This window comes from Heliconius melpomene, chromosome 13 (genome assembly GCF_056956725.1).
Source record: "Heliconius melpomene rosina isolate 202511_hmr_F chromosome 13, ASM5695672v1, whole genome shotgun sequence".
NCBI classification, from domain to species: Eukaryota; Metazoa; Arthropoda; class Insecta; order Lepidoptera; family Nymphalidae; genus Heliconius; species Heliconius melpomene.
In genome coordinates this window covers 10,777,235-11,672,405 of record NC_140401.1, presented here as the reverse complement: position 1 = coordinate 11,672,405, position 895,171 = coordinate 10,777,235, and the positions used below count along the sequence as shown (strand labels likewise).

Below are 895,171 nucleotides of genomic sequence, written 5' to 3'. Positions count from 1 at the left end.
ACAATTTATCTAAGAGACTTTTTTTTTTTTTCATCAGCCTATCGCCGTCCACTGCTGAAAGTAGGCCTCCCTCATCAAGCGCCAACCAACCCGGTCATGGGTTTCTCGCATCCATCCGGTGCCAGCCATCTTCTTAAAATCGTCCGTCCATCGTGCTGCAGGGCGTCCTACACTACGCTTGTCTAAGCGCGGTCTCCACTCTAGCACGTATCGGCTCCATCGACCGTCGGTACGTCTGGAGACATGGCCGGCCCAGTTCCACTTCAGCGTGCTGATTCTTCGTGCAATGTTAGTGACTTTGGTTCTCTGGCGAATCGCTTCATTGCGGATTCTATCTGCCAGAGAAACTCTGAGCATTGCGCGTTCCATCGCACGCTGAGCGACCTTGAACTGGTGTACCAGCCCTACGGTGAGTGTCCACGTTTCAGCTCCGTAGGTCATGACAGGTAGGACGCACTGATAGAAAACTTTTGTCTTTAGGCACTGTGGGACAGACGATTCAAAAATGTGGCGGAGCTTCCCAAAAGCCGCCCAGCCAAGGCGTATTCTTCTTTTCACTTCCTTCTTGAAGTTGTGCTGGCCAAGTTGGATGGTTTAAGTTCTAAGAGACTTAAGATCCTTCAAATCAAATAATCAAAAAATTATGTTGAGCTTATTTTACTGAAATTATATTATTTATCTTAAAATGACTAGATTTTCTGTACACGACGTAGAACGCTACAATGTGACATGTTCCGGATTTCCTTCCAGAACGTAAGGGACTACGAGAAGACTTCACACGAGAACGGAAAAAAATGTGATTATGTGTCATAGTTCACCTGAACGAAGTCGCGGGCGACCGCTAGCATAGTTCTAAAATATATAATGATATTTATTAAACGAATAACGAAGATACATAATTATAATAATATAATACCTATGTGAACATTAAACAAGCATTCTTGCATCTTCAACATTCGTAGGTAGTTAAAACTGGCGAAAGGGAGATAGTATAAATACCATCAAGGCCGCTCCGCTTTATCCTTTGTAAACTCTAAATACCGAGTTTACTAACCTTTGTTTACTAAAACACTACTATTTTATTGTAAGCGACTTAATTTCAATTTATATAAATAAATTGAAAAGATATAAATTGAATAATAAAAAAAAGGTTATGAGTTCGATACCCAATTGAGGGACAGAAACAATTTCATGTCCACGCTCTAAAATTTATGTCGAACTCAGAAAGTAGACAACGGACTCTCTTAAGACTATGTTATGTCTGCTTAGCCTGTTATATATCGGATACAAAGTAAAGCTAAAAACAACCATTGCGTTTAGCCAAGCACCCATTAACTTCACGATGGCAACACAAAAAAAAGATATAATATTTATTTCAATACAAATATATCAATTTCATGAGTCATACACACATATGTATGGTGACTGCGCGCAGCTGACACGCTCATCGTGGCTTGTCTCAGAGTCACGGCGTGACTCACTGGAGCTACCGAAATACCTTCTACGTTACAAGAATGGCTACCGATTGTCTATTGTCACTATACGCCCTTATACACGCTATACATTTTATTGCACACTTTCTAAGAGATGTGTAAAAGAAATTAGACCTGTCGGGAGAATGAGTGATGGAAGAATGACAATACAGATTTAAAAATCAAGCGTGAGTTGTAAAAGTGGGAGAGAAAGGCCTTTGTCTTCGTGTTGTTGAGGAAGAATTGACGTTCAAAAATTCTCGGTGATAATGGAGGAAGGTCATGTAAAAAGAATGAAGGCCACCGGAGGATATATCTGGAGAGGTTCATGACAATTGATAGAATGAGAGAAGTAGAGTTTGACGCTCGGTTTCATATAGTTACCACGTTAGGAATACAGCGTGAAGGTACCCTAAAAAAAACAATACAGTTATTACTGTTTTTTTTTTTATTTAAGAAAGTGTTTTTACTGCCTTGCCTTTGCCTTGCAGAGAGTAATGTTAGAGATACCAAAAAAAAAACATTAGGTGTTAAACTCAATAACTACGAATTCTTTACCAGATTAATTATAGTACATGGTTGGATTAGTGACTAAGTAAGAGGTAACTGACCCAAAAGAGTAAACACTGAGCACATAGAATAAAAAGACATTAAAATAACCAATGAATTCCACATTTAAGTATAATATTAATTATGTATGTGCTTTATATTTTTTTAAATTGTCCAAAAAATCGTAAAAATTGTTCAAACGTATATGGATTAACTATGTTCTTATTTGCACAAATTTAATTCTGAACACATTATTATAGACTAGTATTGGACGTACCTATTTTTTTATTATTTTATAATTTTCTCAAGTTCTAGGTAGGATTAAAGAATAAAATAGGTTCAAAAATAAAAATGTATTCCTATCATACCCAAGAGTCATCTATATTTCATCAGACAGATCCAAAACTGCCGAATTTTGTAAATGAACTTTTAAAAAATCCTAGTCATCGTTAACTACTTAATATTCGTTATTTATATTAATTGACGTACAACATGAAAGATAAACTAAACACATCATTACGTGGGTGTAGTTGTGAGTCTCGAGCACGTCTTCTATAACATGTTAGAGGATATTACGATATTCAACAAAAGGTGAAAAAACTTGTATTTTTCCATTTCCCCATATTGAACTTTTAAGTTAAGTTAAGCGATAAACAAAGATAATTTTCTCATGATTTTAAAAATAATATATATAAAGTACTATCTGAGTTTCCCCACCTACATTTACCACATCTCTTATAAATTTAATCCAAATATGTCCAAGAGTGGATGGAAATCAAACCAAAAACCATCATATTTACAGCCAGATTAATTTCGAATGAGCTATCCTAGCGCAGCCTAAGGAAGTGTGTGAAGATATTAAAACAGACAAATTCAGATTTAGTTTAGTATGTAAAACATCGCGTCCGCAGCATTAGCATCATTATTATTTAAATACATCATTTCCACGGTTATTTCTGCCACGTGGTCGTCATCGACCGATCTATCGATACGATACATTTCTGAAGTTGAACATGGCTCTTGCCGCTGACAAAATTCATTTTATTTAGCGATACGTCTCGACTATAATATAATAATAATGAAAAAAGAAATTATACTCAAAAAAATACATTTCCAATGGCGGCTCTACTACTACAGCCAATTTCTTTGTTTTAACCTAACTATGTTAAGTTGGGTTACAACAAAGAAATTGGTAAAGCTAAAGTTTGTGTCATTAAAATCGGTTCATTGAAAAAAAGTTATAGTCATTTGAATGAACTCAAGGCATGAGTTTGCTGCAAATATATAGCAATCCATATCTATACATATACTTATAATAAATCTGTATTTGTTTGTAATTAATCTGTATTTTATTTCAAAACAAGGAGGAGTTAATATAATAATAAATAATAAAACTCTTTATTGTACACCCAAAAAAGAAAATATACATTCACACAAACATAAATAATTATTATACCAGCGTAACCAGATTTTATTATTTTAAAAATCAGTTTCACACAGTATCCCGCACACAGTAGGGTAGGCAGGTAAGTATATTTTGATATATTTCCTTCTTTGTAGATGTCTTTTTATATATGTAACTAGCGGACGCGCGCAGCTTCGCTTGCGTATTTAGGGGTGAATTCTAATAAACCAAAAAACATGTGTTTAGTGAAATATTTTTAAGAGTCTAAAAGAGTCGGTGGCGATTTAAAGATGTTTCCATACAAACTTTCAACCCCTTATTTGCACCCTTAGGGGGAGAATTCAAGAAAACCATGAAACACGTATTCAATTAAATACTTTTAAGAGTCTGAATTTCAAATTTTATAAAAATCGGTGCAGATTTAGATTTTTTTCCATACAAACTTTCAACCCCTATTTTACCCCTTGTCCAGATTACGAAAGTAAACATCTGTCTAAATTCCACGTTTCTACGCACAGCGGTTACGGCTGTGCGTGCGTCTTACCTCAGTCAGTAAGGACAAGTCCTTTTATATATAGAGATAGATATATCAGCGGTGCCAGACGTCCCGATTTTGGCGGGTTGTCCCGATTTTATACCACAAAATTAGATGTCCCGAGCGGGACAGGCATTTATTTATTAATAACGGAACAGCTTTAAATTTTTAATAAACCTACCCTGCTGTGTCCAGGATACAGCGTGAAGTTTTCTTTTTTTTAAATAATTCAGTTTATCATTTATAATCATGCAACTGCTGTAGGTATACTTAATCTTTTCCACACAAAAAATCGTTTCTTATTTATAAATATAAAAATTTGAGCGGCCTTACAAAAACTATATCAATATTAATATAAACAAATCTAGGTTTAAAACGTAGATATTAGCGCCAAACTCCGTTGTTAAAGATTAGAATTGCAACGCAAGGTTTATCGGCGCGAGGTAGAATGCGATGCTCTGGAAGCTTTACGAGCAATAATAAACCACATTGTGATGTTAGTTCGTTCTGCCCGCGCAGAAACATAATGGCAAGCATAAAGTGATTTTCTATTTGTTTTTTTTTTTGCTTCACGCTGTATCCCGAATTTTTGAGACATTGTGTGTTGAGTTGCGGATTTCAACGCCGCGTTTAGTCTACATGATGGGTGAAATGAAAATGAGTTATTTCTAACCCAGAAGCATCGTCTTTGCAGTTAGATATCGGCCTCTATTTTTTAATAATTGTAAAAAACACATCAATATTTTATTAACATTCATCCCGACATAGTGACCTAGACCAATACTAACGTGTGTCGACAGTAGGATGTGGGAGGGCACTATAATCTTGGAAACTGTCAACTGTCATAGACAATCAAAACTGTTATTATGTTCACTAAAATATCGAATACCACCGAAATAGCGACATACGTTTTTGAAATAGTGAATATTTGTATAAGTAATTTTTTATGCCAATTCATTGCTTTCATTGCTTATGAAATTATTAAATATTACGTTTTATATATATAAAATCAAATAAAAAAAACAATTTCCATCAAGCACATTTTTTCTATAAGAAATATTACATCGACCATTTTATACAAGTAATGACGCATAATTTAGAGAATGACGAATGGGGGATGATTTGCCAACTCTTTTCAGCAGAAGTATCTTCCGACCCGGTGGTATCTTTAAGTTCTTTCGACGATTTAAAAGTGCTTGCAAATAGTACTAGGTTTTAAGCAGGTATAGTACTAAACGAAGGTGAGAAAGCGTCGTAGAGTCTCCCAGACCAGACCAGAGTGATCTCGTCTATATGCTAATAATAAATGCCTTTCAATATTCGGGAGATATCGAAAATCTTCTACATCATTTTAAATAATATTATTTTTGTGTAATAGTAAAAAAACCATGATTACAGTAAATACATAATTACCAATTTGACTCTAAACACGACAGTTGTAGGTTCGGTTTTCACTCGCAGGAATGAATTATTTTAATTTCCTACTCGCAGCGTTGAGTTTCACCACTCAACAAGCAATGTCTCGAAAATTTTAAGGAAAATGGGGCGAGTATATCAAAAATTAATGTATAAAATCCATTACATTATTTTTATTTTATTTTTTTTTTCAAATTACTTAAAGTATCTATATTAACAATACGTTATATTAAAAACTAAATAACGTAAAGCGCCATGTCCATGTACGAGTACCACATACAATATTGACGTCACACAGTCACTATTAATGTGTTTTAACTCTTCTGTCAGTACTCTTGCATCAATGAGGATGAGTCAAGAAACAAATTAAACAAAAAACAACTAGAAATCTAGTTCTAATGACCACTTTAGATTTTAGAAAAATCGTATAAACTTTTGGGTGGAATCCAAGAGGCAGTTACATAAAGCCATTCCTCAAGTTCAATTTTTTTAATAAAAGTAGACAAATAACTAAAAGTAAATTTAATGTCTAACCAAAATATTTTTGATTTTATTGGTTTTTGCCGAGACACGGCGGATTTCTGCCGAGACATGGCGGAACTAAACGCCGTGTTGTGTCTTTCGGAAAAGAGAAGTGTAAATAATATAAATAACTAACTAATACATAATGTTGCGCCATGACGGCTTTTGTATTAATAAAATAACAAATAAATTTAATTATTGTATATTTGAAAGAAATCTCCTGCATTTCTGGGAACAATTACAAAATGACTAATTCGACGCGCAGACGTTTGACGCCTCGTCGTCTATCACTCAACACTAAAAACATTTCTCTTGCAAAAGCTGAATAAATGATTATTTAATTATTTACGTTTCGATTTGAAAAAGGTTAAAAAGAAAGCTATTCTCAAAAGAGGCCAGTCTTGGCACAGGGGCACAGGTCTGTGATTGTAAGCGCGACTGGTTGTAGGTTCGATCCCTACTAGAGAAAATAAAATAATTATTCAAATTTATATTTTCTATATATATCATTTTTTTCTATAACAAGAGAACTTTCGGACAACGTAGATGCAATGTACATTCATCGACAATTTTTTCTGCTTACATAGAAACTGTGGTATGATCTTCCTTCAGTGGTGTCTTCTCCGTCTCCCACGTTAGATACTTTAAATATTATTGAATATTCTCTTTAACCTGTTGACTGTTGATCTAAATATTAATATAAAATATGCGTCACTATATAGTAATGAATCATCTCACGTAGGTGCCCAGCAGGGCGGGCGGCGCGCCTCATCACCAGTTAAATATGCCACGGTGAACTATAAGTGAATTTTCATCGTAAATCGGTAGTGTTTATGTCGCCATAACAATATAAAAGTACTTAAGATTTAATTAATCGAATTATATGACTGAATGAAACGTGTCGATAGGCGTATGTTAATTTTTTAATTATGTACTACGGTTTTTCTTTTTATTGCAAATTTCATATTAATAATATTTCCAATATACAAACTTAAAAGGGATATATTTAAACTAATGGAAGGAGGTAGTAGTGGCGTAAAGAACAAACCTAAGAGCGACGATTGCAGGTTCGATTCCCACTCGGGGGAAAGAACTATTTTCGTTTCCTTGTTTTGGTATCGTATCTGTACTCTGCTTTGTTGGAATAAGCGCGTACTAGACATCAGGATAGGTTCCCCCTGAACCTGGGAACCTTGTTGTGCACGTTGAGTGGCTAACCTCAACGCCACACTTTTCCTCGACACCAGAGTGAGGAAATAAAAATATTAAATATTTTATTTCCTCAAGTGAGAATCGATTATTTGATTTTGATTATTGAATTAAGTGCACTACATGTTTATAACAACCATACTTTATTTAAAGCTAACGTCCTAACCCATTGAAGTTCACATAAAATAAACACATCTACAAAGTTTTATAGCGTAGATTAGATACATAAAACTGTAACGTATACTGTTAACCTGAAGCCATTAACTTGCGTTGGAACTTTGAAGTTCCTACTATAAAAAGCTCGGTCAAACCACATTCATTCTTTCTTTTAACCTTAATCATTTCGCAGAGTAGATAGGAAAACCTTTTATTAAATTTGGAGTACGTACTCACTATACTTTTCTTATATTAAATGAAATATGTGTTAAGTGGCGGGATTCAACGCTCTCTTGTTACCAGAGCGAGAAAATGAAAATAACTCATTCCTTCACATCATCATCACCGTTTTGAGCTTAAAAATCTAGAAAAAAAAGCGTAATATGTAAATAAAATATATGGAGATTTTAGTAGAAAGTTAAATAATTTTCTAGCTAATTCCCAAAACCTTGCAAAACGTGTTAAAATTCTTATATCTATTAAAAAATCTTGAGATCGTTGAACATTTATTTATAAATAAAGTCTATTATTACCAATAATTAATCTCTTCAGAGTGAAAAGTTGGTGTGGATTAGTGACGGCAATGTAAGGCAGACTCACGTGTTACGTAGAGCTTTCAAGGAGAATGCTCACGAGCGAGATGAGATTATAGAGAGCAGTTTGTAGTATCAAATTATTATTAATTTTTACTAGGTCTGCTATATTTCAGATAAATATAGCAGACCTATGCCTATTATTTTGGTTACTCTGGTATATCTGATACCCTCTGGGATCCCCGAGTGGAAATCGAACCCACAACTGTCGCGTTTACAAGTAGACGCTGTACAGATGTGCCACCTTATGCATTATATACTCTTGTGCATATATTCTTAAATGAGATCAGATGGATAAAAACTCACATAGGTGCTGGTAACATACATGGAAACAGGATTTCGGTGAGTTTAAATTTTAATATTAACATTGACATTTTGACATAATGAAAAAAAATTTTTTCAGATGTAATGAAATAGTATTAATTATGTAACTTTATTTCTAAATAAGCAGAAGCTTTAAAGAATAGTGAAAAGCTTATTAACAATAATAATTTTTCTTCATCATCCTCAGCACTTCGTCCGTGAAACACTGACGCAAAAAGAAGTTTTAATTTTATGAACCTAACCTAGGTTCAGATTTTAATCTTTTTATTAATTCTTATTTATAACTTAAGCCTTAACAAAATTAACGATCAACAAACACAAACAAAATATGTTTAATCTCTTAGGTTAAATGTATAAAAATGAAAACGAAACACTATACACTAGTGGCACACAAAAAAAATGTTTAATAAAAACATTCGTATGAAATCTGCCTTTGATTATTGGCTGGCGCGATTACAGTCACGTCCAAAGACATCGTCATCGTTCTATAAAGCAAAATACAAAATTTGTAATCTAAAACATTCCTTAGAACCCAATATTACGATTCAGTTTTGATTAAATGCCGCGAATTCGAACGTTGTGGCCCAGTAGCATATCATGCGACTGTAGGGAAACGCGAAGGTCTTTAGTTCAATTTCTACTAGGGAGAAGAAGACATAGCGCGGCGTTGAATTTCGCAAGTCAGATTCTTATATCTTAACAATAGGTTTTGTTCCCTCTGCCTACCCTGCAAAATGCGGTAAAAAGCTTGAAGCTCAAACAAAAAATATATTGAACTTTTGCATATAATAAAGGCGTTTCGCGTCATAATGCACCGCCGCGATGATGTCGACTCTATTTCAGTTGCATTAAAAATAGTGCGAAGTTTCGTAGCGTTGTGTAAAAATAAACCTTTATCTACTGAAGCGATTGCCCGCGATAATTTGCTTGTCGACCGAATTATTTACATCTAAATAGCTTTATTCATGTCTCTCTTATATAATCGTTAAGGATTATTTAAAGAGTTATAATTTCAAGAGTTACAAAGTCTTTTGAAGTCCTAGTGACGCATTTGGTAGGTAACTGACAACACACGATGGTCGCAGGTTCTAATTTGACTTTAAATTATGTTTCTACTTAACCAGACAGGCAAAGTTAACCTTTAAGTATGGACGTCGGGTCTGACAGACCAGACAGTTCTACGAATTCTACAAATCGGCCACTTCTCGGTGACCTCCGCCACTGAGTCTCTCAGTACCTTTCGTGTTAATGACAAAATGAATGTAGATAGCAGTGGTTGTGTCTCTGGGTTCAAAACACGTGAGTATTTAACTTTCTAAACGGGGCCTGGGTCTGTCAGACCCGACGTCCATGTTTCCCATACATGAATGATTTCAAAACGCCATATATTTTTATAATATTACAAAATATACTTTAATATTTTAATTGTATTATTTGTATTCAAATGTTTTTATTGTTTTATATCATATATTATTTGGCATTGTTTGTTATATATTTTAGTAATATAAATATTATTTACCTAAAAAAGATTCAATTTTTTCAGTTTTTATGATAAAATGGAAAAAAATGATCGACCTAGCACGTCAGGGACAAAAATATCGGTACTTTATAATCAACATCAAACAAAAGAATTGGACGACGACATTTTATAAAGAAAATAGCACTTTATAAAATAAAAAGACGCGTTTCGTATACTAAACTACTCTAAGAATTGAGAATGACTTTGACTCGCGTTTCGCGATCTGATCTATCATTTAGTGAAAATGAAGCTAAAAAAATTGTTTTGGGATCTTTAAAAATATGTACACTTTGCCCCCAAAAGATATATAGAAACACAACACATACTTATGTTGACTGCAATCGTCCTGTTTGCCTACAATGTTGAAAGCCATTGTGTATCGATGTTCAATAATACCTTATCTTGAGGTGTTGTCAAAATTTTTATTTTATAACATAAAATGTAATTTCTTTATTTTTTTTATTTGTTAGACTTTATATTTTGTTAAAAAAATATTTATTTTATTATCTGTCTTTTTTTTATAGTATTATTTTCTTAAGAGTCATCCCATGTGGCCAAAGACTGAAATTGTGACTTTAAGTTACTTAAATCGTTGTGATGCGTAAACTTTAATAAAAAGCGATTTTATTTATATTGATTTTGCTTGATTTGAGGCTATTCATGTAAATTAAAACATAAAATTGTCTTCTTCCTTTAAAAAACAGCCGGAATATGACCAATAAATACACTGGTCTGACAGACCCGACGTCCATATGTATGTTATAAAAAAATCACGTCCATAGTTAAAGGTTAAACATGTTATGCTCTATAATTTACAATAACTCTACCTAAGCGATTTATAGAGAAGATTTCTTTTCATAATAAATGAATTAAATGAAATAATTCAAAAGCAGAAACCAAATAAAACGAAAAAAATAAATAAACTACATAAATCTTATATCTCCTGTCAGATTTAATGAATAAAATAAAACCCTATGACGTTGTTTAAATCCAATATCGTTTTCATGGACACGAGGAAGAACGTTTTAATTAAGCGAACCGCGAACGCCTGTTGGAGGAATACCGCCCCCTAAATCGCGTTAACAGTAATAGATCGACTGGGCGTAGTGCCAGCGACACGTCTATAATACACTAGTATAATATTTAAACACCTTATAAGTCAATATAAGTAAACTTGCTATATTTTGGTCTGAACACATAATGCTTATGAAATGAAGAAATAACTTTCTTACGTTACTCTGTCTATGCCACTTTCATTGTCCTGATATTATAAAAACGTAATGTTTTTCTGTTAAAAATATACACATTTTCACGATCTTTTCAAATATGCAGTTCGGCTTCGTCACTCAACACTCAACATCACCCATATTTCATCAGTGCCTGCAATGTCACCAAAGACTAAAAATATTTCGTTACTCAAGAATGATTAAAAAGATTAAATAATACAGCAAAAAAACAAAACAAACACAAGGAAACGAACGATTCACTTGTTTTGATTGTTATAATTATTTATAATCTGTCCCTACAGATATAGATAAAACAAATATCAATATCTCTCATGACAGTACTCCATTGTTCGTCTGTGGTAATATAAAACAGATTAAACAATAATATAATAGTATGAATTACCTCACAATTTTCTTGGCAATTTAACATTTGACTGACAATTTCTTAGAACTGCGCTTTACTAGTAATTCATCGGTTCGCGGTCGTCGGCAGCCGGCAGCCGGCCAGGTGCATTTTATAATGGCTTCTAGAAGGAAATCTCGTATAATTGATTGTCAGTGTTGAGGTGTGAACGGTGTACATCAATTATTATTATTAATTTTCAATGTAACTTACTACTTGTTGGTAATTTGTTTACTAACTACTACTATTTTGGTTTGTATTTATGTTGGCGTATGACGCTATTATAACATAGTTAGAAAGTGGTCGATTGATTGATTTCATTCTTTCTCATATACGGAATATAAAACATTTTAATATCTTCTGGATATTTTACATTATAGAGGCCAACCCTGGCACGCGCCACAAGTTCCGTCACTCAACACACAATGCCTCCAGAATTCGGCAGAAAGTGGAGAACGGAAGTGTCTCAATGAGAACGGAGTGTCTTAATACTAAAGTCTACTAAAGTCTAACTTACGTCTACTAGCAGGTTCCCTCTGCTTACTTTGCTATATGCGGGATGGAGCGATAAAAAATACTTTTCATATATGGTTGATGATGCGGAAATTGCAATAAAAATAAAAATTGACGCCACTCCCACATATTGCGAAATAAGAATAAGAACATCGTAGGGACTTATCAAATTTGTCACTTTCTAAACCATTCTTCCCGGGAGCATTTCCCAAACAAAACCAAGAATACCTATAAATAAAACCATATGTTGATATTTATCAAACACAAATTGTTTCTGAGATTATCGCGTCCAACCAAACAAACTCTTCATCTTTATAATATTACTATAGATAAATAACAATAACATAACAAATCAGGCCAAAATGCACGTCTGCTTTCTATAATCGTGTTATGAAATCATCGCGGGCTTGGTAACTAACTAAACGTTTGTAGAAAGCTATTTAATAACTTGTGGTTGTATAAGCTTATACATACAGATTAATAATTATTACATTTGTTTAAAAGTATGAACAACGTTCTAGTAAAATATAGTAGTGCGTTTGGTTCGGAACTCTACGCCGCGCTTTATTTAACGAGACTGACAACACTGTTAACTTTTCACTGAGTGAATTTAGTAAATATGAACATTGCGAATATTGTTTATAGTGTAGAACTAATATTACATTCTTCAAAACTAACAGTCTTTCCGGATTTCTGATAGAACAGCAGTAAATTTTAGCTATATATCAGGCGGCTTCGTCCGCTTGAATCATATGAATATTTATCAAATGTATCTATGAAATTTATTCAGATTAGAGGGTAAATTTTAATAATGCGTGATACACGTGTTCAATGAAATATTTTAAGAGTCTAAGTTTCAAATTTTATAAAATTCGATGCCACTTTAAAGATATTTAACTGCATTATGAAAATAACATGAGTAAGATAATCTATTAGAAGTTTATATAGTAAATCCTTTTTTAGTTAAGTTAGTCTAAAATTGAGACATACTTTGTAACAAAGTACCTACTACTACGTTTATTTCACACAAATGTAGTTTTAGTATGTAACGTTGGCTTCTTGAACATAGATAATTAAATGAAAATAAATAAAGAAAAAATCCAACTAAACCTCACCAAGCAAAATGATTCTTAAGAATATTATTAAACGCGTACTTGAAAGCTAAATCTGAATTACGCATATATTACGCATAAAACAATAATGAGAACAAATTAAAGTGCTTATAAAATTTAAAGGTCAATCTAAATACTATTACGAGGATAATCGTAATGTTTACACAACTATACTCCTAGGCGGCTGTGGGAACGCATTAGCGTTCAACGATAAACAGATACGAATATACGCCATACATTTAGTTGCTATCGAATATCGACCGGCTAGGGTATATTTTGGTACCTGTATTCTTTAATTTTAGCGTATTTTAAGTACTAAAAGTGTTTTTTTTTCAGCTTTACACTGTACTCCGCATGTAACAGGGTAGGCAGAGGGAACCTAGTGCTCGGACACTCCGTTCCCCATATCTCGCCAATTTTTTCAGGCATTGCGTGTTGAGTGGCGGAACTCAATGACGTGCTTATTTTAACAAAGCAAAAAAATGAAAGCCATTCACTCCCCCGAGTGAAATCGAACACAGAATCGTCGCGCTTGCAGTCAAACGCTGTACAACCGTGCCATGACGGTCTCTTTTTGATAATCTATATTGTTGAATACAATACATATTATTTTTATTATTTCAATTTATTTCTCACATACCTTTCAAGTACTTTAGCGTACACAATTTTCTATTCATATCTTTAGTAAAGTCATATCACATTAATAAAGGTAACTTGAATCAAAGTTTATTATGAAGTGTAGAAACTAACACCCTCGGCCAGCAGTGGCCATGTTTTGTAAACACGACGCGGACAAGGTGTAAACTGCACCTATGCTTGCACCTATAACGTTTACTGGCTGTAAGTTTTCTAACATTTCTCACATTTTAAATATTATTTTCTAAAACATTACTTCATGAAATTAGATATGTATGAATTATAATTATCTTTCAGATGTTCTCGCCCCGCATTATGTATAAACAATTTAGTAATTTATAAATAATATATTAAAATATTTTAATGCAAGGGCCCGCGATTTGGATTGAATTTGACGCTCGCTCTGCTAACAACATAAAGCGCGACGTTTAGCTCTGTTATTCAACACACAATATCTCGAAAATTAAGATTTTTATACATACGACGTATTTGAAAAACGTACTGTCTTAACTCTAGGTTTCCTCTATCTCCCTGCTATATTCCAGCTTCAACGTTATAACAATGACATTAAATTTATTTTAAAATTGTTAATTTTTCTATTTATAAATGAAATAAAACGCAAAAAAATGTAAAAGTCATCTATTTAGTTAGTTAAAAACGAATCACTCATTCAATCTAATCGTACAAATGGCCGACATCGATCCGCAACGATCAATATATCGATCGTGAGATAAGCTAACCTCACCTACGCCAACAGGCCGACTGAGATCAAAGAGGTTTTACTAACTGTTAAACACATCAAACGGACTTGAAAGCTTTAGCTTCAGTTTCGTCTACAATGCAATGTCCCACTTACAGCGTGACTATTACAAAATATACAATAAAACTAAAACACAGATAATTAGTTGGTACGTCGTATAACAAAATTGTAATAAAAAAACTGTTTATTTAATCCAATTCCGAAAGTGAAATATTAAATATGAATTTTGTAATAAATGTCTTATCTGTCTTTTTTTTTGATTTAATATTTTAGAATATGTCAAATGCGCTGTGAAAATGAAATTATGCGTTTTAAGCTCATTGTGGAACCTAACACTGCATTATCTATCATTAGGTTAACTTTTTTCAGCCCTCATAGATCGCCGTCCCGATATTACGTAATTGACATTGATTGAATGAATTTTAAAAGTATTTTCCAAATAATTAATAAGCTAGCTTTTGCCTGTATCCACGAGGCCAAATTTCAATAATTAAGTAACATCAACAATTATTCACGTAACGTAATTATAGTTTATAGGCTTTCTCGATTAATGGACTAACCGACACAGGACTGTATTTTCAATTCAAACCAATAGTTGTTTATAATATTATCTAGTATAAAACTATAGATAGATTTAGTTATGCAAATATTACATAACTAATGAATAATATACCCACCATTTGTATAATCAAAGTTGTACATTTAACACGCGCCCGCGTCAGACGCGTCGATATATAATATAAATTGTCTAATATTAATTTTTTCGTTGTATCGGACGTTTCCTTGGATATTTCATTAATTTTGTTTTCAAGAACTTTTATTTTTAGATAATAGATGTGGCATACGCACTAATGAATTTTGAAAGCTTTGCGTGTCGAGTAGCGAAACTCTCAAATAAAGCTTAAATTAATTTTAAAAAATGCTACAATAGAAAACAGAGTGACTTTTCCATTACTATGAAATATGAGTTAATAATACAATAAATCTACATATAAGACGAGGCCGTCGTGGCGCAGGGATACACGCGAGCGACTGTCAACGCGATGGTTATGAGTTTGGTTCCCACTTGGCGTAATGAAATATTGAATATTTTCATTTCCTAGCTGGTAACGAGGGAAAGCGCGGCGTGAAATTTTCCCAATCAACATGCAATGCCTCGAGAATTGGGCGGTAAATGGGAACGGGGTGTTAACAATGGTTCCCTCTATCTACCCCTCTATGTGCTGGATACAACGTAAAACTACAAAAAACAGAAATCCATAAATTATACTTTAAGCAAAGAGCATAACCGCATTCATATGTATCTAACATAGCTATTGACGTAGTTTTTATTGTCGAAACCAGGTTTCTATAATATCAATCATGATATATATTTAAAAAAATGTACACAGAAAATAACAATTAGACCTTATAAAAATACTAGCGACCCTATTGCGGCTTCGCCCGCTTTTACTACTGGATTATTCATATAATGTATGTTTGCAAAGCACTTAAGATAATGTGAAAATTAATTAAACCCTAATGCAACCCGCATTTTCGTAGTTTCAATAAGGATTTTCCAATTGTTTTATACAGCAAGGATTTTTTAGTAGGTACCGTAATTTTAAATCTGTGCTACTAATCTTTTCAAGTACTTATTAAAATATATTTAAATTACTATTTTTAGATAGTTAAATGACATTAAATAATACATTCAACTCGAATTATCCAATACGTGCAAATGCATCTAAATCTTCGTTGCTATAAAGGCAGGCGGGGCAGCTTGTGGTTAATGCTGAAGAGGGTATTCTGTCCCTGATGAAAAGCAAGCACTACGTGGCTGCCTGTGACGAAAATTAAATAGAATGCATCGGCCGGGAATTGAACCCGGGCTGCCCGCGTGGCAGGCGAGCATTCAACCACTGAACCACCGATGCGTGTAAGGCAGGCGGGCGCTTCGGACTCGCTTGTATAAGCATAACGTCGCGAGGCGCGTTTCGCAGCAAGGATTTTTTGATATTGTAACAACTTCTAAAGTACCTATTAAAATGAAAAACAGAAAAGACAGTTTTGATCTACATTAAATGGCCAACGTAACTAATATACTTATTTATATGCTGAGAGTAAGGGATAAGTGAAACTTGACTCGATACAGTTGATGTGTGAACGGCGTGATGTGTCAATAATTAAATGCGTTTTTCTCTAAAACTATTCGCAATTTCGAAATAGTTTAAAAGCAAATTTTATCATCGTTTAACGTAGAAATTTAATAAAGTATTTTAAAGGATAAGGGTTAATACTATTATGGAAAAATATCCCTTACAATAAAAAATATATTAAAATTACTATTTTTAGACAGAAATATGATCACTACACGTTATTCTTAAAAGATACCATCGCGATACCACCATAATATGCCATCGCGGACTTTTTTGTAGATCTTATTAAGAGGAACAATTTTCCGTACATTTTTTTCATGTAGTATTTACCATTAAAGCAGCGCATGCGCCAAAGTGTCTCAGCGGGTAGGACTTTATACACATTTATTGTATTTATGTTAATTTACATAAGAATGTACAAATAATAAACTATATATAACCCTTCCCTGAGAAATACTCGACCTAATGGTGAAAACCGAATCCAAATCCGTTGGGTGGTTTAGAAGAAGAAGAGTTAGAAAGTTCAGACAGACACAAAAAGCGACATTGTTTTATAAGATATAGGATAATTTGTAAAACTATTAAAACAATCAATTAAAAAAACAATTTTAAGAAACTTGATTATAATGACAGTTATTAAATTCTAATTATATGTTAAAATTATTAAATTAAATCAGCTTTACGCTGTCTCAAACAATTTGTTAAAATTATTGGAAAATTAATAACTGACGTTATTCTTGATGCATACATTCACTATTATTAATACCAAAAACATAAAACAAAAAGTAATTACCTACCAAAACAAAATCGGTCAACAACAATCGACGATCCAAAACCCAACAACAATAAACAATCACTGTTCAATCGACAGTTATAAGGAAAAAAACTTTAAAAACACAATAAAAAAAAAATCATCAATTTGTCACTGTAATGTCACTTTGTCGTATAAAATGGCGGTGTGACCGGCGCACGCGCATCACCAGCACTGTGGGCGCAACGCGAGTGTTTGCCAAGACCGATTCACACGTACGTTCATTCGTACACTTGGCCAATGTTTCAGGGACTTGGGCAGGGGTGATACCGTCTTTATAATGTCGATAGATATATATACATACAAATGCATGTTAGTGATTTGATTGTTTGTCATATGTAGTTTTTATTTCCTGTTTTTAATAATAAATAAAATAATAAATAGCCTTTTATTCTGAACTGCTTATCATCTATTACAATTTAAGTTGACAATCCAAACTTAAATGAACTAAAACTAATAAATCTAAATTATAACTAATCAAGTATTTGGTATTTGCTTGTCTTTTGCAGGTCAGTTTGCCAGTCGGCAAAGGCCTCCTCCAACCTTTTCCATTCATATCTGTCCTGAGCTACTCTATTCCACGTTGTACCAGCTACTTGTTTAATATCGTCGTCCCACCTTTTCTGAGGTCGACCTTTCTTCCTTTTCCCCTCTCTAGGGTACCACTGTGTTGTTAGTTTGCTCCATTTGTCTTTCCCTCTAACCATGTGTCCAGTCCACCGCCACTTGAGTCTTTTGATTTTATGTGTGATATCACTTACCTTGGTTTTACTTCTAATCACTTGTGTTTTCACACTTAACATACTTCTTTCCATTGCATGTTGACAGTTTGCTAGTTTTCCTATGTTATTCTGTGTCAAATTTCCTGTTTTTAGTCCCGCTTATATATTTCGTATTTAATACTTGTGTTTATCCCACATCTATCTAATTATCACTTGTTACTCTGAATTATTACGAAATAGACGAATCCATTTTCTTATTGCAGATATTTATCTATTTTTTTTTTTACCATGGACATGCAAGTATTTTTTCTTTACTAACAATAATATCATAACAAAAAAATATCTACCGTATCTTTTGATTGTGTTAAGTCATAAACTTGATTTCTTTGACTTCTGTGCGTCAAGGGACTATATCTCAATATTTGATATGTCTGTTCTGTTCTGTTCTGTTCTGTTCTTTTTATCTTTTTATCTCTATGCGATCTCGAAATAGATAGACGGACGAAACTCTTGACAAACGGATGATCTTATAATGGTTCCGCTTTACCTTTTGATGTACGGAACCCTAAAAACACCATTTTAATTATTATAAGCAAATATACCACCAAATGAAGTAATCTCATTCAAAGCTACAGCCCTGAAAGAACAGTGGTATAACTAGATATAATGTAAATAAATTGTTGGACAATAAAATCAGCCAACGCAAATGTCCAGCAAACATGTGGCCAACGCATAAAATGTTATTTTGATAATTTGCCCGTCTTATTATTATAACGATATCGACGCTTGGGGAAACTATTTTGAAGAGATACATAGATAAATTTGCCTTTACATTTCACTTTCTATATTTCATACAATGTTATAATGTTGACGACGTCACACGGCACAGCATAAACACTATAGTGGTAGATTCACTTTTCGATTGGGTAGTGCGGAATGGAGTGTCTTAACTTAACACTAAGTTACCTCCGGCTACCCTACTACACGTGCGCTACAGCGTGACCGTAAAAAAATACAATATTAGGCAACGTAATTCGTCGTTTTTGGTGTATAGTATATTGATATTATTTATTATTATTGTGTATAATATATTAATACATTTAAGGTGCAGTAAAGCACTGTGTCGCTTCGTTTCCAACTTGTCTCAGCGAGCTCCTGCGAAACGTCCGCCCAGCCGGGCGGGGGCTTACACTCGGAACGGACTCTGTGTGTGTTTGCCATATACGATATTTGCTTTAATTTTTATGCGACTAATGTAATAACGTGACCTAGAGCTACTTTTTCATGCAAGTTTATCTATAAACAATACCAATTTTTATTATTATCTATTCTCGCTTCAGTGATATTGTGCAGATGAATGAGAGCAGTAATAGTTAGTAAAGTGAATTTATCGTATCAATCAGCTTAGAACTGTCCACGCCTTTGTACTGAATATATGTATACTACTGCAGTAAATTGCATTCGTTAAAGAGTTTCTATTACAATGCAAGTGCTTATATAACTATGCTGAAACCACTATAAGTTCAATTACAGTCGTATAAATATTATTTTTAATAAGGTATATTGCATGTGGAGTACGTGTACGAGTAGTGGTACTCAACGCTTTCAGAGAACGCTTAAATAGGAAATAAATTATTCTCGGTTTTGTTACGCCATTATTTTTCAAAGAAAATATAAATTAAAAAGCTGTCATGAACTACTAAGAAGCTTTGGAGGAAAATCAAAAATACACTATGATAATGGACTGATGGCACATCGCTACGTGAGATGGATCTAGAAGAAGGATTTTTTTGATGGGCACGCTCAGCACTCTATAAACTAAAAACAGAACAGAAGGTTTTTTCAATTTTAGGGAAATTATACTGGTGGGGAGAAATGTAAAATACTGCAACCGATTACTACACTTTTCAAAGTGCCAGTATATTGAAATTTGAAAAATTATATATTTAACCTAGTGCCGAGCCACTCATTGACCATTGACATTGCGTGTTCACTGGCGGAACTAACTCTGCCAAGAGGAAATCGAAAACCGCCACGGCGTTCATAATCAGAAATAAGATATATTTTATTTAACTTCATGCTGTATCCCGCACACAGCAGGGTAGACAGAGGGAAGGTATCGTTAAGATACTCCGTTCCCCATTTTCCGTCAAATTCTGGAGTGTATAGAGGAAGAACCTCGCATAGTGGAAGAACCTCGTATAGTGGAAGAACCTCGCTTTGCGTCGAGGTCATAGCGATGAAAATTAAAATATTAAATATTTGGGGGAATCTGTCGCGTTCACAGTCACACGCTTTTGCCACTGCGCCATGACTAGCCTCATGTGGCCTGGATATAATATGACATTAAAAAAATATTCTCTTAACGCGCATGTCGTGGTAAGTGATGCTGCTGTTCCACGAACAGTCACTGTCCTCTGCGCCGCCTCCCGGAAACGTTCCCATTAATATCTTTATACGCAAACTACAAATGATTTACACCACTTTACCACCTGCTGTACTGACGGATTTATGGACGTGCTAACCGCGACACATGAGTTTACTCAAAATATATTAATTTTAATAAAAAATAACTTTTTATATTTACAATTGAAAGTGACAGTTTTCGATTATAAAATCAAGATTCATCGAAACAGTTCAGCAAGGATTTCTTATTCAGCTTGAGCGAATTTCAAAACTAGTATAGAAGGTTCTGTAAGTTTTATATAAAAAGGTTGGAAATGCAGACAAATGATTTACGTAACTAAAATAAAAAATCAGCTTCACGCTGTATCCCGCACACAGAATGCTCCCTCTGCCTATCCTGCTATACTCGGAATATAGCGTGAAGTTGAAAAAATAAATACTAAAATCCATTGAATTTGCATGAAGTTGTGACACTCGATCAAGAATAAACATTTTCCCAAAATTTATTTTATAATATCGGTCATTTGTCCCGTTTAAAATTCGTTGTAATTTTCATTTGTAGAATATGTTCGCAAAGACACAAGACAAGGATTTGGTCATAATTTTATATTTCAACGAATCAGATGTAATTAAATGTACGGGTCATGTTTTTATTTTTTAACTAAACATTTCGCTCAAATTTTATAAAAAAGGAACCATGTCTGTTTTCGAAAGTCAACGCTGCATTTTAAGTAGCGGAATCAAAAAGAAAATTATTTTTTCTTTATATTTTTTTTATGTATAGACATTACTCTGAGCAGTATACTGAGTAGAATAGCCCATGAGTAGGGCGCAGTCTCCACCCGGGCAAACAGTGAGAGATAGAACAAAGTGTCGTAGGATTATTGGGACACGCCACTCTGTTTAGTGACCTGATGACCATGAAATAACCTGAAATTGGGTAATATGTGGGAGTTAGCAGGGAAAACTGGGTTCAACCTTTACACTGGTTTATCGCCTACCCTGATATATGCGGAAATCAACAAAATATTTATTCATTAATTAAATCATCATAATAATAAAGGAAAATAAAAGGTATCAAGATCTAAAGCGGGAATGATGAGTGTTAAAGTCGTACATTCGTATTTTCGATGTAAACACTAATTAAAAACATACATCTTGTCGTGTTTACCCGCGCACTGACGACGCGCCGCCCTCACCACTGTTGGTATCTATCAAAACTCGTATTAATGGACATTTATGATTACTTATAAATATTTGACGCCATAGTGACGCAGTTGTGAAACGTTTTGTACTAGAGTCTAGTAATACTAGCAAATAGCACTTGAAGTCATTTAGAATCTCTGCGTACCCTGCTATATGGGGTGAAGCGTGAAACTGTTCGAACTCATCTCTCGTTAAGCATAATAAGATATCGGAAAGTAAACGCAGTAATGCCATACTATTCGGAACCAACGCTATATTTAACTAGAACGAAGAAAAAAAATTATGAAACAATTTGTATAAATGGGAATTAAACATATATTTAGTGTTGTTTTTTCGGGATTCACTATTTATTTTCTCTCATCTTTACCTCGTCTTATTATAGTATCTTCATCTTGTCTTTCATTTCTTTCCACATGGGTTTACATATTTAGCTTTGTTAAGAAAGAGCAATTACGTCATTCCTGTGCTAAATAAACGATATATAACTGATTCAAAATAGTTTTAGTCACAATGTGAGTCTGGACTGAGACATTATTCTACTTCTTAGTACCTATTACCTTTCTACGTAAATTGAAACGTAAATATAATTTTATTGCCCTCAGTCGGTTAAATATAACATAAATAAGTAAGCAAAATGTCTGTACGTGTACCTAGGTATGTACAAAATACTATTGTGAATATAAAGATAAATATATGTGTTTATCTGTAAATTATAATTTTTGTTTAAAATTTAAAAACAATTACAATAGCAATTGAAAGTAATTAAGAAAATTAAAACGACTTTAAATAAAGGTGGGTTACATGTCTTCTGCAGAAATGTATGCATATAGTGAAACATTCAAAACCTACCTAAATGATTTGATCTAAAATATATAGGTACCTCATTGAAATTAAAAAGGGTCATCTAGATATGAGTCTTAATTTCCGAGAAAATTATAAACAAACATACACATACATATATTTACAAGATTGAGCACAAATGCTATTCAGTATACTCACATATATATGTAAGAGGTAAACTGATAACCTCTTTATTTTAAGATTGGTTAACAAAAAGAGAAAGCTTAAATTAATTATTTGCCGACTTCCTTTACTCGGTTGGAATAAGCTTGATTGATCTCGATGACTGTAAGTTGAAATAACCGGAAGATGATGAAGGGAATAAATTATGACAAAAGTAATATAGATATTAATGAGATGTATGTAATACATACACCCACACATAATAATTTTTATTATAGATATATGTGGTAGAGATAGGTGTAAAAAGCAAAACATATAAGATTAAAATCAAAATCGTAAGAAAATCTGCCATTGAAACCATGTTTATAAATGTATTATACGTATAACTTACAAGTACGGAAGACATCAAAATTCAATGTGATGAGAGATGGCACATTTGAAGCTCAATAAAAGTCCTACTGACAATCGAAGTGTAGCTTTCTCGTGTTTGGCGTGACGCCAGCAAAAATACCGTCGAGCTTGAACAAAGAAACCCTTTGTTTCCGCAAAGGTCCCAAACTTCTACGTAATTGCTAATTTGTTGGTTTACCCGTTAAAGCATTCGCTTTATCTTCGCTTTGGCTTTGAGTGTTCCGTGATAGCCGATTGTTTCCATCGTTAAATATTTTAAAGGTTGCCTTTATTGGAAATTAACGGTCCTTTTTATAAAAGACCAATGAAAGATTCGCCAGCAGTATTTAGATTACATAATTTTTGCAATAATAATTTTCTTAATTCTAGATTTTGACGGAATAGGTAAAGTTAATATACTTTTTATCCGGGTTAAAGTTAATATATTTTTTATTATTTTAAGATATTTGATACACAGTTATATCTTTACTATAAGATGGAGCATGTGTCCAGGGCCCCCGACCTCACAGGGGCTTCAAAAACTTTTGTATAAAAGATCCCGACATGTCCTAAAAGAGATACATCTTCGAATTATATAAATTACTAGCGGCCCGCTTGCGGTTACACCCGCGTGAACTATGTTATTATTAATTTCTGTCTACATGACTACGTCCTAGTGACGCCTATGCAAAATTTGAGACTGTTTGAGCATTTGTAGTAACGAAGTTTCATACAAACTTTCGATCCCAAAAACAACCCCTTGGAAATCGAATATTGCAAATTCCCGTCTTAGCGAGCACCTACGTCCTTTAAGTAACTCCTAAGCAAAATTTGAGATTCCTAGCACTCGTAGTTTCTGAGATTTCGTGATGAGTGAGTGACCTTTCGATTTTATATATATAGATAAAGAAATAATATTATTTAAAATGATGTAGAAGATTTTCTGTATCTCCCGAATATTGAAAGGCATTTATTATTAGCATATAGACCAGCATTTATTATCGAAAATATTGATATACGAATACAAACATTAATTTAAAAAAATATATATATAATACATCAAATCCACAATAGCGATATCCAAAGCAGGGCGGCCGTAACGTACAGCGTGTACATTACTTCTTGGCAACAAACCAATCGGTTTCGTGTTAACTTCAACTAATCTGCGAAATGAACTTCTATTTGTTCGAAACTTTCCAAAAACTCTACAATGATGTGACAGAATGACAGCAAAAAAGACTGTGTTAGAAGAACTTTTATAAATAATTATATTTATATATAAATTTTCAATATAAGTAAAACTTATGAGAACATGTATGTTAGTAAAAGATATGTATTTATTTATATTTTTTAGCATCACACTAAATAACGCAGAGGGAGGCCTAGACATAAGCGTAGGAATGAGTGATATATAAGTACCTCAATGGTACCTCAGGAATGACGAGAGCCGGGTGGGCCCTACCTACCGTACCGTAGAATAATGAATTAACGAAGTTGATAACCTCTAATTTTTATGACAACTTTCATACCTTTTAATACAATCTTTCTCCTTCAAACGGAGCTCCATCTAGCTCTGGTTGTCTCACACCCTCGGGGGGCAGCCCCCACACCGGCCGACATCCGTTGTGGGCAACATAACGCGGTATCCTCTCATCCCTTATCATCTCGTAGGCGAGCCGCGCTATGCTTTCTTGATACTCGCTTATACCCGTTTTGTAGACACATGGGCGGACGTAGCCTGATACTGTAGGGGGTGTATGTTAGAAATGATGAGATCTATAGACTACAGGCACGGCTGAAGCCGACGAGATAATTGTAACAAATGGTTGTAGATTCAAATACTATTTGGGGGAGTTCTATCTACAGTCTTATTCGGTAAAAGCCTGAGTAGGGTTATGTTATTTCCCATTCAAATTATTGTGGGCTTGGTGCTAATGAAAGTCAAATGTCTATTATTATGTCTAATTGTTTTTTTTCTATTTGATTTGTTGTTGAAATTATATTTCTTTGTTTGTCGTCATTATCTCAACCAAACCAAAAGTTATTTTATCTATTCTAAGCTTTATTTAATATGTTATTCTAAGTTTTTGCAGAATAGAGAAGAGCTCTGTGATTGTTTAGAAAGCTTTCTGCATATACTGAATCAGTTAAAAAATATATAGCACATTCAAATACAAGTCACAAGGAGTCGTATATCATGTTGAAACTGATGTAGGTACTACTTGGATTATCTCGAAACTTGTAACATAATTTAAAAAAAAAAGTCAATTGTAAAATGAAAGGTAAAAGGTGAAGGTGAAGAGATTACACTACATTACCAGTGTACCCTGCAACATAGGATTGACTACAACATACTAACTCCTTATAAACGTAGGCAATGGTTCCAGCGTAGGTTTGTTCATATCTCTCTCATACAACTCCCTCGCTAGCTTCATAAGTTCTGTGTCTTTGATGGCCAGTTTGGGCGCTGGCGGTATTGGGACCTCTTCTTCTTTAGCATCATCTTTCTTACACTTTGCTCGCTTCTTGGCGCGAGGTACAAAGGGTCTTGTTTTAAATTCTAGGCAAGTATTTTGAGTTAATTTAGTTGGTAACAATTGAACTGGGAGTACTTCAAATTATTTAATCTAGATCATTAAATTTATGAACGATCATTAAATTTATGAAAGAAATTTTAAAATTATCTTATCTACAGAAAATTTATAATCGCTATTTTGGAAAACGTGTAAAAATTTTACTCGTAGCAGGAGTGTAATAAGTTTCACGTGACTTTAACATTTTAAAAATGTTAAAAAAAATCACTAATATTTTCTTTTACTTTCTTCAAATTTTGTATATATTTATCGGGAAGAGTACGGAGTCGAACACGGTAGTTTTAACTAGACCAGAGAAATATAAATATTTTCAACATAATATCAAGTAAAGGTACCCAAGCAACTAAGCAATCCTTGAGTAAAAATCAAATTCAGAACTATCTATTACAAAAATGATAGCCTCCTGAACAACTTCCTTTGTATAAAACCTTGTAAGCAATAAGGAAATCAATTCACATTTCAATAAAAAAGAACTCCAAAACAGCTGTCACTGTTGATATATTGTCTAAAAGACGAATACTGTACGATTCACGAATGATCCACGAGCACGAGCTTACATTCAGTTATATCCGGAGATATCGTCGTGACATGCGTCGGATGTATTATACACACAAACTGTACGTTTTACTAAACAAATGAGTTTATTTACGTAGAAACTAATAAGTATATCCAATTTTTTTTTTAAATTATTGATATTGAAACTACTCTATTTTGTTAATCCACAACATCCGAAGTTGGATTAAAGTATTAAATTCAAAACAAACCTATCTGCCACAGACATAATCTCAAAGAAAAGCAACAGTGTGAAATTATTTATTTCCTCTACAACAGACTTAAAATTATAACTAAAATATACTTATACACTAAAATATACTACTAATATCTTAAACTATTTTCATTAAAATACCTCAGTGGCGCAGGTTACCATCTGACTGTATTTAGAAAACACAAAATACAAAGAAAATATGAGAAAATCTTAAAAAATAATAGCTATTATAGAAGCTTACAACTTACAAGTAGGTAGGTACTGTAATGGTAATATAATATTATCTAACCAGGAGACAAATGAGCGCAGTAGTCGTTGTAATACGTGGACTGCCCACGCAAGCTCTTCATGGTTGCTTTAATGAATTTCTCTATTTCATCCTCCGTCCATGTTTTCTGTATAACAAATAAAAGTATTTCTGTTTTATCACAGAGTAGTCAATGAAGACCTAGTGTCTCGACACTCCGTTAAGACTGGGTATTAAGGTGGGGTGACGTGGGATTTCCAAGGAAATGAAAACAATATGTTATGTAATAATGAAAACAACAATAAATTCCTCCGCGTGAGATCAAACCTACAATCATCGCGTTTATAATCAGACGGCATCCCACTGAGGCACGATGATTTACCTTTGCCTTCCAATGTTAATTAATATGGCAAAGACAATTCTAGCATCATTTAACCCGTGTCAGATTTTTATAATCAATTGTGAATTTCATATAATAATTCAAATTTCGTACTTTCGACTAATTTCGGCTTTAATAATTCATCTATTTAGATAGACTTGACTACCTGGGATTACGAAACTGAACTCCTGTAAAATGTATTTAAAATCGAGTTCATTGGATAGTGTAGAAACTATCAGTTCAGTTGTGACGATAACACGCGGTTAATTCAATTATAACCGCATATAATTTAAATCAAATTAGCTTCACGCTGTATCCCACACACAACAGGGTAGGCAGATGGAACCTAGTGTTCAGACACCCCGTTCCCCACTTTCTGCCGAACTTCTTCCTTGTGTCGCTGCGCCACGACTGCCAAATTCAAATAAAAATGTTTCATTTTATTCGTTGGTTAAGTACTAAGAAGTAATAATTATTGTTTTTCTGTTAAAAATTATATACATTTACTTCTAACGTAAGCTGCTATATAGTAGCATATGATATCGCAATAAAGGTCTTAAGTAGAAATAAGTATAACAAGAAAAGTTGAAACAGCCGTAGTTTAAAAAGTCGCGAGTATAAATTCCGCTAGATTTTCGATTTTTTTTATATGTACCTTATTATGATGTTATAAGTTTGGGGATAAATTGATTTTTAAGGTTTTTTCGTAAATACTTTCACGATACGTGTGTTATCTTTTTTAGCTAATCAACTTTTATAATGAAAAAAATTATCCACTATTAAAATAAAAATAAAATAATATGTTTTTTTATTGTATATATTTATCAAAATATTAACTCAAACTAACATCTTCAGAGCCTGTTTTTGGATCCAACCATTTGCCTTCTAATTTAGCCCACCTGTTTTCAGGACGGCATCTGAGAACATATGATAAAAATATTATTTTCTTGAAGTATAACTATTTCAGTCTATCATTTAAGAACTTACTTAAGAACTTATTGTGAAAATATTTTTAATAAAAGCATAGCATACCATGGCCCTTTATGTATTTTACTAGTATGGACATAAGCATATGGAGAAAGAAAAGATTTATCCCTTCGTTGCATTTACCAAAGAACGACAGCCCCTACTTTTTAAATTCGAAGTGCAATTTACAAAATATGTATAATCAGAAAAGTATTTAAAAATAATAGTATTATTAAAGTACATAGGTATTTACATGTAGGTACAATCTTTAATAGGTTTATATCGCTATTTATATTTGCATGTAATCAACAATAAAACTCTACCTACTAACTTACATTTTAGTTTTCCTAATAGGATGTTGCCGATATTCATCAAAATACTCAGTTAAGAACGACATAGTTTACACTGCACTTTAAAAATTTTATTTAACGTTAATTACAAAAGAAAAATCTATATCAAGCAATTTATTAATCAATTTTTATATTACAGATAAAACAATCATTTTAATTAAAAAAGTTTTTACACAAATATGACTAAAAAGGTTGTATTGAATGTTCGCAATGTTACAACAATACTGAATGTTTTGGGGGTAAATCTACAATACGACTGGCATTTTTCTAATTTCCTTTTACAAGTTTCTTTCGTAATGATATCACGGCATCGCATGACTTGTTTTTAACGTGTCGTAAACATTTTACGATCATAAATCATACTTACAGTTTGTACGTAGGTTCGTTTTAAATGTGTGGCAAATAAATTATTATAAGACATTTTGTAATCTTGTAGCAATTTTAATTAGGCATATCTATACATATAATAAAATTATAACTTATTGCTGTTTGTACTTAGAAGATATATGAGAAAAATTGTTATCGAGGGCATTAATTTAATAGGACTATGATTTTTATTTTTTTTGTCTGCTTGTCTGTACGTTTGTGCACGCTATTCTCAGAAACGGCTTAATCGATTTAAATATAGTTTTCACTATTGTATCAAACTTCCTTCAACGTTGAGTGTTTATTTTATAAAGTTATTAGATTTTGATTTTCCAATATATGATTATTGATTTAAATTGTTAATATTAGAACACTATAGTAATTCCCTAGTACGATACTCAATATATTTTTACCACCATTAATTAAAAACAAAAGTTATTATATAAATTAAATATAAAGTATAAAAAAAACTTAATAAAAAAAATGTCTCTTACATTTTTTCGTTACAACTCGTTCCTTACATCGCTCATACCTACAGCTACTATAATTTTTATTCGCTAACCGCGGCGTGGCGTGACGGCTGGCTGTAAATCACTGTATTTTTAGCACTAATTTGTCGTAAATCTGCCGTCGTCCCCGAAGGTCATTATCGAAATCAATCCAAGGCCCGTAGGAAATTGCACTCCATTACATTATTAGTGTATATTTTAAATTTTATTCCGATTGAATGGATTAAATCTATATCACTAGTCCATATGGCACTTGAGTAAGTCCAAATTTTGTATTTCTTTTAAGCATATTCGTAAACATTTCATGGTTTATGTTGATAATTCAATACTAGAATTATCACAAGGTAATAATGTAAAAATAAAATTCTTCACATGATGAGAACACGAAAGAAAAACGTATGCACAATCTGGTTAACCCTTAAATGCATGGAATTTTTTATTGTGATGAGAAAAATATATGTTATATATATAGGGGTAACAAATACGGGAAAAATAGTAAAATAAATATTTATGTAATATTATCATTAATATTTATCAAAAAACGTATGGTATCATTTTTGATACAACATGCATTTAATACCTAATCAAGTATTCACGACCCTTAGAGATTTTGGTTTTTTGATAAGGTGTTTTCTATTTTCAGGAATAATGAAAAATGTTTGCAAAGTAATGAATTATTTATTAGGTATAAGTAATTAAATGTGGAACTTGTTAAAACAGTCAGAATTTTTTTTGAACACAGAAAAACTGCATTTTTCACATTTGATGCTGCTTAGCAGCTTACACCCTGGCATCATACACCGCATGCGATTATCCGTGCGTATTTGTTTGTGGTCAGTACCATCGTGTATAATGTCTGTTGATGGAACTACCTGAAGGGTATTCCTTCGCTTAGGAGCTGGTTCCTCTATAGTACCGTTAAGAATACTACTACTACTACTTGGTCGACCTCTTGCAGGTTGGGTGTGGATTTTATATTTACATAGAACATCTGCAAGTTCTGTTCTAAACTCTGCTAAATTCAATATATCTTTCGCAGCTATCTTCTTTTTATAGCAAACCTGCTTATATAAGACCCACGAATTTATAACCGTCAAGTCAAGAAGATGATGGAATAGTCTAATGTACCACTTCCTACATTTCATGCGGATTCTGTATCTGCCCAAGTACGAGTTACTTGTTGTTGACTGTTTACAGGCATAGTTTCAGATATGGGCCGAAAGTCACATTTAGTATGCCAATAGGATCGAATGAAATACCCCCATATATTTACGTATTTCAACGTCAGTTACACAATCAGGACGATCTGGTTGCTTTTGAACGGAGTATCTGTTCGATTCTTCAGTTATATTGCTGATGAAATCCGGAGTAAAATAATAGGAGAAGAATTGAAAAGGCGTTTCTAGTGTCATTATTGATGCAGGAAGATCATTACAACCTTGAAGTCGAATATTATCTTCTTGGGATATAAGTGACTGCTTTTTTCATATAAGCCTTTGCACATCAATAGCTTCATGAATTGGTTGGCTACCACTACTAGTATTATTGTGTATACCTGGCACAGGGTCTTCAATTAAAGGAGGATCTTTTATCATAGGAGGGTCTTGCACATCGGCTTGAGGTTCAAATTGCTCACCATCTTCAATCACCGCTCGCAGCTCCACAGTAGTTAGAATTTCTTCAAAATCGTTTTCATCTACTTCGTTACCGCCATCGGATAAGTAACCACCTTCTAACTGGCTTAAATAATCTTCAATATCCTTATCGGCAATTCTTTTACGTTCCATTCTAAAACAAAATACATAAAAAGCTCAAGCCCGCAACCAAGCGAAAATGTAAACAAGTCAAAGTCCCAAATGCATGATGTCTCATTTTTGATACAAGCAAAAGAAATGCTTTTATTATTTATAATATAAAATTCGAATGTAAAATATTATGGTACCATGCAATCAAAGTACTTACCTATGATAAAATATTTTTTTTATATAGATTAGCTTCAAGATTCATTCAATAACACCTGATGAAAACTTTCAAATTCACTTGTTGTTGAAACTTGTAACGGACAGCGAACAATGACATATGAACGCATCATAAAACGGCGGACCAATCACAATGCTTTACTTTTTCGTTCAGAAACTACTATTCGTTTATATTATAAGTCAAAATTATGCATAGTAAAAATTTTATGGGCTCTGAATCGTGTAAAACTTTGTTTCGTTTTTGATACAATATGCATTTAAGGGTTAAATTTGATTTCTTAGCTTTAGTGCTATTGATTGACTTCTTTCTTCTTCTTTCCGTTTCGTTCTTAAAAAACCTGATATTAAATAATATAGGATAAAAGGAAGCTTCTAATCCAAGAACTCATAATAAGAAAGTAACAAATGAAGCCACTTAACCTTTGTCCTGCCAAAAGCATGCACTATGCAAGAGATTAAAATACGTTGGTACAAAATATTTTTTTTTTAGCTTCACATAAATTAATGTATTAATTAAAATGATTCAGCGCATATGTCTGACATAAGTTAATAATGTAAAAATTAAAACAATATTAATGTACTAATAGCGATTTTATTATCATTTTATCTAAATATATAAACTTAAAATTACAAAGAGAAGTTACTCTTTACAATACTTCCACTTCACACCATTTTAACGATTGTACACAATACAATGAAAACAATACAATGAAAAATACAATGAAAACAGATAGATTATTTTAAAAACGTTGCCGTAACTATAACGATTTAATAAAAAAGGTTAAAAATTTACAAATAAAAAGATTAATCTATCCATTTTCATACAAGTGCTGTCACATGCGCTTATAATAATTAATTAATATATTTTAGTCAAACACTCAGGAGATTGTAAAGAAATAAAAACAAAGTGAGTATAGAAAATCTGTTCAATCCTTATAGAATGTTTAGATCTTAATAACCGTTATATACCAACCTTATTAATTTTCTTGATATAATTAGCTTTAAAGCTACTAATTTCATAATAATTACTACTTTATTTGAAACTTAACTATTTACCACGGTCATGATTCATAATAAATTGTATTAGTACATAAATACATATTTAATTTTAAAATATTAAACTTAGGTTAAAAACAGAACGACAATTTGGCTTATTATTGACGTCTTATAAGATTCTTACTAAACAAATAAAACAAACAAACAATAGTTTGAAAATTAATTAAATCTATATATTTCGTATTATTACGATTATTTACGATGATATTAAAAAAAATGTATTATAAAACTGTACACAGATTCAATAAAACAAATGATATCTTATTTATCTGTGTTTAATTTACGACTTTGATTTTCATAGTTTCGCAATAAGTTGAAAAAAGATAATTATTGTCCACTGTCCTGTTTAATATCAACATTATTCATTGAATGGTACATCACACAAATTACATTAATTTTAACCCTTTACCACTGCCCTTGTGACATTTGTAAGAACTAGATAAGTGATCTAGTGTGAATGAATTTTATCTAGAAATAATTAAATTCAAACAGCAACTCCGTCATTATGTTTGTATACTATATTTTAAGATGTGATGGCCGAAAATCCAGACCTCCCCCCAAACCTTCCTCACCCTTTGTCACATAATGTCACACGTCATCGGCCGTCGCACACGTTCTTAGCGTGTGATGTAAGTTATGATCATTTCGACCTCTTTAATTTCGTGACAGTGAAGTTTCTCTATATATGAGCCAGAATTTGGAGACTCTATCATGAGCGCTTGTATACCCATTGTGGCGTAGGAGGCTAGAAGCGCGACGTGTGACTAATGAACATGATGTATAGCGATAATATAGGACGTGTGGCAAAGGAGCTGAGTGCCGAATGAACACGAGGTCCGCCGATGGTTGCGAAAAAACAAGACGAGTTGCGACGAAGCCCGAAGTAAGAGGTGTGGTGATGGAGCACGATGTTTGATGATGGAGTACAGTGAGTTGTTATGGATATCAAATCAGAAACGCGCTCTTATGTATACGGCGGCTACATCATGATTCGCGTATCCAAGGCGTTTCGCATGTTTGAATATCTCATTAGTAGTCGCAGTAAGTGGGAGTGATTGTTCCAGCGCATCTCCTAACCCTAGCGCTAGTTTAAGGTCCTTTTGCATATGGGCCAATGGCTGATGCGTGGAGTATGATGATTCTAGCATGGCCCGCCCTTTAAGCACTAGATGCGGGGAGGCTAGGGGTGTAAGAGCTAGTACATCTAGGAGGTCTGCCTGGCTAAGTCCAGCTCGGTCTGCCAGTGCAAGACCCTCTGCCAAGGCAGCTAGTGATACACCACATACTACTTGAAGCACTGAGTTCATTTTGGCTGCGTTTCCGATTTCACCTGGAAATAATGTCATATATGTAGAAGATATAGGACCAATATAAAAAAAACAACTTTTAGGTATAGGTAAAAGGGTAATAAATATACTAAAGTAAAATTTAAACATTAACTAAAGGCTAATAAACCTACTTCATCAAATTTCAGACTGCGTAAAATAGCAGAACCCAACGCTGAGCCAAAGCTCAGCTCAGCTCAGATGTTTTACCAGAGAAGGAAACAAAAAAAATAATTGGAGAAATGAAAATAAATTATTTAAACGAATTTTGACTGAGCTTAGATCCATCACGTTTACAGATAACTATAACGACATTCATATGTCGACATTAAATACTGAATGCTACACATAATTATGCACTAATATATATGTATTTTGAGCATTAGTAATTTTCTTTAAATAGCACTTATCCAGGCTTTCGAGACATTGTGGTCAATGCTTATGTATAATAAAAACACCCACTTTGCCTAGGGCTAACTACAGCACTGATTAAATACCATACATACTAAGTTGTCATGTAAAAATATCAACATTGGAGGATTCCAAACCATTGAAAGTTTTTTTAACTTCATACTGTGTATCCTACATATAGCAGGGTAGACCGGAAACCTAGTGTTGAAATATCGTTCCACATGCCGTATTGAGTGGGGGAACCTAACGCCGAGCCTTATCTTGTTACTACAGCTAGCTATAACTAATATTTTTTCTTATTTTAAGGCGCCCAGATTTGCTCGTTGACAGTTAAAAATCAAGCATAATTAAAAATTAACACATTTAAAGTGCACTAAAGGCTTTTTAGACTCATTCAAGCTTTACTACATACTACATACAGAATAAACGACATGCAGAAATCAAAATTGGGAAAATATAGAAAGAAGAATATATTGCAAGGAAATAAATATTTATAAATCTCTAAATGCAAAAAAACAAAATTATATAAATGTATCACTAAAATTATATAAATGTATCGAAAAAAATACATGGTAACTGTATATTTGCAACATGTAAACAAGTGTAAGTAAAAGACTTTAGAATAAACGTACCAACATGCAAAAAACAAGACTTAAATAATAATAATTTAATCTACATCTACATCTTGCAACATAGCAAAACCCAAAATCCCTTCCAATCATATCTTTCTAAAAAGTACACCACTCAATATTTCAAACACATCAAAACTAGTTTGAACCCGTCAAACCAAGTCCAAACACGTCCAACTACAACCAAGCATGCCCAACTACATCCAGACACGTCCAAAAACGTTCGAACACGTCCAACAAGCCAGACACAATCCACAACCGTCAAAGAGCAACGTTCGTCGCGCCCCCAACTGGAGACGTGGACTACTACCAAGGTAAAAGGAGTTCTTGCTCATCGCCTTGAAGCAGGACTGGCAGTCGTCGAAGAGAGTGCGGTCGCCAGCCGCCAGGATTATTAGAGTGCCTTCTTCCGCTTGGGTTTTTGAGCCTTGGATCTGGAAAATCGAGATGTTATTTGGATTAACGGATTATTTCAAAATATAAGAATATTCAATTAAGCTATTATAAGCATAGAAACGTTAGTAGAGTTAGCCCTACTGGAAGATACCAAGGCAAGGCAGCTCTACTGAGAAGAGGCAGCAAGAAACTCAACAATTGCTCTTTAAAATATAATTTACTATAACATATATCAACATAAATTCTCTCATCTTGGTCAAGTAATGTCTTTAATTTTAAGAATATTGCTCCAAGAGCTCTATTGTTAATAATCTTAACCCTAAAATTCTTAAACTTGTGTACTTGATATATTATATTTATATGTCAACATGATTTTTTTACATTTTGTTAGTCAGAAATTAAAATACATATAGTACTTCAATATGGCATTCAAAGCAAAATTTATAATAAAAAAATTAAATAAAAATAAAAAGTATTTTTATTGACAAAATTCACTATACATTTTATGCGATACTAGCTCCTAAGTAAGAATAAACTGTGTTTTAGAAGCTAGTGACTTCCCTGTTTTGAACATAAACTTTGGTGTTATTGTTGCAATCCAAATAATGAAATAAAAACAAAGAATTTAATAAAATGAAGGTGTGTGTTTTTGTTTGCTAGGTGTGTGTGTGTTGTGTGTATGTGTGTGTTATAAATACAATATTAATATTTCTTCAGACGGGTTACGCAAAACATGAAATTTGGTTTCAATACCCAATACAAGAAGTATTTTCTAAACAAGGTTAATATTTTCTTTCCTATATAAACAAAAAAAAATTTATAATACTAACTTGTGCTTCAAGATATCGGCCGCCCTTTCCACTTATAGCTTCGACGATATCATGAGACGTGTCCGCGTCTATTGACGTCATCTCCACGTAACCCTTGCCTTCTAAAGACGGGCAGTGCAGAACGCCGCAGTTGCCGAACACCATCTAGAATTTAAAAATTATATATTTAAGATAAAATTTCAAAATATTTTTCTTTAACTTTTACGTTTTATCCAAGATGTAGACTATCAAATAATGTAAAGATACTCCATTTATCACTTTTCACCCGAATGCCATACATTACGTGTTGAGTAACGGAACTCGCCTCCACTTTCTTAATGCGAACAGCTAAAGAGTGAAACTCCCTGCCTACTGTTCCCCGATAAATATAACTTGGCCCTTTTCAAAGCAAGAGTGAATAAGCATTATCTAAGAAAGCATGCTCCACCATCGTTCGCATTGTCACTTACCACCAGGTGAGATAACGGATAAATGTTTTCCAATCCATAATATAAAAAAAAAACAAACAACTCAACGCCGCGCTTTATGTTGCCAGTGCGGGAAACTGAAAATAATTCTAATATTTCCTCTAGTGGGAATCCCATCCATTACCTCTGGCATTTAAAAGTTAATTTTCAGGTTGTTTTAATTGACCGGATCTTAGGCTTAAATAAATTTTATCTTAAAAAAAATATTATTTTGACCATTCGAAAACAAACTCTTGATAGTGAACCTTTTTCACAATTAATTTCCATGCAAGCATTTGACGCGCCATTTTAACAAAAAAAAAAACATTCAACATACTTTATATTTTTATGACATATAGTAATTAAGAAATATCCTTAATTTTCATTTAAAAATACAAAAATCTCTGACCATCCAGTTTCCATATAAAAATCAGCGTAGTAATAATTTGATGAGAATTTGATGAACCATAAATCACCTCTGTGTAGCGGGTCAGAGGTCGGGAGAGAAAGGTTATGTCGATATAATGTCGCTTCTATATATCATATATGATAGTTTATTAATAATACCGCAGTAACAAAAAACCTACTATTTACTATAGTTATAGATTCTATTATATACACTTTTTTATCTGCAGCATCACCCCTATGATCAAATAATAATAACTAAAAGTTCTGTATGACACGCGACGTAGACTAAGTGTCCGAGGTGACTCTTACTGCAGGTACTGTGGTCTCCATAAAAGAAATATCCAACATAAGTGGTTTCTTAAAATTTCATTTATGTTCCTAAGAATTTCAACCAAACAAATCCTTCAGGTTTATAATATTACTATAGATTTTTAAAGTTCAATAGTGTGCTTAGTACATTTTATATATACTAATATACTTAGTATATAGTAATAATATATTGTTATTCTAATTAACTAAGGAGAGCTGGTTCAAGCCTTGCTACTAATTTACAAAATTTTAAAAGTTAAAGGGTAATATTTCTTATAATTATTATTAATTTACATTAATTAATAATTTCAAATTACCTCCTTAGCTGCTTGTGGATCAGCTACACAGGAGAAGGTGATATCCGCCTCTTCCACCACGTCGCATGGTGTCACCGCGATAGTGGCACCGACTTTTTCAAAATCTTTACACTGTGATCAAAAGGAAAAAAAATCACTTAATTTGTTGTAAAAAAACCAGTTGATTTTTATTTATATTAAGTTTTATGTCATTTTAAATTCTATTTAAAAAAAACCATAAATGTTAAAAAACAATAAGTATTTAAAGGGATTACTACTATGTCTAACTCACTTTACTTGTGTGATAAGTAGTATAAAGATGTTTATATAGAGATATCATTTTAAATATTAAAAAAAACTTCTTCCTAATTATAATTTTTATTACATATACTTTTAATACAAAACAAATGATAAAACCTAAAACAAGAAAATTAATTATACACTACATATAACGCCATCTATCGTTCACCTGCCTAACCTATGTTTCACCCAAAACCACCGCAAGATGGCGCTAGTAGTATTTCAATGGCACATCCCTAGACGCGCCACGCCAACGATCCGCGTAGCGACGTCAACGACCCCGCGCCGCAATGGCAGCGGCCATTTTGATAACGGCTCTTACCCGCTATACTTTTACGTTGGGATTTTTAACGTGCTATTTATTATATTGTATTGTGGTCGAGAAATGGATTAATTTTTTTATATGTCGCGTCAATTTTATAAATAAGATAATTTGATATGAAAGTTTTAGCTTATTAATATATTAAGCATTAAGTACTAACTTTGACTGTTTTAATAATTAATATACGAAAGATGCAAAAACAATACTAACTTGAATTGAATTCAAAGGTAAGCGTGAGAAAATATGACAAAAATAAGTTCCGCTTATAAAAAGAAAACAACTCTACATAATACACATAATACACGTGATGATTCTCTAGATCGATACAAAAAGAAGCATGAAGTCATTATACGTAGATAGGTACATTTGTCCGAAGTGCAAATATTTACCATCTCGTTAAACAAATAAGATACTATAAAAGTGAAGTATCCAGTCTTAAGAGGCGTCTGGTTTAATCCAAGGTCAATGCCAGTTTTGCAATGTACCTATCAAAATTAAGAACTAAACACTTGAATTAGCGCAATCCTATTTAAATTCGTACCTACTAAAAATACAAAATAAAACTCAGTATAAAAAATACGTATACGTATAAAATGTACAAAGTTTTAATTATAATAATATTTCTTTGACAATACAATATAACGATTGATCCATTTCTTCAAGGGCACGTTTTAAGTTATTAGTTATTAAAGATATTTATATGTTACTAGTGGACCCGGACGCGGCTACGCCTGCTTAAACTATAAGAATATTTACTAAATATATTATTTTCAGTTTTCAATAGAATTAGTAAGAAAATATAAGCTTAAATAATCAAAAAGAATAATAAGTAGAGGCATATTATTAGAAAAAATATCTGAGAAATTGAAATGTACCAACATAAAAAGTAAAAGCAACTAAAGGATATTCTTAATATTAGAAAAGTTTTGCGAGCAATATCAATTAAAATAGGAAGAGAACCAAAGTGTATTTTAAACTAATTAAAAACAGCAAATAAAGTTCGAAAATGTATGAAAATTTATAAAACCGTCAACGTCATCTGCCCGTTCGCGTCGGTCATACACATACTATGCCACCCGTAGGCTAGGTCATTTCGGATCAGTAACATCTCCTTAATTATTTATTAGAATGTTACAGTAAACTATAATTTCAATCTAGATAAAATGTTAAGAGTGACTATTATATTTATTTTCATAAGGATGAATATCAAAATGTCGCGGTAACGGTTGCGTAGCGACGCGACGGTTGTTATTAACATGGCAGAATAAATTGCATGTCAAATTAGAATGTACTTTAAAATATATTACTATATATGTGTAATGTAATGTTATATAGCCTATAGCACTACTGAAGAATGCAGCTTTCATACAAAACAAAAACATAGTAAATCGGACCAGTAGATCCAGAGATCTTAGCGTTTAAACAAACAAACAAACAAACAAACTCTTCAGCTTTATTATATTAGTATAGATGGCAAGAGAAATTTTCACTCGCAACGTCTCTAAAATATTGGAAAACAAAGTGTTTTGGCACTAAGTAGAATAACAATAATATTAGAAGAACGAATTTTTGTACGATTTTTTTGTTGTTTTGAAGTACAAACTGATTACCGAAACCGACATTGGTATCAATCTAAATTCATGACTTTTACCTATCTTTTTCTTACATTTCAACCTAATCTTTGTATTTCAATCGTCAATCAACTATACACTAAGAATAGTTGACCTAAGATTTCAATACTTTACATACTAACAATATAAACAACAAAGTACAAATTAAAATAGCCTATCATTACTTCAATTTGGTAGTAGTGAATGGTGTCAATAGAAACAATCGCCCACTGCGCCCCACATAGCAGTTAGCTAACAAGTATTACATTATTCTACACAAACACAAATGCTGCTAGGGTTACTACATACTTACAACTGAACATGTAGTGACTTAAATTTTTTGTATAATTAACTTAGATAATTGCGGAAAAAAATGAGCAAATGTAAACTTAGAAAGTAATAAAAAACACAAGCCATGAAGCCGCTATACTACATATGTCTGACTGCAAACGCAATGATTGTGGGTTCGATACCCACTCGCGTGTATAAATTATTTTTATTTCCCCGCTATGATAAACAGTGACTTCGGGGTCTACCACTTAACGGTTGGAAAGCGGAATACGGAGTGACTTAGAAGTTACAACTAAGGTCTTTCTGTATGCGAAAATTCAAGTTAACATTTAAAACACAAAAGTGTTTCGTAACCAACCCTATTAAAGGCATAGTTGTTGTTGCTAACATACAAGGAAACTAAGTTTTAGACGCCAGACTCCTTCAGATAAGTACCTACACATATTCATTGTAGTTAACCACATTGGACTTTCCTAAGTAACCGGACAATCCATATATTACGTAACAATATAACTATAACAAAACTATAAATATTTATTCTTTAGTTTTACATATGTTATAGTTAATATCATCACTTTCGTTGTTATAAAGTACACCCTTGATCGCGCAATGCAAACAAGTCGGTTATTAAATAAAAGTCCATGGGTTAAGATTCCGTGTCCATCATTCTATTTGAATAAATATACTGCTTAAATTAAAACAATTCTGCGGCTTAATGTGTCGTCTCCTCCTCGTATGAAGAACTACATAAATCCATTACCGGGCTAAAAGTAAACGTGAAGAACGTTAATGCATTTTTCAAAAGAATCTTAAATAATAATAATAATAAGAAGAATTTTAAATAAAATTGGTAATAAATGTCAAATTTTCATAAATTATACATATTATATAATATAAAGTTTGGCACACTGAACTTTTAAATAGCTTAGAAGATGAATCTTCGTTTGAAACCGGATAAGTGAAAGTGGACGATTCGACAGAATGTATGAACATAACTCACATATACCTACACAATAATAAAACAATACAATAAGTATACGGCATTGTAAATTACAAATACTGTTAATTAGTCGTTTAATCATGTTGTAACCGCCACAGCCTTTGAATGTTTTGTTGGGAAAGTAAAGTATTAAGGTTACAAGTGCAAACTGCGTGCAGTTAATATTGTGATCGATAGTATCTCTAGTATCGATCAATTATACTGTATTATATTAATAACAGTCGTATATTGTTTATTTGGTGCAACAAATAAAAAATATTATATATTGCTCTATTGCACTTTTGATATATTGCAGGAGACATTATATAATTTATATAAATTTGTAAATAGTTTATATGCTTATGTTGACATATTTAATTAAAAATAAAAATAGTGAAATTAACACAAGTCTATTTTACAGACATACTAGTAAAGAATTTAGTGTTTTAGCGAACATAGATTTTTAATGGAATTACAAGTACAATAGTTATATTACGACAAGCAGAGATATAAATAAAGTTTTCAAAAAAATATATTCTACTAACAATGTTATTGCTGACATTTTTTTTTTTTCTATTTAAAATAAACAAGCAATCAGGAAACAGATAAAACTATAAATTCGAATGATAGTTTCTTATAATTTAGTTATAGCATGTCAATAGGTACTGTTATGACGTTACAGTTATCTCCGCAACTTCGATATATTTGACTCAATGTAGGTCGAAATGTAGATCGATAGACAATAAATATTATATGATCTGGAACACAACGCTAAACGCCAACCGCAGACCAATTGTGGCGGAGCGAGAATTTATTGAATGAACGAGATACTCCTGCAATATTGTTAAAGCATCATACAAGGTCGGAGTAATCAATAGAAAATTGTGTTAATGTTTACTGTTCCGTTTTAACTGTTTAATTTAATAAACACTTCAAGAGATATACTGTAAATTCTTAACTTCAGTTACATTTCACAGTTATAAACAACGTACAAAATATAGTTTAGTTTATACAAGCTACAAGCCGTTCCAAAAAAAAACCTAATTCTAAAGCTATTAATATTTAATTGTAAAAACCAAGGTAAAAATTAAAACAACATTTAGAGTGATTTGGTAAATTGATGTAGAAAAACATTACACTTAATTGCACCCTTATCTATGATCAAGATTAGAATTTCTCATCAACGATGAAGGTAATTGCTTTTAACCAAAACTCATTTTGATAGCCATGATAGTTCTTAGCATATATTTCTATATATTACGTACAGGGAGATATCAATTATTTCAATTTCGACAATACCTCGCACTCTAACAACCAAATTTAGGTTAATTAATTTTCACATACAAATCAATAACGCGATTGCATGTGAGTTTTTATGTTGTATTGAGTAATATTTTCTATACATAAACTATGAGAAATTTAAAAAAAAACAAGACATTTCGCTATCCATTCAATTCTAGAAAACCGTTCAACTAAATGCAGCTTATTGTCTTGCCAGAGCGAGGACATTAAAATCTTTTGTTCCCCCAAATGCGGATAGTACTCAAACTCATCGTTAAAGGTCTCATCGCTTGTTCCATTGAACCACAGGGTTATTATCAAAATCATCGTGTACACACCAGACCACGTGTAATAAATTTAAAAGTAACTACAAACGAACTTCCATAGCCGCATTGCACGTCACAAAGTAATTATTAGTTATTATGAGTTTCAGTTTTGAACTTGCATTTACCAGAATGAGTGCCAAATGTATAAAGTTGTAAGGTATAAGGCCCACGCGTCGCAATGCGGCCTGTGTGGTATTTGGCAATCCAGTAAAGAAGAGTGTTATGACGAATTTGCTAAACCGATTTATATAAATAGGATGGATTCACCAAGACGTGACTTACACATACTTTCAAAAGATAATTTAGTTTTGCTCGTAAAATTTGGCACATGTTGGGTAGAATTTTGGTAGCGTTTATTACATATTTCAAAAGTTTTTTTGAAGAGCATAAACCATAGAAATTATGCTGAGGGTATTTGTTCTATTGTCTTTACTACTTACAAACGCACGCATATCTCGTATATTCTCGGTAGAAGAGATTATTAACTCTTAATCATTTTTAATTTATATCAATACACTTATAAGCAGGGATGTTATGCAGCTCTATAACTGTAACTAAAACTATCGGGGACAACCGAGATAAATAACTATCTGTAAACGTCCCGGAATCCGACGAAAACTTGGGATAATTTCAAATATGACCGGAGTCTAAATGGGCCTGGTTATAACAAGTTCTTAATTTTGTCGAATCGACATACTATCGCTTAGTATGAAGTAGGAAAAAATAATCAACAAATATTACAAATTGTCTATAACATCGGTGACCGAAATTAGAATAAAATCGAATATACTTTATGGCACACGAATAAGAAAAAAAATACAAATGGCACGCTAAACAAGCAAATAAAAACATGTATGCAAAGGCGATCTTATTGCTTGAAGCTATCTCTTACAGACAACCATTGATAAAAAATAAAGGACTGGAAGAATAAAAAAGAAAAAAAAAGAGAAATTATCCGAACTAACGGATAGCCCGATATAAATTTAATCAAAAATCGATATCTTGTTCTTCTTATATCCGTATCTAGCTCCGAAATGTTACAACCGTAATCTATATATATAAAAGGACTTGTCCTCACTGACTGAGGTAAGACGCACGCACAGCCGTAACCGCTGATGGTAGGAACCTGAAATTTGGACAGATGTTTACTTTCGTAATCTGGACATCCACTAAGAAGGGATTTTGAAAAATTTTAACCCTAAAAGGGTGAAATAGGGGTTCAAAGTTTGTATAGAAAAAAAATTAAATAGGCACCGATTTTTATAAAATTTGAAATTTAGATTTTTAAAAGTATTTAATTGAACACGTGTTTCATCGTTTTCTAGAATTCTTCCTCTAAGGGTGCAAATAAGGGGTTGAAAGTTTGTATGGAAAAACCGATTTTTATAAAATTTTAAATTTAGACTCTTAAAAATATTTCATTGAACACATGTTTCATGGGTTATTAGAATTCTACCCTAAATACGCAAGCGAAGCTGCGCGCGTCCGCTAGTATCTAATATTTACAGTAGATAACTCGCTGCCGCACTAAACTATGCATCCTTTGATTATATTTATATGATATAAAATCTATACAAATCTGCAACAAATATATCGATTTAAAAATAAATTAAAAGGGCACTGTGGAGGTGTGAGGTGTGTAGGTATTAAATTATTATTGTATGTTAGAAAGCTTCTTAAAGGTCAAGTGTCTGTACATGTTTCGATCAATATTCATCGCTGCGTTCTTATATCTACCGTAATACAAACTCAATGATGAATTAAAATATGCTTTATTTTCAGTTCCAGTAACGAGACAAATCGCGGCGTTAAGTACTGCTGTTATATACGCAATATCTCAAAAAATCGGGCTGCCAATAATATGTATTAATATTATAAAAGAGGCCTCCCCACTAAAACAAAGGTCAAATAATTAACAAATTCTACTCTCAACGCAATCAACAAGTGAATTTCCTGTCGCCATTGTTCTGTACCGAACTAGTCAGTACGAGATATTGCGCCTTTTTAGGTCACATGGTCTTTCACCGCGCCGAACAATAAAACAACACATTTCTCTAGTGTTACTATTGAAATGGTCTCTGGTAGAATATGAAAATAACGCGACCATCTAATATGGAGGGTGTTTTTTTTCTTCATAAGTCTTGCTATAAAATAGGTAGAGAAACACTTGTTTTCTTTTAAAATTATTCTAATATGCATTATGATTGGTTTTATATTCATATATTTTATTATTTTCTTCAATGCCAATATTTTTTGTACCTATTATTTTATACAGAGTAAAAAGTATCAAAGAAGTAAGAAACATAAATTAAAATACAATACATTATATAATTGAAATAAATTCGCAATTTAACATATTATATCATTTAATACGGTATATCATCGTCATCAAACATCTCTACCGACGCCACTGTGACAAAATACACTTTAATAATAAACTTTAATATTAGTCACTATATATTTAATATTCCTAGAAAAGTGAACGCAAGAATAAAACAAAAATCTTGTGAGATTTTAAGTAATTTAATCGGGTTTACGAAATCGTAACGCTTCACACTGTAATCTTTTATTTCCGTATTACGATTACGTTTATCTAGTTTTCTTATCAAGAGATACATTTTGAAATAACAATATAAATTTGGCAACTGTTAAAAATTTGCAATGAAATCGTAAACTATGTCAAAAGATAAGAATATCTTTGAAATTGCTGGAGATGCATCATCATGCACGAGATGTAACGGTATTACGTCAATACTGAATATAATATGACAATGTATCTTAACTATAACTTGTTCTTGCATACAAAGAGAGAATGAAACTAGTGAACGATACAATATTATATTATCTACTTTAGAAACATTACGTGTAGGGTGATATTCAACGTCGTCCTTTAATTAAGCAGATCTACGATAAAAAGAACTTTAAATAATAAAACTCGGCCAGAATATCATAGTTTAGTATGTCACTTTCTAATATAGATGATATCAAGTTATGTTATTTCAAGTAATAACAATTCTAGATAAGTATCTACTAGTTAACATACATTACATATGAAATTATCCGTCACATAATTCCAATCTTAACTTACAATAGAATAAACTATAGACAGTGAGAAAAATAACGCAACGACGGTTAGTTTAACTAAAAAATACTAACTACTAAATACAGAATAGTGAACTAGTAGACTGGGATCCGGCCGTTGAATCCTGCATAAACGAGTTTTCTTAATTAAACCTATATTAATGAATAATACATGATTAGTAGAACAGATTACACCTGGGTTGCCTGGAAGAATCCTGCCGCAATCACCTTTAATTACATTTTTTCGTAACTCGTTTTTGGAGAAAATTGCACCAATACGTTTTTTATATGAATCGCACATCATTTGAAAGATAATCGCATAAGGAATTGGAAAATTAAGGGTTGCCAGCTCTCAGTCTGCCGCAAGTCTAGGGTTGCCTGGTTTAAAGTTGTCACTAAATGTTAATAATTTGCACTCATGTGTTTTTTTAATGAATTATATATCAAATTAAAGCTTATTTTTTTCTGAACACTATAAAACAGGGTTGCCTGGAAAATTCCTGCCGCAAACAGGGGTTGCCAGCGTTTGAAATATTTTATTCCGGTTCCGTTTGACTATGAGAATAGACGATGAAATGCGCGGTCTGCCTTATGTTTTAAAGTAAAATATTATATAATAGAAGATCAATCTTAAAATCAATATTTATTCTAATTGTTCACCTGTTAAATGATGATTTTAATCATATTAAGCACACGCAGAAAACTATTTAAAGATCATAGGGCAGAAGAAATCATCCTTATTTTTCAAGTAAAATAATGAATCTATAATATTGAGTCTTTGCAAAATCTATTTTCTAAATACTAATATTTATTTATTAATTTAAATTACCATTTTGAAACAATTAAATTATCTAATTAAATAAATGTTTACAAATATCGATCTACTATAAGGTATTCATATACATACATATACATCATGTTCCCTTAATATAATGAAGGGTGACCATTATTGCGGATATTTTTTTAATTAATTATATTGAAAAATACATTTCAATGAACTCTCTCTCTCTCTCTCTCTCTTCGTCCTCTACTTGTTTGATTTGACAATGCTTGCCGCAATTCTTTTTTCTCACGCAATTTTTAATAATTTGCATAGGAAAGCAAATTATTAAAAAGATAAAGAAAATATACATAATAGAATTATAATAAACAAAACTAAGTTAGCAAAATAAATTTGAAGAAAATCCGACAGTAATGCCGACTAATAAACGCTATTTACGGTTTATGATCAAGAGTCGGCAAATATCAATTAGTTAGCTATTTTTTAGTATAGATAAACATTTTGCGGCGCCATACAAAGCAAACCAAATGCAATAAAATTATTTTCGAAGATGTATTGTTTCTAAATGCAATAAAAGTGCAGATGGCCAAATGAGTTGTTTTTGAGCATATTACTTAGTTACTTACCTTTAGTTTTGGAGTAAAGACGTTTTTACTTGACAAAAATGAAGATGTGAAAATGTGATAGAATTTAACAAGGAATCTTTCCAAAAGTGTAAAATTATCTTATTGTTTCGCCAAAAAATGAATTTTAAATACAGTGACATTTTTTTAAATAGTGACACAATGCACGGTTATCATTTACAGTGTTACAAAAAGTTCATTGTTTTAAAACAAAAATATAAAGAAGTATTTTTTAATTATTTTGTAATGCAAAACGTAAGTATACTTTAATATTTAATATTATATAGTTTAATAAAATGTAGACAATTGTGGCCGTGGGAGTTGCCTCAGTTTTGATTATACTAAGTTAGGGACATTAGTGAGTGATTACGTTTTATTATAATTATAAGAACAATTCGTTCAGACCTAAATACCTTAAAAACTATCAGCATAGACGGAGAAGTTCTTGCTAGCGACATTTTTTTATCTATATTTTTTAATAGTTTTTATTAGTTGAATAGTTTTCATTTACTTTGCAAAAACGTAAATATTCGTACCAAAAAGATGGGCGCCATAGTTCTTTCTACGGATACGGACGGCGTTGTCAAATCAAACAAGCAGAGGGCGAAGAGAGAGAGAGAGATTGTTTATTGAAATGTAATTTTCCACATTTTCTTAATTAATAAAAAAAATATCCGCGATAATTGTCACCTCTCATTATATTAAGGAAACATGTTGTAATTAATACCTTATAGTAGATCGATATTTCTAAACATTTACTTAATTAGATAATTTAGTTGTTTTAAAAGGGTTATTTAACTAAATATTATTATTTATTAAATAAATTTTGCGAAGACTCAATATTATGGATTATTATTTTACTTGAAAAATAAGAATGATTTCTTCTGCCCTATGATCTTTAAATAGTTTTCTGCGTGTGCTTAATATGATTAAAATCATCATTTAACAGGTGAACAATTAGAATAAATATTGATTTTAAGATTGATCTTCTATTATATAATATTTTACTTTAAAACATAAGGCAGACCGCGCATTTCATCGTCTATTCTCATAGTCAAACGGAACCGGAATAAAATATTTCAAACGCTGGCAACCCCTGTTTGCGGCAGGAATTTTCCAGGCAACCCTGTTTTATAGTGTTCAGAAAAAAATAAGCTTTAATTTGATATATAATTCATTAAAAAAACACATGAGTGCAAATTATTAACATTTAGTGACAACTTTAAGCCAGGCAACCCTAGACTTGCGGCAGACTGAGAGCTGGCAACCCTTAATTTTCCAATTCCTTATGCGATTATCTTTCAAATGATGTGCGATTCATATAAAAAACGTATTGGTGCAATTTTCTCCAAAAACGAGTTACGAAAAAATGTAATTAAAGGTGATTGCGGCAGGATTCTTCCAGGCAACCCAGGTGTAATCTGTTCTACTAATCATGTATTATTCATTAATATAGGTTTAATTAAGAAAACTCGTTTATGCAGGATTCAACGGCCGGATCTCAGGGTATAGTAGTAATGCTAACAGGATCAACTAATTGGATCTGTGTAATCTTTGCTTTGCGCGTACATACAAAAATAAATATTGTAATATAATATACTATAACTAAATAGTAACTACTATTGAAATGTATCATTCATTTTCTGTAAAATATTCTATACAATACTCTATATACATAAATAATATGCAATAACAGCCGCATGCAGTCTAGAAAGCAACGAACCGTGTCTGTTTTTATTTAAGCATCTGCTCTTTTTTATAAAGCTTTGGACCCTCTTTTACATTTTCAACTGACAATAATAAAAAAGTATGCTGTGCGACGTTTACTAATTATTAAGAAAGAAGATAAAATATTTAATTTATATGAAATAATTAACAATTTAGGTAAACATATCTAACAAAACCTTGAACCCACGACCTTCTGAACTTAATAGTAATTCACTATACACAATCATTTTAACACAAAAGAAACCCAACCCAGCTGACTCACTTATTACTAACTGACGTCACCAAATGAACCCTGGGGCTAAAATATAGCGTGGTCGCGTGACGTCGTGAATATCAATGATATTGGAAGACGTACATACATATATAGAAAATAATAAACTGGAAATGAATTGTCAGACGCTGCCGAACATATAGACTAGGTGTATGTATATATATACAAATATTACGTACTAGCGATCCGCTCACGGTTTCGCCAGCTAAAATAAAAAAGAAAAGTTAGACGAAATACAACAGTGAAAACTGCATTTTAATCATTTAAGCCGTTTCTGAGATTAGCGTGCACAGACGTACAAAAAATAGTTCTGTTCTAGAGTTTCGTAACTCAATAGGTGTTTACTGTATGTCCGTCTGTCAAGACCATTTATATCGAGATCGCGTGGAGGTATCAAGCTGAAATTAATAACAAATATTAACCTGTACGGTCCCTTGAAGTACAGAAAATATAAAGCTTCTAAGTCAATGTAATCAAAAGATACGAGCATTTATGCATTGATAATGTTGAATTTCTTGAATGCTTAACTGCATTAATCAAAACGACGGATAACCATCCGTCGTTTTGATGAAATTGGCACGAAGTTAGAACTTGCAATACAAGGTATTTCATAGACAAAAAACATTACAAACTTATATACTTTGTAGTTCATTTCATACCAACCCTGCAATTGGTGCAGAAGTCTGTGGGCGAGTCCGACTGGCACTACTACTTATTTTTGTGAAATGACAATTCAATGTAATGTAGCTGAACACTTTTACTATTGGTGTGTATGGGAAGAAAAATAAGTCATTATTTGAGTTATTTCTACCTTGAACGACTGGCTAGAACATACTGCAGTCTATTCTCTAGCTAAAATACATAGCCGAATCACAATAAGAATTGTCAGGTGAAGTTAGGTTATTGATAGATAGAAGCTCCAAAGAGAAATGAGAAACGTGTTTAACACAAAACGATAACAGTTATCATGTTATCTGATATTTACTAAGATAAATAATATATCCTGTATTAGATCTAACACATTATAACCTAATTTTAACTATTTTTGCGTAATAGCGTAACATACATATTATATTTAATCGTACATACTTTCACAAATATGTAAATAATATTATGAATATTTTACTTTGTAAGAGTACCGAAATATGGTTATTTAATATAAGTATATCGTATTATAGTGAAGACATTGCTCCAGTAATTGACGTTGGACCGAAATTATAAGTATTGCTCATAATATATTATATCCAAATATAATGAGAACGAAACGACGCCTACACTAGAGTCTACATGCACCATTTAATTTCAGAAATAGTAAAATGCCTCCTACTATCTGTTAAAAGTAAAGTGTTTAAGTATTAAATTATCATTTTTTTATGTTTTTAATACTTATGTAAAATATTAAACACATGGTAAATTTAGTTAACTAAAAGTTGCTTAGGTTAGGTAACTCAAGAGCATTAAGACGACGAAGCCCTTTCGGCTTTGCAAGACCTCTACGGCGGGTTTTAAACACTTCAGGTAAAGATTTTTTTGTCAAATAGTGGCAGATGAACACATACAGATATTGTACAAAAGTATAATTGAAATGAATTTTATAATGTTGTTACATTTAAAATATCTATTTTTATTCGTAGAGCCCAAAATAAATATAATAATAATACGTAGTGCTTTAAGTAAAAAATATAATCTTTACATTATTATCAGCTCTAACAAAAAACACGCAAACAAAATTTAACAAAAACAATAAAATATTACTAACTCGATATATTTTTAAGAATAATTTTCACATATCTCCCGCATGGTTTATTTTAAGAGCACCTAGTGATAACTCGCCCCGTTCTACACTTTCTGTCGAGATTTAAAGACTTCATTTAGACATTTAGTCTAGACACAAGAATGATATTAGTAAAACAAATAAGTACAATATATTCAATTCTAATGGACGTTCAAATTGATGTAGCCTTTTATAGGATTCAAAACGTCCAGTCTATTCACATTTATATGATGCTCACATTGTATTGTGGACATATTAATAAACATTGGACAATAACGTGCGTAATAAATACGTAATTACCAAAAATAACACGACAATATACATATTGATAACAACTGAATATACATAAAGCGTTGCTATCATTAATAACATTCTTTATATTTCTATGTGCCTATATATCTTATATCGTTTAATTAATGTGACCGTATCGTGGCTTAGTTTGCAAGTCTCTCGCTGTACACAGTGGATTGGAATTCAAATACCTATACTATATATGTAATATCTATACCTTACAGTAATTTTTTGTCACTTAGACATAATAACTCAAAGTTGAGCAAAAGTGTGACAAAATGGTACTTTAGACCAAATTCTATATATTTCTATTTACACAGAGAAAAGTTAATCAAAATATTCCTTTAAAATAATGTTATTTATATCAAAAAAGCATATATTTTGTCCGTCTGTCTGTCTAAATTGAACTCACAACCTGTCGATGCTGTCTGAATGTATAAATAAATACGCTTATAACATTTATCAAAGAAAATATATTATCTTCTTTTGATCTATGATTTCATTACAATGTAAAGTTATCTAATAACAGAGTGGCATTGATAATGCAAACAGTGCGAAACCGATGGCCTACTGAATATCAAACATGGCGTGTTCATTCTTCACGCTGAGGTTATTTGGCAATTCCGTTACCATTTTGAAGCGAAGTTTATTACCTGCGAATAAATTACTGGATATACCTGTTAGAAAATAAGTAATTTTAATTTGATCTTTTATGACAACATGAAAAAGTTGGTCTTTTTACAAACCACACTTCATCCATGTCATTTTTTGAAATAATTTTAAGCATACACTTCAACTCCTAAAACAGATCGACCCCACAACCACCGCGGTAACACCCAATTCTACTGCACTACGATATTCAGTAGTTATATATTTATTCATTTAAGGTTTAACTTGCTGCAGTGCACCCTCAAATATACAGCGAAGGTTACGCGCAAATGAATATTAATGGTACGACGACGGCGCGGCGTATTCCACTAAAATTACAGGCGTTGACTAATAATAAATTGTATAACTACAATTACTTTTTATTTAAAAATACTAGAACTATACCTATAAATTATAGACAAAACGAAGCATTTTGTTTTATCTTCCAGATAAGATCACTGATCGTCGAAAGTCAACCCTGCGACCATCTGTAGACACCACTGTGCTACGACGATTTTAAATAGCGATATTTACAAGTAAGCCACAAATATATATACAAGTTACAAATTTGTTATCAATATTTAACCTCAATAAAGTAGTAAATTGAAATAGTAACTAAAAACTCTTCGTTCAAATATAACCATTTAAGGCAAAAAAAATGACCTACTATGTAACAACTGAATATTGCAACGGTTAGACGTTGCGAATATAAGGTGTGTTTTTTAGTGTAATTTAATGATTGATAATAATTACAAGTGGAATTCGTCACATGACAATATAATTATATTTAAATTATTCTAATTTTCCTCGTTCTGGTAAGATAAAACGCGGCAACATTGAGGTTTAAATTCAGAACAAAAGTGAAGAACGGAGTGTCTTGACACTATGATTCTGTCTGTCGGTACAGCTTTGCTATATTCTTATACATAGTAGGTAATGTCAAGTTTAGTTGTACATCCTCAATCAACGACAACAAGAATAATGAGGACCGGCCTGTCAACTAGTTTGATTTATTAAACCATGTATATAACTACACACGCATATACATCTTAAGCTAACATCACTTTCCGAGACTACCTAATTCTTCTATAACAATTCATATATGGTACGAAACAAAACTAAAGATCACTTTCAAGCATTTTATTAATAGAATCTGTTGTTTAAAGCTAAAAACGTTCGATGCGGAAATAGAATTAACAAAGAGGTGAGAAAGAAACATCCAACTGTAGGTACTCAGGTGGGGAGTTACATAATAACTTGCATAATCATTAGTGTAATACAAGAATAAACATATTGTAATAAGAGCAGTTAAGATAATGTAAGCATACTTAGTTGTATATATGTTCGCCAGGGTCTTATAATATATATATATAGTATCTTACAGAAAGTCAAATTCAAATTCAATTCAAATTCAAAATATCTTCCGAAAAGAAAAAGTAGCTGTAGGTACCACCACCAGCAACAATTTATAAAATAGATAATAATAATTAATAAAATATAGATGAATAGACTGAATTCTTATAAAAATAATGAAATTAGTATATAAATAACAATAAGGTTCATATCAAAATTAGCTCTGACAAAACCAGGTCACTCCAGCAACGTGACCTAACGGCTATAAAACAAGCAACGCGTTATGTAAATATTGTTCACGTTTAATTCGCGGAGGAAGGAAAATTAATTAATATTACCACATGTTTCTGAGGACCTATGTATTTATCATAGATAGAAAATGCGATTATGATTTACTTAAATGGCTATTGTTTTTCCAGATACACATTTTTATAATGAAATCAATACTTAAATAAGTATTTCATGAGAAATATGAGAAAACAAAGTAGTAAAATAAATATACAAATTTACCTTAAGATTATATTCTTAAAACAACTTCTATATTTTATATTTAAAATTATATTTAAATCTAAGAAGTAGTTTTTACTCCTCTAGGCTTCTTTGGATTATCAACATGCATACTTTAACCACATTTAGACATATTAGAAACGTTAAGTTCAAAAATATAACTAGTAACAAATATATACATAGTACAAGATTGTTTAAAATAGTTTTAAAATAAAAGAACAAAAAAAAGGAGTCATCAAAATGTTAATGTTCTAGAAAATGAGCTAGGAGTATTTTTAGTCAAATAGAGTTGAATCATGTAAAAACTGGAAAGCAAGTGACATGCCAGCAAACCACACTGTTAGTTTTATCTAACGCAAGAGATAAGATAAACTGCATAATTATGAGATGACAAGTATATTATGAACATTAGCTACAGGTACATGTTTTCACATTTTCTATATCCCGTATACTTTGCAAAATAAAAATACTTATAATAACTAAAATTATAGAGGAACTTAGAGTTACATTACGACATTCCGCACATTCTGTGAAAATCTGCATTTGAAATGTCAAAAGGTTAAGTTGAACACTGACTGCATTTTACTTATTTTGACTGCGGATTTGCTTAAAAAAAATATAAACTCATAATCATTGCGTTATGATTTGTACTGTAATTAGGCTACGAAGACTTGACTATATCATTATATAAGAAATTAATGAAAAATAGAAGTCATAAAAAGCAATTAATGATCTTCTTAGTAAACTACACGGCTAATTTGGCATGCTATTACCGTAAACAAAAGAAATCCAAGTAATAAAGAAATATACCTAACTAAGCTAATGTTCTCACATTCCGACGTTAATGAAAATATTATTCACGACAATCAACATAAAAGTTCCACGTATCCTTGACACTTTTTTATAGTGGTTTTATCATTTACAATTGTAGCTGTATATAAGACATTAAACGCACAATCGACATTAAATTAGTCATAGCGAGAATATAACATAAATATTATAATAATAAATATTTGTTGTCACTAACTAAATAAGACACTAAGAGTTATATAAATCTAACTCAAGAGTATACATTGTAAATATAAATATTTACAATGTGTTTTATCAGCTCTACTTAGGCGAACAATGTTAAATTGAGATCCAAAATGTAAAAAAACTGAGTAAAAAGCGGTTTAAACACTAAATTAGCCAAATAAATTCGCCCCTTGCAAGCCATAGCTCACAGCTGACCTGGCTGGCACCATAATTACGGCATTGCAATAGCGATCGCGATTACCCGTGCAAACAAACATACATAGATAGCGCCGTGCGTCACTCGCCGCACTATAAGTATCACGAATATACTGGTCGCTAATATAAACTTCTTTATAGTATCTTTAAAATATTAACAACGTAGCATATTTTAATTACTTTGAAATACGTGAGCACACAAAAAAAAAACACAATGTAAATATGTAAAATGAATTACAACTGTTTTTCGTCATATTGTAATCCGCAGAAGCTGTAAATTCATTTCTGAAGACATTGAATGTTGAGTGGCGGGACTCAAGGGAGTACTTAACTGGGGTGGCGATGGTGAGAAAATAACATTACATAAATTGTAAAGTAAAAATATATATCGAATAAAATATATAAATCAAGAAGAGAAGTGCAGTTGAGTTCGGAACGACTGATACTAACGAACTAGCTCTGGTACTAATTAAGGCTCCTAACAAATTACTGGGGGAGTTGCTGCTACTACACTCCTCACATATTTATTACCAATTGGCTAATGGCCTGTTCATTATTATAGAAATAAAAAGACTAATCAGGTTTTTTATAAAAATACATTTATTCTCGCACAAAACAAATTTGATCAAATGTCAATGTCAAATGTGTAATTTTTTAAAATTTGAAATCATATTCTCTTACCTAGGAACTATCGCGTGTAAGCAGGGTTAGATCATTTTAAAGTTATTAAGGTATAATAGGTATTTTCGAAACGACCTAGGTTTTATTACGTTATTATATAAACCGGTATAATTTCAAAGTTGGTTACGAAATTTGATACGAAAATGTTTAACATAATGGGAAATAATGGGTAACGCTTGCAATAGTTAGAACTAACGTCATCATATTAGTGTAGCACACGTGTAACATAAACACTTGAACAGAGTTCCGCATATGACCCATCTATAGCTACTGAAATGAGAGAAGTTAGTACGATATAAGATACTCATGTGCTAAATTGATTTTGACGAGACTGAGATGATTATTTTAAGTATTTCTCAGAAGATATTAAACTTCTTTTGGTTATGGCAATATTTTATTAGGGTTCGGATATGCAGAATGCAATAAACATCACTTTGCATCGTAATCTTTTGCCATATAAAGACTTTACACAATCCAATAATAGCACGTGTTATCAAACTAGATCGCCAATCATTTATTTCTTCAACTACAATTATTTCTCAAAATAGATTTCAATATACAACCACCGGCTAAATTAGACACAAACTATGATGACTAATTTGCTAATAAACAACACAGTTTAAAGTTTACAAACATATCAACATTATTGCCAGACGGTCAAATGAACTGTCCGTTCGTGATATACAGAATTGGAACATATTTCGGGCGGGCTATTACTTTTCACGTATCAATTGTGACCGCATACCGGCGCGTGACCGACACACGCGTATCGGATCGCTCGGATATTGAGTCCGTTTGATAAATTATAACGAAATATTATACTTTATTATATTTATTAAGCTTAATTTAACGATAATAACGGTGACTAATTGTACACAAGCATAGCTAAATATGAAGATAGGGCCTAGCGTCAGAACACTCCACTCTCCTTTCTAACCGAATTCGAAAGATTGCTTGTTGCGTGGTAAGTACGAACCCATAACCAACACCATTACGTTTAGACGCTGTACCACTGCGCCACACATCATATGTTTCAAATATGTATATCAAAACGTTTTTTTACCTTTCTTATCCAAAACTTATCATTTTTTTACGTATTAAGTCGTGTCAAAAGAGATTGCTTCAGATCAATTGAAAAGATTTTATTTGAATACCTTCCAAGATAAGTCTAGAAATATATGACCTCGATCTTTAATTAAATTCCATTAGTGACGAATGAAAGTTGGTTGAATGAATTTTTTTTTTAATTTAACACCTACTATTGATAATAAAGAAATATTTTAAAAGTATATAAATAAAAAAAGTAATCTAAGCGCTTATAAAAGAAATATAAAACAATTTTTCTTATTTTCTAATAATTTATCAACCTGTCCTTTCGAAACTATTCTATATTATTCTAGCTAGGTATTTCTAATTTTTCGACAATATAATAGATATTTGCAATAAGAGAGTTATCCATAAATATAGAAACTTTTTAACGTCTGGTATGTAAAAAAGGGCAGTGTCTAACTGTAAACGCAATGATTGTAAGTTTGATTTCCACTCAGTAGGCTGATTATATAAAATTATTTCCATTTCCTTGCTCTGATAGATATAGAGCGCGCAATTGCCACTTAACACGCAATGTCTCAAAAATTGGAAAAACAAGTCTCTTAACACTAGGTTACATCCGCCTACCCTCCAATGCGGGAAAAAGCGTGAAGCTGTTTTTTTTTTAGTAAAAAAAAGGGCTGGTACATTCCACCATATCGTCACAAGCGCTTGCCAACAAATGAAACAAACGGGGCGATGAACTCGGTCAAACGATGCTAAAGCTGATTTACGATCACACTATTTATTGACTGATTGGCTAATTTACTGTTGCCTATAAAGTTAACAACCCATATAGACTAAGATCCGGACACAAATTTGAGGTTTTTAAGAAAATATATATGGATTATAATAATATTTAATGAAATAATACGATACGATGAGGCCCAGCATCATGATGTTAAATATTTTGAAGCAATGCCTACCTATGACAATATTGTGGCTTTAATCTTAACTTTAGTAATGACAGTAGGTACATATTCAAAATAATAATTCTGGTTGCGTTATTAATTACTGTACAGTATATGAGCTTTCGCTTCATCATCAATCTATTCGTATGCAAATGTAATGCAAATGGTCTAAATTATGCACTAAATAAAATCTTTCGAAAACATGAACATAATTATAAAACTTTGAATGAGCCCCGATGAAATAAATTATTTTATCAGGGTTACGGTTTTATAACGCCAGTCGTGATATGCCCCATAAACACTTATGTACACACGTAAACGCGTATCGTAGTGGGTTCAGTCCCCACTCGAGGAAATGAAATATTTATATACATTTATATTTTCATTTCTTCGCTCTGGTGTGAAGGCAAAGCGTGGCGTTGAGTTCCTCCACTCAACACATTGTGCCTCTAGAATTCGACGAAAAGTGGGGAACGGAAAGTCTTAAAACTAGGTTTTCTCTACAGTAACAGTACTGTAAGAAAATTAAATAAACTATTCAAATTAACAAATCTCATTTAGGTAAATAAAAATAATTTTAAAGGCGTATGCGTACCGTATGTAGGTATTTACAAAAACGCTTCGTTCGAAGCAGATGACCTTTTGAGAAATATTTTTATCTGCAGCAATATCTCTGCAGCTGACCGAGGCACATTCTAAAAGTGTTCCAGCGACGACACCAATTAAATATAAAGATAGCTTTTTCACAAATCATATAGCATTCGTTTTTTATAACTAAATTATGAAAATAGTTATATCAACAAATATTTTAAGAAATATTGATTAATATGCTTACTCTTCATTCGTATAACAAAATCACAAAATAGACTACAATAGAATATTAAAATATTAGAATATTAGAATATTATTGATTACGACGCATCATAAAATATTGCAAAGACTATTAATAATAGCATTTTCGCACCTGCAGCATATTTTAGCTAACATTTATATTATGTTATTACGTTTTAAAATATTTAAAACAAACGTTTTGGAAAACGAAGTGATTTATCATTTATTTTATATAAGCCGTGAGAAAGAATATCTATTTAATTACAAACAGTCTCCAAAGTTATGTTTGAACTTATTATCATTGACGACTCATATAAAATGGCACACTACTTGAAATATTTCGCGGATCAAAAATCAGCACGACCTGAAAGTGACAGTACTTTAACAATGCGTTTAAAACGTCCTTGATCCCAAAGATTAGAGGCCCCTCGTGGCGCAGCGGCACAAGCGGGCGATTATTAAGTGCGACAGATTGTGAGTTCGATTCCCCCTCGGGAAAATGAAATATTTTCTATTTTCATTTTCTCGCTCTGGTAACGAGGACGCTCGAACTTGAACCCTTCGACACGAAAGTAGAATGAAAACAGTGTTTTAACACTAGGTTCCCAGGTTTCCTCTGCTCACGCTCAAAATGCTAATCTAAAACGTAGGTCTAAACGTAAGTCTAAAACTTATGTAGGTACCTATACTTATGTAGGTACTTATACTTCATGAACTTTAATTCACAACAATAAAATGAAAAACCGAGCCAGTGTGAATGGGAATGACTCATAAATATTCCCAACAACACAACAATATACGTTTGTTTACGAGGTTACGTGACCGTAGTCGAAGAAAACAATAAAAAAATATTTTCACAAATATTTTATATTTTTCAGTTACTGGATATGTACTTAGTTGGTACAAGTAGGTAATTTAATTTTATCCGGCTATAGAAATAAGAGATGTTTCATATTTTTTTACTTTTCCATTGTTCTTATTTAGAATTTACAAAACAATCTTGTTTAGGAAATTGAATACTCTACATCAAGACGTTATCAGGCATTGCCTTAGGTGTACTACAATAGATAGCAGCTAGGCTTTTTCATTTTTATTTAATTTCTATAAGAAATTATTGAGAGAATTTGCTTTAATTTTGAATTTTATTTATAAACCTCAAAGTATTAAATTTAAGCAGCTCTATAAATTTCAATTGCATAATAATTATTAATTATTAGGTTTACAATATTTAGACTAATTTATTTATATTCTTTATTGCACAAAAAAGATAAAAAAAAATGTACAAAAGGCGGGCTTAACGCTAACAAGCATTTTCTACCAGCCAACCTGTCATGTGGGAGAACAAAAAGTGTAGGCGTGCAAAAAAAAAAAGAAAAAATTAAAAATAAAATATCAATTTTGAAAATACATACAGATATATATAATAAATACAATATAATATATACAAACCAATAAAATATTATATATATATATACACAAACATAAATATATATATATATATATATATATATATATATATATACACTATATAAAAAAAAAATAGCTACATAAATATACAACAAACCATTATATACATTTAAATGAATAATAGTAATTTATAAATAAATAAAAAAAAATTTATATAATTACATGTTTATTAAAAAAGGATTCTTTTACCCGGCGTTTGAATATTTTACGAGAGGGAGCTCTCCGAATAGGCTCGGGCAATTCATTCCAGAGTCGAACTCCTGCGACTGCAAAAGAGTTAGACGTGTACCCAGAAGAATGATGAGGTGTTGACAGTAAAAGGTTTGATTGGGAACGTAAGGATTTATCATGCAAAGAGGAAAGGTAGGAAAAGTCGGAAGACAGATAGGTAGGGAAATTGGGATCAGAAAGGATGGAATAAATTATAGAAAGGACCCTACATTTTCTGCGATCGGCTATCGAAAGCCAGCCAAGCTGCCTCCTAGAAGATGATACACGGTCATACTTGCGCAGGTTATAAATGAAGCGTATGCAGGTGTTCAGTATCCGTTCGAGCTTGTTTAAGAGATCTTTATTCATATCCAAACAGCAAGCATCACCGTAATCAATAATAGGAAGCAGCAAGGTATTGACCAACTGTATTTTCGTTTGCACAGGTAAAAAATTCTTTAGGCGCATCATTGAGTGCAAAGAGGCGTAGATCTTACGCGATATATCGGCAACGTAATTGCTCCAAGTTAGCTTGTCATCAATAATTACACCTAGGTCTTTCACGGTGTTAGTAAAATTTATGATCGTGCCATTATACGTTAGGTTAGGCAACTTATGTTTTTCAAATTTAGCCAATTGTCTCGAACTGCCGATAATTATGGCCTGACATTTGTCAGGGTTAACATTAATGCCGTATTTGGAAGACCAAACTGAAATATGTCGGAGGTTAGCATTTAAAGAGTTTATAGCTCCAACAATATTTTCTACGCTAGTGTGCACATAAAGCTGCAAATCATCGGCGTAAAGATGGTATCGAGAAGTTATAATGGAAGTAATGGAGTTAATAAATATTGAAAAAAGAAGGGGAGATAGAATACCGCCTTGAGGAACACCAGCTGTCACATCATGCCAATCAGAAATAGTCTGGCCAACACGAACCGACTGCTGACGTCCCCGAAGATATGAGGAAAACCACTCTAAAGCCGTACCGGATACATTAGCATTGCATAACAGAGCAATAAGAAGCTCATGATCTACTGCATTGAATGCGTTACTAAAATCAATTAAAATAAGCACTGTTAATTGCCTGTTTTCCATAGCAGATCTAATGTCTTCAGTAACTCTCAACAAAGCAGTAGTAGTGCTGTGTCCAGTTCTAAAACCGGACTGCAGTGGATTTAAAAAGTCACATTTTGAGAAATGGGTGGAAATCTGTTGGTGAACAGTGGATTCTAAAATTTTGGAAAGGAAAGGAAGAATTGAAATGGGACGAAAATGAGATGGTAGCGTGGGATTTGATATTTTTGGAAGTGGGAGAATAAATGCCTTTCGCCACCTCTCGGGAAACTGACTGGTGGATAGAGAAAAATTAACAATATGAGTTATTACAGGGATAAGGATCTCAACAATTGAAGTAATCATAATGCGACTGATATCATCCGAACCAACTGCATTAGTGGAGAGGGCTCGAATAGTTTTCTTAGTATCATTATTACTGATAGAAGAAAAGGTAAAAGCAGGGAAATCAAGTTTCGGCAAACTACGAATTTCAGAAAGAGTACAGGTTTTAATATTAAGATCTAGGGGACAAGATGTAGAAAAATGTTTATTTAGGTTATTTAAATTGCAGTCGGAATTAATTGGGGAGATTGAAAGTTTGCCAATACCGAAGGACTTTAAGAAATTTAATGTCGCTTCGGGAGAAGAATCACGTATTTTATTAAAGATATATTGGCGTTTTAATTTTCTACACATCTGATTACACCGATTTCTTGCAGCCTTATAAATTGACCAGTTGAGGTCAGTTCGATCCTTTTTATATCTTGAGAAAGCCTTATCTCTCTTAGCCCTGGCTTTGCGAAAGTCATCGTTGAACCACAACGTAGACTGGTTTTTGATTTTAACCAGTCGGCGAGGTGCGTGCTTGTCAAACAAAGCGATAATATTAGAGTTCAGCCAGTTGACCTTTTCATCAATTGATTGTAACGCTTCAACCTGCAACCAGTCAATGTTCAGTGCATCACTCCTGAGCTTCTCAATATTCAAGTTTTTAAAATTTCTAAGTAGTAAGGTTATTGGCTTTGACTTGGGTGGCTTTAATATTAAAGACACATAAATAAGATCGTGTAGAGAAAAACCTGATGCGGGGAACTGCCCATATTTAGAGACGATATTAGAGTTTGACGTAATTATTAAGTCTAAAAGTGTATCAGCATAGTTGGTATGGTGAGTTGGATTAAGGAGTAACACGCGTAAATTAAGAGACATTAATATTGAATTTAATTTTTTCGCTCGATAATCATCTCGTAGTAGACACGTATTAAAGTCGCCCATTATCGTAACGTGAGAATAGTTGGCTAAGAGATCTTCGAGTACAACTTCCAGGTTATTAAAATAGTTTTTGTTGGGTGGACAATAAACTACCCCAAGGGCAAGCTTTACACCCACATTTATTTCGATAAATAAATATTCAAAACTGTCAGGCGTAGAAGAGGAATCAATTGAGGAAGTGGAGTGGCAAATTGTTTTATAGGAAATGTGGCTTTTCAGATATATGGCAACCCCGCCGCCGACCCTACCAAGGCGATCATTTCTTATTAATACATAACCCGGAACGGAAAAACAGGTGGATTGTAATGAAGGCTTTAACCAAGATTCAGAAATTAATACAGCATGAATGTTGGGTTGGTTAAAGGTGGTAAAAAAATCTGAAAAATGACTAGGAATGCTTTGTGCATTAATATGGCAAATGTTAAAATTCTTATGTAGAGGTGAAAATTCTTGAGATAAAAATTTATCAAGTGTTAAACAGGGATCATCTAAACTGCAAAAAGAAGACTTAGATGACTCCTCATCACCACTGAGAGCGGAATGGAATGAATCAATGCTAGAATCCATAACAAATATATAGTAAATAAAATATATAGTAAATAATATATATAACAATAAAACAATATATATAATATAAAAATAAAAAAAAAATGAAATAAATATACAGAATTATTAAATATTAAGTTTAAAGTAGATTAAATGCAAAACACAAACAATAAAATAACGAATAAAAAAAAATAATAATAATCACACATGACCTGATGGCTCAATATAAAAATGTTTTAAAGGCACAATTATAAAGTTCAGATTAAAAGTTAAATATACATCCCACTTGCATTAAAACAACAATAAATTAACAATAAAACTACTGTCTGTGTCACGAAAATGCAACAAAATAATCTTACAAGTGACAGTTGACACTGACAGGGCCATTACATACAAGACTGATTGTATTTGTAAACAAAATAAATAAATGAAAAACAACGTTTATAAAATAAGAATTACAAGAGAATAAGAATTTCTAAAGTAAGAATAATATACCTTATGGTGAAATAAAGGTGAAAAATTCATAAAATAAAATATTTGAGAACAACAATACAAAATGAGAGTATTACAGTTTACAGATAGAATTTAAAATTTACTACAATTTTGTTATAATTTAATAAATATAGTTAATGAAACGTTAAAAGTTAAATCATTTGTGTAAAATTCAAATGAACAGAAATAATAATACACTTTATTTGATCTTAATTAGTGAAAAAAAACAAAGAAAACAAAATAATAATAAAATGAAATTTTAAAGTTTAGTTTTTAACTTTTTTTAAAAAAATAGATAGTAATAATATACACAAATTAAGATATATATATGAGATTCAATATAATGCAAGCAAACTATAAAAGACTAAGAAATTCCTAAACATATAAATTGTAAATATTACCAAATGTAGCAATAACTGAATGAAAATAAGTAACAATAATGTAGATATAACTGATTGAAAAAAAAAAAATACAATAATTTTCGAAGAGGGATGTAAGATAGATTTATAAATTTATAAATAAATGGTTAAAAAACAAAAATGTAAGAAAACAAATTAAGGTTTCTTCAAAACATTACGGCGAGTAAAAGGTTTTTTAATGGGAACTCCGCTTGCCGCTGGACTTACTTTTGGACTTACTTTACTCTGAAGGGTGGGTGCCCCTCCAATTGGAGAAACAGAAGAATCAATATTTGGAAATAATTTTAGACACTCTTCCAAATCAGTAGATGTTAAGATAAGCTTGCGTTCATTATTTGGAAGCTTCACATATACATTGCCATAGTGCGTCCAAGTGTTTCTGATTCCAATGGATTTGCGTGCTCTTGCAAATATTGATTGGCGAGTTTTAGTGAGAAACTCGCTTAGTACTACATTGGAAGATTTAAGTTTTTTCTTGTTACCCCAAATATCACTCCGGACCCTGAGGTCATTGAAGCGCACTAAGATGGGCCGGTTACGGTTTGCAGATTTGGTTCCCAGACGGTGGCAAGATTGTATGGCTGAAGCACTTATGTCAGAAACTCCCATCAATACCTGTATTGTGCCTAATATAGTGGAAACCAGGTTTTCACCTTCAGCTTCTTCGATGCCACCAAAAAGTAAAGCATTCCTCCTGTTTGAGTTGTCTATCTCATCAATTTGACTGGATAAATTATTAATTAAAGACGTAAGAAGCTCGAATATGCCCCATACGGAGGTTTTGAACTCCTTAAACTCGCAAGTAAGTTTATCCAGACTGACCTTGCTGTTATCGTTGGATGCTGTGCGGTTCAATTGTTTTTCAAAGTCTGCCATTCTGTTGCCAAGTGCTTCGGCAATACTTCTGTGGACTTCCAGGATATCCTCAACTCTGGCCATACTGTATTATGTACTTATACTTGTGAGGTTAGAAAAATTAAATTAAAGAGCCAGCAGGTGTGTTGTGTTTATGCACTTAAAGACATTAAATGCAAAATAAAATATTAATAAACAGTTGTATTCACTATTGTTGTTTTATTTATCACTTTTAAATCGTTAAAACTATATTATAATCAATTAATTACACTAAAAACGGAGAGAGCAAAATTGACAACGTGTGCACTTTTTCACACCTACCGCCGAGAAAAACACACACGTTAGTCATATGAATATAAAAATATTTATAATTCAATTGACATTTAACTAGATTCATATAACTAGCGCGTCCGACCTCTCTTTCATTTTGTAACGCAACACCCGCCATGAACGCGGCAAGGAGAAAGGAAGCCTAGCATCCGTAAAGCAGTTTCGTTTCATACCTTCAATAGAGGATTTGCACGAGTCCGCATACATTACGCGATGTATTGCTGATATGGATGTATATGTTTCAGAAGTTTATTTTAGCTTTAATTTAATATTACTTTAAACAATTTACGAAGTTGGTTATTCTTTCTTTCAGCCTTACGCCTCATCCATCCCTATGAGGATAGGCTAGAAGAATCTAGTGTCAAGGCACTCCGTACTTCGATTACCACCCGAATTCGATTGGCGACATTCAACTGCTCCTAGGTTTGATAAATAAAAAAGTTAACCAATATAAACTGATTCGATAAAATTAGGTCAACATCGCACCCAGACCGGATAGGTGGCGCCAGGACAGGGGTGAAATATTTTTCAATAGAAAGAGCGTGAAGGTGTATCGTATTTTTTCATTGTAGTAGAATATTGTGACCCGATTGCAATGCGAACCTTGACCCCATTCGATAGATGAACGCCCGCTAGTAACTCGTCAATTTGCTTTACTCCCGTCGTACTGACGCACCTACACTGTACAAAATACCTACATACCCTCGTGACGTAATATAAGAAATCAGCGATATCCGATACAAATTTATCACATTATTAATAATATACGTCGTCGTGATGCAATGGCGTAGCGTTTGAATGTAAATGCGACAGTTCTAGGTTCGATCTTGTAACAAAACTAAAAGTGGCATTAAGTTAGCATTTAACAAACAATGTTTAGAAAATTAGGCAGAAAGTGAGAACGGTAAACACTAAATTCCCTCTGCTATAATCTAGATACAGCGTAAAGCTAAAATAAAGAAATATTAATAATGAAGTATTTAAATAATTATAATAACATGTCAAACGAAGTATCTTCATATAAATTTACCATTATAACATATCTTTTTAAAGTCAAATTTTTGGCACGCCCTCAAAAATCCCAGTCTCGCAGCTAAGAGCTGGCGAAAAAAAACTGTACTATTTTTTTATAATGATGTCTTTTTGATCGTTAACTAAGCTAAAAAACGTGTCTACTAATACTAATTAAATATTAAAGTGAAACAGTTTATATAAACATAAAGTGTAAATAGCATAATATCACACACGTACACAGTAAATGTAACGGTAAGCGATCAGACAATATCTGTTACGTCCTTGATAGGCGAAGCATACACGCAAATCTAATACACGACCTTGGATAAGCTTAGAATTTAGAACTCAGTGGAAGTACTATACAATCGTCTATACATGTTTTTTTATATTATAGTTTACTATCGTACCTATAGTAAAAATAGTTATATATCAATATCGGTGAATTGATTTATTCTTGAGGCAAGCATTAGATAGATAAAACGTTTAAGTGAATTCTTTTATAATGAAATAACCAGAGCGAGGAATTACATTTTCATTCGAGCGGGAATCGAACCCGCAACGTGTCGCGTTTACATCAGACGCTTGTACCACGACTGGCCTCAAAATACAATTTATGCTAACAAAAACGACTGTAACGTCAATAATTAAAGTAGCAAGTAAAATCAAGGGCAACTAGTAACACTAAGACTTCAAAATCACTAACTCCCTAACAAGAAGCCCTAGAAACAAGGCCAAGAACATTTCGCACACCTGAGTGACGTTATGAATGACGCCAATATACGTATCTCGCTCTATTCTATTGAATAATTCGTGGGTGGGAAAAAAGTAAAGATACAGTATGGCTGCAAAAACATTGTTGAATGGACTTTGATACTGTTTTCTTTGAGGCGAAACCCCACAAGGTGCCTTTGCCGCCGTGTAAAGACAGATTTTTCATTAACAATAGTCTCTGCTATAACGTATTTACTTTGTGTAGCGTGTTCAAACGTTATGCAGTCATATTGGTATTTTTTTTTATTTAAATGCATTTGCAGCATTTTATTAGGTACGCAAAGAGAACTAAGTTGACAAATTAAGTTCACTTCATAGTGATAAGTTACTTTTCGTTCTTTTTTTTATTGCATTTGCTAAATATAAGCTTTTTGCTCAACCGGATTGGAGAACCTTAATAAATTTAACTATGTCATTGTAAAATATATTTATAAATATATGCATGTATATTATTTATTAAAATTTATATAATAATATACAAAAAAAAGTGACATTGAATAAAACTAGACTTCCTACAAAATAATTTGTAATCTTGACCTATTTGCTTACAACTATTGAACGGCCCTGGTTAAGTAATGGTGACCTATATCTGTGACTAGATATATAAATGCCACGTCGAAACTGTTTTATATATTAAATATTCGCATAATAAGAAATGGTGGAAGTGAAAAAAAGGCCGTTGTGGCGCAGCGGCACATCAGTGGATTGACTGTAAACATGACAGTTGTGGATTCGGCTCGAACTCGAAGGAGATTGAATGAATTATTTTCATTTCCTCGCTCTGCTAAGAAGATGAAAGCGCAGTCTTGAGTTCTTCCACTTAACATAAAATATTACAAACCTAGTGTTGAGACACCCCCGTTCTCTACTCTCTCTCTACTCTATCTCTATTATATTTCAATTCTCTGAATTGAAATATAATAATTCCCCTGAGTGGGAATCGAACCTACAACCATTACGTTAATAATAAGACGGTATACCACTACGCAACAAGCAAATAGTAACAGTCGTTTAAACGGGCTCAAAATCGAACCTTATGACTCACGGCTAAACGGTAGATCGATACAAAAATAACAACATAACTTGTGATTATCTTGCAAGACAAAAGAAAAACAGAAGCCTTGGCAGCAATGATTATCACTTATTCGTACCTATTATCGCAAAAGAATGAAAGATAAGTATAACACGATTATAAACAGTCTCGTGAGTAAAATATTACTAAAATTCACGTGAGGATCATGTGTATAATAGATTGTTATAGGACATTGTTATACTAAAACAAAATTTCTAGATTTCACTCATAAAACGTATATAATTATGTACCCACTTACACTATATGGGAGAAAAATCAAATGTATAAATTTAAAATGGTACGGCCGCATAAATATACTTTTAATACTTACATAACATTGGAAATATTTAAAATACATTATAGTATTTTTTTTATATTTTATCACGTAATAGCTCTTTACTAATTTTCTTTTGTAATTTAAATATGAATGGTGAACCTACATCCGGTTTATTTATATCGCCGCCACCGCCACCGCCAGCTGTCCCGCAGGCCGGCATCTTGCCGAAAACGAGACTATTTCTATCTTCGATCAGATAAAAAATGATTAGTTTTTAATTGGTTTCATACGAATTAACGGTTTAATAAAATGATGTTTCAATCAATTGCGATTTAATATTGAGTTTTAACGTTTTTTTGTATGTTGCAAATCTATAAATAAATGAATTTACCGATACGATTGCATCGATCTATTCGTGCCGACCTAATTACAATAACACTTGTAACGGTAGGTGTACGTATCAAATACTAATTGGCCGTTCTTTTTAAAGTCTAACAATTTAGCAGGCGTGTTAAACAAGAAGCGAAGTAAATTACTTATAAATATTTTATTACAGAGCTCTCCAAGTATTGATCTTGAACCCATGATGTTCGCATTTGAAGAAAAATACATCTAAAAGAAAAACAAAGACTTATTGTAAAAATACAGCGTTATAAGAATCCGTCGTAAGAAACCCCATCCAAGGTCGCACGAGACAGGTTCCACGTTTCTAGTCAACACGCTCTTTCTGCCTGGGGAATTTATTAATGGATTGAGTACTTATTTATAAGATTATGTACTACAAAGATATCGAAATAATAGGTAAATATTTAAGTTTTGTTATTGTTTAAAAAGGAAAAACAGGAGATTCAATTTTATTATAGATTCATAAATAAAACATTGTGATCAGCATCCAAACTAAAAAATATAACTAAATTAAAAGGTTTGATATAACTAAATAACGTAAAAGTGACCTAGTTGTTACTTTAGCTTTTAAAAGCTTTTGGTATTTTGTAAATAATTTTAAATAGCATTGTCAATTGCAGTTCCGGTTGAAAGTAGGCCTTTTTACTGATAGTAGCTTTGTGATGTTTATAGTACAATTTCATATTATACTTAATATATATATTTTATATTATAATATATAAAATTACAATTTATTGTAATAAGTTTATTAAAAAATCTTATGTTAAGAAACCTACGCATATAATAATACAATACTATTTGAATAATTTTAACAATTTTAGCCTGCAATAATTATAATAAAAATAACTTTAAATTATATTTAACGTATTTAGTTTATATACAAAAAAAATACTCTAGAAAAATGCGAAGGTAACAAATAATTTCATTTGCAAAATAAAACTAGATACGCCACGTTGTGGTGTCATATGAAGCAATATATCTTTTATATACATAGATTATAATCGACTTATGTAAAGATAGCAACTTTATATTAACGAGTGGAATATTCAACAGTTTATTTATTAATAAAAAAGGCGTTAATAATAATAAGACAAAAAAAATATAATTAAGAAAATAATTTAATTAAATATTTAACATATTATATAGAAGTAGTTTATATAAAAGAAAAAATAAAAAGGAGATATCTTTTAATGGACTATAGACGTAAGAAACATTTAATTATATTTGCTCTGACGTAGTAGGCTAGTCAAACACAGGCCTTACAAAGCCACAGTGGCCGTTTATTTATCTATACTAATATAATAAAGCGGAAGAGTTTGTTTGTTTGTTTGTTTGTTTGTTTGTTTGTTTGTTTGAACGCTAAGATCTCTGGATCTACTGGTCCGATTTTCATTGTTTTTGTTTTGTATGAAAGCTGCATTCTTCAGAAGTGCTATAGGCTATATAACATTACATTACACATATATACTAATGTATTTTAAAGTACATTCTAATTTGACATGCAATTTATTCTGCCATGTTAATAACAACCGTCGTTGCTACGCGACCGCTACCGCGACGTTTTGATATTCATCCTTATGAAAATAAATATAACAGTCACTTTTAGCATTTTATCTAGATTGAAATTATAGTTTACTGGATAACATACTAATAAATAATTAAGGAGATGTCACTGTTTCCAAATGACCTAGCCACCTAGCGGGCGGCACAGCATGACCGACGCGAACGGGCAGATGACGTTGACGGTTTTATAAATTTTCATACATTTTCAAACTTTATTTGTTGTTTATAATTATTTTAAAATACACTTTGATTCTCTTCTTATTTTATTTGATATTGCCCGCTAAAATTATCCTACTTAATAGAGAGAAATGTTTAGTTATTTCGTAGAGTCGATATCTATGTACGCACGTACGGAAAACTTTAGGTACTTTTTCTAATATTAAGAATACCTATCCTTTAGTTACTTTTAATCCTTTTGTTAGTTCATTTCAATAACTCAGACAATTTTTTCTAATAATGTGTATCTACTTATTATTCTTTTTGATTATTTGAGCTTATATTTTCTTACTAATTCTATTGAGAATTGAAAATAATTTCATGAATATATTTAATAAATATTCTTATAGTTGAAGCAGGCGTAGCCGCGTCCGGGTCCACTAGTGTAATGATATTTTTTTGCTATCCCTATAACATCTGAGTGGGCGTACACTAATACGATATCGTGTTTCTAAAACATATAAGCCTTTCTAACCAATATTCAAAGGGAAAATAAATTAGACGAACCTATTAACTAAGCATTGGTATTTAATCTAATTGCGCGTTTAATTACACAATGCCTATAAGTCTTCCTAGAATTCTAGAATAATACAGCGATACCTATAAATAATTATTAAGGTAGTCCTGATAAGTTACTAGCTTGTCGCGGCTTCGCCCGCCTCGTTTAATGGAAATAACTAAGAGTTGTGTTGTGTAGAAGTATAGATATGGGAGATAGTGTGGATCGAACCCACAACTGTCGAGTTACAATCACACCCTTGAGCCCCTGCGCCACGACGCGACGGCCTGAGTTTACCAGTACAGTGTTACAAAATAAATTGCATAAACCAAATGTACGCAACACACATACGTCATTCAGTAAGAAATGATGATACCTTAGAATTTATATCTATGATTTTAAAAAATGAGGAGCAAATAATTATAGCAAAAAAAAATAAAATTATTCAATGTATTGTCTTATCAATATTTTTAAACTCCTTTGTTAATACTTCGTGTCATATCTTGTATGATGATTGATTATTTTATAATAGATAATAAATCATAAACAAAATAAATGATAATTTCATTCATGTTTTATTCAAAGCAACAACAGTATTTAACGTTCAATATATTGTCTACGTAGTTTAAGAGGGCGACATACAGCTAATCTACACGACATGACATGTGAAAGGTAAATCAGTCCACTCGTCAAGGGCAAATGACCTATTTTGATTAAAAAGCAACAAATAACTTTTTTTCTTTTTACGCATTTCACTAGATAGATAAAGAGAATAAAACGAATAACTTTGTACTTATAATTTCTTCTAAGCTAGAGAGTGGATCCTACACCGCACCTTAAATGGTCAACCAAATTGGGTTTTTAATAGTACCTAATTACCATATTATTAGTAAAGCGGGGAAATGAAAATAGTGTGTGTAGTGTGTGAATAGAACCCACAAACGTCGCGTTTACTGCCTCTGTGAAAAATCTTTATGCTTTTCAATTAAATTGACGCTTGATTAATATATACAAGCAAATTAAAAATACAAACGCGTAGGCGAAGTCTGGGGGCGGAAATAGCAATGTTTGTGTCAAATGTCGAATCGGTATTACACCCTTATCTCTACAGCGGCTTGGAAATGTTCCAAATTGAGCGTTCATATTGCTTTATTAATTTGTAATTCATTTAACACTTTATTCTTTATTATCTTTTTTATACATCTGTGATTTCGTTCTACATTTTCCACATTTCCGTACAAAGAGTCTGTTGGTGAAACCCAAACCCAACGCCATTATTACTTTGAAGTTAATTTGTTAATTTTTATACCTATTAATAATAACACATTAATATTACACAGTATTCCCAGTCCTTTGACTAGATTATGAATTCACAACCACTGTGTTTATTTATACGGCTGCCCAACTGCGCTTGCTTAACTATGATTATCATAGATATTATGGAGACATTTCTATGACTAACAGTATCTAAGATTATTAATCGTAAAAAAACATTATGGCTGGGTACGTTTGAATATTAGAACATAGAACAAACTATGTCAAGGATAAGGGATCGAAAACATTATATCATAATTCATATAAATAATCCTCATCATATTTTTGCCTAACTTTCGTAAGTTAAACCTAGAAAGTCTTTTATGTTATAGTATGTAATAGTTAATAAACATTTAGGATTTTTTTTTATGCCGGTAAGTAAAAGTTTAAAGAACAGAATAAAACTAGGAAACTCCAAAATTATAATATAATCTACATCAATTCCAAAAAAGCGAGGGAGCCCCAAAAATAGTTCATTTTGTTCGCTTTCCGATCAAAAATAAGAAACTCTAACGAAATAAGAATGAACGAGACCGACACTATGTACTGGTGTAGCGGACACGACGCTTCCGACGACTTTCGCCATCGCTCGGATTCCCTCGACCGCGCTCGCCCCCCAGCTGACCGCCAGAAAGAGACAACAACACAATCCCCACAAAGGCGAGAAAGAGACAACGAACCGCGCAACTCAGACCGCCGCCATTTATTTCTTTCCAGTGCTCGACTCGGTCGTAGTGACAGCGTTTTGTATTATCATCGCGAGAGGAATCGTTTTTTAAGTGAAAAATTGTATATTAAGTTTCGTATATATAATATATTAATTTGTATATCAGTGTTTGTATATATATAGTGACAACTGCAATGGAATAATATGTGTGCAGTGTACGTGACGTGTTACAACGCTAGTATGTCTGGCGTTTTCACATCTGTTGTCAACACGAAATAACGTGGATTATGCAAGGTGGAATGAGATGTGGAGAAGTGTTAGGTAAATTATTTTATCTAATATCCTCTCAGTGATTTCTCTGAATAAATATGACGATAGAATATTCAACGTATGAAAGTAAAACAAGAAATATCACACACACTTTAACACAAAGCAAAAGAAGTTACAAGTTCATTAATATTATAATTCTTTATCTACGCTTTACGGTTCAGTTTAATTAATCTAATAATTACCCTCACAATATATTCGTAAAGCGACCGAATTCTCTAGAATGTATCTATCTACATAACTGAACAGTTAAATATAATTATAACAGTTCTTCGTAATTGTTAAGTAATTACAAAGGTTACAATTTATTTGCATCAAACGTTTATGTGAGGTAGTATCATTATTGTTTATCATACAGTTTTGCAGTTTTTCTTATATAATAAAATATACTAGCAAGTGTTTTAAAAAAATCAGCTGTGAAGCATAGCAAAGGAATGCACTGACCTTACAATCACTTAAGAAAATAGATCGCTTTTGTATAATAGTTATTGTTATATAAATACAAAAAAAAAAAACAAGTAATAATAATGAAATTAATAAACAAGTTTATTAAATTAGCTTAATGATTTTATTATACGTGTTTTGATAAAAATACATATGAGACTAGACGCCAAAACTAGTTTTAAACGGGTGTTAAATAGCATCAAAAATCATTATAACGTTATTGACCTACAAAATATGATAAATAATATACTAGATATAATATGATGCTACAGTCAAGTTTTATATTTTAAATATTCTTAATGGTAATAATAATTCTTTAGTAGTTAAAGTAATAATTCTTTTACTTCGTCGTTAACGTGAAGATTAAATAAATAGATAATAATTAAATATTATTACTTTTTTTCATATATAAATATTTCACATTTCACATTATAAAAAAATTAAATACATATTTGAAAAAAAACAACGTATATTAATAAGTATAAAATGAAGGACATATAAAAATAACTATAAGGTCAATCAACATTTAAAACAAAAAAGTTAAGATATCATTTTCTCTTTCCAGTCAATAAGACTATGAGGGTTGTAAAATAATGCAGTGGCTGCACAAAATATTGACGCTGGCAATAATTTGCGCAGCTGTGGAGTCGAAGGAGTGCCCTTTTACTTGCACATGCACACCAACGAGGCTGGCGTGCTCCGGCGCCGCCATACCGGGGAATAAATTCACCAGAGAAGCCATATACAACTATGGGCCGGAGCTCCAGGAGATCATTTGGACTAGCTCTAACATAACCGCCATAGAAATCGACGTCTTCGACGGTCTACATAACTTAGAATACATCGATCTGAGCAGAAACGAAATCAAACGAACTGAACACGGATTATTCGCGAGACTGAGTCGTTTAAAACATTTAAATTTATCCAGAAACCAAATAGATGACATACGTAGGTTCACTTTTGTAGATCTAGAAAATTTAGAAGTACTAGATGTGTCCAATAATAGACTACAAGCGGTACCATTCCAGGTCTTCGGGCCAATGATAAGATTGCAATATTTGGATATTTCTTACAACAAAATAGCTACTTTCTTAGACTACTATTTTAAACCTAATCGAAAACTAAAAACTCTGTTCCTAAATAATAATAGCCTAGTCAAAATAACATCTAATGCTCTAGTCAATCTTAAGGAATTGGAGACGCTCGATATATCTAGCAACAAATTAGATTATATTCCTAAAGCTATATTTGATAATTTAGATCAATTGAGAGAACTGAATCTGAGTTATAACAATTTTCAAAACATATCACAAGATGCTTTTAAAACCCTTAATAAATTAAAAACGCTTAACATGGGCGGGAATAGACTGAAAGTGTTACCCTCGACGCTCTTCCAATATAACGAAAATTTGATAACGCTCTACCTCGATCATACTGAAATAAACGTTATACAGAACACTAATTTTAAAGGATTACACAATTTGCAATATCTGTACATTAGACACAACTTAATGTTACGTGAAATTGAAACATTTGTGTTACAAGATACGCCGTCTTTAACTCATTTGGATATAAGTGCTAACGCTCTCACATTTCTGCCGCTATCACTAAAGATGTTGGATAAATTACAAGAGTTAAGAATAGGCAATAATCCATGGGCGTGCGATTGTCGCATGGCGTGGTTCGTGAACTGGGTGGAGAAAAGGAAAGAGGATGTCGTCAAGTCCGATCTGAGCTGTAGACTAACGTATCCGAATGACATGTTGATGATTTTAAACAACACTAATTGTGAAGCTCCTAAGCTTATCCAGAGTAGTCCATTAACATTGCATAGATTACAAACGGACGCGTTGTTAGAATGCAAGTTTGGAGGCAACCCCGCGCCCTCCATCACGTGGATAACGCCCACGCGAGATGTATATCATTGGAACCCAGAACCGTCCTTACCTGACATTTTTTACAAGCACGGAGTCGCCCACGACCAGAACTACCGCCCTATAGATTATAGTAAGTCAAGAGTGAAATTGCGCGACGATGGGTCATTATTTATAGCAGATATCCACAGAGAGGACAGTGGCACGTATTTATGTTTTGCGACTAATCCTTCGGCCAACGTCACGGCGGAGGTCGTTCTTAACATAGATCCCATGACAATGTTTGAGATTAAAATGTACAGTTTGTTATGTGGAGCTATATGCGCGGCGAGTTTTCTAGGCCTCACTTTACTTGTTCAGGCTATGCGATACATATTCTACAGGTTAGTTTTGTGTTATATATTAAAACAATTAATTACCAGTATGCTTTTTTGTTAATAATAAAATGTTTAATAAATAATTTCTTGTATTTTTTTAGGTTTCGCCTACTGGAAACTTGCTGCAGTTGTTGCACTTGCGTCAACCGGGATGCGCCGCGCACCCGACAGATATATAGCATGTTGGACAACATTGAACAGTATAAACGACAGCAGTTAGAGAAACTTAGAGAAAATTACGCAGTACAAGTAAGTATTACTTCGTATTTTTTAAAAGTATAGTATAGTATCATTTAACTATTTTATTTGTGTCTAGGTTCATCGTATTAAAGAGAACTGCACTCAGCAAATGGAGTGGATTCAAAGTAGCTACTCGACTCAAGCGGCTCATCTACGCAATATCAGAGACATCGGCACTAACCATTTGACCGCAATGAAAGATCAATATTATGATCAGGTTTGTTTTTTCATTTCACTATAAACTTTTTCCATTAATATTATACCTATAAAATAATAAAAAAACAATATTATTCTTTCAATGTTTACGCAGGTGAAGCGCGTCCGCGAATACTCCACGTCACAGTTAAATTGGGTGCGGGAAAACTACGTATTTCAACGAAACAAAATAAGAAAATTCAGCGCACATCAGATACTTAGACTCCGCGAGTCTTACAAATACCAGCAACAGACATTAAACAAAGTTTTGGAGAATCTGCCGAGCTTGTACTTCGAGAACTGTCGCAGCGGCTCCTGCGGCCGGAGTGACTCTATGGCCTTCGACCCTGACGTCGAGGTCATCGACATGTATCTGAAGACCAAAATCGAGAAACTAGCAAAGTTACCGAATCCCATTTTGGACGATGACAGTAAAATATCCGTGTACTATACACCAACGGAGAGATCAGTGAACTCGCGGCGTGACTCACCAATCGACATCCCCGATGGTATCCACATAAACATGATCGAGCGTAGTGGCCCCCCGCGCCTTATGGCCATGATCCGACCGCTGCAGCCCTGCGCCCCTCCGCCCTCCGAAGTCGCTACACCTTCAGCTCCTCTCCCACATTGCAGCAAACGCTACCGCAGGAAACCAGACTCAAAGCCCTCTAGCGAACCATTGCTAGGACATCGAGATATATTACGAGAAAGGAGGAACCTGTCAGTGAGCGCGAGTTCTCCTGAACTAAGTACCGTACGGGAAGGAGAGAGAGAGCGCGACGACGAAAGAGTGGGCGATGGCATTGGGACTCGTGAGGGAGAGAGAGGCCGAGAAGAGGAAAGAGTCCGAGAACGGGAGAGAAGCCGCGAGGGAGAGGGCACACGGGTACTACTGGCCGTGGAGCTGGCGCAACCGACGTGCGAGGTGCGCCACGCGGCCGGCCAGCTCGTGTGCGGGGAATGCGCACCACTGTGTGAGAACACGCCCTTGTAGTACAGGCTGTTAACGCGCGTCTTCAAGATATACGCGCTGGACCCGCAACAGGACATACGATTGTGCGACTACAGTGAATCGCCTTCCTACGTATGATCCGTGAACTCTCTCATATAGTGTCTTAACCCACACCCGCAACGAGATATACGACTATACTATAGTGAATCGCCTTCCTAGGTGTAAAATTGACTCTCTTCCTATAGTTTCGGCAAACAAAGTGAACGGTCGCAGTGTCAATCTTGCCGCGCTCCAACCGAGTGTATAATTCATACTGTTAAGTAAGCTGTGATAGTGTAGACGTGAACGTATTAGCGGTTTCGTTTCTCCTAGTGCTAGGCTAAGTAGTGGATCGTGAATGTAAATACAATTCTGTTCGTTTCGATCGTTTTCCATTTTGATGATGTATTTTTAAGGGTTACTAGAGAAGGTTATGCATTTTGTATTTGTTCGAATTAAGTAGTTTAAAGTGAGGTGTAAGGTTGTTACTATCATTGTTGTGTCGTACATACAGACATACAGTCGCTCCATCTCCCGAACTTCAGAGTGAATTCTGTACTATTTATACTGAACAGTTATTTTATGACCGCATCGAAGTCTTGCAGAGTGATATGCCAAATACAACATGCAACAATGATTATATTGTATAACGTTTCTTAATATAAAATATACAATTATTGTTGGAAATTTTCTAAATATTATAAATAAGCAAATCATGAAGAATAAATTATTTTTCAATGTATTTTTTAGTTTGTTTTAATTGTTAAATAATTTCATACTCTTTTTTTATACTAATATTTATATGCAGTAACATCGATAACTTGTTAACTTCTTAAAATTCGAATGAATAAAGAACTTTAAGCTAATCATTTTAATCATGATTCGAAGTATATTAATAAATACAAATATACAATACACAATACAATAACGATTAAATAAAACACCCATATGATTGACAAGATTTTATTTGTCGAAATTATATATATCATGGCACGTAACATATATAATTTATAAATTTATAAATGGTCAAAATATCGACGTCATAAACATTATATATATATACTAATAAATGATTTAGCATATTAAGAAAATAATAACTACTATATAGGGATGTTTCCGTTGAACTCATCATAACAATTTTAAAAAAGGGACGAAGAAATTACTTGTCACGAATATTGCCAATTAAAAATATATTCATTTAAAAGAAAACTTTCTATTAAAAACGTCATATTAAAGAGATTTGAAAAAATATGTTCTATACAGTAACAATGAAAAATGAAATAATAAAACTGTCTAAATTTCTATAGTGAGGTTCAATAGCAGTTAAATATTTTTTGGACGATTAAATGCCTTTGATTCATAACTATTTAATCGTTGATATTAAAACTTTATTCTTTTAAAATATTTTTAGTTTAGCGAGAAATGCTTAAGAAATTTTGACACCATATTTGTTTTTGTGTCCTGACAAAATAAATTATGGAACGGATCCAAACATATTTAATGGTATAATCGCATAAATTATATTTTCTGTATAATTTTCAAAATTAATTCATAATCTGTTCTGGAAATGTCTTAAAGAAAAATTTGAATGAAACTTTATATTGAAATACTTTAGAATGAGAAGTACAATTTTATAGTATGTTAATAATAAACATAGTTTTTCAACTCAAAAAGAAAAATAGAGGTTCATGATACTATGAGCTCAAACGTGCCCGCTTAAACCTATGGTTATATTATAACCTAACTGTACAGAACAATTTTATAATTTCTTTCTAACAGTAATAAAGATTATACATAGAGATATCTGATACATGTTACTCTAATGTATAAGCTATATTACTATAAAGTTTCATCTAAATCCGTTTTGTAGTTTGGAGTTAAAATGAACAAATTGCCAACCTCACAAAGTTTCATATTTATCAAATTAATAGGTTTATTATCTTTGTATTTTTTTTAATTGTAATTGATTATTTTTTCTTCAAGCAAAGAGAACATAGTATCAGGACAAGGCTTTCTGCCCTAATGGGATTGTGTGGTATGATGAGTGACGGAATTCAACACCGTGTTTTTGTTGTTTGTATTTTGCCAGAGTGGGAAAAGGAAAATAAATAAATTTCTCAAGTGACGATTGATATCATAACCATCGCGTTGACAGCTAACGCTGCAAAACTGCGCCACGATAGCCTCATGTTCAAGAAAAAAAAATAAAAACCGGAAACAAACTAAAATCAAATAATATTTCATAAATGTGTTAAAATTGTTTTTGTTGTAGTAAACATTTAACATGGAGGCACAAAATATATACTATCGTAATTGTCTACATCCGGTTTCCATGTAAATAAAATATTTCAAGTTATATTGATAATTACTTATTTGTCATTATTTTAAAATACTAAAAACATATATTTAATGATATAATTTGCAAAAAGTTTGTCTTCCGAATATCTGCTCAAGCGATTAAAATACAAATGATAGGAAATATCATTTCAAAGCTGTGTGGATAAATAACGGTCACACTAATGATACAATGTGCTCCGAATGTTTATATGTAGTATATAAAATATTTATTAAAATATTTTTTTAAAAAATAAGATTATTCTTTTCATGGTGTTTTGTTTTTTTACAAATTAAGCCATTTAATTTGATACCCATATTAGGTGGGTTATGCAAAAATTGTTACTCGCCATTATTCGTTGCGGCGGATTAAAACTGAATATTGATTATATGTAATTTCATTGTCATCAGAAATGTAGATTCAAGATTTTACATACAGATACTAACAAGGCAAAAAGCTTGTAATAAATTTTATCAAAAGAAAGTATATTTATTGGTATGAAATTATTTTGTGGACAATTTTATTTTTTACTCTTGGTATGTGCTCCAAATTTTGTAATATAATTTATTTTTTACCAAAACTTAAATATTTATCAGATTTTCATTGATACCGCTGAAAACCCAAAAATCGTCACCAATTTTTTAAAGTCCTCCTAAATTGAACATCGTTACTCAAAAAGGCTACAAGTATTAAAAATAACTAAGTAAATATAAAACTAAAAATAATCACAGATTATAAAAAAATGTAACTTTATTAATATACATACATATAAACCCTTCTTGGCACAGCGTTCGATTGTAAACGCGATAGTAATGGGTTCGATTTCATTAAGAAAAACGAATTAAATTCATTTCCTCCTTTTTGTTGTTACCAGACAAACATGACAAAAGTACATTGTGCAGTCCGTGGTGAGCTCCCTCTTACCACAGGATATATAGTGAAGCTAAAAAAAATACATCAATCCACTTACCTTTGCCCCAGTACGATTCCACACGACCACTTTATGTCCAGAATTTAGGAGGTTCTTGACAATGCCGCTGCCCATAATACCTAAGCCAAGGAAACCAAATTTCATTTGGCTGGCTTTGATATTCTTCTCCAGGAGGGTCTCCGACACATTCTCCAAATCTAACGGCGGGGTTTCCTGTAAATAAATGTTTTGTAGAATGTTTGTCATTTAAAAAATATTACATAAACTCAAATTGGTTGAACATAATAAAGAATTATTAGCCAGTGTTGATTCTTTAGTCTGTATCAAAGAATTGCAAGTTAATATACTGACTGCTACGGTAAAATTTATATTTGGCACTGTATGTAAAAAAATATATTCAATTAAGTAAAATAAGATAATCGCTCGTCTAGTTCTCTCTATAAGCCTTTTGTTAATTTATTTGCATTAAATAAAGTAAAGTAAGTCGTGATGAAGAAGAAGCTATAATAAATAGCTTTCTTTTAATCCGAAAAATTAATAATTTAAAAAGATCTTTAATGTAAGTTTCCTTTAACCTTGCACTCAGTAATATAGCTGAAAAAAATTGACGGAAATCCAAATCAACAAAGATTTGTCTTCATTTAGGGCGCACTTATTACAGAAACAATAAAGAGCATAAAATAAACTTTGTTACCACTACTCAAAAACTTTTACTTTTTACCATAAAGAATCTAATCTCACAATAATGATAAAATATTTCAACTTACAGGTCTCAATATATTCGATGGGCGATGCAACAAGCTGGATTTCTTAGAGAACGAATGGTTCAGCATAGAGGGTTTCTCATTGGCCATGTCGCTGTCTGTGAAGGAGCGCGAGCTCTTGGCCTTCTTGCGGGGCGTGGGCTTGCCCGCTGACGATGACCGTTTTAGAGGCTTCACCTTTGAAATGCCCAAACGTATCTATAAATGTTGGGAATTTATATAGAGATTATTTATTTAGCTTTGTTATTTGTTTTTAGAATTTCTATTAACTTTTAACTTTTTTTTTGTTTATAAATTTATCACTTTGTTCCTCACTTTTCGAATAATTTTCAAGTGGTGGAACTCAACGCCACATTTTGTCTATCAGAGTGAGAAAAATATAATAAATAATAAATCTTATTCCTCCCGAGAAGAGATTAAACCCATAACCGACAGCCGAAAGCACCAAAAGAAAAAGTCTTCCTTTTCTCTTTTCAGACAAATTAAGACATCAAATATTTTTTTTTTCGATAATTTAATCTGGACAACAGTATTTAATGTTCAATCAATGTGGGGGATCAAAATTGCTGCAAGCACATTTCTACAAAAAATAATTAAGTTAAAAAAACAATCAACAGCACATTTCTTTCCTTTCATAAATAGCAGTAAACCACTGTATTGTTATATTAATAGTACGCCTGGAACAACGACAAATCAGATACTGATTACAACAGGTGCGATCATATTTTATCAAAGTTAATATTATAATTAGAAATATCTGTATAACAAACAATACAGATGCCTAATATACAAAGAAAAAAAAAGAATAAATAAAAAATAAAATACATATGCTAACAGACAAAAAAATGGCGTCATATTTGAAATACGAGATAATACGAGAAAAGAAAGTAACAAACTGTATGCTGTTATTGTAGCGCGAAAATATATACATGTAATGTTTTTTATAAATAATGTAGTCAAATTAATACTTCTAAAACTAAAATTTTGAAACAGTTCTTGCATTTATTAAGACCCTCAAAACAATTTTCTAGCATTAGCTTGAATGGAAATAATTGCCTCACACTCATGACGATGACATGATTGTGGATTTAAACGTGAGGCGATAATGATATTTGTTAAAGGAATGACAAAAAAATCAACCACATAATTGTATTGTATTAAAACCCGAAAGATTTAGCTACTTTGAATTTTCATTGATTTTTGTAAAACATCTATTCAGATTCAGATTTCTAACAACAAACTTGAGGCCAGTCGTGGTGCAAAGGCACAAAGTGTGACTATAAACCGATTGGTTGTGGGTTCGATCCGTACTCGAGAAATGAAATATTTATTTAAATTTATATTTCCATTTCTTCTCTCCAGTGTCGAGGTAAAGGGCGGTTTCGCCACAATGCCTCCAGAGATCGGGGGAAAGGGAGGAACGGATTGTCTTAACAATAGGTTCCCTCTGCCTCTCCTGCTGCATGCGGGATGCAGCGTGAAGCTGATTGATTAACTATGGACAAAGTTATTGTTTTCGGGAAAAAAAAATCTTTCTTTAAGTAACTGCCTTAAATAGTACAGAAAATTAAGATTTAATGTCATTATGTACCCATACACTCTCACTGATTTGATTTAAACTTAAAGCTACTATAACCTAGGCTTAGTAAGGCTAATGTGAACTTTCTGTCTTAAGTAACAGTATTTTTTTCAAGATATACGAGACTATAGCAATTACCAGTACGTGAGAGTTTTATAGTAACTAGTAGCTCATTTAAACTAATTTATAAATTATGTAAATATTGATTCAAATATGTCCTTATAGATAATTGTTGGTGGTAAAGTTGTTTATTATGCTATGGCAGAGTATCGGGGCCCGAATAAATGAATTACATACGAGTGATAATGTATTACTTACAATACAAAATACATTTATTAATTGTTTCCTATAACTTCAATTTACCGTGAAAACTATACATTTCTAATTAAATCTTAAAAAATAATAACCCTAAAAGGGAGGCAAAATTTGGCATTAAAACCGCTAGTTCAAGTGAGGTATCAGATGAAAAGGCTCTGGCTAAGCTAAGCCTGAATCTCAGAAAAGGCTCGAGACCTCCATTTTTTGTACGGAACCCTCGGTGGACGAGTCCGACTCGGTTTTCGGTTTGTTTATTTGCTATATAAACGGCTATATATTTTTTTAAGTAAATGTAGAAATACTGTTTTTTCAGGAAATCATGGGACCGTAGATCTAAGTATATGGTTTGAATTTCAACTCGATATCTCCAAGCGCTCCTGAGATAAAGGCTCTTGACAGACAGACAGATGGACTACAAAGTGATCTTATACGGCTTCTTTTTTTCCTCAAAAGGTACGGAACCCTAAAAATTATTTTTAAATTAGCTTTTGTGTTTTTTTTTTTTCGGCTTTCCGTCTGTAGCTAATGTAACTTGCTAAAAATAATGTTTAAAAAAAACACCTTTCAACATAATGTATACAAAATAATTTTGAATTTAAGATAAAATCATTGCATGAGGTGTTCATCTTTAACGGTAAAACTATTATTGTAAAATTTGTTTAATGTAACTACAATAAGTGAAACAGAATAAACTTATAAATAAATAAAATAATAAATAGAATATAACACATCCATCTTGCAATTATATAATATTCTTTATTGCACTAAAATACATTAAAAAAATAACATTCAAAAACATTTACTTTACAAAAGCAGACTTTTCTCTCTAGCCAACCAAGTGGAAGTGAATGGGAAGTGGATGAGTAGTGGATTAGTAATGGTGCAATGAATTGATTAAATAAATGTTGACTTTTGAATCTTCTTTAAATAACATAATATTTATATTGGATTTAAAAAATAATAAGCTACTAAATATTATAAAATTGATATTTATCTTACTAAATCGAATGCAAATAACTTTCAACTTTATTACCTTCGGCGTTGAGCTCTTTTTCTTCACTTCAGGGGAAGCCTCCTCCTCTTCGGGCTTCTCATCGGAGCTGTCCTCTTTTAGAACATCTTTGAGTTTGTCAAACTCTTCTTCAGGATTACGTGCGTGTTCGTCGAAATCACCGAATTTCTATGACGATACATTAATTTACAAGAGATTTTCTACAGATACTCAATATTCTTCTTACCGTTTTAGCATCTTACTGTAAGCGCGAATGTTGTGTGTTCGCTTTGCCTATCCTTATAAATAAAATGAATATCACTACAAAAATATGCTAAGTCAATAGTTTGATAAACTTTCCATAGAGTTCGATAAACCTCCTAAGTAAGTTTAAAATTCTAAGTTTAAAATTTTAATCAATTAGCCAAACACTAGCCCGCTGTGAATAACAACTTTAATATTATGTATTAATGTATCCAGAATATGTATAGCTTATTTTGAAATGACCTTTCAAATGGTGTAATATTTAAGATAATTAATAATATATGTAAAGAGAAACAGTGAAAACTATTTAAAGAGCATTTGTTTTTAATCAACTTTTGCTTCAATCAACTTCCTACAGGGTTGACACTACTGAAATTTTTATGTACCTAGACTTTATTTTATATTGATATAAAAATGCTTGTAATGGCTTAATTGAATACAGAATATATGAAATATTATGAAATAAACAAAACAATATATACTTCATAATACAGAAAACATTAAAAACATGTACAAAACTATACTAATGAATTTAATTTTAAGTTTTATAGACAAGACCAGAGGTGCGGGTTTAAATCCCGCTACGTTCAAAATTTTTTATATGTTTCATAAGAAGGCAGATAAGATTTACCTCAGGATTTACGATGTAATCCTCGATCTGAGCCACGGCCTCTTTAAACGCCGCGGTCTTGCAAGATTTAATTAGCTGCTCTTTGTGCTCTTGATAGGGCTTTATATTGTGCTCTTCGATCCACGCACTGTTGACAATATTATAGCGTTACAAATGTTTTAAAAATCAAAAACTTTAAATTGCAATATGTACATACAGTACGGCCTCAAGCGGTTTCTGAACTTTTGTGCATTGTACACTTGTGAAGAAAAAAAAATTAGTAAGAAAACACCAAAATAAAATTGCGTATTGCCCAAAATAAACTACTCCATAAAACCCTAATACAATTAAAAAAAAAATTTTTCCCAAAAATTTAAGTTTTTTTCAAACAAAATAAATAATAAAATCATCGTTGTAAAATAAAACGCCATTTGTAAGGACGTCGCACGCACACATAAACCTATCAAACCGACACCGCCGCACACGAAATCAAGTAGTAGGTATTGGCGATAAAGTTCAAAGTTGTTTAACCATTAGTAATATTTTTGTAGTATTAAGTGTTTACATTGTTGGTATCGATGCGTAATTGCGTCACACGAAATACAGAATGGATAAAAATCGTGAAATGAAAAAAATAATACATCCAAACTGCTGAGGCAACCTGATTAATTTCTTTAGGTATGGGTTTGAAATATTTTGTAAATGGTTCGCTGACTCTTCGAGCTGGTTATAAAAGGATATATTCCTACTGACTGAGGTAAGAAGCACGCACAGCCGATGGTAAAAACGTGAAAATTGGACAGATGTTTATTTTCGTACTCTGGACATCCACTTTTTTGGGATTTTAAAAAAATTTAGCCCTAAAACGATAGTGAAATAGGGGTTGAAAGTTTGTATGGTTTTTTTTTTTAAATCAGCTCCAATTTTTATAAAATTTGAAATTAAGCCTCTCAAAAATATTTAATTGAATATGTGTTTCATGGTTTATTAGAATTCACCCCTGAGGGTGCAAATAAGCAGGCGAAGCTGCGAGCGTCCACTAGTCTATACTAATATAATAAAGCAGAAGTTTGTTTGTTTAAGGCTAAGATCTCTGGATCTGCTGGTTCGATTTACTTTCTTTTTGTTTTGTATAAAAGCTGCATTCTTCAAAAGTGCCATAGCCTATATAAAATTACGGTGCAGGTCTTATTTAGCCGAAAATAACGAAATAATAATGCCGCCCCCGGTCATACAGCCACATAGTGTTCATAATGGAATTTATTAATCTCTTCACTCTTGGCAATTGCAACATAATAAAAGTATTAAAAGTGGTATAAGGACGAAGCCAGGAGTGGACCGCTAATGTGAAAAAAAAGTGTGATTGACCAAACAAAAAATTTTTAAAAAATATCAATGAAAGAAAAATCTGCTTTGTGTATTTTAAGGTCTGTTCAAGCAAGAATGGTACTATGGATCATCAAAAGCAGCTAGCAAATATAAATCTAGGTGCTATGTCTACTTCTGTCTATCTGGGACATTCAAAGAACTGATGGCTAGATATGATAGATCCAATGGTATGACCCTTGAATAAGTGATACATCATGCATAGTAGAGGAGAATCAGTATAGAAGAGAAATCCTGGACACCAAGGAAGAATTTAAAAAATATACACATTAAATTTTGGTGTGATTTTGAAACTATAATTACACATTCCATAACTAAATTGTGATTTTATTTATTATTGTTTTTTTATTAATGTTTACAATTATATAAATTTAAATATATGTATGTTTAAACGTCAATAAATAAATAAGAAGAAACATTGTTACAACTGTTGAGACTACCAATAGGATAATGGCTTCCTATTGCCTGCACTGAAGAGACACTTGTGCCGTGATATGGGGAAGCGCTAACAGTACTATGCTCATAACAAAATCAACATTGCAATTTGAAATTAATCAACAGAATTAAGAAATCAAACGGAATAGTTATATAGTAAGATATTTATTTGTCCTTCAGTAAATTTTGTACCAATTAAAAATATGTATACTATGGTCGTTATGGTGGTGAAAAAAAGCAAATTGATACAATGAACAATAAAGTGGAATCACTAAAAAAAAAAAATAATTTTAAAAAATGATTACAAATTGAAAATATAGTAATTATACTTTTTTATAGATATGATTATGTTTAAAAGCATTATTAAAATTATATGTTAATTTATTTTTGATTTCTGAGTAATTGAGACATTACTTTCTTAGAATAAAAATAAAAAATTATGTTATATATAAATTTGAATTATTTTTTATATTTTGTTTTGTAAGTGAATATATTTCACAAATATTATAAATTAAACTGGCAAATAATTTTTATTATACATAAATACAAAACTTAAAATATATTTATATATATAGCCTGGAATACTTAATCATTTAAAATTTTAATATTTGTGAAATTTCTGTAATATGCCTAATGTAAAAATCTCAAAAATGTGGAAACAGTAGACAATTACATTTTTATATTCAGCAGATATTATTTTAAATTAAATATTATTCACTTACTAGTTATTTGTTCCAAAGAAATAAATGCACTGAACATTCATAGCCTTCTTGGGAGGTTTCAGCTCAGGGGTTGGAATGGCCACCTGAAAAATGAACATAAGTCATTTTACAGCTCTATTTTGCATCAAAATAGATTTTGTCTCTCTTTTTCATATAGTTCTACTCGTTGGTGTGAAAGTGACGTGTAATACGAATATATAGGGGTGAGTTGTTGTTTACAAGCAAAACGGTCACATTTTGTTGAATATCTAAACGTTCCATCGACGCCAGCTTGAAATACCGTAATGAGAACAAGACTCTACGTTAGTGCAGACCATTAGCGTCCGCGCTCGCACTTGAAACAAATTCCCGCTCATTAATCCTATGTTGTTAATATGTAACAAAACAATGTAGAATACATAAGCAGTACAACATTAAATGATTAGACATTAAGTTTTTCAGTTATAAGCTATTGTCAGCACTTATTACTTTAAAATAGCATAGCAAAGAGACTCACCCGGCCGGGCCAAGGGCTGAACCCCTTCATTTTTGCCCTGAAACAAATAATATTATATATATTTACAATGCGTTTTTTGTGTTTAACTTAGTTTTCAGTATTTAAAACATGATTTTACTACATACCAAACTAAATCACCAAGTTTATAAGCAACAGACATCGTGCACGACTACTTCTAACTAGTTTCCACGACGAACTAAATCAAAAACAATCTAGATGAATACAAACTTTTCCGCGTCTCATTAGTGTCTATGGTATATGTTTTATTAAACAAAAATTGATAAAGATTTAAGTATAATATTTAAATATAAACAATATTTCAATGTTCAGATTTAGTACTAAGTGTTTTAAAAATGAATATTGAATTTATTAATAATAATTATATAACACTTTTTAGATCACTAGGTTATCTGTAAGATTTAGTAATGTTACCAGATTATTATTTTTCCCCAATTTAAAACCATAAAATCTCCAAAGACATTTTTATTCATAATAAATATTATTGTCTTTCATAAGAAAATACCAGATTATTTTCTTATTACCAAACACTATTATATGAATCCTACATATTTTTATAGTATCAAACATTTCTCTCATTGTGTGACATGTATAAACTATAAAGTGTTCTTATCATAACCACTTTAAATGAAACTACACTTTTAACAAAATAAATAATAAAATTATCGTCGTATAATAAAATGCTATTTGTTAAGAATGAAGCATACAGACACTTACCTACTACTAAAGTAGGTAATTGCGTAAGATAGAACAAGAGATATCCCCTCGTTCTAGTATAATTTTTGAGAATGAAATAATGAAATATTCTACCCTATACGCTGTTCCCATAAAAGGAGCGCTGACGCTTCCACCTGTATAATAAATTTTCGAAGATAGCGTTAAGTCGTATCGTAAATACGTATAATTAAATATCTCTTAGAAACGAATACGAACCCTTTAGGCATAAATATAAAGAGTGCGGTGTAAAAAAATTGTATATTTTTTTCCATTTTTAGAATAGCAAATAATAATTAATTGTGGAGAAAAATGAAAAAATAAGTTTTAGATCCTTAACCGATTAAATTCAATCATATTTAAAATGAGATATGTGACAGCTGATTGACAACGACATCGTGTCTTATGATTTTGTTATTGAGAACTTGTACTTCTTGTTGAATTCTGAGAATACATCGAGCGAGGTATCGCCACGTAGAAGATTCGACAAGCGGAGCCGGTGTATCAATTGTTCGTTCTTAATACCTAGAAACCGACAGAGACATCCTTTGGTACAAGCAACACCAACAACCTCACTTTTATCAAATCTGTAATAACTCACTCTCAGATTGCCAAAATTTATAGAATTTTCAGGGAAGGACAGGGAAGGAGGAAATTTTCAGGTTTATAAAACCTGAACATATTAAATCATATCATTTTCATCTCTTTACATTCTGGTCCAAAAATGTATAAAATCGTATCAGTTTCCTTTAAAAAATAACTAAAACTAACCAAAAAAATATATAAAAATAAAATAACCAAAAATACGATTTATGCTTAAATTAAACTTTGAAGATTTTTTATTATTATGAAATTAATACAAGCAAATAAAATTAAAAAATAACTCGATAATATTTTATTGAACTGAGCTAAGCGAAGCGAAGCTCATACTGCTCAAAAGTTTGCTTCGTTGTAATGTTATTCCTCCTAGACCGTTAAACCTACAGCTCTGAAATTTTGCAGGAACGTTGTGGACGACACGGTAATCCCAGCGAAGTAGTTAGGTAGTAATTGTAGGTTTTGAGCTGTGGTTTTGAGTAAATGGTGAAAATGTGTCCCATAAAGTTAAGCTGTAGAGCTGTGTTTGAACATCACGCGTATAGATTGAACTATGCAACTAACCAACTAACCCAGACAAAACAGAAAAAATTGCAATATTTTGCGCATCATAGCTTTGCTCAGCTCCACAGCATGTGGCGGATCCTAGTAATAATAGGATATCTTACTTTTAAAACGAAGCGAGTCGAGTCAATGCACAGGTAAAATTTAAACTTAATGATACAACCCTCTTGGTGTTTGTATAAGTGAAAAATATATTTTGCAATTTGTCTTGTTAGTAATGGTAAGGTTTAATGGTATGGTTCTTTAAATCTGGCGTTCCCCTGGTTTAATGTTAAAATTCAAATGTTAACTTTGACATTTAGTAACTGACTTTGACATTACAACAAACAAAATAGTAATGCGACGCGCCAAAGTATATTTGTAATTTTAAAATGAAATTTCCTTTTATATATTGCTCTATATTTGTGTAAAATGTCTAAAAGATTTATTTATCCACAACAGTACGGTGAACGCAAAAAGGCAAAACTTGATATTAGCGTTTCCGATCATAATTTTCCTTTAAGCCAAAATCCTTCTTCAAGTAAAGGTATTTAATAACAATTGAACTTATCATGACATTTTGTTTATTTTAAAATAGTTATACATTGTGTATGTTATATTTAGATGCAGATCAATCAAATAATTGGGGAGATGATAATGACGATGAAATTTTACTATTGGCCAGTCAAGTTTGTGAGGAAGCAATTAAAGATCATAACATTAGTATTTTACCAAACTACAGTATGTGTATGCAACCTTCCTCAACGAGCACTCAAATAAGTGAACCAAATCCGAGTTCTCAATTCTCTTTCAAAAAACCAGTTTCTAATACAATAAACATGATTTCAACTAAGCTAAGAGATAAATGTGAAAGAATATCATCTCCACTACCTGGACTCTCCAAAGCTTTTAAATCTAGTGATTTCAACCTTATTGATGATGTAATAATAAATGATAAAAATAAAGACCGTAATTTGTATCAGCACTTGCTAGAACTACAAGAAGAAAATAAAAAATTAAAAAGTGAAAATGGTGACTTACTTGAAAAATATGTGACAAAGGAAGGTGAAGCTTCAATATTAAGAACTCAGTTAAAGACATGTCAAGCGTCAGTGGATAATGTAAGATTAGAGAAAATAAAAACCCAAGAGAAAGCTCAAATGGAGTGGTCTGATAAATTAACAGCTGCAAATAATAAATTACATGATTTGAGAACTCAATTAGATATTAAGGTAATTACACTCATAATTTGACAAAAATAATGGTATGCTTTTGTATATTCTATATTATTTATTAGCCTATTGAATTATACTTTTTTTAGAGAACATAATAATTTGAAGTGTAGAGGAATTTGAACCCATGCCATTGGAAACAGTTTAAATGCTCTGCTCTCTAATCCATACATTCTTATCAAGCTACATTGAAATTTTGATATGCTTGTTACAAGTTATTTGTGTTAGCATTTCTATAGGGACATTTTTACAAATTCATCTGCACAAGGATATTTGATCTATTGAATATTTTTAAACATTTCTTTAAATGTTGTGTATTTTTTGTTTATATGTCCAATGTTTTAGAATTTGGAGGTAATAAGTATGAAGGAGAAATGTAAAATGTTAGAATCACAAAAAGTGAAATTAACTCAGGTGATGCTCCCCACTAGTGACATATCTATGAGGTAATATAAAGAAAACTATGCATAATAATAATAATTCCAACTACCTACTTGAAATTTAGAACTCAAAGTATAATATACCCCAGAGGTTAAGTGGTGAAGCTGCATTGTGTTGACTATTAACTCAACTTTTATGGCTTCAATCCTCACTCAGATTAGTTACTTGGCAAGATTTATTTTCTGCCTCTGGTAAAAAGATAACAAAAGTTTCCCTCTGTCTATAGTATGTCACTGCAGAGAGAAAGTGCCGGATACAATATGAAGCTAAAAAAAAATTAATATTTTTAAATTGAAAATATTCATTTTAAATCTGTTTTCCTTTTTCTTCTCTGCTTAGATAAAGTGCTGCATTGAGATCTGCCACACAATAAACATTATTTGTGGTAATAAACTAAAGGAGTATTTTAACACTTCTATAATTAAATAGCTTAAAAAAGTAGAAAATAAAATAAACAAATCAGATCCACGGTGTATCTCGCACACAGGGTAGGCAGAGGGAACCTCGTCTTAAGACACTGTTTTCCACTTTCTACCGATTCTGGACGCACTGCATGTTGAGTGGCGGAACTCACCGGCCCTGTTTGTCTCGAGTGAAAAAATGAAGATAAAAAATTGAATAAAATTTTTATCTTCATTTTTTCACTCGAGACAAACAGGGCCGTCTTTCGAATTTCCTTCCTCTACTGTCCAGTCGATTTTGTACCACACATTGTGCCTCTGAGCTATGACACCTCAAGTAAAAATATTGTTATTATTTTTTTAGTCAAAAGCATAACAACACTTTACATAAGAAGTCGGTTAAAAATGATTCTAAGCCATTTTTGAAAAAACCAAGAACAGCTTGTAGTAGTGCTCAAACAGAAAATAAATCACATTTTTTAAAATTAACGATTCCACAAGGAGTAGGTAAGTAATTCTTTTACATGTTTATCTTAAAACGATTTTTAATTCTTCATTTCATTAATTTTTATATATTTGTTCTCATTTATTTATACTGAATAATGAGCTTTGTCCATTAGTCATTTCTGACTTTGAACACCCATAACTCCTAAACTAAACTCTGTTCCATAAAAATATTGTTCAGTTGTGTTGAGGTCAAAAATAATAAATATAATAAAAATCGGATACCTTTTTTTAATTGTCCGTTTGGCGTGGAATGCCCCATATATTTTTAATGGGTATTAGTTCCCCACTTATTCCTGTATTAATATAACTGAACTAGCGGACGCGCGCAGCTTCGCTTGCCTATTTAAGGGTGAATTCTAATAACCCATGAAACATGTGTTCAATTAAATACTTTTAAAAATCTAAATTTCAAATTTTATAAAAATCGGTGCCGATTTAATTTTTTTTCCATACAAACTTTGAACCCCTATTTCACCACTTTAGGGTTAAAAGTTTTCAAAATCCCTTCTTAGTGGATGTCCAGATTACGAAAGTAAACTTTTGTCCCAATTTAACGTTTCTACGTACAGCGGTTACGGCTATGCGTGCGTCTTACCTCAGTCAGTGAGGACAAGTCCTTTTATATATATAGATTATTTCCTACTTGCTTGCTTCAACCAATGTGGGGTGTTGAACTTTGCCATTTAACAGTCATTGTCCCAAAATTGGACAAAAAGTCATGAAGGAAGTGTCTTTACACAAGGTTCCTCTGCTTCCCAAAGCATAAATAATACTTTGTAACTTTTTTAAGTGAACTTATGAATTTGTTAAAACCTAAAACTAATCTTCTGTACTTAAAAATAAAAACTCTACTAAATTAATAATTACATATTTATTTTATTCCAGAAACATCAAAGCTAACAGAAATTCTGCCATACATAATGTCACCAACAGAAGATCATTATTCCATATTAGATTACAACGATAAATTAAAACAACAAATGAACATACAAAACAAATTCCGTATTTTCAGTACATTCCATAGATTTCCTATGGCTACGGGAACAAGTAAAGTTATAAAGAAAAGTATTAGTTTAAAATGTATTTATGAAGATATAAGTTATATAGCCACTTGTACAGAGAAAGATATTTGTATAGATAGGTACTTAAATGTAAGTAAATTTTTATGGTGACAATACCGCTCTGTTGTTGTGTATTCAGGTTGTGGTTTCGATTCCTATATTGGGAAGTGAAATACACTCAATACGTAATGCCTCCAAAATCCGGCGGAAAATTGGAAACAGAGTCTCTTAACACTCAGCTTCCACTGCCTACCCTGTTGTTCAGAGGGAAGCTAAAAAAATATATTTATTAGAAATTAACATAATTATTTTTGTAAACATTATTAACTTGAATAACTGAATATAAATTTATATATTATATTAATTTTCTTTTCATTTTACAGATATTTAAAATAGTTAAACAATTAATAAATGAAATACAAGCAGAATTAGAAATAGTTAGTCAAAGAATGACGACTGCCTTCCAGAAACAGATGGATGAAAAATATATAGATGTTACTTCTAAAATGTTGGTAGTTGATAAACGAGATTTATTATGTGGCAGGTTTGTATTTTATAATATTATATCCTACTAGTATTATAATTGTGAAAGTTGGATGGATGAATGGAATATTTGTTCCACTTTTACACTTTATAGTAATATAACTTAAGTTTACAACAGAATCACACATAGGCCAGTTTATTATTAAACTAGCTATTTATAATTATATACATTGAGCATTGATATGTACAGCTAATTATATATTATACTGTTAGCGAACTTGTGTAAAAGAGGGTAGAAATAAGTAGAAAAAACTATAAAAGAATTGTGTTAATCGGGGGGTGCAAGAGCGCCCGTCAAAGATCGTACTTATTCTTCAGGGGTGAGGCAAAGTATTCAATAATATACCTATAATTATAAAATAGACCTGAACTGTTACCGCCTTCACCGCATGGAAGTACTCCTAGCCTAAGTTATTTTAAATTATTTGGTCAGAATAATAATTTCTTTTCATTTAACACTGACCATGCACAGCAACTACTTCAAAGCCGTTATATTCATATCTCTTAAGCTCTCTTTGCTGCGCTCTTGTGGTTGCATCTGAGCTGCTCCAGATCTTTATTTTTATTATATGGACAGAAAATGCTTGTTATGTTGTTCAACTTTTACTAAGACGCTATATTTATATCTCTTAGAGATTAGATGGGCTGCTAGGGTTCCACGTCAGGTACTCCAGACCTTCATTTTTGTTGTGGGTGGAAATTGTCTGTAATGTTGTTCAATTTTCCTCATGGCAGTATATTTATCTCTTACAGTTTAGACAGGCTGTTAAGGTTCCACATCAGGTATCCAGATTTTCGAAATAAAATATGGCCTATATGTTACCTAGACTTAATAGCTATACAACCAAAAAAGTTTCATTCAAATTCGTCTAGTAGTTCCGGAGATTAGTGTGTACAAACGTACAAGTAAACAAACATTTTTTTTGTTGTAAATTTGAGGTCTATTACTGTTCCTAAATCCCCGTCCATTATTATTTTGTAAATATATTCAATGTACAGAGGCGCCATTTTTACTTCGTTAAGGAAACTAAATTTAATATTTTCGTTTCTCCGCTCTGGTGTCGAGGCAAAGCGCGGTGTTGAGTTCCGCTATTCAACAAGCAATTACTCCAGAATTTGGCGGGGAAAGTGGGGAGGGGAGTGTCTTAACACTAGGCTCTCTCTACCTACCGCGGAAAAAAGAATATAGAGAAAAAAAATAAGACATATAAAACACGTTGCTCTTGCGTGCCAAACGGGCATGACAATTTATACAAACGTTTTTAAATATTGTTTATCATAATATTTTTTTTTCAGCTTCACACTGTATCCCGCACACAGCAGGGTTGGCAGATGGAACCCACTGTTAAGACACACCATTTCCCATTCTTCATAATATTATGGTAGCATATATTATTTTTATTTAATTTATATATAGTATATTTAAAATTTGATTATTTCAGGGCCCTATTTAAAGAAGAACAAGCTATTTTAGCTAGAAGAATGACGGTCATATTGTGTTACATTCTTGAATATTCTCCAAAAGAGGATATAATAAGTCATTTGCTGGAACAAGATGGGGACAGAGAAACACATTCTTTTGTAAATATTATACATAGGATATGTCAGTTGTTAGACAGTACTGTAAGTATATATTTTTTTATACCCTATAATATCAAGGTAACCAAAGAGAACGTAGTGTTAAACATTCTATTCTTCACTTTCCGCCCATATTGAAGCCAATGCATGTTGGCGAAACTCAACCCCGTAGGACTTACCATAGCAGGGGAAATGAAAATAATGTACATATATTTAACATATTTAAATATTCCATATGTTTTAAAAATGTATAAAAATTTGTACGTAACGGAATTTTAACGCGCTCCTCTTGGAACCGACACCCTCTATCGTATTGACAATAATCACTTTGGCTTACAAGATGTGTGGGCTCAAATCCCGTTATGTTAACTTTTCTAAAAAAGTATGAAAATAATACCTTTCCAAATGCGGTATCGAATCCACTACCGTCGCGATAGCAGTCAAACATTGTGCTACAAATGGATAAATAAATACAATGGATAGATAAATGCTCGTTTTAGGGTTTCGTAGGAAAAAAGAAACCCTCATAAGATCACTTTATTGTCCGTCTGTCTGTCTGTTAAGAGCACTTATCTCAGGAACGCTTGAATCTCTTGAATTTTTGAATTGCTTGAATCTTATCGAGTTGAAATTCAAACCATAGCATTCGAAAGATATGGCCGTTTATATCGCAAAAATTTCGACGCTATAAAGGGAATCTAATTGAATAGGATACTTCCGGTTGACCTAGAACTAAAAAAATTTGGCAGCTAGCATCTATAGGTACTAATTCAGAAAAATATCTGAAACTATACATTTGTGTTTAAATCCTAAAAAATAATAGCCTTAAAAGGAGGGCAAACACAATTTTGTTGTTTTATTTACAATTTTTGTACGAAAACCTCGGTGGGCTAACCCAACTCTTCGCGCTACGCGCTTGTCCGATTTTTTTTCCAAAATACTTCCTGAGATATTGAATGAAGTTCATATGTTTATATTTTCAGACAACTGCGATTCTCTATAGTGGATTTTTACTATCAATAACACATTTAATACAAGTAATACACAAACATACCGATAAAAGGACCATATTAAATATCGTTAAAATAATTATATTTTCTAGGCCAATGCTTTTTGTAAGCAGCCATATTGTCAAATTAATTTTATATTTAAATTTTGATGATATAAAAAATTTTTGTTTGACAAGTGCTAATGGGAATCTTAAAGTGGATCACGATCAAGGTGTTTTATTGTTTAAAAAAGGTAATTATTTGTTCTCTTTTTTGTTATTTTGATATTTGATAAGACCGTTTTAATTGTCCTAATGGGAACGGAGTGTCTTAACACTAGGTTTTCAGGTTCTCTCTGCCCACTTTGTTATATGTGGGATACAACGTGAAGCTGAAAAAAAATGTGTTTAAGTGTTGGTTTAAATTTCCCTTATTTATAAGTACCTACTAGAGAGACAATTGACGCGTGAAATGAATGAAATGGAAAAATGTTTATTGTCAAACATGTAGTGTGCTTATGTTTTTAATTTTATGTATTTTTTTAAAAAAAAAAAGGATTTTTATAAAATTGTAAATTCAGACTCTTAAAAATATTTAATTGAACACGTGTTTCACGGTTTTTTAGAATTTATCCCCTAAGGGTGCCAATAAGGGGTTCAAAGTTTGTATGGAAAAATCTTTAAATCGCCATTGATTTTTATAAAATTTGAAATTGAGACTCTTAAAAATATTTCACTGAACACGTGTTTCATGGTTTATTAGAATTCCCGCCCCGCCCCGAAAGGGTGCAAATAAGCAGGCGAAGCTGCGCGCGTCCGCTAGTATAAAATAAAATTTTAAATATACAGATTTCATTTTGAATTACACTCGGAGTTGAAAGAAAACGTAAGGAACTTCATTCCGACGGTAAAATTTTTAATATTCCTTTTTGTTATAGATTCATGTCCATTACAAATAGTTCTAAGACAAATTGAAGCTGAGCTAAAATGTATTGAAAGAGAACAATTACAACAGCAAGCAGTGGATATTACCAGATATATAATTTTACTATATGGTCGATTTAAATTACCTACTGACAATAGTGACAGTGAGGAAAAAAGGTATGTTAGTTAATGGTTTTTACCATTATGTATGTAAGTTAATATATGTAGTTATACCTAAATAAAATAATAATTATTTTATTTTGAACCCACAACCGTCGCGCTTACCGCCTGAAATATTTATAATGTTTACATTATTTGAATATTTAGCCTCAATAATTATAACTGATTTAAGGCCGTGCTACTCTGAAGAATCCCACTCGGGGAAATGAAACAAGGCAAAGCGCTTCGAGAATTTGGCGGAAAGGGCGAGTGGAGGTATCTTAACACAAGGATCCCATGTTCTCTTTGCCTACCCTACAGATTGGATACAGTGTGAAGCTAAAATTATTTTTTTATGTATTATTTTATAATTTGTTTCTGACTTTCCAGTTGTAGTTGTCACCTGACGTTGACCCAAGTGTTGGTGTACGGACTAAAGATATGTTCAATGTTTTTGATTCCAAAGCCATGTAAGAAATTTAATTTTTCTCTTTATTATGTTTTTTGTGCTGCATTTGTTTGTTTTAAAATTTTATTTTAAGTAATAATTGTTTTAATTTATTTTGTGTGTAAAATTAACTAATTTGAATTATTAAAAATAATAATAATATTTACATATTATCTAAAAATGTTATACGTTTTCAAAATAAATATTTGTTTATGTTTTTCATTTTTCATAGAAAATATGTATTTGTATAACATAGGTGAAGAAGTATTGTCAATATGTACAAGTGGTCTACAAATATTACAACAAAGTAATCATTTGCTACAACTCGGCACAGCGGAGGGGCATTTACTATGTTTCTGTAATAGATTATGTGATGGAATTGAACCTCCTACCACTGAGAGTCCCACTGGGGATATACATCGTGAGTGTTTTTGTATATATATTTTTTTCTTGAGTTAGGTTTATAATTTGGAATTTTAAAAGTAAACATATAACTTTGTTATAACTTGTTTAATGTTTATCTAGAATTTGATGAAATGTTTATCTAAAGTTTATAATTATAAATCAAAAAAATCCCTATATTAAAAATATTTATAAAAAAATGAACAGAATTTTAAATTTTTTTATCAGCTTAGTAGGGTAAGTAAAGGGATCCTAGTGTTAAGTCACTCCACTCTCCACTTTTCGCCGAATTCTTGAGGTCTTGGATTGAGAGGCACTAAACGCCGGGCAACCAGAGCGAAGAAATGAAAATTTTAAATATTAAAATTCCTCAAGTGGAAATCGAACCCACAAGATGTCGCGTTAACATTCACGCTTGTGCCCTTGTACCACGACTGTTCTCAAATCGTACATCGTTTTCTAATCGCATTATTCTTTAGCATTTCCAGGTAATATGTTATCAGAAATAACGAGTACGTTACAATCAGTGGAGGAACAGCCACAAAGTTATTTGAGTAAAGCCTGGCTCGGAGCTCTAAACACACTGTCCATAGCAGATTGACTCTGACAGTTATATTTGTATATTGTATTATATAATAAATTGTATATTTTTAAACTTGGTTTTATTTTTAATTTTACTGTGAAAGATATCTTTTATTGAAAAACCCTTATAGGATTACTTTGTTGTCGGTCGATCTATCTATATGTTAAGAGCCTTTCTTTCAGGAACCCTTAGCGATATCAAGTTGAAATTTAAACATTTTCTGAAAAATACGTATTTCTATATTTACTTTAAAAAAATATATGGCCCTTTATATCGCAGAAGACGCATACTTCGACACTACAAAGGGAATCAAAATTAATAGGGTACTTCCGGTTGACCTAGAGTTATGAAATTAGGCAGCTACCATCTAACTATACAAAAACTAATAAACTAAACATGTAAAACTATATATGTGTGGTTAAATGTTAAAAAATAATAACCTTTAAATAAGGGCAAAATTTGATATTTAAACCGCTAGTTCAAGTGAGATATCAGATGTAAGGGCTCTAGCTAAGCTAACATTGAAGTTCAGAAAAAGCTCGAGATGTCCAATTTTTGTATCATCGATGGGTAACATACTCTTATAAACATTATTTAAGAAGAAAAATAGTAAAAAAATAATAAACATTAAATATTAATATTTCTTTTATTATACAACTTATATTAACATAAATATGTAATAGCATTTCTAGATATTGATTAAAAAATTATGACTAATAAAGTCAATGTTTCATTTTAAATACCTGTCTCATACAATTCAATTTGTGCATTAAAATTTACATTACATTAAAACATGAGAAAGGAATGTTAGAATAACTCAATCAGTCATTTCATTTAAGATGCTTTAAAATATATTTTTTTAATTCTATTAAAGTCCCACCATTTTCCTACCTTTTTTACTATTATAATATAACAAAATCGAAGTTACTACAGCTTAAGTAAATTGCTTATATTTTTTGTAAAGAAACCATTTTATTTATACATTTATTAAATTTTAAAAAATATGCGGCGTTCCGCCACTCAATGCAATGCAATGGCTCGAGATTTCGGCGGAAAGTGGGGAACAGAAGTGTGTTAAGGGGCCCTGAAGATCTTAACACTAGTTTCCCTTTGCCTACCCTGCTATGTATGGGATTCAGCATACAGATAAAGAGAGAAAGATGTTATATTAACGAATATTTATTTACCAGCAAATTGCATTGAATCAGTTTATAAACTGGAAAGAACAGGGACCAGAGTAGATATTGTGTTAAAGTATTGAGACATATATATTAAAAAGATGTCTGACAAAATACTTTAGTATATTCATATAAGTATGTTTGTGTATAAGTACATTTAAAAAAATTGTAATATTATGATGTACAGTAAATAGGCAAGGAAATAAAAGGAAACATAAGAAGAACAAAATAATATCTAATAAGTATAATAATACAAATACCTATAACTGACAAAAAACTAATTAGGTTTAACTGTTGTAGGAACAACAGTAACATCAGGTGTTACATTTACATGAAAGAAATACAACATAAAGCCAGCAGCTAATAGAAAATGAAATGCTAAAATTGAACCAGTTATTATAAGAAAATATTTTGATTTTCTAAGCGCTGGTAGTAACCAGAATATTAACACAGCTCCGGAAACCAACGCCGCCATGAGAACCAGAAGCCATTGGAGCCAAGAAATTTGTATGGTCCATAGTATTGCAACAGGAATGTATATAGATAGTGAGTATCCGTATAGGCAGAATAACGATATCATTGTTGGTGAAGTTGATGACTGGAAAGAAAAGTTTTAAATATTATTTTTATCTATACTAAAGCGAAAGAGTTTGTTCGTTTAAACATTGAGATTTCTAAAACTAATGGTCGGATTTACATTTTTTTGTTTTGTATGAAATGCTCCATTCCTCAGAAGTGTACTTAACTTTATAGTAATGAACGCCATCAAATTGCTTTAAGCGCGTGCGCTACATTTGGACGTGCGCTACATTTCGAGGAAATCTAAAATTATAATAATTCAATGCTCCTTTTAATAATATTTTTTTAACTTTTTTTCTTTATAAATTTAAACATAGCAGAACTCAAACCTATGTATGAAGTTTAAAAACTGAATACAAGAGTTTTTACATTTTTAAAGTGTTACTCCACACACAGACAAGAAAAATACTTTTAGAAAACATATAAAAACCCTGCTACATTAAAAAAAAATTCTGCTTTCCTTCCTTTTTCTAATTACTTTCCTATTCTTAATGAGAAAAGTGTCTTTTTACATTGGCAAAATTTAAAATAAGACTTTTTCATATTCTAATTTAAAAATAAAGTAAACAAAAGAAACTAGAAGACTTTGTTTATTTTAAAATATAAAATTAAAATTGGCAGTTATGGGGTAGTTGGACAGCATCTGAGTGTAAAGAAAAGGGTTGTGTGTAAATACCACTAAGAGGAATATTTACATTATTTTTTCATTTTCCCACATAATGCAGCATTGAATTACACCACTCAATACACAATATCTCAAAAACTGGTCCCAAGTGGAGAATGAAATGTCTTATCAATAACTTAGTAAGGCTATTGTTAAGGCACTAAAACAAATTTATATTTTTTTTTATGTGGGAAGTAATGAGCAGCTTCTTTTTTTATAAAATTGAAAGCTGAATACAAACCAACCTGAGTCTCAATATCATCTTGTCCATCGGGCACTGTAGTCCATTTGAGAGCTGCCCATAATGCCAAAGGTACAAGCCATACATAACATATGATTGCAGTAGCTGCGTATGAAACTAAGTGGTAATTGTACCTCCATACAACAGCTTTGTTTATACTTTGTAGGTAATTTGCAATGTTTCCACTAACAGCAATGGTGAAAATCTAGAAATTTTATGTTAAGTGTAATTATTAAGTATATTAAGATATTACATGTGTAGCACAGCAGCAGTGTGACTGTAAGCACAACTGTTGTAAGTTTAATTCTCATTTGAGGGAATTAATTATTTTCTTTTTTTCTCACTGTGGTAACAAGACCAGGCATGGCATTTAATCAACAGACAAATCTCTCGAACATTGGGAAATAGAGTGCCTTAAAACTGAATTCCTAGTGCCTACCATGCTATATGCATAAAACAATATGAAGCAAAAATAAATGAATTATGATGTTATATTATAAATAATATAACTTTCAAGTTTTATAGTCTTACCAATGTCACCGAAATCCATATTGGTCCATACAGGTCAGGTTTCCCCTTTATCCTTTCATCAAAATAATTGCGTGACACCTTTTGAGGCAATACGGATGAAATAATTCGTTCCACCACTTCACTTGTCCGCACGTCAAAATACTTCTGATAATATTCTATTGTCCAGAAATTGTGATTAGCTGTAAAAATTGTTAAATCTTATGAAAAATAGGAATATATTGTGATGTTTTAATATAAAGATACAAGGTTATTCGATCTGAGCTGTCTATTAACAATTTTTTTTTTACTTTGTGAAGCAGCATGCGGTTCCTCAGCAACTTGAGGTTCTTCATAGGAATAGCTTGAATTGCTCATAGGATTATTATATTGATTTGTATGAACAGCTTCTACGTCGATTCGGGCACTTCTTTCATTATGCTCCGGAGAATAGTCTTGAAAATTTAATAATTCACCAGTATGTACATTCGACATTGCTATTGCTATTGTTTATTTCTGTTAAGTTATTTCGTCGAAACTTTTAATGATTCTTCATCATCAATAAACTCCAAACTGATACTGTGTCATATTAATGTCAAATGTCACTGTCATTGTATATAAATAATACAGCAATAGACACCAGTCTATTTATATATCTTTATTTCACTAAGGAGTGAAAAAGAGACATATGGCACATTAAATATTTAAATAAATAAGAAAAATAAATAGATAAAGGAAATTTAAAAAAATAACGAATTTCTAACAAAAAAAAAACATTTGTCTATACCCGGCAAGCCTGGATTGCCATTAGCCAATCGCCATATTGAATCGCCATTTTAATTCATGACTATCTTCTTGCACGCAATTACGCTAGAAAATTTTAATAATATTCTTTATTCACAACCAATACATACGTGTTTTGTTATAAAATGTATTTATCATTCTGTACGTGATTCTAAATCATCACATCGTGTAATAGTAGTTGTCCGCACGTTGTTATCTTAGATAACGTAAGTTTTTTTTGTATAGCTTTGGAAAATTACGCCATGTTGAAAGGCAGCCACGTAACGAGGAAATTCTTTTCATTACAGTGATGTGAATTCGTGGATGGTGCTTGGCATGGTAGTATCTACATCTGTAGTACGTGAGCAACATGGCGAAGGAAATAGCAGAAGAGTACGCGTCCAGCCTCTCGGATCTGACGGTGAACAGCAAGCCCCTCATAAATATGCTCACGATCCTTGCTGAAGAGAATATCGAGCATGCAGGGGTTATCGTTGAAACGGTCGAGAAGCACTTGGAGAAGGTGAATTTGCATTTTTAAATATCGTGAACGGCTGGCGTTGGAAATGCCACGCTATGACGTGAGCAGGAAAAGTGTCACAAAGTATTATTTATGCACAAACGGGTGCATTTTGTGTTCACTGTGAGAATGTCGTCGTCAATGATGCTGCCACCAAACAGGTATCTCCTAATATCATTTTATATACTACCTAAATATCAATCTGTGAAAATTAAACAAATAACACTTGTTTTGATATGGTTGATTTTTTTAGATTAATTTTGAAATTCATATCACAGTAGCTTTGTTACGAATATCATATTAATTTAGATGCCATATGGCTTTATTACAATTATCAATTGTTTTATTTTAATAATTATAACAACTTAGAGAAAGTAGTACAACATATGTTAAGATCAATATTTAGTGTTTACTCTTTGACTAACAACAATCTACAAAGCATATTTTTTTGATTAAGAAAAATTGTAATAAGCCTAAATCTTACATATTTTGAAAGGTTTATAACATATATATAAATCTGTGTTATGATATATTCTTTGACTACATTTTTACATTAACTAACTGGGTTTTCTAACTGTAAAGTAAATAATATTTTTATGTGATTATTCACCTACAAGTATTAATTAACATTTGTAGACCTCAATGTAGTTAAAAAAATGATATTTTGAAACATATTGATTGTGTTATGAAAATTATCTCAGATTGTGAACTTCAATATTTTTGCTTAGTTTAGCTTTCTTATTTATATATATATATATTTTACTTAGGAGATACCTGTTCTATTATATCATAATTCCACATAATTTCATTGGTATGCCATTAGAAAGCTACCACATATTGGTTGTATACCAAGATGTTGTAAAATAAAGACTTTTACAAACTGAGTTCTTCTTTATTTTCAATTTTGAAAAAAATTAAAGCGTTGCTACAAGAAACTTTGTATTATTTCCTGCACCATCATCTGTTTATGAAAAAATATATTTTTTTAGAAAATGTAAAAATTTGAATGTAGATGAAACTGATCAAGGAATGAACAAGGAAACTGGATAGATTTCCAAGAGGTTTTTGGTCCTGCTACATTCAAATTGTTTAAATGTTTTGTAAAAACTATATGTTTTGTATTTTTTCTATCCTTAGTGTGGAATAACACTTAATATTGTAAAAATATGAGAAGAATAATGAGTTTAAACCAACATTAAGTGATTGACTGGACAAACCAGTCAACTTGGTGAGCCCAGGTACTTAGGATTAGAGAATATTTTTCCTATACAGGTGCCTCCTGACATCAAGCTGCCGGTACTCTATTTAGTTGATTCAATTATCAAGAATGTTGGCGGTGCATACACACAGAAGTTCTCCGCTATCATCGTTAATATGTTTACTAAGACTTTTAAACAGGTAATAATTAAAAATATAACTTTTTTGATGTTTGTTGGTTATTGCTTATAAAGTATTTGTTAATATTTATATTTTATTTGCAGGTGGACGAGAAAATAAGGTCTCAAATGTTCAAGCTGCGTGAAACATGGCATGATGTGTTTCCATCAACTAAGTTGTATCAATTAGATGTTAAAGTTAACTTAATAGATCCTGCCTGGCCCATCCAAGCTCAACCGCATCAGTCTAACATCCATGTAAATCCAAATTTTCTGAAAAAGGTGTTTTTTTAGTTGATTATCATTGTTGTATTTATATATTATATTATACATAGCCCCCTTCCAGGCACAGTAGGACTGTGTAATGGTTGTCATTTCGTTTCTTAGGGGAATTAACTGTGTTTATATCCCGCTCCGGTAAAATGATAAAGTGCTATATTAAGTTCCGTCATTCAACATGCTATGTCTTGGAACACTCACTGTCTCTAACATGAGGTTCCCTCTGCATACCCCACGGCTGTATGTGGGATACAGCTAAAAAAATTATGCATATAAGATTTAATTTCATGTAGAGCATAAAATTATTAATGCTGTAGCTTGGCTTCATATTTTAAGCATAATTAATAATGTAAAGTTAAAAAATAGAGATGATACATATTATAAAATGCTATTATAATAGATTTGTATTCTTTTGTGCCTGCTTGATATAAAGTTAAGAAAAAACTGCATTTCTAATGCATATTGTGTACATGTACATATTATAGTAGTTAGAAAAAACGTAAAGCTTAGTTTTCAAATATCCTTATGTATAATTTTTATATTAAAAGAGCATAAGTAATTTCATATTATGAGTAAATATGCACATCATAATGCAGTTGCAATATATCTTAATAAACAAATTGGTAGTAGGTTTAAGCTGATGCTTGTGCTATATAGACTAAAGTTCTTTAGCGGCCTTAAAAATAATAATATTTTTCTATGCCTGATATATCCCTTTTTTAATCAATGCAATAATAATCTTATTGATTGTACAATATTTTTTTAACAGTTCCAATGATTATTAACAATTAATTATAATAGCTTAAATTGAAAAAATCTTTTTGTTTTCTATTATCCATTTATCGAAAAATGCTATATTACATTACTTTCGATGTAATCCAATGTACATTTAGTCAGAGTTACTTCAGACACTTGAAATGTGTTATACACTTAGTTATTTCAAATAATTATTAACTTACATTTATATACAATTTGTTATCCTCAGACGACACCAACTACGAGTACAACTCTTACAGAGGAAGAAGAGAGGATGAGGAGTGTCCTCGCCAAGAAGGAACAGGAACTACTCATGCTGCAGAGAAAGAAGGTAGAGATGGAACTGGAGCAAACAAGGCGGCAGTTGCAAATAGCTGAGAAGAATACTAAAAAGGTGAGATTTGATTACTAGTATATACAGGCTCGTACGCTCCTTTCACTGGAACAGCATGTAGGGTAATATATTTCAAACTCATACTTAAAGTTTTTTTATCAAGTTTCAAGTCAACAGACACATAAACCTAAACAACGTTCAACTTCACCAACAATGCCTAAGACTCGATTTCGTGAATGACGAGTGTGCGGCGTGTTGCGGCGTGTTGCGGCGAGTTTTGTGTGCGTGTGTCGTTCTTAAAAAATGTTTTATTTTACAACAATAAACTAAAGAGTAGTTAAAACTATGGTTTCATTTAAAGTGGTGATGAAACAGAAAACATACATACAGAAAAAATATGTACATATACAGAGTGTTTTCTGTATATGTACATATTTTTTCTGTATGTAACATGTTGACTTGTTGTTTTTTTTAGGGAAACATTACATACATTTAATATTTAATATTAACTTATAACACAAAGAATTTATACAATCTAATCAATGTATTTATTTATATTAATATACTTATAAAATCCATTCCCGCATACTAGTGAAGGCAGACCGAATGAACCTAGTATGTGATATAATATATGTAATATGATATAATGAAACAAGTATAATAAGTAATAATACAGACCTACAAACAGACATACTACATACTTACAAAGTTCTTTAAAAAAATCATATTATAAACAAATGTAGGTTTTTTTTTACAAATCAAGCACTTTTATTTGATAACCTTATTAGGTGGCTTATGTAAAAATTGTTAACCATCATTTTGTTACTTTTTGTCATCAAATCTGAAGTTAGAACATAATTAAATTTTTAGCTCAATCAGACACTGGAAGTGATAATTGAGCTTACAAAATTTCATATACACTTACATAGTATGTACATAGTAACATCGCAAGTCAAATAAAAGTATGTTATAAAATAACTAATCTATTTTTTTTTAACTAGATAAATAAGTTGTAAACGCGCTTATAAGAAGTTTTTTATACGTTTTGTAAAGTATTTAACAAATATATTTGTGTACAGATATCTACGGCGCCTGCCCCCGCGCCTGTGGTAGCCATGGTGAGCCCCGTGGTGCCGGCTGTGGACTCTCCGCTATCAGTTAAACAGAGGTTGGGGCCGGTGAGTTGATTGATATATTTTTATATTATTTATGCATTGGATAAAACGCAGCGTTAAGTTCCGCCACTTAATATGCAATTTGGGTAAAAAGCAGTGAGTGTTGTCTTTCATTTTGATATTTTTTTTTGGGCTTTTTAATTACATTATTTAATGACATGTATAACATTTTGTCTTGCATATTGTTGCCCGTTTTGCATTAGTAAAATAAATCAACTTAATAATATATTTTAAAAAAATAGATATATTTATTAACTATATAATAAACATTTACAGTACTGTTACTTTTCCGCAACTAGTTATTAATATTGTGCCGTAACTTGGCAGCAAAAAATATTCTTCAATAGTTAATTTACGCTACTTCTAGTTTTTCTCATCATTATCATTTCAAATATAGATATAAAATTTATTAAATAAACTGTTATATTTGACTATATCACACCATCTTACATTGTCTAATCTAAGGTTGTCCAACTCTAGGAGCTTTGGCTATATTTTAGCCCGCCAGGGCATTTGTTTATTTCTTTGCGCCCCAAGAGAAGCTCTCCGCTGATAATCATGGCATCATCATCAATATGAGTGACACATCTAGACGCTTCGCAATTAAGTAACCACGGAACGCAATATGTGCTTATTAAGTAACGGAATATCCACATCGAAACCCAGAATCAAATTTCTCTTTCTTTTCTATTATAATGACAAAAAAAATACCGATATGTGGCCCGCAGAAGATCATTGATGCAAAATTAGTACCCACATATATTACCGTTTGAGTAACCTGCTAAAAGTTCGTATAAAGTCTTCGATCAATTATACCCTAGATGAAGGATTATAGTCTAAAAAACGGCAAGAGAAATACGAGCACGAAAAATTTTGTGTTCTTATTCGATTTTAGTATGGTCCAACCTCAGCCAACGTGCGGATGTGCAAAAATGCGTCAGTGTGCTTTATAAAATCAGCATTAAACAATTAAATACAAATATTTCATCATTTGGCCAATATTTGCGATTACGAAAATTGGCTGGTCTGGACTAAAACACGCATAGAGTGGATGTATTAATTTTTATAATTGTTTTATCTTTGTTGTTCTTATAGGTTTCCTACTGACCTATTTTCTATGCACAATGGTTTGTAGCCTATGAAATGATTATTTAGAATATTAAAACTATATATATATATATATATAGTTGTTACAGTTATTGCCATAACGAGGGAGTAAAAATATTAAATCGTTGATTTCCCCAGTAGAAAACGAACCCACAACCACGATACGATTGTGCGCCACGATAGCCTCCTCACATCGGGTTCAAATGACCGTACGTGAGCAAGCCGCATCCCATTGATATTAAACTGTATGATAGATTCGATTTTTTTAAGAATAAAATAAAAGATTATTTTTAGTAAATTTACTAAACTTGCCAACATATTGTCAATAAGGCGACTCCTTGATTACTATGTTCTATTTTATATCAAGGAATTTAACCCTCTGTGACTGACGTGGCTTGATTTTTTTCAATTATACTGACGCGGTATCATTTTAAATTATGGTGAGAAGAAAAAGTCTTTGTTAGGTTTTGACTATTCTTTAGAAGCAAAATTTTATATTTTTATTTTTTATATTATCCTATCCTATCCTATCCTATATCTTATAAAACAAAGTCGCTTTTCGTGTCTGTTTGAACTTTCTAACTCTTCTTCTTCTAAACCACCCAACGGATTTTTATGCGGTTTTCACCATTAGGTCGAGTATTTCTCAGGGAAGGTTTATATATAGTTTATTATTTGTACATTCTTATGTAAATTAACATAAATACGATAAATGTGTCTAAAGTCCTACCCGTTGAGACACTTTCGCGCATGCGCTGCTTTAATGGAAAGTACTACATGAAAATAATGTACTGGAGTATTGTTCCTCTTAATAAGATCTACAAAAAAGTCCGCGACAGCATATTTTTCTCTTTTAAGAATAACGTGTAGTGATCATATTTCTGTCTAAAAATAGTAATTTCAATATATTTTTTATTGTGAGGGATATTTTTCCATAATGGTATTAATCCTTATCCTTTAAAATACTTTATTAAAATTGCGAATAGTATTAGAGAAAAACGCATTTAATTGTTGACACATCCCGCCGTTGGCTCATCAGCTGTCCCGACTCAAGTTTTACTTATCCCTTACTCTCAGCATATAAATAAGTATATTAGTTACGTTGGCCATTTAATGTAGATCAAAACTGTCTTTTACTGTTTTTTCATTTTAATAAGTACTTTAGAAGTTGTTACAATATCAAAACATCCTTGTTGCGAAACGCGCCCCGCGACGTTTTGCTTATACAAGCGCGTCATGAGCAGTCATCGGTGGTTCAGTGGTAGAATGCTCGCCTGCCACACGGGAGGCCCGGGTTCGATTCCCGGCCAATGCATTCTATTTAATTTTCCTCACAGGCAGCCACGTAGTGCTTGCTTTTCATCTGGGACAGAATACCCTCTTCAGCACAAGCTCGAAAAAAAAACCCGCCCGCTATAGAGGCATAGCAACGAAGATTTAGATGCGTTTGCACGTATTAGATAGTTGGAGTTGAATGTATTATTTCAGCGCGATATATTTGGTTTCATATTTTTTGTAGTAGTTATTAGTAGGTAGGTTTTTGTTTATAATTTCTTCCGTTTAAAAATAGTCATTTAACTATCTAAAAATAGTCATTTAAAAATATTTTAATAAGTACTTGAAAAGATTAGTAACACAGATTTAAAATTACGGTACCTACTAAAAAATCCTTGCTGTGTAAAACAATTGGAAAATCCTTATTGAAACTACGAAGCATTAGAGTTTAATTAATTTTCACATTATCTTAAGTGCTTTGCAAACATACATTATATGAATAATCCAGTAGTAAAAGCGGGCGAAGCCGCAAGGGGGTCGCTAGTCATAAATATATATATATGTAAATTAAATTAAATTCTAAAATAACGGGATGTAATGCAAAAACACACATTATCTAAAATAGACAAAATATAACCATTTTTACTGAGATGGTAGTCTAGTATTTTAACGTTGACGTGGCAGACTCGTAGATACTTTTCTCCCTCTAAGCACCCGTGGGCTCCCTGCGACCAATTGTCACACGCTATCCGACGCGTTAGCTCATTACGATAATCTATATATATAAAATCGAAAGGTCACTCACTCATCACGAAATCTCAGAAACTACATGTGCTAGGAATCTCAAATTTTGCATAGGAGTTACTTATAGAACGTAAGTGTTCGCTAAGAAGGGAATTTGCAATATTCGACTTCTAAGGGGTTGTTTTTGGGGTCGAAAGTTTGTATGAAACTTCGTTACTACAAATGCTAGGAGTCTCAAATTTTGCATAGACGTCACTATGACGTAGTCATGGAGACAGAATTAATAATAACATAGTTCACGCGGGTGTAACCGCGAGCGGGCCGCTAGTGTACTATATATAGATATTAAAATACAATTTTAATATTCCATTTCTTTTACAGCCCGTAAACAAACCCGTTGGCGTCGGTCGTATAGCGCCCGTCAGCGCAGCCCTAGTGACAGCTCGCAGAGACCCGCGCCTCGCCAGACAAGCGCCCGTGGTGCCGTCTACCGTCACGCCGCCCGCGCCACCCCCCATCGCCCCCAATGTGTTCGACATCAAACCCCTCGACAGACCCGTCGACAGACACGTCACGCAACGCAAGAACGTCATAACTATAGACGTGAGGCCCGAGGGTCGCGACACGAGAGACCCGCGTCGTACCCGGAAACGGACCGACGAACGCCGCGCCAAAGATAACAAAGGTGATGTCTACATAGATCGTCTGCACATACCGGATCCGGCGCGTATTAGCAAGCTGCCGCCGATACCGAAGATACCTCGCGACCCAACGTCGGACCCACCACCGCCTACTAAAAGGAAAAGAGACCCCGCCCGGGACACTCGAGACACTCAACGAGACACTCAAAGAAACAAGCGAAAAGACAAAGAAGGGGTCGGGTCTTCACCAGAAAAAAGACACAAGATAAGAGAAAAGACGCGAGATAAAGATAAAAAGGCCAAAGTAAAAGAAATAGAAATAGATAAACCGGCAGAAGAAGAAGTTGTCGCCTTCAAGGAACTCAAAAACTACCACAAAGAAAGATACATGCGACGGAACAAAGAGAAATCCGAAAGTCCTGAAAGAAAGGAGAGCGAAGTCACTGAAGAGTCTACAAGTAAGATAATTTTTAAAATGCGTCTTGTAATGAGTGTCGGTCCGTCTGTGTTATTAGGATGTAATGACGTAACACTGTGTGGAAATAAAATTTTTTTTTCAACTGTTGGTTGGTATTCATATTCAGTTGTCACGTTTTTAGGATATCGTTCCCTTTACTTTTGTTGATTTTACAGCATTATTATTTTATCTGTTTCGTTAGTTAATTTTATTATCAAGGTAAACCTTGAAAATAACATTTTAAAAAATATTAAGTAGATTTTTTCTTAAACAACAACTTATATATTTGTGCTTTAATTTTTTTTCATAATAATCTACTATAGGTTATTAATCATTAACAGTAAAAGCTCATAAACTTAGCCTAGTTTAATTTAAACCAGTGAGCTGACAAATGGTATTGAAATTGAACTAAAATATGTAAAGCTACTTATTTTATAAAAGTGCAAAAGAGTGAACATGATATAGAAAGTAAAACTATATACCTCTAATGAAATGAATTTAACTGAAGAAACTGCAACCCTAACTTGGACCAAAAAAAATTGAAGATGCTTACTGGCTGGATTCACACATCTCTAATTTCCAGATGCGTTAAGTAATTATATATTTTATTTTATATAATCTGCTATCAGTTTTAAAATTTAAAAAGAAAATCGAAAAATAGAAATAACAAAGCACAGGCAATTGAAATTTTCCCGTAAAAAAATATATAGTAAATTATATATGGTATATTATTATGGAAGGTAAAATGCTGATGCCACCTTCTTCCTAGGTCTACCCAGTAAATTGCTCCAAATGGAGTTGCTCTGTTACTGTAATATCTAAATTTATCTTTATTTAGAAATGATTTGATGATTTGCAGTTGATTTTTATAGAGAAAAAATGTCAATTTTCATTTTATCAACTTTCAACTTGTACATTCAGCACTATAGGACCGTAATTATGACAAGGGTACGTTATTACGGCTATTTACTAAACTTTATAGCTTCATATAATTACAATAGCTAGTACAGTTGTCCAAAGACCTATTATCTTAAGGCAATGACACTTTAAATACTTATCGAGTTTTATATGCGCACACAGGTTGTTAAGTATTTTTTTTATATTACTCAATATTATAAAATCGCTTTTGATTGCTTTGTTCCTTCATAGAAAAAATCTTGTATTAAATATTCATTTGAATATAATATTTACAACAATATAGCAAGTTTTAACATAATTGCACATTTGTTAACTTGAAAACTTATCAATTAAAATAAAATTGACCTCCTATGCATATGAAATTATAATTTAGAAATGTTTATACATTCATCTTTCTTAGTGCTCCCACTTCTGTTTCTTTAAAGCTTTTATACATACCTAAAGTCATTACTTTAGGTAGTCCTTTACCTAGTAGCACTAAGCATTTGCAATTAAAACAACTTAAAAGCTAATTTTCGGATTTCGCTAATACACATGTGTAGATATTTCTTATTATTATAAGTTTTCTTTCTGATTCTAATCCATATCATATATTTATTACTTTTACTAACCATTGAATATAAGAGTGCAATAACTTAAGTTTTCGACACATGAGAAGTCAATAAACAAAAAATCCTGATATTTGTCCAATAACATCCTAAGGTTATAAATAAGTTTTAGTTTGTAATTTTCCATACTTTTCGTACATCCATTTTTAATGTTTATACACAATTAATATTTCTCAATAGAATAATTAGATTTACAAGTCGCATTTGTATTTGATATTGTCCAGTTATGACCGTTTTCATTTAACTATCTTTGGTGGTTATTGCTAATTATGTATACTAACAAAATAAGGTAATTAAAAATATATTAATTGTACGCTAGTAGAACCTTTCATATAATTTTCAGCTAAATTACTTTTTAATAAGTCTTCTTTGTACTATAAATTTAGAAATAATGTGATTATTATATCAATACTATAGCTAGATATTTTTTATAATGTCAAATGATATAGATTATTTTTGAAGTTATTTTTGTATAGCTCTTTGGCTTAAGGATGACCCCGAGGAGATATACATTAAGTACAGTAGACAATATGTTTAATACCAAATTCAAAACTGTCAGCTCACTGGAAACTATTAAATGAAAAAAAAAACATTCCAATAATCTAAAATATAGACAAAATAACTTTAACAACTACAAAGTCCTGAAATTCTACGCAAATTAAACGCTACTACGCTAATACGCTACTTGGCAAAGAGAGCCTAGTTAACATTTATTTAAGAGATGACAATCATGGAGAATTCAACGGGACGACGAAGTAAACTACAAATTACTAATCATACAAAACAGGTAAAAGTGTGATATTTAAAATTTAACTTAAAGCTGCAATAAATAGAGTCGTGTTTTCAGAACCAGTTGAGGCAAATGTGGAAAACAAAGATGTCGATTTGCGTGTACTACATCCGGTCATTGCTGATACAGCAGCTCCTGTCGGTCAGAAACGATCCTCTACTGAAACTTTAGAGGGCAAAGTTAAGAAAAATAAAACTGATAAGTTTGATATGTAAGTAATATAAATATTTTTATGTGGTTTAGTTTGATTTTTATAATAAGAAGTATGTAATGTAATTAATACAAATAAGACTATAAAGTTAAAAACATTTCAGACTTTTCGGTAACGAAGATGTTGATCTCAGACAGTTGCCTCAAGTAGACGAAAATAGTGCTCCCCCTCCACCTTCCTTAAGCGAGAGCAAGTCTAAGACTTCCAAGACTAATACAGACGATAGTGCAGAGGATGAAGACACAATTGTCTCGCCAATACGATCACCAAGAAAGGATTGGCAGGAGGTTAAAGAGAAAGAGGATTCTAAAAAAACTCCCTCTAAATTAGATCTGGTGAGGGCAAAATTGGCCGAGGCTACCAAAGTTAAAGATGGTCTTGGTCGACCGTTATTGTTCAGCAAATCTCCAAGTAAGTATAAAGAAATAAATAATAAGTGTAAAAATGATTTTTTATATAATATTATGCAAATGGAGCACGCATAATTGTATTATTAAACATTTTATACTAACTTCATTTATATTTTCTTAGGTATAGAAAAAGAAAGGCGTCGTACACTTAGTTCAGAAGAAAATGATTTACGAATTGACAACGGAGAGGACTTTGACGCAGAAGATCATAAAAAAACTATATCAATAATAATGAATCAAGCTAAAGAGCAGTTCAGTGACGGGCAACTCGATAAAAATCAATATAACGCCTTAATGTATCAAGTTTTACAGCTTAATGAAAAGCTTAAGTTAAAGGAAGCCAAACAAAGGGAATCTCTAGAAATATCAAAAAGGAAACTCCACGCTCACGTCCAGGAAGAGAACAAAGTACCTTCACCAAAGTCGTCCCCATCCGAGAGAAACAACTTCGGAGACATTGACGAGAGAATAACTCCAGCTCCGTTTATGGATGCGATGATAGACAACCAAAACCAACACCAAGATTCTGACATGAGGATGAACCATAATGGAGAAATGATGGAGAACAAAATCGGGCCGTTCCCTATGCCGCCGATGATGCCGCCCATGTTCATGGGACCCTTTCCGAGGTGGAGAGGGCAGCCGCGCCCGAGGATGGGACCCGAGGACTTCGGCCCCCGCAGATTTAGAGTGCCCATGCCTCCCTTTTTTAGAGGAAAGTTTGATAAACGAGGGCCAAGATTTGAACAGAGAATGCCACTTTTACCCACTCCGAAATTGGGAATGCGTCAGGGCGATAACCCTTTGAATCCCTATGAAAGATCAATGTCACCCCCGCCTCTCGGAACTCCTGGATACAGTTTGCCTCCCACCGATTTCAAAGTGCTGGAATATATCGATCAAGATCCGGTTAAAACTATTCAAATCGACGGTATTCCCAGGGAAATTAGATTTTACGGTGAAACAGCTGTTATAATGTTAGACTGGGATGACCCACGAGAAATCAAATTTCTACCCGGATCGAGGAGAATCACGTTTGACAATAAAGATTCTGTTGTTTTAAATTTCAACGAGGGTTACAAGCAGATAGAAATAGATGATCAAACTTTTGATATACGATTCGGCGCGCCGACCAGGGAGCTGTATATAAACGGCAGATGGTATGAGTGTTTCTTTGGCGGTCAACCCTTGGGAGTTATAATTGATGGGAAACCTCGTTTGGTACATTTAGAAGGCCCCCTTCCCCAAGTAGACATAGGCAAAATTAAACGAACAGACCTAGTAGGAGGCAAAATCAATCTGATAGTCAACGCGACTAATATTTGTCCCGTATATTTGGACGCTAAAGTGCAAAAGTTCCATGTGAACGGACATTTCTTTACGATAAGGTTTGTGGATGCTCTAAGGACTGTGCTAATTAATGAGCAGCCGTTTAAAGTGGAATATGGTGATCTTCCTAAGCCCATATTTGTGGGTGGAGAAAAATATTTTGTTAGGTTTTCCGCTTTGCCGAAGAATATAAGACCTGGTCAAGTCGAGATAGAAGATATGGAAGGTTCAAAGCCGATGGAAAAGAGTGTTGAAGACGATGTTTCTACAAAGAAAGAAGAACCAATGGAGACTGATGCCGAGGAAGCTGTAGAGACTACACGAAAAACACCAAGTCCTGAAGGTGAAATGAAAGGTAAAATATTTTTACTGAATATAACTTTAATTCATATTTAAAATAATCATATGAATTTAAAAATATTTATTAGTAAGTTACCAAAAATTAGTTGTTTACTTTTCTAAAAATCTTTTGCTATTCTACTAAGAATAAGTTATGTATTGATTTTACTAGATTTTTAATAATTTTAACTAAACTAGTAATAATTATGTACTCAATTATTTGCTAATAAGATAAACTATACGAAAAATATTTTATTTACAAACAGGCTTGGACATGTTGGCAAGCCTAATGCCCACCAGTATGGCACCAGCGTCCAGTTCAGAGTATAGTTTAGCGGAACCGCTTTTTGCCAAGACGGAGAACATACCTGGCTTGGAAACCCCTTCAGAAGAGAAAACAGCTCCATCGTTGCCAATACTTGGCACAATCAATGTGAATGATCTTTATGCCAAGTTAGTGGCAACTGGCATAGTACCAATGTTAAACGATGTGAAGACTGAAACTAAAATGGAGGCAAAAACAGAAGAAATTAAATCAAAGCCAAGGGAAGATAGGAATGTTATACATAAAGTTGATATGTTGAAATCTGAGACTTTGAGAGTGTAAGTAATGTACATTGTAATAATTGTTGTTAAAAATTGTTTTTTTTTTAAATTAATTGGTCTAATTTTTTTTCTTTTATCTAGAAATTGCTAAACAATAACTTTAGCTCTGTTGGTGTTATCAAATGTATTGCATCAATTGTATCCCTTATACATGTAAATGTTTGAAAAATCGTTGTTGTTATTTTAAATAAAGATATTGTTGCCAATTGTGCAAAAAATAACTACAGATATAAAACATTTAGTTTTTGTCGCTTTTGTTTATTTATAACAAAATAAAAAAAATGGTTTTTGTAATGGAATTTGAATATATATTTCACTTGCCTATTTATATTTTTACATTTATCGTATCTCGGTATTATTATCATAACTTAAATTAAATACTCCATTCTTATAAGCCTTTTGTACGTTGACTTTCGTTACCTTAAAAATCCCTGCAAGTGTGTTATATATATATGGTGTACAAATAAAGTTATAATAGTCATGATAAACGATTATCGAATTTCTTAAAGAATAATAATTGATCCACAGTAAACAACCAGGCCTCGTAAGTCGTCTCTACGGCGGTATGCAATGCAGTGGTTGCGGTGCCCGTTTCCCTCCAGAGCACACAGTACGATATTCCCAACATCTGGACTGGCATTTCCGTCAGAATAGAAGAGAACGGGATTCAGCGAGACGGGCCCATTCTAGGCACTGGCATTATGATATGTCCGATTGGTTGCAGTATGAGGAACTTGAGGATTTGGAGGAGAGAGGTAGGTTTTATATATTGTTTTTGTGTATAATGTTTTTTTTAAACATTTAAGGAAAACTTCAAAAAAATCATGATGAGAATTTAATCGTCATTTTTCGTTTAGATTTTATTTCGGATGCGAATATAGATGATAAAGTCAATGCGAAATTTGCGCAATTACGGATTGGGACGCGAATTTTCACAACATCCCTTATTTGTATACTGTTTCTTTATATAATTATTAATTCCTATCCAAAATTTACAGAGAAAAGCTGGTTCGAAACGGGCTCAGAAGAAACTATACTAGACAAACCAGAGGAGAGTCCTAGTGCGGTCGCGGGCGGCGCTCCGCAACACAATTGCGCGCTCTGCGGAGATCGCTTCCACCAGTTCTACAATGAGGACAAGGAGGAGTGGCATCTGAGGAACGCGGTGTTATACTCCGCGATGTATTATCATCCGCTGTGTCTGCAGGACTACAAGGTAAATAACATTTACACGTCATCCATTTAAATATAACCAGTTTTATAGTATAACCAGTTTCCGTTCCTTAGGTGCCACTCTATTTTGTCTCAATGAAGACAAGTTATAGTGAAATTTATATAAGCTTTATACTTACGACCACAGAAAACTATAAAGTGTTGAAAGTATTTTGACCCACTTCTTACCTTCCAAATTGTTTGACACTTTTTTAAGCTTTATTTTACTTGAAATACTTTATCTTTGTTTTATGTTTTTAAATTATATAATATTATTTGGGTATGACTTTAACTTATAATCTTTTTTAAGGCATCACTAACAAAAGAAGAGCCGCCTAAAGAAGAACCTGTGCCAGAAGTTGAAGAAGAACAAGAGAAATCAGTAGAAGCGATAGAGATCAACGATGATGATAAATGTGATGAGGCAGACGTGTCTGACACGGAATCTGTTGTGGAGGTCGTTGAACCCGTCGAGGAAACTACTGAGCCTGTTGAGGTAGATGATGTTTAATTGTTAGTTTATTTATGTATGTAAAAGGATGGATCAGTATAGGTAGAGGAAACCGAGTGTTAAGACACTCCGTTTCCTACGTACCTCCTAAGTTTTAAGACATTGCGTGTTGAGTAGCGGATCTTAACTAAATTTTTATAATTTAAATAACTAATTTTTTTTTTTTTTATTTTGAAGAGGTGAATGTGCTCATGGCTTCTGCAATTCATGCTTTAACCATTACAAAGTTAATTCACAGGCATTTGCAATGTTGATTGCTGTAACTCTACGCGGCGCTTTGTCTTCTTACCAGAGATACTCACTCGGGGGAAAGATATTATTTTTAGGAAATGAAAATAATACCCTATAATTTTCAGGAAAATAACTTTTTCCTCAGTAGTCAAAATCCAACCTAGGACCGTCGCATTTTCAGTTAGATGTTACCTCATTACATTAAGTTAATTTAATGATAATTTTTATATATTTTTTTATCTTGCATTAGATTGATGAAGGCGAAGAAGACGATGTAGTATTAAAAGCAGAGCCGGTAGTCCAAGTAGTGGTGGAAGATGCAGATACTGATGATGAGACAGTGGCAGAAAGGGCAAGTAGGGATCAACAAGTTGAGATTGACTTTGCAAATATAAAGATAAAGCAGGAACCTGTTGATCCTGGTGAGTATTCTACTTTATTTTTATTAGCTTCACGATGTATCCTGCATATAACAGGAAGGTAGACAGCTGTAACACTTGTAACTGTGAAACTTGTCTACAAGAAACATACTGTTAAGACACCTTGTTAACCCAATTTTTGATACAGTGTATTGAGCATTTTATCTACTTACCAGAATGAGGAACGAAACAAACCCAGAACCGTTGCTTTTATATTATAGTTTCTTAAGTATAACAAAATATATATTTTTATATCTATTGGCACTAAATTAATTTCTTTTATTAATTAAATTATTCATTAATATAGAGAACATGCTACTTTTACATTTATATACATGTATATCTCTAACAAAACTCACCCTCATTACAGACGATGAGCCCATAATAACTGCTGAAGTAGAAAATATAGCACCCACAATAGACACAACCCACCACACAGTGACATCCTCAATTGATGGTAACGTACAACTCGACGAGGCCACCCAAGCTCACACTATCCCCTTTGGAGGCATACGAATAAATATATCCAAAACTATACCTACAAATACCCAGGATAAAGATGAGGAGAAGATGCTGGAGGATGTCAGCGCTGATGAGGAACCTCCACCTCCTGGTGAAGATGAGGAGCTGGAGTACAAGTTGAAACCCTCTTTGGAGGGCATTGAATTTGTGAAACAGCCCCTGGTGCAAAAGGGCAGCGAGTTGTCTGGACTATGCTCTATTATGTGAAATATTTTGTGGGAAGAGATGGGAAATAAGACACTCAAATTTTTTAAACTTTACGTGTTGAATGTCAGAACTAAACGCCGCGTTTTGTCTGCCTTTGAGAAAGTAAAAATAATTCATTTTTAAGTGCTGGCAATGGAACTCACAACCGTGGCGCTTTTAGATTATATACGCTGTGCTGCTGGGCCACAACATATATGAAATCTTTAACTTGTATATTATATCTATATTACAAGAAAGTTTTTATTTAAAATGTTAAACTTTCGTTTATTTATGATTGTTTATTCATTAATATGTATATAGGTTGTCATAGGATGTATTTTTAAATAAGTATGTGAAATATTATAAAACTACAACAAAAAAAATAAAAATATTACTATTTTGTATAAAAAATGAATTTTGCTTAAGTCTCGTTATTTTTATTGTGTTAAAATGTTTGTATACATATGAATATATGAGTGAGTGCTGATTTATCACTGCCTAATATAATGTTTTGTCCAATTTGTTTTTCTTAGTTTTACGTGGTATCCCGCATATAGTAGGGCAAGCAGAGGGAACCCAAGGTCAACACTCTGTTTGCCTTGCACGTGAATAACGTAACTATACCCCGCGTTTTATTATGCTACCCCGCACTTTATTATACTTTTGAGGGGGAATCGAACCCACAACTATCGGTTTACAGTCAGATCAGCGCCGACGCGGCCATTCTTATATTTTACTTAGTTGTTGAATTATTGTGAAAATGGTTATTTATATATAATTATATATAAATAACCATATAATATGTGACGTTATAGCGCAACCATACAGTGTCTGACTGTAGATGCAACGGTTGTGGGTTCGACTCCCACTCGGCCGAATTAATTATTTCCATTTCTTCTTTATAACATGAAGTCAAAACGCGGTGTTGAGTTTCGTTATTGAACATTGCAATGTGTCGACAATTGAGTGAGGGGAATGTAATGTCATAACGATAACCTCGCTCTGCCTACCCAACTAATTGCGGGATACAGCGTGAAGCTAAAAATAAATAAAAAACCACAAAAAGTTATGTATAAATAAAAGAAGAATTTGTCAATTCTTTCATATTTTATAGTATGTACATATTTACCATTCATAATACTTAGTGAAATTCTAAGAGCTCAAAATTAAAATTATTTGTGTGAATTTATTATGACATTAGCTATCTATTTATTTCACAACTATATCTTTGATCTTAGCTATATAAGTCGTATTTCAACAATTCTATACATGTTATACTAAATAGATTTTGATGTTATTACTACTACTTGCAACGAATTTTAGTAAAGTACGCCATTTTTAGCATTTCATACAGTATGTATCGACTTTTGTTTACAAAATATTATTTTTTAATATGTTTATCTTAAAACAAATGTTTAGTTTAATAACGTAACAACTTCCATCATGCTCTTGAACATGTTAAGTAAAAAAATGTGATATTAAATTTAAGATAGTTTAGAAATTTTTAAATGGATATTTGCTTACATTTTGTATATAAAGTTTTGTAAATAGAATGGTTGTGTTGGTTGTTTTACAGAATTGGTATTCTGATCAATGGTGTGCGGAATCGATTATGAAGTATTTAATCGAAAAAGATATTAAGTTGTTGTACATTAAGCCGTTTTAGTAGCGTGTAGTGTATTTTTAACTTTGAATTCTGAGTTTAAATTTTAGTTAATTTTAAAAAGTTGCCATTCTTATTCTCTATACTAAATTATAATCGGTTATATTATCGATAAATCAGTTGGATAAATAATCGATTTAGCGCTCCATTATATACTATTGTTTTTGGTGAAGGAATCTCTAGACTACTTTCCTTTTCACTCAGCTAATATTAATTGATTTAATCAACAATAAAATTATTTTTCTTATTCCGAGATTTGTTTCAATTATTTTCTAAAGTTTGTGCCACACCTGTGTTTATTTACTTTAATATTAATAAAGGTCACTTGAAATTAATTGCTGTTTTATTTTAATAACCTAATACTAAAATACATGTAATTTTATACAAAGTTTTTGTTTTATATTCCTATAAAATTGTAATGTTGGATGGTTTTCATGAGGTACAAGTTGGAATCCCATAACTTTATTTCTAAATATGTTTTTGTGACGCTAATCATTCTAATTAGTTTTTTCAAAAAAGGAATTTTATTTCATAAATAATTTAGAAATTTGACAAAAAAAATTACGCTAATATTAATTAAATTGATAACATTGTTCATTATTTTAGATCTTCAATGTAAATAAAAAAGGAGCTTAGGTAAATTTACAATGATTCAAAAATAAAACAGCTCAAATCAACAATACAAACAATTTATTGCTCATGATTTAGGAACAAAATTATCTACATATCACAATTATGTGGCCATCTAGGAAATGGCAGAGTATCTTTTATATTGGGCACATTGCAAACAACTTGAAGTAACCTCTCCAAGCCCAAACCAAAACCTCCAGTAGGTATATTACCAAACTTTCGCAATTCCAAATACCAATTTAAAGCATCTGATGGTAATTTTTGTTTCAACTTGTCATAGTTATCCTCCCTAAGACTCCCTCCGACAATTTCTCCTGTGATTGGTGCTAATAGATCTAATGCATCAACCTGTAAAAAAGTGTATAATATATAAGCTTTTCAAAATAAATTATTAGTTACTTTTAATTTTATTATTAGTAAATATTTTTGATCCCACGTTTAGCATAATTCAGTTCGGGCGCAAATTAAATGCAGTCGGGGCCTGAGGTTAAGCGCGGGAGCATATCGCCCCGTCGCGTCGTCGTACGTAGAGTCACGAAAAAAGTATCGATACTTTGTGGTATCGAGTATATATTTTTTAATAGGTATTGTATTGAATAAATTACCCAACTAACTTTGCCTTTTGGCTTATACTTAGAATACACTAGAAACTAGAATCCTCTGTACGCGAGGATCGTAAATCGTAATTAGGGAATATTTTTAACATTCTTAATTATCCTCTCTTTTTTTAATTATCCTCTAATTAATACTAATTAATCGACAAGATTTATAATAGTAATGAGTAATTAAATTAGTTACACTACTATTAGGAAATGACTATTATTTTTCACTTTGATGATGATTAAAATTTTTATTAAATGTGGTTCTAGTTTCGTTACTTTTTTATTAGTAAACAATTATCACTATTCTGTTATCTTTTTACTATTTCAAGTAAATAATCCCTATATTGATTAGGGCTTCTCGTGAAAATAGACCATATCTTTGAGTAAGTTTATAAGAAGTGGTAATACTTTGTTTTTGTTTAAATTATCAATACATTTTCAATAACCCAGTCACAACATTAGCACATCCTCAGAGCTGCAGTCAATTCATGTGCAAACTGTAGTAGAGAATTGTGGTTTAGGATACTCTCCTTTATATCTGACTTTTCCTATTATTTGTTGAGTGGTAGAACTCAACACCATATTAACTAGTTACTAGAGCAAGAAAATGAAAATAATTCATACCCTCTGAGAAGGAATAATGGAAATTAAACATTATATGGGGAATAAAATGTCTTAACAATGGGGTCTATATGCAGAATACAAGCTTGATGTAGCTTGTACAGCAAACAGGGTGTGAAGCTAAATAAAAATAAATAATTTACTATTCTCAATGGTAACAGCTTTTCAATGTTGATATTTTAGCAATTTCACTACTCACTTTACTTTTATCCAATAGAGATTCCTTCATATAAAATGATTTCATAGCTTTTGGCCATTCTACAACAAAAACTGGGGTACCTCCACAATGTTCCACTAAAGCCAACTCCTGTTCTTTATTAATTCCTTCCTCTGCTGTATCTAAATCTTTTTTTGCTAAAATGCTCTTTGCCTCCACATAAGTCATTGTTACGAATTCCTTATCAATCCAACTTGGTGCCTTATTATTTTTATCAATCAAAAATAAATCAGACTCATTTGTTTTCCTAGTTTTAGTAAATACATGTTTTAACAAGCCTTCAATTACATGCTGTAATTTTTCTATAGTATCACAAAAAGCTATCTCACCTTCTAACATATAAAATTCTGATAAATGCAATCTTGACCTAGAATTTTCTGCCCTAAATGTAGGTCCTAGAGTGTAAACATTACCCATTCCCCTACATATAGCTTCTAAATGTAGTTGGCCCGATACTGTTAAATATGTTGTTGATCCAAAATATACTGTATCTCTGTTTCTTCCCTCTTGCATCATTGCTTTAACAGTTTCATCATTTTCTGGCTGTACTTTAAAAACTTCACCCGCGCCTTCACAATCATTTGATGTTAATATAGGAGTGTGTATATGAATATAATTATTAGAAGCAAAATAGTCATGAATGTGTCTAGTAACAGAATTTCGTACCCTCAGTATTGCGGAAATATAGTTTGTTCGAGATCGTAAATGAAGAAATTGTCTTATATATTCTGGTGGATGTGCAGTACGAGGATTGAAGGGGTAGCCTTCAAGAACTACACAATTACCAAGCACCTTAACATTTTCTGCGTAAAGTTCTAATTGACCTTTAGGACTTTTAGTAAGCTTCCCCGTTATATGCACTGAACTACCATAAGTTAAATTATCATTTTTAATAGTTTTCGGAATAATAATTTGCAATTTTTGAGCACAAGAACCGTCGTTTACGTCTAAAAAAATAAATTCTTTTTGTATGCGTAGACTTCTCACCCAACCCTAGAAGAGTAAAATAAAACAAAAAATAATATACCGTTATTTATCATTCAGTAGGAAGAATATATTTCCTTGAATTAAAAAAAATATATTATGAATAACCTTAATTTCAGTTTCTTCTCCAATATTTTGTTTTTGTAACACTGAGGCGATGACACTGTAATTCTTATTTATGAAAAAATGTTTGCTTAGTTGATTATATATTCTTTTACACAACATTTTTGTCTGAAATATTCATTTATTTAGAAATGTTTACATAAAAATGTAACTCCAGTTTCAGTCTTCAAGTTATTGACAGATGACAGCCGACGATTTGACAAAAGAACTGAGACAACAATGTTGCCTCAATCCTTTTTTGTTCTTTGTTGGCCCACATAAAGTAGTATACCATAATGATGACCAAAAGAGGCCTAAATATAAATGGCGAAAACCTAAACAATCTACGTTTTGCAGATAATTTGATTTTGTTCTCAGAGGACGCTGGAACTCGAGGGGTTAATGCTTCAGCAACTATCTGATGAAAGCACTAAGGCAGGACTGACAATGAATCTAATTAAAACCAAAATTATGACGAACGCCCAACAAACAGTAACTAATGGAAAAATAATAGTAAATAACGAAAGTATAGAATATGTAAAAGGATATATATATTTGGGCCAACTGATATCTACAGATGATTGCATGAAAAAGGAATTAGAACGAAGAATAACGAATTCTTGGAAACGATTTTGGTCTCTTAGGGAAATAATGAAGGATAAAGATATGCCAATGAAAGGAAAAAAGAAAATATTTGAAATATGCATTATGCCATGCTTACTATACGGTTGCCAGACATGGGCGTTGACAGAAGCACAAGAAAGCAAATTAAAAGTCTGCCAAAATGTAATGGAACGGAGTGTTTTAGGTATAAAAAGGAAAGACAGAGTGAACTTACGAGAAATTAAAAAGAAAACAAATTTTAAAAATGTACACACAACTTACAAACAGCTTAAATGGCGTTGGACTGGACATATGTTAACGGAAAGTAAAGAAAAATGGACTAAGTTAGTAACCGAATGGTACCCAAGAAACAGCAAAAGAAATAAAGGCAGACAACCAAAAAGATGGGAAGATGACATCAAAAAAATAGCTGGTCCAGTATGGACCCCTCTAGCAAAAGATAAGAAAATATGGCACTCTTTAGAGGAGGCCTTTGTCGACAGACAAGCTGTTTCACACAAATATCTAGTTGCCGATGAATAAACATAAAAAACAAACAAATAAAAAAAAAAATTAGATTATTATTATTGATATTAATTATTAAAAATCAATTTAGTTTATAGAAAAGGCAAGTTATATAATAATTGTAAAGAACAGCAATAAAGACTATTTTATTTATTTTATTATTTATTAGTATAGTTAGATTTAAAAAGATGATAGCAATAAATGTTTATGTTTTACTTTTATTCTTCCTACATTTCATATGTGATCCTCCGTCTTCCATTATATTTTATGGAGTTAAGAAAATTGAATCATTATCATTTACTGTACGTGAACTTGTCCTTAAAAATATTGTGATTAGTTTAATAAATAGTAAATAAAATACTTCACAGAAGATTTTGTAATTTGTTTATGCTTTTATACTTAATGTTAGTCTATGCCAAAATTGTACGTGTGTCAATTTTGTATTGTCATTTGTCATTGAGCAAATCATGTTCATGGATTTAATCGTGTAGTGGAAATATATTTTAAAAAAACTTTGTATATTTTTCATTTAGTGATATATTCTCTGTTGTGAGTTGTAAGTAATATTCATTTATGTTCTGAACTGATTTCAAATATCCATCAAACAGGCTATTTGCTATTGTAAGCACCTACTCATGGCATCTACTTAATTGTCTTCACAAAACAAGTTTCCTACGTCGATTTAATAGTACATAAAAATGCTATTTATTCTTATTTTCCTGTAACATAAATCTAAAAATATAATTAACGATTATTGCCCATTAAAACGTTTTGCTTAATTATGTGCCTATTTTTTTATATAAATTTTTATTTGTGCTGATTTTATTCTTTTTTGCTTAAACTTTATTTAAAACAATTGAAATTCAATCTGAGGTCTAATGGATTAAAAACGTGTATTATATATTTTAGTCGTACTTTTTATCTACTGATATGATATCACAAGGTGAAAGAACTACTCTTATGTATCATTAAATACATAGTATATATAATCCACTTATTACATACTTAAAATATACAGATATTTTTAAAAATATTAAAATCCGAACTTGTACATATGTCTTCTATTTTTTTTTTAATTAATTTATTCAAAAACTTAAAAGATAAGAAAATCCATGTCATTTGTATCTATGTTAGAAAAAAAATATATGTATAGTCTGGCAAATATGTTATTGATAATGGGAAGCACGCGCGGTAAATTGCGCAGCATATGTATGCGCAGAGAACGTTCGATCAGTGTTACCTGTTATGTTGTTTTACCTCACGCTTAGCAAATCATATTTACCTATACGATAATTAAAATATCTGATCATGTTTATGTTGAAGTAAATTATACAAAACGAAAATTTAATGAGGATATCTAAATATCGCAAAATAATCAGCTGTTTTATACATTGTTGTCGAGAATAAAATCAAGACTAGCCCGAAAAGTATAACATTTTTGAGTCAATAAATAATTAATCAATTTTAAGCTTCTGCTTATATAACTAATGGCACATGATATTTACGTATATGTGTATATACTATATACACACTTATGTACAACATAAACATTCAGTGTGCATAATACAAGCTTATAAACTATGCAATATGAATAAAGAAATATCTGGCAATATTTAAACTTTTTAAAGATTATATAAAAGAAAATAATATTGGGTAAATTATTTCAATAAATTTTGAGGTACAAAAAATGAGAGTGCGGTATCCCTTTGCCATAGTTTGCCATTTGCGTCAGTGTGAGCGCTACGTCCTTACAGGAAATTCGCACCCACACATGTTTAAAGGTACTATCGAGCTCACACTATATTGTTCAAACAAGAATATAATTAATTGTAAACAAAAATGCCTTTTACCGTTTTGATTATTTGCTTTATTATTTGTCAATTTTTATTTTTTACTTTTTTGCATGCATTAATTAACGTTTTAAATAAAACGGTAATAAAATTTTGATTTAATTTGGAGATATAATTTATTAACATAATTTATTGGTTAAGACCTCTATTTCCATTATTTAAAAAAATTTTTACTTACCCATAAGTTGATTTTGCATGTTGCCTAACGCCAAAATCTTGTATTTGTTTGCTTGTTTTATATATTAAATTTACTTTTTAAATTTGTATGTGGCCTCATTATAATAATTTAATTCAGTTTTTTATTTAATTTTTCAATTTACCATATGTTCATTTTGGTGTTTTTTACTAATTTTTATAATATTACTAGAAAAATATGTTCTACTACGCCATTCCGTATATATGATGCTATCATATGATATTATATTCATATTTCATAGTAATGAACTGATAGCGTTGCACTCGACTGTACCGTAGCCCGGTCACACCCCGCAACGATTCCCCGCGAGCCCTTACGGGGAATCGGTCCGGCGTGAGCGGGTGTCTATGTGCAGACATCAAAATACGCTTTCTGCGCAATTTGCCGCGCGTGCTTCCCATTATCAATAACATATTTGCCAGACTATAGCTTATTTTGACTTAATTTGATTTTTTTAAGTTATATTTAATTGGCCTTGCCATATCTGCAGTTACAGTTTCTAAAAAAAGAAAGTGAAGGTTTTTTGCTTTCCCTGACACACTTTCTGAGATGGACATAAACTATCTCTACAGATTTTTTGTATAATATTAAAATATATTTTGTTATACTTTTGGAAAGCTAATGTATTATACTAAATAACTTCTACCTTTATTAAAACATGTAATTGCCCCCCTTAGTTTGCTCTATTTTAACAAATCTATCTAATGAGATCTATACCTAATGAGATTACTCATTAAAACAGTACACATTTTGTACTGTTACTCATTAGGACCTAGTAGGACTATTTTACTAATAATTTCCAGTAAAAATCTATTAAATAATATATAAATAACATCCTTTTTATAATCAATTTAAAACATTCGGCTTTATATACTATATTGTTAGAAATCAGAAGTGTTTAACATTTAAAAAAAAATACATGATAAAAACACATATTGTCTATATGTTTCTAATGTATTCGGATAGAGGTTCTACGTAATTGCAATTATTGATATGTATCACTCAATAGCAATACTTCACACTGGATACCTTCCAATCAGGACTACTGCCTACAAGCAACTGCCCCCGATTGACACAATTCCACTGATTTTATATTCTTTTTCACCTACTTCTACCTTCTGTTGCTGTACTCACAATGACTTTATTTATTGGAAGTTTAGTGTAAGGCCATTGTACAGAGTACACTGCTTCTGATTGTAAGTGATATGAGATTAATATTTTTATTTCCTTAGTCTGGTAAAAAGATAAAGTCGGGCACTGAGTTTCACTAAACAATGTAAGAAATAAAAAAATGACATTTCTTTAGATTTCTTCTGCCTACTCTGCTATATGCAAGATAAAAAATAAAATCTTAAATAGTCATAGTACTGTGATAAAACATATAGCCTTAAGTATTTATAAATGTGTGTGCACCCTATCAATCTCATTACAGCTAATTCCATTACCAATGTTTTAATATTAAATCTCTGTATATTGGCTTTAACAAGTATATTTAGTTTGATTTTTTACATCTGTTTTAGCTAAGATTGCTAATTTATAGTTTAAAAGGTTTGATGTTATTCTTATTCTTTTGGTAAGAATACAAAACACCACATTGAATTCCACCATTCAACAGTTTAGGTTCTCTCTGCTGCCAGTGCTGTGCGGGATACAAATGTGAAGTTTTTTTATTAATTGATACATGATTTTTACAGAAAATGGCAGAAACAGAACCTAACCAGCAAGCTGGAGACACCGGCCCACCGAAAGGCATTCCCGCATTAAAAGCTCATGTAATAGCAAATAAAATAGATGTAGCATTGTGGGGTATTCGTGTACTCACAGTCCTTTGTACATTTGGATATGTATTTCCTCTATTTAATAAGTAAGTATTTTTGCTCATTGCTCTATGCTCATTTAAAACCCATAGATTATATGTTAATTTTATTGTTTGTTCTGTTTGGTAAGGCAAAGGGTATTAGGTTTCATAAGTCAATTATTGTCTTTTACTAAATTTCTCTGTCTTAGAGTTGAATATGAAGAGAAGCTACATTATTCTGCTTTTCTCGTCCATATTCCTAAAAAAATACGAGTTTCCACTTAAATGTCACATATTGGAAAAGACAAATTAAGGACAATTAGGCCCAAAAAAAATTTTTATGAGCACAAATACAAAATCGTTCTGAATACTAATAAGTGTACATGCATTAACATTATTTTTCACTTTTTTACATGTAATGATTGTACACAATCCCTTGTCTTCATGTCCGGCATTTTCAATATTGATGTCCCAATCGTCTAAAGTGAATCACTCTAGAATCACTTAGCATCACCACTTACCTTAATAATAGACAATCGATCACACGTGCTCGTCTAAATATAAATTTAATGTCAACCAATTTATATATCGCAGGTTATAAGGTTTATTTATAAAAGACAAGGCCATTGTATGAAAATCTCTTTATTCTTTTCTGATAATATAGAAATACGTATTATAATTGGGAATAATTTTGAACTACATACATTAGGCCTTCGTAGCGTAGTGGCACTTTAAACGCGATGGTTGTGGGTTCGATCCCCACTCGGGTAACAAAGCGAAACGCGGTCTTGAGTTCTAACTCAACACCACGCACGCAATGTCTCGAAAATTAGGCGGAAATTGTCTTAGCTCTATATTCCGTCTTCCTACCCTGCTATAAGCGATATATTTAAAAAATATTAATTTTATCGCTCGCTCTCATTATGCGTTAGTTGCACAGTTCTGATACATTAGATTTGTTTATATAGAAAAAATTGTGGGCGCCACCCATTATTCCATTTCTTAACAGAAAAAACACAAAAAGTAATTTATGATAAGTTTTCAACTAATTAACATAATATAAAACTCTTTCGATACTGAGTGACTGACAATCTGAAAACTGAAAAAGAAACTTACTTAACTTTTGATAGTTTTGACTGCTCTGCTTAATTGAGGTGCGTGCGTTGTAATCGGTAACTGTGGCACAATTACTGCTAATTGTACTATTTTCTACTTATGTAGTACCGTGACTATTTTAATTTCTGATTGAAACTGTTTAAATTATATCCTCTTTCTAAATTCTAATTATTTTTCCAAAGTATATTTAAATGGATGGGCCCGGACTTTACCTTTGAACAGATATTTTCGTGTAAACATTGTTTTTATAACTTTTCGGGACGTTTTTTTTATTAGTAACCAGACTATACTATGGTGGGCTGGGAAAAGCTAATGAAAAATGTAATAAAAAGTAGAAGGCTTACCGTAATCAAAGATATTTAGATTGGGCACGTGAGGTTTGATAAGAACAAGGTCATTTTAAACTTGACTGCATAAAATTGTGATGTGTAAATATAATAAAACTCAAAGTATTCTTTGTTCAACTAGGCCATTATAAGAACTTTTGAAGTTAAGAGTTACATGACAAAAGTGTCAGTAATAAGAATATAAAAATGACAGAAGTTTCTTATTGTAATTTCTGTCATTTTTATATTCCCACGTTAAAAATTAAACTAATGATTTTGACCTTAGTAGGTCCTTAACATTTTCATAATACAAAAATTCTTTTTCAGCCCCGTCTCAGCGTTCTACAAAGCGCTCCTAGCGAACGCCGCGACGTCAGCGCTAAGACTCCACCAGCGTATACCGGCAAGAGAGATATCGTTATCAAGGGAATTTCTAAACAGATTCTTCCTAGAAGACAGTGCACATTATCTATTCTATTCGTTGATATTTATGAACGTGGCGCCCAATTTGTGTATCCTTTTTTTATAATAGTCATATTCATAAAAGGACAAAAGATGAAAAGTGCCTTAGTTGTGGTTTGTATGATTAGAATTAAGATTAATTTTATTTTATGTGTAGTAGTATACACTCAAAATACGATAGAGTAATTCAATTCTAACATGGTAGAAATGTAGCTACTGGAGGTCAGCTGTATTTGAAAGGGAATGGGGAAAGGGGAATTTTAGACCGTTCCAGGTCAACACCAATAAAGCCAATACGAAAAAAAAATAGACCAACAAACCCCATCAATACATTTATTGTTGTTATAAAGATCAGTTACAATCAACAATTATGAAATATACTAATTGTAGAGTGTAACACATGACAATAACTTGTTTATACGCAATGTGTAACTGGTGGATCAGGTTATTTTTAACTAATTTGAAAAAAAGGAGGTTATCAGTTTGACCTGTGTGTATGTATGTGATATTATTGGAATTTTATAATATTTGAGTTTGTGATCTACCTATCCACACAAGTGTGCTGCGCAAGTGTTTGTCCATATTTCTGGAAAACTAAAATGCATTCCAATTTTTTATTTCCTTTGCATCATACGAAAGTTATAAAAAAAGTTGAAGGTCACGTTTTTCTCAGGGTTTTATATTTGTCGTATACTTTCAAGTTTTTGCCTCGTACTTTGATTTGCATACGAACGTTAAGAATTTATATGTACAAGTAATGGAAATAAAACTATAAATATTACAAAGTTATACCTACAAATATTTTAAAATTCCGTCTATTTTTTCGAATTTCATTTAGAAATCCTGTACGTATGTTGTTCATATGTTGTTCATACATATCCTCAATTGAATGATTTATTCAATAAATTTTAAAAAACTTACAATCGTCGCGTTACATAATTATAACAGTACAAAATACAAATTTACTATTGAGATGTACCGTAAATAAAGTCTTATAGATGTAAATATAATTTATATTAAATATGCTCATAAAATTCTACAAGGTTGCTTACTACAATACTGAATAATGAATTTTTTAAAATGTTTTTTTTTATTTCCGTGGAACTTTAAATTTCGATTGTAATAGATTGGATTCCTACTCGTGGGAATGGCCTAAATTATTTTCGTTCCCTACCTCTGTGTTTTACGCAAAACTTTGTCTTAGACAAAACCAGGCGTTAGTTAGGTTACATCACTCAATGTCCATTGTCTCGAACCGAAAGTAATAACTTAACTTAAAACAGCAACTTCATGCTTTTCTCATATAGGAGAGTATTCAGAGAGAACGTTGTGTCAAGACACTTCATTCTCCGCTTTCCGCTCGAATCCGAGACATGCACAGTCCGGTCGACTAGCTGTTGCCACCGTTGTGGTCTCTGCCTACCCTGTTATATGCGAGAAATGCGTGTAACTAAGATCCTATCACGATATCATAATTAAATACAACGTTAAATAACAAAATTAAATTCTCGTAACTGAAGTGCATTCATTCTAGTGTGAAATAAATTCAATGAATAAAGTTGTATTTAATTTCCAATTCAAATTATTATACCAGAAGTAAAATGCAATATTATTATATTAAACCGTTGTGACGCAGCGGTACAGCCCTCGTCTCACTGTGAACGTTTGTGAGTTCGATGCCCACTCGGGGGACTGATTTTCATTTCCCCGTTCTGGTAAAAGAGTGTGATGAACACGTTATGTCTTGAAAATTGGGAAACTGGGAAACGAAGTGTTTGAACACTATCCCTCTGGCTATTCCGCTATTTGTCGGCATAGCGTAAGGCTAAAAAAACCAAAGGCTATTTAAAATAGATGTTTTCTCCGACCGGTTCGATAAATCTAATAGGTTTTGAAATACAACACGCAACATCTCTAAATAGGCGGAAATTGGATAATGTTATAATCGAATGATATATTTGAACTCACGGTATTAATAGTAAGCTATTGAGGCCGACGTCGCGCAGTGGTGCAGCGTCTGACTCTTAACGCGATAGTTGTGGGTTTTATTTCTTCTTAGATGAATAATAATTGTTTACTTGTCATTACCTCGTCCTGGTAGATAAAGCACGACGTTGAGTACTGCCATTCAACGCGCAATGTCACGAAAATTGGACAGAGCTTGGGGAACAGGATCCTCCTCTTCCTAGTGTGTCACTGGTAAACTCTATATGCCTTTATACGATGTTACAAATTGTATTTAATTCTGTAAAGTTTACTAAAAAATAAAATTATATAAAGATTTATTCAGTATAATTATTTCATAAAATATTAATTATAATAAAACAAAAATTATATATTATTTTCATGAAAGCAAAGATGAATACAATAGAATAAAAAATTACTTGTCACGTGACAAACCGACGAATGTATGCGTTATTGTAGAATTGGTATAAAAAGTAACTTCGTTACGTTGAAGTGTTATTTTCAAGTAAACATTATTATTTTAGCCATTTTGTATATAATGTATTCTGAATTATGTCTGACGATTTACCTAAATAAAAGAAATTATGATATATATGGTAGGCAGAAAGAAGTCATACATATAGTACGTCTTAAAAAAATAATTATTCTGTGAAATTTCTGTTTATTTTTAATATGTACCTTTTTTTATTATGAATATCAAGATGAAACACACAAAATGGCTTACAAAGTATACAAATATGCCCGAATCTGCTTCATTATGTTAATGTATTCGAGAATAGAGATCTCATACGTACGACGACTAACTTAATTACGTTTGTTGTAACCTCGTGAGCGTGAGATAGATGCGGTTGGGTTGCTTCCATATGTTTTGTACTAAACTTTTTAATTCATATAAACCTAGTTTTTCTTCTTTTGGCGTCTTTTATATTACTATTTGTCTGATTTGTTCCTTTCTTTTTGTTAGAAAGGTAATGCGGAACGGAAGCTAATGCCACAATATATTTTGAATACCAGCAATTTGAACTCTCACTCAAATACAATTATACAGAATATATTAAATTCATATTAATGAATATTTAAAATTTATGAATATGTGAAACATAACGTAGGTACAAATTTGGCAAAATAAGAAAAGACAATTTAGACAAAAAACTAGTATCTACCCAATATGTCACTTCAATTATAAATTTTGCCCGTCTTAGAGTAATTTTATATTGAAATGGATTCTAGTACGCTGCACTTTTTCTATTCGGACAATAAAAGATTTCTTACATTTTTAGATAACGCTAATTGAAAAATTCAATATGTATAGAGTTGACAGAAGTGTCGTCACGTGACTTCTCAACGTGAGCGTCATTGCTAGACATTTGAAAGTATTAGTTTAAATTAACATACATTGACTAATATATGTATGTATAATGTAAATAAAAATTATTTCAATTTATTAATATGAAAATGTATCTTAACCGTAGAGCAATAATGTTTTTATTGCAACCTAATTTAGATATGCTTACCTAATTACCTAACACCTAATTTAGATTGCTTAACCTGTTAAAATTTATATGGCACGTTTAGTCACTAAGTATTTTTCTAATATAAAAACATTCAATACATTTCGGTGCTGGTTTTTCTGGTGCTGAAACATAGCTAGGTTGTTATAGATGTTTTCGTAATAGACAGAGGGAAACTTATAGTTAGGATTCTCATCTTTCGTCTATTTATTTTCGAGACATTACGTGTTAAGTGGCAAAACTCAACGTAGCACTTTGTCTACCGGAATAATAATAGAAGTAATATAATAATATAAATAGTTGATGGATTAATAGTAGATTCAGGTCTAATTTATAAAAAAAAAGTGTGAAAAAGTGAATTATTTCAGAATTTATTTATTTGTGTGATAACGTCGATCTCATCGTTACGTAACGTACACGTTTACACGTAGATGTACAGTAGTAGAGTCAAGGAAAACTGGTTAATTGTTGTACGTTTGTCGCTTTGCATTTATACAGCGATTATATTGTGAGACTTTTTTGTTTCTTATTAAATTATAATTATTATAACTTTAACCCCTCAATAAAAATTGTCAATTGTGTTGTTACTTTTGAATTTTAGTAGTTAATGTTTTTTTTTCTTCATCGACGTGACATCGTTTTGTATGAAAAGTCAGCGACGCATTTTAAACAGTTAAATTCTTTATAAAAATTGTAAAGTACCCATGTCAACACAATTGATTTTCAGTCAAAAAAAGTAAATTTCTACAGTGCGTAATAAATATTAATTTCTACCAGAATCAGATTTTGGTCCTTTCGTTGGTCTCAAATCACAATTAAAAAAAGATACAATTATTATAAATGCAATATTTATTATATTGCATTTAAAATTTATTTTTTTAATTTATATATATTATTTAAATAAATAAAATTTTTATTTATTTTATAATATTATTTATATTTATAAAATAAAATTTTTATTTATATTTATATATATTATTTAAATAAATATATATATTAAAATACTTTAATTAGTATGGTCAGTTTTAAAAATGTATTTTTAGACTGAAGCGCTTTTGCTTTTATATCTACGCCTCATTTCTCCGTATAAAACACAACAATATTGTTAAGTAAACAAGAGTTAAGGGTTTTAATAACTTATTAGTTTGACCTACAAGTGCAGCTAACATTGTTAATAGGTAGTCAAGTCATAATACGCTTGTATCGATCTTTGTGAAAAACGCTTGTATCTTTGTGAAAAACCATGTTTAGTGTCGTAAGAAGTAAAAATCATTATCTTATCGAAATAATGTAAAATAATATTTAAAGGTTGTAACGCACGGAAGGTTGTGGGTTCTGTTCCCGGTCTGAAAAACAAAATGCGGCGTTAAGTTCCGCCACTCAACAGGCAATGTTTTGTGTTAGTGTAGCGGAAAATTTCTTTAAGCTAGGTTCATTATATCTGCGTTGCTGAAAAAACTAAAGACAGCGTGAAATATGAATGTTATTTGTTTTCATTACTAATTTTGAGATTTATATATTGACATTTTGAACATAATGTTTCTTACAATGGAGTACAGTGATATTGACACCCATCTTCCTATTCGCTCTACTCCACGCGGCGTCATACTCCCTAACAATACTAGACGTAAGTATTTATACACACTTTTTTATGGAATTATTTATATTAGATGTATTATTTTCTTATTTTTATTTCAAGTGAATGTAAAAAATATATTTTTTTAAATTAGAAAGTATGAATGTATGAATTTTGCATAAAAAATAAATTTAATTAGATTTCTTTATGTAGTAATTCATATTCAAGTTTTTCAAATTGTATTAGTTCACCTATAGATACTTTTTCAAATGTTAGTCAAATTATAATGAGGCTATTTAAAACATCAAATGAATATGTAATATAATATTTTTCAACAAATTTCAGACGTTAGGACAGAACTCAATGTGGGTGGCGCGACTCCTGATCTCACTGGTGGAGTTCCAGTCCCGCAACATCCTGCGCGCGGCCGCTCTCGCTGAGATCGTGTTGTTCCCGCTCGTCGTGCTTATGGCCCTTATGTAAGTTTTTTTAATCAGCTTCACGCTGTATCCCGCACACACAAGGATAGGCATAGGGAACCTAGCGAAGAAATGGCTATATAAATTTAAATAAATATTTCATCTCCTGGAGTGGGGATCGAACCCACAACCAGTCGATTTTATTATTCTATACGGACAAAAACTGTTGAAAATCATCGTTCTATCATCATCGTCGATTCTATAAATTAACATCATTGTACAAGTTGTATTCAAAATTTGAATTAGGGGCAGGTGTGAATGCGATATGTATTTGATATTTTAATTTTCTTCTGGCAATGAGGCAAAACGCGGCGTTGGGCCCACCGCCACTCAACACGAAATGCCTCTAGAAATCAGCGGGTAGTGGGGAAATAATGGGAACGGAGTGTCTTAACACTAAATTCCCGGCTTCTCTCTTACCCTGCTTTGTGTGGGAGACAGCGTGAAGTTAAAAGAAACTAAATTGGAATTGCACTTTTTTAATTAAGTGAATGGTTTGCTGAGCATGAATATAGATATATATATAAAGTTAGATGAATGTGTTTTTACAGTGGGTACTGCGGCCTGATGACGCCGTTCGTGTACTACTACTTCGTGACGTGGCGCTACACGTCGCGCCGCAACCCCTACACGCGCAACACGTTCCGCGAGCTGCGCGTGTTCGCGGAGAGCGCGGCCGCGCGCCCCGCGCTCCCTGCACCACTGCGCGCTGCCCTGCTCGCTGCCGTGCGCCTCGCATGCCGCGCCGCGCCGCCGGCGGACGTGCCCGCGCAGTGAGTGCAAGGCAGTCTCGCACTTCGTTCTCTTCGTTCCCACACAAATTAATATACTTTACATCTCTCGCTATTAAATATAACTGAATTCACATAAAACGCATTTACTCTTTCAAAATAATCAATGAAATATTCTTTACACGTTTATGTTTGTATTAAACTCATGATGCCGCAAAACCTCTTTGTCATATTTACTATAAGTAAAAAATACTGTTATTTATATTACATTCTATATTTTTATATAATAAATAAAAATACATGTTCATATAAAGCGGGTATGGGTTTTTAAATTAATAAGTTTTTGTTTTTATCTGTCAAAGTAAACTTATTCTAATAAGTTTGGACAGAAGATTTAAGGTCTTGAATCTTGACTTATGTATTGATATATTGGAGAACTCATTTTTTGGTTAGTTTTAAGGGATGAGACGGTATTATGATTTATGAACAATCTTGGTCCAATTTAAGTTAGATATAGGAATAGTCTAATTGAATTTATATAAGACAGATTTGTTGTAAATTTCCTACACTATTTCTATTTAAATACGCAGAATAAGTGGTTCCATGAGCCCTCAATATAGACAAATAAAAGTTTGAGGTAATTTTATAATATGAATTTCCGTTACGTTTGTGTTTAAGTATCTGCACGTGGTTTGGGTGAATGTAACCTGGATTTTTAAATATAATGTTGGTAAGAAGATTGTTGTTTTATTTTATATGGATCCTATTTAAATATTTTTTATTGTCAATGAATTATGATTTTTATTATTTACAATGATTTTACGCATGGCAATAATTCATATTTTTTTGACTTAAGGTATTTGTAGTATGTATGAGATTATTTAGTTTATTGACAAACAAAAAACTTTAATAGCTAAGGTTACAGAATGAATATTATATTTATGAAAATTAGGCTTAAAGCTACGATTAATATTGTATATATCTTTTTTTCTTAAGTCTTATAACTCTCTTTTTGGAAGGTTTCATTATCCACAGAATTAAATACACTACTTGCCAAAACTATTTTGTTACGTATGGAAAGTTCCGCGTATTAAAATTATCTGAATCGTATTTGACTACAACAATACAGCAAACTGTTATTACTCTAAATTAAAATTTATAAAAATACTATGGGAACGGATTTGTCCGCTTGAACTATACAAATATTTGTTAAATATATTAATTGAAAATATATTATTAATTATATGAAATTATTTTCTGTTTTCAATAGTATCGAAAACATAAGCCTAAATAATCAAAATAAGTCAAATAAGATATAAATAAAGGAAATGCCCGAAGTAGAGCGAGCGGATACTTATGGTCTTGAATAAGATTTGTAGAAATTTATATGAAAAGTATAATTTAAAACGAAAATACAAAATAATTTGCATAGTTATTTTGTAAAATTACGAATGTTAGTTATATTATAATAGGATTATAATTCAATGATTGGAAATAAAACACAAAATATTTTCAATGTTTATAATAGTAAAGTCTAAGCAGTGGCTGCGACGGGCGGCGGGAGGGGCGCGGGCGCGGGCCTCACGTCGGACGTGGGCTCTGAGGGCACGGGCTCGTCCTTGGGCTCCGTCACCAGGATGTGGTCCGGTTGGGGCTTCTTGGGGCCGTTCTTGCCTTGTTGGTCCCATGGTAACATGATTTTCACCTGCAATTGTTGAGGTCATTAGTTTTGGCTTATTAAGCTTACAAAATTAAACATTACTGTTTTTTTGTTTTAAATTGACGTAACAAGAAATAATTATATATTTTTTTAAATTTAATGTTATTGTACTTATAACAATATTTGTAAGAATATATAAATATTTTGGAAATTGTATAAGCATTTGAATGAAGCGACATTAAAATTGAAAAAATATTACTGACTGAAAAATATTCTTCTTAAAAAATATTACTGATAGTACTGTTACTTATTTAAAACAATTAATATTTGAAACTTATTGTCATGTTAAGATCACATAAAACAAGAACTTGTATAGACAATTTCTCAAAATATGTAAACTTGTTCATTTTCCACATCAAATTAGGTCACATATCATTAACAGGCATGCAACCCCTGATTGAGTGGAATGAAACAAATAGAAAAAAACTATGCAATAGGGATGCCTTGGTATTTGAAGGAGTGCTTATATTTATTTTTCCTACATACTGTAGTATAAGGGTAAATTTTAAGACTTGTTTTCTGCTTTCTACTCAAACTCGATCTGCATGCACAGTATCCGAATTAATGTTGTAATTAATTCTGCCTATCCAGAATGAGAACATGAAAATAATTATTTCAAGTCACAATTATTTCCTTTACAGCTAGTTTTGCATATCAAAATGCATTATAGGAGTACCATTATTCCTATAATGCATTTTCATATTACGCAATTTCAATCCCTCATATAACACAGACATTTTCCCCCATATAGCATTGCTGAATTCCCACATTATATATTATATAAAACATATCTAATTCTTATACATTTCTTATCATCAATTTTAATGTATTTCATTTTTTATTTTTAGTTAAGAATTTTGTTTTTAATTTGTTTCCTTAGTGTGCCACTATCCCCTAAGCACCCATTTCTAAAGATATTTTTATATATAAGAAACTATTAAAAACATACAAAAATCAAATATATAAAAAATCTATAACATATCTCACCTTGATACCAAGCACTCCCTGTCTAAGCAGTACATGACGAGTAGCAGTATTAACATAGTCATTGCATGGGTCTCCAGAGTGGATCATAAGACCATCAACAAACTTCATGGACTTAGCTCTTTGCCCTCTCAGTTTACCGGACACTACAACCTCACATCCCCTGGCTCCGGATTCCATGATGAATCTGAGTACACCATAGCAAGCACGGCGCACAGCTAGTCCTGAAATATTATATTGAGTAAGTATTGAGAAAAAATATCAATTAGTTGTAATTAATTTTATCATTCAATTTCATGCCATATCTTGCAGCGGGGTAAACAGAGAGAATCTGTTTGACACTTTCTGTCCATTGCATGAGTGGAAAAATTAAATGTTACTTTATCATGTCTGAGTGACTAAAGAAATGAAAAAAATACCCTAGTGGTCATTTCACAACATCACATTAATGTCAAACACTGTTTCTCTTCATGATTCTATATTACTTATTATTTATACAAACCGAGGCCAGTCATAGTGCAGGGGCACAAAGTGTGACTGTAAATGCAACTTGTTCTGGGTTCGATCCCGAGGGAATGAAATATTTATTTAAATTTATATTTCCATTTTTTCATTCCAGTGTCAAGACAAAACAAGGTGTTGTGGTCCGCCACTCACCACTCAATGCCTCCAGAATTTGGCGAAGTGGGGAATGGAGTGTCTTAACACTAGGTTCTCTCTGCCTACACTGCTGTGTGCGGGATACAGTGTGAAGCTGATTATTACTAACCTCCTGAAGTTAAATCTATATTCTGATATAATCTCCATACGTCAATATTATATCATAGTTACATTGCTACAAGATATGTAAAAAACGAACCTCCTATGAGCTTGTATCTCAAAGATTCAGCCTGAGCGATGGCACACAGTCCTCGCGTGGCGACCTTCTCAGCGTAAAGCTCAACACTCTGTTCAGGGATGTTGAACCTCTTTTGCACTACAGAGGTCAATTCACGGATTCTGCGGCCCTTCTCTCCCAACACGCTCTGTGTCCTCGTCGCCATAATGATGATCTCTGAACGGGTTGGCGTGACGCGCACCTCAACGCCGGAGTAACCATCCTCAGCAAGCTCCCGAGTAAGGAACTCGTTCAATTCGGCTTTGAAAACTCCGTCACCGACGAACTGTAAATTACCGATAGGTTATGTTATGGACACGAAAGTTTTTGATTTAAAGTTGTTGGATTTCACTATTGAAAGATAGCATAGAATGCATAAAGATAGATAGAAACTATTTAATTATTATACATTAAAAGAAAGCAAGCAAAACAATGAAACAACTAATCACTATTGTATATCACATCCACTATCATCACAATTTACACTTTCGAAATTTAACTAAATATGTTATAAATGTATCCGAATAGTATAAAGGCATGTTGGAATTCAATTATTTTGGAATTTTAAATACGAAATTAAAACATACTTTTCGCTTTTTGGAAATGTTGTTCACCGCCATGATTGCAAAGGAGCGGAGAAAACTCAAAAGACATGAAACAGAAAAGTTAACGTCAATGTCAAACTTTGCCGTTCGGAAGTCTCTTATTTGTCAAAATAAAGCTAACTGTTCACGTTGTTTATGTGTATTCAATTTTTGTAGCGATACAATATGTTTCTAGCATCTAGCTGTACTGTTTTTATGTTATTTTTTCTGAACGCCTCACTCCATGATAAAAGTGATAAAAAATAAATGATTAAAAAAGTTGCTAATATAAAAAAAAAATATTTATTTATAAATTTAAATAAACTATATTTATATTTGTACCTTTGAATTAGATAAACAGTTACGATTATATAGAAATGTAAAGTAAAAATTTTTTTTTAAATCCTATAATTTGTTAGTATTGAAATGATATAATATTTGGGAATAAGATGGTTTAGTGTTGCGTTTCTGTGTTTTAATATGTCAACTATTTGATAAACAATTAGTATTAAAAGTTAAGAAAATTATTTAAGTAATTTATGATATTCGATTCAATGATATGAATTCTACAGACATTGTTATATAATATTATTTATATGGGGATATTATATACTATCAGCGTATTACTTCTATAGTTATTTTTATAAAATATATTACCTCCCTTAATCGTGATCGATATAACCTTTTTGTGGTTCCTTTACTTTTTATTTCACGGTTCCCTGAATAGGATATAGTTGTTTTGTAGCTTCACGTTGTATGCCGCATCTAGGCATTCCACATCTAGATAGGCAACCTACTTGTAGTTCAGCGGAAATTGCCCGTCGAATCGTGTGTTGGGTGGACGAGCATCAGTGGCGTAGCGAGCTTAATTCGCACCTGGGGCAAACTACTTTTATAGCGCCCCCCATGCGAAAATAATATAAGTTCATATGTATGTTTAAATAGTTTTGCGGACTATTTGGCACCCCTTTATGAGCGGCGCCCGGGGCACGATGCCCCCCTTGCCCCTCCTTCACTACGCCACTGACGAGCATACAGCGCTTAGTCTTTTTATCAGAGCGGAGAAATAAAAATGAATTTAGTTCATTCTCCCGAGAGGAAATCGAACACACAACCGCCGCGTTTGCGTTTTTATTTTGGGCACCCAATATGTCTACTGTGAAGTGTTTCAGTATCATCTATTTATTATGAGATCCCTGTATAATTTCATTTCCTTTTGTGTATATAGAAATATATCTCAGTGTGAAGTATGCACCTTATTACTTTATTGTTTTTTTACTTTTGCGTGTCATGTTTAATCAGCAGGTATTTATTTTTATACACGACAATATACGAGATATTAATATAGAAAATAAAAATACAATTTACTCAATGCAATTTATTACCCAAGGTCTTTTCAATACATACAAACGCACCATATACTTAGCATAACAATTTATTGTGGACAAACGTGTCCTCAAGTAAAAATTAATGTTAAAAGCAAATAAAAAATATTAGATTATTATTTTTATTGAAGGATTTAGAGTGTTGATACTCATAAAATTTAAGTGTAGTTTTCATAAAAAGCATGTGCATAGAGATATTAATTTAGATTTTAGACAACTTACATTATACAATAGAACAATAACTAATAATTGATTTAGCATTAGCTACTACAGATACTATAATAAAGGGAATATAAGGAAATATTTTTACAAATAGCAAATTCAACAAATAAATTCGTTGGAAAATAAACTAGAAAGTTAGTTTATCAAGAATCGTAATATCAACTACACTTTTTTCTGCTGTTAACATCGCGTTCAAAATGTCCACAGATAAAAACAATAATTTAAGAAATAATTAATAATTCAACAATTTCTCCAATATCGTTCAATAACTCTACAGCGACTACGATTCTACAAATTATTCTAGGCTATGTTTCATTGACTAATACGTTCAACAACAATTCATTATATAGATATCACCTAAACTAGACGTCTCATGGCCAAGGCAATTCATACAAAAATCCTTATAATTACGTGAATAATTAGAATAAAATTACAGAAGCATTAAATACGTTAGTACGCATGAAAAGCGAACTTTAGGCATGACGCCATGTTGTAAGCTTAATTGAAAAAATTATACAATTTACTTATATTTTCTATATACTTTAGCGCAAACGTGTTTGGAATTTGCTTACAATTAAATGGACAGTGATTATAGAAATATACAGGTGATCTTACTCTACGAAATAATAATCTTATCTATTTATTCAAACATTCGCTTATGTTATATTATCTTAGTTTAATGGACAGATTTGCGTGTTAGCGTGCTTCTTTAAGCGTGCTGCGTCGGTCATGATGGTATGATTATGCCAAGTGCAATGGGTTTAGTAAATATATCTAATAATAAGCATGAAATCCAATTTACCAAGTTCTTTTCTATCTGTTTCGGTATTATTATTACCAAAATTTATAAAGCCACCTGATGGCAGTGGTGTAGTGTTGTCAGTATCGATTAATAACTAACCTATATTTTGGGGCGACTCTGTCCAAGGAAATTTGAATTGTTATTTCTTTCATATATTACTTTGTCTAAAAGTATACTAAAGAAAGTATCTTAGTTTTAATACCTGAAGGAAAAAGATTACGGATCTATCATAAGAATAGTTTTAGAGCTACAATAGAAAGCACTATGAGCCGGCTAGGGGCTTACTAGATAGACACTACAGTGGGACGTGAGACAAGGGTTCAAGGGTTATTTGTACAATTTTCTACAAGATACTACTAGAATTAACTAGAATTTTCTAGAATATTAAAGATTTCAACGTCTATCCTAGCCTAGTAGCGTAGGAATCGAAATGAAGGCAGAGCTATTATTTTATATATTAAGAACTGTTCTCTCGATCTGTATTTTACAATATTTTTGGCACAGATTTGAAGATATATAGATTTTTATGTCTAGAGTGCGGTTAAAGCCTAAATCACAGAACGGAAGGAGCGGTGCCGGTGTGGTGATGCAAAAATAGTTTTTAATATTTTACAATAAATACAATCGCGTAAAAAACTAGTATGGTGAGCCTGGTGACTCGGCCTTAACATAATTATTAGCGTTAATATTATATCTAAGTATTGACATATTTTTTTAGCAAATCGACTCGAGGCACTGACGTACCCATAAATGCAAAAAGCAAAAAAAGGCAAACAAATAAAAAGCAAGGAACATAAATAAAATTCATCGTAAGTCAATATGACCTTTTTAATAAAAACAAAAAAAAATTACAACAATACAATTCAATAATTTCATTAAGTACTTTAGCCTACCCTTCACCAAAGAAAAAAGGAACAAAAAATGGAATGTCTTGAAATTGATAATAGATAATACTCAAATTACATAGATAATAAATACCAATTCAATGTAAATGTCAAAATTTAAAATAAAAATATTGCACAACAATTTAATTAAGTACATAAAAGTCTCGGTTAAACTATAATAATATATAATAATGGACGTACAAGATTGACTAACAAAAATTATATTTAATACTTCATGAATTCAAATATATTACTTATGGCACTAACAATATAAAGCAAATTAAAATATCAATTTAAATACATAAAAAAAATAATAAACACTTAATATATATGTGGAATGTCAATGATTTTAAATAATTTCCTTACATCTAGATATTGTTTGCTGCCGTTTGCAGGAATTTTAATTGAACGCTAAACACTTCCAACATTTATTTTAATCTATGCTATTTAAATGTACTGATTTCTATTAAAGACTGCAATAAAAAAAAATACGATAAAAAAAATATTTCTTATAACATTTTTCATGTATTATTCTCTACTAAAGGTAGAAAATCATATAGTCTTAGAAACCGTCCCAGAGGCCTGGGTGCGTAACCGTTACGTTTTTACAATTATTTATACGTTTCCTAAAAAAAAAATACTTTGTTAATAGTACTATAATAGAAAACAGTATATTATATTTGTTAACGAATCAATAGCAAACTAACTTCTCACTACAACTTTGCTTTTAAATTTTAGCAATGTTCCTAAAGTCTAAAGCGAATATTCTTAAACACCAGCAATTATCTTTGAGTTTTCGTAAAATACATAGCTGCAACTTTTATAATATCAAATTATATGTATATATAGATATATGTAGTTTCGTTATTTAAGTTAATTATAAGTTATAATGTTATTAAGTAAATTATTCGATGTCGCCATTTAAGAATATTCGGTAATCATAAGATAATCGGGCAACACTGAAACGTCAAAATTGTACACGTCATCTTGACGGAACTCATTTCAATTTCACTATCTGCTAGACTGCTTGTCAGTTAATATGCATTACTTAATTTTTTTAAGCAAATAAAATGTTACAGCATAAGAAAAAATATTGTGATAGTAATAAAGTAAAACATAAAACATTGAATTATATAAAAGCAAATACATGAATTTTTAGTCTGATATAATTATCACAAAATCATGTGTTAAATAATTAAATATAATTCCTATAATTTTTAAATAAATATTTTTAGACTGTAATCGACAACATATTATAATTTCATTTCAAATCATCTATATTTGCTTTTATATGACTAAATTATTTAATTTCCTCTAACAAAAAAAAGAGTCATACGTCAAACAAACAATTTAATATCTCTGTTGATACTCATGATGCCAACGATTAAAATCTATATGGAACAGAACTAAAGACCCATTATCGAGTCCAGCCAACAAAAACCTTTGATCATGAGACAAAGCCAATCCTGTAACAGGCGCACCAGCAGGGGGAAACGCATATAAGGGAGCCAGTGTCACAGCCCGCCATACTTCCACGACTCCTGCGTCACCGCCACATACTAAATACTCACCGCAACGGGACAGAACTACACATTGGAATGTATCATGGTGGGTTTCGGCTCTTAAACGTCTGCCATTTAGTGAGAAGGCAGCAAGGTGGCCGCGTGCATATGACACTACTACTACTCCTTCCCGTGATAAAGCTAACTGTTGGGGAGATGAGACTCCTTCGGGTGGTGATAGAGAACGGAGCAGTTCTCCGAATGTTGTGTGGATAAGGACTGGACCGTCTGTAATGAGAATTGTTTGTTTAAATATTATTTAGGTTTTTGTTGTTTTTTGACATTATAGTTATATAGTTTTTTTTAAATATTATTCTACACCCAGGAATAACTTCTGAAAACATGAATAATATTAAATTCATTCAATTTCATTTATAATTTTTAGCAATATCTTATTTTTAGTAGGCAGTAGGTATATAATTAAGACACTCCGTTCTGTTCACACCATTAAATTTTCGATATATTGTATTTTGACTAGCGAAAGTCAGCATTATTATGTTACCATGTCAAGAAACGAAAATTATTCATTCCTTTAGGTAACAGGCTCAGTAGGAACGCGCTTACACTCAAGACGCTGTTATGCTACGCCACGAGGATCTCAAGTTATAATTAACCAAACTAAATATATAGGTACTTTCCAAGTAACAACAAAATACAACAAGATACTTACTAACAGACGAAGAAATGACCAAACCAAGTTCAGCAGACACTAAGACTCCATTCAAGGGGGCATCATGTCCTGTCAAAGCCACCCTGGGGGCAGGGGCATCCCCATCACCCACTATGCCCCCATGACGGGCCGACCAGTGCCATAGAAGCACTGTACAATCTTCTGAACCACTTGCAACGTAGCAATCCGACGTTATGTTGCATTCGGAACGTGATACGCACGTCACTACGCCATAGTGACCGAATACTATTTGTACGATTTTAGCTGGAATAGGTAAAATGTGAACAGTTAGTAAATAGTAAAATCTGATCTTTAAATACGTAAATAAAAAGTTAAGTATTAAAATTAACTAGCGAAAATATTTTGTTTTTCAATTTCCCTACGAATTCGAAAATTAGTGTATTACAAATATACAAATTTTTGAATCTTTAAATGAAATGACAGGAATAAATTTTATACAGGAATAAATAAGGAATAGATTGTGCTATTGTACATTGTTATTTTCGGAACTTAAAAGAAAAGTTTGGTGGTTGCGTGTCGGTTACTGGTACCATGATCTTGTACGCATACATGTAAAAATATGAGAAACTCACCCGTTTCAGTAGAGAACACTCTAAAGCTATTATCCCAAAAGCCGGCCGCTATAAGGAATCTGGAGTCCACGGTGGTTACGAAGCAGTTGCTCCTCGCCCGCACTCGTTGTGAGAAGTTATCGCCGAGCTGACGACGCGCCATGGCCGCGGCACCTCCCGCCGCTACGGGAATAGAGAAGTACTCAAGCAAACAATTTTAAACATATTTGTAATGTCTGCTTCACGCTTATTGAGCTGGGTACACAAAGAAAACTAGTGTCAAGACACTCCGTTGTTCGTTTTGTATTGATAAGTATAAAAAATATTAGTATCATCTTTACAAATAGAAATGATTGATATTATTGTTATTTATAGTTTTTTTTTGTATACTAGATAATGTCATATAATATAACATATTATTTCATCAATGTTATATCATATATATAACGTATGAAATAAAGACGATACATTTTTTTTATCTGCCTCCTGACTTTAATCCCGGCTACAATTTTTTTTATACTTAACAATACAAAGGCGTGTCTTGACAAGGAAGTCACTAGTTCCCACAACATAGAATATACTTATGTGGGAGCAGGTAGCATATTAACCCTTCAAAATGAATAATTTTATTTACTTTTAAGCAACTCACCCCAAACAGGATCCATAAGTAGTGGGTGGTGTGGCGGGTGGTCGCTGTGGCGTGCGGGCGCGGCGTGCGCGCAGCCGCCGCCCGCCCATCTGTGCGCGGCAAAGGCCCGTGCCGCGCTCACCTAGTGGAAAATATATTAAAAAAAACTGTATAAATTATGCAAATGAACGAATTTTGTGTAAGATGAATTATTTGAAAACCTATATGTTTAATTTATATATATTTACATTATAGTTTAATTTTCAGTTCTATATCATTTTCACTTTTAAAAATATATTCAAATATAACAATAACAAAAGTAAATACCGTAACAACAGCCGGCATGGCCAACTGAGGATACGTATTAGCCGATACATGAACGACCGCTGCATTTGAAGGTAGCTTCAGTCTAAGACAGACATCGTCAGGTGCAGCGGCGAACATCAATGGCGCCAGATGCATAGTAGATGCTCTGGGAGGATGAGGTTCACTCAGTAACTGGGCTGGAGTCTGTCCAAAACTTCTTATTTGATCTTCAATGGCCGTTTTGGTTATGGGGTCGGTTATTTGGTCTAAGCGTACACCACCTTCGTAGGTTAGGTAGTAGAATACGTTTGTCGCTCGTACTGCTTCTGGGCCTGGAAATGTGTACGAGAGTATTGATGTAGTTTTTTGTGATTTAATAATGTATTTAAATAAATAAATATAAAAAGGTGAAATATATACATATGTTTAAACAAAAGGTTGATTTATATGATTTTATTTATAAACGAAATATATAAGTAATGGTAATAATTTTATTCAAATGAGACCATTTTACGATCGTAAAAATATGTTAAGTGAATTTTTAAGTTTTGAAAATATGTAATATTTTATAGTTTTTTATGTAATAAACATTTTTATAATATTAATAGTAGATAAAATTATCAAACTGTACCTCTTTGTTTATAACCGAAGATCAAATCAATCCACTGATGTAGCTGACAGCTGACGAATTCGGACTCTAAGGCCATTCGGTTAATTCTCACAAACTCTTCAGCCGAGGATGCCCATGGGGGCAGAATGACGTCACCGGAAGGAGACTCCGGGATACCTAGCTTGTATCCTGAACTGTTCACTAGCATTTCCGGTAGGAAGAATAACTCTGGGATAAGTTCCTGTAAATTGTTGAATTTAATATTAAGTTTGATTTTCTTTCAACGCATTTTGCTACGCATAAATAAAATTTTTGTTATCATTTATGTTGAAATTATTTTTTAGTTTTAAAAACTTCGTAAATCACGATTGTTCACAACATAGGTACTTTGTTTAGGCTAACCTCACCGATCGTCTTACTAAAGCATAGCCCAGGGTTTCATATACCTTGGGGCTCCACCAAACAACAATTTCTAGGGTACGAAATTATTCTATTGTCACTTCATCTACTATAAGTGCCAAGTTTCAAAATTATTAAATATTTAAAAATGTAATTATGTTTCGTAAATTTTATTACAGCTGGTCGAGTGAAAACGTTTTAAAATAATATGTTATATATATTTTTTAGAAGCTAATAAGTAATACCTAATACTTGTAACATAGCTTTAGATACGAGTACCTACTCACTCTATTATCAGTTACTATCAATCTGTGAAAAAAAATCGCTTAGATTATATATGGTAGACATACGTAACAAGAACTTACTTTGACATCTGATGTGTCCCTCTGGCAATTCTTCCAGGATAGTGCTATGGAGGAGAAGAGACGGTTAGGATGATCGAATTTACCACCGTGTAGCGCCAAAAACATTGTCGTCATTGGTTCCTGAAACACAGTTTGTTTTTTATTTCAACCCAATTTACAAATAAATTTTATTTTCAATGAATATATCAGGTGTATAAATTAAAAGGAATATATTATTTTATATAAGTTATACAGCATACCACGATTGATCTTGTCTTAATTTGTCTGCTCATTGCTCATTACGGTTTTTAGTGAAGTCTACGTAGAAAGCAAGTGATATTCTTTACTAAAAGTTTCTTATCAGAAATATTGTGTAGTTAATATAAAAGAAAAAAAAAACATCAATATAAATATGAATATTTTTATATATATGAATTTTACCAAAAGAAAACAAAAAAGTCGATATCATGTAATTTTTGGAACGTTTAAGCAAGTAGTTGCAGTACATTCAAATAAAAATAAAACTTTTGTTGACATTTGAGAATAACGGCATCAAATGAAAATAGTAAATTAGGGTCGACGTTGTACTTCCTCTATATCCAAAATGGCAGCACCGTGCAGAGCTGTCGCATTAAATTTCCAGTGTGTGTCCTCGTACTCTACAGAACATTGCCCTAATGTTTCACTTCCAATAATGTTTATGTTGTAAAGCAGTAATTGTATTGACAAATATATAAATGTATATATATACAGCGTGTATTGTCAATATTATAATTATTTTTCTTTTCCTTTTTCAAAACCCGACTTTGGATCAATTTTGATATAAACAATGTCATACGCCTGTATATCCGAAGGTTACTCTGTGACCAAGTTAGAGCTAGATTTTATTTATTTTTCTTTTTATCTTATACATTTTTTCCTTGTTTTTTACTCTTTTATTAATTTGAGTTAATTAGTTTGTTATTTTGACTAAAGATTTGTAGCTTCCAGTGATGTCAGCATATCTATTTATATTTATAATTATGCCAAGAAACATTCAAATCGATAAATAACTATCCATAAATACACGTTAATAATATAACAAAATAAGAATCTAAATTTCGATTTCAGCCACACTTTGGTAAAGCCACCGTCACTTAGAATGTAAGAGCATCTGTTGTTACGCGTCGTCCCTTACACAGTGATTGTTTTGACGCGCGCGCTCTCTCTGCCCGATGCGCCTCTTAATTCACTGCGACTTGCGAACGCTTATTCACTCTCGGGAAGTATGCTTTGATAGTTCAAATGTACATTATTAGAATAGGTCTAAATTGTTTTTTTTTTGCACTTAACTAACTTTATTATACAGGCTACGTTTATTTTACTGAATTTATGTCACCTTAAAAATGAAAAAAAAAAAAACGATATTTATTATTTATACTCATTTATAGTGATTATTAAATGTCTTTGAAAGATAATAAACGTGACATTTATTTTGTATATTTGAAGACAGTCCAGTACACATATTAATTTGGTTTAATGTTTTAATTCAGTGTAGTTGTTTGATTTAGTAAAATATGTTTTATATTTTCACATAAATAAGTGAATATATTTATTTACTCATACATTTTTTTCAGCTTTCAACTGAGTAGTATGCTGTTGGTCCTAAAATTGTCTTTACATCGTCAGGCCGCCGCGCTCTACCTTGTTACCATAGCGAAAAATTGAAAATAATAAATATTTAATTCCCTCGAGTGGCAACACCTATAGTAAGCGGTGTTTATTACATGAATTGTTTCATATTTAAGGATAACTAGAAAAAGCTATAAATCTGAAGTTTTTATTACTTTTGTATCTTCCCGTGTTGTAAGGGAGGGCGAATGTTACATTTATTGTGTATAAATCATGCTCGTAGACACACTTCATTGCTCTTTCAATTTTACGTTGCACGCGAGAGTATGGACTTAGTGCAAGCGAGCAATCTCGGGAGTTTGACAGAAATTGTTTGTCAGAAATTCTGGTTAGAATGGAAAAAATCTGTTTATGCTGGACATTCATCTATTTACCGAGAAAATATGTTAATTATTTTATCTTAAGAGGGGAACGAAGTGTCTTACCACTAGGTTACCAGGTTCCTTCTGCCTATCATGACAGTGCTGAATACAGCGTTAAGCTAAAAATATTATTAAAAAAAGTTATACACCTGAAATTGACACTGTCGGTATACCATTTAAATGGTTTGGCGGAGTAGTTGTAAGTTTTTTATATTTGTTATTGTGAGAAAATAGATGAAAAAAAAACCCGATATATTATATGTTTAATTATTCATAAAAATAATGAGGTCTTATTAATGAATAATTAACAGTAAAAATTGAAAGAAATTTAATGTAACAGTTGCAAACAAACCTCGCCATTAGTTCTTATTTATTTTTTAAATTAATTTACACAGGAATTTAGGTTACTTTATTATATTATATCGTACAGGCAATGTCTCGAATTCAGGCAGAGAGAAACAAGAGAACGAAGCATGTTAACACTAGGATCTCTCTGTATGTATATTCTGCTATATGCATGATAAAGCATAAAGCAAAAAAAAAACAAATTATGTGTTTTGCCTTCTTTGACTAGTTATTATAGAGGTGTGGCCTATTATGGAAACGTTGTTTCTCTTCCATTTTATGTACATACTCTTATTATATATATTTTACATAAATAAAAGTGTAAGATTACTATAATAATATGTTATCATTAAACAGGTATGCGGTGGTAAATAATTATGTATCCCTTAGTAGATCTAAGATAAAGTTGGAATTTATTATAATGTGCTGAGTAAGAAGGTCATAAAATTTAATCTTGTATATATAGATTAACCAGTATACAATAACGTTAGTAAATCATAAAATTGAATATTATACACTTTATATCTTATAAGTATTCTTTTGTATTAGCTAATTGTTATAGAATATATATATTTTATATGGAAAAAATTTTTTATGATAGAAAATTAATCTCAACACTATATACTAGATTCATTAGGACCGTAAAAAGTACCACATATTACACACATTATCCTATCGATATCGAACGAATTTAAATTTAATTCATATATAATAGGGTCGGCAGAGAAGCGTTAGTGTTGAGAGACATTGCGTGTTGGGTGCCCTTGTCATGTTTCTAGAGCAACATTACAGAGGAATTAAAAATACTTAATTATACGAGAGGAAATCCAACCCATAACCGTTACGTTGACAGTAGATGATGTACTGCTTGCTGTGCCACGATGGCCTCAAATGTTTATATTTCTTATAAAGGGTTTCCTATATTTTCAAGTTTCCAACATCATAAAGTCTTTCAAGAAGGGTTTTTTTTTCATTTACGCCCAATGTTAATAATGTATCTCCTATCTCCAGTTAACGTCAATCTTGTATTGTCCGACATGTCTATCCAATCACTAACCTGCATGCCGTCTTCCATCTCAGTCTATTTCAATCTATGGTTGCAATTTATGGATTAGGATTGATTATTAACATTGGGCGTTAATTAGCACAAGATACAATGGGCATATTTAAAGAAGATCTATGAGTAACGTCATTATATAAATATTGAAGTAACGCGTTATACAAGTAAATAGCAATGGTTGGAGGAAATATGGTAATCTTTTTCTAAGATTTTTGCCAAATTAACACCATTTGGATTTTACAGGTCAGCGTTTATAGACAGTATTTTAGCTAACCATCGAGCCACACTTCAACACCACACATACTGCACGGATGGCAGTTCTGATAAGTAACGCTGGCAAGAAACAAGAAACAGTTACTGTTTTTGATTTAAGAGTTAAGATTTAATGATTACTTATATAAACAAGCAAATATAATTGTAGCTATCCTGTAAGAAATTTCAATGATATTAATTTTACACATTTTTATTCCTTAAATATTCCAGAACAGAAATAAGCAATTATTCTGCCTAAAAGTCTATTATTTTTCATCTGATTTGAGCAACGGCACCCTAGTAAGGATGTAAATTATTTACATACTATATTGTACTAAGAATCGCTCACACAGCGACCATACAACCACCAGTCAGCGTAATGGCGCATCAGAGTGCTTTATTAAGACAATATGGTTCTAAATCCGGTTAAATCGCTCTAAAATAATTATCAAACTAAAAAGAAAACGTACATACATACATACTTACATACTTATATTAACATTTTAATTAACAGGTTATATATTGTACAGCTGGTATTAAATTGAGTCACGTTCAGTTTACTCGTATGAGATATTTACATAGTTAGCGGATTATAGCAAGATGAATAGATGAGAAATTATTATTTTTAATAGTTAGGTACGATAATTAAACGTAATATAGATGTATTTGGGTAAGTAGATGGTATCGTGCAATGTGCACTAACGTGTTTTGTTTAAAATATTTATGAAATTTATTTCATAAATATATGAAATATAAGCCAGTAAATTTATCAGACACTAAAACATGTTTTCGCTCTAAGACTAAAGTGGGAAATACTAAATTCTATAAAGATACATGAGAAAATGTAGATATATTAAAAGTTTTAAATAAACTTATTTTATCTGTATCTTCACACGTGCCACTCGCGGCTGGGTCCGCTTGAACTGTACAATAAATTATTTATTAATCTGAATAATTTTCATGTCCGACGTTGAGTTCTGCCACTCAACACACAATATCACCAATTCGGGCGGACAGTGGAGTGTCTTGATAGGCTCTCTATACAGAGATAAAAATAACTATCTAAACAAGAAAATATTTCGAATATTACTTACAATTCGAACAAGCCAGTTAAGCACGAACGCCGCAGTGGAGTAGTGGGTACCGTAGTGGAAGGGAGGTGTCGATTCATGTTCCCAGGTGTTGTAGCGCTCTTCGAAGTACGCACGGCGACTGGGATTAAGAGCGCCTATTGGCTGTTGACAGAATACGTTGTAGTCGTTAATAAATAAGGGAATAATAGGGAACGAGGTACCTTAACACTATGTTCCTTCTGTCTACCCCGCTATGCGGAAAATAGCCTCAAGCTGCTATATTCTACATTAGTCTAAGCTTACCTTGGACAAATCTCTGTAGTTAGAAGGCTGACTGAGATCGAGCTCTTCGCTTTCGTAGTTCGTGAGGACCCATGGGAACACCGGGTACTGGTTGAGGTCGTTGTATGTGCGACCTGGTAACAAATATGTTGGAATTAGGACACGATAAGTAATAGGTGTTAAGTAAAAATCAAGTATTATAATAGTCAAATATTACTCAAAGACAAAAATATGGTACAGTCATAATGTCTGTGGGTTCAATCCTTTTTAAGACAAATTTTTAAAAGATGAAAAAAAACCTATTTAATTATATTTTTGACAAGTATTTAATACTGAAATCCAAAAGTTTCCAAAAGAAACGCAGCAATATTAAAACTATTATCAAACAACCAGTAGACCATTATTAAAAAAAAAACTGTTATGAGAAATAAACACGCTAAGATACCAAACTGATAATAATTACATACAATAGAAAGCTACGTTTAAATATCTTGATTTTCTTTTCATACCAACAAAAAATCAAGTTCAATTTATCATAATTGTAAAGACAAATAAAAAAAACAATTAAAACCCATAATTTCATCGTAATCAGACTGCCAATAATAAATGAATAATGAATAACTTTCCGATTTACGATTATCTTTTACGACTCCTAACAATATACTCTGACTACCTAAGAAGTAATAGAAGTAAGGAAAAAAGTGTGATTAACATAATGCTAGATACACTAAACTAATTATTTTTGCTTCATGCCTTATCCCGTAGGTAGCAGGATAGACAGAGAGAACTATTGTTATGACACTCTGTCCTCTGCTAATATCGATATAATTATTTAATCAGTACAATAACAAACTTTTCTAAGCACGCAAGTTCATTGTGATGTAAATAGTAGATGTGTTATACATTTATAATAGTCGGTTTAGGCGTCACTTTAAAAAATATTGAAAGACCTAATAATTAAAAACACAAAACACCAGTTCAGTTTGATTGTTTGGAGTTAAAAGTGTTTTTAATATGAACATTTCCCACGTGTAGCAGAGCATGTAGTGCCATTGTTGTAATGTAAAGGTTCTCTTCAGCCATGTCCAAAATTATTGATAGCAAAGGAATTTATGTATGTAAAATTATAATCGGTGTTCTATTTTAATATTAGCATCGTCATGACGTGAACATTTACAAAGAACAGTTCATTTGGATAGAACACTGTGGACTTTTGTCTATTTTATTTAATTATTTGTTTCATTTTGTTTATTTACTAACTTATTATATACCTAGCCCATTATATACTCAAATGTGCAGAAAATGGGAGGAGACACACTTTGCACCTAATCCGCAAAATATTACAACGATCACCATCCATCTCAATGCATGTTGAAATTAACTTAGTGACTGTAGTCTGTAATGTTATGATAACCTACGCTTTGTTGATGAATTATGTCGCCAAGATTATATAACTATTTACAATATAGTAGAAACTTTCATTCATTTTTTAATACTAAAGAAAATGCATAGATGTTAAATTGTCTATAAACCAGTAAGAAATAGTTTAGATAAATAGAATATAGAAGTATATTTTGGCAAAAACAGTTAGGTTTACTCATATCATTTAGAAAGTATCGCATATTTTAAGTTAACAGATTTCTTTATTATTTTAAAAATATTCTTATCAAAAATAAAAAAATGTACCTTAAAAAAATAAAAATGTATCATTAAAAAAAATATATATATATAAAAATAAATTCTAATAAACAAAAACTAAGCATAAGGTCCATTGCAACCTCGTGCACTTTGACCGGCACGAGATATTTACTGTTAGTCAAATAATGGCCACTTATCATCCAATGTCCCACTGTCCATTGTACTTTTCACGTGACCGCGTCTACTTTTCCCACTGAGACCGACGGGGCATTCATCAAACGAGTGCCTACTTTCGCAGTCGTATCAACCAAACATCTTAAACACTTAATTAAAATAATAAAAACTAAAAAAAATAAGACAGTAGTGAGAGTATCCGAACGAAAGTGAAATTCGCCACCTACACTATAGTGTCGCAATAGGAATGACGTTTGTTGTTCGCGGGAAAGTAAATATTTTGTTATCTGTAGCCAGTGTCATATATTTGAAAATCGTGATATGCGTTGTGTTCGACTAATGGAAATAATGAAAAGGTAAGAGGTAAGCGAAAAACAACTAATAATTTATATCTAGATATTTTAACTTAGCAATAATAAAATATATTAGATGTTGCTTAAAATTTCGATTTTATTATGTTAAAATCTCTATACGATTTTTTTATAAATATATTTTTATATTAAATTAAAATTATAAAATAATTATGTATAGTCTCGTCGTAGTGATTTTAATATATTTATTTTTCAGCTTATATAAAACAGTTATTCCATTAAATTTTTACTTACCCTTTTACCTTTAAATTTAAGACTGTTTAAGTTTTTTTGTCTGGTTTTTAATGGAATGACAAAATTATTGTGCGATAGGTATCTTAGCGCTAATGACAGCAACGTGCAATAATAATAATTGATGGCACAGTGACAATCGTTGCTAATTATAGTCGTCTCCATTACACTGATCGATAATAAATTTGCATGTAATATGTACTAGTAGATACATATCCATGCAAATGCAAAAAAAATTACACTTAGATGATCTTTTTTAATTTTTTTTTCAAAGAAAATATACATAGAAATTTCATAATATTTATTTTATAATTTTGTAGATACCTACAGAAAAAAAAGGTGATTTTACAATATTGAAAATGTGATTTGTTGTGTGTCTGTTTATATTTTTTATTACTCTTCGTTGTTTTTAATTGTCAAGGTAATATTAGTAAATTAATTAACTTGTTGTAAAACTCTATATTTAGCTAAGCAAATTAGTGGGTATAACGCGAAGCTGTACACGAAACGTTGAAATATGGCTACGAGCCAACAATAAAAAAAAATACAGATATTTTTTTAATAAATATCATTGATAGAAAAGAAAAAAGTTAAGCAACGTAACATACATATATGTAGACCTTGAAAGCCATAATATTTCCGAGGTCTTAGAGGGAAACCAAATAGACCAGAACAGATTGTTGGGAAACTCGTGAAGAAATGGCACGAGGCTTATGAAACTAGGTAATAATCAACGGAGAGCAAATTATAGCTGTAAACTTATTGTGCAAAATCAGTTTTTATTTGAATAGTTTATTGTTAACATGACCAAAGTGTAGCAGACTGCACGCTGCGTTTGTAGTTTCAAATCTCGCTAGCTTTTAGTTGCGGCCTTAATTAATTATTTAATTCTGACCACAGCTAGAGTATGTAACAACAAACGACGAACATAATATAACATAGTCTATAGCCATCCTCGATAAATAGACTATAGTCCATTCATTTTTTCTTCATTTTAGACCCGAAGTTTCCGAGATTGGGACGTTAAACCAAACAAACTCAGTGAAATAGTTGTTTCATGAATAGGTTGCGGTAATAGTAATAATGCAGTAGATAGCTGTCTACAAGCTTCTCAACGACAGCGCCTTACATTACATCGTAATTGTATTTATCGTAAATTCTTTCTTTTGAATGGTATTTTTATGGGAATAACTGTATTAATTATTTATTGTTTTTATTGTAACTAATAACTTATAACTACACATAAGAAGATTTTATTATCATTTAATAAATATATTGAGTATTAAATATTAATTTAAAATGTTATTCGTGTGCTTCCACGAAGCGCGGGTTCAAATTTTTCTACATTTTATATGTGAAAGTACACAAGTAGTTTCACGCTCTTTATCGCATAGCAGATTAGCAGCCTAGTGTCAAAACACTACACTACATCTGACGCCCTAAATTGAGTATTGAATTGTCGTGTGCTGAATGGTAGAAAAACAAATTAAATATAAAATAGAACAAAACTTAACAAATGTAAGCGAGTGCTTTATCATCGAACTACTATGGACCTACTATATATTATAATGTAATATTCTATTCTTCCTTAAAAATATATAAATAACCATTATTATTAGAAGCGTGCCCGTACTCCATTTAAATAAATGTATTACAATGCCTTAAGAAAGTTATGTAACGACGTTCCACGTTGTTGCCCAGCGTCATATTGTATGCAACAGACACTTAGCGCATTACGATAAAACGTCGATTTCCTCATTAAAATAGCAAATTATCTTAAGTACCTACCTACAGTCGATACACATTTTCAAAGATTCCTTATCGACGTTATTTTTAGACGATCATCAGGTATGAAGTTACGCAACCTATTAGATAATCGTTTCTCGTTTAGGAGTAATAAAGGTCTTTGCTGACATACTAATTGTCAATTTTGATCGACTGTAGAAATCATCGTATTTAGTGTTGGTACAGGTATATAATGGTGGCTCGTAGTATACCGGCCTTCCACTGAGGCGTCGCAGTGGCATGCGCGAGCGATCCTGCGGTGTCTCTATATTGGTGGAGCGGTTTCGCTGGGTTTTAGTGGGTAGTATCGGTCCTTTGCGATGAGTCCCACAGTACCATCCTTGTACGAATGGTCTGCGTAAAAGCATTTCCCAGCATCAAAAAAAAAAAAAGGTATCTATGGGCGGGTAGATTCGGTGGCTCCACACATACATAGGTATGTTGTAGAAAATTTCCTCTTCATTTTAGTTGGTGACACCGATTGTTTCCGGTCTGTAGAGAACATCTTTTCAGGGAGGTAATAGTCTGCGTAAAAGCATTTTCCAGCAACAAATTAAAGGGTTTCGGCTCGTGATCTACATTTAGGTGTAGGATTACTTGCATACCAGGTAGAAATCAACGCTCAGCCTATAATCTTGAAATTTTGCAGAAAGTTTCTTTGTGACAAGCTGAGAACGGAATTTTTTAAAAACCGTCCTTATGAAACTAAAACGGGAGATAAAAGTTTGTATACCTATAGGTAGTACTAAAACGTAAAGTAGTTGTTGATATTTAGAGAGTGTTTGATTGTTTAGGAAAATCACAGGCAAAACCGCGAACTGAAAGCTAGTACTATATAAAAAATATTGTGATTACACATATAAGATGTTTATTAATCCAATGAAACAGTTATTATTGCGTAATACTTATTTTTTATTACAAACATTATTAATTTCCTAATAAATAATTAATAACAAAATTTAATATTAATTGAACAGGAAAATGTTTTTTTTGATTTCAGCAGATTGTCGAACGATTAAATGAATTAAATTAGAACGACCTTAAAGAAAAGTAGGATAAAAAGTACAAAAATACGGTTATTAAAAAGGTGCATTGTTTATCTTTTTTATGTAGGTATATAGCAATTAAATGAAGGATACATTTTCGCCAAGGATTTAGAACACACGCAAACTGTACAATTAGTGTCAGTTTCATTATAAAAAATGCGGGAAAAACTGTTAAAATAAGATAACTGTATCATGGTCGACCTCTAAATTAATATTGATAAGCTATGAGGGAACTGATGGCATATTTGTATAGAGTAAAGAATCGACCACATGCGTATAGTGCGAGATTATATCTAAATTATTTAATTCTTGCTCTGATAAACAGATCGCAGCGTTGTGTTCCGCCACTCAACATGCAGGAATGTGGGCAACGGATTGTCTTAACCAGAGTTGGGCAAATTTAATTACAATTAACAATTAAATATTAACACATTATAATTTCCTTGTGCGAAAATCACAGTTAAGTAATTGTAGCGTCTCAATTACCAATTTATTCATTTATCTCTTACCACAAGGTTTCCTCTGCACACTTTACCATAAGGGTAAAAGCCTGAAACTGTTTTTTTTTTGGAAATTGACTGAAGACGACGTCTATAATAGGCAACATATCTATTATACAACCAAAACGTTATAAAACTCAGGCATTAAGTAAGTAACTGCTGTTTCACAAATTGTCACCACACTATGTAGTACGTAACTCTTACGAGATGAAATCTTAAATAACTACCTACTGTGCCCCAAATTAACTCGCGTAAATACAAAAGAGACTTAAATGCTATATTTTTGTAATATAAATGCAAGTAAATTATACTCTTGTGAAATGTAAGACGTTGCCTCATATACTAGACACTAAGAATTTAAGAAATAAAATTTTTAAGTGTTTGATTAGATCGTTGTCATGGACTACTGTGAGGCAAAAATTTTCTGATAAATATTATCAAATTGTTCTCACAATATGCGTTGAAATTAATAAGGCTACGTACTACCGAGCCCCATGCGGCTTCTTCCGTTTCTCTTTTATTGAATATTATTTAAATGTATTTAAGAAAAAATTGTAAGGATAAATTGGTTATCTTGGTATGGTTTTCTATACTGTTATATACACTTAATAAATAGTTATTTAATTTTTGTGAGGTTTTGTTTGCTCTCAAAAATTGTCGTATTTTATGCAGAACTATCTAGTTATTTCATATCTATTTAGTGCGTACGGTAAACGCGTACTTGATAAGACAATTATTTTGGAATCACACACAACCACTTCAATCTTATTTATATGTTCGGAGTAAGGCGTAATATTTTACAAGCTTTTGTTTTCTCTTTAGTGCCGTAATATAAAGCTTATATATTTTTTCATTGAAGATACCATACATTTTCATTGCCACCAATATAATTATTACATATGTATGACAAGAAATAGAAAACAGAGATTAGGCTAGATTTTCTTTGCTCACTTTGTCTTTTTGGAAAATTTAATAATAAAAAAAAAATTGCGTTTTTGTGTATGAATTGAAACTGATAAAACAAGGTTCTATCATCTTAAGATTACAATTCCTTTGAGATAATTAAATATTGTGTATTTTACATTATTTAAAACAATAATAAAAAAAAATGTTGCTAACTACAACTATAAATAAAACAATGTGCGATGATTCTAACTTGGTATAATAGGCTTATGCAACAAACGTTATTATTATATCACCTGACAATCATGGTATCTTACTCTTAATAAATGTTATTACTGTTACATAATATTCTTTTAAATCGTTTAAATTTATTACAATATGATTAATTTCTTCTTCGCTCTATTTATAAGGAAAATTCTGCATTCACATTCTGAAAGGCCATTTTCTTGTGTTGTTGTTTTTTCACCTACTACCAAGTATTTTCATGAATCTTCATCGGTTAATCTATTAAAGACGCAATTTATAAAAAATAAGGCTGTAAATAAGCGATCTAATGGTCAAGTGGCTCGACTTCAAATCCCACTTAAAATTAACAAAATTAAAAAAAATCTTTTGCTAAGAAAATATTTTTTTTTTAAATATGGCACATTAAAAATGATTTATCTTTGTAATTATCTATAAATTCTGATGCAAAGTATTTGAATCATATAATTTCTTTTTATAGGAAACAAAATTATCATTGAATATGCGTAACATTGAATTTGCCTAAATATCTCAAATTTCTGTTATACAAATATAAGCCATCAAATAAAAAAATCAATAAGACCATTTTGTTAATAAAATTCAATAACATACTATACGTATTAAATAACTAAATAACTATGTTTAATATGAGCATAGTTATTTAATACGTGTTTTACGAATTAATTAATTTATTCCTTGCGTAAACGTAACGTTTTTACGCAAGTAGTAAATTATTTAATTCTGCAATTAATCCATACCCATATTATTAATAATAATTCTAATTAATTCGAAAGTAACTCTGTCTGTCTGTCTGTCTGTCTTTTACGCAATCAGGGCCAAACTGCTAATTTAATTGTTATAAAATACTCATAAAGAGATACTTGAGGGTCTCGGGATGAACATGGGATACCTTTTTTTCTCATATTTGTAATATTATCGATATATACCAATATATTAAAATACTTATTAATTTGACATGCAATCTGTTCTGCCATGTTAATAACAACCGTCGGTAAGCGACCGTTGCTAAGCAACGATTTTCAAAGTTTGTTGTTAGAAAACGTCACTCAAAATGAGCTTGCTTAACGCATCTCTCTATTGAAAACTGAAAATAATTTCATAAATATATTTAATAAATATTCGTATAGTTCAAGCGGGCGTAGCCGCGTTCAGGTTTACTAGTATATAATATAAACACTATTACATAGTAAGTCGTACAATTAAAGGAAAACTTATCTAGTCCAATGACATATGACTTTATAATTGTTTCTACGAATGATCGTGATTATGATGATAGCCTTCAACAGAAAATATAATGAAACATTTGCGGTTTTAACGAAAAGTTCGTATGAGCAATGAGCTTTGTCATCATTTTACTAAACTAGACTTAAGTTTTGTATTCAAAAAAGTGTTTAATGTGAATCATAAAGAAAGAATATTTAATTTTTGTTTCTAGAAAAATGCATGTACAAATCGTGGTAATAAAGAAATTTGGTGTAATCAAATATTTGATTATAGAACTGTAGATGAAATTTTATAATAAAAAAAAACGTTAAGCTTTTATTTTTATTAGAAGAGCTATTAATATCATCATAAGAATATGTGTCTTGGACGGGATTAAGCCCATAACTTTTTGTTATAATATTCAATTATAACATATTTTAAATGAATCTATGTTAAGCAGATTAATTGCGTATGTTTTCTACTTATCCATGACCACGGGCTTATCAATCACTGGGGAACGGAGCCTCTGTCTACCCTGGTGTGTGCGGGATGCAGCGTGAAGCTGATTATCAAATATCAAAATATACGCAACGAGCTATAGCCCTCAAATTCATTTGCGTGGACTGTAAAAGGTAAAACTTGTTGTTCCAACCAAAACACAAATTTCACACACTCCAAGGACAAATTTCGGCGTTCAACACCGCGTAGTCCCGACTGTGCGTTGTCTGTCAATCACTCAATCTCGGAAGAGTTTTATATACATACTCGTATATGAATTGGGCAAACGAAAAGATATGAAACGGGCAAAAAAGTCTCATTTTGAACACTACACCATAAAACATTTGATGAAGTTATTATTAGCAGATATGCTGCGGTAGGTAACGTAAGATCTACATATATAATAATGTAGGAATCCAATTACCATTAAATTACATCACATTTTCCTGCCTTGTTCTATATAAGTTGAATTTAATTTCATAATTTAGCGTATTATTTCTATCAATCATATCAAGTATGAGTACCATGACAGTGTCAATTTAAATTATATTATATATATTAAATTAATAATATAAAGCAATCATATTTAAACCTGTTATATTAATAGTAGGTACGTATCTACAAGAAAATATTATTATAACATTATAGATACTATCTTACTAAGCTACTACCTACCTACAAATTTGGTTGAAAAATCTGTGAAATGTTTGTATTTCATATACAAGTATAATATTTTTTAATTTCAAAACCCACGTAGCTGTTTATGTTAAATGCCGCTCGTATTCTTTATTGTTTTTAACAATTTTACTATTAATTTTCCTCGTTATTTTCGTTTGATAAATGAGTCTGTTGTTTAATTCTGTCTTCGTTGCAACACAAGCACAAGATTCGCTGCATTCAGAAATATTTTTTTTAATACTAAATTTTACCTGCGGCTTCGTCCACATGGTCAAATTGAAATGATTGAAATAACAAAGAAAAAATTGAGGTAACTGTCACCGCAGCTTCAATAGGTTACGTAGAAACAATATGTCATCATGTACCTAATAAAGTCTACAGTCTTCTACTATAAATGGAGTATAGGTAAAACAAAAAAAATATTTTCAAAACGGAAGCAGTGGTTCCTGAGATTAGCGCATTTAATCTAACAAAAGCTACATAAAGATAGCATAGATTGAAGTCTTACCTGCAATAGTATTCAGGAACATTAAGTATTCAAAGTTTGATATTTCCCGTCTCTGCCATTTTTGTGTCATGTTGGAGTTGCGCATGAGTTGACGCGGTGACATCATAGATGCACGTCTGTGGACAAAAATGTATAATTAATTAGTATATGCTATTAAAAAGCTTTTTCTGATTAATTTTGGGGTTCTCTTAGGAAATTTATAGGTAATAGACTTTTACAGACTTTTAATTGTAGTTCATTTGTTATACAACAAGTGCACACGTAAGTATATTTAATTATTGTTACTCGTGTAACTCGTGTAATGACTTAAGTAACGTCGATTCACAGTTCGTTAAATGTCATTAAAATATATCAATTAACTTTAAATATATTAGCGTGTTCCAGCTCTTTTTATAGGAAATCATCGTATCGTGAAAATTGCAGTCCTTTGCATATTTACTTGTAAAAGTTTAAGAAAATTTCAGTTTTAGGTCTTATATAGCTTTGTAGTATGGTTATATTTAAATAAATTTACCGGCGGCTTCGTCCGCGTTATCACATGGAAATGACTAAGAGAAAAGTTGTGTTTGACAGACATATTCTAAGTGCTGAAATGCTGAAATGTAAGAAGAGTGGGTTACATCCAAACGAATATGATGTAATATTGCCATCTTTTATAAATGGAATACCCAACACGAAAATATTTTTTTCTATTAGTAGTTGCCGAGATTAGCGACTTCAAAATAACAATTGTGAAAAAGCGTGAAGGGGCTAATTAAATATTTGCAGCCCTTGGCATATATAATATATGTAACTTACTGTCCCTGTCCCTCCGATTAGTAATAAGGAAATAATCTCAATGTGAACAAACGCGATTTCGCATCAAAAATTACACTAAAATGCCTTGATTTGTTTAAATAGACTTGCTTTTATTGAAATACTTTCCGGCTTCTGCAATTATTATAACATTGTAATCATTTTATTATGTAAATATTAATATAAAATTAAATTTAACTGCGCTTAAATTTTAATTACTTTAACTTATATTGAATTTATACATAAATTTAAATGTATGTACAAACATTCACTTAAAATTTTCTCACCTATTTTTGTTTTTCTAATATCTATTTAAAAACATTATATATTTTAATATATGTTGAGTAATATAAATATACCTAAAATATTATATGAAATGTTTAAAAGTAATGTAGTGATCATTCCTTGAATATAAGTTAGGTAAAGAATGGAACAGTTCAATCGTGTAACCTGTATAGGCCACGTAATTAAAGAGTGTTAAAAATATCTTCCGCTTCCAGTTTCAATGTTAAATATATATTTCACATATGATATGAATTTATTTCGTACGCATATAGGTTTGTACACATACCTATACAAAAGTTAGTAAAGATAGGAAAAGCTACTAAAATTCCAGAAAATAGTAAGTTCGCTGTGGTTACTTTCGTCTGTCTCTGTATACACCGCGTAACAGAGAATATCTATAAAAATGAGAGAAGGAAGATTTTTCTAATTAATACTGAAGAAAGGAGTGCCTTAACCCGTTGTGGTACAGCGATACAATTCTTTGCCCTATAATGGAATATCTTGAAATCAGGGCAAAAAATAGGGAAATGCATGTCTTAACAGTAGGTCCCATCTGCCTATCCTGCTGGATTCGCGAAATTATACAGCATAAGCTTACGAATGTTATATCTCGGATATTCGTGCAATAGGTCACGGGCGGTCAACGATCCGAGGTGTAACCTTAAGTAAATAGGTAACAAGTTTTAAAGTCAATATTTCAATGAAACAAACTATTAAAAAAAACGAAACGAAAAGTCTGAAAATCGATTCTTGATAAATTATATTAACTCTTTCAAGTAAAACGATTGTACCTATAAAAAAAATTCTTACATGTCAATTGCGCCAGAAAAAAAAAATCATTATAGTTAATTATATTAATAAGCTTACGTTTATTCTATAATTTAATATGTTAATAATTATAGGTTATAAATGTAGTTTTAATGTTTTAAAAAAATGAAAAAATACTCTTGCACAATTTCAAGGAGACAACGAAAATATTTTTTTTACGGGGGAAAGTACCTATTTATTAAGTCAAGGCTTTAGGTCAAGTACGTATGATAGCAAGTGTTTTATAGTAGACATAAAATTTTAAAGTTTTCGTAAAAATAGAAAAAGCCACCATATCCCTGATGTTATTAGGAAAAAAGTAGCTTTATTCTTTACCCGCTTAGCAGAGTAGCCAGGGAGAAGTTTATGTCAAAAGAGTTCTCCACTTTTTATCCAGGTACGAGACATTGCGGGTTTAGTGGCGGAGCTCAAGGCCGCTCTGTGTCTTGCCAGAGCGTGGAGTTGGAATAAATTAATTCCTCTCATCGTGAATCGAATCAACAACCATCGTGTTAACATTCAGACGTTGTCTCATAGCGCTACGATGAACGCATTCGTAATATTATTAATAATATGAGGTATATTATTTATTATAAGTAATTTAAAAATTTTGGTTTAAATCAATAGTTAAAACCAAAGTTACGTTGAATTGGTTAACAGTTTATTTCCGCGGAGCAAGTAGCACTCGCGAGTAGGTCACGGCCGACGCGCTTCGGGTCGACGACCCGCGTCGCGCTGTCTGTCTGATCGTAGTGTCGAACAATGTTCAATAACGTTTAAACTTATTGAAATAAGAACTGAGTTTTATCTATGACTTTACCCGCGTGGTCAAATGAAAATAACTAGAAGTTGTGTATGACACATGGGCCACATGGCATATTGACAAGTGTACCGCGGGGCGCACTAAATGCGACGATAGCCCGCAATAGGCAGGGCTTCTACCAAGGCGTAGCAGTGGAGGAAAAAAGTGTGAATCCTGAAAAAATATAATGATGTAGCCAAACGTGACTGAATCAATAAATAAACCAAAAAACTGATTAATATATTTTTTTAGTTTTACTTCTAAATTTGTTTTTAGTTTAATTATTGACAAAATATAATAAATAAGTTAATGCTGTCAGCAATTACGAATAGAGGTCATCAGTCTTTTGAAATAGATTTTTAAACATAGAAATACGTATATTAGGTTATCATACAGATACATTTAACTTTTTTCCTCTAAACAAAAAAAATATATTTTTTAATATAAAATTATAAGTTTAAATATTAAAAATTCAATTCAATTCAAAATCATTCATATGTTTTAAAGTAATAACGTGTTCGATTATGAATAAAATGATAATTAAATATTAAATTCGTATCCAAACAGGTTAAGATTATAATATCGATACCTTTTCATGTCCAAAATGGACAACACGAATTAGCATACGAATTCGAAATTGATGTGAGCAAAAGACAAATATTGATCGATTACATTAATTGATATTTAAGTTATTATTATAAAATTATTATATTATATTCTTTTACCTAGTGCTTCTCTAAAATATTTAACGCTTAGTTAAAGTTTAAAGCTTTAGTTAAAGTTGATAATCTTTATTATCAACTTTAACTAAACTCTTACTCTCTCTCTTACTCTTACTCTTTAGTAAGAGTTTTTTTTGAGACATGGCGGTCAATAAAACTTAAAAGATCAAAGTTCACTGGCACCAACCGCGCCTTAATTTAATCTGAATTATATTTATTTAAAAAAAATAAATAACACTACAATAATACTGTTCGCTGCGACCATTCGGAAGTGTTGAACTTCCTATTAAAACTGGCCATTTATCTCTTGAGCGGAACCTGATTGTTAAGGTCGCGCGCAAACTTTAGATATAGCAGTTATTATTATTTTCTCATATTTTTTTTTACGAATCTCAAATCAGAGTGAACCATATTGTTAAGACACTGAGGTCTTAACGCAATGTCTTGAAATTAGACAGATGGGAGTGTACTACTGTAGTAACGAACATATAACAATTGGAATATATGAAACAGTAAATGTTAAAAACGTTTTTTTATCAATTTAAAATATTATTTATACATTTTTTACATTTTATATCGATCTTAAACATTATATACAATAGATAAGATAAGAACTCTATATAAAGAACACTGCCGACCTTGTTACTCTCGCCTTTACAAGTTTTTTTTTAAATATCACTGTGCATAATCAAGAAAAATATAGCATATTTTTATTACAAAAACTAAAAAAACCCAAGAAAAACACTCAAGTTGAAGAAACTGGAAAGCAAGAATTGGGTTAAAACTCAAAATAACGTTGCATGATTATTTAATGTTTACAGATTTTAAATTTGATTTTTTTAATATATGAATGTTTAATATACGAATTTGAATATTTAATATATGTATTGAAAGTCATTTGTTGAATATTCGCAAAGCCAACGCAAATATTTGCCGCTAATATTTGCGAATGCGCAAATATCGCGGGTTCGAATCCAATGTCGTCGTAATTCAGTACTAAAATTGCAGATATTGTCTTTGTTTCATTATTTCCAAAATAAATTAAATTTTAGTATTTTATCACTATACAAATGTTATTCATTTAATAGTTTTCCCTGAAGTATTTGGAGCAAACAAGCAAACCTTCTATATATTTTTATCATCACATTATACATACTAATACACATGCCACACGTAAGTTTATTTAATGTACAATCAAAGAACAAAGCCTTTATCACACATTTATTGTCTAATTTACGCACATAGTACAATATTATTGTTCTCATTGTTATAGTATTGTCGTTTTACAAGTTAACCACTACTGATTTCTATAGAATTTTAAAGATGTTTAAGATTTATACAGACATGTTAGTTCATATACATACAATGGTCTCTCGTAGTCTATTTACTTAACGCATACTAAGTGCTTGGATTGTCGTGCATTCATTTACGACAGATGCTATCAATTGGCGTAAGCGGAAACCATTATATTGTTGTAGTTTTACTTAAGTTTGGTAATATTATGAGTAAAAAAGGTAATACATTCAGGTCATGTTAGACCGTAAGATTGTCACTGATCCCTCTTAAAAACGTTATATGTATGTTTAGACTATTATTTTAAAATATTTCAGACTTTGTCGAGGGGTAGAGACTCAAGCATGCGACTGTAAAAGCGACGGTTGTAGATTCGATAGCGACTTGGGGGAATGACGTGTTAAATATTTCCATTTTCTTGCTCTGGTAACGAGGTAAAGCGAGGCATTGAGTTTGGCCACTCAACACGCAATGCCTCAAAAAATAGGCGGAAAGTCAGAAACTAAAGTGTCTTAATAGGAACGTAGTGTCTTAACACTAGGTCCCAAGGTTTCCTCTATCTACCCTGTGTACGGGATACAGAGTAATTTCGTGCTTACATATATAACAATATTAATTAACAAGCCAGTGGTATATAGCTGGCTAGATACAGACACAATGGTACACACATTGTTTTATCACGATTATTTCAGGGAGAAATATGCAAATAATATTTGTCACCTTCAACTTCATGACAATGAGATAAGTTACGCTGTTGTTATCGTTCCGTAATATTATGATTATTTCTACGTACTTACTATTATTTATATTATTTTTAGTTTTTTATTATATGTATTCATATAATCGATATCTTTTTCAAATTAATCCAATTTATATAAAATATTAATATCGAGGCTATCATAGAGACATAGATCCAGTAGTTGAATACTATTATAAAAAAACGATTAGAAAAAAAAAATACAAAAAAAAAATATCTTAATATTTTTATGTACAAAATGTCAACATAAATATGAAATTCATCCCAAATAATATAACCTTAACAACAATTCTAAGTCTGCAGTTAGCCTAAAATAAATTTAAAACGCAAAAACCATGATTTTCCAATTTAGTCTAGAATGAAATAACAAAAATTCAACATAATTTTGTAGATATAATGCGAAACTGCGCTAAAAGTGTCGTACCATAGGCAGAGTTCCGGTAAAAGCGTGGGCGTGGTGTATGGAGTACGGAAGAGCAATCTATAGCGGACAGCTCGCGCTAACGATTTCCGCAGAACGAACACTTAATAAATTATCTTATGTGTTCTTGTTGTGTGTATAATCGTTTTCGTATATTATTGTAAAGAAAAAGGTTTAATATGAAAAATAAAAATATTCTGTCATAATAAATATTCTTATATTTTAAATTCTCGTAGAAATTACATTTTTTAATATAGTTCAAACCTGTAGTACCCGGCAATCCTGTAGTATGATACTCCGTTTCCCACACATCACCCAATTTTTGAGACTTGGCGTGTAGAATGCCGGAGCTTGACGCCGCGCTTTGTACTCTTACCAGAGCGAGGACAAAAAATAATTAACTCCCCCTAATGGGAATCGAACCCAGCACCTTAGCTTTTACAACCCAACGCTAATAAACACAATAGAATACAATTCATACACATAGAGCGTATCGGTCATATTCCTTGCTACACTAACCACATATGTGCTAGAATTTTTAGTATAATCATCAGTACCGAGTGGGTTCTAAATCAAAATTGACCTTCGACTTTGTTTGCGTGGACTTTTAGATGTAAATTGAGATATCTCCCGTCTCTCTACCCTTTAGTAAGCTACATTCCTTTTAATTAAGTATTAAAAGCTATATGACAAAATAAGGAGTTTCCTTCTATAATATTCACGCTTATAACACTCAAAAGAATTTAAGGAAAACGCATAAGAACGTACCTAGTAATGGAGTTCAGTGAATTTCGTACTATAAAATAATATGCACTCTATGCAACCTGACTAGAATATTTACAATATTCACGTAAAAGTGACTCAGTAATGTTAAGATTTATTATTGAGGAAACTTTTAAGCTTATTTTAAAAAAATCAGTGTTAAAAAAAAATAAAGAAACTAAAAAATCTTGAATTCATACATTTTTAGTACAGTCTCATAGTAGGATGGGCAGAGGAAACCTAGTGTTAAGACACTCCGTTACTCATGCATCGAGGAATCGAGACATTGCGTGTTGAGTGGCGAAATTAAACTAATGAAAAGTTTAAGGTAAAAATGTTTTCCTTTCCACAGATTGCTTACATAAATTAAATTAAATTACATTTATAAATGAAATGTCTTTATCAACATGAAAACTATATTTCTATCACATTGTCATAAACGTTTCTTTTTTGTTTCAATCGCTTCACCATTACTATTTTTAGATATTTTTATTGAAGTCTTGGGCTCTTGTCCAAGATGTGTAAATTTAATATTGGAAAGTAACGGTCTTCGGTCAATGGAATTGTTATAAGAAATCTACGTGACGTTATGTTTGTTTTTCAGCTTCGCGCTAGCAAGGTACAGAGAGTCCAATGATAAGACATTTTGTCCGCCTAATTTTCGAGACATTGTGAGTGGGATTGAGTTCCACCACGCAACTAAAGTCTCGAAAATTGGGCTCAAATTGGCGAGGGGAGTGTCTTTGCACTAGTTTTCTCTGCTAGGTTAGCTACACGGGGAAAGGCGAGAAAAAGAAAAAAATGCAATATGTCGATTAGAACTTGAATCTGTTATCTCAAGCCGCGCAATCAAGCAGCAATGATATATGAGAACACCATAAAAATTATAGGAGTCTTATATAATTCATGGGGATTCTGTTACGGTTATCAATTTACGTTTCGTATGAATTGTGTTACGTCGGCTATTTACGATAAATGCTATAATTATTCTTAGCTCTTATTACGTAAATCAAATTTTGCAGAATAGATAGCAAGTACTTTTCAGAAAAGAAAATGAAAACTTCGTTCTGGTTTTAAAAATATTATAAATATAAATTTGACTTGATTTGAAGTAATTAACGTGATATATGTATATATTTTTTAAGTATACACTTTAATACTTCGTGAAGATTAAAAAAGTCAATATAATAGCTACTAATTTCACTATAAAAATGCAAATACGTACTACTAACGTTTATTTTTTTTTATATTTTTCACATCATGCTCATCTTTACAGCTGGATTCAATTTCATATTACATACTTAAGTCAACATTGCAGTAAGAAATATGCAAAAATATAATACTACAAACTTATGTGGCGTTCAGTTCCGCCAATTAAAACACAATGTCTAAAAAATTTGACAGAACGTGGAGAACGGGGGGTTTAGATGCCCTAAGATTCCACATTAGATTCCCTCTAATTAACCTGCTCAGTGGAAATGTATGTTGATTTGAACTAACAACCATGGTCCAAGACGTTCTAAATAAATTGCACCTCAATGATATCTGCCATACAAACGTGACCACATAATATAACAATAACGATACATATAAATAGCTACAGTATAAAAAATCCTTGTATCTATTCTTAGCTTCGAGAATGATTTAAACGTAATAATATATCATAAATGGTCAGCATTCTTTACGGAGCCACTTCCGATTTCCGCAGTTGCGTTGGCGACAGTACCTACCTGCTTACTGCGTGTGGTATTTTCTAACTTCATTTACGACTTACTTAGTTAATGGTTGGTATTAATAGAATGTGTTAATAGTTATAGTTGGCAATAAAATTTGATTACTACAGACTAAAAATATTTATAAAAATAATAAATCAAAGAAACCAACAAGAAAATGTATTAAAGTGGTGTGTAATCTACATTTTTCTTAATAATTAAATAATGAAATATTTTCATATATAAAATGTTTTTAAATTCTTAAAATATAAGTATTCGACGAAAGCTTTTTAGTCTTCAGGGCATCGTTTCTTAAGAACTTCAATTTTAACCACATGACAAATAATAAATACAATATTTTCCTGTTCAGCCATATTAGGATATTTTCTGTTGGGAAAATGGAAAAACACATTTTCGTATTTCAAAATATTTACTGAGTCAATTATATAAGTGTCATATAAAATATGTATTGTACTTATTGTACTGTTACTTTTTAAGGAAAGATATTATAAAAAAAAATTTATCAGAAAATTGGCTAAAGAGTAATGAACTAAACGTGGGGAATTTATTCCTATTATTTATTATTATATCTATTCTAGGTTAAATTGTTGTAAAAATATATAGATATTGCTAAATAATAAATAAAAATAAAGACGACGAAAAGTAGGTTCAGTAAAGTGTTCTATAGTTATAGGTATAAGCAACAGTTAAGGACCAAGTTTACATTAACATACAAAAGGTAACAAAATGTCAGCCTCTGTCATACCATTGTTATTTGCTTACTTTCTTTCCTGGAAAAAATAGAGTACCTACTCAACATCATTTAGCACAGCAAAGATAGTATACAATTTAAATAACAGTAATATTTTTTCGAGTAACCTTATTTTATAATATTAGTGAAAGTTTGTTGACATAGTTCACACTTAAAAATATAATATTTTAGAAGTCAACCACAATTATTGTACATAGGTGGTACCTATGTACAATAATTGTGGTGAAATATATTATTTGACCCTGTTTGTCCATTTGACGGACTTAGAATCCACAAGCAATATTAATATATTTTTCTCATACTGTCTGTCTGTTTTCTCACTCTGTCTCATATGTTGGGTAGGCAGAGGGAGCCTAGTGTTAAGCAGTCCGCTCTCCACTTTCCGCCGAATTCTGCAGGCATTGACTGTTGAGTGGCTCACTCAACGCCGCGCATTGCCTCAAAAATATTAAATATTTGATTTCCTCGAGTGGGAATCGAACCTACAACCTGTCGCGTTTAGAGTCACACGCTTTTACTCCTGCCTTGGCCACGACACGAATATTTATATTCAGTGTTATTTAAAATATTTTCCAAATTATATATTTTATCGCTGAACAGACATTCGTCAAGTACAGGGCGACCTACTGAAATAACAAATCAATTTTTAATTTTAGGAAAAAAGTGAATCTAGAAGGTAAAAATGTGCATTTTCTTTACTTACTATGGAAAACGAGATAGCTTGTGGAAAAAACGTATTGTGTTTTTAAAAAAGAAATCTTACATAAAAGACAACATGTATGTTATATGTCATATAATTGGTGTAATTTAAGAGATTAGCTCGTTTCCTGAAGACATGGAAACCCGTATAGTATCTACATAATATGTAGTTATCATATGAGTAACATAATAGAACAATTTCTATAAATTGGCATGAAAATGTTTGTTAGATATGGTTTTTCTTTAAATTGATGTTAGTATCACTTATTTATTTTTTTTTTAATTTACACTGTATGCATATAACGACTTAGATAACCTAGTGTTACGACACTCCGTTTTCTCCCAATTTTTGAGACTTTGCGAGCTGAGTAGCGGACCTCAACACCACTCTTTGCTGATCTACCGGAGCAAAGAAATGCAATCCCCTTGAATGACAATTGAATCCATAACCGTCGCGATCTACAGTCAGACTGCTGTGCTTTTTATTTTTTGTGTAGGTACTAAAGGAAAAATATTAATATTTATAATAAAATAGTTATTTAACGAGTTCGGATACGTCACACTGTTCTTCATTTTCTTAATAGCACTAGCAAATCAGACATGGTCGATGCTCGATTAAAACACCTCGCCAGTGGCTCTCATATCAATGACGTCGTGGTGTGAACGAGATTGTGTTTATATGTTTATGTTAATGAATGTGTGTATGAATGAATAACTGTATGGAATTAGCTAATGTATGGAGGATGAGTTAACGAACATATATTATACAAACTATAGAGACTGGGGGTGCAAGCAGGTTGCAGGTAAGAGGCTTGAAGCAATTGCTGGCCTTTTAACTGCACATTAGAGCTCTTTTTTCCAACTTAATCAAAATAATTTTCTACTATGTTCTAGAAATGAATTGACGGTGTTTAGATGGAGATCGAGATCTTGTAGTATTTAGTAATTAGTTAAAATATATTCTGGAACATTCCTAAATTCCTTCCCAAAATTTAGACAAATCATTAGCTTCGTGCTCTCGAATATTCATATCTAACGTGATAAATTGATAGCGTGGGAAATAAAATACAATGCAGTCTTTGTAATATACATACTTATGTGTTTTTTTCAGATGACATAGTTGTTTTGCTTCTAAAATTTAGATTATATTTATACCATTAAATCATAGCATTTAAATAAATAAACAAACAATACGATAATTTCGTGAGAATAAATGCAAACAAAACAAATAAGAAACAGTCATCGTTTCATCGTTTCATCACTCAAATGTTATAAGTAGTAATGTAATAACTAAATTATTATTTTTTGTTTTATTTAAAGTACGAAACCCAATGCTTCCTAATTTAGTTACGTTTCAATTTGTTAACAGTAACTTGAATTGTATTTTAAAAATTATTATTTAATTTATTTTTAACTTGGACGGTTTCCAAGAGGCCAGAGTCTACCAGCAACGTCTAAATATTTATTTATTTATTTTTTAAAATTATTTCCCGAATTAGGGGTCGAGCTCACTACTATTGCGTATATAATAAGACGCAGTTCTTAGTATATTAGTATTGATCCTGTTAGACAATGTGTTAAATTGGATCGATCATGTACATTTTTAAAAGTACTAAAATTACCAATATAGATTAAATTTAAAATGATACATAGTAGGTATGTAGTATTATTAACGACTACTAAAAATTCATAAGAATATTCTAGAGTTGGGAAGTCTAAGCTATCTATTAACGTGTCACTTGCTTCTGTAGCACTGTCGAGAGCTATATGACTTATCTCTTATGAACTATACATTACGCCACTGTATTATAAAATACACGTGTTTTCATTGTTTCTTAGTAAAGCAGCACAAAAACATATAAAATTCTGTAATTTTAAGTCATAAACAATTTTTTGAACTCGTTGTTCTAAGCGCCACATCCGTTTCTTAAGTAGTTTAAATGCAAAAAATATATTATCAGTTAAAAAATAAAGCATTTTATTAGGTTAAACATCACTAATGAATGTCTATTGAAATATTGTAATAAAAAAATGTTAAGTATTGTTTTTCAGCTACTCGCTTTATCTCTCGCTCGCCCGTAGGTAAACAGAGCGAACTTAGTGTTAAGACGTTTCGTACTTTTTTTTGGTCGTACTCGAAGCAATGCTTGCCGCAGAATTCTATCTTACCGGGGCGGGAAAATCTAAATAAGTAATTATGCCCGAATGGGGAAAGAACCGACAACTGTCATATAAACTTTTACAGTCAGACGCTGTCACATTGAGTCATGATGGGCTAATTTCTTTTAAAGACTACATATTTTAAATTATAAGATAAATTGATTTGGTCTAAAATATTATAAATTTTATTTATTTTCTGCTTCTTCCACACAATATTGTAAAATTTCATATTATGATCTATTAGTGCATATTTTCCCAACTTGAATGAACTTGAATGTTGACATTTATGTGTTACTATTTAATAGTAGATAATTAATGTGATCGATAGTCCACCCATTATTATTAGTCTGTCCATTTAAAGTAAGAAATAACGTCAGATTTGATTTTGGTCTGTGTTAATATTTTAGAATAAACTTATATAACAAATAAGGCAATTTGATTATATATAATTGCTCCATACAAGAGATGTCATCTCATTATCAAAGCGTTTAGTAAAAGTTTGAACGACACTAGCGTGTTATAAAACAGGCAGTGTGAACGAAAAGCGGCATCAGTACGCCAGAGAGCTGCGCAAGGTCAAGTACAATCATACAAGTTGTATGTCTGTTCTTTCTACAGTCGATCGACAGGCCTTACTTGTGATGTGACAGTCTTAAAAAATATAGAAATTAAAAAAATAAATAAATTAAAACAAATAAGTATCTGTGCCAAATATCGAGAGAGCCGAGTGTGAACGCACGTGTGTTCCAAATTTAAATATCGGTGTGGTGCGATTTTCCCGCGTAAACATTGTGCTAAAAGAAAAGTGCTCGATTATTTTACGTGTGAAATCTTATTTTATTTTATCAGTAAAATATAAAATATTATATTATTATAAATAATAATCTGGACTTTAAGTGATACAAGCCAGTAAGTAAATGTGTTTATTTATATATTTTTTAAGTTATTAGACATATTCTGGACTAATTTATTTAAATTGGAAATTATGACATTGAAGTATGAAATAAAAAAATATCGGCAATTTTAAAATAACGTTCCATCTATGAAATGAAAATTTACTATTTTATATGCATAATATTAAAACTTATATAAGTAAGTACTGCGCTATTGATAATATATATAATTAATACCACAATGCCACAATATGTATTACTATATTTTAATGCCTACTCATATTCAACGATGAACGATTGTAAACGTAAAATATAATTTAAAAAGTTTATTATACGTATATACAAAACGTATCTAACAAGCAGTGTTTGCGGATAGCTTTTTCAGATCGAGAAAAGAAACAAATAATGTCACAACATCATTTCTATTATTTAAAATTTGTAATAAAAACAAAATTCAGTTTTATTTTCCAAATTTAAACTAATATCATTACAATCAACAATAAATGTCTTTAAATTTATTATGTGAAAAAAATGAAGACAATAGAAACCATTAGCTATATTAATTATAAACATATAAAAATATCATTTTCTTCAGAAGTTAATACCGGTAATTGGAACGCGTTAGGTTTTTTATGTTCGCAAGTATAAGTCCAAGTTTCTAAGATAGTATCATAGAGCATATAATGTCTACTTGATTTTCCAAATTATTTGTAAAATTGTGTACCTACATAGAAATTTATAATTATATATACATTTATCATTTTGTAAATCATATTATTAGCAATCGAGCACTAAATCTTTTTAAATTTATTATGTGAAAAAAATTAAGAAAACAATAGAAACGATTAGATATAATATTCTTTATAAACATATAAAAATAGTGTTTACTTGACATGATAATTTAACAATAAAGCTATTATTTTAAACTTTTTATGCTTTATATAATTAAATAAAAAAATTGGGGTCGTCGTGGTACAGGGACACAAGCGACAGTAAACGCGACGGATGTGGGTTCGATTATCAAACGAGGGAATTAAATATTTCATATTATTATATTCTCGCTCTAGTAGAGTGCGGTGCTGAGCTCCACCACTCAACACGCAAAGCTTCGAGAATTCGGCGGAACTTGATCCTAAAAAAATATTTAGAATGGTTAATCTAAAATGTATTTAAATTCCTCTGAGTGTTATTTTTGCCGATACGATATTTACAAGAGACAAAGAGCGAGTCTCAGAAAATCAATGACGTAGTTTTAATATGGAAGGATCTTAATTTGCGATTATTAAATACACACGCAATACTAGTATATAAATAATTCATATTAGTTAATACAGTTTAGATGGAATAAGTGTGCTTAGAATAACTAATCATTAACCGCAATCAATCGTTCTAGTCGATTATTAAAATAAAAGTAAAATTATATTCTAAGTCTTGTTATGTCAAAATTCGTTATAATATTCATACTTTTTGATTATATATATTTTTCACTCCCCTGTCCTGGTAGACCAGTCGCGGCGTTGAGTTTCCTTACTCAACACGCATGTCTCGAAAATTGTGCGGAAAGTGGGATTTCTGTCTTCTTGGTTCCATCTGTTTACTGGGTTATGTAGGAAAATGAGCTACTTGAAAATATAATTTAAATTTATGAAAAACATAAATAATAACATAACTCGGGTTATATTAAGAAAAATAAAATAATAATATCTAATATTTTACTTATAGCGTTTATACTAAAAGTAATATAAATCAATTGAATATGTATTTACTCATACAATCTCGACGCTGATTCATTACGCATGCCCGTGATTGATATTATTTAACTCGCCGTTCGACAGCGGTAAATAATCTAATACATAAATCTAATACATTTTATTGTAAACGTGTAAATGAAATTCTAAAACTTAACATTATTTATTAAATATTCTTCATTTTAACTTTCCAATGAAAATATCCTTGAAATGTACCTATTACATAGATACATGTAAGAAACACTAATTTCATAAACATATTAAAAAAAATGCTGTATTTTAGAGAATTGAAAGCGATACAGTGAAAAATTTTACAACTTGCTAATGAATTAATTATATATAGTAAATTGTTTAATAAGCTCATTATTCGAAATAGTTTTTATCTTTCGTTTTTTTTCTTACGTTAAGGAAACCTGGGAACCTAGTGTTATGACAAACTTTGCTTTTTTTACGAGAGCGAGGAAATTAATATATTAAATATTTCATTACATCAAGTTGGAATCGAAGCCCAACCTGTCGCGATTGATTGGCCTGGCCTAAATTATCCTCGGTTAGGCGATATTATCTTCAAATTACTTTAATAACGTTTTGATTATAAACAATAAAAATTAATTTCATACCCAAACAGGTTAAGCTCACAACGACGACACCTTTACGTGTCCAAAATTGACAACACGAATTAGCAAACGAATTCGAAGTGAATACGAGCAAAAAACAAACTTTGATCGATTGTATTAATTGACATTTCAGTTATTATTATAAAATTATTATATTACTAGTCGTTGCCCAGTGCTTGTCTTGTGGATTTCAACACGAAAATGGAGATTAACTTTTTTATTTCATATATCTATAGTTAAAAATTTATCACTTTATATATAACATAATGGCGATATATATATTGGAATAACGAATAAATAATATTTAATATACCTGCAATTTTTTAGTCAAAGTCAAAATATCTTTATTCCATAAAAATGCTTAACATTTACTTGGACATGTCATAAAATAGAAAAAAAATGCAAATTAAAAATAACCAAAAAAAATGTGCAATTTTGACTTGAAAAAGCCCGTTCAAATGGTTGAGCTCATGAGAAGATAGATACAGGCAAAGAAACTCATGGCCACTCTTTTTAAATGCCAACATTTGTTACAAATTACAATTAACAATTTTAACTTAGAAAAAGAGCAACTCATTTCCAAACATCATTATCGCAAACATAATCTTTAACAGAGTAATATGCTTTTTGGCAGAGCCTGTGCTTTACCACTTTTTTAAATTTGTTCAGTGATAAATTAACCATGTCGTTTGGAAGTTTGTTATAAAAGTTTTATTATATCTTCACGGTATTCAATTTAATTTTTTGCATCTTAAGAGCCGTTTACCTAATACGGTGTATGCACTTTAGAGTATAGGAGAATGCTGCACTTTATTTCACCAATACAGGAAAATAAAAATACTATAAACTAATTATAATTAATATCGAATAAGAAAATTAATAGGCGGCGTTTAGTCAAAGATTTTTCATATTTCCTTAAAGCACTAGAATATATTAATTTGCCTTTCAAACATAATTATCACCACTAATGTTTACATACACAAAGGTTTTTTGAGTAATATTATTGATTTAAAAATTAGCACCTACGTGCAAGGTAAACAAAAAAAAAGTGAAACAAGTGAATAAATACATACGTAAACGATCGTAGCACGCGTATAAGAGTTTTATCATTTTTAAATTAGTAGCATAATTTAAGAGCTGAAGGCTTCGGAACAAGAACAAAAATGTTGTAGCTAAGTCTAAATGAAATTAGTCATTAGTTACAGATAAACGCGACGTGGACTTCCGCTCAACAAAAATTGGTGATTGGTGGTTGAAATTGGCGGAGAACGGAAGGGAACACGTTATGGCGAGTTCTTTACGTCAAACCAGTTATGCGAAGAAATCACAGTACAAAAATATGTCAATATGATATATTATATACATAGTTATATATTGTACAATGTACATATTTAATCAGTCATCTATACAGAAAAATAAGAAAAATCCTACAAATAAATACATAATTAACGTGAAAATTAATCTAGGTCATGAATATAAACACGCATTCCGCAATTCCACAGATCTTATAAAAGTTGAGGATGCGTCGTGAAGGTTGACGGCGCGCGCCGTTGGCAGTAGTACTGTAAACATTTCTATTATTGCCCATCTGACCTCAGGGCTCAGTGATAACGATATCGGGTCGTTAATTACGTTTGCTAAGCTAGTAGCTACATATATATAAATGTAGATAAAATTAATTTTATTAGCGTTAAATTGTTTACTAGACAATAAAAATGCTATTATCTATACTACTATTATACAACTGAAGTGTTCGTTTCGTTGAGTGCTCTAATCTCAGAAACAAATGTTCGAATTCAAAGACTGTAAGTTGTTGTATTGGATAGTTCATTTATCGAAGAAAGTTATATATTGTAAATTGTTAAACGTTTCGATGCAACCCACTCTACTATGTCATACACAACTCTTAGAGACATCTATCTAGTTTTATCATTAAACTTAATTGTTACTTTGCTCTATATTATACTCGTAAATTCATTGCCTTCCGTATTAACAATTGACAATACGTATACATAAATTACCCTCTACCTCATAGAGAGCAAAAACGTGCGAGAATATATTCATTTCCTATATTTCTGGTGATAAGGTACTAAGGTTCTATTTTTTTTGTATGTTATTTTTAATTAAATTTCGATTAATTATATATAATTTACGTAGAGCAATTATAGTTTTCGAAGTTTTATACAATTAAGTTTGTATTTTATTTTTAAAATGTTACATTATAGCAATGGCGGAAATCAAAGCTGCTCTGTTTGAGGAGGCGAAATATATAAGACTAGCGGCCCGCTCGCGGTTTCACCCGCGTGAACTATTTTATTATTAATTACTGTCTCCATGACTACGTCCTAGTGACGTCTATGCAAATTTGAGACTCCTAGCATTCGTAGTAACAAAGTTTCATACAAACTTTCGACCCCAAAAACAACTCCTTAGAAGTCGAATATTGCAAATTCCCGTCTTAGCGAGCACCTACGTCCTATAAGTAACTCCTATGCAAAATTTGAGATTCCTAGCACATGTAGTTTCTGAGATTTCGTGATGAGTGAGTGACTTTTCGATTATATATATGTAGAAGATAACGCTTTTTATATAATTTAGATGTAAATATACATGGCTGTCTATCAAAGAACAATATAGTCATAATTTTCATGCTATGGTATATATATTAGAAAAAAGTAAGACACAACAAATGACTATCGATAAATATAATAAGGTAATGCTAGTATACTTATATAAATTAAACATTATACGAGTACGTATTGCACTACAGATAATAACTATCCAAAACAATCAACTCAATTCCGCCTTTATCATACGACACTTGACACGATTAAAGCGAATTTCCTCTTAGCGGCTAGGAAACGTATTACCGTTGTTAATCGAGGAAGTATATGTAACTAATGCAATCCAATCGTATGTGTCTAATAATAAATACGGGTGTGGTATGTTTATTTAAATAATTATCTATCGCGGTATCGCGGCGGTATAGCGTTTGTGGGTTATGGGTTCGATCCAGAAACGGGGGCATCAATTATTTCCACTTTTCCGCTCTGGTAGACCGTTACTCAAGATGTAGTACTTCGGAAAAAAAAATAAGATAACAATAAAAAAAATATCATTTATATTACTATACTCAGATCGTAAACAAGGATTGCGTTTATATTTATTTAGTTCATTTAGCAGTAATTAAGTTTCACAATTTCCGATACAAAATTCTATTAAATATTTAAGTAAATATAAGTCTTACTTCCGTCGTTAAAATGCATTTCCTTTTGTTTCTCAATACAAGTAAGTACATATTAAAGTTGACACACTAAATTTTGTTGTTAAAATTGTTTTGTAAAAGGTTGATATCGCTTTTCATTTATATAGCAATTAATTTTCCATTAGTGTAGATATTTACTTCTAAGATAACAAAAATATTATATGATTCTATAATGTATTTATTTAATGTCCCAGAAACGTATTTAACGTAACGTAAACAGCAAAAGTATTTTTTTAAATAATAAAACACAAAAACGAATCTCAACGGTAAAATATTAACATTTTAACCTAAATAGTTCTAAAAACTGCCAACATACATACAAACATTACCAAATTAATAATAATATCTACAAAATCTCTTTAATCCAATCTTATTATATTGCCAATAATATGTTTCATTGCATATTATAATAATAGCTATATTCGTATTAATCGGAATGACAAAAACAAAATCTCTTTGATAACATCCTCGACCGATAAGAAAGTATCACGATAGGTACTTATGTCGCGAAATATTTTACAAGTTTATTTATCATCAGTAGTTAGTGAGTGAGTGAGTGCAGCGGTGTCTGTTTATATTATTGTGTAGAGAAAAGGAATCTCAAATGAAGAAATATTAATATAATAATGAATGACGAGTGCGTATTGTTTTCTAGTGAAATTTAATTGTGGCCGTGACGTCTCAGATCTCTGATCTCTGATCTAGGAACGAACACAATTATAGTTGTTATCGACGAAAAAACATCCAATCGCTATCTCGTTCCCATTCAAAAGCGTTTATATTTTGGATTGACGCACGCTCTGTTTGTTTACGTTTATTTTGGTTGCGATGTTCGCGGATGTGCAGAAAAAAATAGTTTTATTTATTTTATTCAGTTCCACGTAAGGTAGTAGGCAAAGGGAACCTAGTGTTCATTCTGTTTCCCACTGTTCACTAAATTTTCGAAACATTGTGTGTTGAGGGGCGGAACCCAACGCTGCGTTTTATCTTGTTACCAAAGCAAAGAAATACAAATGACTCATTAACCTGAGTAACAACCGTACCAACAACCGTCGTGTTTACATACAGACGATGTGCCGATACGCCAAGACGGCCCACGGGTCACGGGTAGTTTTAAAGTGCATATAATAAAATATTTTGCGTTTTCATTATTATAACAAGTTATTAATGAAAAGCCATTTTGGCCTTGAGACGGTAGCACAGTAAAACGCAATGCTTCTATTTGGGTGAAAAGTGAATATTGGAATAATATACTTTTTAGTTTTTTTATAAGTTTGAAATTGTAATTGTTTTAAAAAATATGATATTGTTTACAGGAGGGTAGCGGAGGTGCGGTACGGGGAGCGACGCGCGCGCACCATGTTAGCGAGCATCAAAGGCTTCTGGAAGGTGTGGCGTTATGGAGACTTATATATGGTAAAGTGTAAATTACTTATGAGTTAAGTTTAAAATAGAAATACGATAAAAAATAATTTCCTACATATGTAGATAAAATATACAAATATACAAGATAAAATATAGAAATATACATAACTGATAACATATATATAGAAAAAAGGCAAAATCTTATTTTTTTAAGCATATGATGGAAAACTGAGAAAATTAAAGTTATTTTATCTATAATTGTTTTCGCTATCAATATAAATATGTATATAACAAAAAATAACAAACGTAAATAACTAATAAAAAATCATTGTTTCAATAGGAAAAATACGTATCGTCGCATTTTAATTCACATTTAAGCACGTAGTTAAGATTGTGTCAACGGATTGTGTGTATTGCGCGATTCATGAAGTGCGATATGGAGACTAATAGCTTTGATCATTTTATGAAGTGTTTTACTAAACGTGACTTCAAATCTTGGAAATTAGGCCCAAAGTATTTTTTTTATTGGTCGTTGTAAGTTCGACCATCACACTTAGATAAAGTTGTAGTATTATATTATCACACCGCACTAGTAGACAAAGTGCAGCGTTGAATTCCAGCAAACAACACGCAATGTCTTAAAAATTAGGCGGAGACCAGTAATCGGAGTGTCTTATCACTGGTTTTCCTCTGTCTACACTGTTATGCTGGAAAGGGTGTAAAGCTGCATCTTAAAATAAGCCTTGCCTACTGAAATCAAAACATTTAAGTTGCTAAGTAGTTAAATATCAATGTAACATTAATACATTATTTGCACTTCACGAATTGCTATTCGTAGGTACATACCTACTCTTAATTATATATTTTTTGTCACTATAAAAACTTACAGAATTTTTCATAAAAATAGCATTTCCTTATAATCTAACTTATCTGAAAAAACAGAAAAAAAAAACGAACTGGTTGATGCTGTTGATGATAATGAATAGTACCTACTATTCTTAATAACCTTATTAAGAGTATGTTAAATAATAAACTAAAAAGGTTGTATGGCTGAACGCGCTTACCTCAGAAACTGTTGGTAGGAAATAAAAAAATGTTTTTGTATTGGATAGTCCGTAGTAACCGTCGTGATTTAACCTACAGTACCTACTGAGTTACCTCAGGCACTTACCATGTGTCAGGTGTCATACAAATATGTTTTTTTTTTCTTTAATTCGACCACATGAACAAAGTTATAGGTAAAATCTAGTCGTGTATACAAATGAAAGATCAAATTAAAGTGCTCCGCGTATCTGCTTCAATCTCACGTTCCATATTGATGTGTTACATCATTTCATTATATTTATGTAAATACTATGATAATAGGTTTCTATTATTTAATAACTATAATACGTATTACAAGTTAATTTAAATTCAAGTTTTATGAGTATATTCATCTTCAGAAAGAAACTAATGAAACATCATTTAGTTCTTCACTATAGAGAAATAAATGTAACATAACTCCGCGCTTTCTTAACAAAGAGGGGAAAACGAAAATAATATACGTAATTTAATTTTGCTTCTCACTTCCGCTTGTTTATTCTTAACTGTGAAGTAGTCACCAAGGCAACACTCACAAAAATAACAACATGTAAATGTTATTTAACGTGAATTCATACAGTTATTTAACGTGACCGGAACTAAAAATCATGACCTTTGACTTAAGGGGCTAATTGACATTTTGCAGATATTATTAGTAAGTTATATTTATTAAAATATACCTAGCTACCATTAAATATGGTATGGAAAATAATCAGTAGAGTGATAAATCATTACATTTTTTAACTAAGATTCTTTAAGCGGAAAAAGGAGAGACGTAAAAGAATAAAAGTACTAACTATGAAATAAATCATTATAGCTCGATTTTTTATAAAAAAAGCGATAAAATCTTTAAGACGCCCTAGGTAATATACAACCTGTGAAGCTTTTACTAAAACTATAATTACTATTTTAAGAAACATTTCATTCAATTCTGTTAAATACTTCGTTTCTGCAAAGTTTATTCAAATTAATTAATTCATTCATTCTAAACAAGTAGACTATAAAAATGTAAACACAATTTAAAATTAAAATATGCATGTATATAATATTAATAATAAAACAAATAAAAAACTAACAGTAAATAATAGTCATAGTAAGTACACAGCTATTTTCACTTCATTTCCGGTGACAATCGAGACATAATAGTGAACATGTCACGAATAATGTATGTACATATATATATATAAACAAAAATTAATATATAAGGAAAAGCACTATAGGAATAAATACTTATAAATATATTTACTTATTTAAAGTTCTCCAAGTTGCGAGAGAGCTTACAGCCACTGTGTTTCTAATCGAATATCAAATTCTATTTTTTTTATAATAGCGTTAGAAACATCGACTAAAACATTTGCTATTATTAAATAACGTTATCGTTGCTGGGATGCGTTTGATCGATCGTTTCCATATTTATAATAATTGTCTAAGTGTAGTAGATATTTAGTCTTGTTAGATTATTGGCTCTATTTTCCCATTTCTATCCTATTCTACTACTATCGGGATAACTTATGAGATGCAAACGACGCGTGGAAATAATAAAAAATAATAATTATTATCTTGTATCAATATATATAAGAAAAGTATTGTAAGTAACTTAAGTCACGACGTATCTTAATATAAAAATAGAACAAGTAAGTATAATATATGTTAAAAGTATTTAAAGTTAGCATATTTGGTTAGAATCTTACTACATTTAAAACATAAGTAACTTGAAACAATGAAGAATTCTGAGATTTATGGTTATATTTAGACGTATTGTAGATATAATCATCAGATTTTGCGTCTAAGGCAAGCAAAGACTGCAAGTGTGAAGCGACATTATCTATATATCTGAACACAAGCTATACATTTTTTTAGCTTCAAGCTGTAGGGATACCTACGTACTTAGCCGGATAGGCAGAGGGAATCTGGGAATCTTAGTGTTAAAACACTCCATTTCCATTATAGATTCTTCCATTACCCACTTTCTGCCGAAGTCTTAAGACATTGTGTGTTGAGTGCTCAAACTCAAGAACGCGCTTAACTTCATTACCAGAGCAAATAAGTGAAAATATTAAAGTTTAATTTCCTTGTCTGGTAACAATTGGGAATCTAAACAAGAATCATCGCGTTTAAAGTTTCACGTACATATGAAACTAAAGTGAAAGAAAGAAATATTACAAAAAAAATGCGTTTGTTTTTATCCGTCTGAAACAACACAAGTGATTAGACATTCTAAGAGCGCAGTTGCACTTGAACTTGAACTTGCCGCGGACACGGACGAACCGGCCGGCGCGGGCGGGCGCGGTGTTAGCCGTAAATTGTTTATGTAACTATTTGAATGAAGGGAATATTCGAATTCAATTATTTGAAGGTGTTCCAAGAAAACACAATCCACAAGTTTTTTTCGTAAATGTCAATAAATTTCTGAAACGTCACAAAGATAATTAGATACCTATGCGTAGAGCGCCAGTTGTACTTGAACTTGAACTTGCCGTGGACACGGACGGACCGGCTGACGCGGTGTGGCTATTATAGAGACACACAGAGCGGAAAAACTATGTGCCTTCTGTGTTGCAATTTGTATAAGTAACAACGCATAACCGAACGAAATATTACTGATACGTTGAAATTAAGGGGTCGTTTATCAAATTTTTTAATTAAATGATTTTAAGATGTTTTAAAAATTGATAGAGTGTTCCCACTTAGTAGACTGTCTTATTAGATTCAAATAGATCACTATGTGTATTTATGTAATCAGAATTTTAAAGATGAATTAAAAGTGATCATATTAGTAATTATTAGCAGGTTTTGTGAATGAATTATATTTTTTATTAGCATTTTATTTCATCACCTTCATTCTGTATCCTGCACAGAACAGGGTAAAGAGAGGGAACCTTGTGTTAAGATACACCGTTCCTTATTTTCTGCAAAACTCTGGAGGCATTGCGTGTTGAGTTGCGGAACTCAACGCCGCTCTTTTCCTCGACACCAGAGTGAAGAAATGAAAATATAAAATTAAATAAATATTTCATTTCCTCGAATGAGGATCATTGTGCACCTCAGCCACGATTGGTCTCGATTAGAATTTTAGTTCCAATCATTGTATTAATGAAACCTTCATCAGTGATATACATAAACATAAAAAAAATTATATACATATCCAGCCTTAACCGGCAGACCAAGTGTTATTAATCTAGATCTGTAGGTTTCTACTGTCTGTCGCAAGCGCTCTTTGCGTTTTTTCTAGAACGTCTGCACATTTTTGTTAATGTATTTTTTATTTCATATTAAGATTTTGTCATATGATAAAAGTTATTTAAAAAAAGTATCGCAGAGCATTGAATTGGTTTTTTGAGATAGGAAAAATACTCATTAAATTTCAATATCGGTACCCGTCAGCCATTGTCTACGTGACTTAACTTTCTTTTATAGAATTAGAATATTATTTAGGTTTAACATAAGACTTCGAAGACAAACAAACATACATTTTTAAGCTATATCAATCAATCTGTTCTTTATAGCTTGGAGATAACTTAGAAACGAATAATTAGAACGTATTATTTCTGAACATAAATATAAGAAACTGACTTATTAGATGATTCAACGCATATCATAATGACTTTGTTATGCAATAATAGTAACATAATCTGTTGTTTGCTTTTAAACTAAGAAAATGATCTATTAACGAGATAATTATACGTTGGGTGTAGTATATTACTATTTACTTAAGTTATTCCATAGTACATATAGTATTGTATTGATTTTTTACATATTTTTTTTCAGAATTTTTTTGTTTGTGAGTGTTTACAGTCAAATTACAATAACATTTTGACATCGATCATATATTTATTGAGTGACTGCAAGGTGCACAAGTTTAAATTCGCAAGTTTAAACTCGTATATAGTTTAGACGTTAGAGTGTAGGGGGGCATTGACAAAGGATTTTTCGAAATTCCTATGAAAAAAAACATGTTATGTCTTAGAGCCAACACAAAGTGATCGACAACTAATGTTTTAGTATAAAAATTACTAAATTTAAAAATATATAAAATAATATTTTCACGTATTAAATTAATTCTAATTACAGCGTGTACTGTGTGCACAATATTTAACTAAACAATCATTCGATAAGGTTGTTAACAGTAATTATTGACTGCGTAAAGCGAATAATTATTATTCGTAACATCAAATTCCATTCGCGTTGAAAAAATATGTAATTTAAAAAGTCTTTCAGTTTTCATCCGACTGCGTTAGAATGAGGATAATGTTTTTTTGGTACACTCTTATTCCTTTGACACGTTCTAAAGGACTAAAAGGCTGGCTTTTTATACCTACGCGTACTTTAAAGTGTACGAGTATAGTTCCTATACTCGTACATTAGAAAGATCACACATAAGAAAAAAGCAAGGAATGTACGAGTATAGGAACTATACTTCTTTTATATATATTTCTTTTCATTGTAAATTATTTATAAATTACTTCTAAGACTAAGAAATCAGAATTGCATAACATTAAGAGCAAATGTTATTAAGTGTATGAGTATTCTGTTACCATGACTATAGGTTATATAATAATTATACATCTAGAATACATATAATATGTATTTATTGAACTGCAGTATTTAAAATCTAATTGTGAGAGGTAGAGATCAGAACGCACATTTGATGTATAAAAAGTATAAAAAATTGCTTTAATTGTAAAATATTTTTGTGCTTTTGTTAGTTCATTTTTTTATTATATTACCCCAGTAACGTGGATAATATCTGAAGCTAGTCGTGGCGTAGTGGTACAAGTGTGCGACTGTAAACATGACTTGTTGTGTTCCCAGGTTCCCTCTGCCTGCCCTGCCTTATGCAGGATGCAGCGTGATGCTAATAAAATACTTTATTTCAACTCATTAGAAAACTTTCTAGTATAACTTAGCTGTTGTCAAAGTTATCCCAAATAGCAATCAACATGTTACATCTTACATTGTAACAGTTCAATATGCAAAGCTTGGCATTTCATATTTAAAAATTTTGACTCGAAAAATTCTCACCAGGTTTTTTCAATATATATTTTTTAAATTAATCTTTTGTATGAAGTATTACATAACATTTCAACATAATAAATTAATAATGTGTTTATAAGTGTAGGTAAAAACTTGAAATTAGATCTGCCGCGACAGTTAGATAATAACCGTAATTAGAGCCCGTGCAATAGAGTCGTAAAATCTTGGCGACATTTATGCATTTAAAGTAAACACTTATGAGAATTATATATAATATACTATTATTAGTGTCGTTATCAGCTCCATCCATGAGTATCCATGTGGAGTTGAGATCTGTAATGTAATTCAAGATCAAGGTTCTTTCGGTCTTATATATATTTCTTCTTTTGGTCTTATATTCTAACTGTCTAACTAATACGGTTTATAAAATTCAGGCTAATGACAGAAGGATAGACAGACAAACAGACAGCAGAGTTATAGCAATAGGCTCCCGTTTTATCCTTTGGATACGGAACCCTAAAAAACATAAAGAACTTAAAGGTACCTAATTTACATACATACATATGTATAAGGTACAACTATAAACCTATTTTAAAATATTGACTTTTTATTTCTCCAAGACGACAACGAGTCCACCTACTCATTTTATTTTATTCTATATTAACATCATATAAAGAAAAGATATTACTTTTTGTATGTTTTTTTGTAATGGATATATTCAAGTATTACTCAGTTACTTGCACATTTTTTTCAGCTTCAGTCTGTATTCCTCATGTAGCGGTGTAGGCAGAGGACCCCAGTGGGAGGCCCAGTGTTAAAACACTCCGTTCCCCACTTTCAGCCGAATTCTGGAGGCATTGAGTGTTAAGCGGTGTAGTTTTGTTAAACAGCAAAAAACTAAATCCATGGTTTTAAAAATTTATCGATAATTTATAGTGCATTGTAAACGTTATTGAGCATACGTACCTAATTGTAGTGAATATTATAAGTTGTGGGTAAGTCAGGTATAAAGAACGAATTACACATTAATTTATTACACATCGTTACTCACAAAAAAATCCACGAGGCTCATGTCTTATTGTTATATTTAAGTGACAATGACTATTATACTTTAAATTAGTCAATCAAAACCAAAAATAATTAAAACATATGTTTGACTTTGTTTGTTATTAAAATGAATCACTCGAGCGATTGTAAAAAAATCGTATAAAGTAAAACAAACCTTACATATACTCGTATATTCACCGGAAGAAGTAAGGGTGTGCGGCTAGTCTTAAAATAATTAATTCCACATAACATCTCTCTCTTCGTTCCATTACGGCAAAATCTAGAACGTTTTCATCTAAACCGGTTAAGCAAGTACACTAAGTGTTTTCTGGATCATTCTTTCTACATGATCTTTGATATTTCGTTACACGTTAAGTTCTCATTATAATATAATAATAATTGTTTTATTATACAACTGTGTTTTATTATACTCAGATATATGTAGAACCGGTAATAGAAATAGCTATGAATACATAATCGTAGCTTAAAAGCTTTAAAGGGAAGGTTCTAGAACCATTTGAAAACCCCTTTAGCATAAAAATATACTTTTATGTTATAAAAGCTGCATTTTCGCTGAATAGGTATGCGTACTTAAAATATTTACACACAAAGTTAAGTTTTTACGACGCGACGTTTATTGATGAATAAAGCTACAATAACGTTAACTATTGACTATACAACCTATGACACAAAAAATACGATTAGATTTGAGTTAGGCGACTATTAAAGAGTGGAGTGATATTTTTTAAATTCTCGTTGGCTAAGCTTTTTGTTTGGTTGGTTGAGCTTTAAATAATTTTATATTAGTGAGAGAAAATTATAGGCGCTGATAGTCGAGATACATTTCCTATCAGAGAACAGATATAAAAAACCTGGATGAGACAATTTCAAAAATAGTCCATGTATTACGTCCATGTATAACTTTAGGAATCGTAAAAATCCAATATTTTATAAACCTTTATAGGTCTCGCTAAGTTTTTCCTCAAGTGTGAGGCATTCACTGTTTGAAACGATGCGGTGGTAAATTATATTACATTCAAAAAATTAAACGTCTAACTTCTTATGAACTTTGATTTTAAAAAATAAACTAAAGCAATTTTATAATTTACGAACCATTATAATTATTCTATCAGATGAATACCCGTGACCACAGAATTGCCGCATTGTTTGACCGCAAAGATCGTTGTGGTATATATGTATTAATAACATAAACAAATCAATTTAGTTTTGCATTTTATAATTATAAAATCGAAAATAAATAATTCATCTAAACAGCACACAAATAAATGAAAATATAAACAAAGATGTGATCTAAAAATGAAATCAAATTAAATATTTTAAGAAAAAAGTAAAGATAACTCAGTGAGTAACCAATTTGTTTTCCTTTTAACGCCTATTTATCTCTCTCTAGGGACAGTTAATATTGTATGATTTTTTTGCTGGAGCAAGCCAGTATCACTATGTTTTCGAATGTCAAACGAATTTTCTTCCCTTCTAAACTTACTCATCGTCAATCATATTAAAAATATAATATTGTTTTGATTACTATTTTTTATATTTTTCACCTAAAACTAAAAAAACTAAGTAATTATTGTACAATTTTGGCAATGATTTGATCTTTGTCTACCAGAGCGGGAAAATGAAAATAGTTAACTTCCCTGAATTGTAGAGTCCAAGTCAAATAAAAGTAAATAAGAGTTGTGGGCCATTTTCCTCGTCATCTTGTATAATCACTGTTTATCATCATAATCGCGCGGTGCGTTCCGGTGGTTAGGTGCGATTATTATATAAACGACCGGGCGATCTAGCGCTTCGCACGACTGTATGAACACATTTCACGTAAACTGGAAAATTTTCAGGTTATATAATATATATAACCTGAAAATTTTCAATATATACTTGTACTTGTAATGTACGGTGATACTTTCACAGAAAGGAGATTTGTTTGTATAGGTAGAGATAGAATATAGAAGGAGCCTATTTTTGTTTACTCCAAAAAAATATGATGATAAGCTTATTTGTAAACAACAACTTAATTTACTACAAAATTATTCTGAAAATAATCCAAAAACTTAAATGTTTCTACTATAAAAAATATATAAACACCTCCTCAAATTACAGACAACGACAAGAAGCTTCTATAGAAATTATACATAAGACGGCAATCTTTGGGGACACTGAAGCGCTTCTAATACTATACGATTATTTTTTTATACACGAGCATTAACGCCACGTGTTGTTGTCACGTTTTCCGAATAACAGATTATTATTAAAACACACGCAAATCCCGGTAAAAACAGTGAAAATATTTGGCAAGAACGCAAAAATCAAAATAGCTTTAAGTCAATGCTCTGATTGTTTACGTGCCCACATCAGTTTACGTATTAACTTTATATAGATTTTAAATCCAAAAACAACTCCTAGCGTCACAATTCCAAGCATCTTTTAAATGAAAATTAAAAAAAATTAAGATATACAATACAGATATACTCAGAAGAAAACATAATACATCTTCCATGTACTATATCTTAATGGCAACGGAGTATCTTAACACTAGGTTTCCTCTGCCAACTCTGCTATGTGTGCAGAATACAGCGTGAAGCTAAAAACATATATAAGCGTATTTATAATCAATGTTGCACTCATTCTTTTAACATTGTAGCGATAGCAGATTACGTTATCATAAATTGAGCATAACTTACGCCTAATTAAATTTGTATAACTATATTGTCGAAGTGACGAAAACAATAATTTAATATATTTCTTATTCTCATTAACAAAATGAAATATTTTATTGATTTTTATAGGCAATAGTCGGTACATAAAGTGTGAAGTTAAGTCAGTAAAACTACTTTATTCTTTAATTTACGCTACTAAGAGCACGCCTTCTACTCGACATTCGCGCTGAAAATTCATTTCCTCGCTCTAGTAACACGATAAAACGCGGCATTGAGTTCTACCACTCACTATACGATATCCCGGAAATTGGGCGATGCATGGAGACTGATTGCGTTAATATTAGCTTCTGTTTGCTTATCCAAGCAAGCTTTTTCGTTCCGTTTTGGCATTAATGCTTTTCCATGAAGCTAAAAGATAGAAAGAGAGAAGAGAGAGAAAAGAAAGAAGAGAAAAAGATTTTGAAGCGTTATGACCATATTTCGTCACATTACATTTCTTATTTACAGGTGCTGGCGGCACTCGCGGCGCAGTCCATCAACATATCGGTTGGGTTCTGCCAGGGTTTCTCCGCAGTGTTGCTGCCCCAGTATACGCATGAATACCCCACCGCGTCTTACGAACAAACTTCTTGGATTGGTAAGAAAGAGTCAATTATATGATTTAAAATTCATTTTAGATGACCTTTATAAAAATATAAACTATTGATTTGACTTTTTAAATTTTTACGCTTCTTATATCAAAATAAGGACAGTGTAACTTAGGAGGATCAACTTTTGTCTTTAGTACCTAATGTAAAATAAAATCACCACAATTTTTAACATCCCGGGACAATCAGAATACACACAGATTTATTGAAATATTTCAAAATAAATGCCACATTTTTTTACATTTCTAAATATCTTCCCTTCCTAGGTTTGTAAGGAACACATAGAAATACTGTTCTAACAATTTTGATCTCACAGTTTGACTTGAACATGTTTATTAATCTTATATTAAATGCTATTCATTTTATCTATCAACGTGGAATATTTACGTGGTAGGTTTTTCTTTATTGTATCAGAATAGTTAACGTAATATATGTATGTAGATGCGTCACTCACGTAGCTATGTCAGATAGAAAATAAACAGCATTGGGCATAATAACATACTGTATGTATTGTTGTTACTTTTGAATGACTACAACGCAATCATTCATGCTTCTTCACATTCTTCTAGAATTATATTTTATAAGCAAGTATGTAAGATATTAGAGAAATGTAAGAAATGGTAAATAAATAAAATACTTTTTTTTGAAAAAGAAAAAAAAATTCAAGGTAGTGGTTTTGAACCCTTGCCTTCTTAACTTGAAGTTTGACTTTAAACTTTTCGTTTATTGAAAGGATTATGCTAAATGATCGCATATTATACTTAAATTTTTAATTGCAAATTTAACAATGGAAGTTTAGTAAAAAATACGGTACAAAAACATCACAGAAGTATCACTTTAGTATTTTATTGTTAACAAATTTTATCGACAAAAATATTTAAACAACTTACTATATTATACACGATAGACTAATAAACAATAAAATCTCCCATACACACATATAAATCAGTAAACACTCATATCACAGTGTACAGAAAGCAGAACAAACATTGTATGAACAAACAATGGAACGTTTGCTGCACTGTTGATAATATCCTAAGCCGTATCATTTAGTTCTCAGCACGTTTAGCTGTTAGCGTGTTTACTTTAGAAATTAATCAAAATGATTAACTTTGATTATGAGATTAGGAATAATGATTTTATTATCCATTTTCCGATGATATTGACATGATAGAGACATTGGTTACTGATGTATTGTAGGTAAAACTACCATTGAAACTTTAACTCACTTAAATGTGTAGGTTTTATTTGATATTGGAAAACCACTTATATTTTATTTCATGATCATGATAAGATGAAAGAATATTAATTAACATATTTGAGGCCGTACTGGCACAGTGTATGACTGAAAACGTGGTGGTAACAAAGACAAAACTCGGCGTTAAGTTCCAACATAATTCAAAACGCAATGTCTTAAAATTTCGGAGGAAAGTGGAAAACGAAGTATATTAATACTAAGTTTCCTCTTCCTGCTCTGTTATGTGCGGGAGCTAAGAAAAATATTAATAAAAAAATCTAAGTATTTTTATAATCATAAAATAAGTACCTATGTCATCAACATATGTATCTTTGTTATATTAAAGAATATTTATCATGTTTTTTACAGCAAGTTTGGGTGTAATATCAAACCCGATCGGCGCGTTACTAGGCGGCATGATGGTGGACGCGGTGGGTCGGCGATTGCTCCTGCAGTCCATCGTGTTACCAAATTTGATAGGATGGCTTGTTATCGCTTTTTCTGAAACTTACGTGTTTCTTTGCGTTGGAAGATTTATTACTGGCTTTACAATAGGTAAGAATTGTTTTCATTAAATATTCCTCCCAAATTTTTACTTATATTTTGTACTAAAAATATGTCATTGCCTAATAACGTATATGTAATTAAAATTAAGGATAAAAAAATAATTGTTTAAGACTTAACTAATATTTTAGATAGATATTTTATTTAATTAAAAACGTTTTCATTACAGGCATGTCCACAGCATCTTACATATACGTGGCAGAAATTACTACCCCTGAAAAAAGAGGAGTCCTTAGCGCTCTAGGACCAGGACTAGTTTCTACAGGAATATTCATAGTTTATTCCTTAGGAGCTTTCATACATTGGCGCAAAGTAGCCGCAATTTGCGCAGGAGTTTCATTATTGACCCCATTTTTAATGTATTTCGTTCCTGAATCGCCTTTATGGCTCGCTTCCAAGGGTCAAATGAAGGAAGCTTACAATGCCATGTTTTGGTTACGTCAAAACAATAATACAGCGCAGACTGAACTTATGGAATTTACGAAAGACCGAAAATTAGACGAAAATATGACTTTTAGACAAAAACTTCTGCTATTCAAACGCAAAAGCGTTTTAAAACCGTTTGCTTTGCTAATAGTCTTTTTCATGTTCCAAGAGATGTCTGGCATATATGTTATTTTATACTACGCTGTTGATTTCTTCAAGTCGGTCGGCACCAGTGTGAACGAATTCACAGCTTCAATCATCGTTGGAGGGGTTAGAGTATTCATGGGAGCGATTGGAGCCGGTCTTATTAACAGTTTTAGGCGCAAGACATTAGCCGCGACTTCTGGTCTTTTGTTAGGTTTCGCGATGTTAGGAGCCGCGGTGTGCGATAGCTTAAACGGGCCACCATTAATGAAATTAGCTTGTATTTTACTCCACGTTTCGTTCAGCATGGTCGGATTTTTACAATTACCTTGGATTATGTCGGGAGAATTGTATCCTCAAGACATAAGAGGTGTAATGTCGGGAGCTACGTCATGTTGTGCATATGTCCTAATTTTCTTTAATATCAAGACCTATCCTCAATTAGAAAACTTACTAACAAGTAATGGGACGCTATATTTATTCGCGATTTGCGCCATTTTGGGTGCGGCTTACTGTTTTCTCTTTCTGCCGGAAACTAAAGGCAAGACTTTAAGCGAAATTATGCGACAATTTGACGAGGATAAGAAAGATTGCGATCCGGAAGTTGGTTGTGTTAAACAAATAACTGAAAAACCCGTCCAAAGACGACATAGCGCTGGAGCAGCTGTGTCTTTAGAAAAGGGTAAAGAGATTAGTAAGCAATGGGATGAAAATTATGAGAAGAATTAATAAGAAAATTTGAATTTAATTCAAGAAAAATATCACTCTTATTTCAAATTTTTTTTATATTGTGAGATAGAAAGAAAAAGAGAAAGAAAATAAATGACATTTAGAGTGATATTTGGCCGTTTTATAAATAAATAGTTACTATGTACTTTTAGTTTATATTTAAATGAGAGTAATTTTAAATGTGATCAGTATTATAGGTAATTGAGTGATTATTGTATTTGTTACCGAATGTTGCAGATTTAGAAGGCATTATGAGACTTAAGAGATAAAAAAAAAATATATATAAAAAGGTCTGTTTGTTTATAAAAATATACAATACGGTCGATGAGTTGTGGCTGTCTTAAAGTTAGGCTTTCTGAACTTTTGTGCATTGTTTACTTTGGAAGAAAATAATCAAAAGTGAGAAAAAAATTGGAAAAACTATCTTGAGCAGCCATCTATTTACAGCTAACTTCAGGGCGGCCACGACTCGTCGACCGAACTGAAGGAACTTTGATTTTATATAAAATACATAGATATATAGAATTTACAAACAACATATTATTCTTCAATTTAAAATAAGTTTAAGTGATACATTCCAATGTGATAGTTTTAGTTTATGTATGGTGAAGTTTTATATTAGTGTACTATTAATAGTTAAAAGATATTTTAATTGAATATCTACATTACATATTATCACAGATTATTTAATATTTATATTAAATCATAGATAAAAAATATTAATATGTCATTTTCGAGCATTATTTATTATTGCATTTAAAATGCTAATTATTAAGGAGAGAACTATTTTTTAATTGATAAGTTTATTGTGATTGTAAAATGTTATTTATATATAAAATTAAAAATTATATAATTGTTATGTGTATTATATACCTATAAGAAGAGTTACTATTTATAAATAAGATAAACATGTTTAATATATATATATTATTTTGAAGCAAACCAACGTAAAATGTTAACGTATGTAAATATACAATGTGTTGACAAAATTAAATAATAATTAATATAAAAAGAACAAAATCGCTTGAACTGAAATTGTAGAAGTCAATCAATGAAAAGGATTATTCCAGTTTTTGTACACGAGATTAAATAAAAAAAAATTAAAGCAAGCAATTCAATTTAATAAAAATACCTTAAAAAACCATACATTATTTTTGAGAATAACTGCTAGACTGATTTTTACTAAAAATGGTTAAGAACCACAACAAGGATAATCTAACCCTGCGGTGGTTAACATCTATGTATGGTAAATATCTTTCGAATGAAAAAAACTGCATTGAAATCTTTCCATATCTTTAAGAGCTACGATGTTACAGACACACAAGCAACGACGTTAAAATCCTAACATCCCTCTTTTTGCATCGGAGTTTAAAAAAATAATATTACCATGAAGATAGTATACCGATAAGAACTAATAACGTCACTTATTAATAGAGCTGTTAATTATGTACATTCAAAACAATAATTGTTTTAAGGTCTAATATATTTCTTTCTGGTATTTTTTTATTATCTACTACTACATCACGTGCTAACATTCCGTTTAATAAGCCAATTAGTAAGGAGCTACTTACACGTACATACCTTCTATACAAAATATTTATCTAAGTAGACACAGGTACCTACTATAATCGATATGTTCTTATATGTATTATAATTATTTACTAGAAATCGAACTGGAGACCACGAATTACAATGAAGCTACTAAAAATATACATAATATGTATAAAATCTTTATTTAATTAAGTTGAAGCAATATTTATATATTTATTTATTATTTCTATTAATTAAGTTTATGACTGTGATGTTTTGTTTTGGTGTGAAATAAAGAAAATGTTTTTTTGAATTTGCCGTTTTTCATTTACTTAAATTGTATAAACTGTATGCGGTGGTTGTGGGTTGAAATCTTATTTTAGGGAACAATGAAATTACATAAAAAAATTAAAGAATCTTTAAACTTTCAAGGGTTAAAATAGTCCGTTACCTCAAAAGCATGCTTGTTTAAAATGGTAGAAACTAGAGATCTGGGACTACATAAAAACATAGACTATTTCAGATTTTAAAATTTAAATTGTAATGAAAAAAATATAAATCGATATTATATCTATAAAAACCAATAATATGCATATACACTTTCTAGAAATATTACCTCGATCTGGTTCAAAACGTAAATATAAAAAAAAATATATAAACTAGCGCCATCTTTAGAAAGTAATACAAACTAAAACGAATCGATAAAAGAATTTGTAGTCATTTCTGACCTCAGAGCTTATAATGCTTATGCATAGCTTTCAGAGATGGCACTGTTTTATGCACATAATTATTTTAAAATAGTATAATTTCATAAATATTTTCTGTAATTTTTACTTTTAAATATTAAAACAAAAAATATTTTGCTTGGTTAATATGAGTATATATACTCATATATTTATCAAATTAATATTATGAAATTCAAATTATTAATTTGAAAAGGGTCTATTTTTAACATTATTTATTTTATGAAGAAGAAGCTGCAAAATATAGTGACATATCACTAGGTTCTTTTAAGAAAAAAATCTTATAGCGTTCATTACTATATTACTGTCGATATAGGTATACTGTAATCACAATAAAAAGGTAATTTACAAATATTTTGCCGAAAAGGCTAAAAAAGATTTCTATCCTGAATTTTTTCTTGTATACATTGTATATTGTACTAGCGGACGCGCGCAGCTTCGCTTGCTTATTTAGGGGTGAATTCTAATAAGCCACGAAACATTTTTCCATACAAACTTTCAATCCCTTATTTGCACCCTTATGGGGTGAATTCTAAAAAACGATGAAACACGTGTTCAATTAAATACTTTTAAAAATCTAAATTTCAAATTTTATAAAAATCGGTGCCCATTTAATTTTTTTTCCATACAAACTTTCATCCCCTATTTGACCCCTTTAAGGTAATTTTTTTTCAAAATCCCTTCTTAGTAGATGTCCAGATTACGAAAGTAAACATCTGTCCAAATTTTACGTTTCTACCATCAGCGGTTACGGCTGTGCGTGCGTCTTACCTCAGTCAGTGAGGACAAGTCCTTTTATATATATAGATTACATAACATATGTTAATCTTGTTTTCGTTTGTAAAAAAAAATTTTTTTGCCCTATCGCAGACCGCAGTCCACTAATGAACGTAGGCCTTCCTCATAGGCCACCAACCACAGAGTCTTTAAGAATTCGTTTTAAGAACGATTTCATTGTGTGTATCAAGGACACAAACATAGGCTGTTGACAGAAAAAATGTCAAACAAATATTAAAAACTAAACTAACACGAACCTGGTCTGCGGGATGCCGTATTTGATACCAACACCGACTCTTGGTAACGCCTTGATCACTTTCTTCACCGTGGCCTGGTCAGGGAACGCGAAGAATATGGACGCTGAAAATAATAAACGAAGCATTCAATTTTCGACAAAATTGTATGTTGAAACCAGGAAACTGGCGCCGTGTTTATCTAGCTAAGAGAGTTCGGAAACGAAAATAATTCTTTCCCCCTAGTGAAAATCGAATGCAAAACCGTGGTATTTACAGTCAGACGTAGTGCCGATGCGCCACGACGGCATCTAATACTTTTTTAAACATTAAATAAGTAACTTACTGCGGCTGGCTAGGAACATTTCGATGGCGATGCTCTGTAGCAGATAGCGGCGCGAGAAGATCGCTCGGATCTCGCTGAAGTACCATTTTCCGTGGAGGTGTTCACAATACTTCAACACCTGAAATAACAAAAAATATATATTCTACTTTTGTCTCATAAACAACAGTGTAACTACAAATTAAAAAATAATAATAATTAATATAAAAATTAGTTATAAAGTTGCAAGATTTGAACCTCTAGGAATTCCAAGCGTTTTAACCACTAAGATGTATTAATGGGGAGCGGAGTATTAACATTAGGTTCCCTCTGACAACTCTGCTGTGTATAAACTGAAGCTAGGTAGGTAGGTACATATTATTAAAACTACGTCGAAATATATATTATTTAGATAAATCTTTTAAATAAGTATATATGTAACTTTTTATACACCCTCTTAAACACAAAGTTGCTTAAGTAGTAAGAACCAATATGTACTGGTGGTAGTAAAACAACCATATAAATGTTTAGTACTCTAAGCTTACTAATTCTATTTGTGGTTGAATCGACATTTTAAATAGAAAACACGACTTAATGTTTCATCGTAAAACGAGCTAATTGGTATATCTATGTTGATACATTCATAATTCATATTCTTTTTCTATGTAAAATTCAAACATAGAATCATTTACGTATGTTTGTTTAATTTCTTAAAGGTTCGGTTTGGTTCTTTATTTATGGCGCTTCGAGCGTTGACAGTTGAGCACTATTCACTTCGCCAATGTCACGTTGTATGGAGAACACACAAAGGAGATTGTACGGTAAAAAAGAGATTATATTACACAATAGGAGAATGCATGTCAAAAAGAGTCCAGTTAAAGTTCTTAAAGGTTTTATATACCCTTTAGCAAAACACTAATGAACAAAATATTAAATGTCATAATATTACACTTCGAATTACTCAAACAACACGCACCCAAATATTACAAAATTGCTTAAGCACCTATATTTAATCAACAGCTTAGATATAAACATAAAAATTTCCTTCACAAACTTATACCTACCTAATGGAGAATCAAATAAATTCTAAAATAACTTCATTCGTGTAACGGATCGTAAATGAAAGGACGTCGTAAAATCTTCGTTAGCACTCAATTTATTTGTATAGATATATGTATATGGCGCTTGTAAAGTACTACGGGATGACCTAATTGGAATAGTTTATTCATTTTTTGTGTAAATTTTAATGTCTTAATGTCGTGTTATATTTTTACGGTTCCATATCTCAATAAATAAAAAAAGAAACTGAAGAGTGAGGAGTATGTGGAAAAAGGGGCACATTACTCGGTTATGGTACAGTGGAAATATGAGTTCCAATTCCTATCGGTTGAATGATTATGAATAATATTTAAGATTGATTTTCTCAGTTTTCCCTGCATAAAACGGCAATGAGTTCACCTTTTTTAATCTGCCACCTAAAAACATCACAGATACTCGTTACAAATATTTTCTTGTTTTTTAATTGGTCTAATTCAATTATTACTTTCACTAAGTAATAGTTCAGTTTTCAATATTCAATTGAATAACACATTATAACCATATTCGTGATAAAACACCATTAATTATCCCCTAATCGTTGCAAACAAAATCTCTAATAACAATATACAATAGCACGTAGGGTGAGCTGTTTGTATACGTATTAGTTCCCCAGAGGGAGGGATGCTGAGTGCACGAGATGATAGGACCTACTAAGATTAGTTCGAAATTACATTGCAAATATGTAGTTTTTTTTTATAAGTACAATGAGTGTCATGTTTAATTATAATTCAAAATGTTAATTAAATTTTCCTTTATTACGTTTATTAATATTTATTCTCAGCTGTATGGTATTACAACTCTATAGTAAATTTTCAACTTAATTTCGACTTTACATACTTTAAGTATTTATATAGCAACATAATAGCGTTATTGTTGGAATTTCCAATTAAGCGGAAAATGGGGAACGGAGTATCTTAAAACTAGATTCGCTCTGCCTACCCAGCTGCCTGAGGGATACGGCGGGACCCTGAAAAAAATATATATTATATATGAAAACGCAAAACAACAGCAAACAAAAGAGCAATTCCCAATGTTGTCTGTAATAAAGTACGTATCAACATCCACTGTGGCAGAGGGTACGATAGGGCACGTCCGATTCAATTGTAATGTAATTTGTCACACACCCTCCAGAGTACAGGGTCCCGCCGGCAACGGGCCGCCACCCTCTGACTCTTTAATGTAGAATAATAAAATAACAGGTACGGATTTGGGGAGACACTATAGCTTATAATATTCTGTAGTTTCGAAATTTAATAAACACAAAAGATTAGATAAAATACAAGTAATTCATTATAACATGAAATTATTAGATAAGTCTAAAATTTACAAATTTTCATATAAATATTCATATATCTACCGAGTATCTAATTAAGAGTCTCCAGTCTACTTTTCCTTGTAGTTTAAAGAAATCTACTCAATTAAAATATTTAAATTGAGAATCTAAAAAAATAAATAAACGTTAAATACTCGATAAATCATTTAAATTACCCTATTAGGAAAAAATAAGCTTGTAGCAGCATCGGCCACGTTGTTCCATCATTAGTTCACACATTAGTGCCATCTCGTCTAATGGTGCTGTGTCACGCGAATACCATGGTCGATGTGAGATTGTGGGAACTTACACGTGTTCTAAATTCAAAATTACTCTTAACCAAATTTAGATATGGGTAGGATGAGTGGGAGTATTAGGTACTATAACAATTGCTAGTGGTCGTCCGTAACTTAATTTCTATGAATTACAAAACGTAAAAGCTCGATTTTTCAGGCTGCCTTAGGAATTTCAATTTATTTACAATTATATTAAGATCCTTATATATTTAAAAGTATTATTAATATTACAATATTTACAGACTATGCCTAAGAAAGGCCGATTTCAGTTTCCGCCACCAACATAGAATGCGATAAATAGCAATATTTGAAAAAGAAAGTGACCTTATATCATTCACTAAGGATTTAAGAAAGGAGAAACATTTTGTAAGAAAAACTTATTAAAACAGATAAAACATAAATTAGAATATCTGCTTTTGCAGTTGCTGCTGTCCAATAAACACAAAGGCTTATTTTATTACCTTTAATTTTTTAGCAGAATTTTATAATGTTAAAAGTAAGCCAACATATTTCTAAAAAGTAATTGTCGATTTGCGAACAGGCAAAATAAATTTAATTAGTTTAAAAATTGATTCGAATTAGCAATTGGTATATTAAAAAACTGATCTTTATTTTATTACTTTGCAATAAAGTTGTTTTAATGTCGACACTAATTTATTGACATTGTTTGAAGGTAGATACATAATGTAATACTTTTCAATGGTTATTAGGTATACCTATAAGAATAGTTGGAATATTTGTTCAATGCTTAGAAAATATCTAGACTGATGTGCAATTTATAATAATTCTTTACTTTACTTTCAAATACAATTCTTAAAATATTTCTATTCAACATTAATTATTAATAATTTGATATAAACTAAGAGTACCTTTACATAGTTTTAATCGTAAGTCTAAACGACTCTAAAATAGGTAAATTTGTGTATATTACACAAAGAAACTTGTAGAACTCTCATTGATAAATAAAAGTTTTTTTACCTACCTATAACAGTGTGGGAAAAGTAGTAAGAGATATAAAGAAATTCTAGTATGTATAATTCTTAATATGCAAATAAAATAAATAATTGGTTCTATAAATAATATAACATAATAGTTTATTTAAAACAGTACACAAATCAATAAATGTGACAGGTCCCTTATATATAACGTGAGAGAGTACATTATATATTCAAGTCCACATTCAGTATGCGTAGAGCCACGCGAGGTAGTTTCACATAAATTGTCACATAGTCTGCCCGTTTCGAGGAGATCAGAGATTAGCGTGAATTATCTGTCGTGTGAGGAATACTGTGGAGAAGCCCACGATTCAATTTATTTACTCTATTTCTGTTTTCGCACGAGCAGTTCGTGTTTTGCATAACTACTAGCTGTTTTATTTTAATTGAGCCAGAACTTGATTTGGTCTTTCTTTGACTTCCATTGAATCATATTAATAAACCCATGGTCATAAAATAATTCTTATTATGTTTTAAAAATTTTAGCAGTAGGTACCTACTGATAGACAACTTTAATTGCTCGACTAATAAAGTTTAAAATAAATTAAAAAAAGTAACACGAGGTAGCCGTTAAAGTGTAAATAAAGTTTAAAGATTTAATTTATAAGGACATGGAGTACCTACTTTTAATCAATTTCACCACTAGGTACTACTTCAAAGCATAACCCGATTTCAATATTGAACCTTTAATGGAGCCTGATGCGTCCACTTGATGGAGTAGGCACCTAAAATCTCTTTGAACTAAATTAATGTTTAGTATTCAACATTACTCAGGGAAGCCAAATGCAGCTGCAGAGTAGAGACGCAACAACTTAATTAATTATAAAGATATTTCTTTTTCTCTCTGTATCCCACATATCAGGGTAGGCAGAGGGAACTTGGGAACCTAGTGTTAGACATCCTATTCCTATTCAGACATACCCGTTTCCCACTTTCCGTTTCGGTCCGATTTCCCTAGTTACCAGGGCGAATAATTACCTATCGATACAACAAATATTGTTTATATTTATTTTTATTCATACGTATATTTTAAGATTTCATTACACATAGATGTGAAATATACCAGCAGTAACGACACGAATCCCTTATAAGCTATCCAGTTACAAAATATATCATAGGAATAATAAAGATTTTTTTTAAATATTGATAAAGTAAATATATAGATAGAATTATCTATTTGTTCTGTTTTCCAATATAAAAAAAATCTAAGCTTTTAAATAGATGTATTTTACCAACTTATACAATAAATCCATGACAAATATTTCACCGCCGCTATATGCAAAACTTTCATCAAAAACGAATTGTGATAACACAATATTATCAACGTTGGGCGGTCATGTGTACCAGGCGCGCAGAGCCAGCGAGGCGATTGTATCAGTGTCGTAAATATGCCGCGACAAGTGCCCCCATTAGCTCGAGCGGCGAAAAAACGCAACACCTCTATACCGTTGACAAAAAAACAATATTTTTTTATTATATTTATCTAATTAAAGACGTTGTTATTAAGATGCAAGATAAAATTAATAAAATTCAAAATAATTTTATTTTTACTTTGCATAAAAATATAATAGATATTGCTTGAAGATTATTTGAAGCAGTAATTGCACAAAAACCGTAAAAAATAAGATTTTTATAAAAATAAGTGATTATGGCTTCATAACCAAGACACCGTTAATATTGGAATCCGTATCTCTTTGTAAATTATCATTATTTTAAGTGGATTGCACTTTTATTGTGTTAAGTTTTGTCATTTTATATTTCAAACAATTGATATTGGAAATGATAGTAGAGAACATTTACATTTTTGAAAATAACAACTTAATTCGATGCATGAGTTATCCCGTTTATAAGTAATCTTCTTAATTAGTAGAGTGGGGATCGAACCCACAACCAGTCGCGTTTACAGTAACAGTTTGAGCGGCACGACTGGCCTCTGAATAAATATAATGTTGTAAATAATTACTTTGCAAGTGAAACAAATATAAATTTTAATTTCCATGCTATCGCTACATTCAATAATGGTTATAGGAAATGTAAATGAGTAGACATTGTTAACAGACGGAGCGATGCTATAACACATTATACCACGACTCTCATATAAAAGTCCTTTTCTATTCACAGCTAATTAAATTTTAAAATCATTAACTCGGTGAAGCTTTTCATTAATATAATTGGCAATTTATTTGTGTTAGAACATAATTTATGGGCCATTTTTGTTTCTAAAGATATTTTTAAGGAATAACGAGCTTAAGTTGAATATCTCTGTATCTTGATGGTTGTTGACTTTCCATGTTCTGTTTTTTTTTAATTGTCGCCATAATGTTATTTTTATCTTGTTTATTTTATTTTTTGTTACAGGTGATGGTCGTATTAGGCTTTTTCATATTATTCTATTATTGACTTAATTAGTGTCGTTAAGGTAATTGTTCAATTGTAGGATCGATATGGTCAACACGCAATATCTCGAAAATTGGCCGAAATGTGAATTTTGAATAATGAAGCGTAATTCCAAACATAAATCCATATGTTTAATTAAAAATCTTCTCCAGATAATAACTTCTACAATATTTCGCCACTATTTCATGTTAATCTTGAGCATCTCGTGGGATCATCAGCTCCGCATCGCTTCCACGAACCCGCTGGGACTTACATATCCTGTTGTCGTGCATTGTCTCTAGGAACGAACGGTACGGTGCCGGTGTGGGAATGTAACGTTATTTAAGTTTACGGTAGACATCGTATATATGTACGGATATACTAAAGGTCGAGAGACCTTTATATTTGTTTGAAAATATGTTAAAAAAATTAAACAAGTTTAAATTAACAATATTTTCAAGTAAATATCTATACTAGTTGGAAGCATTGATAGTAACGCACATGTTCATGTACAAGTTTTTACATATAGGGTAAACCCCGGATAGTTGCCTCGGACGGATACATGCCTCAGTTTCAAATGCTCTATGTTAGACGTGTTGCCAGTGTTTCTTTTTGATCATAATAAGAAGCGTCCCCCGCGTAGGACTCGGTGCCGCATCAGCTGTCGAAGTAGGTGCACGAGTTTTGTCCGTGTGAGTAAAAATCTTCCGCGACGATACTTTGACGAGCGTCAGAATTATATTGGCAAGTAATCTCCGTTAAATATAATTATAACTAATTGCGGTTTTAGTAAAATAATTATTTCTTTGATTGCATTAGAGTTTAAATTGCACTGTAATAAACGTTTTGTTGTTAAATATGTTTTATTTATTTTGTAAATAAAAAGGGCAAGTATCCGTATCAAAAAGGATAGTTGCCTTACTGTCTTTTGCGGATTGTTGCCCTGGGGCAACTATCCGTAACTACACATTTTAACGAGCAAACAGGTTTTTTTCTTAGTTATTTTTTTCATTTGGTTTTACCTTTTTTCTTGGTGTTATTTTTATTGGGCTTTACTATAGTTTATCTTAAATAAAATAAATTCTCAACAGCAAAATGCCTCGCAAGTATAAACGAAAGCCAGGCGTGGTGCCGCGCCACATCAGCTGGACAGATGATAGCTTAGCACTTGCGTTCGAAGATCTAAATAAAAAACAAAAAAGTATCAACGAAATATCCCGGATTTATGGCATATCCTCTCGGGCCTTAAAAAATTCAAAATAGCAATATCAATTAGCAAATTCAAAAAAATGAAATACCAACAAAGAAGTTAAAGTTGATAATTATTGTGTAGAATGTTTTGAAAATTATAATTTTACTAAATCAAAATCAGATTGGATACAATGTGAGATGTGTCGAATGTGGTTGCATGAAACTTGTACAACATTCAAAAACCATTGCATGAGATGTGGCAAATTGAAAACCTTGGCTTCTGGTAATAATCAATACTAATGCCAAAGTTATTCCCATAATTATTTTTTATATTTAAGATAAATACTAATATTTAATTATTTTTTTAAATAAAAAAATTACATGTTCAAATTTAAAATTTTAAAACCTTAGTACTTTTAAGTGTTGTTTGGGTAATAATTATAAAGGATCTCAGTAAGTAATTAGAACTGAATACTTATTTAATAGATGCTATGCCAAAGTTAATTCTTATTTTTTTTGTTGTTCTACCTTTAAAATAAATAGTAATATTTTATTTTTATTTTTATACTTAATTACCATTTTGGAGTCTATTTTGTTGTAATTTTATAATTATATTGACTTTGATTAATACTTAATGAAAGATTGTGTTCAATAACAAAAAGTGATTACTTAAATTAATATAAGTTCGTTTTTATTTGAAAAAAAAAATAGACAGGCAAGTATCCCCCGAACCATTTTTAACGTTAGGCTAGTATCCGCCATAGTAGGCAACTATCCCCTTTTTTAGAGGCCACGTAAAACAGGCTGTACTCAAAATTAATAATATTTATATTTGAAAAAATTGGCTAAGTTAGAAGATTAATATACTATGTTTAAGAACACACATTGAATAGGTAATGTAGTGGTATACATTTCTAACAAAAGAGCTTTTTCAAAAAGTGTGGCAACTATCCGGGTTTTACCCTACATGAACATATATACCTAATATCTTCTAGTAGCACATTGCACATTTCCAAATAATCGATAAAAGCGAAAAAAAAAGTTAAAGTGACATCTACAGTTGAGCCATATACAGCTGAGCTTGAGCTTTGGTTCAATACGGCCACAATTCATCGTACGTAGTATACCTATATCTATATTAAGCAATTTTTATGTAAATCGAGCGACACGAGGGCGTCTGAAAAAATTCAGCTCCGAAAATACACAAGAGATGCGATGACAGGGAATTTATGAACCATTCCGAGTGACAAACTGCGGGATGCAGGATCTTGACGTTACCACGGTCTCGAGTTTCACTTTCGAGTTTTGAATGAGATGTGATAATATTATGAGGAGTTGTCAAGACCATTCTAGGTCAACAACAGCTATAGATGATTGGAAAAATAAAAAAATAACTACGTTTATTATAGGTTTTACCTTAAATACCTAAGTATACATTTTTTACAACACTATACATAGAAAATATTACTTTCTTATATATGAATTAGTTAATGAGCTATTTTTTATTAATAATTATTATATTTATTTATATTTTAACACAATTTAAAAATATATAAATCACTATAATACCCATAGTACTTCCTCTAGCACTAGATGCAGTGGGTTCGATTCCCGAGCGACGGTGATGTACGAGTATTTAATTAGGACTTCCTTTGACGGCCACCGTGGCGACGCAACGCTTACTTGGAATTAGTTTAAACGCGATCTAATTATTGCTTGTTTTCTTTAGGCGACGTATGAAGTCTTTATTTTTATTATTATTAGTATGAGAAGGGACGTCTGTGTATTGATCGTGATTGTGGATTTTTTTCGTTTGGCATATCTTTTAAGTATGTAATAACTGAAATCTTAAAATATTTTGTTTCTTTATTAAGACTAACGTTATTATACGTTTTATAATTAAAAAATTATAAAGTTTTTATTTACAAAACACATATTATATTTCTTTTTGAAATTATCAATATAATATAGGTAGGTATAGTGTTATATTTTAAAATATGTTTTAACTTTTAGAAACTAAACTAACTAAAAAATACTTTTAGAAACGTATAAAGATTTTAAAAGTAACTCTGACCACCAAGGTTATCTAAACAAATACCTATTATATTTTAATAAATTGACGCTGTCAACATCTCATAGTGAATATTGGAAAGATTTAGTATTTTTCATATTATATTAATTTTCTTCCTTTTATAGAATACAAGTATGAAAGTATGTTATTAAAGTTCAAACATTTTATTTCAATTTTGCTCTTTATTTTTAAAGTCAAAGCAACTGAACTCGGGAGCAATAGCTAGTAAAGTAGCATCAAATTAAAACGACTAAGCCAAAGCCACCAGCCAGCTCAGGGGTGGGACACACTCATAAAGTCACACTTTACAACCGTCGCCTTGTCGTGTAAGGATTAACTAGGATCAATAGTTTCCTACGTTTAGTCTTAAGTAAAATATTCTTCACATAAGTAATGACTACATAAATTTCTTTGAAATATTCACTTGACGCTATATCTACCGCACTTAGTCGAGGAGTTTGCGGGAACCTGGGAACATAGTTTTAAGAGAATTCATTCTTGTTAAGACACTTCCGTTCCCCACTTTCCACTGAATCTGGAGGCACTGCGTATTGAGTAGCGGAATTCAACGCCACGCTTTGCCTCGCTACCAGAGCGAGGAAAATTAAAATATTAAATATTTAATTTCTCCGAATGGGAATCGAACCCACAACCGTCGCGGTTGCCGATTTAATGTTCTGTTAGGTTCTCATGACATTTTCTGACTCTACACTATGATTGTTGGTATAAATTTCTTTCATGAAAAATAATAAAAAAACAGCTTCACGCCCGCGTAGCAGGTTAAGGAGAGGAGTTACCTTGTTAAAGCACTCCTTTCCCCACTTTCCATCCAATTTGCATTGATCAGACTACAGTTATACTACTACAGTTGTCTATCAGAGCGAGCAAAATATAAATAATTGGAACACTATCAATGTCCATGGTAGAAATAGTATCCATAGCCATCGCGTTTACAATCAGACTGTATACCACTGCGCATCTCTATCAAATAAGATAAGAAATATAAAAGTAAACCAAAAGTAACCTACAAACTGATACAAAACACCCATTAGTGGTATTATCACATGAGCGAGGCGTCAATAAGGTGTAAATAAGCAATAGTTGTGGGCCGTGGCGTGGGTACAAGCGTTAAAGATAAGGCAGGCTTGTTCTGTACGGTTTACGGCTCTACGATTAGTTGCATACTTACATTGTAGAGATAGCGGCCGCTACCGGCTTCAAATCTAATGTGCTGTTACAATTTAATTGTTTTTTTAGTAGTTTTCGATTTATTTATATCCTAACATTTATAGTTTAAAAATTGACACATAATACTAGTAATTTCCCATTTTTTATCAAACACCATTTTACAATCTTTTATACATTTTTTTTTGAATCGGTTGCGTATTAAGTAACTAATATTTTCAAGGGGGCTGAAAGTTAAGTAAGGAGTGTTGGTAATAAGGCAAAAATAATATTATTGTTGGAATCATCAAATCGTAATGACGATTGAAATATACACATATGTTAATTCACACAAATAGATACTTATAACATAGTTATTAACCCACCGATCGGAACATCTTCAATAGCTACATAAGAAGCATACTTACCAAACAAAAATTTTATAACTTTAATTTTATCAAAAGTCCTTTTTAATTTAAAGAATTATTTTCTTTACTCTACCGTATTAAACATAACCAAAATAAAGACATTACACGCAGCTCGACCGTCACAAGCTATTATACTTGACATTAATAAAATTTCAACCAAATTTTGTTCCACTTAATAAAATATAAGGACAATATTTTGAGAACTGGAAATAATTAGAAAACGGCGCTTCAAAAGAGTCGACTTAATATTGAAATTGATTTAACTTAAAACACATGTTCGCATTTCGTTGGTATTCTACACGTGGATTGGATTAGACGTGGCGCCATCGAGCTTCCGGATTTCAGAGAAAATTTACTTTAATTTGACGAAAAATACATACAAGAGAATATATAATATAAATTAATAGCTTCACGTTGCATACCGCATATAGCGGAGCAGGCAGAGGGTACTTGGCGTTAAGACTAATTTTCGAAACATTGCTTGTTGAGTGACAGAGCTAATTCTGAGACAAATTTATTTATTATCGAAATATTTCAAAAATCTTATTCAATCATAAAAAAAACAAACACTAAAAAGTCAAATCCTTTTATAATTACGGTTGGGGTTCGCTGACATTTTGTCACGTTTTCTTATTAAAAAGAAACATTAATTGTGCACCTTGCAGCACATATTCAATTAAAATCGTTCAACTGCATATTTTTTCGTTCAATAAGTCTTTATAACTATATCGGGTCGCATTGTTCCATTTAAATTTGTTTCGTTTTAATGCACAAAAGGCCCGCTAATAATGCAAGCAAAAAATTTTAAACAAAGACGTGTACCTTATCTGGAATCTTTATAATAATTACACCGGACAGGACGACTCAATCGTCGCGAACCGTGGAGCTGGTTAAAAAAGCATCTGCGCTGCATTTACAAACACTATTAAAATATTTTCATACTAAAAAATATACAAAATACAGCTCAGAATTGCATAAACATATTTCTACGTTCGACGTGTTGTTATTTTTGAATCCAATTACTGTACGGCACACTGAAATAATTTTGCATTGCAAGAAAAATAATTACCGAAAAAAGTATCTTGTCGCGCAACCCTAATATCCACGTATACAAGATAGATCTTATTTATAACTTGTGTAAGGCTAACTTTCGCCTACATTAGTGTTATGGACATGCGCCCTTAATGCCAGAGGCGTTTTTAAGCAGTAGGCGGGTCTGTATCCCCTCCCCTGGCTGCGGAGGGTGGCGCGCTGTCAGTCGCTCGGCGGCAGTGGGGGATGACAGATGTTCGTCCGGGCCCATCTTTCATACTACACGATAGCAAATTCAATACACCATAAATATCATCGCGTACTCCTTTTACAACGCACTCAGTCATTCCGTTGGTACATTCGTTGATGGAATTCATCTTTTTCGCCGTTTTTGTGACGTACTAACAGTTTAGTTTTATTAATAATCACCTCACGTTGTGTTTCTGTATACGCATCATAAATTAGATTTAAGAGTCATATGTTTAATAGACGTGATTTTAATAGTTCTGGATGGCACTGCGTTTTAATGACCGTCGCGTCGCCACACGATTGTGTAGAGTTTGTGAAATTATATTAACTTGGTCGTTGGAAATATATTTTAATACTTTTCCAACTGGTATTAACTTTTACCAATTTACAAATATCGCAATAATAGTTCTATTATTTTTTGTAGATATTATATCTGCGTTAAGATGTTTTGTTTCTATTTCTTAAACGATGAAAAGATTAATTTCTTTGGCTCTATATCACTCTACTGTACCTATACCTTCGTACCTTGTAATTTTGAAATTTCATGACCATAATGGCGTAAGTAAGTCAAAGTTAAAGTAATTATAAAAAAGTTGAAAGAGAGTAGGTACGTTAAAAAGTACCTCCTACAAAAATATACAACACAGAAAGGAATCCTAATAAATAAATAAATATATCTAAAAAACAAAACTTAATAGCTCATTATTCATTTTAATATTCCTAATTTAATCATTCCTTGTTTTTGTTACAATAAATAAAAACCACCCTTATCAATAAAGGAAGTCAAAGGGTAGGCTTCGTTCGGACGTCCGGCGGAAGTAGGCGTGTCTTTATCGCCGCCATTTTGAGCGAGCATGCGCCGTCGGCTTTATTATAATTGATGGGAAGTATGGAAGCTGTATATTTTTATGCGTAGGTAAATAGCTTTGGGTCGAGAAAAATATTATGAAAAATAAAATATGGATCCCGTTTAGGAAAGTTTATAGAGCACTTTTCATATAAGACTGAAAATATAGATAGATTAAAATAAGATGATAAATTTAAATACTTAATAATGTTTAAAAATGTTATTACAATTTAGTTTATTAAATAATATGAAAAAATAATAATAATATAAAATATTAAATTCACAGTTCGTATTAGATAAATAAAAAAGAAACAAATAAAAAAAACGAACAATTTGTAGTCGTAAAAATGTAACCAACGGAAGATAAAAGTACTTTTATAGACTTCTCGATGTCGATTTGAGCTTGTTTTGCATATCTTTTTATGGCATTTAATAACATACTATAAAATTTTCACGAAATAACCTTTTATTTAAGACTAGTATACCTAATGCTAATTTGGTATACAAGAATTTCGTTTTACGCAGCAGTTTTATGTTTCAATTTTTAGCCTCACTTAACGTCTTATTCATTGACCAAAATTGTTTTATACTAAGATCTTGTAGGGCATACAATAATTGCTTTAGTGATATTGACATTTTTCATAGTAGTTTGATGCAGTTTTCATGTAAGATCATTGACAAAATTCAAAATTCTGTAAATCCTAACCTAATGTAAACCTTAACCTTTCATTCGTAAAAATCTTTGTTTTTTTTTTTTTTTTTTCTCTTTAGACAGTAAATTTAATTTTTAATTGTTAATTAGCAACATATTCACTCCATGTTTTATGTATAAGTGGAAACTTTATTGGCAGTTGGAATATGGATATGTATTATACTAAAAAGTACTGTAAAATGCTGTTTGTTTCCCAACTTAAAATAAATAAATAAATAAAATAAATAATACGTAAATTTCTTAGAAAAATCGTAAATTTGTTATTTCCTATTTTTTAAGAGCATATTAAGAAAAAAAACGTATATAACAGGACGGTTTGCAAAAGTCGGGTTCGCGTCCTGCTACGTAAATTTTTTTATACGTTTCTAAATATTTTCCTAACAGTATAGGTAATAGTTAAGATTTTTGTACTCCCATAATTGACTTCCACTGTAATTAGTTTTCAATTTGTGGCCAATCATTAAAAAACTTCATTTTTGGTTGTAATCAATTTTCGACCAAATCAACAACTACCTACCTACATCACACCTCACAAGCATTGCTAACTGAATGACATCCCGAACAAGCACTGACGGCATCAAATAAAAACATAGGCATGAGCTTATGTTAAAAATACATATATTATACATAAAATATTAACATTTTAATGGTTTTTTTTAAATATATTTTTTTCCAATTATCTAAACTAGAGCTACAAAGTGCTACAAAGTCTAAATCTGGTAGCATTCCCCATTCTCCAGGTACCCGCGTCCCGCATGAATCGCGCGGACGTCGCGTAAATCAAGCGTCTTAGAGCCATCCATCACGACGCGCGGCACTATCAATCCCGACCGAAATAATCATTCCAGTACGGAAGGGGACTCACGGTTATGCTTATACTTGCTTGAATACTTGTTACTAATTATAAATCTATATATGTATAATGGGAGAATATAACTTTGAACCAATTTTTAAATAATTGTTGAAATTATTCAAGCTTATGCAAGTTTATGTATTTTTACGTATAATTAAAATTTTAACACATAACAATAATATAAAAATCAGGCTATTATTAAAATTTTGAATCGGCAAGTTAAGTAAGTAACTAAAAATTGCCAGTAGTTTACCTAAGCCCTACAGGGCTACCATTTACCACCGGCTTGGAAGGCAGTTTCTATTGAGAAGAGCCTTCAAGAACAACAAGCACCAAGGCAACAGTTGCTCTTTTAAAATATTATTTTATAATAATAACAATCATTAGCTTACCAAGTGAGCATTAACAACATTAAATTCCTCAAATTAATTCTTGGAGGAAACGTAAGTTTTGCCTAATAATATGTTTTTAATATTGACATTAAATTGTTCAAATTTTAAGTTTGTTTAATAATTTGTCAATATTATTCTTAACACAACATGACGAATAGTTCTGTCGTAAAATCTTATACGTTTTATTTATTTCTCTATAAATATAATAAAATAAGTTTACTTGTCTACATAATTATTTTATTTAACGAAATAAGTAATATTCCTATTGTAACGAAGTTTTTATAGGTATATAAAAGTATTATTTCGTAGAATGAATGGATGTGACTCTACATTGATATTGCTTAGGAATTAGATTAGAATTGATTTGAAATGTTTATAAAAGAGAACGAAATTACACATAATTACAGATTATAGTAGAGTTTTCACTAAATTACAACAAAAGGTTAACTGTACTGTAAAATAATGTAAAATATTATTATTAATCTATAGAACTACATTTATTTAGGTATAAGAAGCATTTATCTTTTAACTGGAATATGGATATTGAAAATACCATTGTTTGTAATGGTCACACATTTTACGGCAGTTAAGGCATATTAAGGCCTTTATTAAACAAATAAGGTCTTATAAAACGCTAAAAATATAAACATTAACAATTTATTCCGTTCTTGTGTAAGCCTATAGGTAAATTTTGCATAGAAATTAGATAAGGTATTGAATTACAAAAACAAAATATGTACATAACCAAGTTTCATTACACGTGAGTCGGATGTAAATAAACTATGAAATTAATGTTTAACAGACCATTTAGAGAATCCCAGGCGTTACGATATAAACGACATAGCACATCTGTACATACATACATATCTGTCTACATATGGAAAAACTTGCGACAAATTACATATAAAAGCTCATCTGATATCACAAGTTATGACATGCGTGCCAACAGCGAATTAAATTAGCTCTTATAATTAAAAACATGATAAAAAAGCAACGCAAGACGTTGCCATTAATAGCATCGGTCTTCGGCTACCGAATTAACGAGGATCGTTCTAAGCCGATCATGTAATTACGATCACGACCTTAGCGCCGAATACCTATTGCGAAGAGGCGGGGTCTACGCTCGATCAATACTAAGCTAACGCCTCGCCAAAGAACTGTTTGTGTCTCGCTCCCACAAATGTAATTCTAAATGAGCGAGAAAGAAAAGCCTGCTCTCATTGGCCGGCATCGACATGGGCGGATACAGCCTTTTGTCGTCCGTCGAGTCGCAGCCGCTCAGTCTTAGAACGTCTGCGTGCCGTGCGCGTGCGTGCTACGCCGCCGGACCATGATAACCGGGTGAAGCCACCATGCTCGTCCCACCTGAGATGATGGCGGCTCAATCCAAGCTAGTCTACCAGATGAACAAGTACTACAACGAGCGGGTCGCGAACCGCAAGGCCCAGATCGCGAAAACCATCCACGAAGTATGCAGGATAGTGCAAGACGTGCTCAAAGAAGTGGAGCTGCAGGAGCCGCGGTTTATATCCTCTTTGACCGACTACAATGGCCGCTTCGACGGACTTGAGGTCGTCTCGCCTCACGAGTTTGAAATCATCATATACCTTAATCAAATGGGAGTTTTGAATTTCGTCGATGACGGCTCTTTACCTGGCTGTGCTGTCTTGAAGCTCAGCGATGGAAGAAAGCGTTCCATGTCCTTGTGGGTCGAGTTCATCACCGCCTCGGGCTATTTATCTGCGAGAAAAATCAGATCGCGATTCCAGACTTTGGTGGCCCAAGCCTGCGACAAGTGCTCCTACAGAGATTGTGTTAAGATGATTGCAGAAACTACTGAAGTGAAGTTGCGTATACGCGAAAGATATATAGTGCAAATAACGCCAGCTTTTAAATGTGCCGGTTTGTGGCCCAGGTCTGCGGCACACTGGCCCTTACCGACCATACCGTGGCCACATCCTAACATTGTGGCCGAAGTAAAAACTGAAGGATTTGATCTACTTTCAAAGGAATGCTTAACATTGCAAGGCAAAAATTCCGCTATGGAGGGAGACGCATGGGTGTTAAGTTTCTTTGAGGCAGAAAATCGTCTTCTTCAAGGCGGATGTCGGCGGAAATGCCTTAGTATACTAAAAACTATCAGAGATAGACACCTGGATTTGCCGGGCAACCCGGTCACGTGTTATCATATGAAAACACTACTGTTGTACGAGTGTGAGAAACATCCTAGGGAACACGAATGGGATGAAGGAGCTATCGGCGACAGAATAAATGGAATCTTCCTTCAACTGATATCCTCATTGCAGTGTCGTCGGTGTCCTCACTATTTTCTTCCACACGTCGACTTGTTTAAAGGGAAATCCCCGACTGCCATGGAGAACGCTGCAAAGCAGGTGTGGCGACTGACGAGAGAAATGCTTACCAATTCTAGGGCTTTCGAAAAGCTGTGAACTGAAGCTACTTAATAGCGAGTGCAGTGAGTGAGTTAGTGTACGCTAAGTAATCCAGTCATTTTAGTTATATCGGATTAGATGTGCGATAGTTCTTAAAAGAAGTGAGCGTTTGTTCTTTAGTTCGAGTTTTCGAATATTCCATGTGGATCGAACTGACTGTAAGTAGAAGTGTCTACCTGCTACTAATAAACTAGGTCCCATTAAATATTATTTGTGATATAATGTAAATAGCTTATTGTTGTACAATTTTAGTGATATTTATTTTGAAGAAAAAAAATTAAGAAGCGAAAATTCGTGTATTTATTTGACTGACTTTAAAAGTAGGTGTATAATCTATATTATAATGAATAAAAAAATTATGAAAACCATTCACTCTTTTTATTGTACTACTTTAGAATAAAATACGTCCGGTTTTGGCGTTGGTATGAGTCATCGAAAATCATTATCTTATCGACGACGAATTTGTATATAAATAGCAATGTTTTAAACAAACTTTCGGTTTCATCCTCTTAGTAGGTAACTGTTTTGATTAACTACGTAACACTGATTGATTAATATTATGGTAACATCATAATTGATTATTTCCGTATATTAAAAACCAATTTTCACCTGCGGCTTCGCTTGCATGTTCAAATGGTATTCCCACTATGAGTATTACAATAGTATTCCCAGTACGAGTTTGCCACAAGATACATTTTAAGTGCTCGAAGTAATTTGGACCTGATGATGAGTTAGTTACAGGACAAAGATTAACGTGATATAATACAACCTATAACCTCGTAAAATGGGTTACAAAAGAAGAATTTCTTGATTCCAACCAGTAGGCTTTAACCAATTAATTGTTTTCGGGTTTATAATATTAGTATAGATGATATAGAAACAATAAAGTAACATTACCTAATTGGCGTTTAAAAGTTTTTATAATATTTTTTTTTAAATTAACCTCATATATGCAAATTCCTCGCCACAATTTTAAATGAAAAAGGCTGTACAAACAATTGTCTATGTAAATATTAATTATTGCGTCAATTATTAGACTCCATGACGATGAATGAAAAAAAATATGTAACTTATTAATTTACAACAGATTATTTAAGTTATTAAAAATTGGATCATTTAGTTTAAAAAAAATCTTTAAAATGTTATATTTTTTTCTTTGTTAAAGATTGAATAAAAGCTTATTTACATAGTCATAATAAATAGACTAACGACATACATAAAAGGCTAATCATAGACTAATAGTTTAATTTTTTACCAAAAGTTAAAGAAAACGATTTTCCTTTCATCAAAATTACAAACTAATTTAACCCTAGTATAAGTTATTTCTTCTATAAAGTATAAACAAACCTAGACTCTCATTAAAACGAACCACAACATTGTTTAAAATAGAAATGAAAAAAGAGAAAAAAACACAAAGCACAAGCAAACGGCCTACACTGGATATCGAGTTACACGGCCGCATTTCACGTAGGCCGACCTGAGTGCCCGAGACACTGCTATAAAACGTATGTAATGAGATATCTTATTCATTAGAAACTATAAGTTACTAGCTTAAACTATTTATATGTATTTTATACTCATATTTTTACTATATTTTTTTATACTTATAACATGTAAACACATATCAATATGGAATATATTGGAAAAAAAAATAACTTGAAATAAAATTTTATCACTAGCTGGTTTTACTATACTCATACTCTATTACTATTTCGGTCATTAATATTGAATTTCTATCCATTATAAGATAATATGAACGTCTATATTGTTATTAGAATTTGTTAAGAATATATCTTACACATTTTTTATAAAATGTGATATCAAGAAGCACAAAAGCTATCATTTAATTGAAAACTCCTGTTGTAGAATTCTGTAGTTGTTTAAATAAAATGTTATATTAAATAAAGAATATAATTAAAATTTTAAGTAAATGACTATCATCAACGTTCAATAAAAGATTTTAGAGTCGAAAAGAAAATAGAGAAAATCGAGAGTAGATATGGTAGGACCTGGTAAGATTAGAAGAGTTATCAGTTACATAAAAAACGAGAGCGTTATAATTTTACTTTAAATACGTACACGATATATGTATACGTATACTTAAATAAAGTATATTTTATTTAAATATTTATTTTACAGATCATATAAGAATGTGAATTTCTATTAACTGAAATGAAATTCTAAAGCTTTTATTAAAGCTCAGTAAAGGTACAGTTAAAGCTAACACATAGGTATATTCATTCAAAGCACGCACTTCAGCAATTGTAAATTCAAAGTCAACTACTGTAGCATCGAGATGATGTCGTATCACGTAACATGATTCTGCTACCGTTCCCGTATTACCTATAACACCTTAGAGCAAAAAAGAAAAAAGTAAATAAAATAAAATAACATAATATGTATATTAAAATATATATTTTTTATTTTTAGAAACTTGGTACGTTGACCATAAAACGGTTAAATTCCATTTTATCCCGTTCTCGTACTGATTACGGTTTCGGATTTCGGAATCAGCTTAAAAGGTTTTTTATCCATAATACAATGATTGTTTAATACTACCTATATTCTCCTATTAGGTATACCTACCTACCTATGTTACTTTTAATTTTTAATCCTTTTCGTCATATTAAATGTATGTACTTATTGATGTATATACCTATATGTATAAAAATAAACAATATATGTTTTTTTTTCAAATAATATATGTTTTTTTGTAAGATATCTTTAATGCCGGTACGCCATCTAGAACAAAACTTTCAACTCTGTGTAATTCAAAGGCTGGTTAAATTTATTCCCTTAGTTATTTAAACAAGCAACCAATAACACTAACTATAACAGTCAACTCCAAAACGTAGGCGATCGTATTAAATTGTATGAAGACAACGATTCAATTATACGAGATACGATAAATATATAGTGTTGAGAAACTTATTAACGTTTAGTTTAGTTTAACTAATTATAAAAAATAGTATAATTTTATGGGTAGGTTTTGATACTTATTAGAAAATTATTGTTTTGATTACAGATAGAATATTTTAAACCTACTTATATATAGATGTGTTATATTATTTTAATTAATACAAACTATGTAAGGCTAATGAGATGATGATGATGATAAAGTAAGATGACTAAAGTATTGGGTTCATTTGATAATATGCTGAGTAAAATAAAATTGTATAAAAAAATAATCTTATAGTAAGTACCGGACAAAACCATAATGTGACATATTTTGAAGAATTATTTTAGCTGGTTTGTAAGATCTTAAATATATCTCCTGCCGTTAAAAATAATAAGTGTGCTAAGACATTTCGTCTACCAACGTCGTACCAGCCTATTTTCGCGACATTGCATGATAAGTGCGTGAACTCAACGCCGCGCTTTCTCTACCAGAGCGGGGAAGTGAAAATTCTCCTCATTCTCCCAGGTAGCAATTCTCAACATTCTTACTGCAATGAAATTTTATCGTTATACTTACGAGTACAATCTACTATAAACGAAGTCGCGAGCTACAACTAGTTTTTATATATTCCTGCTACCGAACAAACAAAAAACCAATATTTACTTTTTAAAACACTCTAATTATAAATAAAATATAGATCGAAGTAAACCCACACAGGTAGCTGCAGCACAGCGACCCGTCTCAAGGATACCGATGGAAAAATAAATAAATAAAGTATATAATTTAAATGAAACAACGCACCAAATACGCGATACAATTAAATACGTCCGCATAAAGCGTACACCAGTCATTTCAAGTTTTGATATGAGTCGTACTTATTTTATCTATAATAGAGGTAATGGAAATTATGTTAATAAAAAGACTTCAAAACAATTCTTAAAAACATGACAGACAGAGAAAAATAGGTTTATCATATATTTATATAGAAAGACGCATCAAGACAAAAAAAAATTAAGAATAGTTAGGAATAACATTGCGTCGTTGGTTGTACACCGGCCGACGGGGCACGCCGCCTACACGTCTTGTTTTTGAGCCTTGTCCTAAAATTTATGGGCAATTGAGGTAAAAACGTTATAGTAACCGATTTTTCATTATATTTATACAAAGTACACTTATTTCGACAAATATGTATGGAATGACGAAGCGCATAAACTGTATAAAGTATGTTTTTGATGCAAAATAATATTCGCTGCTTTTTTGTTTTGTTTTTCAAACGTATATAAATTTGAATGTGCGATGATGTGTCATTACACGAATGTTAAAATATAGTTGTTTGGGGACTAAATTATTGAATTTAAATATGATCTTTACACTGCGAACTTAATATATATTGTTTTGAATATTTAGCTTTGCATATTTAGCATTGCCTTATGAAAATAAAAAAACTTACACTCATATATTCCATAATCATTTACCGCTAGGGTCATGGAGGGCTACGTTGCAATTTGTTCTATTGAACGGCGGGATTCAACAACTCAGAGAGGACATATAAAACGTTTTCCCCGATTGGGGATCGAACCCACAATCGACTTGTTTGTAGCAAGGCCCTACCCTATTGTGTCGTGATTGCCTTAGATTAAGAGTTTTCATTTCTTCAATATGGATATCAAACACATAAATAACAAGTGAACTTTATCGTTATAAATGCCAAAAATGGAAGCTGGGTCCTAATGCACTACAAGAATGCAGAATTTAAAGATAAAATACAAAGATATTTTACATCGTGCATATATTCGTAGAAGATAAGAAAATAAGTTAAGAAAAACAAAAAAAAATATTTTCGAGTGCTACTATGAAAGATTTTTTAGCTTGTTTTTTGTCATCTATCGCTTAAAAACTATTGAAATTAACTTATTTAAACTTGACAGAACTGGTTTTGTTAAATGGCAGAGATAGACCTGTGTTAGAGTGTTAAGACGCTCCGTTGCTAGAAATATTGAGAAAATATAATAATAAGCTTATTCTTAAAAATATTTAATAAATGTAGGTACATAAGTACTTTTGATTTGCAATTTTTGTACACTTAAGATTAAAAAATATATATTAAACCTTTTTAAAAATGTTCAAGTATTCAAAATAATATAAAAATAATTGTTTTCAAAACATTCTCTTTTGCCAATTAATAATTTTTATAATAGTTTTTGAGTTATAAGTCTTTCTAAAATCATCAATTAGATAATAATTAATAAATAAGGAGTTATTAACTCTATCTTTTAATTCGAAATTAAATGCAAATTGCTTCTTATTTAAGATAAATTGAATTTATTCAATATTTTTTTAATGCAAATCAAATGTTTAATTAAACTATAATCCTAATTTGATCAATTTAATATATTTTGATTTCATTCATGATAAATTCCTAATAATAGTATTAAAATAAAAAAAAACTGATTTTAAATCAAGATAAAAACAAAAATTGGAAACATCAAAGATAATTAAGTAATTTTTCATTAATGTTGAAGTCAACGTGGTAGGATACCAAAATACGTTATGAGTTAAGTGTGTGTTAAGTGCAAGTCAAGTCAAAAGTCAAAGTCAAAATATCTTTATTCCATAAAAATGTTTAACATTTACTTGGACATGTCATAAAGTAGAAAAAAAAATACAAAACAAAATAACCAAAAAAAAATTTGCAATTTTGACTTGAAAAAAGCCCGTTCAAATGGTTGAGCTCATGAGAAGATACAGGCAAAGAAACTCATGGCCACTCTTTTTAAATGCCAACATTTGTTACAAATTACAATTAACAATTTTAACTTAGAAATAGAGCAACTCATTTCCAAAATCAGCGGAGCGGTGCGGAGCTTAAAACCATATTTTGTTTAATTAGCTAATTGCTATATGATTTGAGCGTTATCCAAGATATTTATGTGTATTTAATATATCTATCTATCCTTAAAAGCAATTATATAATATATTATTACTATATCAAAGATATTACTATCACGGTCCACTTAAAACAAAATTTAATGGAAGGTTTGCAGTAAAAAGCTATATTTCGCAGATAACTCTGCACCTCTAACTCAAATGCTATCTTAATTGTATTTTACTTTATACATTTAAGTGTTTTAGTTGTATTTAATATTCAATTTCATAATAAACGGTCAGTAAACACGACGACCGGCACTGCATTGCGGGTATTAAGATAAGGGAACTCACAAAGACTCATATTATTACCCAAGATGTTTTTAATAACCAATAACACTGATACCGATATATATAAAATTAACTACAAAATGGTAGTCGATGCGGCTATCTAAAAAAGCTCTTTAATGTCACACATTCTCAAGTAAATGTCTGATTCTCGTATGTCTTGATTTTATTACTATTGCTCTACTTTTGTGAATGAAAAGAGTGTAGGGTGACATTTAATTGTGTTTTTCTTTGCTTTGTGTTATATCCCACATACTGTAGGGTAAGCAGAGGGAACCAAGTGTTAAAACACCTAGTTTCTCACTATTCGTCCAATTTTCAAGACATTGCGTGAGCGGCGAAGCTTGACGCTACGGTCTGTCTTGTTACCATAACGGGAAAGGAAATAATTCTTTCCCTGATGTGGGAATAGGTCCCTCAATCGCCGCATTTACAGACGTACACCACTTTATTTGTGAAATAATGATCGGCAATAACTATGTTATAACTCTCTCCATTCAATCTGTGCATTATGTTCTTTTTTTTCTATTTTTTATAACAAGTATTCAATTTGATCATTATGTATGTAAAGACAAATAAAAAAATGATTTAAATGTAAAAATTGGCACCTCAGGTCACACTGCAGGCGATTTATAACATTTTTTTATTAACACTAATATATAAATAATAGTTTGGGCGGACGTATCGTTGAAAAATTGAATAGTGCACAAATTACTATAATAATGAGGAGGCGCAACGGGGCGGGGAGCCTGTCAAAATAGATTTGAAAAAAATGTTCACCACAAAAGGCACGTAAATCATCCTTTCCTTTTAATGATAGCTATATGTGGAGCGATAATTACAAGTATTTTAAGTTTTATTTGTTTTTAGATAAACAGATTTTATTCTATTTTAGTTTGTTTTCAAAATATGATTGTTTATTGACACCTTGACGGGACAGTGGTTAGTTATGGGTTTAATAATAATAATAATAATAATACTTTATTGCACTAAAATAAACAAAGAATCAGTACAGTAACAGTAATTACAGAAAGACAATACATAGTGTTTAATTTCCGTCCAGGAAAAATCTGTGGGTAATTGGGTACGGATAATTTAGTGACTATAGATGATGAATCTAGGTAGATGTCGCCTATGCCACGATAGAATCGCTTCTTCATCTCATTAAAAGAAAGGGATATTCGAATTGAAGTAAGACTTGACTTGGCATTTTAATTTTTAATTCTTAATAAATTAATGAAGATATCACACACATAATCATTTACTTATTTATAAAATTATAATCATTTATACATAGGTAATTTATATATGCAAGATTTATGCACACAAACTTTAAAAAATTACTTTCTCGTAGCACATATTTGTTTCAGAACATTCAAAATACATATTGCACTTATAAAACATACTAAAACGTCTTCTACACCCAAAAAACTTAGTAGCCACCTCATTAAATATTCAAATAATAACGTCTATTATAACCATATTACAGCATTTGTATGCATCGCTAGTGCGTTGCTGGCGCCATCGTATTAATATGAAACTTAAAAAGAAACCGTTATAGAACGTGATACTCATGCTTGTAGTACGTGAGACTCGTTATAAGTTCATAATAAAGGCATAATGTAATATTTGAAACTACTGTAGGCTTTCATGCCGATGATAAGCACAGTGTGATAATCTGGACTGATCATGTTTCGCTGCCCACTGCGAAGACTAGCTCGGACTTGGACAACTTTGTCATGATTGTCATGATCTGGCAATATAAAACGCAGAGCTGAGTTCTGTTACTCAACGTGAGATATCTTAAATTGCAGGGGATGGTGTATATTAGCTACATTTCGTTTAGAGAAGTAAAAAAAACATTAAAATTTTATCGGCCAATGATTCCAGGTTAATTCTAATCAAACTTCACAAGATTTTAATTCCAAATTAAATAATTGATAAGATTTAAAGTAAGTATAAAGCAAATGACATAAAATACATTATAGCGTTAATCATGTTAACCATACCAATAATATATTTTTAAAAAAATCGTCCAATAAAACTAAGTATTTTTTCAAATTTTAAATCTAATATTTTTGTATTTAGTTTCACGCTGTATCCTGCATTTAACAGGACAAGCAAAGGAAACTTAGTGTTAAGATACTCCGTCCCCCACCCTCCGTCTAATACCTTCGACATATTGTGAGTTTAGTGGGAATTGAACCTATGGCCGCTTCAATCAATATTTAATCTATTCTAAATTATTTACATTATAATCACAGCAACAATTTTAACACTTTCCGATTATACGAGGATGCGAGCATGGACACAGTGGAAGCAATTTGTATAATATTACAATTTGAAGAATGAATTATTCAATACTCGAGCTATAATATAATAGATAGATAGGTGTGTATGTTTGTATGTGTATTTAATTTTTGTATCTAACCTGAACATTATACCTCATCACCTAACATGCTGTCATCAAAATGAGTGGAAAGCGGAGATTATAGACACTAGGCTCTATATGTTCCCCATTTACAAAATTCTGAGACATGAGTGAAAATAAAGTACCTATCCGCTATTTTACAATCATTATGAAAGTAACAGCTTTAAATAAAGTTTCTTTGGGAAATTTTCTTATTTTTTTATATAAATTAGTTGATAGGTAATATACTGGTTAATCACAATATGGTGATATTATTATCAGCATCATGCTGATATTACATAGTAGGTTACATGGTAGGCAAAGGAACTTACTGTTAAGACACTCTGTTCCCGTTAAAACACTGCCGTTCGCCACTTTCCGCCTAATTCTAAAGACATTGCGTGTTGAGTGGTGGAACTCAACGCCGCGCTTTGCCTCGATGCTAGAGCGAGGAAATGAAAATATTAAATATTTCGCTTTTACAGTCACACCATTGTGCCCTACGCTTTGACTGGTCTCATTTTCTTATAGAGACAGTAAAATTTTATATGCCTAGTAATTTTCTTATAATGCCGTTTTATACAAGACAAGACAAGACTTTCAGTAGCGCTATATGTTTAAAAGCTACTTAAGTAATTTTACATTTACATATTATAATTGAAAACAAATTGTCTTAGAATATTTATTATTTATTGCATATTTTATGAAATATTAATCATAGTTAACACTTCACAAATACATAGAGCATAGCATGTAAATCACGTTTAATTTAAATATTTCTAACTTGACAATTTTATAGTATAATTATAAATACGCAATGTTAGATTTTTGTAAATATTAAATTAAATAGTTTTTAATTGATTCAAATCAAAACTACACAAGGAGAGAAAGAGGAAGGAGTTTTTGTTTACTTTACACCTATAATTATTAAATTAAGAATGACACTAGTAACTATAAATATTATAAATAAAAATGCTTTAAAAATAAAAGAAACAAAGACAAATACATTTTTTAAAGCGCGGAGTTAAGTTCTGCCACTCTACGAGCAAAGTAAGGAACGGCATGTCTCAACACTAAATTTCCTCAGCAGATTTTTATTCTTGTAGGTTGATTCTTTATACTTGTAGCTAATATTAAAATTCAGTCAATTGACGTCACAATTATAATATTTAAAGCCTAGGATCCTAGGAGGCGGCAATCTGCTTTAGTGCCCAGTTATTGTATTACAAACACTAGAATACATTATACTGTCTAGACATTCAAATTATTTAACATGTATTGTAAATATTTGTGTTGTTGCTACGTCAAATTTTATAATAAAATAAAATCTTTGATTTCCACGATTATTATACATCCGGATTAATTGCGTATATTTAGTATTACACATTTTTCAAACCCGGACATTTGAGGTCTGCCCGTGACCACAGACTACGTACTAGGAATAATAATAATATTCATTTCCCTGAGTAGTGATAGCACCCACACTTAAAAACAAGAACTTATAGTGAGATACAGTTCTACGATGCCTCTAATTGTTTCTATGCACAGAAAAAACATAAAATAAAAAATATATAACAAGATATTATCTATTTTTATGAATGTTCATTAAAAGTGAGAAAATTTGCAATAAATTCCATACGTACAATTGAAAATTAAAGACCGTAACGAGCATTTCTTATTAAAGACAGATTGTTACTATAGAATGTGCGCTAAGTCTTATTTGAAGTTTTTATGGTACAGCGCGGCAAATAAATTTATTACTATATACATAATAAGAAGTGAAAAAATACATACATAATTATGTACATTTGTACTATCTCGCAGTCTTTTTCTACTCAATAATCCATTTAATATTTTATTTATTATGTTATTCACCCAATAATGAAAATAAAATATTTAAAAAACATGTAAGAATTTTAACGTAGCGGAGCTTGAATCCGCGCCTCTTATAAGAACATTTGGCGTGAACTTGGGCGGTACAATGGTTCTTATCTTACATTGGCCAAACAAAGAGAAACATCGGTGTTAGAGTGAAGGAATATATCTCAAATGTCAAGAATGGGCATGTATTTAATTCAGCTGCCCAACAACGGTAAGCCTCACATCCTCGCTAGGGAAAACATGATCCTACGTACTAATTTCAATAGAGATGAGGACTGAAAACTTTCTATCACTTTCTAAAACTAAAATTTACGTGATTAATAATAATCAGGTTAAAATATTTCATTTAAAATGTATAAAAATAGCGGAACTCAAAAACATTTATATTTTTTTAGTGTTTCCCTTTTCTTATTACCATTATCTTTTACATAATGAAATGATTGTTTGAAACTACTATAAATTCTATATTCAACAGCTATATTTTCCTAGTAATAAGTTATATTTTCACAAGTAAACTAACATTGCAGAGCGGAGCATCGCAAAACGTTTAATGTTTAATAAGGCAAGCGAAGCGAGCAGTGTTAGTCGGTGCGTATAATATGGGCTGACGTGTATGAGAGTAGATAGAGTCTTAGTTATAGCGATTTTTAAATCATAGTTATTTATAACAAGTAAAATAAATGACATTTTTCTTACCTATGTGTGGAACAACACTTTAACATTTGTTAAAAATAAATCATATAGATAGATCTCAATATTTGATATCAATTTGAGTTTGAAGACGGACTGACGGACAACAAAGTGATTCTATAAAGGTTCTGTTTTTACCTTTTAAGGTACGGAATCCTTCTTTTCTGTAAAAATAACATGTAGATGTTACATAAAAGTAAATACAAAAAGTTATCAAATAACTAGCTATAAGTGTGACTCTACATAAAAAATCATCCATGGCTTTAAATTTTTACTTGAAAAGGATCGACTTGCACAACGTGTATGATGTATGGAAAAAAATTATCTTCAGCAACAATAGGCGTATAACGTTACGGTTATAGATATGATAACAAATAGGGGGGATTATAATTTTTGTTAACAATATCGAGTGATACGTACAAAATATGTACCTAAGAGATTTTATTATGTGTAATATAAATACTTCAAATAAGTTTTTTATATTATTATAACAAAAGCGCTACAGCCTGACTTCGCTTAGATATTTGTTTAGTATAATATCTACAAATATTATCATTTGAAATATCAATAATTTCATCTTTTGAGATATTGCAGTTATAAACTTTACCTATAGGTATACAGAAATCTAAAATAATTGTTTTCATAATTAGTCTTAGAATTAAAACTAAATAGAATTAATTCTTATGGCTTAAAATAGACTATATAGGTATAAATATGTTCGCTGTCCCTTTTTATGATATTTCACATACTCGTATTACCATAATTAAATCATGGAATAATTACTCAGCAGCATAAAAATCTACATCAAAACAGTATAAGTTTACACCTAATTCAAATATATCAGTTAAATTAAAGATTTAACGAAAACATTTGCACCTACCTACCATCACTTTCGTATTCGACTCAATAATCTTATAATTTCCGTCGGGAATTTGAATATAAAACGTAGATAGCGCGTCGAGGTACGTACGCAAACTTTTTTACTGTTCCCTTCGATAACGGACGAGCGCTAAAAAGCTTTTCGATGTATTTGATACAGAAAAAAAAGTTAAAAAACAAAAAATACCGATCGACCGTGACACGAGCGGCGACATTTTTCAAAATCGGCGAAAAAAAAGCGTTTTAGGCAAAATATCAGTTTAAAGTGTATACTATCTTGACGTGCCTTTATCGAAGGACGTTTTCTGTCACCGTAAAAGGAGCAAAACTGCATCGCACCTCTAAAAGCGTATGAATTTAAAAAGTTTGTTTTTTTAATATTTTTTTTAAAGCTTCACGCTGTATGTATGTATACAAAGGCAGTAGTATGTAGCCTAGTGCTGTAAGGACGTTCCATTCCTCACTTTTCGCCGAATCTTCAAGAATGGATGGCGAATAGCGGAATTCAACGCTGTGCTTTTGCTAGAACCAGAGCTTAGAAATAAAAATATTTAATTATTAATTTCGCCAAGTGGGAATCGTACCCAAAACCGTTGTTACACACTGTGCCTAAAAATTTTCGTTATTGCTTCAAGTGGTTCACGCGTGGCTCGGTAGAAAGAGGCGGCGTATAGGGGGCTAATAGCCGTAAGAGAGACGCGTATATATATGACGGACGGCGCGCGTCCGCGGCCGCGACGTATCCCGTATTTCACGGAGCGGACATACTTTCTCATCCCCGCACTGAAATAAACTTCACAGTTTTTATATTCCCAGTATATAAATAAATATATTTAGAAGACATTGTCGTAGTATATGTGAGTGTACAAAAAAAAGTGTTAAGTGGATGATTTATATTAAGTGCGACGCATTACTGGCTTCCGGTGTAGTTATTAACAAAAATGGGCCCCGACTCCTTAGCTTTTTGGTACCCTTTCGGAATAATTCATTGTTTCGAGACAGAATGTTACTTTGTCGCGCCGCGCGCTGCTACCGTAGTAGTTGTTTTGAAAAATACTCACGCAACCATAATAGGTATAGCATTCCATTCATCATAACGATTTTGTATGAGGCGTGATTTTTTTTTATCAAAATTATTTTGTCCATCGTGGTGATTGTGGTTATCTGACTGTAAGCGCTACGATTGTCGTTTCGATTCTCAATTGGAGGCAACAGAAATAACAGTTGATTTCCTCCACCCAATACATTATGTATCAATAATTTCATCCAGGGTTACCTCAAGAGCACCTACTTGACATTGGGTTTCCTCCGTGTACCCTGCTATATTAGGTATCCTGCATTATTTTATATATTACAAACCAAATAAATACAATGTCAAATGCATATTTTTATTATTTTAAAGTATGTTAAAGTTAGTACAACGTTTAAGTTACCTCTTATTACTTTAAAAAAAAATATGGTTAATTAAAACTCTTTGTTCACGGAGCACGAGTATCTAAATGTATCAATTTAGCTAATTACCAAGAGGCATGCGCGTCATGGGTTAAGACTTAAGTTAAACGGCAGATTTAATTATATTAACAAGCAACATGCGATGCGGTTTGATTTACGTTTTATTCAAATAAAAAATAAACAAATATAAAATATCAGAAATACCAAGTAGGCACATTTAGTTAATTTTTATTGTTATTTTTTTTTCTTATATCAAAATGCGCCCTTGCGTGTGTGTTGCTTTGAAATCCTGCTACATATTAAAAATATTCCTCTAAATAAGAACTTACTTAAATTTTATGTTTATATATTTTTTTGATTAAATAATCTTATGTTACAAATTAGTATTTAATAACGATACACGTAGCTTCACCCGTTTAAACTTATTGTTATATTATAAAGGAGGGAAGAGAGAAGGGAGAAATAAAAGCAGCGGGCCACGCTGCAGATCCGCCATGCGTTGGACCGACTAAGTGAGGATTGGCCCTCTCTACGAGTTTACCAGACAGGCAGCCATTCAGCAGTCAACATTGAAACGATGGAGAAGTAGAACAAGTTAAAAGGTGAAATACCTATACTAAAGGTAATGGATATGTAATATATGTAAATATTAATGTAAGATAAACCGTAAAATGTTTACATGGTATCAAATTACAATCAATTAATACATGGAGGTCTAAAGATAAGGATTTAAATGTGTAACTATTAATACCTTCACACGGATTTCATGATTTTGAAAAATAGTAAACAGACAGACAGGTTAATATATTTATGGACTCGTTTATTTATTTAACTTTTTGATTCACTAAAGATACCATTTTCAGAACAAAATAGATGGCGTCTTGCAGGACAAGGAGCGGGGTTGAGTTCCGCCAGTCTACAAATAATACAGAATCCCAGAATTCTTAACATTAGGTTTCCTCTGACTACCATGGTAGTACAAAGCGTCAAGCTAATAAAAGAATATATTTTGAAAGAAAATATCCTTTTTAAAGAATTTTGTTACATATAGAGATTACAATTATTATGGGAAAATCAATCGTGGTCACACTCAGAAAGAAAATTAGAGCTTATAATGCGATTATACCTATAGCTAGCTAGCTATCCATAGAAAATGTAGTCCCATTTGTAAATTACAATGCTGCTTAAGACGCTGGTAAATTTATTTATTAATATCAATATATCTGACAGCGTCAATAAATATAATAATTCATCATGTTATTATCTATATACTATCTATACTAATATTATAAAGCTGAAGAGATTTGTTTAGATGGACGCGCTTATCTCAGGAACTATATGTTCGCATAAAAAAACTCTTTTTGTGCTAGTTAGCACATTTATCAAGAAAGGATTATAATATTACATCACCACATCACCACATTACATCATTAAATTTACGACACGATATGTGTTACATACTACTTCTTTAGTTATTTTCATTTGGGCACGCGAATGGAGCCGCAAGTGAAAGCTAAACATATGCATGGATACTGATTATTGATGCCATTATAGAACTGATTATGTACAGAGCAGAGTTTTACCAATAAAAATAAATATGTAAAATACGCTTTAGTAATAAATAAATAAATTAATAAAGAAAACGTTTCATCTGAAACCCTACATACTTACCTAATTGCTGTAGCGACACAAAATACCAAAAACATGTATGTTATATAAGCTCTAATATAGAATCATTACAAGGAATCCGTTGATATTTATACTAAAGGAATATTTTATTAGGCGGGCACTGAGACGCGGCGGGCGGTAGGCGCCAGTACCGGGTTCGATGCCAGTGTGAAGCTATTACCTACTATTAAATGTTTATAACTCATAAATCATGGAATGTTTGTTTATAATTTTTTGTAATATAACTATTATATTATATGATGCATATTTTATATGTCTTCTTAAAGTATCAAAGCGAGGTTTAGAATTAGAAAGTAAGGAAAAGATTGATGTCTTAATATATTACAAAAACATGTTATCAGAGATCAGAGAGAAAACAGAAATTTGACGCTGTAACCCGTACAAACCAGGACAGGCAGAGGGAACGTGGAACCTAATGTTAAGACACTCCGTTCCCCATGAATCAGTTACCCACTTACCGCCAATGGAAGCCTCGTTACCAGAGCGAGAAAATGAAAATTAACATTATTAAGTATAGACAATTATTAGCAAAAATAGAAAATAAAAATAGTTAAAAAATCTTTTACCATAACAAATCGCTGGAGAGCAATACTTAAACAAATACCCTATATCTATGACAAAGTATAGATACAGAATACTTGACGATAAGTGGTTTCAAGTGCAAACAATATGATTACGGCCGCTGCTGAATAAGTAAGTGGGTGGCGCGTGCCCTCTGCCACTTTATGATGCACTTCAAGCGATTGTGGTCCAAATATCATGTACTTGAGTAAATTCGATGGATATGAATTCAAATACGGGTTGGGGATCTACTTGGAAAATATCTACATAAGTACCTACCTAGTTTTTATAGTAAACTAGTGGCCCGATCGCGGTTTCACCCGCGTGAACTATGTTATTATTAATTTCTGTCTCCATGGCTACGTCCTAGTGACGTCTATGCAAAATTTGAGACTCCTATCATTTGTAGTAACGAAGTTTCATACAAACTTTCAACCCCAAAAACGACCCCTTAGAAGTCGAACATTGCAAATTCCCGTCTTAGCGAGCACCTACGTCCTATAAGTAACTTCTATGCAAAATTTGAGATTCCTAGCACATGTAGTTTCTGAGATTTCGTCATGAGTGAGTGACCTTTCGATTTTATATATATAGATATAGTGTAATTATATAAAAACTCGCTTAGGAATCATTAGACAAAGGTAATATTTTCCTATAAGTATTAATTATGTATATTAAGCAATAATATAATAAATATGAAAGATACCATTAATAATATAGCCCTACAGGTACTTGAGCCTTTATAAATAATATAAAATCTAATTAGAGTATTGCATTTATAAAACTAACATTTATAAAAAAAACGGATTAATTAAAAGATATACAAGAAATATGTATAAAAATATATAAAAAAAGTAAAACTGTCCATTAAAACTAAAACTTGCAATAAAGTCTATTGAAACCACAAAATAATAATAACAACAATAATATGTTAACAGTAGAATATGTTAACGTTCAAAAATGCATGGAACGAGAGCACATTCTTTTTTATAAATAACGAGGTAAATGTGCGCCGTAATTTATTAAACGGGTGAAATAATCATTTTGAAAATATCCTTAGACTTGCTGTTTTGCTCTCTTTTTTTTATAATCGACTTTTAAAAAAGATGGTTTATCAGACCGTAATAAAGTAAAATTGGATACTATTGCAATATGATATCTATTAATCTATGTAGGCTTCCAATGAAGTGTACTAAATTTCATAAGCGTAGTGTGTGTCCACAAATTGCTCGGAAACTATTAAAAACAAAGCGACAATAAAGTAACAAAGTAGTGATAGTTATTGGTAAATATTTAGTTGTGGACAGAAATCCCAATTTTGCCCTTTGCATTTAAACTAATGTAACCTATTTAATGTCGAACATAATAACTTGATTTTATAAAGAGAACTAATTTTTTTTTTATAATTTTGTATTTTAGGTGAAGAGATCACAGTGATTCACCTATCCGTTTTCCGCGATCCAGCTTTAATAACTGAGGAATAAGACCGGTTGTGGGTTCAATTTCCTCTCGAGGTGAATAAATTGTTATTTTCTCAATGTCTCAAAAATTGCACACGGAGGATCTTATCTATAGAAACAAATAATTCATAAAATTAAATATTAACACGTAGAAAGCCGATGCAAAACTTTAGTGCATTGCATTGCGTTAAAAAAAATTGTTAAGGGTGCGCCGTAATGAAAACAAATGACAGAGCGACACACGCGTGCAATAAAAAATTGAATTGATGCGCGTCGAGAATAGGACCGAGTTTAATGTATCATGGAATATGCAGGTTATTTTTTTTAAAAGAGAAATACAATTTTTATTTTTGAAAAAATATTTCTTTGCAATTTGTTTAAATATCATATCATAAAATTGTTTATTTATTATTATGGATGTATGAAGTTGATAGCATTATTGCATGACGCAAAGATGATTGCTTACTTAAACAATTACAGAAAGAAAATGGAAATCAGTATACAGAAATTGTTATTTTAAAAAATATATATATATATTTTTATGTAAAAACTTTGTACAGATATAAATAAGAGCACTGGACATAAAATAATAAAAGTAATCTAAAATATTGATACGACTTAAAAAAAACTACCAACAAGAAGCATAAGCTCAAAATAAAGCTATCAACTTAAACAAAACAAAACCAATAATATCTTTATTGACTGAAATCTAAAATCAGGTAACAAATCTAATAAATAATGAGTATAGTTGCCACCGCCATCTATCACTGTCTACAAATTACATCTAAAGTGTCACTCAGGCGAGCGGTAGCCAGCACACCAGACGCCGTAGAGTCTAAGTAGGTTATAATTTACTACAGTACTTAATGGAAGGAGGGCATTAAAACTCCCTAAAACAACGTATTAATAGAATACAGTACACACCAGGTGCCGGAGGTACGTTTAATAGCTTAAGACACTTTACGAAATTAGTGGGGATCGCGCTATTTTTAAGTGGACCTTTTCTTGGCATAATTTTTAAATAAGAAACTTTTTTGGGGAGCTTTATATCTTAGCGTAATGTTAATAAAAATATTATACGAAACCACCAGCTCTCTATTAGTTCTTTATTGATTTATATTCAATGTTTACTATCTTAATACATTGCAGTAGCAATGTAAAAGAAAATAAAAAGTAATTATGTATATATTGCATATTGAAGAAAATGGGGGAGCGAATTGGGCCCTCCAGATGAAAGAGGTATGCAGAAAACTATGGTATTTAGCGCTGCGTTCTTAATGAATAGTCCGCTAGGGATAAAGCGTGGTAGCAAAAAAAGAATATTATTAATAAAATATTTAATACAATGCGTACTACTGGTTTATCGAAAAGAAAATTTAAAAAGTAAATTTTTTTACATTATGTACGCCATTATAACGGAAAGATAAGTAGGTTTACATATCATAAAAGATTTTTTTTTAAATAAGCGTTTCTCCACTCTATTTAAACGAAGTGTGGCATTACATTTTTTTTCTATCAGTATTCTCCTACCATGATATCTTTGTATATCATGCTATATGATTAAAAATAAACATATCTAGTTTTATTAGATATATTCGTTCTTATACCGCCACGTGACCTTACCGTGACTAAAGGCTAACTAGACCTAGGGATTATAACCTGATGACCATTCAAAAGTCAAAGATTACCATCTGTTCTCAAATGTTAATACACGTATTAAATATATACATATTAAGTGTTTATTTGACCTAATATATAGAAAAGCTATAATAAATGTCTTCTTACTATGCCTATTTTGTTTTAAAAGTAATATAAAACCATTTATTTATGGTTTTTAACAATTTTTAAGTGTTTTTTTGTTTTTTTACTTAATAACTATGTTTGCAGGTGGCAAGCAGTTTTTACATTGCTAAATGAGTTTTGTATGAAAATAAATTAAAAATATAAGCTATCTGTGTTTTTTTTATTTCTTGGTAGTTATATTACCTATTATCTAACTTAGGACAAAATATGATGAACGGGTTCAAAACTTTTGCAAAAAATATAGGCTTATAAGTTTGTATAAAAACTAGTACTATTACGAAAAAACTATTTAAGTACGCATAACTTCTATTAAACAGATTTTATTCCTTGACATTTAATCTTTTGTTCCTAACCTAAAACAAAGTACGTGCTAGCATCAATTTGTAGGTATATACCAAAATTAGAATCTACCATCACCTAAGGGAAAGGGGTAGAACCCCCTCAAAGGTGCCCGAATACAAATTAAAACCCATAAAACCCAATTCCGGGATCATCGTTAACCCTTTGCTCAAATAAAATTACCAAGAATGAGTTTATGCTACCCTAGCGTCGTGTCTCTCTACATCCCCAATGCTTTTAAATTGCGATTGCTTTTAGATGACTGACAATTTTTGCTCCATCCATTCACAATTTAATATATTTTTCCTTTGGAACTGGCACTGATGGATTTTAGCAATGTTGAAATTTAAAATTTTGAAATAATTTAAATATGAACATTGATTGAAGACAGTAGATGAGAGAAAGAAAAAAGGCCGCAGTAGAGATTTTCGCTATTTTCGAGACATTGTGTGTTGGGTAACAAAATTTAACACTTTACTTTCTCTTGTTACAAGAAAGGAGAAATAAAAATAATTCATTTCCCCGAGATTGAAATGAGATTGACAACGAGCGCTATGCCGATTTTCCAAGATGGCCTCAGGCCTCATTACTTAAAAAACACAAAACCATGGTATAAAAGTCCAGTTTTTTTATTAACGTAACGTAGGAAATATAAAAAATAGTTAATCTCCTCGTAATATTACCCTCTAGAGGATAATTCGGAAGAGAGCTCTCGAGATGATGGCGCGACCTCGCGGGAGTTATTCTTTGAAAATTTGCGATGAATTAGGGTTGTACATGCATTACATTTTTATATTATTAGAAATTATAATAATTGATGAAGTGAGAAAGGAGTGTTTTAACACAAGTTTCGTTCGTTCGTTAGTAGTTAATATAGTTAGGTAATAAGTAGTAAGTGGATGTTCATAACCGTCTCCTGACTGTACCAAGAAAAAATAAAAAGTGAAGTTTTATTACTTATGCAACATGGTAATTTTACAAATTAAAACGAACTTAAAGTTTATTCTTCCTATATATTTTTAAATTATATAGAAAAAAAAAATATCTTAGACAATTAGTATTAGAAAAATACACAATATCTGCGACCGCAGTCACCCTAATAAACGTTGCAAAGCAGATAGCAACACCAAAACACCGCACCCCGCTTGTTTTGACTCTGCCGTTTCCCGCCTATAAATCACGCGTCTAATGTATCGAAGCGCATCGGCTGGTACCGAGAGCCGTCGCTACACAAAACCAACTCTATACTAAAGGAATAAAATCTTCAATAAACATTCAGATATCAAATAAGATTACACGTAGAGCTCTCAGTACAGAGGGAAAGTTGAATTTTATATAAATAACTGTAGAGTTTAAGTTATGTTAGGGTTTTGCGATTCATCAATGTGAATGCGTAGTGAATTTAAGAGGATATTTGTATTGCAATTTATAAACACAAACTTGCACTGTAATTCATTGAAATAAGGTTGAAAATTGTACAGTGTTGTCTTTTCCGTATGCAATTTAAAGTTTGTCTCTCTGTAATCCACATGAAAGCTTTCGGATTAGTGTTTGATGACATCATTATTTTACAAATGACGATCGTGTTGCGATTTTGTCCGCTCTCGAGGGCCGGAGGGGTGGAAAATGATTTTTTTCTTGTACATTTGTTATTATTCCGTGATTTATAGTTGAGATGCAATTTCGTAAGTAGTATTTCTTTATTTAATCATTTTTTAGTAATATTTTTAAAGATTTTCATTTTTAGTTATAATGTAAAATTATTAACGTTATTATATTTTTTAAGACAAGTGACAATATATGTAGTATGTTTTTTTACAATAAAAAATCTGTTTATTTATTACTTTAAAATAATTAATATATTGACATAGGTTTACTTGGCCAAGTTGTATCAACTCTAAAACTATATTGCTACAGGATAAAGAAATAGCTTAATAGTAATTATATCTAAGTGATAAGAAATTAATTATGTACAAATAATTTGATATGTACATAGAACAGGAATATAACTCAACAAATTACACTTTGATTTATTTATTAATAGCCGCTGTAAATCTGTTAGGCCCACAAAATCGCATGGAAGTACATGTACCAAAACTATTCTTATCACTGATTTCGACTAAAAACGTTCTTATTTTATTGCACATATGAATGCAAACAAAAGAACGTCAAAATTTGTCAAAAAACGCTATACACTGGCAATTTTGCCAATATACACCTTATTATTACAAGCAAACGACCTAATTCATTTGAAAAATAGTTTTCCACAGCTAGGATAGAGACCCTTGTTTCAATTTTCCGGATCAGCGGAGCCTGTCGGGATTAGAGCTGCATAGAAACATTGCAGATGTTAGCGAAAATTGTAAATTGTGATTATAATTTAGATGTAGGTAATTTGTTTTTTGACACATCAGCTTTATGAAATGAAACGCCTCGTGGACTATAATAAAGGCAAAATAATTGGTAAGATATAGCAAAAATACCAGCGCAGTGGAACCTTATTCACCGAAATGTATTGCGATGGGTTGTAGGTTCCAGAATCTCTAAAACACGCAATAAAAACATCAAAAGGAATGTCTAGCCACTAAATCTCTCTGCCTACTCTACAATTTGCGGGATATAGTGTGAAATGCAAGGGCATGTATAGCTAAGATTTAACTTGTAAGTATATATGTTTATTGCCCGTATTTAGGCCATTAACCCTACATAATATATAGGTAATATTAAATTTCCTATACAAATATTTTCAATTCTGGCTTAATTCTCTGAGTGTAGACTTTGACGTGTAAATTATGCATCATTCTATCGGGGCAAATCCGGGCCCCAGGGAGCTGTAACCGGAGCGGCCGACCGACGCACAAATAGATAAATTTGTACACACATTACAGTATGTTACTGTCTCGTAATCCCTTTTCTGTAATCCCTTGAGTTTGACATATTTTTGTGTTATAACTAAAGTTTATAGAAGAGAGTCAAGGATACTACGACGATGATGATGCTTTTTATTTATATAGAACTTTACGGAAAAGGTTTATAAAAGTTTTATAAACTCATCTGTAAAATGAGCGATTGATAAGATAGCGCACAGCCAAAACAATGCGGCGGAGAACGCTGAAATTTAGCATGTAAAATCCTTACGAAATGTAAGCGAGCGATGAAAGACGAAAAAAGGAATAAAGAAAACGGAAAATATATAATTTTACGTTTAGGATTGTAAAATCGACGCTAAACGCGACGAATTTTGAAACACATATTAACCACCGCTTTTCTATTAAGTTACAAATAGAAGAACGGACATATGTAGGGAAGACAGAGGGGACTTAGTGATAACAAATTTCGATCTTCATTTTTCTCCTAACATTGAGTACTGTAGGTATAGTGGAGCAAGCTAATACCGCTATTTGACTCCTTGAGCGGGAGTATGAAACATTTATAAATATCATTCCCTCGGTTTGAAATCGAACTAACAACCATCGTAGGTATTTACAGTCAGACAGAGTTTGCGACACTACTAAAATGCACTAGAGGCATACACTTAACAAGCACGTAGAATAAATATTTGTTTTATTTAAGAGATCTCACTGGCGTATCTCCAATCGGGCGTGCAGTCTATAAAACTAGGAATCGCGTGTAACAAGTCACGCGATGTCAAACGCCAACTTGTATCAACTTTCCTTGAAGTAATTCCAACAATTTTATGTTCCCACATTGTCATATGATGGATAGATTTACTTTATTTATTTTTTCTGTATTCAGCATTAAACTGTGGGAAGACAGATCTTAAAGCTGGAAATAAAATTATCAACCTTTACCCAGCCCCTGACTAGGAATCGAACCTAAAACATCACATCGCAGACGCCGCCGCTGTTCCACAGTACCACGATGGCCTCTTAGTAGTTTAGTGGTGTAGGTATATAAAATTAGTAGTATTTAAAAAATATGAATTAGTATTCTATCCCTCAATAACTGACGCTTTCCCTACCAGTTTGCACGCGAAATTCACAGTCAAGTTATGTTACAAGCAACGCGCTAGTTTTTATTATCTCTACAAATAAAGAATTGAAATAAACTAACCTTTCATCATCAAGCGATCAATTCAATGACTTAAAATGGCGGGTAATGGATTAAATAGTATACTTTTTAATATTAGATTACAAAATTTGTATAAAGAAATAAGCCGTTTTTCAATAATAAATAATACAAAATACCAAAACTGTACATGTACAATTTAATATATATACTTGAACATACAGCGGTTAACGTAAATGTCACGTCAATTTACCAAGTATTTACGTATAAATGCTATTAATTGTCCATTATAGTGGATATTTCTCTTGTGCGCTTATCTGCGCAGGCGCATCTCGACGAGTTTGTATGTAAATAAGTTAATATGACGATTACCGTACGTCCAAATGTTATCTGAGATCAGATGCTTATAATGTGTCCACACGTTTTACACGAAAAAAGGACATAATAATGTTATTGTTTAGTAATTTTTATAGTTATTTTATGTTGCTAGTAAATGTAATAAGAAAAATTGTAATATATTTATTGACTTTATACTACTTTTATTCACGATTTCATTAAATCAATTGTCAAGATTTACCTTGTAAGAGGTTCAATACCAAAATAATATAATTTATCCAAACAAATACAAAAGAACGGTAACCCGGCAACACCACGGCCATAGTTCTAAACTGAGCTTACACTGCTGTCATACGTTCGTAGTACCGTACCCACTGTGCGTCAGTATAACGTCTATGACAATATATTGTAGTGTTTACTGTCTATTACAAAACAGAAGTTGATTATTAGTTTTAATTTAAATAAATAGCTCGTTGAAAAAGTTGAATACTAATTCTACAGCTCGTATGGCAGCAGCTTTATGTGTCTCTACCTACTTACAGTTCGTGGTCTCGAATTTCGTTGACTTACCTGGAATTAAAAAGAATATATTATTATTATTTCTTACGGTCGTTACAAGTTAAAGAGAAAAATGTCACAAATAACTGTCTTATATAATGTTACTTAAATGATATGATGAATTTTAAAATAATTTTACTTTTTATTTTAAAAAATAATTGTACCTAAATAATTATAAGTTTAGATTTGAAAATAATATTGTTGAATTCAAGTTTTTCACAAAATATAAAAATGGTTTCGGCGACACGGTGCCTAACTGTAAACGCGATGGTTGTGGATTCGATTGACATTTGGATGGAATGAATTGTTTATAACGACGGTAACGTAACGAAATGAGGCGTTGAGCTCCGTCACTTAACACATACAAGTCTCGAAAATTAGGCGGGTCAAACTCTTAACATTATGGTATCCCTCTCCCATTAGGGGGTGCCCTCTGACTACTCTGCTATATGTAGGAAAAATATATATAAAAAATATAAAGACGACATTCCTCTACGATACAATTACAATTAAAAACGAAATTTAAATAACTGACATGTACTTACAATATCAACAATTAACACAAAACTATGCATTTTAAAACCAAAGGTATTTGTATGGCGTTTGATAGCACAAACGGCGTAGAACCAAGATAAGTTAATTAAAATAACTGCTTCATTTATCTGAACACGCGTCTCATCGATGGTAGGTTTATGGTGTGGTTTATGTCGACACCGTTGATATATGATTTGATCGAATGCATACCTTATTTTAACTTTCACTCTGTTAATTAGCTACTTTTGAATAATTATTTATTAAGTAACTTAGAAATAAAAACAATATTATGGTTTTGGTAAATGTACCCCTGAATTGAGCTCGGGTCCAGTAGTGGTTGCCAAAACCTTCAAATATACTCGCAGGAATAAATGTATTTAAATGGCGTTTTTTTTTGTAGAATAAGATGAAAAGATGATTACCGTTGTAAGTATTATGTTAATTAAATTAAATATGCATATACAATTCAAATAGTTTTAGTATAGGTTATAAAAATAGGTTTTAAACATAAGCCGTCATGAAACTAGACATTTGGATCGTCCTATGCATAAATAACGTCAACGGTCGGCATTTCCGAATCGATGGTCGTCGATAACGCGTCACCAAGTCACCGCACCGCTGCGTAAAAACAAATCAACAAACACTCCCGAGAAGGCATCGCATAAATATATCAAATCGAAAACAATAGGAGACACAGAGATATCGCATCACACGCCGCTACCCACGGACATATTTCAAATATGGACACAAAAAATCACATGGAGAGAAATAAAACAACGACGACGACGATAAAGCGAACGTCCAAAAAAATACGTGATGGGCATTAATTAAAACGGACCCACGAGAGGATTCCAGAAAAACAAAGACCTTAAACAAACCTTCACAGTGGGAGCCCCCGCAATGATCATCATCTCACATTTTTAATCATCGGACATAAAACCGAAATGACCATACAAAATGCAACTCTACATACAAGTGTGTAGAGCCGAAACGCGTTTTAGAAGTATAGGTAAAAGCTGTTAAAGAATATTTTTTGGTTTGTTTGTCACCGTTGTTTTAATGGTATTACGCATTGAGGAAGGGTTATCTCGCGGATCCGATCTCTGGTCGCAGGTACGGACCAAGATTGATTGGGCACAGCTCGACGTTTTTATAGCCACGATCTCGGGTGTCGTCGACTCTTGTTGAGGCATTGGTTATTAAATTAGTGGAATCTATCAAACGAATGCCAGCCATTAACGCGTCTATTTCCTAATTCATATCATCATGCTGTGTAACTATTAAGTGTAGTCGTATTTTAAATGATTTTATGAATTGGGTGTATAATTGATATTTTTAACTTTTTTTTCAATATGGGCACGTGATAATATTTATGATGGTTACGTTCGGAGAAACACATAATAAAAAAAACCCTACAATCCTGATAAATTACGAAGTAAAGATACATAACAACAATTTTTTTGAACATTTTTAGAGGATCAGAAAATAAATAGTTATGAACAACTTAAAGCATTCTTTAAACAAACAAGGTATTAAAAATTAACATAACTATATTGGACCATTAGAAATTACGAAAATATACTCAGTTTTTCTCCTATAAGCCGCAAAAATATAAGAGACGTGTACAAGATATTAGAGACAAATACAATAAACAAAACATTATTACTAAACACCTACTTAAATTAATTATTATGTTTTAAGGTATCAACGAAAAACATTAATAATCACTACAAAATACAAAAAAAGAACCGATTGCGCCCGCGCACTCCAACAATACTTGTCAACACATAGCCATTGTGCTTGACGCAATACGGGCGTGACAGTTACTTACAAAGGAACAACGGTGTTTAGCGGTTAGGGGAGGGTAAGTAATAAAGCTTTTGTCGTTTTTTTTCGGTAAATTTGATAGGCATGTTATGAATAATGACTCTGTAAATTTATTTTAGCATGATATTTATACGTTTTTTGACAACTTATTTAAGGAAAATTATTTGACTATGTACGTAAAGATTTCAATTTCGTTTCCTAGTAGAATGTATACTTATATTGAAATATTTATGATTCGGAGGATAAATATTTTTCTCTGCTTATTAATTTATGAATACATATTATGTAAATAAAATTAGGTAATTAATAATTTAGAATATAACGAGCCGAAAATAACGAGGCTCATCAAACTCTACGTTAATATTTTTATACAAGTGAGGAAGTTTTAGATAAATGTTTTACATCGATGAGACATCGCCGTGGTGCAGCGTCACATCGTCTTCTTTATGCAAACTTAAAAAGGCATCTCCTAAAGGCTGAAAGCTTGGGTTTATAAGCGATTACCATCCAGGGTACCAAATACTTTTATTTCCTCGCTCCTGTAAGAACCCTATGCGAGGTTATAAGTTCTACCACGCAATATATAATGTCTCAAAAAATGAGCGGAAAGTCGGCAACGGATTGTCTTAAAGTATGTTATCTCGGCCCTCCTGCAATATGCGGGAAACAGGGTGAAGCTAAAAAAAATCTCATCTCCTTAACCAGGTGTTAACAACATTTCACGTACGAGCTTTGAACGTCAAATTCATCCCAACAATACAAAAATAGCAAACAGATCATCCGATATCAAAAACTCTACACAATACAATATTACATTACGTTAATACATATAGAAAGCACAAAAACGTATCGGGAACAATAGTCAATAGACGTTTAAGACGGGATTTGGATTCAAAGGGTCCAACTCTTTGTTTCTATAAGGCTTTTATAAAATTGGAATCTTGAGGTAACTGGATGTGTGGGGTTGTATTGTAAGCGTTTGTGTGGACAGCGTTTCAATTGTGATATTTTTAGCTTTACGCTGTATGCTGCATATATAAGGGTAGGCAGAGGGAACCTAGTGTCATGTAGTCACGTTCTTCAATTCAAAGCCGCTCATTGCTTTGATACTAGTTAGGTGAAAATTAAGAAATAAAAACAAAAAACTATTGGTTAGCTTTTTGTAACTACTTCTTAAAAATCCAAAACAGCAAGCACATCAATCAAATAAACATTTTACGTTTAACCAATTTATAAAATAAAACACACAGCTCGATTTTACCAAATATGGTACAATTGATACTTAAAGTACGCAAGTGCCACCATACCTTTATACCTTCAAAGTACTCGAATGTCCCTTCAGTCGGCACTTCTTTGTGCAAACTTGAAAAGGCATCCCGTAATACTGAGTAATGGGTATTTTTTTGCGCATGCGCGATAAAAAGGCGGCGCTCGAGCGCGACTCGGGTTTAATTGAAAGCATTTCAATAAACATAAGTGTAAAATAATACATCTTCTTCAGGCAATTATTTTTAGGTTCTACGGTTATAGTAGGTACTCATGTATATACGTACATACATACAAATATAAATCTTCAATTCTCAGATAAATCTAATTTAAATGAAAATTTACTATAGTCATGAAACTGAGATGATCCTTTTAATTATAATCTAGGTACACAAGTAGGTAATCATTTATTATAGATTTGTGCATTTGCCTTGTAATATATTTCTAAACTGCTCTATCTAATAAAACTTTACCATTTTATTTCAACACACAAAAATAATATGCTAATCTAGTTACAATATTATAAATATTCTAATCAATTCGAGGAAAATATGTAATTCGATACGACGCCGCCGCGTCGGTCGTATGAAATCCAATCGTTTGGAAAAAGGCAAATCCCTTCAAATTTGATGTTGTTCATTTAGATGGAAGTGGTTATGCTGATAGAGAATTTGATAAGTGAAGGAGACAAAGGTCGGCGCTGACAAAGAGAAGGTAATCAAGATATAACCTTATACTGTATCAAGTAATGTCCTGACAGCGTTTTACCTCCATTTCACTATATAAAACAAAGATAAACAACCAAAAATTAATTATTTGGTACGAAGTATGTGAAAATTTATAGGTATTTCATAGAAAATGTCTTTACAAACTTATATTTGAAGATACTTCCCGTTGACCTACAATCCTGAAATTGGTATGAAAACCTCGGTGAAAGAGTACGACTCGTTATTGACTGGTTTTTATTAACATTCATTAGCCTTTATTGTGGATGCTTAATACTAGCATTAATTATCCGCGAAACATTATTCTTTTACGAAAACAATGAGGAATTACTAAACAAGACCATCCATGGCATATAGAGTGACTAATGTCTACACAATTTTTCACTGCCTATCCCAAAGAACGGATAGATAAGTGAACATAAAAAAAATCTATTGTAACATGATAGTATAAGCGCATAACTTGTGCACAAATCGTAAGGCGTGCAGATAATGTAGCTCAGTGAAGCGCACGCGCGCACTAGACCCGACGTAATGCCGCCGGCGCCGGTGTGACCCGCCCGCCTGCGCCTGCGCCGCTCTAAGATGATATACAATTTTCAAATAAATTTTAGAAAAATAGATGTAAATAGAAAGAAATATTAGAAAAGAACGCTTACATAGACTTTGATTGAATAAAATAAAAATATTGTTTGCGGTAGATACTGCATAAAACTTTAAAATATTAAAATTTTATGCTAACCTTTGTATTAGTACATAATTGTGCAGTAGATTTTTTTTGTTAAAGAACTGTACCTAGGGCAACACTAAGTAGGTACTATACTAGATATAAATAGCGACGGCTATTTAAAAAATCTTATTTAATTTATTATATGTAAAAGAACGCGGTTCAAATGGAAAATCATATCTACATGAATTCAACCTGCTCAAGGAAGCCGTATGAAAATACTAAAATATTATACAGACGTTTTATGAGGCGTATTACTTTGAGAAGAAAGTTGTTGGTATTTACTAACCAATGACTTCATTCACACAGGAACCGCGGTACAAGTTGCGTATAAAATAGGAAATTGGTCATTTGAACTGGAAATAAAATGATATACATAGGGTATAATTATAAATACTTATATAGACTAGGCTTCGTACGCGTTTTCTGTTAACGTTTATCATTATATTCAATAGAATAAAGTATGTTCTTTATAGCTAAATTGTGATAGAAAAAAAATAAAACAGAGTATTTACGTCAAATAAATATATGAAAATTTATTGCTATGGTATTATTTATGGTATTATGCCCTACACTTAACCGTACCACATACGATCATGTGTTCGTATATACCTAAACCATAAAAAGATCCAAGTATTCAAGTATTAATTCCTTCATCCTCGTTTACGCAGAGACGCGGGTTCGAGTTCCGCTAACTGCAAATTTTTATACGTTGTTTGAAATATTTTTCTAAAATGTATTAATTAATTAGAGTTAAAAACAAACAAATAAGTGAAACGTAATTTAAGCGACATCCTCACCGTGTGTGGATTTCTCATCGTTGAATATAAACTCAGCTTTTCATTATATGAATAACTTGGGTGGAATTTTCAATTGATATTTAAATGCAATGTGAAACCGATGCCGTGGATAAAAGGAAGACAATATTGGCCGGTCAGTTTTATAATTTAGATGAGCTCGATACTTTATTTTATTGGACTCTATTTGTGTTCTTGTCCTCTTAAACGTCTTCAATGTTTGTTTACTTGAAATGTATGGATCCTGTACCTATATCGTCGTAGGCATAGTATTTTTTTACTTTGTAGCTATTATTGTTACTATTTTTATAAAACTTTTATACTTTACTTTAAGCTAACTTCAACAAGGTCTTGATTTTATCCTTTCATTATTAAAAAACAATAAGATAAACATAATATATGATAAATGATAAACCTAATAAATATTTAAAGATAAACTATACATGTGAACTTTATAACATCGTAACGCATCGGCACAGCATCTGATTGTGAACGTGACGGCTGTTGGTTCGATTCCCACCCGGAATGATTTATTTTCATTTTCTTTTCCTAGTAACAAAACACGCGCCGTATGTTCGACCACTCAACATGCAATATCTCGAAAATCAAGCGGTGCGAGGGGAACGGAGCGTCTTAACACTTTGTTTTTTCTGCCTATCCTGATATAGATATGCCGTATGTAACATACAGCGTGAAGCGTTTAAAAACCGATCAGTATAGTAGATTTTAGTCTTCTTCTTCTTATTCCTGGCATTAATCCCGGCTATTACCAGGGTCTTCCTTCCTACTCAACCTACTCCACTTTGCACGATCTTTTGCGTCCTCGGTGGTTATTTTAGTACATAGTGAAAAAGGTGATTATCACCCACAACAGCCTTTCAGCCTGGTTCAACATTAGATCGATAAAACGACTATAATATTCAAAACGGTATTTAATTACCAGCGCAATATAAACGCACCGTAGATACATAAATAATTTGCTCTTCGGATTAATTAAAACAGTTTCAATAAAGTAGCTGCGAGTAATTCCTAGGAAGCACCCCGTTGTGATTTTATGCGGACCAGTATCGGCCCACGGGTATCCGTTGTTTACGATTCTTTATAACACAGTGTAACCGGAGCGGGCTAGTAAAAATAGAATATTATCTATAAAATGTTTTATTTTCGAGACAGTGGCGGATCTCAACGCCGCTTTATCTTGGTAACAGGATGGAGAATCCGCAACGGTCACATCTACAGTCACACGCTGTGCCGAGGGAAATGAATTGTCTTAAAATTATATTAAAAATATATTTTTTTTAAGATAACATTGAAGCTAAAAAAATAAAAAAAATATTAATTGTACTTGACTCCTTACCTAAACGCCTCCGTCAGTGCTTTTATGTAAACCAATAAGGCGAGGCAGTCATGGACTAGAGTCATTTAGCCAGAGGTTTACAACTTTGACAGGAAAATTGTATGTGCACGATATTATTTTTAGTAAAATATTTAGTATTTGCATACTATATTCGTACTGCTGTATTCGTGTAAGGAGAACAAAGCGTTTAACGCAACAGGGTTCATCTGATATTCTTAAACTACACAAATATGTAGATATGTATTCAATAATATAATTCAATAATAATACTTATAGATATGTGACTTCATTGGGGCGCAGTTAACCGATATCTGATAAAGAATGTTATGTTATATATATGAGGATCGGATCGAAAAGGACCAGAGTAGAGCGGTCTCGTTCTAGAGGACCCCGGGAGTCCGGAACACACAAGCGAAAAACGGGACATCTGGTCACATTAGTAATGGCGACGTTTCCAATTGTATCAACCTGTGACAAATACCAAAAGCATGTTTCCCCAACTTAGCTAGTTAATTTAAAAGCACTTTGCTATCGACAAAACAATCGCTCGGCTATCCATCGACACGTAACGACACGCGGCCACGCCCATACAGCGATACAGTGCGTGCCTGAGTAATTACATTACGTCCCTTTCCAACCGACGAGACTTGGTCTACTGGTAATTAGAGTCAATCTCCATTTGTTTATGGAATAATTGATATTTAACTATACGGTTAAATGGTCAAGCTAGAGAAATAAATAACTTAAAAGTGTTGAAGTAAGTAATTGGAACTGACATTAGTTAGTTACGTAGTGATGTATTTATAACTAATTAGCACATACATACGTTGTTAATTGTAGATTTAAATTTCTAGAATACAACGCATAATTTATCAGTCTACATAAAGCACGACCACGTCTTGCAAGTTTTTCCACACAGCATGCTTACCTAGCCCCTATTTACTTATATGAATGTGAGAGCGTAAAGAAAAAAAATATATAAAAAATCGAATTTCCAAACATTGAAATATAACGTACGAATCACATAATCGTGGGCCTTAATTTAACAAAAAATAACTAAGGTAGCAAATAAAAATATTACGATATGTTTCCTTGGTTTAGTCAGATAAAGTACCTACTGCAATTGGTTCTCCCTTTCAACAAGTACGTTATGTCATTCTCAGGATGAAAAAAATACTTAAGACTTATAAAATATGTAATACTTGTAATAGATAAAATAATTTAATACATTATATAGTACCTACATATAAAATTCACAACACTCAACTATCAAGACGCAATACCAGCCAGCTGTCACAAATAACGCGGCGGACGTGTATGATGACATCTGCTCTCGGTAAATCTTCAGAACAAATCTTCGGGATTAGCGACGCTTAGTGGAATAAGCGGCGATGTTTCTATCACGTGAACATTACTAACGTCTATTTAGTGGTCTATTAAATTTTGTTGTAGATTATGAGACATTTTTTGTTTCTTTGCTCTTATTTCAGTAAAAATAAGCAAATTTGAAAATTTAGACCTTTGTAAATTTATCCATTGTCTATTATACTGCGGCTAAGTGTTAACTAGAAGGATTTATGAAGAGACCAACCCAAATTTACTTATTATATTTATTTTTATTTTAAGAAGTATTTTTACTCAACGTAAACATTACATAAAATAATAATATATATTAAATCTTTTAAAATATTTATTTCTCTTTCAAAATAAAGGTGAATTACCATCTCTATACATTTTAAGCACTAATGCAGCGTCCCACATCTCAATCGCTAGAGCGATGACATCTGCTGTCACTAAATCATTGCATCGGAATAAATCCCCAGGATTAGTGGTTTTTGGTGCTTTGATATATTCGAAGTTAACTGGTAACAGTGTTCATTTCTGAGATGAGCTTATCATTTGAGGCTGCGGCAGCTTAGTGATTTATCACTCTGATTTACTATTCCCGCTTGTTTTAAAAATATGTAATGCGTAGGAAATGACAGAAGTTATCGTCACCATTTGACTACAAATTAGAAATGAAATGAAAGAAATAATGTAGCATTTGAGACGGTTGCGACGTAGTGGGAAAGGTTCTTACCAAAAGCGCACCGGTTATGGGTTAGATTCCGACACGCAGAAATGTATCATTTTCATTTCCTCGCAAGACATGGCGCATGGTGACATGGTAAGAAGACATGGAAGACATGGAAGAAGACTGCCCCCCACGCACTGCCCAACTTCGCCACATTGCAAAAGTGACAGACCAGAACACTCCATTTTGTCTATATATGTAACTAGCGGACGCGCGCAGCTTCGCTTGCGTATTTAGGGGGTGAATTCTAAAAAACCATGAAACACATGTTCAATTAAATATTTTTAAGAGTCAAAATTTCAAATTTTATAAAAATCGGTGCCGATTTAAATTTTTTTCCATACAAACTTTCAACCCCTATTTCTCCCCTTTAGGGTTAAAATTTTTCAAAATCCCTTCTTAGTGGATGTCCAGATTACGAAAGTAAACATCTGTCCAAATTTCACATTTCTATCATCAGCGGTTACGGCTGTGCGTGCGTCTTACCTCAGTCAGTGAGGACAAGTCCTTTTATATATATATATATAGATAATATCTATAATTATAATTATATAAAACGAAACCAAATTCACAATCATCACAAATAATAAAATACTTCCTATATGCCCCAAAATAGTGCATAATAAATCTATTAAGATAATTATTAGATAGCGTCAACAATTGTACGTGTAAAGAATAAAAATTGCGTCAATAAATACTAAGCAATTAAGATCAATAAAACAATCATGATTATGGAAATAGATGATTAGATACTTGGGTATTGGGGCGGTGCTGGTGGTGGGATTCCCACCACCAGCACTACTAGAGTAATCTCTTACTGATAAGCGGCAGGTGATCGGTATGACTAGGCTTAGGTGATAACTATCACTTAAAACTGATAGAGGTATTAATGATGAGCATCAATATCCGTTTTGTGTCAAGATTTATAATAAATCGATGTATTTATTTACGTATATAATAATGTAAGGATACATGTTCTCCTATATGTTATCAGTTAACTACAGTAGGTATATCTGTTTTCAGTCTGGTGCCGGATTATACAATGATATTTATTATTTTGTTTATTGAAATTTAACTAAAATCAATGTTTTTAACGCTCGTCCAATGGGTTCTTGCGTTAGACGTGCAATGAATCAAAATATGTATCTAGTAAACAAATTGTAACAAAATTGACTGAAGCTATCTATTTTTTAATTTGACGCTTTATCCTGCATGTTGCACGATAGGCAGAAACAACCTAATGTCATAACGCTGATGTCTCGGCTTTCCTCAGTGACTTACCCTTAGAGCGGGATTTAAGGCCATAAACATGGCATTTGTAATCACACCCTGTTCCACTATGCCACAATGGCCTTAATTTTTACAAATTAACATAAAAACGCCATTATACGTTTTATAATAAAATATAATATGGCGAAAAGATAACAAAATACATTTAAAATACTTAAATTATCTTAATGAACCCGATGTAGATAATATATACACACGATAAAATAATTAAAAATTTAAAAATACATTCTTAATACTTCCTTTGTAATCCGTCGTATGATAACATTTATACAAAAAAGGAAGTTTTAAGTTTAAATAAGGCTTCGTTTTTTAAATCTTATGATTAAAAATATATAAAAAATATATTTTTAGTTTCCAGCATCTGGCAAGGTGCGGCGTTGAGTTCCGTCACTTAGTTCAGCATTTGAGCGGAAAGTGTAGGGCGGAGTGTTTACGGAATAACATGTGAAGCTAAAATAATATATTAAAGAGTGGGAGGTATAATCTGATTCCTATGTCTCGAGAGGTGTGTGAAGATTTTTCTCTGTACAATTCTCTCATTTTCTTTTAACACTCTTTTTTTGGTTTGGTTTCGTTTAACACTCATTTTTTGATTCACGCAAACGTACAGAAGAAATCTGAGAACCTAGTGTTAAGACACTCCATTTCCCATTAAGACACTTCAGTTTCTCACTTTCCGCTTAATTCAATGCTCGTTGAGCGGCGGAACTCACCTCCTCATTTTGCCTCGTTAGAGTGATGAAGTGAAAATATTAAATATTACACTCCCTCGGGTAAACGAACTCACACCGTCGCGCGTCACCACGACGGCCTCAAAACATTTGTCCACCAAAAATTTTGTGTTATCTGTGTAACGCATTGATCAATTAATATTTGCTACTGGATAAAATGATAACTTCGCAAAATTCAAATATAAAAGAAATTTCCACGTACTCTTTCGCGAAAAACGATTAAAAAGCTACTTACCAAGAACAATAGACTCCCATAAATATTTAATGCATACGGAAACAGTCTAAAATACGTTCACACGCTATACTTACATACATACATACACTTACACTGAAGGCCATAAAATGTTTAAATAACGTGTAGTGATTTAAATTATTCGTGATTAGCAATAGTTGTTACTCTATTTACTATGTAGTAGCAGTTGTGGAGTAATTTATTGGAACGCGAGTTGCATCTCATTTCACGCAACCAATGCGCCTTGTGGAAATGTAGGTATATATGCATATACTAACATTATAAAACTGAAGAGTTTGTTTTATCTCAGGAACTTCTTTTTTTTATTTTTAGATTCACGCTGTATTCGCATACAACAGGGTACCTAGTGTTAAGACACTCCTGGGAAACTAGTGTTAGAGACTCCGTACCCATTAAGGCACTTCAGTTCCCCACTTTCCGCAAAAATCTCGAGGCATTGCGTGTTGAGTGGCGCAACTCAACGTCACGCTTTGCCTCATTACTAGTGTGAGAGTATGAAAATATTAAATAAGTAGTTCATTTCCTCGAGTGGCAATCAAACCCACAACCTATCGTCTGTCTTTTCATTATTATAACATGCATTTTAGACATTATTTAAAACAAAAATTATGTGACCATAGGTATAATCTACAATACTGTCATACTGTCATGACTTCCATACACAATTCTTATTTTCTATTCGAACATGCGGGAAAAGCCACAAGTAAACACTAGTAGCTTTTTATACCTTCTAATGTTTACAAAGTGACTGATCCCAATCTAGATTGATTTACTTCAAGATTATATCGAAGTCAGCTATGTGTTTATTTCAAGATTTAAATTTATTTGTGTGCCATTTTGTTGTAACATTTTACAAATAAGTTGTGGTTTTAGGTACATTTTTAAATATTACAACACTGAAAATAAAAATAGTATCAGAAAATAGTTTTAGAGTTGTAATTATTGTAGACTTACCTATGTACTTTTCTTTTGATAACTTTCTTTTTCATTATCAGGTTTGTTAAACAACGGCCTTAATAAGTTAGATGATTATTAAAAACTGCATATAAATACAGAGAAAGTAAGTTGTTAATCAAAATATATGCATAATACTATAATTTTTCACATTAAACCAGAGCGGGCGTAGCGAAAGTCGCCACGCGCCTAACTTTGTCCATTTAACTCGCTTTAACGCTACCCTGAGTGTAACTACTGATGCTGAAAATTAGAATATACGGGATAGTAATGATCATCTCAATACTTTCTAGATTGTATTTTGATTGTTACTTATCTTATCTTTAACATTTTTAAAGACAGTTCTATATGGATTTGCTATAGGTACTCGTACGAGTAGGTATATAGTATAGATAAGCTTATACGTATAAACAATACAATTTAATACAACAGACAGTTTAAAATACGTTCATACGCTATAGGTATATTATTACTTACATACACCAAACTGTTTACTTTAGCTCCAAAGTAATAATATTTTTGGATGCCCAGAAAAATGAGGTGTAAAATTAAAATTTTCTTTTTTAGACATAAATTATAAAGTGCTCAGAAAGTATATAATAACTAAATATTATATACAAGGCACTCAAAAACTAGAACAAGAAAAGTATAAAATAAAGTACGTACAGACAGACAGTATACACAATGCAAACATTCCATAAGTTTAGTAATTTGATCACAAAGCCCCCGCCGCACTAACTAGATCACCGAAGTGAAGGGCCGAAAATGAAAACTAATGTCGTATAGGGAGTGCTATGAGCCGGAAGTAATTCTGAACTTAATCGAATTTGATGCATCCTATAAGAATAATGCACATTACGAGTACACATGTACAAATATGTAACTTTAAGGCCATTTGGGAGGGTCTATGGGTTCACATCTGATTTGAGGAAATTTTTAAACTTAGATTGCGCCACGCATTACACACAATAATATCACAATTTTTCTCTACTTTATGTGAGAGGCGCTAAACTATAAAATAATAGGACTTCATATCTCAGTCATAGTACCGAGTGAGGCTCGGTCAAGCATGACGGTTAAGGCTTCAATTTCTACTCGTGGAAAATAATTATTTTCATTTCTTTGCTGTAGTAACAAAAAAAAACTAATATTATTAATATAAACAATTATATTTTTAAGCAGACGAGGACACGTCAAAGAACTAGTATCTATGACTTTTATGGGAATGAGTCACAAATCATCGACAGAAGCCGGGATGTCTTTGTAATCAGTTTAAGAGTGTAATCTCGTTACTACCCCCTGCTTCATTAGCCCATCTAATGTAATTCTGATTTCATTACAAGCGACCCCTGCTCTGTTTTGTGTTTCTATAGCATGATTGTTTTAGAACTAATTAAATCTATATCTTGGATATTTTCAACGTTTTTAAAGTGGTATTCACTCACACTGAGAAGAAATATTTTTTTAGAAACCTATAAAAATGTTAATACAGCGGGATTCGAACCCGCTCATCTTTTATACGTTTCTATATAAATATGTGCTTTTAAATCTACTCGATAGTATAAAAGGGGCCTTGTTTATTATTTTGGACTTGAAAAATGGATTGTATATGCAGTTGCAAGTAGGTATTGTGCAGGATTACGATATAATAGGAATTCAAGATTTAGGTTTATTTTGGTGGAGGAGCCTCGGTTTGCCGTTTAGTGTCCAAGTTTTTAAAAGTAGTTCGTTGAGAGACAGAACTTAAGGTCGTGCTTTGTTTACAAGCGATTGCACCCACAAGCATCGCGTTAACGTGAGACGCTGTTCCACTGCGTCACTATGGCAGTAAATAGGTACGTATGAGATAATAACTTAATTTAATTCTCTACAATGTGACGAATCATGTGCTAAACTTGAAAGGCTATTTAAAAAAGGCTATTTGATATGCCTACAACAAATACACCTCGTTAAATAGTCGGCAGCTTTAAAGGCATCGTCTAAGTATTTTATTTATTGATTATTTATTCAATGATACGTAAGACCAACGTTTCTCCTTATTAAATGCATTAGATAATATCTTTTAGATGAATGAAAACGTAACTATAAAATGACGTATAAATAAACGTGGGAAACGAATAAGCAACCTTCGCGTCTAGTCGCACGCTTCGTGCAACTGTCATGATATTTTTTTTGTAATATTGTTACTTTGACGAAAACTGCCCATAATAAGTCAGTATACCGTACAAAAAGTTAATAAAAACGTAAATGCAAACATAAATAGAACCATTCTAGCAATAAAATAGCATACACGTTCCTACAATTAGACGTTACACGAAACCGCGGAACCAAGAAATTACTTGTCCGTTGGAATCGAACGGGTTTCCTGCGAGGACGTCACGCTACAAAATTGATTTATCGGCAATACGGCTGCGCCCGCGCACGCCTGCCTACATCTAACTCTATCTACTATAAATTATTATCAATAATGATCACGCGCATGATTTATTATTACAATACATAAATCGATGAGCAACACAAGAAACTATGGAAATGATTGAGAGAAACAAAAAAATTAAGTAACACTGATTAATGAAGATCGCGGTGTAGTGTAGGTACGTGTTGTGTTTTGGCGCGCTTGTTTTTTTTTTTTAATTAATTACTGTGGAATTTTGTTTGTATTTAATTTTATTTGAGTAAAGGTAAATACGATGTAAATTGTTTACTTAAAAGATAAAGAGGCTGTCAATTGAGTTCTACACTTACTTACTTACTTAACAATTAAAGTTCCACACTTCGTTCTACACTTTTCACAAGAGGTTTTATCGCGTGTTGGTGGCAAAATTCAACGCTAATATTTATCTATCAGCATCTATTTATTACTTATCTGATAGTTAAAAAACACAGTGTTCTATTAACTTAGTATGACAGCGATACCGTTTTCTCGTTAGTTAATCAAATCGAAATAAACTAAACTATCCAACCGGTTTTTAATCTACGATATAAATGTAACATAATCTTAGTTGAGTGTCAAATTATCAACATTTCCTTTTTTTATATTAGATCATTGATAAGATGAGGTGTGAATTAGAATACTTTGACTACATGATAGACGCAGATCATGTCTACTGTTTAAAAAAAGAAATTAAATGGTCTTTCTCGTTGATCAAACTAATAATTTAATAAATATTACAAAAAAAAAACATAATAAAAAAATATAAGTACACTCAGAATAACAATTAATTATCAATAAACACTAACCTAGTAGGCATATATATTTCTACTTAAATCATTTTATTAAAGTTTTACTTGTTTTTTAATTAATGCAACTGCCAGCTTATATAACTTATATTATGTAATGTATATATTCATATACACAAACAAACATATTTTAAAACAAAAATAAGACTTTTCCCAAAAAAAAACAACATTATATTTTATTGATCATTAACAAAAAGGCACAGTAATACAAAACCGAACTGGTACTATAAAATAAATCTGGAAGGCATCTCCGAAGGACCAAGAGATACCATCTCGACTAAAAACGCAATGTTTTAATTCCATCCTCCCGGGAAACTCCAGATGAGGCGACGAGATAAACTTACCTCGAAAAAAAAAACTAAATATTTTTAAACATTTTTGGTCGAAAGTTATGTGGCCTGTAATTTCGTCGTGTCGAATTCAAGATTCTCCGATTAATCGTTAAATGAAGCAACTGTGGTGTTTTTATATACCTACGTTTTAGTTATTTATTTTTGGGGTAATTTAAACGTTGGAACTAGGTCCAGAGATCTAAACGGAATGAAACGATGATAGTTTATCACACATTGCTGAAATGTTTAGGAGTTTTGTGCTTAGTTGATTAAAATATATGTAAATTATCATAAAAATAATATTTCGTAGCCAAAAAAATATTTTAAAAGTTTTAGTTTCATTTTAGGCCAGTCGTGCCGCAGGGGCACAAACTGTGACTGTGAACGAGACTAGTTTTGGGTTCCATCCCCACTCGAGGAAATTAAATATTTATTTAAGTTTTTATTTCCATTTCTTCGCTCTGGTTTCGAGGCAAAAGAGCGAGCAAAAGCTTGTATATAATATATACAAGTTTTTCATATATAATTGTTTTTGTTATTTAAAATAAAACAAAAATGTTCTAGGAATAAAATAGTAAAATAATTAGAGCTTTCAAATAAAGTCATAAAAGTTTATTCAATCAAGAAATTAATACTACAAATATAGGTTAAAGCAGCAGTAGATCATCTGCATGAACTATGAAACGTAAAATCTCGTTTTTCCCCGTTACCGATTCTTTTAGTATCACAAGTTTTTCATATATATCTGCTTCAATAGCAGAAGATAAACCTTAGAAAATTATTACTTATTTAGGTATATAAAAAATCTATGTTCTCACATTCACCTATCAAAAAAAGTTAAAACAGTAAGCAGCGAAGAAGTATTAATGTTAGAGATTAACGATATTAATATTTATCATAATGTAACCTCTCACAGTTTGATCGATGAGTAGAGTACCTCAGACGCACCGACATCGCTTCACTATTTATTTATATTGTCGGGATAGTTATTATTTCAAAACGCTGCACATATTATATCATTTTTTAAAATTTTAATCGCACACTAAGAAAAGAATAATATTTAGACCGAGGCGAAAAAGGTATGTAGAGACCATAGCGTTTGGCGCTCCGTTCCCTCTGACTACCCCGCTAGGGATAAAGCGTGAAGCTATGTTCAGTTACTTTACTTATATGATATGTAGATCTACTACTAGTAGTAGCTACCTATTTGTAGTAGTAGAAACCTACCTTACTAGTAGTAGTTAATTAAAAACCTACTGCGGTGATGAATTTGGAGCCACACCCATTTGACTGTGTTAAAACATTTTTAACAATAATAATTGAGTTTCACGCTGTATCTCGCATAGGAATGGCAATGTGAGCAAAGATAACCTAACAATATCAGGGCATTCCATTTTTCATTTTCAGTCCCAATTCGAGCTAGTACGTAGTTAGTGTTTAGTGGTGGAACTCCACCCTACATTTTGTTTTATCAGAATAGAGGAATATGAAAACGAGTGTGGGGAGAAACAATATCAATTATCGAGGACTCGTGTTTTCGATTATCTATATATATAAAATCGAAAGGTCACTCACTCATCACGAAATCTCAGAAACTACAAGTACTAGGAATCTCAAATTTTGCATAGGAGTTATTTATAGGACGTAGGTGCTCGCTAAGACGGGAATTTGCAAAATTCGACTTATAAGGGGTTATTTTTGAGGTTGAAAGTTTGTATGAATCTTCGTTACTAGAAATGCTAGGAGTCTCAAATTTTGCATGGACGTCACTAGGACGTAGTCATGGAGACAGAAATTAATAATAACATGGTTCACGCGGGTGAAACCGCGAGCGGGCCGCTAGTCTATATATGAAATCGAAAGGTCACTCACTCATCACGAAATCTCAGAGACTACATGTGCTAGGAATCTCAAATTTTGCATAGGAGTTGCTTATAGGACGTAGGTGCTCGCTAAGACGGGAATTTGCAATATTCGACTTCTAAGGGGTTGTTTTTGGGGTCGAAAGTTTGTATGAAACTTCGTTACTAGAAATGCTAGGAGTCTCAAATTTTGCATAGACGTCACTAGGACGTAGCCATGGAGACAGATATTAATAATAACATAGTTCACGCGGGTGAAACCGCGAGCGGGCCGCTAGTATATAATATAAACTAAATAGAACAAAACAATTGATACAACAAAATCATTCTAAAATAACTCTACTAAGTGCATACAAATATACATTTACCACGACATTTTTTCATAATTAATATAACATTGACTGTCCTTGCGTTTCATATTTATGCAGTTTTTGTACGTCCGTCTGTGTCCGGCGACAACGCGAACAGCGTGAGGCTTTGCACTTAACAACAAAAAACAACGCCATACACAGTACTTTTACTTGTCTCTGATTTAGATGGCAAGATGGATGTCTGTTTAGATGATACGACAAGATATCATGTAACAAAAAAAATAACTGTATAACAAAACGTTCATAAAGTGTTTAACAGCTGTACATTTGTAAATATACAGCAATATCAATAAGATGAGCAAAAAAATAGTGAATTACTTCTTTCTCCTCAAAAAGGAGTGATAAGAAATTAGAAACATAAGGAACATAAAAAAAAATATTATAGATAACCTAAAAATATTGTAATGTCGGACTACGACATTCAAAAACTTCCAAATTCAAAATAAAATTAAAATGAAGACACAAGGTTAAATGTTTTATACTGCGAATGCAATTTGAGCTAAGATTCACGCTACGATATTAGACAAAAACTATCCTGAGAAATTCTTAGTACCATAGATGATATTAAAGTGAATTCCTTATCGATAAAGGCACGACCTCACTAACTAAAATATATTTTATTTAAAAAAAACCATATACCTAAAGTTTTATCTATACTATACATTATTTTAATCTATACTATATACCTACTAGAGAACGTAGTATAAAACATTCCATCTTCCGTATTTATTATCAAAATTGTTTAAAAAAAATCTTTTTCAAAATATTTCTTCTACCACAACAACTTCAAATATATTTTATTTCGCTTAAACAAAAGTTCAAAAAATTTATATGTCATACTGAAATTAGATGAATTGTAGAACAACTTAAAAAAATAGAAAACAAAACGAAAAACTTCATTTAATTAATGTAAGTCTAATATAGGATAGGTTTCACATCACACATCATTCCCCTCCGCATTTTACGACGTAAACGCAAAAAATAAAAAAAAAATCAAAGCTATATATCAATACATATTATAGCAAGGGTTATGTAGCACAATCCTATGGAAAGCTCTACACGCAAGAATCGCTAGGCAAAAAGCCAGACCGCGTGTCGTGCACGCCGCTGGTCCAATCATACTAACATGTGTCCTTCATGTTTAATACATCTCTACCCACGTAAAAACAAACAGATTCGATCCTCATCTCATCTCACTTGAGATCATATGAAGAAATCAAATCTACAAAGCAATCGGCGTGTGATATAAAATACACATGACAAAATAACCATAAAATTGTAATACAACTGATACTTACAGGTAGTTTATAAGAGATGTTTACATAATGTAGTAGGCATAATCACTTTTTATACGCTTATTTGACACTGTTACTGTTAATAATGGAAATAAATATGGTAAAAATTCAATACACATGGCGAAAGTTATGCATTCAGCACGAAACGTTTTAAAATTGGCAAAAAGTGAAGATATATAATAGATATAATAGATATAATAGATTTATTCTGCTCACTTTATGAGATGAAATAGACATATTTCTAAAATTTTTTTTATAAACTAAAGAAGCTGACATTTAACTATGTCCCTCCTCACATCTATACATAATTTCACATTTAGAGATATTATAAAAAAAACAGCTTCACGCTGTATCCCGCACACAGCAGTGTATGCAGAGGGAACCTTGTGTTCCCCACTTTTCGCCGAATCCCGCGGAACTCAACGCCGGGATATGTTTTAAAAATAAGCCACAATACACATACTCACAGTTTTATCAATGTCTTGTACAATAGATATTTATACTTTATGTAAAAATATATCAGCAAGTTCTCTTTTTCATTTGACTGCGCGTTGCAAAGGAGGATAATGTGTTTGTCAGTTCATGTATGTATCTTTGTCCCTGGCGTTATAGAAACCAAACCAATAAAGAGGTTGTTAATCGATGCGTCCTAACATTTCTTTATAAAAATATCCTAATATTCATATATGTTGATAGTTTTCACTAAAAAGCTTCATACAAAAAGAAGTAAGACTCAAAAATTCACTGGCGGCATCGTAGTGGGACCGCATCAACCCTTTTTCCATCTTTTTTACCCACTAACAGACACTCTGCTGATTTACTGCGTATTGTTCGCGTGATATAGAGACGTGTTTAGAAAGGACAATATATAAAAGGTGCCTGTATATGTTATATATAGATAGATGTATAAAGTATAGCTTAGTTGAGTTAAATCTGATTAAATAAATAAATCAGCTTCACGTTGTATCCCGCACATAGATAGGCAGAGAGAACTTAGTGTTAAGACAATTCGTTCCCCACTTTCCCCCGAATTTTTCGAGGCTTTATGTGTTGAGTGCCGGAACTCAACGAACAGAAGGTGGCGGCAAGTGGGGAGCGGAAATGTCTTAATGGGAACGGAATTTCCTAACACTAGGTTCCCAAATTTGCTCTCTGCTATGTGTTAAAATACTAAAAAAATATATCAGCGAATATAGATAATTATTATGAGAAATATCTCATTAACGACAAGAATATTTGCAGGGAGACGATAAGAAATGTAAACAAAAATCTTAATTAAAGGACTAACCCGTGTTTAATTTAGCTTATACCTATACAAAAATTTATTAACAACTTTGCATATTTGGGAACATTAATGCAATAAATGGAAATACATTTTGTTTAATGTTTCTGTGTGTTTGTTATAGTGTGATTAAGGATTAGGAAGATTGTTAGTATATACTCATACAGTCACATTAATGAGTGACTGTATGGAATGAGAGAATGTATTAAGGATGAGTTTATTGACGTGAATGTTTACCAGAGGGATTTCGCCCAGTTTCAGAAATTTCATATAAAAATTAAAGATTATAGGATTTGTGAATCTTTTAAAAAGTAGGTACTCTAGTGTACGACTAAACTTACACTTTATAATATTTTAATATAATTAAACCTTTCGATGATGCTATCTTTGTCCCCATATAGCCTATAGGTAACCACCTACCTACATATAAAACAATAAGTGATCATTAAAAATAGCAACAAAACTACGTACAGATCGAAATCAATATATCATGAATGCAAAAATACGACCGCATCAGAGTTATAAAGCGCTGCTATAAATCCCGCTCGCGTCGCGTGATTGCCCCGTATTTAACTGAGGGCGCCATGATAATTACAATCAATAATATTATATATAAACCGAATAGCGACTATTAATCTGTGCATTGACAGCCCGTGACCCGGCCGCTGAGGCCATAAATCGGACTATTTAATAATTTGAGTCCAATCAAAACTGGACTTTAGTTCAAAATTAATAAAATGTTTTATATAACGCGTAATGAAGGATATGCAGTTGAAAAGATTCCGAGTTGAATGATAAATAAATAAATAAGTAGCAATATAAGAGCGGGAGAGGTATCAGGAGGCGCGAGGTAGTGGGGTAAAGGGTGAAAAATTAAGGGCAAACAAAACAAACACTGGGCGGCAATTACAGGCGCCTGCGGTGCGTGCGTCGCCAACGCCGACGTGCGGGTTTCTTACGACGAATTCGTCTAACGTTTACATTTTTTAAATATAAATAAGTAATTATATGTACATTTTGACATAAAACCGTCTTAAAAATCAATGAACGCCGGGTGCACGCACGAAAAAGTCTCTCTATTATTAAGTGTCTCTGTATTATTAAGTGCAAGTAATTGCTAATTGACTTATTTAACTAACATATTTAACTTATTTAAAAAAATGCGTTTTCATGTCAACTATAATAATGCAATACTTCATATATTTTTATTAAGAAATTAAGTGTTTCTAATAGTTTCATCGTTATGAGCTGTATATCTAAATTGTCTTTTATCGATTTTTTTTATTCGATTAAAATAAAAAAATTACAGTATTGCAATAAAAAAAACATCTTTTGCACTTTTCTGAAAAGTATTCTTACATGTCAGTTAAGTCATTCTACATATTGAACAACGAGTAGTTTTTAAGTAGCTTGTATAATTAAACATTAAGAGATTGTTTGTATCATCTATATATATCATATATGTAGGTATATTTGTATAACCCAGTAGGAGGCAATCCGTTCGTCTGACAGAAGACCTTTACATATTATAATTAATTACATTTACCGCTATTAATAGCACACGGATACTTGCAAGTAACGAAGGTACACAGGTATAAATAAACTAATAGGTATGTCTTTTTAAAATATTTTCCACAAAATAATTTAATTTTTAGGCTGTCGTGGCGCAGCGGCACACACTTTGACTATAAGCGCGACTGTTGTTGGTTCGATTCCCCCTATGCGGAATTAATTTTTTGTTATTTCCTCGGTAGAGTAACAAAGCAAAGCGCGTTCCAGTTGCCTTATATGAGCGAAACAGCATGATAGCTTCACAATGTATCGAAGAAACAAAAAAAATGCTCAATTATGCATAGGTATAAAAAAATATTTATCTGTAGGTACCTTTTATATCTAATAGGATAAAGGGACACTTGAAAAATATAAGAAAATAATATATTTATCACTACCTTCTAACATACCACATTATATCTAATACATTTTGCGAGGTTTACAGAAAAAATCCACCGAATCCAGCGAACTCTTCCTGTTTATATATAAGGGAATTGGAAATTCTAGGTGTTTGATAAGGAAACAAAGCAAAGAAACTTGAAAAACAAAGAAATTTATATTAATAAACTATATAATATTGTCTTTATTTTATATCACCTGCCCAAGCGCATCTTCGCCCGCTTAAGCTTATTATAATAATAAGCTTAAGCTTAAATATTATACAAAATCTTTATATAAATTTTACAAAACATAGGCTATGTTTTATTTTGATGTATAAGCTATATTAATAGGATTCTTTCCCTGTTACATAAAAAAATTATAAATTGACTTATAATCGAATAACAAACATCTGTCCGCACGTAAACAATTAAGAATGACTGATGATATTTCTTCATTAGTGAAAAAACATATTTTGTTAACTTTATTTATAAAGGAGAACTTAAATGGGTGGTATTTTTTGTACCAAAAATATATTATGTGTACTTTATCCATATAACACTGAATTCAATACACAATATATAATACCTACTCACAGATACATATATATAGGCAATAAAATTAAAAATGGTAGACAATCGTGGCACAGTGTCTAACTGTAAACGCCACAGTTGTGGGTTCGTTACGTATTTCAGGGAAACATTTATTTCAACTTCCTCGCACTATTAAACCAAACGCGGCATGTAGTGCCCCCACTCATTTAAAGTATTATAATTTGGATAGAACGTGAGAGCTGAATTTTTTTTTAACATTAAGTCGCAAATCGTATGCGAGCAAAATCATGGAACTGCTTTTTTATTACGAGCAAATCTCGATTATTGTTTTATTCTTTAAATTGGTTATTTTTCAAATAATGACTAAATTAGTAGCAAAGCATGTAGGTTTCAGATAACAAAATATTTACGATTTTACAAACTTATAGTTTTATCTATGACACACTTTAAGTATCGCATCAAACATTTTAATTACTTTAACTTAAACTAACTATTTAAGTATATTCATAAATCTCTTTTATTACAATCAAGCAGGTTTACTTTATGGAATATGGCAGCAATAAAATTATAAAATTATTTAATTCTTTATTCATATCAAATGAGGAATATTCTCCATAAAGATAAAATACTGTTTATAGAAAAACTAAAGTGCATGCGATGCGATGATGCGATTTTTAAATTTATATTTTTTCATTTGTGTCGATAAAATAATTAATTTCCCTGAATGGAAATTGAATTACGATTTCCATTCTGGGAAATTAATTAATTTTCTCGCTCTGGTAACAAAACAAAGCGCGGCGTTAAGTTTCACTCTATCTGTATCCCCGACATTCTTCACTCAACACGCTATACGCTAGGTTCCATCTGCCTACCCTTTTAAATGCGCGACGCAACGTTAAGCTAAAAAAAATATTATAAAAGAAAAGTCAAGAGTCAGATCTGTTAGGTAGGACTTTACAAAACAAAAACGTTCAAATTAAAACGAAATATAAATGATTTTATTACGATCAATAAGGAAGATCAGAATAAAATAATAATCATAACACAACCAACGGTCTAAATACGAGGAAGTGGTCAATCATTCCCCTTTTATATCGGCATCTCATTTTAACTTTTTTATGTTTTCCCAAACGATAACAAAAATGTTCTTGCAAGAAAAAAAAATAGTTCATTTGTTTAACTTTCTTCATGGTTTTTACGTGATTATCGTTCTCTAGTATTATCGAAATTGTGTTCCTGAAAGAATAGTTTGCCTTTCTTGCTTACTCACTCTGGCTTCATAAGTCTTTAACATACCAACAACTAGGTGTACTACACAAAAGGTGTATTTCAACGACTGCATTATACATTGACCCATAAAACCTGCCGTGCATATTCAAAGCGGAAACTTAAAACGCATATTAAAAAACACACAACTTTAAATCTATTATAACGAACGCAATGAATAAACAAACATGACTAACGGACGATAACGACGATATTTATGTGTTTGGATTTCATTAATTTTATTACTTTCGTATTAATATTGAATATATGTACCTTTCTCTACTTAAGTCTTGTATAAAAGGGGCCATTGTTTGCAAATTTGCAAGGTGTTTAAGCGAGCATTATCATTTTATTATTTAATTGTGAATAAAGCGAAACGTGTATACTTACATTTTCAAGTTTAAGTTAAATGCGCTAATAAATTGACGCCGTCATGGCGCATCGGCACAGTGTGTTCGTGTAAACGTGACAGTTGTGGATTCGAATTCTACACGAGGGAATGAATTATTTTCATTTACTCGCTTTAGGACCAAGACGAAGTGCGGCGTTGAGTTCAGGCACTCATTTCCCAATTTTGGATTGCCTTAACGCTAGGTTCGCTCTGCCTACTAGGTATAGGTATGTGGAATACCAGTGTTAAGATAAAAAAAAACTGGTAATATCATTAACATCACAATTTAACTTGTTTCTTATTTTCTTAACTAACTAAAAAAGGGAAGTTATTATGTGTACGTACCATTATCTATTTTGTTAAAATAATATCCTCATTTAATTCAGTAAGGACCATCCTTTCTGATTTAAATGTAAAAAGGAACAGCAACTTTTGAAACAATCTTAGTTTTTTTCAAAATCCACGGGGGTAGGTATATATCTATGTAAGTATATTGTAGTACCCCCTAGGTAATATATGGTACCTACTACTATACAACTGACAGGTTAATTGATGTAATTTTTTAAATATATTTTTTAATTTAAAAACTAAAGAAACGAACTAATTACAAATAATTACTTAACTCTAAGGAAACGTGCACAGTTATATTCCAAACTGTAAGTTAAATGCGCTAATAAATTACGGTAATATCACAATTTACCTTGTTTCTTATATTTTTAATGTAATACTTATTCCAATTCACTTCTTCATAATAAAATAAAAGATACATACATTTAACATTTTAATTAAGTCGCCATTGTTCACGACTTTGTTTCGCCATAAATAAAATGAATAATACTATACATGAATATATTTTAATTACCTCACTTATCTAACGTGTAAAGGAAAATTATATAAAAAGGTTGAACAATAAGTTAAAAAAACTTAATTTATACGAAGCTAACACTTCAGTGAATAACAATTAAAATGATGCCTCTATTTATTAACTTCTACATAAGGCACTATCAACTTTATTAAGTGTCTAGTTATTTTGTAAATCATATTATATATTAGTTTCTTACCTGCGGCCTTGCTCGAGTTGTTTAATAAAACTAGCTCAGAGTTATGACACATAACACAATCTATGTGGCCGAGGTACCTTTGTCTTCGTACGCAGGTATTGTGGATTACAGTGAAATGATTACAGCGTTATAATATAGCCTATACCAGCATTTGTCATGGAGAAAAACTGGACTTTTATCTCTGAAATTATAAGTAACTTATTATAAACCTAAAGTAATTAAAAAATAATTTTAAAGTGCGTAGAATAATTTACGAAAAATGGAATTATTTATCATGTCTTCCCCGTATATTTAAATTTTGGGCAAAACGGATGTGGAACGTCCCACCAAAATTGAGACATCTGGCAACGCTGGCCTATACTGACTAATTGCAACCAGTAGTTCCTAATATTAGCGGGTTTCAGCAAACAAACTCCTGGGGCTTAAATATTAGTAGTAAATATTATAAATTTATATTCCATATAAACGATAAATTTAACTGACACAACTGTATGTCAGTACTGTCAGCTAACTAATAAAACATGCTGGTATCATCATAAAACCTAATGATCAAGTTAGAATATAGCTTGTGGAAATTATTTTCAATTTATTATACATATTATATTTACACAGCCGTCAGGCAGTTACTCTACTTTGGAATTGCAGTTAACCATTGTTTAAGTGCTTCGCGTCAATTTTGTCAAGATTAATCGTAAAATATGATTTAGTTTCAATATGCCTACAGAGGAATTTATACGTTATAAATTTGTTTTTTTGTAGCATACTTTTTCCTGCATAACCTACCTTAGACCCAGGGAGCATAGTGTTAAGAAACATTTCAAATAAATAAAAAATCCATAAAATTGACATATCCAATTGTTTGGTCAAATTTACTTTCTTTGCGTAGGATGTAGATTGCGGTTGACATATCGAAGGCTCATTAGCCGTCTTATCGGCCGGCATTTGTACGCTGCGTATACAAAGTCGATGCATTAACGGTTGTGTCAGGATTACATGAATTACTTTTCACAGAGCACTTTTTAAGAGCATCACGAAATCTCAAAAACTACATGTGCTAGGAATCTGAAATTTAGCATAGGAGTTATTTATAGGACGTAGGGGCTCGCTAAGACGGGAATTTGCAATATTCGACTTCTAAGGGGTTCTTTTTGGGGTTGAAAGTTTGTATGAAACTTCGTTACTAAAAATGCTAGGAGTCTCAAATTTTACATGGACGTCAATTATAGGACGTAGGTACTCATGGAGACAGAAATTAATAATATCGTAATTCACGCAGGCGAAGCCGCGGGGAGGCCGCTAGTAGTGTATATAGGAGGGTAGGCAGAATCAAAATTAACCAAATTGACGTACGAAACGTAGAGAAAAAACATAAAAGACAATCGAGTTAGATCACTATATTCTCCCTCCCTACAAACAAACAAACAATATGCATGAATAAGAACAATAATATAAAACAAGCGTGTAAGACTCGCATATCACGCGATACGACCACTTTAGCGGATGTTCATCGTGTTTCGGGGCTTTAAAAGTGCCGACCGCTAATAGCCGAAATAAACAATATCGAATACATAAATATCGACGAAACTTGTCACTTTATGCAAATGTGCACGTAACGTTGGGCCCGCATCCTCTCTGCCTACTCCACTATGGATAAAGTTTTAAGCTAAAAAAACTATCCGATGAGTGCAATGTCTAGAATTAAGGCGAAAAGAGGAGAACGGAGTGTTTCATTCATTGTCTTTATTTATATGGGAGCGGCACCACAAGGGCGTCGTTATAACAAAATCAAACAAAAATTACAACTCAAAGTGTATCTCTATATTTACAGGCAGTTTGTTAATATGTATCAAAGTAGGACTTAATTTGAATGATTTATAAAATAATAACAACAGATAATAGGTAGGTACGTGCCTTTAGTATAGAAACTTAAGTTGAAAAAAAGCTTACATCGTTTTGTCGTAAGGAATTTGCGCTTAAAAGCATTATTATCTTCGCGGGAACATTGATAAATGTGAAGGAAATATTCAATTACATTCTATTTACTTATCTCCCGCGGCTCGCTGCATTAAGAATTGTGAAATTTATACAGTCGTGGGCTCTTTATCGGGACTCGTAAGAAATGTGTTTCACTTAATATCAACGAATGCGTTTCCTTAATATCTTAAGCAAATACGTACTATATTACTTTATTAATGTATTAGAATATCTTAATTGATAATCTACGTCATTGTGACACAATGAAATAGTGCAGGGTTATAACCCTGCACTATTTAAGTATTTATATATGGAAAAAGTCTAGAATGAAAAAATATATTCTTAAATCACACCATACAGTTCGTAATTTTGTAATAAAAAAACTGGAAAAATATAACAGCATGTAAAATATAGAGAAAGATATTACACCTGAGATGTGATTTGAAAACGTTACATAGTGCATAGATAAGTAAAAACAATTAATATAAAAAAGGCTCTATCAATCCCATTAAGAAAAATAATAAAAACGTAACACAAAAATAAAATAGGTGCTAAAAATAAAATAAAAAAAAAAAACTATCAAAACATTCGCTATCCGAACGAGCGGTGTACTTCAAGCCGCTCGCGCTACACTACACGTCGCGTCGGCGTCGGTCCGGTATCGGTCTGCCGCGGGCGCATCATATTTGCGCTGATTTACGATTACGCGGGCTTTGTTTGCACACCGCGCCTATCGCCGCCAACCAATAATTAATGCGTGTGGCCCGCAGTTGTGCGTACACGAGATTCAAACGGTGATGAGAATTTAGTGTTCCTTAATCTTTATAGCACGATCAAAAAAGACAAATTACTATTTTTTTTGGGAATAGTTTTTAAAAGTCACTTGATTAATGGCAGTCGATGTGGTGAAAGAGACATGCAAAGAGCCGCTGCCACTCCGTCTTCTCTGGCTACTGAAAAATAAAATAAACAATCGACTGTTGATAAGTGATATCTAAATAAGAACGACAATAGAACATTGTGATGAGTCGTGTAAACGTTACTTCGAGCAACTACACTCATCAAGCGGACCCTTTGATGCGTTGCCAAGAAATTAGTTCAGATGAATGTATAGTATTCCCAGGCAGCTTTTAAAAGTATCGATCACCACTGTCAATGAGAATACGGTTACTTAAAATATTTCATAGAGTCCTGTATTTCTGTTTATGTCTAAGGCTTGCTAATGTTAATAATCCTAAGATACTTACATATAATATAGATAGATATATATACATATCGACCACGGAAAGCGATTTTGTCATATCTCTAAAGAGCCTTCTTTTAAGCGTCTTTCCAGCGTCGAATTGTGTATATAAATGAAATCTTTACGTACCTAGCTTAGATATATAAAATACTTTTATAGCTTCGCTACGTTATATCCTGCAGAAAGCAGAGTAGGCAAAGGGGACTTAGTGTTGAGACAATCGTTGTCCACTTTTTGCTCATTTGTTCTCTCATTGTTGAGACATTCAATTCAAATTTCAATGCCGCGCTCTTTCTTGAACTACCAGAACGAAGAAATGAAAATACGTCATTTCCTCTAGTAGAAATTGAGCTCACAATCGTCAAGGTGCGCCATGACGGTTTCATCCTTCATAGTGGACATCACAATAAATAAAATTGAATTATGATTTGCCTACAATTGCCTATGTACCTATATATTTAAAAAAAAATGATTTTTCGTTCTAGTTTTGTATACACTATAGTGTAGTTGGAATCTGTTGCCAAACATTAATAACTTCTTTGATTGGCAAGCGGAGAAAGGAAGTGACTAATATTAATATCTCTTTACTTACTATGTAAAATACTCTTTATAATAAAATCTTGAATAAAACTTAAATAAAGCAGGTAGGCTACAAGTTAATGTACTGTGCAAAGTTTGCAAAATGGCGGCAGAGTCAACAACCAGCCGCGTGCCCATCACTCAGAGTGTTTATTTTTCAATTTAACCCGTCAGCGCCGCAGCCGGTCCGTTCGACCTCTTGACTAAAGGTCATATAAGATACGGTCTATATTTTACCTTATACGCTTGCAAAAAGTTAGAGACGGCTAATAACATTTTTTTTAAGAAAGGAAAAAATATCGACAGTTATAGGCAAATATTAACTACTGGTTACAATAAATAAATAAAATTAAAAATCAAGTACCTACACGTATTACTGTAAACTCGACAGCCGTAGGGTCGATCTTCATACAGGGAAATAATAAAATTTAAATTATTTTCATTTCCTAGCAAAGGTAAATATCTTTATTGAGTGTCAAAAATTGGGAAGGTACCGGGAACCGTAGTTTTTTACACTAGGTTGGTTTCCTCTGCTAATCCTGCTATGTGGTAAATCATTTAACATTTTGCGATATTTCATAAAATAATCAGGACAGATAGTAGGTACAACCCACCGCAAAAACATTTTCTATGATCGTTTATTTTTCAATTTAACCCATCAACAACTTAGCTGTAACGCCCATATATGACTTACAGCCGCCACACATTGTGCTGACATATTATGCAAGCAGGAGGCAAAGAGTGTAGAAGAAATGTAACAAAAATACATATAAGAATTTTTTTACTGACTTAGTATATGTAAGTTACTACTAATTTATGAATTTATTATAATTTTTCTTTCCATTAATGTGTCGCGTATTTCGAATATAAAGCCGAGCGATCACTCTATTTTTCATAATCTCTGTATTGCTAACTTTCGTTCAATTTCAAATATATTACCACTAAAAAGTTGAAAACCTTATTTAATCAAGTCTTTTATAGATTATAAACATAATTGGGGCAGCAAAGTGAATAACCCACCACACACACATCATTCAGAGTATTCATTTTTCAATTCAACCCGTCAGCCCAGCTCGATGAATTAGGGCCGCCACACACAACGACGACAGATTATCCACGCCCTAATGTGCCACAACTCTTGTTAGGGATCAGCCTTAATAGTTATAAGAGGTTGTATACAATTAATAGGGGTACTCTATGCTTTCATAGTAATTAATATGCCCCTTTACTTTTTAATTATATAGAAGGATATTTTTAAGGAAATATGGGATCTACTCGAGTAATACTATTAAATTATTACCAACTTTTTTACGTTCAAATTTATTTCTATAAAATACACCAAAATATAATAATAAAATTATATAAAATATTACTGTAATATTTATATAAAAATATTACAACCCTATAAACGACCAAGACGTTTAACCGAGGCGTCGAAACCCTACAATTAGACTGGAACTAAAAAGACTTCGACGTACTGGTAATACGCACTTCGTTAACTAGTTACACGCCGGACCAGAGCTCTTGTGCTGTGAAATCGTTGTAAAAGCATCTTTATTAAGCAGTACGTGGGAACCTCCTTCCCGCAAACATAATCTCGGGGTAGAAAGCACCACCGTACACGTTTGCAAAATTACTTTAGACCTCGCAGCAAGCTATATTAGTTCTTAAGGGTAGTTAACACAAAAGTTATCGTTCGGTAACCAAATCGTCGAGAAAGTCTGAGAAAATCGTTTATTGTTTATTGGTAAAGACGAGCTGTGAGTTATAACATCAGATTCGCGGAAAAAATTATAAGTGAAAATTGATTTTTTTACATAAACGTGCATTCCTCGTAATGACCACTCATAGTCACAAATTGGTAATAATAAACATGATTAAAACTCACTGTTAAAATTTGGCACTAAATGATAACCTTATTCTCATTAAGCCCCTTTCAGTGTGTAAAATAAGCCAAATTCTCTCTCTCTTTCTTCTTTTTCTTTCCCTTGTTCTTCTCTTTCAAGTGATATAATAAAAGAGATATAACTTAAAAACAACTAAGTTAACAGCATTCTTAATTTTTTAGCTTATGATGGAGTGGGTAAACAGAAATTACTAATAAGTCAGTATAATCTTTGTAGTTTTTCTTTTCAATCTATAGATAACAGACACTGAATGGGAAAGCTAACGCCGTACCTTAATCGAACTAAACTTCTAAATATGTGGGTAAGTGTGGGTAAATGAAACCATCTTGTTCAATCTTATCCCAACAGAGCTACCGTGGTATCATATTTGCAGTAACAATTTTGTTTCACAAAAAATCTGCATGAGGTTATTATTAACAACACTAATAAAAAGTTTCCATAGTAGCGGCCATACAGAATTGATCGGAGGACCACACAAGTGGAAGGCGGTAGCGGTGACTGCTCAGTTAAAGAGGCCCACATTGCCGCGGGCACAAGAGATCTATAGAATATCTCGTCGTTCACTGATTCACCCAAGTTTTGTTTGAGACACTGTTATAAGCGTCGAAAATTATGATATATAGATCTTAATTGTAGTTCGTTTTTAATGATTAATAAGATTTTTTTTTAAAAATTTTATGATTATTATGTGATTATCGATCTTCCCTATTTGTGTTTCTTTTGAAATGTTTTCCTTCTTTTTTATCTCTTAGTATCTCTTTTCATATAAGTATTATATTATATTTATCTAATTTTCATATATTTTAAAATTTCAATCAAAGCTTTCCAAAAGAGAGTCACGAACATAAACAAAACCTCTAGCGGAGTACAGCCACGATCACGGTTATTACAATCATGATCAATGACCGCAGCCTGCCTGATCCGAGGAGACAGCCTACAATTAGCGAGTTTGTTAAACGAATAACGTGGAACAGTTAATATTGTGTATTTATACTGTAGTAGCAAGTACTTTTTTTAGTCTAAAACAAAGTTTCTTAAACATAATGTTAGAATTTAATAATTAATTTAGATTTAATATAACGCTCTAAATTAAATCTAAGCACTAGAATTTAATATTTGTATTATTTGATTTCTTTGGCAATGTTATAAATCAAATCAAAATATGAAATCAAAAATATTTGTATATTCACATAACTTATTTAAAATGGAAGAGTAAACGGGCCTACTGTTAACAGCTAAATTACATTTTAATCGACTCTGTTAATGAAAATAATTATTTATTTTCATTAATAATAAAATATATACTAACCAGAGTTTACTACTACTCCATTTTGGACCTTCTATTTTTAATAAAGTTAAAAAAAGAAATCAAAGTACTACACCTGCCAAGTAAGTTTCATGCCAAGTTAAATATATTTTTTAAATAAATTATAAATTATTTTATTGTAAAATGTACTTAATCGACAATTTTTTATTTAAATGGCTTGCAGTAAAATCTCTTAAAAATACTAAACAGTCGCCCTGACACGATAATGTCCTTTACGAGGCGAGACATCGCCTTTGTGCTTAACGTTTATCGCTATATTTAGAATTGATTGCGAAATATATGAATATCAACAAGTATTTATATATAGATACTTACCGGGTGAAGAGCTAAAGAAGACTTTCTTGAAATATCATGTACATTATTTACTTACCTGAAAAGGAAAATATTTAAGTTATTATAACCAACTTCTAAAATAATATAATCATAGTTTAGATTATAAAAATAATAAATTTCTTGGGCCTTGATGAGCTTATAGCTTGAAACACGTGTCAATATTTTGTTGCGTTGAAATTCTTAAACGAAATTGTCATAATTATGCATAATAATATTTCGAGAATCAAAAGACCATAAAGAGTTATAGAGTAGCAAAGTATTGTATTATTAAATTATAAGCCCATTATCCTAACATTCGTCAGAAGTAAGAATAATCTATCCAAGGTACCATCATATGCGTAAAATTTGTAGTTCAAGATTGATACGTTGGCCAAACAAGTATAAAGACGAGACAAACACACAAATTGTGTCCGACACGCCGCCTTTGGCTTATTGTTTTTTAATGGCCGGACCGCCCCCTCGCCTCCCGCATCCATCATACCGGCCATCGGATGTTTTTTCTTGGACTTGTTCAAATAAAAAACATGCCTCGTTCCGAATTCCCCGCGGCGATTCTGACATTCCATAGAAAGTTTTTAAAAGTACATTTAAATTAATATCACAGAGGGCCAACTCGAGGTAAACACTGTAACGCTGCTCCGGGCTTGTTTTACAAATGCACGCATTGTTGTTTTTTTATCATCAGGCATCACGCAACGACGGGTACATAGAAAAAAGCGAATAAGAGATATTTTTTCCTACATCTCCTTTCCCCCATTAAAAATCATTAAAATGATAGACAAAACTCAACGATGCCATTTTCTAAATAGATCGGTAAAATGACTCCCAGCAGCTTCTAGCACATGCATTAAAACAATTTGAGCGTTCCAACGAATTATAAATAAAGCATTTTTGTTTCTTCACCTTTCGTAGTCATTTCGATCCCATATCCCAAGATAAAAAAATAAAGTTAAAGCCGACCATATAAATTAAATAAAAACACTAAAATATTATTTTTAAAGTGAAAAATCCAAGCAAATTGGATCAATCGAAATATAAATGACATCATAAAACTTATTGATGGTTTAGCGACATCGGAGCCCTTGTTCTCTTATCAGCCGATCAGGACCGAGCACCAGCTGTTGTCGCCGCTATTTTATTCGCCCATTTATTTACGGCCCTAGTTTATGTTAATTCGTGTCGCCTAATGAGACATTGTATTTCAAGTGTGGGCGTTTTAGGGTTACTTTTTTTGTTTGTGTCACTTAGCGAAATACGTTACAGTTCTTTATATGGAAATTAGCTTCAATTCGGTTGATTTATAATGTTTTATATAGTTCATGGTCATTAGGTTTGAATGCGGTATCTATTAGATAATAGTTGGTAAAGTGTATTATTCTTTTCAGAATAGTGTGTCTAAGGTTATATATTTTTTGCTTAAGGTATGCCTTTAAAGGTAAAATGACGATTTACTTTTATAATTAAAATGCTAAAATACATTAAAAAACATAAAATATGTGCCACAAATTACTTTTTTGTATTTTTATGAGCGCAATAAGCGGTGTTGTAGAATATATAAATTTTATAAGCAAAACAATATATAATTCGCAATTAAAACGCTTAAAAAATCTACGTTATCAAATCGTTAATATAAAAAGTAATAAAAAAAGTTCCTCTCAGATATTAATGAGTTATAAAATACTTAAAACTTCTTCATATCAATTCATTAGGTAACACGACCCTCACAATCAAATAAGGTCGAAAACCAACATTATAGTATAGCTTTGTATGAATACTAGCTGCCGCCCGCAACTTCCTTTCATTTCTTTTATTTTTATCTTTTTTCTTTTATTTTACCCTTCCCTCTGCCTACCCTGCTGTGAGCGGGATACAACGTAAAGCTATAAATTAGTGCTCCTCTATACTTCCTATATGACAAATTTAATCTTTCTATGCTGCGTATTTTCGAGTAATCTCAGTAATGACAGAGTTTTATATATATAAATGTATGTATGTCTATCGACATATGTTTGCAATTAACTTGGTGACATTTCAAAGGGAGTGACAGGTTGAGGACACCTGCCGGTGAAACGAAATAATGTACAATATAAGTGGTTTTGTCTATAAAGGTGATAATTAGTTAATTAATTATGTATCATTTAAATTATTTCCACAAGGTTGCAGAAGTAATGTCCTCCTGCCCTGCCACAATTTAGCAGAATGGTAATATAAAATGTAAGCATGTGTTTTTACGTTTTTGCACCTGGCAGGGTAGATGGTGAAAATTTTAAGCAATATTTAAAGCGAAGGAATAAAAAAAGTAGTCATTTAGCAATAAAATATAGCCTTCATACATTATGTAGTTTGCACTTCTTCAAGACCGATGAAGTAATAATAGTATAAATACATTTTTGCAGTTACATAAGACTTTTAAGCGTAACACAATTACCGAGTACAGTCAGGTACAAATATTACATTGTAATCGTATATGATTCAGGCTAAATATATCGAAAAAATGAAAATGAACTAAAAATTAGAGAGCAGTCTTAATATTAGATTCCCTCTGCCGCTGACCAAAGAATAAAAATGTATGTAGATATATTAAGCACATTAAAACTAATATCGGTATGTGAGATGATGCACTACCGATTTCTGATGGATATCAATCTTGTACATTTGTATTATGAGTGACGTGCGCCCGCCGGAGCTCGCACAGCGTTTTACATATAAATTACTTGTCGTAGTTACGCAGCCATATGAATAGAAGTGACATATCTTTCGTACGCAAAGATTATTGTGTTTGATCTCTTTTTTACGTGTATTCTTTAATAGTGTACAGTAATCTCTTTCCTACCGGTAATGAGGTAATTTCTTTACCCGAGCTTTGTATTGCAAGCTCTAGCAGAGCTTGCAATACAAATTATATGACAAATATATTTAACTAATAAGTATAAACAACTTTGCGCGCTGTTGCAAATCGAGAATGCATCGCGCATTAATCATAGATTTCTGCATATTGTGCGTACAATAAGATTATTAGGGTCCCATAAACTAGGAAGAGTCGTTCGTTAAGTTGGATTTATTTAATAGCGCACATCTATACCTTTCCAAGTCAGTAACGGTAGTCGTTTCTAATATTGAGTAATGAGTTTCGAAGAATGCAGGATAACCTTTCGAAGTACTCGTATCGTATAGACAAATGTTTTCTAGCTGCGCGCCCGCTTTGAACGTTAAAGATGGCTACGAATAATTAAGGCAGTGATTGATTTTGTAACTAAAAGCAATACAGAAGCCGCTACTGCAATATTTTTAATTAATATTCAAAATATCTATATTGTATAATAATGTGCAATGTATGAGGGTATCGTGGTGCAGTAGAACAGCGTCTTACTGTACCTTTGTTGTGGTTTCAACGCCAATTAGGGGGATAATTATCCACTTCAACACGCAATGTATAGAAAATTGGGCAGAAAGTGAGTAAGTCTCCTCTGAATGATTACTCATAGATAGCTTTGTAGCAGAGGTAAAATTTGTTAACTGAGTTCGAATTTTCCTAGGAGGTTTATATTTATGAAAAAACAGGTAAGCATTTCTTAGTTTTTTTACAGGTTAATTAATTCCCCATTCTTTAATATCGAAATTGAATATTTCTTTATACATCAGAGGTTCTTATAATAATTAAAATCTTCAAGAACTTCACAAGCGCGATGTGTTGAAACGACTATAGCTGAACTGGTTAGTATGCTTTATTTAACGGGTTATCTAAGATAAGCAATTCCATAAAATATAGAGTTCCCAATTAACAATTAGAGCTTTAGGTATATCAAGCAATAAATCTTGATTATTTTTATAACAACTATTTTGCCATTATTTTGTTTTGAAAATTCACAAGACGCGATGAAGATATGGAGATACTAACTTTTTTATCCATAATACAATATTATTTAAACATGTTATAAACTTCGATCGAAGTTACCAACAAAGTCATCAGTCATGTACAATATATAAAGTACTTTTAATATTTTAATTTAAATAGTAGATTCAATCACACCGGCCTGTCAGGCACCGACAGGAAGTCTTTAGCGAGTCGACAGCCCACCCGCGAGCTCCCTAAGGCGGGCACGCGTTTTGCAAATTGGCCTTCAAATCGTACTTGCACTATGATCGTCAGGTAATTTTAGATATTTTGATTGTTCTCTTATAACGGATGCTGGCAGGTAATCTGGACCATTTTCTATGGGAATAATATGATACAAGTTTACTATTTTCGTATCATTTCAACAAAAAAATATTCACATCGGTGCTGCAATGCTTTTGAGAAGGTAATCTAAGCTAATCGCAATGAGAAAAATTTTAACGTTTCTAAATTGCCAAAAACTTCAGAAAAATACTCTCAGAGTTTATTGTCTATGTTATCTAAGGCCTATTGCTGCTTAAGGCCTATCTTTACAGCGAATAAGTAAATAACAAAGAGCTTGTAATTTAAATATTATAAAAGCTATTTAAATATTTTCTAGCACATTTGTACCTACGTATAATACATACAATCATGTAGTACATTTTAAATCTCTCCAAACAACATACAGCTATATTCTTAGAAGTACTGACAACGCGCAGGTATGGAGGTATGCAAACCAATTCAAAACATTCCCATATTACCGATATTATTTCCAGGAACCATTCATTAATTCCGATTCCTTTCGCCTTCGCGTCACGTACGAAGATGACTTTATTTTGATATTGCACGCCTGTTTTTTATTGTCCATTGTGATTTTTTTTATAATGGTACGTGATTGGACACCGACGCCTATTGTTTATAAATATAGTAATAATTAACAATTTAAATTGAATATCTCACGTATTCGCTATAATTGTAATTCTAATTGTTGTTAAAGTGGCAATTAAAGCAAATATTTCATTACAACTCGAGTAATAAAATTGTATAGTATTAGTACAGTATACAGTATTTTAATTCGTGTACATAAATTTTAAGTAAGGTCAGTCGAGGCGCAGCGCAGGGACATAAGTGTGTGACCGTAAACGCGACTGGTTGTGGGTTCGGTCTCTACTCGAGGAAATGAAATATTTATTTAAATTTATATGTTAATTTCTTCGCGCTGGCCTCGAGGCAAAGCGCGGCTTTGAGTTCCGCCACTCAACACGCAATGCTTCTGGAATTCAGCAGAAAGTAAGGAACGGAGTGTCCTAACATTAGGTTCCCTGTATCGACTCTGCTGTGTGCGGGATAAAATAAATAAATCATACGAAGTTTTAATATGTAAGTAAGTCTATAAATCGTTTTGATAGCACTTCGTAACTGGGGTAGCGTGTCAAACGGTACAATTTGCACGCGAGCTAGCTTGTGAAGACGAAACAAAAGCTATTAAAACTTTTATGATTGAAAAACACGACAGTTTTCATTTTTTCCAATAAATATATTTTATTATCGGTCTTTTTTTATTGTCGGACTTATCTATTGATGATATTCTAAAAGTGATTTCGCACAGAAACTACCTTTATAAAATTTTATCAAAGGTTTAAGACAATAAAATTCTTAATAGTATCTACTTAATTTTTTATTTTAAAAATAAATAAATAAAGTTAGTTTTTTATTTAATTTGAACTACAGACACTTGATTCCTTTTTACCATATTAGTTTATTTAATTATAATCAATATTAAAATAATAAAATTTATTTTATATATTCACACAAAACTCAAATACAAGTTTAGAAAAGAAAATTTTGATTATCTAATTAGTTAAAAATAAAAACTAACGACATATTACCGTCGGGGGAGCAATACCCACTTCCTCGGTAATCAGATACACGTGGACGACAATTCAGCATTTCTTTGGATGTTTTTTGTTGTACAAAATTAAGCTAACATTCTGCGGTTCCGCCCGCCCGTTAGCGGTTCAAAGTGGGCGGAACGTATTAGTTTACATTGCTCTTTAAATTTAATATAAATATTTATATATTTAAAATGATGTCCAATAAATATAAAACAAATATTTTAGCTTCACGGTCTATACAGTACGCAGGGTAGACAGACGGAACATAGTGTTAAGACACTCCGTCCGCCGCGCACTGATCACTTTCCGAAACATTTTTTTGAATTAGCGGCGATGCTCAACGCCGCGGTTTCTCTTGTTAATCTCTGTTATTTTTACACTATTAGTATAGAAATATATTATTATTTATGACTCGTAGGTGACTATTCTATGTAGATATAATAAAATATTGACAAAAACAAAATCAAATTAGAGGTACAATGGGCACAAACAATGTAAACGGTCTTGCGTTACCGGCGCCCCGGGGCTCTGTGGGTATGGATTCCTGACATGCTTGCAGGAGATCTCCCACCGCGGTATGTAGCGCTGGTAATTAGGCTTGAATAATAAGCGCACCCGGCGACTCATTTGAACCGTATTTCGATGATTTATTCCGTGTTTATTTTAAACATCGACTAAATTGTTGGTTAAAAACGAAGCTTTTTGAAATACGACTTATGTAAATTATGATTTGTTGGTTTACAATTTTAAATACAATATTAATGGTAATCGAAATGTATTTTTATCATTTTATGAAAAAATTGTGTACCTATATTAAATCAGCTTCGCGCTTTTTGGCGCATGGCGGGTTAGGTTAGGTTAGAAAGTAAAGACTACAGAGTTATGACACTCCGTTCTCCACTGTCCGATCGTATGTGGAGGAGCGGAGAAAATGAAAAGTTAGGTCAATTTTTTATTCCTCCTCGTATTTAGTTAGAAAAAGCAAAACTTCCGTGTTTCCGTTCAAATTATATTTACCTAACATCATCTAAAACCCTTATCACAAGCATCAAATAGAATCACAATTAAACTACCGAATCGATAACAATAAACAATGGAATATCTAAAATACTAGCAATCAAGTTATCCCAACAGGAGTATAGTGATGGGAACAAGCGTTATCGATAGATATGTACGTGTAGATAAACTGAGAGATAACAGCTCCACGGGAGGCTTCTTATCGTACATCTGGCGCCTAAATACCTGCGTGCAAGCCACACTGCCCGTGAATAGGAATAGCCACTGATGGACAGACGGATCCGTTAACGAGATATGCTAGTATTATAGTGGACTATTCTATATATATTTGTTTTTTTTTTTCAAGTCCTATCACGCATATAGCAAGGTTCGAGTCCAGTATTAAGATAGAACAAATTTCGAGCATGTGTGATACAGAGCATGTGCAGGGCGAAACTTAACGGCGCGCTTTGTGTTATTACCTCAATTTTATATATATGGAACCAATGAAATGGCAAAAAAAGGTAATATGAAAGATAAATTATCTTTACGATAACCAAGGTATTTATGTTAAATAATAAAATCAAGAAATTACGTTATACGTACTTATACAATAATTACATTTCCATGTAAATTGTAAATGGTCAAATAAAAAATCAACTTTTTCATACGATAATTAAAATACTAGATAAAATTAAAGTTTAATACGATATTTAAGAGAATTAATAAAATAGCTTCGCATTAAATGTCATATCCACGTTCCACAGTCGGTTAGAGACACAGCCTTTATCGTGTTTTAAAATCAAACATTAAATATAATGCAGAAACGACAGGTAGGCACCGTATGCCGTGCACGGTGAATATAAAAACACAACGAAACTTCCTTCACAATGTGAATGTATGAAAGAAAAAACATCTTAATATTTAAATGTTACAGTTTAAATTTGTTTGTTTTTGTGTTTCGATAAATCTTTCATTATGATGACACGTGTCAAGTATTCCGGGAGCTGTCAGAGTGACGTAATGTGTTTATTTATGATGGGCGGCGTCATCGATGACGTGGGAAATGGAAGGATACACCGATCTATTAAAGGTACGCCTTGGATGAACAAAAAAGATGATCAAATACATACAAAAAATTAATAAAATTTAATTGTTTTATAATTTAATTTTTAGTAGAATATATTAGCAGTTAATGAGTTTTAAATTTTATATTTTGAAAACATAAAGAATTTTTCATAGATTTTTTACTTCGTAACACTAAAGTTGGAAATTGTGAAAAAGATTTGAAATTTTTACTTTTATAATTTGGTTAAGTTGGTTGTTAGTGATTTTTTATCAATATCAAGCATTAAACTGATACCTACCTTGTCAAATAATTAGAACATTAACTCATAACAAATAAATAAAACAAAAATAGGTTATTACTACAAATATACACGCTATTAAATCCGACACAGAAATCAATATAGTTGATTTGTTATCAAACAATTCAAACAACGAACATTAATGTAAACGAACGACTTTAAAATGTAGATTAAAAATTTAAAAAAAACATCACAAATCGAAATGGTCATAAAACTAACAAGAAACTATTATTAATTTATCTGTGTTCCAATAATGACGCACGGTGAAATAAATCACTTAGTTTTTATATCGCATAGCCTGAATTCCGTATTTTTTGTCCCGCTCTCGCCACCCATAAACGACACGCTTAATTAAAACCAGGTATTAGCATAAACAAATAAAATGCCCCATTACGAATTCAATTTACAATCTCTGAAGTCGTTTGAATTAGTCGCAGTAAATAATATCTCGGAAACGGTTCATATCATAACGTTGTGGTCTAAGAGATGAGCACCAGCAGCCTTTTTACTTCTTATATAAACATGAATTTTCTTATTGACTCCTGGGTTTCTTTCAATGTTAAGATATATGCACAGTTTGAAAATAAAATACATAATATAATTATATGAGAAAATAATATAATGTCATGTTCACTTTTTACATGACATAAATATATTAGCTATATCAAAACCTCTTCATCTCGTAAGTTGAATTCTCTCCATAATTCACATAGCGGAACGATGAATCCATTACATTTGAGACGGCAAAGCAAATATTGCCTTAAGCTAATACGTCGTTATGTTACTAAAATAATGGCACTCCACTATTCGCAGACCACTAACAGACGTAAACTCAGATATCTATAGCTTATATTACCTATGGTCATGCTCATTAATACTTAAAATATTAAACAATAAATGTTAGTATGAAATAAGATAGTTTTATACGATTATATAATAAAGATATTTGCGTTTTACTAAGATGATTAATTGTAAAAAAAACGCTGAGTTACTATATAAGTAATGCTAATGGCAAACAGATAAAAAAATTAAAGAAATAAATCCTACTTCTGTTTTTGTTAACACGACAGTATACTTTATTTTAAAATCACAACAATTATACACAATACTTGTGGAATTTTCTTTTCATACATAACACCTGCGCTTCGTCAATTGCAATTGCATACAGAAACAGCGCATGCTACACGAATGCAAATAAATCAACATATTATTAGTATTATATTGACGCAGTTGTTGCTCAAATGTGGGTACGATAACTACTTCAAATAAAATCCTCTATCCTAAATATATGTATACTTAAATTAAATACCTACAGATATGTTTATTTTTTGTAGAGATAAGAGTAGTAACAATATCTTTAAAAGAAGATAATTTTAGAACAATTTTTTGTTTTGCTTTACGCTGTATCCCACATATCACAGTATAGGCAGCGGGAACCTAGTAGCTATCATGCGTTGATATTACCTCTTGCGTTACCAGAACGGGGAAATGAAAATATTAAAAACTGAGTGGCAATCGAATCCACAATCGTCGCGTTTACAGTTAGACGTATGCGCCACGACGGCCTCTAGACCCTTATCATATACTTGCAAAACTCAAAAAAACTAAGAAATATGATGTTTTTAAGCTATTAAGACTTATATCGTTAGGTAAAGTAAAGTAACGTCAGGTTAGGTTTCTAGGAACGTGCGTGATGCATGCCCTACAGACACAGAGCACCCCCCGCGACGGGGCGCCATTGTCCCGCTGTCACTGTATGACCGCTCGCGCCACACACCGCTGTGAACTAGACGCGACACAACTTTATATCGATAAAAACTTAGACGGTTTAATTAATTTATAGTATTGTAAAGACTTAACAATTAGAACTAAAACATACATATCTATTAATATATTTTACTAATATATTTTGCTTTAGTAAACTGCGTTAGTTAATCTTTGAACGATCATTTAGAAAGTTTTATTGATTGGAGTTAAAAAACCAGCAATTATACTTCTTTCTTACGATTTTGATTAAGAAAAAATTTTACATATATTGTTTTTGTGAAGTGAAGATTTTCTACAATTAATAATTACAACGTATAATGTCGGAGACATTAGTTAACGCAAAGATGCAATATTTTCCAAAATCGATAACCATAAGGCTAGCTATGAAAACATCGACACATGCACCTCCCTAGCCTGGCGCCTCGTGGGCCGTCGCCGCGGGGCTGCATTGTTCATATGCTCAAACTGCCTCATATTCGGTTACCCAGCTATATAACACGCGCGTACGATATCGATATCTCATTTCGATTCAATTACAAACACCACTAAATCACTATAAAACAATACTAAATTCAACTTTATTTTAGGGCAATAAAGTTTAAATTAAATTGACAAGTGAAGAAAGTATTACATCATTTGGACCGCGCTGGAAACCGCATAATTTTCATTTTACTACTCTTTGAATAAATACGAGTCCTTAATAAATAACTGAACAAAGATCTAACGTCTCACCTTATTTGATATCACTTTTATCGTGGTTTTACATTTTATTATATTTGTTTTAAGTTTTTACTAGATCATCACAGGACGGCAGTTTTTCCGATATTTTTTTAAATCAATATAATATGAAAAACATATGACAAAGGTTTTTTTTATTTTTCTCATAACTGTCACGACTTGGTGTATCACCCGGTTTCTGCTTATCGTTGATTTCTGCGACACTTGTATATATAGATTATATACCGCCGGCGATTTTAAGTTTGTCAAGTTTTATAAATTGTAGTTCCCGTTGACATACCTACCTGAATGAAGCACAGAAACAAAAAAGGCACGGACGATCAGTCCGTGGCGTACAATAACCCATAAATAAATAAAAAATTAAATTAAAGGGAAAGAAATACCCATATAATTTACCTTCAGTCAGCCTAATAAGTAATAACATAAAGTAAAGCTTTAGCTTCTTCACATAAGAACGCAAATATGGTACGCAAATACATTATAAATGGAAGGCGAGTGTTCTATACTTCGAAACCTGGGAAATACATAAATATATCAAACACCTATCTTTTTATTAACATTTCCAATATAAAAGGAATTATTATTTTCATAATACACGTGACCTTTAATCCAAAAAACCACAATATTAATGAAATACTTGTTTGCACAATTTATAATTAAGATTATTTCGATAAAACACTAATAAAGGCAAGGGATAGCCACATCTTAGGTTATTTACACTTATCCGATATAATATTAACATTTTAAGAGACTTAATGAAACTATTAGCATAAGTAATTTAACAGATGTCTTTATAAAGATAACGCTTATCATTACTTAATTAATTACGAGATAAGTAAGGTGAGTCAATGTGTGTTTCAAATATTTCCTAGTATTTTTTGTTGACCTATTCACCTATGGCGGTGACTGTTATGGTAAAGGTCGTGGATGCATTAGAATGAAATACATTGGTTAGATAATCACCTTTATGTAAAATTGTTTAAAATTGCCGTAAAATGTTGGAAACACTGGGAAAATATCATATCGCTCATTTGATGCAAGAAATACGTAATTACATCAAAACCTTAAATGTAATAGTACGCAAAAAAGCTATTTTATTTACAAACTATGATTGCATTCGCCCACAATACTTAAAATTTTGTGAGTATGTTGATTGAAATCAAAAGGAAAAAATAAGAAAAGTAACATAAAACAACTCACCTCAGGATCTATCTTTTTATATTCCGGATCCTCTTCATCCACTTCGAAGTATAACTCCGTGGACGTTAGCGAGACGGTACCAGGAGCGACGAGGCCGGGGGCTACTAGCTTCGCCTTCGTGCTTATGTTGACTGGACCTGGAAATGAATGAAGGAATTTGATATATATAACTTGTTATTGTTTTTTAATACTTAATTATGATGAATGCTGAGAAATGGCGGTAAATGAGAAATATTTGAAGAGAAAGAATAGAGAAGAATATATAATGTACTTTGTATGGAAGTCCTTATCGTAATCGAATTTTAAAAACAGATTTAGAATATTTTGCTATATAAATTTTAGCAGGCGTTTTTATCTTTAAGCAAAAATACATTAATAAGAGTATTGTAATGTGTGTTGTTATTATTTTATCTCTTATATTCTGTTGTGTTTAATATTAAATGATATCTTTTTCATATTTGTTCATACATACGCTTCATCAGTGATCTATTTAACAAAAATATCATAACTTGTTTATGTTGTAGACACGTCTTTACTGTTCTACAAGATAAACATTCTCTATCTCCTAATCCCATATGTTTACAATTTTAGTAAGTACATGGACTACATTTTTTTATCAGTTTCCCGCTGTATCCCGCATACAGGGTAGGCAAAGGGAACATATTGTTCACACTCTGTTCTCAATTTTCCACTGAATTTCCCGAGACATTTCACTGGCGTCAGAGTGAAGAAATGAAAATATTAATAAATAATTCATTCCCTTGAGGGGAAATCGAACTCACAACCGTCGCGTTACAGCACCCTTGCGCCACGACGGTCTCTACAACATAGAGTACATAAAATGCAATTTCAGTTTTATGCTGAACTGAGTAGGCAGAGAAAACCAAGACATTCCGTTTATCGATTTTCTTTCGATTTCGAGACATAATAATAAATTATGTAATTATACACAAAGTAATACACAAAAGCCCACTAACCAGTCATGTCCTGCTCATTATCACGTTCATCAAGTAATAATTCGGCATCATCTAACAAGTCGGCGGCCGCCGGCGCCGGGAGCTGAGCGCCGCCCGCCGCCTGTGCTATACGCGCGTGCAGTTCCTCTGTAGCCTGGTGGGTCGAGAAAGCAAGTGAATGTCGTCATATAAGTAATATACATTACAAAACATACGTTTAAAAGAATATAGATATAATGAAATAGTATGATGCTGAGCTACTAGGGACGGCAGAGGAAACCTAATGTTAAAACACTTCGTTCCACACGCACTGCCATATTTTTGAGATATTATGCGTTGCGTGCTGGAACTCCACTACCGCGGTTTTTTTTGCTACTAGGGTGAAGAAATGAAATAAATCATTCCTCCAAGAGGGACTTCAATCTATAACCATCCTTGACCGCGACTGTCTCTCAATGCTAATATAATATAACGTTTATGTGGTGCGATATAGTAAAGGGTATAATAAGATCCAATACAGAAAGTTTTTCGTTTCTATTAAGCATACCTACATAAAGATAAAGCTACATATTATGTGTTTTAGGTTCCCTTTTATTATGCATATAGCTGTGTAGACAAAGGGAATATAGAGACGTAGTGCACAGTAGCTCGTAGGGTACCTGCAGGATGGCGTCGGCGGGCGGGTAGTGGTGCGCGGCGGCGTGGTGCGCGGCGTGGCGCGCGTGGCGGCGGCGCGCGTCTGGCACGAGGCGGCGGCGCCGGCGCGCATCGTCCTCCCACGAGTCCAGCTTCCAGAACCCGCCGTCTATCACTGCGCCAGCACTGACACTGAAATTAGACAACTTTTAAAATCTTATCTTAGACGAAAATGAGCAAAAAAGTAGTGTTACACTTTATCTCGCATAGAGAGGGAATCCAGTGTTATACGTATTAAATGCTCTTCAACCAACTATTCGAATCAACATCACGAGAGTTATGTTGATTCGAATATTCATTTCCTTAATGTGGATTGGCCCACAACAATCTCGTGTATACTCACGCTGTGCCATTGCGCCAAGACTTTTGCAAAACTACCTCATATTTTTTCCACGACCTTCCTGAAGTATCATCAATACTGTGTTCTTTAAGGTCAACCGAGATCTCCTGAAAACAGCACATAGTAGCACAAGGTAACCGTCCTAAGCACACTCATGCACATTCTCACCCAGCTCTGGCGGCGGCGGCGTGGTGCAGCTTGTCGAGAAGGCGCGCGGCGGAGGCGTGGTCGCGGCGCCGCGCGGCCGCTATCAGACGCTCGCACGTGCGTTCTTCTTCCAGACGCTCCTGAGTTGAACTTGCGCAGAGACACTGGTGAACAGAGATGATTGCACTATTTATATATTATATATGTTGTATATACAAAAGGCACACATATGGTAGACTAAATAAGGTGAAATTTTGCACATACAAATGATGAAATATTAATTTGTAACTGTAAAGTATTTATTTGGAGGTATCTTTAACTTAGCAAGTATTATAAAATTATTTTTAATAATTTTATTTTGAACAACATAATTTGAACACATACGAGACATTTATAAAACTATATAATCATTTACAAATTTACACAAGAAGTATATTATAAATGTTATCATTACTTCATGTCTATGTGACTGTGTATCATACTAATTCCGTGATCTAATTGTATAAAAAAATTATATAATCCTAGCCTTACCTAAAGACTACTATAAGACTACTACTATACTATAAGACTTACAACACTTAACTTACCTCAAAATCAGCATGTTTCAATACATCATCAGCTCTCATCCTATTCAATATAAATTCAGCCTCATTGGCCACACGCACTATATGATCTCTCATAGCGTGTGATAAGAGTCGACCTTCATTAATAAGCTCAATAAAGGCAAGTCCAGCGTGTTTTTGTAGAGAATTCTGCCATTCTTGGGAACAGAGCAGCATTACCAGTTCTACTACTGATGTACTGGATTTGAAGGTTTGAAGACCTAAAGAAGATTAAGCTTAGTGTATTTATTAAAGATTAAGAAAATAAGATTTAACTTTTAATTTGAAAAGGTGATTTCATACCTATATAATCTGTATATAATTCATATACAGATTATATAGGTACGAAATCACCAAGTAAGCTTTTATATTACGAAGCACAGTTTAGTATAATTTACAAATACTAAAAGAGATTTAGAAAGAATGTCCCCAAGTTTTCTTATTTAGATAAGCAAACGAGGAAAGAAATACAACTCCATCAGTTTTAGAACAGAAATAAAGGCCAATTAAACTTTAAGAAAAAAATAATAATTAAATATACAAACAAAAATATAAAAGTTACATAAAGTAAAAAAAGTATAAGTACACAAGTACTACTGCATAGCATGCATACAAAATCGAACCTTTACCCTCCATCAGTAGCTCCTGCCCGTGACTTCCCACAAGGGTTTTGGACAGGAAGGGGGCGAAGTCCAACATAATTTCTCTTAGGAGCGGACAAACTGGTCCTAACGCTGTTTCTAATTTATGAGTAAGAGATGCTTCGCGGGACACGCCGTCCGCAGACATTGTATTCATTGTTAGACCTGCTAACGTCTCATTATCCTGGAAATTAAAAAAAGAGATTTAATGATATGTTTATGGTTTTTTTTTTGTTGTTTTTTTCAGCTTTCATGGTGTATTCCGCCTCATACGTAGCAGAGTAGTAGACATAGACAATCTTTTGTCTCTATGTTTTTAACCTTCAGTCTGAATAAGAAAAAGACGTTGCGTGTTAAATGGTAAAAATAACTATTTTTTATTTATCAAGTATAACATTTCACAAGCTGTACATATTTTTACTATATTAATATTATAAAGATTTGTATGGCGAATAGATTTCAAAAAATATTTCTCTATTAGAATGCTGCATTATGATCGAGTAACATAGACTAAATTTTTACCTAGAAAAATGTACGAAACCCTGGAATATTTTACACATATGACAGAAAAATACTTTATATCCCTAGTATATTATATACTTACAGGGTGTAAATGTCGTTGAGCAGTTTGCATGCTTCTGTTCTGGTGTCTTTGCGAGATGTGATGGTGCTCAGATCCCCTCATGTGGATAGTTTTGTCGATATCTGTAAAGGAATTAACAACAACAACACGTAATAAATAAGTTAAGTAAATAGGTCAATAATATGTTATTTTCACACACAAAAACTACTTCACAGATTTTGATAAGATTTTTTTTGTTATAGAGCTATTAGTCACCGGCAACATAATTATACATTATTTTAATCTGAATACCTGATGTTCATATATAATCAAATGTGAACTATTAAAAAAAATTGCAGACAGGCTGAAATTTTTCCTTTTATGTTTTGTACATTTTGTTAGAAACAAGTGACGTCATAAGTGCAAAACAAATACAGACCTTCATGAATATTTCCTTCGTGATCTCTAGTTCTTCCAGTGATGGTGGCGGGACCTCTTTCGCCGTCTTCGTTCAGATTAACATCAGTCCATGATTCATCATTGCTTACCTAAAAAATACATATAAAACTCTGTTGAATAATAGAAATATATGACTAGATTTCATCTATTTCTCTGTAAAATGCAACATTTGCATGAAACAGTTCGTTTTTTCTTAAAGAGGAACTGTTTTATGCATGTTACGGAAATATTACTTATTGCGAAAATTTTAATAATATTTCTATAATGAAATCGCATTCATCCATGTTCGACAATGGCTTTTATCATACAATATATGCTATTATTATGCTAATGCTAATGACAAGATAATCGCTTATTCAATGAACTTTCATAAAATATTATTTTTGCTTATTATGTTGCTTACCGGATGTTTATTATCATCTAGAGCAATCTCGCTGGACGTCTCGGGATCATTGTTAGTTGTTTCAGTTGAATTAAGATGAAAAGAACCAGCATCTTCTATAGAATCCACGCTCTGTTAAATATATGATTGATTAACAATTAATTTGCTTTACATTTTTTTAATTGTTAGGAAAGATTCATGTATTTAAACAATTAAACCGTATTGGATAAAAAAAATTGTAGGTACATTATGAAATCCACCTATTACGTGATTTTTATCGTAAGTTATTTTTATCAAAATTTACAAGGAAATAGTAAATATAAAGAGGTAAAAAGTAGCAGAGGTGAATAAACATCATGCAAACCAGGTATAAGTGAAGAAGCAAGCGAAGCGTAAACATGCAAAAACAACATAATATGTACAATATCCTATAAACTTAAAAATAAACTAACGTAAGTACAGATTCAATTACGATATGTTGTAAAATCTAGAAATTAAAATATTGTTTATATGGTATATCTATAGTATAAATTGTAGGAAAGTTAATATCACAATTGTTATTAGTACAAGTCCAATATAGATTTCTAAATTACTGTTATAGTCCATCGAATACAAATTATCAGATAAACTGCAATTGTACAAAAAAGAAAAACAATAAGCTTTTTTAAATATTCCTAGATATTGATTAAAAATCTCAGTTAAAGTATTTAAGTAACTAAATTAAATATATTTTTTTAACATTCCATTTATTTTTGGTGCAAAGAAATTTGTATAACCAACTTTTAAGCTTAAACCATTATAGTTATTGTTAATATAAATATGAAACATATTAGACCATTTTTCTTAATGTATATTCAGAAAATAGTAATATGAGAGATCTATATTATATTATCTTATTGTTCTTCTATACGCTTCTAAAACCTTTCTTTATAATTTTAACTACACAGAACCTAAGACTTTTCCACCTTGCCAGTTCCTCCTTACCGGTTGAGTGGCGGAACTCAACGTCAATTAAAACACAGTGTTACGAGAGCGAAAAAATAATAATATGCATATTATACTTCATACATTTCTTAAATTAATTGCATTGTAAATGTGTTGTGCTTGTGACTATTCTTATCAGCAGTTGTGAAATATATATTTTTATACAAATAGACTTATATTGTGAGCGTTGGCTTAGATTATTTATTTTTTATATATACATATATTTTTGTGTAAAATTGATATGACAAGCTTGTGTTTTTAGAACTCGGTGAATTTAACGTGAGCAATGTTAGGAAGCCCATAATACCCCGCAATAATACATAAATATTTTTAAAGGAAAGTTGAGTAACAAAATTTTGTTAATAAAATTATATGTAATTAAATTATAATTTTATAAGTATTTTACAAAATAAGCAATATTTTAATAATCGTATTAAAAGGCTTCCAAATGGTGTCGCACTAAGAACTCGTGTTTAATGTAACGTGTACAAACCAGGTTCACAACCGACACCGTTATCCCTGATAACGTTTTCGATCTCGGCTTGAAAAATAAAAATCATATAAAATAATTCTGTCACCAATCTAGCACCCAACACCTATATTAAGTAGGAGATATCACAAAAAATAAGGAAATTCACTAATAATTCTGTTTAGTCACTATGAAGCTAATAGTTCTAGAGAAACGTAACATCAAATTAGTTACTATTGTCTAAAAGTTAACACTTAAGAAAGAGTCCTCGCAATCTAGACAGAGACGAAAGAATCGAGAGAAAAAAACGCGAAATTCCTATCTAATAGTGACAGATCGATCCCAGCAACCCACAACTGACCTTTATCTTGGTTTGTGTTTTCACACGAAGACTGGATTTGAACAGCGGTTCTTCTTTCTCTGAATGCGGGGTTACCGCCAATTCCACGATCTTGGCTTTCTCACCAGAATTCGGTTTAACTTCGTCTGTAGTTGTTTCTATTTTGGCGACATCTTTGCCCTCGTCCGTCTCATCCTTTATTGATTAAACGCGACCGCAAAATAAGAACGAATGTAAAAAGCGTTTGATAAACACACACGACACATTAAAATCCAACGAAAACCAATAATGTCAATGTATTAGCAAATGAAAATCGCTAACGATATTATGTTCAGGTATGTAGGGGATCATGCAAACGGGGTCCTACACTAACTGATCAAAAATTCGTCGTGATCTCTAAACTACTTTCTTCGAATGAGAAATGCATGCAAATTTTTCTGTTGAAACAATGCTTAATTTTTTATTTTAATTTAAATACAAACAAACTGCTACTATGAAAACTAAAGTTATATTTACCAAAAAAATGTACCAAAACATCTACACGAGACAAGAAATAATATGATCAAATTTAAATTTTAATCTAAATAATTATAGATAATTTACTCGATTCGTTAAGATTATTACCATGCCTAGTTTTGAATGAAAATCAATATAGATATAATGAACATTCTAGTCTTACCTTCATGGATGGTGAGTCTAATTCATTCATAGTAGAATTGTTCTCGTCGACTACAATCATAGCGTACTCGACGTCGTCACCATTATGTTCTATGGAAAGATATTTAATATTAGAGATAATTAAGATTAGAACTAAACTAATAAAGCTTTATCAAAGCGGTTATTTTGTTCCAAGTTATTTGATCTTTAGTTTACATTAAGGGTTAAAGCGAGGAATGACAATAAGAAAGCTAATTAACTACCAATTGAAATAAGCTTAATAATACTGAGTTAGTAGTATACAAACAGTGCTAAAGTTCCAAACGAAGGGTTAAAATATTTCGATACAATTCAAATCTTTCTAAAATCTCTGCGTGATTTATAAAATAACACATGATCTATTTACAATTAACTAAAAGTACAGTCAAAATCATCAACAAAATTTAGAAATCTTCATTACCTGAAACATGCACTTTAATTTCTAGATGATATCACACACTATGTATGTACCTATTAATGGTGGAGCAAATCATAATAAAAACAACTTAAAATCGTCAGCGATGCCTAAGCGGTGCTATTATACACTGTTTTGTCATTTTATATAAGATCGATATAAGATGTGAACGAGAAATAAATATCCTATATACTCGTATATTTTTTAACTTAATGGAAATAATGATAAATAGATAAATAAGGTAAAATTTATTTAGTTATTAATAAAATATAAGCCTATAATAATTATTGAAATATATTAAAATATACATTAATATTTTTGTAATGGACAAAACAGCGTGCGCAAACATCGACCACATTGATAATTTTAGACGTTCACATTACAGTATAATATTTAATTAAGTCAAAAGTTACGTAAGAGTAACATAAGCTTCCAAAGCTTTTAAGCGCTGAAGCCACATAAGAAGAATTGTTACTCTTTTGTAAATATAATCAAAAACGTTGATATTTTTCTTTACATCAAGTTACAAATAGAATTTTCATAGAGAGAACCAAATTTTATATTTTTTTTTAACTGTTGCAATGCGAACGCCCCAGGCCGCGTTTACCTGCGTGCGCGCGGTGGTAATTAGCGATGCGTGCGTGCGCGTGCGCGTTAACGTGTTGCGGGCAATCGAGCTTGCAGTGCGAGTGGCGGGCGGGGTGCCCACCCGGCAGGAACTGCGGGTACACATGGTGCGACCACTGCGGGAACAGCGGCCTCGACCCTGTTCCCGGAGTAATGGAAGACTCGGGAGGATAAGGAAGGATGGAAGATTAAGTAGTGTAAGAAGAAAGAAAAGTCGAAGGAAGAATGGGAATGTAGCAAGAGTCAGAAGATGATATAGGGAGACAAGAAATTTTCGAAATAAAAGTCAGGAAGAAATTGGAAGGGAAGTTGGAAGATGCAGTAGGTTAAAAAAGAAATCCCCGAAAAAGAAGTTGAAAACATATATGGAATAATTGATTGAGTAAGACATTAGAAATTGACAACAAGGATCATAATAAGGATTTGATGAAAAAATTCTCGAACAAAGTCCAAGAAAAGGCAGACAAAAAATAAAGGAAAGATATAACAAGTGTTTGGAATGCAAAAAATGCGTGTAAAATAAACAATTCACGTGGGTATACCAACAAAATAACAGATTGATACGTTTCATGTAAGGTGTTAGTGTTTAGTCGACGTCATCGCAGTGTGGCAGTGACAGTAACGTAGATTTTACCAGTGTCCCAAATGGTGACGCGTATTTCAAGCGGCGTGAAAAAAGGGGAAAAACACCACTTCAAATATAAATTATTATATTAGATACGTCATTATGTTTCCGATTCATTTACGATCAAAAGTAGACCCAGCAGTATAACTTATTAGCCAAATTATTTTTGACAAAATGTATTGTAAAATTATAGTTGTCATAAAGATGGTTTCTTAAGTTTTTTTTTCCACTTTTGACCGTGCTCAAAATGTTTAACACATTCTAAAAGTATGTTAAAATTAGATAAATTTACAATAATGATCAAAAGTTTTAAAAACAAATAGTGCGTCTAAGCGTATTGAAGAAGCAAAAAATGAGTCTACTATGTAATTTTTTTGATGATCGATGATTGTAATATTAAAAAAAAAAACATTCTTTTTAATTTCAAAATAAAGTCAAGCAGTATTATTGCTACGAAATTTGTTGTAGTTGATTTATTTACAGATGATTCGAAAATCAAAAATATAATATTTTTAAACTCGATAATTTAAATCGATTCAATTTTGCAAACGAATATAAGAAGATAAAATTAAAAACTATAATATAAATGAAAATTGCTAATAATAAATATATTATGAAATTAGGGCGATTATAAATGCGTTACAATAAATGTACCTACCTACTACCGAAAACATTCTAGTTAAAAAAATTATAATACTAAAATTCTAACTCCAAGTCCTATTTTCGATTCTTTACTAATCTAAATCTAAGAACATGTCATACAAAATTATAAACTTAATTAAATAAGTTTGGTAATTTATTTAATATTTCGTTTATCTTTTGATATATTTCACAAAATATTCGAAAGAATAAATTTTTTATAGAAATTAAAACCTATAATTTCTGAGATACAAATTCTTATACATAATTTGTTAATTTGTTGTCCAATATCCTGAAAACGACTAATCGTATTTTGACTGGGCCAAAGTACACAAAACCCTATATAACAAAACTGAACATAACAAACGATACAATATTCAAGTAACATATGACCGAAATTCTAATCCAAAATATTACTACAATTAATATCTACAATACCGTACCGTGGTGATCATGAGAGTGGTGAACCCGCCGCGCGCAGTCAGGCTGGGCGTGCGATGGCGGCTCCAGGATATCACGGTACTTGGACACCATTAACACGGAGATAAAGTAGACTATAGCCAGGGATAGGAATTGGGCTTGTTTTGTTTCCTCCTGTTGGATTATTGTATAATATTATGTTTTTATTAATACCTGTATGGTTAAACTGTAATTTTATGTTGACTTAGACACACACATCTCACATAGATCACATTATAGCAATTCAATATTTATAGACATTGAGAAAAATACTGAATTATAAATTGAATTTTAAAAAAATTAAACAATGCAACCGTACAAAAAATATTTTCATAGTTTTAATAATTTAACATTACTTACAACATCCCTATAGATGACCGCTCGTAATCTATTCACATCCATATCTTGAAGTAGCCTCTCTGGATCCTTGACAGGGCTCGACGCGTCTGCCAAGCTTGCTACTACACTCTGTTCATTGTGAAGGCAAAAGAATTACAATTATATAAAATAAAAAAATATAACAGGCCAAATATTAAGAATATAAATATTACAACAGACTCTGGATTCTATTCGCCCGCGAGAAAATTAAATATTTTGAATTTTCTTAATGTGAACGGAGTGTTTTAATACTAGGTTCCCAGGTTCAGTGAGTTTGACGGAGAGATTAACTTTAGTAGACCAGTGGTAAATTATGTGACATTTAAAAAAAAAGCATGGTAAATTCTTATTTTGAATACAGATCAAAATCTAGGTGAAATAACATCTTGACTTTATTAAAAATCAATCGCGCAAGCTTTGCAGATACCAATACGAATAATCGTTACATCACTATTAGACTCACCTTAGGCGACGGGGATTCCCTGTTGCGCGCAGTACAACGCTGGCGCTCCTTACATTCGAGGCAGTTCCGCACCGCGCACGTGCACACCTGAACACCGAATTGACGACTACCGCTATACTACCGCTATAGAACTACAATACTAACTCCCACCGACGCATGTTGCCTTGGTATCGTGTGATATTTAATTATTATAATTAAACCCCCGCTCCCGCTCTCGACTGCGCCGGCTTGTACTATCCAATTATTTTGTGTTCCAATAACTTTTAAAAGAATATTTAAATCAGCTAAGTCATTCTAAGATTAACGCGCGCAATTCGCAGACAGACAAAAATTATTAAAATCAATGATTTGAGTTTCATTAAATACACATTACAAAATAGTACATGATATAAATGCCGAGTTATATTTCATATTTTTTTTAGGTATATAATAAATATTAGGGAAAAGTCGGCGAGAGTTTTAGTATCTAGATAAAAATATAATTTAATATCTATAACTAAATACTAATTTAATAATATTCGTAAATCATTAGATGATTATAAATTTGTCTTCAAGAAATTATTCAATATATGGTTTTCTTATCTATCTATGTAGTAAAAGCGAGACAAAATTATCTAAATTCCATTTATTATGGACATATATAACAAACAATAATTATATTTATAATAATTACGTATTAAAATCACACAATATCCTTCTTAGTACTACAAAGGATTTTAAAATAATTTATCTAAATCAAAACTATAAACTATAAATAAATAAGGATGTAGAAATTTAATTCGACTATGAAAACAAAACTAGTTCTCAAATAACTTTAGCTATTAAAATAACAATATTAGAATTCCCTACCAGTCTCAAACACTGTCGTAGTATTCCACCGCTGGACATATTCTTTTCTGCCTCTAATTCGGCAAAGTTTAATGCACTTGCGAATATTAAAACATCGGCCATCGACACGAGGCGTTGCAGGAAAGTAACTGCGACTTCAACTGGCATGCCTTGTGTTGGTTCTATAACGTCTAATTCGTTCTGGGAAAGATACATTTCATTTTAATACACCATCATTTGTAAAGAAAATAGAGAAAACAAAGTTATGGTGCTTTTAACATTTTTAAAAAGTATAAGACTGAGAAAGCCTCAGTTAACTGTTTAAGCGCTGCGCCATGATGGTCTAGCTTAATACATATTTTAAATTGAAATTTACATAGAAATTCGAATATTAATATTTCTAAAAAAAATAGTGTTTAGTGTCACGCTGTATCCTGCACACAGCAGGGTATTTTCCGCCGAATTCCGGAGGCATTGCGTGTTGAGTGGCTGAACTTAACGCAGCGCTTTGTCCACGAGACCAGAGAAAATGCAAATATTTCATTTATTCGAGTAGGAAGCGAACACTCAACCAGTCGCGTTTAGCATGGCTGGCCTCTTAATTTACTTTTATGAAACATTTTTTGTATAAAATATACTAACATTAGGTGAAGTGGCACTGGCAAGTAAAGGCAGCAGTCCACCACAAGCGATGATAAGGTTATCAGCGAGCTGACTAATAAGATGCACAGTGTTCACCACGAAGATAGCATTTTCACTGCTGTTCACGAAATCTATCACTGATTTTGTTGAGTGACTGCGCCATACCTGAAAGATTAGTGCGTTGAAGAATTATTATTAGTCATCAAAAGTACATGTGGTTTTAATAGAAATACATAAGTATGAAGTGAACTCGTATGAAGTTTATACGTAAGTCAAAACCAAAACACTTTTCTATGTATTAAACAATATTGGGGCCTTCGTGGTGCAGTGGTTCAGCGCCTGACTATACACGCAATGGTCGTGGGTTTGATCCCAATGAGAGGGAATTAACATTTTTTTATTTTTTCGTTATGGCGAGGTTAGTTCCGTCACTTATCAAGTAGTGTGTCGAACTCGAGTTAAACGCGGAGTTCTCTCGATGTACCCTAAGCAAAAAATATATTTTTTCTTCGAGACGCTAACGAACTCTCAATCATGGAATATGTTGTTATTATTATAAGAAATGTACCTCAAAATCATATTTGTATATACATATATTTTTTAACGTGTGTCATTAAGCAGAACAGGTTACTTTATTCTCCGCCTTTAGCCCGTAGTGTCAGTAGCGTTTAACTAATATTAATTAAATAATATAATTAAATTAGCATATGTTTAATGTTTCAATACTTGTATATCAGTCTCCAACGAGAACAGCACATCAGATAGCAGTCGCTGGTGTATGTAGGACCAGCGGAACTCCGGTATACGGAAGGGCGGGCGTGTGGGGCCGGGCGAAAACATTGGCCTGTTGCATTTTGATGGACGTTTAGTTTCTGAAAACATTGTTCATTTAGTTAAAAAAATATATTTTTAATATTTTAAAATAGATGCAGGTATTATAACATACGCAATTATTTTTTACGAAATTAGTGATGTACAACAACTTACAAATTAAATACAAATAGTCAATTGTATCGGTTTTAACTCATTTAACGCATAAAAATACATAAATTTTAATATAGTACAAAACTAAGCCGCTTCCCACTGATTGACTTGTAGATACTTCAATGCAAGCCGTAATATCTGTTATATTGATGTTGTTTTCAATGATAGACAACTGAAAGTATACCTATCTATTATATTATTAAATTTAATTCGTTATTGAACAATCAAAGGTAGTAATGTGACGCCGGTCAAAATATATTGTTCCTTTACTCAGAACAAAGAATGACGAAATAAGGATAACCAAAATCAATCTATAAGCACCACGCGGATTCAGCTGCGAGCGGAATACTAGCATTAATTTACTTTATATATTTTATATATAAAATAAACGTTAGGTACTTTTATACTCACCAAAATGGTTAGAATCAACCTGTGTGCTAGTAGAGGCGCTACGAGGCCGTTTTGGCGACGTCGACGTATTAGTACCTTGTGAAGAGACACCTTCACCTCTATTGCTATCCTGCTTCATCTCACTATCACCAGGCAAACTAACACGTCTTTTATCTCTTTCCCTCTCTTCTTCACATCTCTCATTTTGCTCCTTATTCGCAAGAGAAATATTCTCGCTAATCGTCGATATGGGAGGTATTTCGTGTGTTTCGGTATCTTTTTGTAATTCTATTCTTTGGCTTTCGTTTTTGGCGTTTTCTTCTACAACTGTGACTTCTGTGGAGGTCGATTCACTTTTTTCTTCTTTAGATGGCACTAAAAATTCCCCATCGAGAGGTAGCACGTTTCCTTCATGGGGGTGATCTGACGGTAGAACCCTTTGAGGGCTATCCATGTTAAGATTTTTAATTTCTTCACTCTTAGACACAACAGTATTAATTATATCCATTACTAAATCGTGAGCAATCGTTTCCGCTGCCTGTTTTTGATCTAGTATGTCCTCTATATCAGGTTCTAAGTCTTCGCGACCATTGGGTGTATTTCCTTCTGAATGCAATCCACCGGAAATTGCTCCTGAATCAGTATCATCATCTGTCTTTAATCTGACCGTTTCTAAAGCAACAGTTAAGACATCATTGACAATATTTATAGCAATATATTTTGGATCATCAGTTGATACGTCATCTGGAATTGAATCAGCCTTATCTTGCATTTTCTTGGGGCTAGTTGCTTCACTCGGCGTTAGATATAACTCGGACGGATCAGACATTTCAGATTCTCTCTCATTTGTTATATGTAATCCATCAGCCACTCGTTCTGGGCTCGCTGTTTCACTAACAGACAAACTAGAAGGCAATCCTTCGCTCTTATCAGTGTTATCATTTAAATTATCACCTATATCACGTACTGGAATGTAATCGAGGCTGCCTTGTCTTGTCAGTGGTTTGTCAGTTTTGTCAGAATCTAATTCCATAGTTCCTATACCAGATTCTGAGCTTTCTAATAATTTATTCTCAATAATTGATTGCACTAATTCAATATTTTCATTAAGAGTTTTATCTTCAAGATGCTCTTCGTCAATCACGTGTTCAACTTCGTTATTGCTATCACAACCTTCGATGGGCACTTCGGTATTATTTTTAATTGGACTATGCACTTTACACACTTCACTATACACTACTGTAGTCCTTTCTTCTGCTAATTCATTATTTTTTTTACACCTACACGATTCGACTTCTCTCAGAGAAAGCCCTTTGCCAATTTCTGTTTGCGCTGCATGATTTAGAACATTTTGTTTTTTTATTGAGACCGGAGTACTGTCAACACTTTCGTCAGTATCTTGTAACATTTTGGATTTAGGTCCGTCTGCGTGTCTGTCCCACCCGGATATGGTGGAAATTGGCCTTTGTTGTCTCTCAGCAGGGTCTGTTATATTGTCGGCACGTCGCTGCTCGTAATGTTCGTACATTTGCGCGAACTGAAGTTTGAATTCTTCATATGATACCTAAAATGAAATATTTGTTATCAAAATTTTTATTAATGGTGCTACACAAAATAAATGTACACGTATAGAGCCAATTGCAATAATCAACAACAACTCTAATTTAGATATTAATGAAATGCAGTGTAAAAATGATATCTGCTTTGATACATCGTCAGTTTGACAATTGTTGTCTAAAAAGACATATTACAATTGAAGTGTAATAAAATAAAATACATATAACTAAATATTTTAGTACGAAAGAAAATAAATCGTTTAGGCATCTCCTAATTTTACTGAATATATATTATATATGATTTTTTTTAAAATTTACCAAACATTATAATAATTTGGGTTTGACCTGAATGTTAATAGACTTTTATCAGTTTAACACAAAATTTCTTACTGACCTTAGAATGCACAATTGCCAAAGTATCGACCCACACACGCCACCCACCATACTCATGTTTAATTGCGTGGTGTAGCAACATCCTGAACAATGAATACACCATATCCGATATTTTTTGTTCTTCCGCATTTTTAGGATGTATATACGCCATTGCTATAAGCCATTCCTGCCACACTGACATTTGTAACACAGTCCGTCTGTTTTCCCTGTTGTTACTACATAATAATGTCATGTCGGATAGAAATAGTTTTTTAACTTCGAGTAATTGCTCAGTTTGTTTTGATTGACGGATTAATGTGGCTACGACTTTCAGTATCACTGTAAATAAAACAAATTTGTTAGCCAATAAATGTTTATAATAGTTTCTTAAGCCTGACTGAAACTAAAAGAAACTTTAAGATCAGTTTAAATGTGAATCGGCAGAAATGATAATCACTCAGATCTAATGAATATAAAATTTTAATAAGTTCATTCAATAAGATCACACCTAAATCCTAATTTATCAATCAATACAATATATTGTGCTAGTAACAAGAATGAAAACAACATTCTTAACATTAGAAAGTAATTAAAAACGAAAAATATACTTACTAGGATTCTCCAATCTAAAATGTGGCTGTGGCTCCGGATGGCTCGTGTACAATATTTGCTGACCGACGTGTTCCGTCAGCAGTTCATATAATGCATTGTACACGGGCAGGGCGAGCGCCTCCCCGCACGCCGCGAGGCGCGTAGCTAGCAACGTGTAGAGGTTGTGTGGCGACATCACGTCGTATTTTCTTCTAGGAGGGAATAGATATTAGATTATTTTGTCCTTTTTATCATTCTACTAAACGACAAAATGTCTTTTCACTGAATTAATTGCATGTAAGTTGGTTTTTGGCAGTAAATGTTCGTTTATTTGAATTAATTAATAATCCGTGATCATATAATAAGATAAAACATCGTACTTATGAGTGCTTCTGCTGAGAAAGAAGCCAAGAAGTTTCAGCGCCTGAAGTCTGATCAGTTGACTTTCAGATGAAAGTAGTTTAAAAATTGTCCTTACACCACCCTGAAATATTTACAAATCACAATTATAGTGTATTAATAATTATTAATAATCTTTAAAATTTCTAATAAGGCGGTTTAATTCTAATAAGATATAAACCATTATATAAAAAAGCCATTATACAAAATATTATTATTTGTTTATAAAAAAAACAAGAGGAATATATCCGACTGTAAATGTCGTCGTAGCGTGTTTGATTAATTTTTACTCCACAGTGTCTTGAGTTTTGCCCGAAAACCGAAAACATATTTTTTTAACACTGGGTTCTCTCTGTCTACCCCAACAAGAACTTTATGGGTCATCAGAGAGAACACTAAAGTAACAATAGAGTGCACCGCTAAGTGTCATTTACTGCGCCAGCTTGTATATAACACACAGTGACCCCGAACTCCGCATTATGAATATTATGCACAAGACTGTACATGCGAAAGTTTGACTGGTTCCTTTTCGTGGTTGCCTTCTTCTTTACAGCAAGAGTCTTTACTCTAAAGCTGCTTGTCATGCTATACTCTGTTATATGCAGAAATTCTGTATTACTCCGCAGCAAATTAAAGCGCGAAGCTAAAAACAATAATACCTTCGCATCAAAGGCTGGCACCATGGAGCTGGGGTGTTCCGACATTAGCGAGATCAACATTTGAAGTACGTCATGAAGATTTTCATCCTATAAACAAAATAAAAAGCAATATAATTATTATTGTACTGTATTATATAGTTCACGCTGTTTCCCATATATAGTAGAGTAGGTAGAAGGACACTAGTGTTAAGATACTCGGTTCCCCATTTTCGTTAAATTAAAATTATTTGTGTTAATAAAAATGATTATCATTGTTAAAAAATCGAGTCGCAATGGCATGGTTGCTGGATGCTATGATATGTTTCGGAACTCACACAGGAAAATGAATTAATTTTATTTCCGCACGCAAAACATGCAATTTCCCGAAATTTGTGCTTGGAACTGAGTTTCCTCTGCGTTGTGTTATTTTTCCCCTTAACTCTTAACGATATATTAGTCAAATAAAGCTTGTAATAAAAAAAATATGCAGAAGTAATTTTCCAATAAGAAGTCATCAACCAATTAACTGAAACATCAATCATTTCTACAAAATAACTATAAATTATGCTTACTTCATGCATTGTAGTAAGATAATTTAATATGGACTGTAATTCATCCTCCTTTACACCGTTGCCGATCATGATGAGTTGCTTCAAGAACAATAGTATGTAAGCTCGTATCGTCAATATGTCTTTATGAGCAGGGCGAGGTCCGTCTGAAACATTTAAATTTAAAAATTAAAAAAAATATGCTAAAAATCTATGTGCATATATTTTTTAATATTTTTGTGAAAATAAATAAAATAAGGGTAAAATTATTAAAGGTAGAAGTATGAAATATTAAAAGTTTTATTAATATTCGTTATATTATTCCATTATTCAAAGTTATATTATTCAGTTGTATCTTTATTCAAAGCTGAAATACAAATGGTTATCCAAACAGAGCAGTAAGAAAGCTACAATTTTATATAAAGTAAAAATCTCTTAATAAAAATTATTTTTAAGTCATAATAAAATATTTATGTGTTATCTACTTTATAATCAATCAATAATAGCATACCCAATCCTTTAGGTGTTATCCCACTCTTCGTCCTAGGATTGACGACCCAATAGTAATATTTCAATGTATGAACCGTCTGAAGCACTGTACTGACTCGTCTCACACTTCCGTAAATATGGGCATCGGCGAGGAAGTCCGTGGCCAAGTAGCAGTAAAGCCGGGCTTGAACTGCGGCCGGAGTGTGAATCCAGAGCGCCGGGTTGAACAGGATGTGGTCCAGAAGCTGCCATGTCAGGAAAGATTGGCAGAACGACTGATTAGCATAGACTATAGGCTGTCCGATGATTGGTAGCGTAGGCTCTCTTGCATTACAGATTTAAATTATAATGGCACAACTATTCTACGTATATAATTTTTCAATGTTAAACATACATGTATACATGTATATTGCGAAGATTTTTGAATATTTAAAAACTCATATTTAATTCTGTCAATTGTAAGTCCAATTTACAAAGTGATACTTGACGATAGTACAATTTTTAAGCATAATATATAGCAGGTGTCGTAAAACTTAATTTAAGGCCCATCTATATAAGGTTTGTCATATTCCCTTCTATAAGTTCTATAAGTTCCCAACACATGTTATAATAACCATAGACATTAGTCTAAATATTGTGTTTTATCAGAATTAAAAAGCTGTAATAAAAGCAAAAAGTATGCAAATTTAAAAATACATATATGAATATAGTAAAAAAATCGACATCACTTCAGTGAAATTTTTGATATCGTGCAAATTTTTGTGGATTCAGACTTTTTGTGGGTTTTGAAGTTTTAAAAATAAAAGTGAGGATGGGGGGTGACAAGCAAGAGGAGCGTGCGCTAACAACCATCAAAATATAAACAAACAACCACAAATAATAAGTGTATTTTATAAGGACTGACAACAATAAAGTTACTTAAATTACTGAATATAATATCCTATTACAAACTTTTTACAACTAAATAATAATCAATAGGATTGAATAAATTTTATATAAAGATTTGTTTACAATACTAATAATATATTTACTTATAAAAATTATTAGATTGAAAAACTAATTTCTAAATACAATTTAAAATTCAATATAATAAATATCTTTATTGTATTATACAGTATTTTACATTGTATTTAGTGTATATGTCATCAATTTGGATGAGTAAGATACCAAGAGTTAGCTTTGTTGTTGTCTTAGTCACAAACTTAACAAATTTTCTCGTCTGGGTGTGTATATTTTAATAATAACTTCCATTTGCGAAAGTCATTAGGCATAATTAAGTGTAGATCTCTGACGAATATCCACGTGGATATTAAAAAAAACACAAAAAACAGCATTTTCAATGAAAACTAAATGTAAAACGTGATTAATAATACACTAACAAGATTTTTCGTGAATATATCTGTGATAAAATGATAATTAATCGCATAATCTGGAACAAATTCTCGGGGCGCCATTAGGTACTTGTTATTTACGACGCAATACTGCGGTCGCCCGTTACGCGAAATTACGGGAAGGCAGAGTTTTGATCGCAAATTAATATTTCTAGGTACTTAATGTGAATTTACACTTCTAATTCCGAGCAAGCCCTGCCGCGTTCACGCATAGCTTGGATATAATGTACACTGTACAGTTGTATACGACGAGTTATATTAAAAAAAATATGTAAAAATAAATAAAATATCCGATTTTTTTTATTTGTAATGTAAAAAAAACATTATAAACATGTCTTATGTAAATTTCTTCATTAATCATACCTGTTTAAGGAGCAAATCAGAATTAGGTGAACAACAGGTCACCAGGTGTTTTGTCAGGTGTAGGAAAGAAGCTAGAGTGTCCGGTGTAAGATGATCCCTTCCACACCGTTGCAGCATGTGAGATATAACCAGAAATCCGCGGCATTGCAGCATATGTTGTTGTACTGTACTACAAGATTCCACCAGGGAACAGACGAAACCGAGAAGCTTGGAGCTGGAAAAAACAATAAAAAAAGATAGAAGAAGAATAAAATATTTATAAAGATTTTAAATATTTATTCTATTAAATAATTTTGCACTAGCAAAGTAGAGAAGAGCTTATTAGCCAAGAAAAATTATGATATTTTTACCATCATTATTATTTATTTATTTATCGTCTTTAATAAAGTTGATAGCACAATTTCGCTAGAACATTATTAAAATATACGTATATAACATAAATAAATGAGCTTTATTTCTTTCAACTATATTTCTTGAAACTGTCTAAATTTTACATTAGAAGAATGTAACCCATATAGTACTAAACTACACGAAAATCCAATATATTTTATACAATACACCTTTTGTATTTAAAAGTAATTGCTATTTATTAGTATTATGCTTTCAGAGAGTAATCAATAAAACATTTATTTACTAGCAGTTCATAGTAAATTCAGTTTAAACCACGTCTCAGCACATTATCGTCAACTCCACAAGTACGTAGACATTAACCGCGTCGTTAAGCATTACGACAAGGGCTCTCGAGCAATAACTTGCTTATCCTCCCTTTAATGCCGTACTAGTTACCTTCAGATGAAATTATTGTCGATCTGTCATTAGTCTATTATATTTACAGTGGAAACATTTCCATTCTAGCAGCTTCAGCAGCACGCTTTTCCCGGATATGAAAGGGAAGATAGGGGGAACCTAGTGTTAAGACACTCCGCCTAGTTTTCGAAACATCGACATCGACAACAAAACACGATATGCTGCGTTTTATCTACCAGAGTAAAAATTGAAGTGTCTGTCTATAATTTCAATATAACTATGGTTTTTCCAAGTCCATATAGTAAAATATAAACAAACATTTTTAAAAATTTTATCTGTCCGTCTGTTTTTCTGTTTATCCTGGTTAATCTCAGAAGCTGCTGAACGGATACGTTTTTGTAATATCCGTAATGATCTGACAAACTTCAAACCAATGAAATTAACGTAATATATGTTTAACTTAAAGTTATATTTAACTTATAATATAAATCTAGTTATTCAAGCACTAACTTGTGTCAATTATAGTTAAGATACTATTGAAGTTAGTTAAGCTTAACTAATTGGTACAATCAGAACTTCAGAGGTATATTATACTTAATTTTGCCTGTGGCTTCAACCCCTTCATTAAATGGAAATAACTAAGAGTTGCGTGACAAATGTCACATAAGGAAAAACAGGTATACTTAGGATACTCCGTTCCCTATTCTTCGCCTAATTTTTAAGATATTGCGAGTTGAGTGGATTGGTTTTTCATGTCACCAAAGCGAAGAAATAAAAATACGAAATATGCAATTCATTTCTCTAGGTAGGAATCGAACCCACAATCGTCACGATTTCACGCACACGCTACGCCACGACTACCTGTATTACCATATATGAAATGTTTTTAAATTAACAAAGAGTAAAGAAAGCATCACTCGATTCCTAAAATTTATATGTACCGACTTAATTATACATTTTATTTAAAAACCATAAAAAAATATATTACGTAGATTTATCCTCACAAATCCACAAAATTACTTAAGCATCGAATTTACTAAATCACTTCCCACATTTAACACTTCCATATCTATCTATACACATAGTATACGAGTATATCCCTTGAGTCTATACAATAATGACCGAACGGTTCCATCTTAGATAGTTGAGCATCTAATCGCCCTGAAACCCACCGCCATTATATTTAGTATGTAAACGTAAACGATATGAGACGTCGCTCCACATAAATTTAATCTCGGCCGCCCCATGTGACTTTGTATCGGATAGAAAATGTCGGTATTTATGAAATTGATTGTTTATCCTTGATTTTGCTGTGTTTAGAGATACATGTTATGTGGTTATAACATTAAGTATTATGTTTATTATATTTTATAATCTGTGGAATCTTGATTGAGTTTTGGATAAATTACCATTTTTTATTATTTAACAACTTATTTTACGTACTGTGTATCAATTCGTATTGTTACTATCTTCACTTAGTTCCTACTTTATACAGCTTATTAATTCAACGGCGGAACCTACTCGAACAGGAAATGAAAATTACCTTAATATTCTCTTCTATATAGGTACCTACTACAGCCTATACATATTTGTGTAATCACATAAAATTAAACATAATATTCAGCGTATAATTTTCTACAAGTATATTATTGGCATTATAACTATATACTCGTAGATATACAAACAGTATCTCCAATCTGACATGACACAGATTAATTAAAGTTTGAGAACTTGATTCGGATGTTTGTTTACCGCTACTATGTTAAGTGATGTAAAGTACATTTGCACAGTAAATAGAATAAATTATTATTAATGTTATTTCCACACAGTAACAAATAAAAATAATGAATAGATTCCCTACCCTAATTCTCTAATTGCAATAAATTAAAATAATACCTCTGTCCTCTGCGTATATTTATTATAACTCATTTAATATGATATCATGTGTTGTAAGCGCGGCGTTGTCACTCAACACACTATGTTTTGAATTCTCAACACAAAATTCTCTCTAACCCTGTTTTTAGTTAGTTAGGTTTTAAAAGGTTCTTAAACTTGAATAACGATATAGTGAACGAAATCGAATTGATTCGATCGATCGATTCATTTTATTTTCAATCTTATCAGCATGAAAATAGTAATATTATATACCTCAATGTAATTTTATTATAGCAATAAATCCTTTAATATTATTAATGACATTTTAACTTTTTTAAGCACATTAAAATAACATGCAATAAAATAGCACTTTATCAATATTTGTAAAACTTTACTTACATAAATGAAATAAGGTAATTCCCCGATGGGGCGATACTGCTTTAAAACCTCTTTAAATTCTCCTATAAATCCACTCGGCTAACCGAGGTCGACACTAGGCAATTAGTAGTTGTGAGGAGTTAGTTATTATCCGACCAACTCGAGACGGTCGGCTAACTTGAAGAGCGATTAGGCAGCGACATAGAAAACGCATTTAGCTGGGTTACGCGTCCCTGGCTACTTGGAATATTAATGAATGGACTAGAACTAGCGTCTAAACTCGGTTGTATGATTTAGTTTGGTAGTTTTAGCGCTTGTTAGTTTACTTTATGGAACTAATTCCGTGAACTTGGTCTTGCGAGTGTGGGTTCGTTTTGAGTGTCACTGTATCATTTTGTATGGCGGTGGAACTTTACAAACTAGGTACGCAGTGTGCATACTGATAGGATTTCTATTTGCATTACATAATAGCGACTGATAAAACGAACACAATACAAGCGAAGCTTTTAATTTTATATTTCAATGTTGATAATAAGTAGGTATTACAAAATAATCCCTACGTTCTCTCATCTCTCCATTCTTTATTTGTTCATTTATTATAGATACGATCATCAGGCAGGAAGGCATCATTTAAATTTTTCATCGTTCTTATGAGATCCATACTCATTGCAATTCAATACCAAAAACCCACAAACAAAAATTATACCATCCGAATATACCTAAGTTTCCACATATATCAAAGGCATACTAATACTTTTACTATATTTATGTATTATCTAATATGTTTAAAACATACCACAACATAGGATCTCGTTTTGGGTCAGTAGCCGGCGCGTCGTGCGGCAGATCGAGCTGTGCGAATAGAGGGAATAGGACTTGCACACCACCTATAGAATTTAGCGCGCTGTGAATCGAATGTGTTATCACCGCTTTGACCTCCTGTAAAAAATAAATAAAAATAAAGTTAATTCGTGACTATTATTAGATCTTGAAAGTACCTTACTTTTCACAAGGACAACACAAAATTTTTACCGAAGCATCAAAATATTATATGTATGATCATGTGAAATGATAACTATACAATAAAGTAAAATAATTTAATAAATATTTATAAAAGAATTTAGTAAAATAATGTAATATTGATATTACTATTCACTTCAAATAATCAAAAAATTAAAACTTTTATCTTATAAGAATTTACGATGATCATATGCTAATGCAGGGTAAGCTAAATCAGCTTCACGCTTTTTCAAATACAGCAGAGAAAGCAATCAAATCTAGTGCCACAAGGTAGGTAGGTACACCGTTCTCGTTTCCGCCCTTAAGTTCGGCGAAACTCAACGCCGTACTTTTTATTGCCAGCGCTGTAATAATGTATGTCATTCACCCCCATCAAAGACATTGCGTGACAGGTAAAATGATTTTTGTCATATTAGACTAAAAAAAAACAAATATTAATAACATAAATTATTCCTTCGAATTAAAATCAAATCGACAATCAACGCGTACACAGTACAACTCGTTATAAGGACAATATAAATAATATAATGCAAATTGAGATAAATCAAAGAAGACAACAATAAACCTACAAAATATCATTATATCAGATAAATATTTTATGATAGTCTAATAAAGTTTCACACATCATTTGAGAAGGCAAGTATAAGCGAGGTTCGCGAGGAAGTAATCACAGATCAAAGCGTTTCGTAACTCGAGTAAATATTTTAAAGGAGGGTTGATTCCTTCGACGTGACAAAGTGCGCATGAACAGGCGTTTCGTACACTTCCTTAGTCAAATCCCAAGATTATCTCAATTTTATGTGTACGAAAACGAATTGGATGTGAATAGAATGTCGTTCGTATTATCTTTTGAAATAGTGGGAATTTATTTTACGAGTATATTGCATCATTATAGGTAACATGGGTAAGGAGACCCGAAAACTCGTTATTTTAATATATTGTTCTTCTTCTGTATACTTATTTACAGAATGTACAGTTTTAACAGAATGTTAGTTTTTTAAATAGTACATAAGTATGCAGATGTGGTTAAAAGGAGCTGTATAAATGTATGCAATTACTTAGTTTGTATTTCATAGCGTATAAACTAAATTTAAAATGAACTGATAGATTAATAAATCAAACAGGAATCTTATCAGAAACCAGCAAGTGGCGGATCCTTGTTATTATTATTTTTTGATCCGCTTATGGTGAAAGGACTTCATCTGGCAACAATGATCTTGAACTTAAACACATACAAAGCTAATACAAATTTGATTGGTGATTTTATCGATCTGATAGAATGTTTCTTAAATTCTTTAAATATCTGTGTTAAGTAAAGTAAGTCGTGAGAGTCATTTTAATTTTAACAATAAAGTTTATTTCTCAATTGTAATTTATGTAAAGTACTGGGAAACAATAAATTGTAGGGAGTTCTTTTTAAAATCTCCTTTACAAGTATTACAATTACTCTAAGTACACACACACATACGTACGAACAGTCATTTAACATACTGTAATAAAATTAACTAACTACATCACTACTTACTAATTACAGCTAGATTACTAGGATATCATGAGTGCAACAGAGCTGACTAATAGCACCTTGTGCCAAAGGACACAAAATCGTTTAAGCCAAAGGCAATATATCTTTTGTCCTGTACAAACACCATACTTTAGAACGAGAGAAAAATATACAACAAAAAGAGTACTTATTTCATCACAGATGTTATTATTTCTTTAGAGACGGATAGATCCATGTTTTGTCTTTTTCTAATGTGAAAGAAAGAGACAAAAAATAGGATGTCACAATAAAAGTGGACGGAGAATAACGCAAAACTAAACCCTCCTCATTCTCTATCGCACTTAGGAAACGTACATGTGAAAGAGATGAAAAAGGGAGACGTAATGAAATATTACCGAAGTATTAAGACATCATATACATGTAAGAGTTTTACTTCCATACTTTACACTATAGCAATCAATTAACAAGATTTTTTGTCCCTATCTGACCAAGTATCAAACGAATAATAAATAGGTGAAACAAAGTAGATGGGGTTATATCTAAAAAGTATTACTGGTATACCAGGACTGCATAAGGGGGTAGAAGATTGTGATACGTAACGACAATGAATGAAGCGTCACGTCAGTTCAAAAGTGACCCCCACTATATTTTATATAAAATCAAGCAAAATTACCAATTTTTGCTTGATTATATATGTTGTTTTTTTTTCTTTTGAATTCTGATATCCAAAGAGATATGAACGAACATAATGTAGATGAATGTTTTGTATAAAATGTAATTTAATGTATTTTTTTTTAAATAATAATTAGTGGTATCTGTTTTAAGTGTTTTCCTTTTAGCATTCTGTGTCATTAAGGATAAAAAAATATATAAATAAATAAGAATGAATGTAAGGTCGGTCAGGTAATTTTCGGTCAGGTCCCCATTTACCAATGGTTGTTTGTTACTATTCCGTAATTACATCAGAGCGAGACAGATAGATAAAATTATGAAGAAAGAAATATTTTTTAAAATATAATTTTAATAAATCTAAATATCTGTAACAAAATATTAACTGCATACTAAGACAGCATGAGTGCGCAGGAGTTGACTGATATAATCTCATGAGAGAAAGAGACGTACCAGTCGCATTACAATTACGTTAAATAAATAATAATGGGACAGAAAGAGATCGATATACCATGCACTTTAGTATTATTTTTATTAAAAAAATTAAAGATCTTCTTTTTAAATTTAACCTTATTCACATTATTCCTCAAATAAAAAAATTGTGTCATCATTACATCTCTATTACATACACACAACACTAGTTATACTATTTACACTACAATTTAAACGGGAGCTACCAGGCTAGCATGCGTGTGGAGGAGCTCACCTGCAACATGAGAGCGTGCGGCGTGTGCACAAAGTAAGAGACGTTGCCTTTGGGCGCCGACTGCAAACATAGTTGACCGTCCGTCGCCACTGGGTTGTACATAAACACTATGGCCGATGATAATTTACCATCGTAGAGAACCTGCAGGATAAATAAGTATAAATAAAATAAAAAATAATGAAATATCTTTAATGATAATTATTATCAAATTAATTTCACTCGAATATAGTATTTTATGAGATCTATCGATGAACTTTAATCATATAAAATATTTAATTACAATTAATAACACTTAGCTTAGCGTTCAAGCGCAAAAAGCTCGAAAGCTTTCTTGCTTAATAGCCACAATACAACTAATTTTACTACAAATCTGCAATAAGTACAAATATTATTAATACATATTATAAAGTTAGTATAAATTAATTTGATTAATTTATCAGAAATACGTTATTGATGTTATTAGAATTATTTTATAATCAAACAAGCTAAACACAAACACACAAGCGACAACAAACACTCAAAATCCAAAACCAATTACCATTGCATGCAAAAATAACAAAGAAATACATGTTTAAAGAACATAACAGTTATGGAAACAAAATACAATGGATAAAGTACATTTCATGCTAACATTATAAATATAAATACATTACCTAGAATGTTATTATGTTAAGATAAGGAATATGAGGCTCGTTGTCAAAATATATTTTTTTCGCGAGTGTTTAAATGCTTTGTCTGGTTATCAGAGCGAGGAAGTGTATAATTCATTTGTCTGAGTAGGAATCGAACCCATAGGGAAGCGTATCGTTGATATAATTATAACGGGAACGGTCTATTTTGCAATTTTATGGAGGGGGGTCCCATACATTGCAGAGGAAACATAGTGTTAAGACACTCCGTTCCTCACTTTCCGCCGAATTCTGGAGGCATTGCATTCCTAAGGATATCAATGAGAAGCTGGAAAGAAGAAAGTTAAGTATATAAGATATACTGTGATGTTTACAAAGATAAAACATCGTCTTTAAATTTGATATATAAACTAAATATATTATTAGTATATTTAATTTTGATTGCTGATTATGATTAAATTGACAATTTCTTTTAATTTCAAAACAATATTTAATTTACTCTTGTAAATTAGTTGTGAATCAAACACTGATGCAATGCAATTAAACGTAATAATTAATATTCTAAATTGATTTATATTAAAATGATAACCTTTTAAATGTAAAATAATAATGAAATATCGGAAAGTCAAACGCCATATTGCGGTCAATAATGAACGAGAATAGTTTGCATTAACGTAATTGCAGTCTAAAATAAATTAATCACTATGCAGAGCTTTGATTAAATATAAATGTACAAACTTGAATATAATGTTTAATGTTTATGTTTGTACTAGACTGTTCGTATAATTATTAAACAGCTGGAGAAAGAACAGAGAAATTAATAAATTATGTTTTGCTGGTACAGTTCAAGAGTGCGTGTATTTTAACTAATTAAATGGGAACGCGTTATTAAATTCTTAGTTTCAATAAGTTATAACAAATTTGATCTAATAAAAATATTTTGAAATAAAATGGTTTTTAAATCACCGTGAACAGCTTCTATCTATTTAAATAAAACTCTTCCGTTGCTGAGCGATTGACAGACAAACTACGAAAATTAAAAGGAAAAAAAAATAGTTAAGAAAAGTTATAAAAGTATAAAATGACAATTTTCTTCTATATTCCAGGAATTACTATTATGTAACTGCAAGTTATTAGGACATGAAATAGGAAACTGGAAGAATGAAATTGCTGAAATATTCTCGGTATTCAACAGACTTTTGTACTGAAATAATATAATATGAAATACTGAGAATACGTTGAAATGACTTGCTTTTCTATTTATTTATATAAAGTTTATAATAAAATATGGTTTCTGAATACTGAAGAGTAGTTTATTCAGACAAGAAAATATATACTAGCATCATTGACATCATCTTAACGCAGCTTAGCAATTATTTGACTGTAAATGCGGAGGTTGTGGCTTCGATTTCCATATGGAATAAGTGTCGGCCGGGGAGATTTTACATCCTAATATTCAATGCATAATATCCCTAATATTGTGAAAGAGTGGAAAGCGGTGAACGTGAAGCGGTGAGTCTTTTTTACCTCTTTACATGTATAAGGTACAACAGACGACACCATATTATTGTATTCTCACCTTAGCAACGTACAACTGAAAAGTTTCATGATAATACAATTATTACAAATTTGCTAGATTTGATTACATATTTACAATGTTAGATAGTTATAGTTCGACCTAATAAAAGAAAAGGCTATACCCCACACTAACAATGTACATCACACCTTATCATCTAAAGAGATAGTTTCGCATCGAGATTACAGGAACACCTACATATAAAAGTTGGAAACATACTCGAAACTTTATAAGTTGGAGTATATTGTGGTTGCACGGTTGAAGAGTTTCATACTGAGTTAAAAGTTATACCGGCGATTCAAAGTTGAATGATAAAACATACTGAAGTACTAAAAAGTTAGCGAAACTAAGCACAAAGGCAAGATATAAATGATTTTTATTAAAAAAAAAGCTGTATGATATCAACTAGTTTATATATATTTATGATATTACTTCAAACGAGACGTGTGTATAGACAAAACTTTCATTAAATTTTGCAGAATTCAGCGCTGTACAATTCGTGTCACCAATGCGGGGAAATTAAAATATTTAATTTACATGTGAACGAAACGACAATCGTTCGTATTTATAGACACTGCCCCACGGCGCCAATATTGTAAACGTTATAAATAATATTCACTACCTAAAGTACTCTAAAATAATTATATCAAAGTTCTAAAACACACGTTTACCTCTATAAAGCTCGCAGGAATTCATTACTCCCGCTATTACCGAATCGTAAGTTTAAAATTTGGAAATGTTGTTTGTAATTTTACAAAATCCAATGTGAAAACTTATCTAAGGATTCGCTCTAAGCACGACTATAACAATAATTCTAAGCACGACAAGGTATATATTTTTTTTATATTTTAAATTTTCACGCCGTATCCTGCGTATAAAATGGTCTGTAAAGAGAACCTAGTATTACGACAGTCCACGGGTTCGATTCCATTTGGCGGAATGAATTGTGTTCATTTCCTCGCTCTGGTACACGCTATATTTCGAAAAAAACACATCCAAATATACAAACTAAAAACTATTTTTTTGTCAAATCACGACTAAGTCCCCGCTTCTAAAACAAATTGAACCAATAATGTGTTCAAATCCCCGCATTCATATCCGCAGCACATAAGATTCGTTCTGGTGCATAATGTTGGCATTTCCTAGCGACGCGGCAGACACATGTACGTGTGAGCGTGTGACTCTACATCTACAGTCTACAGTTTACATAGTTTTACTGGATCTCAGAAACTTTTTAGCGAGCTTTTGCCGCATTAACTTAAAATATACTGGATTTTACAATTTACTTTTCAAATAATTTATGTCAATTAACATAAAAAGTAACAGTATAATTTTAATTTACCAACTATAAATAAAATTGCTATAGCAATTTAGGTTAAAAGTAAAGAGATTATAATATATATTATCAAGTAACTCTATTCTCCATTTCCCGTTCAAATAAAGAAAACCCATTCCATAGTTTACCAACTAAACAAGTCCTTACAAATATCCCCTCAATAAGATTCGAACATGTAACGGTTATGTATAGAGATATGTCGCAGTCGAAGGTTACTTTATGATAGGGTCTGCAAGGTATAATTAACGTCTCGAACGAAATTATTTTCTGGTATTAACAAAGGAGTCCGAGGGATGTACCCGTCGTAGCGCAGGGTCACAAGCGTGTGTTGTAAACTCAACGGTTGTGGGGATCCCTACTCAGGGGAATGAAATATTTAATATTTTCAATTCTTTACTCTGGTGATGAAACAGAGCGTGGAATTGAAAAAAGATATATAAAGAAACAAAATAATCATTATTAATGTATTATTAATGAAGAAGGAGCACGACCCTATGTTTTATCAACCCTCGAGTAAGCGGACAAAGTAATACAGAAGTCAGAATAATGCATCAGTAGGTGGGTACGTATTAATATTTTAATTTAGCCCAAATTAAATTAAATTTAAATAAGTCGAGGTAATATTCATGAGGCTGTCGAGGTTACAAGGATCACATGCTCGACGAGAGATGAGTTCCGAAAACCCCGAAATTCATTTTCGTAGTAATTAATTTTTAAAATTCAATTAGGAAAGTTATAATGATAATTCCGTCCAATCGAAAAACAGTTGACGGCAGATTGGAAACAAACTTCGAGAATAAATTACCGTACGAATCATCTTCTTAACTTTAAATTAGTTCATTGTGATGAATTCCTTTTTAAATATATGCTAAATAAGTATTTTAATTCGCTGGATGTTTATGATAAACAAAATACATATAACGTTGTGGTGACACAGTAAAATTGGATATTATAGTTGATTTTCTTTGTTTACTTACAAAATACTAGTAAAATAAGTTAAACTAAACCACTTTTATTATATTATAGAGAAATTAAAATCTAATAAAAATGTTTAGACAAAGTAAACTCCGCCGTAGTAAATTAGAAAAATTGTAACACTGGGACATTTTAAATATTAAGACGGTCGCCGTTGTTGAGTACACTGCGGGCCCTGAATATTTCAGTCGTCGTACAGCCTTCAATCAAGGATCTTCCCTCGAGGGGTCTAATACGTCACCAAAGGAAAAAGAAAGCTTTCTTTTACGTCTCTAATGTATACGGAAATGTCTATTTCGAGAAACAAAAGGAGACTTTTGAGATTTTTTCCTCAAATTGTATATTGGGGCGAGTATGAATATTTTCTTTCTTTGTAAATAAATATTAAGCTCACGGAAAATTTCGTTGGCTTCAAAAGGCCAGGTTAGTTTAAAAAAGCCTGTATTAAACACTCCGTTTATAAATAACCTATAAATGGGATCATGTGGAGCATAATTAGGAATTTTATATAGAAAAATAATCTTAATATATTCGTAAATTTTCCCATTCTACGACTACAACTCATTTCAAAGAGACAAAACAAGGACAGAATTATTCCATGCATAACAATTTATTATAGTAAAAAGGTTACTTTAAGTAATGATTTCTTTTAGCTACTATCACTTCAAAATGATACACAATTCCTCCCGTTAATATATGACAATATATGAGCAAATCTCTGCTCTCAAATTTCAGAATATTACCAACAAGCACTTCAAACCTCTCTATGCGTCTCCTACACTTTATAATAAAACCTTTTCTGCCCCATTTAAACCCTGACAACGTACTGTACGCTATGAATTTCATCGAAATAATGTGATTTACATTATGGCCTCTATGTATATGACAATAAGGACTAAGATAGCAATTAACAATAAAATATTGAGGACTTCGTTCTTCATATGTAACCTCTTACAAAGATGACATCGCGAAAGGAACGTCGTCAAGGAAGTTGGTTTCCGTGGATCAGTAATTACGCGTCGTCGGTTGAGATGAAACGAGACTTTGCGGCTGAAATGACTTTCACATACATAAAGTTGCATCCTGTACTACTTGCATGTACTAATTACGCATAGCAGTCGTAAGAGTGATAAACTTATATATTAAATTCTACAAGTCGGTGACTATTAAGGAAATTTGATAAAGGTTAAGAAATTAGACGAATAAAAACAAAAAATAATAATTGTGAAATAGTACCTAATGTAACAGTGATTCTTAATATATCTGAAATGAGTACAGGATGTATTATTATGTTTAATATCACATTTTTTATTATAATAAGCATTTTATTAACTGTAGACACGAGTACTTTGACATTGAATTGCTGCTTTAGAAATCGTTCATATGTGAAGTAAAACTTGGGGAATGGGAAATCTTTTGTGTTTTGTCGAGTATAATATAACCCAAAATTTTCAAAACTCATTCGAAGAGACATATTAAAATTGTTCACGACTTCAAATTAATTTTACGCTACCCAAACATTTCTTAATGAATTGTATTTGTTATCACCAGAATTATTTATTAAGCCTTCCAAATCTCCGGAATCCTCTTCTTTGTACACAAACTTGTAGGGTGAAAGTAAGACAGTAGATAACTTTTGTAAAAGCGTTGTTTCGAGACCAAGTGCGACTAACAAATGGCAGTCTAAAACTGGTTCTTGGTGAAACAAATTAGTTTAAAAGTGTTCAGCATTGTTCATCTCAGTCAAGATCACGATACGTGGGACATGTTTGGAATGTTCAGACTTTCAACTCATGCTCTGAAAACCTGTTCTCTTATGTATTATGTATGAAATAGATCAAAGTTTCTCATTTTTGAGACTTTCTTACAAAATGCTAGACGCTACTTTTAGGCATGGGTATATAAATTATTTTAGTTTTTGCCAAGTTCTAGCTGATGCTTCAAAATTAATTATATAAAAAAATCGGGCTGTCCGTGAATCCAAGCCGATGTAAAATAACAAAACAATTTTCGTACAATTGTCGCGCTACAGTCGGATTAACTTCAAAGGCGTCTTTGTTCCTTTCGCTGGCCATTGTTGTTTTTAATGCGCCTCAGAATGGTGACTTATTTATCTTAAGACTTAATTACAAAAGCACTTTCTTACACAAAATCCTTATAATCTCGATAAGATAAGTATTCGGTGTATAAATGATACCAATTCGCTAGTCTGAGGTTCATCAGAAGTTCACTCTGACCAACCAATTATCATAAGATACGAAGAATAAATTATCATAAGATAATTTGACCCTGTATTGTTGAAGGTAATTTCGTCACATTTATGATGAAGAGAGTCAATCCAACATAGTAATAGTTACGAGTACGAATAAAAAAAGTGTGAGTGTGAAGTGACAACTTTTATACAATACCCTGATTGACTTATGACATTAAATGTACCTGTAGGAACCCTGGAAAGTAAGAAGACAAAGCGCATTGTTGAGTTGCCCCATACAATATTTGAGAAATTGGGCAGTGCATGGGGAACGGAGTGTTCTAACACTAGGCTCTGCTTTCTTTATACAGCATACAGCGTGAAGCTGATAATTGCTGATAATGTCACAAGATAACCTTTTTTTATAACCTTCTTATAACTTACATAATTAAATTGTTATTTTTTTTTAAATTATTCTTGTTAAGTAAGTAAATTGCATGCATCCTGTAAGTACGATAGATAACAAAAACATGTTTTAACGCTACTCATGCTTATAGCATTCAATTAAAGTACCAGGAACTTATAATATTAGTGGAGATATATTATGATTCCGCGTTCAACCTGTTAATTTAAAACGTTTCCTTCCCAGACCCATGTTATCTATTAGAAATATCATTATCTATCTTACATCATGAATATTTTGCGTAGGATCATGTAAAAGATCGCCATATTTGTCCACTCGTGTTTCCGAGGTAGGTAGCGGGATGCGAGCTTCGCCGTCGAACCGAAACTGACCCTGGCACCACACAAACACAAATGCTATATGGTGTTATAAACAAAACGCGTGACGAGTGCTGGGTGGTGTTGGTTGGTAAAGTATAGGTTTTTTTTTTTTGATATCATTTTAATATATAACTTAAGAAATTCGCAATTCACTGATAATAAATCACAAATATCAGCTAGTCTACTGAGATTTGATATAAAAAAAATGACTTAGCAATATTTGAATCTACATATACTAAATTTCTCTAGCCATTCACATCCTGCTACGTAAAAATTTCTATATGTTTCTTAAAATTCAGTTAAACTAAATTTAGACCCATTTTTTTTTTTTTTTTTTTTTTTAATTTTCCAACATTTTCAACAAAAAAAACCTACTTTACCAAACCCACTAAAACAAAAAAAAAAACACAAAATAAGCCACAAATATTAAATACACATAGAAAGGAGCGGGCGGCGCGGCATGCTTACACGCTTGCATGCTTCGATATCTACGAGCAGGGAGGCATGCGCCGCGGCCACCTCGCGCGCCTCGTCCGCCATGCGACGGCCGCGCGGCGTGGAGTCCTCCTTTACTACTACTTCTTGATTGCTTGGTACTTCTTCTTGCGAAGCGGGTTCAATAGGTACAGGTTCAGATTCGGTATCAATGGGAAGGTTATTGGGTTCAGGAGGTTCATGGGGTTCATGGGGCTCAAGGGGAGCGTCAAGCTTGGGAGCGGTCTCGCTCACCCGTTTGTGGTTCTCCGGCAAACTGATGTTGCATTCGTTGTCGAAACGGAACTGACTCTGTCCATTGTTAGCAGGAAACAAATTCAGAAACACATTCAAGTTTTTATTAAGATTTAAATCATTAAAATTAATAGCTCACAATCTTTCAATTAAAAGTTAAATATTATTATTAAGAAATTCTTAACACTTTTACTTTTACTTCAAATATAAAACAAAATGTCAATTGTCACTTATTATTTTTTATCAATATTATGTAGTTTAACGAATAATAACCAAGGTTACCTTATATCCAGGCCCAAGTCTGTGCATAGCGCATATTTGGTGCGTCGTGAGCGCTTCACCGAACAGGTAGATGGCCGCCATCTGACCGCAGAATACTCTCTCTTCGTCGAGCTCCGCTGTCGCACCGATGTAGCATTTGTCGAAGGGCTACGACAAAACACATACAATAAATTTATGGCAACATTTAATAATAACAATGATCCGGTATATCTGGACAAGTGTCGTAATGGTTTTACGTCAAAATTTCATTCAATGAGACAAAAGCTTATATTGTAAGTATAAAATACACCGTAACTAACAGTAGATTGAGAAGCAGACCAAATTTTGTAAAAAAGTAATCCTTTTTTTCACGTTAAGTATAAGCAAACGCATTGCATGACCAGTGGCGGAAGCCAACCGTTAGTAGCAGATAATTTATAAGGAACTGTAAATTGAAAAAAGCTTGAAAGCTCGAAAGTTTCACAGCTGTAACATAAAAGACAACAACTGTCCGCTACATTATAAAACTCATATTTTATTTAAAAAATTCCGTCCGAACAAAGTTGGAGTTGAGTAAAAGTTGTTTTTCCTTGTCATAAAATGTAAGTCCCCCTAAGTAGTGTTCCGAGACAAAGTATAAAGTAAACGAGCTCCTCTTTAATGAGAGATTAGCGTGTAATGTTGTGATGGGAGAATACACTAAAGACAGAGAAATGTGCACAATAAATAAAATTCACGGTACTGAAGGACTTTCTTTACATTCAGGTTCTTTTCAAATAGTTCAATATTTTATTAGTTAAACAAAGTGAGTCTTAACAATATTTGTTGTGTTTTGTCGATAAAATATAATAAATGAGCCCGCCGTGGCGCAGGAGCACAAGTGTGCGACTCACTGTAAACACGAGTATTGTGAATTCCATTTTCACTCGGAGGAATGAAGTATTTAATATTTTGATTTTTTTGTTTTTTTAACGAGGCAAGTTGCGGTTGAAAATTATATGGCGAATAAATAATATAATACCTATTTATGAAAATATTGGAGAAAAAATATTAAACTTTTGTATGTAGCGGGATTCGAATCCGTGCCCCTTGGATAAACAATGTGGACTTCTTACTGAGGAAAAACACTTTATAAGATGCTAAACGGCTATTTTCTAAGTTATTTATAAACTACAAAAGCAAATTGATAAGGACACAAACAATGTTTAAGGCATCTGACGAAGTCATCAAGATGTTTAAGGAAGTGAATAATGCAGGGAACGCAATAAGCGCCTCAAAGTGGCAAGTGCCAACCGAGTTACTGCAGAGAGCTCCTCTTTGTACCAACAACGGCGAAATATTAAACAGTACAAATTAGCTCGCTGTCTATTTGTTTACATTATGCTATTTACGCTTTGGGTGCGACCGTCTGCTTGTTTTTTTTTTTTACTCTGTACTCTCAGTGAGGCCAGTCGTGGCGCTGGGGCACAGGCGTGTGACTGTCGACGCGACAGGTTGTGGGTTCGATTCCCACTCGAGCAGATTAAATAATTAAGCGCGGCGTTGAGCTGCGCCACTCAACAAGCAATATCTCCAAAATTCGGCGGAAGGTGTGGACCGAAGTATCTTAACTTTGAATTTGTTATTTACATGTATTTTCAGCTATTTCCGTAAATTTTAGAAAATTTTAATAAATACTTTAGAGATTTATGTAGAGAATTACACAAAATGTAAAATGTTTTTCTTTGACTATAATTTAATTACTAAGGCGCTATATTATACCATGGTACACGTCCTGACTGACAATTCTTGGTGTAATTCTATGTAAATTCCTATTTACGGCCGAGGCATGCCAAGATTCTGTCTCCAGGGGAATGATTCAGTATGCGAGGGGAGATAATTTATTATGGTAAATGGATTCTCGGGTTCTTCAATATAATCTTAGATTTTGTAAGATACAGAGCGATAGTACTAATGAGCTTTAAAACAATGGCAGGACCCGTAGTCACTTGTATTGGAGAAACGTCATTAACAGAATATTAAGATCGAAATAGTACCGTCTGATTGATTCTGGCTATATTTATATTTTACACTGCATCACATTTTTGCTCGCATAACAGGGTAGGAGGAGGGAACCTAGTGACAAAAACATTTTCTATATATTACATATGAGATGTTTCTAAGACACACGGAGAGTGTAGTGGAGTCGAGAGTATATTACTCTGCCACTATTCAGTTAAATAAAACGTAATTTAATTTATCCAATAGCCTTCCTCGATAAATTATAGAATACAATAGAAGATTTTCAATTGGAACTAGTAGTCCCTGAGATGCGCGAAGCGATAACTGCATTCAACCATGTAAATATATGTATCCGTAGATAGATATGTACAAAAATATAAACTACATTACTTACTTAATTTCACGCTCTATCCCTAGCTTGGTAGTCAGAGCTACGGTTGCACTATATTGAAACAATTTAAACTAAACTATCACTTTCATTGCTATTTCAGTAAATTTCGGCTATTTGAGAATTTTATATAGGATCGTATAAAAAATTTAATAAACCGTATGCGGACGTGACCACGCTGAAAGCTTTGAATATTCATACGCACGGTTGCATCCCCTACGTCAATAGTGTATTGAAATTTACTCGGGGTGAAAGAACGAACTTTAAAAAAACGATCAGCTAAAACATAACTTTAAACAAAGTCAAATTAACTCAAACAATGTATGAAGATTTATTACATAAATTCAAATATAATAAATACAATAAAAAGAATGTATATTACATATCATACTTTACTTATGTTATGTATTTAACTTTACTAACGTATAATTTAGATCATATCTAATCCATAAACTGTAATCGTGGATTGCTTGAAATTATTTAAATATTTAAATAAATTATAAGAAATAAAAATATTTAAATAAATAATTTTCACCAAAAAAAGCAGAGATATGAATAAAAAGCAGAGAAATTAATTAATAAAAAAATAAATATCACGTAGTATTGTATTTCTCTGTTCCAGTGAGACAAAAATATATAGTGTTAAATCGCACTAGCCAAAGCGCCACTCAACACGCCTCCTCGCAACCTCGAGCATCGGCAAATGGAGAACGGAAGACTGGGGAACGGAGTTTCTTAACACTAGCTTCAATCAGCCCTGCCATGTGCGGAAAACTTTACACTTTACTTTGTAATTTGTGAATGAATAAATACATTTACTTTATATATTGTATGCACAAAATGAACATATAAAATGTAGTTCAATTAAGCTTAGCTTAAAGAAATATATAAACTATTTTTCAATGAATAAGTTAAATGAATTCAATACTATAATTGGAACGTGACATTGCTACTTTTTTCTACTTATATAGAAACTACAACTGGAAGAGTAGATAAATAATACGTTTGAGTAACTAAACCAACAATACGCAATATCAAAAATCAAATATCCCTATCCTTTTCAAACATCACTAAACAGGTTAAAATAAAAGCAAAGCAAAAAAAAAAAAAAACGTTTAACGTTCACGCTGAGTGGTAGCTGTAGGGCCGCCCCTTGCTAACTAAATAATTGATTGAGCAGATGGAGCTCCTTCTCGGTTATAATCGCCTGGTACTTCAAGAAAGTTTAAGGATAACTTATTCCTTGGAAGGCGTTTCTTAGTTTTTTTTTGCGTTTGTAAGCTTCGTTTAAATAGAGCTTAACGGCAGTCATATTTGAATAACTAGAATAGTTTTATAAGTTTTGTTGGATATTTCATTTGTATTTGTTCCTTAATTTATTTTTATACATACTATACAACGTATTTTAAAGAACTTAGTGATACGTCCCTCCTTTTTCTGTATATCTTGTTTTAACGACCGGGAATAGAACCTACAGGCATCATCATTATGACCCATATCTACCACAACACCTTCACGATATTGAAAGATTTTTTTTTCTTTATTCAAATAAACTTATAATAAGCACTTTTGAATCATCGAATGAACATATGAACAAAAAGCTACCACCGGTTCGGAAGGTCTGCTGAGAAGAGCCGGCAAGAAACTCAACAGTTGCTCTTTTCAAAATCAATGGTACAATTTATTACATTAGTTGGCAGCTATCCTGCATTACATTCAATAGACATTAATTCCATACATGTTTGTCCTCTAAGTATTCTTGAACAGTGTAATAAACTTTACTTGTCAGAATTTTTTTTACTGATATTTTAAATTTCGGAAGTGGCAAATCTAGAATATACTGTGGAATTTTATTATATACACGTATGCTCAGACCCATAAAAGATTTATTAACTTTTTGGAGGCGAAAACTTGGAGTAACAATCTTATCTTTATTTCTCGTTCCTATCGTATGATTGTCACTATGTTTACTATGACAATGTATATTTTGTCATATAAATTATTTCCTCCCATTTTTGAAACCACCACCTGTCGCACCTAAAATCAATCGAGGGCCTTTTAAGCAACTTACAAAAAACAATCTTAAGTCTCAAAATCATCATCATCTTAAAATCCCTTAACTGAAGTACCCTCAAGTTATAAGTAACTTACATCATTCGTGGAGACGAACCAGGCCATTTCCGTGCTCGACGCCAATTGACCGTTCACCAAGCACTTGATCTCGCTCTTCGTCCATCTGTTGTATATGTATACTACTGCTATCGCGTACCATCTGATAATCAATATTTAATTATTAACCTTTTATTACTATAATAATAGACACATATATCACAGTAAATTCACAAATACATGTTTAATCACAATAAAAAAAATTAAACCGACTTAGTCACCTCTTGAAATTAATGGATATATATCAAAACTATTTAAGCAATTACTGGACCTAATTGGAATAACCTTGATTTAAATGAAAAAGGATCATCTCGATTATGACCTTTAGTTTCCGAGAAATTTGTGGTGACACCAATTACGAAATTTATTTATTATTAAATATTAACTAATTCTAATAATATCACATAAACATATCAAACTAATAACTTCGGTTTTTAATTTGGTTAAAAATGTAATTAGTGTCTTGGAAGTAAAAATATGAATTATTAATATTTACAGTTATATTTTTTAAAAAGCAATATAGGAACAAAAAGAAAAAAAATAAAACACTCTTTCTGATTGACTTTTGCAATTTGTTCTCAGAATAGAAGTAATTTTACCCGAACTATTTTTTTTGTTTTGAAGTTCAATAGGTCAGCTTTATTCTGGTTATACCTTTGATACATATAGGTTTTTTTTCAACTTCATTTTTAATTTTTTATAAAATTGTATTGCAAAGCTTTACTAGACTAAAATATTTGATAAAACATTCCAACACTCTTAAGAAAATATTTTAGTTAAATTAAAAAAGTCGCGCGTTTTTAAATGCTTTTTCTTTAATAATTAACTTTAAAAAACTGAAACATCTTAAGTGGTATACAATTTTTTAAAGACCTAATTATATGCCATAATTATTTTATTATTATATGTCATTATTTGATATTTTATAATGTATGTGATATGTAATATCACATGCATTATACAACATCATCTGTATATGTTGACAGTGTAGGAACCTGAAATTTGATATTTACTTTCATGAGGGAGAATAAGGAAGCAATGAGAGGATTTAAAAAAAATCTTACTGGAAAGGAACTTACCTTCTAGGTTGAAATTCATATTTGACGCAATGTTGAAAACCTTTGCCCCGAACTTTCATGGAGGTCAGTACGAGGCAGTTGCCGACGAAGTGAGCCGTGTATCCGACGCCTTTACTCGTCTTGAAGCTGAAATTACACCAATATTAAATACACGAGTACATATTATAACATAAAAAATGCTTTAGATATTTATATTTTTATTGGTTAATGACTCCATTTGCCTCTTACAGTTTATTTTAGAAAAAAATAGTGATAGAATTTACGTACGACATTGCCCAGTTCATTCAGATTATACAATACTTTCCGATTAATTTCATGTTGTTATATGCATTTTAAGCGGCGCAACTCAACACCGCTTTTGTGTTTTTTCCAGAGCTAGGACATAAAAAACATTCCGTTTTCACATATATATAAGTTCCATTTTATATAACTCAATTGGCGGAACCAATCAAATTTACAACAAATTTATGTTAATCATTGAAATAAACTACGCTACCAAATATTTGGTTATTAAACTGAAATGAGTTTATTACAACATTATGCAAACACAATCTTTTAAAGTAAAATTACCGAGTCGTTGTATTAAAATATTTTTAGCTTCATATTGTATCTCATAATATAGCAGAGTAAGTAGAGGGAACCTTGTGTTAAGATACTCCGTTGCCAACTGACACATTAATTTTAGCGGGATTGAACTTATACCTAAGTCATCAACTTAGTTCGTAGGTACAAACGTTGAATAAGGACCACAATAGCTGTACCATAAGTTAAATTCATTTAATATAGTTTAAACACTTTAAACATAAGAAACTAATACAACTTCACGCATGTCAAGACATTCCAACTTTCACTTTCAGACTAATTTTCGAGCCAATGTTGAGTGGCGGGAAAAAAAATATATGATCTATCCCCTAAGGCGAGATCGAACCCAAAACCATTGCCTTCAGCAGTCAGGCTCTATATTATAATAAAACAAAAAAAAGCATTCAACAGTTTAATTCTTTTTAACAGTACGAGATAAAAACTAGAGACTAGTTTTTATATTATGCGCAATTTACAAAGTTGCTGAAACAAGTTGTACTTGTTTTTAACTATTAGTTGATGAAAAACCTCGCGTCTGCAACACGAGTTCTTAGAAGGCTGCTTCACATTGGAAACACGTAGCAACGTTATTGCATACCGAAAAAACGCAAAGACAACATTTTCTCCACTTTCTGAAATAACTTTTCTAGATTCGTTTTTTATTTACTAGTATAGAGTTACAAAGTTATTAGTATATAGTTATAGTTAGGTTATCTTAAACGCGGATAATTTATTTGAAATATTATTTTACTTTAAACTGCTGGTAATTTTACAAATATATGTATTTAAAAATAATAGCAACTGCGTCATTTTTCCCGCATAGCATGTTAGGCAGAAGAAGAAGTGAAAATAATGTATTTCCTCCAGTGGAGATTGAATCAATAACCGTCGCGATTAAAGTCACACGCTATGCCACTGCATCAATTGCTTTACATTTATACTCGTATAATAAATTAGAAGAATTACGAAAATAGATAATTATAATATACCACACGGTATTCTATTATATTTTTGAGGTTGGAAATCACTACAGGAGAGCAACACTAGCGGGATAACACTGAGACTACTGTCTACCCTAAAATATGCGGGATAGGCGACATATTACGTAAAGTAAAAAAGAAAACAACCAACCTAAATGTAAGTAATCTATTTAAATTTATCATTCAAAGGTAACTAAAAACTATTAAAAAAGTAAACCTATGCAACACACAGTTACAATCTAGCAGAGACCGACCTAATCCCAGTCGCAAAGTGAATTGGCCGGAGTTCGGGAGTTCGGACAGAATGCGTTTAGCTAATTAATGCCTGAACACGACTGCATTAGGAATGTTCTGTGACAGCCATTCAATGCTAGGTTTAAGATTTGATTAGCAGAAGATTATGTTTTGGAATTTGTGTCTGTGTGCGGGGAACCTGGGCAAAGGCTGAAAAAAAAGCGTTTCACGGTTTCTCGTGATGATTACCACACACCGTTCCCTACTTTCCGCTCAGTTTTCGAAGCATTATGTATCGAAAGTGGGATTTTTCATAGTTAGGAATTTATATACATATATACATATATTTTTATGAGCATAGACAGGTAGACATAATGAGTGTCTTTATTGATCTATGTTACATACTGTTTTTAAACGGTTTTATTTAGCTCACCCCGTTTGTTTATTTATTTGTTTGTTTGGGTCAAATTTAGTAATTGAAATTTAACCCTCTTCCCGTTAACCGATTGATCTGAAATTTGGTATACGCCTTTGATTCTGGTGACAATACAATTATCCATATTCAATATTATTGTGAATCCAAGATGGCCGCCGCTACAAGATGGCGGACAACTTAGTTTTTTTCAATCCTATCAATATGGATATCAAATGAAAGGGCTTGTCAAGTAGAATTCAGTGGACTATACAAAATCAAAATCCAAGATGGCCGCCACTACAAGATGGCGGACAAGTTAGTTTTTTTCAATCCTATCAATACGGGTATCAAATGAAAGGGCTTGTCAAGCAGAATTCAGTGGACTATACAAAATCAAAATCCAAGATGGCCGCCGCTACAAGATTGCGGACAAGTTAGTTTTTTCGATCCCATCAATATGGGTATCAAATGAAAGGGCTTGTCAAGTAGAATTCAGGGCACTATACAAAATCAAAATCAAAGATGGCCACTGCTACAAAATGGTGGATAATGTAGTTTTCAATCCCATCAATATGGGTATCAAAATAAAGGGCTTGGTAAGTATAATACAGTATACTATACACAATTACAATATGAATCTCCCACCTAAGTCAAGATCTGGTATCCTGTCGAGGACTGTGTGGCTATAGGGTGCCTAAAAATGATACGTCGCTAGGGGTACCACCCAAGGTAAAAGGTAAAAGCGCGCCGAGAACTGTATGGCACTAGGTGGATAAAAATGATATGTCGTTAGCGTTTTCCCCTCAAGATTCAGGCACATCTTGTTGTACATAGCCTTGCTCCTCTATTGGACCTCTGGGGGGTCGATCGTAACATTCTCCATTAACCTTGCAATAATGAGGCACTCAACGAATGGAATAGTAGGAGAAATAAAAACTAAAAACTTAAAAATAAAAAAGTAAAAAAAAAATTTTAAGTTAAACGGTTTTATATTGCAGATAAATGTACTAAAAAATAAAAAATAATTTCATGGAAATTATGATTACTAAAATAAAATCGTGGGGCACGTCCAATATCTACAATCGAAAGACATGGCATGAGACTTCACCCACCTAGTGGTAAGTAGAAAGTGTCCCCACGATTTTATTTTAGTAATCATAATTTCCATGAAATTATTTTTTATTTTTTAGTACATTTATCTGCAATATAAAACCGTTTAACTTAAAAATTTTTTTTTACTTTTTTATTATACGATTAATTCGTCTGAAATTCAATATTAATTTCGATAAACATTACAAAAACCTTATGGAAAAAAGACTGACACTTCACTCTCTGCCTGTTTCAAAAAAGGAAATCATTTAAGTGAACATAATGTGTTTTCATTTCTCGAAAAAAAAACCATATCATACCACGTATTTCACCATAATTCTTATTATTTTTAAGACGTGAAAGCAACCTTTTCCAATTTGATTTTATATTTTTTAATAAAATTATACTATAATGAAAATATACCAAAAAACAAAACAATTTCTTACTTTACTACGTATTAATTACGTAACAGCGCACTTGAGCGCTTCACAAGTATTGAGTTCACTAGTTTAAAACTTTGACTCTTCATTTACAGGAAGGAGTTAAATTTTCCAAAACTTTTTAACAGGATTCGCTTGTTTCAAAGATTATTCATTAAAAATAAAAAGGAGGGTCTTATAATATTAACTAGCGGACGCGCGCAGCTTCCGCTTGCTTATGTATTAGGGGATGAATTCTAGAAAACCATGACACACATGTTCAATTAAATATTTTTAAGAGTCTAAATTTCAAATTTTATAATAATCGGTGGCGTTTTAAAGATTTTTCCATACAAACTTTCAACCCCTTATTTGCACCCTTAGATGAAGAATTCTAGAAAACCATAGAACATGTGTTTAATTAAATACTTTTAAGAGCCTGAATTTCAAATTTTATAAAAATTGGTGCCGATTTAAATTTTTTTCCATACAAACTATCAACCCCTATTTCACCCATTTAGGGTTAAAATTTTTAAAAATCCCTTCTTAGTGGCTGTCCAGATTCCGAAAGTAAACATCTGTCCAAATTTCACGTTTCTACCATTAGCGGTTACGGCTGTGCGCGCGTCTTACCTCAGTCAGTGAGGACAAGTCCTTTTATATATATAGATAAAGTTAAATAAAGCTAATTGAAAAAAACAGATGTGAAAACTGAACGTATGTGCACAAACTTAATCAATAACTATAAAGTAGAAAATAATGTTTTAAACGCTTCGAAGTAAAGACAATTAAAGAACAAATAACGAAATTATTATCACTCATATTGCCACTTCTTATTATTTAAATTCTATTATTTTTGGAGTCATTCAAAATCTGTGGGAGTATATTTTTATAAAATTAATTATGTTAGCAAAACATAGATGTATAAACAGTAATAATTTTACTAAATAAATTTAATATTATTATACATATTCTGCATGTATAAGCATATATTTTATACACATTTAGTTACTTAATTCAATAAATGAAGTAAATTTTAAGATGATGACGAAAAAAGTTGATGTTGTCTTTTTAATTGAACATTACATTAAATGAAGGTAAACAAACATCAACAAATATGTTTTATGTTTTGATCCTACATTATAATAAATGTCACTGAAAATAATAGTCAACTTATAAATCGATAGTCATCAATGTATTATTTGATATTAGCGCAACTTTTAGCTTGAAAGCTCTCAAGTTAACGGCTAGCTTAGTTAAGTGTCGAAAGTCATCCACTTCTAAGAGAGATAGCCTTATTATGTATTCATTGAGTGCATTTGCGATCCGGTACTGAGTATCTTATAAATAAAACATTAGTGCACACAAGTCAAAAATAAATCATATTTCATATTCCTAAGAGAAAAAGCTGTGTTCTTATATTAAATTAAAAGTAAATTTTGTGTAGTTAGATACGTTACCAATATAAATAGGGCTTCTCTCTTTCGATGTTGACAGAATTTATTGGGTCCAAGCGAAACCACGTTGTGAACGTGAAACCGTTCTCGTAGGGCCATCTTGCGAGTGGTGGCAGGACGACCGCCTAAAGAAACAAATTATGGAGTTAATACAAAGTTCTTAATATAATAACAATCTTATACATGTTATGTTATATGTGTCTCAGCTATGGCTCAGTGGGATAGCATCTGACTGTAAACGCAATGGTAGTGGGTCCCACTTAGGGGAATGTCTATATTAAAATTATTTTAATTTCCCTGCTATGATAAACATAGCGCTGCAGCAGCGTTGAGTTTCGCCTCTCCACATGTATTCAAAACTCTCTTGGTAGAAGAAGGAGGAAATGGTTTTAACAATAAGATGCGTCTGCCTATACTGCAATGCGGGAAAAATCCTGAAGCTGTTTTTTTGTAATGTACTCGTACAAAATTGGATATCCGCTGTTCACTTCTCTAATACAAGCAATCCCAAATATATATTATTCGTAGTGAACGAATAACACCGTCTAAATTCTTTGGAGCGTTGTAAAAATTTCACCCGACGCAGGCCCTAAGCCGGGTATCCTTGTAAATAATTCTTTTCCTTATATCTTATCAATAAAATCTGCATGCGTCCCTTTTTTGCCATATAGAGGCAGATATTATCTGATATTACACAACTTTTTCATATTTTTGTTACAAATTATGAAGGATATCGTTAAAGATCTATCGTATCCAAATAAATATAACAAAATATGTCCGAAAGCAGCACCGAAAGTAAAAGCTAGTCCGCCGTTTACATATTTTTTTACCTTCACGCTGTATTCCGTATTTAACAGAATAGGCAAAAGGGACCTGGCAACCTAGTGTCTACAAAGACACTCACACACTGTTTAAATTAAAACATTTCCGTCCCCCACTTTTCGCCAAATTCTGAGGCATTGCGTGTCGAGTGGTGGAACTCAATGCCGCGCTTTGTTCGTTACAGGGCAAGGAAATGAAAATATTAAATATTTCATTTTCTCGAATAGGAACCTAACCCACAACCTTTGTGTGTGGTTACAGTAAGACGTTTAAGCCCCTGCGCCATGATTGGCCGTAATGAATATATAAGTTATGGAGAATCTCAATTCTACAACTAAAAAATAACTATTAAGCCAAGTAGCACCTGGCGTACCACAGGTAACCTTCTGAGATACCAGATACAAGACACTATTCCCCACCCAGTTTCCAATAGGCATAACTCTTTTTATGAAATATTGCCGAGACCTCACGCTTCGCATATTGAGCGTGCGTTAACCCATTTTTATTTTGACGAAAATTTATGTTAAAGGGATATTTATGCGGTGTTTATCGGCCTTACGGACGGGGAAATATGTTAGGCCCATGTGTCAAATAAATTTAACCGCAATATTAACTGGCAACATTTTATTGAATAACGAAACTCGTCACTTTACACCACATAACCTGCAGGCTGTATGATACGTGTAATAATAGTAATACTAAAAATAATTATTTCTACAAAAAGTAACAAATATTCTGGGAATGAGAAGCAGTAAAGCGACCGAAATATCAATTTATCAAAAACGTATTTTCGCATATCGATTTATTAGGTATAATTACATTTGTTTTGGTGAAAACAGTTCTATTTAAAATGAAATCAGGCTTGTCCTATATTTTTTACCATAATTCAGTTAAAATTGATGCTACAATAAATACTTTTCAACATGATGTAAGTAAAGTAAAACATTTTTTAAAAAGGAATATTTTTAATATTATACATTTTAGACTCAACTGTAACTAAACAGAAATATAAAAGCAATTAAGGGCCGTATATTTTAATATAACAGCCTTGTTCTAACAGCAATTTTAATGTTATATAAAATCCAGAGAACCTTCAAACAAAAAAAAATAATCATCGTATCGAAACTGTGGAGTATCTACTAAAAACAAATGTTCGGCAATACAAGTATGTTTAAAATAGGGAATTGAGATAAAATATCAGCTATCCCGGAGCAGTATTTATTTCTATAGCCCGGGATAAACTATCGAGTGGCGCTTAATCTTCCCGCGGGACCTTCTATAAGACAGATCGCTAGACGCATCCTCTTAGTGTTACGATTCTTGTAACGTAAAAAGTAAAATATTGCTTTAGATAGAACGCACGTGTTGCAGTTATATTTTATTTTCTTCACGCTTTATCCTGTATATAGCAGGATAAATCTCCGAGGCTTCGCCGAACGGAACAACAAATCTTGAGATTGCAAATAATTGTCATGGCTCTGAGGTTAAAAACTATTAAAAGTTATAAAATTTTAAAAAAGGCAACGACAAAATAAATGACTTGACACACAATCCAAACAAATGCCCGAGACGTCCTCTGCGTTTTTATATTATTTTAATCCTCCAGGTATGTTATATACAGCTAATAAGTTCATAATAACAAAGGTGACAAATAAAGTAACAAAGGTAGAGGTCAGGAAGAGAGGCGCAGTAGCACAAGCGTGCTACTGTAAATGTGATGTAATGCGGGTTGTGGGTTCGATTCCCACTCGATATAATGAATTAGGCAATATTTTTATTTGTTTACTCTGGTCCTCCGAGGCATAACGTGGCGTTGACTTCCGCTACTTAACACACAATTTCTCTATATATAATTCGGTAGAAAGCGGGGAACGAGTTTCTTTATAAGAACAGAATGTCTCAACACTAGGTTCCCAAGTTCCCATTGCCTACTCTACTTTGTGTGGGATACAACGTGAAGTTAAAAAAAGAGGATCTCTGGGACTTCTATGTATAAAGAGGTTAATGAACCGAACTGAACTGAAGAGTGGACAGAGCTCCGTTCTTCTCTCTTAACCCTAGTACTACTTTTACTATAAAGTAAGCTAAAAAAAGCAGTACTAATTGTACACAAGCTACTAATTTTTCTTTTACATGGAAGCGGTTTCTAATAGTCTCAATTTATAGATTATTTTTATTTTGAGATAACATATTAATATTGAACACCATTCTTTCAATCCCACTTCTATGTACATAAATTGAGGCACTCTACTTGATGGTAAACAACAGAGCTTCTTCGCCAGGAAACATTTCGGGAAAGGTTTTTGTTCATTCATTTCAAAGTTGCTGTGGTTTGTTTATTTTCTCAAGAGATATTTTCTTAAGCGGAAGATCTCTCAGCAACGCATTAAAGACACTTAAAATTGTAAGTATTTACTTTAAACTTTTATTTATATACAAATGTAGCTATTGTTTTATATGGACTAAAAGGTAAAGATGTGAAATAGGAAATATCGTTTTTCCCATTCCCCTCCCCTCTTATGAACCTGATAAATCCTTCCTTCCCTGCATTATATATATTAAGTTCAATGAAATTAAAAAAGTCGTAAGTACATTTTCGTCATAGTGATATAAACAAATTCTAAGTAGGTATGTTAAAGGCGTCTTTGAGTTCAATGTCAATTGAGATGAATTCTAAATAATATTTTTTTCTCAGGTTAATATAACAAAGTATGTTAGTTAAACACACTCTTCTACAATAAAATGTAAATAAAATGAATGTTAAAGCCAAGCAACCTTATAACATTAAAAACTTTACAGAAATAAGAAATAACAAAGCCCATTACAGCCAACAAGCCACGATTCAATAAACATCAGTCCGTGCTGTCATTAGTCTGAAGACACTATTAGTAAAGCTTTCTCTTTTTGATTAAACTAGATTACCATAAGGAAAACGCTGTCCTGATATAAGTCAGGGGTGTTTACTGTAACAGTAGTCGCGAGGAGCCTCAATAACTCAACAAGTAATAACGCAATTGGAACTGATTTAATTTAAAAATCCATCTAAAGTACATAGTAATTGACGTTTGTTATGATAGAAGATACCATTGGGAAATAAATGCGACGTTTGAGTCCATGCAGTCCGAACTCTCGACGGGATCCGATTCAATTTAACTTTTCACATTTTCGTTCGCTTTTAGACTAGACTCTTAGAGCTAACATTTTACAAAATTAAAGTCAGACACTAGAAATTTAAGATTTCTTTTTAGGTTTTGATTTATTTTAAGTTTTTGTTCGATCAAATAATAAGACTATACAGTCAAATAAAAAATTCAAATAAAAATACTAATCTTGTACACTCGAAATCGCTATACAAAAAATTAACTAAAAAAACCTAAACCCTAACTGACCCCAATCACGAAACTCAAAAACCCCGGACAAGCCGGTAAACAGTCTCGGCGTTTGTATTAGCGCACATATTTCATCCACGTAACTAAGTATTACGGTGCGGGATAAGATGCGTCAGTTGGCCGTCAGATCTACGGATAAACTAGACAGAGAGGAATGGTGGCTGGGGCACGATAAATAAGGAAAAAACGGACAAGATTAAAACGATATTCGTAGCTTATAAGATTTTTTGATGTCACGAGCGCAATATGTGAAAAGAAGATCTAGGTATATTCATATAATACAAGGTGTTATTATTATAACGGCTTGAGTACTCCGAGTTCACCATAGAAATTTAACTACAGCAGTAGTAGCTTCACGCTATGTCCCGTATATAGCAGTATAGAAAAAATGAACAAAATGTTAAGTTCCATTCTATTCCATTTCCCATTTTCCGTCCAAATTTTTAGTCATTGTCTATTGAGAAGCGAAACTCAACGCCACAGTTTGCCTTGTTACCAAAGCGAAATAATTTATTCGTCGAACGAATTGAATCCACAATCGTCGCGTTCTTAGTAAGACACTCTGCCACTGCGCCATCACGGCCTAAAATGTTATTATCAATAATTAAAAATTAATACATACTTACATATACATTTATACTTATTAATATTATTACAAAAGATTTACAATGCGACATTCATAATACAAACACCAACCCAAGCATTTGCAATGCATATAAAAAAGCGCCCTCAGCGTTTATTTATATGGATTTACAAATAAAAATGGACGCCAAGAAAGCTCAGTGTGTCAAGGATTACATCCAGCCGTCCGCATTTGAATAAGAATTGCCAATAAAGAGGGGAGTCCGCTTAAACAATACGTCCAAAATGTCTGTTCGCCTGCTCTACTATCGATCGGACACACCTTTTCTACTTACTTAGAGATTACATAAAATATATACTATGGGTGGAATAGGTAGGAGTAATCTTGTGTACCTACGTCAATTCAATATACAGGTGGAAGAGGCAGCGCTTCTTTTATTGAAACTGCATATAGGGTAATATATTTCAAACCCACACCTAAGAAATTAATCAAGGTACTTCAACAGTTTGGACGTAGGATTTTTTTTTCATTTCACGATTTTTATCCATACCTGTATTTCGTGTGACGAACACATACGTGTGCGATGTTTCCGATTTGACAGGTAAGTGTGTGCGTGCCTATGTTATACTTTACAAATGGCGTTTTATTTTAAAACGATAATTTTATTATTTATTTTGTTTGAAAAAATAACTTTTTTATTTTTGGGATTTTTTTTTTCCGAATTATATTAGGCTTTTATAGAGTAGTTAAAACTGTGGTTTCATTTAAAGTGGTGCTAACAATTCCACCCTGTAGATAGAGATTCAATTTTCTGATGGGAAAAAAAACAATAACAAATACTTCAAAGCTTTCTCGGAAAACAAAGTTCATGTATATAAAAGAACACCTGTAAACTGTAGATAAGAATTGTTAAATACCTCACATATAATAAACCAGGTCCCTTCTGCCTACACTGCCATGCGAGAAAATACGTGAAGCTGGTGTGTTATTGTTTCCCATTATTTCAGAATGAGAACAAGATTCCTACCTAAAAAAGATCATCGAAACTTACATAAAATATTTAGCCTCTTAATAAATACCTCGTATTTACATTAACATCTCAATTTTATATTCGAAACGTAATGAAATAACGCGAAAGTGCGCAGTATTCATTTTACCGCTGTTTTTAAAATTCATTCGAAATCATCCGTTTATAGGTCGGCGCTGAGTAAAAACGGCGAACCTTTATTGCTAGAGACAATTTGAACTTGGGTTATAGTCAATAAAATACGCTGTTTATTTTATCTACGGAGATATTATCCGCAATAATACGTAGGTACGTAACTTTTTCATGTAGGCATTTGAAAACTAGTTTAAATTTTTGTTCCTTATTACCTCTTACCTATATTCAAAATATAATAATTATATTAGTTAACGTCCCCTTTGTAAGTAATATAAAGAAGGGTCCTCTAAATATCTCTGCAATCTCTATTTTCATTTACCACTAAATAGAATGAATTCCTACACTAAACTTATACTACTACACTAAAAATATAAACTTCTGCCTGTACTAAGTGCGACGGTTGTGGATTCGACTGTAAACGAGATGGATGTTGGTTCGATTCTCACTAGGTGTGATGAATTATTATCATTTCCCCGCTCTACTAATAAGATAAAGCTCGAAAAGACCCTCATATTAGGAGGTATGTAGAAAGCGGAGTGTCCTAACACTTTTGCCTTTGCCCACGATACTATATGTGGGATACAGCGTAAAGCTGAAAATGGGCAATTTGTATTATGTGGATTTACTTTATGTCAACAATGTGGGGAAAATTAAAATTTTACGCATGATTATTCACGACACAGTTTATTCAACATATTCCACCTACGCTACGGCAGCGTTAGTAACAAATGTAATTAACTAACAATTTCCCTTTATGTTTTCATATTCATCACATTATAAAATACAAAATTAATTTCAAAGCTTTCTAATAAAAACCTAATGGTAAAAAAATTACGCAACAACCTTTTTAATATAAATGTTATCCCAAACCACAGTAGAGAATAAATGAAATATTCAGTGGTAGATTTCGGTACAGTGGAGGTAGAATTTGAAAGGCGGCGCGGCATCCATTATCGAAATGTTTTAATTAGCAGCATTTAGGCGCGGTCGGTCCCTGTTGTACTATAAATTACCCCCTATATTCGCTCGGCCGAGTTTTAATTAGTTCACGGCTCAGTTGTGGAGAAAAATCTTGTACATAAATTTTACAGGTAAGTTATAGTTACATATTAAGGTAAGATGGGCATATCAAAATGTTTTTAATCATCCCATTCATCTTTTAATTATACAAGGCTAACAAAACTCATATGAAGTTACTCTGTTCACCTCTTATTGTTTACTCAGAAATGCTTTTGTCCACTGAAGAAGGACCTATGTTTTAAATAAAAGTGCAAATGTGATATAAGTCCTACGATTATCAAAGTTAATAAAGATAAACTGTCAACGATTACAAACACATTATATTCAATTTATATTCTTTTACTATTCTTTTACTTATATTATAAGTGCGGAGCTAATATAAAACAATAGACCCTCTGTCCACCAAAACGAAAAGAATATAAGGTAAAGATAGCAACAAAATCATCGTATACAGGACATGGTTTTTTTATGAAGCTACAGCTAATATCCATCGTTATTCTTCATTTGGTCTTATTTATCGTCTTGGAGACAGCAGGTGGCTTCCCTTCGACAAACTTATTAAATTCCGCAACAATTTGAGCTCGCCTCGTTAGAAACTTACTCCGTACTCTTTGGTTTTCTCTTTCCCAGGCATTATAAGTTTATTGGAAAATTTGATATTGGATACGTTTTGGTTTTTGGTTTTGAATTCCTTTGTTAAAACAAAACTTGTGTGTTATAATATTTGATTTCAGGCTTCAACATATTTATTTTTTAAACGATACATTTTTGGTTTCTCGGACAGAACTCAACAGCGCGCCTTGTCTCAACCCCAGATCCAGGTAAAGAATTCAATAATTTAAAAACAAATCAATAATTTAACCTTAACGGCTGTTTCTGAACGAGTAAATTAAATTATTTATTGACATCAACACATTTGACTGTTAGTCAACAGAGGGCCGTTAGTCTAAATATAAAAATAACACAACAACAACAAAAATATCGAAGCGATAGCACTATAAGCTTATGTCCAAAGTTTCTTCAATAGAAGATCACAGGAAGGAAGATTGAAATTTTGATACAATGCCGATTGGCTAACTTTTGTTTGGTTCAAATCGAATTTAATTTCGATGGCGCTCGTTTCGAAGGAACTTGCTGCTAATTCTTTGGTAATAGCTCTTTTGTTAAATAGTTGCTTAGACTTTAAGTTTAAGCTCAACGACTTTGTAACTTAAATTTATCATGTTTATATTTATAAAATGGTGTAGAATATTACTTTCACAAGTACCTACTATATCTAAAAAAATGGTAAAATTTTATTTATTCTTATATAAAGAGACATATTAATAAGAAAAAACTGCTTCAATTTTTTTTTCACTTTCTGCCCGATTCTCGAGAAATTGCGTATTGGGGGAAGAAAATTTACACTGCGCTTCCTCTATCAGAGCGCAGAAAAAACAATGAGTAATTCCTCCGAGTGGGAATCAAACCAACAATCCTCACATTTATAGTCAGCCCGTTGTGCCACTGCGTAATGACGGCTTTTTCTTAATATTATATATTATGCGTTATTGTTGATTTATTACCTAATTCTGACTACGGATCATATATGTTTAAGACATAATTTAATGGAGTAGATATTGATTTAATTATTTTACATAAATGTGTTAATAAATTATTTTTAGAGACAAAAGTATTAATGCATAATAATAATTTTAATTTTTTACTTCCTTCAACACGCCGAATTAACCAAATTATGACCTCTTAATTACAGCATTATGTAAAGGTAAAACAAATCTATATCGCAAGTGTCCACATCGCTGAGTGAAGATGATTTAACGAAACCGCTAAATTCAATATACTACGCGACCGATGCGCTTGCTATCACAAAATAAACAAGAAACCGAGAAGCCCGTGGCTTACAACTATTTATTTATAAAAGTGGAAAACTTTAACAATATTTGTGTAACAATATCAGTATCTTTTCTACTATGTTTTATTTTATTTTAGTTTTATTAAATTTGTATTATGAGACCGTCCCAGAGGAGTGGTCCACCGTCTGACTGTAAATGTGACTAGGAGGAGTGAATTATTTTTATTTCCTCAGCTAAGACACAAGACAAAGCGCGGCGTTGAGCGCCACTCAACACACAATTCTTAAAAATTGGGCAGATAGAGGGAATAGAGTGTACAATTAACTATGGGAGAAAAATAATGAATGTGCTTTTTTATTTATTTGGACTTGTAAACACTATGTGACCTATTTCTCCTTTCTTATTTTATTGTCAAAGGTCGTAGACCTTGCAGCAATCAATCATAGCAAGCAAAATATTTTTAATTGATGATCCAGTTTTAATTTTATTTGTTAAAAGGTTAAACTTGTCAACAGAACAAACTTTAACTATGCTGTCATATCGTTAATTCTTATCGATTATAATTTTATTTCAAAACAAAATAAAAATATAAAGAACTGTAATAAACAACACCAACAATTCCTTTCACAGAAATCCTTACGTAATCTAATATTATATGCACAACCAAGGAGTCAATGTAGACAACCTCTTTTTTTGGCATAAAACATATACACTAACGGCCGGTATCAATAACTATATATAAAAAAACTATATATAAAAGGACTTGTCCTCACTGACTGAGGTAAGACGCACGCACAGCCGTAACCGCTGTGCGTAGAAATGTTAAATTTGGACAGATGTTTACTTTCGTAATCTGGACATCCACTAAGAAGGGATTTTGAAAAATTTTTACCCTAAAGGGGTGAAATAGGGGTTCAAAGTTTGTATGGAAAAAAAAATTAAATCGGCATCATGGTTTTCTAGAATTCTTCCCCTAAGGGTGCAAACAAGGGGTTGAAAGTTTGTATGGAAAAATCTTTAAAACGCCACCGATTATTATAACATTTTTAATTTAGACTCTTAAAAATATTTAAATGAACATGTGTTTCATGGTTTTCTAGAATTCACCCCCTAAGGGTGCAAATAAGGGGTTGAAAGTTTGTATGGAAAAATGTTTAAATCGCCACCGATTTTTGTAAAATTTGAAATTTAGACTCTTAAAAATATTTCATTGAACACATGTTTCGTGGTTTATTAGAATTAACCCCTAATTACGCAAGCGAAGCTGCGCGCGTCCGCTAGTACATAATATACAGACAGTCAATAGATTTATATGTGTGTTGAACCTAACAACTAGATAAGTTATTGAAACCGACCATAAGTGAATGAACAAATATTATATATCAATTATGAAAAAAAAATACTTTACTCGGTATTGAACCTGCAACCAACGAACGGTAGAAAAAGATGTAATATAATTCTTATTTATCAAATGGTAACTGGTAATTGCTTATTACTTAAACTTACCTTTCAATGTCACTTATTGAGTAATCAATGTGCAATCGCTTTCGTACTGTGTAATGTATTTTTTTTATTTGATATATAACAGGGGGCGTAGCTCAGATGGTAGAGCGCTCGCTTAGCATGCGAGAGGTACCGGGATCGATACCCGGCGCCTCCAATTTATTTTGTTTTATTTTATTTTCTTTTAAATACTAAATAAATAATTATATTGTATATTAGACTCTTTCGCTAATTTAGAAAATATTAAAACTATTTGACTGAAATATTTGACTGCAGAATTAGATATAAATAAATAATAAAAAACAGATTTGAAGCAATCAATACGTTCATTCGACCTTCCAATTGCGCCATAACAGCAATATTTTATATAATATAATACAAAACAAAAACGAAAACGAGGAATGATCGCCTATTTAAAAATATCTTCATCGTCGCGGACATTTTATATACTGACAGTTAACTAAAATTATATTTACGCGATGCTTAAAACTTTTCACTTGCCGAAAGTAGGAAATAAAAAAGTTAGATTACTTCACGTTGAAAAGATTTTAAGAAGACAGTCTACGGAAAGTTTTATTTACACTAGAACATAAATTAAACAAAAAAGCAGCATAACGACATGCTCGAGACATGGCATGTTGAGTGGTGAAACTCAACGCTGTACTTTATTGCCTCCGATGGATATTGAATCCACGACTATCAAGTTCTCAATCAAACGCTGCCCCACTCTTTAACGATGGTCTCACTGGATTGATAAAATAACTTACGTACATATATAAAATATAAAAAACGTACTTTCTCCGCTTTGCAATATTTGACCTTAAAACATTGAAACGTTAATAAGAATTATATTAATGAACATAACAGGGGGCGTAGCTCAGATGGTAGAGCGCTCGCTTAGCATGCGAGAGGTACCGGGATCGATACCCGGCGCCTCCAATTCTTTTTTGTTTTTAAATTTGAGAAAAAGGTTTTTATTTGTTATAAACACCTAAACAATAAAATAATAACATATTATTTTCAATCATATTTTTCAATGTATAGTTTTCAAAACAAAGAAAGAAATACAAAAGTATCGAAAAAAAATGCTTTAAGGTCTCACATATCACATGTATGCAATACAAACCGATGCAATTAACTAACAACCACTGACATGCACAAACACTTCTCAACCAAACAAAACCTCATAAAGCAATAATAAAAACTTTAAAATCTACACAACAGCAATATCAGCATCGGAAACACAATGGCTACGAGACAATAACAGACTTCTCGATATTGACTGTATACCTATAAAGCCAAGTTCTTATATAACGTAGATCGTATACAGAAGCAAATGCATGTGTTATATGAGAGTGGGAATCACATTTCTATTCATATATTGAATTCAATATTTTATTGTTTAGTTAAATTAGAATTTTGTTTTAACGGAATGTTTAATTAATCTTTTTGCTTATGTAAAGTTCTAATTAAAATTGTAGTGTAGGTACTTGATGTTCGCAAACTTTTTTCTATAGATACTATGAATTCTTAAATGAATTATATGACTAAATGAAGTCTACAGCAATTTACATGTAATAAACAATTGTAAAGTTATATTTTTGAGAACGAGAGATATGATAATGATCTAGAATGTTTTTAGAAAACGTATAAAAAATCAAATGTAACGGGATTTGAACCCGTGTTTTTTGGAAGCCATCCAAGTAATCTTGATTTTTTGGTAGCTTAACGTCTGAGATTTTACAAACAACATGATGCCTTATTTCATCAATCATTATTATTTATTACATAATATGTAGGGGTACATAACTACTATAAATAAAACTTCTAAACCTACTATATTTAATGTACTAATCGGTGTAATGTTTTTAGTGTTTTATATTTTTGGAAATAGGATGTTTCGAACGTCCTTGTAATAGTCGGTAGTCACGGGGTGGCGAGGGAGTTGGGTGGTCTATCCGATTCCAAAATATCGAGCTTAAAAAAGTATATAATAATAAATATGTTTACACGATTAATCCGGATAAGATTTTTTATTTAAAATTTTGCAATATAACTATCGATATTACAACAGACAATGAATAGCAAGCAATAGAGATAATAGAATCGCAAGAGTTGTAGGAAGCCACAATACTATTTCGCTGGAACTACCGCACGCCGCACTGTCGAGAGCACGCTCTACTCTCTAGCACCGTAGGCTCATTATTCGACTCTCCAATTAGCCGATATCGTTATGTTTGTTTGCTGACATTATTAAGCTTTGTTTTTTTTATATAAAATCTGGGTCATATTTATTTTTGTAGAATAAGTGGGATAATGAGATATATTATTGAACACATTCATCCATTGAAGTTTTCCAATCAAAAAATTCTTCACTTCACTTTATTTATTAAAATAACTTACCCCATTAACTGAGATCTGGATCACAACATCTATTTCAGTTAGAAACGACCACAACCACCTCAATTATGTACATTTTAGTATACACAATATACAAAATGATACTAAAACCCAAAAGACTTATAAAAGCTAAAGTAAATATAATTACATACTAATTATCCCCCTGAGCTATGATAGCAACAGACATGCACGCATTATGGGATTAAAGGCAATTAGCAACCGCGATCATTCGAATGCTACACGAAATTAATTAATTTCCCATGGGGCGATCTTGATGTCGCTCATATACCTCGTACGGAGGTTACGTGACTTATTATAAACTAGATTTTGCTTGGTTAGTCTTAGGATCTTTATCTCTAGAATTAAATACAGGCACAGTAGTCTATATATTTTATCCTTTAATATGTCGGTACATAAGTCTTTTAACTTACTTCAAAGGAGGTCGTCGTTTTTTTTAATGTAAGTTACCTTACTTACTACTCTGCCAATTAATATGAATAAACATTAATGATTGAGATTTTTGAGGTGAATTGAGGTTCCCAATTAGTTGGAATATTTTTTGTATTTCCACGTTTTCCATGAATTATACATAGTTTAATCAATAAATATGGTCAGACACAGACGTAGGAATAAATATAAAATATTAATGTTTTCCTTTTCACCATATTTTCAGCTATTTAATTCAATAGTCAAATCTTAACAAATTCACATTGCAATTGAAAAAAACACAGCTTTCAAGTAGTTTTTTCTACGATTTTTCACGATTCTCAACAACGAATTTCAGATTTCAAAACTTCATTTTGCTCTATTTTGGCGGTGAAAATATTTTTAACCTCGCAAGAGCGTGGGTTGCCGAATGAAAAGGCACTTTTGACGAATTCCAGAACAAGTTATTGTTGTTTTAGGTCACTAGTTAAGTATTCACAGACGTACAGACTTTTATGCTCTTTATGAAGTAACATAGATTTAATATTATCATAAAATGTTATTTTGAGCAAACCTTTTTACATACTAGATACATATTTTCTTTGATAATATTTTAATAACTTTGCTGAAGAATATAATATAGAATGTATTAATTCGATTTCATCGTCATTTCTCGCATTGCACATGGAAGAATTAAGTAAGTGATCTCAACCATGGTAAGAAGTCCGACAAAGTCACCTGTTTATGGCACGTGATTTTTAAAATAAAAATACACATACGAGGCCAGTCGTGGCACAGGGGCACAAAGTGTGACTGTAAAACCGACTGGTTGTGGGTTCGATCCCCACTCGAGGAAATTCGGCGGAAAGTGGAGAACGGAGTGTCTTAACACTAGATTACCTCTGCCTACCCTACTATATGCGGGATACAACATAAAGCTTATTTATTTTTTTTTTTTTCACATTATTAAAATACAATATACCTACAAGCATTTTTAATAATTTCAAAGACAAATTTAAATTTCTCATACTCACCGATCCTTTTCTTCCGGGAAAACTGAAGAACACATCAGGACCATTCCTGTGCGGCATTTGACGGAGCACGTTCAACAGCTTAGCAGAATGCCGGGGCTGCGAATATAATTAACAATTTAATATAAAACGATTACGTTTTATTATAAATATTAATTTCTATACAAATAAACTGAAACGTGTATCTAAATGAAGATAATATATTGTTATATAATTTTAAAGGTTTAATTTTTAGTTTTCATTTTAGAGTCGAATAAATAGTATATTCGTACGACCTCCCATCCTCTCATGCTTCTTGTACACGAGTACTACTAAAAATTTTTTAACTTTACACTGTTTCCTGCAAATAACTGATAGGGCGGACTTAGTATAAAGATACTCTGTCCCCACTTCGCCACTGAATGGCGAAAATCAACGTGATGCTTTGTCTCCTTACCAGAGTAAAGAAACAAGAATAATATCACCTAGCGCGAAATGAACCCACAACCGTCACGTTTACAGTTAGATGCTGTCCCACTGAACCATGACGACGATCTTAACTATTTCTTCACACAAATTGCTAACAACATAGACAATTTATTTAGTAAATGTATTAAATATTTCAGAAGTAAACGAGCAATTGCAGTAATGACTTCATATTAGTGGCGATTGTGAGCTCTCTCATAAATTATATTTACGTTAGATGTAATTCTAAGTACGTGGGGAAAATATGAGTGGCGCTAAGTTGTAATTAATTAAAGCGATAGCTATCCAACCTGGCCTCTCCAATTAATAGGCGTGTGCTCAATATATGACTATATTTGCTGTCGATTTATTATGATAGATGGCCTCTATATATCATAACTTTCTTTCAACAAAAAAGAAACCAAAACTGTTTACAAAATAGTTAAGAAACAAAAATAAATGAAAATAAAACCTATTATCTCTAAATAAGCAGAAAATAGAATAACATTATGCATGAAAGCACAGTACGGAGCCCCATTTCTGTAGGAAATACGTAATCCCGCCTATAAACAAGATAACTGCAACCGAGCCAAGTCGAGAGATAAATTCCGCAGCCTCCCCCGCATTGTCTCTCGCACGTACCAAGGCATCATGAACGCGAATAGATATTATAAAACGCGTCCAAGTACGGAGGGTCTTGTTACACTTTCAATTAGTATCGTCGTGGCGCAGAGGGACATTGTGAAACTGTAAACGCGGTAGTTGTGGGTTCAAGCGCGGCGTTCATCTCCGCACTCAACACTCAATAAGCCGAATATAAGGCGGAAAGTGGAGAACGAAGTGTCTTTACGCTAAGTCACCTCTGCTTAATCTGTTATATGTGGGAAAAATAAAAAGCGATCCTTTTCTGCGTAAAACCGCGAGAGCTCCTCGAATTTGCATCGTTATACTGTAATTAGCCGACAGGAACAGCGCGGCTACTGTATTTACGCTCGGTTGCCTCGTGTTTTTATTTATTCCGCCATTTGCTTGAAAATTTAGCTTGGAATTTCAAGAAGATTTTTCGTTCTAAAGTAATTTTAAATTAAAGAAACATCAAGTTTAAACATGTAGTGAAAGAAAAATTTAGATACTCTTATTTCTTTGGTTTCAGCGTCGTTTTCTACATAAAAACGGACACAAAATGAACATTGAGATATTTAATTAAAAATACGATAAGATAATTTATTTATGAAATAAAATATAATGATATAAATCTGCAAAAATCCCTTATCAATTTCTTATATTAGATAAAATAGAATAGCTTACCCATTTGCCGTTGACTGCTTTCATAGCGTTGAACAATTGCTTCAATTCTTTAACTGTAACGCTGTAGCTGGCCAAGACGCCCAGCATTTCTATCAGAAGATCTACAACAATACATACAAATAGGTACAGTTTATATTTAAAATATGACATTTTTGTAAATTTTATAAAGAATGTTTGAATTATTAGAAAGATTCTGACTCGAATGAATTAACTATACTCATTTTCATGCCCTAGTAACAAGACTTACTTTACTTTACTTACTTTGTCTACATATAGTAGATATGGTAGATATAGAGTAAAGCCTTTTTTTCTTATATTTAAAGCTGTATTGCGTCTAATTACATATAGACAATATATTGAAATTTTAAATAACTAGAATCCCCACAATAAGATTTACTGCTGTTTATAGTTTAAAAAAAATTAGCTTTAACATGTTCAGTATCTCAGTCTATTATGTCTATTCAGTTCAAGTGATTGCAACTAGTCTAATAAAATTAAGCAAATGCATTTCCATAATCACATATATAATATCTACAACGTTCAGAGTAGGTACATACATACAAGCTACAATACATTACCCAATGGCAATAACAAAGCTATTTTGGTCGATGTATCGAATATAAAGACAATAATATACATGTTATACCAACTGTGATACTGTACACTGATGAATATTCACGAACCATACATTATTCAGTAACAAACAAACCCTCTAATATAGAATATGCGATCGATCTATTCATTTATTATACAGAAACTCATTTGAAACTTTTATGATGAAGTTTTTTTAGATGTTTTGTTTTATTTATAGTCAAATACAGTTTTTAGTAAAATATACAAATACATGATGTATGATGATGATATTTTTCTCACATAAAAGATAAACTTAAAATATTAACCAATGTTAACGTCTACCAATATCTGGGAGGTATAATCGCAGAGCGTGGAACCTTTACAATTCACAATGAATACTTATAAAGAAATATTATAACAATTGTAAATTTATAATAAAGAAGAAACAAGAAAAAGAAGAACACACAGCATAACTCTATTTCCATCCTAATTCAATACACTGAATCACATAAGGGTGCAAGTGTGTGACCGTAAACGCGACTGGTTGTGGATTCGACCCCCACTCTAGTAAATATTTAAATTTATATTTTCATTTCTTGCCTCTGGTGTCGAGCACGGTTTTGAGTTCTGCCACTCAACACACAATGCCTCCAGAATACGGCGAAAAATGGTGCGAGGATTGTCTTAACAGTACCTTTTGCCTATCCTGTTCAATAATCTTACTCTTGCAATTGCGGAGAAAATAACGAATTACCGAAGTGAGAATCGACACAGAAAGAGAGAGAGAAAGAGAGACCCGAGAAACCCCCATTCATCGCGCTCACTCTGAAAGTGGCCCGAACGATGGTCTTAAACTTAATTCATGCCATGCTATGCCTATAAAAAGTTCGTCTCGAATTAAATCCCAGTGTAACTTTAATCGGAATACCAAATGAGAGCTGATGCTCGGTCGCAGCAAATGGGGGGTAACGCACATGCTCGCTCCTATCTGAATATTTAGCGTTCACGGCAAAAGTTTGGCTTTTCTTAATATTTGTTGAAACATTATCATATTAGCACTTGTCTTACTTTGAAATATGGCATTAATTAATTATAATATATTTTTATACCAGGTAGGAAATATACGTCAAAAATAATGGTCATTAATTATCAGTTTCGTCAAACAAATTTCTCTTAGATGTTCAGAGGCATTGTTATATTTGCTGAGAGAATGTTTTTGAAAACTTGATAATCAAAAAATTGAGCTATATTTTAAGATATATATATATATATATTTAAAACAATTGTATGTGATTCTTCAATATACGTCAAGAAAATAATAAAATCTTATTCTTTTTACATCAAATAATCATAAAGAGCAGACGTTTCTTTCAAGTGACGTTTAAAATTTCATTCATTTAGTTGCTAAGAAAACAAAACAAAACTTAATTCGAGCGTAACAAGTAAAGCCCACGCATCAATTCTCGCAGTACCAGGCGTTCATAAGCTACGAGAATATTCAACAATTGTGTGACACTTGTCATTCTGGATGCACGTAGGTGGCACAGCGCTTTGCATATAATGCAACTCGCTCGTGCTACTAAAAATATTTAACTTGTCGCTTTCTTTCTGAACACTTATTTAGCAGAGATGATAAAAGAACAAAAAAAAAACATTTATTAATAAGGAACAAATATTTAAAAATGAATAGAATGAAATTAATATAGGAATCAGCTATTAATAAAGGAACCAATTATTATAATCAGTTTGTAATTAAGTAAATAAATATTTGGATAATCTTCACATGACTATACGATCAAAAATAAGATAAAGACATGAAAGAGATACGTATGTTCATCACACAAATATTTTACTAGGTGTGTTTTAACTTTTAAACCCACGTCCTCTGACTTTGCAGTGAGCTAAAGTAGTGAGCTAAACTGAGAAAGTAGAGAGAAGTAAAGAGCTACCAAACCAAAGAGTCAATAGAGGTATGTATTATTGAGTACCTATTTATATGTACATCTTGATCAGAATTAGCAAGTGAAAGCAAACAAGTACCCTAAGTAACTATGTTTACAACGACGACCTTATAGCAAAATAAGAAAAATATTCGTTCTGTATACATTTAAATTAAATGAACTGCACAAGACAAATTATAAATGGCCTCGTGAAATATTTCAAGTAAATTTCTTTTTATGAGTTCATTAGCTATATCAACATCGCTCCTCCCCAGCGACGATGTTTTTCGTTCCATCTCTGGTTCATAAATTTACCAAAAATTGACGTGAGAGAATAATATTATATCAGCGATAAAATTAACGTAACGAAGACATGTTTTAATATTCGCTGATATCGAATAATAATAATTTGATACCTATTTTTATTTTCTTAGCTTCGCAATTTATACAGCATTTGACAAGCAGATGGGCAGAGAGAACCTAATTTCAAAACACTTCATTCCCCACTTTCTTCAGGTTCGAGACATTTTGTGTTGCATGGTGGAACTCAACGCCGCGCATTGTCTTGCCAGAATATAGGACAAACTTATTTACCGCGTTTACATTCAGATTCTTTATAATTATAGTTCCTATCCATGAGTGTTTTATTAAAGTACGTGGAGGTAATGGATGGTGAAAGACAGAATGGAAAACAATTTGTATTTCCCTCTGTTTATTGTGCAAGTGTAGTAGGAATATAAAATATATAAAAATAAAATCATAAATAAACCAAAAAACAATTTAAAAAGTAAAAACAAAAATCGCCATATTGAATGTCACCTAATGTGATACACATTGTAACTCCTGCTAATCCCGCGACCGCAGCTAAGCCCGGTAAATCGCGAAACAGTCCGGGATAGGGATTCAAGAGCGCTTACAAAGTTAAATGCTGATTTAAAACAGCTTACACAAAAACTGATTTCGCGGACGTGTTACGTATGCTGTATATTTTAATTATTTCTTTATATGAGTATGTTTTAAAGGATATTTATTTATGCCGCCTCAGCTCAGTAGGCGAACGTGTAATTAAACATGATGTTCGTGGGTTCGACAACGGCTCAACAAAAATACATTAAATATATATCTATATTTAAAAAGTCAATAAAGTAAATTATGAAGGTATCTTTACCAGTCAACACGTGTTTATTAATAAGTATACGACAGCGGAAAAGGAAGCGATAATGTAGACAAGGAAAATTATACAAAATTGGGAATTTAGGCTGTCGTGGTGCAGTAGTACAGCGTCTGACTGGAATTATAAAGATTATGGCTGCGATTGCCACTCGAAAGAATTATTATATATTTATTTTTATTTTCACGTTGTACGCTGTTCCGCACATAGCAGGGAGAACAGAATGAACCTAACCTAATCTAACGTAGCCTACTTTCTGCTGAATTCTAGTGGCATCGCGTGTTAAATGGCGGAATTTAATGTCGGGCTTTGCCTCATTACTGAAGCGAGGAAATGAAAATATCAATATCCCCTGTGCCTTTGCACGACTAGCCTCTATTGTTATATTTAATTTATTTTAATTTCCCCGTTATAGTAAACGAAGCACAGCGTTGGGTATCGCCACGCAACACGCACAAAATATATGCGAAAAAAATGCGTGCACCCTGTTTCTTTGTAACTTTGAACGTTTGTAAATTTGCGAAAGCTGAAGAACATCTTATTTATTTTCTCAAAAAAATACATAAACTAAGTAAAAATCAAAAGAAGAGAAGTAATCTATAGTAATATATTTTGTAATATTTGATGTTCAAAGTTTCAATAACACGTAATGATATTGAATGCGCGAATGTTGGTTAGTGGTTTTTCGGATTTAGCTTAACTAAGTTAATTAATAGATAGTAATCATGTTTGGTAACCAAATGTTGACTATAATAATTGTCCTAGATATTAGTTTCATTTATTTATTTATTTAACTTACTTCCACTACTACTACACACACACACTACTTTTATTTTACTTATTTCCATCGCATTTGCCCTTGCTTTTATTGAAGCCAATTTTCAGACCTTTCCAAATAAAATAGTTGCGATCACGCCTGCGAGACTCGTTTAGTTATAAAATTGTTATACAAATTGTAATGACTCTCCTCGTAAAAACTGTCGTTGATAGTAATTCCATAAGGAAAAGGTTGTATATAAACAAACATTTTTACAGTAAATAAAATTTTATTCTAATATTATATACCTATGTATTCTTTTTGATTTAGTACAACAATGACGTATTTACACGTTTATAAAAATGGTAATGTGTCTTTATTTTTTTCTTGAGTTACTATAAAGTAGTTATTTTGTTTTATTGAAATCGCGAATTAAATAATTCCGTCAATGTATCTCCCCACTGTACCTGCGGTCAAAGTTACCTCCCGAATTTAAAATACGTCATACACAACTCTAGTTATTAAAATTTGACCATGCGAGTAAAGCCGCAAGGAATAAAAAGCATTACACTTTATTAAACAGGACTTTCATTTGTTTTTATAAATGAAAAAGTCAAGGGAAACGGGCGTGCCTACAGGTCATCTGATTGTATGTGATCACCGCCGCCACGACTTCTTGTAACATCACAGGAGCTACAGGCCTTTAAAGTGGAAATAAATACGTTTTTTTTAAAGGTATCCATGTCGTATCGACATGAATATACTACCGCAGGTAGGATAGTCTACAGTTGCGTAACGTATGAAAGGAAGTTCCTATGAAATCGAACAGTAATGGAGTGCCACGTATCCTGGTGGTGGTGGGGATGGTATTTGAGTTTGTGATGTAGTGTGCGGTTTGAAAATTTAAATAATAATACTCCCCATGATACATACAGTGATAGAGAACGCACAACGAGGAGACGTCTCTACCCAAAGCCAGTGTCAAGCAACTCACAAACACCGTATAAAGCGTCCAGGACGCCAGCGTTCACTGGCATGTATTCGGGGCAGAAACCATTGACAGCTACCGTGATGCTGCGCCCAGTGACATAGCTGGCGTAAATTCTCGTCTCCAAAATGTAATAGAATTTTTTAATATATCATATAAATATATAAAAAAATGTTTATATTCTCTACATTCATTCATTACCGTCACACATGGTTACCTATATTCAACAAACTGAGCTGAGTGTCAAACAATAGGTTTAAATTAAGTCATAACTATTATTGACAAAGCGATGAGCTAGCGACTATTATTGCGACAGTTATATACAACTGTAATTATTAATATATTTACATTGGGGTCAATAAAAATACTTACGAGACATCGCTCGTTGAATGGCGGAACTCACCGCCGCGCTATGACTCGTTACCAGAGCGAGGAAATGAAAAGTGAGTACTGAACCCACAACCGTCGCGTTTACAATCGCACGCTCGTGCCCCAGCGCCATGACGGTATATATATATATATATATATATATATATATATATATCTTAATATAAATAACAGCGTCGTTATTAGTCCTGCCATTACGATTTACATAGTATATTGATTGACATAGGTTTAGTTTCGACGAATAGTAAATACTAACGTTACAATTTCGTGCGTTATTTCGAATAGCTGAACAAATAAATAACATTCAATACAGTCATGTCATATTGGTAATATAGAAAGGCAAATAGGCTACTGAATTTCTCTTTGCTTGTCATATTATTTACTTGCTGACTGTAAATACACGAAAATATATAAATAAAATCATTTATATATTTCCACCAATGAGTGGCGATCGAACCCAACAACCATAGCGTTAACAGTTAGACACCGCCCCACTTCGCTACGACGCCGTTTAACAAAGCATATATTTAAAAGTAAATTGAACGATATTATACTTTTTTATTTAAATTTATCTATATTTCCTCTTCATTGACGCCTTGATCAAAAATAGAGCAAAATAATATACAACATGTTTTTGAGAAGTACCTACGATTATTTAAGTTATAGGTACTAGTTTTACTAGATTTCTGCAGCAAATGGACAAATAATATATATTATCCTATAGCTAAAATATAAAAACAAGTTTAAGCGAGCGAAGCCACGTTTGAATCTCTAGTGTAATATAAATGTGTAAAACCAAAAAAATATGAACTATTAACAAAGCATACTCGTAGGTATGTATGTCTACATATTATGTCGTGTGAAAATAACACACGCACAGGTAAATGAGACAAAACAAAAATCCATCCTTCTTACTTAACTTGACAACCTGTCTAAGGGTTTGAAAGGGTTGCTCTCTAATGCAGTCTTCGTTTTAGTATGTTTTATTTATAGCTTTCTGTTTTAACGTGAAAATAACGTAATTCAGTGCTATTTAAAATAAAACAAAATAAAAAAATAATTTAAAAGAGTAATCGTAATTCCTTAAAGTTTCTGATTATTAGGCGGTCGTGTGTGCAGTCATTTGAAATATTAACCGTATTAAATAGCTCTCCCTTGTAAAAAAAACAATAACGTAATAAAAAAGTATTGGAGGCGCCGGGTATCGATCCCGGTACCTCTCGCATGCTAAGCGAGCGCTCTACCATCTGAGCTACGCCCCCTGTTATGTAGTTAGAAATAATTCTTATAAACATTTCAGTGTTTTAAGGTCATGCTATATATCAAACAAGAGAAAGTGCAGTTTTACACTGATGACATTTAAAACTAGCGCACCCGTTCGGCTTCGCCGGCTTGAGCTATACAAATATTTATTTAATATTATTTAAATGTATTCACTTGGAAAAATCAATCAACTTTAATTATATTTATACGATTCCTACTTTTTATTTCCTCGCTCTGATAATCAGGCAAAACGCGGCGTTGAGTTCCACATAGCGTATATGCGTATTCAATACGCAATGCCTCGAGAATTCGGTTGACAATGTGGAATGGAGTGTCTTAACACTAGGTCCCTCTGCTTACCCTGCTATATGTGGGACACAGAGTTAAAATAAAAAAATGTATACAACAAGAAACTGGTAGCAAGGAAGCAAAAAAGCGATTTAACTTCCATTCAAGTGCACAGAACAACGCTGGGAATGACAGCGTAAAGACAGCAAAGGATGCAACGGCCTGGATTTTTTTCTCACGGCTACTAGGATAGCATAATTGCATAGTATCTTTGTGGGATTAGTTTTTTTAAAGTTAAGTTTAAGGTACAAAGTTTACCTACAATCGTAAAAAACCTTTTTTTACTACGAATGCCTTACATTCTTCGAATCAAATTTAATTTTACATAAATGGTAGAGCATCTGTAGTGGTATATTATAGTATATTTTTATATCATTATTATGCCACCAGAGCTGTGACGCGACGGCTGTGAGTTCGATTCCTACTCGAGGGAATGAATAATTATTCCTTAAAATTTTTATTTCTTCGCTCTGGCACCAATGCTAAAGACCGGCGTTGAGTTCCGTCACCATTCAGGTGTTTAATTACGATCCCTAACTCTACAATCACAAATCGTAAGCAATATTAAATGTCATCATTGCTCAGTGATTCTCGTAATATAATGTCAGGGGTATAAGTTGAAATCACTTCTTCACGGTGTATCTAGCATAGAACACAGTAGGCAGAGGGCATCTAGGGTTGCGACGCTTTGGTTCTTACGCCCAATTTCCGAAACCGTTACGTGCTGAATTCTTATCACCATAAATATAATCAATGATATAAAAATATATTATCAATATATAATCATATGGATAATATAAGCCCGTGATTAGGCAAATATAATGCAATTTCAAAAACGCAGTAACAATCGTTTCAGTACCTACCACCAATGAATATATTTTTATTTTAATCATTGATCTCGTTTCATATTCCCAAGAACACCAAGACAACAACAACAACTAAGAGTTATACAAAAGTGGACGTCCTTACAAAAAAACGCGCCTGTTTTTTTTCAACCAAAAATCTTAAGCTTAAATGAATACCCAACCAGCAGTAGAGGGATGAAAAGGGTTAAATTTATTTCTCACGGCTACCAGGAACACATGAGTCGGTGGGACGTATCTCTACGGTTTTTACCTGCTCCTGTTATTGCATCTAATGTCGCAGTAGTTGTTGGCACGTGTGGAATACCCCCTTCCAATGTTTTGATGTTCCCTTGGAGTATGCCATGCAGGTACAGTCGACATTAAAGTTTTAATGGATTGGCTTAAACTTTAGTAGGTATTCAATGTATAGGTATTATCTTTAAAATAATAGATAATGTTATTAGAATATGAAAGTCGTTCAGATGAAGAAAACCAATAATAATTATGTTATTAAAGCGGAGATAACCGCGAACGGGTGAGGTGATAAAAAAAACACAATATAAACTACTAAAAAACTCTGAGTAAACATTACAAAAAACCAACAAAACTTACAAAATATTCAAGTTTCGAGAAAAAAAAACACGTATACTAAAAAGCTAATTTACATTGACAGTCACACAGGGAACACATGGGCCACAAGGGAGCTTTTCGGACATCATCCGTCATATGGTAGGTACAGTAAGGGTCGAAGAGTCGTGGCCAATGTGAAGTTAGGCTTTCTCAACTTTTGTACATTGTTCATTCGGTGAGAATATAATAATAAAGTAAGAAAATTAAGAAAATTACCAAAATCAAATCTGCGTAGCCATCTACATCTAACTTCAGGTTTGCCAGGACTCGTAGATCGTACTGTATTGTATCTCAAATCGTGTTAGTTGCGCGAACTAGTGGGATCGACTGTATCTATGTCCCCTTTAAGTACACTACGTAAGGGTGTTGCTATGCGCGTTCCCAATGTTACCAGGATCACAATAATAGTACAGAGATGTTTTTGTAGAACTACAACTCTGTATTTTTTTTAAATAGCATAAATAATATTTTTGAGTTAAAAAATGAGAACATTTGGAGATAAAGGGTTGCACTTCTTTCTCACGGTGACTAGCGACATATAAAAATGTAGAAGACCCTTCGTGACACAATTTATTGCATAAAAATACTTACTGTAAGATTACTTGAAACTTCAATTCAATCCGTTTCCGAAGGAAACTGAGTGTTTTAACACTATTTAAATACCTCGCTAAAAACAAGAATTTGTAAAGATTTTATATTTATTTTTAATAAAATTTGCATGGAAGTAGATTATCGATCGAAAGACATCCTTTGTGGATTTATCGACCATAATAATTTGTAAATAATAAAATTTAAATTGTATTTAATTTTAATATAATTGTAATTTTCTAAATAATGTCTAAAATAATAGTTCTAGATATTTTATTATTAATATATAACAATTATAAAATGTAAATTTTAATTATAATAAATAATGATTTTCAATCAGAACTTACAAAATTACAACAAAATCCTAGGCAAAATAAATTTTGAGGATTAAATAGGTAGGTAAATTAAAAATGTCATTTACATTCCCAGGTACACCAGGAACACATGAGCCACAAGGGAGCCTCTGGGAAACCTAACATCCAACACCGGGGAAGTGCAAGACGATCGGCGAGTCGTGACCGCCCTGACGTTAGTCTTTCTGAATTTTGCATTTCATTGTTGTTTATTCGGGAAGAAAATGATGACCACGACTTGTTGACCGTATAGTACTGTACATATGTACATACGTGGAGTAAAAAAGGCAACATCTGTCAAAATAAGACCCCCCCCCCCCCTTCAATCTTGTTTATTCAAATAGTGGTGATATTGGAAAAGGGTTGGATATTTTACCCGGGACTACTAGGATAGCATAACTTTGGAGAATATAAAAACATAACTTTTATAAGAAACGGCTGTTTTGTATGAATGCAGTATGGATAAATTTAGAATGTTTTAAATTATTTTAGCTTTGTTGGCGTAAGTATTATGCCGGAACGAATATCGTTTAAAATATTGAGTTGGTGATGAATATATAACAAATAGGAAATTAAATTATGAACCTAAAACCTAAAATATTTTTTAACTAAAATTATAAAATATCTACAAAAAATATTTGGAGGCGCCGGGTATCGATCCCGGTACCTCTCGCATGCTAAGCGAGCGCTCTACCATCTGAGCTACGCCCCCTGTTATAGTAAGTTTTTAATATTTTGAATGCAACAGCAAAATCGGTAGGTAATTGTGGTTACGTAGTTGTAAATATATTGCGTAAAACTAGAGCACGTGTACTATACTCATAGAGGCACGTACAGCCTTTCTCTTTTATAGATATATATATATAACCAGACGAAATATATGCATATAATCATGAAGCAAGCGGATATGTTTTATCAGCACTAAAAATGCTAATAGGATGGAAATGGAATAAATTCTTACATTATATAAAACAAATTCGCTTCTTACTGTTTTAAGCTTAAATCTTACGAACTACTCAACATATTTTAATATTATTTGTTCCAATAGAAGACTGTTTTAAACGGTATATTATATGTTTTTAAAATTGAGGATATGAAACATATGTAATCATGTATTATTTCATAAAAAAACATGTCATCGCTTAAGGAAGATAACAGATTAGCTTTATTTGAGAAGTCCCTGTAAAGCCGAGCTGAGCTGCTGAGCCGAGCTGTAGAGCCGCGAGCGAAGCACTAAATATGAAAATTAAAACCTTTTATGAACTGACGGGCTCTGTATAAAAAACGATAATGTCTAACAGAGTTTATCAGTATTTTAACTGTTCTAATAACATACTACAATGTTTAGAAAAAGTCTTAAGTGAAATTAATACCCATCAGTCTTTCCAATTGTCTTCCACATTTCATTGAACGAGTAAATCGAATACTTGGAATAAAAGAGGGCGGATTAATATTTTAAAACACATATTATATATTTATATTAACTACTAAAAATAACAAGCTAAAACGAAAACAAGCTAAAATGCAATTTGTCACAAAAATTCTAATTGGAGGCGCCGGGTATCGATCCCGGTACCTCTCGCATGCTAAGCGAGCGCTCTACCATCTGAGCTACGCCCCCTTGTGTTGTTTCTACTAAATGTTTGGACTTGTTTGTATGTCAAGTTCAGTCAGACACTGAACAAACACGGGCTTATGACTCATTCAATGGTGAAATGCCGTCGGCGAGGACAACAATCAGATATTGAAACTCCGTACACAGTGACTTTCACTTTCATCGAATATAATGTGTATAGTCAAAGTCAAAGTCAAAATATCTTTATTCCATAAAAATGCTTAACATTCACTTGGACATGTCATATATGTATAAAGAATTCGATAAAAAATATATCAGTATTAAATATCGTATCAATAAAAAAATTGTTTAATATACCTATATGAATAATGTTAAGTTCATAGCATATGCATTTCTACTAATAAAAATATTTTCTTATAAGAAAACTTGCCAGAGAATCTCTCTTTCTGTCAATGACTAATGGTCAATGGTGAATGTAAAGGTAACCACAATATTTTATATATCGATTTAAAGTATTATATTATTTATGATTATAGACATATCTGTAAACAATCTAGGACAAAAAGAACCTAATCTTTATATAAAAAATACAAAAAATAAAACTTTAGGAGAAGATTATACTATATGATTTTTTAAGTACATTTTATATTATTAAAGTATACTAAACAATTAGAAAAAATGAACATTGTAAGAAGTCATAATTATCTTTAAATGAAACGTAATTATTGTTATTTATCCAATGTATGAATGTAAGTATATCATATTATTCTTTAGTTTTAGCAGAGAGAACCAAGTGTCTTAACAGACACTCCGTTCCATACTTTTTGCCAATTTTTTCAAAACATTAAACAGCCGAACTCAACGTCGTGTTTCTTAAATATTGCCAGAACGAAGAAAATAATAATAATCTAATCTCATAAGTGGGAATCGAACTCACTACGCCTTTACAATCTTTACACCAAGACGACCTCATTATATCGTAAACTATACCTATACGTATAGTAAAGTGAATTGTAAAATGTTGCGTGACATTTTAATATGTATGTACATGTATTTAAACATGTATCAGTTTTAAGTTTTTTTACATAACAGGGGGCGTAGCTCAGATGGTAGAGCGCTCGCTTAGCATGCGAGAGGTACCGGGATCGATACCCGGCGCCTCCAATATTTCTTTTTAGTCAAGAACCAATTTAGGTAAATTACAGTTTAATTTATATAATTAATAAAAAATATTTTTTACTAAAGGAATACATGTTAAGTATGGTTATTTTTTCCTTTATAAACTAAATTAAATTTAAGCTAAATACGATAGTCTGCATAAAATACGCATCCGTTTTATAAATATTGCTCTCTCTTTGTAAACATCGCGAATTCACATTTGTGCGATTAGAACATCTTAATGGTGTCTAGAAGATTGCGTGAGGCGCATATGTCATTAAAAACAAGTATCACTGTATTTTTTACTTTTTGCACAAGTTATATGAGAATATAACTCATTTAATAAAACAAGGAAAAAGTGCACTCTTTAAAAGTGAAACATAAAGTAAAATATATGCAAAACTTCGATTGAACTTCCTGCAATATTTCTAAAACACCAGGTTCGTCATTGTTGTGCCAAACAAGTATAATTAGAATAAGCTAAGCAACTATTACATTAAAACTAGTAATAATTATAATATATAATAATAAAAGGACTAGCTAGGTAAGTGAGGAAAAAAGGTGGAGCGATAGCTCTTCTGATTTACAGTGTCGGCCTTCAATCAACTCTTCAACTATTTTGATATCCTAGTATTCATGGGATACGTGATCCCAATAACGAGATCGGACTTTACATTAGTTTAGTTAACTCAATTATTAATAAATATTATATATATCCTTATCATTATAGAATATTAATAATGGAGTTGACTGAACCTTTAAAAGTCATTATTGCGTAATGGGAAATTAATAATAATTTTTTTTTTTTAAAAGTTGTATTATAATTAAAGTTTGTTCCTTTTGTGGTCTCAATATAAAAAAAGACGACTTTGGTTTCTACCCAAAAATAAATGACAATATTGGTAGTTTTAGTTATTTTTCAGATAAATTATAACAGAAAGCAAGTAGTTTCACAAAAAATATGTAAAAATATATTAAAAAAAGTTAAACACCTCCTTTATGAATATAACAACCCGGTCGTTATGGGAACTAATGTAAAATGAGGTTGTATAATTTACAAAGCAAACTTCAGGTAATAAGGGGCGGAGCAGTAGCGAGCTTTCTCCTTGTGATTGATGGTGTAAATTTTTGATGAACTCCTCAACTTAATGATGTCCTAGTATTCATGGGATACGATCCCTTGGATGACTTTCGGCCATGTGATAAATAACAACTTAAAGTTAAAAAATAATATAAATAGCGTAACGCTATATAGAATTAGAAAAAAATGTTAATTTCTTGTATGTGTTAGTTGCTTTGTGTAGTAAATATAAGTAATTCCCAGGAAATTGGCGGAACACTGAAGATTTTACCTTTGTATTTATAGTAGAAAGAACTCCTCAATTTCAATAATGTCTTAGTTCTCATGGTATTTGAACACCATGAACGGCTTCCAGCATATATACAAACAGCTATTTCATAATACCAAGCAAAAACACTAGAGTCACCTTAAAGTTACTTTACATTCATAATTTTACATTACAATAAAAGATTGTAATGAATACAAACTTAGCGAAGTGAATACAATAACGTTACAATGCTTAATAGTTCTTGGAACAATTCTAAAACTTTTTAACGCTCTTTGAAACCACTATTGCAATAAAAATACATTCTAAAATATACTCCGTGATCACCAGGATATTATTTGAGTTAAGGAGTATATTAGTTCATTGATTAAATAAGATTTGAAAATAATAATAATAAGCCACATAAAGCCAACAAGGTGATACTAGAAGAAACTTTTGATAATAATATTAGAGTGTAGTTTAAAGTTTTGTCAAGATAAAAGGAGGGATCTATCCACCCTTTCATAGTAAGAATGCTAACAACAGTAGATTACATTCCTCGACTCTAATGATACCGTAATAATCATGGGACTTAAACGTACGATAATGGAAAAATGCTCTAGTCTATTAGTAAATTTACCATTTAAAAAGAGGTTATTTAAAAAAAAATCTTATAAAACTACTTCTTATACTTACAATAGAAACTTGTTAAAAATAGTATCCGGCCAATAAATTTATACTCGCAGTGCAGGTAGGGCGGAGCATTTAAAACCCTTATAATATTTTTCTTGCACTCCTTAACTCGTTTAATATCCTGGTACTCATGGGACACGATTCTCTGGATGATTCCCAACAACAACAATAATAATTTTAAATTATAATAGAAAGAATACTTACTATGTTAAAGGCAAAGCAATTTTGGAGACAATAATACATCATTCTAAATATTTGCATTGAAATCGGCTCTTACCAGACCTCAAATAAAAAACCGCGCGAGCTTTTGAAAGCTCATTCCTATATATTTCAAGCGTAGCAAATTCGCTAGGAAAGTATAGTAAAATGACCTCCTCGAGTCTTCTAATATCCTAGTAATCATTGTGTAACAGATCCTATGAACTTCAAGGATTATATAAAAAAAAATCATTTATTTACACTATTAATTTAATTAACTACTTGTTGCTCCATTGTGTATGTCCAGATTATTAGAATCTATAACATCAGTATGTGATATATAAAAGTATTACGACCAATTAGACACGAAGCATATAAATAAATGTACTATGTAAATGCGCATATATTTTTAAAGTATTAATTGTTGTATTATTAAAATAATTAACAAAACCTGTATGCTGAAAGAATATATATAAATATTACAGTCATACAGAATAATGTTTTAAAACTCTCTTCTTGTATGTAAGTCACAGGCTAAGAAAAAAAAATCTTTTTTAGGTAGATATTGTAAATATAAAACGCACTCCTTAGTAACGATGTTATCCTGGTATTCATGGGATACGCTGTCCCATAGTCACTTTACAACTTATTTGAGAACTTTTTCAATCCAGGAACATGCATCTACCACTTAAAATTTATATAAAAGACACAATATGTAACAAAAAATTGATAAATATTGTCAACAGGGGGCGTAGCTCAGATGGTAGAGCGCTCGCTTAGCATGCGAGAGGTACCGGGATCGATACCCGGCGCCTCCAGTTTTTTGTAATAAATAATAAATAATTTTTAATTTTCCACTATTTTAAGCAAAACACTGCATTCATTTCGGCCGCTTCCTCCGCAAAGAAAACTGGGCGGTGCGTGGGTTTACCCAGTAGTGTATTAGTTAGCACGAGAGTCCCTTCCCACTCTGCTACATGCGGGATACAGCGCCTAACTGCTTTTTTTCGTCTATTCTCTGCTAACTAAGAAGCATTTTTAAATTAACTATTTATATATATTACATATCAACAATGTTGAATATGTAAAAAAAAATTTATGTATCAATAATATCAATGGATGTGTGTGTGTAGTGTGTGTTTTTTTTATTTAATGATTAATTACAAAGTAAACGAAAGAGTTACAAACATTAATCTCAATGACCAGGGTAGTATCACATACTAGGAGTAATTTGTAAATACTTTAAAGAAATAGGCGTGTCCTAAGGTGCATTTATAAAAAGTCCCTTAGACTTAACACAAATCTCTACCTGCTTCATTTTAACGGTATTGAGAGAAAATGATACAAAAATATTAAAACGTTTATCAATGAGATATCTAAGAGTTACTAGTAGTATTTTCTTATTTAAATATAATAGTCCTAGACTTCTTCCTACATTTTTTTTATAATGTTTATTGGACCTTTGATAAAGGCTGTCGTGGCACAGCGGTATAACCGTTTGCTGTAAACTCGACGATTGTGTGCGCAACGATTGTGTGCGTTCCACTCTACGCGCAATGTGTCGAAAATAAGGAGGAAAGTGAGAAACGGGAGTGTCGTAACACAAGGTTAACGATGTTATATGCGGGATGAAAGATGAAGGTAAAAAATAATAATAATTCTTGGTGGTATCTCAGTTAGCCATAAATCCATTTGAAATTATTAAAAACCACTCTATGCAAGTAGGCTTTGAAGTTTAACTATCCTGTGAAGGCATATAAAATCTTGATAGTTATGAATAAATTTTGATAAAAAAACACTTACGATTTATATTGCGATTTAAATCAACAAGGCACTGAAGGAACAACTTAGTGTCAAAACACTCCGTTCCATGGCCACCTTAATTAAATTATTTTTTAGAAACATTTACAGTCAGTTAAAAATACGACTTAAGCAATCGACATATTATATCAGTAAATCATTTATTAATATTTAATAATTTTAGAAAAAAATAAAAGCATTTTGGAATGAAAATTTGCTCAAATTAGAAATAAATTTGATACCTCGCGCAAAACCTTTTATAAAATTAATTTCGTTTTGTAAACCAATATATAACGTTAGGCTTTCATAACTGGCTAATTTGAATAAACACAATGTCCTCGCTCGGGGCGATGAGGTTAGAATTTCGGTAATCGGTATATTTTACGTATGCAGATCAGTAGTATGTATGTTCATTGTGCATAATCGTACAGTGGAATAAAGGCGGTGGATTATGTTATGTAATCTACTTCTATAAATATAACAATATAAATTATACAATATTAATTATACTTTAGATCTACGGTTTTCGAGTGAACTGAGTGACGGACAGACACCGCTCAGACGAAACTTCTGATATTTTTCATGTTAGATAGATTAAGCAATAAAGGGCAGAAGAAGAGTGGGAAGTAGTGGCACGAAGAAAAGAATTCTCGAAATTCCTACGGAAATAGGGAAACATGGAATTTACTTACAAAAAAACGTATAAAAAAGTATTAAGTGTGGAATAACACTTAAAAATGTAAATAAAATGGAATTTTCTATCGTTCGAGTCTTTTTTGATTTTCTAAATATCTTAAGTTACTCACAAACAAAATTGCCCATTTAATTACGATAAAGTAATTAACCATCACAATAATAAAAGTTCAAACAATATTAAACGGTGCCTATTTTAAAAAATATATTTTTTACAAAATATTTCACAAGTACAACTATCGATAAACGAACGGAACTCACTAGAGGCATAGCTAGCTATTGAGCACAAAGCACGATGATATGGCGAGCCTTTTATAAATTATATAGCGAAATACCACATATCTGAATTTTTATACATAATATTGTCTTTTATAATTTAAGGCCACCGTCGTGGCGTTTTACCCATTAAAGATACGGAGAACGGAGTGTCTTAACTAGGTTTTTTCTGCCTACTATGTGCAGGACACAAAATGTTACTGATGTGCTAATTAGATAATTTCTATTTCATGGGGTATAATTTTCTATACAACAAGCAATACGCTCTTTTTGTTTAACGAACTTTTATTTTATCATCTTTGTTAAGAGAATATATTTAATTAAAGAGAAAACACTGATACTTCAATATAGAAACATTATTTTAAATATCCTCTATAAGATATTATCTCATTCCCTATTGAAGTCAGTCAGGGAATGAATAAATGTATGATATTACTGCATACACAAGTCTACTTGGGCATCCGAATCAACTGAAATTACCTGTACCTGCGACACTCGAGCAACAAGGACCCTCGACTTACGGCTCATAATATGAAAATCGTTCAAGGGTCCATTAACTTTAAAAATAAACATAATATTATATATATATATATATATATATTATTTTTATTATTTGAGTTTCTTTTTATTTAATAAATAATATAAAGTAGTGCATAATAGTTCTAAGTACTATTGTCTTTAAAATATAACAAAGAAATATTAAGCCACATCTCTAAGCACATAATCAAATTCTTGACGAACGTATAATTTCTTCAAAAGACCTGCGACGAACCTTGACCCTTTCTTAAGGAGCTCTATAGCTCTACACGTTATTTCTTAGTTTCTTACAATTCCCAGTAGTACCAGGGTATAATATAGTAGCAGGAGTTTACTAAACACACCTCGCGGAGTAGAGATATATTAAGCAGGCCAAAAAATCGTGTAGTAGTTGAATAGGGAGCTATCAAATAAGGGTTCTTCTACCTCACAAATGAAAGGGCGTGTCAATATCAAGCATTCATAGTGGGCTGTCATAACTGCTAAGATGTAGTTGTATTGTACACCAAATCTTTCATATGAGAGAATTTTATATAAACATGGTTTTTATAATATAATAACCTGGCTGCGGCTTCGACCGCTTGGTCAAGCTACATAGAGTTATATATAATACAGGACACATTGTAAGAACCCGAGCAGGTTATTAAAATCGCTTTATGCATATAATACATGCTTTCCTTTATTAATAGACTATCTAACACAAAATGTTCTATTCAATTGGAATTAGTAGTTCTTAGGATTAGTGTTTTTAACCAAGCAAATAATTCGCTTAATAATAAAAATGGTATAGAAATATTGACGTTAAAATATTAATTTACAAAATAAATGTTTACCTTAAGTACTTTTAGGCATTCTAGACTGAAATATTGCTAAAAACTCAGAATAGTAATTGTTATCAACTTTAAACCAAATACTAAACATTCAGTCTATGAAAAGTAACAAGTATTTTTTATACACATATATACTAACCGACCTGGGAAGCTTCGCCCGCTTGAACTATACTAATATTTATTAAATATGTTTATGAAATTATTTTCAGTTTAGGAGGTGAATTCTAAAAAGCCACGATCAAAGTAAAATATTCTTCAAGGAAATATTTTTAATTTTTAATTCTGAATTAAAAATTTTATAAAAATTCCTGACGATTTAAAGATTTTTCCATACGAACTTCATTTCCCTTATTTCATCACTTAAAGAGTTCAAATTTTCACAATCCCTTCTCAGTGGATGTCCACATTATGAAAATAAACATCTGTCCAAATTTCACGTTTCTTTTACCATCAGCGGTTACGGCTGTGCGTGCGTCTTACCTGAGTCAGTGGGACAATCTCCTTTTATCATCATCATCTTCCTGGCATTAATCCCGGCTATTACCAGGGTCTGCCTTCCTACTCAATCTACTTCACTTTGCACGGTCTTTTGCGTAGGACAATCTCCTTTTATATCATCATCATCATCATCAACAGCCATCTTTTGTCCACTGTTGGACATAGGCCTTCCCCAATTCTCGCCACCACACTCGAACTTCAGCTTTTCGGACCCATCCGCTTCCCGCCAATCTCTTCATATCGTCAGCCCATCTGGCAGGGGTTCGTCCCGCCGGTCGTTTTGTACGGGGTCTCCACTCTACGACACGCCTGCCCCAGCGGCCGTCGGCTCTACGACAGATATGCCCCGCCCATTGTCACTTCAGCTTACCAATTATTTGGGCTATGTCGGTAACCCTGGTTCTCCTCCGGATTTCCTCGTTTCGGATTCTATCCTTAAGAGATACACCGAGCGTAGCCCGCTCCATGGCGCGCTGAGCGACTTGAAATTTGTGGACGAGGCCTTTCGTTAGAGTCGATGTCTCCGCCCCGTACGTCATGACCGGAAGAATGCACTGGTCGAATGCCCGAGATTTCAGGCATTGAGGTAGTGGCGAGTCGAAGATTTGATGAAGTTTTCCGTACGCTGCCCAGCCTAAACGTATTCTTCTGTCAGCCTCTTTGTCGAAGTTGTTCCTACCAAGTTGTATAGTTTGGCCTAGGTAGATGTATTCCTTGGCCCCGAAACTGTTGAAGACAGCGGCGGCACTGGCGCGATACGGGGGTACCGGACCATCTCCGGTGAAGTGGCGTGCGTGCTGGCCGGAGTCATGCCGTGGGACCTGGATGCCCTTTCTCTGGCGTCGGTCTATTGCCGGCGTCGGGGCCTGGCGTCCGGGGAACCGGCAGGCCAAGCACGCGCAGAGGAGGTGCGGGTAGCCACAATTGAGATGTGGGAAACTCGGCTGGCAAATCCATCTGCCGGCCTGAGGACGATCGAGGCGGTTCGTCCAGTGTTCCGCCAGTGGTTAGCGCGGCGTCACGGCGTCCTAACCTTCCGCACCACACAGGTGCTCACGGGGCATGGCTGCTTCGGGGGTTACCTGTGTCGGATCGCTGGGAGGGAGCCCGACGCTCGCTGCCACCACTGTGGCGACTGCCTCGATGAGACGGCCCAGCACACGTTGGAGGTGTGCTCAGCCTGGGCGTCTCAACGTCGCGCTTTGCGCGACGTCATAGGGGACGACCTTTCCCTGCCGGCCGTGGTCAAGGCCATGGCCGGTAGCGAGACGTCGTGGGACGCGGTCTCATCCTTCTGCGAGGCAGTGGTGCTCGAGAAGGAGTCGGCGGAACGGGCGAGGGAGGCTATTGCCGAAGTCGCCATCCGCCGTAAGAGACCGGGTCGCCGGAGGGCGGCATACGATCGCCGCCTTCCGCCCTAATGTGCCAGAGGGCGGTCAGCTTGGGGAAGCTGGCTGCCTACCAACCTGGCCCGAGTAGGCGCGCGCAGGTCGCTCCCGCGCGCTACTCCGAGCAGGCCGTCGAGGGTGCCCACACACCCTTGACTCCACGACGTGCCTTGCAGGCTCCCGCCGCCGCGATTCGTGGACGATTCTAGTCCCCGCGTCTCGCGGCCAGTGGCGGTCGAGAAGGAGCACCGTGAGGTTTTAGTGAGTATACGGACGGCCTACATCTGCCAAGTCCGCGAGTCCCACATAACCCGCTCGAGTCCCCACTCGGGCCGGTATTTTTATTTTTTATTTATTTTTTTATTTATTTTAAGTTGGGAAACAAACAGCATTTTACAGTACTTTTTAGTATAATACATATCCATATTCCAACTGCCAATAAAGTTTCCACTTATACATAAAACATGGAGTGAATATGTTGCTAATTAACAATTAAAAATTAAATTTACTGTCTAAAGAGAAAAAAAAAAAAAACAAAGATTTTTACGAATGAAAGGTTAAGGTTTACATTAGGTTAGGATTTACAGAATTTTGAATTTTGTCAATGATCTTACATGAAAACTGCATCAAACTACTATGAAAAATGTCAATATCACTAAAGCAATTATTGTATGCCCTACAAGATCTTAGTATAAAACAATTTTGGGCATAATTGGTTTTTCGAGCAGAAATGTAAAAGGTGTCCCTAGATCTGGCACTAAAAGTTGGACATTTTATGTGAATATTACTTAGCAGATAATTGGAATCTATAAGATTGTGTAACAATTTATACAAAAAAATTTGATCTCTATATCCTCTTCGTTTTTTTAATGATAGTATATTTAGGTTATGAGAGTTATCTAATTTAAATTTGTAAAGTAATCGCCGTATAAATTTATTTTGGACACTTTCAATTGCAAATACATATTTATCATACTGTGGGTTCCAGACTGGCGAGGCATACTCTAAGTAAGGTCTAACATATGAATTATACAAAAGCTTAAATGTATGTATGTTCTTAAAATCACTCCCCTGTCTAAATATAAAACCGAGCATTTTATATGCTTTTCCTATAATATTCGCAATATGTTTGTCGAATAAAAGACCGGCGTCCAATAATACACCAAGGTCCTTAACAATGGAGACTCTTTTTATTTTCCTGTTGCGAATCAGATAATCAAATAGAATGGGAGATTTCTTTCTACAAAAACTAATTACACAACATTTGTCAAGATTTAGAGATAATTGATTAGACGCGCAGTATTTATCAAAATTGACTAGATCCTCCTGCAGTTTAGTGCAATCCTCTTGATCTCTTATAATTTTGAAAATTTTTGCATCATCGGCATAAAGAAGTATCTTAGAATGTTCAAAAGATTGTATAATATCATTGATAAAAATGTTAAAAAGAAGAGGTCCAAGATGGGAACCCTGTGGTACACCAGAAGTAATAGGCACAAAACTAGAAGTAAAGCCCCTCATAGCAACAGCTTGAGTTCTATCTCGGAGATAAGACTCAAGCCATCTTAGAAGATCACCATGTATACCAGCTTGTTTAATTTTGTCAATTAACAAAGAATGTGAAATTTTGTCGAATGCTTTCGAAAAGTCAGTATAGATAACATCGACTTGATACCCACTATTCATAGCGTAGAGGACTTCAACTAGAAACTCACAGAGGTTAGTTTCTGTGGAGCGTTTGTTTATAAAACCATGTTGTTGCGGGATTAGTTGAGGACGTATAAGAGGAAATAGATTATCGTAAATAATTTTTTCTAATAATTTGGGAATAACAGAAAGTTTTGATATTCCACGATAATTTTTAACATTTTGCTTATCACCACTTTTATAGACTGGGACAATAATAGACCTTTTCCAAATATGAGGCAAAGACCCCGATTGTAAAGATTTTGAAAACAATATGTGTAATGGAACAGAGATTTCAGAACTGCAACATTTTAAAAATATAGGATGTAATTTATCAGGCCCAGAACCTTTAGAAAGGTCAAGTTTCAAAAGATACTTTTTTATGATCTCACGAGTAATACTGACATTATTTATAGAAAGATTATTCTCCGAAGCACAATTAGTTTCCCCAACTACAATTCTTGTATTAACTTCAAACACAGATTGGAAGTAAGAGTTGAAAGTGTTGGCAATAGCCTGGCCATCAGAGGAGATTTGATCGTTAAAAACCATGCTGTCAGGAATACAATCATTCACTCGTTTTGACTTGACAAAGGACCAAAATTGTTTTGAACTGTAACGAATATTGCTTTCAGCTTTATCAATAAACCGAACATAGCATTCCAACTCCATATGTTTTGTCTCATGCCGTAGATCAGAAAATATTTTATAGTCACTACTTCTGCCGTAAATCTTCCATTTCCTATGCAATTTAAGTTTTTTATTTACTAGTTTTATTAAACGTCTAGAGTACCAAGCTGGAAATTTGTTATTGCTGTATACAGTTTTAGTTGGAACTAATTTGTCAACAACATTATTTATTAAAAGGTAAAATCTATCAACTGCGTCCGAGACATTGTGAGAAGAGAGTTGTTGGACCCAATTAATTTTATTTAATTCAGAGTTAATGGCCTCATAGTCGGCATCATGGAAACGATGTACAATGCGTGGAGGCTCTCTCAATAATTTGTGAGGGACACCTTCCTCCACACTTATTAAAAGAGTTGGATGATGGCCATCTTCAGGTAGTGATAATGGGTCAGTCCTCGCAACAACACAAGCGGAATTGGATAAAATGAGATCCAATAGCCTATTATACTTATTAAAAATGGAATTGTATTGTCTCCATCCGGTGATTGACATGAATGCGAACAATTGTAAGATTAGGTTATTGTCAGAGGGATTCTGAATAGCGAGGTGCTCATCAGACTGTAACAACCACCTTGCTTCGCTAATATTGAAGTCACCTAATATAATAAAGTTATCGCTGCGGTTATTAAAATAAAGGTCCGACATGTGTTCAAAGAAAATCGCTTCAGAGTCGCGTTGTTTCGGATTTTGGGGGAAATAACAGCAAAATAGGTGGAACTTTTTACGATATGAGCCTTGCCCAAGAATCAAACTAAGGCTCGTTATATCAGCATCAGGTAATTGAGGGGGCGCGCTGGGGTGTTGAATATCAATAAATGCGGCTCCTTGCCGGATAGCAATGAGAGTACCACCTCCTCTCTTTACTCCTAAGCGTGTGTAGTCCCGATCATTTCGGTATACAATATAACGGGGGTCAAAGAGTTCCTTATCACAAATTCCGTCTAACAGCCACGACTCCGTTAAACAGACTACGTCATAATTATTGTTTAGCAAGCTATGATAAAATTGTTCAGTTTTAGTACGAAGTCCCCTGACATTTTGATAGAATATATTAAGAGCCATAATAATGTGAAAAATAATTATATAAAAACAAAGGTATAATAATTATGTTTAAATTTGAATATAGCAATAAAAATAATAAAGGACATATCACATTAATTGACTGAGTATAATTGCAGTAAACCAACGAAACGCAAGAATAAAGATGAAAATAATTATAATAGCCCAAATAGAGACACCTTAACACTTCCATAAAGCAACAATTGTAAATAAAATAAAAACTAATTAACAAAATAACACAAACACAATAATCGTATATCAATATCACTATAGTTCTTACGAGATTTTTTTTAAACAGTCATTAGAAGAGATATGGATAACCGGAGAATTATGTGTTTTACGGACCATAACAGTACAATTTCGGACCCAGCAATACATGTACCCTTTCTCCTTACTTCTGCGCCTAGCATTATTCAGTAAAGCCTTATTATATGTAGATAGGTGGTCATTGACATATATGGGATTATTTATGCCGGTGAAGCCCACGTCAGACGCAAGTAGTCCCTTCAGCTTGCGTATTGATGAGAGAAAGTCGTCTTTTTTATAACGCGACTGCATTTTCAAAATAATTGGACGGGGTTTACCGTCAGTAGTATCATTCTTTACTGCTACTCTTGTTACAAAGTCCACATCCGTATCAACATTAATAGGAAAGCCGCTTTTAGATGCTAATGTTTTAACAATCTGGATTAAGTTTTCGCCTTTCTTATACGGCACTCCGTTAATTTGAATGTTAGAACGACGAACCCATTGGTCACTTCTAATGGAGTTTTCCGACAATTCTTTAATCTTTAGCTTCAAATCATCGACTTCGGTACAATAGTTATTTAATTTAGACAGTTGTAGGTCAAAATCGTTCATCTGCTCCGTTAGACAATTGACAGAGGACTCAATATGAGCAATTTTTGAAGACCAGGTATTAACAGCCTCAGAGAGATTTCGAAGTTCCTCAGTGACGGAACATTTAAATGATTCCACAATGGCATGAAGGTTATTGAAACGGTCATCAAAATAAGTGATAATTGATTTCAAACCACTATCTTGCAGTAACTGTAATTGAGGTTGAGTGGACTCCAAGGCGATACAGCTTGAACCTGCAGCGGACAATCCAGGACTAATATTAGTGCTGCCTTTCTTAGTAGGCTTACAGGCAGGACATTTCCATTTGGCCTTGTTCATAGGCAGCATTTTTTTAAAATCAATGTCTTTTAAACTCGCACAGGAGTAATGAAAAAATCCCAAACAGGCCGTGCATTTGATTGAGTCCTCAATCTTTAAAAAATCAGAACACAATTTACATTCCATAATGCAACGAATAGCACGTTTATTTGCTTTATAACTACGCGTACGCGTTTGTAGTAAACACCTTTCACTTGACCTTGAACTCGTTAACGAACGAACGTTAAAAATAGAATCTTCGATATGATAGTTTAATATATTCACATTTCTTCTATATATAATGAATATTACAGGCTACGCACTATAAATTGGATATAGTAAACAAATTCACTCCCGATAAATAACTTTTTCCACCGTTTAATAAATATAAGCGGCACGACTGTAGATGATAGATCCATCTGCCGGCCTGAGGACGATCGAGGCGGTTCGTCCAGTGTTCCGCCAGTGGTTAGCGCGGCGTCACGGCGTCCTAACCTTCCGCACCACACAGGTGCTCACGGGGCATGGCTGCTTCGGGGGTTACCTGTGTCGGATCGCTGGGAGGGAGCCCGACGCTCGCTGCCACCACTGTGGCGACTGCCTCGATGAGACGGCCCAGCACACGTTGGAGGTGTGCTCAGCCTGGGCGTCTCAACGTCGCGCTTTGCGCGACGTCATAGGGGACGACCTTTCCCTGCCGGCCGTGGTCAAGGCCATGGCCGGTAGCGAGACGTCGTGGGACGCGGTCTCATCCTTCTGCGAGGCAGTGGTGCTCGAGAAGGAGTCGGCGGAACGGGCGAGGGAGGCTATTGCCGAAGTCGCCATCCGCCGTAAGAGACCGGGTCGCCGGAGGGCGGCATACGATCGCCGCCTTCCGCCCTAATGTGCCAGAGGGCGGTCAGCTTGGGGAAGCTGGCTGCCTACCAACCTGGCCCGAGTAGGCGCGCGCAGGTCGCTCCCGCGCGCTACTCCGAGCAGGCCGTCGAGGGTGCCCACACACCCTTGACTCCACGACGTGCCTTGCAGGCTCCCGCCGCCGCGATTCGTGGACGATTCTAGTCCCCGCGTCTCGCGGCCAGTGGCGGTCGAGAAGGAGCACCGTGAGGTTTTAGTGAGTATACGGACGGCCTACATCTGCCAAGTCCGCGAGTCCCACATAACCCGCTCGAGTCCCCACTCGGGCCGGTATCCGTAAAAGGATTTCCTCACGTTAAAAAAAAAAAAAAAAAAAAAAAAGGTAGATGTATTCCTGGACAACTTTGATGCTAACATTATCGACGATAACTGGCCTCGGATCTGCAAATGAATTGAACATGACCTTAGTCTTATCCAAGTTCATTCCCAGACCCACCCGTCTGGAAGAAACATTCAGACTTTGCAGCATCTCCATTAACTCATGCAGCGATTCGGCCATTACAACTATGTCATCAGCAAATCGAAGGTGTGAAATGTATTCTCCGTTGATATTAATACCCTGCCCACTCCAGTCCAGTGTTTTGAAGACATCCTCTAAAGCGTTAGTAAACAGTTTCGGAGATATTACATCTCCCTGTCTTACTCCGCGCTTCAGAGGGATTGGTCTTGTCTGGACATCCTGAATTTGGACAGTCATCGAAGCGGATGTATATATACATTTCAGCACCTCGATATACCGCCAATCGACTTGACATCGCTGCAGAGAATCGAGAACAGCCCAGGTTTCGATGGAGTCGAAGGCTTTTTCGTAGTCCACAAATGCGAGACACAGAGGGCGATTATATTCCTCGGTCTTTTGTATAACCTGTCTTAGTGTGTGGATGTGGTCCGGTTTGCCCGAAGATTTGACGATTTCCAATCTCCTGAATAGGCCGGGTTTCGAAAATTAGTACAGTACCGTATGATACGACTACCGTTTGATATGACTCTTGAGAAAAGCTTATAGACATGGCTTAAAAGTGCTATCGGTCTGTAGTTCTTGAGGCGCGTTTTATCTCCTTTTTTGAAGAACAATATGACCACACTTCTAGACCATGCTTCCGGCGTTGTGCCCTTGTTTAAGACGGTATTAAATATCTTTCGGAGCTCCTCCAAGACAATACGCCCACCAGCTCTTAAGAGTTCCGTGGTAGTACCGTCTTCCCCAGGTGCCTTGTTGTTTTTGAGCTGCTTAAAAGCCATCCCAATTTCGGCAATCTCTATGTCCGGTAGTCGTCCGTGAAGTGACGGGTCAGCTTGGCACGTTTGTCATTCGCGTTTTCAATGGTGGGTTTAGGTGCATGAGAGGAGTACAGTCCTCCATAAAAAATAAATCCTTTTATATATCTATACTAATATAATAAAGCGGAAGAGTTTGTTTGTTTGTTTGAACGCTAAGATCTTTGGATCTACTGGTCCGATTTACTATGTTTTTGTTTTGTATGAAAGCTGCATTCTTCAGAAGTGCTATAGGCTATATGATATTACATTACACGTATATACTAATATATTAAAATACTTTCTAATTTGACATGCAATTTATTCTGCCATGTTAATAACAACCGTCGTTGCTAAGCACCGGTTTGCAAAGTTTCTTTGTTTTTTTAAGAAAACGTCACCCAAAATGAACTTTTATTTTGATATTCATCCTTATAAAAATAAATATATTATGTAATATTTAATAAATATTCTTATAGTTCAAGCAGGCGTAGCCGCGTCCAGGTCCACTAGTATAATATATAATCATAAATAAATAATATAATGACTAACCTGCAACCACTGTCTCCGCGCGGGGTAACCTTTGCAGCACGTGATGTATGAGACCAACATCGGTGCAAGCTTGCAGATTTCGCACGCTCTTCCGCAAAATGGCAATGAACACCGACCAAATCTCCGCCTGAAAAAGGAATATAGTATATTTTGTAATTCAAAAACTGAAAAGCTTGCCCGTTTTGTGGTTTTGAAATAAAGCGTTATAAAATTAAATCAAGACTAACTTAAATATTTAATTAGTATATTTGAATATCGGTTGCTCGATCAAAGAGTTTGAAAGATTTGAAGTTGTTAACTTTGACTGTATACTGTAAGTGGTTGTGGGTTCGATTTCCACTTGGGGGACTTATTTTTATTTTCTCGCTCAGGTGTTACCAAGAGTAGAATATATGACAAAGCGTGGTAAAAATCGTATATTTTAATATAGAAAACATTCGCACAAAGACACAATACGACTTTCATTGCCGAAAGCACAATCCATGTTTGTTTTGAACTAAAAAAGACAAGATTTGCAGTCATAAAGAACAACTGACACAAATCTAGGTGCAAAAGTTACACTGCAGATACGCTGAAACAATGCCGGCGTATTAAAACATAATCCACTCGACGCGTTCGTTCATCCGCGCGGGGTACAGCTCCAAGGCAAAAATGTTCAATTTCAAAGCTTTCCGTTTAATAGAGCTCGCCGTACAACTGTATAGTTGAGGCTGGCGAAATAATTTTAATGAAATTCTTTTCTCTTAGTGCGGATGCTCGTCGTAATGTAAATTTCACTCAACAGTGTGCATCCAACCTAATTAGTTTTAATTAATGTTGATTCAATAAGATACAGCACGCATAGTGACAGCTGCAAATAGATATGAAAACGACAATATCGGACTATGTAATACACATGAAGGTCGTGCTTTTAATATAATTAATTATTAATTTTAAAAAAAAATCCCATTTGGATTATTTTATAACAAAATTACAATAATTATACTATTATAAGTATAGTATGATAGGAAAGCCTTACTGTCAAATAATCTAGTATCCAAATAGAAAAATGAAATATAAAAATGTAATGTGTAAGTCTTAGTAGTTACAATATTAAAAGTTTCACAATATTAAAAGGTTATTAATATCTGAAGAACTCGATCGCATCTCCATGCACCGCTTATTACTAAAAACAAAAACGCCCAAAATACCTTACCTACCTGAGTTATTAGACGACACCCAATGAAAGCCGGCGTTCGGAATGAATTGGACTGACAGTCTCACAGATTAGTCTCAGGCAGTTACAAATTGGATTTCCCTAAATTCTACAGTTCGCACTCAATTATAACTGAAATACCCTATAAATTTAAAATAACGTTTTCTCTTCGTACTCGCAGATAAAGAAACATGCCAAGTTGATGAGGAGACATTATTATAGATGAAGAAGTTAATAGTTATAAAATAGATCTAACAATAGATCTATGTAAGGTACGAAGGGTACGTAAAAAATACCAAAATAACTAAAAATTAATAAGTATTGCAGATATATAAAAATGTCCAATAAGAATTAATGAGAATCTTAAACTACCATCTGAGATAAAGTTAAAGCATTACGTCTATATGGCTTCAAAGACAGAATTTATCCAAAAATATAATTAAAATATTTCAAAATATAAGACGCACATTCTCAATGGTCAGTAGGTAAAAATTATCCAGGAGTCCCAAAATACTGTGCAGTAGAACAAAGCAAGCTCGCTAACGAGCCCGATAATTACATTACATTCTGGAGTCTTCAGCGGAACAATCTCGGCGAGATTACGTGAGCTCGCCGAGAATTTGCGCTATTCACTTACCCGCGTTCGCTGCAAGCGGCACGATTAACTGAGACTAGTCGCGTTGTCGTATCCATTTACAATAACCAAATATAAAATATATAATATAGAATACAATATAGAGTACATTAATTGTGGGTTGTGGGTTCGTTCCACTCAAGGGAATGAATTATTATTTCTTAATATTTTCATTTCTGCGCCCTGGCACCAAGGCCCGGTGATAAGTTCCTCCACTCAACACGCAATGCCTTGTAAAATTCATCAGAAAATGGGCAACGGAGTGGAGTGGACTTTACACTACTTTCTTCCCTATCCTCGCTTTCCCTATGCCTTCCCTTCTTTATACGGGATATAGCGTGTAGCTGCAAGCAAGCATATGTATCGAAAATGACAATGAATTAATAATAATTACAATCGTACAGTAGATTGACTATCGTGTAATTTATAAATTTTCCCAAACAAGTATGGTCGACTTTAGACAAACATCCGAACATCGTTAAATTCGTGGTAATTCAATTAGAACAGTTGTCCCGCGGACCGCCTCGGAATGTCGAATGAGAATTTTTATTTCAATCGTTCAGACGCGGCGTTGTCTCATTTCAGAGCTGATTGCGTACTGTAATGGAGTTTTAAAGTTCTAAACATTTGTGGGGCTTACTCCAGTCCGCAGCATTTTGGAGATTTTTTTTTAAGGAAATTCAGGACAATTTTATTTTTCTTATTATATATATATAACCTTTTATTTGTAATAAGAAAAAAATCTTGACGATATTTTTTTGTAAACAGTACTATAGAGCTAATAATATTCATGTGTAACAAAACGTCATCGTAAGAAATTTTGGACGAGCCCTACTGAACGCAAGCATAGTAGCTCCTATTATCACTCAGGGGCATATGTAAGCGTTCACGTATGCATATAAATATAAATTTAGACAAAATGCCGTTACACAATATCTTCAAAAGGTCAGTAGCCTACAATGAGATGAACCTGAAGACTGGAACAACATATCAGTTGAACCATTTCAATTTAAACTAGGTATTACAAGAATGGTCTACACTAAAAGATTACCAATGAACCGCCGAGCTCTACTACATCTCAAATTGGCACGCGACCAGACCGCAGAGGCCGTATACTCGTAAGTGGCGACGTGAAGTTTTCTCATTAATCCCGCGGTCGTGTAGAAGGCAATAAATGCTTGCAACGTCTGAGCCGTCTTGATTACTTTGCCCATTTGGTTTGTTCGAGTGGACGATATAACTTCCAGGGTCGGTGCAAGTGACCGGCACTTCGCCGGCGTAACTTCCTAAGCACATAATATCAGAATCAAAATTGGACGGACCTGGAGACAAGTGCGATGTGGGTGTGAATTAGGTTAAGAACAGGGTTGCCAACTTCGGCAATCGAAAATCGCCTGTCGTAATTATACTTTATCGACATTATCGTTAGCCAGCAAACATACATATATATAAAAACCGAATATTTATATAGAATAACTGTAGAAAAGATCATATTCTATATATTAAAAAAGAGAAAATGCAAAAAAGCTAAAAAAAATACATTTTTATTTTAACTCATGGAGCTTACAGCCGAGTAGAACTAATATCCTTCGTAACTTTTCTAAAACACCGCAGTTTCTGTCAGTATAAAACCCAAATTTGTCTTTATGGTCACTAAAAACTTTTCACAGAAAATTCCTTGCAAAATAATCTTGAAAACAAATTCAGGTGAACAATGTGGGGCGTCTCGCTAACATATAATGTACTGTTATGCGTAATGAACCTCTGCGGCGAACTTTTTACTTCACGCCGTAAACTTTATATTCTGGATTTTCATAAAGGAGAGCATTCGCGCTCATTAAGTCGGAGACTTTGTGACATCTTATTACGCATTTACAAAATATGAAGCAGAAAATCTTCTTAGGAAAACTAGAGATAGTTTAAATAGTATATAAATAGTAGATTCTCAAGGTTATCTTGGTATAAATAGTATGTTCATGCCTGAACACTATAATTATATATTCGAATTGCAGACAAGGGCAACATTTGTATTTATAAATTATTATATAAGCGCTTTTCCGGTCCAGTAAAAAACTAATGACAACGACTAAAGACATCCGCTCCCGCAATACATTGCGAAATAACTTATGTTAACGGATATTGGAAAAAGGAAGGAAAAAATGACTTAAATTATAAATATACAATACATTATATACAAACAGAAATCTAATCTAAACAGAACGTTTAATATTAATCAGCAAGTACATACAATAGAAGCTCTACCAAACCTCTACATTTTTAAAAGGCAATTCTCATTTCTTTTTTCGGTGTAATGAATGAAAACACACTCGCCCCTTACATCTAACATTACTAAAGAGCACTGGAACATCCGGGCTCGTGTAATTGTACGGATGGAATTTGATTTGGAATACCTCCGCCGAAGCTTGGCAATCGAGGGGAAATGCTTGTGGGCAGGATCTTCTTTGATGCTACGAATTTTGGTTACGTATAGAATTCGAATGAAAGAATGTAAAAACATTCGGGTTGTCACTTTAAATGTAGTTAGACAGTAAAAATATTTAAATACAGTCCTTTATATTAGTGATTAAATGTGATTCAATGCAGCTTTATGCTTTTTACCGAATAGCAGTCGAAGGGAACCTGCTCAGTATATTTTCCCATTCAATTTTCTACTCAATTTTCCAGATATAAGGTGTTAAGTGGCGAAACTCAACGCTGTACTTAGCTTTCAAAGCAGGGAAATGAAAATATGTCCCACTGCGCCATTGATTATGAAATAAATCGATTTATACCAATTATTTATGAGAACACTTAACGAGACTGAACAAACCTTTCTAAGTAAAACAATTTTGTGATAACTTTAATAAAATTTAATCAATTACAATATTTTCAAATTACTTTAGGAAATATTTTAATTGTCCGCGATGGTAATCCATCACGGTAATATCTAAGATAGGACGGTAACGACGCAACCAATAGAGGTGATCTCGAGGTGACGGGCCCTTCAAGGCTATTAAGCTCGCCCTTTAACGAATGACTCGGCGATTCGACCTTGTTGCCTTTTTAACTTTATTGTATTAACAATAATCATAAAATAATACTTTGTTACTTTTTTTAATTAGAAGAAGCTTTTTTTAATACATTGGATTTAATTTCTACTATCAACTTCAAAGGATCTTTACTTTTTATAAAAATGATAATATGCATATATTAATTTAATTAATTACTAAGTATAAAATTAATTAGTAAGTAAAAATACTTGAAATGTAAGCTACATTTAATTGAAAATTATTTAACATGGCATATAAACACACATTATTTATTATATTATTATTTTTTTAATATACACCCATTTTAAAAGTTTAAAAAAAACATAATCAAATTTTGTGCTTTCTGTTTCTTTGCTATTCGCCAGCGCGATAAGGTGACTCGACGGATTCCCCTCACGTCAGCGTCGTCTATCACCCACTTCCCATATTAAAAGGAAACCCTTACATTGCTAATATTTCACAGGACTCACGCACGCGACCGGGATATTATTACGAAAAATATATTTAAAAAAAAACACAATTTATTATAAGCTTGAGGGCGCTGAAGCTCTTTATTTCGATACCATCTTTTGTCTATAAAATGAAGTAACATAAACAAAATATTAATGGTTTTAATTAAATGTATAAAAAAACTATAATAATCAGTACAATAATTATACAACAATGACACAAATTGTTTTAAGTAATTAAATGAAACAAATATATTACGTGGTTAAAGCGACGTTACCACCATGTGTACAGTACATACTAAACTAAATTAAAAAAAATACTAATAAAAAATAATTCTACATAAATATTTACTTTGCTGTCTCTATCTAATAATCACCCATATCAAAAACAAAAATTATATATACAGGGTGGAAGAGGCAGCGCTTCTTTTATTGAAACTGCATATAGGGTAATATATTTCAAACCCACACCTAAGAAATTAATCAAGGAACCTCAACAGTTTGGACGTAGGATTTTTTTTTCATTTCACGATTTTTATCCATACCTGTATTTCGTGTGACACACACATCCGTGTGCGACGTTTCCGATTTGACAGGTAAGTTTGTGCGTGCCTATGTAATACTTTACAAATGGCGTTTTATTTTAAAACGATAATTTTATTATTTATTTTGTTTGAAAAAAAACTTTTTCATTTTTGGGAATTATTTTTTTTCCGAATTATATTAGGCTTTTATAGATTAGTTAAAACTGTGGTTTCATTTAAAGTGGTGACAATTCCACCCTGTATAAGTAAGTATTTTAACCATTTCCTCTAGCTTCTCGCTAGTCTGAAGGCACTCCGTTCCCATAAAGATAATTCTATTCCCTACTTTGTTACTTAAAAGTATTTATTTCACACTTAAGAAAGAAAAATATAAAAAAAACGTATTATAAATAATTATAATATAAATATAAATTTTGACGGAGCTTGATAAGAATACATAGCTTAGAGGGCTAAGCGCTAGAAAAAGAGGTTTAATCACAAAAACATATAAAGGACAACAACAATATACATATATACATCTGGGAGCCCAGTGTTTATTTATTGTACGGAGACTATCCCATCACGTTTTAAACGAAAGTGTCACAGTCGAGTCGATGCGCCGACACTTTAATCAATATTACGTTTAAGCTACGTATCGTTCTGTATAACCGTTTAAATAGGAACTTTTCACAAATTACTATTTGTGAATTAAATAAAAAATAAATAAAATATTCATTAAACATAAAAATTAAAGCTCAATTAGGAAACAAACACACAAAGGCGCCTGTAGAAAAAAAGGTAGAGAAAGCTCAAACGATATAATTCTGGCGAACTCTGAGTGCCTATAAAATCGTCCGTACTAAAAATAAATTATGTTTATAATCATTGGCATATAGACAAAGCGCGGAGTTGAGATCCGCCAATCAAAACACCATGTCTCGAAAAATTTGCGGTGCGTTGGGGACGGGTTGAAGCTGGTTCATTTACTCACGAGTATAAATGAACATAACAAAAAAAGCTCCAAAAAGCTTCCTTTTAAATAAAAGCGAAACTTTAAACCCTTTAACAAGAGTCCCTTCAGTACCAGGCCTCCATAAGTAATGAGCTGGTTCATTTAACTTACATCGATTCGATGACGTCACTTATCGACCTCCGATGCATATCGTTGTTATGATCAGTTTAAATGGGCGTACGTGACACTTTTTTTTTATTAAAAAATAAACATAAATAACTCAAATAATATGTTTTATATAAATACATATTATATTTATTAATTATTATTTATATACATTTTAGTTTTTTTTTGTTTTAAGGCAAAAAAAAACCGCATGCAATCTGCCAAATCAATTTTTAAGTTTAACAATAAAAAAAATTGCAAAACATCCAAAGGGTTAACTTGCTCCACTTAGGTACTAGGGCGTCATAGGGCCCGAGGCGGTTGAACCTTTTGAATGCACACAAAAATAAACCACGAGTGAAAACAAAAAAAGTGCATTTATATCTCTGTCCTCGTCGCACTTACTGGGATCAAAGACGACAGGATAATAGGGCGGGGTTAGTTGAATGCGTTTGATCATAGTACGTAGAACGCATCGTGACTTTTAAAGGACAACTGGTATACTCGTATACAATATATGTATATCAGTTGTCCGTTAACAGTAAGGTTTTATTATGTATAAGTTACCTAAATTTTATATTTTTTATATTTATATATTTTTACCTTGACGATTTATTTATCCCACATACTGCAGAGTAGTATTAATATACTCCGTTCTCCACTCTCTTCTCAAAAACATGATATATGTTAGTTAAGAGGTTGAAATCAACACCGCGTTTTGTCTCTTATCAAAAAGAGGAAATGGCGATAACACATCATTAGCCCGTGTGGGAATCATGGGTTCGATTGGATGATTACGATTACAGTCAGACGCTGTACCGCTGCGCCATGATTTTAATTATTATTTTGTCCTTCATTATTGAATAAATACTTTAGTTAGTGAAGATAAAATTCAGACCTTTTCTTGTTTAAGTAAATTGATATTTTAAATATATATATGTAAAAAAAAAATTAAATAATTTTAAAACTCAGGACCACAAAATCAAACAAAAAATAATAATAATAATAAAAATCAAACTTTAACAAAAACGTTCATAGAAAAAAACAATAATGAGACGTAAAAAAAAATTCAATATACCTACTTATTTCATAAAAAATTAAACCATAACGCGGTGCACGCGCATCAACCAACAAAGCCTTAAACAATAGAATATCTACCCTTATGGTGTAAAAGTACCAGGTAGTCATAAAAATAGAGGAGCTCGTTCGCACAATGGGGTTGCAGCTAGGTTTCTTTGCTAGGGGAGCTTTGTGCGAGGGTTCCAGCGGAAGTACGGTCGAGTGAATGTGTGTCATATTGAAGTCGTTAGCGTACTTTATGCAAAACAAAATAACTGTGAAATAATATAGTTAGAACTATTTTATTTATATTAAACATTTTCATTACATAAAGAATAAGAGCTGAGTGCTAAAACTGTGCAGCAAAGTATCTATTTTTACTCTTCGTCTACATAAAAAAAACAGCGCTTGTTTAATGGTGGAACCCAACGCCACCCTAAGTGCAGGAAAATAAAAAAATATGGTTTCTCAAATGGGCATCGAGCCTGTCACTATCGCATACGAGTATAACTATAATAAGATATTTTCTAACTACAACATTTTTTTAAAATAAATTTAAAACTTCTAATTTATAACTAAACCAAACTTACCAATACTGATGATATATTTTAAGACGTATATTATCTACCCTTTAACACATAAAATATTATTTTAAAAAACCTTTTTATTAAATAAACTTGTTTTTAAAAGATTTTTAATAAATATTTTGTTTCTTACTTTTTCGTTTTTTTGTTCATTCATTTCAGTATTGTATTTTACAAATCAAGACCTTCCATTTGATACCCATATTTCACATAATATGTAATCTGCTATTTTGTTGTGGCGGCCATTTTGGATTAATAATAATATTGAACAAATGTAATTTATTGTCATAAATTCTAAAGTCGTCATCCAAACGGAGACTGGGCTATAGCCCCGAGCTTGCAAGATATCACATACACTAACAAGCTTACCTACTAAAACGGCAAGTAAATAAAAGCCTGTAAAAAGGAATGATTAATCACTTGTACTATTAGTAACACTATATTTACGGATATAAAATATGAATACCTGCAAGCTGGGCGGGCAGTGGTCCAGCAGTTCCAACATGTGTTGTATATTCTGTGCATCCTGTATGACGAAATTCAGTTCCATATCAAACTCGCCACCGACCAACTGTAACAAAGAAAGAAACAAAAATAAAATATGCTTATAATTTAAAGTTTTTTAAGTTCTTCACAATCACAATATTATAATAGATGATAGGAAAATATGGATGTTCAATCGTTATAAAGTCTCAAAGAAGACATCGGGAAGCAAAATATGTAAACAAAGTAATATTTACAAAATTAATAATTTTGATAATTCAAAGTAATATTTATAAAATTACTCATTTTGATATGTAGAACAGGTATGTATATTCAATTTTAGTCATTATTCAAACAAAACATTTTATTGATGTGGGCCAAAAGTATAGAGCAGAGTAAGATACATATTTATTCCCTTTAAAATTTACAAACTTAACAAAAATTTCAGTGAATAGTCAATAACTGATATTATCTTTTAAAATATGTGGGGAGTTACATGAAGTTAAAGCATAACTACAATGCACTGATCTCCTAAAGAGACGTCACTGGCAGTCGTGTGATAAAAACCGCTTATGTAGAAACGGAAAAATCTTACTTTACAAGATTTTTTATTGTTTTAAACCATAATGGTACTAGGTTAAACATATCCCTTCTATTCATAAGAATATTACCTAGCTATTAGAAGTGTTTCATTTCAATCACAAGGTATTTTTCTTAATTCAGAAAATAAATATTTCACATACTTTTTTCTTTAAATAATTTTCAAGTGATGTAATGTCTTAATAGTTTCATATCCTTCGTAAAGAGCTATGTTTATTGGCTTTATTTGTATAAAAATAAACACATTTAAGTCTTGAAACAGTTGGTAGCAAATAAATATGGCTATGTATATATGTATATAAAATGCCTATTATATATTTTCATTTCCTGGAAGTAAATTCCAGAGAAATCTAAAGAATCTTAACTGCGTATCCGGTACCGACGGTTCTTTAACGCTATCTTTAGAACAAATAGCTTATTTTTAATATTAAATTCGTTATTAATTTTAAGTTTATTGGAAAATAGAAAATGTAGTAAAGCTTATCGTTGAGATTAATATAGAAAACAAATTAAGCGTTAGAAAATTTTCTTTCTTCAACAACAAATTTCCGTAAACATGGTCATAAAAGCCTACGTTCTAAATAGCTTAACCTATTGTTTTTCACCATATACCATAAAAACAGAAAAGAAAAGCTTCTACATATGTAGAAGAAAAATCCCATGCTTCATTTGCGTTGAGCCGCGGGTCCCATCTGCCTGCCTTATTGGAATATTTTCTGACCGAGTGAAATATTGGGTGTATCTTGAAAGCCGGCTCACAATGGGGACCTGCCCCGTCGTGTTCGATGGACGTTCAATTTGTGCGATCGGTCAATCTCTGTATAGGCTATGCGCGCCTGGTGGCCGAGCCCTTTGTGTTCGTCAACAATGGAGTCAGCAGCGGGAACATGAAAAATAACTAACAAGCCTTGTCCTACTCGTGTTAGCCCGAAATCTACGTGTATTTTCAAGAAGGCCACCGATAGCTTATAAAAACTTGACCAAGCTTTCAACGAGTGGCTAATAGCTAAATCTAAAATAATAAGTGTATCATTAACCAAATTTTATAAATATCTCCCTTTTAAGAAGAATGTATATAACCCAAATATATAAGTTTTAAGCATTAAGTAACATTCAATAAAATATGTTGAACTAAACGCACAATATTCATAGAATATTTTTAATTTTTCTATTTATTTACTGTCCATTTTGAAACATTAATAAATAAATACTACAATTTATTTTACAATATCAAAAAAGAACATAAAGGCAGTAAAAGTAGTAGTAAGTCAAGAAAAACTACACAAGTTTACAATTTCACCTGTGTCTTACAACTCCCATTGTTGTTAGTAAAGGCTAATAATAAATAACATTTTGTAAGAGAACAATGGGGGTTTACCCTCATGGGATACGCTTACTAGGCGGATATAAAAATACGAGAGTACCCGACTATGTGAATAAGTAACGTTCGTTTAGTTAGAGCTTTGTAGTTTAAATAAAAAATACATTAAATTTTATTGTTGTTTATTTTTTAATAGAAATAGAATCTAGAATCTTTAGAAATCTAAAGATAAATAATTAATTTTATAAAAAAAAATGTTTTTATGTTTCACGGTACTTTTGTAACATTGATAAAAAATAAGTAATTCAACCCCTTGGTTGGATCATCAGCCGCTCTTATGCCTTTAGATATAAATCAGAACTTCTATAGCTTTTACATCTATCTTTACGCTTTATTTCGCATAAATTAAGATTGGTATAGAGAACCTACAGTCAAGACTCTCCGTTCTCCGCTATCAGCCCAAAATGTAACTAATCTGGAATGGAGTTCAAACTCACATTTATAATGATCCATTCCATATTCGGAATTCTGTAACTTCGCCACAATGCCATCTTTACTTTGCTTTGCTTACAAATGTTCATTTTATACTAAAACAACCATCACATAAATAAAGCCTTGTGCTTACTTGCCCTTAATTAATTCGCCTCAACCTTTAATGAAAAGAAAGAACAACACGAAAACAAAATTTCTCGAACGTCTGTACTAGGAGTGCATAATATGCAAGGAGATATTCTTATATTACAATCTGGGGTTAAATTATCGAAGAGGCTCATTGGTTGCAGTTCAAATGGGGCGGAGTTAAAGAACTGGACTAGCAGGTACTTGAAATACGCTGTTAAGCAGATGGCAGTTTAGGGATTTTTTCATAACATTTTTGCGATTTATAAAATATTGAAATTTTAAATTCTTTTTAATTTATATTTGCGAAACAAACATACACATATTGACAGTGACAAAGTATGAAATCATTTCATTCCTTTTTCTCTTTAATGTAGATTTTCATCGTAATAGAAATGATATAACATAAATGTAAGTAAGTACCTACTGTAATACATATTTTACCAATATAACTATCCGGTTTGTAGTATGCCTGATTTTGAAAAAAAATAATTAAACTATATTATTAAACCGCAGGCCCCAAGATATTAATTAAAGGCAAATGAGCATCGCATTTTATTAAAAGCTATAGTTTTGCTTATAAATTTAGCTTCTTATATGATACCATCTTTAATTGAACATACATATTTAACTTAATGTAATAAATCATTATATTTTCAGGTTTTATTGTTATCCTAAAAATAAGAGTCACTTATATTTGGAAAAAAATTAAAGGATAAATTAGCTTTGTGTATTAAAAAAATACATTTATTGTTCAATTGAGTCCATAGTGGCGCAGTGAGTCAGCATCTCTGACCGTCAATGCGATAGTTATGGATTGTGGGTTATGGATTGCGGGACTTGGAAGTTTGGCGGAAAGTAGGGAACGGAGTGTCTTAACACTAGGTTCCCTACCCACCTAGACGGCTATATGCAGGAAAAAGTGTGAAGCTATTTTTATGTAATTCTTAAAAATATCATTGCATAAAATTATATGAGATCTGAACCGTTCACGTAATCTAATGAATGGCCAGTGTCACTTATGCAAACTGGATTATAACTGGTGGAGGATGCGCTTCTAATTCTATTACTTCTCGCCTGACCGGATGTCACTATTAGCTTCCGTTTTCGTTTTTTCAAAGAAATATTTTAAAAATTGCCATTGAAGACAAAATAATATAATATCACCTTCCCTCTGCCTACCCTGCTGTGTGAGGGATACAGCGTGACGCTTCTATTAATATATATTTTAACCTTTTGTAGCTTCACGCTTGCACATGGTAATATAGACAGAGGGAGTCTGGAAATGATAAGACACTCCGTCTCACTTTAATAAACCTCCGTTCCCCACTTTCTGCCAAATTTTTGGACGCATTGCGTGTTGATTGGCGTAACTCTACGCCGCTCTTTGCCTCGTTGCCAAAACGAGGAAATAATATATCATTTTATTCCCCGAATTGTAATCGACCCCACAATCATTAATTACATTTTAAGTCGCACGCTTGTGCTCCTCCTACGCCACGAGGGACTAATAAATATAGTACAATATAATAAAAGATAAGATTCTATATAGCTAGCAAAAAACACTTATGATATTAAAAAAATATTAAAATCAGTTTCTGAACTCAACTAATTCTAAACAAAAGTCATCTAAGAATTACCAGGCGGCAAGCACCATTTTTCCATCAAATGAAAATACTAGGATAGCATAGCGACGGTGGATGTTCGCATTAGCATTCGCTGTAATTACGGGAAGAGTCGCCCCGCTGGGAGCGGGTATCGCATTAAAATACCTCACGTACCAGTTTATGGTACCTACTACCTCATTTTCTATGCAACGAGAGTAATAACCTAAGAAGCAATGTTTTTTTTTTGTTTCACGCTATATCCCGCTAATAGCAGGGTAGGCAAAGGGTACCTAGTGTCAAGCTAAGTTCCCCATTTTTTGATGAATTTTCGAGACATTGCGCGTTGAGTGGCAAAACTTAACGCTGCGCTTTGTCTTATTACCAAAGCGAGGAAATATAATTAATTAATAAGTCATTTCCCCAAGTAGAAATCGAACCCACAACAGCCGCGTTTACAGTCACATGCTTAAGCCACTGCGCCACAACGGCTTCAAAAGATGCACTGTCCTAGATAAAAAATATGAATATGAAATGGATACGCTTGTGCTACCCTAAAAGCATCGTGCCAGTGGGAATATTCCTCATAATAATATATGTTTCATTTTTATTTCTAGAATAGATGTTGCTGAACGAATATTTTTGAAATGTAAGTGCAAAAAATACATTGCATATACTTTTTTTAAACATATTTTTCATATACATATACCTATAGTTAATAATGTCATTAAGTAGGAACATTGATATTAGATTAATACCAAATCTATGAATATGGTAGACAATCAAAGGTAACCTCTGCGCATTCCGTATTAAGTAAGTATACAGCTTACTTTTACTTATTTTTAAACAGAATAGTTATATACTTGGGGCATTTGACTAAAAGAGGCGTTGTCACACGCACATTAGTTCCGGATGGTGAGATAAAGTGGTCGTAAAATCGGGGCCAGACACGCGCCGCGCCGCGCTACAAATCGTACCACGATTTTCACACGCCACAATTTTTCAAACGGAAAATCTTTTTAACCTGACATATCGTTTCTGGACTTTTTGCTATAAATTTTTGTTTTTTGGTTTTTTTCGGTTAGTTTGTGCAAATAACGCATTGTTTTTTTACTGTAGTTGTACGGTTTTTATTTTTGTTGTAATCGAACCTTTGTAAAAAACAAATAAACAGCATTGCCACTCTTTTTTTTAAAATAAAAAATAGTTTAATTTTATAAGTTTTAGCAAACTAGGCAAACTATATTTTATAATTGATATTTTGTCTCTACAGCCTTACACTAAAAATATAAAGTATCGTCATTTAAAACCTTCTAAGAACCTCTCTTAACGATATCTCTTATAAAAACATGTCTAACAAAAGGAATCTTGAGTGTATTTCATTTAAATCTTAATAAATACATGTTTATTTATGTAGTCATTGTGTGAATAAATCAGAGTGCCATTTTCAGTATACATTATTAAACAAGGGCGAGTCGAGGGTGTCTATTGTGCCCGACCCTTTTTATATCCTTCGGTTAAATAATACGTCTCTTAACCTTTTTAATTCCTGCTCAGTCATGAGAGCCTGGTACTGCGATTAGAAATGTCTTTGTTCTTTTATTATTCTATACTAGCCAAGCAAATTATGGTACCACCACCTTTAAAGGTACCCTACCCTACCTTTTCTTTCTTAATAAGATAAGCTGATATTGAAGATTTTTTTAGTTTAAAAGTTTCCTTGTTTAAATAGTATTTTGGTTTTGATTAAGTTCATATGTTTTTAAAAAACTATTAAATAAAGTATTAGGAAAAAACATAATAATTTATATAATAAAAGAGATAAGAGAAAGAACATTGAATGAAATCACTTATATGAAAAAAGCTCATGAAAGATCCGCCCGTAGAATAAATATTAAATCATGCCTCATTTTTTATCGATTTGTTTTTCTAAATAAATGAAGACTATCTATATCTAGATAGACAGGCAGGTATAAAGATTAGGTAGGTATTATAGATATCTTAATTTACATGAAGAGAAAAACAGGAAAAATTATCTAAGGCCCTAAAGTATAATAATATATACTATAATTATATACATAAAGGCTCTTCTACCGAAAGAGTCCAACTTATTAAAAATTGAAAAAAAAAACAATCAACAACGAACAAACAAACTTTAAGCCAAAGGGTTAATAGGGGATATCTAGTACCAAGACAACAGAACAACACAGGAGGTGGTGCGAGACGGGACGAGACGTCCTCCCATTTTAAATCACTTTGTGTCGGGATCGAGTTCCCGCGGGAGTTTTACATATTCACACAGCCATTAGGCGAACAGCGAGTCAAAGGAGGTTTCATAGATTTAGTTCAGGACCTATACTGTCGTTTTACTTTTGTAAGTGAAAGAGACAATACGTTGTTTATTATTTATACTAGTTTAGTCTGCTTTACCTAGTGCAATGCATGTAAGTTTAAAACGTATTTTAAATTATCTTGTTTTAGTTGTTTAGACAAATTATTTTGGCAAATGTAAAATTATTTTTATTATTCCGCACTCAACGCAATATCTCGAAAATTGAGCTGTACGTTGGGAACCGAGTATTTTAACAATAGGTTCCCTGCCTGCTATGTGGAAAAAAGGGTTAAGTAGCTTGTTTAGATAAAGTGCGAAGGTATGTTAGCCCACAAAGCTTAAAATTATTGAAAATGTTGAATTACGAGGAGTAATGTAATTAATTTATTACAAGGTATGTTGTTACTTGCGTATTTTTTAAGCTTACACTTACAGGTAGACAGAGGGAACCTAGGAACCTAGTATCAGACAGAACTTCACTTCCCGCCGAATTCACGGGGCACTGCACATTGAGTAGTCTTTATACCCAACTAAATAATTAATCAGAAAAAGAGAAGAAAAAATAACTAACATTTATTTAACATAACTTTATCATCCTATCTTTCTTTCTTATCATCACTGCATAATCCTATACCTATTTATATATGTAGTAATATCGAAAGTTCCGTCCTTCAATCCGCCAATGGCAACTGAGAGAACTTCGTAGAAAGAAAAAAAACAGTTTAGCGAAAACTAAAACGAGAATGAATATGCAATAAAAATACCAGGTCGACATAAAACAGAGAGGGTATTTCGCAATGGATGCTGCGCCCTGCGGTTGGGGCACAGGCCGAGGGGTGCGCGATTCATAGTAACCTGCCTCTTTGTGCTCTGTACTTGTGATCTGTACAAAAAGGGAGTCAACATGTTTAATTTACATATTTTGTTTGATCCTTTGCTGTATTTGAATGGGAATCACGGAAAATACACGAGTTAGAAAATTTTGTTTTTTTTTGTGGTGAAATGTTTCTATAATCGATAAGATCAAAGAAGTGTCAAAGCAAATATTTTTTCAAAAATCATCAATATGCTCTCTTTTTTTCAATTCGGAGCACTACTTGGGGTAGGTACTGAAATCTGATAATGCTTTAATTGAAAAAAATATATAATATATAAACAACTTTTCTTTTACTGAGTGACAGATACCGCCCAAACGAAACTATTGGACAAAGAAAGTTGAAGTAGGCATGTAGTCAGGTAAGAGTATGTAGAGAAGCTCTAAGACGATTTTTCGAAATTTCTATAAGAACGAGATAAACAGGATTTTCCATTATACTTCTTAAAACCACACTTAAAAAGTTGTGGGCGACGACTAGCATGAAAAACATGCTTTTTTTTTCGAAATATAATTTTAATCCACAACTCCAGTTAAAAATATTTGAATTAAGCCAAAACACTGTCAATTAATAAGGATTTATTTCGCTATTAACAACAATGACTTACGAAGCGTATAATATTTATCAGATGGTTTATAAATAGTCTTAATCTATCACAGGCACAGTTTTGTTAAATTGGCAAGCTTTTAGGAAAAACGATTATTCTAAAGATGTTGGTCAATGATTGATGTTATAAACGCAAACACTCATCAAATGTGTTAGTGTATATAGTGTAACCTACAAAGGATTCTATGAGAAAATGTCTTATTTAGATCAAAAAGGAGAGAATGGAGTCACATATACACTAGAGGCTGTTCTCTTCGTATAGTCCACAGTAAATATGTGTAAAAACTTTATGTCTGAGTAACTTAGTAACATTACATAAAATAAATATATAAATATATTTTATGTAATGTTACTAAGTGTTATAAATATAAAATTGAGGTTAAAAGCAAAATTAGTAGCGTTGGAAGGTAACTACGGCTACCGCGCTCATTACGAGAGACTTCTAAGTTCTCAACACCTGGTCTAGTCTACATTTCTTGTAAGAAATATTTTAAAGTGTTAAAATATTTCTTACAAAAACGTCGTGGCGTATTTCAGCGTATGACTATACGCGACGGTGGTGGGTCGACTCCGTCTCGTGGGTATTAATTATTACTTTACATATTATTCTCATTCTGATAACAAGAGAAAGCACAACGCTGAGTTCCACCACTCTTTTATTTTTATGGAAAAAGCAAACGAGCGCAGGCACTTAGTGTTATTTCACTTATTGAGAGAAGAAGGAACATGTTACTAAAATATGTTCATGACATACCAATCTCAACATCAAGTATGAGAACAAAAAGACAGAGAAGTTTACCATTACTGCGTCAAATTAAAAAAAATAAAAAATAATGAGAAAAAAATGCAACAAGTTACTCATTTTAGTAATATATAAAACACTGAGCAACAATAAAATGCTGTCGAAAGTAAATATTTTCACGTACACCTAAACAAATGAGGTAGCTTAATTAGAAATTATATTAAATATTGTTAAGACACTTGTCAGGTTACTCAGAAGCTCATTGAAATTCATTTAGCGTCAGTGGCTCGGGGACAGCGACGACCTACTCACCGTTTTATTTAGGTTGAGTAATTAATAATTGGACATGTTTAAGTATAGATTAATTTAATTAAGTTAGGAGTTAAGTTTTTATCATGTTTTTTTTTAATTTTACGTTTATTCAATAGGATAGAAGTCAGAGGAAACCTAGTGTTAAGACACATTTAAATGCAAAATAATATTATAAAGCGACACGACAGTACCAACCAAAAATCTAAAACTTTAATTTAAGAAACAACAAACGTCCAACCACATAACAAATTAATCAAAGTATACCCAAACTTTAATATCTAAAAATAAATAATAAATAAAAAAACTGACAAAACAGAAAAATTGGAGTACTTATTGCGATCTATCCTCGCTCATTATAAAGGTCGGGGTAAAGGCGGACCCTTGAGCGTTAAGTGGCACTCGCCTTATTGTGGTACATAAAAGCGCGCCACGGGCACGGGTTAGACTCGTTAACGTTTTGACGCTGTAATGCCGTCATTGTATTTAAAAATTCACTTCGGATACCATATTTGGTAATGAAAATCTTCATTACGGAAGCTTTTCTGATTATATTTTTATGTGTAAATGTTTATGTAGTATAATTATTTATGTAGTATGTGGTCATTTTCACTTTCCGCCGATTTATAGAGGCATTGTTTGTTGAGTGAGTATTCAGTTACTAGAGTGAGGGAAATAAAAAAATAAATAGTTAATTTCCTCGAGTGGACCTCGAACTCACAACCTGTCGCGCTTACAGTCACACCCATGTGCTCCTGCGCCATGACTGGTTTCAATAAATTTAATGATTAATAAAATATTTTTCTGTATACATAAAATATTTTTCTGTATACATCGACCTATTTTTTTTATTTCAAACTCAAACCCACAACCACCTTCAAACAAACTAACCAAACATTAGCCACTAAAGCAACTGTACATCATAATAAAATACACAAACCTCATAAACTTTCGCAATACTGCCTAACTCGTAAAAAACATAAGTTTTAGTATAACAAGTCAAATTATCACTATGTAGGGTAAGCTCGTATAAAAACTCAGCAACTACTGACGTGTTTGACATCAGAGGGGTTAATAGGGACACGCCCTTTTTATGCAGAAGGTCCACTATCCTCTAATTTATGCTTGCCTGGTACTGGTGGGATGGATTCATCGATTTATTTTGTTACTCATATAAGGAACCAAACTGGATAAGGATTGTTAAGATTGAGTTTGGTAATGTATTTTAGCTTATTAATTTTATTCTTTACGTAGCAAGCAGGCAATGTGCCTGGCAGATTTAGGCAAATAGAATTCTACATCAAGATTTCCACTTGCCGCCCGAGTTTGAAACGATACGTGTTGAATGGTGGAACTCAACGCCGTGCTATTGCCAATTTCCTCGTCCTGTCAATATTTGTCTTGGGGCGAACAACGAAAAATAGGAGTAAGAACTTGCCATCCACCGCTTGTACCGGTCGTACACCGTCGCTATTGCACTACACCAAGACGGCATACTTTTATTATATTTAATATTTATTATACTGTGTTTTTTTAATATTAATAAGGTGGCTTTCCAATATACATATAAAGGAATTATATAATAAATTTCATAGAGATAGATGAGTTTATGGCCACATTCGAATGTCGGCAACATATCTGTTCAATAGCAGGAGTAATTATTGTACGTTAACACCGCAAGAGGATGTCACAGCGTGTGCACCTCGTTAAACTACAACGATTGATATTATATATTATTAATTTGTATTATATTTGAACAAAATTAAATTAATAATATAGCTTTCGCTTATATTAATTTTTATTTATTTAATGTTGACAAAATAAAATGAAAATTGAGATATATGTATATAGGCATATTGCCAATTAAACTGCAGTGGGGGTACAAACACTGCAATAAATCTAAATTGACAAATAAATTACTGTCAAATTTATTAGATACATGTTATATTTATTATGCAATGCAAACGGGCAACCCACGCCAAATACTATTATTTACTTGCCTTGCCAATAGTAATATCGCATGCCTTTAACCTTTAAAATAAATCAAATTACTAAAAGCAATATAAATTAAAACACATTATTATTAACAAACAACAATTAAAATTTACTTAAAGAGCAAAACAAAAACTCATTATTGTCAATCGACAGTTTCTGATTACATTAAATTTCATATTGCAAACTAAATCACGGTGTATCAAATATACAGGGGCAAAGGGGAAGAGCGCGACTAATGCAAGGTATTGCCACATTTCGCGATTTACAGAAAATCGTGACACTCGCTGTGAATGTAAACGGTACGTGTGCTATGTGAATTTGTATCGTCTCAAATATTACGTTTTGAGATTTCGTTTGATTTTAAATCTATTTTGCATTTTTTCCGATAAAATTGTAAACTTGAAATATTTAACACTACCAATAGTTGCGATGTTGTTGATAGCATACCATGGTAGTTGGTTAATGTTTTTTTTCGTAGTCTCAAGTTTTTCCCGCAACTCAACGCAGCGCTTTGTTTATCCAAGATAGGAACAAAATAATTCATTCCCCGCGTAGAAATAGAACCCACGACCATCGTGTTTACGGTCAGACGTTTATTTTCTATATACGTGGGTTAAAATATAAAACTACATTTTTCTATCATAAGGTTTCTCTTTGACTACCACCACTCAACAGTGGCGTAACTCAACGCCGTCTTTCTCTACATAACAATAAAGAAATCAATTATTATCTTTCACACAAACAGCTGCATTTTCATAATTATATCACTTAACCGTAAAGTTATTAAGTTGAAACTTAAACAAAGCACTCCGCGAGAATCAACTAACAAACAACTCATTAAAGAATGCTTAAGTTTATAATAGTTAAGAACTTATGCGCGAATGAGGATCAAACAAAATCAACTAACTTTTACTGCTGACGTTGAGCGTATTCATTTTATACAAATTTATTCCCACACTCAAGTGTAGTTAAATTATTGTCAATAAATTTTAAAAGACTATTTTTCATAGAGGCCAGTCATGGCGCAGGGGAATAAGGATTCGATTTCAGAATGAAATATTTAATAGAATAATATATAAAAGGACTTGTCCTCACTGACTGAGGTAAGACGCACGCACAGCCGTAACTGCTGATGATAGAAACGTGGAATTTGGACAGATATTTACTTTCGTAATCTGGACATCCACTAAGAAGGGATTTTGAAAAATTTTAATTCTAAAGGGGTTAAATAGGGGTTGAACGTTTGTATGAAAAAAAAATTAAATCGGCACCGATTCTTATAAAATTTGAAATTCAGACTCTTAAAAGTATTTAATTGAACACATGTTTCATGGTTTTCTAGAATTCTCCCCCTAAGGGTGCAAATAAGGGGTTGAAAGTTTGTATGGAAAAATTCTTAAATTGCCATCGATTTTTATAAAATTTTAAATTTAGACTCTTAAAAATATTTAATTGAACGTATGTTTCATGGTTTTCTAGAATTCATCCCCTAAGAGTGCAAATAAGGGGTTGAAAGTTTGTATGGAAAAATCTAAAAATCGCCACCGATTTTTATAAAATTGTAAATTCGGACTCTTATAAATATTTAATTGAGCACGTGTTTCACGGTTTTTTTGAATTTACCCCCTAAGGGTGCCAATAAAGGGTTGAAAGTTTGTATGGAAAAATTTTTAAATCGCCACCGATTTTTATAAAATTTGAAACTTAGACTCTTAAAAATATTTCATTGAATACATGTTTCGTGGTTTATTTTAATTCATCCCCTAGGGGTGTAAATAAGGGGTTGAAAGTTCGTATAGAAAAGTCTCTAATTCGCCACTGATTTTTATAATATTTTAAATTGAGACTCTCAAAAATATTTCATTGAACACGTGTTTCATAGTTTATTAGAATTTACCCCTAAGGGTATTATTACCCTATTACCCGCAGGCGAAGCTGCGCGCGTCCGCTAGTAGAATATAAAAGTGCGGCGTTGAGTTTCGGCACTCAACACGCAGTGTCATTTAGGCAAAGTAGTTCTCAAGTTGAAACCGGGTCGGTTGGAACAAATTAATCTAAAGTGCAAAGACGCGACCTATTAATTTGAGTCTCATTTATTTCGGCCACACGAGCGCCGAGGGAAATTCGCTCGGACGTGCACAGTGCCGAGGCCGGAAATTATTATTGAGAAAATAATAGAGTCCTAGTAGAGGCGGAACTTTGGTATAAAAGCGCAGCGCCACTATATATTGATCCACACGAAATATAATAAAAATAACAGAATTAAATATATACCTATATTTAATACTAAGTACTAAGTAGGTTAAGTACTGCCCATGGTTATACGAGTATATGAAGTTACAATGGCGCTGACTGCTTAAATTATTGTGTTGCGATTTCTCTCTATATGTCTTATTTTATATTTTCATATTAGATAGATAATAATAGGCTTTAAATAAAAAGCATAGAAACTAGTGGCGAATCATAAAACCTTCTTGGCTACTTATTAAAAAGAAATAAGATATATTAAAAATATCTACGTATAATGTATTAGATATCGCAGAAAAAATGTGTACAAATATGAAATATATGATGATATTGTATCTGGGATGCACGATTAATATTAATTACATTTAAACAATAGAAAAAACCATTGTACCAATACGTTTGTATAATAAAACTACTTAGAAACAAAAAGGCTACAAAATAATAGTAAATGAGAATAAAAAAGAAAATATTAGTTCAACGAATACGCAAAAATGTTTCTTCACTATAGATGTGCGTTACAGCGAGTGCTCTCGTGTTGAATCTATTTAGTGTTATTCACGAATCGTGTTTGCGAGTCGCTCTAAAAGCTCCCCCCGAACCCTTCCACATTCGTTTATGTTTCCTTGGTCTTTGAAATTTCCATTTCGTAACAACGAACTTCAAAGGTTTGTTTGAATAAGGAAATTATTGGTGCGTCCCAACTCCCAAGTAGATATGGGCAGACAATATTTGATCTATTTTTTTGAAGGTGGCATTTTATCAGCTTAAAATTATCTATAAATTGAGAAAATACTATGTACCTTATAGATATAACTTTTTAATTACACCGTCAAAGAGCGGCAATGTCTCACAAAAAAATTGTATATTTTTTTATCAGAGTAGGCAGAAAGAACAACTTCGTTACCGACTTTTCGCCCAATTTTCGACACATGAAGTGGACACATTCTTTATGTAGCTTAAGCTAAATATTATGATTATACTAATTTTATTTCATATCTACTTAACGCGGGAACCAAAGATCAAAAAATAATAACAAATTCAGTGACATTATCGTTTATCTTTCAGAAGTCACCTATATTGCTATAATTCAATTAAAATTCAATCTGACGCCACACATTAAACGTTCAAAATGAAAAACAAAAGCACTATATTCGCTGAGAGATTATACTAATTGGGTCTCATTACGTGTAATAGCCGCTATAAGGGTTTATTTGAAACTACCCGCAATAATACTGTCGCATTTAAAAGTGTAATTAATGTTAATGCATACATACAATATTACATTTTTATTTGTTTTTGTATAACTGTAAATACATAGATTATAAATTATAATCCATTAAACTGAAACCAGCAAGCAAAGTGAGTCATTTTAAATATTTATTTAGATTTTTCTATTAAATATATTACATCTAAGCTGATTTGCATACAAAAAATAATTTTGGCTATATTGCATATCATTAATCGTCTCGATAGGTATATGCCACTGAACTTGCGGCTATAATTACAGGCACTTAGAATATGTTAAAATGGATAAAATGTGTATAGTGTCATACGCAACTTTTAGTTAAGAGATAAGAGCTAGTTATGCATAACTTGTTCTATCATTGGTATATATTATATATATACATTTATTTACTGAGTAATGCTAAGTCGCGAGCCGGCAAAGATTAAGGAACAACGTATGTCGTTATATATTATAATAACTTTCTCAAGACTTGTGGCCTTCTTTCTCTTAGTTTCTTGAAGCACCCTAACTTTTTATTCACGACACAGATGCTTTAAAAGATAACGGACGCTACCACCGCCACTTGACTTTAGACCTTTACATTTTTTGTCAGCGAGAGGTTTAATACTCATATTACTTTCATATTATTTTACAAAAAAATATGATTGCAATATAAACAAACAATCAATAAGAATTAAACTATTTTATTGTAGTATGTGAATGTAAACTATTTATAAAAAGGTTACCTTTCACCTGTTTTATATAAAGCTGGCTTTATAGCCAGCTCTATAGTTTGTTTTGAAAATAAACGATTATTTTTGTCAAACCAGAATCGAATCCACGACTCTATACCAGAGACAATTTTACAACGAAGGCATCCAAATAACATGAAACAATAACATTTTCAATAAAACAAATTATTACCATAAATCGACATTATGCAAAATCATTCTTTATAATTACAATTAAGTATGTATGTACCTACAAATTCATCCATCCCTTAAAACTGTTTGAAAAAAACCTTTGGTTGACGCTTGATTTAGCCAGAAAACTCTTGTTTACGAGAAAAAAAGGACTTCCGAAGGATATCCGGCGTTTCTCCGGGGATCCGTAATTAAACGATTTTCCACTCCTTTCTAACCGGATGGAATTTGTAAATGCGAAATTTAAAAATACTGTAATCATTTCAAAGCGCTTTCCGGTTCCGTGATTAAATTGCGTCAAAATTGAGCGGGAAAATAGTTTAATTGTTTTTTTTTATTGTCACACTGTCGTTTTTCATTTGTGGGTGTGTTAATAGTGCTCATTTATAGAGATGGTAGTCTATAAATAAAATTATATCAATCAATATTCTTTGTTATATAGTAAACTAGCGGCCCGCTCGCGGTTTCACCCGCGTGAACTATGTTATTATTAATTTCTGTCTCCATGACAACGTCCTAGTGATGTTATGCAAAATTTGAGACTCCTAGCATTTGTAGTAACAAGGTTTCATACAAGCTTTCGACCCCAAAAACAACCCCTTAGAAGTCGAATATTGCAAATTCCCGTCTTAGCGAGCACCTACGTCCTATAAGTAACTCCTATGCAAAATTTGACATTCCTAGCACTTGTAGTTTCTGAGATTCCGTGATGAGTAAGTGACCTTTCGATTTTATATATATAGATTTATAATGATTTTTTATGGGTTTGATTTTCATTTAAATGAATGAGTTATATTAATTTTCTTCACACCGTTCCGGTGAGTTTCGCCACTCAACAAACAACATATATGTCAATAATGTATATGTCTTAACTCTAGGTTCCTTCTGCCCATCTGTCACATGTATGGCACAGCGTGAAGTTAAAAATATATAAAAATAAGCAATTAATGACAAATACACATACACATAAATAGCAAATACTCAAAGATAAATCAGAAGCAGCAAGGATAGAGACTCTAATCATAAGAGAGACAAGACGCGTAAAGTGGCCGGGATTTAGAGGCAAGGGTGCGGGCGCCGGCTTGACAGATATTATGAACCCTTTATTATTAACGGTAAAACAGAGGTACCCACTTGGTTAAATTGGGGAGCTTTCTTACGCTGCTTACTAGCATGGAACAAGAGTTAGATACACTTATCAACATTCATAAATTAGGTGCCTGAATAGTGGATAAACATTTCTTAGCTTTACTAAAACGGAAAATTTTAACCTTATCTAATATTTAATTATACTTTTAAAATAAGATGTTAAAAAGAACAAAACAACGAAATTATTTTTAAATATAGATCCAATATATATATTTATATATAGTTATTATAATAATATAAAGAGACTAACAAAGCTTATGATACTTAAATCATATTGAAATCGTTAAAAAAATTGTGTCAGAACAATTGTCAAACACCTTCGACTGTAAACTCGAGGTTGTAGATTAGACTTCCAGTCGGAGAAGTAAAATATTTCCGTAAAAGAGTTCCACCTCTTAACACTTCAAGTTTCAATGCTTTAAGAATTCGTGGAAAGTGGTGAACGGAGGTATCTTAACACTAGGTTGAAATCTTTACTTTATAAATACCAAAACTAAAGAGCTCGTTTGGTTGAATGCGATAACCTCAGGAACTACTACGTTATGTTTCAATAAACTTAGTCATTTCCATCCCACCACGAAGGCAAAGCCACGAAGGTAAAAAAAATATATATGTCAAGAAGCCAGTGTTAGGAATAAAGGAAAACCGTCACCGGCCATCACAAACGAATACAAAGAGTCAATTGTCAGAGGCCGGTGTTCCCATAGCGGCGTTAAAACGCGCCCGGAGAATTAGTCCGAGAGGCGGCACGTCCCAACCACTTTGTTGCAATTTACGCCAATTTACCGCCACTATCTCTCGCTCGGTGCGCTCCCTGGGGAAACGTTTTACGTGTATAAAAGTTGATATCGTTAAATAGTTACGACTCGAGTGTAGCCCCTGTAGTATGTAGCGCCGATATATATAGCCTTGTAACGTTAAATATGGACGGGGCATAACTGATGATTGACAAACTTTAAAGAAGAGATATACAAATATAATTATATGTATATAGCATACAACTAGTATATTGAAAATTTTTACTGATGACATTTTTTATTTAAAATTCATAAAGCGAAATATCTACATTATATTAAAAAAAAACATAGAATAAAATTTTACAATCATACATAATGAAATATATCTTTAATTGTTGTTGTAATTGTTTATTATTTTAATTTTGATATAATTACTAAAGCAAACGAACGATTAGAAAATCAATTAAATTACGACCAAAAATCCACCGATCACATTTTTTCAGCATCAGCTTTCCACTTTCTGACAATTCCACAACCGGTTCAGAATTTAGACGTTCACGTTATACTCGTAGTGCTGAGTTCGCGACTTTCGCCAACTAAGCGGGAGGGTTAGCTGTCAATTAAAATAATTATACACCGTTTCAGTTAAGATAACTTGTTTGGAGATAATGAGGAGGCTGTCATCTCTGATGCGATCTCTCAGAGACGTGCTCTATCATTAATTTGGTCTTTAGTAAAGATTACCATGTACTAAAGTGTATTGAAAATTCACATATCTAGTATGTTATAAAAAGTTAAGTTACTTATTGAATTTGAGATTTAATTAAAAACCGAAATATTATTAAAGAAATGCCAAAAATAATAATTTTATGATAAAAATAACAATAAAAAATAAAAAAAATATATATTATCATTCAGGATACAGGGCAGGCGAAGGAAATTTAGTGTTAAGACACTCGGTTCTCACCATACCGGACCATTATTTTAGTGCTTTTAAAATAAACAAATAAAATATCAATATGTACAATATTGTAATAGGTGAAGAGAGTCAAGCCATAACTTTTAACAAAGTGAGTAAACTATCAAACGTATAAATAATTCCCTTGACTCAGAATCAAACCCACTACAACCATAATACTTATACAAAGATATTATTGTACTGAAAACCGAATGTTAGTGCTCTCTATCAACAAATGGACGACATACTGAAAATAACTTTAACAAAGTAATGTAAGCACACAAAAATCCAAAATAAATTATTTAAAAAAGTTTCCATGAGCTCAATAACTAAAAAAGCTTAAGTTACATTTTTTACTCGCAAACTCAAACGCACTTACTTACGTGGCTTCAAGAAAAAGAAGAACCGTGGGAAACGAACAACGGTTAGTTACAGCTCAATTAAGTAAAGTTTGGCGTCACACATTGCAACTAAGCCACGCCCTTGCGTTCCCATGGATGAGAATAAAAAAAATACTTAAGATTATAAAGATAAAAAGGACTTACTAGCTATTTTTTTTTGTATTTATTTGCCTTCTTAATAAGTCACTTTACCCTACACATTTTGAGAATTTTTGGGAACATTACATATTACATGGTAAACTATTAATTAGCTAATCTGCTGCTGCTGCTGTACAGAAAAGTAAATACTTTTCTGTACCTACTAGAAATTATTTATTACTCGAAATAAACGATGCATCAATCAATGTTTCTTCATATATAATTCAATTACAGTATATTGATTTTTTTATATAAAAAAAATGAATTCTTCTTAAACGGAACATTGACCAAAAACAAAAGACGCAGGTTGACATTTTTCAACAAGCACCAGGACGTCATAAGGAACGAGGACGTTCAAAAGGTAAAAATAAAAGCTTTTAAAAAAAACAAGCAGTCGATTCAAAACTCGAGCCGCGTTGAATGGGGGCGGAGTCAAAAGAGAGAGATAAAAACTAAACAGGTAGCTTTAATGGGATTTCAAAGAAGCATTGATGTTGTGTTATTTAAACTAGAGTAGTTCCTGCAATTTAACAAGAAGACATCTTGTAAATATTTTGTTTAATATTTGTGCTTAGTTAACGATATAACGATATAGGTTTTATCGTGTTTGATGGTATTTTTTTTTTTCATTTAATACACTTTAAAATGTTAACATCCCAAAATAAACTTTTCTCTATTTTAGTAACACTTATTTAGGCCTTAGCGTTCGCTGCAAAACAATAAATGTTTTTATATTTTTTCAAAATGATCATTACTTTAATTATAATAATTATAATAATTACAAAATAATCTTCAGATTATTTAAAGGCAGACTTAATTACAATTTTGTATATTTAAGCCATAAAATTAGATTATTTTAAGTGAACAGTACAATAGCATTGACGCCGCGAGGGCAGAGCTGTAGGGTAGGTATCATCAGTTTTAATATTAACTCAGTGAAGCTTTATAGGAAGAGGAAATACAAAACTGAAACAATTGTTTGTTGCAAATTAAATTTCAAGATAGCAAAAGGGGTTACTTGGATAAATTGATGGACTGCTAAATTAATTTAGTATATTTCTATTTGAAAATAATCGGTTTTAAATGTTTATTTTATTCTAATTAAAAGTATAGCTCGTCTATAGATTAAGATTCAAAAGTCGAAAATGGTTAATTGAATAAGCTAAAATCATTTTAAAACAAATCATTTAAACAGCTCTTTAAAATTTACACCAGCTTTTGCGTCTCGTAATTATTATACGAAAATTACAAAATCCAAGAAATTCAAATCAAAAAGTATTTTAATCACGGTATAATTAGCACAAAGTGCATTCATTCATTAGAGTACTAAATTTTAAATCCGCTGGCAAGTCCGAAGCGCAGTGGCCACTTCACGACTCCTTCAGCAACATTTAAGCGAGCCAGTCCGCAAGTCCGCCAATCCGCGTCAGAAAGACAAATTACACCGCATCTAGCTTTATATATTTTTATACATTTTACTGTCAGTTATAAAACAGCTCTATTTGTCAAGAAGATGCGAATAATTCTCGAGCAATTTCTTACAACTTGTCTAGTACTGAAAGTGTTTAATTTGTTACAGCCTAGTGCTATTAATAGAATATTTTTCATTCCATTTTCCGTTTTTTTTTTAATCTTAAGCATTTCTTGCACAGCGAAGTATGCAGAGAACCTTTTATTATTTATGATGATCCTTTCTTCGTTGTTTGCTCATTTTCAAAACTTTATCTGTTAGATGGCGGACCATAACGCTGAGCTTTGTCCGTCAAGTGTTGATTTCACAACTGTTATCGGTGCCTCTCCTGCTATTTGCGGGATACAGCGTGAAGCTATAAAAATTTATATCTGTTAGTGTTCGACAGAAGCGATAGCACACATTTAAAACTAAATTGATAGCAATATTGCTGGCACAACGGGCCGTTTGTGGGTGACACATGTAATATTGATGTGGCGACGCCGGCGGCGAAATAACAGACGACCTAACGCCATCCCGAAATATAACGACACTATGCACTACATTGTGCATACAAAGTAACTGATACTCTGGTCTTCGATTACATTTTAAGCCTCATTCATTTCTCGTTATGTTAACGTAAACAAACAAAGTTCTAAAACCAATGTTTCCCTTTTTTTATATGTATTGAAAGGCATTGCAGACCTAAATAGTACTAATTATAAAATACACTATTAATTTCAGTGTTTTCAATTATTTCGATTCCGATAAAATATAATATAGTAATAATATAGAATAAATAACTATATTCACTGCAGAAATATTTGAAATATTTTCTTGTTTTAGTACAACACGAATTTGTCTATTAATGGTTCTACCATTAAATAACGTTGTCATAATATTATATAACTAGGAAATAATAAAAGATCTTCAAGCAATGGGTTTCTAAAATCTTTGAGACACTCAATAATGCATCCGAGAGACGCCTTCAATAGTCGAACGAAATAAGCAGACAAAGAGCATTGTGACTTATGAGCCGATGGCGTCTGTTCACAATAGCAAATATTTTATCCGGGAATAATGGAATGCACTTTCAAGTGCATATCTGTATAGCATCCTTTGTTTAGTCTTTTCCATATTTTCATCAATTTGCATCGCAATTTCAATGGAGATGTAAGGATTCATTCCATTTTTCTGGTAGAAGAGAATTTATTCTCTTTTAACAGAAAAACTTTTTTTTATCATTTTGCCAATTTTGTATATTCTGAAACTATCTTCTATTAACAATTTAATATACGACATTCTCTGCCAGGTTTGCTAAATATTTATAATTATATTTTAAATATTTAAAATACAAGAACTGAGCGATCCCGAGGCGATTTGAATAGACATATTATATTTTAATATTTGGGATTTTACATTTTGAAGAAAACAGAGAATGAGTGCACAGAAGACTAGATTTCTGTAACTACATTTTAGCTAAAGATAAAAAATATACAAACGAAACAAATAAATATACAGTTGTGGCAAATTAATACAATTTTCATAAACATTAGTTTCTATAAGGCACAATTTCAGAAATCACAAGAACAGGTAAGCCGTGGAGATGGCGCCACATCCGGCGGAGCCTACTTCCGGTCATCAATAACGCCACTACATGTTCCGGCGTCCACCGCTAGGAAATAGCGTCTTTTCAATCTATTGTATTTCTAAAGCCACATGACTTATGTTTGAAAGCATTTCTTACTATACAATTTCGCAGGTATAATAAATCTTCGCACCAATCTTTTCGAGACGTTTAAAGTCCGCGTAAATCATCATGATTATGTAGTTTTTATAAGACAGACGTTGTTAACTCCAAAATAGACAAATTAATCAATTAATATTCTACAAAGAAAATATATTGCTATACAAACAATATAATAATAAGTATATGAGTATGTAAAAGAAAAACAATCTAAATATTTGGACCTAGCCCATGAGATTACCGCCATGTGGATGTCAATGCGACTATCATTGTGCCGATAGTGGTTTCGGTTAACCGTTTAATAGCGAAAAGCCTCGACCAACACCTTAAGAGGCTATCGCTTAGCTGTTGGATCAAGAACCGGATACAGAAGGCAGTATTACTTGAGACGGCACGTATTGTGCGGCGGTTCCTCTCTCTGGAGCCCTAGCCACCGATGGCTTGGACCCTTGTCCCGCCCTCGGAAGAGTGGTTTTTTATATTTTTAAAAGTATCTTTTTTATAATAATTTATATTTAAAAATGTAAAATTGATTCACTAATTTAATAAAAGTATATTCTGTTAGTATATGAGTACCTATTATTACTATTATTAATGTTGTGTGGTTGAACACCGCGCTTTGTTAAGATAGAATCGAGGGAATAAATGAAAACAGTTCATTCCCCCAAGTGAGAATCGAACCCACATCCATCGGGTATAGGTATAGTCAGATGTTATAATGATAAAATTAAGATTCATAATTTCGTGTAGCAAAATTCCCAATTCAATATCCCAAAATGATAAGGTATATGAAATTCGCGATTATTATACGCGTATATTTAGTACATTTTTGGAAACTAAAGATTTGAGTGTTAAGTGTTCGAAACGACTTGTCTGGCAAAATTTTTAATATACGCGATTAATCCTGTTACCTGTAATAAAATGTTATCCTAATTTTGAGGTGGAGCTTTGAATATTATCAGACACTTAGTGTGACCTAGGGCCATTCAGGTCGCTCGGCGTTGATAAGGGTCACCATTATTCGGCATTACGATGTCGTCTCACAGCTAATGAAATGCTTGCCTTTGTCAATATTTTCTAACAATAACACTATATACATTATACATAATTTCAAAATAGTTTTCTATTAGGCGAATATTTAATGAAATACCATTATTTTCTCTGCATCCACCGTAGAATTTGTAGAATGCAAAAATGCTATTTATTATTTATCTACATATATTAATATTATAAAACTGAAGATCTTTTTTAGTTGAACGCTTGAAAGTACTTACTGGTTGAAATTGATAAAATCTTTTCATGTTGGACATACATTCATGAGTAGGTACATTCACCGAGGATTGTTGTAAGCTATATTGAATTCCATTAATCGTTTTGATTTAACCCTCTGTACCTGCGGTCACAATTTCCTCTGGCACTTGTAATATGGCATGCGTTATATATAACTCCTAGTTATTTCAATTTCAAAGGTAAAAGCTAGTAAATATTAATCTCAATACACACCAGATTTTATAGAGTAATTTACTAAAGATTGTCAATATAATCTAAGAAAACTTAAATAATTTCAATCTATTAAACTAATCAGGAAACTAACTCATCGGGAATCAATATAGGAAAATATTTATATAGCGTCAGCATAACTGGCATAATCTGGAGCGCTTCAATGAAGCGAGAGCTCCGGTGGCAATTCGGCAAACCACATTAGAATAATGCACAATACTGAGATATCCGCTTATACTTACTTCCTTCCTTGTAGTAACAACGTTTTGATTTTGTGTTAGTTCAAATGTCTGCTTCTAAGGAAATGAATCGTCCTTATAAAAGGAAATATTAAAATTAATGTAAAGGAAAATCTTACACAATCGCATTTTATCAAAATAATAGAACAAATTTATTATAGTTTTTTGGTGCATATTTACAGGTCATATTTTTATATAACGGAAAGTTGTATAGCAATATTATTAGTTCTTAATTTTCGGTCTATCACTAAGACTTCTAAACTGTCGTTGATACTAATGTCACACATTTTTTAAGTAATGAAGAAAGGCTTACTTTGAACATAAATATTATCTCACTGAGTATAAATAAAGATCATACATTATTATATTAATTTGCAAAACTTTTGCTTACTTTTGTATTACACAAGGGGGATTTGTTCATATAAAGTTAAGTAACTTCATCTTAGACCTAAGAACGTGACCACTATCCTCCCCTCGTAATAAGATAAACCAAAATAAACAATTACACGCAAATATTTTGCAGCCGTAATTCAAGTTTACGACATTTGTCCGCTTGTATACAAATATTTTAAAAGCTAACACCAAAACGCTTTTAGCTTTCACTCGGAGCAATTTTTACGCTTCTCAATTACGCACACCCATCCGTCGTAAAGCTGAACTCGTTTCAGCCACACATTAAACTTGGAAATCGTAACAAAACAAAGGCCCCTCTAGTCCAAGTTGCGGGTGTTCTTGGACCCTGGGTCTGTACCCTTCAATTACTGTCTGATGGATGTCGAAGGATATTAAGTAGATTCTGAATAATGAGCGGTTCTCCCTTGTTTTTAACTGTTATTTATCTTGTACGTATTATATTATTTATAGATCGATTAAATGTTTTAAAAACACTGTTAGCCGTCTTATACCCTTTTTTGCTGTTTACTCTACAGGTAATATTATGAGATCGTATACATACACGTATATAATGACAGGTGTCTCTCTACAGAAATTTGTTATACGCCGGCACGATGATGGTTGTTATTATTTAATCAAATGTTTCACTACTTCGTCAACTTATTGTAAGGGTTAGAGACACTACTGAGAAACTGAGTGTGTCACTATTTTGGAAAAAATAGCTTTTTTTCAAAATAATGACACACTATTTTTTTTAATAGTGACACATTAATTTAATTTATATTTATTATGATTGTATAGCTACAATCATAATAAAAATAAATTTATTAGAAGCCTGTCCACTTTTCACACGCTTATCCGGTTAGACCCTTTTTACCAGTAAACATGAATAACTTTCAGCATTAATTCAGCCACATACGCAAAATATTTGTAAAAAAATCCGAGAATCCAAAATATTAGAAATATTTGTTCGTTTCTAAAAAACTGGAATGAAAGCATGCAAGCGAACATTGCTATAACAAAACGTTGAACTGGATCTACCACAATCGTTCATTCACTCGTATTCTGCACGATGTGCGTTTGATCCGTTGAGTTTTACAACACAATTTTTTTCAGAAAGAAAAGGATTCGATTTCGATTTGTAAAATATATTAATTGTGCTTTTCATGTCATTGCTTTACTTAACATTTCATATGCTATTTTATTACAATCTGTCTCCTCCTTTGAGACATTAAGCATTATATTTATATCACACGATTAAAGTTATATGACATGTAAGTCGATCAGAAACAAAATTAAATTAAGAATGAAGAAAATCAAATTAAGATAGAAGATAGAATCTTTCGAAGCAAACAACGTAATCTCTGAAACCAATATATTTTTAACATTTCCTTCCTTATCACATACTGAAAATTGATTAACACTTGAAAAACAAACAAAGAGTGAGAATGCTTCTATAAAAATACTTTACGGATCAGATATAGTACCTACTCGTGTATTTAAGGGGTATTGTGTCGATTTAAAAGGCGAGCGCGGATGTTTTTCAATCCGGGTGGAGATTGGTGTTGCTTAGCCACCCCGATGTAAGCCAAGTTTGACTAGAAAGGCTAGTAAATTGAATTTAGGATTTGGTACACTGCATAGTGTGGCGTTAAGCCTATGTTGGATAAAAAGAAAGAGTAACTTTGTTACAATTTACGTATATACGAGGTAATAGCTTTAGGATATTTTATACAGAATTTATCTTCCCATTAGACAAATAGATTGTAAACAATACTAAAGAACTTAATCATACAAACCCTTCTTATATTACTTTATAGAACACGTCATTAGTAACATTAGCATTAGTAAACTTAATTGTTTAATGAAACAATAAAATCATTCCCAGCGTCTCAACTTACAAAAGCTAGATTATAAGCTGTTCTGTTCTGTTCTTTTTATTATGGCGTTCCGAGCGTGCCAGTTGAACACAAAATCACTTCGCCAGTGTCACGTTGAATGGAGAACTCACGCAAGAGGCTGTACGGTAAAAAAAAGGAATAATATTATACAACAGAAAAATGCATGTTTAAGAGAGATCCAGTTAAAATACTGCCTTCACCTATAACAATACAAAAAAATATATACAATATATAAATAAAGAGGGTTAGTAATATCTATTATTTTACACAGATGTTAGTTTAATTTTGTTATTCTTAATATATTTACATAAAAATTTATTTATTTACTAATATTCAAATATTCAAATTGAGCGGCATTCGACAGCCGACTTTGACAGTGACATACGTACATCGCGAGGAAACTACAACAGACGACTAAGTAGAGATTGGCCGTTTTCCAAACTCATGTAGGACTCAGAACAACTTCCAAGTGACATAGCTTGATACTTTGGTAATTGTCGTTCTAAACACTTTGAACAATAATCGATTGCTCAACGTGTTTTAGTTGCATCTTATATACCTACAAAGGTAATACCTGTATACGAGTATACTAATATTGTAAAACTAAATAATCTGTTTGTTTGAACGCGCTTATCTTAGGAAATTAGATTTTTAAAAATTATATTTATCAAGGAAGGTTATATTACATCACGTTAACCGTTTCAATATTTGCGGTCAGAGTTACTTCCGACACATTCAACTTTTAGATATTTCCATTTAACCACGCTATGTTAGAGCTAGTCTTATATCGTCTATACACACAGCGTAATGTGTAAATGCATTTACTCGTATGTATTGTCAGGACAAAGTGAATAGACTATTGTGCATTAAGGTTTCTCATTGTATTAGCTGTATGTTGTACTAGTTAATGATCCTGCTAATCAAGCCGGAAGATCGTAGATTCGATCTCTCCCAAGAATACATCCATATTATACCTACTCGTATTTGTGTACAAGTATTTGGTGCTTATATTGGTACGCTATTCACAGTAATAACCTACATTTGTACTATTAATTCCATGACATTTAATAACATTATAACAATCTATCAACGTGATCAAACTAAAAAGCTAGCTAGAGCAACTGCTACACGTACAAAGAAAGCCAAGCTTTGTAGCTCAGAAACTCCATTACTGAACGTGACGTTACGTTGTTTACTTTACCGTATAAAGTCGATATAACTTTTTTCCACTTACTGATTGCCTTTAGTCAATTTTATAATATAAAAATAGCATTTAGTTAGTGAAGGAAATTGTGATGTGGACCTACAGATACCTACCTTATTTTATTCAAATTCAAAATATTTGTTATTCAAATAGAGATTTGCATGCATTTTTGCATTTCATTCATATGAAAATTAAGCTGTCACCGGCTCGAAAGACATTTCTGCTAAGAAGAGCCAGAAAGAAAATCATCAGTTGCTCTATTCAATATAAAAGTTTACAATTTTATTGTTGAATACCAAAACGTAATGTAGGTATCCTGTATGAAATTCAAATGATCTTAATATCTCATCATAATATTTTTTCTCATTAACATTTATTTTCAATTTCTGCAGTAGCAAATTTAAAATGATATACTATTAACAAACTTATCCTTCTCATATCTGATTAAATCACTTAATAATTATATTCCATTTATCATAAAAAATTATAAGATATAATAAGAATTTATGCAATGTAGCAAAGCATGCTAAAGATGTGGTCTGTGAACTGAATTGACTAGTGGAATATTGGAAGTCCCGGTCACATACCGTCGGTAGGAATGGTTAGCTAATACTAGTTAGGAAGCTATTAATTTCAATATAATAAATAAACTATAAATAAATAATTCACAGAGAAAACGAATTGTATTGTTCATGCTTATAATGAATTATTACTTTATTAGAACGATAATATACTGGTTTTGCGGGTACATTTTGTGGTTGTGTTGTTCATCGTTAATTTAAACAATAATGTGTTTAAAAATACCCGTAGTACTTAAGTTGTTATTATTAAATAATTTAAATTATATATTAGGTTTTCAACTTTTAATTTTTTTCTTACTCGTCATAAGATACAAAACGAATAACGATAAAGGTAGAGCGGCTTAAAATATACTTTACAAAACATATCACATCCCATATAACATTAAATATAAGCTGCAAAGTTTTATAACTCCATATAAATAAACCAAAAAGTTAGAAACTTTTGCTCTTTTCTAGAAATGAGAAGTATTTCTTCGATGCACCATCTGCGAGCAATTCCGGCGTCATAAACACGCGAATATTAGACGAGCCGCAATCGTATACGAGAAAATTGCATCGGTTTCCTTTATATTTGCCCCGAGCAGTTCGAAATGAAAGACAATTTTCCAACAGCATTTCTATTTACTGGAACAAAATATTAACTTGTTTGTTCTGAAGCGTTGACTTCTACTTTTTGTATTTACCTCAAAATATAAAAATGAAATCTTAAAAAGTATTCGATAGGTTGGGGTCATAAAGCGAAATTGTTAAGTAGAGTAGGCTGAGAGAACCTAGTGTTAAGACATTCCATTCACCAATTTGTAGAGGGTAGGTATTGAGTGCATTTGTATTATTTCTAGAGTGAGAAAATGGAAATAATTAATTACTCCGAGTGGAACTCACTTTCATCGTGTTTACAGTCAGACGCCGTGCTGCTGCGCCGCGACGGCCTCTTTATTTTTAATTACATACCTACTTGTAATATTATAACATTTTATTTAAGATAATTATTATATAGCTTACTCTATAAAAGTTTTTTTTTATAGGATAGTAATTACAGTACATGACCCATTCACTATTAATGATTTATACTACACTATTTATGAATTTAATTAATGTACATTAGATATATTTTGTATTTTTTTTTTCGTGCAACAGCAAATTAATTATTGTAAAAAAACAAAAGTTTTAGTAAAATGCAGTATTTGGAAAGTTTCCAGTGTATAAATCGTTTCAATCTGGATTACCGTTATTACTTGGCCGGTTGCCGCAGCGATGCCACTCTAACTTGATAAAGACTCGGTGATACATTTTTATTACATTGCAACTGCAATTAAAAGATTACATAACCTTATCTATAATTAAATTACAATGTATTCAAAATGTGTTATTGCACATTACATTATATCTTGAGGCCAGTCAAGGCGCAGGGGCACAAGCGAGCGACCGTAAATGCGACAGGTTGTAGGTTCGATGCTGACTCGAGGAAATAAAGTATTTAATATTTTCATTTTTTTTTTGTTACGTTGCTCTGGTAATGGCAAACCGCGTTGTGCTCCATCTCTCAACACGAAGTATATCCAGAATTTGATAGAAAGTGGGGAACTGAAGTGTTTTAATGGGAACTGATAGTATGGCGTTAGGTCGCCCAGTTCGCCAAATATGTACACACTTTAATTTAAAAAAAAATGGCAAGATAAATCAAAAATAGAATTCATTACTAGATAAATTTCTTTGATCATAATTAATAATTATTTTCATTAAATATTTGCTTATACTTCTTTTCTAAAGATTTTTTATCATAAAAACAGTGAGCACAGCGAGGGGTGCAAGCATTGGTGACAGCTTGTGAAATATGTACTCGCGGGTGTCGCTAGTACCCATTATGTTAATTTAATTTGGCTTCTTACCGCAACACGGTGCGTGGAAAGCTCTTATCCTTTAGTCGTGCATTATTCAATCTTGTTGTGGACTGGATTACCAAAGCCATAAATGAGGCTTTTTTATTGATAAAACGACTGATGAAATATGTATATAATTATAAAACATAATATAGTAAAAGATATAAATTTAGCAAACATTAAAAAAAATCAGCTTCACGCTATTGAGACACTCCGTTCCCCACTTTCTGCCGAATTCTGGAGGCATTGTGTGTTGAGTGGCAGAAGTCAACACCATTATATTCTAACGAAGTGTCTTAAGTACAAGGATCCGTCTATCTACTCTTGTATACTAAAAACTATAAAAGCGAGAGGCATTTTTATTTCTTAAATTGAAATAACTGGCCGAATTATAAGTTTTGAGGTAGCTTTGACGAAAAAAAGTATGTCAAGCTTACTATTTGCAAATTGATTGAAATTATGGTGTTATTAGAACATAGATAAATCAGAAGATTTCAAAATTTACAAGATTTTCCTACAAAACCGGGCAAATGTTAATGAATCGGTCAACTCCTAAGTAATTTAAATATTTTGGTGAGAAAATCACGGAACAATTTTTATTGTTGTACAAATTTTAATACGAATATTAAAAGTTTTCTCCTTGGGTCCGTAAAAAGGAAATCAAAATTTAAAAATAAATAAAATTTGTGTAATCTGTGATAAGCCTCGAAGTTTTTAATAACTTTGTCTCGGGAAAATAAATTAAAAAAAAGTGAAAATAATCTGTAATAATGCTTAGTTAAATTCTGTTTCTAAAACTGCCACCATGTGGCAAACAATCCTCCGCGGCCTCGTAGATTGTTTACTATAAACTGTTTTCAGAATGTATCGCGGGTTCAAGTCCACGAGTATGTACTCGTAATGTACCCAAGATACTTGTGGCGTACAAAACAACGCGTGAGTTACAGGTTTGTTATTCACCGCCGCACTAGTATGGCACGGCGTTGAATTCCGTCACAGGACATGTAATATGTCAAATAATTGGCGGAAAATGAGGAAGAGAGTGTTTCAGTATAGGCCCGGGGGGGCTTTTTTTCCGCAGATAACAGGGTAGGTAGGGGTACCTACCCTGTTATCTGCAGAAAAAAAGAGGAAAGTTTTATCATTATGCATAAATAATAATAAAATGTAAGTAGCTATACTCAATGACCTATCTGAACATTCGCCATTAAAAAGACAAATATCATATATTTCAAACTATTAACACAATTAATTTAAGTAACAATTCTAAGTAACATAAATTCGGGCTACCTCGAAATGAGCTTCAAAATTACTAAAGCTGTACAAGCGCTAAGTCCCGTATATAATGTGGCAGGTGGCGGGAGGCGGCTCTGGAACTTCTAATAGTACTTATAAATTATAATTGTAAACAGTCTATACTCTTAGAGTATGATAATATTATTTCAGATGTTTATTAAATAATTGGTCCCTCTCTTGTTGAAATTGTATATTCTAAGACTTAATTGACTTATATACACGTATAGGTATATTATAACGATCTATATATTTTTATTAGATAGGTATCATGTTTTGGTGAAAAAAAAACATAATACTCTTAGAAATGAACACAATACAATAATATAATACAGTTAAAAATAATAATTTGTCCATCAAAAATCAAGAAATCAGAGGATTTTTTCACATTAGACGTCTTCTACACAATACACAACACAACACAGCTTCACGCTTTATCCCTAGAGAGCTAAACGCTAGTAACAGAGCGCTAAACGCTACGGCTCTACACTACATCTCTTACAGCTTACTTTTCCATCATAGATCTTTTTTGCCATTCTTTCGTCACTGCTACACACTGCTACAGGTAGGCCATAGGAAGTTCCTACGAAACCGCGAGTGATGTGGGCCAAGACTTAGACTTAGTTCCACTGACTGCTTACCTTGTAACAGAATACAGCGTGAAGCTAGAATAAATATAATTTATATTATTAAACCAGATATATCAATAAAGGATGTATCGGGTGTGACATCACAGGACGCCGCGCCGTCGCGACGCCTCGCCGTGGAGATACGGGCATCGTGCACTTCGATCTTTTAAATTTTTCACTTTTATTATTTCCCTCTTTGATGTTAGCATCGTAACTTATTGTCTCTATTTCGGATGCACAAAGTGTTAAATTTTATCAAAGATATTAAAGAAACACAAGATTTATTTTACAATTTCTATAAGTTTTATTGGATGTAGATGTGGCGATTTGGATGTGTAGATATGGGTATAGAAGCGCAATACTGATATGTACACAATTTTTATTCGTTCTCTAAAATACAAATTTTAGGCTCTACCAGAAGTTTACTGTTACTGCTAGAAGACTAGTCAAACCAATTTAATGTAATAATGATGTCTAGCCAAATGACTGCAGTTTTAAATAGAAACAAATCTTGTAGTTTGCAGATGGACTTCAGCATTACGTTCATGTTTACTTACAGGTATCATTGTATTAAAATAAGTTGTAAATTTAATAAAACGAACCATTCAAGAACAAATAATAAAAAAATATTGTATAACAATTGATATGTAGGTACTATTAAAGTAAAATATAAGGCCACTGAGTCAGTCTAAAAGCTATCCAAAGCTATAAAGTTAATTTGATATCCTAAAGCTCAAATAGATAAGTAACATACTTATCTATCCACATCACAGTACAGTCCACAAACATATAATCCTCGTACACATTACTTGAAATGATACAAGTGTATCGCCAACACCTGACTCCCATTCCCCTAGAATAGGGGATTATTGGCAACAGTTTGGTTTATCGATAGGTTAACAAGCTTACGATGCACAAAGGTAGCATTGCACTCTCATAGCTAGCACACCTGTCGCCTGTACGATTGGTAGAAAAAGCATATCTATTTCTTATATATATAGGTAGGTGTGTAGGTATATAGTTAAATTTTATTAACGGACAGTTTACTGAACAAGTAAAGTAATTTTACTTTGCACTTTCCTCTCATTTTTAATTACTGTATCAGCAGATATTTACACGTAGAGTGGATCGACAACCATTTTGTAAATACATGCGGACTATCACTACGGCGTTAGCCCAAATGTAGTATGTAGCCTTAAGGATTTATAAATAAGTAAATCTACAAAGTTAAGCCACATTTGCCCTTGAGAAAGTTGAAATAATCTATAACAAATTAATAAGTACCTACATTATTAAAATTTAACATTACGTACAAATCATATTCATCCGAGTGGGAATCGAAGCCACAACCGTCACGTTTAGTTGCACGCTTGTCCTCCTGCGCCACGACGGTCAATCAATCAATAGGTAAGTATAATATAAATAGGTAAGTAGGTGCATATCCTATATGTTAACATAAAATCATTATTTGTTCGTAAACAAATAGAGTACACATATCCCTTGTGAGTTGCATTTTGAGTAAGATTAAGGCGACTCAAAATATACACAAGCCGAAACAGAGCTAATTAGACTTAACGAAGGTAAGCCTTCCAGTGCCGCTGTAAAACGACCGCATTGCCACTAACAGGATTATCTGGCTTACTCAGTTCCGCGGAACTCTACGTTTTAGTTGGCGAAATAAATTTTTAATTAACGCTGTACGCTGATTAAACAATTATTCAGCTTGTTACTGACGTATTACTTAAAGGTATGTATATATATATATATATATAACATAGAGGCCGTCGTGGCGCAGAGGCACAGGGGTGTGACTGTAATCCGACGGTTGTGGGTTAGATCCCCATTCGAGGAAATAAATTATTATTTATCAATATTTTCATTTCTTCGCTCTGGCACCGAGGCAAAAACTCGGCGTTGGTTCCGCCACGCAACACACAATGCCTCGAAAAATTCGGCGGAAAGTGGGGAACGGTGTGTCTTAACATTAGGTTCTCTCTGCCTTCTCTGCTATATGAGGAATACAGCGTGAAGCTAGTCTATATAGAGAGTATAATCGTTTATATTAAATGTTCTTTTTCCAGGTCAAATAACATTCATAAAATTCATAAAATCAACGACGATATTCGCAAAGTGGCGATGTGCGAAGAGCTGAAGATCGAGCTCAGTGGAGTGCCATTGGAGAGGTCCAGCAGTGGATGAGGACAGGCTAATGATAATGATGATGATGATGATGATGATGAAACTAAAGAATAGCGTATATTCAAATTTCGTTATGCCTTATTTCGTACACTGGCAACAGATTAACAAATAATATAAAAAAACCATACCGTGTACAATATAATCCTTATGATTAATTATTTTTAAAAGCACTGTCCATTAACATATTGAAAGATAAGCTCTGTGTGTAAAAGCATATGACTCGCCCGAGAGACTGTGTAGCGTTGGATTTCAATATTTGACCTACAGTCACTTTCAAAAATCCTACACATGAAAATATTTCATTCCACGAATAAAAAAGATCCATTAGCTAAAGACGACCTAGTATTCAAAAGCAAATCTGATAAGTTTCCATCAAAGTGTCTTTAAATTATTTTACAAAAATGCGAGCACTAAAAAATTAGGCCGACGCAACGTTCAGCAGCGGCACTGTCTGACCGGTTGTAGGTTCGATTATTATTTGAGGAAATTAATTATTTTCATTTACTTGTTCTGGAAGGAAGAGAAAGCAATGTTACGAAAAATGCCGGTGCGTGGAAAATGAGTGTCTTAACATTAGGTCGCCTCTGCCTACCCTATCCCAAAATATTACTCAATATTTTTTTTCATCATAAAGCATTTAATTTTTTATATTAACCCTGCAAAACTTAGTTTTTAGCTTGGCTTTTTAATTTACTAAACACATAAAAATTAATCAACCAAATAACAACATAAAAAAAGAAAGCATTATTTCACCGATTACAGATTCTAAATCCACGAAAGAGCAATACCGGGTGTCTAATCCCCGCAAATCTATTTAGTAGCGACGGCGACACGTACGTTTTATTCATGTGACATTCACTGTATCGACAAATCTTTCTTTCTATAGAGGAATAATAACCTCCCGAGGCCGCCGTGTTCCCGGAATAATATATGACATGTGACAGATGATTGAAAGGTTTTCGACGTTACATACATACGTCGTACGCTTCTAACGAATATTTTTTGGCGGAAATGGGAAAAGTGGGCACTTCCGGGTTTTTTTTGGCATTCCTGTGATAATAATGTGAAACAGTAATCGTGCTGTTGTGTTCTTTTTACAACGGTCGCTAGTTTCAATTCAGTAATAAAATTCAGTAATATTGACGTTTTATAGTAATATTTATATGATGTATAAATATTACTTTAAAACGTCAATATTATACGTATAAGATGTACCTATTTATATATTTAAGTTTAACGTTGAAGATGATGAAGTCGGAGGAAAATTGACAATTGTTTTTTTCATGTAAATATGTTTGATTTAGTATACTTACTTTATACTATAGGTCTATTTTATATGACGACAGACAATTGCTGGGCATTTTGTAAATAAAATATAAAGAACAAAGCTTAAAACTTAACCACTTCGTTTCATATCTAATCCCAACCAAGGCAAGAAAACAACTAGGTGTATATTTATCATAAGTACCTAATCATAATCTATATATATAAAAGGACTTGTCCTCACTGACTGAGGTAAGACGCACGCACAGCCGTAACCGCTAATGGTAGAAACGTGGAATTTGGACAGATGTTTTCTTTTGTAATCTGGACATCCACTAAGAAGGGATTTTGAAAAATTTTAACCCTAAAGGGGTGAGATAGGGGTTGAAAGTTTGTATGGAAAAAAAATTAAATCGGCACCGATGTTTATAAAATTTGAAATTAATATTTTTAAAAGTATTTAATTGAACACGTATTTCATCGTTTTCTAGAATTCACCCCCTAAGGGTGCAAAAAAGAGGGTTGAAAGTTTGTATGGAAAAATCTTTAAATTGCCACCGATTTTTATAATGATGTTTCGTGGTTTTTTAGAATTCATCCCTAAATACGTAAGCGAAGCTGCGCGCGTCCGCTAGTATAACATAAAAAAAGAACTACACCCAAAAAACCAACACAGGTATAATACACAATTTAATACATTAGTTCTCTTCGCTCTCTTAACATAAATTTTGAGTAAATATTAAACAATAATATTGTACGCGCATGTTACACTTTATATTTATTTTAATTTCTTTCTAACGAACAATGTACATAACTATACCAATAGGATTATAAAATAAGTTAACTCTAGAGAGGGGAAAAAGAATACGTCACTCACTTGTCAAAGACTTAATATGACGTGAAAAATTAAAATATGTCACTACCAACGCAAAGTCAAATTTAATATTTAAATTATAATTTATAATAACGTTTTCTTGGAATTCACGTCAAAAACACATAGGCAAATCTTCACATCCGATAACATCTAACAACATAAGCTCTACTTTACACAGAATAAAAAAACATAACAGGACCTCTTCTCTTACGCTCGGGACGCCATAAATAAAGAAAAACAACAACAGGACCTCTTCTCTGATTTTCCTACCTTGATGTAAAAATCAAAGTATTTGCAATAAAAAAGCTATTTAAAATACAACTAAACAAACAGACGATTGTTAAACTTCGCGTAATCCGTATTCTTTTCAGTATATCACGTAAGTGGTTGTCTCGAATGTGAGCGAAGCACTTATCGTGTTTGTTTGCGACGAGGGCATTACGGGTCAAATATCGATCAAAACTGGGACCTAGTCATACCTGTACATACCATATATTTTTCTTACTTATTTAGATATTGAGGCCATCATGGCGTAGGTGAACAAGCGTGTGGGCACAATAAAATAAAGATTATTTATTTCCCATAAGTATTACAACTCACTTAAATGAAATAATGAAATGTTATAACTAATATAATCCATTGGGATGTGCCTAATGCACTAAGAAAGTAAATTACACTATACTTATGATAGAACAAAATAAAATATTTAGCTTACATAGCAAATTTGAACCTGTGATATGTATTTTGTAATTGAAAATTAACTTTTATCCCTCTGCTCATACATTATACAACAAATATATTGCGATGATAACATTACATATTAAGTACTAAAGCGGATTACATTTCATATATTAAATTCCAAAGCATTGCACAAAGCTCCCACATTATAAAGCTTTCACCGAAAGAACAAACATTTCAAAAACACTGTAAAATATTGTTTTTATTTTAAGTAAAATACAATTGCTAACGACATGATTGAGTTAAAATTTTCGAACTGACTAACGCTTTTAACGAATTAGATCTATATGTTTTGATATATTTTATAAAAGCATTTATTAATAAAATAATGTATTTTTAAAGTTATTCTTAGAATTGATTATTATCAAAACGAAAAACCACTGTACCATTAAGCAAATTATATATTATATTTTTTTTACATTGTAGTGATCGAACATCCATATTATTTACTTTCAGACCCTCTTCAATAAATTTCTAGGCATTTTTAGTAGTTAACAATATATATAATAATAAAATAATCGCTATTATTATTTTCCATAATTATATTTTGTTTCAGTTGCATATGCCTATGACTAAATTAAAATATGAAACCAAGTAACATTAAAACACCCCTATAACTAAACGTAAAAAGCTTCCCAAAGCCCAGCATACTATAGCATGCAAGGGAGGTAATGATGTTTGCCGCTAGTACCAGGAGAGGCACTCTCAGCGTGTTTGCTCAAGTCGCGGAGACGCTGGAGAGCTTCCGTCTGAAGACGCTGTTGATCACTAACACCGCGTGTGGTTTTACTAATGTATGAATGTATGTGAGACTAAAACATTTTTAACTAAAACATAACATCAGTATGACTATAACAATTAAACCTTATTTTAAATATAAAGAAAAAACAGTAATAATAAAATTTAATAGTTTCGTTAAAACATCTTTCGCATCCTTAACTCAAGAGTTAAACCTATCGACATAACAATTCCTAATAAATTGTCCTTTTAGGCAAATAGAAAAAATAGAAAATATTTCAGTTATAAGATTGAATAGGTACAGTTATTTAGAAAACAGCAAATAAATTGTAGATATTAAAAACATTTACAATATAACTATACCAATGAAAGCCATTATTACCTATCAGTAAATTGTAGTTATACTTGCTTTCCTAAATAGTTATATTTGAGAAGCTATCGATACAGAAAGTATATAAATTACCTTCTTCAGATCACGGATACAGTTTCATAGTACACTCAACCCTTTTACAGTATCTTGTTTACGCCACGATGATCCCCTTTAACAACGAGATCCGGTTACTCAAGTGTCACCGCATATAAATACATATAGTAAAGTATTAATAATATGCAAACCTATTAGATAGGTATATTGGACTGCTTAATATTAATTATTAATTAATTCTAAGTACTTAATATTAATAAGGAATCACGTTCGTCATTCGTTGCATCAGAACACACACTCTATTAAATAAAATTAACGTGTAATGATTTAGTTGGTTAGCACACGTTCTATAATAAGTGATGTTATTGTTAGTGATCATACATAACATAATTTTTAAGGGTTCCTTACCTCAAAAATACAAAAAAAAATCTAAATTAACGCAATCAGAATATACGAGCGTTTATGTTACGTTTTAAACCCATTTTGTATGAAATTCACCGCTTATTGAAAACCTGTAGGGAAAAAAAGAGAGAGAACTTACAGTTTAAATCGAAAAAATATATTATATCATGAAGAAAACCTATTACAAACTTATCATTATATCGCCAAAACTACTCATGAAGAAAGGATTAAAAAACCAGCAGTTTACACCTCCAATTTATGTAATCCAATCATAGCAACCTTTCCTTATCTATACTACAAATGGCTACTAACACTGAAGCCTAACTATTGACTATAACAAAATACAACCTACATAATTCATACACGCGTTGGCGTAATTAAAAAACTTTCAAGATTATTATCATTAAAGGGAAGCTCTCATCCCTCCATTTCCTGCTCGTGTAGTGTTCGTTTAGCACGTATCGAACTTTGCTTGTTCACTGTTCAGTCTGTTACGACCAAGTTGCAAAGACTTATTGTTTCTCAGGGAATTACGCCTCTGGTCTTATCGAAGCGTCCTTTTCCACAGTTACATTAATATTTTCGGACAATTTTATTATACTCAACAATCTGAAATAAAGGGAGTTTTGAATAATTCATTTTGTTTTAAAGGAGACAGCTTAAATATAAAGTGTAAGAAAAATGGTAATATAATTTCGCGAAAAGAATGGATCTCGTAAAATATTGACCATTATTATATTATTTTAAGTTTAATATAAATTACAATTTCTACTAATTATTATCTTAACTGCTTTCCTTGTTTGTGTCAGTGGGTACAAAAAACAATCAATACTCTTTTTATTTTCACAAATGATATTAATCTAAAATATTATAAAAGCTATGTTGAGGCAGAATATTACTCTGAGGTGTATTAGAGGCAAGTTTATTAATAATATGCGACATGACAGTAAAGTGAAACCAACGTCTAAAATTTTCCATTACGGGACAAAGGAATGTAGTGCCGTGTGACATGAAAGATGTGAGATTAACGTGTTTGATACAGTTTTAGACATTATAATGATTTATTATAATAATTTATTTATATTGTATAATAAATTTATTTATATGTAAAAAAACGTATTATTAAACAAATTTTACAATAATAGTTATCTCAATTCTGTATTCCTTATAACTAACTATATGTATTATTTCTAATGCATTTTAGCGTACTGAAAGACCTTAAGTTAGCTAATAATGAAACCGTGGTCAATTTTATTGTCCAATAGTTCCCCTATATACGGAAAGGGATAACAATATGACTATAATTTTTTGAACTTTTAGAAAACTGCCTTACTTCAGCATATCGCATTGCTATAGGTTCGCTTGTGCCCCGGTAATGACATAGAGGACTTCGAGGAGATGACTCGAATCGGACTTAGCTCAAAGGCGATCAAGCGCACGGGTCATCTTGTGGTAAGTGATCAGCACAAGTTTCGAAATGTATAATAATAAATATACGCGATTAATCTGGTTACATTTTTTTATTTAAAATGGGTACTAATCGCAAATATCAAAAATGTTAAGATAATTTCAATAAGTTATTAGGTAATTTTAAATATTATCTGACACCAATTTCATTTCTAATATTATCAGAATAACTTTCAAAACGAACGAACAATAGTAATAACGTTACTTTGAATTATATTAGGTATCAAAACGATAAATTAGTCTGATCCTTATTCAATGTCTAAAATTCTATCTTCTTCCAAGTTACTAAATGCGATGAGAAACTAAATTCAAGTTTGAATAATAATAAGTTTATGTAAGCTTAGATAGAATAAATGGGCTTAGAATATTTTTCAATGACATCGGCATCGTTAGTTAAAACAAGCTTGAATAATCACGATAACAAAATATTGAAAAAAAAGTAACTTTGAGATCTCTAGAAACGGAAAACGATAACAAAATATAAAAACACCTATATTACGTCAATATATACATACATTTAGATAAAAAATAATCTATTTAAATTTTCTCTTAATTTAGTTCATTTCAACCTTTTTCCTCATACAAACACACGTAAAACCAACAAAAATTACGAAATAACGTTCTAATACAAAAACAAAATAAATACCTTCGGAAGCAATCAAACAACGTCAATTTGCAGAGAGAATAAACTGTGGAATAAAACCGAAATCACAATGAAACTGCTTAAGCCCGTAAATCCGTGGATGGGAGGGACATTAAATAAAGAGTGGCGGACGTTATGAGCCATGAACGGGTTGTAAAAATGGCCATTTTATCGAGAACGTTGTGGTTCTAACGTCTACGGAGAAATTATATGTAGCATAAGTCGCTTCATTGATGTAGCTTGGAGTGATAACATTCTGATATTCAAGTTTCTGTTTATGTAAACAATAATCAATTAATATGCGTTTTGTAACCTTTACCTGTTTTTTTCTCATATTGGACTTTTATATAAGAATTTGTAAAGTATTAACATACACAGAATGCCGTCCTAACTATTAAAAAGTCAAGTAAACGGTAGGTTTATATTTCGCTTTAAAGAGACTTCGACCGCTTACCACCTTTAATTCTTTTATTATGTTGCATTTACCAACAGATTGACTACATAATTTATACATTTAATCATGAACAATTTGTTTTCATAGTCAAATCAGAAAACAACCAATCAATTTTCTCCAAATAAGACAACAGAAAACATTGTACCTAACCTGTATTTCTTTAACTTGTGGTTTAGTAAACGGCTTTACTTAATTGTTAAATATTACCAAAATAAAACTACAATTACAATTTTCGCCGTCCTGCACAACCCTCTAATTCATTATTAGCAAATAACTGTTTTCATGTAACCGATACTTTGTTAAACGACGTCCAATCAAAATCTTATAATCTAACATTAATTCGAAATAAGCGAGCAAGTCTGAAAACTCGCTTCACCGGCTTTCATTCTGTACGTCTCATAGAGCAATGATTTAGCGGAACAAATTTGTCTCTGGCTCTTATCTAATAGTTGCTGAATCAAATATTACAGGCCGACGTTGCCGAAGCGGGATTTCATTATAACCAGCGCGATATCCTTCACGTAATATCGCTTCTCTGAATTAGAGTGCGGCGTACGATAAAAAATAAAGGAGAATCATCCACCGTTCGTCTTGGAAATGAGCGTCCTGAGGGAAAATGCGAGTTATCTTCATAAATAGTGTCGGGGGATGATTTATATCGGGCGTCAGGGTTTGAGGCCGCAGAGTGACAAATGAGGTACGCGGCGCCGGCCGTACCAGCTCCACGCCACCTAGCTGGCTGCCCGTTAATCACGACTTTAACCCCGTTCCGGGTTATCTTGATACTTAAAGTACCACGCCGCTATCATCTGAGCTTTTGCGAACAATCGTATGATAGTTTATTAAAATGGACGGATTCCGCATTGGTTTTTAGAGCATTGTACTTTAATCAGTTGATTGTAAATGTAATCTTTTGTTTGGGATGTTAATTAAAAATGTGTTTTATTAAAATAACGTGCAAAAATAATTCTAAATAATTAAAGTAAAATTTACATTTAAACATACTTTACAATATTTTTTTCATTTCATTAACTTTGTAATTGGCCTTGTCTTTTAAGTAATAAATTTTACATAAAAAAATAAATGAGCATGATTAAACTATAAACATGAGATTGATAGATGTTACTTTATAGACATTAAATAAAATTTTTGATATTAAATAACAAACGTTATATTATTCTCAAATAGCATTCCACGACACTGAGTCAGACATGCACATATGAACTACGACTTACACTTACACACTGCACAATTAATTCCTTTTAAAAGAATACAAATATTATTATAGATGAAAATATAAAGTTTCTACTTCCCATCATAACTTTGCTGTATGAGCATTCGTTCAAGCGTAGCAGGTCTCAGGACGCAGTCGCCTGTCAAAGCAACTGGCACGTACGACGCCGACGACACAAGAAGGTAGGCGCGATGTAACTCTCACACCTCACTGAGCAATCTTATTTGATCAGATCCGTGCTCTTTTTGATTTGACAGTATACAGAAGTGATATTGAGATAGATATATTATATAAAGTTAAATATAGAACTGAGATATAATTGACTTCAATTTAATTACTTTTGAATTTATAAAGCGTTTGGCTTACAGATTTACTCTAATAGACTATGTATATAATTATTGCCCAAACCAAAAGTAAATCTTTCTCATCCTTCTTATAACCTAACATTAATAAATTCGTAATTCCTTCTAAGCAATACATATAAAGGATATAAGATTAAATCATTTCACATTACATAAAACTGCAGTGACACAAAGGAAATTGTAATGAATGTATTTTATACAACTTTCATGTAACATAATAAGCTCTAATGTCATTTTCATATTTTATGATTCTTTTTTCTATTATAAAATATATTCTTAAAAGACTAGTAGGTACTGTAGTACTATTTATCTGATACGGCGAAATTGTGCATATAAAAACAGGTTAAATGAGGCTGTGGAGACTTGAGTGGGCGTGGGCGGGAAGAGGGAGAACAGAGGGAATCTAGTGTTAAAACACTTCGTTCCACACTTTCAGCCCAATTTTCGAGACAAGGCATGTTGAATGGCGGATTCTAAGTGGATGATCTAAGAAAATGATCATCATTTTCAAATTACAATTGATTTTCAAGTATGGTTAAATAAAAGGTATAACTACGAGTACTTGATTAAAAGTATCTTCATTTGGGTTTCAAGTAAAAAAAGGGTATATAAAACTTAGCACCGATACTACGAACAAATCCAGTTCAGTAAAAAGAAGCAATCCATTTAAAATTTGATTGATTTAGTAATTTGTGAGAATCCTTTGCGCGGGATCGACGACGCGGCGGCGCGCTGTCGGCTAATCTAATTCTTAATAATTCACTGCCCCTATCTCCGGCGATGTGCCCTTTTAGCTGGTAAATTGATAGCAGCTAGGTTTCGGTAAACATTTGTGCAGTTACAATGTAAATGTACCTGACTAGTTATTATATATTTAATAGTCTGGCTTATAATTTTTATTTATACTATTTTTGTAGTTTACGCTCTACATATTTTTGGTCTTTCTTAGTTGTTTTTCGGATTTATTATTTGTTTAGTCATAAAATATTCCGTATTTAAAAAGAATATAGAGAAAATCGGGAGAGGTCATACAGTAAATCATATTTTTCCTCTTTCAAATTGATTTACCATGTTTAGCCGAAGAACTCGACGTCGTAACTAACAAAATATAAAATATATAAACATATGTACACCAATATACTTATGCTTAATTCTTATTTCTAATGTATCTTTTCTTATCTTTTAAAATATTTTAACAAAAAAAGTTATACATAATTTTTAAGAAATAATCGTGTTTTTTAACTGATGAAATCTTTTAACTCACAAATTACTCTGGCATTCTTAACAGATATGAAAATAAGGTGTAGATATACGTTTGAAACATTTAACTACTACTCACTTACCAAACTTACCTCATTGATTAAACCCGCTATTTACCTCAGCAACGGTTATCAACAGGTATAACAAAACAATATTAGATGTCTAGAAACTAATCATCATTGTCAAATTATAATCACAACAGGCCGCAGGTGATTTCACGATCCAGTACCCATATCCACCGCTTCAAACGGACTGGCCCGGTACGATAACGGAATGATTCAAGAGGCTTACACCGATAATACGCTAGGAAATTGTACCTTTGGAGCATTAGATATATATCGTCGAACGCTTCGGAGCCCCGGACGTAAGATACAATGTATAGGTCTCATATTAATTTATTATTGCTCGTCTTGGAAAGTAATAAAGGGCTCGCTAAGGATGGCTGCCATAACAGGAAGATTAATAAAACGTTGTTATCAATGTAACAATATTGACATTTAACGTTATAGAGTTACATGTTTTTTAATCAAGTTTATTATTCTTATATATGTTTCGGACTGTCTTTATTTAATGGCGGGTAATGACAAAAGTACCTACTTGGAAAAAATACCCATTATAGCCTAAAAAGGCTTTTAAATTTTAAGACAAAGATCTTTGAACGAGTGGAAAGTGGGAAAAGCAAGCAGAAAATTCTATCCAAGTATCTCTCATAATATTTCGACTACACGAGTATTACATAAATTAATCCTTATTTACTTTGAAAAGCTTAATCCTAATAATATAACATTTACTATTGAAAATTTATCAGTCTTCGAACTATGCGCTGTAACTTCGTGCGAACGTTTTAATATATGATCGTCTAATATTGAATAATATGAGGGGCTTCACGTGCGGCATAGTTAATAAACTACATCCTGGGAAACGCAACAATATTATATATCGCTACCTTAATTTGTAAACCAGCTAACTCCATTTGCGTGAACTTCAAAACGACGCGACGTCGAAAATGTTGTGTTATTCTTCACAGACCACTTGCTAGATAGATGTAAAATTACGTTAGTAAATAATATATTTAGCTGTGTATTAAGGACAACCATCCGTTTTTTCTAAAAAGTAATCTGAAAAAAAAATTACATAACGTTCTCGACTCTTGTAAAATTCAAGCAAATAGAGTTAGCTGGTTTGCGAATTAAGATACCGATATATAAAAAATAAATATTATATCACTATTTCTACTTACCTGGCTATTCGTATCTACATGGTTATAGGTTCGATTGCCACTCCAGAAATTTTTTATTTTATAAATTGTCCTAATACCGTCATGACTATATTATCTAATCACCATAACCGCATATGGTATCAAGTATTTTTATTATTTTCTTAAAGTTACAGAACTTACCTATTCATACATAAAGTTATACAGTATTTGAAGAACAAATAGAACGCTATAATTTATTGTAGATTATAAAAACTTTCCTTATTGTAGAAAACAAAGACCGTAACTACTTTTGTACCTGTTACATGATGTAACAACTTCGTCCCTTATGTTTTATATCTGTACGTACTACTTACTAATGGTCGCACGCAACTTCGTTTGCCTAAACTGTTATAAGTAAAATCCATTATTTTTCATTCCTGTAGGAATTTAGAGAAATCTTCTATTAGTTCCCCTACACTCCGGAATGAAACTACATGCCGAGATGCCGTATTCGCAGCAGTACACCTATAACAATAACCATAATATATACCTATATAGATTTAGTTATTGAGTAAAACAATATAATGCCAATGGAAAATTAATGTTATGGCCAAAATAAACGATACTTTAGCTATATTAAAGCTAAACATCCAATCTCAATACATCAAGGTAACGTACAAGTTTATGACATGAAATAACTCAACGAACAATGTTGAGGAGCAGCCGGCGACCCGGCCGACGTACTTGCGAATTTTCACTCACGTACTTCCAAGAATTATCCTTTAAGCAGTTCGGGAGCAGTTCTATCGTAAATTGTTCAAGCAATAAGATTTACTAGATAAGTGTGGAAAAACTAACATTTCTACTGTGATAAATTGTTTCACTAGTTTATATTAAGCTAAGAAAAGTATTTGTATTTAAAAAAATAAAAAATATTATTTAGTGAGCTTAACTTTAATAAATATTTATATTCAACCGATTTTTAGTGTTTTTGCGAGAATTACAAAAAAAAACACAATCTATTATAAAATAGTAAAAAAAATAAATAGGCTCAACACAAAGATTATTATGCGTTACACGGGCAAACACAGGGAATAGTTAATAATAATTCAGACGCGATCACTACTTAATATGATAAATCTACAGGGAAAACTGAAGAGCAAATAGCGATCGTTGTGTGGGTATTGAATGGGATAATTACAGTGTTATTAGAAGGCAATCTCTTCTCGATTCAGATATCTATCTTTAATATACAATTGATTAGTTATTAACGCCATGAAAAGTGGCTATATTACAATATACGGCTATATTATATAATTAACACAGAATCATATATGATTCTGTGTTAATTCTGCGAAAATTGTGATGAACCCCTAAAATAACCTGTCAAGTTCGAGTCAAACTCGTCCACCAAGGGTTCCTCACCAATTTCAGGAATGTAGGTCAAGGAAAAGTAAAAATTATAAAAGTTGATAAACTTTAACTAACGGGCGTATGCACTCGTTTTGTATGCATTTAACAACCTACGATTATAGGTACGTTTCTAATTTTTAGCTAAATTTTATAATTATAGGTCTACGAAATATATCGTAAAGGTATGGATTACGAATTTGTTAGTACCTTGTTTTTTTCTCTGCTCCAAAGGACCGCAGACCTGAAGATTTGATGAAAAATTTGGCTTGATACCTCCACGCGAGATTGTTCTCGAGATAAATGACAATGATAAATTTGACAGACAATCAGATGGTCAGCAAAGTGATCCTATAAGGGTATAGTTTTTTCCCTAAAAAGTAATAATTGGATATAAAATTAAAGTTAAATACTTTTCTGACAACGTAATATTCTCATAAAGTACCTAATTAATTTACAAAAACAAAAGCCAGGTATTGAGATAATTATTAAAAGTTAGTTTAATCCAAGCATGTTTATCATCTGGCCGTACTCGTTTCTCATGTTAATCGAATCATTGTTTTTGTTCTGGCGGACTTTGCCTTCATTTGCCAGTCCTATCCTAAGTAAACTGGGCGCTTGGAACACATATTTAGTTTAACGCAGCTACGGAAATCAGGACTCAGGACGACGTGGGAAATTATCTACTCACTCTGAAATACTCGTGTTGTAGTTGCGACACTTGTAAAATCCAAGGCGAATATATTTCACTTTATGACACATAAAAAATCAACATATTCATAACTAAATAAATCAATCAAAAAGCTATAAAATCAAACTTTTATAAGTTTAAGAACGTATCACAGCTCGCTCACCCATTTAACCTAAATAACCTTATATCGCACACTTCGGCGGAAAGAGCAAATTTTTGGAAAAATATCTCACCAAGTTTGATTGGATTGTCGTCGTCGCGCCGCGCCGGTTCAGCGACGCGTGCTTATGATATTTCCGTAAGAGGATACGTCCCGGGGCAAGAATCAAATTTGGGCCCCGGAGCCTAACAAATTGATTTACAGTGTGTGGGCCGTGCAATTTTATAAAATCCCCGCTCGAATTGACACTAATGTTAACCAGTCTGTATGACATGAGTGCCGTGGTATAGCAACGCCGTGATTATTTTATCAAAACATTTTATTGTGCAAATCAAAAATATGATAAATTTCGAATTTTACTTGGTATACATGAGGGGCAAAATTATTATATTTGTACATACATATATTTAATTAAATGAATCAATGCATTGAACACTTCTTTAAATATAATGTTCAATCGAGTGCCAATTTTTGTACGAGTGGAAGTGACATCTCATTACGAGCTCCATACGATAGTCAGTCCGTCATGGAATCGGTGACGATGGCGTCACGGTGTTTGTTGTTGTTGTTGTTCTTTAATTATGGCGATCCGAGCGTGCCAGTTCAGCACTAATCACTTCGCCAATGTCACGTTGAATGGAAAACACACAAAGGAGAGTGTACGGTAAAGAGACAATATTACGCAATAGTAGATGCACGTTAAAAAGAGATCCAGCTAAGATACTGCCTTCACCTATAAGATAAACAAAAATTATACACAATATATACATAATAAAGGGTTAGTAATAGATTATATTTTACAAAATTGTTAGCTTATACTATAATATTATTAGATCTAATATATTTACATAAGAATTTACACAAAGGAGTATATACAAACATTAACAGACACTGAACATTAAGGGGACGGGGAACTATATGAGGAAGGACATCATACAAGGGACGAATTAACTTTGGACATGTGAAAAGGATATGGGAAGGGGAACCTTCGTCCAGGCCACACTCACACAGTGAGTGGTCCCTGACCCTGATCTTAGCTAGGTGAACAGGTGTACATGCATGCCCAAGGCGCAAACGACAAATAGTTGATATAATCCTCCGTTCAGCAAATTTTTGAGAAAAAAACCATGGTCGCCTTGGGATATTGGGTTGGATAGTAGCATAATACTTACCTTTCTGAGTTTTTGTTAATTCATAGAATTCAGACCAGGACACATCCAAGTGAGTTAATGCAAGAGACAACAAATCCTGGGCCGAAATAAAAAAGTTATCTAAATTACCACACTGGATGGCCAATTTTGCGCAAGAGTCTGCAGATTCATTCCCACTGATTCCAGAATGCCCTGGAATCCATGCCAAAGTAACATCCAAGCCCTTTAGATAACATGAGTACAGTTCTTCACGAATCCTTAAAATAATTGAAGACCTTAATTTACTATGAAATGGATTTCTCTTGATAGCCAATATGCAACTTAATGAGTCTGTAAGTATGACAGTCTGTTTGAAGTTGTGGGAGAATGTGAACCGGATTGCTTCTAACAAAGCAACAGCCTCTCCAGTAAACACAGATGATTCGGGAGGACATTTAAATTGTAATATAATTTTGAATTTTGGTATCCAGCATGCTGCACCAACACAGCTTTCCTTAGAAAGCTTTGATGCATCTGTAAAGATGAGGATATGGTTTGAAAAATTTTCATTTACTATGGCTTGAAATTTAGTGTTGGTGTCAACAGCTCCCTTGGTTAGGCCAAGATTAGTGATGACAGTAGGATGGTGTACTAGGGCCTTATAAGGCGTGCGGAATAAAGGATTAGATGGAAAAGATGACAAGGGATGAGGAAGAGAGGTAAATTTAAGGAAACTATTGAGCAAGTAAGGGAGAGGCCTGCCTCGAGGGATGAGGTCCGCTAAATCAGATAGCTTAGGCCATAGGGGATGGGAAGAAAGCTGTAACATTTTACCAACAAACCGATCAGATAGGAATTGTCGACGGATAGGAAAAGGCGGATCTACACATTCCACCTGCAGTGCGTTGGTGGGGGAAGACTTCATTGCACCTATAATAATTCTTAGGCATTTGTATTGAATTTTATTGAGTTTCTCAGTAGCAACTTTGTTAAAGGGGTCTAAAACAAATAATCCATAGTCAATGTGACTACGGATTATGGCATTGTACAGTAGTTTAAGAGTATATGGGTGTGCACCCCACCACACACCAGACACCGCTCTCAAAGCATTGATGCCGCTTTCACATTTTTTACTGATATGTTCGGCATGGGCAATTCCGTTCAGTCTTTTATCAAGAACCATGCCTAAGAATTTAACATTTTCTGCTAATTGAATAGTACTATTACCGCAAACTATTTGGAAATCAGGAGTTACTCTCTTTTTGGTAAACACTACCGCCCGGCACTTTGCTACTGATAGTGCCAAGCCATGATTGGAGAGCCACTGGTTTAGATAGTGCAAAGCAGTATTTAAACGATAAGTTATATCCTCCACAGATTTTGAGCTGTAGTAAAGGACGATGTCATCAGCATACTGGAGAATGTTACAAAAACTATTGACAGACAATTCAAGGTCATGAGTGTATACATTATACAGCAGAGGACTGAGAGCTGAACCTTGAGGCAAACCTTGCCAGACAAGTCTGGGAGGTATAGTAAGAAGTGGATGCTTTACAGATATTGATCTACCAGTCAGCAGATTACATATGAAATGAGTCATCCTCGGCGGAATACTCAGCTGATGCAATTTTTGCCTGAGTACCGGAAGAAGAACATTGTCATATGCAGACGCAACATCTAGAAAAACACCAACCAAATACTCTCCTTTGGCATATGCTCGTCGAATGTCTGTAGTAAAAACACTGAGACTATCTGTAGTACTTAACCCCTTTCTGAAGCCAAATTGAGAGGGTGCTAAGATATTTCTGCTTTCCACTGTCCACTCCAAACGATTTTTTAAAAGCCGTTCCATAATTTTTGATAAAGCAGATGCTAGGGCAATGGGTCTGTATGAATTAGGGTCAGAGGGACATTTTCCAGGTTTTAGGATGGGAATAACAATTTGGGATTTCCAGGATTCCGGAATGATACCTGATTGAAAGATGTTGTTAATCAAATTTAAAAAATGTAGCTTAGACTTCTCATTTAGTCTAGCAATAAAAGAGTAAGAGACACAATCCTCGCCTGGGCTAGTGTCTCTTAAATCCGTTAAGACGTTATTGAGTTCTTCGAATGAAAAACAAGCATCCATGTCGTCCAAAGTTTCAATCAGAGGGGATATAAATAAATCATGGGATGGAACAAAAGGAGGTGCCAGTTTGTTTGCAAAATTATTAAGCCATAAAGAGGGATTGTTGGAATTAAGACTAGGAGCATTGTTAAGAGAACGGCGAAATCTCTTAACATTTGTCCATACAAGGGAAGGAGGGGAACGTGGATCAAGGGATTCACAAAAATTAACCCATCCAAGTTTTTTCTTTTTCCCAACCATTCTTCGAAACTTCGCGTCATTGCGTGTATACTCAGTGTAATTCTCCATAGTCATACAGGCTGTGTATGACTCCTCGGCAGATGTTCGCCGATTGACAGAATCAGAGCATTCCTGATCCCACCAGGGATTGAAATGCATCCAATTCTGAATGGAGTGTTTTTTAGGGATATGAGAGTCAGCTGCAGATAAAATGGCAGAGACAAACCGATCATAGCAAAGAATGATATTCTCAAAATTACCAGACTCAGGAAGATTGTCAAGCATGCAATCCACAGAGTTAGCATACTCAATCCAGTTAGCTTTTTTAAGATTATATTTAGGTGGAGTATTAGGAATGGGAGCAGAAGGAAGTCTATTATACAAAGAAAGTAAAATAGGGAAGTGGTCACTACCATGGGTGGAAGGAAGAACAGACCATGATAGCTGGGAAGCAAGAGAAGGAGACGATAGGGAAAGGTCAACAGCTGTCCTTGGATTCTGGTTTGGATAAACCCTACGAGTCGGTGAGCCATCATTGAGAATGCATAGAGATACATCATCAATCATGTCTACCAACGAAGGAGAAAATCCATCACAGTAATAACACCCCCACAAAGTGTGATGAGTGTTAAAATCTCCCAGGACAAGCACAGGGCTAGGAAGCGAAGAGATGACAGACTTAAGCTCAAGGAAAAGAGAGGAAGAAGGATGTGGAATATAAACTGATAGAAAGGAGATATTGGAAGCCCTCACAGCAACAGCATTAATCTGTTGACTATGAGGGGGGAGAGGAATAAGGGAGTAGGGTGAGGAGTGCTGGATAAGGATTGCACTACCTCCATACCCATCATTTCTGTCCTCCCTTAAACAGGAGAACCCCGGCACCCTGAACCGGGAACCAGGGACCAACCATGTTTCTGAGAGGGCAATAATGGCAGGTTTATGCAGTGAAATAATATGAAGTAATTCATGCTTTTTAGCACGAATACTTTTACTATTCCATTGCAAAATGGTCAGTGGAGCCATTGTTGAGTGTATTAAGGATATTGAGTAAATTTAAGGCAACGTTGGACGGTATAGGAAGCTCATTGGCTGTTGAGATTATGCTTATAAGTGTTTTAGTTAAAGCAATCAACAGATCCTTACTAGACTCTGTTGAACTGCCAACACCTTGATTAATACTTTCATTCAAGGCACAGCCATTAGGAAGAGATGAAGGACAATTTTCAGTTATGGATTGGTGAGCCTGTCTGTCATATCCCTTTGCTAGAGGAGCGCGGGGACGAGGAGCTTGGAAAACAGTCTTGCGGTATGATTTGTAAGGAGTGACTGGGGCTGAGACTTTTTGTGATTGGGAGTATGAGTGAATAGGAGGGAAAAATACTGCTTTTGCAATATCGGAATAGGATCGTTGGACAGGAGGAAAACGAGAGGATGCCTCCATATAAGAAATACATTCCTGCGACATCGTAATTTTGATGGATTGTTGTCTTGCAAACTCAGGACAATCCTTGTCAGTGGCAAAATGCTTGCTATCACAAAATAAGCACTTAGAATTTTCTTTAAGTATGTCACAAGAATCACCACAGTGAGACTTGCCACACCTGTAACACCTAGGCTGAGATCTACATTGTAATTTTATATGTCCAAATCGGCAGCAATTTAAGCACTGGATGGTAGGAAATTTATAGGGTTCAACGGGAAGGGAGGAATGATAGGAATAGACCCTTTCTGGCAGCACTTGTCCACGGAATGTGACTACAACCGACTGAGTCGGAACCCATGTAGTCACACCCTCACTAACACACTTTCTATTCAAACGTCTCGCTTTCAAAACCTGACCACATCCAGCGGGAAATTCTAGAGATTCAACTAGCTCATCTAAAGAGAAGTCAACTGGAACCTCTCTTACAATACCCATTCTTGAAATGTTGAAAGTTGGGATAATTGCCACATACTTACATAGACTAAGAATAGGGTTTAATAGAAAAGAATTCGCTGCAGTAGCATTTGAGAATTGGATGCTAATTTTGTTACGCCCAACATTTTTAATTCCATCCTTGGTAATATCAGTTATCTTATTTTTGTGAAGAAACTGACCAAATTTAATTGCTCTAATTGAAGTTCCAGCTGCAGGATCAGGGATTTCTCTCGACACATACACTAAGAAAGGGCCTTTGTCGGAATCAATATATGTTTTTGGGACATCAGATAGTGAAGGGTGTACATAAAGGTTTTGGATAGAGGGTGTAGCAGTTGAAGGGTCAAAGATTGTTTTTTTAATAAAAGTTTCATTATCTGGAGATGCCTCTCCACCTTGCCTTTTTCTGGAAGCTGTCTGTATATCACCGCCCGGATCAGGGGGATCAGGTGGGCGATCAGGATCCATATTAAATTTACATAAACTAACCTACCTTATACTACGACTAATCTAAATACAAAACAACACAAACACTCACTACAACCAAACACCTTTTCTATAGATATCTTTTAACAACTTGCAACTTTTTTCACTTTAAAATAGAATACTAAAACAAGATACTCTCACTAACACGTGTGTCAGCCAAAACAAACGTCCAACGACGTTTTTGGAACTCACGGTGTTTGTTTTTCATCTTTAAACGGTTTACGGTAGACATATATTTCATTTTATATGTAAAACGTCAATTGTCGTTGTTCATTCAACGAGCACTGAATGTGAATTTATACATTTGTGAGCAGACAAGCAATACTGTTAATAAAGAACAATTAGAAAAAAATCATCAATCATGAAGACTTAGGAATCTAAAAATCTATATCCTACTAATAAGTCAGTGCATTCATCTTAACGATCAAGGCGGAGTCTTTCCCCTGTCTACTCTGCTATAAGGGGAAAAACGTAAATAAAGCTGCTTCATATTTACAATCTTATATTAGCTTACTGTTAAAAGGCACATAATATACTTAAAACCAACAGAAGTTACACTCTTAGTAAATTTAATTAATGATATACAGTCAATTATCTACAACTAAGAAGTTCGCAGTAATACGCAAATTGACTTTAAGACATTAGAATCAGACATGGAGCCGACGTGCTCTGATTAACATGTGTAAATTATATTAGTTCAAATAATTTGTAATTTTGTGTAATACAATTTATCTATGTATACAGCTTTACGCTGTACTCCGCACACGGCAGGGTAGGCAGAGGGAACCTGTTAAGACACTCCGTTACCCACTTTTCGCTGAATTGTAAGGGCATTGTGTGTTGAGTGGCGGAACTCAATGATTTGCCTTTGCCACACCAGAGCGCAGAAATGAGAATATAAATTTTAATAAATATTTCATTTTTTCGTTTAGACACTCTATTTTCCACTTTCCTCCCAAATTCGAGCCATTGAGTGTCGAGTGGTGGAACTCAACGCTGTATATTGTTATACCAACATTAAATGAGAATAATACGTACTCGTACATGTTAAGTTTAATGCATGTACGTATTATTATTGGTCATCAGATACTCCTTGTACCAAATTATAAAAATTCGATAAATGTAAAAATACCGGAAATAAAATTATCAAAACTAATTACTCAATAAATTAATTATAATTTTACTATCTACATTACATATATTAATACCATATTCACAAATATTAACTGTAAATTCAATAGTGTAAACAATGGTTCGGCTTCGGCTTCTAATAATTCACAAATATTCTAACAATATCAAAACGTATGAATAGTTAAAATCTATGTATACCTAGCCAAGTAACATTGTTATATTGCATATATTGTTAAATTAAGTAAAGATTTTCAGCTTATAGAAGAGCTTCGATGGAGGTATGCTACATTTTCATACAGTAAAAAAAATGTAGCTTCACACTGTATCTTGTAAATACATAGCAGAGTAGGCTGAGGTCGTGACATTTATGACAAAAACATGATGTGCGTACACAGTCTACCTACAACTTACAAACGTGGCTTGATGACCAAAATGACCCAACTAAGATATCTCTATGAACATTTTCTGTTACAAACACTATGGAGTATAACATTCAAATTAACTTGCATAATAATTAAGATGTCAAACCTCTAAACCTTACTCATAGAGCATTACCGAGAGATGAGGAAACTGCTAACCTGCCAGAGCTTTTGTCACGTAAATTAACAATCAGAGCTGGAAGCGTGGCGCGGCTTTATCATTGTAATTATATACATACATTTACTAGATTGTACTAGCGACTATGTCCGCATGTTTCTGATTAACTCACTTTACACAAACGGTTCATTCAAAATGTTATTGGTGGCATTTAACAACATAATAGAACCAAAAACAATGACTTTTTTTTGTAAAAAAAAAAAACATTATCACGCCATATAATCATTAAAATTCAAATTAAATTTAAAACACATACAAGTCTAGTGTAAGCTTAGTAAAAAAGTTACAAAATATCCACCCCACCAGTATAGTTACTTTTAGACTGGTAGACAAAGTGCAGCGTTGAGCTCCGCCACTTAACACGCAATGTCTTTACTTAGGCCAGAAAACGCAGAATAGAATATTCTTTTTCGTCTGAGGGCACTGTTCTCGTAATTCAATAATTTAATGGTATATTCTGGAACATTTTATAAAATAAAGCATACTTTTTTCTATTCAAAAACATTATAACGTTGTCATGCGTGAAAGTAAACAACAAAAACAAAAATTGTTCATGATTATTGCTCACAGCGTAATGTTTTTCACTTATAAAATATTGCAAGAGGTATTATTTCAAAATTGAAACTGTACTTTTACAACGATATTATATTAGCTTACTGGAAAGACTGCCTACATTATTACTTCTTCGTAAGTGGATCTACTTTACATATATTTTTGTATAGTTACTGTCTACGAGAATGATAAAAAGTATTTTCCAATAACAATACTAACTTTGACATAAGTTATGCAGATTTTATTCGTTAATAATAAAAAATAAAGAAACGATTCAAAGATGCTACTAAACTTTATTATAACAAGACAACTTCTGCTACTACTATAATAAACTTCTCAAAGAATAAAAAACTAAATAAATGAAGCAAATATAAACGTAAGTTTAATAAAGAAGAACGATAGCGATGCAAGTATTGTTGCAGGCGACTTAAAAGGATCAGAACTGAATGATTAATGGAGCTAATGTCACTGCCGCTATCAAGCCTATATTGAAGTTAATAAAATTAAACTATAATACTGTACATAATAACTAAAACGTAAGAGTAATAATATATTAAATTTATAATATTTAAAGCTACACACGACTAAACGTCATAGTTCTCAGAAAGTAGTGACTAATTTATTTACGACGAATGTATAAAGATAAAAAAAAATGTTTAAGTATGTAACGTTAGTTAATACAGTAACGTAACGTAGTACCTACGTAAATAATTGCTTTAGAATCCAATATAAACGCAGAAAGATTTAAGGTAAAATTACAAAAAAACGTTAAGGGGACGAAAATTACAATAATACTGTAATAACATTTATAATGTAAAACCTACAGAGCCCACAGTTCCTCTCGCATTCAATGGAAATGGAGATGACGTTATTCATAATTTTATTGGCGCATTATCTTCCATTGGCTCAGCTATTAATTTTCAATATAGGCCCACATTGAAAATCATGAAATGTTCTGAAACGCTCCCAGTCTTATGCGCCTGCATTATTACGTAAACTGAGTGAGAAGGAGTGGTGAGGAGGACCAGGTATTTTACACTTCATTTATTTAACCACTAAAAGGAGTTTAAATTCAACTGGTCGTTTTAATTACGGAGTCGAGAGTAATATTGTCATAACAAAGGAAGCGGGCTGCGGACATTGTGTCCGATTGAAACAAAAGAGATTTTTGGACGCTTTTGTAAAGCTAATTCACATTGTGTGTTCAATTTCTGACCAAGTATATATACGTTTATTACATTTTTTTTTCATTTTCACGCTTTATCACATAGAAAACCTAGTAGCGCAAAGAAAGGCATACGGAAAATCTAGTGTCAAGACACTTTGTTCTCCGCTTTTTAGGCGATTTGAAGACATTCCATGTTGAGTGGCGGAATGTAACGCCGTGATTATATAACATATCAGAGAGAGCAAATGAAAGCAATTCAATTCCAAAACTGGGATCGCGCTTACATTTCACTATTCCACTACGGCCTATAGAAATTACATTAATATTACAAACTATAAAACGTAATATTTTACCTTAGCAGAATATTTTTAGATAAAAAATATACCATAATAACGTACCTAAGCCTAATAATTAGGTTAAGTGAGCAACGTCGTCCAGCTGCTCCCGTATTCTCTTAGGGAATGAGAGGCTCAAATATGTAAGCACTCGTGCGCGGAGACAACGGGAAATACTTTAGCAAATACAATTACTTTCATATTCTGAATAAATATTTTGTAAGCAAATTAAAGCGTAATTATTATTTGTATGGTATATTTTTTATAATAAACGCTGTAATACATAAAGGTCCTGGTTTGTGTCGCAGCTCAAAAGCAGGGCAAAATTCTGGATAGCAAGTTATTTAATTAAAAGTTGCGTTAATCTCAAAAATATTTTCTTACACAAATATTATTATATTACATGGGCTTAATAAAGTATACGTTGTAATTTTATATATGTACATATCACATCATTTGATTCAATTTCACCTTTAAAACCGACTTTTACTTTAGAACAAAACTTTTAGATTACAAAAATATTAATTTATGTATTAGTTTTTTTTGTACACAATTATTCCATTACATGCGTTTTATATTTTTTTTAGTTTAAGTCGTGGGCGTAAAAATAGACCGTGTGGGCCGTGCCAACTCCAAAGAACTATTTTTATTATTATAAGTATAACATAAAATATAATTGACGCTGAAAAATATATCTATCCACGCCCACGGTTATATTGCAACATGCTTTCATTTGGCCGATTTGTACTCGTAAGTAACAAAATATAAGAAACTGAATCTGACCCTTTTGTTACAGTTGTATCATCTTAAATTTTAGTAGTTATACGTAGCTTAGATAACAATACAATAATATGGTATCACCGAGCTGATATGATGAGAGAACCGGGATCTGTATAGTGGAAATCGTCAAAGGTTACTTAAGCCACTTGAGCTCATATAATTTATAACTCCGAGCATATTACTATAGCACTAGTAGCACTTGGTATTTTTGTACTCAGTGCACGATAAAAGTGTTTTCTTTAAACAAGGTATATAATTTAATTTTTCGCACACACAAACATATTTATATTTTATCTATTATTAGTTTGTCACTTTTTTTACACGTCATTTCAAATTTGTTTTGTTCTTGTATTTACTAAACTGCGCTAGTGAGGTGGGCGGTAATATCTGCGACAGTGTTACACTAATGCGGTTATTATAATACAAATTGTTATTTGTATAACTCTGTTACATGTTATAAGTAAATAAAAAAGTTGTAAAAAACTTTCACAGTATCAAAAAAAACGGAAACAAAATCATTGCGAATAGTTTAACTCAATACTAAGGGGGCGAGAGTACGAAGCTGCAATTCATTCACAAGGGCATTTGCTTCCCAACGCACCCTTACCGCACCCCTACTGTGAGGGTTGCTTGCAAAATTATAGCGCAAACTGCTTACCATTTATGCAGTCCTGGTACTTTTATTGCAAAAATAAGAATCTCTCGGAAAATAAGAATCTTCGGGACGTTTGAGACTTACCTGGAAACAATAAAAAAAAACATTATTAATGATGTATGTTTGAAAAAGGTTCGTTTCGTAGTTTTATTTTGTTAATTTAATATGGCCTATAAATAAGTGCTATATTAGAAAGAATTCTTTTTAGTAAAGTACTAAATAATTAAAAATATAAAGTATTTTTATTATTATTATTAAAGCGCGGCGTTATGGCTCGCCACCCAACACACTATGATGTCTCGAAATATGGGCGGCACGCGCCGCCACGGGGTTTTTTTTAGACACTAATTGCCTTTACTTATCTTATCTTATCTTATCTATACTAATATAATAAAGCGGAAGAGTTTGTTTGTTTGTTTGAACGCTAAGATCTCTGGATCTACTGGTCCGATTTACTATGTTTTTGTTTTGTATGAAAGCTGCATTCTTCAGAAGTGCTATAGGCTATATAACATTACATTACACATATGTACTAATAAATTAAAATACTTTCTAATTTGACATGGAATTTATTCTGCCATGTTAATAACAATCGCCGTTGCTAAGCACCGGGTTGCAAAGTTTCTTTGTTGTTTTAAGAAAACGTCACCTAAATAAAAATATTCATCCTTATAAAAATAAATATATTATATAATATTTAATAAATATTCTTATAGTTCAAGCAGGCGTAGCCGCGTCCGGGTCCACTAGTAAGAAATAAGACTTCGACAGTACCTATTGCTATTGTCATATTTAATTGCCGAATTGACAAATGAATTTCAAGAAATTTATGTAAGTGTTATTTTGTAGAGGAATGTGTTAGGAAAACATTTATGGCAATAGTATCATGATTTTAATATGTTAATATTAGTACTGGCGGCTAATTGATACTTTGAATAGACATTGCTATTGACTATATTTAAACATATAACATGCAACTTTCGTGCCTTCAAAAATCATGAAGTTTAATATTAATACTAAAAGAATATTTACTCAGTTTAAGCGTACGGAGAGCAGGTAGATTAGTAGATTCCGGAGAACTAAAAGCTATTATATAAATCTTAATTTCATTGCACCTAATTTTAGTACCTAGGCCATCGTTTGTACAAGGCCTAGTACCTACTTGATTGTGATATAGCATAGGTATAGCATTATTATTATCGTTGTGGTATACTCCGTTATAGCAACCTACTCCGTACTCCCTAGTTCCGGGGATCATCACGTAACAGTGCCGCAGTGCAGACCGCACATGCACTGCGCCGGGCAACCTACTTTTTCATTTTGGATCCGTTTTACATCCAACACTTCAAATTTAAATCAGATCTTGAATACTGACTTGAATGTAAGAATGACTGAATAATATATTTTTCCATTTAGATATATTATAATGTTTGGACCAATAAAACAAATTTGTTAAAATATTCACTTCTTTTCTTCTATATCAAGGGATAATCAATTTTCCATATAAATAGAGTTAAACATTTCATTCATGCATTTAGCAGAGTAGGCAGAGGGAACCTGCTGTGTACTCCGTTCACCATTTTCCACGCAGTTTTTGAGACATTGTATATCAAATATTGCAATTTAACGCCGCGCTTACCTTGTTAGCAGAGCGAAGAAATGAAAATAATTTATTCCTCTGTTTGAGAGTCGAATACACAACAGTCACGACGATCTCAAAATATTTTTAGAAGTTTCTAAACTAAATAAAGTATTTTCTAAAATATAATATAGTTCTGTATAATATATAGCTCACTCTGCACTAAATTTTAACTCAATTTCCTGTCATATCACCTACGCCTCACTTTCACTGTGTATGGCTAGACAAACTACTGTTAAAACAGTACGGGTTACGTTTAATTCATCAGTCATTTACATTGTTCTATCCTTAAAAAAGAAATAGGTATAAAACTTCGGTTGTTTATATGTTTTTTAAGAATATTTCTCTTTTCTTCGTATAGAATAACACAGAAATAAAAATATCTATTGCCAAAATTTTACTATTAACATAACACACAATGTATTTTGCCATCCTTGATGCAACCTCCAAAATATGCTTTAAAAAAAGCACAGAGCGTCTTAATACCCCTTTCTATGTTTATACCGTAAAAGGGCAGAGGCGGGTAAAGATAAGAAAAAATATAAGTAATTATAAACTGAAAAATTTAACACTTTAACGCTTCAACGCAGTCTTATATTGGCAGTAACTGCCGCAGACCTCCCCTTTGATTAGGCAGATTAATAAGCGGAACGCCTTTATTTTACGATCTCCAAATTAATAAGGCGCGAGTTTACGGCGCGTCGGTGGAATTCTTTCATTCCCCTCGCGTTTGGAGGGCTCACAGCTTTTATTACTGTTTGGACATCGCTCTCCCGAGACCGAGCAGATCTGCAACACTATACAGACACAAATTATATTAGTCTGAAGGTGAACGAAATATTAGTCTAAAAATGCAGCTTACTTATATTATATATATTGCACGTAATTATATACTCTTTTTTGCATTTTGAATAGAATAATTTAAGTGTTAAAAAATTGATATTAATCATTGAAACTGAAAACACCGTGAATACGTTTTTAACAATAATATTCTCGCTGATAAATGAATAAGGAAAACATAACAAGAAATTTCGAGAAATCTATTTTTAATATAAGCTCGGAAATTTTTCTTACCTTGCATCACAAATTTATGTTATTGCTGGAGAGTGTAGTTGTTGGTACTCGATAACTTTTGTAGATATTTTAAAATTTAAATTTGATATAATTCTACTGACATTCCGCCCATACCCTTTTTCTTATTATTGTTTCGTATACACACGTTGCCTTTATATGAACGAATATAAAGAATGAAAAAACTTCTTCCTGCAACTAAGAAATATAGGTATGTATAACAAAGAAAGAAAAAGGAACGTAACGCCGACCACTAAAAGAGATTACATGCATATTTCATAGTAAAACGACCTGAGTTGTAATAAAACGACGCACCGGAAGCACGCGAGCAAAGCGGGCGACACCGAATTTCCAATTATACCCAGTCGACGCGCGACGAAAAACTCATCTAACTTGGTCCCCGCGCGGGCAACCGGAAAATTCGACAATTCAATGTCGTGATTCTCCAACATATACATACACATACATCTAGAGAGCGAACACACGCCGCACGTGACTACAATTTACATAGGGTAGGAAATTCAAATAATATTATATTATACAAGGCTAATCTATTAAAATGGAGAAAATAATAATGCCCTTTCATATTTCAAATATTTTCCTTTAGGGTAAAAGCAGTAGATACATAATGATTAGGTGATTTTCCTTTTGCCTCGGGGTAAATATATCTCACGTTATTTGAATGTCAATTTCTTTGTAACTATTTAGACTATTGCCGCTGTAATAATAGAAAAAAGTACGTATTCTCATATAATCGAATTAGTTATTCGCTTAATAAGAATAGGTACTTTAGCAGGCGGAGTAAATTTTATAACAAACACTTTCCTTTTAACCATACAAGTTTCTAAAAAGAAGTATATTATGGTTCAATAACTATTGTACTGAAATAATAGGTACAATGCAGGAGCTGTGCTATCTCAGTCCGCCCGCCAGACACCGCATTGCAGCTGACAGTATCCATCAGTTTCGATATCGTTATGCAAACGTTTTATTTGTAGATGCATTTTAAATATTCATTCGCATGTATCGTCGATAAAAAACTAAAAACTGATTTCATATATTTCTAGTAAAAAGTATTTCTTACGGATTGTAGGATGTATAATTTTTATATGTTTAAGTAAATCGTAAATAGTGCAAAACAAATTCAGACAAAAATAATGTAACAATGAATATGAAACTAGGTATAAAATGATGAAAGTTAGGATAATATGTATGACTCACTTGCACAAACAAGTAGTTTGGAATAGTTATTTAACTTTACAATTGCACCGACCGTGGCCGAGTGGCAGCAAAAGTTAAGATAATGTCAATAGAAGGAGCCCCAAATGAATTATATTTTGTTTCATGTAAAGCAAATTCATTTATATTAGATTTTCCTTTACTATCTAATATTTTTCGGCATCGGGCAACCAGCGAATAAAACAAAAACCAAGTTTAAAATATTATATTCTCGCAATAAAAAACATATCTTAGGAGATTACTTTTTAGTATGTAGGTAGGTACTACCAGATCGTAACTTTTAAAAATTTATAATGTACATGATATTTTATTTCTTTTCCTAACAAAATCATATTGCAGCAATCGAAACATCAATAGCCATTAGACGATTATCAGGCGACGGCAGATCGCGATAAGCGCCGCCTCGGTTCCCACTCGATGATAAAACTTTTCCAATTTCCACAAAAAATCCTGAAGACATTGAGCTAGAAAAACTGATAAAATATTTTTTTCTTGTATATAAGTTAAATTAAATTGAACAGGCTATGGCTGAATCTTGTTTGTTTCGACGAATCTCAGACAGAATTAATTTAATAGACACCAATTCGTGCTTTACTGTTTTATATGTTTCAAAAAAGTGGTGTATTGTAAACAATACACTATAATACATATAAAATTGTTAAAACAATGCTTGGATTTACTGACAGGTAAGCAAATAACTATAAGCAATAAATTAATTAACACAAGCAGCTACATAGGTACTGATTTGTGACTTTCATATCACAATATTTTTTTTTTTCAGCTACACACTGTATTCCGCACGTAGCCTACCCTTAAAGCAGAGGAAACCCAGTGTTAAGACAATATGCTATCCATACAACGTCCAATTATCGAAACATTGTGCGTTTAGTGTCGAAACTCAACGTCGCGCTTTGTCTTGCTACTAGAGCAAGAAAATGAAAATAATCCCTATTCTCTCGAGGGAGTATTGAATCAGCAATAATAATTCAAGTCAATTCTTAAAAAAATCAGCAACGTTTTCTTATTACATAAAATTATCGTACCTAAGTCGACTTTACAGACAACCAGTACCTACTTATTTTTTAAATGAAATAATGTTAGTTCATTCATTGTTACATACAAGTAATCTTGCTGCAATAGAAACCATGACGTTAAACATCCAGAGTCTACAGTAACCGATCGTTTGATATCATCATATAAGAATATAATAAAACGTAGAAATCTATTTATATGACGGTAGAAAAGCCGATGTTCTATTATATTGTACGTTACAAAGGCAAAGGGGACGTAAAGAGAAAATTCCATCACAATAATGGAGCACATGTTCGATGACTACTACATTTGCATAGCATCGATACGAGGCCTAGTCGCTTCAATAAAGCCGGCACACATACGTGGACTTAGTCAAATAGAACATATGTGTTTTTCTTCTTTAGTACTGCCGTGGCGCAGTGGGACAGCATCTGCTGAATGTGAATATGATAATTACGAATTCGATCCCCACTCAGGGAATGATTGTATTTAAATTAGTGTAAAACCAAAACATTTTGGTATAAAACTGTGACGCAGTTATTAAAGCCTGCCTCACAAGTTAAAATTCAAATAAGTAAAAAATAATTTTATTTAGCTATTATTTGGGGTACTCGTATTAAGAAGTTTTCCATTACCGCTATTTTTGGTTTGGCTGAAGAAAAGCAATAACACATTTGAATTGATAATCTCTTCTTTTGTGAAAACCGTTGAAAATAATTTCCTGCCTGTCCTCAAGTAAAACAAAATTAATATAAAATAAACATAAACCTCATTCGATATCAGCAACGTGTAAAGTAAAACAAAAAGACAGTAGCGTGGTCTTATCGGAATTGGTCTTTCCGGGATATTACCGTTACAGGATTACAGCCGCCGCCGTAAAACGGCTCGCAGTGTATCGAGTTCGTTTGACTTTAGAGTACATTATCGAATGCCATTATTAGCTTTAAATCTACAATTTGCAATTAAATTACCTTGTTACTACTGAATATATTGTATAGCTTTGAGATAAGGTCAATTATTTCTGTAAATACATTGTAAATAAGTATAGATACAATTTTATGTACTGTAGAGTCATATTTAGTTAAATCACCAAATTTATTTTATTATATTAATGTTTTCTTAAATTAATAACTAAGAATTAAGATAAAGTAAGGGGATAACGGATTTTATTATCATTAGGTAGGTATATTATTAAATTATATATAATTTAGTATTAGGTAAAGCATAAAAAGTTTTGAAAGAATTAAAACAAAGCCACGATTTTATATATAGTTAGTACCTATCTATACTATAAGTCACAGAAACCATATTATGAAAATTTACATAATTAATGATCTTATTTGTTATATTTCATTATAATATTTTTAATAAAACAAATAAAATCTGTTAATAATATAATTTTAATAGTCATATATCGGAACAATACAGCACAAAAGAAGTACACAAATGGATTTTTCAATTCGGCTTAGTAAATAAAAAGCTTATTGAGCAGCGTTGAACTCGATACTAACGAAACTAAAGTCTCAGCTTTCGCTGGTCTCTACGGGCGCTATAATTTGAAGAAAATTGGAAAAACTCGAATACTTGTAGCAATTTTCCGATGCTGACGACGGAACTTTAATAAGAACAGCGCGCTCGGTTCACTCGAGGTAATCGTGTTGTAAAGGAGCTAGCGTTACACGTGGTACCTGATATATTATATAGGTTTCGTGTACTGTACGCTATTGGGAACAAATAAATAATTTATTTGTTCCCAATTATTTTTATTATAAATTAGCTGATGTGCAATACATCTGTATAAATTTTATAATTCGAAAATACCTGTCTGAAAATACCTGATTTGTGTGCAACTTCCATTGAAATCATTTTGACCTATTCTTTCCTTTGAAAATATATAAATTCCGCAATAATATTGTTGACATTTCTTTCTATCATTTATCCACCTATTTAACATAGAATATCTATCAATTCTTCTGAAATTCTTATAAAATACCTAAATAAAAACCTATCAGGGAGGCGCTGAAGCGATATTTTGCGACGCTGGCCAGCGAAGCACGCGTAATGAGCATCGCGTTATGTCACTGTGAAAAGACGAATTGTGCTGATTTAAAAAATATTTTCTTGGAAATCTCGTCGAGGAAAATACTTTATTATGGCGTATTTGATATGTGAAAGGTATTAAATTGAAGAATATCACACGCTTGGTTAAAAAAGGGTGTTGAATTAATATGTACTAATAAGTATATAAAAATAACTTAGTTTTTATTGAGATAAAGCATGCGTGCAGGGTGTGATAAATATATTAAACAAACTTTACACTAATAATTTTCAATCAACATTCTAAGGATTCACCTTACTGCATACAACAATTATTATAATATTAAATATAAACATATATTATGTCACTTTTTACCCAAATATCTAATAAGCAAATTAGAAAACCAGATCACAGGAAGGGTTGTTAGGGATTTATCCAATTAAATACATAATATATCCCAGCTATAAAAATGTGGAAATAGGGCCGAAATGAGGAAAAAAATAAAATTCTATTTCAATATAAACTTATTATGGAGCTTAAAGTTCAAGCTCATCTTTCATGGAGGCTAATGTTAAATAATCGAAAGCTTAACAAGCGATCAATAATGTACTTCCGAGGATTATAGATAGTACCTACCTATGAAAATCTTCTAGCAACATTTTAAAACCATTTATATAAAGCGAGCAAACACTGTGTTTTAAGTTTTCATGAGCTTTTAAGCTTTATAAATGTAGGAATAAATATTGAACTTAAACGTTAACGTAAATATATCGGATATTTATATTACATTTTATACATTTATAAGTGGAATTATGGTAAGATTTAATCAAATATACCTATGTACGATATAATACTTACCATGTGCCTTTTTATTTCCAGTCTAAGAGTCGTATTCATAAAAATGCTCTCAAGTCTGAGATCGATTTATAAAGACGTGCCTTAATAAAGAGATTCCAAACTTATTCCATTTTACACTAAACTACAACACACATCTACACTGTCGCACTATTGTCAAATTGAATGAGGTATTCAATATTAGGTACTTTCTTAGAACATAATTTGCAATTTAATGATAATATTGTCTTTAAGTATAACATACAAAGTTTGAATGAGCTAAGTTTGTTTAAGACGAACATCTGTCCGATGGGAGAAAGAGCATAGGTAACTCTAGAATTGAGATATAGTTGTCTCGCAGTTTGAATAGAACTGAAACTTTGATGTTGATGTGCATATCAATTTTCTACTTCAAAAACATAAAAGTTTTTAAATATAAATTGTATATTATATACTTTATACTATATATAATTGTACATACATATAATACATATTTTATGGGCGCCCTGCTGGGTGCGGGATACAGCGTAAAGCTGATTTTATCTTTTTAAAGAAGACATTCAGTACAATGTACAAAGCTGTTTCCAACTAGCAGTCCAACACATATTCTATGTATAATTAAATCGCTTTTATCTTTCGCCAGTGAGAATCAAGCTGACGACGCCTAGGGACTAGAGCGTATCGAATGGAACCAGCTAATATTTAACGTGAGGGATGTTACGTTTCAAAGAACAATAGATTTAGAATTAAAGTGGTTTTCACTTATAATCATTTTGTTAAAAAATATTAAATTTAATGAAAATATAATATCACTCCTCTAATATATTTTTTAACAAATTATAATTAAATGTGACATTAGCAACTAATTATAACAGTTAAGACGTGGAGTGTTATAATCTACATTTCATATATTTAATCGAATTTATAAAATTTTAGGTTTTTTGAGTTGTATTAGAGTAGAGTACCGCTCATCCGTAAGGCACGCTTTCCGTATTGCGGCGGTCTGCGTAAATGCATTTCCCAGCGAAAAAAAAAAAAAAGAGTAGAGTCTTTGCAAGACACAATATCCCTGAAACTAGTGAAAATGTATTCCAGTAAGTATAAAAGTATTATTAAATTAGGGAATTGTTGAATGATGGTAAAAAGTATAAGAAAATGTAAATAGCAATTAGGCCAGAACGTCATTACTATAATGAAAAGAGCATCATCATATTTAATAAGACATCCAAAAAAACCAACTTAATGAAGCAATTACTGACAACAAATGATGTTCGGTAGAAAGCCTTAATTTCGGGAGCGAGAATTTTTTTCATTATAATAAAAGCACGCAACGAAAAAAAGAGACAACCGCACACAACACACTAGATGGCAGTCATTTCATTAAAAAAGGCAATATTTCATTTAATATGACAAAATTAATAAATAAAACATTCTATAAATTACAAAATGTAAATAGCAAGTGAAAATATATTTTCTTTTTCGCAAACAAACGAGAACATGTGATTGGAATTGGCAGGAAAACGGGTTACGGGGTAGATGTGCATCTGGGAGTCGTCAAACCTCTCGTACTCGTGTATTTAATCGAACATTTAAAATCGATATCTGCAATCGTATACATAGCTTATCGGAAATAAAAAGTTAGTATAGAGTTACCATATTATCCTAATAAACTATACGATATTTTCCTTTTTCTTATAACAAACAAGTAATAGACCTTTTTATTAAGATTTTAGATATCTTAGTTATTTATTAACGAATATATATATAATATATTGAATTATTACCGAAGAGAACCATCGCACAAAAGAAATTAGGAGTTATTTGTTATAATCGGTTAAAGTACAATACAAACAACTGGACATTTATTTCCATTGCGACCCTCCTAAATTGATTCTGGCTTTGGTCAAACAATGAGCAAATTATGTTAGCGAATTACAGCGCCACCAAATATAATAATATTCCAAGGGTTTGATTTACACGAGACGCCCGCTACGCTAATGAAGCACATTTATCTTGCGAGGGGAAATTATGCTTTGTTTTATATTTTTGTACAAGGTAACATTCTAGCTCCTTTTTCTTTCCTTGTTGTTAGTCGTGCTCTCATTATTTTTGTGATCTTATTTCTCTTTATATTTATTCTTATTTCTAATATGTACTTAAGCTGTAATAGAAACTGTCAGACAAGATTTTAAGTAGGGAATGGGCGATATAAAATTATTAGTTACAAAATGTGTTGTTACGCGAGTGGTCTTTTTTAGGTTAAAGCAATAGCAAAAGTAAATTTAGACGAACGTTATGTTTTAACAAATTCGCTTGTTACTATTTATTTATTATATTCACACAACTAGCGATATTTGAAGAGACGCAATTTAAAATTAAATGAGGATCACATTTGTAACATTGCATGTTGAATGGAAATATTCAAACAATATCTAGATATAACGTAATATTATTATATTATATTATAGGTAATAGGTCTTGTGCGATGTAAATTTATCCAACTGCATACGTACTCAACAGTTCAATAAGAAAATTAATCTATTATAATTAAGTAGATAAGTTCTTTTTATGATATTTAAAATAAAGAAAACTAAATAATTTGTAATTCACTGATAGAACCAGCTCAACTTACAGTGTAACTTGAGCAACGAATCCATAATACAACTTTTTAACTTATCAAAGAAAAAGTTTATCACAACTTTATGAGTAAAAGTGAGTTCAAAAACTCGTAGGTAATTCTGATGGGACCTTGTCATTCGTATCAATAAATATTATATGAATGAGTCATGTACTTTTAAATTTATCGTTATATACTTACTTAGATACTTAGAACTTAAAATCATTACTCAACCCTACTAATACATCAATATAATTTATGTTTATAATGAAAACAATCTGCTCATTTTATTATTATCTTACATGTGAATTTCTGTGCAACAAAGTTTCGCGCATGAATTTGACACTCAAAGCATCTTACGCGCGAGTAAAGTTCCCGCTCACCTTCTACTAGCGTACTTTCGCATAATTTAAGCAAAACAATATTAATTTTCACGGAAACACCAACCCGCAAACAAAGTAAACTTGTAACGTGCCACTTTCTCTTGTTAACTTGCCTTGAGGTAACAAAACTAACTACTCAGGATACAAATCATAATATATTAAAATTTACATACATTAACTTAAGCATAGAATTAATTCAGAAATACATATTTTATACTTAGCGAGATATCATTAACAGAGTAACTTACATTATGACAAGATAAAAGATAACGATGATAAGTATAGTTTAAACTTTGAAGTACAAAGTAAAATATTTATTTTACTAGTTCTTGTTAGATTATATACTCAGCAAAATGTTGGTTATATTTTTGTAAAAAACAGTTGTTAAATTCAAATGTACCGTACTCGTACAAGTCAAGTCCATACATAAAATAGTCGATACAGCACGATTCATTAATCCCAGTTAGAGTTAGAAAATGTAAGGCTATAGCGGGACAGGGTTAACCGTACGTGGTGTGCACGCAACATTTCGCGCGTTATCGCTGAACCTGCAAACTACCCGTGTAATCTAAATAATGGCCCCTTGTTTCAGAACTGTAACCGATAGGAAAAATAAAAATACATTGAAATAAATCATACTAGTCCCCAAAAGATGATACTTAAATTAATTTTCAACAAAAAAAAACCGACTGCTAACAACGAACTAAAAACTGAAAAATAATTATACAAAGATTTTATAATTTTGAAGTTGGTGCCAAGTAAAACAAACAGGCTTAGTAATTAGATATTGTAGTAAGGGTGTTGTAGCATTAGCTTGACACCGACTTCAAAATTATAAAATCTTTGTATAATTATTTTTCACTTTTTAGTTCGTTGTTAGAAGTCGGTAATTTTTTGGTGAAAATTAATTTATTTCACGATTTTAAGTGATGGGTATCTTAAAATGATGCTTCTTAAACGAGTGGTGATGGTGGTGGTAGTGGTTGTCAACGAGTGGTTGTGGTTGTCCTATATAAAACTTCATTTAATTAGGTATTATTTTTGTGCAAAGTTACATTTTGGTATATTGACAAGAACATACATAAAAAGTATTCGGGCGAATTGGGAATCTCCCTTTTTTGAAGTTGGTTGAAAATGAGAACATCCTCTTTTTTGAGGTTGGTTGTAAAGAAATGCAACGATCAGGAATCTCACTTCTGACATCAATTTAAAAAGTTGTTGCTTGTAACTATTACAATATAACCAATTTTATACCAAAAAAAAACAAACTTTCTCAATTTTCACCGGATTGCATAATCGGAACCTAACCAAACTTTCACCAAATTATGCTTGAAATGTACCCTTTCAAATAAAAAAAGAATTATCAAAATCGGTTAGCGCGACATTGAGTTATTCGTCTATTTGTCGCACACATACCTAATGCAAATTTAAGACTTATGTGATTTTCTCATAGATACCATCGTCAGACATGGACCAAAAAAAATGGGACCATTCGGGAAGCTTCACCTTTCAAACAAAAAAAAATTCAAAATCGGTTCACCCAGTCAAAAGTTATGAGGTAACAAACATAAAAAAAAAAATACAGTCGAATTGATAACCTCCTTTTCTTACAGAAGTCGGTTAAAAAGGTGTAGGTATAACATACATATGTTTAATGTAAAGTTACAGTAACGGTTATTAGAATATTTATTAGCAAAAGTGTTTTTAGCAGAACAAGTAATCAAAAAATAATAATAATTTCATATTTTCAATTGGATAAAACATTTTAAAATTATACCAAAAAAAGGCAGACCATTCAACCAATATGGAATAGATAGGTACTCATTACAGTATGATAGTTATAAATATTTAATGAAAATTCTATTAAATCTTTTCATTCGAGAAACAAATTATTTTAATATTATTTTGTTTTTAATTAGTCGAATAATAAGTAAAAGTCCCCCGGGACTTTGAGAGACGAAAAGAGGATCTTCATTTATCCGCTTATACCAGTCTCAAGTAAAGTCCTTTTAATTTATGAAATACCTAAGCGTTACAAGTTTACAAAACGTTTTCATTTTGAATAAAGTTTTATGTTTATGTTTTAATCTACTACTGCTACTATCTACTACTACTATTTTTACTACCTTATGACGCTTTAAGTGAACTTAATTCTCTTTCCGCCGGAATTCAAGATACTGAGTGGCACAATTTAACGCTGCGCTTATTCTGATCAGAGCAGGGATATGAAAAAAATGTTTATTAAATATTATGGTTTCTAGTATAGAGGTGATATTTTCCTTTTTATCATAACTTAAACACCTAAACATCGGGTAGCGCCTTACAACATTCGAGCGATCTATCACTACATTTTAAGAGAACAGCAAAAATTTCTTAGATCTTAAATCTCGTTACTACAATTGGTCCTATCAATATTACTATAATGAAAAGGACACTGGAGCTAATACAATTTGAACTATCTACTGCCAGTATAGTTAGGGTACCATATAGTCGTAATGAGAGTGGATCGAGATGGATCACCAACTCGGTATATATTGACTAATTGAGCCTACAAGATTACCTCTGTGTGCGAGCGGATTGCTGATTTGACGATCATATCTCTGTAACGAGCTTGTGCACGTTACACATGCTAAATATAGATATGTTTTAGTGAAATGGTTAAGGAATTCTATTGTCGCTCTTGCAATTGCAATAGTAGAAATAAGTACAGAAAACATAATGAGTATTATTTTCTTAGCTTCACTTTGTATCTTTGATCTATATGCTGAGTAGGCAGAGGGAACCTTGTCTCAAGACACTCAGTTCGAAATTTTCGGACCAATTTTTACCAATTTTGGAGACATTGCATGTTAAGTGGCGGAACTCAACGCCACGCTTTATCCTGTTACCAGAGTGAGGAAATGAAAATAATTAATTCCCCCGAGTGTTTACAAACAAACACCGTATTGTAACTAAGTGTACATAGCGTAACTTAGTGTACAATATTTATAAAAATATCATCCTGGATTCTATAAATAAAAATAAACAACCTTTCACAATATCAAGATGATTGAATATCTTAATGCCTCTTACATTAAATTTCTGATAGTAAAATTATAAGAAGCGATAACAAAACTTTTATGTTGCCCTAAATTTACTTTACTACAATAAACCTTACTTAAGCTTTGAATCTAAAGTTTTCAATGAACTTAATGAAATCATATCCTAGGTTGTTTGAAGTCAAAACGGGTGCCCTTCAGGCTAATTTCAACATTTGAAAGTAAAACATTTTGAATATTTACTCAAAGGATTCTATAACTGGAGGGAGGTAATAAGATAAAAGGTGTCCAGCTAAAGCAAAACAGAATAGATCACTTTGTGTTTGCATATAAATCAGAAAGTCGTTAAAGGCATCTTCAAATTTCATGATCTTCCATAATTTATTTCTTATTGTCGATATCTAACATTGACAGAAAACCATAAGAGATAAATGAAAGCTGAATCTCTGAATCGAAACAACATTTTCACATTTGCCGCAATACAAATCCGTTTAATAAGGCTTTATTGCTCGCGTGATCCAGCTTCAGGTCAGCAGAAGCTTAAAGGATATTCGAGCGCATAATTTACTTAAAACATCGTCGGTCCTCATTTTAACCCTCGTCATGTGTCATAAAGGGATCTAAAGAGACATTTGCGTGCAAAAATATAACGGACACTACTTACTGTAGGCTCGCGCGGTACGGGTGACCACACCTGACTTCGGACCAAAACGACATTGACTTTAGCAGGATCAAAGCAAAGCTGTTTAAACAATAAGGACTGTTTTGTTGAAATAATTCCCATTCTCGTCATGAGGTTGAACCTTTTGCACATATTTAAACATGACATTTGTGGATGGTCAAAGTGACTCTATCATTATTCAGTAGGTAAAGATAAAGATTAAGATAATATGTTATAATAAGATATGGTTATAATAAGATATAACCTCCACAATTTATGAGCATAAAAGCTTGTCGAGCGATTTACTTGTGTAAATAAACTAGAACTAATTTTATTATTTAAAATCTGCTAAGTTTAAAATTTCAAAGTTTCAATTTAATTAAAAATTTATTAACGCGACAATGATCATATAAATTGTGTATAATGAGGTTATGAGTTGATAGTTAAAATTTAAAAGACAGATTTTATTTTCTCCTTTTTAAAGCGTTTAAATAACTTAATAACGTTTAAATAGCTATTAATTATTTTTTTAATAGATCAATTCATTATTACGTGCAAGGGAATCAGGACAGTGGCGTCGACACAAGTTGCTGCGTGATGGATGGACGGCTAATGCACGGAGCGGCCAAACGTGTGACATTTGAGCTCCTCTGCTATGTGCCGCCTTCTATTTATTACGTTAGAGTTGACGCAATAATAAATCATTTTCTTACATTATTATGGTTACTTTCACAACTTTTGGTTCATTATTAGATTACATTTACATTAAAATATTACTTTTTTTCAGAAATAATACATTAAATATTACATTAAAATATAACTTTTTCTCACAAATAAACATAAGTTTATATTACAAATTGTAGAGAAACATTAAATTGATATTAATTTGTACACGTTTATACTATCTTTTTTAACTTGAATTGTAGTATTTGACGATTCATTTATACTACTACATACAAGCATTGCAAATACCACTGCGGACGTGTCAACAGATTTTTCTATTGAAATATGAAAACAAATAATTGCTTTGCTGCCAAAATTCCAAACAATGTTCTGCAGCAAAAATAAGTAAATATACATAAATTTTAACAATTATAGCAAATATAAATGAAGTAACTATAACTAACATTAAGCAAAATGTGTAAAACACGAGTCGTCAATCACCCGTCGACGACGCGCCCCTGGAGGATTCGCAACTTTCCCCAATCTCATTCATTTCATCCGTCTTCACATGTTTAAGAGACGCCCTTCAAAAAACGAACGTAAGAGAAAGTTTGTACATTTATATCTAACCTGAAAAAAAAGTAATTGACATTTTTTGCTACATTTTTAAAATTCATAGGTTTCATACAATTTCTCTACAAGCCATCTAAGTGGATCTACAACACTCGTACGAAGCCATTTAAATCACTGTTCCCTCGAGAGCCAATTATACTAGTTTAAAGAAGGAAATTCTATGAAACTGGGAAAATACAGCAAATTGATTGCAGAGACAAAGCCGTACTGGCAAGAGCCTGAGGTAATTAAGATGTGATAACAAGACCCGAGAGTAATGTAAACTGTTCATCAGCACTCGGCCGTGTAACCTGGATCTTTACTTTTGACTTACTCCAATAACACGACGACGTGAGCTGCCAACTTGCTTTAAACTGACTTCAGTGATTTTCGTAAGGTTTGCTTAGGTAGACCTTGAATGAAATTACACTACAAAACACATACATGTACACGTGTACCTACGAAAGGTAACATTATATGATTTTAGTCATCTAATTTTTACTATAATAACAGATTAACAGATAGTTTGTGCTTTAATTATTTACTAAACATATTGCGCTAAAATATAAACATGTAAATAATTCTATATGTTAACTATAATAAAATTATAATGATAAATTTGGTACCAAATCTTCAAACAAAATATAATTTTCCGCATAGTAAAAACACAATTATATATATTGTTTGTTTTTATCTTATTAAGTATTGAGGTAAATATTGATTGAATTTAAACTCCTTTAAAAACTTTAATACCAAAATAAACAACCCAAAAAAATATATTGAGCAACGAATCCACGAATAAAAAAGTCAAAATAAAGTAGGTCACACATAACTCTTTCAAAGTACGGGTGCTCATGTTAAATCGACGTTTCCGCTAATATATATATCCCATCGTAGCTACTAGCCAGAGACTGAAGCGATGGCTGCCATCCGTCTCGTGTACCGGTCGGTGGCCAATTACGCGGCGCGTGACGGATCGACCCCGGACCAGACCCAACGGTCAGATATTGATTGTGCCTGGAACTAATGTGCGGGATTCAATGTCACACATAATTCATTGTGTAGAAGGAATGCCTCAATTATGTGAATGGTTCGTGTCTTTTTAACCGACTTCTGTAAGAAAAGGAGGTTATCAATTCGACTGTATTTTTTTTTTTTTATGTTTGTTACCTCATAACTTTTAACTGGGTGGACCGATTTTGATATTTTTTTTTTTATTTGAAAGGTATAGCTTCCCGAATGGTCCCATTTTTTTTTGGTCCATGTCTGACAATGGTATACATGAGAAAATCACATAAGTCTTAAATTTGCATTATGTATGTGCGCGACTAATAGCCGAATAACTCAATGTCGCGCCAACCGATTTTGATGATTCTTTTTTTATTTGAAAGGATACACTTCAAGGATAATTTGGTGAAAGTTTGGTTAGGTTTCGATTATGGAATCCGGAGAAAATTGAGAAAGTTTGTTTTTTTTGGTCAAAAATTAATTATACTATAATAGTTACAAGCAAAAACTTTTTAAATTGATGTCAGAAGTGAGATTCCTGATCGTTGCATTTCTTTTCAACCAATCTCAAAAAAGAGGATGTTCTCATTTTCAACCAACTTCAAAAAAGGGAGATTCCGAATTCACCCGAATACTTTTTATGTTTGTTCTTGTCAATATACCAAAATGTAACTTTGCACAAAAATAATAGCTAATTAAATGAAGTTTTACATAGAACAATCACAACCACTCGTTGACAACCACTACCACCACCATCACCACTCGTTCAAGAAGCATCATTTTAAGATCTACCCATCACTAAAATACGTAAAATAAATTAATTTTTAACAAAAACAAAAACCGACTTCTAACAACGAACTAAAAAGTGAAAAATAATTATATAAAGATTTTATAATTTTGAAGTCGGTGTCAAACTAATGCTACAACACCTTTACTACAATATCTAATTACTAAGCCTGTTTGTTTTACTTGGCACCGACTTCAAAATTATAAAATCTTTATATAATTATTTTTCACTTTTTAGTTCGTTGTTAGAAGTCGGTTTGTGTTTTTGTTAAAAATTAATTTATAAAAGATACATGACAAAAGTTTCAAAAAAAACCACACCAAAACCACTTTCAAAATGCTATAGAAGGCAGGTCAGGACCTATCTACGATCCAGTATCTATACCTACCTGGCTGCTGCTGGATGGATATTAGGCAACTTACTAAGCTATATATCTCTAAAGAACACACAATTCTAATTGGACAGATGTAAGATGTCGAATGCCCGTCGCCAAGATTCAATTTGCACTGCATTCACAAATCCAGTGTAACACTACGCAGAACGTACGACCACTGTGGACACTAAGCTGGCGTTTCAGCTGCTATTTATGTGACAAGACCCCTGCTTGTTTTGTATGTAACTTTTATTAAAGTGAATTAATAATAAAAATAAAATTTAATAATAATGATCTTCATTCTTGCTACTCGCGCAAGGTTATAACCGTTTGACTGTAAACGCGACAGGTTGTGGATTCGATCCCCATTCGAGGATAAAATATTGAATATTCTCATTTCTTCGCAAAGCGCGGCTTTAAGTTTCGCCACTCAACACGCCATTCCTTCAGAATTCGGTAGAAAAGAACGAAGTGTCATAACATTAGGTTTCCACTGCCTACCCTGCTAAAACTAAATACGTTATATAAAACGATATATTTCCAAGTATATTTAAGAAGGACATAATAATAATCGTACTTAGTTTCTTTAAAAATATATAAAAATGAAAAATATATGCATAAAAATGAAATTTGAATATTTATGCTTAAATTTGGTTTGCCGTAACACCGTTATTTTTATGCCCCCTGGCGACAAGGCACCGTTACGGTAATGATTATTCGTTGACCCAATTTTTGCGTTTGATGCATGAGTCACCCCCTTAATATGCGTCCATTTTAGACGAAAATCAATTTTGTGGAGTATGAAAATATTGCTAATACTAATATGATGCCAGGGTTGCCTCTCAAATTGACCTCTTTAACAGAGAACTTAGAGAGTTAACTCAAAAGCCCACTGTACAACCCTTTGTTTAACGAAGGATTATTTTTTCGTTAAGTCCAGTTCTCTGTTTACGACAAATATTTCATTTCGTTTGTAGCACACTGACTTTCAACTGAAACAATAAATGTAATGTTTATGTTTTTTTTTTTTTATATTAGACAATTACGCCTTAAAGTGAAAATTGTCGATTTAGAATTGGTTTTAGCTTTGAATACAATTATTCAACTGAGAATCTATACTTATTTAAAGACTAACAAAACACAAATTTACATATTTTAAATAAAATTCCTTTTTTTTTCTCAAAAATTTCGAGTATAAATATATACATTTTTTCAATAAATGTCAAACTATTTCATGTCAATGTAATAATTTCTATGAAGCTAAAAATATCATGAGTTTACTGTCTATAAATAATATAATAATAGATTCTTATAGTAGCGCGACGGGACACAAAGGTCACGGAGCAATCAAATCACACATATCTGAAATCAGACGTGTGTCACATACCATTATAGCAATAAAATGAATTTAACTATGTAAGTAATGTATTTTTAGATATTGAGCCCCTGCTATATGCAGGATATAGCTTGAAACTGAAAAAATCTAACGTTAAGTTTCGCCAATCCGTAAACAGGTTCTCTCAATGGGAGAAAAGTTAAGGATTGAAATAATTAATTGAAACCCGGGAATATTTACACAGCAATGTTTTTAATATAATTAAAACAATTGTGAATTTTGATAGTTAAAAAGTCCTCACTCATAAATAACAAAAAAATAATAATATAAACATCTGTTGTATATATTTCTTTTGATTCTACCTAATTCAAAAACACAAGAGTTGCTGCAATCACGTACCAACTTTGTTCTTTTGAAATATAAAATATTCCATACCGAAAATACATCTATTACCATGCAAATGCGCAAACAAGGTGTAAATTCATTTTGGCAAAGCCATCCTGCGTCCTCGGCGTCTTCAATAACACGCATGACGTAGAGAGGGGAGCCGGGAGGCAAGAAGCAAAAACCGAATTAGGCATGGAGATTACGATACGTGTAATAACTTACAAATGCGTAACGACATTTCATTTTTACATCTCGAATGTTAGGTTATGCATAAAAGCTCTTATGACAGAATTTTATTACGAAATTATTATTATTTTTATATGACACGCTAAACTAATATAATTTCTTTTTAGTTCAATTTTATAAACTACATACTTCAGTTGTATTTACATTGTAATATCCATTAAGTTATGTAATTGTAAATCAAAATATCACTACGAGTAATAATTGTTTTTAAATTTGAATAAAGCCTGGTGTATATGGATTTCATCCCTCTATATGGTGTTGCTATTTGATCAACATTCAAGTTAGAAATTAACCGAAACAAACAGTATCACATACATTAACACTTGAAGTATCAGAGAGCTCTCGGCTCTTAATAAACACTCGCGAGTCGGACGCGGTGGAGCTTTTCAATTGCGACCGCAAATAACACAGTAGGTACATACATTCGTAGGTAGATCCCCGTACACAAATTGCGAACATATAACGATTATATCTTTTTTTACATTTCAAAAGCTATTGTTAAAAATTACCTTAAAATATATATTTATGTGATTCAATATAGCGTTGGAATTTCGTTTTTTTAATAACGTGTACAATGTCTATTATATATAATTATAACCTTACTAACCGTAATAAATATTTAATTATACCAAAACTAATCCTACAAAAAACATTAAGTAAGAAAATATTCTCCCAGGAGCTATATATGCCCTATATAATATTAGATATGTTGATCTTTATTCGTAACTGTCTAAGCACATGTGCATATAAAATGCGCAGTGAATTATTCAGTGAATATGCAAAGTGCTCCTAAAGTTAAGTATTTCATTCTGAGCTTTGGACGTTTAACTGCGGACTAACTGTGTGTGTCAGTCTGAATATTAATCCTTAAAGCGAAAGCTTAACTTTCAGTAATAACACATTTATTACTTTAACGCTGACCAGTCTATTCCTATATGTATAGATAACATATCTTTCCGTTCTTCATTTTTATACAATACATTAAACAACGCTACATGTAAAAGAAATGAGGGACACATACAGATGACCAACATTAACTTAACGAATAGTAAAATAATTAATTTAATGTTTATTAGGCAGGCACTCCAACAAGTAGAAACGATCTGCAATAGAGCCGTCACCCCCAGCCCCGGCGGTAGCTGCAAACATTTATTTCACCCTACTTCGCGGCGTAATTTCGTTTGGAGATGCCTAAATTATTTTGCAATCACAAAATTTGACAAGCTCACAACGGATCGCAGCCGCTAGCCGCAAATGGAGGAATTAAAATCGAGCACCAAGTCCTCGTTTTAGTAAATTAACTTTCATGAACCGCGATGTAGAAATTGTTCAAAACTTACGATTCGGATTGAAAGCATTATAATTGAAACCATTAACACCGTGTTTAATTGGGGATGGGATTGCTTCGAGTTTACCCAATTTATTCGTGATTGTTTTATGTTGTGCAAATTTAAATACAATTTTCCATTAAATAGTATTGAAGAAAAACAAGCCGTATTATAAAAGTCCCATATTCCATAGCAAGCTTGAATTCACCATATCAATTGCTTAGTTATTACTTTAATCGATTTAATAAAAAATCAATAAAATGTAACTTAAAATAAGATAACAAAATAAAGTTATTCGAAACGATTTGCTGGACATCGAGAAAGACGATACTAATTGAAATAACTTTTTGTATTTCCATTTCCTTTGCAATTATTTAAAATAACGTAACAAGCGCTATTTGATATTCTGCTTCTAATTATTACCAAGCGTTGTTCGTTTTACAATTAAAGTCAACGCCAAATAGAATGATTATAGGCGATGATCAGTGGCCTTAATATACGAGTATAAACACAATGACAAGTAAAATATTATTAATCATAATTTCATAAAATCAATAAAACTAGGAAAGGCCTTATTTTGGAAAATTTTATATGAATCATAAAACTAAAATTACGACGTAAACGTAATAGGTTTTATTTAATACTCGCAACCAAGTTGCTATTACTTCGGAGTATATGTATATGTATGTACCTATTAATTATTATAAAATTGTTCTTTCATTTGCCAAATTACCATTATTTGTAATAATCTGTTTCTTCGTTATCTCTTTATTTGTAACAATTCTGGCAACCATGTAGATATTTATTGTAGTGTATTACAAGACTAATGTAACAATATAAGAAAGGCCAGAGGTCAGTCGTGGGCCTGTGGCACAAGCGTGTGACTATAAACGGGACGGTTGTGGGTTCGATTTCCCGAGTGAGAATGAATTATTTAATATTTTTATTTTCTCGCTCTGGTAACAACCTCGAGAATTCGGCAGAAGCGAAACGGAACCACTAGGTTCTATCTGCTTACCGTGCTATATGCGGAATACAGCGTGAAAATAAAAACAAAAAAATCCTAAGACCGAAGTAGATGATTCGGAAATAACAAATCATTTTCGGATTCTATGTAGGTACTTACTTTAAAACTGTGTACTAAAAATTGTATAAGCCATGACTTTACCCCAAAGTATAGTATTCAATAATAGAAAAGTATCAACCAAATTTAAGTATATTTTTAAGTACATACCTACCAAGTAACCTCCTGATGTTGTTAAAAATTATCCATCAAGAAAGACCAGCACTTTTATTACTTTGTAATAATAAATTGTAATATTCGGCAAACTAATCAAACTTGCTCCAGCTACAAGACTCTGTTTCAGAGGCGATGGGCGCTTGTTACCTTGCCCTGAGGCCTAAAAGATAGATTGGTTTATCTCTGCTACGATGAGCAAGCTGTTAATGGATGTTTCAACGTCAGAATACTGAATTTGTTAAGTTTATTAGATATTAACATAGGGTTTCGAATATTGCTTTAAAAGTACTTTAAAACGGATTAATTTCGGTTCTTTCGCTCTAGCCAGACGAAACGCGGCTTCTGTTCCGCCACTCGACGTACAACTAGCTACTAGCTTTTTATTAAAAAGAAATACATGACATAAAAAGGCAATAAAATTAAATTTACAATAATTTAATATGCAACAAAATATTCTTTAATCATCTTAGTTTATTATAACTGCAAATAAAGTAACATAATAAAATTCATTCCTAAGCACAATAAAGTAATATATCTTTAATAATGGAGTCAACTTCAGTTTATTACAGTCATAATTAAAGTATTGGTTAATCAAACTCCTTAGCATACATAGATTTAAGGCGTAGCGCTTCAGGCCTATTAGGGAGGTTGTTAAACTTTACGTACATTAGCTATGTATTAATCAAACAACTTTTAAAATATCCTCAGGACAACTGAATAAATTTAAACCCTCGTAACGAATTAGAGAAAGGATTTACTACTTTCATTATTAAATATTCAAACAAATATATATAAAAGCTAAAATCACAAAATAAACTCCAACAAAAAAAAAACGTAATCCTTTAACATTTCACGAGCACAAAACATGATTTGAAGAAAACTTATAATACCCAACGAGTAAATATATTCGTGATAAGTCCATGTCAGCTTACATCGAGAGTAAGATAATAGTTCTTATAGAGCAGACGTATTACAATAATGGATTGGTGTTTTTGCCAGCCCTGGCGGCAACCCGCGGGGCCTGAGAGCCTCCGGGACCTCCTAATGCCAAGACGAGGGAGTCTGATTTACTTTCAATAAAACACCGCTCCCGAACATTCACTGAATATTATATGGGTTCGTAATAATGCTCGTTTAAAATTTAACAGCATTTTGATGTGTTTTATGGTATAGTAAAACTTATAAGCCCTTTTAAGGAAGTCATATAAGTTTATTTAATAAAGGTGTATATGTATAATACTACCTATTTACTACTGCGCGCCCGTGGACAAATGAAAATTCAACGTGCCCTGATCGCCGGTGTAGTGAGTTATATCCAGAAAATATCAAGTTATGATGTAATACGAGTATATCCTGTAGTATTCTTTGCTAAAATAACTATGAGCGCAAACAAACGCAATCTTTAACTTTTAGCTAAATAAACTCTCTAGCTTTATATTATTAAGTTAATAAAGTATAGATATTTTTAATAATATTGTCTAATTTTTTTTTTCTATTTAGAAAAAACAACAAAATCTATCAAGCAAAAAACAACAATTAAACTTTATACACCTGGCATAGTATATTTGAAAAGCTTTTCGCCTGAAAGCAAAGTATAGCAAATACATTTTATTTCTGTGCACATTTGCACAGTAATTTTGTGTTCTCCACGAAGTAGTAAATATTGTTGTAAGTCAGCAGCTTTGCTAGAAATATATAAAATCTTATAGTTTTGCAGCTTTTACACTAAATGACTTGATTGCTCTTTTTAAAACTATACGAGTCGTGGTATAAAATATTTATATCAGATTTTTTTGCTTTTCTAAATAAAATGAAATGAAACAAAAATCTTATAATGTAAATTTTATGTCAAAAATATATAAATTACTATTATCTTTACGTATTTCATTGAGTATAATTATAATGGTTTTTCCTTTTTTCACATAATCTCTTAACGCTAGAACATTTCACTAGCTGATGTAAGCTGATGGAGTCTAATGTCGTATTACGTTATCAGATACGTGTTTACCTAAAAGTTCTAATTTAATAACGATTTAATAATTTAGGTTTACGTAATAGTTGACGATACTTAAGGTTGAGGATCTTAATAAGGGAAACTCTGTTTTAATTTTTTAAAAAATCAGCTTCACTCTGTATCCCGCACACAGCAGGAAGACAAATAGAATCTAGTGTTAAGGTACTGCACTCTCTTCCCCACTTTCCGCCGTATTCTGGAGGCATTTTGTGTTGAGTGGCGGCACTCAACGCCGCGCTTTTGCCTCGATACCACAGCAAAAAATGGAAATATACATTTAAATAAATATTACATTTCCTTGAGTGGAAATCGAACCCACAACCAGTCACGTGCAGTCACACACATAATAAAGAATCACCCAGACCCAGTCAAGTATACATAATATTATGTCAAGAAAACATTAAGTCATGAGTATATGCATAAGATTTTATATTATGTGATATTTCAAATACCTTTTTGGTCTTATCTCATTTATTGTATATTTTAATCAACTTTCTAAGATAGATAGACATTATATAAAGTTTCCAAAAAAACTAGATACTTTTATTAAAATATGCCTTCGGGCGCTCACATAAAAAATAATATGTAGGCGCGTTGAAAATGCTTTGCTTTAAAGATATTTTTAAGAGAACTAGCTAGACAAATTTCAACTTTCTCTTTAACATTTTCTTTGTGAAACATTCACATAAATATTTTTTATATTATCAGTGACAGTTACAATGTGAAGCTAATTTAATATTGTCATATTATTAGGAAAAGTTCACTTGGCAGAGAAAAAACTGATAACAAGTCAATATTCTGAACTTTCCATCCGTTCCAGGCATTTTATGTAATCATATCCTGTAATTTTAATTTTTTTTTCTTGCGTACTCATATGTCAATTCCTTATATCGTATGTGCCTAATTTAAGCTTTTTTAACATCAGACATTTTATTTTATTAGAAAGTTACTAAACGTGTCGTCATATGCCTCCCTACTTCTCCTCGACACCCTAATTCTGATCGCATGTTTTATTCATAATCTAAGCAGGAGACTCCGAAACACCGATTTGCTGAAGTCCATTAAAATCCAACCACAGTGAATTTCAATAGGGCCAATGTCAACGTTGTAGGCAGGTGTAGACAGAGCACACTCCTACTCGTAATAATGGCCGAACTTCTCGTGTACGTTTGTCTGTGAAGTAACGATGTTTAACTTGCTTTGTATTTTTCAGTTTTGACAAAAAAAAAGAAAATACAACATAAACAAATATGATATATCCATATCTATATCATGTGTTGCGAGATAGGAATAACATTATGGAAAAAGAGTTTTATTTAGCTAATCCGTGTTTCAATACCGTTAAGTCTCCACATACAACATTCTCTCTACCATTACATATGTTTGAGATTAAATATAAGAAGCAATTACAAATGTACCACATTACATTACCTATAAAAGATTTATTAGGTACTCTCCAGCTACACGGTAAACGCGGAAATTTCGTGAGAACTGAAAATTATGAAAGATGAATAATAATTTATTTACGAGTACACAGCTACCTTTAATCCCGCAAGCATCGCCTCTGAAAGGTCACGGCTATAATTACATTTAATTATATAGACTTGAGCTTTTCTTGTCAAGCATTTCAGAAGCTTTACTCAGAGTTTCACGTAATAGGAGTAGTAAGTTATTTTGAAGCAAGCTTTGAAAGAGAACAAATATGTCTCAACTTGCTCACGTGAGAAAATGTAATTATTCTTAACGTGTGACATGTTGAATTACATCACTGTCTCTTAGCCTGAGACAAAAAGAACACAGCTAATGAATAAACTTATAAAGGCATGTTTATGTCATGTTTCAGTACAATTGTTGCAATAATTTAAAAAAATATACAAAATACGAAACCTTACACTTTTCTAGTCACCTTCTCGCAAGTAAAGCAAATATTTGTGGAACACAATATACTCGTAATAACATAAGCAGCGTGTAATCTCAATTGTAACAAGTCCATAACTTTGTATTGTGTTGGAGATGAAGCGCAAAGCTCGGTATTACTCGTTGTATTATAAAAGTAGCCAACTACAATGCAGGCCGAATATGCTTAATCTTACTTTGTCCGCTCAGCGAATAACAACACGGTGGTCTAAATTCAGATAATAAGCTCAGATTGTTGGAGTAGGTACAATTTACTTACATAAGGTATACTAGGAATATCCAAGTGATTGTATATAATATCCAGTTACCATGTATAATTTCTAGAAATAATACACGATTTTTAACCATACTCACTATTAAGCTCTATATCTACCTAGATGTAAAAGAATAATAAACATATCTGTCTTTTCGTGTAATTCTAGACGCGTACACACGTTCATTACAGTAAGTTGAGATAAGTAGATGGGAACGTCGAAATGTAAGCAGCAACAAGGAAATAAACAATCTCGTTTGCGCATTTATAATATTAAATTAAGCCAATATGGGCACCGGAAACAAAGGGAGCCTGATTTTACTGTTTCATTAATTAACAGAGTTTTATTAACGGGAAATTTTCTTGAGCTTTAAGAGGCTTTTAATTATGTACAACTTTCAGATTTGGGAGGAAGTTAAAAATTATGAAATACCGTGATTTGCACATCCCTTGTTTACGAGACCTGTAAAATTTTTTACGTCAAATCTTTAAAAGGTTAGTGGCAAAATTTTATTCATTTTAAATAAAACTCTGGTACGAAAGTACCAGAAAGGCTGGTGGAAAAAAATATATTTAATGCCATACAGCATTCTGTATCCTCTAAAATATTAATTTTATTATTTAAAATTATAATCTGAGGTCTTAGTATTTTATGGTTAAATATATTTTTTAAATATTTATGAAATTAAATAAAATATTTTCTAGTACCTACACAATTATAGGACTATTTTTATATTATAAAAGTAGAAAAACTTTAACTAATACGCCATTCCTATTTAGAGCGCTAAACTAATTACGGCAATCGGATCAAAAGGCTATTATAAGTAAAGAAGAACGAATATAGCAAACTCGACAACTTACAAAGACCTAACTTAATTAGATTTTTTATTTTTATTTATATTTCCTACTTTTTTTATATTTAGTATGTTAGTATTTTGCAAGAATATTCGCTTCTTTGCGAAGTGGGATTACGTCTATGCATATATTTATAATTGTGGGTATGACGTCCACTCGGGGAATGATTATATTTGAACTGTTTCCATTTATTTGCATCAAGCGCGGCACTATGTTGTGCCACTCAACGCGCAATGTCTTGACAAATGAGCCGAAAGTGAGGAACATAGTGTCTTGGCACTAGTTTCTGGCTTACCATTCTATAAAAAATAGTGATAGATAATAATGCGGGAAAAAGCGTTACGCTGCAAGTGTATTTCTTGTGTTCGTTTTAAATGGCGGCGGAGAATCTTTAAATCGATACACCGCGTTCGTGTCGACTCAAAGCAAATTAAATGAGATCAGGGAAGAGTGAATGCCGCTGAGGCCGCGGAGCTACGCTCAAATTGAACATAATTACATTCTATTGAATGTTTACCTCACGAATGCGAACTCTTTGGCTTTGTGATGAGTATAAGCGATTAAGGTCAATAAAATAACCTTTACTCAGTTTCCGAGAAGTAAAAAGAAGATATTTATGATAGTATATTTAATTCACTTAAAAGCATTGTTTTAATATAAATTATTTGTAAAGGGTTTAATACTTCAAACATTAAAATGAGTCATGTATTACGAATTCTCTTACGTGTGTACCCGTCACAGCGCTTGTATTTGGTTTAATAACATCCATATATGCATTTTGATATCCATAGACAGAAATAAAAGAAAACTGATAATTTTATGTCGCTTAAAAACTAATAAGCTAAAATTCAATTAAGAAAATTCGAACTAGGAGGGGAAAAAATCCTAATCAATTTTGCAATACGCTTCAACATAAGTATGTGTTACATTCGTCGTTACATTGTCACTACGGCGTATATCCACCCAAGATAATAATTTGATAAGACAGAAAATATCAGATTCCTTTCGTGACATTACCAATGAATCCTTAAGAATACATACGTCTACCATTACCATGATAAATATGGCATTAGATAACTTAATTTATTATCTTATTTTAATAGGTACACACGTAATCATTATTTGTTCTAATTTGAATGAACGGACAGCGACTGGCGTACACGTAAACGTGATATTTGTGGGTTCGACTCCCACTGGAGGGAATGATGATACTCAAATAATTTTCATTTCCCCGCTCTAGTAGATGAAATGCGGCGTTAAGTTCTACTCAACAATCATGACACTCCAACACGCAATTTTCCGAAAAATTATGTCGAAAATGGGAACTTTGAATGTTTTAAGTTTTGAAGCTGCTATAATGAATGTATGTATAAAAATGAACAAAAAATATTTGGAGGTGAATCACTTCGTTCTCTGTGTTCTGCATAGTTAGCGGATTTTCTTATTTTACCTTCTCCTTATGCAAATCTAATTTAAAATAACTGAATCTACTTTATAATAATGCCTACTATGCTACGATGGCTTTATATTAATATTGACATAAAAACTCAATAAAGAATTCGCCATTATGTGTATACAAAGCGTGACCCAAAAACTCAATGTCTTTATATATGCGGAAAATTCGAAAATTGGAGAGCATATGACATAGATTTTCTTTAACTCAACCGCAAAATACGATAAAATGCACGAAGATAAAAAGAAACAATTTATCCAAATCTATTGAGTATTGTAAGATACTCATCGCAATAGATATTTCTACGATATATTCCGAAAGAAGTAAAGCTGAAGTAATCTAGTCTCGATAGTCACAATATAATGGGAGAAATTTGCTTTTCAATCAATTCGTTCCTTTGGAAATATTACATTTGTTGTAAATCCCGCGAGACTAGTTCAAGCTTAATAAGAAAGTACTATGAAAAGATTGACCGAACTATCTTCGAGTTCTTTTGATGGCAATTCAAAGAAGATAAATATATAGAAAAAGGTTTTACATTAGGCGTACAAGTAACCTGACATTCTATAAAATTGATACTGGACAAATAGTACCTATAAAGAAATATTTTATCTACTAGTCTTTTTTGCTCAAAAACTGGCCTAAAATTACATATAGATAAAATATCAGTTTTTATACAGAAAAACTAAGATGAATCAATTTTCCAATGGTTGTTCTATTAATAAAAATTAAAGAAGAATAAAATAAAAGATAAATAGCCTCAAAATTAATAACTACAAGACACTCTCTTAAACTCTCAAACTGTAGAGTCAACTGAGTGACCATTGACTTACCGAAAACGCCTTGAGAAACACCAGACACTGTATAATGCCCTCCATCGTATCACCAGTGAGACAGAAGGTGCCTGTCAGGTGTCTGCCCTTCTTGTCGCCGAGTTGCGGTGCGGCGGCCAGGCTGGCGTGCACCAGGGCCCCGCGGGGCCGCGCGTCCCTGGTCGCGCCCAGCACGCCGGGCAGTGGTGCGCCCTCCATCAACCGAGCGAGCGGGTCCATCGCCCGCTAAAACCTCATCACACTCATCGTTCACTTCATACACTTTACTGTAACTATGGTTGCTCGGCCAGACGCATGCTATACTAACTTATATGAGGTAAGTATAATTCACCACTTAAAACATTTTGGTTAGTGTAGTTTTAATATAAACTTTATCGTTATTTGAGCAATAAAGGTTTTATTGAATTAAACCTTTTTTTATTTGCAAAACGTCAATAAACACAACCTTGTCAGTTAAATACCTTAAAGTTAATGTCTATTATAGAATCCGTAAAGTGTAAAAGCAGTTTAGAGTCCATTACTAGTCCGTGGATAAATTTGGCACTTAGTTTAAACGTTTAAAGATGAAAGACGAGTAGTTAAGACGAATTAAGGTCGTTCAAAGACGTCGATGCGGGACGAGACCGACACGACAGACGGTGCGATAGTCTGGGTACTCTGACACAGGCTCATGCATTCCTCGCATCGGCACTTGTCATCTGCTTGTTTCCAGCATTCGCTATTGAGTAGGAGTGCCACAAAAGAATAGATGAGCACCGCCATCCCTAGCACTAAGTAGATTTCCATCTTGCACTACAAATTATATTCCTTCATTTAAACCAGACTTCCCGTGAACTCATTTGGCACACATATTGAATAACTTCTTTTATTTTAATAACTTATATAGAAACATGAAAAAAAAATTGACATTTTATATTTTTATTTAACTTATTTACGTAATGGATATTTACCTCAAGTGAAAATTATTGTAATAATCGTGTAAGCACAGATAGGAAAACGTCTATTAACATTCCAAACTAATGATTGATAGAATAGTGTGGGTCAGTACAGAAATACTTAGGTACATATTATAAATTAACAGTAATAAAGGAAAAAAAGTACTTCTTAATATTGATTTTTTATTTTCGTCATACTTTGATGACTCATTCTCTGGACGTGCCCAGCAGATTTATGAAGCAAGAGTGAGATTGAGAGGGGGTAAAAGGGATACCTAGATTGACATTCTAAAACAGAGAATCGATGATACCAGAGGAGGGTCACTTAAAAAGCTTGAAGACCTTCCGACAGGCTGGTATGTGGGGATTGATGACATTGGACGAAACAAAAGAGATATGCAGACATCTTAGTGTTGAGTGCACTGTTATTTTCTGGCTATCCCGCTGAAAAGGTCCTTCTTCATCAATATTTAATACATATGAGTATAACTATTTTACACTTATATGGTATATGTACACGATACGCTAAACAATAAATCACCGCGAGCTATACAAACAAGTTGTAAAGAGTTTACCAATGAACCAATAACAATTGTTTTTCTTTACATTCATTTAATGAAAGCTATAATAGTCGGGAGCTTTATACGCTGGACGCACACTGTTATTCAATCGAGTACTCAGCGTGTACTAATTGGTGAAATCATACAATAGTGGGTACTTTATGCATTCGATGTCGAAATACGTAAATAGATTTTGTACGATATTATTAGTAGAGATTTTGAACGAGGTAATTGGCTGTTCAGACTGAACAGAAATGTTTATTATTTTGCATCGAATAATTTATTCACTATAAAGCTGATTATTGTACCCTTAAACATAGCTACACATACCTATGGGACAACTTTTGTTACTCTATTAATGATGACTTTACAAATAAAAAAAATTACAATGGCTCTAAAGGTTCTAGATCTAGTGACAAAGCCAAGTATTGTTTTTGCTTTAGCTTTATGCTATATTCCGCATAAAGCCGAGGAATCTTAGTGTTAAGAAACTCTATTCACCACGCACCGCCCAATTTAAGATACATTGTATGTTGATATTGCAGTGAGTGCATGAAACATTCATGAAAAAAAAATATAAGTTAGACAATCAACATTTAAATTTGGACATTTTATTATCTAGACTAAAAAGTAAAGAGACAAAAAATATACTCAAATACCTGACTCCTCTATGACGTATCAATTAGGAATTATCTTCACACACAGCTTATAACCCCTGGATGTAAGGATGTGCTATCACTGTGCGTTTAAACAAAGTAATCAGCGGCGAGGAAACAAACAAAACACTACACTAGCAATACTATTTTATTGAAGTTTTACATTCGTAAATCGCATTGGCATAATTTTCATATATACAATATACTATGTTTATATAAAAAATCGGTAATAGCTTCAAAATTCTTTCGCTTGATAAGGCAAAATATAACAATAAATCAACAATGAACATGAGCAAAATATTATCAAATAGCTAACTCGATTTTTTATTGCAAATCGAATGTAATGCTAGTTTGTTTGAAACCTGCAAGCTTATATCTCTAAACACAATCATTCAGTATGAGCAGAAAAAAGAGACTGAAATATATCACGAGAAGTCAACGAAGACACACAATGTATCACTTGAAGCTACTGCTAACCAATCTCCCCATCAAGAGATAATCACATAAATTTCCTACAAAAAGCTGAAGGGCGAAGTAAGTAACCTTAGAAGTAAGCACAGGAAGAGTAACAAACTCATTGGCGTCTGATTGGCCACATTGTTCCGATCCACGCAATCACGCCGCATTCACCCCGGGCCTCGCCGCTAAGCTCGCCATTGTACGACAAATCAAATTATCGACAGCCGCCCCAAATAACTCATTCCGATGCCTTTCATGAAACCTGAATTGCTGATAAGTTCCTCTAAAACGCTTCTGTGGATCGAAAATCCCTATCCCTATTGGAAATGGATTCTATTCAGTACTGCTTGTATCTAAACAGAAATGTCCAAGTTTCGTTTATCTTACATTAAATTAATTTATATTTACATTAACCAAGCAATCGTTTATAAGCTGTCATTACAAAACTTACGGTGATATAGACATTTGATAGTCACACAAGAGACACATCAAGTTAATTATAATATCATACAAATAGAGAAGTAAGATAACAAAAAAGGTCAGATAAATAAAAAGAGCCACTAAATAAAGGCCGAAGAAAATGTGAAATAACCGAAAAGGACTTCAATCTTACGGTCGTTACTATTGTGTGTATGTATTTGACCTTCCAGCGGAATTAATCATGGGTACCCTTTTGGTAACTTATACTTAGGGTAGAGGTATATACAAAGCTTTGCGCATCGATAATATCTGAATATCTGTTTATGTGGACTCGATCATATCCATAACAACAACAAACGTCAACTCTTTAAAACGCCATCTTTGATCTTTGACAAGGTTAAGCTTATCAGTGGTGCACAAGATGTAAAGATATTTAAAAATTAATAAAAATCAGTCAAGTCTCACCACCGAGGATTCTATACCAATTTGAGAATTGTTAGTCAACGGGAAATACAATTTATAATAGTTGACAAACTTAAGTTTGCGGGTTCTGTATTAAATAAACATAAATAAACTGCTCATCTTTCAGGTATTGCATAAGCATATTATGATAAAACTCATTCATAAGTTTTGGAAAAGTTATGTCATTAACAGTTTTATTACTCGTCTGCCAATTTTTAAAGTGCATCGCGTCTACTTAGAAAGCGAAGCTTTACCTTGACAAAGTTTTCCAATCTCAGACTAAAGAAATTTCCAACAAATAAATATATATAGGAAATATTTAGTAATATACTTACCTACAAAACTTATTGTGTTGGAACTAGTAAGAAAAGAAATACAGAAATGTTCGCGTAAATAAACTTTTTTTTTTTTTTTGTAATCGCGTTTTTAGCAAACACAATAATGAGATTTTTTTTGATAACTTTAATAAATATTTACACGAAAACCAGAACATATAAACAACTCACAATTAATGCACTCAATATTCATAGCACGATGTACAAAACTAAAGAAGAAAATACGTAACACAATAATACAATGTTGAAATAAATAACAAACCACTCTGTATCGATGTTGTCTCCAATTCGTATAAATTAATACATGCGGTGTGTCTGTCGCGGAATATTAATGTACTTATAGGAGACAAATGAAAGCGCGTACAAGAGTGGGCGTAACCTGAACGACTGTAGCATACACATAACAAACAACGAGTATGTAGACAGATTATTAAGAGTGGTTTGAAGATAGTGCCGAATTCGGTTACAGATAATGAACATTAAAGTAGCATGGGAATAGACATACAGACTTACTTAATATAATAAGAAGACTAACTTATTGCTTAATACTACAGAATATTCTGACTTCTTTTTATATTATTAAATCGCATGTTCAGAATATTGGATCTAATATTTAATATAAGTTATAAGAAAAGCTCAGTCAATTCTATAGAGAATGTGACGATGTTGTCCATAGTACCTAGATTAAGTTTAAACCTTGAAAGCTTTGAGAACATCCAGATGTTGAAGTCTCATTAACTTCTATAATAATGAATGCCTGTAACAGGCACACTGTAAAGTGTTGATCATTAAAAAATAAAGTCTCATTAGTTTTAAACCTGTGCAAAATATTAGAAAATTATAGGTGAAGACGAATTCCTTTGAATATTATTTGTAAGATAAGGATTACCCAGTAGCAAATAAAGGTTAAAAGTAAGTGATAAAATGGATAGATATATCAAAAACTGACAATTCTTACTTTTTACTGCAACAAAATGTCACTCAAAAAGCAATTTCTGTAATCGTTCTCCAACATACTTTGCGCACACGTAATTAAAGGCAGGAACACTAAAATCGGCCACAAAGGCTTCAAAGCGAAGCTTGGGTTAGCCTGCAAATGCCAGTCCTCGCTATGAATCCGAGGCAAGTTAAAAAATGAATATTTAAAAAAAATACATCTTGTAAATTTCTATTATTGTGCAAAAACGACTTTAATTTTTGTTTTTTTATATTTCGAATATTGTTGTAGTTTCTGAATTACATAATATAATGAAATACATATCAGCTTAAGGAAAAATATTAAATTACTTAAAATACTTGTGAACTAAGCAGTAATTATTTAATATCAAAGTTTGTTTCTTTTTGTTTGTATCCAAAATAATCAATCCCATTCATTATTCATAATCCTCTATCATACTTTAAGAAAAAGCAATTCTCTGTTTCCAGTTTTAAGCCTTTTGTTTATAACTCGAGCCTACAATGATCTAAATTATTAATCGCTTAATGGATTTCCATCCAACGGATTTGGCAAAATAAGCATCAAATAGCTAGTTTATTTCGGTCGTTCGTTGGCGAGCCGGAAACTCAGGGATAAAACAGGGGTAACGTAGTACAGGGTACTAGGTAGCCGAAGTAGTAGGTGGTGGGTAGCTGGTGGCGAGCAAAAACAAACGCAGAGCATTGGCATTGCGGCCCGCGGGTATTGATCATGGCAATCCATTCCGAACTTCCGGTCGTCCCTCAATTAATCCTCTCTGGCGTCATTTTTAATGGTTCCATTTCATTATTACTTTGAGCTATAGTTACCCGATTAAATGCTATGTGGTCATACTCTTATTCGTGTATATTTTACTCGTATTTTCCTACATAGTTCAGGTTAAAGTAAAACTAAAACAGACAAAAAGATTCTAACACATTAAATTTGCAAATACAGCGCTAAATTACAATGAAATTCTTAATATTTTAAAACGGTTACTTTACAAGTCTTAGGTTAAATTGAAAATATTATTTAATTATCAATTTTAAACTATAACCTTTTCCTTATTTATTTTGAAATGAATTTAATTTAACGTCTTCAAAATCAGTTAATAAGTACAACTAATTTCAAGGTTAATATTTACGGCGATGAATATCTAATCTAATTTATATTTTAGTCTCATTTCCGCAAAAAAAATGGAATCCACATCAAGCGAGAGAAAGCCCATCGTTTCGTAATCTCGAAGGGACGAACACCCGAAGGACATCAGTTAGGGCGGCCTTTAAAGAAATTTTCTCGCTCCACTAAACTTTCTCAATTAGGGCCAGAGGGCCGGCGCCATGGCGACGATACTCAGAAAAACTTGCCCCCAACTTGCGGATCTGTTGGACATTCAAATTGACTATTCAAATCTTGTGCGTCTTCGGATTTATTAAGTTTACCGCTGCCGAGCTACACTTCCATATTTAATTAGCAACTACCTAAACTTCCGCTTGAACTACATTAGATTGAAAATTTCATTTATGCTATCCGTTTTTGAGGAAACGCGTTTACTAGAAACTCATGAAAATATCTATTAAACTAATATATTGAGAGGCCGCCGTCGCGCAGTTGCACATCTGACTGTAAAGCTGACTGAGTACTGATTTTAGCCACTGAACACGTACCTACCCTGCTATGCAGCTATATTATATATGACTACAAAATATATAAAATATTTATGAATGATATAATACCTATGTAAAATGGTAAGAAAAAACTATAAGAATGTCGCACTTCTGAAATTCTTAGCAAATAGCGGTACGTTAGGCGTCTTGATTAGCGCCGACTTCGACACTTCGTGCTTGTAGGAAATTGATTAATATTGCGAGCACTCGCGACATTCACGTCTCCGTTAACTGTGTCAGAAACGTGTTTCTCGGATGTGTTATATCGTCGAGTCACTTGACAACCACAATTGTTGTTTTATTTTAGTGTATTATAAACGTGATTCATCACAAAATTGTTCTTATAATTTAACGCTGTTTCCCTCATACAGCAGGGTACGCAGACGAAACCTAATGTTGAGACGGAATTCAAAGTCGTGCTTGTCTTTGTATCTGAGCGTACATTAACTTATAAATAAATAAATATTTATCCTTGTATATTCCTAATATCTTTTTATTTTTTTGGTACGAAGAAAGAATCTGGTGAAAAGTCCCTTCGTTCTTTATTTTTCTCTCATTTAGGTGCAATACTTGGAGGTAGATTGTTTGTTAAAACGGGAACGACAGAACATCTAGGGTCCTAATATAAACTAAAGATATGTAAACGTAAAACGTAGTGAAGCAACTTAACTACACCACGAGGATGTTAATCATTGCATGTAACTAAAAAAATATTATAAGATAAGAATAATTAATAATAATTTACTTCCATTCTATAATAGCTAATTTAAACAAACTTAATATAATATCTAAACTAGGTCAAAATAACAGTCAAAATAATAATACGAGGAGTATATAATAAGGATAAGTGTAGATGTGTGTATTAAATCTCGAAGATAATTGGAGTTGAGATCAGAGTTCACGGCGCATTGCCTCCCTTGGTTAATGCGATACCCATTAGTTAGACTAAGCCACGATTACTACTTTAGGGTTAGCTCTGAGAAATAGTAACGTAACTAGCTCTTGGTTTATATGTAATTTAACGTAGAACAAACGTACACAACGTACAAGTACCTATTACAGAGATAAAATAAACAAAAGACAATATAAACGTGAGCCACGTTTATAGCAAATATACACAATATTTTTATTCGTTTAAATCAGCTTCACTTCGCAGTATCCCGAAAACAGCAGGGTAGACAGAGGGAACCTAGTGTTAAGACACTCCGTGCCCCACTTTCTTGATTCTTTGATTTGAATTAATTTAGTTGTTTTTTATCCGTTTCATTTGTGAAGCACAAACATATAATAAAGAATAAGAGGCGCACTATTAAGGAATAGGATCATCTTAAACATTCAATATTTAAAAAAAATTTTACATTGTGAAGAAGTTATAGAATTATAAAATTACTTCAGTAAGAGCATTGAATATTTATATTCTGCATAAAATATCTCATAACAAAATCTTTTCAAAAAAGATAGCGCGCTAGTAAGTCGGTAGCAGATTCAATCAATCAATCAGCTTGATAGATAAGGAGAGTGACGAGGTGAAAACAACATAAAATGAAATCATTACAATAATGGGTAAGGGGAAGTATGGAAAGGATGGGGTAATTTCGTATTGACGAAGAGCTCGTTCGCGTCCAATATGATTTATTTATAGATACATCAATATGAGATGCGAGGATCATTTATATGTGATATTAGGAAATATTTTACGGTGCGAACAAACAATTCGTGATAAAATGTTTTGTGGATTAAGTTTCTTTGTTACACGTTATTTACTTTAATCTTGATAGAGCATTAAAATTAACGTATTTTAATATTAAAAAACATATGTAGGATGGAATTATTAATAGATTTATTACTGCCATTTTGCCATTTTGGTGTGCTAGCGTAGGTACGTCAATCTGTCGTACTTTATAAAGTCGAAAACATCGCTGCGAGTAATTTGGTACACGCTGAGTGCGCCTAATTGAATCTATATTTTATAGTACTTACGAACTTTATAATGTGGAGTATTAATAAAATTTACTTTAAATCTAGTTCCTACAAAATAAAATTATATTATATTACAATAAGTTGGTTATACAAAGCTTCAATAACGACTTCCTATAAACTACCGATAATGTTTTCAATACACTGTTTCTTTTATTATATGTTACATTTTAATATAAAGAAATTTTGCAAAGCATTGATTCAAAAAGCTGTTAGAATCATTACGAGAGATATCCTATAGCTTCCCATCGATATTCATGTTTAAAACAGATGTATCGGAGCGAAGGCGCCGCCGCACAATACGAACACCGAGAACCCCTTTCTCGTATGAGAATAATAGATTTTAGACAAAAGGATCTAGTGATATTATATTGATAGATGGGTTCCAACGTCCTCGCCTTATCCTCAGCTTTCAGGTTTCATTGATCGAGTTGTTTGTGGGTAGCTGGGTATCATTTCATTAGTAACGCATTATTATTATTAATTACCCAAGTACTGTTTAGGACCAATCAATGTATCTATTGGGCCCCTCTTATTTTGATTAACTGTATTGCAAGGTAGTGAAACTAAGCATTGTCTTTTATAATTAAATCAGCAAAATTAATATTTAATAAACAAAAACATCCCCGTACGTTCAATTGAAACTTGTAATATCTTAGATTAGACGCCACTACACTATCTCAATCTATTCAGCACATAGATATATATTTCACAAAACACAAGTTTAAACAACTCTTCACATTGATCACCGCGTCCTCACGGTATGAAAAACTTTCCTTCATAAAAAGTAGGCCACAACAAACGTGTATGGTTTGTTATATGTTTTTTATAATAAACTTTTACTTTGTAGCGATTGCGGCGTGTTTGAAAAATTAATTATTAAACTATGTCATACACTTTAATTCGTATCTCAATAGGATATAAATGAGAATAATTCATTAAAACTTGTTTGAAAGCGGAAAATAGGGGCATGTGAAAAAAAATGTTTTCAATTAAAAGTGTATCAACGTCATAACAAGTGGACAGACGGCTCGAGTTGCTAGCCGAGGCCGAGCCGTCAATCACCTGCCGTAGCGTCGGCGTAGAGCTAAAGCGCACGGCTCGGTAATGACGAAAAACGGTAACTGTAACGATAGGCCGAGTTCTAGCTCATTAATGTTTCGCAATATTCGCTTTGTACTTGTTTTGACACGTGCGGGGTGTGGTGGCAGTGTCGTAATGGCCATTTAATTAACCGTGACAGGAACCGTACATATGTCATTTGAATGTGTTTACAGCGCAGTGAACAATTTTACGCACAAAATGTCTTTATAATTAACCGTAGAATTGTTTTTCATAAATATTTATTTTCATAAATTTTTGAGTCCAATGTTAAATATTCTAAATAAGTGTGAATTTACTAATTACTTAATTGATCAACTTTATTTTTTTTTTATATTAAATATCCGTCCCTCTGACGGATCAACTTTATTTACATCTAAATAGAAGCAATGAAGGGTTGACTGGAGGTTAAATTTTATAAGCTCTCTCGTCGCTTCAAAGAGCTCATACGTCACTGGCAATTAATCAGAATATTGTTGGAGCCGCATAAAAAATATTCAGTGACAATTTCCCTAAGTGACTTCATCAGTTTCCATTTGAACTATTTGTTAAGTTTGTATTTCATTGTTATTTAGTATTTAATTGTTTGTCAAGTTGGTAAAACAAACATTTTATAAGTATTTAATTTACGGTTACCAAATAAACTATAGTTTACGATCTGTCTTCACTTGAAGGCTGAAGTATAGGCATTTGTGCTAAACTTTTGTATGTAATAGAGCGTTATTAATATATTATATAAATGTATAAACCGCAAATTTTTTTATAAAGCCATTATTGTCAATAAAAAACTGCATAAACTTTCTAAAAAAATACAAAGTTAATTAGATTGCCATTGTCAATCACATATTACTCTAAGAAACATAGCAATATATTTAGTTTCAAGAAATATTTTTAAATATATTAAAAGAACAACAATAAAACGGGCAACTTCATTAATACAAGACTAGTGCAGCGTGGCACAAAGCCTTCGCGAACAAAAGGTTTCTAGCTTAATCCCACTCCATCTGCTCTAGTTCGGCAAGAAAACACATGTCGTGGAGTTTATTCTAAGACGTGCTGGCTCTACCGGGCGTTGTGACTGCACTACTATATACTACGTAATAGGTATGTACGTTTAGTGATCATTTTCTTTGTTTCTTTTTTCTTCATGCATCTTCTGCATTCCTTTTGATATTTCCAAATATAAAGTTTAGTATTTGTACATACAAAAGATGGCAGGTAACCAGATTTATCTTAATTGTGCCACAACGGTATCTTTTCTTTTTTATAGCACCTAAAGTGCTGATTGACTTGCTTGCTTGTTTAGGTTAGATTAAAATGAAGCTCGTTATTTAATAATTAATAAAAAAGGAAGCCGATGCTGAGCTTGACGATCATGTAAATGTCTGTCCTTCTCTATTGACAATTGTAAACATAATGTTCTATAAACCTTGCCCGTAGTTTAGAATTAATAATCCGCTACTATCACCAAAATAAAAGCCAGGCTGCCCTTTACCGTGACTATGTTTCAATATCGTAAAACATGAACATATTACATTTACAAATTGGTATTATGTTTAAACTGTTATTTAAACTGTTGTTTCTTTATGTTTATACCATATCATGAAGTATAAAATTATGTAATTGTAGTAATGAAAGATTCATAATATTCTATTAAATTGCCTTCTTTTTCAGCTTCAGCACTATATCCCGAATGGAGCAGGGTAGGAGCAACAGAAAAATGAAATGGGCATTACGAAGACATAAAGAGCTACATTAAATTATTTGAATTTTTATTATCCTGTTTTGACAAACTCAAGTTCTTTAATTAAAAATATATTTTGCGTTTTCTTTCCAAGTTACATACGTGCGAATAAATTTATTAGCCATATCCATATCACTTTCCTTAAAGTTGCCTGGCAGAGATTGCTATTTAAGCAATAAAGCCGCCTTTTAAACATTTTTTTTTTTCATTGTATTCTTCTATTTTCTTGTTTTCATAAAAAAAAAAATCTGTCGAACTGTTTCTTCTTTTGGGTATACAATAAAGACTAATTATAATTATTGAACGTTGACTGCCTTATTATTAAGCAAAGACATGACGTGTTTTCACATAGTGTTTACAAAGTACATACATCCTATATCAATTTACATATATGGACCGTTTATTTTGAGAGTGGTGTAAGTCCATTTTCTTTTGTTTCGAGAAAATTAAAGGTTAGTATGTCGATGATTATGCAATTTCATTTACCGACCGATTTTAAGTTGTTCAAAACATGGGTTTTTTTTGAGAAATTAAACATGGATTAGTTATATATAAAAAAATACATTAAATTAAGCATGAATTACGTGATAGCTCATTTTTCTCAAAAATGGATTTACACCACTTTCAAAATAAACGGTCCATATATTGTATGTATGTACATATGTAGATGCGAGAGGGATATAGATCGATTACGTGAACGCTCCACAAAAACAAGTTGTTTTTCAAAACGTTTGTTTAACCTGCATGCGCAATAGAATTTGGCAACGTTGTTCGGTTCCAATAAATGTTAGTTAGTCACACATACATATATGTACATTTTTAAATATTTTAAAGCATTGAAAAACTGCCAATACCATTTTTCATAACTTTACGATGCCTACGTCTAGTAGGCCACATTAAAATATAGTAAGATATTGTTTTTCAAAATATTTTAACAAGATTTTTTCTGCGGATTTGCCCCCTTGATCAAATGAAAATAACTAAGAATCGTGAATGACAGCCTCTAAGATAACTAAGATCGTAAGTAGGTATATTAGATTACATACATTATTGATGTAGCCTATTATAAAGCCTTCCTCAATAAAAGGACTATTCAGCACAACATTTACTAGCAAGTTGAACCCAAACTCTTTACCTTTATAATATTAGTATAGATGTGATATATTAAATATTTGTAAGATTTTTCTAAGCAAGCTGAAGGAAAAATGCAAGGCAGACAGGCACCATCGATTTAACATGAAATATCAGAATTGATATACTGATTTTAATATTATTGGACTAATTATATTAGTCCAATCTTACTTAATCTAGGATTAACACAAAAAAAATACATTAATATCAAATAGTGCGTATACCTACAATACTATACCATGTAAATTATAATATGAATAAATATATTTTTTTATTAAAGTGCTTACAAGCGTTTTTGTTTATTACAAGATTAGTAAAGTAAATAAATAATTAGAGGTGCAATTTACTTATAAACTTTTCAATTGATAGTAAAAACTGTTTTAAAACGTATATTCTGAAAAATAGGGGTTGTCATAAGATTACCGCTGCCTACTGGAAAAGTAGGAAGATTCCCCTAGATAAATATAATAGAGTCAAATAGTTTGATCCCTAAATACAAAGTATCCTCATAAATAATTGATTAACATTTTGCAATACAAGTACAACTATTTAACATCTATAGCCATTCAATTTAAACGCGGACCATTTAAAGTGATCCTTCGATTATTATTCATTACAAAACAAAACTTTAATATAGAAAACTAAGTCCGGGAGTTTCATTAGACCGCAAACAAACAAATCCACGCGCAAACACAATTAGCTCGATTGTGGAGAAACGAAATAAAAAATAAAAAGGCGCAGTTGATTACGACGTCAGGAAAATGCGGGGCATCATTCCGCGTGGCGTTTCTTCTGCATTATATAAAATGTGACTTTGAACCCACCCCTGCTCGGTAAACGACCTTCTAAATTATCTATGAAGACGTTAGAATATAAGAATATTAGTTATCGTGTTTATATTCCACGTTGAGCTCCTACACTCCTCGAAAATTAGTTTGGAAATTTCTCATTTGATCTTGTGATCACGTGTACTGAAGTATCCTTTATTATATTAATGGGAGGCGTAGGCGCTGTTTGCTGATACGCAATAGGTAAATATCCATTACTAAATCCGAGACGCCTATAACTAAAAAACAAGTTTTGCCAAACGAAGGTCGAGCCTAGTCAGCAAAGCATCGATGTCTTAGTCTGACAGGATGACAAATAGGCTATGAGTTTAGTTTAGATAACTAAAGACTAAAACATTTTGTATGATTAAGTTAGAGTCATGAAATACACCGGCTATCACATTATTAAGCACACCTTGGCAACTTATATTGACGTACACAGGATAACTGAAACGCTGAGGTTTCGTCCTGACACACGCGAGTCGTCGCCGCGTCGATGGCGTGCAGGCGCCAGGGCGGGCGGCCGATCACTGGAGGCGTCCCGGGCACCCCCCGGCCGCCGCGCCGCCGCGTCCCTCACACTCCCCGCAACTGAATCTCTCAATTATTTTATTGGGAAAGTTAATGAGACGAGAGTCATCGACCAGTTAGTTGTCTGATATCGCCATGGTTACGTCCGGACGTGGCCGCTACAATCTCCTATTCTTCATCAGTCAGCAATGATTGAACCGTTACACTCTAAGAGCATTCAATTACATGCAATTCTGTCCATATAATTAACCTTACCAGGGCATTTTAACTTTACATGTCCATAAAAACTTACGTTTGGTACTGAAAATTTCTTTCGAAGAACTGTTTCGTAGATTGAATTAAACGCTTAAAACGGGATTTCTTCACAGTTATACAAAATTGGATAAAAGAGATAAAACCTTGCTTTAATATAAAATGTTTCTATTTTATGTATATATATTTTTAATATAAGTTGTTATATGTATATACTATTATAATTTAAAATGTAGACTTACTTTTTAATGTATTTTTATTTTTATATCTTATTGCTACAGTTAAGCATCGTGAAAATACATCGAACCCGGAACTTATTAGAATAAGAACTGTTACGTCTTCTATAAATAATTCTTTCTAACTTTTATATCAAAGCTTAGGCTTAATAAAAATTACCTGTGGTATAATAAATTATATTTCTAAGCGGTAATAACAAGTTGCCTTCAAGTTCGAACAAGATCCAATAATAGAAAGTTTAATAAATTATATCATAATTTACTTTTATATTAGAAAAGTTAGTTAGAGAAGCTCTATCACGTAATGATCCTTTTCCATGTCTACATTTAACACCCACATTGTTCAAAACAAAGGTTTGAACTACTACCCGGATACTCACTGTGACCTCAACTGAATAATATCTAAATTATAAACGGATAAGAGAACATAGATAATATAAAATTCAAAACATATTTTAATACGGTACAAGATTATGATTCTTTGTGCTACACGAGTTACGTAAAATTACCTTAATCCATTTTCCTGCAAGGTATTAAAAATAAATCTTCAAAATATTTGATTAAATTGCGAAATTTTATTAATTTGCGAAGCTTTTAGATACCTCGTATAACTTGAATAAAAAGATTAGTTACATTGAAAACAAACGCTCATAATAAGATCGGTAAAAAGCTTGTTTACGAGTAACAGTTTCTTCGTAGCTTCGTAGCTTTACTTGCTACGATGGATTAATGCTACATACAATATTTAATGTTAGGTTGAATTATACAATCAACTTATTCATATAAAATAAGGCACAAATATTGGCTTAGTGTTTAAACCTGCTTAATCCGTTCGTGCTTTTTTCGTTATGTATATTTTTTTTCAGGCCTTGCGTGTTGAGTGATAGAACTCGACGCCGGGCTTTAATAATTTACGAGCAATAATTCATTCCCTCGAGTAGGGATCGAACCTACAACTGTCGCATTACAGTCAAGTCGTCCTGCGCCACGACGGTCTCTGTACGATCATGCCTTATACATTATTATAAATTAATTAAGTTATATTAGACAAATTTTATATAGTTTAGTCATTGAAAGAGAAATGCTCTTTGAAAAGTTGAACAATAGGGAAGTTACATTTCGAATCACTAGTAGCAGGGTATGAAAAAGGATATTAGTGTTATGACACTCATTTTCTTACGCATCGCCGTATTTTGGTGACATTGCGAGTTTAGTGACAGAACAGAAGGCTTTGCTTGGTTACAGCAGAATTGGGGCCCGCTGTACAACGATACCATCACATCTTTAAATAACTCTAGAATTTAATTTTACTTTCTTAAACCCAGATGAACCAACGGTCCGTAGATTTACTACTACTATACGAATAGATGATATTGTCCTGATAAATAATGAATGTTGCATACTTTTCAATTACCGGCACACGGTTAGGAGTTATTATTTATGTGAGTCTACCCTTGTTTGTGCAGCTCATTAAAAATTTCGACCAACTTTCGTCAGGGTGGGGGAGCTGCGAACTCATTACGTCTAACCATCGCATTACGAACACTTTCCAACAAATTTGTTTCCCTTGTTTCTAATTAAAGAAATTTTAAGTATGTTACAAATATCTAAATGGAGATATATTGTGATTGTTTGTTTGATTCTAAAGGTTGTATTTTTCCATTTTTTTCAAATATTATTTTACTGATATTGTCCTGAAAGAAATATTATATATAATATTTTTATATTGTCTTAACGATTTATCCTGTATCATCGATACTGTGCTCTTGAAGGTCTACTGAGGTCTCTCCCTTACCGCATTAAAACTATTTATTTTATGAGGCACAAATGATGAAATGAGGAAAATGTATAAATAAACAAAAACAACAACTAACAATTTACGTTTCGAAGATTGTATAAATAAAAAACATGATTCAAAGTTATCGAGCCATGCGCTCCAACCATTATAAATGCAACTAAATAAAAAAAATAACATAAAAATATATACCAAAATAAATATAAAACACGTATCTACTTAGACATACGTATGTAATATAATACAGTAAGAAACATTAATTACATACTGTAGTCTGCAACATTCCCACCACGTCTGCTTTACATTGAAAATGTGCAAGAAATTCTACAGAAACGTTGTTTTCTGAATATGGTGCTTATTTAAAAGGTAATATAGTTAGTTTACTTACGTATTTCATCCTTTCTATTCATAACAGTCACCGAGACGAAAATTAATGTATGACCTATTTTCTATGAATTATTTTTTTTAAATGTTACCAACTAAAGACGTCCAAAGGGTAAGAGTAAACATAAAGAAAAGTTACAGCAAAGAGCTGTGGAATTATTTTTTAACCTTAGTCGTTTTATGTATTCTGTACGAAATAGACAGAGCAAGCACATGCTTTTGGTGATATCAAAATATGCTGAAAGGTAAAAGCTAAAAAATTTACATAATTTCCATTTACATCTTGTCTCAACATACAATATAAAACTATAGTTCAACATACAGCATACAGCCAAGTTCATTGTTTGCCAGCCGTCTCATCTTCACGACATCACCATGTGACGCCGCCCGCTATTATACGGCTCTCCATCGTATTGAATCTCCCCCTGTATGTTTTAAGACGATCTAGCCGGAGGTTTATCATGGGGAAATTATGGCGTCGTTTTATATTCTGACATTTACTAGATCTGTATTTAAAGTTTTCGTTTTTACCAAATGGCCAATTTGTCTATTTTGAATTTAAGTAACATTCAATCTGAAAACTGAATTTAAAAGGATCCTCTTCTAATTTTGATAAAGCATTATTTTAATAATTTCTTGTCGGGCAATGCGATTCAGTATTTTATTATCTTAAATTTACCTATAAAACAGTGAACTTTGGAACTCGCACATACATTCAACACCAATAAACCTCTACACAATATAACCAGAATCTAAAAATAGATCTTTTACGTTCCTGCCCAACCAAATAAAAACAGGTTCTTTGAGCGTAAACAACAAAAACTAGGCTATTTCAGAACAATGTAGGAAAAGGCATCGAAAACCCATTACAGGGTTCCGCATTCGAATTGTATTGACACTCCACGCACGTGCCAGTCGTGTACCGTACCTATACCTGTGATATTTTAAATACATTACAAGAAGATGGATAAACTTGTACAGGAATCAGGAAGTGGAATTCAACGTTTAAAGTGTGTTTAGCTTTCTTAAATTTTGATTATTTAAAATTTAGATATAAAATAAAAATGCAATTTTGTATATACCTACCTATACCAATTTTAAAAACATGTTTTGATGGCAGAACCTAACGTTAAACTCAGTTTTAGTTTCTTAGCTTCTATCTTCGTTCTCCACCTTTCACCCTACTCACATTGTGTGGTGAACGGTGGAACTCAACGCGCTGTCTAGCTATGAGGGCGAGGATATGGAAATAATTATTACAATCGTTGCATTTATAGTCAGGCACCATCCTACTGATGATAGTAGCATCATAAAACGGTTACCCATAAACGATTTTGAAATTATTATTATTTTTATTATAATAATATATTTTGTAGTCACAGCAAAAGATAATAAAAGTGAATATGTTTAAATAAACAGCTATATAGTCTATAAGATATAAAATAAAATATTTTTAGATATTACATAGTCGACAATGTTAAATCGTTACGTTATTAAAATTCTGAACGCGTATGGTGTACGATTGGCAACTGTAACCTGAGCGCGGCAACTGTAGCCTGTAACACGCTGTAAACGTTCTAAACGTATCGCTATTTATTGTTAGCCAACTTTATCCAAAGTAAAAATATTGAAAGTATCTAATACATACTAAAACATCTACAGGGACGCTTGCAAAGAATTTTTATGAACTAGTTTACACGAAGGTTGCTTTTATTAAAAAAATATGGAAAAAATAGCACTGTTGGAAAATATCTAGTGTAGTTTGTCGTACCCAAGGAAATATTATAATTTTTACGTAGTCCATAGTCTTGTTCAATAAAGTGCAACGTCTTTATGGACGGAGTGACTCTTCACTGTGTTCTCTGCCTTCATTGCAAGGGATTATGGGATAAAGAAAGTAATAACTTATTAACGTGTCTCTTATTTATTATCTATATTTTAACATTCCTTCACGGGACGTGTGGCGTAAGGGCACACGCAATGTCTTAAAAAATTGGGCAGAAAATAATTATTGCGTTCCCTCTGCCTACCCTACGGGGTACAGTGATAACTAAAATAACATACGAATCACTCAATAAAAAGACCTATTTTCAGTATATTGAACATAAATGTGTACATAGAAACACACTGTAAACATATTCAATAAACATAATAGCAGACACTTGCGTTTACAAAAACAACATAAATCAATTGTCCAATAACATAGCTACGAGTATACACTGCGAAGCGTAAACGTGCACGATGTATGGCCAATTATAAATTGTCTCTGTGTAGAGGTGGGCGAAGGATTGTTTTTTTTTTTAAATTCAGATTTTAATTAAACTTTGTGTTTTCGTTTAGCAGATGATGCTTTAGTACACATCGTCGTTTGTTTATAATAAACCTATGAAATTTGTACACGTATAATCGTTACACTTCTATGTGTTAATGTTAGATTTATACCTCTAAATGAAAGAGAAACCTAACATTCATCAAAACGAACCCTTGAAGCATCTATCGAGTACATATATCACACATGTGGCATAAATAAACTAACGAAATACACCCAATAAATTTAGGATCAAACTGACAATCATGATTTCCTGTATATATTTAATATAGTAATATACCATGATATATTAATTATTTTCTATCAATCAAAACGTATTACCGACGTTTGTTTCAACAGGCAGTACGTACCCGTAGCTTCGGTAAGGGAGAAGCTGAAGGACGCTCCACTGAAAGGCCCTTAATCCAATTAGATCGTCGTCACATTTTCACTCTCCGTTTCATATAATAGATTGACAAATATTATTTAAATATTCTTTGTAAATAATAATCAGTTCTTTACTCGAGGCCTTTACGAGAACAAAATGGGAATATAATTACATCAAGTATTAAATGTTGACAACTTATACTTCGTTGCCTTTTGAAGCGAACGTTCTTATTCATAAATTTTTAAGAGACAAGACGGTAAATATTCATTTTCTCTTTAGAAATACTCAAAAGCTATCTTACAAAGTAAAGTAGTTTCGTAAAGAATTCAAATATAATTAGGTACTTATTGCTTTAATACGATTTATACTCAGTCATTAAATAATTTAATTAAGAAGAAATTTAAAATAAAATAACGAAATAATACCATCCAAGCATTAATTGGAACCACATTTTTTATTGAAATTCAACAAACGACAAATTTAAAATACGTTATAGCACTAATAAATAAACGTAATGAACGTTCACTTTTAAATATTGTGCGGCATTTTATTAAATGTTTAAATTATATAATAATAGAGGACTATTATTGTCCAAAATTGAGTGTACTACTTTGGAAACATTATTATTTGAGGCCATGCTACGCCACACACTACATACTACAAACTGATCAGTAGCTTCACGCTGTATCCCGCACACAACAGGGTAGGCAGTAGTAATCTAGTGTTAAGACACTATTTCCCTATTTCCGCATTGCGAGTTGAGTGGCGGTACTCAACGCCGCGCGTATACAGTCACACTTTGTGCCCCTGCGTCACGACTTGCCTCTAGTCTACTATAATCTTTTGTAAGTATACTTCACCACGCACAAAAAGCATGAAAACAATTATTAACACAGGTAAATCACTCGCCACCGACTCGCCGTTGATATTTAAATTATCAACTCAACTACAGAACGTTATTCAATTTCAATTTAACCGTTAAGTTTGATTCAGATCCGCCACTTATATAAACAAAGGGTTTAATACGATGCAGAAATTCTCTTTTGTTCCGCAAATTAAGCACATGTTGCTGTTGAACTTAAATGGACAGGATTTTATATTTGCATGAAAAGCACGGTCCCTGTGTAATTAAATTAAAACACACGCACATCACTAATATATTTATAAAATGTACACATTATATAGGACAACATGAATTTTTAATTAAATTAGGGTGAAAATATTGACACAATCGCATCCTATCTACGTTATCAACTATACACAGGCATTTTATAGATTCGAATATAAATTCAACTTAGTTCCGCCATTATTATTTATAATTAAAATTTAATTGATTTCTTAGTTACACCCACTTTACATACTACGCATACTATCCATACCTATATTATAAATTCGAAAGTAACTCTGTCTGTCTGTCTTTTACGCAATCAGGCCCAAACCGCTAATTTAATTGTGATAAAATACTCATATAGAGATACTTGAGGGTCTCGGGATGAACATAAGATACTTTTTTTTTCTCATATTTGTAATATTTTCGATATATACCAATATATTAAAATAATTAATTTGACAAGCAATTTATTCCGCCATGTTAATAACAATCGTCGCTACGCGTTGCTAAGCAACGGCTTGCAAAGTTTGTTGTTTTAAGAAAACGTCACCCAAAGTGAGTTTGCTTAATGCATACATGGCGCGTGCCGATATAGATTTGTATACATTAACAAAAATTAGATGATTTCTATAATTTGATATTCATGCTTATGAAAATAAATATAATAGTCACTTTTAGCATTTCATCTTGATGGAAATTATGGTTTACTGTAGAACATTCTAATAAATAAATAAGGAGATGTCACTGATTACAAATGACCTAGCCTACGAGTGGTATAGTATGACTGACGCGAACGGGCAGATGACTGATGATTTTGTAAATTTTTATATATTTTCAAATTACTATTATTTTTTATGTAATTATTTGCTGCTTATAATTAATTTATCTCAGTTCGGTTATCTATACCGATGTTATCATTTGGGATTTTATTTAATATTGTTCGCAAAAATTAATAATTATTTAATATAGAAAAATGTTTAGAACGCGCGCACGGCAAACTTTAGGTACTTTTTCTAATATTAAGAATTTCCTTTAGTTACTTTTACTTCTTTTGTTTGTTCATTTCAGTTACTCAGATATTTTTTATAAATCTCCACTTATTATTTTTTAACTTATTTTAATTATTTAGGCTTATATTTTCGCGGGCGTAGCCGCGTCCGGGCCCACTAGTATGTAATAAACGTGAATTAAGGAGCCGAGTCTCCGAATCAATAAGCATAATTTGTGCTTTAGTAGAGCACAAATGAAATATTAAAATATGTACATAATATGTATATCAAATATATTTTCATATTTTATAATGCAGATAGCAAGCCCTTACCCTTTCAGTCGTTGCAAAGCAAAACTATTCGCCACGCTTAGTCAACCGGAGAAAGCAAATTAAACATTTAATCAATTTAATTTAACATTTAATCATTAAAAAAATTAACAAAACTAATCAATTTCCCGAGTGATCAGATGCACAGCGACCACGTCAATACATATAATAATAAAAAAAAACATATTAAAAAAACCTAGGCAGATAGCCATGCCACACAAAAGCATTCCTTCAACAAACAAACAAACTTAGGTAATCTAATTCCGTGTTACCAAGTTTAAGTTATGCGATCGTACGTGTTACCAGCTGAATGAATTATAAAAGGCATCGCAGGATAGCGAGCACAGCGTCGGACGCATCAAATTTGCATACTGTGAGGTGTAGACCTAGGATCGTGGCTGGCTATATGATACTATACCTATATCTCTCAAATGCAAGTACCTACCAGCAAGAGACTTAATATAGAAGCAAAATGTGTCCTTTGAACGGAATATCGTAAATTATTATTTGTGGATATATTTTAATGTTAGATTGTAAACATAAAACAAAATATTGTTTATTGTTACGGTAAAACATTGAGCCATTGCGCAACAGCATCTGTCGTAATGGTTGTGGGTGAACTTTATTAACTGAAATTATAATTTTTGAATTATTCTCATTCCTTGTCTTCAGCAATGGAAAATGCAATTTTAATTTCCACCACAGAACGTGCAAAACATAAAAATAACATAAAATTAATAACTAGCAAAAAAATAAATAAAAACCACACTGCAACTTCTATTATACATTACAAAACTATATTTTAGGTCAAAGAGACATTTACTATATTAAAATCATTATTTACAACACTTTTTAAAAGAAAGAATATTGTAACTTAATCGGATATTTTATTTTGGATTTTTTTAAAAGACTAACTATGAAATACACATAGTTTTAGAGGACGTAGCTATGCCCGTAGAGAGCTGTTTGCTTGTGATATCGGGATTGATATCTCTCATTTGGAAGTAATAAAACTTATAGTTTAGTATTTTATTTTTTTCAAATTGATACGTAATATAATTATATAGACTCAGTATAAGACTTTTTTATAGAAAAAAGTGGATAAGTTTTATAAATTTTATTTTGTAAAAAATACAATAAACATATTCATATAATCCCAGTTTATGATACAATATCGATACAATATTCAAAACGTACATTCATAAACCTCTTAAATCCTACAAAAGGCTACCTCCTAGATCTTTATACGTCTCTGGTGTACGTGAGAGAAAAATACAACCCTTTCTTAACCCTCAACGTGTATTTCCTTCAAAATCTTTGAATGTTTTTTATGTGTATTCCCAGAATAGACAGATGTTTTGATAGAATGTGGCATAACCTTCTTTTATCTTATGTTATCCTGGTGTCGATGGGAACCTGGATAGCAACACTTATATAGTACGGTCGACGAGTCGTGGTCGCCCTAGTGAGGCATCCTGAACTTTAGCCCATTGTTCACCGTCGAAAAAAATCAAAGTAAAAAGTCCTTAATGCAATCCACGACTCGTCGACCGTAACGTACAGTGTACGGTCGACGAGGCGTATTTCAAGGGAACATCGATAGAATCGAAGGGGTGTACCCCACTCACGCCCGCAACTAATGCGACTTGAGATGCTATAACGCGAGCAGGTAAGAAATTATGAAGACATTCTATCAACTCATATATTCCTGGTGGCCGTGAGAAATCCTCGCAACCCTTTTCATCCCTCAACTGGTGTCACCTCCATATGGCCTTTGTTCACATTCTCGCACGCGATATAAAGAAATGACGTTTCATTTTTTCATTTAGAATCCCATAGTATTGTTTATGTTCACACCTCTTCGTATCTGCTATTATCCTGGTATTCCTGGGAATAATTAATAAATATAGTTCGAAGGTATTTTTTTTTCTGGTCAAAAAAAGGAATGAATTATGTTTTTCAAAATTCCTTGAAAGATCCTTACGATTGTTGTTATCCTGATACATGTGGGAACTTTTTACATTTAATTTTTGTTGACGCCTGTGACGGTTGACCAAGTAGGTGGTTAGAAGGTAACTACAAAAAGTGGTTTTCGAAATTGAAATATTGCGTTCATTAAGAAAGATTTATTTGTATTTAAATTTATTTTTAATAATTGATAACCATATATTCAGAAATATATTATATATTAAACAATATTTTTTCTCTACTCTCTCTCTCAATTTTTGTCTATTCACACCACTACAATGTCAATGTATTATACAAATTTATTTTGTGTCAAAATAATAAATCGGCATCTCCTTTACTGATATAATAATATATTGAATTTATGTATTTTCTTTGTGCAATAAAGTGTTTTTGATTGATTGATTGATTGATTGAATATATCAATGCGATAATTATTATTAAAGAATGCGTCATGAGATTTATCTGCACAAAAAATAATGAAAAAAACATGAAAGTAGAAATTCTTTTATGCAGTCAAAGATCCTACGCCATCATGCACCCCTGGTAGCCGTGAGAAAAATCCCGTCCCGTCGCATCCCTTGCCCCTTTCATCCCTGGCGTGTTACTTACTCTCCGACTCTGCAATCGAGTGTAAGTTAAACAACTTTTTGCTATAGAAAAAAACCCTCCGTTTCTTTTTTTCCGTTCAGTTCTACAGTTTTAAAAAATTCTCACTTGCATGTAATATATGGTATATATTATAAATGTGAAAAGTTGGTCCACTTTCACGCAAAAACAAATGAATTTAGATGAAACTTTACAGCTAATACATCAGAATAACGCAATCATGTCGCTACTACTTAAGTAATATCAAAAACTTTGGCAATGCCGCCACCGAATTGTGAAACACAAGATTTTGACTTTGATAATACGTTATATCTCTGTTTTGAAGTATAATGGTGACAAGAACAAAATACTGTCAGTAGAACTTATAATATAAAAACACTATATAAACATGAAAATATTAATTTAATATAATCTAAGGTCATTCAAAGCATTCGTTGTTGAGTTAAAAATAAAAGTTATGTTCTTTATAAGCAAACTGACCTGTAATTCAGAGAATTTTCAATTACAATCATAAAATTAAACAAACTTCTAAGTACTAGCCGGGGCGAGCGGGCACGAGGCATGCTTGTAGAAATAATTAAAAAGCTTCTTGAAAGAATATGACGAGAAGGAATCGCTACGGGGGCTGTTCAATTAAGACTAGTTCTTCACAATGGAGGAAATACTACGGTTCTAATTGATGCCGTTGAAATCTAGCCATGGGGTATAATATTGCACTGGGAGGAATCTGTTGAGAAGAAGAGGAAATGGATGCCATTGTAAAGGGTTTCTAGAGTCCTTTAATAAAAATATGTTTCTTACTCTGATAGTAAAATAACGTAGCGTTATGATACACCGTTTAATACTAATCAAACTAGCCATGTTCCTATACAGAATTAAAGGAAATAACAGATTAAAATAGTCATTTGAATCAATGAATAGTATTGTATATTTGCTTTGTATTTTTAAAATATAGAAAATATCATAATTTAAAATTAAATTAAATCAGCTTCACGCTGTATCTCGCACACTTCTGTCGAATTCTGGAGGCATTGCGTGTTGAGTAGCAGGACTCAACGCCGCGGTTTAAAATCATAATTTATGGTTATAATTTCCTTAAACAGTAAAAAATTACGAGAAAGTATATTATTTCATATATATTTAATAAAGAAAAAATATATTGCCCTCCATTATATCATAATGGAGCATCCATTTACACTTATTGAATTACACGATTCACAGAACTGCGTCGACGTAAGAAGGCCTTATACGAGTATACAATAATAATTAGACGCTTATGTATAAATATAAGGGACAGTGGTACAGTTTTAAATGGTCAAAGGTTCGATTCCCATCGAGGAATGTTTAAGTTCTAATATGTATAAAAAAAATAAAAAAGTGTAAGCTTAACATTGAATCATATTACAGTACCTGTTTAAATTTAACTAAATCTTTCAAATATTTCTATATACATTTTAGTTGAATTTTCACTTTCTGTAATACCGTTCAGAATTATATTGATAGCTAGGTACATAATTGAAAAACAGACTATTTTTAGGTACTTTTTTTAATACAGGTATCATTTAAAATTCATTTTCAAATACACAATTTACCAAAGCCAACACTGTCACTTTCACCACAGAATATTTTACTTTATTTTACTGGTATATATGGTAGTTTCAGTTTAATTACTGTAAACACTATTAAGTGCAACTATCCTGGCTCTGACAATTGGACCTCATTAAAATTTATAGTGACGTAAATAACTAAACGCGCAGGTTATTATAGGTTTGAATCACATTCAGAGGTAGTAGTAGTCAAGTACCTACTGCGTTTCCGTGATTTGTGAAGACAAATTATTGCTTCTAAATAAGTTTCGCCCTAGAAATATGGATGGAAAGTGAAAAACAAAATGACATATAGTTCTTTGTCTCTACCTAACAATAATAAGAAAAAAGGTTTACTGTTGAAAACAAAAACTCAAAGCTTTATGTATAAACGAGTGATTTCTAACTGACATACATTACTAACATGGATATTAAAATGCTAAAGTACAAAAGTAAAAACAGCGCAGCGCTACATAGGCCGCTATGTTTTGCATTTGTAAGTAATGCCCTGCTATGTAAGCGAGTATTCGAGTTATTTGAACGAAAAAATATCGTACATTTTTAATAACAGACTGAGATGAATATTTCTAGGGATGTTGAGTACATTGGTGTTTCGAAATACCGTGAATGACAACAATTCATTATTCATGTTGGAAAAAGAAAATATACTTTCTTGGTCTGTCAATGTTTTAACGTGAATTATAAATGTAACGATAGGTTTTACTTTTTTCTTTGTGCTATTGTCAACTGACAGATTTTTATCTAAACGCTGAGTGCGCTGAGTGCACACTTCAGGCACTCCCACTTTATGCGAGGTAGGTAAAAATATATAATAGAGAACGGATTGTATCATCTGGTGAACTGGCCATTTACAGACGTTTGAAGATACCATTATTTATATATTATAGGGGAAAACACATACCCACGAATAAAATTCAAACCCAGACACATCACGACTATTCTTTTAAAACGTTTGTACCAATTCACCAAAATAAATTCCCTTTTGTAAGTTAAAATGTTACAATAATATGAGACACATTGCTATTAACCTTCGCCCAAAACAGCAATAAAATGCTAGCGTACAAATCGAATAGGTTTACAGAGTGAATATGTTTACAAAAAACGAGATTTTGCATGAGAAAAAAGGTCGCATCTCCAGGGAGCTCAGAATCGGAATTGAATTTTTGTCGCGAAACTAATTTTAATGGGAGTAACCCGCCATATCCTACGTACCGCCGGCTCACACTGCGAGGGATAGATATCTACGGACTACGGGACTCAAATAAGTTTCTGGCAATAACATTATTTATTACAATACGTAAATATTTTTGAATATTATTTATAGTTCGGTATTAAAATAATTTTTAGTGTGTTCTCATATTTAAGTAGATATAATAAATATCCTTGATAAGCAATTAACTATGTCGCATCTAATAAGAAATCTAAGAATATCTAACTTAAAATACTCCAATACTTACTAAATAATAATGTTCTTAACTACAAAACTGTAAATGTTCATTACATAAATTAATAAAGTTATATAAAATTTGAAAACTTTTTTCATTTTCTTAAACGTTGAAAAGAGCTTGAACATAATATAACGATTTTCTAAGAACAGAAACAACATATTAAAGTTTTGATATTAGTTCATAAGTAACATACTCGTATGTTTACTGAATCATCTAACGAAAGTTTCAATAAACGAGTTTACAAAACATACATATTTTAATTATCAATATAAATTAATTACTTTAATTTTAATTATGTATCTATGTATTCTTTTCCAAATAAATAAAAAATATAGTTATCAAATAAGATTGGTTTATAAAGTCACGATGAAGTGCAAAATTGCATAATGTAAATGAAAAAGAGAACCTCTTCAAAACTGCTGCGCACTTACGTCCCAATGAATGTTTGTAATTCAATTATTTATAAAATTTAACCCTTAAAATTATAATATTATTAGGACTTATCACGAGTTTTCTTTTGAAATATATACTAGAGACTATCGTAGCGTATTCTAATTAATCTAATACCTATTAATCTTGTAATCCATTTTATTTTTTTCCAAACTAAATACAATTTAGGATATTATTATAAAAAAACTGGAGAATTGATTGGTACAAATTAATTACCTCGTTTCTCCACCCTAATATAACAAAACTCGCGGTGACTGAAAACTGGGCATCGAACGGAGTGCCTTAGCGCTTGCACAGCTAAAATGCAAAATATACCGTTAATATACAACAACATAGCAAGTGACAAAAGCAAAAAAAACAAAAAAAGCTTGCCCGCAGGAAAACAAAGACAAAAATACGACGACATCACATGCATACGTCAAGCGACGAGAGCGGAGACAAAGGAGTGGACCACTCGAGTCCTTTCATACGAGACACGGACAAGTGCTATTTTTCATTCATTTCTGAGTGCGTTGGGTTTAACTAAAGTCCAATTAAGTTGCTAATAACAAATAAATATGTTTTTCAGCTTCACTCTACGTTCCGCATATAGCAGAGCGGTAGACAAAGAGAACTTAGTGTTGAGAAACTGCGTTCCCCGTTTTCCGACTAATTTTCTAGATATTGCCACTATCAGGGATGAAATGAAAATAGTTCATCCCTGTAAGTAGCAATCGAAACATAATCTACACGCGATGGGTGTGTGTTATTTAAATTATTAGCCACATGATTACGGTTCAATTAAGTAAATGTGTGCAGGCAGGTCTTTAAAAGAAATCGTGGCACGCACAAAATAAAGTACAGATAATCAAATCAGATGTCTCGCAGACAAACTGATAGATAAAAAAATTTATTAAAAAGTCGAATATATGATTGTAAATAAAGTAATAAAATAAATATTTTTTTATAAAACGAATCATCGATATAGGGGACAAGAGCGTGACACTTGGCCTATTTTCGTGTATATTTAATAGTAGAAAGTATTTTTTTGTAATTTTTTATAAGTGTAAATGAAAGTATGTTATATTTTAACATCCCTATTATTTGTTTTGATTATTCGCAAGAAATAAAGAATTGTATTTATATTTCTGTTTTTTTTAGGTTTGGTGTCGAGGCAAAGGGCTATGTTGAGTTTCGCCACTCTTCACGCAATGTCTAAAAAAATCGGCGGAAAGTGGAGAATGGTGTGTCTTAACAGTAGGGTTGCTCTGTCTACTCTACTGTGTGCGGGAAACAGCGTGAAGTTGATTTATTCATTTTTTTATTACCAATTCGTATATTTGATGTAATTGGGTTTTATATTTATTATTTTTATTCTTATTACATAAAACAGATCAATAAAAAATATAACGGTGACCCGTATTTCAAAATATTAGAGAAGCGACGTCTATGAAATATATCTGAAATTCGAAGCCTTAAAAGCTTTCAACGGTACTTGAATACTACGTAGAGCGCCATCTGCTTAATATTTAATGAACTTCACGTATGGTAGAGTCTATAAAATGCCACAACGTAGTACCAAGTGTCATAGTGTAAGACGATACTACTAGATGGCGCCACTGACAAATTTTTTTGAACATACCGCTTATAAGTTTTTATTTTAATAATAAAAAAATACTGAGCTATCTAATGAAATTGAACGTTTTCATAAGTTTATAAAATAATTATTTATGAAAAATCATAAATTGTAATTTAATTTGTATTAATTTTTTATACCTGGTTTTTTATAAGCAGACACGAAAATGTTGCATTAAGACTTACCTGTAAACAAAAGCAAATATGATTTATTAATTAGAAAATAATTGGCATATATATATAAATATTAAATATTTAAACATATACAATTTTTTTGTCAATTTCACTGTATCCCGCATATAGCAGACTCGGCATAGACAACACAGTGTCAAGACAGTCAGTTCTCGGCTTTTCGACATTGAGACATTGCATTGCGTCAGGTGGAGATCGAACCCACAAACGAGACATTTACAGTCGAACACCGTCCCACTGTTCCGTAGAAAGTAGAAAATGATTCTAAATAGATATAAAGAAAAAAGACTGTATTTAAATGTTTTTTATCTTATTAATAATAATAATTATAATTTTCTAATTCGATTAAAGTCAGTTTCTTTCTATGTTATATCACCTAGTGTAAATAATTGAGTCGCAACGGTAAGTGTGTGGGCCGATCCCTTGTGGGACAGGTAATAGCTAGTTCATTAGTAAAGTGTTCATTGAATTCAGTCACTATACATATTTTCTTTTTTTTTAATTGTATCTTTGCATCTTACATAATGTAGGAGCTTAGTAGGGCATTTTTTGTAGTTATGATTTCTAGTGTGGATGAAAGTAAAATTCATAGCACACCAAAACATGGAACAATTCAAATTTAAATTAAAATTGAATTACAATAGCTTTTTTATTAAGACAAATAATCGAAAACTGAAATTCAAAACTTTTTGCATCTATATCAATCTCAAAATGTACTTTAGCATTTTTTGAAAGTTATGTTTCTTTTTGTCTCTAGGGTAGCTTAAAAAAAGAAGGCAGGCATTTTTGCCCGATTTTGAGAGGTTTTATGTTTTGAATTCCAGAACTTAACGCTGCGATTTGTCTTGTTACCAGACCTAGGAATCAACCTTTGCCTTTACAGTCAGATGCTGTTCCGCTACCCTACAACGGCCTGTAATAAGGATTAAGAAATCAATGTTAAATATGAATATTTAATGCCTAATCTACTAATGCTCTGCAGAGCAGTTAGCGATGTTTCAGATTTAAAACATTCATTCTATTTACGAGCAATTGTTATATTGAGCCCCTGTTATTAATACCTGCGTGTTTTCAAAACAAAATATTCCAACATTTCGTGTCTAGATATAGTTATAAATGTCAAATACAGTAACTTGCAGAAATAGAAGTTGCGTTTATTATTTTCATTTTAAACGTGGCTTTTTGTGACGCCAATGATCATATGTCTCTAAAATGGATACAAATTGGAAAATAGAGTTTTTTAGAATGTCATCCACGTCGTAGCACCACGTGTAAAGAAATGCGGACTGTATGTCCGTAGTAAACAAAGAATTACAATCATTCTACTAAAATAAATAAACGGAGAAATGAGTCATAGATACATAGATTTATATCTATGTATATGTAGAAGATCTCCATTAGTACAAAATAAATGTATACATATAAGCCTACATAGAATAAGAATAGACATTTACACCATAATTTGCGAAAAAGGTATGTAAAATAGTCTGTAGTTTTCTAACACAAGTGCTCGCCATTCGCTAGTCGCTACTAAGTGAGAGCTCGACAGCCACGTCCACTAACGACCTGCGTCTCTCAGACAATTTATCACTCTGAAATGCTCCGTAATACATCAGTACCATTCATTGTGAGAATAGAACGTATTTACATATAGAAATAGACAGCAATAAGAAAAACAGAATATACGTGTCCCCTATTTTTATTTGTTTGAGTTAACGTAATTAGATTCTACAATTACATTATAGGAGAAATCGGGTAAGCGCAATGTGTTTAACTAACTCAATTATAAGCCGATTAGGAAATATTTTAGACATACTAAGTTTATTATTTAGAGTACGTACATATATGGTTTTAAGGTAAGTTTGTTTTGCATTTTTTATTAAGCCAAGAGTGTTTTTATCCAAATTGAGTATCTTCACTCTCTCTAGGTTACCACTACATAATAAAATATATGAAATAAACTATTTTACTATATATCTTTGAGCTATACATCTAACTTAAAGCAATATATATCAACTGACGTCATCGTCTTCATATTAGGCCCCTTCTTCGCCCACGCGCTGCGCTTACATAATACAACGTCTACAACAATCAATGTATCGTGATCTTCTCTTACTTTAATCTTATTAGTTGAGCTTTTCAAAAGTTTAAAAATTATTATTATAGTTTAACAATATTCACTCCAGTTTCTGTGCATTTTATCTAATTAAATGAAATATATTTTGATATTGAATTACAGTATTGTAAATATTTATAATAAGCAGCATCTTTGTGCTGCTGGTGCTGGTGCATGCTAAGGTAATCATAAAAGTGAGGTTTTCTCAAAATATCCTTGTTAAGACTAACGACACTGTTAAAAATCTTTATTTATCAAGAAACACGAAACAACAAAACAATGCTATCGCAAGCGCACCATCGATCGTCGCATCTGATAAGATAAGCTAAAACATACGACTAATATATTTTCATTAAGTTGCGATCCATCGTAATTAATGGCTCTATCAAATAAATTAGCGTGATGATTGTCCAAAATGTTGAAATATTCCCTTGAAATATAATTAAGAGCTTCCTTCTTTGAAAATTAGTCACATTGTTTCAGCATATTAAATGAATGTGATAGATATTTTCTTTGTGCCTGATCAGATAACGCCGGCTTATATTCTATTTCAATTTTTGTAATGCAAAAGAAACAACTAATTATTAAATAAATCTTCAGATTATAAATGTTTTGTATTTAATTGCATTGCTTTTATTTAAAGTTATTTAATATTATTAATTAAAAATATGTGCCTCCGTAGACAAAAAAGTACCTTTTTATTAATTTATACTTTAGACAGATATTATAGTCGTAAGTTTAAAAGTTTTTTTTTCACAAAACAAATGCTAAGACAAAGCGCCGTGTTTAGTTTCACCACTCAACACGCAATATCTCAAAATGGGCGGAAAGTGAAGAACGGAATTATTTAATACTAGGTTCCCTGTGCCTAAGCTGTTACCGCAAATAAGCGGAAAATTATTTCTGTATCTTTTGAGTGTTAATTCGTTTCCTATAACCTACATTTAAGGGAATCAGATCATTCGTACTTTAGTAGACAATGCTAAGCATGTTTTCATTAGAGGGCGATATTGGCCGGTCGACAAACAATTGCGTACAGAGATGGATTGATGACGATTCAATTTTCATTAAGGGGCTAGGCTTATGGGTTTATTAAGAACAACTTTGACATACTCATTTTAGTTTGAGATAAACTAGACTTTAATGAAGTAAGATATATTTTAGCTTCGTGTCATATCTATATATCATTACACACAACCTCCTTAGAACTACATATAAAAATTTTTTATTCTTCTAACCACTAGTTTATAAATACCAATTTATAAAATAGTGGTTAAAAGTTTTACCAATAAAAAAGCTTATGAAAAATATAGATCATACGATACTTAAATTCTAAATCATAGCCGTTTCTATCAAACAATTCAATTTAAGAGCACAAAGTAGAATCCTTTGAAACCGTATTCTGCGAGATTACATCACAAACACCAATAAAGGAAAACTGGCTGCGGCATTCAAAGTGGAAGATTTAGGAGATACTTAAATGGCCGTTTCTGTTTACGTTCAAATTTTGATGTAAACAAATATTTAACAAGAATGCAGAAGACTAATATGATACGCATTGAATATAAATAACTATTATGTATGAAAACATGGTCTACGGTTAGTAAAAAAAAGTTAATTTATCAAAAGACGCTCAAGCGTGAACCAGAAATAATGCGGAACTAATGCAAATGCATAAAAAGTGATCAATTTATGTTGTTTTATCTTTTTTACATTTTGTTGTGCTATTTTAACGACAATAACTCGAACCATATTATTTCCCCTCGTTACACAAACCTTACACAAAAATGTATCTGCTTTCGATGGTGAAGAACTTAAATGTTAGCTTGACTTCACCTATCATTGTACATCGATCTTTGGATGGAATCACTTTTGATTGGGCAACTTAACTTACGCCCAATATTAATAATGTATCTCCTATCTCCAGTTAACGTCTATCTCGTACTGTCCGACATATCTATCCAATCACTAACCTGCATGCCTACCTTCATCTCTGTCTATTTAAATCTATGGTAGCAATTTTTGGATTAGGATTGGTTATTAACATTGGGCGTTATTAGACATCCACTAACAGCGCAATGAGTTAATAAATTAACAAACCAATTCTCACTTTTTTTTTTAAAAGTATATAGGTAATTCGTGGTTGGAATTGGTAGCTGCAGGGTTCACCGGTACGAGCTGAATTTTGAAAAAGGTTTAAATATTTTTAACAGTAACTTTGAAAAGAGCGGAATTGACTTAAATAAAAATGTGGCGCTCATGTAATTTAAAATTTGGTTTATTCATTAGCGTTAAATAAATATGTTCCAATTAAACGTATAAAGCAACAAAAGACCATCATACAATATCCGCATATAGCAGGATATGCAGAATTAGCAGAGTGAGGAACGAACCCAAAGTCATCATGATCAGACAACAGTCAGACGCTGTCCTACTGTGCTACCATAGCCCCTTTTACTTAAATGCGTACATAAATTGTAACACAACACTGACTTTGTTCCCACAATGTATGTTTTAATAACAATGTTTCCACAAATGTGTGTACTGTAATGAAAATTGGCGAAATGATAAGACGCCTTAAAGGAAGTAGCGTTGTTGACAGTTAACAATGAACAATCACATAATTCAAAAGAAAATGGGCTCCGCTCAGTTCCGCTGGGAGAACTAGCTTATATGTCATGAAATTATTTATAATACAAATGTTATACAAGGAAAGAGTATCATAAAATGGCCTCGGAAAACAGCCTTTTGAAAACATAAGCACGTCTGTCTCTTCGTAGTTTCATATTCTTTGGCAATACTAAGTAGAAATTTGATATTGCAATAAAATATCCTATATCAGTAAGAATTATTTATATCATAAATAATCACAATACTGCCTATGATTAGGAATATCTAGTAGCTATTTGTGCCTCTATTCTGTCTTTAATTTAATACAAACCCAATATTAAAAAGAAGTATTCAAACCATAATTTATAAGACACAAGCCACAGTGGAAGTTGGTAGCGACGAGTGTGCATCATTCATGAGTCTAATACTCATAAGGTCGGTGTCGGCACGTAACTATCGATCCGTCACATATTCAATTCATAGGTTATACGGTCGCAGTGTACACATCCCACACTGCACACTGCACACTGCATAGTGCACTGACGTTCAGCTGCATGCATATAACTGTAACTAACTAAACTGTTTACCAACTTGTCCAAAGTACACTACGGTATGGTACATAACAGTTATAGTAGCTATGAAAGATAGTAGTTAGGTAGGAGTTGAGAACTTTAACAAAATAAACAAAGGATATGTAGGTATAGTCGAAAATTAGTAAATTTGATATAATTAAATCACTATTCAATTCGTTCTCTGTTTTCTTTAATAAAGATAAATTAATGTGAAGCAAGACAACGATGCACTTTATCCCACAACCATCGCTTATATACCACCGACCATGGCACGACGAGAATAGATATACCTACAATATTTTTTTGTAAAAGTAAGTAAGTAACTAAGTGCCTTATTTCTTAGTTATTTCAAGTTATTATCAAACAGAGAACACGATCTCATTAGATTTCAGTTAATAACACACATAATTTTAATTGATTCTGGAAGTCTGTATTTTTTTTTCTATACATAACTTAAAAATAAGATGAAGTTGAAACAAAATATGTTTATTATAAAAATAGCTTAAGACGTTTTTTGTGTTTTCTAAATATGCATAACACTCCTGCATGTTGTGTTATTTGGGACCTTAAACGTGCTAAACGTTTCAATTTCATTAAATTATTTATATATTCTATATCTAATGATTTTTTGTAGATTTAAAGTAATCGTGCCGTTGTATTATTTCTTTATTCATGCCCTTCGATGGATCCTCATGTTTTTACGTGACTTTCTTTCAAGGATAGCTACTGCGTTATCGAAGTCTTCTTTAATTAATCTTTTTTGCCATTCTTTCATCACTCATTCTCTCTACAAGTCCAAAGCACCTGAAGATGTTCTTAATCATTATAATCATGACATCCTCACTAGTATTAAATATTTTATATATTCAGAAAAATATTATTATAAAAACATAATATTAACATAAATTTTTCAAAGTTAAAGCAAATCGCTCATACACTTGTAACCAAAGAAAATAAAATAAAAGAAAAGATAGTCGTGAAGCTAAATCTTTCATAAACTTTTAGTATAATGTGTAAAACATTTTCTTTTGCCAGTAATACGAGTATAAGGCACTACTTATACAGCGTGTTCGTGAAACCATAACATAACGCATTTTTCTTATAAAAAGGTTGTTAGAATGAATGAAATATAAAAGAGGCGGTCGTCGGATGAACGGTCCGTCGTCGTATAGTACCTTTTATCTCTTTAACACACATTATTGAATAAACATGCAAGTTGATACAATATCAATTGATCCACAGTATTAATACAGTCTCGCAAATAAAAATTCAGAACTCTTATTTCCTGTTGCCCATTTCAATTCATTCAATCACCGATTTGACAAAATAAAAGTAATCAAATTTCAATAAATGATAAAGGAGTAAAAAAAAATGAAAAAAAAAGGATAAAAAATAAATGGTTTTCGTCGGAGCGGCGCACATCAAAGGATGATTTAAGCGTATCATAAATTTTATCCGTGGAATGAAAGAAAGTAAATAGAATCGCGTAATAAAATCTCATCTAGTGGAATGGCGTCCGTTGAGGACTTGGACGGGCGTCTACGGAGGCCCTGAGAGCGATCGCTCAGGTTGCGCGACCGCTCGTTAAGTGACCCCCGCACCAAGCGACATACGCCCTTGTGCCGACAACATAAGACATAGTATCCTAAGAGATAACCTTCAAAGAATAATACAGCTGAAACTTCCAGATTAAAGTGCTTGATTCCATTTTAACTTTATATAATTGTTGGGGAAGCAGACTCCATTCCGGCTCATTTATTGTAACAGTTACTGTGATAAAATAATATATTTTTATGTTCAATTTTACTTACAAAAATTGAAGCTCTACGTAAATTGTTCTGTTTATAAAGAGGGTTTTATCATGAAAAATATTTTAAGCAATAAAGATATTTTATGAAAGTATTTTATAATATTGCTATAGTGACAGACACAATTATTTAAATGTATATATGAAAGACGAGACGACCATTAAGCACTAATGACGAACTCTTATGTAAGAGCTAAGTCAAAAAATTTAAATTTAAAACGTACAAAACTAACTAACACTCTTTTATACTTTTTATTTATATTCAAGTATAAATAGTTAAAATATTTAAATTTAAACAACTAGAGAATTGCAAATCATCTAATGCTCATACATTATTATTATTATAAAACTTACAGGATATTATAGCTTAGGAAATTAGGCAGAAATAATGTATTAAAAGAGTCTATATCTCGATACTTCAGAATTATAAGTACCAAGATCGTTTAAACAATTAAATTGAGTACACATGAGTGTTCCATACAAAATCTAGTTTCAGTTGATTGAACTTCTGTTGACATGCCAGTAGAGCACAGAAGTGTGATGACAGTTGAAAGCAGGCAATTTGCTCCGCAGGCAATTTCAAAGCCCGATTTTTAACTATTCAGATGACACGGATAGCAACGCGCCGTACACTTTGTACCGGCAACGGATATACATATCTTCACAAAGTGAGCTCACTTAGCACAAAGTTTAAAAACGTGTCGTCAGTAGGTACATACCTACCTAATTGTAGATTGATGAACCTAACAACAAAATTAATCATTAAATGTTTAGATTCATTTTCTACTAAAGTATATATTTCTCAACTTTCCACCCAATTTTTGAGACTGCCTGTTGACTAGCGGAATTCAATTATTAAATAGAGGAAATTAAAATATTAAATATTTCATTTCCCCGAATGTAATTCGAACCCACGGCCATCGCGTTTACAGTACAAGCGTGAGGCTTGTGCCCCTACACCGCGACGGTCTTCATCTTAGCTTACTTGTACGAGGTGTGTTCAAAAAGTAAGGTGACTTTGTATTTTTAAGAAAAAATATTTATTTATTTATCAATATTTATGTTGTCCCCTTCAAAGTAATCCCCCTCAGATACAATACACTTATGCCAACGGTTTTTCCAATCGTCAAAGCACTTCTCATAAGCACTTTTCGGTATAGCCTTGAGCTCTTCCAGCGATGCAGTCTTTATCTCTTCAATCGTTGCAAATCTCCGTCCTTTCATAGGTCTCTTTAGTTTTGGGAACAAGAAAAAGTCACATGGGGCCAAATCCGGTGAATATGGTGGCTGAGGCATGATTGTGGTGTTGTTTTTGGCCAAAAAATCTCTCACCAGCAAAGATGAGTGAGCAGGGGCATTTTAGCAATTTCGGAACAAACTTCGCTGACACACGTCTCATGCCCAAAACGTTAGAAAAAATTTCATGGCACGAGCCAAGCGATATACCAACATCCTCAGCAACTTCTCTGATAGTGATTCGACGATTTTCCAGAACAATTTTCTTCACTGCTTGAACGTTTTCATCAGTTGTTGACGTGCTTGGGCGTCCAGAGCGAGGCTCGTCATTGGCATCTTCCCGGCCATCTTGGAAGAGTTTGTACCACTTGTAAACATTTTTTTTACTCAGAACAGTTTCACCGTATGCCACTGTTAACATTTTAAGTGTTTCGGAGCACTTTATTTAATTTTTTACACAAAATTTGATGCAAATCCTTTGATCCATATTTTTCGATAGCAAGAAATCGCCGAGCACGCAAAACACTTATAACCTTTACGCCTCTCCCAACCAAACAAAAAATGCTATACACTTGAAACTTGGTACAGATGTTCGGGAAGAGTGTACCAACATAACAAAATAAAAAAATCGATAATCGAAAGTACGTTGCCCGCCAAATTTGAAAAGTCACCTTACTTTTTGAACACACCTCGTATAGTAGCCATAATAGTCCGTTGTATTTAACAATATTATTCAATATATTTCTATGGCCTTTACGGCTACAGTAACAGTCAATAACTAAAAATAAAATTAGCATTCTAATTCTTGCCGTTTATACGGCAGGCAGGGCGGCTCGGGCGGGCGTGGGCGGCAAGGGCGGCAAAGGCGCGGTGAGAAAAACCAGCGAATATTAGCTCAGGTTATTGGCTCTCGATGAAATATTGATGAAGTTACGGCCGTAATGTAAATATACAGCTGACGGTTTTAGAGCCGAGCTACACTCGAGGCGAGAACTTTATTGCTTTTATTTTATATTTAATCCGCTCTGGATCTTTATCGCTTATCACTTTACCAGGTTAGATTTCGTCGGTAGTAAACGTCTAGTAATTTTTTTATTAGAAATTGTAGCTATTATCGTAAAAAAATATTTTACGTAAAAACTTTTATTCGATTAAAATTTATTTCATGGCTTTATTCATTTATATTTTTTTTTTGTTTATTTTTTTGCCAGTCGTGGCGCAGGGACACAAGCGTGTACTGTAAGCGCGACAGGTTGGTTCTGGGTTCGATTCACACTCGAGGAAATTAAGTATTTAATATTTTCATTTCCTCTCTCTACTAACGAGGTACAGTCCAGCATAGAAGTTCGCAATGCTTCTAGAATTCAGCAGAAAGTAGTGCAAGATATAGCGTAAAATAAAAAAAAACGTTAAGCTATGTACACACGCAGGTTATCTTATTACAACATCCGATCCGATCAACATCAACCGATTTAAAATGAAAGAGAAGTTATGTTAAGTATATAAGAACTTATCGCAAAGTTCAGGCCAGACAGAAATAAACACAAAAAAATAATCAACATTCCGCGGTGTACTGAAAATAGAGTAATATATAAAAATACGCCTCACAAACGCGAACTTTTTTTAGCCCGAGCTTAAATTACAAACGTTGGCAATTAAAGTCAATATAGCGCGCTTTTTACTGCCTGATGCAAATCCAATGCGCGAAAAACTGCCCATTTCACTTTTAAAACATTTGTATGGAAGTATTTTAAGCGCGACCAAAAAATATATTTCATGGCGCCGGGAAAGTTTGCACAAGCCTTTGTTAATGGTAAGCCAACAAACTAAGTAGTATTTATATCACAAGAGAACGCGAGAGAAAGCTAAAATTTATGGTTAAATTAACACACTTCTATACTTCATAGGTGTGTAAGTTATATAACTACTATTTTTTTATAAGATCAGTGAATATATATCACATATTAGTGCGTCTCAAATGCTTGCGAAATTACAAATTATATATTTTATAATCTTCTTATAATTTATAAGGATATCAGCCTACCTATGAGTAAAGTAAATACCGTTAGTTATTTATTTAATTTAGTTCTTATAAAAGGCTCTTAAAATCGCTTTTTTAAATTATTTTTTAATATATTACATTGTCAATAACAAGAAAACAAATAATTTGCAATAAAAAAGCCATTCGCGGTAATGCAATAACTTGAACCACAAATAAAGCTATTCTTGTGTTAAAGTTCCAACGGCCGCCCTCGATGAAACTATTAGCAAAGTTTGTCGTCACTTCGATACAAACATTCGATAAAATCTATTATCAACCTTAGCAGCATTGTACATATTGCAAATAAAATAAACTACAAAAGTATAAGACGCCGTATTGGGGCAGTTGAGATGAGCACCAGTGAAATGATTGCGGGTTGAAATCTTTGTAATATATTACTTCACTAGTGAAGTTTGACAAAGTGGGGAACCTGGATTTCAACACTGTTTTTTTTTGTATGTACAAGTATATAGAAGATAATCATTATCAATAATCGTATGTCATACTTTATATTATCCTTTACATCTTTTACAAGCACACACAATTTTTGAAAAGTATAATTTTTTATCGACATTAATATAATATCTTGCTCTGGCATTCAACACGCAATGCTTCCAGAATTCGGCAGAAAGTGGGGAACGAAGCGTCTTAACACTAGGTTCCCTTCTGCTTTTACCCTGCTCTGTACGAAATACAGCATGAAGTTAAAAAAAACTCAAAGATTTTGTACTTTCATTTTAATATAAGGAATATGAAACTTAAGCATAAGATTCTAAATAATCTACATATCATCACCTTAGAAAAGCTTTCTTAGTTAATTAATTTCAATAGATTAAATAGTTTAGCTGACTGCAATCTTTTTGGAATTAAAACATGTATAAGCAAGTATAAATAAGATATATGATGTAAATATTGCTGCTATAGATGTGGTGCTACGACGGTGCTACGCTCGTAGATGCAGACTCTCGAGAGATAAGCCCGACGTAGTTCAGTGGCAGCATCGCTACACACTCTTACGGGAGATGTAATTTCAATGTAATATTTTCTTAGATTTTCAGATTAGATCTAAACGATTACTGCAATAAATCCTTTGAGAGCTTACTTTAACTTATTTTCGACTTCATTCGCTTCACTTCAACAAATTCTGAACTTTGTTTTTTTATATAAATTACAATCATCAACATAAACAAGAGCCGAATCAGTAATGTTACGGGTACAAATATTAATACGTACATACGGATACATTATCTATGTATGTACTCGTATGTAAGTAGACTCCCGAGATAAACCCATCGTAGCGTTTTGACAGCGCTACGAGACAGCTTCTAAAAGCTACGTCATAAATAAAATGTTTTTCAAGCCAACATCTCGTATACAAGAATCATAAAATATATGAAGATGATTTGCTTTTACACAAAGTCCAATAAATTCTGTTTTATAGTAATATGACTTAGTAGAGTAATTGTATCAGCAATATATATCGTCTTACTTAAGATGAATTGACATAACTTTGCCTTGTTATAGGAAGAAAAAGAACCAAAATAATTTTTCCAATGTATAAAAAATTAAGTAACTAAATAGACGCACCGTAAAATAGGTTCTTTTATATGAAACGATTAAGTTTACCTATTTCTACAAAAAAGTAAAACGTCTGTGTATGTTGTATTGTATGTTATTATACCTAAACTTGTAAAAATATAGTTAAAAAAGTATACACTATAATAATATAATATAATAAAGCGGAAGAGTTTGTTTGTTTGTTTGAACGCTAAGATCTCTGGATCTACTGGATCGATTTACTTTGTTTTTGTTTTGTATGAAAGCTACATTCTTCAGAAGTGCTATAGGCTATATAACATTACATTACACATATATACTAATAAATTAAAATACTTTCTAATTTGACATGCAATTTATTCTGCCATGTTAATAACAACCGTTGTCGCTACGCGACCGCGTTCGTTGCCGCGTCATTTTGATATTCATCCTTATGAAAATAAATATAATAGTCACTTTTAGAATTTCATCTAGATTGAAATTATATTTCTATAGAAATTATATTCTTATATTTCAAGCAGGCGTAGCCGCGTCCGGGTCCGCTAGTACACTATAAAATCATTAGTATTTGAAACACCAAAATATAAACATGAATATAGACGAGACGTGTACATACGTACATATGTGCATGTGCTTCTTAACTATAAAATGCAATCTCCTAGGAATCAGGGAGGCAAACAGAGGCGCAGTACGGGAAGGCAAATGGGAGGAAGATCAAAATTAGCTCCCGCTGTTAGTATGGAGCGAAATCGAGAGGGCGTGAACTGATTCTGACTTTATCCAGTTACGTTTAATTACTTATCTTGTAGTCAAAATATAAATACCTATAGCTATAATATACAAATTCAAGTAATTATTCTTAAGCCAGAAATAATTCAATAGAATTGTATAAATCCAATTATGTTGATATGTCAAATATATTATTTAAAAAACATTATTAACTAGAACTAGAAGAACCCTCAGGAATGTTTAATTTGATTGATAAATTGTTAACAATAAATTTCTCCGGCAATTTTCACTATCTATAATAGTATGGTAGAAGTTACGAAAACTCTTGTTGCTCCTAGAGGATTTTAAAATTTTTGTAAAACTCAATTGCGAAGCCCTAAGAATGTGAATGCTATAATCGGATGGCGGTTGACATAACTTTTAAAGATAAAACGTGAAGACCCCCGAGATGCAGTCCGCATTGACAGTAAATTCGTACTTCGCTACAAAAAACCACAATCTCAAAACTGTTTATTTTAAAACTTTGTGAAAATATTTCCAACTTTATTTATCTGCTCTTTAAAATAGAAGTACTTTTGATCTCATATTTTATTCTAAGTAATTTTTAAAGTCTTTGTTTTATTTTGTGAAATGAAGCTTGACTCGCATTGACTTTAATTATGGTTAAAAAAGCTTGTTTGAAATATGTTCTTGGTCCATATATTAAAAAATCATTTTACCCGCTCGTCGTCGTACTTATGCAAATTATGGTCTGTATCATATAATACTATTTATATATTTCAATATTTCTTTTTATAATTCAAAATTAAAAAATACCCTTAAACTTAAGTTTAGAAATAACACAAAATATATGTTATTCTAAAAATCTATATTTTGAGGAAGTTAAAGAATATAAACCCTATATGTGTTTTGTAGATCTAGTACATAAATAACATAAAAATATAGAAATAATTAACAAGTAATCTAACAATAACAAATTTCGTTAATCTCAAGATGCTTATTTGAGTTGGAAAATATAGAGGACAGTTCCGCTCCTCCTCGTAGCCGTCAATTCATAAAAATCTCATCAATTTTAGCCTCCGTAAAATTTTTTGTTAACACAAAGTTTAAAATATTTATTGAAAACTTTAAGTACCTAACTATGGATAAGTTTACTGTATTTTTTGTAAGTTTTCTAAATACCTATTTAATTTCCATTTTGCTAAAATAGCTGCATAACGGTATTTACTTCTAAAGATCTAGTGGACTATAATTCATTGGCTTACCAGCTACCACAGCATCAGCTCCATAGCAGGTCTAATTTGTACTGTGTCGGTTACGAGACTGCTTCTATATTGCTGCCACTTCCTTTATATAACAAAAGATTATTATTATCTGCGCTTCTTTATTTATTTACTAGTGGGCCCGGACGCGGCTACGCCCGCGAAAATGTAAGCCTAAATAATTAAAATAAGTTAAAAAATAATAATAAGTGGAGATTTATTATTAGAAAAAATATCTGAGTAACCGAAATGAACAAACAAAAGAAGTAAAAGTAACTAAAGGAAATTCTTCATATTAGAAAAAGTGCCGTGCGCGCGTACTAAACATTTTTCTATATTAAATAATTATTAATTTTTGCGAACAATATTAAATAAAATCTCAAATGATTCAAATTACGATATTTTAAGTGTATAACATCGGTATAGATAACCGAACTGAGATAAATTAATTATAAGCAGCAAATAATTACATAAAAATTAACAGTAATTCGAAAATATATCAAAACTTACAAAACCATCAAAGTCATCTGCCCGTTCGCGTCGGTCATACTATACCACTCGTAGGCTAGGTCATTTTGAATCAGTGACATCTTAATTATTTATTATAAAGTTATACAGTAAACTATAATTTCAGTCTAGATGAAATGCTAAAAGTGACTATTATATTTATTTTCATAAGGATCAATATCAAATTATAGAAATCATCTAATTTTTGTTAATGTATACAAATCTATATCGGCGCGCGTCATGTATGCATTAAGCAAACTCATTTTGGGTGACGTTTTCTTAAAACAACTAACTTTGCAAATCGTTGCTTAGCAACGGCGGTTGTTATAAACATGGCGGAATAAATTGCATGTCAAATTAATAAGTATTTTAATATATTGATATATATCGAAAATATTACACATATGAGAAAAAGAAGTATCCTATGTTCATCCCGAGACCTTCAAGTATCTCTATATGTGTATTTTATCACAATAGAATTAGCGGTTTGGGCCTGATTGCGTAAAAGACAGACAGACAGACAGACAGAGTTACTTTCGAATTTATAATATAGGTATGGATTTTTGCATTTTTGGTACATAGATATATATACTAATAAAGTACCATGGTTTCCTATATGTAGTGTTAATGACTCTGGAATAAAAGAACTAAAGAAGCCATGAATCCTTTTTGCGAATATGTATGTATAAATTAATTTTAGAAGAAAATTTTGAAACTAAATAATATTAAACGATATAGTTAATATTCAATGCCCGCTTACTCGCCTACGCTACCACTATTATAATAGGGTTTAATGTACCTTATATATAAATAAAACTGAAGTGTTTGTCTGTGATTTCAAAATAATCGTGTTTTGCCAAGTGTATTTAGTTTTTTACACGGTACCAAAACAAACACAATTTTAACTTTCGTTTTATCTGTCTGTCTTTCTGTTTGTCCGGGATAATCCCCGGAAAAGCTGAACCGATGTTTATGGTACTAACACTGAAAGATAGAGGAGATTGTGGCACAACACATAGGTTACTTCTTGCTTAAATTTTTTGCCGGATCGGGGCTTACGCAGGAAAAAACGTATTTGTCGTGCGCGTGTACCTACCACCCACCTAGATAGGTATAAAATAACTAAATATTTTTCTAATACGACATTTTTTGCAAAAAAATTTAAATAAAGAGTGGGTTCCGCCACGCAAATCTTCCAGAATTCAGAGGAAAGTGGGGAACGGAGCATGTTACCTGCTGTGTGCGGGGTACAGTGTGAAGCTCTTTTGAAATTTAAATAAAATTCCAAAAGATTATAATGACGATTTATTAAGTGCATAAGGTATAGATAATCATACTATAGTAATTAATAAATTCTCCCTAAACACTAATAATAATATGAAATAATTATTCGTTAATCACAAGCGGGCGAAGCCGCGCGGGGGTTTACAATATGATTGTACAATAACTGATATTTTTCATTATATTATTCAAACCTAGTTTGAGTGTAGATATAACATCAACACGGCACGAATCAAATAGGTCGAGTAAATAGTTAGGCATACTATTATTAAGATTATATAGGCAGTCCATTAATCTTCTATAATCTCTACAGAAGACACCAACAACCTGACGTCGTGCAAACAATGGTGTAAGCTTATTTTGCGGAGGTGGCAGGCAGGCAGAAGTTTTTTTAGGAGCATAAAACAGAAGTTGTGTTAAAGTAAAGTTAAAGCTTAACCATAGTTTGTTATCTTAAGTTGAGCTTTTTATAAAGGTCAAAGTTTTTATAAGATGGAAAGATAAATGGTTGCTGATTCAATTCCTACTTCTACGGGTATTTTATCACGTGAAACAAAGTGTGTGGTTTGGTTCTACAACTTGCGTACAGTGTCTTTAAAAATAGCAGCAAGAGAGAACAAATCTTTCTGCTACAGACTACTAATAAAATTTTAATCACCTAATTAAATTATGTATCGTTACTTTCTTTCATCAGTGATTTTATTATAATAATTCAGATTATTATTCATTGCACATCAATAAGGACAAGCTCAAACTTCTATAATATAATATATTTTTTTCCTTTGATGTTTTTCAACTGTCGCGTCGTTCCCCTCTATTCTAGTTCGACCCTTGTAATGGTAGTTGACCCACATCAGGATAATGGCAAGAATTAAGCGATGTCACTAAAAGCTGGCAAAAAGTAATTGATGAATCTTTTTGGGACTATCTTTTATCCCGTCTTAAAACGAAGACTTTACAACAAATATGAGTACGCCTAAAATATTATTTTGTCTTAATTTACGGCATATTACATAATTTATGAAGTAACTGTTAGATGCATACAAAATAAAAAAATTGATACAAAAAATTAACGTCGCTATATCAGCTAAAAATATTCTAATGAAATACATATATTAGTGTCGATACACTAATATACATATTTTAGATAAATATTGGACATTATTTTAAACTTATAATACAGAAAGGATATAACAATTTTATTAATAGTTTCTTTACATATTTTATGGCTTCATTTTAATTCTTTGGGGGCAGTATTTAAAACATCTTCATATATATTTACGTAGCACTAGTGCCGCACGGAAAGTTTCACAGATATTGAAACCGCTTAAACTCACGTCCATCTCGATTAAGACTGTAAAAAATGTTTTAAAACAATTTAATATAGTAGGAACAATAAAGTTACAATTCATCTTTACCAAATAACAACATTTGTCGTACAATAAAAAGTATATATATATATGTATATATTTCAAAGTGTATTCCATCCGGAAATCGATACAGATAATTCACAGCAAAGATATTTAAATGCTACTGACATTCCTGCATAATCGCAATACCCTGTGACACCGTATTTGCGCATTCGACATGTGCATGATTGAATAACCGTTGCAATATCTCGGAAGAGAAAAAAACATGCTGGAGATTTATTTTTCTACATTTTAAGTAAGAAAATAAAGATATATGATTGTGGGAATAATAAACAACCTTATTTTATAATTAGGTTGTTTATTAAAAAATTAATAAACTTCTGATCTAGTTTTAAATCTACAATCCGAAAATAAAGTACATACTACACACCTCTATTCCAGGATACTACGTAAATAGTGTAACCATTCAAGTAAATGTAGCAAGCCATGTCTATGTAATACGAGTAAAGCTAAGATGAGGAGCGCTCTCAAATCCCCAAGATATAGTCTTAAGCCAGGGCGCATGGATATTGAAACACGAACTGCCTACCTCATTGCGAATTCAATCCGATCGCACCAATACATTATGTATGATGATAGTGTTAATTCATTCAGTGCTTACACTGACGTGCTACAAATCATATTCGAGCTTGCAGTTAACTTTAAACTCAATTGTGCATTTATGTGATTTCTTCTTTATTTGTCATTTATCTTCACGCATTGCCTGTACTTATATTTAATTTGACAAAATATGACCGAGTGGCAGGAGACGAATAATGTACGCCATTAACACCAATCACCATCTCTGAATAGAGCCGTGTTAATTAATGACTAAACTATGAATTATCTTACGATTTTTTCTGAAACAAGAAAGTTTCATTAAAAAAAATGGAAATGCTATAAATCTGTGGTTTTTTTATTAAAATAAAACTTCTCAATTGTGCTACGATAAAAAATCTAAATTAAAAGTCAAGTAAATAAAAATGCCTAGTAAATAATATTATACATAAATATCATGTTAGATAATACGATCGAACGACTTTACCGATAAAAGAACGGGAGATCTATATGAGTGTTGAGTTCATTCGGGATAAATTTCAAGTTTCAAATTTCACTTGTCATTGTTTTACATACAGGCTTTATTATATTTACAAGTTAGTCTATTCTGGTTGTATAAAAATGGCCAAGTCAAATTTTATCCCGAGTGAAGTAAGGTTCAACAACTTCAGGGTTTATGAGTTATGGAGGCTTAAAAGTGAAATGGTTTGTTAAAAATATACATTGCGCCCAGCTTTTAGACTTAGCTAGACACTCTGTCGCGTGTCTTGACTCAAACTAATTTATTTCTTATGTATAATTTGATATAATCTAAGAACTACTGTTGTACAGAAGTTAAGATCGTGTGTACCTCTGTTGCCCAATGTTAATAATCAATCCTAATCCATAAATTGCAACCATAGATTGAAATAGACAGAGATGGAAGATGGCATGCAGGTTAGTGATTGGATAGACATGTCGAACAATACAAGATTGACGTTAACTGGAGATAGGATACATTATTAACATTGGGTGTAAATTTGCCAAAATGTTATGTTTTCAATTTTTCTATTACATTATTAAATGTTGTTTATTTAACCTTTTCTAACGTTGATATAAGTCGCAGCGGTACAGTGACTAGCTTTAAACGTAACGGTCGTTTGTTCGATCTCCACTCCTGGTAACAAGACAAAGCGCGTTATTGAGTTACGCCACTCAATGCCCAATGTTTCGAAAATAAGACTGAAAATGGGGAACGGAACTTTTTAACATTAGGTTAGGTAGGATACAGCGTAATATTAAAGAAAAAGTTATAAAGTTTATTTTTTGCAAAGCTGCCGTGCGCTAAAATCTCATAAGAAATATGAATTCACAACCACCATATTCATCCACACAAATATACACAAACACACGAATTTACCCTTACATAATATATAGCCGTTAGTAAAGCGTCAAATATTTCGGAGCACTGATAACCCTCTTGTCGGGGTCTTCAACGTAAAATATGATCCTACCAATATTGATGGAGCCTGTTTACACCACTCGAATTCCAATTTTTTTTCACTGGCACAGAGCACACTGATCCTCTCAGCATAATGGCCTGTACACACCCTCGGGATCAATTGGCAAATATTAGCTTTTCTACTTGCTCGATAATATTGCTCTTTTCGCTATAAAACATCGTTTTTAATTGTGCTTGTGATTTTATAGTATCACAAATTCGACGTTTACATAGAGGACAAAATTTTAACGATTTATTGATTCCAGTTTCTTTTTTACCATTAAGAGTGTCTTTTGTATCTTATTAGGTTCACATTGTATTCCATACATAAGACAGAGGGATCCTAATGTCAAGAAATTTCGTTAAGACCTTGCTGCTGCTTTTCGAAACGGTGCGTGTTGAGTGGCGGAACGCAACGGCGCCTTTTGTTTTGTTATGAGAACGTGAATATAACTCATTCCCCCGAATGGGAATCGAACCCATAAATGTCCCATTTTACAATCAGACGCTGTATCTCAGCGCAACGACGGCCTCTACTAAATTACAAATACTGAACAAATTTCTAAATTAATCTATTTGCAGTTAGCGTAATCCAAGTGCATAAAGTTTCATGGCAGGTTTTGCGCTGTAATAGGTACTTATATTACAATGATCATCGTGTAAGTATTGTAAGTGTATTTTAAATATAAATATTTCGTATTTTTTCATGTAGGTACGCACAGCAGTCGCATCTTCTTCTTCTTCTTCTTCCTGGCATTAATCCCGGCTATTGCCAGGGTCTGCCTTCCTACTCAACCTACTCCACTTTGCACGATCTTTTGCGTCCTCGGTGGTTAGACCATTGGCTTTAATGTCGACATCACGACATCCAACCAACGCTTCCTTGGGCGTCCGGAGGGTCGCGCCCCAGAAACTGGTATAGCAAGGCACTTGCGTCCGACATAGTTCTTAGGCCGGCGCGTAACGTGGCCAAACCATCTCAAGCGACGCTCTTGGAGCTTATCCGCTACATGACGGACCCCAAGACTACCTCGAATGAATGTTGCATCCTTACTGCATAATTATTAGGCCTTCAATCAAATGTAATGGGACTATTGTTTTAACATTTTATTATTAATAATAAATAGCAAATACAATTGAAGTAAGCCTTTTACAATCGGCCACTAAAACGAAAACGTCAATTGCTTCATTTAATGGTTGTAACGAGCGTTTATCGTTTGAATTATTTAGGACGGAGTACCGGTATAAAACTGAATCGCTCGGCCCGGTTCGCCGGCTTTATTAAATTAAGCTCGTAGCCCGTAGAATAATGAAAGCAAGCTTGGACGTCCGGTAGGCAGATATTGTTAAGCATTTTTTATACAAATTAGGGTTTGCAAAACTCTATATAAATATAATGTATATCTAGGACTATTAAGACTGATTAGAAAGGAAAAAATAATGAGAAAATCTGTTTATCTTTTTAATGCGCTTTTTGTGAAATAAGTATGATAAATTGGGAACGGAATATCTTAACACTAGGTTCTGTTTGACTGTCTGTGTGCAGTAAATAGGAATAAAAAAAAAATCTAGAAACACTTTCAGAAATGGAAATTTAAGTTCACAACATTTACTTTTAGTCATTATTGAACTTTTTAAGTTTATCACGCGTCTGTAGCATAAGTTAAAGTAGGTACGTACACTACCTACTGACTGTTTATGAAGACCATGTATAAACCACACCAGAAAATTTTTCGTTAGGATAAATAAGAAAATAAAATACTTGACCGCATCCGATGTTCCAAAATGTTGACTTACCTGAAAAAAAGGTTATATTAAAAAATCATATAAAATTGATGACAAATATATTTAGAAAAATATATTGTAAAACTTAATTAACATAACAACAACCAATGGATTAATTAAGGAGATATGAAATCCTTCTCACTACAATAGAGTAATAGATACTTGCAACATCTTCCAGTGCATATTTTATTTACGCTAATAACTTATCTTAAAAATAAATATTTTTTTGCACGTTTCATTCAAAATGTCGGTGTACGCTGAAACCGCTTCATTCGTAATATTATTTTACTAAATTAAAAATCTAATTAACCGTGTCCGCTTAATGAACACAAAACGACGCATCATTTCTGTTCCGGTTATTAAATTCACTGTGCATATTTTTTTAAAAATGTAATAACTATATAAAATAAGTATGGAACATCAACATCATACAAATTAATATATTACTATATACTCGTACTATATTTAAATATATTAAACATCGTCGTGAAATTACCGTGTATCTAACACGATCATTTCAAGTCAAATTATTTCAATAATGAAAAAGCGAGCAAGGTGTTGGTAGTAAGTGAAAATCGTCATGACATAAATCTCTAAGCCGAAGTTAAAATTAAAACAAATTATTAATTCGTAACATAAAAATAATACAACACAAATTGAGTAACCCTAACCGCAATCCGCAACTTTCACCGAGGGTCAAATAGTCACGCCGAAGGGACTTACAAAGAATCAAAAAGTAGTAACAAAATAAGCAACTCGCCTTAAGATAGGAATCAAGAAATCCTTGGGACCCAACTGGTGATTACAAAAACCTTTCCAAAAACCCAAATTAACGTTGTAAATGTTTGCGTCGGCCCTTTTTACTTCACTCACAAAATAACATGTAGCCAATCTAATTTCAGTCACGCACCTCATGTGGTAACGTACACGTAATTTCTATCCAGTGAATTTCTTTTTTCTATTGACATTTTTATACGAAAAATTTTTGCTTCCTGCTACGTGCAGACACATCGCGGTGTAGAGTGAACACCTGACACTTTACATCGGTCGCCACGTTTTGACAATAAAATATAAGAAGCTAGAATATTCTATTTGCAGAAATTCTTTGTACATTTATCTTTCTTTCCACGTTCCAACAGTCACAGTCAAGGCGATGAATAGACTACATACGAAACCTTATATAAAAAAATCTAAAGTATAATATTGTAGAAAAATATACACATTAAATAGTACATACGTTGAAATATAGTCATTGGGCTAGTAATTTATAAGTTCCGAAGCAAAATAAATAGTTCGAGTCTCTAACATGTGCCTGATAAAGATTATCTGACTGATACTGGTTGCCCCGCGGCCCGCTGGGGAAATTAACTTCGAGTAGCACTGCACAGAGGAGTTTCGGACATGAACTGATCAAATCCTCTAAATCACGATACATAAAATATTAACTTTAGATTTTTTTGTTTATAAAAATAAATCAATCGATCGATCGAAATAACAATCGACTAATGATAAATACTTACTACTTATCGATATCATAAAATCAAATAAATAAATAAATCAGCTTTGTTGTGTGTTATAATGGCTTTAAATGGTGATGGCGATTTACTTTCTAAGGTATAACCTCAAGACAGAAAAATATTTCAGGCCGACTTTATAGATATATGCTATGTGTGTATATTATATGCAACAACAAGCCAACAACACAAGCTTTATGATCATATAAAATGTGTATAATGAGGTTATAAGTTAATAGTTAAAATAAAAAAATATATTATTTTGATCTTTTTAGAACGTTTAAATAAGAGCTAATTGTAAAAAATATTTTTTCTTTTATTATAATTTATTATGACTATTGCTACATCGTGTGTTAATTATTATCAATAAACTTAGTTAATAACTTAATACATATTTAATTTGCGCCGCGTCCTACATTTTAACTTAAACATTTTCCGTATATATAAAAGATCGTCTCAAGAGCAATTCCACGAGAGCGAAAAAGGAAAGGGTATTTGAAGAACACTTCACTGTCGACAATAAGTCCTCGAGTTACTATTTTAAAACAATTTATTTTAAGCAAAAACGTAGTATTACATTAAAATAAACTAAACAATATTTATTGTCTTGTACAGATCTTGAAATCATTCAATGTGTTATGAAAATAGAAAAATGAGATATAATCAAAATACTATTAGTGCAGATGGACGGTGCGCATAGGAAATTACGAGCGCTTACCACTCAACAGTCTAACGAGTGAGGTTAACTTGATTAACGGGCCCGTGAGAAAGACCGGCTGCCAGTTCCGGATAGAAAATTGCATCCGTTGTGTTCACTTATTTATGTCTAGGTGTCTAGATACTATAAAAAAATGTTTTTTTCAAACGTGTCAATAATTTTTGATTTTGCCTATAAAAAATATCTATATAATATATTGAAACAGTTATAATCATTAGACTATTTTCTTATAATCAATTAGCTAGAATAACGTTGTTGAGGAATATCGACATTTGTGTTGCCAGAACAGGGAAATGAAAATAAATCATTCTCTACAACCATCGCAATTGCAATCAGCAACTGCATTACTTTATATAAATAAAAGATAATAAAATAAACGGTTAGCTACCGTTTATTTTATTATCGTTATTCATATTAGGGTTAGATGCCCTACTTTTTGAAATGTCCACCTAATTAGATAAAATATATTTTTTATAGGAATCATTTTTATTTATTTAGCTAGCTCAATCCTTTGTGATGAATTACTTATATTTTTTTTTAACAAATCAAATATAGATTTTGCAAAAAATAGCTTTTCGTGAAACACTAATTTTGAGGACAGATGCCCACCTATATGGATAGTTGCCCCACTATGAAAATGCTGGGGAGGATAGATGCCTGCAGAGTAAGGTAGGTGCACTTTATACCGATTAAATGAAAAAACCAAACCAATTGTTAAATAATTCTAATTTTAAAACAGCAATTTTGTTTCCAACAAACATAATCATAATAATGAAAAGTTATATAGTGTTTTTTAAAATCTTATTAAAATTTTAAAACATTTGTGTAACTAAAATATTAATTCTTTCAACATCCATTATCATATTTTTTAAGTTAAATTTTACAACAAAATTACAATTCTTAATATTTTTTCTTGTAAAACACTAATATTATAAATTAAAATATTATAATATCATAAATACTAACATCCACATTGCACAATTATACATTTTTATATTAAAAAGAACAAAATATAATTTTTAGTTATCTATTCTAATCATCTATTCTAATTCTCTAATTATCTCAAATAATAATTATTCGTTATTCCAATTTAATTAAAATTTAGCCAGATAGCGTTTTTATTTTTCCACATCTTGCGCAATAATTTCTGAAAAGTGTACAGGTTTCATGTAGCCAGTTCTGACACATTACACATTGAATCCAGTCGGATTGCGACTTCGTATTTTTATAGTTTTCAAAACATTCTAAACATTGTAATGAAACAGTCTTACTTAGTTTTCAATTGTTTTTGCTTTCTCTTAGCTATATCTTTCTTGTGTTTAAAAAATGCTAATTTAATAAATACTTTAAAAAATATTTTAAAAATATATACCTAACTCCATATACTGAGTATAAAGGGATAGATGCCCCTAAGGGCACCTATACCTCGAAAAATCAGGGCAACTATCCTTTTTGATAGGGATAGATGCCAAGGAATTTTTTTAGTAAATTATAAACAAAATAGAATCTATAAGCACGTAGATACAGTCTTAATGAACCAGTACATCGACGTAATAAAAAATATAGCGTAATTGATTACAAATTATAAAGTTATACAACGCAAAATATTAACCTTTAAATCTTTGACGCGTTCACGACTTTCGCCGCGGAGATATTTACTAAAATGTGCTAAACGCGTCCTCATTGCACGAATGTCCGTGAATAACTTTGGTGCGGGAAGACTGTGGCTCCTGCTTGTACAATTATTTTTTTGTCGCGAGTTCGGGAAGTTAGGTATTTTGAAAATGGGGCATCTATCCCACTGCGGCATCTATCCCGGTTTTACCCTATATGTTACATTTTTTACTTCTTACTTATAGTAACGTATTTTTTTTTTATTTACAAATGTACAAAAAAAAACTTTAAATGTATTCAATTTATTCAAGGCATTCCTATTTAATTCACAACTTTGAACTGTTAATAATCTAATAACCTATAGATTGGTTTCGAGATAAGCGATTGGCTCGATTGGGGAGATGGCAACACAGAGTGCACAGTTCAAAGTTGAGCTGCATCGGATCTGTAACAATGTTACGAGTACAAACTGCTCCGACCGATCTTGCTCAGTAACTTCGTTACGTTTCGATGAACAATGCCTTACCATAATGGATAGATAGGAACTTACTTCAAAAGTGAACTCAAAATTTAACACTCTGTACTCACTGTCATTATATATTTTTGATAATAATAATAATATTCAGCTTCACACTGTACCCCGCACGCAGCAGGGTAGGTAGAGGAAACCTAGTGTTAAGACACTCCGTTCCCCATTTACCTCTGAATTCTGGAGACTTTACATATTGAGTGGCTCAACTCAACGCCGCCTCCAGAATTCGGTGGATCATATAATGGTCAAAAACTATAAATTTTGGCGGTAAGGTCTAAAAAAATAATAGATTTTAAAAAAGTTAAATTTTAGCAAGAAGTTTCAAGGGCTGTAGCGAAAAAAATTAGTGGTGATTTTATCCAGAAGTAATTTTAAAGACTACTGGAATTCATTCCCTAAAAGTTTTATACGGCTAACCAGACAACATGTTAAAAAATGTACTTGAATCATTGAAGTAAAAATTGTTATTCTCATTACAAGAATTTTGATATTTACAGGAATAATGTATTTTGGTATTTTAATTTTTTATTTGATAAAAATAAGGCTACGGGCACGGGGCAAACAGCTAGGTTCCCAGGTTCTCTCTGTCCACCGTACTAACTGCGAGATACCGCGAAGCTAAAACTAGTTTTAATTTTTGGACTGGTAGACTTTTAAAACTAAAAGCTTTCTTTCCAAATTGTATCTTACCCAATTTGAAAACCTTGAGTTTCAATTCAAAAACTTCTTCATTATTGAAAAGTACTCATTGTTGTTTTCTGATAAGTAACTTCATTAATTGGACGTAACTCCGCTTTATCCAAGGGTCGTATGTCACACGATTGTTTAACTTATCTAAATCAAGATAGACCTGCGGTCGTGGCGTACAAAAGAGATGCTAGATAGCCTATCTCTAATAATGAGAATGCTCGCCCTATGAAAATACCGATAAATTTCGTCGAGCCTGTAATAAGGTACAGTATGTACTGTCATAAAATTTATGATATTTTGTGTCCTGGGGAGTATTATCCTGTTAAGTAAACTGAAAGATGCAGAATCCAAGTTTTATCTTTTTATCTTTTTTTTTATTATTGCCGTATTGTAAATAGGATAGTAATAGGGTGCTTAACTGGCACTCTCGGAACGCTATAATTAAAAAATCATACCAAAGTACTGTTGTTGAACAAAACAAATATTTATAATGTTTATTTTAATAACACAATGTAATTTAATTGAGTGTATCTCTCAAAATAATTGAGGGCTTTATATACAAACTACACATTTTCAATGTTACAATGTTTTTACTAAAGAGTAACAAAAACTTGCAGTCGAAAAAAAAATATTGCGATACATAAAATGAAAAAGCTACTAGCTTGTATATTTTTTAATTTCTTCCTTTTGGGCGGCCGATAGCGGATTGCTTTTTACTATAAAAAAACTGTGAGCCGCTCCGTTTTTTGACTCGTCACCAACAAATTGGCTGTAAACTAGGGACCGTTTTCAATCACAAAAGAGCGCGGACGATCCCAAAATACCTTTGTAGGGAAGAAGACCCGATAAACTATTAACGACGGCCCAAATGTTATAGCCCGAGGTGCTGTTTTTACGCCGGGAATTCGGAAAAGCGATGTTTAATTTATGTTTTCGAATCTCGATGTTGTTTCGGGATTATTAAGAGATTATTTAAATAAGGTAGATACGAAAATGGTTTTTATAACTTTTTATATAACAACGCTAATATATTTTAATAACTAGAAAGCAAGATAAAACATTCAGACAGTCATTTTTTAACCGTATTCCTAACAGGAGGAGGTGATAACCTCCAATTCGACTGTATTTTTTTCTTGTTTGTCACCTCAGAACTGTTGACTAGATGAGCCGATTCTGATTATTCTTTTTTATTTAAAAGCTAATGCTTCCCTTGTGGTCCCATTTTACTTTGGTCTTTTGGTCTTAAATTCGCATAAAGTATGTTAAGTGGACAAATGGACGAATAACTCAATATCCCGCCAACCGACTTCGATGATTCTTTTTTTATGGGAAAGGGTGTGTATATATACTTCAATGGTAGTTTAATGAAATTTTAGTTAGGTTCTGATTATAAGATCGGGTTTAAATTTAAGAAGTTGTTTTTTTTTTTGTTAAAACAATATTATTACATACAATCGGTATGTAGTTCAAGCTCAATATTGTACTTTTATACTTTTAAATTAGTATACTTTTTGTTTGTACTGAACTTATATTATCTCATTGTTGATATATTAAGTTTGTTTAGATATTAAATATTTAAAACTACGATATAAATATGGCATAGCTTATCTGAATCTTATAAATAAAACTATCACGATGGAACCAAACTATTGTTTTCGTCCTACAAACAGTAAAGACCACGCCCTTACAGCCTGTTTCACCTTTATTGAGGATCGACGCCACAATGTGCTGGCTTAACCTACGTTTTTACGTCAGGCGGAGTAAATAACAGGGAAAAATGTCACCTATATCATTGATACACGACAGCAATGAGGTTTTGTTACGTATTGTGGAATTCTCAACTGTAACTGTAACAACCGAGCATGTTTAGTATGATGAAGGTAAATATTGTATTTTACTTACCTCTTTGCTTTATATGATGTTTTTTTCTTTACTATATTGTTATTAATATATTGTGTACATATTAAATACCTGTTTATAAAAACTAAGAAACTAGTACTTATGGCTTTTCGTAAAATTTTTGCGTATAAGTTTTTTCAATTAAGTAAAAAAAAAAATTTAAACAGCATCACTCAAACCTGTATTATGTGTTAAGTTGTTACCATGTGTTAAGCAGTAATAAGACGAAGCTGGAAGAAAATTATAAATACATATTAAATAGTAACTCTGCCTATGACGGTAAAATTATTGTCATATAATATAATAATAATATCATAGATCTTAGGCGGCCACTATGTATAAGTTACAAAAGCACGAAAAATGACTGAAAGGAATCACGGTAGCTGGGAACTACCACCGTGACAGCGAGACCGCGCGCCGTGACAGATGAAGCGAGCGGTCACCGTGTAATAGAGCCGTCAGATAGACGCTCGATAATGACGACGTAAAACATGCGCTCATAAATATGAAACGATTATGACTTATGATCCATAGACAGGCCGTTGAGGCAGGAAAGTAATTTATTCTGTGGAGTATTTTCATTTTGATTAGGTACTGTCTAAAGTTTAATAAAAGCGATTTGCTTAACAATAATAGCAAGTCACAAAAGTAGGTGCACAAATGAAAATTAAAATTTATTAACTGTAATATCCTTTGTTTTAGTATTTGCTTTACGTTGATAGTGAATAAGGAATATAATGTGCATAGCATCCAAAGTTTTGAAACCGTAAGTTACGAGAGGACGAGCATCGGCGGCGCGCCGGCGGTACGACGCACAGTGAAATGTTAATACGGCCGCGACACGGCCCGAATCAGAAATAGGACAAGGCAATCATTTTAAAAGGCAAGAAAAGCGATTCCCGGCTGCCGCGGAGGAAAACAAAAACAATGTCTTTAGTCCTTTACACCGGATATTTTATGGCAAATTGCTACTGAACGCGGATATGTATTTCGGGAATGCTTTAACCATTTATACATAGATATCTTTATGATAAACTTTACATTTCACAGGCCATTAGTCTGCCTTGTTACGAGAGCGAGAGACAGAAGCTACAATCGTCGCATTTTCAGTCATACGCTTGAACCTCTGCGCCGTGACTGCCTCGCGGCGACGGTGTTACTTCGTTTAATTGTAACATTTTGGAGTAAACATCGAAAATCGAATTATAATCCTTGACTATTTTGTATTTGTATTTTGCTAAAATTATTCCCTTAGGCACAATTTGTTATAAGGAAGAAGATCTAAATAAACATTAATTTTAAAATTAAGAAGACAGAGATAACCAAGTTCTTCAATTTAACGGACTTTTAAGACGTAGGAAGGACGTATATTTGTAGGAATTACGAGAAATTCTATCTAATTTGATATTCTCACCCACATTGCCTAACCTACCTATAGCCTAGTACTTTCATCAGTGCGTTGTCTATCAGCAATGAAAGGTTTTTGTATTATATATAAAAAGATTTAATTAAAGCAGTCTTACAGAATTTAACATACAGCTTCTAGCACTTATAAAAATACTTACACATAAATATCTCTATACGAGTAATATACTGTTAATGATGTATATCGCGTAAGCGCTCTACTAAATATGCCATTAACGCTTCGCAGGCTGTGAGGTAAATGTCAAAATGTGAACTTTACACAGAAAATATTTTGTATGCTAGAAAATATCAGTAATTCGTGTAATTTGTTTGATACGAATAAATTGTTGTAAATGTCATAAAAAAATCGAGGGTAAATATTTATCCTTTTCATAATAGGTAATTGTTTGTTAAACAATTCACGTGGGTGTTTTATACTGATTTTAGTAAATTGTAAAAGATTAAAACTAAATTAAATTAAATCAGCTTCACGCTGCACACAGCAGGGTGGGCAGAGGGAACCTAGTGTTAAGATACTCCGTTCTCCATTTTCAGCCCAAAACATGTAGGCGTGTTGATTGGCGGAACTCTATGTCGCGCGCTTTGTCTTGATACCGGACCGAAAAAATGATAATATAAATTTAAATAAATATTTCATTTCCTCGAATGGGGATCGTACCCACAACCAGTCAATTTGACACTCACACTTTGTGCCCCTGCGCCACGGCTGGCTTTTAAATAAGGTAAATTGTATAATGTACAATGTATATATTATCTATAAAATTCAGTATTAGTATTTACATATGTATATTTGACAATAAACTATCGAAGGAATTTAAACACGGAGCAGTCAAACGCTGTTGGATCGCTCTAAGTAATGATATTTTTATTACCATTTAGTTAATGTTACTAAAATAATAGTTTTAGTCTTATTTATTTATTATAACATTATTTGTCAACACTGAGCAATAAACGTAAATATTATAACCATGATAATATAATTAATAAGTGATAATACAAAACACGCCATCAGCTCTGCACTTCCGGTGTCACCGACATGTAGTGGACACGATGCTTGGACGCGACGCTCAGTTAATTGAAGCACCGTTCGAGACGGGAGCTGGCAATTACTAATCATATTCTCTGATGCATAAATTTATGATTATAATAATTGAAAAAATATATTATCAAAATATTCTATATATTAGACTTCTATCTGAATAAAGAATAATATAAACTATTCTGTTTCTGAAAAATATAGAATTAGTGAATCGACTTAACTTTCAATTCTTAACAATATATTCTAATATCAATTTTATATCGAGCTGTCACCAGCAACTTTGTTTGCGTAGATTTTATGTCAGAACCGGCTTAACCGATTTAGATGCGGTTTTCACTATTGGATTCCGGCAAGCTCCCGAAAACATCTAGGGTTTATTTTATTACAATCGATCCATAAATAAAAAAGTTATGTCAATTTATAGTACTTAGGTTAGGTCGGTTTTTCTTAAACTTTTACTTAAATAACCACTTTTCACTTTAATAAACATTTATATAATTCAAGCGGGCGTAGCCGCACGGGCCCACTAGTAGGTAATAAAATTGATACACATACATCCATATATAGTTATAATGGCGTAATTACAAAGCTATCTGATTAGCTATTTTCATGTATTTCCTGCATTATGTCTGGGACTAACGTGATAGAAACAAACTAATTTCATAATTATTATTTCCTGTTTCGTCCTCATTGAACTTCACATTTATTCTAGCCCCTACCTAGAAAATGAACTAACAAGGTCGATCAAAACATACCTAGTCGAGTCGGCACTTACAATCCGACTCGAACCCACAACTATCATTTATAATCACGTTAAACTTCCCTGCCTTGGCGTCTGTACATAACTTCAAACATTCAAATTCATTTTATTAAGAAAAATGTGTTTTGTTTCAAACAAACAACAAGTCTAATAAAACCCTTATGTGAGATTAACATAGTTTGAATATTATTCATGCGACGTTTACATAAAATATTCACATAGAACAGACTCTGTGAATGAATGACCACGGAAGAACTTTTGGTGCAAGGAATTAATTATTTTATACGTGGTTTATACTCTGGTACATAACAGTTAGACTACGTTACTAATTGCTAGCATGTGCATATATTATTCGCTGCATTTTGATCGTGTTAAAATATAGACAACACATATTTGTAGTTTATTAAAATTGTAAAGAAAGCTTTCCTTAATTTTTGTTTAATACAATATTAATCTAATTAAGTATTTATTCACCAAGTGAGATTCCTTTGATTATCACAACTAAACTACGAGTAATAAATATTCATTTATATCTATTCTAATCCTTAACTTGTCAATCTTTTGCAATATTACATAAAAGTATCTCTGAAACCATAATACAAAAGCTACGAATAAGTCTTTGACAATATATATTTCAGAATATGAGTCTCAAATCAAATAATCATCGAGGTATTACATTTCACATTTTCTTTTAAAGAAAATGTATATACATAATTTCATACGAAGGCGTCGACAGCCACGAATTGCCCGCAGCGATTGGTTCTGTTCTCACGTCTGTAAGAAATATGAAACTTTCCGCCGCAGATTTTATCATTGTGAAACTTCAGCTGTGACGTTTCTTCCTGGATATTTCCGTTGGCTGATGCGAAAATATTTCTAGAACTTTTAGAATACAATATTTTAGACTTAAAATTAATATATTGAATATTCTTTATACACATTTGGACGTAAGCTACGTTCAAGAACATACCTACCGTTTGTATATAGAATATAAGTATGTAATTTTTATACTTTTATAAATAAAACGTATTCAAAATATGTATTATAAAATATAAAAACCAAAACAAAATAAAAGTAAAAATAACGACCGTACCAAACATCTATGTGACATAGATACTTAGAAATATATACGCTACGTTTATAGGCGTAGCAACGTCCGCCTTTAGAAAATATCGTTAAAATTTAGACAACATTTTGTTAGCAAAGCTTTAATGAAGAGCATAAAATTTCCAGGATTCGACTGATTTTGGAAAAGAATATATTTGATGTTAAGATTCTTTTATCTAACTGGGGATTTTATTATAATAATATTACGCGTAATGCAAGTTTGTCTGTAATATCACATATTTTCAACGTCAAAGAGAGAACAAGTCTTTGCACACTATAAACCCGATAGTTGTGGGTTCAATACATCTGTTATTTTTTTTTAAATGACCGTCCTGGTAAAACATGATTCGACATTGAGTATTTAACAAGCGAAAGCGAAACGAGTTCTTGAAATTTGGTGTATTGTTGAGAACAGAGTATCTTAACGTTTAATTCTCTCTGACTTCTCGTGTAACTTATTATACGTGGACGATGAGTCCAGAGATGATGAGTGAGTAGAAAACTTCTAGTAAATAACATGAAAAAATGATTTCCATTGAAGTTTTGTTATTTTTTAAATATATTTTAATGTGATAACATTCAAATACTTAGTATTTACTTAACATCATTCTAAATCACCAAATTCCAATTTTTATGATAACACCACAATATTAGTTTAGCATTAGTATATAAACAAAACATGTTTGTCCCTTGTTTACGTTCCCGGGGGTCGCTGAGTCGAGGGCGACAGGTGCGGCGTGCTAGCTCCGTCCTCGATAGCCACTTCTGACTGACCTGTTACACATAATCGATAACAACCCCGTCTTAAGGGAATACGAAACTAAACGTTGGTTAAGTCAATACTTATTGTTTGTTTGCTACCTGGATTTGGGGATTGGTATCTTAGATACAATATGATATCCCACGTTCAAATATTTACGTTATTTCATACTGTACAGTAATATTAACTTCATCAATAGTGACCTGCAAAATAACCAGTTATTGATCTGTTTACCTTTTATCTCGCCGGTCCCTGAATAGGGTATAGTCATTAATAACAAAATCGTATAATACCACGACTTTTGATTAACGTAGTTTATTAGTTTAGGTATAATCGACATGGCTGACCAAATATTTCTATACGAAATCTTAATTAATTAATTTACAAAGGGCAAAATTTACAGAATCATTAGTAGCCGGTGCGCATCGAGGGCGACAGGTGGGGCACTTTGGCCTCAATAAATTCTAGCTACATAGCCCTATTATACAATAATCGATACCTTATGCCTCCCGAAACGGAGTACCTACTGAATTATATTAGTACTTACGAAATGATAACCTGTAGCATTGTATCGTTTTTAAATTTAATAGTACATTCTGTTCTTCTTTTTCCTCTTATTTTAGTGAGTCAAAAATTTGAAGGCAAAAAATTTTCTAATTGCTCCAATCCAATTAGTGGAAAATTTTTCAAGTATAATATTTCAATATCATCTTACGATATACAGAACTAAGCAGGCTGCGTCTGTAAAAGTGGGCGGCGATCGATCGCGAAGTATGCACTCGCATCACTCGCCGCTTATTTAATTTACGTGCAATGAGCTAACAGCAACGAGCTGACTACATATTTCCGATATCATACTTTATTTACTTTGAAAATAACCGATTGTATTGATGATAAAATTTACTTATTAGATACATTAGTTACATTTAGTTTTAATAAGTGTATATATAATGGATCTAATTTTGCTTACCAATTTAGTTTTATTTTGCTATATAGTTCCTGATTGTAACCACCAGTCGTAAGAATATATCGTGTAGCAACAAATTCGAGACTCAATTGGAGTTTCGAACATTAGGGTTTCAGGATAGCAGCTTTTTTACGCTTGACCAAATTAGCTACAAATCATGATGATGTTTTTTGCTAATTTCCCCATGCTATTTTGATAGATAGAAATATTTAAGTTATCGCTACAGGTAAAAAAAAAGTCGTATAATTTACAAAATATCGTGAAGACGTAACTATACTATACTCGTACTTGTTTTGAGTTTTTTCAAAACTTTCACAATGATTATATCTATTCCGTATCTTATAAGAACTATTCCTCTAGTAGTATTAGCATCCACAAGTATCTTGTTTTGCTCCACATAGGTAAAACATATGCATCGAAATGGTGTCTTTCCACCAAACTTATTTTATTAGAATCAATCTATTTGAGAATAAGTAAGTACTATCTATATTAGTATAATTTCTCGACGTCTGCTGATCGAGAGTTTGGGAAAGACTGAAGCATACTTTCACGAGCTCCACAGTCCGACTTGTTTAATATACATAATCTATCTAATAAAGATCATTTGCTTACCCTTTCGCTAGGTAATTTAATTACTGACCTCTGACTAAGCAAAACTACACTAACCTTGCGAAATTTACTTGTTTAAGTTGCCCTAGAATTAAAGTACTTTTACATTAAACACCTTCCAACCAAAGTAAACGAGATTAATTAAAAGTTCTAGGAAACTAGATTCATTTCCCACCAGAGGACGGGGTAAAGTTGAAATTTATTATAAAAGAACGATTTCATTAATGTAATTTATTATTTATTTTGATATTTAACAGCTTCACACTGTATATCTGTAGCAGTGTAACAGGCAAAGGTTAGGCAAAGGAAGCTTAGTGTCAAGACAAATCATGGAGGTATAGCATATTGAGTGGCAGAACTCAACGCCGCACTTTGCCTCGACACAAGAGCGAAGAAATGAAAATATAAAATATTTAATTTCCCCGAGTGGGAATCGAACCCACAACCTGTCGTGTTTATATAGTCACACGTTTGTAACTTACCTCTGCGCCATGACTGAAAGTGATATTTAAAAGTTACAAATTGATGAAAACCTTATCTATGTTTGAAGAAACATACAAAAATAATTTAATATCACATATTTTTTTCAATCATTTATATATTTCTTTTATCGCATATTAAAAAACAAAATAATAATCCAAGGTAAATGATTTCGCAAAACCGACGTATAGTCGCCTTAATCCAAAATTCTAGAAGTTCAATTAAGTTTCGGGTCAGCTTAAGCTGACCGCAGGGCGAGTCTGGAACCAGTGTGGCGTGAAACAAACCAATCATCCCTAGCGACGCTGTCACGGCCGCGCCCTTCACCGCCTCAATCAACTGTGACTACCATGGTACCTACGAGTATATCTACAAGGCCTCGACGCAATTGAAACGAGGAATTTCAAGATAGTTGTGGATTGGAATACATTTATATTCAGAGATATATCTGGGATATTCCTGTTCAAATCGTAAATAGATCATTAAATGCTCTTCCTTTAGGTTTTTTTAGGGGATGTACATAATATGTAGATTATATAGAGGAAAACATCCAATGATTGGCACTTCTAGGCGATATCTGTCAAAGAAATATTGTCTATGGAAATTATACGCCTTTTAAAAAAATAAAAGTAAAGGGTACAGGTACGGATATTTTCTTTTGGCTTTTTTAAATTTACGTTTACGTTACGTTACTAATACGTTTTTTATTTTGCCCAAAAACGCATATTTTATTACTCAATAATTTTTTTTAAAAATAGTTAAACTATAGTTAACTACTGAAACTATATTTTCATTTCATTCAAAAATAATAAACATAGACAAATCCTTATTTTTATGGAGTAGGGGAGTCAATGGTTGTGAATTTCTGTGTTTTTTACAATAAGTAGCTGTACCAATAATTGGTGGGGTGTCAGGAATACACAGGATTATCCTAATTAAATTCACAATTATGCATAGTGTACATCTATTACTATTCACGCCTGTAAAGAGAACCGTAATGTTCTAAGATCAATATACACAGGTATACGAGTGCACGTCTACTATCAAAGGAGAGCAAAAGAAAATAAAAATTTCGGCATGAAATGCCGTTATTTTAAAAATAATCTGCTACCTACCTAAATATAATAACATTGTCATCGTTTGATTAAACTTTATCCCGAGCCTATTTTTTTACGTTGGTAACCGCTATATATTAAAGTTCAATGAAAAATTTTATAATAGGTAGGTACTTTGTATGATTTATTTAAATTTATGTACATTATGAAAATGGTGATTACGGCAAGGTCACTTTGAATCAAATCGGAATAAAAACTTCAGTATGAAATATGAATTAATTTTCATATTGTTTTGCATAATTCATTGTAAATAAAATTATTAAAAAAAATTGTAAATATATTTTTATCATCTTCTGTAATATACTGCAGATCTCTATTTATCAACTTCGTCTATTTTAAAGACACAGGTAAAGTCAAACCGCAAAACGCCAGCCGTGGCGCACAAAAAAAACTAAATATTATGTAAACAAATGTACCTACAACCGACTCTTAATATAATTTCAGAACTTATACAAATTTACGTTGAATTTAAATTTAAATGAATAAATTTCATATACCTGTTTCAAGCATTTACCTCGCCTTTCCTACAAATCATTGATCCTTTTAAGATTAAAATATATAAACAATTAGCACAGTGCAGTGACATTCTGGCTCGTTTGTCAAGCGTCTAATCCGTTAATTACATTTAACTGCCTCGGTTATATAAACAACATCGTTACCTCTACTATTGTTGTAAGTGACGACGTTTGTTCTCGGTTTTAGTTTTATTTTTCATTTAAAATGTTTGGGGACACTAATGACATATATTTGAAAAACTCTCCCTTTAACTTTTAATATTCATAAATATATAATGTTTTAAGCCTTTCAGTCCTTATTAGATCAGAAATGAAATAAAAATATTATACAATTATTTAGTAAAATAATACTTATTATACCTGATAATTATTACTATAATCAATGCTTCGAAGGTTATTTCATTTCAAATATTATAATGATAACAGTTTAGTTTAAACATTTATTGCATAACTGAAACTTCAACAGAAATTTATTTCAGAACGTGGTGCGTCAAGATGGTAAATTACAGGTAGGTTTTGTTAATTATTGGGATAAACAAATACCTTAGGTATATGACATAAAAATAGTATTCAACCTTTTACATAAAAATAGTAAAATTGTATTATTAGTAAACTGTGATAAAATTTTACTATTAATACAATTCTATTCCCCACTTACCGCCGAATTCTGGAGGCATTGCTGTTAAGTCGCGACAATGTTTAATTTTCTGTTGTGTTTACAGTCACGCTTGTGCTCCTGCGCCACAACGTGCCTCCACGAGTGGAGAACAGAAGTGTCTTAACAATTAACACTAGGTTTCCTGATTCCTTCTGCCTACCCTGCTACATGCGGGACACAGTCCTTAACATAAATATTAAGGACATAGATGTGGTAAATCGTCGTACTGATAGCCGGAACGAGAAGAGAATAATGACTACATTAATTATTACTGATTATTATATTCATAATAGGTTCAGCAGCTTCTAAAGAGCGTTAAACGCATTGCCACAATAATAGGAGTTAACCATAGTATACAGTCGAAAACATTTAATAACATTTGTGCTACAACGTTGCAAATAATCGGCAAGGATTGCGGCAATATTATTTAATATTCAACGTGTTCTATATATTCATATCATGACAATATTTACATATAATTTCACAAATAACTGACTTGGTACCTAAAATACGTCGTTAAATAGTCTATTATGGTAACCACAATCAGGATAATACGTAAAATATCTAATAGTGAATATCTCCGGTAAAGTCCCTCTGAAAGTCTCATCTATCGTTAACACAACTGATTACGGCTTACGCTTTGTTATATTAGTTACAAATTGATAGATTGCGAAGCTAGTCCATTACCTGCAATTTATTTCCTCTTATATTCTTGTTAGATTCGGGAAGAAAGAGAAATAAGCTTCGTTAATGAAAACCAGTCAGATAAAATCTGTTTTAAATTTAAGAAAACATCTTAGTAAAGTGTATAAAATACATTTCCTAAATTTGACATTTTTACACGTTTTTTTGTAATTCATAATAGCTATGTCTAGAATATTACAAGTAAATCACCGTAATCTAGTATCACCGTCTAGTATATTTCCATAATTTTATAATAGGTAGAGGTTATTATCTAATTTAATATAAACAAGTAGCAGAAAAACATAAATCCTTGATGATAGTTATTTTAATCATCCAGATCCTTTATCACCTGTCAAGTGAACAACGCGCTCAAAAAGTTACACAACGACAAGTTAGATAGAATTACTAAATAAACGAAGGGTCCACCCCTCATGTCGCTGATTAAACTTGGATGACTTTTCCGCTAGGTAGAAGTCATGGCGTCAGTGTGTCATGTCGGATGTTTGATTATTTATACAATTATCACATCATCACATTCATTACAAAAGAAAACCAAAAAAAATCTCACCCAAGTGTAGTACATAAAACATTACATAATCTGATCTCTTTAGAGAAGGCGGCAAGTAGCGCTAATGAGAATAATTAATGCCGTCGCAGCACGTAATGAGCTATAGCGGCGTCGTTGTATCGACCCGAGGCCGAGCTTTGGTAAAGCCTCAATAACCCTGCTGTTGACTAAAAGCCTTGTAGAAGTGAAGACTTTAAAATACTTCTTATTGTTGCTGAAATATTCAAGCACTAAATGGAGCCTATTGTAGTCATGGACAAGACGATTTTCTTAGTAACAGGTTTGTACCTACGTTTAAAAATCTTGTATTTACTCAATTTACAAACTATTTCGCATAAATTATAATTATTTATTAGCACAAATTGTAATAAAAATACTATTTAATGTCTAACCATTATTAACTATCTAATATTTTTGCTTTATGTATTTTCGCCTTTTTTAGGCAAAGAGAATTGCATCCCCAAACCCCATTAGCGTGAATAAAATAATCTTATAAACATTTTTTTATAAAATGAATTAATATTTTATAATATTATCATGAATTTGTACAATTAAATCTTATATACACTCCACAAATACACTCCCGAGTCGCGACACCACTCCGCTATCAGTTTATAAATGAATGCACCGTCAATGCACTTCGCCAGCAACTGGGTTATGATATAGCTAGAATACAAGGTTAACCGTCAAAAATTTCAATGCGAAAACTTTTCAGAGCGTGACACCTTTGATTTACACAGTAATCCGCAGCCGCATTGACATCGAGCTATCTATAAGAAAATTTTGTGTTTAAATGCTTTCGAATACTTTCGTAATGGTGCACTTTTTAAAGTTTGAACGTATCTTTTAATATTAATACTAGTATTATGGCGGCTAAATATTATTTTAAGTAAATAATGAGATTTTTATTACTAGTATAAAAGATATGAGAAAAAATAAAAAAGCCCAGTCGCGCCGCACGGGCACAAGCATATGACTGTAAATGCGATAGGTTGTGGGTGCGATTACCACTCGGGGAAATAAACTATTTAATACTTTGATTTCTCCGCTCTGGTGTACACTAGGTTTCCTCTGCCTTTCCTGCTGTGTAAAAGATACAATGTGAAGCTAAAAAATATATGTCGGAAATAGTAGTACTGAGGTAGTTCCGGAACGCCAGCGCCATCTGTTGGCGCTTTACAGAGTTAGTGTTATGCATTGTGTTATGGAAGGGGAGAGTCGAGGCGTAGCCGACGGACATCGACTCAAATTGTGTTTGGCGGTCGGTCGGTGCAGACGACACTGAAACTGTCCCGCGTTCCGTACTGTGCTACTGGGATAGCGATAGCTGCTTTCTTGTGAATTGATTACGGTGTTCTAATTGATTCGTAATATCACAAATTGTGTTTACTCATACCAACATTATCCACTGAAGCCCACAGTAGACCGGGTACTCAAAACTATGTACGAGGGAAATCCACCCGACTCCGACATATATAAAAATAATTCATATTTTTTACGTATTATTTTAATTTACGGAGTATTAATATTAAACATATCTTTAACCCTAGTCTTGTGCAAATACAATACAATATAGGTCGGACCTCATTCGGCAACTACAATTAATAAAGTAAGCGCAGTGCAATGACTTCAGCTCGATATTTGGCTCCACGCCCAATTTTCATTATAAACACTTTTGGGGTGCGAATTTCGGCCAATATAGGGCACGATAGTTTAAATCTTCAACTTAAATTTTCAATTTCCCGGTTAAATTAGTATTTTATAGAGTTATGTAGCTTAATTATTTTTTAAAAGTAGGCAAAGAGAACCTAAAGATACATCACTGTGTGCTCCGTTTTTCGTCATTTTAACCCAATCGGGCAGATTAAATACTTTAATATTTACTGATAGTTTAATGGCCTACCCATATCGCAAAATATTCTGTATTAAAATAATATTTATTTACTGGCGTCAAATAATGAAAAAAAATACGAGATGTTCAGCCAGACTTATTATACAATGATTTATCGGCAATCATTTGCATTAACTGTCTAAATAACTTTTACAACCAATGACCTCTTGTATTTCTAGTTGCATATATATATTTAATATATTTGTAAAGTAAAAAATAACAATGTGGCTGTTCTAAACAAAGTAAATTTTAAAAATACTATTACAGCACGTTTCAGTGAAGTAGATCTTTACTTAGTATGAACTTTCGAACTAGGCAACGGATGTTATTGTGGTTTTCAATGATATTATACAATGGGTCAAGAGTAAGGTTTATATGTAAAATATGCCTATTAAATTAGTATAGTCCAAACTGAGAGCGTTATACTAATATACATCAAGAATATAACTATGTGACCGCTTTTATTTAACTTGTCAAATTAAAGCGAAAACGAAACGATTCTAAAAAAATCAGCTTCACGCTGTATCCCGCATACCTATAGCAGGGTAGACATAGGGAACCTTGTAGTGTCTTAACACTCTGTTCGTCCGTATTTTTCGAGGTATTGCGTGTTTGCCTTGGTTTGGCAAGTGAAAATATTTATAAATAATAATTCATTCCCCCGAATGGGGACTAACAACCTTCCTGTTACATTCACACTCTCTTTTCGGTTACATTCGTGTTACATTCGGGCTCCACGACGGCTTCTTCTATTTAAGTATTCTTTCATTTTTACATTATAAAAAAATGGGAAAAACCTTAATGACAATATTTAAAACCTTGTAGGTACTTTACTTAAAGCTATATATAAACGGACATTTAAGGTATTACAATAAAAGCATTTAGAAAATTAAAAAATAAAGTACGAGTATAGCATTAAAAATGTGCATAAAATAAAAAAAGGATTATTTTTTTATTAATTTTTATGTAAAGATCATTTTGAAAAACATATTTTTTTACTTTATAATATTAATATAAAAATATATAATACATTTTCAACACCAGCAACTTTTTCACGTAACCTAGTATAAAATAATGTTAGTGCACAAATTACATAGAAGGCAACAATTGCAGACTTGCACGGGAACCTCAATTTCCTTTTCAGCAATCCAGTTTAACCATTTAATTCAACAAACAATAATAGCTAGAGGATGTACTCGCCAGTTCAGTAAATAGCATATCTATAATAATATGCAAATTATAATATTATTATACAAATGTCTCACTGCAATATTATTTCATTAGGTAACCAAGTGCGAGGGTTAGTATGATAAAAAATTAAAAATAAAATGTGAAATAATAAGACTGCAGATTAATATAGGACAGTGCTGAAAATTAAACAGAAAAAAATTAGAGCATAGCGATACGCTGGCAGCATATGTGTGCATACATACAAGTGTACAAGTATAATATGAAATTATTAAAATATGAAATACAGTTTGCAAATATAAATATTCATTCACAAATGAATACGTTTATTTTCAAGACTAATAAATAAAACACCTGACCACAGCTGATTTTATTATAATATGGTAAAATAACTAATTTCAGACACGATTGATGTAATCCCAATTGATTAAACAATGACAAGGAAAGGAAAAAAGGAAATTAAAGCATTGAAAATGGATCATTTATCATAACAATGACTAAGGGAGGGAAGCAACGTAAGCTAAAATTCTTAAAACGAAATTATAGGTTAGGAGGACGTTTAGTTAGATATATTCTTAATATGTCTACATCGAGGAACGGAGTAAGTACTTCACTTTTTGCCTTTATTGATATTTCACTGTGGATCGGTTGGGAGCCAGAGTAGGAAAACATAAATAATTAAAACTATTAATACACATATTATCCCTAATTTTCAATCTAGAACCATCGCATCTAACTACATGACAATGTCATTTAAATGTATTGAGGCCAGTCGTGGCGCAGGGGCACAAGCATGCGACAGGATGAAAGTTCGATTCCGGAATGGAAATATTTAATGTTTTTATTTCTTCATTCTGGTCACGAGACCAATAGCGGCGTTGAGTTCCGCCAACACGGAATGCCTCCAGAATTCAGCGTAGGTAAGTACAATGAGGGAGGGAGGGAAAAATGTATAAGGGAACGGAGTGTCTTAGCACTAGGTTCCATCTGCTTACTCTGCTATGTGCAGAATATACCATGAAGCTTAAAAATATATGCATATTTATATAACGTAACTTAATATTACTTCCTACATATATGGGAAATCCTCTAAGCATTAATCTTCCAAAGAATAACTTTGCGACCATTTATCATTTTATAATAATAAAAGAGTACTGTCAGCAAGATTGCGTTCGCAGAGTTAAATTCTAAACGTATCGATTAAGTATATATACTTATAGGTGGACTCGCCAATCGCCCTTAAGCGTCAAGAATCTAAGTCAGTATTAAGTATTCCGCACTTGTCGGCAAACTCAAGATTCAATATATCCAACGGTTGGTTTTTTCGGTCAACGTCAATATTTCTTTAAGTTTCCCGGCGAATTCTACTTTTGTTCGAAGGAGCTTCAGTAAATCAAACCGATAAAAAGTTTTAAAACATATTTCACGGTAACTGTAGAACTGTAGATGAACAGTTTGGAAAAGTAACTTTTAAATATATTAATAAAAAAATTGGATAGCTTAATGCATCCTTTGAGTCGCTGTATTGTGAAGAAATTGAATATTGGAAAAATATTGTATTATTTTATTGTCTTACACTAAAATATAAGTATGACCCTTTTTTATTTTTAATTAATATTATAATATAAGTGCTTTCAATAGAAATCGTTAATAATTTAGATATAGATCTAGAGACTGGATAATAAGTATCCAGTCTCTAGATCTATATCTATCTCTATCTCTTTAGTACGTATCGAATGGTTTACTTACAAATTTTATTTCTCGCTGTATAAAAAGCTAACACACTTTTTCATTTTTCATTAGATTCAGAAAGTTTCATAAGAACCAACTAGAAATATATGAGGGCGCAGCTGGTGTTGGCATAAATGCTGTCCATGCAGTTACGCAACTGCAATATCGCTGTAGATGAAACAGTAACTATTTATTTAGCGTGGTAACTTATGGAATTAAATTTACATTATTTAAATTACATTATATTTGCAGTTTTTGTGACCATTTTATAGCTGTACTAGCTCTAGAGGTGAAATAGGTACAACTCTCGGAAACTCTCAAGCAAAAGGTAATTATTTCTTCAATTCGAACAAGTAACTACTGAAATTAGCGCATTCAACCAAAAAATCATCTTAAATTGCAGCAATATAGAAGTATTCATTATTTAGATGCACCTCATCGGTCATGATTCCTAATTTATGGTTTGTCATCTTATCTAAGGTCTATTATTATTTTTCAATACATGTTTTCCCGATCTGTCTAAAAAAGCACGACATCGATTTCCACCATCCCACACTTATTCAATAGAACAGAGATACTTATACAAATTATTAAAGCTACAAATAAAAAACTGAAGTATAGAATATTATATTTACACTGTAGAATATTTGGAGATAATAATGCAAGAACAATATGATAATCACAAAAAAAGAGATAAAACTAAGGAAAAATTGAACAGCACCGAGCCAAATCCTTTAATGCAAATATTTAAAACAGAAATCATACTAGATTAGTGGACGATGCCGCTAGTGGATACATATGTATGCTTTGTGCTCATAAATTATTCACTGTTGTGTATACCTTCTTCGTTTGTTTGTACACAAGTATGTAAAATATTTTTTTCCCTATTTTCAAATAAGACTTTAATTAATTACAAATTATATGATAATGATAATATGAAAAGATTTTCTTAATTCTCACGCAAATGTATTTAATATATTTTAAGTTGAATATAGTATATTACCAAATTATTTTTATTATATACGTATTTTTTGTTATATTCTCAATAACCTATCCGTATAACACTTACTCGAAATTATAGCGTTTTATGACATGGATAGGAAAATGAGGATTAAGTAGAGGTTAACAATCATTGCATTTCGGATTTTGGCTCTCCACAAGCGGTATTCTCTGAATAGGAAAAAATCTATATCTATTCTAACTTGATAAGAACAAAATGTTGCAAAGATGTGAAAGTAATAAAAATGTCTTAACCATAAGAGAACTTTTTTTGAACGCGCTGTAACATAAGAAGACATTGATATTATTTTATTAAGATTATAAAATAATGTTATTTTAAGGAACTTATACACGTTAACCTCGCTAACTCACAACATTAAATACACAAGGGAACAGAATACTTTTTTAATGTTTGCAATATTCTTTTTTTTTAATTTGAATACCTACACATCCATTGAGTATTAGGCAAGTTGTAATAGTGTGAGGTCATGATTTACGACTTGCGATTGTCGATTACTCCTTGATTACCAACGACTAAAACAAATCAACTTTTTATTTATTTCCTCGTCCGCCAAGGCAACATAATAAAAAATATTATTTATAACTTTTTAAATAAAACTATTTAACCGGACTAATATATTATTTTTATTTTTGTATATATAATTATATAAAAATAATATACTATAATATATAAATAAAAATAGTATATGAATATTATTTTTATTTTTGCTATTGCTATGAACAGGTGTAATAAAAAAAAGGAAAACGATAAAAACACTTATCAGTGTGAAACACGTTACAAAACATGATAAAAATCTTCAATATACGAATATTACATATACTTACGGCTCTAGTTTCATTACATATCAACTTGCAGTGTGAGCAAAATAAATGTAACACAGTAAAAGAGCAGTGGATTCCTTAGAAGGATTGTTATCCAGTTCTGAACAGGTCTCGCTATATTCCGTAATGTCTTAGAGATGTGGAATCAAATTCTCACTGGTTCTTTTAATAGAAGTCAGTAAGCAGGATCAACAACATAAATATGCTATATAATCATAAATATAGTAATACATTTCTCACTGATAAATAAATCTTTACAACGAAGTATAGCCACGAAATAATTAATTTGAAAGACGATAACGATCAATATGTAAAGTAAAATATAAGATTGTTAGGTACTTTTGTAATTAAATAGTTAGACGAACGAAAAATATATTCTAGACAAAGTTGCCCAGTACTGAAAATGGTATATTTAATATTAATTTAAATACCGTACATAGCCCATGCTGAAAAAGTTGAACCAGCGTTTAAAATTAGCCTTAAACTGCACTAAAAACGCAGTATAAAAATATGAGCGAAAATGAAAAGCGCCGTAGATATACTTCATCTATCCAAGGACAGGACTAGATATGTGGAGTTGAAAGAGAAAGAGATGAAAAGAATCGAAACCATTCCAATTTACTGAAGCAAGTAAGTTAATCAAGTTTTATCCAAGTTTAATTTGAGTTTTGAGGAAAACAATAAACCGCAATTGCATGAAGCTACAAAAAATCCAATACGGAAAAGCAACATAGACGCGATATTGTAGCCGCAGCGATCGATTGAAGCTCGTTGAACCGGCTAAAACCGGTTATCTATGCAGCACAAGGTCGTGGTCAAGTTAGAGAAATTATATTAGGTAATGAATTACAATAGAAGATATACATACATGAAGTATTACGGTAGTAATGTAGTTATAGTAGTTGTTTTAAAAGGTATTTGACATATTTATATAGTAGTGTTTAAAAATTAGGCCAATGTAAGTTACGTTACTTTTTTAGCTCCACATTGTATCCCACATTCCTCACGCACACGCACTGTTCAATTTAGGAAACTTTGCTTATGCAGTGGAACAACTGCCGTGTTATAACGGCCTAATTATAAATTATACTTATATATATTTGAGAATAATTCAGATCAATTTTTATACTCATATATAATTTTATTTACACTATAACTAAAGTTTTCATTAGTTTTCTCAATTTAAGGGAAAAGAATAAAGGAGTAAATTTATTAATATTAACTTATATAAACTTATATGTTAACTTGAATAAAAATAATATTTAGGTATGATAGTAGTATCTAGTGTTATTTACCAACAATAGATTATATTTGAAATATGGTTGATTCTATTATAATACATAATCATACGCTATTAGCATAAAAATACACTATAAAAACAAAAATATACTGTTTTATCTATTTCATTTTACCGTATTTTTTAAAATATTTTTATAACCTCATTTGCATGGAAGGTTGTGGCAACCTTGAAAAGGTGCCCTATTTTTTTCACTTCTCGCCTAGTAAGAGACATCGTGTATATATTCGATTTTGTACCTAATGCATATTTTATTTACATGATTTGTCATAATTTGTATGAGGCCGTACCATATCGATGCATCATCGCAAGGCCGTCAAGTCAAGTGTGTGTTCAAGACCATTAAGAAAGTTGATGACGAGGAAACGATTGGTCTTTAAAGCGATTCAGTTTTTTGTTCTATTTTTTGCTAACGCTAATAAATATTATGTCTTCTATGAAACCATAATATAAATTTAATCAATATTTTAATAAATAAATGAATACTGTAATAGAAAAATAAAAATATTGCTAGTTTCCACATGTAAATGAAACATGGAAATGAAAAAAAATCTGTAAGCCTTTGGCCAAACTTATTAATACTAGCGTTGAAATGGGCACTTACCCGGATGAATTACTGCTGGTTGTGTGAGACCTGTCTATAAAAAAGGAAAACAAGATGTTGTCAGCAATTAAAGACCGATCACGGTAACTTCTGTGTGAAATAAAATTACTGAAAAATTTATAAGTAATCAAATTCATTCTTTTTACGGAAAAAATGATATACTGAACAATACCCAGTACGGTTATCGACCAGGTAAAAATACGACAATGTTATTGTCGTATTAGTCGGACCAAGTAAATATGTGGTTTGATCAGAAACTACATGTTTTGGCGCTGTTTATTGACTTTTCCCGTGCTTTTGACACATTAAATCACAAAACACTTGCACAAACATTAGAAAACACCGGAATACGTGGTCCATTGATTAAATGGTGTGAAAATTACCTTAGAGATAGGAATTATTGCTTAAAAATAGGCGACAGTTTTAGCACTAGCATAAAAGTCTCGGAGAGCACGACTCAAGGCTCTGAATTGGGCGGAATTGGGCCTTTACACTTTATAACTTATATAAATAATATGAGTAAAATTTTTAACAATTGTATAACTTATCAATATGCTGACGATACTTGTATGCTTGTAGCTGCTAAATACGCGAATGAAGAAATAACGTTATTACAGGAAGATTTCGATATGTTAAACAAATGGTGTCATGATAGTCATCTAGTATTAAATCTGCAAAAAACTAAATTGATACATATTCATTCACCAAACCTCAAAGCAGGTAGCGATATTAATTGTAGTCTTATAGCTCACACTCACTGTTGCTTGCACCACCCCAGTAGCCACTGTGGCTGTCCTTCCATTGAAGTAGCACTATCCCATAAATATTTAGGATTAACAACTGGCATAAGCATATTAATTATGTATGTGATAAACTAAGATCATTTTTGGCAAATATTTTTATTGTCAAGAGTAGATTAACGTATAAGACTAAGATGATGCTTTATAACGCATTAGCTGATTTAATTTTGTCATATGGACTTAGTAGTTACGGCACAGTTTTGGCCGTGTGATCCCGGCCTAGAATAGGATCACCCTGGTACTATATGGTGTCGTAAGAGGCGACTAAAGTACGTGTGGTAGAGTCACGTCGCCAGCAATGGCAACACGTTTGGGCAGACTCGACCGGATCAATACCACCCCCGGCATTTAAAACCTGCGTTAAGTAGTGGCTTTATGCCACTGCGTTTCGCATTAGGTAATGTCGGGCTCCGGTGCCCAACCCCCACCCCCTTCCTCTCCTGGAATATGAAAGCGGCACATAAAGAGAATCTATCCCAGGAGGAATCCCTCCCTGAGTCCTCAAGCTCAGGCTGCCCTTCGAATTCTGGGGAGGGCACAGTACCGCGCACAAGACCAAATTACAAACAAGGCAAACGAGACGTACGCCCCACGGCAACCCCTACCACACTAAACGTGGACTTTTCCAATATCAGGGGTCTTCACTCCAATCTGAATGCCGTCCACCACCATCTTGAGACGGCACGGCCGGCCTTGTTATTTCTGACGGAGACTCAAATTGTCCGACCGAGCGACACAGCCTACCTCCAATACTCCGGCTATAAAATAGAACACAACTTTATGCCTCATGCCGGGGTCGCTGTGTTCGTTAGGGAGGACCTGAGTTTCCGTCGTCTTGCTAATCTTGAAGGTCGGGACCTGTCGACTATCTGGCTCCGTGTTGACTCGGACGATCGAACCCGAGTCTACGCATGCCTTTACAGGTCCCAGTGGCAATGCGGAAACGGATCGGCTCATGGAGCACATGCAATCGGCCATCGACGATATGCTCTCACAGATCCCCTCTGCTGAGGTCGTGATACTTGGCGATTTTAACGCGCACAATGCCAGTTGGCTTGGATCACACACCACCGACCACGCTGGGAGGGCCGTTTTTGACCTTGCTATGGCGAACGGATTGTCTCAATTGGTTGAGTCGCCTACGCGACTCCCGAACGTGGACAACCACAATGCCTCCTTATTGGACCTTCTGCTGACTTCGCACCCAGAACAGTACCAGGTTGTGGTCGATGCTCTTTTGGGGTCTTCTGACCACTGCCTGGTACGGAGTGTCGTGCCCATTAAGCGCGGCAGTCGCAGAACACCCGCAACTCGTCGCGTCTGGCACTACAAGTCAGCAGATTGGGATGGGATGCGTACATTTTACTCATCTTATCCCTGGGGGCCGGTTTACTTCTCTTCTGATGATCCTAGTACCTGTGCCGCTGATGTTGCCGACGTGGTTCTGAAGGGCATGGAACTTTATATTCCTAGCACTGTAGTGCCCATCGGTGGCAAGTCACAGCCTTGGTTTGATACGTCTTGCAAACTTGCTGCCCTTAGCAAACGCGAGGCATATCAAATCTGGGCCGAGACACTGGCAACTAAGGATCCGAAGGTGAAAGCCTCAAAAAGAGAGTATAACCGGGCCTCTAGGTCCTTTAAGCGGCAAATTGCCAAAACAAGGTCCGAGCATATCGCCAAAATCGGCGAGAAGCTTGAGAGCTACCCGTCCGGAACTCACCAGTTTTGGGCGCTCTCAAAGGCGGCACTCGGCAACTTCAGCCAGCCTTCGCTTCCGCCTTTACGCAAGGGGAATAACATCTTGGTCCATACGGCGAAAGAGAAAGCCGATCTCCTGGGCGCTCTCTTTGCCTCGAACTCGACTTTGGAAGACCAAGGATCAACGCCACCGACCATCCCGCGGTGCCAGAGCACAATGCCTGAGGTTAAGTTCAGCCAAAAAGCTGTAAGGCGAGGTCTATCCTCTTTGGACATCCATAAGTCGAGCGGGCCAGATGGCATCTCCCCCTTAGTGCTTCGTTCTTGTGCTCCTGAGCTGACACCGGTGCTAACGCGTTTGTTTCGGCACTCTTACTCAGTCGGCGTAGTCCCAGATTCATGGAAGAGCGCTCTTATCCACCCGATCCCGAAGAAGGGCGATGGTTCCGATCCATCTAACTACAGACCTATTGCCATCACCTCCCTACTCTCAAAAGTCATGGAGAGCATCATCAATAGCCAGCTCTTGGTTTATCTAGAGGATAACCGATTGATTAATGACCGTCAATATGGCTTCCGCCATGGTCGCTCAACCGGTGATCTTCTGGTTTACCTTACCCACCGTTGGGCTGCGGCTATTGAAAGTAGGGGAGAGGGCCTGGCAGTTAGTTTGGACATGGCGAAGGCCTTTGATCGAGTGTGGCATGGGGCGGTCCTTGCTAAACTTCCATCCTATGGGCTTCCCGAGAACATATGCAGCTGGATCGCCAGCTTTCTCACTGGGCGCAGCATCAAGGTCGCTGTCGACGATTTTTGCTCCAAACATATGCCCGTGAACGCTGGCGTTCCCCAAGGCTGCGTGCTGTCCCCCACGCTGTTTCTTCTGCATATCAATGACATGCTGGAAGATTCTAGCATTCATTGCTATGCAGATGACACGTACGGTGGACGCTGTTTACTCCGGCCGCGCAAGTCTTACTCGGGAAAACGCTGAACAGTGCCGAAATAAACTTGTGTCTTCTGTTGAGGCATCCCTCGAGAATGTCTTTTCATGGGGTGAGAAGAACCTGGTCCAATTTAACCCCCTGAAGACACAGGTTTGCACGTTAACCACTAAAAAAACCCCATTTATCGTATCGCCAGTCTTTCAGAACACTCCCCTTTCAGCCGCGCCCAGTATCAGTATATTGGGCCTTAATGTTTCGAGTGACTTCCAGTATCGCGATCATCTGGAAAGCAAGGCCAAGTTGGCCTCGAAGAAACTGGGGGTCATCAATAGAGCGAGATGGTACTTCACGCTAAAACACCGATTGGCCCTATATGGGGCCCAGGTTCGGCCTCATATGGAGTACTGTTCTCATCTCTGGGCTGGTGCACCCCAGTATCAGCTTGACCCATTTGATCGCATACAACGTAGAGCCGTTCGAATCATTAAGGACCCCAATGTGCTGTGAAAGGCTTGACACTTTGGGTCTGCGTAGAGACGTCTCCTCGCTGTGCGTTCTCTATCGTATTTTTCATGGTGAGTGTTCTGAGGAACTGTTCGACCTGTTACCTGCCGCCGAATTTTCCAACCGCACAGTACGTCACAAACTTAAATACCATCCACACCACCTGGATACGTGGCACTCCACTACTGTGCGGTTTCGTAGAAATTTCCTTCCACGCGCCACCGAACTGTGGAATGGCCTACCCGCGGCAGTGTTTCCAGGTCGGTACGATATAGGTACCTTCAAGAAGCGCGTCTATCTACCCCTCAAAGGCCGGCAACGCACCTGTAGCTCCTCCGGTGCTGCACGGGGTCGTGGGCGGCGGTGATCATCATCAGGTGACCCGAACGCTCGTTTGCCTTGTCCTTTTTCCATAAAAAAAAAAAAAGTTACGGCAGAACCGACAAAACTTACTTGAGTTACATATACCGGCTACAGGTTAGAATATTAAAAAACATCGTCCCTTTAAAAATTTAATTGCAAGCGTCTACTGATGAAAACCTTCTCTTTAAATACTGCCAGGTTATTCCCATTTATAATAAAATTAATTTTACAATATTAAAAGAAAATTATTTCGACTCACAGTTTCAAAATATTTTTTTTTCATAAAATTGCAACACGCAATATGACACTAAAGAGATTAGTTTCATTATCAGCTAATAATAAATACGGACAGCGCACCAGGGCATACATGGTTACTTAATAAATACCTTACCTTACTTAATAAATAACTTGGACACTAAAATACGAAGTAAAATTACTGAGGGGAGCTTAAATCAACTATTAAAGAAATATTATTTAAACCTATAATAGACGAGCTATTGGTACTCGAGACAATTCATCGTGGTTTTTTGTAGTACCTTTAATAATGTTGAAATATATTTCTATGTATAATGATAGTAATAAATAAATAAATAAAAAAATAATAATTATGTTGTTTTACGATATTATGTTCAACATGTTCTTTTATTTTACATATTTATTATTATCTCCTGCATGAAGTGGCTACAGGTAAAAGGTAACCTAAAAACTTAACTTTTGCATTTCTTGTTGATGAAAGCAGTGATGAGTAAGCAATAAAACATTTAGCGCTTGTCGAAAGAATAGTAAAATTAGATTTCAATGATAAGATAAATTTCTAATTTTAATACCTAACGTAGATGGTACAGCAACAATATTATATAGCAAAATAGTAGAATATTTTATTGAACGCAATATTCTTTACAAGTCGATCATGATAGGCGTTGTCTATGCCGGTGCCAATGTTATGTTTGGAGATAGAAATTCATTCGTTACTTTGCTTAAAAATGAAGCTTCTTTTTGCTTAAGCTTTGCGCATCATACGCTTGTGAGAAATTATCAAGGGGCGTAGAAGACTTTTGTAGAGAAGTATTTAACCATATACAAAATTCTCCAAAACGTATTGCAGATTTCAAAACATTTCAAGCTTTCACAAATGTTAAATCATACAAATTGTCGCTTATTAGTTGTCGCTTATTCAGGTAGGAAACAGGCTTTTGGTACAACTGTCATCGATAAAATTATATTTTTAAGCTGCAATTTATGTAGATAGATTACTTTCTGCACAATCAATTCTTTCCAAGGCTCTCGAACCAACCACGGAATTGTACTCGAGTTTTTGAAATTTGTGTTTCCTATATTTACCGAGCAGTTTGAAACTCCAAAATTATATTTACTATACGATAAAATACTGACTGCATACAGAATTATTTAGGAATGATTTGTACAAATTGAATATTTGAGTCTCACTAAAAAGGAAGAGGATGAAGTACGAAATATTTTAGACGCAGAGGAAATTAAAATATTGAACCTTGACTTTTTGAATCAACAGAAACACTTCCCTTCCATTGCAGATTTGTATTATTATAGCAAAGATTTGTCCAAATAATATATCAGAATTGGATAGAGAGTGGCGAATGTTAAGAAATGTCGATTTATCTTATGACTAAAACAAAATTCCCGATATTATCGATTTTTGGAAACGTGTACCCGAATTGATAAATGGAGATGGGCTTCAAACATTTTCCATATTGTGTGAATTGGTTAAACAACTGTTATGCCTACCACACTGTTATGCAGGCGCCACAGTGGAAAGATTATTTTCAGCTTTCAGCTATAAATTATTCTCTATGAAAACTAAATTACGCAACAGATTATCGAGTTCAACTATTAAAGGTGCATTACATACTAATAATCGACTGCTACTCATCTGAAGCCACAAAAAGGCCCCTGAAAAAATTCAACAAAACTATGTATGATTTTAAAAAGGAAAATGAGTCTGGATAAACAGAAGATGAGGATGAAAGTGGAAAATAATTTTCGTTTTATTTCGTTTTATTTTATATTTTGTGATCAATATTATTATTATATAACAAAAACAATATGTGTAAAAATTGATAACTAATAAAAGTATGTGATTGTTTTAATTATGTTTAGTCAGTATGTAACATTCCTTTTTTGCTTAACCTACTGTTTTCTCCCGTTTATTATTAATGAACTACCGTTTTCTAGTTTCTTGGGGTTTGCAATACTATAAAGGTTAAACGTGGCGCACGGGCACAAGCGTACGACTAAACGCGACAGGTTGTGGGTTCGATTTCCACTCCAGGAAGAGAAGAGACTCGTAGAGAAAATAAATGTTTAATGTTTTAATTTCTTCGCTCTGGTAAGGCAAGCGCGGCGTTGAGTTTCGCCACTCAACACGGAATGCCTCCAAAATTTGGCGGCCTTACTATGTGCAAGATAATGCTAAAGAAATATTTTTTCAGCTTAACGCTGTATCTCGTATAATTCTATAATCTCTTTGGAATAATATTTTTACATAAAAAAAACACTTACATATATTTTCCTATGATGAAGGCACCCCAATGATAATTCTACGTCAGTTACGGCAACCCTTTGCCCTTTGGAAAAGGCAACGGTGCATAAAATTTTCTTGGGGTTGTAGGAGTGTTAGCTGTTATACTGCGTTAGGGTTTCACCTAACCCACTGATCGTAAAGTGGTAGACTTTGCTTCATACTTTAATTAGCAGGGAATATAAAAAAATCAATCGATTACCTAATCAAGTTTTTTTCCTACTCTCCCCCAAATTTTCGAGACATTACGTATTGTGTGACGCACCTGAATGTCGTCTTTAGTCTACCAGAGTAAAGAAATAAAAATAATTTGAAAATAACCATTCCCCGAGTGAGAGTCGAAACTACAACTTTAGTGATTACATTTAGACGTTCTCCCACTGAGTCATAACGCCCTTAATAAGAATATATATCTTTACTAGTGGGCCCGGACGCGGCTACGCCCGCGAAAATATAAGCCTAAATCATTAAAATAAGTTAAAAAATAATAATAAGTGGAAATTTATTATTAAAAAAAATATCTGAGTAACCGAAATGAACAAACCAAAGAAGTAAAAGTAACTAAAGGAAATTCTTCATATTAGAAAAAAAAACCTAAAGTTTGCTGTGCGCGCGTACTAAACATTTTTCTATATTAAATAATTATTAATTTTTGCGAACAATATTAAATAAAATCTCAAATGATTAAAATTACGATATTTCAAGTGTATAACATCGGTATAGATAACCGAACTGAGATAAATTAATTATAAGCAGCAAATAATTACATAAAAAATAATAGTAAATCGAAATCGAAAAATCGAAAATCTATAAAAATTTACAAAATCATCAAAGTCATCCGCCCGTTCGCGTCGGTCATACTCATATTATGCCGCCCGAAGGCTAGGTCATTTGGAATCAGTCACATCTTAATTATTTATTAGAATGTTATACAGTAAACCATAATTTCCATCTAGATGAAATGCTAAAAGTGACTATTATATTTATTTTCATAATATATCAAATCATAGAAATCATCTAATTTTTGTTAATGATTTGTATAAATCTATATCGGCGCGCACCATGTATGCATTAAGCAAACTCACTGTGGGTGACGTTTTCTTAAAACAGCAAACTTTGCAAGCTGTTGCTTAGCAACGCGTAGCGACGATTGTTATTAACATGGCGGAATAAATTCCTTGTCAAATTAATTATTTTAATATATTGGTATATAACGAAAATATTACAAATATGAGAAAAAAAAAGTATCCTATGTTCATCCCGGGACCCTCAAGTATCTCTATATGAGTATTTTATCACAATTAAATTAGCGGTTTGGCCCTGATTGCGGAAAAGACAGACAGACAGACAGACAGACAGACAGACAGACAGACAGACAGACAGAGTTACTTTCGAATTTATAATATAGGTATGGATATAAGTCTTTAATTGGCAGTAGGTGCATTATTAATTTACATAATATCATATAAAATTTCCTGAACCTGAAGTTAATAACTTTAAGCCTAATAGATTATTTTTAGGCTAATGATAGTAATAGCACTGAATGGCGTTGTTCAAACCAATTTGTCCAATAAAATTTAACGTAAGAAACACTAATTTGATATGTAGGTTCAAATTAGTGTTTCTTTGTTGTGTCCGTTTGTATTTTATATCACCAATATGACCAGACTTCTCTACGCCATCATCTGTAATTAATTTTTGAGAAAACTCAAAGATTTCCTTTTGCGCTGCGATTAAAAAGTAAAGAAGCCGCCGAGGCTTGCATGTAGCAAGTAATTTTGAACTGAATAGCACTACAGACGCGCGAAGCCGCAAGAAGTGGTTACTTATAATATACCAATATATATAAATGAATAAAAATATGAGCGCAGTAAAATATATATATTTTTTCTTTTTAAAGTATTTATAAGTAGTAAAAAAACTACAATAAATTTATTATCAACTAGCAACCCGCTCGCGACATCGGCCATTGCTGATTTACTACATTATTTATTTTTTCATCTGAATTACTTTCGTGATTTAATAACATAATCATTTCAAAGACAATATCCATACATTGATAGCTAAAGCATCAACCAATTCAACAAAACAATTATTTTGTAGCAATATTGTCTCATGTAATTCTTTATATTGACATAACTTTTTTATGTATGAACCGATTGAAATAGAACAAACACTAAATGTTAAGGGAAGTTTGTCATAATATAATAGTGTAAACTGCATTTAACTACTTTTTTCTGATAATTTATTTATTTATTTATTATTATTTTATTTACAACACCACTATAATTTAGGACAATTTTATTTTTATTTCTGACCAAGAAAATAGCTTGAATGTCCTGACACTTGCACCTTGGATATCTCAATAGGATTCTCTGTGCGGAGATATCCAAATATCATATATATATGTGTGATAAGTGTGAACAAACGTTTAGACAGACAGACGAACATATTAAAATCACTGTTTTGGGTACTATTTTTACAGTAATAAATGTCCCTAATAATAGATTTTCTCATTCATCTTTCATGTACAGACAGCGATGAGTCACAGTTTTCATTTATGTATTAATTTGCTCAGTGTTAATAAAAATATGGCATTGGTATTAGTTAAAAAGAATGAATATATTAATATTAATAAAAATGAAAATATTTCTTTTTTACATGCTTTTTACATATATTCTTGTAGAATATTAATACGATCTCTTCGCAATTTAACTGACTGAATCTCACATAGAATGGCAGGTATTAGCGTGGATGTCACGGTGAGAATGAAGAATATGAAAAAAATATGGAGGTAGAGTGAGTGGTGAGAAAGGCAGGGAAAGACTTCGATTGACCTCGAAAACACAACACCGATGATACTACAAGAAGATGATGTACAAAACATAAGGATCCCCCGAAGAGCATGTATGAAGAGGTCGATAATAGTGCAAAATCGCACCAAGAAGCTCATTAGCGACACAGCGATTGTTGAGGCAAAGCCTTGAACATTGTCGAACATTAGCTTGCCTCTCGGTATTCTACAGGATACATTTGGGAGAGTATGCAGCAGCGCTGCATGACCTAGTACCCTCTTCTCCTTTCTATCTGCGATTTCATCCATATGTCGTTCATATACTTCCTTTTCATACGCAGCGCTTCGCCTCCACTTTCTTAGTCCTTGCCCGCTGAGCTGTTCCCCGATAACTATAACTTAGCCCTTTTCAAGGCAAGAGTGAATAGGCATTACATAGGTAAACATGCTCCACCATCGTTCGTATCGTCTTTTACCACCAGATGAGATAGTGGACTAATGTTTGCCTATTCACAATAAAAAAAAAACAAGACGAAAAAAGGAATGCAAAGACCGTAGCGTTTGGCATTCTAAATAAATAAATAAGAATCGTTAATAGTTTCATAGTCAAAGTGACGGTATTATGGATTTATTATGGTCCGTTGAATTTCAATTTATATTTTTTTACTTTTAGTGATTGTAAACATAGCATGTCAAACAAAAATGCAATTTCAATATCATCGACAGATATTATACCCACTAACTACCATATTTACAGATATATTTACATGAATATTTATTTATTTTCATATCTAAAGTGCCATTAGTTTCGGCCCTCAACATAAATATGGTAGTATACTTAGGTATGTGAATTTCATGTTTTTATATTCATGTGTCGTCCACGGCGCGGTGCACGGAGTGACGTAAATGATGATTATCGTGGCGCAGTATTGTCAGCAAGGTCTTATTAAGAGAGCATTGTTTTTATTTTTAGACACAATTGCAGGAATATACTAAAATGATGTCATTGAAAGAAGGTATTACATTCTTTGAAGCACGACAGGAACAACACTAAAATCGTAACGGATCATTACTGTAGCAGTTAGTAATGTTTAACGGAAGCATAGTGTAAAAAAACGAAAAACAATTACTTTGGTTTTTTTTTTCTGTTTTCACTCTAATCTTAGAATCGACTTACCTGATTTAATTACAGTTATATAACTATTATATTTTGGCAAGCTTCTATTTAGTGCTTAACATTTAGTATATGTTTTATTTCGATCGGTTTATAAATACAAAAGTTTATATCATTTTTATAAGAATGTTGTTCGACAAAATTGCTATTAAATAACAATTTTATTGAATGCAATGCAATGTAGCGGATATATATCAAAATGTGTATGCATCAAATATGATCTATTAGGTTTATTAAGGCACTTCATGTCTCTCCTTGTTTCTCCATGCGGCAAGACGCCCACGTTTTCTTCAAATATTGCATCACTGTAAAATAAACCTTTAGTTGCCAATATACGATGTTGCAATCTGCCTAGTACGTTATCTAGTATTAAATATATCTTATTTTTTAGTAATATGTAGGTATTATGAACTGAAATTGAACGAAAATAAAACGACAGCACCCAAAATTCTTTTTACTTAGTATTCTTTTGTGTGATACTGTCAACAATAATGAAATATAATATTTTTCCCGATAAGCAACTGAAATAAATGTAGGTTTTTAATTTATCGTAAATCAATTTATTTACTGGAAGAAATTAAAACTAGAAAATAATCAGATATAATGAAGAACAAAAGGAGTATAAGAGTAACTCACAGATGACAAATAGCTTTTTAACCAGCATTAAATCAATAGTATATTAAATATCTATTTAGTACCTGAAAGAAAAATTACTCGTACAAAACTTCCAAGGTCCCAGTTCTCTAATTAACAAAACACAAGAGTTTACCGAGCACACCTTACTTCCTAAACAATTTAACATACTCGAGGCAACAGCTATCGACTTCAATGATTGTAGGCAACTACTTGAGCTAAGTAAAATTGAATACGCCTTCGTATAAAATTAGGCAACATTTTTAATTAAAGAGATCGATTGACTCTAGGAACAGGTACAAATCCTGCAGATAGATGGATTTTTTATGATATCTAAAATATTGAGTTGTTTTGAGGCTGTTGTTGAGTATTGGAACGACTTAATGTGGGTGCTGTAAACGCCCCTCGAGAGAATAGATTATTTTCATTTTCTATTTTATTACTATATTTGGCAAAACATTGTTTCCAATTCAATTAAAAACATATGTAAAGGAAGGAGGAAGGCCACGTAAAAAGCATGAGGATCTCCCGGCATATATGAAGAGGTTGATGACAGTGGACGAGGTGAAAGAGGTATGTAGAGACCGTAGGGTTTGGCGCTCCGTTCTCTCTGACTACCCCGCTAGGGATAAAGCGTGAAGCTATTTATGTACGTATTTATGTATATAATGATAATGAAATTAGACCGCAAAGACCTTTTTTTCAAGAAATAATAATTGTATATTAGTAAAGTTGTTATAAAACGTGTAGAGCTTTTCTTGGTCAATCAATCATTATGAAACTTGCAAAAAGGTAAAAAGAGTCATAATATTTCGTGAACTAGTAAACATCTCTATCTTTACGATTTCTTCGTATACCATACATCCCAATAATTAACATTAAACAAGTAATTCACATTGCCCTCTTTTTCTCCTTATTCCTTTATCATAATAGTTTTAAGCTTTGGTAGTATCATGAGGCTGTCTAAGCGCAACGATACAACATCTGAATGTAAGCGCCACGATTGTGAATTCGGTTTTAGTAAAAATTAAAAAGTATCTCACAAAGTAAAATATACATGTAGCCTTTACTGTTTTGAAATAAATTTAAAGAATATAAACCTATAGACGTGCAAAATTCAGAAAAATATAAGATTATTTTGCATTTAAAATGCTAGTAAAGAATTACAGCGCTTCACAGAAAGAGGTTGAAACCATTTGATTTCTCTTTCTCCGAAGAAAAAATACAAACAATAATAAAAACGACGTCGGAGAATTCTACAAGATGCGACAACAATAGCGTACACCTATTACCTAACAATATCTTATTGGACTTGCACACAACAATGATTTAATAGTTTTAAATTTTCTGTTAGGCTATCTATTATACTTCTATATAGAAGATTTTGTTTGGTTGAAGACTCCTCATTAACTATTAGTTGGAACCGAAAAATAACTGTGTACATAGTCCATTTATATACTACTAGACTAGACTATATTACATCACGTTAATCGTTTCGATGTAATCCCCACTGTATTTGCGGTCAGAGTTACCTCCCACACTCTCAATATGCCATATCATAGACAACTGATTATTTCTATGAGATCAAGCCGGCGACTCCGCATGTAAAAGCTAATAAATACGTAGCAAAAATTGTTTAATCAAATTAAAGACACCGTTATCTATAACGGCCTTCACTTACAACACAATAGTTAAGTGCTAGTGTAACTGAATTAATTTTCGATGTCAGTTTTCTAGTCGATCGCTTAATCTATTATTTTCCGTTGTGATAGTGCAGAAATCTACATATTTTTGTACCTAAATCAAAACTATGTAATTTTGACGTATGTAAAAAAATATAGCTGAACTTTAATTACGTTTCTGACATAGTATACATTCCTTAGAGTAAGCATTAATCTATTGTGCAACGTATGGTGGTGCCCAATATTTCCAGTAATATAATGATGATTGATGTAAAGGCAATGTTTATTTTATTTACACTTGAACAACGCCGTCAAATTATAATAGAGTCATCAAAACAAACAGCGCTCGCCGGCCGCTGGTGATCGCGAGGTCGGTGCGATCCTACGATTCACGACCGAACGCGATCGATAAAAACAATGAAAATAGATGCAACTTTTTAACCACAATAATTTGAGTATTTTGTAGAAATTAAAATATCATCAAGCTTAGTAGTTTAGGTACTACAAGCGTCACAATATTGACTCATAACACTAGAAATCTTTGAGATGCAATAACCTTTCTAAGTCGAATCCAATTAGATTTAAGGCGCTATGTCATTCGTTATATTTTTATAAATACGGAAAGCCTACGTATGTACTTACCAGGTGTAGAACAGTGTTCACCACCTCCCGGTTGGTTACCTGTCCGACTTCTATCAGCCCGATAAGAACTGCGAATTTTAGACTATCGTTAGTCGTCATCCTGACGACTTCCTCAGGTCTTTTAATGTCACTAAAAGGCGGTGATTTTAAATCCGCCATGGTTCACTATGTCACAATTCACTGATACACAATTTTAAAATTCACTCGCGACGAAAAAATTCAAGAAAACATCATTTCATCGGCTCACATGATAACGCACCAATGTCGCTTTCTGCCATTTTGGTATTCGGCGGTGTTACCCTAATTAAAAAAACAATACAATGTTACCTCCCCTTTAATCAATAATAAATTTAACAATTTTAACATTGCGCTATATATAAACACATTGTGGGTATGATTAAATAAAGAAAATACTTGAAATAATAATAATAATGATCGTATATCCTATACTTACAAATGTTAATGTACCGTGCTATTTTTTATCTATCTTCACGACATTATGTCACTTGTATTTATGTGTACATAAATATATAAAAAATACTCTAAGGTAACTTAATCTATTTGCAAAAATAATATTACAATAAAAATGTCGGTCCTAGCTTATAGGATAAATTTTAAATATTGCAACAATATATCATTTAGATACTAATATTTAAAATAAAATCAAATAGGAATTAATATGGTGTTATGTTTGATATTTAACAAATGTATGGTACAATATGGTATCTAACGTACCGTAAATATAAGCGAAATAATAAAAAAATATATATATTATCTGTTGTTTTTATTGTCATGTTTCCTATACTGATGCTTGAAGTATGAATATGAAAGACTCCCACTCATTCCCACTTAGTGACACTAAGTTAGTTTTAGTCACAGATTGTCAAGGAAACATGGCGGCCATTGACGTTGAGCCGACTAAGGTAATAATTAAATTTTAATCAGAAATATATATTGTAATTCCTTAAAATATAATTAGTAAATGTGTTTTTCGTAAAAGTAAAAAATTGTATATAATATATTGCATGCTAATGTAATGTAGTATTTATCGTAAACGTACCATCAGGGCGTTCTCCATAAGATTGCTGTTTATATTTAATCATTCAAATATTCATCTTAAGTAGAAGCCACAGTAGAAATTCCGTTCAAAACAATTTACAAAACAAACAATTTTTGTTTGTAACAACAATCATATCCTGTAGTGATTGTTGAAAAACATTGTTCCTATTAATATCAGATTGTACTACTACTTTACTAATGTTTAATTTAGATCGAGCACGCAATGCGTACGCTTAAGTTGTCAGGGCATGTCGGTTTCGACAGCCTGCCTGATCAGCTCGTGAATAAAAGTGTGCAAAATGGATTCGTATTCAACATACTGTGTATTGGTAAGCATAATGAATCATTATTAATCATCTGCCTACTCTCGACCTATTGCGATAGAATGTGGCTTTATTGTGATAAATATTTACATTTGGATAGTTATTGCTATTTTGCTAAGCATACGTCTAAAATAGCTATTAAATAAACATTAATGAAAAAAAAAAAAATAAGCTTGCTGTGCCCTTCTCTAGGCTCCATAAAGTGTCTCACTCATTCGTAGGTCAAAGTATACACTTTTATAACAAACTTCCAAACGACATGGTTAATTTATCACTGAACAAATTTAAAAAAGTGGTAAAGCACAGGCTCTGCCAAAAAACATATTACTCTGTTAAAGATTATGTTCACGATAAAGATATTTGGAAATGAGTTGCTCTATTTCTAAGTTGAAATTGTAAATTGTAATTTGTAACAAATGTTGGCATTTAAAAGAGTGGCCATGAGTTTCTTTGCCTGTATCTTCTCATGAGCTCAACCATTTGAACGGGCTTTTTTCAAGTCAAAATTGCACATTTTTTTTTTGGTTATTTTATTTTGCATTTTTTTTCTACTTTATGACATGTCCAAGTAAATGTTAAGCATTTTTATGGAATAAAGATATTTTGACTTTGACTTTGACTTTGAAAAAATAATTATAAAATTTCCTCTTATTATTTAGTGTGTGTTTACTAGTTGTTTATTACCGATAAGAAAATATTGTTAACTTATTATTATTGTAACACTATAGTAAATGAGATGATAATTTTATATCCTTCCAATAGGGGAGACTGGCTTGGGTAAATCAACACTCATGGATTCTCTGTTTAACACAAACTTTGAATCAACACCTAGCCCTCACAACTTACCTACTGTTAAATTGAAAGCACATACATATGAACTTCAAGAGAGCAGTGTTAGATTGAAGGTAAGTAATTCTTAAAATATTTTTTGTAATTGTTACTAGTTTTGTATAAGTGCATCTGGCATACTCCTGTTATAATTAATCAAGTACACACATATAGTATTACATTTTACAAACAGTTCTCAAAATATATTTTTACTGTTCTATTATGTAACATGAAAAGGAGCTTAAAGAAATGATTTGATGTGGGTGTCCAAGTGTGGACTTTAAATGAACATTAATGTTCACCTCTAAGTGTCCAAGCTCCTTTTTCTACATAAAGAAATTCAAAATCAATATACTAGTGCCACCTTTGATTTTGTTCTGAATTTCTGGTCAGTTTATTTTTAAGTCTGTAATAGGTATCTTTACAGATATTTATTTCCCATAGTATAAGTTCCAACAGTATTTTTTTAAGCTACAATTACTCAAATTTGTTTTAGCTAACAATCTGCGACACAGTGGGTTATGGTGATCAAGTCAACAAGGAAGATAGTTTCAAGGCAGTTGTTGACTATATAGATGCTCAGTTTGAAGCTTATCTACAGGAGGAACTCAAGATAAAACGAGCCTTGCCTACGTATCATGATAGTCGTCTGCACGTCTGTTTGTACTTCATTTGTCCTACTGGTAAGTGGACTTTTTGTATTATTATTGTGTATTAGTTGGTAACTATGTTTGAATGTAGAGTAAACATTGAATGTAAAGAAAACCAAACATTTTCTTATTGATGTAGAGTTCTTGTTGTGAATTCCCGTGAGTTCACAATGTAAATTCGGAAGTGACAAATGTTTTATTTTGACATTAGGCCTTGGTCCACTTACAGTATGTCTGGAAAGGAAGAAAATTGTGATGTCAATCAATATAAATAAAGTCTATGATTTTTTTCTTTATGTATTTCAATTTGATAAAATCTTTCTCATATGATAATATTTAAATAAATCAGCTTCTATTCCTCTGCTACCCACATGCAGCAGAGTAGGCATAGGAAGTCTAGTGTTAAGATACTCTACTTCCCGTCAAATTTATGGAATTATTATTATTGGTCAATATATCTAACCAAAGAAGCCTCAAGACATTGCTCTAAATAAATAAATCAGCTTCACATTGTATCCCGCAAACAGCAGAGTATGCAGTGGGAACCTTGTCATAAGACTCACCACATTGCTCTATTTACCATATATATAAAAACCGATCTTCAAATCAACTTTCTATTTTACTAGGCCTTTGTTCTACTAAACGTATGTTTTATAAGTGTCCTTGACATTCAATCAATAGTAATTCGGTGCCGGTAATGCGTTCAAATATTCAGAAAGCGCGCGACACAAATGTATGTGTGTATGTATATGCTTCTAGGAATTATATATGCATAAGTGGATTTTAGACTTGATTTCTTTTGTTTTAGTTATTTGTTATAAAAACGATTATTTTTTACGTGTTGGGGAAAAAATAAAAAAGATGGTCCTCTTATATTTCTGATTATATTATGATGACTTGGTGAATATGGAGTATTTGTATAAAACAAGTTTTATACAAATTCTCCAAACTAAAGCAGAAGTTTTACACAAATACTAGAGACCAGCACGCGGCACTTTGCCCGCTTAGACTACACAATTATTTATTTTCTCATCTGAATTACTTTTGTGATAATTATAATAACATTATCATTTCAAAGGCATTCCCGGGATTGCGTGAAGCTAAAAAAAGTATGTAACTAGTAGGTACTTTAGTAGGGAGTTTTGTTTTGGTGGTATAAGTAAAAATAAAAGTAAATCTAGTTGTATTTTATGTTAATTTAAAAAAGTATTTCTAAAAACATACATTGGCACTTATAAAAAAACAGATCTTTGTCTGTAATGAATGAATTAAATATACGATACGTTCTATTTGCCTACCTTGCTATATTCTGGACAAAGCAAGAAGCTAGAAAAAAAAATATTAGGCATCTTGATATTGTAATTATGGCTATAGCAGTAGAAGTGCACTTTAGCTATGAAGCTAAATCCGTATACTCATAAATAATGACGTTTCAACGCGTGTAGCCAACTTTACGATTGTTCAATAACGGTGTACCATACTTTTACTTCGCAATGTGGAGCGCTCCTTATACACACTGCCAGTGGTTACTATTTAAGTAACGATAATGAAGAGATAGTGCCGGGAATTTAATTATTACTTTCTAATGATTTATTGTTTATGTTATTTACTTATTTATAAGAGTGTTTAAATAATAATGATACACTCGCAACGTCATCTGCCCACAGCCAACGTCTGACGTTATATCATCTATACACGGACTGACGGATACTTCTTAAAACATTTTATAGCAATGTAGTTTCTGTCTTCGGCTCTGCTTGCATAGTCAAATTCCTTTAACGCGATGTTATATATCGTTATATAGGTATTTATATTATAGCCTTCCTTGAAAAAAAATATTATCAACCAAACAAACTCGTCCACTTTACTATATTAAATATTAATATACCTACATAGCAAATATACGTGAAAAATTTATGATTTACTTAAGAATGTTGAAAATTATTCCATACTTTTATAGTCCATATAACTCATTCCTACGATTTAAAACTTATTCTAATAATATTTTCGGTATCGTTGCTATCTATAGTAGATGCAATATTTTACGTACGTACGTACGTACGCAAATTGCAACCAATAATGTGTCTATACAGGTACTAACTGATTGTGTTATATGACGCGGGATGTTAAACATCCGTAGCAAATTTATTAATTTTATTCATCCTGTGACTTTGATTTATCTAATACACTTATTTTAATTTAAATCTATTGTTTCATTGTATTTCTAAATAGTTTTAATTTACTATAAAACTAAATGACTATCTTTTACGTTCGTATCCTTGAAATGGATCAAAAGTACAGTTAGAGTCAGGCCTTTGATGAAAAAAAATTAAATCTCAATCATAATTCATTTTAGTTTTACTTTAATAAAAACATGAATAAAAATGATTTATTGCTTACTTATATCACTCTCTCTAAAATCGTTTCACCATTTGTGAAACACATTGTAAAAACTTAGGTAATCTCATTCTCATTGCTGGCTCGGTTTACGCGAGGCTGCTGTCGTTTGACGTGCCTTTGAGAGCGTTTGACACGTTTGCATTTTCTGCACGAAAACTTTTGCATAATCATTTGTATGGCTTAAACATGCGTTGTTCTTACAAGACTATAATGCGATCAATATTGAATACTTTAATGTAATTAAACTACACTTTGAATATGTCTACCTGCACGTGTTACTTATTGGTTTACATTTCAATTAGGAAAAAATATTTAAAATAATCATAATTATCTTTTATTGGAGATGTCAATTACAAACCAATCAATATTTTACACAACTAAAAGATACACCATTACATACACTATATTACATAACATTTGCAATATTTAATATTAAGTTTACATCTATATTTCACTTGAAAAATTAGTTATATAAATTTAAATAATAATTATTATTTAATCTTCATTTAATTAAAAATAATCTCAATTTCTAAAAATTCTTTGTAGATATAATAGTCTCAAATAAAATTTATTATTATTATGAAATATATTACTCAAATTACATATTTGCTTACTATAATTTTATTTTTTGTCTGATTGTTGAAACCAAAAACCTTTTACAAATGAATAATTCACTCAATGCTATGGTTGTGGGAATAAATCCTAAATAAGAAAAAAAAAATTACAAGATGTCTGGTTAGAAAACAAACGATTAATGAAATAAGACAAAAAAGAAAAATACATTCCATAATGCTTACCTATATTTTGATATATTTTTTTATAATTTCAGGACATGGCCTGAAGTCCATCGATCTGGTATGCATGAAGAAATTGGACACTAAAGTGAACATCATCCCTATCATCGCTAAAGCTGATACTATTTCTAAGACTGAGTTGCAAAAATTCAAGGTAAATTGTATGAGCGTTTACATAGCCTTTTTGATTTGTATAGATGGATAGGTCATTTTATAGTGTCTTCTAGACATCCGATAGCGATGCGTGTTTTGGTACCAGACTGAGAAATTTAAATGGAACTCACAACCAACCGTTTAGTCGCAATCAAATGCTGTACCGCTACATCACAATGGCCTCAAGACTTTGTGGTAATAATAATCTATATTTTTTTCTATTCCAGTCTAAAATAATGCAAGAGCTATCTGCCAACGGTGTGGAGATCTACCAGTTCCCCGTCGACGACGAGTCCGTCTCCGAAGTGAACTCGGGCATGAACACGCACATTCCGTTCGCGGTGGTCGGCAGTACGGATTTTGTCAAAATTGGCAATAAGACTGTCCGAGCTAGACAGTATCCGTGGGGCACAGTGCAGGGTTAGTAGATTTTTGTGATTTTTGGACTTTTTCCCAGCTTTAGTTTTTGTATTTCGTATAGCATATCCTAATCTGTCGGTCGTCGGTCGTCGGTTTGCGCCCGAATTTCAGATATTGTATTTTAAGTAGTGATACGCCGCGATTTTCCTTAACAGAGCTAATTTGATATTGATGCTTACTAGAACTGATTTGTGATTGGAATAATAAATTGTTACCATTTCCTTGCCTGTGGTAAGACAATAAAGCGCAGCGTTGACCTCTGCCAACACGACAACACTCAAACAAGCTTGCTCTACACGCACTGTCTCTATGCGGGAGGGTCGTGGGAAACGAAATGTCTTTACACTAGATTACCTCTGCCCCATTAAATTGCACTCTAAAATAACATTTAGCTTTGTATTTACAGTTGAAAACGAGTCCCACTGCGATTTCGTGAAACTCCGCGAGATGCTAATACGCACTAACATGGAGGACATGCGCGAGAAGACACACGCAAAACATTACGAATTATACAGAAGGAAACGACTTGCACAGATGGGCTTCTCCGACGTTGACGCAGACAATAAACCCGTATCATTCCAACAAACCTTCGAACAAAAAAGAACTGCCCACCTTCTGGAACTACAGCAGAAAGATGATGAAATGAGACAGATGTTTGTTCAAAGAGTCAAAGAAAAAGAAGCAGAACTAAAGGAAGCTGAGAAAGAACTACACGCTAAGTTTGATAAGCTTAAACGTGATCATACAGATGAAAAGAAACGTCTGGAAGAATTGAGAAAGAAGATAGAGGATGATACTGTTGAGTTCAACCGTCGTAAACAACAAAGTGCTCAGGCTCACCATACGCTTACGTTAGGTAAGAGTAAGAAGAAGTAGACTTTTGCTTTTTTTTTAATTATTTTTATATTATGTATATTCTGTAACGGGGATATTTCGAACAATGAAAAATTCGAAATATTTGCAATTTTTTATTACAATTTTTTTTATTCAACAGTGTTTTTTGTGTGCCAAATTGTAATAAATTTGGTATTTTTTTTTATACTTGAAACAAAATATCCTCGGATTATTATTGGTAGAAATATATTAATTGAGATTATTGCCATTACCCCTATAAGTCTGAACTTGCTATGTACACTTTGTATATCCTATCTGCCATGCTATGATTGATTTGCGAAGATTTTTACAGGTTCAAACACACTTAGATAATACTTGTAACTGCTTGTAATCAGCCACTAGAATATTTATTAAAATGTAGATAACAATCTATATTGTAGTTAATCAGAAAATTTTATCATCTTCTAAACAAAATATTATTTTTAAAATGTTATTCCCATACTAAGGTTAGGAAAATGTAGTTGGGAAACATTTAAAACTTGAATGCAGCAGAACTGCAATCTGCATCTTTTTCAAAATCATGCAAGCGCTCTGACATGAAATGCTTAAATGGATCAGTTGTCAGAGTGTTTAGAGGGTGCAGGATTAAGTCTCACTATGATCAAATGTTAATAGATTTTTAAAGAATATAATTTGAATATATTTCTTAAATATTAACTAAAACACCTATTTTAGATGATTTTAGTTTCACACTTAGCCATATATAAGCTAATAACGTTTTGTACCAAAATTTATTTATATCCCTAGAATAGGTTTACAATGTTTACTTTTAAGTATGTATATTTAGTTTCTAAGAATACTCTTTGTATCAAATTTTGATTGACTATGAAAATGCTTTAAATTGACATTCTTTTATTTGCAATATTTTATTAGATTTATGAAATAACTTTGTATGTTTTGAAATAACTGTGCTATGTTGATATAATAATGATGATATATAAAATAGAATTATGCTTGTGGTTCCATTCGCGGTGTGGATTTTTCAAAATCTTTTACTAAATTATCAAAATTGTATAAAAATATTAATTCCACATGCTTTGCATTCTTTTGGGAATATATGTCCTTAAATAAATATTTTATAGAGGAAGTTAACATGTTTTTATATATATAAATTAACTAATAATAAAAAATCGTATATTCAAGTATTACAAAAGAATAGATTTTGAACCAAAATGGCATTAGCGACACTTATAAATATTTATTTCACTTTGTGTATTAATTCATTTGTTTCTGTAGCACTTTCGTATCTCGAATGATTTTTATAAGAATTTTCTAGGAAGGTTAGAAGCTTGAGTCACTTTATAAATGCCTAATTTCAGAGTTATTTGTGAGATAAATTGTATTTTATTAATATTTTAATAAAAGTTTTGAATAAATACTGTGTAAATTAAGTATGAATTGGATGCGTTCATTTATTGTTCATGATTTTTTTTATAATTTCTAAGGAATAGAAATTGGCCTTCAGGGCGCAGTGGCGTCAAATTGTAAACCGCACGGATTTCGTTTCTCACTCAGGGAAAAATATTTTCCTTTCCCCGGCTCTGGTTACAGAACAAAGCGCGACGCGACCACCCGACACGCAATGTGTGTCTTAATAATGGGTTCCTCCACCTACCCTGGTATATCCCACATATACCAAACCTAAAAATAAATAGAAATGATCAAGAATGTCATAGTTATATAATAAAGAAAGCTCTCTGTCCTATATCATAATATCTTATTGGGAAATCCAATTGTATGTGTAAAATTAATTATATGCATTTATTCATTCATTCCTTGATGAGTTATTATTATATTTTGTACGGTAGTATTACGAATGATTTGTATTATTTTTTTAGATATTTAAATAAATCGGAAATTTTAAATGTTGTTTTATTTATTCATATTATAATTATCTGTACCTATACTATATTAAACTAGCAGAAAAAATATGACTATATGTATATTTTTTTTAATATCGTACGTGAATATTTTTACAAGAAAAAGTAAAGGAGGGTATTGATAGGGATTTTCCAATGCAAATAAAATTAAAGGCCAGTCGTGGCGCAGGGGTAGAGTGTGACTGAAATACCGACTCGTTGTGGGTTCGATCCCCACTCGAGGAGATAAAATATTTATTTAAATTTATATTTCCATTTCTTCGCTCTGGTGTCAAGGAAAAGCGTGTCGTTGAGATCTGCCACGCGGCACGAAATGCGGAGGCATTCTGGGGAGAAATCGTCAGAAAGTGGGGTACGGAGTGCCTTACCACTAGGTTTCCTCTGCCTACCCCGTTATGTGCGGGATACAGCGGGAAGCTGATTTTTATTTATTATAAAACTAATGATTTGGAACATCTGAAAAAAAAATAGCACCATGCTATTGTTATTTATACTAGTCTTAAGATATACTGTTCCCTTATTTTCGTGACACTGCATATAGTGGTTAGAGCGAGGAAATAAAAATAAAATAATGAATGGGAATCGAATCCACAATCGTCGTGTTAGTCATGGGCTGAGCCCTTGCTCCACTACGGCATCAATTTCCCTTCATACCTTATAAATAAAGAAATACAGTGTTCGTCTCCATTCCTGAGGTTCAAAAAATAAAATCCAATTTTATAAAAAATAATTTATTATCGCAAAATGGACGGAAGTGCAAATATTGCCAAGCGATGCGATAGAACACAATACCGGAAGTCAATGTTTGTTATAATCACGGGGGGCTTAATCACGAGTAATGCAGTGTCCGTCTCTGGGCCGCGACAGCTTAACAATCACAACGACCTAAATCGACCCAGACAAAAAGTTATATGCACAATACGAATATCGGGGCCAGACGTGGCGCAGGAGCACAAAGTGTGACTGTAAACGCAACAGACAGGTTGTGAGACATTTCTTCGCTGAAATATATTACAATTCAATGCAGAAATAATTTATATGAAATTCTTTTAAAAAAAAATCTACTTCACACTGTATCCCGCTCACAGCAGGGTAGGCAGAGAGAACTTAGTGTTAAAGCGTTCCCCACTTTCTGCCGAATTCTGGAGGCATTGCGTGTTGAGTGGCAGAACTCAACGTCGCGCTTTGCCTCGACACCAGAACGAAGAAATAGAAATATAAACGTAAATAAATATTTCATTTCCTCGAGTGGGGATCGAACCCACAACCGTCTCGTTACAGTCACATGCTTGCGCCGTTGCGCCATGACGGCCTCATGAAATTCTATTAAACAATCTCAAGCGGTATTTTGATATAATATTGAGCATACACAACTATTGGTTATTTAGAATAAGCTACATATGAGTACTTACATACTTGTTTTTCAACAACATGATGTTGCAAAAATCATTGAGCTGTGAAAAATAACTATATACTACAAAACATTGATATTTCAATTTAAATAACGGAAACCAAAGTAGTTTTTTATTTTTCTACTTTTCCCTTATATCGTTTAATTTTAGCGTTAATAAGCAATCGTCCCAAATAGCACTCTATAGGTACACTAAATTCGGTCCAACAAAACTGAAAACTACATTAAAATTAAGTTAGTCTAACTCGTGATTATTCCACACATGAAGTACAAATAACAAATTTTCCACTCTTCGTAACTATATCAAAGAGACTCTAAGCGGTTGAGGCAAGATATAAGCGATAGGTTTAAACATCTTGTTGTAGTACGTGTAGCGTCGTTTATGCGGCGTGACGGATGCGCGCACCGGCACTGCCACCGGCACCGCCACCGCCGCCCGAGCACTTGTCTTGCGACACTGTGGAACCGATAGTGTGGCTTAGCAAGCTGGAATACTTATAATTTATTAATATTTTATGCTTCTATCGCATATGGCAGGGTAAAATGGAGTGTTAAAATATATGGTTCTTCACTTTCCGCCACTTTAGGGCTAGTGAGTGTTAACTTATCTTGGCTGAACTAAACGCCAGGTGTTTGCTGACCAGGAAAATAAAAATATCTTAAATATATTTCCTTGAATGGAAATCGAACCCACAATCTATACGTCAGAGTCAGTCAGTGATAATTTTTTTGTATTCAATGCTTCAAGATATAAGTATATTCCAGTCCATATTTATAATGATTTTAATGTGTTTCTAGGTTTCCTGGATAGAGGATGTTCTGAAAAGCTCTAGCCTTTTGAAAATGCGAATTATTCGTATCCTACTTATTTACTTACTAATATGATTTTTATACTGTGTCATTTGCTTCGCTTGTGCCTTTTCTAGTGGACTCTTTAATTTGCGTGCAAACATAAGCTCTATTAATTTCAATAATTATTTGATTACCGTTAAATATAGGTATGTACAATATAGACAACATGTTTTATCGTAACTTGTTTTTTTTAATTCTCTAATTATTACTACTAAATTACTAATAAAAGGTTTTTAATGGCCTTATTTAGATAAAAAAAGTCTCTTGTAAGGTGTCATGGATCTTTTTGGCTCGTTATATATACACTAGAAACTATGGACCTTGAGCTTTCGGAGGTTACTGACAGAACTGACTAAAAATTATGATTTTAAGTAAAATATACAACAACTGTGACTTTACTGTGCAATATTTTCTGTCTAGACTCGAGCCCACAAAAATATTGAGCCTAAGGATTTGAAGAAAATTTTATAAAATTATTATTTATTTAACTTTAGCTTACTTACTTATGGGTCACTCAGTCACTAGGCCCTTACTAGGCCTTTAGTCACTGTTTTAACCTTCGTTTAGAGACTGAACCTGTGTAAAACGTAAGTAAAATCTAGAAGGTCAATTGAATAATACCTATTTTTTTTAGCAAATCACGTTATTTGCCTTCAAAACGAATATTTCTAAATGCTCTTAAAACATGATTCAATTATTTCGTAGCAAAATGAAGTAAACGACTGAATGGGGTGATATTGAGATGAGAATGATAAAGCGTTTACAGATGATTAAAACAACCAGATGTAATGAATATCAAAAAGTTTATTTTAACCATATACAATGTTTAAAACTGTTGGCACAATATTGCAATGGTAGATCGGCAGTTTGTACATCACATCATGCCCGCTGTCACGTGCAGTCCACGGGAAGGAAGACAATATTATACCATCAATTATTCCATATACTAATTACTATAGAATAGTGAACAAGGTGGTTTCAACTGCAACGTTTGTATTTTACCTATTTCAGTGGAGGTGCTTTACCTTCGCGTGTTCAATGTTAAAGATCGACTGTTTAATTACAACATTTGTGTCTAGCTAGTGCTTTATCTAAGTGCAAAAATATTTTATATCCTTTTCTTGTACGAAAATAGACGATGTGTGGACATTCAGTATCTGTAGTTTGTACCGCGTGAGGTCGCGCGAGGCGCCGAAACTACTTGCTAACTATACTTAAGCTGGCTACAGACGAGTACATAGCGAATACATAAAGCGATACAATAGATGACGCGAAAACAGAAATATCACAATAGAAAGAACAAACACGACTCTACGCCAGAGGAGCGAGCGCCTCTGACGCGAGACACACGCATTCATGATGTACCAACGTAAAAATACACATTAAAATAATTTACACACTAAAAATAACCTCGTAATTAAAACATAAATCAATCAATTATTGCAATTGGAAAGTGATAATTAAATTACACAATTATACTTAAGATTACTTTAGAAATAATTAAATAATTATACGAAATTCATTATGACTAGTCCCCCGGAACCACCCCGGAGTCGCCTCGGACGCGGCGGGCGTCTGCGTGAAGATAAATACGAGATTGCTTAGGAGATCTAAATAACGCTTAGAGAAAACTTAATAATAAGTATTTGAACTCGAGCCGCGGTGCGCACATTCAGTTCTACTTATTAGTGTCAAAGTTTAAAAGCTAATGGAATGAGGCGTGAGGGTGCGCCGCTCTTATCTGGGCGGCACCTCCCGCGGCGGGGGACTCCGGTATTTGGCTTTGATGTGCAAGAAGGGCTTTTTCGGAGAAGTATGGTCGACGATGGTGGCCTCCAGCGATAGGCGGATGCTTTCTTCAATGGCCGCCTGCGTGAGGCCGGCGACGGGCCCCGCGCCCGCCAGGCTCATGCTGCGCGTCTTGCCGTGTGCGAGCAATGGGCGGCGCGGCTCGTTGACGGGCGTCGACGCGAGGCTCTGGCTACGCACCTTGCGGGCCGCACTGAGCTCAGTGGGAGTACTAGCAATACTGGCCGACCTGCCCTTTTTGGGTTGGGCCGATCTCTCTGCTCCGAAGCACTTGGTGTCTTTGTTCGCGATGCTCATACTTCTGGACTTCTTAGGCGTGGTGACTAAGGCGTTCGAAGTGAGAGACTTACGTAGCTCCGTGGGTGTGCGGTTCGATCTTCCAGTGGGAGTGTTTGGCGTACTATAACTGGCAGGTGCGGACTGTTTCCTGGCGCGTGCTGGGGATTTCTTTTCATCTTTCAAGGGAAGGGTTAGGGCGGAACGGTTTCTAACAGGAGCGGGCTTCGGAGTGGAGGTGCGTCTTATATCAAGTGGTGACGATTTTCCGTTCTTTTTGTTGTTAAGTTTAGAGTCTACGGGGGATGTCTTTCCGTTGATCGAGGGAGCTTTGCTGTCGGCAGGGGAGACGTTGCCGAAGGAGGACTCCTTGGTCAGTGAGTTCTTACTGCTGGCAGGGGAGGGGGAGGTGTGCGACAGGGAGGGTTCCTTAGTCAGCGAATTCTTGCTACTAGCTGGTGATGGGGAGGTACGTGGGAGGGAAGGTTCCTTTATTAAGGAGTTCTTGCTACTGGCGGGAGAAGGGGAGGTACGTGGGAGGGAAGGTTCCTTTAATAGAGAGTTCTTGCTGCTGGCGGGGGAGGGCGTGGGAGAGTGCGAGGGGGAGTGGGCCGGGGGCGCAGGGGGTGGTGTCGGCAAGGGCAGCACGTCACGGCGGCCCTGCGTGACGAGGCGCACCTGGCAGGGTTCATGGCGAGAGAGGAAGTGCTCGAGCGTGTCCCAACCGCCACCCACGCGGACCATCATGTGGCGGCCCTTCAGCAACTGATAAGTAAAAAGCAATTAAAAATAAATTCAATACTTTATTTTACTATAGTAAATATATTAAGCTACCTTTTTTAATTGATAAAAAATATATATTATTACCCTGATGAAGACGTTTCTGCCGGCGATGTTGTATCGTCCCTCGCCGACCTTCTTCACCTTCAACAGCTTCGAACATTTCCCTGAACCGCAGTTGCAGCCGCGCTCCATAAGACGAGTTACCAATTGCACCTGAAACAGAAGAATTTGTGATAACGTATACTCAAATTGTTTTAACACAATAATAAATTAACTTATTTATTATGTATAATGTATAACCAATAAACAGCAAGTAGGCGTTGTAGACAGTGTATGTATATTTAAAATGACAAGAAAAAAACAGGTAATCATCAGCCATGCCACAGTGGCAAACCGTCTATTTTCCCTACTATTTTCACTTCCTGGCTCTGAGTTTGAGATTGAGTTCCATTTTGATGTTTAAGGTTGAGGTCCGCTGCTCAACACACAACAATTCATAAAATTGGCGGTACATTGGAATGGGATTATTTTATCACTCAGCAGGTCCTTCTGCCTGCCATATACAAATAGTATGCCTGTTTTATATACAAATAGTAATATGTAGCTTGAATATAAAAATGGCACTTCAGGAACATACTCGTTTATCCAGCTCGTTTGTAGGTCTGAGTGGTACGTCGGTGTCGCTGCTGCTGTCGGTGGCGCCTGACTTGGTGCTTTCCGCGTCTACATTATCTGGTAATGATTGAGGACCTGGAGATTTGTCAAATTACTTATTATTAGTGACCTTTAGATAGCCGATTTGTAAAAATGTTTCTAGTATATAAATTGTAATATTTTTTGTATATACATATGAGAGGTCAGTCGTATATGCACATGGGCAAAAAGTATGACCGTGAACGCGACTGGATCCGATCCCTACTAGAGGAAATTAAATATTTATTTAAACTTATATTTTCATTTCTTCGCTCTAGTGTAGAGGCAAAACGCGGCGTTAGGTTCCGCCACTCAACACGCAATGCCTCCAGAATTTGGAGGAAAGTGCAAGTTACATATAATATATTATCTATTTAGTTTAAATTATAGATAAGGCATAGATAAGGTAATTTCAATGTGTGATTTTTTTTTATTTTACAATCCTTACCTATATTATAAATTCGAAAGTAACTCTGTCTGTCTGTCTGTCCTTTACGCAATCAGGGCCAAACCGCTAATTTAATTGTGATAAAATACTCATATAGAGATACTTGAGGGTCCCGGGATGAACATAGGATACTTTTTTTTTCACATATTTGTAATATTTTTGATATATACCAATATATTAAAATAATTAATTTGACAAGCAATTTATTCCGCCATGTTAATAACAATCGTCGCTATGCGTTGCTAAGCAACGGCTTGCAAAGTTTGTTGTTTTAAGAAAACGTCACCCAAAGTGAGTTTGCTTCACGCGTACATGGCGCGCGCCGATATAGATTTGTATACATTAACAAAAATTAGATGATTTCTATAATTTGATATTCATCCTTATGAAAATAAATATAATAGTCACTTTTAGCATTTCATCTTGATGGAAATTATAGTTTACTGTATAACATTCTAATAAATAATTAAGGAGATTTCACTGATTCCAAATGACCTAGCATACGAGTGGTATAGTATGAGTATGACCGACGCGAACGGGCAGATGACTTTGATGGTTTAGTAAATTTTTATATATTTTCGAATTACTGTTAATTTTTATGTAATTATTTGCTGCTTATAATTAATTTATCTCAGTTCGGTTATCTATACCGATGTTATACACTTAAAATATCGTAATTATAATCATTTGGGATTTTACTTAATATTGTTCGCAAAAATTAATAATTATTTAATAAAGAAAAATGTTTAATACGCGCGCACGGCAAACTTTAGGTACTTTTTCTAATATTAAGAATTTCCTTTAGTTACTTTTACTTCTTTTGTTTGTTCATTTCGGTTACTCAGATATTTTTTCTAATAATAAATCTCCACTTATTATTATTTTTTAACTTATTTTAATTATTTAGGCTTATATTTTCGCGGGCGTAGCCGCGTCCGGGCCCACTAGTTATTATATATATTATTTAATATTAAACTAGGTTTTTAAACTGTTACTCACCATCGGTAGGTTCTGGCGAAGATGGCATAGGCTCTGTTGTAGATCTGAAAAACATATGTATGATTTAATTTTCATTATTACATTGGGGCGTCTATAAACTGATTGTGGGTTCAATCCCTATCCTACTCTCGAGAAAAATTAAAGTATCTTCTATTTAATTAGGGCGGAAAACGAGGGACAGACTCTAAGCAATGTGTCTTAATTGCAAAATATTAAATTTAGTATTGAATTTAAAACGTACTTCTCCCTGGTGGGCGAGGGTGAATTATCCCGGAACTGCCACGCGGCGCCCGACATGGCGGAGTCGAGGCCAGAGTCGCGCTCTTCCATGGCGATCTCCTTTTCGAGCTGGACAAGTCCTGGTGGCTCCACGTTGAACTTTGTTGCAAGACGCGCCACCTCCAGTAGGCAAAGTATTACTTGGCGCGGTTGGTTGTGGAGTACTAGAATTGAATAGTATTTTTTATTTCATTTTCATACTCCTGAGAGAAAAAAACTAATGTATAATACTTAGCATTCCATGAATTCAATGTTTGGGTGTGTGGGGGTGTTGCAAGGTTCAACCTAAAGCTAATAAGTTTATTAATTGGTTGAACGCGCTAATTTCTGGAACTACTAGTTCGAATTGGAAAATAATATTTATGTTTGATTGTCTACTCATCGAGAAAAGCTATTGTAAGCTAAGCTAAGCTCCTGAATTCGGCGGAAAGTGGAAAACGGAGTGTTTTAACACTAATTTCCCTTCCATTTACAGGATGAAGCTGATTATTACATGTTAATAATTTTAATGTGTTCGCGGAGAGGGCCACAGGTAAAATTTATCCTTACCCAGGTCATCGCTCTCAAACAGCAAGTTCTCATGCACGCCGAGCTCACGACAGAAGGTGATGAAGTTCTCAGCGTTGTCTCTTGAGAAGAAGCTGCGACGAGCCGCTCGCTGCCAGCAACGACCGCGGATCGCCGGCACCGGCTGTAGAGTGTATAAAATATGAAATTATATATAAATGAGGTTAGTTTAAATCATTTAGTTTAGTTACAAGTTTTTTGATAAAATTTTCGTGTATAAAATATTCTTTATAAAGCAGGTATTTTTTTAAGTAGGCATCTTCTTATTATTAAATAATTAAATGTAAAAGAAATTATAACTTATTTATTTGGATACCTTCATACTATATCATTTTAGATAGAAAGAATTTTATTAGAGAGAGAGTTATCTCTTTTTTTCCTTTCGCCAGAAAGAAATTTCGTACCCTACACCTATACTTGCCTTTACTTGCTCAAAATAAGGATTTGAACTAATCATATTTCCTCACTATATTAACTGACTATAAATGCGACATTTGTGGGTTCGATCCCTGCTCGGGGAATACAAAGCGTGGCATTGAGTTAACACCACTTAACACACGTTGTCTTAAACAATGGGGAACTGTTCCTTTTGCCTATGTAGGATACAGCATGAAGCTAAAAAACATGTTGACTAAAGTTACTCACCCCAACGATGAGTCCTTGGTCGAGCGCCTCCCGCGCGCGCTCGTGGATGACCGCAGCCAGTTGGCAGAGCTCCGCGCCATTGTCCAACTCGTCCAGGAAGTTTTCACCGGACAAATACGTTATACCTGCAGACAGATAAAGATTACATATATAGCTTTAAACATCTCTGGTAGACGAAATGTGGGGTTGTGTTCTGCTACTGGCCACGCAATGTCTCGAAAATTTGAGAAAAGTGGAACAAAGTGTCTCAACACTAGTTTTTCTCTTTCTACCCTGTATAAAAGTACGAGTACAAGCTAATCATAAAAGTAAATAAGAGCCAGGTTTACTTAACGGACAACGCTAAATCCATGGGATGCGTGAAGATAGCAAAAAATCTTATTCATTATGTTTTTGTGCAGTTTTGTTTAATTTCCGCAATGATTGTGCGTTTTTTACGATTTCCTGTCAGTAAATAAATATAATATGTTTTTGTTTTTTTATTACCCAGTATGCGTTCTTTTTTGCTAATCTATTCAACTTACAATAAAGTGCAGTATTTCTATCACATAACTGTTGTAAAGTAATGAAATCGAATACGATAGTAAATTCTATTTGAGTAAATTAGGGTAACACGAGGTCGAGGAACACTAGGTTACCTCTGCCTACCCTATCCCATGAGCGGGATACATTGTGAATCTAAAAAAACGTACTAGTGGCGTCTATTTGTTATTATCCTTACAATTATTTTTAAACTTTTATAAATAAAAAAAATAAGTATAAAAAAAATAGTTTAAAATAAAGAGCTCTAGATAACAAGATAATAATTTATACGTTAGTCTACATTTGTCAGAACAACTCGCAACTCGGATCTATTGTATTGCAAATGCAGACCCCATAACGACGCATGTTTATGATCGCCCGTTTATAGTAAATGTGTGCTAGTTGCTCCACTACCTGTCGTTCGAGTTATTATTATTTAATTTATAGTAACAGAATTGGGTTAGAGCTAAATCGTTAGTTTTATTTGTCAATTTACTACGATTTGCCTTAATATTTATTGTATACTAGCGGACGCGCGCAGCTTCGCCTGCTTATTTGCACCCCGGATAAAATAAACAACGAAACATGTGCTCAATGATATATTTTTAAGAGTCTAAGTTTCGATTTTTATAAAAATCGGTGGCGATTTAAAGATTTTTCCTTTCCTCCATTTCCATTTTTCTAACTGTTGAATTTGTTTCTGTTTGTTTTTCTGAATAGAATTGACCATAGAGATGGCGGCGTAGTAATGTTTATTCGAACTACGACTACTCTATTTTTTGAGCTTCAGACTGTATTTCACATTTAGCAGGGCAAGGAGAGAGAATCGAGTAATAAAACACTCTGTTCTGTACGGACCGTCCAATTTTCGAGAAAAGGTATATATGTATGTCTGCAAATACCACAGACCTGAAGTTGTATAAAGTGATTTATTCAATTAATTAATCATAATTAAGCATCTAATTAACAACATCATTACTTTAAGTTTAAATTTTATAATGATTGAAGGTAACACTACTTATTGGCAAAGTAGATTTGTTTTTGTTGTTTTGACCCAGTGCAAATACAGTGCTAGCGTGGTGCTGCCGTTAGATAACCGTATGAAGTGTTTATCATCGCTACTCGCTACGTGGCGTCACGCGTCGCCTCCTACAGTACAGCTATAGACGTCTACGAACAATAATATGAGCACACCTAATTAACGATATAATTAATTCGTTTTGGATTTTTTTGTTTCATTTGTGAATTGTAAGCTTTAAAAAAATAATAATGGAAAATGGGAAAGCCTAGAAAATACAGTTAAAATAAGAATAATTTGATTTCTATTCTTAATGTAAATGGAGAGCCTTGGTAATAGGTTCTCTCTTGAATCTTAAAAGTGATTAGCTATTGTGTTTTATCTAACCAAAGAATGCGACGATGTTTAAGAAAAAATACTGTGTCATATACTTTTTATACCTCTTTAAGATTATTCTTCGCAAACTATCTTGATATGTAGATCTAGTATGTAGTGCAGAACGTTTTAAATAGTTTTTAACATGCAAAATACTGCCTTCACTTTTGCATTGGCAATATAAATTTAAATATACCGGCGATTATATATAGAGGCTCGCCTCGCGGCGCTGCTCGCTCATGAATAATAAATAACTTATACTTGCAGGACATGCATGTATGTCTTCAGGCTAAATACATAGACTGGATGCTGCAGCCGTGATCTCAAGCTTATCTAGAATCTAGACAGTTCAGCCAGTTGACTCTATATTAAGCATTTAATTTAAGCTTTCGGTTTTATTTAGTACTAGCGAACCATTCACGGCTTGGCCCGCTTTATCTACTAATTATTAACTTACCAATTTCAATTATTTGCTTTTTTATAATATTATCATTTTAATAACAATATCTATACCTATATTGAAAAGTAAAATTCCAGGCCATTCTACAAATTACTAGATAATAGTTACTTATAGCAATTTTGTCGACGGTACGGTAACGGTATTTTTTTATTAAAAGCCAATTGAAATAAAAATTTTAGGGAAGCTTGCCAAAATATATAAGTGAAAACTGCAATTAAATCGGTTAAGTAATTTCTGAGATTAGCTTGAACAATATTTTGTTTTTGTTATCCATCGAGATTTTATTTTCTGTTTAGATATATCTGAGTAGAATATACATGTATAATAATAATAATAGATCAAATACATGACTGCCATTTAAAACTATTACTTATTGTACTTTATTTGGAATAACTTAAACTTGTTGATGATTCTATCTAAAGTTAAATTTGAAAATAAAATACAAAACTCCACTTCAGCTCTGTTCGATGTCAGGTCCATTTAAAGTGCTGTAAGCAATATGCACATCGTATTATTATAACATGCCACCCCTCCTGATCATGATTCCTATCTGTCTTAACCAACATTCCATACAGCGACATGTTTAATTTTAGTTTTAATAGTTTTACTATTTATGTTCTTTTGAGGTACATCGTGTTTAACACGATGCGGCAGTGTAAGAAATTAAAAGAAATATTTCAACCTGAAATATTTGAAATTTTAATATATATATGAGCCAATCTAAAAAACCTTATGAAAATATCGGTGAATTCGATAAATGAGTTAACAGAGAGAACTCTTTGATTAGCTAGATAAAAGTTCTAATTTATCCTTCTAATATCCTCGTTTTTATCTTTGTCCTTCTTACCTTCTTAATGTCGATATAAATTATAATACTTTTAACTTTCAATATATTATATTTAAAGGCAGTGTGTAAAGAATGTCAATAGCTTAAGTGTAATGGCAAAAAGCAATAACATAATTCATTGCAAAGATCGATTATCAATGCAAAAAGAAGAAATACCTTCGACGTCCAGCGCTAGTCTCCATTAGCCACATACTATCGCGAAAATAAAATGAACTCTTATCTGATCGATGGCTAGCGATTTATTCTTGCATATCTTATATAGTAACCTATGCTTTTATTATATTGCATGTAATTTAGACAAATGGGCTTCGTAAATATTATATGAAAGATTGATAGTAGTTTTTTCATACAACGCAGCTCATTGTGAGAAGGATCACTTTACAAGTCAAACAATTAGTAATAAATATTAATATCTTTCTAAAATTAACCAATTCTTAAAGTGCACATTTTGTTTATTTTCATAAAAAAATATTATTTGAAAATGTTAGAAGAAAAAAAAAGTGTTATTCAACGAATTTAAGCTTTTTTGCTCTGTTTTAACACAAAGTTCCTAGATTCCCTCTGCCTATTCTGCCGTGTGCCTACAACGTGAAAAAATGTAAAAATACATTCACTTAATATAATATAAGTAGTTTTATGGAGTTACAAATTAATATAAAATAAAAAATAAAACTGAACACCGACAATATATATAGTATATAAAAGTAATTTTAATAGCTAAGCCGCAAAACTGCATATAAAATAAGAAAACTAAAAAAAGTAACCATCACCTATGAGAATCTCGCTCAATACCGCATTAGCATATACCAAGGCGCGTATAATCGAAACTATCAGCGGGCGGCGCGCTCAAGGCCAAAGCTTCGCATTAAAGTGCACTGCTTATATTGCTTAAGACCCTTACACACTTGTTATTTTTTAGAAATATTTTATATTGAGGCCGTCATGGCGCAGTGCTACACGCATGTGTAAACGCGAAAGTTGTGGGTTAGATCCCATTCTGGAGAATTAATTATTATTTATTAACATTTTCATTTCACTCTGGTAACAAGGCATGAGCTTTTCATTTTACAGCTTAGAGCAGCCAATTAAAAATTAAGTAGAGTGGCTTATAATATTCGATATTATTATAATAGATATAATAGTTTAGATAACAAAAAGATGGAAAACTTCTGTCTTAATAATAACATTCAAACTTTTTATTTCATACCTGAAAATTACACTTATTAACAAATAATTTCATACAAAAAAATCCTTTTCTCCAATAATGTATAAATTTCATCCAATAATGTATAATACTACAAATACGCAACTAATTCTGATAAATAGTTATAATTAAAATCAATAGTCGTCAAACCACTCCAGTGTGCATGAGCTTTATAGGTAAAGTTTTAAAGCTTGTCTCAAGGTACAGCATATTTATTACATAAGTGAAATAACATTGAATTAAGTGCTCGTGCGACGGTGTTTATTGCTTATTTATAGTGATCATAAAATTAATTTTATCAGATTATTCTCGTATAGCAAAATTGCTCGCATTTCTTTCAAACATTAATTTGTATAATAATCTTGAAAAAAATTAAATAAAAAAGGAATATTAATTGCAATTTTGTCCATTATATAGCTATTAGTTATTTATCAATATTTTATAAATGTTACATTTTTAAATTTGAAAAATAAAATAAAGGGTCAATCTAATCATTATAAGCCATTTCTTGCAATGCAAATACAATACAAAACTGGTTTGCAACTCTGAGTTAAAATTCGCGAAAAAAATACGTTTTACCGAGTTACCTTAACAAGCTATAAAACATCGAAGTAAGCTCGAAAATAGGCATCAGCCTATTTTAAAGTAAGTATCACTAGTACGTTATAGTAATTTCTATTAAGTATTTTAATTTAAAAATGCATAAAGATAAGATTAAGGAATTTAGTGCCAGTTGTTAAGTGTTATTTATTTCATTACTTCATTAAGTAACTGACCGACTTTGAGATGTCCACTCAAATGAATAAACCATGGAGAGGGATTGACAAATGATCACTTTTAATAAGATACACTGCGATATCGATATAGCAAAGAGAATATCGACACGGTTATTAATTATTATCATGCCAGCCTCGCTATAGCCTTGCATACTTAAAGTGTTAAGTAAAAAGTGCAGTTTTTTCATGTAAATGCATTCATTATAACGTATTATTTTAAATTTATTCTTTTAGATTTATTATTTTATTAGAAAAAGTATTTAATTTGGTTATAATTATATTATGTTATGATTGTTGTTAACTTTGGATTGATAATTGTGACCAAATTCTGATGCGGTGTAAGTATTGTATGAAATAATTATTTATTTTGTAGATCTGAGCTATGGTATCTTATCGTTTATGGTTATGTTAACATAACGAATTAAGTAAAGAAGTAAATTAACAAATTTCATTATTATTATCATTACAAATTCGTACGGATACAATACGGGTGTTAAGGAAAAAAAAGTAATAATGTACGAATATAGTTAAAACTAAGCGCAACAACTAAATATTTCACGTCGGTTCCACACGGCTGTCTGCGTCTAGTAAAACGCAACTTTTAATAATAGCCGGTTGCGGCGAAATGTATTTTTTTTTTCAGTAAAAAGTACGTGAAGCCTCTGCATGAATAAACATTCAGAAGACAGCAAGGTTGCAATCAAGTGAATGGATGTGACGGAGCCGTTCTTTCTCAGAATTGCAAAATACACATTGATTTAAGATAAACATTCGCTCATTAATTGCCTTTAAAGTTCTTGGTAAAATATGTAATTTTACCGATATTTATAATGTTAACTGTAACATTGATCTTGAAATAAATTGACTTTTTGGTGATTATACGAGAAGTGCGGTTATATCATTATTATGGCACAACTGGTTTTAGGTTGTTTTACTTTAAGCTTTAAGTTTTAGTTTCAGACCGCTGTGGCGCAGTGGGACACATTTTTAGTGTAAGCGCAATGGGTAGATGTTTGTTCAACCCCCACTTATGAATTACCCTATAAATAAAATCATTTCATGATTATTTAAATTATACTTATTTCTCCGCTCTGGAAGACAAAGGCAGCGTTTGGAGTAAGTAATATTGGAATTAATGTTAATGTTACTTATTCCATATTACGCTCTCATTAAAGACATACCTAACTGTTTATTTATATTTTTTAAATATACAAATTTAAACAATTTATAAAACAATGACACGCTATTGTCAACTGAAAGAATAACCTATAATCAATTTTTCTTCCCAGCTGCAAATAATATTGCAAATTGTATCGACGGAACCGACCAACGGAACTTTAGCGTCAAATTTTGTTATTATATAAGCGCGACGCGACGCAAACGACAAGACGAAGCGGATTTATACTTTGCTCTGTAATTTGTATGAAATTGCAACGGTTTGACTTTGTCGTCGAGTGAATTACAGTCGTTAAACGTCTGCTACGATAGAACGTGGATAATGGAATGTTTTAGTGTAGAAATACTACCTATATTTAATAATGGTATATCGACTATTCAAAAAATTATATTGATTCTGCTCGAGAATTCTGCTTAGTTAATTTAAAGTGTAAGTACTTGTACTTATTTTTTAAAGTTATTATTTTAATAACATAATTGTAAAGAATTACTTTGGTTGTTCGTTGTAGCCCGCAAGTAGCTGAGTAGGGTAAACCCAGTGTAATGGTATATATTTAGAGTTTCAGACAGTCGCCCACTTGCCGCCCAATTTCCAAGACATTGCGTGTTGAGTGGCGAAACTCAACGCCGCGTTATATTACATGTAAATATCTATATATTGGATAGAGTAACGTTCTTTTATTTTTATCAAGCATCTCTTCTTCCTTAACCCACATGATTGTGCATTCATGTCTCGGACACAATACCGATACTTATAAGTGGTGTATCAATGCGGTATTATAATATGTATATTACACAATGAGTCACGGATCCTTCCGCAGTTTCTAGCGGTAGTTTGCGAATAGAATTCAGGATGTACTCAAAACAGCATAAGTTACCATAACACTTTCGTAGTTATGAGTAAGCGTTTGCACGATTATAATGAAAAATTTATATATTTAAAAATAAAGTACATTTACTTGTATAAAAATTAAATTTATATGGGCTTTAAGAAATAAAAGGGTCCTCCTGTCTCTCTGTATTCTCGAAGGAATTTCGAGTAATAATTTCTTAGTGCTTTACCCTACACTTCTTTACCTACGTGCATCAGTTTTTTCTAACTTTTTAAGTTCTAAGTTCAGTTTTTTTTAGTTTTTGTAAATTTAGAAGTCAACATCTTCACAACGAAGCCTAACTCCGCTCAACTCAACGTCGGACTTTTGATTTGTTGTCACAGTGAAGAAATGAAAATATTAATAAATTATAATTAATTCCCGAAGGTTGGCGCTTGATGGGGGAGGCCTACGTTCAGCAGTGGACGGCGATAGGCTGATTATATATAATTAATTCCCTCTATCGAACCTACAACCGTCGCGCTACCGTCACACGCTTGTGCCGCTGCGCCACGACGACGTCGATTATTTGAGTTAATTAATAACATAACACAGGTAGGTACTTTTATTATTTCGCCCTCGCACGAGGCAATAAACTATTACTGTAACATCGCCAAGTGGAACTGAAGTAGACAGTTTCAGGTTTCCGACACATTGTGTAATACTAAAGTAGCATACCTACATAGTTTCAAATAGGATCAAAACGGAGGATACTCCTCCTATAATTAGGGGCAAGAACACATCTTGCCCCTAATTTGCCTGTTAAAGATGTCCTAAATGTCTAGCCTAAATTAAATGAAGTCATCCTTATTACTATTTCCTAATACAAAATAGTTTATAGTTTAAGTTGTTTTCTTAGGTAGGTAAATATTGGGCAATAGCGAAGTGTCCATATAATACTATTTCTATAGGATGACCTTTTGTAAATCTTAATAAAGAAAATATAATTAATGAGTCTTTTTTTAATTCACTTATATTTGTTTCATTCATTCCCGTTTCAGTCCAGATGGACCTTATTCTAATATCTATTTTTGACACCGCCATATCTATCTTTGTATAAGTTTTAGCCTTCGCCACTGACACAGTATATTTACCAACTCGTCAATTCAACGCGAGACGCCACTTGAATATATAACGTGTTATATCATAATAATTGTTGTAGACCTAAAACATATATATATTAATTGACCTAATTAAATTGAAAGAGATTAAATAACAAAAATTTAAAATATATTTAAATTTTACACAAATTTCAGAAAAATAGTTCTTTATGATCTATAGACACCGTTAGGCCCTTAGCTTAGAGTGTTAGAGAGCACGTGTCAGACGTGACAATGTCGATGCTGCACTCGATCTATTACGATCATGCTGAATTGCTATTTCATCGAATTATAAGAGGGAAGTAATAAGCAAAGTACCTACTTGAGATTGGGAATGTTCTCACTCTAGTGTAAGGACAAAAGCGCAGTGTTAAATTCCGCCGCACAACACTGAATGTTACAAAAATTTAACGAAATCAAAGTTAAAAAACGGAGAGACTTGACGACTGTACTCTCTTCCTACCCTGCTATATGCAGAATATAGCATAAAGCTAAAAAAATATATCAAAACTATAACATCTTCAACACCAACATCTCGCCGACAGTCGTCGCGATGCGTGAAAATATCAAACAATGCGCTAAACCGTAATCTATTATCTTATTAAATTTGTATATCGCGATTTTTGTTTCTATGTCTCGTTACTAAGGTTGCAATTTGCTTGTTCATATATGATTGTTCCGAGGATATAGCACGAGGGTAATTGGGCCTCGCCGTATAATGACACGTCGTGACTATTGGCTTAACTACCTAAATGATCTTTGGAGGCAAGAAAACGATTTGTGCGTATGGCTTACTAATGTTCTCTATATTTTAAACAATAATATATATAAGATTTCATACAAAACAGTGTTTTCAAAGGTTTACGTGTAAATATTTCACGCTTTGCTGGGCAAGATTCTTAAGTGGTCTTATGATGCGTTAGAGGTTATTGGATAAAAACAGTGACGCCTATGTACTAGTACACTTACTACTTTTTTATCTTGCATGTAGCATTGTAGGCAGAGGGAATCTAGCCTGTTAAAACACTTCGCTCCCCATTTTCCAAAGAACTTTAAGGCATTGTGTGATAAGTGGGTGAACTCAACACCGCACTGCGAAGAAATGACAATATTAAATATATCACTTCCTCGAGTGGGAATCAAACCCGCAGCCTGTCGCGTTTTTAGTCGCACGCTTGTGCCCCTTAACCACAACTGGCGTCAGTATTATTAGGGGTAATAATTTTGGATTCTATTACTAGACAAGACATTTCCGGAATTGAGTTCTGTCAAGTAGCACTCAATGCCCCTATTATATGGACATAAGTTATTTTGTCACAAACTTCGGTTTGTGATTGATTGCAAACGTACAAAAAGCAGCTTCACGCTCCGTTGAAAAATATATTCATTAATTTATGACATACTAAGTATAAGCCGACCTCTATCGTCGGAAAAAACATTAATTTAAGTATTTTTTGCGTACTTTTAATAATAATAAGGTCACTGTTATGAAGAAGATTGTTTAATGATAGTTTTTTTGGCTGTTGTTCAAAGATAGTTGTATAGTGAAAAAATATTCCCAGTCTTTAAAGGAAAATAAATATTTTAAGCAACTCCTACAATGAAAGTGTAATTTATCCCACATTCATTCCGATACTATTAGATGACAAATGTGCATTAAATAATATAATTATTATAATACCATCTATTATCAAATGTCCTTGTGTGTTTGATTAATACGTGTTGATGTTGTTTACTTTAATAGCGGAAGTGGGCGGCGGATTTTCATGCAGTAAATTAATAGATATATTAGTTAGGCTTGGTCCATACACGGCACGGTTAGCACGGTAGGTACAGAGATTATAGTGTTACTAAACATCGTTCTCCACTTTTTTCTACAAATATTATGAAATTTACAAATAATCCTTTAAATTTTTGGTATATTAAAAGTAAAAGAGGGAACCTTCGTGGCAGCCTCTAACGAAAATTAAGACACGTACTTGGAAGGTAGCATTGGTTATCATTCTCATTTATCATGGAATTCCAACAATATTTAAGGTAAATAATGTATATATCAAACATATGTCTCGAACAAACTTATAGCCTCGCTTCTTTGAAATCGGCTAATAAAAAATATAAATTTCTCTCATGTATCATTGACCTAACCGCACGCACGTGTCTCCGACATCACGACGACACTGTAATCGCGGGTCGAGACAGTGGGCGTGACTTATGTCGCTTTAAGTTCGTGCCTGCAGTCCCCAGTGCGTGTACTCACTTACAACGTACAATAGACAATCAACGTAACTCATTTACGGGGAATGTGCACTATCTTGATATATGTTGTCGCTGGCTGGTGTTGTTATCTGATGTTATTAGCATAAATAATAAAAAACTTTTAGGAGATATATTAATAGCGGAGAAGTAAAATGATTAGATGGTAGATAAAGACATAAATGTGAAATGAGAGCCTTATTAAGATATTAAGGATTCCAAAAAAGAGAACTAAGTCAACATGCCTATGTCAGAAATATACAAGCAATAGAAGTTATTACGAACACAAACTAACAATTTATTTTGTTTCAGTCGTTGCTGCCATGTAATATAACAAAGATAGATTGTTACAGCCAGTTAGTGGTATGTCTAAGACAATTCATCTTCCACGACACGACCAATTGGGGCTTAACTGGTATGTTTATGTGTTTAACAATTAAAATTCGAGACCACTGTGTCATCAGAAATGAGAATTACCTTGTAACTTTAAACGGTGATGTATTTCTATTATGAATAGTCCAGTTAGAATTTTAAAAGGAAAATGACGGTTGTATATAAAATTGTTTTCTGTATTTAAATTTCCTTTTGACACGAAAAGAAAACTAAGTAATATTATTATTTTTAGCGTTTTTAATAGTAATAAACTAAAAACAAAAGCTAAAATACATGAAGAAAGCTTTTATTTTCTAGATCAATCAAACAGTAAAGAGCAATACTAAGTCATAGGTAACGTAACAACCGTAACGAAATGTTCGTCGATCGACAGACGCCGGTGGAGCGTTTAATTGCACCGGACGTGAGCACGTTTCGGGCATCGTGCGTATAGAGTACGGTTACCGGATGTGTATAAATAAACAAATTAGGTAAATGTCATTTGATATTTAGGTATGTAGTATTTAGTATTGAATTGTATTTTAAAATTATTATTTTTAACAAACTTGGATATTTATTTGATATATTTTGCCTTTCGAGTAGCGGCACTCAATACCGGGTTCAACTAAATCACCTGTGTGAGAATCGAAACTACAACCATCGCGTTTACATTGAATTTTTGGTCATAAGTCAAAGTTATTTTAAAAAACAATGCCAATATGGTTCCTTTCATTCATTTACTATTATGTGACCTAAATAAAGATTCAATTGTTAAGTTGAGGCGTACTTGCATGGTACACTGCTTGCATGTACATGCAGTATGGCATGTATGCTGCACAAGATGTTTATGGGCACAAATTCCTGAATGGAATTCGTATTTTCGTTTATATTAAAAATACTTTCGTTTGGTTTACTAAGTACCAAGTAAAAGTATTTTCACTTGATTAATCAAAATCAAGTTAATAAAATTTGTCTTGCAAATTATGGATTCCTATTAAGCGCGACAAGCAAGTTCTGTCAATCAAGGTGCAGTGTTAGAAACGTAACTGCGGGACAGTGTCTTAACAATAGGTTCCCTCTGCCTGCCTCTGCTATGTGAAATTGTAATTACTGGATTTACATTTTTCTAGTCATTAGAAAGTACCATTAAAATCTCGACATAATAAAATAGATAACATAACTTTGGAAATAATACAAATGAAACGTTTTAACGTATGTATGTCTGATAATATGCAAAATTAATTGGTAACGATTTATAACGCGCAGTAGTCCATTCATTAGCCCACCCACGGGCACTCCACTACTTGCCTGAGCACTTGTTGATGAGTAAACGCACTCTATATGGACACACTGACATAATCGCCACGTGCTGTTATTATTAACAATCGATTTATAAATAGAAATCATTGTAACACTTGTGCAAGCTATTTGTGATACTAAAATATTTTTAGTTATATACTGTGTGTGTGTTTTTTACGTATTTTTTATATTTTAGTATGTGGTTAGAGAGGGAATTGTAAAGTCACTCTGTTCTCTACTTTTCGCCGATTTTGAGGCTGCCTTCAGAGCAGAGAACTTAACCTTTGACCGAACAATATAGCTTCCTTAAAATAACATTTGAAAGCATAATTTTCACTTACAATTTTATCATGATATTTCGTCGGATCGAACAATTTAATGGCCGACTAGATTAATATTTTAGAACTCTATATATAGATTTAATGAAACATTATTTAAAAATACTTATTATAAATTACATTTTAAATAAAAAAAATATATAAATTAAAATATATTGAGCAACTAAATAAAACGATACTTTCAAAGTCACTAGTAAATCTAGTTGTTATTATTTAATAGCTTAATATGCAAAAACCAACACGTGGAAACGCTACATTAAGGCACTTTAGCACAGGAGGCACGATCGAGGGCAGTCAGTTCATATCCGCGCTATTCAGGACAGAGAAACTCGTAAAATCAATTGTTACGGTGTCTGTAGACTGGCGATGATGGTACACGTATGATAGTTTGAGATAATTTATTTTCAATTCCGAGACATGGCTTGTTGAATAGCAAAACTAAAACCACGCTTCCGCACCCTTAATAGGTAAATAACTGAAATTGAATCATTCCCAGAGTAGGGCAAGAACACACAACCATCGTATTTATATTCAGACATTCCTCCACAGCGCCATTACGGCTTCATTTATTATTACGTTTCTATAAACACCACAATTATGAAATATGCTGAGTCAATCACTCTACAATACTACGTCTTGTACGATGTATCGTACGACAGTATAATTATCGATGTTGACGACCTCTCAAAGGACGCCGCTAACTAATGCCCGCCTTGCGTTAGACTTACTTACAAATAATCAGTATATTAGATTTCCTTATTAATCTTTCACTATTCGATACATTGGATTAGCTTATAGTTGCTGGAATAATAAGGTTTATTTTAAACGTAACGTAATGTTTTAAAAGTATTTAAAATATTATAAATATTAAGGTAACGTTTTTTGTTGGAGTAATTTGAGAAATAGCTGCACATTAGAAAGGTCGTAACAAAAATAATGGTGTAAATTAGATTTTAAATAAAAAAATATATATTTAGATACAAGACCTAATCTACCAAACATTCACTTGCTTTAATGAACAAGTGAATGTTTTGAATTTAGATTTTTAGTCAAATTAGATAAATACGCAATTAGCAATTTGCATTATTTCGAAATAATTTTTAACATTCCTAAGTAGTTTGTTTTGCGATGCCCTAGAGAAGGCTGTAAACTATAAATTGATGAAACCTTAGTGAAGGCAACATAATTATTCACATCGTAGTACTAACGGATACGTCAATGATTGCATCGTGACTGCATCTAAGCCCATTAACGAGCATTATGTAATAGCAATACCTTTAGAACTTAACCTAGGCCTGTTTTTATAAGCCGCTCTCAACTCTGAGATCGATCTTGAAATGCTGTTTACATTTATAAATTACGTCTCTGAATGAAAACAGCATTTCAAGAGCTATGAGTATATCAGACTTGAGAGAGAAAATGCTCGAATAATAATTTATATAGGCAAATATCTATCTATACTATTATTATAAAACTGAAGAGTTTGTTTACTTGAACGCGTTAATCTTAGAAATAACTGGTTCGAATTGAAAAATTTTTTTTTGCATTTTTTTGCCTTCAGTTCTGAGGAAGTCTATATTAATATGGGTACTGTTTGTTTTTTTATATAACTCTAGTATCCACAAGTTTATTGGTTCATATTGAAAAAATAAAATTTAAATAAAAGAAGATGATACTTATAATTAATGGTAAACACTTACACGTCACTTGTTTCGTTACCCCAAAATTTTAATTAGATAGATTTCTGCTTAGACATCACTAGCGATGAATGATTTTTTTTAATTATTTTATGCTAATGGACTAAATATAATATTAATTTATCAAAAATTAAATGTATGTTAATTAATTTATTAATTTAGCATTTACCGTCGCAATTCACAAGTAGTGTCTAACTTGGGTTGATATTGTGGTCTGTATTCATGTAGAACTAAAAAAATATTAACTATTAATATATAACTCACCTATAGTCTTATTGATCCAATCAGCAAGATCTTCTTGTAAAGGAAACAGTTGCCTCGCCTGCGAGTACAAAATCTTTTCTCTATAGAAGTCTTCGTCATCATCACACGGCGTTTGCGCGGCGAGGGCACAATCTGCCCTTTCAAAACTACTGGACATCTTCCTATTAACCACTATATCGTCATGTCCAACGTGCCGTTCCTCCTGTTTTCCTTCGAAAGTGTTTCTCACGTATTCAAAGGCGTTGGTCCTTTCGAAGGCGTTGAAGATCCTGTCGTAGTTGATGCGGTCGAGCTTGGACTCCATGGTCACCGACCAGGAAGCACGGCTTCCGATCGCTGTTGGCCCGCAGCGGTAGTAAGCCATGGTGGCTCAATTATCTGATGACAAAAATATAATTTTAACAATAAAATATAAAAAAAATAATAGTCACTGAGGCTAGTCGTGACGCAAGAACACAAGCATAATATATGACTACAAACGCGACAGGTTGTGGGTTTGATCCCAATTCGAGGAAATTAAATATTTAATATTTTCATTTTAATAATTATATCTAATCTCAAAAATAATCAACAAAAGCAACTGAACTAAAATAATTATTTTACCTATTAAGACAAATTAACCTATTTAGTTTATCATGTCTAGAAAGCGTTAGGCGCCAGCAAATGGAACTTATGGTTGAAAATTAACATTGATAATAATTGGTTATTAACTTTGGAGATGTCACAGCCTTGACTTACACAAAAGTACTGGCAGAGCATTATGACAACGGATTTTAAATACCGATTTAAATCACAAGGGACGTTAAAACTAATGACGGGCTGAAGGTTATTTGTTAAATATGTAATTAAAATACAAGGCTTCATAAGTTTGCCTGGTCATTTACGTCGTACAGCTAAATCGAGTAGCGGCTAGCGGCGTTTTAAAAGTCAATTGTAGACAAAAGGACCTTTTGTACATTATATGTTCCGATGTATCATTTTATTATTTTAAATTGCGTTGCAAATATAAATATAATTACAAATTCACAATTGCAATCTACAGACTTGGATTTCATTCATCCGATAGTCTTGAAAGTTGAAGGCAGGATAGATCAAATGAAATATGTATATAAATTTTGCATATAAATAGCAAATATGTATATAAATAGTATCTAGCATTCAACAATTTAAAATGCACAATGAATGCAGAAATGGTGTTTATCACTAGTAATTATAGTATAGTATTGGAATGAAATAAGTCATAATTAGTGGAATTTACAAATTTTCTTAACATTAAAAATTAAAAGCTTAGTAGTACCTATACTTAAAGTCTATAACGATTTTGCAAAGATTGATAATATTTGAGTTAGGTTAGGTCACTTTCGTTTTGAGGGCGATATGTGCATGTTAATGAATAATACAATTTTTCACGGAGATCTCTAATAGTTTATCTATATTTGCTTGTATAATTTATAACAATGTTTAATCTGCTTTTTAAATGCGTGAAATCGGTATATTGCAAGTATTTGTCATGGGAAAAGTTTGGAATACAATCGCTTTGGCCCAGAGTACGGTCCGGTTATGAAGCCTTGAACCCGCGGCGGCTCACTCAGGGTGGCGGCGACTTCACAGGCCATACTCAGCCCATATACGTCCGAGAGCGTGGCTAGATTGGATCTGTTTTATAGAGATCGTTGCAGAATTTACGAGTCTTAGATAAGTATAACGGGCGTTTAAATATTTTTATTAAAATAGCCTTCGAAGATTATGTTGTAAGTTGTTATGACGAGTTTGGTTAAAATTTATTTTTATTAAATACACAACAAATAACATACGTACGAGAAAAAAAAAATGATAAGTCAGAAAGAAAAAACTCGCCGTGCTTCTTTTGCCGTTTGGAAAATCACGCTGCTCCCTATTGAAAAAAAGAAAAATATGTTGCACAAGCCTAACATCGACATTGCCTCTTTTACATTCAAATATTTATGTAGATTTCCACAGTTTCGTGAGCCCTATTGTTCGGAGCACGCCGCAGCGCGTGACCGGCTCATCTGTAGCGCTCATCATGTTGCTATCAAAATGCATATATACAACATTGTCGTTAGACTATACAAGTCAGAATGCAGTCAGGAAGATTCATCGTATAATGTTTTTTTAGATGTTTGGACTAATTAAACTAATTACAACTAAAGCTGCACTGTAGCTTAGTGTAGTTGACACTAAAATGAATAACCTTCAAGTTATGTTAACCTGCAAGTATCTATTTGATTGTTTCGTGGCGTACAATATAAATAAGTAAGTTTTCTTTATTTCGCCGATTTGAAATAGCACATTAGGGTGACAAAATCAAATCCACGCTTCGTCCATCAGGGAAAAGAAATGTTTAATAAATATCCAGAGTTAATCTCACGAACAGTCAAGCATGTTACAAATGGACCACATTTTATGTAATTTATATACTGTACCTATTTACGACAGTATGCAGATGTTTCAAAAAAATTACAATAAAACAAATGAAAAGCAATAATTATATTAAGATACATAGAATGACTTGAAAACACGCAATTTTGAGGAAAATCGATACCGAAAAATTGTAACTGTAGCGTGACGCGACAGATTTACAGTAAATCTTTGTTTAGTCTCCGAGTTTTTTGCCTTGGTAGTGGGGAGTACAAGTTAGTTATAAGAGCTAGAAAAATCGGTAATATTTGTTTGTATGGCTTCTATTAGTGTTAATTTCATCATTATCGTCTTACGTGTTAGAATCTTCAGAATAAGAGTATTATGTTGAAGAGCTTCGTGATAGCTACTGATTATAAAATTGTTAAAACATTTTTTTTACTTTCACGCATCTCCTGTACCATGTGGGTAAGGGCAGAGGGTATAAAGTTTCTCCCAATTTCATAGATAGCCATATCTACAAGGTTAACTCAAACTATTAATGTTTGCCAACCAGGTTCGAGAATCATGTTTCTTTTTCTAGTTTTTTTAAGCTTCACGCGCAGCAGGCAGACGGAACCTGAAAACTTAGTGTTAAGACACTCTATTCCCATCAAGGCGCTTTTCACCGAATTCTGGAGGCATAGCGTTTTGAGTGGCGGTACTCAATGCTACGCTTTGCCTCATTACCAGGGTGAGGAAACTGAAAATATTAAATATTTCATTTCATCGAGTGGAAAACGAACCCACATCCTGTCGCGTTTACAGACGCACGTTTGTGCCTCTGGCAAATCTGGTCTCTTGTTAGTAGAAAAGCCTGGTGTTTCGTTGAGTTTCTATCAAACCACCACTATGACAATTCCATTATAACCAAATATTTCAGCGTCTACTAATACAACCAAATAAACAATTCTAAGAACGATAATCTACACGAAAATCCTTTAGCAACATATAATAAGTTAATGTCAACATAACGCCCACACGTGTGACTATATCCGTCGCTATGTGAAGGGCTCAGCTGAAGCGATGTTAGCAGCTCTTCAACGTCAATCAGAGGTACACCAACATAGGAAGGTGAAACAAGAAATCAATTCACAAAGTAAAGTACTCTAATTCTTATCAGCTTAATGATAAAGGGCAAAATCGATTGTATTTTCTAGTTTTTGGGCACCAGTACCGGTCGCCCACACATTCACGATTGGGTCAAGTTGAGCATACGAGTACGTCTCAGAACTTCCATTTACGCAAATTGCAATCTGTCCTCACGCTACTGTTTAAAGGGCTATTACGAAACTCGACGAGTTCGTTATTGTATATGGTATTGGTCTCTATAAAAACACTGTTCTTTTAACATTTGTATGTAAAAAACAAGGTTATTGGTTTTTGTTATTATATTATTTATTATTTGTTAATATTTACCAAACGTGTCAGGGTGTCAGGTCACTTCATTTTCTATATTTCGCCTATTTTGGAAATATTGAATGCTGATTTTGTCTATCCAACGTACTTATCGTCGCCTGCAATTTAATTTGTGTGAACAATAAAAATCCGGAATTATTCTGTTTTTGTAGGAAATTTCCGTAGGAACTAAGAGAGCTTAGTGCTCTCCTATAAAAAAATTTGGCATATCCTCATGCCAAATTTTAACTTTCTAAGAAGATTCATATCTGTCTAGTATCTTGTTAGTCTCTCATTAACGGATAAGTTTTTTGTATAGATATTCCCGTGTGGTATTTGAAACCACGACCATTCCATTTTTTAAGTATTTTTCTTACTCTTATGACAAGATAGCGTTGGTAATAGAGAAAAAAAAAGTAAGTAAGTATATTTATTTTAAATAGAACGTAACTATTTTAATATAAGATCAAGAATTTATTTCAATGTAGGTAATATAAAAAGTTTCAATACTAAAAACCAATTTTTCCTATATTTCATATCGCTTATGATCCATAACGGGAAAACTCATAAAAGACCCCTCAAACTCATAATATTACAGAAATGTATAGGTATTATATCCGAGGGTCGTTTTTCCTTGTGTAAGCTTATCCTTAAAGCGCACAATCTTTTACCTAAATTATTTTTTTTATTGTACTAATGCTATTTTTTTTACATTACTAAATATTATGACACAGTAGTACTTATAAGTCTTAAATGTGACTTTCGTGGTTTTTTCTGTAGGTAGAAAGAGGACGGAGTGTCATAATACATTTCCTTTACCTCTGCTATGTGGGAAAAGCGTAAAGCTGTTTAAGAAAATGTGAATTTAATCAATCAATTAATTAAAGTACAATGATGTAATTGCCGAATACTATATAATTAATTCGACATTAGTTAAATCTTAATTAATAAATAACTGTAATTAAAAAATATATTAATATTTGATGACAAAGGACATGTCAGTGAAAAAATAAGCATGTGTCTGGAGCACAAATTAATTGCTCCAATGGTTTTATTTTGTTTCTCACACTTCTCAATGACGTCTATACGTTATATCAAATGATGTCAGATGTTGAGGTACTATCTATATACAATTACATATATGTATTTCATTTATCTTTATATATCCCTAGAAAGAACAAGAGTGAACAGAGCGCCAAAGGTTTCGATCTCTGCATCTCTATCGCCTCGTCCACTGTCATCAACGTATTCATACAGGGGGGGTCCTCATTCTTTTTACCAGATCTTCCTCCAGTACTATCAATATTGTGTTCTCGAAGATTTTAAGAGACCTCCACCTACCTCTCTTATCACTCACTCTTGCTTAATAAATCTTTTTTGCCATTCTTTTGTCACTCATTCTATCGATGTGCCCAAATATTTTTATTATTTATAAATATTTTTAACATACGAGGTAAGTAGAAAGAATCGACTGATGACTCATTTCGTTTATCGACTTTTGTCTTATTAGAAGGATATTATTTTAGAAATCGGTACTAAAATGACTATGTGGGGATCTACCACCGTACCGTTCCAATATTTGAAGAAACGACAATATCTAATATAGGTAATATAGTCCATTCCGACTGTTTTAACAATCAAAACAAGTTGAGTCACTATTGGCGAATATCATAGTGTCGTATCTAAAGAGGCCTGCAAAAGTGCAGTGCGGTAGTGAATGCGATTATTCAATTAAGGCTAGTCGCCAGGCGCGGCCCGCGCTCCGCCCGCCCGGCCCGTCCGGGGCAACGCACTGTACCACTGCATTGTACGACTGAGCTTATCTTATGGAGAATGAGGAAGTCTTGCGATTATTATACAGTAGCTAGAGCTTATAACTTCTAAGCTACTATATAGCAATATACTTGCATTAATGTATGAATGTCCCTATTGGAATATAGAAGGACATATTGTATATAATTTGAGGGCTGAACTTACGCCTAGATGATTAAGCGATCCTGTGTCAGAGCCATAATTGTTTTTTGGTCTTAATTGTAATGGTGTAATGGATAAAAAAACAGTTGCACGATATTTCGCATAGAAGGACAAATGAAAAATAAATATGTATATAATATTTTAGGCACTCCGTTCCCACTAAGGCACTTCCCTTCCCATTAAAACACATTACTTAAATAATGATTAGTTTTATTCAGATTTCACTTAATTACAATTGTTTGATACTAAAGGGATACTAGGAATTGTAGAGCAGCACTAAGAGAGAAATTATCTAAACTTCTAGACTAGAAACTAGAAAAAACAAGAATTTTCCAGTACAAATCTTAAAGTCCACGTAAAATAATTAGTAAACGAAGAATGGTTTTGCTAAAATGATGTATGCCATTTGAAGGTGTTTCCTTTGAAAATATTTGACATAAACGAAAAAAATCATAAAATGTAGATGCAATTTGATAAATCATTATTCGTTCTACCGACAGCAATCAAAAATAGTCGATGTCGCGGAGCACGCGACGACGAAGACGTTACTTACGGTCGCCATGACGAAATATCGAACAAATAATTTAAGCTTCTTGTGTGTTATGATAAGAAACATCAAGTTTAAAATTGCGTAGGTATAATACGTTTTTACATATAGCTCCGTTCGTTTCGTTGTGGAAATCGTTTATTCCCCGTGTGATAATTGTACCAAAACCATCGCGTTTATATCGCCATCCAGTCAGATCTCAGCCCAGTCGTACTGCACCAGGTCTCCTTCTGAATAAGTAATATGCATTGATTGACATTATTAGGTAGCATTTATTTTAAATTTTACGTTATTGTTCTTATGTATTGTATTTGTGAATGGAAAACGCGGGCGAAGCCGAAAAAGATATCTACTTTTTAATACTACACTTTCTGTGAAACGAAATAAGAAACAAATAATATTCTCTATGTTATTCAATGATGTGGATGTGGATGTGTGATGTGGGTTTGATTATCACTCAGGGAAATTAATTATTTTCATTGCGCTACTATAATTAATATATTTAATAATAACCACAAAACTTTAAACATTGCAAATTAGAATAGAAAACAGTATCGTATGGCCGTCTGCCGTATCAGTGTTGCGGTGTGGTACCGCTCCTCGCTCTCGGCCTGAAGCCGCACGCTTTCATCGCGATCGGGTTACCGTTGTGTACTTCGTTATGGTAATACTACCATGAAAATATAGTTGAGTCATAGCTGTCATGGACTAATCTATTATACTGTGACCAGTCTCGTTTCCATTTAAATATTTTGTTTTATTTTGATATTGAAGAGGCCGGTGACGCTGTGGGTGTTGTATGGGTTCGATGTCACACGGAGAAGCGAATTATTTGTAAATCTTCGGATTTTTAAAACAGAACGCGGCGTTGAGCTACAGTGTTTAACACGCAATGACTTGATTGGTTGGAAGGTGGGGAACGAAGTGTCTTAACACTAAGTTTCCTGTTTACTTTGCTATGCAGAAAAGAACGAGCTTTTTTATTTCATAAAGCAAAAAGGTAATTAAGAAAAGCCGCGCTTTTGAAATCTCTTAAAAATAACATACAGCCTGGCGGATAGGTTTTCTTTTTTATTTTTACTAATCTTCAGTGAGCTTTGTCTAACAGATTAGGAGGAAGCTTTAACACCAACAATGTTCAGTCAGGCACCTCTTAATGTCATTATAATCCTATCCATATGAAAACATTATCAAAATAGATTCAACAAATAAAATAAAAGTGAGAGGCGAAGTCATTATACTATTTTATATATAGTACTTCATATAAAAAATGACTAAATTAGAGGCAGTAAACATATAGCGATACCCTGTCTGATTGTAAGCGTGATGGTTATGCGTTGAGCCCAACAAATCACCAAGCAATGTCTCGAAAGTTGGACGGTCCGTGGGGAGCAGAGTGTCGTAACACGCGAGAAGTTAAATATAAAAATATAATATTAATAATTGGGTTAGGTAAAAACAAAAGCTATAAAAAACGAAAGCATCACAATTTTTTACTTAAAACTACGAAATCAAAACAAAGGGCGCGAAATCTAAATAGAGCCGGTATTTGTGAGGTACTCGTGGTCTTTAAATAGATGAAGTAAACATTCTGGTTTCTCGTAAAAATGGAGCATAAACAGTGCAAGCAGGGCTTACTGCACTCGCTGGAGCAGCGAGGCTACGCGCTGCGGACTGTAGGAAGGGGAATTAACTTTTATTATGTTTGTTTTGGCCTCTTGTCCAAGTTTGTCGAACTTGCCTCACCATTCTATGGTCGACTCGCAAAATGAAGCATTCAAGTTTTTTCTATTTAAGAGTTGTGCCACGCCCGCACCAGGACCGGGAATTACGCCAAAATAACATAAAGCTCAACTTCGCACAAGTTCGGTGAACTTTTACGTAATTTTTTAAGAATTAGGATAAAAATATAAATAAAAAAATATTTTTTTCGCCATTGTTGTTTTGAAATTTATAAACCAGGCTGCCCGGCTGTTTCACGCTTTTGCCCGCATAGCAGGTAGAGGGCATTTAGTGTAAAATGTTCCGTTCCTCACTTTCCACTTAACTTTCGGGATATTGCGTGTTGAGTGGCGGAACTTAACGCCGCGTAGACTAAGGTCTACCAGAGCGAGAAATGAAAATAAATGGCAATCCCCGAGTGGGAATGTAACCCACAACCATGTCGTTTATAGTCAGACCCTGTCCCACTGTCCCACGACAGCTTGGCGAAAATTATAAAAAAAATCTTATAAAAATATTTTCCCGATAGGGACAACCTACACGACCACTACCTATAAATACATACTTTTCAATAGACAAATCTGTCGTCCACCATGTTCTTCTACATCTATTCTAAGAACCCCCATGTCCTTTGTGTTTACACTTTGTTAACACGCCGCCCACTTCTGCTTCGGCCCACCGGAACGCGTGCACCGGAAGTGATCGCTTCATTGACGGGTGCATCAATGGCGCAACGCGGCGAATGCACGCGATTGATGAACTGACATGATGGAAATAATACTGTGTTTATTTATATCTTCTAACTGAGTTTATATAGAAAATGTTAATTAATTTCATGTGAGGCAATTGACCGATACGTTCATGTATCATGCATGCTATTGTTATAAAACAATATGTTTCACCTGTATTTAGCACAATCATTTAAAGTTTACGTAATCATTAAATATAATCGTCGTCTTTGTATTGACCTGATGTTACACAATAGTTATAAAATTTTACGAAACAACTCACACTAATATTTTAAGTGACTAAATTAACTTTTATCAAACTTGGAAGAAATATGTCCACATATAACGTAACGAAAGCCTAACTGCGTTCGGCTCTTGGGCATTACATACAATTAAAAAATTACACAAATTGTATAAAATAAAACTGTGTAAATTATAATTGATATATTTATTATTTAGTTCCACGCTTTATTCCGCAGAGAAAGCAGAGAGAACCTAGTGTCTGAATTATCTAAAATAGAAAATTCAGTGTGCTATTATTTAAACCTTTTCATAGTTTCCCGTACTGAATGTATTGAGTATTGATAGGCATCTCTATTTACGATATTCAACGACCCATTACGCCGTAGGCAGATACCTGTAAGTAAAATTAAAGCTCACTCGCACATACATGTAGTTTACGCGGCTCCTCTGATAAGCGTCGTTAAAAGCTCATGTCATTACATTCATAGCTAAAAAAATATATAAAAGGTAAAAAAAAAATTTTAAACAAGTAAATTAAACATAGTAGGTGTTTTATTCTATACGTATTTTATTGTTAAGTATTAACGAAAATTATTAAAAAATCTGTAGGTAATCTGTAGGTAAAGAGAATTTGGACCCAACAAGTTTGTAGATTTATACCATAAATTAGAAAGTTTTTGTTAAAACTCATTATAATCAATTTGTTTCAAAGTTCCTCGCTACATTATTTATCTTGTCATTTTTTAAGTAAATATTGTATTCATTTCATTCCAATAGAATAAGGATTAAAAAAAGTATGGCTAGTCGAAATATCCAAATGTTTTTATACTTGATAACTTTAAAACACGGTAATAAGACAAAATGCAGCGTTGAATTCCGCCATTCATCACGCAACGTCACGAAAATTAGGCGGTGCGTGTGGTAGTGTCTTAATAAAAGGTTCTCTGTGTCTACATATACTTCTGTGTGTGAGAGAGGTGTGCGAGATACACGGTAAAACAGTAAAATCACTGCAGTAGATACTTTAGCCACAAAAAAGATGAGAATTGCATCTACGTAACTTTAAAACGGAATGAACGATCAAATTTAAGCGATCACTTGTTTTAATGAAACAATTAGTTCAACAAATAAAATACTAGGTGAGGTATGAAATTGTAAAATGGTGAATAATTAGTGCGTAGAGAGCGATGAGTGAATGGCAAGTTTCGGTACTTCCGCGATAGTGATGTAGCGGTCGCTGGATAAGAATAAACATTAAGTTAAATACAGTACGGACTATATCTCGTGGCCGCCTTGAAGTTAGGCTTTCTGAACTGTTGAACATTGTACACTCGAAAGAAAAAATAATCAAAAGTAAGCAATATTCTAAAATCAAATCTGCAAATCTTTTACAGCGAATAGGGCGGCCAGGACTCGGCAACTGTTATTTGTATGGACATGGAGCAAGCCTACACAAAAACTCAATTTAGAATTACTGGAACATAAAAAAGCATAGGTGGCTAGGCTGCATAAACAAAAAGCCACTGCTTAATAATGTAAGAGCGACGTTTGCGGGCTCGATGCCCACTCGGGGAAATAAATAATTTTCATTTCCTCACTCCAGTATAAAGACACACATTGTTTTGAATATTGTTGCGCAAAGTTGGCGCAAAGTGTCCAAACATTATGATCTCCCTCTATCTGGTGCCTACCCTCATATTTACGGGATATAGCGTAAAGCAAATCAATACTTAAAAAGTGCAATATGCGGCGACTGCACAATACAGAGTATACAACTACACACGTCGTCGCGGGAAATGCTCCATCAAACAGTTACTGCCCTCCTCAATTGAATCAAGCCGCCGTCTTAGATGAATGCCTAACGTTGACTAACCAGTTAAGTCAATTTGTTAACTTAATAGTCTCTAATCGAATTTAATAATGGCTCTATTAAAGCTTTGTTTTGGTATAAAGTGAATTAAAAGGTATTATGTATTTAAATCATCGTCCATTATTTAATGTCATTTAAATGTTAATTGATGTCACTGAGTGTGGTAGTTTAAAATAATATACAAAGATTCTCTCATCCGACTTGACTAAAATTTAATGTTTCGTGGAAAATAATTTTAAAATGTTGTACTTGCATAAACATATTCCCTAATTCTAAAATTCTGTTTCATCGAGAAATTTGAATAATTTAAAAACTTATGAGAATAAGAATTTTCAGAACAGTCAGTTCTGCTAGTGTTCAGAACACTAGCGTGTTGGAACTCATCACCGCGCACAGTCTGCTCGAGCGTAGGGAATGAAAATAATGTTAATATAATCCTTTCCCGGAGTGGGAATCGAACCTACACATCTAAACTATTGCACTGCGCCATGACAGTATCAAAGAACTTTCAGTACCTAGCCTACGCTAGGAATATCCATTACCATATATATAGTCTCTCACATTGATCGCTTACATTTCAATAGGTCTTTACTATGCAATCAATATGGAATGAATGAGCATGATTTTTTTATAATCAATAACCCTGATGAAAATAAAGTACGCACTGTGCTCTGGGACGTCCATTTACGTTTAACTGTAATTTATACGATGCAGATGCTACTTAAAATATTTTATTTAATTTCAAATCTATAATTTCCGAAAACAGACATATTTTAAATTAGATTATCGACAATACCTCCTAGCATATCAATTACTAAACGGATATCCTAGCCACTTGCACAAAGATGTCAACAGTTTTTTTTTTAACTTCACTACTTCTTTATACTTCAATCATCGCTTTCCTGGCAATATTCAAAAAGTTCAAAGATACAGTTCAAAGCACTGTATCGTTGCGTCACGGCCTCTATAGGATCACGTCAATATGTCTATAAATGCGAAGCACGAGTTGTCGCATTTATTTAGTTTATTTGGTCACTCGGAAAGCAGAACGAGATGGGCCTAAGCGCTGCATACTAAAACGTAGCCCACTTACAGACCCTTTGAAGTAACGTGTGGGTAGTTTGTTTGCCTACTAGATTGAATTTAAGCACGAGTAAGCCTTTTATTACGAAAAATGTTGGGTTACAAATATGTTGTTGATAAATAATAAAATTTGAACATCTGTACATAAATTACACTGTACATACATACTGTACATACATAAATTTTTCTATTTTGCTGCGCCGACGAGCCGAAGAGTTTGTTTAATTGAATGCGGTTATCTCAGGAATTAGTAGGTACGAATTAAGAAAAAAATATATATTAGATAGTCCATTATTATATATTACCAAGGCTGGCTATACGCTATTAACTTGCTGTACCAGTTACTTTGGGCACTCAAAATGTGACGCAGACAAAACCACAGTTCAAAGCTAGTGTTATAATAAATTGTCTTTTTCATACTTATAAAACACTTGTGATCATACATTATTAAGTTTATTACATCATCTGGTGGTAGCATGTGGGCGGTTGTTTTTCAACATGTTAACGAACGACATGTTATTTATCGGTGGGACTTTTTATACGCGGTCATAACGTCCCCTCGCCTGATAGACAGATGGACTTATATTGTTATTTTATCAATTTCATTTGAATTTATTTTGATTAGGCAAATAGTGTAATATTAGATTTTATTTAGTATCTCCACACAGTTTCAGTTGTTGTTAACACTATTTATTAGGTCATTGCTATTCTATAAACCTACCAATTAACTAAAATTAGCTCGACATTAAGTATATTTCATAGAACTACTATACAACGTACAGTTTTACTCGTATTTACCTCACACTTAGTTACCCGTAAGCAGAAGCTAGTTTTACATATAAATCATGATATTTAAAATGAATATAATCATTTGGAAACTCAGAAAAGGCGGTTTTCTTTTTTCGCTCGATGTCTGCACATAAGTGGCTCTCGTCCGAATAGAAACCTGCATTAATAAATGTGCTCTCCACTTATGCGATGCAAAGATAACAATGTCCGTTAATTTGCTTGCACCGCCACCGTCGGAGATGAGAATAGCTTTGCTTATTTATAGAATAAATAACCAATTATTATTTGTGTGTAGAATGAAAATATAAGGGATTTATTATTTTATTATACATTGTTGATTTGTTCTTACTTATATAAGAAACACACTAAATATATTTTATAATAATAGAACGACTTAAAGTCAAAGATCAACATTTAATTAACGTAACTTAATTACAAAAGTTGACAAATCGACTTATCAGTGCTATTTAAAAAATATAATTAAGTATATGACCCCATAACACATCCATGGGTTACGATATTGGTACGATAGTCACTCGTGCGGTAAGTTTATGATCTTTTGAAGCTACATTAAGTTTTTAACTTTTATTTTATAGCTTTTAAATATGACATGTAAATCGTGAAAACAATAAAGGAAAAGACAAATAAAAGAGTTCAATTTATATGTATGTAAGAAGTAATAATATTGGGTCAACGTACAAAGGCCCTTCATTGAATGCAACTCAACGCTCGACCAACTCGACAATACGCAATAAAGCTCTCATTGTTTCTCATTAGAAGTACTCGATATGCTAATTGCTGCGATCGTCCCGTCGTCGGACCGTCCAGACTGCAGGACGACCGTGTTACATATATTATCTTTTAAGTGATATATTGAAACATTGGTTCATTTTATTTTATATATGACCTTCGTGGGGTATGAAATTAAAAAGATAATATATCTATTGAACAATATAAGTACAATAAATTATAAAATTTGAAATTTAGACTTAAAAATATTTCATTGAACCCATGTTTCATGGGTTATTAGAATTCACCCTTAAATAGGCAAGCGAAGCTGCGCGCGTCCGCTAGTATGACATAGGGCTTTTGCAGGCATGTCGTTCCCTATAGTTCTGCCACTCAACACACAATGTCTCGAATAAAGTTGTGGCGGAGTGAACCCCAATGTATTCAAAATAAAAATGAACATATACAGGGTGGAAGAGGCAGCGCTTCTTTTACTGAAACTGCATATAGGGTAAAATATTTCAAACCCAGAATTAAAAAAAATAATCAAGGTACCTCAACGGTTTGGACGTAGGATTTTTTTTTCATTTCACGATTTTTATCCATACCTGTATTTCGTGTGACGCACACATACGTATGCGACGTTGCCGCTTTGACAGGTAAGTGTGTGCGTGCCTATGTTATACTTTACAAATGGCGTTTTATTTTAAAACGATAATTTTATTATTTATTTTGTTTGAAAAAATAACTTTTTCATTTTTGAGAATTATTTTTTTTCCGAATTATATTAGGCTTTAATAGAGTAGTTAAAACTGTGGTTTCATTTAAAGTGGCGCTGACAATTCCACCCTGTATATACGTAAAGAAAGAATCGTGAAATATAACAGTATTGCTTAACCTTTATTATCGCCTTAATCATCAACCTTATCATTTAATAATTGATAGTATATATTGTTCCGCTTATTGTTCTTGGCGGGTACTCGCAAGGCCATCGCAGTAATTAATTTAAAAATATTTATTTACATATAATTAATATAATATAAATGATTTCTTTGGATTATATAAAATACCAGAATACCTATTGTTTCTGCACTAATGAGGGCTTCTAATTGCTTTCGAATATGTGCCTTCGCAATTACGATAGATTCTTTTGTATTGAAATGGAAGTAGTGTATAAATTTTCATATAATACTTACTTTATAATTGGCATATCTAAGTTATTAATGATATAATTATTAGGGAATATACGTAGATATATATCGCATTGACCTAAAAAATATATTTAACACTTAATAAATATCTCTACATAGTATAGAGTCCTCAATTATCCAATAATTTAGTAAATAATGGTTACTTTATGTGATATCGTTGTGTTATCCTTAGCTCGAACCGAGAAAAAGAAAATATAGTTAAGATTTTTACTGTTATAACACTCCGTTGCCTATTTTTTACCCAGTTATCGAGTTATTGTATGTTGATCGGGATTGTTTTTTTATCATAGCCAGGTAATAAAAGTACATTTGTTCCCCCGAGTAACAATCGAACTCTTAAACGACGCGTTGTCGGTCAGACGTAAGTAAATGAATAAAAAACACACTAAACACCTAATTACTCGTACATCTAAGATAACAAGTAGCTTCGTCAACGCTTTCGTTTCCAGTTCTCGCACTGCTCTAGCATTTCATAGAGCGGTTTACATCACGCTATATTTTCCAATTAAATTGCGCTTTTCTCTATGTAGCGCTAGGAATGAGTAGCCGCGGTACGGGTTACGCACCGTTACGAAATGTTACTGTATTATACTAAAGTGCAAAGGTGACTTAAAGTGATGGAGATATTAAATATGTATTAATCTTAATCTAATACCATGTAAAAAAAGATTAATTAGAATTAATCTTACTAGCTTTTGCTTTTGCTTTGCTGCCAGGGTTACTTCGGAACAGTATCGAAAGGCCGTCGATAAGTGGAATAATCAATACAAAAATATTTTTTCAATTTGTACCAGCAATTCCTAAGATCAGAATATCTAAGTAAACAAAATTTCAAGCTTTATAAGAAAAAGTAAAGAATAAAAGTAACATAGAAATATACAAGGTGACAAAAATGAAGCTTAAATTAAAATTTATATTTAATTATATATGTACATTTTTATTATTTAAAAATAAGGAAACGAACGCAATTCACTGAAATTATTGCAAGGTGATTAAAACAAAGGAAGGGTAAGAAAATAGTTATTCATATCATGAAAACTAACTGTTATTATGATTAATTAAAATAACTTTAAAATAATTTCAAATCAAACATGAAAATACAATAATTTTTATTTTCCGGGCGGAAATCAGCCGCGCTTTGCCTTGTTCAGTAACAAGGCAAAGGCAAAGGAGGCAAAGGAGGTTCTAGTGAGCAAGGAAATGAAAAAAGAAATCAGAATTCTCCGGAGTTAGAATCAAACACCACCATCGCCTCGTCAGAAGCTGTGCCATTGTTCCACCATAGCCTCTAAATATTTAATATTAAATTTATAAGACATTCAATGGTTAAGCTTTAATCGCTAGTAACTAAGAGTTTTAACAACGTAGTTAGTTATATCACTGACATGAGTGTTGTGTATCGACTATCACACATTACACGTCTGTTATAATCGACAGTGTATTATGTATTAGCGATTATCTTCACTAGTTGGTCAAGCAATTTAGATTTATTACTCGGTTATTTAATAGAGTGATGATTTTTATTTAATTTGTTAGCGTTGTAGAGGGTATCTACGATAATTAACAGTAAATCTTATACGGTGAAGTTGCTAAGTAATTAGTTATTATATTCGCCTTATATACGAATGTACTCGTATGTATATAGATAGCACTTTGATTTTTAAATATAATACCTAACGAAAAAGGAGTTTATATGCGGAGATTTATTACAGGAGAAAGAAGTGTTAGTTTAAAATCATTATATTTTTCACATATGTAATGTACAAAAATACAGTTAACTAGGGCCTATCTGCGGTTTCACCTCTGCGTGGTTATTTGGAAAAAACTAAGAATTGTTAATTGTGAGCAGCACACGTCACATTTTAAGAGGCCGAGGTAACCTTCCTCTGTAGATGGACTATCTATCTCGGACTAGTCTTGAGATTTACAATATTAGCATAGATTTAAAATTATTATAAAAGTATTAAATTAGATCCTTTTCTTACCTAGCGTAGAGTATTTAAATTTAATAAAACATCCATATTAAAATACCTCAATCCTTCCTATTCGGAAGTAAGAACACCGTAGTTAAATATAATTTGCATATAAACAAGGTATAAAGGCAATCAACGGCGAGCGCGTGCGCGTGCGCAGTGTGAAAGTGAGCCGCAATTAAATTAGGTGGCGGAAAGCGGAACGTTGCGTCACTACATCTGCCGACCATTAGACATTATGGGTCACTTTGGATTCGTCTCAATTTTGTTGATAACAATGATTTGTGACAGGTGTCTGTTTAGATACTTTGAATCACTAATGATCACTATAATAAGTACTACGGAGTTAGAAGATGAAATATTGACATAATTAGTAGAGAGATATGTGATGGACATATGTTTAAAAAAAATTAATGTAAGAAAATATAATTGAAATTGTAAGTAATGGATACAATCACTGAACTCTCCCTCAATAATCATTATATTTAAATGATATATTATTAAGAGGACATTTATCATTAAAGTCGAGAGACAGGCTGTCATGGCGTAGGGGCACAAGGGTGTGGTTGTAACGTGACGGTTATGGGTTCGATCCACACTCGGGGAAATGAATTATTATTTATTAATATTTTCATTTCTTCGCTCTGGCATCAAGGCGAAGCCAGGTGTTCAGTTGTGATACTATACCAATACGCAATGCCTCTAAAATTCGGCAGAATGTTCGGAAGGGCCTGTCTTAACACTATTTTTAGATTCCCTGTACCTACCCTGTTATTTGCGGGATACAGCGAGAAACTTATTTGATTTTTTTATTTCCCATTAGATATTTATTACGATGACTAAATCGTCTTTCTTTTCTAATTCTGGTTAATTTTTTTAATTGTGGTTATTCCCGAGAAGACTGTTCAAATCTAATTTACTTTATTATTTATTTATACCATACCATTTGCAATAAAAACATATTTGGATCACTAACCGCGTATTCCATTGTTTAAAGTAGTCTGATAAAGTTTGCGATTTAATTGTTTAACTTGAACGATGACTAATTATTTAGTTATAAAAGACAATGGTTGATTCACGGCGCTAATGATGCCATTAACATAAGAGACTTTCTTGCACTTCTAGTAGTATTAGTAAGTTATTGCGATAGGTAAGAGTAAGCAGATAGAGTAAATTTAATTTAATTTAAGAGACCCTCGTGGCGCATCGGTACTGCATTTGACTGCACACGGATAAGAACCGCCACTTAGCGCATAATTTGTGGAAAATTAGACAAAAAGCGGGGAACGGAGTGTCTTGACACTAGGTTCCTTCTGGCAATCCTGCTATATGCTGGATACAGAATTAAGCTGAAAATAAATCAATGTCACAATTGCGCCTTATCGGCGTCATAATGTATTATAATAATTTAAAACTAACGGTATAATATTATAGTGTGTATAGCAGTCATACGTGAAATAGGCGCTTATCAAAACTCAAATGAGTGTAATTCTAATGAGCTCATATAAAGTACAACGATCTTCAAGACCTGTATGGGTAGGGTTACCTCTTAGAATTATTCGTAATCACAGGTTATATGCGCTGGTTTATAGGAAGAAATGGCGAATTTACTTCGTAAATTAAAAAAAAAAAAAATTATTTGTTTGATATAAGAGGACGCTTAGAATTTAACATAAACTCTAATACTGACGCACGATTTCTTTGAAATGGATTATAAAAAAACCGATTGATTAATCAATTAAATCATAGGACAAAATACAAGTTGTAGATACGGACATTAACCCCGACACCTACCTAATTAACAAACACAGCCAACAAAATAATTGAATTTCTTATATGTTTATATTAAAATCATTCATATTAACCATACTAATTTTATGTGAAATTACAATATTGAACCACGAAATCCTTATATGTAAAATGTCCGAAATATACCTGAAATGTGTAAAAATGTGTAAAACTACGACTTGTTCTGACATAATGCGTATAAATATTAATAGCTACTTAAAACGTAACAGGAATAATACTTACCAACCCTATATAACAAGTATGCGATCCAAAAATGGCATCGAGACTATTGCAGCGACCAGATTATCCGATAACTCATTATTCAGTGCACGTCTAGAAAGCGATTGTGCAAAAACACTGCGGACTCGAACCTTATACCCTCGGGTTAAGATCCCACGTCCAAAGTATCTTTGTGCGTATTATGTAGTTAGTTATATAAAAAGAATCCTTTTAGGTATTGAATTTATTTATGAAATGCTTGCCAAAATATTTATTACTGTTATTGTTTAGTTGTCTCAATTCTTGTGAATGTTTTAAAAACAATGTATTATAAATCCAATTTGTCAGTAGATTGGGATATTTATAAAAAAAAAAAACAAATATAAAATTTGAGTATGAGTTCTGAAAAGTCATAAAAAACATGGAATGTGAAGTATAACTATGTGACGCAATTATAAATGCTTGACTTCACACTATTTTGATTTTATTATATTAAAATATATTAATTTACTTTTTTATACAAATTATAAAATCAATATGTATCAAATAAAATCAATATCTTTCATTTGTATTCCATTCAAAGGTAAAGTTCAAAATTTGCACACATAGCTGGATAGGCAGGGGAACCTAGTGTCCAATACACTCCGTTCCCCATACAACGCACAATATTTATTAAATACATATTAAATCTTGACTACATTAAATATTAAATGTTGATAAAAAGAAAGTATTTAATTAGACTATTTTAGTAAGCAAACGTCCGTCGTCTGACAGTGCAGTGTCTGCAATCTGCAACGCTAGGTCACTCTTAATTAGGCTTTGGTATCGAATTAGCCGTCACCTAGATCTGTCGTCGAGTATTCAATATAAATCAAGTTGTTTTACTCAATTAATTGTAATCTATTCAATTAACACTCGTTTTAGTCAAGTTGTAGTGCAGATTATTTAATAAAATGAAATATACGAACGTATACCTACTAATTGCTTATAATAAGTTGTAATTAAGGTTTTATTATTCTCAAGAGAATGTAAATTTTTAAAAAAGGTAATATGCAAAAAATTTAATCAAATATTCTAGTATGGATTAACGTATTTAGTAGTATTTGTATTAACAAACCAAAAGCTTCATCCCACATACAGCAGGGTAGACAGAAAAAAACTTTTTTCTATTTTTTTTTTATACGAAAAAAATTGTCTCAATTTGAAACACTGCGTGTTGAGTAGAGGATGTCAACGCTGCACTTTGTTTACCAGAGCAGGGAAATAAAAATAATTTTTGTTCCGAGTAGGAATCGAATCGAGGCCTATAGCTCTGCCTCAGCTCAGCCTGGTTTTTATTGTTTTTTTTTTAAATAAATATAATAGGTTGTTTACAATAATATGTTGTTGTTACACAATAATGTGTTATATGTACATACTTAAATTAAATTGTTACAATAGCTTATTGAAAAGATAAACGTGCACAAAAGCATAGCAATTCTTACTTTTAACAATAATATATTTATATATTTATATTTACGGTCATTTATCGTATTTCTGTCTAATACCTATATTTTTTTATCTGTGCAAGAATTAAATCCATTTTGACTATATTATATTTATTTCTTATTCAGAAGTGAATTTCGTTATTTATAAAATTACTTCCTTAATATAAATGCTGTACAACCTGTACTTAATTGTTTATTATTTTTTGTTTCTAAATTACTGAAATACATTAATCTATGTCAAGGTTAGTTAAAAAAATCGTTGTATACTTGGTTAATTCTTAAAAAAATATATTAAGACAAAAACTACTTTTTCCGTATTATATGTTTTTTTTAAATATATGTTTGTTTGTACGAGGCCAGTCGTGGCTGAGGGGCACACGCGTATGTAAACGCGACAGGTTGTCGGTTCGATTCCCACTTAAAGCAATGCAGTATTTAATATTTTCATTTCTTCGCTCTGGTGTCAAGGCGAAACGCGGCGTTGAGTTCCACCACTAAATTCGGCCCTCTGCCTTCTCGTTTATTTATTGATTAAAAAATTGCTTTCTCCATGTTATAAAGATTAGGGACTATCTGTTCATCAGTTTTCTTTAAGTATACGAGTAGGTGCTTAAAAGATATTAATTAATATTATAACTTTTAAGTCAGATTCAGCTACAACTATCGTGCCGTATTTCCCAGTGTACATTCAAATTAGCGACGGTCTTTTGATAAGTATTTAGTTTTAACTTACGCATTGTGCGCTACCACTTTGTGAGCACATCACGTGTAACAAAAACGATGCCAGTAGGCCTCAGGTGGTGAGATCATAAACGTATCTACTATGAATAATAAACCTAATCTCATTAAAAGTATTACAATATTTAAATAATAACGTCACGATTCTGTTAGGACGTCCCTAAGTGTATACGATGGGTGTGGGTTCGAATCTTAAAATATATTAATATCTGTGACAGATGAAAATATAATGTATCTACGTATTCATAGATCAAGTAAAGTGTTAAACTTACTTACCAATAGTCAAAATATATGAAGCATTCTCCAAGCAACATAAAACTGCAACAAAAACAAAAGAAATAAGCATAAGCGTAAAAAAAATTATAATAGCAAAATATTGTAAGTACATTTTATTCTTGGCATTGTTTGAGCAGCTTTACGCATATTTTATTAGCTAACTCTACAAACAATTTAACACCTGTCTAAAATTGTATTCATATTCTTTGTAAATAAAATTGTATTGATCCTAATAAATATATATATAGGCAAAGAGTACCTGGGAACCTAGCGTTAAGACACGCCGTTTCCATTAACAGGCTTCCGTCCCTTTTCACCGACTTTTCGTCTTTTCGCCGACCTCATTGCGTCAGAGGTCAACGACGAGCTGCGCCTCATCTTTACAGCGAAGAAATGAAAATATTCAAAATTCCCCAAAATGGGCATTGAACCCACAACCGTCGCGTTTACAGGCGCACGCTTGTGGCACTACGTCATGACGGCGTCAATAAATAAATATTCCTAATTATTCTAAAATATTTAGAAAGAGGCCGTCGCGGCTCATTTGTTGGTTCCCCCACTCTGACGAATATGTTACTTAATTGTCCTTCCTCGCTTTGGTAACGGGATAAAGAGCGGCGTTAAATCCTTCCACTCAACACGCAATGTGTCGAAAATTGGACGGTACATGAGTCTCTACCTCATCAGCCTAATAAAGAGTGAAGCTCATAAAAAGGTCTAAAGCCAAAGCGTAGGTAAAAGTAAAAGTGTATATATAACATAAATAAACCCATTAAGAGGTGACCCATCATAAACACGACGAGAGTGAAAACTGCTTACAATATGACATTGAGTATGACCCCATGAAGCTCACCATGATGTATGCATGCAAGCGCAGTGGCCGGTAAGTGAATTATTCAATAGGATATAACTAAGGTATTTCTGTACAGCAATATTTGAATAATAAACATTTAAATAAAGCTCTTAAAAGCTTAATATTTGCATTCACATAAGAGCTTTTTGTATAAATAGTGTATGTGTTGACTTTAGTACCTTGATAAAATATCCTACGTGTTGTTTCTTATTTATTTCTTAATTTGAATAAATAAATATAGCATTTCAGGCCATTGTGGCGCAAGGGCACAAGCGTGCGACTGAAAACGCGGCGGTTAAGAGATCGATTCCTACTCGGAGAAATGAAATATCTTATATTTTGCCATATTTTCCTCAAGAATTCGGCGGAAAACGAGGTACAGAAGGCTCTGTATAAGGAAACGTAAAAACACATTTTTTGGAATATGATTTTATGTAAATATTTATGTATAGGTATATATTGGTTTCCCGAAAGGATTGTAATCATTCTTAAATATAAACATGGCCAAGAAAAATCATTTTCAGTATCCAAATTTTTGATAGCGTCAAGCAAATTAGCTATTATTATGGTTCTTATTGTATCTCGTAACGAGAATAAGAGTTAGATAATGCGGCTAAAAATGAGCTGTCTGCTAAAGCCTATATATGGCGATGATACAGGAAAAGCAAGGAGAAAGCTGTTCGAATCATATAATCAAGCTGCGACATCAACCTGTGGTCTGATCGGTTCAAGCTACTTGGAATAAAGGCGGAGATAGCCTCGCAATATCCACATTTCACTCATTAAATACGTACAATAATGATATCGTTTTATGTTTAATGATTGAATTATACTTGTAGATAAAAATATGTATAAATTGCCGTTGTTATACCTATTCAGTAAATAGGTATATGAATGTATGAATGTAAAATGTAACAAAAGTATCTATTAAAAATTGCCATACTTCTATTATATATAAACCACCAACCATAGAGAAAAATAGCAAAAAATCGTACAACTTTTGCGTGTAAATAAAATTAGTATTCCACAAGCAATTATATTGTAACCAACGTTTAAAGCAAAGTGACGCGGTGTCGGTAATTGCACCGGGTTCCAACCATTAAGTATCGATGTTGATTGCTATTTGCTACTAACGAATTATAAAGTTAATATGTAAGTACGTGCACATGTCGCAAATGTTTACTTAAAACAACTTGTTCTTACATTACATTATATTTGTGACATATTCTTAGCTAATATATAATGTTATTTGTAAAATAATGCTATATAAAACGAATAATTAATCGGAAATATACGTTACATATACGGGGTTATGTTCCGTCGATGAACACGCAATGTCTCGATAATTGTGCGGAAAGTGGATTAACCCTACGTTTCTTTTATATACTCTGCCCTATGTGAGACGCAACGTAAAGCTTGAATAAATTTGTTATGATAATTGTGACACAAGTTATAAGAAACTTTAAGTTTACATTAAATATATTTTTTAAAAAGTTGAAAAACGCGTAAAAAAATAAATCTGAACTTAAATTGTTCCGTAGTAAGTTAGTCCAAATAAGATTAAAGACAAAACAAGCGTAAAATGATCGCGAAATCAATCTCGTTAAATATTTAGAGAAAGACCGTTGAAGAGGAAATAGAAATTTGAATTTAAACTTTAATTTCATGGTCTAAGCATTTATGTAATCGTTGGTAAGTCATCTTACGCATAATTGGGAATTTTACAATATTCCTTGTCAAATTGTCAAGAGAAAGTTATTTTCTTAGTGTAAGTTGTTTGTAAATACTGGACAAGTATAAAAGTTATTTTGTTCGTATGTAGGTATTTCATAACTCCAGTAGGTATATCAGTATAATTTTAAGCAATTTCATCTTCGATCAATTATACACTATAATAATAAATAATAAGGCTATATCCATATAGTTGGTTTATCCGAAAAAAAAAACAGCTTTTAAAACACTCATGTCTCTAAAATTGATCGAAGTCCTGCTATAATTAAAACTTATGACAGAAAACCAGATCAAAATATAGTAATAAATATACTGTCTCCAGAAACAGTTAATCCAATTAACTTCTAGTTTATTGACGATCGATATATAAACCAATTCATCTTTAAAAGGACCGATAAAGTCGATAAAACTGCAAGTGTCGGTACTTGTATGTTTTATTCATAGCTGTAAGTAGGCTTCGTGTAGACATTTTTTGTTATCGACATTAGCATTGTAAACAAACATTAATATAAATTATCCTAGACTGAGTGTTAGATATATCCCAGGTCAAGACTTTATTTATTATTTGCTATAATGGCTGGTTTATTTATTTTTTCTGACAAAGGCTAAGGACAGAGTTAAGAGTAATAACTTCTTATTATGGTTAAGGTTTTTTGAATCCACTGTCATCAACTCAATTTTTTAAGCCCTTTAGACTATGTCCTTAAGTCTCAATGCCAAATTTGATACAATACTAGTTTTACGTGGGGCTTCGCCCGCGTGGTCAAATGGGAACAACTAAAAGTTGTGTGTGTGTGACACATGATACGATCTAAGTGGCCGAAGTAATTTTGAATGCAGGTACAGTGAGTTACATCGAACGAGTTACATCGAATTGTAACGGGATGCAATATAACTAACTTAAATACATAGATGGACAAACAAAAATATTTGTTCAATTTCGAGCAGTAGTTCCTCTTAACCAAAGAAATTCTTTAGCATTATGATATTACTTTATATATTTTCTAATTTTAAAAATGATTTTCTAAACTATTACAGTTTTACACTTTGTTATAAAAAGTTTAATATTGTATTAATAAAAGTAAATATTATTGTAACTACTAAAACGTTGTCTTAGTCATTTGTTCAATATTTAACAAACAAACTGAGCTAGTGGAGCAAGTGAGTTATGCAAGTTTACATAAGTATGTAGACAGTACTCAGAAAGATGACAAGCGGACGGGGAGGTGTTTACGCAAATAGTAATTGTTCAGATTTACAAGAAGAACGGTACAAATATTGTTGAAGGAGATGCTAGTAATTGAGACATCATTTGAAACTTCCGTCGATTTTTTTTTTGCTTCACGCTATATCCTGCACAGGAACACGTACCTGGGAACCTAGTATTAAGACGCTTCATTACCATTAAGATACTCACGTTCCCCATTTTCCGCAGAATTCTGGAGGTATTGCGTGTTAAGTGACGGAACTCAACGCCGCAATAATATATCGGTACCTACTATATTTAATATCGTGATTTGTATCGGATTTGAAGGAAAATTATTGATATTATATTATTATTGTTTCTCGGATAATTTATCTTATAAAGTTTGGCGATCTATTAGTTAAATGTCCAAATAAAAGACTTGGGCAAGTACCTGATAATAACATATATAACTAAATGTACCTAAATGTTCTGTATTTTTTATAAATATAAGTAGATATATTTATTTCAAGAATAATTATGATAACGAAATAATTTCGGGAAAATATAAAGCTAAATCAGTTAGATAATAGACATGTATACTGTAACAAAAAGAAATAGTGTCAGTGGGTCGACAGCATTAATTACATTTAACGTTTGTGAGGACAGTACATTAAACGGATAATCCGCAATGTTACCAGCACCATTATCGTGATTTTTTCTACATTCGCCTGTTTTATGAATTTGGAGTAAGTCTTTATTATAGTTAATATTATTAAGCTGAACTGGTTGGACGCCAATTTCAGGAAGTACGAGTACTCCCTAAGTAAGGGGATTTTTTTAAATTGTCCAATTCTCGAGGAAGGCTATGGGCTATACGACATTACGTTAATCGTTACCCGGTACTTTCTGCGATCAGAGTAGCCTCGGGCGCTTAGAATGTATCATACACAACTCTTAGGTAAAGCCTGAGATGAGCTTGTTATAAATAAAAGTATAAGCTTAAAAGTTCATTGGTTAAAGGTAAAATTTCAAATTTTCAAATCACATTTTCTAAAATATCAATAGTTAATAATATATACTATTTATCAGAAGAATTCAAGCTTAAATTCTATTAACACAAAGTTACAATCTTCACGGGTAATTGAGTTCGAAACAAAAAAAACGTAAAACAAGTTGAAAATCAAAAACGAATAACAGGCAAAATCAAAGAACATTATTTGTTTATAGCAATTTCATATTCTATACCATAGTATTAATATGAATGATTTGTCACGATTATAGCATAAAGCAGTAGTAAAGCGCATTCTGACGTTTCAATTATTAAACGCGGCCATTATCACGATCTTTATCAATTAAACACAAGGTCAACACTTTCCTCCGCACGCCGTGACTTTAGCGAATGACATTCCACGACTCTGTACAGCATTGTTCCAGAGTTACGTGTGTATAGTTTTTTTATCTGATCATATCTTATTATTTATTAGATAGATAAAAGAAAGATAGAGAAACGTTGCGTTTTGGTTCATTTGATAAGAGAACATTTTCCTACCCAGGTTTTCAGCTCTATGGCAAAGTTAAATATACAGCCACTGTATGTCGGCGATAACATTTGTTTCGTAGACATTTATTGAAATGCTTTTTGTAATAAGTACACAGGTATGGTATTTTTTTTAAACATTAGCAAAGTCAAATATGTTTTTTTAATAATTGCCACCAGTCGGAATTGTTCATGTTAAACTTTTTCGTAACAATCAACCTGTAGCATTATATTAAATATCTAGTGGTAGTAGTCAACTTGTAACTTTCATTACAGTTACTCAATACATTTTTATTAATATAAAAACACTTAAATAAGAAAACTTAAATAAGTAGAGCGTACGACATACATAATTAGCATCTTTTAAATATATTAATTTTAATTACAATTCCGACTATTATATCACTTCACCGTTATATTAGAGTAAGAACAGAAAAAGGGTCGAAATCAAAAGTGTTTACTAATTCACAATGATGGAAGTTCCAGTTCATTTAGTGTAAAGTTCCATCGAGCTGAACGACGCTCCTGTGCCTACGTATTGCATAGTTACTTCCCATTTTAGTTTTTAAATTGCGTATAAAAGGTGTACTTGGATTCACAGCTTAGTCTACATAATTATAGAGCTGGTTAGTTTATATACAATGTATATATTTCTGTCTGTATATTTAGTCTTATTTCATAACTTAAAGAATTGTATTTTAAGTCGTTCCATATTATGGATAAAAAGTGGGAAAAATAAAATGCAAAATCTACTATAATTTTTCTTATTCCACAAAGTGAGTAAAACTAAAAACATACACACACATTATCTTGTTCTTATATTTTGATCTAACATCGAAGTCATAACTCTATTTATTAATAACAATTACTATACTCAGATGTCCAGTCCCTTCAATAATCTATGTTCAATGTCGTTTAAATACCAATAAATGTCTACGCAATGATTAGTGGCATGGTCATTGTGGGCGAAATAGGATTATTAGTTTTGATAGCCGCTTTGTAGCGTTCAGCATACTACTTCGAGGGTCAAGGATACGAATAAACTGTCACCAATTCATATTTCGTCAGGTTCACATATTTTCCTATACTAGGCAAAGAATATCTAGTAGCAGGACAATTCGTTGCTAATTTTATGACCAATTTCGTGATATTTAAAGTTTCATCCTAATCAGCCCAATAGTTTATGCGTCAAAATAGAACAAACATCCATCCTCAGAAAACTTTTTTCACACTACTCTACACACCACTAATGTTATAATTAGTAGGATAGTAATTTTAGATAAAGATTAATCCTTCGATGTTTAATACCAGATAAATAAAATAAATAATAATTAAAAAAGTGAAGTTTTAATTAAATGTTTAAACTTACCATATAAAAATTTAGAAAAAGAAAGAACCAGGAAAGGTAATTAACAATTTCCATATAAGGTATTAATGAGTGCGCGTGCGCCGCAGTGTACGCAGTTTAGAGTCGTGCTGCTTTCACATACCAATGATGGCTCTTGCGCACTTCGTTGTAATTATATTCGTTAAAACATATCATAATATGCATTTTGAATATTATTAAACAATGTCTTATGTAAAATAAGATCTTTAGTTTTCGCCATTTTTACACATTTTAAGTGAAATTTGTTATCTATAATTCTATACTACTACGCTGAGAAGTTTGTTTGGTCGAACAACATCTCAGGAAGTACTCGTACGAATTGAAAATTTATATTTTATTGGATAGTTCATTTTTCGAGGAAAATTATACATAAGGTAATAATCCCTCGTTTTGATCGTTTCAATCTACCCCAACGTACAAAATTAAATCGGACTCTTAGAATGTGCCTTACGTCAAATACAACTCATTCTCATTTGCATGAAAACGAAAAAAATAAAAAAATCTATTAAAAAAAATGGTAATATTAACTTTGAATTCCTTCAGTGATCAAAATGCGTGAAAATAAATAAGCATAATTGTAATTTTATACAAATATATAATCGTACTAGGAAATAAGGCACTTACATTTTGTTTAATGAATAACTTTTGACGTAATAAAATGTGTTATCAAATATAACAATAATTACATTTTTATTCAAGTTTATCTATATATATAAAAGGACTTGTCCTCACTGACTGAGGTAAGACGCACGCACAGTCGTAACCGCTGTCCGTAGAAAGATGAAATTTGGACAGATGTTTACTTTCGTAATCTGGACATCCACTAAGAAGGGATTTTCAAAAATTTTCACCTTAAAGGGGTGAAATACGGGTTCAAAGTTTGTATGGAAAAAAATTTTAATCGGCACCGATATTTATATAATTTGAAATTTAGATTTTTAAAAGTATTTAATTGAACACGTGTTTCATCGTTTTCGAGAATTTTCCCCCTAAGGGTGCAAATAAGGGGTTGAAAGTTTGTATGGAAAAATCTTTAAATCGCCACCGATTTTTATAAAATTTGAAATTTATACTCTTAAAAATATTTCATTGAACATATGTTTCGTGGTTTATTTTAATTCAACTCCTAAGGGTACAAATAAGCGGGCGAAGCTGCGCGCGTCCGCTAGTTACGTATAAAGAAATATATAAAGTATTAGGTAACATATTTAACGTAGGCATGTTAAGCCAAGCGAAATTTAAAGTGTCTTAATCAGTGTCTTAAAAGCAGGAAAATAAGAATAATCCGTACTCGTACTACACTACGAACAGAATCGAACCCATAGGTCACAAAAACAAGCCATTATTTATAAATATTATATAAACTAAAACCTAACATTTTGTTTATTAAACGGCTATATCAAAAATGATATATTACTTTAGCAACAGAAGTCATAACTAAAAATATTTTAGTAAATACTTCAATAAATCTATCAATCGGTTATTGCAATTACGTATGTATTGTACACAGCTTCGGCTTTCAGTTCGTGATCGAACAGTCAACATACAACGACCTTGGTCACTCACGTTATTAAAGAGAAACGTAACAGCGTCCACTCGTAGAAGTTTACATTGATTATTCTAAGAAAAAATGTAGACATAAACATATAACATTGTTATCTATATATATAAAAGGACTTGTCCTCACTGACTGAGGTAAGACGCACGCACAGCCGTAACCGCTCTGCGTAGGAACGTGAAATTTGGACAGATATTTACTTTCGTAATTTGGACATCCACTAAGAAGGGATTTTGAAAAATTTTTACCCTAAAGGGGTGAAATAGGGGTTCAAAGTTTGTATGGAAAAAAAATTAAATCGGCACCGATTTTTATAAAATTTGAAATTTAGATTTTTAAAAGTATTTAATTGAACACGTGTTTCATCGTTTTCTAGAATTCTCCCCCTAAGGGTGCAAATAAGGGGTTGAAAGTTTGTATAGATTTTTTTTTAAATCGGCACCAATTTTTATAAAATTTGAAATTCAAACTCTTAAAAATATTTAATTGAACACATGTTTCATGGTTTTCTAGAATTCACCCCCTAAGGGTGCAAATAAGGGGTTGAAAGTTTGTATGGAAAAATCTTTAAAACGCCACCGATTATTATAAAATTTTTAATTTAGACTCTTAAAAATATTTAATTGAACATGTGTTTCATGGTTTTCTAGAATTCACCCCCTAAGGGTGCAAATAAGGGGTTGAAAGTTTGTATGGAAAAATCTTTAAATCGCCACCGATTTTTATAAAATTTGAAATTTAGACTCTTAAAAATATTTCATTAAACATAAGTTTCGTGGTTTATTTTAATTCATCCCCCAGGGGTGTAAATAAGGGGTTGAAAGTTTATATAGAAAAATCTTTAAATCGCCACTGATTTTTATAAAATTTGAAATTGAGACTCTTAAAAATATATTATTGAACACGTGTTTCAAAGTTTATTAGAATTCACCCCTAAGCAATAAGCAAGCGAAGCTGCGCGCGTCCGCTAGTATTTAAATAAATTAAACACTCTTGTAGTTTATTTAGAAAGATAAACCACAAAAGTGATTGATATGGGATGTGAGTGGGTTCGATTCGAAGATATATTTATAATAATATAAAATTTTTCCAATTTCTCTTGTCTAGTGTGACATAAGGCAACCTTAAGACATACGACATCCCCAAAAAGGACACTGAGATCGACTTTGTGTACCTACGCTTAAAAGATATTAATTATTATAATATATTTTTTTATAATTTCCCGCTCTGGTAATAAGAAAAATTCAACAAAATAATGGCTATCAATGTAGTAAAGACGTAATACATGGTGATAAGGCGTTATCAGCTGGCGGAGAAAATAAGTTTTCCGTTAACAGAGTCTCAACTGGAACGCTTATCTCACAGCAAATATTATCGCCGTCTATGTAACTTTACTCTAGTTTGACGTAAATGCGAATGTTTATATGAGATGGATTTTATTGAAGTAATGAATAGTATAATAGGTTAGGTATAATAGGCTATTTTTTAGGTTTTTATATGTTTACCTTGTACTGGCATTACCTCTAACGGGGTAGACAGAGGGCATCTAGTGTTAAGACACCTTGTTTCCCATACCTCGCCTATTAGGCGATTACCAAGATGTGTTTTGAGGGCCACGATTTTCGTGTTGCAAGAGCGAAGTAATTCATTCCCCAATCGGCCAGCTTCAGTAGGCGTGTAGTTGATGTACATATGTATTTATGAAGTACTGTATTTTTTTCGTGCATCTCTCTACTTTTCATTTTGCGGTTTAGGCTTAGTGATACTATTAACCTTTTTTTTGCCAAATTTTTTAAGTAATGTGCATGCTATTAATCGTGTTAACCTCCTACAATGAAACTCCCTCGGCCTTTTCCACAATCACTATTATAACATAAAAAAAGACGAATTCCTGGTGTCTTGAAAACCGACAAATATTTGAAGTGAAATCCTTACGTAAAGCGACGTATACCGAACATAATTGAATTGTTTTAAACAAAACGTAATTGGCGTGGAATGAGTAGTAACGACGTTGTAATATTAGTATTTTTATGAAGAAGCACTCAAAAATTTTCATTTTCGAAATATGTGGAGGCTGTCGCTGCGGGAAGGCGGGGACTGTAAGTAAGCGCGATGGTTGTGGTTTCTATTCCCACTTAGGGAATGAATTATTTGATTTTTTCATTCCATCGCTCCTTTAAAGGCGTTCCCATGCACTCGTGCGTCACTCAACACGCAATGTCTAGCAAGCTGTGCGGTGCGTCGGGAACATACGAATGATAGAATTGTGAAAGTCCCTTTAATTAAATTGATATATCAGGTTCTCTCTACCTACCCTGTTATAACAATAAGAACGAGAGGGAATCAAACCCACAACTGTCGCATTTACAGTCAGAAGTCAGACTGTGCCACTGCGTCACAAGGGTGTCATATATGGGAGATGTTGTAAAATAAAGAAATATTCAATGTCTTAGTAGAAATGTCGCATTTCTACACGGTTACATATCGAAATAAAAATAATAAAAAATCTAATTAGTGAAGGTATTTTCTTACCTTATGCATCATTTATCCTCGGGCAATGGAACCACTTAACTATATGTCCACATGAAACAAACTAAATCAAAACCTATAGTCAACTACGTCTATATGTGCTCATAACTTGTACAGTTAAAACTCTATAGTAATTTCGCACTCATTACAAAGATACTTGATGTTAGAAATCTAGAAAATGTGAATAAATCATGGATTGTTTTGAATAAATATTTTTTTTATTTTCAAGATTATCTATTAGACATCGCAATTATTTTTATACAAAATAGTATTTTTTAAACTAAACTTATAAATATTTATAATTGATTTACTCATATTTTTATTTTTTGTTATGGTTAGGCACCTATAACTTAAATTACAACCCTTACGTTCATTCTATTCGTTACCATGACAACGCCGGGCTGATAGCCTTTTCTAACCTCACCCTATTAGTTGAGGGCAACTCTTATAAAAAAATCACAAATAATAATATTAATAAATTAACATATAAATCATATTAAAATTACAAAAATATCTTATCATTTCATAACACCTACCCAAAATATTAATATAATAGACTTCTCGACATATTTACTAACAAAAACATAAATTCTTGTACTAATAAACACTAAAATTTGCACTTCTACTGTATAAATACACGATAACTTTAAACAAAAATAGTTTAACTAACGAAATAAGTAATTCTAAAGCTAGAAAGGCAAAGTGCTAGTTCGACGTCGCGTCGCGTACTACGGCACGAGATGGCTAAGAGAGTAGCGCACCGGGAAAGTGGATGGCGCCATGCAATAACACACCAGCGAAGGTCAAGTTCAGGGAAACTGTATTTCTGTTAGAATTTTGTATTTTGTATCAAACAAATTTATTTATTGAGGAGGATTTGATTTATGTTGTTGGGATTATTGTATATTTTAGTTTCTGTATGTCTTTTTTCTTATATAAATGTAGGCAAAATGCTTAGCAACGCAGCTTCATGCTGTATCCCGCACACAGCAAGGTAGGCAGAGCAAACCCAGTTAAGACACTCCATTCCCCACTTTCTGCCGGACTCTGAAGGCATTGCGTGTTGAGTGGCAGAACTCAACGCTGCGCTTTGCCTCGACACCAGAGCGAAGAAATGGAAATAAAATATAAATAAATATTTCACTTCCTCGAGTGGTGATCGAACACACAACCGTCGCGTTACAGTCACACCCTTGTGCCACTGCGCCACGAAACCTCAACCTATTTAGTTATCCAATACTAAAATAATAATGACATCGTCGTGGTGCTGTGTTGTGAGTTTTCCACTCGGGTGAAAGAATTATTCTCATGCCCTCGAAAATTTGGCTAAAAATATGGGGATGGAGCGAAAGTGGAAACGGAGTGAAGCTATTAAAAGATATATAAAAAATAATGCAGACATGTCAAAAGCTAAAAATCATGAGAAATTACTTCAACTTACTGTTGAACATCGACCCAGCATCCGCAGCGTATGAATCAATTCGCGGTCAACCCTCCCTCTCACCCCTTACCACTATATACGCGCGCGAGCGGGAGGGGAGACACTGCAGCGCGCAAGTCACCCCAATCTGACATTTTAGTACGTACTGCCAACCGTTGGATCAAACAATTAGACCAATAAATTACCATTAAGAAATGAATCAAATAGAATACATAAAACATGTATATGATATACAATAAATTCCACTGTAAGTATAAAATTATATATTAATTAAAATATTAAATGTTTATCTAATTCCAATTTAGTTTTTTTTTCTAGAGATACAATTTTTTTACAAGAGCCAATCAAGATGGAAGTTGCCACAGATTTAAAATGGTATAAACTTTTTACATATAGTTTTTTTTGGACATATTTTGGATTCTGGCTACCCCTTTCTTTAAATAAAAATAAATAATTATTAGTATATATTGTATTTATGTTTTTTCTAAATAACTATCCTTATTAATTCCAGTACAGCAAAAGATCGAACATTTAATCCAGTGGGGCCAACATAAAGTGTCATAACAATCAATAACACTTAGAATCATGTGAAAGTGCCTTAAATAAATTGATATTTACGACGCGACGATATATTATGGGATATCGTAAATTATAGCATCCTCTAGTGTAGGAAATGAAATTAAAATAAAGTATTTTAGACATGGTTATATTTGAGAGCGTTCCGCGGGATGATATAAAATAAAAAGCCGTCGTGGCGCATTAAGTCAGTATCAGATTGGAGTGCAATGGTTGCAGGTTTGAACCTTACTCGAGAGAATTATTATATTTAAATTATTTTTATATTTTCGCTCTGATTTATCGAAAATTAGGCGTAAAGTGGGGAACGGAGTGTCTTAGCTCTTGGTTTTCTTTACAATGAGGACAGGAATTTATAAAAATATAAACCATTTGCATTCTAAGACAAGTAAATAATATGAGTAGGTACATAGAAACAAAATGATCAGAGCAAAAGCATCCAGACAGAAAGGTAAACAGTAAATATAATAGTTTTTAAAGAAATACATGTTAGATGAGAGAAATCAAAAGATTAAAAGGCAATTAGTTAAGTTTTTATATAACAGCAAATAAATGCGGCATTGTGCTGTCACCACATTTGCCGTGTTTACGGTAGCTAATGATCAATGGCTGCGACATATACGATAACTTGATAAACAGTTCATATGATGACACAAATCTGCACTGATTTCACTAAGTACAAATTGTTTTCATTAAATTTTTAAGATCCCAATTCAATATGTAGTATTATTTTATTTATTTTAGCTTCACGCATGTCCCGCACAGCAGAGTAGGCAGAGGGAACCTGGTAACCTAGTATCAAGAAACTCGATGCGCATATAGACACCTCCGTTCTCCATTTACCGATGAAATCTGTAGATTACGTGGCGCCATACATTTGACTCGTCACTAGAGCGAAGAAATGACATTTCCTCGACTAGAAATCGAACCCACAGCCCTCGCGGTTACGGTCGCGAGCTTGTGCCCCTGCGCCACGACAGCTTTTGTGGTATTATACCTAGTGCTATCCTCTATGTAAATAGTTTAAGACGATAAGTACAGAATAGAACTATAATTCTAAGAAAACTAGCTAGTTAAAGAGTAGCTGTTTTTTATGCGTAATATGAATACCTATATTACCTATCATTTCATTAAAACGTATTTCATGTTCTTTGCACATATTTATATTTGATAATACCTAATGCCTATATAGCTGAATTTTAAGTTTAATCTAGATCACTGCAACTTTACGCAACACTACTGTTAACAAAAAATAATGATGATTAATTACATTAATTATTAGCTTTATTATATGCGATTTTTTTTTGCAGAATATGGGCATCTATATCGGCGTATATCGGCTGGATTACAACAATAAAAAATAGCAAGAAACAATACTGAACTCAAAAACGCAAAAGTATAAGTAAAAGATAATAATACAGAAAAAAAGTGTTCTTTTTATTTATTTAAGAAATCACAGCATAATCCACTTAGCTCCCTAAGCGTTCCCACGCTCAAGTTCGTCTAAGTAACCGGGCGCCTCACTCTGCGACGAACTAGACACTTTACTACAGTAACTTTAGTAAGTTGAGAACTTGTTGTTCTCATGACTCATTCATCTACCGGACGGCAGGGTGAATAGAAACAGAGTACTGTTAGTTCGAGCTTATTTATCATGATTGATAAGATTGTAACTGAAGTATTAATGAATTTACTTGACTTTATTCGTGATGGTCAGGATGTTGATTCCCGCTCGAGGGAATGATTTATTTTCATTTCTTTGCTCTGGTCGAATGAAAGCGCGGCGTTGAATATCACTACTCTACACGCAACTTATCAATAATTACTGAAGTGGGGAATGGAGTGTCTTAACTTAGGATGAAGCGAAGCTTAAGGCGAAGCTGTTTTTTTTTCATTTGAACTTTAATAAAGACAAGTAAATCTAGTCATCATATACGTACCTTATAATATAACTAAGAACGCATTCCAAGTGAGAACTAATTTAAAATTTTCATAACGTCTTAATTAACGAACTTAAGAGCTTTCACGTTAGGCTTATGAGTTGCTTATTCAGAGTATTTTACCGTCCATTCAGTCCATAGAATACTGTTCATTGAATGTTTATTTATATTAATTACATATTACTTATAAATTGTTAAAATTATATTGAAGTATCTTTTTTAATTAGAGTATGGCGTTAGTTATGCAATCAAATATAAAAATCCAAATATTGCATGGGGAACCGAATGTCTTGAGGTTCCCTTATGTCCATACATGTGTGTAAAACGTGCAGCTAAAAAAAAGTAAATCACAGCATAAAAAGTGTTAAAATTTTATTTTCTGACAATTTATAAAATAAGCAAACCACAATCAGCCGCAAACATTAAACATCGGTCACTAAAATACTCTCTATTTTATGCTACTGCACCACGGCTCAGTGGTGCAACACAAACAAATCTGTCAGCACTAACTCACATCACTAGCAGTTACTGTAATTGAGACCTCTCGTAGCCAATAAAACTAGGGATGCGACTACAAATAACTTCACTCTTCGTTCACTGTTCGTTCGTTATTTAGTCAATTAAATATCTACAATGTTATATAACTAGACAACACTGAAAGTAAAAAATGCAACTTACAAGAAAAATATGCTCAAGTAATAGTATTTATAGTGATAAAATATTTTAATTTACTATTTTGATATCGTTCATGACACTACAGGTACTATCGTCCGAAAGTTGCAAAAATTGCGAAACCCAACAACACTATTAGACCAGAAACGTTAAATAAAGAAATAAAAAACATCTAAGAATATAACAAATTGTAAGGATACTTTATCATCATGAAGTTCTTAACTTTTTTTGAATAAGTTTGATATTGGTTACTTTGACAATAAACGAAGAAAAAAATTCTCATTACATAATATACAAAACATATTCATCATGTAGAGTAAATAAGATACAGGAAACGCTATAATGCGTAGCATAGTCATATTCTATACCATATCTCTTTTTTCGATTCCAACTTGCCCAAGCAATCTAAAGGCGTTTTCAACTTTATAAAAGCTAAATGAATTACTTTGCAGGTTTACACATATGCTCGTATTTGTAATAAAAATATCGCCACTATTTCATAATTTATCACTCCACTTATCTCCATGTAGGAGTATATATAGGTAATGGGTAGCAAGCGATCGTAAACCATCATCGGTTGTCCTCCGTCCCGGCCCCCGCAGTCGCGGCTTCAACACTATCTTTAGACTACTATTTTAGCTCGTTTCACCTCCGACGCTCATTATAACGCCATTAGGAATTGGATTTCTATGAAATGTTATCCTGAAATACGTTTCTATTAAAGGAGACACGGAACGACAGAATCTTATGAACGAGACGACGCGACGTGTCTATAAATGAATAATATTTTTGTTTGCATTCCGCAAGTTCCATGGTTCATCACCTGCTCAAAGATTTTACTTCTAACAAACTCAAGTGTTTCTTTATTTTTGAGCGTATTAAGAAAATTACAGATTCGATAATTTATTATATACAATCCAATTCGTTCCCGAGGTTAAGGCGTTCAATCAAACTATCTGTTGAGTTTTATAATATTACTATAGATTACAGATTTTTACCGTTCAATAACCAACGTAAACAATGGCAACCGTAAAGTGACAACCATAAACTAATTATGACATAATAAATAAATATTCATGACAAAATAATTTGATCAATTTAATTAGTTTTATTTATACTGGTAGATAATTAAATTTGCTAAATGCATAATGGATGTTCCTTTGACATGTTATTTATAAAGCCGTTGCCTGTTCTCGCGTGTATGCAGTTCCAGTGTACAGTATGCACTCTGCAGAATGCAGGCAATTAATTAAACTTTACTACACTGGTCCTGAATTAGTGGTGCTGAGCTATTTGACGCATTGCGGCTATTCGAGATGCTGATATAATAAATGGTTTTGAACGAGAAATAAGATGTTAACATTATTGCAAATTGGTTATTTTAAAAAAGTCAGCAACATGGTAGGCAGAGGGAAGCTAGTGTTAGGACACTCCGTTCCCCATTTTGTACTACTTCACGAGGCCACGTAGTGGCTCGTAGTGCTGCACGAGCACAAAAGTGTGACTAAAAACGTGACAGGTTGTGGGCTCGTTCCCACTCAAAGAAATAAAATATTTAATATTTTCATTTCTTCACTCTGGTGTAGAGGCGAAGGCCGGCGTTGAGTTCCGCCACTCTACACCTCAGTTCTATAGTTCGGAAGATGGTTATAAAATATATTACAGAATATACTTCAATGTACATACTGATAAATTTATGTAATATATCTTGTATTTAAAAAAGAGCAATAAGTCCTTAAGTTAATAAAAATAGAATTTAGTGTACCTACCTTTACTGTACTTACTACCTAACGGAATTCATAGACCTCTTCCAGCGAAGATTCTTAATCTTATTATAGCGTCTAGACGTGCGTTTGTAATATTTAGATAGATAATTTCATTATTCACCTCCTATTCTTAATTGCTTCTAATTTGTCTGTCGACGGTATTTGGAAGCTAGTCATTAATAATTAAGTATTTTCTTTAACTATGACATTTTTAATTTTTTTAAATGGTGATTGATTATTTTGGTACAATCAAAAGGTTTTTTTAATAAAATTTAAAAAAAAAACAGTTTTTGGCTGTATCACGGACACAGCAGGGTTAGAGGAGCAGCAGTTAGAGGGAACATAGTGTTAAGACATTCCGTTCCCCACTTTCTGCCCAATTTTCGAAATATTGTGTGTTGAGTGGCGGGTCTCAACGCTGACCTTTTTCAGAAAAAATAATGTCCTTTAACATTCACTTTAATGTACTTCACACTCTATAATTAATAAAAAGTTCGCTCACGTTGAGCATTAGCGTCAAAATAGAAAAGCTTCTGGCTTTCCTGTCTTATTAGTTTAATATTGATATTGTCTAGACTAGACCTATGTACACATGTATGTCTATGTATATTTGTGTTCCGCCCAAACCACCAGACTTCCCTTACCGTCTGTCCGCATCTGCAATGCGCTTAAGAGGAGACCTCGTGCAAAAGCAATAAATAAGGAGATAAAATTGCACCATCACCGTTTAATAAATTTTCGAAAATGTCCCTATCCGATTAAGCACATTTGAAAATCGAATGCTAAGTCAATTTATTTACATATATAGATACCAACCAAATACTTCGCTGCCATTAATTTTTTACATTTTATGTAAATAACTTAATGCACTAAATTATAATTTCTGAACGAAAATATATTAGAACGTTCTCTCGAATCATTTCTTAAAGTCAGACAGATGGAAAAAGATACGTTAAAGTTTGCTCTTTAGACACATAAAAAAAAAGTTACTATCCATTAATGACCAAAAAATAGACAAAGTGCCAATTAATATAGAGAAAAATAAGCTTCCTGAAGGAAAATTTTAACATATCACGACCGCAGACCTCCCAAGAGCTAATTTCACGAAGCTCGTCGCTCCACGAGACGAATATCCAGCCGACCGCAAATAAAAAGCTTTTGATCTTTGATCTGCTTCCATCTAGCGAGATGATTGATAACTACGACTTTTACGCGCCAAACTTCCCGTTTATCCATGAGGCACTTAAAATTAACCTCAAAAGGAAGTTTGTTTATGAAGCTTTTCAAGCACTCTAGCTTTTCAAGCGTGTTGTGTAATTGAATATGACCGTATGTTGTTTGTGGGCTGGTTAGATGTAACGATCGAGTTGTAGATTATAGGTTCATATTTGTACTTTTTTGTATACCGCATACAGCACGGTAGGAAGAGGTAGTAGTAACACAACATTGCGTGTTGAGTGGCGGAAGCCCACGCCTTGCCTTGTCTTGAAATATCTAAAGAAAGTGGCAAGAACACATCCTTCAAGGCAATGTACGGTCCTTAATTTCTTTTAAATTAACAAGTCAAGTAAACGTTTCAAGAAAGTTTGTTTTGCGTCAAAACATTAAAGCATCAAAGCTACTAAGAATAAGTTTTAATGGACCATACTTAGAGTTCTTCTCTTCTGCTATACGAGTACTATACCTACTAAGTGACGAGATTTTTAAATGATAATAGATTGCATTTTTTTTCGCTCATTTTTAAGACAAAATTCATTAACATTTTGGACAGTAAACACTTTTCTAGATAATTAACTCATTATAATCACATAGTAAGTCGTCAATATTGCTAATTTTATCTTTATCTATCAATAACTTAACACTAACTTACTTCTAACTATAATATGGAGAGAAAAATTAGAAAAAAAAACGAAAATAACAGCAAACATCATTCAATCAATTATTCTTTTCTGAACTTCGACAGTAGAAACGTAAATTATTCCTTTCAGTTAGATAAGAACCAGGTATACTCGTATATAGCATAATGCGGCGTAATTGAATCGAATTGACGATATCCGCAAAACTTTAAACCAGTTATTCTAATTACTTGTGAATCAATTGCAGGAAATCCAGAGCTGTACCTAGAAGTTAATTGTAGTAATACTGTGCTTTGTTTTATATTATTATTTAAGTAGTCTTTTAAATTATAAAAATTGAACTAAACGTAAAATTTTTGTGTTTTGTTATCTATAGTTTTTTACTAATGGTTTGGACGCGGTAATCAACGAAAAATGGCAAAATATTTTTGTGTCGGATAGTTTATTTATCAAGGCTATATTATATCATATTAACTTCTCAGATTGGAGTGGAGAACGGAGTGTCTTGACACTAGGTTCTTTATAATAATAAATTTATAAGATAAAAATCCCGTCATGCGGGATTTAAAATATAAAATGATGTGAATAAATTTAAGAATTATACGCGCATTATATCACTAAATTATTTTCAAGAATAACGTTTATTGTAAATAGCGAACTTAGTAATAACTTCTCTTTATTCTTAGTATATATATTTATTTTATTTTCTTCTCTTGAACGAAACAGTCCTCGATTGACGTTAGTTTTAAAGGTCATTTCAAGATTTTCCATACCTTGAGAAGTAATCATTAATAAAGGACAAATATTTTCTGTTTACACAAGTGCTAAGTTCGCTCTTGACACATGTTAAAATAAATATCAATGTAACAAAAAGCAATTTATTTCTCCATAAATATTGAGCCTGATGTCTCGTGCGTCAACCTTCAAGTGAAAAACATTGAGAACACTTGTGCTAAACATATTTTTTTACATTTCGTCATCATTTTACATACGAAACATATTACGAACTAGACAAAATGAAAACGATTTTCGATTTTCTTCTAAAAATATCATTAAACTTTAACAAAAATAAAATATTTACTAAATTACATGATAAATTTAAATTTAGTATATTTTTTCATTAAATTATAACATACACAACATTACAATTTACTACACATCTGTTAGTATATATACTGTATGAAGAATATTGTTATACTGAATAAGCGACGGATGTAATTTACTCTTAATTGTGGTGTACAGAAATGCTGATAATGTGTGATAAAGCAAAGAAACGACCAAAGAAATATAATTTTTGTATTTTTTATAGGTGCATTTATCCATTCATTGAAAGCACTTGTTGCTCTAGTTTAACTACTTACTTAACTACATACCAATTATTTATAGAGTAAAGAAACCATTAATGGACATACGTACAATACAATCTGTACAAATAAATACATTAGAGATTAATTTAACTTGATAAGGGAGGTGTATTATGGATTAAACATAGATTAAGATCACTACGAATAATATTTATGCTATAACAGTTACTCCTATAAAAGGTTTTGGGACTAAACCTCGTATATTCAATTAAATATTTTAGTAATAAAATTCCATCACCTTGCAACATTATATATACTTTATAGTAACATTTTAGCCTTGCGTGTTCAGCGAATCCAGCTTCGCACATTGTTTTAACATTGTTGTGAATAAACACAATAGGTAGGTATATTTAATACAATCATTTCCTCGAGAAAGAATCGAATTCACTACAGTCCTTTATACGTTGACAACTACTGCGCCACAATTGCTTCCAAACAAGGCTTAAACTTTTTAATAATATAATTTTTTAAACATCAAAGACATAAAAACAATAGTCTTGCAGTATACGTAGGGCGAGGCTAGGTATGGCAAGGCGAGTCCCCATCGCTCTCTCTCCGCCGGCTTGACTGCACAATGTGAAACATTCAAAGCACTCCACTCGCGCCTAAAGCTCAGTGCGAGGGGTGAATTCAATAACCCTGTAGTTGCACAAGTACGTACGCATGTAACGTAAGACGCAATTATTGTGTTATATTGTTTGTTTTACTCGTGTTGGTCTTAACCCTTTTTTTTCGCTTCTCTCACGCAAATTCAATTGCGTTTTCAGAAGTCTATATAAATTATTTTATATTTATGCAGATGCATAATCGAATAAAAATGTCGCTTTTTTTAAATAATTATTTACTTATTTGAAATTCTTGGAGTTCAAATATTTAAAACTCTTTTAGTTTAACATTTTTTAACGGTTTTCGTACATTATGAGTAAAATAAGTATCGATAAAGTACTATACAAGAATGTAAGTCAGTTAAATCGTATAACTCAGTCAGCGTGTCATGGAAGCGATCGTGACTGAACAATAGGTAATTAACATTTAGACTTGTAAGTACATAATATAAGTGGGATGCGGGTTTCCTGAGGGTACTAAAGGACTCTTATAAATATAAAGAAATATACTACACCTTTAAAGTGCACGTGCCGAATCTTAAGAGGGGTTAGTTGGACCAATTTCATCACTCAATGTAAAACCTTCACAGATTTCTTTCCGTTTAATTTATAGGATAAGGTATATTAATGTTTATTAGAATCGTTAAGTAAATTCTTTCCCTGTTCAATTGGTAAAACATACCTATGTTTATTGATACCAATTAAAAATATATATCAACGACCAGTTAAGCGATACCTTGCCAATTTTATTTTGTCCTTCTCAATAAAAATAATCTATAAGTAATTATAATATAATGTGGTATATACCTTACTACTGTATTTCATCGTTCTATTTTAGTAAACCTGTCAATCCTCCCCTGGTCACCGCGCTCTCGCTACGCCGCACGGGTGCAGGAAGTGAAGACGAAAATATCAATATTTGTTCCACGTCCGTCTCCGCATTGCGACTCACTTATTGGAAAAATAAATATTGTTTGATATTTCATTCAAAGTTAAGAAAGTATCGGTTGGAAATAAAATTTTGTATTGAATATTTGCTAGAAAGTTAGCAGGTTTTTTAAAGTTGAATATTGATTGAAAACTTTTTAATGACGTTATCGATTTAACCCTAAGGTTATAAATTAAAGTAGAAATTAGAGACACATGAGTACCATTTATTATAAGCTTCTTATAATGCTGGTATAGCGTTAACTATTAAACGGTTAATTAAAAAAATAAACATTTGGTATGTCTTTTCTTACAATAAGTAGGACTTATAAAACATAATGAACAAAAGGAAATTAAAGAGTCAGTTTATATCAATAATATGTTAATTGACATACATATTTAATTTTCCTACTCAATTGTGAGTCGCGGCGCAGCGGCGCGTGACAAATGTGCGACTGTAAACACGGCAGGCTGTGGGTTCGATTCCCACTCGAGGAAATGAAATATTTAGTTTATTCGTTTCCTCGCTCTGATACCGAGGCAAAGCGCGGCGTTGAGTTCCGCCACTCAACACGCTATGCCTCTAGAATTCAGCAGAAAGTGTTTACGGAATATATAAATGGGAACGGAGTGTCTTAGCACCAGGTTCTCTGGGCTTACCCTGCTATGTGCGGGATACAGCATGAAGCTAAAATATTATATATAAAAAAAATTTAAACTTAAATATATTATTTAAATATTAAATGTACGTCATATATTCAATATTTATACGATTATGTGTAGGAGTTCCATTGCATGTAATATATAAAATCCATTAAGTTTGCATATCGCGCTATAATACTCAAAATGCTGAAATATAACGGTCTTTTACAGTTAGATATGAAATCTTTGCCAAATTTTATGAAATAGGGTTGTCATGTCATTGTAAGCATACGATAAGAATACAATGTGATTTATTTACAGTGAAATTGTTGAATATTTGTAAAAACCTACAAATATCGCCAAAAACTAAGATCGAGATATAATTTACCTACTAAAAGTTGAAACCTACTAAAAGTTGAAATTTAGAATATCTGTCCAATGTCCGTGTTATAATAATATGTAAAATTGCTATCAATTTATATATGGCATATTTATGAATATTAAACAATATCGATATCAATAAAATAAAGCATTGTCATTGATTTCACGGTGCGCGACCCTGTGGCTAACCGGTCGTTGCGCACGCGCATGCCCAACCCGTCCAACTAGTATCCTTCCTTACCCACCCATATTATATTAAAAATAATTAATAATTCTTTGTATAGATACTTATATTATTAATTAAGTAAGTAATCCTTAAGTTAATAGGTAAGTAATCCTTAATATGGAACACGACTATGAATAAAAAAAAAATATGAGTAAATAAAGTTTTCAATTTATTATTTACTAGCGACCCGCTTGCAGCTTCACCCACTTATACACAATTATTTATTTTTTCATCGGAATTATTTTCGTGATCTAATTTTTTTATTCTAAATACAATATCCATACATTGATAGCTAAAGTTTCAGCCAATTAAATTATAAACTCTTGTTGTAGCAATATTGTAGGATACAATTCTTTATATTGATATGACTTTTTTATTTATGAACCGATGGAATAGTGAAAATTGCATCGAAATCAGTTAAGTCATTTCTGAGATTAGCGCCCAGACAAACACAAATTGTTTTCGGTTCTCTTCCAATAATAAATACCCCCAATAATAGATTTTGCCATATATCTTCCACGTACAGACAGTGATGAGTTTTAATTTTTATAATAATAATTTAAGTTATTAAAAAATAGACTAGAAATTAATAAAAATGTTGAAGTATTTAAATAAATATTATGAATGTATTATGTCATTATTTTTTCTAAGAAATCACCTTGCCGCATGACCCCCAAATACATGTGTATAAAGTATTTTTCCGAGTTTCGAACACACAACCATTATATTTACAGTCTAACCCTATACCAATACGCCACTACGACCTCAACTCTAATGACTCGATGACAAATCTATTTATTAATTAAAATTTTAAAGATAACATAAATAAGTATCGTAAATATCTACATCTTTTTTAGTTATATATAACAGTAAAATGCACAAAAAAATATTATAAATCGGAAGGAATCAAACCCATGATCACTGATACAACCAGTCCTCCACTAATCCACTGGTCCAACAGACAAGACCAGGCAAGCTACAAGAAAGTTGATTAAAATAATGAAATCCACTTATAGTTTTTATACCTGCAGACAGCTGATAGATAGATGCTACGTGTAAATAGATGGTGGTACAGTACAGTACGCGCACTCATTACGAGGTGTTTACTGACTGCATTTGTAGGGGCATTGCTCCCGCGGCGCTGCACTGCTTTCTGAGGTTAATTGTAAGATATTTTTTAATTTTTAAATAATAAAAATAATGAGTAATAGATACATACAATTTTCTCAATTAATATTTATAAGTTTTAAGTATTATAGACCGGTTGAAATATCATTCATTATAGATATTATACTTATTCATGTTATCTTTCACTTTTAATTGTAAAGAAAGTATTATAAATGGTACTGTCCTACTAAAAAATTTGAAAAACGACATTCCTAATACAGACAGACTTTATATTATTATTTAGGTAAATTAACAAATATCGATTAAAATTTATTGCGTGAAATTCAATCTACAACAATCCAGGCAGCTTTAGCTTTAATATCCACATATAGCAGGGTGGTAGGCAGAGGACATTTATGGTTAAGACATTCCGTTGACCAATTTCCGAGAAATTACGTGTTGAATAGCGAAACTCAACGCTGCACATTGTCTTGTTATCAGAGAGAGGAAGGGATATGCAGACAGACACTGCCGCTACAACGCTAGCCAACGACGGCCTCTATGCAAATGATCTAAATCTTTTAATCTAATTGTAACAAATATCCACTGATTAAGGCAATGTTAAATCGCAATGACATAAATAAATAAATGGTAATCTGTAAATGCACTTTGTTTTTACCACGTAACTGCCACGTACTGTGGTCCTGATTCACCTTGCTTCGGGATATTATCAAAGACCCATTCAGAAGTATAGAGATCAACATTAATTATTTCTTTGAAAATATCTTATAGTTTACAGGACATCGTTGAGGCCCAATAATTCTCAAGTGTGAAGCTATGAAGAATATTATAAACTTTACATATAAAAGAAATAATTTATTTTTTCATTCACGTAAAGTATGACATTGTATACATAATATTAAAAAATCGTTTCCCCAACGATGTATCTCATGAAATAAGCGAGAACACCACGCAAGCGAAACCGCGAGCATAACACTAGTATTTAACAAAAAAAAAATAACACTGTTTTGTCACGTTTAAGCAATAATGTGTGGGAAAATAATATCGAAATGTGTGCATTGTATCCAATTACTCGGTGTCCATTAAAAATTTCTAAATTTCAGCGTGTGTCATTGATACGAGCGTGTTGATAGGTTGCTCAACAGGTCGCGTTTCATGCGAATACCGAATGGCCGCTATCACTTACATTACACGTAAGAATACATTGTATTTCGAAATTAGACAATAAACTATTTGGATACGCCATTGATCGCACACCAAATAGGTCCAAGCTTTGTCTTTATTATTTAAATGAAAATATTCTTTATAATGTTGCTGAGAAGAGCTATTTGGTTCTATGTGATTTTTCTTTGTACAGGGAGACAATAGGGGAGTGGGCGTCGAGCATGCGTAGGCTTTAAGTGACGACGTCGTGAAGCTTACGTGATGAAGAAGGTAGGTACTTCATAATTTTTATCAGGTTACAAAATTTTAGGCTATTTTTTTTTTAAAGAAAATATCTGAATTGAATTATTTTTAGTTTTCCACTGTTCTGCATGAATTCCAGAAATAATTAAATTGATTGACATAAATATTAACACAAACTTTCACATTATTATTTTTAGCTTTACGCCTTATCTACAGCAGGCCAGGAAGATAAAAACCAGTCACTAGTATTAACACACTCCATATCCCACTCTCGTTGCAAGTGGCGCAACTCATCGCCGCACTTTGTCTTGTTACCAGGAAATGGTAATAAATGAACATTTTGCGGCTACGTTATAATTGATTAATAATATAGTACTTATATCATATTAATTATTCATATAAGTATTATTTAATATTTTATTATTAATCAATTCAGTTCTTGTTGCTTAGCTTTTTACGGTATTCTATTTCTAGCGACATAATTAAATGAAAGTAAAAGGTTTCTAGCCGTTTTTGCAGTACATCAGTGTGGTGTAATATTTTAATAAAAATATGGATTGTATATACTTATATAAAAACATTGTTTAACGTGTTTTTGATTTTACGCTGTATCCCCTATACGGCAAGAAGGGAATATAATGTTAAGACACTGTTTCACACACCCACTTCCACCCCATTTTCTATGCATTGCGTGTTAAGTGGCGGATCTCTATGCTGCGCTTTTTCCGAGTGGAAATCGAATCCACAAATGCCGTACTTATAATCAGCGCTACGACGCCGTAATTTTTACTGGTATCATTTAATTAATAACTTCCGTACATTGTTGACTTAGTTAGGACGTAACTAATTGTACCCGTTAGTTCTAGGTTCAAATCTGAATCGGGCAAATATCAACATAGGTAAAGTGTGATTTTGGCTCTAACAGGGATATTGCCAAGGAGATACACACCGCGGTGTCAACTCGAATGGGAACAAACAATATACATTACGCGGATGTTGCGGTTGCGTCTAAACGTCCTACAGACCTCATGAGCTATATAATATACATAAAATTTACTTCAAACTATTGTATGTTACTTGTATTTAAAAAAAATAAAAACTGAAAAAAAAACCACTTTAATTTTATAAAAATCACACAGTAAATATATTTTTTTAAATTTCATACTGTATAGGTATCGCAAATAGTAGTTGAGTTATAAATAATTGCTCTAAATGGAATCGAATGTACAACCTACACAGTTAAGGCAGGTACCTATATACTAACTACTCCACGATAGTAACAAGTCAAAAACTTGTTTTAATTATTTTTATTATACTTAACTCAAATATTTTAAAGAGCTTTCTATCCACTTGTCTATTTATATGGTACGGTGTGACAAGTTGCATCCTCACTTCAGTATAATGATCTAAACTATTAAAGACACTTTCGTGCGCGTCCGACGGAAGTTCATTTCGTTTCTTATATACTAAATGAAACACTATTTTAATTTTAACACTGCCCTTAGCTTAAACTGTAAAGAATCAGATAAAACTAGTCAAAAACATCAAGCAGTAGAAAGGGGAACGGAGGGTCTTATCATTAGGTTCCCTCTGCCTACAAAAACAAATCTGCTTTTAAAAAAAACATTAACACTGATATTTCTTGACTACAATATTTTCAATAAGTATAAGCTACAATAGCCGGAAAACAAAAGCCTCTTAAACTACAAACAAAACAATAGACAACCAAATACCTCTCTACAAAATTATGAGTATTGTTGAGACAAATCACTAAACGATAAGGAATTTAAAACAAAACCATAACTTACAGTTAAGTGAGCTTATCTTTCAAAGTTTTTATTGAAGACCTGTTTGAGTCAAGCGCCGGGCCCTTACCGATAACCTAGGTTCAAGTAGATAAAAATACTTTTTTTTCTTTGTTTACAGCTATTTATAATAAGTACGCGTGTGGTATAAAGACATGCTTCACCTATAACGTAAACTCTCTTGAAATATCCAACAAAGAAACAAAAATTGATAAAATGTAAATAAAACTTCGAAGTGTATTTATTTCGCTTTACGCTTAAAGAAGGTTGCTTTTTAAAGATGTAAACCGCCACTGGAACTCCTTGGCCGAAATTTGTGCGAAGACTCGACATACGACAGCAAGTTATATTGAAAATCTTTATTTTACTGTAAAGTTAGAGGAAGTGTGGAAAGTTGTATATAACAAAAAGTTTCTCTCAGCTTGCATGATGTGCATAAAGCGTATGGCTTAATTTTTGAGATTGATTTTTAATTCTAAGCGTGACGTTAAGTTCCGCTACTCAATACGCAATGTTTCAAAAATTGGCGGTGCTAAACACTAGGTTCCCTCCTTCCTTCCTTTAGCTACCTAGCTATATGCGGGATCCAACGCGAAGCTACAAAAGAATAAAAACGAAAAGCAATACAGTACTCCACAATATTTTCCAACAAAATTATAGAGAACAGCGTCATTTCAACGTATACAAAGTTAATGAGCTTAAAATTTCATTTCATAGAGGGAATAACTTAAAACTTCTAAATTTATTCTTTCGTTAATAAATGTGTTCATAATTATGGTATTCATACAAATATACTATACACGTGCTTAAAGGCTTTGCTTTAAACGCTCAACTTATTTTAGCTTCGTTCAAATTAAAATAGAATAACTAGTAGTAGAATAACATACAAATTTTCAAGGAATAAAACAAAAAGATTAACATGGGGTCTAGAGGCACAAGTAGGCTTGTTACTTCATGCTGGTACATTTAAGGATTATTATACAAGGAATGCTACATACGTGTAAACCGGATCGAAGGACTGTATTCAAGGGCACTCGAGTTTATGTTTTAGTTAAAATAAGTAGAAATAGTCGGTACCGTAGAGTTAATTAGAATAAAACTATTGAAATGTGTCTTGAAAAGCTTCATATTACAATATTCCAAGGGTTCTTCGCACGCCTAGAAACATTATTATATTGAAAATTCAGTATAAAAATATATCATAGCAAGATTTGAACCCCCACCTCTTAGAATCAAAGTTAAATTTGGTAAAATTATCAATCGGTTACCACGAGGGCGAAGTCACAAGTAAAACTTACTATTTACATAATGCTTATTTAATGTTTATAACCTTGATGCATAGATTATAGAAATAAATTAAATGCCCGAATGAGATCCCGACAATATTCAAAAAAAGCCCATCTATCTATATTTTTCTTAGTCACAACAATTCGATAATATTTTCCAGCGATGATTTTCCGAGTTAAATGACATGAGTGACGGACGGAAGTGTAGTGACCTAAATGATATGTGGGACAATGCTCACACAAGTTTTTCAAAGCTGTTCTCAGAAACGCCAGGAAAAGACCACGCGGCTACGGTGGCGAACCGACTCCGCGCAACCGCAATAAATCAGTTGTATCATGAAACCAATCTTAGAACACTTAGCTTTCCACTTTCACTTTTAGTTATTGTAAACCCCGGTGTGTCCCTTTTTATTTACTTAAAAAATATTATCTAAACATATATCGTTAAGTATGTTAGTAATGAACCTTTGTATATAAAAAATGATTATTTTAAAAACAAGTAAACCTAATTGTTCTAATAAATGCATATGACACAACAAATTTTTAAATTTACCAATTTCATTTGCAAACGATTAAATTCAAGGTCCCTTAATAATTGAATATCTACTGACAAACTGATATGCGATTTTTATAAGAAATATATTGAAAACTATTTCGTTATAGAATGACTGATAGACAATGAACAGACTACTGAAACATAGAACGTTGAAATTGTGGGTTAGGGAAGCATTAAAAGAGGATTTCTCAAGAACAGAATTTTCCATTTTATTTCTTAAAGTCCACGCATGTAACTAGCTATGTAACTAGTAGTACGTATAAACATATAAACTTTGAATCACAAAAAACATATAATTTTACTGAAACCAAAACTGGTTATCAATATACTCGTAAGTACAAAGTTACGTAACGTTCGTAACAGAAGTGTAGGTATGGGTTATGTATTTTTTGTGGACAATTCGAAGTGTCAATGGGAGACAGGTGGCGCGGAACCGCCGGTAATAATGATATCCGCCGGCAGACGCGCGCTGCATTAATTGATTACACGAACTAAAGATCCGATATAAGCTTTTATAGGTACCCTGAACGTGCAATCTTGTCTATTAATAGAAGAAATCTGTTTATGAAAATGTTACCTTATATTAAAAAAGTGTGGTTTGTTTATTGTGCCTTTATGTAATGGTATAATTTAGATTTATAGTATTTGAAGTATGCTGATAGCAGAGTACGCTGAGGGAACCTAGTTTGAAGACACTCCCTTCCCCACTTCTCGCCCATTTCTTGAGACATTGCGATTGAGGAAATGAAATTAATTAATTCCCCCCAAATTGAAATCAAAACCACAACTTAGTTTAGTAACAGCTTTAGTTAATTTTTTATCAATTACAGTAAGGAATATGAATTTAAACCTAACTACATCCAAATAAATACTACTAATTCATTAAACCAAACAATTTAATTATATAAGCTGTATAAGATAAAAGCTAACAAAACATAAATATATAATACTCCATTACATAAGTAACACACAAATCATAACATCATTTTCCCACGTTACAAGGTCGCTGTAACATTGAACATGAATGACGGCGCTACAATCATCATATCCGATCACCATTACGTATTGCACGAGCTAGTTGGATCCACAGTCTACAGGTTCTGTACAAATCTGGAAAGCTTTTTTTGTTTATTAATCAAATGCTCGTTTATTCGTAAGATTGCTATACTTTACTTGATTGACCAAGAAAATACAGACAATTTAAATATAATCCAAATGAAACACGAATGAAAAACCATAGAGAAAAGAGAAATATAAATATTATATATTCGTTATTTTGTATGTTAGGTAACCATTACGTAGAAAACTTCATGTCTTTTTAAATTACTTTTACATGACTGTAAAAAATTCAAACGAACAGCATATTCATGAGGGACAGTCTAATGGAATTACTCTCCCGAGGGTATAAAATATATTAGATACTTACGTCAATTTCCTTAAAGAGCTTTAAAAAATTGCTTAATAGTGGGGTACTGTGACATAGATGAACAAAAGGTTCTGTACCTGCCTTTAATTTTACCTTATTGTCTGTTGTCAATCATCCTGAAATTGGTTTAGTACTTAATTACTCATCGCTAAAAATCCTATTTTTTCATTATTAGCCTAACCTATTTTTATGTACTTAGCGAGGTAGCTAGAGAATACTCTATGGTCTCTGCGTATCTCTTTCGTTCATAAGAATGCTCTAAGATAATAAAGTCAAATTATTTATTGACCCTACGGTACCCTAAGAATTTTGTGTGGTACGGTACCTATCAACATAAAAAGCGTAGGCACCAAGCTTTTGAATTATATGATAAGTAAATAAAAAAATAAACTGTACTTCAAGTAGTAAAGAACAAAACAATACAATCGTGAAACAGTAAAGGAGCAAGGGTCAAAGTCCTCTCTGTGAATGAGAATGGGGCGCCGTCATCGTAATCTACAGCGTACGTCTGAATACTGAATGCAGACTAATTTGTATAACCTAGGTACATTTTTTTTATCTTTTTGCCTATTACGTGAGATAGGTAGAGAAAACATAATGTTAAATCACTCCGTTCTTGACTTTATGGTGGAAAGCATTACGTATTGAATGGTGGCACCCAAGTGTCACAAATTGCACGCCGTTGCCTGGTCTTAATTAGGATTTTTTTTCAGCTTCAAGCTGTATCCCATGTGTAGCAGGTAGGCAGAGGGAGCCTAGTGTTAACACACTCCGCTCCGCGTGTTGGGTGGCGGAACTCAACGCCGCGCTGTTTGCCTCGACACCAGAGCGAAGACGTAAATATGAAATATTTCATTTCCTCGAGTGGGAATCGAACTCACAACCTGTCGCGTTTACAGTAACACGCTTGTGTCACTGAGCCACGAGTCGTGGCCCACGACTGACCTCAATCAATATATTATTAAAAATGTTAAATAACATTATAACATATTATAGTTATTTAATAAATAAAATTAGTGTCGCAGACTGGCGCCATCACGACCACTCTCTTTGCGAGAACACAAAAATATTTGTTTTGTCAATATAATTATACTAATTTATTTTCGAGTGAAAACTTTAATAGCTTTGTTAATATTCGCTAATATTAAAATTCAAATGTTAGACACTGGACCACGGCGAGTCTTACTCACTTTCACTTAATATTGTTTATATGTCTGTATGACAGGATGTGGAATAAAAAGAAATGTTTTTTTCATAAAATAAGACCGTCTTGGCGCAGAGGCGTAAGAGTACGGCCGTAAAGGCGAGGGTTATGAGTTCGATTCCCACGCGGATGAAATATTTTTTATCTCCATTTAATTTCTTCGATCTGGTAACAAAGTAAATAAAGCGCGGTGTTCACATTTCACAAAAATACATTAATAGATGAATTATCATTTCTTATCTATTTATCTGTTTAATGAAAATTACAAGTGATTAATTATAAATATACATAAATTACCTAAATAAGTTTCTATTGACAATCAATTTCTATATTTTTTAATATCTAACTAATAAAATAAATACAAACGTCAATCTTGCTAATTAAATTATGTAGATTATTTTTGTTCTAAGTTCAGACCATCTGTTCCATCTTCAGACCAGCTCGATGGTACCATATTATTGTTTCGCCGCCCAAGTTACATATAATTGCCAAGATTTATAATGATACAATTACTACAAGCCCATCAAATTCAGTTTATTACATAGTTTTAAGTCAATCTTAATAAAAACATGTTGAAAAAAACTACTTTTACTTAAAACCCGCACTATTTAACGGCACATGTATGTATGTATGTCTCAAATAAATCACGAGTAATTTTCGCGCGAATCATTTAACACGTTAATTATAAGAAAAATTGGTAGCGACGTATCATTATAATGACTGGCGTTAAAATATTGAAACGTACGAGTAATTAATACTTTTTTATATCATTTAAATCAGCTTCACGCTGTATCCCGCAGCAGGGTAGGCAGAGGGAACCTAGTATTAAGACACTCCGTTCCGCGGTTCACGCGGTTTCCGCCGAATTCTGGAGGCACTGCGTGTTGAGTGGCGGAACTCAACGCCGCGCTTTGCCTCGACACTAGACCGAAGAAATGAAAAGAACTTTCCTCGAGTGGGGATCGAACCCACAACCGTCGCGTTACAGTCTCACCTTGTCAAAATCAATACACACCACGTGTACATAGCCTGTGATAACGATACGTAACGAATAACTAAAGGTTCCGGGTTCAACTTCATACACCAACAGGTTATTTTACAAAGTTTTTGCCTCAACCAGCCTCGCGCTCGCCACATAAGGGCATGGCATTCGGTCGCCGCAAAAACGCTATACATCTATACACTAGGCAACTGGGATATATAAACCTCCTTTAGTTTCTTTTTCTTCAGCTTTACGTCTTTTTCCGCAGGCAGAGAGAATCAAGTATCGAGACACTTAAATCTCCGTTTTCCTGCCGAAACCGAAACATTGCGTGTTTTGCCTTACCAAAGCGTTAAAATGAAATAATGTATTTTACCCTGAGTGGGAGTTGAACCCACAACCATCACGGTAACCGTGTGTCGTTCGTTAGCAATTTATTTATAAAGTAACGTGAGAAAATTACTATATTTCCGATTCTATAATTAACTTCCTTTCCAGGATATGTACTTTTATCTCTAAAGTACTTAATTATTAGATACACCAAAATCTACTGTTTTAATGTTTTCTTCATGAATTTATCATTGTTTTAATATAATTTAAAAGAGTAACGATGTCAATAACACGCAATGTCCCTAAAACTCGGGAAATTATTCTGTAATTAAATAAACTTACAAATATTTCAATTAACGTGACGCAGGAAAATATCTAATGTCCGAGTTAGATCCTATATTCTACTATGGAGACCAGTACCGAGACTGGCTCCCTGACATAAATGTATTTATGAAATGTACATACACAAAAAAATATATAAGTATATAAAAATAGAAGTCTTTAAATATCTTATTTGTTTAAAATCTTCTGAAATAAAGTAAAAAGCTGCGATTCCGAAATACATTTCAAAATAATTAACCATATTAGGGCAAGGAACTGCAAAATGAAATAAAATGAATTAAACGTGCATTAAATCGATACGACATCGACAGCGTTAAAAGTAGGTATCTTATAAATTATGCAATTATCATTAATTTTATACACTTGACCTACTCCTACTTAAAATAATTGGTTTATAATTTCCTTTTAAATTGTAACGACGGTATGAAATTGATTGTAAAGAGTTTGGCCTTTAATTAAAAGTAAGTATGTTTTTTTACCTTCGCGTCTTTACGCATCTTGTTTATCTCATCTCTTGCAGCATTTTGGTTTTTTGACATGGAAGTTTGGAGAGGAAAGATATAGATGCACAAAAGTGTTATTTGTCATTCTCATAGTTTCTGAACATTCTAGCGAAGCCCAAAGAGATGCTAGTTACGTCGGTATATATTTTTCCTTGTTATATTTTATATTAGAACGAAGGAATTATCACAGAAATACTTCAATATTTACAATGCATTATTATATCAATATAGGACGTAAACGTTATGAACCAAAAAAAATGAAAATGGGGAGATCTGTTACTATTGTCATTCTCCTAATACACAATAAAGCCTTAAATAATTTGCCTTGATACTAGAATGATACTAGATCAAAGACGAGGGTATTTTTGAGAACTTAAAGAGCCGTATTTGACTTAGTTGTTTCTTGGTAAAACATATCTGATGCATTAAAAAAGTCAATATAGTATTTCCCCGTGACAAAATGTTTATTTCACTTTTACACTCATAACTATAACTCATAAATAATACTCATTTTAGATTATAATGAAGCTTTATATTTTATTTCTATACCTGAGCACAGAGTACAGGTAATTAAGCAACAATGCATAGTACTACAATCGACTGTCATATTCCAAGAAAAAGAACAATAAAAATTAGTAAAATTACCTGTTTATTAAATTCTTGTACTTTTAAGATATTGTTTATTATATAAAAAAAAACTAGAGTGGAAAAAAACATAGTGTATTTAACTTGGAAAAAGGGTTACGAGGTGTTTATATAATTCATATCTGACTTTCTTAATTCAAAGAGCTATTAGGTAATATAAAAGAAAATAAAGATATTATTCTAATTTCTAAACGTAATTATTCACGTACGCTGCTTACTTTACAAAAAAATACTATAAGTAGAACGCCGGTTAAGCACTTCCAAAAGAAATCGGCGGAAAATGGGCAACGGAGTGTCTTAATACTAGGTTCCCTCCGCCTTCCCGCCTTCGTACGGGAACAGAGTGAAGTTGTATTAAAAAAATCTAAGGTAATAAAAAATTTAAAAATAGTAAAAAATCATCTATCAGGTTAGAGAAAAGGTGCTGGATTCCGTGACCATGTGCCGAAACATGTTTCTGGATTCAAATTTATCTTATTTTTACCTGTATCACGCACATAGCATACAGAGAGCTAAAAACTAAGATATCTTAGGAACCTAGTGTTAGGATCCTAGAGACATTGCGTGGTGACTGGCGAAACTCAACGCTGTGATTTGCCTCGATATCAGAACGAAGACATAAATATATACTTATATTAAATATTTCATTACCCCAAACGAGAATCGAACCCACAACCATGGAGAAGAGAATCTCACTTTCACAGGTTTGCTCCCTAATTCGCAACAATAATCCCAATACAATTATAAAAAAAAATATAGAATATTTAAACACTACAACTTTAATACAGATCACAGATATTGGTTAAAACAGTTTTAAAGAGGACAAATTTCAGTAGGTATTATCTACATAACATTTGTAACAATTCAACTTGTAATAAATTTTGTACACACAATTTCATATTTTACATAACGCAATTGATAAGAACTACCATACTTTATAAAAAAAAATTATAAATTAATTTAATTTAAAGTTAATTTAAAAAACTTTTTAGAGAAAATATTTAAAACAAAACAATTAAACGTGCTAAAAAACTAAAATTCGGTAATATAGGCAATATGTCGTTTAATTTAGATTAAAATATTTATATTATATGGTAAACAGCGGAATTTTCGCAAATATTTAATGATATTGGTGTTATCGGTGTTGTAAAAACATAGAAAATATAAAGGGTAGAAACGCAGCGTATATTGTGATAAGCGTCAGAAGATCGCATCAAAACATTATTGATTCAAAGCCGTCGTGGCATAGTTTGAATATGTCTGTCTGATTGTAAATGATGGTAACGAATTCAATTCTTATTTGTCTAATATTTATGTATAAAGTATTTATACGAGTATATGATTAAAGTACGGTATTGGGTTCCGTTTGACAACAGATAATGAAAAGAAAATTAAAAATGAAGGAATATATCGCCAGGTTTTTTGTAAGGAATGATATAACGACTAAATATATTTAAAACAAACAATACAGGGTGATAGAAGAAAAGATTTTTTCACGGTTTTTAAATAAGGTAGATACTTACCGAAAAACATTAAAATTAGTTATTTCCCCACATAGCTGTAGTTTCACACGGCTTACAACGTCACAGAACTCTCACTCACTTATTAATTTGAAACTAAAAATCGTCCGTGTTTACAATGCGTTGCTATCACGAATGCAGTTTATTAACGTCTGGTTATTTCTCGCGCTTACCACATCCAACGTCTGTACCGCGCGGCCGCCGCGTGCTATATGAATATGATTGTTATGGGATCGTCGGTCGACACTCTGCGTCTGGCGCTAAGTTGAGCGTTGCTAGAGCAACGTTGTAATGCCCGCCATGCTGCGACAAAACTGCAATGAAGTTTTGTACTTTATATATTTTTTTGTTTGTTATTAAATAATAATAGTTAATAATTAATATAAAATATATATGTTAAGTTAATTAAGTTACTTGTTTTAAGTTTACTATAGTTGGTATAATTTGTATTTCTGTCATTATGCACTAATATTAAATTTGACTTCCCATATACTATTAAATTATTTTTTTATACAATTATTTATTGCTTAAATAATATTTCTCTAATTTGTTACTTTAAAATTATTTAAAAAAAATAATAAGATGTCTCCTTAATAAAAAAAAATGTAATATAAAGTCATTTTAAAAAGAGATTCAAGTTGTTAAGCAGACAATTAACGTGTTCATCATAATATTTTACGTAACATTATTAAGGAAAGTTAAACACACATGCCCAAAAATATTTTATTATAATTCGCTCTCACACGGGACGCTCGACTGTCGTGTGAATTAACTCTGAAAATTATAATAATATCATAAAAAAAAACAAAGATTCACTTTTAACGTTTATGAACTTACTTACTTCTAACAGTTATATATATGATAAAGTCGCTATCTGTTCGAAGTGAGACGGTTTTTACGATTTCACTCGACGAGGCTTAAACCGTATATAGATTTGAAATGCTAATTCATTTAAATACTTTATTTGCTCTAATTATAGGTGCAATGAAGTCAGGAATATCATATTCTTAGGAATGAAACATTCTTATATATGCATACATACATTGGAGGAGCATCAGTATCAGTAGTACCAGTTATTTATACATGTTTCGAAGATAATACGAGGGTCACAAGTTCAAGTACAATTATTGCGATGTCCCCTTTTGATATATGTAAAGATAAACTCTTACAATAAGATTAATAGCTCTTAAAATATATACTAATATTATGCCAAACGCTACGGTCTCTATATACCTCTTTCGCCTCGTCCGCTGTCATCAACGTCTTCATACATGCTCCCTCCGGGGGATACTCATGCTTTTTCCTTGACCTTCCTCCAATATCTTTGATAATGTGTTTTCAAAGGTCAACCGAGGTCTCCCCCTACCTCTCTTACAGCTCACTTGCTATTCTTTCATCACTCATTCGTCCGTCCGTTCGTTTTCCAATTTGATTTAATATTATGTACATTAAACAAACATAAAGATTGCTTTTTCAAAATTAGCAGATTGTATGCGAAAGACGTAATCTAATACTCCATTGAACAATAGCCGTGTGAGGTCCGCGCCGAGCAGACGGCCAGACGTCGTGAGGCAGGTCTTTAGTCATCCACGCTCATTCATATCCATCTTTATAGATTAACATTTAAGAGTTAAAATTCTTAAATAGATATTTTATTATAATGTTCGAGTGTCACACGTGTGGGAGCGGAAGTTAAAAGGAGTCTTTTAAATTTTATTAACTTGAGGTATCTACTATCTACCTATGATGCCAGTAGCGCAGGGGCACAAGTATGTGACTATAAGCGTGACAGGTTGTAGATTCGATTCCCACTCTGTGCTTTGGTGCCGAGGCAAAATCCGCACATATAGGGACATTCATGAGAGGCATGGGATCTCGTTAGCTCTGGATTGATGGCCGTCACAAGGTTTGGGACAAGAGGCAATTGGTGATGTCACCGAATCTGGTGTTAAAACCTCTATTCCTTATTGAGTCGTTAACTGGCGGAACTCAACGCCACGCTTTGTTCTGCAAAGGCGGCAATGAAAGCATTCATGGTAAATATAATCATTCCCCGAGTCCCCCGAGGATCTAATTCACAACACAACTGTGTTTACGGCCAGACGCTGTCCCACTTCACCACCAATACCACAAACTCTTACATATATTTATGTACCATACCTTTTAATACTTTACTAACTTGGTGTCATAATATGTCATAATTTCCCTAAGTAAGAGTCTACCCACCAGGTGTTGGTGTGACGTCACACGTGTGTTCACATCATAATCAACTAAATATGTGACCGCGTTGTGTTATAATTGTTAATTAACTTTCACCACTCTGACTCTTGTTCTTGTTAACTCTTAATGGTTTTATTTCGTAACTTACTGTATATTTTTTTTGTATAAAAAAATATTTTATCATATATAAAGCACAGGTTCAAGTTAATCAGACATTTTTTTAAATTTTTTTTCCAAAGTGTGTTCCCAAAATATATTAAGACTTTATATGTATAAAACCATTAAGCTATACGTTCAAATCACACATAAAATTAATCAAATGCTCAGCGATTTCTTACAAGCAAACAAAAGAAAAACGGAAGGATTAAATTTAGAAACGAAGGCAGAAAGGTAAGTAAAGTATTAAGAATTAATTTGTATTTTTTATAAACATGTCATTGAAGAAAACTTTGAATCTCGCTTTTATAAAAGAAAATAACTGCAAAGTGGAAAATTATGTAAGTATCTAGAACAGAACTTAAAGGAACATAACAATACTCTATTGGGAGAAAACTTTTGAAACGCTTTATAGTGTTGCGCGCGTCAGAGCTAAAGTTGGAAGTTGTACTTAATTCGAAAAGTTCTTTCTATTTATTTTTGGAGTTATTATAATTCATTTTAAGGGTTGTTTTCATTTCGCACTCAAAACAATATTTAAACATAAAATATTTAACCAAAATGTAAAAATACGCTTATGCTTATAGAAAACGTCACGATAAGTCGAGAACGAAGTCTCTTATAACTGGGTTCTCTGTGTGTTCTTCCTAAGAACCTTACTCAATATTCGAGTCCCAGCTGTGCGACTACTTTTCTCCCAAATAAAAAGTTGCCCCATTAATCTTTTCTAATTTCATATAAAAATCCGGCTACGAACCGCGATAAAGAGCACATATTCACGAAATGTATGTAATAATCGTAATAGCTTTCATAACGTAAGTACTCCTACTATGTGATAGCACTCGGAACGTCAGAGGTCGCCAAACTGTATGTGGTGACAATATATTTTACCTATGAAGGATAGACTTTTTTCATTTTTTACAAATTTACTAATAAAAAAAATACATATATTATCATTGAGCTTATAAAGCTTGAGCTAATAACATTAACTTTATATCAAGAAAAGAAAAGAGAGAGAAAGAGAAGAGAAGCTAAATCTTGTTCCAAAATAATATAAAATTCAAATAAACCAAGTTAGTTTGCAATACAAGGTTACAATAGCTTAGACACTTTAAATTTTAACTAATTTTCTGTATTTTTATTTACTACGTACGAACAATGTTATAAAAGACCACTTTTTTAGTAATAATCTACCGGAACACTCTACAACCCCCATACATGATGTAGAACTGTAGCAGTAATAGTCAACAGGTGCGGTCGCCTGGGGGAGGCCGGACGCGACACACCCTCGCCGTCTACCGCCGTCTAGCCGGCTAGCGTATTACACATTGATGTATGAACAATAATTAATAATTATTATAGTCATTAACGTATCGAGAGATATTTTCTGGTGGTGTGCTGAACTTAAGTTTTAAACAGTTTTTTTTTTCTATTTTACGGGCAAAATTTTTGGTAAATAAAATTTTTGAGGTGGGCACCAGACTATTCTAGGGTGGGCACGGCTGGTTGTGGGTTTCATTCCCACATAGGGAATGGTGATAACAACCGTCAAATTATTCAATATTTTCATCTCCTCGCTCTGGTAACAAGACAAAGCGCAGCGTTGAGTTCAGTCACTCAATACGCAATCGAATCGAATATCCAAAATAAGACTGTACGTGAGGAACACAGTGTTTCAACACTAGGCTCCCTCTGCCTACCCTACTATATGCGCGATACAACATGAAGCAAAAAGTACATAATAATTATCTTAGGGGAATTGTGCTTAAGATGACATACTTTTTGTTTCAAGACAAATATTTCAAATAAATAAAATGATCTGAGAACAGCATATTGCGTATACTATTATATATATCATAATCAACGAAATTATTTTAGTTTCAGAACAATAATCTTTTAAACATCATTAAAACAAACAAAAATTGCACTTAGGTCGACCAGTGTAAGACGACATATCTACAGGGTAAAATGACATACTTAGTATGTGGCATAAAAACGCCATCATTATTTAGCGCATAGTTCACAAATAAATAGTTTCTTCTTTGTTGGGGGGCTTTTAAACAGTATTAAGGCCAGATTCATACATGTTGCAAATTCTATGAGGTTGGATTCCGTTATCAGTCACTTCCTTTTCCAAAAGGGAAATAAGCTTCGTCACTTGCGGCTATTGAATGCCCTTGCTCTAGCAGCCTTATCCATGTCTTCTTGTGACCAATATATATTCGTTTGTAATTGCCAGGTATTTTGTAGATGAAGCAAAAAAAATACATCGATTCTATTTATAAGGGTAAAAGATAGTATGCCATCTTATACTCACGTTTTGTATGTCATCTTACCCAATAGATATATGAATTTAATTTTAACTGTTGTGACAAAAGGTTATAAGTTAGGGTGCGCTTTTAGCGTTAGTTGTGTCATATAATAATCCTATTTTACATTTATAATTAGTTCACATAGAAAATATTTATCTTACATGTCTTTTCAGCATCAAGCAAAAGCGAAAGAAAAATTTGTTGCAATTGAAAATAACGAAAACAATAATTACTTGCAAATCTGCATTCACTTTCATCCATACTGAATTTAAGCACTAGCTGCATCTACAGACACTCTCTAAAACGTCACAAGATCGCACTTAGCGCTAATAGTTTCATCAATATTGGTAGTGTGTCATCTTATCATAGTATGCCATCTTGAGCACAATTCCCCTATATATATAAAATCGAAAGGTCACTCACTCATCACGAAATCTCAGAAACTACAAGTGCTAGGATTCTCAAATTTTGCATAGGAGTTATTTATAGGACGTAGATGCTCGCTAAGACGGGAATTTGCAATATTCGATTTCTAAGGGGTTGTTTTTGGGGTCGAAAGTTTGTATGAAACTTCGTTACTACAAATGCTAGGAGTCTCAAATTTTGCATACATGTCACTAGGACGTAGTCGTCGAGACAGAAATTAATAATAACATAGTTCACGCGGGTGAAACCGCGAGCGGGTCGCTAGTACTTTATAAATAAAAAGTAATAAAGTTTATCATACTTTAGTTCTAAGCACAACTCTATATACTCGTACATAGCGATATTATGTATTTGTTTTGTAATCCCATCAACACTCAAGCTCAACGCTTTTACGATATTAAACCGGAAACCATTATTTTGCTCTTTTTACAGCAACCAAGAATAGTCGTAAGAAACTAGTTTATTTATCTACACTGCCATCTTAATATTCTATTTTAACACTACATGTAAAAATTACATCGTTCTAATGTTAAAATCAACCTTTTTCTAAATATTCAAGCTTTACTAGATACAGGTGCGTATGTCCGAAAAAATGGAAAGTGGGGAACTTGAATCCAAAATGCCATAATTCTCTCGATTGGAAATCGAACCCACAATCATCGCGTATACAGTCAGACCTAAAGGAACTTATAGAAAAAAAAAACTTAAATGACATATTCCTGACAGTAGATTAACTCGTGAGATGTATCTCTCAATGACTTTCATCCACCCTGACATTTCACTGCCATTGCATCGTATCAATCTTCATCGGTGACTCCTCAATGATGCAAGATCTCAAGGCAATCCAAACTTTACCCTTACAAAATATAAGCGATATTTGTTCACTAAATCTAGACATTGCAGCTCTCAGACTCCCGCATTGCAGTCCCGCATCTGCATCAATAGTTGATTCTTCCTCTACATACTATAAGCTCATGTGTCGACGTCGACTGCTGGGTATAAGGTATTGTAACAATTGTAAATGTTCAAATGTTGCCGGTTTTTTTTAATTTCTTAATATTTACATATTTTATATACCAACTAGCGGACGCGCGAAGCTTCGCTTGCGTATTTAGGGTAGGATTCTAATAACCCATGAAACATGTGTTCAATGAAATATTTTTAAGAGTCTAAACTTAAAATTTTATAAATTTCGGTGGCGATTTAAAGATTTTTCCATACAAACTTTCAACCCCTTATTAGTACCCTTAGGGGATGAATTGTAGAAAACCATGAAACATATGTTCGATTAAATACTTTTAAGAGTCTGAATTTCAAATTTTATAAAAATTGGTGCCGATTTAAATAAAATTCTATACAAACTTTCAACCCCGTATTTGCACCCTTAGGGGGAGAATTGTAGAAAACGATGAAACACGTGTTCAATTAAATACTTTTAAAAATCTAAATTTCAAATTTTATAGAAATCGGTGGCGATTTAAAATTTTTTCCATACAAACTTTCAACCCCTATTTCGCCCCTTTAGGGTTAAAATTTTTCAAAATCCCTTCTTAGTGGATATCCAGATTACAAAAGTAAACATTTGTCCAAATTCCACGTTTCTACCATCAGCGGCTACGGCTGTGCGTGCGTCTTACCTCAGTCAGTGATGACCAGTCCCTTTATATATATAGATGTGTCCCAGTGTCTGACTATAAAGCGGTTAAGTTCTACAGTCCATTTTGTAGTATTCTGTTTTCTGCTGTTCACTTTAAAATATTTTAAGTTTAGCTGCGAGTCACTTTTAATGTAATAGAAATAGAACAAAAACATATATTTTAAATATTAATATTCCCTCGAGATTTGTACTTATCAGTCATACACGTTTAATAAAATTCAATCATATCAAAAAGATTGACATATTTTTTCAATATGTGTATGTGCAAAGACTTACAATATAAGAACTAAGGGATAAATGCTAAAAACATGACGCCTCGAGCTATGACTATAGCAAAGGGAAAATAACTCACATCATGAAAAGACATAAATGAAACGTTCCTGCCATACGTAAACTGGCCCAAGAACGTCTTGGCATAATGAGAGTGGTTTCTTAGTTTTTTATGCAAAACGTGGAAAAAGCAAACAGAAAACTACTTGCATGGCAGTTAGCTCGCCCTCTTGACCTTCTTGCTGTCTTCTTGCACTCGCGACTCTTTTCAGAACTCTGCAGTCAATTCCCTTTTCGTCTTAACGGGGCACTAGGACGTAACGAGCGATCTACTCACATTTCAAGAGTCTTTTATGTATTTTATTCTTTAACAGTCTTCGTCTTTCGTCTTTATCTGAACTAGAGAGATTAAAAGTCCACTTAGTAGTGGGTTTGCTCCAATTGGGATGAATAAAAGTATAAATATAATGTTGAATATTTCATTTTTTATAATAAAACTAAAATATACGAGTAGAATAGTTCAATAAAAAAATGTTGTATTTTGAAAACATTTAGACAAATGAGAAAGTGAGAGAAGTATAAAAGTATTTCTTTCGGAATCGAATGTACGCAGCTTTTTTCCCTATTTTAATATTCGTAAAGCATTGCATTTCCGGGAGTGCGTCTTAGGTGTTGGGTGTGGGAGTCACCGCGTGGGAGGATTTACCTCACCTGTCATTATTTTGCGACTTATCTTACCAAGGTCAATTAACAACGCAGTATTCTTAATAGAACCCATTACTAAAGCTAATGCCATAAACCCACACTATACAAGTATTCATATTTCTCGCGATGTAAATATGGAATGGTCATTTACAGCAATAGTGTTCTCTAAGTATTATAATTATTTAAATAGCTTATAGTATTATATTTAATAACTTGAGTAGGTGACCACATTTGTACAGATTAGTAATATCCTTTTATCTTTTATAATAGCTTCGTATATATATAATTTTCTTTTAAAAATACTCATAGATCGTTACCTAAACTTATTTTTTTAGCTATTTAAAATGGTATGGTATGGTAAATATGGTATTAAAAATTTAATATAAGTATGTAACGAGGCATTAACTTCCAGAAACTGTCTACATTATCCCCAATTTTCCGCTCTTGCTTTGAAGTTTTTTTTATTATGGTAGGTACGTTTAATAATTTCATATATCAACTTAAATTAAAAACGGTAATAACATTTAAATTATATTTGTTGTTGTTTTCAAATCCATTTTGTAAGATTAACTTAAAATTAAAATTGTACGTTCGTATGACAATAGATAACTTTATGGTGACGGTATAAAATCATGCAAAAGAATATTTAAGGGATTTTTTTTGTTCCTTAGGGTTTAGGCGCTTCTAGTTTATTAAGAACTCTTTTATTTTTACAGAATTTATAAATAGGTAATGATGATGTTGAACCGACTTTTGTATATATTATGTTATGTCTTGCATGTCTTATATGCTCTTCAATGCTTGAAAATCAGCAAACTAATTGTTCTACGTAAAATTTAATTATGTTAAATATAATCATTCTCTCGGGTGAGAAAAAAACACCCAACCATCATGTACAGTTACACTCATCTCACTACACAATGACGTCTATTATTACATAAATATCACAAAATATTATAAAAAAGGAGAGAAACTAGTGTTAAGATATTCTGTTTCTCAATTTTCGGGACATCGCGCATTGAGTGGAGGAGCTCAAAGGCGCACTTTGTCTATAGAGAGGCAAATCATAATAATTCAGATCACCATTCGAGGGAGTAAATATATTTCAATATATTTACATATTTCAATATATGTGATCGTACCCACAATCAATGCGACGCCAGACGCCTTCCCACTACTTTACGACAATTTTATATTATACATATTGTATAGAAATTTAATAACGACTATAATTTTAATTTATCTGCATACTAATTAATGAAAAAATCATAATTATTATTTGAATTCATGAAAGTGTAGCCCTGAAAACGTCATATACCTACAGGTGAGCCCGCCCGCCTTGCACCGCCTGGCGCTCTGCATGTAGCGTGCTGCGTGACACGATGCCTTGTTATTGTAAAGCTATTAAAGACCCCAATATGAAAGCTAATTCAGTATGAGCTTTAGAACTACTAAAATGCCTGTAGATATGTGAAGGCAAATTTGTTTTTAGACTCAATTAAAAAGACTTAGAGCTTTATAGCGCTATGCGTCGTTATAAAAAAATTACTTGTATCTTATACAAAATATCAATTTTAAAGATATTTTCATATGGTGATATTTTATGGCTATACCTACATGGAGATTTTTATATAATACTATAGGTTGAGTGAATCACTCCAGTTTGAGTTTGCAAGATTTACATATTTTCATTTAAATGAACAGGATCGCTTCAATGCTGCCTAGAGATGTAACATGAAAAAATAACCGAATTACAGAAATTCAAAAATAAAGAGAAGCTTCATTGGATATATATATATATATATATATATATATATATATATATATATAAAGCTTAGCGCCTGAGACTGATATTACCTGCGTAAGTATGTGTCTACAAAATTAGGAATACATATGTGTAATATAATATGAATATTATAAAAATAAAACAGACTATTCTACCTTTACTGCGGCAGAATGGCGGCATAGTGTTGATCTTTTCTTGTTCTTCTTTATCTATGGGTTTCCGAGAGTCCGAGTGTCGGTTAAGGGTCAAAAATAATTCTGTGAGATGAGAATCAGGATATTAAACGTAAATAATTTATCTTTTCTTATAATAAGACTAATCTAATATAGAAAACAACACAAATACTCACTACAATCAAACACCTTGTTAATAAAGAACTTTTAACACTTACAACTTTATCCATTTTATAATAAAACAATAAAATAAGATACTCTCAGTTCAGTTCTTAGTTTATGGCGATTATAAATACTCTCACTAACACCTAGATGAACCAAAACAAACGTCAGTTAAGTCCGGTCTTTTCTGTCTATAACAATTTATTGTCAAGTTGACATAAGTGAAAAAAAAGAACAATTTTGACAGATCATGTCATTTGTATGTAATTAGTTTACTCAGATGTCAAAAACACCGCGTAAACTGTAAATGTAAAGCATGGAAATTGTCCAAAATTCATATACTTAATAGTTGATAATTGATATTGCTATTACACCATTACCTTTTTAAGATGTTTGCCAAACCATACAAACTAAAGTCTAACAATACACTGAAAAATTCAGAAAAGTAAGTTTACACATTCATAATACTTATTGGACTTTCTCATCCTTACATGAAAAAGGAGGCCTAAATACTTCTTTTATAATATCAGCATATGATCGTTGGACAGGAGTGAAACGAGAGGATGCCTCCATATACAAAATGCATTCCTGCAACATTGTAATCTTGATGGATTATTGCCTTACGAACTCAGGACGGTTCTTTAACGGACGGTTATTTTTAGGAAACATCTCGGCCAGCGAATTCAAAATGAATTTTCAGCGGCTACGGAAGAAAAAATAAAAGAATTGATTCCCGTTAAATCAAACAGCAGTTGTATGAAGTTAATTTTACATTCAGAAGAGATAATTGGCGTGTACGTGGTAGATGGAGTGCCTGTGATGATCGACCTTGGTGATAGACTAGCACCGACGGTGTGTGCATTATGGAAAGTGCCTGATTTAGTTCCCACTATTAGTATACATTCACCTGTGTTGAGCAAGGTAATTATAATTATAAATGTACATGTAACAAAACAAGAAAATAATAAATTGTATTTCAAAATAACAATCTTTTTTATTTTTAGATGCAAGGTGGAGCCCCACTCTATGCTCCAGGTGTAGTAACAGAAACAATTCCACAATTCCGCAAAGGATCTATAATAGCAGCATGCACAACCGATAATTCTGCAGCTGGAGTAGTTGGTCTAGCATCTATGTCCTCCGCTGATCTACTTAGTACTTCTATGTAAGTCATTAGTATTTTGCAATATGTTTTAAATTTGCCACTTAAGAAATTAAGAGTAACTGTACTGTATGTTTTTTATAATAATTTATATTTAAAAATGTAAAATTGATTCGCTAATTTAATAAAAGTATATACTGTGATAATGTTAACCTTATTACTTTGTCCAAGATGATAAAAATTTGTGGAATTAAGATCATTTGAATTCAATGAATGCTATCATTTTAAATAATAACATTGTTTCATAACCTTTCTATGAAAGAGGTTGAAGAGCAACTGTTGACTTTATTGCCAACTGTTCTTTTCAGAACTGCTTTCCAAGTTAGTTGGCAGCTTTACATTTATTTGATGATTAAAAGATACTTATTAAAAGATACTTATATAATAAATAATATTTGATAAAAATAAATAACTTTTAGATCTATTATACCTAAATAGCTTAAATTATATTGTACTTTTTAAATGATGAAAATAAATAATGAAATTGTTTCTAATTATTTTTATTTCAGGGGAGTTTGTCTGGAGACATTACATGTATTTGGTGATTTATTGTGCAAGGACATTAAGTTCAATAAGATTGAGCGACCTAAACTGGGACCACAATCCCTTGACAACATTCAAATTATATCAAATGAACTTAACCAGGTATTAAATATATAATTTATATCATTAATCTTATGAAAAAGCTATGAATTTAGTTAATGAATACACAGTCATTTTATTGAAGCTTATAATAGTTGCATTGAAATATCTGATATGAAAATATGTATCAATCATTTAGTGGTTTAGCAACTATGATGTAATTGCACTTTTTGAAACAAAAGTTACATATGTCAATGTTTTTATGAAGACTTATTACAAATGTTAATTCATGCAATAAAATATTTCTACTATTTGAAAAAAAAGTAAAAATATTTTATTGGTTTATCTGAAAATTTATTATTATACATTTTTTTAAACATAATTTGACTAAGATAATGTTTAAAATAATATATCAACATAAGTTATTTATGTCTGTTATATGTACTTTCAGTTAAATATACAACCTGTGAAGGAAGAATGGCCAAGCCTTGTGAAACAAGAACCAAAACCTGTAGTAAATGAGCCCAAAATTATAGCAGAAACCGAGGCTCAAGAAATAGAGAAAGAAAAAGCTGAAGAACAAGTCGATGAATTAAATAATACTATAGCCTCAGGTAACATTCAAATAAAAAAAAAATTCTTCACACTGTGAACCTAGTGTTAAGATACTCCATTTCTATGCCCTTTCGAGACATAGCTCGTGAGTTTCTCCTGAGTTCTCCTGCATTGAGTTGATATTGACTCCTCCCATTCAACATGCAATGTCTCAAATTCTGGCAAAAAGCGAAAAGGGGAGTGTCTTGACACTAATTATATGCTTGCCTTGTTTTATGCACGTAAATAAGCTTTTACCTACGGTCTGGATTTACTATAAGTGAGACATGACTCATTCCACATACTCCAAGTATATCTGACTGCAGGTACAGTGGGTTACATGAAACTTGATGTAAACCCAAGATATAGACTATCCAATGCAAAATGAATTATTCAATTTGAACTAGTTGTTCGTGAGTGTGCTTACCATCAAACAAATACCTCAGCTATATAATATTAGTATAAAATATAGACAATAAAAATAATGTTTAAAAATTTAGTTAATACTTAACTTAATAACTCTTTTTTTTCATTGTTTATATATTTTATTGAACATGAATAATGCATTTCCAGAAAATTCCGACATTGATGACGTTCCACAAGATATGGATGGTCTATTGAGATGGTGCTTACTCTCCTTCCTGAAAATCGAGGGCAAGAATGTGGAACTGCCACTTAAAACAAATCTGTTATATAAGTAAGATAAATATTTATTTATTTTTATTTTACTGAACTTGACGCTGCGGTTTGTCTTATGTTTTGTTGTGAAAATAATTCATTCCTCTAAATAGATGTCAAATATATATCTGTCGCTTTATAGTCATAGACTCTGCTGTGGCACCACAATGGTCTCAAGAAATTTGATAGTATTATTTTATTTATATCTGATACTTTATAGTGTAAATGTCCCGCACTACTATTACTTTACGGTACTGTACTCCATTACAGTGCATATTAACTGGAGCACTTCCTATTAGATTAAATTATATATTCGAACTATTCAGAAATATTGAAAATACGAAATTTCATCCAAACTGCTGCAGGAGTATGGTTATTAAGGTATTATAAACACACAGTGGAATTATATATCATAACATGTTATCTCATAAATTACAGGAATCACTTAATGCAGTATTGTCCCCCAGACAGGACTTTAGATGTAAAAAAGTCTAATTTCAAGAAAATGAGCAAATTTTTAGAAGCTATGGAGAGGGTAATGTCATGTGTATATTTATGTATGATGTAGTTTTTAAATATATACGCAAAATTTATTCAAAAGGCAATTTTAGAATAACATTTTGGGTCTCATTTTGATAATATTTTGCGGTTTTTTAGTATTAGCCATTCAGCCAAATCATAATTAGTAAGATATTTTGTGTATGACATGAAATTAAAGTGGTACATGTATATATCTGGTCAAGGAAGGCCTAATCCAAGTACGGGACATCGACAAGGGCGTGTCCGCGCTGACGAGCGTGGCCCCCGCGCACCCCGCCGTTCGCGCGCACACCCCTGCGCCCCTCGCCGCTACGCCCGCCGCCCCCGATATAGGCGACGACTACGAGCCGCCGCAGATACGGGAGCTGTATTGTGTTACTGCCAATGTTTTGGAACTGTTCGCGCCTCTTAAGTGAGTTTGTTTAGTATTCATATTTTTGTATATATACATGAAAAAAATAAAATACACTATCCGCTTTACTACTTCTTACACACCACCCATGTCCCAACCCCTTTAGAATCATTGTAGTAGGATGGGGGCGAGCCGAGTGTTCCGTGCCCACCCTAGAAATTTTACTTACAACAAAATTTGCACCGAAAAATTTATAAAACTCGACATTTGTATGAACTTGTTGGTTCAAACATTTAGCCCAGGCTTCCCCAGAAAATATCTCTACGTAATGTGCTAATGATTAGAAGCCTAGAGCTACCAAATGTCTACGAACCACCAACCATCACATGCAGAGGTTTTGTACTGTGTTATGACTAACGTTGTGGAATTGTTTGCGGATGTTTTGTTAATCTATTTGGTTTTTTGTTTATATATATTTAATACTTATATTGAAAAGTAAAGTTTTAGCCAATTTTATAAATTAAATATTTATAGCAATTTTATTTAATAATATTCTTAAAAAAAAGAAGATATTTATTAATCAAATTTTACTTCTTACTATAACTATTTTATTCGCTCACTTACAGAAAGGGCACGGCGCTCTCAAGTAGTGAAATACGTGAAACCCTCCGTCATCACGTGCAGCAACGAGAACTCAACGTGGCGGGCGGCGTGCGACTCAACGATATATTGGCTAAGGCAACTGGAGCTCAGCCACAGGTACTTCTCTATTTTAAAACATATACATATATTATACATACAAATATACTACACTACCCTATATAGACGCGCCTGCTTATGTGGATGTAATGACGTAACGATGTACAGCTTCTAGCACGGAGATTTTACCACAACGGGATCTCAAATAAAACTGCCTTGTTTTTATAAAAACTATACCCTAGTTAAACTAGCCGTCGTGACGCAGGAAAATAAGGTTGCGATTGTAGGTTCGATCCCCACTCAAGGAAGTGAAATGTTTATTTACGTTTATATTTCCATTTCTTTACTCTGGTGTCGAGGCAAAGCGCGGCGTTGAGTTCTGCCACTCAGCTCGCATTGCCTCCAGGTTTTGGCAGAAAGTGCGGAACGGAGAGAGTACTTTTGATTATTTTTATCGCGAGTGAACAATGCGCAGAAGTTTAGACAACCTAACTTGGCCGTTGATTTGTTAATGCATGCAGTATCACAAAAATTCAGTGGTGCACGGGGAAAGGAGTGTCGTAGTACTATACCTTATTCGGAGCCATGAGGTAAAAGGTAAACAAATAAAAAAAAGGTTATTTTATTAGTCACAATTGATGGAGTTATTATTTGGTTTTTGTTATATAGATTTTTTTATATTTTTAAACATGAGTAAACCAGGACCAAATTAAATAAAAATTTAAAAGTTGCATATAAATTTTAGAAACCGTATTTCTTTGTTTATAAAATTAATACTATAGGGTCCCTCTGCCTACCGCTATGCGGTATACAGTGAAAAGCTAAAAAAATTGTAACCAGAATAAATGATATGTACCAGGAGACTATGCGTTGGGAAGAGGTATGGTCACGCGTGACGTCACGCATGACGCCCGCCACGGAGCTACGGTTCGCGGGGGAGACGCGTCTGCTCAAGACGCGCCTCGACCCAGTCAAGTTCCAACTTGTTACAAGGAGCGGGAATAAGAAGGTTAGTTATATTATTACACTCAAAAATATATATATTATTTGATAAAATACTTTTTTAATCTTAACAGAATAGCTGAGATAACTGAACGACCAAAGAAATATTGTCATTTCCTCGGCTTAGTAACTCAACACGCAATTCCTTGAAAATTCAGCGTGAAAATTATTATTAGTCAGCGCTAAAAAAATATATTCATAAAAAAAATGCGCCGCGCCTCAGGCCTAAATATTGCAGGTTAGAGAAAATGTAGTATTAACAGTTTCGCCTACTGGAAATACAAAACTTAGCTTAAACCTGTATGTACCTGCGAAATCAAAATATATTCATCACTATGCACGTGCATGATTTCAATTTCAGCCTATAACACATAAATGACTAACTCCCCAGGTAACTCTAGTGTCGAACCTGGAAAGCTACGGTTTCGCCCTCGTGCCGCTAGCACGCGCGTGCCAACAACGTGCGGGTGCGGCGTGCGGCGTCACGCGCAGTGCGGGCGCGCGCGCCGACCAGCTCTCGCTGCAGGGTGACCAGGTGTGTAGGAACATGACGTCATTTAAGTGTCACTTTTAAGATAAAAAAAATCCGATACATTTTGTATTTATTTACAGCTCACAAAATGAAACGGAAATTACTAGCATGTTTTTATTATTTTAGAATAAGCGACAAATTTTATGTTCAAAATGAATGTTTAAAATTAAGTAATTGGCAATTTTCTAAGTTTTTGTAGATATGGATTTTATAAAATTACAACGTACCTTAAGTATTTTATTAAGTTTAAGTAGAATAAAATTATCATTTTGCTGTGAGTTAAGTAGTAATTGACTTAATTAAAAAAAAGAGATGGAGAAGAATGAATGAATGACGAATAATATGATCATTAAAAATTTCTAGGATACGATTTTATACGATACAAAACATTTAATATGTATTTTCTCTTTTCAGACATACTTCATGGCAAAACTGTTGATAGAAAAGTTTGGTTTGCCCAAGAAATTTGTAGAAGGAGCAGACAAAGCACTTAATAAGAAAAAATAATACTAAAGAAAGTATGGATATTAACAAATAAAACTGCCAAGCTTTTTTAAGTATTTAATCTCTTTTATTAACCCCTTTTTATCATTTAATTATAAGACATTTAGAAAAATATGGCAAATTGTATACAATTATATCTTGAATACTTATATTTTTAATAATCTACATAAAACTAAACTTAAAATTAATTATATATTTATTTATTTAATGATGTATTTAATCTACATAAAAGTTGGAAGACTAAAAGACTAAGAAGTTGATTTACAATTTTTAAAAAATATATAGAAATTGTTAGAAACAACCATTATCAGCCAATTTATAAAAAACATTTTTATTTAAAATTTATTATTAAACTTAGTATGAAGGTAATTAAACTTGAGAAAAATATTTTTTATAAATTGGTTGTTCTACCAATCTCCGAAATTAAACAATATTTTAAGATAATGCACACATCCTAGTTGCAATATATAATATATAAACAATTTTTAGTACATATAATATAATTCATACTTATCTCCTCTTTAGCAAATCACAAATAAGAAATTGCCATTTTAAATAAAACTATAATACAATTAAAACATATTTCAATGTCAGGTTATAATACTATACAAATATGTATATAGTTATATCTGACCATCACTAATCTACTTTAGGTGGGTTTGTGTCCGTATTTTTCCTTATATACAAACAAATAAAAACAATAGTAATGATAAAATTGATAGAAGACTGAAGACAAAAAAATACCACAACCAAAAAATTACAAATAATTATGCTAATAAAGTAAAATAAAATATGCTAAGTGCCACCGTTGTGGCGCCCCACTAAACATCACACAATATTTCGAAAATTGGACAGTGTGGGTAACTGCCTTGTGAGAAAAACCATGAAGCTGCAAAAAAAAATCTTTTGTAAAATATTTGAAAATACTCTCATTTTCAATATATACTTATATAGATTACACTTTTGTTGAAGTTTTAAATTTAAATGGAGTTTTGAAAGGCAGTAAGGATCTTCTCTTAGACTTTTTAAGTTCAGGAGGAGCTGTGGGAGTTGGAATATAAGATAATTTTCCATTTGAACAACTTTGCTCATGGTTTTCACTATTTCCTTTCCCTGTGTCACTACTACTACTACTGCTAGTGTAGATATATTTTGAACTCCTGATAGAACTTCTAGAAAAATTAGAGCTCTTGGACATTAGACTGCTTTTTGAAGGTGTCTTTCTAAGATCACTATTAGTTATGTCTGACAAAACCTTGCTGGACATTTTCGCCTGCTTCGAGGGTGAGGAGTGACACCACTGCATAGAGTTCCTTTTCTCTAGACATGTTTTTTCCAAATCTAAGTACTTAAACTTTTTAATATCTTTAAGACTTGCTTCATTTCTTGGTAGTTGGTACTTCTCTTTGTCTACACTTTCTACTTCATAAAATGTAAGTGTCACACTCTCGTCACTCTCTACAAATGGATTGCTTGATGTAAAGTGGACTTTTTTAGAGGATACTTCAGGGAATATGTTCCTGCGAGGCATGTTTTCTGTTGTTATTTTAGCAGCTGTAACTATTATGCTGCTGTCCCCATTATCAGCAGACAAAGAGCTATCTAAATCTTCATATGCATAACTCTTCCTCCTAACTTTAGGTCTTAGTGAGCAAGATCTCCTCTGACGCCTGCGAGATATCCAACCATTACTATTTTCATTCATTTGATTGATCACTGGCGGCAGAGTTATACCATTGCTTTCAATAGATTGGTCTCTGGAATCATCAAGAGTAGCAAATTTAGTCGATGGACTATTTAGAATTTCTTTAGCAATTATGTTTCTTTCTCTTTTGTTCAATGACTCCTCCCTTTGTCTCAGAGCAATGAGGCGGGACATCCATTGCTGACTGAGGGTATCCTCGGATAGTTTCTGTGCACCATTGTATATTTCTAAGTCTGCACTGTAAGGTTGTCTACTCCTTGGCACATAGCCAGGCAGCTCCAGGGCTAGGGCAGCTATTGTTGGAGACACAGCTGTCACTGGAGACTCACATTCTTCTATTTGTTCCTCATATGCCCATTTAGGAGTAATATTACAGTAAACTGGACTATCTACATACTTCAAACTTGTTCTAGGTAAAGGTTCTATAATTTGACATTGTTCCACTGCCTTTTCAGAGTCACATTTATTTACTTCGGAAAATATAGAAGATATCTCTGCTGGGACAAGTATATCATTCATACTCTTAGGAATTGTCATACTATCGGTGTTAGCAAGAATAGTAGGATGGTAAAGCACCACGTCTGGACGCAAATTGGAGCTTTTTTCATCAGTTAAAAAGCTGATCACATCGCGCAAGTCGTCGCTGTAGCGGAACTCCTTTATTTTATCGTCACAAGCTCCAGGCAAGTAGCACAACAGGCGAATTATCTCTCCAACCTGTTGCATCAGGTCCGATGACAGAGAGGGCTCGAGGGACAGCTCGAAACATTTGATGCGTAGTTCGCCACTTGGTCCAACGAAAATTGACTCCGGTGTTACACATTTTTTTAAAGTGACAAAACTGAAGTTTTCTACACACTTGAAAGATCGCGCCAGCTCCAGCAATAGGTACCATATGAAGCGCTCAGTGAAATGCTTGTCGGTGTCCTTGCATTGTACGATCAATTCCTGTACGCTCTGCCAACAACTGTATTCGAGAACAAAGTAAAGTGTTTTAGTTGGTCCGTGTAATATCGTATCGTAATAATGCAGGAAGTTGCCAGTTAGCTCCTTACTTAATATTTTAACTTCATTATCGACGTTTTGTATTTGTTCATCGGAGAACGCCGAGCAATTGTACGCTTTCCACGCAAATATACTATTTGTGACCTTGTGCCTTACTTTATAAAACGTGCCACCGCAAAGTACGTCCAACACTTGATAATCCTTTAGCTTTTCCGACATTTTTAGTCTTTTAAATTATATTTACAGATTTATTCACATTTTGTAACCGAAACAAAGCTTTAAAACTTTTAAAATGGAATGGCCGTTACGAACTAGTGATGCGTGGCTACTCGTACTCGGCGCTAAAAACTAACGATAACGATGACGCGACTAAGGATGTGTCATCGATTCGTAATATCATAATAATATATTTATTACAAGTTTTTTTACAAGTAGTATGTGATAATAAATCTTTTTTCATAATCATAAAACTAAATATTAGTAATAAATTAAAAATATACAATTGAAATATCAATTTTTTAAATATATTTTATGTCACAAAATATAAAATAATAAATTAAGATATTTGTATATTTAATTTCCAATAAATTTTGTGTAAATTTTAATGATAAAGCTTATGAGAATAATTGAAAAAAAGAATAGAAAAAAATATGATATGTAATTTAAAACTAACGTTAGTTAATATGTTATTGTTAATATCGATTAAGTTTGAGCCGAATATGATATCAACAAAACTAGCGAGGTAAGGTTAAGTCGTTATTTAAAAATTTACGGATGTTAAATGTCAAATGTATTTTTATCTTTATAGCATTTTATATATTATTTTATGTACATACCCGTAAAATCAATTTATTAGCACTCATAACAAATATTTAAATAAACAGTTTTTTTATATAGTTAATTAAGTATATAATTACATACATATAAATTTAATATACATATAAATTTAAGAAAATTCCATTCACTTTGATCTTAAACTGAGTCAGCAAGGAATTGGGGGGCCTGGTAGGCCGTGTCCACTCCAGAATAGTCTCGTGTCCACCCCAGAAATTTTGCTAACAAAAAAATTGACCAGAAAAATTAAAGAAACACTGTATACACGAACATATTTGTTCAGAGCTAAAATCCAGGCCTCCCCCTTTTTACATCTCTAGATATCCCCATGATGATAATATGACTAAATGACTTAATTTATTTTGCCTCAAGAAAATCATATAAACTTAGGTTCAATATGAAAAATGTACCTTTTCTTGTCACGTCAAATATTTACTTGCATTTTTTTGCAACATCGTGACGAAGGCAAAGATAAAAAAATATTTAAATTAAATATATTTATCAATGAACTGGATAACTTTTAGTGAGTCTTGTTTTAAAAAGAGTAGAATTATTTATTATTAAATTCATATTCAATTTTACTAAAATTATATATTTCTAAATCTTATTTTTATATACAAATTTGATCTCTAATAAAAATCAGGTTAAAATAAAAACAATAGCAAAAATTAAAAATGTTTATTAGTGAGTATAAGCGTGTTCGCGGCACAGCTGACTAGCGATTTCCAAATAACATATCACATGATTCTTTCTTCACACATAATGTATAAAGCCGAGCGATTTTTAATTAAAAATCCTTCATTAAACAATAATAGTAATTATAATTTTAATAACATAATAATACATCTTACACAGAAATATTTTAATTCAGTGATGTTACGGATATAATACAGATACGAATTTAAAAAAAAGAAATATCGGTTTCAGTTTGGGTTATATAAATAATTATTTCAAATTATGCGTTATTTTCGTATAATTTCGCTATATTATATTTTTGATTATTTTTTTAAAGAATTTGTTATTTGCTGCTGTTAGGTCCATAACATCCCTGCTTTGATTTTAAAATAAATTTACTAAATTTTAACCACAGAGCAATATTGATACTCAAAAGTATTGTGCGACCATAAACCCTACTTACTCTATGTCTATTTTTATTATTTTTTTAAATAGCTACAATAATATATTATTTACATTTATATTTTATTATAGTATATAAGAATCACTGACTAGAAACCGTGTCTGGAATTAAAACTTAATAAAATCCAATGAATTTTTTAAAAGTAGAGGAACATGAGACTAATGTTAGCTCGCTACTTACTGGAATGGACAGGTTCCATCTTTGGTAACACATTTGAACCTATGAATCATAATTTTGATTCTATTTTACACATATTGGCCAACAGCTTTATATTATCAGATTTTAGTTGTGATTTCAGAGATGGCATGTATTGAGCATTTGTTTTATTTTCTTTAATTGGTAGCCAAGAGGCATTACCATCTCGGAATCCACGACCCTAGCGTTAATACTATATCAAGCTATCTAATATCACTGCTTCAAACGGACCGAATGGATGTCCGACCGTATGAAGACAAAATAAAATTTCACTAAAAACAACAACGGTAAAATATACGTATACAAAACAAATGACAACCTAAATTGACTAAACAAACCAAAAATTCGGATAGAAAACAATAATACATTAAATAATATTTGTTATTTATAAAACAAGTCCGCGGACACTGGCAATTATATATATACAAATGTATATTTATGTATAGCTCACGTATGAGATCATGTCGCCTTCGACTGGAATTTGTGACGAGCGAGAACCTTAACTTTACAATTATACTGAATATTTACACGATACTTGGACAGTGTTGCCAGCCTTCAATAGGTGCCTACCAAATATGATAATAACAAATAAAGGCGAAAGTAAATTTTATTGATGAAATCATATTTTATATGAACTGGCAACACTCGAATATAATTAAATGTCTATCTATGTTTAAATGTCTATATGTTTGGACATTCATATAATAGTGAGCGAAGCGTCGTGTCCCTATCGGACCGTCTCAGTGACTGACCAGCAGTGTCGCGGTGTCGCAGTGACCTAGTGTTCTCGCACTCGTAATATCATTATCGTATAAAAAAATATCATAAAGTTTCAACACCCGCGCCACTCCTCAACTTCAATTACACACATTACTTCTCATATGACTGTATGATCATAGGTTTAATCAAGAGGCAAGGTCGTCGGTAGTGGTGGACGTAATAACTTAGTGAACTATAATTGGGCTATGTAGCGGGCGGGGTCGGGGGTCTACCGCACGCCGGCGGTGCCGAGGCGAGGGTGCGCGGAGGGGGCTCGCGTACGCGCGCTGACCCGCCGCGGGTCCGCGGGCGCCGCCTTGGCACGCGGCGGTGGCGGCGCGTGCGTGGGTGGCGGCGGTGCGGGCGCGGGCGCTGGTGGCGCGGGTGGCGGCGTGTAGCGGCGCGCGGTGGGCGGCAGCGGGAGCGGCGCGAGGCGCAGCAGGGGCGGCGGCGGGCGGGTGCCGGGGCGCGCGGCGGGTGGCAGGGGCTGGGCGGTGTGCGGTGGCAGCTCCCAGGCGTCGCTGTCCTCGCTGTAGCGCAGGCGCAGCACGGTGGCGCGTCCGGCCTCGGGCACGAAGCTGTCGGCGAGGAGCAGGCGGCGGCGCAGCTCGGCTATGAGCGCGGCCTGCAGCGCCTCGTGGTCGCGGCGCTCGGCGTCGTGCGCCTCGCGCTGCTCAACCGCCTCCTCGCGTAGGCCGGCGTACTTGGCGAGGCAGCGTTTGAGGCGCTGGGTCTTGTGGTCGACCTCTTGCTGCAGAGTGGCGAAGGTGTGCGTGACGATGGCAGTGGTTTCCTCCTCGAGGTCGATCTTTTGCTGCATTTCAACCTCGCGCTTCTTTCTCTCGGCGATCTCCATATTGCGCTGCTGCAGAATGAGCTGGCTCTCGTTGAGGTTGTTAAGGAGGTCCTTGCCACCACCACCTTGCACAAGTCGCTCTTCCAGCGCCTTGATCTGCTGTTCGAGCTCTTCGGTCTTCGTTTTCTCTTGCTCTATCGTCGACTCCGCTAAAATGTGTTCACTTTCAATACTATCTGTTTCTTCCGCTGTAAATAAGTTGGGAATATATTAGAATAATTTACTCATAAAAGCAAGGTAATATGAAATAATATATTTGGCAAACTATTCTTAAGTTTTGGTATTTTTTAATTTCCATGATTTTCTTGATATAAAAAACTAAAAATAATAATACAGATTTACAAGGCCCTGAATATATTTAGTGCACTGTAAAGAGCTTATAACATCGTTTACACGATACTCGATATTACACGGGATCTAGTCGATCACACTCGATCACATTCGGTGATACTTGGCCACGCTCGACCACATTTGGCCAAACTCGGGTACATTACCGGGGGCATCGTCGGGCGACGGCGTGGTGGCGAGTCGCGGCCGCGCGGGTTTGGGCGGTCGCTTGCGTCGCTGTTCGATGAGCGAGCGGAGGCGTTCGATCTCGGCTTGATACTCGCGCAACTTGGCGTCTTTCGGGTCCTCATTGCGTACCGGCTTGTTCTTTATTGCTGCAATACGTAACATAAGTAGGGTATTAATTATTATATTATGTATTGATCAATATCTATACATATAATAAAATTGTAATTGATCGTTGTACGTACATGGAAGATTAATGAGAAAATATATTGTTGTGACCATTATCAATGTAATAGAACTCAAAATGGTTTTTAAAAATAATATCTGTGTGTCTATTTGTTTGTTTAAGCTAATCTCCGAATCGGCTTAACCGACATAAGTGCAGTAAAATAGTGAAAACACTATTTTACTTAGGCAAACTAATCCTTAATATTTAGTGTTTGTTTTATTTAGATCGGTTCATGAGTATTTGGTTGGATATAATTGCTACAAAAATAATTTTATTATTGAATTGGATGAAACTTTAGTTTTCAATGTATGGATGGATATTGTTTATAAAATGAAAATGTTATTAGAACACTAAATTAATTCAGATTAGAAAAAATATATTTTCGGATCGAAACTCTGTATAAGATCGAGAGTCTTGTCAATTTTAATAAAAAGCAATCATATTCTGCTAACACGTAACATATCTCAAAGAAACCGTATACTTGTTACCTTTAGCTCTATGCGCGTACCGCAGCGTGGTGATGGTCTCGTCGTAGTTGTAGGAGGCGGGGCCGATGTTCGCGATCATGATGGTCTTACTGTTGCCACCCAGGGAGTCCTGCAGTATGCGCGTCAGCTTTGAATCTCTGTAAATATATGGAGTTAAGCTACGGTCATTTACATCATAGATACGAAATAAATATATAGTATACAGAATGATCTAGGAGTAATAGACGCAAAATAATGTTATTAAACAACGTCTAAATACACCTAACAAAAGCTTTTTGTTTAAGTTAGTACACTTAGTGATAGTTTGTCGGTATTTTTAGTTTGTTTTATTTACTTTATAATGAATTCTTTAATTAACAAAATATTAGCGAAACGCAAAAGTTATTTCCCATCATATATCGTTATAATAAAGACAAATCCTATGCATGGCTCGCAGTCACCTGTAAGGTACATGGGGGCTGTTCTCGGCGAGCGCGGAGATGACATTCCCAAGCGAGGACAGCGCCTGGTTGATACGCGCGGCTTCGCGCAGCCGCTCGCCGCCCGCGCCCGTCTTGCGCTGCCGCTCGCTGCCCGCCAGGTCCACCAGGTTCAGCTTGCCTACGCTGGAAATATTAACAAAGCGAATTGAATTTACTTTTACATACATGTAGATAGATACATAACAATCTTTATTCCATAACGAAAGGACCAGGGAAAAATAATAGAATAATAGACAAAATTAAAGACAACTAGAGATAGGGCTAACAAAGAACAAGTTAAGCTCTAAAGTTACACCGGCTGACAAAATTCCGTACCTACATTACAAAAAATTGGGCAATCGTCAGTGTTTACATAGTATTACGATGAAATGATGATAGCGATGAGATGCATCTCAATCAGATATCCTAGCACACATTCGTCCACCGGAAGCTCGCATTGAGGCTGAGGCCTGAGAGCGCGGTTCTATTAGCGTTTCCGGAGCTAGGAACGTGTTACGTCCAACGATACTTACAATGTTATTGTACGTGCTTCTTTTACTATTTACTATGTAAATAGAGATAAATTAAATATATTTTTTTACTATAATAACAATCTATTTATAAAAGATTGTGTTACAATCAATAAAGAGGATAGGATCTTCAGACTACAGTCTCCAGGAAAGTAATTTCTGTTCAATAAGTGTCAACATAGTTCAGCTGGCAAAAGATGTTCAACAATCAAAGTAAGGATAACACTTCGAAATTCTGAATAACTTTCGAAAATTGTGAAGAATAAAGGAAAAATAAAAAATATTTATAATTTTTTTTTAAATTTAATAGTGACAAAAAATTGTAAGAGTTTTAGTCAGACGTTAGGTGGGCAGAGGTCCAGTGGTGGTGGCACTGCTCAGTGTGTACGCAGTACGCACCATTCAGAGCGGAACGCAATATATTTGTTAACATTGTACGATTGCAAAAAATTAACTCTAATTAGTGCAAGCCGCTACTTCTTTAAACATCCGGAATGCAATTTAATTTTGTGAGATTTCCCCAAATCTACTACCAAGCACTACACTGCCGCCTGTCATGCGAAAAAGACATCAATATTATTTTACTTATTTAAAACCAATTATAATATAAATTTATAAATGTATGAAATTGATCAATGAAATTGATTTATATATTATAATTGGGAAGACAATTGAAAATTACCTTTCATATTTAATCTCAGAAAACAGCTTTTTACTTGAGTAGATTTACTATCTTAATTGCAGTTTGTAAAATCATTTATACGTAGTAAACGTAAGGCCCTAAAGAAATTAAATAAACAATTAAACCAAACCAAAGTATTTGGTCAAAGGATATGACGTACATATTATATTCGACTGACGTTATCATTTCATACAATAAAGGCAGACACGTTGTTTATAATTAAAAAGGACAATGATTATGACGATCGTAAGTTAAGTTAGCCGCGTGCATAGTTTAGTGCGACAGAGCACGTCGCCTTTGCGTATTGATCGAGTTTGCTTCTCGACATTTAACAAACTATGGGAACATAAGTTTCTTTGCGACCCTAGAACATTCGATATATTTCGCCAAATGCGCTTGTTTCTATCCATAAATTTTCATGAAAGTTATTTTTTTTACGTATATTTATTTATTTTTAATATAGGACAAAATTATGTGTCTTTGTAGCGGTTGAAGGGTTCTTCGAAAGTTTATTATTACACTCGAGATTGTTTGATCGCATATCGATTGAAAATTTAGCATTTAAATTTATATTGGTTAGATACAAGTATTCGTCTCAGATAATAGTGTCCAACACTAGTTTCTCTCGGCACAAGTCACAAAAAACGACACCTACATAAACCAAAAAAAGTACCTACATAAACCTCCATGAACCATAAAAAGTACCTACATAAACCTACAAACCTAACATTTACATGCACAATCAAAATATTGACAATTATTACAAACCACGTTACAAAAAGTGCTAAAAATCACACATACAATTTAAATATTTAAAGTATGAACGTAACACATACGACTTACTCGTATGTACGACTATTGTTACAAGCGTTAATATCCTCGCATTATTTATTCTTCATACATTTATTTATTGATTTTAGCCATATTTGTTATACTTATTTGCTCAATACGTTTACTTTCCGCCTCAATGGTCTTTCAGTAGTGTTTGCGAAGTTACGATTTTATTTACGTTACTCGTCGAAAGTCAACAGCTAAGTGCTCGGAAACGATGCATAATCTAAATCGTGATTTATTTAATACTTTATAGGACATGATTTAAACATAACTTTTATATTTCGCTATATACTGTTAACACGATAATTACTATTTTATTATAACGAGATATTACTTCCTTAATTACCTATATGAGAATATGTAATAATGTTGTGCAGTTTGATATTATAATTGCTTAACCTGATGTCTGTCTGTTATTAAATATAGAAACTTTTATAAATTTAATATATTAATTACATTAAATATGAAAACGACCATTGGCCTTGTAAAAAAATTTACAGATAAGGATTGTGACATCCAAAATCAATAGACGCTATAGGTACTAAATGCCCTCGGCGGGGTCAGTCAGTCATGTCATAGTAAAGCCCAGTGGGCGCTACACTCCCGCCGCCTACGCCGCGTGACAACTGCCGGCAGAAGGTGACGGTCACTGTACTGCTGATGAAGTTCTACGCGTTACCAAAATGACCCTCTTCATCTTTTGATTATAATTCATTCATTTACATTCTAAGGCGGTACGGAAAAAGAAACGAAAAAGTCAAAGAAAGGGAAATATTTTATATATGAACGTCGAGAACCTGAATCGAATATACACCTATCACGTGCCCACCGTTCTTTGCCACGAAATCGCCGTAGTATTTATTTGCATGGAAATACAATTTTAAAAATACATTAATATACATCATTACATCATTCATATAAATAAAAATATACCATTTAGAGAATCTAATCGCACCTTTCTATCGATTTATTAATTGGCTTTATCTGGTGACCTTAAGATACGAACACATGGACGCGTTGTTTAAGTACCTACTTACTTATAATATAAATACGTTAATAGAAATTTACAGAAGTAATAATATGATAAAAGATACAAATGTTTATCGCAGGATTAAGGCGTCATTTTCAGATTACACTTTAAATATTACTATTACAGAAAATATTAAGGCGGAAAATAATAAGTTCTGTTTCGCACGGTTACCGAAGCATTTTAAATGTCTTTATCACTTAAAAAGCAAGTAAAAGTATTTGGAGGTGGTTTTGGCAAAGCAGGAATGTAAAAACTTTCTTCATCTGTATTTTGTATATTTTGTTGTGCACGCCGCCGCTGTGAGTCGGTTAGGAGATTGAGATTGGCAATGATCGCGACCAGTTGCCTGCACCGCACCGCTTCATGATGATGACTCATGATGCATCCGTGGTAACGTAATTAATAATTGGTAAACAATTCAAATATAGTAAATATAAGTAATATTCACGCCAGTCGTAGCGCAGAGGCACAAAGTGTGACTGTAAAATCGATTGGTTGTGGGTTTGAGCCCCACTCGAGGAGATGAAATATTAATTCAAATTTATATTTCCATTTCTTCGCTTCAGTTTCGAGGCAAAACGCGGCGTTGAGTCCCGCCACTCAACACGCAATGCCTACCGAATTAGACGAAAAGTAGGGAACGGAGTGTCTTAACACTAGTTTCCCTCTGCTTATTCTGCTGTGTGCGGGATACAACGTGAAGCTGATTTTTTTAAAAATAATATTGCCATTTTCGTCGATATACACAATATTTTTTTGACGTTATCTTAAATAATAATCAAAATTAGAATTAATAAAAAAACTGTAGAAACATTTTCCCCAAAGTATAAATAGGTAATAAAGTTGTAAGAGGTTTCATGAAAAACTGCAGCCTTCACGCACGAGCGGCCTTCCTGATTGCACGTCTGAAAAACGCCGAAAACTTTCCAGTGATCATGGCATTGGCGGTCCACAGCAGACACCACGCACACATGCACGCCGCCCTCGAACAAAGCGGCCCGCACTAACTGACCTAAGGAAATATCTTAAAAGTTGTGCAACTTCGGTAACCCTTATTAAACGATTAACAAAACTACAGCCTTTAAAGAGAGAGGCAGGCATAGAGCATGTCATACACAAGTCTAAATTATTTCAATGTGACAGCGCGGGCGGGGTCGCAGGTAAAAGTTAGTTATTCAAATAAAAAGCTCTGCACACAATGTAGTTCTCTGTTAGCACACTGACCTATATGCAAGTAATATTATTGCGTTCAATACTCGCTATATTAAAGAGATTAACTGGCGTAATCGTCTTTGTGTGTATACAAGGTAACAGATTTGCGTTAACCCTATTACGTCGGTTTCGAATGTGTACTATTTATTTATTTACTTATTTATCTATATTGCTATTTGTCAAATAATTAAATGTCATAAAATTCTATATAATACTTGCAATACTTATAGCTTAAGGCCATTAAAAAAGAAGCCATCTTCGTAAACCAAATTAATTTTTTCATCGCTTTTCGCCCGATTTTAAAGATCTCATAGTGTTATTTCGAATTGGTACTTTTTTGAAACTGGTTCCAAAAAAAATATAAATAATTACATAACAGGCTGGCCTTGAACTGAGCCCCGTTAAACCTGAGCTAAAAGTTAATCTTTACTTATCCTTACATGACTTAAGCGATGTCGTCAACTTAAGGTCATGCTGCAAGATTAACGACTAACCTAGCTCTGATAACCTGTATAATAACTTGCAAAAAATTTGGAAGGTTTTGTTCTTATACCAAAAAATTAGTAGGTTCATATTTTCTGCTCTGTTAAACGATAAATTATAAATAATTAGAAAAATAGCTGTATTAGGTTCACCGTGTACTTTTAGTTTCGTAGTGTCACCGTACTATTTTTATTTGAATAAAGATTATCCAATTAATTCTATCACTACATCACTGGTGACCAACGTAACAGGCTTCGCTGTATCGAGTATCGAGGAAAAAGTATTTAGTTCAGCCTTTGTGAAACCGTAGGTCGCTTAACGCTGCTTATATAAGGAGTAACGAGTGAATCCCTTTGAATCATTTTCTATTATTTTTTATTATAATTTTGGTGAAGGTATTGGTGAAACTTAAATCAAATCAAATTTAAATTTCAATGCAAATTGGCAGGCACTGAACTAGTAGGGTACGGCTCTATAATATTATTGCGTCATAGAAGTTTATAAGGAAATTAAGGATAGATAAATGAGCTTAAAAGATTTACAGGTACAGTCACATGCATAACGTCAACAGCGTGGGCTAGAGACGCCGTGGCGACATCAGCAATAAAGGGGGTTAACAGAGGGCAAGGGCAAGGGCAAATCACATCATTAAACAAGTGCTCTCTGAATATTTATAAGTAGGTCAAACAAGTAATAAGGATTAATAAAACTTGTTAAAGTAAATGTCGATCGGTAAATTTGGTGGTTTAATTTTTAATAGTACCTAGTCGTTTCCCAATAATTTCGAGGTTGTCCTAAAATTTGTTTTGTAATTTTTAACCTCGTTATATATACGTCCGAATCATATTGGCATGAAAATTTCTATATTTCTTTTCATAATTAGCAAAATGCCTATTTACATCGATTTCCTGTAACAATCACTTTACTCGTACCTCATCCCGTAATAGTCGTTTGCGGGCCACCAGCAGGACCAATCCATCCTAGCACACCACAAACAATATTATCCACTATCCGAAACAAAACAAATCCGCCATTATAAGTGGAAAATAAAGCACGTATGGTGAGAGCGAAGGTCGCCGCGGTATTGGCGCCGGTGGAGACAAGGAGGCGGCGAGATGGCTCGTCCCGCAGGCGACAGCGGGCGACGGGCGTGCTGACGTACGTCCACGACAGCCTCGGCTTAACTAGTGCCGCAGACGGTGACTCCACCGGCACCCGTTATATTACCACGATGCTAATTAGTATGCTCACGAGATAGGATTCACTTTTATTAATTAACTACTAAAATAATAAAGAAAGTGAAAACACACAGTCTTATAATGATTCATTATGACTTTTTGTTATATCTTATAATTTAGCTTGTTAAAAGAATGTATTCATTTTAATGTTCGCTTTCAGACATTGAAAGTAGCAAAGTAAACACTACACGAGAGTAAAATCGAGTGTCGATCTGGAGGTGCCGCCTCCAGTACGCTGCAGCGCAGACTCGCTCAATACATCTCACTTTCCTGGGCGCCGCCTTTGTTTGGCAGCCTAGGCCACCCCACAAATCCTTAGATTATACATTCTAGAAAGCTTGTGTATACGTACAAAAGACTGGTGAATATTTAAATTTGATTAAACTTACTTTAAATTAATTTGTGACAGGGACCACATTTTATTTAATGCATCAGCTTAAAATTGTGAACACCTAAATAATAGTCTTAACCATATTTCCCACCTTTTTACGTACCAGAACATTACATAGAAAACAACTGTAATATAATCATTCCCTGAGTGGGGGAGGAACTGACAACGATCGCGTCCACAATTGGACACTGACCTACTGTGTATATATAAAGCAGAGATAAATTATGCTCATATCGCCGTTACACGCGAGTCCAAATGACCAGCACGTCACTTTGACTAATACTAATAGACTTGACAATGAACATCATTACGAGGTATGTCATGAACATTGACCTAAATCATAAATTGCATATATCATACGGATAAGTCATAGAGATAACTTGAGCTTGTTCACATGCGGCAATATGGACGTTGCCTGTTTTACTAATTTATGGTGGGAATGGTGCGACTCTAAACGGGACAAGTTGTGGGTTCACTATCCACACGAATAAATGAAATATTTAATTTTTTCATATCCTCGCTCTGGTAACGAGGCAAGATGCGACGTTGAGTTCCGCCATTCAACACGCAATGCCTCCAGAATCCTATGGAAAGTGGAGAATGGGAGTGTCTTAATATTAGGCTTCCCAGGTTCCCTCTCCCTACATTGTTATGTTGTAAAAAAAACGTTCTGGCGTTGAAATTTATCTTCCCATCTAAAAGTAATGGTCAAGAATGGAAAGGAGAGTCAACAAAAAAATAGGAGAAAACTACGAGATATATCTACTCAGAGACAAAACAAGCCCCTAATCATTAAAACCCCAACTGTCTCGAAAGTTAGTAATTATTTAATTAAGTATGTAAATGGCATTACTCTTAACTATCTAAATTTAATTTTGTAGTTTAAATATAAATTTAAATGGATGTTAATTTAAATCACGCATGTCAATAACTTAACATTAGAAAATAGAGATGAAGCAACTAACTCCTTTCAAATATGTATAAGCTGTTGGTACAACAACAGGACGTTCTATTGACGATATATTATTCAAAGGCCCTTGTCCCTACTCCCCTTTGAAAGTGAGGCTAATTTGAATTACAACAGAGTGTGGGGACACTGACTCTTGCCACTTAGATGACTCAATTGCTCTGCTCTCATTCATATCGATGTTGAAAGTCTAAGAAGAGATGATATCGTGGCGCATTTAGGAAGTATCTGACTGCAATTATATATTATACTAGCGGACGCGCGCAGCTTCGCTTGCCTATTTAAGGGTGAACTCTAATATCTATATATAATCTAATAACCCATGAAACATGTGTTCAATGAAATATTTTTAAGTCTAAATTTCAAATTTTATAAAAATCGGTGGCGATTTAAAGATTTTTCCATACAAACTTTCAATCCCTTATTTGCACCCTTAGGTGGTGAATTCTAGAAAGCCATGAAACACACGTTCAATTAAATATTTTTAAGAGTCTAAATTTCAAATTTTATAATAATCGGTGGCGTTTTAAATATTTTTTCATACAAACTTTCAACCCCTTATTTGCACCCTTAGAGGGAGAATTCTAGAAATCGATGAAACATGTGTTCAATTAAATACTTTTAAAAATCTAAATTTCAAATTTTATGAAAATCGGTGCCGATTTAATTTTTTTTCCAAATTTAATATAAATATAATCCTGTCTAAAATTTAACGTTTCTACCATCACCGGTTACGGCTGTACGTGCGTCTTACCTCAGTCAGTGAGGATTATACATAAAAATGTTTTTATTTTGTCCAGACCAGTCAAGTCTGATCTGTATCAAGATACATCATTATAGTCTTTTCAAGTAGAATGAATAAGCAATATTTTTGAAGAGAAAATGCACAGCCAGGTAATAAGTATAAAAACAAGTTTTTTTAACATTTTTAACCTGCTTTGTAGTTTTTATATTCGAAAATAATAGAAAATGTTCAACAAAAGCATCTATTTCTATATAAATTCCAACTTGCATGATAAATACGAAGTTTTAATCGAATTTATTTATCAAACCTAATGAATTTCTCGCTCCTTTTAAGAGCAGTAGCACAATTACATATCAAATTACAATTGTGAGTAGATAGCATCGTCTATGACTAATCGTTCTGATAATAGTTTCTTTCTATAAAAACCTTGATTGTACCGCGAAAGATTCGATAAGTACCTATCCTATTTATTGAGAAAAACATGCAATTTCACGTTTTTCTTCCAGTGTCATTTACTTGACAGAGGACAACTAAATGTTTTTTCCTTATATAAATCTACGTTATTATGTTATTGGGTTTATTGAACTATATCGAAGTTGTCATTCTACAAAAAAAAAGTAAATTTTGGTAAAAAGTACATTTCAATCATTGGCGTTGTATTCTGTCGCTCAACAGTCAACACGAAATGTGTCGAAAATTGGGCGGAGTGTTGGGGGACGGAGTGTCTTAACACTCAAAACGTAGCATTGTTATTTTAAACATTGTACAAAATAAAAGGTAAAGTTCGTGACAAAGTGTAAAAAAGTGACAATAGTAACAAAGAGTCGCGCGATCGTCGCTCGAGTGAGTAACCGTCTAGCGAGCGCGTCGCGTCGTCAATTAGCCCGCGTCCAGTAATTACATACATATATAATTTTAATAAGCCGTTTAATCTCCAACGCATGTCTCATCTCACGTATGCTAATTGCTAATCGACGAGTAAACTTTAATATTGTATACTAATGTGTATTTATTAATGAGGAAACACACATATAGCATGGTAATGTTATTTTCACAACTTCGTCTAAATACGTCGGCAGAAAGTGGGGGCCGGAGTGTTTTAACACTAGGTTCCCTCTGCCTACCCTGTTGTGTGCGGGATACAGCGTGAAGCTGATTTGATTTGATTTTTGTCTAAATACAACTGTACTTAGTTAACTAAAGTAATAAATAAGAATATGGATATGTAATTGGTCATATACCTACTTATCATATATCCTATACAATATATGTATAAAACTAATAAATAATAATATTTGATAAGAAGAGATTATATTGTATCTTATAAGATTGTATCTTTTTAATTTCACGCAATTCCGCAAAAGTGATATCGATTGATAACGATTGATTGATAACTTACAGTCACAACGCAATAATACAAATTTAGCATAAACTTTTTATGCTAAATTAGAAGTAATACGTGGCTTATTGAAAGGACGTCATCCTCAAGGTCGTCATCCTCAAAAGCGGCTTCAGGCCCTCGGGAGGTTTCGACTTGACTTGGTTAACTAAGAGGATTGCCAGTTGACTTACCGAATCCTATTCGTAGTCCGATGTGCAGTCTCCACGGTGACGAGGAACACGGCGTGGCTGCGGGAGGAGTGTTCGTTCATGTCGGTGCGGCCGGACGCGCGGTTACGGTTGCCGGCGCGCATCACGCGCACCATTTCTGCTGCCGACTTGCATACTACTGATGTCATCTCAGGGATGTAGAAGCCATTTAACTCCTGGTTGGAGAGGACATTTGTTATTTTTATTTATTTTATAACTATGCATCTTCCAGTAGGCATTTTTTTTTGTTATGAGCCTTGTACCATAAGCCTTGTGTCCTTTTTTCTTTATAACAAGAGTATAGGGTAGTTAACTATATATCCAAAGAGAGCCGGTTGACAAATGAAATTTGACAATTTTATAGACAAAAAATGCATATACATTTTTTTATCACTATTGATAAATCATTAACTTTAGATAGTTCAACGTTCATTGAACGTTATCTCTAGTCAGAAGACGGTTACTTCAACAATTCAATAAGTAGTTGCAACTTAAAATAAAATAATATGTTTATTTTATATTTTTAGTAAAAATACGAGTAGATATATATCATATCTGTTAAATTTTAAATATGGATTAATATTTTCTAATTTAATAGCTTTGTAAGAACCTCATCTTAACTAAGGAAATAAATAACATAGTTTATCTTTATTTATAAGCAATAGAATAAGTACCTGATTGTTAATAAACTGGTTTCATTAAAGTCGCAACTAGTGAGGTAATGAAAGCTAATTAGATGCGACACAGGTACCTACCTATCTAATAATAAATAACGTAAAGTCTAATATTATTAAATCATTAAATAGCTATAGAACTAAAGTTTTAAATATTTAAGTTTAAGCAACGATTGGAGATTCTAGGTAAAAAATAGATAAACTAATTAGCTCGCCAAACAAGCACAAGGACGAAGGAAATAATACCTTTTTTGGGCAAATCGACGTGACTCTATATGTGCTACACGCATTGCCATGTCTAGATTTACTAATGATTGTAACGAACAACTTGTTGAATATTTACAATTCTTTAAGAGGAGTTAGTCATCGACCACTTCGCAGTTTTTATTGTTACCTTGATCTTAACGCCGTGAATGCACATAGCTAGGCTTCATAAAATCGAGAATTGTAATTTTAGAGGTATTGCATAAGTTCGCAACCGTGAAATTGAGGTAACGTTTATTAAGGTTTGCACAACCAACCAAGAGATGCGAGTGACGGCATACTGCGGGCGCGTTGTGTTATCAGACGCACATTCGTTTTCACAACACTACATTAGCCCAAATTATACTTAATGGGCTTCAAAAATATTCCAAACAACTAAGTAAACTAAAATTTGCCAACTATTTTCATTTAGTTAAAGCAAACTTGTGTCACCAGTGTCTTCGGTTGACAATGATGTTATAAATTGCTAATATTTAAATTCTCGACTAAAAACCACTTTCTTGTACATAAAGAACATCTTGTAAATAAACAATACAAGCTGTATTGTTCATTTTAATAGCAGTCCATTTGATGCACTTATTGTTGCTTTAACAAACAAGAGGACGTGCAGACGACGACAACTGTAGATTTCTTTATATTATATTATTTGTTTACACTCTTCATACAAGGTTTTTTTTATTCACGCTTAATAGCACACAGCAGGATAGGCAGAGGGAACTTAGTGTTAAGACACTCCGTTCCCCATTTTCGCCAAACACTAGAGCGAAGAAACGAAAATATTAACATTTCATTACTTGAGTGGGAATCGAACCTACGACCTATCGCGTTTAGTCACACGTCACTGTGCCAAGACTGGCACATACTTCGCTATATAAGCCCGTATCCCACTATAGAACATAAAAAGCGCCTGACCTACATATGTACAAGCGACACGGTTGTACATACTCGTATGTAGGTAATCAGTAGTTCATGTATAAGGCAACAAAAACAAAAGGAAAAGTAAATATTAAAGTGTAATTAGTTTTAGCTAAATTACGCTTTCGTTAGCACCACACGCGTCGTGCGAGATAATTGCGATGTGAACACGTGCCGGTGTGTTCGCTCAAATAAATCTATCTAGTACCAGACGTAGCGTGGAATATGGACACCCTGTAATTGCTACTAGCTGCTATACTCGTATATCTCATAATAATCATAAAGGGTAAAATCGAGTTATTGATTCGATAGCATTTTGTAATTTCATTTATTACTAAATCTCCAATTTTTTTATATAAAATTCAAGTAAATTCGAACGTAGTAGCAAAAAATAGATTCACGATTGACCAGTCATAATTAAGCCGGATAATTATTTAGCAACATAAATTTTCAATAATAAAATTACAATCATTTGATAAAATCTCAGACAATGCTGCTCTGTTCCTATTGTTAGCATTGTTTAGAACCATATCTTATTTTGCAGTTTACGTTTTTCAGAGCGATAATTAGCACGATTAGTTTCCTTCTTAGTGGAAAATAACAACTTCAGTTGTGAAAGGTTGTTAAAGGTCAATATCGTATCTACCAACTACAAATGCAATATTATAAAAGTAGTAGACTATTACGAGACAGTCACGTAAAATATACTCAAGATTCTTACTTTGTAATTCCAAAAAAAAAAAAAAGTTATTTCTCAATTACTTTTGATTAATCATGTTCATAAATAACTGAATTTTTTGCCTTTAATAAATATGATAAGTACATATGAGGTATATTTGGCTGAAATGTTTATCATTAAACGTTAGTAAAAATTGTTTTTATGTAATTTATTGACTATTTAATGTGGGTTTACCGCAACGCGCAGAGTATAAAAATAAAGCACAATGCCACTCGAGCACACTTAGAAGGAAAACTGAAACCGTTAAGCTTACAATGTTATTATAATGCGCCAGACATTTATGCATATAGTAGTATTGTCTCATTTTTTGTGCGAATCATTTGTGAATGAATTAATCAACTGTATTGTTTGTAAATTAATACAAAAATTCGTATCAAAATTTGAATAACAATCGTGTAACAGTATTGGATGCGGGCCAGGCCGCCGGAGCGCGGGCATTCTAAATAGCAGAGTACAAAAGGAATAGATTCAGAAATTCGCGAGCATTGAGCATATTTGCTAACGTTATCGTTGATATCGCACTATCGATTCCTTATCAATACATTATGACTGGATACAATGACTGAACTGAACGCGCAAGCAGACTAACAACGTAAACCTGTTATCATTTCCATCATTTTACTTCCTGCATATAGCATACATATAATTATATATGTCTGTTTCATGGGTTCTATGCCATAGGGTTATATGGGTTTTGCAAAAAAATATATATGACACAATAAAAAAAACTAGGAAAGAATAAGAAGTGTTTTAGTTCTAGCACAAGCGCGGACGTGATCATATCGAAGATTACGTAAATAGAATCACGCTACATTTTTGAACTGCAAAACTATTATTCAGTTGGCAGAATCCCAATCCTGAGAGAAATCATAACTACGCTTTTTATTTGCAAGGTCATCTTGATTGAAAAATTTAATACAAAAACTAAAATTCATAAAAATGATTTCGTTAAAAGCCTATAGTAGTTAAGGTGCTTGATAATTCAGTTTACACCAAGTCCTGAATTTACAGATTTTCACACTCGGACGTAATACGAGGCAAGGCGCGGCAACTCGCAGTTACACAATAACTCGTAGCTGTAAGGTTTCACGCAGAGCGCCGCGCGGAGGGCGGGTTGCGTCACTGTACGCTACATAGGTATTTGCTATGCACAAGGACTAGGAAGTGGTTATCACGAACATCTACATATAGTGTTTGTTTCTGAGTTTGCCGACCCACTTAGCGAGGAGATAACTTGTAATTAGAACCTTAGTGCGAGACTTCCGATGTCTTTTTATCATACGGCTATTATATACATTGTATACTAAGAAAATTTAATACTTTACAATGAGAAGAATATCTAAATTGTATCATGTAGTATTTAAAAATGTCACTTTTAGTAAATTTAAATTGTTTTTAAGTAAATTATTATGAATGATAACTAACCTGTCCCCTAATGGTGAGTTTCTTGCAGTCTTTTGATAACAGATCCCTGACATCTTCGAGGTACAGCTCGACATAGGAGCACGAGACCAAGTGGGTAATATCCGGCGAGGCGTTGTTCTCTATGTGTGTCCAGATGTGCCTGAAGGCGCGCGGGATGACGCCCTCGTGATCCAGCGTGCCCTCCATAGTGTGCGTCTTCCCCGTGCCCGTCTGCCCGTATGCGAACACGCATCCGTTGAACCCGTCCAGAACGGACGCGACCAGCGGCCGAACCTAAAACAATTCAATAATTTTTAGCGTTTAAATTTAATGAAATAGATACAATAAATTGTATTTATGAATTATTTAGATTAACACCAAAATATGTATATTCATTTATAAATTAATAAATATATCTATAGTATTTAAGAATGACAATTCATAATCATCAAGTATGGTTTATACCAATTCTACATATATCGGTATGTCGTATAACGAATTACATCAACAATCGATCATATCATTCAAAGTTTCTACTTTTAAGGTTAAATTTTATAGCTTAACATAAATTACAAACATTATAGGTACGTACGTAATGCTGTGCTATAAAAACCCATTGCCCTATCATTGTACTGACAGAGCAGCAGGAAGGGTTCTTACATAAGCAATCAAATGGTTTTAAAATAAAGTAGAACGAGTTGCTAGACGCTATCTCTACGCTGTGGATCGTGCCTACATTAACTCAATAATTATTTTGAAACATTCAAATCCTCTAAGGTATTTTCGTTTTCTCGGTTTAGTCGGATAAAGCGCGGCGTTAGGTACTGCTACGCACCATTCAATAGTATATCACTTATGAATAAATATATGTTAAAACACTGAAAGCCCATGCCCAATTTTTGAGGTATTGCGTGTTGAATGAAGGGCGGGACTCAACGCTGTGCATTGTTACCAGAGTTAGGAAATAAAAATAATGAATGCCTCAATGGGAATCAAACCCATAACCATCGCTAATTATCGCTAAAAGATAGACAATATGAAATAATTAAAGTTGCTTTGCCCAAGAGATCATCGATATAAATAAAGCAAAAAGTATGCGCAGCAGTATCATTAAAAAACGGGACCAGTTTCATAAAAACGACTGTGCAAGTGGTCGCTAGGAGTTCTTTTTTGGTAGTACGTAGATGTTTATAGTACCAGCGCCTTTAATACATTCAAGAGCGCGCACTTGTAAACACGGTGTATACAAATAGTAGCTGATCTCGGCACTCATTACACGGTAGTCGAAAACATCAGGCAGATGCAACTCGAGACACAACGAGAATTTTATAGCAGTTATTATTATAAACGTTTTATGGATGATAGTTGACACCTTGTATACGTATCTTATCATATCAATATTTTAATAGACGTTAATTATTATCATAATATAAAACCTTGACCACCATCGACTGTCGTAACGGAAGGAAGCGTTGATGCGACCGAAATAATTTTGGATTCCATTTTCACTCAAACTATTTTTAATGTTTCAAAACTTTTTATTACCTACTAGCGACCCCCTTGCGGCTTCGCCCGCTTTTACTACTGGATTATTCATATAATGTTTGCAAAGCACTTAAGATAATGTAAAAATTAATTAAACCCTAATGCAACCCGCATTTTCGTAGTTTCAATAAGGATTTTCCAATTGTTATACTTGGCAAGGATTTTTTAGTAGGTACCGTAATTTTAAATCTGTGCTACTAATCTTTTCGAGTACTTATTAAAATATATTTAAATGACTATTTTTAGATAGTTAAATGACTATTTTTAAACGGAAGAAATTATAAACAAAAACCTACCTACTAATAACTACTACAAAAAATATGAAACCAAATATATCACGCTGAAATAATACATTCAACTCCAATTATCCAATACGTGCAAACGCATCTAAATCTTCGTTGCTATAGAGGCAGGCGGGTTTTTTTTTTTCGAGCTTGTGGTTAATGCTTAAGAGGGTATTCTGTCCCTGATGAAAAGCAAGCACTACGTGGCTGCCTGTGAGGAAAATTAAATAGAATGCATCGGCCGGGAATCGAATCCGGGCCGCCCGCGTGGCAGGCGGGCATTCTACCACTGAACCACCGATGACTGCTCATGACGCGCTTGTATAAGCAAAACGTTGCGAGGCGCGTTTCGCAGCAAGAATGTTTTGATATTGTAACAACTTCTAAAGTACTTATTAAAATGAAAAAACAGGAAAAGACAGTTTTGATCTACATTAAATGGCCAACGTTACTAATATACTTATTTATATGCTGAGAGTAAGGGATAAGTAAAACTTGAGTCGGCCCAGCTGATGAGTCAACGGCGTGATGTGTCAACAATTAAATGCGTTTTTCTCTAAAACTATTCGCAATTTCGAAATAGTGTAAAAAGCAAATTTTATGTTCGTTTAACGTAGAAAATTAATAAAGTATTTTAAAGGATAAGGATTAATGCCATTAAGGAAAAATATCCCTCACAATAAAAAATATATTGAAATTACTATTACATAAATACGATCACTACACGTTATCGTTAAAAGATAAAAATATGCTGTCGCGGACTTTTTTGTAGATCTTATTAAGTGGAACAATACTCCAGTACATTTTTTTCATGTAGTACTTACCATTAAAGCAGCGCATGCGCGAAAGTGTCTCAACGGGTAGGACTTTATACACATTTATCGTATTTATGTTAATTTACATAAGAATGTACAAATAATAAACTATATATAAACCTTCCCTGAGAAATACTCGACCTAATGGTGAGAACCGCATAAAAATCCGTTGGGTGGTTTAGAAGAAGAAGAGTTAGAAAGTTCAGACAGACACGAAAAGCGACTTTGTTTTATAAGATATAGGATAGGATAGGATAGGATGTAATAGGTAACAGCTATATTTCCAGTAGGTACTTTTCTTATCATTACAGAAAATTCTAGCAAGTGTATTTATCATTATGATTGTATAAAGATATGAAGATATTATTCTAATCATATTTTAAATCAGGCAACCGAATTAACAGTAGAATAAAATAGACCTCCAAATTCATTGCCAATTTTTAACCTTCGGTGTTAATATGATTTAAAATAAAATGTAGATCAGAAGTACTGAAGCGTGGTCGCTGATTGTTGGAACAGTACGAATTCGGGTGATTGTGTAAACTGACGTAAGTGAGTAGATGCATGTGTGTAGGTAGGTGCTCTACTGTATGCTTGCGCTGGGCCTTGACTGGTATCAGATGCGCGCGTGCTCCACTCGACGTCTACTATTGCCAGTTGCCACTACAATGTAACTATAAGTTGGCGAACAAAAGGCAATTTTATGAAACTAAATATTATTTTCCTTAAACATTATTTCAGCAGAACCATATAATGCTTGAAGTGATTCATTGCGAATTACAGTCGTAAATATAGTTGCTGGTTGCAATGAATGGCAGGAGCAAGACTGACGCAGGTTACAAATGCGGATATATTTAGTACGATCATCTTCAAATTGTTATAAATTATTAAGATTATCAACGGTACTAAGTAAATTTATCGCAATTTAGAGGTAGGTACATATTTATACAATAGTAATTTAATTTATGGAATTTTTGCTTACTTTGGTAATAGATACTAATATGTTATTGAAATTACTTTTAATTTATAGTAAGTATAATATAAACCTTACATAATATAAACCTAATATTTAGTATAATATAAACCTTACATTTTATCATTAAAAAATAAACTTGAATATATTTATCGTTGTTGCAAGCTAATCATAATTGTTAATACCTTACTTAGTTGTTTTATGTCAACCAAGAGCTCCAAATGACCAGTGTCCTAGCATTGTTATTCCGTATTAAAAATGCAATCAGGCTATAAAATCATAACTATAAAATGATATGCAAATTAACTTTTTGTATTTTTTTTATTAATCATCTTTGGAACAATTTGTTTTGGCCAAATTATGCGAAAATTAAATAACGTTTTATCCACGTCCATTTACGTGCGCTTTATGAAAGTTATTTCCTAATTTGATCATTTAAGAACAGTTCAATGTCAACTAATTATACCTACTCTCAAACCATTTCAAGGTCAATCATTTCTCATTGCTTTATGAAGGTGTGTGATGTAAAAGCCTTCGCCCACCCTCATTAGTCAGAAATCTGAGGTATAAAAAAATGGGACCTTCACGCTGTCAAGGTCTGCTATTGAACAGTAACGCGGACACTGTTTTAAGTTAATGGCGCGTAGGAGGCGCGAGCTGCGTCATTTGGACCACTGTAGAGGCAGTTCGTTCCTCATCTGTAATATTTAGATTGCACACTCATATTTGTCTTATTTTAGTGCAGATGAGCCATTTTAAAATGGCATACATAATTTTGAACGTCTGATAGCTTGAATTAATATTGGATTTAAGAATATCGATTAGAAACCGAATATTAGTAGAACGTTTAATGTAAGTATTGAAAATATTTTTGAAAAGAGTTTTTTTAATGTTTTACAAGAACTTTAACGTCGCAAAAAATCTCTGAATATTATGAATTTTCATTAAATAATTTAAAAAAAATCATATAAATAATTGTTGTCTCATAGTCGAGAAATGATATTACAGTTGAAAAAAATTACCATTTCATAATCAACATTAACTACTCACTGCAAGTATATCGTCGTGCACTAATTATAAGTAGACATCAAATTATAATATAACAATAATACTTAAGTACACTATTAGTAAATAGCTTTAATAGTATAAAAAATGTAATTATAAAGACAAATATTAATGTAAAAAGCAGTAGATGTTTAAAAAAATGTGAGGAGTGACAACAATGGCCGCGTTACGTCATTTAGGTACAACTATTTTTATCCGATCCACATTTTATATCAAATTGTACTTCACTATGTCATTTGAACTAAAAGCTTTTGCTTCTATCCATTGAATGAAAATTGTAAGTATAATTTTCTAAAGAATTTTCTTTTATTTAGAAAAGAATCTTAAGGAGTGAAACCATGACATATAAGTTGTGTAGTTTAACCAGCTCTGTCGTCGTAGTACAAAAGTGTATAAATAGAAGTGTTCCTTGGTTTCAAATTTTTATAAAGTTATGGGGATAGATTCTTGATTTACAAGTGGGATGAAGTTCTCTTTATACTACTGTAATTATATTTTATTACCAATAATAAAAAGGACCATTGGGCTACAGCTAATAATAGTTACTCGACATCAGGAAAAATAACAGAAAATACATCAGGATCCGTAACATAATGTTAATCAAAAATGGCCACTGTTTTCTATAACAATATACAATAAAGGGAAAGTTGTATTAAATATTGTTACTTCATATACGAAATAATATTTTTATTACTTTAGCTTAATATTTTTATTAATATAAATAAATCAAATAGAATACGTGAAATATATACTCAGAAAATAACATTTATTTATGTTATGATCTTCGAGGTTGATTACTCGTTTTGGTAAAACTTTATTGTTTTATATATCGTAATAAAAATATAAATGTATAGTAAATCTATCTATTAAATATACTGGAAGGTATTCGAAAATAAAAGGATATGCTTAGAAGTTATATGTAATTTTATATAGGAACGTTCAATCTTTAAATGTTTTATTGTTGTAACGATTTACGATAATTACTTATTCTATATGTTATCGCGTATAGTTAATATTTGTTTTAGAGTTCGTTGTCTATGTGCTATTGTAACATTTTAACTGTAGATACACATGCGGGCAAGTGTGTCGTCAATCGTCATACAAACATAATATGCATAGATAAGGTAAGGGTTTAATAGACAGCTTCTGAAAGTATTCACATTCCAGAGAAATAGGCCTATTTAGTTTTTAATACTATTTAATATTTGGTAATTATATATAAAAAAATTTAGAAACCGACTTCAAAACTGATATACTTATAACTGATTATACAGACAAACGTAAACAAAAACTAAATTGTACAATATAATATTTTAATTACTTCAAAGTAAAGACTATTAAAGAATAATAAGTGAAAATATTAATACCTACTTACTATTATTATATATACCTATTTACTATTTAAAATCCGTTGTTTTTGACCGACTTCTGTCCGAAAGGAGGAGGTTATCAATTCGACTGTATTTTAATGTTTGTTACCACAGAGATGAAGAGAATTTTGATAATATTTTTTTTATTTGAAAGCTGGTGCTTTTTATGTATCTATTATAAAAGAAATAATGTAAAATTTTTCTTACCATCTCATCGTAGATGGTCTGCGTGTCCGCTGTACAGTCGTAGGCGGCGTCGTACGTGAAGAGCTTGTCCTGGCCCTTGGGGTTGTACACCTGCACGGCGCCGCGCTCCGCCCACACCTTTACCACCTGTAGTGTTCGCGTCATTGTAGTTCGATCGATTCATACTTCTATGACTGCCCTTGGGCTCGAGGTAATGGCAATACCATTAATAAATAACATATTAATCAGCAGTGACCTAGTGGGCTTTGTTTTTAAAGCAACAAAAAGTATATTTGTACATTTCTTTCATTGTTTTAGTTCTGATATTAAGTGTTTAATAATGTCTTTAATATAGGTCTACCAATGGTGATGCTAAGAGATACTAATAATTATAAATATTAATATTATGATTGTTATTTCATGAGAATTATACTTTTATATATAAATAAATATCTTATCAATTTGTTTCAATTGTAAAAGTGATTAATAGTTTTTGTATAATAATAAAATAATATAAACACATAATATTGTTTCAATGTTGTTGCAATCCAATAAAAACATTTTTTAAATAATATGCATTGCAAAATTTATGCTGAAATTGAAGGCCAAGCCATTTATTATAAGTCCCATTGATTATACGTGTTATTGACCGTATTAGTGACCTTTGATCTAAACATAAACCTAAAATTAGTTACATTTGATACCAGCAAATGTAATCTTCATACATCTGTAATCCCTTTTATTTGTTTATTTAATAACATTAGTATTCGTCGGTGTATTTACACTAGATTAGTAACATATATCTATCAACCTCCAAAATATCTATAAAAAAATATAGATCTTATAGATTTGCTTAAGCAATAGCTTTACTTTTGTATGTTGTTTCCATCAACAACCCCACTCAGAGACGTCAATTAAAGTTTATTTCACAGTAAATGGGAACACATTCGCAAATCGTCTTGTTTCAGATAAACAATATTTGTCGCCTCTGGTGGTTGCTATAAATTCATTAAGAAAACCAACACCGTCTTATCACTATAAATATGTACTTTAAAAGATAATTTCCGTTTCATATTACGTTCATTTCAATAATTTAACAGCCGAGCGCATCTTAGAATATGCATAATAAAAACAAGGTGTCGAAGTGGCACTTGCACCAGCTGCCTGCTGTGCCGAGTGGCGAGTGCCGGCGGGGCGTGAAATGTGTATCGTAATAATCGATTTGTCGCACGATTTATATTTCTGCTCGGACCGTGAACAAGCAATTGAAGCAATTTAATTAGATGTTTATTTAATTCTTTGTTACAAAATATTATAATTAATATCTATATAAAATTATTTTAAATCCGCACTTTGAGACATCAATTCTTTTACTAATATTAATACCTGTGCAAATGTCTATTAATTAGTCCTATTTAAAGTTAATCTAACAGTATAAAATTAGTAATTTGAACGCAGCGTTTGATACAGCATAGAATAATTAACAACTAATAGTAAACGCATCTCGTTAACAAGAAATATATTTATAAATTTAATCTGTGGAATATTTTTGACAAACCTACCAATACAAAACCTATGGATTTATTTAATAAAAATTACTTAGGACAAAATTTGAAATATAATTAATTATAAATATTGTGCAAGCCATCACCACCACCAGTTAGTAGTAGAAACTACTACTGCATAACCTACCAACTAAATTAATGTAACTAAATTAATGAATTCTTAAAGAATTGAACCCGCGACCCTCGTGTTAGTGCGCGTAATATCTGCTGCACACCTGCACTGGAGAGTTAATCTTCTTACTGTCCGGGGTGGGCTTCGTGGACAGACGCTCGTACCATTTTTGCTCTGGTCGCGCTTTTTTTACCTAAATGGGATCGAAATTAACAAAACACACAGACAAACATAAAATATAACAAAATAATATACCAGTACAATTTAGTTCAATTATTCTGAATTGATATAACATACTTATTACTTTCTTACAGGTAGGTACTCTGTACTTAAATTTGGCAGAAGTCAGTGCTTCTCGTAATCGGTCGTAGAAAAAAAACTACGATTATCTCTTTAGACTAGCTTAAATAAAATTTACTAAAGTAGACTTAATATAAATACACAATTTGATTTAATTTGGAAATACCCATTCTGATTATCTATGGAAAATTTTAAAACGTGCAGGTCCAGGACTCTCATCCACGTATGATACTCCCTTCTAAAGATAAATAATAATCCAAGTTGAGCATACTTCTTAGTAGTATATTGACCGCACGCGTCAATCTACAAGAAAGCCTCAAGTTTAAAAATCGCAGCGTAAACGAATTCGATCTCGCTATATAAAACGTTAATTACACATAAACAATGCGGTGCGTCATCACGCATCTCGAAATAAACAAAAGTAAGAAACCCGCAACCCGCATTACATCACACCAAAATAAATAATTGAGGACGACGATTATTTCTGCTGCCATGCACGCGTTCCGAGACACATGTACATGTTTTCTTTTCTTTCTCGAATACCTAGTTCTAATAATTATGCTAAAGCTTAGAAATTGTTATACTCGAAGACAATGCTATAAATATTATATCCTATATATTATACTAGTGGAACCGGACGCGGCTACGCCTGCTTCAACTATTAGAATATTTATTAAATATATTCATGAAATTATTTTCAATTCTCAATAGAATTAGTAAGAAAATATAAGCTCAAATAATCAAAAAGAATAATAAGTAGATACACATTATTAGAAAAAATTATCTGAGTTATTGAAATGAACTAACAAAAGGATTAAAAGTAACTAAAGGATAGGTATTCTTAATATTAGAAAAAGTACCTAAAGTTTTCCGTACGTGCGTGCATAGATACTCTACGAAATAATTAAACATTTCTCTCTATTAAGTAGGATAACTTTAGCGGGCAATATCAAATAAAATAAGAAGAGAATCAAAGTGTATTTTAAATTAATTATAAACAACAAATAAAGTTCGAAAATGTATGAAAATTTATAAAACCGTCAACGTCATCTGCCCGTTCGCGTCGGTCATACTGTGCCGCCCGCTAGGTGGCTAGGTCATTTGGAATCAGTGACATCTCAATCTAGATAAAATGCTAAAAGTGACTATTATATTTATTTTCATAAGGATGAATATCAAAACGTCGCGGTAGCGGTCACGTAGCAACGACGGTTGTTATTAACATGGCAGAATAAATTGCATGTCAAATTAGAATGTACTTTAAAATATATTAGTATATATGTGTAATGTAATGTTATATAGCCTATAGCACTTCTGAAGAATGCAGCTTTCATACAAAACAAAAACAATGAAAATCGGACCAGTAGATCCAGAGATCTTAGCGTTCAAACAAACAAACAAACAAACTCTTCCGCTTTATTATATTAGTATAGATTTCCTAAATCGTTTAGTAACGTCATCACGAAATCTCAGAAACTACATGTGCTAGGAATCTCAAATATTGCATAGGTGTTAACGTAGGTGCTAGCTAAGACGGGAATTTGCAATATTCGATTTCTAAGGGGTTGTTTTTGGGGTTGAAAGTTTGTATGAAACTTCGTTACTACAAATGCTAGGAGTCGCAAACTTAACTTGGACGTCACTTATAGGACGTAGGTACTCATGGAGACAGAAATTAATAATAACGTAGTTCACGCAGGCGAAGCCGCAGGCGGGCCGCTAGTAAAATATAATAACATCCACACTGCACGGGTACAATGCTATTTATCCCACACATCGCCAGTGTCAGTGTCATCTTTCCTAAAAGTCAATACCCGCATGATATCATCTCAGATATAAATCTGTATCTTTATTTCTCCTCCCCTTTACACATTCAAGTAAGTAGTGATAAAATCGTACGACGAAAATAAATTAACATTAGTCACTCTATTGTACTGGACTCGTCACTTTGTATTTTTTTTTAGTTTGTTTAGCTTGTGTCTGTGTAAATATAATCCATACATTTTCAAACAAATTATCTTGATAACTATATCTGATATCATCATATCGTAGTTGTGGCTTAGTGAACGGGATGGTAATAAGTTTAAAACCGGGGAGTTATGGTTATGTTTAATCTAATCTAATTTCGTTGTTAATTTAAGCGAGTCACTGGGTCCTGGAAGCCGATAGTCTACAATGCACTTAGTTGCAATACTATTCATTGATTATTTCGAAACTAACGTATACATTTAATAATTAACTCAATTTAACCGTACCTGTAGGTACATAACTCTCTCTGTAGTTCTCAAATAACCCTTGAAAATCGCAGTGATAAGACGATCGATCCTGCGTGCGTATCACGATTCACCACTTACAATGAGTGCACGTTGGACTAATTGGAGGATCGTTCACCTCAATTTTCAGGCAAAGCAAACCAATTAGAGATCGTCAGAAATTTTGGAATGAATACTTGTCTTATTGAACTTTGTCAAATGAGCTGTTCTGCTAGGCACTATATTCATAGTGATTCGTTATCGCTGGTCATAATTTGGAATTAAAACTCTCACAATTAATAAAATTATTACTAATTTAGAATTTAATTGAAAAATATTATTTGAGGACAAACGGATTTATCAGTTTTACACTCTAAACCGGCGATATGTTATTATTTAACACTGATTCAATTGCATTCTTAGAAGTTTTAGTACTTCTTAATTGGCGACAGATGGTCAAAACACTAAGGCGACACTAAAAAAAGCTCTACAACTAAAACCCTGAACATAAGGTGGTGTGAAATGAGACGTATCGCTATTCGCATGTGTAACAATCACTCGCCTTCCAGATGATCTGTGCTGTATGCGGTGTGCCAAATATGGGGCGTTGTGTATGGACAATACCGTTCACCTACTTACGAGCTACGAGCCGCGACGGGTCAACACTTGAAGATCGGTTATTTTAAGAGGAGGCAACGCGATATTGTCTCTGAATAATATTCTCAAATTGAAACTAACCATGGCTTAGGGATACAGGCCGTATTATTATTTATTAATAAATAATAGTACCTGTAGATAAGCTACGCTTTAAAATAAATATCTACCTACTATTAATCAATTGATAATTATTAAGCAGTAGTAGTACAGTACGATCAGCGGGTCGTGGCCGCCCTTAAGTTAGGTGTTCTGTACATTTGCTCATTGTTCACCGGGGAAGGAAATGATCAAATCTGCGAAGCCATTTACAGTAAACTTCAGGGCGGCCACGATTAGTTGAACTTACTGTACTAGATATTTACTTTAAAATTAAAAACTGACGCGATTATCCCAACACATTTTTACTAGGCCGTCGTGGTGCAGCGGCACAAGGGTGGCTGGCTGTAAAGTCTATAACGCGGGGGTTGTGGGTTCGATCACCACTCGAGGAAATTAAATATTTATTTACATTTATATTTTCATTTCTTCGCTCTAGTGTCGGATCAAAGAACGGTATTGAGTTCCGCCACTCAACGCGCAATGCTGGAAGCATTCGGCGGAAAGTGGGCAACGGAGTGTCTTAACACTAGGTTCCTTCTGCCTACTCTGGTGTGTGCGGGATACAGCGTGAAGCTGATTTGATGTTTTTTATTTTTACTAGGTTATATACCTTCTTTATGGAATGTTGATAATGATTTTAATGTTTATTTTCGATTTTCAATATATTTTTTTAGCGTTGCGCTGTATCCCGGACACAGCAGGGAAGATAGAGGGAACCTAGTGTTAAGACATTCCACTACTTATTTTCCGCCGAATTTTGGAAGCATTGCGTGTTGAGTGGAGGAACTCAATCCCGCGCTTTTCCTCGAAACCGGAGCGAAGAATTTAAAATATTTAATTTCCTCGAGTGGGAATCGCACCTACAACCTGTCGCGTTTACAGTCACACTTTGTGCCCCTGCGCCACGATTGGCCTCTATTTTTAATATATTATAGGGTTAAGTTAAGTTATTTCTTAAAGTTTGCACGATATAACAATTTAAATTGTTGCGTATTCTAGGATTTTAATTCTTATAAAGTTGATATGTACTCGTATAACTATAAGGAATTGAAACTGACCGTAATATACACGTATACTAAATTTCAATGCCATGTAGGCAGAATTACGTAATTGTATCATTTTTAAATTTGCTAAGCGTTAAAAAATCGCACAGGACTGGCTTTGTTTACATATTTAGGTAAATACGAAATAACAAATGGTTCGTAATTAAAAATATAACATGTAGATACCTACTGTACAACCATTGCAATTTGCCTGAAAGAACTAGTTCATTTTGTAAACATGATTCACTAAATCAATAACAAACTCATTTGTTGTTCCTAGTTACTCACAACACACAAAAGACCATAAAACCCATTGCATCGATATGATTTAGATGTATAAATAAGATATTTTATTATTTTTAATTAAGATTATTTAAAAGATATTAAGTCGTAAATCTTTTAAGTGAGCACTTCATAAATGCATAAATGCTTAACGCATTTTACAAGCCTACTCGTAGTACGTATTGCTTTATTAGACACTTCCCACTCACATGAATCACGTCCTAGTAATTTCATGAAACACCCCAAATTATATTATATTATTTTATTGCAAAATACCAATTTGAATAACAAATCTTAAAAATAAGTGTTTAATTTTTCGAATTGTAGAATGTCCGTTTGCGTGTAAAATAAATATGTTCATATGATGATCTTCAATGCATAAAATACCTAATTTACTATCAAAACAATATAATCAACGTTTTAAAACCTAATGAAATCTCCAAGATAATTGACGCACCACGTCTGCGCAGCCACGACGGGTGGCGGCACCCAAGTCTCAACATCAACAAAGCAACCAAGTCTCACCTCATCGTGGCCCTCGTTCCTCTCCCGGTCCGAGAGCGGCCGACATCGCACCACCACCTTGACACACTCGTTCAGAGCCGTCCGTGGTCGTGCCGATTTCTCCATCTTAAACCACCCCCGACAATGAACAAAATAAAAAATAAGCTCCAAGTCACCGATATCGATCCATTCGGGGTGAACTTATGGTCAGCATCGCCTATTTAAGTCGATATAATTGGGTTTACGCCACTAGCACACCACTTGGAGAAATAAAAAACTCTCAATAAAACAGTTTTGTACGATTAAAATATTTATAGACTTATAAAATAAATAAAAATCGTAAAAATGTAAATCAGGTTCATTCACATACACCCGCCACAAGCGGACATTACTATACAACTGACATTTTACAAATTTTCTCAGATGTTTAGCATAACACACGATCGAATAGGCTTGCCGAAAAAAAAAATTATAAGCATTGTGCAATTTACAGATAATTTACAAAGTCATGGTCATGATATAATAAGACTGTAAAGATCAAAGATTTTAACGTTTATTTTTTTAGGTTCATGCTGTATCCCACACATAGCAGGATAAGCAGAGGGAACCTAGTGTTAAGATATTCCGTTCCCCACTTTCCGCCGAGTTTTGAGAGCATTTCGTATTGAGTGGCAGAACTCATCGGACCCACAACTAGTCGATTTTACAGTCACACTTTGTGCTCCGGCGCCACTACTGGCTTTCAATGCTTATAAGTTTTAATATGTCAGAGATATTTAAATAAATGAATAATAATATAAATTGTTTTGTATTATTAATCACTTATTCTGTGACGATAATTCAACTTAGTCTGACAGTGACAGCTACCTTTTATTAAATGTCACATTCATATAATAAACATTACGTACTGTAATTTGGAAAATTACATTCAATTTAGGAAATATATAACAAAAATAAGCTTAATAAGGATAAGAAGTTATATTTAATTAATAAATAGGGGAAACTCATAAATAAATATTATCATTAGCTATAGTATAGATCACAGTATATCGTGGAGTCTATGGATTTATTTGTTTTTAAATAAATTATATTATAAATTATTTTAGAATATTTACTTTTTATAGAGATGTCGGCTAGTCTATCTATTAACCTTAAAAGAGCCAGTAAAATTTATCATGAGAGTGTAAGTTTTCTTTATTTATAATAAGATGGATATAGATTAAAATAGCTATCAAATAATAATTTGTTTTAATGTGCTTTATAGGAAATAATAGCTGGTGTTGTGGCTGTTGACACTTCCACAGACTTAAGGCATGAGGGACTCACCCTTACTATGGAAGGATCTGTAAATCTTCAGTTAAGCTCAAAAAATGCAGGAATATTTGATGCATTTTCTAATGGTATTAAGGTATCATTTATCTTAAAATTATTATACAATTTTTAGTATATTTGAAATGTTAACTTAATAAGTCTTATTTATTGCAGCCAATAACATTGGTAAATTCATCAATAGAGCTTGCTCCGGCTGGTAAAATACCAGTTGGAGTGACAGAGATTCCTTTTGAAATGCCACTAGTTGGCCGGCAGAGTTCTGCAAGTCCGGGCCTTCTGGAAACATACCATGGAGTGTTTGTGAATGTGATGTATACACTCAAATGTAGTATGAAGAGATCATTCCTCAATAAACCATTAAATACCAGTTGCCAGTTTTTTATGCAGTATAAACATGTTAGTATGAAGAATTCATTAATTTTTTTAGCTCCATTCTACATCCTGCATAAGTAGATGTAGATAAAACTTGTCATTCAACAGGTAATGTCTTGAAAATTGGACAGAATGGAGAGTATAGTAAAGTAAAATATGAAGTAAAGTAAAGTAAAATACTATATATAATATCAAAATATCTTAAATATATAATATCACAACATTGAAAGAAACATATATAAATCAGTACAAAAGGCCTTCTCACAAAATTACGCGGAGTTATGCAGAGTGTCTTAACATTAGGTATCTACTGCCTACCTCACTATATATAAATTAGATATGGCATATATAAAAAAAATATAATAATGTCAATACAAACTATTTTAAAATGTTAATTTATACAGCAAGAGCGTCCAGTAGTAAAGCCAGTGCGGTGTGAGATTACTCCAGCGACACTGCGTGGCACAGGTGGTGGAGTAGCAGGAGGGAACATGCCACATTTTCAGTTATATGCGGAGATAGACTCCACTGTGTGTGCACTTGATAGACCTCTTACTGGGAAGGTCAGTGGTAGATAGATTGTATCTAACAGCTAACCACAACTTTTTTGAATTTGGAAAAAAATTCAAGCAAACCAAAAAAAAAAAACTTGTGGTTAGCTATTTAGACATTACAGAATATTGTGTCTGAATTGTTGATAACAAGTAAGAAGAAACAAGACTTTTTTGATCCTGCAGACAAACTGAGTAGGACAAATAATGTATAGGACTTTACAAACTTATTTATAATTGTAATGTATAATAGTGATATAAAAAAACCTCAAAAATAAAATATTAAGGAAATTTGTATATATAAAATAATATTAATTTATTCATATAGTAAAAACTAAAAAGTAACCTAAGAAAACATATAGATATACCTAATTCTAAGCCCAGTTGTAAACAAATAAAGCTAATAATTTACAAAAGGTATAAGGTATCTGTAGTGACTACATACAGTAGTAAGGAAAATAATAGCTGTTCTCATACATTGTGGTTTATGACATTTTAGTACATTTTAAACATTACCAAAATCTTTGTTACTACTGAAAACTAACTGAATATTAACCTTCCTTTGCGCAACTTAGCGCAAATAAATAAACCAGATTACGGAGATGAAAAAACTAGAGGAGCTTCTCTACTTGACGCGTTTTTTTATTTAAGCGTAACTTGAGGAATTCGATTTCGATATTTTTTTCTCTTTATCCGTTAAGGTACATTGATAATGAAAAAGAATTGGAGTATCACAAAAGTGGTCCATATAAATAAAAACAAAAATAACCATAAGGGTACGAAAACAAAAGATAATTGATTATTTACCCAATGTTTTTATAAGCGATCACACACAACTTTTTACAGAATCGTCTAACATTGTTGTATATTTTTTTATACAGATACGAGTAGATGAGTGTTCAGTGCCTATTAAGTCAATAGAGCTGCAACTTGTGCGTGTGGAGACCTGCGGAAGTACCGAAGAATATTCTAAAGATGGTATTATTAATTATTGTTTCTTAATTGTTAGACAATGATCACAGGGCACCATTTGATTCGTTGAATCATAATTATCTCCTACAAAGACTCGACTGCCATTTTAATACATAGTTTGTGTGTATATTTTAGCAACAGAAATCCAGAACATCCAGGTCGGTGTGGGCGACGTGGTGCGTTCCCGCGACCTGCCGCTGCACATGGTGCTACCGCGCCTGTTCACCTGCCCCACCACCGCCACACCCTACTTTAAGATAGGTACTTAACTAATACTAGTATATGTAATAATTCAATTGGAACATTGATGTTGTAGTATCAGTTTAACGATTTGGCATAATTTTCTTGAGTAACTGCTGTGAGCTAGAAATGAGACGTACTAGCAAAAAGTTATTAGTTATTTATTAAAAAAAAATCAATTTCTGGAAACTTGTATAGCACGCAAATTTATTTTCTCGATTCTATCTGACTGCTGACTGAATTCTGTATAAAACATGGCCCCATGTATATACTATACCAAACTCCTTAAAAGAATTGCCACTTATAAAATTCATAAAACAATTTATTAAATGTTATATATATAACTAAACAAAAAACCTAAATCCTTAAAAACATTGCTACTTATAAAATATGAAAAAAAAAAGAACAATTTACCAAATTGCTTATAGATCATCCATCAGCCTTTTAAGGTCCACTGCTGGACATAGGCCTCCCCCAATGCTCGCTTATAGATAAACGTTATTATTCTGTTTCTGAAATTCTAATAAATAAGTTGTAGCTTTAGATTAAGGGGTAGACGACTACTTATGTAGTAAGTAGGAACCAATTATAATATTAATAAATAAATTGACATACTTAATGGTTTTTATTTTTCAGAGTTTGAACTGAATATTGCTGTAATATTTGAGGATGACTATTTGGTGACTGAAAATTTTCCCATTTTGTTATTAAGATGCCGGTGATGACAGAAGTTCACACTAATAGAATAATAACAGAAAAAAGTAGAGTAAACCATGCAGCTATTGCCCACTTGAAGATTTCAAATGTCATAAAAAAACAATATACAGGGTGGAAGAGGCAGCGCTTCTTTTATTGAAACTGCATATAGGGTAATATATTTCAAACCCACACCTAAGAAATTAATCAAGGTACCTCAACAGTTTGGACATAGGATTTTTTTTTCATTTCACGATTTTTATCCATACCTGTATTTCGTGTGACGCACACATACGTATGCGACATTTCCGATTTGACAGGTAAGTGTGTGCGTGCCTATGTTATACTTTACAAATGGTGTTTTTTTTTAAACGATAATTTTATTATTTATTTTGTTTGAAAAAATAACTTTTTAATTTTTGGGAATTATTTTTTTTCCACATTATATTAGACTTTTATAGAGTAGTTAAAACTGTGGTTTCATTTAAAGTGGTGCTGACAATTCCACCCTGTATATGCGAGCTCCTCAATATTTATACTTTTTCTTATACTATAGTTAATTGAACTAAAGTATATAATATATATACTTCTATAGAACTTCAATTTTTTTTTGAAAAAATAAAGAAAGAAAGGATAAAATATAAAAAAATAAAACCTTTAAAACATTTTATTATTATTTGATTATTTGTTATATTATTATCTGTTGTTGCCCATAGCTAAAATGTTTGTTAAAATTGTGAATCTAACACAGATATATTGTAAAAAGTAAAAAGATATCTTAATTTAGCCAAATATATATACATCTAAGGTTTCAGTAACACAAACATCCATCTTGAAAAATTCTCCCAACAGTTTTATTTTGTGAGTGTTACCAGTCTGTTAATTTAATTTTTACTGTAAATTAATCTCATTACCATCTAGTCAACTTTAATCACACTTAATTAATGCAAAGTTAAATAGGCAATCTTTTGTTTAAATAAATTACTATCAGTGGGCAATAATACTGGTATACCCCATCTGAATTTAAACAATTGCATTCCACACTTACACACCTTGCCAAAAATTGAGCAGATAAAAATGACTATTGTAATTTCAGTTGTTTAAATAAAATTCTTAATTTAGTATTAAAATAACAAAAAAAATAATTATTTATTGTCTATTATTAATCAGCTTCAAGCTGTATACCACACACAATAGTGTAGGTAGCGGGAACCTAGTGTTAAGACACTCCGTTCCCCATTTTCCGCCGAACTCTGGAGGCATTGCGTGTTGCGTGCCGGAACTCAACGCCGCACTTAGCCACGACACCAGAGCGAAGAAATGAAAATATAAATTTAAATAAATATTTCATTACCTTGAGCGGGGATCGAACCCACTAGTCAATTTTACAGTCACACTTTGTGCCCCTGCGCCACGACTGGCCTCAATGTTTATATAAAATAAATATATTTATTAAATAAATGTTTATATGATACTTGAATCGTTTTTAATTTGTGTAATGAAGAAAACTAAAAAAAATATACATCCATTCCCTATTTTCCGGCGTATTCTGTAGGCATTGCGTTTTGAGTTGTGGAACTCAAAGCCGCGCTTAGCCTCGTTACCAGAGCGAGAAAATTAAAATATTGAAGACTTTATTTCCTCGAGCGGGAATTGAAGTCACAACCATTTCATATACATTAGCACGCTTATCCCTTGCGTCACGACTGGTCCCTATTTGTAAATAACGTGTGATAAATAAAAGAGTTTCTGTTTAAAATTATATATTTAGTTTTAAAACATTTTTAAAATTTTATGGTAAGTTTTTTTTTGTACAAAATATAATATATACTAACACTACAATCTACAAAATTAACACCATTATAATATACATAGATCTACTTCTTATGTACAATGTGTCGCATTATGCATCACCTTTCGAGCGAATACCTAAAATCGATAATGCCGTCCTAATAAAGCACTATATAAAATAATACCGACTTGCGAGCGGCTTCGCCCACTTGAATAATATAATAATTTATTTACTAATCTGAATAACTTTTGTGTTCTAATAACATTATAATTTTAAAGACAATAACTTTACATTGAATATCAAACTTTCAGCCAATTTAATAAAGCATTTCGTAACTGAGACTAACAAAATATTTTATATTACTTTTTTATTTATCCATTGAAATATAACAAACACTAAAAGTGGAGTTTGAAAAAATACAATATTAAAAACTGCATTTCTATCGGTCAAGCCCTTTTTGAGATGAGTGTGCACAAACAAACAAAATTAAAAAAAACGTTTTGGTTTCTATTACCTTGATAGATACTCAGAATGACAGATATATTTCCTATTTACAGACAGTGATTGGTTATAATTTAATTATATGTATTATGTATGCCGAAGAAAAACCATTTAATTTGATTGTTGGTCTCCATGTTGCTGTGCTGTGGTTATGGTATTAGGAGTAGTGTTATATTCAATTTCAATTTGAGATTACAATGCAACGGATACATATAATTTAACTTAAAGTCTAATATAAGAATAAAATCATCAAAGGACACGGTTTCTTAGGATAGGAAAATAATTTTAGTATATATATAAACATTTGAACTCAGCGAGACTCGTACCCGTACTCCTACGCGGAGTGGTCGTCGTCGTCGTCGTCGTCGCGGGGCGACGGACCGAGCGCGGAGAGCGCGGCGGCGAGGGCGGCGGCAGGGGCGGGGACGGGCGCGTCGGGCGGAGGGGGCGGTGGGGTGCGCGAGGGTGGCGTGCGGTCGCCGTCGCAACGTGGCGTGACGTAGTTGCGACAGAGGCCGTAGAAGCGCTGCGGGCGCAGGGCGCGGCGCTGCGCGTCGAAACGCCAACCCACGTGCGCCATGCAGGCGGCGCACAGCGCCACGCTCCACGCGTAGCCGGGAAACCACGAGAACTCGGCCGACGGCGCGCCGCTCAGCTCCGTGTTTACGGCGCGCGACACCGTCACGATGTCGTGCATGTACCCGCCTGCGCATATACCAATTGTTAATATAAATCTTACGTTTTTTATTCATATCAACAATTTCATTCATTATATAAATTAAACTTTTCTAATGAACGTGTACTTATACAATTAATAATAAAATAATAATAATTAGCTTTATGCTGTATCCCATATATAGCAGAGTAGGCAGATTAGGGCAATATGATACACAATATAAAACAGGTGGTAGATGAGATCAAAGTCAAATGAGAGAAGAGTATCAGCAATAGTCAGTACAAGTTTTAAATGAATGTGTTGTAGGATCCTACCCATTCTTGACAATCCATCAATAACAATTCACAACCATCAACTTTAACTACAAAAAAATAAAGATTTGTCTATGATTATTCTTTTTAAAATGGCAACCAATATTGGGTCTCATGTATATAATCAGATTTACAAATGTCGCTTACAGTGCCAATAATGGGATGTTTTCCCCTAGTTAGTATTAATATACATATATGTTTGTATATAGTTTTGGGTGAATTCAATTAAATTGGAAATTCACCACATATATTTTATATCAATCATCTTCATCTTCATCAATTTATAGAATAACACTTATATATAAACTGACCTACAATTTATTATACTTATTTGGTAAATTTATTAATTATATTGGTTTAATTTCAAGAGGACAAAGTTTATGAACTCATACATAAGTGATGTAAAATAATACCTAAGTTGGTGTAGTTAGAGTGCACCCCCTCGCTGGACATGGCGAAGATGTGCTCCCGCCGCGCGATCTCGATTGCGCACGACGAGCAGCACAGCACGCTCTTCTGCAACATGATATATATGTAGGGAACATTTCTTATTCAAAATTGATATTATTACATTTACTGGAATCATCCGCACGCAGCGCATTGGAACAACTCAAACCTGTTCCGAGTTTTTTGTTATGCGTGCCGTAGGCTGCTAGCCAGCATCGCCACGTTTAAAGAGTCGGCTAGAATCGCTTGCGACATTCACTTGTGTATCCATTGCTCTCTTAGCTTGCATTCAATTCTCAACCTTAACTTCTTGCTATTACGTGCTAGTTTAGCTTGTATTTTCTATTGGTATTTATTTAAATTTCTTTATTTCCTTCTGTGATTATTTTCTCTTCACGTATCTGTGAGTTAAATAAATTTGGACAATTTCTCCACAAAATTTGGATTTTTAATTTTACTCATTTAGTGTAAAATAAATAAGATCATATTAAATAGTGGTATCACATCTCAACCGCTATATATATATATATATATATATATATATATATATATTTAGTTAGCCAGATTATACACAATCATATAAATTTAGCGAGACAATCCACAACCTTTTACATGCTTTTACGGTCACATGTTTGTGCCTCTATGCCAATACTGGTCCCACACATTCACTTGTTAAATGTCAATTTAAGGTAAATGATAATGTATGGCCCATAGCAACTTGATTGACAAAGGGAGACACTCACCCTCGTGATGAGGCGCACCTCCATATGCAGGCGTAGCAGCGCATCATCCACCACGAAGAGCGCTAGGCGGTCGCGCGCTGACAGCGCTAGGTTGGAGGCAGTCCAGAAGGACAGCGATACGGGCTCCTCGGGCACGTTCTCCAGTGCCATGGTGCGGAAGTAGTCCTGGATGTGCGCACGCAGGCGCCGGTAGTCCAGCATGTCGTACACGAAAGGCGGCCAGGGCGTGAGCGCGGCGTCGAGGCGGCGCGCAGCGGGGCGGGGGCGGCGCGCGGCCAGTCCGGCCAGGCGCGTAAGGCGCAGCGGGTCACCGCGGCGCAGCTCAGGCAACACGCGTACGGCGGCAGGGCGCATGCGCGCATATTGGTGTGCGGGCGCGCGGCGCAGGCGCGGGCAGCGCACGCGATGCGTGGCGCGTGCCTTGAACGACAGCGCTCCATCCTCTCCCCCCACCTCGAACACCTCGCAAAGCACGCCATATCCCGACACCAGTGTACCTGTCTCGCTGGAACATCAACACTCACACATCTACAAGAATTATACAATACAATGTCTATTATTTACCAATTTTTTTATTATATAAAAAATGAGGCGAGTTGTGGGGAAGTATGACTGTAAACACTACTGGTTGAGAGTTCAATTGCCACTTGAGGAAAGGAAATTTAATAATATAAAATTTATACTTCCATTCCTTTGCTCTGGTGTTGAGACAAATCGTAACATTCAACAAAATTTAGGTGATAACTACATTAGCTCAACTTACTCAGGACATAAGAGACCAAATAATTTATCTTGTTGTATTGCTCTTGTTATTATTTCAGCATCATGAGGATTTGTGAGCAACATTGGCACTGTCTCTCCAGGGAACACTGTGCCGTGGTGGGCTATCACTGGCACTTCACCCTCCCAGCCTGGTTCTAAGATTGATCTACCACTGACTGCTGTTAAACTGTTTCCCATATACTATGACAGAAATTAAATCATGTTTAAATAGATTTTTTTTTAAACAGAAAATAAAATCCATGTATCTCAATTGTTGGTCCTTATAACTTGTTCATAATTATTATTATCAAAAATAAATCATACACACAAATTTTAAAACATTTTATGCTTATGCAATCTAATAATAGTATATTTAGTATTAGTAGTTTACACATGCATTTTTGATATATGTATTTTATTAGAACTTTTTTAAATATGTTAGAATACAAACAGAATGTGAAGCAGCTAGTGAAATATCAAATTGCTGTTCCTCCTCATCTGAATCCTCTTCATTTTCAGGGTCACCTACCCCCTGTCCATTTCTTACATTAATGTTGTTTTCTTCTCCTTCAGTAGATACTATGAATAAGAATATAAAAAATTATCTACTCATAGTTTACTTTTAACTAGGAACATTTTCAAAACAAACAAACAAATCAATAATGCAAGAGTATATTAGGACGTAGTAAACAAAACAGACCGTTGTCTTCCATGATCTGTCTTAATAGTTGTCGTAAAAGTGAAATCTTGAAGGATTTTTCAACACCTAGTCCAAAGAAGTGCTAAGATTGAATTTACTAAAAAAAGTTCCAAATGTTTATTGATATTCGCTATCAGTGTTTTTACTGAGGTTTGACATTGACATTTGACAGTGACAACTTATAAACAGAGGAAAAGCAATTTCGACTTAAAACACGGTGCCGTACCAATTTTATATTATGTAAATATTTCAAAGCAATTAACATACGGTAATATTGAACGTTAATTTGTTTAACGTAAATAAAAATATAAATAATAAATATTTTTATTAAAATACTAAATTACATCTGTGACAAGATTTGTGTTAAGTGAATCAATGTTTAAATAAAAACTGTAGGCAACAATCTTCATAAATGCTAACAAGAGTGAAGGTGATCATGCGTAGAAATCATATTAGTTGTCTGTGCGCGAGTATTGAATTGAGTTTTCGACTTACGTCTTATGAACGCACATCTTTGAATGGAAAGTGAGACAGTGGTTTATTTTACGAAAAATACATTGTTAAATTGAGAAATGTGAAAAAACATCTCGAGTATATAATACTTGCTAAAAATGTATCAGAAAGCTTTGTGGTGTTACATATTTATATTAACTTTGTTGGATATTTCGTTAAATACTAAGTTGACAGCCCAAGGAGAGAGCCATGGTAAAATCGATTTCTATGTGAAAAAATTATATATGTAAATCCATATGAAAAAGTAGATACTTATATGCAAATTAAAATATAACCGCAAATTATCAAATTACAGTCATACAAAATACAAATATTTGGCATGTAGCTCAAGTGAGCCGTGGTGAGCGGCGGGATGTTATTTTTGATCGCGGACGAGCTCGTTTTATTTTTTTTGTTAAATATTTGTATAGAATATATTTTTGTCGTGGTGTAGGTGAAATACAAGCATTAGTTGGTAGTAAAATAATAATGACCGTGTGGGTAGTGCATGCCCGCTGCAGGCGTGCAGCGCAGCACTGCGCGCTCGCACCCGCCGCCTCGACAGATGCATCGCGCAATATTAACGATTGAATCACATATTGTAATCTTGTTATGTCATGTATATAATATATCATTATAATTGTGATTTTTGATTAGGAAGCTAATTCTTTTTTTTTTTTTTTTTTATGGTAAAAGGACAAGGCAAACGAGTGTTAGGGATTCTACAAATACAATTATATAAAATAATGAAATACAAAATATGGATATATGTAGCCATGTATTTTGTGTTACTCATATATTTATAATTTATTCCATATTGTAAATATTTTTATATTTGTCTTACCCTGTACATAACAGAGTAGGCAGAGGAACCCGGAAACAGTGTTGACACAGTCTGCTCTCATTAAGATAACTCCCCACTTTCTACCAATTTCTTGAGGCATTGCATGTTCAATAGCTTATCGGAACGCCGTGATTTCCCTCGAGTTTGTCCCAGAGTGAGGAAAAATAAAATATTGCATTTCCCTGACTCGAATCAAGTCCACAATTGCATTTCTATATAATTTTGATGTATTCATGATGTAATGTTTTTTTAACCACAGGTGTAACAATTCATGAATCTCTTGTAGAAGGGATTACATTTCAGGTAATTAACAAGTAATAATTATGAAATTTTATAGTACATTACATAATTATATTATATTAAACATTTTCGTAAATTATATTATGAAAAAAATAATTATATAATTAATAAAATTAATTAATATATTTTTAATAAAAAAAATTATAAAACAGTGAGTAGCTACTTAGAGTTAAACAAAACTGTGTTCAATAATAACTTAAGTCAACAGTTCATTTACTTTTTTTTATTTCTTAATCATTTTATTTAGTTAGCATATATTTTCTGTTTCAAAATTCGTTATTTACATTTGTTAACAAATATCTTTTGAAAGGAATGGGGAAAAGAACCAAGTATAGATGGGATTGATGGCATTGAAGGTGACAGTGAGAATGTGGAAGGTCTCTCTCTCGAGCCACGGACACTCAAATTTGGTCGCTCTGCCCTGGCGACCCCCCACTCCCGCACTGTCACCGTAACTAACACTGCCAATACAACACTACACCTTGCATCAGTCGCTGGAACCACACCTGACTTCCATGCATCCTTCTTTGAATCCAAGGTATGAGTTTATAACCTCTAATCTTTCTGTCATATTAAAGAAAGAAAAATATTTTTATTAAAATATGAAATATTAATCATAGTGAGATTTAATTTTTACATCTAATCTAAAAATATTTTTGTTTCCTTAGCACAAAATAACTCTATTGAAATTTGAAAAAGAAATTTCACATTGTTTTTTTCCCTCAGAATAATTAAAGGTGTTAAAACAGAGAAAACAATGTTTGTTTTCAGATGTCATATCAAATTGTATTAGGTAAGTGCGCTGTTGATGAACATAATATGAATCATATTAAAGCAAATAAAGCAATTTTCATTCAGAAGATGAAATATAATTATATTAAATATATGTACATATATTAATATAATATACATGTCTCTGTGATAATTAATGTAACTTTTGATCAAATATTATTGGACCATAATCAAGATATTTTAGTGCAATATTTAGTAAAATGAAAAAAGTAACGAAATACACCAAAAATATTATTGGATGTAACTGTTTATATTTTAAAAAAGTGGATACTGTCGTATTTGCTTTTCTATGGTTCATATATTAATTCTGTGTGTGACTGCTGTAATCTGCAGCAGTTTGTTTTGTAGTCAAGCTAGGGGCATCAACATAAAGTTGGTACGTAATGTTGGTTACTGGTTGTTAGACCATCCAGGGGCATGGTTTTTGAAACCGACAATAAATTGTAACTTATAAGTAATATTTTAGAAATAGCTGGTATAATAACAAAAATGTTTCTTCAGTGTTTCTAGAAACTATTAGATTTCTGATTTTTACCTCTAAAAATTACATACTTCATGAAAATGATTCTGTGATGTTATCTACATTGTTTTCTTTCTTTAAATAAATACTTTTCCTATATAAGTAGATTAAATTGATACATTCTTTTTAAAGTAAATGCAATATTAGATCTCGAAAAATTTTCATATTATGCCTACATATGTAAATTCCGTATGGGATGAAGTTTCTCCTTATAATAATGTTTATTTCATGTAATTCTGATATATATAAGAACTGGTTTCCTTATTGAGTTGCCAACTCGTTTTTTACGAGCGTATTTCTAGTTAGCATTGTTACAATTATCATACAAATACAGTACATCTTATACTTATAGTATTTCCGTTTTCGCGAAATTATTGTAAAGAATTATCTCATGTTCAAAGTACCTAATATATTTTGTATTAACTTATATACGAAGGGAGCGTTGTTTTAAATGAGAGAATTAGTTTTTTTAAATATATGAATAAGAAAATGCGTAGTATGTCATTTCTTCAAATTATTCATATATCTTTAATGTGATAAATAAATCTTTTATGTATTGTTATGTAAGATTTATATTATATATTATATTATAGTTTTGACATGTAAAATTGACTATAATTAATATTGGACTAAACTGTCTCAATGAATATAAATCTATAAACATAATAAGTATATGTTGTGGTATAGCGGTGGAGGCAGTAACAAACGGCAAGCTGCAAGTAGTAGGAGTCGTTATTATCGTTATCACGGGATGTGGTCGTCGGCTCTGACGCTACCGTGCATCATTGGAGCGCCGCGCCGTGGTGTTTACGTTGCGCGGTGACCACGTGTGTTACATGACTAACGTGACCATTCTTCAGTCGGCTCAAATAGGAATATTGTAGGGTGGCTTTCGTTTTTTTTTAGAGGCACTTTCGTTTTTTTTAGGATAGCTCGATGTCTGATAGTGATTTCGTTTTTTTAGGTATAATTGACACTTCAGTAAATAATTTTATACTTCCGTTTTTTTTGAAACATACTATCGTACTACGATCATCGCGGAAAAACTTGTTTCGATTGACCAATTTTATATGCCATTCCGAGAAAACAGGATATTTGTACGTCCCGGTGGGATGTTTCGGGACATCAGGACGTACAATCGAAATCGAATCGAAAAACGGGACAGTCCCGTTCTAAAGGGCAAGTCTGGTCACGTTATACATGACGTATTACTTTAAACGGTATTTATGTTACTGAGGATGATGCACTTATCTCACTTAACGTCATTCGTCGTAGAGAGTTACGTGATATTTATAACGACGGACCTACTAGACTAAACATGCCCCCAATAATATACCCTTACACATTTAATATAAATGTGTTGCTACTGTAACCTTAAATAGCTACAAGTGAACTGAATATAAAAAACCTTATCTCACACCATTCTTGTTTTTTTTTTTCAAATCAAAGTAGGCGATAATCAATATATATTTACAATAATTATTTTATATATTATATAGCCGACAGATTGTTTGAGTTATAAAGTTGGTCACGTTTACTTTCATTACATCGATGAAATAAAAATTGTTAGTACGTAAACTGGTTCCGTGCCCCATAGTAGGTACCTTTTCAGTTCGTGGATACCGCTACGTCGTCGTTGCAAACTTGCAAAACAAGAGCCGGCTTTTGATTTTTTTATTCTTGGTTCCCGGGAACTAGGTCAGGATGGTCAAAAGAAAGGATGTTCAATGCTGAGAGAAGTACGACCGGTTAAGTAACCGTTGTGACTTCGCGGCAGGGACTTGTTTGTTTTACTATTTATTATCTTCTCGATATATTTTTTTTGATCAATGTGATATAATAAACGAGTTTGTTACGTTTTTGTACTTTGAAAGTTGAATGGAGGAATTTATAAATGTTATTCTTATAACGTACTAGCGACCCGTATGCGGCTTTGCTCGCTTGAACTACATAATTACTTATTTTCTCATCTTAATTACTTTCGTAATCAAATAGTATCATCATTTTAAAAACCAATTATCAGATAAACAATTTAAAAATCATTGTTATGGATTTTATTACGTTAGTTACGAGGGCTGCAGTTGGAGGGTTAACGAAACACGTTTTTTTATATACACTTATTTTATTTAATTTTAAATAAAATACAAAAAAATAAATCTAACTTATATATTAGTCCTCAATGTTAGAGGGAAATAACGCGAATGGGAAAAATTCCTTTCCCATCGCCGTCCACCCGATCTCCTTATTCATCACTTTTGGTTCGATCGGCCGCCTATCAGACGGACGCTCGTTTTTACGTAAAATAATTGTTCCACCCGTAACACCGTTCATAACTATGTAACACGTTGATAAATATCCTTAATAATTGTTATTCTCATAGTATCTTCCATGTACACACACAATGATTAACGATGAGTTTAAAGATTGTTTGTTATATGTATTTTTTTATTAATTCTTTGTAATTATCATAGTTATTGCTAAAGATAGAGTTGTTATAATGTACATATAGTTTTCATATAAATTTAAGAAACAGTTATAATATCATTTATTACATACATATTATATTTGAATTATTATTAACTTTGAGGCGATCGTTATCGGGGCGGGCACAACGGCATAAGAGTCCGACTGTAAGTGCCACAGGCTGTGGCCTTGTGGGTTCGATTCCCACTCGAGGAAATGAAATATTTACTTATTTTCATTTTCTAGCTCAGGCAACGTGAAGCTAAAAAAAGTTCAAAGAAAGTTTCTTATAACTGCATTTTATAATGTATTTTTCTATTAAGTGTAATCCATTTGTGTTCATTTTGTTTTTGTATTTTCGATAGTTAGCTTTATCTCAAGCCTCTTGTGTGATCTCGAAAATTGTTTATCTGTAAGTCTTAGTAAAACAATCAGAACAAAAAATCTTTATCGTAAATTTACACAACTATCTGTTGCTGTATACGTATTAACTTTAGTTATCTATCATAGTAATATTAGGATAGTTATTAATATTTTTTTATTTAATACAAAATATTAATATTTGTTAATTCGCGTTGCAATACATATAATATTGTCTCAGGAATTTATTATGCAAAATATATTAAATACACGGTTCATAAAACGTCAAATATGATAAAGATATACATATTATGTAAAGTAATGAGACGATTTTTTTGTTTTGTCAATAGTTGTCAAAAAAGTACTTATATATACGATACGTTTCTTAGAGACATTAGATTTAATCTTTATTTTAGAGCTTAGTATTTTTATTGGTTTAACGATTATTATCATTAGTTATATAATATTGCTATTTTTTTTAAGCCTAGGCTTTATTAAATGAAAAAAGCTTTTACGTCCTGGCAAGGTCGGAAGCTGAACTTCCTACTGCTAACTGCTAAGTTGGCCTTGTTTGCATATTAGATAATTATATGCAAAAAATGTTGGCAATTTTTATATATCTTTATTGAAGTAATTATAAAATGATATTGATTGTATATTTTTAAAGATATAACTAAATAACAATTGTTAGAAAATGTCCGAATAACTTCATTTCATCAGGGAGTAAGACCAGTTTTTGCCTTCTGATAATCTGTTTAATAGGATGTTAGCAAGTTTACACTCTTAGCCGACGATATAATATGTAAGTATATTTTTTCAGCTTCACATTGTATCTCCCGCATGTAGCAGGGTAGGCAAAGGGAAAGCTCCCTCACTAGGCTAGTGTTAAGGCATTCCGTTCTCTTTCCGCCGAATCCGGTAGGCGTTGCTTGTTGGGTGGCGGAACTCAAGGCTGCGCTTTGCCTCGACACAAAAATAAAAAAATGAAAATATTAAATACTTCTATTCTTCAAGTGGGAATCGAACCCACAACCTGTCGTGTTAACAGTCACACGCTTGTGTCCCTGCGCCACCGACTCCGACGATATATGTAATATGTCAGCAAATATTTTTTTCTTCCAGTAGGTAGGTATGTGGAAACTACATTCATTGTATTACACAATGCTTGGAATTTTAATTATCACCATTTTATAATATCCGCGGTATCGTATGTCTTGGTTGACATACGTAAATATGTAAGTGTAAATATGTAGATCGTGAAGTACAAAGTAATTGATCTTATCTATTCGTCGTACTACTTTATACAGCCGTATCAGTATTGCATGCTATAAATATTTAATCATTGTATAATAAACAGATATTAAACTGTTAAGTATTGTCACGTCCGCGGCTATAAGTGTTTATAAATAGATGAATGACAATTACCTACCATCCAATAAAATCATAATAAATTCAAATCAAATTCAAAATAATGATTTTTAGATTATGCGGTGAAAACCTTGGAGACCAAAAATAAGCTTTTATAAAATAACGCCAAGCTTAGTATGAGATATGCTGTTTTTTAATTGTTCTTACCATAATAATGTCGTGTAATGAAAATGTAATTATTTTAAGTCTATAAATATTTAATTAATATTATATAAGTTTCTATAATAGATAAGTTGTATGTTGTATGAAGATATCTACATGCAGAAGACGGAGGTCAGAGGGAGCGGCGCGGGCGCGGGAAAAGTTCGCATTTTGACTTGGTACGGAGGGAGTCAAGCTCGAACTTTTCCTGCGTCGCTGCCCGCTCAATGTCCACACCCTGCTGCGCCGCGCCTCGCCTGCCGGCCCGCCGACGCAAGCTCGTACCCGCCGAGCTTCATTTACCCCTTCTTGTAATACCTGTGTACAATAAAGCTTTGAACTAATGTGCTACTCTACTTATTTACTTATAATTATTCGACGAAACTTGGAGTTAATTTAAATGTTAAACTTGAAAATGTAATAAAATATGTTTGTTGTTACTTATTGGGTAGTCTCGCTAATGATAGTGCGTTACGTGTGCAGACGCTGCCGCCGCAGGGCAACACGACGTTCAGCGTGGTGTACCTCGGGCGGCGCGAGGGGCCCGTGCACGCGCACCTCTACATACACACCTCGCTGGGCGTGCATAAATACCGCGTGTCCGCCGTCGGCGTCGCTAGCCCCTACGGCGTGTGGCCGCTGTTGGGCGTGCGAGTGCCCGCCAACGCCTCCGTTGAGCCCGAGCTGCGTCTGCACAACCCCACCGACGCCACCGTGCAGGTGCGCGAGGTGTATTCCACCGGCGCCTGGCTTCGGCTGCGCCTGCCAGGCGGCGGTGCGCGCGCCCACCGCGATTTGTGGGCCGTGCCTCCGCGATCCTCACGCACTCTCGTGCTGCTGCATCTGGCGCCCGCTGCGTTGCACCAGCCTCTCGTAGCGTACGTGCGCGTGCGCGCTGACGTCCCGGGTGGAGGGCTGGTGCTGGCCGTGGAGGCGCGCGCGGTGGCGGCGGGTGAGCACGCGCGACCACTGCACGTGCGGCTGGGCGCGCGCGGCACGCGGGATACGGCGCCGGCGCTGCCCCTGCACGCCGCCAACAGCGCCGCCGTCGCCGCCGAGCTGCAGGGCGGCGTGCGCGGCGCCGGATGCTGGCGGGCGGCGCCGCCCCCGCTGCCCTGCGCCGCGCCCGCGCCGTCCCGTGACGCGCACCGCCACAACGGCGCGGCGGCCAGCGGCGCCGTGCTTGCGCTGGAGACCACATCGCTGGCGCCGCACCAGCCTTTCACGCACGTTGCAACACTCACGCTCAACTGTGAGTATCTCGATACTTAGTCAAGTATCCTGTTGACTTGGAGAATAATTGAGTACAATTAAAGTTTTACGTTTTCGAATTAGGTACTTATTATTAAATTGATACCAATTGTAATTTATTAGAGTTATTCTCATATGGATTAAAGTAGCCTTTATCACGTGCGTTGCAGACTCGGAGCTGTGGGCGCAGGGTCAGCGGTCAGGCGGGGGTGAGGTCAGTGTGGGCAATGAAGGGGAGGCGCAAGAGCTGTGGTGCGGCGGCTGTGTGCGCCTGGGGCGCGCCACCGTGCCCTTCAGCGTGCACCTGCTGCCCGGCGCGCTCGCATTTACGCCGGAACACCTCGAGTAAGCGCCGTAACTGTTCATACTTGTAAAATTGTGATATGATATTCATACCAGACCTAAAGCGCTCTTTTGTTGTACGTGTCATTAATAAACGGCAAAGAGCGATAGAAGTGGAACTCCCGCTCAAAAAGTGTATTAGATTATCAATCAACTTATGATTCCAAAAGAATTTCAATTACTTTAAATTCTATTTGGTAGCCAAGAGATTTAAATTTTTGATTTTCCGGTGAAGGTAGATACGTTATTTACACCTCTCTCCTTGGGCGTAGGAAGGCGGAAAACCGAGTATGCCGTGCCCACTCCAGAACTTATCTAGATACGTTAATGCCGCGTATGTAGGAAGTGTGAGCTTATTGCTAACTCTTCTCATTAGAACTGTTTTCATCGCCGGTGGTAGCCTCCAGCAGACTGACACTAGTGGCATTTGATGTAACTTGACCTTGTGTGTTGGCAGCGTGGTGACAGCGGCGGAGGACGCGCTATCGGAGCGCTCGGTGGTGGCGCGCAATGAGTTTCGCCACGCGCTGCGTGTCACCGCTCTGCACCTGCCGCCCGAGGCCGCCGACCACTTCCACGTACGCTATACACTCTATTTGACATCGTTTCATTAACAAATTTTTCAATGTATACGTACATTTTATGTTGCTTTCAGATTTTACTATTGTGGATAAGGTTTCACCTTTGTGTGTATTGTTTTAATGTATGTTTTTAAGCTTGCAACATTTTTTTATGTTATACTTGTTATGAGAGTTAAGTAAAACTATTATGAGAGTTTGTCGTGATTGCAGGTAATAGAGCACACGCCGCTGACACTGGCCCCTCGGGAGTCGGCGACGCTAGTGCGGCTGCGGCTGCGTGCTGTTCCACCCGCCGCCTTTGCGCTCAGCGCCGCTCTCACCGTGCACACCAATCTCACGCGCTACACGTTACCCGTGCGCCTCTACAGCGGGAAACTTATATTTGTGAGTACCACTGTTGTATAGCATGTTGCTCTCGCCTGAAGAGACAAAGGGAAGTAAAGGTTTTTCAGGGTCACATTCATCAACTGTTTCATTGCAATTCCTAAAATGACTTCAAATAGTCGTATATACATAAAATAAAGTGTGTGTGGAATGCTTTCGTAGGAGTGGGATTGGGTGAATGCGACGTCGGAGTCGCTGGACCTGGGCGCGGTGGGCACGTCGTGGACGCGGCGTGTGGGTGTGCGCCTGCGCAACCCCGCGCCCGTGCCGCTGTGCTTGCGCGCTGCCGCCGCGCTCGCCGCTGCATTGCCCGGCGCCGCCGCCTCTCTGGCGCTGGCGCCACCCGCCGCGCGTTGCGTGCCTCCGGGAGCCGCCGCGCGCGCCACCCTCACCGTGGTGGCGCCCGCGCGCGAGGCCTCGCTGCGGGGCGCCGCGCACGCGCACACCGCTCACGCCGCCAGCGCCGCCGCACTATCACTGCGCGTGCGCGCCGGCCACCTGCGCGCGCACGACCTGCACCTACCACCCGCAGCGCCCGTGAGACATTTACCTAATGCATTATTTATTATATTATATTTTTCTGTTTAAATTTATTTGTACTGTAATAATTGTATTCGTATATAATTTATTAGTAGGTGCATTTCGGTCCATTGAACAATAGCTTTGTTGGCTAATGCCAATGCATGCTGTATCCAGCACACACCAGGATAGGCTGAGGGAACACAGTGTTAAAACCCTCCATTCGAACTCAACGCCGCGCCGGGCTTTTGCCTTGGTGCCAGAGCGAAGAAATGAAAATATTAATAAATAATAATTCATTCCCTTGAGTGGGTTGTGCCGCCACGACGACCTCAGGCTCAAATCATTTAATATAATATGCGTCTGAAGCTCAATGTTGAGCGTTGTCGAACGGTTGCGGGCGTGATGCATTCAAATATTAATAGAGTAATGTAGTACATGTGTGTGTGCGCAGTACGCGGGCAGCAGCGCGGACGTGGAGGTGGAGAGCAGCATGACTGCGCGCATGCACGTGACGGCGCTGCAGCTAGCGCCGCCGGCCGCGCACGACCCCGCACTTGACTTCGAGTGAGTACCCTACGCACGCCCTGTGCGCACTCTGTCTTACACACACTTTTGCTTAGATAATATGGAATAAAGTGGCTATATAATATACGGATAGGCAGATATACGGAATAGTAATGATAATAATAATCAGCTTTACGGTGTATCCCGCATACAGCAGGGTAGGAAGGAACCTAGTGTCAAGAGACTCCAATCTCCACTTTGCAACGCTGGGCTTTTATCTTGGTGCCAAACGAACACGAAGAAATGAAATAATAATAAATAGATAGACGGAAGGACAAATCATAAAGGGTTTCGTGTTTTGCCATTCTGCCAAAAATTCTAAATAGTGTACAATCATTCTTATATATATTTTGAAACATTTTTATATAATTTTGTCATAAATATTAATATTTTGTATATTTAAGTTATGAAATGTATAAATAGTGAATGGAGTAGCGTTTTTAGTGTGTAAAGAGTCGTATGAACATGCGCAGCTGGGAGGGGCGCGGCGAGGTGGCGGCGGGCCTGCAGCCCGTCGCGCGCATCTCCTTCCGCCCCGAGCGCCGCTGTGAGCCGCGCTGCTACACCGGCCTGCGTCTCCACTCCGCAGGTGAGGGCCGCCGCCACCACACATATGACGTTACCGCATAGTAGTTGACGTAGTGCTCTCCGTGTCGCAGAGGGTGCGGCGTGGGAGACGCGCGGCACACGCGGTGACGCGGCGGCGCTGCGCGAGGACGCGGCGCTGCTTCAGGCGCGGCTGGCGCGGTTCGCGGCGGCGGGCGCGGGCGCAGCGGAACAGTTTACGCTGCACCTGCACACGACGGAGGTGCTGCAAGTGGCGGTGGGCGGGGCGGCGCGCTTGCACTGGCCGCGGTTGGCGGAGGCGGGCGCGGGTGCGGCGCCGCTGGCGGGCGTGCGCCGCGCCGCGCCCTTCCGCCTTACGGTGCACAACCCCGCACACGTGCCGCTGCTGCTACACGCGCTTATCGCGCCCGATGATGCCAAGCTTGACTTGCCACCCAGGTAACAAAGTGGTATACCTGTACCTTGGAGGATATCCAATTATGGCTAGAGGCAAAATTTTGTCATTTTCAAACTTTATTGCCCTATAAATATAAAGTACGTTATGTTGGAAACTAGACCAGATGACCAGTTATTCTGTATAAGAAGTTCATATATGAATAGAATTTCGCGCTCGTAATACGGATAGCAACAATTAAAGCTTTATTTTTCACCATGTCAAATAGCCTATTTTAAGGGCAAACTTAATTAGTCAATGTACGCAATGCTCGAAAATTTAATGAAATTATCAAATTTCCTATATGATAACAATATTTACATGCTAATATATATATAATATAATGCCCTCTACAGTGCCGGTGGAGACCCGGATTTCTGCGCTAACGAAAAATGTGTCTGGTTGCGCGACATGTTCTCGCTGACAGGATGGAGCGGAGACGCGCGCGTGTGGAACGAGTCCCGCGCGCCGCCATACACCCTGCCGCCGCTGCTGCTGGCGCCGCGCGCCGCTGTCACGCTCTCGCTGGCCTTCACGCCCGCCGACGCCGCCGCATATGCCGCCCACCTCTACCTCAGGTGAGCGCTGCACCACACCCCCACCCATAATCCGCCGCGCGCCCCTTATGTAATGTCTCCGCCTCCGTGCTGCTTGCAGGAACAACCTCACCATACTGGAGGGCGTGCAGCTCTACGGCCGAGGCGAGTATCCGAGCTTCGATATTGGCGGGAAACGACCCGGCGCCACGTCGCCCTTCTTGTTTGAGGTAAGGCATTTAAAGTGTACTTTGCAAATAGATATAAGTAGTATATCCACGTTTGTCAGATACGTATTCGGAAAGGATTTTTCAATGTTAAACATTAAAATTCATTAAAATTGCATTTGTTAAGAGTACTAAAATCAAACCATTATTAATTAAACTTAATCACTAAAACTAATAATTTTTCAAAAGTCTAGTCTGAACGTACTAAAAGATACTAACACGATCTAAGTAACAATTGTATTACAATTTTAGTAAAGTTTTTCCATACTCATATTCGTGGATCTAGATGCTAACACACTATTTTATATGAATGTATTGAAGTTCTCGTATTAATTCACAATATGGAGAATTTATGAGTATTCTAATCGATCTGATACATCTCTAATGGCAAAAATGGGATGTTTAAGGTGAAGGAATGTTCATGGGCGGCACAGACGGGCGTGGCGGGGGCGGGGCCGGCTGAGGCAGGCACGGTGTCGCGGCGGCTGCTGGCGCGCAACGCGGGCCGCGTGGGCGTGCAGCTGGGCGGGTGGCGTGTGGGCGGCGCGCGGGGAACTGTGTCGGGGGCGGCTGACGAGTGCGTGGCGCGCGGGTGGCGCGTGTCGCCGTGCGCGCCGTTGTCGTTACCGACCAACTCGTCGGCGCCGCTTCACGTCTCCTTCGCGCCCGACTACTCGCTAGCGCGCGTCACCGCCGCGCTGCACCTGCACACTGACCTAGGTAACTGGTAATGGCTATGTTTAATCAAAATATGACTGCTACTTGCAGTAAATTCTTCAAAAAAAAATCGCTTGTAGTAAAAAACATTTTTTTTATTATTGTACTGTATAGGTCCAGTTGAGTATGTTCTAATGGCGACGGTACCTGCGAAAATACTCGCTCGGTGTGCGGCCATCGCTCCCCGGCCGCCCTGGGAGGGGTTGTTGCGCTCCGCCGGCACCGTGCTTGCTTTCGCCGCCTTCGCGCTCGTGCTCGCCGCCGCCGCTCTTGACGCCGAGCGTCTGCTGCGCCGTGCACGCGCCGCTCGCGCACCTCCTCCCGCACACTCCCACCCGCCCCTCGACTTGCGCGGCCTCGCCCCCACCCCTGCGCCGCCGTACACACAGTCCATTGCCGCCCCGCCCGCGCCTCCACGACCCGCCCAACGACGCCGCCGCCCTGCACGTCGCCCTCTGCCGCCCTTAGACCCACGTGCCGAACGCAGGGCTTTTGAGCGCTGGCGGGCCGAGGTGCTTCGCCGCGCTGAGGATTCCTCTCGCTCCAGCGAGGATGCTGACCCCGACCCCGACCTGGACGACGCGTCCGCACAGCCCCGGATACATTCCCATGAGGCACCCGACGAACATCAATTTGATGATAAGAAAGTAGAGGTTGAACCCGAAGAGGAGGAGGACGAGGACGAAGAAGAGGAAGACGTGCCTGCACCGGCGGACGAAGACGGAGCTTTCACCGGCACCGGTTCCGACGCATCCACGCCGGTCGAGGATCGCGAAGACGCGGATGAGCCCTACGGCGGCGACGTCGAGCCCGATCCCAGGGACGACTCGCCCGCCGACGCCGCGCCGCCCGCACCGCCGGTCGTGCGCCCGCTCGTGCGCACGCCGCCCGCCGACGCCGCTCGCCAGTCGCGCGCGCGCCGCGACCCCACCGAACCCCCGCGCCGCGGCGACCGCGTGCGCCACTCGGACCCCGGCGAGCGCCGCACCACGCCCGCCAGGCACCACGCGCGTAAGGAGCGCCCGCCCAAGCGCCGAGGCGAGCGCGCTCAACCTACGCCCCCGCCGCGCTCGCCTGCACCGCCCCCCGGCGCCGACGCGGGCGCGCGCTCCTGGAGCTCAGTGGTGGCGGCACGTGGCGTGGGCGGAGCGGGCGCGGGCGTGGCCGGCGCGGCTCTGGCGCCTATCGGGTCGGACGTGCGGCGCCGCGAGCCGGAGCGCGCGAGCGATAACTCGCTGTTCTACTTCAACGGCACGTCGGAGGGGGGCGCGCGCGCAGACGCGGAGTTCGCGTGGCGCGTGCCTGTTGCTGCCGAGAGGCCTGCCTTCACACCCTCTAGAGACTATTTAGGTACTTTTTTATGAATAACTCATTATGTACATATTTGTATAATTTTTAAATGTATCTTTGATTGAAAATTACAATTACATGAACCCAATTTGATTCCTCTCCTTTTATAATAATATTTAATAGTTGTAGTTATTTACAGTTGTGTGTTTCATAATTTATCTATCACTAAGGATATACAATGATATCTAATTACCCACATGATATACAATGATAATTTCCAGTTCCAGACGAAGCACACACATTGGGCGTGAGTAGCGTGGGGGCGGTCAACGGGGGCTACGGGGGGCTGGGATCCGTGTGGGGCGGCGGCGGGTGGGGCGCGTGGGGCGCCGGCCCAATGCGCCCGCCGCCCGGGTTTGCGCCGCCCTCGCCGCCCGCTCAACGCACCTACGACCCCTTCCAGTCGCTGGCCTCCATCTGGGCGCCGGCGCCGCACGAGTGGCGCCCCGCTCCCGCCCCCACCACGCCCGTGCGTGAGCGCGACGACCGCAACTAGGACATGGGCCAGGCGATGCGCTAGTCAACGTCCCACATCGCCCGCGCCCACACTTTTGTATTTCATGTCTAAACTGAACCTTTAAAACGTTTTGTATCCTTGTTCAACAAGATCTGAATATGTTGTATAATATGAACAACTGGAAACCATATGTGAAGTTTTATTTTCACCTTGCTATTTGTCTAGTTATCTCTTTGAGGTGCATTTCCAATTATTTTCAAAGTCATTATGAGTTATTTGGCATCATAAATGATAAGTTCAAATAATATTTTGTATATTCCACACAAAGGATAGATTTTTTTGGACACAATATTTACAAGATACAGAGACTAACAACAACAATCACTACTTTTTCTAAAAAAATCAGAAAATTGTTCAAAAGCAAAAGAAGAAAGGAAGTATTTTGTTATTCGCTATTCTGGCAGTGACATGCAGCTTGCATCCAAAACTATGCAACTATGCGGCAAAAAAATATTTAACTTCTGTCATCAGAATGGAGTGGCGTTAATCTATTGAAGAAGTGACAAAAATAGTGCAAATTTTGAGTCTTGTTCTGTAAAAACATATATTTTAAAAAATCTTTAAAGAAATGTATAACTGTTCTATTATTTTATACTATTTTTGTTATTAATTTTGTCAGTACACATTTATATCAAGACAAAACTTCATGTTCATCATTTAGCACTAACACTCAACTGAAAACAGCGGCAGGGCGCACAAGGGGGTGACTGTAACACGACGGTTGCGGGTTCAATCCCCACTGGAGAGAATGAATTATTATTTCTTAATATTTTCATTTCTTTGCCCTGGCACGGAGGCAAAAGCCCGGCGTTGAGTCCCGCCACATACATCGGACGCCTCGAAAAAATCAGCGGAAAGTGGGGAATGGAGTGTCTTAACAATAGGTTCCCTTTGTCTACCCTGTTGTATGCGGGGTACAGCGTGAAGCTGATTTAATATAAAATATGAAAATAAGCAATAAACAAAATTAATGAAAATTAAAGTAAGTATATATTTTACTTTGTGAAAAAAAAATGTTGTGTTTAATATATTGTCTTCAATAAGAGTAATAAAATGGACATCAAATTAACATTTTTAAAAAAACAAAGGTGGGCTCCGTTTGAACTTTGAAAATATTGATATTCTTAGTTTCAACAGTGAACATAATTAAAAACAAGCATGCTAGTGCATTTAAATTGTAATATTGCAGTAATTTATACTCACAATTATTTTATTATTAATTAACTTTACTGTTCTCCATTTTTATTAACAATCTCACTCCACATATATCAACATCTTATCATCTCTACGCCGACGATTTACAAATTTATAAGACGGTACCTGCTAATGACACACCCAGAGCGATAGATGAAATTAATTCCAATTTACAATTAATTAGTTCTTGGAGTAAATCGTTCGGACTATCTATTAACCCAAGTAAATCTAATGTATGTATGTTTGGGCATCCTAAGCAGTTATTTAAAATAAAACCAAATCTCCCTCAAAACCTTTTTGACAATGTCTGCTTAGAGGTTAGTGATAGTGTCAAGAACTTAGGAGTCAGAATGGACAGCACATTTTCTTGGTCGCCTCAAATTGCCGAGCTCAGCCGTAAGATCTTCTGTGCTATAAGAAGTTTGAGAAGATGGAAGAACCTACTACCATTAAAGACTAAAATCTCATTGGCTCAAACTCTTCTTCTCCCTATACTTGATTATGCCGACTCGTGTTACTTAGATTTATCTCAACAACTACTAAATAAGCTTGAACGGATGCAGAATCTTATAATCCGATTTATCTTTGGATTGCGAAAGTTTGATCACGTAACACAATACCGTACTCAGCTTAAATGGCTCACTGTAAAAGACCGACGACAATTACACTCTCTCACTCTCCTTTTCACAATCCTTTACCACCCTGTCACTCCTTCGTACCTCAAAGAACGGTTTAAGTTCTTGGGGTCGAACGCCCTCCACTCCCAACACCTTCGTTCCCGCAACAACAACCTCCTAGAAATCCCCTCATGTCACACTAAATGCTATGGAGACTCTTTTACTGTCCAAACAGTAAAACTCTGGAATGCTCTGCCAGGTGAAGTTAGACGATCTCCGTCAGTAAATATTTTTAAGCGTAGGCTTAAAAATTACTACTTAGAACAATATTTAAAATAAAGTATCATAATATGTACGTATGTATACATTTCCGTATTATTTTAATATGTATGTATGTATGTATGTATGTGTAGGTATGTATGTATGTATGTAGTTTGTGTGTATATGTTTTTATATTTGTATGTATTTGTATTAAATAAATATATATATATTATTTATTTAATTATATATATTTTTTTACTTTGTTAAGTAATACTTTTTGCGCTACTACTTACTACTATAATTTCTTGCATAAGTCCTGCACTTTTAATGGTTGCCTGTAAGAGATCACTTGCAGTGATAAGGCCGCCATTGCACATGTTAATTTAAGTACCTATGTATCCTTCTTTTTCTTTTCTTTCTTTTTTTTTCTGTGTAAATATTATATGTAAGGTAAATGTACGGGAGTTCGGCAGTTTAAGGCTCTCATAACTTTAAACTATTATAAATACATTATTAAAGGTTATATGAATTTGCTAATTTTAGTGTGATCAAAGTGGGTCTTTTGGCAGTAATTTAATGTGTGAATTATGCGGTTTAACTTAACCTTAATTTTTATATTAATTTATTTGTGGACCTCTAATTTGAACCCTACTTCGTGATAAAATTTAGCTCTGTTTCTAACTTCGTGAGTTTGTGTCCCCTATTTCGGGTCACAAGTTTTTACCTCGCGAGTGAGGTTTTATAATAAAAAAAATTAACACCTTTATTGGTTTTGATTCTAAATAATTTGTAAATAAAAAAAAATAGGTAGATCAGCTTAACGACATTAAAACTTTTATAAAAAAAATCAAATCAAATTAAATCATCTTCACGCTGTATCCCGCACACAGCAGGATAGGCCTAGGTAGGTAGGTAGGTAGATAGGTAGGTAGGTAGATAGGTAGGAACCTAGTGTTTTTAAAACACTCCGTTCCCCACTTTCTGCGGAATTCCGGAGTCACAGCATGTTAAGTGGCACAACTCAACGCCGCGCTTTGCCTGAAATATAAATTTAAATAAATATTTTCTATTTTCTATACTATTCCTATTTTCATCTCCTGGAGTGGGGATCGAACCCACAACCAGTCGGTTTTACAGTCACACTTTGTACTCCTGCGCCACGAATAGCCCCAACTTTTATAATTTACAAATTATATAAGCTCAGTTTTAAAAAAACTACATTTTTGAACTTTTATATATTTTTTTTATAAAAAATATATAAAAAAACTCAAAATTCAAGTTAAATTTTTTGAAGCTAGGTATGCCAGTTTATAGAACTATATATTTTCGCAACCAGTTTGTACGGCGTTTTGTGTTTAGTAGGTATATATTATATTCTTGAAAAATTCTTGAAAAACCACTAGACTTATAACAAGACTAAGATAAACACTATTAACAAAGACAAAGAAGTCAATGTGCTGATTTTACGTAGATTTATTTGTCACGAAGTTAGAGAAAATAATGAAATGTAGGGGATCTTATTTCGTGTTACTGATTTTAGTAACTTCCGCAGTTCTGTTTATTCAGTATTTTTTACATTATGTAAAGTAATCATTAACTACCACGTATATTCGATAAAATACACAAAAATAAATTATAAAGGTTGATTAAAAAATAAAATTACATTGGCAGTACCTATACGAATTTAGCTTAAAATTACCAATTCAGGTTACCTTTAAAATAGTAATATAGAAATTTAAGTGGACAAAACATATACCGAATTTCGATCACGAGAAACTTTAATAAATACAGTAACTGATTTTAAGCTTTAAATTTAAATTATCTTATTTATAACATAAATATAAATTTATTAAAAAGTATCTAAGATTTCCCTAATTCGGTAGTAACACGAAATAGCGGACACTTGATAAATAAAATGTCTGCTATTTCGTGAATCGATTTATTGCAATTTTAAAAGAATTTTATGCTTCCATCTAATTTTTTTTTCAATAAAATGTTTTTTTATAGAATACAAAAAAGCATATATTCAATGTTTTATTCGAATAACTTACCTTTGTCTTTCTACAACCTTAAGAAATTCTTACGCTAGTCTTACGGTCGCAAGCATCGCAGACACGTTACAATGCAGTCTGTAGACAACTCTGCGTTTAAAATGTCGCTATACGTTCAATTTTATCATTAAAATATTGTTACTTAGTTTTTAGACAGTTGAAAGTATAAAGATTATATACCAATATATAGTTTCCGTAAATAATACTTAAATTGCTTATTATTTTTGCCAGAAGCAAAACTCACGAAACCACGTACTATCACGAAGTTACCGTCACTTACCTTATATATTTTCTTTTCATGTGCAATAAAGTATTATTATTATTATTATAAATAATTATTATGTTAATGAGGATGGCCACAAGCATGCGACTGAAACGCGACAATTGTAGCTTCGATTTTCATTCGGAGGAATTAAATATTTAATAGTTTAATTTACTCGCTCTGGTAAGCCAACGTGCGGCGTTGAGTTCCGCCACTCAACACGCAATGTCCTAACAATTCGTCGGAAGTGGGGAACGGAAGTGTATTAATGTGAACGGAGTATCTTAACAATAGGTTCCATCTGCCATCCTATGCCCTACCATGTGCGGGATACTGATCATTATTCAGTTGACCAAAAATCGGGTAAAATTATGAGTATGCATAACCACTTGGTATAGATCTAGTGATTTTAAAATTAAGATTTTGCTGTTAAATTCTCATTTAATAACCCTTATTTTATATTTACGGATATTAAACCCGTATTCGAAGAGGGGTTTCCAAAACAGTATAATACTAACAATACGTAATAATAACATACGCTATGAATCCAGATTAAAGAATTTAATTTAAAATGTGTAATAATCGCGAAAATCAAAGATGTAACCAGGATTTTGTTAAAGTAAACAAAAATATTTCCTTATAATTACATAGTCTTACTTTATTTACACAACACAACAATTTTTAACATTACAGGTAGGACAGATGATCTATTTAACATATATTTAACCTTAGAATGCTAAACTATCGTAAAATTTACGACAACGAAACGACGATTCCTGAAATAAACAATGTTTGCATTTGTCAAAGAGAAACTAATTATACTCACTTTGCGACCTGAATTAAAGTAGTTAGAGTATATAGGATGTTAAACGTGCTCCTGATGCAGTCATAATTTAAGAAAAATATGTGCCTTTTGTCCATCCAACTCAAGACAAATGATAACACAGTATTGCAAATAAGCCATATGTATATATAGGTCACAGGGTTTACAATATCAATATATGTTATTTTCATTATAACATGATTTCTGAAATTATTTTCACGCATTAATCAATAGAGGTTTCAATTATCATGTTTGTTCTCGTTCCAAGACACAACAAATGTGCCACTTGATGGTAAGTGATCACCGCCACCGACAACATCTGTGTAACACCAGAGGAGCTACAGGTGTGTTGTCTTTGAGTCTTTGAGGTGGAGATAGACATACAAATATAGCAGTAGAAAACTTTCCTTTATCTAGGGTTAAAGTCAGTATAAATACAATGTCAACTTGTTTGCTCTACTTAGAGCCATCAAGATGGAAGTCCATTGAATAAATGTTAAATTTTGAACATTTAATATCTATATTTTGTAGAATAGTCTTTGGGAGACACAACAAGACCACGTCCTTTGCGTGCACCGCGGTACACCGTTTCTATGATGTCAATCATCTCTTGTTTGTCCTCCAACGGCCAGTTAATCTTGTTGTTGTTTCCTGTGCCCAGATCTATCATTATGTGTTTGTTGCGAAAAAAGAACATTACTGTGCAGGGATCATACAATTCATACCTAAAATAAATACACATACAAGAACATTAAAAAAAAATTCAAAACTTCTTGTGATAACATTACCATAGCAAAATTTTATACAAATACTACTGTTATATTATGGTATTTTAACAATTAAAGGACATGTAAATAATATTACTGTTAATAATAGATTACAAGTAATTTGGATTTTCTATAAAATAGTAAATCTTGCTTTAATACTTAATGCTAAAGCAAATTAATATGGATACGGAAAAATTTTACTTAACATACATTTTGTTAAAATCTGGGACTTCAGTAATGTCTACGAGATAAATAACAGCAAAGTTTTTAACTTTTTCAGCAATACTGTATAAAACTTCATCCATTTTCATACATGTTGGGTCCCAATCGTGCCCGAATCTAATCACCTGTTGGAATATATTAGTAAATTATTAATTGAACTTAAAATTGACATGGACTTGAAGCTCAATGTGAAACCTACTACTACTCGGTCCTCTTCAGAGAGTATGGCTTGATCCACTTGCCATCCATTGTGTAAATGCCCTAACATATAACTCATTTTGAACAATTATAGATACACTGTAAGCAAAAGAAGTTTATTATTTTGATACTGAATCTAATCTCGTTTGTTTTTCTTCAATCAGTGTCACTGTCAGGATGTGTCAATGTCAAATTGTCAAGTGTCAACTCATCCTTGTTCTGTTTCTTTTTTATGGCTTTTAGGCGTACCAGTTGGGCAAAGATTATTTTGAAAATGTAGAGATAGCAATATTTTTATAAAACTGAATTAAACGTTTAAAATTAAAAATAGAAGTTCTATGTAGATAAATTAAATTGTAATATTTTATTACATTGCATAATACATTATTAAAAGTTTTTTTACAAATTTTAAGTTTTTTTTAAGTTAATGGCAGAGTAAAAGTTGCATTAACGGCAACAAGACGGGTATCAAGCCGTCTTGGCTATTACAGTGACACCGGGTGGGTTGGGAAGAGGGTATAGAGTACTCTGAGGAATTGTCGAGATGTCGTCGACAGCAAGGGCGTTCCCTGCGGAATTGGATCCTGGGGTTACGGCGGCGTCGATCGAGCTGGGAAGTTCCCTATTCAAAGCAAATCGGCCGTGTCGTGAAGACCCGACTGGTGACAAATTCGATTTGACTCCTACTCGGGGGAATGAATATATTTAATATTTTCATTTCTTTGCTCTGGTAACGAGGTAAAGCGCGGTGTTGAGTTACGTTTATAGCATTCGGTGAAAAGTGGGGACCGGAAGTGTATTAAATCTTAATGATAAAATTAAGTTCCCAGATTGCCTCTGCATACACTGTGGAACACAGCGTGACGTTAAAAAAAGATTTCTCTAATCTATATACCTATATAAAAGGAGATGTTCCCACTGACTGAGGTAAGATGCACGCAGAGCCGTAGGTGTTGATGGTAGAAACGTAAAATTTGGAGAGATGTTTATTTTTGTAATGTACACCCAATAAGTAGGGATTTTGAAAAATTTTAACCTTAAAGGGATGAAATAGGGGTTGAAAGTTTGTATGGATTTGTTAAAATATTCGAATATTTCAAGCAGGCGAAGCAGCCCATGTCGGCTAGTCTTACATGAAAGGTAAGAATACGCAGGGAAGATGTATACGACATGATCTCTCGGGGTAAGATACTCCTTTGATATTACAGCGAAACTACAAGTGCTATCTATCTAGGTTTTTTTCAGTAATGCGTTCCTTTTAACACCCGCGTCCCTCAGTCAAGCCGTAACGGCGTAGTGAGTAGTCACTCATTTTTTGGGAAGAAAACAATATTTAGTGATTGAGAACTAATGTAAGGATGATATGAAGTCGGATAATTAAAGTAGGGATAATTTCGTTCTAAGTGTTCAAATACAGTGAAAAAAAAGCATAAAGGTATGCAATTTTTCATCAATTTTATTTTATGATGCAAGTCCGTAAGCCAGCTTTACAGAAAACCAGCGTAAATTTTAGTAATCAATGTGATCCATAGCGATCGGGGGGCCAAACTACACCAGTATAAAGTATTTAACTTATTATAATATTTATTATTTTTACTTATTGTATAAATTATTTCGTCGGGGAGGTGTATGGAGTGGTGAGGGGACGGCAGTGGATGCAGGCTGCGGGAGGAGGCGCGGGGTGGGGCGGTCGGTGTGGTTGGCACTTCGCCACCGGAACTCGGTCACACACCAAAACATACAGATTTCTAGGGAAAAAATAACGAGTACACTGTTAGTCGACTTCGAAGCCGCATCGGTCTCTATGCGCTAATATTTCTAATCAAAATGATTTATTCTTCCTTGTTAAAGTGTATAATAAATCTTTTGACATGTCTTCGTTCGCCGTAAATAATTTTGAAAAAGATAGAATTATAAATTAATTAGCAGCCTTAGAATTTAATTTGCTTTTCAAGTGACAGTTTATAAACAACGCGTCGCAAAAGTCACTTGATATTTGCATTCGCCGAGTTTATTGGACACCGAAGAACTTTCGGGGTAAGTGTTTATGGTATTATATAAAGTAAACGATCTGTTTTAAGAAGTTAAAAATACTTTAAAAAATCAGTTTTGTGTTGCAGTATGGACACAGTGTACCCGGCAGCGCTGAAGGCGCTGGCACGCGGGCGGCGAAGACGCGGCGAGCCCCGCCAGCGACATCGCACCATGCCCGTCACCTTCGCGGAGATCAAGGTAGGCCTCGTCCAACCTGTAGGAAATAGCTATAGGAAACATACTATAATTCACAAAATCGTGAATCTAACGAGATTACAGCACGGCGGCGGCATTGATGCGTAATGATCCATAATTAGATTTTTTATACTCAGTTAAATCGACGATGCACGGCGTATACCTACTATCGAATTCTTTTAATAGGTATTAAATTTTTTAAATAGACAGAATAAGTTTCGTTTTTTGCTTTATGAGATGGCCGATAAATAGAGGGTACAAAATTTTTCCAGGAAGTAGACGAGGACAAGGAGGAGAGCGAAGAGGTGCAGGCGGCCAGCACGGGCAGCGTGGTGAGCAAAGCGTGCTCGCCCGACGACCATCTTGGCCGGGAGTTCGCGGAGTTCCGGCGGAGACGTGCGCACCGCGACCCCGCTGAGGGATCCGCCACTCGCGCAACCGCGCCCACCTCACGCGCCTCCAGCGAGCCGCGACCAGACGGCGGGCCCTCTTGATGTCGCAGAGGTCAGATGGCACTCTACTTGCGATGTTCCTTATCGGAAAGCTGTCCCAGAAGTCAGAAAATTGCGACAAAGAAAATGGCAGAAATTTCTGACCCGTTGCGTGTGTATTACATTTAATATGGTTTCAATGTTTATATATGTTTATTTTACTGTTTTTGTACATAATATATTCCACAAATGTATTGGTATGCGTGAATCTATGTAGTTACTTGCTAGTTATGAAGCTTTTTTAAGAATAATGTATTCCTAATCATATGTTCTCTTACTGACACTCTAGGGTTAAAGCGACTTTCGATTGATAGAAGATTAAGTATGAAATATTAAGTCAACTAGTTTAATCTGAGTTGCATTAAATGTTCTTAAGTACTTTATCGTATTTCTAAAATATAAAAGTAGATGTACAGTCTGCGAGGTTTAAGCAGAGTTTTGCATTTGTGTGAGTGTTCATTTATAGTGCAGTGGTCACATCTCTTGCTTGATTTTTCTCAACCGACGTACACCTCTTGTACTGATGACAGCGTCACACATTTGGTAATGTTTTATTTTTGTGTTTGATCTATTAAAAGTGGAAGATACAGTAGGCGCTACCATTGTACATCAGTATCAGCCTGTCGTCTTCCACTGCTGCACATAGGCCTCTCTAATGGCACACCACTGTACAAAAATGGAAAATTAAATGTTTAAAAAAATAAGGATCGTAAAAACAACACTGTTTTCGATGATAAATCATTATTAAACTAAACGACTTATCAGACGAGAGTAGAAATTACGAGGATGCAAACTGCAAAGTCAGGTATGGAACAACGTAGTGCAATATTTTTGATCCCCGAAGGCTGAAATATATGAAATAAATTATAATTTACATATCAACAATTATTCGTTTCATCAGACCTGCAGACCCCCTGGTCGGTAATCGAATAGATTTTGAAATCAAATGAAGAAGATGTTTGAGAATTCTATTCTATTCTTTTGAATAAAATAGTATCTAACAAACAATATTTTTGTCAATTTACAATTCCAAACGTTTACAAATAAAACGTTAACAAATGTGTCCGCTACAAATAAATATTTGCTATCAGAGTCATAAGATCAGAAAGAGTTCTGTGGGGCTGACCTCGCGTCATCCTTTTACTTCAATTTTGAGCTGTATGTCGTTTAAAAAAGACTGTATGATTATATAAATTTGAACACCCTGTAGTTACTATGCGTATTAATAAACAATTGCACTGACGTAATCTGTTATAATATGTAACCAGTATCGTGCCCGCGCAGAATCAGTTTTAGATTGTTTACTCAACACGCTCTGAACTCTAGCCACCTCGCGGCGCTCATACTGTGACTCGCAATAAAACTCACTTTTATATCGCTTCTCTTTATTTTAAGAATAATAAATAAATAAATAACACTTTTAACCATTCTAACATCTTCAGTAAACAGACATGTGCCAACAGACAACGAACATAGGCCGGAGAATGTTCGTAATTTAACTTACGACTAGGTATATAATGTATTTAGGTATATATAACATTTAATTTTAAAAATATACTGTCACTATCTGAATATTTATTGTAATTGTATCTTCGAAATAATATGTAAATATACAACTATAATTTTTTTACAGTTTCGTTTCTCTCCACTTTCCATACAACATATAACGCCTCCCTCTATCGATTTGACTTATAATTTAATAAAATATAGCTAGCTATTAATTACATACGTACATCTTGTTATATTTTGAAAACAAATGCTTTTCTTTGTAAAAAAGTGTGAGGTCTACAGCGTTATGGAGTAACAGTGTTATGGCACAAATATTAACATACAATAAAACAACATATTAAATAAGAAAAAAAAATAAAATGTCGACATAATCATTTCAATGCTTCATAATATTACATGCTTTAATTCCAAGTCAAAAACATACATATAAATATTATTAGATAGTATCACGTTAGTCAAATTCTCGACAGGAGTATTGAGTATATGATATTGGATTTGTAAGGAATTCATCTGTCGAATTTGTTTACTACATTTATTTATGATTTATTATCTGATGGAAACTAAAATCTATTAAACATATCATATAACATTTCCTTTTAAGATGTAAATAAAGTTTTTTTATATTTCTGGTATATGCGTATCGTGTGTTAGGTCTTAATTAAGAAACTAAAGGAGCCGTAAATGAGTATACAATTATCAACATTATCTACAATGTGTTGTTGACTCTATATTCATAAAACGGTTATATTCAGTCAAAAATATTCGATTTTTATTGTCTTTAGTAAAATTGGTTCTTTAAGCATTTCAAGAAATCGCAAAACGAGGTACATACTGTTCACTTGTAATATTTAGGCATAAGTTCATTAAAATATGTACGACATGACGGTAACACCTCTGCAAAGCCATTAAAAACTCTATGTCATATAAAATCTAACTTACATTCAACATAACATTATTTATAATAAATTATTAGTAGATACTGTAGTCGAATACTGCTTCGGTCCTTTCGGACGTAAGGCTAGAGCCGGCGCGACACGAGTCAACAACGCGCGCGGCCGTAGCTTCAACAATACATACATATGTACACTTTCAACTATTAACGCTATCATCTATGTACTTTGTAAATAAACACGCACATATAATTATATGAATGATCTAGCTATGATTACATCAATTTAGAACTTTATGCCTTATTATATAAAACGTTATTTTTATAAATAAATATCGTATCTCCGTTACACTATTTTCTAACACTAAAATTGTCATGATTTCTTTAATACTGTATAAAAGAGACTGAACATATTCGGCGATGAGAAGACCTGGGGACAACCGGACACCGTACACGAACGAAGTTACATTTGTATAGTAGTATCGGTGGATTGTTTGTGAACTGCAGAGTATGGAGGTAACATTGTAGGGCTGCGGACCTCTCGGCACGCGAGAGTAGCAGGCCGGCTGCTAATGGACGGTACGATAAGACACTGATTCCGGCCTCTGACCGGCGATGAGTGATGACTCCGAGCGACCTCAGCGAGCGTCCGCCTCCTCCGCCGGCGCCTCCGTCTCCGCCGCTGACGGGATCGTGTGCAGCAGCCGCGGAGGCGGTAGCGCGCCCGGCGCCGGAGACGCGGGTGGCTCGTCCGCCACCACCGCCGGCTGTCGAGTGAGGCGTGGGCGCGTGCCCACTCCGGCTGCTACCGCCCCCGCGCTTGCCGCGCCCGCCGCCGCCGCGCTGCCACCCGAGCGCGACGTGCGCCACGTGCCCGTAGACTGCGTCGCGTTGGAGCCCGACGAGTCGTTGCGCGACGAGGACAGGTTGGAGTCCTGCGAGGTCTTACGCGCCACCAGCCATGAGGCGGCGCGGCGCGGCGGCGGCGGCGCGCGTCCGTAGGTGCGCCACGAGTCCGAGCGCGATGACGAGAACTCCACCGACGACGACACGGAGCCGGTGCGCACCGGAGGTGCGGGTGGTTGGCGCGGGGCAGGCGGCACCGGCGCGGTGGAGCGGCGTCCGCACGCGCGTAGCCAGCGCAGCAGGCGCTCGCCGCCCGCCCCGCCGGCGGCGGATACGCCAGCCACTGGGGCGGCGGCGCCGGTGGGCAGCAGGCGACGGCACGCGCACGTGGCGCCGTGCTGGCCGCGGGACGAGCGCTCCGCGAGGCTGTTGGTGTTGGCCGGTGTCTGGCGGTTGCTGAAGTTGGAAGAGTGTCTACATCGCCCAATGCCGCGAGTCACGCGGGATTCTTCGATAGCCTTGCATACGAGAGCGCAGTCTTTTTTAAATTGTTTGGTGAGTATGGCGTATAGGAAAGGATTGCAGCATGAATTTAATGGCAGCACAAAAACCGTAAACACTTTTGCCTCCTCGAGGGACACGAGCTGGGCGCCAAAAGCCGCCGTGAGGGCGAAGAAAGCTATCGGCGACCAGCACAGAAAATCTGTGAAAACTAGAAGCGCCATTCGCTTAGCGATACGAGAGTCGTTGGAGTTCCACGCCTGAGAGCCGCGGATGGCGCAGTACATCTTCAGGTAGCAGCCGAGCAGCACCAGGAAGGCCAGTCCGTTGATAATAAGCAGCGTGACGACGTACCCTAGCGCGGCGGGCGAGCCAGTCTCGAAGGGCAGGCACACCGCGAACTTGCGGTAGTCGGACACGCCCAGCAGCGGCAGCGCGGCCGCCGCCAGCGAGAAGGCCCAGCCAGCCGCCATGACGGCGGCCGCGTGGCGCAGCGACAGCCGCTTGTTGAGGTGCATGGCGTGCGTGATGGCGTAGTTGCGCTCCAGCGTGATGACGGCCAGCGTGTACACTGACAGCTCCGACGATAGCACACCCAGGAACCCCGCCAGCCGACACCCTCCGGACATTTGCCACGAGATCGCATGCGCTCGAAATTCACCTAATGTTCCTGCGTCGACTACCGCCAAAAAACCTATAATGACAAACTTATTTTTGATTACTGCAGCATGTATAGGTACATGGTATATTGTTTTACTAGTATTTAGTAAATTACCTAAATAAATTCCCATAAAGAAATCAGCCGCTGCCAGGTTGGTGACTAGAAATCGCGGCACATCGATGCGGCTACGACTGAATACCAGCACGAAGACGACCGTGCCGTTGCCGAGCAGCGCCAGTAGGAACACCGCCCAGACGCCGCACCGCAGCGTCCACCAGTCGAAGAGATCCACACACGGCAAAAACGGTCCTGATAATGTACAGATATTTAAAAATATAGTATTGCAGATTATTAAATCTAAGCCTTAATATATAATGGGAAAAAATATACCAGGTAAAGGCAAGCACCGTACGCGGCGAGCTCCAGAAAATTTTAGTTCTGCGGCTCCCACTCCGCCCCACTCAACCGCCGCTAGCCGCGACCCGCCCTCGCCAGTAGCATTCACTAGACAATGACACGATTAAGCACATTAGGGCATTTTTAATTCAGTAGGGCGAAAAAAATATCTAAATAGCATATGTGCGCAATAAAAAGTTTTAAATATTAATGTTAAAATTGGTTGTTATACTGATTATCAATTTTTGAATTTACAATGTAATTTACCTCCAAATAAATGAATTTCTCTCAAAACCATGTACTACAAGTATATTTAATAATTTTTAATATTCCTATAGATTTGCTTATAATTTCTATGTCTGGTTATTTGCTTTCCTCTTACTATGCATTTCTTTTTATTTTTCTGTATAAATATCAATAAAGCTTATTTTCTGATGCACTCAAGATTAGACTAGACTAAGATGTCCATATCCTAAAAATTTACTGTATCAATGTTGATGACATTTGGCTTGTTCCTAAAGTTGGAATAAGTTTAATTTAATAAAAAAAGATGGAGATATTATGTTGATATGGCTTTTAGTTTCCGAGGAATTTTTTAGATGATATAAGACGCACGGTAGTGCGGCCAGATGTCGGTAGCGTTGGCCCAGGCGGCGAGGTCGACGTGCGCTGGTGGCAGCAATACGAGGTCGCTGAACTGCTCGTGCTCGGCGTCGGTCTCGTCCACCTCTGCGCTGCCGCCCTCCATCAGCGGCATGAACTCGCAGCAGTGGTACGCGTACGATAGCACTAGCGTCTGTCGGGTATAGTACTACTTATAGGCATGTGTAGAAGGAGATAGTAATTATAAATAGTTATAAGTGAATAGAGATTTTAAGTATATATAAATAAATACAAAAAATTAGGCCTTGAAATTCTACAATTTACAGTTATTATTTGTTAAATGAAATAATTTTTATATAATGAAAAAAAAACGATCATAAGAATTATGAACCCATAATTCAACAGTATTTTACACCTTAAGATTAAATAAAGGGCGTCGTGGCGCATTGGCAAAAGCATTTCACTGCAGACGGTCGCGACGGTTGTGGGTTTGATTACCACTCGGGGGAACGAAGTATTCAATATTTTTCATTTCCTAGCTCTTATAACAAGGTGAAGAGCAGCGTTGAATTCTATTACTCAACACGTAATGCCTCAGAAACTGGGGAAAGGAAGTGTCTTCATGAGAACTCAATGGCTTAACACTAGGTTGCCAGTTTCCTCTGCCTACCCGGCATGTACGGGATACAGCGTGAAATTACAAAAACATTAAATAAAATAACGAAAAAACATCTGAAATCCCAGAATTTGTAGAAATATCTCAACTGACCTGTATTCTCGGGAAGAGGTCCGGCGGGTGGAAGCGGCGCAGTGCGGGGTTGTTGTGCGCCTTCAGGTGCAGCAGGCGCTGTAGCCCGCTCGCCGGCAACACCGGGAACTTGTTGTTACCCACGTTTCTATAACACAGTACACACTTTATACACAATTAAATACAAATCGTATATCTTTATATCTATTATTTTGAGATTGTTTTTTGTTTACACACATTTACTTTTAAGGTTATTTTTACTGACTTTTTTCGTAGTTGTATGGTAAAAACTTTATAAATGGCAAAAGCCAGTAAATACAAAAGACAAAAACATGTTAGAGAATTGTCGCGCATATATATACACGTTACAAAACACAAAGTATCATGACACAGTATAAGTGAAAATGAACTTACAAGTCTTCTAATTTAGAAATGGGGACGAACGCCTCCATGTCGATGTGCTCTATTTGGTTGTCCTCGAGGTCTCTGAAAGCAGACGTATTCAAATGAATATACAGATGTAAGTAGGTGATAGCGCCTTGTGGGACGCGATGCGCGATGTTGCCTTTTGTATATTAAGATTGCATCGCTTTATATCAGATATAGTGTATGTAAATATGCATACGTATTGACATACATTCGTTATATGTACATAGTATGTAGATATATCATGTTACATCATCATAATATGCCTTTTATATATTAAGATTTATTACGAGGCCTGTCATGGCCCAGTGGCAGTAAGGTGCGACAGTAAACACGACAGGTTGTGTGTTCGATTCCTACACGAGGAAATGAATGATTAAATATTTTCATCTCTTCGCTCTGGTAACGAGGCAGAGCGTAGCGTTGATTTCCGCTACTCAACACGCAATGCCTCCAAATTTTCTTTCGGCGGAAAGTGGGTAACAGAAATGTCTTAATGGGAACGGAGTCTCTTTAAACTAGGTTCCCAGGTTACTTTTGTCTACCCTGCTATGAGCGGGAAACAGCGTAAAGCTAAAAAAATATATTGATCTGTAAATCGATGCAATGTTGCAGCGTTCAATTTTTTCCAATATGTTATTAGACACGCGACTCTCGTCGTATATTTCTCAGTTAATTGGAAACGCCCGACGCTACATCACGCGTCACCACAGAGTAACGCATGTCGCGATCACCATCAAGTAACGACCGTTTAATATTCGTTGAAAGCCAACGACTCGTGAGCGTCGTTAATTGTTTTAGCGCCTAACGACGTTAGCTGCGTGCGGTCGGCGGTCGGCGGCCTCAAATGTTACTACTTATACCGCAAACTGAATAGCTACTTCACATTTAGTTAGTGATGTCGCGTCGTTAGCGGATTGTTAGAATTTGTGTTGCTGAAATGAAAACAGATTTTATGATGTGTCGACATTTTCCGTCGACAGTAGAAAGCTTAGCAGCTTTAAGCTTCTAGAGATTTTCAGCTGTATAAAACAATAAAGTAGAAATATTACTTATCTGGTTTTATAAATGTTTATAGAACTTACTAGATTTATAAGAAAATTGACAGCAAGGAGAAATGAGAATATACACTTTACATTCTCTCACATAGCTCTATCTACACGCGATTAAATATAATAAATTATATGTACATAAATGTAAAAACTATACATAGTTAATGAGGGACACGTGAATAGCAAAAAGGTGCGGAAGAGTGGAGTGACCATTTGTGGTAAGAACAAGACACCGCGCCGCCGATATGTAGGTAGGTACTACTAAATATTCAATCAATGAACTTGCGGATGATTGATAGCTTTTTACAGGTAAAGCGACCGCCGCACTCGGTTTTATTCATTTCTACATAAACATTAAAGGGACATACATATGTACGACAACATGTGATGTTATTTTATTTAATAAAAAAATTAATAAGATATGAGTAAACTAATGTTATTAAAATTCAATACAATTCAATTGGAATATACAAAAACTTTATCTTTGTATAATTAAATTCCTTACAAAATGTGGCTTACCTATTCATATATTAGTAATCAAAGTACGTACGAGTTCATTAACTTCTAAGATTATGTAAGTATTTTAAGTAGCATGTACTTACAGTAGCTGAAGTCTGGGCGAGTGCAGGAAGGTGTCGGCGGTGACGACGCGCAGGCGGTTGCGCGCGGCCAGCAGGTCGTGCAGGCGACGGAGCCCGCGGAGCGCTCCCTCGCCCAGAGTCTCCACCAGGTTGTCCGACAAATCCCTGCAAGGTATTCGCTATTATAGATTTTCTTAACTTTTCCTGTCGAGTTGTTGGTTCGATGATTCGAACCCCCAATTTGAGGTCATGATAATATTTATTTTATAAATAGCTCTTTTTCTCCCGTTATGATAAGGCAAAACGGGGTATTAAGTTTCACCACTCAACTCGCAATGTCTTGGGCTCCTGTCCGAATATTTTTTCAGTCCGTTCGACAGCCATGTTCGAGTCCCGCAGGGAATGGCATCCATTCAATTTTTCAGAGACAGAGTACCCTCTTCCCTAAACACCCGGTGTAGCTGTAAAAGCCAGTAGGGCTAACAGTATTAACCTCAAGTTCGAAAAAAAGAACAACAATTAATATTATCTATTATTTTGTTATTGAACTATTTTAAGCATTCAGAGCGATTGTTCTTACTGGTATTAAACGAGTATCAGAGGCGCCAGCTTGCAGGCTTGCATCCGACGGCTGCATACTAATATCTAATATAGTTACTTACAGAGACTACATTAATTGTCCTGAACATTAGCGTTGCATGCATTGATTTTTAATAACGAAATATAAGTATCGATTACCTTGCACTCTAGTTCTAGATTTTAATTTTGATTTCTTATAAGAATTGAGCCGTTCAAAATATCTATACGCTATACAGATATTACAAAGGGAAATTTGAACTAGTATCAAATAAATCCATTCGTAATTTAACACCGGATTTATTACATCCTTTGTAAAATCATCACAACTAAACTCTTTTTTTTATTATAATAAAAAAATATGTGATGCAACCGAGTGAAACCTTGACAAACTTATTTACTTATTTATGAAAATATTTTCCTTTTCCTCGACCTTCGTTTTGCCCGCTATTGATAATACGGGAAGTTATAATTAGATAAGACTAGTTCATTTATATTAATTAGAAGAGTCATTGTTCAATTCTATTGTAATATTAAATATTATTATAATAAACAATAGTAATTAATATTCTCTAATCCTTAATTATCTATTACATGGAACTTAACGCCGCGCTTGCCTCGTCAGAAATCCCTGACAGATAGAAAATGCATTGTTACGCAACTAGGACTATTAATCTATATCTTAATACAGTGAAGATTAGTAATATTTTTAACATTTTTAAAATATACTTTCACATAGAAATATACTTTTAGAAAACTTATAAAAAATCGAACGCAGTGAAACTGGGACCTAAAGTTGTAAAACTCCCCGTAGGGACGCTTGAACTTAAATAAGTTATAACAAGCAATATAAAAAATATATAAAAGTTTCTATTTTTTTAGTAAGTAAAGTAATCTTCATGTTTGGTCAGAGACCTGAACGGTTTCTAATAAGTGCGGGTACGAATTCTTCTAAAAATACAAAAGAAATATATACCTTTTTATTTATTTAATAGAAAAAGAAATATTGACCAACATAAAGCAGTAAACTTTTTGTAAGTAAAAGATCCACTTACTAGATTAAAAAAAAGCGTTATAAGATAAAATTTCCCCGCGAAGTTTGCGTGCCGTTACGAATAACTTTGTAACGACTGCGAGCATAATGTAATTTGTTATCGCCTCGGAGTTGCGTGCTGTGTACACTATACAAGGTGTACTGTGTACGTACAAAACGCCCGCGGTAATTGAACTAGCCGCGCTCTACAATTGATTGCGTTTCAATATTTTTTTTCAGCTTCACGTTATACCTCACATGGAGCAAGAAAGGAAGCCTAGTGCTAAGACACTTCACTTCCCACTTCTCCTTTCCGCCGAAGTCTGAAGGCACTGAGTGTTGTTTATGGAGGCATTGAGTGTTGAGTGGAGTAACTGAACTCCGCGCTTTACCTCGACACCAGACTCGAAACTTTACTCAAAATGAAAATATTAAATATTAAATTTTTCTCGAGTGGGAATCGACCCCATAACCTGACGCGTTTACAGTCACACGCCTATGCCCCTGCTCCAATATATCCAAATAGCCTCTTTTTTTAAATATTCTCTATTAGATAAATTTACAAATTATTATTATTTTCTCCCTAGATGTTTATTTATAAAAGTCATACATAAATGAGAAGCATGAGACGTAGATAGCGGAAGTTCAATACTCACAGTACGCGAAGTTCAGTGCAGTTGTGGAGATGCGGCACTCGCTCCAGCTGGTTGGACCGCAAGTCCCTGGACAAGAGGTCATCTATTTTAATAAGAACTTGGCTACACATACATACATAAAATATTAAGATGTAAACAAACAATCATCAATAAATAAATTGTAAATAAACAACATGTAAATCATAGCTTTACATTTATGAAAATCTAATTAAGAATTAATTTAATAGACGTTAGGTGCTTCAGTTGCCTGGATGCGTTGCCAAGAGTGGTTCGGTCCGGAGTAGCAGCGCGGCCTACGCTAATGGCGAATTGTAATAATCATGTAAGCTTCAATGATACCGTCGAGGTTGATGAAACATGATCGATTGCTCTCGCGCCGGGGAGAGGTTTGTTTGTACCTCTAACCTCGCTTAGAAGGTGACACAATTCAATGTCTTAGTTAGACATTTCGCTGGTTTCTACCTATGTCACTAAAATGTCTCAATATTGGTTGTTATTATAAAAATATACCTGCTAGTATAGAAGGTGTGTTAAAGTTATAAATAACTTTTGAATTAGACCACTGCACCCGGTGCTTTCTATTTCAACCGATGAATGCAGTAGCTGAGTACAGCGTAAATCAAATCTTATAATGTTGTGCCTTAGGTCTTATAATTGAAAATATTATGTGTACTGAGAATAAGGAAAGGAAGAAAGAAAAAAATACGATTTAAAATGGAGGTTAACGAAGACGAAACATAAAAAAGAGAGTGAAATACCATGTTGAGCTAATACATATAGTACCACTTAACTTAACAATTGAAACATTACAGGTGAATCTTAAATGCCACTTAAATGCTAAGTCACGTAATGAACCACTAAGAATAGTTCATTATCCATTCCGGCGTCGAAATACGCAGCCTTGTCATTCTACGACATGCTCCGCCAATGTAAAGTGTGTCGAAATAAGTATTATAAAGTAATGTTAGTGCGCGACCAGAGACCAGAGTGTAGTACTAACAATGCCCTCAGCTGAGGCGCGTGGTCGCACAGGTCGCGCGGCAGGCGGGAGAGGCGCGCGCGGTCAGCCCGCAGCGTGCGCAGGCGCGCCGAACCGTTGAGCGCCGGCAGCCGGCCCAGCCCGCGCGCCTCCGACAGTATCCTGTACACACAAATTACCTAAATTATAAATTCGAAAAAAAAACCCATCGCATTTACTTCGATGACTCGTAAGCAATAAATCAACATTGTTTCTGCAGGACAAAGTGACTCGCGGTGACGAGACCTTGTGCCTCATTCGTTTTGGGCATCATATTTTGTGACCATGTTTTAATCATTTTTACTCAATAATAATTATCGATGGCGGCAAATCTCGCCATAGCCATGACCTAATAAAGTACTTATTTATTGCTTAATTGTCCGACGTGAACTCTGCGTCGCGGATGAGGACCAGTCCGCGGCACGTTTAAGAGGTCGGGTCAGTCGATGCTGACATTATCTATAATTGGAGAGCCGCGCATCCGCCGTGTTCTGCACTTTGCGAACAACCTCCTCCCCCCTTTCCTCTCCTGCCCTCAACTGTCCCCCTCTCTCCACACGCACACCGACTTGTCTGTACACTGGTGGGACTTCGGTCAGCCAAACTGCACCTGCTGAGTCACCGGCTCACCGCGTCGCGTCATCGCTAATGCATTACGGACCAAAATGCACTGGACGACCGCGACGCACGCAACGCTATCTAAGAATGTTACTAACACTGGCGTAGCATAAGCATGCCGTAAGCTCATATCTTCGAATTATGGTACCAATACCAATAGTATGCCAATTTTAGTTTAATGAAGAAATACATATACATATATTTCTTAAGGTTACTCTTTATTAAGAACATTTAAGTAATAGAATAATGTTTTGGATACAATGATTTGGCAAGCTGCCGCAGTGGTGGTTCCCTGAGTTTCTTATGAGTTTTCAAACTGTCTTTTAGGTAGACACTTGGCTGGTAAACACGATAGCGAACTTGCATTAAGAACATGTACCGAAACTAGGACAGATCTTACAACAATTGAGGTTATCTTTTATATCATCCATATCAGAGTATTCAATTTTGATCAAGGCTATTTCGATATTAATATAGAATGGCAAGCTTTTGTTTGTAAAAATACAAATACATAAAATATAAGGTTTTATGGAATAGGTATTAAAAAAATAAGTTTAATTAATATTTGAGATGGTTGAATTTCTTGCTTAAAGGTCTTAAGTAAATTGTGTAACTGTAGCGTAACTATAGATATCAAAGTATCATCATATAATTGAACTTAATTTTATTTATTTAAAATCAAGAAAATCAGCTTCACGCTGTATCCCGCACACAGAAGGGTAGGCAGAGGGAACCTAGTGTTAAGACCGTCCTCCACTATCTGCCGATTTCTGGAGGCATTGTGTGTTGAGTGGCAGAACTCAACGCCGCGCTTATTTAATTTATATTTAATCATTAGATAAACAGTAGGTACTATTTATATGGACAAACAAAGTATCCATCCTAAAACATAATAAATCTTACAATATACACATTCGTTTATATTCTCATATTTCTAGTAATTTGGTTAATTATTGGTAGTTAGTTATGGCCGATACTTCCATGAATACCTATAATCTAATGGTGCTAAGAGACAAGATTTGTTGCTAAGAGAGAATGCGGCGGCTCGGGCAGTCTTAGCAGTTGACGCAAAGGGACACCTATTTTATATCTACCCACGAAAAGGGTTTCTTGAAAATAAACTTAGGAACTGAATCTAAATTGCTATGATTCATCCTTAATATAACATTAGGCTTATTTATTTCTTATATAGAAAGAAGCCTACCACAAAATTTAAATTTCTTATTTCTTCTTAATAGGTATGATATTTTTAATTTTTAAGTGTTTTTATGCTAGATAGAGCCTAGTCCTCTAGTCCATAGAGCTAATGCTAGGTTGAACCTAATGCGAGATTTACCAACTGAAGACTAGCAAAAAAGTAATAGAGTAACTCACAACCATCGTTAGAATGAAGGTACAGACGAATATATATTTTATTTTAAGAAGATTTTTAAGATTAATATAAATCAATAAGTTATGAAAGTGATATAGTTATAATGTAATGCTGTATGGTCTCACAGGGTAGTAAGCCTGGGCAGATGAGTCAGTGCGTGCGCGTGCAGCTGTGATAGGGGGTTGGCGCGCAGCTCGAGGCGCGCCAGGCGCGAGCACGCCTGCAGCCCCCCGGACACACGCTCTACGCGGTTGTTGGCCACCGACCTGATATATAGACAAATATTAACTAAAACTAGATATTAGATAATTAATATGTATTTTCGTAACAGTAACAACTATCTTATACAAAAAACCTTTAAACTTGAAAATACTAATGTATAATTTCTAATCTCGTGGTTCTAGATTTGCTGTATCTCGCACGTAGCAGGGTAGGCGGAGGAAAGGAGAATTATATTATAATATAATCCAAGTTGTTATTAAAAAATAAAAACTTACAAATCTTCGAGAGCAGGCAACAGATGAATAGCAGGAGGTAGCTCACTCAGAAGATTGTCTTCAAGCCGCCTGTACAACAAAATCATTTAACTTAATAATAATTTAAGTTTCTTTAATATGTAGTTATTATTAAAGTTGCAGAATTATAGCTCACGGAATATAACGCCGCGCTTTTGTTCTATGCTAGAGCAAGAAAATAAAAATATTAAATATTTCGTTTCTTCGAATGGAATCGAACCCATAACCTGTGACATTTACAGTCACACGCTTATGCCTCTGCGCTACGACTGGTATCAGAAAAACTGAAACTAAAAAAATAATAATAATATATAATAAAAAAAAAAAAATTCTTTAGATATCCTCACTTGTGAAGAAATCAATCAGTTCATACAATATTTACGCCGCTACTGTAGAGCTGGAGCGAGTTTAATTCCGCGCTCAAACACTCGCATTCATCACACCCGCGGCGTATTGTTTGTGTTGCCAAATAAATCCTGTATTCTGATAAATAACGACGGGCGAATCCGCGGCCAATAGCCTTCTCAATACCTAATGTTTGTTTATACACAGGCATAAGCTCGAGATCGAATAAATTCATCTAACGCATAAATAAGTCGGATGTCTGTTCCGTTCGCCCGGAGGTTATTTGTAACGGGCGAGTCTTTGTTATATTGCAGAAATATATGCTCTTTAAATTTAGATTAACTTGAAATATTATAACTAATCATTCGTTAAGTTATAGTACAATAAAAATAAATATCAGCTTCACGCTGTATCCCGCACACAGCAGGGTAGGCAGAGGGAACTTAGTGTTAAGACACTCCTTTTCCCACTTTCTGCCGAATTCTGGAGACATTGCGTGTTGAGTGGCAGAATTCAATGCCGCGCTTTGCCTCGACACCAGAGCGAAGAAATGAAAATATAAACGTAAATAAATATTTCACTTCCTCGAGTGGGAATCGAACCCACAACCATAGCGTTACAGTCACACCCTTGTGCCGCTGCGCCACGACTGCCTCCTTAAGTTATAGCAATGCTTATATATGGTAGTTTAGATATGTATGGTATTCGTTTGTAGTAGAACCGCAACTCGGTAACACTAGGCGTGAGGGCCGCGAGGAAGTGCCTGTAGGGAGGGAGAGCGGGAGAGCGAGGAGGGTGGAGGACATTAGCCGGACCCGGGGCCGGCCGATTAAGCGATTAGTGTTGAATATGCGTTATGGAGGTTAACTCCATACTTGCATATTAAGTTTTTAAATGTTATTTCAAAAATGAGGTGCTAAATACATTTACTAAACTACATTTAGATAAAGAAATGCGTAAATCAGTATTCCTACAATACTGTTCTTATCTTATTGGTTAGTTGCGTAAATGTAAACATTTTGTATTTATGTATATTCATTTATCATTCATATTTTCTTTGATTCTTTGAAGTTTTCTAAAACAAGTCATTGTCCTAGAAAAATTAACATATGTTTATTCAGAATTTTAAATCTCACGTATTTCGCTATTTACGAAAACGTATCATTGTGTTTACGAAACTAATAAATTCTAAGTTTTCGTTAAAGTTGCCTTTCTTCTGTTCTCGTTACGTGTTTTATTTATGTATTATGCTCACGAAAAATATATAAGCATGAAATATCTCAGTGTTATCGCAATCGTCCCAGAGCGCGAGCGGCGCGGTGACTACGAAGTACGAAGGGATTCTCTTTCAGGTCACGCTTAAATGGCCGTTTTCCGCAGCTACTATCTTTTTATTATTACGAATTTCCGTTTACGTTGGTCACCTACATTCCTAGAAGCTACTACATGCTTTTTTAACTAATAATTTTGTAATGATGATTAACAAAGGGATAGCGTCCGAATATAGGTTTGACCCCTACTTGGAAGACTATTTAAAATATTCTCGTTTCCCTATTTGTTTCAGTTTATGGAGGAACACCTCCATTTAATACAAGGCGAAGGCGAGGCCTTTAAAGGAATATCTCCCTTCCTTTGTCTTATCCTTTGACAGTCCAAGCTCTGTTTACTTTGCCACGCGCCCCTGCGCCACGAGTGGCCTCAAGCAACTAAAAAATCATATGATTAAAATGGCTTAGGCTGGAATATGAACTATGAATATGCTTATAATTACTAACAACCAATTTATCAAACGCAATTGTAGCCCCGTAGCAAAATAGCATAAAATATAACGCGAATTAAAACAGAGACCACGGACTGACGTCGCCAAGAAAATAAGATATAAGATATAGTGAATAAAATTGTTATTCGTCTGAAACATGATTCTATGACAGAGACAAAAAATGTGTAATGTAAATACTAGTATGGCTCTTATTGATTTTCATTTTGTCTATAAATTCCCAACTGAACAATTCTCATTTTCGTTTTGAATTATTCACTGAAATATATTTATTTATGAAACTTTTTATAACAAAAGCACCTTTTGAAGCTTAGAAATCCATTTAGATAGATTTTTTATCAGCTTCACGCTGAATCCCGTGCATAGTAAGGTAAGGTAAGGAACCTAGTGTTAAGTGACTCCGTTCCCCACTTTTCGTCAATTTTTTTGAGACATTGCGAGTTGAGTGGCGGAACTTTACCTTCTTTTTTGCCTTGTTACCAGAGCGAAAAAAATAAAATACTAATAAATAATAATTCATTCCTCCGAGTGGGAATCTTACCCACAACCCTTGCATTTCAGTCATAGGCTTGTGCCCCTGCGCCATGACGACCTCAACAAGATAATTGTTTAATTTAACTTTCTAACAAGTAACAGCTATATAAGTCAGATATTGTCTTACAAAAAGGCTGTACATAATTAAAATTGAGTTAAGAATTTCCTTTCATAAAAAAAATATTTACGCAAAAGCATAAAACATTTAAAAGTGACATTTTCTCGGCTCTCTCTGTTGGCAAGTGTCTGTGATGTCTTGTTAAATGTAGAGTCAAATTTCAAATTTATCAGTACTTAGCTTTAAATCATGTCCAAATATGTTTATTAAAAAGTATTTTTTCAAATTAGTTTCTAAGAAGAGCAGGTTCAAATCCCGGTGGTCTCTTGTCATATTACTCAATAATATTATATAATAGAAAATAATCGTAAAATATACAAAAATATCATCGATGAAAAGTAATTTCATGTTATTTCTAGCGATTTTGTTAATATGTAAAAGCGTTGAGGAGATAGGCATTAGTTCGGTACATTGATTTACTATTAGACATGTGAGCATCAGACGTCGACTGCGTTTGTTATGGCGACGGCCGATGCGCGTTGTTTTAACGCTGACACGAACTTTAAATCAGGGTTAACACCTATTTTGATCCAGAATATGAAAACGCATATATTTTTAATGCAACGTATGTTGTTTTATATAGTAAAAAAATAAATAAATACTAATAAGAAATGACTAGAGACTTAAGACATGGCGTTCCTCTCGCACCGCCCAATTTTAGAAACAGTTCGTGTTGAATTGTGAAAATCAAGACCGCTGTTTGTTTTGTTACTAGAGCGAGGTAATGAAATTAGACAATTCATTCCCCTCATTGTGAACTCAAATAAGGACTCAAAAAAATTAAACATCCTTTAATAATTTCACGTTGCATACCAGTTGAATTAATTTTTTTTTAATATAAAGAATGCAATTAATGAAAGAGAAGAAAAGCTAAAACAAAAACAACGCACTGGCATTGCAGCTGGCTAAAACAAATAGTTGACAGTTGTTTCTTTGAACAGTCAACGCAGTGCTATAAAGAACATATTAATTATCTCCTTGTAAGTTAATCCTAGCATGACAATAGTGTAGACGATGAAACTATATGACAATAAAATTGTCATATTTCTTTACATGTCGTAAAGAATTTTTTAAATTTTAATTTATTTAATAGAAATATTTTAAAATAGAATATCGTGGTAGCCCTATGTGCCATCGATCGCCGTCGAGAGCAATGATCACAGCGACTCGCAGACACGCCGCCGGTCGCGACCGCGGCTTCCAGCACCGAGTACCAGAGAAGCGACCGGTGCTGAAGAGTGCTGCCGGAGTGCACTTACGTCACAAGTGTACCACGCTCATTGCTCACCAACACGTATAACTGACCACGAACTCAGAAATATCTTGTTTTAAAATGATTAAAATAAATTGCGAAAAAGTTTGAGTTTGTGGTAATTAAACATAAGGAAAAAATCCCGCTGAGTTTCTTGCGCCGATTGTTCTCAGGTCTCAGACAGCAGCTTTAGTGAACCGGCTCCGTGTTAAATTATTTGATATTCAAAAAATGAAGCACGTAACTTCTTATTTTGAATCAAATTAGTTGATTTTAATATCTTAAAATGTCAATAAAGTATTACTTCTGTAAAATTTAGCATAAAACGGATCGTAGCGTTTGGTAAAGCTCTGCTCTTAAGTTTTAGGGATAAAACGTGGAGCTAAAGAAATTATTATATTATATTAAACGAATTTCAATGGGTTATAGAGTATAATTAATTGCAATTATTCTATTACCAGGATTGATTAACAGTCATAGTAAAATTCTTATGTTAGTTTAGTACAAATTATCGTAAAGCAACAGTTAGATACTAAAGTGGTTTATGTTTATGTCCACGCCACATACATTCGTACCTGCCAGTATTGTCGCCCATTATAACCGGGTGTTATCTTTTATGACTTATAAAATTCTCGTAAAATTAATATGGACATTTACGAGGTCAGCAAAGTAAGACAATTGGTGGGACAATAAAAAACACTACTTTGGTTTATATGCTCATTGTTACAATTCCTAAATTAGATATCATTGTTTCATGTAAGCAAGGGCTTCGCTCTACAAACAATAAAGAAGGAAATGACCTTAGAAGTTTACAAAGCTAACAATTATAATATAATAAGATGCATACCTACATACCTTGCCAATTTAATGTGCAGGATTATAGTATTACTGTTAATAATATTACTATCTAAATATGACGTAGGGCCGACGACGTGCCGAGCTCCGCCCACGCCGCGTGCCCAGCCGCGCGCGTTCTGTGTGTGCCTTTACGCATAGTATAAACTTATTTTTCGTCCATTTGATAGATTTGTTCCAGTGTTACTTTATTTTTAGTAGGAAGTTCTGCCTAAAATAGGAATTGATGTCGTACTGTCCGATATTAAAATATCAAGGGAGAAAATAAACGAAAGTAAGTACTTTTTGTGTTAAGATATTTTTCACAGTAATGAGTAATTTCAACAAATGTAAAGCCGAACATTTACTAAACTATTATATAGTAGCTCGCCATGTTGTCATAGTTCTGTTACACTTCACGTACAATATTATAATTTTCAGTAGTTCATGAGTGTAATTATGATAATTAAAATACAATACGAATATATTAAATAAAATTGAATTTATATAAATGTATTTTAATCATAGATTAACTTAAGTGTTAAGAATACTACGTCGATAAGCGAATAGTTTTGACGTTTTATTATAATCTGGGGCAGTACAAGATAGTACAACGTATATAATAATCGGGGCAGGTAGTTAGGAAACGATACATATCAATATTTACAGTCTGTATCAGTTAGCGCTTATTGAAGTAGCGTGGGCGGGCAATGGCCCCAACGTCATATAATACCCGCCGTGATTGACATCCGCTGTATTTGCTTCGGATTAGAATATTAGGTTACTGGATGTAATTAATTTAGTTTTCGCCTTATCATTTATATGCCAATAGTTTCTATCTTTTCTCTTTATTCTGTGTACTCGTATTTGTTATTATAATTTAAGTAATCTTTCCTTTCCTTAGCAAGCAAGAAGTATCAATAAGAAATGTGTGCTCTGTATGTCTCTATCGATTTATTGTCATGGCAATTTATTATTTACAAAGTAGACTAAGGAGGAGACGGCGGAATACTGCGGTATGAAGTTACAGAACGAGTTTTATATCTATAGATTTATAGTGTAGAATAATAAATGAGATAAAGCTAGTTATAAAAATAGCAACTAATAGAAAATGGTTTATCGGTGTTAATGTTCTGGAAATTGTCTAATATCTCTACGTGCCTACTACCCTGTCTTTAATATTATATAAGCATATATAAAGATAGGGTATTTACAGTAGAAAAGTAAAACAAAAATATTGAATTACGTTTTTAATATTTGTTTACATGATGATTAAAAAGAACCAGATGTTCGCACGCTCACTCGAGGAAATGAAATATATTTAATACTCGCAAACTCGAAACTTTCATTACTCGCTATGGTAAGTGGCAAAGTACGGCGTTGAGTACCGCCACTCAAATTCGGCGAAAAATGAGAAAGTATATTCATGGAAAGTGAGTGTCTTACCACTAGGCTCCCAGGTTCCTTCTACGTACCCTCCTATATGCGGGATACAACGTAAAGCGTAAAACATATATTAAGAAATTATATTGTAACATAGGTATAGTACATGAATGAAGAATACTCACAGGATGCGTAGCGCCGGTGTGTTCACGAAGGCGTGCTCCTCGATGTGGGTTATGCGGTTTCTCTTCAGGATCCTGTTAACAATTTAAAATACTGTATTTTTGAAGTCGGTGCCAAAATGGGTATTTTTTTATATATTTTTTATTTTCGGATCAGATGGAAAAGAAGGAAATATATGATTATCTATTATAAAAATATATGATACACATAATATGTCTATAAAATTCGAGGGTGTCTCTAATGGTGTATGGGATTCCATCATGAGATCCGGAGTTGGTGGTAATGAGACAAACAAAAACCTTTTTTTTCGAAAAAAAAAATCTTTTCTTTTGGTTTTCTAATTTTAAAATGAGAAAAAAATAGGACGATTGTGGAGATTTGCTATTTAAATAAATTATTGTAAGCTGTAAACATATAAGAAATTAGTTATCTGCAAAAGAAACCAATAAATCGTTTTCAAAGTAACGGTGTCTGTAGAAGTATCTACTAGCACGTTGCCCCTAGATCTCTCTGTCTCTTAAATCACTTTAATTGTTTGTGCTTAGTTTTCAGAACTTTCTTTACGCTTTTAAAGATTTTTTTCAATTTACTATAAAATGTTTAAAATTTTCTCTTTATTTTTATTGCCATTAATAAAATTCAAATTTAACGTTTTATCAGCATCCCTTATACAATCCTAGGGGGACTGTCGTGAATTGGTTGTTACGAGCGGCGAGAAGTAACTTCTGTTTATCGTTTGCGTCGTCCGTACGTAGGATCGGAATGCTCAAAATGAGCGCAGTCGTAAGAAGTAAGAAAAGGCAACAACTGACATTTCGCGCTTGTTTTATGGTAATGCGTTCGCAATAACGCGGGTCCGGACGGAGGACCGGAGACGAAGGAATCGCTGTATACAGTGCCTTAGCCTCTTTATTTACTCCTATACCACATACCACATGTAACTATACAAAAAATATATATACGAATATATAGATATTCGTTACGAATGTAATATTTTTACAGTTACTAAGTGAAACCAGCTGGTCAGACGTTTTGCATACTTTATTGTGGTAAGATCTTTATTCCGGATTCGACTAACGACACTTTAGCGAGAGAAGTCTATAAAAGTATGTAAAAAGAAATTTCTGAAAAACTTGTCTCGAATCTCGTTTATTATTGTGCGGGGATGAGGGGGGGTCGCGCAGGACGCGGGTGTGAGGGAGGATGGGAGGACAGTGTGGAGGCAGAGGACGAAAGCGTCATAAATCAGAGCGCACCGCCTCATCGACGCTTTGAGAAGGGTTGCTGCCAAATACGTAGTGCTGAAGGTGGCCTTTAACACCAGCTGATAGGAAATAGATTGGTTATCATAATCAATTAATTTTACAAAATTAGCAGAATAAATAAATATTAAAAATAAATGATTTAAAAGTAACATAAAACGTACGCACAGCGGTGGGAGTTGAATTTTTCAGTATCGTTCACCGTGTGAGCCTGTATTTTTTTCTAAACTTATTATGTTTTTTTGCCTAATTTTTAATGTTCTTTATATCCAAATTTTAATATTCCATAATATTAACGAATGAAATTAAATTATATTCCATAATATTAGAGAATGGTTCCCAAGAAAAAAATAAAAAAAATCTATAATTATGTTCTACTAGCGGACGCGCGCAGCTTCGCCTCCGTATTGCTTAGGGGTGAATTCTAATAAACCTTGAAACACGTGTTCAATGAAATATTTTTAAAAGTCTCAATTACAAATTTTATAAAAATCAGTGGCGATTTAAAGATTTTTCCATATAAATTTTCAATCCCTTATTTACACCCTTAGGGGATGAATTAAAATAAACCACGAAACATGTGTTCAATAAAATATTTTTAAGAGTCTAAGTTTCGATTTTTATAAAAGTCGGTGGCGATTTAAAGATTTTTCCTTACTAACTTTCAACCCCTTATTTGCACCCCTAGAGGTAGAATTCTAGAAAAGTATGAAACACGTATTCAATTAAATACTTTTAAAAATCTAAATTTAAAATTTCATAAAAATCGGTGCAGGTTTAATTTTTCTTCCATACAAACTTTGAACCCTTATTTCACCCCTTTAGGGTTAAAATTTTTTAAAATCTCTTCTTAGTGGATGTCCAGATTACGAAAGTAAACTTCTGTCCAAATTTCACGTTTCTACGCACAGCGGTTACGGCTGTGCGTGCGTCTTACCTCAGTCAGTGAGGACAAGTCCTTTTATATATATAGATTATTTTATAAGATTTTTTAATATTCTATTAATTGATTCAGTAAGAAGGTTTAGTTAGATCTGTTCCAGTAACTCTATACGTCGTGCGTCGGGAGATACGTGGAAGGGCGCGCGGACGGGCGTCGACCCGACAGGCGGACCCGCCGCTCGGCCCATTCACAAAGGGAATGAATTTTATCAATGCACTTTCTGTTGTCTCTACACGATAACATCATCCTGTCTTGAATATTGAATAACAGTGGCGTAGCTAGGGTATTTGCTGCCCGGTGCGGCTTAGGAGATTTGATGCCTTTTAAAATGGTCTAAGGTCTAAAAAAACAAAGTGATCGTCGACGTTGATGAGTTATAAAAAAAACGTGACCGTCGACGTTCATGAGTTCTAAAAAAAAAAAACGTGATCGTCGACTTTGATGCCCGGTGCGGCTTAGGGGACTTGATGCCCTTTAAAATGGTCTAAAGTCTAAAAAAAACAAAGAAAAACAAAGTAATCGACGACTTTGATGCCCCTTTTCCTTTTGATGCCCGGTGCGACCGCACCGCTCGCACCCCCCTAGCTACGCCACTGTTGAATAAAATATTAATTTGAATTAATAAAGAATAAACTTGCAGATCCGATTCGGCCTTGCTTCGGTGAGGTCGCACAATTGGGCTATTATATTTATTTCGATCCCTTGTCGAAGTGATACTGTATTTATATTAGTGTTGTGCTGCGGATTCCTGCGACTGCTGAGCTGCGTGGCGTCCTGCTGCGCTGCGTTGCCCTGTGGTTGCCGAGTCCCGCATCGCTCGTTTCCAGCGTCCGGATTGTTTGTTCAGTAAGTGAATACACAGTTGTTATTAGATAGGTACTCACCTACTGTTCACCGACGGTAGATTTTGCTTGTTATATATAGTGTTAGTTTTAAAGCACACACCCCGTCCCTCGCCGCAAGGTGAGGGGAGAGACAAAGCATGGCCGGCCTCAGTAGCTCCGAGCTGCTGAGGTACTTAGAGACCTTCCACGGGGAGGCATTCAACGCCGTGATGAAGTTCGCGCAAACGCGACACGATGCGCCTAGCTCGCCTAGCGCGCCAGAGGTCGGCCCGGATGCCGATATGCAGCCTTCAGCTGCCGGCCCGAGTGCCGAAGTTGAGCCGTTGTTCTCCGGTGGGCCTTGCGACCTCGGAGTCGCCCCGCCGAGGGAGCATTCTCGTGCCCCTACGCCGATCCAGACTGAGGTAGAGATGGAGGAGGGCACTTGCCTGTCCTCCGATTCGGACGATGACGGTTTCGAGACCGTCGGATCGCGCTCGGCCAAGCGTAAGGCCAGGGCCCCTAAGGCCCCCCCCCCGCCCAAAAAGGCGAACAAACCCGACGGCCGGCGTTCCCGCGCGAACGACTTAACGGTTTTCCCCTCCCCTGCCCCCGCCTCTGCGGTTGAGCGGGAAGAGGATGTACCCCCCCGCGCGCCCCGCGTTAAACCCCCGCCGCCCATTTATGTGCAAGATAAGCACAAATGGGGCAAGGTGTCGCAGTGGCTCAATAGCCACAATGTCCAATATTCCACCGCGCGCTTAACGCAGGTTGGAATCAAAATCCAAGTTAGGTCTTCGTCGGAACACCGACAATTTACCTCTTTCCTTCGTGAGTACCAGATAGGGTACCACTCTTACGCCCTGGAGGACGAGCGCCAATTGCGCGTCGTTCTCAAGGGTATTCCCAAAGAGATCGAAGTCGATCTCGTGTTAGATGACCTTCGTAGCAAAGGCTACCCCGTGCGCCAGGCGCACCGTCTCTATAATTCGCGTACCAAAGCGAAATTCGATATCGTGTTAGTCATCCTTGACCTCACTAAGGAGGGAAAGGAAATATTCAATCTGAGGTCGGTGTGTTCTCTCACCGGCATCAGAGTCGAACCCCCACATACGAGGGGTCTCATTGGGCAGTGTCATCGCTGCCAATTATACGGGCACTCTGCCCGCAATTGTTTCGCGCGGCCTAGGTGCGTTAAGTGCCTAGACGATCACGCGACTGCGGATTGTCCCCGCAAAGTCCCCGATCCCGCTGTGCCCCCAAGCTGCGTGCTATGCGAGACGCAGGGCCATCCCGCGAACTATCGCGGATGTTCCCGCGCGCCGCGCAGACGCACTAGGCGCGGAGGCAAAAAGCGCACCTCCAATAAAAAGGAGCCGGTTCCTACTCAATACGAGCCCGCCCCTCTCCCTAAAGAGAATGCGTGGTTTAAACCCGCACCTACACCGGTCGTCGCCCTCGCCGCGGCACCGGTACAGCCGCCTACCCCTCAGGTAGCGGCTCCCCGCCCCGCGCTCGCGCCTTCCGGCGCGACCGCGATCGCGCCCTTGCGCCCGGCGCCTTCCCGCGCCGCGCCCGCGCCCGCACCCGCGCATTCCCGCGCCGCGCCCGCCCCCTCTTCTAACGCTAGCGACTTAGCACTTGTGTTAAGATTCGCTAGATGTTTTGATTTCAAAGAAATCAAAGTCCTCGCGGCGAAACTTAGGAACACGAACGGTTCCGACGATCGCGCTCAAGTTATTATAGATCATATAGATCTCATCGAAGCCATTCAAGGCTTCGTCGCGGTTTAAATTTTTCCAATGGCGGTCATAAATAGATTTACCCCACGGCCCGCTGACTCGCAACTCGCGCGTATTAAACCTAGAGCCCTGTCAATAGCGACCTTTAACGCAAACGGTGTCAAACGCCAAAAAGAGGCTGTGAGCGCCTTCGCGCACGCCCATCAAATAGATATCTTATGTATACAGGAGACTTTTCTTAAACCTGCTGTTCGTAGTCCTGGCATTGCGAACTACAGGATTGTAAGAAATGATAGAGCCACCCACGGTGGAGGCACTATGATTTATTACAAGAAGAATTTACACTGTATACCACTCGACCCTCCGTCTCTCGAAGCAGCCGAGGCGTCGGTGTGTCAGGTATTCCTCACAGGCCATCAGCCTTTAATTATAGCTTCAGTTTATCGTTCGCCGTCTAGGCAATTATTAGAAAGCGACATTTTGGCGCTACTTAGTATGGGAGACTCGGTCCTTCTGATCGGGGATTTCAATTGCAAACATAGACTTTGGAATTCGTCGGTGACTAATGTCAGCGGCAAGAGGCTTCTAGCCTTCACAGAGAAATATAACGCTTGTGTTATAGGCCCGCCTTCTCCCACTCGCTTTAGTGTCCTCGGCACAGGCGATGTACTCGATATTGCCATACTTTCGAACGTTGCACTGTCGCAACGTTCAATAGATACCATTCTCGACCTAGATTCGGACCATCGTCCTGTCATTCTCAAGTTAGGTGACGAGCGCCCCTCTGGCCCTCCCACCAAAACTGTGGTCGACTGGAGGAGATTCGCAAAGCTCCTCCGCTCGAATGAATCCCCTCTTAAGGAATTAATACCTGGCATCGCCGACTCCGCGGCGCTAGCGATAGACGCGGCGAATAAATTTACCGATTATATTTTAAATACAATCCAGAGTTGTTCGAAAGAGGTAACAAACTTACCCGACGGTAGGTTTGATATCTCAGAAAAGCTCAGGCGATTGATTAGACGCAGGAACGTAGCTATGCGACGACACGATACCTACCCGACTGACAAAAATCGTAGGGAATTTTACAGATTAAAGAGGAGAGTTCGATTCGAATTCGAACTTCTGCGCGGTGAGTCGTGGGATAAGAAGCTCGAGGGGCTCGCTCCATCGCACCAGGCATTCTGGGCGCTGTCGCGAGCTTTTAGAGTCGATTGTCTCTCGACTATGCCTCCTCTAGTTAGGTCAGATTGTTCAATTGCCGCCGATGACACCGAAAAAGCGGAATGTCTCGCTGACAGTTTAGAGGCTCAATGTACCCCGAGTAGTCAGCCCTGCGATCCGAGCCACATTGCGCGTGTGGATTCCGCGGTCGCAGAATGGGCGCTGACGCCCCCGCAAGGGGAACCGCTCCGCCCGACCTCTGAAGACGAGGTCAAAGTCATCATCAAAAACCTCAAAGATAGGAAGGCCCCGGGGCCCGATAAATTGTCTAATAGAATGTTCAAGTCCCTACCGGCTCAGTTCATATCTCTATTGGTCATTATTTTCAATTCCCTTCTTAAGTCGTGCTCATTCCCCGACGAATGGAAGGAGGCCATAGTCATAGGCATTCCCAAGCCTAATAAGCCGCGGAATATCCCGTCCAGTTATCGACCTATCAGCCTTCTCAGCTGTTTAGGTAAAATTTACGAGAGAATCATTCTCGTTAGACTCTCAGAGGTGGTAGAGGCCGACTCTCTGCTCTGCAATGAGCAATTCGGTTTCAGAAAGAAACATTCCGCCATACATCAAGTCCACCGTGTTGTAGAGCATATAGCTCGATACAACCTTAGGGATCCTTCTCACAGCAATACAGCTGCTATTTTTCTCGATATAGCGAAAGCTTTCGATAAAGTCTGGCATAACGGCTTGATTTACAAGCTGCGCGCCGTTTACGGCTTGCCAGACTGTCTCGTACACATCCTGCGGGACTTTCTCTCGAATAGATACTTTCGCTATAAAGTCGAAGGCACTCTCTCTTCCCCCCGCCTCCTCCGCGCAGGCGTGCCACAAGGCTCTACGCTAAGTCCTATCCTGTACTCGTTGTACTCCAGTGATATCCCGCTCACTCCGGGTGTTCACCTGGCTATGTACGCCGACGATACAGCCCTCTTCACAACCTCGCGTTGTACTATCCTATTAAAAGATCGACTCCAGAAAGCGGCCCGCGCACTCGGTGAGTGGTTCCGCCAATGGAGAATCGAAGTCAATCCCGAGAAGAGTAAAGCAATACTCTTCCCTCTCAATAAAAATATTAGAGTCTCTACCATCCATCTCTTAGACAAACCCATTCCCTGGAAAAAACAGGTCAAATATCTAGGTGTCACTCTAGACTCTAGATTAACTTTCAAACCCCACATTACAAAAGTCTGCAATAAAGCAAAGTACATTCTCAATAGATTATATTATCTCATAAACAAGAATAGTAAAATGTCACTTAGAAATAAGCTGACACTATACAAAGCTTGTATTAGACCTGTCCTCACTTACGCTTGCGTTGCGTTCGCGCACACCAAGCTTGCTCCCTTGCAAAAAGTGCAAAATAAATTCCTGCGCATCGCATCAGGTTCCCCCTGGTACGTGCGTAATGTCGACCTACATAGAGATTTTGAACTGGAATCGATTCACGAGCACTGCAAACGCTTAGCGAAGCGCTACTTTGAGCGCGCAGGCTCGCACGCGAACCCCCTCGTCGCCGCGGCGTGTAATTACACGCCTCACGCGATTCGTAGACGCCCGCGTAGCGTCCTCTTAGACCCCGATGACGCCATTACCGTAGCAAACGGCCCGTACGTAGGTAGGAAACACACTACACACGCACGACACACACACCGTCGTCGCCGGAATCGACGACGTAGTCTAGCTTATCTCACGGCCCGGCGGCGCCTCGGCGCCGTCGGGTCCAGCGGTTAGGGACCGTTAGCTCCCTTAGATTAGTCTAATTTTATCCCCCGGTCGCGGCTTCTGTGTCGCGGCCGGCTTTGCTTAGAATAGGGAAACTCCCAGCCCGCTCGACGACCGCAAGCCGAGGTTCGAGCCCCGCAGGGGGCGCCCTTGCGTCGTCGGCACTCCCCACAGGCAGCCACACAGTGCCTGCATATTTTCAGGGACAGAGTACCCTCTTCCCTACCCACCCGGTGTCGCTGTAAAGGCCAGTAAGGCTAACAGCATTAAAGTCAAGTCCGAAAAAAAAAAAAAAAAAAAAAAAAAAAAGAATAAACTTGTAGTTCTGCTACATATTTTTATTCGAATTAAATCAGCATTTGGAAAAATTTGTGAAGACCCAATGGCGCAGTTGTGAAATGTTTAATTAATTAAATATTTTTATTTAATTGATCTTTCTTAGATCTAATAAAAGTAAAGCGTAGTGTTCATTTTTGCTCTCCGACATTCATTGCCCAAAATTATTCTACACTAGCGGCCCGCTCGCGGTTTCACCCGCGTGAACTATGTTATTATTAATTTCTGTCTCCATGACTACGTCCTAGTGACGTCTATGTAAAATTTGAGACTCCTAGCATTTGTAGTAACGAAGTTTCATACAAACTTTCGACCCCAAAAACAACCCCTTAGAAGTCGAATATTGCAAATTCCCGTCTTAACGAGCACCTACGTCCTATAAGTAACTTCTATGCAAAATTTCAGATTACTATAACTTGTAGTTTCTGAGATTTCGTGATGAGTGAGTGACCTTTCGATTTTATGTATTATGATTAAAATGTTTTATTAAATAAAAAGATACATCAAGTTATAAAATTAATTTAATTCGATATTACAATCGTACTTTTATGGTAATAGTATCTCATCCTGAAGGTCTTCACTGATAATAAAGTGTACGTAGTCGTAGTAACACAGCCACAGTCCTAATGTAATCTCTACCGCAATCAATTTGCCTTGCCATTTACTCGTTATTTTATACGATTCTTATTATTTGTTATAATTTTAATCTAATGTATCTCTTAATGTACTCCGACACGATACATTTTTAATCTATGTACTTTAATTTAATTAATAAGTATTTAATCAATTTAGTTATTATGAAGTATTTAGCCAATTAAATTGTTTAAATACATATAATTGTCATATGAAGCTTAGCAGTTTTTTTTTCAACATTTTAAAATTCTTTTTTACCTACCAAGTTCCATATATTATAACACAAAGTAAACCTTACAATGGGCACCAGACTTCATAATACCAGAATATATGTACGTAAACAAATAAGTAGATTTTTGTAACGGGTTACTATAATATATATTTTTGACAGAAAATTTTATTTGATTTCAACGCAGTCAACTTTAAACCACTATGGCCGCGTTGCTGGGGGCAGTCTGTGTTTAAAAGCTTAAAAGCTTCAAAGTTTAAAAGGTTCTCAGCAGTAACCGGAGACAGACGTAAGGTGTTGTTGAACGTTGTTTATGTAACGTTAGCGCCGGCGCGGGTCGCGGGTCGCGGGTGGCAGCTTGTCACTAACATTAAAGCTCTTAAAATTTTCGTTTCTTAGATTATTTACGTTTCTATATTTTTGTAAGTGAACTTCTTTGATATCTATTTATTTTTTTCAATTTAAATGTAGAATGTTCCTTGGTGGGTTGACATTCACGATATTGAATATACGAGTATTTTGGTAGATTTCTATGTCACATTATGTTTTCATAATTATTTATTGAAATGTTTAAGCTTTCATAATATATCAGTTCCTCTATTTTACTTAACTTCTGTAAATATAAAACTAAGAAAGTTAAATTTGGTAGAGATATTAAAATATTTACGTTCCAAATAACTATGTTCACTCAACACCAAAGGGGCACAAGGGTGTGACTGTAACGCGACGGTTGTGGGTTCCATCTGCACACGAGGGAATGAATTATTATTTTTTAATAATTTCATTTCTACTTATTAATAATAATATTTAATCTTATTAAGCTCTTGCGTTGATACATAAGTCATACTTACATTTAGCACGTCATATTTAATTAATATAGCGTACGACATACTCGTATACATATACGCATAAGAAGCCGTCGCGTCGTAACGCAGTGGCACAAGCGTGTAACTGTAACTGCGACGGCTGTGGGTTCGACTCCTCTCGGGGGAATGAAATATTGAATGTTTTTATTTTTTTGCTCTGATAACAAGACATAACGGCGCGATGAGGTCCGTCACTCAACACTCATCTCTTACTCACTCGAAACATTCGGCAAAAGCGGGGAACGGAGTGCCCTAACGCTAGGTCCCCTCTGCGTACCCTGCCATGTGCGGGATATCGCGTGAAGTTATAAAAAAATATACATATTTAATCGTGTCTTGTATTATTTATTCTACAAGAAGCCCGTTACGGATCTGAATACTTGTAATGTCTTGAGAGCTGATTGTATTAACCTAATATCATTACTGCTGGTGTGTTGGGAAGTACGTACGTACGAGTACTCGCTGCTCACTGACACTGACGTACACATATTATAAGATTACAACCCTTTTCTGTGAACTTTCATGTAATACATAATAATAATCGTTGGACTTACGTACGACGTATTTAATGAATGTAGGTGTACTACAAAAGTAATTGAATACAAGTGAAGGTTTTTCTAGCTTCAGGCTATATACAGGAGGGAACCTAGTATAGTCACTCCCTTTTTCATTTTTCTCGCCTTTTTTTGAGATATTGCGTGTTGAGTGGCGGAACTTAACGCCACGCTTTGTCTAGTTACGAAAGCGACGAAAAAAATAGCTCATTCTCCCCAGCCGGCTTCCCCAGTTCTTTGTTCTAGGAACTAAGCATCGTTTGAATATTAATGATAATTTTGTCCATTTTATTTTCTTTTTAAAAAAAACTTAAAGTAAATTATGAATGGGAAAACCGCTTTCCTTACTTATTTATCTAAAGGTACTATATAGGCTATATGTAAAGTGAAATTTCGAATATTACAATATTCCTCTAACTCATAATTAAAATCATCATGTTAACGAAACATGCTGTATTATATTTCTTTCTTTCCCGAAACACGCGGCAATCCCGACTGGGTACAACACGATCGAGACTCATTTTTTAGTAGCCGTCGCTGTCTGCCGTCGGTGGATGGCACACTTTACAAACGCTCGCGCTGTGTCGCCTCGTTTGTCATCTGTTATTTTTACTACATCCACCACCGATATATACGTACATTAGAGTTTAGACACTATTTATAGTGTCGACGCGAAGTGAGCGGTGCCGTAATGAATGAAATGCATCACTTTATCAAAATTAATTTTAGCTGTCCTTCGTTCTGCGTAAACGATCTAAATAATAAAACGTTGACACGGATTAAGAAGTTTTACACGTTTTTAAATGTAGTGACATAATTACCAGAGACATTTATATTGTATTAAAGTTTTTTTTTAGCTTTTTTACATGCTGTATTCCGCACATAACAGGATAGGCAGAGGCAATCTGGGAACCTAGCGTTAAGACACTCCGTTCCCATTAAGACAATTCCGTTTCTACTTTCCTCCGAATTTCAGAGGTATTGCGTGCGTAGTGGCGGAACTTAGCGCAGCGGTTCGCCTCGTTACAAGAGCGGAGAAATTAAAATATTAAGTATTTCCTTTCCTCCAGCCACACCTTGTGCCCCTGCGCCACGACTGGCCTTAATTACAGTAAAGTGATTTAATTTAATTGACATAGTATTAGAGTGTGTGTAATAAGAAGGGTGTTATCATATTAAGATACACTGGTCCATTTACAGGGTAAATAGCCGTATAGGCCATTAGTCGCTAGTCATCTAGGCAAACTAACCACCTAATGAAGTCTGACACGAGTGGCAGTGACTGATAAGGGTTGGCCGTTGAGACTTCTCAGTTCTACTCAAAGTAGATAGATGCGCGACATTTTCTACGAAATATGTATTATTTTAATTATCGTCTTAAGATACTGACATTTGAAAGTTAGCTTTGTGGTATGCTTGGGGCTGGCTTGTTTTGTTCTCGCTAGCCTGTGGATTGCGGGTTTAGTGTTTCTATGTTTTTTTTTTAATAAAAATGTGCCTGTAAACGTGCGACTGTAAACACGACAGGTTGTCGGTTCGATTTCCACTCGACAAAATATTTAAAAATAATAGTTATATACAATGTTATGTTATGAGGTACTTTTTATAATTGTATTTATAACTTAACTTAATTCGTTTGTAATAATTAGCAGTGAATTGTACGAGTAATTTTCTTATGAGAAGTTTATGCAAATTATTTATTAGAAATAAATAAATAATATTCATATCCATGTTGTCTTTATTGTAGCTATCTCATTATTTTTATCTACATTTCCTGCGCAAGCAATGAAATATAATGTGTTTTAAGCAATGGCTGTAATTAGGCCCGTTGTATCTCTGTATTTGCTAAGCTGTTGTACTCATATGTATGTGCGTGTGTAGTGTATGTAGGACACAAGTAACACATGGCTCTCGTCACCAGATCACCTTCGCCACAGCCTCGCCGCGGCACGACTCGCCTGAGGACTACTCCCCCCCTCCCCCACCTCCGACCCGGCCAGCGCCCAGGCCACTCTCTCCAGAGCTTCACTGAGCCCGCGATATAATGTATGCGTAATTACTATCATTATCATTACGTCAATTATATTAAGTGATATGTTTTCTTTTTATTAATTCAATTTATTATTATTTGATTGCGACCGTAAATGAGTATTGTTGCGAAACGGATGCGTTTAATGACATATATTGCGTTATACAGATTGTAAAGTATAATTATTACCCATTTAAAGAACTTCCCGAAATGTAATTCGAAAACAATTTTATGGATTGGAAGCCTATTTGCGGATATTTCAATTATTTAAGCAAATTATCATAAAAATATATTATCATGTTCAACTATTACAATCAAAATTGCAAATATGTTTTACAAACGGCTACTACGGATAAAAACGTAATGCTGTTTGGTTGCAATGACGTGGCATTAGAATTAGGTACTTTAAAAAAACATTAAAGTTAATTTGTATAAAGCTTCGCTGCACTTCAGCTTCACGTAGTATTCCGCATATAGCAGGGTAGACAGGGTTTTTAAAATTCTCCCTTCCCCATTTTCCGCCGAATTTTTGAGGCATGCATGTTGAATGGCGGTACTCAACGCCGCTCTTTGGCCTTTTATCAGAGCAAAGCGAAATAATAAAAGTGGAAATTGAATCCACAACCGTCGAGTTACAGTTATAAGCTTGTGCCCCTGCGCCACAACGGCCTCTATGTTAATAGCTTATTTAAAAAAAAAAACAGATTGTTATATAACTAACTTGAAAAGCTTTTTACGGACTCAGCTGCAGTAAAATGTGTTTATTGAGCGATGTACGGTTAAAAATAACATAAAAAAATATGATAACACTACTGAAGTTATTTAATTAAACATTTTTATATTTCTCATAATTACAAAATGCACTTGCGCGGGCCTTCCGTAACGAGTGAGAGCTTATCTGCATAACCAGGTAGGAATACGCAAAAAAATATTTAAAGTCGTTTTAATATTTGTAACGATTTAGAACAGGTTGTGCTATTAAAATGTATAGGTAATAGAAAAAAGTGCAGATACTTAAATCTGGTTTTTTTGCTAAAAAGGATAACGATACGTTTTACTCATTTCATTTTTAAAGAAAAGAAACTTTTAATACAAAATTTTGATTAAATTATTGAATTGAACCCCTTCCACTATTAAAAATAAACATTTATAAAGAAAAATTAAAAAGGTTATTAAGATTATAAAATTAGCATAATTTGGAGAAAGGATTACTGAAAGTTCCATGAGCGGCGATTTTTAAATAAAAGCTCAAAGACAGAAATGTAATGATAATTTACTAAGGGATAGAATTTTCTCGCAATTTTAGCACAATTTGTATTTTACATCTTTTTACCTCATTATTGTACTCAATATAACTATACATACCTTTTCCTATCCTGTCGATAGGATTAGACAGACTTTAACATTCGAATCATGAGCATGTAATTTTTGGTATCTATTATCGGTCTATGAAAAAGAGTGAATAAAGAACTTACAGAGTATGTAGAGAGGGCAGCGCCGGCAGGGAGGTGGACGTCAGCTCGGTGATCTCATTGCTGGCCAGGTTGCTGCAGAATATTAAAAATTGATAAGCTATTTTTCAGTGCTTTCCAAAAGTCTTATAATTTTAATATTTCTTATGTAACGTCAAGTTCTTAGATTAAGAAATATTAAAACAACTTTATTTTTGGTATCATGTTAAATAACCAAGAAGTAGATTAACAGAACTAGAAACACAGTTCTAAAACGCCAATCAATAGAGAACAAACACTACCTGCTAACTGTAATGTGCGACGTCATAGTCGAACCCTAAAAAAAGTTACTAAATATAAATTGGGTTACGCGACCCAATTGCGGTTAAATACCAACAAATACCCGTGTACCTGAGTTGTTGATTCGAGAATTTCTGTGAATTTGGCGCTTGCTGCAATTATATTTTTATAGCTTACTGGAGACTCAAACGCGACTTCGCTCGCTTAAGCTTATTTTTATTTAATAGTCCAAGGATAATATTTTTTTTATATAAAAAACATATTCTAATAACTCTTAGAAATGTCTCTATATGTAAAAGTGTAACAAACAAATTTACATTAACGTTTTTAATATTAGTATGATTTATTCACCTAATAAATTCATAAACAAGACCAAAGTCACAAATATATTTGCATATTTATGTTTATTTCTCATTAGTCTAAAACAAAATAATTAAAACAAATTTTTATGCTCAATTTTAAACCACGCGATGGACTTTAATCCGTTTTTTTTATATTCGGAAAAACCTACTTTAAAATTCAAGGTGTATAATATACAACATAAATTTAGAAGGACATACTTTATTCTTAGAGGCACAAATAATATAAAAAATCTTAAAAAATAATTTATATACAATATACTCGTATAATTGTTTCAAATACTTTAATAACAAGTCTATTACATTGTACTCTTTACTGTATTGTTAATTTCGTAATTTTCCTATAACACCCAGACAGACATAGCCGGGGCCAGTCGTTAATAAAACTATAAATAAAATTTTCATATCAGTTGTTGACAGCATAAATCGTCGACAACATTCAAATAAGTCCTAAAGTGAGTCATTTCAGTTCATATAATGTAGTACGGTACAGGTGCGGAAATATTAACGTGCGTAAAGTGGATTATTTACGAGCGCGGTGCGGCGGTCTAGCCACGAGCGACGCCGGCGCCGCCCGCGCTCGCGTGGGCGCCCGACGCGCGACGCCCGATCGCTATCGCTGTCGTCGTCCTGTGCGCACGGGCTTTATATCATTTGAAAAGGTCTTCGATCTTACATTAGCCTACTTACAATCTGATGAAATAATCGTATTAATATGTTACATTCTCGCTGTATGAGCTAACACAGATTTACAGAAGGATATTCTAAATGTTTATTAAGGTTGCTTAATACGTATGAGTTCATACTTTTGCGTGTGCCGAAATTTATATGTTATATAAATGTTTTATATTGTAATGTTTTGTATAAATTAAATAAGTGTATCAAAGTAAATGTCACGGCGTGTTTAGATATATATAAATGTATAAGGATACTCCGGTGAGTGACAAATCTATACTATAAAGCTGAAGAATTTATTAAATTAAATTTAAATATTTTGTTAAACTACTTATAGCCTATATCTGCGGTGGTCCCATTTACTAGTTCGTTGTGAGGAGGCAAAGCCACAGGTAAATGCTAATAATCTACTATATAATACGTACAGGGCCTGCAGCCTGGTGAGGTGCACGAGGGCGGCGGGCGGCGCGCGCATGCGGTTGCGCGGCAGACGCAGCACGCGCAACGCACGCGCCTCCGCCAGCGTCGTCGCCGGCAACTCCTCCAACTCATTGTCTTCTGCAGATCTAGTGATATCAACACTTTGTTAAATATTGAGAACATAGATATTATATTCTTGCTATTTTTTAAAACAAAATAATAAAAACATGAAGCTTTATTTTTGCAACCGTTCAATATAAAATTATTTTTTTTAAATATTATATTTTTTAATACTTAAGAATAGTAATATACCACACCATATTTAATTCTACAAAATCTTAGAAAAAAGAACAAATTATATCAGCAAGTGTAATTTTATGTTAGAGTAAAAGTTTTTGCGCTTTAATGTTATGTATTTCCGTTTTAGTTTCCTGTGTCACCAAGACACCTAGATATCTAGGTACATAAAATAAAACCGGTGTTACAAATGACCGTACATTTATCATGCAATCTTCCTTTTCTATTTTTCTTTTCTTATAAATTTACTCAGTATTAAGAGATAGCGACTGAGTCGTCGTAGTCTTGCAGATGAGGCAAGAAATGACAATTCATAGATATGCAAATTATAAATGAAAACGACATCTCAAGATACATCTCAGACTTGAGAGCGGTTTCTAACAACGCGTCTAAGCGCTATAATCAGAGCTAGGCAAATGCTTTATATATCGAGTCCTCACACTTGTATACTTTATTTGTGCACTTTGAATTAATTCGGCACCGGCCTTGAGTGGGGCGACGTGCGCGGAGTGCGTATCCGGCGACCTCACTTCTATCATCAGAATTGCATCCGCGTCGTCGTCGTTGCGAAATATTCGCAAGTGGCGTGCGAAAGCTCCGCGAGGCTCGGTCGAGCACTCGCGGGTGATCATATCATGTATTAAGCTTTTTTACGCTCTGACGCCAGTCGTAGTGCAGGTGCACAAAGTGTGACTGTAAACGCGGGAGTGTGGGTTCAATCCCCACTCGAGGAAATGAAATATTTATTTAAATTTATATTATAATTTCTTCGCTCCGGTATCAAGGCAAAGCGCGGCGTTGAGTTCCGCCACTCAACACGCGATCCTTCCTGAATTCAGCGGAAAACGCGGTATGGAGTGTTTTAACATCCTCTGCTTCGTGTGGGATACAGTGTGAATCTGTTAAAAAGCTCTATTTATAGGCGATAGCCTAGTGCGAACACGCGGCCTCGCTTTGCATCCGTGACCCTCTGCCCGCTCTTCTAAATGTAATCGCATCGTAAATATCATCATTTAATATCGAATAGTACTCAAAGCGGAACTTTCCGCCGACCTCGCCGACCTCGCTGACTGCTGGAGTGACTCATGTTATATCATAAAAAATATTAAGGAAATCGTATACTTTAATTAGTAGTATTAAAAATATATCCATCAGACACATTTCTGATTAATTATATTATTTAACATTCTGAATACTCGTATTTGACCAGTTTTTTCGGTTCTGGTAACACGGCAAAGCGCGGCGTTGAATTCCGCCACTCAACACGCAATGCTTCCAAAATTCGGCGGTAAGTGGGTAAGGGAAAGAACACTTCCCTACACTGCTGTATGCGGGATACAGCGTGAAGCTGAAAAAGAATCCTAAATACAGATTTATTACTTTTTCCATTATGTAACACCTTCAATTGAATAATGAAAAGAATTCATTCATAGCTTTAACATTTAGCAAGGTGTGATCTAGATACCCGCCTACAGCCTACATGTACGTGGTAGGCAGCTTAGTATGGCTTACGTATACGGCACAGGGAACACAAACAGCGGCGGTAGCTGCCCTTTTAAATCTAGATGATTTATTACAGGTATTATATTGTTACAATAAATTGCCGCAATGAACGATGACAGTCTAAATCCGTAGTATTTTCATTTCATGACGTATGTAAGTATGGGAGCTCGTTAATAATTGGCATATTATACCTAAGTTACATAAATAAAATTAAATTAAAGTAATCTGTAACGGAATAAATTATAAACATAATGTCAATTTGGGATCTGGTTAAGCTTAAGTAGGTAAGTTCTATTTTACTACTGTTATTCAAGTTTTGGATGGATGGATGGCAACATCTTATTGGAAATTCGATAGTTTAGAGAAATAGTAAACCTATTTTTCTAACTTTCTTAGTTTTCATTACTTTTACAGCAGTATTAGTATTTTGTTGCCAAATAATACTCGATGTGCGAACGTCAGATAACGTGTTCAAGGACAATGTCCTGCTCATTTCGTTATCTAATCAACGTGGAAATGATTAAAACTCATTATTACATTGCGAGTAGAGTACATGTATAATATATAATACAGAGAGAGTAGGCAGAGAGAACCTAATGTAAAGACACATTCCCCACTTTCCACAAAATTTTTCAGGTACCTATTGCGTATTTTATGTAGATATTAAAATTTCATCTTTAATTTTAAGCAAATTTTAAAAATTATTAAATTTCTGTGAAGAGTTTAGGTACAGCAATGATGGTTTGAATATTAGTAGAAACATATTCTGTTGATGTCGACAGTTAAATAAAAACTACATAAAATAGAAAAAAATTGTTTGTGTGTAATAACATCACCAAACAAAGTCAAAGTAATCGATAGCATTGGTAATAGGAAAGCGCGGGGGTAGCCTTTGTGACATCATTACTGCTTTGTGTCGGTATTGGACCCTAAAGTACACACGTGTTCGAAGTTACGTAAGAGAAAGCAACAACTGAAACTATGCTACACGAGAAGGTATACAACTACTACTATGAACTACTACTGAACTCTATTATTCTAGAATGCAGCATAAATTGCATGCCGCAGCATGCCGCACTTTACTTTGTTACCAGAGCGAAAAAAATAATTATAATAAAATATAATTATTTATTTCCCGAGTGGGAATCGAATCCACAACCGTGGAGTTTACAGTCACACGCTTGTGTCACTGCGCCACGACTGCCTTGCTCATTTTCATATTAGTTTCATTTCTTGAAAATTTGTCTTATTTTTTTAAGTAGTAGTGAAAATATAAATTTTATTTTTACACTGCCTCATATCTCAATACTCCAAAGTGCGGTTCGTGTCAATGGTGGGTAGCCGGTACAGCGTCCAGGGGGTCTGTGGGGGTACAGCCATTTGATACTAATAGCTGACAACTACGTCGCCCCGGAGATTTAATACATTGTTTACTGTTTTTCTCCTCTTTGCGTACTGCACAAGTCTCCCCGCTACACCGACTTAATTAATTGTACAATTTGATTTATCGGACCCCACGACCACGCCGAGCGATAGATCCAGCCGTACCTACAGTAGGGAGTGCTAACGACCTCCATGACGGGAGTCACTTGGGTCGAAGCATTTTTTTCCTCCCGAGACCGAGACTCGAGACGGGTTGTGAACTACAACACTAAATCGAGCGTGCACTCGTGAGTATCGTCTGAGACGTCCCCCTTTTTATATCTCATAACGCTTAACTAACGTAAGAACTTCATACTCATCAATAGATAAATCGCCAGAGATAATAAAAACAAATTGGAGTTGCTTACAAGTTGGGATATATGTATGTACGAGTATAATCGTGCTTGCGTTTCATTTTCTGTATGACGACGATGACGAAGCGTGTACACGTTTCCAAATTTATTGAAATATATTCCTCAGAACTGACCCAGTCGCAGTATACTAGGTACATAAACTGGAATATACGTACAAGAAAATTACGACGAGATGTATGCGTGACAGACTCTCTAGTATAAACCTTACGTTTGTAAAATAAAAATAAATGAATACATTTTAAAAATAGTTTAAATTATTGGCTGTAATATTCCTTCGTGTCATAACAACGGAGCTGTGTAAGTAATGTTGCTCCGATTATTTTTTATATCACAGATTTAACTCGTCTGCTTCCTTTTGTTAATTTATGAAACAAATTTATTTTCAATAATAGACAGAGAGATTCGTATTGACGGGGCATTATTATGCCATTTTGAATTATTATCCCGTTTTCAATGAGAAAATGTGAGCAGCCCGTTCAATAGAGCGAAGCTAATTTGAATGATATTAAAGGCACACGTCGGGCGGCGGCGGTGACGAAGCAATATCGAGGATTTACATCGCTAAAAAAACTGTCCGCACATCGCCTGCATGAATAATTTATAATACATCCATCAAAGTACGTAAGATATGACGGGGGGTGAATAGGAACATCACTGTCATTCTCGATGTGCCAATGTACTCTGGCGTGGATTTGATACTGGATATGGTTATGGAAGATTACTTACAGGTAGTGTAGTCGCGGCAGGTGTAGGGGAGGTAGCGCGGTGAGCGCGCACCGGTCCAGCCACAGCCGGCCGAGCGCCACGCCGCTGAGCGCGCCCGCGGACACTACCTCCAGACGATTCGCTGATAGGTTCCTGTGCAAACCATGTACGATTACCTACTGCTGGCATAAAAAGTGGTCTCCTCTCCTCTATAATGTGAACTACCTCACATTATACAAAGCGTGTGAGGACTGAAAAATAAAGGCAAGCAAACATTTTTGTATTTATTTCGAAAGATGTGTGCAATAGTATGTAGAGATAGAAAGGGGACTCCTGGCACCACTTTAAGCGCATTTTCAAACAATTAACCCATTTCAGCAAGCACAAAACTTAATTTCCCTCTGTGAAAAAGAATCGTTCACATAGGGCACATATTATTTTATAAAAGCGACAAGTTTTATCATATAAAATGGTAAAAATTGTTATCTATAACAGAACATAGTTGAGTCGTTTACATGTTATTAAAAAATACATTCACGCAACACCATATAGCAGGGCAGGCAGAACTATGCTATTGATAATACACTCCGTTTCTCACTCTTCGCCGTATTGTCGGGTCATTGTGTGTAGAATGGCGGAACTCAACGGCACGCTTTGTCTACCTGTCTATCTGTCCTTCGTACTAGAACGAGGAAATGAAAATAGTTCATTCCCCGTATTGGGAACGAATTCACAACCGTTGCGATCAGTCTTACAATGGCGTCAACAAATGGATCATTAAGAAATGGCTGAATGCTGTCAGCAATTTCTTTAATGACAAATTATTTGAATGATTTAACATCCTACATTCTAAGCAGAAGTTCAGTGCGCAGTCAGAGTTATGTTATTAAAAAACTTTTTAACACTTTCATAATTGCTTTCTATCGACAGGGACACAAATACTTAAGAGTAGGGTTTCAGTGAAAGTATTTCAAGCTTCCTTATAAATTATCAAAATTATATTTAAGTTATAATATCAGTAATTGTACCTACTCATTATGAGACATGAATATTATGTTCTGTAAAATAAATAAACAAAAATGTGTCATTTTTTTAACACTTGGTTCTCAAGAATTAAGTAAATGAATCATAAACAGTAAAACAAAAGAAAAAAAGTAAGCACTCACAGGTCGCGCAGTCCGGCGGCGGGCTGCAGCGCGTCGGCCGGCAGCGAGCTGATGTTGTTGTTGGAAACGTCCCTGCAACAAAGTATGTAGTATGTACACTCGAGGAAATTATATATTTAATATTTTCGTTTCTTCGCTCTGGTAATGACGCAAAGTGCGGCGTTGGGTCCTGCCACTCAACACACAAGGCCTCAAGATTTGGCAAAAAGTAAAGAAAGGAAGTGTCTTAATGGAACTTAAGTCTTAACACTAGGTATCCAGGTTTTCTGCCTACCCTGCTATGTGCAGAATACAGCGGGAAGCTAAAAAAAAAAATTTGTAAGATGTCATCAGTGCCAGTATTACATTGACTATTTTTCGTGTCCATTCCACATTTATGAGAATGTGGATATATATTAATATATTATTATAACTCTGGCATGAGAGCTTTTACGAGTGTTCTCATTGACATCAATGATTAATAGTAAAAGCGATAGACGGATACTCGCACGCTACCGCAAAATCTTGAAGTGACGCGTCTGTCACTTTTTGCTGCGGTGAGAGTACCAAGAAAGAGGAGCGACGTCAAGTGAGTCACTCTCACCTCTCACTAGCGACCCAACTCCACTTGGAACGAGTCTATTATGTTGTCTAAGTTCTAACTGTCTTACAACGGAAGTTAACGTGATTATAATTACCATCTTTGAATTTTAGAAAATTAATTTAGTTAAATCATTACTTTAATTAAATATATTCTTTTTTTCTCTTCATTTGCTTAATATTTCTGAGCTCATGTAACATTTTTTATAAACTAGGAGGTAAGTTTTAAACGCTTTAGTGACATTCAAAGGTCATTTACGAAATGTAATTGGTCAATGAACTTTTCACTTAACCTTCTCATAAACTATTGCCATCCACTGATCACTAATGGTGGGATCGCAATTAATATAAATATCTATACATATACAAAGGTAAGAAAATTATAATTGTATTTTTTGATTGTACCCGTTATGTACGCGCGCGGTGTTGGTTCGACAGCAATGAAGTCGCGTATGAAAATTACATTCTTAGTTACAAATTATTCGGCTATAATAGTTATTCGGGGACAGTGGTGGCGCAGGGGTGTAAACGTGACAGGTCGTGGGATCGATTCCTACTCGAGGAAATTAAAAATTTAATCGCTCTGGAAACGTGGCAAAGCGCTATGATGAGTTCCGCCACGCAACACGCAATGCCTCTAGAATCCGACGAAAAGTGGTAACCTGCCATTCTTTTCACGTTGTGGGATACAGCGTGAAGCGTATTGTATGATGATATCCTATGCAAAGTAGTTAATTAATACTTTTTTGTCCTTTATTATTTCTTTGCGACTTTAGAATGATTGCGATTTATTTATTTTTCCATTGCAAATTAAATTCTTTTCTATATTGAGAAAATAAAAACACAAAAATGTTTCGAGCACAGAATTTATTATCCAATAAAGTAATTTGGTCGCATTTCCTGCGTTCTAATTATATCTATACCTAATTGCCGTATTAATTATCATGAATTATAGAGTTATAATGACTGTATACTAAACGTATAATTGCTAGATCGGCTGCTGGCCAGGCGGTTGGTGTGAGGGGGTGGGCAGGGTGCTCGGGGGTGCGCGGGGGCGGGTCGGGTCGGTGTATGATAACGAGCGGTGCGTTATTGCCGCCATCCATCATCGCCCGTCAACGCCACTTCGCCTCCTATCCCTAACGCTAACAGCTAACGGCCGACAGTCGCCCTCGCTGATACCCTAACTACTTTAAAACATTTCTAGATTTTGCTTTTTGTGCTAATTCATTCCATAAGTAGATTGTACACTCCTCCACTCCTCCTGTTATCATAAAATATATTTTTTTTACAAATTTAAATTGTTTGTTTCAATTTTCATATGAGAGCTTACTCCCATCTCACATAACAATATCATTGTCATTAAATTAAACATTTTGATAATATGCGTCCTGAAACCGTTATGACTTATATATACCTATATATATTCCTAGCGACATACTATCCTGGACATACCCTACTATATATGTATATACATATTATAAGTTAGAACCTACTAAGTATGAGAATATAATAACTTTTCACATTAAAACGATAATAAATCTTAAAATAAATCACAAGCTAAAAGATGACCTAGATATTTTGATATTGTCACTTGTAAATGTTCCTCAAATTCTTTTTCTTAAAACGTAGGTTACTACGTAAGTAATAAGTGCTAGATGTCATTTCATTCTAAAGTGGGTGAAATTTTACATATAAATATATACGAATACGTTTTTATTTTATAAGTAGGGTGGCGAGATCCGCCGGCGAGGTCGTCGCACGCGTCTCCGCTTCGCCCGCGGGTAATTAATTCGTTTCGCGACAATCTCACCCTCGGTCGGTCGGTGGAGCGCGCGCTCGTAACGTACACTGTACACCTTGTAATGATTATGTACTTACATATGCCAAACTATAAAATGTAATTTGATTTCTTTATACAATTTGAATGATATACGTACTTGCAAAATGATCTAGGTATAAACCTAATAATCAATATGGGCGGAAATCCAAACAAAAATATTTCGTAAAGTAAATTAAATTTAAATTTTCACGTCCATTTCCATGCGTACAATGCGCATATATAAAAGGGCTTCAAGATTCGAATCTTCACATAGGGCAAATATTTATTTTTTATCTTCACATTGTATCCTGCTCATAGCAGTGTAGGAAGAGGGAACTTAGAAACCTAGTGTTAAAACACTTCGTTCTCATTAACATACTTCCGCTCCTTACTTTCCATAGATTTCTGGAGGCATTGCGTGTTGAATGTATCCAATTGCACATTTGGTAAACGAGATCTTTATATTGTACGGCGTAAATAAAGATTTGTTATGTTACAACTAAGCTGATCAAGGTCAGTATTGAATCTCCTTGAGAAAAAATAGATCTAAATTAAATTAAAAAGTGACACAGTGCCAATACGAGATGTGGTGTGGCCTCGAGTGCGTGCTGCGGGCTGCGGCCCTCTCGTACGGGAGCGGTGCGTAGCGCGCGGCCTCGACCCGCGCCGGTGACAGCGCAGGTATACGCACACGAATCAAATATATTTTAACAACAGTAGAAGTCAACAGATGCCGTCTTAGTTCAGTGTGACGGCTTCAGAGAATAAAAGCGATAACTGTGACAAAGATGCGACAAATTGCGGCATTGATTTTAGCCACTCAAAACTTAATGTCTTTAAACTTGGGAGGGGAAGTAGAGAATCGAGTGTTTATGATACTATACCCTATTCAGGAAGCCATGAGATAAATGGCAAACAAATTGGAACAGGTTACTTCATAGGCCAAGATTAATAGAGTTAAAATTATTTGGTCTCAAGACAAAATGTATCGACTATAAGACCCTTCTGCTTAATCTGCTAAGCAGAGAAAGCGTAAAGTTGCTATTTCATCAACCTAAATTACTTTTAACGCAATTCGTGATGGGCACGTCTGTTGTCTACAAAAAACATATATTTAATAAACATTCACATAGTCAATTTTAATGGTTGATTTTCTAAGTGTCTACAAATTCAAATTTGCTTGCACTCTAATAGGAATCGTTCGATTTTTATGTTATGAAAAAAAATTGTGTAACTACTTAGTAGGTACTATTTATAAGTCAATGTTCGACTGGGGCTTTGTTGATAGTCAACAACACTCTACTCCCGTGCGGTCCCACAATCAGCCGTTAGTATGGCTTGTGTCGGTCGTGGGATGATATTTACCAAACAAATTGAACAGTTACATATTTGTCCAGAACGACGACGCGGCGGAGCGTCCTCTCGACGAGGTCTGAATAGATATTCTCGAATCGCATCCAATTGCTACGTGTAATGTAGGTCACGAGTAAAATGTACAAATAATGTATTCCGCGCGGCGATCCAAGGAGCTTATCCTTCCTTACGGCGCTAGCGACCGCGCCCGCGCCCGCGACGCCCGACCCGCGCTCTCCTTAACTCACATTATAGATATTAACTTCGTTTCACCATTTTCTTTTATGAAATGAATAATCGTAGAAAATATATTTTAAAATAAACATAAGTATTTCTTAATTTTAGAAAATGATAGAGAGAATCGGTGTCTGTGCATGGAAAGTAAAGAAAAAATGTTATTGGCGACATAAATAACGTAATAGAATCAAAAACAATTTTTTTTTTCTGTTTAATCACGTAAATCTTTTGCAAACTCGGAAACACGCAAAGCTTCTCTAATATTTAGTGTTTGTTTTATTTTAATCGGTTCATGAATAAAACCATATATATATACCATATATATAACCATATACCATTTTAAAGAATGTGTTCGACAAAATTGCGATAAATAACTGTTTTATTGAATTAGTTGAAACTTTACTTTTTAATATTGGTAGATATATTGTTTTTAAAATGATATTATTATTATAAATCGAAAGAAGTGCAGACTAGTTAATTAATAATTATGTAGTTCAAGCGGGTGAAGCTGCGAGTGAGTCGCGAGTATATAAAATAAATTCGTGATGCAGTTGGAGGTGCAGATCTAATTCATCATACGGAGAACAAATAAATAATACAAACCTACAAATAATAATAAAACATTATTTTTATAGAACACGGTTGTCAACATTTTGAATCAGTGTTAATATGTTATTATTTACTCGTATAGATATCTACCACATTGTCGGCTCACGTCTGTTAGGACACAACCAACGCGCATATATCATTCGGGATCCCTTTTTAGAAACAATAAATTAAGACGCGTGCCATAAACACACTCGAAAGAGCGGCGAGTATTAATGAGAGAGCATTCCGGGAGAGCGGCGCGCCCGCGGAATCCGCTTTATAGAGACAGGAGAATGTTTCTATTTGGACCGACTCGGTTTATTATAGAGACAGCGCGCCACGAGCGTCGACTATCTGCCATACGTAAGCTGCTTATTGACACAACATTGCCAACGCTGAGTGGTGAGTGGGCCGCGGGGAGGCCGGCACGTCCTCGCGATGCCCTGGGAGGAGTAAGCCGGGCGCCCGCGGGGGACGGAGAGGGAGCGGGAGGAGGGAACGACCTGCAGCCTGCAACTGATAACCCTCAGCTCTATAAATAGACAGCCTAGGTCGCTGCACGCGCTTGATAACATGTTTCCGCTAAACAAACATCTCTATATTTGTACTGATTAGAACTAATGACCATCAATTTTATTTTCCTAATAAATATATTCTAGTAATAAATCAGAGAGGGAAAGGGGCTTCGAGCTTTATATAAGTTTATGGCCCTTAAATCATGAAGATTTTTCGACCTAGTTTTCTTATCAAATGTTTCGCGAAGCCCGCGGGAGTACTGCGCTAATTATATAATAATTTTCACGCTGTAGGGGAATTAGACACAATCACTTCGTGGCAAAGAGGGGAGGAGTTTCCTCCTGACATATTACCGACATAACGCTACTGGGGCAATTAGCTACATGTTTCTTATGAATGAAATGTTTATTTAATCACCTTTGCTGTATTTAATTAATTTGGTAAACTGAATGTTTAATAAACATACGGTAATTCATTTCCTTATTAAAATTAAATTGAATTTTATCATCAATATCACAGATAGAATGATAGGCTTGTCGTAGCGCAGGGGGACAGAGTGAGACTGTAAGCGTGAACGGTTGTGGGTTCGATTCCCACTCGAGGTAATATAATATTTAATATTATCATTTCTTCGCTCTGGTGTCAAGGCAAAAAGTGGCGTTGATTTCCTCCACTCAACACGCAATGCCACCAGAATTCGACGGAAAAAGGAGGAAGGAGTGTCTTAACACTTCGTTCCCTCTGCCTACCCTGCTGTGTGGGGAGATGATACATTAAAATAATAACTAAAAAATAATAGCTCAGATTTCTGATCTAATCTATCTAAAGCACGCTCACCATTTTTTAAAATTTGCTGTTTGATTTGGAAGAAAGTTTTGTAAGTCTGTACGTACACACTTCTTCTGGTACTACTGGATGGAATTCAAAGAACCTTTTTTTGTTGTGTTAGTTAATAGCTAATTAACTATTGGAGAGTGGCACATCTAATGTAAAGTCTAGACTACTATGATTTTGTAAACCCTACCTACCTACCTACCTACTATTGCCTGAGCTTACTTTTTAGTATAGTAAGCAGTTCTCGTTGACAAATAAAAATAATTAAATACTGAGGCCATGCAACATTTGTCTATAATCGCGATGATTGTGAGGAATTTCTTTAATTTACATACCGCTTACAAAATTTTTGTTTAATAAAAATAAGGAGAATTTATCTTACCATTTAATTAGCATTTGCTATTGCCAATAGTCGTGACGAACAGATGTCGAGAATGCGGAGGGTTCAACAAGGTCGCGCAACTCAAGAGTGCCCTTAATCAACGAAAAAAATTGCCACCATTTTTCATTTTGTGCAATTACAAGATGCCAACGTAATATAATAATTTGTTTTTGCTGAGACGTTAGTTAGAATTTGTGTTACTTTTGTTTGTTCCCTTAATATAGTGAAATTGAAGTAGACAACTTTTGCTTATTATATTTGTAGCGCAATTTAAAAGCTTCACTTCACAGTATCAATATAATTTAATTATATAAAATGTCCCAGTGTAGGTAGTACTCCTTAATTATAGTGATATCATATTTTCAGTAAGTACATTAAAAGTTTGTTTTTACGAATAATGCAAAAATAATTCATTATATTAAACTTATAAAATATAATAAATAGATCAAAAAAAGTCATACTTATATTTGCCTTCAAAATATTTTTTCAATAATAATTTGTTTGTATTTCAAATTCATTAAAAAATATGAGAGTGTGAACAGAGTGTCTTAACACAAGGTCCCTCTGCCTGCCCTGCTATATGCAGGATACACCGTGAATCTAAACATTTATGAATTATCAAGAATAATATTAACATTAAAAAGTCATTGAATATGTGTATGTGCAATTGGATACATATTATATAATGTTATTGAAAAAAATATCAAAAGGTTCCAATTAAAAAAAGAAATTTAGAAGAAAAGACATCAACGAGATCAAACTTTTTATAAAATGGACGTAAGTAATTAATAAAAAAAGAAGATAGTTTTAGTTTATGTAGTATTTTAAATATAACAGACGCTTCAGAAATAAAGTAAAGTAAAGAAAGAAATAAGTAAAGTATAAATAGAGTAAGAAATATAGGTATGAAATAGATAACAATTAACGTCCATTTTTTAAAATAAATAATCGCTTAAGATGAAATTTTTGAAATCTGAATATTTTTGCATGTAGACTTACAGCACCAGGAGTCGTTCGTGTAGCGGCGGCAGCTCGAGCAGGTCGGCGCCGCGGCAGGACAGGCGCGTGCCGCCCTCGGCGCAGGCGCAGGCGGGCGCGTGGGCGGGCGCGGGCGGGCACGCCGCCGCCGCTAGCGCCGTCACCGAGACCACAACCAGCACCAGCGCCGCCGCCATGCTTCACCTCGCGGTCGCATCGGCGCACGCGCACCACCTCTTGCTCCTGACTCTCATTCTCACTTTGAACTACCACTTTACGGTAATCGAATTTTAAATAAATATCACTTACAATACACTAGCAGAAAATAAGCTCAAAGGCTACCACTTTATTATAGACAAGTATATTTCTCGTGCTCATAAACAAATACAAATCCGCGACGCGTGTCAATCGCGTATAGTCGAGCAGGGGCTCGCGACAAAACGACACAACGGTGCGGCGGTGCGGCGCGTACTGAAACTGAGTGCTGAGTGCTGAGGGCGCGCGGCGTCGGGGGACGGTGCTGGTGCCGCGGAGTCTGGCCCCGCGCTCGCCGCCACCTCCGAGCGCACCTACTCCTCTCCGCATGATAACTTTTCACAAACAAATAATGTATCAAATGACACAAAAAGTGTTTACGGCTTAAATATAATAGAAATTAGAAAATATAGGGCCCGTTTACTTCGGCAAATCTAACAAAAATAGTTACACAAATACAGTTAGTTATCTTTGAAGCAAATTTCAAACAATTTTACTTTTAACGTAAAGAATTTAATAAATGGGAAATAAATTTCGGAATGATTAGTCATACTGCATACATACGTGCTGAATAGTAGTAGTAGTTTGTTTTTCATGCTTCATTTTTAAGTTTTTATTTTTAATTTATTGTCTTCATAATTGTAACGCATTCTTATTTATATTTTCATAATACTTACCTATATTTTTTTAAGTCTCCGTTGCTACATGTACGCTAAAATATAAGAGGGTAAAATTTAACTTTATATTAAAAGTTAAAATGTTATGGTAACAGTTGTATTTTTAACACCCTAGGGTTTGTACCTAATCAATAAAAAAATCTGATTCTGAAGTGGCAGAACTTCCGCCGCGCTTTACCTCGACACCAAAGCGAAAAAATAAATAAATACTCCTTCGAGTGGGGATCGAACCCACAATCAGTTTCTTTTAAAGAATTAAAATTTTAAAAGTCGTAGATTCATGTTCTACTACAATTTTATATCACCATAAATGATATTTTTATAAAATAATTTAAGAAAGTAGAAACAAACTTATTTTCTATTTTATTATATTACAACTTTGCCATAGTGGTCAAAAACTAAGGATCGTGAACATACATCTTCTTCTTCTATCTTCTAGGCAAGCGTGCACCACCGTAGATCGCATCAACGCTCAACCAGACTTGATGCGGTCAAACGCACGCCTATGCAAATAAAAAGCCTATGAAATGCTCCCATCCACACTACCCACTAAAACCTCACGCTGCAGGGCTACGGGAGTCCAGGTGTTCTTCTTATACCCTAGCAGCAGAAGCCGGTCATCCTCGGGCCAGATGAGTAGATCAGCTTTCCCCAAAACCGATACCTAAACCTCTAAACCTATATAGTTATTATTAGATATTCATAAAGGATAACATTTTCTAGAGTATATTTTAAATTTAAAAGAAATATTGTAATTCTGTTTGTCTTTAGAAAAGAAAAACGTCAACGTAAAAATATTTTAAGTCTTTTGTTATTTAATTTTCAGTTTTATTACATTCATTAATTTAAATTTAATTTATTATTGAAAACATTTTTTTCTACCTTATTTCAATTTACTGCCATCTAGTAGCATAATATAGAACTTGCTAGTGGTATTTTTGGAACAAAAGTCGTTGTTTTTTTAAGTATTATAACTACCAAGCATGAGATGTCTATGTTGTTATCATACTGTTATATTATAAATATAATCTATCTATACTTTAATATTTAGAATTTACAATAAATATAAAGGACTAGTATATAATTATAACTCATCAAAGCTTAAAAAACTTTATAAAGAATATGTAGAATAGCTAGAAAAAAAACACGTCTTTCTTGGTAGTGTAATAAAAAATTAAACTATCTACAATGAGGAAAACATTTATTTGTAAATAAAATAATAAAATATAGTAAAAAAAGTTAATAATTAACAATATATTTCAAAACTTATATAAATAATCTAATTTATAATTAACGGCTTTAAAATTTATACAAATTTAAACATGTATTTAATTTCATTGTTGTACTTATTGGAAGGTGTGTGACATCACATTAATGATAAATATAGCTGCGCTTTGAGCGGTAGGACACGAGATTATTATGACAATAACAATATGTCCTTGTTTAATATGCGCAAAGTGTATAACGAACGATAGTACTACAACTACAAGAGCACTGTGTTAAAATGTAACATTTTTAATGGAAATACATCTATAAAGAAATATATCTAAAAAAATTACTTTGAACTACATTTTTCTAGTACACGGTAATATGGCACATGAGGAGTGACGTCACGCGAGGCTCAGGAAGTAGAACGCGAGTAGCGCCACTGCGTAGAACGCACCGCTCAGCGCCAGCAGCGCGCGCACGGCCGCGCGTTGAGCGCGCGAGCCCCCCCTCCGTCCTCCTCTCACACGCACCGCCCGCGCGCCCTTATTGTAGCGCTCCGTGTTGAGCACCTTGCGCGCCGCCGCCGCCAACTCCGTTGCCACTTTGTCGGGCGCCGCGCGGGTCTCGTTTACCGTCGGCACGAGTAAGTCCCTCACGATCGCGCCAGTCGATGCCATCATTTCTTGCAGTTCTGAGGCCGCGCTCGCAGACTGAGATGACTCCGCCTCCGCATCGACGTCTGCTTCCGAGACCGCGTCGGGGCGCGCGAACTCCGGTGCAGGCGCCTCGTTGTACTCAGCCTGCTCACTGTTGCGGCCGCCCGCCTCGCGCGGCGCCCACTCGCGCTGCCACAACTCCGGGCGCAACGCCACGGACGCCGCCTGCCTGTAGTCGGGTGGCAGGCGGCGCGCCGGGTACGCGCCCAGCGCCGCCTCCCCCGCCTCGAACACGCGCGGCAGGTCGCGGCGCGTGCGTCGCAGCACGGCGTACCGCGGCGAGGAGAGCGGTGCGGGCGCGGCCGCTACCAGCAACACGCCGGCGCGCTGAGAGGGTGCCGGAGGTGAGCACGAGGGGCGCAGGGGCGCGTGATGGTGGTGTGGCGCGACGGGGGCAGAGCGCAGCGGCCGGCCGTAACGGAAGTAGCGGTCACTGTATACTACAGTGGCGAGGGCGCCAGTGCCCGCGGCCGGTAGCAGGCGGGCGGCGGTGGGGCGCACGGGGCGGGGGGCGCGCGGGCGACGCGCCAACAGGCGGCGCAGGGCGGTGCGGCGCGAGGCGGCGGGGGCGGGCGGCACGCACTCGTAGGGCTCTGAGTAGAGAGGGGCGCGCGTGGGTGCTGGAGCAGCGTGGCGCAGGCGGCGCGGGCGACCGCGCAGGAGGCGTCAGTCGGCAGGCAAAGGGCGCGTGCGGCGCGCAGCCTCTAGGTCGTGTAAGGCTTCGAGCACGGTGGCGGCGCTCCAGGCTTGCGTGCGGCAGGAGTCGGCGCAATAAGCGCCGCCGGCGTTTGTGAGCTCGGGCAAGCCGGCCCAGGGCGAGGCCTGTATCTCGCGCAGGTGCGGCTCGAGCACGGAGTAGGCAGTTGCGACGGTCTTGGCGTATTTGCCGTTCTCGTGCGCGAAGGCGAGGCGCGCGCGGAGGTAGAAGCCGACTGGCCACACCCACTCGGGGCCCTGGTGGTAGTTGAATCCGTGCGCGACGGCAGGGTCGTCACTGTTGTTGGAATTGTCGTAATCGCCACGATAGGCCCAGTCGGCGGGGTCGAGCGTCTTCATGCCGAGCGGGCCCAGTAGCAGGCGCTCGGCGGTGTCAAGTGCGAGCCAGGCGTGGCGCGGGTCAAACAAATCGGGCGCTACGGCCATGGCCAGCACGTAGTTGCAGCGCAGTTGGTAGTCGGGCCAGGCGTGCGCGGCGCCGTGCGAGTCCTTGTAGATGGCGCGGCGGTGCACGAGGTCGGGGCGGCTGTCGGTGGCAGCGGGCGCGGGTGGCACCCAGAAGTGGCGCTCGAAGGCGCGGCGCACGCGCTCGGCCCACTGCGCGAAAGTCCAGGCCGTGAGCGCGCCATCGCGGTGGCGTCTTGCCACGCCGGGGTAGGGGTAGCGACCGGCGCGGTGCAGCGCCGCTAGCCAGGCCGCCGCACTGTAGGCCAGAGCCACAAGCTCCACGGCGCTGCCGTCACGCGGCGTGGCGGGGCGCCCGCGAGTGCCGGCCGTCTCAGACGAGCCCATCTTGTCCATCCAGGTACCGCAGTTGGCGTCGTTACCGCCGAAGGGGAATCCTGTCTCGGGGTCGACGCCGATCTGCACGTTGAAGCCGCGGTCAGACATGTGCGCGTCGATGTTGCGGCCAGCGTTGCGCTCGCGGAACACGAGGCCTTGGAAGTGCACATCAAGCGCCTCTTGCACGACGTCATGCAGCGGCTGCGGCGTGGGTGGGTCGGCGGGCGGGTCGTCGTCGCGCGGGTAGAGGCGGTGCACGGGCTCGTGCAGTATGGTGTGCCCGGCGGGTGCGGTGGTGCAGTACTGCTGCAGCGCCAGCAGCCACCACCAGACGGCGTCGCGGCAGTTGTAGCGAGCGCCGCGACCACCGTCCAGCAGATTGGGGATGAGACCGTGCCGAAGACACGCCGCGAACGCCAAGATGTGGTTCCGTGCATCCTGCGACAATTTGCTATATACATATCAAAAGCTCACAAATACTTTGACATTGTTATAAATAAGGAACATAACAAAATAAATTAAACATATATTAAATAATGTTCAAATTAAACGATGATGATTTATTTATTTATCGAAATGTAATTATATTAATGTACTAGCGGGCCCGTGCGGTGCTACGCCCGCTTGAAATAGAAATATTAACATATTGAAAACTAAAGATTCAGCCAGTTCAGTAAAACAGTTGTATTAAATAACTGTTACGGCAATTAGAAAATTTGTCGAACTAAATACTTTAAATTGACATTACTTTTTTATTTATGAACCGATTGTAATAAAAAATACCCTAGATGTTTCCGAAAGCGTACCAGAATCCAATAGTGAAAACCGCATCTATCAAGCGCACAGACAAACAAAAATTTGAAAAATCATTGTTTTAGGTTCTATTACGTTAATCAAGGTTCCCAATAACATTTTTTTTTTAATATTTTCCAAGTACAGACACTGACTCATTACGATTTTATTATAAGTATAGATATAGATTTCACAATAATATATCGATGGGTCTTATGTATATGGAGCAAACTAACAATTTAATCTGATATTACAAAATAGAAATTTCTGCATAGAAACTGTGCTGAAAATATATGCGTCGGTGATAGAAAAATAGAATAATTCAAAGAACCTTCATAGCTCTAGCCTAGATATTGTGTAAAGGTGTTCTTTATAGGAATAAACTACATAAAATGTAATAATCGTGCAGTATATGGTAATACCTCAAATCGGCCCGTCAGCAGGTACAGGCCGCGCAGGGAGATGAAGGTGTCGCGTCCCCAACATCGCATGTAGCCCACCGTGAAGTGCGGCAGTCCCGCCGACAGCGATGCCGGCGCTGAGCACGCTCCAGCAACGCCCGCGCCGCCCGCCAAGGGTAGCGGCAGCGGCGCCGACTGCACGCGCGCTGTCAGCTGCACACTGGTGAGCGCCAGCGCGCGCCGCATCGCGCCCCGCCCCGTCGCCAGCCGCGACAGAGCCGCGCGCTCCACCGCCGCTTGCAGCGCGCGCAGCACGGCCCCCGTGTACGCCGGCGCCAGGAAGCGCGCCACGCGCGCCGCCGGCCGCAGCGCCGCCTCATAGCGCGCGCGCACGCCTGCCAGCCGGCCCACGCCTGCCAGCCGCGCCGTCGTATACTGCGCCAACCAATCACCCGCGCGCAGATTGTCGCACAGCGCGTGCCCCAGCGCGTCCGGCTCCGCCTCGGCCAGCAGTGCCGCCGCGCCCGCCAACCCTGCGTACGGCAGTGCACCGCGCCCCGGCACCTCGTATACACCGCCACCGCAGCGTTCGCGTTCCTCCGTCTCGCAGCAGTAGAGTAGCGTGTTGAAGTCGGCTAGGTCCAGTGCAGCCAGCGCTGGCTCCAGCGCGTAGGCGTCGCGGCCGGCGCGCGCGTTGTCCAACGCCGCGTGCAGCTCACATAGCGCGGCCGCCTGCTCAGTGTGAGGTGCCACGCGCAGCGCCAGCACGGCGCCAGGCGGGAGCGCGCGCAACTCTACCACGGTAGCGGCGCCGTCGCGGCGCACGGTGGCCACGAAGGCGGAGCGCTCGGGGGGCAGCGCGCGCCTTACACTGGCTGTGTACTCGCGCAGGCCGGTGATGATATCGGGATGACGCGGGAGGGCGGTGGGCGCGCGACATGGCGGGCCCTCGCGGTGGTGCAGAGCGGCCTCTAGCGCGACCTCCTCCAGGCGGCCCTCGAAGCGCAGCGGCGGCACTGCGCGGCCGGTGCATGCAGGCTCGGGCGCGCGGAAGGCGGTGACGGCCAGCAGTATCACGGAGCGGCGAGAGCGCGGGTGGTGGCGCGTGACAGCCACCACGTCGTCGTCCATCTGATCCACGTACACTTCGTCGTAGCCCTGCTCAGCCAGCTCGCGGTGCAGTTCGGCCAACGCGCGGCGCGCCGCCACCAGGCCGGCGCCTTCGTCCACAGCGGGCTCAGCGTCTCCCCACTCTGCGTAGAGGCGGTCCTCGTCCACGACGTGCACGTGGTGCGGCACCAGCTCGTCGTAGCCGCGCGTGCTGCCGGCGCCGCCACACGCCATACTCACGAGCGCAGCGGTAGGCAGCAGGTCGAACACGGAGCGGCGCGCGATGGGTGAGGGGTTGTCGTGCGTGAGGTCGAGCAGCAGCGCGGGTGCGACGTCGGGCCTGGCGGGCCGGCGGGCTGGCAGCAGGAAGGCGCCGGCAGGGCGTCCCCCAAAGCGGTGTAGCAGGCGGCCCTGCTCGCGCGCGTCCCACGCGCTCTGCGCCTCACGGATGAGCGCCGTGATGCCGAGACGGTTGACGAAGATGTTGTCGACGTGGTCGGAATTGGTAAATAGCTCGGCCACCACGTATAGGTCGGGTCGGACGGCGCGAGCGCAATCCAGCAGGTACTCGGCCACGTGAAGCGGCGTGGAGTGGCAATTGTCGAGGCGCAGGCCGTCGAACACCTCGGCCGTGCGCTCCACGTACTCGCGCATGCGAGCCCATAGGAAGGCACTGTCGGCGGGCGCATCGCCGTAGCGCAACTTGACGCTGTCGCCCCAGGCCAGCAGCTCGCGGCGCAGGTACACGCGGCCATCAAGCGCGCGCGCCGCGAAGTCCTGCAGCGGGTCGGCGTTCATCACCCAGCCGTTGTGCGCCATCACGAGGCGGCCCGCGGCGCCGTACACCAGCGCCTCTGCCTCGGCCGCGGCCGGTATGGGCTCGGGCAGCGTGAAGTAGCGCGGCACAATCGGGTGGCGCGCAGAGACCTCCTCCAAGCGTGGTCCGTCCTCCTGCAGGCGCTCGTAGCGCACAGCGGCGGCGCAGTTGTCGACCGCAGCGCGCAGGTGCTCGCCCATGGTGTCCGCAGCGGCCGCGTTGAGCTGCTCCAGCGCCACGCGCAGTGCCTCCCCGCAACGCCGCACGCGCGCTTCCTCGTCGTAGCAGTCGGCGCGGTGAACGTTGTAGAGGCGCAGCGCCAGCTCCATGTCCACAGTGGCGGCGAGGCGGCGGCGCTGCGGGTCGGGTAGCAGGGCGAGCGCGGGGGCGAGTTCCCCAGGAGGCGTAGGGGTCGGGGGCGGCACGCGCGAGCGCGCCGTGCGGCAGAAGCGCTGCACGAGCGCGTCCACGTCGCACTGGTAGAGTTCGTGAAGGCGCGCGGCGGGCAGTCGGCGCGCCAACAACTCGTGACGCAGAGCGTCCACGTGTTCGGCTAGCACGAGACGGCGCGGCACAGCGGGCTCAAGCACTCCATGCGCCACGTCTTCACTAAGGCGCGCCAGGAGCGCGTCCAGCACCGCGGCGGGCCGCAAATGCGGGCAGTCCAGGCAGTTGTAGGTGGCCTCGGGATGCTCGGCCAGCCAAGGGGTCTCATTGGCGGTATGGTTGAGCACAACGTCGCAAATGGATAGCATGCCCCAGTCGCTGCGCATGGTGGCGACGACGGCCTCGACGTCAGCGAGCGTAGGATCACGGCCGGTGGCGGGGTCGGCGTAGCGTGGGTCGACTCGTAGCTGGTCGGCGATGCTGTAGCTGGAACCAGAGCCGCCCAGCTGCTGCACGGGCGTGAAGTGCAACATGTTGTAGCCGGCTTCGTGCGCCACGCGCAGTGTGCGCGGCCAGCGCGGCAGCGGGCCGAGGCACTTGGCCAGCACGGTCTGGCACATGACTGCATGCAGCGGCACAGGGTGGCCACCAGCGCGCAGAGAGGGCGCCACGTGAAACCAGCCGGAGCCTTGTGGGCCGACACGCGCCTCGGGACTGTCGTACACCCAGTAGTAGTGGTAGACGCCGGCGCGCAAGAGGCGCAGCTCGCAGTGCGCGTCCTCGTCCGACACGAGCAGGCCGCAGCCGAGCGGTTCGTCGTGCTTGCCCGCGGGCTCATCGCGGCGCCACTCCAGCCCGTAGTACAGGCTGCGCGCGAACTCCACTGGCTCTCCCTTCTCCTCCGCTGCGCACATAATACTCAGTCAGTGTTCATCCACCACTCACATTAAGTTGACTTATATAATATATTATATGTGTAAATACTTACATGTCTCGGATATTACATAGTTTGTGTAGAGGAACACCTTACGCCCGAGAAGACTCGGACCCGGACTGAACTGCAGCCGACAGCCCTTTTCAAATCTGTAAAAGTTCGGTAATTGCAACGAGATTTCCAATAATAAATAATTTAGGGATTACAATGTTTTCTCATAAACTAGTTACTTGTAAAGCGTAGCGTCCTGGTGTTCTCCATGATTAAGAGTGACCACGAGCACGTCGGTCGCGGGCTCCGCGTCGTTCGCCTGCGGCGCTTCCTGCGCGTCTTGCGCCTGCGCATCGCGCCTCTCCACCGCCATCTGCCTCTGAGACACACCACATAAAGGTCTACCTTGTGAGTATAATAGACTTACTACTATAGTTAGGGATGCTCTACATCTCTGACACAGTGTAACTACGCACTAAACGAACGCAAAAAAGAGTGTAAACAAAGTGAACATGAGGTAGGTAGCGCCACCTTGTCGAAAACGCCTCGGTTGTGCACCTTGCGGTAGTCGCTGCAGTCGCGCGCGAGTAGCTTGTGCATGCTGTGCGGTGTGTGCGGAGTGTAACGGAGTGAGCGGGCGCGCGCGCGCCTCCTCTATATAGCGCGGTGTCACGCCAGCGTGACTGCGGCTGCCTTTGTGTAAGCTTCTACTAGAGACCGGTCCCCACACAAAGGTATCGTTCGAGCGTGTACCACTAAAGCACGTACTTTTTACGCCTTTTATTGTGACTACTAAACTTATAATATGACCCATCTAAAAGCGCAACACGAGACAGACCACATACTCTTACATTATATATAGGGTAGACTGGACACGGTTGTGGCAATAGTGATATTATAATTACTAATGTAAGCAGTTATCAATATTCATAAAAAAATAAAAAATAAGCTTCACGCTTCCCGCATGCAGCAGGTAGGCAGAGGGAACCTTGTGTTAAGACACTCACTTGCCGCCGAATTTTAAGAGGGAATGCGTGTTGAGTGTCGGAACTCAACGCCAGGTTTTTTGCCTTAGTGAAGTTTGCGAGGAAATGAAAATATTAAGAAATAATAATTCATTTCCTCTATAGAAGTCTATAGAAAAACGAAAGCATAACACTCCAGAACTTCATTTTTGTTATGTGGATCCATCCACATTGTGTATCCAGATTTTCAAAAAACAGCACTTTGTTCTGTTTTTCTTTAATTTTCTCTAGTTTTCTATTTGAGTCTGTCAATTTATTGATTAAATGTTATTTTATTTTTCTTTTTTTTAGCTTCATGCTGTCTTCCTTAAATAACAGGGTAGAGTATGACTGATGAGTAGTAGTGATCCCAAAGTTAACTGTAGATAGCAGCGCCAGGTTTTTTTATTTGATATCTAACTTTTGAATCTTCCCAAGTTAACAATGTGCAAAAGCTCAGAAAACATTACTTCAGAGTGTCCACAACTTGTTGACTATATTGTAGATAGATAGTGTTACGACGCTCAGTTTGTAATACCAAATTTTTTTAAATGTGCATACTGATTAGCAGTATGCAACTCTGTGCTTATTACCAAAAGGAGAAAATAAATAAAACATTGCGTCCAGTGGGTATTGTCCCCTTATGGGGATTTACAATCAAACACTGTGCAGCAAGCACGAAACATGTGTTCAATGAAATATTTTTAAAAGTCTAAATTTCAAATTTTATAAAAATCGGTGGCGATTTAAAGATTTTTCCATACAAACTTTCACCTCTTATTGGCACCCTTAGGGGGTAAATTCTTAAAAACCGTGACACATGTGTTCAATTAAATACTTTTAAAAATCTAAATTTCAAATTTTATAAAAATTGGTGCTGATTTAAAAAAAAATCCATACAAACTTTCAACGCCTAATTTACCCCTTTAGGGTTAAAATTTTTCAAAATCCCTTCTTAGTGGATGTCCAGATTACGAAAGTAAACATCTGTCCGTATTTCAAGTTTCTACCATCAGCGGTTACAGCTGTGCGTGCGTCTTACCTCAGTCAGTGAGGACAAGTCCTTTTATATATATAGATAATACTTAGTTCTTAAATTATTCTAATAAATACACAAAAAAATACCTGGATGTTTGTACTGTCATATATTTTTTTAGTTAAGCAACAAAATATCATAGTGGTCTATTACTTAGAGTACTTGGTTTGTAAGTATACATTCATAGTTGCAAAGTTATTTGTCATGGTAATTTACAATGGAGCCTTTAATATCATTTCCATTATGCGAACATTCTCTAACATCTTTTACTTACTTTACATATATACAAATACAGTTTTTGTATTCCAGAACTTTGTATTCCAGAACGAGGTCTGCTCGCACGCACTTTTACAATATCAGCGGCCACATTTATAATAAAATTAACAAACATAAATATATATATCCACTACCTTTTATTAAATGTAAAAAAATAATTAGAACTTGGATTAACAAACTGTCCTACATTGAAACTGAGAATTTTCTTCTCAACTAAATAAATACACACTTACATATCTAAAAGCTCATACCCGCGCATGCACGCATACACAGGCACACACATACACCTACTCACACATACAGATACTCACACATACACATACTCACACATACTCGATGTTACGCTAGACGTGATAATTACGCTTTGTTCATTGATTAATAATTTTATAAGTCTAGTTAGTTTTTTTCTCCTTTTTTTGTTTCGACGATTTTGAAAGATTATATAGTGTTTCTTGTTTTCCACTTTATTTTATGCACTTTATATTTATAATATTTAACTGATAATTAATGCTTCAGATGTCTAAAACGTCATAAAAATTGTAAAGGGGCAAAGACGCTGGTGGCTGTGACACAGTCTATACTAGTACGGCTACCAACGCACTCCTCTTCACTTAAGAGGCAATTTGTAACATTTAAGTTGATTTGAATAAATATATTTGATTTGATATTTGATTTGATTTGAATATATTTAATAAGAAGATTCATTTTATAGTTTCACATTTTGCCAAAATCTAATTAAATAATAATTGTATTGTATATATAAGAAAAATTGTGATTGGGGGCATTTATCAATATAGTGAAACCCAAAATAATTATTTTTATATGTTTGCACGTTGTCTTTTTGTCTAAGAAATGGCCTAACTGATTTAATTCATTTTTTACATAGATATAGATTGATACATAGCATAAGTGATATTTACTTATGCTAACCATCAGCATTAAAGTACAGAAAAGATATAATTTCAATAGTATGAACCAGTTTTGTTACGCTCTCTTCATATTCACAAATTAAAAACAAGTTTAAAAATATTTACTTACTATTAATAGTAGAAAAGATTACTGTGCATCCACAACACTCCCTGCGCTAGCGCACATCACCACCTCAAGTGATATGTCTCTCTGTTCTCTGTCGTTTAATTATAATTAATAAATGATTAAACGTTACAAACGTTCGATTGCATCCTTCACTTTCAAATATATCACAATTCCCTCCTTGACCCCCAACAATAACAGTTTGACAGTTCGCTTCCCAAGCTCAAGGTGACCTCTACTTCACATTTATTTTTGTCATATTTCATTTGACAGACGTAAACAACAGATTGCTATAATATTTTATATAAAAATTATCAATACTGTACCTACCTACAATTATTATATTATTAAGATAAAAATAATCATATTTCAAATAACAAGGATATCTTGCCAGCGTTTTTTTTTTAATCATATAAGTTTATTTTACATAGTTATGTATACATTGTCTGTACAATGTATTATTTTGGTCTTTGGAGAGGGATACCTATAGCTACTTAATAAAGTAGCTCTTAAAATAATACATTTATTATATAACTAGCGACACGGTCGCAACTTCGCCCGCTTAAACTACTGATACTTGAATTATTTATTTAATACACTGATGACTGAATTACGTTCTACAGCTAGGCCAGTCGTGGCACAAAGTGTGACAGTAAACGCGACTAGTTGCGGGTTCAATCCTCACTTGACGAAATGAAATATTTTTTTAGATTTTTATTTCAGGGTAGGGTACGCAGAGATAACCTAGTGTTAAGACATTCTGTTCCCCACTTTGCGCTAAATTCTAGAAGCGTTCTCAAGTGAGAATCGAACCCACTACCTGTTGCTGTCACATTAAAACGCGTGTACCCCTGATGCAATGATTGGGTTTCAATTTATAAGGTTGGTGCGGGTAATAAGAACTGTCGGGTAATAAGGCCTAAAGCAACCAAAGTATAATTACCTATAAATGTTTCGAGTCACTCGAAAATCACAATTGTAGGTTCCTAACATCCATATCATCATATAGTTTGTTTTATCAAAATTGGTTCATTAAAAAGTTATCGTCATTTGAACTTTGAATAAACTCAAAGCATGCGTTTTGTCAGTACACAGAGTGTTTTTGTCATCACCTCTTTAAATGAAGCGTCATTGGCCCGTTTGCTCCACCAGATGGAAGCATTGTTGTTGTTGTTGTTGCTCTTTATTTATGGCGTTCCGAGCGTGCCAATTCAGCACTAATCACTTCGCCAGTGTCACGTTGAATGGAAAACACACAAAGGAGAATGTACGGTAAAACATATAATATAACGCAATAGGAGAATGCACGTTAAAAGAGATCCAGCTAATATACTGCCTTCACCTATAAGTAAAAAGAATAAATATTATATATATACAAATATTACAATATATACATAGTAAAGGGTTAGTACTGAGTAATATTTTACAAAATTGTTAGCTTATACTTTAATATTATTATATTTAATATATTTACATAAAAACTTACACAAAGGAGAAAATACAAACATTAACAAACATTGAACATTAAGGGGGCGGGGAACTATATGAGGAAGGACATCATACAAGGGACGAATTAACTTGGGACATGTGAAAAGGATGTGGGAAGGGGAACCTTCATCCAGGCCACACTCACACAGTGAGTGGTCCCTGACTCTGATCTTAGCTAGGTGCACAGGTGTACATGCATGCCCAAGGCGCAATCGACAAATAGTTGATATAATCCTCCGTTCAGCAGATTTTTGAGAAAAGAACCAAGGTCGTGTTGGGATATTGGGTTGGATAGTAGCATAATATTTACCTTTCTGAGATTTTGATAATTCCCAGAACTCAGACCAAGACACATCCAAATGAGTTAATGCAAGTGACAACAGATCCTGGGCCGAAATAAAAAAGTTATCTAAATTTCCACACTGGATGGCTAATTGTGCGCAAGAGTCTGCAGATTCGTTCCCACTGATTCCAGAATGCCCTGGAATCCATGCCAAAGTAACATCCAATCCCTTTAGATAACATGAGTACAGTTCTTCACGAATCCTTAAAATAATTGAAGACCTTAATTTACTACGAAATGGATTTCCCTTTATCGCCAATATACAGCTTAATGAGTCGGTACATATGACAGTCTGTTTAAAGTCATGGGAGAGTGTGAACCGGATTGCTTCTAACAAAGCAACAGCCTCACCAGTAAACACAGATGATTCAGGAGGACATTTAAATTGTAATATAATTTTGAATTTTGGTATCCAGCATGCTGCACCAACACAGCTTTCCTTAGAAAGCTTTGATGCATCTGTAAAGATGAGGACATGGTTTGAAAAATTTTCATTTACTATGGCTTGAAATTTTGTGTTGGTGTCAACATCTCCCTTGATTAGGCCAAGATTAGTGATGACAGTAGGATGGTGTACTAGAGCCTTATAAGGCGTGCGGAATAAAGGATTAGATGGAAAAGATGACAAGGGATGAGGAATAGAGGTAAATTTAAGGAAACTATTGAGCAAGTAAGGGAGAGGCCTGCCTCGAGTGATGAGGTCCGCTAAATCAGATAGCTTAGACCATAGGGGATGGGAAGAAAGCTGTAACATCTTACCAACAAAGCGATCAGATAGGAATTGTCGACGGATAGGAAAAGGCGGATCTACACATTCCACCTGCAGTGCGTTGGTGGGGGAAGACTTCATTGCACCTATAATAATTCTTAGGCATTTGTATTGAATTTTATTGAGTTTCTCAGTAGCAACTTTGTTAAAGGGGTCTAAAACAAATAATCCATAGTCAATGTGACTACGGATTATGGCATTGTACAGTAGTTTAAGAGTATATGGGTGTGCACCCCACCACACACCAGACACCGCTCTCAAAGCATTGATGCCGCTTTCACATTTTTTACTGATATGTTCAGCATGGGCAATTCCGTTCAGTCTTTTATCAAGAACCATGCCTAAGAATTTAACATTTTCTGCTAATTGAATAGTATTATTACCGCAAACTATTTGAAAATCAGGAGTTACTCTCTTTTTGGTAAACACTACCGCCCGGCACTTTGCTACTGATAGTGCCAAACCATGATTGGAGAGCCACTGGTTTAGATAGTGCAAAGCAGTATTTAAACGATAAGTTATGTCCTCCACAGATTTTGAGCTGTAGTAAAGAACGATGTCATCAGCATACTGAAGAATGTTACAAAAACTATTGACAGACAATTCAAGGTCATGGGTGTATACATTATACAGCAGAGGACTGAGAGCTGAACCTTGAGGCAAACCTTGCCAGACAAGTCTGGGAGGTCTAGTAAGAAGTGGATGCTTTACAGATATTGATCTACCGGTCAGCAGATTACATATGAAATGAGTCATCCTTGGCGGAATACTCAGCTGATGCAATTTTTGCCTGAGTACCGGAAGAAGAACATTGTCATATGCAGACGCAACATCTAGAAACACACCAACCAAATACTCTCCTTTGGCATATGCTCGTCGAATGTCTGTAGTAAAAACACTGAGACTATCTGTAGTACTTAACCCCTTTCTGAAGCCAAATTGAGAGGGTGCTAAGATATTTCTGCTTTCCACTGTCCACTCCAAACGATTTTTTAAAAGCCATTCCATAATTTTTGATAAAGCAGATGCTAGGGCAATGGGTCTGTATGAATTAGGGTCAGAAAGACATTTTCCAGGTTTTAGGATGGGAATAACAATTTGGGATTTCCAGGATTCGGGAATGTTACCTGATTGAAAGATGTTGTTAATCAAATTTAAAAAATGTAGCTTAGATTTCTCATTTAGTCTAGCAATAAAAGAGTAAGAAACACAATCCTCGCCTGGGCTAGTGTCTCTCAAATCCGTTAAGACATTATTGAGTTTCTCAAATGAAAAACAAGCATCCATTTCATCCGAAGATTCAATCAGAGAGGATATAATTAAATCATGGGATGGAACAAAAGGAGGAGCCAGTTTGTTAGCAAAATCATTAAGCCACAAAGAGGGATTATTGGAATTGGGACTGGGAGCATTGTTAAGAGAACGACGAAATCTCTTAACATTTCTCCACACAAGGGAAGGAGGAGAACGGGGATCAAGGGATTCACAAAAATTGACCCATCCAAGTTTTTTCTTTTTCCCAATCATTCTTCTAAACTTCGCATCGTTACGTGCATACTCAATGTAATTCTCCATAGTCATACAGGCTGTGTACGACTCCTCAGCAGATATTCGCCGAAGGACAGAATCAGAGCATTCCTGATCCCACCAGGGATTGAAATGCATCCAATTCTGAATGAAGTGTTTTTTTGGAATATGAGAGTCAGCTGCAGATACAATGGCAGAGATAAACCGATCATAGCAAAGAATGATATTCTCAAAATTACTAGACTCAGGAAGATTGTCAAGCATGCAATCCACAGAGTTAGCATACTCGTTCCAGTTAGCTCTTTTAAGGTTATATTTAAGCGGAGCATTAGAGATGGGAGCAAGAGGAAGTCTATTGTACAAGGAAATTAGAATAGAGAAGGGGTCACTACCATGGGTGGAAGGAAGAACAGACCATGATAGCTGGGAGGCAAGAGAGGGGGACGATAGGGAAAGGTCAATAGCAGTCCTTGGATTCTGGTTAGGAAGAACCCTACGAGTCGGTGAGCCATCATTGAGAATGCATAGAGATACATCATCAATCATGTCTACCAACGAAGAAGAAACTCCGTCACAGTAATAACACCCCCACAAAGTGTGATGAGTGTTAAAATCTCCCAGGACTAGCACAGGACTAGGAAGCGAACTGATAGGAAGGAGATATTGAAAGCCCTCACAGCAACAGCATTAATCTGTTGGCTATGAGGGGGGAGAGGAATTAGGGAGTAGGGTGAGGAGTGCTGGATAAGGATAGCACTGCCTCCATACCCATCATTTCTGTCCTCCCTTAAACAGGAGAACCCCGGCACCCTAAAACGGGAACCAGGGACCAACCATGTTTCCGAGAGGGCAACAATGGCAGATTTGTGCAGAGAAATAATATGAAGTAATTCATGCTTTTTAGCACGAATACTATTACTATTCCACTGCAGAATGGACAACGGCGCCATTGTTGAGAGTATTAAGGATACTGAGTAGGTTTGAGGCAACGTTGGACGGTATAGGAAGTTCATTGGCTGTTGAGATTATGCTTATGAGGGTTTTAGTTAAAGCAATCAACAGATCCTTACTAGATTCTGTTGAGCTGCCAACACCTTGATTAACACCTTCATTCAGAGCGCAGCCATTAGGAAGGGATGAGTAACAATTTGCAATTATGGATTGGTGAGCCTGTCTGTCATATCCCTTTGCTAAAGGAGCGCGGGGACGAGGAGTTTGGAAAACAGTCTTGCGGTATGGTTTGTAAGGAGTGACTGGGGCTAGGACTTTTTGTGGTTGGGAGTATGAGTAAGTAGGAGGGGAAAATAATTGTTTTGCGATATCCGCATAGGATCATTTGACAGGAGGGAAACGAGAGGATGCCTCCATATAGGAAATGCATTCCTGTGACATTGTAATTTTAATGGATTGTTGTCTTGCAAACTCAGGACAATCTTTGTCATTAGCAAAATGCTTGCTATCACAAAACAAACATACAGACATTTCCTTAGGTATGTTACATGTATCACCACAGTGAGCTTGGCCACACCTGTAGCACCTAGGCTGAGATATACACTGTAATTTAACATGGCCGAATCTACAGCAATTTAAGCACTGGATGGTAGGATATTTATATGGTTCAACAGGAAGGGAAGAATGATATGAGAAGACCCTTTCCGGCAACACTTGTCCACGGAATGTAACTACAACCGACTGAGTCGGGACCCATGTAGTCACACCCTCACTAACACACTTTCTGTTCAAACGTCTCGCTTTCAGAACCTGACCACATCCAGAGGGAAATTCCAAAGATTCAACCAATTCATCTAAAGAGAAGTCAACTGGAACCTCTCTTATAATACCCATTCTTGAAATGTTAAAAGTTGGGATAATTGCCACATACTTACATAGACTAAGAATGGGGTATGATAGAAAACAATTCGCTGCAGTAGCATTTGAGAATTGGACGCTAATTTTGTTACGCCCAACATTTTTAACTCCGTCCTTGGTAATATCAGTTATCTTATTTTTGTGTAGAAACTGACCAAATTTAATAGCTCTAATTGTTGTTCCAGCTGCAGGATCAGGGGTTTCCCTTGACACATACACTAAGAAAGGGCCTTTGTCAGAATCAATATATGCTTTTGGGATATCAGAATGGGATGGATGGACATATAGGTTTTGGATAGAAGGTGTAGCGGTTGAGGGATCAAAAATAGTTTTTTTAATTAAATCATTGTTAGAAGTTGTGTCTCCACCTTGCCTTTTCCTGGAATATGATTGTATGGATTGTATGGAATATGTATATCACCACCAAGATTAGGGGGATCAGGGGGATCAGGTGGACGATCAGGATCCATATTAAAACTAAATAATCTAACCTACCTTAAATAACACTAATCTAACAAATAAAACGTCACAAACACTCACTACAACCCAACACCTTGTTGATATAGATCTTTTAACAACTTGCAACTATTTTCACTTTAAAATAATATACTAAAATAAGATACTCTCACTAACACGTGTGTCAACCATAACAAACGTCAGCGAAGCCCAGATGGAAGCAATAAATGAGAGTACAGTCGTGACATTTCTCAACATTGAGAAGACGCTTGATCGTGTCTGACACTTGGTCTTCTTCTCAAGAATGTCCAGACGCAGTACGCAATTAATGTGTGCCGTGAGAGACTGCGGCCAGAGAGCTAATGCCCTGATGCCGTACGCACATACGTACCTACCTACTTGTATGCATAAACCTAATTATTTATTACGCTTAGTGTACGAACTATAAATATCTATAGGTTGTATTTTAAAAAAAATCTAAATAATCAAAAATCCTTATAGCAAGTTACGACAATGTTGCCTAAAGCTCGGCTCTTATCAGTCATTATATTTGCTCAGCAAATAAGTATACGAATGTAATTTACAATTTAGTTTATTCAATGAATTATCTTAGTGTTCAAGCAAGCGAAGTCGCGGGCAAGCCGCTATTGTTATAATAATATTAAGGCCAACTTTAACCCGAAGTTCTTATCTCGTATATTATCGTTTATAAATATTTATAGTAAATCTGCGAAGTTAAATTATATAAATATTACCTAATTACTACATCATCATTATATCGTAAGTCTCGTACGTTGTTGCGATTCATTGTATAATTTCACGAGCAACATGAATGTGGTAATAACAGGTGCAGCAGGCTTCCTCGGTGTGCGCCTGACGCAAGCGCTGCTCCACGACGCCTGCCCGCTGCCCGTGCACAACCTGCTGCTGGTGGACGCGCTCGCGCCGCCGCTGCCCTCCTCCGACCCACGGGTGACCACGCTGGCGGCGGACCTGTCGGCGCCGGGGGCGGCAGCGCGCGTGCTTCCCGCTGACGCCCACGTGCTGTTCCATCTGGCAGCTGTCGTCAGCGGACACGCCGAGGCCGACTTTGAGCTCGGCATACGCGTCAATTTTGACGCCACGCGCGCCCTGGCGGAGGAAGCGCGGCGCCACAACCCCACGCTGCGCTTCGTCTTCGCGAGCACGGTGGGTGTGTTCGGCGGCACGCTGCCCGCCGTGGTGGACGACGGGACAGTCGTCACGCCGCAGAACTCGTACGGCGCGGCGAAGGTGATGTGCGAAGTGCTGCTGTGCGAGTACGCGCGGCGCGGGTTTGTGGACGCGCGCGTGGTGCGGCTGCCCACGGTGACGGTGCGCGCGGGCGCCCCCAACAAGGCGGTCACCTCGTTCGCCAGCGGGATCATCCGCGAACCGCTGGGCGGGCTGCCGGCCGTGTGCCCAGTGGACGCCGAGCTGCGGCTGTGGGTGGCGAGCCCCGCCTGCGTGGTGAGCAACCTGGTACACGCTGCAGCGTTGCGGCCGGGCGAAGTGGCCGCGAGGGTTGTCAACTTGCCTGGTATAAGCGTGTCTGTCAGCGAGATGCTGAATGCGCTCCGCGAGGTGGCGGGGGACCAGGTCGCATCACTGGTCCGGTTTAAGCGCGATGACTTCATAGAGAAAATAGTCTCAACCTTTCCGAACAAGTTTGACAACAGTCGCGCTCTACAGCTCGGCTTCACAATGGACGAGAACTTTGCTGGCATTATTAGCACTTACATCCGCGACGATCTCGGACTACAAATATAATAAAAACAAGACTTAGAAACTTTTGATGTGAAGATAAAGTTGGACCAAAACGAGACCAATGTTAAGATTACAACTATTTAACGAAACTAAAAATACACTATTTATATATTTATAGGCACTACATGTCTATTGATAGTCTAGTTTGATTTAAGATTAAGTGACCTGGACTTTAGCTTTGAACAAATATGTACGTGTTACTCTTCTATTTTTTTTCTATTTCATGTAACTTTTTTGTAATTTTCAGAGCAATTTTTATGTTGTTAAAATAAGGTACAAGATAATTCTGGGGTGTGTACAGACACCCCAGCAGGGTAGGCAGAGTAGGCAGGAATGGAACCCACAAACAGTTGCATTTACAACAGTTAATAGGCGCAGGGGCACACACTTTAGCCTCATTATTGTTATACTTTTTCTACAATTTTTTTTTTTTTAAATTATTTAGCTCAGCGCTACAAACACTTGATCTGTTTTTTAATTTGTTATTATACTTATATAATTCTCACATCATATCTTCATACTCACATTATATTTGTCTTACAAGCAATTGTTAGCAAAGAAATAAGAATAAAATAATCAATTCTCTCCAAGAATGAGAATCAAACTAATTATTGTATATTTATGAGTTGCATATATTAAGGAAGTGTAATAAAATATTGGGATTATAAAATATAGTTTTATCATGTATAAATGTATTATTCCAAACCAAACAGACTATTTTCAATTGCTTGCTCCGACTCCCACACATCTACTGACTCTGGGTCTTGCTTGATCCTCTTGGAACTGTGTTGAGCACCATCCACTTCCTCGCTGTGCTTTCTTTTTCGCTTTTTCTTAGAGGAAGTAATCAGCTTCTCCTCAACGACCACCTCTGTTTCATAGCTGTAATCATTTTCAATTTTACTTTTTTCCTTTTTATGTTTCTTCTTTTTCGGCTTACAAATGTCCGTTAATGAAGATTTTTGTATTGATGCATTATGTCCATTAAGTCTCTCTGCTATAGCAGATGGGATCTTTATAGCTTTCTTGTAATCAGCTCCAAACAATGGATGGCGACATTTAGTTTCAGGAAGGGGAATGAAGTTATTTAGATTAGAGGGCAATATGCCCTGGTCAGGTATGTGAGCTTTGGGTATTCTCTTACGAAATTTCGTAATTCCCTTTACAGGCACATTTTTCACAAGGAGTTTGTTTCTATTATGTTCCATAGTTAATATTGGCACTCTTTGTATGCTGTCATCCAACGCTCCATCATAAGTCTGACCATTTAATTTTATTTTACATTTGTTATCTAATGTAAGGTTTACATTAATGAAATCCTTGACATCAAATTCATGTGGGCATTTTATAATCCATATGTCATCATCCTCTGACACAAAATTACCATTTTGGCCATCTACTGACACCTGGTTCACATTTTTCCTCAATGTAACAAAATTTCTAATTTGTTTTGGCCAATTGTCTGCCAATTGTGTATCTTGAACAAGTGTATTATCAACTGTATCCTCATCTTCAAATCTCAACCTTTCTAAAATTGATTTATTTTGTTTAGTTTGTTCTCTGTCACTATCAGAACTTTGTGAGGTCTTGGATTCCCTTTTTTTTACAATTTTATTTTTTGTTTTGGTTTTACTTTGAATGTGGTCCGCTTTATCAATAATATCTTCATCTATAGACATATTATTATCTGCATCTGCACTGGTATTTAGTATAATACTACTTTTATTATATTCACTATTATCAAAATTATTTCCAGACGTTTCATGTTCAGGAATGTCATTATGAAGATTGTTGTTTTCTTCAGAAGCATCATAATCTTCCTGTTTTTTCTTGCTTTTCTTCTTCTTTTTTTTATATTCTACTTTTTCTTCTTTAATATCAACCTCATATTTTCCAACAGAGTTTTCAAAATCTAATTCACTATCATTTTTCTCATTGACTGATTCTGATGAGTGCAAATCATCATTTTCCAAAGTATCTGATGATTTCTTAGCCTTTTTCTTTTTTTTAATTTTTATATGAGTAGGTTCTACAAAAGAGGCCTGCTCTTGCTTTACTCTGAAATTAAAGTAGTTATCTATTTGATCATTTGCATCATTATCATGATTTTCTACTATGCTATTACCATAATCTGCTGTCTCTTTGTCATTTAAATAATGCTGTTCTTCTAAACCATTAGAAATTAAATCATTATCTTTTTTATGTTTTTTCTTTTTCTTAGATACTGTTTCAGATGACTCTACAAATGACTCCTGTTCCTGCTTCACTCTGATATTTAAATAATTATCAATTTCATCTGATGTATCTTTTGATATACTTGATTCATTTTGTCTCTTTTTTTTCTTTTTTGGTACATCAATGTCACTTTCTGGTTCAGATTTTATTTTACGACATTTTTTCTCTTTATTAAGAGCATCTTCAATACTTTCTCCTAGTTTTCTCTCTTTAGTTTTCTTTTTGTTGGGGTTATCTGATTCAGATATATCATCCAATGCCCTACAAACAATTTTGTATGTTATTTTAATTATTATGTAATATAAAAATTTCACAAATTGAGTATTGAAGTTTAATGACAAATTGTTTTATTTATTGTATTGTTATATAGGGAATAATTAACTTACATTTCGGAATTGCTTGATGCGTCTGTCCAAATAAAACTATCGTCTGATGACTCCATGTAACATTTTAATAAATTGTGAGTCCTGTATAATAAACTTTACCATTTATTTATAGATGAAATTATAATCATTACATTTGAAACCCAAAATTATACTTTAGAGTTAGGTTATGCGTGTGTATATTATAACCTCACAATACAGTATCCACAAATAAACATTGCGCATAGAATAAAAATGTATGTCAACTTACTTGTCAAGTATTCATTAATAATTAGTATGGTAAGATATTTTAATCGGTGTAAGTATAAAATAACCATAAACATTATAAATAATGTTGGTAAGGTTCTTTGATTATGGCATTCTGAGACATAAATAATATTACTATTAAAACAATTCAGATCATTTCTTAATTTATCGTGCTAGTATGTACTCTAGGTTCTAGTTGAGCACTCACTTCGACAATGTCACGTTGTATGAACACACGAAAGAGATGGTAGGGTAAAAATATTATTCTTCGTGTTTATATTTTTGTTAGTTAAGAATAAATAAAAATCAAATACATTTTAAGTACATAAATATAATATATAAATTTATTTCAATATGCAAATTTATCACAAAAAAAATATTACAAAATTTATTAAATTAATTCAAAATTATTAAAAATTATTATCGGCTTATTACAAATCGATGAACGCCAGCTACACGAACGAAACACACACAGATTGTTACTTGTGATTACTGTGTATAATTTAAGTAAGAAAAAAATTTGAATATAATTATACAAAACAAGGGCATTTAAATTAATCGAAAATATTTCATTTAACGCCTTTTTTGTATTATACAATTTTTTTTATATGACAATTCAGTTATGATAATTCAATTTAATTCGTAAAAGTATGCAATTTTTTATCAATGTTTTCTTATGACGTTATCACGTAAAATTATCGTTCGTAAATCGTGTTTACAGACAACCAGTTCATTTGATAATTAAAGAGTACATTTGATCTTTTTATGATATATAAAATTAGCTGTTACTATTACACCACAATGATTAATAATTGATTACTATTTAGTTACATTGGCGAAGTGATTTTTTGCTCAACTGGCACGCTTGGAACGCTATAATAAAAGGAACAGAACAAAACAGTACTATTTAGTAACTTTAAAACTTATGAAAATTTATATGAATAGGATAGTCATTTTTGAGTTTAAAGTTTTAGTATTTACTTTGAATTACTTTAAGACAGAATTACTTTGTGCATTAAAATAAAATTAATTTGTGCTTAGACTGGATGATAACAAAAAAAGTATATTTCAATAGAATATTCACGTAAATATTAAATTAATTTTTTTTTGTTACTAACCAAATTAACCAAAATCATTGAATATTATAATATAAAAACTTTTCTGGTTTTGTGTCTATACATCCCACGATTTCTATTCACTACACGGTATTTTTCTTGGCAGTAATATGTTCAGCTGTAGTCGTCTAATTTAAAAAAATATATATCGTCGACTTGACGTTTATTTGACGTTTACAGTCTTTCTTGTTAAACTTTGTGTTCAACATGGTGAGTAGGTGTTAGAAATATATTTAAATCCACTGAAATCATTGTTAATACTTCATAATATTTACTAAAAATATATATATATTAATTTCTAATAGACCAGGCTAAATATAAACATCATATTTTTCTTCTACCTGGCATATTTGATGATTATTTAAAAAATGTTTACATTACCTATGAAAAAGTTAGTAAAATATAAATTTTTAAAATACTTAGTGACGTGTTTGTGTGAAACAAAGTGAAAATTAAATGATATTTTAATTAGATTATACATGATGTGAGGTTATGTTTTTATGTTGAAAGCTTAGTTTTTATTTATGTGTGCTTCCAGGCTCGTGGACCGAAAAAGCATTTGAAGCGTTTAAACGCGCCCAAAGCATGGATGTTGGACAAACTAGGAGGTGTGTACGCACCTCGGCCGTCCACTGGACCGCACAAACTACGCGAATGCTTGCCGCTTGTTATTTTCCTCCGTAACCGTCTGAAGTACGCTTTGACCGGTAACGAGGTTCTTAAAATCGTGAAACAGAGACTAATCAAAGTAGACGGCAAAGTACGCACCGACCCTACATACCCCGCAGGATTCATGGGTAAGATGTTTTTTGTTTTACTTAAACAGTTGTCATGATGTCAGTTTTCAAATGGAGAGGTTAATTTCCTTTATTAATGTTATTGTTTTGTTACTTTTCAATTTAACTTGGTATACAATCAATTGTTGTTTAATTGGAAACTTTTCTATTTTATTTATTTAAATGAAATGAATATAAACTTTTAATAGTTAATGTAACCTATTGACAGTAAATAGATTTGCACACCTTAAGTAAATCACAAATAGTATAATCTAAGTGAAAGATAGTTTAATATTATAGTTTTACTAATTTATTTTAAATTATGTTAAAATTGTTTGTAAATGCAGATTAAATGCTTTATTATTATTATTGTAATGTAACCTATTATTTCATAATATATGTGAAAAATATAAATGCGGCCAAAAATTGTGGGCATGATTCCCACTTGTGAACAAGATATTTAATATTTTCATTTCCTCAAACTGGTAACAAGGTTAAGTGTAGTGTTAAGTTCCACCGCTCAACTCACAATGTATAGAGAATTTCGGCGCAAAGTTCGACATGCACTTCCATTTCATTCTTAATTCCATTCTGAACACTAAGTTCCCAGGTTCCTTATGTCTCTAATATGTGCAGGATACAGTGTGAGACTAAAAAAAGTAATTAATATATAAATATGATATTTACATAAACGTCTGTGGCATTTTCAGATGTGATCTCAATTGAGAAGACAAATGAGTTGTTCAGATTAATCTATGATGTCAAGGGACGTTTCACCATCCACCGCATCACACCTGAAGAAGCAAAGGTTAGTTTCGAATTCGAATAAAATTATACAAAATACCAAAACAGTTTAGTAGGCTTATTTGTTTGTTGTGAAGTAAAGTTTTTCATTCTGAATCTTGTATAGTATTGTAAGACAGTGTCTTTAGGAGACAAGGTACATAGTCTTAATAAACACCTAATTACCTACCAGAGCAGGAATTGAAAATAATTTGAATATCATGATTTCTCAGAGTAGAAATCAAACCCACAAGCATGCCAAAATGACCTCAGTACACATTGTATTTTATTTTTAAAATAATGGCCTACTAAATTACAGGTAATAGATTTGTATGTTAATTTTGAATACTATGATAATTCTTATTAATGTCTGTGTATTGCACAGTATATGCAATACACAGACATTGATAACAATTGGGTTCAATTTCCATAATATTTAATATGGTTTTATGGAATATGGCATGGTAAAGATAGCTATAATATTATGCAATCTCATTAAAACTAGAGAAGACTTAACATAGGCTTTGTCTGTATACCCAGATTCCACATTCTATTTAGTAGAATACATTTTATTATATATTTTCATTATACATTTTACATTTTTGTTTAAATTGCCACACAAATTTGTGTGTATGTTAAAATTTCTATTCTTGGCATTGTTAGGCTTGATGCTCACTGCATGCGACTTGGATTCTTGATACTCTTGATTCAGTAAAATAATTTATGAAAAATTATGAATTTATTTACATTGTCATCATCACTCTGATTTGTTCTTATTAAATTCAAATACAAATTCATTCAATTCATTAGGAGAATATTTTATTAAAGCAAAATGAAACTTATTATGCAAGGTATAAAGTATACATATTCTTGACTGCGCTTTATTTTATCATTTGCTTGTTATATTCCTGGCAAGGGCATGTGTTTTTTTTTAAAGTGCAATTATTTGTAATAAAAAAGTAAATAATTGAAATTCACACTAGAGTATTAATTACTTAGCATTCATGGAAGTGGCTAAAATTGTGGAGATATTATCTAAAAGAAAATCACAGTGTATCCTTTAGTCAACAAAAAATATTTTAAAACATTTCACGTTTACTGTTGAAAAAGGATTAATCCATAAAAGTTAAGAACCTGAACAGTAATTAAATATGAGCAAAGAAATTATAGGTTGATAGTGCCTTCTATTGCAGAATATTTTAATGTATTATTCTGCAAGTTGACTATTGATAAATTATGTTATAGGCTTTAACAAACATGTAAATATTTAGATGTGTCACAATAAGGCAAAGGGTTTTAAAACCAAAATGTTTATGTTATTCATCACTGGGGTTAGAAAAATATTTTAGAAAATGTATAAAGATTCAAACCTGCACTTCTTGGAAACCACCTGTTCGAAATTAAAAATTCCGTATTTTACTTGTCTTCAGTACAAGCTGTGCAAGGTGCGCCACGTGGGCACCGGCCCCAAGAACGTGCCGTATCTGGTAACACATGATGGCCGCACGCTCCGCTACCCCGACCCCCTCATCAAGGTCAATGACTCTGTTCAACTGGACATCGCCTCTGCTCGCATCATGGACTTCATCAAGTTCGAATCAGGCAACCTGTGCATGATCACCGGAGGGAGGAATTTGGGTCGTGTGGGTACCATCGTGTCTCGCGAGCGGCACCCGGGGTCCTTCGACATTGTGCACGTGCGTGATTCAAGTGGTCATACGTTCGCCACGAGACTGCACAACGTTTTCATCATCGGTAAGGGCACGAAGGCCTATATTTCGCTACCGCGCGGTAAGGGTATCCGCCTCACCATAGCCGAGGAGCGCGACAAGCGAATCGCCGCTAAACAAGCTGCCCATTAAGTTAATAAACTATAAACTTTAAAAAGTTGTTTTAATACCCATATCTTCATCGTATATTTGTTAGGTCAAAAAATAATATTCATATTATTCATATAAACATTCGTTCTTAATGCTATAAGTGTGGGTTGTGGTTCTATCACCACTCCTCAATATGAATTATTATCCTGCATGTGATTCAGGTCTAGTGCCGACCAAGGGTGCCGACTGCCGACTAATTAATATGTAATGTTTCGAATTCGGGAAGGTGGAGTGGCGAGGGCACTGTCCTGATCTAGGGTCTCAGTTCACCTATGCAAGATTAAGCGTGAAAATGAAAGAGTGATTAAAAATGTCATTTAGGTATAAGATATTTTTAAAGTTTTTTTAAAGATTACATGAAATGTTTTGAGACGTAAATTTTTGTGATCCTTGTCAAAGATTAAAACGTACATTTGGTAGAAAATTACAATTTCTATTTCGATAAATTTTCAAATTGCTAAGAGAGTACCTAATTTGTGTTAACTTCCAAACAAATTGAAGTGAATTGATAATAACTTTAAAATTTTAATATTAGGTTGAAATATTTTAAGCTATATCAGCAGTGTCAGTAAAAGGCGCTTCCATCTGTATATTCTTTTATTCTATTTACAATATCATTTATATTTTAAGATTACTTACGATAAAGTTTGTTATATACATGAATCTTTTTACATAAATACATAAAAGCTACACTTGTTATATACATATATGAAAGGTAGATGCTACGCGCAGGGTCATAACAGGTCGTGTTCGCTGAGGTGGGCGGCGTGGTGCGCGCGCATATGGCGCTGCAGGTCGCGGCGGCGCGCCAGCGGCTTTCGGCACACGGGGCACGCGTGGGTTCCCCCCGCCCCCCCTGCAGCGCTCTGCCCCGCGTGCAGGCGCACGTGCTTGTTGAGGTTGCTCGGGTCCCCGAAGGCGCGCAGACAGTGCCGGCAGCGCAGCGGCTTGTACCCAGTATGCGTGCGGATGTGGATCTTGAGGCCGTAACGGCGCGAGTACAGCTTGCCACAGTACACGCACACGTGCCCCGCGCCGCCGCGCACGCGCCCCCATGCCGCCGCCAGCGCCTCCAGCTGTGCGGGGTCCCCCAGTGCAGGGGGCACCACTGACGACGCCGACGTCGCCGCCGCTCTCAGCCGCGTCGTACATCGCTGCCAGAACGCGTCCGTCTCGTAGGGACCACACGACATGAACATGTGAATCTTCAGCGGGTTGGGGTGCTCGAACTCCGCGTCACAGAGGTGACAAGAGTAGGTTTTTTTAACTGGCAGATAAAAAAATATGTATAAATAAGTTTCTATTTGTTATTTACTAAACAATGTCAAGGTGCGTACGTCAAGAGATATTCTCGAGGGAGCTTCAGCCTCTAGTCGTCATTAAGACGCCACTATCTTATCTCTCAAAGTTCAAAATATTAGCATTTACAATTTACAGTACCTAATGTACGGAATGAAATGCTTCACTTGAGCTATTTTAACCATATAACGCAACATTCAAATGTCAGCGTGCATTTACGTGCAATCAGTGTTCAAATTTTTTAATCTTTAATTGTTGTTTTTCTTTTATTGTGTAGGATTTTTTTAAAACTAACTACTTTTAAACACCAGACTAGTTTGGGGCGGACATAGTCCACCTAGTTCCTTTCGTACTCCCATGACAGTAAGAATAAATTATTGCATTGCAAGGTGGTTACCGGTGATATTGCGTAACGTGAGGAAAGGCATGTCAAGGTGCGCGAGTGTGTGCTCGTCGAACCAGAGGTGCAGTTCGTGCAGCGGCGGCACGTCGGCCGTCACGCGGAGCGACAGGCGCGGGCCCGGAGGCGTCGCGGGGCTCCCCGTCGGCTCGGGCGCGTCGAGGCACAGCAGCGCGGAGGCGTGCGGCGGCGCGAGCGCCAGGCTCATGCGCCGTGCCGCGCGACCTGTCCCGCCCCGGCACCGCAGCAGACCGCTCGCGTCCATCTCCACATATATCTGTTGCGATTTACTTATTTAAGACCGTTGGTACTGTACGACAGATAAGGCTTAACAGGAAAGAAAAAATGAATTTTCCTTTTCGGCTCACTACAATACCTAATGAAGGTCTGGTAGAGAGCACATAAATGAACAAACTGTTGTTTTTAAATGAACGCTTACATTTTCGTGATCTCCTCCCGGTGCGACGTCTGCCAGCTCGCCGAGTGTGAAGCCCCGCGAGCTCGCGCCGCGTCGCAGCCCGCACCGCGACACCACTCGACCACTCGACGACATGCCGTAATGCTGACACGTACTTCAAATTGTATTTATCAAAAAAATGACGATTTGTAGCACATATTAGAGTTATTTTAATTTTTAGTAATTTGCACATAAATTTCAAATAGCACAGATTGATTGAAAGAAGATGTGCGGGCGCAGGTTAAAAGTGCAAATGGCAACAAGTGAGGACAGTACCTATATATATGTGTCCCGAGCCAGAGGGCGGAGGGCGCACGGAGGGTTGTCACCAAAATTGGCGGAACACCCTCCGCAAATCAGTTTGTGATTAAACATTTGTTACCGAGCGCTTTGTAGATGCGACGCGGATACGCCTCCCGGCTCCCCACACAGCGCGGTCGGCGGGCTGAGCTCCAGGCTACATCCCGCATATTGCAGGGTAGGCAGATAGCTTTCTATCTGGAATCAACGCTGCACTTTGTTTTATCAGAGCGAGGACTCGTAATCATTATTTTTTCTTTATAGGTACCTACTGTACGAGTATACAGCATGACGCGGTCGCCGTTATGATATCAAAATTTCTCATTATTATTTAAATCTTCGTTCCAGTCGTCGCGCAGGGGCATAAACATGTGATTCTAAACGCGACAGGTTGAGGGTCGATTCCCATTTGAGGAAATTAAATATTAAATATTTTTATTTCTTCGCCCTAGTATAGAGGCAAAACGCGGTGTTGAGTGCCGCGGTGTTGACTTAATACGCAATGCCATCAGAGTTCGTAAAGTGAGGAGAGGAGTGTCTCAACACTAGGCTCCCTCTGCCCATCCTGCTATATGCGAGATACAGTGTGAAGCTGAAAAAAAATATTAGGTTCTTATTCTTACAAGTACCTACCTACAGGTGTCAAAAGTTAAAAAAGCGTTGATAAAATTATTTAGAATACGATACTAATTATGAATATATTCATTTCTCTCTGATTTTAAGGCAAAAGCCTAAGCCAAAGCATATTTCAAAAACAGCATATTCCAAATATCTGCCGAACCAATGAAAATCTCGTGTGGAAAAGCACGGGAGATCAATATCTATAACACTGAAGTTCCCCAAGACTAAAATGCGTCCTGTATTATTTTTATAGGTAAATAAAAAGCATTATTCATTATTTAATTTTTTATTCAAAGTCTATAACAAACGTACCTATTTAATTAATTTTTAAGAACCATTAAATAAACAATTTTGTTATTCAATTGTGATTTATATTAAATCTTCCAAGTACCAGTCACGAGAGAATATAACAGGACGGTGCTCTAGTGACTTAGTGACTTTTTCTCCATATAACTAATGGAGAATAAAACAAGTTTCCAATGTATATAAAATATAAAGAAACACAACAATATTAAATAAAATGTAAATGTAATAATGATATGAATGAATAAATTACTAAAAATAATGAAGTTGAAGTTCAGTGTGTTTATTATCCTTTAATAGGTATAATAACATGAATCTGTACCTACATTTTAATAGAATTCAGAAAGACCTAGACACATTTTTAAAATTGATAAAATAAAGTATATTCCTTGTATTTACAGGTACCACTAGTAACTCGTAAGTACCTATACATTATATAATAAATTATATAAAATTACTTAAGTATTTGATAGAGACAGGGCGGTGAGTAGATCCTGGGTGTTATAATATTTATTTACGTACGTAACCGTGCGTCAACTTTCTAAATAATATAAGCATTACAATGTTAAATTTACAATATTTCCAAAAAAGTGTTATAAATATAGTTTTTTAATAATTTTGAATCGAAGTATAATCTGCTTCCTGCAGCTGTCTCCGGCTGTATGTCGTATGTCGTAATACGATGAATTTTGTTCTGTTTCCAAAAATATTTCTTTATACTTCTGGCTCTGAAAAAATAATAAATCACGTAAGGTAGATGTGGATGTTCGATATTGGTACAAAAGGTTGAGTAAAAGTTCAAAAGACAATTTAATTGAGACAGCGTTTTAATCTCGTTACTATTGTAAGGATAATATAGGTACCTACTAAGGTACCTTCACTCTCTCGACTGGTGGGTAGGTAGGTTCCCTATGCTCACCCTGGTAGGCATAGAGGACCTAGTGTTAAGAAATTGTGTTTGTTACTCTTTGACTTTTACTTTTAATTGTCGAGACAAATTGCATTTTGTGTGGCAATACTTAAAGGCGCGCTTTAACGCGATTACTAAAACTAATGGCACATAATAATACATGACACTTTCTATAAAAATAAGAATTAAATTTTAAATAAATAGTCAATCTATTCAAACAAAATTATTAAAAATATATTAACAACATATAATATAACTGAATAAACAGCTGTACTCCAATTAATTGTTCGCAACAACGCTCTCTGCAAGTGAACACTCACTCACTCACTCGCCTTCACTCAACATAATCCGCCGTGATCGCCGCAAGTGTCCACAACTCCCCACCCCGCAGTCCGGGTGCATGGCGCAGGGTGCATGGTGTATACGGGGTGTTTGTACAATAGATATAGTAATTTGCGGACAATAGGAAAGTATTTAAATTTAAACAGATTATTACAGATTTGAGGCCGCACTGGCTCAGTAGGACAGCGTTTTAATGTCAACGCGTTGGTAGTGGATTGGATCCCCACTAGAGGGGGTACATGTTCTTACTGCCTACAGTGCTCTAAGTCGGCACATTCCTCATCGGTTGCAGATCAACAGTTTAATAAGATTTAATAATTGTAACGTTCTTTATGTGATTATAGAGGAAAAAATAAATTGGTTTTTAATTTGTTATATTTTATAATTTCGCTGTAGTTTTCAGAGCGTTTTTTTCTGATCCGATTGAATTAAAAATATTATAAGATCATGGATGAACATAGCATCCTCTGCTGTATCCTATACTATCTTATCCTTTTGGATATTAAAGCTTTCTAAATTAACTTATAAATATGCCTATAATAATAAGATTTCAATCTATAAATAAGAATTTCGACGTAGCACGATAAGAATGTAATTATAAGGCTTCATCGACAGCAGAGTGCAGATAGCAGAAGGCTCTATAAAATATCTAAGCACAAGAGTATATAGAAGAAATTTAATTTTATTTAAATTTCAAATATAGTAAAAGCTTCGCAGGTATTAGGTGCATTTCACGAGTGCGGATCTGACATTTCTTTCAAGTTGACTTCAGTTAATCTTCTTCGTGAATTTTAAGCAAATCTTAAATATATAATACAAGTCCTTTTATATATATAGATAAGAAATTTTTAGCCATACTTTAACCCGTGAATATTGAAAACGCGAATATTAGTAATACTAGTAGGAGTATTAGTGTTAAAAGTTCAAAAGCATTAAAAAATACACCTTGCATAGTTTATTAAATATTTTTGCAATATTTACCGAATTATTTGAAATAGGCAGTAGGTACCTAATGTGTGTAATTATTACACGTATATACTATTTTCATTATAATTAAATCAAAGGGAGATCAAGAAGGGTTTAAAATCTATCCGTAACAGTGGTGCTTTGTGACTTGTATTTTTATAAAGTGGTCCAAATTGTATCGTTTAAGCTTCATACATTACATTATATGGATGTAAGGCCACAGCTGCACAAACACGCGCCGTACTCGCACGACAGCGGGTGTCGCGGGTTGGCCTTCACGCTAATAGAAATAAGGTCTATAGTATCGACACTAGAAATGCAGTGCATTTCAATTAAATCCGCGTGTTTCCGCGTGCGGGAGATGAGTGTACAGATAGTGTTGCGGAGGGCGACTCTTGTATATAATAATTATTTGAGAGAGTCGCTAATGTGCGCGAGTGCAGCGACAATATTGACTCAGTAGAGTGACATACGACAGCGACTCTGGTTGTAATTACATATTGGCTTTTGAACTAATTGGATATTAAAATATATGAACCGATATATCGATGCTTTGATTATGAGGAGGAGGAGGAGGAGGAGGAAGATGATGAACCATCAAACGGTTGAGAGATCCACCTCCACAACGATCTCTACATACGAAATATGAAAATTAATTAACACAATGAATTAATAATCAATACAAAGTAAAAGTAATAACTTATTTTTCTACATAGTCTCCTAACAATTATATTTAAGTACATCTTTTCTACACTTCCCAACAACCCCTTGGGACAGCGTGCAATTGGAATGTGGTCAACAGGACCCCCCCCCCCCCCAGGACTCTGCAAGTCTGCAAGTCGACAGCTCTGGTTTTCTTTTTTTACTGAGCGAATAGAAGACATATTATTTTTGATATTAAGTGCACTAGAAATAAGTACTTTTGGATCAACTAAACGAAAAATATTACTTAAATATTTGAACCTGCAGCCATCGCTTATAATCAATTATAGATATACAACATTTACACATCGCTGAGGCAGCATTATTACTATATTTAAATACAATTGCTATTAAGGGTCTGTAACGTTTATTGGTATATCCCGCGGCGTCGCGAGAGCAGTCAGGTGTCGCAATATGCTTAACGCATTAGCGCTGTTGCAGCGCGACGAGATGTGAGATAAGCGCGGCCATTGTGATCGGTCTCACCGCCTGTGTTTACTATTTACTGGAGTATATTTAAATAATAAATTTATTTAATTCTATATGTGTAGATGCTAGTGGTTCAACATACATGGCGCAGGGGCATCAGCTTGCGACCAAATCCATAAAAAATATTTTGCATGGTAGGTTCTTATTAATTGCAATGTAGGCAGGTACTAAATAAGCAGATACATACTGCTACGATCACAAATAGTGGCTATTCAAGGTTTCTATAAAGGAATATGTTAAAAAGAAAATAGGTAAAAATTTAATTTATACAATGTTTACTAGAGTTTATTTATTGATAAATCTGCATTATCGTCTGCGAGATCTTATCATAGTTAGAGTATTAGCAGGACGTCGCCGTCGCGTCGGTGACTGCACTCTCCGCAGCCGCACGTGCGCAATAAAATCTGCTAGGGGCATTATTTAATTCATTTAACGAAAGCTCGTGCCAATGTTTACGTTTATCTTAGATACGATCTCCATCTCTCCATCATCGATCACAATTTCATTGAATTCAATTAACCACAAAATTTATAGGGATTTGTGACTTGTGAGATTTTACACACACGTGTGATACTAAGCTTATTTAGTTATTTTGGATTCTAAGTTCTAAATGACATTTTATGTAATTTCAAAACTTTTTTAGCTTTATATTTTACTATATTTTGCATACGCAGCTACGTCGCCGTCGAAATAACTAAATATATGTGTATGCAGTGTGACTAACGTTACCATTTTTTTTACCTGCTCAAAATGGGACATCGGTTTTTTTTGGTTAATTAGCAATATGATTTATTTTTTATCTATCGTTTTTAAAAATAACATTTGGCTTCAAAACCATTTAATTATTTTCATATTGGTAAGTACTATGCTTTAGGATTTTTTGGGAGCTTTAGTTCTACTCTGCCGTGATTCGACCGACCAAATATTCGTACCATTTCGAAAAACGGGACTTTTGATGACGTCCTTGGGGGACCCCGGGACACAAAAGCAAAAAACGCGACGGTGCCTTCAAAATGGGACGGTCTGGTCACATTAAATACCACTTTATAGCTATAGTGGTTATATTAAAAAGATTCATAATAGTTAGATGGGATTTGGAGAATTTTAAAATTTTAACCAGTAGATCATGAATAGTTTTTGGTTTCATTTGTTTCTTTTAGATCTAATCGATCCTTTATGCACCTTCATTATATAGGCTTTATATATACTATTTAGTAGTTAAACATTTTCGCTGTCATTGCAATTAAGAACTTACAATAATTCTCTATACAAAAAAGGATTTAAAAGTGCTAATCCAATGGAGAGGCGACTAAAAAAAAACAACAATGAACCTTTTACAACCGCATTCAAGTACACATAGCCATCAATAAGTACGTGTTATAATAGCTGTTTTCTCGAATAAACGTCCAAATGAATTAGTTTAAAATTTGCACAACGTCGAAGCGGGCGCACGTGTGCCCACACAGCACTGTACGGCGAGGGCGGATATATCAAAACGATATTATAATGTCATCATAGCGTATCAATGGTAATCGTCCGCGACCGCAACCCGGCATTGTGCCAGGCCCCCATCGCTCTGCACCTGCGGCCGTCACTCCGCTACACTAGCAGTTAACGCCGTCCATACAAGACTCATTTTTGCTGTAGCGGCGTTTAGCGACGTTATGGTATAAGCGAGGAGTGCCGACAGATTGTTATTGTTTGGCAAGGTCGGAGAGCTAATAGGGATGGCATATCGCTGTAATGAGTGCATTCACTGGGTACACGCGCGCGTGACCAATGCGCGCGGTCGCACTTGTTGCAGGCTTGCGGGCGCCGCGCACCGCACCGGCATACACTTGTGACTGGTTGGGGGTTCGTTCTGTTTATTATAGTAACGTTACATACAGATTTAGAAAACTATTAATTAATGCAGAGTTTAATGTGTCAATCTTTGATGTAACAATAACTATAAGTTGCTAATTTTTTTGTGTTCGTACCTTCTTCTTCCTCAGTAGGTATGGAGGCGGGCGTGATGGACTCCGGCGGCGACTCCCTCTTCGCGAGGTTCTCCCCCGCCGCGGCGTATAGCTCCGCTCGCGCCTCCAGCACATCGCGTACGATCTCTGTACAGTTTTCATGCAAGTAATAATTGTTTTCATTTTTTTAGGTTCACGCTAAAAAAACGCAGCGCAGGCTCGCTACCAACAATAATGAATTAATGAATGATACTTGATAAGCTTTACAAGTGTCGTACCGGCGATAACGTCCCGACTGGTAATAATAGACTCGATCTCCTGCGCGACCTCCTGCACCAGCCAGGGCACGGCCTCGTCGTCGACGCCGCGGCGCACGCGGCGCAGCAGGTGGCCCGAGTCGCGCAGGCCGGCCAGCACGGCGGGCAGCAGCTCCGCCACGTAGCCCTGCACCAGCGCCGCGCCCGCCACGCGCGTCCGCGCCTCCTGCGCCGCCGTGCGCGCCGCCCGCGCCTCCGTCACGCGACGTTCCTAGCCACGATCACGCAAATAAATACTTGTGATATTTTATGTATAATTGTACATAATATGCCTAATAGTTAGTGGTTTTTTATTTCTGGTAGATTAGACTGGAAATCGAACCCACAAACTGTTACGTTTACACTCGCACGCTCTATGTCTCGGGCCTCTGCGCCACGACTGATGCTTTTGAAATTATGGTTATTGTTTTCATTTCTATTGAACAATATGCTGTCTGTCTTGTTATCTTTTTATACGTCTATGCCAGTAATACTGACAGATCTAGTTAAAAAATACTGAAGTATTGGCACACTACCTTCTCCTGCATCAACCTCTCGTCCTGCTTAGCGAGCCGCTGCCTCTCGGCGAGCTCGGCGTCGCGGAGCTCACGGTAGCGGCGTTGCTGCTGTCGCAGTGCGGCCAGCTCCTCCTCCTGCGCCACCTCCGCCAGGGCCTGCTCCGCCGTCTTACCCACTAGTACTTCCAGGATAGGTTGGACTTCTAGGTCAAAGTCGAACAGCTGGAATGTATTACAACTGTTGTACTAATTTTGTTTACTATTTACTGTATGTATAAATGTAGGTACATGTATATTTCTACATTATCTTTCAAAAATGTAGTAATGTTTGTAGTAGGTATCTAGTTAACATTTAATTTTTATTTTCTAGTTACAAAGTATTTTATAGTAGATACTGTCCGATTTTTTTGTTAAAATTAATTATGTCCTTTATTTTCATACCTGATACCATTACCATTTTAGTTTTGTATATTTTTTGTTTTTATTTAAATAGCCCTAGGTATATTAGTAATTGCTATATCTATTATTAGGGCAATTACCATCTTAACTCTTATGAGTTTACTGCCTTAACTGCCCTTAGGTATATTGTGAGGAAAAGGAAGACATCTTACATCACCGGGGTATATCTGCGTGTGCGCGTCGGCGCCGGTCTTGGCGGGCACGTACACGGGCGTGGCGGGGCGGTCCGCGAACAGGTCCGTCTGGACGCCCACCTCCAGCTCCACGCCTTTGTCGAATAACTGCAAATAAAATGTACAAGTAGATCTTTGAGTTGATTATGGAACCAATTTTAACCAATAATAATTTTTGTAAATAATCTTTACTTTTTATTTGAACACGTTTAACATTACAGACACACATTTAGCACTACAAACATTTTCTCGTTGTAATAGGTACTTGCAGTATGATGTTCGAGTACTTACATTAAAATAGTCAACTGCTGAAAATAATTGATTTTCACGGATATTTTGTTATTTAGACTAGACTACTAGACCAAACTCATTACCTCCGTTTTTCGAAGTCGGTGAAAAAAAAAAAACAATTATACCTCCTCCAAGTAGTACTCGGTCTGTATAGGATGGTGCCGGCGGCCGGGCGCGGGCGGCGGCGTGCCGGGACGCAGGCGCGCCAACGCCGCCCGCCGCGCCAGCGCCCGCCGGCGGGTGCGCGCCGCGCGGGCTGCTCCACTCTCTAACCCATCACCCTGGATAATGATATACATACTTAGTTTTGTATATAAATATATAAGTGCATAAAATGAAATGTAAATTCGCTCAGAAACAACCTTTAATATTTGTAGAAATAATTAATTGACACCAACGCGACATATTTGAGATGTGTCTTTAATATTAATCATTTTTTCTTTAAGTTATTATATAAATCTTAGCTTAGGCTTGACGACGGCGGGTAATGTTAATTATGGGCATTGAAAGAAGAAGATTTTTATCTTCCAGGTCAAAAAAAAAGATGTTAACAGTTATTTTCATTGTAACTCTTTAAAATGTCACAATTTCAAAATAACTTAAAATAAAACTAGATAGCTACATTTAAAACATTATACACAATAGATATTTCATTCGTGAATATAGCACAGTATTATAATATCTAGTTCAATATCGATCGCGGCCCGCATCGAACCCACGACCGCCCCGCATTCTACTTGCTACCATACATATTCGCGACGTATCGGTTACAGATATTTGCATATGTCGAATAACTGTGCGTCATTATTTTACTGTACATATCGAATTAGTTACTTAGCAACTCTATAACAGCGACAAGTCCACAAAGTTGCAATTATAGAATTAGAAATGCTAGTCTCGGTTAAAAGTTAAATGTAAAATTAAAAATTAAATCAAGTTCACGCTGTATCCCGCACACAGCAGGCTAGGTAGAGATAACCTAGTGTTAAGACACTCCGTTCCCCACTTTCCGCCGAATTCTTCAGGCATTGCGTGTTAAGTGGCGGAACGCAACGGCGCTCTTTGCCTCGACTCCAGAGCGATGAAATGAAAATACAAATGTTGAAATAAATATTTCATTTCTTCGAGCGGGGATCGAACCCCCAACCGTCGCGTTACAGTCACACCCTTGTGCCGCTGCGCCACGACGGGCTCAAGTAAAAATAAACACACATAAAAATGCAATCTTCGTAATGTATCGGCGCTCGTTTTAATATATACCACAGCACTACGAGCACCAAGTACTATGAGTCAATATCAAGATATCAATTCCATATAACTGCCATATATAATAGACAACTTACAAAGTACCTATAATGGTATCAGTGGTAATTGCTGGTGGCATCGGCGAATGGTTCGATGCTATTGTTTACACAGTAATTGCAGCTGACGACAGACACCTGCCTATTTGAGTATTTGTCTTTCCTCGACCTACAGAGCGCGGCTTACTCGTAATTTTGCAGTAAAAGCTCTAATTAAAACGCCGCGTGAACTGTTAATCAAATGCAAGGTTAAGGTTCTTTTAAACAAACTTATCGCTAGATCACTGGTTAGTGGTTCTAGTAATTAAAAATTGATATTTGTCTTTTCCTCTAATTATTTAAAAATATTTATCTATAACCTTGTATGTATACCATTTATTATATACTTTTCAAAATATAAATAGTTAAATTGGTATAGAATAGAGAATCGAGAATAGAGTTTTGAACTACCGGGATTTGAACCCGTCGCGCTTGGAAACCGTCCAAGTGGTCATAACCACTAAGTCATACGTGCCAGCCAGCGTGATGAGACGGTTTCGTTTACGTTCTAAATTATTATATATTACGTTTTCTAAAAAAGCATTTTTATTTACATTTTAATTTTCCATTAAAACGCAATTCATACATATTAGGTTCACTTATACATCTATAATCATTAAAAACATCGCCCACCCAGGGAAATCGGACCAGTCTACAAATATGGGGGACATAAAAATATTTAGTTTGAAGAAACAAAGTGGAGTGGTATTTAATTGGCCCAGTTCCAAGTTCCAGGGCAGAGACGTTGACCGCACTCGTTACTCGTTAGCCACTATGAATATCGGATTACGGCGGCCGGCGATCGAATACTTGCCTGCCCTGCCTGCCTGGGCCCTGCTCGCTACTTGCTATATATGTACGTTAGTCGTTAATACAATTATATAAAGAATGTATAGGGTAAAAAGTAGTACATTCGTTTTTAAAATTTCAATAATTCTAGATTAACATAGATTTTAGCTTCCTATAAAGTTTGGTCTTAATAAATATATTAGAAAACACCAGTGACGAACATTAAAAAGCTCATGTGTGAGACTGGTGTCCATACAGAATATACTGTTTTGCAGATCATCAAGGAAAATATGAATTAAAGTAGTTAAAGTATATGTAGAGAGTGTATATAAATATGTAGAGACACTTAAAATAAATAATAAGTAAAAACTTTAAGGACATACAAATATTGTAGAACAGTAGATAATTATATAGATCACCATGCGGTTGAGCTAAACATAAAGGCAAGTATCAGATTTCAATATATATTTTATATACGAACCTAAGTACCTTTTCACGTGCCGCTGTAATAATTTTATCATGCATAATATTTCCATTGTAGGATAAAACATTTCATACTGTCATATATTTTTTTCATCGCCATATTCGAGATATTGGTGAATATTGTGGTTTTTTTTTGTATTGAGATAAGCTCATCAAATTTGTAGAAAAAAAAACCAACGTCTCGATGGTGTCAATAGGGTTATTATTTTTACCAGTGAAGGAGTTTATTCGAAATAAAATAGGTGATTAAAATTAAGTGGCCAGTCATGGGGCACTGGGGCACAAGCATGTGACTGTAAACGCGACAGGTTTCAATGTGGGTTCAATTCCCACTCGAGGAAATGAAATATTTAATATTTTCATTTCTTCCCTCTGGTGTCGTGGTAAGGTGCGGCGTTCAATTCGACGGCGTTCAACTCGGCGAAAAGTGGGGGGCGGATTGTCTTAATACTAAATTCTCTCTGCCTACCCTGCTCATAAACGTATAGTTTGGATACGCTTATTATGTGAGATGGACCACTTACCGAGGCTTGCGGGTGCGCGGTGAAGGTGCTCCCGCGCACCACGCGCTTGTCGTGCATCAGGTTGGCATGTCCCGCCGGCGCCACGCTGCCGCTGCGGGTAAACAGTTTGACAATATTAGACTATTTTAATTTTAAAATATATAAAAAAAAATAGGAAATGGATAAAACGTTAATTTAAAAACAATTAAGATATTTGAATTTAGTTAAAATGTTGAACCATAATTAAAGTATGGACAATTTAATAAAGTTTTGTTAGCTTTACCTGTAACTGTATGTACAATTCAATCAGTATGACTTATAAAATCTTGATTCGCTATTTGCCTTGATTTAAAAAAAATTGCATACGTTTCATACGCATACGTTTCAACAGGGTCAATGGTACTATATAACTTCACATCCCTGCTAAGAAATACTATTTAGAGTGCTTTTCAAATTTTTAAATTTATTTTGTGATTAATTATGTATGTAGTTTAATAAAACGAGCTGTAAGTTTTCTTGAATGATAAGATATGTAAGGTTTGCAGGGGTAGTGACCTGTCGGCCGGCGGCGGGCGGAAGTGGGCCGCCGGCGACCCCTAATAATAGCCTGACCTCTCTACTTAGCGTTGTGATATTCATAAAATTGGATAACATTTCTAGACCAGGTATTTTAAAATGGGGTCGTAATATTTTTATCATATTAATGAAGTATGATAAAAAGTTTTTTACATCGAGCTAATAATATGATAAGATTCTAAATATTATTATTGTCCATGATTCACACCATATAGTGTAGCGACTGTAATCGATACCAACGATAACGTGTGCATTATGCACGATATCTCTGAATAGAATGCATTACGAATAAAACTATTCGGCACTAGATTTAGCTTTTAAATAGATAGGTTAAAAAACGTGGTAATAAACTAACGCATGGTCGTGCTGGTCGAGTAGATGCTTGACACCAGCAACTCCTGCTATTAAGCTTCGGACACCTCCGAACAGTTCCCCGGCATGTGCCCGACCCGCGGTCGCGGCGCCGGGTGGCGCTCCATTGGGGATGATTTCAGTCTTTTTATCTGGAATTGAACGCTTCGATTTGTTTGACACGGCTTTAGGTTTACTTGAATATGAGTAAACTATTTTCTCCCTCTCTTGAGACGGGTACAATGTGTCCAATCCGAGAAGGCACGCGACGTCCGGCGGTGGCAACAAAAACTGCCCTGATTTTACGGTAGTTATAAAACGTGGCTTTTCCGTATCACTTACTCCCGAGGCTTTACTTCGACTTTTATTTATATTTGGAGATTTGTCAGGTTTTGTAACAATCTTGCCTTGTTCATCATCGTCAGGTATTGTGTCTATTCGCGGCTGAGATTGACTCATCGTCCTCTTCGGGGGGGTGCTATCCTTCCAGCTGAGGTTGGGATTAGAGGTGGCGAGCGCCCCGGGTCTGCGTCGGTTGCGAGTGGGGCGGCGCAGGTTGGCTTCCAAGATTTCTTTTTCCTTTAACCGGCGCAGCTTGAAATCGAGAGCCCGCGTGAACTTAGGGTCGAGAATGGTCATGGGTGCGACGGCGGCCACCATCTTTTCCGTCATCTGGTCCTTAGCGGCGCTCGGGAGGTGCGTGCGGCCGTCATCGCGCTGCAACGGCTTCACGACGTTTACGCGCGCTAGCACGGGCCCGCCGCCGCGCCGCGCCGCCTCGGCGTTGATAACGGTGAAGGCATTCGCCTCGGAAGGGACGTCGAGCATCACTGCCGCTGAGTCACGGCGGCGCCGGTGGCCGCCTGTGGCCGCCGGTGGTCGCCGGTGGTCAGCGCGCGGCACTGACAGACGTATCCGCCGCGGCCACGCGTGTCGCTTACGGCGTTCAGTTCCGAGCGGCGCACTAATGCGGCACGTATACCGTCGCGCAAGCGCCCACGTGGGCGCAAGGCGGTAAACACTGGGGTGCCGGAGTTGATAACTTACTTCGAACTTATAGATTTAGTTGAGCAATGTATGGTGCATAGATATACATATATAAGAAAATTAGTGACTAATGCACGTTTTTGCTTGATTTTCTTTAGTTTAAGAGGTAACACCAGTAATTAACTGCTGTATTTATGTTTTACACAATATATCGTTTTAAGTTAATAATTATAAATATTTTTTGGAGAATAACATAAAAGTTTGAGAACACATTTAATTCTTTATGTGAATAGTAGGGAATATTTAAAAAATAAATCTATAACAACAACGGGCGCGCTCGTCGACGTAGCGTCGCGAACTAATCGCTATTAGTAAACAAAACAAAAGGTAGGTGAGGCTGCTGAGGCCGCGAGCGCGAGCCTTACGCAGATAAGCAGATAGATAATAGCTTAGTAAGTAATCTATGATTCGGAAATTATTATATTGTTTAGTCGATAAACAGTGACGATTGAGGTCATTTATCGATCATTCATTGTAGAAGAATTATTTTTTTAGCTCTAAAAGAAGCTAAATAGACATAGGAAACCTATCATGAACCATTTCATTTCCTCGAATGGGAATTGAACCCACACCCGTTTACAGTCCTGTTTACAGTCGCACTCTTGTGCCCCTGCGCTACGACTGGCCTCGTTCAATCGGCATCAGAAAATATTATTTTATTTGGAAAATATAAACAAAAATAACGCTAAAATTGTCAACTCTTATATAATACTTTAGGGTAAAAGCATCACATTGTTTCAATATAATACAATTATATAACAATAAATTATAATGTCCTCCAAGTAGCATGTAAAACTAGCGAGAAGTTGACCTTTGCTACTAAACCTTAATATTTCCCAAGGAGACCGGACGTGCGTCACTACGCAGCCGACGCGGCAGGACTCTACCTACTCCCTTTTCTTACGATCTGATCGTAGATTACAACGCGTTATTACCTCTAATAATATAGAAAGGCTTTTTTACGTATTTGTTCAAATTGTAATTAAGAAAAACGTTATTATACTACTACTGTATATGAAAGTGCTGCGTTGTAGCGATAAGTATTATTATATATAGAAAAATACGCATGGATATAATTTCTCAGAGGTTTCTTTAAATATACTTATAACAACAATTTGCTAATTGCTTATTAAATATATAACATTTTATATGTTGTTCAAACATTAAACATTGTGCATTAAAGCAAAACGCGTCTTAATGGAGACCGAGTGCCTTAATAGTAAGGTCCCAAGTACCCTCCAGATATCCTGTTAAAGGCGGTAAGTTAAAAAATAATAAGAGCCTAAACTATTCCATTACGTATTACAATAATTGAAGTCTTGCTTCTCGTCTATCGCTTATATTTTTTAAAATTAAATATTTCATAAAACAAAGATGAAATGATGCTAAAAAATAAAATATAAAAATTAATGTAGGGTAGAGCCGGAAAACACAAGTAGCGTTGGTTACCAAGTCGACGGTGACCACGCAGTCTTTTCTTTGCTTTTGCGATCCAAGGTTAAGGGCAATGCTCTTCTGTAAAACTAATAGCAACATTTCATCTAAGTCTTTATCACGGCGTTCGATCTTTCACGCGAAGCTCTAACGTTAAATAGTCAAATTCTACGAACCTAAAATACGTAATTTATACATATTATACATAGGTATAACATGATAACTTTCTTTGTGTAATATTTAACGAGAGCTGAAGACTGGCCGTCTTCTAGTCCTGATCGTAATCCACTGGATTATAATTTATGGTCAGTTTAAGAGAGTAAGGCTTTTTGTAAGCGCCTTGATAATTTGGAGCTTGTAACAATATTTACGGCAAGATTTAGTATAATTGAAGGCTGGAATTTTTGATCTAATATAATTATTTTTTTTAGAACCAACAACTTAAAGTAAGATAACATAGAATATTTCTTTAGTCTAGCCAAAGAAGGTAGAATATAATTTAAAATCGTTGAAAAGCAAAGTTAGCGTGACTCTTTATAAAAATAAATGTATTTTTTTTTATGTAAAAGCAAATTTTATTTTAAAAAGTAACTGTTCTTGCGTTTTAAGTTTCGTGAGTCGAATATAAATCATCAGATATAACGTAACCTTGCGATAGTATCGTCTACGGACCGACATCGTAGGACGCTGGTGGGACCGCAGTGACCGCGTTCAGCACGCGACTTCTCACACCACCCGAGACCAATCGTGGTGCAGGGGTGTGACTCTAATCGCGACAGGTTGTAAGTTCGATTCCCACTTGAGGTATAAAATATTTACTATTTTCATTTCCTGGTTTTTACTTACAATTAAATTGCACACAAACGCCTGCAATTTTAATGTAAATTAAATATTATTATAAATAGTATTGAGTTGGTTTAGGAATATTATGGAAAGATAATTGTAAAAGTATTAACTGAACGTATACTTCTACAATTGTATGTTAACAAGAAAATGTAATTGTAGGAATAGAAAATAATATTGTTATTGTAATATGAGACAATTATGAACTTGTGGTTACAGAACTTGTGGTTGTTTACTTATGCCTACACCTGCTTACATGTAAGTACGTAGTAACGAGTAAGCAGACATCAGCTATTGAGGAAATGAATTTGGAAAATGAAAATGAAAACTTTTACTTTTAATGTTTCAACGATTTCTATGACAATATGATTTTTTATTAAAAAAAAGGAAGGTACGTAAATGCTAAATAGGTGATTGGGATATCAATAAGAATATATTCGTAGGTTTGTTTATAACATTTATTTAGGTATATGTATGTAGGATACAGAATGATACGATGAGGATGTATATATTTTTAGATTGTAACTTGAGGAATGAATCAGTGTAATTGAATGCACCTACAGTAGGTACCTACACCCATTTAGTATCTATTAATTATGTATGCATGCGAGTAAATAGAAATGTGACATTCGTGACACTTGACAGTCGCGACGTGCAATCCTGTTGACTCATTATTATTCTAGGTTCCTGGGAATTATCTGTATTTCGTCATTGTTTTACTATATGCTTTTATTTAAGTTAAAGATGTAGATCCCAAGATCTTATATAAATCAGACGTCTATATAATAATGATACTATAGAATAAAGCATAATTAATAATGATTATGACAATTTCGTTCGGCCAATACTTACGTCAATTAACAATTTATTTTGGAACATTTTTTTGCTTTTTCCAATTTACATGTGTATTTAATAAAATATTTTGACGTATAGATGACTTGAAAGAATGAATATATTTATGGATAAGTTGGGTATTTATTACTTACCATGATGGATCTCTCCTGAGTTTGGCATTATTGTACAACGCACGCGGCGTACTAACGTACGTGTAGGGCCCCTTCTGGCGCGGCGGGCCCTCCACCAGCACCGCGCGCACCGACACGCTCATCCGGCGACACCAGCGCCCGCAAGCACAGCGCCTCGCACACCGCTGCCAGCACGCAGCACATGCACAGCTCACTCACAGCTGCTACCAGCACGGAACAGCTCGAAGCAGCTTAACACAGCACGCGTCACGCGACGTCTCGCTATTACTACGCCTGACTGTAACGCGTTCGAATATGGAATCTCCATACGTCATAGCTATAGGTCGATGCTATCTCTCGATATCGACCCTCAATGGTCAGTGTCCTCGCGATTGTTTATGACAAAATAACAAACGACTATTATAAGTTGCTATGGTTCCGCCTAACAACCTTGTCAGTATATGATTTTTATTTTGTTTTTTTATCTAGTATATGCCATTTTAATTTTAATGTACGGCGCAATAAACATTATGTGTATAAATTATACAATAATAATTCATATATTTTATTTAATTAAATTGAAATATTTTAACATTAACGATATAAAACTTATTGCTTCAAGCGATTTTTTATATGCGACGACATCTGCCGGTGTATTTTAAAACTACTGAGAGCTTTTGTTACAACAAATTGACTGAGTTTAAGAATTGACAACTGCTTGCAGTAAAGTTCTTGTAGTTAGTTTAAAACTAATCCGCTAGATGGCAGTAAAAATAAATTTTGAAAGTTGATATTCAATATGATGTACTGCCTATGCATGATCTATAAGTAAATTTATTATTGATTTTTTCCATATGTCTCGTGAAAGACCCAAATAATTTGAGTGGTGTTTTGTCTAAGCAGAGCAAGGAAAATATTCATTATTATTTTTTATTGTTTTTTATCAAAAATAATAATATAATTAAATATTGGAAAAGACGGAATATAAGAAATTATTTTAGATGGCAGCCGTAGCGCAGGGGCAGAAGCTTGTGACTATGAACACGACAGGTTGTGGGTTTAATTCCCAAGGAATATTTACAATTTTCATTTCTTCGCTTTGCTGTCGAGGCAAACGCTCGGCGTTGAATTCCGCCACTCAACACGCAATACCAACAGAATTCAACAGGACACACAGGAATTCATAAAAGTTGGCAAACTTTATTTGTTTTGTAAATTCTTACTTCGTGCCAATAACTGTAGGTCCACAGGAAATACTGTATAAGGCTTTGATTACGCAGCGAATTTGATACAAGATGATTGCGTTAATTTAGAAGCTAGATTTTTTCTGTATTTCAAGGGACTATAGACCTGAATATTTGATATTAATTTAAGTTGATACCTCTAAGCGATCTCGACAGTCTTGACAGTCGGACAGACGAACAAGAACATGATCCTATAAAGGGTTCCATTTTTACTTTTTGAGGTACGGAATCTTAAAAATGAAAAATGTTTTTCACAATATCACACTTTGCGTGGAAGGCAGTCTGGTAGTCTAGTGGTAAGTCATTTCATTCTACGTTTTATGTATATTATTTTAAAATAAAACGAATCTAAAGGTATTTTAGAACGTATCTACGACTTATTTACTTTTACAAGTATAAAGTTACTTGATCACGAACTACAACTTAAGTGCTTACTGTTTGATTGACTGGGACTGGGAGAGTTCAGACTATAAAAAGTACGAGTATGGTATGGTATTTATTATGTTTTTAATGTAGATAATACCACTAACATTTAGTGTTTATCATTATTCCATGTTTTGGATTAAAATTGCAATTAATATCTATTACATAATCTATCAACCAACGGACTTACAACGGAAACTTATAAATAATATAAAGAAACTATAAAATTTCTCAAACGAATAGTAAATGAACACGCTATAACAAATTTCACACGACATCATTTACACCATTAATTGTAGCTGAAGTAAATGGTTTGCATAGCGTACCCCGCCGCCCCCGCCCCACGCCCTCCGCCCGCCCTCGCCCCTACTTCCCGCCCGTTAGAGCGGACGCCGTGACTGATACAGATGAAGATGTCATAAACTAATGACTGTATTACTTTCCGAAAGATAATTCTTCCGATGACAGCCCTAGACAAATATGATCTTTACATAGCTCACTCTACATTGCAAAAACTACCTTAAACTTAGGAAATAGAGCTGATTTTTCAATAGTTTCTTATTTTTGGGGTGTTTCGTAGAGCACAGTGTCTCTCCAGCCAGGGTTGTCAAAGCGTGCAGCAATAAATACAGTTGCCCTTCCACTGAGAGGAGCTGCTTAATGAGGTGTGCGTAATGCCCTTGAAACATAACTTCCGCACTTTTTTGTCGTAAAAAAGTCAAAAAGCGTCGGTCGCGTGCGTCGCATTGCTGTTTCCGGTCGGATCGCTAATGTTCTACTTTGGAAGTATCTATATTTACGAGTGTATTGATAAAAAACTTGGTAATGATTATGCCCTACGGAGCGGGAACGAGTATGTGAGATATGGTGCTGGGAATGTACTATTGATTTTTGTGGTATATAACACATATATACACATAATAGACAAAAAATATAAAAGCATGAGTTTCCTATAATAGTAAACTCTTAGAACAAACAATATTAACAATAATTTTAAAAAATTATGTTATTTTCTTTTATGAGCATGTAAAACGGCGAAAACAATTACACTTTGATAAAATGAATGTAAATAGTTTAATAAAAACTTTTTTTCTATTGACTCAAACATACGATAGTTAAGTCTTCAACTTCAAACGAATTCACACACCGCATTAAGTACTGTACTAGTATTTAATAAAATTATCAATGCGTACGAGATGCAAAGTGACTAATCTCCATAACAAGATAATTGCAGGCATCGATGCCTAAGGCTAAGTAATTAGAATACACAAGTAACTAACGGAGCCCGGAGCTGAGGTGGCAGACGTCCACGTTCTATCCATATATGTATGAGAACAAGACTCTACAGAAGTACCAGCATAATAAGATAGCGCTGGGATTACCGCTGGGTTTACCAGTATTTATGTTTAACTTTTACAATCGATATAATAATGGTTTATTTGTATCTTTTTTCCAAATATTTATTTTTTAATATTATCGCAACAAGAGTCAAATGTCAATATTAAAATATTCCGTAATATTATCATTTCAGTCAACGTCTACATAGTACAAAAGCGTGTTCAAAAAACTATAAAGCATATTGAATGGACAGCGAGACAACGAGACGAGACGCCAAGAGGACCGACACGTCAATAAAAAAACTACTTGTCCCAAAGTGCGGTAACGAATAACGATACGATATGGGGCGCGTTTAGTGAAATCTAAAAACATGGCTCCATCCAATTTATTAGAGAGTCATACATATGTATGTATGTAGCCTGTGGGTACTCGCGCCGTGACCCCGCCGTGCTGGGCCGACGTTGAAAAACTATTCGCTAATAAAATCAATTGAATAAAACATTAGAGTCCACCGTTTTCGGGATTTCGAGATCACTCTCCAGGACTGTTTTGACGATGTGGTGTCATCGTTTATTTGTGATGAAGCAAAAACGCCTTCGCCACTATAAATCAACCGTGGACTTTCTGACTCTGACGAACAATGGACTCTTAAACATGTTTTGCGACCATCGAGCCTTGTTAGGAGGATTATTAAATAAACCGAAATTATATTAGAATACTAGCGGAAGCAGCTTCGCTTGCTTAATTAGGGGTGAATTCTAATAAACCACGAAACATGTTTTCAATGAAATATTTTTAAGAGTCTAAATTTCAAATTTTATATAAATCGGTGGCGATTTAAAGATTTTCCATACAAACTTTCCATCCCTTATTTGCACCCTTAGGGGAAAAAATCTAGAAAACCATGAAACATGTGTTCAATTAAATACTTTTAAGAGTCTGAATTTCAAATTTTATAAAAATTGGTGCCGATTTAAAAAAAAAATTATACACACTTTCAACCCCTTATTTGCACCCTTAGGGGGAGAATTCTAGAAAACGATGAAATACGTGTTCAATTAAATATTTTTAAAAATCTAAATTTCAAATTTTATAAAAATCGGTACCGATTTAAATTTTTTTCCATACAAACTTTCAACCTCTATTTCAGCCCTTTTCACCCCTATTTTATTTTCATTTCATTCATTTCCCCTTTAGGGTTAAAATTTTTCAAAATCCCTTCTTAGTGGATGTCCAGATTACGAAAGTAAACTTTTGACCAAATTTTACGTTTCTACGCACAGCGGTTACGGCTGTGCGTGCGTCTTACCTCAGTCAGTGAGGACAAGTCCTTTTATATATATATAGATAATTTTATCAGCCAAATATACCGTGAGAATGTAAAAGATGTACGATACAAAAATTGTAATAAACGTTTGAAAATATTTACTATTTATTGTTCACGCACTTAAATAACTCCTAACTTAGCTCTATAATTAAAGTAACTTTCTATAAAAATATGTAATAAGTACAATAAACGCTTTTATAACGGTAAAATACTTGCATGCTATAATAATTTAATAATAGAATTTACAAATGTACATATAATTTATATTTATTATACATATACAATAGTGAATGTTGTACGGTCTATCTATTATAGGTATACAAAATGTAAAGAAATTATCTACATATTAATTGCCATTACAATGTAAATTTTCATAACTACAGCTTGTAAAATATAATTAACCTTTATTTAATTTTGTTTACTGGTTCTATCATTGAATGTAAATTAGTGTATATTTACAAATATTTAAGGGCAGTGCTAATTAATGAGCTTAGTACATATTGTAACCAAGACTGCATCTTTTTATTCGTTTTTTACAATTATATTTAAACAAACATCTTGAATTTTTCTTGGAAATTGAATTATGGAAATAATTATTGGAGTGATCTAAGGATTCTTAACATCCAGACTTCCATCTTGCTATACGAGTATATGTATGGCGCAAATGTCAACTGCAGAATAATTGTTTCGGCCATATTTAAAATGACACAAAAACGCGGTTGGTTGCATTCCTGCTTGATTGTGTAACATATCTATATACCTATCATAATTTATGTATATATGTAGGTATCCTGTAATTGGTTGTTAGTTAATACGGCCGGTTGGTTAATAATAACGATTATATATGTAGGTGGAAACCTAGTAAACAATTGTTGAAGCTTCACACTCACGTCGTAGTGCAAGGGCGCAAGCGTTCGACTGTAAGTCGTGATTTAAACTCGAGGAATTGGAATATCTAATATTTTTATTTCCTAGCTCTGGTAACGGCGTTGAGTTCCGCTAATCAACATGCAATGTGTGTCGAATTAGGCGGAAAATGCGGTTCGGTAGTGTCATAACGATTATGATAGGGTCTTTGCCTACCCTGCTTTCTGCGGGATACAGCGTGAAGGTAAAAAAAACTTGCAAAACAAGCTTATAAATATCTTTTCCGTATGATCTCGGTTTAGAACAGTACCCTTTCTTGGAATAAGATAGCGGAACAGAGAGATAAACTACCCCAGAGTATTCCTACCTGAGTTCCTACACAGGCTGCTCGTCGAATTCTGGGGAGGGCATAGTGCTAGGCTCTGAACAAGGCAAATGAGAAGTATGCTCCACAGAAACCCCTACCACTTTTGACGTGGACTCAGGGGTGTACACTCCAATTCAATATTTTTGAGGCGGCACGGCTGGTTGTTATTTCTGACGGAGATTTAGATTGTCCGACCAAGTGACACTGCCTATCTCCAATACCCCGGCTCCAAATCAAATTGTTCCTGGGGGACGATTTGCTTCTCTTTTGATGATCTCAGTACCTGTGCCACTACTTTTGATGATGTGGTTCTGCAAGGCATGGAATCTTACTTTCTTAGCTCTATAGTGGTAAGTCACAGCCTTGGTTTGATAAGTCTTGCAAACTTGCTGCCTTTAGCAAACGCGAGGCATATCAAATCTGGGCACTGGTCACTAAGGTCAAAGGTAAAAGTACTTTAAGTGTTAAATTGCCAGAGCAAGGTTTGAGCATGTCGCTTAAACCTTTGAGAAGCTTGAGAGCTACCCGCTCGGAACACATCAGTTTTGGCCCTCTTAAGGCAGTGCAGCCTGCACTTGGCAACTTTAGCCAGCCTTCACTTCCGCCATTATGTACAGGAATTAACTCCTTGGTCCATACGGCGAAAGAGAAAGCCGATCTCCTGGGTGCTCCCTTTGCCTTGAACTTGACTTTATATAACCGAGGCCGAGACCGAGACCGAAGTGTTTGGCGCTCCATTCTCTCTGGCCACTCCGCTATGTATAACGCATAAAACTAAGCATATTTAAGGGCTATATTACTTTTATGTAAAAGTTCTATCTAAATATTTATGCAGCTTAACTTAAAAAAAGCTCAAACGTGACGTCTCAGCGTGAACCTTTATAAATATTATTATTTACTTAATATAAATACAAATGTATAATTACGTTGTTTCTTACAATCAATAATTACTTTACCATCTACTTTTTCCTCTAACAGTTGTTATTTTCGCCCGTAAGCGTGTCCTAATGTCACGGTTACGCAATTTGAATTGAAAATGGGTATACTTATAAATAAATACATTATTTGGCCATCAGATACCTTTTTTCCTATACACGTACATTTAATGAATTCACTAGTTACAAACACTGTCAACGTGACAGCACGAGAAAAGAAAAAAAAACAAATATCAACCAATATTGTCGTTGAATATTTAAAGTGTCTAGAAATAGGGCGTCGCTGAAGGACTTAGTAGAATTAATCGTGATATGTGGATATAGTGGAAAATTCCTTGCGCCTGAGCATTGTACCCCCCTCGTTGACTGCTGTCACTCAATTCTAATGAATGTTAATAGCTCACGTGGCACCACGTGACTGCGCCAGATCCTGACAACGTATTGAGATTGATGCGTACATAATATGTCATTTATTAGGTAAAGTTAACACAGGATCTCTTTTGTTTACATGTATTCTATAATTGTGTATATTTATCTTTTTTATTACCGGTCAATTTCCTTCGTGTGTTTTCCATACAACGTGACATTGGCGAAATGAATTGTGCTCAACTGGCACGCTCGAAACGCCATATTTCGAGAAATCAATCAATCATTTATTAGGTAGATAGCAAACAAGTGTGTGACAATTGTAATTTTTTAAGTAATATCTATGATAAAATTTATCAGTTACGACGTTGAACTCTCAGGCGGAACTAGGAAATGAAAATATTAAATATTTCATTTTCAGTCGCACACTTGTGTCCCTGTGCCATGTGTGGCCTCAATTATTATGTTATGTATACATAAACAATTAACATGACTTAAGCCCTTTTATAAACCATTATATTTTTTTTATTTTAAATTGGGAAACAAACAGCATTTACAATACTTTTTAGTATAATACATATCCATATTCCACCTGCCAATGAAGTTTCCACTTATATATGAAACATAGAGTGAATATGTTGCTAATTAACAATTAAAAATTAAATTTACGGTCCAAAAAGACACTAAAAAAAAAAAAAAACAATTTTTGTAGCTATGCAGGCCGTCATGGCACAAGGCACAAGCAGACAGCGTCTGTCGGTTTGACCGAAACGCGACTGTTTGTGGGTTCGATCTCCACTCGAGGAAATGAAATATTTATTTAAATTTATATTTCCATTACTTCGCTCTAGTATCGAGGCAAAGGGCGGCGTTGAGTTGCGCCACTCAACAACGGAGTGTCTTAATACTAGGTTCCCTCTGCCTACTATGTTGTGTGTGGGATACAACGTGAAGCTGATATATTTTCATAGACAACGCGCGGCGATGAATCCGCCACATCATGCACTTTCTCGACAATTTGACGGAAAAAGTGGATCGGAGTGTCTAACACCATGTTCCCTCTGCCTATCTGGCTTTGTGAGAAAACACGTAAAGCCGCGTATTTATTTTAATTTAAAATTACATAATCATTTGAAATTACATACGAGTAGAAACAAATATAATCAAAGTTGTAAAATATCCTTATATATTAGGTATACCTAGTAGAATCGATAAATCGTAGATCAGTGCGGCCAAGGAGACGTCGCCGTGTATTATGCGAGTGCAAAACTACTACTGACCGCAGTAGGTAAGTATGAAAATGTAAAATACAATAATATGCGATATTCGCCCCTTTGTAATGTAGCAGCATTATTTTTCGGTGAAGAAGTTTTTGTACAGATTACACAGCGTATGGTTCAGGGCTGTCCACGTATGAGATAGTTTTTATTATTAATTTAAATGTTTGTGTGTTTGTTTGTTTCAATATTTATTATTATTGATTTAGGCAATAAAAGTAAAATCAATCAAAATTTAAAAATAATTTACCCATAATCAGAATTAATAAAAATCCTAACGATTGTGAGTCGTTTATTTTTGCCAATTCTATATGCATTTCCATAAATAAACGACGAGTACGAAGAGAGGCGTACGCTCCACGGAATACATACTTTTCACAGTATGAATGTAGTGTTGTAAGTGATGAAAGAATAGCAAAAAAGATTTTTGAAGGAAAAGTGAGTAGTAAAAGAGGTTGGGAACCTTCGAAGACGCGGTATCAAAGATACTGGAGGAAGGTCACGTAAAAAGCATGAGGACGTCCCGGAGGACATGTACGAAGAGGTTGAATACAGTGGACAAGGTGAAAGACAAGTGACATGCAGAGACCGTAGCGTTTGGCACTCAGTTCTTTCTGACTACTCTGCTAGGAATATAGCGTGAAGCTAAGAATTTCATTTCAATTCTTTTTTTTCTTTCAGATTATTGTCATTATTCTCAATAATTGTCATAGATTTATTGATTCGGAATCAACATATTTTTAGCGAATTCCAATTTTTTAAATAAATAGTTGCCACTTTAATAAACGTGCTTTATAATGTCCAAGCTTATATCTCACAGCAAAATTTCAGCTTTACATGTTAAAATACGCTTTACATCTCCACGCGATATCTTTATAAATAATCTTGACAGACGCCCCGACGGATAACAAACTTATTTTCCTTTTGAGGTGCGGAATCCTTAACCAAATTTTACAAAGTATTTTGTGATACTAGCTAAACAAAGCTACTAAATCCTTCCTAAGGTAATATAACTTAAATGTTAACTTATGTTAACTTATATTTCATCTATTATTATTCAAATTCAAAATATTCTTTATTCAAATAGGCAATTATTATAAGCACTTTTGAATCGTCGAATGAACATATGAACAAAATGCTACCACCGGTTCGAAAGGCAGTTCTGCTGAGAAGAGCCGGCAAGAAACTCAACAGTTGCTCTTTTCAAAATCAATGGTACAATCTATTACATTTTTTGGCAGCCGTTCTGCATTACATTCAATGGTCATTAATTCCATACATGTTTATCCGCTAAATATTCTTGAACAGTATAATAAGCTTTACTATTATTGATGTCTTTTATTCATTATTCTTATATTTTATTAAGTTTATAACTAGAATTTTCAGTAGTGGCCGCCCTACACGCCGGCCCCGGCGCGCGCAGATAGCCGCGATGCGCGATATGCAAATCCCCGCCGCTACCGTATTGCCCGCGCATTGTGATCGTTTTGTTGCGCACGCGCACCTAACTTATGGCCGGCCGGGACAAAGCGCCGCCACCCTTTGTTATACTCCGATTGTCGATTGTTCACTCATACCCTCTAATATTTTATATATACCTACTAATATTTTTATATTAACGTAAGCACGCTTCGCGATTTCGCAATAGTTGAGAACGTATTGACAAATTATGCGTCAAGGCTGCCCAAAATCAATACATTACGTGATGTGCAGGTGGCGGAACTAAACGCCGCGCATATTTTACTCAAATGAAAATAATTTTAATGTATACATTTCTCTGAATTTACAGTCGAACGCTGTCTCACTGTAATTAAATAGTTTCAGCTGGCTTCTGTAATAATTTGTTAATTTTCTTTTATTGCACGACAACTCTATAAGAAAATGTATCAGCACCGGTAAACTAAATATTATGTATTTGTTTTTACGTTCTATAATGACTGTGGAGGCATCTGCCTGTTTTTATAGATTTGTCCATATTAGGAATATAGACATATGTACATATAGTTACTTACCTAAATAAGGAAAACCATTCTATTCAATTCATATTTTTTTAATGAATATCCGGATATACTCTAAGTTATTCTTAACGTATATACATTTTTATACGGTCTTACACAAGAAAAAATAGGATGTTCATTAATTCATATTGGTTAAATGGGTAAAGTGGATTACAAATATCCTGTTCTGTTCTGTTCTTTCTATTATGGCGTTCCGAGCGTGCCAGTTGAGGCAATTATCCTATTACGACGAGTGTTTTAAGACTTAAATGTCAAGCGCGCATTATATTTTTAATATAAGGCGTTTTCTGTATAAATTTATAAAAAAAATCTGCTAAATTGCACCAAATTGACATTTATTGTATAATTAATTAATTTTAATTAAAGCTAACAAGGTAAGGTAGCGTTCTAAAAAATAACAAAGGTTTAAAGTAACACGTGTTGAAGTAGAGCGATGGGGCATTCCTATGAACCTACCTATTAACAAAAAACCGCTAGTGTCACTTTATTAAATTCCAAGGAACAATAATGGTATATAAATCAAATCGTCCCGACCGCCATATATCACGCTCGATCTAAAGAAGTTCAAGAATTGCTCCTGTCAGAGTTGCGATGGTGTTTTTTTTGGGAATCGTTCGTAAAGCTGAAGGAGCCCGCAGAAGCTATTGTCCCGCGGTACCGACGCGACCAAACGAAACGACCTTTGATAATTATTAAATATTGTACGTGTATAAGAACAATAAAAATTCTTTGAATTGATTTTTTTGTATGAACTGCACGAGCTCGTCTGACTGTAAACACTTTTCCTTGTGTTGTTGTTGGTTCGATTCCCACTTAACTTCACAGGAATGAATTGTTTTCATTTCCTCGTTCTGATAACAAGATAGTTTGTTTTGATAACAAGAACGTTCTGAAAACGTGATAGTTACCTCCGAATTAACGAAATATTTAAATTTATGTATCCATTTCTTCCATCTGGTGACGAGGCAAAGCGCGGCGTTGAGTTCAGCCATTCAACACGCAATGCCTCTAGAATTCGGCGGAAAGTAGGGATCGAAGTGTCTACACACTAGGTTCCCCCTGCTTATCCTGTTGTGTGCGGGATACAGTGTGAATATAATTTATTTATCTCCGATTTTTTTCTCCCAGTTGCAAATCGGACACGAAGACTTAATTTCTTCTGAAATATAATATTCAATGCATTTTGAATAGTTCAAAATGTTTGTAATTTCTTTTTTTGTAAATAGAATTATTTTTGTTGAGAGAGTTCTCTTAAATGAGTAAATCAAGTAGTATTTACCAATCTATATAATTGCATGATCCAGTATGACAAAATTTTACTTTATAACTAGTTCATCATAATAAAATGACATCACATTAAGATCTACATAACCCTGATATATTGAACAAATTGTTAAGATACGAAAAATAAGAAATAATATTCTATTTTTTTTAAGTGTACCCAAAAAAAAAACAGATATTTGAACAGTGTTTCGTCGCGTAAACAAACACTCATCTCGTGTAATCCAGTGTTGAAATAAAAAATCAGTTTATATTGTATTTGGAATAAAAACAGCGGCCGCTATCAGATGGTACACCTTGTACCCGCGATTAATCTAACAGGTACAACGGGACCGCGTTTTTGCGTCGACCCCAAATCCTAGGGTCCCCTGAGGACAATACTTCCCCGAAATGTTGCCGATTTCTATATGATGCTCATTTATTTAATAACACAGATTTATAATTATTAAGGCTGATGTGACGTGCTTATTCTGAGACGCTATCAATGGGATAGTTGAAGGTTCGGTCTCCAAAGGAAATGGTAGACATAGAGCGGCGTTGATACAGTGTCAGGAAAATTATCGAGACTTAACGTATCGTTTCCTCTTCCCCTACCCTTCTATGTCCAGGGAAAAAGGTGAAGCTTCAAAAAAATGATTATTTTTATAATATCTGATTAAGTTTGTAAAGAACAACGGATTTGGAAAACATCGATCGTTTTATATTTTTTTCTGAAATGTCTGAGTGGTAATGAAATGTTTCCATTAGAATATTTTAACATTGACAAGATATTATACAAAGTATAAATTAAATTTTAATTTGTTAAATAATTTAATAAATTTTATGAAGAAAATCAAAAAGAAAGATTTTTTTAGAATTTTTAAGAAGTAATGTAAATATATAAAAGGTGAGACGAGAGAAAGGTGAGAGAGATGAAAGTCGTATAATTAGGTAACCGGGCGGACATGTACCGATCGAGATGGGTCAGTGTCAACACTCTCTCAGAAATCAAACTACAGTTAGCTTTTAGAATTTATTCATACATTTGCTTTGAATTGAATTTTCCAGACTTCGATTAAACATATCATCTACATAATTTTATTCGATCAACAAAAAAACACGTTACGTGACATCACATTGTTTTTAATTTGATTTTTGGTTTGCTAATGTACTATACATGTTTTATAAAAATAACCTTGCTAGAAAAGAAAATATATAATTTAAAGCCTTTTTACATAAAAATTAAATAAAAAATAATTTTGATAGACATTTTTAGTAAAAGTTTAAAACGGGCTTATCGATGTAATTCAAAAGATTTGTTTACAAAACTTGTCGAAAGTTTTCTACTAATAAATGTTAACCCTAACACAGGACAATACTCTACTAATATTAAATCAAATATCAGCATTGACTTTACCGATACCGACAATCGTTGATTGGTTTGACAAACACTATTCATCTGAGCAATAGTATGTACGAGCCGCAAGCCGGGCCGCGGCTGCGTCTGCGCATCTACAACACAAATATGAAATCAAATATTGATGAGTTCTCGAAACCTCCACACCGTTACCTCCTCGCATACGCTCTGCATATATAGTAAGTGTTTTTTCAATCCATCACCGAGGATATGCGACTAAGATGTAAGATCAGCTATAGCTTACAAGTGACACCCGTCAGCTACCTAAATTATTTGAACTATTTACCATTTCGTGACTTTACTTGTTTGCTCTTAGATAGTAAGCTTTATTTTAACATGGTAATTGACTCGTTAAGATTACTGATAATATTTTTTTTATCCTAACATTCGTCGCGTTCAATAACAATGATAGTGATACTAGCTACAGTCCCTCAAACATAAATCACTGTGTAGACAATGTGAATAATCCGGCGATGTGTGAATAGCAGCGAGCACTCGCCGTGGAGAATCGCGTAAAGGGTTCCTTGGCCATAATAGGAATATGATTTAGGGGACACAATGAGAGGCGACAAAAACGCCACCACATACAGGCTACAGGGTACAGGGTATAGGTCCGTGAGCCTGGCGGGGCACAGGTGCGTCGGACCTTCTACGGAACTCGCCGATACGATCTCTTCGCCATTCAGTGTCTATTAACACGTTCGTGCGAGGCAAGGATTTATGCACTACGTGGACTCCTCTATCCCACGTATTTTACTTGCTATATAGAAAACCACATTTTAGTTTATGATTGCTACTTTGAAATAGATTTATGATGGTTATGGCTTTTATGGGAATTATGATATCGGCAACTCCTCTTGATGGTAATAAAATGAAATAGTACATTAATTTGTCTTAAGTAAAACTTTATAAATATATTCCAAAAGTTATGTTTGTTTTGATTGAAGTTAAGAAATCAAAACAGGAATTCATCATTATTTTTGACAAGTGTCTGTCTGTACGTGTGCTTGTTTGAATTACGACTCCAGAAGAAAATGGGACATGTTAATGGAAAGCAAATTGCATAATCAAGTCGGTGACGTGTACCAGAGAGCAGACTGGGGGTTGGGGCGGCAAGGGCGGGCGGCGCGGCTCGAGGGCCCTCCGCGACGCGCCTCGTCGCCTTTTAATTACACACATTTCAAACATCGCGACGACTTCATCAAGGGTTATCTCCTATACAGTGCTTTTTGTTTTGACTCGCTCTACGGACTGCTTGCTGGTGGCATTCAATTACGTCCGCCAGTTTGAGGTGTATTCCATTATATTACACATTATGATGCTAATCACATGTTCTCATTACCATAATTTCTAATTAGATTAACAAATTCAATTATATAAAAACAATAGGCTGGAATCCATCTTATATCGTTATACAATATTCGTAACATTTAATATTTGTTTGTATGTGACCGTGTAACGCAAGGGTTGGGGCCTCGGGGCCCAGTGGGGGTCGCTAATGTATTCGCAATAGTTTAATTTAGAATTGACATCTATCGCTTGTTTGCGGGCGGACGGCTGTCGTCGGGAGTGATCCCTATTGCCCCGGACGCGGCGGGCGACCGGCGACCGGTGGTAAATTAAAAACTACTAAGTAGAGGGTATCAGACGTAACGTTTATACGTTATATTTGTTTACTAAGTTAAATATTGTGCATAATAATGTTTGTTTTGTGCGCAATGCTACGTTTGCTACATTCTAGACATTGCGTAGGGTGGCTATTGCTGGTTTAACCAGAGCGAGGAAACGAACATAATTCACTGGCCCGAGTTTGAATAGTACATCCAACCATCGCGTTTATAGTCGGATTGATTGCCATTGAGGTATCAACCTATACTGGGTATTAGGTATTTAAACTATTTCCCATAACTGATAAGATATTTAAGACAAAGTTGAATTCTACCACTCAAAACACAAGGTCTCCTAAAATGAATGTAAGGGGAGAGAAGCATAACACTCTGAAATCTCTCTGCTTAGTGTACACTGCTTACCCTGATATACCTACCTGACGGACGAAGGAACCAAAATACTTACAAACACACGTACATAATTAAATCAAACCTTTCCCACGCGAAAACAAAACATATTGATTTGTATTGACGTCGATTCATTAGCGATTACCAAAAAGAAAAAAAGAAATAGAGAAATCATACAAAACATTTGGCATTTAAAATAACAATAGAATTGTGGTTCACAATGTGGTAGAAAAGGAGCTGAGAACAATGCAAGTTCGTTAATTTGGCCAGTAGGTACCCCCCGTTGTGGTATCGACGGGGCCGAGCTCCCGTTTCTGTCAGTTTGTCTGTTTGTTTGTGTACTGTTGTCGGCACGCGACTTTGCGTCACTGATTGACGCCCTATTAAAGGATTGCGACGTAGGACTGCGCCGTGTTAGGGCGCGGGTCAGCGTCAATTGATATCGAAAGCCGTTTTTATTACACTACTGCATCACGTCGCTTTATTTAAATGCTATTGATGTTTATTTGTTTATTTGTTTTGTATTGACTGGCGGGTTATTATATTAGTATTGAATTAACGCGTGTTAATGTTGTTGTTGTTGATTAAAATAATGTAAAAGCTGCTTGGAAGTGATCAGTGTATTTATTATTTTTTGTATAGGTATATTATAGCACCTCTTTCATATAAAAGGTAAAATTTTAAGAAAGAATAAATAAATATTTTAATTATTTCTTGCCCCGAGGACTGAAGAGGAATTGAACTGCCAAACGTTCCGTGTGCAATAGTAACACAAATAAATCAAACGTATATACCTATTACTTTAAAAAGTAACATCCGTAAGAGATATAATTTTGAGAATTATATATTAAATCAAAATAATTGTTCATTATTTAGATTTAATTGTTATACTTAATTTGTTCTATTTGTAGAAATGAAGTGTATTGGCATATTTTTTTTCTGTACTTCTATAAAACTAGGTTTTACGTGCAGCTTGTGATCTCTGTTGTCAAATTTCAGTGCGTTACATCGAAATGGTTCAAGTGATTTGATAGTCCATAATTTAATACCCTAGATAACCTTCCTCGATAAATTTCCTATTAACACTTTTTTTATTTAAAACAGTAGTGCCTTGGAATAAACAAACAAAGCCTTTGGTATAGATTAAAAACAAGGCGTTCCTGTGGCCAACGATAAAAGCTATATATTAGCATTACTAAAACTTTACTTTACTCGTTTCAAGATTGTTTGTTTGATCTTTGTTCTATTTTTATTCTATTGTTCACATAAACGTAAATATGAATTAAACATATTTTAACTTTACAACAGTCCTAAAGCTCTCAATTTTTTACATTTAATTATAACAAAGTGTCCTCCAGTTCGTCTGTAGTGTCGGCAAGTGTCGGCAAGTGTCAGGAGATGCGTATTGCAGTGATCAGTGGATTCACTTTGCATGTCAAACGTGGCTCCTCGCCACTTGGTCACGGCGCGTGACGGTCTCTTAACAATTCGGTAAAAACTACTCTTATATCTTAATTATGTTATTATGAAACGTGATTTTTATTTTTTAGATTTTCGTTTATGTTTAATAACTGTAATAATTCTCTGACAGATCACAGGACCGTTTTGGGTTCGATTTCTACTCGAATCAAGACAAATGCAATGTCTCAAAAAATCATACATATAGTATAAAATTGTGAAAAGGTTGTGTCTATACATTATTCATTTTAGCATTACGCTGTATCTCTCACAAGCACAGTAGGTAGAGGGAACCTTTAAACTAGTGTTAAAATATAACACAAAAGACACTTCCTTTTTTTTCACAATGTAAATAGGTCTTTATCTAGCTTAAGTCCATTAATTTCATACTTACACAGTAGTTATAAACATGAAGATAATTGCTAATATATAATCACTTAAATATGAATAAAATTTATATAAAAACCCTCTATAATCCCTACTTTCCTTACTAACGATCGTTAATACGAAGTATTTACATTATTTCCATCAAGATTACCACCTCAAGTGCCCTTCGACTCATTTAATGTTACTCAAAGATACATGAAATTTGACTCACAGTACTGTACTAGCGTTCTTGCTTTCAAGTTTTATACTCCGAGGTAGAGGGCAGAGGGTAGAGGGCAGAGGGCACAGGGCGGTGTGAGTGCTCGTGATATTAAGTTTGTTTTGTCTCGCGAAGAGCGATTTAAATGCGAAAGTCCGCGCTAGAGGGAGCTTTTATTTTTATTTGCAGATGCTGAGAGCTGCCTGCATAGACAAACATCCGGGAAACGAAAACGCTTGGATAATTTACGTACAAAATCTCGTTCAATTCTCTATTCCCCTTTTAAAACACTCTTGCTGTATTACTTATTGATTCTTTTTCATTCTTGTTTACTTGTTTAAATTAGTGAACGTTTTAAATCATAATTAATTGAACCTTAAGCATCTCTGCGATGCATTTGTAACTAAAACCATACTGTTTTTAGATTCTTTCTCTCGAGTGCTTAAGATTCCATGACCACCAATAAGATCCACTTCGAAGTAGCTCCTAAATTTACGCTACGTAGGTATGCGAGTGCGGGTATCAAGCGCGTAGTATTTCTTTGTAAGAACTAAAAGTTTTACAATACTCAAAATTGACGTTTTTTTGTTTTTAGGACATGTTTTAAAACGAAAAATGTTTTAACGTGTTAATAAAAATGTATTATTATCATAGGGTTGTCGTGGCGCATGGGTAAAATAGTACGACTGTACGGCTGGGGGTTCGATTCCCACTTGGTGCAATGAAATATTTTTCATTTCTTTGTTTTGTTAACAAGGCAAAACGCTCCACGCAATCTTAAGATAAAGGGTATTGACAGACAGACATACAGATGCAAATCAAAGTGATACTATTAGGGTCCCGTTTGAGATACGCAACCCAGAAAAAAAAATAGCCTAAAAACAGTCATAAACTTATTCTCCTAATTTCCCAAGGCATCGGAACACCCAAGCAGATGACGCGACGCCTCCGTCACGACTCTATCTCTCGCGGTGCTCTTATCTCATTTATGTCTCTCACGTGTGCCTCCAAGGATCTAATATAACTGATAAAGGCTCTCTATAGATATTCCCACCGTTTGTTACTGTATATTGTAGCTATAAGTTTCAGAGCAAATATTAATCATTTTGTAAAATTATAAAAAATATATTAGGTATATCTATAGAGGTAGGTTGTGGTGCAGGGGCACAAAGTGTGACTGTAAGCGCGACTGATTCCGGGTTCTATCCCCACTTGAGTAATTGAAATGTTTATTTTAATTTATATTTCCATTTCTTCGCTATGGCGCCGAGGCAAGGCGCGGCGTTGAATTCCGACACTTAACATGCAATCAATCCAGAAAAAAGAGAAAAGGACCAGAACAGACCCCCATGTTGGTTACCAACCCATAAGATTTCTTACTATTCACACACACACACGAACATCACAGAACATGCCAAGAGCATCCTGGTGTTGGGATCAAGCCTCATATAAACTCTTTATAAGACCTATACTAGCATATGTAGTTAAATTACCTTTAGGAAAGCTATACTGTTTATCATGCATGAATGAAAATGAATGATTCATGAATTAAAATTTAATGAAGATATTTTTTCTAAAAAAGGATCGATAATCATTATGATTAGTACCTACTACCCTATGTAAATATAGATATGACATTACAAAAATATGATACATTTGCAATTGTATGTATAATGCACGCACAAAAAAGTAAATGTCACGTTCCACCTGAACCGAGCGTGCAAGCGAGAGCGCGTCGCTCTTATACATTGTTACTTGAATTTAAATATCACCTTGTTACTTGTAATGAATCTCTATAATTTAAGTAAATAAATGGTAATTTATTGAAAGAAATCTTTTGTATTATGCAAAATAATGATAAATCAGGGATAATAATTAAATTTGATTAATTAAAGTAAGCAATTTATCATCATTGTTTTCTTGTGATTATTCATATTTTTTTTGTTTCACGCTGAATTGATTATTATGATAATGAGTTTTAAGTATTTCATTTTCTCGAGTAGGAATTGAACCCACAACCTGTCGCGCTTATAGTCATACGCTTGTGCCCATGCGTCATAGCCTACGAGAGCCCACTTATCTATATATATAAAAGGACTTGTCCTCACTGACTGAGGTAAGACGCGCGCACAGCCGTAACCGCTGTGCGTAGAAACGTGGAATTTGGACAGATTTTACATTCATAATCTGGACATCCACTAAGAAGGGATTTTGAAAAATGTTAATCCTAAAGGGGTGACATAGGGGTTCAAAGTTTGTATGGAAAAAAATTTAAATCGACACCGATTTTTATAAAATTTGAAATTTAGATTTTTAAAAGTATTTAATTGAACACGTGTTTCATCGTTTTATAGAATTCTCCCCCTAAGGGTGCAAATAAGGGGTTGAAAGTTTGTATATTTTTTTTTAAATCGTCACCAATTTTCATAAAATTTGAAATTCAGTCTCTTAAACGTATATAATTAAACATATGTTTCATGGTTTTCTAGAATTCACTCCCTAAGGGGCAAATAAGGGGTTGAAAGTTTATATGGAAAAATCTTTAAATCGCCACCGATTTTTATAAAATTTGAAATTTAGACTTAAAAATATTTCATTGAACACATGTTTCATGGGTTATTAAAATTCACCCTTAAATAGGCAAGCGAAGCTGCGCGCGTCCTTTAGTTCAATATAATATAGGTGTGTGTATTTTTTATTTAAATAATGCAAAATATTTCTAGTCATCACGTTTTCTCTGTATAAACTATACAGTAACCTATAATATTGCATATAAGTACATAGTTGTAGTTAAAGCATATTTTACTTATTAACCCATAAATTGGATACTGTAGGTCAAATGTCATACTCTCGCGCGACAGCGGAATTTTCGTAAAAAAAGTTTCTTTTATTTCACGTATATAGATATAGAAAAAAAGGGTACAAATATATCTAAAGTTTTATCAGTTAGGTAAGGACACTTCACTCACAGAGTACCTACCAACGAAATATTTTTTATCATCATGGCTATGGCAATGTGACTGTAAACGTGACTGGTTGTGGGTTCCATCTCCACTCGAGGAAATGACACATTTATTTAAATTTATATTTTCGTTTCTTCGCTCTGATGTCGAGACATAGTGCGGCGTTGAGTTCCGCTGCTCAATACGCAATGTCTCCAAAATTCGGTGAGATAAAATAATTTATTTCCCCAATGGAACGAAACCACTAACTTACCTACCATAAAATTGACTGTACATTCTTTATATGTTGTGTTTATTCATAGCCATGTATTCACCACACCTGCCTTAATTTTACATAGTTTTTAATTCCAATTGCACAGGTACCTATTATGTCCCATATATGGTAGCTTTGTAAATAATAATACTTATTTCCATTTATCATGAGGTAAGTGTACCTTTATAGTTATAAAACTATAACTGTAACTGTATTGTCAGCATTAGTGAAAAGGCAGTGGCTTATTACTAAATTTTCTTTTTTACTTCCAGAAATATAGAAAATATCCTCTTATTTTTATACGTACATGAACACTCATGATAAATCGATCGGTGAGGCATTCTAATTTTAAACAGTGCACCAGTATCAGGGTTTCTTGTGTAACCCATAGTCGATAACGATAATTATTACTGCAAATGTTAGTAGTATTGTATTTATCTATAATTTAATTATCATTCAGGTTTTTCTACTTAACGTGACGAAGTTAAAACTGAGCAGGACATTTGAAGCTTCAAATCCAACACTAGAATATTCTTATATCTACATTCTACAACTATTGAGTTTCTTGCTGGCTCTTTCCAGCAGAACTAATTTTCGAGTCGGTGGTAGCTTTATGTCCATTCGACAATTCAAAAGTTCTTGTAAAAGTATATTTGAGTAAATAATATTTAAAATTTTAATTAACCTTGCTATGTACGGGATACAGCTTGAAGCTTTTTGTATTAATAATGTATGTATTTCCCCTGCTGGTTAGATAAAGTTTGGCTACCAAACACGTTGTGCTTCTACGACTGTATAAGACAAGGAAGAATGATGAACACTGGGGTCTTTCTGTCCGCTTTAAGATTTAGGGTGTATGTCAGCATTAAACTTCATATGACTAACGTCATAGGCTTCATATGACTAACGTCAGTCAAAAATTAAATTTTTGACTGACGTTAGTCATTGTCAGTTACCTTGCACCCTTCAATTATAAATAAAAGTATACTTTTCAAAATAGAAAGCGTTCAAGTATCACCGCGAATTGCGAAAAGGCGCGAAGTCTTCGAAGCGCCGCCTTCTCCCACTTAACCCGCATACGCCCGCGCCTCCCCGCGCTCTCTACCAATAACAAACACGCACGACTCCCATTGGCTGGTGGAAACAAGGCGAAAAAAACGTAGCGCGTGAAAAACAATGGCACTTGCACTGCATGAAGTGTAGTGTAGTCATTGTATCGACGTCCAGTATAGTAGGACCTGCCGTGACCCGCCTGATGAAGTTGACAGCGCGTCACGTTACGGTGGCCAGTCACCTGGGAGGTGCCCCGGCCTCACGCTAGATGGCCCTCAGCACTGCCTCTAATTGAAGATGCAATAAATAAGATTTGTATCTCAGTACTTGTTACTGGAGCTCGTTGAAGTTGTTGCCTGATTGTACAAATGTATAGACAAATATTTTAAAATCATATTTTTGTTTGCTAACATCAAGACCTTATTAATATATTTAATCTTTGTATTAAAATCTTGTGGATGAATTTGAACCCACTATCAATTATTCAATTGATAGTAGTATTTTATGAAAAATTAAATGGTTTAAATGTTAGTGAACTCGAGGATTTGAGTAGCTACCTAATGGTAAAAACTGTTACTTCTTATACATTTTATAAAATAGTTCACTTATTATTATTTGTACATAAATATTATTAAATTAAGCATATTGATTCAATTGCACGTGACTCTATTTGGGTGAAAATATATATTTATCTTTTAATACATATGTTTATATCTAACTTCTTTGTATTTACTCTGAAAAATATGGCAGTAGTGGCGTAGTGGTACAATCTCTAACTGTAAACGCGACTGTTGTGACTTCGATTGCCATATGAGAGTTATGAATTATTTTCATTTCCTAATTCTGGTAAAAAGATAACACAAGGTGTTGACATCTGCCATTCAATATAAAATGTCTTAAAAACTTCATTTCATTCAGTTTTACTTAGAGCTATTTATAATACCTGCTTACCTATAAATATTTTTACAAATATGCTTACAAAATACAAATATGTTAATTCCATCCATTTTTTTTTCAGAATATAGTTTATTAACCAAAATAAAATATTTTATATGTATTTTTAAATAATCCTAGCACTATTAAGGTTAGTTAAGTAGTTAGTGTTCGATCCCTACTTGTGATACATTTATCATCAGTCATTTTTGCGATCTCACTCAGTCTGACTTTTTTTACATAAATTAATAAAAAAAAAGAATAAATGAGTTACAAAAACACAACTGGTTATCGTTATTACATATACTAAAGTGCAAAGATGTAGACCACCAGATATCATACTGGTCAGGCTACAAATCTCCCATATGGTGATTTTTTTATAGAGACAAACTAAGTAATCAGAAATATTGCATACATTTTTTGTTATTAAAATTTCTGGGGTACATGGGGACACGGACCTTATCAAAATTAGGCGGAAAACGAATGGGTACTGGATATCTTAACAATAGGTTCCCTCTGCCATTCCTGATATGCGGGAAAAAGGGTGAAGCTGTTTTTATTATTAGCTAAAAAGAAATCATTAAAAGTTATGTCACTATGACACGTATGACCTATTTAAGTAGAGGTATACTCGTATATTTTATAGGCTCCTGTAGGTAAATGTTTGTCTATATCTATACTTATAATAAAAGTAACTTATCGCCGTCTGTACATGCAAGATATAAGGAAAAACTAGAATTAGAGGTATTTATTAATGTAATAGAATTCAAAACAATGATTTTTTTAAATTTTAGTCAGTTTATCTGCTTGTCTGTGTGTTTTATCACACTAAAGTCAAAAGCGGCTTAACCGAATTAAATGGAGTTTTCACCATTGTATTTTGGGTAATTTCCCTTAACATCACTCATTCGGCTCATAAATAAAATAGTTATGCCAATATAAAAATTTACATGCAATAATATTGGCACAAAATAAGTGTTTTATTAACTTGGTGGAAATTTTAGCTATCAATATATGGATATTGTCATGATTCAGATGAGAAAATAAATAAATGTGTAGTACACGCGGGCGAAGCCGCTCGCTTGTTGCTAGTCTAATTTAAAATATTAAAATAAATTATATAAATAAGTAAATAAATAAGAAACAAATTGTTTTCCTTAACATACAACAACAAACCAAACAATAAACGTAAAGTTACACAACGATCAGGTACCAAATGTAATGTTCAAATAAACGTCTCACAATTAGATAATAATAATGTATAGAAGTCGTCGCATTCAATTTGTAAGCGAGGTTCTACAATAGTCAGACAATGGCACCAACTCAGCCAGCGACGAAAGCGACGCTTTTCTTCCCGAGCGCTGCGGCGGACGGTCAGCGTCGTATTGTTACTGAAAATGCTTCCACATTCGCTAGTTGGGTCACGTAGCCAGTACGTTACTACCCATTACTTACGCACGTTCCCATACAATTGTTTAGTTCTTATTTCTTGAGGCGTAGGATTTGAACTGGTGTACCGCTGGTGTGAGCCTCGTACGCGCTAGGCGACGTCGGCTAAAAAACTCCAAGTGACATAAATATTGTATAGACGAGTGTGGAATGTGTAATGAGGACGTGCACTTCTTGTCTGCGATCTTGTGGTTCTCAAACTGTTCTTGTTAGTTGACAATCGCTGACATATAATATAAGTAATAGAATAAGTTTTTAGGTACTTTACTATTTTCTTAAAAACGTGGCGTGGCACAGCAATACGCGGCGTTGAGTCCCGCAACAAAGGAAGAGAAAGGTCTCAAAAATTGGAAAAAAAACAATATAACAATAATAATATTAATTGTAATTACCATTTAAACTTTGTTTTTAAGGTTCCGTACCTCAACAGATAAAAACGGAACCCTTATAGGATCACTTTGTTGTCCGTCAGTCCGTCTGTCAAAACAATTTATCTTGAGATCGCGTAAGAGTATCAAGCTCTAAGTCATTATCAAATATTCAGGTCTACGGTTGTACTTTCCGACGACATTATAATGCCTGCAGAGTTAAGCGGAAAGTGGGGAACGGAAGTGTCTTAATGGGAACGGAGTGTTTTAACACTAGTTTCCCAGGTTTCCACTGTCCTATCTTGCAATGTGCGGGATACAGCGTGAAGCTACAGGAAAAAAGTAATATTAAACTAATTCACTTTATTACTTGAGTTACAAGGTAAAATTGGCTCATATATGAATGTTTTAGAAGCAGTGAACGCCAGGCACGGTCACGCGCAACGGCGTCTACCCGCGTTCGCCTCCGCGCCCGCGCCCGCGCCCGCTACCCACTGTGCCCCCACTACTGTACTTTAGTACTTCTTAATAGAATAATTGAAAAATATTTTGTTGCAATAATTATAAAAACCGATTAAGAGCGAGTTGTTATCGCTCACCGAGGCATCCATAGCAATTTCAGGATTGAAGGTCAACGGGAAGAACAACTTATACAAGTACACAAACTTAAGTTTGCAGGCATATGCACACATTTTATATGAAATGAACTTCAAATATAAGTTAGTAATGTTTGTTTTCTATGAAATACCTATAATTTTTCATATCGGGAAGTACCTACCCTGTAGATTTTATTGTACGGCGACTTTCCGTTTCCTTCGGGGGTATGTATTTGTATATACATTAAATACTATGCTTTTTATACGTTCTGACTTAAGCTAGCTATAAGCTATTTTAGAAGAAAGTAAGAGGTGACACATGTCAACAACAAAAGCTAAGATATATATATTTTTATGACTGTGGGTAGGTATATGCATTAAATGAAATAAAACTTGGGAAGTCATTTAAAGTACATTTGGTTGATATTTTTAATTCAGAAAATCTTTTTAGTTATAAAAACTGCCTGATTTGGAATATGAACATTGAGAACATGTCATCGATCTTCCGATGTAGCTATTTTAAAAAGCATAATAATTAATTGTTTATTATGGTTGCAGTTGTGTGTAGTGTCATTATTTAATACCCTTAGTTAATAACGAGTGTCGCAAAAGATAAAGACAAGAGAAGAAAGAAGACAAGATAAAGATAAAGTAATTAAATCTTTTCTTTTCTTGTCGATATTTAGTGGTATCATATACGAAGCAAGGAATGTTTCATTTTGCCGGGATGCCAGGTTGTGCAGCATTTAAAGTCGATGATAAAGAAGTTATCTCTGAGAAATAGCGTGCATTGCTACAAGCGCCCGCGGGACTCGCGACCGTAACGACGAGTCATACGAGCTGATATGCGAGGCCGAGGGTACAATTTGGAAGAAGTTACGGTAGCATTGGATTCTGTTTTTGCGTACGCGAGCGTCGCCAGCGCGGAGAGCGGCAAGGTGGCGGCGGCGCATTCCGACGCGCAGGCGCGCCTCGTTGCTATTCCGCGCCCGCCTCCAGCGCCCGCGCAAAAACACACAATGACTGACCATTTTATATGTCCTAAAACGTTCAATCGATATATCGATAAACTCTGGCCGTTATATCCTACCATTTTGCTTTCAAGACATTTCAAAGCTAACGTCTCAAATTTCTTGCGAGAGCTCGAGAATCGTAATTTAGTAAGGTTTTTCCGTAAACTATATGCACGAATTGTAACGATCAATGTTACAACGCAAAAACTTAAATGCCTCAACTCTATCTGAAACCAAATGACATATGTCCTTAAGTCTACATTTTTAGGGTTCTGTACCTACTTCAAAAGGTAAAAATGGAACCCTTATAGGATCACTTTGTTGTCCATCTGTCCGTCTGTTAAGATAATTTATCTGGACATCGCGTGGACGTACCAAGCTAAAAAATATATCAAATATTTATGACTATGGACCTTGAAGAATAGAAAAAATTAAGCTTCTAAGACAACGCAATCAAAAATACGCATTTATGCATCGGGTTTTGTTGCATTTATATGAAATTCGCCGCATAATCAAAGCCTATTCGGTACTTTTTACTTATAAATTACAATATAAATAGAGAAAAACGTCCGAAATGTGACATTTTTAATTGTAGTTCATTTCATACAAAATGAGTGCACTCATATGATCTATGATCGCAAATTTAAGTTTGTCAACTGTTGTAAATTGTACTTCCAATAATTCTCAAATCGATACGGGAGGCTCGGTGGGCGAGTCCGACTCGGACTTAGACGTTTTTTTAAGTTTTTGTTATCAAACATTATAAATTAATATTAAATAATATATGATATTATTAATATTCTCAATAATACCTATCATAATAAATTTGTTAAACGTTCCGTTGAGACTTACTTAGCTGTTTAGGCAATTGACCAAGTTGGGGCATTTGGAGCAGAAGCACGACACCAGTACATCAGTCACAAGCAATAGGAGGCCAGCATTTATTACCATTTACATTCAGCGAGCTTAGAGGCAGCTGCTGCCGCGAATTCCACGTCGTGATGTACCTACAGCGAAGAGCGAGGGAGGGGAGGGGGGGGGGGTCTGGGCCGTTACTTTTTGTGATACTCTTCAAGAATTTTGGCGCCACTAACCTTAGCTGAGGTAAAAACATAGTCGTGATAATAAATCTGTACAATGTACATACCTACTTACATTTCATAAATAAACGCGTATAGCACGTTAATTGTAGGTTTATAAAAGTTTTTTTATGTAAAACTTCGTATTGGTATCATAGATGTAGAGTTTAAACCTAAATTATATTTTTTTAGGATTTTCAAAAATTGTTAATTTTATGCAATTGTATAACGGGTATCCGTTGCTTGTATAAGCATCGTTGTTTTATTTAAATTAAGAAAATGATATCATTTCATTTATTTAAACTTAGGTAGGTATCTACATATTTATTCACATTAAAAGTTTCTTAGTATTCTTATTTTTAAATAATAAAACTGATAATTATAAGGCCGTCGCGTCGTAGCGCAGAAGTGCAGCGGTTGACATATCAGAATTCACATCAGAATGGGGGAAGAAGACTTCCCCCTACACATCAGAATAGATAGAGACATGCTAGTATTGTCAAAACTTAATTTTTTTCTCTCCTACATATTCAAGACACTACGTTTTGAATTGCAGCACATCGTATCCACCGCGTGGAGCGGAATTTTAACCATAATAAATTATTATAATTATAACAGTCTGTCTACATATTATAATTTAATTTATCAAAATGAACAAAAACATATAAATCTAGATTGGTATCAACATTACAGAAATAGATATGTACCTACGTAAAATTACTTAGAAGCTGTTGTCATCATTACATTGACATCACAAAAACTGGATCAGGACTAAATAAATACATTAATTACCTCCTGCAAATGGTTATCACCAAAAACATAATTGAAATTCGCATTTTTGCTGCCTTTTTTAAGGCAAACAATATGTTTTTTGTTTACGTTTCAACTGTCTTCACTGGTATAACGGTAGTGCTGCACCAGGTGGATTCAACGCCAAGACCTTTATCTTACCTTACTTGCACATTGCCCTTAAATATATTAGCTGATATTGTAAATATAAAATATTTGCCTTTTTCATATATCTCATCTCACACGCTGTACTCCGCATATAGCCGCATAGATAGAGGGAACCTAGTGTCCAGACACTATCCGAATTTTTCGTTACATTGCATTTTCGAAGATAGTGCCAGGAAAATATAATATTAAGAGATAACTATTAAATACACCAAACAAAATCTAAATAAGAATTTAAAAAAATATATTGGCATATTATTTTTTTAATTAATTATAAAGAAAGTTATTAAATAAAAAAAACAAAAACGTGACCGTCTTGGCGCTATGGGACTGAGACAGACTTAACACAGTTATTATGGATTGGATCCCCACACAATTTTTACTTCCCTGCTATTTATATTTATATATTTTTTTCTGCTATGTACAGGAACAACATACAGCTGCTCTATTTAAATACGACCTTGAATAGGTATGGAGTTTAAAAAATATATATTTAATGGCTATCTATAAAAATAAACGACTCTATCGTTTGACTTATTCAAAGACAAGGTGCTTTACTTAAAAAGAATTTTGAAATAAACAGTATGAACTGGATAGACATTCTATGTTCATTAATTTACAAGAATAAAATGATAATGATGTTACGTCAAAATTCTTATACACTTGTTGTTAGTAAGTTTATAGGAAAAAAAAAGTTTAAATTATTACGAATTATATTTTACGACTAGCGGACCCGGACGCGGCTACGCCTGCTTCAACTATAAGAATATTTATTAAATATATTCATGAAATTATTTTCAATTTTCAATATAATAAGTAAGAAAATATAAGCTTAAATAATCGAAAAGAATAATAAGTAGAGACATAATATTAGAAAAAAATATCTGAGTTATTGACATGAACCAACAAAAGGATTAAAAGTAACTAAAGGTTAGGTATTCTTAATATTATAAAAAGTACATAAAGTTTTCCGTGCGTGCGTACATAGATATCGACTCTACGAAATAACTAAACATTTCTCTCTATTAAGTAGGATAATTTTAGCGGGCAATATCAAATAAAATAAGAAGAGAACCAAAGTGTAGTTTAAATTAATTATAAACAGCAAATAATTACATAAAAATTAACAATAGTTCGAGAATGTATGAAAATTTATACAACCGTCAACGTCATCTGCCCGTTCGCGTCGGTCATACTGTATGCCGCCCGTAGGCTAGGTCATTTGGAATCAGTGACATCTCCTTAATTATTTATTAGAATGTTATACAGTAAACTATAACTTCAATCTAGATAAAATGCTAAAAGTGACTATTATATCTATTTTCATAAGGATGAATATCAAAATGTCGCGGTAACGGTTGCGTAGCGACGCGACGGTTGTTATTAACATGGCAGAATAAGTTGCATGTCAAATTAGAAAATACTTTAAAATATATTAGTTTATATGTGTAATGTAATGTTATATAGCCTATAGCACTTCTGAAGAATGCAGCTTTCATACAAAACAAAAACAAAGTAAATCGGACCAGTAGATCCAGAGATTTTAGCGTTCAAACAAACAAACAAACAAACAAACAAACAAACAAACAAACAAACTCTTCCGCTTTATTATATTAGTATAGAGTATAGATTATATCACTAGAGAAAATGTTATTTATAAAAAAACTACTTAAATAAATATTTAAGTTTCCCCTCATTAATCCTTTTAAAAGTAACATTTAGGGTTGCGTTTTTAAGAGTATGCCAAATTTATTTAGCATGTAGGGTGTGGATTTGGATAGTGAGAGGAAAAGAAGGTGCTGAATGTTCTTAATTTTACTATTATATTATTCCATATTCTTTCATATCTATATATATAAAATCGAAAGGTCACTCACTCATCACGAAATCTCAGAAACTATATGTGCTAGGAATATCAAATTTTGCATAGGAGCTACTTATAAGACGTAGGTGCTCACTAAGACGGGAATTTGCAATATTAGATTTTCAAGGGGTTTTTTTTGGGGTCGAAAGTTTGCATGAAACTCCGTTAGTACAAATGCTAGGAGTCTCAAATTTTGCATAGACGTCACTAGGACGTAGTCATGGAGACAGAAATTAATAATAACATAGTTCACGCGTAGGGTGAAACCGCGAGCGGGCCGCTAGTATACCATATAATTCCTTATTGCTTTATTGTATTTTTTCTATATTTCCTATATTTCCACCACCATAACATACAATGTCTCGAAAATTCGGCGGAAAGTAAAGAAGCGTCTGTATGCGGTAAAAATTGTAAGGCTGCAAAATAAAACCTTTTTCACACTTTACAATATGAGAAAGTTCTATAATTCATGACTGCGAATTGAATATTAAAAAAGTAAGTTCAAACTACTTACAAAGGATAATATATTTGAAAAAAAAAAATCCTTTCCTCATATAATATTAGGTACATACTCGTACACCGCTGCCGCAGTCGCTGCGTACGGGCGCGATGCCGCCGCGATAACACACGCCTGGGAAACGAACTCTACCGGCGCGGCGCCTCTAACCTTGCTTCTAGGGACTATGAGGTTTTTCGCTTGTATTATTGAGTTTTATGATTTTTTTTGTGGCTTTTTATTATATCTAGACTAATATAAAGCTGAAGAGTTCGTTCGGCTATGCGCGACAATCTCAAGAACTATTGGTTTTAAATGAAAAATATTTTTGTGTTAGGTTGACTATTTACCGAGATAGGTATAGGTTATATTATATAACGTTATTACTTTTGATGTAGTCCTGCTGTTAGTGGTACTTCAGGCATTTGGAATGTGTCATATGCCATATACAACTCTTAGTTATTTTCATTTGTCCTCGGGAGTAAAGCCGCAGGTTGTAACTAGTAAGAAAATAAATATTGATTGGTTTAAAAATATAATGAACTAGCAATTGGCTTTTTTGCTTAGCATCACGTTTCAAGTAATCATTATTTTTGTGTCAATGTCAAATGTGAGCAATGTCAACGATACTTAATAGTAAAAATATTTTCAATTAATGTAGCTCTCTGTTTTTACTAATTTCATGAAAAAAAAGACGAACAATATTTCATGAGCTGCTATACTGTAACAGAAACCTACAAAATAAAAAAAGCACAACTCTAAATAAAAATCTTTTAAGTAATTATGCGCATATACCGCCGATTGTAATTCAGGGAGCGTCTCGTTCGGCCACTTCTATTACTATCTCGCGGCAAACAGCGCCATTCATCTGTTGATCTCATATTAATTTAACACTTAACAACTACAGAGGAATACCGTTTCTTACATAATTTGACTGACCGTTAGGTCAACGTAGTCTGGACGTAAGTCCTTTCTATCATTGGCCGTATCTAACAGCGACCAGAGAAAATATCTTTTCTGGCATAATTATATTTAGAATAGAAGGGTCAGATTATACTGGAACATTACTTACAATTCCATCTGGTACAATACAAATTGAATTTGCTAAACTGTTTTTTGCCATTATATGTATAAGTAAACATAGAAAAAAAATCGAGGCCGTCGTCGTGGCGCAGGGCCACAAGAGAGTGAATGTAGCGCGACGGTTGTTGGTTCGATCCTCAGTCAACACTCGAAGAAAGGAAATATTTATTCAAATTTATATTTCCAATTCTTCGTTCTGGTATCTAGGCAAAACCGCGGCGTTGAGTTCCGCCACTCAGCATGCCACCTCAGAATTCGGCGGAAAGGGGGAAACGGAGTGTCTTAACACTAGGTTCCCTCTGCCTACCTTGCAGTTTGCGGGATACAGCGTGAAACTGAAAAAACAACGTAAGTATGTAATAGTAGTCGTTGTGTATATCTTAAAGTTTATGTACCTATATAATTACTTTATCATATGGTTCCCAAATGAATTTATGGCAGTGACATTAAGTATAACGTGTGAAACATTCCACTTCTCTCGTAATCATTAGCTGTTGCAATTCTGTCACGCGTCCTCGTGACACTGTGTGCTGTGCGGGCCGAATGTTGCGCGCATATTAGCTCGTCCTCGGCGGCCATTCTCACGTCAGCGCCAGGTTAGCGCGAAACGCACCGTTAATCAATCGACGACCGTGAGACTACCTGCGCCCGCGCATGCCTCCCGCCACTCCAGCACGTATGTCATTTGCAGCTTACATGCTAATCAGCCTCTCCGAAAAACGTGTAAAACACAAATAGTATAGACAAATGGACATTACGATAAACTCCTTACTGTTCAATACGCACCTTTTGATAGATATCCTCCGTGCACATTGTGTGCTGGCGCGAAATACGAAACAATGGCGGTTTAAAATACAATGAGTGCGACCTGAAATACATAACGGCGACATTCCCGTCACGACCGCGCTTTCCTTTTTCGACTATTTTGTTCGTGGCGCGGCGTAGGAGAGGAAGCCGATCACGAGCCGCGCTGACCTCAGCTTATTAATAACGTGGCTTGAATCGTATATCCCGGCGACACGAAGCTCCCTTGTCATCTCTTAGCTGTCTCCTCGTCTTTACACCCACAGGCCTGTAATAAAAAAATGACTGGTAAGGCTATATCCCTTAATATTCATAGGAGGTCCCAATGGTACCTCGAGCATAATAGATGATTGTCGTGATCGTATTAACTGGTCGTCAGTTCGATGATCGCTAATTGGTGTCGGTAACGCGTGATGCCGACACGACACTCCCTCACTCACCAGTCTAATTCTCGCGGCTGCTGCCGTTTAGCATACATTACGATGTAAATCAGCCTCGCCACCGACGTCTTACTTTGCACTGTTAAGACTTTACCCAATGCGGACGATTATCGGCGTTCTGCTTTAACTCTTCGGTGTGTTTTGCCCTGTCAGTAGTTTCCAGCACAAATGCTCTTGTCGAATATAAGCTGGTCGCCTGCAGTGGGTACATGTGAATATTCAAATTGTCTAATTAGTGTGACGGTCAAGAGGCCGCGTGTTTCAATAAGAATTATATGCAAATACTAATTCCTGGCAAACACTACTAAGCATAATGACGTGAAATGCTTCTCTGAGGATTTGTTATTATTAGAAAATGTATCTTGGGACAGCACTGTGGCCTAATTCCATACATGAAGTTACCGAATTGTAGGTTTATTCACTATTTTAATGTGTGGATTTAAATTCAAACAGAACTAGTGTTGATGACGTGCTGACGGCCATTTAGGTATATGAACTCTGTTTATGTAAAGTAAAACTTTCCTATTTTTTTCATTTCGTCTATTATATTAAAAGTCAAAAATAAATAATTTCTAAAAAAAATAATATCGGTTCTGTTATACCAAAATAATGTAAAAAAATCGTATCAGTCAAAAAATATTGATATAGATATTTTTTAACTTTATGTTGTATCTCGCACATAGCACGGTAGGTAGAGGCAACATTGGGAACGTAGTTTTTAGACTAAGTTCGCATTAAGACATTTCCGTTGCCCACATTCCGCCGAATTTTCAAGGCGTTGTGTGTTGAGTGGCGGACCCAATAACGCGCTTTGCCTTGTTGCCAGATCAAGGAAATGAAGATATTAAATATTTCATTCCTCCGAGTTACCCACTTTCCTCCGAATTCTGGAGGTATTGCGTGTTGAGTGGTGGAACTCAACGTCGCGCTTTTGCCTCGATAACAGAACGAAGAAACGGAAAAATAAATTTAAGTAAATATTTCGTTTCCTCTAATGGGGATCGAATCCACAACCATCGTGTTACAGTCACACCCTTGTGCCCCTGCGCCATGACTGACTTCCAAAACTAAATAAGTCTCGTGTGAAGAGGAAGTAACATCCGACCATAAAGATAAAAGTCAGAAAACTCTAAGGACCAAACATGAATGATCCTTGATAGCTGTCGTGTGAACCACGGAAGATACTACTAGTCGCAGGCGCACGTTATAGGCGACGACAGCCCTTATCTGTCACGTACCCTCCCTCTTACCCCGTACCTCCCGTACCCGTTCCCCTTGTACCCCCGCAAATCATAGCTGAGCTGCACACGTCCAGCACGTATTCTACACCGGAAATGTAATTTTACCCCGACCGGGACATGTCCACGGGACGTGCGCCGACTGCTGCGGTACATCGTGACTGAGTGTTTTTTGTAGCTTCCTCCAGACCTTCACACGCTGCCTGTTACCTCATAATAGTATAAAACAGTAATAGTGCTTATCAATCTTTCGTTGTATATTTGGGAAGTATTAATTCAAAATATTCTTTAAACCAAGTACTTATGAATCGTCAAGATGCTACCGTCTTGGAAGGCAGTTCTGCTGAGAAGACCCGGCAAGAAACTTATCAATTTTCAAAATGAATGTTACAATTTTAATATTTAATAATTATATTACAATCATATAGCGATGTTTATCCTTCATAAAAATAATAAAGCGAAGGAGTTTGTTTGTTTAAACGCTAAGATCTCTGGAACTACTGGATGACTTTACTTTTTTTATTTTGTATGAAAGGTACGAGTACATTCCTTAGTAAATAATCAATCTGTTGGCAAAAACAATATAATAAAAGAATCGCCAGTGCATAAAAATATTAATATTTGAGGTACGAGTACATATTAGGTATACGAATCAATCGTTAGCCGTAATATAATAATGATGAGGAAGGCGTAGGTCGTAACTAATGACTTTTTTAATTTAAACAAATTTAATATTTTTCAAGTTTAATAAATTGAAAAAAGTGGGAAACAGACTGCACTTAGCACTAGGTTCCTCTTGCCTACCCTGGTATGTCCGGGATACAGCTAAAGAGGTAACAAAAATGCATACATTTCTGTTTAAAAAGTGGTTTAGTAGCAATACCATATTCAGACTGGAGCCATCAAAAATTCAAGTTGCCTTAATTACCCCCTTTGCAGCAGGAATTGCAAAAACTGTAAAATTATATATAAATACCCGCGAGTAGGTACTATAGATAAGTTTAATTTTAGCTCAGACGTACGTTTTGTGTATATATTTTTTATATACACAAAACGATATTAAGAGTAGTGTAAAGACTGCCGAATTCTCAAGGCATTGCGTGTTGAGTGGCGAAACTGAACGCCGCGCTTTGCCTCGTTATCAGAACGAAGAAATGTATATATTAAATATTTCACTCCCCCAAGTGAGAATCAAATATTATCAACACCAGTTATTTTTTCGCATGATTGTGCCCCAGCGCTACGACGGACGGTCTCTTCATAAAAGATAATTAATTGTAATTGAAATCATCATTAAGTATAATTATGTAAAATTAATTTAATAGCCCTAATGTATATGTATAATGATATGAAGGTATTACAAAACAAACTAAATGGAAAATATTAATAACATTGTATTCAAAAAGGTTAATTTTTACGTTATTCTTATAATCAAGATACATAAAGTACTCAGGAGTAGTGAACGTCACCAGTCAACACGTACACTGTAGACGAGCCACTTCCACCAAACAGCAATGTGCAATGTGCATGTGCATGGTGCACGCAATTCTACTGACAATTTGTTTATTACCAGATGCAATTAATTGATATTATGTTATTGTATCCATATACCTGTATATGTACATGTATAGTTCTATATATATATATATTAATAAAGATAATACAGATATGAGTATATATACATAATATACTCGTATGTAAGTCCTAATAGCACAGTCGGGACACGCCAATTGTGCTCCGTGGTTGCGGGTTCATATAGATAACACAAGAGAGATGATGTATACATACCAAGCTATATCAACAGATGAGAAGTATAATCTCTTATTATATTACATTTGTTTTAAGTAAAGGATTTTTGCAGGAAGAAAAGTAAATAAGAAAATGTTTAAGAGTTCTATTTAAAACATCATAGTTTTCAATTTTTACAACGATCATCAACAATTATCTACTTATTATTAAAATTGTAAATTAACGTTATGTAATTTTCCACGTTTTGTATGGAGATTTAAAAGTCACATTTTTAAATTCATTTAAAAATTATTCACGCTCAAAGTTAACTGTAAATGTGAAATTTTTGTTCTAATTTATGGTATTGACATATGTTCACATAAGACTATATATGGTGATAGACCATATAAAAAGTGGTATGAGAGTAACTGCCAATACCTACATATTTTATAGCATCGAAAAGTGATGTAAAAAATAGGCTGGGATAGAGAGGAGGTATTTGCCGGCCACCTGGGCGCGAGGCATTAGCATTGTATTGTAATGTGCTGGTCGCCGTAGGGCCTGGAAAAAAATATACGATTGTTAAAGAAGGCAAATTAATGAATTATTTAGCGTAGGCGCGAGTGCACGCCTTAACTCCACATTGTCGATACAAACGTGACCGTTTGCGGAGTACTGATCTAATGATATCAATATATTTACTATCGTATCGATAACAACTCGATAGAACAACAATGCCATCGCCGTATGCGCGTTTAACTCTAAATGTATTAAAAGTGGACATTATGAAGTGTGAACAGCAGCTTATCTGTGGACAATTGTAATAAATTTAAATAAATACATGGCGATGTCTCCTCTGGCAGTCGCCCTCATTACTATGGATCTATAAACACCGAAATAGTCGGTCGAGTGCTTTCTGACTGTTGCATTTATTTTTCCGAGATAGAGTCGACATTCGAGCGCCCGCAACGCCAAGGTGACGAATACTTACTCGGAGGTGAGCAGTGATTGACGCGTCGATCGCATCTGAATAATGCGGCGCGGGCGAACTGTTTTCATGAATACCATGAATACCTAACGCCGAGCCGAGAGCCGAGAGTACCACGGCGGTTTATCTGAGAAATTAATCGAGAATAATATCGTTTATTATGGTTTAATATGGTTAATGTACTATCAAGTTAGATCCGACCTTGTTGCCCAAGGTTTTCTGGCGAAGAGCGTGTACTGCCGCATGCCGGTCGCTCGCCTGACGCCGGACTCTGGCGGCAGCTACTTTGGATTCCGTGTCGCAGCGTTCGACGAGTTATTACCGAGAGTGTCGATTGTGATTCCGCGGGCGACGCGACCGCCGCGCATACGCAAGCAGACAGCCTACGTTAGAAAACTATACGTGCCCGGAGATACGTGCGCCGTGGACCCCGCCTGGCAACAGCGCGGCAACAGCCCGGCCACTGTCAACTAACTGATAAAATAAGATACAATCTGGGTACCCAAATGAGGTCTTAACTGTTTACTTGCCAGCCATATCAGCGACGCCGTAAAGACGACGCCATCCTCGTAAAGAAGTCGCGATATGCTTCTGATAACAGTGATTGATATTTGCGATACTTTTCATCTTTGAAACAGAAGCAAAAAGAAATGTCTTGAATTTAAAATGTAAAATTGTTGAGTTTAGGTAAAGCAATGTGATTGAGTTGAGAAACTGCGGCGTTGAGTTCTGCCTTTCAACACGCAATGCCTCCAGAATTCGACAGAAAGTAGGGAACGGAGTGTCCTAACACTAGGTTCCCTCTGCCTACCCTTCTGTGTGCGGAATACAGCGTGAAGCTGATAAAAAAATGTGATTGATATTGCATTATGTATAGGTATATGAATAAATAAACGTTTTTACTATATGTGAATCATACTAATGAAATTAGTCATCTAATGACACCGTATGTCGTGCATTACATAATTTACAACTTTTATTCGAAAACCACAAGACATAAAAAAAATATGCTTCATACAAAATCTAAGGAATTGAATCTGAAAATAGAGTGTTTTGTGTCATAATTATAATAGACAAAAGTGATATTTAATATTTTTCCTTTAGGTACTTTAATTACGTTATAAAATTATTCACATATACATAGGTATTACGTAGTTAAAGCAATCTAGAACCACGAAGCCGTCTTCAACCAACCGAAGCCGTCTCGAACCAACCGAATCCAATCGATTTTTTAGAAATCGGGCGGTAACTGGGAAACGGAATGATGGATTTAACACTAGGTTCCCTCTGCCATACGGGATACAGCTTGAAGATAAAACATTATTAAAATATAGCTACTTAAAAAATATATTATAATATTAATTTAATATGTCAAACTCTGTATGTACAAAGTAGTACAGGAGGTGGTCGCTGCGGCCGAGGTTGCTGGCTGTCACTGCGCATCGCGCATGTCCGTCACGTCGCATCTCGACGGTCACTGTTATTTCCTTTTATTTTAGCAGGAATATATATTACGTGGAGAAATGGATATATATTCTTGTATTTTCAATAGGATTTTGTATCTATAGTACGGTCTATTGGAAAGTTCAATATCTATAGATCTTCTTTCGTTGCGCTTTTATTGTAATTTCAATACTATCTTTAAAGTAACCTATGTAGGTATGTGCCTTTATTTTCAATACAATTTATTCATGAATATAATCTGAAAAAATATACTAACCGAATTGAAAACTTCATCCTTTTAAGTGGTGTGCAAAAACGCGTTTAAAAAAATTGAGGTCGACATAACAATTATTGTACATAATATACACGTACATTTCACGGTATGATATTAGTCACCATCTAGCAAAAGGCTTCTCCCACATATTTCCAATACCTATATATATTTTATTGATAATCAGAAATCATTAAAATATTTTTCTCAGTTTAAGCTTTCGAGACTGATGAAAATTTGCTTGTTTATAGTAACATCTTATAGGCAAAATATTAAAGATTTTTTTAGCTAGCGGGCTAGCGGGTAGGCAGGGGGAATCAGGGAATCTAGTGTTCATTAAAACACTCCCGTTTCCCACTTTCTGCCGAAATCTGGGCATTGTGTGTTGAGTGGAACTCAACGTGGTGCAATAAGAATATTTTTCATTACAATTTTAGCTTACTCCTGTAAGCCAACTTGAACTTGATAATGTCACATTAAACATTTTGGACATAAACAACTTGAAACAAAATAAATAACTAAGTATTTACATAAATACTATGTAGTTATAGTTATAGTTGTTGTAGATGTTGAGTAGTTTAGTTTATCTCGCCGCCGCTCGTCAGCGGTCACGTCGCTATCGCTCTGGCGCCGGAGTGCGGACTCATGCAAATGATTTTGACAGACCACGTGTCTTTCTGTACGCCGCGAAATTGCTTATTTAACTTATTTATTTAAAAACTAGCCGTGCCCGCTAGTTTGTCTGCATAAAAATGTCAAACTTTTTAATTTATTGACTAATTCAAGTAAAACAAACACTAAATATTAAATGCTAAGTCGGACTCGCCCACCGATGGTTCTGTACTAACTTCAGGATTTTGGCAGGTTTAGATGATGCAGCGAATAAAGTTAACAAACTTAAGTTTATACATACACACCTACACTTATTTAGTGCGAAAGGAACTACAAATATAAGCTTGTAATGATTTTTTTTCTATGAAATACTTTTGATATCTCAACGCAATCTCGAGTAAAATAGTCTTGACGACTATTTTGAATGAGGAAACGGACAGACAAAAGTCGGACGGAAAGGACTTAAAGTGATCCTGTAAGGGTTCCGTTTTATTCCTTTTCGGGAACGGGAATCTCATAATGTATTCAATATTTTAGTTTGCTTATGCATGAAATAAACTGTAATTTAAGTGTTTTGGAAATTATTTTGATTATCGTATTTAAACGGAAAATGTTTTGTTATTTCAGATCTGTTTAGGTATACTGTAACTACGCACAAACCGCAAACGTAGTTCTCATAAATTCCGGTTGTGCAAAAAATCAGGGTTAAATAAATAAACAAAATAAATAATATTCAGAGGCCAGTCGTGGTACAGGGGCATAAAGTGTGAATGTAAAACCGACTGGTTATGGGTTCGATCCCCATTCGATTTTATAACATATTATGTTAACTCATCTGAGTTAACAAACAACTCAATAATTAATTTAAAAAACATACATTACACGAATGAAATACGTAATTAGTGTAATTGGACTCTTACCCTATATTTAAACATAATTTATTTCTATAAAACACCTAGGTTTTACTGTGTGTAAAGTGGTTATTATGTTTAATTAGTGTTATCCCTAGTTGCCGATCATCTGCTGCTCTTTGGGAGTGTGCACTTATAAATATTGATGGCGGTAATTAGAAACAAATTGCAATAGATACAAGAAAATTTTAAAAAATTATATATGCAGTAGTAAAATGGTAAATAAGAAGTAAGGTTTTGTATTTGTTCAGGGACTAAAATTTTTATTGAACTTTCTATAAGAGACCTTTCAGGTGAATTTGTGGGAGTAGATCAGCAGCGGAAAATAGCGCAGCACAGACTATAGAAACACTTATCTTTAGAGTTCCGTACCTCTGAAATTAATAATTTATAATTAATTGTTTAACTTTTTTGGGTTGGAAGGTCTATAATGGAAGTATATCCATTGCTTGTATTACTTGCTTAATTAATAATTATCGTTTTTTATTTGATGTAAATATTATAAATATATATATAAATCCAATGTTGGTTTATACTAAGTGTTTAAAATTACTTCGTAAGGTCGCTGGAGAAATTAAAACAATTGAATAATATTTTGCCGAGTAGGAATCAAACCCACTACTATTTCCTGTACTTACCTATATACTTTGGCTCACCGTCAAGAAGGCGTCAAAACATATAAAAATATAATATATATTAAAAATATATTATAACTAGTGGACCCGGACGCGGCTACGCCTGCTTCAACTATAAGAATATTTATTAAATATATTCATTAAATTATTTTCAATTCTCAATAGAATTAGTAAGAAAATATAAGCTCAAATAATCAAAAAGAATAATAAGTAGATACACATTATTAGAAAAAAATATCTGAGTTATTGAAATGAACTAACAAAAGGATTAAAAGTAACTAAAAGATAGGTATTCTTAATATTAGAAAAAGTACCTAAAGTTTTCCGTACGTGCGTACATAGATATCGACTCTACGAAATAACTAAACATTTCTCTCTATTAAGTAGGATAATTTTAGCGGGCAATATCAAATAAAATAAGAAGAGAATCAAAGTGTATTTTAAATTAATTATAAACAACAAATAGAGTTCGAAAATGTATGAAAATTTATAAAACCGTCAACGTCATCTGCCCGTTCGCGTCGGTCATACTGTGCCGCCCGCTAGGTGGCTAGGTCATTTGGAATCAGTGACATCTCCTTAATTATTTATTAGTATGTTATACAGTAAACTATAATTTCAATCTAGATAAAATGCTAAAAGTGACTATTATATTTATTTTCATAAGGATGAATATCAAAACGTCGCGGTAGCGGTCGCGTAGCAACGACGGTTGTTATTAACATGGCAGAATAAATTGCATGTCAAATTAGAATGTACTTTAAAATATATTAGTATATATGTGTAATGTAATGTTATATAGCCTATAGCACTTCTGAAGAATGCAGCTTTCATACAAAACAAAAACAATGAAAATCGGACCAGTAGATCCAGAGATCTTAGCGTTCAAACAAACAAACAAACAAACAAACAAACAAACAAACAAACAAACAAACAAACTCTTCCGCTTTATTATATTAGTATAGATAAATATATATTAAAAAAACAAAAATCCCGACTGCATAAAACTAAAAAAGAAAAAGAAACAAGCGGTAGCGTCAGTCAGTAAATGTATCGTTAGTTTCCTGAGTAAACGTTTACATAATATTAATATAGATAAATATAGAATATATTTATTCTATTTATTCTAAGTAAGCTATAATTAAAGATTGGAGCAATTTTTCCACAAATATGTAACGTAATGCTACCGTGTCCGATGTGGCTACAGTAGTACGAGAATGACAGTAATTCGCGAGGGTATTTCGTTAGAACCGACGCGGTTCAAGACGACATTCCAGCCCACCACTTTTATAAGTCCTTCCAATTGACGTAACTCCGAAACTCCGTACCCTACCTAACCTACTTTGTAATAATGGAAAAACAAGTTTTATATTAGTATGGGAAGACAAGTTTTATTTAACTAAAGTTCACATCTAAACAAAGTATCGTTAATTAATTATAGAAGATACTTATTAGGCAGGTGGTAGAAAATTGTATTATTTTTTTAATGCAATATATAATTAAGCATTTGTGATATTGGGAATTGAGCCTTATTAACTCGACAAAACAAGGCAGAATGCAGTTAATACGACTGTGTAACGAAATTTTCTAAAATTAAAAAATAAATGCTTTTAAAAACGTTGAAACTAAACAAATTCCTTTATAAACAGTCATGTTATGAACACAATTTAATTGCAATGCTTGGAATCTTGCTATTAAAAATAATTCAGACTTTTTTATACAAAAAATATTATGCAATACTATCAACATTATTATTACGCTTAGTGCTATTTTTAATAAACATGATAAACACCAAGCCGAGGGCTTTAGGGGCAGTGTTGAGTTACGCCGAACAACACGCAATGTCTTAACACTAGGTTCTCTCAGTCTGGCTATTAAAAATATAAAAAAAAATAGTAGGAATTAGAACTCGCGCCATCAATCTCGACAGCTATGCACCTTAGCTCACAGGAGTTTCAATCTACGATACAAACAATGTCCATTCCTTGCATTCCGCTGAGATGTTGAAGTTGCTAGATGTTATTTGTACCGTACACATTTTATAATTGGCCAACTTTGTACGTACCTTACATTTTTTCGTAATTAGACTTGGTTAGATTAGATTTATTAGATTTTTTTACTTCAAATGATTTATTGGCCATAGTATAAACATGAAGTCGACATGAAGTTTCATTTAGGATTAACAAATAGAAATATTTAAGATTACATTTTTACAGGCACGTGAGGCAAGTATTTCGGGTCATATAGTACCTATAATGGTTTTACAGTGTAAGATTTGAAAATGAATAATTTAACACAATGAGGAAGTTTAATAATATTAATAGGTATTACTATTATCAATTTAGGGGCCAACCATCAATCACTTGATGTTTTTAAAGCAATTAATAAATACACCTAAAAGAGAATATTCTTCAGGTTAAAAAAAGAAAAGAAAAACCTAAAATTTTGCAACTTATGTGTTTCAAAGAGAACAAAAAAGTAATAATTTAATAACTAAAATATCTTCAACGTAACAAGATTAAAATTATATAAAATTATATAATAACTTTAAGCGGTGACCATCTTGAAGGTAGAGGTAAAATTGGAGCGTAGGCGGGGGCAGTTAATGTGCGTAAATCATGACAGGTGATGGCAATTTGGCATACCGGCCGCTCTCTGCTCATCGCTTTGAACTCTCCTACTTTCATTCTTAGCTACATATTATTAATAGAGCATTGCGACTGGATTCAAACCCCATCCGGAAGAATTATTAGGTACATTTCAATCATTTTTAATTTCTCCGTTCTGATAAGACATGAGTAATTTTTGCTGAATCCCGCATTAATAACAAAGAGAATTCGGTGTTAAACCACTCCGTTTCCCACTTTCCACCCAATTCCATACTTTTTGAGCGGCAGAATTCAATATATACTCATTTTCCCAGGTAGGAATAGATTCCATAACTTTTGAGTCACTAAATTCAGGTATAAAACTCAGTGCATCTAAACATTGATAAAAATAAATAAATCAAATAAAATTAACGTTGATAAGTATTTATAAATACTAAAACTAAATAGCTTTCTAAGAATTATACTCCTGTAGGAATGCAGTACTAAAATTATCAATGTTTCAATATAGAAAACGTATAAAAATTTGAAAAATGTCAAAAATACACAAATTTTCTTGATAAAAAATACTGTAAATTAACTAATTAAATATAAAATACATTTTAATGTTACTTAATATATATTGCTTTATTAAACCCACTACAAGACAATGTTCGGCATTCACAAGACGATGACCCATTACTCAGCTACAAGTTGCAATCCCCAGAACTAATAACAATAAGTTAATGATTTTAATTCGGCTCCGGCTGAGATCGAAAGTGAATTTATTTCATCGTCGCAGCCCCGAGCTGAGGCTAGGGTGACTCTTAATTAAATGAAATATGTTAAAATAAAATTAAAATTAAATCAGCTTCACCCGTACACTGTATCCCGCACACAGCGGGGTAGGCAGAGGGAATCTAGTGTTAAGTCCGTTTCTCACTTTCTGCCGAATTCTGAAGGCATTGCGTGTTGAGTGGCAGAACTCAAGGCCGCGCTTTGGCTCGAGACCAGAGCGAAGAAATGGAAATACAAACGTAAGTAAATATTTCACTTCCTCGAGTGGAGATCGAACCTACAACCGTCGCGTTATAGGCATCCTTGTGCCGCTGCGCCACGATGCGACGGCCTGATGTTAAAATATACGTCTGTATATATTTGTTGTCTAGTGCTTAGAAACTCAGTTTTCTACTTTGCGTTCAAATGTGCGACATTGTCTTACCAAAGTGGAGAGAATTGATCACTAAAAAGAACAGTTAATGAAGAACCAAGTCGCAAAGAACTTAAATACCATATTGAATAAGGCAACGTACTATGGATATGGAAAATATACAAAACAAAATAAAAAATAATTTAAATATGTTATACTAGTTTAAATAAATTGAGAGACAATATGGTGACCGTAGTCAGGAGCTGCTCAGCTACTATTGGATTCCACTCCGCCCACTAATTATATTCTTATAATATAAACTCTGTTTTTAACCGAGCTACCGCGTATACGGTATTTTTAATATTGCACACAATGTACACAATTATATACCTTATTTACAATAATTAGAAAGTATATTTTCGCATGATGAATGAGAACTAAAATTGACATTGCACAAATTTCGAACAAGGCACAGTAGCTACAGTGAGGTGAAAATGCAGTTAAAAATGATTTACATATCGAAGTGTGTTATTATTGAAACTATGCCTTCGATTTTATTAATAGCAGATACTTTGTCATAATTAAGTTAGTTTTTTTTTTTAATTTGGATATTTTTATTTTAAGGCAGATGGGAGAATTTAAAGACTTTGATCCTTTTATCGATTGTACTTGAATTTGAAAATATTGTAAAATTAAATAATTTTTAAACGGTTTTATTTAGCTCACCCCGTTTGTTTGTTTGTTTGGGTCAAATTTAGTAATTGAAATTTAACCCTCTTCCCGTTAACCGATTGATCTGAAATTTGGTATACGCCTTTGATTCTGGTGACAATACAATTATCCATATTCAATATTATTGTGAATCCAAGATGGCCGCCGCTACAAGATGGCGGACAACTTAGTTTTTTTCAATCCCATCAATATGGGTATCAAATGAAAGGGCTTGTCAATTAGAATTCAGTGGACTATACAAAATCAAAATCCAAGATGGCCAACACTACAAGATGGCGGACAAGTTAGTTTTTTTCAATCCTATCAATACGGGTATCAAATGAAAGGGCTTGTCAAGTAGAATTCAGTGGACTACACAAAATCAAAATCAAAGATGGCCACTGCTACAAAATGGCGGATAATGTAGTTTTCAATCCCATCAATATGGGTACCAAAATAAAGGGCTTGGTAAGTATAATACAGTATACTATACAAAATTACAATATGAATCTCCCACCTAAGTCAAGATCTGGTATACTGTCGAGGACTGTGTGGCTATAGGGTGGCTAAAAATGAGACGTCGCTAGGGGTACACCACCCAAGTTAAGGTAAAAGGTAAAAGCGCGCCGAGAACTGTATGGCATTAGGGTGGATAAAAATGATATGTCGGTAGCGTTTTCCCCTCAAGATTCAGGCACATCTTGTTGTACATAGCCTTGCCCCTCTATTGGACCTCTGGGGGGTCGATCGTAACATTCTCCATTAACCTTGCAATAATGAGGCACTCAACGAATTGAATAGCATGAGAAATAAAAACTAAAAACTTAAAAATAAAAAAGTAAAAAAAAATTTTAAGTTAAACGGTTTTATATTGCAGATAAATGTACTAAAAGCTAAAAAATAATTTCATGGAAATTACGATTACTAAAATAAAATCGTGGGGTACGTCCCATATCTACAATCGAAAGACATGGCATGACTTCACCCACCTAGTGGTAAGTAGCAAGTGTCCCCATACACTGTAAAATTATTTTGTTTCTTCATTTTTATATAATTTATAATTATTTAAATTATTAAATTGATTATTTCACTGAATATTTCAACATTGACCGTATATTTCACTACATTTGATTTCTATCATAAAAAAATGACTACAAAAGAAACTATTTACATATTTGGCTAGAAGGTTATAAACATAGTATTATTATTATAGATATATCAGTACTAATAATATGAAGCTGAAGAATTTGTTTGTTTCCACGTAATAAAGTATGTAATTGTAGTTCGAAATGAAAAAAATATTTTTATAAAAGTCTATCTATGCAGAAACGGTACAAGCTTTATTACTTTAATAATTTTAATTTAACACATATTACCAGCAGACACTGAATACCTACTACAATTCATCCATCAACCACAAAAGTCGTAGGGAGAAACTAGTATTATACCTATATCTATATACGACGACAACATATTCTAAAGGTACACGTTAAAGCTTCTCTTTCATTATTAAAATCCCAAACTGACATTGCGAAATGTCTTCACATTTATCTTCACGTTAAATTAATGACCAATATGTAGGATATTAACACTTACATCTGATAACTCGCCTTCCGACTTAATCTTGATGCAATGGTTTTTTCTTCCGATTTTTTTATGGTGTAGGTAAGAAAACATAGAGTTAGGACACTCTGTCGTTCAGTTTCTATTCGTTTTAGAGATATATAATAGTAAAATACAATGTCATAATGATTTTTAACATTCCTTCGATTATATTAGTGAAGTAACTGCATCCTGCAGTCAGTTACTTTGTAACTGAAGTAAGTACACATATATATATATATATATATATATATATACACACACACACATATATATATATATATATATATATATATATATATATATATATATATTCTTCGATATTTTAAAATTAAGTTCATTATCTCTAAGGCTCCTGTACTTTTTGTCGGTAAGCGCCTTAAATCATTTAGACGTGCTACCACACCCCAATTACTAAGATGGTATGCCTAAATAAGTGTCGCTTATAGCCGAGTAATTGCTTTGAGTACCGCAACTTATACGAATTACTGTACATAATTAATTATAGTTTTTTGAATTGTCTCACAAGAGCTTTTTGATTTAATTGGTATTGTATAAAGGGGGGTGCAGGTTCGATTTTTTTAACCTTTAACTATGGACGTGATTTTTTTATAACACACATATGGACGTCGGGTCTGTCAGACCAGTGTATTTATTGGTCATATTCCGTCTGTTTTTTAAAGGAAGAAGACAATTTTATGTTTTAGTTTACATAAATAGCCTCAAATCAAACAAAATCAATATAAATAAAATCGCTTTTTATTAAACTTTACGCATCACAACGATTTAAGTAACTTAAAGTCACAATTTCAGTCTTTGGCCACATGGGATGACTCTTAAGAAAATAATACTATAAAAAAAAGACAGATAATAAAATAAATATTTTTTTAACAAAATATAAAGTCTAACAATTAAAAAAAAATAAAGAAATAACATCTTATGGTATAAAATAAAAATTTTGACAACACCTCAATATAAGGTACAATTGAACATCGATACACAATGGCTTTCAACATTGTTGGCTAACAGGACGATTGCAGTCAACATAAGTATGTGTTGTGTTTCTATATATCTTTTGGGGGCAAAGTGTACATGTTTTTCAAGAACCCAAAACTATTTTTTTAGCTTCATGTTCAATAAATGATAGATCAGATCGCGAAACGCGAGTCAAAGTCATTCTCAATTCTTAGCGTAGTTTAGTATACGAAACGCGTCTTTTTATTTGATAAAATGCTATCTTCTTTATAAAATGTCGTCGTCCAATTCTTTTGTTTGATGTTGATTATAAAGTACCAATATATTTGTCCCTGACGTGCTTAGTCGATCATTTTTTTCCATTTTATCATAAAAACTAAAAAAAGTTTTCTTTTTTACGTAAATAATATTTATATTACTAAAATATATAACAAATAATGCAAAATAATATATGATATATAACAATAAAAACATTTGAATACAAATAATACAATTAAAATATTAAAGTATATTTTGTAATATTATAAAAATATATCGTGTTTTGAAATCATTATGTATGGAAAACATGGACGTCGGGTCTGACAGACCCAGGTCCCGTTTAGAACGTTAAATACTCACGTGTTTTGAACCCAGAGACACAACCACTGCTATCTACATTCATTTTGTCATTAACACGAAAGGTACTGAGCGACTCAGTAGCGGAGGTCACCGAGAAGTGGCCGATTTGTAGAATTCGTAGACCTAGATGGGTCTGTGAGACCCGACGTCCATACTTAAAGGTTAATGAAATGTTATCTTTTTTTTATTTATTAAACTTATTATAGTCAAATTATATATTTGCATATACTGTAGCCTATATGTTATTTTTATGTATAAGGCCATAGGCCAGTGGAACAAACATCCATCCTAAAAAAATTTCACATTCATAAGATTAGTATGACATAGGATGATAGGAAATGTCGTATAAAATATAAATAAAATTTATATTTTCTACTAATGCGAAAAATAACTACAGTAAGTACTAACTAGGGGTTAAAGTACCTGCGCATAATATTAATATACATTCGATTCAAAAGTGCTTATTATAGTATATTTGAATTAATAATATTTTAAAGTTGAATTTAACGTATAATGTGCACTTTAATACTATAATTTAATGTAAATACATATAAGTCGTAGTAGGTACTAATGAACGCAGCCGTTACAGAATTACATACTTCTTCTATCTAAAAAAATAATGAAGTAATGAATAAAGATATACAAACAACAGTTCATTAAATTATTTATTTATTTATTTCATTACTCGGTTCGATTCATTTTCGATTAATTTTATATCTATTTAAGTATATTTTCTAATAATGTTAATACTTACATAATTTTATTTTGTACATATTCTACATATAAAAGGGTTGGCAGAGGGAACCTAGTATCAAGATATTTCCTCGCTCCGGTCAAAGACAAAGAAAAAAATCAAGACAAAGCGCGGCGTTGAGCTCCGCCACTCATTCAATATCTAGAAAATTGAGCAGAAAGTGGAGAATGAATTTATTTCAAATACATTATTAAAAAAACTTTGATATTCACGGTAATACAAAACACGAATTGAACTTAATTGAAGATATAGGTACTACTAGCTTTATTTACATACAATAATATATTATTAACAATTAAACTATTATAACTCCGCGGGCGTAAACGATTAGCATACTAGCACTATAATATACGAGTATTTATCTATAGGAACATTATATATGTAAGTTTATGAATTATAGATATTGAAAATTGAAAGTACCACTTAACTGTATGGACATCACGTGACGCTCAGCAACGTGAAATAGGTAGTAATTAATATAAATAATATAGCAAATAATAATTGAGGCCAGTCGTGGCGCAGGTTGTGGGTTTGATTTCCACTCAGGGAAATTAAATATTTTCATTTCTTTGCTTTGGTAACGAGGCAAAGTTCAGTTCCTCCGCTCAACACGCACTGCCTTCAGAATTAGACGGAATGTGGAGTGAAGTCTCTTAACACGAAGTTCCCAGGTTCTTTTTGCCTATCCTGCTATGTGTGAGATTCACTATGAAGCTATACAACATATAATAAATGGTAGTGGAACTCCATTTGATTGTAAATGTGATTATTGTGAGTTCTATTCTGAATTGAAAAAATGAAATAGTTCCGTTTTTACATTTTTGAGGTACGGAACCCTAATAATTTTAAATATTTATTGTTATTCGAGATGATTTAGATTTTCCTTGATTCTTTCAATATTTTCTAGAAAAAAGTTAAACCATTAGCAAAGTAGCCGAAATGCTGGAAGAATTCATTCTTTATAATAAGAAATTACTAAATAAATAAATAAATAATCCTGATGAACCATAACAGCTTAGTCAATTTTTAAAAATTAATTAAATGTCGCCTTAGCACTAATAATGTGCAATATTGATTAACAAACGACAAAGAAAAAAAATTAAAGCCACTATGATGGGGTGGGACAGACAGACGGCTGTAACTGCCGAGGTTATGAATTCGATTTCCAATCAGAATGATTATATTTAATAAATTGTTTTCATTCTCCTGCCCCCGTAACACAAAGCGTCGGGTCGAGTTGCAACTCAACATGCAGTGACTCGAATTTTCATAGAAAATAGTGATCGTACTTTTTAAAACTAGATTCTCTTTGCCAGCTAATTGCTGCAAATTTTAAAGTTCATGTAAACGAAGTTGCGTGCCGCCATTATCATAATAAGATGCTGATAAACATAAAAAAGCTGAATACAATAGTCAATGATCAAAAATAGTTTTTGTCCAGTTTAATTGTAAAATGATTAATTGTTACTAATTAGATATTCAAATTCCGCTATCTAATAGCGGAATTTGAATATCTAATTATATCGATGTTTGTATTTGGATATTCTTACTACATTACATTGTTATTTAATTAAAAAATATGGATTAGTGCTTAAAAAGTTATTCCTTACTAATAACTAAGCAAATAAAGTTAATTTTACAGTGCTTTTAATTTAGGTATAGCACCAGAGTGCAGAAATATAAAATAAATAAATATAATATTCTTAATATAGACTTAAAGAGGTTTAAAATTAAACTTAGGGAGTATTTTTTGTCAACTGTTTAATTGGAACAGTTGATAAAAAATACTTCTTAATTTAATATTAATCTATATATATAAAAGGACTTGTCCTCACTGACTGAGGTAAGACGCACGCACAGCCGTAACCGCTGTGCGTAGAAACGTGGAATTTGGACAGATGTTTACTTTCATAATCTGGACATCCACTAAGAAGGGATTTTGAAAAATTTTAAGTCTAAAGGGGTAAAATAGGGGCTCAAAGTTTGTATGGAAAAAAATTAAAATCGGCACCGATTCTTATAAAATTTGAAATTTAGATTTTTAAAAGTAATTAATTGAATACGTATTTCATGGTTTTCTAGAATTCACCCCCTACGGGTGCAAATTTAGACTCTTAAAAATATTTCATCGAATACATGTTTCATGGGTTATTAGAATTCACCCCTAAATTCGCAAGCGAAGCTGCGCGCGTCCGCTAGTTTTAAAGATATCAGAGCCACGGAGGCCAAAAATGATTCTATTGTAAAAATTATAAAATTTCAATTTCATTTTGCTTATGAAGGAGTTTAGCAATAATATTTCGGTGTATTATATTCGAGCGTTGTACCGCCTCGGGCATCTGAGGCACTGCGGTCGGCGCGGGTTCGATATCGCGGTCACGGCTATTGATTTGCATCTGTTCATTCGTTTTATGACCACACGCATGACTAATAAACTCGGTTTAGACGCATTTATGAAGTTAAAATTACTCAAAGTTAAATGAATCATTGAGACAATATTTACAATAATTATTATTTATGTTAATAGTTAATACCTATTTATTATTAATATTTCAATCGACGGATAGTATAAAGAATTGAAAAAATCTTGTATAGTTACTAGCAAATGGAGATTGATATGAATTACATGTTAAGGACAAAAGTATTTTTTTATTAGAAAAAAAAAAATATTAGTAGGATAGGCAGAGGGAATCCAGTGTTAAGATTCTCCGTTTTCCACGCACCGTAAAATTATTGAGACATTGCGTGTTGAGTGGCAGAACTCAACTTCGCGCTTTGTTCTGTTACTAGAGTGGAAAAATGAATATAATTCGTTTCCCTGAATGGAAAACGAACCCAAAACCGTTGTTATAACAATCAGATGACCTTATAATAACAATAAATACAATTATAATTAAACAAAATAAATATAAATTATTTGTAACTAACTCCTCACTAGTTATCAACGCGTATAATCGTGCACGTGGCTTTTTGTCCGTCTGTCTCTCAAGAATTAATCGCTTCCATATATTTCGATGCAATTTGAAAGTCAATCGATAGTTTTTAGAGAGGTCCCGGTCCCGCAGAGGTCGCCTCTACATCTTATATGCAAACAAATTACGTCAAATTTAGGAAATTTTGCTCGTGTTTTTTTTAACTTAATTGAATTATTCATTGTTTCCTGTTCACTCCAAAGGTAAAATATATAGAAAAAATATGTCGTAGCGCTGTTTTTAAATGCATTCGTTATGTGAATTAGCAAGTGAAATTAAACAAATGTGATCCGAGGAGAGATAAGAGATGCTCGAGAATGATACTGATGGAGCCATGTTTCTTATATTTGTATCAATTATGAACAGTTCTTTAATTATTAGTATCTGCTTTTAAAGAATCTGGGTATAAAATTATTTAGCATTTTAAAGATTTATCGTTTGGTTCCCCTTCGCGCTACAGGATAAGGAACTCCGCAGTGTCGTACCTGGGAACTTGCTACCTAAGTATAGGTTTAAGAGGCCTTCAAATGCCCAGTAACGTTTTTAACTAAAAATAAATTAATTTTTCTATCAGACATTCTATTGAATTGTATTTTTTATAATTTCTGAAAATAATATATATTTTTTTAATATTTTCTTTTAATTTCTATTAGGCTTGGAACGTGACGGAAGTTTAATTCTTTCTACTTGGAAGAACGAAAGCGCGGCGTTAAATTCCGCTCAATACGCAATCTTTCGTAAATTGGAAAAAAATGGGGAACTAAATGTCTTAAATGTAAATCTTGAAACTAAAAAAAAATATATGATAATAAACATTATATTTCCCTAATTCTACAAAATTACACGCTATCCGAAAAACACCCCCATTAAAATGTCTAAAATAATACAGTAAAGGAGGTACATCATACCAAGTATAATTATATAAGCACAAATTTCCCTATCGGTTGCGAATTGCGTAAAATGGTATACAATATCAATTTGCTGCGCGCGCGTCGGATCGATTCGTTACGGCGATGCTCAAGATAACATCTACAGAGCGGGGCTTTTGCTTATCTCATAGTGGCTGGTGCCTTCTGGTGGTTTGGGAATATGTATTATTATCAAGAGCAAAGTGCATATTACTTATCAAGAAAATGTTCCTAAGTGTATAATAACACTTTAAAAGTGTTAAAAATATAAGTGCATAACGTTAAAACCTTCTGTTGAGACACTCCACTTTCCACCTTTCACTTCCTTACCATTTTTCATGCAATTTTCAACATTGTTACATTGTCTACTAAGTGGCGGTATTCGACGGTACCCTTTGTCCTGTTACCAGAGCGAGGAAATGAAAATAATTCATTAACCCGAGTGGCAATCGAACCCACGATCGTCAAATTTACAGTCAGACGCTGTGCCGTAGCGTCACGAAGGCGCAGCGTACAATATAATATCTGTTCTATTGTAAATTTTACCTAATAAAAGATAGTGGTAGCTCTGCTATCAATTACCTATTCTTTTAGTAAGAGTTTATTTATTTAAGACATTTTTTTGCTAGATAGTTACTTACTTAACTTCACGCTTTATCTCTAGCGGGGTAGTCAGAGAGATTTGCTAGATATTCTTCAAAATTCTTATAAGAATATATTTTATATATATGTTAAAAATATATATTATTATAATAATTAATTGAAATATTTTCTCGAATAATGTGTAAATAGATATATATGTAATCGTAAATGTTTCGGGTAATATTAATATACATAGGTATGTTATTATTTGTTCACATTTAGTTTATATTTTATTTTATCTCTAAAAATTCAATGTAAACTTTATAGTCAATTAGCACTTGAACATATTGGGACATAATTACATATAAAAATCACAATATCCAGTTATAGTAACTGGCGTTCTCATAATTTTTCGACATCACAAGATAGCCAAATATGAAACACTCATGTCTAACTGAAAATTGCCGACGGCTTTTGGTATAGAAAGTCGAAAATAAATAGACATAAACCAACTTGCGAGTTCATTGTGGCACAGCACAGCGTCTGACTCTACAGTGTACCTACATACAGTGGTTGCGGGATCGATCCGCTCTCGAGGGAATGAATAATTATTATAATTTCCTCGTTTTGGTAACGAGAGAGAGAGAGAAACCGCTGTTAAGTTCCAATACTCAATACAGTGCTCGGGCAACGAGGTGTTCTAACAATAGATTCTTTCAGCCTACCCTGCCATATATATTACTTAGAGCGTTCCAAATTCAAAGTCCAAATTCATATAAAGTTACAAGGCATCAATTGTCGCATTATCTTATTAGTTAAGAAAAATACATACGTTATATTAGATTTTAATTGGACGATGAGGGGGGAACGGAATGTCTCAACACTAGATGGCCTCTATCTACCCCGCGTGTGTACAGCTATAAAATTTATATATTAAACTTCTTTTTACAAACAAATATATATATTTTGTATTTACATATCAACACATTATTTGTTTAATGTAAACTATCTAAGACTAACAGCCTTCAACTTTGGCGAAAATAAATGTAATATTGGAGAGTCTGTGGTAGATATTTATTTTTATTCTGCGTTTTTATTCTAAAACTTAACGAGTATTTGCCGTCGGTAGTCACTTATATGACACTTTTAACATTTTTAAAGTGTTATTCCACACTTAGGAAAGAAAAATACTTATTAAGAAAGAATTTATAAAAGTTTCCGTTACGTTCAAATTTTAGACGTTTTCCTAATAAGTTCTTATATGACACTGTCAATAAAATTCCTATTGCAACTTAATTCCACCTTGTAATCAAATTTCAAGTCATTTATGCTTACCAGATATTTTTAAGGTTCTCAGTTCAGTTCTATCATCTGCAGCTACACGTTTTATTTCGTATAGTGAAATGATTTGTTATCACGACACTCCGTTCTCCTTTTTCCTCCCAAATTCGAGACATTGAGTGTTGAGTTTAATTAAGTTTAATAAATAATTTAAATAATATTTTTTTATGTCATCTATATATAGCAGAATGAGCAAAAGTGACCAAATATTTAGACACATCAATGTAAACCATAAAATACAAAACTATAGCTATATAAATATAATTAATTTATATTGCATGAATGTTTCGTAATTTAGTGGTTGTTTATTATTATAATATAGTTTGTTAAGCGCAATTAAGCAACGAAAAAAATGTTTTTAATCATTATCTACAATTTTTTTATATAAACAGACATCGTTTCAAGTTTGTTTCTCAGTTAAAGCGTATAATTATTTATTAACTTGAATAAAAATAATTCCATTATAAAGAAGTATTAAAAATAATGTTATTTTATAAACTTAATTTCACCAATTGAAAATAGAGCTGAAAAACATACTTTGCTTTTCGCTCTTTGGTAAGGTTAGAATTTTTTTAAATTTAAGAGTAACTAAATTAAAATAAAAAGTAGACATTTTATCCTCATGACCAAATCTAACAAACTATGACATTTCAATATCTAACAGAAGTTTGCATGAAACCCCAAATGCATGAAATTAAATTTCTACGTTTGCCTGACAAAACTCCCAGATTCGATTTTTTGACGAAGGCCTTTAGTGATACCCAAGGATTGACTCGTCAACCCTATGGGCACCGGAAGTTCAACGTTTGACTATAGCATATACATGTAGCAATAGGTATTAAAAGAATTATAAAAAAACCCTTGTTAATTTTCAAGTAGTATTGCCTTTATAATTATATTTTTAAATGAACCCTCTCTAGCGGTGGTACAGTAAAGATGAAACGACTCCAAGCGAGATAATATTTTATATACATTTCAGCTACGCGACAATAGATGGCGTTGGTTGAACATACAATTATTAAATTCAACTTTACACAATTAAATAAAAAATAAAAAAATGAAATTTATAAGTTATTTAAATTAGACATATAATATTATTATTTAAAATTTAATTTGATATACAAAAACTTTATATACAAAATTGTAACTTAGCTATTTTTTTATATTTCATAATATTCTATGTGTATAAAATTTGTCAAGTATTTTTAGTTTAAATATAAATATTAATATAACATTCAGGCTAAAAAAAATAAGTTAAATATTATTTTAAGTTAAAGAAAAATTTTAAGTTCTTAAAATAATCAAATTTGTTCCTCTACTCATTCACAGATGGCGCTAGCAGTAGCGCTTAAAACTCTACCCCTCATTATCGTCTTAGTCACGCTCGCAGAATGAATATCCTCATTTTTATTCAAAATTATTTGAATATATAATATGTAGGCGTAATGGTGATTTGTTAATAATTTAAATAATATGTGGGTCACATTTTGTTCGGTGACGTACTCTACAATACTAGTACTACGTAATAATATGGTAGAGTTCGGTTGTTTTCTATTTAATAATGATATACTGATAGTTAAAGTTTTTTTAATATATTTTATTGGAAAACATATATAAAACTTATTATTCTTATATTCTTATTTAAAATATAGCTTAGGACAAAAATATAGATTGAGCTAAATATGAATTATTAAATTCTATGATTATGAAACGAATCATATCAATTTGCCTATGTAAGTGGTGTTTTAGTTAATATCGTAGTAGTAAATTGTTAATAAATAAAACGTCTATAAAGTTAATTTTTATCCTCGAATAAAATACAATTTATAATTTAACAACACTTAATCCTTGTCACTTTCTGTTTTATTGATTATAAAAGTGTTTTTTTAGTATATTTAATAATAAAATTAATTCTCTCAAATCAACCTTTCACCTTTTGTAAATTAAAAAAATATTGTTTAAAAGAAGAGTGTTTTAATAATAAAAATAGTAGATATAACTCGTTAGGTCATACATAATTTTATGGTAACATTTAGTTAAGTGGTAGATGTCGGATCGCTATGTTTGTTTCAATTAATTATTGTGTATGTATTCTAATAAGAATGTAATAATTGTACAATGTTCAATATGTTAATAGAATAGAATTAAAT

General features: G+C 33.7%; 31 protein-coding genes and 7 non-coding genes across 70 annotated transcripts; 17 read left to right on the top strand and 21 right to left on the bottom strand.

Annotated features, from left to right (window-relative positions):
* Positions 1 to 24,518: 24,518 nt before the first annotated feature.
* Positions 24,519 to 28,947, bottom strand: LOC146532974 (uncharacterized). Its single transcript, XM_085196393.1, has 5 exons — positions 28,274 to 28,947; positions 27,820 to 27,889; positions 26,636 to 26,741; positions 25,346 to 25,546; positions 24,519 to 24,730 (listed from the first exon to the last, which is right to left on the bottom strand). Exons 1-5 carry the CDS (start codon positions 28,333 to 28,335, stop codon positions 24,519 to 24,521), a joined length of 651 nt encoding a protein of 216 aa, XP_085052519.1. The 5' UTR covers positions 28,336 to 28,947.
* Positions 28,948 to 31,714: 2,767 nt separating this feature from the next.
* Positions 31,715 to 88,118, bottom strand: Ndf (Nucleosome-destabilizing factor). Of its 4 annotated transcripts, none has more exons than XM_085196425.1 (11): positions 88,012 to 88,118; positions 87,887 to 87,923; positions 87,391 to 87,473; positions 84,869 to 84,995; positions 84,016 to 84,162; positions 81,089 to 81,283; positions 80,361 to 80,534; positions 37,270 to 37,380; positions 35,790 to 35,933; positions 34,871 to 34,997; positions 31,715 to 33,528 (listed from the first exon to the last, which is right to left on the bottom strand). In XM_085196425.1, exons 1-11 carry the CDS (start codon positions 88,044 to 88,046, stop codon positions 33,149 to 33,151), a joined length of 1,560 nt encoding a protein of 519 aa, XP_085052551.1. In that variant the 5' UTR covers positions 88,047 to 88,118; the 3' UTR covers positions 31,715 to 33,148. The 4 variants fall into 4 exon arrangements, with proteins under 4 accessions (XP_085052551.1, XP_085052552.1, XP_085052553.1 ...); XM_085196426.1 differs by having other exon boundaries at positions 34,874 to 34,997; XM_085196427.1 differs by having other exon boundaries at positions 81,089 to 81,262.
* LOC146532973 (uncharacterized) lies at positions 72,630 to 77,797 on the top strand. The gene is made up of 5 exons (XM_085196424.1): positions 72,630 to 72,925; positions 73,941 to 75,632; positions 75,728 to 75,875; positions 75,943 to 76,083; positions 76,177 to 77,797. The coding sequence occupies exons 2-5, from the start codon at positions 73,969 to 73,971 to the stop codon at positions 77,056 to 77,058; spliced, it is 2,835 nt and encodes a 944-aa protein (XP_085052550.1). The 5' UTR covers positions 72,630 to 72,925; positions 73,941 to 73,968; the 3' UTR covers positions 77,059 to 77,797.
* Positions 88,119 to 90,075: 1,957 nt separating the features above from the next.
* On the top strand, positions 90,076 to 99,097 carry mus304 (mutagen-sensitive 304). Its single transcript, XM_085196936.1, has 12 exons — positions 90,076 to 90,305; positions 90,383 to 90,990; positions 91,336 to 91,436; positions 92,197 to 92,339; positions 93,225 to 93,490; positions 93,784 to 93,944; positions 95,386 to 95,566; positions 96,505 to 96,763; positions 97,448 to 97,610; positions 97,983 to 98,062; positions 98,297 to 98,461; positions 98,931 to 99,097. The coding sequence occupies exons 1-12, from the start codon at positions 90,191 to 90,193 to the stop codon at positions 99,041 to 99,043; spliced, it is 2,355 nt and encodes a 784-aa protein (XP_085053062.1). The 5' UTR covers positions 90,076 to 90,190; the 3' UTR covers positions 99,044 to 99,097.
* A 560-nt stretch (positions 99,098 to 99,657) lies between these two features.
* On the bottom strand, positions 99,658 to 102,787 carry LOC146532970 (protein YIPF1). Its single transcript, XM_085196937.1, has 4 exons — positions 102,506 to 102,787; positions 102,219 to 102,397; positions 101,692 to 101,892; positions 99,658 to 100,801 (listed from the first exon to the last, which is right to left on the bottom strand). The coding sequence occupies exons 1-4, from the start codon at positions 102,687 to 102,689 to the stop codon at positions 100,481 to 100,483; spliced, it is 885 nt and encodes a 294-aa protein (XP_085053063.1). The 5' UTR covers positions 102,690 to 102,787; the 3' UTR covers positions 99,658 to 100,480.
* Positions 102,788 to 103,028: 241 nt separating this feature from the next.
* Positions 103,029 to 121,931, top strand: Pcf11 (Pcf11 cleavage and polyadenylation factor subunit). Of its 2 annotated transcripts, none has more exons than XM_085196934.1 (16): positions 103,029 to 103,204; positions 103,286 to 103,500; positions 104,770 to 104,895; positions 104,979 to 105,131; positions 106,138 to 106,302; positions 107,322 to 107,420; positions 110,925 to 111,642; positions 114,015 to 114,168; positions 114,272 to 114,579; positions 114,700 to 116,262; positions 116,513 to 116,849; positions 117,381 to 117,607; positions 117,851 to 118,068; positions 118,375 to 118,560; positions 119,057 to 119,228; positions 119,596 to 121,931. In XM_085196934.1, the coding sequence occupies exons 2-16, from the start codon at positions 103,348 to 103,350 to the stop codon at positions 119,952 to 119,954; spliced, it is 4,938 nt and encodes a 1,645-aa protein (XP_085053060.1). In that variant the 5' UTR covers positions 103,029 to 103,204; positions 103,286 to 103,347; the 3' UTR covers positions 119,955 to 121,931. The 2 variants fall into 2 exon arrangements, with proteins under 2 accessions (XP_085053060.1, XP_085053059.1); XM_085196933.1 differs by having other exon boundaries at positions 104,979 to 105,155.
* A 338-nt stretch (positions 121,932 to 122,269) lies between these two features.
* Positions 122,270 to 124,982, bottom strand: AsnRS-m (asparagine--tRNA ligase, mitochondrial). The gene is made up of 3 exons (XM_085195744.1): positions 124,759 to 124,982; positions 123,649 to 124,659; positions 122,270 to 122,574 (listed from the first exon to the last, which is right to left on the bottom strand). Exons 1-3 carry the CDS (start codon positions 124,873 to 124,875, stop codon positions 122,317 to 122,319), a joined length of 1,386 nt encoding a protein of 461 aa, XP_085051870.1. The 5' UTR covers positions 124,876 to 124,982; the 3' UTR covers positions 122,270 to 122,316.
* Positions 124,983 to 126,277: 1,295 nt separating this feature from the next.
* On the top strand, positions 126,278 to 138,627 carry Kr-h2 (transmembrane protein 33-containing Krueppel homolog 2). Its single transcript, XM_085196088.1, has 6 exons — positions 126,278 to 126,436; positions 129,621 to 129,790; positions 131,494 to 131,678; positions 136,664 to 136,731; positions 137,026 to 137,159; positions 137,711 to 138,627. The coding sequence occupies exons 2-6, from the start codon at positions 129,624 to 129,626 to the stop codon at positions 137,934 to 137,936; spliced, it is 780 nt and encodes a 259-aa protein (XP_085052214.1). The 5' UTR covers positions 126,278 to 126,436; positions 129,621 to 129,623; the 3' UTR covers positions 137,937 to 138,627.
* A 770-nt stretch (positions 138,628 to 139,397) lies between these two features.
* On the bottom strand, positions 139,398 to 142,217 carry RpS3 (ribosomal protein S3). Its single transcript, XM_085195743.1, has 4 exons — positions 142,059 to 142,217; positions 141,454 to 141,757; positions 140,598 to 140,818; positions 139,398 to 139,595 (listed from the first exon to the last, which is right to left on the bottom strand). The coding sequence occupies exons 1-4, from the start codon at positions 142,089 to 142,091 to the stop codon at positions 139,425 to 139,427; spliced, it is 729 nt and encodes a 242-aa protein (XP_085051869.1). The 5' UTR covers positions 142,092 to 142,217; the 3' UTR covers positions 139,398 to 139,424.
* A 1,201-nt stretch (positions 142,218 to 143,418) lies between these two features.
* rg (A kinase anchor protein rugose) lies at positions 143,419 to 567,452 on the bottom strand. Of its 17 annotated transcripts, XM_085196888.1 has the most exons (53): positions 490,424 to 490,528; positions 476,780 to 477,656; positions 388,687 to 388,791; positions 379,609 to 379,735; positions 351,477 to 351,577; positions 349,728 to 349,823; positions 335,539 to 335,660; positions 330,360 to 330,485; positions 329,263 to 329,383; positions 324,744 to 324,890; positions 324,201 to 324,518; positions 323,638 to 323,745; positions 316,243 to 316,383; positions 313,143 to 313,285; positions 309,347 to 309,560; positions 307,615 to 307,837; positions 307,128 to 307,270; positions 306,577 to 306,663; positions 305,899 to 306,002; positions 305,540 to 305,730; positions 304,950 to 305,266; positions 303,021 to 304,563; positions 302,352 to 302,497; positions 301,626 to 301,790; positions 301,005 to 301,184; positions 300,156 to 300,242; positions 299,675 to 299,782; positions 299,299 to 299,449; positions 297,572 to 297,730; positions 296,533 to 296,621; positions 295,875 to 296,048; positions 295,538 to 295,585; positions 294,082 to 294,192; positions 293,659 to 293,767; positions 293,262 to 293,362; positions 292,646 to 292,841; positions 292,002 to 292,237; positions 291,436 to 291,578; positions 290,891 to 291,059; positions 290,253 to 290,385; positions 289,276 to 289,412; positions 202,314 to 202,431; positions 201,992 to 202,094; positions 165,284 to 165,399; positions 155,506 to 155,618; positions 155,224 to 155,364; positions 150,461 to 150,580; positions 149,718 to 149,937; positions 149,108 to 149,418; positions 148,802 to 148,922; positions 148,174 to 148,335; positions 147,581 to 147,844; positions 143,419 to 147,138 (listed from the first exon to the last, which is right to left on the bottom strand). In XM_085196888.1, the coding sequence occupies exons 2-53, from the start codon at positions 476,996 to 476,998 to the stop codon at positions 146,699 to 146,701; spliced, it is 9,567 nt and encodes a 3,188-aa protein (XP_085053014.1). In that variant the 5' UTR covers positions 476,999 to 477,656; positions 490,424 to 490,528; the 3' UTR covers positions 143,419 to 146,698. The 17 variants fall into 17 exon arrangements, with proteins under 17 accessions (XP_085053014.1, XP_085052999.1, XP_085053001.1 ...); XM_085196873.1 differs by lacking the exon at positions 323,638 to 323,745 and having other exon boundaries at positions 292,640 to 292,841; XM_085196875.1 differs by lacking the exon at positions 323,638 to 323,745.
* LOC146532965 (trehalose transporter 1-like protein) lies at positions 157,393 to 199,539 on the top strand. 4 transcript variants are annotated; one of them, XM_085196890.1, is made up of 5 exons: positions 157,393 to 157,652; positions 185,110 to 185,209; positions 195,445 to 195,574; positions 197,191 to 197,376; positions 197,555 to 199,539. In XM_085196890.1, exons 1-5 carry the CDS (start codon positions 157,618 to 157,620, stop codon positions 198,682 to 198,684), a joined length of 1,581 nt encoding a protein of 526 aa, XP_085053016.1. In that variant the 5' UTR covers positions 157,393 to 157,617; the 3' UTR covers positions 198,685 to 199,539. The 4 variants fall into 4 exon arrangements, with proteins under 4 accessions (XP_085053016.1, XP_085053019.1, XP_085053018.1 ...); XM_085196893.1 differs by having other exon boundaries at positions 157,393 to 157,659; XM_085196892.1 differs by lacking the exon at positions 157,393 to 157,652 and adding an exon at positions 177,811 to 178,179.
* Positions 218,573 to 220,126, top strand: LOC146532964 (protein mab-21). The gene has a single exon (XM_085196676.1). It carries the CDS (start codon positions 218,658 to 218,660, stop codon positions 219,753 to 219,755), a length of 1,098 nt encoding a protein of 365 aa, XP_085052802.1. The 5' UTR covers positions 218,573 to 218,657; the 3' UTR covers positions 219,756 to 220,126.
* TRNAA-AGC (transfer RNA alanine (anticodon AGC)) lies at positions 345,952 to 346,024 on the top strand. Its single transcript has one exon. It is a non-coding gene; the product is annotated as a tRNA-Ala (tRNA).
* TRNAA-AGC (transfer RNA alanine (anticodon AGC)) lies at positions 346,734 to 346,806 on the top strand. Its single transcript has one exon. It is a non-coding gene; the product is annotated as a tRNA-Ala (tRNA).
* Positions 358,482 to 358,554, bottom strand: TRNAA-AGC (transfer RNA alanine (anticodon AGC)). Its single transcript has one exon. It is a non-coding gene; the product is annotated as a tRNA-Ala (tRNA).
* TRNAA-AGC (transfer RNA alanine (anticodon AGC)) lies at positions 361,959 to 362,031 on the bottom strand. Its single transcript has one exon. It is a non-coding gene; the product is annotated as a tRNA-Ala (tRNA).
* TRNAA-AGC (transfer RNA alanine (anticodon AGC)) lies at positions 362,868 to 362,940 on the bottom strand. Its single transcript has one exon. It is a non-coding gene; the product is annotated as a tRNA-Ala (tRNA).
* TRNAA-AGC (transfer RNA alanine (anticodon AGC)) lies at positions 363,987 to 364,059 on the top strand. Its single transcript has one exon. It is a non-coding gene; the product is annotated as a tRNA-Ala (tRNA).
* Positions 367,015 to 367,087, top strand: TRNAA-AGC (transfer RNA alanine (anticodon AGC)). Its single transcript has one exon. It is a non-coding gene; the product is annotated as a tRNA-Ala (tRNA).
* Positions 375,867 to 376,934, bottom strand: LOC146532956 (uncharacterized). Its single transcript, XM_085196348.1, has one exon. The coding sequence runs from the start codon at positions 376,912 to 376,914 to the stop codon at positions 376,003 to 376,005; it is 912 nt and encodes a 303-aa protein (XP_085052474.1). The 5' UTR covers positions 376,915 to 376,934; the 3' UTR covers positions 375,867 to 376,002.
* LOC146532955 (uncharacterized) lies at positions 440,228 to 441,850 on the bottom strand. The gene has a single exon (XM_085196606.1). It carries the CDS (start codon positions 441,684 to 441,686, stop codon positions 440,292 to 440,294), a length of 1,395 nt encoding a protein of 464 aa, XP_085052732.1. The 5' UTR covers positions 441,687 to 441,850; the 3' UTR covers positions 440,228 to 440,291.
* A 513-nt stretch (positions 567,453 to 567,965) lies between the features above and the next one.
* Septin2 (septin 2) lies at positions 567,966 to 576,553 on the top strand. Its single transcript, XM_085196593.1, has 7 exons — positions 567,966 to 568,090; positions 568,438 to 568,555; positions 569,312 to 569,454; positions 569,874 to 570,060; positions 573,257 to 573,375; positions 573,602 to 573,794; positions 574,201 to 576,553. The coding sequence occupies exons 1-7, from the start codon at positions 567,986 to 567,988 to the stop codon at positions 574,668 to 574,670; spliced, it is 1,335 nt and encodes a 444-aa protein (XP_085052719.1). The 5' UTR covers positions 567,966 to 567,985; the 3' UTR covers positions 574,671 to 576,553.
* A 3,062-nt stretch (positions 576,554 to 579,615) lies between these two features.
* On the bottom strand, positions 579,616 to 657,634 carry LOC146532952 (uncharacterized). Of its 4 annotated transcripts, XM_085195747.1 has the most exons (11): positions 632,414 to 632,606; positions 631,881 to 632,048; positions 621,097 to 621,138; positions 599,904 to 600,281; positions 585,331 to 585,455; positions 584,668 to 584,809; positions 584,081 to 584,282; positions 583,840 to 583,883; positions 582,337 to 582,449; positions 581,784 to 581,912; positions 579,616 to 581,681 (listed from the first exon to the last, which is right to left on the bottom strand). In XM_085195747.1, exons 4-11 carry the CDS (start codon positions 600,265 to 600,267, stop codon positions 580,569 to 580,571), a joined length of 2,232 nt encoding a protein of 743 aa, XP_085051873.1. In that variant the 5' UTR covers positions 600,268 to 600,281; positions 621,097 to 621,138; positions 631,881 to 632,048; positions 632,414 to 632,606; the 3' UTR covers positions 579,616 to 580,568. The 4 variants fall into 4 exon arrangements, with proteins under 4 accessions (XP_085051873.1, XP_085051872.1, XP_085051874.1 ...); XM_085195746.1 differs by lacking the exons at positions 631,881 to 632,048; positions 632,414 to 632,606 and adding an exon at positions 657,411 to 657,634; XM_085195748.1 differs by lacking the exon at positions 632,414 to 632,606 and having other exon boundaries at positions 631,881 to 632,385.
* A 9,901-nt stretch (positions 657,635 to 667,535) lies between these two features.
* eIF2D (eukaryotic translation initiation factor 2D) lies at positions 667,536 to 673,975 on the top strand. Its single transcript, XM_085195750.1, has 12 exons — positions 667,536 to 667,719; positions 667,937 to 668,195; positions 668,279 to 668,439; positions 668,946 to 669,081; positions 669,470 to 669,632; positions 670,186 to 670,309; positions 670,729 to 670,825; positions 671,034 to 671,242; positions 671,809 to 671,941; positions 672,741 to 672,890; positions 673,275 to 673,418; positions 673,830 to 673,975. The coding sequence occupies exons 1-12, from the start codon at positions 667,664 to 667,666 to the stop codon at positions 673,920 to 673,922; spliced, it is 1,725 nt and encodes a 574-aa protein (XP_085051876.1). The 5' UTR covers positions 667,536 to 667,663; the 3' UTR covers positions 673,923 to 673,975.
* Positions 673,976 to 674,128: 153 nt separating this feature from the next.
* Positions 674,129 to 676,982, bottom strand: LOC146532950 (uncharacterized). The gene has a single exon (XM_085196627.1). The coding sequence runs from the start codon at positions 676,846 to 676,848 to the stop codon at positions 674,875 to 674,877; it is 1,974 nt and encodes a 657-aa protein (XP_085052753.1). The 5' UTR covers positions 676,849 to 676,982; the 3' UTR covers positions 674,129 to 674,874.
* A 1,144-nt stretch (positions 676,983 to 678,126) lies between these two features.
* Positions 678,127 to 709,257, bottom strand: LOC146532949 (kinesin-like protein Klp68D). 2 transcript variants are annotated; one of them, XM_085196591.1, is made up of 9 exons: positions 708,874 to 709,257; positions 703,819 to 703,908; positions 702,060 to 702,185; positions 695,822 to 696,094; positions 691,787 to 691,980; positions 682,082 to 682,246; positions 681,642 to 681,778; positions 680,906 to 681,073; positions 678,127 to 680,599 (listed from the first exon to the last, which is right to left on the bottom strand). In XM_085196591.1, exons 1-9 carry the CDS (start codon positions 708,976 to 708,978, stop codon positions 679,785 to 679,787), a joined length of 2,073 nt encoding a protein of 690 aa, XP_085052717.1. In that variant the 5' UTR covers positions 708,979 to 709,257; the 3' UTR covers positions 678,127 to 679,784. The 2 variants fall into 2 exon arrangements, with proteins under 2 accessions (XP_085052717.1, XP_085052718.1); XM_085196592.1 differs by lacking the exon at positions 703,819 to 703,908.
* A 471-nt stretch (positions 709,258 to 709,728) lies between these two features.
* On the top strand, positions 709,729 to 714,495 carry LOC146532948 (vacuolar protein sorting-associated protein 26C). Its single transcript, XM_085196590.1, has 7 exons — positions 709,729 to 710,035; positions 710,117 to 710,260; positions 710,338 to 710,580; positions 710,961 to 711,119; positions 711,989 to 712,085; positions 712,215 to 712,340; positions 712,956 to 714,495. The coding sequence occupies exons 1-7, from the start codon at positions 709,979 to 709,981 to the stop codon at positions 713,039 to 713,041; spliced, it is 912 nt and encodes a 303-aa protein (XP_085052716.1). The 5' UTR covers positions 709,729 to 709,978; the 3' UTR covers positions 713,042 to 714,495.
* A 266-nt stretch (positions 714,496 to 714,761) lies between these two features.
* On the bottom strand, positions 714,762 to 719,128 carry LOC146532947 (protein cereblon-like). Its single transcript, XM_085196589.1, has 6 exons — positions 718,948 to 719,128; positions 718,699 to 718,826; positions 718,249 to 718,448; positions 717,486 to 717,990; positions 716,709 to 716,811; positions 714,762 to 716,013 (listed from the first exon to the last, which is right to left on the bottom strand). The coding sequence occupies exons 1-6, from the start codon at positions 718,958 to 718,960 to the stop codon at positions 715,643 to 715,645; spliced, it is 1,320 nt and encodes a 439-aa protein (XP_085052715.1). The 5' UTR covers positions 718,961 to 719,128; the 3' UTR covers positions 714,762 to 715,642.
* Positions 719,129 to 719,375: 247 nt separating this feature from the next.
* Tmem131 (Transmembrane protein 131) lies at positions 719,376 to 734,406 on the top strand. The gene is made up of 16 exons (XM_085196588.1): positions 719,376 to 719,652; positions 720,543 to 720,586; positions 720,894 to 721,121; positions 726,771 to 727,539; positions 727,709 to 727,883; positions 728,338 to 728,458; positions 728,672 to 728,845; positions 729,008 to 729,382; positions 729,819 to 729,931; positions 730,405 to 730,520; positions 730,591 to 730,936; positions 731,288 to 731,509; positions 731,589 to 731,697; positions 732,102 to 732,414; positions 732,526 to 733,761; positions 733,983 to 734,406. The coding sequence occupies exons 1-16, from the start codon at positions 719,559 to 719,561 to the stop codon at positions 734,255 to 734,257; spliced, it is 4,710 nt and encodes a 1,569-aa protein (XP_085052714.1). The 5' UTR covers positions 719,376 to 719,558; the 3' UTR covers positions 734,258 to 734,406.
* A 4,889-nt stretch (positions 734,407 to 739,295) lies between these two features.
* Dim1 (thioredoxin-like protein Dim1) lies at positions 739,296 to 740,855 on the bottom strand. Its single transcript, XM_085196587.1, has 3 exons — positions 740,675 to 740,855; positions 740,464 to 740,600; positions 739,296 to 740,211 (listed from the first exon to the last, which is right to left on the bottom strand). The coding sequence occupies exons 1-3, from the start codon at positions 740,750 to 740,752 to the stop codon at positions 739,998 to 740,000; spliced, it is 429 nt and encodes a 142-aa protein (XP_085052713.1). The 5' UTR covers positions 740,753 to 740,855; the 3' UTR covers positions 739,296 to 739,997.
* Positions 740,856 to 742,269: 1,414 nt separating this feature from the next.
* On the top strand, positions 742,270 to 745,023 carry LOC146532944 (uncharacterized). Of its 2 annotated transcripts, none has more exons than XM_085195487.1 (3): positions 742,270 to 742,710; positions 742,794 to 742,905; positions 743,175 to 745,023. In XM_085195487.1, exons 2-3 carry the CDS (start codon positions 742,795 to 742,797, stop codon positions 743,394 to 743,396), a joined length of 333 nt encoding a protein of 110 aa, XP_085051613.1. In that variant the 5' UTR covers positions 742,270 to 742,710; position 742,794; the 3' UTR covers positions 743,397 to 745,023. The 2 variants fall into 2 exon arrangements, with proteins under 2 accessions (XP_085051613.1, XP_085051611.1); XM_085195485.1 differs by having other exon boundaries at positions 742,271 to 742,710; positions 742,781 to 742,905.
* rk (G-protein coupled receptor rickets) lies at positions 744,762 to 792,639 on the bottom strand. The gene is made up of 17 exons (XM_085195484.1): positions 792,166 to 792,639; positions 784,856 to 784,927; positions 783,711 to 783,842; positions 779,394 to 779,534; positions 777,659 to 777,730; positions 763,822 to 763,893; positions 757,376 to 757,444; positions 757,004 to 757,144; positions 754,871 to 755,011; positions 753,871 to 753,936; positions 751,627 to 751,770; positions 749,961 to 750,032; positions 749,568 to 749,694; positions 748,811 to 748,991; positions 748,190 to 748,303; positions 747,914 to 748,108; positions 744,762 to 747,832 (listed from the first exon to the last, which is right to left on the bottom strand). The coding sequence occupies exons 1-17, from the start codon at positions 792,339 to 792,341 to the stop codon at positions 746,430 to 746,432; spliced, it is 3,318 nt and encodes a 1,105-aa protein (XP_085051610.1). The 5' UTR covers positions 792,342 to 792,639; the 3' UTR covers positions 744,762 to 746,429.
* Positions 792,640 to 795,662: 3,023 nt separating this feature from the next.
* Positions 795,663 to 804,545, bottom strand: LOC146532942 (glycogen debranching enzyme). Of its 3 annotated transcripts, none has more exons than XM_085195439.1 (5): positions 804,288 to 804,545; positions 801,173 to 801,310; positions 800,997 to 801,091; positions 797,716 to 800,912; positions 795,663 to 796,939 (listed from the first exon to the last, which is right to left on the bottom strand). In XM_085195439.1, the coding sequence occupies exons 2-5, from the start codon at positions 801,304 to 801,306 to the stop codon at positions 795,668 to 795,670; spliced, it is 4,698 nt and encodes a 1,565-aa protein (XP_085051565.1). In that variant the 5' UTR covers positions 801,307 to 801,310; positions 804,288 to 804,545; the 3' UTR covers positions 795,663 to 795,667. The 3 variants fall into 3 exon arrangements, with proteins under 3 accessions (XP_085051565.1, XP_085051562.1, XP_085051563.1); XM_085195436.1 differs by lacking the exon at positions 804,288 to 804,545 and adding an exon at positions 803,248 to 803,447 and having other exon boundaries at positions 801,173 to 801,312; XM_085195437.1 differs by lacking the exon at positions 804,288 to 804,545 and adding an exon at positions 801,465 to 803,220 and having other exon boundaries at positions 801,173 to 801,312.
* Positions 804,546 to 810,835: 6,290 nt separating this feature from the next.
* LOC146532941 (uncharacterized) lies at positions 810,836 to 812,726 on the top strand. Of its 2 annotated transcripts, XM_085195441.1 has the most exons (2): positions 810,836 to 811,134; positions 811,581 to 812,726. In XM_085195441.1, the coding sequence occupies exons 1-2, from the start codon at positions 811,038 to 811,040 to the stop codon at positions 812,519 to 812,521; spliced, it is 1,038 nt and encodes a 345-aa protein (XP_085051567.1). In that variant the 5' UTR covers positions 810,836 to 811,037; the 3' UTR covers positions 812,522 to 812,726. The 2 variants fall into 2 exon arrangements, with proteins under 2 accessions (XP_085051567.1, XP_085051568.1); XM_085195442.1 differs by lacking the exon at positions 810,836 to 811,134 and having other exon boundaries at positions 811,204 to 812,726.
* A 454-nt stretch (positions 812,727 to 813,180) lies between these two features.
* Positions 813,181 to 815,602, bottom strand: LOC146532940 (uncharacterized). The gene is made up of 2 exons (XM_085195440.1): positions 815,140 to 815,602; positions 813,181 to 815,014 (listed from the first exon to the last, which is right to left on the bottom strand). The coding sequence occupies exons 1-2, from the start codon at positions 815,193 to 815,195 to the stop codon at positions 813,214 to 813,216; spliced, it is 1,857 nt and encodes a 618-aa protein (XP_085051566.1). The 5' UTR covers positions 815,196 to 815,602; the 3' UTR covers positions 813,181 to 813,213.
* Positions 815,603 to 816,554: 952 nt separating this feature from the next.
* On the top strand, positions 816,555 to 819,943 carry RpS4 (ribosomal protein S4). Its single transcript, XM_085195853.1, has 4 exons — positions 816,555 to 816,707; positions 817,036 to 817,294; positions 817,984 to 818,081; positions 819,487 to 819,943. The coding sequence occupies exons 1-4, from the start codon at positions 816,705 to 816,707 to the stop codon at positions 819,916 to 819,918; spliced, it is 792 nt and encodes a 263-aa protein (XP_085051979.1). The 5' UTR covers positions 816,555 to 816,704; the 3' UTR covers positions 819,919 to 819,943.
* A 537-nt stretch (positions 819,944 to 820,480) lies between these two features.
* Prdm13 (PR/SET domain 13) lies at positions 820,481 to 822,188 on the bottom strand. The gene is made up of 3 exons (XM_085196309.1): positions 822,075 to 822,188; positions 821,633 to 821,912; positions 820,481 to 821,203 (listed from the first exon to the last, which is right to left on the bottom strand). The coding sequence occupies exons 1-3, from the start codon at positions 822,186 to 822,188 to the stop codon at positions 820,671 to 820,673; spliced, it is 927 nt and encodes a 308-aa protein (XP_085052435.1). The 3' UTR covers positions 820,481 to 820,670.
* Positions 822,189 to 823,280: 1,092 nt separating this feature from the next.
* On the bottom strand, positions 823,281 to 839,067 carry Rsph3 (Radial spoke head protein 3). Of its 2 annotated transcripts, none has more exons than XM_085195851.1 (8): positions 838,773 to 839,067; positions 833,557 to 833,647; positions 830,546 to 830,701; positions 830,109 to 830,237; positions 829,516 to 829,719; positions 828,962 to 829,211; positions 828,705 to 828,830; positions 823,281 to 824,044 (listed from the first exon to the last, which is right to left on the bottom strand). In XM_085195851.1, the coding sequence occupies exons 1-8, from the start codon at positions 838,892 to 838,894 to the stop codon at positions 824,031 to 824,033; spliced, it is 1,092 nt and encodes a 363-aa protein (XP_085051977.1). In that variant the 5' UTR covers positions 838,895 to 839,067; the 3' UTR covers positions 823,281 to 824,030. The 2 variants fall into 2 exon arrangements, with proteins under 2 accessions (XP_085051977.1, XP_085051976.1); XM_085195850.1 differs by lacking the exon at positions 838,773 to 839,067 and adding an exon at positions 834,467 to 835,789.
* Between the last annotated feature and the right edge of the window lie 56,104 nt (positions 839,068 to 895,171).

Bases quoted from the DNA above. Each gene is read 5' to 3' on its own strand.
- LOC146532950 (XM_085196627.1), bottom strand. From the start codon at position 676,848: ATGTCGGAAAAGCTAAAGGATTATCAAGTGTTGGACGTACTTTGCGGT.
- LOC146532956 (XM_085196348.1), bottom strand. From the start codon at position 376,914: ATGCTGCCTATGAACAAGGCCAAATGGAAATGTCCTGCCTGTAAGCCT.
- LOC146532949 (XM_085196591.1), bottom strand. From the start codon at position 708,978: ATGGAGAAATCGGCACGACCACGGACGGCTCTGAACGAGTGTGTCAAG. The intron at 691,981-695,821 runs GTTAGTTATCAT...CTCTCCAACCAG, and splicing joins AACTCACCATTAGGGGACAG to GAGTTAAATGGCTTCTACAT. The intron at 682,247-691,786 runs GTAAGTCAACTG...TAATATTTCCAG, and splicing joins CGGACTACGAATAGGATTCG to CGTAGGCAAGCTGAACCTGG.
- RpS3 (XM_085195743.1), bottom strand. From the start codon at position 142,091: ATGGCGGTGAACAACATTTCCAAAAAGCGAAAA. The intron at 141,758-142,058 runs GTATGTTTTAAT...GGTAATTTACAG, and splicing joins ACATTTCCAAAAAGCGAAAA to TTCGTCGGTGACGGAGTTTT. The intron at 140,819-141,453 runs GTTCGTTTTTTA...ATAATATTTCAG, and splicing joins GAGATACAAGCTCATAGGAG to GACTAGCTGTGCGCCGTGCT.
- LOC146532941 (XM_085195441.1), top strand. From the start codon at position 811,038: ATGTCCAGACGCAGTACGCAATTAATGTGTGCCGTGAGAGACTGCGGC. The intron at 811,135-811,580 runs GTATGCATAAAC...TGGTAATAACAG, and splicing joins ACATACGTACCTACCTACTT to GTGCAGCAGGCTTCCTCGGT.
- LOC146532974 (XM_085196393.1), bottom strand. From the start codon at position 28,335: ATGTCGTTCTTAACTGAGTATTTTGATGAATATCGGCAACATCCTATT. The intron at 27,890-28,273 runs GTAAGTTAGTAG...ATATGTTCTCAG, and splicing joins CCTATTAGGAAAACTAAAAT to ATGCCGTCCTGAAAACAGGT. The intron at 25,547-26,635 runs GTTAGATAATAT...ATACTTGCCTAG, and splicing joins CTGCGCTCATTTGTCTCCTG to AATTTAAAACAAGACCCTTT.
- Kr-h2 (XM_085196088.1), top strand. From the start codon at position 129,624: ATGGCAGAAACAGAACCTAACCAGCAAGCTGGAGACACCGGCCCACCG. The intron at 129,791-131,493 runs GTAAGTATTTTT...ATTCTTTTTCAG, and splicing joins GTATTTCCTCTATTTAATAA to CCCCGTCTCAGCGTTCTACA. The intron at 131,679-136,663 runs GTATCCTTTTTT...AATGGAGTACAG, and splicing joins GAACGTGGCGCCCAATTTGT to TGATATTGACACCCATCTTC.
- LOC146532942 (XM_085195436.1), bottom strand. From the start codon at position 803,364: ATGTTTGTTAATTTTATTATAAATGTGGCCGCTGATATTGTAAAAGTG. The intron at 800,913-800,996 runs GTAAGTATTTAC...TTATGTGCGCAG, and splicing joins CTATGTAATATCCGAGACAT to CGGAGGAGAAGGGAGAGCCA. The intron at 796,940-797,715 runs GTATTACCATAT...AAATTGTCGCAG, and splicing joins TGCTGACGGGCCGATTTGAG to GATGCACGGAACCACATCTT.
- LOC146532948 (XM_085196590.1), top strand. From the start codon at position 709,979: ATGTCGGCTAGTCTATCTATTAACCTTAAAAGAGCCAGTAAAATTTAT. The intron at 710,036-710,116 runs GTAAGTTTTCTT...TGTGCTTTATAG, and splicing joins GTAAAATTTATCATGAGAGT to GAAATAATAGCTGGTGTTGT. The intron at 710,581-710,960 runs GTTAGTATGAAG...TAATTTATACAG, and splicing joins TTTTTATGCAGTATAAACAT to CAAGAGCGTCCAGTAGTAAA.
- LOC146532955 (XM_085196606.1), bottom strand. From the start codon at position 441,686: ATGGATCCTGATCGCCCACCTGATCCCCCTGATCCGGGCGGTGATATA.
- LOC146532965 (XM_085196890.1), top strand. From the start codon at position 157,618: ATGCGTTGTGTTCGACTAATGGAAATAATGAAAAG. The intron at 185,210-195,444 runs GTAAAGTGTAAA...TCTTATTTACAG, and splicing joins GTTATGGAGACTTATATATG to GTGCTGGCGGCACTCGCGGC. The intron at 195,575-197,190 runs GTAAGAAAGAGT...TGTTTTTTACAG, and splicing joins CGAACAAACTTCTTGGATTG to CAAGTTTGGGTGTAATATCA.
- LOC146532940 (XM_085195440.1), bottom strand. From the start codon at position 815,195: ATGGAGTCATCAGACGATAGTTTTATTTGGACAGACGCATCAAGCAAT. The intron at 815,015-815,139 runs GTAAGTTAATTA...AATTGTTTGTAG, and splicing joins GCATCAAGCAATTCCGAAAT to GGCATTGGATGATATATCTG.
- Tmem131 (XM_085196588.1), top strand. From the start codon at position 719,559: ATGTATCAGAAAGCTTTGTGGTGTTACATATTTATATTAACTTTGTTG. The intron at 727,884-728,337 runs GTAAGCGCCGTA...GTGTGTTGGCAG, and splicing joins TTTACGCCGGAACACCTCGA to CGTGGTGACAGCGGCGGAGG. The intron at 733,762-733,982 runs GTACTTTTTTAT...GATAATTTCCAG, and splicing joins ACCCTCTAGAGACTATTTAG to TTCCAGACGAAGCACACACA.
- LOC146532944 (XM_085195487.1), top strand. From the start codon at position 742,795: ATGGACACAGTGTACCCGGCAGCGCTGAAGGCGCTGGCACGCGGGCGG. The intron at 742,906-743,174 runs GTAGGCCTCGTC...AAATTTTTCCAG, and splicing joins TCACCTTCGCGGAGATCAAG to GAAGTAGACGAGGACAAGGA.
- Prdm13 (XM_085196309.1), bottom strand. From the start codon at position 822,188: ATGTCGTCGAGTGGTCGAGTGGTGTCGCGGTGCGGGCTGCGACGCGGC. The intron at 821,913-822,074 runs GTAAGCGTTCAT...AAATCGCAACAG, and splicing joins CGGGAGGAGATCACGAAAAT to ATATATGTGGAGATGGACGC. The intron at 821,204-821,632 runs GTAACCACCTTG...TTTATCTGCCAG, and splicing joins CACGTTACGCAATATCACCG to TTAAAAAAACCTACTCTTGT.
- Rsph3 (XM_085195850.1), bottom strand. From the start codon at position 835,290: ATGCTCGACGTCCCTTCCGAGGCGAATGCCTTCACCGTTATCAACGCC. The intron at 833,648-834,466 runs GTTAGTTTATTA...GTTTACCCGCAG, and splicing joins CTCGACCAGCACGACCATGC to CGGCAGCGTGGCGCCGGCGG. The intron at 828,831-828,961 runs GTACGACACTTG...AAAACTGTACAG, and splicing joins CAGTCGGGACGTTATCGCCG to AGATCGTACGCGATGTGCTG.
- LOC146532952 (XM_085195746.1), bottom strand. From the start codon at position 600,267: ATGGCTTACTACCGCTGCGGGCCAACAGCGATCGGAAGCCGTGCTTCC. The intron at 583,884-584,080 runs GTACGTTTTAAA...TATGTTTTTCAG, and splicing joins CCCTCGCCCACCAGGGAGAA to ATCTACAACAGAGCCTATGC. The intron at 581,913-582,336 runs GTATGTTCCTGA...CTTCTGTTTCAG, and splicing joins CAAACGAGCTGGATAAACGA to GTGCAATTGGTAACTCGTCT.
- AsnRS-m (XM_085195744.1), bottom strand. From the start codon at position 124,875: ATGTTGTGTAAAAGAATATATAATCAACTAAGCAAACATTTTTTCATA. The intron at 124,660-124,758 runs GTTATTCATAAT...TTACTCTTCTAG, and splicing joins GAGAAGAAACTGAAATTAAG to GGTTGGGTGAGAAGTCTACG. The intron at 122,575-123,648 runs GTGAGTAGTGAA...ACTTTTTTACAG, and splicing joins CTCTATTGGATAAAAGTAAA to GTTGATGCATTAGATCTATT.
- LOC146532947 (XM_085196589.1), bottom strand. The intron at 718,449-718,698 runs GTTTGTATTCTA...TTTCTGTCATAG, and splicing joins CACTAGCTGCTTCACATTCT to TATATGGGAAACAGTTTAAC. The intron at 717,991-718,248 runs GTAAGTTGAGCT...TTGATGTTCCAG, and splicing joins TTTGGTCTCTTATGTCCTGA to CGAGACAGGTACACTGGTGT.
- LOC146532970 (XM_085196937.1), bottom strand. From the start codon at position 102,689: ATGTCGAATGTACATACTGGTGAATTATTAAATTTTCAAGACTATTCT. The intron at 101,893-102,218 runs GTAAGACTATAA...TAAAATTTCTAG, and splicing joins TATGGATTTCGGTGACATTG to ATTTTCACCATTGCTGTTAG. The intron at 100,802-101,691 runs GTTGGTTTGTAT...TTTTCTTTCCAG, and splicing joins AAGATGATATTGAGACTCAG to TCATCAACTTCACCAACAAT.
- mus304 (XM_085196936.1), top strand. From the start codon at position 90,191: ATGTCTAAAAGATTTATTTATCCACAACAGTACGGTGAACGCAAAAAG. The intron at 91,437-92,196 runs GTAATATAAAGA...TTATTTTTTTAG, and splicing joins ACTAGTGACATATCTATGAG to TCAAAAGCATAACAACACTT. The intron at 92,340-93,224 runs GTAAGTAATTCT...ATTTTATTCCAG, and splicing joins AACGATTCCACAAGGAGTAG to AAACATCAAAGCTAACAGAA.
- Ndf (XM_085196425.1), bottom strand. From the start codon at position 88,046: ATGTCTGTTGCTTATAAACTTGGTGATTTAGTTTG. The intron at 87,474-87,886 runs GTGAGTCTCTTT...TTCATTTTTCAG, and splicing joins TCAGCCCTTGGCCCGGCCGG to GTGGCCATTCCAACCCCTGA. The intron at 81,284-84,015 runs GTAATAAAGTTG...CAACATTTATAG, and splicing joins AAAAGAGCTCAACGCCGAAG to ATACGTTTGGGCATTTCAAA.
- Pcf11 (XM_085196933.1), top strand. From the start codon at position 103,348: ATGGCGAAGGAAATAGCAGAAGAGTACGCGTCCAGCCTCTCGGATCTG. The intron at 114,580-114,699 runs GTAAGTATAAAG...ATATTTTCTTAG, and splicing joins ATTGTTCAGCAAATCTCCAA to GTATAGAAAAAGAAAGGCGT. The intron at 117,608-117,850 runs GTAGGTTTTATA...CAAAATTTACAG, and splicing joins TGAGGATTTGGAGGAGAGAG to AGAAAAGCTGGTTCGAAACG.
- LOC146532964 (XM_085196676.1), top strand. From the start codon at position 218,658: ATGCTCGTCCCACCTGAGATGATGGCGGCTCAATCCAAGCTAGTCTAC.
- rg (XM_085196888.1), bottom strand. From the start codon at position 476,998: ATGGACCCGCTCGCTCGGTTGATGGAGGGCGCACCACTGCCCGGCGTG. The intron at 304,564-304,949 runs GTCAGTAAGAAA...ATTTCATTTTAG, and splicing joins TGGCAATTGTGCATTCTAAG to GTATCATATGAAGAATTCAA. The intron at 202,432-289,275 runs GTGAGTTGTTTT...TTGTTATTTCAG, and splicing joins ATAAAAAGATAGATCCTGAG to GTGTTGAAGTATTGTGAACA.
- LOC146532973 (XM_085196424.1), top strand. From the start codon at position 73,969: ATGCAGTGGCTGCACAAAATATTGACGCTGGCAATAATTTGCGCAGCT. The intron at 75,633-75,727 runs GTTAGTTTTGTG...GTATTTTTTTAG, and splicing joins ATGCGATACATATTCTACAG to GTTTCGCCTACTGGAAACTT. The intron at 76,084-76,176 runs GTTTGTTTTTTC...ATGTTTACGCAG, and splicing joins AAGATCAATATTATGATCAG to GTGAAGCGCGTCCGCGAATA.
- eIF2D (XM_085195750.1), top strand. From the start codon at position 667,664: ATGTTTGCCAAACCATACAAACTAAAGTCTAACAATACACTGAAAAAT. The intron at 668,440-668,945 runs GTAAGTCATTAG...TTTTTATTTCAG, and splicing joins GATCTACTTAGTACTTCTAT to GGGAGTTTGTCTGGAGACAT. The intron at 669,633-670,185 runs GTAACATTCAAA...ATGCATTTCCAG, and splicing joins AAATAATACTATAGCCTCAG to AAAATTCCGACATTGATGAC.
- Septin2 (XM_085196593.1), top strand. From the start codon at position 567,986: ATGAATATGAAAGACTCCCACTCATTCCCACTTAGTGACACTAAGTTA. The intron at 570,061-573,256 runs GTAAGTGGACTT...TTATAATTTCAG, and splicing joins GTACTTCATTTGTCCTACTG to GACATGGCCTGAAGTCCATC. The intron at 573,795-574,200 runs GTTAGTAGATTT...TTGTATTTACAG, and splicing joins TCCGTGGGGCACAGTGCAGG to TTGAAAACGAGTCCCACTGC.
- Dim1 (XM_085196587.1), bottom strand. From the start codon at position 740,752: ATGAGTTATATGTTAGGGCATTTACACAATGGATGGCAAGTGGATCAA. The intron at 740,601-740,674 runs GTAGGTTTCACA...ATATTCCAACAG, and splicing joins CTGAAGAGGACCGAGTAGTA to GTGATTAGATTCGGGCACGA. The intron at 740,212-740,463 runs GTATGTTAAGTA...TATTTATTTTAG, and splicing joins GTCCCAGATTTTAACAAAAT to GTATGAATTGTATGATCCCT.
- rk (XM_085195484.1), bottom strand. From the start codon at position 792,341: ATGGCGGCGGCGCTGGTGCTGGTTGTGGTCTCGGTGACGGCGCTAGCG. The intron at 777,731-779,393 runs GTACGTATTATA...AATATTCTGCAG, and splicing joins CTCACCAGGCTGCAGGCCCT to CAACCTGGCCAGCAATGAGA. The intron at 748,992-749,567 runs GTCAGTTGAGAT...TATACCCGACAG, and splicing joins ACCTCTTCCCGAGAATACAG to ACGCTAGTGCTATCGTACGC.
- RpS4 (XM_085195853.1), top strand. The intron at 817,295-817,983 runs GTAAGATGTTTT...TGGCATTTTCAG, and splicing joins ATACCCCGCAGGATTCATGG to ATGTGATCTCAATTGAGAAG. The intron at 818,082-819,486 runs GTTAGTTTCGAA...ACTTGTCTTCAG, and splicing joins TCACACCTGAAGAAGCAAAG to TACAAGCTGTGCAAGGTGCG.